A 1153433-nucleotide genomic window follows, 5' to 3' on the forward strand; every position below is an offset into this window, starting at 1 on the left:
GATTCTGCTGAAGATAACTTAATGGCTTGCTTGGTTTGTTAAGTTGGCCTACTCTAAGGCAAAGGTCTACAAATCAGTCAGGGGTTCAGAAAGAAAAGATGGAAAGAGGAGCCAGATGCTTTGATGAGAGACACAGAAATTAATATTTTGATATGTCACATAACTGGAAATGATTCAGCAATTTGACAATAGAGTTGTCTCTTTTATTTGCACACTCAAACAGCAGCAGAAAAACAACCTTCCATTTGATTCTTACTGAGATTTATTGTTCTTAATAATGCCACTTTTCAGAAGTATAGTCATGTGCTCACTTAGACAGGCTGACAAAGTGAAAACTCGTATGTGATGCAAAGTACCCTTTGGGTGTAGATTAAGACATATATAGTGCAGTGACAAGTCAAGTCAAATGCCCACAGCAGACAACAAATCCCAGCCTCCCTTTCCCATGATCTGGCTCCCATTTTGCACCATAGAACCCACAATGGAAATCTGGCAAAACATAGAACACAGATGGCTACCAACTGACATGAAAAGTAAATTTTATTAAACATGTTTACATACATGAGTTGTTCATTTTAAAAGCACAGGGGAGTGTTAAGACAAGTGGTCAAAATAGAAAGATACTACCCAATTATAGTTAGTTGATTGTTGGCCACTAAGACAGAACGGAATCTAGTAGAAGTGCACCAATGCTTCAGTTCTTCCTGCTCAGCATGGTGAGTAGTGGTCAATCTGTGCCCTGTGGAATGATGGGCAGATAATTCTGGCATGTGTAAATAATAATAAATAATTCACTTGGTGCAGGCAGTATGTCTATGGATTAAAACCTAGTGTGTACACAGTGTCTACATGTGTTACAGCCCCACAGTAGGAATCTACACCAAAATATTTATTAGAAGGAATTTGGTCCATACTACATCACGTTTTCCAGAGGGTAAAAAATAAAGTCCATCTATAGACATTTCACCCCAAACTCACATACGGAGTCTGGCTAAAACCTGCAAAATGTCTATAACAAAAATGGATGGCTTAGATTTCTTGGTTATTTCAGTATAGTAATTAACGAGCAAACTGTACAAGTACATGCAACATACAAGCTGTCCTAATGTGGAACTAACATACATTATTAAATAACCTTTTGGGGTTTTTTTTCATTTTTTCATTTTTTTTAAAAAAAACGTGCATGCAGCTTTGAACAGTTCCAAGTCATGCTGCTCTATTTGTGTGATCACAAAAGTTGAATGACTCATAAAAGGAGGGAGAACGTATCAATGCACCTGCAGAGTCTGCAGTGTGTAGCACATATACAGAATGTCACAAGGGAAATTCAAGGCCAAGAAAAACTCAAATGAAAATGCAAGTTGAAATTTGACTTGTTTTATTTTCCCCCCAAAAGTAGGATATTTTGCATTAAAAAATCAAGCTTTTGTGCTTGCATCAATCTCAAAGAAATGTAAACTAAAATTTGATAAAAACATTACTTTAGTGCAGAATATTTCAACTGGAATTTCCAGTGGAATATTGGACAGCTCATACCATGCTCTTTCCAGGGCAGATGGGTATGTCTACACTGAGACATGGCCGAGAAGCCTGGGCATAGCTGAAAGTGTCTTAGGCTCAAATCCATTTCTAGTCACCATTTTGGGAAGTCAAAAGTATAGTTTATACACATGAGCATATACTTATTTTTGGGGATATCAGGAAGAAAAAGTTACTACAAGGAGTATTTCCAAAGTACAATTATGTGGTTAGTTTTAGTTCCCAGCATTAGTTGCAGATTGACTTCTCTAAAAGTCTTCCATGAAAAACGATGGAAAAAGTAAATTAATGTTTTAGAACACAAACAGGTATGCTCTCATTTAAAAAAAGTGATTCTATGATTATTTTAGAAGATGAATTTTTGTTTTCTGGGTTTGCACACATAAGACTTTGAAAAATTATAAAATGAAAGCCAGTGAAATCTTTCATTGGCCTCATCTTGCCTAGTTGCTGAACACTTTGGGGAGATGCCACAGAGACTATTTCAGCCCTTTTTTAGTGCTTTTGGGAAAAGAAAGGAAGGGTCTTTGTAAGCATCATGAGGCTTGTCGTGACATGTCCAAAAACTAGTGGAAATAACATATACAATGAAAAATAAAGCAAAACAATTCAAGAAACCAAAACCCAACAAATAATGCACAAATAAACAAAACACACAAAAAACAGAACTTCTTAAACACCAGGGAAATAACACTGCTTGTGGTCTGTGCACAAACGTGTAAAATACAACTTTTCACAGAGTGAGAGTTTCCAGTTTGTTCAATTTGGTGTGTGTGAATTTGAAGTTTCCTCTTTTTCTGTTTGTTAGAAGCATCAGTGACTCTCACTAGCATGTTGACTCTTACTGTAATTTGATAGACTGCCTTGTTCTGTCATATGAAGCCAGGTTTTAAACAACGAGTGGGACATATTGAAAAACTACTACAGGCAAAACACAAGTTGATTGTCTGTCTCCAACAATGCTTTTTTGATCATGAAATATCTGGTTCAGATTATTATCCTGAAAGGTAGAGTTTCACTGGAATGACTCTGGTAGGAGTTCACTATGAGCGGATGCAGGGAGGCCCAGTTGAACTTTCCAGAGATGACTGGGAAGCCCGGCGCGTTAGGGGAGTCAGTGTGGGGTCCACCAGGGATGATGGTGGGAACAACTTGTACCATCCGATTACCATACTGGATAGATCGAGTTCTTCCAACAAGATTTGAGCCACACCCATAAAGCATTTATGGTCCATTCTGCCATAGTCCCCCCAGACAATGACCTGCAGAGACAGAGAAATGCAATAAAACTCTAATGTTTCTTTCATATTTGAAGAACTGAAAGCAACTATTCTGCAAAAGTGGGTCAATGAATGAGATGAAATGAATATAACTGACACTAAGGAGGAGGAACAGATAGAGATTAACATACAGGTGCTCAAAGAGATACTTCACAGTAATTTTTAGATTAGATAGAAAGCAACTAATGTTTCCATAGTCAATGAGGGATATTAGCTACATAAACCATGGTAAAGAAATACATATACAAGTTTGTTTATATATACATTCAATACTTTCTTTAGTAATGACTATCTGGTAAGTGATGTATAGGGCCATAGTGATATGAAAAACTAAAATTTGTACAAGTTAGGGCAAAACAATGCAATTCGGTGTATGGTAGAGTGTGTATATGAAGGAGTATGTATAAAGAATGAAAATATTCATTAAATTTCTTTTATATTATGTACTTGTTAGTGAAGGTTGAAAAATAATTGTAAGCTGGCTCCTTTTGAGCATTTGCCTGACAATTCTGATTTGAAAAGATGGTTAATAAATCAGTGAGCTTATAGCTTATAGTGAGCTTATAGCACAATGTGGGCCAACTCCTGTTGGTGTCAGATAAGCACTCATTTCATTATACTTACTCCTAAGGTTCTATTTTCTAATCCTTTGGTCATCTGGAGACGTTCTCAACTGAATTCATTCACCTGCTTCACACAGGCAGGAGTGGTGAAACCTGCCTTTCCAATGTGCTGAGTAATTTTGTCAAATTATTTAATCTCTGTGATCCTCATACATAATCTTTAAAAGGGGGATAATGGTATTTTATATACACAGTAGATAAAGTGTTTAAAAGAAATAATGCATGTAATTACTTAACAATGCATCTGACATTCACCAGTCCTGAATATTCTCTTTCCTTGCTTCTTCTTTGTATCCCATGTCTGGCACATAGTAATGCTCAATAAATTATCAGCATCATTTGCCTTGATTACCTACCTACCTACCTACCTATTGAGAAGAGGGGCTGTGGGAGGCAGGGTAAAAGCAGAAGGAGATGATGGAGAGAAGGAAAAAAAGAAGGGAGAGAAAATAAACTTTGTATTATCTATTACATCCACCAGATATTTTTTTAATACTACATATTATTTATATTGTAAATTAACAATTTGTTTTTTTCTACTCAAGGATGTTACCCTGCATTTCTCCTTACTGAAATTTGTGCTCTTCATGTTTGGCCACTCTTCAGTGTTTATATGGATAATGTGGACATTACAATGTAAAAAGTCAAACAAACTTTTACCTACCTGAAGAACTTTACCCTGTGGACTTTCGTCAAAAACCAGGGACTGCTGATACAAAGGATCAAGGGTTTTTCGCGCAATTCTTGTCTTCTTCTTGGCTATACAGGCCCCGTTTTCCAAAAGATACACTTTGACATAAGGAGCTGAACAAAGGTGACATTAACATATAAGAAGTTAATCCTTCAAGTTTAACTGATTTCATTAGAGAATGCTTTATTAGAGAATTAGAGATTGCTTATTGAAAGTTTCTCTTGACTATTTACATCATTTTAACTTTCCCGTGCTCCATAAATTCTATTCCTTAAAACTCTTTTGTTACCATCACTGTCATTTTCCTCATTTCAAGTAAATGTATGTGGAATTAACCTAAGACTGAGTGACCTGGGGTATAGCTGGCATTACAGTTCACATTAAAAATAATTTTTTTAATGTTTTTGTTTATTTTTGAGAGAGAAACAGAGCACGAATGGGGGAGGGTCAGAGAGAGAGGGAGACACAGGATCTGAAGCAGGCTCCAGTCCCTGAACTGTCAGCACAGAGCCTGACATGGGGTTCAAACTCACAAACCACAAGATCACGACCTAAGCCGAAGTCGTACACGTAACTGGCTGAGCCTCCCAGGAGCCCCTACAGTTCACATTATAAATATAATAATATATAAATACAATAAAAGCTCACTGTTTCTTTTTTATGATTGGAACTAAAAAAAAATTCATTTGTAAATGTGCAGAAAAAAATTAACTTGATAATACTCCTTACTTAGACTTTGACAGTATAATTGTGCAAGGAAAACCCAGATCCATCTTTATAGAATCAAAGAATACAGAAAAGCTGTCTTTTTAATCAATCAGATGATGCAAAACAAGAGCCTATAGAATTCAAATGCAGCAAATACTTGGATTTTTTTGCTTATGTCAGATTCTCTTGTGCAAACTCAGTACGACCTTTCCTTACCAGGTGTAGACTTCGAACCAGGTTTTTGTGTGAGGCTTCGTGCTCTAATAACTTCAACTTCTAATTGGCCCTTTTTATCCTCCATTCCAATTTGTATGTCACCTGCAAGTGGAGGGGAAACAAAATGTTTCAGCTTCTTTGCAGTTACATGCAGTTAAAAACAGAGGTATATAATAATAGACTCCAAATTATGATCTTCATGATCTTGATAAAAAACCCTAATATTTAGAGTTTCCTGATCCCACTTTTCTTCCCCTTCCTCCAAATCAGGTTTTGAAATGTTTCTCTTCATTTTTCTGGTACTAATCCATGTTATGAGTTTCATATTAGTTTATAAATCAGTTAATTACAACAATACTGAATTTAAGTTATTCTTATATGCTAATAAGATTTCTTATCCTTTTTATCATCTAATATATAATACTTCTTGGTAAAAAAGTATAATTATCTATATTTCCATTATCTAGAGAAGAACACTATTAATGTTTTGGTGAATATCCCATCTTAGAAGTACTTTCTCTTTAAGAGAAAGTACTCCTTTGATCTATTCCTTCCTTCCTCCCTCCCTCCCTCCCTCCTGCTCCCCCTCCCTCTCTCTCCTATCTACCTACCTACCTACATCTATCTACCTACCTACCTATCCCTATCTATCTATCTATCTATCTATCTATCTATCTATCTATCTATCTTACCTACCTACCTATCTACCTACCTACCTACCTACCTACCTACCCACCCATCTATCTATCATCTCTATCATGACCATGCATCCTTAATTTATTGACTAGATGGACCAGTGAATGGATATGTCATTACTTGTTTAACCAGATCCCCGTTGATGGAAATATAGACTATCTACATTGTTGCTATTATAAATAGCACTGGAATGAACAGCTTTATAGAGAATTTTTGCACACTTGGTCAATTATCTCTTGAGCATAAATTCCCAGATTTTTAAATATGGGGTCTAATTGAATGGACAGTAAAAATTCTATGTATGTTGCCAAGTATCCTTCAGAAAGATTGTGCCAGTTTGTACTACCATCAGAAGTATCTGTTTTTCCATATTGCACACCCACTAATAGTGGTATTAGCAATATGTCTAATTTTTGTCAATCTGATGGTTTAAAATTTATAATTTGCATTTCTTTAATAGACAGGCTGAACATATGTCTAAGTATTTTCAGTTTGTATTCTTTCTCTTGTCTTGCCTGTTCATATCCTTTGCCCATGTTTACTAAGGTGTTCATCATTTTCTGATTGATATGATACTTTATTTCTTAAAATTAATAATTTCTAATTTTTCCTTAGCTAAATAATCTTCATTTTCTCAGTTGTGAATTCTCTTCATTTGCTAGGTCAGCTGATCAACTTTGTGGTTCTGGATTGAGAACCATTACTTTTATAACTCTGTTTTAGACTCAGGTCCCACATGTCTCTTTGGTTTTTGTTTTAATCACATACACCCACAGTTTAAAGAGTCAAACTGTTATATAAGCCTATTTATTAGTATAAAAGATTCCCATTCTCTCAACTTCTTGCCTTCCGAAGATCACTGCTTTCAAGATTTTTAATATTTTTATGTGAAAAATTTTTTAACTGTTTGGCATTTGCCTCCCTATTTATAAATACTAAATTTGTAAGGCATTTTCCTATGTTTTTCGCTTTTAGATATTATTATTAGTTTCTAACTTCAACCTCTCTCACTGCCTTCCTTCACCACCATATATTGACACTTTCTGTCATTCCATTATTCCAATATTAGTCTATATAACTATGATTACATAACATTATTTAGAAATGAGTGAACTAGAATACTGTGGTTAATTCTCATTTCTTGGACAGCTCTTTCTTTTCCCTATTTAATAAGTGTCTTTTTAAAAAGCATTTGCTTACATTTTTATGTATGTATCATTAATTCAACCCCTTATTCTCTCCTGGTTGTTTACTTCTTCCATAAAATCAAGCACATTAGGTGTTCTTAGATTTTATCTTATGGATTCTGACATGTTACCCTTTGGACAAACTGTTTTTAAAGTTTGTTGCAATTGTTATCTTTAACTTTTCCTTCACTATCATATTGGATATCCCAACCGTTTTTCTCTTGTACTGAAGCATTCATTTACTGGATCTTTTCTTTCTTTTTTAGTTCTCAACTTGTTTTAATTTACTTAGTTCATTTTGTTGAGGTATATCCTCCAGTAACTTTATGAGCAATGTTGTGTATGAGCAAAATGTTTTGACACCATTCTTGTCAGTGTGTTGTTTTTTTTTTTTTTAATTTTTTTTTTCAACGTTTATTTATTTTTGGGACAGAGAGAGACAGAGCATGAACGGGGGAGGGGCAGAGAGAGAGGGAGACACAGGATCGGAAACAGGCTTCAGGCTCTGAGCCATCAGCCCAGAGCCTGACACGGGGCTTGAACTCACGGACCGCGAGATCGTGACCTGGCTGAAGTCGGACGCTTAACTGACTGCGCCACCCAGGTGCCCCCTGTCAGTGTGTTTTTATTCCAGCCTGAAACTTACGTGATAACTTGGCTGGCTATTGTACTCTACATTGGAAATCAACTGTTACTCAGAATTTTGAACGTAATATGCAGTGGTCTTCTGGCTTCCAATATTATTATTGAAGAGTCCAGTGGAAATCTGATTTTTTTGGTGTTTATACTGAGAGAGAGAGTGGGCAGGGAAGGGGCAGAGAGAGAGGGAGACAGAGAATCCAAGGCAGGCTCTGAGCTGTCAGCACAAAGCCTGACATCAGGCTCGAACCGACAAACCATGAGATCATGACCTGAGCCAAAGATGGATGCTCAACCGACTGAGCCACCCAGGAACCCCTGATTTTTTGATAGTTTTATATAGAATTATCTTTCTTCTTAGGAAACTTGTAGAATTTTCTATTAATCTCTGGTGTTGTGAAATTCCATGATGATATGCCTTTGTGGTGACCTACTTTCATGCATTTTGCTGAGTATTCTTTGGGCCCTTGCAAGCTGCAATCTCATGTTCTTCAGGGGAATATCTGTTGTGCATGTTACATGTAATTTTCTCCATTCATCATTTTTCTTTTAACTTAATTTAGGGTTTTTTTTATAGTAGAAGTTTTCAATTTATCTGGCTTTGGTTTGATCCTTTAGACGTTCTTTTCCACTCCCAAGAGCATAGAAACATTAATGTAAGTGTTTGTCAGTATTTTCTAGGGTCTTTCTCTACCCAATTTCTCCTTTATAATTCAGTCTAAAATATTTTTTTTAAGTTCTTAAGTAGGGAGGCAATTTCATTAATCTTTTTTTGCTTAGTGAAACAGTTAAGCCAACATCCTTTACTGAAGGATCCACTTGTCTTTCCAGGCTGTGAAATACTATCCTTACTCTGTCTTGACAGAGTTTTCTGATAAATTCAAAGATTTTTGACTAACTTTGTTTTGTATAATGTCTCAAGTTAGAAACATGCATTAGAAATTAGAATAGTCATTTGAAACCAGAAATACCCTAAAATGTTGCTTCTCACTTATATTACTACTAGATGCTTTAAATGACTTTGTCAATAATGAAACATCAGTTTTCCTGTGGGGTAAAGAAGTGATTCTTACCCATTGCAGGGGTAGCAAGGGTTTGGCGGCCAACAAGCTGAGCTGGTCCCAGTCCATCAAGAAAATCACTGAATTGACTGTCTGCTCCTAGTCGTACTCCAGGAAATATTAAGCTATTAGCAAAAGGACAAAAATCAAAACATTAGATCTCCTAGAATTCATTTCATTAGTGTCCATATGACTACTAATTCTGATCATGAATCATAAATATTGGACAACTTACTTTGTGATTCTTTGCATTCATTGCCCCTGAACCAAGCGAAGCCCAGCACTGACTGAGAAAAGGTCTAAATAAACTCTCAAGTTAAGAGCTGATGTTATATTCAGGATGGCTTATAGTTTTAATATACTAAGTTTTCTGGACACTTAAAAATACAAGTCCCTCCATAAGTATATTATTGACATAAAATATAAGATGTAAATTTTTATATGATGAACCCTACATAAATAATTGCTCATGAACATTAAGTAACAATGCTAAATTAAAAAAAAATGCCTGATAATTTCTTCAATAAATATCATAGCAAAGTACAAATTCTTATTTACAAATAAAAATGTTTATTCATTTTTTAATGAACTACATTTTTATATTATCTGATATTTTTATTTAGTTCAAGTGGAAAAGAATTGATTAGAATATGTCCATTGCTTACTACCCCATGACTACCTGAACTCCCTGGGCTGTAAGCTCCAGCAGAGAGTGACTGTGCCCTTCTTGTTTATTGATTTGTCCATGTACCAAGAACCATGCTTGCTACATATCTGGCCTTCAATGAGTAGTTTTTGAATAAGCACATTTCTGTAGGGATTTGTTATTCCCAATGTGCTTTTTCACATATTACTTCCTCACAATCAAGGGAATTAGAGCACAAATTTATTATCACACCCAGAGACCACGAAAATCAATCTATGAGAGGTTAAGTGGCTTATTCAGGTGGAGGTAAATATTATTTGATTTATTAATTTTATATCAGAAAATATTGTCTCTGGTCTTTCATTTGTATGTCACATTACCGTATTTCATCAAATATTGGCATTTTGTCAGCAAGTTTATCTCTATAACTTTCATGCCTGCTGATTTTTGCTCTTAGCTATATGTTGCTGGGAGGATGCATACCAATCATTTGATCAAATAAACGGACTTAATAGTTTCAGGAATGGGTAAACATAGCATGATCATTAACTTGGCATAATTTTATTTCATTTTCTAAACAGAACAAAACGATTCCAGTAAAATAAATTACTACTATTAGATTGATAAATGAGATTTTTGAATGGCAATAAATGAATAATTCTAGGAAAATTTGCACACAATCTCCAAGTAACCCACTGCAGAATAATAATTACTTAATTGTAAGATCTATCACCTCAGTAAAGGTTTGGTTTTACCAGAAAAATTCTCAAGCATAGAGAAATGCAGGATTTTTTGCAGGATCTATATGTAAAAGCAGACCAAGTAAGTAAAACACAAATCTAGCTATATTTTTTCATGATTAATTTCAAAAATAACTAAAACTCTTTACACAAAAATAATGAGGAAGATAAATTTTGAGATCTTTTCCTAAGGTAAAAAAGAGTGATGTTTTAAAAACAAAAAAATGTAAGTTCCTATTATGAGAGTGTTAGACTTACTCAGAACCCAAAATAGTTTGGAGAAAAGTAGGAATATGGGAAATTAATTTTCACTTCTAAATTTTATTTAATTTTTTAAAATGTTTATTTATTTTGAGAGAGAGGGTGAGCAGGGAAGGGACAGAGGAAGAAAAAGAGAATCCCAAGCAGGCTCCATGCTCAGTGGGGAGCCCAATGTGGGGCTTGATCTCACGACCCAGGGATCATGACCTGAGCCAAAATCAAGAGTCTGAATTTTAATTGAGGGGTGTCTGGGTGGCTCAGTTGGTTAAGCATCCAACTCTTGGTTTTGGCTCAGGTTATGATATCGTGGTTTTGTGACTTTGAGCCCCACATGGGACTCTGCGCTGCCAGCACAGAATCTGCTTGGGATTATCTCTCTCCCTCTCTCTGCCCCTTCCTCACCCCCCCCCCCAAGTAAAATAAACTTTAGGGGTGCCTGGGTGGCTCAGTTGGTTGGGCGTCCAACTTTGGCCCAGGTCATGATCTCACGGTTTGTGGGTTTGAGCCCCGCGTCGGGCTCTGTGCTGGCGGCTCAGAGCCTGGAGCCTGCTTTGAATTCTGTGTCTCCCTCTCTCTGCCCCTTCCCTACTCATGCTCTGTCTCTCTCTCTCAAAAATAAACAAACACTGAAAAAAAATTTTTAAATAAGTAGACATTAAAAAAAAAAGGAATAAGCTGCACCATAAACATTGGTGGCTTTGTTCACTTACTTTCCCTCGGAGCTATAACTGTTGATGCTGCCGTCAGTAGACTCTCGACTTGGTTGCCTTACCATCTTCCTCATTTCGGCTGCCATTCCTGTTTCTGTGCTTCTCTGTATGGTGCTTTTTAACTTCTTGTGGCCTGACTCTGACAAGAGAAAATACAAGAAACTCTAAGTCCTGTTTAGACAATTTCTCCCGGGATACTGGTTGATTCTGCAAATTAAACAATTATGCATATAATTGAAAGTTTACTCAGGAAAAGAGTCTAAGAGAATAATCTGATTAGCTAAATCTCTTTGCCGACAATATGCTTTGGCCAAGAGGGGTAGCAGTGGAAGGGAGACCACTGCCCCTGTTCCAGAGACTGCCTGAATCTCAGTGAACCAAAATGAACTCATTGTATTACTGCTGCTCAAGTTATCAACTTCAATAAAAAGTTGGATTTGGCACTGGACTGCATTATGGGGAAATATAATGTTGAACAACCTAAAAGGAACATTCCCAATCTGGAATGTTCCAAATATGTGGGAATAGAGCTAAATGAATGGGCCTTGTCCTTTAAAGGAGATGAGGCACAGCGGACTAAGCGTGAAAAATACCAGTTTTGGCCATGTATCAGCAATCCCATAAAAATAAACAGTAGTATTTAATGATTTTTGAAACAAGTTAACATACATGATCTCATTTGAGATGGCATATAAGGATACCTATGTAGGTAGAACAGGTATTAACTCCAAGGCTTTATTGCTGTCTCCTGGCTTTTGAACTGAGCTGAATCATTTCTTACTGGCAGTTTTGAGTGTGAGTCTCTTTCTGCATTGTGAATTACAATGGCTGATCATTTTTTTAAACTCTAAATTCAGAGCAACTTCTTCAAACCACTTTGAAATGCACTAACCAGCAGTCTATTCATAGCATAAAAATGAAATTCCAAAACATTTTTTTGGTTAGAACAATACCGAAAAGTTAGACAGACTTTTAATACCTGCCACACTTTTTCCATCTGAACATTTGATGTGTATTTCTGGTTTTCTTTCAGGTTTTCACATAGTATCATTTAATACCCATTAATATATGAAAAAATGCTCTATATGTATAACTGTATACATTAACTACTGTATGTGTATACACACATAAACTCTTCAACCCTCATAAAACCTCTCTGAAGCAGGTGCCCCAAAACACTCCTAAATACACCATATGAAAGTTTGCATATTTTCCTCTCATTTTTGGTCACTGCAATCCTTTTGTAGATTGTCTAATAAAAGATATAATTGGTTTTACGATATGGACTCAATGCTGAATATTCTCTACGTAAAAGCCACAGCAGTTCCTTAAAAACACAATTCTGAATATGTTATTCCCTTGCTCAAGATCTTGTGCTGGTTTATCATCAAAATTAAAAGAAAATCTGAAATTGTCACAATGGCCCATAAAATGCCACATAATATGGCCCCTGGCTACCTCTCCAACTCACACTCTGCCTCTCATCCCCATGATCACTGCTCTCCAGTCACACAGTCTTCCTGCATTTTCTTGAGCACTCCAAGCATGCTGCTCAGGGCCTGTTTTCCTTACTGTCTTTCCTTCTGATTTTCTTGTCTTGCTCCCTCACTTTATTCAGGTCTCTGTGCCAGTGTCACCCCCTCAGAGAGGATTTTTCTAGTCCTCATCACTTTTTATCTCCTTGCCATGCTTTGTATGTCTTCATAGCACTACTCTGCCATTAAACTTCTATTTGTTTGTTTGTTGTCTGTTCCCCAGTTAGAATTTAATCTCTATGAGGAGAGGGACATTGTGAATACTGCTCACTGTTATCCATAGTATCTAGAACACTGGTATAAACTCAATACCAGGATCACACCACACATACTAATGTGCAATTTCCTCATTCCATTTAATATATCTATAATACAAACATGTCTATATTTATTCTTTTTAATGACTGCACTGTTATGTGATCTCATAATTAAACCATGCATGCCCATGTTGATGAGTACTTGGGATGTTTCCAGTTGTTACAGGAGAGTTTTTATAGAACATATTTCTAGAAGCTGAATGCTAGTGAAAGGGTACAAATCCATTTAATCTTAATAGCTTTTTCTAAATTGCCATTTAGAAACATGATAATAGTTTAAATCACTCCTACCAACATTCTGTTGGTTGGTACCAAATAGGTACCAACAGATGTACCTATTTTCCCACCTAAGGCTCAGGAATTTTCTACCTTTCCCCTTTCTAGTCTCTGTCTTGCCTATTTGACTTGTCATTGTAGAATGTGTACACTTACTGAAGGCAGTGACTTCATTTATTGACATCCTAGTGCTGTTTTTATTTATTTGTATATTGATTTATTTATATACTGTGCCTCCTTCTCAGATGTAGTTCCTTTATGAAGTCATTATGGTGGGGCAACACTTCATTCACACACACATACTGGCTGGGTCCCACTTGAGGGGTAAAGGCAAGCCCCAAGGATGTATTACCAAACTGAGCCAAGCATAGTTATGCAAATGTTTACCCAAACCAACAGGAAGCAATAAATCCAGGGCGGAACACCAAATTCTTATTATCATGGCTAGAAAAATGAGGGCAACCTTTACATCTAAATGGTGAGGTGATGCTGGGAACAGAGGAGAGACAGTCAAGAGGATCAGTAGTGGGGAGGTTCAGGTTATTCACTCATTAAATTTTTCATTTATCCATCCATCCGTCTAACCACCCACCCACACATCCATCCAACAAATATTTACTAGGCACCTGCTATGTGTCATTCACTATTCTTGGTGCTGGAGATATACTGATGAATGACAAATTTCCTGCTGCCATGGAGCTTACATTCTAGCGTATGTGTGTATACAAGCAAGGCAATGAACAAATAAATAAATACATGCCTGGTAATAAGTGCTATGGAAAAAGGCAGGATAAGGAGGGATAGAGGGTGACAGGGTAGAGCAGCAATGGCTTTATTGTAAAGGGGTCAGGGTCTCATTAGTCATCAGTATGGAAGAAGTAAGGATACAGGCAATGAGGGAACAGGGAAGTAATACCCATGGTGGGACTGGTCCTGGTGATTGTGGTAGGGAGCCTCTGAGTATTGGTGGTCAGGAGGGGGGCTGCTGTCTTCTCAGTAGCACACAGGTTCCCTCTGCAGTCTTTCCAATGTTGTTGACTCTGGCCAAGAGGCTCTAACACCAGAGATCTCAGGGCTTTGTGTACACCTGGCATCGCAGCTGACAGCAGAGGGTAGGCTATCAGGTTGGCAATCATTTCCTAACACAGGTTTCACATGGTTGCCACTTATTACATATTCAATGAAAAAAAATTTTAAGTGAATATTAATTTTTTTATATTATGTAATTGGAATATCACGTATTCTTAAAGGTTCATTTACAGGGTGTCTTAACTTTCTTAGAGCAATCTTAAAACTTAATACATTCCAAAACGTAAATGCTGCACACTTTAAGGAAATATTTGAGAAGTTGGTTATTGAACTTTCTTTTACACTTGTTTAATTTTATGAGTTTGAATGATACATTTTAATTTTAGAGTTTTTTTGTCCTTTGGAAGACAGCAAATATGGACTGATATTAGCTCTCGTCTTATTCATGTTAATAAATATTCATTGAAAAGAGCTTTGATGAACTAGACAATTTTATAAAGGCCAAGGTAAAAACTGAATAAACAGTTCCAGCTATGAATTTGTCTCATTTAAATTCATAACAGCTTTATTGTTATTTAGAATATAAGGGTTGGAAAGAACATTGTTTTGTAGATGTGGAAACTAATTTTGGAGAAGTGTAATTCATGTAAAAAATTATTTGTGGAGCACTTACGCTGAGCCCAACCTTTTCCAGATGCTGGTGATACAGGAATGAACATAACAGACAAAAATCCCTGCCCTAATGGAGCTTACATTCTAGTGAGTATAACGATTTGCTCAATGTCAGGCTAGTTAGCAGCAGAAAGCTGGATTAGATCTTCTGAATCTCAGTCTTGTGATCATTCCTTTATACCCCAGTTTAGGAAAACACAAAGTCTAATCTTACTTATTTTACAAACAGAACAATGGTTTAGCTACACATATATTTTCATGCACATATTCTCATATTTAAAAACTTAATTAAAATCACAAAAATTGTATAGAGGTGCAAATGTATACAATTATCTATCTCTGTACATATATTGTAAGTATAGCATACGTATATGTTACATATATGTAATTTAAAAATATCAATATAATACATTAAACCACTAAATAATATCACCATTATTTACCAATTATTTGTATCCACTGAGGAATCATTAACCTGGGTAAGATATGAAGTCTCCTATCAAATTATGACGTGAAACCTTTGACTTGAAACTGCTATCCCAAGTATCATACAAAGAACAAATGGAATAGAAAACTAGACTATTTTAATACTCTATATTCACAAACCAATGTAAAATTAGTAAAATCCCTATCATTTGGGAGCAATTATTTTCTCTTGCTTTGAAGAAACTTTCTCTCATAGAATGTTGTGGAATGTGCCATATTTACATATTCATTATTTCTCTTTTCATATTAAGAGATGTATGCTATATTTAGAAACACCCCACTGACTTATTAATTCATTCTGTAAATACTCATTATGCAGCAATATCTATAATAGGCATTTTTCTAGGTGTTACAGCTATAACAGTAACAAGACAGGATAGTGCTTATAATAAACTAATATAAATAAGTTATGATAATTTTAGAATTGGTAATAATCATGAAAAAAAAAAGCAGAAGAAACTGTCCCAGTAGATGCGTTACTTTTGATCAGCTGGGCAGAGAAGCCCACTTCTGGGAATGTAAAATAGAAGCCAGCCATGCAAAGATCTAAAGGAAGTGTTATCCAGGGAGAAGGAATAGGTGCAAGACTCTGAAGAGTGATCTTCCTCAGCCTGTATGTGGAAGCTATAGAAAATTGAAGTAAGATGGACAAGGAGAAGATGGAGTGGAAGAGGCTGAAGGAGCTGGTGGGGCACAACCTACTGGAAAATAGCCTGGAATTTGTGCTGAGTGTGGTGGGGAGTCATAGGGCAGGGCCATGATCTGATTTCCATTTTCAATGGATCATTCTAGCTGTTGTGTGAAGAATGAATTGTAGAAACTAGACATGGAAGCAGAGGAGGATGGGAAAGCTACTTTCTTACCTGAGAAGAGATGAATAGTGGCTTCGGTTAGGGAGCAGCAGTGGAGATATGGGAAGAGGGTAGGCTTTGATTATATTGTGAAGTGGAATGGACAGCACTTGCTCTAGATGTATAAATGGTTCAGAAAAAAATCAATAATTTCTAGGTTTTTATAAAAGGATAACTGGTTGAACAGTAGTGTCATTTACTGCAAGGAGGGGGAATTCATTATGAGTGGTGGAAATTATGAGTTCTCTTTTGGATGTTTGAGGGGCTTTCTAAATAGCCATGTGGAGAGTAAAGTAGGAAGTGCATGTATGAATCAGGACCACGAGGGATAGGTCAGGGTTGGAAAAATGGTAGGTTGGTAGTTAGATAGGATATGTTGGCATACAGATGGAATTAAAATCTATAGTACTAAATGTAATAGGGAGGAAGTATAGATAGAGATAAAAAGAGTAAACAGAATGGAGTCTATGGTATCTTCCATATTTAGAGGTCCAGAAGAAAATCAAGACTATTGAGCCTATGAAGGAAGACCTTTTAAGGCATGGGGAAAAATAGATAAGTGTCATGGTGCAGAAATCAGAAGAATAAAGTGTTAGAATTAAAAATAAATGTTGTTTACTACTTAGAGTTTTAGTAAGAAACAGACACAGAAGTGATGATAGAGCTTGGCTCCATGGAGATCACTGATTTCAAAAGGAGAAGATTTGGTGAAGTAGTAGGACTGAAAGGAATGGCCAGTCAGAAGAGAGAATGAGAGGTGGTATTTGGAGAGTCACACAGGATATGGGAAGGTTATCTATTTTCTTAAAGATATGTGACATTAGAGCCTGTTTCTATGCAGCTGGGAATGATTACATGAGCAAGACAAAACATTTATAGATCTAATATTATTGGCTGGAAAGGTGGATAAACACAGATAATGTCTGATAAATCATCTTTCAATCAAAGTATTCTCTAGTGCCAAATGAATAGTCAATTTTCATCAATTAATTTGAAAAATCGGTAACAGAATATCACTTAAACAGTTCGATCCAAAAGATATATGCAGTAATGTCCTATTACCTCACAAACAAAAACTACAGAGTAGTTTTGGTTATCCTGAAAGTGAAACTGAGATCAGTGATAAAAACTATTTTTTATATGTATAGTGACAAAATTTAGTTAAGTTTTTAAAAAGAAAAGTTGTTGTAGTTAATGTTTTGATCATTTATTCCCTTGTTTACTTATTCATCAAACTATTCTCTCAGTGCTTTGGGTCCAGTACTGCATATGTAAGAGTGGACAGGAAACAGGCACTGTCCCCAACCATGTCATTGTCTAGTAGGAGAGACTGACAAACAGAAGTTTACTTGTGATTCAGTTTAAGTACTGTATAGGCAGGCACAGAGGTCTTATTTTATATTTATTTAGCTTTAGGTATTCATCTTATGTCTTATAATTTGGAGAGAGGAAGAGAAAGGGAAGAGAAGGAACAATTTAAACAGTGTGATTCTGCTGCTTGCTGTGCTAATAACTAAATGAGCATGTAACCTGGTGAGAAATGCAAATCTTCTCTTCCTTTACTTTGTTTCAGTTCCTGAAGATAATTCCGCTGTTTATGATCGTCTCTAAAATAGGCTTCCTAAAACACAACAACAAAAAAAACAAAACCAAAAAAACCCAAACCAACCACTTTATCTGGTGTTCAAATGACGCAGCAGCAAACACAGTCAACTGACAGTATTCCATACCCTGAGAGACCACACTGGTATCCAAAGGATTTTAAAGGCAAATTTTAACTCCAGATGGCGAAGGGGGAAGGGTTGTATTTTAGGCCAAAAAGGCGGCATATTCAAAGGTTCTGACATGGTAAAGAAGGTAGCCCCTTGAGAAAACTGCATTTCCAGAATGACCAGCATTCAATGAATGGTGAGTAAAGCTAGCGAGAGTGGGAGCAAGAGAGTTGGTAGGGTGGCCTCACACAGGACCTTTTATCTAATGCTCTCAAGGTCTGCCATTACATATCATTTGGGGTGGCTGTTGTGATTTACTAATGTGGTTTGTAATGATCTCAAGGTCTTGGTCTTCCCAGTACCAATATTATCCACATAAAGCTGTAATTTGCATTATATAAAATATGATACAGTGATATTGTCAAAGGTCTTCAACAGTCACTCTTTAAAAGAAAATATCCAGAAGTTCTCCTTTGTTGATATCAGATGCTTCACAGTGTTGTCATAACCATGTAGAAATTTTTATTAGTCTAATAGGCCACAGTTTTTCTTTCCTAGTTTTTAAACAAAAATATTGCTTTTGTGTTATGCCAAAGTTTTTAAATATATTTTATCCCAAGTCAGATGAGTACAACTTGTAAAAATTTCATGTATCTGAAGATTACTTTTAGAAAATTGCATGAAGGGTCTTTGACTTTATGGTTTCCCTCATTTATTATTTTCCATGTTAGTGCCTACAAGCCATAAATTTCCCTTTCCTCTTCCCATTTTCAAGAGAAATTTATAATGAAAGAAATATAGTGGTCAAGAAAATAAAAACAGAATCAAGAATATCTTTGTGAGATGGATGGAATAAATTCCCTTGATGATACTCAAAATACTTCAAATCTTTTTCAGCGATGTGCCTATACTTTTTAATTTCACTGCCATAACCCAAAAAGAGGTAAAATGTTTTCTCTTGCTGCCATACACTTTAAGTTCTCTACAGATACAACTTTAGAAAAGGGATTCATCTGTACTGAACACTGACCTGAATTTTTCCAGCTCTTCTGTGGCTAACAGTTATTCTCTGGTAAGAGACCTGGTATTGTTCTGAGCGACTGTAATGCCTGCTGTCCTATCTGTTCAGTTCACTCAACCACATTTGATCTTGTCAGCAAAACGTTTGCTAATGTCACATTGATTTTTCCTCTTGCCTGGCTGGTGAAAATGTAAGCAATAGCAAGTTCAAGATGTTCTTTTAAATAATCTTCATATTGAATTTAGTAAGGCTGCCAAAAAATACTTAGATGAACAGGTTTACTGTCACTGAAACATACAACCTGTACCATATCTTATTTTGGCCAAAACTGTAAGATGGGAGTAATCAAATGCTGAACTTCTCACTGCTGCTAATTGATTTCACAGCCTCAGTGTTTCCAAAGTGTTTCTGTGTTATGAACTGAATTATGCCCCTTTCCCACCAATTCATAGTCTGAACTAATCCTGAGTACCTCCTAATCCTGAGTACCTAAGCCTGTGTATTTGGACACAGGGCCTTTAAATAGGCGATTAAGTTAAAATAATGCTACTAGGGAGGCCCTAATACCCATCTTTTGGTTTCCTTATGAGAAGAGGGCTTTAGGACACAGAGACCGCCATGTGCTGAGGGCAGTCATTTGTGACCTAAGAAAGAGGCCTCAGAGGAAAGCAAACCTGTTCATACCTTGATCATGAACTTCCAGCTTCTAGAACTGTGAGAATATAAATTTTTGTTATTTTAACCATCCAGTCTAGGCTATTTTGTTCTGGCAGCCTTAGCAAACTAATGCATCTAGGGAGTGGATACTGTTATTTTAACACTCTGAAACTGTCTTCTTACTTAACTTATTAACAACTGTGATGATCTAAATATAATTTAAAGCACCTCGGGATATATAATCACCTAAAACGGTCTGAGGGTGAGGACTAAGCCTCAAATACCAGGATGAACTTGTTTTAGTTTGCCTTGATCAAAAAATGGTCTAAAGTATTACATGGATATACCTGAATATTTTATTAATAACCCTGATGTTCAGAAAATAAGGTCTTAGATTTATTTTCCCAGGAGTAATAAATATATCACATTTAGATTAAACCTGTTTCTTTTTCACTCTTCTTCAGTCTAAATACCTTAGATGAATCTGGGTTTTATTTATGGGTTATAAACCTAGAATATCTCCTTATTATCTACCACCCTGATTGTAAAAAATAAAGCAATTCAGGCAAAACTTTGTTTTGTATATTTCAGATTTTGTTTTGATTTTTAAAGTTTTGTTTAAACTCAAGGTATTACTCTTTAGAGAATCTTTCCTCCTATCCAGTTTCAAAAGGCAGCCTAACATTCCAAGTGTTAGGAAGTGGCTGAACAAGAAGTGGTTTGAGAGGCAATTCTGGAATCTGAATGTCTGGATTCAAGTACCAGCTCTATCCCTTATTAGTTCTGTGCCTTCAGGCAGCATACTTGGCCTCTCTATGCCTCACTTTCCTCATATATGAGGAATTGGGGGATGGATTGTGATACCTAGGACAATTTTTGAGTAGTAAATGAGATAATCCATATAAAGCACTCAGGAAAGTGTGCACCTATTTAAATTACATATTGTTACACAATAAGATATCCAGTGTCTTGCTCAGATTAAGTCTCCAAGTTGAATGATGCTAATTCCCCTTGCTCCACTCAAAGCACATCTTTTTGTGCCTCGTATTTAATTCAAAATGTTATTTAGAATGAAGCCTAGTTAAGTTGCAATATGTCACAGAGACTATTCATGCCCCAAATACCCATTCTTACCCTGTTCTCTTGGTGACAGAAATTCCCCCATCCTCCCAGGTAAAGACCGACCACATAATTCTTTTCCTTCTTCCTTCTTGATGGTGTGGGGACACATGGAAGGAACAACTGTGATCTCAAGATGGAAGCACTTGTTGAAGGACCTTGGCACAGCCTGGGTCCCTGAAATGATAGAGCCACATACCAGCCCCAGACTAGACTGTCCACCTGGACTGTTATGTCATAGTTTTGAGTAAGCCACTGTATCTAAGGGTATCCTGTTACAGCAACCTATCCTATATCAGAGTACATAGTGTTCCAAATAAAACCCAGTGTGTATTAAAAAAAATGAAACAATAGTTTTGTGAATAGTACTGTCAATTCTTTAGCTTTAGATAAGATACTTGGGTTATATTGAATTGTTGCTCTATAGTTTTATATTTGGAAGAATAAGGCTCTTCTAACAAGTTAATGGAAATTTTTCTTTCTTATGAAGTCTCAGAGAAGTAGGATTAGAAGGGAATAAATTAGCAATAAATAAATAAACAGTATCATTATTGTAGACAGGACTTCCAGGATAGATGGTAGGGCAGAAGGATCCTAGGATCACCACGTCCTGTGGATACACCTAGATAACATCTACATCAGTGTAAATAATCCAGAAAATGACCGGCGGAACAGACTCTCTGCAGCTAAATGTAGAGAAGAGTACACATTGAAGAGGGTAGGAAGGGTGGAGACAGGTTGGGAGTCAAATGGGACCCACAAGACTGTCCATGAGAGGGATGGATGATACAGACAGAATGGAGAGGAGCAGACCTCACACCGGGCACCCCAAATAGAGGGGGCCCACACTGCAGAAATGAATCCTCATAACATTTGGCTTTGAAAGCCAGAGGGGCCTAACTTTGCCAGTTCTTACAATCAGTGGGGCTTAACATCTAGAACTTGAAAAATCAGTGGGCTTGGGGGGGTGGGGAACCAAGATGGCAGAAAGGCATAGAAGTTTTTTGTGTGTCTCGCACCCATGAAATACAGCGAGACCAACACTAAACCATCCTGCACACCAAGGAAACTGATCTGGGATCAACACAACAATCTGCACAACCTGAACCACAGAATTCAGGTACGTGGCATGGAGAGGTGAACTCAGGGAGTGAGAAGCTGCAGCAGGCAGGGAGCCACTTTTGCGGGTGGAGAGGGGGGGAAGGAGAGGGAAAATACAGGAAAAACACCCCTCCCCAAAAGCAGCTGGAGAGAAAGTGGAAAAGTGGAAACAGCCTCAGGGACTAAACTAAAAGGGAGAAAGAAGAGGGTTTAAATTCCATTAAGACAGTAAACAAGAGGAGTGCAGAGTCTGCAACTCTGCAGCTCGATACCTGGCGGTGCTCTGGTGGGAAGGGCGAATCCCCAGGAGCAGAGTGGGGTCCGGGAGGTTCTTGGGCCACATGGGGAAAAGCGGTTCCACTGCTGGAAGGGCATTCAGTAGAGACTGTTGAGGTCACCTGGTCCCAGCAGACCCCAGAAAACAGCCACATTTGCTGGTGCTGGGACAAGGTCCTTAAGGGTGAAGCCTGGTGCCAGATGTGTGTTGTGGTTTTCCATAATTCCTGAAATGCTGCTGCTACACTATCTTTCAAACTTTTTCTGGGGCGGGCTGGCACCTGGCTGCAGTCTTGGGGCACCAGCAGCAGCAGAGTCGAGCAAGCATTCCTGGGTGCAGCTGACATTCGGCCATTACTTGGTGAGACCCTGTCGCAGAGAGGCTGAACGGGTCAAAGCCGCAGTCCTTCAGAAGTAAGGGGCCAGGGAAAACAGTCACATCTGAGACAAAACTCAGGAGAGAGGTACTGCCTGGGGCTTGGTCACGGACAGTGAAAAGGCAGGGAGTGGATGAAAGCTCAAGACCGAGGACGGATGTGCAACTGCTGATTGGAGAGAACAGAGTTCCGATACTAGAGACTGGGTGACGCCATTTTCACCGCTCCCGCACGTGCGCATACACACCTATGAGTGCCACAACAATCCACCCCAGTAGGCTAGCAGCACCATCTAGTGGAGAACGGAGCCATTACACTAAGCCCCGCCCAACTGGGCCAACCTCCCTCTTTAAGAATACAAGTCTCACCGCCTGCATAGTTTATGGACTATAAAGTGCTTCACAGTCTGACTTCTAGGGAAAAGCGAAGTAGTTTTCAGTCGTATTTCAATCTGTTAGCAGGTCCATCTATTCAATTTTTTTTCTTTTTCACTTTTCTTTTTCTTGAATACAGAAAGAGAAAAAATGGTTTTATTTTCAAATTAAAAACATTTTAATTTTTAATATATTTTTTACTTTTGTGTAAATTTTTTCAAATTCTATTTTACTACCATTTTATTTTATTCTACTTCAGTGTATTCACATTTACAAATTTTCAAATGACTTTTTTTTTCATTTCTTTTTCTTGAATACGGAAAGAGGAAAAATTCATTTTTATTTTCAGTTTTTATTAAAAATTTTTTTGATTTTTATACTATATTTTAAACTTCTTTGCAAATATTTTCAAATTCTATTTTACTTCCATCATTTCATATACTTCAGTGTATTCATTTTTTCAAATTCTCAAACGATTTCCTTCCCCCCTCCCTTTTTTCTCGATCTCTCAAACCACTTTCAACACCCAGACCAAAACACACCTAGGATCTAGCATCATTTACTCGATTTTTGTGTGTGTAATTTTTAATTTTAATATTTTTTAATTTTAATTTTTTAAATTTTTTCTACCTCATTAATTCCTTTTCTCCCTTCAAAATGATGGAACGAAGAAATTCACCCCAAAAGAAACAGCAGGAAGAAATGACAGCCAGGGATTTGACTAACACAGATACAAGCTCGATGTCTGAATCAGAATTTAGAGTCATGACAATAAGAATACTAGCTGGAGTCAAAAACAGACTAGAATCCCTTTCTGTGGAGATAAAAGAAGTAAAAACTAGTCAGGACGAAATAAGAAATGCTATAACTGAGCTGCAATCACGGATTGATGCCATGGCAGCAAGGATGGATGAGGCAAAACAGAATCCGCGATACAGAGGACAAACTTACGGAAAATAATGAAGCAGAAAAAAAGAGGGAGATTAAGGCAGAAGAGCACGATTTAAGAATAAGAGAAATCAGTGACCCTTTAAAAAGGAACAACATGAGAATCATGGGGTCCCAGAAGAGGAAGAGAGAAAAAGGGGTAGAAGGGTTATGTGAACAAATCATAGCAGAAAACTTTCCTAACCTGGAGAAAGACACAGACATCAAAATCCAGGAAGCACAGAGGAGCCCCATTAGATTCAACAAAAACCGACCATCAACATGGCACATCATAGTCAAATTCACAAAATACTCAGGCAAAGAGAGAATCATGAAAGCAGCAAGGGAGAAAAAAGTCCCTAATCTACAAGGGAAGACAGATCAGGTTTGCAGCAGACCTTCCACAGAATCTTGGCAGGCCAGAAAGGAGTGGCAGGATATGTTCAATGTGCTGAATCAGAAAAATATGCAGCCAAGAATTCTTTATCCAGCAAGGCTGTCATTCAAAATAGAAGGAGAGATTAAAAGTTTCCCAAACAAAAATTAAAGGGTTCATGACCACTAAATCAGCCCTGAAAGAAATTTTAAGGGGGATTCTCTGAGGAGAGAAAAGATGAGGGAATGAATGAATACCAGAAGCAACAAAGATGAGAAAGGACCAGAGAACACCACCAGAAACTCCAAGACTACAAGAAACATAATGGCAATAAATTCATATCTTTCAGTACTCTAAACATCAATGGACTCAATACTCCAATCAAAAGACATAGGGTACCAGAATGGGTAAGAAAACAAGATCCATCTATATCCTGTTTACAAGAGACCCACTTTAGACCTAAGACACCTTGAGATTGAAAGTAAGGGGATGGAGAACCATCTATCATGCTAATGGTCGAAAAAAGAAAGCTGGAGTACACATACTTACATCAGACAATCTACACTTTAAAATAAAGACTGTATCAAGAGATGAAGAAGGGCATTGTATCATAATGAAGGGGTCTATCCACCAAGAAGACCTAACAATTGTAAACACTTATGCACCACATATGAAAGCACCCAAATATATAAACCAATTAATCACAAACATAAACTCACTGATAATAATACCATAGTAGTAGGGGACTTCAACACCCCACTTACAGCACTGAACACATAATCTAAACAGAAAATCAACAAAAAACAATGGCTGTGAATGACACACTAGACCATATGGACTTAACAGATATATTCAGAACATTTCATCCTAAAGCAGCGGAATATACATTCTTCTCCAGTGCACATGGAATGTTCTCCAGAATAGATCACATACTGGGATGCAAATCGGCCCTCAACAGGTACAAAAAGATTGAGGTTATACTGTGCATATTTTCAGACCACAATGTATGAAACTCAAAACCAACCACCAGAAAAAATTTGGAAAGGTAAAAAATACTTGGAGACTGAAGAATATCCTACTAAAGAATGAATGGGCTAACCAAGAAGTTAAAGAGAAAATTAAAAGTATATGGAAACCAACGAAAATGATAACACCACAACCCAAAACCTCTGGGACGCAGCAAAGGTGGTCGTAAGAGGGAAAGCATATAGCAATCCAGGCCTTCCTAAAGAAGGAAGACAGACCTCAGGTAGACAACCTAACCTTACACCTTAAAGAGCTGGAAAAAGAATAGGAAATACAACCCCAAACCAGCAGAAGACAGGAAATAATAAAGGTTAGAGCAGAAATTAATGCTATCAGAACCACAAAAACTGTTGAACAGATCAATGAAACCAGAAGCTGGTTCTTTGAAAGAATCCACAAAATTGATAAACCACTAGCCAGTTTGATCAAAAAGAAAAAGGAAAGGACCCAAATAAGCAAAATCAAGAATGAAAGAGGAGAGATCACAACCAACATAGCAGAAATAAAAACAATAATAAGAGAATATTATAGCAATTATACACCAGTAGAATGGGCAATCTGGAAGAAATGGACAAATTCCTACAAACATATACACTACCAAAACTGAAACAGGAAGAAACAGAAAATTTGAACAGACCCATAACCAGTAAGGATATCGAATCAGTGATCAAAAATCTCCCAAAAAACAAGAGTCCAGGGCCAGATGGCTTTCCAGGGAAATTCTACCAAACATTTAAGGAAGAGTTAACACCTGTTCTCTGTTCCAAAAAACAGAAATGGAAGGAAAACTTCCAAACTCATTCTATGAAGCCAGCATTACCTTGATTCCAAAACAAGACAGAGACACCACTAAAAAGGAGAACTATAGACCAATTTCCCTGATGAACATGGATGCAAAAATCCTCAACAAGATATTAGCCAACTGGATTCAACAATACATTAAAAAAATTATTCCACGGCCAAGTGGGATTTATACCTGGGATGCAGGGCTGGGTCAATATCCACAAAACAATCAATGTGATTCATCACATCAATAAAAGAAAGGACAAGAACCACATGATCCTCCCAATAGATGCAGACAAAGCATTTGACAAAATGCAGCATCCTTTCTTGATAAAAACCCTCAAGGAAGTAGGGATAGAAGGATCATACCTCGAGACCATAAAAGCCATATATGAACGACCCAATGCTAATATCATCCTCAATGAGAAAAAACTGAGAGCTTTCCACCTAAGGTCAGGAACAAGACAGGGATGTCTAATGTCACCAGTGTTATTCAACATAGTATTGGAAGTCTTAGCCTCTGCAATCAAACAACACAAAGAAATAAAAGGCATCCAAATTGGCCAGGAGGAGGTCAAACTTTCACTCTTTGCAGATGACATGATACTCTATATGGAAAACCCTAAAGATTCCACCAAAAAACTGTTAGAACTGATTCATGAATTCAGCAAAGTTGCAGGATATAAAATCAATGCAAAGAAATTCGTTGCATTCCTATACACCAACAATGAAGCAACAGAAAGAGAAATAAAGGAATTGATCCCATTTACAATTACTCCAAAAACCATAAAATACCTAGAAATAAGTCTAACCAAGGAGGTGAAAAATCTATACACTGAAAACTATAGAAAGCTTATGAAAGAAATTGAAGAAGACAAAAAATAATTTGGAAACGATTCCACATTCCTGGATAGGAAGAATATTGTTAAAATGTTGACACTACCAAAGCAATCTACATATTCAATGTAATCCTTATCAAAATAACACCAGCATTCTTCACAGCGCTAGAACAAATAATCCTAAAATTTGTATGGAACCAGAAAAGACCCCTAATAGCCAAAGAAATCTTGAAAAAGAAAACCAAAGCAGGAGGCATAACCATCCCGGACTTCAAGCTGTAATCATCAAGACAGTATGGTACTGGCACAAGAACAGACACTCAGATCCATAGAACAGAACAGAGAACCCAGAAATCGACCCAGAAACGTATCGCCAACTAATCTTCACAAATCAGGAAAGAATATCCAATGGAATCAAGACAGTCTCTTCAGCAAGTGGTGATGGGAAAACTGGACATCAACATGCAGAAGAATGAACCTGGACCACTTTCTTATAGCATACACAAAAATAAACTCAAAATGGATGAAAGACCTAAATGTAATAAAGGAAGCCATCAAAATCCTTGAGGAGGAAGCAGGCAAAAACCTCTCTGGTTTTTGCCAAAGTAATTTCTTACTGAACATGTCTCTGGAGGCAAGGGAAACAAAAGCAAAAATGAACTACTGGGACCTCATCAAAATAAAAAGCTTCTGCACAGCGAAGGAAACAATCCACAACACTAAATGGCAACTGACAGAATGGGAGAAGATATTTGAAAACGACATGTCAGATATAGGGTTAGTATCCAAAATATAAAGAACTTATCAAACTTAACACAAAAAAACCACAAATAATCCAGTGAAGAAATGGGCAAAAGACATGGATAGATACTTCTCCAAAGACATCCAGATGGCCAACCGACACATGAAAAAATGCTCAACTTCACTCATCATCAAGGAAACACAAATCCACAATGAGATACCATCTTACACCTGTCAGAATGGCTAACATTAACAACCCAGGCAACAACAGATGTTGGCGAGGATGCGGAGAAAGAGGATTTCTTTTGCATTGTTGGTGGCAATGCAAGCTGGTGTAGTCACTCTGGAAAACAGTATGGAGGTTCCTTAAAAAACTAAAAATAGAACTACCCTACGACCCAGCAACTGCACCACTAGGTATTTATCCAAAGGATACGGGTGTGCTGTTTTGAAGGGACATATGCATCCCCATGTTTATAGCAGCACTATCAACAATAGCCAAAGTATGGAAAGAGCCCAAATGTCCATCAATGGATGAATGCGCATACACACACACACACACACACACACACACACACACACACACAATGGAGTATTAACTCGGGAATCAAAAAGAATGAAATATTGCCATTTGTAACTACGTGGATGGAATTGGAGGGTATTATGCTAAGTGAAATTGGTCAGAGAAAGACAAATATCACATGACTTCACTCATATGAGGCCTTTAGGAGACAAAACAGATGAACATAAGGGATGGGAAACAAAAATAATATAAAAACAGGGAGGGGGACAAAACGTAAGAGACTCATAAATATGGAGAATAAACAGGGTTACTGGAAGGGTTGTGGGAGGGGGGGATGGGCTAAATGGGTAAGGGGTGTTAAGGAATCTACTCCTGAAATCACTGTTGCACTATATGCTAATTTGGATGTAAGTTATAAAAAGAAAATTAAAAGAAAATAAAATCAGTGAGCTTGGCTCTGGGAGAGCTGGAGAGAAAGAGGAAACTGAGTCCTTACCCTTAAAGAGATAGCTCAACAAACAGCCCCATTGAAATACAGCACAGAAGCAGTAGTTTGAAATCCAATGAACATATACAAGAAGATTTATTTACTAATCAGAGCATGTGTCAGAGTGGCAGAGATCACTGAAGAGACTTAAGAACAAGAGAGCTGGGAGCTGTCATTTCCCTCCCCCATCCCCAAGCTGAGCTACAAAGACCCCCACGGGAACCAGCACTGCATGAACACTTTCCATCTAGCTTGCTAACAGCACACCCCAACCCTACACACTTCTGTGGATCTGCTGTCTCCATTCCAGCCTACACAGTTTTCCTTGGTGGCTGCAGCTCTCTTCCCACAGCAGACAGGTATGGACCTTGCTATCAGTGCATCCTAACCCTGTGATCTCCTGCATACCTTCCCATTCCAATACATCCTTGGCTGAAGCCCATCCAAATGGTGCCACAATCCCAGCATTGTACAAGCAGCCCCAATAGGGGAAAGCACCATTCCAAAGTGACTCCTGCTCCAGGGAGAGGGGAAGATAACTACATACACCAGTCCAACTATGGTCCCAGAAATGAGCTGGGGGCAGACATCTGGTCTGACTTCAGGCTCCACCCATCAATGAAAGCTCCTCTGGGACAACACAGGAAAAATGCCATGGAGTTCAGTGCTGCTGCACCTCTGGCAAACACTTGGTCTGACTCAACTCAGGCCAGACTGGCCCACTAATAACAGAGGGACCAAACGTTGCCCTGCAAAATGCAACAAGAGCCACGGCAGATGACTGAAGGCAAAAGCAGCTCAGCCACAATAGTAGGGCAGATGCAACACATAGAGCAGACACCTACAAAGTACCAGTTTCTGATGAACAATGAACATTGCACTGCAGAGCTCTATAAGACATTTTCTCCATAAGGCCACTGCTTTCAAGAGCAGTAGATGTAACTGACTTTCCTAATATGTAGAAACAGACAGAATTAAATAAAATGAAGAGACAGAGGACTATGTCCCAAATGAAAGAACAGGAAAAAATCACAGCAAGAGAGCTAAATGAAATGGAGGTAAGTAATATTCCTGATAGAGAATTTAAAGTAATGATCATAAAGCTACTCACTGGACTTGAGAAAAGAGTGGAAGACCTCAGACCCTCAATAAAGAGAACACATAAAAAAACAGTAAGAGATGAAGAACTCAATAACTGAAATTAAAAATACACTAGATGTAAAATAGTAGACTGGAGGACACAGAAGAACAGTGACCTGGAACAAAGAGTAGTAGAAAGCAATCAAGTTCAGCAGGAGAAAGAAAAATAATAAGAAATAAAAATAGATTAAGGGAACTCAATGACACCATCAAGCACAATAACCATCTGCATTATAGGGATCCCAGAAGGAGAAGACAGAAAATTTATTTGAAGTAATAATAGCTCAAAACTTCCTGAATCTGGGGAAGGAAACAAATCCAGATCAAGGAGGCACGGAGTACTCTGAACAAAGTCCACTGAGGGAGGGGTCCACACCAAGATACATAGTAATTAAAATGGCAAAAAGTAGCGATAGAGAAGTTTAAAAGCAGCAAAAGAAGACAGTTACATACAAGGGAAATCTAATAAGGCTATCAGCTGATTTTTCAGCAGAAACTTTGCAGACTAGAAGGCAGTGGCATGATTTCTTTTTTTCTGAAAGAAAAAACAAACAAAAAACACTGCAGCCAAGAATAAACTATCCAGCAAAGCTATTATTCAGAATAGAAGGAGAGATAAAGAGTTTCCCAAATAAACAAATGTTAAAGGAATTCATGACCACTAAACCAGCCTTAAAAGAAATGTTAATGAGGACTCTTTGAGTAGAAAGGAAAGACCAAAAGTAGAAGAAAGAAAAGCAAGAAGCACAAAAGCAATAAAATTAAATATATCCATAAAGATCAGTCATAAACTAAAAGTACATGAAGTATGACACTATATACCTAAAAGGTTGGAGGGAGGAGTAGAGGATGGGTTTAAACTTAAGTGACTATCAACTTAATATAAAGTACTATATGTGTAAGATGTTATATATAAACCTAATAGTAACCACAAATTAGAAGCCAGTAATATATATGCAAAAAATAGAAAGGAAACTAAGTATATCACAAAAGAAAACCAGTAAGAGAGAAAGCAGCAAGACAAGAAAGAAACAGAGAAGAGTTACAAAAACAACCACAAAATACTTAACAAAATGGCAATAAATATATATCTATCAATAATGACTTTGAATGTAAATGTAAATGCTCCAACCAAAAGGGTGACAGAATGAATAAAAAAGCAAGACCTATCTATATGCTGCCTATCAGACTAATTTCAAAACTAAAGACACATGCAGATTAAAAGTGAAGGGATGAAAAAGAATTTATCATGCAAATGGAAGTGCAAAGAACGCTGGGGTAGCAATGCTTGTATCATAAAAAATAGACTTTAAATCAAAGACTGTAACAAGAGACAAAGAAGGACACTACATAATCATAAAGGGGAGAATCCAACAATAAGATACAATTGTAAATATTTATGTGCCAACATGGGAGCACCCAAATACATAAAGCAGATAATAAAAAACATAAAAATTCAAAAACATGAAGGTCATAAAATGCACAATGCTATAAAACTAGAAATCAATCATTAAGAAAAAATTTGGAAAGAACGCAAATACCATGCTACTAAACAATGAATGGGCCAACCAAAATTAAAGAGGACATCAAAAAATACAGGGAGACAAATGAAAATGAAAACAAAACAGTCCAAAATCTTTGGGATGCAGCAAAAGTTGTTCTAACAGGAAGGTTTATTGCAATACAGGTCTACATCAAGCAGCAAGAAAAATCTCAAACAACCTAAACTCACACCTAAAGAAACTAGAAAAAGAATAATAAACAAAATCCCAAACTAGTAGATGGAAGGAAGTAATAAAGATTAGAGCAAAAAATAAATGAAACAGTAACTAAAAAAAACCCCAACAGAACAGATAATTGAATTCAGGAATTGGTTCTTTGTAAGGACCAACAAAACTGATAAATCTTCAGCCAGTCTCATAGACAGATAGATAGAGAGGACTCAAAAAAAATCAGAAATGAAAGAGGAGAATAACAACTGATACCACAAAAAAACAAAAGATTATAAGAATATTATAATAAATTATATGTCAATAAATGTCAATAAATCTAGAAGGGATGGATAAATTTTTAGAAACCTATAACCTCCCAAAACTGAATCAGGAAGAAATAGAAAATTTGAATAGGCCAATTACCAGGAATCAAATTTAATCAGAAAAGCAAAAACAAAAACAAAAAAAAACCCAACTCCCAACAAACAAAAGTCCAGGACCAGATGGCTTCACAGGTGAATTCTACCAAACATTTAAAGAAGAGTTAATACCTATTATTCACAAAATATTCCAAAAAATAGAAGAGGAAGGAAAACTTCCTAATTCATTCTGTGAAACCAGCATTACTCTGATACCAAAACCAGATAAAGACAATACAAAAAAAAAAAAAAAAAAGTACACACCAATATCTCTGATACACACAGACACAAAGATCCTAAACAAAATATTAGCAAACCTAATCCAATAATACATTAAAAAATCATTCACCACGATCAAAATCAAGTGGGGTTCATTCTGGAGGTGCAAAGGTGGTTCAGTATTTGCAAATCAATAACATGATAAATCACATCAACAAGAGAAAGGATAAAAACCATGTAATCATTTCAATAGATGCAGAAAAAACATGTGACAAAGTACATGTATTCATGATAAAAACTCTCAACCATGTAGATTTAGAGGGAACATACCTCAACATGATAAACTCCACATATGGAAAACCCACAGTGAACATCATACTCAAAACATACTCAAAAACAGAGCTTTTCCCCTAAGATGATGAATAAGAAAAGGATGTCCACTCTCACCACTTTTATTCAACATAGTACTGGAACTCCCAGCCACAGCAATTAGACCATAAAGATATAAAAAGCATCTAAATTGGTAAGGATTTGCAGATGGCATACTATATATAGAAAACCCCAGAGACTCCACCAAAAATTTATAATACTCATAAATGAATTCAGTAAAGTCACAGGAAACAAAATCAATGCACGGAAATCCACTGCATTTCTATACATTAATAATGAAGCATCAGAAAGAGAAATTACAAAAACAATCCCATTTACAACTGCACCAAAAATGGTAAGATACCTACGAATAAACCCAGGAGGTGAAAACCAAGTGGGTGAAAGACCTGTACTATAAAAACTATAAAATACTGGTGAAAGAAACTGAAGATGATACAAACAAATGGAAAGATATACCATGCTCATGGATTGTAAGAATACTGTGAAAATGGCCATGCTACCCAAAGTAATCTACAGATTTAATGCAATCTCTATCAAAATACTATTTAAAGCAAAATCAATTGTGAAAAAGTAAGGACTATTAAGGTGGCTGTACTGTCCCCAAATATTATCATCTGGAAATGTTTCACTTCAGTTTTTATATCATAATTGGTGGTTTATCTGGATTTCTGATACCAACTAGCTCTGGTTGCTACAAGTTAGTTCATTAGTTTAGTTTCTTCTAACACTTGGCTGACATACCCAATCAAGAGGACGGGATGAAAATTTTAAAAATAGTTCTATTTACTGAGTGATCAGAAAGGTAATTTGTGGTTTAAGAGTGGAGGGAAAGGTACAAAGAGTAGCTAGTAGGCATAGAAAGAGTTAATAAATTCAGGAGAAAGTTTTCAGTTTGTCAGTGGAGAGAAGAGAATAAATTAAGTGAAGGTGGAGGAGAGGGAGAGAAAGAGAGACCAATTTTCCTGTGGCAATTTAAGACCACAGAGTGAGGGTGGCCATCAACACAATGTGATTCTGTGCAGCTGATATTTGTAGAGTAAAATGCTCTAATGACTTCATTTCAGGCTGGCACCGAGATCAAACTATACCTCAGAACATAATAAGCAGCAAAACGGGCAAATTAAGTAAACTGTGGTAATTTGAGGTCTGGCCACACAGGTCTTGAGGGTGATTTGTGGGTTAGTTGTGTGTCACTGATGAAGAATGGTTCCATGACTAGCAAGAATACAACTTATGTAAAAAAGGGTTCATTTGAGTCTGTGTGCTTGAGAGATTTGAGAAACTGCTGGCTGGTTGCTTCTCTGTTGACTGTGATTAGAATAAATATTAAATAAAAAACCATAAGGTTGGATATTCATAAGAGCAAAAGAAAAACCCTTATGAAATAGAAAATGTTGGTGGTGAAAACTGGTATGATAGAATATTCAAATCTTTACGTCTTTAATTTTTACCTCACTACCTTCCACATTTAGAACATCAGGCAAACAAGAATTTGAAATATACAACACAATGAAAGCATAAAAGTATGCTGGTGAAGGGGAAATCTAGTGACAAAGATTTACCAATCTCCAGAAATGCATTTCGTATATCTCAGGGAACAGAAGGAATAAACTGAACTATGTCAAGCACAGTATTTAAAGATTCTGTAGGCATACGACATATGTGCCTACCCAGATATTTAAGCATTAATAGAGGGACTATCTTAACAAAATGGGGACTAGGAATGATGCACATTGCTGATACTAATTTGACATCCTTAACAAAGTCAATTACTGTCTGCTTCTCACTTTTCAAGATATTGCCTATTACTTTCAAGGCATTGTCCTAACATGGTTGTAAATCAGTGAGTCCTGATAATTTGAGGAGTTAGAGAAGCATTAGGTGCTAACCACACAAAAAATGTTTGATTCTGGTTCAGCTACCTACTATAGACTGAATGTCTGTGTCTTCCCTGATCCCCCAATTCATATATGAACCCTAATATCCAATGTGATGGTCTTAGGAAGTGGGGCTTTTGGATTAGGTGATGAGAGTGAAGCCCTCATGAATAGGATTAGTGCCCTTATGCAAGAGACCCTAGGTAGTTTACTTGCCCTTTCCACCATATGAGTTTATAGTTAATTAAAAAAAAAAAAAAAACAGCGCCATTTATGAATCAGGAAGCAGATCTTTACCAGAACCTGATCATGCTGGTACCCTGGTCTTGGACTTCCAAGCCTCCAGAACTGTGAGAAATAAATTTCTGTTGTTTATAAACTGGCCAGCCTATGGTATTTTTGTTACAGCAGCCTAAACAGACCAAGACATTATACCTTTACGAGTGGGAGCAAATAAACATGGCCAAGATTGTAGAATTCATACCTCTTTTCTAGAAGGAACACTATGATATAACACCATGATATAAAAACAAACCTGACATTCTTTCATTAGAGAAGAAGTAAATTTGCAAGAACATTAAATACTTAATATATTTTGAGGTTTATGCAATATAGAAAATTTCAAATTGGCAATATTTATTTTCAGTCCACATCAGATGAGGATTAAAATAATACTTAAAAATAAATATTGAGATGAAATACTGAAATGTATACGATAGGTGGGTTAAACTCATCCAGTTTAGAATATGTATGAAACCTAGCACTAGAGCTTTAAAAATAAGTGATCTCATCCAAACTCTTTGTTTAAATAATTGAAGGTGAAGTAAAGTTAAATCTTTAGCTTGTGGTCAGCCACACAACATCATAATGCTTCAGTGAGGATTAGAGGCTGAATCTTTATGCTCCAAAGTGTCTCTGTATGGTCTTTACTGTAGATGAAATGTCAATTCCCATTTTGTAAAAAAAAAAAAAAAAAAAAAAAGTCTCATCATCAAAGCAGTGAAGCAGTGAGTGGAATGTATCCTTTATTCCTATTTGTTTCAGAAAGAACACACATTGTCACACTCCATTTGTTCACATTTTAACATGCCACATCCAACCTCTAGTGATTTTAGTATCTCTCTGCTACAATAAGTTGTTATATAACAGGTGGTGCAGGCTAGATGAGGCCATTATAGTGTCCTTGCAATAAATAGGAATCCAATCACTGCAGATTAGACACAGTTCAGAGAAATCACTCTTAGTTCTGCTGTTCTCCTTAGAGACAGGAAGGCTTTGTTTCCAAATCTAATTCTGAAGTACTAGAGTAAAAAGCTTTCCAATAATGCTTCTTGAAATTGTCCCTTTAGTACAAAAGGAAAAAAAAATACTATATGCCACTGGTTCCCTCAATTTTTGATAAGTGGATTTCAGCCATATTTCTCGATAAGTTCATATTTTTTGAAAGAAAATAAGCAGTCAAGTTCTAAATCAATCTGAGGGGGAAAAGCATGTTTATGGATTTCAAAGCTTCATCTACCATTTTCTAAATTAAAGGCCAAAATAAATGAAAAAAATTTAAAATGTGGAACTTTGGAAGGGATAAGCAGAAATAGTCGTAACAGAAGTACATTAAACAATTCTGATGAGAGGTGACATCTAATTTTGTAAAGTGAAATACCATGGAAGTATATACCAGCAATTTGAATTGAAGATGCATCTTTTTAACTTTTACATTTTCCTCTCAAGAACACTGCAATATAATGTAGATATGCAAAGTCATTCTCTGGTTCTTGCAACCCATATTGTAATAGTTATATTCATAAAGGGTGCCACCATTTGCAAAATAATTTCAACTTATTAATGTGGGAACCATATTTTGACTTACTGGCATTTATAATCAGTGCCAGGGTAGCATATGGCTGGGGGGAAAAATAGAGGTGAAATGTCAATTTGTATAAAAACTACCCATAATAGGCCCTCCGATCTCTGTCTCTGTCTCTCTGTCTCTGTCTCTCTCTCTCACACACACACACACACACAGAAAAGAAGTAGCAGCTTTCATTGTTACAAGCATTTTAAATGCTTTAAATCAAAGTTAAATTGACAAATATAGTGTAAATATGTCATTTTTTCATATCAATAAAAATCTCTTCTTAGGGGAAGGCACATTTTCTCTCATATCCATTTGTCTTTTATTTTCCTGGGAGGACAAATTTCTCCCATCCTTCCTGTTTCAACAAAATCTTTACCTACATCAAAACTCTCCTTTTCAGTATTAGGAGAATAGTATTCCTCCTCCTGCTTTGCATTCTTACCATACACTCCCCCTCCTCTTCTTCTCCACCTTATTCCCTTACATTTTTCTCGGTTAAACCCAGAGTAAACTCCTTCCACAAACTGTCTATAAACATATAGGTCTGCCTTCTCTATACTGTTTTCTCATATACGTGTGTACATAGCTATCCTTCCTTTCCCAGCACTTAAATGGTATTGTAATAGATGCTGTCAACTCAAAACTGAAAGGAGTTACAGTCTTGTGGGGGAGGAAAACATATAAGCAATTCTATTTCAGCAGAGTAGGAAGTATAAAATATGCCTAAATGAGTGATGGGACAAAAAAGATGAAGTTAACATCTCTGTTGGCGTGAGTTAAGGATCTTCCTACAGAGGAGGAGATGCTTGAGCTATACTTGGAAGGTCAAATAAACATTTTCTAGACAAGGGTGCCTGGGTGGCTCAGTCTGTTAAGCATGTGACTTGATCTCGGCTCCACAGTTCGGGGGTTTGAGCCCTGCCTTGGGCTCTGTGCTATTTGGCGCAAAGCCTGCTTGGGATACTGTCTCTCCCTCTCTCTGCCCCTCCCCCCACTTGTTCTCTCTCTCTCTCTCTCTCTCTCTCTCTCTCAAAATAAATAAACTTAAAAAATTGCTAGACAGACGAGGAAGGAAAAGAACATTCAAGACTGTGGAGGCTAAGATGTCTGAAAGACCTTTCTATTAAGTAATCAGAACAGTGTTACCTTTAATTCCTTATTGTCTGGAATATAATTTTTTATGTCTGAAACACCTGCAATCTGTAGTGTTTCTCATCTGTTCTACTTAAATTTTACTTTAAAAGTTGGGAGTAAAAAACTACTGATCTTTTCTCAGTGCAAATTCTATTTGGATCTCTGGCAGCAAGATACCCAAAACGCAGGAGGAAAGCAGGGAAACCATAGCAATACTCAGTCTACTGGAAATTTCAGGAAACCAATGAGAAAGTGTAGTGAAGAGAGGTACAGCCAAGGCCATATGCTACTGTGGTTCTCTTATTCCCTCTTTAATCTTTTTATTTTATCTTTTAGTTAATTCTTCTTTCTTCTGCCCCTTTAAATGGTTATCTCCATAATTCATTTTTGATGTAGAAGTTTACACCCTTCTCTGGGAATCTCCCACTTGACTGGCATGGGTATCCTTTCTATGTGGATAATGCCCATCTTGGTATCTCCAATCTCAATAACTTTCCTGAGTTTCAATTCCGAATTTCCTATATATCTCTAACCATTTTCACCTAAGAAATCCTACCAGCACCTTGGAGTTTATATAGCACTTTGGAGATTTTTGATGGTTTTATTATGTGTCAACTTGGCTAGGCTACAGTCCCCAGTTATTCAACCAATTTAGGTGTCACTGTGAAAGTATTTTGTAGGTGTGCTAGAGTCCATAAACAGCTGACCATAAGTAAGGGATACTAATTCAGATAATCTGGATGGGCCCAATTCAATTAGTTGGAGAATTTAAGAACAGAAATAAGGCTTCCCTGATAAAGAAATTCCATTTGTATACCACAGCGTCAGCCAGTAGCTCAGAGTTCTAGCCTGCCCTTCTCAGGGCCTGCATTATGGATTTCAGACATGCCTAGTCAGCCCCCATAATCACATAATCCAATACCTTGTAATAAATCTCTTCTTAATATACATTTCTTACAGATTCTGCTTCTCTGGTTGAACCAGGACTGGTAGAGGTTTACAGACTCAAACTGGCCTTCTCTAGTAATTTCCCAATTCTGTTAAAGATATTGCCATTTTTCCATTATCAAACAGGGTTTATTAATTCCCTATCTCCTGTACTTATTCCTTCCTTTTTGTTTCAGTTGGTCTCTCCATATTGAGATTCTTGTCATTTCACTTGGGTTTGTACCACCACAACAGATAAAGATGTTGGTCTCCTGCTCCAATTTTATTGGCTCTCCCACAGCCTCCATGTCATTTACAGTGCTCCTATATTATATTCCCACCAAATCGGCCATATTTACCTTTCTACCAGATAGCAACCTTCTGCTCCAACCAAGCTGGTTACATCCTGTTCTCTCTTCATGACTTTCCATATATATGTATGGAAACTATATATATATATATATATATATATATATATATATATATATATATATAGTTTTTTAATGTTTATTTTTGAGAGAGAGAGAGTGCACCTGTGAGAACAGGTGAGGGGCAGAGAGAGAGGGAGACAGAGGATCCGAAGCCAGCTCTGTGCTGACAGCAGAAAGCCCAACACAGGGCTTGGTGAGTTGAATTAATGGTGAGATCACGACCTGAGCCAAAGTCGGACACTTAACAGACTAAACCACCCAGGTGCCCCATGACTTTATATTTTCTGCTTCCACAGTTTTCCCTATATCATCCTACCTACTAGGTATGTCCTTCTGTCTTTTCCCTATCAATGCTTTAAGACCATCTCAAAGCAGCCCTACTTATAACCTAGTCTGACCAGCCTAAGCTGCAATGATATTACTCTCCAAACTCCTATACTGATTATTTCCCTTTAAGTAAATTGGTAATTGACTATTAAATGCTCTATGAAAACATTTAATATAATGGATTTTTAATGAAATCTCACTTATATGTAACATTTCACCTAAATATATATGCTTTATACCTCTTCCTCCAGCACTCTCCTGTCAGAGTGCTTTGTGAAAGAGTAGTGCACAGCAAATGTTTATCAAGGGGGTTGCTGACTGAATCTTAGTAACTAAAGCTTAGAGCATTAACTGTGTATATATCTTCATAGAAACCCAGAGTGGTTCCTATTAATTGGTCAATCGGATAAAAAAAAATTTCTAGACCAGACTGATTCTGTACTGTTGGTCTTATACCAAGTTTGAAGTGTAAGGGAGAAAAAAATAGTTATTTATTTATTTATTTATTACTTAGGTAGAAAAATAATTTCTTGATGTCCACTAACAATGAGCATAGATAAGAAGCAAGGGGACATTTCACTCAGTTGGTTAAACATGAGGATGGCATGAAACCAAACAGATGTTAAGATTCCTTTTAAGATAAATGACTTAAACTAAACTGGGAATTAGGGGAGGGAAAGATATAAATTACAAATGTATCACAGCTATCCTAAGTAATTTATGCCTTTTTTCCATGGATGAGCCCTGTTCCCAAAATTAAATATTAAGTGTTAAGTAAGACTAAAAATAAGGAATTAAGTCCAAGTTCTACTTAGAGTATAAAACAAACAAACAAAAAAAAAAACACAATAAGCGATATATAGAATACTCTTCTTTGCTAATGTATAAAAACCTTCATACACAAAAGTGTCCTCCATCAGATTTTGATTTAGAGTTTTTTTTTTTTTTAGAAGAAAGAGAGTTACTGATAAGTGTTAAAGATTTTACCATACAGTTTATATGCTTAGGCTTTGGAGAACCCCTCTGTTTTGGAATATATACAAATAGACTGTCCTTTTCCAGAGGGATCTCAGAATGGCTTTGGCACAAACTCTACTGGTAACCATACTACATTTTTAGTTTCAGCCAGACTGTTGTGACATCAGCATATGAGTAAGAAAATCAATTAGGAAAAAAAATAATTACCAGGTTATACTTCTTCCTATAAATTATCTGAGAGCATAAGTCTATTTTGTTTTGACATTTCTCTAAATTCTTAACATGTATGTTTTCTTCTGATCTAAAGATAATTAAAACATGTTTATCATTTGAGAATTTTAAGTGGTTTCTCTCAAATACTGCTGAGAAGATCTCCATAAGTAGGTAGTCTTAGGGAGAAAAAGTACAACCCACTGTAAGCAACACAGTTGATATAACTCATCATAAGTTATTCACACACAAAAAGTTACATTTCTCTGGTCCTTGGCTGCACATAACAAAATGAAAAGCAAAACTTTTGGAGCCTAAATAGAAAATAAGATTTATAATTTCCAAATGCAAATTAAATATACTTCTTAATTTCTAAAATAAGTCCATATAAAGTCTTTGCATTGAATTGTCTGTAAAAGGCCTATATGATATGCAACACAGTTGATGCAATTTTAAATATAAATGAAATTGTTTCAAAGAAAGCAATAACTTTGTGATAACATTAACATGTAGGTTTTGGTACTAATGAGTTGAGGCACTGCTCAATTTCAAATCCAGCTTTAAAGTGCAATGAGTTAATCATATTAGGCATTATAATTTTATAAATATCCTCGCAACATCTTTCTATAAGTAATCCATCCACCACATAACAATTTTCACATTTTTTTCTTTTCATTCAATTATTAGTAATCTCGAGTATAACACTATCTTTGTTGGAAAATTAATAACATAGCATTGAAAGCTCAGATGAACATAGAAATTCTGCTTTTGATTTTAGTTTTATGAAAAGTTATAAGTTAACCAGCAAACTCCTAGTAGAACGCAGTAAAATCATACATGGAACACAGACTTACCTAGTTTATCTTGGAAAAGTTAAGAATCAGCATTAAGTTCTCAGAGGAAAGCTGAAATCCAAATAAGACTTGACCTGGTTTAAATGACTTGTGCTCTCTCTGGGTGAAATATCGGAGCTCTCTGCAAAGTCTTTACTTTCTCTTTCCCAATCTCTGTCTCCCTCTCTCTCAGCCTCTCTCTCCTCCCCTCTCTCTTTCTCACACATACACACAGTATGATTAAATTGCTTCTGTCAAGACTGGTTTTTCTATAGCTTATTATAAGACCATGAAGTGAAAAACCACACAGTAAATTTGCTCTGGATCATCTCATATATACGAAAACTGCTAAATAGTCACAATTTGAAAACTGCTACATAGTCACAAAATCTTAAACTATATAACGGATACATATGTAAATCAAATGAAATGAAAATATTGCTTGCTTTATTAAAGACTATGTAGGTTCTCTGGTTATGTAAGAGATATCAGAGAAGTAAAGCTGAGGGCTAATTTCCAGGGTAAGCCTGTTTAAAGAGCTTTACATGGGCAAGAGGAAGGCCCATATTGATTTCTGACATCCTCCCTACTTGGCCTATGTAACACTTAAAGTGTCAAAATTATCACTTTGAAGATGCACTTATTAAGCACTCACAGGGTTCTGCTGGCTTTCCCCACACCCTTTCACATCCCTCCCTCCTGCAAGAAGACAAGCACTAGGGCCAGGGAAATGGTAAAGCACAGAAGAAGAAAAGGGCCTAACCTTTGTTGAGTGCTTTTTATATACTAAGCCCTGTGCTCAGTGCGTTATACACATTTCCATTAACCCTCATCCTAAGTCCCTGGTATTGGTGTTGCTCTACTTGACAAGTGTGAGAAATGGAGCTCAAGAGTTAAGAAGCAAGGGCGCCTTGGTGGCTCAGTTGGTTAAGTGTCCAATTCTTGATTTCAGCTCAGGTTATGATCTCATGGTTCATGAGATCAAACCCCACATCGGGCTCCGTGCTATCAGTGTGGAGCCTACTTGAGATTCTGTCTCCCTCTCTCTCTGCCCCCTCCCCACTCATCCTCTCTCTCTCAAGAATAAACAAACATTAAAAAAAAGAGTTAAGAAGCGGTTAGTAAGTGGCAGAACTATCACCACCTCCCAAGTTTCCCCCACCCAAAGTAAATTCCAAAGTCCACATCCTCTGAAATCTATATAATTCCTTAAGCTCTTTTCATGACACTATGTTGAGGAAAGGAAAATGGCAGCAAAACAACAACAACAACAACAACAACAACAACAACAACAACAACAAAACCATATTACCACGAGTGTTTTTCCTATGTTTCCTCTTCACCACAATGGCACTGAGGAATCAGAGTTCAGTGTTCTGCTTTTTCCTTTTCTTCCCTCTAGTACTGTCTCAAGAGCATGATGAGGTAAAAGGAGGTAAGGTAATCACACTTCCTGTGCCTCAGGGCAATCATGCTTTATGCCTATTGTTCTAGCGTATTATTACTAGTGTTCACTTTTACCCTCAAAGATATTCCATTTTGGATGATGACTTATATAGTCAGCATATATTTAAGGAGTAGAGCAATACAAGTAAACTAAAGCTGCCTCAAAACAGTTACAAGGTGGGGCACCTGGGTGGCTCAATCGGTTGAGCATCTGACTTTGGCTCAGGTCATGATCTCACAGTCTGTGAGTTCGAGCCCTACATCGGGCTCTGTGCTGACAGCTCAGAGCCTGGAGCCTGCTTCAGATTCTGTGTCTCTCTCTCTCTCTGCCCCTCCCCTGCTCATGCTCTGTCTGTCTCAAAAATAAATGAAAACATTAAAAAAAGTTACAAGGTGATATTCTAATTGCAATTCCAATTAGATTGTTACCAAATTGAACAGGCAAGGAATGGAAGTCGATGTAACTCAAAAGTTCTTGCCTAGTGCTACCTGGTAAACAACGTATCTCTCTTTTAGAACTTGAAGTATTTATCTAGGTTTCTTGCATTGGGAAACATCTGTGCGGTATGGAGGCACCTTTGTCGGCACAACTAAAGCTAGTTAACTTGGGGCCAGAGGAACTGAAAAGGGACAAGATCGTATCATAACTTTCAAATACATATAAAATGGCACATGGTCAGTCTCTCATTGCCAGCATGTCTCAAGCTGCCATTTTTATTCCTTCGGCTGTCCTTAAGATGGGTGGTAGGGTGATAGCACACCGTGACACATGAAAACCCACCATGAGAACTTTATCCCTCAAATAAAATGCAGATTACCTCAAAGGAGTAATATGAAGTAATATGAATTAAACAATATAGCAACTCAGAATCTCTTTAACAGGATGTATCCCATGTGATAGCCAAAAATTAAGTATCTGTAGAAAACTAAAGGGGTTTTGAAAACAGATGGACACTTAACAGTACTAGAAATTTACTGTGCATCACAGAGTGATGTGGAGGGTGCTGACAGAGGTGGGCAGCCATGTCTGTGTGGAATGCCCTGGACAAAGATGAAATATCAAGAGAGAAGTTCTGCCATAAAGCCCAGCCCTAGTGGAGGATAGAAGGCACAGAGAGAGAAGGAAAAAGAGGGGCCTCCACGAGCAAACACTGCACATGTGGGCCATTTACAAAAAGTGGAGATAACCTCCCAGAACTTGTGGCTTGGTACATGTTGCACATACTTAACTATACCTGCTGGCTGGGTACCTTTGTCTAAAGCCTAATCTGTAAAAGTACAAATGGAGATTGAGGGTAGAAGGCTATAGTAATGGATGCTGTTGGTGCCCTGCCCACACCCGCCTGGCACTTGCCGCTCCTGTCTGTGAGGATGGTGTCTCTGCAGGCACCTGCAACTCTCTGCTCAGGGCTCCTTCCAATTGTAGTCAGCTGGGCCCACGTGGAAAGGAGGCCTGAAGGGCCAGGAAGTTAACGATCCTGGAAACAGTCCTCATCCAGTGACAAATGAACGTTGCTGAATAAATGCTAGTGTCTTTACTCTCAGGGAAGACACCTTTACACTGTCTCCCACAGAATGCCAATAGGATCAAGCTCCAGTTGGCCAGAGCACCAATCTACTACATAACACACCTTATATTGACTTGCTTTCCTATTTCAGTTCCCAGTAACCCATACTGCTGTTTCTCTAGGGTCACCTCTCAAATAAAATACACCCAACATTTGTCTCAGGGTTTGTTTTTACGGAACCCCAACTAATACAGTTGCCAAAGAGAAGCAGATTTCATTTTACAAGGCTGGAAAGCTATAGCAAATATTTAATGTTTGGGAGATATGGGAAATTTTTCTTACTTAGGCAACTGATTAGTGTTTTACAAATATTGGAATGATATATGGCTATGCATCTTGACTATTTTTTAATTAATTAATTATTTATTTATTTATTTTGAGAGAGAAAAAGAGCATGAGTGGGAGAGCAGAAGAGAGAGAGGGAGAGAGAGAATCCCAAGCACACTCTGTGCTATCAATGCAGAGCCTGACACAGGGCTTGATCTCATGAACTGTAAGATCATAACCTGAGCTGAAATCAAGAGTAGGATGCTTAATTGACTGAGCCACCCAGGTGCCCCATCATCTTGACTATTTTTAAAGGTATATTATACCTCCATCAACAGAGAAACATATCCCAATGATATGTTTCTTTGTCATCATGTATTAAGCAGAGATAGAAACTATATCAGATGGGACACTAGAATGTGGCAAAGTTAGTTAAATATATGCAATACCATACAGAAAACATAAACTATGCTACTGGCTATCTTAGGGCAGAAAAATATGGGATCCAAAACTGGTTTATATTAATAGAAGCAGGGTAGGGGATTTGGTCAATGGCCAGGCTTGAAAAGGGAGAAAGAAACACCTAGAATAGAGAAGGCAATGCCAGAAGACTGTACTGAAGACAAGATATGTTCCTTGGAAACTAGTGAGGAATGCACCTGGTTGGAATCCATGATTGGCAAGTCTTAGAAGAAGGTTAAATCCACAAGAATGGGAAGCTGTATGAGGAGTCCTCTCTTCCCCATCATGAACAAGTACTACATCAGACAACCTTTCAAACCAGGTAAAGAAGGCCTGGTAATATTTGAGAAGGAACTCTTTCTAACTCCTCAATTATCCCCTTAACCAGTTAGTTGATGCCTGAAATGCTTATATGTAGGAAACTGTTCATTATACACTTAGAAGTAAAATGCAAACACCTGGTCAAAGAAACAGTATGAATGTGTCTCTCAGCATAAAAGCAACCAATCAGGTATGCTTTCTACATTTCTTGTATGTCTTATATAGTGCTTAATGAATAACATTTTTAAAAAAGGAGTCATTGTCAATGAAAAGGCTTACATACCAGAATCCTTTTGAAGAGAAGATAGTTAATAACTCGTCTTTATATTTCAACTCCAAATACTTCTCTTTATCCTCTCATTTCCTTACATCTAATCTTGCATTTTTTCCTTTTCCCAGCCCCGTGCTCCAAAACAAATAGGTAAAACTTTAAATCTGCTTATCAGGGGGAGGAGCCAAGATGGCAGAGGAGCATGGAAGTTTTTCTTGTGTCTCGCATCCATGAACTACAGCCAGACCAACACTAAACCATCCTGCACACCTAGAAAACTGATCTGAGGACGAACACAACAATCTGCACAACCTGAACCACAGAACTCAGCAGATACATGGCGTGGAGAGGTGAACTTGGGGAGCGAGAAGCCAGGGAGATCAGGGAGCTGTTTTCGTGTGTGGAGAAAAGACGGGAGGGGGGCACCAGTGGTGAAATACGGGAAAAGCACCCCCCTAAAAGCAGCTGGAGAGAAAGTGGAAAAGAGGAAACAGCTGCAGGGACTGAACTAAAAAGGGAGAAAGGAGAAAGGAGAGGGTTAAATTCCATTAACACTCTATAAACAGGGGGAGTGCAGAGTCTGAAACTCAGCAGCTCCATACCTGGTAGTGCTCTGGTGGGAAGGGGGAATTCCCAGGACCAGAGTGAAGTCTGGGATCTTCGGGCCACATGGGGAGAGGCGGTTCCCCTGCTGGGAGGACACCTGCTAGAAGCTGTGTGACTCCCCGAAAGGCGAAGGCCACAGTGGACCTGGGAAAACAGCCACATTCGCTGGTGCTGGAACAAGGTCGCTGGGAGTGAAGCCTGGTACCAGATGCATGATGTGATTTGCCATAACCCCTGAAATGCTGCTGCTACACGATCGCGTGAACTTTTTCTGGGGTGGACTGGCACCCAGCCGCAGTCTCTGAGCATCGGCAGCAGCACAATCCGGCAAATGTTCCTGGGTGTGGCCGGCACCCAGCCATTGCTCGGTGAGACACTCCCACACAGGGGCAGAACAGGTCAAAGCCACAATCCTTCAGAAGTAAGGGTTCAGGAAAGACAGCCGCATCTGAGATAAAACTTAGGAGGGAGGTGCTGCCTGGGGCTTGGTTACAGGCAGTGTAAAAGCAGGTTGTGTACAGAAGCCGAAGACAAAGGACAGGTGCATGATTGCTGACTGGGGAGAAGAGAGTTCCGATATACACACTGGGTAGCTGGGTGATGCCATTTTCACCGCTGGGCGCATGTGCATACACACCTACAAGTGCCGTAACAATCGACCCCACTAAGCCAAGCAGCGCCATCTAGTGGAGAAGGGAGACATTACACTAAGCCCTGTTCAACTGGGCTAACCTCGCTCTTCAGGAACAATTAACACCTGCTTAGTTTACGGACTATAAAGCACTTCGTAGTTTGACTTCTAGGGGAAAACGAAGTAATTTCAATCGTATTTCAGTCTGTTCACCTGTCCATCTATTCAATTTTTTTTTGCTTTTTCATTTCTTTTTCTTGAATACAGAAAGAGAAAAATTTATTTTTATTTTCAATTTTTATTAAAAATATTTCTTTCACTTTTTTCTACTAATATTTTTTACCTTTCTGTAATTTTTGCAAATTTTATTTTACTTCCATCATTTCATTTTATTCTACTGCAGTGTTTTTATTTTTTCTAATTTTCAAGTGATTTCCTTTTTTTTTTCTTTCCCCTTTTTTCTGTAATCTATCAAGCTCCTTTCAACACCCAGACCAAAACACACCAAGGATCTAGCATCATTTCTTTGATTTTTTTTGTCTCCGTGGTTTTTTTAATATTTAAATTTTAATATTATTTTAATTTTAATATTTTTCAACTTTAATTTGTTTTTACTTCATTAATTCCTTTTCTCCCTTCAAAATGATGAAACAAAGGAATTCACCCCAAAAGAAAGAGCAGGAAGAAACGACAGCCAGGGAAACCAACAGAGATATGAGCAAGATGTCTGAACAAGAATTTAGAATCACAATAATAAGAATACTAGCTGGAGCTGACCATGAAAGCAGCCAGGGAAAAAAAAGTCCTTAACCTATAAGGGAAGACAGATCAGGTTTGCAGCAGACCTCTCCACAGAAACTTGGCAGGCCAGAAAGGAGTGGTGGGATATATTCAATGTGCTGAGTCAGAAAAATATGCAGCCAAGAATTCTTTATCCAGCAAGGCTGTCATTCAAAATAGAAGGAGAGATTAAAAGTTTCCCAGACAAAAAAAAAATTAAAGGAGTTTGTGACCACTAAACCAGCCTTGCAAGAAATTTTAAGGGGGACTCACTGAGGGGAAAAGAGATTAATATAAATAAATATATACATACATTCATTCATACATACATACCAAAAGCGACAAAGACTAGAAAGGAGCAGAAAACACCACCAGAAACTTCAACTCTACAAGAAACATAATGGCAATAAATTCATATCTGTTAATACTCACTCTAAACGTCAATAGACTAAATGCTCCAATCAAAAGACATAGAGTAACAGAATGGATAAGAAAACAAGATACATCTATATGCTGTTTATAAGAGACCCACTTTAGACCTAAGACACCTTGGGATTGAAAGTAAGGGGATGGAGAACCATCTATCATGCTAATGGTCGAAAAAAGAAAGCTGGAGTAGACATACTTACATCAGACAATCTACACTTTAAAATAAAGACTGTATCAAGAGATGAAGAAGGGCATTGTATCATAATGAAGGGGTCTATCCACCAAGAAGACCTAACAATTGTAAACACGCCACATATGAAAGCACCCAAATATACAAATCAATTAATCACAAACATAAAGAAACTCACTGATAATAATACCATAGTAATAGGGGGCTTCAACACCCCACTTATAGCACTGAACACATAATCTAAACAGAAAATCAACATAAAAACAATGGCTGTGAATGACACATTAGACCCTATGGACTTAACAGATATATTCAGAACATTTCATCCCAAAGCAGCAGACTATACATTCTTCTCCAGTGCACATGGAATGTTCTCCAGAATAGATCACATACTGGGATGCAAATCAGCCCTCAACAGGTACAAAAAGATCGAAATCATACCGTGCATATTTTCAGACTACCACACTATGAAACTCGAAATCAACTACAAGAAAAAATTTGGAAAGGTAACAAATATTTGGAGACTAAAGAAAAATCCTACTAAAGAGTGAATGGACTAACCAAGAAGTTAAAGAGGAAATTAAAAGTACATGGAAACCAACGAAAATGATAACACCACAACCCAAAACCTCTGGGACGCAACCAAATGCAGTCATAAGTATAAAGCAATCCAGGCCTTCCTAAAGAAGGAAGAAAGGTCTCAGATACAAAACCTAACCTTACACCTTAAAGAGCTGGAAAAAGAACAGGAAATACAACCCAAAACCAGTAGAAGACAGGAAATAATAAAGATTAGAGCAGAAATCAATGCCATCAAAACCAAAAAAACTGTTGAACAGATCAATGAAACCAGAAGCTGGTTCTTTGAAAGAATTAACAAAATTGATAAACCACTAGCCAGTTTGATCAAAAAGAAAAAGGAAAGGACCCAAATAAGCAAAATCAAGAATGAAAGAGGAGAGATCACAACCAACACAGTGGAAATAAAAACAGAAACATAATAAGAGAATATTTTGAGCAATTATATACCAATAAAATGGGCAATCTGGAAGAAATGGACAAATTCCTAGAAACATATACACTACCAAAACTGAAACAGGAAGAAACAGAAAATTTGAACAGACCCATAACCAGTAAGGATATCGAATCAGTAATCAAAAATCTCCCAAAAAACAAGAGTCCAGGGCCAGATGGCTTTCCAGGGAAATTCTACCAAACATTTAAGGAAGAGTGAACACCTACTCTCTTGAAGCTGTTCCAAAAAAACAGAAATGGAAGGAAAACTTCCAAACTCATTCTATGAAGCCAGCATTACCTTGATTCCAAAGCCAGACAGAGACACCACTAAAAAGGAGAACTATAGACCAATTTCCCTGATGAACATGGATGCAAAAATCCTCAACAAGATATTAGCCAACTGGATTCAACAATACATTAAAAAAATTATTCACCACGACCAAGTGGGATTTATACCTGGGATGCAGGGCTGGGTCAATATCCACAAAACAATCAATGTGATTCATCACATCAATAAAAGAAAGGACAAGAACCACATGATCCTCCCAATAGATGCAGACAAAGCATTTGACAAAATGCAGCATCCTTTCTTGATAAAAACCCTCAAGAAGTAGGAACAGAAAGATCATACCCAGACATCATAAAAGCCATATATGAAAGACCCAACACTAATATCATCCTCAATGGGAAAAAACTGAGAGCTTTCCCTCTAAGGTCAGGAACAAGACAGGGATGTCCACTCTCACCAGTGTTTTTCAACATAGTATTAGAAGTCTTAGCCCCAGTAATCAGACAACACAAAGAAATAAAAGGCATCCAGATTGGCTAGGAGCACATCAAACTTTCACTCTCTGCAAATGACATTATACTCTACGTGGAAAACCCTCAAGATTCCACCAAAAAACTGCTAGAACTGATTCGTGAATTCAGCAATGTTGCAGGATATAAGATCAATGCACAGAAATCGGTTGCCTTCCTATACACCAACAATGAAGCAACAGAAAGAGAAATCAAGGAACTGATCCCATTAACAATTGCTCCAAAACCCATGAAATACCTAGGAATAAATTTAACCAAGGAGGTGAAAAATCTATACACTGAAAACTATAGAAGGCTTATGAAATTGAAGACAACACAAAAAAATCTAAAAAGATTCCATGCTCCTGGATAGGAAGAACAAATATTGTTAAAATGTCAATACTACCCAAAGCAATCTACATATTCAATGCAATCCCTATTAACATAACACCAGCATTCTTCACAGAGCTAGAACAAACAATCCTAAAATTTGTATGGAACCAGACAAGACCCCGAATAGCCAATTTTGAAAATATCCAATAGCAATCTTGAAAAAGAAAACCAAAGCAGGAGGCATCACAATCCCAGATTTCAGGCTGTATTACAAAGCTGTAATCATCAAGACAGTATGGTACTGGCACAAGAACAGACACTCAGATCAATGGAATAGAATAGAGAACCCAAAAATGGACCCAAAAACATATGGCCAGCTAATCTTTGGCAAAGCAGGAAAGAATATCCAATGGAATAAAGACAGTCTCTTCAGCAAGTGTTACTGGAAAACTAGAGAGCGACACACTGAATGAACCTGGACCACTTTCTTACAGCATACACAAAAATAAACTCAAAATGGATGAAAGACCTAAACGTAAGACAGGAAGCCATCATAATCCTCGAGGAGAAATCAGACAAAAACCCCTTTGATCTTGGCCACAGCAAATTCTTACTCAACACATCTCCAGAGGCAAGGAAAACAAAAGCAAAAATGAACTATTGGGACCTCATGAAAATAAAAATCTTCTGCACAGCGAAGGAGACAATCAGCAAACCTAAAAGGCAACCGACAGAATGGGAGGGGATATTTGCAAATGACATATCAGATAAAGGGTTAGTATCCAAAATCTTAAAGAACTTATCAAACTCAACACCCAAAAAACAAATAACCCAGTGAAGAAATGGGCAAAAGACATGAATAGTCACTTGTCCAAAGAAGACATCCAGATGGCTGACACATGAAAAAATGCTCAACATCACTCATCACCTGGGAAATACAAATGAAAACCACAATGAGATACCACCTTACACCTATCAGAATGGTTTACATTAACAACTCAGGCAACAACAGATATTGGTGAGGATGTGGAGTAAGAGGATCTCTTTTGGTGAGAATGCAAACTGGTGCAGCCACTCTAGAAAACAGTGTGTAGGTTTCTCAAAAAATTAAAAATAGAACTACCCTATGACCCAGCAATTGCAACACTAGGTATTTATCCAAGGGATACAGGTATGCTGTTTCAAAGGGGCACATGCACCCCAATGTTTATAGCAGCACTATCAACAATAGCCAAAGTATGGAAAGTGCCCAAATGTCCATCGATGGATGAATGGAGATACAGTATACAATGGAGTAGTACTCGGCAATCAAAGAGAATGACATATTGCCATTTGCAACTACGTGGATGGACCTAGAGGGTATTATTCTAAGTGAAATTAGAGAAAGACAAATACCATATGACTTCACTCATATGAGGACTTTAAGATACAGAAAAGATGAACACAAGGGAAGGGAAGCAAAAATAATATAAAAACAGGGAGGGAGACAAAACATAAGAGTCTCTTAAACATGGAGAAGAAACAGAGGGTTACTGGAGGGGTTGTGGGATGGAGGATGGGCTAAATGGGTAAGGGGCATTAAGGAATCTACTCCTGAAATCATTGTTGCACTATATGATGACTAATTTGGATGTAAATTTAAAAAAATAAAAAAAAATCTGCTTATCATTCCACATTTTTGTTCAAAACTCAACACCATGCTAGTACATTAAGATGAAACCAAAATCTCAAGCATGGTCATTAGCACCAAATTGCTCTCAAGAACGTTCCTATACAGCTCTTTCCTTTTGCCCCTGTATATTCTGACCTTCTTTTAGCTCCTCAAAATATCAGTTCCCATCATAGGTCTTTGTCCATAATATTTCTGTTGCCTGGAATATTTTCCTTTCCCCTGCGCTACTTACTCCCTTGGATCACTCTGTCTCATCTCTCAGATCTTAAAGTAAACCTCAGTACCACCAGTCTAGGTTAAGCCCCCTTGCAGGGCTTGCTTTCATAGGGCCCTGCCCCTCTTCATAACATTTAATGTTTGAGATGACCTTCCTATGACTGTCGGGAGCAAGGACCAGATCTATCCTGCTTATGACTCCAAGCCCAGAACAGTATCTGGTAACTATTAGCTTGATTAATAAATGTTTTGAATGAATGAATAAACAGTTACCGAATCCAAGATCTTCTGGCCCCAAATTTTGTATTCTTTGTGTCACATCTCCCAGAACACAAGGAATTGGGACAATTAAACTGAAGGGGGGGAAATGACATAAATAAAAATGAACAAAGATTTGGTTAGAAACCAAACTTTGAAGGCATAATTTGGCAAGGGTTCTATTTAATTTACCCGAAACAAATGGAAGTTTTTAAAGAGGCATTTTTATCACACAGCTGTTTTGTTTGATCTATGGGTATACTGAACAATGGAGGACAAAATTAGTTTGGGTTAAGTTGGGATATATTTATGCAGTTTGCCTTTTTAGAGGTATGTATTCGTTGTCATCTTTTTTCTCATTATACATAAGTATGTGCGTTAGTGTCTAATTTTGCATTTGTAGTTTTGTTTGTTCATTTTCTTAAAGAGGGCTTTCCATAAAGTTCAGAGTCTATAAAACTAAATTGGCCTTTGATAAATAGAATAAGTGCTCCCCACCAAATATTTGTGTCCCTAATTTCTAGAATGTATGCTTCATGACATGGCAAGGGGAAATTATGGTTGCAGATAGGGTTAAGTTTGCTAGCCAACACACCGTAAAATAATGAGATTATGCTAGATTGTCTGGGTTGGGGGCTATGTAATCATAGAGGCCCTTATAAGAGGAAGAGAGAGACACAAACATCAGGGTAAGATGTGATACGAAAAAGACTCCATCAGCCATTGCTGGCTTTGAAGGTGGAAAAGAGCTTCCAGGCCAGGGAATAAGTATGGCCCCCAGAGCCTGGGAAAGCAAGAAAATGGATTCTCTCTGAAGAGCCTCCAAAAGGAAGACAGCCCTATTGATACCTTGACCAGTTTTGGACTTCTGACGGCCAGAACTGCAAGATAATTCATTTCTTGTTATTTTAAACCACTACATTTGTGGTAATTTGTTACAGCAGCAATAAGAAACTAATACACTGCTCCTACCAGGAGATTATTCAAAAACCTATTACTCTACCAAAGAATTCTTTAAAATTTTTTTATTTATAAAATGATCTCATGATCCAAATCCTGAGGATAATTATAGACAGTTTCCAAATAGTTTTTTAACTACCATATGTAAGAAGGACTTCTAAGGCCAGGAAATATAATCTATTATAAAGGCTATTAGGGTCACACCTATAAGAGATACTCATTTGCAATTAGAATCCATTTAGTCAAATGTTTATTAAGCATGTAAGAAGAACTATACATAGAAATAATACTGCTATTTCTCCTCACCTTAGGTACACACGTACACACACATTTCCCCCTCATTAAGACTTTACACAAAATTACATTTAAATCGAACCACTATCACTGATATAAAAGTAAGTTGTTTACCTTAAGTTTCTATGTAAAGTGGAAACAGCTTAGTTCTCTGGAAGAAATAGAAATGATGACATATAAAGCACCCAGGGCAGGACTGACACCTAAAAAGGTAGTAGCTATATTAATATAATAATAACTTGGAGGGCACCTGGGTGGCTCAGTCGATTGGGCATCTGACTTTGGCCCTGGTCATGATTTCACAGTTTGTGGTTCGAGCCACGTGTTGAGCTCTGTGCTGACAGCTCAGAGCCTGGAGCCTGCTTCAGATTCTGTCTCCCTCTCTCTCCCCCTCCCCCACTCGCACACTTTCTCTCTAAAAATGAATAAACATTAAAAAAATAACTTTGTGCTTACAGATTTGTACATTGAGTAACACTGTCCTGCAGATCCTCTATATTTTCTCACAAATAAGGATATTGACTAACATTTCTCTAAATGCTTGAAAGCAGTTTTAATAGGAAGATATTTTATAAGTAAGATAAAGACACAGTGCTCTGGTTAGAAGCTAGGTGATAAAATACAACAGAAATTAACCTTATACAAATGAAAACTTCAAATTAGCATTGAGTATTATTATTGAAAGGGTTTTTTATAATCTATTATTTGACAAAGTTAAAATATTAGGAAAGCTAGACGCTACCTGTAGCTTTGACGGAATGTGAGGGAAGGGATGCAATGCAGAAAAGCAGCTTCATAAGAACTAATAATCCTCTGCTTAGGACTTTGGGATGGCTATGACATTTGAACCTGGAAAGTGAACAAAACTCTGACGTGTAAATTATTCTATTTTAGCCGAGTCACTGCAATGAAGACAAACACACCTGAAAAAATTTTATACAAATTATGTTAAAAAATATATGAAAACTACTGCACATTAAAAGTTACTTATGTAATGGCTGACCCAAAAGAATATAAGATGCTTCCAGAAAATTAGGAAGACAAATATTTTGCATGTTGGGTCATTTTCATGATTTTTAACAATAAATTTTCAGATATGTGCTCATGGGAAAACAATTACTTTACAACACATTAACATATATTTGGAACCCAATCATGGAAAGTACTTTGCTTTTGTGATTTATATCTTATGAGCATTATTTATTTCACATGACCCTTGAAGGAAAATTCTTGTCAACTAGTCACGCTAGTTGCTATTTTACACATTTAATTAAAAGAAATGTATGTCAAAATATAATTTCCTTGTCTTCAGGAGGTTCTGGTGACTCCATGGACACTAGATGTTAATTTAGTGAGTTTTGTTGTTTATGCTACTACCTGAAATGTTCAGTGTATTAAGAAGGGTTGTTAAAGATGTGCCCAACCAGCTGTATGATATTTGGGAAGGTCATTCATTGGAGGTAAAAAGGTAAATCGCTCTCTAATGATGTAACTTAAAGTGGATATGAAGCTCAGGGAGCACAGAAGAAAGGGTGGTGGGAGAGACTGAGGGACTTTCTAAGTGCCTTAGGTGGCTAGGGCTCTGTTATGCACCCGAAGGACAGTTAGTGTCTTATCTGAAGACCTATCTATGGGTTTAGGTGGCACACAGGTAGTTAGCTGGAGCCTGATGTGCAAGGACATCATACAGCCCCTAACCTTCCACATCCATTCTTTCCCTCTTCCTCTCCTACCACAGGACAAAGAGGGGTCTCTCTTCTTACCTTGATTTGATACCACCTCTCCCTTCTGCCTTCCCAAGGACCAAGCTCTATTAAAAAATTATTTTATTATTATTATTAACATTATGAGAAAGATAAAGAAGACAGAGAGAGAGAGATCAGGTAGTGGGGGAGGGACAAGGGGGGGAAGAGAGAGAGAGAGAGAGGGAGAGAGAGAATATCCCAAGCAGGCTCCAAGCTCAGCACAGAGCCCAACGTGGGGCTTGATCCAATGACCCTGAGATCATGCCCTGATGCAAAATCAAGAGTCAGATGTTCACCCGACTGAGCCACTCAGGCGCCCCCCCACCCAAGCTCTATTTATTACATTCTCTCTCCATCTTTTTATCTTAAAAATGTTCCTTTCATTAGAACTTAAGTATTTCAAAACCTATATTCTTTTCTGACAAACGTAATGGACTCCTCTTCTGTGTTCATTTCTCAGAGAATTATATTTAAATAATTTTTGTCCTTATCTTTCCCCACATAATCTCCAGTTAAATTTAATGTCTTGCAAACAAGAATTTCTCCTGAATTTATCAAAGCAAGCTTTGCTAACCAGAAATTCTGGAATGTCAACAGCCACTTCTGAGTATTTCTTCCAGTTCTCAAACTTATACCTTTACTTTGCATTAGGAAAAAGACTCACTGACTGAAAGATTTTTGAGATAATTATCCTCACACCAGAACTGTAAAGATTTCTCCATCCCTTCATTATCCCACCTTGTCTGTTAGACTCGGTCTTTAATTGTATTTTAAGATGCCCATGCTTCTTATCATCAGTATTAGCACTACTGTTTTCTGTTCTTCACTCACTTGAATGAGAGGCACAAGGGAAGAACATGTTTATGTAACTGTACAAATCCAGCAAATGTTTTGGTCTTTTACTGTGCTGTAGGGGCCTAGGTGGTGACATGGCTGAAAGGGAGCTGTTTCCTATCAGGCAGCAACTGTGCTGTAGGCTAATCAATGGAGGAGGTGTGAGAGTAGGGCCCCACACAAGTGAAACATAAAGGAGTTGAGCGTCACTCTTAAATAAAAACCACCAGTGGTTTCTTTTCCTTAATTTCTCAATCTCTATAAGTAATCAGACTTGACATATTTTTGTGCTTAGAGAAAAAACTAAAAAGTGACATGACCTTTAGCACAATAATTATCAATTACCAATTTCAGAAAAGTGACATTATGACATATGGTTATTAGCAAATTTTGTTCCAGGTTTAGAGAAAAGCTAAAAGTTGAATATTATATATACATATGACTCAAGTAAATAAAATCTGGACTGAAGTCATGGTTATACAGAAAAATGTATAGAACCCTAGATTATACAGCTTGGTAGTAGTAGAGACCATGTAAAAAACCCAATCCTATTATCCTGCTGCTGGGAAAACTGAGGCTGAAGACCCGAAATACACTGTGGAAGGGCACACGGTTAGCCTCTGGAAGAGGGAGGCCCTGAAACTCAGGCTTGCTGACTCTTAGTTTAGTCCATCTTCAGTCCATAACTTACAGAACAATCCTGTAAGTCTACTGCTTATACTTAAAAATATTCTACTCATATAAAGTACTCCTCTCCCAGCCAGAAAGCTGGTGTGGTCCTCCCTGTATGTGCACCACTTCCTAGCAAAACCTGTCCTTCATCTGAGCAGAGGAAGGGCTGCCCTACAAGGTGCCCTCAAGCTGCTACAGGAAGCCTTCAGCTCAAAGTGCTCACCCCACTGGCCCTGCAGTTGGGCCTAGGTGAGGATTAAACATCAGAGCAACTGAGAACCAGAAAGGCTAAAGAGAAGTCTTTTCTCTGGTGGACCCATGGAAAAGAATCTTTATTCTTTAGCCTAAAGCCAAACTGAATTCAGTGTGAGTTACTGAATTAGTTCAGACAGTTGGAATTTGGTGCTAGATGATTATCTCTGGTTTGATATCTCTGCTGTCCAATTGGCTGTGTTTTACTCTATAGTCATGGACTTCACTGAAAATCTCTGCTGTTTAACCCACACATATGGACATCTGGCTTTAAGACCCTGGCTTATGTTCCTGGAGGGAGTTAAGCAGTGTTTTAGACGATGTTTGAAGATAAGTGATAAACACAGAATTTCGAGAATACCACTCTTTTACATTTACTGGAAGATTTTGGGAAATTTTATAGTAAAATAAACATGAGTATGTAATAAGTGAAAGGCTAAAGTCTCATTAATTTTATAAAACCCAGACTTCAAATAATCCTTCTCCTTTGGCTGTTGTTTGAGGCTATGGCTTCAGTCCTTCTGGAGATAGTTGCTACTTTCCTTTGCTATTAGAAGTGACTCAGTGGAAAAGTTTGAGAAACATGGATCATTTATTTCTCTATCCCAGCAGCACATTTCCAAATTCTAGAAGGCAAATGATAGAATTTCAGTCTTTTTGGAGCTTGGTGATTTGGAGTTAAATTAGTTCTTAGTTCATGTATTCCACAGATATGAAATAGTTATATTCTGAAGATAGCATTAAGGTCTGGAATCAGCTTAAAATGGGTATATGTTAGAGATCAATATGACTATTCACAGGTTATAGAATGTCAGAGCATCTCTGAGGTATTACAGGATGTCTTGAAACATTGGACTGGGATAACCTCCCAGATTATGTGGAAGAATTATGTCAGTGATGATATCCAATCTCCTTTATGTGTGTTGAGACTAAGCCAAAGAACTGTGTAGTACATCCATATAATCTTCTGAGAATCAACCAGGAGTCATTATGTGTATGACAAGAATGTCAAAAGTGTTTTATTAGCAAATTTGAGCTCATGTTCATTACTCAATTCTCATGAAGGGGGAGGAAAAATGGGATATAAATAATGGGTACAGAACTGAGATATAAGAAGACTATACACAGAAAACCCAAACTTTTTTTAACCATAACAATCAACTACTGGGAAACCACAGATATATTCATAAACATATACATTCATGAAAATGTCATGCAATCTGAGATGTGGAAATATCCAGTATCTCTTGATGTGACAGTCTCTAACCTGAGAACATAGCTGCTGCACAATTTACTAGTATGAAAAACTAACTGCTTATTATAATGGCATTTTTACTTATCTTTATTCATATGAAAGAATAACAAAAGAATTATCTTTCTGCATATAAAAGGAAAAAAATCAATCAGGGAATAATTTTAAGAATTAAATAATATTTTCAAGCCCCAGTAGATTATAATGCCATTATAATTCGGGTTATTTTTGCTTAAGGTACTTGAAGTATGAATACATATATTTTCTTGTTTATGAGAAATCAAGGTTTGATAATAATATCTACACCTAGAAAATATTTTGCAGTAAACGAATGTTCAGAAAAGGACATGGTAAACTGTAACACTAAAGGATTTATGTATAAGTACCGAACTGTGTCAACTTTGTAGACGGCATGAAATCCAGAATAGACGACCAGAAAATAATCTCATTCTTCTTGAGCCTCATATTTGTGCTCTGTCAAAAATTATAAAGTGACACATAACTATTGTTTAAAAATTTAAAACAAAGCTTTAGTGAAAGTGTTCATTCTTTCTATATTGTATTGTCTATCGTAGAAATTGATTGGTGACACTCTGGATGCATAACCACAACACATAATAATTTTTCCCCTTCCTAATTTGGCTATATAGGTTTGTGAACTTCCTTAGATGTTTACTATTTGAACATGCCACTGAGCACAAAAAAACAATGAGTTTTCAGAACAAAGAACAAAAGCCAGTACTGATAGCTGGATGCTATGTACGAAGTAGCAGCAGCAAAGATCTTAGGTGGTGGCCAAACTTACTTCTGGGCCCTAATCTGTGTGACAAGCCCATGAAGAATCTAAAGAACTTGCCAAGTACACTGAGATGTGTCTGTGTGCTTTATGGGTGTACATATACAAGGTCTACAAAACTAAATACATCTGTCAAAATCTTTAATCAACAAAAGAATACTAGGAAAAATTATAAATAAATCTCCTATAGTTAAAAACAACCAGTGGTAACTCCAGACCTCTTAGAAACTAACACTGAGCATGGGTTATATAGTATCTAAGAAACAAAGCCTAAGTAATATCAATTGCTAGATTGTATAGCACATTTTAGTTTTTTGTTAAAGTATAAGAAGTACTATGCAGTCATTATAATTATTTTAACTACATCAAGTACTTAAGAGTTGGATTAAAAATTAGCTTAGTGTCAGAAATAAACTTAACAAATAGAACTGTACTGTAGGAGCTGGTATCAGAATTTTCCTTAGTGAAAAAGTTGTCCCCACTGAGAGGCAGAATAATTTAGTGGCTAAGAGGACATGCTCTGCAGCCAAACAGCCTGGGTTTAAATCCCACCTCTGCCTATCACCACTTATTCTCTCTCCTTTAGCTTCCTCACAGGCAAATAGAAAAAATGATAGTATAAACCACCTCATAGGTCTGTTTTGAAGATTAAATAAATTTATAGAGTAACTTGAAGAGTGACATAAATGTACTTGTTAATCATTTACAGATATTGACAGAATCCAGGAGAAATAACTGAGTAGTGAGAGAGAGAGAGGGGAAAAAAGGGCAAAATGCTGTGTGCCTAGTGATCATAACGACTTTCAAACCACCTCCTTCCCTCTAGTCCCCCACTTGCTCCCAATATCATCTTCATGATGTCTATTAGACTCATGAATGCCGAGAATGCACAAATTTTAATTGTTTTGTTTTAAAAAGCATGGACTGTTTTAAAAATAATGGATTCAATGTGGTATAGGACAGGGAAATCTGGACTCCAGAGTCAGAAGAGGCCAGGAAAATTTTAAGCTGAGGAACAAATAGCAATTGTGGGGACAGTTTTGGAATTTGACAAGCTCTGAAACTGGGATAAAGAGGCTCACAGATTACACTGGCAGTGCATGAATTTTAAAATAACATAAGATACAGGAGTGCTGATTCATAGGAGCACATGTACCCCAATGCTTATAGCAGCACTTTCAACAATAGCCAAGTTATGGAAAGAGCCTAAATGCCCATCAACTGATGAATGGATAAAGAAGTTGTGGTTTATATATACAATGGAATACTACTTGGCAATGAGAAAGAATGAAATCCTGCCATTTGCAGCAACATGGATGGAACCAGTAGGTATTATGCTGAGTGAAATAAGTCAGTCAGAGAAAGACAGATATCATATGTTTTCACTCATATGCAGTATTTGAGAAACTTAACAGAAGACTATGGGGGAAGGGAAGGTGGAAAAATAGTTTCAAACAGAGAGGGAGGCAAACTGTAAGAGACTCTTAAATACCAAGAACAAACTGAGGGTTGATATGGGGGTGGGGGAGAAGGAAAATGGGTGATGGGCATTGAGGAAGGCACTTGTTGGGATGAGCACTGGGTGTTGTATATAAGCCAATTTGACAATAAATTATATTAAAAATAAAATAAAATAAGAAAGCACCAGTATTTTCAGATTCTACTTAAAACATTACTTAAACTCTTAAATGATTTAATTAAGTAAAACAGAAGAAATTGTAAGTCATGTGTACAAGAACCACTCAGCTGCTCATTCCTGCCCATTGCATAAAATTGACACTAAGCAGCTGTTAAGCCAGGATTATATTTCCCAGTCCCCATGCCTAGCATGCAGGCATGGTTATGTGATTCCTGATGTGTGGTGCTTCCAGAACAAGGCTTTTAAGAAGCAGATGTTCCTTCTCCATTCTTCTTTTATTCGTCTGTGACATGGACTCAGATAATAAAAAAGCATGAAATATAAAGAGCCTGGGTGCCCAAACCACTGCATGGAAGACAGAGGACTGTCAACTACGAACACCTGACCAAATTGTTAAATGAACAATAAACAGAATTTTACTGAACTTGAGACTATACATTTTAAAGTCAATTATTGTAACAGGTAGATTCATTTTAACGACTAATTTATCGAGTTAATTAAAGATGATGGCACAGTATCACGGCTAACAATATAAATGTTAAGCACACTGAATCTACTGCCTATTGGCTACATGATCTTGCGAAAATTATTTAATCTTTCTGAGCTCAGTTTCCTTACCTAAAAAGTGGTGATAACAATGGGTGGTACCTGTTTTAAAGTGTTAGAATTATGCTAGTCTGGCTCACAGTAAGTATCCAATAAAGTCAGCCTTTATTACATAATTAGGCTTATCTTTGTGGATAAATGAATCAGTTAAGTGAACAGAACAAATGAATCTACTTCTATTATATGTATATAGTAGCAGTCCTCAAGATATAAATGACTTGCTTATAGCACTCTCCCATCTTCTCCCCAACACGACCAACATGTGCTAGACTTTAGCACTGTTAGAGGAACCTTGTAGACAACTGCCTGTTACTTGCCTTATTCCCGTTACCTTCTCCCCTGAGACCATTCTTCTGCTGGTGCCCCATTATATGCAGTTTGGACAACATGGACCAAAGGGAATCTCCCATATGGATGTACACAACAGTCTTTTATCTCTCTTCTTCCTTCACTTCTCTTTTACAACTCTATCTCAGCTGTCCCAAGGAAATCTCTCCTTCTTTTGATAACCTCCTCAGTGCTTAGAAAGCAGTGACATAGTTCAGAGAAAAACAAGTACCATTCTGAACATGACTTATTACTTTGAGAGAAGACTATGAAATTTGAGATATGATCCCTTCTTAATATACTCTCTTCTCTACAGAAAAGCCTACTAGAATTTACTGAACCCACAGATGCCAAACAAACTCGTTTTTTGTTAAATTAACAAGAAACACAGTCCTACTGTGTTTGAGCCTTTGCACATTTTAAGACAGCTTTAGGAACTAGTCCACCAAGCAGCTGGAGTTGCAGTACAGTATCATGGTCCTGGAGCCAGATAGCTGGATGACAGTGTCACTTCCCAGGCCAGCTTTGATGATATGCTCCACTTACAGCACAGACTCTGTAGCTCAACCCCTAGGTTCAAATTCCAGCTCTCTTCTTACCAGTGTGAACTCAGGCAAGTTACTCTCTCTCTTTCACTTTCCTGACAAGTAAAATCGGACTAATAGGTAAGGCATAGCACTGAAGAAAAAAAAAATAGTGGTGTGTATTAGCTTATTAGTCTTAGTGTATAAAATTATTTGAAGACACATTTTACAGTTTTCTCCTTATAAGGAAAATGAAATCCAAATTAAATATTTTTCTAGTTACATAAACTTCTATGAAAGTGACAAATTGTAACCACTGACACTGGATATTCTTGATATTTATAGATAATTATATATTTAATTAACAATTAACAGCACTTTAAACATACCCAGACCATGTAGTGCAATAACAAAAATACTATAAACTAGGTGTCTTATAAAGAGCAAAAATTTATTTCTCACAGTTCTGGAGGCTGGGAGGTCCAAGAACATGGAACCAGCAGATTCGATGTCTGGTGAGGACTCATTTCCTGGTAGACAGATGACTTCTCACCATGACCTCACATGGTTGAAAGGGTGTCAGCTCTGTGGAGCCTTTTTTAGAAGGGCACTAATCTCATTCATGAGGGCTCTACCGTCATGACCTAGTCACCTCCCAAATGCCCCACAGGACCTAATACCATCATACTGGCCATTAGGTTTCAATGTATGAATTTTAGGGGGACACAAATATTCAGCCTGGGGCAAGGACTAAGACTCTGAGTACAGACACAGATTCAAATTCTCTCTTCCACTTACTTGCTGTATGACTTTGGGCAAGTGACTTAACTTCTTTCAAACTTTTATTTTTCTTTCCCCTTGAAAATCCAAAGAAAATTACTGTATGTCATTAACTCTATAGCAACCACACAGAACTGTTGAGAAGGTTGAATGTGAATATAGTATAATGCATAGCAAGTACTTTACACAGGACCAATCATATAATATGGCTGAATAAGTATTCACCATTCGTATTACTGATAGCCACTTGACAAATGTGGAGTAAATGAAATGTTTGGCACCACATGAACATTACTGCCAGTGCTAGGCGGGAACTTAAGTTCAGTGAGGGAACAACTGCTGGTTTCAGGCACTACTGACCCAAAGATTTAATGGTGGAAAAAAAGGGGAAAATTTAAAACAAAAGTGATGGCTTCCTTTTACCTTGGGGAAGGGAGTAGGACTTAACTAAGAATGAACAATACAAATGTTAGTACAATATACTACTAAAAACAGATTGATTATTTTAAAGATTAAAATTCAGGTGATATGTATGTAAAATTTGAAATATTTGGGCTCTTTACAATTGTATTTAATTCTCACAATTATTTTCTGAATGGAAAGGAAAATAATATTAAGAATATATTAAATTTTATGGAATTTTTGAGGACTAAAGGACATATGTTTATATTACATTTAAAGCTAATGTTCCTCATGTATCCTTCCTTAGCTAATGCCTTCCTAATTTTTCTTAATATGATCAGGCTTTTAAGAGTTTCCATAATTTTGCACTCATGAGATGGTAAGCCTGAAAAGCTCTGTAAACTGTAAATTTCTATAAAAAGACAGGACAGCCTTCTGTCTTTTACCAAGTCAAAACTGAGCTTATAAATAATTTGAGGGCAAGGAAAATGCCTTCTATTTGTGTGTACCATGAAGAATACTCACAGCAGCATTCTAAAAGGCATAGCTAGGGGGTATGCAATGAGTGAAAACTATGAAATATAAAAGCAGAACAAAAGGACAGACAACTGGCATTGCTTTGAGTAACGTCACTAAGCCATTTACAGAGTAAAAGGATGTGCACCAAATTATCAAACTGTGCTATCCAGGCCAGAGAATCTAGGACGTGCCCACTAGGAACTAAAAGCACTGGCAGAGATATAGAGGAGATGGCTTCTGCATCCAGCACCAAGAGCAGAAGGGAGCCAACAGACCTGTTATTACAGAGCCACTTAGATTCAGGAACTCTCACCAAGGAACCCAGAATTCAGGCCACCTACACCTTGGAAATTAAAACCAATATCAGTAATTGTACTTAGATCAAATTTTAAAATATGGAAAAAATAGGCTTTTTCATCCCAGTCAGTGCATGTAATACATTACGTTAAAACATTTGAAATCAGCTGTTTTTCTTTCATGTTTCTGTATATATAATTTGGATTAGATTTTCAAAATTATTTACATCATTTATGAAAGTGGATTTTCTCCACAAAAATATGCTTTTGAATCTTTACTCAAAAAAGATTAAAAAAAATTTTTTTTTCAACATTTATTTATTTTGGGGACAGAGAGAGACAAAGCATGAACGGGGGAGGGGCAGGAGAGAGGGAGACACAGAATCAGAAACAGGCTCCAGGCTCTGAGCCGTCAGCCCAGAGCCCGACGCGGGGCTCGAACTCACGGACCGTGAGATCGTGACCTGGCTGAAGTCGGACGCTTAACCAACTGCGCCACCCAGGAGCCCCTCAAAAAATATTTAAAGAGATAATAAGGAATGCTCCATGAGAAGACAGAATTGTTATTAAGCATTATAGAAAGTCAAAGCACCAAACTGAAAGTAAATTTTTACTTTTAAGGTAAAAGTTTCCTACTCTCATCTTGCTATTCATATTCACACCAATCTCTCTCTCTCTCTCTCTCTCTCTATATATATATATATATATACATATATAGATAGATAGTTGTCTATCAATGATTTGTTGAAGATCACAGAATTCCCCTGAAAATTTATGTAATCTTTCTTAAAATGACATCTTTTCTATCTTTTCTTTCTTTCATTTTTTTTCTTTCTCCTTTTTATAAACATCTAGTTAATTGGGTAAATTTCCTGAGGTAGAAGTTGTAAATAGGAATTGGCATTTTTAGTAGCAGGCTGAATCATGTAGAGTCTATTAAATATCTCATTTGAGTTTATTTTCCTGTGGATTTCTAGTCAATAGGTTTTCCTATCAAGAATCCTCCCTCTCCTGAAATCATTGCTTCACTATATACTAATTTGGATGTAAATTTTAAAAAATAAAAAAATAAAGTTAAATTATATAAAAAAAAAGAATCTTCCCTCATTAAAGGCATTGATTCTATTTTCAGTTTCTATAATTCAGGTAGATTAGAGATTCTCACACTTTCAGAGTATAAGAGTGATAAAAATTCAGAGTGATAAAAATATTCAGAGTGATGAAAATATTAAATTAAGATACTGATTTTTTTGTATTTCTTAACTTAATATACTTCTGCTTCATTAGATAACAGCAAATTGTTTCAATGCAACTATATGTTTATTTACAAATATAAATTTATTTACATATTACGTATAATTTATAATTCTTTTCATTTGAAACTTTCCTAAACACAATATGATTATTTACTACTTGATTGTCAGAAGTTTTATAGTTTCAAGTATAAAAAATTATATAAAACTAAAAAAATATATATAAAAAAAGGTGCTATTTCAGCTTACAGAAACATACTAGGTTACTGAATTTGAATCTGGAATACTATTATTTCTCCTATAGTCCTAGAACATGAAGTCTATTAAGCCTCACTAAAACTATGACTAACCATTGTGTGTACCACATTCTTTAGTTTGTAAATGATTATTTTAATAAGTATTGCAATGTATTTGCCTGATATCAGAAATCTTATTTTCCATGTAAGAATTCACTAGCTGACTTGCCTAATAGTTATGGTAAATCCATTATGACAGGTATCCTTTGTCTCTACCCCTAAGAAAAGACAGATTTCCAAAAAATATACACATTTTCACATTTCTTAACTATGTATTTTCACAAGGTTAATAGACTTATTACATCAAGTGATATATGCAAGAGGGTGTCGAAAACTGTAACATCTTTATCAATCATTATCAAGGCAAATTTTGTTTTTTAGTAATTTTCTAATAAAATGTTACTTTCACTTTTACCATAATGGTAAAGAACTTACTATCACAACAATTCATTTACTGTGTCAAAACTTTAAAATGATTAAGTATCTACTGGTGCTTATAGAAACGTTAAAACTTAAAAGCAGAAATGTGGAATTATCCAATAAAATGTATCCAGATCAATGTCCAGGTATTCTGAAGTGATATATACGAAGGGAAAGAAAGAGAAAAGGAGGCAGAAAAATAATAGAAGAAAATCACTTTTACTTGTTAAAATTTTAAAAATTGTGTTGATTTCCTAAAAAATAACAAAGCCCAACATAAAAGAAAAACTGACTATAAATTTACCCACTAACAACAGCATGTCACAACGTTAAATGCAATACCATGATATGATCAATTAATTACCATCTGAACATGATATTTTGACTGAGCAAACATCACACCCATCCGATAGACTTCTATTAAGAATCTTCTGCATTAAAGGCACTATATCATGTAAGACCCACCCACTATTCCCCTAAAAACCTGCTGCACAGTTACTTATCCTTGAGTAACTTTGAAATTCATCTTGTGATAAGAACCTTACAGATATATACGGGGCAGAGAAGTATTTAAACAGCACCACATGAGAACCAAAAAATGTTTTGGAGGAGTTCAGAGAATCACTTTTAGCCCTGATAGAAAGTTGGAATTTGGGTAGGGCTTGAATGAAGACAAGGATTTTGACAAGCAAGGTGACAGATTAAGAACTTTCCAAGTGGAGGGTTGGACCATTACAGGTTGTACCTGTAAAGATGCAAAGAAAGAAGCTTTAAATTATGTTTTATAAACCCAAAGAATTCATGTCTGGCTAGAGCACTGCCAGAAATTAAGTTACATATGTGAGAGACAGAAAGTAAATAAGAATCATTTATTCATGTCACATATAAAGTATACATTTTTTACCAGTATTTTTCCATTACACACATATCATTGGTTTCCTATGCACAATACCTGTCACCTCACAAGTTGTTAAATTTTATCCAAATCAAATTCATGTCTATGGGCTTTCTGTGACCTTAACAAGAACAATCTGGGGGTAATGAGAGGAGGAAAACTCAGACTGGTGTTTGAGGAGGACTGAGTGGCTTTTGAGGAAAGAGAACACAGAAAACTTTCAAAAAGTTTCATTCATTCAAGAAAATCTTTGCATGCCTAGTAACAGCATTGTGTTAAATTCTGGGGAAGTAATCATCACTGAAAGAACAGATACAACCCCTGAGTTCCCAACTGGGAAAATCACAGTTGAACAAAGTGTTTTCACTATTTTATGTGAGCAGCTAAGTCAAGGATCAAGTTTTAGGGCAAGGTTGAAGAGCTGAAGATTCTCATTTTTGGGGGATAAGCCTTCATTCTGGAGAATCATTTTGTCTAGTGAGAGATGATGCCAATAGGCAAACAGTATAAATGTAAATGCTGCAGGAATAAGGGGTGTGGGATTTGAAAGTCACAGTAGTAATATAAATTAACTTCTGGCTGAGCAGAGAATATGTTTAGATAACTATAAAAATGATCACAGTTCTCTAATGACTTCATCTGCATTCTGCATTGCAGTCAGTAAATTCTTGGCCTAGAGTAAAGGTCATGAAACTTTCTCTTTAAAAGACTAGATAGTGAATACTTTTGATTTTGTGGGCCATAAGTTTTGTGGCATGAAAGCAGCCATGGACCACACATAAATGAATAAGTATGGCTGTATTTGTTTTTTTTTTTTTTTAAGAGACAGAGCAAGAGAGCAGGACAGGGGACAAATGGGGGGGGGGAGGGAGGGAGGGAGAAAGAGAGAGAGAGAGAGAGAGAGAGAGAGAGAGAGAGAGAGAGAGAATATCCCAAGCAGGCTCCATGCTCAGCGCTGGAGGGCCCAACATAGGTTCAATCCCACAACCACTGGACCATGACCTTAGCCAAAATTAAGAGTCAGACACTCAACCGACTGAGGCACCCAGGCGCCCCAGCATGGCTGTATTTCAATAAAACTGTTTATGGACACCAAAACTGAATTTCATATAATTTTTATGTGTCACCATATATTATTGTGACATTTTCATCCATTTGAAAAAAAAAATCATTCATAGTTCATGGGCCATATGAAACAAACTTTGAGCCAAAGTTTGCTGACCCCTGACCTAGTATAGAAAAGTGCAGGAAGGGTTGGATAAAGAGAGAAGATGGATCACTCTCTGGCAGATTATACCTAACACAGGATAAACATATGGATAACTACCCTTTAAGTGTGTGCACAATGTGGTATAATGTGACGAAGTGCAATTTCCTGAGGTCAGGGCTGATGGATTTCACAAGATCTTCAAAGGGGGACTTGACAGGAAGAACTTTGAGAGGCAGTGATTTAGAAGAACTCCAGTTAGATTTTAAGAATTTGTATACCATTAATCACTTTATAACTAATGAGCAGATAAAAACATTGGCCAGGTTAGCTTGCCTCTCAGCACCATTCATGAATGATGCCACCAACATCTGTTCTTTAACTACTGCCCTTCTATTTGGTTTCTCAGAATTATTAAAATTGCTAATTAGTATTACTATTGGGCCCTTTCTACATGCCAGGTACTTTGATAGAAACTGTTAACCTAAATTTTCATTTAATTCTCACAACAGTCTTCTGAGGTAGGTACCATTTATTATTCCATTTTATAGCTAAAGAAACTGAGGCTCAAAAAGGCCTTTACCTTTTGTTCTCTTTATATTCTGCACTGCCTTCCTAAGCAAATTCATTGATCCCAATTTCCATTTATATGCTGATGATCCTCAATTGCCTTAAAAACCTACCCAATGACTGTCCAAACATCAGCATGAAGTGCCAAATAATATCCTTTCCCAGGAGTCACTCTCTCAGTAAATGACAATATCCACCCCTATCCATGACATTCCTCTCCTCACTACTGCCCACAGACTCTTCCATACAAAGGACTGTAATCTCTTTCATGCTCATCTACCTTTTTCCAAATCTAGCCTGGTACAAGCCTTCTGCAATGGTGTCCTAAGAGGTCTTCCTAAATACATATTTTTTAAAAGTAAAAAAAAGAGGTAGCATTATAGGACAAAATGAAATGTTATGAATATATAAGTATTTTTAAAAAGCTATATAAAAACATATCTCTATGTGTACATGGAGTTGCATGGAATTATAGTGAAGTGGTTAAGACATAAATTGCATTTCAACTTCTAAAAGTTGTGTGGCCTCAGACAAGTCACGGAACCTGTAAGATGGGAATAATAATAGTACCTTTTATGACTGTGTTTTGAGGACTAGAGAAGTTAATACATGCAAGGCAATTAAATGGATGGCATGTAGTAATTAATAAATAATAGCTGTCATTGCTGATAGTTTTATCAATATTAATAACACAGATGCATAAAAAAAGATTAGCTAATAATATACTAATATTTTCACAGTGAACTTGCAATTAGTGGTGGCATTGCAGGAGTTTTATGTATCTTCTTTTTTGTTTTTCTGTGCTTAAAAATCTGCAAAATATTACAAAAAAAATCAGCAATATATCTCTATATAAAATCACTCTGTTAAGTGAGGATGCATTGAAATTCGTCATCTGCTGTAAAAATTATCAGACACACTTCTCGTTATATTTGAGCTACCCAAAATATTTTATCATATCCAGTCTGAAATTGATCTCATGTTTAAAAATATACTTAGTATAGTTAACAATAATTATCACCATATATAATTATTTGAGTACTTAGTATTGTCCTTTGAAGACACTTAAGAAATGTTAGTTTCCTCTCCTCCTTCAAATCCTAAACACAAATTAATTATAAAAATTAATTCCACTCAAATAAATATTTTTTTTCTGACAAATTGACCTAAAAGTATATATACATATTAGCCAAATTCGAAATTTATAGTTCAGAGCAAGAAAAGAACAAAAACATAGCAGCTGGCATATGTTTGAAAATACTAAACCTTATTAGGGCATCTCTTCAGAAGATGAGTTACTATAGCTGAACTGAATCTCTATTAACAGTAGTGAATTCCTAAGCCAGACAGCAACAGTAAATAAAAGAACCCATGCTTACATTCATTTGATGGTTTTGCAGACTTGAGAATCATTTCTGGCACCATGATTTTGCATTCAGGAAACAAAGAATATGAAACATTATGTTCCTCACAATGTTTTTCTTGTGCTATTAAATCAATCAAATAAATGAGGCAAAGACAAGAAATCTGGATTTCAGCAAGATTTTGATAAATGTAGCTTTCTATTTCTGAAACTTAGTGGGGCACCCATCCTTTGTAAGAACTTTTTGCTTCCATTATTAAGTAGCAGAACCAAGAAAACATTTCTTAAAATGTTCACAGAGAACACCTTAGCCTTCTCTGTAGCTACAGCTTACTTTTATAAAAAGGAAAAGACTGATAATATTCACAAAGCTGCAGTAGACTTAAAATACAGAGAATATTTTGGCAAACTGGATTGGTTGGAAGGAGATAAAATAAGTCCTATGGCAAAATAAGACATGCATTTTCCCAAGGTAAATAAAGTATAAAGTCCAAGCTGGCAATCATATTATTTATTTTAGGACTTTCTTCACCTGTGTGGCTTTTGGGAAGAAAATTGAAAAAAGATTAGCAGAAGGGTATTTAATAACTTGGATATTTTCTTGGCATGATTATTATCTAAGGACCACATGAATTTTAAAATAATGCCCTAAACTCATAGGGAAATTAGATTATTCAAGAACTATCCCTTTAGGTGTAAGTGGGTTATAGTTATTAGTATATATTATTTACTTGACAGTGGAACAAGGGTAATTTTGTTAGTTTCCATTTATAATTTCTTCTTGAGAAATTTGTGATATGCCTTGGAAATTCATTAACTCTTATTAAGCTATTTTGAAATCAAACATATATACATCTACCCAAAACTTCTTAGAATACTTACATTTTTGCCTGTATAATCTTGTAGGATAATAAGCACTATGCAGTTTTTAACTCTACTATGAATCTTCTGAAATGTTTCATTCCCATAACTATAATGAAAGAATTATTTAATTTCATTGAGATAAACTGCCAAAAAACAAAAAGCCTTTTAGGCCCCTATTTTGAGTAAGAATAAGAAAAAGATTGGTTCATTGCCTTGGGAAGAAGTAATATCAATAGATAAGAGAGAGAGTAGAGCTTCAATTTTCCCCAATTGGACAAATCTTTGTATTGAGAAGAGTTCAACTAAGTAGTAAATGGCAGCCCAGGACAGGTGAATTTCCTATACATAATTCTATATATATAATCTATTTTAGATTATAGAATAGATTCTAGATCTAGATCTAGATCAGAAGAAATCCTGGTGTGGACACCGGAGATGTGCACGGCAGGGGATGACAGTCTTGAAAAACAAATGAAACTAGTATGAACTAGATACCTGCAAATCCTGGTAAATGCACTTTAAAGTTACCTTGCAGAGATTTTGCATTATCCAAACCCAGCTGGAATTCCAATGCTGCTCAGCAGTACTTTTATCATAGTCATTTCTTATGACATTCCTCACTCTATTTGCTCTCGCCTCATTTACACTGAGAAGATCAAAGGCCTCAGACTCAAATTTCTTCAGTCATCATATTCCTGTTGCAATACTCCTGTGTATTCCAATCATTTCCTCTTTTCTATCAAACTCAGGGAGAGAACCATCTTTCCTTTGCTCCAAGAATAACTTTAGCGTCCTTGAATTATAACCTCTGTTCTCTAGGACTTTTCTCTGTTAATTAAAATTCTTTGTTATTTGTATCTTTCAATCTCTCCATCTAGAGGTGCTTTTCCCATACCTCATCCTTGGAAAATGCTCAGATCTCCTCATTCTGAGACAGACATACATGCGTGTGCAGGTGCGCGCGTGCACACACACACACACACACACACACACACATCACGCACCCCTTATTTACTCTTAGTACTGTCTCCATTACAGAGTCTGCTATATAAAAGTACTTTATACATTTTGGTAGAATGAATGAAAGATGAACTGTTCATACTGGTTTTCCCTTCCTAATACTAAGCTTTCTGAAGAGAAGTTCCTAATAATTACTTTTATTTATTCATCTTTCCAGCCCCAGCCCCATACATATGAATAGGCTTTAGTGGGGTGAGGGCAGCTTCATGCTATCCTGTTGTAGACCCTCTAACTCCATGTTTCTGAGCTCCTACCTACATTCTCTGCTGTTCTAGCTCCTTACACCCATGACAAGAACCCCATCACAAATGCAATGGGGAGTAATTAAGTGGGCATGGATAAGATGATGGTTACAGACAGAAAGCTGAAATGAATGATGAGTGGAGAGTGGGATGGGCTGTAGCCCATGTTGAGTTCTGTCCCACACTTGAGGCATGCTCTATCTTCACCCCTTCCTCTCCAGTCTATTCAAACTTAAGGTCAGGAAGAATCCTTCTGTTCCAAAATCCAATGGTCTCTTCTCATTCTCTAGCCTCTTCAGTCCTGTAAGATTAACTAGTCTTTCTCTACAATTCTTTCCTCCATTGGGACTCTGCTTTTCTTCCTCTTTACTCCTCACTCTTTTTTTTCCCTCTGGATCCTGCTTCCACACTACACACGCTTCTTCCCTTAAAAGTTATTCCTGAATAAGGGCATCTCACCTTATCTTCTCTTAATGCCATTTTCAGTCCATTCCTTTCTGAGTGAGCTCATTCTTTTCCTTTTCCATAGCTCCCTCTCTAGCTCACTGTGTTATATGTCATTTGATCTATTAGCTCACACCGACTTCCTTGCTTCCTCGCTGAGTTTGTACACCTGGCTTCTGTTTGAGCTTCCAGTGGCACAGCTGTTTCTTCTATTCTCTTGATTAAAATGTCTCCATCAAGCAGTGAGCAAAGTCCCTTACAGGGCTTCAAAAGACCTGGCCCCAACCTTTTTTCTAAATGTATTTCCCACTAAGTCTTTTCATACACCTTTGTTTCAGCCAAACTGTGTCCATGGGCTGGGATAATTTATTGACATATATATTTGTGTTTTTTTCCCAGTATTTTTCCTTCCACTTTTCCAAAAAAATTATTAGCCTTTTAATAATTTCCACAAAATTACTTTCTGCTTCTTTGCTTCAAGGATTCTTGCAGGAATATTAGGGCAGCCAGAAGGTAGTAGTGACTCTTTCATCCTTCTTAAAGGCCTAAACCCTAAAACATAATGCTAAATGTGCCAGCCAGATCAAAAAAGGAGGAGAAGGCTTTGCAGGGCCTATAGACATGAGTGGATCCTGTAGGCACCTGGAAGAGGCCCTGTTCCATGCACACAAAAAGGAGGAGGAAAACAGGAGCTTAATGTAACTGAAAGGTTTTTGTTTGTTTGTTTGTTTTTGTTTTTTGGTACAGGTTGAGTTTCTTTACTCAGAGGGAGTGTGCATCATTTTCAAGTCATGGAAATTTTTGTTTATCCATATCCATGTGAGATATGCTTCCTTATAAAATATATACCTATTACTTTGCTCATGGCAGTAGCCTCAAATTTTCGTGCTTGCAGCAAATTGACAGTAAAGTCAGAGCTCGATCTAATAGGAATTCACAGAAACCGATACTGGTAAAGATTGAAGAAAAAGGGGACAACTTATAGAGTTACAAGGCCTTGAGCAGGATCTTGAAGGAAAGGATTTGGATAGGGAAAAGTAAAATTTGGAATGGGGGAAAATTTTTAGAAAAACACAGACTATTACCAAAGAAACAAATGATTTTTTAGTACATTCTTGGTACATGATAACTGACTCTTAATTGTTTGAAAATTATAAAATAGAACTGCAATATCTCCATAATGTAAGCAGTTTTGATAATTAAACATATTAATCTAATAAAATATCGTCAGCTGTTAATGATATAATAATAATTTTATTAAATGGTTAGACCATAATTATTTACTAATTCTGCATGTGCTCTCATCTTGAGACATAGATCTTAGACCAATTTGTCTTCCCACTTCTTTTGGTAACATATATAAATGGCAAGGGGTTTTACTACATTTGGCACTTGCTTTATATTTTTTCATTTAGTTCTTTGGTTCATGTTTATTTCGAGTGTGAATAATTTCCTACCACTGGGGATGATACTTTTAATTTTGAAATACCTACTGTGGTTGGTATAATACTGGAAATACAGTTATTCAATAATTTAAGATAAAGTAAACTGAACACTTCCTGATGATAGAAAAATAGATAGAAAATAGAGCTGATGATATTTTACATTTACAGATGTTTTCTTCATAAAAGTTAAAAGTTCTAAGCAGAAATCATAGTCTCGGATGCACAGTGCTTCTTTGATCTAAGATCTGTTCTGAGACGACCTGTTTCTTGCAGTGAGAATGAGTATCCATTAGAGTTATAGAAATCTTTTATATGATTTTAGGATGCATACCTTTCCCAGGGGAATAAGCACTCATCATTTCAACATTTTATCAATGTGCTGTGCCCTCTCACCTGGAATGAGCTTCCCTATATGGTATTACTGATTTAATTTTTAATATTCAGTCTCACCTCTTCAAAGAAGCCTCTCAAGATTGCATGAGAGTGAATCACATTCTGTGCTTCCTCTGTACCAGTTTGATAAATGGATAATTGCCCTTTCTGAGATGGAATATTTATATGTAATTCACCCTTTTCTACTGTGGTATCTTTGAAGCCAGAGGCAATATTTCATTCATCTCTTTAGTATTCCTAGGTCCTAGCCCAGTGCCTGGTATACTGTCTATCATGTACTAACAACAGAATTGTGCTTAAATGTTCGCTGAACCTTATTTCAAACTCTTCTTTTTTGCAGAGTGAAGAGAATAGGCTTGGGCACCTGGAAGCCTGGGTTTAAATTCTGGCCCAATCACTTACAATAGGAACTTAAGAAATTACCCAATCACTCTATGCTTTAATTTCTTCAATTTCAAAATGGAAATAGTAATAATAAGAGTACTTAATAAGTTTGTTGTGACCAATAAAGGAGTGAAATTATATGCACACACATATGCATGTATATAACTTAAGAGTGGATGGCAAAAGCTCTAGAAATGTAAATCATTATTAGTTTTATTCACTTAGACACATGAATAATCATTCTTATGATACTTAAAATTATCTTACATTTGTAGATAAAGTTATAAAGATCAGCCCTAAGTTTACTCTGAGCCTCAATTCCAAAATATTTCTAGATATGGAGCTTTTTCTCATAATTCCCTTTCCTTCACTATTTTGCTTTTCAAACTAATCTAGCTACTGCTTACTGAATAGGTTTTTTGCTATACGCAAGATGGCTTGAAGACATTTACCAGTAGTAGCACCTAGAGTCATTGGAAATGTCCTATTTAAAAATACATATTTAAAGAAGTTATTCCTATTTTCATTATGAATAAATAGTGTGGTAAAGGTGTTTTTAAAATATTAATATTTATAATTGAAATATCCTGTAAAAATAATTACCTATAATTGAAGAGACTAGTAAATTATATGTAAGAATAATTTTATATATATTAAAGAGCACAGTAACTACTCTTCATAATAAATACATATACATGAATGTGTGTGTATAGTATATAAAATTTACCATGCTATCAATTTGCTGAAATAAATTTTACTTGATTTCAAACAAACACTCAAATATACTCCTTTAAGCAAACTTGTGGTTATAAAAACAAAAACAGAAAAGCAATGTGCTTGTAATATATCATTCTTAGAAAAGCTGATTAAACTTTTATTTCCAAGCGTTTCACATTTTTCTGATTATCTCTCATCTATATTGTAGAAGAGAAACTGTAACCCAGACTGTACGGATTACTGGTTCACTAAAAGAGAAGCCCTTACTTAGCCTTTTCTTCTACATTAAAATAATTAAACATTTACATTAAATGTAATACATTCTATTCCCCAGAATACACAGCTTGTTTTAAAGTAATGCTGTTTTCCTCTCCATATCACTTGTAGAAGACAGAAGAGGAAGAAAAATCAGGCCATGCACTGAAACAAAGAGGAATGATAATTAAGGTTTGTCACCATCTGTCATTTGCTTTAGAAAGATCAATAAGAATAAGTTATCAAAAAGAAGGTAAAATTATGACATAGAAAATATACATAAAATTTTATACCTGGAAATATCATAGGAGGACAGATAGTCCAATCCGCCCCCTGCCCCCCCACATTATATAAGCAAACTGAATCCTAGAGAGATGAAGTAACAGGTGATTTACTGAGTCACTTTAGAAAATAATTGTTTTGTTAGCTTGGCTTTGTAATCCAATGTCTTTTTTGCTCCCTTACACTGCAACCTAATTTTCTAAAGTAGGGTATTCTGTGGAGATTATTAACAATGCAACTTTTGGGGCGCCTGGGTGGCTCAGTCGGTTAAGCGTCCGACTTCGGCTCAGGTCACGACCTCGCGGTCGATGAGTTCAAGCCCCGCGTCAGGCTTTGTGCTGACAGCTCAGAGCCTAGAGCCTGTTTCAGATTCTGTGTCTCCCTCTTTCTCTGACCCTCCCCTGTTCATGCTCTCTCTCTGTCTCAAAAATAAATAAACGTTAAAAAAAAATTTTTTTTTAATTAAAAAAAATTGCAACTTTTGAAAAGGTAAATATTATTTGAAATTCAACAATGACCATAAACAGAATAAAATTTAAATTAATAAAGCAAAGAGGCTAATTAAGTATTTCAATGACAATCATTTGAACCTATTACCTACAAAGCTATGTAACAAGTATAGTTCCTAAATTATTATTGTGTTTTATTCTAGGAAAATATAATTCCTTCTGTAGAGAAGGAATTATAGGGGCAAAATAAAGGAAGAGAGACTGTGGATAGTTAGCAGAAGAAGATAAACAGTCCGCTAAATCCGCAGCCTCTCACGCAGGAAGCACTGGTTCATAAAAGAACATTTCCATTTCATCTAAGCGATGAAGGATTTTCAAACCTGGTGGTAAAAGCCTTATCCATACCCCACACTGTAAACTATCATTAGATCAATACCAAAAACCAGGAAGCGTCACCATCAAAAATAAGACAACACAAATGAAAAAATGCCTCCTACTCAAGGAGAAATCCGACCCTCAGAAAGATAAAAGATTCTCCTTCGCAATAAACAGCTCATCTTAGTGGGATGGCATAGAGACAGATCCATCAGAGACTTAGATAATCTAGGTTTATTCTATGATTTTCAGAAAGACAAACCTCTGTTTAAATAGCTGTGTGCTGTACTTCAGTTTCTGAATGGTTCAATTTCCTACCTTTAATTTATTTGTAAATATGTCCACTAGAATGCACATTTTAAAATAGATACTCTCCAGGATGCCAAGTCAACTACAGAAAAGAATTCCATGAACGTTTTCTGGAATAAGTAAATGTTGTTACAACAAGACTTTTGCTGTTAAGGAACAAAAATATGGAACCAACGGTTATAACAGAAGAAACAAGTGCTGACAATTTAATCAATTCAGTATTTCACTTACCTTTGGTTTTCCACAGTACTGAACATAGTAATGAATTAATCTAATATGTCTGATCAAATATTATGTAATTTTGGGCCATTAAAAAATATTTTATAGTACAGAAATAACCATTCTCCCTTCTGTGTTTTGCCTTTTTCTATATACCTTGAGGACATAAAGCTTTTAAGATTTATAAGCAGTAGAAAATATCTGGAAACTCAAACTTGTATTAAGACATTATTCTTTGCACAAATCCACTGACCCATTTTCTAAAGTAGAAATAACTGCCGGGTTTTTAACTTGCACTGAAAATATAACAATCACAGTTCAATAATTACATTCCTACAGTACCTTGAAGACTATATCTCAAGTTGCACAACTGACATTCTTTTCCATCAAAATATAGAGCCTAAATTATAGGTAATTGTATTATGGAACATTTTGAAAAGGAGAATCCTGTTGCTTTTCTTGCATATAAATAAATTTGGATCTTTAATACTTCTTTGCATTTCCTTGCATATTTATAAACATGGCTTTACTTTTTTTTTTAACTTAAAGGAAAATATCTGACCACTTTACCGATTGACAAATGATACCTTGTTAGACAGCTGCACAGAAAAAAAAAAATAAAATCGCATATGTAACAGATTTTCAGAGACAGAAAAATGAACTTCCTTTGCAAAGAAGAATCAATATGCTCTGCAATCATTCACAAGCCATAGCACGAGGATCCACTTTTGTCTCTCCAGCAAGAACTCGAGGTATCTAAATTGAATTCACTTCACTCACCTGTTTGGCTTAGCTGGGATGTGCTTCTACTCCTTCTAGACACTATGGCAACCACTTTGGCACTCAGGCTGGATCTCCTTTTCTTTCCACCTCCTCCAACTGTACCCACAGCTGTGTCGGACTGACTGCCGTCATTATGCTCCAGTGTGTACATCTCCCCACTCACACTGGTGCTCTTCATGATGGCTCTTCCTGAAGTCCCCATCCGTCTGCCTTGCATTTTAGGGGTAAATGAACTATATTTACAAAGTAAAAACATATACGCATCCATAAATTATAGGTCAGCAAAACTGAAACTCTAAATCTAATTTATTTTGAAATAATCCAGGCAAATTTTTAGGGGGAAAAGCCAGTTGCATAGTAGTCTTACAACTATATAGCTCAAAACAATAGTATTTCAACAAGGAATCCATAAACTTTTAGTGAAAACAAATGCAACCAGTGTTATCCAAAAGGAGGTAAATGTTACTAAGTTTTTAGTGTGTTACTTTCAGAGAAAAACAAGGATATTTAAATCAATAAGACAAGTTCATATACATTCCTGAGGAAAAAATATTAATAAAAAATGGATACTCTGAGTTTGCCACACAAGGTTTAAAAAATGAAAACAGCTCTGTTCTACTTCCAACTAACAGACATCTCTTTGCCACCTGAGGCTTAATGAGTCTAGGAAACAGTGCTAATGAGGCAAAAAAAATTGCATTTCCCTCCTACTTCCTTGTCCCCTCATGCTCCATCTCCTCCAAATTTCATCTCATTTTTCTCTTTGAGTATTTCAAATTCATATGCTCAGGTTGAGATATTCCTTTTTTTCTTTCCTACCAAAACTTACTTGTCTATGTTCCCAGACTGTACTCATTTATCTGAACAGATTACTGCCCTTCTCTCCTAAATGAGAAAATTATTGTTGAGAATTTCAGGCACCATGTCGGTGGGAAAAAAACCCATCTCTACCTGCCAAAGTAAATGTATGTCTGTGAACTGGGCAGAGAGGTAGGGCAAGCAAGTTGGGAGCTATAGATGTTAGGATTCTTCAAATCCTTTAAATTACATTGCATTGCATCTAGACTGGCCCCTTTTGGTCCAATAAACAACTAGTTTGACAGATCTGAAATGACCCTCATTATTTTATGTTTCTTTAAAATATCTGCAAAAAATTGGCTTACGTGACACTCAGCACCATCTTGATTTTCAATTTTCTATTTCTTGTTTTCAAGTACAAAGTACGTTAATAGAGCATTTGTTTTCGAGAGAGAGAGGGAGAAAGAAAGAAAGCATGAGTGGGGGAGAGGGGCAGAGGGAGGGAGAGAGAGAAATGTTAATGTTTATTTATTTTTGAGAGAGAGAGTGTGAGCAGGGGAGGGGCAGAGAGAGAAGGGGACAGAGGATCTGAAGCGGGCTCTGTGCTGACAGCGGAGAGCCCAATGAGGGCCTCAAACTCATGAACCATGAGATCATGACCCAAACTGAAGTCATATGTTCAACTGACTGAGCTACCCAGGTGCCCCTTAACATAAGCATCTTTTAAGAGTGATGACATTTAACAGTCATGTTGGGATAAATCCTAATATGATTAGAAATGATAAAACAAATTGTTGGGATCATGTAATATATTTGTGGTCATATATATAATGAGTGCTTTCGGAGAAAGGGAAATTGATATATTAGGGTGAGTTGAGAAATATGGAAAAGTGAGATTGTGGAAGACTTAGAAGCAATGGAAAAGAAACAAGACTGTTTGATCTTTAGGATCCTTCCATGAATTGAATTGAAAAATGAGACCCCTCTTTGATAGGAATCATTTGGAATTTTTAATCCCTAGTTGTATTACTTGAACTGGTCCATATGAATAATAATATTAATATTTATATTCTTTCAATTTATTCTAATCAGCTTTTCATTAACTCAAAGTTTTTAAATTCATTTGCAAATCTGATAATTCTGCTATGCATTTTATGCCAACTCTTTTTCAAAACATGAACATATAGCCAGTCCAAAATGGATTCCTGTGGGGTTTATATTCCCAACTGCAGTGGACTTTCTTTCCTGATAAATGTTCCAGTAAATTTCTTCTGTGTCCTCAGCAATTTATTTCAGTGCATTATCTAAATCTGCCACCTCTCCTTAAGTCTGCTCTTGCCACCTGCTTTTTGTACTGTTTTACTTGCAGACTTCTGCTGAAGGACATGAAGCAATGTCACAATTTGGTCAGTTCTGCAGTCATGATGTCCATCTTCAATTAAACACCTGTGACTGAGAAATCAGTAGTTTTTCCATCTCTCATCAATCTTTGCAGTACACTCCTCACAGGAATTATTTGAAACTTCCCTTCTAATGATTTTATTTTTACCTTTATAATATATTTTATTATTTATTTATTATTTATTATTTATTTATTATTTATTTATTATTTATTCTTTAAAAAATTAGGTAAATCTTTCTAGTCATTACCATTTAGGGGATTAAGAAGTTATGTTATTTTGTGAATAACTGGTAGACTTTTTCCTCAAAAAATAAAACATTTTATTTAGAATCTTAAAAGCATTCTTTTTAAAAAGTATTTATTTATTTACTTAGATAGAGAGGGAGACAGAGAGAGACAGAGAGCAATCAGGGAAGGGGCAGAGAGAGCGAGGGAGAGCGAGAATCCCATGCAGGCTCCACACTGCCAGCACAGATGTGGCCGTTGCGGGGTTTTATCCTATGAACCTTGAGATCATGACCCAAGCCGAAACCAGGAGTCAGACACTCAACCGAATGGGCCACCCAGGCACCTCAAGAATCTTTAAAGCATTCTTATATGATATGATGACTGTGCGTAGCTTCCTAAAGAATCTAGAATATCATAATGTTCAATGAGAACATGTTAAAACATTTTCAATTCTGTTTACCTAATTGAGGGCAGAGGTTTCTGGGGTCTAATCAGTCAGGGTAGTTTAATCCATGTGAAGGTTACCATCTAAGTACAAATATGCTTTATTTTTTTATTTTATATATATAGAGAGCGTGATCTGGGGAGAGCAACAGAGGGAGAGACAGAATCTTAATTAAACAGGCTCCACATACAGCATGGAGCCCTACATGGGGCTCAATCCCACGACTTTGTGACCTGAGCTGAAATCATGAGTTGAATACTCAACCTACTAAACCACCCAGGTGCCTGAATATGCTATTTCCCTAATTTGTAGCCTTTTATTTGTTCTGCCAATTGCCTGGAAAACCATTCCTGTCATTTAGTCTCATCCTTCAGGATGTACTTTAAGGCTTTCTGCTTCATAAACTTCTAAGAGTCCCTCTATTGTCATGGCTATTGTTTCCCAGCCTCTATTTTCTTTTCTTTAAAAATTTTTTTTTAATGTTTGTGTATTTTTGAAAGAGGGAAAGAGAGAGTGCATGAACATGGGAAGGGCAGAAAGAGAAGGAGACAGAGGATCTGAAGCAGGCTCTGCGCTGACAGCAGAGAGCCCGATGTGGGGCTCGAACCCACGAACCATGAGATCATGACCTGAGCCAAAGTCAGACCTTAACTGACTGAGCCAACCAGGCACCCCCGCAGCCCTCTGTTTTCTATTTTTTATTGGTTATTTTAGGATTCTGATATCTCATATCAGCATGCACCTTAGACATGACTAAATCTGCCACAGTAGCATTCCAATTGCTAAGTGAATTGAAGATTTATGAGTAGGGAGTAAAAAAATAGTGATGTCAGTATACAAATAGACTATGATATAACCCATCTTTAAAATTAAACAAAAACCCTCCATATTCCTTCAATATTCCCTCTCCCTCTGGCTACTGATTTTTGCTAAAAATCTACTCAAACAGTTGTCCATACATCCTCTCTTCCTATTCTATCCTGAACTAACTTAAATCAGGTTTTGTCCCTACTATTTCACCAAAGCTGCCTTTTACCAAAGTCACCAATGACTTCTTCACATGGCAAAGTCCTATCATTGCATAGTCCTTATCCTTTTGACTTCTCAATAAATCATGTATATGACAATGCGTTTGATTCTGCTGATCTTGAAACATTTTATTTTTATGATTTTCCTACCTAGTGCCTCACTGGCAAGACCTTTATCCTCTTTCATCACTAAATACTGGAGGACTTCAGTGTGTGGCCCTCTGACCTATATTCTTCCGTAGGAGACTAATTAGCTACATGTCTCATCTGGTCTCAGGCTTTACGTATTATCTGTATGCTGCAAATTCCAATTGTTTTTCTCCACCTGTCCTCAGTACTCAGTCCTGAACTTCAGATTTATATAGCCAGCTATCAAGTGACATTCTTGTTTGGATCTGTCTCTTAAACATAACATGTTCCACCCAACCAAAAAACTGCTCTCTAACTTATCGTTCATATCATATTAAAGATACCCCATTCCCCAATTGCTCAGACTAATAATTGCCCCCCTCACAGAAAAATCTAATGTGGATTTGACACCAAAATAGAAAAAAAAAGCTGCCTTCCTTTTTTAATGCCATGCTTGAGCATTATCTAACAAGCCCACTTACAGGCCATTTGACTCTCTAGGGGAATGTAACACTTTTTACTTACTATTTAATCTTATAATAATTATACCACAAATATTTTACAACTCTGTAAAGCTAGATGTTAACTTGAATAAAATTGATAAGGACAAATGATTACTATTTAGAAGAGGTGGTAACTCCAAAGGGTTATGGTTTTATTGACCTACAGAATATTATCCAGTTTTGAATCTAAATTCATAATCTTATTCCAACATTCCTTTTTGTTTTCAATGACCCTCTCTCTCTCTCTCTCTCTCTCTCTCTCATTTATATATATATGTATATATAAGTACATGAACTTCTTGGATCATCTTTGGAACCATTATATAACTCTGCTGGTTTTCTCACTAATTAATTAAAACTTCAATATTTGCTATGTGTTTTTCTTATTACTGTGTTTTAATTTTGAGAATTATATTTATTTATTTACTTTTGTGAGAGAGAGAGAGAGCAGGTGAGGGAAGGGCAGAGAGAGAGAGAGACAGAGAGTCCCAAGCAGGCTCTGCACTGTCATTGCAGAGACTGATGTGGGGCTTGAACTCACGAACTATGAGATCATGACCTGAGCTGAAGTCAAGAGTCAGATGCTTAACTGACTGAGCCAGCAGGTGCCCTGAGAATGTTTTTATTATGTTGGGGAGTCCCATCAAAATGCCCAAGTGGACTCTACCGGATCCAACTAAATTTTGTTGGTGAAGCAGGGCACCTCATGAACTCAAGCCCAAGGTTGCCTTTAAACAAGTTCCAACAGAACATGACTTTCAGTCTCTGCTTTCTTTTTACTGACTCTGGTTTTCCATGTCTCTTTGTTTCTGGTTCTTGGTAAGTTTCGCTTTTATTTCACTTACTTGTGACTAATGATACATTCCTCACTAATGGGAGCAACAATAGGAAATCCATCTGTGGAATTAAAACTGCTGGATGGCAGACATCAGGATATATTACAAGTTGGATGGTGAATGACAGAAAATCTGGCTTGTTCGTCTTTTTACATGCGTGTTTGCTGCTAGAAGTTCATATCACTTATGAAAATGTGTTGAAAATGTGTTTCCAGAACTGCCCTTGAAAGTCTGGGCTTTGGTTTCCATGTCAATTTTGGCCCTATGGCTAAGTGGTAAAACTGAAGTTGCCAGTTCTCTTGGCATGCTTAAAAATAGTCTTTATTATTGAAAACAAAAACCTCTTACTCTCTGTGCACCCTAGGGATAGCTGTCCAGGCAGACAGATATTAGATTCCAAGGTATCTGAAATTTAATAGAGCTCCTGTTCCTGATTGATCTATACAAATGAGTATTTAAGTAATTTTAATATAGGTAACTGAATAATCTGCACAGAAAAAAAAACTGAAATTCTAATATTTTGAATATGCTTGCCTTCTAAGAAAAAAATTCTCAGGGAATTGCTAACTTGTAAGAATTTTAATATAAGAACTTAAATCCACACAGTGAATCCTTAGATATATCAAACTAGTTCAATAAATTTGGCTTAATACAGTCTTATGAGATCCACAATGAGATGCCACTTCATATATGCTAGGATAGCTATAATAAAAAAGAGACAATAACAAGTACTGATGAGAATCGAAGAAACTAGAATCCTCATACATTGCTGATGGGGAAATAAAATGATGCTGCTGCTTTGGAAAAGTGTGACAGTTTAGTTAAACTTAGATACAGTTCAATGAAACTCAAGAGTTACTGAATGACTCAGTAATTCCATTCAAAAGTTAAACGTAGTTACCATATGACCTAGCAATTCCATGCCTAGGTGCATACTCAAGAGAATTTAAAACACATATCCATATGAAAAATTACATATGAATACTCATATCAACATAATTCTTTATAGTTAAAAAGAGGACAACTTAAATGTTCACAAACTGATGAATGGAGAAACAAAATGTGGTATATCCATACAAGAGAATATTATCAACCATAAAAAGGAATGAAGTACTGATTCATGCTGTAAACATGGATGAAGTTAAAAACATACTATGTGAAAGAAGCTAGATACGCAAGGCTACTTATTGTATGATTCCATTTAAGTGGAATGTCCCATAGTCAAATCCATGGAGACAAATGTAGATTAGTGGTCACTGGGAGCTAGAAGGAATGGGAAGTGAGTATTAATGGGTATGGGTTTCTTGTGGGGGATGATAAAAGTGTTCCAGAATTAGATAGTTGTGATGACTGCACACCTAATTGTGACTATACTACAAACCACTAAATTGCATCATTTCACAGGGTAAATTTTATGGTATGTGAATTTATCTCAACTTAAAAAAAGTTTTATGTCTTCTTACAGATTTCCTCAGGATGGTATATAATACAAGCACAAAATCTTACTTTATTTTTAAAGACTTAGGTTGGTTTTCATAGACAGATTAACCTAGAATTCCTAAACTTCCTATACTGGTTTTACTTAATGGGTAAGTTAACATTTCTTCCAATAATGTTTGAAATTATAAAAAATGTAAAATTATGTAATAACTAAATTGAACTATAATTGTGATTAAAGTCTGATATCAATAGTAATTAAGCTGGTTGGAATATCAGCTTAAAATTTCCAAGTGATTAATTAGTTAACTTTAAGATTTAGCATTAGCATTATATTTCATTAATTAATAAAAAATATCTTTGAATGTCTGAATAACTGCTAAGTAAGTCAGAATATAAAACTTGGTCAATAACCAAGGAATGAATACACACACACACACACACACACACACACACATATATATATGTACTTTAAAAATGCCTATTTTTCATATGGTACCCAGTAGCTTTGCCTTTGCTAAGGTTTATCTTCATTTTTGCAATTTTAAGAAAATGTCTAAGGGATACTGTAGGCATACGTTGCTTTGTTATGTGTGCTATGTAACTTGCTGGTGTGCTAAATTTCTTGTATATGACAGCCTGCTATGCCTGATTTTCTACCTCTGAGTGTTCTCTATGAGACAGAAGCTTAGCTCAGAATTGTAACTGGGGTGCCTGGGTGGCTCAGTGGATTGAGCACCTGACTCTTGATTTCAGCTCAGGTCACGATCTTGTGGTTCATGGGATCAAGCCCTGAATCATCAGACTCTGTGCTGACAGCACGGAGCCTGCTAGGGATTCTCTCTCTCTGCCCCTCCCCCTGCCCCCTCTCAAAATAAATAATAAAAATAAATTTAAAAAATAAAATAAAATAAAAGTTGTAACTAATATTGATGGTTCGTTCCACACTAGGTAAAATATATGGATACAAATTCAAGGTAATAGATGTGTTTTTATTTATCAAAGGAAAAGAAGGACATCACTGCTTACAGTAAAATACCTAGAATGTGAATGAAGAGAGTAAAAGGACAGAACTTGAGTAGATACATTAAATTGTAGAAGGTTTGAGGAAAAGTGAATTATTTACCCTGTTTTATTGTAGTTGTGAACAGTAAGCCTGAAGGGCAAAAAAATAAAACTTTGACAAACTGGCTCCATTTGATGTAAATATTCAAAATGTAGTAAGAGAGGTTTGTGAGTCATTTGCTGACAAAGTATAAAAATGCAAGATTAGAATCAGGTTTTCACTTAAAATGACTAACTGATCTTAGAATATTTAGTTGAGAACAAGTTACATTTAACCAGAAGTGGCAAGCCGACCATTAGGAATAGGAGTTCTACTTTATATATAGAACCAGTATATGCAAAGTCTGTACTATGGCTTACAGGATCCTAGAACTACAGATAATAAAAAAAAAGTTCATATACTGAATTTAGCACAATTTTAGGGATCTCATAGGTACTGCAAAGGATGTCTGGTGGTGATTTTCACTTTGGCTCACACTGTAAATAATACAGATGTACAATGCTTGCTGTAAAATTACTGTAGGTAACTTTTATCATTTTAAAAAAGTTCTTAGTTTGCTAAGATATTTAATCATATATATGTGAGAATTTTATCAAATATTGTTTCTATTGAGATGATGATATAATTTCTTTAATTCTGTAATGAATTACATAGAGAAAATGTTAAACAAATGTTGCATTTATGGAACAAATATTTTTGACATAATGTATTTTCATTTTCTCAAAATCAATCAATCTATCCATTCATTCATCTATTATATATCTATCTTGATTCAATTTGCTAAAACTTTGTTTCAACTACTTTAATGAGATTTGGGTTTATAATTTTCCTGTGTTATAATGTCCTTATCAAATTTATCAAGGATAGGCTGGCTTCACAAAAACACTTTTGGAAGTATTTTTACATTTTATTCTCTAGAAAAATTGGTAGAAGCCTGAGAGAATTATTTTTTAAATATTTGGAATAATTTATCAGTGAGCCCACCTGGGTAAGGAGTTTTCCTTGTGGGGAGCATTAAAATAATTACGGAATCAGTTAAAAAACAGATATAGTACTCTCATGGGGCGCCTGGGTGGCTTAGCCAGTTAAACATCCAACTTCGGCTCAGGTCATGATCTCACAGTCATGGGTTCGAGCCCCACATTGGACTCTGTGCTGACAGTTCAGAGCCTGGAGCCTGCTTCAGATTCTGTGTCTCCCTTTCTCTCTGCCCCTCCTCCACTCATGCTCTGTCTCCCTTACCTCTCTCTTTAAAAAATAAACATTAAAAATTTTTTTAAAAACCAGATACAGGACTCTTCAAAGTTTTTATTTTTTCTTATGTCATTTTTGGTAAGTTGTGCTTTCTAAGAAATTTGTACATTTCGTCTAAGTCAGGTTTAGGCAAACTTATTTCATAAAGGGCCATATAGTAAATATTTTAGGTTTTGTGGGACAGACTGTCTCTGTTGCAATTATTCAAGTTTGCTATTGTGGTGGGTGAAGAGCCATAGATAATACATAGGCAAATGAGCATAGATGTGTTCCAATAAACCTTTTTTTTTTTTCCCACAAAAATAGGCAGTGGGCCAGATTTGGCTTGTTGGTCATAGTTTGGCTAACACTGATCTGAATTATAAAATTTACCGGCATACAACTGTTTGTACCATTTAAATATCTGTGTATTCTTCACTGAGATCTTCCTTTTTTCATTTCACGACAGTGGATGTGTGTATTTAGAACATTTACTTAAAAAAATTTTTTTTAATGTTTATTTATTTTTGAGAGAGAGAGAGTGAGACAGAGCGTGAACAGGTGAGGGTCAGAGAGAGGGAGACACAGACTCAGAAGCAGGCTCCAGGCTCCGAGCTGTCAGCACATAGCCTGACGTGGGGCTAGAACCACAAACCATGAGATCATGACCTGAGCCGAAGTAGGGTACTCAACCAACTGAGCCACCCAGGTGCCCCAAGACCATTTACTTTTGATGGAATTACTGATATAACTGGAATTGACTCTATCACTTGCCACTTATTTTTAATAATCATGTTTCTTCTTTTACTTCTCCATTTTGCCTAACTAGATTAATTCTGTGTTTTTTTTCTCCACTATCAGCATTTGAATTATGTGTTCTTCTATTATTTATTAGTGGACACCCTAAGGATTAAAATATGCACCTTGACTTATTAGAAACTTCATTAAATTATACATTTTAACACTTTCAGAAGAATGCAAAAATTTTACAACAGCTTAATTCTACTTCTTTCATTTCTACCTTTTACCTAGGTGTTTTATATATTTTACTTCTACATATGTTGTAACTACCACAAGATTTTGTTGTTATCATCATTAACTCTTTCCAGTGTTCATTCTTTCCTCAAATTTAGTGTTTCTGACTGGGGACATTTTCCTTCAATATGGAGTACAGGTCTTGGTGATGAATTATCCTACTGGTTTTTATTCTAGTATTCCTTCCTTCCTTCCTTCCTCCCTCCCTCCCTCCCTCCCTCCCTTCCTTCCATTACTTCCTTCCTTCATTTCTTCCTTTCTTGTCTGTAGGATATGTTTGAAGGGTAATATTTATTAAGGATAAAATTTTAAGCTTGAAGTTTTAATTTTTTTTCTAAAGCATTCTTTCTTTTGGTTGTTCCATTGCTTTTTGGCTTTCACGGTATCTGTTGAAATTTCAACCAGTCTTGTATCGTTGCTTCAGTGAAGCACTGAATGATAATGTCTTCTTTTCTTCTGCTCTTTTTCTGCTTCTGATTCTTCATAAAAGTGTTTTTTTAGTTTTCAGTACTTTGATCATGATATTGATAGATTTTTTTCTCTTTACACACCTTGAGGTTTTTAAAGGATTTTGGACTTATAATTTGATGTATTACATTAATTTTGGAAAACCCAGCTAGTACCACAGTATTCAAGTATTGTTTATGCCATTTCCCCTCCTTCTGGAATCCCAATTACATGTATATTAAACTTTTTCATTATGCTCCAAATATCTCTTAGGGCCTTCTCCATTTTTTTTTTCTCTTTGTGCACTGATTTATATACTTTCCACTGACCGACTCAAGAATTCTCTGTTCTATTGCTTCTAGCATGCCATTAAACCCACCTATTAAATTTTTTCTATATCTTTTAGTTTTAGGATTGTCATTTAACTTTTTAAAACGGGTTCCAGGTCTCTGTAGAAAACATCCATCTTCCTTTGTTTTCTGGAATATATTAATCATGGTTAAAGGCCTTATATAAAAATTGTATTGTTGGTTGTAGTCAGTTGGTCCTTTTTTATTAATTTTTTAATCATGCCCCATAAATTTTAATTAGATGCCAGACACTGTGGATGTTCACTCTCTCATTTTCCTTCAGTAAGGGTAAAATTTTAGAAGTCATCTTATTCCTGGTCAGACTTGATTTTAAAGCTTTGCCATCACTTGTAGAGTGTAATGCTTATTCCCAGAGTTTGGCTTTTCTGAAATTTGTATAAGAAATCAAAGTATTTTTTCATTTTTTAAAAAAATGTTTATGTATTTTTGAGGGAGGGAGCAAGAGCGAGAGAAAAATAGTGTGAGCAAGGGAGGGGCAGAGAGAGGGAGACACAGAATCTGAGGCAGATTCCAGGCTTTGAGCTGTCAGCACAGAGCTGGACATGGGGCTTGAACTCACAAGCAGTGAGATCATGACCTGAGCCAAAGTCAGACATTTAACCCACTGAGCCAAACAGGCTCCCCCCCCCCCACCCCGAAGGTATTTTTCAAGCCCCTCTGACTGCAGAAACTGAAGGCAATCTGTATCTCCCCAGCATTGGGCACCTGCTGGAATCTTTGCTCAGCTCTTACAGCCGCTGCTTTTTGTTTGGTTTCTTGGAGTCTTTCTCTGTGCATGATCACATTGGTCGTCAACCAATTTCATTAGGGGAAACTATAGCAAATTTTGGAGCCCTCCATGCAGTTTTCAGCTCTGTGTCTGACCTGTGATCTGTCTCCTTAGCCCAGTAAGACCACTGCTTTCTGCTTGGGCTCTATTATCCCATGTCACTGAATTGGAAATACCTTCAAAGAAAACTGGGGCACATTTGGCACTTATTTCATATTCTTCTCTTCTTTCAAAGACTGAAGTCCTTAAAATTTTTACCAATTGCTTCCAAATACCCTAAAACATTTGCTTGTTTGTTTTTGTAGTTTTAGAGGTAGGAAGGTTAATCTGATACAAACTATGTTGTCATGCCCAGAACTGGATGGATTGTGTCATCTTATTGCTTATTTTTGAATAATGGTAGAGTTATCCAGACCAGTGATGTTTTCAAAAATATCCATAAGGTTAGTAATGAAGGTGTATGTATTATAATTGTGTTATAGAAATTTATTTCTTTGCAAACTACATCAAATAGCTTTTGCCATATTGATCCCTATGCATCCCCCCCAATAGCCTCTCTGCCATAGCTGACTTGTGAGGTTTCTCCTCTGAGTTGATGTCATCTGCTACTCTGAGGGATAAAACATACAGTGTTTTCCAGTGCTAAAACTGTCCCTCGTTCTCGCAGATTGTAGATGGGAATTTTTCTGATGGGGTTTTCCAAAGCTGTGTCATTTATTTTAGAGAGCTCCACATTCTATTCAATAGGTGAATAAGTCAGCATCTATTCTTGGTGTTTTTCCTCATTTTAGTCCAGATTTCACTGAATTTGAAAGCTGTTTTCTATCATTTATAATTTAAAGATGTAGTTGTCTCCTAGGTTCATGGTAGATGAGGTTTTTAGTTTCTTTCTTAAAAAATTTGGTTAGTTTTCAGCTGGCAATTAGAGAGGAATCAACACCTCTGTTCTCTGTAATCTTCAGTGTATGATCATGAGTTCTATTTAAGAAGCAAAATCAGTAAGTCCTGATGACTCATCTCAATATGCATTCTCAATGGGAGTGATATGCTTCCAAAGGGTAATAACTGGTTCATGGTGGAGGTAAGAGGAGTAAACATTTCTTAGATAATATAACAGTTTGTGGTCCTCTAAACAGCCACAGTATATAAACAGATACAGTGTTATCTGCAATATTAAAATGTCACGTGGAAAGGACAATTAGGAAAAGAACATCTAAAAGGCTTCTTAGGGGGTTGATAATGGTAAAAACATTGAGGAGCAATGCATTAGAAGGAGGACAGGCGAGAGTTAAAAATTAGTGTGGCTTCCAGTTTTTTGATGATAATAGGGTGGGAAGAATAGAACTACTCTGTTCAAATATTAGGTAAGCCAATATGTTTTTATATTTGTTCTAAGAAAAATTTTAGTATCTTAATGGCTGCAAATAGCTACTTAAAAATATATATCCTCATGTATTTCCAGGCTATTGTAAATGTAATTAAATATATATTTGTAACACACACACACACACACACACACTGCTCAACAAAAGCTGGTGTACAATATTCATTGAATACCAAAACATTAAAAAATCATCTCGTATCACACATTTCTTATATGTTAATATGCCTATCTGGATGAAAAACTTCCTAAATACATTCTGTAGACAACATGCATTGATTGCTTATGGGTACTTATCTAAGCTCTAAATCTTCTCCATGGACATGTATCTGTTTCTACCTCCAATATATCCACACATCTCTGTTCAGTGACATGCTTTTAATTACAGTTGGTTCTTGAACAATGTGAGGGCCAAGGGTGCTAACTCCATGTACAGTCAAAAATGCATATAACTTTGATTCCCCCCAAATTTAACTACTAACAGTCTATTGTTAACTAGAAGCCTTACCAATAAACACAGTTAATATATTTTGTATGGTGTATGTATTATATACTGTATTCTTTCAATAAAATAAGCTAGAGAAAAAGAAGTGTGAGGAAGAAAATCATAAAGAAGATAAAATACATCTACAGCACTGTACTTCATATATTGAAAAAAAATCTTCTGCATATAAGTGGACCTGGGCAATTCAAACCATGTTGTTCAAGAGTCAACCGTACTTGTGAGATAATGATCATTCTCCTAGGTGTAGCAAATATTTTGTATCAATATGTAGAACTGAAGACCTATGATAAATGTTTTTATTGTTTTGTTTTTTTGCTTTTCAGCAGCCTGTACTGGACATGCCTCCCAGTTACACTGCTTCCCCCTTGAATAAAAAAAAAAGGTCATACACATTTGCTTGTGTTCAAGTGTGATGGGTCTGGTATCTTGTCATCTTGGCCACAGCTGACTGAATCAGATTGGCATCTGAGTTGAAAGTAGCTTCTAAGGGCAGGCAGGCAGCCTACAGACTGTCCTGGCTTTGGGACTCTGATTACAAAATGCTCTCTATTTGATGATTACTAATTGCTCCTTTGATCAGAGGCCCACCCATTTTCCTTCCTTAAATTCCAACATCCTGTGAGTTCGCAGAATCTCTTCTTCCATTTTAGCTGTAATCTCCCTTAACTCCTTACATTATTTTTCCATTCCCCAGCTACCATTCTTTCTTACATCTCCAGTGGTCCTTCCTCTGCTGGAGCTCCTTCTGTCCTCATTTTCCTGGCCTCCGCTCCCTCCACCTCCTCCTTTGATGTCCTGGACTGCTATTTTCTCAACACCTTATATCTCACTGTCAGCTCAAGATCTGATTTCTCCTTGCCTTGCCCTGACACCTGCTAACTTAGGATAAAGTCCCTAAGGCCACAGGTCTTCTTATTTTTTACACATACAATTATATTCTTATTCATTAATTTCATTTTAAATATTACCCTTTAAGTGAGTAAATTCAAAAACTCAAGAATTAGTAATGAATTAAATATTAAACACCTATTCTAGCAATGTGGTAGATGATACATTCTGAGAATCTCTTCAGTCTTAGATGCCTAGAAATTAAGTGAAAATTGCAACAAATACCCATTCCAATTAACAAACCCAAGTTCACAAGAAAGGCAAATCCCCTTAGCCAAAATACCAAGAGGGAACTGAAAACAGATTGCTTAATGGATTATGAATGTCTTGGGAGGTTTTGCAGATGAGAAATTTAGAGCAGACCTAGTGGGGAGATAGAAATGAAATCTCTGTAAGAGCCTCGGCCCTTAAATAACAAGGAAAAACTCGGGTCCTCCCTAAGCCTTAATGGCCCTCACTGGTGACATTCTAATGCCTATATTTCAGGAAGACAGGGAATACTCTCAAAATGAAAGTCTCAGACATATGGGAAATAGTTAGCAAAGAAACTAGAAAATATGTGGGTCAACCTAAAGCATTTAAATGCAAAATAATATCCAATAAGGGAGAAAGAAAACAACATATAGTTAAAACACTGGAAAAATATGTAAATGGTAGCAGGATGATAGCAGAGATAAAGTGTACTACAGTGATTTTTTTTTTCCTAGGAGGGAATAGAGGTACTATTAACTTTAAATGTATTATTTAACTAATATATATTTGAAACACTAAACTCGGCACTAAAATCATAGAAATAGTATAATTTCCAGAATGGTAGAGGGGAGAAATGAAATAAATGCAATTCAATTAAAAACCAATTGGGAAAGGGGAAACATGTAATAATAAAAATGGAAAATATAAAGTAGGATAGAAATCCAAATATATAATAAATCAAATAAATGCAAGCTGATTAAGTAGCCAATTAAATGATAGAGATTGTCACACTAGAAGAAAAAAACTAAATCAGTTGTATGCCATTTATAAGACATGTAACTAATACATATGGTCACAGAAAGGTTGAAAGTAAAGGATGTGAATAGTTTGAATAGTAATTAAAAAATTATATTTTCATATAAGACAAAACAGACTTTAAACCAAAAGAATACTATCATTAGAGACAAACAGGTTCACTACACAGTGATAAAAGGGTTAAACTACCAGTTAATTGGTAATTCCAGCTCAATTCTAGCTCTACCACATATTGGCCATGTGCCACTTATTTGTAAAACCAAGTTATTAGTAATTACACTATAGGGCTGTTATAGCGATAATAATCTTGCATGTGAATAATGTATCAAAATGCCTGGTACACAAAAAAAGATACTTAATAAATCACAGTATTTTTAATACATTGAAAATATAATAGGAGCACCTGGGTGGCTCAGTTGGTTAAGCGTCTGACTCTTGGTTTTGACTCAGGTCATGATCTCAGGGTCATGAAGTCAAGCTGTACATTGAGTGCCATGCTCAGCATGGAGCCTGCTTAAGATTCTCTCTCTCCCTCTCTCTCTCTCTGCCCCTCCCCCACTTGCATGCATGCTCTCTTTCTCAAAAAAATTAATAAAATAAAAATATAATAAAATACATGTTACATAGTTATGGCAAAATTATGAAAGTAACACATGAAATAGGTGTAGTTTGAAAAGCACTGGTTCAAAGTAAAAGGATATTGTATCCATTCCAAATAATAGGATAATTGACACAGAAATATGAATATTTACCCAAAAAAGAGGATATTTAATGTTTATAACAAGAGTTCATGCCTGGTGACCAATAAAACAATTATCTGCCAGCTGACATAATACAGCTAAGTTTATAATCCCCACGTGGTTCTTCAATAAGCAAATATAAACATGCAAACATACCATGTTAAATAGAAAATTAAGAATCTGTTAGAAATTTTCCATTATATATTTTTTGGCATGAAAATACAGTAACAACCTGCAGTTCTTTCAAAACAGTCCTCCTGCTAATGTGATAGCTACTATAGTACTGAGCATCCTTAATACAGCTGATCTGTGTGGTAATTACAACACATCAAAGACAAAGGGGTGACAGAACTGGCCCTTGAGGAAGTCCTCATGTGCTGTGAAAATCAGCACTGAAGCAAAGTCAGTCCACATCTTAGCAACAGGTGGGGTTTCTTATACTTAAACCTGATCTTTTAGAAGCAGAACACTCCTATCTATACCTGGCATGAATACAAAAGGTGGTACCTCTGGACATCAGTAATAACCTCAGACTAAATACACTGTTCCTCGCCTCTGTGTCAATCACAAAGATCACAACTGCAAACATATCCTGTGAGGTAAAGAGGAATTTGCATTTGGGGGACAGATTTTTCTTTCTTTGAAAAGTATTCCCAGGGAGTAAAATGGTTGTATTTGAAAGTTGCTTTAATATTAGGATCCATAACTTGTGTTATTTTCCTTGCATTTAATATATACATAAACTTTACAGATCTTTAATAATATGTTACACTGAAGATATGCTGTTAGCAGCATGTCAGTTAATTTTTCTTATATATTGTGGGGAAAATAATAATTAAGCAGGGAGAATTATCCTTATTTTATTTAACAACAGAATGTTAAATATGTAACTTCGTTTAGGATAATTAAATTAGAAAACTATTGGAAAAAAACTTATACACAATCATAAATAAACCTGAATAAATTTTACATATTCTCTTCCAAAGACACAGTGAATTCTTTTTCTTTAAAGAAAATTTTCTAATTATCATTATCTATGATCTCCACTGACCATGCTCTTTATCTCTATCTATCTATCTATCTATCTATCTATCTATCTATTTTTAAGTGTTTGTTTAAGAGAGAGAGCAAGCAAGGGAAGGGCAAAGAGAGAGGGAGAAAGAGAATCTCAAGTAGGCTCAACGCTGTCAGCAAGGAGCCCAACACAGGGCTTGATCTCATGAACCATGAGATCATGACCTAAGCCAAAGTCAAGAGTCAGACGCTTAACCTACTGAGTAACCCAGGTTCCCCAAACATGCCCTTTAAAATATTTTAAATTTAAAAAGCATCTATAATTCACTTCTACCAGAATAAATAAAATTAGAGGGAAGTATATTTCTATAAAAACAAGTCACAATGTACTTTTAAAACTCCATGTATAGTGTATACTTTTCCCGCACATGACCAGCCACTAAGGCCTAATTATAATCATTTCTACAGATAACCCCATCTTTATAAGACATTCCAGGTTGCTATTAACTTTTGATAATTTATTATAACTGACCATTTTCACTGTTATGTAAGCATTTATCTAATATTTAACTGACATTCCCAGAATTTAACTAAATACATCTTAGTATAAATCTATAATGAATTGGTAGAGTAGAAAGGTAAAAACTAAGCAGATTGGTGCTGTTTCAAATGAAACCAGTGCTGCTTTACTTCAAACTGCAGTCTTAAATGGTTTGTAAGGAAGAAACTTACCAGGAAAATCTACTCACCTGTGTCAAGAGCTCTGTAACTTGCTGTTATCAAGACTGCTGTGTTACTTATATACAGTTATTTTGTTTATATGTATGGCATGGTATAATAATTTAAATGTATGGCACATTCAGTCATATGGTGTATTAATAAGAATGTTATAGTAATTTTATGGTACCCTTTTTAAAAGGCTTATGGCACATTCTTTCCATTTCTTTATAGCTTTAATCTGGTCACAGGAAATAACAGTGGTAATGACTCATCAATCTTGGACTATTAAACCTAAGATGATACTATGAAAGAAGCCACTAGAAGATTACTAAAATATCTCCTTTCTCAGATATTCAACATCCAGTATCTGGATTTCCCTGATATTTTCCTCTATTTCTTTTCAGTACTCTTGTAGATCTCAATAGACTGTTTTTCCACAGCATAACAGGCAAGCATGCAAAATTAAGGGTGGATAGCTCTAAAAAATTCCCTCTCGATCGCTCTTAATATGTTCAGTGTCATTAGGCATAATAATTAGTAAGTATATAAAAATTAAAGTTTAATTTGTTCTTCTAAGCTATTAATGTAGCAAGTGATTTTGCAGTTAAGTATTTCTCAAATATCATCACACACAAAAAAATCCAAATATTATTTTTAAATGTTATAGGGGCGCCTGGGTGGCGCAGTCGGTTAAGCGTCCGACTTCAGCCAGGTCACGATCTCGCGGTCCGGGAGTTCGAGCCCCGCGTCAGGCTCTGGGCTGATGGCTCGGAGCCTGGAGCCTGTTTCCGATTCTGTGTCTCCCTCTCTCTCTGCCCCTCCCCCGTTCATGCTCTGTCTCTCTCTGTCCCAAAAATAAATAAACGTTGAAAAAAAAATTTTAATGTTATTCTGTATTCCCCTGTGCAATTAAAGAACTATTATGAAACAAGGTACATTTGAAATTTTCTGTAACATTTTCCCAACATAACTGTAGTATCAATTGATTTTCCAGAAGATATTAACCTATTTATTTTCTATCACAATTAAAAATTTCAAATAATTTAACCTATGTCTTAAAACTCCCCCCCAAATATAAACCTATTTCTTTCAGTGTATGTTTACTAATCATTATGCCTACACAAAATGCCAAATTTTAGTAAGTTTATGGCTGCAAGATTATTATTTGTATATAGAAGATAATGTTTCTTAAAAAAAATTCATGCCATACTAGTACTCATATAAGTAGCTTTGAAGAAATGAATGAATGCATGAATAAAGTCTCCTACCACCTTAAAAAAAAAAAAACTTTCACGTCTTTCAACCTATGAATGTAGAAAACAAAGGTAATTGCTTTTGAAAGTATTCTTCCCAAAAGAGATACCAAAAAGGTCAAATACTAGTGACATCAAATTTGCACTTCAAGTTTGTTTATTAAAATCCAGCTTGCTCTAGAAAGCCAACTTTGTAGATCTAGGAGAACATACATTACAAATGTGAATGCTGTTGGAAAATAGTTTTGACAAAGCTTCTAAAATTCTGTAACACCTGAGAACAACTATAGGATTATGCCTGCATTTGCTGCATGGTTTTGTATGAAACATCTGAAATATGTCTGCCTGGAAAAAAAATGATATGTGATAAAGATGAAAAACAAGTTCAGAGCTAAACCAAGAAAATTCATCTCCTTTCTGAGATGAAAATCTTCTTAAATTTAAAAGTGAACAGAGAACTCAGAAGCTCAATATATTCTTTCTGGCTTCTAGTATATGCACATTTTTTATTGTCAATTGTGCCACTTCTACTAATATACTGTACATATTTTGTGGTTGGATGGAAAAACATTCTTTGAGGAACACTTAAGAAAATACTAAATTAAAATTGTAAGGCAAATCAAGAAATATCTGAAAACCTAGAAACCTCAATCTTTATCGATACTTACTATTTTGAAGTATTACATGTTGATTTTTTAAAAATTTTTTTTAATGTTTATTTTTGAGAGAGACAGAGTGTGAGTAGGGGAAGGGCAGAGAGAGAAGGAGACACAGAATCTGAAGCAGGTTCCAGTCTCTGAGCTGTCAGCACAGAGCCTAACACAGGGCTTGAACTCATGACCCATGAGATCACAACCTAAGCAGAGTGTGACGCCTGACAGCCACCCAGGTGCCCCAAGTGTTGATTTTCTATTGTAAGAACCACACAATTATTTAAGCTTAAATTGTTTTAATCCTTGAAAATTAAAAAAAAAAAAACTTTCATTCATTATATCTACACAAGGTTATTTACCTTAAATGCAAACATCATAGTTTACTTTTTTTTCCTACTATAGCCCCCCTGCATATGTAAGCTTTGAAAACATGGAACATATTTTGGACTATTTTGAATGAACTATTCAGAATGCATCTAGAGGAAGGGATACTCCTTCTCAAGTCACACAGAACCATGTGGTTTAGCTAGCAGCATACTTGAGTAGATAAGATATTTGGTACATAATCATCTCAAACACAAAAGATTCAAGTGATGGCCCATGAATCTCTACCACTCTTTGAAAATGATATTTTAGAAATTGTTCATCCAAACATATTTATATTTTTCAACCTATAGACATCCTATAAGTGCTTAATTCTATTTGTCCTCAAACAGGCTTTGAAACAACTGTATAGTCTTTTATCTTTAAGGCAGAAAAAGATGCTAATTAACTAAAAAAGATTTTCTCAAATCGCTCATGAGAACTTTTCAATATACTAATTGATATCCTATGAAAAAGAACATTGTGGAATAAGTTTGGTACATTTTGGAATAAACAAAGACAAATTGTTTCAAGAGAAAACTTCCCAGGACCTTAACAACAGTAACATGTATTGTGAATTATAAATAGGAAATTGTAGTAAGGAACATCTGGAAAACTATAAATTGCACAGAAGGTTGTGCAGCCCATTTCTTATTTCACATGTGCTTATTTCAACATTTTCTTGGTTTATAATATACTTGGTTAGAGGAAATCAAAACTCTACATGGTATTTTAAGTACCTACATACTATGATTTTATATAATGTGGATAAGATCATGTCATATAGTTTCTTTCTATAATCCTTTATGAGAATACTAGGTATTTGATTGGCTTTTAGGGTACTGAATACTGTCTTTGGAAATGCTATAATGTCCTCTCAATCCTTGTGTTGACTTTCAGAATAAAACTCATCCAACACATCATATAATAAAACATGTCTTGTGTCATACGAAAATTTGAATATATATATTCCATATATTTTCAAGTTTTCTTATATATATTCCATGTATATGATATCTATCTATCTATCTATCTATCTATCTATCTATCTATCTATCTAGATATAGAATGAGCCCATAAAAATAGATTTAGGGCATCTGGGTGGTTCGGTCAGTTAAGCATCTGACACTTGATTTAGGCTCAGGTCATGATCTCATGGTTCGTGAGATCAAGTCCTGTGTCTGGCTCTGCACTGACAGTGCAGAGCCTGCTTGGGATTCTCTCTCTCTCTGCCCCTGCCCTGCTCATGCAGGCTCTCTCTCTTTCTGTCTCAAAATAAATAAATATATATTTTTCTAAAAATTGAAAACATAGATTTAAACTCTTAAATGGATTATAATCCCCTTGAGTATGTAGCCTAGCCATTATACTTTAAGTTAGTGTTGGAAATAATGGTGTCTTCTTTCATGATAGGAATTCAAAAGTTTGCTGCTACTTATTATGACATATAAATGCATTTTATCATCGTAATTGATCAAACTTGTTCATCTTTTATCCATGAACCTGAATAAATAGAATTTTAAAACCTATGCAGATGTTAGTTAAAAAAAAAAAAAGAAGTGAGAAGCAGTACTATAATGAGAACAATCGTTGTGTTACTTACGACAATAGGGAATATTTAAGGCTGATGAGCCTGCAGACATTGTTCTAATAAGAGAGACACAGCATTTCTATATTGAAATCATTCTGGTTTTTTTTTTTTATTCCAAAACCTCCTCTCAGCATTTTACCACATGGTTGATGATGGATGCAAAATAACTGTGTGTGTGTGTGTACAGGTGTGCTTGTGTGCCTATGAGGATATGTGGGGAGAAGAATGTATATGAAAAGATAACTAGACTGAAGTCAGAATAAAGAGCTACCCATATCTCAGTTTTCCTCTCTCTTCCTCCTAAGTATTCTAAGAAATCAAATGTATACCACATACAGAGAATCAATCACTGGCATAAAGTATGGGACTACAAGAAAAGTAATTCTTCATGTTAGCTTAAGGGGAAATTTGTTTAGTCATTAGCTTTAGGGACTAAATTTACATAATCCACTTATATATAAAAATAAACAACAACCCTCTCAGCTCATATGTGTTCTAAGTCGCAGAGAAGGGAAAGGGAGCTGAAAACAGAAATGCCTAGAAAAAACTGATTTAGCACTTATATTTAGCACTTTTATTTACATTTAGCACTTATATTTAGCACTGTTAATAATAAGAAATTATTTGTACCGTTCTTAGGTCCATGCCTATTCACACCACCTTCAATAAGTAAGAAAAGTCATGTGAATCAAGGAGACATAGAATCCTCTATCTTTTGTTTCCTATCTTGACACAGTTATAATTAGTGTTGATTTCTTAAACTGGCATTTTCCCACAAAGTAACACTGGTTCCAATATCCTACCACGTAGTTTCTTCTGAACCCCTTTGTATGAAATCGCAGTCCTTTGTTGCACTACCTAGTTTCTGTTCTTTGCTTTCTTCCTCAAAAATCACACAGCCAACTTTTTCCTAAAGACCAAGTTTTGAAGAATACTATACTCTTGAAATTTCAAGAAATAAAAATGGGCCCACAAATTATTCCTGTAATTGACTAGTAATATGAATTCTATTAACCAGTAATATTTTATAGTGTAGGACTCAAGGTACTTGCCTCTATTGTGAATATAAATAGAAATTACTTTAAGATTTAGTTTATAATTATTCAGTAAGTTGTTTTTAGTGATTAAATGTGAAAAAGTCCTTGTTGAAGTCCTACTTATCAATAATTTTGCTAAACTGAATAGGTTTTGAAACATAATATCTTAATATTTCAATTAAAAGGAATCCATTAGAATAATTTTTACCCCTTGATCCTAAGCAGCTCAATGGGGCTATGTCTTTTAGCTCTTCTAATTCTATTTTAAGTTTTAGGGAACATCATATTCCGTTAGGACCAGATGCTAAGAATATCATAAATAGAAATAAAGCATATTCTATTAACATCTTCATCAAAGTTGAAATTGCTCATGTAGATGAGCAGAATATGACACTGTTAATTAACAGTAAGACAATTACTCTCAATTTGCTTTAGCAGATGATGGGAGGTAAAGGGAAATCCAGGAAGAAGGAATGCTTGAACATATTGCAAATCATCAAAATGTCCAATAACAGATTTTCAGAGTATTAGAAAGGTAATTTCTCCTATTCTGAGCATTTATATCTCTTGGGCCATTCATCAAGGCCCAAATTCCTTCAATGAAACTTCTATTTCCGGAAACTAGTTAAGAACAAATATAAAATATGCCTTGCCCATATTGAGTCTGCTTTAAGATGGCACTTGGATTCCTGCAGTATTTTCCCTTTCACAGCAGGGTATTTTCATTGTAAGAAGACAAAAGCACAACTGGAGATGTAAACAAACTTCATGAAAATTTGTTACAACTCATGTAATGTAAACTAGGTATGTATACTTTGTATCACATCTGTTCAATCCTACTCTGAAAGCAGACCAACTACAATGGGACTAAAGAGATCAGCAAACTAAAGCCCACAGGCAAAATGTAGCCCACTTCCTGTTTTTATAAATAAAATTTTATTAGAATACAGCTATGCTCAATTGTTTGCATAGCTTTCACACTACAATGACATCATAAAGTAAATACAACAGAGACTGTTGTACATAGCCCAAAATATTTACTAGCTGGCCCTTTATAGGAAAGATTTTTTGACACTAAAGAATGCTTTGTGGATTTAATCGTATTAGAAAAAACTCCTGTAGGGGCGCCTGAGTGGCTTCATTTGGTTAAGCATCTGACTCTTGATTTTGGCTGAGGTCATAATCTCAATGGTTCATGAATTCGTGCCTCACGCTCAGAGTGGAGCCTGCCTAAGATTCTCTCTCTCCTTGTCTCTTTGACCCTCCCCTGCTCATGCTCTCTCTCTCTCTCCCTCTCTTCCTCTCCCTCAAAATAAATAAATAAACTTAAAAAAAGAAGAAAGTCCTGTAAATGTGACTCCAACAATCTTTAAAATTATGACTCTGGCTATAAGGTAGACAGTACCGAACAGTCTATAGGCGACATTATACAACAACAAATAAATGCTCCACCCACTCCAGTCCCAACAATGTTAGTGAAATGTTTCTGCTACTTGACCTAAACTGTTTTTTAGTAGGAACATTAAGAAAGCTAGTTGCATTTTTATCCCGATACAGACCCAGTTTATATAAAGAGTATTGCCAACTCACCTGATCCTACCCCTGGGGTGCTCAGATTGCTCTGACATAAAGCTTGTGCTGCTGAGGCGTGAGGCACTGCTGGTTCGGGAAATGGCGGACACATCACTGACATCACTATCTGATGATTTGGCAGAGACGTTATCACAGCTTCTGTACTGATCTTTATGTATGTTATACTAAAGATTAAAAACAAGAAAGTGTGAGCTCCATCATCAGGTTGTGGGAAAAGAGACATACACGGTGAGGTTAATGACTACTTTGCCTACACCAAGTAAAAGTGTACCTTCATAAAAGTAGGTGTGGAATTTAAAATAATCCAAACACAATGTAATATATGATTTTCAGTATAAAAATCCTACATCCTCTGAGCGGTAGAAAAAAAAAAAAAGAGGTTAATGAAGGCTGAATTATAAATCAAACAAAAACTTTAAATATTTGGGTGGAAAATTCACTGAATAAATTATTGGCAAATACTTGAAACCTCAAAATTGTATTAGGTACTTTTTCTAGTGTATCGGTTTCTCTATTTTGCTTTAGTTTTCATAATTACCCATTTTATTCACCGCTACTCTAGCAAAGTATAGGCTGCTTCTATCTGTCTGTATTTTTGATTCTTTCTAAAATGATTCAATTTACCTACATATTTTCCCTATTTCAAGACATCACACTGTTTCAAATTTCTTGAAAAAAATGTATGTCTTCACAAAGAAGGGCTATGTCAAAAGCTGAGGGGCTGTGCCAAGGAGGATTAGAGCCATGGAGGTAAAGACTGGACTTCAACTTTCTATTATAATTAAGTAGAGATTTTCAGATTTAAACTATCAGCTCAGTGTCAAAAATTAAAAAAAAAAGGATTTCTATTAAAATTAGAATTTACACTATATGTTGTATTTTTAAATTTGTCTTTGGTATTCATTACTGAAGATTTTAGAATTCATTAGGTAAAAGATTAAAACAGGCAAAGTTGTCAGAGCAGCTAATAAGCTCTTCTTCTTTCTACTTGATTCTTTTTGCAGTGGAACAAATAGCAAATAGCTTCATATATTAGTATTTTATATATGTGTTTTTATTATAATAAATAGGTTATAATATAAATAACCACTTAAACCTTAATTATATATAATTTTGAAATACCTAATATATTAAGTGATTCTCTTATGTTTATTACTGGAAGTTAAGATAATATAACTTATTTCTTTAAATTTTTTTTAATGTTTTATTTTATTTTTGAGACAGGGAGAGACAGAGCATGAGTGGGGGAGGGTTAGAGACAGAGGGAGACACAGAATCCGAAGCAGGCTCCAGGCTCTGAGCTGTCAGCACAGAGCCCGATGCGGGGCTCGAACTCACAGACGGTGAGATCGTGACCTGGGCCGAAGTCGGAAGCTCAACCGACTGAGCCACCCAGGCGCCCCAAGATAATATAACTTATTAACAAAAGAACACATAACTAAAAGGAACACATGACTAAACACTGGGTATTTAAGTTTCTTATCAAGTAATTTAATTCTATGTTTATACATTAAAGTGTGAAAATATCAAATGTTTATTAAAGTTGTAGAAAAGCTCATCCATTCTCTGATGTTCCCTATCAGATAACTTTTAATGAACTTAAAGTAATCCATCTATTTATAAAAATTTGTATAAATAATTGTCTTGCTAAAGTATACTAAATAAAATGATGCTAAAAACCTGGATCTGTATATACAAAAAGAAGTATAAAACAACAGTACATTTTTAAAAATGCTAGAAAAGATAATCATGTTTATTTAGAAATTCCTCAGATAAGAATAGTTCAGGCCTGAGGTATTTACATGTTAGTTTTAATTCTTTACTTCTCATGTGTATGTACTGAGCAAGGAACTTCACATCAAGCCTGAAAACAATTCCAAATTATAGAATATCAATGAAATTATCTTTCCAAAGAAATTTTTCATAATTGCATGACTTGTTTTTGAAAGCCATATATCAAATTATAATCCAAAAGAAAATTCACATATGTCCAGAATTGAGCTATTTATACAACTTGATGTATGCTCTAACATTAATATGATTTAAGGTAAGGTGCATTTTAAATTTATGTGGTAACGTTTCATCATCAAATTCTGTTACATCTGATTAACATGATCCTGACATGATTCATTTCAATCAGAACTATTTTTTATTTACAGAGTAGATATGGTAAAAACTAAAATATGCTGACAGCAGGATCTAAATTTAATAGTTAGTAGGATACAAACACAACTCCTACATTACTTGTCTTGGAAATGATTTTGCTAAGTACATAGATCATGTAATTATTACAATGTTTCCAAACATATTGAAATGATAGCTTGTCCATGAAAGAATTGGGTTCTAATACAATAAAAATGTACCCAGCTATAGGAGATTTTTCTCGCATTGTGTTGACACCCAGAACAAATGTTCCCCTTATTTGGCAAATGCCCATAACATACAGTATAGACTATAACATCAGGGTATGTGCGTGTACATGGAACTATTTCTCCTAAAGAAATCTTGCTTTTCTGTAAGCCATCTCTTCTTCAACATTTTTGTACATAGACTTCTGCTATTTCAGCAAAGTAATAAAACAAGGTATCTTAAAAAACTAGATCATATTAAATTTTTCTATGTTGGGCGAAAGAAAAATCCATCATTCTCACACAAGATCAGTTTTCTTTGCATTTAGTTATTTGAAGGAAATGAAAGACTTTTATATTCGTCTTTTACTATTTACTTATTTTCAAAATCTGTTAGAAATTTAAATAATGACTGACTTTTAATCAAGCATAATTTGTTAAATTTCCTATTTATCAATTAAATATTTTAATGGAAACACATTAACTATTATATTATTTAATATTTTAATAGCTATTATATTATTATATTATAATATTCTATTATATTTTTAGAAATATAATATCCCTAGGAAGAATTTATACTAATCATACAGCAGGGAAATAAGTCATTGATGTGAAGGGAGGCTCTAATTATAGGGCAGCTATTTTTAAAAATAAGTAATAATAAACACTTAACAGCTACCTACAAAACTCATCCCATTAGTCTTGGTTGCTGTTCCTGGACTATAGAAACATAAACACTTTTTAAAATGTGAGTGCTTAAATGAGAACTTACCCTCCAATTATGAATTTCACCCCATCACTAGGGAATGTAACACTGTATACCATCATTGAAAAAACATCATGGTATCACATTTCAGGGATCCTAAAGCAGTCTTGTATTTTTTCAAAAGAAAAGTTAGTGCTAATTCCCTACTCAGGACAGTTAGGGATGTTCCATATTTTAAAGGAGGTGCCAGGTTTGAAACGTTTTAGGAATTATAGTACATTTGTCTAGTAATTCTTTGCCCTGAAGAAAATCTAGTTCTATTGGTGTTTGGTTCTAAATATTCCGAGAATGGTTAACTAATTTCTAATTTGGCAGAATTTCAACAAAGCTATTCATCCAAAATGTCAAACGGATTAAAACACTAAAACAGAGTCAATAAAGGAATAAAGTTCAAAATTTAATGTATATTAAATTTATTACAATGGTTGTTCTCAATTATATGAATAAAATAGATTTTTGTAAAGTTAATTATAAAATGGTTGGGGTAAAAGAATAAAAAATGAGAAAGACTTTCTTAAGCACGTAAAAGAGTTTTGAGTTAATGGAAATGAAACTACTTAAAATGGAAAACTACTTACATGATTTCCTAATGAAATGGGAACTACTTAAAAAATTTATTGTAAGCATTAGGCCATAATATGAATACTAGAATTGTGGAGTATGTAACTTCTGCTTGACATATAAAATAAAAAATAAGCTAATTATTTGTTATCCTATTTATTTTTCTTATCCTATATTCTTATAAGTTCTTAAAGATACCATATCCATGATCTCACATTTATTGATACAATTTGTAATAATTTTATTTATGTAACACAGTAGTATCAATTTATGCCATAGGAGAAAAAGTAATATATTTGAAAGTAATGTTTTTTTTTTTTAAATATTCAAATGGGATGAGAGAGAAAAAGAAAAAGAATGATTGTGTAAAGGAGGGGGCAAAGACAGAATGTGATAGTTTAATTGTATTCAAATTAAAAGCCCTGGAAGAACTTATGAATCCAACTGGGATGACATGTACATTTCAATGATACAAGACGCAGAACAGTAGTACCTAAGTTTAAGACCAGGAGTTCTAGGGCTTATCACTCCACAGAAAGGCTTTACTAATTCTGGGTGAGACCTCAGTTTTCATAAGCTGGGTAAATAAGAGAGCTGGAATAGAAGATCAATTTCATCTGATTCTAAATTTCTATGAAATCAGAGAACTTGGAATCTCCCAACCAAGATAAACCTACTTGTGATTCATCATGAGTATTAAGTATTAGTGGTTGTTTAGACTTCTAGGGCACTTTGTTTTTAGATTTTTTTTGATCAACTGATTAATGATTAGAGTCCTACTTCAGAATGACCAGAAAGGTTTTCAGTATTACCGTGATTGTTTATCTCTTTCTTGCTTCCTCTACTGGCCCTAACTCCAACTCAATGTTCTATTTGACCTTATCCTTTGACATGATGCTAAGAAACCAATGAGGCATGTCCAGCTACAATGAAGCATTTCCAGTTTAAAGAACTTTTCTAAATAACTGCATCCAATGTGGAGGCAGAAGACGTACATCATCCTGTCTTCTAATCTCTACTGCGTTTGTAGTAAAAGAAAACAAAGATGATGATGATATTCATAAAGAAGACAAACAAATAAGCTAAGTGATAATAATTAAGAATGAACCGCAGGGAAGACTTGTGGAGCTAGAATCGGCAACTCTATGGAACATCAAGATATCCTGCTTGCTGTTTTGTTTTGTGTTGTTTTGAATGATTTTTACTGTTTAAAGTGTTGTTTTAGATTCCTAGGATATTGAGTCTCACTGAGTCACATCTCAATTGGAAATCCTCCTGCAACTAACCTAAGATGTAAAGTGATAAACTGCCTCTGATACATAGGACTCTATATGACAAGTCATATTTTGTAACCACCTCTATTTTCTTGCATTAATCTCTGAATATCTGAGATCAACCTCTAACATTTAAAAATCAGTAGGCTTTTCTACAGTCATATTTCAAATTAACAATATTGATTTAGTAGCTGGGTTTTTTTTTAATTTTGAATTTCTAAAAAGTCATTACTTCCAAAAGGGCTTCTTGACATGAAATTATAACACAGGTTGTTCTGTGATGGTTGGTGCCACTTTTGTAGTATTAAACGAAAAAAAAAAAAGGATTTTTAAATAAACCAGATAGTATATTTAAAATTGCTTCATGAGGTATACAATTCTACGCATATTTTAATTAAAATTATTAGGTGCTATTTAGCAGTTTATAAACTCGTAGTGTATCCTTACAAAATAATGCTGAAATATAAATTAAATGTTTTAATGCCACTTGAAATTGGGTAAATTTCAGTTTCTAAGAATTTGCTATCACTTTTCTTACTGAAGACAGATCAATAAGAAATCTCACATTGCACAACTTATGTCATTCACTAATAAATCTCAATAGTAAACATCAACCTAAAATAGTACTTAAGACTATGAATCTACATCTTAATATTTTAAATGCAATTTAAGCAATAAAATGGCTTCATGTCTTGCTTATGTATAGGAATTTGACTATTGACAACAGATCATTGAGAGACTTTAATAATATCAAGTATTTACATTTCCTTTTTAGAAAAAAACATTAAATCCAAGTTAATAATATTTTAACAGAGTTATATATTTTGTGAAAATATCAAGAGGAGAGAGGTTATGATGCAAGACCATCACCTGAATGATAACTTCTCTCACACAACTTGGTGCTTACTAGTCCTACCTGCTATATACACTGTACATTTTTAAAAGGGAAACTCTTGGTTGGATACTACTTGTTTTACCTTGGAATATTGCTCGCGATCAAGTTCTTGACTAGAACCAGACCCTGTTGTCTGCTTAAATCGATGCACTTTCATTTTCATCTGTCTTGTTCGCTCCTCCACTACTAAGCTTGCTGCAAAAACACACAATGGAAGCCTATTAACACAGGCGAAGCACTTTTAGGAACTGAATGGTTTAAGACTTCAATTCTTTTGATATGACTTCGATTAAATTAAAATTTAGAAGTAACACATGACTAATAAACAAAATGCAGAATATACAATGCTATCACCTGTTAATTTAAAAATGAACATGACTCAAATCACACAAAATGGGGAACACAAATGTTAGTAACAAAATATAAGGACCCCACTGCTTCTTCACCTGATATGAAATATTTTCAATTCCATTCATAAATGACTATATGAAATCAGATTTAATTGTGAAAATATGCTTTCAATTTAATCAACTGGTTGTTGCATGTACATATATAGAGAAAATAAATATGCATACTGAAGACATCACACATATATGCACATGCTTAACATGCATGCACACACCCACTTAACATCCTCAACTAACAGCAGTCACCTAAAAACTATTTTAATTGGTAAGCACCTGGTTTGCTGAGGCACTGTTATTAAATCATTAATTTCTACCTGTAGCATTTCATGAATATTTCCAGTCTTAAAAAAGGACTAAGAGTAAAGATTAGATTTGTATTTCTGGTGGTTCTCTCTGACCACATAGATGAAATTCCTATGCTTTGAAAAAGTGACATAAAATGTTTAGCTACTTAAGTTATAATTTGTGAAGAACTGCATTACATTTAAGTCTTTATTAATCTCCTGAGTAGCAAGTGTGACTGTTTAGATGGGAAAATTATAGCTTTCAATAAAGTACAAGTTATTTTAAGTCAGAATCCATCAGAAGCAGCTTAGCTTCAAGAGCATGCCATTAATTAATACATTTTTACAAATTAAGGGGAAAAAAGAGCCAAGTGTGCAGAATCAACTCTTCAAAACATACACCTGTATTGTGTGAGACCTATTTTTATTTTTTACAACTTATCTTTTGACAATTTCCTGGACTATTCAACCTCTGCAACCAGTGCTAAGATTTATTTTTAAGTTATGTGTGTATATATATATATATATATATATATATATATACACACACATATATATACATTTATATATATATATGTGTGTATGTGTATATATATGTGTATATATATATATATATATATATATATATATATATATATGGAAAAATACCTATTTGTATGTGATTAAAGTATTGGGGCTTCTGTCAAGAGGGCCCAATGACTTAAAGGATAGTATAAATGTTGATATATGTGACTTAACTTGGCTGATGATTTCATCTCTTACAAAGAGTTTATAAAGATACTTGTTGGCAAATTTTACCACTGCAATGATTAAAGGTCTATCATTCTTGATAAAAGATACTGACACCAATTATAAAGATTATATAAATATGTAGCTTTTATTGTGTGTACAAACTAACAGCACAAGAGACAAATACATAGTTTGAAATGTGTGGATAAATATTTTAATTATATTTTTAGTATAAAATTATTAGATGTTTAGCTTTGCTTAAATTCAGTAAATGAGATAGACAGTATCAATACCTAACATCACAGTTTTGTGAATTAAGCAATGATGCACAATTGCTTTGGAAATGTTGACAGGAAATGATAACTGTATGATTAAAAGATGGCTCTATGGAGATCTTGAGGGAAGTAGTTCAGAAATGTATACTTGACAGTATTAAAGGAGTCGTAACAAGTACTAGAAAGTAAAAGGCTACTTGAGATTAATTAGAAAATGAGAAAAATCTATTGAGAAATATGAGTTATATTTGCAGAAAGCCATAGGCAATACAAGAAAATGCACAATTATCTGTTCTCTGCCTTCTGCCTATTTTGTGGGTGCCTCTGGACCCTTGCTCAGTCATTTGCTTTGAATTTCAAGGAAGTTAAATGAACTGTATGTAATCAGTTATACTCTACACTTAAAACCGGAAGTAACTCAAAACCATCTTTGTGATAAAAGCAAATTTAAATGGTATTAGCTTCATATTCTCAATAAATTATACTAATTTTAAGAAATTTTCACATTGATTAGCCCATAGCTTTGTGACCTTCACTTTTAGTATCATGAAATTCCTAGGGAAGACAGTAACTTGACACTGAAAAGATTTCTCAAGAACTACTGGCCTGAAGCAATCTGAAACAGTTCTGATGATTTTAGTCTGCCAGGACAACACCTCATGTCTCTAAATATGACATGGCTGCATTTAAATCTTTATTTTGAAAAACTGAAAATGAAATCATAAGGAGACAGGGGTAGCCTAAATAAAATAAATCCTAAAATGGTTTTAAATGACTTCACTTTGACCTTCTAAAAATGATTAATAAACTATTTTTATTCTTAAAGGAGTGAAAGTTGACATCTTTTAATCTGTTGAAGAAAGAAAATGCCCAAAATCTGACTCAAAACCACAAGTAGACTCCCTTGACTAGCCAGCAAAAATATAGTTGCCATGCTGTCCTCACTGCTTGCTCTCAGATTTCAAGAACAGAAGCAAAACGCAAATAGCTTATCATTTACTTACTCATAATCAAAAGATCAGATAATTCCATAAAATTTACATTTTTAAGTAGTTCTCATCATTTCCTTATGGCTTGTACATTAGTGTGTATTCTGAAATAACTTTATACAAGTTCTTTACACTTTTTACAGAGTTTGCTTACTTGCATTTTATTTTTAAACAATCTATTTTGAAATGAAATGACATTATTTCTGAATTATTGGTGTGTCTATCTAAATAGTAAAAACAAATATATGAATTAAAATATTTATCATAAATTTGAACCAGATGACATGATTATCAACGTACATGATTTATACAAAATAACAGATACTTAGCAATGATAAAACTAAATTGCATCCTTGGAATATGATTACCTGTTGAGTATCCCAATATAAGGAAAATGAGCCACAGCCCATAGAGCTCAAATATCTTACTTTGAAAAGAATGATTACTAGTCACCATTTAAAATTTTTGTATTGACTTTTAATGCCAATAGCAAAATTAAAATATGAAATATCTTCCAATTCTCCCCAAAATCCTAGCATCAAATTCACATTTAGGAGTATCCTGAATATTGGTAGCATTGTAAACTAACAAAATCATTAAAATGCCAGTTGCTCGTTCTTTATAAAAAGAATTTAAAAATTGGAGGACTTCTGGGTTTTAATTTGTTTTTTAATTTCAAAACTGTCACATACTAGAGTTAAAAAAATACCCTCTCATTTTATACAACAAATGTAATTATCATGCAATTGCATTTAATCTTTTAATGAACATATAGTCATTAGATACAATATAGTCAAAAAAGGATGTTTGTTAGAGACTGTTTCAGCTAGAATTGCAGATAGAGTGACAGTAATAAACAATTCTTCTCTACCTCTAAGGTGCAATTAACACTATAATTTTATACAAAAGTTCTTTAAGTTGGAATTATTCACTATGCTTTCTAAAAGCTGAATGCTGTGTTTGATGTTGAATTGTGTTTTTTAAAAAAGCAGATACTAACTTACTTAAAAAATATTTATTGAACTTAAATCTGTTTTCTTAGGTCCACTTTACTTTCAGTTATTTTTAAACTCTGGAATTTTTATCAAGTGAATGTCTATATATCAAATATGGACTCAACATTACAATTAAGAAAGTATAAAACTAGAACTTTTTTACAGGTTAATTTAAAGTCATACTTGTGAAATGATTTCTTCTAAGCTCAACAGGGACTCTTATTAGAGTATGAAAGATGAGAACAGTAAATATGATTTTAAAGTCTATAATTTATTAAAATTTTCTAGTGGAAAAATTTAGATACTATTAAGAAGTCAGAGTAAAATAATTGCTCCCTTTTCATTTTCCAAATTTTGTGATGTATTCTTAGTTTAATGGTATGGATGATCTTTGATGAAAGTACAAATAAGCTGAAATCATTTGCAAATACTGTGTTTGTGCCTACATGAATTTCTTCCAATTTTATCTCTTTGTAAGACTATTTAAGATAAGGCCTGTGACTTAAAAAATAAAAAGCTTAAGAATCTTTAATAAATCTTCCTTAACCCATCACTGAAAGCTATATATATATAGTGCACACATATGTATATAGTATCACCTCCACTAAAAAGAATGTGATTTTTCTGGGAAACTCCTTTGACTTACCGGACATTTGTGATTTGCTTAAAAATATTTTAAATATTAGAGTTAAGTGTAATTTAAGATAATTATAATGTAATCATTATACTTTCTTAGATATATTAAAAATATTCATAAATTTACAATTATACAAAGATAAATTTGCTCTGAATCTTCATTTCTTCCTATGCATCTACAAATTAACATGAATTCGGAATTTCAAATATTTGTGTTTACAGGCAAAAAAGAAAATCCATACAATATGTTGTTAAGCCTTCAAATACTTTTGGGTATTCCAAGTGAAACAAAAGTGTAAAAGAGAACAGGAATAATAAAAATTTCTATATTAGTAAATATATTAAAGTAAAAATATTATTATTTTACTTTGTAACAAGGTGAGCTAGTACATCTGTCAGTGGTGACACAGGATCATATTTGGATAGGATAACTAAGCTTGTCAAGTCAACTACAATGTGTTATCACACTTTGTGAACAGAAAAATTAATGCCTCTGCTTCACTGCTATTTAGTAGTACAATGAGTCTTCAGTGATAATGGAGTCCCATCTTTGCTCTGATGTCTCAGAGAAAGCAATGATAAATGACCGCATATCTGGAATTTGTCAGGCAGAATGAAATAAATAAATGAAACACCTACAATGTCTCAGTTATTGACAATATTGAAAAAAATTTCTTCTCTGAAGCATTTAAAAAATCACTGATAGTAGGAACTCAAACATAAGAAACAATATAATATGAAACATGGAGACTATAAAGTAATAAAAGATGACAAATATTTAGCTAATTGATTCTGTAACATTATAAACTATCCACAGCCTGAACAGAAAGATGGGTTGATATCTGAAAATTTTAAAAATGTAATACTAATCTCTACTAACAGTTTTTTAAGCTTTAGTAGAGCACACATTGTTAATATGTATAAACATTCTCCATACATTTGGAAGCAATGTGGCAAAACGGTAAGTCCCAAGGATGGGGAATGACTAGGCATAGATTATAATCTTAGACCCATTACCATTCATTGGTTCGTCAGTGTTGCCCTGATCAATTCCTGAGACATTTCTTCACTATGCAGTTGTTATTTATAAAATGATTAAGACTACTCAGTGTAACCTCCAGCTATTGTGGTTTATGATTTTGTATTACTTCAATAGGGTATTAGCAAGGTAATTTTTCCATTTTCAAAAAATGGAAAACTACAATAATGACTTTCTCACTTGCTCTAGCACCTAATTTCCAGCATTTTAAAATCTGTCACCTTGCTACAAATATAGATGTTAAGGGGAAAAAATCACCAGTGCATTTTACATTATTATTTATTATTATGGTTTCTTCTCAATTAAAAAGTATTCCTTGCATGTTCATCTTATTTGTGGAGTCATACAAATGTAGTAAGCAACTCTGATGTAATACTAATATGTCCTCTACCTTCCACACACATATACAGTAGATGTACATCAAGATTTAATGTCTAGACTATTTTGACTACACAGAAAGGCCCAAATTCTGGGTCACTTTCTCAGAATAAAGTGCATTTCAATTTGCAAGGGTAGAAATGTGTCAAATGGTCCTCCTTGTGCTATTGTATGCTTCTCTTAAATATGAAGGATTGTGCTATGCTAGTAGGAACAATAAAAATACAAGATAACATCTGTCCAGCATGGGAAACATTAAACACAACAAGTAAATAACATGTTAAATGAAAACACATTGCCTTTAAAGGCTTTTAAAGAAAATAACCTGTGTTTTGGTATATCACTGAAAGGCAGTATCGGCATAGGCAAAATAGGTAATTTGTATATATAATCACTCAAATCTCACTGCAGCCAAAGCCACATACCATCACTTATAGCATGCTGATTTTCACCAAACTGTCGAAAACAAAGCTCAGGATTTCCAATCCCAGACATCACTTTCAGTGTCAAAATTGTCAAGCACCAGAGCAACACTGAAAATACTAGTCCAACACCTGACAGGTAAGGAAGTCAGACTCCTGATGAAAGAATCTGCCATTTTACCTTGTTCTTTTATGTTTCACAGGAATAAAAGGCTTTTTAAATGTTTTTCTCTTCTGAGAGGGAACACTATTTTCCTCATGAGACACTTCTTAGAATACAGTCTTCATGAAAAGCAGCCCAGGTAGGTAAGGCTTCTCTGGGGAAATAACAAAATCATTCCTCGAGGGGCCATGCTGCTTATTCCAAATGATCTTCAATATATTTATCCATAGTTTTCATTACACTGACGGCAATTACACTTCAATTACACTGACGGCAGCAGTATCTATCTTGAAAGGTTTGATGTGGCATAACTACTAAATTCAGTATCAATTTTTTGACAATCTCTTCCCTTTCTTTTGTACAAAATATTTACCAATTTTAAAACTTGTTAAAAATACACTAAGGGAAATATATGTTGTTAAAAAAATCAAAGAGCTTATGCATGGCTAGACCTCTGTCTGCCTTTTAGTCTTCCTCTGCACTTTCCCCACAAATTCCAGGAAGAAAGGGGTAATAATGATGTTCTCCCACAATGAGGCCTATATTGCAAGCTGAGCCTTAGTTGATGTGTTAAATACTCTGAAGTTTTAAAAGTACATATACTATTATAAATAACCACATATGAATCAGCAGAATGGGAAAATAAGGTTAAAACCAAGAGTTCTGGGACGCTTGGGTGGCTCAGTCAGTTAAGCCTCTGATTTCGGCTCAGGTCCCGATCTCGCAGTTTGTGAGTTTGAGCCCCACATTGGGCTATACGCTGACAGCTCAGAGCCTGGAGCTTGCTTCAGATTCTGTGCCTCTCTCTCTCTCTCTTTCTCTCTCATAAATAAATAAATAAACTTAGGGAAAAACCCCCAAGAGTTCTAAACTGTTTCACATGAGCTGCTTCACTCTCTAAAGTTTAAAGAGAAGGCTAGAATGACAACTACATTTATGGATTTGTGGCAAAAAAAGAAATGGATAAACACTTTTACTAATATGAACAGTCATTCATCAATATTCATTAAGTGTTCAAGAAAAGCAAAGCCCTGGAAGATAAAGAAACTTAAATCTTCGAAATCACAACATGATACAATAAGAGGAAATGAAATCACCTGGCCAAATATGCATCTAATAAAATGTAAATAAAACTGAAATCCTTTTTTACTTAGTGACAGTTAAAATAATGCTGCTTCTGAAGAATACACAAATTAATTTACTTGTTTTAGCAAAAATGAAGTTACATGATTTTTTCCTACCGTTTTACAACCATAGTATACTCTTAATGTGCAAGTATCACAGAAAATTATTAAAATAATGTTTTCCACTTCTTTATATGAATTACATCTAATTAAGGTTAATGCTTAAGAGTTCCAGAAAAATTACAAGTTTTTTTTTTTTTTTTTTTTTTTGCATAAGTTAGCATTCCAACTGTTCTTTTCAACATTTAAGGAAGGAAATTATAGGTAACTGATTGGAGCATTTTTTTATAGAAAACTTGTACTTTAAAATACAGTTGACTAGAGATAATCCTTTAATAGCCTCTATGACCTGATTGCAATAATTATTATATATCTTATTAGTGAAACTGGAAAACAAAAAGCAACAAATGCCATTTACTCTCTGCCCCTATTCAAATCATTTAATAGCTTGAACTCTAATTGCTGCTCATTCTCCATGTGTGTAAATTACATTTTTTATAATAAAGAAAATTCATATTTGTATAAAAGAGAATATGATGTGTTTTGTTATGATTCAAAATTGCTTACAAAACCCAAAAAGTTAATGCGCTTAAGAAATACTATCCAAAGTCATATAAGTTAGAAATTTATTATGATAGTAACATTTTTTCTCACCTTGATGTCATTTAATTTCTGGTTCTGTTTTGATCTTCTTATATCATTATTGCGATGCCCCCAAACTACATTCATGGGCTCTTTAAAACTGTCCAAGAAATGTAGCAGAGAGGGAAAAATTGGCTTACTTTTAGAATGAATAATTTAAAATATGCCTATAAAGCAGTTTGTGAAGTCTAAAATGATATGGTTTCTCAGCTTTCAACATAAAAGAGGGAAGTAAAAGATAAATAATGTAGTATGAATATTTATATTTTCTCAAGTTAACTTTTCAACCCCGAGAATGTGTTATCTTTACTCAAATGCACTGGTTTTATTTTCTCAAATTAGTAACTTGAGGGCAAGCCAGGTATTAGGAGATTTAGTTCAGTGGTAAAAAAAAAATGGCTCTTTAGGGGGTGCTGGAACCCCTAACTGGGCCTCTCTAAGATCCTGGTGTTGTAAGTGGTAGATGTCACAGCAACATGGAACCCTGGACAGAACATAGGCTGTGGACTGAAAATCTGGTTCTGCTGTCCAGAAGCTTTGTCACCTTAGGCATTTCACTTAACCCCTTGACTCTACATGAAATAAATGGGTAATAATACCTCCCTTATGGCTGTACATGTGTTGTTACCATAATCATGTGGTACTGCGTGCAAGGTAGGTACTCAGTAAATGCTGTCTGAACGCTGAAGAGCCGGTAGAACAGAGCAGTTAAGAACAAGGTCTTTGGAGTGAGTCTCAGGCCCACCTCCTGTTCTACCACTTACCAAATAAATGACTGATAAAGGGCCAGATTTTTAACCTTCCTAAGCATGAGTTTTCTCAGTTAGAAAATGAAGATATGGATAGTTATCCTTCAGGTAGCGCTCTTGGCCAAGTCATTCACATAGAGTAAGTGCTCAATAAATTTTATCTAACATTAAAAATGCTAATAGTATTTAACGCCTCTTTTTATGTGCTTTACGAATATATGCTGAAAAGTTATATACCTGCAGTATATATAACTCCCCTGCAGTTAGAGTGACCAGCCATCCCCCTATGCCTGCAACTGTCCCAGTTTAAGCACTGGAAATTTTGCATCTCAGTCCTCCACAAACTGGGACCATTAGCTGTCCCTACAAGTTCATCTACAACTCATTAAAAGCAACCTCTCATGAGGAGCCCCTTCACCTATATGGTCACCTAGGCATGGCTTGTCCCATGTGAGGACTCAAAACATCTTAATTCTCCAATACGATCCATCCCAGAAAAGATCAGCTCATAGCAACAGAGTTTCTATGCAAAACAAAACTGTTTCTTTTTTATGGGGTATGTGAGCCTAAAGTCTGACTTTATTTAAAGAGATTTCCTGAATATGCTTCTATTTGTTCTGGGCTTTGAACACTGTCTGTGACTAAGCAATACTCCCTTCGATACCAGGAGAGAGATGCAGCATCCCCTGAGCTCTCTGCCCTGCCTGCATGCATTTTGGGAGGTACCTCGTTGGCTATTTTCAGTCATGTGTGGTTCCATTCTGTGGAGCATATCCATGTCCTGTGTGCAAAGAAAACTGGGCAGAGTGATGACACATCTCAGCCAGAACACAATGACCTTGTAAAAATGTCACAATCTGTCACACTCTGCAGGGAGCCTGTAAATGTGCATACTTCACAGAGACTTTAGGTTGCACATCTTAGGAATTTTGTTTTGATTAATTATAGATTTTGGGTAGTAATAATACATATGGAAGATCTCTCTAAACAATTATTACCTTTTTCCTTCTTTTGGCTGAATTAATTAGGTCATGGCCCATTTCTAATATAGAATTTTAATATCTTTATCAACTAAAATTTACCATGCAAATCCAAGTAAATTCTTCTGAACTAAAGTACAAATGTATTGGCCATTTTTATACCACTGAATTTAAAGTTATATTTCTGATACCTGAATTAAAAATTCAGGAAGGCTAGCAATCTATGCAAAATCTAGGGATGTAGACATCTTGGATCTTACTGAATAATATTTTATTTTTTCTTAATATGTACTTATTGCCTAGTATAGTGTCTGCCAGAATATGCATTTACCAGAATATAGACATATTTTTAAAAATTCAAATTAAATAAGTAATTGAATATTATCTCCCATTTTCACTCTGTAATACTGAGATATATAACAATACCTGAATATACTAGGATTTAGGGATAATGTAGTTGGGATTTGTGCTTATTAAAACAGGATATACTAAAGTATAGTGGAAGGAGGTCAAAAGGAAGAGACCTGGGCTTATAGTCTACTATTCATCAGCAGTGTAAGTCTCTTAATCTCTCATAATCTGAGTTTTATCATTCATAAAGTAGGGATGATGCTACTCTCAGGACTAATTTTTAGGCTTACTATGTCCACCAAATTAATTCAATCATTAATCCACAATACTGAGTAAATGTACTTTTATTACACTATACAGTATTATTTAATTTTTAACTATTGTTAATAATATTATTTCATTAAGCTAAAAACTCATATTCAAATACTTAATTATCAGGTCAACAGTAATACTGAATAGGAAATAGTATTAGCAGCACATGAGAGCAGGTCAAGGTATATGTCTGCTTGAAACTCAAGTCTGAAGACCAAAACTCAACTGTGATCCAAAAGATAAGGTTGGAGGTTACCAATGTGCCAACAAAGCAGTCTAAGTGGGCCAAGAGAAGTAACATTTAAGCATCCATTTCCTAGATGCATGATTGCAGTGGGGACCAAACATTCTACAATATTAGTGCTTATATTAAAAGGGAAAATCCAGGGATTTTCTATTCCTTTACTGGAGACATTACCCTGAACAGAAAGTAAGAATTAAACCCTTTACATGAGAGCAGGGGAATGGAAACAAACAAAACAAAAATATTTTAAAAATGTGTTATTTTTCCAAAGGAATGGTCAGAGTAGGTAAATTTTAAGACAAAGCACTCTTCATTTTAATATTTTCCTCTGTAGTGTGAACTGTGCACAATATAAAATACTTAACATAAAATGCCTTACAAAACACTGTAGGGAAAAAACTACTTTTTGCTAAATAATTTTGCTCATTATTTTAATAAATACAGTTATATAAGTCACATATTATGAAAGAAAAGGAATAATATTAAATGGTTAAAAAGTTACATTAATATTTACCTTTTGTGGAAGAGTTATATTTTTCTTGTTCTTCAATGAATTAAATGCACATAATGATGGAAACAAAAGAAAGAAATCAGCAAATTTATAGTTAGACACGGAAATGTGAATCAACACAATGGCATGAATAATAAAAATGCACAACATATAATGTAATATGATAAATCACAATGATAAACCATGAGGAACTCTCAAATATGGTACTAAAATTAATCAAAGAAAGAATGAATACAATTTAAAGATTTAAAATAAAAACAGAAACATTGGGAAATTAATGTTTGGCGTTGAAAAATATATTGTACGGCATTTTTCTTGCCTTTTAAGAACAGCAAAATATTTCAGCACCAATTTTTCCTAAAGCATTCTAATTTTAATCCATTAAGACTTTTTACTGCAAGTGTATTAAAAAGCATACTTAATATTCATACAAACATTTTTATCATTTCAAAAATGATAGCAGTACAGGTAATTTGAAATTTTATATAAATAATGAAAACCTGATTTCTGATTTTTACTAGATAGTAGGCATTTTCTCTTCACTGTGAAAATAGTAACATTTTCCACATGGAAAAAAATTATCCTAATTAAGTGATCCCTTCTTCCTTCTCAAATTAATTATATTAAAATATCTCAAACAGAAATTGTTCTTTGGAGATTATATTTCTTAAGACATTTTACAAAACTTTGTATCTGCTTCTTTGTTGGTACACTATTTATTGAAACATAATGGCTTTTCTAGATATTTCCGAAGGGGACTACCATTAGACTGTTAAGTGGCAGATGTAATAATAGAACACATAAAATATAACTAGCACACCAAGTGTTAGTTTACAAATAATTTTTAAATACTTCTTTAGAAGACATCTAGTTGAGCACGAAAAAATCACTTCATTGGTTTCAGAAAACCATATAACATTTGTATGCAAACAATTATGTTGCTTTCAGATTCACTCTCCATAGGGCTACACTGGAACACAACTTTGTAATATAACCAGAGAAATTTCTTGGAAGTCTTTGCTCTCAATTATCACAAACCATTAGTTACCTAATTGTAAGGCTACTTTTTTGACTAATTTATCTCAAAATCTGTGTTGTGATCATTCCTCTTCTTTTCTTCCAAGCATACTTTAATATAATCAGAATCCCTGTAGCAAGTATGCTAACATTCTTAATCTTTAAAAGAAACTTCAAAAAACTTTTTCAAAAATTAAGTAAAAATGTCTTTTCAAAGGATGTGTTTGCCTTTAAATAGCACATATTGCTTCTATGTTACAAAGACAGAGTAGTAAAACTGAGTTACAGAAAATAAAACAAAACATGCATCCAATCTAAGCATCCTGGCATGAATCCAAAAAACAATCATGTAGGTAACTGTACCCAGAAACCATATGAATAACATTACTTTATAAGTTCATCAAGAAGTTGCATCACTATCCAGGAAACTAAACCATTTGAAATATTTGCTCTTACCAATCAACTGCTTATCATCACCTCAGTTCTTTTTTCAAAAACAAAAATAAAAACAAAACAAAAAAAAATACTCTTTGTTAAAAATAAAAAACAACAAAAAACAACGAAAAAGAAACTTGGAGAGAAGGAAATCAAGTAGAGGCTTAATTGCAAATAAACTGCACTCAGCATTAACTTCATAGAAGATATAACTAACTTTCAAAAAATAATATCAAAAGAAAAAACCATAATTCTATGAAAGCCCTATGAACAACAATGAAATGAATCATAAATAGAACACGCTACATTCTTTCTAGTCCATGAATCAAATGAATATTTTACTTTAAAAAATGTATTTTGGGACACACAAAGATGTCATGTCTGTTCAGTGTGAAATAGATCCATAAGATGATGGTGGACACTATCATCATTTACCAAAGGTCCCAGAGCACATGATAAAATCATAAAGTAAAACTGACCTATTTTAATTATAGAAAAACACTTAGAGAAAATAACACGTTTGTTCTCATATTTTTAAAAGGTTTTATGTATATGACTGTTGAGATCACAAATTTCAGGAACCTCAAATAACAAAAAGAGTTTACTAGTATATTTATGATATTAAATATCAAAATAAGTCCATCAATTTCATCCTCAGTCATTCCTTTCTTCCCACCTCAATTCAATCCTTACAAATTGATGATTTCTCTGAAAGACAACTGTGAATATGAATATCATAAACAATAATGTTGATATTAACAATAGAACATAAGCTTTAAAAAAAAAAACAAATCCAGCATACATTCCAAATTATTTCATAGAAGCAATTCTTATTTCTATAGAAATAATATAGCTACAACCTCACTGTATGCGTTATATGCAGTACCCTTACATGCTTTTGAACTTATAGAGTGTTTTAGCAACTGGAGGAAATGCAAAGAATTTTAGGAACACATGACTTTTTGGATATCGATCTTTGGCAAATTATGGCTAATAACACTGAGTTTGTAGAAAAATTCTAGAATTTGTAGTTCTTTTAGTTGTGCAACAGGAGTTCATGAATGGATAATTTATATAAACACCAAATTTTATTTAAAGCAGTTTCTTTCATCTGGGCTGTTGTTAATTTGAGTCATAAAAACATTATGAATTATCTTCTCAAAATGTTCCCAAAAGAGAAAAGAAAGTTTGTTAAACACGTGAATTGAGAATTCCAATGAATTAATTGCTATTTTAGAAAAGAAAGTCAGATTTTCACATAGCAGCATATATATCTTAGTAACTAAATGAATACTCTTATAATAATCCTGAATATTGAAGCATGATATATCAGTGAGATGTATAATCTTTAAAAATAATACACATCCTGAGTTTACCATAGTAGCATTCCTCTATCAGTAAGTTAATACTTCTTAAAATCTACACTAATCTTTCTATAACCAAGTAGTCTATTTATAAATTCTGCCATAACAGTCATTGAAACAACGTACTTATCTTCTTAGATCATTTCTGTGATAGTTGTGTGATACATTTCTGTGATACATTCAGTAAAGTACTTCAATTAAGTAAAACACATACACAGCTCCCTTAATACAGAATGAAATACAAGTTTTATATCAGCAACAACCAACACTGTTGAAAAAATATTCAAAATGTTACCCTTTTAGTCATTTTATGGGGATGAAGATTTTGAATACATGTTTTAAATGTGAGTCCATTGTATTTATATTACAACCCCAAAATAAAAATTATTTCACTAAATTACTTAACAGATCCCACACTGGTTATGTGATAACATATACTGATAAATCATTTCACCTATGGAGGAATTAGGATAGATCTTGGGTCACATGAAAAAACACAGTGACTATTTTAACCTAGAATTTATATAATCTAGCCCAAATACTTTAGGGAATTTATTTCCACTGTCAAAACTTTTTCCTTCTCTCTTTTTCTATTTCTCTTTCCCATTCTCTCTCTTTCTAGGAAAATAAACACAATATGTATATGCTTAAAATAAGAGAATCTGTAAGTAACGTGAACTGTTTAAAAAAAACACAAAACACTAAAATGTGTTCTCTAAGTCATTCTTCATAAAAGTTGTATAAAAAACACAGAATATTGCAAATGAGTTAAAATTAAAAAATACTAGTAAAGACTTCAATATGATCAAGTGTTTGTTTAAAAAATATTTTTTAAAAAGCTTAAATAAGCCCTCTCACACACATAAAATACCATATTTTACTAAGATTTTAAAAATTGTGTTTTGTTTCTTTATTTCTTTGAAAAAAGGTGTTTCTAGGGCTGATTTAACTCTCTTAATTGGCAATCTAAAATTCATTCATTCACTCACTCACTCAGCAATGTCAGAGTATATTCCATGAACCACTACCGTTAGGTTCTGGGAATAAAATTTCAAGAAACAAAATCTTAGGATTCTGCAAACTACATAAATCAAAGTACTATTCATTTAATAAAAGGAGTATAAAAAGAGGTGGTTCTCAAATCCAAGGTTTTTGGACAATGATCTCTCTTTATTGGATACCTTGTTCTATACTGCCGCTTCTCACTGGCACCTGTGGTAGCTGCCGGCCCCTCCGATTGCTGAAGGATGTGTCTGCAGGAGGAGGATGGGTCGGACTTGCTTGTCTGTGCATTCTGTGGGTAAAGAACAAAGGGGGGAATGAAAAGGTGAAATTCCAAGAGGGCCTGACAAATACCTTCCCTTCATCCTATTACTATTAAAATAGACATAAACCTCCTAACTCAGCTTTTGGAAACAAAATCAAATGTTTTTGATGGTATGTGTAAAAGAAATATTATAAAAAGTGACTAAAAGAGACAGGGATAATGTCTGTCACACACAGTTCTGCATAATGAATTTCTGAATTGAGTACAATTAGACTCCCTTCTATGAATTAACTTTCTATGAAATTGTGGCTTTCCATTAAATTATCCATTTTTGGTGGTGCTGAACCAAATATATTGACTTACAGCCTCTGAACTCTATCATTGTGGATAAATTAGTTACGAAAGGCTGTTGCCTAAATTGCTACAATTAAGTTAATGAATGTTTATATCTAGAATTATTTGTAAGTGATAAGAATAGTTCTAGCTGTAGACTTTTATAAATTACCATTCACTTGTTATTTATTTTTAAATAGGAAAAATCTTGACAGATATTAAAAAAAAATAACCTTAAGTACATGTTATAAAATATACTGGTGGAATGGTCAAAATTACAAATATAAATTTGAGAAGTGTGCAGATACATTACTACTGCACATGAGTAAGCTGACCTCCATCTGCTGGCATTCAAAAATTTTTTTAAACTAAAGAACTTTAAAATACTCTTAAGATTTTATTGAACACATACAAAATTTTTTTTTTAATTTCTCTTATACTTTTTAAAGAAAATACACATTTAATTCTCCAGGTAATTTCTCATAAAGAATTTCACATAATTAAAATATATCTCTATATATATATGAATATGCCACAAACAGATGGAAGGACATAACACAGTCAAATTTAATTTTCAATGATAGCTAATTGGCAGGAGCTATAGACTACTACCAGCACAGTGAAGATAGATGCAAGTAATAGAGGATGTGGGAGAGGTTTAAGTGCCACAAAGAAAGGATTAAAAAATTATGGTGTCATAATGAGTGAAAGCATCAAGTGCTCAGGAAGGTACAACACCACACCAACACCCGGAGGCAGAACATGAATGCTGGGCTGGACACTGAATAGCGACCTTGTCAGAAGCGGAGAAGGTGGCGCCGACCCTCCAGGGGCAAGGTGGTGGGTAGAACACAGTGTTCTGACACTAGAGTGCTCACTCGACCTTGAGCGAGCGGGATGTTTTCCCCTAAGGACTGGCTGATCAGTCGCTCTTAGGGCTGCGTATCCCCTTCTAGAAAGGCATGGTGGGAGAACCCTAAAACATTAGGGCCAAAAAAGATCTTCAGTCAGCAGGTTCACATTAAGTTTGATACCAACACATTCGTCCAAGGAAAACCTGGTTACTCTTACAAGGCAGCGACTTTAAAAACCAGAAGAAACCCATCATCATGCAATCACTGAAACGGAATTAAAACGAAACTGACAAGTTACTGCAACTGTGCATGCCATGTGGTTTTTAGAGGGCTAATCCAGAATCCTCCAATGTAACAAACCTCTTGTTAAATTGTACAAGGGCAGAGACTTCTGTCTCTTGTTTTTTATTGAGCTCTATCTCTAGTACCTAGAATACAGCTGTACAGCAAGCAAGAGCTCAATAAAGATAACTTGACTGAATAAATACAATTAGAGTCATGAATATAGGAATACTTTAAGCATATGCTTTCAAGAAGAAATAGCACACTGTAAGACTCTGTATTTACAATGTTCGTAAGTTTACTCTGCAATAGGAAGTCTATTCCAAGTAGGCTGCAAAAGGAAGATGTCTTCTGAGGTTAACTTAAGCAGACCAACAAATTAAAATGATACAGTAAGGAGAAAGTTTCATTATTGAACTGACTAAATACAAATGGCTGATGTATGGATAATAGCATGTCTTCTAAGATTAAAAATAAGTCTGAAAAGATATTTGTCCATATATTGACAGTTATCTTAATACAGGGTTCAAAATTATTATGAAATCAATTTATGAATTAAGGAGTAAGAATTAAAAACTGATGTATGTGTATCTTGTTTAAAATATATACATGCTTTTGCCTTTTTAAATCATTTGCAGTTTGTATTTTAAATAAATTCATGTTTATATACCCAATCTGTATTATTTTTTACAGTGACAGAAGCAAAGAAATAATACCTCATCATTTCTAGAACAATGCTGTAAAATTCACTTATCAAGTGATTTGAAGTATGAGAGTAAAAAATACATACTGATCACTGGAAATATATTACTGTTTTATTCAAGTTGTATTCAGATTGACAATTTTTCTTTTAGATAAAATGATTTTCACAGCTGTAATTACTACAGGGTTATCTCCCCTATTTTAGAACAAAACAATGGGAAAATGTCAGATTCTAGGGGACAATAAGGTACAACTTAGATCTGTAATAATGTGCATTTTTATCTTCTTGACCTATAGATAGATGCTTCATCAGACCCTACTGCAAATCCTGAAACCTGGACTGTTGTCTCAATTTCCAAATTAAAAGAAAAAAGAACTAACTATACATACTAAGATTGTTCATTTATTCTAAATAGACTTTTCACATTAACTTAACTCTATAGAATTACTTTATATGGAAAGGATTACATGATCAAATCCTTTCTATTGGTAAAGAATGAGTTTTTATCTATTACTCTTTAAAAACCATGGTCATGAGAATAAACTTCAAGCAATCTTTGCTCAAAATACACTTTCTTAGTGTAGTCTGAAAATCGAGTAACACAGTTTTCACCCTAGTATTGAGAAATTTCATTTCAATTTCACTAAAATCTTGCTTCATTCCTTAATGCAATTCGTAAGCATTAAAAGAACTACTTAAATGTGACTTGAAATGTGAAAACTTTAGGTGGCTCTTATATGGCACCAAACTAAATGGCAAAGATATAAAAAGCAATTCTGGAGCAGATAAATGTCTTTCTAGGTCAAGTATTATACCGATCGAGACTACATGACTTAGTGTTCCCATCTCCAAAGTCATGAGCTTGCAGTGTCTGAGCACAGCTTGTAGTGTTTACGGTTCATCATTTCGCACAAGATCTGTTTTTTCTTTGACATGAACTAAAAGTCCCTCAGTGACAAAGCAGTCCCTGCTGCCAGCCAAACTGTAACAAGTATGAAAGCGTAGACCAAAGGGGCAGTGTCAAAAACCACTTTGCCTGAGGAAGAGAGAGGTTAAGTGCCAGAAAGTCTGAATTGTAGGAAAGGAAACTGAGGAGAGTAAATGAAAATGCAGAACTTGAGAGAAGAGCAAGGTTTGGAAATGAGAGATAATGGAACCAAGTATAATTCATTTTAGATGAAAGGAAAGGAGAATTAATCAAGAGATTCTGAGGTACAGGAGTGAAATGCTGACAAAACTCAGGCTACTGAGCCTTGATATTTCAATGAAATGGGATGTGCTAAGAACGTAGGGATGCATGAATGGAAGAAATTAGGAACAACCATACTAGAGAATGGAACAGGGAGTGCATGAGGGATAAGGAAAATGACAATAACAACTTTTCTTTACTGAGCATCAATATGGAGCCATCTATGCATGCCAGGCACTGCATGTATGTGTGTGTGTGCATGCATGCACACATACATACACATGTATGTTCTTCTTTTGATATTCTCATAACAGTTCTGAGAAGTGTCATTATTCCTATTTTATAGACAGAAAAACTGAGGATCATAGAGTGCCTCGTAAAAAGATAAAGAGCTAACATGTGGTAAAGACAGGATCCACACAGATCCACTGAGTGCCAATACTTGCTCCCTTTGCTGCTTATTGAGATAGGTTTGTTATATCACATTATGAGAAATGGCAAATCCTTGGATATATTGTTAATCTTATAAAACAAAACATAAATGTATATCCAAATATCAACTTGTTTGACAAGGTTTAACAGAATTGTCTCCTGAGAGTTTACAGGAACAAAATGTGAAATGGCATTTAATGAATACCTACTCTGCTATATAGAGCTATAAATAACTCATAATTTTTAAGCAAAAAATAAGTCTTCTAGAAAAAAACTCTAATTCAAACCTAAGTATGTCTCAAGCTAGTTCACCATCTCTAAATGTGTATCTAAATATTTACCACTTAGTACAATCTATGCCTACTCTCTTCACCTAAGACTAGGGTTTTGACTTGAACTTAAGTAAAACACATTTCTCACCAAAACGTGAGGTTGTCAGTCAGACATTTCTATTGTTGCAAATGGTCTTGCAGTAAATTTCTTCATTGCAGCTTAATAATATAATTCTGTTTTTTTTTTTTTTTAATGACTTGTTACGGGATGGACATGCACATGGTATTTAAGGTCAACAGTTCAAAATGGTTCCTCTTGTAATGGCCATTACAGGCCTATACAGTCCCTTTCCAATAGCCCCAGTACAACATTGTATATACAACCAATTCTAAATACTAGTCCTGACAAAATATCCCCCAGGTAGGTTGCAGAGTATAGGTTCTACAAGAAGAAAAGTCACTAGGGTAGAAATGAGAAATGGTGCTAGCAGGTCATATGGCTGAATTCATATGAGAGTTAAGAGTCAGACTTTTATCTTACTAAGGAACTTCCCAAGAGAATCTGAAGCACTGCTTTCAACGGCTAGGCACAAAAGTCAGACATCAGTTCTGTTTATATTCTGTCTATAACTGGTCACCATCTTTCAAAGTATTTTCTTATAAGACTATTACTCATAAGGCCAAATGTGTTAAGGCCAAAAAGGGCCTTCAAAACTGATGATCATTAAATAGCAAATTTTGCCAGGAGCCAAGGTGTGGCTGTGTGGTATGACTCCTTTGCGTATGCTGTTAGCTTCCCAAAGGCCAAGCATCAATGCCCAAGGCATTCATACTGTGACCTCAATTCACCTGAGGTTAGATGTCAACTCAAGGCATCTTCTAAAGAACTGAGAGCTGACACAAACCTAGAAAATCCAGGCAATTCTTCTTTTGTAACTAACTATTCTGCTCACTTGAGATATATGATATATACTCCAATAAAAGTCAATGGAGAGCTTTAATTATAATAAAACAAATATGCACACTTAAAAGGTTTGAGTTTTCTACATTAAAACCTACTAGCAAAGTAAATAAAGCAAGAGTAATATGAATATGGTCCTTAAGCAGCAAACATTTGAGACTGGGGAAATCAATCACATTCTTGCTATTCTTTTTGGAAGGAAGGAGGATTTGTATTTATTTACAGGTATTTTCAGTGTTGTAGAAGAAAATGCTCAAATATTACTCATTTGTAGTTAAATACCATCAGTTGATTCTAGAATCATCTAGCATTTTGTAAAACAGTATCCTATTGTCAAAGACTTGCTCATTGATATATCCTACTACAGAACTGCACACAGTAGTCACTCAACTAGTAACTGTTAAGTGAATTTAAAAAAGCCTGAACAGAATAAAAATAAGACTTTGAGGAAAAATTTCAATCATGTCAAAAATAATTGAAATTATGTCTGTCTGGGAGGCAGGGGTCAGTGAATGACAGTTAAAGATTAAAAATTTGCCTAAGGAATTTAAGTCACTTATAATGCTAGTTAAGAAACTGCAGTTAACTGAGATGACATTAAATAATATGTAAATAGAAACATAATCAGTACTGTTTCATTGCAGTCTGTCTACCTACCTATCTATCTGAAGTGCTAGAGCTTTGTACTTCTTTCCTTTCTCAAAGCCTAGCTCCTTTGTAAAATTGAATTTCTACTCAACACTTTTCTGAATTCTCTAAATCCTTGTTCCATTGTGAATTAGATTCCCTAGTCAGTATTTCCATAGATATTAACTAGGAAAAAATCCCATACTCCCTTTATTCACATTCTTTGATGTAACTAATAGCTATTCACACTTATAATCTCAACTCAGAGGTAATATCTCCTGGGAAGCTTTCCTCTTTTGCTGTTCACTATTTTATTCTTTGAACTTAGCACATAGTTGGGCACATATCCTTTCAATGAATAACTGAATTGTACAGAGTCTATCTCAATCAAGCCTATTGTGACAGCTTAGCTGGTGTCTCGCATTTGCCCTCGGATCTTTCAATCCACCTTACAAAATGTTGTTATAGTGTTCTATAATTCTGGAACTCAAAACCAATCATCTGTCTCTCAGCCTATCGATGGTTGATGGATGAATAAAACAGAAGTTGAGACTCTGTTAAATAGCACACAAGGGCATGTGCAACAAAACATCTAGGGAGTTCTCCAGTTTTATTTTCATCACTCTCTCCCAGTTCCTGAAAGAATTCTCCCTCTCAAAATGTATACGGATCCCCCAAAATCAAGAGGAAATTTTAAGCCTCAGTGTTTCTCCCATTTTTTTTCTTTCTCATGGACTATTCTCTTCACATCTACTTTTATGTATCTAGACTTCACTCAAGCAATACCTTTTATGAGATATTTCCTGTTCCCACTCCATTTTCCCCTGTGTTCCCACTGTATCTTATGCATACTTCTGTAGTAATAGCTACGACACTTTAATAAATTCTTTCATTTACATCTGTGTCCCCCTGTATGTTCTCGATAATTTTTAGATGAATGAATAATATGTTAATGGGACATTTGGTGTTTTTTAACAGCTATGTAAAATAATGTGTTAATATCTTACACCTAAAAATAGCAAAAAAATCTGTAAAATTGGATAAATTGCAAAGAAAGGTCAGTAATTCCTTTGACTTTTACATTAACTCAGCAAGTATCTTTTATATACAAGTATGACTTAGACCTATTCACAGAAAAAAGATTTTTTTAAACATCATTCAGATAAATAGCACTCAAAATATTCACGTATCCTAAGTATTACGTTCATTGCTAACATTTAAATAATCTCAGAAACAAAATATTGATGTCCTAATATGTAAGTAGGAATGAGTACAGATTTAGTCCTCCTTAGTAACCAACATGATCACTATGAGAAATATATGAGATTTTTCTTAAACCCTAAGATTTAAGGGCCACCTTCAAATTACCCTTCTCTTGTTTTTTGAGGCCATTCCAATAGGCGAAGTTTATTTAAATGAATGTCTTTAAACACCACAATCTGTGCTTAAGAACCGATCATGTAAAATGAGAGAGAAGGCACCCTTGAATATATCAGCTGAAACAGAAGATGGCCACACAGCACAACACCAAGCCTACCTTTCTGCATCAGAGGCAGTGCCTTTCCTAGTCTGTTTTTGGATGCTAGATCTTTCAGACTTTCTGGAGTGCCTGTGGAATGAAATGTTAAAGAAATACAAAATATATGATGAATAGAGCTACAATAATATCATACAATGATAAAAGCAACAGGCATGAAAATGACAATTATCTTCTTTAAATGGTTTTGTCAGTCAATGCTTTTTAAAATAAAAACAAATGATAACAAATAAAAATAAAAATAAAAATCAGAGTTGGTGCTGGGTGGAAGACACAAGTTGCCCAACAGGAGACACAAGAAGTTCCATTAGTCCAGACAGGGTTGTTTGCAGTAAGGACTTAGTATGGGCCCCTGCTGAGCAACTTTGCCTCTCCTGAGTAAATAAACCCAGTGGGGAAATGTAGTGATGACAGATGTGATGACAGCAATGGTTTAGGTGCTGAAAGACCACAAAGGGATGACGTGCCCTCTATTTTACAAGTTGAAACATGGTGCTACAAAGATTTTTTTGTTATTCTTCTCTTGCAAAATATGAACTGAAGAAAAATACTATAGTGAAATATGCTTCACATCACTTTAAATCAAATATTAAAATTATTTCCAAAGTGATCATAACTATGCTTTTGTGACCACGCAGCATCTTAAAAAGCTAATCACATATCACAAACCAAACTAATAAAGTTCCCAATTTACTTTATGTTCCAGAAGTAAATATATGTACACTGAACATTTACAACTTGAAATGCATTTTCCCAAAGAAATGTTTATGGAGAGCGTACCTCCCTAAGCAGCAGTTTACATATGCCTATTTGACCTAAAATGTGTCTAGCCTACTATATATTTGAAATAAATATAAAATATTGTGGTCAAGAAGCTTATTTAAAAAAATCCCAGAGAAACCATAAAAAGTAATTTGCACTTTAATCTTGATAATTATGTATTTTTATCACCATAGTTGAGTCTTTAAACTTATGCTTATTTTTCTTTCCTATTTCTTCCAACAACAAAGAGAAAACTGTCATTACTTATTAATGCCAGATAATCTGAGTGTATCCTACATGTCAAGCCCTGCTCTGAAGCCCACTAGAAACACACGTCAAAGTAAAAAGTCCATCTTCATGGTGTGTATAGACTTCTGGGGCTGTTCATCTCTCCCCATCTCTTTCTCTATTGCCAAAAACTGGGTTCATTGTGTTGTCCTTCCAATTCAGGGTTTCGGCTGTGTGTTCTTCAGCCTTCTGTTACTGTGACATCTCACTTCTGAGAGATGAAGAAAGGGTTTAAGCAGAGGGGAGGAACCATTTCTCACTTACCACTTTCCTTTACTATTTGGAAAAGAGGATATATTGAAGGACAGCTCTATGCCAGGCACTGAGGGAGGCACTGACTTATTTGACCCTCATGACATTCTTTTCAGAAAGTGTCATCTTCATTTCAAAGGTGAGGAAATAGACTCAGGACAAGGCTACTCAGCCAGTAAGTAGTAGAGCTAGGATCAGAATGTAAGTATGTCTGGCCCCTAACCTGTTCTGTCATATACTGTCCAGCAAAGAGAAGGGAGGAAGTAGATTCTGATTATGCCCTTGGGGTACACTCTTGCTCCAGAAGGGAAGAAAGCACAAAATAGGGTACAGGCCTAGGAAAGCACTAAGAGATGATCTCTGATGTGAAAGGCATATCTCCGATATTCTTATTTACTTTGTTGATCCTGTGATCAGGAGAGGTTGATAGCAGTGTGTAGAAGACTAGAGAAGTATGTGGCATGTGCCCAAAACCAATGTGAGATGGTTGTTGCGAAGGAAAGCTTGTTCCTAAGGCAAAGGGAAGGGAGGCATATATATAGCAGGAGCTACTGCAGGCCCAGTAGATATCTGAGCTCAAAATAAAAAGAAATATACCATTATGGGAAATTTATGCATTGTTCTAAGAATGCTCAGGGACTGGGAGGACAAATGTTCCTTTTCTCATATTCAGCAGAAAGCAGAATGAGAGTACAGAGTTTTAGGCCAATTCATGAAACTCATTGCCATAAAGGTTTTCATTCCTTCACTCATTTATTCACTCAACAAATATTTGCTGGACATGTGTATATGCCAGACACTGCTAGTTGTCTGTGAACACATGCCTGTGAACACACACATATACACAGAAGATTTCTGCCTTCAAATAATTGACATGTTATCTGTAGGAGACAAGCAATAAGCAACAACAACAAAAAGCCCACAAATGAATTACATGGTGGGCTGATATCACATGAGAAGGTGATAAATGCTAACAACGACAAAAAGTCCACTGGGGCAAGGAGGATCAGAAATGTGTGTGAGGGAGGGGCTTGGGGGCAGATGCAGATGGCCATTTTAAGTAAGGTGATCAGGGAAGGAGTCCTTGAATTGGTAACCTAAGATCAGGAGGGAGTTAGACCTGTTATGTATCTAAGGAAAATGTATCCCAGGAAAATGAAACAGCAAGTACAGGGGCCCTAAGGCAAGTTTGTGCCTGGTATGTCCAAGCAACGTAAGGAGACCAGAAAGAAAACTGTTGGAGAGGGAAGAGTCAGATGGCCAAGTTTGGCCATGAGGGGGGTGGTGGTGAGGGACGTGTAGAATCTGGTAGACTTTTGTACAAACTTTTTACCCCTGCACAACAAAAGGGTTATAGCATCTTTTAGAACTTGTCTGCTTTTGTTTCTATCCTTACTAATTTCTATTAATCTTTCTGGACCCCACTGAGATTTTACTTCTGTAAACTTTCAAGTCTTCTTCCTCTTCTGATCCCTATAATATATCTGTATACTAGATTGATTATCACAGCAATCCAAAATGATGGTGGTGATGACAACAATGATGATGATACCAATGACGTCTAACATTTACTAAGAGTTTGCTGTATGCTGGCATGACTGCTTTACCGGAATTAACTCATCTGATCTCACCAATCTAGTGAGGTAGGTACTACTCTTTTATCCCTTTTAAAAATAAAAAGATTGAGGCTTAGAGAGATTAAATAATTTTCTCTAACGCACAAAGTCATTAAATGTGAAAACACGAGGTCAAATGAGACTCCACAATCTCAAAAGCAGTGATCACATTGCGTCTGTGACATAAATGACTCACTCTGGAACACAGTAGTTAAAAGCATGGACACTGGACTCGTACTGTCTGGGTTGAACTGTCTGTTTCTGTCTATCTGGGTGATTTTAGTCAAGTTACTTAACCAATTTGTGCCTCAGTTTTTTGTTCTTACCTGTGAAGTGGAAATAATACTACCACATCGCAAGTTTGCTAACTCTAAATATTTCAACATTACTATTTTTATTATAGTCTTTGTTTGCAACATTACATAAAACAAGGATTTGTAGTAGTTTTAGCATTACTTAGAACTAGCTAGTGGTAAGTGCTATAAAAGTATTATTTAAACTGATAGTTACATATATTTGTTTCATGAAGGTGAAGAATTTTATTTATCTATAATAGTGCCAAACTCAGAGTCACTGTTCCATAACTGGGTGACAAAAATTCATGCAGAGGTTCATACATCTAATTTTTTATATTTTTAACTCACTTGTCAAGAATGACCTTTTTTTTCTCTCTCTCTAAATGCTATAGAAACTTGCTTTTATTGAAGATTCATCCTGAGATTTCTACAAAGGACAGGTTTTTATCATTCTTTTAACCACTTAAAAGGATCTTCAAATTGAGTTAAAATAACATACACATTAATTGTAATAATTCAGTATAAAGGAAGAATAGAGAAGAAAGTAGAAAATTCGAATGTCTTTTCCACTCCAAATCCCAAGTTACAACTATGAATACATCGCATATATTAAACACAGCTTTTCTTAGAATAGAATCTTGCAACACGTGAAATGGGAAAGATAAGAACAATTCATGTACAGTTATGTATTACACTACTGAAACTACTGATCATATAATCATAAATGGATCATAGTGAAATGAACCACATTCTACCTTACATTACTCTTTCTAAGTTCCTCGCAATCAGGAACGGTATCCATCTGAGTTATCACTGTAACGTCAACACCTAGCACATAGTAGCTGCTCATAGGTATTGAGTGAATGGTTAAAAAAGTAATAATTTGAGTTTTACTCTGTAACTTGAGAGTCTAAAAAAGTAATTAGGGTTACAAAACTCATTTTACATAAAATCAAATAAATTTAGAAATAAAACTTTTCATGTTTTCTGGGCTTCAGTAAAATACAAAATACCATAAAAAATGCCATTTGGTTACTGCCTTATGCATATTGAACTGTCAGTCATTATTATTGGCCCAATATATGCTTACAATGATACAACAAGGCAGCATAGACACAAGTGTAGTCTTCAAGGGACACTAGAATTCAGCTAGTCCACCTACAACTACCTAAATTTACAGATGAGGAAACAGAGTCCCCTAAGGTTTAAGTGACTAATCCAAGATAACAGGGGCTTTAGTAAGTTGGTGAGGACACCATCATGAGCTCATGTCCTTAGGTTCTCTGCCCATTCTGCCATCCAGTGGCTTGCATGATTTAATGTTTACTGGAGGGACCCCTGGAGAGAAGTGAACAAAAAAGTTACAGTGCTTCTATGATGTCTTAATTATTTTGGGTTTTAACAAGTTTTGTTCTATTAAAAGTTTTTATCATTATTTTACTGTTCACAAAGAATGTTTCTTTGGTTTACACATGCAAGAATCAGAACTATTGAGCTTTCTCTTCACTTCAAAACTTAATACTTGTATGGTTTTGATCCTATAATTCTTAGTTCACAGGGCACAAGTGGAATTCTTTAAAATTATCAAACTAAATTCAAATGTAAGGTATGACAACAATTATTTTATTATTAGAGCAAGAATAATGATCTGAAAAGGATCCAATGTTCTATAGCCAATGTTCCTAATTAATCTAATTTCTTGAAGTTCCATCTTTATTATTCTATTAATTTAAATGTGAAGATTCATAAAACGTACTAATGAAGAGAGGTAATGGTTAAAATCTATTTCTGTGCTATTTTCCTTTCCTCCTCAGTAACTAAACTCAATTAGAGCAATTTCCCAAAGACATTGGTAAATACAGCTTTTCTCAAGATATTACAATTCTATTACAGTCTAAAGTTAATGTTAATAAAAAAAGTAATACTATATTAAAGGTATTTTATAATAAAATGAAAATACAGTATGTTCTGTTTGGGAGAAAATGTAACAAAAATCTACCACATAATGTTTTAATTTAATTAGAATTAACACGGATATCATGAGTAAATATCTGTATATTTGCTGGCCAACGATCTACATGGCTTAATGTGGAATGCAAATCCATCCTGTGACTCAAGATGTGACTCATCTTGTGTCTTCATAAGTTTAGGAAGAAAGTATTGTATGTGAATAGAATCTACTTAAATAAGAAATATTCACACACAGTGAAGATAGCTGCATGCAGTTAAGATGCATGTACATTTTTTAAGTATTGATAGTTATATATATGACTATAGCCATTAAACGGACTTAAGTATTTTGGTGAATGAGTATATTTCACTCATTCAAATAAAGAACATCTTTGAAAAGCACAGATAACAAAAGATGTTACGAAACAAATAAAAATGGTAAGTAATGTACTGAATTTATGAATGGTTCTACATTAACTCTGTATCACTGTGGTAACTGCCCTGAATTTCGGAAGTAAAAAAAAAAACAGATGATCTCTTCATTCCAGAAGATTCTCTTAATGAAGAGAGAAGATTCATTCGGTTTGAATCAAAAGAAACCATGTGACGCTTTTGGTCAAAGATTCCAATAGGCAAGTAGCTGCTACTAAGTGACAGGTGTGGGAAACTATACAAATAAGATTATTTGCAAAAGAAAAAGAACTTTAGCAACTTAGGAATTAATCTTAAACACAGAGGGAATGCTTTACTTGTTCCAATAATTTACTTCTTTCCAATAATTTAAAGTCCTGGAAAATAGGGTCATTTCATCAAATATTTTTAGTATTTATTTAAGTCACACACCTTAAAAAAATCCTTAAAGATACCATGTATAATGATGCAAAAATATATTTAATCACATATTGGAATTGGTAACTTCAAGTTAATAAAGGGTTAAAATACATGTCAAAATGTACCAAAAGGATATATTGCATTTTCCTGAAAAAGCATTTATACCAAGAATAGTTTAAAGTAGAATTAGTAATAATGATGATTATTTATACTAGTCTTTCACATTTAAGAATGATTGATTCAGCTGTGAGCACTAAACTCAGAACCTTGATGCTTCAGGGTTTTATTAGAACGCATTTGTTTCTAACTTGTAATGCAAAAAAAAATATGATTAGTTTGAAGCCATAAATAGATGCAAATTTTATTAAGATTCATAAACAGAATTATGTATACACAGATTGATAAAAGTTACTTTTTACATATTAAAATGATGCCATTTACTAAGAGGTATTTTGTTATTGGAGTGATTATTTCTTAAATGTGAACATTTTTAGTAATAAAACTGCAAGGAAATTTTCCCTACAATTTTACAGTCAGAACCATTCCTGGGGTTCCAAATCTATGTATTTTCTTTTTATCATTGTTTTAAATATTCTACAACTTCTAGGAAATTTTTCCAGATCTAGACAAACCTACTTCCATGTTAATTACAAATAAATCTATGATATAGCCTGAGATGACATCAGGACTGTTTGAAACTGAAATTAAATTGTGGAGAAAGGATACATTAAAAATTCTGTGTGTGCATGCATGTGCATGTACATTTATGCTGTAAGAAATAAAGGGGCAGCTAAATGCTTTCCAACTTACTAGGGAACTGTCTTAAGCAAAATTTTTTGTATTACTGCTATAATCAAGTAGGACCCTGATACAGGACGTCCAAAGGCTGATTATATAAACTGTGACTGATTTTAGAATACTCTCTTAGTTACCAGTGACCTGGGGCAAAAGTCACCTGATGCCCAAAACATTATGGGCATTCATCATCTCCGAATTTGATGTTATATTAACTTCATTTGGAAACTGGTAGAAACTTCTGAATAAATAAATAAATCTGATAAGAGGTAAGATGCAAGAGTTAAGTTTGCCAAATGACTGACATGGTTACCTATGAATTTAGCATCTGTTGATTTCGCTATTTCTTTATCATTTTTATGGGCACATATTCCTATATTTTAATAAAAGTTTATTGTAAATAACTTTCTGTTCCCTATAGTAACAAGTAATAGTATCTAGCTATTTAAAAAGTATTTCTGTTGGTTAACATGGATCTTATTTACAAATCGTCATAATAAAAAAATGTGTATTCAGAATTACATATTAGTAAAGGTTTCCATAGTAATCTTACCTAAAATGACCATTTCCATTCCTAAAACTACCCATAAAGTTATATATACAATCTATTAAATCAAATAACAGAATTAATTCATATGTCATTAAGTGACATCTAATTTTCAACTAATGTTCATCTCATGTATATAAGAACTGAAACTATTGTTTGGATATCCATTTTGCTTAATCTATGTCTTGATAAACTTCATTTATATTCATTATAAAGACCATTATATTTAATTGTCCTATACTCAGTCAGTACATATGATGAAATCCACTGATTCATTTGTTTGGAATAAGTTCAAAGGCTTTCCAGAATTGTGTTTTATAAAAGGAAATTCTAAGTTGCTTGAATGGCCAGAACTTTGCTTTTCTTATACATGCTGTGACGCTAGCCATAAGAATAGTGTGCATAGCAGGGCACAATAAATATCTGTTCAATGAATGAGTAGCAATGGATGTAACCTTTGATTTAATTTATATGATTATTTTGTATCTTTTTTGAGACTACTTTAAATTTATAATAATTTTTAGATTGGATATTTTACTAATTTGTCTACTCTCAGAGATTCTATCCTAGAAACCAGATAAGTAGCAGAAGGAATTAGTTTTAAATTTCAAATACTTTAAGTCATATTAAAAGGTAAATTTCTTAAAGATTAAAAGATGATAAAATATTCTTAAAGTCTTTATAAACTACTAGTTTGTGGTCCTTTCCAACATTTGTAAGATGACTTAATTTTTTCTGGGTGACAGGGTTTAGTTTTCTTTCCATTTGAAATCCTGAAGATATTTTGACTATTTACAGATATTGAAAAAAAAATTACATCACTCTTAAGTAAGACTGCAATTACTCTGCTATCACCACACACAGTGGAAACAAATAAACAAAAGGAACCTCCTGTATATGCTTGCATGACTAGCTGTTCTGTTTCTGAGCTACCAAACATACTTATCTATTTAATATATATTACCAATGTGTTGACTGAATTTCTACTTAAACTAGAAGAAACATATCCTAAATATCCAATAACCTTTTGTGACCAGTCAGAAAAAGATACTTAAAGATAAGGACTATATATAACAGACACCATAAAACAGGAGAACTGGGTTAACTACAACCGAGAAAGGTAACAAAGCATTTCTGACATATCAGCATGAAGTAGATTCAAAGCACTGATGCTATTTTTAAAAACCTACCTTGTAGACTGGCTCTAGCCCTTGGCAGTATTTGGTTTAAAAACACAATATTCATACGATTTATAAGAACCCATTATTCTACTTTCAATCAGATGTTTTTAATGTACCTCCAAACCTAAAATTATTATTAACAAATTTATATAGTAAAAAAACAAGACAACTGAGATTAAACCGCCAACCGATATAACAAAGAAAAGTCTGTCACAGATTTTAATAAATTTTAAAGCACCTGAAAATTTTTATTTATTCATGAATGTTTAAACAAAAACAATTATTTAAGTGTGTTTCTAGAAAATCAAAACACTGAAACAAATGCCCATTTAAAACAGAACTCTTCCGCTGTATCTGGCTTAGTTTGTCTAAACTATAGCATTTGCATGCCACTCTCATTTCAGGAAACACTCTGAGGTGTGTTATTAGAGGTGGATATGCAAAATATGTGGTTCTGGCTCCTGAAAGGAAGCATATCACAACCCACATTTCTTGGTCATCCTTCACTTGGTGGCCTAGAAGCCTGTTGAAGCCACTTGTCTGTGAGGAGGAGTTAGCTAGTACCTGTCATTCTCCGGAGATGCATGCTGGATTTGAATCCTGGGGCTAGGAGGTCGTCTCCTATCTAGGGAGGGGGACCATTTACCCCTGTTTGCCCAATGAACAAGACAGGAAAAAAACAGGACATTTAGTAACTTCTAACATAAAAGAATATATGGAACAACAGGACTGGAAAAGCACCGCAAAAAGGCAAAGGGTAGCTTCTTTGCTCCACAATTTACTCTTGATTTTGATAAGCCTTGGAAAGATAAATTATAATGTTGTAAGAAAATAAATCTTGTTATCCTATAAGTGAACAGAGAAACAACTTACTTGGGAAGATGTTTGAAATCTATTATGTGTAATTGTTTTCTTTTAAACCGTGCTTGTGTGTGTATACATATCTGCACACATACATATATATAACTTTAAGTGAAAAAGATCCACCCTTAAGAATTTGGCTTATGTTTGAATAAAATAGGTTTAATAAGCTACCAATACTTAGTTGATACCAGGTGTTGAAATTACTGGATAAAGTGGCAAAGATGAGGTGTGTGAATTTAATACAAAGGAGAAACACAGTTTAGGTGAAAGAAAGAAAAATGCTCTTCAGTGTGGAAACAATGACATTAAGAAATAATTCATAGGAATGCTAACCAGTGAAATCTTAACAGATTTTCTTGGGGGAAACCGTAGCACTAATTACTGAAATTTAAAAATTGTGAGTAAAAAACACTGAGGGATAAAAGTGGGAAATATTACTTGTAAAAAATTTCTGCAAATCTTTATTTGCAAAAGTATCTCCCAATAGATTAAACAATGGTTTTTTTATTTCTGTATTTACAATAATATTTTTTGTGAATAACAGTTAAATGAAAGTCTGAATCTTGGTTTATTCTTTGTTAAACTATTTTGAGATTCTGTCTGTGTATAACCACAAATTACAAACACCTAGCTGAAAACTGAAAAGAGACAATAAGGGACAGAGCAGGCCAGATTTGGAAATTTTTACATATTAGATATGAGCATTTTAAACAGGATAATTTCTGTTAATATTGGCTTCCTTTTATTCAACAAGGGATAACTGAATGATCTTTAAGGACTCATCTAGATATAAGATTTTATAATTATTCAAAGTAAACTGGTCCTGTTGTTTGGTTTTTTTTTAATCTGTATTTTTTGCCTTTTCACTTGGCTTATTGGATTTAGTTGATAATCTAGACAAAAACAGCAAAGGGCTGTCAACATGTGACCAGGATATCTGAGACCAGCAGATACTCAATTCTGAAAGCCCTCTGGAAGCCTGCTTCATCAATCAGCTTTAGATAAACTTGTCATGATTCAAGCAGGGCTTTGAGGAAGGTGTGAGGCAAATAAAGATATTCAATAGCAGAATTTAGGCAGAAGAAAAAATTGTGTGACATGTACTCTTAAATGTGTTACATGTTTGTGAAATTAAAAATACTTTGCATTAATTTGAAATTATTTAATAATTTTAGATTATTGAGATAGTTGGTCAACCCAGTCCAAAAGCTTTAAAATATATTTCACTTTACTGGCTTCTGTTCTGAAGAACAATAACAAAAAAAATATTTCTAAAATAATTGAAATCACAACCACCCTTTCTTCTACATGAAGCTGGATTCAGTCATGTTAAAACTTGAGGTGCTGAAAGTTTTACAGGATTTGGAAACACAAAAACATGGCTAATGTGTTTTTCTGTAAAGTGATAAGTAATGTTAACTTGACAGGATCATGAGTAACCTTGCTTCTTGAGGCAAAATTCCAGTCCTTGTGTTTATTTAAACAAAAAAGTAAAGAAAAATGCTGTAATTATGAAACATGCAGTGAAAAGCTATGAAGGAGAAAGGTGTACGTTTGGAAACAAGCAATTGTGAATGCAAGCTATGAAAAGGTAATTCTTGACAAAATATTTAGCATAATACATGGATTATCTGTACATTCAAAGTCCTTCTGAATATGCTGATATATGGTACCAATATAATAAAATCCATTTGCTTTCCCACCATATATTTAATATGGGAGCAAGACCAACTTATGCTCAATTTTTGTCTAAAGACTAGATATTAGGTAAGTTTTAAAAGAACCCATATTTGTGAGTTTCAGATATATTAGGATATTTTATATGCTTTTAAATTGTGTGCAACTTCTTTCTCTCCTATTACAAAGAATAAAAGGTCAAAATTTGAATCTTTATCCCCTTGTTATTTTGCCAAAACACAGGGTTCAACTTCCATTTTCATCTTGGAAGGTAGCATCGTGCAGCTGTTAATCATGAAGCTCCTTTTCTTGATTTCTCTTTCCAAACTAGCTTGCCTATAAGTTACACTGGTTAGTTACAGTATTTGCACTTTAACATCAGGTATCCTAAATTCATTAATTCAGGAATGTCTATTTGTTGGAGCTCAACCCTTTCACTGTGATCACAGTAGAAGAAAGGTCACTCTGATGGTTAAGGGATGGAATTAACAGGCTGTGAGCTCCTTGCATAAGGAATTGTAGTGTTTTTTGGTTGAGTTTTGACAGTTATATAAACTATGCATTGCACTGAATAAGTAGCTTATATTTGCAAATATCCAAGTAGATAGTAAGTTAATAGAGGTAAGAAATAGTGAGAACCTTAAGTAACAGATTACCAGTGGTGAGGGGATCTGCTGATAAGATATAAAGGAATTAGAATTGACAGGTCTTGATATGCAAATAAATGGTTCTTTCATCATGTCTTTTTTCCCCAGCAATAATACACTATAAAACAAATACGCATGTGTTTAAATGTGCAACTAATATTTATGCTTTCGTATGTACACATCCTTCAATGGTGCATCTCTCTTGGCAGAACATGGAAAAGCAGCTTAATTATCTGAAAGAGAAATTATATGGAAATGTAAACCATTCACTCCATAAATAGCAAAAGAAGTATCTGTGAGTTGGGGTGCCTGGGTGGCCCAGTTGGTTAGATGTCTGACTTAGGCTCAGGTTATGATCTCGCAGTTCATGAGTTCAAGCTCTGCACTGCGCTCTGTGGTGACAGCTCACAGCCTGGAGTCTGCTTTGGATTCTGTGTCTCCCTCTCTCTCTGCCCCTCCCCCACTCACTCTCTGTCTCTCTCTCTTTTAACAATAAACATTAAAAAAATTTTTTTTAATCTGTGAATTACTGTAATATTAGAACCTAAATCTGAACAAATGAGACAACTGATTATACACTATTTTTATATTCTAATCCCACTATTTATTTTAGTCCTTTAAAATGTGTGTGATGGGGTACACTTGGTGGGCTCAGTCGGAAGAGCATGTGACTCTTACTCTCAGGATTGTGTGTTTGAGCCCCACATTGGGTGTAGAGATTACTTAAAAAGAAAATCTTTAAAACAATGGCTGATGGCTATTAAGGAGGGCACTTCTGATGAACACTGGGTGTTATATGTAAATGATGAATCACTTAATTCTACTCCTGAAATTAATGTTACATTATATGTTACCTAACTGGAGTTTATAAATAAAAACTGGAAACAAAAATACATAAAAAGAAAAAAAAAAGAAAAAAAACCCTCATTTTTCTCAATATTGTTTTAAAGTAAAATTAATATAGATACTTATACTGTTTTTTTTTAATTTTAATTCAATTCCAGTTTATTTATTTTAATTCAAATTACAGTTGTTATGTTTTAGGTAGGCACCTCCTTTCCCTTATTACTCATGTTTTCCATGTAGAGGGAAATTTATTCAAGCAAGCTCCTAGTCTCTTTCTACCCTTTGCCTCAGGCTACCCCAAGAAAGGAGGACTGGCTTATAAAATCAGTGACTATGTTAAAGGACCAGGCACAGGTAACTTAGTCCTTTCTGGATGACTCCTTCCAGATCAAGCTACCTACAAATGGTAAATGCTACAGGACATAAACCTACAAAGCAGCTGTTAAGATGTGAGGCCTGGGCCTGAACCTGTCTTGTGGTTCTGTGAATCTGGCTGATTCTAGGGTGAGTTAGTTATTAACAAGCTTATAGACCTAAAGTCACAGCTTCTAAACTTGTTCACTGTATTTACGGTGATAATTAGATGTCCCTTCTTCTAGTTCTTGGGTCTAGCTCACAATTAGACCCAAATTTGGGAGCAGAAAATAGGGTGTATCTTTTAAGTTCCCCAAATCTCCAAATCGAGCATTTACTAAGTAAAAAATAATAATGTTATCACAAGAGATGGCAAGGACAAATAAGATATGATTCCTGTCCTCCAGGTATACAATATAGCAAAAGAAATAAATACCCTATTAAGTAAAATATAATGTGTTTTAATAGAAATATGTAGTATCATGTGGGCCCAGAAAGTAAATAATTCTGACAAAAGAGAAGGGGGGGGTAGTATAAATGGGTTTTATAAAAGTTATGGTTATTAGACCTAAATTTTTGAAGAATGAGTAAAAATTTTAAGCAGACAACAAAGGAAAAATGGCATTTTAATTTTAATGGATAGAAAACTTGAGACAAGAAGGAATAAATACTACTAATAAAGCTCATGAAAAAATCAATTGGGCAAGAGTGACAAGGGAAGGGCTAGAATATAAGTCAATATAATCAAGGTAGGGGATCTGTTTGGGAGATTCTGAAAAGAGAACTGATAGGATTTACTGATTCACTGAATGTGAAGGAGCAGGAAAAATGTTTCCAGCTAATGTGCTTCATTATATATCAAAGCCATCCTAATAAGAGGAAAATTTAGGGAGAGAAAGTATTTTGCTATAAAAGGATGTAAGGGGAGCGGTGCCTGAGTGACTTAGTTGGTTAAGCCTCCGACTCTTGGTTTGAGTTCAGGTTATGATCTCACGGCTCATGGGTTTGAGCCCTGCATTGGGCTCTGTGCTGAAAGTACAGAGCTGCTTGCAATTCTCCCTCCCTCCCTCCCTCTCTCTCTCTCTCTCTCTCCCTGTCCCTCTCCCACTTATGCTCTGTTTCTCTCAAAATAAATAAGTAAATAAACTTAAATTAAAAAAAAAAGAAAGGATGTAAGAGGAGATAATGAATTTAAATTAGACATTTTGATGTACACAAATGGCAGCTTTTAAAATTTAGACCTAGCACTCAAGGGAAAGTTCTGGCCTGGTCAATTACAGTAGAGTGTTGTCTTCATAGGTATTAATTAGAATGGAAGTTTTTGATAGAAATATAATTTCAGGGACAGAATGAGTGGGGCAAGACAAAAATGAAGATGGAGCCAGGAGAACACCTATCCGTGTGGGGTGAGATAGGAAGAGAAGCCTGCAAGAAGAGGCTGGGTCATAACCAAGGCCTAAGAAAGAAAATTTGTAGAAGGTACTAAATACAAGAGAGGTTCAAGTGACTGGGTGGTTAATGCAAAATGTTGCAAGACACTGTTGGACAATTAGGGAGCCAGTGTAGTTCATAGAGGAATTTCAGCATAGTGGTAGAGCCACGGTAAGGGGTAGAAGTCAGACTGCAGGATTTACTAGGAGGTTAAAAAATGGAGGCAGTAAGTATACACTACCATTTCATGAGCCTTCAGTAAGGCTGTGATTTCTGTGAACAGTCAAGGAAGAAGATAAAATATCCCAGGAAAGCAAATGTTCTCCAGTAGCTCTAACAATAAATGCTTCTGAACATTTCAGTAATAATTTGTTTTAAAATCTTGGAAAGAAAAGGTTAATGGCAGGCCTATAAGTTACTCATTCCCAAACAGGGAACAAGGGGAATGAATGACCTCAACAGACCCTGAATAAAGATGAAGGAAAAGTGAAACAACCTTAACTAAACTTCCTTGTAAATATTCAATGGTATTTGCTAATGAAAAGATAAAGGAGAGTCCTCTATTAGACATCTTTAGTAGGAAATTATTAGTCTTTCTAGACCTTTTATTGGAAATAAACCCAAATTTTCTTAAGCATGACTAGAATGAGCAATGGGGTAATCCATAATTATTTTTGTTATTAGTGTAATCAACAGAATACATAATGAAGACACTCAAAAACTGAAATGGCTTCCTTTGCAAACAGTGCTTCTACATGCATTATTCAGCCTGGGCCAAACCATCCTAATGAAGGAGACAAAATGGACTCCTTCAAGAAAAGAATAGGTCACTAGTGCCTGGTGCTCCTTTATCTTTGAATCATTAGTGAACTGTGGTGTTGGACACTGAGTCTGCTTTGACAGTTTCATTCTTTGCACTGACACAATACTTCATTTGTTTTAAAAGTGAGTGAAAATTCTTCAGAAAAGGGCACGGAGTTGATATAACAACATACAAACATTCATCAAAATGGTTTAGAATCAGCAAGTTGTTTAGTTCACGACGCTGTGGGCTGTGGAAATACGTTACTATCTAAAGTATATGAAATTATGTTTAAAATTTTTCTTTAACATTTTATCTACTATGTATAAATTGGGTATTAACATAAGAAGCTCTCTGCTCAATCAGAGAAATTAATAACCTGGAAAGCCCTCTAAACCTCTCCATTCCTACTCTCTGCACATCCTGTTTAGGGACTTTAGCTTACAGTGGAGAACAAAGTCACCACTGTTGATACTATGATGTTCTGCCTCAAAGCTGCTTATAGGCGTGTGCACAAAAGGGCATCTGAAGTCCCTATCCTCCAAACCAGTAAGAATCTACAGCTTCTGTAATTTTCTTGATGAAACCTATCTCATTTATTTTCTTCTTGGCAATAAAGTTGACCACAATAAATTAAAGATCAATGAGAATACCAATTCCTGCCTCTCTGTCTCATTTTTTAATGGAAAATTTCTTTGTATTCAATATATAGTGAATATAGATTTCAATCATACTTTTCTTCTATCAAAAGTAAGTACATTCACTTAGACCTTAGACTATTGTGACCGGTACAATAACTTGGCCAGAATATTTGTCTACAAGCTGATCTATTTTAAGGGTATTATCTGAGAGGTTAAATATACCAACACATGGATTTGTGAACCCTATGGCTTTAGTGTAACAAGGGAACATATGCTAGATAGGCTTCAGCATAAGGATAAACCTGTGGTATCCAATACAGTAGCCACAACCCACCAGTGTCTACTAAGCACTATGAAAACAGACATGCAAAATATCTATACTTTTTAATAGACTATACGTCATAATGATATGTCAGATATCATTGTCAGATATATACTGGGTTAAAGTATTAAATTTAACTTCATCTTTTTAATATGGTAACCAGAAAATTAAAAATTATAAATGTGGCTTGTGTTATACTTCTATTAGCTAGCACCTATATAAAGATACTAAAAATGTTACGGTGTTGTTGTAGTCAGAATATTCTACTGATTTGAACAATTCTGTCTTGTTTTAATACCAAACAGAACATATAAGGAAATAAAAAATAAGTAAAAAATATAAAAAGATTTTTCTGGCTACTCTTGTATTTACCTTTTTCTTGGGGAGAGGAATAATATATAACAAAAGAGTTAAAATAGAACCATTTCAGCTGTGATTTTAGAAGACCCAATAACCATTTCAACTAAAATTTCTACTACAAATATAAAAAAAAATACAACATATATAAGTTAGATTCTACTGTTTACTATTACAAAATAGAAAAATACAAAAGAATTAAAAACAAAAAAGTAAACTTCTCAGTAGAATGTTATGACAACAGTAAAAAAAGGGTGTGTATATCTGTACTGATTATTCAAGTCCAGAAATAAACAGCTCATAAACAAATAAACAGATTTAGTCTAGAAAGATTGCTAAAGAAAAGCTTTAAGCAGCCTCTAAAGAAGAGAAGTGGGTTACACATTAGCATCACTAAACATTTTTTCTTCAGGGTTTGTAAAGAGGGAGTAAACAAATCTCCAGTGACTGACTTCTAATTGAAAAGAAAAAAATTACATCCAAGACTATCAATGATAACCAAGTTTACTGAGATAGAAAGTTCCACTACCATGGAAAAATTAGCTGCTCAAAATTAGGAGACAATATAATACAAAAACATTGAATACATTTGAATTAAAATCAGAATTATTTATTAATCAATTAAAAGTGTTAAGCAAAACTGTGCGTGTATGTATAATGTGCATTTATTTTGTAAGGCATCATAAGATCTAAGATAGACATAACATTTTTTGTTGTCAAAATGTAACTTACTGCAAAATGTGATCTATATCAAAGAGTAGGTTGACTAAACAGCGAATATAAATTCACATGGCAAGTTTTCTACCTAAATGAAATTCTTACTTTAAGTTTGGGAAAGACTGCTGAAACCTACAAATACTATTTATCATCGGAACTAATAGGAAAGTGATCCTCCCCTTCAGATAACTCACTGAACCTTATCACATTATCAGCATACTGAAGGCTCCCTGAGTAGTGTGTAAATAAAACCACTGAACAGGAACAGAAGGGAAAAAGCAGCAGCCAAAAGCAGTTACAAATTACATCACACCATTTGCAACAACATTCACGGAAATATGTGTATGTGTGCCCTCGGGCTGACCCACATACACATATCTCTAGGTAGACGGGTATCATAAGGGGAGGGGGGGATGGAGACAGTTAGCAAAGTGAACATGAATGAATAAACCTGTGAGACTCACATGAAACAAAACAAAGTGATTAAAAAAAACCACTAGTACAAATGACAGGGAATTAAGAAAGTCTTTATTTTATACCTTTCTCGTTCTGGTGAATGCAAACTAGTATCTGGTCTCAAGCAGTTGGTACTAGCACTCCTAGCCCTGTCAAGGGAGGGCTGCAGTTCACTAGTGCCAGTGCATTGCATCCAGTGGTAGAAGAGAAAGACAAAGAAAACAAAGAAAGGAAGACCATGTTAGAGAGTAAAGCATAAAATAATGTCCCCTTTACATAAAATGTAGAATCACTGTGATTCAGTTCATAAGGGTGTGAGAGAGCTGACAGGATGGCAGTGCAAAATTTTGTTTAGAAAATGAAACTAAACAAAGATTATGCTTGAATTGGGTTGCATAATTTTTTTAAAAGGGTCTCAGACTGAAAAAAAAATGAGACTAAAATCACACCTTCTTATGAAAAAACTGGGATACAAAAAGCACTAAAACAAAATGCCTAAAACTTCATTACCAAGAACAGATGCCACACCAAAACAAAATGAAGGACATCAGAGAAGAAAAAAATTTACAACTCAACTATTTTGGGTCACAACACTAGACAAGGGAAGTGGAAGGCATGACTTCCAAATGTTCTTACCTAACTAATATTTCATCAGTAAATCTCAATACTCTTGTGTTAAAGCATTCATGATGAAGGGGAAAGTCCTGTCTAGTCACTGACTTGGTTTTGGTATGTGCAGGCAGAATTGAGCTTCACAAATCAAAATTATCCAAAAATAAAATAATATAAAATTAATTATCATAATTAAAATCAACAAAAATAACATAAATGACAAGACAACTAGAATTCTGATATTTGAGTAATTAGATTTCATTTAGAGAGATAATCTAGAATAAATTTTATAATTAATTAAAGTTATTTTTAGATATCATTAATTTAATGTTTCTCTGCATATAATTACTCTCAAGAATAAATGGTAGTGCTTTATTAGAATTTAAATTTGTTATTTTTAGTAGGCAAGGGATTCAGGATTAGTTTACAACTGGGACTCACTGTCATGACTCTTACCTGTAAATATTCCAGTGAGAACTGTTCTCTAATAAAGGCATCTTAGGCGGTAATGTTTTATAGTGCCTAACAAAATATCTGGAACGTGGCCACACAAACACGCAGAAAACAGAAAAATATACAGGAAGCAAATTTTACTAAGACACAAAAAAAATAGGAGGCCTATAAAGCTAAAATCAAAGACGCATCTTTTTTTTCCCCAGAATAACCACAATAATTATTTGAAGATAGAAGAATCATTAAAATATGGAATCATAGACATTGTTTTCATAATTAAGATAAAGACTCAAAATTATAATTGCCTTAATTTGAAAAATATCTGCTAACAAACTTCTATGAGTTAATCAATATTTAAATGTACTCTTTAATCCTTGATTTAATTTTATGCCTGCTTCTATGGAAGTAAACAACTCATACCTAAATGTACTAACCAAATAATTTATGTAATTTGGGAATTAAAATATGACTGAGAGAGTTAACATTCTAGTAATTAGCAAAGCGCTGACCAGCATGGCAGGGAGAAAGCTGATCACTGCATCAGACTACAGTAAGAGAAGGCACCACCAACACATCAAGTGGCTGCAATGGAGGAAATCCTTCCCATTTATTGGCTTCTGAATTCAAATCCAACCACAGGTAAAATTTATCACTGGAAATTAAATGGGATGGGCAATAGATGCAAACGGGAATATGGATTTTGATTTCGCAGAAAATGGCAGAAAAAAGCCCAACTTTATCTGAGTTCTTTTAAGATCTATGAGGGATTCTGGATGGTTTGTACTACACCAAGCACAAACTAGGTCCAGTTAATTAATTAATTTTTTGATGATTTAATAATGTTTCTACAAGTTTAATTGCTGTTATGAAAGCCCCTTGTCTATTTTGGCCTACATTAAAATACAATAAATAGGGAAGGGAATAAACATTTGCTAAGGACATACTAAACATTTAAACACCCCACTGGTTTACTCATATTTATACTAATGGCTAAATGAAAGGAAATCTCTTAAAGCTTCAGTTTAAAAATATATTCGAGTACCATATTTGAATACTAATTGAGGACATATTTTACTGAAACTAAGGATTTTGCCTGCTTCGCAGACAATAGTCTTATTTTCAACTCTTAGCCTTAGCAAAATATCTCTAATACCAGTTGCTATATTACTTTTTAAAGCAATTGGTTCAAAAGTGATTATTCAGGAACACTCTAACAAGGATTAGCAAAGAATGTGAAACAGAATGGAAAACAGCATAATATTTATTTATAGTATGAAGTTCTAAATTCCCACCTTGGCTTTACCACTTAATGACGGACAGCTATTGAATTTTCTGTACGACATTACTTTCTTGGGTTGTGTTTTTATGAAAAAATGGTTTAATGGTTAAATAAGTAAATAAATACTTATTATTATAAATACTAAATTATAATAATTATAAGTTATAAACATAATAACTGGATATTATGTATTAATTATAAAAATAAATAGGCAGAAAATGAATTAAACAACGTGAGACAGATTTCTTTAGTATATGACTTTAACATACTATGCATATTAAATCAGTAGGGAGGGACTGTAATTTGCAATGTTTCCAAAATCTGTTTGACTCACAAACTCTTTTATTGGCACAGCACCAACTCCTCAGAATCTAATTTTGGAAAAACTAGATTTTCCAAGTTTGGTGGAAAATGTCAATAGACCTGATTTTGAATCCTTGCTCTGTTACTTATAAAATTAAACTTTCTCAGGATCTTTCCTCATCTGTAAAATTAGGATAATAACATTCATATAATACAATTACTGCCAGGGAATTGAGATAAAGTATATTAATGACAATACTATGCTTGGTGGCCAATGAACTTTATTTTCATTGTTTGCTAGAAAGTAGCAAATTCTTAAATTTTATTCTTCAAATTCCAAAGTAAATATGATATTATGTATTTTGAAGATTGTACAAAATAATGAAATTACCAGTATATCATACTTTTCATATCCTCGTATTTCACCTTTAGAAGTAGATAACATGGGAAAGAAAAAAAATATATTTAGCTGTTCTGTTTAGACTACTGGTCTAAATTTATTTTGTTTTGTTTTTGTTTTATTGTTTTACAGTTATAGTCAAATCAACAGAGCTATGAGAAAAAAAGAAAACATTGTTCCTATAACAAACTATTTGTCAGAAAGAACAAGTAATAGTAAGCCTGGGCAGTTGAGCATTATAAAGAATTTGAGATAATATTTACATTTCTCATTTTATATTTTTTCCCTAGTTCACAATCATAACTACTATTTCCTCATTTTTCCCCCCATGGTGCTATAAGCAAACATGAAAGTAGTTATGAGTAGGCTAATTTTATATATATATAAAGTTGAAATAATTCTTATTAGCATGATCATGTTTGCAATACTGAACAGAACCATATGTTCCATCTAGACAAAATAAATCCTGCATTTGACCAAGTATTGCATGCAGGTGCTCCAGGTCTAGCTCTTCCTTCGCCTTGCTACTGTCTTTCTGTTGGCCAAATATATGAAAGAGTCTGTCTGTGTGTTGGTTTGTTTCACTGACTTTCTATTTCTTTACTTTCTATTAACTCCAAATTGACAATAAATATTTACAGACTGCATTCTATGAATAATCTGTAAGAGATTTTATGCATTAACTTATTTATTCTGGATGTGAAATCTAAGATGTAATGAGATGACAATAAAGTATCAGGTTCTTAGCTCCAGTTTACAGGAGAATATTCCATCCCCTTTTCTTCTCATCTTTAAAGAAGCATCATATTGTTTGTTACATGCCTTTAGGAGGAAGTCTGTATTGTAACCCTTCTGGACTGGTGGTGGGGGGGATGGAGGGAGGGAAGGTTTAGAAGTCAAAGGTCAAAGATTCTCATTCTTCATCAAGAAGGAAGCTGATGTTCAGTCGGCAAAAAGTGACTCCTGAAGATTTTATTAAAAGCAAACAATATCTGGGGCACCTGGGTGGCTCAGTCGGTTAAGCATCCAACTTCAGCCCAGGTCATGATCTCACGGTTTGGTTAGTGAGTTCGGGCCCATGTCAGGGTCTGTGCTGACAGCTCAGAGCCTGCAGCCTACTTCAGATTCTGTGTCTTCCCCTCTCTCTCTGCCCCTCCCCTATTTATGCTCGCGCATGTGCTGTCTCTCTCTCTCTCTCTCCCCCTCTCTTTCTCCAAAATAAAGAAACATTTAAAGAAAAATAAATAAAAGCAAACAGAATATCAACCATACTAGATTCCAAAAGGAAATTTTAAAAAGGCTAAAACAAACTTATAATCACGAAAACAGTAACACTGCCATGCACAGATAAGACCTCTTGTGACTAGACAGGTGTGTGTGTGTTGTTGGGGAGGTTGGGGTGGGGGGGCTGCTCCCTGGTGAGCATTTAGAATTGTAATTGCAAAATTGGCTCCTCAGTTTTAGGAATGTGTAAAACAGTTCCAAAGAGGCTCATGAATCAGTCTCTGGATTCTGAATATACAAACAGGAAAGCAGTCTGCCTGGATTAGAATTGAAATATATTTGGAACCTTTCCACAACCTCCAATAAAACAAAACAAATTTTGAATTAATTTAACATATTTGTCATCATACCATTAAGGGAGAGAAGAAAGAATAGTAGAATGGAAAGAGAGTCATCACACACAGTTACCATTACCAAATCCCTGTATTTACCTGGTAGTATGGAGGCATTCTGCACTTCGTCCTCGTTTTGCTCTGGGCAGCATAAGAAGCTCACTGCACAGACAGGATGGGTGGTGAATGGAACAGATAAATCATGAGGCATTAAATGACATGGGTTATGCCAATGGTATGCCGATGAAAACATGAAAAGGGAAGAAACCAGATTGTCTGCACTAGCATATTTGCTTGAGAGGTTAAACAAAAAGAAACATGACAGTATTTTAAAAAATTTAAACAATAAAGTACAAACATTATGGTCAAAGTCCTAGCTGTTGCTGATTTGCTATTATATCTCCAAGTGACTTTACAAAATACTAAAACAAAACTAAACTAAACCCTCCCAAAATAAGACACAGAAATCTATTTCCAATTCCAGATACTTGGATATTTTAAAGACCTTTGAAAGGCCTATACACCTGGCCTTTCTCATGCTAATTGGAACCCTAAGCATGATAGTCCTCTTGGTTTCTACAGCCACTAAAAACACAGTATCACATATTAGTTTTTTTTTTAACCAATCATGAATATACTCAATTAGAATTGTTTTATTTTAAGATTGTACTTTTTCTACACTCAAATTAATCTCACTTTATTAAATGCCTTGGTCAAGAAGTCCTTTTTTCCATCCTCACCTAACATCATAGTGGCCCCAATGAATGTTGACAAAAGTGACCCTCACTCAACTCAACTCAGGCTGAGCAGTGTGGAATCCTATTCCTCAGAGTAGTTCTTGTCTCAGTACCCAATATGACTATACTCTTGAAGGTCATGGCGTCACTTCCCATGGTAGGATGACAATAAATGGTTAAGAAGCTCTACTGAGTTTTATGTCCTTGACTACACAGGAAAAAGTCAATCATTAAGCACCACTGTATCATTTCCCTACTCCTTCCTGAAAGTTTCTCTACTTTAAAAAGCCAGAAGAGGATATTCAACAAGGTGGATATCCTAAAACCTTAATTCAGATCCTGAGCTTGTGGTCTAGCATATTATACAGTTATGTGGTTTGAGAAGAAAGTCTATGGGCATGTAGAACAACAGAGTCGTAATGTAGATTTTTAGTAACTGTGTCCAGGAAGTACTTGTTCACATGAAAAATACCATCTCAATTATTTTGTTTTTTATAGAAATACATTTATGAAAATTAAGTATATAAAAATATTATTACTGAAGTCCTCACAGAAACTCTGCAACATTAACTTTCACATGACCTGTATCCAAAATTGTTTAATAACATAAAAAAATATTTTTGTAATTACATAAATAACATCCCAAAGACTGCATTCCACAAAATATAAAACATTGAAAATTGCTTAGGTAGGCTTCCTTCTAGAAGTTAGAACAACAAGCTACACATTTTAACCTGGCTAAACATAAATTTTGATCTGTAAAAAAATGCACACATTATGACAATATAATGTTAGCCAAATACTTCTTAAAGTTGCATTTCTATTGGGATACCCTGAACAGTTGTTCCTTGAGAGTTAAATTTTGAGTGATTAAATACTTTTACTTTCTAATGTACTATGCCAAGATATTTATCATAAGTCAAAACAGAACAAAAAGTTATGTTGAGATCATAATTTGAACAAATACCTGTCTTGTTCTGATAAATACTGACTATCCACATCTCTGGATCTGTGATCAACTGGACTTCGGGAGGCATCATGGTGTCTAGTTGGAGAACGTGATCTTCTTGTTGGATGAATTTCATCTAAACTCCTAAAATGATTACAAAAATTCGTATGCATCAAAGTGTATCATCTTCCCAAATCAGGCTGACAGACTAATGGGGAAGATTTGACAGTAACTGGCAGATAACTGGCATGGCTTAAAAAGTGTTGGCATCATAACCAAATACATATTTTATCAATGAGCTAACGGTATTTATTCTCTGAGTGCTCTGCCTGAGCTACATTTCTTCAACCCTCTTTTCACCTCTATCAAAAAAGAACCACAATTTTCATCACATTTTCAATTTAATATTTAATTAAAATTTAAGAAGTATGTTTCAATAGAAGATAAAATACGGCACTACATGATTTATGCTTTATATACTTTTCTAAGCACTTAAAGTGCTTCAAAGAGACAATTCTAAATTTCTTAAAAATACATTCTCCCTAGGGGCGCCTGGGTGGCTTGGTCGGTTAAGCGTCCGACTTCGGCTCAGGTCATGATCTCACGGTCCGTGAGTTCGAGCCCCGCGTCGGGCTCTGTGCTGACAGCTCAGAGCCTGGAGTCTGTTTCAGATTCTGTGTCTCCCTTTCTCTCTGCCCCTCCCCTGTTCATGCTCTGTCTCTCTCTGTCTCAAAAATAAATAAATGTTAAAAAAATTTTAAAAAAAATAAAATAAAATAAAAATACACTCTTAACCTCTTCCTCTTTGCCATTTCTCTCCACAGGTTATTCACTATGATACAATTTTTCCTAACATGAGAGAAAACTAGCAAACAATACAAGATAGTTATTCAAAAACTGTGCTTGGGACACAAACTTCTTCGACTCCCTGGAAAAAAAATTTCTTGAGATTCAAGAACAGAATGTAAGATAGGTTGGGTAATGAATAAAAAGACATTTTGCCCACAAATGATTCTGAAAAGAACCTGACTGACCAAGCCGTTATTTCATTTCAGTAACAGTCTTGTGGCAGCTTACATTATATTAAAATTAAAAAGTACTCTCAGAGACACTAAGCCCATCTTAAAGCCTACCTCTGTAATGGCACATTTGGTAAACGTGAACGTGGCCTTCCCTGATCATCGCCGCGGTGAGGAGATACTGAACGTGAGCGGTGATGAGTTGTTCTTTGCTGTTCTGGCACAGTTAATGTTGTAGATTTACTTTCTCTAGCACTAGACCTATAACCTACTGGCAAGAGTACACACAAAAAAAATCTGTCAGTATTCTTCTATAACATAAACTTTAATGTGGAAATATCAGATTACATCTAAAGCAGCCACTGACCTACGAAAATAAATGCCATGCAATCAATATTATTAACCTTTCTCTTCAAAACTATTAAGTATACGTACATAGAATGTAACATATACATGCATAAAAACAGGCTACAGATTTGTTCAAAGGTACCATGGAGATACTGAATATGAATATGACAGTTGATGCCTCAGACATTATAATGAGTTGGGATACTATTTTAATTCAAAAAATGAATGAGTTAGTGATTTTATAGCAACCCAGATCAAGAACTTGACAGGGAACTATAGTTAACAGATAAGTCAATGCTTGGAAATTTGGTGTCTCTTTAAAAGTTATTTGAACTTTTCTTCCACAGGATAAACTATCTTGGCTGGATTTCAAATGGCTTTGCAAATAAGAAAATGAAAATATCATCATATAAATTTTAGTTAACAAAGCAAAGTACTAGATCTTCACTATTACAAATACTGACTGAATTTTGCAAACCACATATAATACTGCAATTTTCAAGTGAAAATAGTGTATGGATGGAGATGACTATGGTAATAATGCAGAGAATATTAACCCTCCTATAGAAACAATCATTAAATCTACTTCAGACATCTGAACCTATTCCACAAATGTGTCGGTAACATAATTAATATAGTTAACATAACTGCAATTAGAAATAAATTCTAAAATTGATTCTCCCTTGAAGCAAAAAGGTTTATATCATCTTCTGACTTAGTTAAGATAAAATAGCAATCCAATCTCAAATCCACAGTAACAGTTTAAATTTTTTTTTCGCAAGGGTCACTGTTTGCCATTATTGAAAGCAAAATAAAAAATTCTGTGGCCAAAGGAAAATGATTATATTTACAACTACATAAATGTACATGGAACATGAAAACATTATATTTAATTGGGCAGCTTGAACTTTTCTTCATTTATTTGCTTCATAACTGCCAAATTATTTTAAAATATGCCATGAAACATCATTATTAAAGGCAGACTAAAAATCCCCAACAATTTATTTTTTCTGATTGTACGATCTTTTAACTAAGCTTAAAGTATAAGGAAGGTCTTTCAACATTTTATAAAGTAAAATCTGACAATATTGAGATCAAATAAGCTCAACCACTCTGCCATTCTGAAAACATCAGTATAATGACCGAATAACATAACCATAAATGATATAATTTATAATTTCATATACTTAATTTTATAACAAAAATCATAGCAATTAAGCTATTATTTTGTGTTTTGTGTAGGGAAGTTTCTTTGTCATTGTTAAGTTGTATAAACTGCAATATTAAGTCTAGAAAGAAACCAACTAAATTTACATGTAGTGAATTTATTTCACAGCTCATTATAAAACATCATGGTTATTTTTAAAGATAATTAATCCAAGGTCCGAATTACATAAACATTTCAAACTACCATTTGTTATCACTTGATAACATTTTTATCAATTATACAATAATTATGGAAGGTGAAAACTGAATTGGAAGCACCATTTCAAGATTTCAATGAATATTCATGTTATATAAATAAAACTTTCATATTTTATATAATTAATCACTATGAAATAACAGGGAATTAGACATCTTGCTGTGAGAAGGATATAAATGATTTTTTTCCCTTGGATTCTTTGTATTTACGTAGAAAGTAAGATTTTTTAACTTAATTTGTATTCACAGTTGTTTTTTTACCTTTTAATTTATTATTATTGTTTTAATATAATTTATTGTCAAACTGGCTTACATACAACACCCAGTGCTCATCCTAACAAATGCCCTCTTCAATCAGTTTTTTGCTTTTCAAGGTAATTTGGTTTTCTCTGTAGAATGTTTATTATTGAGAACACATTCTAGCTTCAGAAAAAGTTGGCAGGACACTGATATTTTATGCTCATTTCAATGTTTTAGTTGACTCAAAGTTTGTTTGTTTGTTTTTCACTTTATGTATTTGCAATAATGCTCAGAAAAGTTGAGATTACCATGGGGCTGGCTCCTGGCTGGCTCAGTCAGTTAAGTGTCTGACTTCAGATCAGGTCATGATCTCACAGCCTGTGGGTTCGAGCCCCACATGGGGCTCTCTGCTGACAGCTCAGAGCCTGGAGCCTGCTTTGGATTCTGTCTTTCTCTCTCTCTCTCTCTCTCTCTCTCTCTCTGCCCCTCCCCCACTCACACTCTGTCTCACTCTCTTTCAAAAAATAAACATAAAAAAAAGAAAAAAGAAAAGTGAGATCACCACGTCTTGCCCCATATAAGGGAATTCTGTATATGATTATTTTTATTCTTCTTAAGCAGCTAAAGTCATTTATTTCAAATAACCACAAAATTATGATACAATTAATAAAAAGTAGCTCTGAATGTCTCAACTAATTTCAGAACCTTAGATTCCCTAAGTGGAGATAGGTAGTAAGTACATCAAACAAGAGCATAGAACTCTGTGGTTCTAGAAAGGCGAACATATTCTTCTAAAAAGAAAATTTAAGGTTCAGCTGTGGTAGGGCATCTATATAAATAAGGGTTTTGGGGGCACCTGGTGGCTCAGTCAGTTAAGTGGCCTATTCTTCATTTTGGCTCAGGTCATGCTCTCACATTCATGAGATCGAGCCCTGTGTTAGGCTTTGCACTGACAGCACGGAGTCTACTTGGGATTCTCTCTCTTCCTCTCTGCCCCTCACTCACTCATGCTCATGCTCTCTCAAAAAAAAAAAAAAAACAAAAAAAAACGCTGTTGAACTTCTTGGGGAAACACAGAACCAGAAACTTCAGAGTTTACTGAACATATGCAGAACTAGTCTCTACTTCTAAACAAACTTCTCTTCCTATTGGATGCTAGGAAATGTAGTAACAAATTTGTAGTCAACTTCTAAAAGCATATGAGAATGTATCAAGATGCTTATTAGCTTATCCCTTCACTTTATTTTAGCTGCTTGCTCTAATTTTACCAATGTCTCATCTTCCCTCTTTATTTAAAATATATATTACTTGCTACATTGTATTTTTCACACCTGTATATATCTTTAGAAGCTACCACATGTCCATTTTGGATCAATGAAGACTATACCTGAAAATATAAATTAATTTCATTATCTCCCTTCTTAATTTATGATCAGACCTCTGGAACATAATATATTATTGGTTATTTATTTGTTATATTCTATTAAAAATCTGCCTCATTACCTTTTAAATACTAAATTAAAATGAATATTACTTGAAATGACAATTTAGGCACTGCTCCTATATGATAAAAGAGATTATATACATTCATAAAAATCATAATATGGTATTTCAGTATGGAATAAAAATATTTTTAGAACTCAGGGTTTTTTGGTGGTATTCAAGCACTAATTCCACCTGTAGTGGGTCCCATAACTTCCCATTTTGGTACCTGTGTGATCTTTCAGGGAAACGAGAAGAAACTTACCATTTCAGTAATTTAGTGTTTATTCAATTGGCCGTTTATACTTTCATCCATTTGCTATCCTGCCTCATCATAAAAAATATGAAATTTTAGGTGAATAAAATGTGAGAACCACACATAGAAGTAAATTCAATTTAGATGAGCTGGTAATAACATTAAGGCTGACTAATAGCCAAGATTCTTGTTAGAGAGGTTTGATGACTTTCTTAACAGGAATCATCTGATTCCTATTTAAATATGTCAGTAGATTTAATGTGCAATCACCTTTCCACTTTCAATTTTATAAAAAACCAATATTCTATTGAATGTTGTGATAAAGTTTCTGTGGACAATGTGTCTAAATATTATGATACTTTTATAAATAAACAAAACAGAAAATAAAACATTAAATTTTACCCACTATTATTTAAAACTCTTCCACTCTGATATCAAAGAGTATTATCTAAGAGTATAGATGGGTACAGCAGCAAGTTTATTGTTTTTAAGAATATTTGCTAATGTCATACAGTGATTAAAAACTATTATTTTCTCTGAATTACAGGAAGCAAATGAAAGCTAATTTTAGAGAACTCTCCATAATTTCTTGTACTTTTAAAGAAGGTTTATGTTTCTCTCCAAATTGTGAATTTAGTCACTAGTGTGGAATTGGTCTACTGACTTTACCAAAATCATTGCCCTCAAATTCAGTGCATCTCCATCTGAGAAATGACATAAATTAAGGGGTTATATGTCAATATCTTCCTAAGGAAATGCCTTTAGTAACTCTTATTTATACATCTCAAGATTTTCACTTTACTTACTTATTTGGTATTTCCTTATTTTGTATTAGTAAATCAAGGAAATAACATAGAATTAGTGCCAAGGAAATAGGCCTTTACTACTTGGTTCTCTCACTTTCTGACAAAAAAGAGTCAGATGAGAAACTGAGATTTGAACCAGACAATGCCACAAAAATTTTACTAACTTATACAGCGATAAAAAAATGTTGACTTAAAATGAATACTGAATCTTTCTAAAGCATTTCCTTATTTTAATACACACATACACATTCTAGGTATAATAAGTGGTAAACACATCACAAAAGCATTAAAAGTTAAGCCATGCTGCATGCAATTTTAAATCCTGCCATGCACCTGTCTCAGTATATTCCATGGAAGGCTACATTATTTTCACAAACAGAAGATGGAAAATCGTAGGCATACAATATAAAACATAGGAAAATGGAATTTTTATTTGAGAAAATGAACCATATCCTTTCAAAATAAAATTCATATTTTTACTTATGCTCAAAGCATTGTGAAATAATGATTTCAACCTAGCTAGCCATGCTTCTAGAAAAGAACCTAAGTTAAGTGGGAATGTTAATGAATAGTTACTAGTACATTTTAAACTTTTTTAGTAATTTGGAACACAAGTCACCATGGAATAATATAATACTGATTTCTCTGTGCTATAAATCTCCAGTTCAGTATCCCGAATAAGTCTGGAAATTGACAGTGAAAACAAGCATAAGAAGCACAGTGAAGCGGAGCCATGCTCTTCACCCACGCACCTGGAGGAACTACTCCAATACCATCATCAACCTCATAATCTGAGATGTCACTATCACTGATTCGCTGAGATCCTGCACAACAGTAAGGCAAACAGATACCTCTGTGTCTTGTTGATTTATGAAATGTTAAAGGACAGGGTCAAAAAAAATGTTTTTTAAAGCTACTTATTAACGTTACTACTAAATACTTCTGAACAAGAATAATACAAAGTAAATGCTGAGCTGATATAAAAAAAAAAAAAAAAGGTTTGTGATCCAAGGATAACATTTTCTCAATATTTCCTCTTTAAATCATTTAAGACATAGAAGGACCGGAATTTCATACAGTAAGATTTTGACTTTTCAAATTATTCTTTAAGTATATACACTGTTTTCTACCCAATTAGGTGCCCTCCTCTGCAGTTCAGGGTGGATGTGGCTGGTGGAAAGGTTAAAAGACTTTCTTGGCTGGAGCTCTACTGAGCTCATATTATTAAAAAAGGCACCATGGCTCTTTATAAAACATTTATGTTTATCCTTCAAAATTAGCCATTTTCTGCATTAAACATTAGCTTTGAGAAAATGATTGATCAGAGAGGCACTAACATGAAAAATTCAATTATATGAGGAACACAATCAGGTTCTAGATTACCAAAATGAAGCTTCTAAGTTTCAGTTGATTCATTATTTACTCATAAATCAAAATTTAATGGATACATGCAGAAAAGAATACTGTTCTTCCCAATCACCAGATGAGTAACAACAAACATACTTTACAATGTGTTTTAAAAAATGTTTCTTATGAATAACAATGTTAAAAATACCCAGGAGCTATAAGGTTATCAAGAACCTTATATGTAGCAACTCATCAATAATAACAAAAATTACTTTGTCAGTTAACCAACAATTCAATCAGTACTGGGCAAAGAATGATTAATTCAGAGTTTTTAAACTCTCAGCTCTGGAATCCCTCTACTGTACTATACATAATACTTGCATTAGGGAAATGTAGAAAATAGTTTTGCCAAGTCTTTTTGTATAAATAATTTTCCAGTATTTTGATGTCTAATAAACATTTGAAAAAATATCTTGAATGTTAATCTCTAATTTGGGTAACTAAAAATAACTTTAACCTACTTTGTAGTTTTTTGCTAGAGCTTTCTCCATGAATGTGTCGCCTTGGCATGAAAGGTGATGGCTGAGGCAGAGGTAGTGAAGATTCATCATGCGTCTGAAGTTTATACCAATGTGGCTCATCATCTAAAAGTGCTGTCTCCAATTCTATGAGGATCTGAAAGGGCAGTTCTTAAATTAAATCAAGCACCTTGACCAAAACATAATATAAAAGCTATCATAATTAATACATATCACAAAACTTCAATAAGCATTTGGCTCGAATCTTTACAATATACGTCACCTCTCCAAGAAATTCACTCTCTTCTTCTTGTACTCTTGGTTGATCCCACACAGTTATTTCTAACATCCGTTCTCTAAAATCTCTACGATGTACATGTGAATAGACAAATGTTTGATTCCATTTTGGTTCTAGTACTTTCTTTACTGTTTTAGTCCTCCTTTTGCTTTTATCACTGAAAAATAAGTATGTTTTGTAAATGAAAAAGCAAAATAAAGTATATGCTGCCATCTACTGTAGTGACATGTAATACCACTATTGGGATTTTAACTATTTTTAATTCATAACTGTTAACATTAAAGTCTAAAAAGACCATAGAGTTTAATACTATTCTAATTTTAACTACAGTGTTAGCAGTAGTTACGACAATAGACATATATACGCAAAGGTACATTCCAAATGATGTACAGCTATCCAAGACTAATAAATGTATAAACAAGGTAATAAAAATTTTTAAATTGGTAAATTATGTTTTTAAAAATACAAGGCTTGAGGGATTTTTTTTCAGGGAGAAAGTTTATTCCCTCATAGAAAATGATTTATTATACCTTAAAACTATATCACAGGTGCATGTGTATGTTCAAACTCATCAAAATGTTCACATTAATTATGTGCCATTTTTGGTATATCAATTTTACCAAATAAATAAAACTATATCCCAGGAAACAACAGTCTACCTTTTATATTAGTAACAATTTTTGCATATTTTTTTCCAAAATTATTCACTACCTTCTATCTGGAAGAAAATACATTTTCACATAGGGATTCCTGGGACGCCCATCTACTCTTGTCGGTAAATCTGTTGCTTGCAGAACATTTACAATCAGCTGGTGTCCCACTTTATCATACCACAGCTTTACCTGAGATCGATAAAGAAAAGAATCATTTGCACAAGCCCTAAGATATTCTAATTCTACAAAAAATACTATTTTTGAAGAACTTTTAAATTATAATTATAAATACTATTTTTGAAAAGAATACGAATTTGAAAGCATAACCACTTACAATTTGACTTTTTATGTATTTTAGACATGACTTACAACTGTCAAGCCTATAGTGTTATACTCTCTTAGATCATGTTATGAAAATAAAACTGATAAAAATTTTATTAAAAAGTAAGGAAGAAAGGGATATTGAAATAATTATCCTTGTTTTTAAACGCTAAGTGCCAGTGTTCAGTGATTATAAGTGACTTAATGACCTTATTGTGGCTACATGCATTTTGTAGCACCATATGTCACTGAAATAAAATGACGCTTGATGGATAAACAATTTACCCAAGTGATCTGGAAGAGATCAGGAAACATATTTACTGTAGGCCCCCTTTACACCAGGTACTGTTGTTTCCTGTTATTTTTTTCATTTAATTTTCATAATTCACCTATTAAATGCTAATGTTCATGAGAGAAGGAGAAAAGAACAAGGAAGGCAGGAAGGTGCATTACATACCTTCAGCTAAGCGAAGGCCAAATAATGATATTTTTACTAAGATTTCATAATAGTTTGAATAAAGAAAAACGGGGGAATGGCACACTGAAATACTATTGTTGAGCTCCTAAACACCAGAACTTTAGCAGTCAATATATTTATAAATGCTGGCAGTAAACAGTGTTAACATTATTATTTTTTTTTTAATTTAGAAGTTAGTTTTGGTTTTTTAGTTGAGTAAGAACTGTGAGAGAAAGTTGTCTAATGGCAATATATATATGGAACATATTTAACAGTCACTATAAGAAAATAAACTAATTTAACATAGGATTGGTCTTTCATAGTGCAGGGCAGATTAAGGATTCAAACCTGATTCCATATGAATCCATATCTCTGATTTCAAATAATACCAGAGATGTGTTTTTCAAAAACCCAAACGGATTTTCATCCCTCTTGAAATATAGGTGGAGTACTTCAGAGATTCACACACACAGAGATGGCAGGGCAGATAAAATAAACAGAAAGGACTATTCAAAGATATCAATCTACCAAAAACAGAAGTTAAAACCAGGAATGGTTTTAAAAATAACATCAAGCTTATAGTTATCTTCTTTGTTTAATTAACAACAAGAGAAGTACAGCAAAAGCAGACTACAGAAATCCACACATTACCAAAGGAGAAAAAGTACACTATTTACAGAATAGTTTGAAGCAAGTTTTCTTTCAGTTATGAATATAAATGTCCTGTATTCTACCATAATCTACACAGATGTGGCATTTCATAATGGTTAGCCATCACTTCCTTACTCCAGCTTTCCTCACGTCACATGTAAAGCAACAGTAAGAAAAACTGTAGCTTTTTCAGAGTGATAATCAGAAATGAAGTGTTTCACTAAATGTCTCAAGAAAGTAAAAAGAATATTGAAAAACTTTTTTCAGACTCCAGACTCATAAGGTTAAATTAGTGGAACATGACTTTCTTAGTTTCTTATATCTTAACAACTGACCTTGGAAACTTGCACACAAAATATAATGGATATTTTATTTACTTATGTTGTCATTTATCATTGAATGTTTATAATAACGGGGTATACTGTAGGCACTCAATAAACATTTCCAAATAAATATATGGATAAAGGCTAATCTAATAACTTAATAAATACATGCAAAATTGCTGAAATAGATTATGGTGTTAGGTGACTACAAACATATCATAGGCTTCAAAGAAAGCCATGCATTTTTAAGGACAGACTCAGAACAGTGAGCAAATCCTAAGGGTCCCCAACATGTACAAAAAAATACATACAGAAAGTTGTCCTGGCAAGACTTGTGGGGCATCTTTTAGGGCTCCAGGACTTGTTGGAGAAATAACAGAAATGGAAGGTCTTTCCATCTTCTGAGATTCAAAGGAACTTGAACCTAAAATGAGAAAAAAAATAATTTGTAGTAACATTTATAATATATGTGTAGGAATATTTTTTATAAAATGTTAAATGCATCTGTTATTTGTATAAAACCATAATTCAATACCATCAATAACAGTAGAACATACTTCCAACTGGATAGTCACAGAAAATTATCATACTGTCTTCTTTGGTTAATTGCCTATTTTAAAAGTATTTATAATGATATAATCAAATATTATATTTATTTGCTTCAATTTATATTGGTTTTCTACATTTCTGGAGGGTATCTGTACAGTTTAGATTCTTGCATAAACTCACATATGGGTGAAGGCTTCAGGCTTTACTGATAAGAAAGATGGTACCTGTTATTTTAATTATCTTGGCCAAAGAATCATCTATTATGAACTGTCCTTGCTGAAAGTAAAATGAATGCACATATAATATATGAGCCAAATCTAAGCCTAGAATTCACCACTTTTAAAATAAGATTTACCATCTATCTCAGTTTTGATCTTGAAATGTATCTTCTGTATGTCTGAGAATGCTGTCTCCAGTGACTCACCACAAGTGACCCACTTCACCTTTGTGTAGAGGAGGCTAGCTGTCCACTTAGCTACTTGGTGAGGCTTTCCTCCCCTCTTTTTTAAATGAGAGGTCTCTCTTCTCAGATCACTCTTAAAGTATACCTTGACATGATCCACAGTATAGAATGTCTATAGAATGCTATTACCCCAGCAAGTATAACCTTAAACCCACAGTCATTGAAAACTTAGCTTTACTGATAAAACATTCATGGAGCATTGCCGGAGGGTATGTCATCCACATATTTTTTTTCTAAATACACACAAATTAAGTCTAAATTAAGCCGTGTAGCATCACTCTGTGCCCTGCAAAGACTTTAAGAAAGAGTTCTATAAAATTCTTTGTTATTACGCTTCTTTTATCAAGGATCCTTAGGATAATTTTTTCTTGGGTCTTAGTACAAGAACAGTAATGCTTCTAATAATCAGTCTGCTTTTAGTATTATATCAGTTTCATTTTTAAATAGTATTGACACTATAAATTATGTAATTGGTCCCATTTCCTTCTGTGTATTAGTTATCAGAAACTTCAAAACCAAATATGGGTTCATCTAGCAGGTATGCATGTTGGTAGGCATTTGATATACCTTCCTAATCTTCAGCTCCTTGTTTATCCCAACCATATATTTTCCACCTCTTTGTAACAACGATCACTTGGATCACTTGTTTTCCTCTTAAATCACCTTGTATTTTGTATTTTGTATTTCCGTAAGATGGGGTCCATAATAACACTTGGTCATCAAGCCCAAGGTATTGAATTTAATATCAATCCATTGCAAAGTAAATATCTATCACTTCCACATTCTCACTGAAAACTTCATTACCAGTCTAGACTTTACTGCACACATTGTCATCTTCTATCACGTGGAGTGTCTTTAAAGGCTATGTAGATAATTCAACCCTTTAGCCTCACTGTCCCTTGACTCCCTTATATCCATTGAACTTTACCTCTACTCCACCTACTTACTTCCACAATCATACCTGACACTGTTACGCTGTTTTTAAATTATCTGTTAGCATGTATATTTCCTTCACTAGAAGCCTAGCTCATGAGACTGAGCTAATTACCAATCAGACTGAATAATCCAGTGTAACAATAAATTTTTACGTACAGCAAATAGAACTAGTACTATTATATTAACTGAGCTTTGTGAGGGTTCTGACTATTATGATGCAGAAGGTATACTGCCAGTAAAGATTTTTGTGTAACCATCACACAAAAAAAAAAAGGTGGGGGGGGAGGTAAAAAAAGAAAAATCTTAAAATAGAACTTTGGGTTTCCAATGATTGTCATAGTTGTCAACTTCTGATATCATTAGAGATAACCTTAGTATAGTAATACCAATTCATTTATATCAAATAATTAAAGCAAATGATAAATCTTTATTCTTTAATTTCATCCTATATATATCATAATAACAAATAAATCTTAAACTCACTGGACTCCAGTGGAGGATGGGAGCTCTCAGGGATCCGTGGAATATCACTAAAAGAAATTAGGGTATGGTGAAAATCCCATTAGCTAAGTTACCCTCCCTGAGGCAATCACAGCCACATGTATTTCAGTGGTGTGAACAATCCTTTTGGGTCTTTACAGGTGTGGAAATGGACAGGAGTTACTATTAAGGCAATTACTAATATGCATGATTGTCAAACACCACACACACACACACACACACAAACTGCAATAAAAATAAGTTTTTATATATTTAACAGCAAAACACTTCAACATGACAACAATCAGACTAATATTGTGGCTAAAACTACCACAATATTTTTACTACCAAAACAGTAGGTTTTGGAAATAAAAAATGTTAAAGGTAATATTTTATTTCAATTCTAGAAAATCAAAATGACACGTTTTTACTAATCAGTAATATGCTTTACAAACACATCTGAAAGAGTTTACTGAATGAAAGGGATGAAAACATTTCTTGATAATAAAATAATATGGTGAATATCATGGGCAAAGTTAATAAAATGAAAAGGATGAATTGCTTCGGAAAATAAAAATGGTTCAAGCTTGCAACAAAAAAGCTAAAATACTTTATATATGTGAATATATAATTCATATACACATATATAACCCTATATAGAGATTTGTATCTCTATACTGAAGTTAGCTAAATATATGGCCATTTACTGTATGATTAGAAAGTGATTTGTGAGAACACCCACTCCTGTCACACTCACAAATTACTCTGAATAAATGTTTAATTATAACCTCAGCTTAATCCATTATCCACTGTGACCTTAAGAACCCTGGACCAGCTTGTTTTGGGAAGTATACTGCATAGAACTATTTTACCTCTGGTTTTTCAAAGATAGTTTAGTATCAATTTAAGGAGATTAACAATATGTAAGTATTAACATGACATATTAAAGCAGACTGGAGTTAGTACCAACAGAATTATTAGAATAACGTTAGAATATTATTTTAGCATTTCTAACCACTTACCTGTGACCTAACTTCACTTTGATTTTGATTTTTCTTTGGACTACTGTGTGTGTGTCGGCAGGGGTAGAGGGGAGGGACAGAAACAAAAACAGTTTTCTCTCATTATTTTCTGGACTCATTTTCACTTTCTGTGCAAAGTAATTTTCATAACCACCTATAGTTTATACTTCTTACAAAGATAATACATCCTGTGTTATGTATTTTATAAATACATTTTATACGTATTTTTATAACTAGTAATTTGTATAATGTAAGTATTTCGTATGATAATTAAGAGACTAATTTGCAATACTTAAGACAACAACTATTTGAAGAAACCAACTATTTCTCTTCTGCTACCGTTTTCTAAATTTACCTAGGCAAATAAAAGTAAATTTTTAAAAAGAAACGTAGAAGCAATTAATTTTTAGATAGTACAACTTCCCTGAAAACCAGCCTCAAAGTCAATTATGAAAATTAGAATTTGGAATCCTAAAACCAGGTACAAGCTTAGGATTTGTATGTGTCTGAAAGATTGTGGAGAAGTTGTAAAAAAAATTTTAAAGTGATTTTGAATCAAAATATAATAATGTTAATTGCTTCAGTAATATTTTCAGGAATAAATTTCCACATTTACAAACATGTCTTCTTAATTAGTTCTACAAGAAAGGTGACAGAATAGTTCTAATACCAATTGTAAGTATAAATGCCAAGAATGTTATATTTGGTAGGCTAGCAAAAATGGTTCTTACCTCAAGATGGCAGATATTTCTTAGACCATGTATGATTCGCAGAATTACTATGCCACTAAACTGTGAATAAATTTTGGTTTCTGCTTTAAATTATAGAACTACATTAAACATAATTATTAAATATAGCTAGAATTATTCTTCTAGGATTCTAATAATTTCTCTATTAACTGGAAAGTTGATGCCAGATTTGATTTTTAAGTATAATCTTTGCATTCCATATTTCCTACAATTTAGGGTTTGACTATGCAAATTATGACTTTTTAAATTATTTTCATACAAAGGTAACAATCATGAAAATGTTATTCCAGTCCACTTTAATTGTCTGTTAGTTTTTTTAAAAGTTACCATAAATCAATATTTTAGCTGATTAATTTTAAACTACTACATATCTGAAAGTATTTGGCAATGTGTACAATACTTGATTTTAAATTATTTTTTGAAACTTTTGATTCATTTTCCAATTTACTTACCTCTTTTCCAGCCTCATATTAACCTGAGCACTAGAACACAGGTCATGTAAAACTAGCATAAATTATAAAGTGTTGCTATTTAAAAAAATTTTGCATGGAAATGTACAATACTTTTGCAAATGTCTTCAATGTTTACTCTTAATAATCACCACTTAAAATTATTTATAATCTTGCTTTTATTTTAGAGTTTATATATATTAATATTATTCTTTGAAATATGTGATCATCTGTTTTCAGTCCTTTGAAAAATAGGATAATTATATTTTCTTCTATGTTTTGCATTGACATATATGCATGAAGACAACAAAAATTAAAGGCTATTACTTTTTCAACATAAGTCCTGAATTAATGGCTCTGTAATATTTTAGACAATGGGGAAAAAAAAGAGGGATTTATTTCCAAAAATATATTCAAACATTAAGGCAACTATCTGGAGATATTTCAATATGTCTTCCAAAAAAATTAGACTGGCAAAAAGAATATTCTGGACTTTTGGGTTAGCCAGGAAATCTAACAATGTGGGGGACCCTACACACAGATTAAAAAAAAATTCCCATTGGCTATAGAGAATTAAATTATGCTAAAAACTGAAGTTTAAAAAATATTATACCAATTATTATGACCATTTTTTAAAAAGTTAAAATATTTCACACTCGCTTGATTTTAAACAAAAGTTGGCACTACCCATGGGTAAAAATATAGAAAAAAATACTCTCTTCTTAGTAAAATAATAAAAAGTTCATGTAGGCATGAAACAATTACGGTTTTAAATGTCATAAGAAGATGAGTTGTTAGTGACTCCCTTTAAGGAAATACTACTAAGTTAAATTACTAAAAATAGGTCTGCCATTAAAACAAAATATTTTTAGTTTATATTTCACTTCTGAAAATATATAACAATATTTTTGATACTACAGTTGTTAAATTGTGGAGCTTCTAAAATGTAGTGAAGAAAATTCAGTATTCAAGTTTAAAATATTAAGAAATTTAAAAAATATAAAGTGTATGCCCATAATTGAAGAAAAACTATCCATGTTATTAACATGTACTGTATGAATGTATAAACTTCTTTTTAAAACCCTGCTAATACATGTAATTTACTAAACTTAAGAAGTAAGTTTTTTTAGCCTTACCCAATAGGCCTTGAAACAATAATTTCAACTTGAGGTTCTGATTTTGATTCTAAAATAATGTTGTAAACTTCTTCATTTGTAGCTCCCGGCAGGGGTTTACCATTCCATTCTAGAACTTCATCCCCTTGAATTTAAAAAAAAGGGTATTTTTTTACCTTATATATTCTGTTTATTTTTCTTATCTTTTCTCTTTTTTTAACAAAGAAATGCAAAACATATACAAATAGTTTGTCTAGGCTCTGCTCTCAAAAGCAAATTGACTGACATATAATGTCAGCTAAATGGTTCTTCTAAACACTTTTTTCTTTTCTTTCTTTTTTTTCTTTTTCTTTCCCCCATAGAATATTACTGGTCACAGGAAACAGTACAATACAAAGCTACCTTTATCTTTTGAAATATACCAGAAATAATATAAAAAATAATCTCATGCTATGGGATGGAATTAGCACAGCCTATTTGGAAACATTAAAAAATAATAATTAGCAGCATGTCCTCCATATAATAAATGCAGGCAGCTCTATATGTGAAAGATTCTTATTTAACTCTGGATAAAGTCCTTTATTTTTGGTTGAAATAGCAATTAACATTTATTAGCATGAATTTTCCAATTATAAGTCATGCTTCATTGTCTTCACCAGACGCACAACAGAATAAAAATGCATGAAAGGATTTGAATTCATACCCACAGGGAAACGCAGGTAGCTATGGAAAAGTTACAAAGCAAGCAGATGTAAAACTGTTGCATGACAGTTAACCCACTTCCAGATGTTCATAACACACACATTCTATACATAATATATATTGTGAGCATTAAAGTAAAATTAGAAAATATTTTTAAAATATTTGAAAATAATAAAAAATTAATACAATACTCATTCATTTGTTAAATACTCTAAGAATCCAGGAGAATAATATAACGTTAAAATAAATGCGCTAATAATTTATTGTTGATATTTTAACTAGGGATTTTACCATAGATCATTTGGGAAAAACTGTTTATTTTCATGAATATTTAGAGCAGTTTTAGATCCCAAATGTTTCTCTCCTTCAATTCACAACAGCAGACTCAGCTGAAACACCCCAACCCCAATGGTACTTTAAGGTGTCTTAATTGTTTCTGCTCATCTTATTCTCAGTACCTGTAATGATTTAGTAGCTAATATATGCTGAATTGATAGATCAATATAATTTATATATATACATATATATACATATAATGAAAGATAAATATGTGATATATATATGAAAGATAACTGTAAACATGAGATGTTTCAGTTTGTAGGTATATATATATAGGCAAGAGAACTATAAACAGATGTTTTCAGTTTGTTTTTTAAAGTAGAAAAATATTGTTTTGCTAGGACTATTTTAAAGTATTTTTTCCCAAATGTTTGCTTACTCAAAAATGAAAACTAAATATTTGAAAAGCATATAATGCTGCTTTGGTTTGGTAAAAGAGTATGGTTAACATTAATAGTTAAGGGACTTATAACTGTTTGTTTGTCCTAAGAAGTTACACAGCAAGGTGTTTTACATAGGCAATGAATACACTTCAGTGTTAAAAAAAGAAATAAAATATAATTACAAATTTAAAATATATTCAGTCTTTTAAATTTGTTTGACCAAGAAAAAAAATAAAGTTTACATCATGTGAATATTGTATGTTTATGTGTATGTGTGTGTATGTATGTGTGTATGAAAAAAATACTTTCTGAAACAATATTTACCCTGATATCTCCAATTCTATCATGTTTCATTTCATTTTTTTTAATTGATGGATGTAAACCATTAAAGTGACTATACAGTAATGAGTTGCAGTCAACATTTTCAAAAGCACTGAATTATAAAAATTCTCCCCTTTATAGACAGCAATTGGAAGCATAACTGTTAATATCTTATTAACAATACATGTATTTATTTACAAATCAAAATATCTTAAACTAGAAGGTGGTGTCTTTAACAATATTTATTTTTATATGGATAATCTCTTCAGGCAGAGATGCAGATTATGATGATGCAAATAAAAGAGATTTCCTCTGTCATTGGTGGGGGAGACATACAGGAATTAATATCTTTACTAAAATGTTATGCACAATGATAGGAGTTCATCTGAGGAAGAGAAAGAGAGCCAGGTAGTGCTAGGAAGATAGTACTTAGGTATTGTTCCAGGTGAGATATTAGGAAACACTTTACAATTAAGGCAACTTTAGATGAGTTCTGAAGGATGGAAAGGACTTCAACAGGTAGAGAGCACAAGAGCAAAAAAGCAACCAGATAAACAAGAGGCATGGACCAGGTCTAATAGGTGGATAGCTTGCCAGGGACCTATAGGCACACTGCCATGGCTAACAGGTAAAGTGGATGGTAAGAGAAGTGGCTGGACTGGTTAGTAGAGGACAGAACTACAGAGCTTTGACTTAAGCAGATGATGACTGGAGACTGTGAAGACTTTTAATAAGGAGCACATCAGTGTCAACCTTGTTTTTGATAATTAAACCAAGTAGTGGTATAGTGCATGGACTTAAGGGGAAGAAACAGTACAGAAAGCTATGGCAAGATTAAAGCAAGATTGCAAATGCTGAACAAAGTTCACATTAATAAAAAAGCACAGCACTGTACAGCCAGTGATGGTTATATGCAAATAGAAGGAAGACTGTTCCTAAATTATAATGTAAATCAAACAGAATATATGATCTAATTTATTAAAATACTTCTTTCAAATGCATCAATTGCTTTTAGTGAAAACTCCACTTCTTTGTTTTACAGCTATCTAAGCTGAGCTTTTAACATTTTACATCTAAGTTTCTCAGGCTCTAGGCACATAAGGGTGTTAAAAAATGAAATTAATCACTAAGGGATATTTTATATAGAAAAACCCCTTCACTGACTTTATTAAGTGATCCTCTATTAAAATACAAAGACAAAATCAAAAGCCATTATGTTTATAATCTGATCTGCAAATTCAGATTTCTGTAGTTACATTAGAGCATTACATTAACTCAAGGGATTCTTATACTTTCTAAAAAAGAGATTCATAAACTTTCTAAGGCATGTTTCTCAGTCTTTAAACAAGCAAAGGCTCAGTTTATTGACATAGTCACACCTGATTGAGTTATTTTCTTATTAAATCATAACTAGTCCTTGATAAAAAAAAAAACCAGCGTACTGTACCTCTACACATCTTCAAAGCTGTATATATTGCAGATGAAGAAAAACCTCTGATTTGGATTTTCTCCCTATACAACACCTGCATAGGAAGTCTCTATTAAAGAAAAAAACCTAAATGATTTTGAACTGATATCCTGGTAATCAACTACAACAAAAATATCTTTAACGGTTATAGAACACTTTTCTCAGGGTCTCAGTAACTACAATGTTAAGGTATAAAAACTGAAAACAGCCTAGAAATGTTCTCTTTCTATGTGCTACGGGTTATTAATCCTCAATTCTGTAGTTCAGCTTTCTCTGTTTTCTTTGTAATTGTCTTTCAAATGCATAGGCAGACACTCCAACCAAAAGATTTCTACAAAACCATGAAGTAAACTGGGAAAAATACGTTACTATGATTTTAACTAAAATGAAGGGTAAATAAAAAAAACAGATTTTAAAGTGTGTTGCTACTGAATATGGTACATGTGAATATATTAAATGATTTTATCATATTACGTTAAGGTTACAGAGCAACATAATGTAAGTTTCCAAATACCAAGAAGTAGCACATCTGCATGAGTATAATACATGTCACAATAAAATTAACAAATACTTTATTATGTAATCTGTGTAAGAAATGTGATTATGGTTGTATTTTACTAAAAACACTGCTACTGGTAAGTGTTTTGGGACCACTATGGAAAACTTTAGTAATTATAATAGTTTAAAATATAAAAAATTAATTAGTGATATTATTTTTTCTACAAGGCTAACTTGTTTTGGTTTTTGTAGCAAAATTATAAAGTCATCTACAAAAATTTGTAATCCTGCAGCATTTTGCATCTATTTACTTTCACATGAATAATAAAAGATTCCTAATCTTACTCTCTCCAAACTGCCATTGATGCATAGTTACCTATAATTGCAGTAAATACCCACGCCAGGGGAAAAAATCTTCACCCATGCACTAAAATTAGTTATTTATTTAATTGACTTATTTGTAACTTACCCCACATTGAAAACCACCAACTCATGCAAAAAGTACACATTGTTTAAATGTTAAAAAGAAACTTTACCTGCTCGTAAGTGTCCAACTACATCTGCAAGGCTACCCTTCTTTACTTTGGTGATGAAGGCACCAAGGCGTCCTAAGTCAGTCATTTTTCCTCCAACAACCTGAATAATAATAAATTTATAAGTTCCCAAGATTCATATTAAAATATAAGTTTATTACTTTTAGGAATTAATCATACAGTCTTTTACAATGTATTTAGGATGGAGTGTAGGCACATTAATAAAGTGAAACATATTTTTGATTAAAGGAGTGGCAGTATACTTTTAAAAAGAAAACATCTCATTATATTTTAGATGATCATGTGTCCCAAGAAAGTTCATGTCCTGATTACTTATACTGACCTAACAACACAACGGCACCGAAAGTAGTGTTTCCTTAGAAGACAAGTGCGAGGTCTTTCCTACTTACGGAAGTGCGTGACACAGTTTACATTAGGGTTCGTTTTTCTTTATCCTCCAAGTTCATGCCTCCTATTAGAATTAAAGTTCTATATGCACATCATGCCCCATTGTCACATCAGATCTTTATCCCTTCTGTATACCTTTAAGTAGGATATAGGTCTAAGACATAAAGACTATGGATTCAAACCAAGAATAGGCCACTTCTGGGAAGCAATTTACCATGGCACTATGAGTAATAGCCTAAATTTATCTCTGCTACTGACCGTCTGAATGACTTCACCTGAAATACATATTCTAATCTAACTCCTAAAGTCTGGGTTATATTACTGAATATTTAACACTTTCACCTGGCTTTTCCACTGTAACTAAAACTAAATACATCAGAAAGTTTCTAAGTTTAATTTCTCCCAATGCAGTCACCAAGTGTGTATAAATAAAGGTGCAACACATGTTCTCAAAGGCTGAGGCTGACCCACCATACTTTGGGATATGCCCATTAGTGGAGGCGATCAGAATTATTTCATAGCAAGAGAAATAAATGTTAATAATGAATAAGGTGATACTATTAAGTGCATTAACTGAAGAAAAGTTTTAGTTGGATTAATAGTCAATGGTTTTGAAGAGGTCAAATTATCACACGACTATAATATAATATCTTAGCAAATAATTTTAAAGCCCATCTTTGATTGTTTCTCTAAGTTTCTGAAAGCAAATAAAACTATGTGATTTAGCACATATACACATACACACACAAATAAGACAAAATGTGCATATATATTTTTCCTATAATAAAATATAATCTTTTACAATTTGTTAGTTTTTCTTTATATCTGTTGGATGTCAGTTAATATTTTTAAAAGACACATTTTACTCTTTTGATACTATGATAAAGTCTATTGTACTTAGGAAACAATTTCTTTAATGATGTTTTATGTTGTTTGTCAAGATAAAATAAAATTATGCAGTCCACATAATCTAACTTTACTACCATCCATTAAAACCTTCTTAATGTAAAAATCATCCTTGAACTTCATACTGAGATAAAAATTCTTTATTTTCCTATACTTCATGGCAGTTTCCTAACACATTTGTAAGCCATATTATAAAATGATTTTGAAATATTAATCCAGATAAAAATACTGTATCTGTCATAAGACATCAATATACGAAGAAGATACGTTCACTAGGTGAACTGTATTTTGGAGAAGAGAGGAAGATATTTAAAAATCGTTGTCAGAAATTTTGTTGAAGTCAGCCTGTACTGTAATCCACCCTTAAGAAACATTTTAAACCAGCATACTTACTTTCAGACCCAGTAATGCACCTGATTCTTTGGGCATGGTTGTTCTCTTGTTCAGAATAACACGTCCAATTAATCGGTCCCCCTCTTTAGATGGTTGCCACGTTACAGGATGCTATCAAAACATGGATAAAGTTTTAAAAAGCTAAGTGGTTTTCTTTCCTGTAGACACATAATTATTGGTTGTAGCAAGCTGTGATTTCCTCAGTTAAAGGCACTCTAGAGGAAATTCTTTATTTTGGTGGGTTCTACCCTCAACTTACAACAATTTGCATTTGTAAATGCAGCTACATTTTATTTGCAGTAGACTCTTGAACTAAACAGTTCTAAGAGTGGTTAGCAACTAAGTAAATCTCTAAAAAATTGTTCTGAAATGATTAAATGAATTAAACTTAAAACATATCTGCTTATAGAAATAAAACCTATTCTATATTTTGAGTTGTTAATGTTGATATCATTAACCAAATAATATCTCATTTATATATAGTCATCATTTAATAATTGCTTCTTACTTAATTTAAAATTTGTTATAGAGGCACATTGATGGCTCAGTCGCTTAAGGGACTCACTCTTGATTTTGGTCATGATCTCATGAACCCTGAGACTGAGCCCCACTTTCAGCTCTGTGTTGACAGAGTGGGGGTGGGAGAGATGCTTGAGATTCTCTCTTGGCCTTTTCCCTGCTTGTGCATGCTCACCCATCCATTCTCTCTCTCAAAAAAAAACTTTAAAAAAAAAATTTGTTATAATTATTCAGTGATTTTTTTTCCCCTTCTAGACTGTACTACTTTAAATGAAATGAATATTTTCTTTCCTAAAATGTATAATGGAGGGCGCCTGGGTGGCTCAATCAGTTAAGCATCTGATTCTTGATTGTGGCTCAGGTCATGATCTCATGGTTTGTGGGACTGAGCCCTGGGTCAGGCTCTTTGCTGACAGCAAGGAGCTTGTTTGGGATTCTCTCTTTCCCTCTCTGCCTCTCCCTTGCTCGCTCATGCATGTTCTCTCTCTCTCTCTCTCTCTCTCTCTCTCTCTCTCAAAATAAATAAATAAAATGTTTTAAAAAATGTATAACGAAACAGAGTAAGACTGCTATCCATCACATGTCAAATATAGATAGGACAATGAACAGTACACATCCTCCCTAAGCTCCAACTTTCATTTCCCAGAAAGCTTACCGAACTAATAGGTGATGTTTCCCGGCTATGCCACGTGGCAGGATCCAACCAGTAATAATCCAAGTCACCTGCACCATGGAGGGGGGGGGGATGAAAAGTGCAACGCTTTAAAGTGGAGAATGCATCATTTTAAGTATGACTTCTTCAGTCTATAAAGTAAAGGGTTATGAACATCATAATCTTGAGTGTGTACATACCAGAATGATATACCCCTGTATTGCAAAGGCTGTGACCTGAATCATTGGAATGAATGTTACAAATGCACTTCATACTATAGACTACCTTTATTCTCATAAATCAGCCTAGAAACACACATAAAAAGCACTGAAAGAATTGGGTTAACTCACTCCACCTTCCCTCGAAAGACTATCCATGCCAAGGCACAGCCTGCCATCTAGTGATGCTGAAAAAGTTTTATTCAATGAACTGAAATAAGTATTAAAACTTAGTGTCTCTCTTTCTACTCTTCTGAACTATATCATGTTATTTTAAAAATTAGCCTCTGGTCTCTATCGTCTTCCCTCATTAGCTGACACTAGGACACACATTTTAGCACACAGCGCTGAATAAATTATCAAGAATAACTTTTAGCAAGAGTACAACACAACCAACAGAAAATCCAATTGTACTAAGCCATCAAAAAGACTTTAAAAAACTTCACAAATCCTAATTTTGTAAGCATGAATTTATGAGCCTTTAATTTTGATTTTTTTGGTTTAAAAATATAATATTAAAACACCTGAGAAAAAAGGAAAAAAATAACAGAAAGCAGCAGTGCTCTCAGTATTTGCACAGGAAAAAAAGGAATGGGTGAATGTGAGAATAAATTATCTCTTACATTTTAAACATTAGATTAAATCAATGAAATTTTTCTCCTGATGTATCTTTAAAGAGAAAAAAATTAAGAAAGTGAGTAAAGCACACTAATAGTGATATATATAGCTGAGTGTTGGGAAAATATGTCTTTCTGGTATCTGTGAAGATCACAAGCAAAGAACTGTATGTAGATGACAGGCATGGCAGATACAGTCACTATAAAAGAAATGTGATAGAAAATGTAAAAATGTTTAAAATCTGCAGGCATAAAAAAACCTATACACCTAAGTTTGTTAGTAGTTGCTTCCCTTTTCTTTTAAAATAGTATCTTAGAGGGGCGCCTGGGTGGCTCAGTTGGTCGAGTGTCCGACTTCAGCTCGGGCCATGATCTCGCATTTCGTGGGTTCTGGCCCAGTGTCAGGCTCTGCTTCAGATTCTGTTTCTCCCTCTCTCTCTCTCTCTCTCTCTCTCTGCCCCTCCCCAGTTCGGGCACTGTCTCTCTCTCTCTCTCTCTCTCTCTCTCTCACTCAAAAATAAATAAAACATTAAAAAATAATAAAATTAATAAATAATATCTTAGAAAGGCTGAAGGAGTTTGTTATATATACAACAAATACTAAAATGTTCTTCAAATGTGTCATATACATAACAGTATGTTTTGTGAAGGGTTGAATAATAGAAACTGCATTAACAGAAACTATATTGTTAAAATTCACTACACACAGAGTCCAAATCCCTTTCAAAATCACATACTTTAAAATGTGTACATGGCTTGGTGTCAATGATTATCTTCTTCCGAACCACCTCAGTTAATTAAATACAATGAAATTGTAAACAGGGTTTTTATCCCTCTTTTATTTGTACTGTTTGTAAACTTCAAAAGTTTTTTTATTAATTTTTTTCTTTGAATATAACTGACGCACAATGTTACATTAGTTTTAGGTGTACAACATAGGGATTCAACATCTCTATACCTTATGCTGTGCTCACCACAAGTGTCGCTGCCATGTGTCACCATACAATGCTATTATAATACCACTGACTATACTCCCTGTACTTATTCCCATGACTGACTCATTCCATAACTGGAAGCCTGAATCTCTTACTTCCCTTCACACATTTTGCCCATCCCTGCCTACTTACTTATTCTTAAAATTGCTTTTATCTTTAGTATTATGACACTGTTCCCTTGAAAGAAAAACTATGTATAATAATAATAAAGTTGCAATTATTATTAAGTAGTAATTAAAAATATAATTCAAGAGATTATTATAACTCATAAAACTTTTTCCCTAAAATTTCATATACTTAGGAGTAAGAAAGACTGATGACTCCTTAAATGCTGACTCAATTTGAAATACTGTGACAAATTAACAGAACACAATATTTACGGGGTTTAAAGAAGAAAATTAGTCATTAAGTTGAAAGTTGGACTGCTTTGAAAGTCGTTGAGGTTAAAACAATGGCAAAATCCAACCCATTTTAAAACTTCAAGGGAACAAAGTTTTTTTATATCCTTCAATTAGTTAGATCTTAAAAACTACACTCCTTGGGATCTTTCTCTGGCTCATGCTTCAATTCCTCATACGGTGTTTCAACCCTGTGCTTCACTCACCTTGTCATAAGTAAATCTAGATCTACATATCTGATTAATATTTCCTGTGCAGAAATTGGTCTTTATATGCAAAGAACCAAAAGCTGATGTTTCTGGTACGTTTGGTGATGATACCAAGCACACTTTAGTATAAAAACGCTGCTTTCAAGCAATGGTATCCTATCATCTATAAGCTTTGTATAATTATGATCTTAAATGGAGAGTCTAATTTAATTTGTTTAAAATAGGATAATTTTGGTCATACCTAGTGTTGATGTCTACTAAAAATTTCTATTAAATGAAAATCTAAAAGACATTCAATATTTTAGCATACAATATTTGTATATATTTTAATGTATAATTACACTTTTTCACATCCTGAATAGTTTCTAACAGTTTTCTTATCACAAATGTCATTATCACCCATTAAAATATAATATTTTTGCTTAAAGACTTATGAGAAATAAATTCTAAAATCTAAATATGTAGTTTTAAACTTATTTGTTCTTCTTTCCATGTAATTACTAAATTTTAAAGATATTATTGAATTTTTAAGTACCGTAATTTGTATTTATAAGTCATATTTCTCTATTATTAATGGACTAAGCAACACTCACCAAAACCTCCTCCTAAAATATTCAGAATCTAGTATTTCATTAATATAAAACATTTTCCTTGATTATCTTTCTAATAGGTGATTAAAGAGATTGATTTCCAAGTAGCATAGCTACAAAATGATAAACTCATGGTATTTGCTTAAAGACCTGATACAAAATCATTTTGGTTCCAATATTCAATATAACTATAAAAGAACAAATGCACTATTATCATTAATTTAGATCCAGGGAATATATCAGTCTACTGAAATGGCTCAAGTTCATAAACAGCTAAAATTCAATAATGTGTTATAATTTTGAGTATTATTTTTTGTTAAAACTTTAAAAACAAAATTTTATCCCATCTCTTGTGAAAAAGTAATTAATAAGTAAGCACACAACTTTCATTGCACAAATGAAAGTCAGCTAAATGACTCCTGAACCTTCTGTAAAGAGAACCAGCTTTTCCTAACACAGGTTATTACCATTAGAGGATATAACAATGCATAAATATGCACCTCTATGATTTAAAATTCTGTATCTTGTGATATTTAATGTCAAAGCACAGTGGATTCCAATAAGACGAATCAAAGTCATTTGAACAAAAATGCTTTCTACATCATACAGATGCATAACTGTGTATGAGTATATTAACATTGTAAAAGGAAAACCATAACTCTGATTTACAAAATAAATATCTAACAATTCACATGATAATTACACTTGACCAGGTGGAATGTGTATCTAATGTGTAGGTAGCAAAAGAAAGGTTATATACATCAAAGCTGTTATGTATTAGAAAATCTGGAATTCTTTTCTATTTCCATAAGAAACATACAGCATATTTTTAACCTCATTATAATGATGGTGTTAAAAGATGGCACACAAACTGATTCAAAGATTGACTCACAGTAACTGCACAATTCCAAATACATATCCTTAACTATGTTACCTGTCATCTCAAAGAAAATTATTCTTCCTATATAGTACAGATTGTTGTTATCCAAAGAAATTATAAAATTCACAGACCAAAAATCGGTAGAATCATCCTTCCCAGAGATTTCCTATACCTCTTAAAATATTCTCCTCTTTTATTTTTGTTTATTCTCTATAGTAGGATGTGTGTTGGGACTAAGTAAAATTAAATAAATCCTAATATATTTTATTATAGCATAGCACATAGACAAATTAAAATACTGGGCAAAAAATATATTTGTTGAATGTATGCAGTGCACACACAAAAACCACTCAAGTTCTAAGAATGAGTTTTTAATTTAAGACAAAGTAGGGTATTTTTCATACTGAGTACCATGGTCAACACACATGAGTTAATAAATATTGCTTTGGTTATAATGTGATAAAAATGTTATACATTTGAAATCACTTAAATATTTTACAAGGACATTCTTTTCATAGATAGGAATTAAAATCCAAAGCCTAAGAACTGAGATAAAAATCTTAACTTCTGATTAATATAATGAAAATACCATTTTGAAATAATTTCTTCTTATTTTAGAAACCTATTTCAGATAGTCCCATGCTGACAAAAGGCAAGTGTGTCTGCTCCCACTTCTAAATTAAAAATAATAGTGGAACGAACTTTGAAATAAATAAGCAATAATTTGCTATACAGCAAAATCCTACAAAGCCTAATTTCACTTGAGTTAAATTAGCAGTCATGGATAAGAAACAAATATTATTTAATAGGTCTTAGAATCCAGGCATTAAAATAAAATGGGAAGATATACTTGCTAAATTCAATCATTAATCATATAATCAGTGAAATATTAAAGTCTAAAAATAAATATAAATACCATGTGTAAGCAAAATCAGTAAATTATCATTCACTAAAGAATTACTGACAGTCTAAGTTCCTAGGATAGTAAAAACATTGTTCCTCAAATACTTTTTGGTGATTTTATTCAAAATATACACTAATATACACTACACAATCTGACAGCAAATACTGTACAATTAAGGAACAGAGATTTGTGTCCCTTGAGCAATAAAGCTTGAGGCAGGGCCAGAGGCATTCCCAAACCACTGGTCTTCACAAGAACCTCTTCAAAAATTCTAAGTAACATAAATTCCAATTTCTGGTTTTGGTCCAGGACACACACACACACACAAGGTGCCATTTGCTAGAAGACTTACATTATTCCAGTCTGTACAGATTCACTAGAGTGGCTGTTCTCTAAATGCTTGTTAGAAATTTCACTTTCAAAATTCCCCTTTGTTAACAATGAGCTCTGCTTCTATCAGAACCAACAATACCATTCTCTCTCGGGTGTATAAATTTTATGGTTCAAGGAAATGCAAATTTTCTTTGTTAAGTTAATTTGTTATTATTTGTTAAGTTAATGAGGTGCCAAAGATGCTTGTATTAAGAAACATTTATACTCAATAGAGCCTCCAGAGTTGAACTACATCCAGTGAAAGATAAGATATTTGTGTAAGGGCCCATGGTGCCATCTTTGTTTAATACTTTTAGGGCACGGGAATATAGGCTTAGTACCTGATCTAGAATTTCACTAACATATTTGGTGGAGCTGATACTTCTCTGGTTATTATGCGTATTTTTGTGTGAATTTGAGAACTAATGGAACATCAACCGTATTTGCCACACAATTCTACAAAGCAATAATGTGGAACTCAGAATGAACACTCTGGTTGAGCTCTGAGCTCAGTCATTCAGATAATCCCTCAACTTCAGAGGTAACTCCTATAGCATTCCATTGTTCTTTCAAGGGTAGCCTGAGGTGAAGCACATGAAATTGCTTTACAATCTACAAAGCACCACAGAAATGCAAGTTGTTTATTAGAGTGTAAAAATAGACACTAAAAAGTATTTCCAACAATAATACTGATAAGCCCTTCTGTCAATTCTAATGCCAGGTACAAATTAAGAAACTGCCCCCATGGTTTACTTATTGAAAACTTAATCAGAGGGGCGCCTGGGTGGCTCAGTCGATTAAGTGTCTGACTTCAGCTCAGGTCACGATCTCGCGGTCCGTGAGTTTGAGACCCGCGTCGGGCTCTGGGCTGATGACTCAGAGCCTGGAGCCTGCTTCCGATTCTGTGTCTCCTCTCTCTGCCCCTCCCCCGTTCATGCTCTGTCTCTTTCGGTCTCAAAAATAAATAAACGTTAAAAAAAAAAATTAAAAAAAAAGAAAACAATCAGTGAACCTCACTCTATTTTCATTCCTCTATTAACAGCATTATATCTTATCTGAAACTAATAATTTACGTTGTTTCTTATAAAACATAAAAACCAGCTATTGTGCAAAAAGAGCATGTACTCGATGTTACAGACCGATGACTCTATTCCTTACTCTGCCACATTCCTGATAATATCCCTTCATCTCTATAGACCTTGTCCTTCTCTATAAAATGGAGACAATGCCACTTTCTTGCAAAAGTTTCATGGGGATTAAATGAGATATGTTAACTCTGCTAATTACAAAGGACTTTAGAAATGATTTTATTATGTAACTACACAACTGAAATTAGGAATATGAAATCATGGTGTTAGATTTCACATTTATAATTAATTAGCTATCATAAATAAAATATATATATAAAATCAGTAATATTTGCAAAATGTACTTTGAAATAGGCTTAGAAAAACGTTAAAGTCATTTTGTTTACAGAAATGATTAATCGGCCTGGTGCAAATGGATGCTCAAGTGTTCAGAATGTGTGAATATTTCTTTAATCCCAATTGCTAAAGGATGAGGAAAAGAGCCATCATATACAGAAAAAGTAACATAAAACTTCCTGTTTAATTTCCATAAAGCCAAGGGAAGCCTAAGGTATTAAGAAAATGGTTGTTTTTATAGTACAGTTAGGTGATCTATATATTAAGTATACAGATTAATCTCTAACTAAAAATATTTGGACTGTGAAGTAATTAATGTGATCAGAATGTACAATGTATCCTTAATGTAAAAATAAATATTTCATCATTTCTTCTTTGATCATATTTTTATGTGGGAGAATAAAATATACATGTATCAGCAAAATATTTGTGACTGAATTGTTCTGTATCATGAAACAAGTAGGCTATTATATTCCTTTTTACATTTTTCTTGATGACTCAAGATACCCTTGAAAATGTCTTCTTAAAACCAGCTTACTTTATACTTTAAAAATTATTTAGTACAAGCATCCTAACTTCCTAAGATTCTTTTTTCAGTTTATATTCTTCTTAGCCAAATCATCTAGAAAATAACTAAGTTTAAATATGCATTAGGGTCACCCTGGATGATGGGGTTTTGGAAAAGCACAGAAAATTTTGTATTACTTTAAGTAGGCTAAAGGATATTGAGAAATAAAAAGCTATTTGAGATAGTTAACACTGCTCATGAGCTTAATTTTTCCTAGTTTTGAAAGTATATACACTTAGATTTTTGACACTACACGAAGCTTCAGGGTTTGGAAACACTTCCAAAACACCATGATGCTCAATGACATCCTTATTCTTTATCTCTGCACTGACCTGATGTTGCAGGACTCAGAAGTCAATAAATTAAAATTCCTGAGAGTTTTGAAAAACAAGATAAAACCACACACACATACTCACACACACACACCTTTGTGCCTTAGAATAATGTTTATGGTCTTCAGGAAATGCAGATAGACTGTATTTATTATCTGTATTAAATGACAGTAACAATGTATCTAAAGAAAAGTCTAAGGTCATTGATTGAGGTTAAGGCAAAAAGATGCCTACATATAATAGTTTAGAGAGGAATAAATTTCATGTGTAAATATGGTTTGAAGCCTAACGACTGAGAAATATCTTTCGTAGAACCTAAGTATATAATAGTAAAGTACCCTGGATAGCAAAGCACAAAATTAACAATCTTAGGGAAACTATTTTCTTTCTTCCAACACAATGATTCTTCATAAATAATAATTTTGGAAGTGCTGCACACAAGAGGGAAATATTTTACTGCAACTTTCCAACTGACCAGGCTTCCACATTGACACTGAGTATTCCATTCACGTGGGAGAACAGGTTGTCACGTGCAAAGCCTCGGAATAACCAGCCAGGAAACCCTGTGGAAAAAATCGGGGTTTATATGTTTTCATTGTTTGGGGACTGGATGTTAACCACAGGTTTAAGAAATTGTAGTGCTGGGCAAGTTCACAGCAGAGACATTACAAGAAAGCACTCTAGATGTAAATATATTTGAAAAAGGAAAATGTTAGTTTTTATCCAGACCTCACACCCAGGCAACACTAATAAAACAATATTAGTTTGCAATAATAATTCTGGAATGTCAACTTCTATCTGCCCCTACATCCCAAAGACATGGAAATAAAAAAATATGGAGACACATTATCATGATTTTAGTGATATAAATAACAATAATAATAGCCAAATGATGATAAAGGTGAATTCTAAGGGTATACAGAACAAAATGGAAGCACTTATGGGGGACTGATATTGCGTATCATTTAAAAATATGTAATAAGCTATAAAATAGTAGAAAATAAATATACTCTTAGCAAACATTTTTGGTAATATAAACATGTTTTAAACCCAGAGCGCTATCAAAGAAAGTTACTGTAAAAATTAGGGTTTTTCCCTTTCTTTCTTTTTTATTTGCTTGTTTTTATGTTGGCTACTCAAACAATTTATAGATATATTAAAAGACTTTTCTTTTTAAGTTGGATATTCCTTTGTTGGCAGTGGGAAATCATTAGACATAGAAATTTGGAGAACATTTTATGCTTCAACAGTATTCTAGAGAAAAATGTTAAGTATCCATATTCATAAACCTTCAAATTATAGCCACAGGAAAGCAGCACAAGGTCACTGTCTAAATCTCTGCCACAGTACAAAAGTGGTCAAGCTATATAAAGCTTTCAACCATACTCCAATTCCGTATGATGGAAGATAAATCAGGAAAGAAAAAGCACAAAAGGAAGGAGCAATATTCACAATGGATTTAGATCACGTCTACACTTATTTTTATAAAGCAAACTAAGTTAAAATTGGTCAAAGATTAACCTACTGACTCAAGAAAGGACTTCTCTTCCAGAGTTTCTAAATATTAAAGGGTTGGATAAACGAGTCTAAAATTTTGTTTCCAAAATAGCTTCATTTTAGATAACATTTTCATAACAGAAGTTGTTACTTTAAAAAGACTTAAAGGGCCCAACATAGTTTCTTGGCTGGGTCACAGATGCTCTCCTGAGAAGAACGGGGTGGCCTTCTATTCAGGAATGCAAGGCAATCCCATGTCCCATGCGCCTGGCTGTTTCAATCCACAATTTCCACAATTACCCAGCTGCACTGAACTACTCCCAAGTGCACTTCAGAGGGAATATATTTAGGAATACAATGTTTCTCCAGTGTTTTTGAAATCTTTTAGCTTAAAGCAATAGTATCTACAGAGGTCTTTGTGAGGGATATGCAGTAAATCAACTTAGATATTCTACAATCTAACTCTGAATTACTCCAGAACATCACACAACCATGCACCTGGAATACACTACATTTCTATACAGTCCCTTTCCCCTCACTGCCTCCACAATTCCTTCCATACATTGTCCCTGAACATACGACTATAGAGATCATGGTGATGATGTCACTCACAAGGATCATGCTCTGATGATGATTATCTTTTCTGTGAAACTACACAAAAGAAACTTCTCTCTGGTGTCACTATCAGGAAAAATTAGTGTGCACTTAACTGGTTTATTTTTATGTAATGGAAGCTGAAGTTTTGTAACTGATGTCACTTTTCTCGAAGCATGTATGTTAGAATGTTTATGGTTAAATCTGCAGCCGAATATTCTACCCTTATTTTTCCTCACCAATCTTTTCTACACATTTTTAACTTATTTCATGTGGCTCTATTTTTACATTTTGGTAGGTACCTTAAGTCACTTTTGGTATTAGGGTAGACTTTAAAGCAGGAATTGAAATAAAATTAAATGAATATGCACAAAACATATTTTAATATATTTATTATAACTGTTTTCATTAAATACAGAATTTTCCACCCAATAATCTCAAAATACCTTTGCTTCAATGAGAAACAATGTAACTAAAATACAACTGATGTACAGGTGTTAGTTTATCCACAGCTTGAACAGCAGAATTCAGAAAATAGGACATTATCTCAGCAAATTACCAATTTGGAAATCTTGCAAAGAATGGAAAGCAAGTGAAAAAAAAAAGGCTTCTCATCTAGCAAATAAATCAATAAGTAAATAACATCACAAATCTGAGTTCCTAGACTTTATTCCTCCAAAAACCCACTAATTTTACAGTCACAATCTTAAGAGTTTCTCTGTTATTCAACTCCACAGGACCACTGAAGATGCATATTGTCCACAAGGAAAAGCACACTGACAGTAGTAAGAATTCACAAGGAAAGGGGCAGGGTAATCAAAAAAAGGGACAAGGGAAAAAAAATCAAACAAATTGGTGAAGGGTATACATGCCCTCAATGCTGTGATACCTGAGTAGCACGATGAACATAGCTATACTAAGGGGCAACCTAATAACAATATCCATTATGTTAACGGACCAAAAAAAATTACTTTATGGCATATAAACTTTAAAGAAAACAGGATGAAATATCCTTTTCAGTTTTCCTGGTTTATTTAAAACAAAAAATGATAGATTAATATACAATACTGATCAAAAAGATTTTAATTAAAATAATGTAAACAAGTAACATCAATAACAACAAGCTGGTTGGCAAACGTTTTGCATATAGGAAAACTCAGCTATTGAGAATGAGTTTTCACCATTCCAAAATTAAATCATTACTCATAAAAGCAACAAAAACAGACATGTATTAACTATTTATCAAATACTGCTTTAGTGTTATGGTGTATTAAAGTAAGGTTTCAATACATAATAAATATTAATTCTTATTTTCTCCCTTTGAATGTTCTATTTCTTGACATTTTGTGAATGAAGTACAAAAAATGGGAAATACAGAGTTAATTGTTCTTTGTAAAAATTCCTACACACAGAGTGGTTTAAATGTCTTCTAAATATTCTTAATCAAAATTAATGCTTTTTTAAGTAAGAGCAAAGCCAACAAAACTTGTCTAGGGGATGATAGTGTAACTGAATTAAACTGTGAATTTATAACTATTTGGTGAAAAAAATTGAAATTGAATACCACTATTTGCACTGATATTTAAAATTTTCAGTGACATTAAATCTGAAAATTTACATTATTCTTTGAACTCTTTTATGAAAAAGATCAAATTGTTACTTCAACACTGTTAATTAAGAATAATGATTTTTCACATGTATTTTCTGATACAAATTTTATAAATCTGTAACAAATCTTTCCTAAGTAAGACATAGTGATATCATTTACAAAGATAGTAAATATTGTTGGGGTGCCTGGATGACTCAGTTGGTTAAGTGTCCAGCTCTTGAGTTTGGCTCAGGTCATGATCTCACAGTTCATAAGTTTGAGCCTGCATAGGGCTCTGTGCTTGGGATTCTCTCTCTTCCTCTCTCTGCCTCTCCCTGCTTGCACTCTATCTCAAAAATTAACATTTTTTAAAAAGATAGTAAATATCTTTAAATATTTTCTCCTAATAAATATGAGTACATTTAATATTGATCAAATAATTCCAATGATTTTACCAACTCAAGATCATTATACTGCATCTGATTTCCATATATATCAACCCAAATTTTAGACTGTCTTACTGATCACAGGAAAAATGAACCGAAGAAAAGGATGAAAACCATGAGAAATATCAAATTATTAGTGTGATTATAATATCTCCAATATTAAGAAAACAAATTATAGTTTATCCTAATCTTTCCCACAATATAAAGGCATATTTATTTTATATATACTTTAACTCAAATTAAACACTCATCTCCATTTGAAAAAGGAAAGAGCCAGTCAATTGGCATCCCCTAAACTCAACCTCACTTTCTATATGGTAAGACTGTAAGTAGCGTTTAGTTTTAGGTATAAAATTCTTATTATTGATGTTTGAAATATATTTTATTGATGTTTATAGATATTTCAATAGATTTAGAAAACTGTTGCAACTGTATTCTAATGACTAAAAATTCATTTTTCAAATGAGAAACTATATTACACCAGCCTGGCTATTTGCATTTTTTACTGTTGAAAAGGATAAAAACAATGAAAAGACAACGTCTTGCTAGACTTTATAATTTCATGTATTACTAAGAATTTTTATAGTTCCATTTGTTTTCCAAAGTGATACACTAATAGTTTTGATGACAAAAAATTACACACATGCACACACACACTCCAGATCTTTGGGCCTACTATAATCTTTGTTCGGTGTAATTATCATGCATCATATTTTAGGTCAAACATCTAGATGTGCACTTAGTTCACAGGCATGAAAACTGTACACATTTCAATTTAGCTTTATAAACCATCCTAGGCAAATGTGGAGAGTAAAGATGGTATGTCCAAGACTCTGTACAGCAAACTCAAAAGGGACAGCTTCAAGCTAAAACTCCACAGACAGATATCCTTCTCTTCAGTATAAACCATAGGTTTCTTACCAACACTCTAAAAGTCTCTCAGATTAAATATTTTGGAGGCTCTTATTCTGTGCTCATTTTTTCCATTACCTTCTTGTCTTCAATGAATAGCTCTGATTACAATAAAATTTCATAGACTAAAAGAAGCCTTACATAGAAATCTCAATAACTAAATGCTTGATCTAGAGCAAGACTAGTCTCTGAAGTCAGGGAATCACAACATATTTGTCAAGGAAGCCTAATGTCAGAAAAAAATCTAGTCTCGGTTAAGCTATTCTGAACAGAACCAACCCTAGCTAAGCCCTTCAGGTACAGATGAAATAATGTGCGTCCCTATAAAGTACAGTCCCCTATTCATCTGAATATGAAAGCACTCTATGTTGTATCTGAATTGTCTGTCATTTCTAGTCTCTTTACTCATATCAGTGTATCTAATCATTTATATACCTTTTGGAAAGTCAGGATTGGGTGGATTTTTCAGTATAATGTGGAATAACATGAAAATTTCAAATGATAACGAAGTGTTCTTAAGCAAGAACATTTTGAAGTGAGTTTTGGGTTTATTTACTAACCACTGAAGCAAAATGGCTTACCTTCATGTAGGGCAAAACTTTTTCTACCACAGGATGTGGTAGAAAGCATTTTTTTTAATGATCTTTAAGGCAAACTTTATAACCTGAGTTATGTGAACCCTTTTATATGATCCACAATTAGTTTAGGGGATCCGTATACTCTTTAAAATATAAATAAAATTTTCTGTGCAGTAAGTATATTTCTGTGAGAGTCCACTGCTTCCTTTATTTCTCTGATGGGCCCATGATCGCTCTCCAAATTACTAACAAATGGTTAAAATGTCTGGATGAAGGGGTGACTCAGACTGGGGACACTTCTATATTGCCTTGGTGCTTTACCTTTAGTTCGCAGAATTATCTTCTCTTGCAGGTCCTCAGCCTCAGCAGTATGCTTTCATTAAGAACCCTATTTAAGCTAGACACTTAGGAAATCAAGAAACCATACTCAAAGAAAATGAAGTTTATGATTACATGCAGAGAGCAAAGAAATTCATCTCAGAAAGCACTTTTATGAGCTTTCAGGACGTTAATGAATCATATATTTGAAAAGACTTTCATATCAATAGACAAAGGAAATACTATATACAGATGTGCTAATATCTCTTTCCTGATGAGTGTCTTAAACAACTTTGAAGACATTGACTAAAAAAGAAAATATAGAAAAAAAACTTTGTGTAATCTAAATAAACTATTAGAAAACATAATCTCGGAATTAAAGTGAAACTTCAAAGTGGATAAAACAATCGTTCCAATTTGGACTTGCTTAGAAGTTAAGAATAAGCTTCAAGGGCTAAGCATTCTTTAAAGATGGTAAAACAAACAAACAAACAAACAAACATTGCAAGGCTAACAGTTTCTTGTTACCACATAGAAGTTCAAAAGCTATTAATAAGTCTAAAATATCTGACAGATATTATACTATTGAAAATATGTTTGTTAGAGCCCACAACTGTTACAACCAATATCCCCGCATTACTGAAGTCAGCTTTGCAATTTGTTCAATACTTACAGTTTGTCAGAATAAGAAATTTATCCTCCTGGTCTTTAAAACCCACAGCTCACATAAAACCTTCCTTGAAACTAGGAAGGTTTACAGAAACTAGGCATTTAAATTTTTTGGTTGTGTTTCTGCAATGAATTGACCAACTCATTATATGACAATTACCTTCTTAAAGACAAAAGATGGCCTACTTGAAGCTGGCTATCCAAAATCTAAACCCATTTCACTAGCCTCCCATTTATTGGTGTGAAGCTGAATAGAGTAATAATCTTTTTGATTATTAATATTACTATAGATAATTAGTAATTCTTCACTGGTTTCTATATTTTTATAATTGAACATGCCACTTTCTAATCTTCATGGCCTTAGAAAATTGAGAAGAAGAAATATTTATTTCATTTATTTTTGACTCTCCTCCCAGTCACCTTGTTACCTCCTAATTGGATCTGGCTTTCCCTGGAGGCCACCTCAGTGGGAAGATGGCATCTTGAAGGGGCCTGCTGTGCTCAGTCTGTCTCAGTGTCACCATCAAGGCCTCTCTGTCTCTGGGGCTGCTTTGATTTGCCCTCTGTTAAGACATGCTCTCAGAGGCCACAGGTCACAGAGTGACTGCAGGCACAGGAAGGAGTAGGGACCCCAGAAACCAACCCTCCCCCTGACATGCTCCCACCATGTCCCATCCCCTCATTGCTACATGGTTGCTGTTGTGATTGAAGTTTGTATATTAAAGGGTTTTTATAATATGTTTTTGATTGATCTAAAAATAAAAAGCATTTCATCTAGGGAAAAAATTGTCTAAAAGGTATAAAAATTGCCTGCTTTGGACATTTCTCTAGGTCGCAGTCTCATTATTGGGTCTCAGGCACATGTAATTAAACTTTATTTTTTGTTTTATTTTTTCTCCTGTTAATCTGTCTCATGTCACTTTAATTATTGGATAAGCTAGAAGAATTATGAATGGTAAAGAAATTTTTTTTCTCCACAACACTCCAGAATTACTCGGAATATATACTTGCTCTTCACAGAGATTAATTTTGTCTTTGTTTTCCAAATGACTTCCATCACTTTTCTAACATAATATTCCTAAGGGCCATTCACAGACAATGCTTCCAAATGAAAGTATCTCCTTCTCCTGAAGAGCTTTTTAACCATGGGTTAATAACGAAGAGTATCACAAAGTTTGAAGAGAACTGAGTGGGCAACCTTCTGTATGATAATCACTTCACTAATGAAGTTATTGCCCTCATACATATATTTGTAGAAACTATAAGCGCAAATAAACTGGTTCCCCAGAGCTAGATAGAGAAATCAATCACATTATTTTCCTCTCATCTCTCAGATGCAAATGTATGGGAGCATGAACCATCACTGCTTCAGTCTTCCTCTCAAATTAGTGGATGTCTGTCATTAAGAAGACACAGTAAGTATGACCATGAACATGAAATTCATGATCTTTATCAAGTAGCAACAACAGCCACTCTGCAAGTACATGCCTCAGTTTACGATAAAATCCTCTATCCTCTAGAAAGAACAGGTTTAATTTGTCACGAATGTTAACTAGAATTTGATAGACAGCAATATGATTCATACTTTTGCAAGCAGAAGGTGCCTGGTTGCTTCTTTTCCATTTGCCTCTGATCTCTTGGATTTTAAGCTTGTCCTCAGCACAAAGTGGACCTCCTGAAAGTCATCTGCTGGGAAGAGCATGCAGGCGCTTTCCTTAGCTGCTCTCAGCAGTACTTGCTGTACCTGAGAGGGAGCAGAGGAGTAGCCAGGAGAGCTCTTGTCCCTGGCAGGCTTTCAGAGAGCCCCAGTGCCTCTGCATCCAGGACCTTATCCTGCTGCTGCATAACTCGAGATGCCTCTTTCCTCTCTCCACCACCACCCCCACCAAAGGACTACAGTCTAACAGCAAGTGCCCTCAGGACACTTCAAACCTGCCCAATGCCAATTTGGCAAAATAGTAACAATGAAGCCAACAGATTTACCAGTTTAATTTAAAAGGGTCATAATCTCCCTTCCGAAAAGCCTCAGCTGCTAAAACACTGAAAAGAAAAAAAAAAGCTCTATTCCCTCCCTGTATTAAGAAAAATGTATACTTTTAAAAATTTAGTAACAATGTCTTTTTATACACAGAAATCATCATCAGACGATCCTGAGGACCTGAAAAACATTGTTTTTCTCCCACCAATAACAGTAGTCTTTTTTCAAACTGGCAGAATGGAAACAAGGGCCAGGAGGGGTTAGTTAACTCTGTCGCCCCAAGGTCACACATCCAAATCTCTGACCCAAAAGACTGTATTTTCCTTTCCTTCTTTCTCTCTGGGCTTTCTTTCCCTTTATCTGGACAGTTCTCCTTTTAGTCCACAGCTTAATGTCACAGAAACACTGGCAATTCCATGCTGTGCTCTAAAATTCAGGACTGTCGACGAAGAGAAACCAGGCCTTGGCAGCCTTTGTCTAAACACTTCAAAATAACAATCTATACAGAAACTGGTATCTTTCTATTTTTAAGAAGATTAAGTTCTGAAGCTTTCTAATTTTAGTGAAATTAAGTAAACAGGAAAAACAACTGCCTTTAGGCAATCAGAAATGGAAAATATATACTTTCTGAATGAACTGTATATTATATACATATAAAGTTGAAAGTTATATATATATCAAGTTGAAAGTTAAATATTAAATTTAGGTAATTTAATGTACACTTCAGATAGTCATTTAAAACATGAAACATGAAAATAACTTCATATAATGCAACTCGATGATCACCATTGTATTCTAAAATGATGACACATTTGTGTAACTGCCGTGTTAAAAGTAAACTATTCCTTATTCTATATTTATAAAATCTACATGAAGCATTTTAATATCTTACTCTTGGGATAATTAAACAATATATTCCATTAATTTTACATTTATGTATAAGATTAATATAGCTTAGTTTACCTGTTCCTGAGTGCAACGTATGAAGTAGTAGAAACTGCAGAAACCCAGCAAACATAACAGCAGCATAGGAGTGGTTAAATAAATGCTACTGGCATCAAATCACTAAATTCTAGCTAGCAAAAGCAGCAAATCCACAACACAATAAAAAATCCACAAAAAATGCAAAAGACATTTTAAATAAAATTCCCTATGGTCCTTGCATTCTAAATCAAAACCAAAAAAAGCCTGCAGTGTCCAACATTATACAACGGTGACACTAAACAAGGCCATAAGTGCTGCTGTCATCAAAACAGATCTCTGCAGTGTACAGATTCTCATTGATTACCGCATTAATCTATAGTGTTCTCTGCTATACGAAAGAGGTTTCCACTGTAGCAAACACCAAAGCTCTGGTAGGTCCATAATTAACCATTTCCTGAAACAATGCACAGAAGATGTTACCTTCCTGTAGGCAGAGACACGAAATGAAACAAAATGCTGTGGTCCCTTAAAACTAGCACAGGAGAAAAGACTCGGGCATATGCTTGAAGAGCTCCTCCTATTATCCCCCCAGTGACATTGCACTGAGATATTCATGGACTAAGATAACAAAGTCAAGCCTTGCTGGCTTGTGGGCCACAGAAAACTCACCTGAAATGATCTGGTCCCATTATCAATCACTGGCAATGGTTCTGCCACGCTCTGTGTAACAGATCATTTCCCCTGCAGTTTCCCTGAGATCTTACTCAGTCCAATGACAACAACTGGCACCAGGAGGCATAAACCAGTACAGGAGTGATTATTGAGAACACAGACAAAAGTGTTCCTGTATATCCAGCCTAGAGCTAATAGTGGCTCAACTCCAGGGGGCAAAAGACAACTCCAAATAGGCTTTGTCGGCGGGGGGGGGGGACGGGGGCTCGTATTATATTCAACGCTTTAAAAGATGTAGGTTTTTGATCCCTGTAGATTCACAACTCATAGTCTTTGTCACAACTTACAGATATTTCTCACTGAGACAGAATCATTATCCTCTGTTAGGTCACTACACTCACTTTATCATCCCCATATCATGTATTACAGAACTGAAAACTAGAGGCAGACTGCTTCTAGTTTGTTTTAAAAATTTAATGATCAAACGATAATAGAAGAATTAAGAACCATCTTTCATTTATTTAAACTAAACTCACTGTGTTAAATGAAAATATATATACTTGTAAAAAATAATTGATAAAAAAAAGTTAACACTGAACCATGGATCATCTCACTATCACCATATCAACTGCCAAATATCAGTCTCACACAAATCAGCAAATGAGAATGTTTTCTTCCCCTGAAGAGAACATGACTTTAGCCTCTATTTAGAATCTTTGGTTTTTCTTTATCTCAAACTTGCAACTGGCTTAAGTTAAAGACTGGCCAAATTGTTGCTGAGAAAAGAGAAAGGGAAATAAATATTATTTGAATGATTGTTACGTGCCAAATATTGTGCTGTGTTAATTTTACTTACTACATGGAATTCTCGTAGGTATATGGCAAAATCAATATTACTTACCCTTTATTGCTGATGAAGCTCAGAAAAGCTAATTAACTTGCCCAAGGTCACATGGTTTTTAAGGAGGAAAGTTGGAATTTGGACTTGACTTTGTCTGACTTGAAAGTCCATGCAAAAGCTTTTCAATACAACATGGTATATATGAGCCACTGTAATTATTTTGACAGATTACCTCAAAGTTAAAAGTGCCAGTGACTTGGTGTGGAAAACCACAGTGATGCAGGAGGGGCCTACAATCATCTACCTCTATTTTCTACATCTGGAGTCAGACAGATCTGCTGGCCCAGCAAGCACACTGAAGAGAACATATGGAAGGAGAGTCAAACTTTCAACACCCAATTTACCAATTTCCTCTAGGTATAAGTGGTACTATATAATTCTATTTCACTGAAATGTAAAAATCTATGATCTTATAGACCTATGTACGCTAAGTCAACTGAATTAAAATATTTTAATTCACTGCATGTGAATTTCTTTGTTGTACTTTCTTTGAGGTATTTCTTTGTTGTATTTTCTCCTATTTCTTTTTTTTTCTGAGTTATTAACTCGTAAAAATGTACTTCAAATTATAAAGTTGTTTTGAATGCTACTGGTCTAATATTTTTCTCTTATTCCATGTCATGAATTGATACTAATTTGGTATAATTATCTTTGATTCCCTAAAGTGCCTCCATAAGAAGAAATTTATCAAATGGTAACAAATTGTATTTCTAACAAAAGATACTTGGAAAACCAAATAAGGTCTCCGAAATGATGTACATAGCTTTCATAATTACAGAGTCAAAATACAGAATCAATGTGAGAAGGGGCTGATGACTTTATTTTAAAATACCCTTCCACTTATTTCTGAGTACCACATACTTGGATATTCTATGATAGAAACAAGTGTCAGTCACTGAGGACACTGTCCACAAATAAGTAGAAAAAAATCCTTCCATTTCATCTTGTCAATTCAGAAATTTATATTAACAATATTTACTTATTTAAAGCACTTCTGTCACTCTGTCCATTTTGAACCACCATATCCCACCTTGGGGTTATATATTTCATACCCTCCCACTCGGCTGATTCCACAGCCTTTCAAAGACCAGCAGACTGATTTCCCTAGAGAGAGAACACATAAAACCTAACATCAATTGTAATTTTGAGCCAGCTTCACATACACCATTTGACCTTGTGATACCATGGCCCACGTCAAGGCTTGTGTGTTTGTGGAAGGGTTTCAGCTCTTTTCAAGAACCCAGGATCCATTGTTTTGAAAAAGTGACTCAAACTTCCTATATTTGCATTGAACTATCCACTAATGGTGAATTTAATTTGTTAAACATTTCTCACTCTCTGTATTAGCATGAGGTAGCAAAGCATGGAATACACTGACCACCAAACAAAACTCACACACAATTAAACAGCTTGCTATTCTTCTTCCTTATTTTCAGAGAATACTGACATTCTCATCTTTACATCTTTTTGGGGTTGGCTATTACACCAAAAAATAAATCACAAATGTGATTCATCATCTTACAATCTTTAGGGCTATGTTGCAAATATAATCATTGCTTTTCAGAGAAAAATAATGAAGATAAAGTTGGTATCTAGAAACTTTGCTTTGTTGAGAAAATGGAACAAAATCACTCTACACCTGACACACACAGAATGGGAATATTTATACTGAAAATATAGATACAGAGGGTGTGTTAAATATGTTTGTGTCCAATTCTTAAATATAATGAATTCCCATGCCCCAAACTCATTGTTGCTTACCAGCACCTGTTCCTCCGGCCTCGACTGTTCCCTCTTCGGAATCAACAGACCTCACTTCTTCCCACCCTTCTGAAGAGATGGGTATCCCAGGTGCACACATGACAGCAACTTGTAAAGAAATTCAGCCTGGGGATTTTCAGATGTGCTTTTAAACAAATTCAAGGTATTATCTAAGAAGAGCATAAAGTGCCTCCACCACTCTGCTTACATCATTGAACATCAGCAACAACCCATGGGTCAGGAGCAGCAGAAAATGGAAACTGAAAGAAAATATTGGTGTAAGAAAATCGCTTTGTATGACTGACGTAGGTCATTGCAGGCACTGTGCAGCTATGCAAAGGACTGCTTGGATAAAATACTGTACCCAAGCCTCAGTGGGCCTGGTGATGTGGAGACTGGTAGCATTTACTGAGGAGAAGCATATTGGCATCTCTGTTGGGTTTTAACCAGATCCACAGGATTCAGGAAATAAGCTCTCTGCCAGATGACACTATGCTCCTAGCCATTCCTTCTGTTTACTTATCTTCCAAATTGCTCTAACTAGTGGCCTTTCTCCTGCTGGGAGCTTATTTGTGGAGAGGGCTAAATAAAGGATTTTTATGACAACAAAATGGCCATTGGCCCATAGGATGATTTCTTAAAACATAACTCTTCTGCTTTTGTTTAGTACTATTCAAATCAATTAAATGTGAGTTTCTTATTATTATATCTTTGATTTCTGAAGAAAAAATTTTGTTTCTTCTGAAGAAATATTTGAAATTAGGCTATCTTTGTACGTATGCACATTTTCTTTATATAGTATTTTCCTCCCATTTACATAAACTATTAAAGGTAGATTCTCTCTTCCTATTGTGGTATTTTCCAAGCAGAGGCAAACACTTTTAAATATAATATATGTATGTATGTGTATATATATATATATATATATACACATACATACATACATACACACACACACACACACACACACACACACGGGTTTATATGGGGTTTTTTATATGGGTTTTTTTTCCCTACTATATGGGACCTGGTACACTTCCAGACTATGAAGAACTATATCTTCTTTTAGATGGAATGCATACTCCTACTTTATGGGGGAGCAGGGGAAGGAACCGTATTTTTCCTCTATCGTAACACAGTCTTTTCATTAACACAAACAGGTCTATGTATTTTACTTTTAGCATATTACTCTTCAAGTAATCATTACTTTTTTAAATTTTAATACAGAGAATGCTGTAAATAGTAAAAATAAGGTATATAAATGTATTTCACATTTCCTAAAGCATATTCATGTACTTCAAAACAAATCTGAGAAGTGACCATAACACTCTTAAGAGAATCAACCATCTATAGAAACAAGCATGGAAGTACATACCAAGACTGACTTGTCTAGAAACTAAATTCCTAAATCACAATGTAAGGCTTCTACTTCACCAAATTTTTTTATTTCCAAGTTAAATTTCAGTACTAATAGAAAAGCCAGAAAGTACAGATTACAATCAAGTGACAATACTATTAACGTTGAAATAGGAATCACATAAAATATCCTGGAAAATATGGGTTTTTCTTTTCCTCTACAGTCCTAGTAACTGATGGAAAAAAAATCTGATTTCAAACCACAAATCTCTTACAAGTGCACTTTGAAGTAATAATCAATACTGTATTGAAGATCTAAGTTCTATATAATACATGTTAAGGAGAGTGGAACTGAAATACAATACGGTAAATACATATTATTTCCTAACTCTCCTCAAATACTTACAAACATTGAAAAACATCTGTACTCAACTATAGCTGACTGTATGTAATTTCTCAGCTGGTCACAATCATACCTTATAAAAAACAAGATATATCTCCACATAGACAAATATATCAAGTAATTTAAAAAATGAGAATATCTAGATCATAAACTCTTCATGGGATATTCATAAAGCATCTGATTTTCTGTAGGACTACAGACTTAAGACTGTCCAGGTAAAAATAACATGTTGTTACCATATTGAACAGCTTTATCTGTTTTGTGTGCCACACTGCATTATATTAGTATTTTGGCATTTAAGATCAACGGCAGGACAAACTCTGGGCAGAAGAGGGTAAATACATTATCTTTCAGTCTATACATGTGTAAACTCTATGTGCTTTAAGTAAAATGAAGGTTCTTAATCTTTGCAACCAGTAGCAAAATACAGTATTTGTGAAAAGTTATGGCATAAACACAAGTTCAGGCTCAATGAACCTTTTCTGAGACATTTTCATAGACTAAAAAATCCACGTGGATATCTTCATTGTTTTTCACAATGGACCCTTCAGGTCCAAACAGGAATGTTCCATATTGGACGTAATTTTATTATTTCTCAAAGTTTTGTTGATACATACACACACACACACACACACACACTCATAATTTCTTTCACCTAGCAAAAATTCTGAACACTGCATATACTAATTATTAAAGAGAAAAAAGAAACAGACGAGGTCTCTTCCTTGAAGGTTTATTATCCCCATATTACAGAAGAAGAATCTGAGGCTTAGATATGATAAGTGACATACCTAATCAGTGGCACAGTAAGACTTTTAATTTAAAAATAACAGTAATATAGGCACCTGGGTGGTTCAGTTGGTTAAGCATCTGACTCTTGATCTTGGCTCAGGTGATGATCTCATATTTCATGAGTTCAGAGCCCCACCTCAGTCTCTGTGCTGACAGTGTGGAACCTGCTTAAGATCCTCTCTCTCCCTTTCTCTCTGCCCCTCCCCTGCTCATGCTCTCTCTCTCTCTCTCAAAATGATAATAATAATAATAATAACAATAATAAAAATAACAGTAATAATCAAAGCTAATCTTGCTTTAGTTCACAACATCCTTAAGTCTGGGAACTAACTTTTACCTAATATCTAGTACAAGACTATTCTTGGTGGTTCATGATTGAGGCAAATAAATCGACACCGAGTAAAATGCACAGGATGCTATAGGCTGAGGTCTATAGAGTCTTCATGAGACTCTAGCAGGGCTCTGCCATGCCTTGACCTCAGAACACCAGTTTATAGAGATGTTAATGGATGGTTCAGGATGAAAGGTACCCTAATCAAATGTATTTAGGACACACTTTGTATTGTATTATTTTCTAGAACAATCACAATGCACATTACCTATAAAGGTGGTGAGAAGTCCTTAGAGAAATTCTGGCCAAAGTTAGCATTGGCCCAATTTATTTGAACACAAAAACTTATGTTTGGCAGCACACTTATTAAAACTATTATTGCTTTGCAAAAATACTAGATGGGAGTGCAATGCTGCATAAGTGATACTATTTCTTTTTATTTGTTAAGATACTGTAAGGAAAAAGGGAAGTACTGAATTCTATTTTATAGATTCAGAGTTGATTTTCAGGACCATGTTCTTTGTTTGGGTAGTTTCTGTAATAATAAGCACTGTTCCATGTCCTGCTTTGTCACTGGGATATCTGTGATTCTGCTGTCACAAAGCACCAACTCAGCTATCTCCTTCCTGACCCACATGGATATGCTTCTGGATCAAGGTCTTCAATTTATTCAATTCTATTTAATCACCCTGAAGCAACTATTCTGAAGGATTCTAAGCTAAAATAAAACAAACAACATTAAACAAAACACAAAGTCCAAATGACATATTCTGGGAAATCCTAATTGTATATATATAGACACAGAATAAACCAATATTCAAAATACAACTAGGAGACTTTATGGAGTAACAAAAAAGGTAAGCTCTAAAGACATGAGAATGAATAAAATACAGATGGTCCCTGACTTACAATGGCTCAACTTACAGTTTTTCAACTTTATGATGGTACGAAAGCAATATGCATTCAATAGAAACTACAGCTCGAATTTTGAATTTTGATCTTTTTCTGGGCTAGCAATATGAGGTATAATATCATCTTATGATGCCGGGCAGCAGTAAGCCACAGATTATAGTCAGCCATGTGATCACAAGTGTAAACAACTGATAGACTTATAACCATCTGTACCCAAGCATTTTTTTTTACTTAAGTACAACATTAAATTGAGATATTTAACACTTTATTATAAAATAGGCTTTGTGTTAGATGATTTTTCCCAACTGTATGGTAATGTAAGTGTTCTGAGCATGCGTAACATTGACTAAGCTAAGCTATGATGTTCAGTAGGTTAGGTATTATGTGCATTTTCAACTTAATATTTTTAACTTATGATGGGTTCATTGGGATATAACCCGATCCTAAGTAAAGGAAAAACTGTATTAGGATTTGGGAAATTAATATATTTAATTAAGTTTTTTTTTCCCCCAGGATGGAGAGCTACTTTCATACTTGCAACTTCCTGAGTCATAAGGCTACAACCTATCTTGTATCAGGATTTATAGGTTTCCTACAATGGTGTGTTGGATACTAGAAGAAACTCTGGATATAAAGTGCCTAGTCTGAGAAAATCTGGAAGGTTAAAAGTACTCAAAGAATTAGCTGCTATCAAGGGGCCCTGAATTCCAAAGCACTCTGAAATTCAATTATTCTGAAATTCTGAAATACAGGTGTGGGAATTACTGCTTTCAAATTGTGGTAATGAAACCATTTACAATATAAATGAATATAAGCATCCTAGGAACGTTGCCATTCTTTGTCTCACAGTTTGATAGAGGACAAGCATGTATGTAAAGGATCTTTCAAGGAGAACTGACCGGTACAACCTGCCTTGATCTGTGTTGTCTTCTAAGCTAGGGAGACCTAGGTCTCCCAGACCCTGAACCAACTACATGAAGAAACAGAGTTGATGCTGGGTATGGAATAAAGGGGATCAGAATAGCACATATGTCAAAATATCAGAGAGTGGCAGGATATAGGGCACAGTGAGGTAGGGAACACTTCAGAGAAGATCTTTTTAAGGAGATGAGGGGAAAAGATGAGTGAGTGATGAAAGAGAGATTAAAGAGAGAAATAGAAGGTAAAGGTAGGTCAGTATTAAGGATAATGATTACTTTGTAAACCTGATCCACCTACCACAGAATGTTTCTCCAATGTAAACCCTCTGACTGATCCTACACATTTTCTATAGGAGACCTGACAAAATAGGACAACAGGAAATTGAGTGCTTCTCATGGTGCTGAGATATTTAAAGAATAACCAAAAGTTGGCCATTTCAGCCTAAAGTCTGTACAAATGCTTTAGCCATTACTGCATTTCTCTGTAAAAAGATAGAAAACATGCTAAAAGAAAAGAGAAAGAAACCCAATGGACAAAGCCAGAATATTGGCTCTCTGAGACCCATTTCTTAGCACTTGTCTGTCCTTTGTAACTCAAGTTATTGATTATAGCAAAATGGGAAGGCTTTTGAGCTTGAAGCTGCATAGTAAAGGTATTACAGAATGAGGTATCTTTGACCAAGGACCAAATTTAATGTTAATTTCTTGTCCTGGGATTAAGTCATAATACAGACAATATAAATTCAGTCTACAAAATCCACCTAAGAACACAATGAAACTTCAATTCCTTACAAGAGATTTATTGATTTTTCACCCAGGGTTCAGACAGAAAAAGGTTCCTCATTTATCTGAGTTGTGTGAAATTTAATATTAATCCTCCTTTCTTTGTAGGGTAAGCACTCTAAGGGTGATGGTCTTATGCACAGATATCAGTTCCAATTACCTGCTTCTTACAAGGGCAAAACTGCCTCTGGTGGCCCTGCGTTGTTTAAAAACCCAAACCCTCACACATTGTAAGTCTTGATTCCATCAGAGGTGTTGCTGAAGTATCACACCCACATACTTAGGGTTCAGTTTTCTCCTTTCATTTCTGACCCTTAGAGATTTCTCTTAACACAAATTCAGCTACACCTTTTTAAATAAACATTCTTTTTCACCATTATAGGTTTTATGCAGTGGAGATTAGTTTTGTTTTAAATTTCTTTAGCTTAGGCAGCTATATAACTGTAAACAGGAAGTAGTTTCAAATGGTGTGTTGGGTAACTTTTTTCTTTTGATATGCTGGCAGTTTAAAATCTCATTTATATGTTCAGGGACACCTGTAGGCTCAGTAAGTTAAGCATCTGACTTTGACCCAGCTCATGATCTCACGGTTCATGGGTTTGAACCCTGTGTTGGGCTCTGTGCCAACAGCTCAGAGCCTGGAGCCTGCTTCAGATTCTGTGTCTCCCTCTCTCTCTGCCCGTCCCCTGCTTGTGTTTTCTCTTTCTCTTTCTCTCTCTCTCTCAGAAATAATAAATGAATAAACTTTAAAAAATCTCATTTAGGGGCGCCTGGGTGGTGCAGTCGGTTAAGCGTCCAACTTCAGCCAGGTCACCATCTCGCGGTCCGTGAGTTCGAGCCCCGCGTCAGGCTCTGGGCTGATGGCTCGGAGCCTGGAGCCTGTTTCCGATTCTGTGTCTGCCCCTCCCCTGTTCATGCTCTGTCTCTCTCTGTCCCAAAAATAAATAAAAAATGTTGAAAAAAAAAATTAAAAAAAAAAATCTCATTTAAAGTTCAAAACCATTAAAGTATATATATTTATTAAGGATAAAATCCAAATATGTGGTCCAAATACCTAGCTTCCTACAGTCATGGATACAAACTATGTCTTCACTAAGAAAACAACCAATAAAAAGGCTTAAGTAGAAACATTAGGCCATGTATTACAAGACTTCAAACAGCAAGGTATTAAAGAGGGCACAAAGCCAAGAAGAGAGGGAAGATCATTTACATGATGTACCAGCTAATTAATTAAATGCTATAGAAACTTTCTATACCCCATTTCTATACTTCATTTTCCTTTCCTATTTATTTCTATCCATGTGTTGTCTCTTTTTTTGCGGTAGTGGTTGTTAGACTTTAAAACCGTTCAGGAATTAAACAAAACAAATCAGAACCTGTGTTTTCCCAGAAAAAGAGACTCCCTAAGTTCTACCTCAGTTAAATTTCCAACCAAGTCACATAAAAGGTCAGTAGTTTCTCTGGTTTCTACTATTACTAAAGGACCACAGTACTACTGTGGTAGTTTTTTCATTCTTAATTTTTTCATTCTTCCCTTAGTTTTTTTTTCAACGTTTATTTTATTTTTGGGACAGAGAGAGACAAAGCATGAACGGGCGAGGGGCAGAGAGAGAGGGAGACACAGAATCGGAAACAGGCTCCAGGCTCTGAGCCATCAGCCCAGAGCCCGACGTGGGGCTCGAACTCACGGACCGCGAGATCGTGACCTGGCTGAAGTCGGACGCTTAACCAACTGCGCCACCCAGGCGCCCCATCTTCCCTTAATTTTTTAAAAACGTCTTCTTAAAAATGGTATGTATGTTCCAGGTCAGGGTAAAGCACACATAAAATCTCCCTCTACTCAAACACAATATATATTTCAAATGATAAATAACATGCTACAAAGCCTAAATAAGACAAATGTAGGGCTCAATACTACAGAAACCATGGCGGTGAGTGGTTGAACCTGTCTGTCCCGCTGATAGGGAGACCAGCTCTGGGTTGAGGCGGCTATTGCTGTAATGCCATGTACTGCTGGGAGAGAAGGCTAAACCCTACTTCAAGCTCTCCCAGTTAACAGGGCTCAAAGTAACTCCAGTAAGCCTCCCAGGACTGCTTTCTGAATGGTGCGGATCCCCATGTGATTTACAAAGCACAGGAAGCTATGGAGGAGAAAAAGCCTATGCTGTACATTCAACTGAAATATCATTCAAGAAATGACAAACGAATGGCATTTTACTACTCCCAGACTCTCACTAAAAGAATTAATAAAATATATGCTCTAACAAAGAGAAAAATGAAGGCAAGAAAAAAGAGATCTAGAAAATAATTATGAAAAATGAAATCAGTAAATCATATTAAATACGTTGGTAAATCTAAATATTAGCTATAAAAATAGTATTAACATTTATTTATATAAATGTTCTACAACAAGCTGGACCTATTCTAGATAACAGTAATATTAATGCTAAACTCCTGTTTCATAGAGATAATAATTTTAGATTTTGCTAATAAAACAATTATAAAAGTAAGTATTGCACTGAAAAGTTAGGTTTGCACTGAAGGATAGGAAAAAAAGTATAATATCCTAAGCTCTAAAATAAATGAATAGGCTCAGAAAGTAACTCTATATACAAATGTAAGTATTTTTTCAAAAACATACCATATAGTGTATATATATAATTAGCAACACCTTTCTCTCAACTATCACAAAAATATTTTTATGCCATAAAGAATATATAATAGATGTTTTATGGCTATATAGTATTCCTTTAAACACTGTCCTTTAATCAGAAAATAGAGCTAGCTTCCAATTTATATATTTTATAATAATAAATATTCACCGATACCCATGATAAAATGCTTTTTGAGATGCAATCATATTTTATAAACTAAACACAAAGAGGTCAGTTAGAGGTGAGGGTTCTATTAAATAAATTTGACAATTTCCTCATTAATTGGGCTACAAACAATTTCTTGCATAATTTTGATTCCAACCATCCAGACTGAGTTTGAGTAATTTCAATCACTATCCCAAGTGTCCTCCTCATTGAAAAATACAAGGCCTTGGATGATGCTGCTTAATGTACCTCATGGTTTCCCAAAGGTTCTTAATCTCTAACCTGATTCATGGCTTCCCAAAGAAACTATTCCCTCTGAAACCTCCTAAACCTAATTTAAAATGTTGGGGGATTATGCCAGTTAAATTTTCAGCTCTTTCCTTTCTGACCACTCAGCTATAAGTCAGTTCTCTGTGAACTGGTTTTATTTTACACAATTATTGCTGGTGTTATTGATGTTGTTTTATTTCTTTCTTAAAATCTAATAGCAATTCTTTACTGTAATTCACAATATAATTTCTTCTGTGTATAACTGAAATTTTTTTCATTAAAATATGTATTAAATTAATGCCTAGTAATAGCAATACTGTGGTTTCCTTTTTATAGCTTGAAGAATTAATTAATGTCCAAATTACTAAAAATAATTAAAGAAACAGAATTCTGAGAACAGAGAAGTAAACTGTAATCACACAAGAAACAAAGTAAATAATTCTGTGCCATCTAGTGATCAGGTACCTATTGACTGAAATACTTTTTCCACATGCACAATCATTAAATCAATAAACTAAAGGGATAGACCAAGAATTGGAAGACAGGAAGTTACTCTTTTTCAGACTCAATTATCCTTAACTGTAGTTTTGGGTACATCTTTTCTCTCTACTGAAACATGTAAGTTATTAGTTTCTTACTTTTGTAATTAGCTTCACACATTTAAAAAATAGAGAAACATCGAGCAGTGTACAACTTAATCCAACAACTATATTTCTACGTATGTAAATATACACTATCACTCTAAGTATAAACCAGTATATAAACGCATAAATCTGATGTCTTCACTTAAAATTACAATCGATTTCCTTCAGGAAAAGACACAAACATACAAATGTCAAAAATAAAATTAGATACTTCAAGAGAATACAGGAGGAAGTGAAATTTAGTTTTAGTTTTAAATCATGACTAGAGATACAAGGGCATTTAAAAGAGTGGAAAATCAAGTGTCAAACAGCAGAGATGGAAATGTGTATGATATGCATAAAGTACAGTGTTGGGGCACCTGGGTGGCTCAGCTGGTTAGGCATCCAACTCTTGGTTTTGGCTCAAGTCATGATCTCACCATTTTTTAATTTGAACCCCACACTGGGCTCCTCCATGCTGATAGCACAGAGCACGCCAGGGATTCCCTCTCTCAGCCTCCTGCTTGTGTTCTCTCTCTCTCAAAATAAATAAATAAATAAACTTAAAAAAAAAAAAAGGAGCACAGTGTTAGAGGAGGTGAGTCTGTGAGGATAAAATGGTGCTAAACTATGAGGACTGATGATCTTGGCTTAGGTTTTGGATTTTATTCTCTATGAAAAGACCCAATTTGTAAGAGTTTACCATTAACCCAACTGGGACAACCAACTGTTAGGACAGTAATAATTACTCACATTTGTAGAATACTCCAGACTCTGAGAATTCTTTCCTATTAGCTCTATACAGGCATGACTTCTGGTTTCTGTTTTAGACATTTCCAAGGTTACTCTTCCAAGGTCACTCCCTCTCTCATTTGTGGGCTCCTAAGCACTACAGTCAGCCAGGCAGAATTCACACCTGTTAGTCTGTCAGAAAATTAATTTAAAGTACCTGGGTACCAGGGTCGGAGTTCTAAAATCTATCTGGATACATACAATTCTTTATTCTGTCTTCAAAACATCAGTTGAGTCATTTTGTACTTATTCCAGATAAATACATCCCCATATAAATAAGAAACTTTTTAAAATGGGGTTCGCATATGATACAAAATTAAAATTCTCTTGGAAGAACCAGCACTTCATAATTTATAAAGGGTCAGGACTGAGATTTGGAAAAGTCCCTGAATGAAGACTGTCAAACTGCCATGCATAACCCCGACTACACACTGGAATTAGCATAAGTGATCCTTAAAAAAAAAAAAACAATAATGCTTGGGCCACAACCCAGAACAATTAAATCAGAATTTCTGTGCTTGGGAGCTTGAACACTGATATCATTTGTAGGAAGCTTCTCAAGTGATTATAATGTGCACTGAACTAGTCCTATAGTTCTCAATTTAGTTGCACATGTTAAAATAAATTGGGGCATGGTTCCACAATGACTAAATCAGAATCTCTTTTGGTGCTGCTCTGACAATTTTTAAAGAGGATTCTAAGGTATGCCCAAGGATGAAGATCACTAATATAATCCATCCCTCTCATTCTGTAGCCCAAGGTAATTCAGTTCTTGAAAGATATGGGATTAAAATTATTCCCTTGATCAGTAACCTCTAGGCTCTCTTTCCTCCACAAGTCTCTAAGCTTACAGTTCCCAGAACAGTGTATATGCTCAGCATCTCTCATTGTTCATGCCAGGCTCTCTGACTAGAATACCACATTGAATATTCCTGCCCAAATTCTACCCCAGTTCCACGATGAAACCTTAGGATTCTGGCTTTCCTCTGAGTTTCTGTAGCATGAATTATCTATACATCCTATTTGGTATCATAGAAATAAAAGTATTTATTGAGCACTTGCTGTTTGTCAGGTACTAGGTACACAGAAGCCATACCAGATTATCTAATTTAATCTTCACAACTACTGCATGGGATATGAACAGTTATTCCCAATGGCAGAACTTGAGGCTTACAGAGGTTAAGAAACATACCCAATGTGTTCCGTCTCTGGCTGTGCCTAAAACTCTCTCTTCGTTATCTTGGATATCAATTGTCTTCATAAAGTACTCAATAAGATTCTTGATGATCTTATGTTTTTTTATGGATGAAAAACAAAGGAGACAAATGCAAAACTTTTGTATTTATCATGTACGTACACAAGTATGGAGAAGCCTTAATCTCATTCCTCCTATGAATGTTATTGCTATGAACCTAATTGTGCCCCTCACTCATACGTTAAAGTCCTCACCCCCAAGTGAGAATATAATCATATTTGGAGACATGGATTTTACAGAGATAATTAAATTAAAATGAAGTCATTAGGATGGCCCATAATCCAATATGACTGGTATCCTTATAAGGAAAGAAAATTCAGACACACACAGAGGAAAGGCAGTGTGAAGGCTCAGGAAGGAGATCATCATCTACAAGGCACAAGAAAGGCTTATTTGTTTTGAGAGAGAGTATGCACGCACACAAGCTAGGGAGAGGCTGAGAGAAAGAGGGAGAGAGGGAGAGAGGGAGAGAGGGAGAGAGACAGACACACACAGAGAGAGAGAGAGAGAGAGAGAGAGAGAGAGAGAGAGAATCCCAAGCAGGCTCCACACTCAGCGTGGAGCCCAATGTGGGGCTCGATCTCACAACTGAGAGATCATGACCTGAGCCAATATCAAGAGTTGGATGCTCAACCAAGTCACCCAGGTGCCCTGGAAAAGTATACACTATTATCTCAGACTCAGAAGAGTTTACTGGGGATTAAAGTTAGATATGCCCTTGGGCATGGGACAGGTGCTTAGAAAACAAAAACAAAAACAAAAAAACCTAACCACAGAAGTTCAGCTCAGTAATTAGTACAAAACACTCAAAGAAGATGGTTACAGGCAATAACTATTAAATCCAAAACGGCCATAAGAACCAGAGATACCCCACAATGTATGAAGAAGAATGATGTACAAGGTAATATCTGGACTTCCAATATGGCAGTTGGCATCAAGAAAGTCAGTATCCAGAGGTCCAGCTTCTAATTTCTGGCCAGGAAATGGTGAGGGCAAGGCAATGTTTTAGTTCTAGAGGGACTTGGGTAGCAGAACTGGATCCATGGACAAAACCAAAACATGGCAAAAATCTGGTGCCTGGTCTCAGGAATAGGTTAGAAGCCAGGCTGCTGGGGCTGGGTCTAGACTGCAAACAGAACAAGTGGTTAAATTGTGAATGCTAATCCTCAGAGGGTCTGGCTGGAGCTGGGGACAAATTGAGTTCCAAGCTCTTCCAACTACAAAGAGAAAATGGCTTCGGGGACAGGAAATCAGGCAGGCCTCAACACCCATAATGTCTCCTTCCCTGTTCAATAGCTTCTGAATTCTCTCCCAGGTCTAAGATTCTGTTATTTTGTTAAATTGAACCAAAAGTAAGGACAACCTTCTCATTCACTGGATAAAATGGGTCAAAAACACTGCAGTATGATTCTGCATTTTAAAAGGATACTGAAGAACAACTTACTGAGATAAAATAGTGGCACTAACATCTTCAATATCAAATCTTTTTCTAAATGTATTTTGAAGCATAAATGTTTCCCCTTAAAATGACCTTTACTTATGAATCTTTTAAAACATTCTATGTTAAAATTGTAAGCACATATTACACATAAAATTTGTATGATTATTTTTGAAAATGTGGCCCAGATTTTAATTTAGTTTCTCCTGATTCAAGAATAGGAATATCTTTAAGATGTAACTAAATGACTAATATTTCCAGCTATGGATTAATTTAGGAGAAATATTATTGGCTATAATCATGTTAGATTTACAGGCTTAATTTCTTTCCTTTTTATAGGACTTCCTTTTAATCACAACTCTTGTTTTAGAATCAAGGAGGTTTTTTAGTAGTTATATATTAGGCGGAAATTGTATCTCTGAAAAAGCCAGCTTTTCACCATGACCATTTCCAAAATTTGCTTAACACATATTCTTAGAATTAGCTCAGACCACACACATACATATACGCACACACACAGGGAGTTATTTGTGTCCTCTCAATCTCTTCCTAAGATTTAAATTGCACAGATGATTAAAACTGCTAATGTCCATTCCATATTCACCGTAAGAAGAAATTAGTTCTCAGAATCCCTCTAAGGCATTTAAACGGTAGCATCTAACACCCTAAATCATGCCTCTCTCAGTAGTTGAAAGGGAGAAAGAAACTTATCTTTCCCTCACCAATACCAGACAGTAGTCTCCCTTCTCTTTTGTGTATATTCTCATCTCTGTCCTTTATAATATTAACAAAAACCAGGCCAGGTAAAACTGTTGGGCTTTGGTGCTAAATGTCAACCTGTCCAACTGCTGGTCCTACAGTATTCTCTCTTGTCTGTATAGATCAAGAGGGTAAATTAAATAAAAAGCTAGAGAAAGTACTTGGTTGAAAGTTAAGAAGTGCAGGCAGAGGTCTATAAAAGTGTGTTCATCAGCCTCTGTGTGAATGGGCTAAGCAGAAGTACATAAAATGAAACACGACAAAAGAAATGAGGTGGGCTCTTCTGAGAGAGTCACTATGGGCAGGGGCTATATTCTAATCATATATTCCAAAGCCTGGTAAGTGCCTGTCATACACTAGGAACTCAATGAAATACTATGTAGAAAAGGTAAAAGAGAAGCCAATGCTGTTATAATTCTACATGGATCCATCGCTGTTTTGAGGTTTTGGTGGCAAAAATGCCAGTTATAAAAGACCCAGAAGATACCAAAACTGGTTATTTACAACTTAATGAAGGGGACACTAGATACCAGTTTTTTTATGTATTCCTATTCATGCACATGATGAAAATTAAAATAAATACGGGCCTGATATGTAGTTACAATAATTCATTTCCCCTCACATCCTATCTGTTCACACTATTATTCCACTTTTCAAACTTATTTTTAAATATTTATTTTCTTAGTTCTTCTAATGGAAAGTACTCTAATTTTTAAAAAATAAATTGCCTCTGTATATTGACAGCCTTATCAAAGATATTATCCACTGGTTTCTAATTTTAAGATAATACTTATGGTTAAAACTGATTAGAGATGTTATGGGGCGCCTGGGTGGCTCAGCTGGTTGAGCATCTGACTTCAGCTCAGGTCATGATCTTGCTGTCCGTTGAGTTCAAGGCCCGAGTCGGGCTCTGTGCTGACAGCTCGGAGCCTAGAGCCTGTTTCAGATTCTGTGTCTCCCTCTCTTTCTGCCCCTCCCCCACTCATGTTCTGTCTCTCATTCTCTGTCAAAAATAAATAAACATTAAAAAAATTTAAAAAACTGATTAGAGACATTAGCTCACTTTTTTACATCCTTTGCTTTCACAAACCAATTTCTCCTATTATACTTCCATATTTAAATATACAAAATCTGGGGTGCCTGGGTGGCTTAGTCAGTTAAGCATCTGACTCTTGATCTTGACTCAGGTCATGATCTCATGGTTCATGGGATTGAGCCCCACATCGGGCTCTGCACTGACAGTGTGGAGCCTGCTTAGGATTCTCTCCCTCACTCTCTGCCCCTCCCTTGGTCACTTGCTCTCTCTCTCAAAATAAATAAATAAACACTTAAAAAATATATATGTATACATAATCCTGTATTTCTTGTCCTAAAATTTCAACAAGCTATTTTAACTTTTGACCATTTTAGATGAGATTATTCATGTGCTTACCTCCACTTCTTCCCTGCCCAAATCCTCTCACCCCCATATTGGCCAGTTTTACCTTTATTTTGACATGGACAAAATATTTATATTCAATTATGTAAACATACATAAGTATTAAATGAGCAAGGGAGTTCATTCTAAAACTTGAAAAACAGTAAGTGGCACTTACAATATTATTACATATAAATATTCCAGAACCAAGCAAAAATGATATGCAAAAATTAAATTTCCTTTTCTAGGGATGAACTGCCAGGCTTCCTGTTCACTCAGAGGAAAATGTGCCTAGGCTAATAGTTGAATGGGCTATTTCAATTAATAAAATAATGTCACACTTTTGTTTGCCTCATATTTGAAACTTGATTTTCCTTAATAGTGGTTGTTTTTGTTTTCTCAGTGTTCCTCTTTATTGTTGAAAAAAAAGAGACAGCCTTTCCTTATTCAGTCAATAATGCCATGTAATTCATTAGTCATTGGATATTTCTTAGAATCCATGACATTTCTTCTTAACAAAGATTTTCTTCTTGGAACTTCCTGGAAATGATTTCCAGTTTTAATTTGTACATACTGCTTTCTGCACATAATGTCATTCAGGGATTTCTTTGCACTGGATTCTTGATTCAGTTTTTCTTGTTTCCCATTTGTCCCACTTTCTTCTTATTATTTTTTTCTTGAGTGATACATCTTTAAATAATTTTCTCGGAAGGAGACTGCAAAGTAGGTTTTCTGAGAACTTGGAGTTGATTGAGGGTTTAGATGTACACAGAATTGTATTTCAAAATGGTTTTGTTCTTCCATACTTGAGAAACATTGAACAACTCTAGTCTGGAATCCACTGCTAATAGGAAGTATAAGGGTAGTCTAACTCTTCTTGTTGTGTATATGAGCTGGTCTAACTTCCAAAAGCTTATAGATACTTTCCCTTTTTCCTTCATATCTTTAATGTTGTTGAACTTCCTCCTATGTTTCAAATTATGATCTCTGGGCTCATCCTCTGGGCTCCAATATATTTCCTCATGGGTCAGTTTCACATTTACCTCTTTTGGACCAAAAAAGAGTTTATAGCCTTTACAATAGCTTTTATTTTAATGTATCAGATAAGATTATTTTACTTCCTGGTTAGGATAATTAACTTCATACCTGAGGCAAGTTTGTGATCCTGAGTCCAGTCATATAGTCTTATATTTTGTCAAGTATTTGTGCCCAAGTGCTTCAGTGTTATGGGTTTTGGTAGCCACAGCTTTCTTTTTAAGCTTGGTTAATAACTTCAACTTTTCAAAAAAATTTTTACACAGAGTATCTGTGTGTTTGGGTGGGGAAGTTGCCCTGGGGATGGGGCTTAGACAGTTCAGAATGTATCAAAGGTAACCAGGAATGTAGCATTTTGTACTATGTTTTTTGCTCTGAATTACTTCTTATTTCTAAGGTCTACTTGTTTATCTTGATCTTTTCTAGTGCCTCTTGCTGGCGTTCTTCATAGTTTGTAGCCTTTGTTGTTCATTCATATTTAAGATTGAGTACTGGCTGTACCACTAGGTATTTACCCAAAGGATACAAAAATACTGATTCAAAGGGATATATGCACCTTGATGTTTATAGCAGCATTACCAACAACAGCCAAATTATGGAAAGAGCCCAAATGTCAATCGAATGATGAATAAAGAAGTTGTGGTGTATATATACAATGGAATATTACTCAGCCCCCCAAAAGAAGAAATCTTAACATTTACAATGACATGGATGGTCCTCAAGAGTATTATGCTACGAGAAGTCAGTCAGAGAAAGACAAATACCATATATGATTTCACTTATATGTGTAATTTAAGAAATATAACAGATGAACATGGGGGGAAAGAGAGGCAAAGCATAAAACAGACTCTTAACTACAGAGAACGAACTGAGGGTTTCTGGAGGGGAGGTGGGCAGGGGGATCGGTTAAATGATGGGTATTAAGGAGGGCACTTGTGATGACATTGGATGTTGTATGTAAGTGAGAAATCACTCAATTCTATACCTGAAACTAATTTTACACTATGTTAACTAAATAGAATTTAAATAAAAACTTGTAGGGGTGCCTGGGTATCTCAGTTAGTTAAGAGTTTGACTCTGGATTTCAGCTCAGGTCATGATTTCAGTTTGTGAGATTGAGTCCATGTAGGGCTCTGTGCTGACAGTGCAGAGCCTGCTTAAGTTTCTCTCTCTCTCTCTCTCTCTCTCTCTCTCTCAAAACAAATAAATAAACATGAAAAAAAAGAATTTAAATAAAAACTCGAAAAAGAAAAAAATATTGAGTACTGGCTGGATTTCTGTGTGTAGCTGGTATGAATTTCCATGTAAGTCTTCTTATCAATGCCATTCAAATGGACACTAACAGTGTCTCTAACATCTGTGAATGAATGGTGTTCGAGAGCTAATAACCTTCACTTTAGGGTAAACAATGTGTGCAACTCAGCATTAAGCTATAAAGGTGGGGGTGCAACAACCCCAATATCTGAGTTTTGCTCAGGCAGTCCACTGGATTTTTTTCTTGATTTCTATCTAGGGATTAAACGTGGGGTAGCTTTTGTTGTATACAAAGAAGTAAAGAGGAGAAGGGAACAGTAAGGAGAATAAATGGCTACTCTGTCAACATATGTTGAATGAATCTGCCAGTCTAAAGCTTTCCTTCTCACTTCCTGCTCTAAGGAACCTAGTATCTGAGCTGTAAGTCTCTGTAAGGCACTTCACAGCAAACAGTCTTCTCCACCACCACATCCTCTTGTTCACCTGGAAACCTCTTATGCCCACAAGTAGGCTACTTTCTTCTTTCCATCTTCTCAAGAACATCTCATGTGCTCATAGCTCACTTCCTTTTTCTTCACTTTTGTGGGATCTCATGGGATAAGAAAAATAAATGCTTAAGTTTGGGCAGCCATTTGAAGAGGAACCTCTTTTAAAGTTGCATTTGTTTTAAAGTTATAATTTTTTTTAAATGTAGCCAAATTCTTACCACAGAACCTTATTTTATCTTGGTGTATCCTATCTCTGTATAAACTTTCCAGTCAGAGTCTTCTGAATAGCCTATAAAAAATGTCATGAGGGCAGAAATGATGGCTATGTATATGTGCGTATTTATTAGTCACTGTACCTCTAGAACCTAGCACAGTATGCCTGGAATGCAGTAGGTTCTTACAGATACTTTGTTTAGTATCATGAGTATCATCCAATATTCATGTAATACTACATATAAATTAATACATAAATAAATCTGACCAAGTATTTAATTGCAAGCCCTCTTAAGACTATCAAAAGGATATAAAATGCATTCTTCGCTGTCAAAAAAACATAAGTAAATCAATAACTTCTGGCCAGAATTAAAAGTTCTGTGAGCAGCAGGCACTGTATTGCTGGAGGTAAAAGAGGATACTCCCAATATTTTTAGTTTAATGATTAAAGAATAACATAGAGAACTACATTTTAATTTACAGAATTTAGTACCTGATTTTTGCAAAGGTTCCAATTCTTTTTCCTTATTCTTCAATGATTAAATTGCTATGTACCTAAACTTAATAGTCAATAATTTATAACACCTAAAACCTATGCTCTGGTCCCTGGAAACTGTCTTTGTCTTTAGGTGGAAAATTCATACCTGTAATTAAAGATACATAGTCTTATTTGATACCATTGCAGGTATCATTTCTTAGAATAAACCAGATATCGCATACCCCTAAAAGGACTGATAAATACTACCTAGTAGTAATAGCTACAAACAAACCAATAAGCCCTTATTATACAAATTGACCTCAGAAGTCATTCATGGAGTACTTTCAAAGTTCACAGGCACAATCAATTTGTGTTGTATTTTCTGAGTTTATTCAAAGTCAGTAAACAGAAGGGGATAAAAAAAGGAAATCCTGTTATCCAATGCCAGGCTCTTCTTCTAACTAGTTCTGTCTGAGGATTTATACTTTAGATTCCTTGTAAGTGTAAGTAGCTTACTCTCCTGATCAAGGCAGCAATACTTCTTTGTTTCTTCTCAGAACTGGTGCCATTTCTCTCCTCCACATTGGTACCATCTTTGTCTCTTTATTTCTCAAGCCTCTCTACTGAGTTCCTTGAGGAACAAAAAAAAATTTTTTTTAATGTTTATTTATTTTTGAGAGAGAGGGAGGGAGGGAGTAGGGGAGGGGCAGAGAGAGAGGGAGACACAGAATCCGAAGCAGGCTCTAGGCTCTGAGCTGTCAGCACAGAGCCCAATGGGGGGCTTGAACTCACAAACTGCAAGATGAATTTGCAGAACTTCATGAACCAGAGATGAAGTTGAACACTTAACCGACTGAGCCACCCAGGTGCCCAAGATCTTGAACCCAAGATTTTTGAACAGAGGATCTGCAAATAGTATTTAAAGTAAACAGTACTGGGGTGTCTGGGTGGCTCAGTTGGTTGGGTGTCCGACTTCAGCTCAGGTCATGATCTCCCAGTTTGTGGGTTCGAGCCCTGCATCAGGCTCTGTGCTGACAGCTCAGAGCCTGCAGCCTGCTTCGGATTCTGTGTCTCCCTCTCTGTTCCTCCCCTGCTCACACTCTGTCTCTGTCTCTCTCTCTCTCTCCCAAAAATAAATAAACAGTAAATTTTTTTTAACGTAAACAGTATTAAAATGAGGGGAATGCTAGACCCCAGTGCATATATTTTTGTGACTAAATGTAAATGTGCAATCTTAAATACTGCTTTGTATTAAGAGTTTTGGACCTTCATAAGAGAGGTTCAGAGTCTATGCATAGATAACAGACAACCCAGACCCCAGGGAGGTCCAGAGATAAAAAGCTGGTGGTCCTTGGGCTAGATGCAGCCAGTAAATGTGTCTGGCTGGCCCACAGCATGTTTGTAAACAATGTGAACCAATTCAAGAATCCAATTTCACATCAAAATGAAAGATGTGGAAATACAAAAACTTCATTCTTACTTTCATTTAGAACAGCTATCCCTTTAAAATGTATGAAAGCTTTCCAGTTTTCCTCCATTTGATATTTATTTATTTATTTATTTAAGAGGGAGGGAGAGAGAGGAAAAGAGAGGGAGAGAGAGAATGAGTGGGGTAGGGGCATAGAGTGAGGGAGACAGAGAAACCCAAGCAGGTTATAACCCTAGCATAAAGCCTGATGCAGGGCTTGATCTGACAGTTTTTGGGATTGAGCCCCACATCAGGCTCTGGGCTAACAGTGCAGTAAGATCATGGCCTGAGCTGAAATCAAGAGTCAGATGTTCAACTGACTGAGCCACCCAGGTGCCTCTCTAGCAAAAAGTTTCTAAAATCTTTGGAATTTCCAAAGTGATGAAAGCCATAAAGGTATACGTGACTTTTGGACCACACCTAAGGATGGGTGCTGGTTGCTTGGAGAATCAATCATGTGATTAGCGGATTGAAACTTTAGGTTCTAGCCCCCTGACTTCCTGAGAGAGGAGTACTAGAAGTTGAACCAATTACCAATGGCCAATGATTTAATCAACCCTGACTATGTAATAAAGCCTCCATAAAAATTCAAAAGTACTAGGTTGAGAGAGCTTCTAGGCAGGGAACATACGGAGGTGCTGGGAGAGTGGCATGCCTGGAGAGGGCGTAGGGGCTCTGCACCCTTTCCCCAGAACTTGCTTTATGCATCTCTTGCATCTGGTTGTTCCTGAGTTATATCATTTTATAATAAATCAATTATCTAGTATGTAAATGGGTTTCCTAAGTTCTGTGGGCTGTTCTAACAAATTAATCAAACCCATTAGAAGGTTGTGGGAACCTGTGATCTACAGCCAGTTGGTCAGAAGCATTGGCAACAGCCCGGGCTTATGACTGGCCTCTGAAGTGAAGGGCAGTCTTTTGGGAATGAGATACTAACCTGTGGGATCTGATGCTATCTCTGGGTAGGTAATATCAGAATTGAATTAAGCTGAATTCTCAGACGTCCTGCTGGCATACGAGAATTGCTTGTTGGTGTGGAAACTCACTCCGCTGCACACACACATATTGGAACTGAGACCAGAACCCAAAATAATGGGCTATAATTAAAATGCAATTTTAATTTCTGTCTCCCCCTGCCCTTTAAATTTTATTCCATGGGGATAATCTTCCCTTGACCCTGAAACTCACAACATGGCAGCCACTCTCCTAAGAAATCTCTTCCCAAATCATTCTTCTCACCCCATTAGATCCTATAAGACATAAATATAATACTCACACCTTTTCTTTGCAGTTATGTAAATGAATGATGCTCTCACACTCACTGTGACATTAAATATCTACGGTATAGGTAGCACGAGCAAAACCAAGACAGGAAGAATACTAATTTAGTATCCTATTTTATATGCACCATCTCATCAAACCACTCAATAATAGTACCACACAGATACTCTTAGCTCCATTGTGCCCATAAGAAAACTAGGACATATGAAAGTTAAGTAACTTGTGCAGAGTCACAGGATACTGCAGATTATCAGGGCCAGTTCCCTAGATCGTCCTTAGTAGACAATAGTGGGGTTTGGTAACAAAGGCATTAATAGCACAGAGAGCAGAATTTCTAATCCACTTTGAAATAGGAAAATTTCTATGCTACATTGATTCTAAAAAAATGTATGCTCTTTATAGTTATTGTTTCATTTGGCAAACACTTAGTTGGGATTGGTTAAACTATTAGAATAAGACAACTACTTTGATTGGAGTGTATTTTCAAGACATTTATTGAAAACAGATTAATTATCAGAGAAAACAGAGTTGTCTGAATCAGATAAATACACATGTGATGCCCCTGTGTTCCCAGAAGAAGATATTTTACCTCAACTTCAGAAGTGTATATAGTCAACTAATGTCCCCAGAATGATAATTCCTAAGGAAGGAAGGCAGTATGCAGAGGCAATAAGTTCCTCACATTACATCAATTCCATCCTTGCAATTACCCATGCCACTTGTCATTTTTTTCTTTCATAATCTGTTGGTATTGTGAGATTCAATTCTGACTGATTCTATGCCCATTGTGATTTAAAACACATATTCAGAAAAAGCTGATGTAGAGTTCTTTAAGAAATGGGAAAATATACATATACATATACATATACATATACATCCATTAAGAGCTATCTGCATACCAAATAAGCACATCCAGTTACAGTTTAATTTAACAGTTTATTATTTCAGGGAAATAAAATATGTGCTCACAAAACAATATTAGGTCACAGAGGCAGCAAGAGTACACTCACCATGGGACTTTTAAAAAGACCATAGACAGTATGCGTAAGTGTATGCATGTTGACTTCTAAGTCAAACATAAGTCATCAGAAAGTGTGCTAAAAAGCCAAATGATCCCATATGCATAGAATATTTTAATTTCTGTCTCCCATTGCCCTTTAAATTTTATTTCATGGGGACAGTCTTCCCTTGACCCTGAAACTTAAAACATGGCATCCACATTCTGCTACATAATCTCTTCCAAAATCACTGTCCAAAAGACAGCTATTTTAACTCGAGATGCAATAATTATAATGCCAGAGTAAACTTTCTTAATTGTTCCCAAATACATATATCCTTTCATCCATCCATCCACTCACCTATTTATCTAGACACACAGATAAATAGATGGATACATGTGTTTATATATGTATATCTACATCTATACTTGTATCTATCTACATACCTACCTACCTATCAACAGAGAGAGAAAGGAGACAGAGGACATAGAAGGGGAGAGGACACAGCCATGCAGTTTGAAGATAGAGAAGATGAGGAGGTAAAGTTACTTTTTTATAAATTTATAATATTTAGCACATAATTTAGCAACTATAAAACAAGCCAAAAAACTAAAAATAGTCACCTCAAAATATAACTAAGAAGCACTACAAGGATGATTACCACCACCATCAAATTTAGGACTGTAGCCAATTTAAATCTTCAGTGAACAGCAGCAGAATGATGTGAATCTTCAAAACAAATACATAATTTCAACATTAAACTGAAATATTTTCTAGACCAGCATTATGTTATCCAAAGGAACTTTCTGTGATGATTGCTCCTGAGCGCTTGAAATGTGGCTTAGTGCGACTGGGGAACTGAATTTTTAAGTTTATTTAATTGTAATTAATTTAAATAGCTACATGTGGCTATGGTACACAGTGCAGGACAAGACAGAAAAAAAAAAGTCAGCGTATCACACAACACTGTAAAATGTTTTGTAGGGGCTCCTGGGTGGTTCAGTCAATTAAGCAACTGACTCTTGATTTTGGCTCAGGTCATGATGTCACCAGTTGGTGAGTTTGAGCCTTGCATCAGGCTCTATGTTGACAACACAGAGCCTACTTGGGATTCTGGATCTTGTGCTCTCTCTCTGCCTCTCTCTCAAAATAAATAAGAATTAAAAAAATAGACGTACATTTGGGGCACCTGGGTGGCTCAGTCGGTTAAGCATCCGATTTTGGCTCAGGTTATGATCTCACAGTTGGTGGGTTTGAGCCCCGCGTCGGGCTCTGTGCTGACAGCTGGGAGCCTGGAGCCTGCTTCAGATTCTGTGTCTCCCTCTCTCTCTACCCCTCCCCTGCTCATGCTGTCTCTGTCTCTCAAAAATAAATAAATATTAAATAAATAAATATAAATAAATAAATAAATAAATAAATAAATAAGTAAGTAAGTAAAGAGGTACATTCCCCTTTATCAGGAATAGTTATGGTTTTCTAGAAAAGAAGCTTTTCCCCCCAGACAAATCACCCAGAAATGATAAATTAAAAACACAAGACTGCACACTGAATTTCCCAGAATGACAAGAACACAAGTCATTAAGATCTCTTGTAACCCAAATTTGAAGCCTGTGATTATGTTTCAAAATCCTACCAAAAAGAAACAAAGGAAGCGAGCAAGCTAAAACCTTCTATTCTATTCCCTGTGAAGCTATGTCTGTGAGCACTCCAAGTCGCACTTTCCCCTCCACTTCTATGAAAATACGGAGCTATAACTGACATACAACTCCGTATTAAGTTTAAGGTACACCACATGATTTCACATACATAATGCCAAACGATTACCAAAATAAGTATACTTAGCATCTATCTACTCATCTAGCTAGAATTTTTGTTTTCCCTCCTGATGAGTTTGGAATCTAGTCTCAGCAACTTTCTAACATACCATACAGCAGTGTTAACTACAGGCATTACCGTGCAGGTTTCAAGGCACTTGAAACTTTTTACCCCTGCACACGCACGCCTCTGAGCCCCAAACACTTCTGTGCTCGTGGTCCACGCGGCCAGCCCTTACCTTTCTCGCTGACGCTCTCACTCTCCAGCTCCACGTCCTCGCAGCTGGTGTACTCCGGCGTGGATACGCCCTCCTCCTCGGAGCTGCTCACGGACATCTGCCGCTTCTTGCCGCCTCTCTTGGACCGGTGTGGCTTCGGCGGGGAAGGCCGCACGGACTCCGACTGATCAGAACTCAAAGAGTCGTTCCGCAGCATAGTCTCCACCTTCTCGCGCTTGGACTTCCTGATGAGGACGGCCGAGCTGGGGTCCAGGCGGCTCTGCTTCCTGAGGGGCTCCTGGGCTTTGGGCTCCAGGGCTTCTGCGGGGACTGGCCCATGCCTGGGTGCCGGCGGGCTGTGGTTCGCCAGCTGCTTGGCACCCGGCGTCCTGACTTCCGCAGTCCTCTCGGCAGAGTAGGCCCGCGGCGACTCCGGCGGCGAAGCCCTGGCGGGGGGCGGTGGGCGCTTGCCGGCCTTGGCGTCGGGCGGCGCAGCTCCGGCCTCAGTGCGCGGGAGCGCCACGTCGCTGTGGCGCCGCTCGTGCCTCGCGCGAGACACCCGGGCGTGCATGCGCATCTGCTGCTCCTCCGGCGGCGGTTTCACCGGGTACCGCGCCAGGTTCGGATCGCTGCGGTACCGGGTCTGGTACTCCTCCTCTTTCCTTTGCTTCTCATCGTCCACCGCTTTGCGATCCTCTCGTTTTTCCGGCACATCTGGGTAGTCCTGTGACCGTCCTTTCTCAAGCCGTCGACTTTCCCGCCTTTCTTTCCGCTCGCGCTCTTCCACGGCCCCCTCTCCCGGCTGCACTGAGGACTTGGGCACGCGTTTCCGCTCACTCTTCTGGGCTCCTTTGCCATTCTGCTCAGAGAGCCCTGGAGTCTTCTTCCTGTGATACACAAAGGAACGTCAAGAAGAAAAGCAATGTGTAAAGCTAAAAGTAAAGCTAAAAATGAAGACCAGATTATTCGTTATAATCCGATGTCTAATTAAACGATTTGATAAAGAACTACATTAAACCTGTGTATCTGATTAGCTTCCTAACTAAAGCTCCTTTATATTACAGCAGCCTAAGGAACTTTAAAAGTTGTTTTCACATTTAAAATTCCCTATAAATTAACTAGATTAATTAAAACCACCAATAAATTAATAAATGAACACGTTTTATGCTAACTTCTGCTTGTGAATGAAAGACTTAAAAATGTTTTAGATGAAACTAAAATATGTAAAATATAGTAGCACAAGAATACACATATCAGTTCAATTCTAAATATATATATACTTGATATACATCTAGACAATACATTATCTGCAATCTTTTATTATAATAGAAACTTTTAAAGAAATGTAAATACAAGTATGCTCATTTCAAAAATCAAACCTAGTAGCACTTCTTTAATAGTAGAAAAAGGTAATTTTAACAAGCTTATGTGCACCCAAACACTTAAGGGAGATGGTTAGGAAAGAAAATGACCGAACTTTAGCCTTCATTTTACCTTCCTTGGGCAATAGAAATATTGAAATGTTTCAAATTATTATTCAGTTTTCCTCCTTCTCTTCTCCTCTTCCTTTCCATCTCCCTCATTTTAGAACATAAAACAAAAAACAAAAAACAAAAAAACAAAGCACCACAATAAAACAAAAATGGTTTTGTTTCTACTCTTCTCTCCATCCCATTTAAGGTACTGCAAAGATAAAAGGAAAGGAGTTTGGCGACCTTTGAATCTTGTAGCTATATCATTCAGTTGCCCTTTCAGTTCTTTCTTGTACACTGGAGTGCACCTAATTTGGGAAAGTTCCAGCAACTATACCAGAATTTATCAAAAGTAAGGGCCTTGTCTAAGCACCCTGACACTATACAATATACCATGCAATTAAAGTGGGAACAACCTAAGCCTTATTTTATTTTATTTTTTTGAAACCCTGAGGCCCATAGACGGCTTTCCAGAGGAAACATTTTTTTATTTCAAGTCCAAAAGCAGACCTCATGCAAAAAAATAAAAAAATAAAAAAACCAAGATGAGAAAAAGGGCAAATTCTATTGTGGGTCACCAAAGTAGTAGTTACTACGATATGCTGTGGGGTCAGTTTGAGGAGGGGCTAGTAGTAGTAGTAGTAGTAGCAGTAGTAGTAGTAGTAGTAGTAGAAAGAGTAAAGGGGTTCAAATGGCATAGGTAAGCAAGATAGCATGGCAAATTCTGCTGAAGACGTTTAGTGCACATTGTTCTTTTGAAGCGAAAGAGATTGTCGTAAGAGGGTGGAATTGCAAGGGTGCCACTGCAGGTTTACAATGTAAGGAGTCTAATAGGAACATATATTAATTATCAAATACAGTTTTCATACAAGTGTGATGATTGTACTACAGATATTTAGTAGCTCATTAAGGCATCGCTGATCTTGTTAGAAGTTTGCATTGAATAAATTTTTCCTTGAAATGCTGATAAATAATGCTTACCTTGCAAAGTTCACATGAGCATTAAAGGAGAGGCCATCTGTGAAAGTGCTTTATGGAGAGTGCTTTATATGGAGTGTCATAAAAACGAAAGATGTTCTGCAGTCTCTCTGATCTTTGCTTCCCCGAGTATGCGTTTCCCCACCTCTACCTCTAATTATTCCATTTCCACTAACTCCTGATGAAGAATTCTTCACTAACTTTAAACAGACTGCCTGCCATTCTTTTGGTCTCACTTATCTCCCTGAAGTTGCCACCCATCTCTTCTTTTCCTTCCATACCCTCAACATCCTCACTCTTTTCTTATGTAGTCACATCATCACAAGTAATTTATATAATCAGCAGTAGCATTTGTCTCTATAAATCTTCAAATTTAATTTAAAAGTTTAAAACAAAAAGTTGGTTCTCAGTTCTTATTCTTGAATTCTTTATAGTTTTTTGTTTGTTGTTTTTTGGGTTGTTTTTTTTTTTACCATATGTCAAAAACAGGATTCATATTTTCCCTTTAGAAACTTTAGAGCTCCAAATTCTCTTATTTACAGGTATCATTTTCTGACCAATCCCAAATTGCACCTCCAATATTTTTGTCTCTTCTTAACCCACAATAGTTTGTCACCAAAAGCTATCCATTATACCTTCACTGAAGTATCTCTAGTGTCCTTTGTGTGTTCTCTCTGTATAGCTCAGGTGCATCCATTCTCTCTTTCTGAAATGTCCTCTCCTTCCTGTCTGCCTACCCTACAACTCCTGGGTATCCTGGAAGGCTTAATTCAGAAGGCACCTTCTCTTTCCTGTGACTCCCAAAGTACTATGTATCTTCTAGATCCCAATGTATCTTCTAGCTTTGATCAAATCAGCTTTCTGGTACAGTTAATTGCTCAGGTGTCTGTCTCCTCTAGGATAGTCTGTGGTAATTTCCCTGGGATCTGTCAGAAAAGGGACCATGTCCTAATCATCTTTATACTTGGTTCCTAGCATAGTGTTTGCTTATAGTATACACATGGCTACTGGATTGATTAATAACTACATTCAATGAATGTGAGATGCTCCAAACTACCAATCTCATGATGAACAGGGCTATGTCCTCCTTGTTAACATGGTCTCCCAGCGCGTAGCATCCTGTCTCATCTTAAATGCAGTGTTTGAATGAAGGAATGAATCAATTAAAGTAAGTTATCTGATCATGTTAGCCCATGCTTAAAACCCTCAATAGCTTTCCATTATTCCTAGGGTAAAATGTAACTTGGCCAATAGGCCCAGTATGACTTGGTCCCTGATACCTAACCAGCCACCTCTCCCCAACTCTACCATGCCCTCCCCTTCTGCTACTCACATTCCTGGCAGTGGGCATCCTTTAGGTTCTCTCATGAGAACTTGTTTCTTCAGGCCACATGCCTGTGCATATACCTGGAGTACTCATTCCATTCTTTACCTGGTTAATTCCTAGTCACTTGTCAGAGCTCAGCATAAAAGAAATGTCCTCCAAAAAGACTTTGCTAATATACCTGTGCATCCTCCACTGTGTCAGGTCATAGTTTCTCAGAGCACACTTTCAAATTAAAGTGCTAGTTCTATAAGTAAATAAATGATCTAAGAACTTTTCTGAATTCAAGGTTGGAAGTTAGTGACTTGTTTACATCCGTGCATGTTAGGAAAGAAAAGCTTTTCAGTAAAGGTCTCCTAAGGAATGACACATTCTAGAGGTAAACAAAGCACCTCAGGGCTATTGTTGCCTGAGAAGTACTACCTCCACATATTCCTCTTAATAGCAGTTGAATTCCTGAAAATAGGTTTTCTCTCAATATAAAATCTTGTCTTTTGTTTACAGGGTTAATGAACTATTTATTACCTCTCTCTTGGAGGTTCACTTCTAGACCTCGATGAAACCTGCTTCTGTTCAGGCCCCAGGGCTTGCTGTGAGGACTCCGCCCCTTTGCTCCTGTCTGGCTGTGCGCTGGGAGGCGCTGTGTCCTGGGAGGAGGCAGCTGCTGTGCTCAGGGGTGTCTGAGACCGTGATCTTTCTTGGAGCCGTGCTTTCTTTTCTCTCGGTACCTCAGAACCAGCACCTGTAGCTGTATCACTTAGGGTTCCATCCTGACTTGGCTGCTGAGGGCCACTTCCAAAGAACCATGCCCCAGATTTGGTTAAGATTTCTTGTTGCTTTCGACATAAATTGCATACCCACATAACCTATTTGAAGAAGAGAGAACAATATAAATTTTCTATGCCATTTGGAAATGATGTATGTTTATCACATTAAAATATCTTTTAAGGAAAAGAATGGTTGTAATCTTTATACTTATCCTTGCAAATTTCTTGTGAAAATGATCCTTGCACAAGTTAAGTACATGAATGCCTAGAGTGGCACCCACCTGAAACCAAAGCACCTCTAGGTTGCCAGAGTAGGGTTTTTTTCTTGGTGTTCTTAACCACGTGATTCTGACTTTCCTTTTACCACGTATCCCTCACGTTTTATATGACTGACTCTGAAATTTCATTTAAAATATCTGTTAGTAAAAATGTTCTAAGCAGGGTAGTTGATTGATTAGAAAAATGCAAGGAGCTATAGAATTAATATTTATGTACATGAACCTCAATGTCTTGAAGGAGTTAGAAAATAGGTCTTCTCAAACTTTATGCATTATTAGAGCCAATATTAAAAGATATTCATAAGGAACAAACAATAAAAGGTAGACACAAAAGGAAAGGTCAAGCTGTATATCTTCTCTAGTTTATTAGTAATAAACTACCCTCAGGTTGATATTATGCTATAAAAGTTTCCACACACATATTTACTAAAGCAATAAATTTGGGGCTAGGTTTATTCATTTGTGACTACTCCGATATAGTTTCCACTAGAGGAGCTATTTTGGAACAGTCATCTAGCAACATATCCACTGATAAATTATAAGATGTATTACCACCTAAAATAAATCTACACATCAGCTCTCCTCTTGGTGACATTTAAAATTGAATGTAACAACGAGGACAACGATGGTAACAGAAGTAATGAATAACAATAGCAGCAAAACATAGTAGACACAGAGCCAAGATAGGTGCCTATGGTCCCATGAGCCTTCTTTTCAAATATCACCAGTACCTCTGCTTTGTGGTATAATTCCACCTCCCTGCCTCAGTTGCTTTCTTCTGAACACACTTCAGTTTTCCTTCGTACTTGAGAAACAGCACCCACAGGAAAGACTGTTCACCAAACTTCAGGCCCTTGTTTTCACAAATACTGATTCAGTCAACAATTACTCAAAAATATCACATAAGGTGTGAATAAATTCCAGATACAGTAATTGAGAAACAGTTAACTGTTAACAGTCACCTATTAACAGGTAACTGTTAACAGTTAACTAACAGTTAACTATTAAGATAGTAAAAGACAAAGCCTTATTTAGTTGGCAAAAAGAAAATGTACCACTGAAAACATTTGAATGAATAGGAGAAAAACAACTGTAGTTATAAAATAAGATAAAATACAAGCTAAAGTGAGAACAAGAAAAAAAGGGAGAGAAGTTATATATTTTTAACAAGGAAGAGTGTATAGATGAACTGTTAAGAACTGCTGCTTTCCAAGAAAGAAAACTCAAATGAATTAATAATATAGGAAAAACTAAGACTTAGAGATGTTTACTCTAAAAAGCTTAAGATTGACAAAGCTTAATTCATTCCTCTACCCTTCCGCAGGTCATGAAATGAAAGAAACTAGATTCACAAAAGCAGTTAGTTGAACTCCCATATGCTAAGATGTTAAACAAGATACATAGTGCATTTCATAGGCCTTTAACAAAATAAAGGAAATATGGAACATATCTGTAATTTACAATGCTTCCCAAATAATACTATATTGTGCACAGTGTATCACAATATCTTTATGTCATGATAAGGTCCTTCAGAAGTTCTGATCAGTTGAACACAGTCTTATCAAGGATAACATTCTAAGGGGCAATACCCCAAGGCCAGGACTCCATGCACAGTGACACTGATGCTCCTCTATCCAGACCCTGGAGGGGGACAGGTGATGCACTTCCTCGTGAATTGCCTCTTCAGCTGACAAAATAGTAATGAGAAGGTCTGAAATTACGCAGTTCAAAGAGATTGGTAAGAATCTCAGACTATTTTGTATCACCTAAGTAGACAATAAATTTGTATTTACTACAGTGTAAGCAAGTATTATTCATCATCAAAAGTAAGGTTTTTAAAAAAAATATTAAAGTATATTTAGGATAAATATAAATTTCCTCTAAAACCATACAGAAAACACAATAAAACATATAATTAAAATAAAAATTCCAAAATGAAGTTAAGTTAAAAAAAAAGAGGCAAGGGGCGCCTGGGTGGCGCAGTCGGTTAAGCGTCCGACTTCAGCCAGGTCAAGATCTCGCGGTCCGTGAGTTCGAGCCCCGCGTCAGGCTCTGGGCTGATGGCTCGGAGCCTGGAGCCTGTTTCCGATTCTGTGTCTCCTTCTCTCTCTGCCCCTCCCCCGTTCATGCTCTGTCTCTCTCTCTCTCCCCAAAAAAATAAATAAACGTTGAAAAAAAAAAAAAAAGAGGCAAAAGGAGCATTAAATATGGGTAAAAAGAAGGGTAAAGGAGACTCTTCACTTCTTTGTACATCTGAATATTTTCTAGAAAATAATCTTATTTTGATTGTTTCATATTTTTAAGTGTTATAAAAATGGGCCAATTAAAAGTAATCGCTAGATTTGGACAGGTTCCAAATCTTGAATATGTGCAGAATTGCCACAGGAGTAATAAAAGCAGACAAATTATGGTTGTTGCCAAATTATTATTAATATTAAATATTAAAAGTCATTTAATTTCATTTCATATTGATTCAAAAGGTTACAGCTAGTAAGTAGAAGCAACTACTTTAATATTTTCAAAACACTACTTATTCACTTAAGTCTGGATATTTCATTAATTTTGTCTATTTTTAAGAGGAAAAATAGCGTTTAAGTCCAAATTTTTCCCATGTTTTATTTCCTTGTGTACACGTTTTAAAATGTGTATTTCAAAATTAATTATAAGTGTGGTCAATCTATCCTCCAATCTGAAAGCAAAACTAACTATAAAAAAACAAAATATTTTTTAATTAAAATACTATCTCCCAATCTCTACCATTATATAAATTACTCTTGCCACAAAGCTCACTAATAAAAAAGAAACTGTTTATACAAGTTGTAAAGAAAATAGATGACAACCCAGTGGAACATTTGTTATTGTACCTTCAACGCAGTTCATGTCAAACATTTCGGTATGTTTAAAAATGAGCCAAACCATTGCTAAGAAGCAACACAGCTATGTATGTTTACAAAGTCTCTTTTTGAATTTAGCATCAAGTATTATGTTTGCCTTCAACTATAGATAATACAAAAAAATGGGATAATAATCCAAAAGTGGGATGGGGAGCCTTTCTTGGTTTTTTGTTTGTTTGTTTGTTTGTTTGTTTTTTAAGGACAAGATACAAATATTTCTACCAAAAAAAACCAAACAAACAAACAACCCAATTTATTTAAAATACACACGCACGCACACACACACACACACACACGTTTTTAAATTTAAAGACTGCACCATGCAGGATTATACCCTGATTAGGTACCCTGGGATGTGTTCCAAACTAATCTAAAGTCTGTGTAATACCTTATCTTAACAATTTACAGATGTTAAGCAACCAAACACAAACTTAAATGAAAGATTATTGTGATAGAATATGGCTTCTGAAACTCCATGCCATACATCAGAATTATAAGAACATGGGAACAATTTTTATTTTTAAAATTTTTCCTAAGTGTTTATTTTTGAGAAAGAGAGCACGAGTGGAGGAGGGGCATAATGAGAGACAGACAGACACACAGAATCCAAACAGGCTCCCAGGCTCTGAGCTGTCAGCACAGAGCCCCATGCAGGGCTCAAACTCATGAACTGGGGGATCATGACTTGAGCCGAAGTCAGATGCTTAACCGACTGAGCCAACCAGACACCCTTGGAAAATTTTATTCAGAACTTTTGCACTAATAGCATTTTAAATTCCATCTAGAGAATCCTTAAGAAATACAATAGACCATTTTATGGCAGAAAAATCATATTCAGATGTAAGAAATACTTTATACATGAAATGTTACAGATCCAGACATACAGAGCAGAAGAAACGTGCCTTAGATTTATTTACTCTCAATGATATTACTAAGGTGATTAGTGGTGACAGTGAGGTACAGAATTCCTATGTTAACACAATTGTCTTGTTTATAAAAATCTGGGGCACCTGAGTGGCTGAGTCAGTTAAGCCTCTGACTCTTGGTTTCAGCTCAGGTCATGATCTCAGAGTCCGTGATTTCTGGTCCCACATTCGGCTCTGCACTGATGGCAGAGCCTGCTTAGGATTCTCTGTCTCCCTGTCTTTCTGCCTCTCCCCTGCTCAATTTTTATCTCTCTCTTTCTCTCTGTAACATGAAGAATAAATATAAGCATGAAGACTTTTTACAAAGATAAAATGTGAAATACTGAATTGTATTTAATACAGCATTCAAAAATAGTTATACTAACATTTTGAAAAACATGAAAAAGAAAACAGGAGATATTCAGCTTTATTATAGATGCTGCATTTTCTGAATATTTTTACTCATTTTCCTTACTTTCTCTATTCAGTGAAGGTACGCTAGCAGAAACTGGGGACAAAATTATTAAGGTGATATTTTAACTTTTTTGACAATAGTAGATGAGACAGTAGAAAATAATTGATTACTAAGCAGACGACAATGAGAGAGTTCTCTTTGGTACTTGTTTCAGAGTGCGCGTGTGTTTCTCCCAGTCTTTGGTTATTGCTGTTGCTATTTCATTAGTTTATTTTTTTCCTTTTGGAAGTTTTATAAAATACATGAGCAGAGAAGTGAACTGATATATCTCAGGTTTTATAATAAGGTCCCTCTGATTGCTGTGTTAAGTTGAGAATAAAATGTAGGGAATCCATTGTGGAATTTTTATGAACTGAATTCTAATACCGGTATTTTTATTCTCTTTTGGTTCCTCTTTAGCAGATACATTTCCCTATCCCTTTAGGTTATCTATTTGTGTAATTTTGTTGGATATGCATTTCTTTTTATATGTAGTAAAAGCCTTAACTGTTTTTTTTAATTCAGCCCAAGAATCTTTGTGTTTTAGTAGCATCCAAACACACACCAATCCTTACTTTATATTTCCTGACTGACATGATAATATAAGATGTTCCTCTCTTCATGGAAAGTAAATGCTCACACCTGCACTCTGGATACCACCCCTCTTGCCCAGTGAGGATTTCACTCCATCACTGACCCCTTCATTTTCCTGCGTCTTCAACCTTGCCTTCTCTATTTCTCCTTTCCTCTTGGCATATAACTATTAAAGAATTTAGAATAATCAAAACTTTTTGTCTTTGACCTGTTCTCTCTCTAGCCACTGATTTTTCTCTAAAAATCTTTAAAATCAAGCTACCTGTTAACGTAACCTAAATTAATACTCTCTCCACTTTGTTACATCCCTTTTATTTCTCAATAATCTGACTCCAGTCTCTAAAGCTGTATTTAATTATCTTTCACAGACATTAGTGATTTCTTTCATGGTGTTAATTTCACATATAGACATTTTCTCATCTTTTTCCTATAGAGTGTATGTAATTTAAGACTACCTATCTTTTTTTGGTTTCTGGATATTAATGATAATTTTCTGTTCTCGTCTACATCCTACTTGCATCACCTCTTCTTGTATTCCTTGCTAAAAATCTTCCTTCTTCACTCTTATTAAATGTTAAGGTCACACAGAGCTCCATTTCTGCTCTTCTGCATTTCTTATTCCAATAGATTCCATGTGAGATGGAAACAGGACTTCTATTTTTTTAATTACAACCCTTTCTGAAAAATATTTTTCAGAAAATTTATACGATAAATTAGTATTTGTTTAATAAATTAAATTGGTGATTACTGTACTGTATGACCACCCACACAGCAAATCAAGCAATTAATGTGAGTGATCCTAACCTACCCTCTCCCTAATGCTTCTTCCAATAATAACTCTGATTCCTGAATATGATGACTCAAATTTGCTTCCTCTTACCTATTCCCACTGTACTGACTAATCTGAGGTCATGATCTCTTTCTATCAAGATTTCTATAACTGATAGCCTAATAGATTTTCTTCTTCCTTTTATTGGCCCTGCAATAAATCCTCCATACCTTTTCACATCTTCCAAAATTTAAATTTGACAAAATCACTCCCTGTATTCAAGATATCATCATAACTCTTGTTTAGCATACTATGGTTCTTTCTTATGTTTTCAACCTCATCAACAGCTGTTTCCCACATACACTCCATTCTCCAGTTTTCTGAACATTGTGCAGTTCCTAGAATTTGTTCCAGATGTTTATAGCTATATGACCTCATTTAAAGGTTCACCCCATATCCAAATGGATTTATACATTTTCTAACATCTTCATTTTTCACATGTATTTATTGATAAGGTAAAATTTTCATATGTATCTTATCTCCCAGAGTTATGCATTATGAAGAAAACTAATAAGATTATTGTGTGTTCAACATAGTACTCCTAAAACTTGATATCTTATTTTTCTACTTTTAATGGCATAAACTCCTAATTTCAATAATGAAATAGGGACCCCTGGGTGGCTCAGTCAGTGAAGCATCTGACTTTGGCTCAGGTCATAATCCCATGGCTTGTGGGTTCAATCCTATGTCAGGCTCCTTGCACTCACAGTGCGGAGCCTGCTTGGGATTCTCTCTCCCTCTCTCTGTCTCTGTCTCTGTCTCTCTCTCAAAATAAATAAATAAACATTAAAAAATAATGAAAACACAAAGTGTTATTTGTTCTTATTCTGTTATGCTGGGATACCAAACACTATAATATACTACACAACTGCAGAATTTAGACTGATAAAGATCATTACTGTATAATACCTACAGTGTATTTATATCTATCCCTGAAGTGAATTATTACAGAAAGAGCATAACAAATGTTTTTATGTTGAATTGTTCTAAAACTACACGGTCTAAAATAGTGAATAAGCCAATGTAGTTAAAAACCATAAGAGACTCTTAACTACAGAGAACTGAGGGTTGCTGGTGGAGAGGTGGGTGGGGGATGGGCTAAGTGGGTGATAGATATAAAGGAGGACACTTGTGGTAAGCACTGGGTGTTATGTGTAAGTAATGAATCACTAAATTCTACTCCTGAAACTAATATTACACTATATGTTAACTAACTAGAATTTAAATAAAAATTTGAAATAAACAAAAAAGATTTAAAAAACACATGTATAGCCTTTATGGTTTAAAAACATTTTATTCTGGCTTGTAAGTTTTGGGTAGTACCACAGTAGTAGCCCAGAAATAGGTATAGATAGATCTTTGAGTCTTTATCCAGATTCTAAACTGCTCTTGTTTAAGGTAAGACTCTAGAATGCCTGACAGTGAATCGCTATTGGGACCATTAAGCTGAAGAAATAATTCAAATACATTTTCTTTTCAAGTCAAATGGAATAACCACCAGGATAGATCACAGGGAGCCCATTAAAAAAAAATCTCAATACATTTAGAGAACTGTTATCACACAGCATATATTCTCTGATAAGTATTTAATAAAATTATGAGGCAGTTGGGTGGCTCAATCAGTTAAGTGTCCACCTTTTGATTTTGGCTCAGGTCATGATCCCATGGTTCATGAGACTGAGCCCCACACTGGGGATTCTCTCTCTCCCCCTCTTTCCTACCCTCCCCCAGTGGCACACTCTCTCTCTCTCTCTCTCTCTCTCTCTCTCAAAATAAATAAATAAAACTTTTAAAAAGTTAGCATTTAAAAACTTAATAAAATTAGACAATAACTCAAAATTCTGGAAATAGCATAATTTTGGAAATAAAGCAACACATATCTAAATGTGACAAGGCCAAAAATATCACAAGAGACATTAAAATAAGTATGCATCTGAATAATACTAAAAATATAACCTATCAAAACTTGTAAGATGCACCAAAAACACGTCTTAGAGAGAAAACTTAGCGTTAAATACTCTATTGCAAAAGAAACAATTATAAAATCAATGATCTAGGTTCCTACCTTAAGAATAAAAATGAATGAATTAATTAACACAAATAACTATGGGGTAAAGAAGAAAATAATAAAGATGAAAGTGGAAACCAATAAAGTATAAAATTTGAAAATCAATAACCTAAAGAAAATCAGTAAAATAAAAACATATGGCTCTTGCAAGGGACTAATAAAATTGATGAACATCCCCTTGACTGATCAAGAAAAACCATAGAGAATAAAACTACCAAAAGGGAGGGCATCATTAAGGACCTGGGATTAATTAAAAAGATAAACACTGGAATATTATTAACAATTTTATGCCAATAAATTAATTAACATGGATCAAATAAATTCCATAAAAATGTCAAATTAGCAAAATGGACACAAAAAGAAATAGAAAACCTGAATATTCCTGTAACTAGTATAGAAGTTGAATTCATAATTAAAAGACAACTTACAATTAAAATGCCAGAACTATCTTCACTAGAAAATTATTTTTAACATATTTGAAGAGTAAATTATATCAATCTTACAAAAGCATTTTTTTTTAATTAAAAAAGGAAAATAACTCACTCCCACTTCTAAACCCATTTTATAAGGTCAACTTAGTCCTAATACTAAACTCCTGATACAGGAAACCCTGCTATTAGAAATTACAATAAAAATCCAACATTCCTCTTATGAAAAATTATATGTTAACAAGTTGTACAACATAAAATAAGTGAATAAATTCTTATAAAAATGCAACTTTCCAAGACTGAATCATGAAAAAATAGAAAATCTGAACAAATGGATTACTAGTAAGATTGAATCAATAATCAAAAACTTCCCAACAGACAAAAGTGCAGGACCATATGGATTCATTAGTGAATTACACCATTCGAAGAATTAATAGCAATCCTTTTCAAACTTTTCCAAACAGAAAAGAAAGGAACACTTTTATACTCATTTTACAAGGCCAGCATTACTCTGATGCCAAAACTAGACAAGTACACCACAAAAAAATAAAATCAGACTAATATACCTGATGGACATAGATGTGAAAATCTTCAACAGAATATTAATAAACCAAATTGAACAATACACTAAAAGGATCATACACCATGACCAAGTGGGACTTATTCCAGGCGTGCAAGAATGCTTCAATATCCACAAACCAGTCAATGTGATATATCACATTAGTGAAATTAAAAGTAAAAATAATACAATATCCCAATAAGTGCAGAAAAAGCCTCTGACAAAATTCAACATCCATTTATGATAAAAATTATCAACAAAGTTGATATAGAGGGAGCTTACCTCAACATAGTGAAGGCCATATATATAAGTCCACACCTAACATCATACTTAGTGAAAAAAAAACTCAAAAACTTCCTCCAAGATCAGGAACAAGACAAGGATGCCCACTATCCCCACTTTAACTTAATGCATTATTGGAACTCCTAGCCATAGCAATTAGGCAAGAAAAAGGATTAAAGGCATCCAAATTTCAAATGGCAAATTTGCAGATGGCATGATGTTATATTTAGAAAACCTAAAAGGCTCCACCAAAAAATTGTTAGAATTGATAAATGAATTCAGAAAAGTTGCAAGACTTAAAAAATCAACATACAAAAATAGTGTTTCTATTCAGTAATAATGAACTATCAGAAACAAAAATAAAGAAAATAATCCCATATACAATTGCATCAAAAAGAATAAAATATCCAGGAATAAATTTAACCAAGGAAGTGAAAGACATGTACACTGAAAACTGTAAGACATTAATAGAAGAAATTAAAGAAGACACAAGTTGAAAGATATTCTGTGCTCATGGATTAGAAGAACTGACATTGTTAAAATGTCCATACTATCCAAAACAATCTACAGATTCAATGCAATCCCTATCAAAATTCCACTGGCATTTTTCACAGAAATAGAACAAACAATACTAAAGTTTGTGTGGAACCAAAAAAGACCCCCCAATCAACCAAAACAATCTTCAGAAAGAAGAACAAACTGGAGGTATCAGGCTCCCTGATTTAAAATTATATTTCAAAGCTATAATAATCAAAACAGTATGGCATTGGTATAAAAACAGACACATAGATCAATGGAACAGAATAGAGAGCCCAGAAATAAACCCGTGTTTATATGATCACTTAATTTATGACAAATGAGCCATGAATATACAGTGGGGAAAGAAAAATCTCTTCAATAAATGGTGTTGGGGAAATTGGGTGACATATGCAAAAGAATGAAACTGGATCTCTACCTTGCAAGATACACAAAATCAACTTGAAACAATTAAAGATTTTAACATAAGCTGTATGTTATGTTATGTTATGTTATGTTATGTTATGTTATGTTATGTTTACCTTATGTTAAAGATTTTAACATAAGATTTGGAACCATAAAATCTTAGAAAAAAGTATAGGTCATAAGCTCCTTGACATCAGTCTTGGCATCAGTTTTTTGATCCGACACCAAAAGCAAAGGCAACAGAAACAAAAATAAATAAGTGGTATTACATCAAAATAAAAACCTTCTGCACAGCAAATGCAATCATCAACAGCACAACAAGGCAACCTACTGAATAGAAGAAAATATTTGCAAATCATGTATCTGATAAGGGTTTAACATCCAACATATATAAATAACTTATACCACTCAACAGCAAATAAATAAATAAATATTTTTTTTAAAAAATGGGCAGAAGATCTGAATAGACATTTTTCCGAAGAAGCTATACATATGCCAATAGACACATGAAACATACGTTAAACATTACTAACCACCAGGTAAATGCAAATCAAACCACAATGAGATATTACCTTACACCTGTTAGAATGGGTATTATCAAAAAGACAAGAAACAGCAAGTGTTGGAAAGGATGTGGAGTAAAAGGAACACTTTGTGTACTGTTGGTATGGTTACTATGAAAACAATATAGAGATTCCTCAAAAAATTAGTAAAACCACCATATGATCCAGCAATTCCACTTCTGGGTACTTATTTGAGAAAAGGAAAACACTAACTTGTAAAGACATATGCACTGAAGGGGGTCAAAAGGTACAAACTTTCAGTTATAAAACAATTTATGGGGATATACTGTACAGCACAGTTACTAGAGTTAATAATAATGTATCACATATTTGAAAGTTGCTAAGAGAGTAAATCTCAAAAGTTCTCATCACAAGAAAAAATTTTCTTGCCAAGTATGCAAAGATAATGTTAACTAGAGTTATTGTGTCAATTATACCTCAATTAAAAAAAAAACAAATATCTTAGAAACATAGAAGCAAAAATCTTTCAAAAAATAATTAGAAAATCTACAGAAAACCTACCACTAACAATACACTTGATGAAAGCACAAAGCTTTCTACCTAAGATCAGGAACAAGGCAAGGATGTCTGCTCTCAATACCACTATTAACCATTGTTGTAGAGGTCAAAACAAATATAATAAGGCAATAACAAGAAACAAAACATAAGTTTTGAAAAGGAAAAAGTAGATCTATCCTTATTTTCAGAAGCCATGATAGTATATATAGGAACTCTTAAAGAATCTACAAAACACTACTGGAACTAATAAGCAAGCTTAGCATGTTATAGGATGCTAAAGTCAACAGCAGAATATAAAGTCAATATACAAATATCAATTTTATTTCCATATACTAGCAGTAAAAAATTTGAGAGTTATTTTTTAAATGCCATTTATAAAAACATACAAAACTGATACCTAAGGGTAGATTTAACAAAATATGTGCAAATATCTGCATTAAAATTTATACAACATTCCTTAAAAAAATTTATGACGATTGCTATGGACTGGACTGCATTCCCTTCAAAGTTCTTATGTTGAAAAACTAACCACAAATGTGACTGTATTTGGAAATAGGGCCTACAAGGAGATAATTAAGATTAAATGAGGTCAAAAGAGTAGGGCCCTGACCTGACAGAATTAGGATTAGTGTGCTGCTAAGAGAGAAGAGAGCACTGTAGCCACCTAGCCCCCTCTCTGCCCTGCCTTTACAAGCACAGAGAAAAGGCCAGATTTGGACACAGCCAGAAAAAAAAGAGAGCTCTCCTCTCTTTTATTTTTTAGCCTTATTTCAATTTGATTCTTTTATATAGTTTCTGGTTCTTTGTTTGAATTCTGTCTTGTCCACCTAACAGCAGACCAAGGTTGCTGGCATTTTAACTTTAGACTTCTCAGTCTCCAGAATTGTAAGAAATTTCTGTTGTTTAAACCACACCGTCTATGGTATTTTCTTTATGGCAGCTCAAGCAGACTAATACAAAAAAATAAAATAAAGTAAGTGGAGGTATACATAATATTTATTGATTGGAAAAGTCAGCATTGTTTTGATGCCATTTCTCCCAAAAGTGAGGCACTGCCAGAAGACTACAGGTCAGGAGAGAGAAGTTTGGTCGTGTTTTCTCTATGTGTTACTGGTAGGTAGTTCAGACAAGACTTTATCCTGTATAGTTTCCCTTGGGTGGAGTTCTCATTAGAGTGTTCTCCTAGGGCCTCAGTAGTACCATTTCTTCCCCTTATTCCTATCTACTAGATAGTTCATGGCTTCCCAGCTTTAAACCAACTCAATCCATGATTGGATTAAAGCAATCTGCTTCTATCCTTCGTGCCTGGAAAAAGCAAAGTACACTATTTTTGATGCATAATAACATTACAAGAGCCTCAAATTATAGCCATGATTTTTCATAAAAAATATAAGACATCCATACAAAAATTACTACAATACCAAGAGGCAATACCACTTGAAGAGACAAAGACAGAGATAGAGAGAGATGGATAAAGAAAGACAGAAACAGATGAAGAGAGAGTGGGAGAAGAATAAAGAGAGAGGGAGAGATAGACACACTTAATGGAAATAGACTCACAGGAGATCCAGATATCACAGTCATAAGATATGTATTTCAATACATTGTTCAATATGTTCAATAAGTTAGGTGGACAAGACAGAGAATTTAAACAGAGAACCAGAAACCATACAAAAGAATCAAACTTAAATTCTAAGGCTGAAAAATAAACATAGCAAAATAATTAAGAACACAGTAGATTGGTATACTTTCAAATTAGACAAAACAAGATAAAATTAGTAAATTCAAATTAGGTTTAAATGTGCAGGCTGAAGTAGAGAAAGGAAAAAGTATTGAAATACAAAATAGGGATAATCATAAGAGATATGTAAAACATGGTGAAAAGGTTTATCATATGGGTAATTGGAGTCCTAGAAGGAGAGAATATAACGTATGGAGCAGAGGCAACACCTGAGGCCATGATTTTCCAAAACCAACTGCTATGGGCAGAATGCTTCTGTCTCCCCTATATTCATAAGTTGAATCCCTAATTCCCAATATGACAGTATTGGGGGCCTTTGGGAGGTAAAGGGATTTAGAAGTGGTGATGAGGGTGGGGCCCTATAATAGGATTAATGCCTTTATAAGAAGAAGAAATCAGAGCTCTCTCTCCCCCATCATGTGAGGAAACAGGAGAAGGTTGCTGTCAGAAAGATGGCTCTTATCAAGAATCAAAGCAGCCTGCACCTTGATATTGAACTTCCTAGCCTCCAGAACTGTGAGAAATAAATGTCTCATATTTAAGCCACCCAGATTATAGTATTTCATTATAATAGCCAAAGGTGACTAAAACACCAACGAAAACCATCATGCCAAGATTCAAGAATTGCTGTAAACCCTACAGAATAAACACAAAAACAAAAAATTAACTAAAATAATACATAGGCATGCCATAATGAAACTACCAAAAACCGAAACCAAAACTTTTAAAGTAGCCACAGGGAAAAGATACATTATTTTCAAAGGAGTAATCATAAAATTAACAACTGACCTCTCAACAGAAGTTAGAAAACATATAATTATATTTTTGGTGATAAAGACAAATAAATGCCAAATACAATTCTATAGTAGTGAAAAATATCTTTTAAAATAAAGGCATTTTGATTCTAAAAAAAAGTGATTGTGTTATCTGCAACCACAGTAAAAAAAAATATTAAGGAGAGTTTTTAACAGAAGGAAAATGATGCTAGGTGGAAACAAAGATATGGCAAATGTTGGAAAGCAAAAATTGGTAAATCTAAATGGAGATTGATGACAAACAAGAATAACTTATAATATTAATCTTATAAACTAAAACATAGTAACAGCATTAAATGTTGGAAGGGAAAAACTATATTAATCTAGTATAAGGTTTTTGTATATTCCAAGAAGTGATAAATATATTAATATACATTAAGCATTTATAAGATTTTGTGGATAACAAATAAAATAATGTATCACTAACAAGCTAGTGGAAGGATAAAATGCTTAATATAATTAATTCAAAAGTAAGTAAGAAGATAGGAGATAGAAAATATAAAGTAAAATGGTAAATTTAAACCTAAATATAATGTTACTTTATGGAATGTTTACACAATAAATGTTTCAACTAAAAGGAATAAATCATCAAACTGAATTTTGTAAGCCACATAAGTGAACTATTTGCTAATTAGAAGAGATTCCCCTTGAATATGAGGATACAAGGGGATTAAATGAAGAAAAAGCAAAGAAATATCACACAAACACTAACCAGAAGAAAGCTGGTAGAGTTACAATAATATCAGAACAAGTAGAGTTTATGTAAGAAACCTTACTAAAGATTAAAAAAGTGAATTTTATTGTGATATAAGATTAATCCATCCAAAAGACACTATATTCTAATTTATTTGCATTAACAACATAATGTCAACATATATAAAGGAGAACTTGACAAAAATAGGCAAATCACAAGTATAATGTGAGATACAAACACATCTCTAAGTGACTGACGGAACATGCACAGTAAAAATCAGTAAGCATATAGAAGAATTGAGTAAAATTTGGCTTCATTGATACGTATAGGTAGAACTATGCTCATTAGTTGCAAAATAACAAATGTGCAAATGTGCTCTCTATATATTAATGCAATCCTCCACTAACATTTACAAAAAATCCCACCCTCCAAGTCTTTCTGGAAATGTATAAGGTCACTCTAAAATTGTTGTGGGAATGCTAAAGGCCAAGAAGAACCAAGATAACCTTGAAAAAATAATTTCAGAGACCTACATTGTTTTTATTCCATTATCCCTATGTTCCATTAGGCATAATCCTTTTTTAAAGCATCAGTTACTAGGCCAATTGGACAGTTACCACTCTTTTATTTAAGACAGATGATTCTTATCTATTCTAAAAAATATACAACCATATAACTGTAGTGTAAGATCTGAGAGTTGTTCCTTTTCTTTTTTTAATTGAAGTATAATTAACATACAGTGTTTTATATTATTTTCAGGTGTAGAGCAAAATGATTCAACAATTCTATACATCACTCAGTGCTCATCACAATAAGTGTAGTAATCATCTGTCACCAAACAACACTTTTACAGTCTTATTGACAATATTCCCTATGCTGTGCTTTTTCCTCTCCATAACTTATTTATTTTGTGACCGGAAGCTTGTACCTTTTAATACCTTTGACCTCTTTTCCCCATGCACCACCCCCACCTCCCCTTTGGCAACCATCTGTTTGTTCTTTCTACTTAAGAGTCTGGGATTGGGGCGCCTGGGTGGCTCAGTCGGTTGGGCGTCTGACTTCAGCTCAGGTCATGATCTCACAGTCCGTGAGCTCGAGCCCTGCGTGGGGCTCTGTGCTGACAGCTCAGAGCCTGGAGCCTGCTTCCCAGTCTGTGTCTCCCTCTATCTCTGCTCGTCCCCTGCTCACGCTCTGTCTCTCTCTGTCTCAAAAATAAATAAAAACATTAAAAAAAAAAGAGTCTGGGATTATTTTATCTCTGTTTTCCTTTGTTTCTTGTTTTGTTTCTTAAATTCCACATATGGGTGAGATTATATGGTATCTGTCTTAGCATTATATCATCTAGATCAATTCATGTTGTTGTATATGGCAAGATCTCATTCTTTTTTAGTGCCAAGTAATATTCCATTGCATATAAATACCAAACCTTCTTTATTCATTCATTTAACAATGGACACTTGGCTTGTTTCCATATCTTAGCTATTGTAAATAATGCTGCAATAAACATAGGACTGCATGTATCTTTCTAAATTATTGTTTTCATTTCCTTTGGATAAATACCCAGTAGTGGAATGACTGGATCATATGGTATTTCTATTTTTAATTTTTTTGAGGAAATTCTGTACTGTTTTTACACAATGACTGTAACAATTTGCATTACCACCAACAGAGCACAAGGGTTCCTTCTTCTTACATCCTCACCAACATGTTATTTCTTGTCTTTTTGATTCAGGCCATTCTCACAGGTATAAGATAATACTGTGATTTTGATTTGTATTCAGCTGATGATGAGTCACGTTGAGCATCTTTTAACGTGTCTGTTGGCCATCTGTATGTTTTCCTGCAACTTTACTGAATTAATTTATCAGTTCTAGGAGCTTTTTTGTGGAGACTTTAGGGTTTTCTTTATTTAGTATCAGGTCATCTGAGAATAGGGAGTTTAACTTCTTCCTTACCACTTTCGATGTCTTTTATTTCTTTTTCTTGTCTGATTGCTAGGGCTCAGACTTCCAATACTATGCTGAATAAAAATGATGCGAATGGACATTGTTGTCTTTTTCCTGATACTAAAGTAAAAATACAGTTTTTCACCACCGAGTATGATGTTAGCTGTGAGGTTTTCATATATGACCTTTATTATGTTGAGGTATGTTCCCTATAAATCTACTTATTGAGAGTTTTCACCATGAGTGGATGATGTACTTTGTCAAACACTTTTTGGCATTTATTGAGAGGATCATATGGTTTTTATCCTTTCTTTTGATAATATGATGTATCACATTAATTGATTTGTGAATGTTGATCCACCCATTTAATCCGTGAAATAAATGCCACTTGATCTTGGTGAATGATTTTTAAATATATTTTTGAATTCGGTTTGCAATATTTTGTTGGGGATTTTTCCATCTATGTTCATCAGGGATATTGGCCTGCAGTTTTCTTTTTTGTAGTGTCTATCTGGTTTGGGTATCAGGGTAATGCTGAATGAATTTGGAAGCTATTCTTTCTCTTCTATTTTTGGAGTTTGAGAAGGCATTAACTTCTTTAAATGCTTGTTAGAATTCACCTGTGATGCCTTCTGGTACTGGACTTTTGTTTGTGGGGAGTTTTTTTTTTTTTTATTACTGATCCAAATTCATTACTAGCAAGCAGTCTAGTCAAATTTTCTATTTCTTTCTGATTCAGTCTTGAGAGATTTTATGTTTCTAAGCATTTATCCATTTCTTCTAGGCTCCCCAATTTGTTGGCATATAATTTTTCATAATATTTTCTTATAATCCTTTGTATTTCTGTCATATTGATTGTTACTTGTCCTCTTTAATTTCTGGTATTATTTATTTGAATCCTCTCTGTTTTTCTCATGATGAGTCAGGCTTAAGGTTTATCAATTTTGTTTACCTTCTCAAAGAACGAGCTCCTGGTTTCATTGATCTTTTCACTTTTGTTTTGTTTTGTTTGTTTGTTTTTGGTTTAGTCCCTATTTCATTTATTTCTGTTCTAATCTTTTTATTTCTTTCCTACTACTGGCTTTGGGCTTTGTCTGTTCCTTTTCTGGCTCTTTTAGGTGTAAGGTTAGGTTGTTTATTAGAGATTTTTCTTATTTCCTGAAGTAGGCCTGTATTGCTATAAAATTCCATTTTAGATCTGCTCTCCTTTTGCTGCATCCCAAAGATTTTGGACCATTGTCTTTTCCTTTCTTTTGTTCCCATGTATTTCATGTATTTTTAATTTCCTCTTCCATTACTTGGTTAATCCATTCATTATTTAGCCTCCAAATATTTGTGTTCTTTCCAGATTTTTTTCCTGTAATTGATTTTAGGTTTCATACAGTTGGGGGTCAGAAAAGATGCATGGCATGATGTCAGTCTTCTTGAATTTACAGAGACTTGTTTTGTGGCTTAACGTGGTCATCCTGAAGAATGTTCCACGTGCTCTCGAAAAGAATGTGTATTCCACTGTTTTAGATGGAATGTTCTTTATATGTTTGTTAGGTCTATCTGGTCTAATCTGTAATCCAAAGCCATTGTTTCCTTGTTGGTTATCTGTTTGGGCAATCTATCCATTGATGTAAGTGAGGTGGTAAAGTCCCCTACTATTATTTTATTTCCGTTCATTTCTCCTTTTAAGTCAGTTAAGAGGCACTGTCATATTGGGTGCATAGATATTTATGATTGTTATATCCTCTTGTTAGATTGATTTCTTTATCCTTATGTACTGTCCTTCTTTGTCTCTTGATACAGTCTTTCTTTTAAAGTCTATTTTGTCTGATATAAGTATTGTTTCCACAGCTTTCAATTCCATTTGCATAGTAAATATTTTTTCATCCCTTCACTTTCAATCTGTATGTGTCTTTAGGTCTGAAGTAAGTGTCTTGTAGGTAGCAAATAGATGGGCCAAGCTTTTTTATCCATTTAGTTGCCCTATGTCTTTTAATTGGAGTATTAAGTCCATTTACATTTAAAGTAATTACTGATCAGTATGTACTAATTGCCATTTTGTTACTTGCTTTCTGATTGTCCTTGTAGTTCTACTCTGTTTCTTCTTTCTTGCTCTTTTCTCTTTTGGCTTGATTGTTTTCTTTATTATTATGCTTGGATTCCTTTCTCTTTGTGTGCGTATCTGTTATAGGTTTTTGACTCGTGGTTACCATTAATTTCATACATAACATCTTATGTGTATTGTAGTCTATATTAAGTTGATGGTAGGTTAAATTTGACTCCATTCCAAAAGTACTAAATTTTTTACTTCTCTCTCCATATTTTATGTGGACAGTGTCATATTTTATATCCTTTTATTTTGTGAATGCCTTGACTGATTTTTGTAGATCTAATTGATTTTACTGCTTTTGTGTTTTAACTTGCATAGTGGTTTTATAACCTACCACCTTTATCATATGTTTGCATTTAACTGTGAATTTTTTTCCTTTCCTAATTTTCTTACCTCTACTTATGGACTTTTCTTTATACTCAAAGTCTTCCCTTTAATGTTACTTATAGGGCTGGTTTGGTGGTGATGAACTCCTTAAATTTTATTTGCTTTTGAAACTCTATCTCTCTTTCCATTCTGAATGATAATCTTGCCAGGAAGAGTATTCTTGGTTGCAGGGGTTTTTTTTCTTTAAATATTTTGAATATATCATGCCAGTCTCTTCTGGTCTGCAAAATTTCTGTGAAAAGTAATTTGATAGCTTTTATGGGATTTCCCTTGTATGTAACTATTTTTGTTTCTCTTGCTGCTTTTAAAATTCTCTCTTTATCACTACTTTTTGCCATTTTAATTATCATGTGTGTGGGCATGGACCTCTTTCGGTTAATTTTGTTAGGGGCTCTCTGCACTTTCAGGATCTGGATATCTGTTTCCTTCCCCAGATTTGGGAAGTTTTCAGCTATTATTTCTTCAAATAAATTTTCTGCCTTCTTCTCTCTCTCTTCTTTTTCTGTGAAATGTGAAATTATTATAATGTGAAGATTATTACCCTCATTGAGGTCACTGAGTTCCCTTAACCTATTCTCATTTTTTTTTTATGATTCCTTTTTCTCTTTGCGGTTCAGCTTGCTTGCTTCCCATTACTCCATCTTCTAGATGGCTGATCTGTTCTGCATTCTCTAATCTGCTGATTCCCTCACGTGTATTTTTTATTTCAGTTATTGAGTTCTTCATCTCTGTTCTCTCTCTCTCTCTTTGTTGAAGGTCTGAGATCCTCCACTCTTTTCGCATGCTAAGTGAGTACTTGTGACCATTACTTTGAATTCTTTACCAGGTATATTGCTGTCTCCGTCTTATTTAGATCTTTTGCTATGATTTTGTCTTGTTCTTTCATTTGGGATATATTCCTGTCTCATCACTTTCTCTAAGTCTTTGTGTTTGTTTCTACGCATTAGGAAGGTCAAGTACATCTCTTGATCTTGAATGTAGTGGCCGTATAAAGAAGAGGTCTTGTGGTGCCCTGAGCACAATGCACCCTGGTCATTAGGACCATGTACTCTTAAGGGTGTATGTGGGTGCAAATGGCCTACTGTTGTGGCTGAATCATATTTGCGTTCAGTGTAGCTGGATGCATCAGGCAAAGTTTGGTCCTGTGCTGTTGAGGGCCTGTCTGAGGTCACCTCAGGCTTTTAGCTGGATGGTGTCAGCAGTCAGGGTACCTGTTGGCACTCAGACTTTCTGCTGTAGTTGCATGTACATGGAGCTACATGGCACTCTCCCTGCACTGCTCCCTGAGAGGCTTTCATTGGTGGGCCAACCCAAAAGTGAAACCAGATGTCTGCCCTTAGTTCTTCTGCTGGGGCTGTAGTTGCTCCAAACTGCAGGACACCCTCCTTAATGCTGTCAGCTAAAAGCCTCTGGCATGCTGGTATGTGTAGTTATCCCCTCCCTACTACCCCAACGCCAGGGCAACAGTCACTTTGGAGTGGTGCCAGTCCCTGTCAGGGCTGCTTGCAGGTTATGTCTGGGCAAGAGCTGCTTTGGAGGAATGCCTTCTGAGTGGGGCAGATCTGCATGGGATGTGAGGGCAGGGCATACGGTCCTAGCAAGGTATGTGGAGAGTGTTTGTGCTGGTTCCATGTATCCAGCTATCTAGGTTAGGGGAGGGGAAGAGAAATGGTGTCCACCATCACCTTTTTTCTTAGAGAAGTCTCCTAAAGATCTCTGCCCCTCCAGTGCACATTCTGAGATTATTAAATAAATCTCCTTCATAAATACCCCTGGCACTTTTCAAACTGCTACTTTCATTCTGTGTGTTGGCCAGGTTATTTGTTAGGCTAGCTCTTTAAGGGCAAGGTATGTGGAGAGTGTTTGTGCTGGTTCCATGTATACAGCTATCCAGGTTAGGGGAGGGGAAGAGAAATGGTGTCCACCAGCACCTTTTATCTTAGAGAGGCTAGCTCTTTAAGGGCAAGGACTCAGTCTCCTATTGCCCTCCAGCTCTCTTGGAGCTCAGTCCACTGATTTTTAAGGTACTCAGAGGTAAGCCCCACTGATTTAAAAATCCTGTAAAGTTAAGCTCCACTGGTTTTAAAAGCCAAATGTTATAGGGTCTGGTCTTTCCAGTGGGAATTCCCTGTGTCCGAGGTGCCTGGTATGGGGTCTGACCCTCTGTCTTCTCCATGCTTGTGGTATCCCTCCCTTTGTGGTTAGTCTCACCAGGGGTTTGGTTCAAGCACATCTCTGCCCCTCCTATCCTATTTGGTGTGGCCTCCTCTCTACATTTAACTATAAGTCTGCTCTGCCAGTCATCTGGTCACTTTCAGTTTTACATGTATAGCTACTATCTGGGTGTGTTGGTGGAAGGAAGTGAGCTCAGGATCCTCGAGTCTGCCAGCTTCCTCTATCTCCCGTCCTTTTCTTTAAGGCCCAGAATATTTGCCTAACAGGGATCCCATCTGAACATAAACTCACATTCAGAGCATGATTATGTCCAAAAAGCTGTGCATAGAGAGCTACAGGGTTTTAGTAGCCAAGGTGCTGACATGGGAATTTTCAGAGGGTTGAGATAACCTGGAGGAGTGGACCCTGTAGCTATAAACTTACAAGAAGATTTGAATGGTAATTTTGATAAATTGTGAGGGGCTGATTGTAGAGTAGCATGAGAAATTCCTGGGGGCCACATCTTAGCCCCCCACCTTCACTTTTGTGGGCTTTACATCTAGGAAACCCACCATATTCTCACAGAGAACAGCCAAGAAAAAAATCCTCATGTTTCTCAGAAGAAAAGCTGAACAAACTGAAAACCAACTCTTCTTAGATCCATCAGAGGATGTTTTTCTTTGTTTGTAATGCAAGTGCCTTGCTGAAGGTTTGATTGCTGAGGCATCCATCCACTTCAAAGAAACATCCACTTCACAGATGGGTATCTAATAAACACAGTGCCAGCCACAGACTAGATAAAGAAGAAGCCCACCTCCTTACCTTAAGGCTCCTTTGTTTACGAGGTTTTGGTTAATTTCCACAACTGACCATTTGGACTGCCTATTTTTTTCTCTCCCCTTGCTTTAAAGTCCTGCTATTATGTTTGAAATTCACCAATAAAGCATGAGCCCCAGAACTCTAGGCCCTCGTCCTACACTCCAGTAAAAGCAAAACCCCAGGCCTGCATGCTCTCACTCTTGCTCTTGCCCTCAACCTCTCTGTCTGTCTCTTTCTCTGTCCTCAGTGTGTGGCCTCAGGTGTGCCCTGTAATTTCCAGGACTTGTAAGTAATAATTTTTGTTCAAAGTTTCCTGATGCTAAGGGTGCCTTGCAATCATAAGAACCACAAAAACTGTGCCAGCCACAACACTGGTCATAGACTCGCTGAGACTGGCACACAACAATACCTGTAAAAGATTCACAATGACTATATATCTTGGATTTTCTGGTATTCTTACATTGATAGAATTTAATTATTTCAATAAATGTAGATTAATAACATGTTAATTATATGTAGATTAATGATTATGCATTTGTAAGAATTTTCACATTAGCCAATTAACCAGTTTATTTTTCCTTTAACTTCTCACAGCATGTTTTTGATACATTTTTTATTTTCATATTAATCTCTAGCTTTTTGTTGCAGTTATCCTCCCTATGACTGCAGCTCCTTGAAAGGTGAGTCTTTTTTATTTTCTTTTAATCTTATAGACCAACCATCCTATGCTCTAGACATAATTGATGCTCAATAAATTTCTGTTGAATTGTTCATTTCCTATGCATTTTAGAGTTGTACAATGATTACATTCAGCCATTGGTTAGTTGTCAGAAAGCATAGCAATATACTGCTCCTTAGTAGGAGCCAAAAACCTCAACCAAAAGAAAAGGGAAAAGGTTCTGCTTTTTGTATAATGTGTAGCTCTTTCCACATGGAATTATCTTCCCAGCTGGCAGAATTACAGCTGTTTCATATAGATGTATATATATTATTTTCTTTCCAGGAATCGAGCAGTCTGCCAAGCAGAGACAATTCATCTCACAGAACAGCAAAGATATTATGAAATAGTATAATTGCTTGCATATTCAAGTTTATAATTAATTTTATACCTTCATTTGGTGAGAGTTATGTTCTCAATAGTGTCTCCCCTCGCATCTTTTTCTTTTCTCCTGCATCTTTTATACCTAATAAATAAATAAATTTATTTATACCAAATAAATTCTGCCCTTTTATGCCTTGTGTGTTTTAAATTTTGAACATTAAAAAAAGTTTCCGTAGCAATTACAACCACCTTATACAAGCAAACACATAACTGCAACTGTTAAACTCATTGGATTTTCCAAAATAATACATTTGAGGAGATAGCATTACAGACTGGCAGGTCCCATCTATGATCCTCAGTAACCTTGTGTCAAAATAATTGTCATATCAAATTAAACAACTGTCAATCATATTAGGTTTGCTTCACCTGGACCCTCCTCAGAATCTTTCCTAAGTTTCCTCCAAAATGTTCTACCTTGGAAAGTATGTAAACCTGATTTTGTCTGACTACAGTGTGTTGCTGCTGTTTTTATCTGATTGGTTATATAATGTAATAATGTAAGTTTTGATTTTATTACATAACTTATTATAGCAAATTTGTAAATTATTTCAGTATTTTTAGAACTAACAGAGATTAGAAAGTGGTCATGTAAAATTTCCAACTATCTTTGTACTATATTTTGTTATGAGAATAATATCCTATTATAGTTCTTGAAAACTTAGGACTTTATTAAAATTGTGGGGCATAGTTCTTTCAAATATCAAAGGTCAGCTCCATCCTAAGGAGAAATGTCTTTACTGGCTAACTTTAGAAATAAACATATGTCCTGGTCCAGGTTTAGAATTTAAAGATGAGAAAACTCCCTTTTTTTTACAAATGAGTAAATTGACTCAGAGAGGTCATGAACTGTCCAAGGTTTCACAATGCAGTCTCAGGAGTTTTTAATGGCAGGGCAGGGTAGGATGGGTGGGGAAATATACATATTTCTTGCCTCCTAATTTATGGTTCCATTAGTGGCAGTATTTCTATGAATGCTGTCATAATAACAGAACACACAACCAGTAAGTAAGCACATGTCCACACATGTGCACACACACATGCTAGATATGCACTGCACAAGAACCTTAGAAATATCGGTAGTATAAATCCAAAGTTGGGGATACAGTTGGGAACAGAACCACCTAAATACATTAAAGAAATCATAGAAAAGCATGCAGATTTAAAGTAGAAGGGTATAGCATAGTGGCTAAGAACTACCTCTGTTACTTGTCAGTAGTTATGATCCTCGGCAAGCTACCCAACTTCTCTGTGCCTCAGTTTCCTCGCTGTAAAATAGGCACACTAATGGTACTTCTTCCAACTTTTCTTGTGATGGTTAAAATAGTTAACATTTGTGAAGTACTTGAAATAATGCCTGACACATAGTAAGTGCTATAAAAATGTTTGGTAAGTAAATGAAATATGGGGTTTAAGAACAAGCATTTCCCATCCAGCTCATGCTATCCTTCCTACTTAAGTAGTAAGCCCTGTCTTATATACCATGTATATGGTATATTGTGAGAGAAAGACAGACAGACAGAGAGAGAGAGAGAGAGAGAGAGAGAGAGAGAGAGAAAGGGATTGCTCTTCTTTGTTACAGTAGAAGAGAGTATTAGAGACAACAAGCCCATATTGCAGTGGTAAGATTTAGCCTCTGATTTAAGGAAGAATTTATTGACAGTAAGAGCCAAATACAGTTCAGATAACAGGATGGCATGTTTTTCTTCCCTGTAAAGAGTATTTTTGAAGACTAATCTGAGCAGGTTGTGGCGAAGATACTCATAGAGAATCAGAAAATCTCTCAAGACCTCTTCTTTGTAATTTTTAAACTCTGATATCTGATATCACATGTTTCAACTTTTATCCTGATGCAGCTGGTCACTTTTTCCATTCAAATAGAATATACTCCCTTCCAACTTTAAGCACTTACAGAAATTCTAGACTAAAATTATTTTCAGCTGCATTTATAACTGCAATGTGGTCCACTTGAACCAAATGTGACAATAATTCTGGCTGTCATTATTAGGGTCCTAATGATTAAAAAGTAGCAAAGGGCTTCCAATGGCTAAACTGTACCCTGTGGCCCTTCACCTAGGAGTGGATGCTTAATTTGAAGACAATATCAAGAATGAGAACCTGAGAAGTAGGATGGAAAGGAAAGCAAAAATAAGACAGGAAAATCAGACCTGTGAATACTGATAAGCAAACAAAAAGAACAGAAATTACTGCATATTTTTGTTTACTTCAATTCCTGCAAAACTAGGTTGAGACATTAGATTACCTATAAGGCAAACAATTCTAGCTATTCTAGCTTGAGAGATTTCTATACAATAAAATATACTTATTAATGAAGATGTGGAGGTCAAATATGCTTTAACATTTTTACTCATAAACAGAAAAAGTCCTCATGCCTCAGATTCCAATGTCTTAATTATTTCACGTCCTGACATTTCAAGAGGACATAAGGCATATCCTCTAGAGTCACCATGTCAAATTCCTACTCTACACAGGAAACCGTTAGTAGACTTACACCTCTCCTTCTTTATTCCCTGATAAAGTGCATTTTAACTATTTTCTGAAATTTAGGACCATTATACACTGAAGAGAAGTCATTCTGAGTTATAAACCTTTGTCAAAACATATATGGCTTTAAATTAGACTATCTTATTAATGGCCAACAGCTTGAATAACACTTATTAGACATAGAATGAATAGTTGTCAGTTTTTGTTGTTGCTGTGTCTTAAACAGGCTTGGATATGATTTTCTGCTTCAGTAACATCTGACTGCATCGCCTGCTACAGAGAAAGAAATCAGGCAATCATGAATTTGTGCCCAGAAAACTGTGGCCCAGGACACATTTACTTTTAGTTATATTTGACTTTTTCTCTCCTCATTTTTCCCCATCCCTTTCTCACCATTTTTAGGATCCTTCTGTTACCCTTTAATTGCCAAAAGCTATGATGGATCAGAATTTTCATTCAAGTAATAGGGTCTTATCCAGTAATGTGTTATTTGTTGTTGAGTGTAATGCTTCTAGCAGAAAATATGTACAAATATGATAATTAAGAAGAAACATTTAGTACCAAGGGAAATTAGTTATGTCCCCTCTGTCATAGACTAAAGTAATTCTATTCTCTTCTCAAACTGGGGTTTGATCTTCATAGGCAGCACTAAATGTCAACTGAACATCTAGACAGCATGATGGGAGGAAGGGGAAACCCTGTGTTCATCACCAAGGTTTTAACTTAATGTCTTTCTTTCCCTGCCCTCGAAGTCATAATCATAAGACCACAGAAAAATGTGAGGTTCCGTACACATTTCTTTCCGTCATTGGCAGCCTCTTGACCATCCCTCCACCAAGATTTTCTACTATCCAAAACTTGTCACTCTTCTCAAATACCACGGTTTTTTGGTTGAGACTTTGTTAACTCAATATTTTCCTTTGGATGCCAGTTCCCATGAAACAATGAATATGGGTTATCTTTCCCCAATACCATGAACTTAAAGAATTTCCTACTTTGATATGTCTTATTAATTGCAACAGAAACAGGACCAATTCCACATTCTGGTTTTCTAAAATGTCTTTCTTCCTCCAAGAAACCACTGCCAACATATAACTAAAATGAAATTATACATCTTGCTGCTTCTAGTCTTGAGATAAACATCATATCCAAAAGCATCTTATGACTAGCCTATACATTAGAAAGAAATTGAAATAGCTTTCAATTAAAAAAAAAGGAAACAGACACACATACATCAATCACCATTAACACTGTATCCTACACATGCAAATAAGTTTATCCACTCCATACCAAAATATCACAACTAATATAACCATGGTTATTAAACAACTTAAAAGGATAACTTACTTAATAAAACTTTACCATGGAGAAGTCTGTTTGAATAAATTCTCCTCTTTCTAATAAATTCACATTGGCAAATTTTCCCTTGTACTTCACATACTAAATAAGTTTTTACTCCCTCCCTAATTCCGTATGTATTATTGCTAGTGGTGATGTTTACAAAAATGTCATCCATTTTTTAAGGTTTTATACAGTTTTTGTAAAGTGTTCTCCTGTTGTTTATTTCACACCTGTTAACCTAACTCTTTCTTTATGATGCTCTGTTTTGTTACCTTGGAAATAATATCATAACATAGCAGAAACACCTGCCATTGCAAGATGATTCCTGCTTAATATTAATCTGGAGTTAACCTCATTTCTATATACATAATGGAAAAGTGCTTTTTGACACAGATTTTACAGCGAGAAAACTCTGAAACCATGCATAAAATCCTACCTTTTCTTTATTATCACATATGATCTGGGGGTAAGTTCTAATAGATTTCAGAAATAAATATGAATGGCTATATACTTTTTTTCAGGAAATGAAACATATTATAGACAAGAAATTTACTCTTAACCTATTAAAATACATACTGAATGTTTTTAATGTTCTGCAACTTTCTGTTAGAATATCACTTTAAATAAAGTGATATAAAATAATAACAAAATATCTCATATTTTGTTCCAAGGGATAAAGAACATATTTTCATTTAAAATGATACAGTGTGGAAGAAGAGAATAGTTTTTAGAGCTGGGCATACCTGATTTACCGATTTTTGAAATACAGTGTTTCCTCCTCTGTAAATTAAGGACAATAATAGCTAACTTGATACATATAAATATATACAACAATATATATTATATATGGCTAAAAGAGATAATTTATGTAAAGTAGGTAGCATGTGCTGGATATTTAATGGGAGGCTGAATTAAATTCCCTCCCACATACCCAGCTTACAAATTTTAAAATAGTGATCTCTTAGAAGACATACAGAACTTTAAAAGACTCACTAAACTAAGGCAAATGCAGAATTTAATTTTTAATAATTGTTTAAAAAGCATGATGTAAAATATTTTATCAAAAGTATGTGAATTACTAATATTTTTACTACTAGAGTGTTAGAACCAGAATGAAGTTTATAGTGCACCTAATTCAATGCTCATCACTTTCCAGGAAAAGACACTATTTAGATAAAAGAAATTTAGATTATCCCAGTGACATATTTAATTTACAGTTCAACTGAGATGAGAACAAACCATTTTAATCTAAGACTAGTGACTTACTTTTCTTATCACCAGTCTCCTCTATGCCAACATTACTCTGAGCACATTAAATTCTGAAAAACATATATTTGAGATATAATACCAAGATATTTTTCACTATCTTTAAATGCCCATTTAAAAATGTAAAATGTCAGCATTTACTCTTCCATGGGTTATTTAAATTGTGTAGTAAAGTTCAGGTAGCTTTATAAAATGTCAAGTTTAGGACTCTTTCCATTCCCTTTGTTTGAAAGAAATTTCTGTTCTTTCCAATACTAAGCATACTGGCCACCACTCACCACTATCATCCTCTGGGAAAATACAACTTTTTAATGATACATTTGCCTCAAAATGTAGCATCTAATTTATCAAATGTGACAGTAATGGATTCTTTTTTTTTTTTAACGTTTATTTATTTTTGAGACAGAGAGAGACAGAGAATGAATGGGGGAGGGTCAGAGAGAGGGAGACACAGAATCCGAAACAGGCTCCAGGCTCTGAGCTGTCAGCACAGAGCCCGACGCGGGGCTCGAACTCACAAACCGCGAGATCATGACCTGAGCCGAAGTCGGCCGCTTAACTCACTGAGCCACCCAGGTGCCCCGACAATAATGGATCCTAAGATGCACTAGTAAACTGATTTAAATAGTCATAACTTGGAAGTATATTTAAGCTTTTTGGGGGGTAGGGGAATTGAGAAAATTAATAGCATAGAAAGCCCCTCTGGAGCTATTCTCTACTAACAGCACGCTGGTGACCACCATACACAGTTCACCTGCCCTATATCACTGGCAGAGGAGAAGGTTAGCATTTCACTTATATAATTTCTGGCATACATCTCTTGACCATATCACTTCTCAATGAATCTTTTTCCAAAGTCTGTAATTGTGTTATTCAATGGCTAAACTTTATAACTGTTTCAAATAGTTTGTTAAACTCTCCAATAACAAAAACATTTGTGAGAAATTATCTATTCCTACAAGACGTGCAGAATGGTCTATCAAAATATTGTTGGCAATATTGGAATTCATACCCACCCCCAAATACAAGATATATATAACCTACTTCTCATCAAATGGTGAATCAGTAAATTATCAATTTTTTTTCTGCTATTCTTAGGAAGGAGATGAAACATCATCACCCTAAAGAATGATTCCTCTCTCCTAGGCTTGTCCCCAACTTTCTTCTCACACCACAAAACTCTGGTAAGGACTATTCACTTTTACTGAAAAGTACATCTTTTCATCTATATGGCAAAAGGAAAATAGTTATACTTTATATACTATATAATGTTGGTATCTCTTAAGGACAGAGATACAAATATGAACTAAGATGGCCCCTTACTCTTTGATAACCTGACATTGGGAAACCTACCTCCAGGTGCCTTAATTCCTGATCTGAACATCTCTCAGCTCTGAGAAGTCTGATAGCAGTGCCACACATAGCATGGGTCTGCCTTCTTGTTTGAGAAATGAGGGCACATTTTCTCACAAACTCAAACAAAATTCAAATAGCCATTATAAGGAGCTTAAGGCATTACGCATTAAGTATAATAATCACACCAGACGGTAGTAGTAAACCATAATGTATTATACTATGCAATGGGGATATTGCTTCTCTCTAATGCTTTGTAACTTCTGCCAGGCAACATAATAAACCATTCTTTAAAAATTCTAAATGTGCTGAAATACCCTAAACCGATTAGTTATGTAGATATCTTCACACAGACTGTTCTGTCACTGTTTAACTGTCGATGTTACTCACATAATTTCTAATATCATTCTATTACTAGTAGACAGACAGGATTACATATAAACTAGAGCAATAGTGCTTCTTGCTGGTAATAATACATTTAAAAACAGTGGTGCAAAATGAAGTAAATAGTCTTTTTTATCGAAAAAGTGGATAGTCAATGATTTTTTTTTAAATCAAAATGTCACAGTAAAGTAAGTCTTTACTGTTTATTATAGATCACTGATTAGAACAGTTTGCTAAACCAGTATAGCTCTACTTAGTCACAAATCAGTTGTTCATAAGAATGAGAAACATTTTTCTTCTAACATAGCATTAAAGGAAGTTGTCCCAGTTTGTTTGTACTCATCCCACAAAAGTAAACACAAATAAATTAGCTTCTTTCCTTCATTACTATTTATGTAATACCTTAAATCAATCTTCAAACTTCTTACCTTATATAAAATGAAGGACTTTATTTTAAGCTTAGATTGGTTTAAGTAATTTGAAGAATGTAACTAAAAACATGCTTTATGGATTAATTTGGAAAGGTAGACCATTTGTATTTTATCTGTGATTTTTTAAATAACTTATTACAACAGCAATGCTCACATGAGGGAAATATATTCTTTTGAAAAAACACAATAAAAATAAAGAATTAAAAATAAAGTTAAAACTGAAATCTGCAATTTTCCTTTCATCCAACATCTGATAACTATTATAATCTAATTCATTCATTGAATATTCAACAAATATTATTCAGTGTCTATTAAGTGCCAGATATTAATCAGGCTTTAGGAAAACAAGTCCCCATTATCACGAAGCTTACATTCTAGTGGGAACAAGCAGACAAAAAAGATACATGGACAATATATAATCTGTTAGGTAGTGTTATAAGAAATATAAGTTGGAATCAAGAGCCAGGGAGAGTCAGGGGTAGTAGGTGGGTGAGTTTTTTTGGAAAGAGTTTTCAGGAAGGGCATCTCTAATGAGGTACCAATTGAACTAAGGCACAGCTGTATGTCAGACTAATGAAGGAAGAGCATTCTAGGAATAGGAAACTGCAAGTGTAAAGGCCTTGCTTGGTTTGTGAACAACAGAGGCCAGTGACTAGTGGGGACTACGTGAAGGGGCTTGTAAGAGGAAATGAGATCAAGTTAGTAGAGGATGCTGGAGAGGAGGTCAGTTCTTGCAAGGCCTCGTAGGTCCTGATAAAAGCCAGTCTCCTCTCATATATATCCTTCCAACACTATATACTCTATGTGTGCGTATATGTGTGTATAGTGTGTGTGTGTTAGTTATACATACCTACATATGTATATAAAGATTTTACTTTTTTAATGTTTATTATTTTGAGAGAGAGCATGAGCATGAGCACGAGTCGGGGAGGGGCAGAGAGAGATGGAGAGACAGAATCCCAAGCAGGCTCCACATTGTCAGCACAGAGCCCCATGCAAGGCTTGATCTCACCAACCATGGGATCATGACCTGAGCCAAAATCCAGAGTCAGATGCTTACCCCACTGAGCCATCCAGGTGCCCCTGCAGTTTTCCTAGGATTTAAAAATATAAATGTTGGGTTGTTCATGGTAAACATCATTTTAAGTGTTGGTAGATGCTAAAGACTTGCCCCTTAAAACAAGCTGGATTGATTTATTCTCTCACCAGCAAGGTATGAAAATGGCCATTTCTCAAAATCCCAGCAACACTGGATGTCATCGTCTTCTGAATTTTTGTTGATCTGATGGCAAAATGATATTTTATTACACGTTATAGTTGATTTTCCTTTATGTACTTCTATGTTGTTTGTAATATGCTTTAAGGGAATTTTCTGTTTATGCTTATTTTTTGTTGGATTACATTGTTGTTTTCAAGAGCGCTTACTTGGTTGTTTTTGTTTTGCCTCCCTTGCTCTCATTCCAATCCTCTGACTTTAACCAATGTCAACAGCCAGATGTGTATCCCTTCTCAGCCTCTTCCTTGTTCGATAAAAACATATGCAAGCCTATTTTCATATATATATATACATATATATGTATATATATGTGTGTGTGTATATATATATATATATGTGTATATATATATATATATATGTGTATATATATATATATATATATATATGTATATATATATGTATATATTTGGTTTTCATTTATTTGAATAGTCCAGAAAAGGTAATGCATGGAGGCAAAAAGTAGATCAGTGGTTGCCTGGAGTTGGGGTCAGGAATGGGGATTAATTGCAAATGGACATGAGGCATCTTATTGGAGGAATGAAAATGTTCTAAAACTGATTTATGATGATGGCTGTACCACTCAGTAAAGTTACTAAGAATCACAGAATTCTACATTAAAACAGTGAGTTTTATATGTAATTATATCTCAAATTGGTTTAAAAAAGGAAATTTACACATTATTCAGCAACTTTTTTTTTTTCAAACAACAATATACCATTGATATCCCTGCAAGTTAGTAGATATAGTCTCAAAGTCTACCTTTCATACTTTTTATATACACATGCACAGGCTCACATATGATTTTTCATCACTTAGATCATATACACTTTAAATGGGGCACACATCTTTGCACCTTAATTTTACCACAGAAGAGCAATACAGAAGAGCTCTGAAAGCAAAACAAAACCAGTAAACAAAACATAGATTAAGAAAAAATATATATATTTGCAATGCATTTAACAAATAAGATGCTAATATATTTAATACATAGAGTGCTTACGAATTGACAAGAATAAGACAAACCAACAGAAAAATGAGTGAAAGAATGAATAAGCAATTCTCAGAAAATCAAACCCAGATACCCCAAAATAAGTGAAATAATACATAAGCTTAATGAAAATCAAAGTAATATATTAAATTAATAATAAAATGTTAACTTATATGAATTACGTTGACAGGAATAAAAAAGAACATTAGTATTTATTACTGGTGGATATATGGGGGAAATATACTATCAAACATTTCTGAATTATTAAAACGTTTCTGGAAAGCAGTTTAGAAAACTTATTTTTTGGAATTTATCCCTAAGATATAAACCATTAAAAAGTAAGGATATATGCACAAGGATAATCACTGTAGTGTTGTTCTTAGCATGAAAAAATAAGAAATGATAAGAATATTGAATAATTTAAAAAAAAATTTTTTTAAACGTTTATTTATTTTTGAGACAGAGAGAGACAGAGCATGAATGGGGGAGGGTCAGAGAGAGAGGGAGACACAGAATCTGAAACAGGCTCCAGGCTCTGAGCTGTCTGCACAGAGCCTGACGCGGGGCTCGAACTCACAGACTGTGAGATCATGACCTGAGCTGAAGTCGCATGCTCAACTGACTGAGCCACCCAGGCGCCCCAGAATATTGAATCAATTATGGTACATACAAATTGTGTTTGCATATTTTTTTTTATATTTAGCTGCCTTACTAAATTTTTCATTTTCATTTTGGTATACAATCCTATTTAGCAATATGATACCTCTTTTTTCTTTCAACATTTATGCAAGTTATTTTAGATAAAATATCTAAGGCTAAATTAAATAATAATAGTAATTATACTAAGTGGTAGTATTTATTGCTATGGTTTTAGTGTTTCATCTGTAAAAATAATAATTGTTGTTAGTTTTTGGTAAATATCTCTATTCATATTTCAGAGGCTTTATTGTATTCTACCTTTCTTGGAGTTTAATTAGAAATGGCTATCAATTTGATTATATACTTTTGAAGCATTTATTGATATGATTATATGATTTTCTCCTTTACTTGTTCAATACACTGAATTCTGTTGTTAGATTTCTCGATATTAAACCACGTTTACATTCATATACTAAATGTTACCCGGTTATTTTGTTGCACTAAATCTTGAAGAGATTATTTCAGAACAAGTTTGTAGAAGGTAAACTTCCTGAATATTTTTATGTCAAAAATGTGTTAAATTGGTAACCCTCATTAGTTATATAGAGAGTTCAAGATTCAGAAAGTTCTTGTTTCAGAACAGTGAAGATACTGCTTGATTAACTTCAAACATTCTGTCAATGATAAAAGTCAGATAACAATCTGATTTTCATTTCTTTGTATGTAAACTTTCTCATTTTTTCCTGAATCCTTTCAGGATTTTAATCTTTATATTTAGAGTGATAAAATTTCACCAAGGGGGTGTCTTAGTGAAAATCTTTTTTCAATAATTTTTCTTACTACATGACACATATCCTTTTAATCTCAAGATTCAAGTCTTTCAACAATTTGAGAGTATTTTCTTCTAGTATTGTATTTATGTCTTCCATTTCCTTTTTTTCTCATTTTCTGTTATCTCCTATTAATTATAGTCAGAATTCTTTAAGTATCTATGACTAATTCTTCTAACATACTTTTTATTTACCTTTCACTCTTCACTCAGTGAAATCCTGTCTATTTAGCTTACAGATCATTAATTCAGGCCTCAGCTCTATCTACTCTATTCATCAGTTCAATTGACTTGTAAAAATAGTTTTTGCAAACACATTTTAATTCCTAACTCATCCTTATTCAAATACTCATAGCTCCTTTCCACAGCAAAGTGTTATTTAATGTATGAAAATCTGTCTTTGAGTTATATGAAATCTCACTTAATCATCTGTGTTTATCCTGGTGTAAATTTCTTCTGCCATTGTGTAGATCATGGGGCTAATTCCTAAAGATCCCCATCTTCCTAACAGAAGAGCTCGCCATGGGTTTAGTGGGTGAGTGCATCGATTGACTGGCTTTGTTTTCCCTTCTTGAGCATATAACAGACCTGGAAAATAGCAATACCACTCACTTCTACCCAAACACAAAAACATTTCTCACCTTTCACTTATCAAAACAAAGTTGACTGTTATCTGAGAGTGAAACACTTGTGAAATTCCCTTAGATGTAGACATTTTACTTCTCTTCTATCCACATCAACTTTGTATACCAAGTTACTTCAGGCTCCATTTGATTCCCTCTCAGACCCTGACACCTATACTAAGCACCTTCCTCTAATAAGTAAATTTTCTTTGAGTACAGTCTTCAAGTCCTCAAGTGTCACAGTGTTAGCCTAGAATTTAAGAGTCAGCTATGCCACTTCCTTGTTTTCTTCATTGTGCATGTATAGGGGCACCTGCATGGCTCAGTTGGTTGAGTGTCCAACTTTGGCTCAAGTCATGGTCTCGCGGTTTGTGGGTTCGAGCCCTGCTTTGGGCTCTGTGCTGACAGCTGGGAGCCTGAAGCCTGCTTCGGGTTCTGTGTCTCCTTCTCTCTCTGCCCCTCCCCCACTTGTGCTCTGTCCCTCAAAAATAAATGTAAAAAAAAATTAATTGTACGTGTAGAGAAGTAGAGTTGGGAGGTGAGGTGAACTCAAATGTCCTTGACATTATGAGTGATGTTCTTAACTAATTGCACTGATAGTTTTCCCCTTTATATTTATATTGGCTATCACTAAACATAATAATTAATTCTCTAGCTTTATCTTGGTAATGATTTTCTATTGCTTATGTTTAGGGCTGGCATATTGTTTGCTTTTGTTAATTAAGTCCTTTGGATTTTCTGTCTTTCAAGAGTATCTAAAAAGTTATGGTCTGCTAATCAAACACCTTACATTCTACCTCTGTTCTGAATTTGTTTGTATTTTAATTTTTCTCTTTTATGTAAAGGAATTTTAGGTAGCTAGAGATGTGTTCATATGTGTGTTCTCTTCAGTATCTTGATCCAGTCTTCTGTATTATATATTCACTATAATTTTAATAATTTTTAGTTGAACTAAAAAACTCATAGTAAATGAGTTCCCTGTGAAAGCCTGAAAGCCTTCCTTGATCTCCCCAAACTGAGTAGTTCCTTTCTTTCTCCTACTTTAACTTACTCAAAACATCTAGAGCATCCATCTATGACTCTTATTAGTATTCATTTATATACCCATTAAGTATGTTATCTTTGAGACTGGAGACAATGTGAGTAATTATTTTCTTCTTAGAACCAAATTATTGAAGTCTAAATGATTCATTTTTATTATTATCAATATAAAATGGGACAGTAGAATACAAAATATCTAGACAAGACAATCATTTATTAGGAATTTATAATGTGTATCATGTTAAGCATGTTATAAATGCTGGTAATCATCTCCAAAACACTGAGAGTAGGAAATTTTATCACACTTTATGAATGAGAAAGTGAGGCTCAATATAGTTAAGTGGATCATCTTAAGTCACAAAACCTATAAGCTCAGGCTCTTATCTATGTTTTTCTGTATTTTCCTGGATAATAATACCAATATTAAAGCATATTAAGATGTCAAAACCCCAACTCAAAATCAATTTACATAAGCTATGCTCTAAGAATAGTGACAAAGTATGTGAATTATTGAAAATGTGGGACAATTTAACATCCCTATATATACATATATACACATATACAGAAGGAAACATTCAAAATATTAAAGTATATATTTGTTTTCCTATGTGAAGGTAAGGTGTAAATATTAATGTATAAAGTGAAACTATAAACAACAAGAACCATAATGAATAAATTACATTAAATTACTAAAGATTTATCCTTTGGATCACATTTGTTTCTGTTTTTGTTAGTTTCATTGTCATTTTTGCCATGTAGGATACAAATCTTTCCAAAGTATCTAACACATCTGCAATATTGTCATAAAAGGAAAACACTGAGAGTGACAAATATAATCATTACAATTACTATTTATTGAAGGCCTAATATAAAAAAAAGACTATATGTATATTATCAATAATTCTTATACTAACCCAGAAATAAAGATGCTAACTCCACTTTGTAAATGAGAAAATGGAAGCACTGAGAGTTAAAACAGCCTGCCTAAAATTTTCCAGTTAATGAGTATGCAGGCAGCATTTGAGTCCAGGTTTGATTGACTCCATATCCTACCCTCTCTAATGGATCTTTAAGGCCATTGGAAGATAGCAACAGAAAGACTTGGATTTCTACTACGCACTGGGTACCCTGCTAGGAAACTTGCCCATCTGCTTTATTTATTCCATTTAAGGAGGTGGTTGCTGTGATCGCCTCACCAGTGAGAAAACTTAGTTGCAGAAAACTTAACGCCATCTGTTGCCAGTAGTGAAGGAGCTGGGATTTGAAATTACTCTGTCTGACTCCAAATTCCATATTCTTTTCTCGCTCTAGAGCTATCGCTATAAGGAACAGGTATATTTGCACATGCTGCAATCACTGAGAACTGTAAATTCTCAAGTCCAATTGAGATGCATAGGTCAGCTGGATTGTGCATGTCATAGACCCAGACTGCTATATTTTTTTAATTCTTGTGTCTGTTCTAGTTTTGACCATCTACTGAAACTGCCAAATACTTTTTACCACGGTACCTGTTAGAATGGGCTCTCTTCTTTCTTCTAATTCAATTTTACAAATTTGACGACTAGCAATAAAATTCAGCTTTTTAAAGAGCTATGAATAACCTAAGGGCACACTAGGATCTCTTATGAGTTAGTAGCATGGGTTTAATTGTTTGCATATGGTCAAAATATTTATGAAATTTCACTTATCTTTTGCCTAGTTCCTGGTTTTTATCTGTTTTTCAGAATGGTGAAGTTAATAGAAGGCTGAATTTGGATAAATGAGGTGTTCCTTTATTACTAAACCACATTTCTTGTTTAGGATATACTATGATAGTATACAACAATGTTTATTATTGTAGCCTGAATCAGTGCTACTCAAAGTATGGTCTATGGATAGCCATCACCTGAGAAATTCTAGAAATGGAGATCTTTAGGCCACATTCCATATCTACTGAATCAAAACTTCTAGGGGTAGGGTCGAGAAATCTGCATTCAAATCAGCCCTTCAAATGATGTGTTTGCATTGGTCTGGATTTTAAAATGCTCACATTTTTCATAAAGTGAGACATCGAACAAGTCAAAATGACTAACTGCACCATGACTCAGTTTCCTTATCTGTCACATGGAAGTAATAAGGTTGTTAAATAAAAATATATAGATGTGTAATACACACACATATACATACACATGAGAACACTGCAACAACATTATGTACTTAATAAACATAACCGAAAAATGTCTGCCTCCAAAACTGGTTAGATATTTTCAAATGATATGTTAAGCAAATTAACTCTCATTATGATGTTGCTGTCACTAATACTAATTTGGTCACATTTAGGCCATCATACTCCTGTTATCTTTAGGGATGAACTGAGCCACTTTCCATTCTGCTCAGTATAGGAGGATTCTAAATCCCGTGATTTATAAGTAGGAAGATTGATGAACTTCTCGTTGCAATTTACAATTTGTATTATCAACAGATGTAGGGGATAGGTCTCTCTCCACCAAAATAAAGCAACAGAGTCAAAAAGATATATTAAGAACATCATAGGTAATTAATCAGTGCCTAAGAAACCAAATTAATCAATTCCTATTTCCCTCTTGGAACACCCTCTCACTTTTAACTTGTGCTTTCTGAACTGTCAAATTTCTTTGAAATAACAGTGTGGAAATTTTCATATTTTAGGGAGTCCCTCAAAGGTATTTTTTTAATATTTTGTGAATTTTCTTGTTTTTAAAATAAATGTCTGGTCAGGACCCTGGTATATTTTACTCAAGATATATCAAAATTTTATCCCTTTGACCTTTCATACAGCTTCCCAAATAACCTATGAGACAGAATTTTGCCACTATAAGACAGATGATATAAGATATGTGTTCCAAAATATGTTTCTAAAAATGTGTTATTTGTGGAAGAATAAATAATAAAATAATAGAAGCACTAAGATAAAAAAATGTATAGTAACAGAATCATGTTGATGCTGCTGTAAGAGAATTTGGTGGATCAAACTGCACAATATCCCCAAAACAGATGTCTCTAAGAAGATTATCCATCATTATGACCTAGTTCCATAATCAGGCTCTACCTTGATATTTTACTTAAAAAATGGATGTGGAATATACACAATTTATGCTTAACTGCTGCAGTAACATTGATAAAATATTGACCTAAAAATAATCAAAACTCACAGCAAAGGAATGAATATATGAATAAAGTAAAATATGCTTTTCTCTGGAAAATAAAGCTAGAATACACAATAATAAATTCTGGAAAAAAGTAGCTGGGAATGGCTTATACCACATAAAAGTAAATGTCATTCAAGCACATTAAATAATAAAGTTTCTGAAATAATCACCTAGCCGGAGAGTTTGGGCTGACACAAATAATTGGTACATGCAGAGAAAAAAATAATTTTAAATTCAAAAGAGCTAGCAAGATAATAAAGAAAAATAAATAATTTTTTTCCAGAATAACTTAAACAACATCTCTAGAAATTCCTAGTAACTAAACTCAGTGGTTGAAATAGTTTTTAATTCTTTCCAATTTTTTTGCAAGACTCAAAGTCGTCTCATCCTAAAGTTGCATGGATAGAAAACTTGTAAAGGAAGAATTATTTTTAAAAAGTCATATATTACAACATCTGAACAGGAATACTAAGCAACATATAGTTTTGTAACATGAACATCCAGACCATGTTTTGCTTATTATAATTCATGGATGCTTCTTGAGATTACATGGGTAGGCAGCCATAAAATAATGGTTTGATGCAGTTACCATTTTATGACAGGTATCACAAGCAAACAGAGATGAACTGTCCATTTTTAGTAGTTTGCAAGGAGTTAAAGAAATAAAATCAGAAAAAAGAAATCAAATGGTGCCCAACTGCATTAAATGAGCAGTAATCATGAATGCTTACCTAGCTCTTTCTGTTCTACTTAACACCCAAAACTTATGCAAAAAACATGAATAAAAAAGACTTCTACTTATATAGTTTCCAAGAGAAATTTCTTCCTCTTTTTAGCAACTCAATAGCTTTCAGCAGTAGGTGAGGTGAAATGATACTATTTTATAAATAGAAAATTAAGTCAAGAGAAGCTGTGATTTTTTTCCCCCTGGTCATAGGGCTACAAATAAGGGAAGATTATCTAATTCCCAGTGTCACTGTTACCAACACCCCAAACATGGCCATTTCTTATGAAATGTGAAAGGCTCTGCTCTATTACAAATTGAATTCATAGGCCATTTGTAAACACAGATTCACATGCTACTGAGGTAGTTATGGACGACTGTGATACTTCACAGATAATTTACAGAAAAGATGAATAGAATGGTTCTTTAACCACATGTGAACATGCCACCAGTAGGTTTAACTTAACAAAGATCACTTTAGGGCAAGAAGGGTAAAGGTTCCTAAGCCTCCTGGAGTCTAAGGGAGGTGAACAGAGAATATGAAAACAATTCTGGAGAAATTTCAAACATGGAGGAAATACCTAAACTTTTTCATGGCACTAATAAAATGGGAGCGATTATGCTATGGTACAGACTGTAATGAGTTAATTTAATGTCATAAATCAGGAATTATCACATGCAATATGGGAATATTAAAGAAAGAACATTATACTCAAAGGAAATTAAGACCTCAATAATGTATATGGTGCTAAGGCTACAGAAAAAAAATATTTATACACACATACACAAATCTTGCAATTAAAATAGAGTGATCAGTTCGGTTAACTTCAAAAACTACTTAAGGAGTAAAAATCATGATAGTAGTGCGTCAGAAAAGTAATTTATTAAGATAGTAAGCTGTGTTTTTTTGTCCCCAGATTTCAAAGCCATATTCAAATCAGGCTAACTATTCTCTATTTCCTTGTCTTAGGAATTTTTTTTTGTAAAATAAATTAGCACATTGTGGATTTTATGAGAGGAACCCTAAAATAATTCCCAGTCTGGAAGAGGCTGGGGGTTGGCAGTCCTGAAAATCGCAGAGACTCCTGTATGGCCTAGTAATGCCCTGGGCAAGCAGCAAAAACTCTGAGGATAGCTGTGTGTAGGTGCAAGGAGACTGTGTAAGGGCAAATACAAATTAAAAAAAAAAATTGAAAGAGACCCCATTCTCTTTGTTCAAAATAAGGGAAGAGAGCATTTACGTTAGAAAATTTTTAAGTTCTTTCTCTGTCTCTTTGTATGTGTTTTATTTAATGTTTATTTATAATTTTGAAAGAGAGAAAGAGAGCATGCAGGAGCAGCAAAGGGGAAGAGAGGGGGAGACAGAAAGAATCCCAAGCAGGCTGTAAGCTGTCAGTGCAGATCCCCATGTGGGGCTAGATCTCAAGAACCCTGAAATCATGACCTGAGACAAAACCAAGAGTTGGACGCTTAACCGACTGAGCCACCCAGGTGCCCCTGAAATGTATGTGTTTTAAAAGCTAAATAAGCCTCTTGCCAGCCTTGAGACCCAGGAATGTCTTTTCCAAGGACCTGGAGCCATTTCTTTGAAATGTAATCATTAAGGAAGACAGTACCCCTCTCTGAGTTTCTGCAGGAAGGTAGGAGGCTAATTTCTTCTGATGCCTATCTCCAAGTTGCCATAAAAATATATGAGAAGTTTATTTTACCTTTGGATAAATCCAATTAGTTGATATAGGTGGTCACCTTATTTATCAGATAAATTTAGGATAAACTATGTGTGACCAATGATGCAATCACATCCTCTTACTTGAGGAGTAGTTACTGTTTATCTTGAGGATGCATATGCAGTGGGTTCTATCTGCCTGTCTGTATAAAGGGGTGAGATTTCTGTCTTTGCAATCTCTTAGTGCATTGCCTGTGGTGTGCATCATATTCTAGTTTAATGCTTACTCAATAATAAAACTGTTTCATTTCCCTTTTACCTTTGTAGAGAGATTTTTCTGGATTGAAAGAAAACTTTTCTTTTAATTTTATTTCTCCAAAAGCTGGACCAGAGACACACAGCCTCTGCTTCATCAGGATTGCCATGTTCCAAGTATGGGATAGACTTGGAGACTGGAGGAGCCTTTACAATGCTTTGGTAATGTATACGTAAGTCATACCTCTGGGGGGTGGGGTGGGAAGTACAGGGTTAGGAGAATTAAACTTCATTGATTATGGAAAGTGAATTTCCTGTTGGTCTCGCAGGATGAGATCTCACAAGCAGAATTAAATTAATGAAAGTAAATTAAGATGATCCAAGTGACTTTGTATACTTATTACACAGTTAATACTACTAAAATCTGGAAAGTAGAACACAGTTCAGCATGTGACACAGTATACACAAATTAAGAAGAAAGAAAGCCTTCACTGCACATAACCACATTAGCCTACAGCACGAAAGAATACAGGTCACAGTAGGGAAGTGATATTGGAGCTCATAAATCAAAAACAGCTTACATTTTTGTTGATGCTAACTAGAAACAAATATAAAGAATTAAGATCAATAAGCACCAAAATATATTGAGAAAGTATTTCTAGTAATGGGGCATTATACACTGGGATGGTGTTCCCTCTCTGACAGTAGGAAAGTAAGAAGACATCAGTACAGAGAAGCTTTGAAAAGGAATTTTGGGTCTTCATTCTCAAAATTATGCAAGCTGCAAAAGCAATACAGAATCATGTTTTTAACAGATAATCAGAATGCTAATTTTAGTAACATGTATATAAATGAAACTTGGTAGTCAAATAAGGAAATCTAAGTATTTATATACACTTTTAATATTTTTCCACTACTGAAAAGCAATTCTCTCACATTTAAAAGAGAAAAGGAAGAAGAAAATTTAGCATTTATAGTTTTATCATAGTCTGTTAACTATTAAAAGATAATTCTTTCTAAAGGCACCTGAGAACTTCTCATCTTTTTAAACTTGTAATATTGTCACAATTTATCAATTCTTTATGAAATTTTAATAACTTAAGGGCAGAAACCAAGGATATGCATAATAATAAGTATATTATCAAGGAAATATGTTTGTTTCATTTTATAAAATATAGATACCTTACTTATTATAATAAAAAGTTTATATATGTTTGAGTTGGATATTGAGAGCTATGATTTATCAAATGCTAATCATATATTTAGTTTTCAAATTTACACATCAAAGTTCTTATGATAATTTCTATTATTAATAAAAAGGGACTCCAGTTGGATGGCATATTCAAGAATCTATGATTTAATAAAAATAACCACAGATACAAATATGTACACATATATACATACATATAAGTTCTTTTGATAGTTAATATAATGCATGATGTATTAGAAAATTACTTAATTGTATATTAAATATCAATGTTGCATATTATTATATATGTATAATATATAGTTTATTAGTGTTTATTATATGCCAGATAGTTTACTAAAGCTTTGACATATAATCATCTTAATGTTTATTAGCCAGTGAAAAATGTATTCTCTCTCTCTCACACACACATTTTTAGTAAGTAAGAGATACAGCAGATAAAGTTAATAATGCAATGAGACAAATTGCTCCTTTTGTTCCATGCAGGAGTTGGCAGCCTACACCCTGAGGGCCAAATCCCTCCTGCCATCTCTTTTTGTATAACTCAGGATCTAAAAACAATAATGATGATTATTAAAATAATAAGAGTAATAATAATAACAATAATAAGAGACCTTGAGGACCACAAAGTCAAAAATACTTGCTATCTGGTCCTTTACAGAAAAAGTTTGCTGATTCTATAGCATAGAGAAATTCTGAAAATTAAATAATTATCTATATATTTTTGCTTAGGGATTGCATAAATCTTTTTCTATTCCTACTTAACATTCTTGTGACATAGCTGAGGTGACCCTGGAGGCCGTCTAAACTAGATGTGGTACGTGCATCATTGAAGCTCAGGGTTAGTAGCAAAAGGGCCAAATGAAACAGCAGAGGTTGCACATGGTGGCCAGTGCTGGGTGACACATCATCTGTAGATCCTGTTGGCCCCTCCCGGCAGTGCTGTGAAGACTGAGGGAATCTGCCCACAGAGCACAGGTCCAGGGGTGCCTGGAGCCAGTGCGTAGTGACATTAGTGACCCATGCAGGCAGTGGGTAGGACAGTGGAGCAGCAGGGAGGGTGCAGACTCTGAGCCTAGACAGGAGTAGCACTAACCCTGGTTTGAGTCCCCCTCTCTGGGCCTCAGTGTCTTATCTGTAAGTGGGGGGGGGGCAGTAAGACCAACATTGTAGGGCTGTGGGAGCACATCAGTGACAAACCAGCAAAGAACTGCAGCTCAGAGCACGTGTCCACGTGACCATTGCATGAGGGCCTGCTCTAGTTCAGATTGTCTCAGTGGTCACATCAGCAACACCACAAGAAATTATGTTAAGTAGGAATAGGAAAAGATTTGTACAATCCCTAGGCAAAAATATATAGAAATTATATATTTATATTTTCTCATTAAGGATTACTCCTGCTAGCCATACTCTCTAGTTCTAAAATATGTTTAAACATGACTTTTGTATTTGTTTCAAAATTTAGAATTAAATATTTCAAAGATACTATGTTTAAGGCTTTCTGTGAATGCAAATAAAAAATTGGGTTCAAAAGAAAGCATCTTAATACAAGCAACTAAGGATGTGAATGATCTTCCAGCTGCAGTAGAAAGAAGTTATTTGCACTGTATACTATAAATGACATTAATTCCATAGTTGAATACGGAATAGGAGATTAGATATTTGCTACAGTAAATAGAAGAATTAACCACACAGTTTTAGACTTCTGAAATAAAATTAAAAAGAAATAACATCTGCGAAAAGCATTAGAATATCATAAAAACTGCAGTAATTTATTATGGAAGAATAGTGTATTATCCTGTAATATCCTGCTTTTTAATTTTCTAATACATTAACCAAAAATCTAAGTGGGGAAAAACACTTTCCTACAGAGCACTGACAAGGCTAAATAAAGACAAGTCCAAATGTTTGCAACAAACACAATCACTTTGTAAATCTAACTTGATATTGTGTATTTTAACTGGCTTATAAAAAAGATGGCAAAAATACAATGCATTATGTATTTGGGTCACATATTTCCAAAAATAAGCCTTCTAATAAAAGCGTGAATTAAAAGAACAGATGAAATCAGTCTCTATTAATATCTTATTTGTCTATAATGTGTTATGTATTTTATATATGACTAGGAAATCTCAGTGTCTTACATATTTGACTTTCAGCCAAATTCATATGCCTACCAAAGATACAAACTGAAGTAAATTAATTCATTCCAGTCAATAATAAAGAACTAACCAAGAAGTGTATGATGAAGAAGCATTCATGAAATGGAAACTAGATTGTTTGCAAATCTTAAGTAAATGTTCCAAAACTCAAAAATCTGATTCTATCCTTCATGCATGCACCATTCACACCTGAGGTAGGTTCAGATTTGCATTTGACCAAGTGGAAAAAGCTTGTAGGGAGCCTCCTTTGATTCTTCCCAACTCAAGTGTTTCCAGAGCCTTGTGTAAGAAAGAACAGGACTAAATACCCTTTCATACTATTAATCTGAACAGAGTGGAGTAGGCAAAGCCAGAAGTCATTGTTTTAATAAGACAGCACCCTACAATAACTAAGTTCAGTTCTAATAATTTTGTTTTAGGAAAGAGATATGCTAAAATGCGAAATTATATTTTAGAGTTTTGAACTTTGGAATTTCAAAAAAACTCGACTGAGAAAGAAAAGGTAACAGAGAAGTGCCATTCATTCATTCATTCAACGTTCATAGTGTGCTCTTTGTAGCATTGTGGTGATTGCTCAGCAAAATACCAAGAAAATTAAAATGAGGTCTATATCATCCAGGCAATAGAGCAAAGTGAAGGAATTAAAACATGTCCACAAATAAAATGAGATTTAGTATTCTCTTTAAATTTTGTTATAAACAGTCGAGACTATTTATAACATGAGAATTTACCTTAGAAGAAATTAATCACATGATTTTATTTTAAACGTCACAAGCTCTGAGATAGGTACTCTGGATTTTCAACATCTTGTTGACATTTTGATGTACAGAAAATGGCTAAACCTCTCTGGCCACACTTTTAATCTCTACCTACAAAAATTCTGCCCATAATAATTAGCATAACTATCAGTGTGGATACAAGCCCATGAAATAATGCAATTTGGAAATTGTTTTGCAGAACATTTAAAAAGTGTTAAACTAAATGAAAATAATTTATAAGGGGTGCCTGGGTGGCTCAGTTAGTTAAGTGTGAGCCTTTGGCTCAGATCACGATCTCGCAGTTCCCAAGTTTGGGCCCTGTGTCAGGCTCTGTGCTAACAGCTCAGAGCCTAGAGCCTGTTTGATTCTGTGTCTCCCTCTCTCTCTGTCCCTTCCCCACCCATGCTGTCTCTCCCTCTCAAAAATAAACATTAAAAAATAAAATAAATTATAAAAGTATATTTTTTGTTCATTTGCACTGACTGAATTGTGCCAAGTCAAATTCTAATTCCCTCATTTTCTCTATCACAATACCTTATTTCACCAATGAAAGTTTTTCAGTTCAACAATGAGTTTACATAATCCAAGCATTTTTCTTTTCAAAATAATTTAGAGATGCATTAGAGAACAATTCCATTAATTGTTCATTTGATGTTCAATATAGTAACATGTCATAAAAGATTCCCATTATTAAAAAACATAATATAGATTACATTATATATTATATTATATATATCACATAGAATACAATCACATAAACAGATTGATAGATATATATTATATGCTATATATCTAGATATACATATATGATATATATATCATATATATAATACATATGATTATACTAGGATTCTCTAGAGAAATTAAACCAAGAAATAGATATCCATAGATATACTTTTATATATCTACAAACCTATAAATCATATTTTTTGAGTACCTATCTGTGCCAGTCATTGTTGTTGGCAATGGGAATACTGCAGAGAATAAAACAAAGCCCCCTCTTCAAAGAGCTCACAGTGAACAAATAAACAGATAGATACTTTTTTTTTTTTTGGCAGGGAAAAGTACTCTGGAGAAAAATTAAAGATAACAAATCGGAAAGGATATTCTGTGGTAGGGGAAAAGCCTACAATTTTTAATGGGGTGATTTGAGAAGATAATATTTGAGCAAAGACCAAAAGAGTTTAGGAGTGAAGGAGGGGAAGAGCATTTCAGGAGAAGAAATAGCTATTCTAGGAACTCTAGGCATATTTTTATTTAGTATGAACTAGGGACAGGAGGAAGGTACAAGCAGAAGACAGTGGGCAGGTGGGAGAATAATGGGAGTTGATGAGTGTGTATGTGGGGTATAAATCACAGTTTGGGTATCACTGCAAAGGTTTTGGCTTTTACTATGAATGAGATGAACAGTCTTTGTAGGTTTTTGAGCAGAGATGTGACATGATTTGTTTCACATCTTAAAATATTACTTTAGCTGAGCCTAGGCTTGGGGAGTGGAGTTTTGGAGAGCAGAAAAGAGAGGCCATTTGGGAAACCAATGCAATAATTCAGACTAGATATATGGTCTTGTAATAGGTCAGCAGAATTGGAGGTGGTGAAAAGAGGTTCATTCTAGACCAATTTTGAAGACAACAAGATTTTCTTATGGATTGGACATAAGATATGACAAGAAAAAAACAGAAGTCAGGAGAATTCCAAGGTTTTTGGTTTGTGGTACTTGAATAATGATGTTGCCTTTTACTTCAATGAAGACTATAGAATAAGCTGGTTTCGAAGGTAAGACCAGGAGTTGGATTTTATACGAGTTAAATCTGAGTGCTTAATAAACATCTGCGAATACATTTGACTGCCAGGCTGAGGTCTCCCTGGCCTTCCTATGCTCTAGGAGAATTAGACTCTGACCTGTTACAGATACTTTAGAGCTCAGAGGCATCTGCAGTGGCTGGAGACACATATAATCAGTAGAATATGTGGAGGAAAAGAAATCTCAATCCCTGAATGATATTGAGGATATTGCCAAAGGAAAGGGGAACAGGAGTGCTAGAGTCAGCGTGGTAGAAAGTGAGTGAGAAGAACCAAGGAACCTGTCCTGAATTCCTGGCTGCATGGCTTCCTTCCCATAGCATCATGCTTATCTTTCAGAAAGCTGACCGATTAGAATCACAGAAAATGAAAGCTTTCTTATTTGTCTCAAACTAAAATTGAAAAAAGGGATTAATCTTAAATTTGAAAGATGAACCAATGAATGAAAATTTCATTTGAAAACAGTGGGACTTTTCTGAGGAACCAAAGCAAGTGTTTCTCTAAGAAACTGCCTTATTATGTATAATATTACAAAAATTAGACAAAGTTCACATGAAAAACCTCCACAATTCATACTCTTTTATAAAAAAAATTTAAACTTTTATTTATTTGTGGGGAATAAGTTTAAGAATTCTCTGAGCTTTCCTCAATGGGTTAACAAGGCTTAAGGCGGAAAGCTGCCACAGGGCGAAAATGCCCAGGATAGAACAAAGCATTGAGCAGAAAGCCTCTTCCACAGGATTAAAGCATCTGAGAACAGGTAGAGGCAGAAAGTCTCTGTCTGCTGCAGGGTGAAAGAGCCCAGAGCTAATTATCGAGAAAAATGCCTTGTTAACCCTGAGGTAACATGCTCTATCTGTTTTAGCCCCTAGAAAAGTTAAGATAAAGACGCCTGGTGCCTGCAGTAAATGGCAGTCTGCTTGATGTGCTAAAATTTTGATTTGTCTTGACCCTAAGCCCTAACACCGCATATCTTCAAAAACCCCTTTTCTCTCACACACGAGTTAAGGGTTACTGTTTTATTGTTTCTTTCTGCATGTCCATCATGTATGTAATGCCTTCTGATCCTAATACATACGGAGAAAGGACACTTACTCAGGGCTCTTGTCTCCTCCCAGACATTAGCCTCTCTCATATTTAATTCTGCATCCCCTCTCTTACTGGACAAGAGAGCACTCCAGACTCAAAGCTTACAACATTTATTTTTGAGAGGGTGCAAGTCAGGGAGGGGCAGAGAGAGGGGCACGAGGATCCAAAGTGGGCTCTGCAATGGCAGCAGCAAGCCTGATGTGTGGCTTGGACTCACGAACTATGAGATCATGACTTGAGCTGAAGTTGGACACTCAACCTACTAAGGTACTCAGGAACCTCACAAAATTAATATTATTAAGTAGTTTTGAGAAAACATTTCTTCCATGGAAACAGGACAATCTGATATCAGAAAGTTTTGTTTTCAGATGAATGAAAATTCATAAGGAAGCATAATCAGGTAAGAATAGCTCTGGGATTTTGAAAAATATTAAGTATAATGAAGATGAAAAAAGATAGGAGAAGATACGTATAGGAAATTCAGCATACCTATAATAGAAAAGAGGGCAAAACAGGAGAGAAATCATCAAAGAATGATCAAGTCAACTTAATTAGCTGAAGAAAAGCAGATACCTTAAGATTAAAAACACACACACACAACTAGGCAACATCGATAAAGACACTGACAGTTAAACATATCTGTATAATTTTTTCTTTTCTTTTGATGATATAGTAACTTTAAAGATATCCAAAAACAGTCTCATCAAAATAGTTCCTCCTTTTAAAGATTAGTTTTGAGGTAGAAACACAAGATGTGCTCATTATAGGCCCACCTCAGAGATATTGCAGGTTTGGTTCCAGAGCACTCCAATGAAGCAAATCAAATGAAGTTTTTTGTTTGTTTCCTGGTGCATATAAAAGTTACGTTGACAGTATAATGTAGTCCATTAAGTGCACAATAGTGTAGATGTACATAAAAAAAGTAAGACCTTAATTTAAAAAAACACTTTATCACTAAAAAATGCTAATCATCATCTGAGTTTTCAGTGAGTTGTAATCACTGATCACAGATCACCATAACAAATATGACAATAATGAAAAAGTTTGAAACATTGCAAGGATTAGCATATGTGACACAGACACACAAAATAAGCAAATGTTGAAAAAAATGGTGCTGATAGACTTGCTTGACCCAGAGTTGCCACAAACCTTCAATTTGTAAAAAATGCAATATCTGTGAAGTGCAGTAAAGTTATAGCACAATAAAATGAGGTATAGCATGCCTGCATACCTTCTTAACTTATTTTATATAATCACTATTATATTTTTTACACCATGTCCTGTAACTCATCTTGATATCCTAACTTTCACTATTGACAAAATTGAATGTAAAGCATTGATAGGGGAAAAAGAGAATCAGACATAGGGTAAAATGAGAGGCAGTAACTTGTAGTCAACCCACAATAAAAGCTTAATCTAGAGAGAAGAAAAGAAAGAAGAACCAAGAAAAGAGAGAGCTCAAAGGAAAAAAAAAAAGAAGAAAACATATTATTCTGGTAGACAGAAATACAAAGTTTAGTTAAGTGACAGTGTTGATAATGTTTCCTGAAATAGTTCAGTGGTGACATATGGTCCAAGAAGGATGATTTAAAAACAATTGAACTGGACTGACACACAAAAAAATGCTAAGGATGTTGTGGAATCTCTGATATAAACTGCCCAGGATTAGGCCTTGTTACTAGTGTTTAAGAAACACATGCCTAATAAATGTTAGTTGGTTTCTAGGAAAGATTTTCTGCAGCCACTAATATTAACATTTCATAGATATATAAAATGTCAGAGTTGGAAGTTATAATCTTATTTAATTCACATTTTTCCAACAAACATGAATTGGGTACCTAGTGTGTGTTAAGCAGCGTACTCATCGTTGATTATTCAAGGTAGTGTTTATTCTTTCCACAACTGCAAGAAAGTCACTAATCAATAGAATATATTATAATAAAGGTGTGTAAAAGGTGTAGAAAGCTAACTCTAACTCTGCTTGAGACACTCAGGGAGGGCTTCATGGGGGGGATGACATTTGAGTTGCTCTTGGCATTTGGAAAACTACTTTTCATCAGTTGATCAAGATTATTTTGAAAGATACTGAAAGAAACTAAGCAAGGGTATGAAAATATAAAAGATCGAGATATATGGAGGGAAGTTCATAGCATTGTTAATTTGTAAATCAAACTGCATTTGATGCATGAATATCCTCTACAAAACTCCCAACAAATGGTCCTCTGATATCTAAAAAGAATTTAGGCATATCTAGCAACTGTAAATTTTAAGCACCAAAATGTGTAGATTTGAGAAGAAATATTTTTATGACACACAAAACAATTGTAATGAGTAATAATTTTTTAACCATGTCTTACAGTAAAGAATAATAACAACAACAAACAAGGAAAACATCAAAGAATTTGAGTAAAGCAAGAAATAACTATGATCATCTAGTCCAATCACCAACCTGAGGCTTGACTTGCTGTCCTTCCTGAAAACCTTCTTTGATACTGTCCGTCAAGTGCACCTACTCTCTGTGATTGTCCTATCTGGTTTTACTTGTACCAAAAAACATACTTGCACACTCCGTTCAAAGACTAGCACTGTTGGTCTTCTGTGTTTTTATGTAGTTTAAAGACACAGACATTTTCCGATTCCCAGAAGTTACTGAAGAGTCCAAAGGTGTAACATTTTCCAAAGGTGAATCTTCTACTTTTACCCATATAATTTGCTGCAACAGCACTTTATCGGCCAATAACAACACCTGATTGATTTTTATGAAAATCAAATCTTTTACAACACAGGTGTTCACAAAGTAAATGCACAGTTATTTTTCTATCATTTTAAAGCGATTCAAATGGAATTTTGAAAAAAATATTTGCTGTTGAAGTTTATGTGTGAAAAGAATCTATTGCATATACATATTATACAACAACAAAATAAACTAATTAATACATTTATTAAGTTTCATAATAAGGAAATATATGAAAAAAAGTATTTCTTAAAGGCTTAGGTGCCTAACTCCAAGTTATGACTACCAGATTTAGAACATATTAAATTTTATTAAGTACCTGCAAAACAACTCTACTAACTTTATTTTATTATATTTTTTGTTTTATTATTTTTTTTAAGTAGGCTCCACGCCCAACACTGAGCACAAGGTGGGGCTTGAACTCACAATCCTGAGATGGCTACCAGAGCTGAGATCAAGAGTCAGATGTTCAACTGACTGAATCACTCAGGTGCCCCTGAATGTAATAACTTTAAGATATGTTTTACAAAGTTTTGAGGATATATTCAAATACTTCTAATACACAGAATATGAAAAAATGGTCATGGTCTTGTGGTTTGTAAGCAAATGGGTACATGATACTTTTGACACTAAAGGGTTTCAGTAGGGATGTTGACAGAATTACCAGATGGTTGAGGCAGGGGAAAAAAATTACCAGATGGTTGTCATCCTATATACAAGGAGGAAATTTTGAGGAATTGTACTTTATTTAATATAACATTAAATAAAAATTATTATGCAACAACATAAACACATAATTAATTTCAATCTATAAATAATAAGCTCAGAGAAGTAACTTTTATATTAAATTAAACAGAAAGAATCCATTTTGGTATCTATCACTATAAAAGTGCATCTTTTTTAAATGATTGAGAATTGAGTTTGAAAAAAAAATATTACATTGGGGTACCTGGGTGGCTCAGTCAGTTAAGCATCTGACTTTGGCTCAGGTCATGATCTCGAGGTTTGTGAGTTTGAGCCCCACATCAGGCTCTGTGCTCACAGTTCAGAGCCTGGACCCTGCTTCAGATTCTGTTGTCTCCCTCTCTCTCTGACCTTCCCCAACTTGTGCTATGTCTTGCTCTCTTCAAAAATAAATAAACATTAAAAAAATTATATATAAGGTTACTCATGGGAGAAAATCTATGAATGAATAAGTGAATGGGAAAAATGAATAAATAAATTAGTGAATGGATGTGTTAAAACACAAGTATCAGAATCTATTTGAGGGGCACTTCTAAAATAGCAATGTAAGGAGCTCTGCAGGCTCCCTCTCTGGAAAAACAACTATAAATAGTGAAAATTACTTTAAGAAAACAGCCATTTGAAGTCCCTGGAAGTGGTCCAAAGGGCATATCGAAAATGGAGAAATGTTTATTTGAGGAAATCTACTAAATCTCCATAAGAACAGTGAGAATCTGTGGCATTTGAGTCACAACTTATTCCCTTCCTTGTTCCCTTCTAGCTAAGCAAGATTGACATTCTATTCTGGGTGGATGTAGCCAAGAAAATTGTCTCCCCCATCCTGATGCACCCCCAGTTCCCAGTCAAGGGCCATAGTATCTACCGGAGAAGTTGCACACTGCAGGGGAAATATGTTTGACTGAAATAGTACAGCCAACTCACTAAACAAATAAAGACGCAAACAAGCAAACAAACAAAAAAAGTCCCAGGAGTGGGGACAGGGATCACACACAGATTTGCTACAATGTTTTATCTGAAGTGACCAGTAATCAACTATAAATTTATGAGACATGCAAAAAATACAGTAAATGTGTGACTCACCAAAGGGGGGCAGGGAACAGGCAACAACCCTTCTTTGAGAAGTCCCAGATGTTGGGAATATCAGACAAAGACATTAAAGGAGCTATGATCAGTATGTTCAAAGAACTAAAGGAACCATGCTCAAAGAATAAAGGGAGTTATAATAATGTCTCATCCAATACGGAGTATATGTTAAGATATACAAATTATTAAAAACTAAGATGATTCTTGAGGTGCCTGGGTGGCTGAGTTGGTTGTGTCCAAGTCTTGATTTCAGTTCAGGCTATGATCACGTGGTTTGTGAGACTGAGCCCCACATGCACTCTTTCTCTCTGCCCCTCCCTCTCCCTCTCCCTCTCTCTCTCTCTGAAGATAAATTAATAAAGTTAAACATTTTTTTTAAATTTAAAAAATTTAAAAAGATGATTCTGGAATTTAAAAGTACAATAACTAAGATAAAAAAATTCATGACAGGGGCTCAACATTAGATTTAAGCTGGCAGGAAAAAGGATCAAAAATTCAAAGCAATAAGGGCTGAAAAACTTCCCAAATTTGATGGAAAACATTAAACTACATCTAAAAACTCAATGAACACAACTAGGAAGAACACAAAAAGGTCCATAATCTGACACATAAACATGATAATAAATGTCAAAAGCTAGGAAAAATAAATTCTTGAAAATAGCAAGAGAAAATAGACTGGTCATATACAAAAGACTCTTAATAAAATTAACAACTGACTTCAAATAAAAACAATGGAGGTCTGAGGCAGTGGGATGACATATTTGAAGTGCTGAAAGAAGTAAAAGAAGCTGTCAACCAAGAACCTTACATCTAGCAAAACTAACTTTAAAGAAATAAAAGTGAAGTAAAGGCATTCCTAAATAAACAAAAGCTGATAGAATTCATTGCTAGAAGACTCATTTTAAAGAAATACTAAAGGAAATTCTTAAGGCTGGAAGTGACACTAGACAATAATATGAACTCATGCGAAAAAACAAAAAAACTCTGGCAAAGTTAATTATATAGGTTATTATAAAAGTATTATCTCATTTTTCTTCTTTACCTTAAAGATTTTTAAAAAAGCATAAAGCAATATTAATATACTAGTATTGTTAAACCTGTAACATATGGAAGTCAAATATACTTGGCAATATCAGCACAAAGGAAGTGGGTGAAAGCAATGTTGCACTGGAGTAAGGAAAGGACACCAGATGGTAACTTGAATCCACAGGAAGAAATGAAGAAAATAAAAAAAAGTAAATAAGAATATTATATAACAAATCCTATAAATATACACTTGCTCTTATTTCTTCTCTCAGCTTTATTAAAATACATAAAATCATATAAAGTATTAATTATAAAAATGTTAAAAATTACATTTTTAACATATACAGAGATAAAATTTATTAAAATAATGGCACAAAAAGGGGCAAGAGGGAATAGATCTATATATAATTAATATTTATATCTTTTATTGTAATTAAGGTAATGTGAAAGTAGATTCCTGTAAGTTAAGATGCATATTGGAAACCCTAGAGACACAAAGAAAATAACTCAGAAAATGTAATGAAAAAAATCACTGAAATATTAAAACATGACTAGAAAATACTAATTTAATGCATAAGAAGGCAGTGAAGAAAGAATGGAGGAACAAAAAATGAGATATATAAAAAAGGAAAATAAAAGACAAATACAACCATATTGATAATATTAAACATGAATGAATTATAAATCCAATCACAACAGCAAAGATTAAGTTGTCTTTAAAATAAACAAACAAACAAGACCTAAGTATGTGCTGTTAATATGAGACACACGTTAGATACAAAGACAAAAGTAGATATAATTAAAAGGATGTAAAAAGGATACACCATGTAAAAAGCTACCATAAGAGAGCTAGAGTGACTTTAGTAATATAGACAAAATACACTTTGTTTGTTTGTAATATACTCCCCAATAGCAGCCACAATAATAGGGAATCTTTCTGCTAATGAAATCTGGCAGACATCAGGGATATATTGAAAGTTGGGTGGCAGAGGATAGAAAATCTGGTTGTTACTTAGTCTTTACGTGTATCTGTTTACATGCTACTAAAAGCTCATGTCCCTCAAGAAAATATCTCATACACAGAGGAAGAAGAACAGTCCTTTCATTCTGGGCTTCAGTTTGTGTGTTAATTTTGGACCTATGGCTGAGTGGCAAATCTGCTGAGGATGCTAGTTCTTTCTGCATATTTAAAAAATAGTCTTTTCAACTGGCAATAAAAAAAATCTTTTACTTGTACGTACCCTAGGGATAGCTAGTCTAGACAGACAGATATTAGATTCTAAGTTATGTTAAATTCAACAGAGCTCCTGTTCTTATTCATATAGATTAATAAATACATTATTCTAACACAAAGGACAAAAAGAATCCCTAGAGAATGAAAAAACTGAACTTCTAATACTTTGAATATACTAGCCTTTTACAAAAAAAAAACTTTCTTGAGAAATTGCTAACTTAGAAGCATTTTTATGTAAGAATCTAAATCCACACAATCAAAATGAATCTTTGAAGATATCAAACCAGTCTAATAATTTTTACTTAAAAATAGGTTCATGAAAAGCATGATGAGATACTGTATCACTTGACATGCAACAAGAATGGCTAAAAAATACAGACAATAACAAGTATTGATGAGTGTGAAAAAATTGGAACTTAAAAACTGCTGTGTAGCTCTTAGGGAAAACTGTCAATTCCACAAAATGTTAATCATAGAGCTATTAAATGACTCAGTAACTCAACTCCTAGATATATAAACAAGAGATCTGACAACTTATGTTCACAAAAACTAGGGAGTTCATCCATGGTTTAGTCTTTAGCTTTGTGAAAGCTGTTTCTACCACAGCCCTTTTTGTTATAGGAGCCCTTTTTGTAAATAGGAGGCTATTTTTTCTATACTCCAGTGGAACTATCTTTGTCTTACTATGCATCTGTATTTAACGTTGATTTGTGAAATGATAATTTCATGAAACAGGTTTTATAAGTGCATTAAATAATGATTTTTGGGTGGAGCAAAACCAAGATTACAAACTTCTTAATGATTACTGAATATTAAGAAACATTCCCAGAATAGTAATGCTAAGTACAAGAGATTAAGATTCCATGCCCTTGAAAAAGAGTGAAGTAAATTCCTAAATTTGAAATAAAAAATTTGAAATAAAAAAATTTACAACTTTCTGAATTATCTAACACAATAGTTTTTAAAACTTGATGTGTTACTCCCCTGTAGGATAAGCACAACAAAATAAGAAATACCTTGAGACACCTAATCAACTAAATTGCTTAATGAAAGTTCTCCCCTTGGTGCACCCTAACATTTCCTTATTGATATGTTTGCCTATATTTTAAAGGTTTTTAATTTAGGCTTATATTATCTTTCTGAGAAGAAACTCTAAGAGAACATTCTTGCAGAAAAAGCCATCATCAAAGTATCTAAAAAGTAAATTAAAAAAAATATAAAAGAAAAAAAAAAAGAAAGCGAGAACAGGAGAACAGGAAAGTGAGTCTAGGTAAACTCTAACAGCCCCCTTTTCCAAAGAGCGAAGGTTGAAAGTTATGATCAGATGTTTCACCATACCATGGACTAAATATGGAAAACTCTTAGAAGATTTCTTATAATAAAAATAAACACTGACTATGATCATGCAAATCCGTTTTTAATGCAGTTGATTTTACTGACTTGCTTGTTTTTATCTAACCCTAGTAAGAGAAGAAAACCAAAATCATCATTTTGGTATTTAAGAGCAGTCTGTGAGGGCAAAGTTCTTTGTATCATTAAGAATCAATTATCCCACAGACAACACTTTATGATAAAACCAGTTCCAGACATGGCTGAGACTGCCCCATTCTACCGAACTCCTACCTTTTATGAACTTTTTCTACAAAAACATATTTCCTCCATTAACATATCTTTTAGTGTGATTTCTAAAAACAACCACTAACAAAAAGCTGTGAGGAGCCTGTTTAAAAAAATCACGATTCTTTAAACATAGTACCTCAATTATTATCTTGATATAAAAAAGTATTTTTTCACACATGATGCTTACAAGGTAGGTATGTGCAGCTTTCACATTTGGAAAGAATGAGTAAATAGTAGGGTTCGGTTTTTCAGGGTATTGCTGACATTTACTATAAAACACTCTTAATTTATAAAACCTGACACGTTTTGTGGAAATAAAGATTAACTAGAAGTGTAGCAAGTTCATTTTTTAGTTGCTATATTTGTAAACCAATCCCATTCACCCACTAAAAAAGAAATACTGATGAAAATTTATGGTAAATCTCAAAGGAATTAAACTTGAAGGATTCAAGGAAGCTGATTTACCAACAGCAAAGTGTTAATGTTATCAAAGGAATTACCTAAATTCAATGCTCTGGTACCAAATAGATAGTAAAAAACAAAGTCAAAAGCAATTTAAACAGACTGTGGAGAATTTTGTACTATCCCTATTTACTTCGGTAAAGAAGAGGGCTTTCAGTGAAATAAATAACCATAATCTTACCTATGAGACTATACACACTTATATAAAATACTCTCCTACTATAAGCTATTACATGTGTCAATTGCAAAGTGATTCTTTATGACAGCCATTTTCCTTATAAGCAAGTACACAGTCTTTCAAGTTATCATTAGAGATGATTTAAGCTAAGTATGAAGTTTTAAAATAAAATAGCACCAGCCTGCAAAAAATAGTCATTAATATGTTTGCCAGACTTAATAAGAGGAATATTTATATGTTAGCTATCCTTAGGTCTTTATAGCATACATATTAGTATTTTAGTAGTATTTATTCACCAATATAACAGACTAAGTAGAATTCATTGTTATTACATTGATCAAGATGTAGATTGCTTTTAGGAAAGTTTTATTTACCCTTATCCCTCTTCCCTTGCCACTCATACCAACATGTACACACATGCACACCTGTAAATTATAATTTCTTTACCAAAAATGAAAGAGCTCAGAGGAACAGGGAAAGAACCAACAATCAAGCACTTTAATATTCAGTTATTCTCTTTAATACAGCTAAAACAAAATCTGGTTTTGGTTTCCCTAAACTAGAAAGGCAATTTTTTGAATAACCTCAATAGGCTAAAAAGGTTTTTAAATGAAATTATGACAAAGTACTTAAAAATAAATGGTAGATATATGCATTCTAATTAAAATAAAGAAAATAACTGAAAATGATTGTATTTTATAGGTCTTTCCACTCCATTCTTAGCCTGAAAACCACAAAGTCCACCTGAAATCTCATTACAGAGTCAGGAAATCACAATAAGCACAAATAACCTACCATTAGGGGAAATGTTGCCAAAAGGACAATGGGTCCGGCCAACCCTATAGGTGTGGCTGAAGTCTTACCACTAGGTCTATTAACAGCATTATTATTTACTTAATTTTTATTCTTTAAAGGAATTTAAAATTATCTACATTTCAAAAGCAGACTCCCTCAAAGTAATATTCATGAAACCAAAGTTGTGATATTCTAGTTATATATATTTTTTCTAACATAGTACATTAATGCATTAAAATAAGAGCCCCTAAGATGATCTCACATGCCATCATTAGTACAGGAAAACACAGTTAGTGCAAACAAACTACCCTATATAATTTTCAACCTGATTTCTTTCTCATAATAAAAGAAAAAGTGATGAACATATATTAGCATCAAGATTAAAAACACAGATTAATGTTCACTTAATGTCTTGCTTACTACTTATGAACTGCAGTACATCATTTAAACTTTAAAACAGTTGAACAAAGACAGCTGAGTTGATATATTGAACCCCAAACATGTACTGCCTCAGTCTTATACTGAGAAATTACTGAGCTTTGGGGAAATTGTAATTTATACCACATGAAACTATATAATTTGTATACAAAAGACAGGTTGACTAATGGTTCCACTTGGATCCTATCTTCTTAAACCCGGTCTCTGTGGTTTCTATATCTGATAAGAACGAAAAGTGACCTTTCACCACTCTCGGGAGTGATTTCTATGCATCAGAGAGAAAAAAAAGGGGCGTAGGGCAAAATGTGGTTCAATATGGCAGCTCTGCTACTTGTGTTCTACAGAAAAATCATTTTATTTTGACTTTTTATTTGATTTGATTCAGTCTTGCCACTAAATCAGTACATTCAATTCCTTCTGCAATAAAATTTTAAATCACCTGCCTATGCATCTACTGAGTGCTGAGAAAGGGACAATCCATTGGGATTTATTGTTCCATTGCAGTTTATTGTTTATTGCAGATGGAATCATCATCAAAACTCAGAAAGCTAAGAGGACAAATTGTTCATAATGATTTAAACTATACTATAAATATCAATGTTTCCATGAACTCAAACTACCCGGACTTCACCTGCTATTAATAATAAAACTCTGTAATGCCCCTAGATGTCCATTTTATTTATTTATTTTTCCACGAGAACTGGGAATGAGTTTTTCCTAGTATATCATTTCTTTGTGAAAGTATAGTGACTGACAACACTAGGTGAAACATTCACTCAATAAAGTTCACAACATTATAATAACAAATTATAGAAAAGAAAGCATGGATTCTAACCACTTTGTCCTCCTTTGGGAAAGCATCCAAGGAAGCAGAGTAAAAAGAGAGGAAAAGAAGAAGAGAAAAACAAAAATAAGGCATATATTAATAGATTTTAAGAAAACAATTATGTATTATTTTTAAAGTGTTCAGACATAGGTATTTATAAGCATTGTAAATGTTTACTCTTCCCCAAAATACTCATTGTTCAAGCTTTCATTGAAAATGCATCTATACTAATTCTACTATAGTAGATACCAAAATTGGGCACTATAATTTCCAAAAGTTTTAGTACTTGATGATTACATCTATATTTAAAACATTTTTCAGAAAGAAATCTTAATTCACTATTATATTTAGTCTTTCTATTACTGAAAAGACATTTTATTAAAATGCATAAAATTATATAAATAATTTTATCAAATTACTGTCAAAATATTTATAGTTACAATTTGGAAAAATCTAAGAATGGGAAATATTTGTAAAGAATAAAAATGAGAAAAAAGATATTAACTATTGTAGTCATAAATTATTCCACAAGCAATATTTATATGTAATATACGTTTCAACACTTATAATGTCATGGGAAAAAACAACACAATATATTCATACAATATTTTTGTCTCATGCCTTAAAGTGATGCCTTCTATTATTTTGTTCTTTTGAATATTTTGTCCAAATTGGATGGGCTTATAGAGACAGATAGACTACATTAGGCTTGGGTGTCTCCAAAGCAGGGGTACATCTTAGCTCAATTTCCTTTAACATGAGATTAACCCAGGTAATTTTAATATTTCATTAGTTAACTGTATTATTATTGGTTTTCCTCAAACCTATCATGGGAAGTTACAAACATTCAACAGCTATGGGTGCTCAGTCCGCATTTCCACCCTGCTAATTTGCACACTACTATGTACTGACAGCACCTTTTCAGATTGGACAGTACCCCTACACCAAATGTTTTTGTAAATATTTTGTATATCATTCCCAGGTCTCATCTGTGAGAATTCATTCCAAAACAGTGTATTTAGGAACACTAAAGATGAGAAAGTTAACACATAGTTCTTGTACACCTTTTTATGTGCCAGATACTATTTTAACCCAAGGTTGTTTTAAAAAGGTCTTAATATAACATATGATAATTAACTAAAGAACTTTCAGGAGGAAAACTCATGTGGTCATCAGAATGGCACCTAAAGAACTCTTAAATATATATCATAAAGACCTAGATTTTAATTTAATTATCATAATAATCATATACAGTAATTATTACTATCCAGTTTCATAGATAAAGAAGATGTTGTTCAGGGAAGTTAATTATTTTCCCAAGGCCACAAAGATAATAGTGGGCTCACCTTAAAACATGTCTCTTTTACTGAATATCTTAATTTCACTGGAAGGGATATTTAGAATACCCTACCTGCAACTGAAATACACTACCAATGAATATAATGTTGATAGGGAGATTGATTTTAATTTTAGCCATGGGTTTCTCAATTAGGAAAATATCCAGAGTGCATAAAGCTTCCATATTATTTTTAAATATAACTTTGTACTATGTTACACTGCATATATGATTAGATAATAAATGAAATTACTTAGAGAAACATTGGGAATTCTTTAGGTATATGATAATCTCAACTGTTCTATATTACACTGCAGACCTACATCAAAGAAAACTCACCCAGACATCCCTATAAATAATTTTACCATACTAAGATAGGGTATATAATAAAGTATATTAAAATGTATTCTAAAGTATTAGAATTTATCTAGTACTTCATAAAGAATATTTAGTTCTCTTAAATGAGCATCTCAGTGCCTCAAAAAGTATATATATTTAAAGCACAGGCATAACATAAGTAGCTCTCATTTAAGCCAAATAAGGAAACAGCATCAGGTGAGACTACATCTCATAGAGAAGATAATAAGTACAAAAATCCCCCCAAATTTAAAAAAGGGTATTTTGACATATTCTTTAAATATCAAAATAGTTTCCATGAGAGAAACCTAGCACTATATACTTTACCACAACAGTAAATAGGAAATTACTCTCATAGAAGCTAATCATTGCTTTACATATGTTGTCTTCGGTTACATTTAATGCTACCCAGTTCACCTTACATTCTACCTTCATTCAGTCTGAAACAAACATTGTAGAAACTAAAAGTTTTTTTTCTTCTTTTTACAAGAAGAACTGGATATAACAACTTTTAAGAGTCTTCTAGTTCATGATACTAAATCCACATTTACTACATTTTTCAGAAAGTAAATTTACTCCCACAAATAATCTGTTGGTTTGAATCTTGTGGTTTTTAATCATTTACTAAGATGCATATGGAAAGCATTTTTTTTATTATTTCATCACTACTCCACTACTATGAACCTTATGAAAAACAGAAAATGGGAAAGGGGCACATTAATGTGTACACTCATGCCTGCATCTACTTTCTAACACATGTATGTTTTCTGCTTGGCAGGTGTACTGCTTTTCACCTGCATTCAGAGCACCTCTCAGGCTCAGGGAACACTTACGTTGTTGGATCGCAGAGACACGCGGCCTCCACAGCGGGCACAGAACTTGGTGCGGCAGTAGGAGCAGAGATGGCCGCACCCATCAGCAAACTTTGTTTTGTGACAGATTCCACAAGTCGGAGCATCATCTTTGTGCTCTCCCTGGTAACGCCGCGCTTCTTCCCCTATCTTCCTCACTTGTTCTTTGTAGCTTTCAAATTGTTGATGCAATCTCCTGGGCAAAAGAGAAAACGGTAGCAAACTAAGTAAATGACAGAAGACAAAAACAAAAATAATTTTTCCTAACAGAAGTATAGCTATTTGAATGAAACCAAAACATATAAAATAATTTTTCCCACTAATCTTACCTTTCAACTAATCAAACTTTCCAGTAAAAGGCCACTGGTAAAAAATGTATTAGCATGTAACCCACTAGTCTCAGTTTTGTTACCAGCAATGAAACATACACAAGTACAACATATAATCACTGTTTTGGTCTCCAAAGTGGAATTCATGTGTCCACTCCATGCCTCTGCTTCTTTTAGACAAATAGCTTTCAAGGTATTTGGACTGGGGAACTCAACACTTTACAACTACATTCATGTGTGTATACAACTGAAGCAGAAGTTATACAAAATACTTAAGCTAACTATATATGATGTACTCTGGTATAGTCTATCTCATTCTATTTTAATAATGATTACAGTCTAAAAAAAAGTTTGTCACAGGAAATTGATTCCCTGACCCACTATGTGAGCATGATGTATACTTGGAAAAATACCGTTTTAAGTTATAGGGGCACCTGGGTGGCTCAGTTGGTTAAGTGCCCAACTCTTGGTTTTGGTTCAGGTCATGATCTCATAGTTTCGTGAGTTTGAGCTGCACATTGAGCTCTGTGGTGACAGCACAGAGCCTGCTTGGGATTCTCTCTCTCCCTCTCTCTCTGGCCCTCCCCCACTCACATGTCTCTCTCTCAAAAATAAACTTAAAAAAATTATAAATTACAATGCTATGCAATTTGTCTTACACAAAATATCTTCCTTTACCCCTATTCTTGGAGATTATTTATGTATTTAATATCAAGTGTTTGATTTCATACAGTATATAAAATATCACCTTATACATTATAATTGAGCTCACTAATCCTTCCATGATATGTGAAAAGTGTTAAACCACACCTTGCAAATACTCAGATTTTTTCTGATACAAATATTTTCTCATACAAATACCCCAATTTGTATGAGAGTTGTCACCACTCTTTATTTAATGGATGCAACCAAAGTTGTTGAGGCAAATCATTTTCCATAAGAATGTTCACATTTAATGTGATTCAAGTCTCCTCCCTTCCCCATCAGCCCTAATCCCTCAATCTTCAACTGCTACAAATAGAAACTATTTGCTGCTCTGTACAGAACACCATGACATCCAGTGAATCCCCAGTGAAAGTATGCCTTAGTTTTGTAAATGAGAACTGAGAGAGTTGTCCCAGGCCTAGCCAATAGTCATTGGCCATTACAACAATGGAGAAACTCCTAGGAAATTCATCTCTGTAACTGAGCGAGTGCGCTGGATGTATTCCCTAGGACACAAGGTACACACACATGCTGTTGTTAATACAGGCAGTTAGTTAGCTTGATTCTCTACACCTAAGATATCTGTGGGAACTGGTACTCCCTGGAAACAGAATCAAATAAGTTATGTCTAAGGACTCTAGTACTTGAAGTACTGGGATTTCATTATATTTTTCTTTTAACATCAACAGCTCTTGAGCAGAATTTTAATGATTACTTTAAAAATTATAAAACCCCTTTCCTGCTTTGCCAATTGACAGTTTTTCTATTTAATAGCACACATACTTGCACTAGGAAATAAAGTAGTTTAGAATCTGAAGCCCTCCCCAATTTAAAGGCTAGCTAATTTCAGTTCATAGAAATAGTGATATGTTTAATGAAAGCAAGAATGTCTGAATGGCTTGAAAAACAATGCTATTTGGTACACTGAATTTTTTATAATTTAAGCACCATTAATCTAGGCTCAAGTTTTTAAAAAACAACTGGGGCTATCTTAACTACTTCAAAAGTAACCTTACAAAATAGCATTGGAAATCTTAAGGCTTCTATTAAAGAAAGTAATTATTAAGGAGTGGGAACAAGGAAATATCTCTAATCAAAGAAACATATATAAACTCTAAGCAGAGAGGAAGTACATGGGTAGATATTTATTGTGAGAACCATCAAATCAAATGTATTTAAGTAAATATAAATGCAAAAGCTAGGCAAAGGGAAAAGATTCCCTATGAATTTACTTTGTAATACAGCACATGATTTGGTATGAGTGTTGGCAAACTTTCCAGTAAAAGGCCAGATTGTAAATATGTTAGACTTTGTGGGCCGTATAGTCTCCTTGACAACTACACAGCTCTATTATAACATGAAAGTAGCATAGATAATATGTAAATAATAAGCATAATAAGTGTGGCTATATTCCAACAAAACGTTATTACCAAAACAGATGGTAAGCCAGATTGGACCCGTGGGCCAGTCTGTCATCTCCTGATTTAGTATATGCTTTGTACTGAGGTATAATGGTTTGAAAATCCACTGTTCTTTAAAAATTCAAACATTGGGGTGCTTGGGTGGCTCAGTTGGTTAAGTGTCCAACTCTTCATTTTGGCTCAGATCATGATTTCACGGTTTCATTGAGTTTAAGCCCTGCGTCAGGCTGTGTGCTGGCAGTGCAGAGCCTGCTTGGGATTCTCTCTCTCTCCCTCTGTGTCTGCCCCTTCCCCACTTGTGCTATCTCTGACTCTCTCAAAATAAATAAATAAACTTAAAAAAAAATCAAACACAAAATACTTTTATCCATCCTATAGGACCCAATCAAAAGGGGTGTTTTTTTTATAATAAATATATGCAGGGCAGTGACCAGTGAGATAAAAACTTACTCTGCTACAATCTCATAGCATTTGATTTGGTCACTCATAAGGCATTCAGCTTTTTGTCTTTTGGTTTTTTTACCATATACTATTAGTATTTCTGTACATGTCACCTTTCTTCTACCAAACAGTAAATAGCATTAGAAATGCACAGTTTAGCAAGATAGTTAAGACATATTTCTCCTTAGTAGTAGCCAATACATACTTGCTAACTGTAAAAATCATACACAAATACTTTTTTCTTAGTCCATTTTGAGAAAAAAAAAACAATTTCATACTGAAGGCTATGTATCCTGAAAAATCTTGCTGCTACAAAATGCTGAAAATACTGGATATTTAAAGGAATAACTTTAAAAAAATGTTTATTTATATTGAGAGAGAGATTGAGGACAAGCAGGGGAAGGACAATGTCAGCGAAACCCAATGCAGGTCTCGAACTCATGAACTGTGAGATCATAACCTTGGTGGAAACCAAGAGTCACTTAACCGACTGAGCCACCCAGGTGCCCCTAAAGGAATAAATTTTAATTCCTATTTGAGTTGGGGAGAAAGTATGGAGATCCTCACAGGAGAAAAATGAAACAGTAGCACTAATTCAGAGATGGAGTATAGTTATGAAGCAGACCACTGCTCCTGGGACATGTACTGAGGCTCTGTGACCAAGAACTTCAGCTTTAACTTTCACACAAGTGAACAAAATTAACATTGTTGTTAGGTCACCACCAAAAATAATTGAAATAGAGTGTATGATATCCAAACCAGTGGAAAACATGGAATGAGGAAATAGTCAATCTACAGAAGACAAGAATTGAAGCAAATGAACAAACACAGACAAAGCAGGAATTAGAAATTATGGCAAACAATGGTAGTAACAATCCAACACACATCAGGAGTCACAATATGTATAATGGACTACAGCATCATTAAAAGACAAAAATTAACATGTTAGATTTTTAAAATTTAGCTAAATTAGGTTTAGAAGAGATATACCCAAACTAGGAAGGATGTTTGAAATAAAAGAATGAAAAAATATATCCCAGTGAAAGGCTAAGGACAACAACAACAAAACTGGGATAATATTTATGGCAAAAAGCATTACTAAAGATAAAAAGGATAATCTATTATTTAAAAAGTATTCATATAATTTTTTACAAGACAATTCTAAACTTAATTGCATATAATAATATATGAAGCCAAAAAATAATAAAACTAATAAGGTAGAGAAATCCACCTTCATTGTAGGATACTTTGACAGACCTTTCTCTCTATAATTAACAGACCAGACATATCAAAAATAAATAATTACAGGGAATATTTGAAAAACGTAATTAAGAACTTTATATACATATGCATATGTATTTATCTGTCCAGTAGAATAAACTTGTTAAGCTTATTGAGTACGATACTTGTTCACACATATTTATTGTCCTCAGTGGTAGAATACATATTTTTTTTCATGTAGATATGAAATTTTTCAAGCTCTGGGCCTCAAAAGTACTGAATATGTTTTATTTCTTAAGTTGAGTGTTAGGCACATATTATATCTTTTATTCTTTTTCTCTATTCTTTACATATGTGCTTTTGTATTATGAAGTATTTCACATTAAAAAAGGAAAAAATTCAGTTCTATCTCATCAAATATCATTAAATAACAAATGAGTGCTATAAAGAAATGAAAAACTGGAATATATGTGACATTAAAATCTACAAAAGAGTTGACCAATTATGCCTCCTAATTAATTTAAAGAAGAAATGTGTATGTTTAAATGCACAATAACTTTATGAAATAAATTCCCATTTTATTGATGAGAAAACTAATTTTTGTCTAGGGGTTTGCTTTTCCTTTCTATCTGAATATATCATTGTAAATTCACATACTTCAGATCTTACTCTAAGCGCATATAAAAGATGACAACAAATACGGATTCAACTTGCAAATGAAAACGTTTCTGAATGCAGGAAAGTGTTAACTATCAGGAAATGTCAGTGTTTTGTCATGACTAACTGATGATACATGAACAAAAGCTGAGTATGAACAAGCCAAAGCTATGCTGATGAACTCAGGTCCTGAAACTCCCACAGACCTTTCACTCCTGCTCAATAATACTTTCATGCAGTTTCAACTCCTCTACAGTGCTTATTCCTAAGCTCTCTTTTCTCAAATTAACTTCAAGCTACTGTGTCCTCCTGAAAGACTCAAAATACTATTTTGATGATGTATGAACCCAGTGTTGGTTCCCTATGTGCGTATGCAGCTTAGGCTGTGACAGGGGGCCAGACCACAACAGGTGGGCAGGCAGCAACATGTCCTTCTCCAGTAGGCCACGGCAAGAAGGCTGGTGAGATAAGGTTTCTCAGTTGAGTTATGAGGGTGGGGTCTCTAGGTTCTCATTTTCTCCATGAGACATTTTAGGAGGGAAGGTCTCTTCCAGTCTCTCTTCTAGTCTTTCTTTCAGTGGAAGAAAAATCTAGCCCTCTGAGTAGTTCCTAAGGATGACAGCTGCCAGGGGACAGTGCTCTCCCAGAAGCTGCACTGACATGCCTGGGGCAGCTCTTTGGTAAGTGCTTCACCCCACAGTTTATGAAGTCATTCACACAAGCATCTCCAAACTCTACCAGGACTTATATCCTCCCGGATGCTATCCCTTAGTGACCTGCACCCATCTGTACCCAACTCTCATGTGTATTTCCAATTCCTTCCTGGTTTTGGCAATAGTCCATATTTATAAAACTGGTTTGGACATTCCCACCGGGAGAGAATTAAGAGAAGAAAAACCATGCTGTTTCTCAGCCCAGAACTCTCTTACAGCTTCAACTCTGTTTCTTCATGGGCTTCTTCCCTTCCTTACAGGTAGGACTCCCTTATTCTTCACTGAAAGAAAGAGTCCAACCAAAGTCTCTAGCAACCTCTTTAACTTATTTCCCATTGTGTTCTTTCTTTACTTATCAGCAGATACTATAAAAAGGGGGGGGGAGGAGGGAAAGAAGGAAGGAAGGAAGGAAGGAAGGAAGGAAGGAAGGAAGGAAGGAAGGTTGGTTCAGCATTTATTTACTCCCAGTTCCTCAAAATCTACTTATTCTGCAACCTTCTGCAATGCTCTACTGAACTGTATCTTAAAAATCAACTTTAATGTCCTTTTCTCAATTCGTATTCCCCTTATATTATTCTGATATCTCACTCTGTCAAGATGTTGTTCTCATAATAAATTTTGCCTTTGGAATCAGGATATTGTAGTGAAACCATAAACAGCATATGTATTTTTTGTATCTGATGTTTTAATGCTTTAATACATATCAAATATGTGACAGTGTTCTATTATGAATAATAAATGGAAATACATATTTTATTATATATTATAAATGCCAGTGAATGTCAGTAAATGCAGAATTACAAATATTAAATCTTTGTTGTGAAATTTATTTATATATTTCAATTTTAGAATTAACAATATATTCTTAGTGATTAGTAAGATTGACAATACATATGATCACAAATTTCAGATTTAAATTATCTAGAGGGAAAATGGTGTTATAAAATATGCAATACTATAAAAAAGAAAGCATTAATAGAGAAACCTTGGTTTCCTCTCAGGATGTGGCTTTTTCCCATCATTTCATTCTATAATAATCATTGTACTATTTTAACATATGTGCACTCAACTCAAGAAACATCAAGATTCCAGTTGTAAACAGGTTGTTTGGGTGATTAATGGCACACATTTGAAGGATCTAAAGATGAATGCCTAAAAAACTAGATATTCTTTAAAAACATCATTATATAAATGCAAAATAATTTAAACAGAAAATTGGTAATGACATTCTTACATATTAATAAGTATTTGTTGATTACTTACTATAAATATGGTACACAGCAAGATGCTAAATGATAATGGTAGAATGCAGAGAAATTGTTGTAATTGGCACAGTACTTCATTTATTTCTATTTTGTATTTTTCCTTCCTCCATCCTCAAAGTGATCAGAAGCCAGGAGACAACTCCAGCTTTCTTCCTGGCTATCCTTTTCAAAGGACAGACTTTCCTAGAGTAGGAGGGAAAGGGAACTAGTGCTTTGAAATTCCAAAAGCCTAAGAGGCAGGTGTGGAAGGAAGGTAAGGGCTTTCCCTAGGATGAAGAGAGGGACAGGGACCAGGGTGGCTTGTGCATAGCCATCTAACATGGAGAATTGCTTTTGGATGTGCAAACAAGCATAAAAAGGCAAGGGCTTATGTGTTCCTTCCCAACCGGGGCACAGAATACATAAAACAGGGTACAATTTAGGGCCCATGAAGTTAGTAACATGGAGATTAAAGCTAGGAGAGTTCTTCTGAGAATGTCAGATTGTTCAAGTGCCTCCAATAGGGGTGTCCAGGAGAAAGACCTGACAATGAAGGAAATTAAACATCTCACTAGCCTGATAGGTTAAAGGCTTGCTTTAAAAGATTTTGACATCACACTCTATTGTCAAAAAATTAACACCAACCTCAATTCTAAAGCACAGTTCTTGATTCCAAGGAAAGTACAGTCTACTTAGGAAGTAAGTTATAGGTAAACACAAATTAACAGTTTATGACAACATATACCAAATGGCAAGGAATGTAATTAAATTGTTCTGTAGGGTAATAGTTCTGGTTAAAATCACCAGGGAGATTTCTTTGGCACAGCTGGTCAAAAACATTTTTCTAGGTGATTTGGAACTTGGACTATTTCCTGAATACTAAATGTATGGCACATAGTAATGCTACTAGAAGTACTAAAGTAGGAGCACCTGGGTGGCTCAGTTGGTTAAGTGTCCAACTTCAGCTCAGGTCATGATCTCACAGTTTGTGAGTTCAAGCCCCACATTGGGCTCTGTGCTGAGAGCCCAGAGCCTGGATCCTGCTTCGGATTCTGTATCTCCCTCTCTCTATGCCCTTCCCCCATTCATGTTCTGTCTCTCTGTGTCTCTGAAAAATAAATCAATGTTAAAAAAATTTAATAAAAAGAAGTACTAAAGCAAAAAAATAGGAAAGCATGCTAAGATAATAACACAATTGTGAATGCTCTCAAACTTCTTAAAAGTGTAAGTTGAAATCAAATTATCTTTTAGAGTCTTTGCATATCAGCAAACATGCATCCAGTTTATATGTTGTAATGAATGACAGCCCAATAACCACACATACCTGTGATGTGAAAACATATGTGCCGTTAAAAATTGTTTTTTTGGCCCCAAAACAGAGTTGTCCCCTCTTTTAAAAATTTTTTTAATGTTTATTTATTTTTGAGAGAGAGACAGAGTGCCAGCAGGGGCGGGGAAGAGAACAGAATCCAAAGCAGGCTACAGGCTCAGAGCTGTCAGCACAGAGCCCGATGCAGGACTGAAAGCCACAAACTAAAAGATCATGACCCGAGTCAAAGTTGGACGCTTAACTGACTGAGCAACCCAGGCGCCCCAGTTGTCTCCCTTTTAATAAAACTGTCTCTCTGATTCTACTCTTGAACAGAAGAGCAGTAAAATTCCACTGCATTCCAGTGATAACTAATTTTTTGTAATGATGCTTGGTCCCTTATATTAGAGATGAGTTGGGAATAACCTCACAGTCTTTTAAACAAAAAGACTAAGTTATGAAATCTGGTGCTACAAAATTGTTGGAAGGGGGACAGAAGTGGGTTCTTAACCTGACCTCCAGGAATGACTCCTAAAACAAAAGCATAAACTAGTTACTCAGAGTTCCTCAACCAGGAAGCTATGGAATCAGAAAGCCACTGCCCAAATTGCTGGTGTTAGAATCCTACCACCTCAGCAGAGACATTCTGATCTGGAAACACCACCATAGCCACTTGGAGCCTGCTAGAGAGTCCAGAAAAATGATTGCCCAGCGTGCTGCTGTGGTCCTCCATTTAACTCCGTTTCAATTCAAGTTTCATACAAGTACATCTGACTGGTGGAACATAAATCACATCTGGAAATCTAGCTGCAAGAGAACCTGTGAAATTTAGTGTTTAGATTTCTGGCTTCTTCATAAATTCCCTAGAAAGATTCTGGGATAGATGTTGTTGACATCAGTCTTCCACATTATCTACACTCCTCTGATTTATGTCAAATTTCTTAATTCATTCCACTGCACTTGACGTGAGCAATATCTAAGTCTAAGATTTCCTATGATATTCTCTGTTTCTCTCTCTCTCTTTCTTCATATACTAAATATACACTTAGTGAACACTATGGGAGCATTTTGCCTCCACCAGCAAATTTCTTTTGATAAACGCAGTGTCCTAACAAAGTTATACATACATATATGTAGCTATCCAGTCTATTGTATCTAGTAAAACTCAGACTCAGATACAAGACACATATATAAACAAGCAAACAAACCAAAAACCCATTTTGTAGTGATTAGTTGCATAGCACAGATCTGTTACCTGTGGTGAAAACTCTCATTATTCCTCACTTGGATTATTTCATCAACTTTTTAAGTAGGCTCTGGCCAATGGATTTCCTCACTCTAGTTCATCATTCATACACTCTAAATGATCTTCTTAATAAATTGAACCAATTATTTCAATCCATTGTTAAAATAGAATCTCTAAGATATAGTCCAGTTCCTCATCCTGGGGTGATTCTCCCTTTGCTCCCACTTATTTATCTATCAACATCTCTCACAAACCCTTCTCATTTACTGTATATCTACCATTGTATCAAATACAGTTCTTGATACAAGCATCAATTCAACAAACACTCATTGAGCTCCAACTATACAGTAGGCACTGCTTGAGTCTCTAAGAAAACAACATACAACAACATAAGAGGATACTGAATTTTACTTATTTTATTACTTTATTTAAGGTGTTTTGATAAATATCAGAAAATGGTCCTTTTCCTTTGTACATAGGGATCATGTCCCTGTATTAGAGACTGTTTTTTTTTTTCTTTTCAAAGCCTAACATAATTTTATCATGAACATAAAACTTGATCTAACAAAATGTAATCTTCTAGGCTCTAGAAGGTTACTGCTGCTTAGAGGAACAATTAGTCTTGGTTAAAATGTGTTAATATATTTTTGTGTTTTTTCAGATTATATTTTACAACTATTCTTATTTTAAATACAAGTTGTTTATAGGTGTTTAACATATATAAAATATTCTTCAAAAGGAATTGATTCATTGAAAAATTTTATAATACAGGTGAAATCACTTTTATAGCAGTGTATTTTTTCCAGCCTTGAACTTCCTTTTGCAAATTGAACCCTAACCAATTATTATAAAACTACTTATCAATAGTTTGAATTTACTTAAGCTAAGTTTTCACTTAACACCAATCTGTAGAAATATAACATGCCATTCCTCTATATGACCATGTTAGCTTTCATTGGAATTTCACCTTTGTTTTCTCCTCCAACCCTTGTAACTATTTCCTGAAATTTAAAAAATGGAATTGTATAAGCTTGAAACTAAAGCCTCCTACATCTTTGCTAGGACTTGGGGATCATCACTTTGGAATCATTTAAACTCCATTCTCAGAATGAGAAAAGATAAAGGAAAGATTCCAAAACCCAATTTTAAATGGAAATATTTAGGAAAATAAGAGACACAGGAGGAGGGATTTCGAAAATCACTATGTACCATGTTCTCATTTTATAAATGAGAAAACTTAGACCTATTACTTTAAGTTACTAACATAAGGTTGTAAAACTGGTTTGTGATAATTAGGACCTCTACTTCCAACTTTCCACTACACTTCCCTATCTTAAGAATACTCATTTGAATATGGCTAGAGGAAGAAAAAGTTACTGATTTGTGAAGGATGTTTCCTTGGTGTTCTTAAACTGCATCAAATTTATCTAAGGGGCTTGTTAAAATGCATGCATTTGGACTAACCTACAGAGCTTCTGATTTAGTAGCTAAGGTATAAATTCCAGGACCCTGACTTTTTAAAAGTCAACCAAGGTGATTCTGGTGCAGATTATCTGGGGATTATAATATAGTAGAGAACCCTACATTAAGGTTAAATTTGAAAATGAAGGCATTTTTTTCATACACCTTTCATCACACTTGATAAAATTAATTTTCATCACATAATTAAATTTTAAATTTTAATCATAAATTCAAAATTTGGGGGACACCCTATACAAAAATATGCTGGAAAACTTTTAAATATTGCTATTATAATTTGATACCTATCATTTAAAAATTTATGATTTCATGAATCACAGATATTTACACATTATTATTTGTAGGTTTTGTTTTAATGTTCATAATAGGGGTTATGGAAAGAGAGGGATAAATAAATGAGGCATTTTTAGGGCAGGGAGACTACTCTGTATGGTAAAATAATGGTGGATACATGTCATTATACATTTGTCCAAACCCACGGAATGTACAACACGAAGAGTGAACCCTAATGTAAACTATGGACTTTGGGAGATTATGATGTGTCAGTGTAGGTTCATCAATTGTAGCAAATGTACCACTGTTGGGGGATGTTGACAACAGGAGAGGCTATGCAGGTGTGGGGGCAGCAGATATATAGGGTAATCTGTGTAGGTCAGAGGAAATTTTCCCCTTAATTTTGCTGTGAACCTAAAAGTGCTAAAAAAATAAAGCCTACAAAAAGTCTGCCCTAAAAAACAGCTATAATAATATATATTGTATATACGTGTTATAATATATTTATATATTATATATATTTCCTAAATATTTCAGTAATTCAGAAATTTACCTCGGATATTATTGAATACTTTTTAAAATTACTATAGTTGAAAAAATTACTTTTCAGCTGGTCTAAAACCACATTTAGTCTGTAATTTAAATGTCCAGCAGATGGCACTAAAGATTTTAATTTTTACACTGAGTTCTTATTTAAACCATTTTTCTTTAAAATATCTAATGTGCTAAATAAAATTGGTTGAATCAGCAGGGGGTGTAACTTACTAGGAAAAAATGTGGTTTAGGAGGTTGCTGAAAAAGAACAAAAAAGAAATTTATAGTGTTGCAATTTCTGCTCTTTTGTGGAGGACCCTCATTTTATATGCCCTTTAAAAATTATATATTAAAGGTTTTGTCAGATTTTTTTTGTCTTCCATTTAGCGCTGTTGAAGATGTAGTTCATCCAATCAGCATCCAACAGTGTTCTGAAAGCACTGAGAGATGACACTTAGGAAATATAAGAGCATAGCTGATGATTAGCTATTAGTGTTTTATTGCCTGTTACTTCAGTCAAGCATTTATTTTTAATTCCGTTTTCAATTTACCATAGGAGGCCACTCCTGAGTAAGCATTAAAGGAAGACATCTCAGGACATGGAGACCCACTAGCACACATTTAAATTTTTGCTCCGCTTCATCTCCCAAAAAACACCTTCACTGTGCTCCCGGGTGCTGTAAGGCACTGCATGTGTAGAAGCTTTGTGTGTTAGGCCTCAATATATTGCTTCTAAATTATGGAATAACAGCACTGCTTTCTAATAGTCTAGATCTATCCCAGGTCTAAAACTGAATATCTGGCACAAGAGGGAGTCATTTTAATACTTTGACAAGCAGGTTCTCTCATTCACAGCACAGTTCAAGACAAGAAAATCAAGTGAAAAGAAGAGAAACTATAAAGTAGCATATTAAATTGGAATGAAATTTTAGAAATAAATGAAGTTAGTTTTTAAGAAAATAATCTAATAGGTAATGCTGATGATGTCTGCATCATAAATATGTAATTGATCAATTTAAATTCATGTAATCACATGCCACATGAACTTTTCTAGAACGTGCCATTTGGTCATGCTAATTGACCTAATATAATGAGAGAAAACTTCCATGTGTTGGCAATTTAAAAAAAAATTTTTTATGTTTTGTATTTTATATTTGAGAGAGAGAGAGGGCACGAGTAGCGGAGGGGCAGATAGCCACAGAATCTGAAGCAGGCTCTAGGCTCTGAGCCCCAACACGGGGCTCTAACTCACAAACCTTGAGATCATGACCTGAGCCAAAGTCGGACACTTAACCAACTGGGCCACCTAGGCACCCCCCCATGTGTTGGCAATTTTGAAGAAGGTGGTGTCTACACATATGATAAAGCCAAAGTGTTAGGTACTTAATTCATGCCTGTACAATGCACCATAAACCTAATCTTTCTGTATTTTTATTTTCACCAGACTTGCTATGTTTTATTACTATGGGGAGGGGAAAAAATAAACCAACTTCACTTTACAATTGCTTTTTGGAATGGATTAAATATAAAAATTTAAGTCTATGATCATGAAGAAATTATTTAAATTCTATTCTTCAGTTTCCTATTTATAAATCGGTAATAATAATAGCGACTTCATAGGATTTGGGGAGGGTTAATTAAGATGATCAATGTAAAGTGCTTAGTACAGTGTCCAGCACACGGTAAAAGCTCAATAGATGTTAGTGATTATTATTATACGCACACATAGATAATACATGAGAAAAGAAAGTACTTTGCTTTTTAAGTTTTTGAGTACACTTAGCTGATAACTTTGGGAAGCAGGTATGGCTGGCAGGATTTCCTGGCATATAGGTATCAGTATGAGTGACTTAGATCATCTATAAATTGACCAATAATAAAGAGCAGAAAGGTCATCTTTATAAGATAAAAGTCAGGGAGAAAGGTGAGTCTGCTGGTATATTTTGTTTTGTGGAAAGTCTACAAAATACAAGCACTGGGGGGAGACACATATAATTTTGCCTGAAAAATTTTCAGCCTTTTTTAATGGTCATTTCTAATTCATACAAAGGGGAAAAAAAGAGATTCTAAAATCTGATATTTTAAAAAGGCTATTATCATTAGGCTATTTTGAATTGAATAATGTAGATTACCTAAATCATAAGTGTTCCCAATGCTCTAAAATGGCTGATGAATGACTGATATACAGAAAGCCTCTAACAACATGAAAAGGTTGGGTTCCCTTTTACTTTTAATATCTAATACATTTATGTACATTGAATGTATTCACAGTAGTGTGTTAACCAAATTTTGCTGCTTGCTCGTTTGAATGATAAAATATAATCTGGAATGTGGTGGCTAAAGGGAATCTTTCAGTGTAATTTGGACAAAGAATCACTACCTTAAATTTGTAATATTTGATCAGAATAATTCCTTTAAAATGTGAATAGTTCCATGAGGCTCTATAAGCTGCTCTGTTTCCCAGAAATCACAAAGCCATAAGGGGGAAGTGAGAAATGCAACATTCCCTAATTTGCAGACAGTTAATGACTCTGTCTCCATGGACAGATCCTCTGGTTGGTCAAGTTCAGTGCTTACCCATCCCAGTTACCAGGCTCTCTATTTGACCAACAGTAACAACCCTGTCTTGTCTGGTCAAAGGTGCTATCTCATCTACTTATCCACAGAGAGTGGGTAACAAAGACGTATCAACCCTCCTCTGGATAGAGAAAGGAAATGTACTATTTACTGGCTTCTTCCCCCCCAGGAAGTACAGGTGCTAACATGTTGCTTTGGTTTTGGATTTAATCCACATTAGTAGCAATACTTCAGAAGACAACAGAGCCCAAGGATTCTGGGGCCAAATATCCTTTCCTGGGCTCTTCCTTCTACTCACTTTGTGGCCTGGCAATTAACACTTCAACACTCTACTTTTCCATCTCTGAAATAGAGATAATACCTGCCTATTTACAGACAGGATTGTTGTGGGAACTAAAATAGATAATATATGTAAAGCACATAGAGAGGTGTTGATTTTACTAAGTACTCTATAAAACATTAGCTATTTTTTAAATAATATACAGAGAAAATAGTGAAAACAAATCAGATAAAGTGTCTGATTTTGTTCTGTGCCATCTAATATCATTTAATGAATTACAATACATAAGTAGGATTTAGAATTATGAAATAAAGTGTCTAGGTTGAGTTCAGATTTTTAAAAGCAGTTCCAGCAAATATCCTACTTTTAAACCCTGAATTAAATATCTGAGGACTAAGAAATGTATTCCAAAAAGGTTTCCCCTTTTTCATTTTTTAAAAGCAGAGAAATACAATCTTCCTGAATTTTACTTGCACAGTATCCTGAATTAGTCAGCCATCATTAGGTACAGTATTTTCTAAGTCATTCTGAAGTGGATTTCAAGACAAGTGACAAGATGTAATTTCCTTCCCATTATATTTGCTAATGGTGACATCTGTTTTCATCCTTTAATTAAAATACATTGTTAATATGCGTTTAAGACCTAACTATCATCTAAATAATATAACAGGTGTTGTAAATAACTTAAGTTCTTTTATCCCCATGAAAGAGATCATAAAGCAGATAATTCAAGTGGTTTTTCAAATACAGAAGTAAAATTCTAGAAAATATAATACTTTTTAATTTCTAAAACATATTTGTACTCTGTATCTCTTCCATGTGACCCAGAACCCCTACCACCATTTAATCAACTCCAGACAACATCTTCTACCCTCACCAGCCACTGCCTGAGAATAATCAAGTCTATTTTTAAAAGTTAGCATCTTATGTTATATTTAGATACTAAAAATGTGTCATAATCAGCTTTCACTAATCACAGTGCACACAAAGCTAGAAATAGTCCATTTTACCTCTCATAATATTGCATTATCTATGAAAAACTTTGAATAATATCAAGGTACTTTAAATTTGAACTGCATTTAATTCAATAGAATATGCCAGAACCATGGACAAAAAAAATGTTGCAGTTTTCATCACTGTAATGATCCATCAAATTAAGCACATGTAATTCCAGATCAATAATCTGATCAATTCTGCAGCAAACCATCAAAAAGAGAATGGTTTACTATACATATGGTCCCAGACTTACAATGGTTTGACTTACAATTTTTCAACTTTATGTTGGCACAAAAGCAATATGCATTCAGTAGAAGCCATACCTTAAATTTTGTATTTTGATCTTTTCCTGGGCTAGCAATATTCAGTATGATACTTTCTCATCATGCTGGGCAGTGGCAGCGAGCTAGAGCTCCCCGTCTGCCATTCAATAATGAGAGAAAAACAACCAATATACTTGCAACCATTCTGTACCCAAACAACCATTCTGTTTTTCACTTTCAGTACACTATTCAGTTAATTATATGAGATGTTATTCTACCTCATTATAAAATAGACTTTTTGTTAGATAACTTTGCCCCGGTGTAGGCTAATGTAAGTTTCTGAGCATGTTTAGGTAGGTGAGGCTAAGCTGTCGCATTCTATAAGTTAGCTGTATTAAGTGTATTTTTGACTTAACAATATTTTCAACTGATGACGAGTTCATCAGGATATAACCCCATCGTAAGTTGATGAAGATCTGTATTTCACCTAGAAGTAACACCCTATTTCATACTTATTTTGCTGTTATTTGTCTTGAGTATTTGATTAATCCCTTCTGATAGATCATCTTAAACTCAAAATCTGGGTCCCTTCATCTCTTACCCAACTCAGTAACTCCTATGCCAAGTCCTACAGAACAGGCAATCAATACATATTTAGAGTTTAATTTGGAATCCATTCAGTGGACTAGCCCTGAAAGACATGTTGTCAGTCCTTAACAAGAATCTGCTCCTTCTCCTTCTCAGTCCCTTGCAATGCCCTTTGCTCCTCTTACGGTTAAACCTAGTAGCCTAACTGAAAATAGTGTAGCCATGCAGAGCAAGATTTATACTTTACCATCATCTAAGAATATGAACGCTAAGTAATGTTATGGTCACTATTGATTACCCTGTGTTTCAAAGTATAAATGGGGAAGTCAGGTAAGGTGTGACTGAGATGGTGAAATTTGAGCAGACTTGAGGGAGGGGAGAGGACAAGTCACAAAGAATGGACTTGGAAGAGGAAACAGAAAGGGGGAAGGCCTGAGGTGGGAGCCTGTCTGGGGGTCTAAGGAAAAGCCAGCTGGCCGGTGTGGTTGAACAGGACTGAGCTAGGGCATAGCTGTGATGGGAAGAAGGGGACAGTTATATAAATCTCATCATCATTTTAAGTATTTGGCTTTTACTCTGGTGAATGGGAAGCCACTGAACAGGTTTGAATGGAGGAATCAGGTGGCTGGACTTAAATTTTCACAGGATCCCTGTGGCTCCTATATTAGGAATAGGAGAAGGCAGGCTTGAAAGCAGAGACAACAGTCAGGAGGTCATGCAAGAGTCCAGGTTGGAGACGATGAAAGTTTGTCGCAGAGGGGCGACTGGGTGGCTCAGTCAGTTAAACGTCTGACTTTGGCTCAGGTCACGATCTCACCATTTGTGAGTTTGAGCCCCATGTCAGTCTCTGTGCTGACAGCTCAGAGCCTGGAGCCTGCTTTGGATTCTGTATCTCCTTCTCTCTCTGCCCTCCCTGCTTGCACTCTCTCTCTCGAAAATAAACATTAAAAAATTAAAAAAAAAATTTGAACCAGAGCTCAGGTATGGAGGTGGTAAGAAGTGATCAGATGCTTGTTCCTTTCATCTTGCTTTAAATCTTCCCAGAGCATGTGCAGGTAGGCATATTTATATTTTCATGACTGTAACATAACTATTTTTTCTTTTAAAACCAATTCTCAGGTTGCATTTTCTACTTCATGCTATATGTTTTCTCACTATCAAAGACAATTATTGCCCAATCACACAAAGTAAAGAGTGCTTGGCTTTCTCAGGCTGAATGACACCAAAGAAAATGGTCTCTGAAGGAATTACCAAATAATCAGGGGATAAAGAAGTATGATGGTATGCTATCTTATAGTTAAAAATATCCAAATTTATTTGGTGCTCTGTTGGCATCATGGATGAAGTACTCACCTAGCACTCACCCAGCTTCTAAAATCTGGCAGTTACTAAAGCATCATGGTAGACCTGAACTGATACACTGAGTCGCTTTAAAATTAACAGAAATTTCATTTATTTTATACATGAATAATATATAGGCAATGTGAATACACAATAATCTTATGTCTGGAAATCTTATGTTAAAAACGTTTCCTCAGCTCTTTTTCATTTCTTCTCACTCCAGTGCCAAGCACCCGTGGTCACTACTTTTGTGCCCGTGGCACAAATGAAAGAAGAGATTATATTAAATGTTATTAGAATGCAAGTTCTGGGGGGGGGGGGAGAAGTTCTAATTTTTAACATTAAAAAATATTTTTCCATTGTTTTTGTAATAGATTTCATTTTCCCTTAGATATTTATAAAAACCTAACCTGTAGTGTTCTCATAAAATTAACCTCCTCAAACACATTAAATACCTTACTATGTAGTATATGTGTGTGTGTGTGTGTGTGTGTGTGTGTGTGTGTGTGTGTGTGTATTTTAAACCTTATTAGATGACCCAAGATATAGCAGAGCCTCAAGGTCTCCATTTTAATATCAGTTCTCCTTGTGCAATGCTATAAATAGAGATATAGAAGGAAGGAAAGGGAAATTTGCTCAGATGTTAAGAGAATGTTTCTTTGAATAATCTCTTACATTTCCTTAGTTTTGTTGTTGTTGTGGTTGTTGTTGTTTGCTTTGGTTTCGGTTTTATTTTGCTTTTGCTTACCCTAAGTCTAGGAGAAAGCTTCTAATGGGGGTTCTCAGTGAACAGGTAAGTGGACTAAAGAAAGGCCCATTAGAGCAACCTGTCCCAATTCCGTAACTCCCTATATCAGCACTTGTGAGTCTAAACAAATGCCTCTGGCCATCACATAAGGGGGACCAAGGTCTCAGATGTGGCACCAGGGAAGTGACAGGGCCTCTGCATAGTGAGCTCTGGGCATGGCTGCTGCAGCCACCACCAGTGTTGTAGGGACCTTCTTGCCAACATAACAAGAAAATTTTTTACAGTAAAAGAGCCATCTTCAAGACAGACGATACATGAGATACTAGGAAACGGAACTGAGAAGAAAGAACAAGAAATAAAGAAGGCTCAGTGTGGCTACAGGCAGAGAGAGGTAACATTTCATATTAATTACTCACATCTAAAGCCTGGTGTGTACACTGTGTCTCCTGCCTAAAAATAATTTAACAGCCTGGCTAGGAGCACCACTAATTTGTCTCTGGGCACATCCTGCTGCTCACCTTTCTACAGAATCTGTGTAAGAAAAGATTTTTAAAGTCTACTTTAACCACACTATCCCTGCTTTGCCAAGTGATAAGACTGCAGGATTCATGTATAAATACTCTTGGCTTAAGGATAGATGAGTTATAGTCTTTAACAGATTGCTTTCAAAACCCAGAGGTTTCTGGTTTTTGTTTTAGCTTTGAACAGCCTGAGTGAATAGAAGTACAAGGGCACAAGACAAGTTGTTTTATAAATTCTAAAAAAACTTTGCTACTATCTAAGGCAAAGACACTCTCTTCTTTTCACTCCTGAGATAATGAAGGTCTAGAGAAGTCTTTCATCCAGGGTCTTTGGTCAGCATCTCCTGGGTAAGGGCGTTCCCACTAAATGAAAACAAGGGTTTGAACAAATTATCTGCTGGTGATGTGCTAAGTGATATGGACAAGTAATATAATCTGTCTGTGTTTTATTCTCTTCACCTGTGAATTGAGGCTAATAATTGCTACCTCTTAGGATTGTAGAGGAGATTACCTAGTGCAATATTTGACACAGATGTGACACTCAGTAAATCTCAGTTCTCTTCCACCACTTCCCTTTTCACAACAGCATGGTTTGTGACTTATTCTGAGCTCCTATGGGAAAGGGTAGGAGACTGTAATGGGGAGACCATTTGATGTAAAAAGATCTGGGTGTCAGTCCTGGTTTTGCCCCTCACATACTGGGGAACTTCAGACATGGCCCTCAGCACCTCTGAACTGAGCTTCTTTATCTCTATGGGAGTGAAAAACTTTGATACCTTAGAGTCATCATCAATTGTAAACTCAACAAATAATGATTGAGTAGCTACTACATGTCAGGTGCTATTTGAGATGTCAGTGATATGAACAAGAACAAATTAAGTCTGTTCACAGGAAACATGCATTCAACTAAGGGAGGGAGGCAGGTGTAAAAACACATTCAGAAAACATATAATAATGTCAGGTAGCACTACACAGTTTGATGACAAAAAAGAGGCTAAAGAATAGAGAGTCACAGGGGCAAAGCATGCTTACAACACATAGGATGGGGAGTGGAGTTCTGAGGGATGTAAGAAACATGGCTGCCTGTCTGGGGAAGAGGATTACTCCAGGCAGAAGGAACAGGGAGTGTAAGCACTGAACAGGAAAGAGCTTGGGTTAGGACAGACAGGGCAGAGAAGGAGAAGGATTATAGACAAGGTCACAGTCAAATGATGCCAGGAAGACCTTCAGAACCATGGAGGGGACTTTCAGTTTTCTTCTGAATGGGATGGGAGGCCACTTCTGGGTTATGAGTGGAAAACTGATGTGATGAGGCTGAGAATTGAAAGGATCCCTCTATTTATCATGTGGAGACCAGATCCTAAGCAAGGCAGTGCAGAAGAGAGGTGATCTAGCTACATGGTTCTTTGATAGAGTGCTTGTGGTGAGGATGGTAAAGAAGAGTCAAATTGAAGATACTTTTAAAGCCATCATACCATTGTAAACTATTATTTTAGCAAGTTTCTGGAGCTTATTCTATTTTTAACCACTTACTAGCTCTATAACATTAAGCAAATTACTGAACCTCCTTAAACCTTGAGTGTTAAGGACTAAATGTTTATACCTTCCTTAACTTCGTATGTTGAAGCCCTAATCCTCAATGATGGTACTTGGTGGTAGAGCCTTTGAGAAGTAATTAGGTTTAGATGAAGTCATGAGGGTGGGTCTCTCATGACAAGGTTAATGTCCTTACAAAGAGAGGAAGAGACACCAAAGCCCAAGATCTCTCTGCCATACGAGGACACAGTGAGAAGGCCACCATCTATCTACAAGCCAGGAAGAGAGCTCTTGTGGGGGAAGTAAGTCAGCCAGCACCTTGATCTTGGACCTCCAGCCTACAGAACTGTGAGCAATAAACTCCTGTTATTTAAACCACCCAGTCTATGGCATTTTGTTATGGCAGCCTGAGCTGACTGATGTACTCAATTTCCTTACCTGTAAAAGGGAAGCAATAATATTGCTTACTCCACAGCATTGCTGTAAGACCAAAACGCTGAAAGCTACGTAAAGCTTAAAATTTTCTCAAATTGTAATGATTAATATAAGGGTCAATTCCTAGGAATAGTAACTTTAAAAATTCTTAAAGTCTACCAGTGAATATTTAATATAAGAAATGTAGGTCACCTATAATTACACATGAACAAAAACAGGTCATACACTCACACAAAATTTAGATGAATGATAATAAAAATTTATCTGCAGTTACATTACAGCACTTGAGCATAAACAATTAATTCCAGTTATCAAGTCATTGATTGTTTATTTTTTCATAAAGAAATAAGAAATGTTTTACTTCTTTTTCTATTTGAGTGGATATTTTAAAAGGTTAGTCTAAAAAGAACAGCCTTCATGATAGAATTCTATAAAAATAATCCTTACTAATTAAAAGAAAATCTTATTCGGAACTATTAGACAGACACAGACTTATAATTTGTTTGGACCTTTGTGCTATTTAGACACCTGCAGAAAGGATTTCCAGAGAACTGATGAGAATTGTAGATCTGGGCCTCATGAATATCCTGTTTTTATTCTTCCATTGTTAGTTCAGCAGAATAATATATTTTTAATTTTATTAAACATGAAATGCCAGGATGAAATCCCTTCACATAAGAATCCATACAGAAATGAAAAATTAAATTCACCATCACCAGAACATTACATAAAGTAGCATCTCTTTTTCCACAAGACAGTATGAGTTTCCTCTCAAGATTATTTCTGAATGGGAGGACTTTACCCTTTGGAAGAATCCCTCCCCACCTCCCTGGCCCTATACATATAAGCCTTTTTTCCTTTTTGAGAATACTAAAAGGAATAACTACAATTATATAGCTTGTATTAAGCATCAGATCTGCCTGGTGTCTATGATATCAGAGATGGGTAAGTGCTTATGTTATTTATGTCCAGAACTCAGATAACACCTTGGGAAAGTGCTTATTGTTTACAGCCAGTAGCTACCTAAACTGCAGAAAGAGTATACATACATTCATTACCCTGGCTCAGTCATCTCCATGATGGTGGCCTATCAACAGACACTGTTTCACTCCAATGATTTTTAACAAGTCATTTTGTTTCTTTGTTTTTGCCTAGACCTCAAACAAAGTCTAAAATCAACAAAGTAAACAGAGTAAAAAACAAAGTAAGCAAAATCAACAAAGTAAAAATAACTATGAATACCAGCCATGTAATACAATCCATAATGTGACATCATTTTTTTTTAGTATATTTGCTTGGGGACAACATGAGGAGCCATAAGAGAGTGGGTCAGAGGAAGTACCCTACTCCTTCATCAGAAAACTACAGGACTTGGGGTTCTGAGCTGTTTTCATGTTATGAACACTTTGGCAGTCTATGAATCCCTGCTCATATTAATGTTTTTAAGCATATATCACAAAATGTGTATAATTGTAAAGAGAACCAATTACACTGAAAATATTATATTTAAAAACAAATCTATAATGTAGTAATATGTATGGTCACTTTAAATTCTTGGGCACATAAAGGGGAATACTTTTTAAAAATAAATAATGGAATATAATATGCTAATGTTTATTCTATGGGTCAAAGCAATGGCCTGAAGAGTGATATCCACAGACTTGCACAGTTAATACATGGGGAAACTGTGGGCCAGGGAAGTCAATTATATAGAAAAAGACAGAACTGAACAAAAAACAAGGCCACTCAGCCCTCACTACTGGGTAGAATTCTAGGTTCTGTTTGGTGACCAGACAAGCCACATTTTTTTGGATAGTCATTTGACCTGGACACCAGAATTAACTTGCTTTACTTTCTGAAACTTAATACGCCATTTTTCAATAGTGAGAGGCCATCAGATGCTTAATATTAAATTTCATGTGAAAGAAAAAATAGCTGAGAAATAAGTCTGATATCTGGCTCTAGATATCAAAATCCATCATTTGGCATGAAAAGTATTTTTATCTCTACTGAGCTTTTGGCTTGTATTTGGAATTCATCTCAGTGGAAAATTCATGTTGCATTCAGTGTTTTTCTCTTTATTCTGCTAAGCAATGAATCTCAGTTTTAACCTTCAAGTATTTGTTCTGATTTCATTGAGATAAGTGTTTAGCTCTGGCAAGGATATGATTTGCATTTTATTTGTATGAAGAGCCAATACTGATTCGCACAACAAGAGACATTTAGAGTGACAAGAGCTGAGACACAAAGGATGAAATTTCCAGTTTAAATTTTGCAGGTGCTAAAAAACAAAAACAAAAACAAAATGGGATGGATGACAAAAATACAAATGCTGCTCAAGAAAGAGCATAGGTTTAAAGAGACACTGCTGTGTATTTCACAGTGTTTTCTTCACAGACAGGGCTCTAAATACCCTTCTGAAAGCTAAAGAAGATATTTCTTTATTGATTTTGCCCTCTTAAAATTTGTAAAACAATAAATAATGTTTTATGTTTCTTGAAGGACCTGGGAATAACAAAAAAGATGTGTTTAGCTTATGTTCTGGTCAGCAGGAGGGCTCTCTGTCTGTTCTGTTCACTGATCTTTCTCAAGGAGCTAGAACAATGCAGAAGTTCAATAAATATTCGTTAAATGATGGTTGGTTAGTTTTCTAAACTGAAGGAAGTTAATCCAAGAAATTTCCCCTAACTCATCTTCTAGCTAAGTCACACAAGAATTAAGCTACTATTGAGAGGATGTTGACATTGATTTTCCTGTTTCTGGGCTGGGAGCCCCTTGAGGGCAGGAATCATTATTCATCCTTCTAACCTCTTGCACTGCACTATGGTTTCCCATAGTAGGTGCTCCTTAAGTGTTAAATGAATAATGGATGAATGTTGTTCAGTAAGCACTACTGCTCTCTCTCCACCATACATATCTTCTACCTTACCCCGCACCCCAAACTGATATTTGCTCATTTGCTCATGTTGGCTCTATTACCTACAGCCTCTGTGTTTATACCAGAGCCTATTCAAATTAAAACCAATCTTCAAAGCTCTGTTCAGAGTCCACTTCCTTCCTGAAGTCTCCACTGATCCCACCCTGTTTGAACAGCAACAGAATTTCAGTTTATATATCATTCATCCTGATGTTTTATGTGTTTCTGTCTTGTTTGCAAAGTTCCTTTGTCTCACCAATTCACATCATGGATTCCCTTTGTAGCCTTCAAAATTATAAACAGAATGTTCTGCAAATAGTCAATGTCCAATGAAGGCACAAGGAATATCAAAATACATGCATGACATAGTGGAATTATTCTCTGTGATACTTAGCATTGAGAGAGATCCTACATGGAATTTAATTTCCCTTCTAATCCTCAAATCCCACCAATAATATCCTGACTCAGAATTCTTCCAGACTCTGTCCACACCTTCCAGAGGGGTAAAGGAATCACCTTATAAGGGATAAAAGTCCATATCTGAACAAATAGTGTGAATGCCTTATTTATATTAAACCTAATAGGCCTGCACTCTCCATCTCCATAACCACTTTACCCCTTTGGCTCACACAGAATAAACCTATTCCTTTTCCCACATGATATTCATCCAAATATTTGAGGATGTCCCCTCAGAGTCTTCTTTTCCTCAGACTAAATAATTTATCACTTGGCATGATTTTGTATCCCTTCACCATCCTAATAGCTCCCCCTGAAAATACTTCAGATATCTATTCCATTCTGAAAGTAGGCCACCCCAAACTGAAATGAATTATTTAGGTGTAATCATAGCATTCTTTATTTTATATGCCATACTTCTACTTACAGGTCCATCTCACATTAGATTATTAGTGGTCAGAATCATACAAGATTGACATCTATTTGAATTTACTGTCAACTAAAATCTCCTGTCATTTTTACATGTCCAAAAAGCTAAATTGCTCATAATTGTGTGGTTGTCTTATTTAGGCCAACAAGTAGGACCTTCCTATCATACCTACTGTATCTTATCTTACTTGATTTGGCCCATCTCTCCATAGTGACAAGAACATTTTTCTTCTCTAACTTACTGTATCTCCCAGATTCATATCTTGTGAAATATGTAATGAATATTCTCTTCCCATTATAGGAGTAGGCAAAATTTTCTGTACAGGGCAAGACAGTAAATATTTAAGCTTTGCAAGCCATATAGTCTCTGTCTTGGCTATTCAACTTTGCTCTTGGAGTGGGAAAGTAGCCATAGACAATAAAAAATGAATGAGGGGAACTGTGATCCAATATAATTTTATTTGTAGACATTGAAATCTAAGTTTCATCTAATTTTCATGTATTACAAAGTATTATTTTTCTTTTGATTTTATTCTATCTTTTAAAATGCAAAAGCCACTCTAGCTTCACAAGCCATGTAAGAATAGGTGGTAGGCTGGGTTTGGCCCATGGGCCACAGTTGCTGACTCCTGATCTAAATCATTACTGAAAGGGATGTAAACAAGACCTTCATCAAAGCCACTTGGCACGCACCATAGAACTCCTCTCAAATTCAGTCCTTCGTAACTCAGGCTTAGCAATAAATTCGGTGAAGAACACTTAGAAATACAAAAACTAAGATCTACCCTTCAAAGATCTGATGCAGTAAGTGGTTCAGGTGAGAGGTTCATGAATGAGTATCTTGAAAATGCTCCCTGGATGTTTCTTATGTACAGCACAAGTTCTAAAACTCGATTTTGCTGGTAACAAAAAAATCTGATTTTTCTCTTGAGGAGCGCCTTTTCTGTTTTTATGATGAAGTCCTGAAAATATAAGGGTGCAAGACAGGCACAGTCTTCATTACACAGTTATATTTTGTAGAAATTATTTATTATAATGTCTTTCTCCTGATTAACTAAAAATCCCTTAGGGCTGATACCATTATCTCATTCATAAACATAGATTAATAAGTGCTAATGAATAAAAATATTATATTAAAAGTAATTTATATGCTTTTCCATTTTATCTATTTTTAAATGGCAGATTTCAATCTATTTTATAAAGTGATCCAAGAATTATCTATGTATGTAAATTTTAACAAACTATCTTGCTCACCATTATATTCTCAGTACCTAGAAACTTGTTTATTAGTACATAGTGAGTATTCAAGTATATTAACTGAATAAAAAATTAATATAAGAGGAGTGCTAAAGGAGATATAAAATATGCAAAGTGCTAAAGGAGGAAATGGGAAGGTATGATAAACAAAAGGAACATGTCAGATTAAAATTTACACCAAATCTTTTGAAAACAATATTGAAATGCAGTACATATTTTCCAGGGAGCCACACACAATTCACATAGTTATTCTGAGCACCATATCTGCAACCCCCTGCTATGTCCCAAGACACACACAAACACACACACACACACACACACACACACACACACACACACACACACACATTAAACCAATCATAGATCCAAAAACACAAAACAAGAAACACTGGATGGTGAGGACAGATTCTGGCTGCTCTAGGATAAACTTTTTAATCCCATGCCTCAGCTTACTAGTGAAAACTAGAAATCATGTGACTGGCCCCATGCTCCAACATACTGTGAGAAGCTTCTGAGATACTTGAAGATAGCTTCTTCTCTTGGGGACATCAGGGAGAATGAAGATTCTAGGGTGCTGATCACAAGGTGGGCTGTATGGATGCATGTGCTCGGGAAAAAAAGCATTGGCTTCCATAAGCCAAAAATTTTCTTTTGCCTTTTTGAAAAATCCTGGAACATATATATTTCGTTTTGCCTTTGCCACAGCACTAATGTGCAGAATTATAGCCTCTCAAATAATCTCAATCTGATTTTTTCCACAAGCATGTTTTAGTCTGTCCTCACAGGCTCAACAAATCACCAGAGTCCTCAGAGAACGTGGCATGTGAGCTATGGTTTTGGGGCTGCCTGACTGTTCAGGACCTTCCTGTCTTTGCCCTCTGCACTTCCTCCTTTTGGCACCACAGAATCTGTTGTGTTCCAAATGCCTCCACCACACCAGCCTTAACAGCAGCAGAGCACCTAGGTGCCACTGGCATCTCTTATAGCAGTAAAATCAGCAGCAGGGAAAATTAGGTATAATTTCTCATTTCTCCCCCAACTCAGTATAGTGTTAAATTCCTGCCTCCACAACATGACAAAATTACATTTACTTCCTGAGCTGTTACAACCATTGCTAACCTCTACTGTACCTCATTAACTGCATTATTCCCAAACACTTCACCATATCCTACAGGCTGGACCACTCTCTATATTTGTAATTATTTCTGGAGCTTTCTTCTACCTCTGGTTGCTTCAGTTCAGTTCCTTTCAGCATTCCCAATGGTGCACGCCACCTCATAAATTTGTTGCAGGCTTTGCCTCTTCTTGTTCATCACTGATGACACTTGCAGATCTGGCCATTTCTGTTCAATCTTTTCATTCTCTCCAGTTTCTCTCTCATTTACTGCTTCCCCCCCCCCCCCCAATCCTTTCACTTCTGCCAGCTTACTGATATCTGCTTTCTTTCTCACACCTGCCTTTTGCCTTTGAGGACAATCCTAGCAGTCCCATACTTAGTACCTAAGAATAAAGGAAAGACTTCATCTACTAATGCTTAAGTGTGGTGAATTTTTATGAGCAAAATGGTTTCAAATCAGCTTGTATAACAATCAGCTGTACCATTTAGACTTAAAATTATTTTTAAAAGATCTACCTACAAAGGTCAAAAGACAAAAGAGTTGAAGCTAATATCTTGGCAGTGATTTGGGAAATGGAGGAAGCACAGAATAATGCTGAATGTAAGAACATGTCTGGTTCTAGTATGTTAGATACCATGGATCAAAAAAATGGTCCCCTGCCCTCTGGGGTGTTCAATCTTCTTCCAGGCATGAACATTGTGCACTAAAAGAAGAAGAAGCACTTGCCCAGAACTAATACTAGCTAAATTAACTCTTGCTATTAAAAGAATGGTGACCTTTCATTTAAATCACCTTCTATTGCATGATCACTGGACACAGAAACAAGAGTTTGGGCTAACTCTGAACTAATGATCATGCCATTCTGTGCAAGTTATCAATCTGTCTAACCCTCAGTTACCCCATCTCAGAAATGGAAATATTGACCTAACAATGAAGCTTTTATGAGAAATATATAGGTATATATAATAAGGAAGACAACAAGTTCTGATTTTTCTAATGTGTAGCATTAGGGATGAGGGAGGGATATTTTATATAAATTATACTAAAATGAGCTGGCCCAGCCCCTCCTTGAGAAAACAAATTTGAACAGAGATGTAAATAAAGTAAGGAAGCAAGTCATGCAAATATCTAAGGGAAAATATCCTAGGTGGAAAGAATAGCAACTACAAAGGCACTAAGGCAGGAATGAGTTTGATGTAACTGAGTAACAGCAAGGGGCCAGTGGGCAGAGGAAACATTAACAAGGCAGATAAAGATGAATATAAGGCCAGGACCAGATGCTGTAAGGTGGTATCATTTATGATAAATTGCATAAAATAAAATTGTACTTTATTCTTAGTGGGATGGGAATTGGCTAAAGCATCTTTTTAATTTTTAATATTTTTAACTTTATTAAAAAATAATTGACTGGTATGACTGCATACATTTATAGCATACAGTGTTCATTTGACATACATGTTTCATTGTGGAATGATTACCAAGATCAAGATCATTAATACACCCATCACATCACATAGTTAACTCTGTTTTTTTGCTTTCTTTTTGTGTTTGTTTATTTATTTATTAATGATGAGATGGCTTAAGATCTACTCTTAGTTTACTTTCTAGTTTACAACAGTGCATTTCTAATTTTACTCACTATGTCTACATAAAATCACCAGCACTTATTCTTGTTATATCTGAAAATCTGTAACTTTTTACCTTTATCACTCTGTTTCTTCCTCTCCCATATACCTCACAACCACCATTCTAGTCTATGAAATCATTTTTATTTTTTTATTTTAATTCCAATATAGTTAACATATTATATTAGTTTCAGGTGTACAGTATAGTTATTCAACACTTTCATACAACACCCAGTGCTCATCACAACAAGTGTACTCCTTAATCCCCATCACCTATTTCATCCAGTCTCCCACTTACCTCCCCTCCGGTAACCATCAATTTGTTCTCTGCATTTAAGAGTCTGTTTTTTGGCTTGTTTCTCTCTCTCTCTCTCTCTCTCTCTCTCTCTCTCTCTCTCTCTCTATCTTTTCCTTTGCTCATTTGTTTTGTTTCTTAAATTCCACATATGAGTGAAATTGTATGCTATTTGTCTTTTTATGACTTGTTTCACCCAGTATAATATTCTCTAGTTCTATCCGTGTCCTTGCAAATGGCAAGATTTCATTCTTTTTATGGCTGAATAATATTCCAGTATATATATGCCACATCTTCTTTATCCATTCATCCAGCCAGCCAGCCAATGGACACTTGGGCTGCTTCCATAATTTGGCTATTGTAAATAATGCTGCTATAAACATTGGGGTGCATGTCTTTCTTTGAATTAGTGTTTTTGTATTTTGGGGGTATTTACCCCCAAATGGAGCAGTAGTGGAATGGATGGAGCCAATGGAACGGATGGAGCAGTAGTATGCTTGCCAGATAGTAGGGTAGTTCTGTTTTTAACTTTTTGAGGAAGCCCCATACTGTTTTCCACAGTAGTTTCACCAGTTCATATTCCCACCAACAGTGCATGAGGGTTCCTTTTTCTCCACATCCTCACCAACACTTGTTTCTTACGTTTTTGATTTAGGAACTGGCTGAAGAATTTTAAGCAAGGAAGAGCTCATCTAATTGAAAGATTTACAGAATCACTCTGGCTGCTGTTGGGAGGGGAAAAATACTTATAGGGTGAACAGTAGGGGCAGTGAGACCAGCTAGAAGTTATTGCAATTCCTCTGGTAAGGGGGATGGTGGCTTGAATAGGATGAGAGCAAGGAAGGTATTGAAAATGGTAAGATTTAGGACTTATTCTGAAGGTACAGTTCACAGAATTTGCTGATGGACGGCCGCAGGGTATGAATAAATAAGATTCAAGGGTGAGTCCTAAATTTGTGACCTGAGGAAGTGGGTAAATTACAGAGATTAGAAAGTCAGGGAAGGAGCTTATTTGAGAGAAAGACTTCAAGAGTAGTGTTTAGGTCATGTTAAGTTTGAGGTGCCTACCAGATACCTGAGTAAAGATGTTGAATAAGCAATTATTTATGGGTTTTAGATATCAGGAAAGAGGTTTAAGCTACAGATACAAATGTATAGTCTTGTTTAATATTCACATAGTTCTAAGATATAGGAACTATTATTATCTCCCTTTTATAGAAGAGAAAACAGGCTTGGCGAAACAACACAATTTGCTTCTGAGCATACAGAAAGATTATAATGAAAACAAAGAGAAGAAGGATCTAAATAGTTATAAATAGCTGGACTCATATCTGGGTTGGTCGAGTGGATAAAGCTAAGTATAGTTAATAGAAAAACTCTGAAAATGCATGATGTCAAAACAAACTTGGTTACTGGCTTAGATTCAAGTATAGGAGTAATTATAATACTGAATGACCTTAAAAAGAAGCCTCCAAGGTTTACAGTCAGTTAAATGCAAGGAGATATTTCATTAAGTCACAGATATATAATAGGCTCAATCTGCCGAGGATTTACCTGGAAAGCACTAAATAGAATTAAAGAAACCGAATACTTTTATCTTGGCTAACTACAGATTTAAAGGGAACACTGAAATCTATAAATATGTTACAAGATAATGATGAATCATTTATTACACTTGCGTGTCTCTAAACTGCACCTAAATATCCCAGAAAGGAAGTTGTCTAAACCCTTAGTGTAATCCTGAGTTCCTCCCTCTACTTGCATATATACAACCACCCTTGAGAATGAGTTGAATGGAACAGAAAATTTGCTTCTCCCTGTACATAATCTTGGAGTATTTCCAACACAAGATAAATTCAGTTGTATTATCAGTATTCAACATTCCTTTCCTCAGTTTCTAATTCTATTGTTTCTCTCTTGACAAAATTTCTGATTCCTTTTCATTAAATGATTATTTAGCAACAACTGTAAGCATGTTTAGTTAAAAGCATAGTTTCCAGACAGCCTAGATTGGAATCTCAGCTCCATCAATTACCAGGTACATGGTCAAGGGAAAGTCATAGAACATTTCTGTGTCTTACAGAAACTCTCACCTGTAAAATGGAGGTAATAACTGAATCTTCCTCATAGAGTTATTATAGGGATTAAATGAGGTAACAGGCAAAATCCTTGATAAAGGATTAGCATAGGAATCAATAAATTGTTGCTGTTATTTTTACATGTACTGTATTTAGCATTCCATGTGTTCTTTTCTCTAGGAGAGGAAGAAACAACTAAGTATTTCTAAAATACAGTACTTCTAAAAAGTAAAATTACCATAGTCACTTTTTAAAAATTTGACATTTAAAAGGGTTTATTTTTTAGAAATCTCTTGCAATTCCTACTAACAAAATTAGGCAGAATTATTCTGTCATATAAGTCTTCAGAAGATCTCAATGGGATATTATGATGTAATATTACAAAAAAATAATTCTTTCTGCCAACTCGCTGGTAATCCCGAGAGCAGATAAGAGATGAACTTTGGCAAAAGTGTGGTGCCCATTAAGCGCTACAAAATCACTGTCAGGCTTGGGTTTGGAGTAAGACCTGTTCAGCTCCAAACAACTCTCTTTCTCCTCCCTGTTAATCTACAGAAGACTTTTCCTGGACCTTCTGACTGTGGTGTGTTCTCTAATCACAGATGATTAATGAGTAATTATTTCAGCATAATTCAGATTAATTCAGATTAACAATTAACAACAAAAATAGAGGTTTTAAATAGACTTCAAATAAATTATCTTCATACCATTGCTCTCTCCTATACATTGAACATGAATAACAATGTTTATGTTCTTAAAGAGGTGACTATGGTATAAGATGGTATATACCATGTCTATATTATAGCAAGCACATGTTTGTCTCCAAAAGGCATACGCTGATACAAACAGGAACATAACGCAGGTGTTGAATGTCTAAACCATATCTCCAAACCAAATTCATCATTTTTAACTCTTTCAAATAGAACCTCACACCTGTATTTATGCAAGAGGCTCCTAGGTGGTCCTTCAGAGCCCAGTTCATCCCAATCATCTCAAACCCACTCTCAGCTTCTGAAAAAAAATGTTTTATTGCATTACAACAGAGGAAGAAAATTAAAGTCTAGCTCTCTTGTCAGACAAAGCCCACTGAGGTTAAATCACTTGAACAACATGGCACACCTAGGTGTGATGAGTACCACATTGTCAAAGCCTTCTTTCAAAACTTTCTATCAAGTGGGCTCATCTCCGTCCCTCCACATAAACCTTCTTTCTCTTTCCCTTTCCCTCTCACTTCTCCTCTCCTTCCCTCCCTCGGTGCCTCTTTAATTTACGAACTTCTTTCTATGTCCCTGTTACCTTTGCAGGGCTATAGTGGTGACAAGTCAAATGTCTGGGGGAACTTTTCTCTCTTAGTTTCCTGTCTTAAAGAGTGGGAAGAGCATTTAACAAGTTACTTGGAATAGACTGTGATATGGGCATCACAGAGGAAAGCAGGGTCCCTAAAGGAGCAAGCAAGCAGGAGGGACCCTGAAAGAAATGTAAGCAGGTCATATGAAAGGAAATGCCATGTAGGCATCTGCTTAATGGATGAATAGAAGAAAAAAAAAACACTACAAGAAGAGAATGAGGAAGAGTGCACTGGGAAGAGTGACTACACTGTGCAAGGGCCAACATGTGGCCAAGATGTGTATTTCAGGGAACAAAAAGAAATTCAGGATGGGTAGAGTCCAAGAGGGGAAGAGACAGCTGGAGAGGAATTCAGCTTCAGGAGGAGTCATACCTGGACACTCACTTGTATCTGGTTTAGATCAGATTTAGGTGAGATTATGGACTTAGAGTTGACACTGGAATGACTGAAGACTTTGGAGGCTGTTGGGATGGAGGTGAATGTATTTTTCTTGTGAGAAGGATATGAATTTTGGGAGGCAAAAGGGCAAAGTGTTATGTGCTGAACTATGTCCCTCATAGTTCATATGCTGAAGTCCTAACCCCCAGCACCTCTGAATGAGACCATAAGTGGAGATAGGGGCTTTACAGAGCTGATTACATTAAAATATAGCCATGAGGGTTACAATCCCAGTATGACTGGTGTTCTTATAAAAAGAGGCAGTTTGGATACGGCCATGTGCAAAGAGGGAAGACAATACAGAGACAGGGAGAAGACAGCCATCTATAAGCCAAGGAAGAGGCCAGGAACAGGTTATTTTCTCATGGTCCTCAAAAGGAACCAAACCTCTCAGCACTTTGGTCTGTAACTGTGATCCTAGCCTCCATAACTGTTAGAAAATAATTCTGTTTAAGTCGCCCAGCCTCCAGAACTTTGTTTATGGCAGCCCCAGAAAACTGAAACAGATTTTAGTTCTTATAGATAAAACTAGCACAAACTAACAACTAGATGACATTCTAATTAGTAGTCAATGGCCAAATCACATACATAGCCCATTATGAAATGTAGCCTTTGACCTAGAGCAAAGGCGAGTCACCTGCCTCCAATGAGACATCACCACACATGGAAGGTCCTTCCTCTTATCTATTACATACAGACTACCTTACCTATTTTACCTAGTCTTTGAGCTCTGTTATTAGCTGACAACATTCATCAGTTCTTTCAGAGCCTGAAGATATGCCTAAGGTCCTGCTCTCCTTAACATTACCACTCCAGTTTTTAACATGCTTTGTACTTCCTTAGTTCAGATTAGGCTACACGATTTTTCATTTGTTGTTTCAGGTATTGTCACAAATACCACTGCTGTCCCTCCCATATTTCCTCCTTTTTACTACTTCAGCCAGGGCCATAATTTTCGACTCCCAGCCTTGTATTTCCTTGAGTGAGGGCCTTCTCTGACTTCTGAGGCCTGCTTTGTCAGAAGTGGAGAGCAGTCCTGAAGGAAGGGGGGAATGACTACTTCCTGGGGAAGGAGGGAGGAAGTAATAAAATGACTATTAGCATACAAGCAGTTTGTTACATGTAAACATAGATAAATGAAAAAATAACCAAACAAGCAGGACTACTATTTGGAACAGGCTGGCTCACAGCCATGAATTCTGTCACAGGACAGAATTGTCCTACTCAGTCACCTTATTACTCCTTACTTCCCCTCAATAAAATAAGAAGTATTAAGAAATGAACAGAAAAAAAACCTAAGTCCGTGATAAAAAAATTATGAACATTTTCAAAGAGTCTTATTAGATCTTGCAAAAGTTTGAATGCCATTTACTCATTGCAGGCGATTCTTCCATTGCAACAGTTCGCTGAAAGATTTAAAGAGCCAACATAAAATGTTTACTTTTCCATTCTGGTTAAAGGTCAAGCAAAAGTTATCCCTATAGCTCTTGCTGACATAGCTGTGCTGAATAATTATATTTGTGCACATTGAAAATGAATATATTTATGAAAATGCAATTGTTTCTCTCTATAAAAACAATTAAAAATTCCCTCCAGGGGAAAAATTAAAATGTTATTATTTTGTAAATCTTTTCTAGAATCATTTGTAACAGATTTATAATATTAAAAGAGAACTAATTTACTTGAACTTTATGAATATACACAGCTGACCAACATTGGCAGCTATTTTTCATTTTGCAGGCAATTATTCTGAGATGCTGAGCCAACATTAGAGGACATCTAGTGGAAGGCCCAGGGGCCAATGGTGGTCTCCATACTCTCCCTTCACCACCACTAAAAATAGGGAAGAACAGGGAGATTCCCAGGACAATTTGGGAAAAAAGAGAAGCAAAGTGAGAAGAGGATCAGAAGTCAGAACCAAGAGAACATACAACTGCTAAGTGAGCGCTTACTACATGAAACAAAATGGAGGAATCTATCAATGGACTCAAAAGTTGGCAATATATGCTGTATGAAACATATTCTAAATGTAAACACATACTTTTGAATTAGTAACAATGAGCAATGACTATTCTAAAATACTGTACAACCCAAAGGAATATTTTAAAAATTGTTATAATATCTTAAAACATTTCTATGAACCACAAATTCCCAGTCAAGTTTCACACTGATTCCTGTTAACCTAAAATTTCACACTACATTATAGTTTAGGAGCAACAGTTTTTCTTATAATTTGAACATGATACTATTATAATGTCAAGAAAGATGTATCATTGGTATTCCATAATTCCTTCTGAATTATTTTGGTAGGTGAGAGCTATAAAAAACTAAGCTACATCATGGTAATTACTGGGGAAAAAAAGATTAAACAGGAAGGTCAAATATTTGATTACACAAAAGGCTCTAGAGCTCTAAATAATCACATACCTCACAAAAATCAATATTTTAAATACACACATCTATCATCTACCTAATGAAAATGCAAATATAAATAACATCTGTGTCTCAGAGGATATTAGTTACATAAAGAATATTGAAACAAAGAAGAAAATTTTCTCATTCAACAAATAATTATTCAACAAATAATTACTGAGTGTCAAAGAAGTATAAGGAATTATGCCAAGTGTATGTGGGATTCAAACTGAACAAGATTTAGAACCTACCTGGTAATTGAGATAAGTCTGTGATCACTCATAGTTTCAACATAAAGTGGTATGCATTGAGAAATTTGAAAGTCAACAAATTGGTAAGTGTAGAGGAGGGAAAAATCACTATCTGTCTTGACTGTTCTAGGAAGATATCATTAAGACACAACTTTTTAACTGGATCTAAAAAAATACATGAATATGGACAAGAAGAAATTTGAGGAAGAAGAAAAGCATCAGAAAGTGAAGAAGTAGAAAGGCACAAGGTGTGATCTGGTAACAAGTAGCCCCCACTTGCCCAGAAAAATGGGACCTGTTGTTCCATTGTTCTGGGTGAATATCAGAATATAAAGTGAGAAGGCTTTGAAGTCCAAATCACAGATTCCACAGATGGAGACATGAAAGTTTTGTAATGGGGGTGTGGCGGATTTACTGTAATGCACTTAGAAGTTTAACCTGGAGGCCGAGTGTAGGGTGCACTGGATTAGGAAGTATCTACATCAAGGGTTGAAGACTTAAACACATGTCAAAGCCAGAAAGATACTGTAAAAGCATCCTTGAGGATGCCCATAAGTTCTAGCCCATAAGAAATTTGGCAGGTCCAATTTTCAGAAAAACTGGAAATCCAGATTTTGATATGAACTTTTCTAACTCAAAGATGTCAAGTAATTCAAAAGGAATTTTTATTGATTGTTTAATCAATGAAATCTGAATTCAGTCTATGTGCTCAGAGCTTACATAGGGACTACCAGTAACAAGCATCTTCGTGTGATCACAGCATGAATTATTAAGGCCTCAAATTAGATAGTAGCAGGCATTATTTATGTTTAACTGTTCTTTCTTATACTTTATTCAATTGATAAATTAGCTTTTAATACAGAGCAGTTAACAAATCTAAGGCAACATGACTTAGAAAGAATTTAAAAACTGACATGGAAGCATGTTAGTTATATAAAATTATAAAATTTATACTTTGCATGATAAAACCTAATGGAATCATGTCATAGTTATATCAAATAACTGAATATGCCATATGGATGTCCCCAAAGATAATGAACTTAGAATTAAAAATAATAAATTGGGAAGTGAATATGACTAGAGGTATGTAGTCCTGAATGAAAATACTGTTTATTACTACTATTAATTTATTAAAATGACTTATTAATAAATCAACAGCTCTATTTTAATCCTTTAAACATCTAGTCAAGAGGTTGTTTTCTCCCACAGCTAGTTTTAATAATGCAAATATTTTCAATACTTAGCATAGTTTTTTTAAGTTTATTTATTTTGAGAGAGAAAGAGAGAGTGATAGAGAGCAAGAGAGAGAATTTTAAGCAGACTCTGTGCTGTCAGCTCAGAGCCTGACATGGGGCTCTATCCAAAGCGAGACCAAGACCTGAGCCAAAATGAGGAGTTGGACACTTAACTGACTGAGCCACCCTGGCGCCCCTCAATACTTAGTATATTTAAAGAGGAGGTCAGCTGGTACTATCTTAATAATATTTTCAAATGAAAGGTACTACTTCCATGATTTATTTGAAGCAGAATGATCTTCCTGCAACTTTTGTGTCTCCTACATTCATGCTAAGTTTTTAATAAGGTATGCTTGTAGAATAATGAATACCTTCAGCAAGAAGAGAAAGGAGCCTCTGAATGGATTCAGAGTCATGCTGTCAATAATTCAGGGATGTTTGGGGGAGAAACCAGAATGAAGAGGAGGAAATGTGAGCGGAAGGAAAGGAAGCACCAGTTTCTCTCTGTGCCTCCCTCTTCTCTGCCTGGATTTCCAGGAGGGTAAACACCCGGGTAAGTTCTCCTGCAAGGCATGGGTGGAACAAGATGGGCTCAGTCAGGTGGATGTGTGCCAAGAACCTGGCAGCAGACAAAGCCCAGAAGGGCTTCCAAAATGAAGGTAAGTAAATTTTATTCTGTAAACTAGGTTACCGAGATGTTTGTCATTTTGCATGCATTATTCATCTATAATCTCTGAGCCTTTTGTAAAATTCTGTTTAAGTGATAAAGATGGGGATCAACACTAAAAGAAGGAAGTGTGCCTTTACAGAGCTTCTCTGAGGACAGTCTGAGGGTTTCAAAGCTGATGAATGAGAAATCTCACAGGGAAGGTGACTCTTGGGAATCAGGGTCAAGGTCAGAGTGTCATGCTGTGAAAATTCTTTCCTCTTTATAAATTTTACAAGTTCAGAGTTTGATTTTTTAATTTTGAAAAAGAGAAACGGTTGGTTTCTCTAACAAATTAGTATCCAACTTCAGGGCAATCAAATAAATACTTAAAAAATCTGTGAGATGGTTAAAAATAATTTGTAAAGGAATCTTGATTTATTTTTTAGGCATCCATATAACTGTGCTCATACTAAGTGAACCTCTGCATGGGTGACAAAGTATGGTTCTCAAAAGTCACAATAACTGTTCTTGAGGCTGGTGTCTAAAACAAATGACCACTTGTACTTTTTCCTAGGGTGACCATATTCCCAGTTTCTCTGGGACAGTCTCTGTTGACATTTCTTATTTTGGTGCAATTATAATTATTTCTTTTTCTCTCAAAAGTATCCCCATTTGGACATCATATATATATATATAACTAATAGTTGGAGTTATCTGCATAACAGCCATAAGTCATAGAATCTGACCCCGAATTTATTGTATCCAAGCACTGCTAAAGACTCTCCTCCAATTAAATGATATTTTCAGCAATCTTGTTGGCATGGTATTTCCTACATTTGGCTTATTTATTGGTTATATGGCTAGCGATGTATAAAACAGTGAATTCAAACCATGATACCTAAGCACCAATTGCAACTCACCAGTTTAGGAGGCCACACCTGAATTTGTGCATTTGAAAATCTTAGGTATTGCTTTAAAACTGTATCTACAGTTTACTTTGCATGCTTTTGTGGTTATTAGAAAAGGTAACGTAGATTATAAATTGTATTTTCCTTGTTTTAGCTGCCATAAAACTGAGAATAATTTCAGAAACTAGTTATATAAATCAGCTTTTCCTAAGCATATTTTACTATCTACTCTATATTTTGGAAGATCTATTTGCTTATTTATCCTTAATTTTCTTATTTTCTGTTATGTTCAACTTAGAAGCCACTTCAACTCCTTTTGTAAATTTTAATTTTTTTAATGTTAATTTATTTTTGAGAGACAGAGAAAGACAGAGTGTGAGTGGGGGAGGGGCAGAGAGAGAGGGAGACACAGGATCTGAAGCAGGCTCTAAACACACAGTCCGACCGGAACCCAGGAACAGAGAACCATGAGATCATGACCTGAGCTGAAGTCAGATGCTTAACCGACTGAGCCACCCAGGCACCTTTCCTTTCGGAAATTTTAAAATATTACATAAATATTAAAATCAAGAATTCAAACAAATATTCTAATTCCTCCTTTCATTCTAGAAATAATTATCACATTTGTGATTAAGGGGACAAAGGCTAGCTCATAAGGTTGGTAGGATGGAAGTAAGCTTAAAGGCAAAAGATTCATTCACTTTCTAAAGTCAAAATATGACAGGAAAAAGTCATCTGTCTTGCTAGTCTGGAAGAGAAAAAAAATCACAGCAACTGTTTCAATTTTGCATAATAATGCAAAGAGTATCCCTTTATAGTACTTTTGAAAATGACTTTGGGCCACTGATAGAAATACAAACTCTGTGACTTTGGACAAGATAATTCCCTCCCTGAGCCTCAGTTTCTTCATCTTTAAAATGGGGTTAACACTTCCTTCATGTACTTGTTGTGCAAACTCAATATAATAATATATAAGGAACACCTAGGAGACTGCACATGCTTATTACATGGCAACTGTTGTTCTTATTTTAAAAAGCAAGAGAAGTGGCTCCTTACCCGTCACAAAGACTACATCTCAAGACCTCTGTGAATTCCCTAATTCTCAAAAGTTTCTCAATTACATCACGCAGAAAATAGGATTTGGGGACTAGTTTTCAGAATTACCCTTGCTTCATTGCATTTTGAGAATACGGTAACCTTATTCTTGTCACATAGATTAACCGCTGTGAGATCTGATGTCCTACTCTAAGTTTTTGCAAATCTGAATTTATTTCCTGGTTCAGAAGCATTATTTTCTTATACCTCTTCATGTTCTTTTCTCTTCCAACACCAGACATGAGAGTTTGCTTGATTTCTAGGACTGTTCTCCAACAAAGGAATGAAATGTACCACACTTTAGGAGAGTAATTACATATGCTTTTCTTTAGGAGCAAAATTCATAAATTTTCAGTGAGATGCTAAGAAGATTCTGGGTAGATGGCAAGATTCCCTCACTCATTTTAATCTTGACTCCTGCTCTTCTCATCCAAATTGTGCAAGTGATCCAAATCTGTGCCTGAAAAGTGACAAATTACTACGAGAAATGGGCTAGTTAGGTGACTCATAAAGAATGAAATTAAGAAATATTAAACCAAAAAAGCCAAGAGTCTACTAATCCTCTGTTTTTTTTTTCCTTAGAAGCTTCATAAACACAGAAAGAAATACAACATAGATATGATATCTGGCATATCAGCTCAGAAGAGACTATGGTACAAAGACTTCCATGTGAACAAGAGTTGTTATTACATATGTGGGAGCCATGGAGGAAGAGAAGTACAGTCTTAAGAGTCTCTGCTCAGGATGAGGAATGAAGGGCTTGGGGGCAATTTAGAGAGAGAAACCAGACCTAAGCCAAGGCTGATTAGGCTTCATGCTAAATTCTGAAAGAAACTTTTTTAGAGAGAGCCCTGGTTCCTGGACTTAAACTTGGAGCATTCTCTTCAGGAAGTAGAGGCCATCTTTGAAGAAAAGCATAAGATTAGTTTTTCTTGTTTCCTCAGCCAGCAGTCCATCATAAATGGATTAAATGACATTTATCCTCTGGTCTGACAGAGTAGAACTACTGTAATTGCAGTGGCATTCCCACAGAAGCAAAGTCTATTGATGCAACCTTGTGGTTTCCCTTTCAACAGGAGGGGTGTATGTTTACAAACACCCGGGTAAATAAAATGTCATGCAGGACTATGTGTCACACTATTAGTCAAGCAACGATTTGATCAATAATGAAGAGAATAATACATATTAAAATTATAGATGCTTTACATATAGCATCTTTTTCAGTTCTCACTGAAACCCAATAAATTGCATATTACTCTCATACATAAGGAAACTGAGATTAAATGATTCACAAAAAAGTGGTATAACCAGCAAATGGCAAAACTGAAGTATAAAATCTAGGTCAGTCAAATGTCAAACTCTACAATCTTTACAGTACACCATGCTTACCCTCCAGAGAAATATAAGTGATAAATATTTTCTACTTTTAATAGATTAAAAGGAAGTTGAAGCAGATCAAGGAGTGCCCAGCAGAGGATGTAGGTCTGTAGAGAAAAAGGCTAGCTGTAAAAATTTCCAGGATTCTCTTGGGGACTTCAGTCACTATTTCTCACTGTTACTATGGTCCTTCTTTTTTTTTTTTTTTAACATTTATTCATTTTTGAGAAACAGCGAGAGACAGAGTGTGAGTGGGGGAAGGGCAGAGAGAGAGGGAGACACAGAATCGGAAGCAGGCTCCAGGCTCTGAGCTGTCAGCACAGAGCCCGACGCGGGGCTCGAACTCACGGACCGTGAGATCATGACCTGAGCCGAAGTCGGATGCTTAACCGACTGAGCCACTCAGGTGCCCCAATGTTTATTTATTTTTGAGAGAGATGCAGAGACAGAGAGACAGAGAGGCAGAGCATGAATGGGGGAGGGGCAGTGAGAGAGGGAGATGCACAATCCAAAGCAGGCACCAGGCTCCAAGCTGTCAGCACAGAGACTGATGTGGGGCTGGAACTCACAGAGTGTGAGATTATGACCTGAGCCCAAGTTGGAAGCTTAGCCAACTGAGCCACCCAGGTGCCCCACTATGGTCCTTCTTTATCAGACTCTCTGGAATTTGGCAAAACACTCTTAAGCAGTATGTCTTAAGCAACCCAGACTGGGTTCTCTGACTTCAATGGAAAACATGCCACTACACACATGTACTACTGAGGCAGCAGTCTCCCAACTGATAGTGTAGCTAATGGGAGGAGCTCCAAATGCCTCTAATGTTGTAAGGACTACACTTTCATCCTGAGTGAGACAGACCAGCATTTTGTTTGAAAAAATGCAGCTGTGCTGGAGAGCAATTCAACAGAGTTTTAACCACTTGAAACTTAATTATGCATACCACTGTCTTACCAATAAGTAGATGCAGAATTCTAGGAGATTTACTACAGATTATGGTATTTCATCAAAGCATAATATATCATGAAGAGTGCATAAAAAGTATTCATTTGTTTCCCCCTTCTTGGATCCACAATGAATCCGTCAGCACCATTTTTTTTAAAACTTCTTTGACCATCTAAAAGATCTGTTGAACACCTTGGGGTGCATTAGATTAAAAAAACAACTAAATGGTCACTAAACTATACAATGCTTTGCAAAATAAAGTGCTAATTAGACTATAAAAGGAGATTGCATTAAAATAATTATAATTTATTTCAATAAGCTTTTATTGGAACAAAAAGTACATTTAAATTTATTGGGATCTTACCATCCCTGGGGTCAGTGACCACTACTGTCCTGTAGCTTCTCAGTCTTATGACCTGGAATTCTCTCTGTACGAGTGTTCCCAGGCTTGTCTTCTGAGATCCAAAGCCAGTGTCTCAGGACCCTGCCTCCACAATCCCACAAACCATGGCTAGGCATCACTCAAGCTTTGTGAGGCAGTGGTTAGAACATAGCCTCTAATGCCAGAGTGCCCAGATTTAAATTCTGGCTCTGCTACTTACCAGCTGTGTGACCTTTGACAAGTTACTTATCTTTTCTAGGCCTCTGTTTAAAATGAGTTAGTAGGGGCACCTAGATGGCTCAGTTGGTTAAATGCTAATCTGATTCTTGATTTTGGCTCAGGTCATGATCACATGGTTCGTGGGTTCAAGCCCACATCAGGCTCCATGCTGACAGTGCAGAGACTGCTTGGGATTCTCTCTCTCCCTCTCTTTGCCCCTCTTTTGCTCATATGTGCATGCTTCCCCCTGCCTCTCAAAATAAATAAACTAAAAAATGATTTAGTATAGTACCCCCCACCCCCAACCAAACACATAGTAAACTTTCAATATTACTATAAGGATGACGTGAAGTTCTTCCTTCTCTTCCCAACCCTTACAAAACAGTACAAGATTATTACAAAGATGGTGCCTTGTCAAGAAAAGAAACTAAAATTTCTTGGGCCATATTCAAAGAACCTCCTATTCTTCATACTCTTAAAGACAAAAGAAGCTAAACCAATTTCTGGCCTTTGTCAGAGTGAAATAATAAAGAGGGCTGGGGGCAAGAAAGAGGTATCTTTTGGAAGAACCATTGAGCTGAGATAGCAGTGGCCTTCTCTACTCTCTTCCCTTCTTCTAGATTTCCTTTCTACAAGCTCAGTAAGACTGATACTTCCATTCACCAAGGGAATGGTGATTTCTCTTGTCTCAAAGTGAACCTGATGCCATTGGCACTGCAGAAGGAGGCAATAGGAAGAGTGTTGGCAGACTGCATTCCCATTGTTTGACAAGGAAAGGTAGGTATAAGACTAAATAGAGCCCTTCCTGGATGCCCCACATGGAACACTGTATACATGAAGGTTCCCTTAGAATCTTCTAAAAACCCACCACAAAAGTCCCAGAGAAGGCAGGCATTTGGACATCCACCTCACAGAGAGAAATCAGAGCTGGTCAGTGTGTCAGAGAAGTAGTAACGGCTCATCAAGGGAGGCCAGACAAATCCTGGAGGCCACCTGAGGATTGTCTTTTCCCTCTCCCAACACCAAGTCCCAGCACTAACAGCAGAGAAGGCAGCAAGTGTGGGAGGCAGACCATCCCCCACAGCCTAAAGCCTATGCTGTCCACTGGCAGTCTGGACCACAAGTGCTCTATATCAAAGAGAAAGGGAAAAGCATTGTGTGGAAAAAACGGACTTGAAATCAAATGAGATATGAAAACGTTAACGAGGATGGATAATCTCACTTCTACCACCAGTTTATTCTTATTAAGTGAAAGTGACTGAAAAATGACAGAATTGGATCAAGATGGCTTTAAGAGAGATGGTTTCACAGCAGGAAAGAGAACCTTCCTGAGCCTCGAGGAGGCAGATTTTAGTGAAAGGGAAATAATTTGATACCTAGTCATTATGAGTTGAGACTTCTCAATCAAAATAGTTTTTTTAAAAAAATTAGATATTGCAATTTCTGACATAGTCAAGTCACACTGCACAAAACTACACTCAGGCAAAACCTTGAGAAGTTTCTAAACTCCTTATCACTACTCAACCTTTTAGGCTCTTAAAAAATCCTTTTTCCTTTAAGTGATTCTCTAAGTCGTGGGAAGTAGACTTTGTTATCTCTGAGCAGGCCTTCAGCCAGATTCTTCAACCTGGCACTGAAAAATGTACCTTGGTTCGAGTAAGCAAAGTACTTGTCATAGGAGTCATATATATTTACATATTGACTTATGTATGTGAATGCATATAAGGTTGCACCTATGATACTAAATAAGTGCTTTCCCTGGAAAAAAATTGTAGAAGTGTTAGAATAACCTAAAAATAGAAAGGAAGAATTAATAAAGAAAGCACTAAGGAATGTTATTGTACTTACTCTTTTCCCTATGTTATCTTTACCATTTCTTCCCAAACAAAGGCCATATGTCTACAAAGAAAAAAACTATACCCAAGGCCTTGTTAGGGTTTGGGGAATAGGCAACAACATGTTTTCTTTTATGTTGTCTGCCCACCTTACTTTGTCCCTCAGTATTACACGGATCTAAGAAATCTTGGGGACAGTTCTTTGCTGCTTAAGGTAACACAGTAACATTTATTTCTCCCATTTTCTTTCTGACATTATGCTAAATATTATTAGAATGCTCACTGTCCTGTTGCTTTTGAACTTGGCTTTATGACTACAATTAGATGAACTAGACTGTAATAAAAAAATTTTTAGTCCTCTGCCTTCACTGCCATGCATATATTTTCACCACTGTGTATAAATCATCACAGATTGTCAGAAATGGTGAGTTCCCAGATTATAAACTCTAAACTCTTGTCATCAAACACATTAAAAAAAAAAAAGACAAAACAAAAAAGCCATTCCTCACAGGGCAGGACACCTTGGTTTTGGTGTCTTTTAATGGAGCCTTGGCTGCCAGGATTCAGATACTCTTGCTTCCCCAGTGGCTTGTCCCCATTCTAGATCCCCTGCACTTGTAGGTTTGAGGTGTTCCCCATGATCTTGCTCTCTGGTACTATGACCTACCTGATCTTCACTGCAGACCAGATGGTCTTCTCTGGACTTAGCCCAAGGGTAGGCCTGCTTCCAGACACACCCTCACTCCTCTGTGGCTGCTGTGTTCCACCTGGGCAAGACGGTGACAGCAGGTCAAGGGCTACAAGTTAATATATGGTGGGGCTTACAGACTGCTGTTGGCCCTTCCCTCCCTCAAGTAGCTTAATCTCAGGCATGAGCAATGAATTATTCCCTATTCTCAACCTGTTTCTCATAATTAAAGTTTAAAGGTAAGAAAATAACTGTTGATGTGATAAAACCTTTTTCATTAACATTTTAATATTTAATCCTATTTCCCAGTAGGCTGTTGATGAAACACTTCATCTACCAGGCCCATTTCCTTCATTATATTATTAACCCACTGCTATATAGGTTTGTTCTTTCTCAAACTTTTAATTTCATATTTTATTTTGTTTCCTACATCTTATAGACACAGTCAAACAAAATTTATCACATAACTCTCAAGAAAGCAATGTTTAATGGGCACCTGGGTGGCTCAGTCAGTGGTTAAGCATCCGACTTCAGCTCAGGTCATGATCTCACAGTTCATGAGCTCGAGCCCTGTGTCAGGCTCTGTGCTGACAGCTCAGAGCCTGGATGGAGCCTGCTTCAGATTCTCTGTCTCCCTCTCTCTCTGCCCCTTCCCACTCATGCTCTGTCTCTGTCTCTGTCTCTCTCTCAAAACTAAATAAACATTAAAAAAATTAAAAAAAAAAAGAAAGCAAGCAACATTTAAGACACATTTTGTTGAAAGTGGCTGATTAGTAAAAAACTTTACTGTGGATGATGTTAAAGGACAATAAGGCTCAGGAGAATGCTACAACATCAAAAGAGGTTGTGTTAGCTAAGCCCTAGCACAGGCAGAGCCTTCAGAGGAAAGAAAGCACTCATACACCAATGGAATTTGTTATTTTAAAATTTTTCTTGAGAAATTCTTTCACTTTGGATGCAAGAGCCTCTGAACCACTGGTGCAGGGCTAGATTCTTACACCATGAGTCAAAAGAGCTCTTGTTACAACATAGCAAATACAGATATTTTTATTTTGTGCCCCATTGTCCACCATTCCCACTTAAAACATTACTATGCCTAAGACCATGCATACATTTTCACCACTGTGTATAAATCATCACAGATTTTAGGTGTCTTGACAAATATGTTATTTTAACCAAAGGACGATAGATGGAAATTTAATGGCCAATCTTCCTTAACCTCAAGAGGATCATAAGACAAGTCCTGAGAGAACAATTCAGGTTACATTCAAGGCCAACATAAAGAGAGAAGATTTCTTTCTTTCTTGGTAATTCCTTTGATTCAAACATTATCTAAAAAAGGACTATAATTTAATTTAAGTAATGGAACAATGATATTTCAGAAATATGGACTTTATGTAACATTTCCCTTCAGGCTAAGAAGTTGTTATAAGCCTAACTCTGTATTTTATCCTATTATAAAGATATCGTAAAGATTTTAGGAGTAAAGCAAACTTAATTTTTAAAAGAATGTTTTAAATAGAGAACTATAACCCATACCTGAAGATCTCATTTCTCCTTTCTACCTAATTAGTCTCTGAAACTAGAATTTATACCACCAGTATCATAATACAAATACTTTTTTTCAGCCTTTTTACATTTTACTCTTTTATTTTAGCACCCACAAAACTGACTCTTAAAACTAGTACTTGAAAAGAAAATATTCTGAAACAGAAAACTTAATGAAGTTTCTATTTTAAGATTTGAGGTGGCTTCAGCATGTTCTGTCCAGACCCTTTCAGCTAAGCAGAAGGCTGAGATAATTGGCAGCTTAGAAGGTAGAAGAGGGAAGTTACATATCGTACTCTGAATATTGCCATAGAGGCCTTCCTAGTGCTTGTGAACCATGGCTGTCATAGGATGCACACTGTGAAGTGATAAAGTTATCACAATCAAGAATACTGTTCTTTTGCAAAAGGAGGCAGAACTGAGGTAGTTCTGATAGTTTTCTTTCAGGCAGATATATTGCCATGTATCCCCTCGATGTTGCTTGGAAACTCCAACCAAGAATCCAAATGTGCCTGTCAGAACTGCCCTCCTTTTACTGACAACTGCCACTTTGGGATCTCCACAGCACACTGACTGGTTAACAACCACTGAGCCATACAGGTCTATTATGCTTTCAAGAACTGAATGTGACTTTCAGGCATTGGGCAAAGTATGAGATGAACTCAGGCAGACCAGCATGAGTTTGAGTCTACAGTAAGTTAAAGTTACTGTATTAAATATAAGTGGCAAAGATTCAGATCAAGTTTTCTAAGTAATTTCACATTTTTATAGTGTAATTTCTCTCTTGTCATTCTCTCAAATATATATTTTACCTTGAACATTTGAATTTTACTGCTGAAAAGCAGATCATCCTTTCCATGAAGGAAAGCAGAACTCTAATTTTACACATGGCAGTGTGTTCATGAATGATTCTGTAACCATATGTGAAATCGGCAATATCAGGTATAGTCTTCTACATCACTGTTAGAGGGATAGCTACAAAGCCCATTACCATTCTGGCCTCATCTCTTACCACTCTCCTCCTCACTTCCTCCTATCCAGCCATGCTGGCCTCTTGCTACTCTTAGAACACATTGGAAATACACTGGCCTCAGGGATTTGAACTTGTGTTGCAGCTGCCTCAAACCTTCCCTATATATCGGTTTGGCTCACTCTCACATGAAGTCCTTGTTCCTAAATGACTTTCTTACTGAGGCTTGTTCCAACTATACTATTTAGATACACAAAAATCTCTTCCCCCATGAGACTTCTGATCCCACTGCTTTCTCCTTTCCTTGACATCTATTATATTTAAATATAACATACAATTTGCTTGTTTATTTTGTTTCTCCCCAGTGGAATATAAGCTCCATGAGGGAGGGATTTTTGTTTTATTCAGTCCATATCCCCAAACACCTAGAGAAGTGCCAAGCACTCATAGTTGTTAAATGAATAACTTGTTTTGCCAGTAGTAGTAATGAACTTGAATCTACCACTACTTGCTTGCTACCTGGGATGTGGAAATGGAAAAACAAAATAAAAAACAAAAACTAACTGGCCAATAAATCCAAAGATTTTGTCTAATAGTTCCAAGCAGCATCCAACTGAAGTTTTAGTCAGATCACACATAAAGAACAGAAATTACCAAAGACTTTCTTATTAGGAGATGATATTGAAAGCCACCTAATGCAACAATGTAATTAATACTAACTTGTTTCTTTTAGAAGCTCAGTGTAAACTTTTTTTTTAAGTTTATTTATTTTGAGAGAGACAGTGAGAGCATGGGAGGGGCAGGGGGGGAGGGAGGGAGAGAGGGAGAGAGAGAGAGAGGGAGAGAGAGAGAGAGGGAGAGAGAGAAAGAAAGAGAGAGAGAGAGAAGGAGAATCCCAAGCAGGCTCATTGCTGCCAGCTGTGGAGCCTGATACGGGGGTTTCGAACTCATGAACTATGAGATCATGAACCTGAGCCAAAACCAAGACTCAGTCACTTAAATGACTGAGACACCCAGGCGCCCTTAGAAGCTTAGTGTAAACTTTATTGAAGGAGAATTTGGATCAACTTTGTACCATTTCTAATTTACTCTCTTCTACGGTGCCAGCTAGGTAAGAATAGTTGCAAACTTGCTTCCAAAGTTTACTGACCTGACAGATAAACTTTTTGAAAGCTGTTTTTTGTTTGTTTGCTTCATTAGCTTCCTGTCTTCATATATTATGTTCACCTCTCCAAATCTGGAATTATAAAGTACTTAATTCAGGCAGATTAACAAATTGCTGAAGGCTGGTGACAGGAAATTACAATAAGGTAACACAGCAACCTCTCACATGATCATCGTTTCTAAAATTACTCCATCACAGAATCCCTCCTCTGTAGTATCTACCAGGCCTTCAAAAAAATTGTGAAACTGAAAATTCCATGGTTTGCACTGAGATTTAATTTGGAACCCTTGAGTGTCACAATGCTGCTTCAGAGAAATAAAGCTCTAGTAGGTAGTTAAGTTTGATGAGCTTATTCAAAGAATCTCAAAACTGCAATGGAGAGCACAAACAGAAAATCAATCTCTGCAGTGTGCAGGGTCGCACAAAAAAGCAATAAGCAGCTAAAACTAGAAACCTGGAGTTGCTTTACAAAATACTGACTGCTTCTTTACACAGGTCACTTCAAATTACAAAGCATATTATTTTAGGCTATATAAAAACAGATTTTTCTGGGAACTGCATATCATAATATTCTATAATGAACAGAGGTATTTGAGAAATTTATATAATAGATAGTATTTATTTTCCTGAGTCATATGACGTTAAAATTTATTTCCTAGGTGCACCTGGGTGGCTCAGTTGGTTGAGCCTCTGACTCTTGATTTCAGCTCAGGTCATGATCTCAGGGGCTCACAAGTTTGAGCCCTGAATGCTGAGTCTGCTTGGGATTCTGTCTCTTTCCCTCTCTCTTGGCCCCTCTCCTGCTCATGCTCACTCTCTCAAAAATAAACTTAGGGGCACCTGGGTGGCTCAGATGGTTAATCATTTGACTTCGGCTCAGGTCATGATCTCACTGTTCTTGAGTTCGAACTCCACACCAGGCTCTGTGCTGACAGCTCAGAGCCTGGAGCCTGCTTTGGATTCTGTGTCTCCCTCTCTCTCTGTCCCTCCCCTGCTCATCCTCTGTCTCTCTCTGTCTCTCCCTGTCAAATACAAATAAACATTAAAAAAATTAAAAAATAAACTTAAAAAATAAAATAAATTTATTTCCTAACTCTAAATTCATTTTTTTAATTATCTATTTCATGCAAAGACTCAAGTCACAGGAGAATAGCAGAATATTATAGCTTACAAAGAACAGAAAAAAATAAATATCATAGCAGAAATTGCTTAAATGGTCTAAGATATCTATTTTTAAGGTCTACTGGCCTAAAACAAATATTCAAGGCAAATATTCTACACACACACAAAAATGTTCTCCCAGAATTTCATGTTTGCAAAAACAAACTCTAAAATTTCAGCTTTCAGTATGAGTTGTCTAAAGCATTCATTTGCCACCTGTCTCCAGACCCCAACTTTTGGCAAAAAACTTTGCTAAAATTAATAAACATAACAGTGCCCTTTGGGTATGATTCCCCTCAAAGTCCTTCTATCCTGTTTGTAAATGTATCTAGCCCTGTCCTCATCCTTCCCTCTAGCTTCAGTAGCTAATAATCCTTATAATCAAGGCTAATCTTCCTAAATATGCTTGGATGTGGGTCCCTGCAATACTCTCAGGAGTTCTAGTTCATCAGCTGTCCTCCTTCTCTGTATCTTCAAACTTTTTCAGCACTATTGACTCTAGCATTCTATCTCATTCTCCAACCCACACCCTGACTCACACATTCACAAAGGTGGACGAGAATAGCATCAGGCAGCACTTCCAAATAGTCCTGATGGTTATGTAAATACAGAACCTGAAACCAAGGTTAATACCCATTCCAGGCTGCTCCCTAGTGTTCAACAATTTCTAGAGAATTCAAAAGAACCACATGACCACTGATCAGTCACTATTGGCTCAATTACTAAACCACTGATCTGTGAAACAAAATATTTCATTTTGTTTCCACATTGGCACTGTGTGTGTGTGTGTGTGTGTGTGTGTGTGTGTGTATGTATGTGTGTGTATATATATATATATATATATATATATATATATGTGTATTTTTTTTTTTTTTAAGAAAATTGTCTCTTTAAAATGATTCCAAGGGGGGACCTGGGTGGACCAGTCAGTTAACCATCCCACTTTGGTTTGGTCATGATCTCATGGTTCCTGAGTAGGAGCCCGGAGTCAGGCTCTATCCTGACAGCTCAGAGCCTGGAGACTGCTTCAGATTCTGTGTCTCCCTCTCACCTTGCCCCTCCCCCACTAGCGCTCTGTCTCTCTCAAAATAATAAACATTAAAAAAGATAAAAAATGAAAAAGTAAAATAAAATGATTCCAAGGACTTCCACAGGAAAGAAAAAATTCTATTATCCAAACATCAAAAATAAATGTTTTTAAAATATCAAAATTGAAATTGAAATAATATTTAAGTTAAAGGATTTTCATTTTAAAAACATCTTAAAAAGCAATAAATAATAGGTGCCTGGGTGGCTCAGTTGGTTAAGCGTCTGTCTGACTTTGGCTCAGGTCATGATTTCACAGCAGTTTGTGGGTTTGAGCCCCAGGAAGGGCTCTCTGCTGACAGCTCAGAGCCTGGAGCCTGCTTCAGATTCTGTGTCTCCCTCTGTCTCTGCCCCTCCCCAACTCACGTTCTGTCTCTCCCTCCTCTCTCTCTCAAAAATAAATAAAAATTAAAAAAATTTTAATACAAAAAATTAAATAATATAAAGACCCAAGTGGGGGAAAAGAGAAGAAAGAATGTGTATGGAAAATTTAAAACAGAAACATCATAAATGGCCAATAAACTTCTGGAAAATGTTTATATTCACTAGCAGAAAAGGAGATGGAAATTAAAATAACACCAACAACAATAAATCCCCACATGTTTTTTTACCTATAAACCTGAAAAAGGTTTAAACAACATACATTGCTCTGTGCAGCAGTGGAAATAGTCATTGTCATAGATGTGAAATGGGGTACAGCCTTTCTGAAGACATTTGTCAATATATAGCAAAAACTTTAATTTTTTTACAAATTTATTTGAATTTGTTTTTGATAAAATAGCATTATAGTTTTAACTGCAAAAAAATTAAAATATTTTAAATAACTTACAAGATATTTTATCCACGAGATAAAATATTATAGATTTCTCAGGCTTTTGAAGTTAAATTAAAATTATTTCCCTCAGATATTAGAGTTTTTAATATATAAATACAGTCTGAATCTCCAAGAGGGAGGTGGAGTTTCTCTTTTTTTTTTCCTAAGAGTCAGGTTGATTGAAGTACAACTTCATCATTTTTTAGTGTACAGCTTGATGAACTTTGACAATCAAGGCATAGAACAGTATCATAAATTCTACAAATACCCACAGGTACCTTTATGGTCAATCTCCTGTCTCTCCCCTAAAACCTAGCAATGATTACTGTTTTTCTGATCTGACCATTGCTGTCTTTTTCTTTAACTTAGCATAATGGTTTGGAGATTCATCCACGTTATTACATATATCAGTAGTGTGTTCCTTTTTATTGCTGAATAGTATTTCCAGTGTGTGTGTGTGTGTGTGTGTGTGTGTGTGCGTGTGTCTTTGTGCAGGTGCACACGCACGCATGTGTGTATGTATCACAATTTGTTTATTCACTTACCAGCTCATGGACATTTGAGTTATTTCCAGATTTGGGGTATTGTGAACTACTGTGCATTTTCATATAGGTCTTTGTGAGGACATGAGTTTTTACTTCTCTTGGATAAATAACTAGGTATTTTATTACTGGTAATATATTACATATGTATTTAACCTAATAAGAAATTCCCAAACTGCTTTCCAAAGTGACTTGTCATTTTACATTCCCAACAACAATGCACAAGAGTCTTTGTCCACACTTGTTATTGTCTATCTTTTAAATGCCATTCTAGTGAGTGTGAAGAGTGTATCATTGTAGCTTGGATTTCCATTTCTCTGACAACTAAAGATAATGCACATCTTTTTTTTTCCCCAATATCTTTTCATATACTCCTTTTCCATTAGGTTAGCTTCTCTGGTAAAGTGTTCAAATGTTTTGCCCATTATGAGAAGTTGCTTACTATTTTATTATTTAGTTATTTTTGGTGTACATACTTTATTACAAATATGTTTCATAATTTTTTCCTCCCAGTCTGTGGATTGGAGTCATTTTTTAACCATGTCTTTCAAATAACAGAAGTTTTAATTTTGATGAAATCCAATTTATCATTTTTTTCTGTTATGTTTTATACTTTGGAATCCATTCCAATAATTCTTTGTCCGAAAAAAGTCACAAATATTTTCTCCTATGTTTTCTTCTAATAGCTTCCTCACTTTAGCTCTCACATGTAAGCTTATGATTCATTTGGATTCCTTTTTGTATATGGTGTAGAGAAAAAAATCTGTTTATTTCATTTGCATATCATATATGGATATCCAGTTCCTTCAGCACCATTTGTTGTTTGCTGTTGAATTACTTTGGCATCTTTGAAAAGTTTCCCAGAGTTATTTAATGGAACCTACTGATTTTTTCAGCATGAATTATTATGTCTACCTTTTTGGAAAATGCCTTTATAAAAGTTTATTTAAGAATACAGTAAAACATTAATGGGGGCTCCGGGATGGGTCAGTCAGTTAAGCATCCAACTTGGGCTCAGGTCATGATCTAGAAGTTCACGGGTTCAAGTCCCACATTGGGCTGTGTGCTGACGGCTCAGAGCCTGGAGCCTGTGTCAGTGTCTGTGTCTCCCTCTCTCCCTTCCCCTCCCCTGTTCATGCTCTGTGTCTCTCTCTCTCTCTCTCAAAAATAAATGAACATTAAAAAAGAAATTTAAAAAAACAACATCAATGACACATTGTTACATTGGGGGGGTGAAAACTGGAAAAGCAAAAGTATATGTATATAACAGGAGTGTCATATACCAAAATATGTACACAGATGTTATTAGCTTTTGATTATATTAAGAATACTTTAACTTTTCCTTTTTATGTTTAATAGAATTTTCCCTTTACAAATTTTTTTCAATGTTTATTTTTTTTGAGAGACAGAGAGAGACAGTGCGAGCAGGGGAGGGGGAGAGAGAGAGGGAGACACAGAATCTGAAGCAGGCTCCAGGTTCTGAGTTGTCAGCACAAAGCCCAACGCGGGGCTCAAACCCAGGAACCATGAGATCATGACCTGAGCCGAAGTCGGATGCTTAACCAACTGAGCCACTCAGGCGCCCCAAGAATTTTCCCTTTTAAAAGTACATATAAATTGTAATATAATTTTTGAAATTGTATTCCTTAAAATTTTTGATTCAGTAGTTCCACATAGTGTATGCAAAACATCAAGAGATAATGATTTAATTTTTTCTTTTCGGATTTTTCCTAAATTTTAAGGCAAGTGTGCATGCATGCTCTATGACTATGGCATTACACACCACAGATTCAAAGATAAATTAAAACATGGCTAACATTAGCAGAAATAATCGCATCAAAAATACACTTGAGTTGTATCAGACAGAAAAGGGGAAAAAATTCCGGTTAAAAGTACCTTAGCATTTTCTAAAAGCAACATCAGATTATATTTGACAATTCTATTGTTAAATTGAATGTTCTCAAAGGAACAGACTCATAATTTTAGTGTTAAACCAAATGTTCTCAACAGAAGACATCCTTAAAAAGAAAAAAAGTCAATGAATGATTCAGGCAAAAAGTTCTATCGTGGAATCATGCCCAGTTTCAATGTTGATCAGTTTTAAAGTTGACACTCTCTTCACACACAGGTAATCAGGAACCTTCTGGGAGTATCAGATAGTGTATGCAAAACATCAAGAGATAATGATCTAAATTTTTTTTTTTAGATTTTTCCTAGATTTTAAGGCAGGAAGATAAAAATGACAACTATAAACATTCTATTTCTTTAGCATTTCCCTTTTTCTTTTATAAGAGTGATAGTTTTGGCAGAGCGGAACTTGCCTTTTCAGGAATTTCTTATTTGCATTCACAGTATCAGTGATGCAAATGATCTTGCAAGTGTGCGTGCATGCTCTATGACTATGGCATTACACACCACAGATTCAAAGATAAATTGAAACATGGCAAAAATTATAATTAGTACCAAGTGGGTGTAGTGTAAGAGCTAAAAAAGCAAAGTAGAAAAGTTGAAATTCATTTCCACATTCAATTCAGGTGTTGTGTGAAGCTTCCTTTTGGGTGATTTCTGATTGTTAAAACACTTAAGTTGTCACCAAATTTTCCATATGATTAACAATGCTTTACAGAACACTCTTGTGCTTCCTCTGTATGCTGGATTTTTTCTTCCCTCTTCTTCAGTTGAGGTTAACTGTGCTGTGTTCAGTGTTTACAGATAAATAACAATCTAAGCTAATGTTTCTCACAGAACATTTCTAATGGAGATTCCTTACCCTTTCACATTATGAAGTTTCTTAACATGTGGGACATAGTAAAATACTTAAAAATAGTTCCAAAGGATTTCTCCAAGTGGTATGATATAAAGTGATGACCTGAAATACTTGGTTGAAAGAGTATTCTGTGAGAATAGTAAGTGAAAAAAGCAATATTCTTTTAATATTAATACTCAAAATAAATACAGTTTTAACAATTGGAAATCACCTGAAAACAAGCTTCTGACAATGTCTGAATTGGATATGAAAATTAATTTCAACTTTTCTACAGTAGTCTTTAGCTCTTATACTACACCCACTTGGTACTCAAATACTCTTGGAGAAATCTTGTGAACCCATTTTTAAGTATTTCACTATGTTCTTCATGTTAAGAAACTTTATTTATTTTTTATATTAAGTTTATTTATTTATTTTGAGAGAGAGAGAACACAAGCAGGGGAGGGTCAGAAAGGAGAGACAGAATCGCAAGCAGGCTCCACACCATCAGCACAGAGCCCAAAGTGGGGCTTGAACTCGTGAACCATGAGATCATGACGCAGGCTGATATCAAGAGTCAGATGCCTAACTGCCTGAGCCACCCAGGTGCCCCATGCAAAGAAACTTTATAATGTGAAGGGGAAAGACAATTTCATTATATATATTCTTTTAGATAGATTAGATTGTTATTTATTTGTAATCCCTAAGTATAGCCTGATAACGTCACCTTAGAAGGAAAAAAAATGCAGCATACGGAGGAAGACAAGAGTATTTTATATATCATGGTTAATAACTTGGAAAAATTGGGGGAAAATCCCCAATTTTTACCTAAACTTTAAAAAGTTTAGTTAAAGTTTTTAGTTTAAGTGGCTACTAAACACTATTGAAATAAATTGCAGCTCACCTATACCCTTGATTGAAATAAATTGCAGCTCACTGACATACTCTCCAAATATTGATTATAATGTGGTAGGTAGAAGAATACTTACTGACATAAAATACGTTGTACATACATTTTAAGACTTGACTATATGTGGGTGGTGAGTTTAGGAGTAACTTAATTTTTTTCTTTTATTTATTTAGAGTTAAAAAAATCTTTGTATACAACATTAGTAGAAACTCATCAGAATCTTAAGGTACAACTACTAGAATGACATATTGTAAATATGCCATTTTTGAATATATATTGACATAGTCATTCCCCATAATAGAACAGCTCCTGATTAGCAGGATTTCTTGTTTAAATGGTCTGGGAATGCACAGTGGAGACTATCCAAAGTTGATATCTTTCTTCTATGTACAGCTTTATATGGTAGCTGATCTGAACTGATAGCAGGAGAGTTGACTAAGTTTTTGATGAAACTAATGACAGTGTTGTAAATATTACCATCTTAAAACATGCTCATTTAGAAAGGATGTGTATATGATACCCAGAAACACTGTAACTATAGGAGGGCAAACTATAATGTAAAGCAACATTTGGGAATCCCAGCAACAAGTGTCATAAATGGAATTCTCCTATCATGGCGGGGGAAGTAAAATAACAGAGTAGTTTAGAATTGGACTTTGAATGGGTATTGAGGAGGGCACCTTTTGGGATGAGCACTGGGTGTTGTATGGAAACCAATTTGACAATAAATTTCATATATTAAAAAAAAAAAGAATTGGACTTTGGGGTTAGGTAAGCCTTGGTGTGAATCCTTTCTCTGTCATTTATCAGCTTTCTTTATTTGGGCAAGTTACTTAAACTCCCTAAGCCTCAGTTTCCTTATCTCTTAAACTGAGGTGACAAAAGGGCCTGCCTCAAACAGTTGTTGTAAAGATTCAGTGATGAAAAACAAAGATATGTGTTTTGTGCTTGCATTGTACTCAGTATATGTTCAGTAAGTAATAAAATACATAAATGCTAGGGATCCACATTCCCTGATAATTCGTATAGGCTCCAGTAATATGCTTGGGTTTGCAGAAAGGGAACCAGCTTGCAGAAGTGGTGCTATGTCTTTTAAGACAAGAAAAAATAATAATAGTAACATAATTTAAAATGTGTTAGTGAAACAGACATCATACACATATCAAGTAAAGTAGTTCCTACAGTCTTAAAGTTGAGATGGCACCTGACAAGGAAGAGTTGGCTCTGAGTTTTACCAGATAAGCATTCTTCCTTCATTTTAAGTCATTAAAAGATGAAAAACTATTATTTTGATTCTATCTATCTATCTATCTATCTATCTATCTATCTATCTATCTATCTCCAAACAACTTTTTAGGATTTCATATTATACTACTTTCTTATGAAACCAGATAAATTTTCAAAACCTTTGTGAATTATCCAAAAATGAATAAAAATAATGAAGATTGGTTGGGATCAGTATATAAAAGAAAAAGGAATTAATATAAATGTAAAGTGTGTGTCTATGTGTTCACACACACTGGTCTAAGCATGAAGTTAATCAGTATATTCTAGAAAAGCATATTAGACATCAATTTGTACTGTCTATAAGGTGAGCAAGATGATAAAAAAAATACTTGAAATGATCACCAGATAACAAATAGGCTTTCAAGGGGAGAGGATGTTAGGAGTTAAAACAACAAAAATATTCTTATTAGTAAAATTAATCATATCTTTTCAACATCTAAAAGGAACCTCTAAAGTTAAAGGTAACTTTTCATTAATAATTGGCAAAATTATGAGTAAACAAAGTAAGGAGAGACAATAAAATGTTCTTTTAAAAAAAAAACTTTTTTTAATGTTTATTCATTTTTGAGAGACAGAGACAGAGTATGAATGGGGGAGGGAAAGACAGAGGGGGAAATAGAGAATCTGATGCAGGCTCCAGGCTCTGAGCTGCCAGCACAGAGCCCGATGTGGGGTTTGAACTCATGAACCGTGAGATCATGACCTGAACCGAAGTCAGACAATTAACTTACTGAGCCACCCGGGCGCCCCTAAAATGGTCTTTTACCTGACGATGTACCAATCCAGAGTTGTGAAAAAGCTAAAACTTTTAAGTTCCAAAACTGCATCTATTATTATTGTTGGATATACAGTAAACTGTCTTGGGACAGCATTATTAATAGGCTGTAAATAAGAACCATAAATAACAAGTCAAATTACCTAACTTTAAAAAATAAATAATTGAATTGAAATCATTTTTTAATGGGATAAGTGGGTTAAAGCAATAACAAAAATAATGAATGGGTTAGTGGAGGGGAACCTGGGTGACTTGGTTAAGCTTCTGACTTTGGCTCAGGTTATGATCTCCTGGTTCCTGAGTTTGAATCCTGCATCGGGCTCTGTGCTGACAGTATGGAGCCTGCTTGGGATTCTCTCTCTCTCTTTGCCCTTGGCCCCCCCACCAACTCTCAAAAATACATACATAAATACATACATACATACATACATACATACATACATACATACATAAACAAACAAAGAAACAAACAAACAAACTTTAAAAAAAAAGATTGGGTCAGTGGAAAAAAGGGAATATTTATTAAATTCATTTTAGCTTCCCAGGATTTGTTTAATGATTAGATGCACACGTGGCACGAATATTGTCATATGGTAGATTTTGCAGATTGATGAAACATCTCATCTCAGAAGTACCCACATACTTCATATAATAGTAATAATAATACATAAAAGAGTACAAGTCTCATTTTTTAAAAATGTTACCTATTTCCCCCAAATATACTAGCCAAGGGTTCTAAATTTTAGTTCAAGAAATTCTTTAACTTGATTCCAGGTGTAGTTCTCAGGGCTCGGTATTTCTAATCTGCAAAATATGAGCATTAGCCTAGATGCTAAGATTCAAAATCCAAACAAGTATTTCTAATCATCATTGTCATGTTGTCTAGATAAGTATAACTATTATTAAGTCTTCTTATTGCTCTCACTTGGCTCCAAATAACAGATTGTTGGAAACAGTAACTGGACACCAGGTTCTATCTTCACTAGTCTGGCAATGGAATAACCATGTGAAAGGTAAAATGAGGCATGAGAAAAAAACACAAATCGTAGAACTATAGAGATAACCTAGTTCTACCCTTCATTTTGCAGATGAAAAAACTAAAATTCATAGATATTAAGCACCTTCTCTCTCATATCACAGAACCTATAATTAGAAAATTCATAATACTATTTTGAAAGTTCCCTTCTGTTAGCATTAAAAACTATGTGCTGTGAGCAATGCTAATTTGTAGTCTGTGTGCACAAAATTACCAATGCTGGCTTATATTCATTGGATGTACAAAAAAAGAATAAAAACAATTTTTAGGGGAAATATGGTAATTTGTATGATCCATTATTTCTTTCCCCTTCCTTAACTGTGAGTTCAGTTTGCCTACCAAAGAATATTTTATTAGTTAAACCAGCTCTTTAAAATACTGTGAGTGAATGCTTTGAACTATTATTCTTATATTAAATCTGTATGACACAATACACCTTGGATTAAAACTTAGTTGGGCTATTAAAATTAATCATGATCCATTGGTATTTCTGAATATAAATTTAAAAATGCAAACTAATAACTCTGGTCAAATCACAGAACTAGATAGAGTGTCTGATACAAAGATATACTGTCCTAAACCCCACTAGATGCTAGATCACAGAGGGTCTGACTGCCTGGGAGGTGGGGACACTTTGGGACACTAAGTAAAGGGGATCTTTTTCTGAGCGGTAGGAAAGTGTTTCAATATTTTAACAATATGGCTCACTTGCAGATGAAGCCATCAGCTCTGCCTATATACCAAAGATCATTTGAATCCCACTAAAATGTCAACACACTTTGATCAACCCATTTGCAGTTTCTTCCTACTGTCAAAATGAATGTCAGGTAGAAAGGAAGATATGCTTTAGAAAAAAATTAGCATTTTCTTCTGAATTTGTAGGTTAAGAGAAATGTGCCTCATATTCTTTGCTTTTTGTTGCTGAAAAATATGTTAAGAATCATTTAATTGATTTCTATATCATATATACTGACAACAGTGTTAATATTTAGCAATAGATATTACTCAAAATAGATATGTTGCTAACACAGACTATACTTATAAAAATACTGTTGTTTCTTCTCATTGGAAAGCATTTCCTGAATGGTGATTTCTTTTTTTTTAATGTTTATTTATTTTTGAGAGAGAGAGAGAGAGAGAGAGAGAGAGAGGCAAAGACAGAGCATGAGCAGGGAAGGAGCAGAGAGAGACAGAGACACAGAATTCGAAGCAGGTTCCAGGCTCTGAGCTGTCAGCACAAAGCCTGATGCAGGGCTCGAACTCACGAGCCATGAGATCATGACCTGAGTGAAAGTCGGATGCTTAATGGACTGAGCCACCCAGGCACCCCTTGAATAGTGATTTCTAAGGAAGAAATGATTACAAACAAAAGAGCTTTCCTAAACCATGCTGAAACTTAATTAAAGTCAATCAAGATTATTTGTGTGTTGAATTCTCCACATGTTGCATGCTATTTCAAATTTTTTAGGATATCACTACCTATCATTACAAGTTATAAAATGTAAATGTATTAGGAAACACCTAAGAGAGATATTTTTAAATGATCCTTAAGAAATCTCTTATAGTCCAGTCAGCTCCAGGCAATAGGAAAACACCTCATTATGGTAACTTGAAGAAATCCTGACACAAAGGACGTCAGAGCCCTCTATCCCTCATTCCCAGGAGGTTCCTGCAAAACCCAAAAGAGTGAGAGATGTCCTCATTTTTCCCAACGTACCTACACTCTGAATGCTGCTCCTGTGAGGAACAAACTGTCCAGTTGGGGCCTACTCACCAATGCTACCTTCCCCATGTAACTGCCGATTTGCCATGTAACTGTCCTCGTGTCTTCCCCCCTTCATAGCCCTAACTAAAACATGTTTAAGTAAACACTTGGTTTAAATCCCCCCTTTTTTTTCTATTTCAGTGTGAGCCTACAAATGTACAAATATTTCAACCTGAACTTTTAATTTTAAGGTGCTGAAGCCCTATCATGTCTTTAAAGTGAAATGAACATTTGGAGGATATTCTTATCTTTAAATATTATACTGAATTCTGAAAACCTGTATTCCCAAATGTTTTGAATCCTGTCTTTTTTATGGTTCTGATGTGACAGTGTTTACAAATGACCACAGCTTATCAAAAGCCTACTTGAAAAAGAGACTTAGTAATTTTTAGAAATATCATTGTAATGCCATTATGGTCAATGGATCCAAGTTTTTCATACCTCATTTTTTTCACCTTCCTCAGTGCATATTCCCATGGGCTTTTGGAAATTGGGAGTGGAGAAGCTAACATATGTTTGTTTGTTTGATCAACAGAACTGAATTGAAACTTTTATTCTTTCCATGTCCCAAAAAAACGTTGAGGTCGTATTGGTTACATAAATAATTAGCTCTTCTATTATGTGCACCAGAATGCCCCGATTTCTTCAGAGATGAGCAACTGTGTGTAGTTCAGAATGTAAATGCTACATGATGCCAAGTGCCAAAGGTAACCACCTGGTGATGAGGCTCCAATGAACATACTCAAGCAGCTTCATTTCATCTAAGGTAATGGAGGCATCTCAAATAGACCAACAGAAACACTAAGGTGAAAATTGTTTCTTCTCTTACAAAAGAGCATAAAAGGCCTATCATTGACCTGCCAAAGCACTGCCTCAAAAATCAAATGATCATGCAGGTTTTGTTAATACACTGTGCAAATCAGTTACTGTTCTTATTTATTTATGTTTAACTCTTCGGACTCTTTCTTAAAACTCTGCACAGAGGACAAACTAAAATGCTCTGCCTTTAGGATACCAGAAGCCCTGGATTACATTTCTCTTTATGAGAATACCAAAGTGTTTTTAGAATACCCGACTCCTTTTTTATGCCTGCCTATACACGCCCCCAAATGCCACGGAATCCTGACAGTCACTTCCTTCTCCCAATGCCACCTGCTCCCTGAACACCCACCCACGAACTGCTAAAATCCTCCCATCACCTCAGCCACATGCCAACATAGAATGCTGCCTGCCGTCTCCATCCCCTAACCTCTAAACTGCCTGGGGAATAAGGAAACAAATATGTACATAACTCAGATCACAAAAGGGCTTATGATGGCAAAGGGTTATGGGTCAGGTAGCTGGGAAGTACTTCGTCATCTTAAACTACCACTTTGTATGAACCAGAGTTGTCATTTCTGGTCTGCATGTGATACTTACTCAGAGACACCAGTTGCTAGGAGAAGTTCAGGGTAAGATGTATTTACTGATCTAAAAGCAGACACAAAGTTACACAATGCTCCCTATCCCATCAGAAAGTCCCATGTTGGCCTCTTCCATTTCCATCTTGAGAAACACTTTTTATGAGTGACAATTTTAGGTTATTTTAGCCTATTTGAACCTAAAAGATGCAATGCTTTTCAAAGAATATATCTAGATATTACTCCACTCTTAAAACAATATACTGAGTACATACTATGCACTGTGCTAGGCACAGTGGTTATACAGTGTTAAAGATGTGGTCACTGCTAATATGGACATTATAATTTGCTCTGATTCCCAATTATCAAGTGATAGAATTTTCCAAGACTTTATGGATTTCTTTCAGTGCCAGACTTCTAGAACTGAAACTAAAACTAGATTTGATCATTTTGTAGGCTCTAGTACAAGTTGCAGACAGAGGCCACACCGTCAGGAACTATACTTATTTGTCTTTGTGTCTCCAATACCTAGCATAGTCTATAGTCTTCAATTCACGCACAATCAATGAAGAATGCATGGACCAGTTCAAGATACATAAATGAATATACAATTGTGAACAAATGAATGGGTAGAATTTACCACAGCAGATCTGCTTGCCAAGCACTACACACCAAGAAGCTGTTGCTTTTCTCTGTCATTACATTTGACTCCTCTTTATTAACAACTTTTGAGACATTAAGGGAATTCTTCCCTAAATTCAAGCTCTTAAACTGACAACAAGTAATAGGACTTTCTAAATGTGAACTTGGAACTTTATGAAGTCTTAAACCACCTCTGATCCTCTGGCATGGGCTACACAGAGGACCAGAAATACATTATGCCTCAACCTTTGCCACAGCTATGTTAAGAGACCAACATGATGAAAATTCATCTGGAACTTGCCATAAACTGTTAGCAGAGTTTTGTGAATTTGCATATTTCAGGAACCACAGTGCAAGCCCTTCTATGCCTTTTGGGATATTATATCAGGTTTGAATCTACAGAATAATAGATATCTACTTGTTTAGCTAGATTTAAAGGAGGTGAGGATTTGCTTCATTTAAAAAAAAATGACCTTGCCTACCCAAAAGCATTACTTGGTCTTTTTTATCCGAAAGTGTTACTGAGCTAAATATAATCAGTTTCCCCTGTGGCTCTTCTGGAATTTAACAGACTGCAGCCACCAAATTTGGAAACTTATCCCAAACTTTTCTGGTTATAAACCTCTAATTAGGATTATCAGAATGGTAGTGGGAAGCTACTCTCTCTTTTCTTCCCATAAGTGAATAATTGAGTCTCTTGGGAAGTCACTGAGGGAACCTGACTATTTAAAAAAAAAGTTTTAATCTCTAAAAGGATTATATAACCTCACAAATTCAAATACTAATTTCCTACTGTGGACACATTTTCCTAATGAATATTGAAAAGATTAAAGGAAAATTTGGGCCGAATCTCAGATGTGGTATCACTGAAGGCATTAGAAGAGGAACTGGATATTTGCCTTTGGTTGGTAAAATTGGAGAAGAAGGAGTCCATAGGTTTTTAAAAATTACTAAAATAACAACTTATAAAATGCTTTATGTTATACCCCTGAATCTTCCATAGAGTCATTAAAAATCTATATCTAAATTAAAGTTGTTTAATCACATGCATAAACACATTTTAGCCACATTTATTTACTCTGACAGAAGTTGGGAAATGAGCCTCACCATTTGTAGGTATCAGATATATTACTAATACCAAGAACAATAACAATAATAGGTAGCCCTTATTAGACCTTTATCAGTGTCAGGTATTTGCTAGAAATTCTTTACAGATATTCTCATGTGATTCTTACTACAGTTTTTGATGTAGCTATCATTGCCATAATCCTTGTTTACAGATAAAGACATTGAGGCACAGAGAGAATATTTGGCTAAAGTAACATAGCCAGTTGATGGTGAGGCAAGAATTTAAACTAAGCAGTATGTATGACTCTTGGCTTTTAACAAATGGCAATAGATGGCTGGTTAAGTTTAGTAACCAATTATTGGAAGTGCTTTTGGAAGCTGTTAGTTATGGTTGATAATGCCCAAGTCAGTATTTTATTTTATTTTTTCCAAGTCAATGTATTTTTAAAAGATATTGCATTCAATTAATTTTGTTCTTTTAATTACTTAACAGTTATGCATTATCATGGCCTTATAGAAGAGAAAGCATACGGCCTTATATTTACATACAGTACCAAGAAATGAAGACTTGGGTTCAGTTTCAGCTTATTACCTTGTTAACTTGTTAACTTATTAATAAATCACTTAACATCAAAAGCTATGGCTCTATTCGTTAACTGTAACAAAAACAATTTAAACTAAGTGATCTTTAGTATTCCTTGAGCTCCAAATTCCTAGAATTCTGTAGTCTCTTGATAATTGTTGTTTGATAATGACCCACATAATGAAGAATAATTTTACAAACAGAGTATCATAGTTTCAAAGGAGTGTTTTTAGAACTTCAGTAAGGAGCAAACACATATTCAAGGAAAAAGTAATCTCTGAGAGCTCACAAAAATATTTCCATAGTCACCCATTCTCAAAAACACTGCTTCAAAAACTTCAAGTCATTTACTATGAAAATCTTTTATTTGTGAATCATTCCTAAAAAAGGGAAATTAATCTTTATAAGAATAGAGTTACCATATTTAGCAAATAAATATAGAGAACATCCAGTGTAGTTGGAATTTCAGATAAACAATTAATAACTTAGAATGTCCTAATGAGGGACATGAGTTTTAGTATATGCATGCACTTCACTAAAATTTTTAGGGATGTACTAAAATCTAGGGACATACAAATAAATTAATCATTGTTCATCTGAAATTTAAATTAAACTGGGCCCCTGTATTTTATCTGGTAATCCTACTGGTAAATGAAACACTCAACTGAGGTGAAAACACAAACCAAAAGAAAATAATTAGAATTCATGAACCACTGCATGTGCATCTGAGAAATGCTGTCCCAAGGTATCATTCTATTTTTCTCATTTCTCAGACATATATGAGCCTACCCAATACCAAATTATCATTCATATAAACACTAAATTGCATTTCTGGTTACTATTTAAACATGCCATAGGCAGTAAAATTTTCTATAAACTCTTTATTTAGATATCAAATCCCACAGAGTTGCTACTCTTTCCTGAGGAGTTTTCTTTAATGATTAAAACGCGAGTAGAAAGGGAGTATCCACAAAAAAACAAAACCAAGAACATCCCAGTTATTCTGGAGGTAAGAGACAAACCATGGAATTTGTTATTCAAAAAGAACATGTGATACAAAGTCCAAAACACCTAAGTATAGACCTGAATGATAGTTAAGAATCCTACTCATATAATTAGATAATTAACAGAAAAACATCACATGCCCAGGGCAAGGCAACTGGAGGTGATTATTAGGGGAAACAAGAGCCTGGTATCCATGCAAAGCCCCATACTGCCCACCGACGTCACCATAAAACACAAAACTTGTCAGGAGGATTTAATCTGGATCATTTAGTAAACAGAAGGAAACTAAGCACCAGTGACAAAAAAGTTGTGAATCCAAGATGTATGGGGGAAAAAAACAGCCTGGAAAAAGCAAGAACCAGTTACAAAGAAACAGGAGAGTTAGAAAAGCCTTCTTTCTCTACTTCCTAGAAAATGTCCATTTCTTAAGACCCAAATCCTGTGTCTCACCTCTGGAAATCTTTCTTAACTTTTTGTCACCCCACCTGTACAAATCCCTGTAGGCCTGGTCAGTTTCTTTAGGATTCCATAGTACTTTTTATTTACACCACAGTGATAGTGTTTTATTAGATTGAGCTGGGAGTCTACATGTCTGTCTTCCCCTAAAAGACAAAGACAATTTGAGCATAGGAACTGTGCCACTCATAAGCACTCCCTAGACCCTTTTGAATGAATGCATGAGAGTGTAAGTGGTCATGTGACATAGAGGAGGGAAATGATGAGAGACAAAGATCACAGAATTTAATACACAAGATGTTTTATTCAGATTCTACTCTGCTCTGCTGCTTCACATTATGAATTTATTTTACACATTTTATTTTTAAAAACCCTAAGTTTCTTCTTAAGGAGTTGGGGTGAAATCTAACTAAAATGCAATAAAGCACTTCTATTTACAGAGGATTTATACAAACAGAACTCCTCTTAAACAAACCCTCATGAATAAACATAAATTCGTGATGTTCCAGGGGTATCCTGTTTTCTCTTCCTAGATGCCATTTCCAGCTAAAATGAAGGAGTCCAACAGCACTCTAGGACAAGCCAGACTCCAAACCCATATATATGTGTGTGTATATATATATATATATATACACACACATATATATATACATATATATGTATACATATGTATACATATATATGTATATATACACACCCATACACACACACACACACACACATACACACACACCATCACACACGCACCAATACACAAGCACCACTGTCTCCAACAGGACCCTTTACAAGAGACTTTCTTGAATATATCCCTCACTATTTCCCTTTAAAGCCAGTACTTTATATTATCAAACATTTGCTTATGTATTCTAATTATTGTATATGTGCTTACTTCTTTCCATCTCTATTGTTATAACTTCAAAAGCAAGACTTTCTCTTCTACTCTGCTTTTTCTCTCCCACAATAACAGAGTATATTTCTGTGTGCCTAAGAGGGGCTCAAGTAATAAGCCTTTAAGTAATAAATGACTGAATTAAAGTAAATGGATGTTAAAGTTTAAATATTTCAGGATTTCACCACAAAGGCATCATCTTGACATTCAAAGTAAGTTCCACCTTTGCTTAGCAATAATCACTATATATCTTGGAAGCCAGACCATCATGCTGTAGATTTGTTTTTATTGCTTTCTGGATGTTTATCCATATAAAGCTTTTGCCTGTCCAATTATTTCCCCCAGATTTTAGTTTACATCAATTCAAGAGAATCTGAATTCTATAATTACTTTTCCATATTGAGGAACATCTTCTATATTTTTAATCCCAGTTGCAAGAATAACACTTCCTTTTTTAGAATCACTGGCAAATTATACTCACATATAGATAAACTGCTATTCTAGGCCATACATGAAAATACTTTGCTGGGGAATAAAGAATAGGGTACAGGCTCTGACAGAAGTATCACTTAATCATTTATATACTGCTAAATATATAGCGGAAGTGGTGGAACTGAAATTCCCACACTTCTATCAGATAGAAAATTGGAGGTGATATCTCTCCTTTTGGCACTTCTTTTAATGTAGGCTCAAGCTGTCATCTCATAGTTTGTTCTCATTGCTATTTATGGCCACCTGTGTAATCTTTGGTCACATGGGAGTGATCACAGGTAACCTAAAGGTCTTCAAGGAAAAGTTCCATGATCATAAGATGGCTAAACTTATCATGCCATGGCATTGTATCTATTTTACTTATCTGTTTTTATTCCAACAAGCTTTCAAAGTCTTCATACGAGATTTGTTAGAAAGAGATGATAAAGACATAATAGACCAGAGTTAAAAACCCACAGAAAGTATATTTAAACTGTTTCTGTGCTTTTTACGTTGTAGGCCTTCTTTCTCAACAATAGAAGAGTTAAGACAGGGAGAGTTTGAACTAAATCTCTTTTCTTTGATCTGTAATCTACTTTGGTGAAAATAAGAATGAAAACAGAGGAAAGCAATGGAAAGTAACATGTCTTTGCTTTTCTAGCTATATGGTGTAATTATGTTTAAAACTGTTCATATGTATTTTGGATTCAAAGCTTTCTTTACATTATTTAAAATGTTAAGAAAATGAATAAACCAAATTAAAAATTATATTTAAAACTTGAAGTGACATTTATTGAAATAATTTAAAGTACCTGAGTCCTGAAGTTTTTTAAAATAGAAATATTTTACAATTATATAAATTATGGCCAAATATTTACAAGTTATAGTAAAAAAAAAGCCTTTGGAAAAATGTTATTGCAACTATAAATATTTAAATAACATGTATAACTTGTACATCTTCCATTAAATTTTGATACATTAGTTTCAAACATCCATTATGCTAATACTAACATCATAACAGTTTAAATAAAAATAAAAAGTCACAAGTATATTCTGCTGAAATTGTAGTCAAAGTCTCTATAGCAACTAACAGAGGAAAAAGTCTTTTGGGGTCAAGGAAAATAATTTTAGTAATCTAACAGCTCCACTGTCACTGCTATGGCACATTTCTGACCATTAGAAGTAAACCCAGTCTACAATTGGTGCTACTGATTCTAAGAGAAAGATGGGCACACAGAATGTAAACAATACATGGATGTTTATTAAATTTCTACTTTTACATACTCTTTCAGAATCCAGATGACTCTAAAGAATCTATATGTTTGGCAAAAGAAATATGTATTCTGAATACTTCTAATACTTAAAATATTTTAAGGGATATTCCATCTTAACATATGCAGATCCACCTAAAATAACTGAAAGACATTCATGCTTTCATTTGTCTTATTAGAAGGGGATTTGGTAAAAAGTTGTGTTGACTCATCACCAGTGTGATAATGCAGAAGCTGATAAAGGAAGCATTTCATTTTCTGTCATGTTGAAAGTGGTATTGATTTAGGACAAGACTGTCAAACATTACTCACCTTCCATTGTTGGCTTATATAGAGGACTGTATAGATTCCTAAATTATATATGCAATTCCAAATCACAAATTATATTTTCAACATGCTATGTAGGTACAATATTAAAATAAGACATTTCAAAGAAATCTTTGTGTAGTTAAGGTATAGTAATCAACTGATTACATAGATTTTTTTTAGGTAAATATATTTAATAGTTTGAACATAGCTAAATCTTTACTTCTTATTAAGTGTCCTTTTAGAAGCTTTATAGTAGAAATATTATGGCCAAGAGATAAAAAATTACACAGGGCTGCTAATTTCTGTTTACTAAATTGATATTAAATGACTAGATCCATTATTGGTAACTACTTAGGTACATTAACTAATCACTATAAACACATCCAGTTAGAATCCAGAATGTTTTCCTCCATTTTATAACAATTTGACAGCCTATGCACCTTGGAAAAGATAAAAACCAAAACCACTGTTATTAACACTACTTTGAGCATCTATGAAGTCAGTATCTCAAAATCTAAACTGTGCAAAGTATATATGGTAATCTTTGAGTTGCCAATATCTTCTCTACTCTCATGAAAAAAAACCCCACAAATATTAAAGTAGTTGTCATTAGATTAGTTAGGGCACAGGATATAGTCTGAAGTGATAACTTAATGACAGTCAGAAGCTATCAAACAAAGAGGATTAGACCAAGGACATTTTTTTATGGCTTTTATTAATGAAGGCATTGGCAAGTATAAATTTTTAAGTGCAGAATGATCTTTTTAGTTCATTTCTAATAATTTAATAGGGAGATGAGACTGCAGTCCATGACAAAAGAGGATATTTACATTAGCTTATTGTCAGGAAATAATAAAACCACTTTGATTTATATTATTTACATTCTCTGAGGGCATTCCAAGTGCTTCCTGTTATACGTGTTGTATTAGACTTTAAGAGTTTTGGTGGTAGAGATGTGGTCAAATTGATCATTTTATGTAGTTTACCCTCGTGGCTGCCCCTTCAGAGAGGCAGATTGTTTGCCCCAGCCACAGGGCCACATGACCTATTTGGCAATTTAAGTCTTCCAGGCTAATGAACCACAAGCCTCCTGGGCCCAAGCTCTGGGTTCATCCATTTCTGATATAAAGCAAATTTCATGTCGTAACTAATAAGCCAAAAGAGAATGCCAATTTGGTCTTAGAATGGACAGAAAAGTAAGAAGTCACTTTTTATAATAAAAAATCTGACTACCCAAATAAGTTGGGCAAAAATACAGAGATACATTTTAAATCATTCATCTTTGTATGTATAATTAAAAATTCATCAATGTATCGTTCCTCACTCATTCATCAAACTTAGAGGTTCAACTGCAGAGGATGGGTGAAAATTATTTTCCTACCTAATTTTCCATATATTCTAAATTTTCTAATATGGACTTATTTTACTGAAAAAAATAAAAGTTTGAGAAGAATCAAAAATAATTTAGAAATGGCTTCAGCTCTCAAAGGTCTTAGAAATTTTTTGAAGAGATGAGACATGAACTCATAAAATGGTGACACACGGTAGAAGGCAAAAAATGTTCTTAAAAAAATACTATATAGGTTTTTTTGGGGGTGAGGTAGGGTGGAATGAGGGTTAAATGATCTTTCTATTGGTCACATGAGATTTCACATAGAAGCTGTCATTTAAACTGTTCCTGGAAGGAAGGACCAATTGAAAATCTGGGCAAATCTCTCAGCGGGGGGGGGGGGGGGGGGGGGTGCAGGTAACACATATATCCTAAATATACTATTTTACATAATTGCTGAGGTTTGAGGACTTCCTGAAACCTACACTGGGCCCCAAATGGGCAGATTATTCCTTAAAAAGAGTAGTGGAAAATAAAGGGAGAAAAGTAGGTTAAGGACAGAATTTTAAGGTGTTTGTTCAGTTAGCAATGGAGAAGTATAAAAGCTTTGTAAAAGGGTCCTATATGAGCATATCTGTGCTCTTTCAGACACAATGTACTGCCTCTCTGTTCCAAGTAAATCAGAAAATACTACTGTTTATCTTGAAAAATGTAGCCAGCCTCCAAAATGACTACCAATAATCCATGCCTCTGATACTGAGACCCTATGTAGTTCCTTACCACACTGAATCAGGGCTAGCTTGCAGATATTGACAAATATAAATGAAGTCATGGAATTAAAATATTAATGAAAGTAACAAATACCATTGAGTGCCTTCAATGTGTCAGGCATTTACATTCCTTATTTCATTTAATCTCCACAATAACCCTATGAAGTCAAGATCGGCATCTCTTTCACAAATGAGGATCCAACACTTAACACTCATGAGCAAACTTGGATAAACCCAAGTCTAGTGCACACAGAATCAGGAGTGCATCCAACTAGAGAAAACTTCTAGAATAAAGGTTCAAAAGAGAATTTATAGAGAAATCACAGGAAACTGTGGATGGATAGTTAAAGATGGATAAACATTAAAATGAGATACAAAGAAATGAAGAAGGAAGATAAAAAATCAGAAATTTATAAGCAGAAATAGAAATTATTGAGAGGCAAGTTAAGGAAATTTCCTTCATAAATGTGCCAACTGATTTCCAAGGTTGATTAATAAGTAAAAATCATATTTTATATCCTGATTTTTGTGATAAGTACCTTATTGAAACCCTAATTGGACACATCTAATCAGGTTATATTTTGCTATAGTAAACATATTGCAAGTCTAGGTTTTTTGAGAGCTAATTCTAGCCACATTTTAAAATAACCCAAACCCCCCACAATTACAAAATACGATGATAATGTATTGAAATTATATAGGAATTATATAAAACTATAAAATATTTGAAAATCTTTGATTATGTTAGAAATATACTGTGCTATTTATATACAACACAAAAATATGACACTGATCTATATAATAAGTTAGACCTAAAATTTGTTAGCTATCAACATCAACATTTAATAACATTTTCTTACTATTTTAGGATGTAAAAGAGTCTTTAAATGATTTGGATAACTTAACACTGAAAAGCTCCCTTAAGAGTAAGCTTAGTGTCTTTTCTTCTTTGTTGAATTTCTGTATAGAATGAAAAATAATTCAAAATCACTCCAAACTGAGAGCTATGGTTTTACAAAACAGCCTGCAATTCTCAACTGTTCCCAGGGAGGGAGAACTCATGCATGAGTAAGCAGCCAACTGCAAGTGAATGAAGGAACTAAAATTCGACATTTACATGTATCTGGATGTGTGTATGTATGTAACATCACTTAGAAAAATAGCTGTTCAGTTTTCCTTATTACATTTAGAGTATACTATTGAAAAGAAAGTCCTTGCCTTTCTAGTCAGTCTCCTTTCTACTCTGTTCTGTTTTAGGATTCATTAATTAACAATATTCCTCTTTATCTGCACCAAATATTTTCCTGCAAATACATTGGATTGTAGATTTTCAGGAAGTGTGAGTCTATCTTCCAATATTTTAAATGGGGAAAAGTAAGAAAGCATCCCCATCCTTCCAAAAAACTCAGTCAATGTCCTTAAAATGATAAAACCCTCATAAACATACAAACAAATCCACCAAAGATTCCTCCATAGTATAAAGCATTTAGAACACAAATTACTTGATTATTTAATGCTTATTCAACTCATTAGTAGGTATTTTCCATGGATTTAGCAACAGACACTAAGGCATTGAACATTAAGTTTTTCTTCTATCTTGCAATAAATGTATCATAATGTACATGTACATAACATATTGGAATATGCTAGAAAGACAGATCACCTACTTTCCTCACAGGCTTTCCACTTCCATATACACTTACATATAATAATTTGGGAAAGATAATAATACTAATGCCCAAAAAGTTTGAATAAGGTGAACATTGGACTCTATCTTACTGGGAAAACAGCTAAGATACACCTACAACATGCTCCATACCGTTTCATCTTTACTTGTAAACAAAAATGTTTTGTGGTCAATGGTTGCAAATTCGTTACAGTAAATTTTTAATTATACTGTGAATTTTCTGTAAATGTTTTTTGTTTAAAAAATTTTCTTTAATGTTTATTTATTTTTGAGAGACAGAGAGAGAGAGAGAGAGACAGAGTGTGAGCCAGGGAGGGGCAGAGAAAGAGGGAGACACAGAATCCCAAGCAGGCTCCACGTTCTGAGCTGTCAGCACAGCTTGACCCACCAACTGCGAGATCATGACCTGAGCCGAAGTCCGATGCTTAACAGAGTGAGCTACCTCAGCACCCCTCTGTAAATGTTCTTTGAAAGTCAGTATAACATATACGTTAAAATGTCACACACTGGTAATATTATTATTTTATTAAGAATACTTGATATCTTCCTCTACAACCACTCCTTGCTGGGTTGGTTTTATGGTAGAATTGCTAGTTGTCCTCCAATATACATCCTTTCCTTCTTTTACTGTAAGATAACCCATCATTTTACCCAGGCACATGATGACTTGTAATAGAGATTATATTTGCAAATTTCCTTTGCACATAGGTGTGGCCATGTGACTACTATCTGGTCTAGGGGATGCATGCATATGTGGTATATACAATTTCTGGGAATTACTCTTCAAAGGTGAGAGTGAGTCCTGCATCCTCTCCTCATTCCTGCTGGATGATGCAGATATAATAACTGTATATCAGCAGCCAATTTGGACCATGAGTGACCTCGGGAAAGAAAGCTACACACCCAGGGGCAATAGGATAAGAGAAACCTGAGCTCCTGACATTATGAGGCATTGTATATCTCTTAGATTGATTACTGAACCCTTTTTGGACCTGAGAGAAAAATAAAGTTTGATTCTATTATTGTTTTTTTTTATTTTTATTTTTATTTTATTTTTATTATTACTCTCAGGCAATTTTAACCTCCAATGACACTGGGTCCTTTCTCTGTACACCAGATACCCTGGGCTTAAGCTTAACCTAGAGCTTACTGCATGCTACCATGATTATCTATTTCTCTGGATAAGTACCTCAAGGGCAGGGACTATGCCACCTTTGTATCCTCCAAGTACCTGGAAAATAGTAAAAACTTAATAAATGTCTTAAAAGCCTCTTTACATACTATACTGAGTATATCACTGACAAGTCCTATTCATCAAAATCTATCAGTTCCAATACTAAAAGGCCCTACAATAACATTCTGTGAGCTTCCAATATATATTTTTATTAAATAAGAATTTCTTTAAATATACATTTTGAGTATTTTATTTTCAATAGAAGAAAATACATTTATTAAGGTATTTTTTAAAAAAAGAATATCTCACATTTATTTTATTTTTTTGAAGTTCTTTCCACTTAATATATCACATTTAAAGCCTTCTTGAGTAAAGAATTAAGAGATAATTCCAATCCAAAGTGAGCCAGCTCTTTATGATGTAAGGTGGAACAAGATCATTAACCTTTATGTACTTATGGACATGTTTTTACAAGTGTATCCAAATTAGAGAAGACTAAATCATCTACCCTATCATGTTCACTACAATTTTAATTAGAAAATGGATGAAACAGCTTGGAATGAAAAGAAAACAGCCTCCGTACTTAGAACAGTATCACACACAACACTGCTCCCCGCTAACAGTGCACTGTAAGTATGGTAATTAATCGAACAGGTTTTACTTTTAGAAAAGAATGCTTGTGTACAAAAAGAAGCTATACTAAGAACCCTGTTACCATTGCTTCTGCTGCTGATTCTGATAATGATAAATGTTATCTACAATTGATTCAGTGCTTATCCCATGCCAGGTCCCATTCTAGGAACTTTACATAAAATGATCTCATTTCATTTCAACAAGAGCCACATGGCATGTGCACTGTCACCATGAGGTGAAGAAAATAAGATTGTGAGGTTAAGTACCTTTGCACAAGTTCACTGTTAGTGGTGTGCTTGAGTACTTACTATGCGTGATAGGGACTTTTCTAAGGTTTTACACATATTAACTCATTTAAATACCATAACAACACTACTAGGTTGTATTATCCTCATTTCACAGATAAGGAAATGGAGACATGGTGAAGGTGAGTGGCTTGCCCAATAACAAGATAATAAGTGGCAGAGCTGGGATTAAAATGAACGCAGTAGTAAAGATCCAGAGCCCCACTCCTTACCACCTTGTTATGTTGTCCCTCATGGTACGTGCTGGAGTAGGAAGTATAACTGATCAAAAACCCCATGTTTAGTGCTTTGTAAAATCCATCACCACTCCTGTGGAGACCACACATGGGCTGCCCCTAGCCAACCACTGAGCAAGGCAGAGGTACAAAAGCCAGCTTGTTCCTGGGAGAAAAGATAGTAACTCACCTCACCACAGATACAGGCTTAAGAACTCTCTGACAGACCTTGTTGAACCTTCGTTAGACTACATAGGAATCTAAGACATTTCACCTAATCCTCCCTACCTCTCTTCTATCATTCATTAAAGGTCAGACTTACATCTAATGACTCTCCCAGCCTTTTATGACCATATTTTCTCTCCCACTAGGCATTTCCCCTAATAAAATCCTTGCATCCCATCCTGGCATCTGCTTCTCAAGGAACTGGACTGATACAATTTTGTTAAATTAGTTCTACTGGGAGTTCTTGTGGTGTGGAATCAGAGAAGTTTCCCTGATAAGAAAGGTGAGCACCTCTGTCACTCCTGGTCCCTCTTAAGGAAAAGAGGAAGCCTGAAAGAAAAGCTGGGATACTTCAAACCACCTGCATTGTGGTTGGCAAAATGCACTAAGAATTTGGAGGTAGGTTCACCACACCAAATGCAAAGAAAGTAGGAACCTTCAAGGGGATTTACCCTCTCCCAGACCTCAATGAGCAGTGTGGACAACTACTCTCCTGAGAGCCAGTAAGACCCATTTGGCAAGGCCTGGTGAATAAGCTGGCAGAGTCCAGTATTTGAGGAAAGAAGGGACTAGGGAAGGATTTCCATTAGGATGGTGGAAGAGAAACGAAAATGTCTGCCTGTCTATCCATCCTCTTTATCACTAGATTATAAGAAAGGAAATTTGAAACCAATGGTCTTATTGCATGGCACTGATTGGGTCCCATGCACAAAGATTCTTCCATCCATTATTCCTTTAGGATTTTTTAAATTGAGCCTCACCTCAGCACAGTGAATAAACACTAGTGAGAAATTTTTCTTACATGGTGAGATATTAAGAGGTCAAGCATTCCTGAGACTCTCATTTCTTATGGAGAAATGGGTAAATTGAGTCAGAACCCCTTCTTAGAGTCTGGCATCTTACTTCCACTCTCTTTTTCAACCTAACCCATCTTCTCCAACTTGCTTCACCGAAGTCTTCTTTGGGGATACACAGAACTAGCTCATTAAATGAGACAATAGTCTTTTGTCATGTGTTATTTATTATTACTTGGGAACTTTGTGGGAAGAGGATTCCAGCCTTCCTGACTTTTCCAGCCACACACATACTATCATATACGATTGAAATGTAAAGTGCACTCTCAAGCAGAGAAGTAAAAGAAGAGAAGGAGTTGACCAGTAGGTAGAGGCTGGGATAGAAAGTGAGAGAGTCCCTAGCTGCAGTAAAGCTCTTGAGGCAGGAAAAAATTTGGCACGCTAAGACAGAAAGAAGAACGAAGGCCAGGGCTGAAGAGGCTGAGTGGGTCAAGACCAGGGTTTATAGCATGTCTTACAGGCTATCTGAACAACTGAAGGGTTTCCTTCAAAGATATTCCTGACAGGTTTTAAGCAAGGAAAACTTAGTTTTGTGATTTCAAAGGTTTACTATTGTACAAAGGTTTACTATTGTATAAGGTATGACTATTGTACAGATTATTTGAAAAGGATTTTGCAATGCATACATTTTATTATTTGCACTACCTCCCAAGAAGGTAGGAGAAATGGTCTGCTGAGGGTACAACTTGTATCACAGTGTCATTATATAATTAGCAGTAATTATTAATTATGAATTGATTGCTATGTAAGCAAGAGTTATGTACAGAACTTACTTTGAGACATTATTTTAAATAAATATAATTAATGTTATTTTCAAATAAGAAAACAGGGTCTGAGAGATTCACAAACTTGTCAAGACTCATGAAGCTAGGATTCCAATCTTAGTTTTTGGTATCTAAAGCCTAAGCTCTTAAGGAATTTGTTTTTTGTGTTCTCAAATTGATTGATGATCTGGCACAACTCAGCACAGAGATAAATAGTATATGGAACAATCAACTTAAATAAGTCATGCACTTACCCTCAAGGATCTTAGAAGACAATGGAGAACATCACATCAGGACTAAGAACTTAGGCAATATATGCAAATTCACATGTTTATATGGTAAAAAAAAAAACTACAACAAACTAGATTTCGAAGATTAACTTGATAAAATCCTACCACTCTCACCCCCCTGCAAAGACATATCACCCATGCTCTCTCCCAGAGAGCCAAGAATACAGAAACCAAGGAGAATAGGAAGGGAAGAGATTTTAAATAACCTGTCAGCTTTTTCAGTCAGATTATCATAGGTGAAATAATTTCCAGAATATCCAGATATGTAGCCATTCAAATTACATTACAAAATCCAAAATTGACATTTTGATTATTCCCTATTGCATTACCTTATATAAGTCACAGATTCCCTCCAATAAAAAATGCAAAAAGATTTTCTGTAACTAGCAACCTAACATGTACACGTCTTTTTTATGACAAAATAATTTTACATGCTTTTCCTCTTTTAATTTTCCTATTTGATTTGCACTTTAAAAAATATGTCAAGTGAACAAAAAAAAAAACATTAGTGACTTCATCACTGACCAAGGTCTGTGTTGACTATAATTCTACCCAAAATCTCAGATATAATAATATTTAAATATGCATGTCAAATTTTTAATTAAAAGCCAAAGGCTTTTCCAAGAGCTCACAAACCTGATTCCACTCCAAATTTATATAAATATTTTCATCTTAAGAGTTCAAAGAGTTTTTATATCTCAGACACGAAAAAGCAAAAAATAGATTTTTCAGTGTAAAATTATAGTAAGAGTCATAAAACTGTTCTCACACCAGAACTCAATGGTGCAACACACAGGTGTGACTTACTGTCCCCTCTGAGTTACTGTCTTATCTAATCAGGTAGGTCATCTAATGAAGCAGCAAAGGACTTCTTGCCTAGGGACTGTGATTGTCCATTCTACTTCAATATACTTTCTATCATGCATTAAAATGTTTAGCAGCATTCTGAAATATAGGGAAGTCTTGTTAAAATGATAAATTCTCCATTTTGGGGGAGATTATCTGCTCAAATCAAACAATGATCTTTATATTGCTAAACCAAATGGTCAATATTCAGTCTTTATCTGCCTACTCTTTTCCTTAAGACACTCTTCACTTAGCTCTTAGGACACTACACCCCTGTGCTTCCTCCTCTTATTCCCAGAATCTAAGTGGTGAAATGCCCCAAAGCTCACACCTGGAATCACTGCCTTTTCCTACCAGTGTATGCCTTCTGTACACTGGTAACTCTCAAAATGTACATCCAGCTCAGATGTCTCCTGGAATTCCAGATCTTGTATACAACTGCCTATTCCACATCTCCATCTATATCTAACAGGCATCTCAGATTTAACATGTCTAACATCAAGCTCCTGATATTCCAACCTCCCCACCCACACACAAAATCTGTCCCTTTAAAAATATTTCCTATCTTAGTAAATGGAAACTCTTATATTTATTCAGCTCCCCCCCCACACACAAAAAAAGTTAGTCATCTTTGACTTTTTTTTCTCATACTCTTCATTTCATCTGTAAGGACATCCTTTCTGCTCTTTTTGAAAAATATATCTGGAATCCAACAAATCTTTAAAGCCTAGACTCCTACTACCCTTGTCAAAGTCATTGTCTCTCACTGATATTATTCCAATAGCCCCCAAGTGACATACCTGCTTTTGCCCTTGCATCACTGTGTCCATGTTCAGCACAGCAGCCAGCATGAACAGCTTAAAATGTACATCAGGTCATGTCACTATTCTAGCCAAACTCTGCAGTGGCTCCCCACTTCACACAGAACAAAACCCAAAATCCTTCCCGTGGTCAATAAGGATCTGCCACTCTGGAACTCCTTCAGCCTCATCTCCCCACTATTTGCCCCACTATGTTTGCACAGGTACACAGGCCTCTGTAGTGTTCCTGGATTATTCCAGGCACAGTTCCATTTTGCAGATAATGCATTTTCTGGTCCTTCTGCTTAGCATGGCTCACACTTGAACAATTCTTTCAGATTTTTGCTGAAATGTTACTTTTTTAGTCAAGTCCTTTCCTGGCCACCCTATATATTCTTACAACACATCACAGCAATACTCCCTGCCCCTTTTCTTCATTTTTCTCCTTACCATTTTTTAAAAGTTTAATAAACTATATATTTAACCTATTTATCATGACTCTCCTTTATAGAAAGCAAGCAACAGGAGGGAGGACAGGGATTTATATCTGTATGATTCAATGCTGTATCCCCAGAATCAAGAACAATTTCTGACATATTGTAAAATAAGTGCTCCTAAATATGTTTTTAATAAATGAACAAAGGTCACCATTGTAATGTTCTGTGTACATGCAGCATGTTAAGTTTTTTTTTTTACATTACTCTGTTTTAATGTCATTTTTCTATTCTGGGTAATATTTTTGAGTATCTAAAATAATAGAATATTGATTTTTAATATCCATTTGGAAAGATGGAAAGAATCACACTTAGAGAAGCACCATATACCATCCCAAGAAGGAAAGTGCAATTTTAGCAGACCACCATAATGCCAAATGCTCATCACTCAGTCACAGAAAACAAGTTACTACTCTTACCACTGCTGTGACTGGAAATATATCTCAGCTTTAATATGCTCCCATTAGAATGTAATTGTGTGAATAACTGAATTAAAATATTTGAATATTAACACAGGCAGGGCTAAAAATGGATGATGAACACTAACAGAAGAAGATGGCAGCTGGCTCTCTTATAGCAGTCATGGTGAATGCATTTTGTCTCTACTCACGTCTATAATACCAGCCACCATGACTACATCCTAAAGGGTGTGTTGGCATATGCACTTTTTCAAAAGCCAATCTTGTAAAGATTTAATGGATTCAGCTCATTTAAAAAAATCAAATATTTTAGTTAAGTCCACTGACACATTAACATTTCTTCATCAGCACAAAAAAATTCAGTACTCCAACTCTGTGACAATTGTCAGGGTCCCATGGCATTGGAACATACTCATAAAATGACTGTCAAACATATTTTATTTTCCACATAATAGGCATTTGAGAAGAATTTTAATTATCACCCACATCATATTATCATCTACTCTGTGTTCACATAAATGTACAACTAAATCCTCTCCAAATTTGGTGGATTGTTCTTCTTTCAAATACAGTTAAAACAACACTACAGGGAGAAGCACAGCTAGAATGGAGAGTTAGGATCTCCAAAAATCTTATCCCCCATTAAAACAATGAGAACACTGGCAAAACTTCCCAGAGTCAGTTTTTTCAAAACTCTGGAAATTAACACAGCTTGCAAGAATACAAGGAAAAATTATTCAAGAAAAATGGCTGAATCTTGGCATGGACAGTATGCTTTACAGAATTTTTACTTGCCCCATTCCCATTTCTCTTTTCCTAGCTTCACAGTAGCCTTCAAAACCAGCTGCCCCAGAACCAAAGTATCTGTGAAAACCAGAAGCCTAGGAGTTAGTTTCTTAATTAGAAAAAGAAAAGAAAACTAAACTGAAAGCAAGCATAAGGAAGGAAATAATATGGGGTGTCCAGGTGGCTCAGTCAGTTAAGAGCTGACTTTGGCTCAGGTCATGATCTTATAGTCTGTGCATTCGAGCCCCGCATCAGGCTCTGTGCTGACAGCTCAGAGCCTGGACCCTGTTTTGGACTCTGTGTCTCCCTCCCTCCCTCTCTCTCTCTCTCTCTGTCTCTCTCTGCCCCTCCCCTGCTCATGCTCTGTCTCTGTCTCTCAAAAATAATATAAAAATTTTTTAAATGTATGAAAAAAAGGAAGGAAATAATAAAAACAAGAGCAGAAATAAAATAGTAGAAAAACAATATTGCCTTGATCCCCAAAACAAAGACATGACCCAAAAAGAAAGCTACAGGGGCACCTGGGTGGCCCAGTCAGTTGAGCACCTGACTCTTGACCTTAGCTCAAGTAATTACCTCATGGTTTGTGAGTTTGAGCCCTGCACCAAGCTCTGTGCTATTAGCACAGAGCTTGCTTGGGATTCTTACCCTCTCTCTCTCTCTCTCTCTGCCCCTCCCCTGTGTTCACTCTCTCTTACTCTCTCTCAAAATAAACATTAAAAAAATAATTAAAAAAGGAAGCTATGAACCAGTATCTTTTGTGAATATATAAGAGTCACCAACAAATTACTAAGAAAATGAATACAGCAATACATAAAAAAGATTATAGGCCATGATCAAGTGGAATATCATGGGAATGCAAGGTTGGTTTAATACTTGAAATTCAACTAACATAATTTACCATATTAATGGAATAAAAAACAAAAACCACATGATCACAGAAAATGATGCAGAATAAGCAGTTCACAAAATCTAAAACTTTTCATCAAAAAAAAAACCATGCAGTAAACTAGAAATAGAAGGGATCTTTCTCAATCTGATAAATGTCATCTATGAAAAACCCAGAGCTAATACCACACTTACTGGAGAAAGATAGTTCTTCCTCCAAGAAATGAACAAGAACAGGATGACTACTCATATCACATCTGTTCAAAATTGTACTGGGGATCTAGTCTGGGCAACTAGGCAAGAAAAATAAATAAAAGTCACCCATAAAGGATAGAAAGGAATATGTAAAACTATTTCTATTTGCAGATTACTTGACCTTCTATGCAGAAAATTCTAAGGAAGCCATAAAAAACTTATTAGAACTAATAAATGACTCAGCAAGGATGCAGGATACAAAATCAACATACAAAAATCAATTGTATTTCTATACTCTAGCAATGAAAACTCTGATTTGACAATAAAAAGAAAATAACCCAATTTTAAAATGGGCAGAGAATTTGATTAGACATTTTTCCAAAGAAGATACACAATGGCAAATAAACACATGAAAAAAATGAACTCAATTTCATTATTTATTAACAATTTTCCCATCAAAACCACAATGATAAAACCCTTCATACTCACTAGGATCACTAGAATAAAAAAGATGGGCAATAACAAGGCAAGGATATAGAGAAATCAGAAACTTCATTCATTTCCCATGGGATTATAAAATGGTATAAACACTTTGGAAAAGTTTGCCAGTCTGCAAAATGTTTAACACAGTTATTACATGATCCAGCTATTATGTTCCTATTTATATAACCATGAGAATTGAAAACATATGCTCACACAAAACTTTGTACGTGAATGTTCATATCAACATTATTCATCATAGCCAAAAAGTATACACAACCCAAATTTCTATCAACTGATGGATGGCCAAACAAAAGTGTTATATTCATACAATGGAATATTATTCAGTAATTAAAAGGAATGGAGTCCTGTTATATGTTTCTTGCTACAACATGGATAAACCTTGAAAAATTGTATTAAGTGGAAGAAGCCAGTCACAAAAAAACACATTTTGTATGAGTTCATTTATCTTAAATGCCAAAATTCATCAAACCTGTAGGGATAGAAAGTAAATTAGTGGTTGCCAGGGGTTGGGTATACAGGGGTTCATGAGGAGTGCCTGCTAATAGGTATGGTTTTTCTTTTTTGGGTGATGAAAATATTCTGTATTTACATGGTGTTGATAGTTGCACAATTCTGTGAATATACTAAAAACCACTAAATTCTACACTTTAGCTTGTTGAACTTATACTACGTAAATTATATCTCAATTACACTGTTATTTAAAATGTACTAGGATTGGGCTTTACTGTGTCTAACATTTGAAATGAGGGAGAAATTGAGACAAGAAGATAAATGGTGGATTAGGTTTATAAATGTCATTGTTCTCTCCTTAGGAAAATTGTTTCTCTCAATTTTGAATTCTCAGAGTACTCAGTTCATACTTTTACATAACAATCACATTATATTGTCATCATATGTTCCCATGTGTATCTTCCCCATTCCTCTCAGTACTACTTGTCAGGGTCACATACTCTGTCTTATTCTATCTACATAGCCATGGTATCTAGTAAAGATCAGACACACATTGGACATTCAATAGACAGTTCGGGACTAAAAGGATTAGCTGAGAATAATCGGAATGAAAGTAAAAGTATATACTGTAATTATAAATCCTGTACTTAGTGTGAGATAATATTTATAAATTATATTGCTTCTTTTCGCAGGCAGAGACCAGTATTTGAAGATTGACTGTCTTCAGTAGCACTCTATTATTTTTTAGACACTCTTCAAATAGATCTACTTGGCCCAATTAAGTGTTGTTGGCACACCAGTATATGAAGAGACTTATATAGTTGGAGTGCTTGAAGAGGCTTCAGGAGTCTTTGGGATAAAATCCACCTTAGTAATGTTTAAGAAAGCAAGAACTAAAGTAATGGTTTGCTACAACATCATTTACTTAGGTACAGAGAGAAGTATAATTGAAACACGGGTGTCTTGATTCTCAATCCAATGTTGCCTTTGTAAAACATGCCCTAAGACCAAATAATGCTGAATGCATGCTTTTCATAAAATGTACGCTTGCAACATACAATTTAACCTAAACACTTTTAATGTATTGCATTCACCCATAATACCAAAATTTAACAAAGCAATCTTATTTTAGAAAATTTGGATCATGTGACTCCTTCGCTTAAAAGGTCTCAAAGGGCCTTATATCACATTGCAAATACAATCCAAATACTTTACCAATGCCAAGGAGCCTTTTTATAAACTGGCTGCACATATCTCTCCAAACTCAACTTAATAGCACTACTCTTCTTGACCAGAATCCATTAAATACAAGGGCTTCCTCTCAGGTCCTAACACATATCAAGCTCTCTTCTATGCCTTGGAACATACACCCAGGTTGTCTCTTTTCCTGCAAGGCTATGCTTCTGATTTTTTTTAATGGTTATTTATTCATCCTCCAAGTCTCAGCATAAATGTTACCTTCTCAAATAGGTACTATTTGACAATCCTCACTCAGTCTTTTAATTTACTATATCATATGTTTTTTTTACCTTCATGTAACTGAATTTTTAAAAAAAATTCATTTACTTATTCCCTTAATTTTTTTTTACTTCCCACTAATCTACATGTTCCATGTCAGCAGAGACCAAACCTATTTACCCAGTTCACTACTTTATTCCCAGTATGAATGAAGCTCAGAATAGATAGTCAATGAATGTATAGTAGATGAATACTAAGTAAGTAAATGTTATAGCACAACAGACCCTGAATTCCATAGGTACTTGTCACAGAGGCAAGTAAAAAAGGGGATTTATCCACTGACTTTTTTGTACCCAAGGATTATTCTGGTCTACTTACTTGCCTGAATTTAAGGAAAATAAAGTAAAAGTTTTTAAAGGGTAATGAAAAAAAAAGTTAGGAGTAATAAACTTTCTTCTAGCAATTGATTAATCAGCAAAAACTCACTGATTACCTCTGTGTTTAGTTCCTAAAGGGTAGGAGAGAAGGATGAGCTGTGGCCCTATTCTTCAAATTGCTTAAAATCTAATTGAAGGCAGAGAACAACCATTGTGAACAGTTAATTAAAAATACAGGAGTGTATATAGTAAATGGATATACCTAATTGATATTTGGCCACTTTTGCTAGAGGTGTACACTTGGGAAATAATCATATGGTGGTGATAATTTAGGTAGAGAGTCCAGATTAATTTTCAGGACACATACCCATACATTTATATCCCCAAGCAAAATGATATATCTCATCATTTTAGTAAGCTCAAAATTAGGTCTCAGTTTAATTTTTTCTTTTTTTTAAGTTTATTTATTATTGCAGAGAGAGAGAGAGAGAGAGAGAGAGACAGAGCATGAGTGGGGGAGGGGCAGAGAGAGAGAGGGAGACACAGAATCTGAAACAGGTTCCAGGCTCTGAGCTGTCAGCACAGAGCCTGACGCGGGGCTTGAACTCATGGACAGCGAGATCATGACCTGAGCTGAAGTCGGACGCTCAATCGACTGAGCCACCCAGGCGCCCCAGGTCTCAGTTTAAATAGAAAGGAACGGTCAGGAAGATGGCTCAACTGTTCCATTCATTCACCCACTTATTCACGTACTCAGGTAAGCAGGTTGGCATTCCCGGAAGTGCTGCAGAGAGAAAGGCTGCCTTGACCACTGCCATTATGGAACTTACAATCTGATGTGATGTAAGATAGGAAAGGAGATATTTCCAAGAAGGAAAAGTCAGGTAAGGGGGTCAAATGTTGCAGAAATACTAAGAAGAACTAAGACAATCAAAAGGCTGTAAGATATGACAATGAAGAGATCACTGAGCACATTGGGGTGCTGACAGAACATTCCATCAACATCCAACCCACCACACGATCACCCCCATAATCACCTTATGAGCTATTTTTGAGTCCTCCCTCATCTGCCCCTACTTCAATCTCTGAGTCGTGATAATTCTCTTATGATCTGCCCACCCTGTAGGCTGACTGCTGTGGAGAAAACATAAAAGCAGATGTCTCATTAGGGGCTGGGAAGCACACCCATGACCCCATTCGTGTAGGACAGGCAGGCAGAAGTGAGGAGAGTAGCCAGCTTCAGGTACATAGGTTCTGCTAGGAGCAGGGACAATTACTCCACTTAGTCTTTTTCATTTTATGGGATTTCTGATATGGACTTAGCCTTTTTCTTTCACTGGATGAAAGGGCAAACAGCACTCCAGGTGAGTTCTATTTTTTCCTATACTCTTGACTTTCAACTTCTTCATCTGCTAACCACTTATCCTGCCCCATCCTATTTTTGTTGCATCCTGCCTGATGCTGCCCTGGGTTACCTGTGCACACAGCCCTGTGGGTTCCACAGGGTCCACTAGTAATCTTGTTTCTGAATGCATAAGCTTCTTGCCTCTGCTCAGTGAAATCCAACTCTATCACTCCACCTCCTCAGGCTGCCATGCACACTTTCCTGCCTGAGATGATGTGCTCATGTGAACGCCACAGCAGTTTCCGTGCACTCCCACCCCATGCAACTTTGGTCTTTTGTTCTCACCAGTCCCACTGAGGTATTTTTAAACATTTTTTCTTTAGGATGCTATTTTCTACCTATTTTTTTAAGATTCCCTTCCCAGACTTCAAGGATATTGTTGCCAAGTATGACTATAATGGTGCCAGGGGTGCTATATCACCCTTTGTATTCTATACATTTTAGAACATTTTTTTGCTAGTACCATTATTTCTCCCTCCTGTTGGAACCTTAATGATAGCTGCTCTCAGTAAGGAGTTCAAGCAACTTTTTTAAAAGTCCTAATAGTCCACATTCTTGAAAATATTTTATCTGTGTTCCTAATCTATTGTTATTTGTAGGAAAGTTTACAAGTTGTAACTGAGACAGCATGGAACAACAAGATGAATTGGCAAAGGTCAGAAAATGGAGTGTTAGATCTAGTCTTGGATTCTCTTGCTTACACACTGGAAAACTTTAACAAATGTCTCCCCTTACTGTGTCTTTCAAAATCATTTAAAATCTTTTGACCAGCTTACATCACAGGGATGGAAGATACTAAAATCAGCATTTTGAGCTCTTTGGAGGACTTCCATGTCATCACCCATTCATTTATTTTGTGGAATTTTCTGCACCACATTTTGGTGGAATAAGATCTTGGGGCGCCAAGGGGCTCAGTTGGTTAAGCATCCAACTCTTGATTTCGGCTTGGGTCATGATCTCACAGTTCCTGGATTCAAGCTCCACATTGGGTTCTGCACTGGCAGCATGGAGCCTGCTTGGAATTCTCTCTACTTCTCTCTCTGCCCCCACCCCTCTCTTTCTCAAAATAAATAAATACACTTAAAAAGAAGAAGAAGAAGATCTTTCTACTGTGTAGAATACCAGAGGAATTATCCTGGTCACTGACAGTCATGAAAACTCAAGGGATAAAATTCATTATGATATAGCCTTAGAAAACTATACTGGCATAGACAACCATGTCTAGAGTTTGTATCCAAACATACAATAGAAATGAGTATGTATTAGATTAGCCAAGGAATTAGACTAAACCCATGCATGGGAATGAATGTTTGCCCTTTTTTCTACCCTCCTTTATTGACTTATTATTATTTAGCAAAACTTCATTGTTTATGTAACACACTAACATAAGATATTATTCCTGCCCTCAAGAGGAACACATTTTAGTGACTGTAGGTGGGGGGAGAAGAGAAACAGCCATAAATATCAATAAATACTAATGTAATTAGTTATAAGATGGCAACATGAACCAAGTATTATGTATGCATCAGACAGAAAAAAATGTTTATTTTGTGGATGAGATTGTAATTGAACTGCATTCTGATGTTTGAGTAGTGCTTATTCAGACACAGAAGAATAGAAAGTGTATGTCAGGACAAAAGAAGAACAAAGTTAAATGTATACACATGTGGAAAACCACGATCTTTAAGACTAGAAGACTACAGTATCAGTGTAGAGTCAGATCATGATGGTGGCAGCCTGAAAAATGTAGTGAGTTGTCAGACTGTCAAGGGTTTTATGTCGTATACTAACAGAGACCACTTTTCCTCCTTCTTTTAGGTTGACTGAGATTTGTAGCTTCAGAGAAAAAGTGGAATTGACTACTTTAACTGACTTGGGAAACACACTGAGTAAAAGCAGAATATTTGAGTTTGTTTAGGTGTTTTAAATTTATGCTGAGGAAGATACAAGTAGACATTTTGTCAATAAAATGCACAATACAACACATCTCTCTCTGTGTGTATGTGTATGCATCATAGTGGTAGTTGAAAAACATTTACAAAATGGGTAGAACAGGGCATGGAAAGACACCTTGAAGGAAGGATTATTCCAGAGGGTTTGGGTAAATTAATATCTGTAAAAGTAAGGGTAGGAGAAAACTATCAACAATCAACTATCAAACTATCAAACTATCAAACTATCAAACTATCAACATTTCCAAATGCCCAAAGCTGAATAAATAGTAGGACAATGAAAACAGAACAACTGGATTTGGTGATTGGAAATTTATCTGTGGCCAAAGGGGGCAAATGTCAATGTAATGGCAAGGGCAGCCAAAATACAGTAACTATACAAGTAGATGCTTCCTTTGATGAAGTTTGGTAGCATATAAAGAAAGAGAGTGGTATAAGTAGGGTGACTGCATTAGGGAAGGTTGGTTGGTTTGCTTGATGAATGCACATTTATAACCTGAAAAGTTTCTGTATCTTAAACTCAATTGATGAAAAATAAATTATTTATAAGAGAAAGTTTGGATTATTATTTCAAATTATATCCCAAGGATTTTTTTTTGGCTTTACTTATGAATCAGGACATTTTGTCCCTTGACTTATAAGAAGCCATATCGTGTGTGTCGTGTGTGTGTGTATACACACACACACGACACACACGACACACACACACACACACACACACACACACATGAAAGAAAGAGACCAAAGAAAAACAGGGTAAAAGTGCAAGCTTATACTGTTACCTTTTCACATTCTTCCTCAATTGTCAGAAATTGATTGAAATGAATAAAAAGTGTGAATTAGGGAAAAAATTTTATCAGGGATAAAATAGGAACAAACCACTTAATATCTCAAATTTTGAGAAGTGTCTTTCAGATAAAGAGTATTTCAACCCAAATTGTAATCAGATCTTGAAAGCTGACATTCAACTACCCTTCTTAAGGGCAATAAAATGACACAGGTAGTGGAGGAAATTACTTTTTTTTTAATATCACAATAACAATTAGAAGAGAGGAAGGCTAGAAATACTAAGAAAGGTACAAATACTCTATTGAAAGCATCTTATCTACCCCTGATAGACAACAGTAGTGAGGCTGGCAGAAAATTCAGGCAGTCCTGCCCACCTGATGCCACATTAGTAAATATAATGTTTTACTAACATTAATTTAAAGGAGGTATAATAGTTAAATATACTGATAAAAATGGAGAAATTTTAAGTTACCAAAGAACTATACTTCTTTAGCTTAAAACTGTCAGGCTCAGATTATTTCAAGTTGTCAAAATGTTTCTACATTACTAAAACTATCCAAGGATGTTGGGATTCTTGCAAATTTATTTTCCAAAACAACAGAATCTTACTAGAAACACTTAAGAAAGGTAGCATAGAACACATACATTACAGAACAACATATACACTATTATAACCATATTTCTGTCTGAATCTCTGTGTATCTATTTGTCCATCTCACCAATAGCCAAGGCCATGAATATTACAACCCTAGTGACATTTGCATTTAAGTCAGGAGTACAACAAGGAGAATCATCATTACCATTATTATTCAGAATTGTTCTGGGAGTCCTTTCCAATGTATTTCAATAAGAAAATCAAATAAATCTAAAAATTAGAAAAGAGGAAGTAAAGTTACTGCCATATGTATGAATGTCTGCCTTAAAACAATAACAAATTAAAATGAAATTACTTATTCAAATTAGATTTTGATTAGGTGATCATTTATATAGCAAAATTAAAAGTATTCCTATAGTCAGAGGAAAATGCTGTAAAACAAATCCTATTAAGAAAATAGATGAGGCATCTGGGTGGCTCAGTTGGTTAAGCGTCCAATTCTTGATTTTGGCTCAGGTCATGATCTCACACTTCATGGGTTCAAGCCCTATGTCAGGCTCTGTGCTGACAGTGTGGAATACAGAAAAGTCAGAATATATTTGAAATAGTAAAGATATGAAGGACACTTTGCTTTTTTTAAGTATGAAAGTGTATTTTATTTTATTTTTAAAATTTTTAATGTTTATTTATTACTGACAGACAGAGACACAGAGTATGAGCAAGGGAGGGGCAGAGAGAGAGGGAGACAGAGAAACAGAAGCAGGCTCTAGGCTCTGAGCTGTCAGCACAGAGCCTGACACAGTGCTCGAACTCACAAACTGTGAGATCATGACCTGAGCCAAAGTCGGTCGCCCAACCAACTGCACCCCTGAAAGTGTACTTTAAAGTTATAGAAATTAAAACAATATGGTACAAACAGAAAATAGACCTGAAATGACCCACTGAGAAATATCAACATACGGATAGATATGTGATACATGTGAAATTTCAAACCAGTGGGGAAATATGGATTTATGTCTTCAGCCTTCCCTTCAGCAAAAATTTACTGAGCAAAGAGAATTTCCCAGGCATTATTCTAGGTATGAGAGAGACAGGAGTGAACAGATTCAAGTTCCCTGATCTCTTGGAGTTTACATTCTAAGGGAGATAGGCCATAAACGAATCACAAATAGATACATAATTTAGTGAAGGGAGTGATGTGTGCCAGAAATAACAAAACAGCACAGGGAGGAAGAGTGAGGGAGACTGCTGCTTTTGATACAGGCACCAGGAAAGGGGCTGTGGAGCAACTGACCTGAAAAGAAAATAGTGGTAAATAAGAGGTTGGACCATTGAAGCCCAGATCACAACATGTATTCTAAATATGAGAAACAAAAGTATTAAAAATCTAATTAATGTAGGTGAATGTCTCTAAGTAATAGAGTACAAAAGTATTCAAACCATTAATACCAAATTGAAAAAGGGCCCAGGAAATAGACAGATCCCCCTGGAGAGTAGGCTCTCTAAATTTTCTCAGCAGTCAGTACACATAGTGGATGCCATGTTTTCAACCACAATTCTGGACAGGAACAAGTGGCATCTTCTTTCAATTCCTACACATTTTTATATTATTCCACTATTAGAAACTTCCAATAACAAGCTATTTTACTTGTTTTCTGAAGTAGAGTGGGACATCATTAACTATAAAAGATTGGTAGAAAAATAAATAAAAAAGCAACTTAATTATGTTTTACCCATTTTGATTATCTATTGACTTTCATCTTAGAATTTAAAAAAACAACTGAGTTTCTAAAACTGTAGTCTGTATTAGCTAGTTTCTCTTATGCATATTTGTAAGGGTTCTGCTGTCCATTACTATTTAAAAATTTCCCTCTTCTCTTTTCACGCATCCACAATAGAAAACACACCTTGATTTCTGTGACGAGATAAAATTATTTTCATGTTTGCGGTTCTTATGCAATAGCACCTTCTGCAAAATACTTTATTCTCCAAAGTGCTATTTAAGTTTTGCAATGATTTTAACATTCAGCCTAATTGTTCAGGTTTTAGAGAAGAAATTAATGAAAGGGACAACCATTTAAAGCACAAGAGCTTTGTTCACACTTCGTTAAATATTTTAAATGGCTATTTTATTTTATGGCTTTTGCATTCCTTTTGAATTTTAGCTGCCTTGCTTTTTATAACCAGGAATTTTGAATCTCTCAGCAAAGAAACCTTGCTGCATATAAGTATCGCCCAATTTATAAACATATTATTCTTATTTCTATTTTCTGTTATTCTAAAATGAAACTAAATTTGAAAACTCATGTCAAGGTTTAATCATTTTAGAAATCTTCATTAATGACACAATTTATTTTATCTTCTCTAAAACTATATGTAAGTGACCTTTGCCTCCCTCCAAAAGTAATTAATTTACTTCAGTATCATACTTGCTGTGCAGAGCAGTCATTGAGAAATGTTACAGATAATTGCTCTAAGAAAAATGTGATTGATTAAAACAAAATTAAAATTCAAACAAAAATTAAAACAAAATTAAAATTTAAAATTCTAGGGGTGCCTGGCTGGCTGGCTCAGTCAGTAGAGCATGAGACTTCTTGATCTCGGGGTTGTGAGTTTGAGCTCCACGTTGAGCACAGAGTTTAATTCAAAAATAAAAAATAAAAATTAAAAACAGATTTTTAAAACAACAAAATAAAATTCCAATAAAACCACATTGAAGTAAACCGATCTGTCATTTCATACACAAACTTTAACTTTATGGTAGACCAGTTACTACCTCTGATTAGTTGTTACTTAGTGATTATTAGATCTATACACTAATTTCATTATTAACTTGAACTCTGCATAATTAATCAAACCCAATGCAGTTTTATTAGGCAGATTATGAAGTAGCTTTGTAATAGCATTCCTTTTTTCCTGAGAACTGCCCCTCCAACAGCATGGTAGGTCTCAGATTAGTCTGCTCTAATTCATTCTACCTGTGTCCCTGCAGAGGTATGTACCAGGAGGAGCCCCTGTTCTGTACCGTCACAGTCCCTACGTACGGGCACATTGAACATCAGCTGGGTGATCAGTGACACTATGGCAGGGGGCAAGGGGTAATATGGGTTCATGGATTGAATCTGACATTTTCTGCTGTCTGTATACACAGTTGCAGAGAAGACACACCCAATCTAAAGAGATTTAAAAAAGCACTGATTATGAAGGAAAGCCTCAGGTCCTGATCATACTTTTTGAGCTACCCCCGAATTCTCCCCAGTATATTCTCTTATTCCAAGCCATTCTAAATTTGATTCTGTTCATTAAAAATTCAAAAAATATAATAATAAAATTAAAGAACTTAAACATATAAAATATTGGCACTTAGCATTAGTTGGGAGGAAAGGTTTTAATATGGCTTTGAACTTAGACATGGATGCTACTTATAGCCAAACTTATTAAATAAAAATTGGATTGGCTTAATGTAATAGCATGTATTGAAAACAAAAGTTTAGGTCTGAAATCATTATGGACTAAATGTTTGTGTCCCCCTGAAATTCATATGTTGAAGCTTTAAACCCCAGTGTGGCTATCTCTGGACATAGGGACTCTGAGGAAATAAGCAAGGTTTAAATGAGGTCATAAGATTGGGGCCCTGATCCTGAAAGATTAGTTTCCTTATAAGAAGAGACACCAGACAGCTCATTCTCTTTGTCTATGCATATCCACCAATGAAAGTCCATATGAGGACAAAGCGAGAAAGTAGTTGTCTATAAGCTAATAAAGAGCTCACACCAGAAATTGATTAGTGGAAACCCTATTCTAGAACTTCCAGCCTCCAGAATCATGAGAAAATTAATTTCTACTGTTTAAGCCATGCAGTCTGTGCTATTTAATACACACCCAGTACACACACACACATTACATATTGAATAAATGAAAAACAGAGATATAGCAGGTTGCCTAAATTCATCTTACATTACTGTAAGAGAAGATAGGAGTTTATAATTTAATACTATCATCCACAGAAGTTCAAAGAAAATATAGTTTGAGGCTGAAATGGTTAAGGAACTAACTTTAAATTTAGAAATCAATTTGGCCACAGTCATTTCTAAATTAAATGATTTTCTTTTAATTTTCAACAGTGCCTTTGAGGTATAAGCTCAGTCTTTCAGAGTTTTGCCTCTGAATATAATAAATAATACCTGGAGAATAGCTCAGTAGACTTCCCCTACATCACACATCCTTTCTTCCCAGAGGGGGAAGAAACCACGGCTCAGTCCTCATGACAAAAAAAGTATCAGTTCTATACTATGAACGAAAGTCTATGATCTGAGTCTGTTTCTTGATATATTAATGGATCTAACATAATTCAGAAAATCGACTGCTTTCTAACAAAGCCTATATTTCAAACTGATTTCCTTCCTGCATACAATAATAAAAAAATCAGCTTTGAGACACAAAAGCAGAATGATGAAATTTTTGTACTAGGGAGTGTACCCACATTCTCTTTCCCTAGGCAATAAGTGTCATGGCTCAGCTTTGGAGATAGAAGCATTCCAGCAACATAATTTAAGGGAGAAAATATAATATTATCATTTAAACATATTTAAAATAGATTCTTTAGTCATTCCACTAGCAAATTTGGCATTGCTCCTCTGGTTCATTTTATTTTCCTTTGTTAAAAGAAGAGTTTGTAATATTGACAGGGCCTTTTGGGCAGTTATCCTGAAAGAGAAGAGAATTATGAGGCAACTAAGTCTAAAAAATACCATTAGGATAAAGCTCATGAATAAAGTGAGACTCAGTGAGTGAGTGAAGGTATCTGCTAAGCCCATTGACTGAGCAATTAAAAATCTGTTTTTAGACCATGACAAAATGTCCCCATGACATTGTCAAATGACTTGTGTAGAGTCTATCCAAATGTTTTATATGAATACCATGCTGCCTCTTGTATTTTATGCTTCTTGAGGGCAAGTACTTACTATCAACACATTTATGCTTCCAGTATCTATCATCCAGCAGTTCCACAGCTATTACTTGAACTATTGATTTACCTGGCATGTCAACAAGTGACAGAGTGAAGGCAAAGAGGGTTTCTACTGCACGCATTTGCTGAAAATGTTTTCTCTTTTTTTCTAATAAAACATTTTACCAAACCTCAAATGGTGTGGGTTTATCTTTTTTGAAGATCCAAGTTTAACATAGCAACACTGAATTCCCCACATAAATGCTCCATATTAAAAATGACAAGGGAGATGAAAACAAAAAATTCCAGTTACTGTCTTCTACAAGCTATCTTGATAAAATAAACCATAACCGTCACTAATCATTCTCCACATTGCTGACTGGTTTAATGCCCTTGAATTATAGTCATCTCAAGGACCATTTGAAAATAAAGCACTTCCAAAAATCACAATGGAAATACTATCAAAATCTCTTGACAGTGTTAATTTGATTGACGGCAATGTAAAAAAAAAGTCAATTTGTTACTACTTAACTGAAATAATATATGATGCACATATCTGAGCCATAAGTTTCAAAACAAATCCAATTTTAAAAACTGTAAAAAAATATCCTCCACCCCCCATCATATGAATGTTTAGACAGAATTCCCTATGTACCAAACTACATAAACTTAATAATTCAAAAATAATTATAAACTTGAAAAAGAATAATTGTTTATATAGGTTCAATCCATAGCTTATGCAAAACTTTCACTCTTTAGAAGTTCCAAGTGGGCATGACCATGGGCTAATTTGTGGTTGTTTTGTCCTTATACACCAAAGACAGAAAGAGGAAAGAGAGATCTTTTACATCATGATTGATTTCTACCCAGGAAGTCTTCTCATTTAAAAAATATTCAACAAGAAGTCAAGATGCCAATCACACCAAAATAGCACTGCTCCTGTTTCTGTTTCTGTTCTGCATGTCATGAACTTTGGGCTTGAGAACAAACAGACGTCAGCACAGACTCCACCTGGAGCTTTCCCTCTCCTTACAGCACTGGAAACAACAACAAAAATTTAAATACAGTCACAGAACAAAGAGGCCTTGAGAGACCTTGTGGCAAGTTAATATCTGAGACCTGTAGGCAAAATAATCTTTTTTCTTTTTCAAAATGTTGGGGACAAGACCTCAAAAACCTCTCTTTACAGAGCATTCTGGTGTTGTAACCACCTGAACATTAAGAAACAGCTTTCCCTATGACTAATCCGCATCTCAACTGATTTTATTAAATCCAACTTCTCCTTAACCACCTTCTGTGTATTTAGATAAGAAGATTTTGATTTTAAAATGCACTTGCTCATTTAAATTCCATTTAGAAGACCACTGAAAATAAAATGTGTTTGAAAATAAAAAGAGACTAAGAGCACATTCTCTGGATAACACATCACATTCCTGTTGCAAATGCATCTATGTCCCCATGATGGCAGGAAGCATTCATCTCTGCCAGTCAGGGAAACCACCAGGTTTTTACTGTGCTATCCCTGGATAAGTGCTCTAATATGACTCTCTGAACCTCAGTGTCATGTCTTAAGCAATGGGACTGGATTGGCTAATCCTTTAAAACATTTTCAGCTCTAAAATTCTAATTTCTCTATTTGACATAATTTTAAAAGTGAAAGAGAACAAACAGGTTAATATACCTTTGTATGTGTTTTGGTGACTAGAAGTAATTTCTTGCTTCCATAAATTCCCATTATATTTTATTTGTACCTTCCACTCCATCTCTGACTTCCCTACACTCCTCCAGTACTTTATTTGTCCTGTTTTTTGTATGTAACATATAATAGGCTCTACTTTTCACTTGTACCAAACTGAAACTCTGCTACTAAACTGAATATCCTTGAAGATACGGATCAGTCTGATGTCACCTTTGATTCCTTCACATAGACACATGCTTTGTATGCAGTGGCATATGCTTATGTTTAATGAGGAAATGAATGCTGGATAAACTACACTCAACTTTAGGGATATTTGTAAAAGATATAGTCATTTATACGATCTAAAAAAATACAAAAGATCTGGGTTTTAGGATGTACTATTTAACAAAGGACCTGGTCAAGTAAATTGGTAAAATAAATGGTATATTAGACATTTTTAAAAACACATTCAGATGTTCTGGGCAAATTGATATAAAAAGCTGTTTAAAATTTTAAGGTTTCTTTTTAATATAAAAAGACAAGTGACTCACAGAGTCTTGAGGCAATCTCAAAAATAAAGTCTGTAGTTTAAAGGAAGTCATTTATAAAAATAAAGCAGTTACTATATTCTGTTCAGTATGGCTTAGAGAAGAGAGCCCTAGATAAAAGAAATCAAATGTAGTTGAGGCTGGTAATTTTGACCTTGTAAAAGACCCATTTGGTTTCTCTGTATTCATTTTAGTTCTTTAAATATTCTTTAAGATCAACAAGTAATATTTTGTACAGAAATACATTTTAAAGTTTTCCTAGATGTGCTTTCTTAGATATGACAGCATTCTGTTACTATCTTAACTGTTTTTAAAGTACATTTCAAGAAACCTTATACAACTATGGCCTGATATTATTAGTACGTGTTATTATTTTAGAATATTACCATCAAACTTAAAATAAGCCAAGTCCTGATTGCACCCTACAGTACCTGACCTACGTCTGTTCCCCCAACCTCACCTCAGACCTCTCTATCCTCACTCAGTGTGCTCCAGTTCATCCTGAGCGACAGACATGCTCCTTCCTACTTGGAAGCCTCCTGCCTCTCCTGCCTCTCCTTCTGGGGACACCACTGTCCTAACTTTTCATAGCTGGCATCTTCTCATCCATTAGCTCCCATGTCTCTCACAGAGGTCATCTCTACTGTCTGTGTTACAATCAGCCTCTTTATAACTCTCTGTCACAAAACTTTATTCATTAAATCCCCAACCCCCTCACAATCTCTATTGTATCTATTTATTTATATATATTTATAAATATATATTTATATATATTTATTTGAGTGTTTCCCCCACTAAAATACAAATTCCATAATAAGACAGGTCTTATCTGTCTTGTTCACTATTGAACAAGAACCATTGTTTAACAGTGACCAGGACAGATTTATACCTGGTGACTGGTATGCAGCAAATGCTCAACATATATACATTGAATGAACAAATCAATGATTACCTCCAAATGTAATCAAGAACCTGTGGCTCATAAATGCTTCTTCATTTAGAATAAACTGATTGTAAGTATTTATCAACATTTTGTTTGTAATTAAATATTCTGACACTATGTGATTAAGGAAGTTTAAAATAAAATGTGACTCTGCCTTTAAAAAATACTATGTTCTTGGCCCAAAAGAAAACTTCCACACAGGTAAGGCCATAGTGAATGAAGTATCATGAATGCAATGAAGTGTATTATAAATAAACTGTACACACAAATGTTTCTATGGTCAGAAGCATAGGGTAGATGTTGGTAGAAAAGATTTCTAGGGTTCATTGAACTTGAGGCACTCATAACAATGATGGTAATCATTATCAAATACTGAGCACCTGTTATGAGCTAGTCACTATATTAGAGAAGCATGGTTTTTCATTTCAGTCATTTCAATTACAGAATATATGCTTATGCTTATGACTATTCAAACAAGAGCAGTGTTCAAGTGGAATAGTCTCTTCCTCCTCCACTCCACTCCCACTTATCTAACAAACTACTATTGACAATGGTGTGTGCATCCTTCCATAACTCTTCCATTGTTTATACATACTCTTAGGTACAAGGCTTACACTGAGCTGGTTACAAACTGGTAAGCAATCTACCTGTTCAGAGCCAACATCTCTTTTGCTAGGCTTGTATCTGTGTTTTATAAGTTGTTTAATAATTGCTTAATAATTAGAATCAGTTCTGCTTATCCACGTACTTTTGACATTGTTGCATTAACAACTACAATCCACATGCAGTGCCATAATTTCTTCAGCTATTTTCTTACTGGTGGATATTCAGATGTATCCAATTTGTTGCAGTAAATATCCTTGGATATGTATGGCTATATTTTGGCACTATATTTATGTCAGAAATATTCCCACAAATAGGATTACCAAGTCAATGGGTATACACAGCTTTAAAATTTTTTCCTAAGTAAAGGATCTGGGATATATGAATTTAGGTCTATGGACTCCAAGCAGCTTGAATAAAGTGGAAATTGGACAGACTTCTAAGGAAAGGGATAAGATAAAGGCATGGCAGCAGGAAACAACATGATATATCATGTGACAATAAGGGACTCAGAACCCAGTAAACCTGGTGGTCTAATCTTGGGGCACTTAGATGTGGGAGGGTGGGTTACTGAAGCCAGGGTATCATGTATCTTGATGTCAAATGGAAGAATTTAGATTTGCCAGTCTAAGAAGCAAAGAACCATTTATAATTATTATTATAACATTTGCAATAACAAGACAAATGATTAAGCAACCTTTCAGAATCAGAAGAAAAAAACCCCAGCAGTCTGCTGACCCACACATATTTGAGCTTGAGCGTGGTGTTCTTTTCCAGACCATATGGACTCTGGCAGTCTCAGTTTCCTCAGGAACTCCTTGAGTAACAGAATGAGAACAACTCACTGTTCAAATGCAAATGCTTTCTCATCAACTCAAAATTGCTCCTATTATCAAGTTTGAGAAATATAACAACAGTAAAAGCCCTCTAAGGACACAATCAATGACACACCACAGGCAACTTACTATTCCTGGCCCTTTCTTCTCTTGTCACAGCCTAAGGCTGGAGAGGCTGCTGGGCAATCAACTTGGAGCCCTTGACTAATAAGCCCACTCTCCTTCATGTCTGAATATCTTTGTTTTCAATTTTACCAGATCCTCCTGGAGTGATAATGGCATTCTGTATCTTCAGTTAACCAACAGGACAACCAATATGTCCAAGGGTGGTCTTACCGTAGCACAAAAGGTCAAGCCTCCAAATCACTGTGGCGCTTAGTATTTTACAGAAGCCCGTTGGTTTATACAACTTCAGTTATAACACAACAATTGCCTCATCAGAAAAAATGTGGAGTCTTAAGTGGAAGCAAGATAATCCAACATTTCCACCATACACAGATTCCAACCACTCCACCTTTGTCTTTTTTACTATTTATACTCCTTTCTATCCTGAAATATTATTATACTCTATGGATCCATCATTTACTGTCTTCTCCAAATACTCTGTAGGTGATCTCATCTACTCCCAGAGCATCAACATCATCTTTGAGTCAAGGATTCTTAAATCTCCAGATCCAAATTCTCTTCTGAGTTCCCAATCCACAGTTACAATTCCCTATTGGACATCTTCACCGAGTTGAAAGCACTTTCAGCCCGTAGTGCCACTGTATGATTGTTTCTGGCTGTTGTCCATTCTAATTGGTTGGTATCTCATTTTATTTGTCAGTGCCCATACTGTAGTGCTGACTAAATATTTTTCATATTATGTTTGATCACAGCATATCAAACTTAACCTGTCCCAAACTAAACTCCTCAATTACTCTTACTGCTCCCAATTTGCTATATATCTTACATTTCTCTCTCAGTTAACAGTACCACCATGAATTCTACTGCCTAAGCAAGAAACTTCAGAGTCATTTTTATTTTCTCCTAATTTAGCATCTATATCCAGTGATCATGTCTAGTTGTTCTCTCTCCAGATTTTTATTTGTATCCATGGTCTCCTGCCTACTGCAAGCCACTCTTAATTCCTTGGTTCATGTATATCATCAGTCACCTAGCCTTTTGCCTTAGCTTCCTATCTGTTTGCCCTAATTCCACCATGCCCAATGTCTAAACCATTTCTCACATACCATCTAAAGTTACCTTTATAAAAAACATATTGTATCATGTAATTTCAAATACAACAAATTTTTTTCATAATTTCATTTAATAGAACAGTAGGAATACATGTTAGATAAGGAATAAGAATAACAGTTCAGGTTTTATTAAAATAAAAAGTCCTATTTTAAGTCATTCTCTGTGTTGGAGACTATGATCAACACGGCAAAAAAAAAAAACCTGGTACCTCTCTACTAGGAAGATGGAACATTAACAAACTAATTGTAGTAGTTAGGGTTACCAGATAAAATATAAGACACCCAGTTAAAGTTAAATTTCTGATGAACTCTCAATAATTATTTTAGTGTAAGTACACCTCAAAGATTGCATGGGGCACACTAACACTAAAAATATCGTTCACTTGAAATTCAAAATTTTATTTGCTAAATGTAGCAACCTTAAGTGCAATAAATGATGCATGGTAAAATAAAGGTACACAAATTACAAAACTACTAAAAAGAGACCGATTAACTCTGTCTGGAAGGCCTAAAAAATATTTGGAAAGGGGTGACACCAATTAAAGTGATTGAGAGTACTTAATTGGGTGGATAACTGTGTGTGTGTGTGTGTGTGTGTGTGCACGCGCACGCACACGCCTGTGCTGGCACACATGCACACAGTAGCAACATGACAGACATTCCAGGCAGAGGAGAGAATGTTTTCAAAGGCAGGAAAGAGAATCAGCAGACTGTGTTTGCAGTGCTATGCTGATAAATACACTATTGTTTCTCTAAAACAAAAAACAGAAAATGTTGACTTACATACTTTGCCAATTTCCATGGTACAAATACTATGACCAGGACAGATTTTAAACAACTTTAACATGGAGTTGGTAAAAGGCATGATACTACAGTATTTCTATCATATAGTATTTCTGTCATGAAGATACAATGGATGTGAATAACTCAAGAGCATAAAGAGTCACACGCAGCAAATAATTAGGAAGTGCTGATTTTTGAGTATTTACTCCCCTTGTTTTAATGTACTTTCCCCAATAGTAAGTTCATATAATTTAATTTTTAATAGTAACACTGTTTAAACAACCAGCTTGTAAAGGTTTTGAACATTTAACAGTTGGCTCTCAAGAGTTAGTATAAGCCATTCCTAAGTACACCACTGCGTGTTGGTGAGCTGCAAGTCTGTACTGGTGGAGTAGAAACTGTTTGTGTGAAGGAGGATGTGGGTGGGAACACGAATAGGGCAGGGGGATGTGGGCAGTGGCAGGTGTTAGACATCCCTTTTATACGGTCCCCATCAATCTATACATGGGTAGATAGATGATATAGATGAAGCAGAAGCAGAAGAAGAAGAATAAACACATCCATACTGAAGGTTTACCACCTCAATTTATAGGATTCAACTTACAAAGTGCCCTACTCACCCCTGTGCAATGAAATAAAACGAGCAGTTAGCATCAGAGGTCTGAGTAACAGCTCCATCATTTACTGCTAATCAAAAAAAGTAGAAAATAATGCCTTCTTCCTGGGGGAGAAAATTAACTGAGGTTTAACGTGGCAAGGGGTTTGTATATCAAAAACTGTCAGATAAAATTCCTAGGTGGTGTCACTGTGAATCCCACATATCTTTTCAGAAACATGTACATTTGCTGCTTCTGCACAAGGTAGAGACACACCCTTATTTCTTGTGATGTGGCTCCAGCATTACAGTTTTTCTTCCTTTTTTTCTTCCTATTCTCTCAAAGATCATTTTCCTAACACTGGTTTTGATTCCTTCCTGGTATGTTTGCAAACTTTACCTCCCATTTTCCTTTCTGTGTCTCCCTCTATTGCTTCCAAGAATTACTTAGAGTTTCAGAACAGAGAGATGTTTCTCAAGCCCTTTTGCCTTCTCTTTTAGAGATAAACATACTATGGAAATTCACTGTCAGATTATAAATACAGTCTATTTGCTTCTAATACATTCTAATTATAGCTATTAAAATGATCAACAATAGCAATTTATAATCAATTAACCAAAAAGTAAAAGTTAATATCTTTTATGTGTTTTGGCATGTTACTAAAAGCATGCAGAAACCTGTGAGTAAGAGAAAGATAATAGAAATGAATAAAGATGAGGAAATGCCAGAAAATCCAGACATTCGATTTTAGGCTTAACTTGAGAGGCAACAGCAAATCAAAATACATTTTGAGTCAAAAGTAATATGATGAAAATGGGATTTAAGAATATCTTTTTTTAATGTTTATTTTGAGAGAGAGAGAGAGGGTGCGCAAAAGAGAGCAAGCAGGGGAGGAGCAGAGAGGGAAGGAAACACAGAATCTGAAGCATGCATGCTCCAGGCTCTGAACTGTCAGCACAGAGCCAGAGTGAGGCTCCAACTCTCAAGTCAGAGATCATCACCTGAGACGAAATCAGATGTTCAACTGACCCAGCTACCCAGGCATCCCAAGAAAGAATATCTTAAGAGTATACCCAGCATAGTTTGCTATATAACTAGCAGCTTCACATCTGTACTTAAAATTTATATACAACTCACTGCCCCCAAATCTTGTTTAATTGATAAATTTAAAATCTGTGCAAGAAAAACATGTAGATCCTTTGGCCCACATCTCAATATTCAAAAAAGAGTCTAGGAAAAAAACCACACTAAAGAAATGGCAACTGGTCATTGTTCTGGTATATTTTGCAACATCGGTCTTCTGACAATCACATCCAAAAACATATTTACTTTTAACTGAAGAACTGATTGGACTAGCTTTAAAATTTGCAATTTTATCAAAAGAAAAACATCACAATTCCTTTGCCAATGTTGAAAGAAAAACTACAGAAGTTCTTTTGTTCTGATCATTCAATACTGAGCCTTTCCCTGTATGACTTAACCTCCAAATTTAATATTTTAATGAAAGAGAGTGGGAGAGCACTGGCGTGCTGCAAGTGGTTTCATTTTGGTGTCCAATTCCACTCCAAAATTGTTGACTCTCCTCTACAAGAATTAGGAAAATAAAAAAGAACTAAAACAAAGCCATTAATTCAGCAGATCTAAGACACATGCGTAAATAAGAGGTTGAAAATGATACGGGATGCTGTAGGGAAGATAGGTGCATCAAAGCTCAGAGGAAGAAGAAATTCTGGTAAGGTGGTTGGTCAGGCAAGTTTCAGAGAAAATTACACGTGAACAAAGACTTGAAAGTACAGTGGGTGAGAAAATTGCATACTGAAACCAGTAGGGAAAATGTGTGGAGAGCATTCTTAGTAGGGAGTAACATAATTTTGTAAAACATATGACGGAGAGAAGGCTTTATAGGAGATAAGACAGCCAGGCAGTGGACAGTCAGGAGACGGTCTATAATTTATTCATGAGCTCTTGGGCCTTGAGCCTCTAAGAGGGCAGCCACTCTGACCAATGCTGGGTAGGATGCTTTAGACTGGCCAAAAAACAGGAGGCAGAAAGGCCAATTAGGTTTCTAACCCCAAGTCAAAGAGTAGGGGAATTTGAAATAAGAGGATGGAAGTGAGAAGGGAAAGGAGGAAAGATGTAAAAGATGTAAAAGTCAGAATTAGAGCTGACAAGACATAGTGACTGATTACATGTAGGAAGCAAAAGGAAGGGAAGAGTTAAAAATGACTCAGGGGTTTCCAGGCTGGAGGACAGGAAGAATGGAGATGGTACAAGCAGAAGAAAGAAGGTAAAGAAGGATGCATGTGTATGACTGTGCATGTGTGCAGTGGAGTGTGATATGTAAGGTAATACAGAGTTCAGTGGTTTTACACACCAAACAACATAACACCTGAGGGCCTTTGTTGAAAGTAAAACATTAAACGCCTTCTAATCTTAGCTGCAAAAATCCTAAATTTTATTTTCATACACACACACAGAGAAATATAACTCAAAGCCATCCTAAATTTTATTTTCATACACACACACACAGAGAAATATAACTCAAAGCCATACTTTTCCAAGCCTGAACTTTTCTCATAAACATGGTCCAAGACTATCCCCTAAACCATCATAGTAAATGACACTGCAAAAAAACAGCCCAAGTATTTTAACACTTTTAGTGCTCCAAAGGATAACAGATGGTGGAAATAGCTCTCTGGAATTGCATGGAAAGGCAGAGTGAGAAAAATCAAAGGGAAAAATGAAAGAGGTTTTCATTCTCTTTCCTGATCCTCTGTATTCTCTACTCTTTAATGTTTATAAACTTACTGTACCATTTACAATAAGGGGGATAACAGAATCCATCTTGGAATCATTTGTCCATCAGCACTTATTATTCAAGTCAAATCATAGTTCAAATCAAAACAAAGCAATCTGTATCAAGTTCCAGCGATATAACACAGTATTATGCATTATAGTAGACCAATGACTTTCATAAATAACTGCCTCTACCTTCAAGAAGTAAACACTACAGGTAGGGGGATAAGATACAAAAGAAATGGTAAAGACAATGATTTTTTTGTTTTTAATCAACTGAGGCAAACAAAGAAAACATATACAAGAGAGCCCACAATTTATTAACAAATGACTAGTATACTTCTAATGTACTGTGGCAGCTCATCCTTAAATTAAATATCAACCCCCCTTCTGTTTATTTCATATGTAAGGAAGCTTAAATGCAAAAAATCACTGATAGAAATTTTGTACACTTTTCTAGGTCTATCAAATTTTATATCTTCCATGGATTTGGATAATATAAATATGACTTACTCACTGATTAAGTATTATGCCGACCATAGTCCCACCTAGACTGAATTCTTTAAATCAAAAAACCTATGGCATTCTTATCTTCTAATCCCTCCAGAGCATAGACCAGGATTAAGTGAGAGAGCTGAAGGTCAATGGATCCCCACTTGGATCATTGAAAAGGATTACCAGACTGCCTCTGAGAAGTTGGGAGCACAGGCTCTGGAGTCGATTGTCTGGCTTGGAATGCTGGCTTCACTAATAATGGATGCAAGTACATAAGCAAGTAATTTACCTAGATATGCCTCAGTTTCCTCACTTGTAAAATGAAGACAGTAGTGATAATTTATATAGAGTTTTGTGAGGGTTAAATGCACATGAAGTGCCTAAAACAGAATAGTATAAAATTGCAGCTAATTTTGTCACCACAGTTGATAGAAAACTAGCAAAGAGCTAAAAATAGACATAACTTAGTGAGCAGTTTTGAAAATCGAGATATGGGGGCCTCTGAGTGGCTCAGTCGGTTAAGCATCCGACACTTGATTTTGGCTCAGGTCATGATCTCACAGTTTGTGGGTTTGAGGCCCACATCGGCATTCTCTCTCTCTCTCTGTCCTTCCCCATTCATGCAGAAGCTTGCTCTCGCACTCCTTCAAAATAAATAAAGTTTAAAAAAAGAAAAAAGAAAAAAGAAAATCAAATGTGTGTTCTTTTCCTTTTTGATGCTCCAATATGAAGTTCTCTCCATTGTGTCAGAGAGTCTTCTTTCTTACGGCTCTCCCTCAGGAATCAGAATAGAGGTACATATTACAGGGAATGCAATTCCCTAAAGCCACATGCCTTTTCCATTTCCTTACTTTTTCATTAGCTTTCCTAAGGTAATTCCCAGGCTCAAATTCTTGGACATTTCTTTCAGTCTTTCCTCTTCCTTGCTCCTTTCTCTGCTACATTCACTTGTCACCAAAGCCTGCTGCTTTCTCCTTGCAAATGCCTTTCTCATCCATTTTTTCTGTGACCACTATCATTACCCTTACTATTATTAGCCATTTCTGGTTTATTTTAATCATCTACTAATTGGTCTCTTTCTCTCCAGGAATGCCCTATTATCATCCATTATTCATACTTCTGAAAGATTCATTATCCCAAAGCATTCCTTTCAATCTGGGTAGCTCCATGTTCAGATACTTTCTTGTCTTCCTTCAGAGTAAAACCAGTTCCCAGAGCCTGGCTTTCAAGGACATATATGCACTGGCCCCAACCTTCCTCTATAGGTTTATAGTCCTTGACTCTTTTGCTAAATATGGTTCTCCAATTAGATTATATATGCAATGCCCTCTTTGCCTGACTGCTTAATTCTCACTCTGAATTTTTACCCAAATCATTTTCATTTTCTTAACCTGGGATGCCTTAATCTCTCCTTTCTATCTAATTACAATTCTTTCATGAAGTAAAGCTAAAGTCCTCTTTTCTCCCATAGTTTCTCTGACTCCAGACCATCTCAGCCACAATTACACACACACACACACACACACATACACACACACACACACACACATACACACACACACACACACATCCATATACTCCCTGGCCACTTGAAGAAATTTCATATACATTTTTAAGTAATTTGCTTGACTTAGGTCATTTACTTGTATTGTAATATATCTTTTATGCCTGCATGACCACCAACTTATCTATCCATCCACCCATCTATCCATCCATCTCTCATCTTCCACAATTAAATTATAAACTACTTGAGAGCAAATCCTATACCTAACACTACTTTGGGAGACTTCCTTTCATCTTCCAATTTTGCACAGTATTTGAAACATAGTTTGTATTCAATAAAGATATTTTTAAAGAACTACAGAAAAATATCAGATAGCATATAATTAACTGTTAACATATATATGATAAATTGCCAAGTACTACTGGCTTTAACACATTTTCTCAATCTCCAATTTTGAGTTAGATTTCTCTGTGCTTTCATGCCAATCTGTAAATTCTTTCATAGCCTTATTATCATACTTTGTTGTAATTAACTGTTTACTTGTCTGTCAGTTTAACTAAGCTCTATCTCATTAACAGTTTTATAAGTCTCTAATGTGTCCAAATGAATGAGTAAAATTGAATAAATTAACGTAAAAATATACGCTACACATATGGGTCATTTGAAAATGATGGAAATCTTATTTAATGTTATCCAGAGTTAAATAAGACTTAAAAGGTCTGCTTCAGCATGTCATGTTCTGTATTTGTCTACCCAATGACCTCGATTATATATTACTAGTGATGCTATCTAAAGACTTCAAAGACAGTCTAGACACATTCACAATGTTTAGTATTTGTTCTATGCATAATAGATGAGTGCATTCATTTATCTACCAAAATCATTTTTTACTAAATAAACATTAATTTGCTGCATAGATTGCTCAAGTCCTGAGCATGATCTTCTCCTTTTATTTAATACCTTCTAGTACCAATACAGAAATAGCAGTGAGTACAGATTCTCCTTTAGCTATAAGCTTCCTGTTTTTCCACAAGAACCATCTATTTTCTTGGCACAGGCAAATCGTTCTCATCCTGGACAAAAGACTCTGTAGAAGAGCAGAAGAAATAGCAGTGATTCACAGAGTAACCAGGCTGAGCCCTGAGGCACAGCGACTTTCTAATAATAATATTGCCCACATTTATTTCCCTTTGTATTCTCTCAACATGAGTTTTGGAAGAGAGATCCTATTCAGAGATTGTCACATTAATTTTGATTTGTGCAATTATCAACCATCTCAACTAACCTTCATTTTCACTGAGCATCTCAGTGGTACATACCAGTGGTTCTATATCATAAGAGTATGTCTGGATAACTTGGGGAAATTTTGCAAATACACATTTCCTGGCCTCCCATACTAGGGAGCTTTTGATACATGATGGGCTAGTGTGAGATATGGTGTATCATTTTAAAAAGTGTACCAATACTCTCAATAAGAAACACTAATGGATAAGATACAGTCTATATTTTGGCTTTATTAGTCAAAAAGTAATTTTTTTCAAATTGTGCCACTATGAGCCCACTGTAAGAGCTTCACAAATATTTGTTTAATGGACAAAATAATAAATTATGTACAGACTGTTCACTGCTACCTTATTTTTTGTAAGTTTATTTATTTTGAGAGACAGACAGTGAGCAAGTGTGTGCTCAAGCCAGGGAGGAGCAGAAAGAGAGGGGGAGAGAGAGAATCTCAAGCAGGCTATGCACTGTCAGTGTGGAGCCTGACGTGGGGCTCAAACCCACGAACCATGAGATCATGACCTGTCAGAAATCAAGAGTGGGATGCTTAAATGACTGAGCCACCCAGGCATTCCCCCCACACTGCTACTTCAGAATATGTGAATAATATTTATACAGTACTATATACACATTTCTCTTCTGTACTTTATCTCATTTCATCCTCAAAAACTCCTATGAGATAACTAGAAACAATTTTATTCCTATTTTCCAGAGGAGAAAACTAAGATTTAAGAGGGTAAACAACTTGGATAATGTCACCCAGCAAGTGAGTACCAGAGCAAGAACTAAAAATATTTGGTTCAAACCCTGAATGCTAGGATTTACTATTTACTGAAGAATTGCAAAATTCCTCTTAATCGTAATGTAGATCATCTGGATATTGTGAATCCATCCTATACTATGAATCCAGATACCTGGATTTAGACCTAGATCTGCCTCTTTCCTGCTGAGTGACCCTGGGACAATTTACTATCAAAGTTCATGTCTTAAGAGTCTGCAATATGCAGGCCAAGAGCACTGATCATCAAACTCAGTTTTTGCTCATACCATGTGACTTGAGTTAAAGCTGACGTTAAATGAACTCAAACAAAAGTCTGCTTAGGCTTCTAGTGTTTCAGGAAACAGCCTTAGTGTTTCAGAAAATCTCCTTAAAATATCAATATCAAATATCACATTGTCTAAGATTGGCCAAAGAAAGCTGAAAAGATAAAGATCCATTGAGCTAGTTGCTTGGGGCTGGCCCTAGGCCTAAGGTAAAGGTGACCCTAATTGCTTCCTGATAGGATCAACAAGATAATAAAAAAATAGGATTCTAGTCAGATGCTCCATACAGGAGGAAACAAATTGCTTTTAGCTAAAACCCCCTCTATTCATAGGAACAAAAGACCTAGATAGCATACAATGGGCAAGGTTCTCCAAGGTTAGAGTCACCAAAATAAAAACTGTTTAGAGCATCATTAACAGAGGACCTAGTTCAGTCAACAAGGGGTAACTGGTGAAAGTAATTTATGATTAATTAAGATCCATGAAAAATAACTATTACACATAAAACCACTATGGGTCTACTCTTACAGAACTAAACTTTTTTAATACCCAAGAAGTTGAAGAAGGCACCTTCTTCAGGGAGCATTCAGACAGAGATGAAAACAATATTATCTTAAAATAGTTACAGCACAAAGAGGGGCTTTATAAGACTCAATGAACTCGCATAGAATGATTTGCATAAACCACAAAATCATATAGAGAATGAAGACTATAAAAGCCACACAATTTTAAAAAAAAATCTGTCACTTCCTAATTATAACCATGAATTGGAAATGTCAGCATCCCTAGTATTCTCCATTTCCAAGATACTGGCTGTACCGACTTTATTCTAAAGGACAAAAACATATTTTTTTGGAACTTTTATCTTTTTAATATTACCCGCTCAGTATGATCCCTACTATAGGTGGTAATAGAAATATAGACTGTAACAATGAACGCTTTTTATTGTATATGCGAAAAAAACTGCAAAAAAATAAAACTCATCACATTTTAATGTAAACATACGGCTTAAAACAGTACAGAAGAGGCTTCTTATCTCTGAATAATATTTTCATTCATGATAAAATATATAGCTAAAAGATCCTTTGAATATGGAAATATTCCCTTTCTCCTTGACTGAGTTTTACTAAAAAATGAGATATTTTTCAAAAAAGGAGCAATATTTTTATCTAGTATATATGTTAGAATATTTCCTGTAGTGTAGAACACCTACAAAATTATTAAATCTTTCCCAACAGATTATCAGAGTGAAAAAAAATCACAAAGAACATTTAAAATGGCAAAGTCTAATCATGTTTCAATTTTTACTCAATTTTACTTTTTATCATTATTTACCATCAATATTTGAAATTCTATACAAATTTACCTAAAGTAATACAACTGAGATTTCTAAATTTTTCACTTATATATGCCATTTATGTTTGTGTACATAATACGATGCTAAGATTTTATGAGAAAACATGTTCCTGCACATTATGCATTCAATGTTTTCAATCTATTATTGAGATTACACATATAACCTGGAGCCCCCTCCCTTCACTATACACCAGAAGTTCCTTTTGTCTTTCACTGCTTCTAAAACTTCATTAAATTCCACTAAACTTCACCAAACCCATTTAATTCCACTTGCTTCATCTCTATTGCCACCAGCAGAGTCCAAGCCACCATTATGTTTTGCCTAAACCACCACAACTGCCTCCTAAGGTTCTTTTATCCTCGTCCAACCCACTTGTCACACTACCTTGGATCATGAATCTCCTTTCTTCTAACTGCTTCAAGGCCTTTTCAATAGGTTTACATAAAATCTGGAGATCTGAGAGGTCTCTAAGATACAACTCTTGCTTATCTCATCAGTCTCATCTGTTGCCCTCCTCCTCACATTTTTCTGCCTTCTTTTAGTCCCCTAACCAGGCTACACTGGTTTCCACTTAAGATGCACTGCACATACCATCCTCTCTGCCTGGAATTCCCTTCTTCTGGCTCTTCACAAGGCTGACTCCTCATCTTTCAAATCTCTCCCTAAATATCATCTCTTCTCAGTGTCTTCCTTGAACATGCTCTCTAAATAGTTTCCCCTGTGTAGTTCTCTAACACTACAGAGATTCAGTTTAGGCTTTTGTTAAAAATGAAGAGTTTTATAAACTGTGTTTTTGTTTAGATTCTCTCCTCCCACACTCTTAAGTTCTACAAGGACAAGGACTCTACTTTATCCATCATCATATCCAGTGCCTGGCACTGGGCTCTACACACAGTACAAACTACATAAATATTTGTTGAAAGAAGAATGAACAGCCTGACTCATTGGAAAGCAAGCAGCAAACTGCTTCACCTACTGCACAATCTCTATCAGTTGAAGAAGTTTACTTCCCCTCTCCTCAATGCTACCTTCTCTTCCAAAGCTGATTTAACTGGTATCTACTGAAGGAATAGACCACACCTGAACTGAGAATTTAAGAGAATTTGGAAAAGGCTGAGTACAAAATCTGCTAAGCTTCAGGAACAGAGAATACCACATGGCCCAGGAGGTGCAGAGGGGCAAGATCAGGTCAACCAGGGAAAAGCAGGCTAGATTCCAGCATTCACAGGGCCTCTCCCAGGTTTTTGAGAAGAATCACTGTATTCATGATGGTGTTGTATCTGGGGTGGTAGACAGTCTGCCAGTGGGCTGCCCAATTTTCTACATTATCCATGGAACCTCTGCAATCCACTACTACGGCAAGACAGAATTCTAGGCATTTAATATACACAGCCTGAAGTTCATGTCTGGTATGCAAAGCTTAAAGGCATACTGACATAGGGACATGGACTTCTGTCCAACTGTTTATAATTTCAGAGACATGCTTCTGTTTACTCTGTTAATTAGTATATGATATAATGTTGATGTTAGATATGTGATTTTAAATGAGAAAAGATATAATCAAGTATAAAGATATATGTATATTTAACATAAATTATGGGAAAAGCATATATATTAATATATATTTTCCTCATTATATTTTTTATTCCCAAGGCACTATTTTAAAATTAGGTTAAATATAAGCTACCACATTTACATGATTATATTCATTCTGATCCCATACATGTTGGTCCTCAGAAGTCCCTGTGTTACAATTAATCTGAACAAAGATTGTCATTGCTGAAAAAAAGCATGCCCTTGAGATCTGAAAAAGGATGACTATTAAAAAAGTGTGGATATAGCCTCCCTGTCAATTCAAGGCTGACTCATCTGAAACTGTGAAGAAGGGGGAAAAAAAGAGTATGTGTGACACACATGTCCATGTCAAAAGCTTCAATGCAGATGGTGCTCAATGATCCAGTCCAGGATATGAATTACCACTGCATACAGAGATCATTTCTAGAAAAGAAGAAGTAGAAAGGACAAAAACAAAATAGCAAAATAAAATCCTGAGACTCAGTAATTTGAATTTTACCTAGAACCTAAATCCATTTTTTGTTAAATAAATTAAATTGATAATTAATTACAGAACTTACAAACATGAGTAACAAATTTTTTTAAGTAAAAAAAAAAAACAAAAACAAAAACAACAAACTCATACCAAAACCAATTTCTCATTTTTTTTCCAAATGTAATCAGAGAAATCCAAACCAAAGAATCTCACCTTCTGATTGATTCCTTAACTATACTGAACCCAGACTCTGAGGTTACACTGGTAATTTTTATATGATGAAATTGGTCATACATGTGAACACACACACGCATACACACAACAGAGTTAAATTTATTTTCTAGGAACTAGAAATAACAAGTGTCAATAATCCCAAATCATGAATGGTTCAAGGGTTATATAGAATTGACTTTTGAATATGAGCTTTTCTGAAGATGTGAGGATTTCATACGCATTTATAAGAATCATTATAAATGTTCAAATAAAACAGAATTTAAGTAATCAAATAGCTTCCCATTAGCTTTCACAGAAGCTGATGGCTTCACTAGTAAATTCTGAAACATCTGAAAAAAATTTACAGTAATCTTTCACAAACTCTTTCTAAATGAAATAATAGGGAATACTTCTAAATTCATTCTATGAGATCAGTGTTACCCTGATACCAAAATCAGACAAAGAAATCACAGGAAAACTATAAACCAATATTAGTTATAAATATATATACAAAAATCATCAAAAATAATAGCAAATCAAATAAAGAAAGATGTAAAATGGATAACCAAATAGGATTTATCCCAGTAATGCAAGATTGGTTCAACATATGAAAATCAAAGCAGTACACCATGTTAATAAAATAAAGGACAAAAAGCACATTACCATCTCAATAAATGCAGAAAAAGCATTTGAGAAAATCCAATATCCTTTTATGACATGAACACTCGAGATACTAGAAATGGAAAGAAACTTCCAAAACCTAATTTAAAAAAAACATCTACTGACACTCCACAACTAACATCATATTTAATAGGGAAATTAAGGCTTTCTTCCTAGGATAAGGAACAAGATATGTATGTCTGCTATAACCACTTTTTGACAACTAGATATCCAATGTACCAGAGAATGAAATTGGATCCCTACCTCACACCATATACAAAAAGTGACTCAAAATGGATTAAAGACCTAAATATAAGAACTGAATCTATAAAACCCTAAGAAGAAGGAGTTTGGGATTTCACAATAGTTTCTTAGCTATAACAACAAAAGCATGAGTAACTAAAGGAAAGATAGATCACTTGAACTTCATCAAATTAAAAACCTGTGCTTCAAGGTACTATCAAGAAAATAAAAAGACAGCTCACTAAATGGGAGAAAATATTTGCAAATCATTTATCTGATGAGGATGTGGTATCCATTACATATAAAGAACTCTTACAACTCTATAAAGACAAATAACTCAATTAAAAATGGACAAAAGATTTTGATCAACATTTCTCCAAAGAAGCGAAATATAATCAATGAGCACATGAAAAGATACTCAACATCATTATTCATTATAGAAATCAAATCAAAATCACAATAAGATAACCCATTCATACAATTCACACTCACAAGAATGGCTATAACAAAAAAGACTAACAAGCTCAAGTGTTGGCAAAGATGTAAAGAAATTGGAATTCTTTTACATTGCTGGCAGCAACGTAAAATGGTGTAGCTGATTTGAAATCCAGTTTGACAATTCCTAAAAAATATACACATACAGCTGCCACATGACTCAGCAATTTCATTCATAGGTTTATACTCAAGAGAACTGAAAATATATGTCTACTCAAAAAATTATACATAAATGTTAAGAGCAGCTTTATACATAATAGCTTAAATATTGGAAACAATCCAAAGGTCCACTTAAATGATGGTCGGATAAACAAAAATGTGGTGTATACATACAAAGGAGTATTATTTGGCAATAAGAAAAAATGAAGTATTGACACATGTATAACATGGATGAATCTTGAAAATATCATGCTAAATGGTAAAGCCAGTCATAAATAGTCCATATATCGTATGATTCCATTTATATGAAATTTCCAGAAGGGGCAAATCCATTGAGAAATGCTAGGAACTGAGTTTTAAAGAGAATAGGAAAATGACTACTAATGGATAGTAGGTTTCTTTTTTGGGATGATCAAAGGTTCTCAAATTACAACGAAGTGACAATTGCACAATTTTGTGAAAACAACTAAATTGCACACCTTGAAAGGTGAATTGTATATATGGTATGTGAATTATATGTTCATTTTAAAAAGTAGGCAATCACCAACAAAGACAAAGCAAAACAAGAAAGACTGAATTATGATACATGTACCTCTATGGATTCAACTTATTCCTGATAATGTCACCTTCCACCTGATAACACAAACATTGTCTAAGCATTTTTTTCCCTTTGTACATTTCCCTTTATACCCTCATTTTCTGGATTTTTACTTGCAAATTCCAACTTCAGTTCTAGTGTGACCAACCATTCCAATTTTCCAAGGACTGGGGGGTAAGTTTGGGGGATTTCCAGGACATGGGACTTTCGGTACTAAAGCATGGATAGTGCCAGGAAAACTGGGACAAGTTTGTTCTTGCATGATCTTTCATAATTTACTTAATTCCTCTGCTCTTTGTTGCAGTACAGTTGATACCCTCTACACTGCTGATTGCAGTCTTTCCTTCCAACTCTATACTTTCTCTCCATGCTATTTCAGTTGTCCTAATGGTTTTTATTATAAAGTAATTGCTCACAAATTAGTATATCTCATCTAACCCTCTCCTGAGTTTGAGATACGAATAGCCAACTGTCTTCTGAATGTTTCAATTGGAGAGATCTTTGTCTACTAATACATAAATCTAATGCTAAATCTAAACTTGCTTTCATGCCTAAATTAACTCTCGTCTTAATTTTATCACATTCACCTAATCTCTTGAACTAAAGTGAGTTATCTCCTCTCATCTTTGTTTTATTACTACATCTAATGAATCACTATACTCTAATTAAACTACCTGGAAAATTTCCTCAAATCTGCCCTACCTCCTATCTCTCCTACTTATTCCTGCTAACACCTAGGACAGATATTGATGTATACACAAGAGTTCCTCAGACTTTTTAATTCCATAATTACTTTGAAAAACTCAAAACCCCATAATGGTATGTCAAATTTCAAAATACAGTATTAAAAATAAAACCTAAGAGAAGGCACAATTAATTATTTACTTTTTCCAAGTTAGACAAATGTCCTGTTCTCCAGAGATTCTGATGCACCACTTCCTACCTCCTTTCTGTCTTCTCTTTTACACACAAAACCCACACTCACCCCTACACATATGAATTCCTATCCACCCACACAACCACATAACACACAAATACATATACACACATGTGCTCAGGTTCCAGTATTGAGCACATGTTTTAAATTACCCCAGCACCACCTGGTGTTTTGGGCCTTGGGCAACTGTTCTCTCTGTCTGGAAAACTGTATTCCAAAACTGCCTACTTACTGAACTATCCATCTTTCAAAATCCATATTAACTATTGCAGGCTCTTAAATCCTTCCTTGACCCCAACAACCCCAAACAGAATAAATCATTTTTTAACATATTGCACTCATCCTGTAGTATTATAATTTATTTGATTATGTAACTGCCACCTCCAACTTGAGAGAAAACCCTTAATAAGAGACAGGCATTCTGTCTCATTTATACTTACACTTGAGGGACTCAATTTGTTGAACTTCACCATTATTTTTGATACATTTATTACTTTGATTAAGTGATGACAACTTATGCAGCATGTCTAAAATATGACTAAGTGACATTTTACTAATAACTAAAAAAGAATCTTTGGATAGTTTATACACAGTTATCAAAAATATAAAGTATATTGATATGTGTATGCATCAATCTAGACTTGCAAAATAGAATGCACCAAGTAACAGAAGTATAGCCACCCTACTTCCTGTCTACCTACCACTCTTTTCCTACACAGTCAAGCATTTTGAAAAAGTCATGTACAATCACCATTTCCTTTCCTGACTTCTTATTTCCTTCTCACAACTATTGAAATAGAGTATTTCCACCCACGTATATATTAAAACTGCTATAACAAATGCCGCCAATGACTTACTTCTATATGGACAATTCAAAGGATATTTTTTTATCTCTGAACTTATTAACTGATTTTCTGCTGTATTTGATACTACTGGAGATTCCCCTTGAGCCCCTCTACTACCTTGGCTTCTGGTTCTTCTATTTCTTTATTTCTCAGCGGAGTCATGGGATCCTTTTCCTTTACCCATTCATTATGCACTAATTTTACCTAGGGCTTTCTATGCTATTTTCTTGTAACTATATATATTTTGGTGATGTCATCTACTTTTCCATTTAACTATTTCAGGTTCATATACCCAACTATTTCTTGGACCTATAGACCTATAGCACAAGTACCACAAAATCATTATATCAAAATCCAAACTCCTCACAGCTTACCTACCTAGACCTACTTAGCTTTTTTAAATCTACTTTTCAGTCAGTGGCCCTTAATTACCAAACAATTGATATGATAGTCCCTCTAAATTCTTTCTTTACAAAACCATATTCAATTGACAATCAAGCATGCCAATGTGACTCCTTACTCAGCTCTTGAAATGTTTCCTTCCCACACCTTCTGCCACTCCTATAGGTCAAAGGCTTATCATTATCTTTCTTTGGACTATTACAACTGTCTGTTAATTAATTTGCTTATTCCTAGTTTTGCCCACATCACATTCATATTCCATTTTTCTCACTTCTGTCAAAGTAATACATATTTTATATACCTACACACATACATATAATGCAAATCTGACTAAGCCACTCTCCCAATTAAAACCCATTAGTGCATCCTTATAACTATAGTGTGTATTAAATTTTATATTTTTACCCAGTTATCATACACATAAATCTAAATTCATCCTATAATATTAATCTAGGATGCTTTCTTGGATTCTTCTAATCTCTTCTATTCCATTCAAATTAAAACAAACAAAAAAGTAGCCTTTATTGATTTTCAGATCCAGTGATAGGTAGTGACTCACAAATTTAAAAACACTCACCTGCAGGCTAAAGCCATCCTTAATCTCCCTGCCCCTCCCCGCTGTTTATTATTGCCTTTTCTTATCAACCTAGATAGGCACACGTGTATATATGGAGAGCTCAAATTACAAACACACTATAGAGAATCAGCAGGATAAGGAATGGATTGCAAACTTTAAATTGTTCAATTTACCTAAAGAGAGGTTCACTATTTTAATTTGAAAAGTTCAGGTAAACAAAGAGGTTGTCAAAATAGAGGATTCAAAGGGACTACAGTTGCTTCTTCTTGGCTACTATACTCAGAAGGACCACCAGGAAAGTTCCACTAGGTGAAACATAAATTAGGATGGACTTCTACAACTCTTAAGTCTATGGAAACTAAAAACAAAGTAAAGAAAATCATCTAAAATCTTGTTGGGAAGTACAACAATTGCTGTTATGTATCTAATAATTCCAATTTAAAACAGACATTAAAATGAGTGGGATCAATTAAAATGGAACCTCAATATGTGGAATATAACATTTTAAAATCAATATTAATTCCCCAAAGAACTTTCCCAGGAATAGCTTGAATTCTAATATAATCCTAATATAAAGTAAAACATTTTGTAATGCCTAGAACATAAGATAGGAAGCAGGGCTCATAAGCTTCCATGAATTCTGAAGGAAAGTTCCATCAGCAGGAAAATGGCTTTAAAGCAGAAACATTTATAGAAAAAAAAAAAAAACATGGCAATATCATTAAGAGTACTTCTTCCAACTTTTTTCAATGTACAATTTCAAAACAAGTCGTGTTTTACTACATTTAAATCCAAATTATTTTTATTCCTTGAAAAGTACTGATTAAATGTAGAAGGTGATATTCAAGCATACTTATTGAGATAAAATCTATAATTGATCTATTGGGCCTCTTGAAATTTATTCACCAAAATTTCCTTTCCTAAAACACCAATATTTTAAATGATTTGTGACTGAATGTAATATATAAACTATAAGCATTTAAATGTTTTATTTAATTTTAGTCTTTGCCAATGTTAATACAAACTTGTCATAGCAACAGAATTAAACAAAAATTTATGTATCTTCTTACTCTTTACAATTTTATCACTTTATTTTGGTTTACTTCAAAGACTTCTCAGCTAAAGAAATCTATAGAAAATCACTCTTAGGACACATTTCTTCAAAGGTATTTGATGAAAACCAATAGTAACCACTTGGCTGTAATGGTTGTTCTGCAGAGTATTGCCACTGCTGAGACATGTTAAGGGAATGTTTAATTTTTCTTACTAAAAGCATAATTCTATTCAGAAGACTGAATATATCCTGTTACTTTGCAGAATTTTAAAGCTATTGACATTTTATCTCATCAAAATCCATGTTCACAACTCAGAATTTACTTATTTGGCTTCCTCTCTACTTCCTGCTTCCCTTTTGTGTTGGTCATATAACTCTTCACTAATATCTACACTTGAGTTCGCAATAATAAAAATGAAACTAGATGGACAATCTGCTCTTTTAGATTGTCCATGCCTTTAAGTAATACGGTGAGGGTGGGTAGTGGACTACCTCCCTTACTTGCAGGATCCTTCCCTATCTGCACCTTGCCTTCCTATGTCCCTAAAAGCCTAGGCTCCAGCTCACACTCCAGCTCACAGCTCCAGCTCATTTAGAATTTGGATTCTAAATCCAAAAGGTACAGAATTTCTGCCACCCTGGAACCCCTAAAAGTGTGTCCCTTTCCTCTAATTAGTTTTATGCTTCCAATATGGCATTAGAAACATCACTTAACAAAGGTACTTAATACAGAGCTCATGTTTCCAGATAATTTTATCTGATTCAATATAGCCTTTTTATTACACATACACGAGTAGTCAGAGTATCTTACTCCCACATGCAATGTGAATTAATAAATCCGTAACCAGTGATCTTTGTAAGAGACGACATTTTCAGTCAATAAAACTAATGCCATACTCACGGTGTAGGTTGGTGGGGCTGGTTTTCAGCATTTCTTGGTGTTTTGCAGGCAGCAGGCTTCGCCATGTCCCTGACAACACACCTGGGGCGCATGATAGACAGCACAACGCACTATTAATTATAAAAAGGGTAGAACACACCTGGAAATTAAACACGGTACTGAAAACACAGTCTAATGGAAAATCTTTGTAAGCCCCTTCTATATTAACCTGGAGGCCCTGGAAAAGCTCTTAGAGTTGGGTATTTTTGACTCAGACTTTCAAGAGCTCAGTTGTACCCAAATAAAATCTGTGCTAGCCTCCTTATTTGATTTTCCTTTTAGCACCAATAAAACGATTGTCAGCAGTTTTCCCCATAGAAGAAATGCTACTGAAAGCTTTGGCTTCACCATGTGATGACATCTGAAAGCTTAAAAATATGAACAGCTGTTGTGTTGATATGTTAAAAGATGCGCAGGATTTTCTGTGGCTTTGGCTATTTTACTAAAAGATATGGACTCCTGTTTCATGCTATTCCTTACCACACAGGTTTTTTCCTTTATCAAAAAGAGATCGAACAGGACTGAAGATATTCTCTATGTTCAAAATCCCCTTCAAGTTAATTAAGAGAAAGACTTAGAAGGAAATGTTCATATATAAAGTATGCGTGTGTGTGTGTGTGTACAATACATAGAGAAAATACCTCCACAATGTGAAAAATATATAAAAGGTCTTTGTGTCTTGAGTCCTCCATTACAGGATACATAAATGCAGAGGACAGACAATATAACAGAGCTCTAAAGGGCAGCAGAAGATGCTCTCACCCTATTAACAGGGCATACTGAGCATTGAAGGGATTCATTGGCAGAAATCCAAAAAACACCCCATCTGAGGCTGTCCTTGGATGGTTCAGATATCCCTTCACCCCAAAAGCTTTAAAAATATTGCTTTTAATAGGGAATGCTTGGTTATAGTGCTGAGACACCACATCTTAGACTTTGCTAGATGGGAAAGCCCCTCAGGACCCAACATTCTCAAACTTGAGTCTCGTTCTTCACAACTTCCTTAAAGGCTTCTGGGAGGTTTGACTACACTACTAATTTTTAAGGCCAGTCATGTTATTCCAGAAGTGGATCGCTGATGAGGCAGTGGCAGATAAACTTTTCCCAGAGCTAAAAGCTGCATGGCAAAATTCTCCACTTCTGAAAGAAATGATACAGGGAAACGTGGACACAACGCACAGAAACGTGCACACACACATACTGCTCATTCCAAACAAGATCAAGTAAGACTTAGAAATCAATATGTAACATGACGAGAAAAGAAAGTGGTACCATTTCAAAGCCTCAGTATACTTCCTTCCTAGGATAAAAGTAAAGAAATGTGGCATTTTTCAAGAACTGATGCTAAACTCTTAATGGACTGGTCAAGAGAGGAGTCAAAAACATCCACAGGAACCACAAAGCCTTCTGTTCTTGTTCTGGTTTCATGGAAGAAAAAAGCCCCTTAGGCATCAGGGTTAAGGGAATATTCAGGAAGGTACTTGTTAGGAAGAAATAATGTCCTGGGATTTCTGAGCTCTGAAATGTTAGTCTAACTTATACAAAGTACAATGCTCAGGAAGTTACATTTCATTGCACTGGAAAATCTTTAGAAATTCTCACTCAAGTAAAAATAGTACATTTAGCATATTTAATCTACATGCACTGGTTTGTTAAAATATTGGAAATATCACCAACTTTGGAAAAAATTTTGAAGAATTATATCTATGAGAAACCATATGCAACCTTCTGTCTTAGTTCATTTCTTTTTTTTCTCTAAAGTTTCAGGTATTAATACAAAATTTTGAAATAAAATAAATTAGCTACTTTAATTACAGTTTTCCTTAGATATGCTTTTAAGTAACTCTTTTTGTAATAAATGTGGACTATCAGCTAGCAGTAAAGATAGGTTTCTAAGCAAAACTTTTTTTTTTAATCTGAGTGAAAGACCACATCTGAGTATGAAAATTCTCAACTAATTTCAAATAACCAGTGGTTTTAGTGTAAAAGCACAATAGCTGACATACTGCTTCTGTCTGTACAACTATATAATCTTTCAAATAAAACTTTATTTGAATTTCTGAACTTTAAATATTAAATACTGAAAACAAATACATCACACTAAAAACATTTAGTATTTACAATGAGATATAATTTTGAATATACTTAATTAATACACTTAAATTAATTTTTTAAAAAGCAGATAAACAACATATTTTTCATACTAACATGTATTCTAACCACAGGACTACAGTGATATAGCTGGCTACTGAATCTGTGTTTTCAGAGGGAAAAACTATTTATTTCAGATTGCTAATTATTCAACCAATCTGATGGGATTCTAAACTATGGTAATATATATTCCTACATTTTTTTTTAATGTTTATTCATTTTTAGAGACAAAGAGACACAGACCTTTAGCGGGGAGGGGCAGAGAGAGAGAGAGAGAGAGAGAGAGAGAGAGACACACACACACACACACACACACAGAATCTAAAGCAGGCTCCAGTCTCTGAGCTGTCAGCACAGAGCCAGATGCGGGGCTTGAATTCACAAACTGTGAGATCATGACCTGAGCCGAAGTTGGACACCCAACCAGCTGAGCCACCCAGGTGCCCATAATATTCCTACATTTTCTAATTTGGCATGTTTTTAGTGAAGTTTTTTTAGATATAAGAAAAAAAAAGATTTTTTAAAAAACCCCTATGCTCAGATACATTCATAAGAAACATAAAAAAAAAATAGGGGTGCCTGGGTGGCTCGGTTGGTTAAGCATCTGACTTTGGCTTAAGTCATGATCTCACAGTTTGTGGGTTCAAGTCCCGCATCGGGCTCTGTGCTGTCAGCTCAGAGCCTGAAGCCTGCTTCAGATTCTTGTCTCCCACCCTCTCTGCTCCTCCCCTGCTCACACTCTGCCTCTCTCTCTCTCAAAAATAAACATTAAAAAAAAAGTACATAAAAAAATATAATACGCTTATAAGATTTTTGGTAGCCTGTGTAGATTAACATTTCTCTTTTTTGGATTAACATTTCTTTAAAATCATAATTGGAATTGTTGTGTCTGGCCTATCACAGTTTGGAGGAGTAAACTGTTAATAATTTTGACGGTTCTAATATGTAGAAACTGTTTGGTACCAGCACGTTCTATTATCTCCTAGGCATTAAACTTATAATAATACAGACCTCCTCATACTTCAAGAAACACAACAAACACAACACTATTTCAATATGTTGTAGCAATTAAGTCTTTTCCTCTACATATGATTTATTCCTTCAGCCAGACATAAGGAGGCCACAAAAGTGCTGACTTCCCAGAATCGTTATGGATCAACAGACTAGGAGTTCAAGGGGTTTGACCTCTTATTCTTTGCAACTGTCTTTAATTCCTCAGAGATTTATCAGACATGGATTCTACAGTCTTCAAACTGCAAGTGAGCATTCCTTCATCATCAAGCATTACTGCAGATTTATGCAAATGAGACATTCTGCAACCACCTCAGGGGACCGCTTCTCCTGACTCCGCCCTCAGCGCTGCTGGGTTTTATGAATGACTGCAATCAATGCAATGAATGTCTGCCAACTGCCCACTCAACCACGTCTACTCTTCCTGCACATACACACGGGGAGAAACTCAAACTGCCACAAACCTGTCGATGAGGTTATGGTAAGACTTTCATCTTTCTAAGCAGGAACTAAATGTGCTTCCAGATACTCAGAGTATGTGAGTTAAAAATCTTAAATGCCTTCAAAAAACATAATTTACATAATTACTTTCTCTATTTTGAGTTTCAGTGTTGGTTCCTGTAATCACTACTCACCCCCCTTCACCCACCTGCAACACATACACACACACACACACAAACACACACACACACACACACAAAACACTATTTTATGAAACTTTATTTCAACTTGAATGTCATCTAAATTGTTTTATCTTTCATGGCTAATGTCAGGAAACTAGTTACTGTGCACTAAGCTGTCAAATAGATATGGCATGTTTACATTTCTGTTCTCAATTTCTTGTTTTTTGAATTTTACTGAGATTTCTCCAATCATCAGTGGAGATTAGTACAAAGTGTCTGGGGAAAAAGTGTATTTGTGCTTACTCCCCAAGTGTTTTTGTACTAGTCTGCATTTGTCATAAGAAATCTTAGAGCCAGTTAAAATAACATAAGATTGAGAAAATGAATTTTTTTAATACATAATCTCCTGATTTGCAGATCACTAATTAAAATATATATAGAAACAAGGATTCTCCAGCAGCCATCTCCATCTAGGCTGATTGCAAATACATTTCTCTAGCAATTTAAGCCAAAAACTTTAGACTTTACTCCTCTTTTCTCTTAACACTTTGTGTCCAATCTATCAGATTGGTTCTATTTTCAATTTCTATCCAGAGTCTGACCATTTTTTATCTCCTCCATTATTGCTACCCTGTCTTGAGACCTTATCACCATTTACTTGCATTCCCACAAGACTTTTAACTGATTGCCCAGCATTTACCCTTGCCCTTATCCTATAGTCTATTCTTAACACAATAGCCAGAGTGACTCTTTTTTAAAGATAAATCAGATCATGACTGCTGTGCTCAAAAATTCTGCAGTGGTTCCCCAGTTTACTCACAATAAATTGCCAGAGTCCTCAGAATATAATGTGGCCTCCTATAACTCTCAGAGTTCATCTCCTACTGCTTCCTTCCTCCGTCCTTGCTCATTCCACTCCAACCATACTGGCTGGTTTTCCTCAGACACACCAGACATGATCTTATTTTGGGTCCCTTTCAACCAACCAAACTTTCCTTCCATCTGGAATGTTATTTCCTGATATTGGTAGACTAACCTCCTTACCTTTTTCAAGACTTTGCTCAAATGTCAGTTTTTGATGGTTCCTATTCTGATTATTTTACGTACCACTATAATCTGCTTTCCCACAGCCACCACACTCATATACGTCCAATGCCCTTTACTTGCTCTACTACTTACTAAAATTTACTGCCTCCCACTGCTAAAATATGAACTGCTCAAGAGGAGGCATCCTGGTCTCTTTGGTTCCTTGACATTTGCCAAGAACCTAGAATAGTGTCTGATGTAATAGTCACTCAATACATAATTGTTACATGAATGAATAACATAAAAAGGACAAAAGCTGTGGGTTTCAAACTTGACTAATTTTAAGACTCTAAAATATAGTGATTTAGGATAGATTCTAGGTAACACTTTTTTGCAAGATTACAGCAATTCTATAAAATATTTACAGAATATAAATTGATTTATGGCCAATAGGTTTTGTGACTTGAATAACTTCACTAAATGTGTTTTCATACAGTTTGACTAAGTTTCATTCTCTTTCTGAACAAGAAAATAGGTATTTCTCACCATATAACTTACTTAGTGGAAAAGACTCTTTAATGTCAAGCCATTGCTCAAACCAGGAAGATACCATTTAACATCTAGTGTACTGATATTTTACCAAATAAAATATTTGTATATGAGGCAATTTTTTAATAGTAAAGAGAGAAAATTAATCTCTTTTTCTTCTGATTTTTCTAAACAGGGTGGGAAAATAACAAGTACTTGTGCTCATTTAACACCAATTATGTACCAAATCCAAATAGCATATCTTATTCAATCTTCAAGATATCTACCCCCAAAAAGAGATTTGATTGTCCCATTTGACAGATGAAGAAGAAACTGTACATCCAAGAGATTAAATTATTTTTCAATAGGATGGCAAATATTGATATTTTAAGAAGCCAAGATTTTTATCAAGGTCTATTTGGTATCAAAGTTGATGTCCTTTCCATCATTGCAAGCAGCCTCCTGACATTAACACAGGCAGTCAGTTTGGTTAAATTAGAAATGTAGAGTGACCTTAAGACCAATGGCAACACTATGGAATGTGAACAGCAAGACAGGCCATCTGGCATATATTACGAGTTTATAAAGGAAAAAGAATCAAGAAAGCTAAAAAGATTTTTTAAATTCATTTTCAAAAGAAACATAATACAATTGATAAAAATCTCTTCAAATATATTTTTCAAAGGAGGCCTTCCACAGTGATCTCATTTCCACTCACAAATACTAAAAGAGAAAAAGCTGAAAAATATTACTTTAAAAAGTGAGTTTTTAAAAATTGCATATTCATGTCAACTTAACCATGAACAAATGAGTATGATGACTGTTACCCATAAGATGAAGACGAAACAGTAAAACTTCTACACCAGAAGGAGAGAGTGAATGTTGGTATTTTTCTTGAAAATCCAGATGTACTAATCACAAATCATCAGGGCCTGTTATACCTCTGATGTGCATTCAGGGAATCCTCAGAAGCTACATTGGAGTAATTTTTATTTTTAAAAAAGACAGGAGGACAGAAGAAGCAGGTTCCTAATGAAAAGGGAAACCAGCTGGACATTTTTCACAATGACTGATGAGGGTTGCTGAACCTTTCCTGAAAAGGCCAGGAAGTTATTCACAAAACCAGACAAAAAAGTATAGAATTCTAAAATCAAGGTGATAACAAGATAAAGATTCACTACAGAGATTAATGGGTGATTCCAAATTTTAGGCAAACAGATTTTTCAAAGACTGATAAAAAAGAAAATGATAGGTAAAAAAACGAAGTCCAGGTCTTCTGAATTATTTAAACCTGTTTATTAGTCCTTATGTCTGTAAAGGCTAATTTTGTTTCCTAATATTGTTTCCAACAGTTTGGCAATATGACCAATTAACCCCCTTTTATCCATTCTACTATTTTTTGTTAACATAATTATTTTCTTTTTTTCATTCACCAATTGTTGAAATATTATACATATCTATGAATTTATATCTGTTCTCATCCCCCCCACACTGTCCCATTTACACTCTTCTACTTATTAACCTGTGTACATTCTCCAAAAGCCACCTGCTGCCTGAAAAACAAAATGACTTAAAAAAATTTTTTTTTACGTTTATTTATTTTTGAGACAGAGAGAGACACAGCATGAACGGGGCAGGGTCAGAGAGAAGGAGACACAGAATCTGAAACAGGCTCCAGGCTCTGAGCTGTCAGCACAGAGCCCGACACGGGGCTCGAACTCACGGACCGCGAGATCATGACCTGAGTCGAAGTCGGCCGCCTAACCAACTGAGCCACCCAGGTGCCCCCAAAATGACTTTAAAAGAAAAATCAAAAGTACCAGAAATTTTCCTGCCACTAAACCTGAAAGAGAGAACTTCATTCATTCCCCAGAGGAGGGGAAATCCATCTAATAAGAAGTAAGGAATTTCCATAAGTAGGAAGCAATTAACATGGTCAATGCAGCAGAGGCATCAAAGAGGAGTCCTGAAATCATGTTTTGAACTCTCCAGGAGTAAAAAGAGATGGGGCACAAGTGGAATTATGATGGGTCGATAGGACAAGGGGTGATGTGAAAGTGCAGAGAGAGAATGTAGATAATTAGTGCAAATGGAGACAAAAGCTGACTTGAAAAAAGAGGAGTAATGAAGGGAAAGATGTTTTTTTCATACTCAGAGGCAAAATTCTAGGCAAGGGAATTGGCCTAGGGAAAAGGAAGTAGTTAAAGGTACAGGCAGGGAGGAGGGTGAGGAGAGGAAGGAAGGAGAGAAGAAAAGAGACAGGAAGGACAGGAGAAAGGAGAGAATTTAGTGAGAAAGCAAAGTTGCTGGGGAGAGGGAGAGGGATGGCATAGAACAAACAGGTAGGGGATTTGTTCCCAAAATGTCACCTTTCATTTGAACATAACTGCCATCTCCATTTTCTGCAGAAAAGATTCCTGAAGGATAATGCTCCATCAGATTGATTTTACAAAGGTCTTGGAGAGGGGAAAATCATCTCTTCACCTCTTTTCTTATTCGAATTCAGCTTATTAGAGGCAGAAAGTTCTGCTTAAAGCTTCCCCACTCCTTCCGGTGCCTGGAGTAAGGAGGAATGTTTGAGGGAGGAGCTCTTTCCTCTCAACCATCATCCACCAAGAGTTTGTTTTCAGTAGGGAGGAGGATCACCGTGTCTTAAAAGCAAGAGTAAGTGGGCAGTTTCTTCTTTTGCCTGTTGAGTATAGGCATAAAGGGACCTCTTTTTGCTTCTCCTTGAGCATCCAGCTTTCCTCAGTAAGCACCCAGAGCAGACCTAGGTGGGGCAGTCTGCGATGTTGCTAACTCTACCTCTCTTTCTCTGTTCAAGCTATTTAGGTAAACACATCTGAAGCCTGTTCAGAGGACTTAGTCTTTTAGATTTAGAGTGAGTTTTAAGGAAACAAAAATGAAACAATGACAACAGCAACAAAAACTCACCTGGGACTGACAACCCACAGCAAATAAGAACAACATCACAAAAACTTAAATAATATCTAATTTTCTCAAGTGATGGAAAGAACATAGTTTGGATCAGTAAAGTCAGCCTGTTATGTTCTTCTGGCACTTGTGACAGTGCTTCCGTGTGGAACACATGGCTGTGGGCTCCAGTTTCACAAACAAAAGTCCCACCTATTTCTTTTCTATGAAAGAAAGCATATAGGTCTAAAAGCGAATGAGAATGATAGCATTGGGGGTATAATCGTGGACCTAAAAAAAGCTATCCTAAAGAGGAAACTGTTGTCAGCTTTTAGTTCAATTTCATTAATGAATAGTTCCTAATACCGCTCACAGCTAACTTACATGTGTCTGACAGCCTGATGGAGAACCACTAGTCTGAACTTGCTGGCTCTGTCCCAAGCCTGGTTGAGTATGGTCTCTCCCATCTTTAACAATCACTGACTTGAATGGGATGAGAGAGACTGTTCAGTCAGCAATAACATCAAGTTAAACAAGAATAGTAGCACTCTCAAAGAGAAAATGTAACTAAAAATTGTCCTGATTAATTTAAAAAAAGCAACTCAGCAAAACAAGATGAATTTCAATAAATGTAAACATTCTTAGATATGAAAACTACACAATGACAAAACAGAGAAATAACAGTGAATAGTATCAGCTAAAATTTCTGAGTGCCTACAGTGGGCTAGGAGCTGTGCTAAGAATTCCATATGTTATTAGTCATGGCACCTGATCATATGTCAATATTGCATTTGGCATGACCCAAGTTACACATTTATTTGTGAAATACCACAATTTCTTTTCAGGAGGCTCAATTCATCATAAAAAATCTATCTTATCAATGAATTATTTGGTTTTGAGCAAATAAATGACCTCATTGTCATTCAAGTTTTAGCAAGAGGCATACAATAGTGATTATTTCAAGTTTCAACCCTTCACACACATCTCCATGCCATATTTCAGTGCTGTAGAAGAATAACAGATAGTTGTCAGGTAATGGTTATCTACAGTCTAAATATCCAGAGTAAAGAATGAATTTGGAAAAAAAGAAGAGGAAGAGGAAGAGGAAGAGGGAGAGGAAGGAGAAGAAGAAGAAGAAGAAGAAGAAGAAGAAGAAGAAGAAGAAGAAGAAGAAGAAGAAGAAGAAGAATACAATTTCGTAGTTGAGAGAGCTAAATGGTATTTGTAAAGATTATTGCCAGAGCTTTCTTACAACTCACAATTTTTTTTTTTGCTCTTTATTTGTAACACAAACCATAGCTCTTTGAATAATGATTTTAGGGTAGTTCTATGTATCTAAGTATGCCTTTTTTCCACAAGCATTCATTCTCCTTCCTCATCGGGGAGCCAGATAGTTAAGTAAATATCTACTAAGAGGTCCATAATGGTTCCTTGGTGGTATTTAAGTGGATTTTAAATAGATAAAATAAAATGGGAAAATGAAACTTGGAAAAGGATTAATGAAATATTTCAGGCATTGCTTTCAATTAATTGTAACATTTTCTCAACTGATTCACCTGCCTAGAAAGTTAGAAAGTGGAGCCAGATAGGAAGATATGTTGTATGTGGGCTATTACTTATGAATAAATATTAAAGTACTATATTAAAATATATATAGCATTCATTTTTTGTTGTAAATTGTATTTCTTTATTCTGTCAGGAAAACACAATACTGATGAAAGGTATGATATTTGGAAAGATAATCCAGTGAATATGATTTCTTACTCCTTATTGACAAGGATAAACATTCTCTAAACCCTCTGCTCTCTGTCTTGACTTTCTAGGACTGCCATTCTTGTGGCTTCAAATGGGCGATGGTTTGTGAATTGCCATTTCCAGACTTTACCTCCCATTATCTATCAGATCTTAAATCTGTATCTACTTAAATACCTTTCTAAAAACCAAGTTTAAACAGACTAAAATTCCAAACTCAATATTCCTCCTCCTGTCAAACTTAAACAACTCCCAAATTCTATGTAGGAATTAATCAAACCTTCCTATTACTGATGTTCATGATCTTGATGCCATTATCATTATCACTTTCCTTAATGGACAATAAACCATTAAGTCCTCTATTCCTTTGAAGAATCTCTTGAAATTTCCCTTTCTTATTTTTGTATACTACTTCCAGATTCGTTTTCTCTCTTGAATGAACTGCTTGAGTAGTCTTCCTCAAGTTCCATTTTGCTCCTACTCACAGATTCTGCAAAAGGGCTCTCATTCCCCACCCTATCAAATACATATATAGCTACCCAGTTCCAGGCTATTTCTTCAACAAATTCCCCCATTCACTAATCTTTTCCTCTTAATTTCTAACATAGCCCATTTCCCAAGTCAGGTATATCTATCTCAAATTTTTAGAACATAATTTTATCATTTTAATCTCCATTCCATATGCCATTTTTTTTTCACTCAAAATTATCTGCCTTCTTTCCCTCTCCATTAATTTTTAGTTCTTTCAAAATTCAACTGAAATGTACTAAACTCCAGGAAGCCTTTCAGGCTAAGAACTCTCATTAATCCTTCACCAGTAACTTATAAAAAGTGGGTCCTTATATAGGCAAGAGAAACTTTGTTTAATAGCTGCAGCTCAACTACTGGGAGGAAGTTCAAGAAATGTCTGCTTTAGAAATAGGACATGAAATGGAGGTATGTCCCAAAGCCCCAGTTGGAAAGCCCTGATGATTATGACATCTCTGGGATAAATGAACAAGTACTTATAGGAAATGTGTTCTATGCCATACACCATGCCAAGTGCTATGATCTCAACCTGAAATCAAGTCGGTCTGGTCATCAGTGATAATGGTAATAATAAGTGACATTTTTGAGCATTACATGAACTCTTTTAAGCTCTTTATATGTATTAACTCATATGATACTCACAACAACTCCATGTGGTAGGCAGAGAAGGTAACTACTTGACATGGCATTTACAAAGCCCTGTGTAAGTTGCAACAGTATTCTGTTCCACAAGCTGAATTCTATTTGAACATAAATTCATTTCCTTGAAATTGCTCAAATTATTCCTTTTGTAATATAACAAATACCTTCAAATATAAGTAAAAAGTGTAGAAATATAGATTAATAATGCAAGTAAGGATGACATTTACCTACAAATATTAAATATAAATGTTTTTATTTTGAAGAATAAAGCTCTAGTCTGTTATCAGCTATGTGTGAAAGAATGAAAGTGGACTACTTTCTAACACTATACACAAAAATAAATTCAAAATGGATTACAAACCTAAATGTGAGACATGAAACCATAAAAATCCTGGAAGAAAACAGGCAGCAATTGCTCTGATATCAGCTATAGTGTTTTTCTAGATATATCTCCTAAGGCAAGGCAACAAAAGCAAAAAGACAACATACTGAATGGTAGCAGATATTTCTAAATAACATAGCTGATAATATGTTAATACACAAAACATTTAAATAATGTATACAACTTACCACCAAAAAACCCCTAAACAATCCAATTAAAAAGGGGCAGAGGATATGAGTATATATTTTTCCAAAAAAGACATACAGACACATGCATGAAAAGATGCTCAACATCACTAATCATCAGGGAAATGCAAATTAAAACCCATAGTGTGATATCAACTCATGCCTGTTATAATGGCTAAAATCAAGAAGACAAGAAACAACAGGTGTTTGCAAGTATGTCAAGAAAAAGAAACCCTTGCACACTGTTGGTGGGAATGTAAATTGGTATGACCACTGTGGAAAGCAGTATGGAGGTTCCTCAAAAAAATTAAAAATAAAAAATACCATATGATCCAATAATCCCCTATTGGCTATTTACCCAGGGAAAATGAAAACACTAACTTAAAAAGACATATGCATCCTATGGTTATTGTAGCACTGTTTACAATAGCCAAGACATGGAAGCAACATAAGAGTCTATCAATAGATGAGTGGATAATGAAAATATGGTGTGTGTGTGTGTGTGTGTGTGCATAGTGGTATATATACACACACATAGAATATTACACAGCCATAAAAGTGATGAGATTGTGCCATTTGAGACAACATGGATGAACCTAGAGGGTATTATGTTAAGTGAAATAAGTCAGACTGAGAAAGACAAATACCATATGTTTCCACTAATAAACAGAATCTAAGAAAATGAATAAACAAACAAAAAGCAGAATCAGAACTATAAATACAAAGAACAAACCAATAGTTGCCAGAGGGGAGGGCAGTTGAGTGTTGGGCAAAATGGATGAGGGAAGAAGGAAATACAGGCCTCCAGTTATGGAATGAGTAAGTCATGGGAATAAAAAGCATAAGGAATACAGTCACTGATATTGTAATAGGAATGCAATGGGACAGATGGTAGCTATATTTGTGGTGAACATCACTTAATGTATAAACTTGTCAAATCTCTAAGTTGTACACCTGAAACTAATCTAACACTGTGTGCCAAACCTGCTCAAATAAAAAAAAAATTAAAAACAAAACAAAACAAAACTCAAACTCTATTATACTTTTAATGTATATGTATTCTATAATGTCACTTTGTGTTCTCAAAGGTCATAGAATAATTTTAATTACATTATCATATATAACTAATGTTCAATGTTCACCTTGCTCTTCAGCATCATTTCCACAGTTTCAGCTAGTCACTCCTAGGGTTCACTTGATATATACCTCTTATTTACAGATCCATGAATATTAAAAAAAATAGAGATTTTCAAACTCTAAGACTGAAATTTGTCATCCCTTCTATCCAAGTCCCCAACTTCTATAGTATTCATGTTTCTGCTGTAGGAAACCTAAAGTCACAGAGAATTCACTAGTCTTGTGATAGCTAATTCTGTTCAAGGTTTCTGACTGCTGGACATTTTTAAATGTCTACTGATATCTACCTTAATGTAACTTCCACACATCAGTCCTATCTCAGCCCTTAAAAAGCTATATAGAACAAATTTGCTGCCTTTTACAGAGACAATCTCCCCATATATTTGAATTCAGTGATCTTGTGTTCCCTTTACCTTCCACTTCACTTCTCTTTCTCATTAGCCCCTCAGTCATTTCTCATTAGGCATGTATTCTGTAGTTGCTGCACTTCTTTTGGTTAACAACTCTCTTAAAAGTCAACTCCATCTGTTGTGCAGTATTTTCACTCTAGGTCCACAGGAAGGAATACAAACTCTAATGGCCTCTCTAGTAGCCAGGTCATATAAAAAGGCCAACTGACAGAAGTGATATTCAAGGGAAATCATCTATGAGTGGCTTCCAAACATGGTCATGTATTAGAATTATCTAAAAGAAGTTTTTAAAGGGACAAAGTTCTTCGGTGCTGGCCCAGACTTACAGAGCTGCAGTTTGGGTCCAGGCATTTTCAAATGATTAATTTCCCTGGGTGGTTCTAATATGTCCAGATAGGTGTTTGGGAAGTGAAGTAATGATGAAGAATGAGCCATTCATTCATTCCACAGGACAGTCTGAGTCCTTTCCTTCGAGGAAGCTAAATAAACCACAAGAAGTCCCAATAACTTGGACCACATTATCATAGTCCCTCGTAAAACAGCTCTTCCTTACTGCATTTTAATGTTATGCCTTCAGCTTTTACGACCGGTTGATACAAGAAACAGCTGTATGAAGTCGGTATCTGCCTTTACTAGAAATTACTGGTGAAGTCACTGTCTATTACATCATCTTGAGTCCTTTCTATAAAACTCCACATCCATCCCGCAATTTTTGTTTTCAAAATTTAGCACCAAGGAAAATGTCATTCTTTGTTTGTTCCAAACACCTACCACGATTTCTTTTTGTCAAGGTTCCAAGGAAGTTCAGAGAAAAACTTAAAGCTTGTCATAACAATGCTGTTGATATGGTAAGTATGTTTACAATATCACCTCTTTCTTGGTTATAAGTTTAAATTTCTATTTTACTAATGTTTTATGTTGAAATCCTTTTGAGAAAAGCAAAGCATAATCATAGAAAGAAAAAGGTTAAAGACTTAACCTTAAAGTCTTAAAAGACTTATAAGAAAAAATTAAAAGACTCAATTTTTCTTAAGTTTAAAGAAGCTAATATGCTTTACAGAGTATACCCTGGCATATATGTGTATATACACACACTTACATATATATACTTATATATGTGTGTGTGTGTGTGTGTGTGTGTGTGTGTATATTCACATTTCAGTAGAATATATTTTCAATTGGCTACTGCTTATTCTAAAAGCATTAGTACTTTTTCTGAACATAGGCAACTACCTCACATTATGGTACACTGAATAAATATATCACACAACTCTTAGAAAGTTCATCTGCCAAGTGACAAACAGTTTAAGGGTACATATTTTATCCATTCCCATATATTAATTTCACAGAGAGATGACCCACACGAGGTACTTAATAAATTATTTCATGACTAAGCATCCAATATAAACTCATTAAAGGCATAGATTTTGACTTAAACTAATAATTCTTAGTGGAAAAAAGCCTAGAGTTTTTGATTGTTGATTGGTTGGCTTTTTGCGCTGGTAACAATGAATATATTTATGTAAATTTTAAGAGAAATAACCAAAAAGGCATAGAAATCCTAATGTACTTCTCTGAAATCCCCAAGTTAGATGTATGAGGAATCAAAACGTAATCACTGCAGTAGATAGGCTATAACTGTCACCCTCAGAGTAAAGAGGAAATACAATAAAGTCAATATATTCATTGTTCATAAACACATTTTACGTATTTCTTTTTCTAGGGAATAACTGTACAGTTATTTTGCCTACAGAGAAATTACAAGAGGTAATGAGACATTTTCTCTAAAACCACAGTTACCTTATTAAAATTTTTTCTATTTTTTCTCTTATGTATGAAATTAAGTAGTAAATCAACTAAAAAGATGTGACATTGACAAGACTGTCTTAGTCTATTCAAATTACCCATAATTTTATTGCTGTTTAACTGAAAATGACCTCATTACTTTGAAAATAATATTTTAGGTTTTGACACTGCACAGTTAAAACTTATTTATCCTTCACCAATGATAAAAATTTAAATATTTTGCTTCATCAAAAGAGAAAAATATTCCCCCAAAGGACACTATTAAAATCATAAATATGCAGGTCACATTGATACATTGATAGAAAATATTTACATTATATATCTTATACATGCAATACATATATGTACATATACAGGGTTTAAATCCAGAATATATAAAGAATTCTTATAAATCAATGAAAAAGCAACCTATCCTATGAACCAAAGATCTATTTGTAGGTATTTACTCAGGAAAAGTGAAAACTTATGTCTACAAAATGACTTTTACAAGAATATTCACAGTAGCCTTATTTGTAATCTAAACTGGAAACAACCCATGTGTTTGAAAAGAACATTCATACAACAGAATGTACTCCTGATGTGTGCAACAGTGCGAGTGAATGAATGAATCTCAAAAATATTTTGTTGGGCAAAGAAATCAGACATAGAGTTCTTATTGCATGATTCAATTTTTATAAAGTTCAAAAAGAGGTAAAAGTAATTAATCAATGGTGACAAAACTCAGAAAGTAGTTGCCTCTGGGTGGGGTGGGAGTGGGGGGATAATGGGAATGTTTATGTTTTATACCTTGTTTTAAGTTGTGGTGACATGGGTATATACAATTGTCAGTATTCATCAGGCTGAACACTTCAGATTTATACATTGTATTGTATGTAAATTGTATCTTAATAAAAAGTAAAAAATAAATAGGAAAAATAACTGATAGTTCAAAGAAAGAAGGCACAAGTCTCATACTTTAAGAATATGTCATCTTTCATTCAAGTAGAATATAATTTAATGTGCTTTGAAAAACAATAATTCCAATAAACCACTATGGAAGTCAAACAATTAATACATCTTTTCAGGGTAAACAATTTATTCCTTTATACCTTGTCAGAATCAAAAGGATAAATATAAACACCATTAAAGCTAAGAAATTTGTTTTTGTAGGAATATTTTTCATCAAGTTGAATGATTACATATACATATAGAACTTAAAGGAGCTTGTAAAATAGAGTTCAGGAAAAGGACAAACCATAGTGCCATATGTTTAAAACATTACCTGTCATAAATTATAGGTAGATTATTTAAAAGGTAAATTTGCTTCCACTATTTCACACAAAATATTACTTAAGAACAGTACCAGCATTTATGGCTGGAAAAAATCCTACAACTGGTATTTTGAAAGACTGTCTACATTTTATGTAGAACTGAAAATATAACTTATGCCATATGCCTTACGACATTTATTTTCTAAGAAATTCTGAGCATTAGTTGCAATTTCTAAGAGATAAATCCTACATCAAAAAACTTTAAAAGTTACTTTTATTAGAAAATACTGAAAAATGCAGAAAGTCATGAAAATCACATCAATTCTTATTTTTTAAAAAATACATAATTAAGTGAAAGTCAGCCATCGCAATATCCCAAAATGTCTATATCTTCTATAGGCATAAACAGTTTAAGACACTAAAGGCAATGTTGTAAAAAGTGTAGTGCTGTGACTTCACTCTATTTGGTTGAGGAGAAGCATGAATATAGTTTCAAAGCTGCAATTCTATATCTTTATTAGAGCTACTGCAACCCAATGATCTCAATAGAAGAGCAGGTGCAGCTACTTTGGCTTTCTTCCTCATTGAAAACTCAGCCCTAAAAGGTTTGAGAATCCGGAATAGTCAGCTTGAAGTCACTAAACTATTTCAATGTACCTTTATTCTAGGAAGTAAGTATGGTTTTATATTTAGGGAAAAAAACTGACTTTGAAAGGAAAAAGAATAGTAGTAATGGAAGGGTATGAAATAATGGAAAAATAATGAGAAATAAGTCAGAATGTTAACATGCTTTCATACACAATTTTACATCAGTGGATCCACTTCTCTGCCCTTAAAGTTCTTTTCTGCTCTGCAGTTGATTAAATTATTGTTCAAAAACATTCATTCCCTCACTCCTATACCAGTTCTCCATTTCTTTTTACTGGTTTGAGCTATGCCACTTGCTTTAGCATCATGGTAACCAAAGTGTATTTCCTGCCTCTGCTTTTGGGCTTTGCCCTGTGACTTGCTTTGGCAATAGGATGTTAGCAGACTGAGATGTAACAAGGAAGGCCTTGAAATGTTATGCATTTGCACATTAGGGCTTGCTCTCTTGTATTACCATTACCATGAGACAAGCCTGAGACATATGAAACAAATCTGGACCCAACCAGTAGCTGAAGTCAACCTCTTGTGAAGCCCAACCTAGGTCACATCCACGCAGCCAACCTGAAGAAACAATAAACTCAGCTGACATTAGCTGGGACACTTCAGCTGTTTCAGAGATATCTGAGAGATACATGCTGATGCATTGAGATTTTTATGACTAATTTCTCCACTCACCTCCAGAATGACTGCTAGGCCCCACGGGAGATATTTATGTATACATTTTCAAGAAAAACTTCTTTTCCCACTGTGGCAGGTCCAACCTCTGCCTAGCATGTTTTCATGATACCCAAATTCCAGGTGTCCAGGTCTTTTCTACCAGGCACTTATCCTAGGCCTATTCTCTAAGGATAGGACCCCATCTTCCCCCATCAACTACTTATACACTATGATTTTCCAAGGTCCTCAAAATTTCCAGATTTGAGCTGAAGCTAATCCATAATAGTATTAATGAGAACAATGAAAATCTCTGTGAAGGCCAGCACTTGGTTCATTTTATGCACTGATGTACCTCTAGTTCCTAGAAAATTATCTGGCACATAATAGGTACTCAATATACATTTACTGTATATATGAATAAATGTGTTGGAAATTAGATAAATGTGTTAGAAATAGATAATGGCTATATTGTGTAGGAACCTTTAGTATATTCACTCAAAGGACAGAGTAATTGGAGAATTTTGGAAGACAATGGAGAAGAAACTGGTAGCATCACAACACTTTTCCTGGAATTTTATAAATCATCCCATGTAGATTTCCAACCAACGCCACATAATAGTATATAACATCATACGTTATCATTACTCAGTGTAAGTCAGGGTCAGGAAATGATGGAGCTTCCATGTGACCACCAATCTGGACTTCATCTGATCTTACCCCACAAAACCTGAATGAAAAAAACATAGCAACTACACATTCAAATCCAATTGTCCATTTTTTACCTTATGGGGAAGCAAGAGTATTGTCTTAGAATTATGGTATGGTAGAGCAGCAGGACAAGGATCAGAGCTGAGTTTGAGGCTTGGTTTGACACTTACTGCCTAGAGAATGTTAGGTAAACAACCTTCTACTTCTCATTACGGTGGAACACAGTGAGCATAATAACATACTTCTGGTCCTTATCTGAGAGAGTTCCTAGCAGTAACAAATGAAGTAATGTGTATACACTGCATTGAAGACACTCAAGCATTATCAAATTGTACAGTATTGTTTGAATAATATATTCTTTTACCTCACTTTTAATATCACATTGGAAATAGAGGCATTCCAAAATTATTTGTTGTAAGAATGCTGTTGAATATCATCATCATTACCAACATGGTAATGTGGTCAGTGACAGGTGGCTCTGAGGGCAAGGACACAAACAAATAACCTTCTGCCAATAGGGGATATATATATAACAGAAGAGCCACATGTAAGCTGAATTATGACTGAAGTAGGAAAAACGTCACCATTTACCATGTTATCAATCCACTAAAAGAATCCATCTAAACAGTCCATCACAAATCAGGATAAGGAGCAAAAAATACACAAACAGTGCCCTAATCTTCATATATGCTTATTTTGTTTTCTCATGTCTTCCAATCTTACCACAGTCAACTAATCAACAGTGTATTTGATTTTTTCATGCTGATTTTAAGAAAAAAATCAAATGTCAAGTTTCTTCATTTTACATATTATCTAGACTTCCGAGTTTCTTTGTAAAGGCAGTCCAATAAAATATGTAAACATGAAAAACAAGCATGCTTTAGGCATTCCTTACTTTTGAGTTTTATTTCTCTTTTTTTCCTTTTTTTTAAGAGGAAGTTTGTGTTATTTCATCACTTTGGATAAAAATGCATCAGACGATAGCACTTAAAAAAACTGGCTTTAAAGGCAGAAGCTGTCTTAGTAGGAAAGACATGTTTTTGGAGGAAAGCTTAGATAGCAAGTTTTTTTTAAAATAAATCTTGAAACTCTTGGACAAATCATAGTTCTCAAACATTCATATGCAAATTATGGAAGGGGCTTCTGAAATTATTCTAATAAACTTGCAACTGCAGTTTTCCTCAGTTGTTTTTTCATTCACATTTTGACATACTATCACCAAAATTTTTCATTCACATTGTGACTTCACTATCACCAAAACCTAACAATAGACTCAAAAGTCCAAGTGTCCACTGTCAGGAGGCTAAACATTCAAAATCCAAGTTACTGGTTTCTCATTTCTAGGATGATTTTCTGGATTACAAATTCTTGACTAGTCTCCGATGTTCTTCCTACCTAGAGGTTTCCACCATAACCACTTCTTTGAGTTTTTTTCTTATATTAAGATACAATGTATATATAATAAAATTCACTCATTTAAAATGTACACCGGAGGAGAGGTGGATGGGGGGAATGGGTGAAATAGGTGAAGGGGATTAAGAATACACTTATCTTGATTAACACTATGTAATATAATTACTGAATCACTATATTGTACCCCTGAAATTAATACAACACTGTATGTTAACTATACTAGAATAAAAATAATATTAAAATTAAAAAAAGTAAAATTATGCATATGTGGCTTATACACTGTTGCATTTAAATAATACATTTCACAATAAAACATCTTAAAAAGAAAAAAAATATACACTTGCACGTGCTTTGACAAATGTATACAGGCTTGTAACCATCGCCACAGTAAAAATATAGAACATTTCTATCACCCAAAAATGTTCCCTCATCTCCTATGGTCAATCTCTCTCCCTCTTCCCCTCTTTCCCTATCCTACCCAATGACAATCACTGATTTTTTTTTAATCTCTATAATTTTGCCTTTCCTAGAGTGTTAAATACATGGAATCATCCAATATACAGTGTCTGATTTCTTTCACTTATTTAGGAAATTTCACTTATGAAATTCAGTTGTGTTGTTTCATGTATTAGTACTAGGATCTTTTTTTTTTTTTTTTATAGCTGAGTAGTACTCCATCTTATGGATGTTATCACACTTTGTTTATTCACTCACCAGTTGATCATTTTATTGTGTCCGGTTTTTGCCTACATGAATAAAACTGCTAGACCATAGAGGACAGATCTTTGTGTGTTTTTGTTTGTTTTTAAGTTTATTTATTTTGAGGCGGGGAGGGCAGAGAAAGAGGAAGAGAGGGAATACTAAGCAGGCTCCACATTGTCAGAGCAGAGCCCAAAAACTCAAGAACTGTGAGATCATGCATGACCTGAGCCGAAATCAAGAGTCAGATGCTTAACCAACTGAGCCAACCAGGCATCCCTAGAGGACAAGTCTTTGTAAAGGTATATTTCTTCATTTCTCCTGGGTAAATACCTAGGAGTGGCACTGTTGGGTTATATGGCAAGTGTATATTAGTTTTATAAGAAATTGCCAAACTGTTCCCCAAAGTGGCTACATCATTTTACATTCCTGTTAGCAACAGGGGAGAGTTCCGATTACTCCTTAACTGATGGATGGAAACATTATAATTGATCGTTGTATATATACCACATTACGACTTGACAATTCATAGCCATTGGAGTTAGGTTAATTTAACATTATGGAGATTATGAGTTGGCCAATCTCATTTCATTCCTCCTGTATTTCTACAAGGAGAGTGTACTTAATATCTTCATTTTTTACATGAGAACAGTGGAAGCTGAGAGTGGCTAATTTTCCCAAAACACAAGTGACAAATTTGGAACATTATATGAAGTAGTCTGATTCCAAAGCTCACTACAGTATATAGGAAACAACCAGTGGTTGCCTCCAAAAATATACTTAATGATACATGTAGAACATATAGCATAGAGTTGTTCTCTCTCATTGTTTTTCTCTCCTCATCTTTGGAGAAAGAAGGAAGCTTTAAAAGGCTTTTCTTGTTAACACTTTATCCCCAGACCCAGGGATCTAGGAGTTGACATTCCCAAGTAAGCTTACATCCTAATATAGGATACTGAGATCAAAGTGGCCCATTCTTCCATTCTTGTTCCATACGTACCCTGAATCCGCATTAAGATACTGCACATGTATCTTAAAATCTATCTATAAGCACTTAGATGGACAAATTCTCATACTACAAAATGTCTTCAGCACAGTCTGAAATGCACTTGTCTAATCAACAGGGGCAAGGCAGGTCACTAGGGACCATATGATGGGTGTACTCAGAGCCCTGCTAATTGTCCCTTGCCTCTGCTTTGCAGGCCTGAATTAGCTTCTGCCCTCACTCTATTTATAGGTTTGATGAATAAACTTAGATTCTTCTAATGCATAAAGACTAAAAATACAAGGGGCTATGATTTAGCAAAGTCAGTATTCTAGCATCTTTACATGTCCCCAGGGCATCCCTGCTCTGACAGCTTAGAGGAGTTCCCAGGTCACTTCAACCTGCAGTGTTCTTTCTTACCTTCTCCTTTAGGTTAGCACTGCCCATCCCTACTGCCCAACTTTCATCTCCATCCATGAAATAATTATGGCCCATATAATATTACTAGTAATCATGAAACTCACATTTTGGATACCTATTATGTGTCAAGCACTTTACTAAGTGCATCCAAAAATATCACAGCATCCATACTGTCTCTAATTTACATAGGGGAAAACTGAGTCTTAGAAAGCTATGCAGCATGCCCAAGATGACACAGATACCAAATTAGGGTTCGAATCCAAGTAATCTTACTCCAGAGGCTGTGATCTCTACCACACTATACTGTGCCCAAGAGCTCTGGATCTGATCCAAGTGTCCGCTCTGGGTGTAAATGTGAGTCCTGAAGTCAGGGCTTTTTGTCATTCTGCAAACCTGCCATGACTCAGACTGTTCCTCATCTTAGGACGCTTTTCTTCTTGAAAACCCTTTAAATTTTCTTCAAGGCCAAATTCTGGTGTTACCTGTTGAATCCTTCCCTAACTCACATAGAAGTTTCATTTTCTATGTTCCTGTGATCTCAGACATCTCTCTCTACCACTCACCTGAATTGTTTTATAATAATTTGTTTAAGATTATCTCCTCATTAAATCATGATATCCCTGAGAGCCACACTTAATTTCATTCACTTCTACATCATTCCAAATCAACTAAGTTATGTTGCAACACAAACAGCATCTAAACCTTAGTGGTTTAAAGTAACAAAGGTGTGTTTCCCATTGGTTTTGCAAGTTCATCCCAGGTAAGCGGGGGCTCTGCCCCACATGTTCTCATTACAAGAGGCTCTAACATTAATCTCATCATGAATTCCTCAGCAAGATGTAAGGAAAGGTAGCAAGCTCTTAAGCGCTTAAGTTAAAAGTATTAAAATGCCACTTCTCTTCATATTTCATTGGCCAAGCAAGTTTCATGACCATGCCTAATTTAAGAGAGTAGAGAAGTATAATCCTAGCAAGTGCTTGGAAGAAGGAAAACCAGAATTATGTGATGAACACTAATGATATTCTCAGGATTTGGAAATACACATGTGGCCTATTTCATGAATGCTGGATAAATAAACTAGGTATTTTTAGCCTGATGCATTTAAAAAACACAAATTGTGACCATATGCTAATATTTATTTTAAATGATGTCTTCTGAAATTAATTCCATTATTTACTGTAATATCTTGAATACATTCACTTATCCATCTTAAATATATTCACTTAAAACGCTTTAACAAGTTTTTAATAAGAGGCCACTGTATGGAGATCAGTGTGTTAGGTACTATTTAGGCTTAAACCATTATAAAACATAATGCCTACCCATATGAGTAAATGTGTTTAATACATGATTATTCCTTTATTTAGTTCAATTATTGAGTACCTATCACTTGTAACTCACTGCTCTAAGAATAGATGAAAAGAGAGAATAAGATTCACAAGGTCCTTAAGAGAGGGAAGATGGAAAATAGGCATGAAATACATAAATGAGTAAGATAATTCTAGTTGCTGAGTGCTAAGAAAAAATAAACAAAAGTGGGTTTTGGGAGAGTGACTGACAGGGTAGGGATGTGCGCTGGATCTCTTTTGCTTGCCCCTTCCGATCCAATGTCTATCCCTGTCCGCACTAACCCAAGCTTGGGAGACGCAGCTATTTGAACATCAACAGGACTCTTTCCCCACTGGTCTGGATTGGCTTTGCCAATAGAAGGCACCTGCAGCAGATCAGGAACTAGAGAACGAACTTGAATGAGGTATTTATCTCCCCAGCATACTCCCTGCCAGATAGTACCCCTATGCCACCCTAGTGAGTGCCCCCCCCCCCCCAAATCTGTCCCTTTCCACATAGCTCTATCCCTGGTTTTCTGATTATTCCTTCAGGCCTATGGAGGCACAGCCCTCCACTGTTAATGGCTATGAATTATTTCATCATCCTTTTCTGCCTGTCTTAAACATTGCCCACATCTTTGTAGTTTAGTCCCTTTATTAAGTTCTTTGCAAATTGGCCATTTTATTATGCCATCAGTTATAGGAAATAATTAGATAGAAGTCTTGAAAATTTACACACACTACATTCAGATGTACAAAGAAAACATAGGTGTTAGATTTTTCTGTGATCAAATCTGCATACTCCTCCCCTATGGGTAGGAATAAGCTCCCATCTGTATAAATCACTAGAAGTCAGTGAAGAATCACTGAAAAATAGCTTTATTTATCATGTGAGGACCTGAATTTCAGTTCAGATCTTGTAATATTTTAGCTGAGTACCTCTAAGCCAGATACCTCATGATTTCCATGTAGATCAAAAAGATAAAGTTCACATGCAATGTTAGGTATGATTTCTACTGCTATTGTTACTAAACCTTTAGCTTGTTTTTCAGAGAAATTTCCTAACCTTATTTCCCACTTTTTTTCTCCACTTGAAACCCTTCTCACTGATCTCACTACTGTCCCACACTAGGAGGGTGGCCTCCCTGTCTTCTCTTCCCTCTAACACCTACATCATATCAACTCCACATTTTCTAAAACTATGACATCTTCCGGAGCATCTTCTTCAAACTCTGCCCTCCCTCACATCAAATGTGAGCAAGGCTTCCCAGTACAGTTGAAATGGTTGTGTGTGTCGGGTCTGAGGCACTGACCGTGGAAGAGCCTGGGGTAGGGTGAAAGCTGGTTTGCCTTCCACACCACACTGGACACCAGCTGGGGGGCTGCAACCACAGGAGGCGGGGGTGCCTCTTCTTACCTGTATAGTACAGTTCTATACTTATACATTTTTTTCTAGCAACTTTTTTTTAAACACTATGTATATAGTATTCTCTTAAAAGTCTAATTCAGAATCATACACACAGATAACCTATTTAAAATATTAAAAGTCTCAGGTAAATTTTTGTAATAAGACACTTTGTAAATATGAAAAAAAGTCTTAATGTCTCTCCAAATTTATATTAACAGGAACCTGGGTGGCTCAGTTGGTTAAGCATCTGACTTTGGCTCAGGTCATGATCTTATGGTGTGTGAGTTCGAGCCCCACATCAGGCTCTGTGCTGACAGCTCAGAGCCTGAAGCCTGCTTTGGATTCTGTGTCTCCCTCCCTCTCTGCCTCCACTCATGCTCTGCCTCTCTCTGTCTGATATATAAGTAAACATTAAAAAGAAAGAATGTCAAATTTATATTAATCACAATAATATTTTACCAAGTAATATAAGTAATGGCTAAAGGACCGACAGGCATCATTTATTTTATGCATTGCATTTTACATAAGCTTGTTTTCCAAGGATATTAAGAAAAATTTGTTAATTAAAAATATCCCAGGGCGCCTGGGTGGCTCAGTTGGTTAAGCATCTGAGTTCAGCTCAGGTCATGATATCACGGCCATGGGTTTGAGCCCCGTGTTGGGCTCTGTGCTGACAGCTGAGAGCCTGGAGCCTACTTGAGATTCTGTGTCTCCCTCCATGCCTGCCCCTCCCCTGCTCACACTCCGTCTTTCTCCTTCAAAAATAAAAATAAACATTAAAAAAAGAAAAAAATTAAACAATATCTTAAAGGAATTTTCTTTCTTATACATTAAAACTAGTAATGATCTATTTTCATGTTTTGAGTAATGTAAAAATATTTTAAGTCTATCAGTTTTCAACTTCCTATTAATATGTCTAAGCCATTTAAGAACTTGGATTGACAATTTTATATTTGAGCATTGTAACTCAAAGAATGGATCAGAAGCTTGGTATTCAAATACTCCATCACAAAGTTGATATGCTCAAACCATTTTGGAAGAAAATAACCATGACAGCTACAATCTTGACATTTACAATAATTAACTAACTGCAGCTTTTGAGAAGAAAAAATTACCTATTGTCCTTATTATACAGTACCTGCTGAACAAAGTGGAACTGCCCTTAAATAACCAATTTTCATTATGCTGCATCCACATTAACAGCCAGCCTTTTGATGGGTACAGAATTATTGCAAGATTAAAATTACTGATTGTTATAGAGGGCTAATTTAGAGCACAGGTAAAATTCAACAAATTAAAGACGAAGTTTGTCCTTTTCAAAGAGTTGCTGGCTCCTAATTGTTGTGAACATTTTTTCACAGAAATTACAAACTCTTACCCCTCCAAGAGTGCTAAGTATGTGGGGGAAAAAATTGTCTGCAATGATCCTATGAAGTGATCCTGGCTACATGAACACAAATCCATGACATTACTCATAAAGGAATCTTATTCTACCGGTCACAAATATCACAGATTTCAAATAGCTAAGCCTAGTCAGAAAATATAGCCAAATCCAAAATTTATAGTTAAAATTTGAGGGTGAATTTTCAATTCTAAATCATTGAAGTTATAAATGAAAATTAATTATTTATAACTCAGTGGTAGGTAAAGTTTTCTTGTTGTTTTAATAAAGATGTTAATATTATTTTAGGAGTAACTGTAATCTGTGAGAACTTGTACAAGTAATCTAGATTTTTATCTTGACTCTTTCAAATACTAGTTTACTAACTTTTTGAATCAAGATTTAAACTCACCTCTGATCTTTATACATGTCTTTTCCTTTTAGTGTGCACTTTCCCATTTTAATACACAAGTCTTTAAATACCTACGGTTAGTATTAATATTTACATGTTTACATTTAGTATTTGCACACAAAAAATTATTATTTGAAAATAGTGTTCTAAATTAGGATAAGTACATTTAGATAGATCCTCATGGATAACCAGACAGAAATTCAGAAAAAAGTATAATTTATAAGTATCTAATTTTTAAATTTAGTACTGTTTCTACCTTTGATTCTAAGATATATATTTTTTGTCCTTTTTATGTCTCCTTACAAAATACCAGGTAATTTCTGGTAATATAGCAACAGATAATACATTTCTAAAAAATCCCTTCAGGGGGGCGCCTGGGTAGCTCAGTTGGTTAGGCGACTGACTTCGGCTCAGGTCATGATCTCATGATCTCGCAGTCTGTGAGTTCGAGCCCCGCATCAGGCTCTGGGCTGACAGCTCAGAACCTGGAGCCCACTTCAGATTCTGTGTCTCCCCCTCTCTCTACCTCAACCCTGCTCATGCTCTATGTCTCTCTGTCTCTCAATAATAAGTAAATGTTAAAAAAATTTTAAAAAAATCCCTTCAGGGTTCTAAAAAAGCTACTTGTACCTGTTTGTTGTTTGATAAACATTACAATTAAATGTAGCACTAATAGCTAACATAGCTATTAGTACCTATTTTATAGTAACTATTTTATAGGTACCAAACTGTAACTATAAAATACACAACATACAATAAAATATGCTGCAGAAAAATAACAAATATTTTTACACAAGTTTGACTCCTGTGACATTCAAATAAAAAATTCTAATTGCCAGAATATATGTACAACATATATAAACTAAGGCAAGTTACATTTATTAAAAAGTATATGTAATCAAATTTAGAGTGATCAACTTTAGGTGTCATTTACAACCTGCTTATGGAGTCTTGTCAAGGGAGGATTTAAAAGTTTATTTTTAATCCTCGCACTAATAACAGAGCAATAAACATAGACTCGGTTGCCTATTTCACTCAGCTTGGAGCAGATGTGGAGTTACCTGTGTTGGCCTTACACATAGACAGAGTAGAATATAGAAATAAAGCACAAGTAAAGACAGGTAAATACAACACAGAATGTGTTTGTAATTATTTGCAATATACAGTTATGCAAAAAAAAAACCAGCTGATACACTATGATTGCAATTTTTGTTTAAAAAAGTATATAATTAGAAAAGGATGGTGAAGATATAACCAACAGAATGCAAGCAGTGGTAATCTCTGAGTAGGGGCTAAATTTTATCTTGTCTCTTTTGGTTTAGGGACAATATTTTTCTTCAATAAACATTACTCTTTTTAAAAAAATTTTTTTTGACAGTTATTCATTTTTTGAGAGAGAGCACAAGCAGGGTCGGGGCAGAGAGAGAAGGTGACACAGAATCCAAAGCAGGCTCCAGGCTCTGAGCTGTCAGCACAGAGCCCAACACCAGGCTCTAACTCATGAACTGCGAGATCATGACCTGACCTGAAGTCGGACACTTAGCCAACTGAGCCACCCAGGTGCCCCAAACATTATTCTTATAATTAGAACAAGGAAAATACATTTATTCATTAAAAAATATAAACAGGCAATTATATAAGTTTATTCAGTGAGAAATAAATCCACCAACCCAATCAAAGGAGGGATGTGGAGACTGGGAGTACAGTGAAGTGAGGCTTTAATCAGTGTTCTTAGGAGAGTGGGTGTCTGAAGGACAGGCACACTTGGGGTAGTTACAGCAGACAATTTATTTCCTACAATGCAAGTCCCTCCCCTGGTTCCTCACTGGCTGAGTACTACAGAGGTTACAGCCTTACCCATATGTGGCTTGTGCCCATGTAAAGCAAAAAGTAGTCTGATTGAAAAAAATGTACATTCCCTGAGGTGATTCAGAGGCTTTCAGTCCCTCCTCCCTTTGTTCTCTGGCGCATGATCATTGCAAAGCCTGAGAAAACAAGCTCACAAAACAGAGAGGAGGAAGAAGAACCAGGAAGTGAAGTGTCTAAGGGTTTGAGACTCCATTGTTGGAGGTGGGTTTGGGGGAGGGGGGGTGTGTGATCATACATACCTTCAATAGGTTGTAAACTGCTAACTAGACAGCACAGCTTTTATCTGGTATTTCTGAAAATGAATCATCTCCCTTACTTCTCACATTCAGGCAGTAAAGTACTAGACTAAATCTCCTCCATGGGGGGGGGGGGGGGAAGTACACTGGTCTATCATTGTGAGGAAAAAGAATCAGATTTGTCACAATCACACCTGAGCAGTTCAGCCTCAATGTTCCCCTCAATTTGACTAAATCTTAGGTTTCTCTAGGACTAGGCACTCTGATCTCAGTTTTCTTAGAGCATTTAATTTAGAGAACTTGGAGTTGTAAATTCTTTCTCTGCCCCTTTGAGATGTAAATCTTTTCCAAGCTTGCTGCCAGTTTTACAACCCATGAATGTCTTTTTTGAGGACCTGAGAACCAATCCCTTGAAATGTAATCACCAAAAAAAGACAGAGTCCTTGATTGATCTCCCTTTGTGGGAAGGGAGGAGTCTAACTTTCATAAGAGCCAATGAGCAAACATTGATAGCCCAACCACATTCACCAAATCTCTCTTCCTAAAGTGTTCTAATATTTTGCATTAGCTCACCCCAGTGTTTAAAATCCCCTTCTCCCCCTACCCTCGTCTTCTATTTTGATGGACTTCAGTTCAATCTCTCTCCTCTACTGTAACAGTCTTGAATTCTTAGTCTTAAATAAAGTCTTGTCTAATCATGTAACTTTTCTTTTTCTTTGGAAGACCATACTTAATTTATGGGCAAGTTTACTCTGCTTTAGAAAGCACTCTCTTTGCCCCACTCCATGAGGTTATGTGGTTCAGCCCACTTGGATCTTGTCAAGCAACCCCTCTTCTCCACTGTTCCCTCTCTGCTGCCAAACTGATGTAGTAAGATCCCAAGGTTTAAATGTCTGCAGAGAGTTTAGATTTTTGCTGGTCTCTGTGTGCCAATACTGTTCCCAACAAGGTATTAAAAATGCTCCCAGATAGTACTAAAGTGAAATGTTGCTTCATCTTTGGATGGATGTGCCTACATAAATGTTTAGGAAAGGAGCAGGAAGAACAGAAAAATGGATGTAATTAAAAGCGAGAATTCCAGAATCTCAGTTATAATGCCATCCCATAGTCCCAAAAACTATTGTAATGCCTAACTATTAATAATGACAGCGATAACTTGAGTGTTTATTCAGGAACAGACACCATACTTTATGCTTATGCAAATGGCCTTGTTTAATTTTCACAATAACACAGTGAGGTAAATATGATGATTGCCACCATTAAGAAGAGAAAACTAAACATCAGAGTTTAGTAACTTGCCCAAGGTCAGTTAGTAACAGAGATGGTATTTAAATCCAGGACCACTAGCTCCATTTGCCATTATACGGTTATTTTAAACTTTGTTTATCTCAGAAGGCCAAATCATAGTTAATATTATTAAGTAGCTATTTAATTTAGCCTTGGTAAGTACTTGCCTCCATTAAGCTTGGGCAAGTAACCTGAGACAGACCATACTAGTAACCAAGAACCATACAAGCTAACAGACAAACACTCAGATTTCAATCTTCCCTCACGGTAAGTCACTGGACCTGATATTGGGACTTGTAATAAAAAAAAAATGTATTTGATCTTTGACTGTCTGTCACTGAGCTCCAAAAAGCTTGGAACTATCTGTAATACGAGCAAAGGTGTCTCTTGTTATGTTAATCAGGGGACTTTTGGAATGCACCTAAGAATGGGGGCTGTTCAGAAAAACCAACCCAGTGAGTAGAGGGTTGGAACTTTCTGGGACCCACTCCTCTGGCCTTCAGGAAGAGGAAAGGAGCAGGAAGTTGAATCCGTCATACATACCTATCTGATGAAGCCTCCAGAGAATCCAAAAGGACATTGTTCAGAGAGCTTCCTGGTTGGTGAACAATGGAGACTTGGGGAGAGATGGGCACTCAGAGAGAGCATGGAAGCTCTGTGCCCTTTCCACATACCTTGTGCTAGGCATCTCTTTCATCTGGCTGTTCCTGAGTTATATCCTTTTATAATAAACCAGTGATCTAGTAAGTAAAATGTTTGGTGAGCTGCTCTAGCAAATTGATCAAATCCAAAAAGGGGGACATTGGAACATCTATAGCAGGTTGGCCAGAAACCCAGGTGACAACCTGGACTTGGAATTATTGTCTGAAGTTGGGGAGGTGGAGACAGTCTTGTGGGACTGAACCCTTAACCTATGAGATCTGACACTATCTCTAGGTAGACAGTGTCAGAATTGAGTTGAACTGCAGGACACTCAACTAGTATCAGTGCATTGCTTGGAGGTGTGTGTGGGAAACTCTCCCACACACTGGAATTGGGAGCAGAACACTTTAGGACCACACCATCATTCAGATGAGAGTTAAGGGAATGAGAAAAAGGTTTAGGGAGTGACTTCTAATTCTGTTATACCCATAATAGTTTCTCTTCAGTAAAGTGGGCTCTCAATGGGTTCCCATTCTGAGTCAGTCTTATAAAATAGGCTTATAAAATAGGCATAGCACTGGATAGAAGAGTAACCACTGGGAGGCATTTTATTCCCCAAAGTCAAAGACACCATTCCAGAATTTCTCTAATCTACCAGGTAATTCTCTAAATTTAGGTGTCCATGAGCTTAATTCCAACTACAAAATCTAGGTCAGGTTCCATAGAGTATGCTCTGTTTTCTTCCTCAAGATAATTCTGCTCATTGTTCTAGCTTACTATTTCCAAAGGGAAGAAATGAACTGAATATCCTGCTCTGTGTAGGCATTTTATTGCCTTCCTCGTTGATTATTTTTGCTTTAGGTGGTATAGGTAGGCAGTTGGTTAATTCATACATGCAGGATTCTTCTACTCATACTTTGAAGTTTTTAGTTTCTTATAATCATCCTTTCACAATTTCCTTTCATTCAAGCTTGGAAGTGTGTTCCATTGGAGCCCAAAGGACACAGTCACTGGGATTTCTCAGTATTTTCTTTCTGAGATGTGAATTGGAGGTGTTACCTGGTTGGTCTCCAGCACAGACAACCATGATTTTTCAATATTTCACACTTTGCACTGTGATACCTTCATGCTCACAGAAAAAAAAGGGGTGGGTCATTTCAAGAAAATCTCATATCTATAATATTTAAGAGGGAAGGGCAGAAATCAAGAGAGGGAGATTTCAACACTGTGTTCATAGAATCTACTTCAAAGTTTTAGAATCATGGCTTTAACAAATAGGACAAAGTCCAGCCAGTTCCTGCAGCCCCAGGTCACAACTTGCACTTATCCACTTTTTTAAGTGTGTTTCAGGCTGGGTCTCAGTCAGAGAAGAGGACTATATCAGTAAACTGGGAGAGAGATATAAACATATGGGGCTGAGTGGCAACAGCATGCTGGCTCTTCTCTCTCCCCAGCAAAAGCAAGCTGTTTTGCTTCTGTAGTTCACCCACCTATCATGTATGTCTAAGCCAGAGTATATTTTACTGAGAGAACCCTATGCTTTTTTAAAAATACTTTTATTAAGTTTTTATTTTAATTACAGTTAGTTAACATACAGTGTTATATTAGTTTCAGGTGTACAATATAGTAATTCAACAGTTTCATACATCACCCTGTGCTCATCACAAGTGCACTCTTTAATCAGCATCCCCTATTTAAGCCATCTCCCACTCTCCTCCCCTCTGGTAACCATCAGATTGTTGAGAGACCCCTATGTTTTTGAAATTTTTTCCAAAGGTAATTATGTGATTATATAGTTTTCTTCATGTTTTTCTTACCAAAATTATGACAGCACATATGTGAAAATACATGATACTAAAAAGAACATGATATGGAAAATAATCCACAGCACTTAAATCAGGTAAGATTGTGTTCTGACATTTTTAATTGATACATAAATTTATCTTTTCTGGTTTACAGAATAAGATGGGGAAGGGAAATCCATTTGATTTGATAAAATATTCATCTCTCACCTCTGCTTGAATTCAAGAGTTTTCAGTATAATCCTAAATTAAGTATTTGTCTGGGAAGTGAGGGAAAAAGGATAATGCTTTAGGTTATTCTCTTGTCTCATGCAGAACTGAAAGAAAACCACCAGGAAATCAACTCATCTGGCCAACTTATGCTTTTTTCTCTCTGAATATACTTTTCTTTCTTTTTTTCCCCCCACACTAACTATAGTTACTTTCCTTTGTCTTTTTATTCACTATGCTTAGTTTAACATTGGTCTCAATACAGTTAACAATCACAGAGGTTTTTAAAGCTCCAATAATCACACAAGTGTGCAGGCAAAACACCATGTTTGGGATGTTTAATATTAAGCAGCAGGTAATCTGGTGCCATTCAATAGCTATCCCTAGGATTCAGAGTCCAGGATCAAAGTCTGCATTTTTTTTCTCTCTTCAATTAGTATCATTATTATAATCCAACTGACATCAACTTCCCTACCTCCCTTCAGTGACTAATCTATAAATCCCAGTGACACTACCAATGCCCACTTACTATTAATGTGATTAACAAGGTACTATATTTATCTCAAAAGACACATATATGTCAATTAAAAGATAATTGGTAAGGAAAAAATATTGAAGAGTATTAATATTACAACCTAAAAACAAACATATAACAGTACCAGAAATTTTCTGAGTGGCAAGTAAGTTAAACAGCTAGGGAAGATGACTGAGTACAGTATAGTATTTCTAGGTAGATAATTGTAATTATTGAAAGGTAACAAACTGTGATTCATCACAACCTATGTTCAGTGTTGATATGTTCCATTTCCAACTCTGGCTTTCATGTTTGGCACCAGTAGTTTTCAAACCACTTTGACTATAAACTTGAAACAAAAGACTACAGTTAACATGTTTTAAATGATTTGCAGAAGCAAATACCAGAGGTGATACTAGGTCAGGTTGATACAAAGTTCTTCTAGGGAACTCCTGAAATTTAATTTTAACTGTTTGAATTAAGCATACACTGATTTTCACTCTTTTACTCCCACATCTCAGATCTTCTGTACCGAGTTGAGAGAGAACTTAAAACAGTACTTATCATAGAAACTTGAAGAGGTGGGAGAATTCTCCAGGCACTAATTCAAGTACATTTTCCCTTGCACTACATTTGAAGGTATGGATTTCCCTTTAGTATCTAGTAAGGCCCACAAAGTGAGAGGTCTGGGTTGCATGGAGTTGTTGTTGGTGGTGTCTTGCAGATTGTGTTTTTATAAAATTATTAAATAATTAAAAGATATATTAAAGTGTTCCTATGATTTGAAAATATTTCCAGTAGCTAGTCACTTGATAGTAGCAGGTCTGAGATGACTATACTGAACTGGAAATTCAGTTGGAAGATAGACCTATGAAACTATTTTGAAGCTAAATTCACATAGTTTTTTTTTTTAATACAATTGTATTTATTTGCAATTGAGGAAGCACTGATAGACATTATCTGGAGGAAGTGGGGAGGCTAAAATCCTTCCCTCACAGTATCTCTTCTCCCTTCTCTGGTATTTGTTCTTAAAAATTCAAAGGTAAAGATATTTTTATCCTTAACTTTTCAGTCAAAAAAATTCCAAGTCAGTTTCCAATATAATCCAGATGGTCAAATACAGAGATGCAGGCTTTTCCACAAGTGAATACTTTGTCTGATAACTAATATTAATATTAATTAAACAAATATGGTAGAGAACCCATGTGTACCAGGCATCATGGTTGGTTCTGAGATACAAAGATTAACAGCCCAAAGCAGCTCAGAGTCAAGTGGAGAGAAAAGGCAAGAAAATATATGGAGAAACAGAGTGTAGAGGTGAAAACCGACATACCATGGTACATGAGAGAATGCTTCACATGGAAGTTGAGTTGGAGAAAGTTCCACAACAGAGATAGCCCCAGAACTTAGTCTACTTCTTTTTGACAATTTTTTGGCATTCATCGCTCCCAATTCTATTCCTTTTTCTCTCCATCCTCTACCTCACTCCTTATTACCCCATTCTTTGTAAGTATTCAAAGCACTGATGATATACCTTTGACAGTAAGAAGTATGTATCACTTGAATGTTAAGTTCTGTAAGGCAAGGATTATTGTCCATTTGGGTCACTGTTATATCTTCCAATGCATATACAGTACAATTCCTGCCACATATGTATGTACTCAACAGATATTTCTAAGAAAAAAAAAGGAACAGTAGGAGCTCAATAAAGAGCCTTTAATTTAGGTTCCCTTCCTCTAATCTTTTCACAATTTTATCCAAATATGTAACTTGCATCACATTTATTCCCCCAAATTACATACTTCCCAATTGTACTCTATAAAATTTTATCCTAGGGATCTTCCCATCTATAAATTATTTTAAAAGTCCCAGGCATGTTATACAACATTTATATGTCAAGATATGTATCCTAGAATAATATCCATTAATCCTCACTAATGATAAATTCATCATTATTATTAGATGATACATTATCTAATTTGCCTATGAATGGCTATCCTTAAATTTCTTTATACATGGTAGAGCCTACTCATTGCAAAAAAGGTTATGTTTCTTTGGGTCAATTCTTCTTTTTAAAAAATTTTTAATTTTTATTTATATCTGAGAGAGAAAGAGAAAGAGAGAGAGAGAGAGAGAGAGAGAGAGAGAGAGAGAACAAGTGGGGTAGGGGCAGAGAGAGATGGAGACAGAATCCCGAAGCAGGCTCCAGGCTCTGAGCTGTCAGCACAGATCCCAACACGGGGCTCGAACGCACAAGCAGTGAGATCATGACCTGAGCCATAGTGGGACTCTTAACTGACTGAGCCACCCAGATACCCCTTTGGGTCAACTCTTAAAATATTCCTGTCAGACTTCCTTTCTGCTCTTTCTTATATTTCATAAGCATCTGTAAATTCGAGTTTTGATATAAATGCCCTGTATTTAAATATACAACATTAAGCAAGTATTTCTCCTGAGGTCTTACATGACCCTTTTAAATGTAAAAATAGTAACTTTCTGATGAAATTATTTGGAAATTCCCAGTTTTGACTGGAGAGAACTAAGTTCCTTAGGGTCCATGTATTTGAGTTCGGTGTTTTGAACAGGACTTATATACAAATACATCAAACTCTAAGTAAAGAAAAAATCTATTCCCAAAAGCAAAAATATTAGTGACAGCAGTAAGTAATTTAATTATTCAGGTATTTATTTCTCTTTTTAGTGGCTTCATAATCAAAAAGGGTCAATATGTAGCCAATCTTTGATTTATATTTTCAGTGGATTCCAGTCTCAGCGCTCACATAGGTTTTGCTTTTAATCCCTTCTGACTTTTCCAATCCTGACCTTTACCTTAATATAATCTAAATACTTACACCAGATGTCTTGCAGTTTAGCCTGTGCTAACATTATTTCCATTTGTACATCTTCAGACACGCTTTAAAGTGGAGGAGGATGACAATTTTTATTTTCATGGTGAAAAAGAAATTCTGAGTTTGCTAATGAAAAGGGAGGTTGTAGAGGACAAATATTTGGGCCTGATTCACTTAAAAATCAGTAAAACATGACACAGAAGAATAGAAGCCTAGGAATCAAAGCAGCTTGGATTCTATTCATGGCTCATAGCACTCTAAGTAACCACCTGTTGGGCCTCAATTTTTCATTTGTAAAACAGGGTAATGGACTGACTAATCTCTAGGGTCTTTACACCAGCAATATAGTTCTGATTTTATGAAAGGTTCATAACTCCTAAAATCTGTAAGACTATCATACTGAACATACCAAATTTCATTGGATTTAGGTTTTATTACAGTATCTTCTTGTGTGTTAATCATAAATTTATTATCTTAATTTGCAAAATATTCTAAAATAAATTGAGATGGAAGATTTCACATTTAAGTAGTCTTAAAATATATCTTTAAATAGCAATTAGAAATTTTCTTAAGGCCATCACTTAACATTATTAAAATGCTACTTCTCTCCCTAAAAAGGCACAAAATAAGACATAGTATTACTAAAAATGAAACCACTATAAAATAATAAATAACATACATTTCCACAGTCTATCTAGTTTATTTTCTCTTATTGAGATCATTACTTTTAACAAAGTGTTGCCCTTAAGTTCTGTTTTACAGTTGTTGGTGAGGATGTGGAGAAAGGGAACTCTCTTACACTGTTGGTGGGAATGCAGATTGGTGCAGCCACTCTGAAAAACGGTATGGAAGTTCCTTAAAGAGTTGAAAATATAACTACACTATGATCCAGCAATTGCATGACTAGGTATTCACACAAAGAATACAAAAATACTAATTCAAAGAGATACATGTGCCCCAATGTTTATAGCAGCATTATCTACAATACCCAAACTATGGAAACAGCCAAATGTCCATCCACTAATGAATGGGTAAAGAAGATGTGGGGTGTGTGTGTGTGTGTGTGTATATATATATATATATAATTGGTATGTAATATATGTAATATATATGTATATATCAATATATTACATATGTAATACATATGTAATATATGTATGTATATGTATATGTGTGTGTGTGTGTGTGTATATATATATATATATATATATATATATATGTAATTGAGTATTACTCAGCCATCAAAAAGAGTGAAATCTTGCTATCTGCAATGACATGGATGGAGCTAAGCAGTATTATGCTAAGCAAAATAAGTCAGAAAAAGACAAATACTATATGATTTCATTCATATGTGGAATTTAAGAAACAAAACAGACAAGCAGAGGGAAAAAATAAGAGAGAAGGAGGTAAACCAAGAAACAGACTCTTGACTATAGAGAACTGATAGTTACCAGAGGGGAAGTGGGTGGGGGGATGGGTTAAATAGGTGATAGGGATTAAGTAGTGCACTTGTGATAAGCACCAGGTGTTGTATGGAAGTGTTGAATCACTAAATTGTATAACTGAAACTAATGTTACATTGTATGTTAAGTGGAATTTAAACAAAAACTCAAAAGAAAGAAAAAATTCTGTTTTAAAGTGGCCACTGGAGCTACAAATGCTGATCCTTTATCTGTGAGCAAAGACATTCTTAGTGAGGCCTATATAGAACATTGATCATGATTGAAAAACAATGATAACACAAGGACAACTGAAGATGTTTATAACAAAAAATTATAAACTGGAGAATAAAAACAACTGCATAAAAGTGACCTAGTTTTTGTGGGGAAAAGGTCATAGTAAAATTATAAAAATAAGTATGGACATAAAAGTATAAGAAATAAATACAGGGAATAAATGATTTATGGAAGATAATCATGGCTCTAAACATGAAAGAAAATACTTTCCTTTTCTACATCCATATCTTCATGTACTCACACCTTTATTCCCATACTCTTGGGACTTTCCTGTTTCTGAATTTACACAGTAGTAAAATCAAATCCATCTTAATTGGACAGTATTTGTCATCATCTGTATAATGCCTTTGATCCCTAAGATAGTATTCACAATTTCCTCAAATATGAAATAAAAATTTGCAAAGGTAGACTGAAACATTCTATTCTTGTTCCAACAAGTAAATTAGATATTTCAAACCACGGTTTTACAGCCCTGGAGCATATTAAAATCACTCTTATTCTTTTACATGGGATGCCTGTCCTGTTAATTTTAATATTGGATATTAAACATGATAATTTTCATGCTTTCATGTTTTTAACTGTCTCAATTGAACTTTTAGAATATTTTCTTATAATTTTGTTTCAATACCTCCTTCCAGTTCTGAACTAACCCTTCCAGTTTCCTTTAGATGCCATCTTCATTCCATGCCAAACCTTTCCTCTTCTGATAGGACCAATTTTGGTCAAATTATTTCTTGCCTAAACACAAGACAAGCTTTTGAGAAAGTATGTAATAGTTTCCTACCTTCCTAAAGAATGTACTCACTACCATTTTAAATGTCTTTTTTTCCTCCCAATAATCTTCTTCATTATTGTCATTTTCTCACTTTCTCCCATTTGTATATGATGTAAAATCACCTTACTCCAGACCATTTTTCTTACAGAAAAATCCACTTTTAAGTGAAATACAATCTGATATCTCTTCAAGTAAAATACACTTGTTCTCTATCTGGCATACAAGAGTTTTGAAAGAGTGAAAACAAAAGCAATCTGCTCCCCAGGCAGTCACCTCTATTCTCTGACTACCTTTTACCCTCCTTTGAAATACCAGAGTGCTAGTCATTAATTCATGGAGCCAATAGTGATCAAGTGCCAATTGTGTCAGCACTCCACCTGAATCTAGCGGTGCAGCCCTAAATGGAAACAGCCTGAAGCCCTGCTTTCAAGGAGAGTACCTTCTACCAGGGGAGAGAAGTATAAATTGAAGAGTGATGACAATAAATAGAAAATATAAAATGCAACCTAAACAACTGTGAGGAAGACGTACAACAAGTAATTACGGCTGGTAATAGGACGAGTTTTGTGCACAGCAAGATGCTGCAATTTCTCCCTTTACCTCCACTAACCAAGTTAAGCCAGAAAGTGGAGACTTTCAGTCTCTTGCACAAAATTAGCCTTATGCAGACATGTTCTTCACATATATTAAATTCCTGAGGAGAGACTGATTTACTGGAATTTTTTCTTACGTCCTCTCTATTTCTCTCCAGGAAACGTCTCATTCAAAACAAGTTACTCTTTTGAGTCAGTGGTTTTCAAGACCGGTTGCACACTGGGGTCAACTGGAGGCTTACAAAGCTTGGGTCTTACCCCTAGAGAATCCAATTTAATTGGTGCATCCTAGGTATCAAGATTTCAAAAATCTAATGTGTTGCCAAGATAGAGAAGAACTAAGCAGTGCTATCTAGGAGTTCAAGGCCTTAATGAAGGAAAGGAGCATGTTAGCTGGTTTATTGTATAAATGATTGGTTCATAAAGAATATATAGATATAAATTGTTACTCATGGGTGCAGTTTTAGTTTACATATGTCCTTTTTCCTAAGTTTCTGTAATTCAGTGATCCATATTGATTTTAACATACCCTCCATAAAATAATTAAATAAAAGTTAGAGGAAATCAACTCAAATTTAATCACTTTAGGGGGTATACATTGGAAAGATGTTCTTTTAGCATTATTTAAAATAATGAAGAGAAACAGCAAATAAAGTATTGGTTAAATAAACAGTTTTACATGCATAATGGTGGATAACATTAAAAATAATGTTATCCTATACATTCTGAATGAAAACATGTCTAGGACCAGGATACAGAAGTTAAGTTGGGGGCGGGGGGGTGGGGGGTGAGATTTTAGAGCAGTTTGAATGAAATGAGTTCTCTGTTATAATTGTATATATGAATGCATATATAAATACCTATAAATTTGTTTATACATACAATGAACGATGTTTAAAATCATCACACACTACAGAATGTAGTTAGGATTGAGGAAAGAGTTTCTCTTTTCATCGTACACTCACATGTTGCTCATTTTTTTAAAGAACAATGAACATGCCTTCTTTTACTTGAAAATTTTAGATTTCTGATTTCCACAACTTCTACAGTGCATACTAACTTGCTAGCTTATGAAGCATATGAAGAATCTTCCATGACTTCAATCATAAAACAAGTGTAGAATTTTATATGGGACTGTATCATTTCAGAAAGAAAACTGCCCAAACGGCAATTTATAAATGCATTCTACTTATCTGCCAATTTAATCTATTAATTTTCAAATGTGATAAATTGGTCTCTAATTTTTGCTTTACTATATAAATTTTTGTGATAATGATGCCAAGACATTCCACCATTAGCCCCAAAATAAGAAATAACCATTGCGTATTATATGACCAGGATATTAGAGTGCAGATTTCTCTGGCAATTAAATCATATCCTTCAATACTATTGAATAATATATTTCCCTAATATGTAATCAAAGAAAAAACTTACTGGACATTCACACACCCAAAGTTCACAGTCATACACTCCATTCTGCCGGCCCTTAGAAATTTCACTGAATTTTGCCCCATCAGTCAGTTAATAACATCTACCTTTTAATCAGTCAAAACTAGCCTTTCAATTCTAATTCACTGTGGCTCTTTATTCATCACAGGATACACTAATACATATTCAACATTGTTTGAGTTTATTATGTTATGCAGTTAGCTGTAATAATTTTACAAACCATTGCACAGAATTGCACAATAACAAGTAAGAAAATTGTGAGTCAGTCAGGTCTAAATACTCCAAATGTCTTTATCCGTTAGAGCAACTCTGCTAGGTTTATATATAAATAGCTATGCTCTGTCAGTTTAAAAGACATGGTTGCTTGAAGGTAAGGGTAAAGCAGTATACAGGTGACTGAAGGATATTCTTGTTGTCTCCCCGTTTCTCCATCATAGAGGAAAAGTGTATGAGAAAAATAAATTTTTAATTGCCACTCATTTATTTTTTAATTTCTTCTGCCTTCTTTCTTCATCTCTAATCAGTTCAAACAAAGTTCATCTTGGAATGGAGCCATCTTGGAGTGGAAATATGGCAAACTAAACAGAACACTGCCTTTGAATCTAAACAGATTTAGGATATATCTTGGTTTGCCTCTTATTGGGTGTGTGAGTGCCACACAGTTTTCTAATATGTGAAATGCATTTAATACCTTACTCATCATATCATTGTATCATACACCCATCATAATGCTTGTGATATTCAGTGGTCTACATGGCTATTAATTAACATTAATATACTGCTTTTATAAATACCATGCAATGTATCTATGTAAAATTCTTGTCATGACTAATATAAAAGTTACCAGGCTGCTGTGAACCAGTACAAGTGTTTGGGCTACTATTATATTTTGAATTCCATAAATGTTGAGAGATATCAACTATTCCCTTAACTGCAAGCAACATTTGGTCTTTGATTCTGCTGAGGACATGAGAAAATGTTTCAGGTTTGTTTGTTCAATACCGAGCAGAGATTAATGTGGGCTTCTAAAGACTGCATTAGCTTTATGTATTTGATTCTACAGTTGTGTTTTTAATGGGCATTATATCCTATCATACTTGATAATATTGGATCCTTAAATTTACATCTACATTATTAATGTGAAACTGAGATAGAAAACATTTGTATCAATATATATGAAAAAGTTCCTTAGAGCAGAAATCTATTTTGATTTGAATAATCCCAAATTCATGTCTAAACTGGCTGAATTAATTGAACACTTTACCAATTCTCCACTTAACTGATTAAACATATAATGGGGTCTATGGTTGCTATAAAGAAATATCAGAAATAACAGCTTTAAAACCACAGAGATGAAATCTATAAAATAAGATATTAGGTGAGGCAACAACAGAGCTAACCAAAATTATAAACACTCAGACTAATAATTCTTAGTTTTGAGTGTCTTTACAAGGTTATAACTTCATTTTGGTGTCTAAGTTTTTCTGCATTTCTTCAAATTAGACTATATAAAAATGCAGCTATCTTTTAAAAAAAAAGCTTTATTTATTTTGAGAGAGAATGAGAGAGAATGCACATGCACTTGTAAGCAGGGCAGGGGCAGAGAGAGAGAGAGAGAGAGAGAGAGAGAGAGAGAATCCCAAGCAGGCTCCATGCTGTCAGCATCAAGACTGACGCAGGGCTCAATCCCACAAGCCATGAAATCATGACCTGGGCCAAAACCAAAAGTCAACACTTAACCGACTGAGCCTCTCAGGCACCCCTGAAGTTATCTTAAATAGCTGGACTACCTTGTGCCTTTGCACCACTCACAAATTCTGTTGTAGAATGCTGTAAATCCATGGTATCAGCCAACACTGTCATTAAATATTTCATCTAAGTAGTCATTTTTCACACACCACATCAAACAAATATTCCCACTTAATGGAATACCAATTGCCTATTAAATCACTTTTATCAATTTTATTTATACTTCTTGCTTCACAGCCTTTTGACAATTCCCAATTCAAACAAAAGATAAGGAAAATAACATTTAATTTATCAGATGCCTGACCCTTTCCCAATTTCTTTTCTCATAAAAACTCTTGTATGTCTTATTATCTCCATCTTATAAATAATAAATGGAGCTCTAAACTACATATTATCACATTAATTTCACTACATCACAGCTAGAGACACAAGGCAAGGAATGGATAAGGTCAAGCAGAGGGATAGATAATTAGCTGTCCAAATCTACAAATCCAATTGTTTAAAGGTGTTATAATCCCAAATGAAAGATAACAGAGAAACCTCAAAAGTGGAATAAGTAATCTTCCCAAATTATTCCCAATTAACCCATTAGCATTGTAAAAACATACTGTATATTACGATTTTTTGCCTTGATGCATGCACTCAGGAGTGTTCATTAAGTACCTATTAGGTTCCAGACATTCCACATGTCAAGACGGCACAGTTCCTTTCATAGAGGAGCTCTGTTACAGAACATCCTTCAAAAGGAGGAAATTTAATATCTAAAAATAAGAAGCAGGGGTAGCTGGGTGGCTCAATTGGTTAAGCATCTGACTCTTGATTTCAGCTCAGGTCATGATCTCGCAGTTTGTGAGTTCAAGCCCTATGTTGGACTCTGCACTGACACTGTGGAGCCTGCTTAGGATTCTCCCTCTCCCCCTCACTCTCTGCCCCTCCCCCACTCTCACATGTTTATGGGAGAAAGAGAGGCCCCGAGAGTAGAAGGAGAAAAGTCTTAAATATTAATTTCATTTATCTCACAGTTTATCCCAGGAGTAGCTCTTAGTTTCTAGCAAAGTAACATCAATATTTTTTTCATGTTTTTATTTTTGTGGAGTACTTACTACATTCTGGGCATATTCCCATATTTTATTGTATTTAATTCTCCATCTTCCCCCTCTTCCTCCTTCTTTAAACTTTGACTTTTTTTCATAAAGGATTTGAGGGAATATTATTCAGCTATTTAAAAAAATGGAATTTTGATATACACTACATGGATGAACCTTAAAACACTGTTAGTCAAATAAGCCTGACACAAAAGTATAAATAATGTATGATTCTACTTACAAGAATAGATATCTAAATAGGTACATTCATAGGCACAAAAAATAGAAGTTTCCAGGGAATGAGAGGAGGAGGAAGGGGGAATTATTTAATGGACACAGAGTTTTTGTTAGGGATGAATAAAAAGAGTTGGCTATGGATAGTGGTGAAAATTACACAACACTGTGAATATATGTCATGCCATTGAGTTGTATACTTACAAAGAATTAAAATGATAAAGATTAAGTTATATATATTTTATCACAATTAAAAAAAGAATTTGAAAAATTCTTTCAATGAAATGCATTTCTTTGAAATGCATAAATGTGCATATGTGTATGTATGAGAGAGAGAGAGAGAGAGAGAGAGAAGGAGAGAAAATATTAGAACAAAGTGACAATAAGGGTAAGAAAACAGGTTGAAATGAGTAAGTATACATAATGTATGCTCTTAGGTCCAACACAGTGGTTAAAGGTAAGATACAAGTTTTATTCTGATTTTCCTAGTAGCCAAAACAAAAATTTGAAATATCCATTAAATAACAAACAAAACAAGTGCTTGTAGTAAGTAGTGGAAAAGAAACCAAAGAAGAGTTATCACTAGGGATTCTCATAAAGGAAATACCACAAGATGTGGTAGATATTTTCTTCAACTGCATTTGCAAAGCACAGACCAAAACTGGTTCCTTTTTTGTCATTGGTATAAAATGATTAGTTTCATATTTGTGGTTCCCACTACCAACAGTGTAATATGCAAGTAAATTTTAGAATTTGAATAATTCAATACTTGCATAAGAAAAAAGCTTTCAATAATTTGCTATCCCTTTTTCATAGGCAATTTTGGCTTCCATACTTGCTAATATAGTAGGCAAACCTTTTATATGACCACAATGCAAGTAAATGAATGTGACTCTACAAGAGCCCAAAGTGTAGAGTCCACATTTGTAAATCACTATGCTCAGCACAAGTCATACCACAAAGAGAGGCATAAAGGTGGTTGAAATTATCTGGAAAGTTTAATACACTGTATTAGAAAGTTGGAGTTTGAAACTTTAACTACCCTTTGACAAGAAACTGGCTGAAGAATGGAATGTATTCAAGACTAGAATTTTTTTTTTAATTTTTTTTCAACGTTTTTTATTTATTTTTGGGACAGAGAGAGACAGAGCATGAACGGGGGAGGGGCAGAGAAAGAGGGAGACACAGAATCGGAAACAGGCTCCAGGCTCCGAGCCATCAGCCCAGAGCCTGACGCGGGGCTCTAACTCACGGACCGCGAGATCGTGACCTGGCTGAAGTCGGACGCTTAACCGACTGCGCCACCCAGGTGCCCCTAGAATGTTTTTTTTTTTAATAACCTCAGTGGCTTCTTTGAGGCCAGAGATAGGTCATGCTGCCTGACTACACAGATGTCCTTCTATCCAGGGCTTCCAGGAGGATGGCTTTGCTTTTGGTTAATGTGAATTATACATGCAAATCATTACCCACTAAGCTGAAATATGTCCTAGCAAAAGCAAATGAATACTTTTTTTTTTAAGTTGGAACACTTTGTAAACAGTAAGCACATGCCGTTTTCTGGTTTAAGTACTCTAACAAGAAAAAAACATAAATTCATTATTTTTATGAAAAAAAGAAAATACAAAAACAAAACTTCAATTTCATTGACTTTCAATGAAAGTCAATTTCATTGTGAAAATAGGTTCATTTGGAGCCTATAGCCTATTTAGCCTATAGATCTAAAACTCAACTAAAAAAATAAGTGACTTGAAGGATATTTTATTCAGTATCACTCTTTAGTCTCTAAACAGTAATTTGTCTCAACAACACCAGTTGTCATCTCCGGACCGTAATTTGTATAAAAACACCAGTGGAATGAGTTAGTTCTTATAAAATTTTCATTAATTAAAATTTACCTATATGAGCACCAGAAGTTTATTTATTTAGCTATTTGGGTTGAAAATTTACATATATACCACTGGATTTGTTGGGTCACATTTTTGTAAATAAACTTTTTTTTTTAATTTAAAAAGAAATGTTTTTTTAATTTTTTAATTTTTATTTTAATTTTTTAATTTTTATTTTAATTTTTTAATTTTAGGGAGAGAGAGCATAAGCAGGGGAGAGAGGCAGAGGGAGAGAGAGAATCTTAAGCAGCCTCCATATTCAGCACAGAGCCCAATACGGGGCTCAATTCCATGACCCTGGAATCATGACCTGAGCCAAAATCAAGAGTCAGAAGCTCAACCAACTGAGTCACAGAGGCACCTTTAAACTAAAATTTTTAATCTGGGGCAATTTTAGATTTACAGAAAAGTTACAAAGATAGCAAGGAGAAATTCCATTAACCTTTGCTCAGTCTCTCTTAATTTTTCATTATACACAAAATATTATACAAAAAAATTAACATTGGTACATGACTATTTTTAATGTGATCTTTTCTTAAAACATGTTTTAATACTATAAACATCAATTATATAATAATTTCCTAATTCTTTCAGAGCTTGCTGAAATAAGTTGTGCTCTTTGAATCTCATAGTAACTGGACCCAGTCAGCTATAAATTTGAGCACATTCTCATGTTTATGGTGTTTTTACTGTCTGTTTTTTCTCCTGGTGGTAAAATAGTGCGTTGTATTGATCATAGTCAAGGTTGAAGCTGTAGTGGTGGTTGTTACTGTCATTGATGTTTTGCTATCATTCATCAATTGTGATTTCTTAGTTACAAAAGCTAACAGTATATTTCAGTTCTTGTTCTTAACCCCTCTGGATCCTTTGATATAATTAAGTAGCTCCTTCATTCTTTTTTTTTTTTTAATCCCTTTTTTTTCTTGGATTCAGTGGCATTACAGTCTGACAGACTTGCTCTGTAGCTGAACTGACCTCACTACCCCTTATCTGCCTCAAACTCTGGCTATTTCCTCTCATTCTTTCCCCATAATAAAAATGTGCCACAATGACCTATCATTGATACCACCTACTTCTCTCTTACATTTACCCTTTCTTCAGCATTCTTACCCAGTCTCATGACTTCCACCAACAGCAATACACTGATGACTACCAAGTGCCAGTCTTAAGCTTCAAACTACCTGCTAAATAACTATATTTGGATGCTAGGGGGATGTCAACTCAATATGCCAAAACTGAACTGATAATCTTCACACTCATGCTTGGTTCTTTTCTTCCTTTGTCCTTTATTTATGATATCATGTTCCTTCATATCAGCTAACGTCAAAACCTTGTCATTTTTTTGGCTTTCCTTTCTCCTCTTCTCAATACTACATCCAAATGTTGTCAACATTTATTGACTGAATCTCTATTATATTTTATTAATTTGTCCTCACCAATCCTTTTCCAATGCCACTATTAGTACGAGTACCAACCACAGTCAGTGTTTGTAAGTTATAAAGCAAATATAAATTACTCCCTGACTGTGCTATTAACTTGTCTCTTTTTCCTAGAGTCTTCCTCCTCTATCAATTGGAGATTTAGATGCATAATTTCTCTTCCTGAAGCCCACACTGAACCATGTCATTCTTTTGCTCAACGATTTCAGTGTGCCTTTAAGTCATACTCCACTCCTTGCTGCTTATGGAACAAAAAAGTCCTTGTTTGGAATTAGATTTGCTTTATCTGGCCCCAATCATACTACCCAGTTCTCCTTTTTTCATCGTCTTTATGCATCCTGGAAGCACAAATGAACTACTTGCTGCTTGCCTGTAATTCCTTATTTCCATGCCTTTGCTTACATTCTTCCCTATGTGTGAAGATCCCTCTTTCCTATCTCTGTGCTCAAATCCTTGCCAGCCTTCAAATCTACCCAAAAGACACCTCTTACAAAAAGCTCCCCCTGGATTCTGCCATCTCAAAGTAGACTCTTCTGCTAAATCTCCTTTGTGACTGAGCTATACCTCTATTGTTTCTTGTATCACATATTACCTTGATTTTAAATTACTCATGCAGTTTTCTTATCTCCTCTACAAAATGACTTCAAACTTTTTAAGATGTCTTACCTGATGAATCTTTTGATCTCCTGAGGTACCTGAATATCACAGGTGCTAAACTCTCTCCTCCCTAGAAAAGTTTTTAAAAAGTTAGCAATGCCATGAATCTATATAACTACCAATCTGCTTTCTTGCTTCCTGGAGACAACCCCCCAGGCACTAAAGATTTTTGCAGTGACTTACTCTCCTTCTCTTTACCACTGTTTCTGTCAGCAGTTGCAATGGACTGTATGTTTGTGCCTTTCCCCAAATTCATATACTGAAATCCTAACCCCCCATGTGACGGTATTAGGGGGTGACACCTTGGAAGGTAATTAGGTCATTAGGGTGGAGCACATGCCTTTATAAAAGGGACCCCAGAGAGCTCTTTTGTCCCTTCTTCCATTTGAAGAAGGAGCAAAAAGATGGCAGTCTGCAACCTGGAAGAGGGCTCTCACCAGAATCAGACTGTACTGACACTCTGAGCTCAGGCATCCAGCCTTCTGAATTGTGAAAAATAAATTTGTTGTTTATAAGCCACCCAGCCTATGCAGACTTTATTACTGCAGCTCAAACAGACTAAAACATCAGTCAGCAATTTCAGTGCGCATGTAGATGCTTCATCCAACCACTGGACTCAGGTGATTGACTTCTCTTCTCCAGTGATCTGGCTCACTGACACAACTCAGTTACCCAATGCCATGGTCACATGTTGGACCCTGCTATTATCAGTTCTCAACTTTAAACATTCCACTCTCTCAACATTACTTTCTCTTCTACTCATTCACTCACTCTAGAAACCCTTATTCACAATTCTTTAGCCCAGAAATACCTACAATTCATTGACTCTATCCCCTTATCCACATAGATTTCATGAACCATGATTCACTATTATCACAGTGTGAAATACACCATCAGCATCTGCCCTTCTATTGAGTGTTCATAGACACTTGGAGAAACTCTAACCCTGGTTAAATCTAACTTCCCATTCACCCCTTGTTTAAAAACAGCTGACCATGGCTGGAGAAAAAAACCACATACCCTAGTAACTGAATTCACATTAAACTTATGATCTCAAACCTCAAATAAGTCCTCAGTATTGCTGGCAACTCTCTACATTTTTCTGGCAAATTTATTCACCTGCCCTCTGAAGCCACTGTTTTGCATTTTCTTTCTCCTCTAGCATCTCCTACCTTCTCATTGCTCCCAGCTGATCACTGTGTCTCTGAGATGGGATGTGAGCAAAAGAGAATTTCCACATTTCCCCCTAACTTTCACATCTACCACTTTCTGGGTCTGTGCCCTTTTAATACATCTCTTCTCAGTTATAATAGGTAAACTGTCCTTGCTCATATTTACAGACTCCTCCTCCTCCTCCTTTCTGCTCATGTTCATCCTTTCTTACCTATTCAAGGACTTTAATCCTATAATTATCCCTTCTCTCCTTTACACCACTAAAGTTTTTCTTTTAAACTCTTGTTTGGCTCATTCTTAATAACACACAGACTTGTGATAGTAACTCCCTTTAAAAAAGAGAAACTTAACCCCACATCCTTTCCAAATAACACCCTATTTCTCTGCCACTTGTATATCAAAATTCTTCAAAGGAGTTATCCATCTTTGCAGTTTCCTATTCTGTCTTGAATCCACTCAACAAATTATGTTTTGGTGTTTTAACTATTCCAAGGTGCCTGCTCTTGACAAGGGTACTAGTGATCTTCACATTGTCAAATCCAATGGGCAACTCTCAACCCTCACTGTTAGTCTGTTCCTCAGAAATATTCAGAGGAATATTCAGAGACTTTTTCACTCTCCCCTTCTTAAAACTGTTTCTTCACTTGGCTTCTATGATTCCACACTTTTCTAGTCTTCTTCCTATATCATTTGTCACCTCTTTTCTGTCTCCTTTACTGGCTCCACTTCCTCTTGTCTACATCTAAAAATTAGCTATCCTATAGCTCAATCTTCAAACCTCTTCTCTTCTCTGTCTACCCCTAGTCCTGATAATCAAACCCAAGCTCCATGGCTTGCCAAAAGATCTATAATCTGAACACTCCAAATTTGTAGTCCCAGCCCGAATGCATTCGTACACTCCAAACTTGAATATTCAACTACCTATTGGGTATTTTCAGCTGTATATCTAATCAGCATCTCAATGTTATCATGTTCCAAACCGAACTCTTGGTCCAATTAGACTTCTTCTCCAAATGTACACCATCTCAGTAAATGGGACCTTGATCATTTGGGTGCTCAGGCACAAAACTGGCATCATTCTTGACTCCTTTATTTTATTCACACCCACTCAAATCAAAGAAACTCTTATCAACCTTTGGTATATATCTTGCACTCAATCTCTATTCATCAACCCCTCTTTACTACTACTCTAGTTTAAGCTATAAGCATCTCTTACCTGAATGCCTACAATAGACTGCTGAATAGTCTCCTTTACCCTACCTTCCTCCAATTTATATCCTTACTTGATACAGTATGCCAGGCATTATTTTAAGCACAGTTCATATACTAACTCATTTAATCTTCAAAACAATCCTATGAAGTAAGTAATTTTATTATTCTCACTACACATATAGAGAAATAGAAGTACAGAGAGTTTTAAAAACTTGGCATGGTCACATAGTAAGTAGCAGATCTTTACTCAACCACTGGAATATAAGTGACTCCAATTCCATCAGATCATGCATTTGCTTCACTAGAATATAAGCTCCATGAGGGTAGGAACTTTGTCTGGTTGTCACTGTATTGTAATATTCCCTGAACTGTAGGCATTTGGTAAATAAGTACTGAGTGAATAAGTAAGTGAATATCTGCCTCCAGTTGTTCTCCTTCCTCTCCTAATTGGCAATAAATGACTAATTAACTTAACTGATTAATCAAATCATGACCTAAACAAGTTAGAACAAACATGCTCAGTGTGAGACCACAAAGGGTTTGCCTATGAATAAAGTCTTTGAGATACAATTTGCTAACTAAGCAACATCCATTTTGGATTTTCAAGACATTTTTTAAATGTAATCCTGGTTCTTCATAAATGAATTGCAGAATAGCAAATTAATAATATGCTCAGATATCTAAACCATAATAATTTTATAAGGTTAATTTAAAAATCAGCTTATGATTATTCAAATATAGGATGAATTCTTACAAAAACAAATACCAATTGGTACAGGTAACTCATTAACCACTGGAAGAAGATCAGACAGTGAATTTTTAGAAAAAACATGGAAGGGGAGCCTGGGTGGCTCAGTCGGTTAAGCATCCAACTTCAGCTCAGGTCATGATCTCACAGCTCCTTGGTTCCAGCCCCACATAGCTCAGAGCCTGGGGCTCTGCTTCGGATTCTGTGTCTCCCTCTCTCTCTGCCCCTCCCCCTCCCCCCCGCTCCTCCCCAGCTTGCACTCTCTCTCAAAAATAAATAAACATTAAAAAAAAATTTAGAAAGAACATGGAAAAGTCAAATTTCATTATTGCTCAGCCGGGCAATGGGTTCATCTAAGGTAAAATGCTCTTTAACACTGGAAACAGTTTATAAAGTCTCCCTCAAACACACCAATCCATGAAATGATTTTTTGAATGCTAGTTATTCTAGCTGGTTTTTACTGGAAATTACTTGATCTATCAGTTTGAAAAGCTCTCCCTAGTACTCATTCCAGCCTCACCAAACACTAATTCACAGGAATCCAAACTTTGTATTGGAAGTGAGGAATCCTTACTCTAATTCTCAAATACCACAGTTTTTCTCAACACTAATTTTTCTCCACATTTATTTTTATTTAATTTATAAAGTAATTTGATAATGTTTACTATGTGCTCACCCCTCTTTTAAGTGCTTTATAAATATTAATTGATTTAATCCTCCAAACAATCCTCTAACAAAAGGAAATTAAAACACAGAGAGGTTAAGTAACTTGCCCAAGCTCTGACATTCTCAGTAACTACACCCTGTTTCTAATACATGAGGGAGAAGAAACAGCCTCTGTAGGACAAACGATAGTGGATATTCTTGAGTGAGAGAGACACTTAGGTGTTCAAAAAAAAAAAAGGCATGTGGACACCTGGAAAATAGCCTGGACAGAGCAAACATATCCATGATGCTGGCCTTTTACATTCAGTATTGTTGTTTAAAGAAAGGCAGATTACCTCATATGTCACTAGACTGATTTTTTTCTGGAGCAGCCTGGCCATAGTTGGAGAGAAAGTGGAGGCAAAGATGAGAAACATATGTGACAGGATTGGGGAAACATAAAAAAGACCTGGAAAGGAAAAAAAAAATATGTGTGCAGATTTTAATGTTATCCTAACATTAGTTAGGATATCTTACAAATAAAAAAAGTTGTCAATGTAAATGTATAGGTGGATAGAGGTTTAAATTAATAGGAAAACACTGAATGATTCCCATATATAAGAAAAGGAAGCCTTGGGTTTGTATGCATAATTTAACAATATTATGCCTGGTGGCAATTGGTATTATCATTATTAAAATCAAGTTGTTTGAACAGGATTAAATCAAAGTAGTATAAATTCTTATATAGTTAAATTCACTTGGTCAACAAATATTTTTTGTGGCCACTGTATTTAAGGTACTTTTATAGTGCTGCAAGAAGCACAAAGGTGATCAACTTAGGATGACCCTGACCCTCAAACAACCTAAATGCAGCGACAGAGGCCCTAAATTTCTAGCATGTTTTATGTTTTCTAATTTTTGATTTGTTTAGATCTGAGAGGCTAACAATCAGCGAGGTAGGTTTGGACCCTATAGAGCAAATAATGAATTATGGTGCCTTAGATCTCAAAGCTGCCTAACAAAATGAGATGGAGACTCTAACAATTTCCCACCTGATTTTGGTAGCTTTATAGAACAAGAACTCTGTATTTTATAATCAGTAAGTATTAACTACCAGTGGTATATAAACAAAGGTATTTAGCCCTTATTTTAAATACAAACGTCTAAGGATAAATTTACACCTTTGTTATTAAAGTTTCATATTTAATCTCACCATAGCTTTGAGAACTAATGTACCCTAACTTCTTTACTTAGGATTAGAAGTTTTTCCACTATGTTCTTTGCTGTATAATCTCTGGCCAAGTTTTGATTTTTAAAAGGCCCTCATTTCCATTCTTAAATGTTTTGTGGGCAAAGAGATCTCTACCTTTCTGTATGTCAGAAGAAATTTCTGATTTGGCATTCAAAGTTCCTTCTAATAAACTCCTGAATATTTGCAACTGGCAAAAATAGAAAGGCAATGTTTATAGTAGACATATACATCACCTGGTCTATGGCAAGCCCTAGAGTTCATTTTCCTAGTCACAAAGTAATCTAAAAATCACTGTCACAAATGAAGAAAAAATATATTACACATTCATCCTGAAACAACAACAGCAACAAAAAACAGAGCACCATGAAACAGGCCTCTATGTTTTCTGAAATGGGCATGAAAGAACTGAGCACAGTTGCCCAGCTAGTTTTATCCCCCACTTCACCCAGCAACTGCCCTTACCTCCTCTTCTGAAGGAGTTGGTTAGCAGAGACATGGATCAAAACTTTAGTCATCATTTTCTACCACACCTGAGTTGTAGAGAAAGAAAGTATCCCTCTCACCCCAAACTCAGCTGTGTAAACCTATTTTCCCATGGGAGTCTTCAGGAATACAGGAGACCAGCATGCTAGGAGAAGGTTCAGGGCTCAATGGTCCCAGAACTTCACAAACTGGGAAAGGATTCGTACATCCTAAATACCAGAAACCACATGACACAAACCCGTATGGCAAAATTCTTTCTATATATTTTCTTTTCTTTGATTTTTCTCCTTTACTCCTTAAAGGGAGATCTTGAGTCATTTCTAAGCTCCTATGAATAGTCCCTTAGCAACCATTTTAAATAGGATTAGATGCAACTGTTCTCTATTTAAGGGTGTTATATTACGAAAATCCCAGTATAGACAGAAACAGACTGGGGAAAGAGGTGTGGAATATATTCTTCAGGCACACTTGAGAAGATTATAAAATTTATAAAAAGATACATTAATTCCCCCAAAGACAATATCAAAGTCTAAAAAATCAGTGTTTTTCAAAATATACTTGATTGTCTACCAACTACCCTCTCCTTTCAGCCTTCCAGCCTCTCCTTTGAGCATCTATGTCAGTTTGTCCATCTGTCATACTGTTCAATGAGCTAAGTAAGCCTAACTTTCTCCCAGGTACATTCTACTATAAGACTCTTGTTTACAAATATTTTGCAATATAAAATTATATTAATAGTCTTTTAAATAACAAAATATTTCTCATATTTCAAATAAGTATAATAGGTCTTTTAACCCAAAACATACACTCTACTGTTCAGAAACTTTGTGGTTGTAGTAAGGCATTAGCACATAGATTTAATCATTGGATCAAAGTAGCTTTCAGTTAAATAAAGAAAAGGGAGATCTGAGTCCATTCCCTTTAAAAAGTTCAAACCATACCTGATTGCAGTCAGTTGTTTTCAGAACAAAGGATAGTGTGTGAAATTCAAGAAGCTTTCATGAAGTCCATTTTCACCTAGGATTTTGTAATAAAGGTATTTGTCTTTTGTTTGCAAAATAATACTGAAACATCAAATCCTTCTTTCCCATGCTGCTGGGTTCACAGAAGACAGCAAATGCTTTTCTCCCTTTAAAGTTCTATTTATTTTACTAATAGATTTTTCTGTTGGGCAATATGATTCAGTACCTGACACATAATACTTACTCAATAAATATTTGTTCAATTAAATTGGATGTTTAAGCTTGTGTTCATTTCTAAGGGCTAATATTTGTCAAATGTTTCATCAAGACCTCTTGAGCACCTTCTTTACCATTAAAGAGGTTCCTTGTCATTGCAACAAGTCATTGTTTGGGGAAGATTATGGGACCACCCTTGGGGGAAATGCTATGACATTTTAAATAAATATGTTAGCATATGAAAGAAGACTCAGTGAAGATAAATATGAAAATATTTATTATAATGTGACAGAAATTATGATAAACAACAGCAATAAAATGGAATACTTAAATTCTATTCCAATATTTTACACATCAATGTTTTATGTTTGCTTTATTAGAGGCACAATGGCACAAGAAATAATGAACCTGGAGAAGGAAGGAATGGTAAAATGTGAAGAATTCATTTCAGTATAAGAGATTTTGTTTTCAAAGGCTTCAATAAAACATATTTGGACCAAGCAAAAAAAATGTATGACCTAAAACAAAAGAGCTGTCCCTGCCTCGTTGAAATACATTCTTATATTGCTTCCTGATATAGCTTCATAGACTATAGAAAAGGCAAGGTTGAATGACAGTTTTTAAGCCTACTTCATTTTTGGATATTTTCTATAGCTAATTCCAAATTCTCCTTTGGCTCAAATGACTAGTTTCAGGATATGAACTTGAAGATTTAATAAAAAATCTTATATCTATCTGTAAATCTTATATAGAGAGAGCAGCAAAAATTTGAGAACATAAGGCTACTCTCCTTGACACTGAACACAAGAGTTGTGGCACTAGAAAGGAGAGATGATTTCGTCCTTTCAGTTGAAGCCCCCACTGATAGGAGTCCACTCCCAAAGGTCTTAAAGGATATGTGATGAGGTCAAATTTAAGAGCTATAAAATCTAAGAGAAACAGCAAGGCCAAATTCAAGTGGAAGCCCTATAAAGGTCTACAACATGTGTTCTTTGCTATACAATGACTCACCAGGACCAGATGGTATCTTACGCTTTGCAAATATCAACAGATTTTTGACAAATAAGTACCCTTCAATCCTCTACCTTCAGATTGATATTTATTAAGGAATCAAAGGTTTCAACAGTTTTGTATGTTTCAAAGTTACATTGAATAAGGTTTTGTGAGAACAAGTCTAGCCTATTTCTATAGGTGTAATCCATCTTGAAGAGAGAAATCTTTACCAGTGGATATTTTTATTTCCAGTGCTAAATCCATCAAGAAAATTCCTCCTAGTATGAGGAACTAGGGGATGCTGGCTATTGCCAGCTGACCACAAAAATAGCACATTTGCATTATATAAGCATTTAACTTATGAAAATTTAACCATATGACAGAGAGAGAAATAGGAAATTGTTTAAATAGTGGGCAGGAATCCATTCACCATTCCAATTCTCTCCATAAGCATTTACTCTGAGTGAACATGGGAATCTTCTACGCAAGGGCAATCTCAGTTCCTGTCTTTCATCCACAGAATACCTCTCCAGTTGAGTGAGACTGTGTTGTATTCAATAAATTCATTGACACACAGACACATATTTTTTTATCCAATGCAGACCTTAAAACACAACTATATAATCTGGTGCTCAACAGGGCTGCTTTATGCAATGCCAGAGGGCAAACTGTCTGTGTGGAATAGAAGAGAGATATGGTTTGCCTTCAATGTGGATTCTTCCAAAGGAGTTTTCCAAAGTAAAATTTCAACAATCCTCAAATTTCACCTTACCTACTACACTGCCCATGGAACCTAAATTAGATTTGATTCCACTGTCACTTCACCTTTGTAGAGCTTTAGCGGAAAATTTTCCCCCTGATCTCTTGCATTCTCCTCCAATACAGTCTTACTCCTGAAGTCTGTCCTAACTGACAGACTCATCTCATCCTCTGTAACTGCTAGCTCTCCCCGAGTTCTTCTTTTCTATTTACTAGACAAAAGCATAGCAAAAAAAATTATTTAATTTTTTGGCTTGGGGCAAACTTCAAGCTATCAGAGGGCACCTTTCACACATCTTCTTAGATATATCCAAATTCACTTAAAACTAAATTCCTTTGTTTGCTGTGTCTGTATTTTACCTAAAGCACAGAGTATATAGGCAAAAATACTCTGGAAAATGATACTGTGTGTCCCATACATCATCAAAACTGTATATGAAGTATCTCTAAAAGCAATCCCAGATCACAAAAGATAGGGAACAGAGCAGGGGGATAAGTGCCTTGGTAAGACCACAAAAGTGAGTAGGAAATAAGTTCAAGTCATACAATGCGGGCGATAATTCGGAGCAGCAGTAGCAGGCATTTGGTTGAATTTTGCAAGATGGCCTTAATAAATATAAATCCTTCACTTCAGTGTCTTAAAAATCTGTTACAAAAAAACTGCTCTAAATTCTTAAAAGAATTATGAGCATTAATAATTGCAAATTATCAATACACAATATGAGACTTCATGCCCGGTTAAAAAATTATAATAGTCCAAGAGTTTGGTAAGCATAATGTGGCCCAGTGTGTATTCATGGACTGGACATTGTGCACCAACTGGCCACCAGTGACCGTGCCAGACCCTGTTGTCGGCCCAGGGATCTCACAGCCAGCATACTGACTAAAATATGTCCAGTCCAAAAATGCATAATATTTCACAGTTCCAAAGCTTCCACAGTCAGACAAATACACCGAAAACTTTGTTTTACTTTTCTCGCCATGCCTCTAAAATTATGTATTTTTAAAATATGAAATGTTTGTATTTCCCCCTTAAGCCTTAGACTGTCAGTTTATCTGATAGTCTATCAAATAGCAGTTATTTTTAATTTTCTCCTGATCAAGGAAAAAGTATGTGTAGAGAAATGTCTCTCTCTCTCTCCCTCTCTCTCTCTCTCTGATTTTCACAGCCTTCCACCATAGCCATCTTACTAAAAAACTTATTTCCCATGTGTAAATTAACTCTCCTCTGCTACAGTTTAGATCTCTAAATGGAGGCGTAGACAGTCATCCTGAAATCCTCTGACCATCCACCTTATAGAAAATAACCAGTGTTTAGAAAGAGATAGGTTGACTCCTCATCTAGGCTGCACTTGTGTTCTATGAGAGGAGGGCAGAAAGCATAATATCCACAATATGAGGAGTGCCAGGAAGTACACATTTCAAGAGCCCAAATTGCATTTAATAAAAGGCTGAGTCTATACTAATTTTTTTCTGATCCAAACAGCATAAATTTTATTATCAGCATTACCAATAATTACAAACCACTTCAGATAAATTAAAAACTAGCTCTGACATGTACATAAAAAAACAGAGCTTCCTGAAAGTTTAATAAGCTCTGCAGTAACTTATAGAATCATCTAATTGTTGTTAATTTTAGTATACCTCTGTATTTCTTGATGCAAGCCAGAGCCAAAACATTATTTGAATTAAGTGATTAATTAATTAAAACGAATGAAACATTCTTGAAAACTCAGAGACCCCGGAGGGTTAGATTAGAGAAAGTAGAATCAAGGCTAGAGTGTGCGAATTCCTGAGCTAACATGGGATTAGGACGTGGGTTAGCAGCGCAAATTTCACAAATGCAGAGTCAACTCTTGGTATGTGTCAAAATGCACGGCATGAAAGGGAGGTCACTGAATTCACTCAGTGGTCCTACCTGTCACTGAATATTAGTAAAAGATGATTTGAAAAACATTTTCAAAGAATGCTAAGTATGAAATAAACTGCAAAGATTTGGATCAAAATATTGATATATGGGGAAATCAAAGAATCTGCGATTAAGTGACTTTTTAACTTTCTCACTTTATACTCTAATTATCTCTTACAGGTTTAAATACATACTCTTTGCAAAACAAACATTTTACTCATTGACTTTGGCTCTGGGTCTTAATTTTCTAAACAAAAATATATGGTGGTAGGAGAAACACTGTAAAAATGTTAATTACCAGATGAAAAGGTTCATTTAGGCTTGAACAAAACATATTGTAACATCATGCTGAAGGGAAAATAATAGGGGGTGCTCAAACTTCACCAGTGACTGTGCAGCCAACACAGCATCCTCTTCCTTTCTAAATGTGCTGTTCTGCCTCATCCACAGTTTCTGTTTTGTCTACAATTAAATACCCTATATGCAGCCTCCCATATAGTCAGAAATGCTGATTTCACCCTGAAGGGCTGACTCTCCTACAAGGAGAGGTCAAAGAGAAAAAGCTCCTGGAAGTAGTGCCTCCCTCCTATCCACCTAGCTCCTCTCCTCCAGAAGGTCTCCCTTCTAGCAGCCCTGAGGGGATATGCACAGAGTTGGATTTACCCAACAGGGGAGAGCCCAAGGGCCAAACAAGAAAAATCACTCCTCCCGGAAATGACTGGCATTATAAAGGAATGGATGCTTCATCTCTCTTCTGGGAAAATTCCCCACTGAGGCTCTCATATTTCTGTCTCCTGAAATGAGGTGGAGTAGAAAGCAAAGGAGGGCAGAAAGAAGATCAAGTGCCTAAATTTCTACCCAAATTACCTATAATTTCTTCTCTAAAGAAATTAAAAACAGAATCTAAAAGCCAGAGTGCCCCCTTTGGGGGTGGAGGGAAAGGAACACCAGTCCCACTAGAACCAAGAGACAAAAGGTAAATGGAATTTTAACTGCCCACCTTTCATATCATCAAGCCCTCTTACCAATCATGTGGTGTGAAAGATTTAGCAATGCCTGCTATGATAAAGGCAAACACGTCACTCTCTTAATCTCAAATTTGAAGGAAAAAAAGGACTAATTCTCAGAGTTATACTGATCCTTATAAGTCACTGTCAGCTTAAGGATCAAAAACAACAACAACAACAACTCTAGAAGGAACTTTATCTTTTAGAAAAATCTGCATTAAATTTTATGGAATATATATCCAAATTACTAGAGTTTCATCAAGAAAACACAGACCTTTATTATGTACACTTGCTTTTCTCATGAATTAAAAGCAAGCATTTTGCTATATACGGTGCTATGGAGCTATACATGTTGTGAGCTAGAACTTGGTAGTGATGGCTAGATGTTTCTCTTACACTATTATTTTTTACTATTTTCATTACACCTTAATCTCAGCAAGGGTACAGAGTTTTGATGTATAGGTCTTTTAAAAATATTGGGAAATTATCTCCATTACCTTTAACTTTGTATGAAAATAACAGCATTCTGTCAACTATTCACCAGCATAAATCCACACCATCCTTACATTTAAACAATATTTTTAAAGGTTACTTTTTGCATTTAGCATTTATTTTGAATATGTACTCAGGAATGCCATTGAGTCAATGTGGAAATCTATTAATTTTTGAAAAAAGGCATTCCTGTACAAAGAGTTAATCTATCCAGTTGGGGGTATTCTTTCATGCTACGAACTCAAGATATTCTTTTCCATTGAATACAGACCATATGAATTATGTATGTAAATCTCTATGCATTAATCTGAGATTATAAACTCAATAGGTGAGTCAAAATGCTTCCTTAGTAAAACAACAAATGCGAAGAATTAAATCTGTAGACACAATGCAGTGTAAATCTATTCCAACGCATTGTTAAAATAAGGGATATTACCCTAGTTCGACATAAAAAAAAGCTCCCAACTTCTTCTGTATGTTCCTAAAGCTCAGGTAACTGCATTGTGCTAAAGTCACTACAATGAATAGGAGTATTCTGGCTTAATACAATGTCAGAACCAAAGCTCCAATTGTGATTCAAAATTCCTTTATATAGTATCAACACAGCAAGTACTGTACTTTTGAGCTGGAACAGTGCACACACAGTGTAACTGCACCTGTCTTTATATTCAAGGAGATGTGAATACTGGGTGCATAGTACTATTTAAATTCATACTATTATAACAATTATTACTGCCAACTGTTGCTAATGCTGCCCATGTATGAAGAGAGATGCCAAGTACATAATATAACCATTGCTATCTCGTTTACTCCTCCCACCCATCCCTGTTTCACGGATGAGACAACTGGGTGGATAAATGACTTAAGACCACATAGTAACTGGTAGAACCCTGGAATCAAACCCAGGCCTCTTTGATTCTCAAATCCAGGCACTCATTTCCCTGCATCCCACAGTAATTACTACTAAGTACTAGTGGTAAGAGTGTATATTAGAGAAATTTTTGTTTACTACCTGCATTTTAGTATCTGGTTGTAATAACAAAGTTTATTTCCCAGTTCTATTGAACATTTATTACTCATGTGGTGTAATCTTTACCTAAATCACTTTTTTTCTATTTTCTTTTATGAAACGTAGAGATAGTTGTAATAATTATCTTACTGATTTCATAGTATCATAATAATAAATACGGAGTGTGCATTTGAGCACTTTTTACTGTAATGGCAAATGTTAGCTGTTGATGATAGTGTGCTCTTGATTTCATTGACCAAATAGATATTAGAAGTGAGAAAGAAGGGAAGTCAAAACAACACCAATATTCTGGACTCAAAATAACTTCAAAGAGGTTTGTGTTCTTTTCTAAGATAAAAGCCATTTTCCATGAGAAGTGTAGACACTCCTTAGACAGTCAATTCCATGCTAGGATTTTCTAGATATCTTCTAGAACATCCTGAGCTAACAATCTTATTGCCATTTCAGGCAGGACCGAAAATTAGGGATATGGGCTCCAGATCTTATTCTGATGCTGGGAAGTCACTGGAGCTCTCTGGGACACACCATAGTATAGGCTTAAGGATGACAGGGACTCTGTACCTACAGCCTAAATCAGGGGATGCTACATAGCAAGTGCTCAAAACTGTTGGTTAAATGGAAGAATAAACCTCTGTAACTATAAAAGAAGGGTACTGGCATAGATGAGCAGTTTTCAGATGTTTCTTTTGCTGCAGAAATCTTTTTTTTTCCAGTAAGATCCCCAAATCACAAAATATAAAACAGATAAAGGCAATGAGCTAGAAATGATACAGCAGTATAGCACATAGATGCCTTGACCCTACCAACCACAGTTTTTCCTTGTCCAGTCAACATTACTCCCCAACACTCTTGGACAACCCCACCACAGTGTGGAAACCACTGATTTGGATGCTAAAACTCCTTTTGACTCAAATTCCGTAAGTCTAAATATTGATTTCTGTCTTAAACAGGTTATTTCTACATCAAAGAAAGTAAACTAGCTCCTTCTGAGAAACAAGTAGCTTAATTAACAAAACATTTACTTTTAAATTACTCTAATTTGCTCACCAAATATCCCCTGTTCTCTCCTACATTTCCCATCCTCTTTTGCAGTTACCCGGCCCTGGGCAATGGCCCATGAACTGTAGTGACATATGTTCATTCTACCTCTTCCATCCCTCTCTTCCCTAGAGGTGGCCATGTGTTCCAGAGATCACTACTTCTACATGGAAGAAGGCCACCCAATCCCCATGGAACTGTGCAAATAAGCAATGAAGTTTGTTATGTTAAGCTATGAAGATCTGAAAGCTACTTATTTAATTTTTTTGACAAATATATATTTTAAATTTAATGGAGATATTTAGACCAAGTACTAAATAGGTCTTCTAGAATGTACTGCTCTATTTTCCTATATAATAAGGAGTCCTCACACTTTAGTGTTTATGGAAGGTACACTTCTAGGGATGAGGTTAAGGATTGTTTTGGAAACAATTACCTAAGTGGGGGAGGGGTTAGGGTTAGGGGATTTTCCAAAAATCACATGCCATAGTTGCCCCAAAACTTATATCATTGAATTAAAATCCCATCTTGCATATCTTCCACACTGTCTGAAGTTCCAGGTAGATTGTCTTCTTCTTTACAAAAAAATGGTGGGAGGAAACAGAGCCAAAGGTTTCATGAAATGTTTCCAAATATGTAGAAAAAAGATAAATCAGTTCTGAAGTGAAGTCACTACCCTCCACAAATCTTAATCATTGCCTCACAGGCATCTGCAAGTGTTTCATAGGTATATTTATAATTTAGGATTTGGGTGATATTGTCAATCCCCAAAACAGACCTATAATCTGGACACTCTTAAACAACTGATTTGAATATTCAATTTTGTTTATAAATCTTAGGTTTTTCCTCATCCTAATAATTGACTTCATATTTAACCTGTGACTTCCTTTAATTTTTAGGCAGTTAAGGAATATTCAACTTTCCCAAATTTCTTATTTTGAATTTAAGCTAAAAGTATTAAGTGGATGCCCTGCCATGCTGTCCAGATGCCCCTTTCAAGATGGGGAGATCCATTCCTCCACATGTTGAGGATGCTTTAGCATCCACCCTTTGAATCTGAAGACAGCCACATCTCCCAAGGCCAGGTCCCATTCCTTTGGCAGCATGAGTCCAGTGACTGGCCAATGCAAGATATTATGATCAGTTTCACAGCTCCCAAGGGGCTGACTGAGGCTTTCTTATACCTGCACTACAGCCCAACTTCTCTCCACCTGTCTGTTTCCCTTCCTGTACAGATATTAATCCTGAAGGTACTCCTTAATGAACTTCTTGCACAGAAATCTCCATCTCAGTGTCTGCTTCTGGGAAACTTGACCTACAAGAAATCTAAATTACTCTCCAACCACGGGGATGGGAAACAAGTCAAACTAGAGTAGTCCAGTCTTTTCCTATCACATTGTGTTTCCCAGACTGTCCTTTATGGTAAAGGATCTGAAGCAAATCACATCATTCTTTATTCTGTATTCCCAAATGCTTTCAAGCTAAAATAAACAGGGGCATCCTGGGAGACAGGACAAAAACATGAACTAAAAAGATGTATATGGAAAGGGGGAAGGATAATTTACCTTGATAACAGTGTGTTCCTTTATGGAGATTCCATATATGTCTGTATATGTACACACACACACACACACACACACACACACACACACACGTATTTGTTATTGAATTGAAAAATTAAAAATGTTTTCTCTATAACACATTTCTCTAAACATGAAAACCCAAATACAGACTTGAGAATATCTTTGTAAATTTGTAGAAAAAAGAACAACTACAAAATCCTAATCAGGGCTCCCTTTAGGTTGAAAGAAACAGAAACCCACTCAGACTAGCTCAGATCAAGATTACATAGCAAACAAAAAAACGAACTAAACTAAAAACAAAAAAAAAAACAAGACAAAACAAAAAACAACAACAAAAAAAAACATTATACACCAAAGTGTTCAGCCAGCCTCAAAGTGACTCATCCTGGGAGGTCAGGATCAAAGAAGTTTGGTGCCTCATGGGGCAAAAGGCCTCTCTTATCAGTATGCCTTTGTCAGTCTCTCACTCTCTGTTGACTCATCTTGCACATGGCCCAACATGGCTTCCTCTGTAGACCAGCAATCATTTCTTTTTCTGGTAAATTCACACTCCTGCTTTCCACACCAACTATTTCAGACTTTCTTCCTCATCCTCAAATCTCCAACTCCTATCACTGTCAGAAGATGACTCAATTCTTCACAGAAAAAATAGAAATCATCAGACATTAGGTCCCTCATCTTTCCAGTTACAAACTTATACCCTTTCTCTTTTCTTTAAACCATGTTGTTCACTATATTCTTTCCATCAACTGTTAAGCATTCTTAAATTTATCCTATTTAAATTCCATTTAAAAGAGGTCCACATTGGACCTATCTCTCATTTCCCTCCAGGAATCCCCTTGTGTCTCTCTTCCCAAATATCCCAAAAGATCTACCTGTATTGGGGGTATGTATTTTTTTAATGTTTGTTTGTTTGTTTATTTATTGAGAGAGAGAGAGAGAGAGAAAGAGAATATGAGCTGGGAAGGGGCAGAGAGACAGCAGGAGAGAGAGAGAGAGAGAGAGAGAGAGAGAGAGAGAGAGAGAGAGAGAGAGCCCCAAGCAGGCTTCATGCTCAGCACAGAGCCCAATGCGGGGCTCTATCTCATGACTGCAGGATCACAACCTGAGTCATTATCAAGAGTTGGATGCTCAACTACCCAGATGCCCCAAGTATATGTACTGATTTACCTCTCTCTCACTCTGACCACATCATTCTAGTTCTGGTCCTATCACTTTTTCTGAAGTCACCAGTGATCTCTTTGTTAAATCCAACAACTGAATACCATAGCTATTTATCAGTCTTCATTGTAGTTGATGTCTCTGAATTTCTTTTTTATTGATTCAGATACAATTTACATACAGTGATAGGCACAGATCTTAAGTGTACAGCTTGATCTATTTTAACAAATGCATACACATTTACAATACACATCCCTACAAAATATAAAACATTTCCGTCCTTTCAGCAGATTACTCCTTTCCCTTTCGTGTCAACCCCTCACCCCTGCTACCATAAAAGAGAACACCAATCTGATTTCTAACACCATGGATTAACTTTGCCTATTCCAGAGCTCCACATAAACGGAATCATACAGTCTGCAGTATTTGTGTCTGGCTTTTTTTATTCACCAGAATGTTTTTGAGGTTTATCTTTGTTGTTCCTGTATCAGCAATTTACTCTTATTTATTGCTGGGCAGTATTTCATTTTAAATAAAGAGTATTAAAATTCATTAATTTTATAGCTTCTTCTGCTGATGGACATCTGAGGTATTTCCAGTTTAGGGCTATTTTGAAGAAGGTTCCTACAAACATTCCCTTATAAGAGTTTTTGTGAATAAATATTTTCACTTTTCTTCTTTAAATATCTGAATGAAACTGCTGGGTCATAATGTAGATGCATGTTTAGCTTTTAAAAAAAAAATTACCAGGGGTGCCTGGGTGGCTCAGTTGGTTGAGCGACCGATTTTGGCTCTGGTCATGATCTCACGGTTTGTGAGTTCGAGCCGAGTGTTGGGCTCTGTGCTGACAGCTCAGAGCCTGGAGCCTGCTTCAGATTCTGTGTCTCCCTCTCTCTCTCTGCCCCTCCGCCACTCATGCTGTCTCTCTCTGTCTCAGAAATAAATATTAAAAAATTTAAAAATTAAATTAAATTTAAAAAATTACCAAATAGTTTTCTAAAGTGGTTGTACTATTCTTTGGTCCCACAAATAATAAATAAGGATTCCAGTTGCTCATTACTTCCACCAACATTTGATGTTGCCAGTCTTTATTTTGGTCATCCTAGAGACAGTGCCTTTTCTTCCTTGACATATTCTCTTCACTTTTATTTGGTATATCAAGTCTCCTGGGTTTTAGCCTACCATTCTTCATTTGTCTTTCCTAGGTCATTGTCCTCTTTCAGCCTTTAAAAGTGAAGTTTCATTAAAACCCATTCTTAGTTTTTCTCTTCTGAATCTAATCACCCATTCTCACCTGTAGTTCCATAGCCACCTGTGTATAGATGACACATAAATTTCTATTTCTAACCCATCCTGTCTTCTGAGTTACTGACATATATTCTGCAAAAGCCAAAGGACCAAAACCAAACTTAAGATCTCTCTTCCATCCCTCCAGATGCTCCCAAAACTTAGGGCACAAGTCAGAAGTCAACTCATATTCAATCCATCAAAAGAAAATAATTGTGGCTTTTGTTTCCCAAATCTCTCTCAAATTGTAACATTTTGTCATCACCACGGAAGTCCTTGCTTCTAACATCTCTCACCAGGACTTCTGCAATAGCCTCCAAGCTAGTCTATAAACACACATGCCCTCGAGCTGCTTTTCCAAAATGCCCAAGGGAGCAAAATGTATAGAAAGGACTGTAGTTACAAAAAGTAGTATGAGGCATGTCTGGATCATGCAAATGAAGTAAATGGGAGAAAATGAACTTCTTTAAGAAGACTTTATAGAAAGAATGTTTTAAGTTTTCAGGTTTGTGGGTATGAGAGTTTAAATGAACAGGTGCATGGATGAGTTGGGAGTGCTCATGGATGTATATGTGAGTTGCCATCTCCTTCCCATCCCTCTAATTCTTTCTTTGGGTCACTGACCAACAGTCTATCTGAAGCCAAACCTCCAAATGAGGGGGAACCAAGAAAAACTGTTCTCATAGTGAGCAAAACCAACTGGCTTTTCTAAGTGAAAAAACAAAATATGATTTTAATATGTACATAATTCAAAAGCATAGTAGTAAAAGCTATTGGGAATCATAAATAAATCACTACATATTGAAAACATTGTATCTTTCAGAGAATTATTAAAAATTAAAAATAAAATGATCACAATTAAGAAGTATTGATAGCTTAAATATAAGTGCAACAAATACCATTACAAAGGAAATTTTTAAATAAAATATTTCTTAGTCCTTGGCAATGATCCACTTACTTTGAAAAATACTCAATATGACAAAATTCAAAATCAACAAAGTAATTAAAAGTTCCCTTGGAGTTTTCTTTCTTCCTTCTTTAAAAAAAATTGTTTTTCTTAAAGTTCCTTTTAAGTTTCTTAAAGTAGTGTGTGCATATATATATACACATATATACATACATATATAATTTTTTGAGAGAGAGAGGGTGCGAGTGAGGGGCAGAGAGCAACAGATCCCAGGAGGGGCACAGAGAGGGGGGACGGAGAAAGGGAGAAAGAGAGGGGGGAGAGAGAGAGAGAGAGAAACCCAAAATGGGGCTCACCCAAACAGGGCTCATGTTTTACCCAAAGCAGGGCTCGTATTCACCTGAATCAGGGCTTAAGCTCACCTGATGTGGGAATCAAACTCACAAACCCTGAGATCATGACCTGAGTTGAAATCAGATGCTTAACAATTGAAACACCCAAGCACCCTACTCTTTTTTTTTTTTAATGTTTATTTATTTTGAGAGAAAGGGAGAGAGAGAGAGACCTGAGGAGGGGCAGAGAGAGAGAGATAATCCCAAGCAAACTCCACACTGCCAGTGCAGAGCCCGATGCAGGGCTCAAACCTACAAACTGTGAGACCATGACCTGAGCTAAAATCAAGAGTCAGATGCTTAACTGACTGAGCCACCCAGGTGCCCCAAAAGCATATACTCTTATAAAGCAGGCAAACCAAACCAAAATTGAAAAAGTTTTTTAATTTGACAGTAGTTAAAATGAAAGTAGGTACAGAGAGTATGACAGTAGAAAAAACACTGGACCAGAAGATAGAAGACCCAAAGTCTTATACCTAACTCTCTTACTGATTAATAATGAAAACCAGAAAGAATCTCTGGGCCTCAGTTTTCTCTCCTTAATAGTGGAGTTGGAATAAATCTTCAGTGGCTAAAATGTTTTATCTTGATTGCCAACTCTCATCAGTTGATGGTCTGGAGTACTACAGTCAGAAAGGTTCTTGAGGCATCCAACATTTAGCACTGATGCTTTTCTAGGTTCAGGAAGTCATCTGTGCACTGAGTAATTGCCAGCCCTGGACTGGATGGTCTCATCAATATCTCAACCCAATCCAGTTATGTTATGTCAAAGACTAGTCCTTTACTGTACTGGGAATGCAGACTGAGCAGTTCAGTTCAGTAAGCACTTACTGAGGTCCTGCCATGTTTCAGGCACAGTGTTAAGCAATGGAAATACAAATATGATTAGGAGATACCTGCATTCAAGGAGTTTAAGGGCAGAAGATGACTTAACCAAGGGGCATTTTTAAATAAAAAATATATTCCAGTACAATACTTTATGTTCATATGTCTATGATCTAATTCCAAATACCAAATCAGAGAACATATATTATGGTTTAAACTGTTACTGAAGTTAGTGATATTTTAATTCAAAGGAAATGTTTCCATTAAGCATGTCTGTCTAGAGAATTACTTTTTAAAATGTATTATTTACATCCTCCCATGCTGACATTCAAACATTTTTAAAATGCTGTCCTTCAGGAAACCATTAATGATAAATTAAGAGTACAACAGATCATCCGAAAATTGTATTTCAATTTCACCTTGTAATATCCAACATCCACTATATTCTCCTCATAAGTTCTGGCCAACTCTGGTTCTCACAATAGCCAAAAACAATCAGCTCACTTTTTATTTCAGAATCTGCTGATAGAATTCCCATGGTTAGCATAACCTTCCCACTGCATCCACCTACATACCCTATTAGTCCACCCAGCAGCTTTTGGTGACTCCTCCACTCCACATCCTTTGGATTTATTCATTCATTCACACACACACTATAAAAACTTCAGGCACCTATTACATGCCAGGCACTGGCAAGTAAGAATGATCCTGTTCTCAGGAATATATGCTATACTGAGGTGAGAACTGCCAAGTGAAAAAGGTTATGAAAAAGATGTGCACAGAGGAAAAAAAATTAATCTGGGAAGTATGGGAAGATATACTAGAGGAGATGCCACTTGAACTAATTTGAAAGGCTATGTAAAAATTAGGGAGATTAAGAAGGAAATTCCTGGGGCACCTGGGTGGCTCAGTAAGTTGAACATCTGACTCTTAATTTCAGTTCAGGTCATGACCCCAGGGTGGTGGGATCAAGCACCTCATCAGGCTCTGCACTAAGTATGGAGCCTGCTTGAGATTCATTCTCTCTCTCTCTCTCTCTCTCTCTCCCTTTTGTTCCCCCCTCACCCCTCCCCTGTACCCTCACACTGTCTCTAAAAAAAAGAAGGAAATTCCTGACAGAGAGAAAAGCACAGAGGAGTCACAAAGTTGTGAAGCAGTGGTGATACTTTGAGATCCTGTTCAGTAAGGCTATGGCAAGAAGGTGTGAAGGACCAGTGAAAGGAGACAGTAAGCACAGTACAGATTATGAAGTTTAAACTTGACTCTGAAAGCAAAGGGGTTGTATTGAATGGACATGATCAAACGAATGTTAGAACAATTCCTCTGACAACAGTGTGAAGATGAGATGGGAGGGGTCTGACTGGTGGCTGGGAAATGAATTAGGAAGTTATTGCAGGCAACCCAGCGAGCAGTGATAAGAGTCTACATTAAAGTAAAGGCAATGGAATTGGAAAATAAAAGAGGAATTCAAAGGACTCTAGAAAGATTGAATCAGAATCAGATTTGACAATGGACTGAATAAGGAGTTGCCCTAAAGATGCTACGCAGAAAGACAGGGATTATACAAAAAGCACTGTGTTTAGGCAGAAGGTCAAGAGAGTTATGATGGATAACAACTGGTTTGAAGTTCCCAAGGGGCATCCATGTAGAGATATTTAGCAGGTGGTTAGGTAGATGAATCCAGAATTTGGTAGAAAATTCTCAGGTAGTAAAATAGATTTGGAAATCATTAACATATAAGTACAATTGAAGCCATGAGTGTGTTTGAGATTGACCAGAATTGAGTATAAGGTTGAAAGAGGACCCATGGGAAGGGCAACATTTGATTATTAACAGAAGATTGATTAGGGACACATTAGAAACTAGAAGACAAATCAGAAGGAAATGGAGTTATAGAAAGAAGAACAAGAGAGAACTTAAAAAAGTCCTCCACTTCTTATTATAATCACCACCCATTGTGAACTATTTTGTATGGCTTACTTAGTATTTTCCCAAAGTACACGTCATAGTTTTTAGAATTTGCACTACCTCACCAGGTAAATTACCTGTTACTTGGCCTGGGACTGTGAGCTGTTTGTTTTTTTCTTTTTCTGCATGTGGACCTCCAAGAACCTTAAACCATGCTGCCTTTATGGAAGCCTGACAGCTAGCCACATGATAGATTATCAGTCATAGTTCAACTCAATAGGGACTATTACATCTTAGGCCTTTGGGGCTCCAAATACCATGTAATCCCTTTTCGTGCCTGTGCCTGGAACAATACTGTTTCAGACTAGTGTGAAGTTTTCACTCCAGATTGTTATAAATTAGGTGCTTAGATTTGGCCTAGGGTATGTGGACATCTTTGTTTTTATTTTTATATATTTTAAAGAGTGTGTGAGCAGGGGAAAGGGGCAAAGGGAGAGACAATCTCAAATAGGCTCCATGCTAAACACAGAGGGGCTCAGTCCCACAATCTTAGGATTATGACCTGAGCCAAAATCAAAAGCCAGATGCTCAAATGACTGAGCCACCCAGTCGCCCCATGTAGACATCTTTAAATTGAAATATACAGCCTAATTTATAAAAATACTTTACTATATTCTATTTTTTCCAAATTACATTTTAATGTAATTGTCATGATGATCATGAAGAATATCAAAGTAGAATCTCTTTATAATTTTCACTTACCAAAATTTTAATGTCTCAAATAAATAAGCCAGCTCATTTTAATTTCCCTTTATTTCAGATACCAATACCTAAACTACATCAAGTTTTTCTCCCCCCCACCTCCCTGCCAAAAAAAAGGGTTAGGAAAGAAGATTTAAGGTCCAGAATATTACAACACAGAGTTAGCTAAGAAAGATAACTCTGCTAAGCTGTATGAAATAGAAAAGGAAAAGCTATTTGGTTAACTTTACTTTTGTTTTCATCCCTTTCTAGTTTTACACTATGTAATCTTTCTGACCTGGATAGAACTTCTAAATGTGCATATATATACTATCCTATATTTACAGAAACCTGATACATTGATCTATACATTCCTTAGATATTTCATATACCATCTGCCCAATTGTTCTAAAATGTAAAACCCCATAAATTGAAAATACAACAGCTAGCCACCCGAATAAAGACGTTCTCATTGCATTTGTTAACAGCTATGTTTAAACAAGAACTATAATGTGGCACATGATGCTGGTGCAATGATTACCTACAACTTTAAAATAACCTGATATTCTTGAGAATATCAGTAATCTCCTAGAATACTGCTCAAATATTGATCATATTTGAGCACAGAAATTTAAGTGGTAGCTAATCAAACAGACGACATAAAGTGTGGGACATACAGCCAGAAAACTCCATCAATTACTACTACTATACTAATTCCCATTTGTGAACATGCAAGAGTCCATTAAAAGAAGGTAAACCGCGTAAGATAAATTTATATGACAGTGCAGATACTTTCATTGGTTTTCAATTCATATATCTTCTCTATGTAAATATAATGGCATCTCCCAAACAATAATTACCTCTATAATGATCGGGAATACAAAAAGAAATACTAAATAGGATGTAGATCACCAGCAAGGTATTATATTACATAAAGAGAACTGGTTCATTATAGTTCTTTAAAATCGCTAATATCTAATTGAGCACATTAATTACTTTCAATTTACAAGAAATTACTTTCTATAACATTACCTTTTTTTACTATCTAAACTTCAGAAGAATTATTAAAATATCGCTCGCATTCTAAAATCTATGTAAATGTCTTCTCTAAACTGCAGTTGCTCCTTTGCAAGGCCCAAAGGAGAACGCTCATAAAGAGAGTCCTGCTGCAGCTGCAACTCAGAGCCACTGCTATTTGAAAAATGTTTTGAAATTTTAAATTCTACTTTACCATAAAAGGTGGCATTCCACTGAGACTCCATAAAAGATAACACCTCATTCTCAGCAAAAGCCCTTCCATTTACCAAACAATGACTTTCAAAACAATATGTCTATAACTTACTTGTATTATTTATTGAGAAGATATATTTTATGGCTGTTAATTGCTTGATTATCTTAAGTTTTAAATGAATAATGGGTCAAGGGAAGCAAAACTTATAAAAAAGACAATAAAATTTATTGTCCATAATGAAATTCAAAATTGACAAATAGGGATACTTTCCATAATTACAGAGTGAAATAGGGATAAATAGATACTGTTCTGGGCAAACCAACAGGTACAGTCACTTTCCTTTTAAACAACTCTATTTTTCTCTCTTTTTTTAAGTTTATTTATTTATTTTGAGAAAGAAGGAAAACAGCATGAGTGGGGGAGGGGTAGAGAGAGGAGAGGGAGAGAATCCCAGGCAGGCTCTGCACTGTCAGTGCAGAGTGTGACACAGGGCTCGAACTATGAACCGTGAGATCATAACCTGAGCCAAAGTCAGACCCTCAACCGACTGAGCCACCCAGGCGCCCTTCTATTTTTCTTTTTAAATAAACATTCCTGTGTACAGGCAGTTTTCACAAGATAGCAACAGAGGTAGAAAACCTAAAGTCAATGCAGAATACTCCCCTCTTGCCATTCACAGAACACTGACCTAGATCAAAATAAGTGTATATAAACTTGATGTAGAGTGTGAGAATACACATACAGAAAACCTAAAGCATTCAGTACAGAATCTTAAAACATTCCTAAACACATATAATATAATCTGTTACATCACCCAACAATAAACTGACATGAAAGAGAAACTACCACTTGACAAGTATACTGCCCCTTATTCAGCTAATTCTGAAAATGAATAATTTATAAAATCCAGTGGCACTAAAACCATCATGTCTTTTTCTAGTAAAGGATGAGGAAATTTCCCTAAACTAATTTCTCTTCACATTTTTTATTTAGGGTTGCCTTCTAGATATTTAAGACTATCATATTGTCCACATTGCTTTGTGCTAAAGACATTTATGAGCTATTTAATGAGAAAAAAAGAAGAATGTAAATATCACCTCAGACCAAGACCTGGACCCATTTTACGCTGTGCCTCCTTACCAAATTCTTACACTGGTGGTTGCAGGCCTCGCCACACTATTCTGTAAGCATGATACAATGAATGGATTCTTCTGTAAGAACTCATCTCCACAGGACCTCTAGTAGCTGCTGCAATAACTACAGGAAAAGATAATCTTCCGATTCTTCTATAGTTTTCCAGAGTCGAGATAACAATGGCACCTTTCTCTGATACAGCAACTTCAACTTTAAAGTTTCACTATCATATTACAATGTCCTAAGTTCGCAGGGCAAGCGCTATCAATTCCACTTTACACATAAAGAAAGGGAGACTCGTATGGGATAACTTACTGATGGTCGCATCTACAGAAAGTGATAGTGGTAAGACCAGAATTCAGTCATTGCTCCATCCAACTATTTGATGCTCACCTCCCTTTCTGACCATGGCACTTTTAAAATGGCAGTATTAACTACACCAACAAAGCACTCTATTCTACCTAAATAGTCCAATGCCTGACCCCATTCCAAAACCTGAAAAAATGGTCTTACTGTTACAGACTATTGTACAATACTTAGTTTGAAATAGCCTAGATAATAAATAAAACTGAGAGCAATAGTGGGGAGAAGAGATAACTTCAAAGTGGAGGAGAATGGTGGGAAAATGCAAAGGTATTAACACCATGAGTAAAAGAGCAAACAGATCAGAAAAGCCCCAGGTGTATATGGGGTTAACCAGTAAGCTGTGGCCAGATCTAGAGATTAAAGAGAGGTGGACTTGGAAAAGGGTAAAAAATGCCACTAGCCATAAGAAATTCTTCTCTCCCACCTTTTAGATTAATTCTCTGGGCTCCAGAGTCAAATGTCATAAGCAAAAGGTCAGGAAGGTATCTAGCTAGTGCTGGGAATTTCATTAATACTAGAAAACTAATAGAATACTGACAGGATGAACTTCTCATTAAGAGGTGAGCTCAGGGGAGAGTAACATGTAAAGTATCTAGTCAAATGCCTGACACATGGAAGGCATACAACAAATGTTAGTACCTCCTCCCCCAATAGAACAGGAAAACAAACCCTGTATTATTACCCACATCTTGATGTACTTTAAAAAAGACTTACAAGAGGACTAGGAACTTGGAGTCAATGCACATGGGTTCTGGGTTCTATTCCTCTCATTGCCATGTGCCTAGGAAAATTAACTTCAACTTGCAGGACCAGCTCTAAAATATCCACCTCATATCACAGAAGAAAATGTAAAAAGCTGTCTAAAAATATAAAATTGTCCATAAAGAGATACAAAATGAATTACAATGGACTCTATAATCCATGGTACAGCAACCTCATCCATCTGTATGTTCCAGATGTGGGAGAATAATATTATTTCAAGAATTCCTATTTGATATCTTTCCAGGAAGCTTACTGCACAGGTTTAAGACAAACCATTCTCCTCACTTAACAAGTTGAGCAAATAACACTCCCAAGATGTTGTGTTTCTATTCAAGTCAGCAGTAGCACATAGAGCCCACACTGGTTTCCATATTCTATTTCAAATTTAGTAATCTACTTATTTAAATGATGGTGCCCCCTCACTTCTGGTTAAGAAAGAATACATACAAGTTAAAAGAAAGTCAAGCCATGTTAGCAAAAATGTGAACTCATGGTTATGTCTCTTTCCTTCCATTCTCTGATAACTCCTCATGTCTTTCATTTTTTAAGACTTCCCTTTACTATATTTTCTCCAGGAACAATTGAGAATTCAGTCCTGGGCATGCACATTTACTAAGATAGATTTCTGTTGAAAGAAAACTCCAATAGAGTTCAGAGCTAACCTTCTCTAAATTTAACCCTATCTATAAATGGTGTAAAGGAGACTAGACTCCAAGTAAAATGATGAGTTTTCTCCCTCTTTTCTATTTAACACAACATCTCAAAAATGATAGACACTAGCTCATGGGTTAGCAGGGTTTCCTCATTACTATTTGCCTTCTTCCTTTTCCTTCTTACCCATCCCTGCCTCAGTAACATGAGATAATATTTCTGGGCATAAGATAAGAAAATCTTTGCAAACCCCAATGAAAGCATGATACCTGCATTCATTAGGTCTCTATCTGTACTCCTCCCAGATGCCGCATCTACTTTTCCTTTTTTTCCCCACTTGCTAATTAGGGTCTCTCATATTGAGTCTTGTGTATACATTTCAGGCCACAATGTTATAATTGGTTGGAGGGAGAAAAAGGAGGAAGAAAAGCTAAAGTTACAAGAGTCTACTCCTTCTACTTTTTTTCTCCTTTCATGAAGGAAGTAGATTTTGTGGATGTTTGAAAAGTTAGCACTAGATAACTTGTTAAGAAGAGCGTGAAGTCTAAAGTCGACACAGTTTATAAATCAATTTACACCATGAATTGTAGAATTTGTAAGAAAAATAGAACCTCATAGAATCTCCCATTTAATTGTCTTGCCCACATTTACACAATAAGTGACAGAATTGGTGCTAGATCCCCCAAAATGCTTGGATCCAAAGTTAATGGTCTTTCCACCAAGTATGATGCTTTTTATTTTCTTAAAACTGGAGGCAATTCCTTTGCCCTCAATCCACAGGAAAACTCTATTAAGAGTGTAAGTAAAGCTCCAGGCCCTCTTATAATCAGCAGCTGATCTACTAAATCAGCCTAATCTTTTGCAAAACCACTTCTCTGAAACTGAGGAAATAGCAGAAATTAATTCAAGGTAAAGGTAGATGAAATGCAAGCCTCTTCTTGGTAGAAAGACGGTGTAGGGTATGGGAAAATATTTGGACTTAGAATAAAAGGTCTGGGTTTGAATCCTGGTTGGGCCATGTAATGTGAGTTAGTTTAGGGTATTACTGGAATTCTCTGAGCGTAGAATAAGGATCTGAGGATTCTATGACCTGACTTACCTTCTGCACAGACTGTTGTGAGAATCCAAATATGCATGTATTAAACTTGAGCATAGTTCAACTATTTGGCATTTGATTCAATAACCACTTAGAATAATGGCCAGCATGAGGTAAATGCTCAATAAATGTTAGTAGTTTTATTTAATATTTCAATATGATTCTCAATTCCTATCCTCAGACTATGCCTTCAACTCTCTGCTTCTATTTTTTTCTCTTTTACTATTCTGTAGCTCCTTTCTCTATGAAGCTTTTATTAAAAAAGGAATAAGATTTTAGATCTAATGAGATCTTCTCTGATTTAGGTCCCAGATAATGCAGTTTTCACCTCATGTAATATATTGGCTCATGGTGTCTGGTGACAGTTACTTGAAAGAGTATTCATTGAGGAAGTTAGGTTTCAAAAAGCCTCCAAAACACAGACACACACAGACACACACAGACACATACACACACACACACACACACACACACACACACACACACACACCCTACTAAGATTAAGAAAAGACCTCTGATTTGCAGATAATCAAATCCATCACTAAGAATTATTTGCAGGATTCAACTATTTCTAGTTACATGGCATGGTTTTTAAAATTAGTGCACTTTGCCAATTAAATGGCTTATTTTTATGATAAAGTACTTATGATTTTGAGTAAAACTTTCTGAAATCTTGAGGCAAAAGTTAGCTTGATTATTCTTTTCCATTTACACACATTTAAAGATATTATCAAGAACTGCTTCAGGTAGTAATTTATAATCAAGGCTGATGAAACTGTACAAATACATTTTAATTGGTATTTTGTAATCTTTCTTTGGCATATTCACCTATTAGTTTTCTATGTTCTATTAGTGCCTTACATATTTATACACATTGGGAAGAGAGAGAGAGAGAACATGCACACAGGATAGCTCAAGGTGATGGTTCTGCAGTCATGAACAAAAGTGAATTTTAAGTCTAACTGCTCTTACCAGAACTTCAGCTTTGTAGGGCCTGTTGTGAAAGTAATTTCTCAAATATGTGATATGATGGACCAAGCATTACCATACAAACTTATCTCTGATGTAACAAATATGGTACTTCAATGCCCAGTGAAAAGCAGCATGTTTTCCAATCTATTTTTATGCAAAGTTTAGGAAAGGCCACCACCTATGACTGTGCCATTAAATTCCCACATGTGTATGTCATTTGAAAAGTCTCTACAATCACCAGTTTTTAAGACATAAAGTGCCCTCTAGAAAAAAGTACAGCACTGTTCCACTAATTGCAGACAATATGACACGCTTACATGGCAGCAAACCGGGATTCCAAAACACTCACCAGTCTGCCACTGCACAAAAGGCCAAGACATTAACAGAGGAGGCTGATTGATAAAGTTAATGCAGAGGTCTGGGATTATAGAGGGCTGTTGTATAACAGCATCACACACTGCGATATTCTGTGAATCTTTGCAATAAAGGAACAATATTTGCAAGCCAGTGCAAAGCAGTCACAGGAACAGCAGTGGGAAAGATGTTTTAGACATGAGCATTGGACGGTGTTCTTCACTGTCTTATTTGTCCACATAACCCCATACACTCTTACCATGCTATCCTAGGCAGCTGGCAGATTTGGAATTCTGTCCTAAAACTCACCCTCTCCCTCTTAAAAGCTCTCACTCTCCACCATCCTGAAACAGCAAACGAAGAGGAGTGATGGCCACTACTTGCACTGTGCCTTCCCCTTCTTATTTGGACCATGGAGCAGCAGCTCATATTTTCTGCTGGCTGCTGGAGGCCTCCATCCACCTGCTATCTGCAGTGAACACCAAAAGGAACGGTAGCAACCTGTAAATCCTGACCAGCATAAAAAAGATGTCCAGGACAGGTGGCAGGGACTGCAACCAGTGAGGACAGACGGACTGACAACCAGACAGACAAACAGCAGCACCATCAGACACAATCCATTACTTCCAGTCTCAGAAGAGGGGAAGCCTGCAGCACCAGGGATGTCATTGTTGCATTAGGGATAGGCAGCAGATTAACAAGCGTTCTGCCTCCCTCAAGCCAGCAGGCTTAAAGTGTTTGTCTTTTGGAGGAGAAGGAGCAGGGAATCCAGAAACCTGCTGCTCTTTATAGAACAAGGCCAGCTCTGGCCTTCCGGACCCTTTGAGTCTACAATGAAAGGGCAGGAATGACTGGATTTCTACTCTTCTGCTGTGGCCCAGCACCGACAGCACTTGCTCAATATCCCCCTCTCCCATCTGGGTGGCAGTTACACTGGTGGGGACCCATCAGTCTGGGAATGCAGCCTCCCTCCCTTCCTTTCCTTCTAGGCACTGCTGCACTGAGAGGAAGCACAAGAAACCTTCAGTGACAGCATCTTGTCTTCAGGAGGCAATCCTCTGGGGTGGGGAAGGCCCTGATGGGTGTGCTCTGTGCCTGGGTGTCACGCCTGTTCCCTCCCTGCCCCCTTCTTCCCTCTCAGCTAACTCCAGATGCAACAGGTTCCCTTTGGCTTTTCATGCCAATCCTCTGCCCCCAGATACACCTTCTGGTCTAAACGGGAGACACCAACAAAGTAGTCCCAATCAGGGTCTCCAAATTCCTTTACCCCCAAGTTGAAAACTTTCCTGAATACAAGACGACCAGGGAAGGCAGAGTCGAAGTCCCCTGCAGCTCCACTCTATGGGTGATGCTAAGGAGCAAGGAAAACCCAGCCTGGATGCCAGTACCTTGTAAGCAGTTTTGTTTGAGAATATGATAAGCAGCAGCACAGGAAGTGTCACACACCCCTGCACTACCAGCAACAAGCCCCATCCCCTCCCCAGACAGGGGGAAATGGGGCACTGGGCAGACAGGCTCTGAAGGGCTGATAGGCTTTAAGGAAGGGGGGATGTGTGCGCATATTTGATCCCCTATTGTACTGCTTCCACCAGAAGCTGAGCAGGCCCCAGGGGTCTCTTAGAAACCAGCAAAGAGAAGAACCTCTATTTTGTTCAGGCCAGAGTCCCCATCAGCTTCTCCCATTATTTAAAACTTTGCCTTGCCAATGGCATTGTATATGGGTAAGAAAATGTATCTTCACACAGGTATTCTATGAAGAAGACTGTGACTAAAAGATTAAAGAGAAGCTGGGGAGGCAGGTTACCAAAGATGGCAACTGCCCAAAAAAGACCCAATCTTGATCTGGAGATGAATGAGTACCAAAATGAACACTCAAAGAAGCATTTTTCTTATATAAATACTGGCACCCTTCACTGGGGTAACCCCAACCTCCTGAACAACTCCAGGAAAAGAGGAGCTGTTCTCAGCACCTCTTCATCCATCCCACCTCCCCTTTCTTCCACTCATCACCTGGCCCTTAACCTGTTCCCAGCCCAGGGCCCTTCCACCTGGGCGGCATCAGCTCTTCTCAGCTTCTGCATACCCCACCCTCAGGGTGGTCCCTCTCCACCCAATCTTCCTCTGCACCCCAGCCTCAAGACATCCTCTCCTGGCTCCCGGGCTCCCCGCTCGGTGGCATCCCCTCCGTCCTCCTGTCTCCCTAACCTCTTCCCTGCTCAAACCCGGCGCCCCTGGCCCCAGGGCGGGCGCCTCCGCCCCCCACCCAGCACCCTCGCCCGCCCCTCCCCCACACTCAGCCGAGAGGATTGGGTGAGTGAGTGGCGAATGGACCGATGGAGGCACGGAGGCACGGATGGCGCGGCCAGGGGTGGCTTACTTGAGCATGGCTTCTTCTTTTTCCTCTTCTTCCTTCTGCCGGTCCATCACTGCCATGATAATGTTCCTCTCCTCCTCGGTCAGGTGGCTCAGGTCGGGCAGCTCTTGCATGGGGGGAGGCACCGTGGGTGGGCGAGGACCGCGGGGCCCCACCGCCGAGGACATTTTCGTGGCCTGCACGCCCCCTCTTCTGGCTCCCTGGCTCTCACCTTTCGGATTCACGCCCAGCAGCTGCGCCCCTGCTTCCCCTCACAGAGGAGCCCTCCTGGCGGCGGCAGGAGGAGGAGGAGCAGCGGCGGCGGCAGCAGCAGAGCCGGGGAGAGAGAGAACCCAGTCTTTCATGGTTGTTTGCATCCACCCAGCCCCGGATGCTGCCTTTGTTTTGGTCGCCCTAGCTCGGCTCGGGGCCGCCCGGCCGCCTCCCGCAGCCCAGCCTCGGCCGGCGGGGGCGGACAGGCGGAGGCGCGGCGGGCGCGGCGAGGGGGCGAGGGCTCGCGCCAGGCTCGGCCGATCCGGGCGTCGCGCGCTGGGCGCGCGGGGCGGGGGCGGGGCTGGGGCTGGGGCCGGGGCTGCCGCCGTCGCCGCCGCCGCCGCCGCCGAGGCTGCTCCCAGGCTCGGCTGCCTCCAGTTTGGGGCTGCAGGAGGGAGAGGGAGAGTTTTGGGTGTCAGTTAGGCGGAGTCTCGGAGGCTTCGCTCCCGGGTGATGCTGCTGCTCTCGCAGACATAGCTGCCAGCCACTCAGTCCCGGAGCCGCTCCGCCCACGGGCACCCACCCGCCCACTCCCCAGGTCAGAGCCACTCGTGCCCCAGCCTCTCCCCCCCACGCTCGCCAACGTGCACGCCCCATCGCTCTATCCCCAGGTACCCCTCACCCGTGAGTCATCCTCCCTTTCCTGGTCTCTCGTCTGTGTCATCCTCCCCAGCCCTATTTTCCCTTGGATTGCATTAATCATCATCATCCTCGCTACCATCTTCATCGTGGAGCGTTAATACTATTTGAGCACCCACGATGTTCTGAACAGCTGGATGGAACACCCTGTGGACGCGTTGTTTTTCCTGATACGATATATTTCACATTTACTAGTCAAGTGTTCATAGCAACAACAACGTGATTTTTTTTTTTTTCACATAATTTTGATACACACCTCCCACAGCTTGGATTTTCTGGGTCCATTGTATGCGGTGTCTTTCTTGACCCATCCTCAGTGGGACCGTTCTGCAATTTATCCTCATTCCCCCTTACGATGCCCCACAACCTGACAACTATTTAATTTGTCATTTGGGGCTCCGGGTAGCCCCATCGCATCACATAACCGCACTTCTCTGGTGCTCGCAAATGGATTATCTACTTGAATTCCTCTAATGATGCTCATGATCATCATGTACTCACTTCTCAGCCACTGTAGGTACTTCTCGAGAAAGACTGATCCCTGATAAGAAAAAACGCCCAACTACATCTTACTGTAAGAAGCTTCTGCTTGATGCTTGGCCCAATGATAGGCATTAAGGATGAGCTTCTCTTGCTGATAAAGACAAAAATAAATAGACAATCCCTTCAAAACAGGCATTGTTACAGGCTTTGAAAACCAGAGACTGAATTTTGTTAATACAATTAGAAAAGAATCAATATAGAGAAGAGTACAAATTGAACAACAGTTTCCTAGTGAGTATCTCTCTTAGAAATGGTGATGACAGAATTGATATGTGTCTCTCCTGGAGAATTCTTTCTTTAGTTCCAGAAAGGATCTAGCACTGATACATATGTATTTTTTTCTCCAAGTCTAACTTTGTTAATGAAGAAGAAGATGGTGATTTTTTATGAATCCTAAAAGTCCTATAATCTTCAAGTTTAGGGAATTTGAGTTTAAGTACTTGATCTTCTGTGAATGCATTCTATTTGAATACTCTCAGGAATGGAAGACTCCCTACCTCTTAATTCTATTCCTATGTCTAGATCTCTCTTTACCTGAAAATCTTTCAACTATTTGAGATGGCTATCATGTCATCTTTATTTTCTTTCAGAGTAAACCTTGCCAGTTTGTCCAACCAGTAATTGTGTAGCATAATTTCAAGTCTGATCATTCTGGCACTGCCTCTGGACACACTCATGTCTTTTCACTACTTTTCCTGAAGAGCAGTTTCAAGAATACATATAAAGAACAAAGAAGCATATCTGGCACTTAGCAAGTGCTTTATAATCATTACTTTTATTTGCACAACTTAATATTGGCCTAACTTGTTGGTAGCCATGTCAGTTATGATGTCACTGAAATAAACATAGTCTACTAAAATTTCCAACTTTTTTCGTAAGTGCTGATGCCTAGCCAGATTTTCTCTTTCCTCTAATTAAGCAATTGATGAAAACATTCTAATCATCTTTTTGTCATTTAAAAAAAAATTTACTTGTTTCCATCAGGGGAAAAGTGAGTTTGAATTCTGGCTCTTTCAATGTTTTCATGATTTTGGTAAAATCACTTATCCTCTCTGAACTTCTGTTTTCTCATTGGAAAAATGGGCTAAAGATATTTGCCTCAAAATAGAAGAGAAATATTAAATGGAAAGGTATATTTGAACTATCTAGCTATGGGCCTAACACTTAATAGTTCTCTTGCTTTTATTTCTTGCTCTCTCCAAGAGATTTATTAGGCCATCTCTCAATTATCATCGTACAGAGAGGAGTTTGAGATGTGAATGATATACTCCTTCTATAAAATGCCTGTCTCTCTGCTAGTCAGTGTAGACATGCAACAGACAAAGGCCTTGTCCTCAAGAGGTTTATAATCAAATTGACCTCTTGAAATTCTTCTAAAATACAAATAGAGGAAGTGTAAGTCCTCAGTAGACATCAGAGCTAGCTAAATAAAGCTCTTGAAGGCAGAGGCCTAATAAACAATTAACAGTGGTATTTTTGCTTGCTAGGGCTGCTGTAACAAAACACCACAGACTAGGTGGCTTAAACAACAGAAATTTATTTTCTCACAGTTCTGGAGGCTAGAAATACAAGATCAAAATGCTGGCAGGATTGATTTTTACTGAGGCCTCTTCTTGGCTTGTAGATGGTCACTTTCTTGCTGTGTCCTCACATAGCCTCTTCTTTGTGCAGGCCCATCCCTACTATCTCTCCCTCTACTTATAAAGATATCATTCCTATAGGATTGGGGCCCTACCCTTATGACCTCACTTAATCTGATTAACCTCTTTAAAGTCCTAAAGCTTACATTGTAAGGTACTAGGGATTAGGGCTTCAACATATGCGTTTTAGAGGGACAATTCAGTCTAATACAAGTGGTTTTCATTTATTAGAATTACTTTGGGAAATAGTGATTGATGTGTATTATCTGAATGACTTAATGAAAAGACTTCTGGTCTTGATAATCTTTATGTTCATAGCTACTACCTTGGGCTCCACAAGTGCACATGAAATCAGTGAGTAAATAAATGAATAAAGGAGTAAATGAATTGACCAATAAATTAGTAAGTGCCATGGTACAACCCATCAGTGTCTCTCCTGTCAGGAATCTCATCCATTATGGAGGGGTTCAAAACCAATTTACAAAATCCAAAGAAGTATATTTGTACAGATTTACTTTCAGAAAAGTAGACCTTATCTGTGCTTAGATAAGCAAGCAAACACCCAAAGTAGTTTATCAAAGTGTGTGGCACAGATGATTAGTTTCTGAAGGTAGTTTACAAAAATGTCCAATAAGCTTAGAAAAATGTACACAATACCTCCCTCTTAGAAATTCATAAGCCACCTTAACAAATAAAGCATGCTATGAAGCAATTATTTACTGCAGTAAAGCAATCTGTTTTACTTGCTTTGGCCTGGTATTTCCCAAATGTATTTGGACTGTAAGAGAGCTTCATTTTCTCCCCTCATGGGGAAAACATGCTTTGTCTAAAGCTTTGGGGAAAATCATGACTTACAAGCATGGTATCCAAGGATGTTAACTAGAGAGACCATGAAACTTGTAATGTAGTCTCTTGCTCAACCAATGATATCTTTGGGAAATGTCTTAAATCTGTATTCCTAATGTCTTAAATCTCTATATCTTAGATGCCCTGAAGGACAACACTTATGGTCTGAGTAATAGTCAGAAATAATGACTTAGACAAAGCTCCTCTAATGTAAGTTTCTTAGTTCTGCTATCCACTGATATTCTCAAATCATCATTTCTCAAAATAACTCTAAAATTGGACACCACTGTTAACTGCTAATTTAACTTAATAGCCGAGATTATAACTTCAAAGTGGAAAATCATTGAAGTGGTGTCAGGTTCAAATCCTTACTCTACCATTTGAGAATTGTAGTGGGTTTAATACTCCCTCTCCCCACCCCAAATTCACATTCATTCAGAACCTCAGAAGGTGACCTCATTTGGGAATGGGTCTTTACAAATGAAATTAGCTAAAATGAGTTCATACTGTATTAGGATGAGTCCCAAATCCAATGGGTAGTGTCCTCATAACAGGAGAGATGGCACACACATACAGGAAAGGAAGCCACAAAAAGACACAGAGAGACACAGAGAGAGGATGGCCATGTGAAAACAGAAGCAGAGAATAGAGTGATGCTGCCCCAAACCATGGAATGCCAGGAGCCACCTGAAGCTAGAAGAGGCAAAGAAGGATTTTTCTCTACAGACTTCAAAGAAAGCACAGCCCTGCTAACACTATAGTTTTGAACTTCTCCATAACTGTGAGAGAATAAATTTCTATCATTTTAAGATGTTTCTGCAGTCAGTGGTACTTTGTTACTGTAGCCCAAAGAAACTAATACAGTATTTATTCTGAGCTTAGGTAAATTAGTAAATCTCACTGAGCTAATCTATAAAATGAAAATAATAATACTTACCTTCCAGGATTTTGTTAAGGACAAAAGGTTGTGAATATGTGTACTTGCTTTGTGCTAGGCACTGAAGATATGGGAGGAAACAATGCATATAAGGTACTGGCCCTAGAGAGGCTTGGCAAACTATGGCCCATGAGCCAAGCACAGCCAGAAGCCTGTTTTCTGAATTAAGTTTTATTACAACACAACCACATTCATAGGTTAAGTATTATCCATAGCTGTCTCTATCCTACAATGGAAGAGCATATGTCCTGCCAAACCAGAAATACTTACTGTCTGCCTCTTTACAGAAAAAGTTTGTTAACCTCTGCCCTAGATGCTTACAATGCAGTTTGAGGAGAGAGGGCATGGATAAACACACAAGAACAGTTGGACTATAATTGCTCTAGAAAATAACTTACCAGAGATAATAGAGAGTACACTGTGGGAAGATAGGTAGTCACGGGAGTCCTAAAAAGGGGTCCCATGAGCAGAGATTTGAAGGATAAGAAGGGACCAGCCTAAGAATCACTGAGCACAGACTGTTACAAGCTGAAGAAAGCATCAGAGACAAGGCCCTGTGTCAAGAAGGGGCAGAACTCTCAGGGAAAAGAAAGTAAGCCAGTGAGGTGGGATTATTGTGAGAAGAGGAGAAATCGCCAGGAGATGAGCTCCTATAGGGCCCAGTCAACCACGACAAAAAGCGCTATTTTATTCTTGTGCAGTGGGAAGCAATTGAAGAACTTAAACAGGGAATTGAATGATATTCTTTACATTTTTTAGAAGATTACTGTGTCTGTGGGTGGCAAGAAAACAGGTGGCAGCAAGGGTGAGTGGCTTGGACTGGTGTAGTATGAGTGGAAAAAAGTGGACACATTCAAGATGTGCTTTGGGGGTAGAACCTACAGACCTGCGGACAGATGAGATGTGAGGAATTTGTGAGGAGAAGATATCAATTATGAGTCCTGTGTGGGGCTGAGCAAGAAGTGGGTGGGTTGTGGTTCCATATATGGAGATAGGGAATTGGTGTGTGTGTGTTTTGGGGGGAGGGATAGGTGGTGCAGAAGGGATACCAAGAATCGTCTATTGTCGTCGTCGTCATCATCATCATCATCATCATCATCATCTAAACTCTCAAAAAGAGAAATATATTTGCACTTAATTTGCTAATTGATCCCTCTGGCCATAATGTTATTTTTTAACCAAAGTTTAAAAAAAGAGACAATTCTTCCTTGTAAAATTACTTTTATCAAAGATTGGCCTGAAGGCTTAAGGGGCCTTTGTTGCTCTCTCCACAATGACAAAAGTGAAAAACCCACTAATGCATAATCAGCAGAAGTGGGCATATAAATGCACATTCATATAAGAACTAAGGACAAAGTACTAGTTAGTTTCTACTCCAAGGAATAAGCAAGGAGCATAATTGCGATTTCAAGGTTCTATATACTCAAGTTATAATTGTTTAAGTATTTTTAATTGTTAGAAAATTTTGAAATAAATTAGCTGGGAATATCTTCAATACTGTTGAGACGCAAGCTTAACTAACTGGTGAACTATAATCCTAGAGTTTTTACTTCAGTTAAGTATCCTCCTATATTTTTCTCACTACCATTTGTACGAAGCTTAATCATAATCTATTACACAAGAATGGTTTATATATAAGGTGATCATATGTCCTGATTTGTCCAGAACCATCTGAGTTTGTGCCTATTTTACCGGCATTATTATCATCAGCATCTCCTTTCACTTAAAAATGTCCCTGTTTGGATGATAAATTATATGGTCATCCTATTTATACATAGTTATAGTAATTTGCAAAAATATAGTCTTTTGGCTTCAAAGAACATTTGGCTCTCAAGAGATTTCACTGAAAGTATTTGGCTGAAATGGGATATCAGATTTTGGCTCAAATTCAGCCAAATACCTATTTTAATTTGATTTTTGGTAAGGTTCCACTATTGTCATTTATTTCATGAGAAATTCAATGTGTGGGAATGTCTCTGTCCTTGGATCAGAAGAAGATAGATCATTCTATTCTCTTTCCATGGACAATATCAGCCTTGGACATACTTCTTCCAAGCAATTAATATTCTGAGCTATTCTTTCTTTGAGCTATTTCTTTTCAATGCTTGTCTACTGATTAAAAATCAGAGTTCATGGCCTTTTTTGCATTCTTCTGAGACTGATCATCTTCTATTTTGGTCAAACTTAGAATGCTTAATTGGCAATGTTTGAGAATAATTTCCCCACATTCTTTTCTCTTCCAATTTCCTTCTTTGCATTGAGTAACTTCTTGAGAATTCTTCAGTTTTGATTCTACGTGGTATGAAGAGTCTCCATCTTAGATGCCTCAACTGTTTATTAGCTTTATTGTTTTGAGAGTGCCTTCTGAGAGTTATATTGGTTGGATTGAAGTGTCAAAGTCTAAATGCTATCATCCCAGCTGTGTGAGTGAGATCCTCCTCTATTTACAATCAATCTCTTCCTTAAAAAGTATCACAAGTTGAGTTGACTTAAAAAGAAATATCGACTTTTACCTACCTACAAAGCTAAAATCATCCTGAAAAAATTCTCAAACTAAATGGATTTGGATAATAATTCCTAAGAGTAGATTATTTTATAAGTACTAAAAATTTTAACAAGTTGAAAAAAAACTTTATTAGAGTTCACATTTATCAAGTATATTTTTGTTAAAATAACATTTTACTATAACAAAGACCTCAAAAATCAGATTTAAATAAGTACTGCTTCCTAGAATTCTCTGACTTGAATCCAACCCCAGAGACTGTTTCCCGGCAAGTTCTTGCCTATTTTCCTATTTTTCATTCCCAAATTTGAGATGAACAATCCAACCCCATACAGGCCAGCCCTTGATAAGACAGTTGCTTCTATCCACAGTGCCACAGCCCCTGCAGGCAAGTAGGAGAACTGAAAGAAGAACACAGGGACTTCACTCCTATTTCTGTCACTAACTAGCCCTGCAGAACTGATGAGGTAACTTAATTTTCCTGAGCTTTAATTTCCTTCTCTGTAAAAAGGAGACAATATATCTCCTTTAAATATCCTAAGTATTGCTATTAGCAATAATACTCAGTGAGCATATTATATGTTCCTGACCTGTGCTAAATGTTCTACAGGCATTATCATATTTACTATTTTCAACAATGGGTAGGTACTGTTAATATTCTTTGGGGCACTATTTAGTATGACCAGGGTAGATCATTGTCCTTCCTTAGCAGGTTTCAGCAACAGAAGTGGGTAAACCAAACTGACAGACAAAATGTGTCATATGTTTAGTGAAACAGAAAAATGGATTCAGATGTGTATCACAGAATAGACTATACTTGGATAATTTATCAACATTGCCATTGTAGTAACCACTGTCTTCAACAGAATTAACAATTTGTAAAGTTTGCGATTACTTTGCTTCCCTTTGATTCACAATTACTGGGACCGAGACTCATCAGATTTCACTATGGCCTCTATGTCATTTTCACGGTGACTGATTTCCCATTTTTTATGTTTGAGGCCCAGCATCAAACTCTTGAGATTCGACAGTGAATTGGGCAGATGAGGAAACTGACCAACCTCCCAAGGCCATATTAAGAAAATGTCTTTCAAAAGCAAATTTGGGTTTAGTTATGGTTTCTTCTGTCCTGTGGCCCCTTGTACTTACTTCAGCAGTCACATTCATCTGATTCAGTCTAGGGCCCCTTGGAAGCCTTTCGCTTCTACTTAATCCTTGGGACATAAGCATTGTCCTGTTATTGGCCCTCTCCTGTGGATAGCCTCCACCCTTCAGGTATATCTTATGTTCAGGTGACCTCAGCAGCATGTGTATTCCAGATTAAATCTTCCATTTTTACATATCTCACCTTTGCTCTGTGATCCACAATTTCCAAAAACATCTATCTGCATGAGGTCTCTCTCTCTCTTTTCCTCTCCCTGTTCCTACCTTTTCTTCTGACTTTCTGCCCCAAATTTGAGTATTTTTGAATTATTAACTTTAATTATAAGTAATGCCATCATTTCCTAAAATAAGACAACTACTGGGATATAAGAACATATCATTGATGTCTTTTAGGATAAATTTATCACCTGAAGTTGAATTATGCTTCAATTATAAAAATATATTTTGTGAAATATTTACTTATATCAAGGAAATTCTCAAACTAATTGTGTGCCTAGAGTACAAAAGCCTAAATATTATTTTCTTGGAAGTTAGCAAGAAGTTGGAAATACAAGAAGTTGCTTGTATATCAGTATTTCTAGGAAAGAATCTAACATATATTTTTTTATTTTCTGTATTTATAATAATAAAATAGGTTGTTTTTCTCACACCAGGAAATAAACCCCCTGTTGTGATCTAAACATTTTCTAGGAACTATAAAGAAACTCATATTTTACTGGCAAGAGGAGTAGAGATTATTTTTCCCCTTAACTTCTTTGATCATTCTCATACGGGACTTGATCAAAATAGAATCATATGTTGCACACTAAATGTTAATAAACATGACCACTTTGGAGCACCTGGGCTCAGTTGGTTAAACATCTAACTCCTGATATCTGCTCAGGTCTTGATCTTGCAGTCATGAGATTGAACTCCACATCAGGCTCTCTGCTGACGGTATGGAGCCTGCTTAGGGTTCTCTGTCTCCCTCTCTCTCGGTCCCTCCCCTGCTTACTCTCTTTATCTCTCAAAATAAATAAATAAACTTAAAAAAATGTGACCATTTGTCAAAGGTCAAGTTGACCTGATCCACTGAAAATGAAAATAATACTTTGTCCTGGCCTACTTGTTCAGAGGATACTGGGATACTATGTAATGGTTCTACTTCCTCTTTACCTGCTACAGCAACCAATAGTCCATGGCTCAGTTTGGTCCATATATAGAGACAGCCTGTCATTTTCACTGGGCAGATAGTTTGTGGTGGTAGTCAATGGACAGATTAAAAACTACACATGGACTTCCAGTTTCAGGTTTGCCATGTGAAGGACTTGAAAGTTGTCACTCCCATCCTCACAACAACAAAAAAGAAAAAAAAAGATCTCTAAGGTAATGACTTTTCTTAGATCCATCAGAAAATTGAAACCAGGAGGCAAACTGTCACCCTGAAATCTGGAAAGACAGGAAAATACAGAGAATCACAGCTGATATCAGTTTACTGGGGGCAGAGCCAATCATTGGTAGGAACACTTAGATGTTAGTTTTAACAAATTGCTGTAGCTGACTGAGGGCTAGTGTGAGAATGAGAAAATCCTGGAAGTTGTAGTCTTAGGGGGACCTCCCGCATGCACTTCATCAATTTTATCTTTAGGAACCCCACCAGGTTCTCATGGAGAAGAACCAAAAAATACTCCTATGGCTCTAAAAGGGGATGGAAGAAAGTAACCATTCTGAAATACACCCTGAATGTTCTTTATTAAGGAAAATATTTTAACATAGCCTTATCCCACTTAGGGAGAAAGGTATTAATCCAACTGTAGAAATCTTCTAGCTTGCTGATCTCACCTAAGGAAATGGGAGAAATTAAGAAGCACTTGTGATGGCTACAGCCTAGGGAAACAGGCTCAATAAAAAATTAAATTTAGCATAATACCTTCCAGTTCCATCCATGTTCCTGCAAATGGCATTTCATTCTTTCTCATTGCCAAGTAGTATTTTGTGGAATATATAAACCACATCTTCTTTATCCATTCATCAGTTGATGGACATTTAGGCTCTTTCCATAATTTGGCTCTTGTTGAAAGCACTGCTATAAACATTGGGGTAGGCATGCCCCTATGCATCAGCACTCCTATATTCCTTGAGTAAATTCCTAGTAGTGGTATTGCGGGGTCATAGGGTAGTTTTATTTTTAATTTTTTGAGGAACCCCCACACTGTTTTCCAGAGTGGCTGCACCAGTTTTCATTCCCACCAACAGTGCAAGAGGGTTCCCATTTCTCCACATCTCTGCCAGTATCTGTAGTTTCCTGCAGTCAGAGAAGGACAGACATCATATGTTTTCACTCATATATGCATCTTGAGAAACTTAACAGAAGACCATGGGGGAAGGAAGGGGGAAAAATAGATACAAACAGAGAGGGAGGCAAACCACAAGAGACAGCTCAGAGTCTGGAGCCTGCTTTGGATTCTGTGTCTCCCTCTCTCTGACCCTCCCCTGCTCGCTCTCTCTCTCTCTCTCTCTCTCCCTCAAAATAATAAATGAACATTAAAAAAATTTTTAAAGACAGAAAATGAAATCATACAAAATTCTCAATTAAATTCAGGAAAGGCAAATAAAGAAGGGAATAAGATAAAAGCAACAAAGAACAAGTACAATCAATAGAAAATAGACACAGATATGGTAGATGCTAATTTAACTGTACCCAATAATCGTTTTAAATGTGAATGGTTTCAATACACAAAATAAGAACAGAAGATGGTCAGAGTCAATAAAAATCAACATCCAACCATGTTGTCTATAAAAACTTTAAATACAGAGTTACATAGTTTAAAAGTAAAAATTGAAAAATATATACAATGCTAACAGTCAACATAACTAATCTAAAGAAAGCTGGAGTGGCCATATTAATTTCAGACAAAGCAGACGTCAGAGCAGAGGAATGTGTCAGAAATAAAAGGGGGCATTACATAATTATAAAGGGGTCAACTCTTAAGAAGACATAGCAACTTTTATACAGCATGAATCTAACATCAGAGCATCAAAATATACTACAAAAAATCTATAGAACTTTGAAGATAAATAGACTAATCTACTATTATGGTTAAAAACTCCAACACCCTTCTTTTAGTAACTGATAGACAAAGAAGGCAGAAAACTAGTAAGGATGTAGTTGACCTGAACAGCACTATCAATCAACTTGATCAAATTGGCATTTATAGACTACATTCAACAACAGCAGAATATACATTTTTTTCAGGCTCATATGGAATATTGAATACAACAAACCATATTCTTGGGCATAAAACACACTTAAGAATTTAAGTGAATGAAATTTAAATAAAATGAATTTAAGGGAGTAGAAATACTATAGAGAATATTCTTAAACAATGATGGAACTAAATGAGAAATCAATAATAGATAGCTGGAAAATCCACAGCTTCTTAATTGAATAACCACTTCTTAATAGACCATGGTCCAAAAAGGAGTCTTAAGAGAAATTAAGAAATACTTGGTTCTAAATGAAAATGAATTTGGGGAATGCAACAACACAGTGCTTAGAGAAAAATTTATAGCATTAAATTTAAATATTATAAAAGAGGAAAGATCTAAAATCAATAACCTCTCACTTTATGAAACTAGAGAAAGAAGAACAATTTAAGTCTAAATCAATCAGAACAAAAGAAATAAATTAGAGGGGTGTCTGGGTGGCTCAGTCAGTTAAACTTCTGACTCTTAATTGCAGCTCAGGTCATGATCTCAAGGTTAATGGGATCAAGCCCTGCCTCAGGCTCCATGCTGGTAGCATGGAGCCTGCTTGGGATTCTCTTTGTCTCTCAAAATAAGTAAAATACACTTAAAAAAAATTAGAGTAGAAATGTGTATAATAGAAAATGGGAAAAGAATATCGGCAAACTCTAAACCAGCAAACTCTAAAAACTGATCCTTAGAAAATATCAACAAAGTTGATAAAACCTCTATGCAGTTTAATAAAAAATAAGAGAGAGGGGCACCTGGGTGGCTCAGTCGGTTAAGTGTTCAACTTCGGCTCAGGTCATGATTTCATGGTTTGTGAGTTCGAGCCCTGCGTTGGGCTCTGTGCTGGCAGCTCCGAGCCTGGAGCCTGCTTCGGATTCTGTGTCTCCTTCTCTCTGCCTCTCCCCGACTTGTGCTCTGTCTCTTTCTATCAAAAATAAATAAATGTAAAAAAAATTTTTAAATAAAAAACGAGAGAAAAAGAACAAAAATTACCAAAATCAGAAATGAAAAGTAGTCATCTCTACAGATCTCATGAAACTTAAAAGGATAATAAATACTGTGAATAACTCTACACTCACAAATTCAGTAACTTAAATGAAATGGGCCAATTCCTTGAAAGTCACAAATGATCAAAGTTCATGTAAAGAAAAATAGATAATATGAACAGGCCTATATCTATTAAATAAATTAAATCACGAATAATGTTCTGTAAAAGAAAACACCAGGCCTAAATGATTTCACTACTGAGTTCTACCAAACATTTAACAAAGATATTATATCAATATCAATTATTCACTATTTATTCCAGAAAATAAGAGCTAAGGGAAACTTCCTAATCCAATGAAGCCAGCATTATTCTAACACCAAAACCAGCTAAAGGCATCATTAGAAAGGAAAACTGGAGACCAATATTTCTTGCAAATATAGATGCAAAGATCCTTAAGAAAATATTACCAAATCAAATACAATGATGTATAAAAAATTATACCAAGTGGCCTTTATTTCAGGTATGTAAACTGAATTAATATTTGAATATCAGGTAATAGAATCTATCACAACACAAGATAAATAAGAAAAAGTGACATGACTGAATCAATTGAGGCAGAAAAAGCATTTTGCATACTTTTATCATTTTAAAAATACCAAAAGCTTAATCCATGAAAGAAATATTGATAATTAGCACTTTTAAAAAATCTTATGATAAAAACGCTCCACAACTAGGAATAGAGGGAAACTTTATCAACTTGATAAAGAACATCTACAAAATACTACAGCTAACATTCTACTTAATGGCAAGAAGCAGGATACTTTTCTTCCACCTAAGATTGGGAATAAGTCCAGGATATCCCCTCCCAGCATTATCCAATCCCATATTGACTGTACTAGCTAGTGAAATAGGGTAGAAAATAAAACAAATAAAATTAAATAAAATAAGGTACAAAGATAGGGAAGTAAGAAATGAGACTGCCTTTACTCACAGATGATAGGATTGTCTATGCAGAGAATCCCAAATGGACAAAAAAATCTCCTGGAACTAATAAGTGATTATTGTAAACTCAAGGGATCTAATTGCTTTCCCATATACCAGCAATAAACAGAATTTGAAATCTGAAAACATGAATACTATTTATAATAGCACTGTAAAAAGAGAAATAGTTTGGTATAAATCTAACAAAATATGCACAGGATCTGTATGCAGAAAACTACAAAATACTGGTGATAGAAATCAATGAAGATCTAAATAAATACAGAGATATTCTATAATCATTGGTAGACTCAATATTGTTAAGATGTCAATTCTTCCCAAACTGATCTATAGATTTAATCCAATTGTAATCAATGTTCCATCAAACTGTTTTATAGATATCTACAAACTGATTCTAAAGTTTATATGGAGAGACAAAAGACCTAGAAAAGCCAAAACAAAGCTATAAGTCTCATGCTGTCCCAACTTTAAGACTTGCTACAAAGCTACAGTAATCAAGACAGCATGGCATTGACAAAAGAACAGTAACATAGATAAAACAGACAGAATATGGAGCCCAGACCAGATTCACACTATAGTCTTTGATGCAGGAGCAACACAAATCTTTGACAAAGGAGCAAAGGCAATTGAATAGGGAAGAATCGTCTTACAAGCAAATAGTGCTGGAACACTTAGGCATCTATATCAAAAAAAGATGAACTAGACATCAATCTAGTTCACACTTTTCACAGATATAAATTCAAAGTGGATAATAGACCTAAACATAAAATGCAAAACTATAAAACTTCCAGAATAACACATAAGAGAATATCTTAATATTATGGATTTGATGGTGAATTTTTAGATGAAATTGAAAGAATGATCAACAAAAGAAAAAAATTATGTCAGTCTTTTTAAAAATTAAGAATATGTTTTCTATGAAAGATACTACTAAGAGAATGAATATAAAAGCCATAGGTTGGGAGAAAATGTCTGCAAAGTACATATCTGATACATTTATCAGATACATTTATCCAAAATATACAAAGAACTCTTAAAGCTCAACAATAAAAAAAATAGGTCAATTTAAAAAATTGGCGAAAGATTTGAACAAACAATGCACCAAAGAAGATACACAGATGGCAAAAAAAACATGTGAGAAACATGATTTATCATTACAAAGTTATAAAACAAAAGTGAAATATGTCACACAGCTATGAGAAAGACTAAAATAAAAAAATTAAAGACAAAAACCCATAAAACTGAAAATACTAACAAGCATGCAGAACAACGGGAATTCTTATTGTTGGTGAAAATACAAAAAGGTGCAGTCACTTTGAAAGATAGTTTGATAGTTTCTTACATAGCTAAACCTAATTTTACCATATAATCTTAGCAATTGTCTCCTAGATATTTACCTAATTTAGCTGAAAACTTACTTCAAACTTGTGAAAACTTAATATTTATAGCAGCTTTATTGATAATCACCAAGAACTGGAAACCACCAAGATATCCTTCAGTAAGTGAGTGGATAATCAAACTGCAGTATACACATACAATGGGATATTATTCAACAGTATAATGAAGTGGGCTACCAAGCCATGAAAAGACATGGATGAACTTTGAATGTATATTGATAAGTGAAAAATGCCAGCCTGACAAGGCTATATAGTACATGATTACAATTATGATATTCTGTAAAAGGCAAAACTATAGAGACAGGAAAAGATCAGCAATTGCTTGTGAGAAAGGAGGAGGGGAGGGTTGAGTTAGTGAAGCAACAAGGGAATTTTAATCCCGTTAAAACCATCCTGGATGATTCTGTAATGGTGGAGACATAACATAACATGCTTGTTATAATCCATTGAACTGTACAATATATAAAAAGCACTTGAAAAAGTGATTTAGGTAGTTCCCAGGGAGGAATGCAGATTGGGATAAGAGAATTAAACTGTATTACAAATGCATGAAACAATCTCACTGAGGAGAGTGGGGGTAAAAGGGTCAGCCATAAGGAACTTTCTAAATGAGTGGAGTCTGAAAGACTAAAGGCAAAAAGAACTACACAGAAGCATAATTCTCTAGTTGATAATATTGTTTCCCACGGGGATATAAGTTAACAATTCTGATACCGCTATGCATACATACTATAAGTGAATAATTAAGCAATCAAATGGCAGCATATGAGAACCAGATTTCTCACTGTTAGAGTGAGAGCTTATAGATAAGAGGGAGAGGCTAGAATAATTCATATGTTAATGGGTTAAGTTGGATACTTTAGTTTGATATAGATACAGGTGGTTACATATAGAAATATTTATAGAAATATATGTATGCGTATCTATATGCACAGACATATTTCCTTGGTTCGTCAGCTGACAAGGCCTAAAATAAGTGACTCCTGAACAGCAATGAACACACCAACACTTAGATCGTGGCTTCTAATACCATTCTCCAACAAAAGGAACCAGGGATCCTTAGAGGAAAGGCTAAGACTGGGAGAGGAAATACACAAAATAAACCTGGAGCATCTTGTAGTACCAGAATATAAAGAAGTGCTCAAAAACAATAATTACAACAGAAACTCACATGAATGGGGGTTATAGCTGAGGGACACAGCTGTCACCTGAAAGAACTTCTAATGGTCAAAGCTGGAACAATTTGAGCAAAAAAAGAAATAAAGTAGTAGGGGATTATAACCCAAAGAATTAAATAAACATCTATGAGTCCATACTGCTATAAATAAATGGTTGAAAAATAAATAAATGGGGGAGAAAAACAAATCTCCCATGCAGAAGAATTCCAAATAATTCATGTAGGTACTTTACTCTCAAGAAGGTGGAGTGTAACTCCCCACTCTTCAAGTGTTAGCTGCACATAGTGTGACTTCCTCCAAAAAGTACAGAATGGAAAGGAGGAAAAAAGAGAGACTTCATAGGAGAGAAACCTGACAAACACTACCTTAGCCAGGTGATCAAGGTCAACATCCATAGTCATAAATCATGTTTTCTGTATCCTCAATGATGTGATGCAAGTGGCATCTCACCTTTGTGTTCTTCCTCCCCAAAACCCATAACTGCTATGTAGTCATGAAAAAATATCCAATTAACTCCCATAAAGGGGCATGCTAAAGTATACGTTCCCAGGATTTCCTCAAAACTGTCCAGGTCATCAAAAACAAGGAAATCCTGAGAAACTGTCATAGCTAACAGGAAACTAAGGAAACATGGTAAATAAATGAAATATGTTGCCTTGGAAGGGATCCTGGAACAGAAAAGGGTCATCAGGTTAAAGACTAAGAAAATCTGAATAAACTTTGGACTTTAGTTAATAACAGTGCATCAATGCTGGTTCATTAATTTTAACAAAAGAACAATACTAATGTAAGATGTTAATAATAGGAACAATTGGGTATAGATATATGAGAATTCTTTACACTATCCTCTCAATTTTTCTGTATATTTAAAATTGTTCTAAAGAAACAAAACCTATTAAAACAAATTGCATGACACTTATCATTTTATTGTAAAGTAGAATGGAGCACACAAAGGCCTAAGGTGTAAGGCAGTATGTGGAGAGTGCTATGTTCGTGGCAACCCTCTAAGGAATAGGAGAACTGGAAATAATGAAGGAAAATTTCTAATTGGGAGGATCTGTGAATGCATTCTTGAAGAAAACAAATTTGAAAAAAACTTTGAGAAGTGAGAAGGGTTTTGACAGAATTAAATGAAGGAAGGATCCTGAGTCATTCTGAATGGAAAACAGCATGAGCAAATGTATGGAACTGGAAAAATCCAATGAGTAATTGAGAAAAGTGATTGAAGACTGGCTGGAGGACAAACTGGTATCATTAAGAGTAGTTGAAATTAAGTCAGATTGGGACTGAGTATGAAGGCCTTGAATACAAGATAAAGGACCAAGGACTTTGATAAGTGAAGATTTGTGAATGAGGAAAAGACAGAGTGGTCCTAAAAGAAGAGGAATCTGGAGATGGCAGCATGAATAGAAGAAGGGGAGAGGTTGTTTATATGGTCATTGCCTTATGTCCATGGGGTGAGCAAGAATATGGGAAAAGATGGCACAGGAGATGGAAATTGTGAAAGGAGATAAATGAGGGAAAGAAAAATCAAGATGTGCAGGTGAGGGAGAGGTAACAGGTTGTGACAGGCACTGTTTTTTGCTACTTAATATTGATTCTCTCTCATCTTCCTTGCTAACTGAAAACCCCAGTTGTGTTGAGGGTGACCATGTTTTCAGTTAAAAATACTTCTCCGTATTTGCCTCTAGGAGTGCCATGAGATTCAGTTCTAACCAATGAGATGTAAGTAGAAGTCTAACAGGAGAACTTTTGGCTTCCTGATAATGAAGACAATCTCTGCTAGCATCTCCCTTTTTCTCCCCTCTCCACCTCCCTTAATTCCTGGATGGAACATAGATATGATGCCTAGAATCATAGCAGCCATCTTGTAGACAAGAGGAACAATGCTACATACTAAGAAAGGTAGAAAGAGAGAGGTTCTCAATACCATTTTACAGCTCTCTGGACCTCATTTTACATACAAGAAAAGAAAATAGGTAAACCAGTGTGATAGGATTTCTTTTACTATCTTAACTGAAAAAGTCAAAGGCCACCCTAAAAGTTTTAGCCCTACAAAACTGGGAAATAATGCCTTGTTAATTCACAATCCAGGGTGACTGGGTAAGAAGTAAAAGAGGGTTCTATTCCTGGAAGGGGGATCTTCAGGAATAGGTACATCATAAGTGGAATTGGAGCCAGACCATTGTATGTCATTAGGCATATTTTCACTTAGGTTGGAAGAGCCTGAAAGAGTTTTGTATAGGGACATGTTAGGTCCACTGCTATCTCTATGGTAGAGGCTACCACTCCTCAAGCCACTTGAAAATTAAATAAGCTATCATTCACCCATTTCCATACTGTAGTGGTGAAGAAGTGAGGTGGCTCCTCTCTAGGGAAGCTAGATCTTTCTTATTATGAACAAGGGAGGCCCATGAAAAAAAAAAATGGTCTGTTTGCCTGCTGTATCACCTGGGCTTCACCTCTGCCTGCCACCATATGCCATCAGTACGGATTTGTTCCAGGTGTGGACCCTTTAAAGGAAGGGCACACAGAAGGCTAATATGAATCTAATTCAGTCCATGTTTTCTTTCACCTGAGCTTCTGGAGTTCAGTAATAATCATCATCACTCAATTCCCTGACTTCAGGTCTCAGTACTTCTGATAGGAAAAGGAGTATAACTTGACATCAGCCACCAAGTTATCTCTTATATTCTCACACAAGCTGCATTAAATACACTGAAAGAGATTTTGCCTATTTTGCAGTACTACTTCCACCTGTTAGGAGTAGAGAACAGGGAGAGACACAATACATACCACAATTACTAATTACTTAATTCAGTAAATATTTATTGAATGCTTGCAATTTTCCTGGCACTATTTTAGGGGCTGGTGACACAGAAGTAAACAAAATATGCTAGAACCATGCCTCCATAGAGTATATGTATAGAGACAGGTGAGATAGAAAATAACTAGGTAAAATACACAGTGTGTCAGAGATTATGTCTGTAAGAAAAATACTATGAAGAGTAGAGAGAGTGAATACTGAAAAAAAGGAACAGTGGATAGGGCAATGTTAAATCAAGGAGTTCTTTATACATACTGTATCTTTGGAAAAAAGAAAGGGAGAAAGAAAGAAAGAAAGAAAGAAAGAAAGAAAGAAAGAAAGAAAGAAAGAAAGAAAGAAAGAAAAAAGGAAGAAAGGAGGGAGGGGGGAAGGAAGGAAGGAAAGAGGTTGTTGGATAATAAAGTCTCCTGAGAAGATACCATTTAAGTATGATATGAGGGAAGAAAGGGAAGGAGTCATACAGATAGCCAAATATGACAAATGCATTATGAACTTTCCTGAGGAAACAGACATTCACTCTTTCCATCAAGTCAACTGATTAGACTGACACATTTACTCTGGAAGGTGCATTGGCATTGTCCTGTGCAAAAATTATTTGCTTTGCATACATGATATTAAAGATACACAACACTGTAGCAAATGAGTTCAAGTGCATAATATATTATAATATTATGTAGTATAAGAAATAAAATATAAGTAACATTGGAAAATGCAGAGATATTTTAGTGTAAAAAAGCTGTGCACAAATGCATAATTTTTTATGAGGCAAATAATTTTTTTCTTAAAATCTTCCTGTAATTACAATGATCTGATAGCACAGGAAAGAAAAAGTCTCAAATTATTGTTAATTCCATTAAGTGAACTCTAGAAGTATATCTAAAATAATCACACCTTATTTAAAGCTGGTAGAATAAGTTGTACACCTCAACAGGATGGGATCCTCTGCATGTAGCTTTTATTTGTCACAGCAAATCTGCAAATAAACAGAGGCAACCATCAGCAAGTTAGTGAAGTCCGTGGATTTTTGTCTTCAGAGTTTCCAGGCCCTGCCTGATTTCTAACTTGTCTTTTTTTTTTAAGTTTATTTATTTATTTTTGAGAGAGAAAGAGAAAGAACGAGCAGGGGAGGGGCAGAGGAAGAGGGAGACAAAGAATCCCAAGCAGGCTCTGCATTGTCAGTGCAGAGCCTGACAGGGGGCTCGATTCTACAAACCATGAGATTGAGATCATGACCTGAGTTGAAATCAAGAGTCAGACACTTAGCCAACTGAGCCACCCAGGTGCCACTCTAACTTGTCTTTATTTACATCACAAGCACTTATATAGCATGTACTGTGTGCCAGGCACTAAGTGATTTTCAGTGATGGTGGTGGTGCTGGTGATGATAATAATAATGGCTACTGTTTCGGTTAGCTAAGAACCAGATATTACGCTTCATTTGATCTCCTTAGAAACCTCATAAGGTAGGTAGTAACATTTTGTCATTTTTCAGATAAAGATACTAAAATTTAAATATGTTATGCCACCTGCCAACCATGACAGCTGGGAAGTACTAAAAACGATGTGCAAAACTAGATCTGTCTAATGATACCAATTTCAATCATATATGACAAGACAAAGTAAAAACATATATATAGGATAAAGGGCACTTAAATTATATTTTATGTAAGGCCTCTCTTGGAAGTAAACTGGAATTAGCCATTTGGCGGTAATTTGTGTTTGAGGAAGAGAGAGCAGAGAGATGTGGGATGTTGGAGTTTCCAAGCTTTGTGAGGCCAAGGGAGGCCCTACCCCATTTAGCCACTGGGACTTGTTCTCAGGATTGTTTGGCTTAGCTCAGGGTTGCCCATCTTTCCTCCCTTCCCTCACATTTCCCTATCTGAGAGCAAGTCAAACTCCTGTCCCTGTCTCATTATGGTAAGCCTCTATGTATTAGTTTTCTATTGCTGTTGTAACAAATTACCACTCAATGGCTCAAAACAACAGACATATATTCTATTATAGTGCTAAGGGTCAGAAATCCAAATGGGATGCACCTGGCTAAAATCAGTGTCAGCAAGCTGTGTTCCTTCTGGAGGCTCCAGTGGAGAATCTGTTTCCTTGCTTCTTCTAGTTTCTAGGGGCCATCTACATTCCCTGGTCCATGTTTCTCCATGACTCTAACATTTGCTTCCACTGTCACATCTTTTCTTATTCTCCTACCTCCATTCTTCTCTTATAGGGATCCTTGTGGTGATGTTAGATTTACCCAGATAATCCAGAATAATCTCTTGGTCCCCAGAGCCTTAACTGCCACATTCATTCTGCCACAAAAGGTAATATATTCACAGATTTTGGAGATTGAGAGGTTCACATCTTTAGAGGCCATTATTCTGCCTACCATACTCTTTCTTAGATGGTTTCTTAGTTTTCGTTTTTGGACAGAGTTGATATTTTACTGGAAACCTAGTAATACTTCCAAAAATCATCCCTTTCCTCCAGACATCTTAGAACACATCCTTGGTCATTCTCCTGTTTCCCTACTCTTGGTTATGATGATTTAGTCAAGTGTACTCCAGTAAGTTTGCATTTAAGTGCTCTTGATTGATGCCTTTTTAAAGGATGACTTCTCTGAAAAAATGTTTGTGTCTCTTGATGTATTACCTGGAAAAATCAAACCCATGCCTAATCACCATGAAAATGACTTTAGTTAGGTTAAAGTTGTAAGTCAAACAAATATATTTTGTCCTGTGATCAATCATTTTTAGAGTTAGCACAACCATACTGTGACTGAAATACTCACCAAAAAAAAAAAAAAATGCAAGAAGAAATTATGTGTGTTCATGAGTTGAGCCCAGGTCGGGTTCTGTGCTGACAGCTCAGAGCCTGGAGCCTGCTTAGGATTCTGTGTCTCCCTCTCTCTCTGCCCCTCCCCCACATTCTCTCTCTCTCTCTCTCTCTCTCTCTCTCAAAAATAAACATTAAACAATTTATTTTTTTAATGTTTATTTATTTTTGAGAGAGAGACAGAGCATGAGTTGGGGAGGGGCAGAGAGAGAGGGAGACACAGAATCCAAAGCAGGCTCCAGGCTCCAAGTTGTCAGCACAGAGCCCGACACGGGGCTTGAAATCACGGACCGCAAGATCATGACCTGAGCCGAAGCCAGACACTCAACCAACTGAGCCACCCAGGTGCCCCAACATTAAATAATTTAAAAAAGGAGACCAATGTGGAATGAAGTATTGATGTATATAACATGGATGAACCTCAGAATCATTAGGGTTAATGATAGAAGCTAGTCACAAGAGAACACATATTGTATGATTCTGTTTATGTGAAATGTTTTAAAAAGGCAAACCTTAGAGATAGAAAGTATATTAGTGTTTGCTAAGGCTAAGGGTGGGAATGGGGAATGACTATAAATGATCACAAGAATTCTTTTTGAAGTGATGGAAATGTTTTAAAATTAGGTTGTGGTGATGGTTGCCCAGCTCTGTAAATACACTAAAAATCATTGAATTGTATATGTAAAATGGGTACACTTCAAAATATGTAAAATTATACCTCAATAAGCTGTTAATAATGCAAAAGTTCAGTAAGTTGCTTGTCTACCCAAAATTTATTTCTAAAAACATTTCATCAAAAAAATCTAATATATAATGATATTTGGTCTGATATATTTAGTAGATTATTTGTTCGACAATAGGGATTAATTACATTAATCCCTATTAATTCTCACATGGTAAAACATTAATTCTCACATGGTAAAACAATGTGATGAATTTGCTGTGTAGAAGATGATGAAATCATGTTTGGAAGACCAATGAAATGAGAAAATGCTCATGGAATATTGCCAAATGAAAAAAACCAGTTTTGAGAATCCCTATGCTTTATGACGCCAAGCTTTTAAATGATGTAATTATAATACATTTGTGCCCACAATAGCATGAATTGTTAACCCCTTAGATTGTTCCCATTACTCCTCTCATCGACCTAGACAGTAGGAAGAGCCTGTTGTGACTGTGACAACTGTTCTAATTCTAAACGAATTGACACAAGGGACCAAAAAAAAACATCTTGCCATTTTCTAGCACAAAGTCTTCTAGGCATCAATGTCAGTGAATAGAACAGATGAAAATATGTGAATTTTTAATTGCTAGGGTTATTGGCACTGGTTGAGACAAACCACTGCGAGAAACAAGTGCCTGCCATATCGAGAAGTTCTCTTTCATGCAGGTCTAGTTAAACCAATTTATACACAACACAAAATCTTTCCCCAAAGATCTCTTTCTTACTCTGACTGAAGCACAGGTTCTTCCCTGCCAGCCAAGATGTTGTCTGCTTCTCTTATTTATTTCATTTGCAACTGTTTGTTTTGTTTTTATTTTCATTTTCTCATTAAACATTATTATAGGATACTGCCTCCATTAGAAGCACGAGAAGTGGGACATGCATGTTTTAGTCACTCCAGACACTTAATTCTACTCAGTTTCTTCAAAGTACTATCTTGGCCCCTCTCTCCTTGTTTCTTCCTAAGTTCTCATTAACCTGTGCATTTCTGCTTTAAAGTTACTAACTTCTCTCACATTATTTGTACCAATTAACCTTGATAGCTTACCCTGCTCCAGCACAGCAGACTCCCCATCTGATTAATAGTGCCTTTCCAACTTATTTGCACAAAAATTACTAGAAATAAATTTTAAAATGTAATAGTGGTTACCTCTGGATGGCAGGAGTACAAGTGATTTTTATTTGTTATTTATACTGCTTTGTGTATGTCCAATAAATTTTCCTTATTTTACAACTTCTAAAACTATGTCTTCCATTTATAATTTAAAAGGGAGTGCCAATTCATTTCTTACCCATATTTGTTTTACTTCTGAAAATTGAAAAGAAATCTACAATCAGTAATGGTCTAGTACATAGTTTCCTAATCCCAACACTACTGAAACGTTGGGTTGAATAATTCTTTGCTGTGGGGGCTGCCCGGTACATTGTAGATTGTTTAGCAGCATCCCTGGCCACCAAAAATGCCAGCAGCATCCTTCACTTGTGACAATTAAAAATATCTCCAGACATTGCCAGATATTCCCTGAGGTAGAAGGGGGGAGGAAACAAAAATCACCTCTGGTTGAGAACTGCTGTTCTAATGGTTTCTTCTATGTCCTTCTACACTATTTTCATTGTATATTTTTCTTTCTCTAGTTTCACCCTGGATGTAGGATGTGGAATCTTCTGAGAAGAACCTGTAGTCTCTAGAATGTAGATGTCCTTGTGGGCCTCATGCTGTGTTCTTCCAGAAGTGTAAGAATTTGCAAAGAATTGTCTGGGTAAATACTTAGAGCACAGGAAACATTCATAATTAGGTATGTCTTCTGCAAACAATTGGGCCACATTTGGTCAGTGATAAGTATAAAACATATCAATAGTGTCAACAATCAGGAATGCAGTTCTTGTTGCAAATTACAATTCACTGTATTTATGAAATATGTATATGTATATACATATATAAAATATAAATATATATATAATATAAATACCAATGTGTGTGTATGTATATATATCAGCTACTATATATAGTACTTGTCTCAGTCTGGGCTCCTATAATAAAATATCATAAACTGGGTGGCTCATAAACAACAGTAATTTATTTCTGACAGTGCACAGACAGATTTTAGCACCTTCTTCCTTTGTCATAGCATGGTGGACAGGACGAGGGAGCTCTCTGAGGTGTCTTTTATAAGAGCACTAATAATCCCACTAATTCCATTCATAAAGGCAAAGTTCTAATGGCCAGATCACCTTCCAAAGCCCCTACTTCCTAATACTATCACCTTGGGGGTTAGCATTTCAACATATGAATTTTGAAGGGACACACACACATTCAGATCATAGCCAGTACTTACTCTTAAAATCAACTCATATGTCCTAGGCTTCTTTTACACAACTGTCTTTCCAATCCTTTTTCATAGGAAAATCTTTACCTTAAGGTTCTGAGGTTATTATGAACTCTAGGGCAATTAATGGGTAACTTTTATTTTTTATTTGGACATTTGATTAATAACAATAGTTTTCCTTCTAAATATAAATAACTGGTTTGTTCACTCAGATGCAGAATCATTAAAAAATGCTTATAAATTTAGTTTTAGCAGTTTTAAGACTCAATTGCTTGCTAAATCAATAATTCACAGTACATCTGTAATAATCATTGCATAATGAGCCACAAAAAAAATCTGTCTTCAAGTTATGCACTGATTTTAAAAATACTTTCAGCATCCAATAATACAAATGTTAGGCTAAATTCACTTCCTTTGTAAATACTGAAATACCAGATGCTTTCTTTAACTAAACAAAAGCATAAAACTTGAATAATTTATCACACGAGTCACCTAATTTTCATAGTTATATTTGAGTATTGCAAAATAATGATGACTTCAGACCTACTATTTTCTCTGCCCAACACATCCTTCCCCCTTGTCTCTGGCTGGCAAATTCTATTCTCTCTTCAAGATGCACCTTTAATTCTCCTCTTCCTTTGTGAAATTTTCCATGACTCCCTGAAATAGAGTTAGTGGTTCCTTCTGAAATTTCTGTAGCTTTTTGCATCTATAATAACTCTTAATACATTGTATTTATATGGCTTCTTTCTCTATTGCTTACCACCACTCCTTTGGCCCTACAATGTATCAGAGGACAGAGATCCTGAATATTTTCATCTTTTAGTAAGCATTTATTAAACACCAAATTTGGTGCAGGCACCATGCTAGTGGCTAGAGATATGGAAAACAAGTTTCCACTTATAAGTTGCTTACCATTAAGGAAAGAGATAGAAAAACAACTATAATACAACCAAAAAAGGGCCATGATGCAGTGGACAGTAGGATGTATGGGAGCGTATAGGCTGAGCATCTCATTCCAGACAGGGATTCAAGGAAGGTTTACTGAAAGAAGCAGCATCTGAATTGAGTTTTGAAAAATAAGGAGGCATCATCTGAACTGGGAGAGAATGGCTACTAAGAAAAATTAGGGTGGACTCAGGGACAAGGGCCAGGGGTAGGTGCTTTATGCATGAAGTGCTGGGTTTGGGGAGCTATTCTGGTGGTCGTGGACCTCTCTCTGCTTCATCTTGTCTCCTGCTTACTTGCATCCTTAAAATTATTAGCAAATTTTATAAGGTATAAGAGCTCTGATTCATGTGAGCCTGATTTGACAATGTGATTGTGTTATTTGAAAATTGAAGACAAGCAGGTAATAATTGGTTTAGAGATTTAGTGCATGCTGGAGGTGAATACTGAGGAAGTTATTGTTTGATAACAGAGGAGGTGAAGATAATCCCTTGAAAGTAATTCATGAGAGAAGAAAAGCCATGAAGTTATACAATAACTCTTGTGGGAATAGGAAGAGGATTGACTGGAGATATGCATAAGGTTCTGGTAAATCTTGGCCAAAGTTACATACTGTAAGTGCCTGGTACCCCCAGTCTGCACTGAGTTTTCTCCAACGGTACGATGCAGCCTGGATCTATAATAATTGATTAAGTAGGAAAAGAAAAGAAAGGATTGTACTGATCTAAGATGTACTGTATCAGTGTAGCGTATCCATATTCTGTAAAGATAAGGGACAAGAAAACAGTGAGTACTGACAAACATTAAAAACCAAAGTTCAAGGGCTCCTGGATGGCTCAGTTGGTTAAGCATCTGACTTAGGCTCAGGTCATGATCTCACAGTTTGTGGGTTTGAGCCCTGCATCAGGCTCTGTGCTGACAGCCCAGAGCCTGGAGCCTGCTTCGGATTCTGTATCTCCCTCTCTCTCTGCCTCTTCCCCACTCATGCTTTCTCTTTCTCTCTCTCTCTCTGAAAAATAAACATCAAAAAATTAAAACAAAAAAAATAACAACAAAACAGCAAAGTCCAATTTATTCTTTTCATTTTCCACTCCCTTCTCCCAGTCCACTAATATGAAATATAAACACAGATTGCTATTTATGAACAATTTCTTTAATATAGAGTGATCTATCTTCTTATTTATGACAATACTAGCCAATGACCTTCTGCATTGAAAGAAAACAATGACTTTTAAGGTCATTATAAATATATACATCTATTATAAATCTATACATCTATTATAAATAATATATATATAATATATACATATATACATATGCTGTATATATACATATATATACATATAGATGTATATATATACATCTATTATAAATAATAGATGTATTCCCCCCAAATCATGAGCCAACTTAAGATTTATCGGGAAAAACCTCTTAATTCATAAGAAATGCCTACTGTTGAATACCCTCCTATTTGAAAATCTGAGCAGAGGTTGACAAGCAAGTTTTTAAAGATCCAGATAGTAAAAACTTTAGGCTTTGCAGGCCTTATTATCTCTGTTGCAACTACTTAATTCTCCCCTAGTATCAAGAAAACAGCATACACAAAATATAAATGAGTGGACATGGCTATGTTCCAATAAAACTTTATTTATAAAAACAGATGGTAGGCTAGATTTAGATTACAGGTAGTAGTTTACCAACCCCTGATCTAAGCTAATTTTATTTATTTCTTTTCTGTAAAATAAGTAGTCACATTCTAATTTACTCTTATATAAATCTTTATGTTGTTTGCTTAAATTAAGACCCACCTGTATTTTTAAGTAATGTATTTCTCCAAGTAATTATAGAATTAAAAGACAGAGATGGAATGATTTGGTAACACATAATGAACAGAAATGTTCATAGTTAATCATTAGCAAAATGCTTTTTTGAATCCCTAACATCATATCTGGAAGGCCTATACAATAACAATTAGCAGATATAATAAATTTGAAATGACTAGGTTTCCAGATGGAATACTACTTCTCGGATCTATGGAGAAATGTTTTGTGGAAATAGCATAATTACAGATATAGAGCATAACATTCCCCCAATTTTTAGGGAAATGGTCCTTAGCAGATAATGACAGCTTGAATATGCTCCTTTACAGAAGAAACTGGAAGTTATTATGCCTCACAGTTAACTGCCATATTTTTTTGTATCTAATGTGGGAATAATTTAAATAACAGTTCAATGATAGTTATTACAATTTTTTAAAAAATTCATGTTTATTAGCATGCTTTATCTTGATTTATTCCATGATATCTTATAGTCACAGCAAGGGTAACCAAATGTCAAGGCAGGAGAGGGGCCTATTCTTTCAAAAGATGACACAACTCCAGTTCTGGCAAGCCTAGTGCTGAGGATATGTATGAGGTCCTTAGGGAGTTTTCTCATAGAGGCAGTAAGAGATCTCTGGAAGCAAAACAGAAGCTCCCTGGGACTATAGTCATCATCAGCTTAGGAGAAGGTGAGGGCAAGAAAAGAGACTCCTTGGGGAAGGCTTTAGGAGGCAATAGTCTCAGCAGAAACAATACCTAAGAGTCAAACGTCTAAACACATGCCCTGAAATCCTAGCTGAGAGGTTAATTGTTCTAAGACACCAGCTTAGACACAGCTTTGCCCTAATGCCAAACTGTTTTCCATGAATTATATCTTCATGGAATTTAATGTATTAAAATAATTCTCACACTGCTTTTACATTCTGAATTTTTAATTTCAATTATGAGCTCTTTTTTTTTCTTACATGCTATACCTATAAAAAGAGCAGGAATATAGGCATTCTCTAAAAGGAAAAAAGCGATGAAGAAACACTAAGACCACATCTTACATGACAGGTGTGTTTCCTCTCTTTTGCATCTTAGCCATTTCTTTCTTTTATACAGTGATATACACAATATAGTCATGCAGGTTAGAAAAAATACCTACTATCATGAGATCGTCATGCAGGACCATTAGCAGGTATTATGCCATACTGTTTGAAATTATGAACTGGGCCAAGATATCTAATATCTATACTCTGCTTGTTTTCTGGTCACGAAACTACTGCCAATATAGGTAAAGTGTTGCTGTTTATATGGAATGATGATATTTATGAGGAATCATTGTTTTAACATACTGCAAGCTTGTCGGCTTTAAGAAGTGGGATACTCTAAAGAAAGCATTATTGTGACAATTCATTTGCAGGGAGATGATGGGGAGGGGCATGGTGAGTCAGTTATAAGGAACTAGAAGATTAGGATAGACTTGTTGCAAGAGAAATTGTAATGTGCTTCCATGGGACAGTGAGGGGAAAGAAGGAGGTAAGGGTGGTAGGTATCTGATTTTTAAATAGCAGACACACTGAAAAGTCATTTGTAATATTACTGATTAGGCAAAAATAATCAAAGGATAAAAAGAGCAGTGTAAGAAAATTACCAGGTTTATTTGTAAAGATTGAGATGAATAATTTCAAATATCTAATGAGAATATCTACTAACAACCTACAGCTAACATCATAGTTAATGGTAAGAAACTAGAAAGTTTTTCACTAAGATCAGGAACAAAGCAAGGATGTTCTATCTGACACCTATCTTTCAACATTGTACTGTTAGCGTAATAATATAAGAAAAAGAAATTTAAGACATATAGACTGAGAAGAAAGATAAAACTGTCAGATGACATGATTGTCTATGTAGAAAATTTAAAAGAATTGCCAAAAACAAAATGAAACTAAACAAACACCTCCTGGAACTAATGAATAAGCAATTATACCAAAGCTCCAGAATACAGAGCTAATATACAAAAGTGAATAACTTTCCTATATACAATCAATGAACAAGTGGAATTTGAAACTAAAAACACAATACTATTTACATTAGCACCCCCAAAAGTGAAATGCTTCAGTCTAAGTCTAACAAAATATGTGTAAGATACATATGAGGAAAATTCATTCACTACTGGTAGGAATGCAAAATGGCACAGCCACTTCGGAACACTAAGTATACTCTTATTATAGGATCTAGCAATTGTGCTTTTTAGTATTTATCCAAAATACTTGGAAACTTACATTCTCACAAAACAAGTATGCAAATGTTTATAGGAACTTTATTCATAATTGCTAAAATTTGGAAGCAACTAAGATGTCCTTCAGTGGGTAAATACATAAACTGTGATCCAAATAATTGAATATTCAATGCTAAAAGGAAGTGAGTTATCAAGCCATGAAAAGACATGGAGGAACTTTAAATGCATATTTTTAAGTGAAAGAAGCCATTCTGAAAAGGCTACATTCTATATGATTCCAACTATGCAGCATTCTGGAAAAGGAAAAGCTATGGAGATAGTAAAAGTATATGTAGTTGTTGGGGGAAGGGATGGATCAATAGGCAAAGCATGGAGAACTTTTAGGGCAGTGAAACTATTCTGTGTGGTACTGTAATGGTGGATAAATGTCATTATACATTTGTCAACCCATGGAATGGACACCCAGCGTGAACCATAATGTAAACTATGGACTGAGTGATAATGATCTGTTATTGTAGGTTCATCGATTGTAACAAATGTACCACCCTGGTGTGCAATTTTGGCAGTGGGGGAGCCTGTATATACACAGGAAGAAAGAGTATTTGGGAAAGCTCTTAACCTTCTCTTCAATTTTGCTATAAACCTAAAACTGCTCTAAATAATAAAGTCTATTTTTTTTAATGGGCAGATGATTTAATGGACATTTCTCCCAAGGAAGCTATGCAGATAGCTAATGAGCACATGAAAAGATGCTCAACATTAGTCCTGCGGAAATGCAAATCAAAACCAGGAGTTACCACTTCACACCTACTAGAATGGCCTTAATAAAAACAAAACAAAACAAAACAAAAATGGAAAATAAATGTTGGCAAAGATGTGAAGAAATTGGAACACTTCTGTATTGCTGGTTGGAATGTAAAATGGTGCAGAGATACTGTAGAAAATAGTTTGGCAGTTCATCAAAAAGTTCAACATAACTTATCATATGATTGAGCAATTCTACTCCTGGGTGTATATCCCAAACAATGGAGAGCGGGGACTCAAACAGAGAGTTTTATATCAATATTCATTGCAGTATTATTCACAATAGTCCAAAGGTGGAAAAAGACCAATTGTCCATGAACAGATAAATGGAAAAAGAAAATGTGGTGTATATATAGAATATAATATTACTTATCTGTAATAAGAAATCAAGTTCTGATACATGCTACAATATGTGTGAACCTTGAAAACATTATTGCTAAGTGAAATAAGCCAGTTACAATAGGACAAATGATGTATGATTTCATTTATAGGAAATACCTAAAATAAGCAAATTCATAAAGATGGAAATATCAGAGGTTATCAGGGGCTGGGAGCAGAGGGATTATGGCTTAAGGGTTAGGGTTCTGTTTGGGGTGATAAAAACATTTGGAAACAGATAGTGGCCATGGTTTTATAACATTGTGAATATACTTAAAATCACTGAGTTGTATTCTTAAAATTGTTAAAATCACAAATTTTAGGTACATATATTTTACCACAATAAAAATTCAAAAAATAATTTTTAGTTATGGCCTTTCAAAGAGGAGGGCAACTACTTTTCTCCCTTTCTTAAGGTGGTGTATCTTATTGAAGAAAAGTGAGTCCTTAGAAAGAAATAGCTCAAAGAAAAGTTTTCTGAGAACCACAGAAAAAGACTTAAAATATATTTTCTTTTTTTAATTAAAAAAAATGTTTATTTATTTTTGAGATAAAGGGAGAGGGAGAGACAGAGTGTGAATGGGGGAGGGGCAGAGAGAGAGGGAGACACAGAATCTGAGGTAGGCTCCAGGCTCTGAGCTGTCAGCCCAGAGCTGGACATAGGGCTGGAACTCACGAACTGCAAGATTATGACCTGAGCCGTACGTAGTCAGACACCTAACCAACCAAGCCACTCAGGTGTCCCAAATATGTTTTCAATAAAGTAGACAAAGGGGGGAATTCCCATTACAGAAATATCTCCTAAATCCTTAAGTAGTTTTGATGAATTGCCTTCCTCTATTTGTAGAACACTTAAAAGTAAAGCTAATCTTAAAATGCATGAAGTTCATTTTTTTAATATGGCTCTGATTTTGTATATCAATAGGGCTTTATAATTAGTGCCACTCAAGATGCTATTTTTTTTAATGTTTATTTACTTATTTTTGAGAGAGAGACAGAGAGAGAGAGAGAGAGAGACAGAGGGCCAGTGAGGGGAGGAGCAGAGAGAGAGGGAGACACAGAATCCAAAGCAGGCTCCAGGCTCTGAGCTGTCAGCCTAGTGCTGGATACTGGAACCCATGAACTGTGAGATCATGACCTGAGCCAAAGTTGGACGCTTAACCAACTGGGCCACCCAGGTGCCCTGCTAACTAATTTTTTAAAAGATCATCTGATTGCAAAAATATTTATGAAATTAAAAAATCAATTTTTAATCCCTGCCCAATTTATCTAAAAAGTCACATGTTTGATACAAAATGCCTTAGCAAAGAAAGTAGAACTTAATAACCACTCTGAGACAATGTCCTTCGCCTGAGAAAAGGTAGTTTTAAAAATCAGTTTGGTATCATTTTAGATGTTATTGTGTATATTTTTCCTCTTCCATTCCCCCCCCCCCCCACCCCTTTCCCTACCAGAAGTAGCCAGCTCAGGAAGCTGTATGACAGGGTGAAAAGCAAAAACAGCATGTAGTCATTGGCTTTTGCTTTCCAAAAGTCTAAGCTCTTAGAAGAACTGAGAACATTTTAAGAGGCTGAAAAAGGAGAAAGGGATTTGCAGACACAGAATGTGTAAAGTGATATGGAGAGAAAAGTTTAAAAGGAAGTTTTCCCAGTTTGATAGGTAGAAGCAAGAGAGAGGTCTATGGGTATGAAGATGGTAAGAAAGAACCCATATCTCTCTCCCCAAATTAGTACTTTTGGTTACAGGAATCCTTGCAGGAGGTCCTTGGGCCCCAGTAGATAGACAATCAGCAGCACTGAAGAAGAGAGATGGGTACAGAAGACAGGTCTTTACAACCACCTGCTGGACCTAAGAGGGAGGGCTAGATACTGTCCCTCAGCCCACTCCCCATCAATGTCTTGGTTCTATATGACACCTAGAACTATTCCTATAGGGACAAATGTTCAATTTTCTGCTAGTTCAGTAATGTGGTAGCTTGGGTTCAGATATTAATTTGATTTTTGAAAAAATAAAAAGTGACTTGCACAGCTCAGTTGGTAGACAGTGATTTATGCCCCACCACAAAAAGCAAACACATACATGCCCTACTTAATTACAAAGCTGAGTAATTGCTTTGGTGGTGAATCCAATATATTAATGCCTGCCATGTGTGCAATAATCTTTTCCATAGAAATATAAAGCACATGGCAGGAATAATAAAAAATTTTACCTCATTTTAGGATGTATATGGACACTATAATATGACATTATAATCATAACTTATTTCAGAGTAATTTAAGGTCTCTAGCAATAAAACATTTTCTTTCATTCATTCAACAGATATTATTGAGTACTTCTGTGTAACAAGTATTGGTCCAGGTTTGGGAATATCAAGTAAATAAAACAGACAGATATCCCACCCAAGTAGAAGAAGAAAGATAAAAAACAATAAATGTAAAAAATAACAAGAAAAGTATACAATTAGAATGTGGTAAGTGCTATAGAAATTAGGGGATGGAGGCTGGGTAAGTTGTAATGTTAAATAGGATGGTCAAGGAGGATTCACCGAGGAGGTAAAGGAGTTAGTAGAAGCATGAGTGTGGCACAGAACATCCTCCAAAAAGGGAATAGCTGGAACAACAGTCCTAACTGAACTGTGCTTGGAATATTTATGGAACAGTGTTATGTCTAGAGCAGAATGAGGGTAAGAATAGTGTGGTAATCATAATAACACCCCCTCCCCAACATGTCCATGTCCTGATTCTTGGGACCTACAAATATGTTAAGTTACATGGCAAAGGGGAATGAAAGTTGCAGATAGAATTAAGGTTAGAACTTGAGATGGGGAGTGTATACTGGATTACCCACGTGGGCCCAGTGGAGTCAAGAGGGTTCTTTAAAGTGGAAGAGGGATACAGAAGACAAGGTCAGAATGCCGTGATGTGAGAAGGACTTAATCAAGCCTGGCTTGATTTGAACACTGAGGAAGGGGACCAAGAGCTAGGGAATGTGGGATACCACTAGTAGCTGGAAGAAGCAAAGAAATGGATATCCTCTCTCGCCTCTAGAAAGAATGCAGTCCTGTTGATGCCTTGATTTTAGCGCAGTAAGGGCTACATCAGACTTCTGACCTAAAGAATTCTTACAGTTCTTACAGTATCTTACACAACATATCTGTTATTTTAAACCACTAATTTTGTGGTAGTTTGTTTCAGAAGCAGATAGATAATCGATACACATAATGAAAAGTAATGTGAGGGGAAAATGAGAGAGCTAGATCTTGAGGGATCTTAAATGGCATTGCAAGGACAGATTCCATACTAAGTGAAGAAGGGAGACATTGTAGGTTTTGAACAGAGGAATGATATGACCTGACAGGTTTTTAAAGGATCCTCATGGCTGCTGTGTTGAGACTACATGTAGGAGGATGAAGTTAAAACAGAAGACCTGTTGGAGCCACTACAATGATCTAAGGAAGAGATGAAGGTGGCTCATACCAGGAGGGTAATTTTGGAGGTGGTTAGAAGCTCTTGGATTCTAGGTATAGCCAATGGGATTTCCTGACAAGTGTGGGGGGCGGTGCAGGCAAGAAAAGTCAAGGATGACTCCCAAGTGTTTGGTTTGAACAATTAGAAGGAAAGAGACACCATTACTGAGATGGGGGAAGCTTCAAGTGGAAAAGTACTAGGAGATGATCAGGATTTCAATTTAGAACATGTTCAGTTTGAGATACTGGTCTAGTATTCCGGTGGCAATGTTGAATAAGCAGTTGGATACCTGTGTGTTTAGAGTTCAGGAGAAAGGTTTATGCTGGATATATAAATGTAGGCATCATAGGCTTATAGATATATTTTGATTCAAGAGATCAGGTGATATTATCAAAATACTGGTGTAGATAGAGAAGAGGCGAGGATCAACGCTTGGGACTTTGGTGTTGAATCTATTCCTAGGATTATGAATTTCCAGGATTCTAGTTGAGAAATTATCATGATGAATAACTCCTTTATTTTATTCACTCTGCACAGGAGTCTGTTCAGTCAAATTTGTGTCAATTAATCAGTTTTCCAGGTAGCAAAGGTGAAATGACACGAGGAAACTAACATAACACCATCTCAACAAGTACAGATTTTTCACATAGAGATTTCAAAGAACCCTGCCTTCAAAACTAATAAAGATACAGAGGCCAAGTTTAGGCCTTTGAAAAAAGCACTGGTGCAAACAGCTAGTCTCAACATAATTTTTGCAGGTTCCTGCCCTTTCTCTCACTTCCCTCCTTCTTCCTGTACTCCAGTGGCTCTCGATTCTATATTGATTTGCATGTAGCTTGCATTTGATGCTCAAAACTGACAGCAGTCCATTTCACTAATGTATACATGTATGAAAAGTTCGCCTGGAGAAAAATTGTCAAGGATGGGCAAATTTTCCAATTTTCCAAATAATTTTATGTTAATAATGAAATTTTAGTGTTTGATGGTGAATTAAAATTAAATCCAATATTTATTTTTTATCCTGTGAGGAAGAGAGTAAAGTTTTCTGATTGAAGATTATTATTTTAGTCGCTGCAATACCAAAGGTAGATGGAAAGTATTTGCTTTTTCTGATATTTTTGTATTATATCATTTATAGTTTAGTAATTTTATGAGTTGATTAAATTCTTAAAAATACAATTCAAGTTGTCCTTTTTCTCTTTAGTAGTTACATTTATAGTTATCTTATGGGAAAATTTGTAATTTGTAAGACATAATTTTAAAGTATATATGTAAAGAACAGGATTTTCACTTAAAATATTCTCCAAAATAAAGTAATAGTTTATGATTAAGACATAAATTCTGGAATCACAAACTATTATGATTATACCCAACAAAACTTCAGTGTTTTTAAGAAGTAGGACTTAGTTGTACCCAGTTGTTTTGATAGACATGTGAGCTTTGTTGTGTTAAAATGTAATAGTAGCACTAGTTTTAAATGCATTAAAAAGTTTTTTGTAAAATGCACAAGCATACCTTATTGAAGCTTTCATCAAATCTGTTGTACAAAAAGAGAATGCTCTAGAGTAATTCGGAGTGAAGTAGGAGAATATTTAATGGCAAAGCGTGGTAAATGTATTCCAATAAAACTTTATTTATGGATATTTTAATTTGAATTTCATATAATTTTCAATATCATGAAATACTATTATTCTTTTGATTTTTTTCCTCAACCATTTAAATATGTAAAAACCATTCTTAGCTCACCAGCTGTAGAAAAACAGGTGGTGGGCTGGGTTTGACCTGTGGGCTGCATTTTGCCGACCCCAGCTTCAAACACTGAACCTCAGGACATGGGCAAATGTCCTATTTTGTAAATCCTTTACCAATTCCTTTTCCAGCCACAGGCTGGGTCCCTTAATCAGCCTAAACCAGGCTGGCAGATTCCTGCCAAGCCAGCACCAATGTGCATTGTCACAAACATTGTTCCCTTCTAAAGAGCAATCCCTTAATATGGACAGACTTATTAGAAGAATAAGCAAAATGAAAAGAAAAAAAGCAGTGTTCTCAGTCGGCCTGTGAGTGTGACTTATGCTAAAAGCAGTGACTAGATAGTTTTTAAGCCCAAAATTAATTTAGGTCTATGCTCTCTGATTGATTTTTTATTAGTTCAATGCAAAATTTTGTTGTTTTCGTTAGCTACCATTTTAACTCATTGTTTCTATCGTGTTCTTTTAAACTTTTTATTTTGCCACTTAGCATGTTAGCCATCAACCTAATTCTGCTGTCCAGATGTACTAAGCATGGTGTGTTTATCTTCAATTAAGTTGTTGATGAAATAGTGAATATGCAGAGCCAAAGACAGAGTTATTTGAACCCTCTAATCAAGACCATGAATCAACTTCACAATTAATGTCCATATGTCCACAATGTACTCATGGAGAACTTTCCAAATGTCTCAGAATACACTATATTTTCAGTATTTTAAAAAGGAAATAAAGTTAATTTGGATAATATGACTTTCTCTTAGAAAATTCATGTTTCCAGTGAACTCCTTTATCAGTATTCATAAGCCATCTGCCTAATAAACAGTTATAGTATTTTACTGAGAATTTATGTTAAACCCACATTATTTCCAGCAAGAATCTGGTATCTTCCTAAATTTTGAAAACTGAAAGTTTGTTCATCCCTTATATTCTTCTGCCTCTTCCTTGATCCACAGCTCCATATAATTACTAGCATTGATTATATGATCATATCTGCAAGTATTTTCAGGACCTTGGAGTGAAATTCATCAAAGCATGGAAAATTCAAACTTATTTAAAGCATCTAGGCACATTTTTGTTTTTAATAAAGTCAGCTGATACAATCCAAGATTATTCCAGATCTGCCTATAATTTTCAATGTTTTTCTTGGTTTCTAGTCAGACTGTCTCTTCTCTTTTAAATCTCTGCAAAACTACCTCCTCATTTCAGAGTGATTTCAAAATTCACAAGGTCAGAACCTTTAAAGTTGTCAAGAGATAATGATAACAAGTGTTGGTGAAGATGTGGAGAAAAGGGAATCCTTGTGCACTGCTTGTGGGAATGTAAATTGCTATAGCCATTAATGGAAAACAGTATGGATGGTTCTCAAAAAATTAAAAATAGAACTACCATTCACTTCTGGGTATATATCGAAAGGAAATGAAATCGATATCTCAAAAAGATATCTGCCCCCCATTCTGCATGTTCATTGCAGCATTATTCACAATAATAGCCAGTAGCCATGATATGGAAATAAGCTGAGTGTCTGTCAACAGATGAACGGATAAAATGTCACACACACACACACACACACACACACACACACACTGGAATATTATTCAGCCACAGAAAAGAAGGAAATCTTGTCATTTGTGACAATGTAGATGAAGTTAGAAGACATTATGCTAAGTAAAACAAGCCAGACACAGAAAGACAAATGCTATATGATCTTATTTATATATGGAATCTAAAAAAGTCAAACTCATAGAACCAGAGAGTGGAATGGTGGTTGCGAACGGTAATGGCTGGGGGAAATGGGGAAATGTTGGTCAAAGTATACAAAGTTTCAGTTATGCAGAATGAATAAATTCCAGAGACCTAATTTATAGTATAGTCACTATAGTTAATACTACTGTATTGCCTTCTTGAAATTTGTTGGGAGAGTAGATCTTAAATGTTCTCATCTCACAAAAAAATGGTAAGAATGTGAGGTGATGGATGTGTTAATTAACTTGATTGCAATAATCATTTAAAAATGTATACATATATTAAATCAGCACACTGTACACCCTAAAAAAGTAAAAGTAAATAAGTAAAACAATGATTTTCTTTCCTTCAATATACTGGGTCAAATACAAAATAAGTCATGAAGAAAGTTTCTCATTTTAGTAAAATTATAATTTTATTAAAAACTGCACTTTGGCAAGGTGAACATAGGAAACTCTGCTTTGTCTATGAGTGCTCTGGGATAATCTCTCTGAATCCCATAATATGAAAGCATCACTTCTCGTAAATTTTAAACTCAACATGTTGGCATGCATTACCTCCTGAAACACCAGCCTTTCTCTGTCTAGGCTACTGTGGGCCTCTGGAGTTCCTGATCTGGCTCCTGACAGACCATGGTTTAAGGAAATGACCAAAATAGAAACAAGAAAACGTCATAAATTTAGACTAACCACAATCAGCATATAATCTCATAAACATTTGTGATACGTAAAACCAAGATGTAGGGTTTTAAATCTACACTTTTGACATGGGACCTGCTAAGCAAATTATTAATATTATGTATAAACAGTATTCAGGGAACCTACGTCAATGACTTAGAACCAACTTTAATTTTTTTTATTTTTTAATTTTTTATTTTTTTATTTTTTTAATTTTTTTATATATGAAATTTATTGTCAGATTGGTTTCCATACAACACCCAGTGCTCATCCCAAAAGGTGCCCTCCTCAATACCCATCACCCACCCTCTCCTCCCTCCCACCCCCCATCAACCCTCAGTTTGTTCTCAGTTTTTAACAGTCTCTTATGCTTTGGCTGTCTCCCACTCTAACCTCTTTTTTTTTTTCCCCTTCCCCTCCCCCATGGGTTCCTGTTAAGTTTCTCAGGATCCACATGAGAGTGAAACCATATGGTATCTGTCGTTCTCTGTATGGCTTATTTCACTTAGCATCACACTCTCCAGTTCCATCCACGTTGCTACAAAAGGCCATATTTCATTTTTTCTCATTGCCACGTAGTACTCCATTGTGTATATAAACCACAATTTCTTTATCCATTCATCAGTTGATGGACATTTAGGCTCTTTCCATAATTTGGCTATTGTTGAGAGTGCTGCTATGAACATTTGGAACCAACTTTAAAAGCACTTTATAGGCATTCATTTAATTAGAAAAATATTAATGTTCTAATCATAAACAATTCTTAATAAGGTAGGTCAGTTTGGTTTAATTTGATATATGCTCTTACAGTAATGAGCTATATTTTAAAAACATATTTCAGGTTTTGGGTTTCCACAAAATCCCGACTATTTTTTTTTCCTACTTTACCCTAGGTATTGTGAGTACATCAGTTAGGGACAAGTTTTTAAACACTTGTCAAATGTATCAGAACTAAAATTTGTCAATATTGTACAACTTGTTTTTACTAATCCCTATACTTCAACACTTTATCTTCCCTCTTATTTTCAAAAGCACATCACTTTGATAGGTTAAACTACCATATTATTTCTACCAACATATTCTTAAGTTTATTGACAGGTTGGTTTCCATTGGTCTTGCAGCCCTTCACTTATGCTCTGACCACCCAAAACACAGTTCCTTGGGTAACACAGGCATAGCCATATATAAACATGTAGACTCAGTTCTGACCATCTTATGTAGAAGCCACTCTTACTCTCTACTTCTTTATACTACTTTTTTTCTTATTGAAACCTACAATTATTGTCTATCTAATTAAGTTTTATAGATTATTTGTTTTGTCCATAAGAATGTGGGCACAGAGAAGGCAAGGGCTTTGTCTTATTCACTATCTTCAATGTACAGAATCGAGCCTAGCACATAGTAGGCACTGAATAAATATTTGTTCAATGACCAAATGACTGAACCGAAGACCTACCAGGAAGCTGAACTGAACCTTTTGTACTGGGTAAAAGATTCTCTGCAGATAGTCTGTTTTAAGTGTTTTGGTTCAGACTATGCCAGGGGAGATAAGATACAGTAATGGATTTCTAAATCCCTGCCAAAGTCATTTCCTCCCTGAGCATATACTTCTGGAGTCTCACCTTAATCAGTCTGGATCCTGCCAGGGAAGCATATGATGAAACAATGCCTATCCCATGACATCCTTGAAAAAGTGGAGACCTTAAAGATCCTTAGATGTGTAAGCATGGGCTTATAGGATGAAGAAGTCTGCCCTTAATAAATTGCTATTCATGACTTAGATAAAGATATACTGTTTCTAAGGCTTCCTACTTAAAGAAGCATCCAGAATTCTGCTTCCACTTAGGATATGGAAAGCCTCAAGAAAACATTGCCTTCATCTACCTGCAGAGGTTTTGCCTCCTGATTTTGCATTTCGGCCTCTGCTGATTTAGAGGGTTTGTTTCTAAAGAAGAAATACTTCCATCAGCAGATACAAAAAAGGTCCCAGCAAATAGGAAACAAATGTAAGAAAGCATAAAAAACATCTCATTGATGCAATATGATGGGCAATGGGACAATTTTATAAGCAAAATTTCAGCTTACTAACTACATTTATTTATTCTCTTAAAAATTAATGATTTAGGTTAGTGGTCAGCAAAATAACTTGATGACCAAATCTGGCTCCTCTACATGTTTTTGTAAGGCCACAGCACCACAGACAAGGTTAGGGCTATGAACTGCAGAGACCAAGCCAGGGAGTTCCTCCTTGCTCTATTCCGCTTTCATTCCCACCACCTGCTCCTTCAGAAGGCAGACTGCCACGTCACTCCTGGCAACTTCCGAGTGAGCAGTAGAACCTCAGTCCAGGAGTCTGCAACTCAGCTAGTCACCTTGCCTCCAGTCAAGTGCCCAAGTTGAGAGAGCTGGGCTCTCAGTATAAACAGAATGGTTTATATAACTTTTCAATTTAAATATGTAACTTGATACTTTGCAATTTGTATGAGTAAGTTAAATTAAAAGTCAGCGAATAACACTTAATACAAAATTAAGTGTTATTAGCTTTTTGATCTTTAGAGTTTAACTTGAATTGTACTTATCCCTGTATTGAACTTAAGTAGTTATGCTTACTCCTTTTGTGGATAAAGCACAAATATATATACAGTATATAAACAGATATACAGAATGTCTGTGCTATTAAAATTTGATGGAGAGGTTGATTAGGAAAAGATGTCTAAAAAGTTTTCTTAGAGGTGTGGTAATAAAAAAGCAGTTGAGAAACTGTCTTGAGGCAACTACTCAACAGCAGTGTCAACAGTAATCAGGAGATGGGGCTTGCCCATTCACTTATCACCGTTTCTTATTCCATTAGAACCTGAGACAGTTTTTCTAAAACTAAAAACTCACTAAATAAGCCGCTGGGATTTTTGTATATGGAGGTTTGGGCACCTGAGTTAGAAACAAAAAAAGCTGTGGGGCGCCTGGGTGTCTCAGTCAGTTAAGCGTCCGACTTCAGCTCAGGTCAGGATCTTGCGGTCTGTGAGTTCGAGCCCCGCGTTGGGCTCTGGGCTGATGGCTCAGAGCCTGGAGCCTGCTTCCGATTCTGTGTCTCCCTCTCTCTCTGCCCCTCCCCTGTTCATGCTCTGTCTCTCTCTGTCTTAAAAATAAATAAACGTTAAAAAAAAAGAAACAAAAAAAGCCTGTAGCTGAGAATAAGATGTAAGTTCTAAACTTTGAATTTGAATAATTTTGAATTTTCATCTCAAACTGCCAGAGCTGATCACTGATCACATATTAGTGTCATGAAGCTCTGCTTCATGAATTATAGCAATAATTCATTAATCTTAAATACACTATAGTACTTTGTTGTATGTGTATACTACAATTTGTCCATTTTACTTTCAATGTTATTCATGTTATGTCTTTTTAAAATTTAATACTTTTATATTAATTCTATGATATTACATACCTTCTCTCCTTCAGAATTCACTGATCTAACCCCACTCATCTCATAAGCAGATTCATATGATGCATGCTGAATTCCTTCCATACAAAATCCCCCGAATCAGAATCAACTAAATATGTTAACAGAGCTCTCATCGAAGTCTTTCCCTTTGGAATAACATTGAAATGGCTAATCTCATTCTTAATTGCTTCTTGATATTGGAAACTTTTTACAGGAATATATTGGTTCAAAGTTGGTCTTTAGTGGTCTAGATAGCTCAGCTGTCAAACAGTGAAAAACAAACAGAATTTTGGTTGACCTTATAACAGGACTTGAGATAATGGTTTGTGAACCATATGTATCTTCTGGGGAGACCAGAAGGCTCATCAGTACATTTAGAGTCCCATTACATGATGAACTCAAGTGTTACTGACTCATGCATGCACGGAATTTAAGACAACTATTTTATCTACAAGTCATCTGTCTTTTTTATTCACTTTCAAATTCATTGTTTCATTTCAACTGAAGTCTGACTCCTAGATAATTGTATACATACATCACTACAAATAATTAACTGCTAAACTGAACTTATGGACTAAAAAGTCTATAGCACTTTAAAATAGAAAATGATCAATGAAAAATTCTTGGTGGGGTGGAAGGTGAAACTTTAGCTTTGCCTTAAATAAGATGCATAATTTGGATGAGGGGGAGGGAAAGAAGGTATTCTGGGTGAAAGGTACAGCATGAACAAAGGCAAAGGAGAGAAAGCCACAAATCCCAAGTGGTGGACACTAATTAGCTTAGGTTGCATATAGTGGAGGGTTCATTTTATAAAGCAATGGTATGAAACATAAATGTTAGAATGGACACAGAATATGACAGGTTTTGAATTCCTGTCAATTTCATTACTGTTCATCTTCTACTTGGTTCTCCAGGGTCACAACTGAAGGTATTTTAGTTTTGTTTTTCTCTCTTAACTCTTGATATTTCCTTTTCCTTTGTCATATTTCTTAACATCCTCCCCTCTGATGGTACAAAATTTCTACTAGTATTTCCTCTTTCATCTGCTATTTACTTATAATCATATACCGTTTAGTTTTGCATGCCTGCTCTTATTTAATATAGTATTTAATACTCTCTGAGTTGCTCTTTTAGCTCAACATTATGTTCCTGAGATTTGTCACTTATTGCATATAGATATAATTCAGTAATCTTAAATACCCTATAATACTTTATTGTATGTGTATACTACAATTTGTCCATTTTACTTTCAATGTAATTCATGCTGTTATTTCTTTTTGAAGTTTAATATCTTTTTATTATAGACAGTATTTCTATGAAGATTTCTGCACCTGTTTCCCAGTGCACAGTATCAATGGCTACTGTATAATAGGTATCGAGGACTAACACTGTTGGGTTGTAGGGTATGTTCATCTTTAACTACAGCAGATATGGCAAATTATATTCTAAGGTGGTATTCCAGATTATCTTGCACATGTAGGATATAAATACATAAGTAGCCTAAGCATAGAACCATATTGTCTTTGATATTTATTTTCAGGCAAATTTTCCCCACTTTTTGCTTTATGGATTGTCTCTGTTGTATGTTAATTCCTATTACATTAACTTCTTCCTTATCTCCTTACATTAACTTCTGCATATTTCTTTATACTTCCTTTGGATTTATTGTATTTTTCTCTACTAACTTCTTATATTAGATGTTTATTTCATTCATTTATATCATTTCTTCATTTTAATACATGTGATATAAATGTCTAAATACTACTTTAGCTAGACACAAACATTTGGCTATTTAATAGTTTTATAATTACTTTAAATATTTTCTAAGTTTAAGGTTTCTTATTTGGTCTATTATTTATTTAAAAATATATTTCATAATATCATACAGTGTTTTTATAGTTATATTTATATGATTTATTACTATAATAATTGTGTTGTGGACAGAGAACATTGTAAGATACCAATTCTCTAAAATTTGTTGTGAATTTCTTTGGAGCCCAGAAAGTGGGGTTTTCCTAACTTTTATTTGTGCTTAAATAGGATATACTTTATACAGTTGTAAGAGTCCAAGATTCTTTTATTCTCTCACTCTCCCTCTGTCAATTTGAAGAAAAATTTAAATTATGCTATTCCAGGGGAAAAGACATTTGCAAATGACATAGTGGATAAAGGGTTAGTATGCAAAATCTATAAAGAATTTGCCAAACTCAACACCTGAAAAACAAATAATTCAGTGAAGAAATAGGCAGAAGACATGAATAGACACTTTTCCAAAGAAGACATCCAGATGGCCAACAGACATATGAAAAGATGCTCAACATCACTCATCATCAGGGAAATACAAATTAAAACCACACTGAGAAACCACCTCACACTAGTCAGAGTAACTAAAATGAACAACTCAGGAAACTACAGATGTTGGCAAGGATGTGGAGAAACGGGAACCCTCTTGCACCGTTGGTAGGAATGCAAACTGGTGCAGCCACTCTGGAAAACAGTGTGGAGGTTCCTCAAAAACATAAAAATAGAACTACCCTATGCCCCAGCAATAGCACTACTAGAAATTTAACTCTAGGAGTGCTGATTCATAGGGGCACATTTACCCCAAAGTTTATAACAGTGCTTTCTCAACAATAGCCAAATTATGGAAACAGCCTAAATGTCCATTAACTGATGAATGGATAAAGATGTGGTTTATATATACAATGGAATATTACTTGGCAATGAGAAAGAATGAAATCCTGCCATTTGCAGCAACATGGATGGAACTGGAAGGTATTATGTTGAGTGAAATAAGTCAATCAGAGAAAGACAGATGTATGTTTTCACTAATACATGGATCTTGAGAAACTTAACAGAAGACCATGGAGGAAAGAAGGGTAAAACAAAATAGTTAAAAACAGAGAGGGAGGGAGGCAAATCATAAGAGACTCTTAAATACAGAGAACAAACTGAGAGTGAATCTCTCTCTCTCTATCTCTCTCTCACTGCTGAACTCTCTCTCTCTCACTGCTGAACTGTGAGATCATGTGCACCTCTTGCTCTTCCTCTCCCTTCCTCTTGAAAGAGAGGGAGAGAGAGAGAGAGAGAGAGAGAGAGAGAGAGAGAGGAAAATGGGTTATGGGCATTGAGGAGGGAACTTGTTGGGATGAGCACTGGGTGTTGTATGTAAGCAATGAACCCTGGGAATCTACCCCAAAAACTAAGAGCACACTTTACACATTGTATGTTAGCCAATTTGACAATAAATTATATTAAAAATAAATATAAATAAATAAATAAATAAATAAACAAACAAACTTGTTCTGGTCTTCAAATCCTATTATATTTACATGATCTATCAATTCCTGAGAATATTATGTTAAAATCTTTACTGTGATAATAGAATTGAATATTTTTGCTTTTCTGTAAATTTTCTTTATGCATTTCAGAGCTGTTATTAGGTGCATAGAAATTTATTTTTCTTATATTTTCCTCAAGAATTGAAGATTTTTTCATTATAAGTAATTATATTTAACTGTGGTAATTCTTATTTTTACATTAAAGCCCCTTTTTCTCTGATCTTAAAATAAATATACTGAATTTCTTTTGATTAATATTTTCATTTTTTATCGTTAAAAAATTGTTGACCTTTCTGTGTACATACGTAAAGATGTGGATATTGTAAACAATGTATAGTTGAATTTTGTGTGTGTGGTTTTTTTAAATCCACTAAGTCTTTTTAAGTAAAGCATTTCCACTTTGTCTTTTTGTGCTTTTTATTTGGCCCACTGTATTTGCATTTTTTTTGAGTTGTATATAATTTTTTTAATTTAAAGTTTAGTAACATACAGTGTAATATTGAATTCAGGAGTAGAATTCAGGAATTCATCACTTACATACAACACCCAGTGCTCATCACAACAAGTGCCCTCCTTAATACCCATGACCCATCTAGCACATCTTCCCCACCCTCCCTCCATCAACCTTCAGTCTGTTCTCTATTGTTAACAGTCTCTTGTGGTTTGTTTCTCTCCCTTCTCTTCCCTCTCCTTCCCATATGTTCATATGTTTTGTTTCTTAAATTCCACATATGAGTGAAATCGTATGATATTTGTCTTTCTCTGACTGACTTATTTCACTTACCATAATACATTCTAGCTCCATCCATGCCATTGCAAATGGCAAGATTACACTCTTTTTGATGACTAATATTCCATTATATATATATACCACATCTTCTAAAAATTTTTTTTATGTTTATTCATTTTTGAAAGACAGAGAGAGACAGAGCACAAGCCAGGGTGGGGAAGAGAGAGAGAGAGGGACATAGAATCTGAAGCAGGCGCCAGGCTCTGAGCTGTCAGCATAGTCAACACAGAGCCCGACGCGGGGCTCGAACTCACCAATGGTGAGATCATGACCTAAGCTGAAGCTGGACGCTCAACCGACTGAGCCACCCAGGTGCCTCTATACCACATCTTCTTTATCCATTCATCAGCCGATGGACATTTGGTCTTTTTCCATAGTTTGGCTATTATTGATAATGCTACTATAAACATTGGGGTGCATGTACCCCTTCAAATCTGTATTTTTGTATCTTTTTGGGTAAATCCAGCAGTTGGCTGGATCATAGGGTAGTTCTATTTTTTGTTTTTTGAGAAACCTCCAAACTGTTTTCCAGAGTGGCTGCACCAGTTTGCATCCCTACCAATATTTGCATTTTGTCTTTCATTTCTTGCCTCTCCTAAAATGTATTACTTTTGCTCATTCTACTTCTTTGCTTCTATTATACAATTTATTTCACTTTTTTCTTTTTTCCAAAAAGATTTTAAGATTTATACTATTTTTTTTTTAAATGTAGTTTTCATGTCCAGTGTGGAGCCCAATACAGGGCTTGAACTCACAACACTGAGATCAAGACCTGAGCTAAGATCAAGATTGGACACTTAACCAACTGAGCCACCCAGGTGCCCCTAACATTTATACTTCTCAAAGACTAATATTTATTCACATCTTTACTCTTCTCCAAGCAAGGCACTTAAATGCTTCAATACACTTAAAATGTAAGGACCACTCTCTAATATATATAATATTGTTATGGTGTATTTTAATTTCATTTCTCAAACATGCAATGCATTATTGTAATTATTGTTTACATAATCAATGTCTCTTTGGATTAACCACATCTTTGCTCATCATCCTTTCTTACATCTCAGACCTGCCCTCTAGGATCTCACTCAAATATATCCTTTAGAATTGATTTTAACGAGTGTCTCTTCATGGCAAATTTTGCAGTTTTATTTTGTCTGAAATACCTACCTATAACCCATATTCCCGAAAATTATTCTGAGTATATAAATCTGGTTGATGGTTATAATGTTCTCTCAGCACATTATGCCATTGCTTTCTAATACTGGATATTGCTGTTGAGAAGTCAGCTAACACTCTAAATGTCTTTTTTTTTAGTAAAATAATCAGATTTTTCCTTATGACTTTAAGATATTTTGTCTTCAGTGTTTGTCAATTCCACAATAGTGTTACTTAGTATAAATTTGTTTTCTCAGTTAGCCTACTTCTAGGCTTCAACCTAGCTTGTGTGTATGTGTGGTTTTTTTTTTTTTTTTGTCTTTTTTCACAATTGCTTATATATTGCTCCTACTCCATTTTTTCCTCTCTCCTATTCCATTTTTCCTCTCTTCAGTTCTGGTTTTGATTAGGTATATATATTAGAACTCACATTATTCTTTATATCTTTAACTGTCTTCCATATTGTTCACTTTTCCTCTTTAGATTATATTCAGATATGGCTTTGGTTTCTATTTCAGTTTATTAATTCTCTCTTTAGCTCAGTTAAACATATCCACTGAATTTTTAATCTCAATGTTCATACTATCCAGAGCTAGAGGGTTTATTTATGTCTTTATTCAAGTATGTTTAGACATTGTAAGACTATGTTTTTCCTCGCAAATATTTTCAATTATTTATTCTATTTGTTTAAACATATTATATATACTTTTTATATTCTGTTCTTATAATTTCAAAATTAAAATATATTAAGATGTTGTAGATTTTATTGTTCTGTCAATTCTGCTTGTTCTTGCTTATGTTTCCTTCTTTGCCTTTTTTTTTTTTTAATATTTTTGTTGTGAGTTCATCCTTTTTGTATTTTTATGTGAGAAAATATTTTGTGTTCTTATTTTAAGTGACTTAGTTTAAAGAGACTTAGTATTAACTCCTGCCAATTTGCCTAGAAGTTCTGTCAACTAAGAATTGGTTTTAAGCTGAATTATTGACTTTTTTTTAAACCTATGCAGCATGGAGCCCAATGCAGGGCTTGAACTCACAACACTGAGATCAAGACCTGAGCTAAGATCAAGATTGGACACTTAACCAACTGAGCCACCCAGGTGCCCCTAACATTTATACTTCTCAAAGACTAATGTTTATTCACATCATTACTCTTCTCCAAGCAAGGCACTTAAATGCAAGAAATATTAATTCACTCTTCAACCTAAATAAAAAACAATTCATGGTAAGGGTGCCTTGGTGGTTCTGTCGGTTGAGGATCCAACTCTTGATTTTGGCTCAGGTTATGATTCCAGGGTTGTGGGATTGAGCTTCGTGTCAAGCTCTGCGTTGAGCGTGAAGGCTGCTTAAGATTCTCTCCCTCTCCCCCCTGTCCCCCTCCCCTGCTTATGTGTGTTCTCTCTCCCTAAAATAAAAAAATAAGTAAATAAACTTTAAAAATGAAACAGTTCGTGGTTAAAAAATCAAAAGAGAATATTTCACTCCATTCAATGCCAAGACTTGAGACAGGTAATTTTTCTTATAGTTTATAACAGGTGTTGTTTCTATTTCACATTTATACAGGGAAACTTTTCGATCCCAGCTTATTATGGGTGTTTCTAATGATGCTTGCCCTGGTCTTTGTCTCTAAACCCTGTGCCTCATGGGCCACAAAAAAATGAATCTTAACTTTCGCCCCTTAACTGGCCTATTTATTAGTGACTCTCAATAAAGGAGTTCCTTTCTTTTCCTTATAGTAACATGTTTTGAGTTTTACTGTATTTTCTGGAATTATCTACCTTTTTAAAAAAGTTTTTATTTATTTTTGAGAGACAGAGACAGAGCATGAGCAGGGGAGGGGAAGAGAGAGAGACACACACACAGAATTTGAAGCACGCTCTTGGCTCTGAACTGTCAGCACAGAGCCCGACCCAGGGCTCAAAGCCATGAACTGTGAGATCATGACCTGAGTGGAAGTTGGACATTTAACTAACTGAGCCACCAAGGCCTCCCTGGAATTATCTTCCTTTTAATTCAGAGTTCAGTAAGTGAATGTTTCTTTGAAAATATATACTCTTTCTGTCACTATCCAATACTGGCCCTGCTTGAAATGAGTGAGCTTAATAAATATAGTTTTATTGCTAATATATCTAAAAAATATTAATACAGAAGGTTTAGCAATGTCAATTCACACTGTTCAAGAATATGCTCAGCATTTCATGTTTAGGATTGAAAATCCATCAAACTATTGTCATTTTACTTTACCTCGCTGGTGTTCAGAAAAAAATTTTGTCCAATATGTCACATAATTTCTACTTAGTTACTTTGTATAATATTATGGTACCATGCTATTACAAACAAATACACATATTTTCAAAAGATATACTGTTAGAAAATGTCAGCAAAATTTAAAACCAATGTTATTAGCAAAATAAAATAAAATAAAACCAATGTTATTAGCAAAATTGACTGAGATTAGGGATTAAAGGGATATAGCAATAGAATGTTGAAATAATAAGAAAATAAATCACCTCAAAGAAGTATGGCTAAAAAGGTAACATTTGTAGCTTTAGGGTCTTTTCAGGATTATGTTCACATAAGGTGACAAGTCTTTGGACCAGAATGTCCAGCTTTCTACTCAGTTTTTCTGACCTAAATATATGTTGAAGGCACTGGTATTGAATACAATTTTTAAAAGGCTGACTATCCAGTCACCACACATGTTGGAAATGACAAATGAGTCAGCCTTACATAAAATGCTATCAAGAATAAAAGGAAAATTGAAATAATAGTCACATGATTTTTTTTTCTCTTATAGATTTCCCTATTGCAAAACGTGCATTCATTGAGCCTTATTGTGCCTGAGACATTACGAGACACTAAAACTGATGAATATCCAAGGTGATACATCATAGATTCTACTGTCAATAATAGTGTCTTATATGAAATGAAGGAGTGATATACGTACCCATCTGAATCACTAGCCTCATGATAATGCCCTATAAACTGTATATTGCATAATAATTAAAAAGTACTCTAACAAATATCATCAAATTTTTGTTTCATCTATATAAAACTCTGTTGACTAAGTGTTATTATCCTCTTTTGTACAAATTAGAAAACTGAGGAACTGCAACAATATGTAAATGTTTCAAAGTCTCACAGCTAATAAATGACAGCAAAGAAGAATGCTACTTTTGTTTGGATTCAGACTTGACTATATGGAGCCTAGGAACATGGAAGAATTAGAATAGGGGCATAACCAAGACTGGGGAAGAGTGAGATGCTATGGCTCTGATCTCAAAGTGGATAGAACTGTCTCCTAACAAACTCTGAAAGTGGTTATGATGGAAATATTCCACTAGGTAGGTAACAACAAATCCAGTTAATAGGCAACACTTAAGAGGTATATATTCAAAGGAAATAAAATTGGGATATTGAAAAGATATCTGTACTCCTATGTTTATTGTAGCACTGTTCATAATAGCCAAGATATACAAATAACCTAAGTGTTGGATGGATAAAGAAGATGTGGGGAGTGTGTGTGTGTGTGTGTGTGTGTGTGTAGTACACACACACACACACACATAAACACATATAAACACACATAATGGCATATTATTCAGCCATAAGAAAGAAGATAAAAAAGTAGATAAATAAGTTCTGGAGATCTAATGAACAGATAGTGATTTTAGTTAACATTACTGTACTGTTTTCTTTTTTAAAATATAATTTATTTTCAAATTGGCTAACATAAAATGTGTAAAGTGTGCTCTTGGTTTCTGGAGTGGATTCCCATGGTTCATCACTTAGATACAACTTTGGAGTTGTTAAAAGACCAGGTCTTACTTGTTCTCACCACACATGAGAAATGATAATTATGCAACATGAGGGAGGTGCTAGCTAACGCTGCAGTGGTAATAATAATACAATATATAAATTTATGAAATCCTCATGTTGTACACATTAAACTTAAACAATGTTATATGTCAATTGTATCTGAATAAACAAACGTTAAATATACTACAACCACAGATTTGATCTATCTTCATATAGCTAAGATGCATTCAAAGAAGTAGGAGATAGAAGAAATCAACTTCTAGAAGGATATTCTAAACTATAAAGATAAATATTGGCCCCAGGTATGTGAACTTCAAGTTACTTCTTGTTCTTGATTGATAAAGATTTTGTATTACTTGGAAAGATGGTCAAGAACAGAATGTGAGACTGACGGTTTGACAGAAATCAGGGAATGTTGCAATGCTAGGACTATATACAGGTAAGAGACTCACCTTAGTGGATTGGATCTTGATTTTTGTTGGTTAAAGGAAGACTTGACTGGAAGGAAGAAGAATCAAGTGGTTCTAGATCTATTCTCAAAACTGGGGGATTGACTTAATTTCAACTGCATACTCTCATCTCTTATCCTATGTAACGTTGGGATTTAAAAAGTGTGTTGTTGATAAAAAGATCCCCTTTGGTGATTCAGCTACAGTTAATCTGATAGTTCATAATTCCAAGAAGCATTCTGGTATTTGCTAAACATGAGGTGAATATTATATGATTGTGATTCAACAAGGTTTTCATATATTTTGCACAATAAATATATAAAAAATAAAAGTATTTTTCTGAGATATAGACTTCCTGAATCAGGTGATTTTTTTCAGCCATGAAGTCTATTTTGTACTTGGATGCTTTGACTCACTAAGAGGTCATATTTTGGACCTAAAGTAAGAATACTTGACTTTGAAGGTCAAAATTTAAGACCTGGAGAAGAAATGGGAACCTGAATAACTGAAGGTATTTAGCAAAACATATGGACAGCACATAGTTATTTCCTAAATGCTATTTAGGTAGATTTCAACATTATTGAATATGAACATAGTCATAGGAATATTGTTGAAGTGTTACTATCTTTGTGGATCTGGTCAAATTCACGAACAGGGTATTCTATTGGAAGTTCTGAGCTGTAAGAGGAAGCTTGTGTAAGGGCTTACCACTCCAAATCCTTACAACCTTTATGGATGGGGGTAGGGTAGACATGGGCATTGCTCCTCCAATTATAGAAGCCAAAGGGGAATTTCAGAAAGAAGGATATGTGCTATTAATTTTAAGTACTTTTAGAAAGACATAAAAAAGCCAACTAGATTTTTAATTGGTTAAAAATTGATTACTACATTGATTACTACAATGACCATGTAATTTATTCTCAAATTGGAATACTTTTGAGGTTGATACAGAATGCTTTTCATCATTACCCTGAGATAATAGGTGTACACTGGGATTGTCCCTAGCATACCTGGAAATATGGTCATTTGAGGCATTCGTGATCTTTGTCAGTGAAAGATTCAGATGATGGGTTAGAAAAATTATAGACCAATAGCAATGAAAATACCCAGTATACAGTAAGTACTGCTTATTGTCCTAAGTGCTTTACACAAAGTATCTCATTTTTCATAACAAACCTGAGTTAGGTACAATCATTGTAGCAATTTTACAAATGAAGATATCATAGCACATAAAAGTTAAACAACTTAAAGAAGGTCAGAGAGCCAAGAATTGGAAGATCCAGGATTAGACCCCAGACTATCTGGCTTCAGAGCCCACATTCCTAACCACTATGCCACATGCAGCCTAGCTATCATATGTTGGAGAAAGATGAGGCAGGGTGGAGGGCAGTGGAGCAGTAGATGTTATCCTATTCTTTTGTTTGTTTACTTTTTTGTTATCTTTTAATAGTGTTTTTTCAGAGAATAAAAAGAAAATAATAGAGTAGAGAAGAATATGGGAGAGACAAGCATATTTATGTGTTAAGGTTAAGGATTCAGAAAATAAGCAAAGTTATAAAATATTAGAGAGAAAGAGATCAAGGCCCCATTTCCACTTATCTCCTCTATGAGCTGGACCAAGTGCTCAGATGAGAGTATTCTTCATGGATCTGAAGATTTTCCACACGCCCTACGGTTATATATTCCCAATGGAGAAACACTATCAGTAAGTCACTACTTAGGATCATGGTTACATTTATAGTATAAGATGTCTTCTCTATAAAATGTGCTTGTCAAATGTTTATTTAATGAATAAGCTAAAATTAACTTTATGAATTTTCAATAAGTGCTTATGTTTTAGCCATTTTCTTTTATACTTGACTATTCTTGGTTAAAAGACAATTCTCTTTCATCATAATAACACATAAAATAATCTCATTAAGTGTTATTCTAACAGATATTCAGTTAATGAAACACAGCCAAATATCTTGAAAATATATGTATATACCAAAACACAAAGCTATTTTTAAAAAAATATTGAAGGTATTTCATGTTTCTAAATTATCAGAGGATGCAGTTATATCTCATTATTGCACGTAAGATATCATTTTACTAGAAAAATGTATTTTCATAGAAATTTAAAACTATTTATTTACTATTTAATTAACAGTAATGGACAGAATTTGTTCAATAAAGTGAGATTCATTCATTCATACATTCATTCAACAAATATTTAGTGACTACTGAGTTCCACATTGTAGCTATATGGCTATTAATCAAAGAGGCCAGTCCCTGCTCTGCTGGAGCCTATATTCTAGAAGGCAATTAGCAGCAATAATAAAATTGGCAGATTTGCAAATATATGTCTATACTGTCCAGTATTTATCATGCCTATTAAAGGGGGAGAAGAATTCTCAATCAGATTACTCATAATATCATAACACAGGGCCAGATAACACCTATAATATACTTTATTAAATGCTGTGTAGACCCTGGTTAGAGGTTGGTCATTTCTTCTTCTTGAGCAGCCAAATAAGTCCACACCCTCACCCTCTCCCCTAATAGGGTTCTCACACTACAGCACACTATACATTCACTCAATAGCCCAGGTACCAGACATCCAAGACAGCTCCTATATGCTTGCTGAAATTTTTCAAACTAGCCAATGCTAAACCTGTTAATCCTGCTTCACACTTTACTTCCCACAGAAACTACAATAAAAACACTTGACAAACAGTTCCCCCTCTCCCTCTGGCTGGTGACCAACTTCAATGTCCTGCCATTGGAGCCGCCAGCCCTACAAGGCATACTGTGCTTTCCCCAGGGAGCTGTGAGTAACAAAACTGTAATACTCTTTCTGGATTCTTTCTCTTGATCTGCATCCGGACTCACTATACCTCTTTCAAGGTGATATGGTTAAAATACTATCTCTTGCTGCATTTTCATGTTGCATGGAAAGCCCTTTGCCTCTTCTAGACTGCCCAGATGTAGTCCATATTTTAGAAACAGATTGAAGGCTATTAGCATCTCATGTAATTAGACTTAAAAATTAGTTCACAAAGAGTTGTAACTTAAAAGAACTGCTACTGGTAATTAAAAATATGTTTAATTTCATTTTTGGCTTACACACACACACACACACATAAAGGAGTTGGTTTGGTCAGAATCAATAAGAGCTTATGGCCTTAAAACAGAATAGTATTTTCAAAAGAAAACAAACAATAAAATCAACAAATTCTGTGTAACTGTAATGGGAATAGAGACAGAATAATGGGAATAGAGACAGAATAACTTCCTATGTGTCTTCCCTGCTAGCCAGTGACCTCACTCTACTTCTAGCCTCATGCTCCCGTAGCTTCCCGCATCCCAAGGTTACTTTTGAAAGTTTGGAGATTCTGCCTCTTTGACAGTTTTTTTATATTTATCATTTAGCCTTGCTCATCTTCTATAAATTTTCTCTTTTATTGTGCACCAAAACAAATACTGTATGATTGACACTGCTTTGAAATGTATATTATTCAAATGATGAAATGAACTTTCCATATATCTGATTTCCATCCTTCACTTCATCTGTAAGTGTTCCTTTTAATATTTTTCTTATATTCAGTTATCCATCTGAAAGATTTATTCCAGGGTTATATTTAGAAACACTAAAAATTCAAGGAATCATTGCAATCCAAGCCCAGATTGCTCTGACTTAGGAGTTCTAAATCAGTCTTAATATCTGGGGAAGTGGTAAATTAGTGTCAGGACTTTACTTTACGGTGAGTAATTCAGATAGAGGTAAGATAAACTTTGAAATAAATTGAGTTGGATTCATGTTTAAGTTTATGGAATACCAGACCTAGCATTACCATCCTTGGTGGTGGCTGTCCACAAAGAGCTAATCTACAGAACGGATTGAGGAGGAATTCATCGATGTTCCCTAAAAGTCCCCTTTCTTTCAATCCCTGCACATCCTTTTCTTTTGTTTCTGGAGAACTTTCACATCATGAATTGTGGACATAGATGGCCCATGAAGCTGAAGGCGATGATGTTGGTGGACACCTCAAGGGTGGCTTGCAACATACTAAATAAATTTCTAAATGAAACTAACAAAATAAATAAAATTATAACATTGAGTACTAGTATTTTAAAAATATTAAAATAATAATAATAACAAAAGTAATAAATAAAAATACTAATAAATATGAAATTCATGTTTAGAGAACATGAAATGCCAGGTATGCAGTGCTGGTGGCTGTGGATGAACTACCTAGATTTCTTCTGGATACTGTTCAGACATTATTATTTTCTGATCTGTCAGAGCTATTTGAATGAAGGGCAGTAAGAGTGACTTTCTTCTAGGTTGGGGGTTCTCTGTTGTGGTGAACTCTTCAAAGGAGCTTAAAGGAGTTCTGCTCTATTATTTATAATGATAGCCTTAGGTGAATAGTTCATAGCTTTTCCAAAAGAGGTTAAAAAAATATATGGGACACATACATTTTATCAATAAGTTAATCACTAGCAGAGCAATTCTTGTTATAAACTTTCTTGGGCAAGGAGTGTGAGTTTCATTTTTCTGAAATTGTATTATCCAAGCTTATTATTAGTACCTCTTAGTACTATCAGGTTGTACACATATCAGGTTTTTAATATGCATTTGTTGGATAAATCATGGCTTCAGAAAATATACTGAATCCTTTAAGTAGTAATATTTTAGGAAATTGAGCTTGTGTTTAGGATTAAAAACTGTTACAGTTTTTCAACAGTTAGTTCTTCACCTTTCTGAAGTCAAAAGGTAAAAAAAAAGACTACCTCACAATTAGTTCTAATTTTCAAATTTTACCACAATTTAACAAATGAATTTCAGTTGACAGTTGGTTTGTGTTTTATATCCTGTTCATTGCTAACTCTCTAAAAGGTGATATCCAAAAATATAGAATTCAATAAAAGATGTGTGAAAAACAAATGCCACTTGATTTCAGTATTTACTTTGTGATGGAATTCTCACTTTTTATTTCTTGAAGCAGATTCCACTTTTCTAAATGTTGCATTCCCAAAATAAACATGTAAACAACAAAATGAAGATGACAAATGTACAGGCTGAGAGTTGGAGGAGCCTAAACCTAAAAAAATGGATACTCCAGTTTAGACATGAAGGACTCAAGTCTTGAGCTCACAGAAGGATGTGCTGCTTCCAGATCCTTGTTTCAAATGCAAGTGTCTTCTTACATTATAGATTTGCACACATTGCATACATTCTTCCAAAATGCAGACTTACTGCAAATATGGTAACAATACATTGGAAATTTGAATGCTTCCAGGCAAAAAAACACAAAGCAAAACACACATTCTTTCCTTTATGCCGTGCCTTTACAAGAAACAGAAGAAAAGAAAAGATAAGAAATGAAAAGAAAAGAGAGGGAGAGGGAGGAATGGAAGGAAGGAAGGAGGCAAGCAGGCTATTTCTGAGATGCATAAGGAAAAGCCTATGCAACAAATATCTCATCTCCTAGCTATTTCTCTTCCACCTTCTGACTAAACAGAGTGCCTGCCTCAATATTTTACCCTAATACTGCTTTCTTAGAGTACTACCCTATACATCAAAACTGTCCTTCACATCCATTTAAAGTATTTGGAAAGAACATTGAAGAGCTTGGCCAAAACATGTGTAGGGTGGGAATAGGGTTTGAGGCAGCTGGTGAACAGACCATCCTCATATATATTTCAGTATTTCATAATAATTTTCTATATCACTTACTTCAGACCACACAATTTTTCATATTTCATATTAGCATATAAGAATTATCTAAAGTAAAACACATCTACAACAGTACCTAGAACAGTGACTACCACATAGTAGATGCTCAATAAATATTTATTGAATCAGTAAATATTTATGGGATAGATAAGTGAATAAAAAACATATATGAATGGAAATGCTTCAGACGGCCCAGAATGATGGTGTTAGCAGAAAAAATTAAGTTTTAATTCCTAGTTGTGAACACTTGGTGTATGCATTTCATCTCTCTTTTAGATGCAAATTTTTACGGGATTTGTGACAAATGTCACTAACATTTCATGTGAACATATTTGAGTCTTTTTCTCTTGATGAAAAACTTAGCATTCCAGAATTTCAGAGCTTAAAAAAACTTTATAAATCATGATGTTCAAACCTTATTTTACCCATAAGGAAACTGAGAACTAAGATCCCAGTGCTTAGTGCTAGAACCAATTCTAGCAGGCAATTCTCCCAAGTGACAGTCTTGAAATTTTTTAGTGCTACATTAGGGCAACAAGAAAACAGGCCATAATTCAAAGATATACATAAAGGATAAAGAATACAAAAATGGAATTCTGGAGCTAAGTATATTTTATCACCTACCAAGTTTATTCAAGTTTTGCACTGAACATACAAGTCCAGTTTTTGATTGGCAGCACATCCAATTTAGCAAAGTTGTTAGTAAATTAACGCAATAGCGATTTTCTGTCTATGAATAAATAGCAGGGAAGAGAAGATGTTAACTCAAAGGAAAGAAAGCGTCAGTAGCTCACAAATTACACCACACAGTCACCACGAGATGATCTACTCATACTGTCAATCTCATACTGTCAAATGTTCCCTTATTGGAAACTGGATGCTGATATGCCCTACCATCTTTGTATTTTATGAATAATGGAGACATCAGAGGTTAAGATAAATTTCAGGTTCTAACCATGTGCCATTCTTCTCTCAGTTCTCTATAACATTCCTGGCAATATCAGGTTCATAACAGATCCTCAGAAAAAGTTGGGTGAATGAACACAAATAGCAGTGTAAAAGCCAAAAAGATGACTGTTGAAATCTTCCCCTTGCCAGTCAGAACTTTCATATTCTATCAGATAATTTGGAGGAGACAGAATTCAGCTCTAATCCACATGATTCTAAGGGCTTAGGCTTCACAAACTCTGACTGAGATCATGCTTTCTGAGAAAAATCCATGATGCCCTGCTTACAATTTGATAGCACCAAAAGATACCAATGAAAGAGTACACATCTGCTAGCTCAGTGATTCAAGGTTATCAGTAGCCTTATAGTACACTATTCACTCTCATCTGTATTTTATATTGAGTTTCCAAGTAAGAGTTTACTTAAAACAGTGAGTCTGTACCAACCAAGTAAAAATAAAAGTATAAAGTATTACTAAAGCTTCTCTCCAATTGACATCAGTGAAGAGGAAAGATATAAATGTGATAAAAATTGAACTCACCTAACACATGCCTCCTTCTAAATATGATCTTGACTGTGGCCAAGAAGGATACTGATAGTCAGACTGCTTCAGGGAAGATCCTTCCAGAGTTATGTTTGCCCTAGCAAAGCAAAACACATTTTTAAAATAACTGTTTTCATAAAAAGATGTTATAGAGAATGTTGTGTTTTTGGAGTACATAAATACTCATAAGTTACATTTTAAAAATCACTGCACCTGCATTAAAATTATAATTTATTATTGAGAAAATTGACTTTGTTATGACTTACTAAAGATAAAATCCCAACTTGTAAAAAGAATCATATTACATTTAGAAAACAATGGTCACTGTCATTTTTGACTAGTGCTCAACATTTTTTCATTTAAAGTTATATTAGTTTTAAAAAAACTGAAAAGTTATAAATAGATGCTATAAAATTGAGAAAAGGATTGTGTAAAACTAAAGTTGACACATGAACAATGCAAGGATTAGGGGCACCCCCACATACACATATGTAGTTGAAGATCTGTGTATAATGTATGACTCCCCAGAAACTCAACTACTAATTAATAGCCTATTGTTGACTAGAAGCTTTACTGATAACACAGCTGATTAACACATATTTTTGTATGTGATATGTATTATATAGTCTATCCGTATAATAAAGTAAGCTAGAGAAAAGAAAATGTTATTAAGAAAACCATAAGGAAGATAAAATACATTTACAGTACTGTACCGCATTTATTGAAAAAATCTGTGTGGAAGTGGTCCATGCAGTTCAAACCATGTTGTTCAAGGGTCAACTGTATGAAAAAGTTGGACAATGTAGAGATTTCTAAGAAAATTTCATACCAAAATTATTATGGACATAAAATACTTTTCTATGAATCAGAAAGCTAACTAGTAAGTCTAAATACAGGGGTAGAGGGAAGTAACAGAGAAAAATCACATCAATGATTTAAAAAGCATAAATTGAACCTATTTCCCGCTATAAAACACGCCACAAACTAAAATGGTATCCCAGAGAACAAGGGAGTGGAAGCAAAGAGTAAGTCCTCCTATGATTTAAAAACAAATTTTAAAAATAAATGATTCAGTTCTTTTACTTCTAGCCAAGACAGAGTGAAAAGATCTGGATTTACCTTCCCATTTGAAATAACCATAACACCCAGCCACAATATCTGTAAGACAGTTTTCAAGACACTAGACATCAAACAGCAAAAAATAATGATTCGTGAGAGATACGGAGCAAATGAGGTGAGCTCTATAATTCTTTCAGCTCATTTCCTTAAGAGAGTTTTCAGGATACAGTGAAGGAGGGTTAACCCAAGTGGAACCTGACAGACACTCTGAGTTAAGGAGATGGAGCTGAGTTCAGGGAGACTAGCACAGCTAGAGTATGCGAGGTACTAAAAAGGAAAGAACTGCACACAGAGAGAGCTCTGAAGATTTGCAGAGGGTCCCCTTCCAATATTAAGCTGAGTACTGAATGTAAGGAACATGCATACACATGCATGTAAGGACTAGTACATGCATGTAAGGGAATTACCCAAGGTTGGGAAAAGGACCATCCAAAAGACTGGAAAGCATATCTGGTGCTCATACAGAGCTGAGAATACTGCCTGTTCTCAACAGTAGAGTGGAAAGCTTCATAGTTCTTGGGACATCAAAAATATACTTCAAAGGTAAAGACATAAAAAGCTAAAAGAATTTATCACCAGAAAACTATCATTAAAGGAATTGTTATAAGAAGTTCTTCATAGGCAGAAGGAAAATGAAACTAGATGAAAATCTGGATCTACACAAAAAATGAAGGTCACTGGAAATGGTCCCCATGAGGAAAAAAAAACCAGAGTACCAAGGGACAAACAGAAAACATATAGCAGGATAACAGATGAACAAACAACCAAAGCAATTAATCACATTACACGTAAATGTTCTAAACATCTCAATTAAAAGACAGAGAGTGTCAGATTCGATTTTTTTTAAAAGCAAGAGTCAATTATACATTTCATATACATACATATTTTAGGGGTGCCTGGCTGGCTCAGTCTGTTACACATCTGGCTCTTGGTTTTGGTTCAATGAGATACCACTACACCTATTACTTATTAGAATGTCCACAATATTTTAATTGGCTCTAATAAGTATTGGTGACCATGTGGAGCATTTGGAATTCTCATATACAGCTGGTGGGAATGTGAAATGGTACAAACACTTTAGAAAACATTTTGGCAGTTTCTTAAAAATTAAATATCACATACCATATTATCAGGCCATTCCACTTCCAGGTATTCATCCAAGAGAAATGGAAGCATATATCCATGCAAAAATTTGGAGTTGTACTCCAATGCTTGTAGCAGATTTATTTGTAAATGTCACCAATTGCAAATAACTCAAAAAACCATCAGCCATCAACAACCATACAATGGACTACTATTCAGCAAATAATAATAATAATAATAATGGGGTACTGATACATGTAATAACATGGGTCAGTCTCAATTTAATTATGTTGAATGAAAGAAATTAGGGGAAAAGAGTACATATTGTATAGTTTCATTTGTATAAAACTTGGAAAATATCAACTAACCTATAATGGCACAAAGCAATTCAGTAATTGCCTGGAGACAGACAGAAAGTATTAATAATGACTAGACATCGAACTTTCTCATTGCCAGTATGTAAGGCTGACTAAGATTTAGCATTGTAAATTGGTATATATGAGATCCAGGCAGGAGTAGACAAGCATGATGGACCTGACTAGGAACTTGCACAGGAAGAAAAATGAACATACAAGTTGAGAATGAAGGCTGATGCTTGGGGCTAGTCCACCTTCCACTCCACCACCACCAAGCCTAGTTTTAATGAAACAGGAAAGAACTCACTCACACCAGAAGATTATCTTAAAGACATTACATCATGAAAATATCAAATTTTCTTTCCCACTTAGTCCCTATCTGCTTGCAGGAGAGACCACCTTTGCACCTTGACACATCAGCCTGTGGTCTCATTCCTTCCCATTTCTTCTGAACACTGCCACCAGGTTTGTGATACAAGGTCCCTCATGATCTGTCCCTGGCCTACTTCTTCAGTCTGATCTCAACCCATATTTAATCTATCCCAAACTATTTCAGTTCTCCTAAAGAACTATTCTTATTCACAATTCCATGTCTTCACATAAAGCCTTTTACAGATGCTAAATAATTTGGATTTCAGTCTGAAGGCAATGGGAATCTTTAAATCATGTCAAGCTGTGACAGTGACATAACAAATTTGCATTTTAAAAAGGAAGAGTCCAGGCTTGACAGGAGGTTGTTTTGACAAATGGAGCTATGTTTTCTAAAGTATGTCCATAAGGACACTTTTTATATTGCTAGTGGTCTCCTCTATTTCCTCTGGAAATAGATGATAGATATGCCAAAGCATTTCTTACAAGAAGGAAAGGACAGTTAGTTTGAGATGTACATTGTGATAGGTGGAGAAGTAAAGGACCTCCTGAGCAGTGGGCTCAGAATTTTCCGATGGCAGCAAATTGTTAGCATGAAATTTTTTTTCAATATAGGAAATTTATTGCCAAATTGGTTTCCATACAACACCCAGTGCTCATCCCAAAATGTGCCCTCCTCAATACCCATCACCCACCCTCCCCTCCCTCCCACCCCCCATCAACCCTCAGTTTGTTCTCAGTTGTTAGCATGAAATTTTGATGAGAATTTTGGAGGTTTGAAATTATTCTGAGAAATCATGAGAAGGTTAATAGTTATTTAAGATTTCCAAGTTGCAGTAGGGTTGGTGACCTTGATTTTTGTTGGAAACAAATCACACAATCATGCAAATTTATTTATTTATTTATTTATTTCCATTAAAAAATAATATTTAATTTTTTTTAATTTGAGTAGAGTCGACACACAATGTTACATTAATTTCAGGGGTACAACTCAGCGATTTGACAAGTTTATACATTATGCCACATACACTATGAGTTTAACTACCATCGGTCCCATTACAGTGTTACTACAGTATCATTACCTGTATTCCTTATGCTCTAATTTTTATTCCCATGACTTAATCATTCCATAACTAGAAAACTATATCTCCCTTTCCTGCTCACTGGTAACCATCAGTTTTTCTCTTTATTTATAATTATATTCCGCTTTTCATTTATTCTTTTTTTTAATATTCCATTTATGAATTGAATCATATGGTATAATTTGTCATTGTCAGTCTGACTTATTTCACTTAGCATTAAAACCCTCTACGTTCATCCATGTTGTCTCAAATGGCATGATCTCATCCTTTTTATGGCTGTGTAATATTCCATTGTATCTATATCACATTTTCCTTATTCATTCATCTATTGATGGACACTTAAATTGCTTCTATGCCTTGGCTATTGCAAATAATGCTGCAATAAGCATAGGGGTACATATAGCTTTTTGAGTTAGTGTTTTCCTTTCCCCTGGGTAAACACCCAGTAGTGGATTGGATCATATGGTATTTCTATTTTTAATTTTTTGAGAAACTTTCATACTGTTTTCCACAGTGGCTATACCAATTTACATTCCATCAACAGTGAGCAAGGGTTCCTTTTTCTCCACATCCTTGCCAACATTTGTTGTTTCTTACCTTCTTGATTTTAGGCTTTCTACAAGGCATGAGGTGATATCTCATTGTGGTTTTGTTTTGCATTTCCCCGATGATTAGTGATGAACATCTTTTCATGTGTCTGTTGACTATCTGTCTTCTTAGGAAAAATTTCTATTCGGGTGCTCTGCCCATTTTTTAACTGGATTTTTTTTTTTTTTTGGTGTTGAATTGTAAGTTATAAGTTGTAAGTTCTTCCTATATTTTGAATATTAACCTCTTGCAAGATATGTTATTTGTAAATATTTTCCCCCGTTAAGTAGGTTGTCTTTTTTTTATGGCTACCTTCGCTACTATTGCTACCTTTTTTATTTTGATGTAGTCCCAACAGTTTATTTTTGCTTTTGTTTCCTTGCCTTAGGAGACCTATCCAGAAGAATGTTGCTATGGCTGATGTCAAAGAAATTATTGCCTATGTTCGCTTCTAGGATTTTATGGTTTCAAGTCTCACGTTTAGGTCTTTAATCCATTTTGAGCTTACTTTTGTGTAGGGTGTTAGAAACTAGTCCAGTTTTGTTCTTTTGCATGTAGCTCTCCAGTTTTCCCAGCACCGTTTATTGAAAAGACCATCTTTTCCCCATTGTATATTCTTGCCTCATTTGTCATAGATTAATTGACCACATAAATGTAAGTTTATTTCTGAGGTGTTCCATTGATTTATGCACCTATTTCTGTTTCAGCACCATACTGTTTTGATTTCTATAGCTTATAGTACATCTTGAAGTCTGGGATTGTGATACCTCTAGCTTTCTCAGGATTGCTTTGGCTATTTGGAGTCCTCTGTGGTTCCACACAAATTTTAGTATTATTTGTTCTAGTTTCATAATTGTGAACATTTAATTAAATTATTTAACAACTTGGGTACAATAGCAGAAAGGACAGAGACTGTACTGATTTAGCTTTAGGGATTGGTGGGGTAAGTATAGTGGAAACACCAATACTTTTTATGAATGTGGAAATGACACCGTAAATTTATGGATAAGTTTGAAGGAGCAAGGTGGTGGAGGGGAGTGGAATGGAAAATGGATGTAACTAGTGAACTGAGTTTTGTGAAAATTTCTACACAGTCAGTGGTGAACCCACACACTGGCCAACTCTACTTCACCCCCTCTACTTTTCTCCCAGACTCACAGAAGCAATCTGGCTTCTCTCTTCCACCAAGACATTTCTCCAACTGTTTCAGTAAGGTAACTGATGCTTTATTTATTGCAGAAACCTTTGTCTTCTCAGTTCTTATCTTCCCTGACCTCAGGAAACCCAGGCTCCCTCTTGTAAGCCTGAGAGTTATAGACAAAATTTTATTAAGAATGTTTCATCTTAAATGTTTGAGAGTTACCTCAAATTCTCCAAAAATTTGCCTGACAAACTGGACCATCACCCTGCAATTTTAATCTTAGGAAATCTTATGTAATTACACAAGCCAAAAATTAGATTTTTCATTACCCTGTGCATCCAGCCAGTCTGTTATAATTCCTAAATATCATTCAGTCTTATTCTATTCATTCTTAAACTCGTTGCCATATATTTAGTCTTAAATTGGCTGGGCACTATTGACGATTTTTCCCTAAAAGCTAAATTATTCTTTACCTCCATAAAAGAAAAATACTCTATTGGTTTGCCTCCTTTCTCGAGTGCTTTCTCGAGTGCTTCTTCTCAGACCCTTAAAAAATCCTTTTTTAAGTTCATCCCTTAAATGAAGATTCCTAGGCATTCTGCTCATCTCATTTTTACATATATTCTCTGACTAGTCATTAACCTCCATGTCTCTCATTACAATTTATGTTCCCAAATATATATTTTAAAGTTACACTGGCTTTCTGAGCTTCAGACCAACATCTTGTTGGTCACATTAGCTTTATCATAGGCTTTGGAAACTCAATACTTCAAAACTGATAAAATTGTCATGTTCTCCAAACTTACTTCTCTTTCAAAATCCACAATTTTACCACCATCTCTTTACTACTAGCCTGTTACAATTTCTTAATTGGTTTCCTTACCTCTAGTTTTTCCATACTGTAACTAGAATCACTTTTCTAAAATTCAAATTTGATCTTGTCACTATCCTCCTTAAAAAGACAAGGGTAGCTTCTTGTTGTATGTGGATTAAAATCCTAAATTTTTTAAAAACTATTTTTTAATGTTTTATTTATTTATTTATTTATTTGAGAGAGAGAGTGCACAAGCAGGGGAGGGGCAGAGAGAGAGGGGGACAGAGGATCTGAAGTGGGCTACACACTGACAGGCTGACAACAGTGAGCCCAATGGTAGATTTGAACCCAGGAACTGTGAGATCATGACCTGAGCCAAAGTCAGACACTCAACCAACTGAGCCACCCAGGCACCCCTAAAACACTAAATTATTTTTTTTAATGTTTATTTATTTTCGAGGGAGAGACAGAGCACAAGTTAGGGAGGGGCAGAGAGAGAGGGAGGCACAGAATCTGAAGCAGGTTCCAGGCTCTGAGCTGTCACACAGAGTCCAGCGTGGGGCTCGAACTCACAGACTGCAAGATCATGACCTGAGCTGAAGTTGGTTGTGTACTGACTGAGTCACCCAGGTGCCCCTAAAATACTAAATTCTTAATGTGGCTTAAGAGGTAATCCATGACCACTCCCGCAATTGTCTCCAACATCACCTCCCTTCTATTAACTCCAATCCATTCTGTGCTCCAAGTTTTAGAACCTCATTCAATTACTGGCTCTCTTTCATCTTGTGCCTCTGCACACCTTGTTCTCCCTTTCCCCATGTTTCCCTCTTATTCTCCACTAAGTCCCATACAGCACATCGTAGGATTTAAGGCACCTATTGCACTTTGTAGAATGAATAATGCTGGCCCATCTTAACTCCTAAGAGTTCATGTTGAGATAATCCTGGACAAACCAGGCACATTACATACATTTCTTTATCTCTGCTCCATAATAATCTCCTCTAAATTGTCATTAGAGGAATAAACAAGGTATAAATGTGCAAGGAAATGAAAACAGGAAGTAAAACATCAGCAGATAAAAGACTTCCACCCATTTTCAGAAGATGAAAAGCAGATAGAGGAGAGATAAGTGACATAGAAGAGCAGAGAAGCTTAAACTTATATGCCCAAAAAAAGAAAGCACAGTTGCTCACAGAACACCAGATTGTCTTAGAAGTTCCATAGACATCGAAACTATAGATGGCAGGAATCACGAGAGCGATGGAAATAAATAGAAGAATTGGCTGCAATACTGCCCAAGGTACAAGTAGACCACCAAGCCCTTGCCATTGCCGTTGTCAGATTTCTGCCCAAATTCTATACCAGTCTGGAGATACATATCTTATTTTCTGGAAAAATTGAACCAGAAAGATGCTGGACTCAGAGTTATTAAAAGAGCACAGAGTGGTTGTGAATCAACAAATAGAGGAATTAATTTAGAATAGGCGTATGGAAGAAAAAAATCTCCTACTTCCCTTCCTCTCCTTAGCTCCCTCAATACCTGCAGCCAGGCTTATACCATCAAACAGGAATAGTGGCATGGGTACTTCTCTGGAGAAACTTAATGGGCCCAAACCTGCATTTGAAATTCTATCAAGAAGGAGCAGGTCTAATTTACTACCATGAAGCCCAACAACCAACATGCTGTGCCACGTACATGGGGCTTCCTGTTAGATTTTAGTGTCTCACTTTCAAAGGAATTGAAAACCAAGAATCCTTTGCTATTGAGAAAAGCCAGAGATCAAAACGTGCAAACTGGAAAAGCAAATATGCACCCGGACTATACAGAAGCAATGGAAAGTATCATGATATTTTTATCATTCTGATGTTATTAAACACCATTGCATCCATGGAACAAGAATGAGATGCTAAAAGGGAAAAATGAAATCACAGGAAAGCCTTCTAGAAATGGAATCATTGAAGATATGCAAAATTTTGCTGTGGTAACAACATAGAAGGTCTTGAGGTTTAATATAAAAAAAGTTTATTTCTTGTTTGTGCAGGCTGCCATTGGCCTCGTGACTCCAGCATAGCCATACCCTATATGGAGGCTTAGCATCTCTACCTGGCTGCTCCAAACTTGTGAAACCCCTATTTCAGTATGAGGCTTTGGGATGTGTTATGACAGAAAAAAGAGCATGGAGAGTCATATAGCAGCAATTAAACATTTCTATCCCAAAGCACCTATATCATTAGCTTAAGCAGGTCACATGGCTTCTTTGAGGTACAAGGGCATGTGGAATTGTAATAATTTCACATATTCAGCAAGGAGAAGGGAACCATTAATACAGATGAATTTTAGTAATATCTACCCTAGAAGTCTGATTAAGGCAAATCTCAGAACAAGAACAAAAAGACAAAGAGAGAGTAAAGGAGAAAATGCAAGAAAATGCCAGGATAATCCAAAAGTTCCAGTGTGCATACAAATCAGCATTTCCCAGAGAAACAGAACATCTGAAATAATACATTACATGTATAACGTGCACATATGTATGTATGTATATGTATATAAAGACAGATATGTGTGTATATATATATATATATATATATATATATATATATAAAGAGAGAGAGAGAGAGAGACTCATTATGAAGAACTGGCTCATGTGTTTATTATGTATTTATGGAGTCCGAGAAGTCCCACTATCTGCTGCCTACAAGCTAGAGACACAGAAACACCAGTGGTGTAATTCAGTCTGAGTCCAAAGCTTGAAAACCAGGGGAGTCAATGATATGAATTGCAGTCTGAGGACAGAAAGAGGTATCCCAGCTCAGTCAGTGAGGCAGGAAAAAAACCACCACTTCCTTATTCTTCTGCCTTTTGTTATGCTCAGGCTCTCAACAGATTGGATGATACCCACCCACAATGGGGAGGGCAATCTACTTTACTGAGTCTACCAATTCAAATACTAATCTCATCCAGGCACCAGAAACAATATTTAATCTGGGCACTATGTGGCCATTCACATAAAATCAACTATCACAGGGTCTAACCAAAATGACACCCACAAAACAGAAACAGAGACATTATCAAGAAATAATACAAAACATTTCCTGACCTAAAATTTGTGCATCAGTGAATTAAAATGGTCCCCCAAAGCCAAGAACCATAAATGAAAAAAAGAAAAAGAAAAGACAAGACACCAAGACAACAGCATCATGAATTTCACAACACCAAAAATAAAGAGACAATGTCCAGAGTTGAACAACATTGATTACATAGAAAGGAATAAAAATAAAATGACTTCAGTTTTTCACATCCATACTGAGAAGCAGAAGGCAATAGACCAATGCTTTCAAAATTCTAAGTAAAGTAATTTTCACTTTAGATTACTGTACACAATTAGGCAATTAAAGAATCTGGTAGTAAAATGACAACCTTTTTAGATTTGCATGACCTCAAAATTGTATCTCCCATGTGTCCTTTCTCAGGAATGAACTCAAGACTGAGCCACCAAAGCAAGTAAGGTAACCAAGAAGACATGGGATTCAGGTATCAGGAAGTTCCACACAGAATGTAGGCAAGGGGAACGCTCTGGATGCTGGCATAGAGAAGTCCCAAGATAACAGCTGTGAGCAGACCTGAAGAGCTACCAATCCACACTGAACTGGAGGATTCAGATCTTCAGGAGGAAAGTCTCTAGAAATAATTTTAAAAAAGAACATTTGACTTTATGGCAAATTACAGTAAGAAGTTTTACAAGGCTGTGGAAAGAAGGAGTGATCATTACAAAGGAAATTGATTAAATCACAAAACAAGGTAAGTATGAACTCGAGAATTAACAAAAAATTTGTAAGGAAAGAAATAGTGCAATATTTGGCTGAGTAAAAACAACATTTACATAGTTATAATAATTTAAACACAGAATATTGATTTACCCTTACTGGGAAAGTGGCAATGCAGGGAAGAGGCTGTTAGAGACCTAAATCCTCATTGCTCTTTACATCAGCAGATAATAGCTAAACTTCACTACAAATAAACAAGAGAATAATAATACTAGTAGAAATATGAACGTAAATGCCAGAGAAACAGCTGAAAAAGTTGAACGTCATTGTTTCTGAGGATCAAAACTAGGAAATATGGCAAGAGTCCAACACAAGACTGCCATTTAGAGCACATTGGCTTTTTAAGCTATAAATTGGTATTAGTTTGGCAAACTTTAAAAAATAAAAGTTATTTTAAAAAAAGAAAATGGAAAATGTGATGCTTAGAAAGTAACAGTAAAAATGATAATGAATTCTTTGTTATAGCAGCACTTATAGCTGCAAACTGAATTATTCAGGGCCTTCCCTGCATGGAGGAATCTCCATTGGGCCTTTCTATTTGCTTTGACAGCCTCTAAGTTCTTGTTCTGGAAAAAGTCTTTACTGAACCCTGTGAAAGCACTGAGCAGCTTACGAAGGTCAGAGGCATGTGTGGAAGGGCCTTCCTGATTCAGAGAGGAAAAAGGGAATTAGCAATCTCCCAGAACAAATTGGGGACACTAGAAAGCCTGTAGCTCAAAGAAATGAGAAATTGGATTAAACATTCTTCATTGAATAAGTTAAACCTCTCAGCCATCACACTTCAGTGTCACCTACTTTAATAAGATCACACTATGTGAGATCAGCCCTGTGAGTGGGAGTTCTGTGTGTGAGAGAAGGAGTGGGAAGGAGGAAAAGGAGGGAAAGAAGGAAGACACAATTTCCTTGGGACAGATTTCTGTTCTCAGATAAGCCACCTCTTTTTGACTGTTCTCAATTACTACTACTGCTACTTCTTCTCCTTCCTCCTCCTCCCCTTCTTCTTCTTCTTCTTCTTCTTCTTCTTCTTCTTGTTTTCATTTCAAACATTTATTACAGGGTCATCAGGGTTACTGAGAGTTTCCTTTATGGGTACCCACTGATACTTAATTCAGAATTTTAATTTATTACAATTGTGAAGTCAAAGAGCCCACTAGTTACACCCTCCCTGAAGGCTTACTCTGAGCGAATCTTGAAGGTCTTTGCTTTTCTAAATAAATAGCAACAAAACTGCTTATTTGAATTCTCTGTTGCATGTAATGGAATCCACACAGGCAGTCTGCACAAGGTCAGGCAGGGCAAGGCTTCTAAGGGCTGCGGTTTACTGGTATCTATCTCACCGATAAGCATGTCCTAATTCCAAATGTGTGTAAATGGAGAAACACGGTTTGATAGGAATGATTCTGCTTCATAAGCAACCTTAATGGAGATAGAAGGATACTGTAAAGATCTTCTTGTCATTATGTGAAGTAATGGAGAAGCAGGTCCTGACAGCAAAGGCACAGTGAGGAACTTCAGGATAACTGATATTATAATAATATTCCTTTAGAGATAGAAATTAACTATTTTGAGACCTTGGCTTTTCTATTAAAAAAGAGTATTTTTGAGTGTGAAACACACTTTTCTCCTCTCTTTTAAAGTCGTGTGTCTGACGAGGAGGCCTTACAGAGAAGACTGCCATGGAGAGCTCTTAGTTGTTCCTGGAAGGTGACTGGAAAGCTCCTTTGTTTGGCTCACGATGCTTGTGGAAACTGCAGGCTGGATTCAGATTGTCGCCACTGCCATACAATTGTAGCACACTCCCTTCCTTAAAGCATTCTTCCCTTGCTCCAGAACCTTCCTTTGGAAGTGCTGAGTCAACCTATCACACCCAAGTGTTAATGACAAAATTTGTTGTCACCTTACTCAGGGGTAGAGTGTTTAATTTAGAACAAGAGAGAGGGCCAAGGATGATTGGATTTCCTGCCCTGATTTATGGGACTGTTGTTCTGGGTCAGAAGGTCCCACCCACCAAATCTGAGATTTTTATTTTTTGACAATGCATATAAATGTAAGCACAAAATTTACTTACTGTGATACCTGTCTCATGATAGGCATTTAAAATATTTTTAAAATTGAAACTTAAAAGAAATAGTTATCTTTGAAACATTAAGAAGAATGCTTAATTGGTAGGGTGGTGTGGCTTTCTCATCAACCCAGACAAGATTTCTTGAATAATCAAGTTTAGAGTTTAGAATAAAATTTAGACGCAAGTAAAACTTACTGAAGGAGCAGGGAGAGACAAATACAAGCATAGGGAATATTGTGAGCAAAAATTCAGCAGCCTAGGTGACCCATGGAATACAACCACCATATAATACCCAGGGCCAGCAGTTTACAACTTCAAAGAAGATGTCATAAATACTGATGAGCTGGCAGCAAGAGCAGCCCCAAGTGGCCTCTTCAAGGTCTATGTGACTTCAGATCTCCTGCTCTGCTCACTTTCTGCCTCACCCATTCAATTTATAGGCTGCCATAAGTCATTCCTCACCCCTTTAAACCCCTAAGTAAGTGGCCCTATGACCTTCTTAGGGGTGGAAATCTAAGTCAGAGAGATGAATAAAAGAAATAACAGAATTAAGTGCATTCATATAAGTATGAGGTTGATAACTTTCTGCTATTGAAACAGATTTAGAGTCTTGCAAATAGATCATCACAATTGCCCCAAAATAAAAGAGCAAGAAATTCCGTTCTTTAGCATAAGATGAAAACATAATAGATCTTGTGGTTATACACAAAAGAATATGCAATAAAAAATAAGTGATATGATCATCCTACAAGTGGCATTGAGACCAAGGTCTTATTTAATATATGGATGTGGCTTTTGATGAAGAGGATCATAAAATGAAGACTGCAAATCAGTGTGAACTGCAACGTGCAATGTCTGTCTTTGTCACCCAGGACTTCTCTAATCACCTTCAGAACTAAAGGTAAGAATTGGGTATAAATAAAATGGACAGAAAGTGTAATTTCTTTTATCCTTTCTAACGCTGATACAAGCTCTTAAGGCCCACCTTACTGCTGCAATCTGTCCTGCCTCTTAGACAAAGCCCATGAAGCGACCTGCTTCCTGCCTTTGCCGGTGGCAGTGCCATGGGGAAAAAAGGGACTTGATCCACAAAAGCCGGCCAGGTCATCTAAAACATCCCCTTTCAAAAAGGACACATACAAAGACTGTTCTATAGTTCATATATTTTTATAAACAGCAGGGCATTTAAACCTGACCCACTTTTTTCCCTGATATAATGAATTGTCAGAAATAGCTATACTAGTAGAGACAAAGTTACTTTTATTGCTTCTAAGAAAAAAATAATTCGGTCCTTAACTTTCCTTTGGCATTTTAACAGTTTAGTGGTTCACAGATTAGCAGTGTATTAGTTCTGTTACACAAAATTGAGCCTATAAAATACATATGCATTGACATTTTTTTGAAGTCAGAGATTTATACTGGCTCCCAAGTACAGAAGTTTTCTATTTCCTCAAAAGAAGAGATTATAAGCAAAAAGAGCATTCGATTCAGCTTCATGTGACCTGAATTCAGAGTCTTAGAATGAAGAGAGATCTTTGAGATCATCTGGTGCCAACCAAACCCTACATTTTACAAAAATAAGGAAAGTGGAAATCCAGGGATTAAAGTGGGAGAGATGGAGCTAGAATCCTGCCTCTCAATTCAGTACTTCCATCCATGAAGCACTCTGTTTCCATGAACCAGTCTGTCACCCTTCTTAGATACCTAGCTATAAACAGAGGGCTGGGGAGACTGGATTCAGATGCTATAAGGGGTTAAGACAACAACTTTCATACTGTATAATATACAAGGGTGGAGAAGAACATGAAGAGAAGTGCCCAACCTAGAGAGAATGTAATTCAAATTAAAGCAACGCCAGTATGAACGATAAACGTGTGTGCTGGCATTCTCCTACACTTGTCCCTGCTACCCAATGAGCACCCATAGGCCAATCTTCCTTCTAAAGCCACAGTGCCTCATCTAGATTTTCCAACACAATTCAAGATCTACCCAAATAGGTGTTATGAAAAACAGCCAGTTACGAAAAGCTTCCAGTTATCAAAAATTCTGTGATGCTATAGTACAAAAACACCTCCCTCTGGTTTACATTGTCCTATTTCATTCATTTGTGCTTCCCATCTTTTTTCTTTGGAAAGTAGCAGATAAACAAAAAAGCAAACAACTCCTCATTATGCTGTTAAAAGTGAAAACCAAATAAACAAGACTTCACTGACCTTCTACATAGTGGCAGATACTGTTAAAACATGTTTTACATATGTTCTCAATAAATTCTCACAACAGCTGTGTGAAGTAGGTTCACTATGTCGTTTAATGGATGAGTAAACTAAATTTCAGAATGATAGTGATTTTTTTCAAATTCACTTACCCCCAAAAATGAAAATAATTCACTTTCAAACCCAGATTTTTCTGTTTTCTTAGCTCAGTGTTTTCTCACCAAACCATAATTGAAGTTTTTCTAGTAAGAGCAGATGAATAGTGCACCTATAGAAGCAAATGCAATGAAATGAGTTCTCTACTCCTGCTTATTTCCAGGATGCTGGACATAAATATAAGGTTTAAACTGGAAGAATCAAGAGTACTGGTATTTGTAGGTTTTTCATTCTGTCATGCAGAATGATACAGATTTAGTGTTTTATTACCTCACAGACGGTACACCTGCATACAACCTTATGTGATGCATTAGTTTCTGAAGTCGTACATAATTGCTTTTGTAATATATTAATAAATATTCTTCTAAGAATGATTGCAGTGATTCAGTTTCCTTCTGAATTGTTGACACAAGGGATTCTGACCAGGAAACCTGGGAAGGTTTCACTCAGGAGTGAAATTTAAGTTGGGAATTAAAGAATGTTCAATTACTTATAGTTCCCCATATGTTACCTTAAATTTTCTGGCCCCTTCCCCAGGTAAAGCTCTGTAAACCAAAATTTTATACCAAAGCAAAAACAGCAAAAAAACCCACCTTCAGTGGAATCAAATAATGTATATTATTTGCAATATTAGTATTTTAAATATTTCTTTCACAATTGAAATACTTATTCTCATTTTCCATCCTAAAAATATGAATCCTTGCACATCTGTTCTTATGAAAGTGGGGAATATCCATATAACTGGAGATTGTAAATATAAATAGGATGTTTAGATAAGGAATGAGACACCGAGGAGAATTTTTTGTCTGTATCAAAACTATACACCAACTTTGAAGGTGCTTTGTAATGAGCAGACTGCTTATTTATTTATATGTTTATTTATTTTGTCTTCAAATCATAATTTAATTGGGATCCTTAATAAAATCTAGTCTGGGCACGTGGATTATAGCCTATAAAAAAGAAATAAAAGAGAGCTAGAAGTAAAGAGAGAAGACAGTGCTAGATTCCACCTACTTTAAAGCCCCTGAAGGTATTTTCCCTGATGGTCCTCTGATTCTCTGGCCCATCCTGTTTCAATAAGGGCTGAACCAAATTACCTCTGTTCCTCATCTCTCACTTGGAATCAGGCATATGTTAATTTTTTTTTTTCTTTTCCTTTCGTCACAATTTTCCCTGTCTTGCTGTCTCTAAACCCAGGCTGGTAACATGATTTTGACTCTGGGTTGCATCCTTTGTAGGATAATTTGATTTTAAGAATCTTAATCTTGGCCTGTGCTTAGACTCATTAACTCAATTCTCGTGATTCAACAGAAAAGATATCTCTCTTTTTCTGATTGCTCCAATTCAGGTCACTCTCATATTTCTAATCCTAGAAGCAGTCAGGCAAAGCTTTACATATTTCTTTTCTTGGTTGAAATATATATTAGGTTATGAATATGATATAAAGTACAGTAGGTATTCAATAAAAATTGGTTAGACTTTTTTTTTTTTCCAGGAACTTGAGGTTTCATTATCCTGCAATAACCACTATCATCACCATGGTCATTATTTTGGCATTCAATTAAATTATTCTCTAAACATGTTTATTGAATACTGAGCGGAAAGTTTTTTTAAAATGTGTTTTATTAGGGGCACCTGGGTGGTTCAATCGGTTAAGTGTCTGACTCTTGATATTGGTTCAGGTCATAATCTTACCTTGAGTTCAGCCCCTCATCAGGCTTCATGCTCCTTCTCCCGCTGCCCCTCCCCTGCTCTCTGTCTGTCTCTCTGTGTCTCTTTCTTTTAAAATAAATGAATAAACTCAAAAAATGTGTTTCATTAAACGCTGAATAGAAGGGTAGATACAGATATAAAGTACATAGGATAAACTCTAACTTCAAAGAGTTTAGAGTTTGGTGAGGATAACAGTTGTGAAAACAAATCAATTACAATTTAAAATTAAATAAAAATGATAAAAGAAGTGCATTAGAGTGTCACGAGTAGACAGATGAAAACAAAATTAACTTTAAGGGTTTATGGAATTTTTTTAATGTTTATTTTTGATGGAGAGAGAGACAAAGTGTGAGTGGGGGAGGGGCAGAGAGAGAGAGACAGAATCCAACTCAGGCTCTAGGTTCTTAAGCTGTCAGCACAGGGCCTGCCGTGGGGCTCGAAACCACGAATGTGGGATCATGGCCTGAGCCAAAGTTGGATGCCCAATTGACTGAGCTACCCAGGCGTCCCAGGTTTATGGAATATTTAATCAAGGAAGTGGCATTTGAGTTCAAACTTAGAGAATGAAAATCCTGTAACAAGCATGAAGAGGTTAAAATACAATGTGTATCAGATTAGGTGAGGAATCACCTAGACAGAAAAGCCGACGGCTTTGGGGGCTCTAGTAGGAAATGTGTCAGCACTGAATGTCACCTCAGTTCTGATTCTGGCAGACACAAAGCAGCCAGAATGAATGGCCTGCTTTGTGGGGCATATGGTGCATCAGGGAGTATCTATTACATTGAACCAAGCTATGTCCTTTTCCTGGCATGCCATAAATTGCAGGCACTTGTAGAATGGGGTTGTAACCCAGGAGCTCCTTTGGGGCCACTTTCTCCTTTTTCAAAAGTGCAGATTTTGCTAACCGACAAGGAAATCAGGACTTTGGTGTCAAGTCTTTGGCCTAGAATGTCTCTGGAACATTTTCGCCAGAGTAGTAGGTCCTCCTGCATATGCTGGCTTCCCTGTGGGTACTCTCCAACATGGCCTATCAACCGCTGTCTGGAGCCACAGTGCATTTGCTACTTAATTCCCCAGCTCACTCCATGAACAGAAGCCCAGGGAAGAAGGAATGAGTCAGAAAATACCTACTTTTTTTTGCATCATATCCTTTTGATCTCCATTAGATTAATACTCCATCTGCACAATCACATATAAATATCCTTACTGATGTGATAGAAGAATTTTAGAAAGGAATTTTGATATAATGAAAATTGAGGTGAAAGTTCTAGTTGCCACAGACTTTCCCTTGAATTTCAAATCCCAAACCATTTGGGATAGTATCAAGCCAAGTGAGAAGCCTCAAGAGAAGTCTTTAGAGAGATTGGGAAAGGTGTTTACAAAATGAAGAGAGTAGTATTTGGTAGTGGGAAGCTCTGTATTTGATATCTAGAAGGGGTCATGTTTTAACAATCCACCTCCTCAGTAAGAATCATAATATGAAGCTATAAGCCAGGAGATAAATGCAGACTGAATTTTTTTTTCAATTTGTTTAATGTTTATTTATTTTTGAGAGAGACAGAGACAGAGAACAAGAAGGGGGAGGGGCAGAGAGAGAGGGAGACACAGAATCTGAAGCAGGCTCCAGGCTCTGAGCTATCAGCAAAGAGCCCGATGTGGGGCTTGAACCCATGACCCATGAGATCATGACCTGAGCTGAAGTCAAATGCTCAACTGACTGAGCCACCCAGATGCCCCAAGACTGAAAAATTTTTATGGAGCTTCGTAGGTATGAAATAATATTTTAATATAAGAAAAATGCAGTGAATTAATACTTCTTAAGTAATACATAGTTTGAAATATATATTTTGAAAAAATCTATATATTGGTCTGTCACAGTAATGATTAATATTGCTAGTTTAATAATTAAATAACAAATAAGAAGCAATTTTAAAAGAATAAATTTCAATTTAAAAAATATTAGAAGGCAATAAAGTAGTTCATGTGTGAACTAAAATTTGTACTTACCAAACAAAAATATTACCTTTTGCAATTTGTATGTGTTTCACTGTTTCACATTTGAAACACAAATACAAACTCCAAATGGTCACAATGAATGACAGAATTGCAGTAACTTGTGAAGTTTCTTTGCCATTTTGGTCATTGTGAATCAGTGTTTTTTTTTAATCTGCTATTTAAATGTAAGAATATGTAGTTGGAGACACAAACCATACTTGAAGTGAGCTCAAAAGTTTTCAAACTATTATAAAGTTACTCTCAAAATGAATCAATGTCTGGCAGGGGGCAGCTGTATAAACGGGAATGTCCTTATAGAATACAATGTTTGCTAAAGAATAAGTTATAACAATGTGCTATTTTGAAGCCTATCACGTGTTATTAATACTCAGAAAGAACTGCAGCAAATTATTTAGAACTTAGACAAAAAAGTTTTTTCACGAGGAATATTTTGTCACTGACACCATTTAGAATTGTCAGAGCCTGGTGATAATTAAGAACTGACTGACTTTTGGCCAGTTATAGTATTGTTTTAAGATTTCCTACACAAAGTGCTCTTCCTTGTTGTCTGCACCCCCATAGCTACTGTCCTAACTAAATGGCTGCTCATCTGCAGAAATGTGAATATTCTCTTGAGCTGGTCAGAGTGGAACACAAGGGATATTGGGAGAACTTGAGATATGCACCCAGAAATAATAAGGCTTTATGGGTAGATGGGGACTGGAGCCTCCTTTTCACCTGGGGCGCATGAGTTCTCTGGGGTTTAAGTGGATGCTACAACATTGAATTTGACTCATCTGGAACCGCTGCAGCCAGAAAATTGTTTGGGAGAGAGGACTCCAGGAGAAAATCAAGATGTGCTGCCAGATTTAGGAGGTTAGGCAATTGGCTAGAGAGAATGCCATCCATACTGGAGAAGAATGCAGTGTGGAGGTTCCCAGAAGTGATCTTGAGAGAGATGCCCTATGGGAGAGCCCATATTTGTTTGTCTGCCATGACATGACAGTCCTCAAGAAGGAATTTCAAGCTGCATTGGCTAAATAAAATGATTTATCCTCTTTCTTCTTTCTCTTCCTTCCTGGCTCTCCTCCTCCAAATTTAAAGAGGTTGGAGAAATAGCATAGCACTTGGGAGAGGATGAAGTAAAGAAAGGATGAAGGTTGAAATTGTAAGACATCCTCACTCCCTCTTCCTTGCTGCCGTTCCCCATTCTATAGATTAAGTTTGGGTTCTAAGGAGGAGATAATCTTAGAATGGATTTATACTAGGCTGGAAATTTACTGAAAAGTATCTTTTTTTTTTCATACCTGAAAGTGACCTACAAATCAGCCAAATGCCCAAAGATCTTATGGAGCCTTCTTTAAGTCAATGGTAAAGAAAAATAAAGTGGTACTGCTGAGCTTAGCCCATTAATAAGTGGTTACAGTAAAATCTTGTTCCTAAACTATACTAGTCTGTTGGTGATATAGGAGGCAGACAAGACTTCGTTGCTCCCCTAAGACCACTATCATATCTCTGAGTTTATTCATAACATTTATGGATATGGGAAGTCTTCCTACTGTGAGTCTCTTGACCTCTGCTCCACCAACCAACCTCTTTGTCTTTATTTGATGTTTAACTTCCAGAGTTCTTACAATCAGATTTGGGGAGGGGCGGACAGGTAGTTCTGCAGTCTTGTAGCTCTGGGCTCACCTCCTTATTACTCTGAAAATCCCAGATGGCAGGCCAAATGAGACAAAGGGGGCAGGGGGGAAGACTTAGTTCCTTTACCCCTCTTCCTTGTCTCCCTTTCCTAGTCCACCCCATACATGGCTTCCTGTCAGACAGACAGTTACCTCTACTTCGCTTTAAGATCAGCACTCCTTGTGAGCCCACACCTTCTGCTCTAGGAGCTTCTGTGCAGAGCCAGGCTCAGCTCTATCTGAAGGCAGCTAAGCCTTCAGCTTGCTTTTTCCTCCTTACTTACAAATGCTTTGCTTAAGCTCCTCTAATTTCCTTTCTCTGCCTTTGCAACACCTGGAGTGTTTTCAATTATCTCAAGGAGTATCATGTAATTCTCAAAAAATTCTTTAGGCCAAATCAAATTTTAAAGCACTTTAATTTAAATAATAAATCTATGCTTTATGGCATTTTAATGAGGGTAGTATACTGCAAAAACAGTTTGAGAGGTGTTATGACACAAGCGTGGATACTGATCTCTTTATATTGTTATCTCTTCCAAATTAAAAATTAAAAAGGCTCAGATTCTCTGATGAGCATGTGAATGTTGCAGGAAAAGGTCTGTAAGACATTCCTGGTACTGCAGAGATGAATGATAACAGAGTGTGCACAGAATGGAGCCAGAAAGAAGGGAGGGATAGGTAAGACCTTTGTTAAGTTGTGGGAACCGTTTGGAGCTTAGATGGAAATCTGCTGCCCCACAACTTTTAAAATTTAGTACATTATACTTGTAAAGTATTCTTCTAAGGACTTTGTGTATATTATTTTATTTAATATGTACAACAGGCTTATAATGCTTACACAGTTATTATCCCTACTTTACAGATGAGGAAATGGAAGTTTAGAATGCTCATCTGAGGAACAGTTTGCAAAGGCAAGAAATTCTGAATCCTCCTCCAATGTACTGCAAACTAGATCTTTCCATAACACATCCCTCTTTATTTTTTTATTATATGAAATTTATTGTCAAATTAGTTTCCATACAACACCCAGTGCTCATCCCAAAAGATGCCCTCTTCAATGCCCATCACCTACACTACCCTCCCTCCCACCCCCCCCATCAACCCTCAGTTTGTTCTGTTTTTAAGAATCTCTAATGCTTTGGCTCTCTCTCCCACTCTAACTTCTTTTTTTCTTTTTTTTCCTTCCCCTCCCCCATGGGTTTCTGTTAAGTTTCTCAGGATCCACATAAGAGTGAAAACATATGGTATCTGTCTTTCTCTGTATGGCTTATTTCACTTAGCATCACACTCTCCAGTTCCATCCATGTTTCTACAGAGGGCCATATTTCATTCTTTCTCATTGCCACGTAGTACTCCATTGTGTATATAAACCACAATTTCTTTATCCATTCGTCAGTTGATGGACATTTAGGCTCTTTCCATAATTTGGCTATTGTTGAGAGTGCTGCTATAAACATTGGGGTACAAGTGCCCCTATGCATCAGTACTCCTGTATCCCTTGGGTAAATTCCTAGCAGTGCTACTGCTGGGTCATAGGGTAGGTCTATTTTAAATTTTTTGAGGAAGCTCCACACTGTTTTCCAGAATGATTACATCAGTTTGCATTCCCACCAACAGTGCAAGAGGGTTCCCGTTTCTCCACATCCTCTCCAGCATCTATAGTCTCCTGATTTGTTCATTTTGGCCACTCTGACTGGCGTGAGGTGATATCTGAGTGTGGTTGTGATTTGTATTTCCCTGATGAGGAGCGACATTGAGCATCTTTTCATGTGCCTGTTGGCCATCTGGATGTCTTCTTTAGAGAAGTCTCTGTTCATGTTTTCTGCCCATTTCTTCACTGGATTATTTGTTTTTTGGGTGTGGAGTTCGGTGAGTTCTTTATAGATTTTGGATATGTGTCCGATATGTCATTTGCAAATATCTTTAATTGCATTTTGCTAATTTGTTTTTTGGGTGTGGAGTTTGGTGAGCTCTTTATAGATTTTGGATACTAGCCCTTTGTCCGATACGTCATTTGCAAATATCTTTTCCCATTCTGTTGGTTGCCTTTTAGTTTTGCTGATTGTTTCCTTTGCAGTGCAGAAGCTTTTTATCTTCATGAAGTCCCAATAGTTCATTTTTCCTTTTAATTCCCTTATCTTTGGGGATGTGTCTGTCAAGCAAGAAATTGCTGCGGCTGAGGTCAGACAGGTGTTTTCTTGCTTTCTCCTCTAGGGTTTTGATGGTTTCCTGTCTCACATTCAGGTCCTTTATGCATTTAGAGTTTATTTTTGCGAGTGGTGTGAGAAAGTGGTCTAGTTTCAATCTCCTGCATGTTGCTGTCCAGTTCTCCCAGCACCATTTGTTAAAGAGGCTGTCTTTTTTCCACTGGATGTTCTTTCCTGCTTTGTCAAAGATGAGTTGGCAATACGTTTGTGGGTCTAGTTCTGGGCTGTCTATTCTATTCCATTGGTCTATGTGTCTGTTTTTGTGCCAATACCATGCTCTCTTGATGGTTATAGCTTTGTAGTAGAGGCTAAAGTCTGGGATTGTGATGCCTCCTGCTTTGGTCTTCTTCTTCAAAATTACTTTGGCTATTCGGGGCCTTTTGTGGTTCCATATGAATTTTAGGATTGCTTGTTCTAGCTTCGAGAAGAATGCTGGTGCAATTTTGATTGGGATTGCATTGAATATGTAGATAGCTTTGGGTAGTATTGACATTTTGACAATATTTATTCTTCCAACCCATGAGCACGGAATGTTTTTCCATTTCTTTATATCATCTTCAATTTCCTTCATAAGCTTTCTATAGTTTTCAGCATACAGATTTTTTACATTTTTGGTTAGATTTATTCCTAGGTATTTTATGCTTCTTTGTGCAATTGTGAATGGGATCAGTTTCTTTAATTGTCTTTCTGTTGCTTCATTATTAGTGTATAAGAATGCAACCAATTTCTGTACATTGATTTTGTATCCTGCAACTTTGCTGAATTCATGTATCAGTTCTAGCAGACTTTTGGTGGAGTCAGTTGGATTTTCCACGTATAATATGTCATCTGCAAACAGTGAAAGCTTAACTTCATCTTTGCCAATTTCGATGCCTTTGATTTCCTTTCATTGTCTGATTGCTGATGCTAGAACTTCTAACACTATGTTAAACAACAGCGGTGAGAGTGGACATCCCTGTCGTGTTCCTGATCTTAGGGAAAAAGCTCTCAGTTTTTCCTCATTGAGGATGATGTTAGCTGTGGGCTTTTCATAAATGGCTTTTATGATCTTTAAGTATGTTCCTTCCACCCCGACTTTCTCGAGGGTTTTTATTCAGAAAGGATGCTGAATTTTGTCAAATGCTTTGTCTGCATCAATTGACAGGATCATATGGTTCTTATCTTTTCTTTTACTAATGTGATGTATCACGTTGATTGATTTGTGAATGTTGAACCAGCCCTGCAGTGCAGGAATGAATCCCACTTGATCATGGTGAATAATTCTTTTTATAAGCTGTTGAATTCAATTTGCTAGTATCTTATTAGAATTTTTGCATCCATATTCATCAGGGATATTGGCCTGTAGTTCTCTTTTTTTACTGGGTCTCTGTCTGGTTTAGGAATCAAAGTAATGCTGGCTTCATAGAACGAGTCTGGAAATTTTCCTTCCCTTTCTATTTTTTGGAAGAGCTTGAGAAGGATAGGTATTATCTCTGCTTTAAATGTCTGGTAGAATTCCCTAGGAAGCCATCTGGTCCTGGACTCTTATTTGTTGGGAGATTTTTGATAACTGATTCAATTTCTTTGCTGGTTATGGGTCTGTTCAAGCTTTCTATTTCCTCCTGATTGAGTTTTGGAAGTGTGTGGGTGTTTAGGAATTTGTCCATTTCTTCCAGGTTGTCCAGTTTGTTGGCATATAATTTTTCCCTGATAATTGCTTGTATTTCTGAGGGATTGGTTGTAATAATTCCATTTTCATTCATGATTTTATCTATTTGGGTCATCTCCCTTTTCTTTTTGAGAAGCCTGGCTAGAGGTTTATCAATTTTGTTTATTTTTTCAAAAAACCAACTCTTGGTTTCATTGATCTGCTCTACAGTTTTTTTAGATTCTATATTGTTTATTTCTGTTCTGATCTTTATTATTTCTCTTCTTCTGCTGGGTTTGGGGTGTCTTTGCTGCTCTGCTTCTATTTCCTTTAGGTGTGCTGTTAGATTTTGTATTTGGGATTTTTCTTGTTTCTTGAGATAGGCCTGGATGGCAATGTATTTTCCTCTCAGGACTGCCTTCGCTGCATCCCAAAGCATTTGGATTGTTGTATTTTCATTTTCATTTGTTTCCATATATTTCTTAATTTCTTCTCTAATTGACTGGTTGACCCATTCATTCTTTAGTAGCATGTTCTTTAACCTCCATGCTTTTGGAGGTTTTCCAGACTTTTTCCTGTGGTTGATTTCAAGCTTCATAGCATTGTGATCTGAAAGTATGCATGGTATGATCTCAATTCTTGTATACTTATGGGCTGTTTTGTGACCCAGTATGTGATCTATCTTGGAGAATGTTCCATGTGCACTCGAGAAGAAAGTATATTCTGTTGCTTTGGGATGTAGAATTCTAAATATACCTGTTAAGTCCATATGATCCAATGTATCATTCAGGGCTCTTGTTTCTTTATTGACCGTGTGTCTAGATGATCTATCCATTGCTGTGAGTGGGGTGTTAAAGTCCCCTGCAATTACCACATTCTTATCAATAAGGTTGCTTATGTTTGTAATTGTTTTATATATTTGGGGGTTCCCGTATTCGGCGCATAGACATTTATAATTGTTAGTTCTTCTTGATGGATAGACCCTGTCATTATTATATAATGCCGTTCTTCATCTCTTGTTATAGCCTTTAATTTAAAGGCTAGTTTGTCTGATATAAGCATGGCTACTCCAGCTTTCTTTTGACTTCCAGCAGCATGATAAATAGTTCTCCATCCCCTCACTTTCAATCTGAAGGTGTCCTCAGGTCTAAAATGAGTCTCTTGTAGACAGCAAATAGATGGGTCTTGTTTTTTTATCCATTCTGATACCCTATGTATTTTGGTTGGCACATTTAGTCCATTTACGTTCAGTGTTATTATAGAAAGATACGGGTTTAGAGTCATTGTGATGTCTGTAGGTTTCATGCTTGTAGCGAGGTCTGTGGTACTTGGTCTCACAGGATCCCCCTTAGGATCTCTTGTAGGGCTGATTTAGTGGTGACGAATTCCTTCAGTTTTTGTTTGTTTGGGAAGACCTTTATCTCTCCTTCTATTCTAAATGACAGACTTGCTGGATAAAGGATTCTCGGCTGCATATTTTTTCTGTTCATCACATTGAAGATTTCCTGCCATTCCTTTCTGGCCTGCCAAGTTTCAGTAGAGAGATCGGTCACAAGTCTTATAGGTCTCCCTTTTTATGTTAGAGCACTTTTATCCATAGCTGCTTTCAGAATTTTCTCTTTATCCTTGTATTTTGCCAGTTTCACTATGATATGTCGTGCAGAAGATCGATTCAAGTTACGTCTGAAGGGAGTTCTCTGTGCCTCTTGGATTTCAATGCCTTTTTCCTTCTCCAGATCAGGGAAGTTCTCAGCTATGATTTCTTCCAGTACACCTTCAGCACCTTTCCCTCTCTCTTCCTCCTCTGGAATACCAATTATGCGTGGATTATTTCTCTTTAGTGCATCACTTAGTTCTCTAATTTTCCCCTCATACTCCTGGGTTTTTTTATTTCTCTTTTTCTCAGCTTCTTCTTTTTCCATAATTTTATCTTCTAGTTCACCTATTCTCTCCTCTCACTCTTCAATCCGAGCTGTGGTTGCCTCCATTTTATTTTGCAGCTCATTAATAGCATTCTTTAGCTCCTCCTGGCTGTTCCTTAGTCCCTTGATCTCTGTAGCAATAAATTCTCTGCTGTCCTCTATACTGTTTTCAAGCCCAGTGATTAATTTTATGACTATTATTCTAAATTCACTTTCTGTTATATTGTTTAAATCGTTTTTGATCAGTTCGTTAGCTGTCGTTATTTCCTGGAGGTTTTTTTGAGGGGAATTCTTCCGTTTCATCACTTTGGATAGTCCGTGGAGTGGCGTGGAACTGCAGGGCTCTTCCTCTGTGCTGCCTGGGGTAACCTGCATTGGTGGGTGCGGCCGCAGTCAGACCTGATGTCTGCCCCCAGCCCACCGCTGGGGCCACAGTCAGACTGGTGTGTGACTTCTCTTCCCCTCTCCTAGGAGCAGAATTCACTGTGGGGTGGCATGGTCCATCTGGGCTACTTGCACACTGCCAGGCTTGTGGTGCTGGGGATCTGGTGTATTAGCTGGGGTGGATCGGCAAGGTGCACAGGGGCAGAGGGGCAGGCTCAGCTCACTTTTCCTTCAGAGATCCGCTTCGGGAGTGGCCCTGCCGCACACGGAGGGAGTCAGACCCACCGGAGGGATGGATCCGCAGAAGCACAGCGTTGGGTGTTTGTGCGGTACAAGCAATTTCCCTGGCAGGAACTGGTTCCCTTTGGGATTTTGGCTGGGGGATGGGTGAGGGAGATGGCACTGGCAAGCACCTTTGTTCCCCGCCAAACTGAGCTCTGTCCTCCCGGGGCTCAGCACCTCTCCCTCCCGTTGTCCTCCAGCCCTCCTGCTCTCGGAGCAGAGCTGTTAACTTATAACCTTCCAGATGTTAAGTCCCACTTGCTGTCAGAATACACTCCCTCTGGCCCCTCCGCTTTTGCAAGCCAGACTCGGGGCCTCTGCTTGGCCGGCAGGCTGCCCCTCCGCCCCGGCTCCCTCCCGCCAGTCCGTGGAGCGCGCATTGCCTCTGCACCCTTCCTACCCTCTCCCATGGACCTCTCGTCTATGCTTGGCTTCAGAGAATCCGTTCTGCTAGTCTTCTGGTGATTTTCTGGGTTATTTAGGCAGGTGTGGGTGGAATCTAGTTGGTCTGCAGGACGCGGTGAGTCTAGCGTCCTCCTACGCTGCCGTCTTCCCAGTCCAAGCCCCCTCTTTATTTTTGATAACAAAGTAAAAGTATTTCTGGTGAGCCTACATTCCTCAGTGAAGAGTGGAGGAATTACATAGTTTGTAGCTACCCTTTATTTAGTACTTTCTATACATCAGTAACTTTATTGATGTAATTTCTAAGCACCTCAACGGTTCTGTAGTTAAAAGAAAGTGTAATGGAGCCAGTTCATACCAGCTCAGGAGAATAAATTGTTAAACTTTCAGAACACTCTATGAGCCAGTTGATTAATATTTTTATTATTAAAAATTAAATTATATAAAAGTATATAAAATAAATTATATTTAAAACAAAGGTAATAAATATTTAAAAACCCATGACTTTTAAATTATTTTAGTACATTTAACTATAAATGACACTCTGAGGTTATTTATGTTTCTTGTGTTCATATCGTGGAAATAGCGTATGAAATTGTTAGCCACCATGCATCTCTTCTCTTCCCAACTCCCTGGTTCAGCAATATCACATAAAGAGTTTCAAATTGGCCATGGTGGCAGTGTAAGTCAGGCTTGAAATACTACTTGTTGGTCATGCAGATCTAAGACAGTGATGCTGTTAATGTAGATTAAATGTAACAGCATTCAGGGGCCCCGGGGTGGCTCAGTCAGTTGAGCCTCAGACTTCAGCTCCGATCACGATCTCCCAGTTAGTGTGTTCAAGCCCTGCTTTGGGCTCTGTGCTGACAGCTCAGAGCCTGGAGCCTGCTTCAGATTCTGTGTCTCCTTTTCTCTCTCTGCCCCTCCCCCACTCTCAAAAATAAACATTAAAAAAATTTTTTTAAATGTAACAGCGTTCAAAGTGCTGCTACAAGCTATCCTTTACCTAATCTCCATTAAAATGGGAAACAACCAACCATTTCTTGCTTCTATGTGTCTGTTATACTGTGAATAGGGCAAGAAGTTTAGGAAATATTCTTGTAGTAGTTGAAAACCATTATTGGATTCAGCAAAGGAGTACTCGTATCATTGACAAATGAGTGAAATTCCAACCTAAGTCTTCACTGTTTCATTTTTTTCATACTCATTAACATAAATGATATCAGCTAACATTCATGTCAAAACTACACTTGTTTGTCAAAGATATGAATGATTTCTTTGCTGAACTGGATATTAATAAAGCATTTATTCAGAGTGTGATATTGTGATACTGTTATTGATAGGATTATAAAAATAGTGGATTTTTAAATAAATAGCAAGTCATATGGAAATTATTATGCTTGCTTAAAGTTTGCAAGAGGAAAGATTGTATACCTTATTATTTATTAGTTATCCATACCAAATATTTAAAATAATCTTATATGTATAAATATGCAAGCATTTTCCCCAGACAGCCTACTGTTAAATACCTGTCTCCCCTGGCTGTGAGAATTACTTCCTATGTTTTACAGATTAGGAGACTGAGGTTCAGTCATCATTTATCCACCAGTTAGTGATAGAGATGGGACCAGTCAGAACTCAGTATGCCTGACTTCAAAATAAATACTCTTTTCTTCAACATTCTGGTTCAGGATTGATAGTTAAATGTGCTATACTGACTTTGCCTTCACTTTTAGGTTTGGATCTGCCAGGTAAAATCGCTTGGCATCTCTCTATATAAGCCTGAGAGTCTTCAGATGAAAGGCAATCTCCACCTCACACACATAGGCTTGGCTGCTTGCTTCCTTGTCTTTCTGTGCCCTCTCCCCATGATCTCCACCAGAACAGAAAAATCAAACGACCATATGAAAAAAGAACAGGTGTTGAAATAAAGAGGGATTAACATTTAAATCTTCATTTGACCACCTCCTAATGTGTGATTGATTTTGAGCAAGTTACTTTGTAAGCTTTACCATCCTGCCTTTTAGGATTGCTGTTCTAAACCTCATATGTGAAAGCCTTGATATATGTCCAGGTCCAGGTAAGAATAGCCATGAATTCAGATGCATCCAGGGATCAAGTAAGAGAACGCAGCTGACCTGAAAGTCAGATAACTGAGTGGTAGGCGTAGCGGTGGCTTAAAAAGCACAAAACTGTGAAACCCATGGCTCTCGATGACCTTGCCTACAGATCAGAGTGCAGCTGGTCTTCTGTGACCTCAGTCAGCCCACGAAGATAGCAAAGTAGATGTGATTTTTCAAAGACATATAATTTGGAAAGGGATCCTAAGAGTACAAAAACCTATGTAGCATTTAGTGCCATTGGAATCTGCAAATTGTCATCAATTTTTGCTTAAGTCAGTTAGTGGTTTGTTGTTTTTTGTTTTGTTTTTTTCTTTTCCTCTTAAACAGAGAGAATGGCCTCATTCTGCTATATATTTTTAATTGATGTGGGCATTTTTGGATCTTATATTTCTAAGCCCATAATTCGGTTACCTTTTTGCTGCTACAGATTTCCTTCAACCTAATCTTCATTAAAGCCAGAAAAAGCAGACCATTTACATTGCTACTATTTAGCAGTGGCCAATCCTCAGCTGTTATTTCAAAGTCTTTATATGACTTCCGTATTGCTTCCTCTCCCAACATGCAAAAGAAAGAAAACATTTGAAAATATCCTAGAATATGCTAACCTGTTTTTAAACTGTGATAAGTTTTTAAAATAAGGACTCTATAGTTTAAAAAATCTCATTAAAAATTGTATGTAAAATATCACATGCATATAAAAAAAGTATAAAAATCTACTGTATTAAAAAACAACCCAAATACCTATGAACCTTGTATCTTCTGCTTTTGGCCAAGATAAAGGAAAAGGAACCAGATTTATACTCTCTCCTGAAACAGTCAGGAAAAAAAAAAAAAAGGACAAAATATTTGAAAAGGCTGGACCAGAACTTGGACATCAGAAAGTGAAGGACTATTATCCCTAAGAGACAGGAGACAAATGAAGTAAACCTATTTGCTTCAGTGTACTATGTTGAGAGAGTCAGAAGGCAGGTAATCCCAGAGGATTCTCTGGGTTGGGGAGACGGAGATGAATGTCTGGGGAGACCAAAGTGATCAGAGTTCACAGAATAGAGCACCAGAGCATACTGCAAGTGAATAGAACACAACCTTTTTTAAATGATTCAATTTATAATGAAACCAAGAACATCAAATAACTAGGTATAAATCTAAAGAAAAATGTATCCTTAATTATTCACTGTAAACTAATAAGAACTATTGAGAAAACTTAAAAAGTACCCACATGAATGGGAAGATATACCATATTCAATAATTAGAAGACTCAATATTGTTAAAATGTCAAGACCACTTCACTATCACCAGAATGACTAAAAAAAGAAAAAAAAAATGTTACTTCCAGATGTTGGTGAGAGTGTGGAGCCATGAAAACGCATGGATAACTGATGAGATAAATTATTAAATAGCTTTGGAAAAAATGTTTGGAAAAATTTACTAAAGCTGACTATGTGCATGCCTGTTATGCAGCAATTACACTCCAGGATATTCATTTAACTAAAAGGCATCTACGTGTTCTCCAGAATATGTATATTTGAATGTTCTAGGAAGTGTGCATAAAAGCCAAAACTTAAAAACTACACAAATGCCTGTTGATACAGCAAAACGTACAAATAAATTGGAGTATACTGCCACAATGGAATACTACACAGCAACTAGAATGACTAATCTAAAACTACGTGAACCAATATGGATGAATCAGAAACACAGAAGGTTGAATGACATAAAAGAAAATATGTATAGGGGTTCACCTCTTTAAATACCTACACACAAAATTAGTCTCTGCAGTTACCTTGGGTGTCAGTAACTAGAAAGGAACATAAAGTCGTCTGGGTGCTGCTGCTCAGTTTCTTGATCGAAGGACAGGCTACACGGGGTGTTTTTTGTTTGTGAAAATTAATGGACCTGTGTGCTTTAAATACGTGCATATTTCTGTATGTTATACTTTAATCAAAAGTTTTAAAAATATTTGGCATCTGAAGTATCAGCTTTACACCACTCTGCAGAAAATGCTACATCTCTAAAACGCTAAAATTAGAAAACGTTTCATAACCAGAGAACAAAAATAAATAAAGCTAACATAATTTTCTAAATAGCATATTTTAAATTATTTGCTACAATGGTTGGTGCATTGACAAATGCAATTTCACAAGCTTACTTCAGCTTTTTGATAGCCCATTTTCTCTTTTCAAAATTGTATCTTTTCTAACTATAAACATATTTTTTAATGTTTATTTATTTCTGAAAGAGAGAGAGAGTGCTAGAATGAGGGAGGGGCAGAGAGAGGGAAACATGGAATCCGAAGCAGGCTCCAGGCTCTGAGCTGTTAGCACACAGTCTGACACGGGACTTGAACCAATGAACTGTGAAATCATGACCTGAGCTGAAGTTGGACGCTTACCCAACTGAGCCACCCAGGTGCCCCTCTAATTATAAACTTATAAAATGCTTATTATACGAAATTCTAAAAGGTGTAGAAAGGTCAAGGGAAGATTATAGAAATAACTTACAATAAGTGAAATATTTCATCATATACATAATTTCAAATGCCTCTCTATATAAACTGTTTATAAATATACATAATTATGGTTCTTTCCTCCAAATATGACATGCATACTTTATATTCCATTTTGTATACTGCTTTTTCATACGAATAATTATGGTATGACTACATAAATGTAATTAAAAATTTTTCCCAAAACACAATTTTAATGGATATATAATAATCTATCATATGACTACACTACATTTTAGTTATCCATTTTATTATTATCTGGGAGCACTAATTAATTTGGTTTCAAATGTTTTGTTATTATAAAAAGTATTTGAGTGAACATCTTGGCACATAAATCTTTACTAATACAATTTACTTAGAATAAACTTATCAAAGATAAATTATTAAGTTAAAATATGCAAGTTTTCTAAGACTAATAAATATCTAAGATTATTTCTGAAGACTTTGGACCAATACAAATTCTTAGTAACTGTGTATAAGAATGGCAGTTTCCCTAAGCCCTTGCCAAAAATGAGCATTTTTGTTTTTGTGGTTTTGGCTATTTGCAAAATAATTATTATAGGTAAAAACAGTATCTCACTGTTTTACTTTTTCTTGATTACTGATGAAAGTGAATATATTTTCTATGGTTATTAGCCACTTGTTTTCTTTTAAACATTGTGCATTACGGTGGGCTAACTTGCTATAATAAAGTTGTTACCATGTAAAGGCTGAAATAAATAGAGGCTTCTTTGTCACCCTTACTGGCAGGTACTAAGTTGGTAGGTGGACATCCTCCACATGGTAATTGAGAGACACAGGCTTCTTTTCTTTTCTGGCTTTGCCACCCACTAAAGCCTTATTGTTGAGACTTGGTCATGCTACACAGGTCTCAATAGGCAGAATGGGGAGGTGAGTGGAGAGCAGGCATGCTAACTCACTGAAAAGCCCTGGCCTCCAAGTGGTACGTCATTTCTGCTCATATGACACCAGCAAGAACTTAAGTCTGTGGCCATTAGGGAAGCTGGGAATGAGTCTAGCCGTATGCCAGACTAGAACTCTGTCACAAGATGGATTCTGTTGGACAGCCACAGTCTCTGCCAGGATGTCCTCTGTCCACCATAATTAATTGGAAGATTTAATGAGTTTCCCTCACAAAATCTTTACATAGGAACAGTAAAAAAAATTAGCTGCTTGTGTCACAAACATGTTTTCCAATTTATCGTGTTCTTGCCTTTGAATTGTAATAATGCACAATACCGTTTAATTATTATAATAAAAATATAAATTATTTCCCTTGAGTGTCCTTGCATTGCTTTAAAATTTTTTTTAATGTTTATTCATTTTTGAAAAAGAGAGAGAGAGAGAGAGGGCACAGAGAAAGAGAGGGAGACACAGAATCTGAAGTAGGCTCCAAGCTGTCAGCACAGAACCTGACGCAGGGCTTGAACCCACAAACCACGGAATCATGACCTGAGCTGAAGTCAGGAGCTTAACTGACTGAGCCACCCAGGGTCCCCATCCTTGTGTTGCTTTTTTTTTTTTTTATAAAGCATTTAATTTCCTACCTCAAGATCTGTCTAGCAGTCATCTCTAATGTCTTTTCTTTTTCTAATAGTTTCATTTCTTCCACTAACTTTTTAATAGCTCTGAACATTGGTGAGGAGAGATCATTTAACTCTATACATATTTTCCCTGTAGAGTTTATCAAATAATCCTTCTTCAAATATTTTGTGATGCCATAATTATCATACACTAAATTCCTATATAGGACTTGTCTATTTTTGGACTATCTAGTCTGCTCTCTCTGAGGTGTTAAGTCTTCTCTCAGAACCACATGTTTCTAATTAATGCAGCTTTTTATTTTTATATCCGGTAGGCCATTTTCCACTCATAATAAAATTTTCCCAAATTTCTTGGCTGTTTTTGTCAAAATAAACTTGAACCTTGAAAGTTCCCAAAACATATTAATATCTCTATCTATATATCATCTATTTTATTATTGACATTCTTAATGAATTGCTTTCAAAATGTATTAACTTGAGAATAACATTAAATTCAATATCTCCAATTTGAAACATAGTATATCTTTCATTTACTCAAGTTTTTTTTTAATATCCCGTGTTAATAGCCACAAGTAGCCAGATAAAACATAAACATTTATTGAGCACCTATAAATGTTTCTGGCACTGTGTTCATTATTGAGATTACAAAAATTGAAAAAGATGTAGTCCATTCTTGAAAGGATTTACAGGTCCAGGGTTTGAGGATATAAATACCTTATTATGTATCACATGTAGGATTACAAAAAAGATGTGTTCAGAAAAATTTTGCAGAATATTTCTTTAAAAAAAATTTTTTTAAATGTTTATTTATTTTTGAGAGAGAGAAGAGACAAAACATTACTGGGAGAGGGGCAGGTAGAGAGGGAGACACAGAATCTGAAGCAGGCTCCAGGCTCTGAGCTGTCAGCACAGAACCCAGCATGGGGCTCGAACTCACTGACCCCAAGATCATGGCCTGAGCCGAAGTCGGACGCTCAACCGACTGAGGCACCCAGGTGCCCCTGCAGAGTATTTCTTTATAAACTTTCCTTTCCATACAAACTAGTCCATTCAGCAAGCACTTGTTGAGTGTTAACAGTGTCATATTTCCTCTTTGATGGTCAACAGGAGAGCCCAGATACCATGCACCCAGTAAATGGACAAGATCAGGACATCCACAACAACAGTATCTCATTTGTACATGGTATAAACATCTCGGCATTTGATAATTACAAATCTATCCATCACAAATATCAATTGGTAAATGTTGGTTAATTCAAGAGAGAAACTTAAGGTGGTAATTATTCTCCAGATACACTATTTAGCCTATTTTGTCCTTAATCTCCACCCATTTTTTCAATTACTTCTCTGTATCTGATTACTTTTCAAATTTAATTTTTAAGTCTTATTCTTACCCTATTTCCTATAAGAAGTGCTGATTTCTTCTTTTTAAATAAACCTAATAAACCATGGTAGAGAAAATAAAAGCAAATATCTGAGAATAGTGTGAGGCTGTATTAAAAAAAAGGAAAAACCAAAGCAGAACCTCTTGCTGCATTGCCCTGCCTGCAGCCTGCTGTGAAGCATTTCCCCTCCCTCACCTGTGTTGATCCTTGCTCATAGGGAGGGGAGTTCTCTTTCTCCTCCCACTAGCCCTGCTCCAGCTTCACATCTGAAACTGACTGAAAAGATGTGATTACGTAGAGTCTCAAGAAACTGAGTTGCTTCCTTTTTGAGATTCTCTCATCATGAGCTTTTTTCCAGAGCATGTATTGAAAGACATTGGTCATTTCCATAAGTTGTCTCTAAAATGTTGCTGACAGCCTCAGAAAACTAGAAAACTAGAGCTAATTATTTCATTCAAAGAGGCTGGTGACAGATGGTGACTACACTTATCCTGGTGAGCACTGAGGAATGTAAAGAGTTGTCAAATCAATACATTGTACACCTGAAACTAATATAACATTGTATGGCAAAGATACTTCAACAACAAAAGAGGCTAACCTGGTTAAAACCAGTGTCATTAAAACCTGTACCTCTGTAGACAAAAATGAACAAAATTCTCCACATTTTAAAAAGATGTAGTATTATTCATAGCTTTTATTTAGAATTATTCTTCCATTGTTTTTGCTGCTAAAAATATTAGAAACTCCGATGCCCAATCTCTTAAATTAATACTATAGTTCCGAAAGAGCAGGTCCTGTGCCTTCATGGACCTCTGATCTTGGCACACCAACTCCCGATCTGGAATTTAGCAGGTGCTCAGTAAACATGGAGCTGCGTTTAATTAAACCCAGTCAATCTCAATCTCTCAATCTAAAGTTTCTCTTACAGTTGAAAGTTAACTCTAAACACTAGGGAATAAGGAGACATTTTCAACTTGTTTTATATATATGCTCTTAAAATTCTTAATAGTCATACTAGAATTCTAGTCTAAATTATAATTTTTGGAACTTTAACATAATACACTACCATTCTACCTGTATCTGCATGATGACAAAGGGTCTGCAGATAATATATTCTCTAGAGTCTATGACATTAATATAGTCTCCTTAGCCTCTATCAGGGTACATTTAGAATTTTCTCCAGGGAAAAGATGTAGATGTTTCCTGTTTCCTACTCTGTCTCCCTAAGAACATGCCAGTGCATAATAATGACGATGTTAGTACTTGTGATACAGCCATCAGCTCTAAAGGGATTAGTAACCAGGGAAAAGGAGTCTCTAATGAGTTGTAATGGAAATCACAAACAATAAATTAAAATAAAGGAAAGCAAACAAACAAAAACCTTCTATAATAATGTCCAGAGGTAGGAAGTATGATACAAGCTAACTTTAATCGATTTTTCTCTTTAAATGTTCAGACTTGGAAGAGAGTAATTAAAAGTTATACTATGTTTTAAGATTTCAGATCTAAAACAGCATTTTAAGGTGTGGAGTAGCACATCTGTCCTTTAAAGGACAGGGGGCAGGTAAGACAAAATTCATCAGGTCGCAATAGCACTTTCTCTTCTAAGCCAGCCTTCAGCTACTTAGTCTTTACTTGCCATCACTCATTCTTGACTTCTGTACTCTGCCTCTCAAGACATGACATTTCCTTTCAGCCACTCTCATTAGAGCCTAATTTTATCTCTTCCAATAAGCCACTGCTTTCATACAGAACATATCAAACACTTGGCCACTCTGTTTCTCTGCTTGGCCCTTGAGTGTTTTTCTGTCCTGTTTTTCAGTCCTGACATGCCCCCTTGTTACCATGGTGATACACAGATGATTCAATCATGATGAAGATAACATTTAAAGACTATAGAGTATTTTGTATATAATCCCACGTAAGAAATAAAGAAATCCTCTTTGCTCTTTTCTACATCACTATTTTCCTTTGCATATTTAACAGGTTAATTCATCTGCACAATAATTGTTAAAAAATTGTATCGTGTGCTAAATGAGATTTCACCTTACTTGCAAGGTAACAAGTTAGCCTGACACAATTTCACAGATGCTGGCAGAAGACATGAGGCTCCTTGGTCAGAGACAAAAGACTTTATTACTCACTGTAATAGCAGTAGCCAGCTTTTATGCCAGTTTTCTGAGCCTGATTTCCACAGTGTGATGTGAAGAAGATTACGTGATGCTTGCCTATGCAGTGGGTTGTGTTACAGGACAGAACCCCATGGTCAGGAAACTTTAAACGTTTATAATGGAGGGTAAGGATGCCTGCTCTTTGCCTTGGAGGAAGAAACTATTTATTATACTAGAAGGTAAACAAATCATTCCTCTGATTTGGAGGAAAATACTACCTCTATCTTCCAAAACTATTCTGAGTATAAACATTCTTGTGAAGATAGTCTAGAACAAAGGCATTCAATGTCTCAGCTTACAAAACAATAAAAATATGACACACCCATAAAAATTGTCTCCTAATAATGGGGTGCCAAAAACAGGGCAGATGGAAGAGGTCTTCCCTGGAAGCATTCAAAAAGGGTAGCTAAGAATTCTAAATAACATCAATGATAAAATATTCTTTCCTGACACAAAACTTTTTTTGCTCTTATTTTATACTTGCTGCAATTACAGCTGAGTGTTGAGTTTCAATACTATACATTATTATTTATCTTTAAATAAAAATTGTATATACATCAAGGTTAATTAGGGGACTTTGATTACACAATCAATCTTCCAATGCAGGGACCCAGTCAGTCATATCTTCATTTAAAGAGTAATTTTGCAACAGTTCATAATAATTCAAGATCATTTCAGGTGCAGTTTGGATTTCCAACTCATGAAGGACTATGTATTTCAGGGTTTAAACAGCAGCACAAGGATGATAAAAGGTGAAACAGAACTTGAATTACTTCAATTCTGCCATTCTATGTGATATTTAGAATTTTTAATTGTGTCTAAAATGTTTTTCACTGCAAAGACAATGAAAACTGCTACAATTAATCCTGAGGGGGACTGTCAAAAGTTCTGGAATTTATTGTGAAATGAGAATCACCTTCAATGCACCCTTTATGTGTAAGATTTTCCTAATAATTTGAGTATCTGTCACTTTATGAGAAATAAATGTATTGAAATTAAAATGAATAAAAAGTATTCTTTGATGTACATAAATGAAAACTGACTGACAAATCTATACTATTTGTTGAAACTGAATATGCAAAAAAAGTTAATTGTTACAAAATTGTTGACAAATTTGTAAAAGATAAGTCTTGAAATAGAAACTGTAATTTTATTATTCATTGCTAGGATAGGTCATTATGTAGATCAAATCCTTATCCTTTTTTTAAAAAATTCATTATTGTAATTAAACAATATTAAATATTAGCATTTTCCCTTTTTTGTACTGCTACAGTTATTTTATTTTTAATTTTAAAATTTTACAGACATGATTATATGCATGAAGTTAAAGAAAAATGCCACTGTCTGCATTTCTTTTCTGGCCATTACTATTATTTGTTTCATTTTATGAATATTGCTGAACAATTTTATTCTAATAGAGGAGAGATATGATATGCACATACATTCATCCATCTCCTCTCTGGATGTCAAATGACTTGGGCCATCAACAGTGAGCCAGCATAGAGATTATGACCAACCACTTTTCTAAATAAAAAAGAAATGATTCTTAAGTCTTAAGGGGACAAAATCAAAAGTGACCAAAACTCATAGGAGTTGGTGGGACTGGTATGAAAATAACACTGCAGAGGGAAAGTGGAATTCTGCAGCACACAGATGGTATCGGAACGATAAAACTGTTTTTTATAATACCTCAAACAAGTCAAAGTTCCTCATGATATTAGTTCAATCCTGTTTCCCTGTTCAAGCTGTTATTTAGGAGTCCTTGGAGCAATCTTTCTCTATTTCCTAATAATTATCAATTATGAAGCCCTTCTTGTATTTTATTTTATTAATTTTTATTAATATGTACCTTATTTGACTTAATGGTCACAGATTCAATTATTACACCCATTTTACAGCCCAAATAATTTTATCAAACATCCTCCTCTTGAAAAATTGAGATAGAAGTGAAACTGTTCTGAAGAGCCCCAGAAAAATGCATTATATCCTCTAAACACACATTAAAAGAAATGAGACAGAATTTGCTAGTGACTAAAACATGTAAATAAATAAATGGCACATACAATTGGAATACTGTCTACCTTTCACTAGACCTATATTTATTGTTAGGAAAATATATATTACAGAAGTAGTAAAATTTTACTTGTTATACAGATAACTACATTGTACTTATAATTTTATATGTTGGGTGTAGAGAGAGAAACAAGGTCATACATGGACTACATTTCTTCTCCAATCAATTTTCCTAAGTATGAGTTGTTTTATGCAATATTCAGCTTATAGATATTTTTGTTGTTTCTTCTGTCACATAGACATTCACATATAACCAGCTAAATTTTCTTAAGCATGACAGTTTTAACATCCCAGTAAATAAATCGAGTAATTATGCTACAGCACATTTAATGAAGCATTGCAATTGTCATCTCTTTATGGTAGCATGAAATTTAGTCCAACAGATGAGAAGGTGAGTTGATTTATTGCCTCCTCCATCCCTTTCTAATAAAAATAAAGATATAGGTATTTTTCTTCAAGTGACTGAAAATTACAGAATAAAACCTAAAAAAACCTGCAAATATTGATAGGTCCTAAATCTCTCAATCTAAATGAGAAGAGAACATTGACAATGCAATATGTATTCCCAATGGATGGAAAAATAAATAAGTAAGTAAGTAAGCAAGCAAGCAAATAAATAAATAAATAAAAACAGAACGTTTCCAAATATTATTCCACCAGATTTCCCTTATATTTTATCTATAATTACATCATGTAAAATAGAAACAATGATAAAAGTAAGACAGTCACACAAGGGAAATAGAAATGATTAGAACACTTAATATGGGAGTGAAAACTACTGAATTCTTCAATAAACAAAGAGTAGCTACAGATATAATTGGACTATTAAAGGTATCCTCTGCTTCTTAGAAATTTATCACTGCATTTCAAAGTTCTACTTGCTGTATTGAATGTGATTTTACCTCTTTCTAATGGCATAAAAAATAAAGAATATTAAGACAGAAATAGATCTGTGGTCAGTCTTGGGGTTAGACAGCCATAATCCTACATTAACCAGGCATCTCCCAAAACCCGTTAAAATGTTCTGAACCCTTAGGCAAAGATGTAGATCCCCAAAGGAATTAAACATAAAGGGAGAAGTATGACCAGTTTCTTATCCTCATTAATTCCTGTGCAAAGTCCTTGTTAGAACATTCCTAATAGTCTGATTTATTTAGAACCTTCTTACTAATAGTTTCTTTCCCTCTGGGATATGCATATGCACATCCCAGAAAAGACCAATATGGAGAAAGAAAAGAAGTTTGCTAGATCCATGAAAGTTCAGGCTAGAAAAAAATGCAGGACTCAAGGTAATTTGTAGACAGCACCAAAGCCATCTCTCTAGACCATGGAAATACAACTGCCTTTAGAATGTCTATTATGAGTTGAATTGTGTCTCCTGCACCAAAAAATTTGTATGCTGAAGTCGCAACCCCAGCTCCTCAGAATGTGACCATAGTTAAAAATTCATTTCTAAAAAGGTAACTGAGTTTAAAATTAGGTCATTGGTGTGGGCTTTACTCCAGTATGACTGATAGTCTTATACAAATAGAAAGTTAAGAGACAGATATGGCTAGAGAGAAGACCATCTAAAGACACAGGGAGAAGATGGCCATCTATAAAGCTAAGGAGAAAGGCCTTCAACCAACTCTGCTTACACCTCCATCTTTCATTCAACAAATGTCTTTTGAGGCTCTGACATGAACTCAGCTCAGTTTTTTGGCTGAGTTTTCTCGTTACATATATAAATATGATAACAAGTCCTTTAACAATGTCAACTTTCTAAGTTTTCATGGGGGAAACATGATGCTATGTGGATATCAACGAAAAATCCAGGACTCTGCTTCCAAATGACTGATTCTCCCAGCAGAATTCCGCCTTCCTTTTCCAATATGTTTTAGAGCTTCTACCCCTAATCCCTTATTTCACTTATCCACAACCACAAGCAGCAATCCTGGAAGCTCTATGACCTTTAAGTAAACATCTACACAGATGTTCACCTCACTAATAAACAAAGAAATGCAAATAAAAAAATAGCAAGAAGTAATTTTTTAACTCTTCAGATTTTTATAGTTGAAAGGTACTAGTTACACCTAAATTATCTGTAGAAATATTTTCAAAACATATCAACATTACAGTTGTATTCCTTGTGATATTATAAATGATGCATGATGAGAAATTTTATTTTTGCACACTTCAGATTAAAGAAAAAAACAAGTATTTTTACTGCACTACATTTTGGGGTCCTTAACCTACTAATATGCTTCAAAAATCTCTAAAGCAGTGGGTATCAGTATTAGCTACACATTAAAACTAGCAGGGTATCTTTTAGAAACTCTGATGCCTAGGTCTGACCCAAAGAGATTCTTACTCAATTGGCATGACATGGGGCATAGACATCAGGATTTTTAAAAGCTCCCTAGGTGACTTTGATATGCAGCCAAAGTTGAGAATCTCTGCACTCTGCAGAGGGAAAGAGAGAAGATGTACCATTTCCCAAAACTAGTTACCATAGAGCTATTGTTGTTATTGATGATGATGATGATGAGTATGTTACCAATCACCTAGCAACATCTTTCAAAATACAATTATTTTTCATGACATGGGTTAGAAAAAGGTCTCCTCCGGTTTGGAGAGAAGAATATGTTATTTCAACAGTAGATGACATTCTTTCTAGTGGTCCCTACTGGATGCGATGTCTGTCACATTTACACGTATCAGATGCATTTAATATTGTTGATAATGGGATTTTAATAGTTTATGATCCTTGGTACACCTGCATGTCTAAAGCAGTGTAACATTTAAAATCTGCAGATGGTCCAGGATTTTTATTGCTTAAGTGGCCAACATGCTTGAGTATAAATCCATTCCACTACTACAAAAGACGGATTGAATTAGTAGCATGTATCCCCTGACCAGTGAAGCTCAAAGATATAATAAGGCTACAGAAGTAGTAATGTGCTCATTCCATCATTCACCTCTGTAGTTAAATACTGATATTAAAGATCCCCACTACCACTAATCCATCATACAATGTTCTAACATTTTCAATAACTAGGCAGACCACTAAAGAATCAGGACTTATAAATTGTGCTTAAGAGGTCCTTCATGATCAAATTCATTCCCTCAAGTCTTGCAATTTCAAGTCTTCTATGAGCACAAAAACAGACGTACCACTTCCCTGTTATTTTATGCTGAAGAGTATATCTTTATCAGTGACATTTACATATTCCAACCTCTTTCTTCCATCAATCTTTCCCATCTCCATTAATAATGCTAGTATCAGTTGCTCAGGCCAAAGTCATCCTTGACTCCTCTCTCTCTATATATAATTCCAACTTCCAATTTATCACCAAGTGCTCTACTCCCAAACATAACTAAAATGAGCCAAGTTCTCTTTTTGTCAACCACTATAGCTTTAACCCATGCCACCATCTTCTCTCATATGAACCATGCTCCAGCCTCTTAACACTGTGCCTCTGGGTTTTCACACAGCTCACCTACATAGCATCCATTTTTACTTTTATGCTTCCATTTCATACATATTTACTTTGCATGTACTATGTGATAGCAAAAAGCACTCTTTTAGATCCCAGGGATATAGTAATGATCAAAACAAATGTATCCCTTCCTTGAGAGGCTTATATTCTAGTAGGGGAGCTAGACAATATACTAGGCAAACAGGTAAAATATATGGTATATTAGTGATAAGTATAAGAAAAAATAATGCAGAAAAAAGGATATGAAATGTTGGACAAGGTGGAGGGAAGAAAGAGTGAAATCTTAGTGAAGGTTTCAAGAAAGTCTTTTTTACTAACATAACTGGTGTAATCTTTTTGAGAAATAATTCACTTCATCTTACTCCCCTGCTTAAAATCTTACATTGGCTTTCATTGAAAATAAAATAAAAGCCAAACACCTGAACTATGGTTTACAAGGCTTCTCATAATCTGACTTCTCCCAACTGTCATAACATACTTTCATGCTCTCCCCCACACTTTCTGTGATCCAGCCAAATTAACCTTCTCCTAGTATTCAAACATGCCTAACTTTTCCTACTTCAATCCCATCATTCAGGCTGTAGTTCAAAAATTCAGTTCTTCATGTTAGATAACTTTCCCTATCTACCATCAACTATTATATTTCAGTACTTTGCTTATTATTTTTTTACCACTTTCTGAAATTATTTTACAAGGTTGTTTGTTTATATTTTTCTTATCCTTATTATTAAAACCAATTGTAATCTCTGTGAAATTAGTGGCCTCCACAGGTCAAGTTCCCAACAGAATATGAACCCTGAGATTTGAATGCAAAGGGTTTACTGGGGAGTCCTCTTTGGAAAGTTTGTGAGGGACCAAGGAAAGCAGTATTTGGCAGAGGGAGAATCTGAACTACAGTTCAGGTGTAAATGCAAACTCAGATTCCAATGATAGCTCTCAAGTTGGGGTGACCTTTCAGAGATGTGTCAAATCAAGATAAGGGAATCAAACATCATATCTGCATTGACTTTGATTGGATGAGCACTGTCTCCAGGAGAACATATAACCTTAAGTGAAGCCAAGAGTAATTCCCATCAAAGAACACAGCTGTGGAGAGCCAGTTCAAGATGGCAGTGTAAGAGGACCCTAAAACCACCTCCTCCCATGAACACAACAAATCTATAGTGATATACACAACAACTCCCTCTGAGAAAAACCCTGAAAACAAGCTGAACAGATCCTCCACAACAAAGGATAAAGGAGCCACATACAGACAGGTAGGGGAGGCAGAAACATGGTCTCACCACCTCCTCTCCTCTCCTCTTCTACCTCATGTGGCAACCCACACTGGGGAGGAGTCAGGAGAGATCTCACAAACACCAAACTTCTCTCTAAGCAGCCAGGGGTTTGTGTCCCACCTTAGGTACCTCAACCCTTGGGACCTGCAAAAGAGATGAGCCCTCAAAACATCTGGCTTGGAAAACCAACAATGCTTATATTCAGGAGAAACAGAGGGCAGTAGGGAATAGAGATTCCACTCACTGAGGGCTCACATGCAGACATTCACTTTGGGACCCAGAGCAAAAGCAGCAGATTGTAAAGTGCCTAGACCATAGGTGAAGGAGATTTATTTGTTAACTTAAGGCATCTTCTGGTGGGCAGAAGCCTGTTGGGGCTCTTTCCCTCTGAACACACAGGTGCTGTCAGGAGCCAAAATGGCATTCTTCCTCTACCTTGCTGATGCCAATGTGGGTAGGTGCCATCTTTCCATTCTTACTAGCCTGCTAGTGCAGGGAGCCAGAGCTCTGCTCCTCCCTACCTCTTCAGCGGTCCTGCCTGACTCCCAGCAGCACCCCACCCCTCCATGCTGTTCCTGCATGCTCATAGATTAGAAGAATCAATATTGTGAAAATGTCCATGTTGCCCAAAGCAACCTACAGTTTCAATGGAATTCCTATCAAAATCCCAATAATATAAATAGAAATAGAACAAATAATTGTAGAATTTTTAAGGAATCATAAAATATTATACAATTCAGTAACAAAAAATAAACAATACAATTAAAAAATGGGCAGAATATATGAATAGATATTTTTCCAAAGACATACAGATGGCCAATAGGCACATAAGAATATGCTCAATGTCACTAATCATAAAGGAAATGCAAATCAAAGCCATAATGAGGGACCCCTGGGTGGCTCAGTTGGGTGAGTGTCCAACTTTTGATTTTGGCTCAGGTCATGATCCCAGGGTTGTGGGATCAAGCCTGGCGTCAGCTCCACGCTAAGCGTGGACTCTGCTTAAGATTCTTTCTCTCTGTCTGTCTGTCTGTCTGTCTCTCTCTCTTTCTGCCCCTCTCCCCCACTCACATGTGTGGTCTCTCTCTAAAATAAAAAAAATTTAAAAACACAATAAGATCATCATTTCACACCTGTCAGTATGGCTATTGTGAAAAAGACAAGAAATAACAGGTATTGGTGAAGATGTGGAGGAAAACAAACCCTCATACAATGTTGGTAAGAATTTAAATTGGTGCAACCACTATGGAAGACAGTATGGAGATTCCACAAAAAATTAAAAATAGAACTACCATATGATCTATCTATTCTACTTCTGGGTATTTAGCCAAAGAAAATGAAAACACTAATTCCAAAAGATATATGGACCTTTAAATTCATTGTAGCATTATTTTCAGTAGTCAAGATATGATAAGAATACTTTTCAGTCATAAAAAAGAATGAAATTGGGGCACCTGGGTGACTTGGTTGAGCATCCAACTTCAGCTCAGATCATGATCTTAGGGTTCGTGGGTTTGAGCCCTGCATCAGGCTCTGTGCTAACGGCTCAGAGCCTGAAGTCTGCTTTGGATTCTGTGTCTCCCTCTCGCTCTGCCCCTCCCCTGCTTGCTCTCTCTCTCTCTCTCTCTCTCTCTCTCTCAAAAGTAAATAAACATTAAAAAAAATTTTTAAAGAATGAAATGTTGCCATTTGTGACAACATGGATGAACCTTCAGTGTATTCACCTAAATGAAATAAGTCAGATAAAGATGAACACTATATGATTTCACTTACATGTGGAATCCAAAAACTAAAACAAATGAACAAACAACACAAAACAAAACACATAGATACAGGGAACAGACTGATGGTTTCCAGAAGGCAGGGAGATTGGAGTGTGGACAAAATAAGTGAGGGGAGCAGGAAGTACAGACTTCCAGTTATAAAATAAATAAGTCAAAAGGATGTAATATACAACATGATGACTATAGTTAATAATATTGTATTGTATGTTTGAGAGTTAAGAGGGGAGATCTGGAAAGTTATCAACAGAAGAAAAAAAATTTGAGGGGGGTGCCTGGGTGGCTCAGTCAGTTGAGCATCTGACTTCTGCTCAGGTCATGATCTCACAGTTTGTGAGTTCGAGCCCCACGTTGGGCTCTGTGCTGACAGGTCAGGGCCTGGAGCCTGCTTCAGATTTTGCATCTCCCTCTCCCTGCCCCTCCCTCATTCACACTCTGTTTCTCTCTCTCTCTCTCAAGTATAATAAATAAACACGTAAAAATTTTAAACAAAAGAAAAAATTTTTTGTAACTTTGTATGAAGACAGATGGCATCTAACCTTATTGTGCTGATCACTTCATAATGCATACAAAAATGGAATCATGATGGGGCGCCTGGGTGGCTCAGTCGGTTAAGCGGCCGACTTCGGCTCAGGTCATGATCTCGCGGTCCGTGAGTTCGAGCCCTGCGTCGGGCTCTGTGCTGACAGCTCAGAGCCTGGAGCCTGTTTCAGATTCTGTGTTTCCCTCTGTCTCTGACCCTCCCCTGTTCATGCTCTCTCTCTCTCTGTCTCAAAAATAAATAAATGTCAAAAAAAAATTTAAAAAAATGGAATCATGTTGTACACCTGACACTAACATATTATATGCCAACTGCACATCAATAAAAAAATAAGTAAAAATGGAAAAACAAAACAACAATAACAAAAGGAACACAGCTGTGAAGCCTCAGCAGCCTGCAGTCCCAGAAGTTAGGGAAATGATTTCCTCCATCCCAAGAGGAATCTAGATAGTACACTCCAGCATGCACTACAGTTCACCCCTTATAGTATTCAAATTCATTGTTTCACATATTGTGTTTACGCCACCTGAAAACAAGTCTTCCAGAACCCTGACCAGTATCTTCCTGTAGAAATTTACAACAAGAAAGTTAGTAGAACAAGCTACAGTTCATGCCACCACAGCTGGCCTCATGGTTTTAGCTGAACATCATGTACCTTCTTTACTACCCATTCTAGGTTTTGTTTTATTTTAGGTACTACCACTGATTATCTATATGATTTATCTGGTAGGGTAATCCACACCTAATCCCTGAGGGGTCTGAACTTTAGTCAACATGCACTTTATAGGTTCTGGTTGCTGCATTTTCCCAATTACCTCTAAAACTGACCAAAGGACCACCAAGAACTTCACCAGTGAAACACCTCAGTGTCAAACACATCATTCTTTCTCCTCATTGTGAAAGAGCAGCCTTATTTTGCCCTAACTATAGAGCTCTATTACCCCTAGCATGATGGCAACTCCTTGCCCTGACTGCTAGTTTGTCAGTGCAAAGAAACTAATGAGATTGAGTGGCACAAATTACCCAACTTGATTATTGAGTGTAATGGCAAGTGTGGCCACTCCCAGTTCCTCTCCTTGGATCCCAGACCCACGTATTCTACCCACTGGGGACGTGGTACCATTAAATGCTTAATGATTTAGAGTATGCATTCCATCTTGCAGGATGGAGCTCTATTTTTTTGCAGGTCATAATCATTAAACTGAAACCTCAGCCACACCTTCAAAAGCCATTACTCTATCAGGTCAGCAGCTTCTGCAACAACTGGCTGAGTCATTCTGTCTTTTTGAAGATTAAATGTCTTTGGTGTTTATTAATATGTGATACACAGATCTTCACACTTGTACCCTCTTATCTTGTTTATGCCCAATAATAGATATAATACTTCTACATAATGAATGATCACTGCTAGGCCCACCCAACCTTACAGGGCTCAACTCATTATGAGTATTTATAGCCATCTGATCACTTGTCCCATGGTCAGGCACTCTGTTTATGTCAGGATACAACAGCTATGATACTAAGAGATGTTTTTTGAATGGTTTTAGATTTTCTTCTGGAAATTGCATAGCCTCACTCCCAAACTCTAGGGGTCTATGTTATGATTCTACAATCTGGGACTTGCCATCTTTTCTCATCACAGTTATCTCTAATACCACAGTGTCTGCTAGGTCACATGGCCCAAGTGACAGGGATACCTGTCACTCCTAGAGCCCTTTCCTCTTCCAGGCCCACTCAAAGCTGTCAACTTTCCATGTCACTCAATAAATGGATCTACGTACTATTTCTTTTTTTTTTAATTTTTAATTTTTTTAAAAAAATTATATTTAAGAGAAACAGAGTGTGAGGGGCTGGGGTAGGGGCAGAAAGAGAGGGAGACACAGAATCCAAAGCAGGCTCCAGGCTCTGAGATGTCAGCACAAAGCCTGATGCAGGGCTCAAACTCATGAGCTGTGAGATCATGACCTGAGCTGAAGTTGGATGCTTAACTGACTGAGCCACCCAGGTACCCCTAAGCACTATTTCTAAAGGAAAAATATGCTCCCTCCAGAATATGAGAACCCATGGAAGCCTACTGGGCATAATGTTCAATCTTAGCTATGGAAAACTATAAATATCACTGCTATCACGGACCCCTGACACTTTGAAGACTTTGTCTCTAATACTCTGGAGCACTTAGTCTCACCAAAACCTTCAATATAATTGCTAGTTCTGGTTCATCTATTCTGATTAACATGAAGTCCTCAATATGATAGACTGGCACAATATTCAATAAAATGTACACATGGTCCTGGTGCTACTGAACTATATCATGACAGAGGATGGGAGGAGGAACATAACCCTGGGACAGGACTGTAGGGTGTATATTCTTTTCCATCTCATGTGAACTGCTTTTGGACTTCATTCCTGATAGAGAAGGGAAAAAATGCATTCACTAAATCAGGGATTCTAGTATCACCACTATTGACATTTTGGACTAGATATTGTTCGTTGTGGGCATCTGCCCTGTGCATTGCATGATGTTTAGCAGCATCTCTGGCTTCTACCAACTAGATGCCCATAGCTCTGCCCTAGTCATGACAATAAAATATGTCGCTCCCAGTTGAGAACCACTGTGCTAGCTCAATGGCCATATTTATAACTGAAGCTGTGTTAATGTGTTCTAGATGGGGTGGTGCTTCTGATGATCAGAAGGCTCTACTTGAGTCCTATTATGGCTCTTGCTCCACAACCTAAGGAACCCAATGTAGGTTTCTGGCAACTACAAAATATGTCCATTCTAACTATCACTGGGGAACAAAGGAAATGATCACTGGGTGGTAAGTAGACACAGAGTGCCTACTGTGAGCTGGACATGAATCAAGATTCCATTCACTACCTGTTGCCCACATACCTCCTACCCTAACAGAAGAAGCAGGATGACAAAATTTAGGTTGGTCTCTGAGAATAAGTGTCAACTCAATCCCAGTGTTCAGTAGTTCTTCAAATGTCTAACAGTATATTATAATCACTGTGTGGTAACTTGAGTACATGGCAGTAGGTCTTTTTGGGAGATATAAAACAGGAATAATTACTGTATACAATTGTCATGGAGTAGCAAGGTACTTCCTTCTAGAAACCCAGTCACCCCTTCAGTTGTTTCTTCTGTAGCCAAAAACTGGCTCAAGTCCAAAAACTGCTTCTGATTGTCAAGAGATTGTAACATTTTATTGGGTGGCTGACTTGACCCCTTAAAAATCCATTCTTTTGTTGTATAAATTAAGCAAAACCCTTGTTGGGTTCTCATCTATTTTATCTCTGAGATTACTGTGTTTTATTAAATATCCCCATAGCTTTATGTGAGTCAGACTCTCTTGGGTACCACTCTGTCCTTGATGTTTATTACAATAATTATTACAATAATTGTGCTAACCTTGCTTTTGAAGGATAAGAGCCACCATTTAGACTTCAGTATTTAGGATCCTATCCTTCCCATTGCTATCCGGGAGCCTAGTTCTTCGACAGCATTTCCTACTGTCAGATCTGACCTAAAGAAAACGGGCACCCTTGAGCTCTTAATGATGTCTATTTCCCCTTACCAACACTTTATTACTAGGTAAACACAGTCACCTGACTCTCCCATATTGTATAGTCAGCTTACAGACTTTTAGCTCATACAAAATATTTCTCCTCTCAATATGCCCATTTCAATGAGCCTTTTAATTCCCACTTCTGCCATGGCAATTCTGATATTTCTACTTCAGTTAGAGTAGGTTCTTGCTTTCTCTAAGCCTTGTAGATTTCCATCCTAGCAATATGTTAACACCAACTCTTCAGATACTTGCTAGAGTGTTAAATCCTATCTAAAGGGAGATTTTCTCCATATCAGCAAACTCTCCTTCATACACCTTTCTGTTCTGACTTTTTAAACCTAAGACACTCAGAATCCAGGCACCTATATACTCTTTAGTTTCTTCCAGTATAGGTTGGCTAAGTCCTGAAGTTCCTTCAGGATATAATCCCCTTCCTCTATTAGTGGACTCAGCACTTACCCAGCTAAGTATATGTGTAACCAAGTTATTGTTTCGGTAGCTAGTAAGGGGAAGCGGGAGTAAATCCTGAGAAGGCATAGGTATCCTACAAGGCAGAGATATTTGTATTGTTTCCCAGAAAGGGAGGAATGCTACCCATTAATAGGGAGATGTGGGCCACTCTAGCAATCTCAGAGATCTCAGGAAAATCCCAATAGTTTTAGGTATTTAACATTTTCAAGTGCTTCAAGCCAAATGACCCTTTCCGTGTCTTAAATTCCCACCTCATTACAATCAGGGTCTTAATTTTGGTGTAATAGATTTGTTGAAGTTGAAAATTTAGCATCTTTTTTATTATTACTATTCTTAGAATTAAGTTCTGGACTTGGTCACACTCAGCTTTTTTTGCTCCCAGTCTGCAACTGATGTAAATCTCTGTAGAGACTGCCAAAGAGGCCCTTTGGCTTTCACACTTTGTATTAAATGGATGATTAATCATACTTATCCTTTCATTGTCTTTCTCCAATATATTTGTTGAACACTAGCAATATATATTTAATTCCATAGTCCTTATAATTGTTATTTTTCCTTTAACTCTTAAACACTTGAGAGATTGCACCTGCCAAAGCAGTCCCTTCCACTGGTATCTTGCCCCAGTTCACCACTGGGAAAAATTTTAACCACATGTGAGGGGCTATCCATATTTCATCATTAGTGATGAGATCTTTATTGCCAGATTGTTGGTAAAATCTGCTTCCTAGATAACTCCTGATACCAACTGAGGCCATTTCTAAGTCCCTAGGATACCAAATATGAGACTTTTGAGATATTTGTTCAGGAGGAGTTTACTGTGAGTGCTCTGTGAAGCAATACTTGGAGGGAGCAAGGGAAGGAGAACTGAGCAGGATAAGAATTTGGGCTGTGACACAGTTACAGCATGGTCACAGTTGATCCCACATGAAGCTCTAGGATTGAATGACTGGTCATAGATGTCCTTGAGGACAAGGACAAGAGACTCATGACTTTGCACCTCTTGTGCCCTGTATTTACCAGTCATTGGATGTGGGATGCCTGCAGGGAGTAGATGCAACTGTAGGTAAAGCTGCTTCAGCTGAGAGAAAGTACTAAATGAGGATGCAGTTGTGAGTTGTCTGCAGCTAACATTCCCAGCAGTTGGGGAAAGAAGTTCCTCAGTCCTAAAAAGCATCTGGGCAGACATCACACCATTCACCATAGGGAATTTCTCATATCCCCTATTATTTCTCCAATAAGAATAAAGGGCATTATGGTAGAAAGGTCCAAATAGATGTCCCTAGAAATGCTTCTCTCTACTAGTGGATCTCTACTAGTGTATCTACCAGAAATATAGTATCTCTTGGAAAACTGCATATTAGTGTCACAATCAAAGACTTGAAAAATGCAAGAGTAATGATACCCATTTAATTCCCCTGTTTGGCCTCTGCAGAAGGTGGATGGATTTGGGAGTGTGACTGTGGCTTATCATAAAATTAATCAGTTGGTGCCTCCAATTGCAGCTGGTGTTCCAGATGCAGTATCTTTTCCAGAGCAAATCAACACAGACCCCGGCATGTACATATGCAGATATGACCTAGAAAATGCTTTTTCCTCCATACAACTGTCTGAGGGAGATCAGATACAGTTTGCTTTACCTGAAAGAGACAAAGTAAGACATCACAGTCTTACATCAGGACCAACTCAGCTCACGTACTGTAACATAATATAGTCCAAAGAAATCTTGACCATCTTGACATTCTAGTCAACATTTCACTAGGCTTCTCCATAAGTAAAATATCCCAATGGACTATATTAATTTTATAACAAGTATGTGAGATATTTTAGTGTGACATATTTGAACTAGAGTACTGGAGATAGACACACAAAAATTAAGGCTTGGCTCATATCTGAAGTAACCCATAAGTCTTCCAATTTGGAGTGAAAAGCAGACCAAGAGAAATTTGCAATAAGTCTCAAGTGCAATGCAAACAGTGCACCTGGGCCTAATGACCTAGCAGATCAAGTGACATTCAAAATGGATGGCAAACAGGTGTGCTGTATGGACCCCCTGGCAAGTTATAAAAGAATTGGACTTCTAAGGGGTTTTTGATCAAAACATTGCTCTCTTCTGCATATAACCATTCTCTTTCTGAGAAACAGCTTGCACATTACTATTTGGTTCTGATACAGATTGAACACCTAATCATATGACATCGATTGAGCATCATAAATTTGCCCCACCAAACCTAATGTTGGCCATATATAGCTGCAATATATCAAGCAATGGAAATGGCATATAAAAGATCAAGTTTGAGTAGGTCCAGAAGACATAAGTACATTGCATAAGCACAAAACTCAGGCTCTTTGGCATCGACTCCTGCTGCACTGAGTGTCCCCTCTCTTGATCCACATTTATGTCCCTTTGTGGGGGGGGGGGGGCGGTTCTTATGATCATTTAATGGAAGAGGAAAAATACTGGGCCTGGTTTCCAGATGGTTTTGTTTGAAATGCTGGCACTAAATAAGAATGGATGTCTGTATCATTAAAACCCCACTTATAAATGGCCTGAGGGAGAATAGTGGAGGGAAATCTCTCCATGGAAAGATCTTTGAGTGTTATATTTGGTTTTCCATTCTGTCTGGAAATAAGTGGTCAGAAGTACATATCTCCATTGATTTATAGGTAGTAACTAATGATTTGGCTGGGTGGTCAGGGATTTGGAAAGAACAGTGTTGAAAGCATGGTGAAGTAATCTGGGGGAGAGGTAGTAGATGAAACCTCAGTATAGACACAAAATATAGGGGAGGATTTTTATGTTCCCTGAATATGCACCAAAGGGCACTTACTACAGGAAAAGCTTTAAGTGACAAGGTAGACAAATAACATGTTTTTGTGTCAGTCTCTTTCCCCAAATACGCAATACTTTCCCAGTGGGCCCATGTAAAAAGTGACCCTTAGTAACTCTGATCTGATTCCCACTGCTGTGAAGCAGTTGACCAACCAATAACAGAAATGAGCACTAAGATCCTTATAGGGCGCATGGTCATATGGTACCTGCCAGCCACTTGGTGACAGGTTGATTACACTGGACCTCTCCCACCATGGAAAGGGACATGGTCCTCACTGAAATAGTTATATATATTGGATATGGTTCTGCCTTCTTGTCCACCCTGCATATGACAGCACTGCAGTCTGCAGATTTATGGAATGCCTTATTTACCACGATGGCATTCCATGCAACATTATTTCAGATCAAGAAGCCAGCACAGGTGCCTGGTGCCCCTTCTTCAAAGGTCTGTATCTCAGCCTCACAGAGTCACCTCTCTAAACTCAGAGGTACCAGCATCAGGCAAGCAGAAACTCCTCCCTAGAGGCACAAGTTTCAGCTTTGCAGGAACTTCTCTAAGTTTCTAAGTTTTAGTTATTCTAATCTTTCTCATTATTCCTTCAGCCTCAGGGGTTGCTTCCTATATGCTATTGCCACAGTACTTAAAATTCTGTTTTTACCCTTTCAGGTACCTACTTAGTAACTGGATATGTAGTTGATGATTCTTTATATTAAATTCTCTCTGTTCACATAACTGATAAGGTTTCTACCTCCTGGTTGGGCTCTGGTGGACAGAAAGTAAATATTTATTGAATGGATTGTTAAATATAATCCTTTTGGGACTCTGTCACAAACTTTCAGGGAAAATACCTGAGGGCCTCTTGCTTTGGAAATCCTTATCATCTGGAGTCTTAATTTCATTTTTAGAGCTAGTTTAATGAGCATAATTTCATGGCTCTACTTGCTCATTGTTCTTTTTTTATCTTGAAAGTGTTCTGTTGCCGTCTTAACTATAGTTGCTCACCTAAACGAAATGGGAATTTTGTTACCTATGAAATCAGCATCCAGAAACTGAAACCAATAACAAAAACATAATTCTCATCCTCATGACACCATTGCTACACAGATGAGCTGCCGATAGTCTCATATCATTCTTTATATCAGTGTCCACAAATACAAAATACAAAACAAAAAATAGTGGGAATCAAATAGCCTGCTGAGAAATTAACTGAAGGAATTCAGTGCTGAACATGTTCATAACCCTCCTAACGCCTAAACATCAATTCTCCCTTTCCGTAATCCTCCATTAAGTGTAATGTTGAGAGTAATCCAAGGGCAATTTTGAACATAAAAGTTAATATTACCCAAATGATTTCATTTGTATTCAAGAAAAAAAAAATTGGTTCCTAACAATCTGACAACACATAGCCAAATTAAAGGTGGCATCTCTTTGGCATATTTACCAGTTTTTAAATCACAAACCAGAACAAACTGGAATTTAAAACAACACAATACAAATTAAGAGAGCACCCCACACCCTTCTGGTTTTTAACCTGAAAAAAGAGAGAAAATAAATGGTGGCACTTATATAAAATAATTAGGCTTTTAATTTGCTTCTAAACATCACATGCAGTCTTTGATATGTGAAATCTAAGACAGAGGATCAGAGTTAATGTTTCTTGATCCAGGGCAAATTGTTCACAAAGATGCAGAGGTAGAAAAGTAGCCTGTGAAGAAAATACCCTTTCTCCCTCTTTGGAGTCATACAATTCTTTGAAATAAATGTATCAGTCAGCAGACATTTTCCTGCTTATCTTTCACATAAAAGATGTTTCCTTCATTTTGTAGTGTATTTTGCACCAATATTGAATTGAACTTCTCAATATCATCGGCACTTCTTTGATCAGGTCTAATGATCAATGTGGAATTAGAGATGAAACAAATAATTGGTGGGGTTTTGAATAGGGAACCCAGTTCGGAATAATAGTATTCCCTCTTAATATTCCTTTTTTAATTTTTTTTCTTCCCAGTCTGATACTCCTTGCATTGTTCTATTTCCCATGGCCTACTCCCTGGTGATAAATTTTGCTATATTTGTAAGTGGTGCTGAAGTGACAAAAAGAAGGTTAAGTATTTAAATGAGATTGTACTTCACAAAAGAGGATGCTCATCTAGGAACAGACAACAGGGTGAAGATTTAGGGAGACCTCCATCATCACTTGATTGTGATGATCATCTTATCAGACCTTTACTTTTCATCTGTTTTGACTCTTCTTGTGCACGCTTAGGCTTAATCACTCCCCATGGGCTGTACCATAATGTCAATGGGTGTACGTTCATGTTTTCTTATTTTAGGTCTGAGGTTAAAGGACAACGTTGGCTCAGAGAAGCAACCCAGGTCACTCATTCAACAGCTATAATACCAATGCCGACCCACTGGTGGGCTCCAGTCTTAACACTGTTCAGCAGAAGGGGAAAGGCAACATGATTTCCCTTGGCTTTTTAGAATTTACTATAGGATAAGAGGCATAATTATTAAACAGGTCATTTGAAACATGTCTTTAGTGAAAAAGGATACATTTTTGCAGGCCCATTGTCAGACTTAATGATATAAAAATCAAGAAATGTGTAAAAATAACTGTAGTTTGGGTTCTGCTCAATAAAAACAAGTTAAATCCAAATTTAGGTCCTTGCCACGTCATTAGCCAAGCTCTAATTATTTCTAGGTATTGCATCACATATGGTCCGTAAGATCACCCACCGTCTTCAGACCCCCTATTAGATGACCAGATGGACTGGCTGAAATCCCAGGGAGCAGAAGTGCTATGCAAACATTCCGTTGCCCAGCGCTGCAAAGCGTCTTTGCTTCATGTGTTTACCAAGGTGTATTTTGTCTAATTATAGTTTTTTTTTAAAACCTATCAGTTGGTATATTATTTAAAACGTTTTAATTTTCAAAGTACATTTAAGCTCCTTCTCAGTGCCATTTCTTCGAATGGCAATAATAATAACAATATGTAGTTAACTAATGCTAGAATAAAGTCTTATAATTTTAATACTATCAATTTAAGATTTTTAGGCTTAATTCAACTGTGTGTTTGTCCTGATTTAAATGTTCAGTCAAGTATTCTTTGTAAGAATCTTTTTAAATTACTTTGCATCTATTCAAAAACTCTAATGTAAATCACTCAAATATGTATATTCTGAGTTTATAGGGGAAGAAATAAGTAAAATGATTTAACATTCTACTGTGTGCCAGCCCTGTGTTTTGCAGTGTTTTGCAGTGTTAATATATTATCTCATTTAATCCTTTTAATGTAGGAGAATCAAACACATGGCAATAAGGACTCAGAGAGTTTAAACTGTATTGCAATCTGTTATGTTTTGATTTGTTCTTTCACCCTTCAAATAATAAATGAGGTTACAAATAATGTATGAGGCTCTATATTATATTATGAATTTTATAGTGGTCAAATTGATCTTCAAACAGACCCAATTATGAGGAAAGATTAAAGAATGGAAAGAACAGCAGCATTTAAGTCAGCTAAGACCAGGGTTCCAATCTTGCTGTGCAATCTTTTTTTTTTTCTTTTATTTTTTTAAAAGTTTACTTATATTTGAGAGAGAGAGAGAGAGTCGGTGCGTGAGGCGGGGGGAGAAAGAGAGAGAGACACAGAATCTGAAGCAGGCTCCAAGTTCTGAGTTGTCAGCACAGAGCCCGACACCGGGCTTGAACTCACAAGCTGTGAGATCATGACCTGAGCTGAAGTCCACATTCAACTGACTGAGCCACCCAGGTGCCCCCTGTGGTGCAATCTTGAACAAATTACTTCACCTTTCTCATCAATAAAATAGGCTTATTACTATCAACTTGATAGGGTTGTCCTGAAGATACTTCAAACCATTTATGAAAAGCCATGACTCATGATAAGTATTCACCGAGTACATACAGGTCCATTCTTGTCTCTAGTTGTAATATTTGGCAATTTATATATGCTCTTGGAGGGTCACTTTCCCTCAAGCATGGGATAATTTCTATCTGCAGAGTGATTGTGAAAATAAAAAATATTATATGTGTAAATTAAATTTAATATAATATTTAACACAACATACAATAAATTAATATACAACAAACTGTTATTTCTTCTGCTGCACAGGAAACAATAATGCAAGCATTCTAATATGTTATTGATTAAAAGTCATTATTGTGGCTATTCTAGAATGAATTGAAAACAGTCATCACATCTTTATCCTGACCTATACTGCAACCTAGAATGACAAATCTCAGGAGGCTTAAGAAGGGTGAGACTCTCCTATTAGTAACATTTTTTAATGAAAGAATTGCCAAGCGCACTAATGGCTATTGAGAGATACCTTGCCCTGTTCTAATACTGCCTGATCATTGACAAGTTGAAACAACCTTATTGGGTCCCCAGATTCTGGCAAACAACTGCTGCTCTGATAATTGGGTTTTCAGCATTTAATTACAATTGAGATGTGCAGACAAAAGGTAACATTCTCATCTATACATGATCAGATATTTTTCCGAAATGCACACCTACTGGTTGTCAATTTATCATGTAGTCTCAAGGGATCATGGGTCTTATTCAGCTGCTTGATGCTTGTGCTCATTCATGGCTAATGGAATTCATGACTCATGGCATGTGCAGTCTGGCTTTGGCTTGAGCAGAGCTGGGTGGAGACGCCTGGGTGACTGGGTGCCTTCTTAACTCTACCACTTAAAGACCCTTGAGTCTGCACACTTCCTTCATTCAGTGTTCTGACTTGCCCATTTACCTTCCATCTCTGTTGCCACAAAGGACCTGATGCCTGGCCCTCTACAGCTCAACTCGGCATCCATATCCCATGGGAAAATTAAAATGACTCATGTTTTTAATTGCTCACTGAGCCCTCAGGTTGACATTGCCATGCTCCAGATTGCTTAAGAGAAGCTAAAGGCAGTATGTCTTTCCAGAGTCCAAAACAAAGAGTGCAGGCAACAGCCTCTTCCCATCCCCCACCTATCATGAAACTTACCAACTTTTAGTGAGTTAAACCTGTAGAAAGGAAAACTTGGATATACCCAATTGATTAGTTTTCTCCTCCCTGTACCTTTTCCACCTGTGCTATAATCCTCAGGCTCTGGAAAGAGCACGAGTTTCCTTTTACTTTCCCTATGTCAAATCTTTCTTCTGTCAGACTCCAAAGCTAACCCATAATATGTTTTTTTAATTTTTTTAATGTTTATTTATTTTTGAGAGAGAGAGAGTGTGTGTGAGCGGAGGAGGGGCAGAGGGAGAGGGAGACACAGAATCCGAAGCAGGCTCCAGGCACCGAGCTGTCAGCACAGAGCCCAACATGGGGCTCGAACCCAAGAGCTGTGAGATCATGCTCTGAGCCAAAGCCAGACGCTTAACTGACTGAGCCACCCAGGTGCCCCAAACCCCTCATATGTTAAATGGGAGTGGGAGGAATTTGGAAAATTCTTTTAAAGATAGATAGCATATAAATTTAATACTCTGTTTAGTAGTATACTTTGCAGCACATTAATTTTGATTATTGCTATCCTGGAAGTTAATTCTTCTATCATTTAATAAAAAAAAGTGTTAAATTTCCAAAAATTAAAAAAATAAAGATAAATAGCATAGTTTGAAAGGATATTATTCTACTTTGAGTGTCCCAAACTGCATATTATCTATATTTTCTCTTTATATTTATGTTGTCTGTTTCTCAGCCTTATCTTCTTCCCTTAAAAGATGGGTCTGGGCCAATTGGGATGACATTCATAGTCATGAAAACAGAGTAAAAGAGGTATATTAATAATCATTTGTAGATATTACTGCTAGTAAACACGGTACATCTTGGCTTAATAAGGACCCAGCCTGGAAGCTTCCTTTATTATTATTTTAATCTGGCAAGCAAGATAGAGTTAATAGAATAAAGTACGTAAACATGTATTAACATTAGATATCATTTCCTTTCCCATTACAAAATGAAAGTAATCATTTTCTCTATAAGCATCCTCAAGTGTCTTCTATGTTCCTGGCACTGTGTTACCTGTTGGCAATAGAGATATATACAATCCCACCCTCATATTCCAGGAACAAACAGTCTAGTGGGGAGGAGAGGCAACACAATTACAATAAATACAGAATTCTTATGCCAGTGTCCAGTGAGGCATGCTCGGGAAGCGACAGGAAGTACATGGTCTTCCATAACTTTTTGTCATCTACTATACTTACTAAAGAGTTTCAAATTCAGTTCTGTTGAATTTATTTGAATGCTCCCAAGTGTGACCAAGCCAAAAAAGAAAATTTCTTAGAATTGAAAAACAGATTACCAGGAATATCTCTTACTACTCCCAATAGTTCGAGGTTCTATGTAAGAGAATACAAACAATATTTCCTTAGGTTTTCTCTTCACTGGATCATATTAACAAGGATCTCTACTCTATTTAAAGCATCCATATAAATACATTTCAAAAAGTGTATGGTTCCTGAATATGTTCACAAGCACCTTTCTAAAATTTTTAGACTATGATGATATATTTTTGTTTGTCTACTACTGGAACCCACTTGAAGAAAAGGGGGTTGCAAGAAATATTTACCTGGGATAAAACTGTAAAAGCATCAAAAGGGTCTCAAATTCATAGTGAGAAGAATTTACTTGCCAACCAGTAAGTGGAAATCCTACCCTATGATATTAGAAATACATACTCATTATGATAACAAATTGCTCCCCAATTCTTTTCTATCAGAAAGAGTTTTACAAAGCTAAAGCACGTTTTTGCAAAATTTCAGCCTCAGAGTCACAAGAATAGTCCCAAATAAGAAATTTGCTTAGGATTCCATTTGTTTTCACACTTTCCTAATTGAAAACCTGTCCATGTACCGCAGCTAAATTTAGATAACAAACACTAGTCAGGGGTGTTTTAAAGTTTTAGTTTTCAAAAGCCTGAGGATTTTTGAATTTTGGTCTTGATATAGGAGGAAGTTCTTTGGGGGGGTTTATGCAGCATGCAATTCCAAAACATTTTTCTTTCCTATATCGGGGAAGATCAAAACAATAGGCCACAGGCGGTTCATGTGAAGTGGCAAGTTATTGTCACAAATCTTTTTACTCCCAAATCTTCTGCTACAGAGATTTCATAAGGAATAAAAATGAATCAAAATTGGCAGAACATAAAGTACATAATCATGGAACCTAGGCAGCTCCAGAGGCACATGACACCTCAAGAAAAAATGTAATAAGAGTTCGGCATTTCACACTGCTGCTACTCAGAGAAGAAAACTGAATAAGCTCAAGTGAATCAGTTTGAACTAAAACCTGGTGACAAACCTTTGCATCTGAAGATACATATGTATACACAAATATGCTCTTCTTTAAACTATTAAGTAAATTTGGAACTTGATAACTGACAGTTAAAAGCAAGAAAGAATAATTAACTTGTTACTGGATGGGATTCGCTTTCCTGAGGTTTTTTATCTCTGCACCACAGACTGTGGTATTTTAATAATTCAACTTCTCAGACCTCTAGTCTACCTTTTATTCATAAATATAAAAGTTCATTTTAAGTTCCTTTTTAATATTTTATTGAATTGTTTTGGTCATTAGGTATGCTCTTAAGTATGACTGAATTTGTCCACAATTCTTCTCACAGAGATTTCTTTAATAAGATTTAATTTTTTAAAGAATTTCTTGACATAGTCCTTTTAGTATTACATAAATATAGGTTATTAAAAATTGGCAAGACAGCTATGTTCCAAGAAGTCTCATGCCTCTGCCCCTCCCCCGCTCATGCTCTGTCTCTTTTTCTTTCAAAAATAAACATTAAAAACATTAAAAAAAAAAAGAAGAGTCTCATATATGTCCCCCTCCAAAACAAGTTTGAGCAGTAAGCTATTTTATTTAAATAATCTCTACATCCAACGTGGGGCTCGAACTCACTACCCTGAGATCAAGAGTCCCATGCTCCTCTGACTGAGCCAGTCAGGTGTCCCAGATAAGTAAACTATTAAGAAACAAAGAAGGCACAAAATGTTATTATGACAACTGGTTGATTAAAGGTGGTTAGTCTATGAAATGCCTGATTAACTCTCAAAATAATTTAGAAAATCTAATTCATTATAACACATTTACTTGTTAGCCCAGTATCTTTAAGGGACCTACCATTTCTTTTAGCAAGTCATTTTTGCATCCTCATTCTACAATCACAATCAACAATATTGAGACAGAGAGATACACTAGTTTGTGCAATCAACTAAAAATCAAGGACATGGTAGGTTTAGAATTCAAAATATCTGCTACCTCAGGCCACTCTAGTGTTTGCCTCTGCAATCGTCACTTCCTTTCTTAGACTGTGTACATGTAGAAATCTCTCCTGTTCTAAGCTTATCTCTGGAGATACCACAGTTTCTCTCCCTTTCATTCCTGATGTCATCTCCAATGCCTGCAGGTTATGAGAGAGGAATATGAGCCACCCAACAGACTCTGAGTAGAAACCAAAGTCCCAAAAGCCATAAGGAAAAGAGGCAGGAGAACTTGGAGGGGTTTCTCCCACCTAGATTGGGAGAAATGCTCACGAGAAACATTGACATTTTTTCCCATAGAGCTCATACTCTCACTTCTTGAATTTTGCATTATTAACTCTTCCAGGATGCTAGTATTGTGGAAAAAGCCAGCCATTTTACTTTTTAGTCTCAGCTCTGGCATGCAGCAGAACTTTGGGAAACCAACTGACCCTTCTGATTTTCCTTTTCCTTTTCCATATGGTGTGCTGATAAAAAACACTGCTTGATCTCACCAGGTTTGTATCCAGACACAATAAGCTTATGTTCAAGTATTTAAGTATTAAGTTCAAGTATTTTGCAAGTGGAAAGTAGAGGCCCTTAGCTCCACATGGTAGAGGTCCTTGGGTTGAGAACTGAAGCCCATTACCTGCAGGGCATTTCCCTCTGCTAGGCAAGGTTAGTGAAGGGAAGAAATTCAAGCTCAGAAGATCATTAAATACAATAACATCAAAACAAAGTAGGAAGGAATAGCCACAAATGCCGGAGAAATGACCCACCTTACTTAGAAGGGATGTTTCTATTTAACCTAAGAATGGTTAATGGGTTTCTGGAATCAGAACATTCTATTCCTGAACACTGGTGAGTAAGAATTACCAATTCTTGGAATACCTAGGTGGCTTAATTGGTTAAGCGGTGGACTCTTGATCTTGGCTCAGGTCATGGTTTCATGGTTTGTGAGTTTGAGCCCCACATTGTACTCTGCACTGACAGTGTGCAGCCTGCTTGGGATTCTCTCTCTCCCTCCCTCTTTGCTTCTCCCCCACTTATGCTCCCCCCTCGAAATAAATAAATAAACTTAAAAAAAAAGAATTACCAATTCTTCTAGTTCTTTTTTTTTTTTTTTTTGATTTCATACAGATTATTAACTTCCTGGTAGCAAATTACCAACCAAATCCTCTGATTATTACCTGTGACCCAGTAACTATCAGTTACTACCAGCACTACTTATTAGGTACTTAATAGTAGTCACAGAGTCCAATATAGTTATAGATAAGTTTCATCCTATTTGTTAAAGTGAAAGCTCTCCACCTGAAAAATATATTCTGGTGTGTTAAATAGAGACTTAGAAAAGGTCACTACCACCATCTAGTAGAATGAGTCTCTTCTGCAAAAGGATAACCTCATCCATTACTACTTCTAATTTCTGAGTCACCTTTTTCTGACCTTGTCCCTACCTTATTGTGCCCATATGTACTGATTACTAAAAAGGAAAGGCCTTCTTTCTTTAGACCAGTTGAAATGTTGGAATGGTTAAGAATCACAGGACTTCTGCCACTACATAAAACAAAACAGTATACAATAGATGCTTTTAATAAAGTCAATGTGAGGAGTGCCTGGGTGCTCAGTTGATTAAGCTTCAGACTTCGGCTCAGGTCATGATCTCACAGTGAGTTTGAGCCCCACCCCGGGCTCTCTGCTGTCAGGATGGAGCCCACTTCAGGTCCTCTGCCCCCTCACTCTGCCCCTCATCCACATGTGCTTTCTCTCTCTCAAAAATAAACATTTTTTAAAAATTTAAAAAATAAAAAATAAAATAAAGCCCATGTGAGCGAGGTAAAGCTCCATATTCTTGACTATAGGGAATATAAAAGACATGAGAGATTTGAGGTGACATTAATTAGTAAGCTTCTCAATGTACTTGTAATTAAGTCCTCTTGTAGACCAAAATCCCGCATGGCCATTGGCATGGCCACCATAACAGCGGCACTCTAGGCACACTCTGCACTTGGCAAGTTACTTCACAATTCTCACCTGTATTCCTACTCCTCCAAGTTTCATCATTAGGGACATTTTCTGGGGTGTGGGAAGAGGCAGTAAAAGAGAAGGAGGCACTTCATGACAGTAAACTTCTTTGAGGCTGTCCAATCCTCTGTAGAGTCACGTGGAGCTGGAGATGTGGGATGGTTATGCTGCTCTTTTGAGCAATTCTCTCCATTTTTGATTAACTGTTTCTCCTTCCAACAATGGCTCCTGTCTGCTTGTGTAATTGTTAAAGCCCAGCTGAAGCCATACTTCCTCCCTAAAATCTTTCCCACATGGTCTGCATCACCCCAACTGGGCTATTTCCTCCAATCCTTCAGGATATAGGACTATATCCTAGTTTAGACCATTATCTCACTATCTTGAAACTTTCTCAGATTTTCCATATCCATCTTCAACTAGGCCAAAATCATTTAAGTGCAACATAATCTAACCCAAGGTCTCTCAACTGTGGCACTATTGACATTTTAAGCCGGGTAATTCTTTATGGGGGGGGCATCCTGTGCATTGTAGGACATTTAGCAGCATTCTTGGCTTCTACCCAAGAGATGCCAGTAGCATCCTCCAGTTGTGACAGTCAAAGTGTCTCTAGACATTGCCAAACATCCTGAGGGGGCAAAATTGGCCTTGGTTGAGAACCACTGATCTACCCTGATATTGGAATACTTTTCTTTTATCCAACTATAATTGACATAAGACATTCTATTAGTTTCAGGTATACATCATAGTGACTTGATATTTTTACATATTATGAAATGATCCCCCATGATAATTATACTTGTTATTAAAAAGTAATTTTCAATGTGACACTTTTTTATGGATGTATAGTCAACACATAATATTACATTAGTTTTAGGTGTACAACATCGTGATTCGATAACTACATTATTCTATGCTCACCACAAATATAGCTACCATCTGTCACTATAAAACTCTATTATAATGCCATTGACTCTATTCCCTATGCTGGACCTTTCATCTCTGTCACTTATTCATTCCACAACTAGATGTGACACTTGATATTTTCCACTCTGAAATAGTACAAGCTGGTTGTTTGCACATTTCTGCAGATGACTACAGCCTTTGGGACTCTACAGCCTCTGATAAAGACACCAGAAGGTTGAGCCCAAATTTCTGGAAAGTGTTCAAGTTCTTTCCTCAGATCCTCTCCCAGGCGGAAGACTCTAACAGTAAGGAAGGCCAGCCAGAGATGATGATTGCCCCTGTTGAAATCCAGAGTAGACAGCTGAACAACTTGCCTAAAGCTATCTTGACTTGAAAGTCAAATGAAGCCTTTGAAACTGTTGGTACTACAAGTTTCTCCTGGATGCTACTATTGCTAGCCCCAGAGAACTTTATTCCATCATTGCTCCTGCTGCTATATTGTAGACTCTCCTCCTCCAAGCCCCTACTTCAGAGTATAGCCTCAGCCTTGGTCACCAGGGATACAGTAACCTATAAGGACCTAGAGCACAAGACAAGGTAGCCCTTGGTACAGCTGGTTGCTGGGCTCAGATGGCTGAGCCCTCCGGTTCTATAATCCAGAATTGAATCACCACAAAACTCAATACTAACTTAAATGGTGTATCACTCACTGATGAGTTGGTGAATGGCTAAGGCCCAGGAAATTTGTTAGATCTTTTGTGAAGACCATATGTCCCTAGTCGATCATTAAGGTCAGAGTCAGCAGGCTGTTTGCTTTATCCCACTCATGAGCTGCAGGCTCTTGGAGTCCCAGAATTTCTTTCCAGATTCTATTCATAGTACCCTTCTGTCTGGACACTTAAAACTAAAGACATATCTGTTCATTCCTATTCCTGAACACCCTTAAGAAAGTAGGTCGGCTTGCTGTGTTTTAATTGTAAGGCATCTTGTGAGGCTTTGAAAAAGAAGCCAAGTAAATGCTTGTTGTTGTTAGGGTAATTATTTCCTAAAGAATGCACACACTTTGGCTTTGCCAACCAAATCACTCCACAAGACACGTAATTTAAACCTCCATTTTATCTTATTTGTTGAAATTAAGTAACAGGAGGAGAGCTTATTTTAACTGCTTCTTTAAAACAGGCTAGAAAAGAAAGTCCAGAGCTTTTACATATAATTTCCACAAAGGAAAGTTTGCCTTATAATTATATTCACTTCAGAATGTTGTTGTCATATTAAAATAGATGCATACATGAATATAGAATGTGCACAGTTAGCATATACTTCTTTTAATGTGTTTTTCTCATTTACTCTTTTATGATGACATTGTCTTCTCATAACAGAAAAAAGAAAGATATCAAAACTAGACTCAAGGGAAAAACACTTCCCAACTCTGGCTTAACCATATAGTTTCACTGGTCACTTCAATGTGGTCGTATATGTCTAAGTCAGGAATCATACAGAGCATATCTTTAGAATAACAGATTTCTTTTCCATGTGGCCTGCTTTAAGTGAATTCCTTCCAGGGGAGAGTGAACCAGGTGGGATATTTTATGACATCAGGGGTCTCCTTAAAGAACATTACATGCATGACAAGGAAAACGCAAAGGAAGAATACATAGATTAACTCGATACAAATATCTGGAGAAAGTTGCTACTTGGACAGCAATTCACCACGAAACTGAAAATAGCAGTTAAAAGCCTTTAATTTTATGGTAATTTTTGGACTTGCAGATAAATGTGGTAAAAAAAGGATCTTTTAAAATTAGCCATCAATATTTTCTGTTTTTCTTTTAGAAGTGTCTTAGGACTTTGCATAGCCCAAACTATAGCTGCTATAGTCCTAGACTTGTGCTAAGCCTTGCGCACTTCTCTGACATTCATTTACCCTGGCTGTCAACTGATTCTTGCCTAGAAAGTTTTAGAGCAGTTCCTGTCAATTGCCCCCTCTATACTGCTCCCACTGTGCTACTAGAAAGTGACCAGATGTCCTGTGGATGCATTGAAAAGAGGCACTTTGTTAAACATCAGGACTCTAGAGTTAATGTCCTCCGTAAATCCATCCCAGCCAGTGAGAAGGAATCTCATATAGAGTTTAGAATACTTCAAAATCATCTAGGCTTACAGGGAAAACAAAAATTTTGAGTTATTTTGTAAATATCATCTCTTATAAAATACAAGCAATATGATCTTACTTGACCAGAAGCATTAGTAACTGACTTTTCAGGTTTACATTTTTAAGAGTAAGGGACAATGATTTGTGGTTTTTCTATTTAGTTAAGAGGTATCAGCAAATGTGATTACTTTTCACTTAATATAACTTCTTCTACAAAAAGCTAGAATGTGCTGCCATTTATAATGTTTATGTGCTAGAATCTGTGCTAAGCATTTTAAATAAGAATATTAAAACTGGAAGCTGTGTTAAAAGAGCTCTGTCTAGAATTGCCAACTAAAATACAGCATGACCAGTTAAATTTGGATTTTAGATGAACAATGGATACTTACTACGTAAGTATATCCTAAATATTGCATGAGACATACTAATACTGAAAAAAAATTGTTGTTTACCTGAAATTCAAATTCAATTGGACTTTTCATATATTTATTTGCTAATTCTGGCACCGTTAATATTGGACATTATAGGTTAAATTCACAGTGTGGTAGAATTGGGTCCACAGCCTTTTGGAGACAGATATCAGACTTTCTAAGGTACACAGATACTGGATCCAGAATTCAACCATATTAACCAAGTTCATAAAAATCTACTTATAGTAAAAAAGCAAATAACATGTCACTGGACACCCAAGTTAGGATGATACATCCATATAATCTCTACAAGCACCTTCATGCCACATGTGGTCACGTAAAATTGGTTTGCAGGCACAAGATCCTCCCTGGAATAGTATGAATGTTTTATGTTTTATGGTTTAAGATTAAGATAGTCTGAAGGATTAATCCCCCAATTGGGAGCGTGGCAATGGGACTTTGGTATTTTAAAAACTCTACTGGCTTAAATTCCCTGTTTCCTGGAAGTGCCCAGATGGGTTCTACTGATATTTGTCTCTGTGACTCCTTTTCTAAGCTCCCGTGGGTTGCCTAACCCCTTACCTCAGAGTGACACATCTTTCCATTAGCTGTATTAATAGCTCTGGTCATATTACGTCAATTCCTGCTGCTAGAAGAAGAACTGTTTTTATCCATTATGTGATGATGGTAAAGTTTAACTCTCAAAAGGCAATCATATTTCTTTTGCCTCCAAATTCTTGAAGAACTTCTCACTTTACTCTCCATATATTTACTGAATTTACTAGACAGGTAGAATTACTCTAATACTATTCCCTCTAAACAATGGCAATGCTGGTAATATTTTGTTTCAAGCTAAGTTTTATTGGTATAATCTCATTTAATGCTCCCTACAATCTCGGGAGGAAGATAGCACAGTTTGTTCACTGGGTATTAATATGTTAAAACAAATTTTATTTATTTTTTTAATGTTTATTTATTTTTGAGAGAGACAGAGACAGAATGCGAGTGGGTTAGGGGCAGAGAGAGAGGGAGACACAGAATCCAAGGCAGGCTCCAGGCTGCCAGCACAGAGTCCGACGTGGGGCTCGAACTCACAAGCTGTGAGATCATGACCTGAGCCAATGTCGGAAGCTCAACTGACTGAGCCACCCAGGCGCCCCTGTTAAAACAAATTTTAAAGCTATATGAATTCAGCTTCTCCTATGGCTGAACTATCATAGGAGACATAAATAAAACATGGCTAATGACCACACCAATACTATAAATAAATGAGCAAAGGCTTTAGAGTAATAAAGGCAATTAGAACCACACTTCTTTCACTGGGGCAGGGATGGGGGCAAGAAGACCAATTTAGACATTTTATGGGATTAATTGTGTGCCCCTCTCAAGTTCATATGTTGAGATCCTAACCCTCAGTACCTTGGAATGTGACTGTATTTGGAGCTGGGGTCTTTAAAGAGGTAATCAAGTAAAAATGAGGTCATTCAGTGACTCTAATCCACTATGACTGGTGTCCTTATAAGAAGAGGAAATTAGGACACAGACACACACACAAAAGGAAGACCATAATAGGACACAGGGAAAGAACGGCCATCTGCAAGCCAAGGAGAGAGGCCTCAGAAGAAACCAGTTTTTGTTGACACCTTGATCTGGGACTCATAGCCTCTAGAGCTATGAGAAAACAAAAGACCATTGTTTAAACCACCCAGTCTGTGGTACTTTGTCATGGCAGCCCCAGCAAATTAATACAGGCATGTTTCTTAACAGCTTAGACCCTGATTTTTCATTTTTTAAAAAAGGCATAATTCCCATGGGTTTGATATAATCATTAAATAATTAAGTGCCTAGCATGATGCTTTGAAAAATGAAGTAGTTCAATAAATATAAAAACTATCTCTTTCACTTAAATTCACACTGTGAAATAGCATATTCATTAATTATCCTTGGCAAATTCATTAAGGATCTGTTAGGTGCAAATACAAAAATCAATATCACATTTTCATGGTTTTCCTTCTGATTGAAAATGGGAGGGCAGTATTTGCTATCCCCAAGTGATTCTTTATACTTTCCATTTAGTTGATTGTATTCTGCACATTTTAAAATAAACTTTTAATTTTGTAACAGTTTTACATTTATAGAAAAATTGCACAGATAATACAGAGAGTTCCCATAGATCCCACACCCTATTGTCTATTATTAACATCTTACATTAGTGTGGGACATTTGCTACAACTAATTAACCTGTATTGATTCATTGTTATTAACTAAGGTTCATACTTTATTCCAATTTCCTTTTTACCTAATATAATTTTTCTTTTCCAGGGTCCCATAAAGTGTACCACATTATGTTTTACCATTATGTCTCCTTAGGCTCCTCTTGACAGTGGCAATTTCTCAGACTTTCCTTGTTTTTGATGACCTTGAGAGTTTTGAGGAGTACTGGTCAGATTTGTTGTAGGATGTCTTCTATTGAGATTTGTATGACATTTTATTCATGATTAAACTAACGTTATGGATTTTAGGAAAGAAAGCCACAGAGGTAAACCAGCCCTTTTATTATATCATATTAAGGGTAAAGACTATAACCATGACTTATCACTGTTGATAGATATGGGTGAGGTAATGCTGGTCAGAATTTCTCTACTAAAAAGGTATTATTTTTTAACCCTTTTCACATGGTACCTTTTAGAAGCAAGTCACTATGCACAACTAACACTTAAGGAGTAGGAAGTTATGTTCCATCTCCTTACAGGTGGACTATCTACATAAATTATTTGGAATTTTCCTATATGGGAGATTTGTCTCTTCCCATATTTATTTAGTCAATCATTTATATCAGTATAGACTCATGGATTTTTATTTTATGCTTTGGGCTATAAAAACACCACTTTTCCTATTTTGTTGCTCAAATTGTTTTGACTTTGGCCTTTGGGAGTTCTTTAGATGGCTTCTATGTCCTTTTGACATATCCCCATCATTATTTTTTTTTTCTGAGCAGTCCCCAATTGTATGCAGTATTGATTGACAGCATTCCATAGAACAGAGATAAATTTCAGTCTATAAGATATTTGAACACCAAGGATTAGTATGATTTTACATTTTTATTGGTGTAGGTCTCATATCAGTTTTTATTCTGTTTGCTCAAGGAAATCCTAAAAATTAAAAACATACCGGAGACAGTTTTTATAAATAATATATACTTCCAGAGAGAAATCTGGATTAATTATTCAACACAACTATTTATACATAATCTCCTCTCTCTGTATCTATTTAAGATACTACATTTTAAAATTGCTCTAATAAGCATTTTGGTAATATAGAACAAGTTATTATTAGATGTGAAGACATATTGTCTGTGAATATTTGTATTTCTGTCTTTGGAGGAACATGCTCTAAATTAGGGAAAAGTACAGATAATGGAATTCTGTACATGGCTTATAACTTACTTGATATAGACAGTGAATGTTACCTTAGAGGGAAAAAAATCCCATTTCATAATCTTACAATTATTAGCTAACAGTTTTGCTCTCTGGATGAACCACTAGAGGCAGTAGTCAAGAGTTTTCAAACTATTCTGTACCTAAAAATCACCTAGGACACTTGTGAAAACAGTGTCCAAACAGTGTCCGATTTAAGACCAAAATGTTACAGCTACTCTGGAAAACAATTTTTCAGTTTCTTATAGAGTTAGACATACACTTCCACATCACCCAACCATCCTACGCTTAGGTATTTACACTGTGGCAATGAAAACTTAATGTTCTCATGAAAACTGTACACAAATGTATATAGCAGCTTTATTCATAATGCTCAAAACCTAGAAACAAACCAAACGTCCTGTAATTGGTGAACAGATAAACCAACCCTGATACATCCACACAGTGGAGTGCTACTCAGCAATAAAGAGTGAAGAACTATGGATACTTTCCACAACTTGTATGAATCTCAAAGGCATTCTAAGGAGATAAAGGAGATAGTGTCAAAATGTAGCATACTATGTATTTGCATTTAATTATAATCTTGGTAAAACCCCGAAAACTATAGTAATGGACAACAGACCAGTGGTTACAGGGTTAGGGGTGGGGATATGACCATAAAAGGATGGCACCAGGGACATTTCTGGGGACTAGGCAACTGTTCTGTATCCTGATAGTATTTGTGGTTACATGAATCTATACATGTGTCAAAATTCATGCAACCGTATACCAAAAAACAAACAATCCTATTGCATATTAAAAAGTAAAATTTCAGGGGTGTCTGGGTGGCTCAGTTGGTTGACTGTGTGACTTCACCTCAGGTCACGATCTCGCGGTTCATGAGTTTGAGTCCTTCGTTGGGCTCTGTGCTGACAGCTCAGAGCCTGGAGCCTGCTTCAGATTCTGTGTCTCCCTCTCTCTCTGATGCTCCCCTATTCACACACACACTCTCTCTCTAGAATAAATAAACATTTAAAAAAATTAAAAAAAAAAAACAGTAAAATTCCAGGCTCTCATCCTCAAAGTAACTGACTCAGGAGTCAGAGGTGGGGCCTAGGAATCTGCATTTAACACATACACCCATAAGCACATTCAAATTGTTCTGACAAAGGTGATCACACTTTAAGAAGCACCACTTCAACAGAAAATGTAATAGACTGAAGGTTAGAAAATTGCAGTACAGAATCCTCCCAATTGATAGCTGTGGCTTTGACTGCTGTTATAGGTGGAATAGTGTCGCCCACAAAAGCGGTTTCAAAAACTATGTTGGAGTCCCAACCCTCAGTGACTCACAATGTGACCTTATTTGGAAATTGAGTCTTTATAGAGACGAACACTTCAGAATGAAGTAGTTAGGTTATGTCCTAATCCAACCTACTATGACTAGTAGGTTTTGCTCTGTTGTATTTATTAAAGACTTTACTTTTTAAGAGGAGTTTTAGGTGTACAACAAAATTGAGAGGGAGATGCAAAGATTCTCACATACCCTCTGTTCCCAATACATGTATAGCCTCTCCCATTATCAAAATCACTCAGCAGAATGGTACATTTTTACCAGGGATGAAGCACACTGACACATCATAATCTCCCAAAGGCCTTAGTTTATCTTTGAGTTCACACTAGGTGTTGTACATTCTATGGATTTGGAAAAATATATAATGACAAATATCCATCATTATAATATCATACAGACCCCCAAAGGGTTTGAGGGATCCCCAGAGATCCCCAGACCACACTTTGAGAATGATTATTTTAAATAAATCATTAATATTTACTTGATGCTTGGATTACTGTAATTCTGCAACTAATAAAATTTTAGACGTGGAAAAAGTCTAAGTAATGGTGTCTCTTCAAATATCAGGACATTGGGAGTTCATGCATTTGAGTATTTATGGAATACCAGTATGTGCAAAGCTGGAAAAGAAAACAATGTCTCACTTGGTGCTCTTTCTAAATTTTTTTTAATGTTTACTTATTTTTGAGAGAGACAGAGACAGAATGTGAGTGGGTTAGGGGCAGAGAGAGAGACACAGAATCCGAAGCAGACTCAGGCTCTGAGCTGTCAGCACAGAGCCCGACGTGGGGCGCGAACTCACAAGCTGTGAGATCATGACGTGAGCCAAAGTCATACACTCAACTGACTGAACCACCCAGGCACCCCATCTTGGTGCTCTTTCTACATACCACATGTGCTCTGCTGTTTACTAATGGGACCTCCTATCTACTTTTTCATTTGTTACTATGTTTCTGTTTTACTGCCTTATGATTGACCTTTTTTAAAAAAGCCTGGTATCCAACAGCTTAGAAAGCTGACCAGTTTGGTGCCATATGACAAAGAAGCACAACTTCAGTGTTCATTGTCCTTAAACTACCAGTAGAAATATTTTGTCACATGAAGTTCTTTGTGAAATTGGATATTAGCACTTGGGGAATTATGGCAGAGACATTTACTGTTTATTGAATATCCATGTGATCCTCCTAATTTCCCAGTTCCCACGAAGCTAGGGGGTCCATATGAGTGCAGTATAAGTAGACATAATGAGTATCACTTTCTTGTAAATTTTTTAAATGTTTATTTATTCTTGAGAGAGACAGAGACAGAGTGCGAGCAGGGGAGGGGCAGAGAGAGAGGGAGACACAGAATCTGAAGCAGACTCCAGGCTCTGAGTTGTCAGCACAGAGCCAGATGCAGGGCTCAAACTCATGAACTGTGAGATCATGACCTGAACCAAAGTCAGATGCTTAACTGACTGAGCCACCCAAGCACCCCTGATGAATGTCGCTTTTAAAGCAAGGCATTTTAGAAGCCGGTGTAGGGGAACAGCACAGCTCTCCCTTTTGCCTAGGCACACACAGAGGCCTCAAAATGAGGAATCAAGCCACACTTTGAAACATTCGAATTTTTGACTAACTACATGTGGGAACTCAATTAAAGAAGGTTGCAGCCATTGAGTGAGGAACAAATTTTTGTTGTGTATAGCCTCTGAGAATTTATTAATTACTACAGCATAGGCTGGCCTTTCCTGAGTAATAAAAGGGCAAATTAAGAAGATTAATTCAATATGATTAGAAGTAACCAAATGTATTGTTTAATTAAATGTTTTGAGCCTGATAACAGTTCTAATTCCCAATATAACTGCCTTCTCTTTTCTTCTGGGGAAGGAAGGTAATAAGACGAATCATAAAGCAGAAGACTGTACCTTATATAATGAATAAGATAAAACAATAACCCCCCACATTGTCTCAAAAATAAAAAATTCACTGAAAACAAACAGGCTCATAAAAACAGAGAGTGTATTTAAAACTCTAGTTTCACCTTTTAATAGTATAAGAATTCTAAATGTTCATTAACTGTCCCAAATTCATGATAAGTATATAGTTAATCACATCAGGAACAAAACAAAGCAGACAATAAACACAGCCTGCTGACTAGCATCACAACCAAATTATCTCTTAAGAAATTTTGTCCATCACCATCTGACAGAGGGAAAATCAATCTTAAGTTCTTTCGGCTGAAAGAGGTGTTAATGTTATTTAGCCAAATTACAAATTAGTCCCTGAAACAAGCAGAGAACCAACCAGTATTCATTGGATGGGTATGCTTTTATTCATGATGGAATATTTAAGGTAGAGAAGTCATGGAAACCTTTTAATCTGCGTTACTGAAGTATGCGCTATTTTGAAGCCTTCTGTGTGAAATTTAAATACCAACTTAAAATTCTAATTCTGTTTGGTATTAGTTTTTTTCATTGCTGCCATAACAAATTACCACATTTTTAGTAGCTTAAAAAACCCACAAATTTATTATCTTACAGGCCTGAAGTCTGCCATAGATCTCAGTGGGCTAAAATCAAGTTGTCTGGAGGGCTGCATTTCCTTTTGGAGGGTCGGGGAGATAAACTGTTCCCTTGCCTCTTCCAGCTTCTAGAGGTTGCTACCATCCCGTGGCTCTTGTGCCCTTCTCTCCATCTTCAAAGCCAGCAATATTGCATGACTCTCAGCCTTCTTCCCATCTCCCTCTGACTGCAACTGGGACATGATCTGTGCTTTTAGGTTCACGTGATTAGCCTGCGCCCACCTGGGTAATCCAGACTAATCTTCCTGTTTCAAGATCCTTAACTTTAATCACATCTAAAACAATCCTATTGTCATGTAAGGTAATTTAGCCCCAGGTTCCAGGAATTAGGACAAGGACATCCTGGTGGTGGAGGTGGTGGGCATTTCTGCCTCCAAGAACCTGACGCACTGAAGCACTTCATTTGAAACTTGGATGTCTCTGCTCTAGACATGCTCCCCACTTCAGGATGATTATAAGCAAATAGTTAACCTTCTGGGCCTTGCCTAGGCAAAATATAAGTAATACTTCCCCTGGCTAAAGGCAAAAATTTGAATAGCATAACTAATTTAATGTGGGTTTCTTCTTGCTATGTAATCTGTAATCATATTATTTTAATATGGGGACCCAAGTCTATATTTGGATATATATGTGTGTATATATTATTTGTATTACTTATATAAATGTGATATGTTTATATTTATGTATATATTATGTTTATTTATGTATATATAATTTATATTATTTTATATATTTACATTTAATCATTTTTTCTATTTCCTTCTTAAATTTCTCAATGACTCCTTCTACTTGATTAAGCCTCTAAATTGTGTCCTATTAGCAATCCCACTTGTCAAACTCCACCTTCCCATGGTCCCTTCTCTTAGGATAATAGTCCGCGTCAACTGAAAGGGGCAGTGTTAAATTAGGCAACTAAACTAATGTAGCTAATAGCTTAACAAACACCTGCATTGTGCCTTAATTATGCAAGTGGAAGACCTCAAGAAGTGACCTGGATGGTACAAATTCCAACAGAATGGTGGCCAGTGTTTTAACTAGCCACTGATAGATTCTTCAGATCTCTGCAGGTGCTCTGTGGAAGTCTGGCTACAAAGGCTGAAGTCAGAACTAAGTTTAAATTCCTTCTTTTCTACTTTCCAGTTATATTTGGGACAAATCCCTTAAGTTTAACCTCTCTGCACTTCAACTGCATCATCTGTAATAATACATAATGATACCTAATTCACAAGGCTGTTGCAAAGATTAAATGAGATAATGTATACAAAGTGATTAGAATCATACCTAGCATAAAACTACACTACACTCAATAAGTAATGACTATTGTAAATATGTTTCTTGCTTCTGCTTTACTGTATCAGCCAGACTTCCCCATGGACTGATGCACTCAGATCTATCAATTCTTCCACATTCATTCACCAAGAGCATTGCTTACTACCTTTGAACATCTGTTTGTCTGTGTAAGGCACTGGGAATACAGAAAAAAGCAAAAGAGACCAAGTGTCACAGAAGTTTTCTAAGTAGGAGTGACAATCAATTCCCCCCAAGTTCGTGTGCCTTCCTTTTTATGCCAGTGCATCCTGGGTACACTCCTGTCACCTATCACCTTATCCTGTAATGACTGCATCCATTACTCAGGCCCCACTAGTCTGTGTGAACGCTTTGAGAACATCTTTGTATCACTAAGCAAGATTCAACTCCTAGCTTAAAGTAATAGCCTCCAAAGTGTTCTCTGAATTAATGCTGTCTGTACTTGGCCTATCATTTCTATATCTGAGGGGTCCATTCCCTATTAGAAAAGTGTCTTCTATGACAGTAACTAGGGTCTTCTCTATGTCCCTAATAATTTATTATTTTTTTAAATTTTTTTAAATGTTTATTTATTCTTGAGACAGAGGCAGAGTGTGAACAGGGGAGGGGCAGAGAGATTGGGAGACACAGAATCCGAAGCAGGCTCCAGGCTCTGAGCTGTCAGCACAGAGTCCGATGCGGGGCTCGAACCCACAGACCGTGAGATCATGACCTGACCCAAAGTCAGACGCCCAACTGACTGAGCCACCCAGGCACCCCCCTAATAATTTATTATTAATTGCTTCCTTTCTTTCATGTATATCTAATCAATGTTACCAGTAATTTTATCAATAACTCCAAAATACTAATTCAGTAATGCAAAGTACAACTATTTCCTTGTGGCCCAAGAGGGAGATGATTGAATAGAGTGAAATTCAGGAAGGAAATATACATTTTCCACTTGATACACAAAACTGGATGGGATGCTCTGCTTCTTCAGGCTGGGAAATATGGGCCTTACAGTGGGGGGTGGGATGACCCTTATAGTGAATGGTCTTAGAATTTCCAATACATTTCTCTAAATATTAATTGATAAGAGAAAAGATTGCTTGGAATAAGGGATAATAAGGGATTCATGATAAAATCAGGGCCCAGAAAACTTTACCTGCATGTAATCCACTCTATAGAGATTTGCAATGTCTATTAAAGGCTCTGAGAAATCTCAAAGATTCCTTTTTAACTCTGATTGACACAAAAATTCCCCAGATGTATTTGATCCCACAATACTTTTAATTTTAAATGACACTTTTTGGGGCACCTGGGTGGCTCAGTTAGTTGAGCATCTGACTTCGGCTCAGGTCATGATCTCATGGTTCATGAGTTCGAGCCCTGCATCGGGCTCTGTGCTGACGGCTTAGGGCCGGGAGCCTGTTTCGGATTCTGTGTCTTCCTCTCTCTCTCTGCCCCTCCCCCACTCATGCTCTGTCTCTCTCTCTCTCAAAAATAAGCATTAAAAATTAAAAAAAAAATAAATGACACTTTTTAAAGTGCCTTAGAACTAGTGTTTTTGGAAAATGCATCGCCGTCACAGTAGTGTCAGTGATTGATGAATGCACAGACCCAGGACAAGACTACATGCACTTTAACAGAAGTAAAGGCTCTAAAAGATACCTCCACACAACAAGACCACAGTAACACTGACTTCACAAATATAAAAAGAATCAGGTGTCACTAATTCCACCCGACTGGAATGAGGATTCCATTAAGCCCTGAGTATCTCCCTCCTCAACTCTCTGGACACTAGTTCCATGGCTGCCTGCTTATCAGGTGAGCTGCACATGACTGGAAACATCTGCAGCTCAGTCCTGAAGGTTCAGTACCCAGATGCACATTTCTTCTGCCATGCCTGTGGCCCACTTTTGCAAGGCAGCTGCTGTCCTCAGATCAATATCTCATAGTATTAACTCAGCAGGCTCATCTTTCTTTGTCGTTGCAAGACATTTCTTACATCCACCCAGAGTAGAAACAATGCTCCTCACTAATGCTTAAATTACTCAATGAGACAACAGTACTGTTCTAATTAAATCAAAGTAGTCCACTTTCCTTTAAATCAGATAGCTGGACTCCTCCTTTCACCTGGAGAAACTGGTTTCACATTTTTTAAATGTTTATTTTTGAGGGACGGGGGTTGGGGGTGGAGAGGGAGAGAGAGAAAGGGAGTGGGGGTTGCAGAGAGAGAGGGAGATCCTCCAAGTTGTCAGCACAGAGCCCACCTGATGCAGGGCTTGAACTTGTGAACCATGAGACCATGACCTGAGCTGAAGTCAGACGCTTAACCGACTGAGGCACCCAGGTGACCCAGAAACTGGGTTCATAGTAAGTTAACTCATATTGATGATCTTCTTGCAACTTATGTCATTTTATTCTTTTTGAGCATTATTATGGACTCATGACCTTTTCCAAACTCAACTGGTTCAAATTAATTATATACACTGTTTTCCTTTAGATACTCAAAGGATCAGCAATAGGAAACCAGCAGCATTCACTCGTTGGACATCTCTTCACCTGTTATAACACAGCCACTACCTTTCCCTCCATCCCTCTGGAAGCTGCTTTTTGCTAATAAGACATCAGAGCTTATCTGAACTTTTCTTGTCCCAAGACATAGAATCTCCCTGAGCCTTGATTTTAAGTAGAGAATGAGATTCTATACCAAAAACTTCAGCTGGAGGTGAACAAGTGTACATGTACACATTAGGGGGCAGGGTACAGTGGGACTATTAGAACTCTCCTGACAAAGCACATAAGCAACCATTTTCTAAAAAGTCATAGTAATGTTGCTGCTTCTAACTGATATCTCTTTTCTTTTTTTTGAGTTTTTATATATTTACAAAACTATGGCATATGAATCAGGTATGAAGAATATGTCCGTTTTAAGCAAAAGAGCATTCTAGTACCTTAAAATCTTGTGACTGCTTCTCTGATCTCAGCCCACTCCCTCCCCCAACATCTGAGGCAGTCACTGAACTGAAGTTTGTGTTTGTCATGCCATTTCTTTTAACAACAGTTTTTTTTATATCCCTAGCAATGTATTTCTAAACAACGTACTATTTAGCTTTATCTATTTATAAGCTCAGTGGAATATATATATATTTTCCCGAGCTTGATTTTTGCTCAGTATTGTTCTTGAGATTTATCCTCATTGATATGTGCCGGTGAAGGTCATTCATTCTCACTGATACATGCATTTGTTGTTGTCTGACATCACAATGGCGTATTTATTCTCTGGTGGATGGAAATTTTGGTTCTTACCAATGTTTTATTTTTATAAATGTTTCTGTTATGAACACTGTTGTACTTATCTCTGAGTATACATATCAAATAGTTTCTTTAGGGTATATGTCTCAAAAATGGAATTCCTACAATGAAAATACATACCCATTTTAAACTTTTTTTAATACAACCAAATGCTTTAGAATGAATTTTTAAAGTTTACATTCCTACCAGCAAGGTATAAAGTGTATTTAAGGTATTAAAGTGTATTTAAGGTACTAAAGTGTAAATAAAGGTATTTTTGTTTCCTATTTATGGCAATACTTATCCATCTTACCATTTTTACTAACTAGATAAATGTGAAATGATATTCTGAAGATGGCTGAGGTTGAGCAACTTTTTCTCTGCTTATTAACCGTTCAGTTTTCCTCTTCTGTGAAGCTTTGTGTCTTATCAGCCAAGTGTGCCAATCTTGTTCTTAATTCTTCAGGAATGGCTTTACCCTTCTATGTAAATTTTAAATCAGCTGGTTAAGTCCCACTGCAATGACTTGTTAGAATTTTAAGTGGAATTATGCTCAACCTGATATATTGTATAACAATGTGCTTTTATCTATAAACATATATTTCCACTTATTAGATTTTCTTTAAAATCTTTCAATAAAATATAAAATGTATAATTTTCTCTACAAATGCTTTGAATATTTTGTTGAATTTTTTCCAGGTACTTAACATTTGATTCTATTTTTCATTGTATGGCTTTATAACTTACATTGTTTTTTGGTGTTTAGAAATGCAATTATCTTTGATTTTGTAACCAGGAGCATTGTTAAACCATCTCTGTAGTTCTATCTGCTATGTTAACTATGGAGTTTTTAAATTTTTCTACACAGAAAATTGTGTTAACTGTGAATAATTATGGTTTTGTTTCTTTCTTTACAATTCTTTTACTTTTTACTTCTCTTCACGCCTTACTTCACTAGCCAGGACATCCAATTCACCGTCAAATAAAAGTACTGATAGCAGTCATTCTTTTATTGTTTCTAATCTAAAATGAAATACTTTAAACACTTTTTTTTATTAATTTGGTGTGTCTGTAGATTTATTTAGAGGTAAAATTTATCTGGTTATAGAAGTTTCTTATGCATAAAAAGACAATTTAAAATAAAAAGATTTTACAATGGCCTTCAAACATACGAAAAAAATGTTCAACCTTCCTCATGATTAGGGAAATGAAAATTAAAACACTTCTTATCTAGCTGCCTCATGAATATTAAAAAATATGGCAACATAATTTGTGATGAGACTACTGGGCAACAGGAACAGTCATTCATATATTAATAATGGCTGAGAATGCAAACCCTTTTTGACGGTGCAATGGACTGAATGTTTGTGTCTCTCCCAAATTCACATGTTGAAATGCTAGCCTGTAATATGATGGTATTAGGAGCTAGGGCCTTTGGGAGGTGATTAGGTCATGAATGGTATTGATGCCCTTAAAGAAACCCCAGGGGGCGATTGGGTCTCTCAGTCTGTTATCTGACTCTTGATTTTGGCTCAGGTCATGATCTCATGGTTCGTGGGTTCGAGATCTGTGCTGACAGTGCAGAGCCTGCTTGAGATTCTCTCTCTCTCTCTCTCTCTCTCTCTCTCTGTCTCTCCCTCTCTGCCCCTCACCTGCTCAGGTGCCGTCTCTCTAAATAAATAAATAAATAAATATCCAGAGAACTGTCTCACTCTCCTATCTGGATAGGAAAAGGATATGAACAGCTGGCAGTCTACAATCTGGAAGAAGGTTTTCACTAGAGCCTGATGGTACTGGCACCCTGATCTCAGACTTCCAGTCTTGAGAACTGTGATAAATAAATATTTGTTGTTTAAGCCACCCAGTATATGTGACTTGTTATAGTGGCCTGAACAAACCAAGGCAAAGGAGGTTTTGGGAATACCAGCAACACTATATATACACTTACCTTTTGATCCAGCTACCTTAATCTGAGGAATTTACCCTGAGGATTTAGTTCCAACAATACAAAAATACACAGGCAGCACTGTTTGAAATTGTAAATTATTAGTAACAATCTAAATATCCATATAATACAAATGAATGAATAAACTATAGCATATCCACAAAGTAGAGTTCTATGAAACTGTAAGAAAATAAAATGATCTCTCTGAAGGGATACAGACTTATTTTCAGGATATAGTGTTAAATGAAAAAAATAAAGAGCAACAGATTATCTATGATATGCTACACTTCACACAAAAAAGGAAATAAGGAAATGTACATGTATCTGTTCACTTGTGAAAAAAAAATCACAGAAAAGATAAATCAGAAACTAGTGAGAAGAGTTACTGTGGTAGGCTGTTATGGGCTCCCAAAGATTTGTCCATGTCCTAATTCCCAGAACCTGTGAATGTTACCTTACTTGGAAAAGGTGTCTTTGCATATGTAATTAAGAATTTTTTTTTTTTTTTTTTTTTTTTTTTTTTTTTAGAGAGAGCAAATGAGCCAGGGGCAGACAGAGAGAATCCCAGGAGGAGCAGAGGGAGAGAGCAGAGAGAGAAGCGGGGTTTGTGTTTTTCCCCAAGCAGTGCTTGTGCTCACCCAAAATGAGGCTCAAGCTCGGGGGCCTCGAATTCACAAACCCACACACCATGAGATCATGACCGTCAGATGCTTAATGACTGAGCCACCCAGGCACCCTTGTGATTATGACTCTTGAGATGGGGAGATTATCCTGGGTTATCCAGGTGAGCACCAAGTGCAATGACAAGCATCTTTCTGAGAGAGACCGAGGGAAGGTGCACACAGGCACACAGAAGACAACATGGAGACAGAGGCAGAGCCCACAATGACACAGCTACGAGCCCAGCAGCTCTAAGAATGCCAGGCAGCCACCAGAGCTGGACACAGCAAGAAAGAGTCTCACCCAGAGCTTCCAGATACAGCCCAGTCCTGCTGACACCTTGATTTTGGATGTGTGATTGCTACAGCTGTGAAAGAATGAGTTTGGCCATGAAAACGTAATCTTCAGCACAGCAGCACAGGGAAACAAGTGCAGTTACCGACAGAGGTGGGCTGGAATACATTTGGAAAGGATAGAAAATGGAAATGGGTACAAGGGATGAGGGAAAGTGATATTTTGGTGGGTATCTTTTTCTGACTTTTAAAAACATGCTAATGTTTTTTTTCACAGACTATTACATATATAGTATATCTGTACATATATATGTACATACATGTATATAAATACATATATGCATATACATATATATTTACATATATATACATATATACTATATATGTAATTAGAATCAAGCAGAATGCAGGAAGAACCCCAAATGAAAAAGAAACACAAATTGAATCTTAACTGCATTACAAATGAGTAACATGCCACAGTAAGAGGGTGGGAAGAAGAGAACTAACCTAAGCAACTTTGGGAGAGTATTTTGACAAACTATTTTAAGACTGGAGACAAAACAACTATACACAAATGTTGTGCTCTGTCTGGTAAATGTGTTGAGTTAACATTTCTGCAACTAATTGCTATATAAACCAGGGTTTAGTAATAATGAATACATGAGGCCAATGAGAACCAGGTTTCTCACCATCACAGAAAGGAGTTTACAAATAAGGAAGGAGGGAGGCCAAAATGAATTATGACAGGGGTTGAAATAGATTGTATCAGGGGTGCCTGGGTGGCGCAGTCGGTTAAGCGTCTGACTTCAGCCAGGTCACGATCTCACGGTCCGTGAGTTTGAGCCCCGAGTCAGGCTCTGGGCTGATGGCTCAGAGCCTGGAGCCTGTTTCCGATTCTGTGTTTCCCTCTCTCTCTGCCCCTCCCCCGTTCATGCTCTGTCTCTCTCTGTCCCAAAAATAAATAAACGTTGAAAAAAAAAAAAAGAAATAGATCGTATCAGTATGAATTCACTATTTTTCATACACATTTAAATATATAGTTATAAATAGATACATATATAAATATTTATTAATATATTAATATTTATATTGTCTAGCTCTGCTTGCTGACAGGAGTCTAAAAGAAATAATACCCCCAGTGCACTCAGATCTTCATTTGTAAGTAATCATTCTCCAGTGGAAAGAAACAGAGCTCCTTGGAGAAATGGCTGATTTTAGGAGTGGCACAGGGCAAATACAAAATGAACATGGAACATCATTTCAGTTCAGAAAATTGGAAAATTCTCCAAAAAAAATGATGGGGACGTTTCTAAAGGAAATAAAAACAAAGAGTGGCTCACAAAGGCCACAGCTAGGACAATTTGAGCAATAGAAGAAATACTGAGAAAATGGATTATAACCCATAGAGTAAAATAAATATTCACAAGTTTATAATGACATAAATAAATGATTGAATAAATAAGGGGGGTGGAAAAGAGTGCTTTTATCCACAGTACAATTTCAGTTATCAAGTATAGGAAGAATCATGGAATTAGATGATCACCATTTTAGCAAACAATACGGTAACAATTTTTAGAGCCAAATGTCATCAATGAATATTAAGAGTAGTGGGCAAAAAGTATGATGAGAAATAGGATATTTACATCATCCCAAAGAATAGTATGTTTGCAATGGAAAGACCTAGCAGACACTACCTTAACCAGCTGATTAAAGATAGCATCCCCATTAATGAGGCATATCAACATCACAAGCTTGCTGATATAATGCCCAGACATGGCACATCACTTCTGTGGTACTGTTGCCAAAAAAATAAAACCTGAATTTAATTTCTGGAGGCATAAAATAAGCACAAATTAAGGAGCAGGCTATAAAAAATAACGCTTCAAGAGTATCAGTGTCATGGAAGCCAAAACTAAGTGAAAAATTGCCTAAGATTAAAAGAAACTAGGGGCGCCTGGGTGGCTCAGTCAGTTAAGTGTCCGACTTCAGCTCAGGTCATGATCTCATGGTACTTGAGTTCAAGCCCCGCGTCGGGTTCTGTGCTGACAGCTCAGAGGCTGGAACTTGCTTTGGATTCTGTGTCTCCCTCTCTCTCTGCCCCTCCCCTGTTCATGCTCTGTCTCTCTCTGTCTCAAAAATAAATAAACATTAAAAAAAAATTTTTTAAATAAAAAAAATAAAAATAAAAGAAATTAAGAAGACATGACAATTAAATCAACATCTGAGCCTGGATTCAATTCTGGTTTCAGAAAAAGTAAGTTAGTAGGACAACTGGTGAAATTTGAATAAATTCTGTAGATTAGTTAATGATACTGTATTGATGTTAATTTGGAAGATTTGATGGCTGCACTCTTGTTATGTACAATTTTAGCATTTGTGCTGAGAAATGACATACAGGAATCCTCTGTACTATTTTTGCAAGTTTTTGATAAGCCTAGACTTGTTTCAAAATGAAAAAAAAAGTTTTTTAATTAGAAATTTTTACTTATTGTTTGCCAAAAATTTTATTAAATTATTGAATTTCAATAATTCTCTGCATCTTTGCAATAGTTTTTTCTTTCATCAAATAATACATTGAGCTATATTATTTGCTTTTTCTAGTGTTTAATAAAGCTTGCACTCTTGGGATAAAATAGCTTTGTCATCAAATACCAACATTTTAAACATTGCTGAATTGGTTTGTTGTCTTGTTTGGAATTTTTTCATCTGTATTCATTAGTGAGATTGGCTGTCATTTTTCTTTCTTGCTTGTTTTCCAGTTCTAGTTTTATAATATCTTTATAAAATGAGTTAGAAGGTTTTCACTTTTCCTTATAATCTGAGTTTGTGTAAATTTTCGATTTACTATATATAGTAACTATGTATAGTTTATTGACAAATATTTCTCCTCCCCAAACCTATGCTTCTTGGAAGCAGTGTACTTTCTGATCCCATTGATTTTGGACTTAGTTATGTGACCTGATCTGGCTAATGGAATGTGAGTGGATGCCATATCCAAGCAGAAGCCATGGTGCAACTGAATGTCTATGCAGGGTCTTAATTTCTTCTGTGTCCCCTATGGTGGGAAAGACATATCCAGAATAGGGTCACCTACTTCAGTCTGAGTCCTGGAATTAGAAGACATATGTAGAAGACATGATCATAATGCATTACTGGAGAAGAGCTACAGAAAAAACAGCAAGAAAAAGAACAGAACAGAATATGAACAAGAAATATATACATGTTGTGTATGACATGCTTTCTATTTTAAGATTGTTTGTACATAGTATAACCTTGAAAAAATTTACCAATATTCTATTTTGTAGAATTTACTGATAGAACCAGTTTAGGTATTTTTTTGTGGCAAGATTTTCAACTACTGATTAAATTTCCTTAATGGTTATAAGACTATGCAGATTTCTTATCTTTTCTTAAGTCAATTTGATAAGTGATAGAATTTTTGGAATTTCATATATATTATCAAGTTTATTAGTATAACTTTTTTTGTACTATATTCTTTTATCTTTTTAATGCCAGCAGAACTTATATCCCATTTTCAATTTCCTCATATTACTTATTTAAGCCTGCTTTCTTTCTCTTAATTCCCGCCCCCCCCCCCCACCGCACCCTTTTCAGGGAGAGAGGGGTAAATTTACCTAAATAGTATTTGCAAATAATATTAATTTTTCAAAAAACTCCCATGTTTTGGCTTTATTGTATTATTAGGTAGGGCTAGTTTTAGGTGGAAAAAAAACAGGGAAATTTCAAATAATAGTGGCTTAATAAATGTAGAGTTTTATCTCTATCTCACATAAAATTTCAGAGAGGGCTCTCCAGAGTCAGCACAGAGGTTTTATTCATGAAGAGCATAAGGAATCAAGATTTTTCCATTGCATCATTTCATCTTTGTGCTTGTGGTCCAAAATAGGGGAAAAAATAATTAAGAAAAGAGTAAACAGCATCTAGCATCTCTCTTCTAATGAAGATTCCCCAAAGCTGCCACAAAGCATGTATGCTAACTTATCATTGAACAAAACTTAGTCCCATAACTATAGCTACCTGCAACTGTAGTTATTATTCTGAACTACCATGTGCCCACGTAAATATTGATTATAACATTAACAAGGATAAAGTGGAAATAGATAATGAGAGAAATGAATAGTCCTGCAATGTTGATCTTTACTATCACATAAGAAGTTTCTGCTTCTACTCTTATTCTCATCTTTCTTTCTACAAAAATTGAAGTTATTCTTCTTTCTCATTTTCACTGTAAAAGTATCTAATATTCAAAATTGGGGCATTGATACAAGTTTTTATTTGCACCTTATAGTTAAAGATAATTTAAGTTCTCTCAGTTAGATGTGAACATGAAAAAATGCTTTCCAACACCCAAATCCAAATCTTGTTATTTTTTTCAAGTATTTTAGTATGATAATTTATTATGCACAGGATAAAAGATTGGTCATTTTGGGAATTTAAAGAATTCTTATTTTCATTTTCCTACTTTTTCTTTGCATTTTCCAACTTTCTATAATTAAAATCTGTTGCATTTAAAAATATTTTTTAAAGTTTATTTATTTATTTTGAAAGAGAAGTGAGTGGGGGAGGGTCAGAGGGAGAGGGGGAGAGAGAATCCCAAGCCAGCTCTGTGCTATCAGTGCAGAGCCCAATGCAGGGCTTGAACCCATGAACTGTGAGATCATGACGTGAACTGAAACCAAGTGTCAGACATTTAACTGATTGAGCCACACAAGTACTCTAAAATCTGTTGCATTTTAATCAAGAAAAAAATATTTAACCAAAAGCAAATGAGAATCAGAGATAATTAACAGGACCAAAATAGAACATCAAATGAGCAAGCCAACCAAATAAACATGATAAATATATTAGAAAAACAACATAAAAATTATTGATAAATACGAGAAAATGCCACGATTAGCTTCAAAAAAATGTTCAATTCAAAATATCTTGATATATTAATAAGTAAATAAAATCAAAGTAATAATGAGGTTGCTGACTAGAAGACATCAGAACATGTTGAATTGTCTAATATGTCTCTATTGCTTCCTGATGACCCTGAATTGTGCCAAATATATCCTGCGATAGGAGATCAGTCATGCGGCCATACTGCATGTGGAAGTCTATAGGTCATAGCCAAATCAGTATGTATATCTCAGTCACATTGCTAATAGAAATCCTGAATAACAACCACCTAAATGAATCTCCTTAGTGTGTTTACTCACACAGAAAATTAGCAAATCCCATTTACTGAAGTCATTAATATACACTCACCCAACACCTAATCAATGACCATCTTCTCTTCCTAGATGAGGTACTACACCTTTAAGTTAGAATTCCATTTCCTAAAGTACTCTATATCCTTTGTCATTATTGACCAATCTAAACATTTGGTATTATAAGCTGCAGAATATCCTGGGACCTGCATACAGAAACTTCTAAGAATTTATAAAGAGATGATGTGTTTTCTAGGTAATACAAATCAAATAGCAACTGTTGTTAGAAAAGTAAAACAAACCTGGAAATTATTTTTAAAAATGTAAATTTAATTTTATATCTTGATAGTGGGGGAACACTATCAAAATTTGTGAAAGAGGGTATTATAAAAATTAGCCTAATTTTATAGAGATGATTTCTTAGCATATTAACAGTTAAAATTGTTTCTCAGGACATTGGACCAGTTAGACCTGTATGCCTTGATATTTGTATTTTTCTTACAGACAAACAAGAAAAATACATTCTTGCCAATCCCCCTTGCCTCATGGCTTCTGCCTATTGCTATGCTTCCCTGTCTTTTCAGCACCTGCTTTTACTGCTAACATCCTCAATTTCCTTTGTTATCTCTCATTTAAACTTCCTGAGATAATCCAGGGGTCACATAGCCTCAAAGCTCCTTGACCAACCTATTACTGTGTTTTCCTTACAACAATATCCATATTCAATTCCATCACTTGTGATCAGATCTGAGGTCATGCAGTACCAGTGAGTCAACTTATAATTAAAGAACTGCCTTGAGATGATTCCCTAATTAGGAAATGTGCTTGTCTCCTTAGAAGGAAATTGTGAGCATGGTGGCCATTTTGAGGCTGCTCCTGCCTAATATGCATATGTGACCAAAGGGCAATATTCCTTAAAGGAGAAATTATTATGTGAGGCAAAAGCCAGTCAAGATGGCAGTTTTCCTATACAGATATCCTCATAAATAGGCATGACTCCCTTGAAATAAAGGAATACCTATCATTCTGGCCCATAGCTTTTGGGCCTATGTACTAAGAAAGAGGGATTTTTAGGGAATTCCTTTTTTTTAAATTTTTTAATGTTTTATTAATTTTTGAGACAAAGAGAGAGAGAGAGAGAGAGAACGAGTGGGGAGGGGCAGAGAGAGAGGGAGACACAGAACCTGAAGAAGGCTCCAGGTTCTGAGCTGTCAGCACAGAGTCCAATGCAGGGCTCGAACTCGTGAACCATGAGATCATGACCTGAGCCGAAGTAGGACGCTTAACCAACTGAGCCACCCAGGCACCCCAGGATTTTTAGGGGATTCTGACAGAAGAGAGATATGGGCTTTCTTTCTCTGTCCACAGACAGACATATATTTTTTTTTTACTTTCAGAATGTGTTAATAAGTGTAATGATGAAATATAACAGTTCTTAACATCCATGTTTTTTCCCTCTGCAGTGTTGGATTAGCTTGTGGAAGAGACAAAGCTAGTATCAATTAAATAGGAACAAATTTTCTTTTCATTTCTCTTGTAGATCTAGAATGACAAATATATGCCATATCTTAGACAAGAACACTTGTTTGGTATTGACTGTCTAAAGTCCCGAGTGGAGAAGAATCCTGAGGTCTTAACTGGGATTAGTGGGCAAAGAGGTGTTGATTTTTAGCAAGGTATGCCATGGGAACACAAGGAGAGAGAGAGAATGGCAGCATACATGTCTGATTTGACATCACTGATCTAGATGCTTCTTAGTTATGTGAAAAGACAGAGAGCAAGTTAGTCAAAGGTCATTGGATTTGGAGCAATATTTTTGTCTGAATGTTGACTCCATAACTTTATTTTTTCACATTTTATTTTTAAAATATTAAAATATTTACTGCAATAAAATATTTTATAATTTATTTTTTCCCAATATTTAATGAGCAGCTACTATGCATCAGTTACTATTTAGGTAATGATACAAAATGCTGAACAAAAGAACATATGGGTCATGCCTTATAACATGAGTAAAATAATAAACAACTATAAAAATAAGTATATACTACAACTTTAGACAACCACTGGTAAGAAGAGGTACCTAATGTCATAAAAGTTTAAACTGAGGAGATATAGGCACTTACCTACAGTGTGACCCTGGACAAATTACTTAACCTCTCTATGAGCCTGCACAAAATAGGGCTAACAGTATGTTAGAGATTTGTAAAAATTAACTGACAATGTATCTAGTATGTATATAATATATAGTTGTATGATAAATTATACATAGATGTGTAAATTATAGATGTATAAGTTATATTATTATGCCAATTATATTATGCCATATTATTCTATATGATTTATAGAATATACACATGTCCACTGAAATATCCTATTTAGTAATTATACATGAAGTAGTATATTAGTTATTGTGAATATATGTAGACATTCTATTTTTGTCTGTTGAATGTACATATTCTATATATTCTTCATAATCTATGTTAGCAGTTCAGGTGGACAAAGAGAACTGGTATAGTTCCAGGAAGAACAGGTCTTTTACCAAGAAAAGGAAAGAATAATCAGCACTGACAATCACATAAAATAACTAGGTAGAATGAGAATACAGTAGTGTGTTGTAAGATCGTGAACTAGCAAAAAATACCAAGAGGATGTCCTGGAAGATAAGGGATGTGTTTGATTCTACAGAATGACATGATTAAAATGCATTAATAATGAAAAAGTAACTTAAGAAGGGACATCTGGCAATCAAACCTTACTGAACACAGGGATACAATGGGGACATGGTGGCAAAGAAGTTAAAGGCAGGACCAAGTGGAGACCCTTCTCATAACCTGGGGAGCCTTGACCATGAGAGTACAGACTTTGGAGGCAGACATCACAGGTTCTAATCTCAACTTTCCTAATAGCCATTTGTGTACCTTTGGGGAGATTATTAATCTCTCTCTGCCTCAGACTGTCATCTGTAAAAACAGTAAACATAACAGTACTTCTCTCATTGGGTTAAATGAAATAATATAGATCATAGAAGTGCTTAAATGAACATTAGTTTTGTTATTATTATTACATTTATAAAGTCCTTTATTTTTTTAAGTTAATTAACTTATTTTGAGGGGTGGGGCAGAGAAAGAGGGAGAGAGAGAATCCCAAGCAGGCTTCACAGTGTCAGCACAGAGCCAGGTGCCAGAGCTCAACCCTGTGACCATGAGATCACGACCTAGGCCTAAACCAAGATGCTTGCTTGGATGCTTAACCGACTGAGCCACCTGGGTACCCCTATAGAGTCCTTTAGATGAAAGCACTGAAACGGGAATAAAGAATGATATTCAATGACAAATCTAAGCTGTTTCCACCTGCAATTTCTAGTCATCAATTAAAATAAAAATTACAGAAGCTAGGAATGTTTTCAGCTGTAGGCCACAGCACACCTGTTATCAGCATAGGTAATAGTAACCATGGCTTAATAAATGAAGATATTTAATTATCTTATATGTATTAAGAAGAATAGTGGTAAGTGGTAATGGTAAGTGGTAAAGGTTTGGTGTAGGACCTCAACGTCTTATCAAAGGCCAAGACTCTTATTCTTTTCATCTACCATCCTGAGATTATTGGCTTTTTTCCTCATGATCGTAAGATAGCTGCCACATCTACAAATGTAAAATCCTCTAGGTAAGGGGAATGAAGTTTTCATCGCTAGGAGCCAAATAGGTTTCCAGTCTATACAAAATTGAAATTCTGTTAAAAAGGAAGAAGGGGGTATGGCTCCTGGGCAGGCCACTAACAATGTCTAACACAATCTTCATGATTTAGAAATGTTCTCAGTTGTAATTTCAAAGGCAATTGAAGTCATTACCTGTAGGAAGTTGAAAGTACATATAATATTTAGATACAAAGATCATGAGATATCTGGATGAAAGAAGATGAAGAGTTGTCAGTGCTTTAGGCAAGTTTTTCACAGTGAATTTTAAGTGTAATTGTGTGCATAAAAACATAGATTTATTTTAAGAAATGCAAATGAAACACCTGGAATAACTGAAAACAATATAGCTGTGTTTCTTATATTATCACACTCCATTCTATGTATTATATGAATTATCAAAAATGTTTTGAACTGATATTTAAACCTAGATCCCCCTCTAAAAAACAGCTCTCCTTTTGCTGCCTTTTTATACAGCAAAATTCTGGGAAGGGTTGACTCTACATGTTCTCTGAACTTCTGCTCATGCTGTTCTATCTTGAACACTCTCCAGTAAGACTCTTACCAGCATTGCTCCATCTAATTTCTTTTCAAGATCATCAATTACCTCTATGCCACCAAATGCAGTGGTCACTCAGTATCTGACATAGGTTGTCATTTCCACCTTTATTACTTTCTTCACCTCTCAATATTCTGGGTGTTCTTGCTGGTCCTTCTTTATTAGATCTTCTTTACCTTCCCAAATTTTAAATGTTGGAGAGCCTCCTTAGTACCATGTTAAGATCAATCCTTTAGACCCCTTTTTTTCTTTAACCACACACATTCTCTACATGGCACATTTGGCTGTAAATGTCATCTCTGATGTCAAACACTGCAAAAATGAAATCTCCATTCAAAATTTTTCACCTGAAATCTGGAATCATATATGCCCAGCAGGCATCTGAAACTTAGCATATCCCAAACTATATTCCTAATCCCCTCTCCCCCTATGAAAACTTGCTTCTTACATGTGTTATCCCTAGGTCAGTATTTGATCTTTCACTTCACCCAGTTTCTCAGGCTCCTAAACTTTGAAATCACCCTTGACTCCTCTCTTTCTTTGCTGTCCCTCAGCCAATCAACTGGTGAATCTTGTGGGTTTTATGTTCCAAATATATTTTGACTATGGCCACTTGTTATCACCTTTATCTTGTTATCCTGCTCCAAACCACTGTTTCTTGTTATTGCTATAACTAGTCTTTTTACTTCCACCTTTCTCCCTACAATCTATTCACACACAAGAGCCAACATAATTTTTTTAAACATAATCCAGATCATATCACTTCTCTGCTCAAAACCCTCCAACAGCTTCTGATCTCCCTCTGAGTAAATTCTAAGCCCTTACAGTAGCCTCTACAGCCCTCCATGACCTCTCCCATCTCCTTTTCCTCCACTCTATACTGTGCTCACTACGTTCCAGTTACTCTGGTCTCCTCACACTTCCTGAGTGTTCCAGGCATGCTCCTGCTCCCTCTGGTTGGCATATTTTCTCAGATAACCACATGGCTTGTCTCTCCATGTTCCCTTTCAAATACTTCCCATCAGAGAGGTCTTTCTTAACCGCCTGTTTAAAACACTATTTCTTACCCCTGTCCCTCTCTACTGTTTCCTACAGTCACTATAACCAGCAACATATGCATTTGTTTGTTTGTTTGCTGTCTGTGTTCTCCCACAAAATTGGTGACCAAGTCTATGTTTACTTCAGTGGCCAGGACATGGAAGTGCCTGGCCTCTAGTAGGTTCAAGTCTATGTATTTAAGGTATGAGTGAGTCAATGAATGACTATCTGTTGAGTAATAATTGTATATTTTTATAACTATATAACCCTCATATAATTTTTGGGACTGTTTTCACTCTTGTAAATTAATGTTTTCAATGGGTTCCTTTCTTTTAAACAGGTAATCAGAGTAACATTTTGTCTTACGATATATATATACCTTAAACTATAAATCTTACCTTGTAAATTCCATTATCTTTTTGTGTTGCATTTTTAACAAAGTTGTTTCATGTGTTAGTGCCTTCTATTAACTGTTGACATTAATGTTTTATTTGTTTAAAAATATCATATTGAAATCATGATGTTATGAAAGAGATCATCATCTTTGCTATTTGGGGGCCATTTTCCTATAGCTCAATATTTTAATAATCTAATTAAAAATCATCCCAAGATCAAATGCTGTGATTTTTCTGAATATACCAATTAACACCTTGAAAACACAAGGCACTTCTTATTTCTGTTAGGTCTGACACTATTATATAATGTGTTCTTGTTTTATGTAAAATATTTTGAGGAGCTTGTTTTAGCACATCCTCATTAATATTGTAGCCCTTATACAAATGTTAATCATTTTAGGAACACACACACATAAATGTACATGGTAATGCCTAAATATGTTCATTAGTAAATATCTTTAGAAAATGATGAAAAACTAATTGCAAACAAAGCTTTTGTTTTCTGGCTACTAATAATTTCTCACACATACTAATAAAAATCGCCAAAGTTAATCAAATGGGAGAAAACTTTAAAATTTTGCTTCGAATGTCTCTCATATCTTCCCTCCTCTTCATTCACACTCTCCCAGTTACCCTCCATTACCTACATTTTGGCTTATACCTGCTTTCCAATAAGAATCTTTTTTTTTTTTATCCTAATGGGATGAATTGAAATTATTCTACAAAATGTCTACATTTCTACTTATGGAACATACTTTCCATATATTGTGCATTTTTCTCTCATCCCTTCTCACTCCGCTCCAGTCCCCTTTTCTTCTTCCTTAATCCATTGGCTTCCACATTCCTGTTATTACCTGGGATTCAGTGATTACATTCTCTGCTGGTTGTCTTCTCACATATCTCATTATTGCTTGGAAATAATATAATGTTGATGTTTCTTTTTCTCAGTCTCTGCCCTTTGTTATTCTATTTACTTTCTTCTCAGGTGATTCCATCTTGGTCATTTGCATGATAGTAGGAAATAACCATTAACATTTTGGATCTGGATAGCTAACGGATTTCACCCTGGTGACCAATGACAAACTGAAATTCAACATCACTGAAATGATTAAGAACATCATTTTCACTCTTAAGTTGTCTCCATTTTCACTTTTCTCATCTGCATTACTCATTCCCTTCCATACTCCTCCAGTTTATGAGTCTGGTGTAATTCCCCCTTTCTTTCCTCTGCTTCAGAATTAAAAGCTTATAAATTAATTATGAATAACTGCTTACGAATAACAGAATTTCTTTAAAGTTGGCTAGTTTTCAGTTACAAATTTTTCCATTGTATTCCAATCAACACATAATTATTTAGAAGACCATAACTACAAATAAAACATTATGAGATTAGAGGAAAAAATTAGCCTGTGACACTATCAAGGTAGGTCAGTCCAAAACAAAAATTTCAAATCCTATTGACGTGTTTTTTTCCCTTAGCTCTAGAATCTATGCTTTCTTTTTATCTTATCAACTAAAAATGTGTTTTCATATAAACTTTCATAATTACCTGTTTAGTCAGTGGGTTTTTAAGCTCATTCACAAATTTCTCTCAGTTGTATAGTGTTTAGAGTTTGAAATACCCTTTCAAACATTTATACTCTTTAAAGTGTTCAACAGCACTAGGAGATGAACATGATAATGCTCCATATATAGATGAGTACACGGGGGCTCTGAGAGGTTGATTTTCTTGTTTATGTCCTATATCTCATAAAAGGCAACAGAGAAAGCAGGTGTTCCAATCCCTGGAACAATCGCTAGCTTTGACCATCCCACAGATGTCTCTAGATTAGAACATTGATAAAAATACACATAAAAACATTCTCTCGGTCATTCAGGGATTAAATGTTCTACAGTGACATGGCAAATAAACCAATAATGTATTTTATTTCTCTCAATATATAAGCATATACTTGTATAGCTCCAATTTGCTTTGTGGTATGTGTGATTTGAGTTTGCTCTCCCTCTAATGTTTAGTAGCTTTGTCTTTATATTTCCAGACGGAGAGATGTTAGGGAATGTTTAGGGACTCCAGTGATCAGATTGAAATTTTTTATCAATTAGATAATCAGGTTGAATTCTATAACTTTAATATAGAAACAAAAAGATAAGCTGAAGCACCTCAGGCTTGTCACTTTACCTCGCTGGACCTCAACTTCCCCATCTAAAAAGATGAAAGAGTTAGCCTCATTAATAATAATAATATAAGGATAATAGTTAAACTTCCTAAGGAGAGTCAACTTCCTAAGGTGATAGGCTGATGAGTGATAGCAGGATTTGGACTTTGACCTGTTCTATACAGAGGTCTGCACGCACAACTCCTGGCACTGAGGCCTCTCACTGCTACACCACCACTATGATTTCTAAGGTCCCCAACAGCAACAGTGTTTTATTATTTGTTTCTATTAAACAGACTTTGAATTATTTCCTGTTTTCCCATTACTCATTGGAGCATGCAGGACTTGTTTCCTTAATTATGAATCAATATTTGTTGTTTAACTTAAACAAGAAAGCAAGGAACAAATGGAAAGTCATCGGAAGTTCTTAAATTGATGTTGGATGTTGCTAAATTAAGAAAGCTCATCATTCAAAGAGACTTTGTTAATAAAATTTCAATTAAAGCAAAATCACATAGTTCTACTAATAGCAGCAATGAAAAATATATTCCCAACAGCTCTTTCTCATTTAGAACATTACATTTAAATAACCTTTTAACTATACATGTTTATAATTCATGCAATTGCAAGTTCTCAGTTTTTCTTCACAAGTGTTTAAAATACACACATTTATTACTATTTTCAGTTAAAGAACATTGATCTTATATTAACATGTAATCGTAAAGATCTCACAAATCAAACCACATCAAACAATTTTCAATATAATGTTTAAATTGAAAGAAAGTTATGTTTTCAAAAGTATTTGGAATTGTTATTTTTCTTTCTGGAATGAACACAGAGATAATAGTAAGTACAAGTAATATCTTATTTGTCCTTTGTTTCTAAATAACTAAGAGCTAGATTCAGCGGAGCACTAATTCTAGTTTTAACTATGAAGTCATTTCTTACTCTGAATGCAATCTTTATTTTTATACACTTAGATGTATATATATTTGACATATATACTATTAAAATTCTGCTATTAAAAAAGAAATAAATTCAAGGAAATAATTTGATCTGTTTAGATAGACCACTGAAAATTTTGCTTTAAAATAAATTTTGACTACATACATACATTACAGAGACAAGGGAAACAGTTAAGAAATTAAAAAAAGAAAACTAATACATATCATAATTAGGGTTTGGAAATTATTTAAAATATTTTAAAGCAAAAAAGGGTTAGGTAATTCTGACTAAGAATTTAGAGTTTCAGTTTACAAATCAAGAAAGCATAAAATAGTGAAAATATTAACTAAATCTACAAGGTAATAATTTAGGGTTTAAATGTATTTAGGACTTAAATTTATTTTTATTCACAATGTCTTTTGAAGACCTGTTCTAGTGATATTTAAGGGCAATCCTCAATAAAAAATAATAGAAAATAATCTGTTCCACAAAATATGTATTGCTCTTAATATGTGTATTCATGTCATACCCTCCTTAAACTCAATGCAAAGTGTCCTTAACGTTAGCTGGCTGGAGAAGTAACATAATGCTTATAGCAAATGTTAGTTAAGTTCAAGAGAAAGAGAGAATTGTCTTCCAAATACACAGGTCTTCCACAGTTTCCTATTATTGGGAAAGCCCCATCTATTAGGCTCTGGAGTCAGTGTTTATCACTAACTTAGGCTTAGCTCTAAATCTCCATCTGATTTTCTGCCTTTTGAAAAAGCCCACGTATGAATCTCAGCAATCTTTGGCTGCTTTAGTACCAGACTCAAACTAGATGTGAAGCTATCTTGCCCCTTCCCCTTGGGTGCTACTCTAATTACTTCTTCCCCTTGTTAAGACCCCAAAGTAATGCAAATCCAAGTCATGTCTACGCAGCGATTCCGACCCACACACCCCTGAACCCACATGCCTGCCCTAAAAGGATAGCCCTCAGAAAAATATGATCGAAAGGAAATGTGTACAGAAATGGGAAAGTTATCCAAGAAACAGAAAGGGTCAATAGCAGCAGCCTCAATCCCGAAGCCTTTGAGGAGATGTGAGCACAGGGGACAATTAAGAAGTGAGAGGCAAAAGTTACAGACTCCAGGGATAACAGAGAATGAGGAGACAAGAGTCTCAAGACCAAAGTCTTAACTATCAAAAAGTACTTGATAGTTAAGAATGGAAAGGGCCCACAGAAACTATCAACTGTAGGTTTTTTGTTGAAGGACTTTCTTAGTCTTCTCTTCTGTCTTTCTGATATAACTCAATCCTACTCTCCACAAATGTAATTTTTAATAGAAAATAAGTACGGATCCCCAATGAGAAGGTATTTCTACAACTGGAAAAAGGGTGAATTTTTTTTGTGAAATACAGTAGCCCCCCTTTATCCATGGGGGACACATTCCAAGACCCCCAGTGGATGCCTTAAAATCGCAGATAGTACTGGACCTTTTAAATACTGTTTTTCTATACATACTTATGATAAAATTTACTTTATAAAATAGGCACAGTAATAGATTAGAACCAATAACTAATAGTAAAATGGAATAATCATAACAATATACCGTAATAAAAGCTATGTGAATGTCATCTCTGTACTGTACTTACCATCCTTCTTCCTGTGATGATGTGAGAAGGTAAAATGCCTCTATGATGAAATGAAGTGAGGTGAATGACATAGGTAATGTGACTGTAGAAAGTGAAACTGCACATAAGGGGGACTACTATATTATGTAGCAGTTAGTCTAATCAAAAACTGAATAAAATATTTTGAGAACCAACCACAGCAATAGTCTTTTTTATCTTTACAAAAAGGAATTCATTTTATCAGGCTAAATTCATTAAAACAGATTAAAATTGTATCTACTTTGTCTCTGTTGACCTTCATCTTTGAATGAGGCTTTGCAAGCTCTTACAATAAATTTCTCCTGAGATTTTTTGATATCAGTTGCAATTTCTAGAAATTAATTTTAAAAAATATACTTTGATAGAGTCATAAACAGAAATTGAAAAAGCCCTATTTCCTCTTCTTTCAGGACATTATTATACAATGAATGGAATAAGCACAGAGAACCGGGATTTAGAATGAAGTCCCATGCCTGCAATTTTCTCTTTGACCCCAGGCAAGTCACTTAAGCTTTCTGAATCTCAGCTTCCTCAATTGGAGAATGAAGATAATGATGCTTGGCAATTAAAAAATAAATAATAGGGGCACCTGTGTGGCTCAGTTGGTTAAGCGTCCGACTTCGGCCCACGTCATGATCTTGTGGTTTTTGAGTTCAAGTCCCACATCAGGCTCTGTGCTGACAGCTCACAGCCTGGAGCCTGCTTCGTATTCTGTCTCCGGCTCTCTCTGCCCCTCCCCTGATTGCACTCTTTCTCTCTCTCTCAAAAATAAATAAACATTAAAAAAAATTAAAAAAAATTAAAAAAATAACACAAACGGCTAACAAACACATAAAATATTCAATTTAATTAGTAATCAAATAAATAAAATTAAAATATTTGTTGAATTAGCAATGATCTCCCACATATCCAGTGCTTTTAAAAGCTAAGTGAGACAGGCACTTTCACACTTTGTTGGAAGCAAAATGTCAGCACGTAACAGGGACCTTAAAAATGCTCATGTAATTTGACTTAGCAAATCTCTTTCTAGGAAGCTATCTCAAGAACACCATTTGAAAAACATAGACTACATTTTACTCACAAAGACAATTATAAAAAGTATTTATAACAGTAGAAAGTTTGAATCTTTCTAAGTATTTGGAGGAAACCCAACAATAAAAGTGACCATAAATAAGGTGCACATAACAAGCAAATTTAGAATATATATATCTATATACAGATATATAGATATAGATATATATAGATAAGTGCATGTGGGTGGGTTAGAAATCAGCTTTAACCTATCTCAGTGGCCTTACAAGTTGCCAAATATGAAATAAGCTTATATTTCTTTGTACATTCCAACTATCATAACCCCAGTCCCCATTGGTGCATTTGTCAAAAGTCTGCCTTGCTCAAAACATTTCTAGCAGCTGTTCTGGGAGTTTCTGAGGCCACTAACTCTCACATGCTTGCACGTGAAACCCTTCACTTCTTCCTGGGCTGTCTACCCACAGCTGCAGCTGACTAGTGATCACCCCTGAAGTGCCCCCGCCAGCCCTATGAAGGAGACACTGCATCCTATGTCCCTCCAACATAATTGAGGAGAACTGTGACATTTATTATGTCTCTCTGAAAGCTTGGGGACAAGGAAGTGTAGCAGAGAAGGTGGCAAATACTGTTGCTGGGAGTGGCCAACCTGAGTGTTCCAAACCGAGCTTTAAGGACCTATCAGACTCCCAACAGGATTGATATGTTGAGGGACCCTAGTCTTTAATGACAGGACTCTTCATACCTCAGAAGTGAAGCATAACCCAGGCCCATTACCCATGTGCTTACACCCCAGGAGAGAATATGCCTCAGGCTGATTGGGAGAAAATCTGTTTGCATTTTCGGCAATCTTATTCTCTACCAGTGTGGCCTGTCTGACTCATATAGCTAGAATCAGAGTTCACAGCCCATTTCTCAAAGTTTGGATTACTCAATTTTAAATAACACCAACAGTTCAGTCCACACAATGCTGTGCAAGCTTATTTTTATACATTGTTTGGAGAGGCAAATAAAATATTTACCTTGAATATCCTTCTCAGCATAGTCTAAATCCTGATTTTCCACCAGCCAATTCTTAGACAAAAAGTGGGGTGAGCCACAGTCTAAGGCAGTTTGTTTGGCAAACTAACTTCACTGGCCAAATCTGGTCAGATGCTTATTTTGTAAAGCTTTATGAAAACATAATCATGCCCATCATTTACATATTGCCTATGGCTGCTTATGTGCTACAATGGCAGAGTCAAGTAGTTGCAACAGAGACCAAACAGCCTGTAAAGCCTTAAAATATTTACTCTCTGGCCCCTTGAAGAAAACATTTCCCAACATTTCCTGATCTAAGGTCAGTAAACGTACCCAGATGTTAGATGATGGAAAGCTAGTCCCCCTGGTTAAAAAAGCAAGGGTAACTAAATTGAACCTGTTCCATAAAATTATAGACCCAATAAAAGAGGAATCAAGAAAGAACAAGTTAAAAGATGAGGTAGGAGATTGAGTAGCTCACCCTGTGAATATCCACCGACCACACAGGGTCACATGGTGGACTGACTAGTGGACAAAACCTCACTGAAAAAGGTGGGAGCATCCTGTTCTGAAAGCCTCATTCTGTTCTCTTCCACACTGACAGTTAGTAGAAAGAAAGGACTTTCAGAATGCCACTAACATGAGGCTGTCTTGAGACTGGAGATGATCGGGAGAAAAATCAAGTGTCCTGGGATCCAGAGTGCTTCTTAATACGTGACTCTTATCTATGCCTGGCCTGTTTGGAATGTATATCCAGGGGATATTTTGGCTTTTCCTCTCCAATGATTGCAATGGGCCTCTGTGCATGGGCTCCATGGTGACATCTTACCAGGCCAAGGACTATACACAAAGTGCATGTATACAAAGTATATCAAAGTATATTTTTCAGAAATCAATTTAATTCATATTTGCATACCTCCCTCTGCCTTTTCCCAGAGATTGCCTCTGTAAAGGGACTACAAAGACCTAGATCCCCAACTATTGATACACAATTAGCCACTGACTCATCTCTTATTTCTATCTGCAAATTCCCTACATATCCATGTCAACCTCTACTATTTTTCTCAACTCTCAGCCATAAAAGACACATTCTGTTTCCCCTCTCTGTTGGAGAACTAGAAACTTTATGAGGCCATCTGGGGTCTGTGTCCTAAATATATCATAGAAACTGTTTTTTGGGACTTGTATATACCCATGGATCTACTAAACAATCAATGAAGAAAGGGGGCCATAGGTTCCCTCTTCTCTCAGAGCCCACTAATCCTTCAGAGGGTTGTGCCCCTACATGCACTCCCCTACACACAGGAAGGGAACAAGGCCGCTTCTCACACACAGCCTCTCTGGTAGCTAAGAACCCTTAGATTCCCTCCCAAGTGACCCATCCCTCTAGTCAAATATTAATTTCCCCCTAAGTTTGGGGGTAGAAAGACTAGGCCTGATTCATCATATTTTCTTCTCAAATCTATTGTTTGCTACCTTAATCCTTTCTACTACTTGCAGGGCCTGAACTCTTGAAACCTAAAAGCCAGAAGTAGCTCCTCCTCTGCTGCTCTTCTGTTTTTTGCCAATACATCTTCTCCCCAGAGCAGTGAGTTCAGAATAGCCTCTTGACTTGATTGGCTATAGAGGAACAAAGGGGAAAAGCAAGTGCCAGAAGATATTGGTTAAAATTTGGTGTGTATTGCAAAAACATAATCCCACTGAAACCAATAACTCAAGTTATCCCTCATTAGCAATGGAAGATGCCATAGATCATGGGACCAAGAATCAATGTCAGTTGCTACCTGTTTATTATGCACACATATAATCCCCCCACCCAAATACACTCAAACATACAGTTAAAACACATGCGGAGCATTTTTGCCATATACATAAGAGATCAAAGTTTATCTATCTATATCAAGACACATAAATATCAAGATATATACCAAAAATTTAGATATATAAATACATAAGTTTTGTTATGAATCAGTTTTAAGAAAAGGAAAGGAAGACAATGGCAAAGGCCACAAAACAGTAATCTACAAAAGAAAAAAATACAAGTGGCATATAAAAATGTGTATCAAGGGGCACTTGGTGCTCAGTTGGTTAAGCATCCAACTCTTGATTTTGGCTCAGGTCATGATCCCTTAGTCATGAGATGAGCTCCGTGCTAGGTGTGAAACTTGCTTAAGATTCTCTCTCTCTCTCTCTCTCTGTCTCTTTCTTTCTCTCTCCCCACGTTTCACCCCTCTGTTGATTGCATGCACGACCACACACATGCTCTCTGTCAAAAAAATGTGTACCAAAAAAATTAAAATAAATAGAGATAAAATCACCCAGGGACATTATTAGGAACACAGCTTCCTAGGTTCTACCCTGGTGTACAAATACAAAATTTTGAAGGATAACTTGGAAATCTGCATTTTTAGTTAAGCATTATGAAATATTTCTAGAGGCTACCAAGGGTTGGGGCTCATTGGTATTGAAGAAAGTATACTGGTTCAGAGATATTCATCTGACTAAAGTAGAATGACAAATAATCTTAATCAGGAAGCCCAACTTTAATTTCTCTAAAGTAAGCATCAGCATATCTACAGAAAGCAAAATCACCACCACACCAACAACAGTAACAACAACAAACAACCACATCTGAATATGGTATCTGACTGAGAGGATATGTTCCATCCATCCAAGATTCCAATGTATTTTCCTGTAGTAGGTATCCTATATTCTACTTATACCACAGTTTTTCCTAAATCTTTTTTTAAAATAAAAATTTTACTGCTACTATTCAATTTCAAACATTTGCATGCCTGTATACCCCCTTGATCTAAGATTTCTTTTGCTTCAACTTTGAAAGGAGAGCTACTCAGTTACTGGTTTTCAGGTCTTTGGTCTTGCACACACTGTCCTAATTACTTTGTAGAATTCTACTGATAGCACAGAAACTACAGCAGCTGCCTAAATGAACATATGAAACTCATTTCATATGAAACTCAAATATGTGTTCAATGGGTCCTGTTACTTGGTGCTACCTAAATGCATTCAAAGTGGGTAACACAGTGATGGCATTCCATAAACACATGTGAGCCAAACATAACCTAAATGAAAATTTTCTGGAAACACACTTGTTCAAGTGGCCTGCTTTGTGGTAACAATTGCATTTTAATTTATTAACCAAATGTAAACAAGATATGCTATAAAGGAAGGAAGATGAGAAACAGTTCTACCATCACAAAATGATTCTATTTAGAACTCTGCCATCATCTCTTGGCAGAAATATCTTGTTGGCTTCATTTTGGAGCAGATTGCTTTGAATTGTTTTCACCCATTCCAAAATGTGGGTGCCAGGCTCTATAGCTAGTACATTAACACCATTGTTTGTTAACTGACCAGAAAACAAAAAAAAATCACATTCTAGTAAACTATACCCCACGTTATTAGATCAGCTCCTGCCCCTAAATCATAATTGGAAAACCTTTATAAAAGTCTGTAGGAAAATTCTGGTATGGAAGATAATAGCATTTGCAGGTATACTCTGTAGCATCTTTCCTAAACTGCTTTGTATCCAAATCATACTCATTTCCTTTTCTTCTGCTCAAGTAACACTTTCAAAAATTCCCTTGTTATTGTGCAGGTTGTGTTGTATTATAATCATCTGTTTAGATGTCTGTCTCAGCTCCTCAATCATGAGCAACTTAAGAAAAGTTATCTCTGGCATTATCACTTCTAACATAATATGGCCTAATAAATGTTATCTAAGTAAATGAGTAATTTCTTGACCAAGGAATAATAAAACCATGATTATATATTTAAGTTTATATAAAAATGATGTGTAAAAATGATGAAACAAATCACCTTATTCAATGTGGAAAATGGACAATATCAACAGCATATGCTAATTCTTATCAGATATAAAACTAACATTTTGGTGCAGGATCTACATAGTGTAGACACTCATTAAACACTAGCAGTTGATTTGTTCTTCCATTTGTACATGGTGAAGAAGTTCTGTGTAGTCTTACAAAGGCAAGCCTCCGGGCACCTGGGTGGCTCAGTCGGTTGAGTGGCTGAGGTAAGCAGATCTGGAAGGCTTAGGAAGTAAATGTTATAAGCAGTAAAAACCAAAGCATGGAATGGCAACCTTAAGGGAAAAATCCTTACCTCAGAATAAATAAAACACTTACCTCAGAATAAACTGAGGGTTGATGGAGGGGGATGCGTGGGGGATGGGCTAAATGGGTGATGGATATTAAGGAGGGCACTTGTGATGAGTGCTGGGTGTTATACATAAGTGGTTAATCCAATATTACACTATATGTTAACTAACTAGTATTTAAATAAAAATTTGGAAAAAAAAGCAGCTGGAGAGTTTTTAAGAACTAGGTTGGGGGAGGAGGATCCTGGGAAGATGGCAGCATAGGAGGACACTGGGCTCACCGCGTGTCCTGCTGATCACTTAGATTCCACCCACACCTGCCTAAGTAACCCAGAAAACTGCCAGAAGACTAGCAGAACGGATTCTCCGGAGCCAAGTGTAGACAAGAGGCCCACGGAGGAGGGTAGGAAGGGCGGAGAGGTGGTGTGCGCTACATGGACTGGCGGGAGGGAGCCAGGTGGAGGGGCGCCCGACGGCCAAGCAGAGCCCGAGTCTGGCTTGCAAAAGCGGAGGGGCCGGATGGAGTGTGTTCCAACAGCAAGCGAGACTTGACATCTGGAAGGTTATAAGCTAACAGCTCTGCTCTGAGAGCAGGAGGGCTGGAGGACACCTGGAGGGAGAGTTGTTGAGCCCTGGACAACAGAGCTCAGCTTGGCGGGGAACAAAGGCACTCACCAGTGCCATCTCCTTCGTCCATCCCCCAGCCAAAATCCCAAAGGGAACCAGTTCCTGCCAGGGAACTTGCTTGCACCTTGCAAACACCCAACGCTGTGCTTCTGTGGATCCATCCCTCTGGCAGGTCTGACTCCCTCCCGCTGCCACAGGGCCCCTCCTGAAGTGGATCACCTAAGGAGAAGTGAGCTAAGCCTGCCCCTCCTGCCCCCGTGCACCTTGCCTACCCACCCCAGCTAATACGCCAGATCCCCAGCACCACAAGCCTGGCAGTGTGCAAGTAGCCCAGATGCGCCACACCACGCCACAGTGAATCCAGCCCCTAGGAGAGGGAAAGAGAAGGCACACACCAGTCCGACTGTGGCCCCAGCGGTGGGCTGGGGGCAGACATCAGGTCTGACTGCGGCCCCGCCCACCAACGCAAGTTATTCAAGACAGCACAGGGGAAGTGCCCTGCAGTTCTGCACGCCTCCAGGGACTATCCAAAATGACGAAACGGAAGAATTCCCCTCAAAAAAACATCCAGGAAATAACGACAGCTAACGAACTGATCAAAAACAATTTAAACAATATAACAGAAAGTGAATTTAGAATAATAGTCATAAAATTAATCGCTGGGCTTGAAAACAGTATAAAGGACAGCAGAGAATCTATTGCTACAGAGATCAAGGGACGAAGGAACAGCCAGGAGGAGCTAAAAAATGCTATCAACGAGTCGCAAAATAAAATGGAGACAACCACGGCTCAGATTGCAGAGGCAGAGGAGAGAATAGGTGAACTAGAAGATAAAATTATGGAAAAAGAAGAAGCTGAGAAAAAGAGAGATAAAAAAATCCAGGAGTATGAGGGGAAAATTAGAGAACTAAGTGATGCACTAAAGGGAAATAATATACGCATAATTGGTATTCCAGAGGAGGAAGAGAGAGGGAAAGGTGCTGAAGGTGTACTTGAAGAAATAATAACTGAGAACTTCCTGGATCTGGGGAAGGAAAAAGGGGCACAATCCAAGAGGCACAAAGAACTAGGTTGGGGGAACTGTAGGCACCTGTGTTTGCTAATTGGCTTTACCCAAAGGAAAAGTAATTTTCTCATATCTTCATGTCAGGAGGTAGTTTTACAATCTGGAGCAATGAGCCCAAGGAAGTTGTCCCCTATCCTCCCAGAATACTTGATATCTGATAGCCAAAGATATAGGCACTATCTTCTGTGATGATTACACTTCAAAGAGATGGCCCCCAGGTCCTTGAGAAAGACATTCTTGGTGATAGCAAAAGGCAGGGAAAAGAAAATATACATTTCAAATGGGGCAGAGAAAGAATTTCTAATTCGTTTTCCATCGTAAATGCTCTAAGAAAAGAGAGGTCAGGGGCCTAGAGTTGAGCCATCTTAGAACAGTTAGAGGATTTCTTTGATTCTCATTCTGTAAAGAGGATAATTCATGTACTGTTTGAAAGAAGGGTCATTAGAGCAATCCCAACCCTATAGCAATGTCTCCTCTTAATAAAAATTTTTAAGATTATTGTCAATAAAATCACATTAAGAAAATCATTGTCTTCAAATTAATTAAAAAAGAACATGTTTGTTTTAAAAAGAACTACTTAACCTCCAACAATATTTTAAAACTTACAATGGCATTTGTTTTGGCTTTGAAATATTCCTAGGGAACAATGCTGGTTAGTGCTGAAAATGATTTAATTGTATTAAATAACTTTGAATAAACAAAACGATTATTTGGATATGTCTTTAGTCAGTGGTTCAGGGCATTCCTAAAATACCTGAAATAAACATTTAATTTGGAAGGATGAAAATCCCATTTATTCCTTCATCAGGCAATAGTTCTCTTTCAACAAGTATTTTAAATGTCTGTTATAGACAAAGGATAATACTTCATGATTTAATAGATTAAAAAATTAATAAGGCTAATCTTTTCTCTTAAACTCACACACTACTAAGTAGATTATGTAAGTCACCAAGTTGCTCTAATGCAAGACAGATTGATATCAGTGCCATAAGATCTAATGCCGATTGCTGTGGCATTACCAAAACAGGAAAATCAAATCCCATTAAGTCTCGTTTAGTTCACAAGTACCTTAGTCAAGTTTCAAAAGGTTGCAAGTAACATAGACTCCCTCGATTTCTTTTAATGAGAAGTATGAAACATTAGCAAATATAAACTTATTTCATGAAATCCGAGGCCAGCCCTCAGAAGCAAATAGATCCAGAAAATGGACATTAAAATTACTCTCTCTGTCTCTCTGGATTGATGTGGTCTCTTACTCCTGCTTCTCTCCCTTCAATTTTTTTCTTTTTTTGCCTAATTGCCTTCTCTATTTTGTCATGTGTAAGGGCAAACATGGTCGGTCCAGATCTTAATTTGCATTCCTTTTCAGTGAAAGAGCTAAAAAAACAAAAAGCAAAAAAACTGACCCATGTCTCAGAGACCCAAATCCAAATAGCCTGGAGAAAGCATCTAAGTTGCCTGAACTGGGACGGATGTTTATCCTTGTCCAAAAGATAGTATTGAGATACAATGAAGTCCACCCAATGAGTGGACTTTCCAGACAAAGGAAACAGAAGTTAGGACATTAACTCAAAATATGTAAAAGAAAATAAGGTAGATGCTAGACTAAGAAGTAAGATTACCATCCTTCATCAATGAACATTCTGGGGAATTGTCTCTTAGCAGGGATTAGGTTCTAAAGTCAGCATACATTGAAAAAACACTTAAAGACAAAATTATCTTTGAAATATCTTAAATAGCCCTAAATTCTTTCACACGTGTGGTTTTATGTATATAACCATTCTTATGGAATGCTTTGGTTGCAAATAGAAAATAAGCTTGACCCAATCGGCTTAAACAAAAAGGAAGAAAACTTGTTATCTCACAAACAAATGGTCCAGTGTTTGTTAATTCAGTTGTTCAATGATATTATGGCACCAAAGTTCTCTTCATTTTCCTGTTTTGCCATTCTTAGCAAGTCTGACTCTCCCAAGCTAACATCCTTTGTGCTCACAAATGGCTACAGACCAGGGACTCAATCATACAGGAAAATATACAAAGTCTCTTCCTTTGTTCATCTAATTTAAGGAGTGATACAAACTCTTTCCCAAAGCCCTCTACTCTCAATTGACCTCCCTCAAGTCTCCATCAGAAATGGGGTAGAACTTACCCTAAACCAACTACTAGCTAGAAGAATAGGAGCATTGTAGTAGATTTATAACAATCATAACTTAGCCGGGAGCCAATTTGGGCAAAGCTGGACACCATACAGTATCAGGGCTCTTTCAACATGGAAGTAGCAGAAAAAAAATAATTTGGCACTCACAAAACTCCTGATTCTAGTCATGCTTATTTTAGCTCTAATTAATATAAAAGAAAAGAGTGAAAATAAACCTCGGATTTCATCAAACCCAATGAATTCCAAGATTAACGATGTGTGTGTACTATCTATCGATATCCTGTGACTTGGTGATTTGTAATATTCTTTGAGAACTTCTTGTCTAGGTTATATAGGTGAAGTTCTAAAGCCCAAATAATAATTAAAGAAGTGAATAAAAGCACTATTTTAATCCAAGTGGAAATGGTATGAATAAACAGGCAGACTGTGAAAAATTCATTTGGATAAGATGAGAGAATTATTTTCACTGGCCCAGGTTCAGTTAGTTGTTTATCTCACAGGGAAGCATGTTGCCCTTGGGCCCTGCAGGGGACCCACCTGTGAAGGATAAGAGTTATGTACCATACTTCTTCTCTAGGACCTCAACAGGGTAATATTCTGGCTACTTGAAAGATCCACCTTTTTGTGTCAATTTGCACTAAATTCCCACTAAGCCCCGAGAAACACTGCTCTAGTCTGTAGAAATTTATCTTCAGGCAACAAAAAGTTTTATGTTAAATTTTTGCCCTCATGTTTTACTGTAGCTTTGCTGGTTTTTTTTTAATGTTTGTTTATTGATTTTTAATAGAGTGAGTGGGGGAGGGGCAGAGAGACACAAAGAGAGAGAATTCCAAGCAGGGTTCACACTGCTGCCTCTGCCAGCAGAGGCTGACGTGGGGCTCTAACTCATGAACCATGAGATCATGACCTGAGCCAAAATCAAGAGTTGGTTGCTCAACTGACCGAGTCCCAGGAGCCCTAGATTTTTAAAAATTATTTATTGTGCTTAACTGTAATAACCTCTCTGAGGGCAAGTCTTTGATACAGCATCAAGTTTGAAACCAGAGTCAGTGATCAAAAAATGTCCAGCAAATGAAAGAATAAATTTTCTTTCTTACCCATTTCTGCACATTTACCCAAACCACAATATTCTGTCAGTTGCCTTTTAAGTTCATAAATATCCCCAGTAACTGAACAGCACAACTCCTTTGTAAAAATGTTGCACAACACATGTATCAAACGCTTAATGTTAACATTGAACAATCCTCAAAGAAGTTGAGCAGGGCTCCCTAGTTCTTAACTGTGGGCTGTGCATAATGACTTCCTTCCAAATAATACATTATGGAAAGGAGACAAGTTTTAAGTGGAGAAAATTGACCAACACTTCCTCAGCCAGGTGATCAAAGTCAACATCAATAGTGAAAATCAAGGTGATAGTTTGTCCCTTTATATTATGTGATAAGAATGGCATGTTACCTCTGTGATCTTCATCTCCAAAACACATAATCCTATTCTAGTTGTGAGAAAAATACCCGTAAATCACAACTGAGAGACATTCTACAAATTACAGGACCAATAATCCTCAAAAACACTGAGGTCATCAAAAACAAGTCTTAGAAACTGTGAGAGCCAAGACGAGCCTAAGGAGACACAATGATTAATGTCACACGATGTTCTCAGTGGAACAGAAAAGGAATTGGTAAAAGGGAAATCTGAATCAAGTATGGACTTTATTTAATAATCATGTATCAACATATTGGTTCACTAATTGTATCAAATGTACCATACTAATACTGTAAGAAGTTACTAACGGAAAATGGTGTGGGCTATATGGGAACCCTATACTATTGTAATTTTTCTGTAAAAACAATTTTTTTTGTTCTAAATATAAAGGATCTTTACCTCATATTCATCTGGAGTGGAGAGGGGAGAAATGCAATAATCAAACACCAAATGATGCCTTTGTATACAAACACCAAATGATGCCTTTGTATTACCCCTCCCCATTCTGCCCCAGGGGAGAAATGAATCAACACCTGTGATCCAGCAAAGCGACAGCACATGCCTTCTTCATGGGGAGAGTGACTAAAGTGTGTGGCTGGAGGCCAGGACTGTTAATCTAGTGGAGGCTGCTGCACATGGCTGTAAGAGGAGAACTCCCCACCATCAGGTGCCCTCTCCACATTCCCTGTCCTAGCAGCACCAAAATACTGCTGTATTTTTCAGATAGTCCGCCACAGATTTTAAACCTCTAAAAGATAACACATTCCTATTTTCAGCAAAGACTTTGAACTCAGCTAATTTTTGTACTTTATGATTAACCATCCGGAAAGGGTCTGTCCTTGCTCTTAGAATTTTATTTTACACTCAAATCCTCAAATACTTGGGTTTATACTGACTGACCTGCTCAAATTTCTTATTTCCCAGAATTGTTATGCTGCAAGGTTCTTCCTCCTTTGCAGTGGTCCATCTGACCACTAACTTCACTGAGTTATCCTCTGTCCTCAATTCTTCCTTGTCCTGGACTAATTTAAATTATGAAACAAATCCACAACATTTCAAAGGAATCTTTTTCCATCAGCCAAGATTGTTCACCAGCCAAGAAACCCTTGGGGCAACCAAGTTACCTATTAAATCTTGATGAAGATCAGCAAGATCTAGAATTTGCTTCCTTCTGTTGGGTAACTTATAAATGAAGCAATAATATTGTGTATCCCAAATTCCAAATTCATTACCAATTATGGGCATATTAGATATTTTATTTTGGAATGTGTTGCATATCAGGTTACAGAGAAAGAATTCTAAAGCCAGCCGCCAAATTCCTCCTTTATGTCACTTGACAATGAGGCACGAAAAACAATTGCAACAGCTGTATATATCCTGAGATCATGAGCCATACACTTTATATAGAAACTGAGAATTTCAAAAGTTTAAAGCAGTTAAGTTAACCAACCTTTAAATAACTTTAAAAAATAGTTTCTTAAATTGTCAACCAAACCATAATTTTGATTAGAGAAAGACAAGATGAATAAGTTTGATCTGTGACCCTAAGTTATAGGAACCCATCTGTTAATGGTATCAGTTGAAAGTGGCACAAATACCATATGATTCCACTCACAAATGGAATCTAAAAAAAAAAAGAAGAATAAACAAACAAAATCAGAACTATAAATGCAGAGAACAAACTGATGGTGGCCAGAGGGGAGGAGTGTGGGGTGGGTGGGGGCAAAATGGGTACAGGGGAAAGGGAGATATAGGCTTCCGGTTATAGAATGAGCAAGTCACAGGAATAAAAAGCAGAGCATAAGGAATACAGTCAATGATATTTTAATAGCAATGTAATGGGACAGATGGTAGCTATACTTGTGGTGAACATAGCACGGTGTATGAATTTGTCAAATCGCCAAGTTGTAATACACCTGAAACTAGTGTAACACTGCATGTTAACTATAGTCAAGTAAGAAAAATTTTTAAAAATCAAAGCACAGCTCCAGTCATCCAAGATGCTGAAAGGAAAGAAGGTTAAGAACAAGATGGGCAACCCTGTTCCTGCTGACATGAGGAAGCAGGAGGCCAAGAAGGTGGTCAATCCCCTATTTGAGAAAAGGCCCAAGAATTTTGGTATTAGACAGGATATCCAGCCCAAAAGGGACCTCATCCGCTTTGTCACCAATCAGGCTGCAGTGGCAAAGGGATATTCTCTATAAATGTCTAAAAGTGCCTCCCATAATTAACCAGTTCACCCAGGCCCGGGACCACCAAGCAGCCACTCAACTGCTTAAGCTGGCCCACAGATACAGACCAGAGACAAATAAGAAGCAAAGATTGTTGCTCCAGGCTGAGTAGAAAGCTGCCAGCAAAGGTGATGTCCCCTCTAAGAGGTCACCTGTCCTTCGAGCTGGGGTTAATACTGTCACCGTCTTGGTGGAAAACAAGAAGGCTCAGCTGGCGGTGATTGCACATGATGTGGATCCCACTGAGGTGGTTGTCTTCCTGTGTGCCCTGTGTTGTAAGATGGGGGTTCCCTACTGCATTATCAAGGGAAAGGAGGCCAAGCTAGGACATCTGGTCCACAGGAAGACCTGCACTACTGTCACCTTCACACAGGTTAACTCGGAAGACAAAAGAGCTGTAGTTCTGGCTAAGCAGGTGGAAGCTATCAGGACCAATTACAATGACAGATATGATGAGATATGCTGTCACTGGGGACGCAATATCCTAGGTCCACAGGCAGTGGCTCACATTGCCAAGTTGGAAAAGGCTAAAGAACTGGCCACAAAATTGGGCTAAGCATAAGCTGTTGAATTTTCTGTACATAAAAGTTACAAAAAGTTCTCTTTCAAAAAAAGTCAAAATAGCACAAAAAAGACACATTCTTTTTATAAAAACAGACAAATCCAGATTGCTTATCTGAAATAGATGGGCTCCAGTCATTCTTTGAAAATTTCTTTTAGTTCAATTTTTAAAAATTAGTAACAAAGATGTGTAAAACATATCTGTGGCAATCTCTAATTTCATCATCTTTGGTTTTTGAAAGATTATATATAATCTACTATTACCAACATATATATCATCAATATATAGTCTCCTTGAGGGTCTTTTCTATCTGTCCATCTCTCAGCCTCTTAATAGAGTGCCTTTTCAAAATAGATATTTGATAATTTACATTGAGATATAATGGATGCCAATAATTTCTAAAGGGATCTCAGTGCACAGCTGAAAGGAGGAATTGCTATGAGAGAGAAGCTTAAAAGAAGATAATGAGAAAAATATATCATTCATTTGTTCAAAGACACTTGAGTGCCTACTCTTTGCTGATGCTCTGCTAAGCACAATGGGGGGATGGAGGAAAATATGATTAGGGCTTGAAGTATCAATAATACTTATCAATAATTAAGGATATAAGGTATACATATGATGTGTACTAGACACTAAGTAGGAAGAAAAAGTGAGTGACAATGAAAACATCTAGGACTTAAGGAGAAGTAGAAATCACTTGCATCTGAGAACGTTCTAAAGACTGCTCATAAATAGAGTGATGATAATTAGCATAGCTAAGTTAATAATTATCTAAATGGGCTGAAGGAAAAATAGAGTGGCAGGGATCAAAACTGATTCTCTGGATCCTGTCTGAATCTTATTAAAATTGTGTCAGGAGAAATATGACAGAGAGCCCATGACTAAAAGTTACCTTGCTTATATGCTATGATTTGCAAATTAATCAATCTCACAATTTGATCACTGTGATTCCTAAGAGTTTTGTATTAGTTTCATTTAGCAATTTTATGTTTATAGATTGTCATTTTTTTTTAATTTTTAAAGAAGCTCTTTATCTCTAAATTATGCAGCCTTTGTGCCAAAAATTTGGAAACATTCAGGTTGTTCAGTCATGGATACAAAACAACTAGCATGAAATCAAAGGGTCTGCGATAAAATACTTAGCTAGAAATTTAAAAGCCTAGTTAATATTTAACCCCAAAATTACATAATAATAATAATGATAACGAATGTGACTCATGATAACCATTAGAGTTTTATAAAATTAAATTAATGATGGTTTTAAAACATGAAATGATCATTTCAAGGGAAGAAAATTAGTTTTGTGTGACCATATGCTACAAATTGAGAATAGATTTAGAAAGTATCAAAAAGCACTGAAATAATACAGATACAAAAAAATCTTCTAGTATTTGACCGTTATCAAACACTCAGAGATTCCCCACTGCCTAATGGTTATCCCCTTCCCACATTTCTCAGCATGGGATACAAGTCTTCCCCAACACTTTTGTCCCTTCTTGCTTTTCTAGTGTCCAACTCACCCAAACCCTGCTGGAGCAAAGTTACTTTATTTTCTTAAAAACTGCAAAGGCCTTCCCATATCTTGTCTTGTGCTACTGTAGTATAAACCTTTCTCCAAAACTCTGGATGGAGTAAGCCTGTTAAGGTCCAATAAACATACTACTTTTATCATGAAGTAAAATAGTCTCAGCTATGACAGCCTTAAATGTGACTAGACATTGTGCAATTTATAGAGAACACTGGGAAGAGTGTGGACAACATCTCAAACCAAGGAATACTTGGAAAACTCAACTACCAGGTATACTAGGACCCGTGAAACAGTGGATCAGAAGGAAAGGGAGGAAACTGGAAGAATAAGGAAGAATAGAGAATAAGGAAGAATAGAGAAACTGAAGTAGCTCAGGTTGTGTGTGTGTGTGTGTGTGTGTGTGTGTGTGCATGTGTGGTGGGGTGGGCATGGAAGGAGAACAAAGATGCAAGGAGCTACCAGGAATGTTACTCAGCGATGTTGTAAATTTAGACTTGTTTCCAACAGAGATCAATATTTTTTTTTCAGTTTTGCTTGTTCTTTTTTAACTACTGCCTTATTGAGATGTAATTCACATAGAAAATTCACACACCACATTTAAAGTATATTATTTAATGGCTTTTTGTATATTCACAGGCATGTAAAATCATCCCCATAGTCAATTGTAGAACATTTTCATTATCTCAGAAAAGAAACTCCTTATCTTGTAGCCACCACTCTCTTGTATCCTCCTCCCCGCAGACCTAAGCAAGTACTCATCTACTTCCTGTTCTATAGGTTTGCCTATTAAAGACATTTCATATAAACAAAATCATACTATTTGGTCTTGTGAAACAGGCTTATTCCACTCAGCGTAATGTTTTCAAGGTTCATTCATGTTTATCAGGGGTCAAATAGCAGATGGAAGCAATTAGCAGATGGATAATTCACTGGGAGTGGTGGGCAAGAGACCAGTTCCTAAAAAGGTCCACCCTCCCAGAACAACAACGTTGTGAGAGTTAATCAAGATGTGAGGAGCAGGTCTTGCTACCCAGGAAGTATTTCAACACTAAAAAGAATAAACAAAATGCGGACCTAGTTACATAGATGAGGCCAATAAAGATGGAGGCAGAGGAATCTCTCTTGACATCCAAAATAGGAAGCCTGTGGCAACAAAACAAAGTATTGACCAACTCAATTATTCTAGTCCTTTCCTTCCTCTTCATTTCCACATAATGGACAATAAAACAAATTAACAACAGTAAAAGCAAAGATCAAGAACAACACAGAAGGCTTGTTCTCCTTATTATAAACTATCAATACGATTATCAACATGAGAAATACAATCACTACAGCGCAAGTCTCCTTCATGAAGCAAGACTGATTTATCTAATTTGGAGAAGACGTATGTATTTTTCCTAACATCTGTACATTGTTTATATGTTAACAAACTTTCATAACTCTCTGAGTCTGTCCTTGTCAAAAAGATATTCAAAGTTCTTAAATGAAAATTTGATATAATGGAAGTATGTATGTATTGACTTATCAGATTCCCACTGATTTTACAAAGATAGGATATTCACATTGTTCAGGATGTTTTATAATTAGTTTACTGTTAATTTGAAAATTGGAAATCTTGGGGCGCCTGGGTGGCGCAGTTGGTTAAGCGTCCGACTTCAGCCAGGTCACGATCTCACGGTCCGTGAGTTCGAGCCCCGCGTCAGGCTCTGGGCTGATGGCTCAGAGCCTGGAGCCTGTTTCCGATTCTGTGTCTCCCTCTCTCTGCCCCTCCCCCGTTCATGCTCTGTCTCTCTCTGTCCCAAAAATAAATAAACATTGAAAAAAAAATTAAAAAAAAAAAAGAAAATTGGAAATCTTATTATATTATGAGGTATTCCAAATTTATGATGTGCTTATTTTACTATAAGGTTTTTGAAACTAAAATCAGCAATTGTTTGATAAATATAAATAGACCTTGGTATTCCTTAATGTCTCTTTGTATAAAGCTTTCACTTATCTAATTCAACAGCCCATGCTTTTTCTCCAATGTGCAAAGATTAGTTGTGGAGAAGGGTGTATATCACAGGCAGCTCATGTTAGTCTTCTAATTAATGTATGATTTTACATAAACATTTTTAATTTGACAATCTTTAAAGGCTATGACTAAGTTTATTATTGTTTTAATGAAACTTTTACCGAGATATATAATTCACATGTCATAAATTTCACGCTTTTAAATTGTCCAATTCAATGATTTTTAGTATATTTATACAGTTGTACATTAAATACAATTCTGCAATTCTAGAACATTTCATCACCCCAAAATGAAAGCCCACCTCAATTAGCAGTCCCTTCACATCTTTTCTTTCCTACAGCCTCTAGCAACTGCTAATCTACTCTCCATCTTATAGATTTGCCTATTCTGGACATTTAAAATTAATATATATATATATATATATATATATATATATACACAATTTGAGGCTTTTTGTGTGTGACTGTTTTGACTTAGCATAATATTTCATGATTAATCCACATTGTAGCTTGTATTAGCACTTCATTTTCATAGCCAAATAATATTCCAGTGTATGGATATATTACATTTTGTTTATCCATTCATTAATTGGTGGACATTTGGGTTATTTCCACATTTGGCTATCATAAATAATGTTACTATGAACATTTGTGTACAAATTTTTGTGTGGGCATGCGTTTTTAATTCTCTTGGAGATACACGTAGAAGTGTAAGTGCTGGTTCTACAGTAACTTTGTTTCACTTTTTGAAGAACTGACAAATTATTTTCTAAAGTGTCTCCACCATTTTCCATTCCCACAAATGATGTATGGGGGTTGCAATTTCTCCAGATATTTGTCAATAATTGTTATGGTCCATCCTTTTTATTGCAGTCTTCCTAGTGAGTGTGAAGTGGTATCTCATTGTGGCTTTTATTTGCTTTTCCCTAAAAACTAATGATATTAAGAAACTTAATTTGTTTCTTGGCCAGTTATATAGTAACTTCTTTGGAGAGATGTCTATTCAAACATCTTTCTCAGTTTTAGTTGGATTATTAACATTTCATTGGTGAAACGTGAGGATTCTTTATGTATACTGAATACCAGTTCCTTACCAGATATATAATTTACAAATATTTTCTCCCATTCTGTGGGTTATCTTTTCAATTACTTGATAATATCCTTTGAATCACAAATGTTTTACTTTTGATGAATTCCAATATATCTACTTTTTGTCATTGTAAATTGGTATAATATCTATGAAACCATTGCTTAATCCAAGGTCACAAAGATTTATTCCTATGCTTTCCACAGATAGTTCATAGCTTGATCTCCTACATTTAGGACTATGATCAATTTTGAGTTCATTTTTGTATATGATGAGGTAAGGGTAAGGTAGGGGTCCAAATTCAATCTTTGGTATATGTAATTCAATTGTTCCAACACCACTGTTGAAAAGACTATTCTTTTCCCATTCAATTATATTGACACTCTTGTTGAAAATCAATTGGCTATAAATGTAAAGGTTTATTTCTTGACTCTAAATTCTATTCTGTTGACTATATTTGTGTATTTATGTTAGTACCACACTGGCTTGATTGTTTTAGCTTTATAATAAGTTTTTTAAATTTTTGTTTTGCTTTATTTTATTTTAGAGAGAGACAGAGCATAAGTAGGAAAGGGGCAGAGAGGGAGACACAGAATCTGAAGCAGGCTCCAGGCTCTGTCAGCACAGAGCTGAACTTGGGGCTCAAACTCCCGACTCATGACCTAAGTCGGATGCTTAACTGACTGAGCCACCCAGGTGCCCCTACTTTATAAGTTTTTAAATGGAAATTGTGAGTCCTCCAACACTGTGTTTTTCAAGATTGTTTCAAGTATTCCAGGTTCTTTATATACCTATATGAATTTTAAAGCTTACAACCACAATTTAGAAGCTTTTTGTACATTCTTTGGGGTTTCCTATGTAGATAATCATGTCATCTGCAAATAAGAATAGTTTTGTTTCTTTTTTTTTTGTGATTTGTATGTTCTTTATTTAATTTTCTTGCCTTATTGCACTGACCAGAGCTTCCATTATTATGTTGAATGAGTGTGGTAATATGAACATCTTACCTTCTTCCTGCTTTTAGAGGGAAAGCATCCCATCACACCATTAAGTATAATTTATCTGTAGGGTTTTATTTTTTTAATAGATATTCTTTATCAAGATGAAGAAATTCTCCTCTATGCTTTGCTTTTCTTTGTTTTTTTTACTGAGAATTTTGTCATGAATATGTGGTGAATTTTGTCAAATGCTTTTACTGCATTAATTGATATGATCATATGACTTTTCTTCTTTAGCCTGTTTATATGATAGATTACACTGGCTGATTCTTAAATATTGAACCAGTCTTGGGGCGCCTGGGTGGCGCAGTCGGTTAAGCGTCCGACTTCAGCTCAGGTCACGATCTCACGGTCCGTGAGTTCAAGCCCCGCGTCGGGCTCTGGGCTGATGGCTCAGGGCCTGGAGCCTGTTTCCGATTCTGTGTCTCCCTCTCTCTCTGCCCCTCCCCCGTTCATTCTCTGTCTCTCTCTGTCTCAAAAATAAATAAAAACGTTAAAAAAAATTTAAAAAAAATATTGAACCAGTCTTACATACCTGGAATAAACCCCTCTTGTTTACATTGAATAATTCTTATTACAAATTATTTAATATTAAATTATTGATATGTAAATAATTAATAATTTATTAATAATAAATTAATGTTAATTTAAATTGATTTAAATATTAATTTATTAATTTAATTTATTTAAATTTAAATGTTAATATTAATATTAATTTAAATAATTTAAATTAATATTAGATACCATATGTTGCTGGATTCTATTTGTTAATAATTTAAGAACTTTTACCTCCATTCATAAGGGACATGAATCTATAGTTTTCTTTTTTTGTACTGTTTGTCTGGTTTTGATGTTAGGGTAATCCTAGCATCATAAATTGAGTTGAGAAGTGTTCCCTTCTCTTCTGTTTCCTGAAACAGATTGTGTAGAATTGGTGCTAATTACTTTTTAAAAATTTTATAGAATTCACCAGTCAAACAATCTGGGCCCAGAGATTTTTCCAGTTTTAAAATTATAAATTACGTTTCCTTAATATTATAGAGTTATTATTGCTTTAGTGTTTTCGTTTTTTAGTATTATAAAATAAATGTATATACATTTTAATTTTTAACCTTTTTTTCTTACTTTAAGATAATAAATTTCCTTATCTGACTTCATGGCTTCCACCTTCTTTTCTAGTAGATGTAGCAGTGTTCTGGGCTTCTGCTCTACCTAGTTATTCAATCTCCTGCCCTATGAAAGTCCTACATTCTGAGTTTCTACCTTCACATATGAATACAGGCAAACTTCTCCCATCCAGCTTTTTATTTTATCTCAAATCACCACTCCCACTACTAGAATATTTACTCTCTTCTGAAAGGTATACTCCTATTCCAAAGAGGAAATATCAAGTGTTGACTTCTGTCTCTCTTGGCTGTCTTCAGATTTTGGTTGAATAACTTCTTTATCTGTTTTCTAATAAAGGGAAAGGGAAACAGACAGAGAGAGAGAGAGCGTACGTGCTCTAACTAGGTAATAATCAAAGTCTTTTATAGTTTTCAAATTATGTTATTCAATGTTTCTAAATACAAAATCACTATTTTTATTTTGGAGTCAATACCTCTCATTCTGTTATGGGCATAATAGCCCAAGCTAGAAAACTTTCAGTTGTTTGATTTTTTTTCCCACTCCTTTTACCTTCTGTATCAAATATGTTACCATCAATTTCCAATCATCTTTTGAAGAGTTCACTGGTCTCCTCTCTGTGGTTGGATATGTCATTTAGTTCTTTCCACTATTCTTTTTTTTCTTTTTTCTTCTTCTCTATAAGAAATGTCCTGTCCCTTCCTTCTGTTATCCAGATCCCCTTCCTATGAAATCCTATAGTATTGTACTTTATCATACAAGTATAGGTATATTATATAAATATGTACACACATTTAATGTAAATATTATAAATATACATATTAAACAGATATACTAGAAGACATTAGTATACCTTCCTTCAAAATTTCTATCTTAAAAATCATACATTTATATTAAGATAACTCTATATTGGTAATGGCTTTATTGGAATTGTTCTCAGATGCTTGAGCATATATGTATAATTTTAACATTTTCAGGCTGAGAAATTTTAATACAGTTAAGTTAATCAAAAGTTAGGTCAATCAAACTGGCCAATAGTATCTTCATGTTTTAAAAAAAGTGCTGGTAAGAAACAGGTATTCTTATGTGGCTTTGTAACTCACTAAGAAGCAAATCCAAATGACAGCATTCTAAAATTATCATACTGAGGCAGTATCAACAGACTTAATGGATAGTTTGCCAAAATGGCCTTTGAATGACAATATTCTTTTGAATATATAAATTATATTTTATATTTTAATCACCCCAACCAGCGACATATTTTTCAAAACTAATTATTTGATATGTTATCTTCTCAAAAATCACAGAGTGTATGCTCCCCAAGGACAGATTTTCTGCCTCACCCATTTATATCCTGCATAATGCCTAACAGCTTAATTCTTCATAAGATGGCCAGAATGGACTCATTGACAGACATCTGTACAATGTGTACAGTGCTTCAGTGTATAATTCAGGAATCAGAGAGATGGCCCTGACCTAATGATTTTACATTATAAAAGATAAAAATCTCTAAAAGGACAAAGCCAAAAGCACTTTTTTAAAAAATGAAATGCTAAACTGCATTTGCAGAATTGCTTTTGGATCCTGGGATATACATGAAATGAATTTATGGAAAATACTGAAGTGATAGGTTTAATATTATGGTCTCAAGAGCTGTTAGGATACAAGTAAAACTAATCAATTTAGATTATTCAGTTTAGTTATTATTTTCACTTCAGGGGAATTCCTGAATCATTAAACTTAGTAATTTCTATACCTACTATGGGTCTCTGATTACATGGCTCACCTAATGAAACAGTAAACAGATAACCAAATTAAAAACCCCCAAGGGTATAAAAGGCTAGAATATTCATCTTTTCAAATTTCAAATATTTAATCAGGATTGTTAGCTGTCTAATGCTTAATGTCATGTAACTAAATTCAAGTACATATCATGAAGGCTTTTTAATACTTTATTTTTAAAAACATAACAATAGATAGTTTTGTGATATTTAGAAGTGAAGGTTTATATGGAGACAATATTTTTATGTATGCATGCAGAGAGACAAAGTAAAATTCTTGAAGCTCAAGGAAAAGATGAAACTAAAATTGAACAACAGGTGCTTTTCCAATTTTGCATTTATGTTCTGTTCCATTTGAGTAAGTGGACTTATATATCATGAGTTCCTTCCTGAGTGTCAGTCACTCCATGCAGCCCCTCCCTTAATAAACCATTTGACCAGGACTGCAACATGACTCTGGGTAGAAGCTGACCTCATCAAAGTACTTCTCATCTAAAGCATATCTTTTGAAGTCTGGTGATTGGCTAAGTGGTGGGTAAATTTCTGTGTATTACAAAAGCTGACATGTGATTTTCAAAGAAGTAGAGGGAGGGTGCTATGCAACTTGAGAAGCATATCTAATTATATACTGTTATATTGGTAAAGAAATCATATGAGTTTGAACTCAGTGCAAACTGTAGAAAGTGAATCTCTATAAAGTCTTCCTAGTCAAGTAGGCCAATGGTTTTTTTCAAAAGACTGAGAAACATGGGTTAAACCATTGATAAAGAAGCTCTTTACCTATAGTAAAGTTTGCTTATTCTTTGATTATACTGATCAACTCTACTCAGTTTATTATAGTTGTTTGTTTTACTTCTTATTTTTTTATAGTTTACTCTTCCCTATTTTTTAAAATGTAAGTATAATTAGCATATAGTGTTATATTAGTTTCAGGTGTACATTATAATGATTTAACAATTTATATATTACTTAGTGCTCATCATGGTAAGTGTACTCTTAATCCCCTTCACCTATTTCACCCATCTTCCCACCCACTTCCCCCCCAGCAACCACCAGATTGTACTCTGTATTTAAGAGCCTGTTTTTTTTGTCTCTTTTTTCTGTTTGTTCCTTTGTTTTGTTTCTTAAATTATACATATGAATGAAATAATATGGTATATGTCTTTGACTTATTTTACTCAGCGTTATATTCTCTAGGTGCATCCATGTCTTTGTAAATGGCAAGATCTCATTCTTTTTGTTGGTTGAGAAACACTCCGGTGTGTGTGTGTGTGTGTGTGTGTGTGTATGTAAATACCCCATCTTCTTTACCCATTTATCTGTTGATGGACACTTCAAGTGCTTTCACATCTAAGTTATTTTAAATACTGATGAAGTAAATATAGGGGTGCATATATCTTATCAAATTAGTGTTTTAAGGCACCTGGGTGGCTCATTTAGTTAAGAGTCCTACTCTTGTTTTAGGCTCAGGTCATGATCTCATTGTTTGGCTCAGGTCACGAACACATTGTTCGTGAGTTTGGGCCCCACATGGGGCTCTGTGCTGACAGTGTGGAGCCTGTTTGGGATTCTTGCTTTCTCCCTCTGTCTCTGCCTCTCTCTCTGTCTCTCAAAATAAATAAGTAAACTTAAAAAATAGTGTTTTCATTTTCTTCAGGTAAATACCCAGTAGTGGAATGACTGGATCATATGTTAATTCTATTTTTAATTTTTTGAGGAAACTCCATACTGTTTTCCACAGTACAAATTTTGGAAATTTGTGGCTGTACAAATTTTCCTTCCCACCAACAGTGCATCAAGGTTCCTTTTTCTCTACATCCTCGCTAACACCTGTTATTTCTTGTCTCTTTGATTCCAGCCATTCTGACAAGTGTTAGGTGATATCTCATTGTGGTTTTGATTTACATTTCCCTGATTATTATTGATGTGGAGCATTTTTTCATGTGTCTGTTGGTCATCTGTATGTCTTCCTTAGGAAAATGTCCGAGTGTTCTGCCCATTTTTTAATCAGATTATTTGTGGGTTTTTTGTGTTGAGTTGTATAAGTTCTTTATATATTTTGGATATTATCCCCTTATCAGATATACCATTTGCAAATTATCTTCTCCCATTCAGTAAGTTGCTTTATCATTTTGTCACTGTGCAAAAACCTTTTATTTTGATATAGTCACAACAGTTTATTTTTGCTTTTATTTCCTTTGCCTGAGGAGATATATCTAGAAAAAGTTTCTAAAGCCAACATAAAAAACTTCCAGGAGTTTTATGCTTTCAGGTCTCACATGTAGATTCTTAACCTATTTTGAGTTTATTTTTGTGTATGATGAAAGAAAGTGGTCCAGTTTCATTATTTTGCATGTAGCTATTTTCCTCAGTACCATTTGTTGAAGCGACTTTTTCCCATTGACATTATTGCCATCTTTGTCAAAGATTAATTGACCTTACAAGTGTAGGTTTATTTTTGGGCTCTCTATGCTGTTCCATTGGTCTATGTGTCTGTTTTTGTGCTGGTACCATACTCTTTTGATTACTACAGGTTTGTAGTATATTTCAAAAGCTGGAATCATAATGCCTCCAGCTTTGCTCTTTCTCAAGATTCATTTTTTTAACTCGCAAATGTGAAATACCTGTAAAAATAATCTATACGTATTTAGTTTAGTTGGTTAACATTTGAAAATTTATTCTGAAAATGAAAAATGTGTGTATAATACTCTTAATTCTTTTCTGCATCAAGGAGTTAAAGTACTGTCCTAAAGAAAAGGACATTGTGAATTAGGAGAGTGAACAGATTCTCCATGAGTGTGTAAGAAACACTCTCTATTCCTGCCATTATCTTTACCTGTGGAGTCTATACCTCATTGCATTTGTGGATCACAGAGTCTGTGGAAATATTTGCACTGAAAATCCAGACTTCTTCTTGGAGTCCAATCCTGTACTTCAACCACTTCTATTTGATATTTATGTATAAAATAATACAGTGACACCTACATTTTTAAATCACTTAAACTAAACCTATGACAGGACATAAGAGTATTGTCCATGATAAGGCATTTTGAATTATGTACATGCTAATTTCAGGTTCTACCGAATTTTTTTCATTAAACCAACCTTATTTTTTACTTTCTCTAACTTCATATAGATGAAAAATATTTTAAAAAGAACATATCTGAAGCCAACTAAACTATATTGTTTTCAAAGGTGTGTCTCATATGAAGATATATTGTAAGGAGAATTTGACTTTCATTGTTTAAGTCCTCCAGAGGACATGAGAATTCACTCCTTGAACCTGGTGTCACAGCAAATATCAGCTTACAAACTGAATCAGGGCTTTAGTTTATGTTAGAAACTGCTGAATATCATCAATTTGGCAACAATACATGTTTCACATTATTTGAAGCAAATTCTCATTTCAAACATTTTAGCTTGTAACCTTGTCTATCGAAGTCCTATTTTTTTGATAAACAGTACAATTTTTATTTACTGGAGATATAGGACTCCAAGAAGACTTTGCAGTAAAAGCTCAATAAATACTTGAGTTTGAACTGATTCAAAATTAATTATCCCTTTGCAGAAAAAGTGGTAATCCAGAAGTCTTTCCTGACTCTTCTAATCAAGGAAGATAAGAATCTAGGTATTAGATCACTCAACCTTTGCCTGATTCCTTGTGTTCAGTATTTATTAACAGCTTAATATGTGCTCCTAGGCAATACACATTCCCAAGGAGTCCAAGGTCTAGACCAAGAGAATTCAAGTAAACCAAATCACATCTCAGCATGCTGTGTGCTGCTCAGTCAGGATGATCAGTCAGGGAGGGCTTCTGAAAGTTGATGACTCTTAAGTTACTGTGTCATGGAAAACAGAAATGGGAGTGTAGGAAGAATTTGGTGAGGGAGGACTTTCCTGCCAGGAGCAACAGCTGATACAGTGTCTTAGAGACATAGGCAAAGAAGGTTTGTTCAAGGGAACTCCAAATGATTCATATGGCTAGAAAAAGATAGGATGGAGAAATAAATGGGGAGCAGTGAAAGGTAAGAACTCGATTTGCCACTTTGAGGAGTTTGGAATTAATTCTTAAGGTGATGAAAAATCATTAAACGTGTGTAAGTGGAGGGATAACATAATCTGGTTGGCACAGTCTGTTGAGGGCCCTAAATCATTCCCAGTGTGGAACAGAATGAGAGAGGCATGAAAGTTGCTGAGCCAATGCAGAAGGTGAAGCAAGCAGTTTAGATCTTTGCTATGAAGTACTAATAGTAGGCTTACCTTATCTCATGTTACAATCTCTACTTAAATTTAAATACCATGTCTCTTTCCCAGCGCTAACATACTCAGTTGCCTTTCTCTGAATACTGGCTTGCTGTGCTTCCCTATATCCTGTTGATTATTAATACTGGACAGGATGCACTCACTGCTCTCACCAAAGCCACTAATGAAGACTGTGGGAGAGTGTTTCCTGGGAGGAAGAGCCCACCTTATGGTGCCAGGTGATCCTAAATCAGATCTTTGCTTTGTCAGTTTTAGCTATGTGGCCTTGTAGAACCCCTTAAAGTCTCTGAGCCGTGCTTTCCTCACCTCAAAAACAAAAAACAAAGAGCTATCTAGCAAGGTTGCGAGAATTGAAGATCATTTATGTAAGTCCTCTAGAAAAGAGTAAGCCGTCACTGAGCAGTACATGTATTTATTATTGAAGAAGAAATGGTATGAGTAAATTTCACAGTTTTGAGTTGCTATTTCAAAGACAAACAGACATTGGCGGGAGCTCCCAGTAGAGAACTGGGGCCAGGAACTCTCCTGCCACTCTGATTCTAGGTTATTAATGCTTCCAGGCAGCTAAGCAGCTGAACTGCTCTAGAAACCTATACAAAAGAGTCTTGGTTTTAACTATGTAATCAACCTGACAGGACCACAGCTGAAATAAATGTGAACATCGTGGCCAGGTGGCCTTGGGGACTCTGGAGTGGAATTAACCTCCTCACTGCCATTCACAGAATGCTCCAAGAAAGAGGTGGTTGCTTTGTCGTGGCTATTAATTTCAAACAGCATTTGTGCTCCCTAAGTGTGGTCTTGATCAGAGCCACTTCCAGAGAACAGAGAAAATGAAATGGAGACTGTCTGAAGCACTGATTCTCCCAGCAAACCTTTCAGAAATATCAAAGAATGCATGCAAGCAGAGTAGTTTAGGAGAAGGGAAGCTGGCACTTCTCTCCTATTTTCATATGAATATAATGATACAGCCCACGCTATTGCTGAATGTGATGAGGTTATAATCCACAGTTTAAACAGAAAAACCTGGTTAGAGAGCATGTAGGGAACTTTTATCCTGAGCAGTACAACACAGGAGATATGGGTGAAGGTATGAAGCCAGAGAAAGAAGAATGTCTCAGTTACTGGCTTCCAATTCACATTCATTTAGTACTTTTTCCCCCCTTTCTGTCCCTAAAGGCGAGAAAATCGGAGAAATCTTTCCCTTTGTAGCTACAGCTGGCATTTTTGCAGTGATCATTAGTAGAACATGTTGGCAGTGAAAAACAGGTTCAGCTTTTCCAGAACTGGCTGTCATTTGTGCCAAAAGCAAATAGGAATAGAAATAGTAACACCAATATTTTTATTAGTGTACCAGGAGTCAGCTAACTCTCCCGTGTCTACAGCTTTCCTGAATCGAGGCCGGTATCCTAGTCATACCCGACCTCTGGACACCATTATGCGTGTGCAGTGGGAGAGTGAAGAGAGGCGCAGGGGAGGAGATGCAAAACCATCACTGAGTACGAGCGGCCAGCTTGACTTAGCAGCCTAGGACTGTTTACTTCTTTCATTGCAGGAAAAGCTTGAAAATCAAGCCCATTTTAATGGGATTATTAATTAGTAGAAAATTTCTGGGAAGCAATTTGGAGAATTTGGCCATATTTATCAATAGTCTTTTTTTTTAATGTTGTGTTTGATACAGAACATAATTTCTAAGAATATACCCTAAGAATAAATCATTTAAAATGCACACATAGATTTTTAAGTATAAAAGTGCTTATTATAGAGAGATTTTAATAAGAATAAAGCATTTTGAATAAACAGCAATCAACTGTTCATTATTGTCATTATCCATATTGAATACAGTCAACTATTAAAGGAATTTTATAGAACTTTAAGTGAAAAATACGTCTTGTTTAAATTTTGTCTTTTTATCACATTAAAGAAAAGAGATCCACTCAAGAAAGGGGGCATTCTACCCCCACTTACTTGTGATACACATGAAGTAAAACTAGCATGGGAAAAAAAAAGCTAATAGAATCTGGGGTCACTTTTGGAAAGGAGAGAAAATCAAAAGTCAGAATGATGGCTGATGACACAACACTAGAAAATCAGAAGAGATTCCTGCTCTCCCCACTAGAACAGAGTATTGTTAGGAGTATTAACCAAAGCAATTTAACAAGAGGGGGGAAAGTAAGTAGAATAAATATTGTAAAGTAGGTAACACAATTATTATTTAAGAACAATATGATTTTATATTTGTTAATTACAGGAAATCCTTATACAAGTTAGGAAAGCAATAAGAATTTGGGAAATTAAAACTTTAAAAAATTATCATATGATAAAAATCAGAAAAGGTAAACTAAGAATAAACATTTGAAGAAAGCACAGGAAGAGGATTCAGTGAGTGTGAATGGGGTCCTATCCATACGAGAAGGGAGTGAGCTGAGAAGCCAGTCTGGCTTAAGCTGAGCATGAGTGGTTGGAAATGAAAAAGAAAGCTGGAGACTTAAAATGGGGGCATAACATGTAGGGCTTTGTAAACCATGATTCACATTTTTTTTTTCCTCCATAAGAGCAATGAAAAATTTCTGAAGAGTTTTAAAGGAGACCATAATATAATATGTACACTCTGCAAGGATATCCTAGCTGCAAATGTGGAAGCCATTTTGAGATGAGCCACATAGATGGGGGAGTGGTAAGTTTTGGGTGGAGATATATGAGAATAGTATCTACAACAGAAAGAAATCCAGAGGAGAGATGTTAGTAGTTTAGAAGAGGGTGATGGTAGTGTGCACAAGAAAAACTAGAATAACCTAGTGATGTTTAGGAAATACGATTGATAGGACTCTACTGAGTGGAATGTGAGCATGAGGTGCTCAGGTGATTTCTGGGTTTCTGAACTGCACAGCTGTATAGATGGGACACCATTTGGGTGAGACAGAAAACACTGAAAAAATGTATAACTTAAAGTGCTTGAATTCAAAACTCAAATCTTTTCTTCTCAAAACTATTTTTCTAACATAAGTTTTAAGTCTATTTTGAAACTCAGAAAACTGGGGAATGATTTTTTAATTCTTTTTTCTTTTCTTCTTTTTTTTTAATGTTTATTTATTTTGGGGAGAGAGAATGAGCAGGGGAGGGGCAGAGAGAGAGAGGGAACAGAAGATCTGAAGCAGGCTCTGCGCTGACAGCAGAGAGTGCCATGAAGAGCTCGAACTCACCAACCATGAGATCATGACCTGAGCTGAAATCCAACGCTTAAGCAACTGAGTCACCCTGGGGCCCCTCTTTTACTTTCTTAAGACATGGGCTAACATTGTCCAAAGGGAATTATTAAAGGGCAGTAAAAGAATTACTATGAATTATAAATATATTTGTAAATATATGAAAATGTTATCATGTTAAATATAATGCTTTTATTTGGTGAAACTATAAGCAGTAATCTAACCATGCTGTCCTCTGAAGAAATACACGGAATTGATAAGGACAGCAAATTTTAGTTTTCCTTAAACACAATCGGAATGATTTCTATGACTTTGTATTTTTGCTATAGTAAGAAGAGAAAAAGAAAGATTAAAAAAAAGTCATTGGGGGAAAAATAGAGATGTTGCTTTTGTTTCAAATAAAAGGAAGGGGAAGAGGAAATGTGAAGTGGTAATCAAATGTTGGTCAGAGGTCAAGCAAGGTAAGTTCCCACTACATTTAGGAAATGGGGGGTCATCAGTGACCTTGTGGAGGTCCAAGTCAGGCTGTATGGAAAGCACCAGACAGCAACAGCTTGCAAGTGTCACATGATAAGGTGGAGACTGAAGTGTTTTGACAACTTTGTTGGAAGGTAAAGTAAGTGATAGGAGGTAGGTAAAGAAAAAATGTGAAGTCCAGAAATTTGTTGTGGCTGTTTAATTTAAATGAGAAAGCTATCAAGATATTAAATGTTAGAATTAAAAGAAAATTCTTAAATAATTTTAAAAGTAATGTAACGAAACATACCGAAACAAAAAAAAAATAGTTTTTATGCCTGCGAGTTGGGATCTGGAGCAATTTTATAGCCTTATATAAAATAGGAATCTAAAAAATTTATTCTAGTGAACAAAGATTTATTTTATATTCAGAAAAATAGGACAGTGAGCTTCATTGTATAAAAGAAACAAAAGAATTGTGGCCACCAGAGTGCAATTCTCTGGGCATGATCTGAGATGCTAGAATCTAAGTCATTAGTGTAGCACCCTGTCTTAAGTGCTCCTTCTGTTCAGGAGCACGATTATTGTAAGAACTTCATACTGCATAAATCTAGAAAGCTAAAAGGCCATAAAATAATGTTTGAATGGAAGATAAATTTATCCTCGTTGTCTATGAGGATTTCCAGCTCTAGATATGATGGAGTAGACATTTCACCTTATTCTTCTCTGTCTCTTATACCTAAAAGCCCCGGATAAAATATATGAAACAAACATCAGAAGATTCTACAAGGTGAAAAAAAGAAGGCAGCTTTTCTAGGGACCTTAGGATTTAAGCAATGGCCTGGAAAGTTTTTGTTTTTGTTTTTGTTTTTGTTTTTTTCTGCCTCTTATATATCCCATCCTAGGCACTGGAGAATTTCACAGGCTGGAAAGAACAGTAAGTACAAGAAAAAAGCATGAACAAACAAACAAATACAACCAAATAAAAAAAGCCTGTTCTCTTCAGCCAAAGGACCTATAAGGGAGTGGCCATGTAGGGCATAATCTTTTAGACAACACCAGACACATTCCAGAAAAAATTGTTCCTTCCTTGGCCTGTCATTTAAGGCACTGACATCAGGGCGATGTGAGCAGAGATAGGATTACCACCATAACCCAGCAGTAATGACATGGCTCCCCCTCGTGGAGGGTGGGTGTCTGCAGAGACTGTGTGCTTGCGTGTGCAGGGCCTACTCTGGTCTGATTGATCAACATAATCTAAATACAATAAAAAAATAACTTCTTGCATCAAGGACCAGGAAAATATCAAGTTAATGAGAGGAGACATCCAACAGACACAACATCAAGATGGTATAGATATTGGAATTATTTGACCAGGATTATAAAGCAGCTATCATTAAGAAAAAGAAGTTTCAATGAACAATTGTAAATATTCTCAGAAAAAAAAATGAAAAAAAACTTTTGGAAATGAAATGTAAGATATAAATAAGAACCAAATGGAAATTTTATATCTGAAAATATACTAATGAAAAGAAAATATATAATAAAGATATCCACTTCCAATTTGGTGTAATAGCTGTGGTTGACCAAAACTCCCACCCAGAACAATTAGAAAAGTCAGACAAAAACACAGAAACATCTTTTGGAAGGCATCAGTGAGATATCAAAGGAGACAGGACCTGATAACTAGAATTACAGAGAGAAGAGAAAACACACTGAAGTAAACATTATGTTCTGTAGCACTTTTCCACTTGAGACATTTGATGATTTTTTAAATTGAAAACAGGAAAATAGAAAGAGGCTTCTAACATAGGAACCTAAGAGGATTGTTGGCAGTGGCCCAAGGCTGGGGAGGCAAAACTTAAGAGTTCAGGACCATCAAGGCAGGCAGGACCCACAGGGAAATTATTCCACAGAAAACAAAACACATGAAGGGAGTCCTGTCTAGGAGGCTGGAAAGATGTGCAAAGCTCTTAAAAATCATAAAACAAGAGACACAAAAATTGGAGTTCCGAGCCCCCCAAAGAGGAGGGGAGTCTCCTCCTGACAAACAGCCAAGATTTCCAGGTGAGACTCACGACAGTATCATAGGAGTAAGAAGAAATTAGGGTAGAACTCACAAACCTGCATTAATTCCAGTCCAGGTTGCTGCATTCTAACTGCCTGTGAGATAGTAAAGTAAATTCTCTCTGGAAGGATTAAACAGCAGCCAAAGCTCTAACATATCTCATACATATTATTCAACCTTCAACAAAATAAATACTTCTAGGAATACAAAGAGACTAGACAAAATGATAAAAAGCCAAGATAAAAGAAAGGCAATAAAAATAGATGCACAGGTCATCAAGATATTGAAGTTATCAGAGAAGGAGTTTAAAGTCAGTATAAGTAAAATGCTTAGCAAAATAGATGAAAAGATGGAGAATTTCACCCTAACATTGGCATCTATTACAACATGGAATCAAATCTATAAAAAATTTTAAAAATTAATCAAATGCAATAGCTGATTTCTTAGAAACATATAGATTTAATGACAGACTACATACAGTAGAAGAGAGGAATAACAAACCATTAGTTAGGTCAATAGAAAACGTCCAGATTAAAGCAAAATGAAAAATATGGAACATATTAAAAACAGCTTGAGAAACGAGATCCATAGTTTTAGCATGTGAACAACTGAAGTCCCAGAAGGAAAGTAGACAGAGAATAATGGCAGAAGCAATATATAAAGAGACAGTGATCCAAAAATTTTCAAAGTGATGAACTATGTCAAACTGCAGATTTGAGAATCTCTACAAATCCCAAGATGGATGGATGGATGGATAGATCACAATATGTGCACCATAACTGAACTTCTGAAACCAAAGACTAAAAAAGAATCTTTAAAGCAGCCAGAGAAAAATGGCATATTATCTTCAAATGATCAACAATATTAAAAGCTAACTTCTCAACAGACATATCAGCTAGAAAAAATAAAATTATATCATTAAGGCAATAAAGAAAATAAATGACTATTTAGAATTCTATATGCTGCAAAAAAAATTCTGAAAAAAATAAAAACAAAACCAAAAAACAACTAAGAAAACTCTCTATAATGGAACTCCTCTAAGAGAGAGATGAAAGCCAACTGTCTATGCAAAAGGAAAATGTACCCAAGTGAAAGTTGGGTTCAATGTAGAAGGGAACTAAAAGCAATGGAAACATTAACTGTGTGGGTAAATCTTTTTTTTCTTTTTAATTTTTTAATGTTTATTTTTGAGAGAAAGAGACAGAGACAGAGCACGAATGGGGAGAGGGGCAGAGAGAAAGGGAGACACAGAATCCAAAGCAGGCTCCAGACTCTGAGCTGTCAGCACAAAGCCCGGCGTGGGGCTTGAACTTGTGAACTGCAAGATCATGACCTGAGCCGAAGTCGGGCACTCAACCAACTGGGCCATCCAGGCACAATGTGTGGGTAAATCTAAATCAACATATTGTCTACACATATCTGTGTGATTTAAATTATATATAGAATGAAAATGTATGACAGATAGCCCAAAAGGTGGGAGGGAGTTAAAAAGAGTTAAAATGATCTAAGATTTTTGCATTGTGTAGAAAGCAATAAAATACCAATTTTTATTATACTATGATAATTTAAATAGTCTCTAAGTGACTACTAAAGGGAAATAAAAGAATGTATGACTAACAAGCTAATGAATTGGAAAAAAAAATAGCAAATATTTGACTCAGAGAAGGAGAACAAGAAGATAGAGGAGAAAGAGAAGAATTAAATGGAGAACAAGAAGAAAACGAAAGGAAAAAGAAATAGAACCAGTGGTGGAAAACAAATAGTAAAATAGTAAATCTAAACTCAAATATAAGTGTGAATACAGGGTGCCTGGGTGGCTCAGTTGGTTAAGAGTCTGACTCTTGGTTTCTGCTTAGGTCAGAATCTCATGGTTTATGAGTTAGAACCCCATGTCAGGTTCTGTACTGACAGTATGGAGACTGCTTGGGATTCTGTCTCTCCCTCACTCTCTGCCCTTCCTCTAAATAAATAAATAAACAAAGAAACAAACTTAAAAAATATATAACTGTGATTACATTAAGAGACTAAGTGTTCTAAATAAAATACAAAGTATGCCAACCTAATTTTTAAAATAAAGCATATATTAACATGATGATAATCAAATTTTGAAAGAAAAAATACAAACCCTAAGCAAAAGAAAACTGGCCTATCTATATTAACTTCAGAGAAAGTAAGCTTTAAGGCAAGAATTTTTAGTAAATATAAAGAAGTATATTTCATGATGGTAAAAGATCCAATCTATAAGGAAGATAGGAGAGGGGCATCTGGGTGGCTCAGTCGGTTGGGCGTCTGACTTCGGCTCAGGTCATGATCTCACAGTTTGTGAGTTCAAGTCCCATGTCGGGTTCTGTGCTGACTGACAGCTCAGAGCCTGGAGCCTGTTTTGGATTCTGTGTCTCCCTCTCTCTCTGCTCTCCCCACCCTGCTCATGCTCTGCCTCTCTCTCCTTCAAAAATAAATAAACATTAAAAAAAAAGGAAGATAGGATAAGTATAAATTTGTATGTATATTCTAATCTAGCCTCAATACAAATAATGAGGAAATGACTAAATACTGAAAGAAAAAATGGGTAAATATAGTTGGAAGATTCAACACATCTCTCTCTCAGAAACTGATAAAACAAGCAAATACAAAAGTGATAAAGATACAGAAAACTTGAACAACAAAATTAGGAAATTTGTCTTACGGTATTCAGAACACTGCCCTCAATACTTGCATTTTTCTCTAACATGCATAGTATATTGACTCCAAAACCAACTCTATGTTTGAACCACAGAACAAGTTTTTTAAAAAATGTCAAAAAATTGCTGTCATACAAAGTATGCTTGCTCTTGCCATTTTTTTCCAAAATTACACCTGTGGTCTTGGTTGGTCTAATAAGCTTTGGAAAAAAAATTAAAGCCTAAAAATTTTGGAAAAAAACCTTTTATTATTCAAAGGCAATTTTATATATGTAGAAAATTCAAAACGAATCTTCAAACTATTATAATTAATAAGTAAATTTAGCAAAACAGCTAGATACAAAGTCATTTGCACTTCTATATACCAGCAACATTTCAAAAATGAAATTAAATAAACAGGATAGTGTTTGTAATGTTTACAAAATTAATTGATAAAAAGGAAGATATAAAAGTATAAATCTTTAATTAGATAGTGAGAAAAATGGGGAAAATGTAACCTGAAAACAAAAGTATCATACAGAGAGAAAATGAAGATACAAACTATCTGTAACAAAATAGATACACTGTCAGGGAAAAAAGAAAAATTAAATAATAGCAAAACAGTTAAGTTCTGCTAAGGACTAATACCATTTGCTTGCTTTTAACACATTTTTAAATATTTTTTTAGCCTCTATTGCCTTCTTATTCAGTTTTTACTTCATAGTGTGTTATTCTTCTTCCAACTCTTTCTTTCCTTAGTTTTAGCCTTTAAACTTTCAACTTAAATTATATGTTCTAAAATGTTTTAAAGTTTTCTGTTTTGTCTTAAAATTTATACAAACATGTATCCCACATTATAGCGTAGTTGTATTTGATTTGTTATACAGTATTATGTAATAACATAAATATTTATTCTATAAATTAATAAATATGTCATTTAATTAATGTTTAACTTCTTCTCAAAGTAAAATTGACGCTCTTCTAGATATCCCCCTGAAACCTCAACAACTCAGGAGGTGTATGAACCTCAGTTTGCAGGGCCTATCCCTGTAATACTCTCATTTTGAAATCTGGTTGGAAAATGTGAAAGCCAAAGAGGGATGGAATTTGGTGAGACAAGTCTGATGAAATTTAACTTTAGGGACCCTTTATCTGGCTACTTACTCCAGAAAAGGGATGTGCCTTCAGACAACTCATGGGTATAATAAAGAATACCAAGTGCCAAAGGTGAGGCTATTGCTGAGGACAAATTGATTCTGTTGTGTCAAATATGTTTATTGGCTTCATGGGGTTAAAAGACTCTAAGCTTTCACCTCCATGCATCTTCTTAGTCCTTCAAATGTTGTCCATTTGACTAAGTCCTCTAAATTCATCTACTCTTTCAACATAGACATTTGCTCCCTCTCTCTGACTCTCCACATTTTCCCACAATATCTTACCTCCATGCTGTTAATGCTGTTACCCTGGTGTCTGTATTGTCAGGATGCCTGAACTACTGCAAATTTAATCCCCCCACTATACCTGCAAGGAGATATGTGCTTGATGGTCACTGATTATGTGATTAGGTGAGTCAAATGAGTGACAAATGGACACCATGGAAAGCAACTGGGTGAACCAGAGTACTCCAGAATACACTAAAGTGAAATGATCCTGTTCTTTATTTAAGGGATTAACAAAGTGGAAATCACTCAGTGAGATTATGAGATGTACCACACTTTTAACGTAGATGGATGTTATCTGGTTGTTCAATCAATCCATTTCCTTATTTACCCTCTGTGTAAGCTGTATGGAGAAATACAAATACATGAGTGTTAAATTCCTACATATGCTGGAATAATTTATTAGTAAAATAGATGAAAATAAAAATGCATTTGTGATTAAAAAGTTTACATTTCTTATTTTATATTAGATTTTCTTACATGATCACTAAAAATCACTTAGGAAGACACTTTTGTTCTTTATAAGCCTTTCCCTGGAGTCACTTTACTGTGGTGTAATTTTTTTGATCCAGGAAATGAAAGTTTCCTTTGTAAAAAAAAAAAGCTTCATGTTCTACAACCCACAGGACATGACAGAGTGTTCTAGAAAGTGTATCTTTTCCCTTTGTAAGCTGTTTTTGGTAGTTAATCAATTTCCTCTATCTTACAAATATTCAACTATAGTGTTGGTTAAAGAATATACACTGAGAAGAACAAATTTTGTATAAAATTCGTTTTTATGTTCAAATGTGTACAGTAAATAAAGGCAGTCCAGAATTCTCAATTCTGTAAATTTTTGAGGTTTTTACTTTTGATTCGCATTTACTCATTATTTGGGGGAGAAACTCTAAAATACCAACGACATCAATCCTAAGAAAGAATGACTACATAATCAATAACAATCTATAACTCATCTCATTTTCTGTGCTAAGTAGAAATAAAGACAAATTTTAGAAAGAAACTAATATATGAATCAACTTTCATGTACTTAATGTGGAATTCAAAATCTGAAAGACTGAAGAAACTAAGACAATTCTTGAGCTTTCCTAAATAGAGAAACCCGACTATCATTAGAAAACTGTAACTGGGGCGCCTGGGTGGCTCAGTCGGTTAGGTGTCCGACTTCAGCTCAGGTCATGATCTTATACTCCGTGAGTTCAAGCCCCACGTCGGGCTCTGTGCTGACAGCTCGGAGCCTGGAGCCTGCTTCGGATTCTGTGACTCCTTCTCTCTCTGCCCCTCCGCCTCTCACTCGGTCTCTCTTTCAAAAATAAATAAACATCAAAAAAAAATTAAAAAAACAAAAAACTGTAACTGATGAACGGATAAAGAAATTGTGGTTTATATACACAATGGAGTACTACGTGGCAATGAGAAAGAATGAAATATGGCCCTTTGTAGCAACGTGGATGGAACTGGAGAGTGTTATGCTAAGTGAAATAAGCCATACAGAGAAAGACAGATACCATATGTGCTCACTCTTATGTGGATCCTGAGAAACTTAACAGGAACCCTTGGGGGAGGGGAAGAAAAAAAAAGAGGTTAGAGAGGGAGAGAGCCAAAGCATAAGAGACTCTTAAAAACTGAGAACAAACTGAGGGCTGATGGGGGGTGGGAGGGAGGGAAGGGTGGGTGATGGGTATTGAGGAGGGCACCTGTTGGGATGAGCACTGGGTGTTGTATGGAAACCAATTTGACAATAAATTTCATATATTAAAAAAAAAAAAAGAAAACTGTGATAAATCCTAGAGTCCCAAAAGTTTGTTGTATTTGGGAGCTCCTGAAGGTTCCCTTCACCACAGAGGGCAGTGGTGACCAAAAAACTTCATAATCTTGGACATTTCTCTATCCTAACTCCCAAATGTCTGTGCCAATAGTTTCTAATTTTATTTACTAAACAAATATCTTAAATTTTTCTTCTGCCTTGTTGTAATACCAATCCAGAGCTACAGATTTAAGACCACTCCTCCCACTTCTGATCTGGATTTCAACAAAGACCAGTTTCTACAAAGAGCAACAATCATTGCAAAGATCTAAATATGGCCATGATTATTTCTTTTTTTTTTCTTTTTTGGAAAAAAAAATTCAATTCTTGAATTTAACTAACTAGAAGTGCTATAATTAATAAAGTCTTTTGACTATACCAATTCATACTGATCTCTCCTTTTCCTGGAATACACCAATAAAACTGAAGATGTAGATATGTATTAGTGGGGAGAAAGCAGGAGAGAGTAGTTATCAGTTTTAAAAACCCACTTTACTGCACCGTACCCATAACTCAGTTGTCGAAAAGAATTTTTCTCATTGTACACTTCACAAAGCAGAAATGAACTTTGAGACACCCCTTAATATCTAACTCAGTAGTTTCAGAGTGGAGCCCAAAGATATTTATTCAAAAAGCTCAAGTGATTTGGATTCCTACAGTTTAAGAACAATTAAAGTAGTCATAATGGCTGGATATAGCAGAAGTTTTAAAACATCATTTTTTAATGGATATGTCTTTTTCCTTAAAAATCTTGTACCTGCTTTGTCCTTTGAGCAGCATCTTAAAAGAAAAGTTGTTTGAGGCCTCAGACTCTATCCATAGAACAAGCTAAGGAAGAGCTCCCTAGAAACTGCTATATCCTAAGATTCTAGCATTTATGGCAGCCTGATGGGCAATGCAGAGCTAAAATTATCCTTGGGGTGCAAGTTGGAGAAATAGTTTACCAAATTTTTCTTCTTTTGGACTATTTTTTAAAAATTTAACTTTTTATAATAGAGTAACTATTATCATTTGGAAAGATACTTAAAACCATCTGCAGAAATTCAGTCTTAGCCCTTAAAGCTGGAGATTGATCTTATCTCTGTCTTACTTCTCTAAGTTTCAGAAACACTGATCTATAGAAAACAAATTGCTATCCCAAATATAGTAGTATGATTTCCTTGTATGATTTTAAATCCAAGGTGTATCTACATCCATCATTTTATGCATGAGAAATATAAGAAAAATAGATCTTTGTCCAGAATATTAACCGTTTGATCCTCTGGTTTTAAAGCAGTGGCTGGATTCCTCATCCTTTATTGTTTGGGGATTGTAGGACTCTCTTTCATGAACAGAGATCTGGTCAAATAAAAGCCTTTGATCATGTGGTCCAAATGTCCAGATGCTACGTCAACTTAGTGTACTCCCATCTGTTAGCCTTGATCACTCACTGCCTCCTATCATGGGTTCTCAGCATCTTTTTGGTGAATTCCTCTTTGCTGTTTAATTTTAGAAACACCTTTTTTTAAACCCTTTTTCTGTATTGGGCAGTTAATTTCTCTTTATAGTGATTTTATTGTTGAATTTTTTCTTTCACCATTTGATGGCTTCCTCACCCCTACTCTGGGAACTTGAAATGTGTGTCAAAAATCTGAAGTCTCAAAATCTTCAGACACTATTTATGTAAACAAAACTTTATAGTTTTATAACATAAGAAAATTTAATTGTGTTCTATTCTTGCAGTTTGTTATTGTTTTTCATTTGTTTTGCCATTGCTTCATTCATGAATATACGAATTAGATTGGTCTTTGCTTCCTAGGATACATTGGCCTAAAGATAATGAAATAAAATACCTCTGGTCTTCTGCCCATTCTTCACCCATTACCTAGGGTCACCTATCTGAGTGCAGATTCTCTTGAATGAGTGCTTCATTGTGTATCTGTACCATACAATCTGAACACTTTGACCCTTCATTCTTGGTCATATTTGTTTTCACTTCTTACCATGTAATTATGCTTCCACAAGACATGTGCTTGATTATAGTCATATAAAACACACACACACACACACACACACACACACACACACACACACAGACACACACACACACACACACAAAGTGTCCTGCCTCTCCATTTACAGTCTACAGCTATATTGGCTCCACTTCTGAAATACTTCCTCAACCTATAAGACTCAGTTCAGGTCAAGTTCTAGAAAGCCTTTCTTAATCCTACCTACTGACTACATTATTTCATTATTATTTTGGTGCTCTCATAATACTGTGTCTATTTTCTATCAGTGAATTTAATTTCATTGTCTTCTCAGTTTCTATTAATACATATTCTTGTCCACTATGAGTGAACTCCTTGAGAACAGACAGGGACTGTGCATTATTCACCTTACAGGCTCCTGGCTAGAATCAATAGATTCTCAAAAATGTTTGTTGAATGAATGAATGAATGAATGAATCAATCAATCAATCAAAAATTAGTCAGTTAATGTTGTAGCCTATTATAGGAAACATACTTAAATATAGGTTCCTCTGTTGGCAAATAAGCACATAAACTTGATATCAAACGTATATAAAGACAAGATTTATTTATTTATTGTTGTCCTGTAAAAACTTAATAAGATTATTTTCTTAATCATTTCTTTAGTGTTATCAATTTTTTTGTTTTTAAAAGATTAATTATAAAATAATGACTAAAACATTCTGTCTGCTTTTTTTTCAGCAGTAACATGGCAGGGTATTAGGGAGCATGTGGTGTGTGGGACTAATGTTGGAGGATCTGGCTGATGTCTCATCTTTTCACTTACTAGCTGTGAATTTGGTTAGACCTCTAACTACTCAAAATCTCAGTGTATGTGTAAAATGGTTATAATAATACTTATCCAAACTACTCATGAGATTTCATTGCAGGTCAAATGAGATAGCTACATGAGAGTATCAACAAAAAGGACTTTTTTTTTCTTTCCTAAATAAATCTCTTGGTTCTATGTGGCCCTGTGTCAGTATGGAGTTATGTTTAAAGAAACAGTCTAACAACAAAAATAATTAAATATTTATTAAAACCATTATTCATGTTCCTCAATGAATGTGAATGTGTAATCCACAACTTCTTAAAATTCCCTCTTCTACCCACATTCTTCCTGCACTTGTCTGTTATCTCATATCTGTCCTAAACCTTCCCTCCTCACACTTTATTCTGGGCTCTCCACTTACCCAGCCAGTTCTGGCTTTCTCTTCACTCCTGCTTTCTCCATCAGTATCTTTTTTCAAAGGAGTAGAAATAAACTCAGCCCATGAATACTCATACATACGTGGTTTATGTTCCTGTTGTATATATGTGATGCTTAGAGCTCTAGAGAAGATGTGCATTCATGCCCATACAGAGATTATAGCTATCAAGATTCTCTGTGCTTGTACCATCAGAATCCTGATCACACTTAACTGTCATATTTCAGCTCTTAGTAAAAGGACACCTCTTCCTAATGCATTCATTCATTCATTCATTCATTCACCCAATGCATTTAGACACCAAATCCATTCCATGCACCATGTTAGCAATGGAAATCCTGGCCTATGATTTCTAAGACTTCAAAATATAGTGGAAGAAAGATACATGAAGATAATGTTTCTGTTACTGTCTGATAAGTAAAATAATTCATTTAATTAACCTTTATTTTTCAAAGGTGTTAGGCACTGTGCAAAGCTCTGGGAATAATAGTGGAGAGTATAGATACTAAAGATATAAACTTGGGGCTCCTGTCAGTTGAGCATCTGACTTCGGCTCAGTCAGTTGAGCATCCGACTTCGGCTCAGGTCATGATCTCACAGTTTGTGGGTTCGAGCCCCGCATCAGGCTCTGTGCTGACCACTTGCTCAGAGCCTGGAAACTGCTTTGGATTCTGTGTCTCCTTCTCTCTCTGCCCCTCCCCCACTCACACTTTGTCTCACTCTGTTTCTCAAAAATAAATAAATGTAAAAAAAAAAGATATAAACTTAACACAAGAAACATGTTGGGGAGAGACATAGTCTAGGAAACCAGGGAGGCAGCCATCCTTGAAGAAATTATCTTTAAGGTTTTATCTGAAAAATTACTAGGCTTTTGCCAGATCTGGAGTAAAGAAATTGGCAAGTGCAGAGGCCTAGAGGCTAAATAGAGTTGGCAGGTAGCAAGAGCTAAGAAAAGTTTATCATCCCAGCCTACACTGAGAGCAGGAAGAGGGGCAGACTGGAGACGTATGCAGGCACAGGCCACGGGAGGCCAGCAAAATGTTGAGCTTTCCCCTAAGGGGAGAGGGAAATTACTGAAGAGTTTTAAATAGATCAGATTTTCAATTTTGGAATTTCATCATTTTGAATCAGGATGGGCCAAGACTACTTTGAATGCTGAGGCACTGGTACAGTGGTGACTTCACTGGTCCAGGGAGAGAGGCTGGTAGTGTAGACTGGGTGATAGCTATCAAGATGGGAGAAAATCAATGTACAGAGAGAGATTTAGGAGATAGAATGAACAGTACTTAAAATTGATTAGATGAAAGACATAGGAGAGAACGTGAGTTTTCCGGCTCAAATGAGGTCAAGTGGACATGAGGACAGGCCTCTCCCATGTTGTGACACCATGATCTTCAATAAATGATCTCCAGGGTCAGAAGGGCAAGAGAGTGAAGCATTGTGGGTGAGAGCATTTCATGCAGCAAACATGGAAGTATCATTTAATCCTCCATCCATATACTATTGGCCAGCAAATCGAAATAGTCTCCCTCAACTGCAAGAAGCTAGGAAATACTTTAGTGGGCACTGAGGTAGAAGGAGGGAAGCTTGATGAGCATTAGCATCTGCTGGCACTACAAGGTATCCACTTTGGTGGTATGGGAGCAGAAAGGGGAAGCTGGAGCTGATTTTTAGGACGTTTTAAAAGAAGTCAATATTCAACTTGAGCCTTGAAGAAGAATTCACTAGGAAATCAGGGACAACATTCCAGGCATCAAGAAGAGAATACGTCTTAGCATACATCTATTGGGGATCATGAGGGAGATGCATTGAGAGGCTGTATGTCAGAAGTGAGGAAGTTAGCCCAAATATGAAGAAAAACTACTTTTCAGAATAGTTATCAGTACATCATCTTAAGGGTATTTCCAGACAAGTTAGCAATCAATCTTTAACACCTGTTCTAGATGTAAACAATAAAGAGATAGGGGGGAAATTTTATATACTTTATTTTGTTCTTTCACCAATGCTTACTACACTCCATGTAATGAATTTACCATAACCATATGCATAACCCTGCACCTAATACATAGAAATACTACTCATAGACTTATTCTTTATGTTTTGTTTACTTGCTTATTTTGTTTTTTATCTTTGTCCTTCCTACCCCCACAAGTTTGTCTTTTAATCCTCAATAAGGAGAATCTTTGAAAATTCATCTGTGAATCTTATGAAGAAGATTTGTCGCCACTTTCTTATCAGAATTCCATAAAAACATGATCTTACTGAAATGAAAACTTCTATTATACATAATTAAAAATATTTTTCCCGAATATTATGTTAAAATTTAAGTAAGTGAAGGACCCGAAAAGGGCACATAAGGACAATGTTTCTTGTTTCGTTAAGAAGCAACAACAACAAAATGTGCTCAGTAGTACTAATAGAGATAATTAGAAGTGTAATTATTTCAGAGAATTTGGATTTAAATTGTCACTTCACTGCATATGTTATTAAAATACCTGCCAATCTTTCCCCAAGGATGTCAAAATCAATGGCAAAACTAATGCCTGATGAATTGATTTGAGAAGTTGTATATTTCAAAATTAACATGTAACCCAGTATATGTGTAATTTTATTTATGGATTTTATATATTTCAGCTATTTCTAGAACACATCAAATTGATTGTGACTATAAGTTATTAGCCAAGTATTTTCAAAATCCTTTTCTATTATATTTTTTACTGTATGGCTTTGTGATTATAGTAACTTATATTTTAATATTCCTGTTTCCAAAATGGAAGTTGATATACATTTTAATTCTAACAGATTCAGTAGCTGGTTTCAAACAAATGAAAAGTACACAAAAAAATTTTTACAATAATTCCCCAGGAGTAGAAGTCTTTAAGTAAAGAACTGAAATGGAGTTTTTTGCATAGAGACAAAAATTTATCAAGGCAAAAAGAATTCCAGACCATAACACACACACATTAAGAATCTCAATTATTCTGTTAGTGTTTTCCATGTTACTTGAAAATCCTCATTCCTAGCATTCTGTGAGTCATCCACAGAGACAAAAATGCTACCGTGCCTCAGGTTATATCTATTTACATAATATACCTGGAGCAAACAAAAAAAGTCAGCAATAATGCCAAATATTCTGCCACTTACCATAAAGATGCTGCCAAAGAAGAAAGAGTGCCACCTAGTGAATTCCTTAAGGAATCTTTCCTCCCAGTCAATTCAATTCATTTGACAGCCTTTTATGGGACACCTACTCTATGTTATGTACTGAGTACACATTTCTCTCAAGCCACTCATGTCAATATTTTAGTTCATTGAAATTCCTCCATCAGCCTTTCTATTGTCCTTTGACCTTAAACTTGGTGTTCCATGTCTAGAATGTCTATGCCACACTTTCACACCTGCTAAAATTCTACACACTCTTCATGCCACAGTTTAAATGGTGCCTCCTCAATAATACTTTTATTTTTTTAAATGTTTATTTATTTTTGAGAGAGAGACAGAGCATGAGTGGGGAAGGAGCAGACAGAGAGGGAGACACAGAATCCAAAGCAGGCTCCAGGCTCCGATCTGTCAGAACAGAGCCCGATGCAGGGCTCTAACCCACAAACCATGAGATCATGACCTGAGCCAAAGGTGGACGCTTAACCGACTGAGCCACCCAGGTGCCCCAAGAAGACTTTTCTGAATACCTCACTCCTCACCTAAGTTACTTTTTGTGGGATTCTGTGTTTGTATATTACCTGTTATCTCCCTCTCTCATTTATGTGTGCATGTGTCATATATTGTCTTATTATTTTTTTATGTGCAGGCATATCACACTCAACAGTATACATATAATGTGTTTTTTTTTAGAGAGAGAGATACAGAGAGAGAGAGAGAGAGAGAGAGCATACACACAAGTGAGGGAGGGGCAGAGGGAGTGGGAGGGAGAGAATTTTAAGCAGACTCACAGCTTGTAACCCAACGTGGGGTTTAATCTCATGACCATCAGATCATGACCTGAGCCAAAATCAAGAGTTGGATGTTTAACTGAGTCACCCAGGTGCCCCACTCAACTATATTTTTAGGGGCAGAAACAACACCTGCCAAATGATCTACACTCAATAACAAAAAGGTTATATTCTTTTTGTACTACTATTAACCTTTGCCCTGCCTAAGCAGTCCAGATTCTAGAATATGATTTGATAGTACCAAGGATATTGAGGACCACTTCTGTTGTATTTTTTAATTGGTAATTGGCCAATTGGCTCAGAAAAGATGTTTATCCATGATGGACTTCTTCGCTTCTAGGTGAAAATGTTGTAATATCTATCAACTTTTGATTACTTTATAAAACTAAGAATATACTCATCAGACATTCAATGAATGTTTATTAATGAATGAATTAATTGATGTTGTTAAGAACTCTGGCAATGTAGAGTGAAACATTAGGAGGAAAGGTGACCAGAAGATAACCCCAATAGTCCTATAGAAGCCTCAATGAGAAGCTCTACTTTCACTGTTCTACAGTGGACTGTAAGGCCTCCCCATGTCATTAAAACATAGTATAGAAAGAAAGTTCAGTGTAAGAGGGAAGAACCTAGGAGAAGTGAAGCAAGTCAAACAAGGTATAGAAGACATGTAGGCAAATTCCTGGAGGCCAGTGCTCACAAAGAGCCACAAGTATGGGATCAGGATTTGGTCTATGGTGACAGCAGGGAATGGTTGCTCCTTGGGAGGGTCCAAGTATGAAGAATAAAGTTCAATCCTAAAGTGGAACAAGGTAGTGGGAGGAAAATCCAATAGGTAACAGGATTAGAAACTTAGGTGACAAGGCAAGTGCATTCTTCATCAGAATTGGGCAAAAAAATTTATAGACATGGAGAGGAAAAAGAAACCAAGCAAAAAGAAGACAGGGTAATACTGCCCCAAAGGCTTTGTCACAGCAGGAATATACTAGTGCAATAGTATATTACTGAATAAAATCTGACCTTACTTTAGTGTCCAACTTGTTTGACTCTGACAGCTACATACACTTAAAAAATCTCAATATCTGGGGGCACCTAGGTGGCTCAGTCAGTTGAGCCTCTGACTGTTGATCCCAGGGTCATGGGATTGAGTCCTGCATTGGGCCCAGAGCTGACAGTGTGCAGCCTGCTTGGGATTCTCCTTCTCTCTCTCTCTCTCTCTCTCTCTCTCTCTCTCTCTCTCTCTCTCCTACCAAGGAGCTATCTCTCTCTCTAAAAGAAAAACATCCCAATATCCAGTCCACACCCCGTATCAATTAATTCAGAATATCTGGGATTGGGCTTCAGAACGTTTAAAAAACATCCTATGTGATTATAATCACAAGCTGGGGTTGAGAATGACTGCTCTAGTGTGACAAGCAAGCAGAACAAACATCCTGTGTCATCTCTGAAGGAAACCAAATTCCTAGGCTGTCAACCAATCAGCTGCCTTCGAACTGTGGACAAGAAGAGGGCTGATACAGCCAGGAGGTTCAACATCATGTTCAAAGTACCAGGGTCAGGCAGAGAAGGCCAGAGCTGTGGTGGAGGATCTGACCCAGAACAAGCAAAGCAAGACCGAAGCAAGGTCCGAGCAACCCTGGCCTACGCGCTCTCTGGAAACCAGCAACTAGAGCACAGCTGTGGGTCAGAACTAGGAGAGAGGTTCATGTAGGGTCATGGGCGTGCACCGGAGATTAAAAACAGGGCAATCGGTGGAGATATTACTTGAAAATGAGAATTATTGTGTGCTATGCATTTTCTGTGCCTCAATGACTTGTTGCTAAAAAATGTCTACAACCCGAAGATCTATTCGTTTCTATTGTTTTGGTTTAAAATAGACCTCTGTGTGGAGGGGTGGAAGGCTACAGTCACAGACACATCTAGAGGACAGAGCATATTAACAAAAGAAAAAAAAATCTCATTGTTGATGAAATATGGCTTTCATTTACTCTAGATTCATATTTGGATAGTTTAAGGACTATTTAAAGAAACTTTTGAATTAGGAAAATGCAAAATAATTTAAATGATTATACGATCTAAAAAATTAAAACAAAAACATATCACTCACTCGTATTTATCATTCCTATTTTTAAAGAATTTATTTTAAAACATGGATGTGAGATTTACTTTAATATTTAAATATTTATAATTAATTTTGCTTTGGGTATTTTGCATCCTATTATATATGACTCACTCAGAATACAAAGCCTCTTTCAAAAAATACATGAATAAACAATTCCTCTTAAGTACAATAAGTATGCATAGCAGGTTATGAAAATTAAATGTTAACTTCCAGTCTTCCAAAATAGAACATGGCATTCCCCCATCAAAACTGCTATAAATTTACATATGGGCACTATCTTGGCATGGTCTGCCTACACCTTTTAATACTTTCTTGCATCTATTTAAATGATAGTATTTTGGGAATCTCTGGTTGAATATCATTTTGTTTCTTGTCAGGGAGAAAAATCAGCAGTATCTTTATTTAATACAAAAACAAAATCCAATAATAAAATTCCATTAAATTATAACACAATAAAAGAAATGATCTACAAGGACACACAATATGGATGAATTTCACAAACATAATAAATGAGAGAAGTCAAACATAAAAGAAGGCATATTGTATGAGTCCATTTATCAGAAAAAACAGGCACCACTTCTTTATGCTATTAAACATCAGGATAGTGTTTAGCCTTGAGTGGGGGAATTCAGGTGGTTCCTTGACCTGGGTCCTGATTATCCGGCTATGGTCATTTGTGAAAATTCACTGTGGTACATACTTCTGATAGGTGGTATCTTTCTGTATGTATATTACACATCAAGAAAACGTAATTTTAAAAAATCCTCCTAGAAGTCCCCCACAGGCCTATTTTCACCATAATGAGTTAAACCAGAAGCAGTATGGAAGAGTGGATAAGCATTTTGGATTTGGAATTCAGTGGCCTGTATTGGAGCCCTACCTCTATCAGTTACCCACTGTGTGGCCTTGGGAAGTGACCCAATCTCTCCAGATCCCAGGTGCCTCACTGGTAAATTGGGGGTTATAAAAGTCCCACATCAGAGAGTTATTGGGAAGCATAAATCAAATGATGATTGAAAAACAGTGCAGGTTGCAGCACATGGCTTGATAAATGTGAGCCACAGCTCATTTGTATATTTCTTGCACTTACAGGGAACCTTAAAACAGTTCCAAACATCTACTACAATTGTAATATTGCATATCTTTTCTTGGTTTCTATTCTGAACCTTCCTTCCCAACACTAAAATAAATTCAGTAAGGTCAGGGAGGATGCCTCATCATGGAAGGGGAGAGTTCAATGATTAAAGGTGTCAGGCAAGTAACACAAATGTATGAATCAGTGGTTGACAACAGTGAGTGAGTCCTAGGAGTCCTGGAGGAGGCCTGGAGTCCTAGGCCAAACGTATTCCAATTAAGTGGAAATACATTGTAAACAGTCTGACAACCAAACAGAATGCTTCTGCATAGAAGGATTCATCCCCTAAGTTTCTGACTCCTATCATACTCTATCATGAACATTGCAGTCAGGTAGCTCCCAATGGTGTTGGAGATCTGCCTTTTCTAGCTGTTTCACCTTGGGCGAGTTATTCTAACCTTTTTAGCCTCATTTTATTAATTTGTAAAATGGAAATTATAATATCTTACATTCTGCCTTATGAAGATTAAATGGAATTGCTCTGCCCATGCCTGGCATAGAGTTGTAGTAGCTAGGATATAATAGTATTCTTTTATATCTCCCAACTCTTGATTAATGAGCAGCACTAAGAGAGTCAGAAAGATAAAATAATATTAAAAGCAAAAACAAACACACACAAAAAATAACCTTGTGATTTTACTGGTTGATTGATCAAGTGATAATGGAGCTCTACTCTATGTATTAGAAAAATGATATACAGTTTTTGCAAGTAAAATGCTAATGAAACTTGACTGATATCTGTAGGCTGTACATTTGATTTATCTTTGGATACATGATTCTGATTTATTTGTCCAAGGTCTACGATTAAGTTTTGTTAATTTATTCAGAATAAATTAACCATTCCAGAATTCAGCTCTGATCTCGCCTATGATCACAAAACAGGATGGTTCTCACTAGTCCATTACTTTGTCTTTCTCAGGATCCATTAATTCAATTTGAACAATACTAAGCATATAGCATAAGTATGCACACTGGTAGCCATGAAAGATGATATAAATGTTATTAATTTTCAGCTCCTTCTGCAAAGAGTCTTGGAGTGAAATAAAGGGAATAAGCTGTCTAGAACTACCAAAGGCAGACTTGACTTGATCAAATGCAATCTTTTTTTTAGAACAAAGGTTTTTGGAAGTGCAAAAAGGCAATAAAGATCCAGGTATGTGTATAGAGAGTAAAATACAGTTGACCCTTAAACAACATGGGTTTAGAACCCTTGTTTTCTTAATAAAATTTTATTTTCTCTAGATTACTTTATTGTAAGAATACAGTATATAATACATACAACATGTAAATGTGTGTTGAGTGTTCATGTTATTAGTAAGGCTTCCAGTCAAGAGTAGGCTCTTAGTAGTTAAGTTTTTGGGGAGTCAAAAGTTATATGTGGATTTTTGACCACACGGGGGTTGGTGTCCCTAACTGCCACATGGTTCAAGGGTCAACTGTACATAGGAGAAAACTGAGAAAAAAATCTATATTTAGGGGATAGAAAAAGAAAGATGACCCAGAAAGAAGACATAAATAGAGTAAACTCAGAGATAGGAGAAATCACAAAAAGTACTTCATTCTTTGAAAATCAACAGAAAAGAAAAATTTTAAGAAGAAAGTTGGACAGTGTCATCAAACCCCAGGGTGAATGGTGAGAATAGAGCACAGACCGCTAGATTTGGTAATGACTCATTCTTTGGGATTGCTAGTGAACTTTCTGAGAGCAGGTTTTGTGGAATGCTGAAGAAGAAAGGGAAGCAGGAAGGAGGAAGGAAGGAGTGGGAACTGAGGTTAGTTAGGAAGTGGAACTTTTTCTTTTAAGAAGTTATACTATCATAGGAGGAAGACAAAGGTGTAGAATCAACAAAGGAGGGTAGCTGGGGAAAGAGAGGCCATGGAGACCAATGCTGTGAGAGTTTCACATGCATCCTAAGCCTTGAGAAGTAAAATGAGGTGCATGGAAGGGCAAGCTGATACACAGCCATATTGTGTTTGGGAAAATCCTCTTGGCCATACCACAGAGAACATATTGGAATTTTGTTTGGTTTTGGTCTTTGGTTTGGTGTATTTATTAATTTTGAAAAACATCCTTCCAAAGGTTGTCAAGAGGAATCAGTGTGGTAAGAAAGTGATTGAGAGTAGAATAAAACAAAGAAGACAAGATAATCAAAGACAAATCACAGGAAATGACTTCTTTTTTTTAAGTTTATTTATTTATTTTGAGAGAAAGAGTGCATGTGTGTGTGCAGGCAAGGGGCAGAGATACAGGGAGAGAGAATCCCAAGCAAACTCCAAGTTGTCAGCACAGAGCTTTGTGAGATCATGACCTGAGCTTTCATCAAGAGTCAGATGCTTAACTGACTGAGCCACCCAGGCACCCCACAGGAAACGACTTCTGCTGAGGTATGAGTCAACAGAGAGCAGCAAGTATCCAGGGATTTCTGTTGTTGTTTTTGTTCAGTGTTTGTTATCTTATTTTGTGTAGAACAAATAAATCAAGGAATTGGTGATCTTTATCCACCCATGAGGTAAAGCAGAAGGGACCTTTTCATAAACAGTGGAGTAGAACTATATCCTTTTTTTTAAAGTTTATTTATTTTGAGAGGAAAAAGCTAGAGAGTGAGGGAGGGTCAGAGAGAGGGAGAGAGAAAATCCCAAGCAGGTTGTGCACTGTCAGCACAGAGCCCGACGCAAGGCTCCCATCTCATGAGTGGTGAGATCATGACCTGAACCGAAATCAATAGTGGGACACTTAACTGAATGAGCCACACAGGCACCCCTAGTAGAACTAGATCCTTAAGGGGAGTGGGAAGGCTTGAGAAGAAAAGGATGTAAGAAAAGGATACTACAGAAAGACAGGAAGATGAACTGGCCAGCACTGAGAAGGGTGGCCTCAAGGCAAACACTGATTAGCAAGCAGAGAGCCACTGGGCACAATTAGCACTGGGCCTTCTTATAGGAATGTTCATGAGCCCTGCCCTGGGCTCATGAACAAATAGTGAGGGAGGGGTGCACGCAAGAGTGGGGTTATATGTGTGAGTCAGTCGAGTAGCTAAGTCCAACCAAGAGGGAAAACGTAATGTGGAAATAGGAGGCATCGCCACAAGAACTATGAAAAGGCATGATTAGCAAACAGATGGAAGGGTGTGGGTACACAAGGGAATTTCCAAATTTCAGGATTTGACCTGGAGTAGTTTAAGGATAAGAAGGTACTCATCAAGTAGCAAGTAGAAGTGAGTCTTGTTTTTTCTTTTTTTTAGAAAAGTGAATCTGGGGTGCCTGGGTGGCTCAGTCATTGAGCATTTGACTCTTGATTTCAGCTCAGGTCATGGTCTCACAGTTCATGAGTTCAAGCCACACATTCGACTCTGTGCTGATGGCACGGAGACTGCTTGCAATTCTCTGTCTCCCTCTTTCTCTCTATCCCTTCCCTTCTCATACTCTCTCTCTCCCTCAAAAGAAATAAATAAACATTAAAAAAAAGAAAAAAATTAAATCTTTCTAGAGGAGAACAGCTGAGGACAAACACTATACTGCAAAGGAAAATAAAGCAGCAAAAGAGAAATCAGGGTACCCTGAGGGTAGAGTGGGAGGGGGGCTGTTTTATATATTTTGGTCATGAAGGCATCACTGATGAACTGACATTTGAAAAAAATAGCAGAATAAAGGTAAAGACATGAAGTTATCTGGAGGAAGAGTGTTCCAGGGAAAGGAAATCAGCAAGTACAAAGGCCCTTAGCCAAGGCTGTGCTCTGGGTGTTCAAGATACAGCAAACAGACTAGTGTGGCTGGAACAGAATGGAGGAGGGGGAAAGTGGAAGGAAATGAGACCAGAGAAGTAGCAGGGACCTAAAGCATCTAAAGTCAGAACTTAGGCTTTTACTTTACAGAAACCCATTTGAGAGGGTTGCAGTATAGGAGTGACAGTATCTAACTTATGTTTTAAGAAGATCTCTCTGATTGAGGCGCCTCGGTGGCTCAGTCGGTTAATTGTCCCACTTCAGCTCAGGTCATGATCTCATGGTTTGTGAGTTCAAGCCCCACATTGGGCTCTGTGTGGGCAGCTTGGAGCCTGGAGCCTTCTTCAAATTCTGTTTCCCTTTCTCTCTGCCCCTCGCCCACTCACATTCTGTCTCTCTCTCAAAAATAAATAAACATTCAAAAATTAAAAAAAAATAAAAATAAAATAAAAAGATCTCTCTGATCAAGTTGCTTATCACTATAGTATTTCAAATAAAGGTGAGATAATAGTCATTGGGGCATGGTATGGGGCTGTGGTTTTTAAACTCTGTATACTTTAATAAATAAACACATTCTTAGTTCCTAAACCCTAGAGATTCTGGCTCAGTAGTCTGGAGTGGGTCACAGGAACCTACCTTTTTCTTAGGCCCCTAAAGTGATTCTGATGAAATTGGTCTGTGGCCTGTAATTTGTGAACTCCCAGTACCATAAGCCATCACATTAAATGACTCTATCACCTTTATCACTACTATAACTTACCTGTACTTTGACAACTAACTTGTTTTACCAGTGTGGAAATACTAAGCATTATAGGTTTTGGAAAAAATCAAAAGAACTCTGTGTGTATGTTATTATTACCTGCAAATTGTGCTGTATACATCTTTGTATCAGTAATATTTATAAGTATTTCAAAAATACCTCTGGTTGCTTTGTGAAGATTAGCTGGGGTGTGTGTGTGTGTGTGTGTGTGTGTGTGTGTGTGTGTTGGGGTGAGGAGAGAAAGCACAAAAGCAGGAAACCACTTATGAAGTTATTATAATAATTAAGATGATGGGTAGTAATAGTGAAAGTGGCCAGAGTGGTCAGATTGTCAATATGTTTTAAAGATTTAGCTAAAAAGATTTATTGATGGAACATATGTGAGATGTGATAAAAAAAAATAGTCAAGAAAAGCTCTAAGGCTTTAGGCCTGAACAATGAGAACGGAATTGCTTTTTGCAAAAATGAGTACTGGAGGAGAAACAGGTTTCAAGAAGGGAGGTCTGGAATCAAGGATTTGGCTTTTACTATATACAGTTTGGGATTGCTCTTAGACATCCAAGTGTAGTTACTAATTATGTATGTCATAGAATGCCCAAACCTGAACTTCAGGGGAGATGTAAAATTAGAAGTCACTTGCATACAGATGCTATCCTCAGCCAGAGTGCTAGATGAGACCAACTAGTGCAAGGGTAGGTGGTAAAGAAAAGAAATACACGAATGGAGCCACAGGGCACCACGGTATTGAGAGTTTGGGGGGATGAGAAGGAATCCACACTGGAGTCTATGAATAGAGGTAAGAGGGAAACTCAAAACGCAGTGTGTTGGAAAGAAAGTGAAGAAGATATTTTTAAGGAGGAGGAAGTGATCAACTCTGTCAAATGCTACTCATAATTCAATGGTGTGAATTGCTGAGAAGTGAACATTGAATTTAGCAATGCATAGGTCAGCAATGCCTTCAGCAAGAGCTAGTTCCAGGCAATTAAGAGATTTTACTGTTGTTTTCTTTAAGATGGGAGATACTGCCAAATATATGAATAAACAAAAAATGAAAAAAATTGATTATTCAGAAAATAATTATGTCCTTGAAGAAAGCAAAGATAGGATCTTTTGCACAAGTTAGGGGCACTGGCCTTAAATAGGAGCAGGGAAGTTCTTTACTGGGAAGTAGGCAGAGTATATAGACTGATAGGTCAACAGTGCAGAATTTCTCTAAGTTTTCTTTTGTTGGCTTCTATTTTTCTTTGTGAAATAGTAAATAAAGGTAATGGCTAAGAATACAGAGTGGGGAAGAGAAGCTGGAGGGTTAAGGAGAGAGAAAATATTACTGGCACTACTGGTGTAGATGCTCTTAGCAAAATTCAAATGTTCAGACTTTTACAATAAGGTGCATCTAATTTTCTCACATTTTACAAAAAGGAGTTTCTGGTTTTGTTATGATATATTTATGTATTACATTTTGTTTGTGACATCTGCATTTATAAAATGTGTATATTGGCGGATTAAAGCCAGTGGAAGAGGAGATGAAAATAATAGAAGAAGACTAATAAATTGATCCAGGGAGGCCCTCAGGGAATGAGAGGGTGTGGGCTTTAGAACACAAGTGCACAGACTAGTATTGGACAGGAGGGAAGGACATAAAGAGAGGAACAAGTGCATATGTGTGTCCAGGGAGGGATTTAAACTTGATAGTCACTTTTCTCCAAGGAGATACCTACAGCTGAGAATGATGAAAGCCATGTGGGCATAGTTGTCAAGCTAAAGAGAACAAGGTGGATGAGCAGCTGTGGGGAACAAGAGAGGATGCTGCACAAGCGTGTGCTAAGGATCGCTAAATGTCACTCAGTACCCAACTGAGCTTGGATAGTGCATATCTTGGGATTCAAGAGGCCACATGGTTGTGTGATTTTCTCCCTGAAGTTAAAGGATAAATATCTGCTTATATGGAAGTCACCCCTTCCTAAAAATGAAGCAACAGGAGAAGCAAATGTGGCTAATATAAATGTACTTCTTGTGGCATACTAGATACACATTCATTGATTTATTCATTCCACCAAAGTTTACTGAGCATCTTCCATATGCTAGGAGCAAAACTCGGGCCTGCAGTTGAATAGAAACAAGACATTAATCAAATTAGCTCACAAATACATGGAAAATGGCAATAGTGAGCCCACTGGGAAGGCAAGGGGCAAAGAGCTATAACAGCATATAATAGTGATATTTTTTCCCATGGCAGGATGGAAGCAAAGATTACACAAAGATCTGAAGACTGAGTAGGAGTCCCTTAGAGGAAAAGGGTGCGGAAAATGTACCCTGGGAAGAGAAAACAACATATGCCCAACCCCGGAGGCGAGGGGGACACAGTGAGTACCAGGGACTGGAAACCTGAACGCTGGCAAGAGCAAGGACAGAATGAGACAAAAATGAACAGAGCAGGCCTTGAGGACCATGTTAAGTATTTTCCCCTTACCCTTAGAGCAAAGGACGCCACTGAATTTGTTGGCAGGAGAGTCTAGTGATGGGATCTGCATTTCCCAAAAACCATCTTGGGTGTGAAGGTGGATGTTTGGAGGTTCTGCAGGAGCCCCTAGGAGAGGACAGGGCTGGAACTAGTGGGAGGATGGGCAGTGATGATGGAGGCAGAGAAGTGAGTGGATTCAAGAGATCACTGGGAGTTAACACTGTTAGTGCCTTGTGGTGGACTGGATAAAAAGGGTGAAGGAGAGGGAGGGGAAGAATACCTGATTTCTGGCTTGTTCAACAGGCTAGATGGGGCAGCTTTGAGAGGCGGGTAGGAAAAGGAGGGGTTCAGTTTTTGTCATATTCAAATAGACACAATCACAGTAGAAACCCTTATATAATTTGTTTGGCTTTAAAATAATCAGCATCAATAAATTTGTTGCTGATGCTAAATATAACCTACATTCTAGCATTTGGTTCTGATATTACATATGTCTGTTTTCAGATTTTGCCTGTTGAATGATAATCCTCTCATCTTGCAAAGAGACTTCATGGCATCATAACGTGTTTTCTATTAGGGAACTAAAAGTTAACACCATTTTTATTGGTTAAGAAGGGAAGTTGCAGATGAAGGAAGACCAGGAGCATCTTATATAAAAGGAACACTGTAATAGTAATCATCTTAGAAGTTAACAAAGTCTCAGACTCCAGGCTAATTAATTACTTAGCCCCTCCAAACCCAAACTTATTCATTTTTGAATGCAAGACACAAAAACAAGAATAAATTGGTTGAATCCAAAATGTCTCCTAGTTACAAAACTTAAAAGAATTACTTAAACATAAAGTATACAGTAAATAGCTTGGGCTTATATTCTCTATTCTTAGATTTCTGAATTAGTATATGAAGCCAGAGCTCTTCCACATCCTCCCCCCCAAAACAAACAAACAAAAAAGACACATGCTCTAAAGTGAATAAATGAAAAGCTTAAAACAAAGGCAACAAAGTCAAGAGAAGAAGAAACTGACAATTTATGTATTGTCAAAATAACACAATTGAAGAAATGAGTTATATATATTTTTAAATGCCAAAAAAAAGACCACCAAATAAATAGAGGGTAGAAGGATAGCAGCAGAAAGAAAAAACAGTGGAAGAATGATAACAGTGAGGTATTGACATTGGCATAACCAAAAACACCTGCAATGTAATAGCTCCTGATATGCTGTATTAATAAGGCCAACCAGGTTTTTCTGAGTGTTGTTATTATAACTGAATAGTGTTTGTAACATTTATTATTTGTTCCTGATTATTCAAATAATGCATATGATTTTTAAAATATTAAAATTAAATAGCATGTAAAGAAATAACACTCCTAATTCCACTCACTCCAGATGTTAAAATTTTATTATATTTCCTTTTACTTTTTCAAAACTTTTTGAGAATCAATAATTTTTATAAATATAAGATTGGAATAATACATAACACATAAAATTCTGTGTACTGCTCTAAACACTTTTAAGCCTTTAGAATAAACATTTCTGTTTCCTAAATATTTTTCAGAACATTTTTATGCAGAATTAACAAATAATGCATATATTGCATTATTTATTAAACTAATACCCTATGTTTGGGACTTTAGAGTTTCTTATTTCTCACTATTTTGAATACTATAATGAAAATCTTTAAATTAATATTTGTTTGCCTCTCTGATTATGTAAACCCATCCCACTACAAACATCAAATAACATAAGCTGCTTTAACATTTTTGCACATATATTGTATTTATTTTGTTTTTATTCAAATTTTATTGAGGAATAATTGACAAATGGAATCATATATATTTAAAGCATACAATGTGATAACTTGATATATATATGTATTGAGAAATAATTACCAGGATCAAGATGATTAACACATCCATCACTCCACATTGTCAATTAACATTTTGTGATGTGTGTTGTAAGAACACTTAAGATCTACTCTCAGCAACTTCCAAGTATACAATACCATATTATTAACTATAGTCACCATGCTGTACATTAGATTTTCAGAGCTTATTTTTTGAACTGAAAGTTTCAAAGTTCATACTCTTTAATCTATATCTCCTCATTTTTCCCTTCCTCTTGTCCCTGGCACCACCATTCTATTTTATTTTCTATTACTAAGAAATCAGCTTTTTTTTTTTTTTTAAGATGCCACATGTAGGTGATAGCATAGAGTATTTGTCTTTCTCTGTCTGGTTTATTTCACTTAGAATAATGCCATCCAGATTCATCCATGTTGTCACAAATGGCAGAATTTCTTCCATTTTATAGCTGAATAATATTCCTGTGTGTGTGTGTGTGTATGTGTGCCCGCGCGCATGCGTGTGCACACATGAGCCAACATTTTTTATCCATTTATTTGTCAAAAGACATTTAGGTTGTTTCCATATGTTGGCTATTGGGAATAATGCTGCAATGAACATGGTAGTGCAGATATCTCTTTGAGATACTGATTTCATTTTCTTTGGAAATATACCCAAGAATGGGATGGCTGGATCATATGGTACCTCTAGTTTTAGTTTTTTGAGGAAACTCCATACTGTTTTCCATTGTGGCTGCACCAATTTATGTTCCCACCAACAATGCACAAGGGTTCCCTTTTCTTTACATCCTCACCAACTTTTGTTAGCTCTTGTCTTTTGATAATAGCTTTCCTAATGGTATGAGGTAATATCTCATTGTGGTGTTTATTTCAATTTCCCTGATGGTTAGTGATGTTGAGCTGTACCTATTGGCCACTTTTATGTCTTCTTTCGAAAAATGTCTATTCAGGTCCTTTGTTTATTTTGCAATTGTATTATTTGCTTTTTTGCTAATGAGTTTTATGAGTTTTTTAAAAATATATTTTGGACATCAACCCTTTATCAGATATATGGTTTGGATATTTTCTCCCATTCTACAGGTTGCCTTTTCAATTAGTTGATTGTTTCCTTTGCTATGCCGAAACTCTATACTTTGAGGTAAACCCACTTGTTTATTTTGGCCTTTGTTGCCTATGCTTCTGGTGTCTGATTCAATAAATCACTGCTAAGAAGTGTGATGCTCCAGTTTTATTCTTTCTCAAGATTGCTTTGGCTACTCAGGATCTTTTGTGGTTGTATACGTGCAAATTTTAGGATAGTTTTTTTTTTTCTGTTTCTGGGGAAAAGACCATTGAATTTTTGATAGTGATTGCAGTATATATCCTTGGGTAGTATGGACATTTCAACAATATTATTTTTTGCAATCTAACAACATGATCTATCTATTTACTTGTGTCTTCTTCAATTTCTTTCATCAATGCCTTAAAGTTTTCAGGTCTTTAACTTCCTTAATTAAGTGTATTCCTAAGCATTTTATTGTTTTTGACGCTATTGTAAATGGGATTACTTTCTTAATTTCTCTTTCAGACAGTTTATTGTTAGTATATAGAAACACGACTGATTTGTGTATGTTGATTGTGTATCCTGAAACTTTACTGAATTTGTTTATTGGTTGTAACACTGAAGCCTTTAGGGTTTTCTATACATAAGATCATGTCATCTGCAAACAAACATGGTTTACTTCTTTCTTTCCAATTTGGATGTCTTTCGTTTACTTTATTATTTTTTTCCCTAAGTTCTCTGGCTAGGACTTCTAGTAGAGGTAGAGGTAGAGACAGAGAGAATGGGCATCTTTGTCTTTTTCCTGATATTAACTTTTTACCATTCAGTATGATGTTAGCTGTGTACTTGTCGTATATGGCCTTGATTATCTTGAGGTATATTCCTTCAAAACCTAATATGTTGAGAGTATTTAAATTAAAGGGTATTGAATTTTATCAAATGATTTTTTCTACATCTATTAAAATGACTCATTTTTATCCTTCATTCTGTTAATGTGGTATATTACATTTATTTATTTGCGTATGTTGAACCATCCTTGCATCCCAGGGATAAACCCCACTTGATCATGGTGTGTGATCCTTTTAAATGTGCTCTTGAATTTGGTTTGCTAGTATTTTGTTGAGGATTTTTGCATCTATGTTCAACAGGGGTATTGGACTGTAATTTTCTTTTCTTATGGTTTCCATACCTAACTTCAGTAACAGGGATTTAATTTAATTATCTTCAGTTTTTTGGAACAGTTTGAGAAGGGTTGGTAGTAATTATTCTTTAAATGTTTGGTAGAATTAACCAGTGAAGCTCTCTGGTCTTGTGCTTTTATTTACTGAGAGATTTTTGGTTACTGATTCAATCTCTTTGCTCATTAGAGGTCTGTTCAGATTTTCTATACATGATTAGTCTTGGTAAGTTGTATGTTTCTAGGACTTAATACATTTATGTTATCTAATTTGTTGGCATATAATTATTCATAGTAGTCTCTTATGATTCTTTGTACTTCTGTGATATCAGTTATAATCTTTCATTTATAATTTTGAATCATCTTTTTTCTTAGTCTAGCAAAAGTTTTGTCAATTTTAATTATCTTTTCAAAAAACAAGACTTAGTTTCATTGATCTTTCCTATTGTCTTTCTAGCTTATATTTATTTCTGCTCTAATATTTATTATTTCATTCCTTCTGCTAACTTTAGTCTTAGTCTGTTCTTTTCCTGGTTCCTTAATGTATAAGGCTGGGTTGTTTATTTGAGGTTCTTTTTTTTTAACACATAAAGAGTTTTTGTTTTCTTGAACTATAATCCTCATGTAAATTCACATACAAACATTACAAAATTTCATATTCCATAAAATACCAAAAAATTCACCATTTTACAGTGTACATTGAAGTGGGTTTTAGTATATTCACCATGTTAAACAACAATCACCACTAATTGCAGAACGTTTCCATCTCCCCAAAAAGAAACTCTGTGATATTAGCAGTTAGTCTCAATTTTGCCCTCACTTCTCCCATCCCTTGGCAACAACTAATATACTTTCTGTCTCTGTGGATTTTCCTATTCTGTATATTTCATATAAATGGAATAATACAATTTTGTGAACTTATGTGGCTTGCTTCTGTAATGTGGCATGTTTTCAAAGTTCACTCATGTTATAGCATGCATCAGTACTTATTCCTTTTTATGGCTGAATAACTTTCCATTGTAAAGATATATCATATTTTACTTATGTGTCCATCAGACGATGTTCCTTTGGGTGATTTCCACTTTGGGGCTATTATGAATAATGCTGCTAATTCTGTGCTTAATTTTTTGAGGAACTGCCAAACTGTTTTCCACAGAAGCTGCTCCATTTTACATTCCCACTAGCAGAAGATTCTAATTTTTCCACATATCCTCCAACACTTGTTATTTTACATTTATTATTATTATTATTATTATTCATTATTATTATTATTATTAGCATCCTAATGGATATATAGTGGTAACTTATGTGGCTTGCTTAATTTTAGTTTTGGAATAGTGTTTTTTCTCTTCTTTTTTTTAATTTTATTTTTTTTAATTTACATCGAAATTAGTTAGCATATAGTGCACCAGTGATTTCAGGAGTAGATTCCTTAATGCCCCTTACCCATTTAGCCCATCCCCCTCTAACACCCCCTCCAGTAACCCTCTGTTTGTTCTCCATATTTAAGAGTCTCTTATGTTTTGTTCCCCTCCCCATTTTTATACTATTTTTGTTTCCCTTCCATTATGTTCATCTATTTTGTCTCTTAAAGTCCTCATATGCGTGAAGTAATATGATATTTTTCTTTCTCTGAGTGACTAATTTCACTTAGCATAATACCCTCCAGTTCCATCCATGTAGTTGCAAATGGCAAGATTTCATTCTTTTTGATTGCCAAGTAATACTCCATTATATATATATATATATATATATATATATATATATATATATACCACATCTTCTTTATCCATTCATCCATTGATGGACATTCGGGCTCTTTCCATACTTTGGCCATTGTTGATAGTGCTGCTATAAACATTGGGGTGCATGTGCCCCTTCGAAACAGCATACCTGTATCCCTTGGATAAATACCTAGTGGTGCAATTGCTGGGTTGTAGGGTAGTTCTATTTTTAGTTTTTTGAGGAACATCCACACTGTTTTCCAGAGTGGCTGCACCAGCTTCCATTCACACCAACAATGCAAAAGAGATCCTCTTTCTCCACATCCTTGCCAACATCTATTGTTGCCTGAGTTGTTAATGTTAGCCATTCTGACAGGTGTAAGGTGGGTCTCATTATGGTTTTGATTTGTATTTCCCTGATGAGTGATGCTGAGCATTTTTTCATGTGCCTGTTAGCCATCTGAATGTCTCCTTTGGAAAAGTGTCTATTCATGTCTTTTGCCCATTTCTTCACTGGATTATTTGTTTTTAGAGTTTTGAGTTTGATAAGTTCTTTATAGATTTTGGATACTAGCCCTTTATCTGATATATTGTTTGCAAATACCTTATCCCATTCCGTTGGTTGCCTTTTAGTTTTGCTGATTGTTTCCTTTGCTGTGCAGAAGTTTTTTATTTTGATGAGATCCCAGTAGTTCATTTTTGCTTTTGTTTTCATTGCCTCTGGAGACGTGTTTAGTAAGAAGTTGCATCAGTGAAAATCAAAGAGGTTTTTTCCTGCTTTCTCCTCAAGGATTTTGATGGCTTCCTGTCTTACATTTAGGTCTTTCATCCATTTTGAGTTTATTTTTGTGTATGCTGTAAGAAAGTGGTCCAGGTTCATTCTTCTGCATGTCGCTGTCCAGTTTTCCCAGCACCACTTGCTGAAGAGACTCTTTATTCCATTGGATATTCTTTCCTGCTTTGTCAAAGATTAGTTGGCCATATGTTTGTGAGTCCATTTCTGGGTTCTCTATTCTGTACCATTGATCTGAGTGTCTGTTCTTGTGCCAGTACCACACTGTCTTGATGATTACAGCTTTGTAGTATACCTTGAAGTCTGGCATTGTGATGCCTCCTGCTTTGGTTTTCTTTTCCAAGATTGCTTTGGCTATTTGGGGTCTTTTCTGGTTCCATACAAAATTCAGGATTATTTGTTCTAGCTCTGTGAAGAATGCTGGTGTTACTTTGATAGGGATTGCATTGAATATGTAGATTGCTTTGGGTAGTATCGACATCTTAACAATATTTGTTCTTCCTATCCAGGAGGATGGAATCTTTTTCCATTTTTTTGGTGTCTTCTTCAATTTCTTTCATCAGCTTTCTATAGTTTTCAGTGTATAGATTTTTCACCTCTTTGCTTAGATTTATTCCTAGGTATTTTATGGTTTTTTGTGCAACTGTAAATGGGATCGATTCCTTGATTTCTGTTTCTGTTGCTTCATTGTTGGTGTATAGGAATGCAACCGATTTCTGTGCATTGATTTTATATCCTGCCACTTTGCTGAATTCATGTATCAATTCTAGCAGTTTTTTTGGTGGAATCTTTTAGGTTTTCCATATAGAGTATCATGTCATCTGCAAAGAGTGAAAGTTTGACCTCCTACTGACTGATTTGGATGCCTTTTATTTCTTTGTGTTGTCTGACTGCAGAGGCTAAGACTTCCAATACTATGTTGAATAACAGTGGAAAGAGTGGACATCCCTGCCTTGTTCCTGACTTTAGGGGGAAAGCTCTCAGTTTTTCCCCATTGAGGATGATATTAGCATTGGGTTGTTCATATATGGCTTTTATGATCTCGAGGTATGATCCTTCTATCCCTACTTTCTTGAGGGTTTTTGTCAAGAAAGGATGCTGTATTTTGTCAAATGCTTTCTCTGCATCTATTGAGAGGATCATGTGGTTCTTTTCCTTTTTTTATTGATGTGATGAATCACATTAATTGTTTTGCAGATACTGAACCAGCCCTGAATCCCAGGTATAAATCCCACTTGGTCATGGTGAATAATTTTTTTACTGTATTGTTGGATCTGGTTGGCTAATATCTTGTTGAGGATTTTTGCCTCCATGTTCATCAGGGAAATTGGTCTATAGTTCTCCTTTTTAGTGGGGTCTCTGTCTGGTTTTGGAATCAAGGTAATGCTGGCTTCATAGAAAGAGTTTGGAAGTTTTCCCTCCGTTTCTATTTTTTTGGAACAGCTTCAAGAGAATAGGTGTTCGCTCTTCCTTAAATATTTAGTAGAATTCCCCTGGAAAGCCATCTGGCTCTGGACTCTCGTTTTTTGGGAAATTTTTGATTACTAATTACATTTCTTTACTGGTTATGGGTCTGTTCAAACTTTCTATTTCTTCCTGTTTCAGTTTTAGTAGTGTATATGTTTCTAGGAATTAGTTTCTTGGCATATAATTGCTCATAATATTCTCATTATTATTTTTATTTTGGCTGTGTTGGTTGTGATCTCTCCTCTTTCATTCTTGATTTTATTTATTTGGGGCCTTTCCTTTTTCTTTTTGATCAAGCTAGCTAGTGCTTTATCAATTTTGTTAATTCCTGCAAAGAACCAACTTCTGGTTTCATTGATCTGTTCTACTGTTTTTTTGGTTTTGATAGTATTAATTTCTGCTCTAAACTTTATTATTTCCTGTCTTCTGCTGGTTTTGGGTTTTATTTGCTGTTCTTTTTCCAGTTCCTTAAGGCATAAGGTTAGGCTGTGTATCTGAGATCTTTCTTCCCTCTTTAGGAAGGCCTGGATTGCTATATACTTTCCTCTTATGACTGCCTTTGCTGCATCCCAGAGGTTTTGGGTTGTGGTGTTATCATTTTCATTGACTTCCATATACTTTTTAATTTCCTCTTTAACTGCTTGGTTAGCCCATTAATTCTTTAGTAGGATGTTCTCCAGTCTCCAAGTATTTGTTACCTTTCCAAATTTTTTCTTGTGGTTGATTTTGAGTTTCATAGTGTTGTGGTCTGAAAATATGCACAGTATGATCTCGATCTTTTTGTACTTATTTAGGGCTGATTTGTGTCCCAGTATATGGTCCATTCTGGAGAACATTCCATGTGCACTGGAGAAGAATGTATATTCTGCTGCTTTCGGATGAAATGTTCTGAATGTATCTGTTAAGTTCATCTGGTCCAATATGGTCTCTCAAAGCCATTGTTTCCTTGTTGATTTTTTGATTAGATGATCTGTCCATTTCTGTGAGTGGGGTGTTGAAGTCTCCTACTATTATGGTATTACTATCAATGAGTTTCTTTATGTTTGTGATTCATTGATTATATATTTGGGTGCTTCCACATTTGACGCATAAGTGTTTACAACTGTTAGGTCTTCTTGGTGGATAGACCCCTTGATTATGATATAATGCCCTTCTGCATCTCTTGATACAGTCTTTATTTCAAAGTCTAGATTGCCTGATATAAGTATGGCTACTCTGGCTTTCTTTTATTCACCATTAGCATGATGGTTCTTCATCCCCTTACTTTCAATCTGAAGGTTTCTTTAGGTCTAAAGTGGGTCTCTTATAAACAGCATATATATGGATCTTGTTTTCTTATCCATTCTGTTACCCTATATCTTTTGATTGGAGCATTGAGTCCATTGATGTTTAGAGTGAGTACGGAAAGATATTAATTTATTGCCATTATGTTCCTTGTAGAGTTGGAGTTTCTGGTGGTGTTCTCTGGTCCTAGTCTTTGTTGCTTTTGGTATGTATGTATGTATGTATGTATGTATTTATATTTTCATCTTTTCTCCTCTCAGAGAGTCCCCCTTAAAATTTCTTGCAGGGTTGGTTTAGTGGTCACAAACTCCTTTAATATTTGTTTGGGAGACTTTTTATCTTTCTTTCCATTTTTGAATGACAGCTTTGATGGATAAATAATTCTTGGCTGCACATTTTTCTGATTCAGCACATTGAATATATCCTGCCTCTCCTTTCTGGCCTGCCAGGTTTCTGTGGATGGGTCTGCTGCAAACCTGATCTGTCTTCCCTTGTATGTTAAGAACTTTTTTTCCCTTAAGTCCCTTAAGGACTTCCTTTCCCTTTTCTCTCCTTGCCTGAGTATTTTGTGAAATTGACTATGATATGCCTTGTCGATGGTCAGTTTTTGTTGCATCTAATGGGAGTCCTCTGTGCCTCCTGGATTTTGATGTCTCTGTCTTTCCCCAGGTTAAGCAAATTTTCCAGTATGATTTGCTCACATAACCCTTTTACCCCTTTTCCTCTCTTCCTGTTCTGGGACCCCTAGGATTCTGATGTTGTACCTTTTTTAATGAGTCACTGATTTCTCTAATTCTTAAATAATGCTCTTTTGCCTTAATCTTCATCTTTTATTCTGCTTCATTAGTCTCCATAAGTTTGTCCTCTATATTGCTGATTCTCTGTTCTGCCTCATCCATCCTTGCCGCTGTTTAATCCATTCGAGATTGCAGCTCAGTTATAGCATTTTTTAAATTTCATTCTGACTAGTTTTTACTTCTTTTATCTCTGCAGAAAGGGATTCTAATCTATTTTCGACTCCAGCTAGTATTCTTATCATCGTGATTCTAAATTCTGGTTCAAACATCTTGCTTGTATCCATGTTGGTTAAGTCCCTGGCTGTCGTTTCTTCCTGCTCTTTCTTTTGGGGGTGAAGTCCTTTGTTTCGTCATTTTGAGAGAAAAGGAATTAATGATGTAGAAAAAATTAAAATTAAAAAATTAAAATTAAAAAATATTAGAATTAGAAAGGTAAACACACACACACACACACACACACACACAAAATCGAATAAATGATGCTAGTTCCTAGGTGTGTTTTAGTCTGGGTTTTCAAAGTGGCTTGATAGATTAGAGAAAAAAGGGGGAAAAAGGAAATTGTTTGAAAATTTGAAAAAATGATTACACTGAAGTAGACTAAAATGAAGTGATGGAAGTAAAATAGAATTTGAAAAAATTTACACAAAAATAAAGAATATGGTAGAAAAAACTAAAGAAAAATATTTTAATAAAAATTAAAAATAAAAATGAATTTTTTCTCTTTCTATATTCAAGAAAAAGAAATGAAAAAGAGAAAAAAGAAAAAAAATATTTTGAAAATTTGAAAAAATGAATACACTGAAGTAGACTAAAATAAAATGATGGAAGTAAAATAGAATTTGAAAAAATTTACACAAAAGTGAAAAAAAAAGTAAAAAAATTAAAGAAAAATATTTTAAATAAAAATTGAAAATAAAAATGAATGTTTTCTCTTTCTGTATTCAAGAAAAAGAAATGAAAAAGAGAAAAAAAAAGAAAATTGAATAGATGGACATGTTAACAGATTGAAATATGACTGAAATTACTTCATTTTCCCCTAGATGTCAGACTATGAAGGACTTTATAGTCCATAAACTGAGCAGGCGGTGAGACATCTGTTTTTGAAGAGCGCAGTTGGCCCAGTTGGGTGGAGCTTAGTGTAAAGTCTCCATTCTCCACTAGATGGCGCTGCTAGCCTGCTGGGGTGGATTGTTGTGGGGGTTGTAGGCACATATACGCATGCACAGAAGCCGTGAAAATGGCGTCACCTGGCTACCTACCCAGTCTCTAGTATCAGAACTCTGTTCTCCCTGATCAGCAATCATGAACCTGCCCTTTGTCTTCAGCTTTCCTCCACTCCCTGCTTTTACACTGTCTGTGACCAAGTCCCAGGTAGTACCTCTCCTGAGTTTTGTCTCAGATGCAGCTGTTTTCCCCAGCCCCTTACTTCTGAGGGACTGCAGCTTTGACTCATTCCACCCCTCTGCAGAGGGTCTTACTAAGCAATTGCTGAATGCCAGCAGCACCCAGGAACATTCACGGGACCGTGCTGCTGCCAATGCCCAGAGACTGTGGCCAGGTGCCAGCCCACCCCAGAAAAGTTTGTGAGATAGTGTAGCAGCAGTGTTTCAGAGATTATGGAAAATCACAACACACATCTGGCACCAGCCTTCACCCTTAATGACCTTCTTCCAGCACCAGCAAATGTGGCCATTCTCTGGGGTCTGCTGGGCCCAGGTGGCCTCACGGCCTCTACCAAATGTCCTTCCAGCAGTGGAACCACTTCTCCCCGTGTGGTCCGAGAACCTCCTGGAGCCCACTCTGCTCCTGGGAATTTACCCTTCCCACCAGAGCACCACCAGGTATTGAACTGCAGAGTTGCAGACTCTGCGCTCCCTCTGTTTACAGTCTTAATGGAATTTAAACCCTCTCCTTTCTCTTTTATCCTTTCTCCCTTGTTAGTTCAGTCCCTGTGGCTGTTTCCAATTTTCCACTTTCTCTCTCCAGCTGCTTTTGGGGGGGTGTTTTCCCATATTTTCCCTCCATCTCCATCCTCTCTCTGCCCGCAAAAGCAGCTCCCTGCCTTCTGCGGCTTCTCTCTCCCCAAGTTCACCTCTCTGCGCTGTGTACCTGTTGAATTCTGTGGTTCAGGTTGTGCAGATTGTTGTGTTAATCCTCAGATCAGCTTTCTAGGTGTGCAGGATGGTTTAGTGTTGGTCTGGCTGTATTTCTTGGACACGAGACACACAAAAAACTTCCATGCTGTTCTGCCATCTTGGCTTCCTCCTCTCTTCTTTTTTTAATGTAGGTACATTTTGCTATAAACTCCCCTCTTAGAACTGCTTTTGCTGCATTCCATTAGTTGTTTTTCATTTGTCTCAAGATTATTTTTATTTCTTCTTTGACCCATTAGTTGTTCAGTTGTTGTTCAGTTGAAACATGTTGTTCAATTTCCACATATTTATGAATTTTTCAGCTTTCCTCCAATATTGATTTCTAGTTTGTGGTCAGAAAAGACACTTGATATGATTTTAGTGTTCTTAAATTTGTTAAGACCTGTTTTATGAAAGCCTAACAAATGATCTCTCATAGAGAATGTTCCATGTATGCTTGAGAAAAATATGTATTCTGGTGCTTGTTGGGTAGAATATTTTGTATATGTCTGTTAGGTATATTTGGTCTAAAGTATAGTTTAAGTCCATTATTTATTTAAAAAATTTTTTTTACATTTTATTTATTTTGAGAGAGATACGGACAGAGAACAAATGGGGGAGGGGCAGAGAGAGGGAGACACAGAATCAGAAGCAGGCTGCAGGCTCCAGTTTTCAAGCTGTCAGCACAGAGCCCGATATGGGGCTCTAACTCACAAACTGTTAGATCATGACCTGAACCTAAGTTGGACGCTCAACCAACTGAGCCACTCAGGTGCCACTCAAGTCCAGGGGACAAGGGGCAGCCCTCTTACTCTACCTTTTGTGGGCTAGTCTTCTAGCCCACAATTTCTATTTTTCTCAGTTACTGCACTCAACATATGTTGTTACCCAGAAACACAAACACAAATGCAAATCCCAATGTAAGAAACTTGAATTTTAAAAACAACTACTTTTATTTTCTTTACATTTAAAGACCCAGGGGATTTATATAGTGTGTCATACAGACAGCTTTCCAAAAAGCCACTTTAGATATTTGTCTATCTCTTTAAAAATTCTCACTTTAAGCATCTATAAAATTTCTCCTTTCACCCAGTCCCTTTACTGTCTTTATGCTTCCTTTTCAGCTCTGCCCCCTCCACTTTGCCACTCTGCTTGATATCTTACCTCCTATACTCAGCCCTGGCTGTGGAATCTTGTCTACCTTACCAAAGATGTTCCCTAATAGGAAACAGCCTTTTGAAATTCTGGAAAAAAATTCTTTACTTCATGAAACACATAACTATTAGTTTAGAATCTAACTTAACTGCTAGATTAGAAGCTCCATGTGAACTAGCATTTTGTTTACTCATTATTCTATATCCATCATCTAACATAGTATAGAGCACATAGTTAAATCCAATTAATATTTGTTAAATAAATGAATGTTTAGACTTTCCTAGCGTGCAATGGAAGAAGAGCTATGGAAGGATCATGGCCAGGATAGAATAGGAAACAAGGGGCAAAGGCAAGGGGAAGGCAAGGGGCTGAGAATACAGTATTGGAAAACCTAAATAGTATCCTTTAGCCAAGCTGGAGAACCTCTATTTTCTGACCCATCCCCTTCTCATCTTCCTGGAGATCCATTCATCAATTGGACTGTGAACATAGCAAGACAAAGAAATCTTCCAGATTCTCAAACATAAGTAGCTTTTCCCTGCTAGGTTCCACTCAATCTTTCACTGATTCCTACTGCTATTGTCTGTCAACATCTTCCTGTGGAAAAAAGTATTTACAGATCCTGATAGGGATTTTCCATCTGAAATCATAAGAATTAATTTTTTTTTAATGTTTCTTTATTTTTGAGAGAGAGAGAGAGAGAGAGAGAGAGAGAATGAGCAGGGGAGGGGCAGAGGGAGAGGGAGACACAAAATCCAAAGCAGGCTCCAGGCTCTGAGCTGTCAGCACAGAACCCAACACAGGGCTCAAACTCATGAACCACAAGATCACGACTTGAGCTGAAGTCAGACACTTAACTTACTGAGACACCCAGGAGCCCCTGAAATCATAAGAATTAAAAGGGCTTTGCATATTTTCTTTTTTTCCCCAGATAAATGTTTGTTTTATTGAATAACTGATCTGTGTAACTGCTGAGACCACTATGTAGAGACAAAAGAGAATGAGTTTTATTTCTCGGTCTCTTCCTCCTTCGACAGAGTCTTGATGATTTCCTCCTTGGCCTGGAGGTGCTCCTCACTGTGCTTCCATGCTTCCTAGGTATTAGATAGGCAGGCCTCAGCCTGGTCAGCCAGAAGCTTCTTGTGAGCCTTGTCTGCCTTCAGCTTGTGGATGTGTTCCATGAGAATCTGCTTGTTTTTGAACACATTACCCTTCATTTTCAAGTACAGACTGTGATACACGTGACAGTCAATCTTCTTAGATTCACAGTATCTTTCAAGCAGCTGGTGCAGAATTCTCATCCTCTTCATCAGGTTACCTTCTCAGGCATTGGAGCCTGGGCAGTACCTTTTCTCTAACCAATGCTCATATGCCTGCCTTTCTGGTGGGCCAAAGCATTTTTTATGGCACCAAGCCCAGGGATGGGCAGTTACAGTCTTCCAGATGATCAGCCCATCTTGGATCAGTTTCTGGATCTGCTGACAGGAGTTGGCATTGGCGATTTCATTGGTTTCATTGGGGTCCAACCAGACCTCCATTTTGTAACAGCAGAAGACACTGAAGGCAAGCCTCTTCTGAAGTCTGAGCATGCTTGTGGCTGCAGCCACAGTGGCAAACAGAAAGCAAAAGGGCTTTGTATTTCAAGAGAGCCCTTTAGACAGAAAGAGGGCAGATGTTCAAGGCATTTGTGTGTCAAAATGAGTACTCATGGCTTTGTCCTTATTGAGGTCTTTTGAATCTAAGTGCATGGGTTTTTCTTGTTGGAAAACATATATGGAAATAATTGGTGATATTCAATGTCATCCAAGTGTCAGAAAGAAAAAAAATGAAAAATATTCCATGTATGGAATTCTGTTTTCTAGAAGGCATGGTTTAGTTTTATTTTTTGTTTTTATCTGTTACAAGAAAAGAAGATACATTTTTCTGTGCTTTGACATTTAGTTTGACAAATACAGCAATCAGAATTTAGTTTTCAGTCAATTCAGCTTAATTTGTATCTTAAAAGTCAAAATTGGCTTAGAAAAAGTCATAATTCTCAACATATCCTCAAATAATAAACACAAACATATGGGGAAGCCACCAATAATTTCTTTTTTCAAAATCTTACCCCTTCATTACTACCAGTACCAGTAAGAAATAGAACAAATGACCTAACAGAGAACACAATTTTATGGAGTTGTATCCAGTTTGCGTGGTGAGAAGGGGTAGTTTCCCTGCATTCCCAACTATATACATTCCAGAATTAATTAGTAATACTAGAAGTATTCTCCTGAAACTAACACATATCTTTTAACCAACTTTTCTATGTGAGAAACATGTCTTTCTCTTTCACAATCAGAGCACAAAGTCTTAATACTCAAGCAGTGTCTATTATTATGCTCAAAATAAACCTCATTTAATTTAATGAATATTAAAAAACACTTCTACCTAAATGGGATTAATATGACGTGATATAAGAGGAAGAAAAAGGGGAAAAACTATGGAATATAGGAAGAAATGTACAGCCTGTCAGTTTAACACGTACAGAGAAATAATAGGTTATGTTTGAACCACTGAAGGAATTTGGCGGTTAAATATCTATAGAATATATTAACAGACTAGTCCATGTGATACCTGACCCCGATTCTTCTCAGACATCCTAATACCTCACACAAGCTCTCAGATATTCAAGCATATTCTCTAAATCTTAACTAGCCTCACATATTAGTGGAAGGAAGCACCTGCCTGACTATATGGGGAAAATATTAAGTTAGGGTATATGACATTGCATCATTGCCTACTCCCCCTCATACACGAGTTTGCATTAGGATCAGCCTGTTGTGACATGAAACACTTGGCTGTAATGCATAATAGTGAAAAGACTAAATGTTTCCCAAGTGAAGTTCACATAGCATGACTGTTATTACAAAGCCTAAGCAAATAACTTTGGTAAGTAATATGTCTATGGAATAAATAACTATTGGAAAAACATTTCTGGGTTTATTAACTGAGCTAATGGAGTAATATATTATGGCACCTCAGGAATCTAAATTTATTTTAAAACTATATACTGCAGATGGCTAAATGGTGGCCACAAAAAAAGATATGTCTATGTCCCAAACCCTAGAAGCTATGATATTAACTTTTTGGGAAAAAGGGTCTTTGCAAATGTAATTAATGATCTTGAGAAGATACTTTTAGATTATGCAGGTGGGTCTTAAATCCAATAACAAGTGTATTTATAAGAGACACAAAGAGAAGAAATAAATACATAGAGGAAAAGACAATCTGAAGACAGAATCAGTGATGCAGCCACAGTCTAAGAATGCAGACAGCCACCAGAATTTAGAAGAGGCAAAGAACAATTCTCTCCTAGACACCCAGAGAAAGCAGAGCCCTGACAGTGTTTGAACTTATGGTCTGAAGAACTGTAAGAGAATAAATTTCTGTTGTTTTAAACTACCCAGCTTGTGGTGATTTGCTATGGCAGCCCCAGGAAACTCATACAGCCATCTAGATTACTGTGTATTTTAAACTCGTATGGAGAGTGAATTCCATCTATAGAGAAAACCGCTGGACATGTCCTCAGGATATATGACTTCTTATAATTCAGGTTCCACCCAGAACTAAACGTGTGACCTTGAACAAGAACCTTAGCCTTCCTGTTACTCAATTTCTTTATGTGCAGATGATCTTAAAGCTGCCTTCCAAATCTAAATTCTACATTTCTGTTAATAACTGACAGTAGAAAACTGAATAAGGAGAAACACAGCCAGCATTTTGTTAACAGTCTCACACATACACACCAGATCTCAAATACACATACATATACACACACACATTCTTATAAACAAGCTTTTGAATTTGTGTTATAAGGAGAGAGGGAGAAAAAAACAAGATTAGCTATAATTGCTCTCACTTATATGCCAAATGTTGTTTTATGTAATCCTTATGATAAACTTGCTATTGTAGCAGTCTGGGTCCAATCAGGAGATAGAAACAGCACAGTGGTTTAAACAGGGGAAGTTAATATAAAGGATAATTAAACTAAGATAAAAGAATAACTGTAAGATCAGAAGAAACTCTGTATAGTATTCCAAAGCTGAGGGAGAGTATCCAAGGAAGGACAAACTTGAAGGAGGATCAGACCTTATTGGAGAAGATGTGGTTTAGTCACAGGACAGCAGAACAGTTTGCTAATTTGGCCAGCTGGAGTAGGTCTGGAGTTGCCAGGCAAATAGCAGACCATCTTCCAGAGTGCTGGCAGAAAGCAGGCTCTCAGCAGCTGGCCAGGGTGTGCAGTGGGAGTCTGGTGCCGGCTAGGGCAGAAGCCTTCAGGGTGTGAGGGATGCAGGAGATCTGAAGAAGGAACACTACCTATTATGTATTGCTCTGCCCTTGGTGGCTGCATGCAGGCTGCATAAAGCTCTGGGTTCCATGTTGAGAGGCCTGCAGAAAGGATTTCGCCATGCAGAGCTGCAAAATCAGAGAAATGGATTTCTGGGTCTGTGACTGGGGCAGGCTCCACCAGATGTCCTCACACCCACAATGCAGATCTGCCCAGCCCACACTAGAAATCCTAAGAAACATCTTCCTCCTCGGTGTCCTTCTAGTACCCTCTATCAAGAAAATTTAACATTGGCCCCAATTTAATGCTAAAAAAAAAAAGAATTCCTTTATCACAGAGCATGTATTAAAGGATGCATATGGAACTGAGAAACAATAAATTGACAACTGACACACTCGAATAATATAATCACACATGGGGACACCAATGTTCAGAGAGGTGAATACAGTCACTAAATCACAGAGCTAGAAATTATATCCAGAGCCATAAATGGTTGATAATTCCTGAAACTAGGCTCTAACCACACCCCAAGATGAAAGTGTGATGAAAATTTCCCACTTAAAGTATTTTATACTTAATTGTACTTCTTGTGATCATATGGTAAAACTTCATCTGATGAGAATTTTGCTGCACCCATTTTGTTAAGAAAAAGAAATCACAAGATCACTCACCCCTATCCTATGCTTTCTACCCTTCCCTTCACCCTCAGGCTGGGATAAATGTCTCCTTCCTTTGTGAAATACCACCCTCTTCTTGGCAAAGACATCTTGGATTTCTTCATAACAAGCATCACACTCTAAATTATAATTATCTGCTACCTATGTGTCCCTTACCCTAAAGCTGCAACCTTCCCAATTGTGGAGATGGAGACTTACTCATTCATCTTTGTAGCTAGGCCTGTGTCCTGGCTCATACAAGATTTTTAATGTAAGAGAATTGACCTGAATGAAAGAGAACAGATCCATATCAGGGATTCACTCAAATAAGTCATTTCTAGGATATAATTCAGGGTCAAAGACTGCTGATCAAGCGGCTGAAGGACACACACCAGTCATTCCCGTGGGACCCTTCATGGCATGGTATATAAGGTCTACCATGTGCAAAGGATCAGAGGTGAATTTCCAAAGCTATGACCTGGAAGGAGGCCCAACATACCTGAAAAGACTACTCCAAACAGGAACAGTAATCAAGGGCAAGATGGCAAGCGACAAAAGAAATAAAACTGGGAGTATGTAGTTGAAAGACTTAAAGTCTGGAAACACAAGGAGAGCTAATACAGAAGAATGTTGTGAGCAGGTTAGAGGGAATAGCCCAGCATGACCAACCTCTGGCACCTTTGCAATACCCTCTCAGAGTATGTTTATGGAGTTGCACTGAATTGATTTAAAAGGTCTGGAATGACACATTCAGCACATCCTCCAATATTATAACAATCTGCTTGGCTCACTGCCTCTGAAGAGCCTCACATTGGTGTCTAAAGTCATTTACACGTTCAGATTTGAGCCTACTCAAAACTGAGCAGGTCAGCTCCACAGCCTTAGGCAAGGTTCTGGGTGAAATCCTCAGCCTTACAGTAAGTATCTCTTTACCCAAGTAGCTTCCTAATATTACTAGGAATTTTTACTCTTTTTTAAAATTGAGATATAATTAACATACAAGTTTCAGGTGTCATATTGGTTTTAGATGTCCAACAATATTATTTGGTGTATCTATATTTTCTATATTTTGCTAAATGATCACCACAATGTTTAAGTCCATCACCATACATCATACACACAAATACCATACATACATCACCATACATACATCATTGCAATTTTTTTCTTGTGATGAGACCTTTTAAAATTTACTCTCAGCAACTTTTAAATATATAATACAGTACTCTTTTTTAAAAGTTTATTTGTTTATTTGAGGGGGGTGTGAAGGGGAGAGAGAGAGAGAGAGAGAGAGACATCTCATGCAGGCTCTGCACTGTCAGTGCAGAGCTGAATGTGGGGCTCGAACCCATGAACCATGAGATCATGACCTGAGCTGAAGTCGGATGCTTAACCAACTGAGCCACCCAGATGCCCCCAATATACTACAGTACTCTTAACTATAGTCACTGGGCTACACAGTATATCCTCAGGACTTATGTAGGTCATAACCAGAATTTTGTACCTTTGACCCCCTTTCACCCATTTCACACCCCATCCCCCATCTCTGGCAACCACCAAGCTGTTCTTTGTATCTATGAATTCAAGGGGTTTTTTTGTTTGTTTGTTTCTACATATAAGTTAAATCATACAATTTTTGTCTTTCTCAAGGTGACTTGTTTCCCTTAGCACAATGCCTCTCAAGGTCCACCCACATTGTTGCAGATTGCAAGATTCCATTATTTATTTTAAAGCTGAATAATCTTCCATTATATATATATATATATATATATATATATATATATGTGTGTGTGTGTGTGTGTGTGTGTACACACACACACATATATATACACACACCATTTCTTCTTTGTGTACACACACACACACACACACACACCTTTTCTTCTTTGACCATTCATCCACTGATAGACGCTTAGTTAGTTGCCATGTCTTGGCATTATAAATAATGCAGCAATAAACATGGGGGTACATACATCTTTTTGAGTTAGAGTTTATGTTTCCTTCAACTAAATACCCAGAAATGAAATTACTAGATCTTATGGTAGTTATTTTTAATTTTTTGAAGAACCTCCATATGTTTTCCATAGTGGCTGCACCAATTTACATTCCCACCAACAATGCATGAGGGTTCCCATTTTTCCACATCTTTTTGATAACAGCCATTCTGACAGGTGTGGGGTTTTGATTCACCCATTGTGGTTTTGATTCACATTCCCCTGATGTTGAGCACCTTTTCATATATCCATTGGCCAGGTGCATATCTTCTTTGGAAAAGTCTATCCAGACCCCATGGCCATTTTTTAATCGGATTTTTTTCTATTGAGTTGTAGGAGTTCTTTATATTTGTTGGATATTAACTCCTTGTTTTTTATCTAGGTGCCCTCCTCTCATTCTCCCAGTTCCTTGAAGAAAAAGGACCTTGCCTGTCCCTCTCTCCTCCATTTTCCTTAGAGACTAAAGTTCTAATTCCCACGTGTCTACCCATATGACTTACACCTATACCTTCCAAAGATTACACTCTTCCTGGATCTGGAACACTCCTCAATTTACTGCCAAATCTCTTCTTTACTTGCAAATCACCTATTGCATTCTGTTGGATTCCTGGTTGTCAAATCCCCACTAGCCAGGACCTTCCTGCTGGGACTTTCCCTTAACTATATGCCAGGCTTCATGCGAGAATATATTTGTGTTCAGTTTTCTAAAGGCTAAATACCTTTTATCCAATCAGTGTATTGACAATTGAGCTCTCGTTAAACTATACTGGCCACATCTTTGTAGAACAAAGTGATTACTGATGTTCAAGATACTACTGAAATACTGAACTACTACTAGAATCATAGATATATGAGAAATAGTATATTACACTGAATTTTCTTTATTTACCAGGTAAATAAATAAAATACTAGGAAGATTTTCAACATAAGGCATAACACAAGATATATCAAATTAATATTAATTTAACCAAGAATCCAACTAATCGTAAGATCTATTATACTCAAATTTTTATTGTCAGTTATCAGTTATAACACCATTCAAAACAAAGTGTATACATGTTTGCATGTATATAAACATACATATCACCACTGTTTTGGTCCCAAATGCAGTTGATAGTTGTGTTTTGTGGGGCACCTGGGTGGCTCAGTTGGTTAAGCATCTGACTTCAGCTCAGGTCATGATCTCAAGTTCATGATTTCAAGCCCTGTGTTGGGCTCTGTGCTGACAGCTCAGAGCCTGGAGCCTGCTTCCAATTCTGTGTCTTCCTCTCTCTCTCTGCCCCTCCCCCCACTGGGACTCTGTCTCTCTCTCTCTCTCTCTGTCTCTGTCTCTCTCTCAAAATTAAATAAACATTAAAAAAATTAAAAAAGTAATTGTGTTTTGTTTGTTTATTTGTTTTGTTTGGCTCATTCCTCCTTACAAAAATTTGATTTGTAGTACAACAGAATTTTGCGACATTGATTTTTGCAATGAAGTAACATAATGAGGATCTAGAAGACATCCACATTCTGCTCACAGGGCTTACAAAACATCTAAATGATCCCAGATTCACGTTTGAGCACAATGAAGTCTCTCATAATTTACTATAGGCTCCATAAATTTTCAAATTTTAATTTTATTTTTTGGCAGATCTAAAATCTGAATAACTGGACTTCTGTTTCCAACCAAGACAGGTAACCAGGACCAGATTTACTCTCCATCCTTAGTCAACTAGAAGACCAGTCTAACTATATGGACCAACAGCTTTTAGACATTGAACAACAGATAGCACAAGAAAGTGATCTCTGAGAGATAGGAAAGGAATAAGGTGAGCCATGGGATTTCCCCAGCTCACTGCCAGCACAGCATGTCCAGACCACAGTGCAGGGAGTCTGAAAACCTTCCTGAGCTAGGAGACAGAGGTAAGAAATTGCAAAGACACAGTGGGTAGAGTTTGCAGGGCAAAATACTGGACAGGAAAAAGTTGCACAAAGAGAGAAGCACTGCAGAAAGGGAGGGGAGAAGGAAAAGGGAAAGAGGGAGAAGTGGGAGGGAAGGAGGGAGAGAGTAAGAGAGAGAGAGAGATGTGGAAATTGGTTAAGGGTTTCCCTTGACTTTTCAGCTGTGTGCTAATGAGCACTTATGTGTAAGGAGACCACATGAAGCAGAAAGAAAGCCACCAGAAAAGATCAGGGAGAACCATCTTCAGAGATCACACAGAGCTGAAAATAGTTCATATTCCCACCAGCCAGAATAGAAAAAAAAAACACCTCATAATGCAAAACGCATTATGTAGGGTATTCAGAAAAGTATTTCTTCAGCAGTGGGGAATATTCAGCCCTACGTTTAAAGGCTTCTCTGATCTCACTTAACTGAGCTTAAAAGGAACATCTTAAAAGATTAAACTCTTTCCAAGTAACTTAACTGCAACCCAAAGTAAAGCTCAAGAATATTTAAAAGAAAACAAAAATATCAGCCCTCAACAACATAAAATTCATGTCTGGCATCCTATCAAAATTAAAGATATTCAACAAAGTGGGAAAATATGACCCATAATGAAGGAAAAAAAATCAATCAGTAGAAACAGCCTCCAAAATGTCATAGATGAAAGAACTTGTAGAAAACAGACATTAAAGCAGTTATTTTAACTATGTTCCATATGGTCAAAATCTGAATAATAATTACTCTTGGCAATAACACTGCTCATTGAGTTTTAAGGTTTGGCCATATATATACACCAAAAGCATGCTTATTTTATTGTTATTATTACAGAAAATTTCAGAGACTGTAGCACCTAAACAGAAGGAGTGTATATGTCATTTTCTTTTTTTAACAAGAATATGCTTTTCTGAATTGGGTTGACTAGGAAGTTAGTAAACTATTTCTGTCTACTGCACGGGAAAGAAAAATTATATTGCTGCTTGGACTAATTTATCTACTTATTTTATTGATTTACGGAACTACCAATGTTAAAGCACATTTGAATCTTTGAGAAAAATTAAAAGCATGAATCATTCAAAAAGACCACCAGTGTAGTGGGATTTCATTAAAAGCCAAGGTTTGAGTATTTAAGAAAAGAGAAAGTCAGATGTCAGAGCATACTGTCATACTTAGCAGATAAGAAACATGTTTGAGGTTATGGTATGTGTTCATAAAAAGATGGCATAGCTTGAATTATAGCCAGCTCAAATGAACCTTAAGGTGAGTATGATGCATGTTTAAGCAAAAATTACATCCACTCCAGATCGAGGGTATTATTCACTTGTTTTCCTGGTTTACAAAATAATCCCCTCCCAGCAGGCCAAATTACCCAAACCTCTTAAAGTGCCCACAAATGGGGCCCAGCCTAGTTCCTTCAGCTAAACTAGAAAGAGCTTGAGGGGAAAATGGGTGGTGTTGGGGTGAGGGCAATCTATGCTATTCATCTTTTTACATATCCAAAAATGCAGGGACAGATAAGACAATGGTGATTTTGTATTGTTGACTTGTCCTCACATGCATCCCCTTCTCCCCATTGATTTCATGAGCTCATCCCAAATCACTCAGAGAACTATAATGAGCTCTGTCACCTTAAGGCAAGTCAGAATTCGTGTTTCTTCTAATTAAGACTCTGAAATATGTGTCCTGATTCTCTTACAGAAGTAGCCCAGACTCAGTAGACAATCTCTCTAGGTACCAAACCTGACTCCATTATTCACTGGCTGTGTGACCTTAGGCACTGAGCTTCAGCTTCCTCATCTGTAGAATGGAGATGAGAACAGTAGTACCTACTTCACGGGTTTTTGATTAAGAATGAAATGAGATAACTTATGCAGGACACCTCACATTGTAAGGACTTTATAAATGGTAGCATTTTTTACCCATTCAAATATATTTACCGGTATTTCATAACAGGAACACTCCCCCCACCAATAGGACTACTTCTTATTATAGCCTACTCTTCAACAACACACACACACACACACACACACACACACACACACACTTTTCTCATTTCCATCTGCTTTTTCTCATACTTTTCCTTTTCTAAAATGTCTCATGTGTCATCACTTGGTTAACCTACACATTTGTTAAATCATTATGGGTCCCACCCGAATCATTAAATTTTAACTGCTCTAATCCTTGTTATAATTCTTTTTCAAAATTCATGAATAATTTTATTCTCAAGTAAAACAAATTTTATCTGATTTTTAATGAAAAATATTTGATATTTTTTCATGCATTGTATCTTACTTCCCCAACTACTTTTTTTATAGATAATTATCTGTCCCATATAGTAGATGTTATACTGCAAGACTCAAGGCAACATTACTGACTTAATGATTAAGGTACTACGAAATTCAAATGACATAAAAAATATTCAATGAGCTCATATGGGAAGACAGTAACTTGAAAATGTTGATGAGATCAAAGCGTTAATTTGTCCTAAGTGACGTACCAAAAAAGAAGGAATTAAGAAATGAAAATATAAGGCATACAGGGTGGCCCCGGCTGGGAGGCGAGTGAAGGTGTTCTGCAGAGTACTTTCCCAACCTGCCCAGGCATGCCCAACTTTGTAAGGCAAAAACTTCAATGGGAGCCTTCCTCCCTAAAGCCTCATGGTGAAACAGCTGTTTGACACATTCAGAAGGAAGGATGTCAGCTCTACATAGGAACACGATGTGAATGGAAGAGACTTGTCATTATACAAACAGTAAGGCACTCTGAACAGACACAAAAAACAACTCTCATCTCAAAAAACCCAACACTTGTGTCACAGTATTAGAAGTTAGATCCTGGCAAATGGCGTTTGCTGAATGAAACCTTCAAGCCAGACAATGATCTCTTTGGACCTATTACCTTGCATTTGCAATCAGACTGGATCATCTCCCATTTGAGGCTCCCCAAGACTTCAAGCAATTTTTCAGTGCTCCTTTCAGAAAGGCACTCTCTCTAGAGAAATGCAGTATTTATATACAGTGCATTGGATCTCTAGGAAACACCAGAATTATCAGTGAAGAATATTAAATGGCTCAAGGGCTACTGTGAAGCATCCTTCCATGGCTTGACAGTAAAACTCCTAGAACCAGTTCCTGTCTCTGTAAGGAGGAGCTCTTTTAGAGTCAATGATAACACACAGAACCTACAAATTCATGCAGGGCACATCCCAAAGTTCTTAAAAAAGAAAAAACCTGGAGATGTCTTCTGTATTGTGGGAATAACAATGATTGATCTTTACCCAAGAGATTCCTGGAATTTTGTCTTTGGGTAGGCCTCTTTGATAGATGGTATGGGGATATTCAGCTTTGCCAGGTATGGCAGTGATTTATATAACTCATGCTATGAAGACAAAGTGAACAAGCCACAGAAAATATCTTCAAGTGACTATTTAGTTTTTGATAACAGTTGTACTCCTGAAGTGACTAGTGTTTCGCTGCATCAGTCCCGGAAGACTTTCACCCGTGATATTAGACACGCATTTGGATTTTGACACTGCCAGTGGCTCGCATGCCTATTGCAAGGCTGCAACCATTTGGAAGGAGCTGACTGGCACTCCCTCAATCTTTGCCTTTATCTCATTATGCAAGTTGCAGTGTACAAAGCACTGGGGAGGTGGATTGATGATGAACCTGCTGACAGCCCTGCAGTTAGTATGAAACACAGTTGCGAGGATAATGGGAATTTACCAAAACCTGTGGATGCCTTTGGGAATGGAAAGAGTGGACAACAAAATGCTTTGCTGTTGTCCAAAAATAATGACCTTTATATACGAGTAATTAAAATAAATACTTGCACATTAAAAAAAAAAGAAATGAAAATATAGTACATTCAGGTTTTTCTCTTCTGCTTCAGAAGTTTGCAAAAGAGGAATAGTAACTTTCTTATAGTATTTTGGTTTTTATCATTAATACTCTTTACTTACCCAGAGATGCATGTTTAAGCAGTTCTTTCATTGCTGGCCCTATAAGTACATGTAAAAGCTATAATTAGTAAGCAGTTAGCTACCAAAAAAAACAAAACAAAACAAAAACAAAAAACTCTGATTTTAGATATGAGGTAAAGACAAAATTATCCCTTGAAACCTAACAAAAAAATCAACAGATGATGAATGATATCAACACTACAGTAGTAACTTACAATGGGACAGGTTTTATAATTTTTTCTTTGTCGAGAAACAAAGGAACCCCCTCCTCCCCATATCCAATTAAGAAGACCACAGTGTTTAGGGCACCTGGGTGGCTCAGTCGGTTAAGCGGCTCAGGTCGGGGTTCAAGCCCCACATGGGGCTCTGCACTCATGACAGGGAGCCTGCTTCAGATCCTTTGTCTCCCTTCCTCTGCCCCACCTCCCCCTTCCCTCTCAAAAATTAATAAGTGTTAAAAAAAAAAAGAAGAAGAACACAGTGTTTCTTTAATACAACATAACATACATAATTTGAATCTGGTGTTAGGGAAAGCTGTTGCTAAGTCAATCAATGTATCTTATTGTATATTGTAATATCCTAGTCAGAGATAAGGGCATGTTAAAATAAGTCCATTATATTACACAATTCTAAAACTAGGAAACCATGAAGCAATAAATTATCAAATTTTATTCAGTTGTCTCCAGAAAGATACTTTTCTCATCCTCATGGGATGATATATGTCATTGAGGTAGAGATGTTTGCAGACTGAAAAAAAGTGGGTTCTCCACTAATCTAGATTGTTGGAAATGTCTCCCAATAATGTGTATGATCTTTGTTCAGTTATGATGCTGGCCAGTCAGCATTCTGATCTCTAATCTGATTTCCTAAATGGATTTGCCCAACACAATGAGAACTGGAAGTAGTGTGACCATGTGGTAGGTTTGCTATTGTGTAAGATTTAGAGTTCTGTGTGTATTCATAATATGATATCTGCTTGAAAATCAGTGTCTTATGAATCTAGGTATTATGTATCAACCCTGTGACTCACTTCACCTCTCAGAGAAGTAATAAAATTGTGTCCTGAACTTCAGAGTTTGAGTCCAGTTCCAGAGCCTAGAATGACCCAACAGGATCTGGCCAACCTGCAGGACCCAGCCTCCACCCTAGCAACCACTGTCCCATTCTTGCTTATTAGCTCTTTAAAGACAACACTGCTCTATCTAAAGAGATCACCAGTAAAAGCTGCTAGCAAAGAAGGGTAATGTTCATCAAATTGCAGAGCCGCTTTCTTACTAAGCTCCAGCAGTGCTGAACATATGACTGACTTTGTTCCCTGAGCCACAATGCTGTTTCTCTCCCTCTGCCAGGAACACCCTTTTCTTCTAATGGCTTGATTGACTTACACTCACCAACTCCAGCAGGTTTTCTTTGACCTACTTTCCCAAGTCCTGCCCCATATTCACACACACACCTTGGTTAGAAACTTTTATCAGGTACTTCTTAGAAACAATCTTGCTACTGCATCTGCACACCGTTTTAAAATTATCCATTTACTCGTTTGCTAACTGTAATGTTCTTAAGTGAAATGCGGGCTTTATTCATCTTTAAATTCCTAGCACCTTGCATTGTGCTTAATATCCAGGAAGCCTTCAATACATTTTTGATGAAAAAATGCTTTGTTAATTTATTGTAGTACGAGACGAGAAACTTTTCTACGCAAGTACTTTTATAGAAATTTGAATTATATTTCCCAATAGAGCTCAACCTTCATAATATTTGCATAAAATGACAGTTCCGAACAGGGGGTGATTCTTGGGTCAGCAGATAGTTATATTTCCCAGTAAATATATTTTAAAATGCATATTTTATATGATATTTATATAGTACTTTCTGGGCACCAGGAACTAGTCTAAGTGCTTTATAAATATTAACTTGAATTATCTTCATATCAAACCGAAAAAAGAGGTGCTACCACCCCCACCCCCCCAAATTATAGCTGGGGAAATAGAGATACAGAGAAGTTATGTAACTTGGCCAAGATTGCTCAGCCAGTAAGGAGAGGAACCAGGATTTGAATCCAGGCAACCTAGCCCAGAGCCCAAAGCTTTCTCTGCAGGCCTAATAGATTTGCCAGTAAGTCTTCATCCACAAAATGAGTGGGCATGCTTGTATGTAGGGTCCTTGATGTTTAAGTCATTTCCCCCCTTTCCTCCTTGTCTAGCCTTCTTAAACAGATGTCTTCTAAACCTCACACTTTAGACAAGTATTTTATTGAATTACTTTCCTCTAAGGAGCCTAGTCTATTTTACAAAAAGGAAAAATGAAAAACAGAAACAAAAACAGGAGCTCAGTAATCCTCACAAAATCCATTGAGGAATGTACATGTTAAGAAAAGGAAATATTTTTAAATGGATATTTAGTTAGATTCTTACCCCCTTAGGATAAGACTGAATAATGATTTCATTCTGCCCTGAGATTGAAAAAAAAAGTGCTCTTGTAAGTCTTGGAAAGGAAGCAAAAGGATATAAGGGCTCTCTGTGAAAACCTTCTATTTCCATTTTTTTGAAGTTCAAATCCTGTGATGATTAGCTGCAGCTGACCTTGACTCTCATACTGCTTAGGGAGGGATATGCTATCATAGAGATCAGAAATCAAATGAATTAGGCTCTCTCTTCAGCCTAACACTTTAAACTGCAGCTGGAAGAAACCATCTTTAGGCTAGTCATCCCAAAAAAACTTTGCACAGAGGCATCTTTGCCAGAAGGAATAGGGCGTCTGTGCCGACACTGCAGTAGAGTTATAAAGGAGAAAAGCAGAGAAAAGAAACCTGCCAGGACTAATTGAAAACTGTGCAATAAAATGAATGTTATCAATTAAATTGTTGTGTTCTTAAAAGGATCAATAGGGGTTAAAGAAAAGATGTTTTACCACTGTTTAGAAAATTGATCAAAAAAACTCCTCAAGAGATTAATTTAGAAAATTGTGTTTTTAGCAAGCAAATGTGTAAGGGCCAAATTGTGTGGCCAAATAAGTGCTTGCTCTGTCTCTTGGAAAATAAGGAACTCTTATTACAAAAGAAGATTGAGAGGGACTTATGCTTTGCAAAGTTGGGATTTTAAGGACAAAATTTACCCTCTAATCAAAAAAAAAGTGGAATATACACAATGTTTTTCAAAAGACTAGACCGCAGGCAAGAAAATACAGTGACCATGAGAGATAGGAAATAAATGAGATTAACCTTATGACTGCCCCAGTTTACTGCCTTGAAAAATATTCCAGGTGATGCAGCAGGGAGGGGAAAACCAAATGGAGACAGGCAACTTTCTATTTTGGGGAGACCAAGGTAGTTTGTTCTCAGAAGAGAGTATTAAAGAGTAGAGAGATACACAAAAAGAGATTTCTAGATACTGGCAAATGATCCTCTAAAGTATTCAGTTGAGTGCTGTTCACTTCATGAATATGAGGAAATTACTCTAGCCTAGAGAAAGAATTACCCAAAAGGATTAAAGGGAACAGTACATGTGGCTCATAGCAGATCAAAAATTGTGTTTTCTCATAGCAGCCAGATTGGAAATTCTCATAATTGACAGGACACTGTATAGAGTACTGAAATAGGTCTTATTTCAGTAGTGGTAAATAACTAGACTTGGAATAAACATGCTCTTGTTCCACATAACAAATCTGAAAAGCAAGGCCTGAGAGGATCAAATGGCTCACAAGTAATTTAACTGTGTCACAGAATAAATCTAAATAATATTTGTAAGAATACAAAAGTATCTAGACAAGATAAATTTCGATGCTTGAGAACCAATAAAAAAATTACTAATCATGTAAAGAAGCAAGAAAATAGAAACCATCATGAGAAAAAAAAATTAATCAACCAAAACTGATCCAGAACTGATATCGATGTTAAAATTGTTAGACAAGAATATTAAAAGTTGTTATAACTACATTCCATATATTTAAAATTAAGAAGAAACATGGACAGTGTTTTTGTAAAAAGACCCAAATCAAACTTTTGGAGAAGAAAACTATAATGTGTGAGATGAATAATACACTGTATGGGATTAAGGGCAGATTAAACATTATAGAAAAAAGTCAGTGACCTTGAAGATGTGGCAATAAAAACTAACCAAAATGAACATAGAACAAGGAATTTTTTTTAAATGTTCAAAGTATCAGTGAGTGTGGGACAATTTCAGTCAAAATCCCTGAATGAAACAAAAGCAGAGGGGAAAGAAAAAGTATTTGAAAAATGTCTAAAATGTTCCCAAATTTGTTGCAAACTATAAATCCACACATCCAAGAAGCTCAATCAACTCTAAGTACAAGATATATGAAGCAAGCTACACCAAGGCTCACATCATAATCACATTGCTCAAAGCCTGTGATAAAAGGAAAATCTTAAAAGCAGCCAGAGAATAGATACATTACCTATAGAGTCACAAATGTAAAGATAATATCAACTTCTTATCAGAAACAATTAAAATAGAGCAACATCTTTAAAAAACTAAAATACAATAAAAGTCCCTAATAACCCAGGATCCTTTGCCCAGAATCCAAAAGAAAGACAAAACGAAGTCCTTCAGAACTACAAAAGGTGAAAGAATTCGTTATTAGCTTCCATCTTAAGGAATACAAAGAGAATATCAAGTTAAATCCAACATAGGCAGAATAAAGGCAGTAATAAATTTAGAGTGAAAAAACAAATGAAATAGAAAACAAAAACCAATAGAGAATATCAGTGAAAGAAACCAAAAGCTGGTCTTTGAGAAAATCAAAATTAGTAAAATTAATAAACCTTTAGCCTGACTGATGAAAAAAAGACAGTAGACATGATTATCAATATCAGGATCAATAAAGTATTACTAAGGATAGACTCTATAGATATTAAAATGATGATGTGTGAGCATTAATATTGAAATGACATAAACAACTTTATACCAATAAAATCTACAACTTAGATGAAACTGACAAATTCTTTGAATGAACAAACTAGCAATGGTCAACCAAGAAGTGAAAAATAACACAAATAATCACATATCTTTTAAGGTAGTTGAATGTATAGTTTTGAACTTCCCCACAATGAAAACTTCAAGCCCAAATGGCATACCAGTGAATATTACCAATTATTAAAAAATAATAATATCAATTCTACATAAACTGTTTCAGGAAAATTGAAGAGGAGAGAGTACTTCCCAAACCATACTACATCCTGCTACCAAAACCAAAAAATTATAAGAAAAAATAACTATACTAACATCGTTTATAAACATAAATAAAAATTTCTATCAAAGTTTTAGCAAACTGAATCTGACAATATCTAAAAAGCATAGTATATTATGACCAACTAGTTTATGCTAAGAGTACAAAGTTGGTTTAATATCTCAAAATCAATCAATATAATTCACCATATTAACTAAAAAAATTATAAAAGTAAAGTAAAAAAGGAGTGCCTTGGGGCTCAGTCAGTTAAGAATCCTGCTCTTGATTTTATCTTAGGTCATGATCTCACAGTTCGTGAGATTGAGCCCTGTGTTGGGCTCTGCACACAGCCTGCTTGGGATTCTCTCTCCCTCTCTCCGTGTCCCTCCCCCCATCATGTCTCTCTCTCTCTCCCTCTCTCTCTCTCAAAAATAAATACATAAACTTAAAAAAAAAAACCTAAATGGCCATCTTAATAGATGCAGAAAAAGTGTCTGACACTTTTTCACAGTCATTCCTGATAAAAGCTCTCCGTAAAGTAGGGATAGAAGGGAACTCTCTTAATCTAATAAAGAACATCAAGGAAAAGTCTATGACTAATATATTAATGGTGAAAGACTAAGTGCTTTCCTCCTCAGATTAAAAACAAGACAAGGACATCTGATCTAACCATTTTTATTCAATATCTTACTGAAGGTTCTAGCCAGTGTAACAGTGTAATAAGGAAATACAAAGAAATGTAAGGCATCCACACTGGAAAAGAATATTTAACATTTCTTTATTCAGACGTAATCATCTATGTAGAAAATCTGATGAAACCTCAAAAAACTACATTTACCTAAGTTAGGATTCAAAAGAATATATAAAAAACAATATTACTTACATATTTCAGCACAATACTATCAGAAATTAACACTTAAAAAATAATGTCACTTACAATAGTATCTAAAAATATGAACTCTTTAGGGATAAATTTGACAAAAGATATAAAAGACTGGTACACTGAAAGCTACAAAACAATGAGAAATTAAAGCCCTAAATAAATGTATATCTTGTTCATTAATCAGAAAACTCAGTAATAAGAAGCCAGTTGTCCCCAAATTACTTTATAGATTCAACACAATCCTGATCAAAAATTCCAGAAAACTTGTTAGAAACTGACAAGTTAATATTAAAATTTGTATGGAAATGCAAAGGACATATCACAGAATTGCCAAAGCAAATATTTGCAATAGCAAAGCATAGAATTGCCAAAGAACAACAGAAGAGGACTTCCATTATCCGATTTCAAAACTTCCTATACAGCTACAGTAATCAAGCAGTGTGGGGTTAGAATAAAGACAGACAAATAGATCAGTGAAACATGATAGACTGTCCAGGAATTGATTCAAATATTTACAGACAACAGACTTTTAACAAAGATACAAAAGCAATTGAATGGAGAAAGCATTTTTTCTTTCTTTGTTTTCTTTTTTTTTCCAGACAAATAGTCTGGAAAAATTGGATTTCCATACATAAAGTAAAAACAAAAAAAGAAAGAAAGAAAGAAAGAAAAAACCCACTTAAATCCTACCTTACATTACAGGCACAAATTAACTCAAAATAGATCACAGACTTATATGTAAAGCCAAAAATTATAAGATGTCTAAAAGAAAACACAAGAAATGATAGATATTCAAGTTTAGGTAAAGATTGATTAGAGACAACAAAAGCATAATTCCCCAGAATAAAAGTAATAAATTGGATTTCATCAGAATTAAAAACTTCTGCTCATCAAAAGGCCCTGTTAAGGAAATTAAAGGACAAGCCACAGCCTGGGAAAAGATATGCAAGTTATGTATTGGATAAAGAATTTGTATCCAGAAATATAAACATGTTATTCAGCTCAATAATAAAAACATAAATAGCCCAATTTAAAACTGGGCAAAATATTTGAATAAATATTTTTTAAAAATATACATATGGATAATAAGTACTGAAAAGATGTTCAGTATCATGTTCAAATCATTAGGGAAATGGAAATTAAAACCACAATGAGATATAACTACATATCAACTAGAATTGCTATAATCAAAAAGACTGACAAAGCCAAGTGATGTGGAGATACCAGGATCCTCATGCATTGCTGATGGGAATGTAAAATGTATAGCCACTTTGGAATACAGGGCAGTTTCTTAAAGTATTTAACATAAACTCATCATACATTCCAGTAATTATATTGTTAGGTATCTACCTACCTACCTATAAGAAATGTCCAAAAAAGACTTGCAAATGAATGTTCATAGCACTGATATCCATAATAGTAAAAAACTGAAAGCAATGCAAATGTCTATCAAGTGATGAATGTATCAGCAAAATATGCATATCTACACCATGGAATATTATTCAACAATCAAAAGGAATGAAATATGAATGTATATAACATAGGTGATCCTCTACCATACTCTTAAAACTAGATCATATGATTCCATTCATCTGAAACATCCAGTAAGAATAAATCTATGGAAACAGTAAGCAAATCAGTGGTTCTTTGGGCCTGGGATTTGGAATAAGGAGTAACAGCAAATAGATTTGAGGGATGTTTTGGGTGATGGAAAGTTCTAAAATTAGATTTGGGGGGTGTGGGTGGCTCAGTCAGTTAAGTGTCTGACTCCTGATTTCAGCTAAGGTCATGATTTCACGGTTTGTGAAATGGAGCCCTGAGTTGGGCTCTACCTTGACAGCACAGAGCCTGCTTGAGATTCTCTCTCTCTCTCTCTCTCTCTGTCCCTCCCCTGATCGTACTCTCTCTCTTTCTCAAAATAAATTAACTTAAAAAAATAAAATAAAATAAAATTAGATTTGGGTTATGAATGAACAATTCTATAAATTGGCTAACAATTATTTACTTGTCATAAAGGGGGATTTTATTGTATATAAATTATAATAGGCCATAATAAGGCTGTTTAAAAAGACTATATGAATATTTATTTTTATTTTTCCTCCAGATAACCTTAAATAAACTAATAACAAAAGTAAATTTAATGACTTTGTATTAATGATTTTTTTCAGTAGTAACAAGAAATTCTATCAAGAAATAGCCAATCTGGGCCTTTTTTAGTTTGCAGAAGTATATAAACTAATTGATTTTCTTCTTTTGTAAAAAACAAAACTGTAAGTAAGCAAAAAATTTGCAAGACTAATTACTCATTTTCAGCAATTTTACACCACTATATATTTGTCAAACTAGAGAGCCATCCTATAACATAAATAGATAAAATATTTTAGTTTATTTCGAAAGGTAAAGAAAAGGCAGCATTGAGTTAAATGATTTGTCAAGTCATAGGACCTCAGAATTGGAAGAAAACTTTGTCCCTAGAATGACTACTTACTATTTAATGCCCCTTTACAATCCTTCCTAAGAGCTCATCAAATCTTTGTTGGAACACCTTTCATAGTAGAGAACTTGCTATTCTCAAGAGGAGAAGTTTCCATCTTTGCAAAGCACTAATAACTAGAAGGACCAAACATGGACCTTCTATAGCTTCTATCCATAATATGAAGTCAGTTGGTGGAAAGAGATTTATACCAATCTCCAGATATCCTGGCTTCCACTACTTCACACAAATGTACCACACAAGTATCGCATATAAAAAAATGTGGATTGACACAATCCAAATCTCCACCATATATAAATTCCTTGAGATGTGGGACAGAGTTCATCATATATACCATTGTATCCATAGAATCCATCACTGCATCTGGCAATTTAGGTACTCAATCAATGATTTTGAACTAAACTGATAATTTTATAACACAAAACAAGCATATGTAAATCGCCTGAGCAATTTTTCCACATCTGTATTCCATACACATTTATTTAGTGCTATTGTTTTGCAGCAATTAACATCCTTTCTTATTATATGTGACATACAAACAAAACATAAGAAAGTGTTAGACTAGGTAAGTTAGGGACTAGGTGACAAAGTTAGTGATTTTATTGATGTGACCAAAAATGACCCTGCAACATGCCACATGATGTACAATGAACTTTGCTTTACAACCACTTTTATTATTAGAAAAGAATATTTTGACAGCCTACGTCACCTAATTTAGAATCCAAGTTATTAGAAGGCTTAATTCATGAGAGGTTTTATTTTGAATCGCACAGTGATTACATGAGTCATAGAAATAACCAACATAACCTGAATTATTAGAGTGAGAATAATACCTGTCATGTTACATATGGAAAGGCAACATGTTGCAGTGCAATAACACACACATTTTAGAAGTCAAAAGACCTACATGCCTGGCTTCTATTAGCTATAGGCAACTCATGCAATAACTTCACTTTGCTCATCTATGACAACAACAGCATTACAAATCCTGCTACATATGCATCAAAATATAATCATAAAGATCAAACAAGATGGTATGAAGGCAATTGGGAAACTGAAGTGCTAAACAAAAGTGACAGAGAAAGACTGCATTAAATTGCTGGAGATTTGCTTATCCATATTTATTAAATTACATAACATAATGCTTTGATAACCAAAATGTTCAATTCCCTGTGAAATAGCAAGTTTGTTCTATTTTTTCATGTCAGCAATTTTACAAATGGCTGTCATTATTCAATAGGAAATACTATGCCTTAAATACTAGAACAAGTACTTTATACCAAGAGAGTGCAGAGTAAAAAGATTCTTTCCTTGTAATAAGCACTTGATAAATATATTCATTTGAAGAGATGCTCTCCGACATCCTTAAATTATCATTTGGGAGAAAATTAATCCTATGGCAACTTCCAAAAATTATTTGTATCTTCACTGATTTTTTATTTAAAATTTAGCATAATTCTTAATTGGTTTTTTGAACCTTGAACACTGTTGGGAATCTGACAAAAGTTAGAAAATCTAGTAAAAAGCATATATGCACGCACATTTTAAATTCTGCTTACAGTATCAGTAGATTCAGAGGCTCTGCAGCCTAAGAATTGAGGTACGGTCCACAGATGCCAGGTTCAGAACCTCTGTTTCAAATTTTCATGAACGTTCTTAATTATACAATTAAAGGCTATAGAATAAGTGAAGCTCTCCCCACGGCCCTCCCCTTTCTTTGGTTCTTTAAACAACATTTCTTTACATTTGCAAATTTGCAGCTTTTATTCTTACCATAGTGGTGTATCCAGCAAACAAACAACACAAAGTCATTATTCAATATGATACAGCACTTGTAAATAGTAATGAGGTGGAAAATTAATTAAATGTGGCTGAAAATTATAAATTATTTAACGTTACTTCAAAATTCTGTCAGTAAATAAAGCTGCAGGATGGGGAGTCTTTCTGGAAGCACTTTACCTTTTGCAAAAGTATCTCTAGAATTCAAAATAGCAGCCACACAAATGTTTCAGGAACTTAGGTCAAAGCCTTTTTATTCCTCTCTTTGGAAATTAGCAATAGTGCTGGTTCCAAATACTTTGCACGGTTCCTATAAATCTTAATGAATCTGGTAAGTAAATTTATGAAGGTATTGAAGGCCCCAGCCCTCTTTGCCAGGCCCTTAGAGGAATTTGACTCCCCAACAATACTGCTAATTAAAATCTTGCCTACAGACAACCAAATTCAGTGCGTTCAGGGATATTTTCTGTGAAAGTAACACCACAATTTTAACATTAAAAAAGTGTTTTAATTCTCAACCACTTTAATGCAAATACAATCACCAGCATAACTGAGATCTTTTCCTGGATTAATCAGGTAACTAAGCCACATATACAGAAAAAAATGCTTTTGGTGATGGAAAAATGGAAAACATACCTGAATCAATCTCTTTTATAGTTCTATTCAGCTAAAGTATTTCACCGTAAAACTACAATCAGATTTTTATTTTTCATCTGGAAAGAGCTTTTACACATGACACACTAGGAAAATCTGTTTTGAGCTTAAAATTGATATCTGCTTACATTATAACAGATTGTGTAATCACTGGATCTAAAACACTCAGCAGCCTGCCTGTGCTTAGGAAACAAGGATTCATGTCCTACAGGCAGTCTGCTTGTCGGGTTTTTTCTAGGGAATTAGTCCTCATTTCCTTCCTTCCTGATCCTTAAAAAAACAGATTTTTTTTCCCCCAGAAAGTAAACTTGTTGAAAGATTTTACTTTCTCAAACACCTATGGCCAAAATATATCCTGTTTACTGGCCAATAATGCAAAAATCTAATATTGTATGTTAGGAAGTACTCCACTTTCTGTCTTTAGAAAAACCTTCAATTTAAGTGAAAATAAGGAGAAAGTTGAACCAAGAATTTGGCAACTAAGGAGATTTGACATCTAAGTATTTTTTAAACATTTTAAAATTTGTAATAGAAATATATTCTTGATTCCAAATGCCTTTCCTTGATGCCAAATAAACAATTTAGGTACTATTTTCAAAATCTTATGGACAGAAATATGTCTTTAAACAATTAGCAAGAAGTGCCCATCCCCAAGTAAAACGGTATTTCTTTTCCTCAGGCCACAGAGTAAGATTCCAAGCTTTGCATCTCAAAAGTGGATGACATATGTTTTGGTACAATAAGGAAATTTTAGGAAGGTGGCAGAAGGAAAAAGTGTCTCTCATGCCTGCTTGGAATTTAAGCAGCCGGTTATGAAAAGCCAGCTAGCTCTAGAGCAATGTCCAGAAAGGTGTTTTTTGTACCACGCTCTTGCCCTATCTGGTTGGTCTTGCCTTCTTCCCCCCTACAGGAAATTCCAGTACCATTTGGTTCTCTGTGCCCATGCCACTACAAAATCTGCACAATAAATGCCAATAAATGACCAGAATTATACATTTGAGGTCTGTAAAATGGGATGACCAGGTCTGCTCTGTTCTTCTCCATATCCCTGTAATCTAGTACCTAGCCTTACTCAGAACAGATGCTCAGTCCATACTGATGACAAAATGAATGAATGTTGACTGAAGACAGCTTGAAAGTATTTATCCTTTCAAGGGCTTATGTGATTTAACAAGTGTCAGAGTCTCAAGCTGAAGTGATAAAGATTAGAAGGTGAATTTCAATGATCAATCAGCCTGATGGCAGAAGCATAGGAGTCCCAGGAGACCATCAAAGGCTCAAGGATCATTCCATGTCACTTACAATTAGAGATGGTTCAGTCTCTATGGGTAAGTGTGCCCTGTGTGTCTTATAGTCCTTAGTTAGGGGCTAGAAAAAACACTAGGCCTACCTCCAATTAATCTCTCCCTCATGTCAGAGAACAAAATAGATTTTTAATGTTTATTTATTTATTTATTTTGAGAGAGAGAGAGACAGGGTGAGCAGGGGAGGGGCAAAGAGAGAGAGAGGGAGAGAGAGAATCCCAAGTAGGCTCCACCCTGTGAGCACAGAGCCAGATGCTGGGCTAAAACTCACAAACTGTGAGATCATGACCTGAGTCAAAATCAAGAGTGGGACGATTAACCGACTGAGCCACCCAGGAGCCCTAAGAATAAAATACATTTGTACTATAGTATTCAAGTTTGTTGAAGCCCAATCCCCAATGTGACAGTACTTGGAGGTGGGGCCTTCAGGAGGTGATTAGGCCATGAGGGTAAAGCCCTCGTGAATGGGATTAATGCCCTTTATAAAAGAGGCCCCAGAAAGCTCCTTTGCTCCCTTCCATCATGTGAAGTTACAGTGAGAACTAGGAAGTGGCTCCCACCAGACACCAAATCTGACACCAAATCTGGACTTCCCAGCCTCCAGAACTATGGAAAATAAATGTCTGTTGTTTAAACCAGTCAGCCTATGGTATTTTTGTCACAGCAGCTCAAATGAACTAAGACATATGACAAAGCCTGGGAGGTGGGCTAGAAGTAGATAGTAGACACTGAGGAGGAGAGAGCTTCCCAGAGAACTTGAAAGAAGTCTGTGTGATCCTTTCTTCATCACTAGGCACCTTTTCTCTATTGTCCTTCTGACTTGTTCACTAATTTAGGGTCCAGATCTAAACACCTCTGGACAGACTACAGTAAGCTACCTTTTTTTAATGCTTATTTATTTTTGAGAGAGATACAGAAAGAGAGGGAGAGATCTTGAGTGGGGAAGAGGCAGAGAAAGAGAGAGAGAGATACAGAATCAGAAGCAGGCTCAAGGCTCTGAGCTGTCACCTGAGCAGGGCTCAAACTCATGAGCTGTGAGATCATGACCCAAGCTAAAGTTGGTTGCTCAACAAACTGAGCCACCCAGGCCCCCCAGTAAGCTAACATTTTTGAGCAATTACTATCTGCCCAGCCTTGTTCTAAGTGCTTGTCATACAATCTACACAATAATTCTAAAAACAGGTATTATGTAACCTCCCCCTTCCCCACTCCATGAATGAACTATGCCCAAAGTAACGCAGCTTATAAGAAATAGAGCCAGAGAAACAAAATAAATAACAATTATTGATAGCTCATTATGTATTAGGGCTTTATATACAGTATTTCATTATTTCTCACACAATCCTATGAAACACATACTTCTATTATTTCCATTGTACAAATGTACAAAATTGGACTTGAAATGGTTTTGTAACTTACCCATACCTACACAGCTAATAAGTGACAGGGCCAGCGTAGGGATGCAGGATTCCAAGTTCCTTCCATTTACCCAGTCCTCTGTCCTCATCACACACAGGTTCCAGGATCATAAAAAGGCTAACATTTATGGAATCCCTATTACATGTTAGGTATGCTCCTAAATACCTATATTAACTCAGTTGATCCTCCATGAGCTGGGTATAATTACTGTTACTATTACTGATGCCATTTTGCATTTGAAGAAATTGAGGCAAACCAATTTTCTCAGACACATGATGAAAAAATGTCTACACTTAGGCTTGGACCCAACAGCTTATCTTCAGACTCCATGCTCTGAACTATTGCATCATTATGCTGCTTATGAATGTTCATATGACTAAATTTAAATAGCACTTATTTAGAAATCATATTCATATACCCACTAGAAGTTAACCCTAAGTCCAAAGCATTTTATCATATTCCAGGTAAGTTTTATGCAAAAATAGCATAGCTTCCCCATTTCCTATATTTCCATGGTAAAGCTGGGGTGGAGAGGACTTCAAAAAATTTAAAGGGCCAGACACTTATTTAGAGACAAGACAGGAGAAGCTGGAATATTGACACCTTTTGTCTACAGGAAGCTTGGGAAGACATTCCTGCTTCAGCACCCCTCCTGGCCGAGGATGAGGAAGGGTTGGAGAAGTGTGTCCAGCTGGAGAAGTGAGAGTGAGGCACTGAGCTGTGAAGAAACTGCTAGATGGAGTTAATCCTGGTAGGAAGTTCTTTGGAATCCCACCCCAAAGAGATGGAGCAGGTAGTGAGACATCTTCAGCTAACTTCCCTTTCAGGGAGATAGCAGGGAGATGGAAACTCCAGGACTTTCCTTCCAATATAGCACCCTGGACCTCAATCTTCTACTTGTGTCCTTTCATCTTTGGTCACACCTCACTTAGAACCTGCTCCCTGGCAGCAAAAGGCAGAAGTCATTATGTATTTGCACTGTGTATCATTATTATTATTTTGTTAATTAGCTGAATTGATAGAGCACTGAATTAAACCAAATTAACAACTTTTTCCATGGGTATGCCCCATCTGTAATAGTTACACTCTTTTAAAGTATTATCAACTAATCCCTAGAGAAACTGGGATGGAGGGAGGAGAATATTTATTTATTGGTTGATTTATTGATTGATTGATTTAATATTATTTATTTCATCTCCATTTAGAAAAGGTATGTGCTGTGTACTTTATTTCTAACTCTCAGCAGGTTTCACATGATCATGGCTTACAGAAGTGGTGAAAATATGTTAATTAACAAGGTTGTAACTCCCTAGCTGTGCTCTTAGTGTGATTCATGCTGTATATTAGTGGGAGGTGGGGGGAGAAGGTTAAATGATATGCAATGTTTTACACTGCATAATAATTGTTACATTTTGACATGAAATCAAACATACCAATACTAGAAAAGGAGTGCCCCAAATGCCCGCTCAAAGAGCCAGTGGTGTTTTTGAGGAATTTTAAGCTCCCTGGATTATAGGATGCCATGAATAAGAGGATGAATGGTAGGTAGGTTGGCTGGGGAAGTTTGACCCAAAAATCTGGTGCAACATTCCACAAAAATAGGATAGTTATTAACGAGTGGCAACAGTGGGGAAATGATTACTGTGGGTTTGAAACAAAAAATTAGTAAATTATAACACTAAATGGAGAGGCCTGTGGCAGGTCTTGGAAGTGAGTTTAGAATTCTGCAGAACTGAGCTGTGGTTGCAAGTGAGAAACAGGCTGGTGGGCCCCCATGGCACTTGACTCTGCCTGGCCCTGGGTGCTTCAGGGAGAAGAAGCCTGCAGTGCAGCCTAGAATCTTTCCTGCCAGTACAGTATACCAAGAGCCTTGCCCCCTTTCTTCTCTTGCCTTCAGAGCCACCTCTGCAGCAAACCCCAGGCTGAGAAGTGCTCTGGGGACCTGGGCTCCACCACTGGGTTGCACCAGCAAGGAGGGTGCAGCTTCCTTGGTGAACTCGGTTGAGGCGGGGGGAAAGAAGGGGCACCCTGGCTGTGTTTGAAGATGTGTGGTCCACAACATATACCACTTACTTGATTGTTTCCTGGTACCTGAAAACAGTAAAGATCTACATGTTACGTGAAAATGTACCGTATTGAAAAATAAAAACACAACCCACAAATTGCACAAAAATTCGTATAAGCATGATTGTTTTACAAAAGGAGGCAAGAACGCATTAGAAACGGGGTGTTATATGATTGAAACAGTCTGCAACGCATAAATGTTTCTAACACTCTCCCAGAATCCCTGCCTGGTTTGTTTAGAATCCAGATGGTCCGCATTGTGTATTTTCATGTAACTAGCCATCCTAGCTGCTTGGGAATCCTGTGATGAAGGTCACTAAACCGACTGCTGGCTTCACAATAGACAAATGACAGAAAATTAGGCATGAACAGATGACAGAATCTCCTTCCTTTCCATACTAAATGTCTTGAATGTGAAGACTTGGTATCAATTTTAAGAGGAAAGTTTTTTGTTGGAGGTGAGCACCAAAATAGCATTGATTTATGACAAACCTATACCAATTCCATTAAAATGAACACAGTAGTTTCAGGCACTAATAAGTTATTACAACACTAGGTAATAAGGCAGTTCCCTTCATGACTTGCTTTATAGCATGGGTGCTGACTGGGCTCCTTCAGTTTTCCTGGCTACTGTTAAGATTATGCTCACAAAAACATACATAGATGATACTCTTTTTTATATAATACAGCATTTCAGATTAAAAAAAAATTTTTAACGTGTATTTATTATTGAGAGACAGAGAGACACAGAGCGTGAGCAAGGGAGGGGTAGAGAGAGGGGGAGACACAGAATCCGAAGCAGGCTCCAGGCTCTGAGATGTCAGCACAGAGCCCCATGCGGGGCTTGAACTCACAAACTGCGAGATCATGACTTGAGCCGAAGTCGGTTGATTAATCAACTGAGTCACCCAGGCGCCCCCAGATTTTTTTAATGTTAAGACTGAAATGAATGCAAAGAAAACAGGCCAGGGTACTCAGAGAGGAAAACTAAACCCAGTAGATGCCAATGTCACAGCTGTGAAGATGACCCTTGGGGGTTCTCCTGGGTGGTGTCAGCAGAGGGAAGCCTATAAAATCTCAATCTGTTTTTGTATGAGCAAAGACATGCCTCATAAGTTGAAGCAGGGATTTAAATTAAAGTCCTGCTCAAGCTGAATTGTCTACATGTGGATAGGAATATCTCAAGATTGACTGTATAATCAAGTTCTAAATGTTATATTCTGGTGTAGGGGGCTACAGGAGTTTTAAAGTGAGTCTGTTCTCCACTAAGAACCATCACTATAACTCTGACCTACCTCCTTCTTGATGCTTCAGATTTCTCTCTTGGAAACTGGAGGAGAACAGAAGATTCCCTGGGTCTATCCATATCTAAAATTCTATCACTCCACAAGTATACACTGGAGTCATGGAAGCCTCACTAGGTGGTTGGGGGACCAGGTGGCAAATGGCAGCCAGACTCTGAAAAGAAGTGAAGGGTATAAAGTTTGATAAAGCCTGTTTTTAAGATGTGGAATAGATGCAGCCTAAGTCACAAATAAGATAAGTTTGAGAAAGCCAATAAGGAAACCATACTTTTATCGTATAGATTAAAAAATTTTATTAAGTACCTCCTCACCTTGCCAGGTACTTGGAACACAGAGGAGGTGGATTCCCTGCTTTTACCTTTTTTACAGTGTATTAGGGACATAGACAAGCAAATATGAAGCAGAATCAACGAAGGACGTGCAATGTAGATATTGCTAGGTGGTAAAGTCATGGGTGATGTTTATGATTTTATTGTTAATTCTGTTTTGTAAGTCATCCAAAATAAAATGCATTTTTGTAATGAAATATATTATTAATTTTTTAAAGTTTATTTATTTTGAGAAAGACAGACACAGTGAAAGTTGGGGATGTGCAGAGAGAGAGGGAGAGAGAGAATCCTAAGCAGGCTTTGTACTGGCAGCTGACACAGGGCTTGAACTCTTGAAACAGAAAGATCATGACCTGAGCCAAAACCAAGAGTTGGACACTTAACCAACTAAGCCACTCAGGCACCCCAGTAATGAGAAAATACTTTTTAAAAATAAGAAAATATATTTTAGAAGGATACTTCACATAAACATTAGATTTTATGTTAGCAGGGTGGTATTATAAAATCCTTTGAGAGTTAACAGAAGAGCTACCTGAAGCTCAGGTTAAGTAGCTTATTAAGATCACAGAGCTATAGTGAAAAACCAGAACACTGGCATGCACATAAGTATATCTTACCAAAGTTTTGTTTGTTTGTTTGTTTGTTTTAAGCAGGAGAGCTAGGATTAAAGCTAAATCCTCTAAGTCTCCAAATCCCAGGCTCTTTCTACCACCTGACAGTGTCTACTAATAACAATATGCAATCTCGAGGATCAAGGTAAGAACTGTAATACATTCAGTCATAAAAAATGAAATGGGAGAAACCTGTGTAAAAAAACTTCTTCAAAAATTTGAGTCTTACTGTCTTGCTTTCACTCTCCTGTATCACTCTTAATTTTTTTAAATTTCTTCCTTTCAATGTTTTCTTCTATCTCTATTAAAGACATAAATAATATTTGGGAAAGAAATAAAGGGAAAAAATAACATATTCCCACTATACTAAAATGACTATTGTTGATAATGTGGAATATTTTTTCCCTAGAGTTTTAGGGGTTTTAAAAATTATTATAATTATACTGATACCTAATTACAAGTCTTTGGTGGATTTCTGCTGTAATTACCCAAAGTTATCATTAAAAATTTAGTCAACAATAAGGGAACAGCCCCAAACTAAAAGATTAAGAAATATATCAAATAAACAATCCAAGATCAACACTTCCAAAACACTATGCCATTAAACACTAGACACGTGAAAGGCTCATTCAGAAAAAGGTTTAGTGGTAAGAGAAATTTAGGGAACATTTCAGATTCTTATCCCATTTTTAGAGATCCACAGTGCACTTTGCAAAAATCTGAGAGAGGCAGTGTTTAAGGAAGAAAAAACTTCTTTAAATTTTAACTCAACATTTCCTAAATTTATTTGCGCATAAAATTTTAAAAAATATTTTACACTCATTAGTGCCTTTTGGAATAGGAACAAACTTGAGGATACACTTTTCCAGTTCTTTCCAGTGCTAGATTTTAAACGACAACGTTATTGGACCTGACTACCCATGCCATACAGTACCCAATAGGAAAAGACAAGCAGCTTCCAAGATCAGTTGGGCCAGAAGCGAGAGGAAAGTGGGGACACTGTGGAACTCTGTGCACTTGGAAAATACATCTAGAAATGCAGCATTCAGCATTCCATCCTTCCAATCTTTAAAGTGTCTGTTTAACAAAATATTTCAAGATTCTAAATTTTCCCTGTCAGAGATGTCAGCCAATGAAAGAAGCCTGGAGAAATCACTAGCAGAAGGTGAAACATTGACATTATTTGATGATTCTTCCTTTATTCTTATACATTTCCTTCTTAACTTTGGGGCCTTAAAAGCATTCTTGTTTTGTTTCACCCTATTCCTATCTCTATATTCAAGTACAAAAGTCTGTTGATCCTACATGTAGCATATCTTTCATGTTCTTCCTTTCGACTCTATCCCACCCTCTTGCTTATTTACTTAATAATTCTCCTTTGGGCACCTACTCCATTCTCCATGAGACATTTGCCAGAAATGTGGTATCTGCCCTGGAGAAGAACACACCTGGTCGGGGGAGACTCATTCAGGGTTATCATCTCTCACCAATACCACTGTATTAGATCTTTCTTGCCCTCAGGCCCTTGTACTCTAGTGTATCCTGTAAAATTCCCATACTTATCCATTCAAAACCCAAATATGATCATGTCACTCTCTGTCCTGAAGTCAAATAATGGCTGCCAAATGTTATCTATGTACATTTAGGTTGAACTACATAAAACTGTCAATATTCCTACTAAGATGACAATTTTGCGTGGTTCAACACAATAAAATGAAATTTCCATTTTTCCATTTGTTGGCTACCGTTTTACATGAAAATCTTGAGAAAGATCTTTTCCAAATCTGAAAGGCATTTTAGGTATCATCAAAAATATAGACTATGAGGCATAAATAAAATCTGTTTTGTGAGCCCCAAATGAAAAGCCATAGGGCACACTCTTCAATTACTGGCAGTGATTTAAAATCTAGACGCTTCTCACATGGACAACTCTGTGGTTTACTCTAGCATCAACTCCTGCTACATGTACCCATAACCCAATAAACTTCCTGCATGTTCCAGTTTTTTTCTTCATGTTCTACTTCCTCCTTGGGTTATTATGAGGATTAAAAAAATATACATAAAAGAATAATCTATGTAAAGTAGGTGACAGATTACATTCACTATTAGCAATAAGCCTAATTCTCACTTTTGCAAAAACAAACAAACAAACAAACAACCCCACTGGAAGTAATCTCTCTGCACTGTCCTCCTAGCATTTCCTTTGTATCTCTAATAAAGCACATATCAGGGTCTATCTTGACTTAGAATTATTTATGCATGTGTCTATTTTCTACCCTGGATTACGGACCCCTTCTGGGCAGGGATCATATTTTATTCATGTTCTCACCTACATTGGGCAGAGGGCCTTGCACTGTGAAAGCAGTTTGCCATGCAAAAAGCACTATCAACTTGATGATGATTTGCATCAAGCATATGCTGAATTGTATTGAATTCTTTGTTAGTGAGGGTCAATACCACTCCTCTCTGGGAATAGTGGTCATAAAGTTAGAAGTTAGGAAATTCTTTCAATGAGAAGGACTGCCTGGATGGCAGATATCTGGAACCCAAATGCATTGTTCTCCCTAGTACAATTCTACTTTCCTAAAGGTGGAATTATCTTTTTTCCTTAATCATAGTGTAAGTAAATAGTCACCTTTCCTAATGCAACATTCATTTTCTCTCTTATGGTTTCTTAGACAAAGACATGAATGCATAAAATCCCAATTATCTAAGTAATTAGGACAGTGAAGAGTTAAGGAAGCATTCAAGAAAATGCATGGTCTATGACTTCTTTTTCAGTGTTTTGAGAATTCAAAGCTATTGAGAAGGGCAAACCATGGAGGGCTATTCCTGTGAATTAATTCTGCTCTTAGCCCAGACTTTCCTTCACACTTAAGGAGAATAACATCCATGGAAGTGAAGAAACATGCTCAGAAATATTGTGGTGAGGCAACATTTCTGTTGTGATGGATTTAGGCCAACCTATATGGAAAGCAAGGGGTCACTTTGAGATGGTTCAAGAATCTTTTAATTTTAGGCATCATATTTTTCTGATCCCAGAAGTTATGTTACCCTTGCTGTCAAAAAACTGACAGAAGGACAGTCCAGGATAGACAGGAGAGTAAAATTGTAGCTTTAAATGCTGTTCTATGAGATGCTGCTCCTGGTGGTTTCCAGAAAGCCAGAAAGGCATTAAAACCAAAGACTGCTATGGAGAAGGTCACTTTGAAACTCAAGTTTTGAGAGCATCATATGGTATTTTAGACATTAGAGGAGATAATCTTTATTGTTCTATGGAACTTGCAGCTGATAGGACCAATTGCAAAGTGCTAGGCAACCTTGACTCACCTGACATGGAACCAGAGGAGCCAGAGACATGAAAGCGTTCATTTTTATCTCCTTCCTCTTCGTCACACTTGCTACTTGTTCACCATGTCAGCTATGTAGGAATCAAACCTCTTTAACCACACTGCCTTCCCCATTTAATTACCTCCCTATCACAATCTTCTGCCCTTTCTTCCGCTTTCCACGACCAGCCTTAGCATCCTTCCCTGCATAAGTCTAGCCACATCCAGATTCATTTCAGCCATATCCCTTACCCCTTATCTGTTCCAAAATACGGAAAAGAAAGAAAAACTCCTTAACATTCTAAATCACAGATGGCAGGAAATCACATGTGTTAAAATTAAGTACAAATATACCTGACACCTCATCAGAGGCAGTAAAGTGCTATGGTTAAGAGGGAAAACTGATGCCAGACTCTGTGGTTCAAACCTTGGTTATACTACTCCATCATTTAACCTCTGCATACCTCAGTTTACCCAACATTAAATTAAGTATGGTGTTGATACCAATTGCATTAGTTAGGATAGTGAAAAAATAACAGCCCCCTAAATGAAAACAGAAGTTTACTTCTCTCTGATGGGGGACTGTGGGGCTGATGAGGTGGTTGTGTGATTATGGGATTAGGTTCCTCTGTCTTATTAAGAACCAACCACCCAACAAACCTTTCAGTATAAAAAGCTACATAATAGGAACAGTGTTGAGCAATAGAATTTTTCTGCTTTTTTCAGAAAAATCAATATGTATACATCAAAGTATTAACTAGGAAATTAGGAAATTGTGGAATTCAGAAAAGTCAATGTTTGCTTTGGCATATATTTGAAAGGAACTGAATTTCTTAACAAAGAGAGATGACAATTATAGACCTATTTTCTTTACAAAAGATCAAGGATTTAATTTGTTGGCCAAATTGTTCACTAACATTTATGGGTACTTCTAAGAGAACAAAGAGATTCTTCTAACCAAAGTGTGGAAACCGAAGTAAAACAAGTAAAGGCAATCTTTTTAACCAACAAGTGGCAAAACTTTGGCCATATCAGATGTGTATAAAGTAGAGGCTTTTCTCATATAAGGACTCATTAGGTTCTTAAGGTTATCACTGGCCCTTTGGGACAGTACAGAAAGCTTATTTCTGTACCCAACAGATGAATGTCTACTATCATGGAGTTTTACTACAATATTGCAGACTTAGGTAGAACAGAGTACTGGTTTTGGAGTTAGATCATTTGAGTTTATATTCTAACCTTACTTATTGTCTGTATGACCTTGAGCAGGTTCTTAACCTCTGCATGTATTAGATTTGTCATCTGAAAATAGGAACAATAATCATACATGCCCCATAGAGTAATTATGATGATGCATTAAAAATAATATCATAAAGTTTTTAGAGCAGAAGCATTGAGGAGTTGTTGGCTATTTAATTATTAACATTACCCAAGTCTTTTAAAGGTTTTACAGCATTACAGACATTACCTTCTTACTTTTACACAGCTTTACCAGTCACAAAATTCTGTTGTCACGATTTCGTCACTACAGTTTTCAGGGACAATACTCCCATTTTAAAGGCAAGAAAACTAAAGCTTAAAAAGAGGAAATAACTTTCATAAGGTTGCCGACCCTCCAAACCAATGGGCTCGAGCCAATAACTTGGTATTCTTGCAAGTTAGCTTCCCTTGGCTGTAATCAGAGGAACAATGGTGGCGATGATACATGAGCCTTAGATGATATGGTCCAGATAGCTCCTTCTATGGACCATGACACATAGCCATGCTTTCCTTGACACCCCTGACTGGGCCAGGGAGAGCACATGACTTTACAGCAGTGCAAAAGCTCTGCCCAAACAAAGATGACAGCCACTTTCTGTTTTCTCCTTTGGAAATTTGAGCATTTCTAGTTGTGACAGCTGATGTTAGAAAGAGCTTCACCTCTACCTCATAATCTTTATCACTTTCACCTCAATTTCTTAAAACAGACAATTTTCTTAATAACGAAAACTCAACTTTAAGGACCCTCTTCAAACCTAATTGCTATCCCTAAGCCCCATCTGAACAGAAATTCTAGAGATGCCACTGAAAGGAGACTGAAAAGTATAGCGAGGGAGGCAAGGGGCACTCAGGGAAGGGCATGTTTTTCATGAAGACTGCCTAATAGTGATAAAACTATTGCTGGGTAACATAGCAGAAGTTTCAAGAGCAGAGCAAGAAATCTAAATCTAAATTCTAAATCATGGTAAAGGCAAAGTTCAACAAAATTTTACTTTATATGGACAAGAAGTTATCTTAGTTCTAGATTGTAACTCAGTGTTGAATCCTACTTATTTGGGAACCCATGACTCTTCCCTTAGGGCCCACAGGTCTCTTTTGCTATTATAGAAGTGTCTCAAAGTAACTCAATGATGTCTCTTACACAAGTGTCTGTAACTAACTCAATGGCATCTCTGTTTCTTGCAACCAAAGACCAAGACAAAAAGAAATGTAAATTATTAAGATCTCTGTTAGGGTTTTAAAACAAAAATACCCAATATTTTACATATGAAACCATACAAACAGAGATGCACAGAAAGCTGATCTGCCATGAGAGGCACAGAAAGAACCAGGAAAACATTCAGAGAGTCAGAATATCTGAGTTCAGCTGCTCCTTCCCTTGAGTTTTCAGAGACATCCAATGGCCTTATAGCAAATTCTCTTTTTTTTCCCTAAGCTAGCTTAAGTTAGATTTCTGTAGTTTGCAACCCCAAATAGAGCTAATGTCTAGATTTCTCATCCCAGAATTCTGGGGGAATTCAACTAGATAAACTCTGGATATGTAATTCAAATATGAACACACATATATATGGGCCTGAACAAGCTATCTTAGAAATGTAGGAAAACATTAGGTCACACTGAAAACCCAGAATTTAACCTTAACTGCCTGATTTTGAAAAGATAGTCATGCATACAAGTGATATCCAACTAGAAAATTAATTGTTAGTAGAAAAATGTTCCATAAATATTGTAATGTTTCTGAGTAAAGAGCACTGGCACCTGGGTTAAAGGATGACTGAATAGCAACCCTAAATATAGAGCCCTCCAGAGAGCTAGACAAATTTGTTTACGTTCCAGGGTGGTGAAGGTAGTAAGGTAGAGACCTTCCCATGCTCCTAGAGCATTTGTTTAATTCCAGAGCAAAGATCTATGCACCACCCCCCTGCCCCAACCCTGTACTCTGTCTCTTTCTCTTCCCAGAGGAGAGGATGGGAAGACATGTCAGCTGCCCTATAGCCTATAAAAGCTGTGAGTTTCACAATGTGGTGTTCCTCTCATGGAGTACCTATGCAGGTCCACCTAGCTCTTTCAGAGCTGTCACATGGGGAAACTATGACATGGGGACCAGATACAAGATGCTCTGTGAGGAAATAAGAGGTATTTTTTTTTCTGATCCATATATGGCAGTATAACTTGCTAACTTGCAAGTAGGGTAATATCTCAAACTCTGCCCAGTTTCAGACTTAACACTATATCCTAGATTGCTCAAGGTAAGTTTACACCTCCTATATAGAATAATTAATAGACCTCATTTCATTCTTAAAACTGTCCCTGTTCAGAAGGTAAATGATATGTTCACCCAACATACAACTCACATAATCTCAAGAGGTATCCTTCAAGAAATGCAATATTACCTAATTTTCTGCAGGTTTGGGTATTTGGTGACTCATTCTTTTTATTTGCCAACTCCGATTGCCATTAGGTTACACTGCTAACTCAGGTTATATTGCCATTGAAATAGTAAAATTGTCCCTTGAGGCTTCTCCCTTTCAATTCCTCTAGAACTGGGTACCTGTGTTGAAGCACGCATCTTCTGCTTTGTCTTGCAGTATATTTATGTATGCTTCTCATTCCCTATACCTGTCTATAATATTTTTCTCCACTGACATCCATAGTCTGGACTTACGCAAATGAATAAAATACCTCTTGGATAAGGCAAATAATTATCCTCAGATTTAACTGCTTCAAGGTTCAATTTGTATTCAGGTTTACTAAGCATATGGTTTACCTGTGCCCAAGTTGTATGACAACTCTCGTGTGGCAATTTAAACAGGGCTGATATTGATTTTTCTCCACAAATGGGAGAGTGAGACACAATATTAAATCATTTATCCCAGGTTAATGGCAAAAGGGAAAACAAAACTACAAAATATAGCTACTGGAATTTCTGTTCAGCATTCTATCCTCAGTATGACTGTGTGTTTCTATTTTGCGTGTTTACTCTGTAATGTATTTATTGTGTGATATATATAATGTATTTCATTCATTATAAAGCATGTTTCTGAAATATTGGTCCTGCCTTCTAACACATTAATAATAATTCATTCATAAGAACTATTTTTTAATTTAAAGTATTGATTTTATATATATTCATATATATATTTAATATTCTGGAAGTATATTGATAGGTTCAGAAATAGAAGGTTTTTTTTTCAAATTTAGGATGCAAATGCATTTAACTATATTACAAAATTTTCTACCACTGGAAGACAGTATACTGCAGCCTCAAATTACAAAACTAATGTATATTAAAGCAAATTTAATTTAAATTACAAAATTTTCTACAACTGGAAAAAATCATAGTCTAGCCCCTTAAATTACAAAAATAATGTATTCCCTTTGCCATTCATTCCCAAACAAAATAATTTAAGTGTATCCCAGACAACCATAGAGGTCCTAGGATCCTTCTTATATTTATGAGAGAAGCTACCTACTGGTAATGATTTATTTATATTCTATTTATTTTTGCGAGAGAGAGAAAGACAGAGAGAGAAAGAAAGACAGAGTGCATGTGGGGGAGGGGCAGATAAAGGGGTAGACACAGAATCTGAAGCAGGCTCCATGCTCCGAAATGTCAGCACAGAGCCCAATGTGGGGCTCAAACTCACAAACCATGAGAACATGACCTGAGCCGAAGTCAGACATTTAACTATTGAGCTAACCAGGCACCCCGCTGAACTCCTACTTTTAATCCAATTCTTAACCACCACCACAACTTCCACCACCACCTACTCCTCAGTCCTTCCCACACTGGTTTCAATCCCTTGACATATATTTTCCTTGCAGTGAAGATCCTGTCCCTTGTCCTTCATTGGTCTTCCATTCTATAGGCTCTTGCCTGCTGCCATCTGCTAGACCCAATGTCTCCTCCAAAGATCTTTCACGCAACTCTTCATGTCCCTGTCTAGGCCTCCAACCAGTCATTTGGACCCCCTTAGAAAACTCAGCATCCTAATACTTTATCCTACAGAGTAATTTTCTCTTTCTTTTGGTCTTTACCTCTTCAACCCAAATTAGGCATGTAGTCTTTTTTTACCATTATTATTTTTATGTTAAAAGGAAACATGTTGTCTTCCCAAATAAAAAGAACAATTGTGTTCAGGGTTAATATTCAAACTGTTTAGCAGAAAAAAAAAAAGACAAAGGTACCAAGCTACCAGAACTGACCATAGTGAGGCTGCAACTCTGTACATGTGCTGCCAAAACGAGAACAGCAAGGCTGCAATTCTGAGTGACAATCCAGTGGGAGAGGGATTCCTCTGACTTTTTCAAGCAGTGATTCTCAAACCTGGCTGCATGTTAGAATCACCTGGAAAGCTTTTCAAGCCCATCAATGATTGGACCCAAGCCCAGTCCAGTTGAATGGTAATCTCTAAGGAAGGGGTCCAGTATTGGTATGTCTCAGAACCTTTGCAGCTGATTTTTTTTATTGCAAATGATCACTACAATAAAGCTAGTTAATATCTGTCACCATACATAGTTGAAGAATTTTTTCCTTGTGATGAGAACTTCTAAGATCTACTCTCTTGGCAACTTTCAAATATGCACTATTGTACTATTAACTATAGTCACCAATTTTGCAGCTGATTTTAAAGTGCAGACAGGTCCAACAGTCACTGGGTTGGATGAATGAGATATGCAGCCATGACTGTTACTGCTTAAACTGTTGCCAGTTCTTGACAAAGCTTTTCTTCTGTTCTTCTGAGGCCCATAGGGGGGAAGTGAATTGACCAAATTCAACACAAGAATCAGTGACTAAATAGAAACTCTCTCTTGATTTTCTGATTCCCAGACCAGTCTTCTTTCCACTGCACCAGGACCCTACAGTATAAACTTAGCATGCTGCATATTACCACATTATATATGTATTTGTTACAGCCGCCACTTGTGATTAGTCACATGATTCTATGTATACTTAATGACTTACTTTCTCGAATGCTCACCAAAGGCAGTTGTTGAGGATGAACAGGCTTTCATCCTGATTGGTCTGGCTATTTAAGATCCACCGTGCAATGTCTTGCAATAAGTAGGCAGTAGCGTTATTGTCCTAATTGTCATTGCAGACTGAGGAAACCAAAGCATAAACAAAGAAGAGGTACAAAGCATAGGAGGAAATGCTCTGTAACTCTGATCTCATTGCAATATCCAAATGCCATCTTGTACCAAGAGGAATCTGTGGGAATGCAAGTGAGCAATATTTACAGCATCTGTGTAAGGGGATAGCTGAACCAGTAGTGCAGGTTCAGTAGGAGTAGAGAAAATTTATGTTCAGTTTGTTCCCTTATTTTAGAGATGAAACCAAAGTCATGCAGTGGGTTGGGATGCAGAACTACAAGTAGGAACTGGGTAGCCTGATTATCACTGGAACTGCTATATTAACTCTACTGTGATGTAAGATGTAGTGCCCCTTAGAGCATTCCTTATAAAGGAAGGGAGAAGGGAGGGAGGAAGACAGAGAAAGAGAGAGATTATCTATATTCATTGTAATTAATCCATCAAACTTGTCTCATCCTAGTATCTGAATTTCATTTCAGGCCATCTGCGAAAAAATAAAATAAAGTAAAATAAAAAACAGACTTTTAAACTATCAAGCAAAATTACCTCCCCAATAGTATTTAATAATATTAAGAAGTAATCTATATATTAACTTTAATTTCTCAATTTCATGTAATATTATAATGTTAATTTGATATAAGGTATAACCATTTGCCTATCGGGGCTGGAAAATATAATCCTTCCAAGATAGTAGTTGACCCTTCAACAACACAGATTTGAACTGTGTGGGTCCACTCATACACAGGTTTTTTTTATAGTACAGTATTGTCAATATATTTTCTCTCCTCATGATTTTCGTAACAACATTTTCTTTCCCCTAGCTTACTGTATTGTAAAAATACAGTATGTAATACATATAACATATAAAATATGTGTTATCAACTGTTTCTATTATTGGTAAGGCCTCCGGCCAACAGTAGACAATTAGTAAAGTCAGGTTATACTCAGATTTTTGACTGTGCAAGGGGTCAGTGTCCCCAAACCCCTTGTGTTCAAAGGCCAACTGTATTTAGACCATTGAGGCTGTGGGGTAGGATTAGGGTGAAAGGAATCTCTGGTAAGTTTCTTCCCCTTTTCCCAGAGGCATGGGGAGAATTACTCTGTGCAAAATGCCTTGGGCTCTTCGAAGGAGAGCTGCCATAACAGTATAAATTTACAATTGTTTTGGACATGAATAGGAACAGGAACTCTAGTGACACTAGTAACTAACACAATTCTGAATTTTGAGGGTAAAATCCTGTGCTCTAGTTCTTCCTAGGTCAGTTTTGAATGTTATCAATACAACCCCAATTATAAAATGTTTCATTATAGCAATATAGCAAGCTTGTTTGCCATATGCCTAGTGGTGTGAAGAGCTTTTCATTCCGTGAAAACAAAGATCTCAGAGCCAATAATAAGCAATGTTAACAGGGCCTTGCTGTCATATTTAATGTGTAGAGAAAAAAAGAAAGAAAGAAAATCCAAACTGCAGCCTTAGGCTGGCAGTCTGTAGCTCAGCCTCTCTGCATTTTAACCGGACTAAAATATTAAATATTTAGGCTCAAGGGATCTGTGATAGTTTAGATCCAGCTGTAATATTGGTTTAACAACCAGGAAAAATAACTTTCCACCTCAGAAGCAAAATTAAAGTAACAATCATTAAACTGGTATAATTGAGTGTTGTAACTTTGAACTATGATTCAAATAGAGGTGTACATTTTCTCATTGTTTCAAATTGTCAATAATTAAAGACATTATTTGGGGCGCCTGGGTGGCTCAGTCGGTTAAGCATCCGACTTCGGCTCAGGTCATGATCTCGCAGTCCGTGAGTTTGAGCCCCGCATCAGGCTTTGTGCTGACAGCTCAGAGCCTGGAGCCTGTTTCAGATTCTGTTTCTCCCTCTCTCTCTGACCTTCCCCCGTCATGCTGTCTCTCCCTGTCTCAAAAATAAATAAACGTTAAAATAAATTTAAAAAAGACATCATTTAATGTAGTTTATGTAGCAACCATTAAATAACCCAAGAATGGGAATGCCTAATAAACTGTATAAATGTATTTTACTGATGCACAGTTTTCTACATAGCTCTATGTGTACATATAAATATACCTCATTAATCCAGACACCACTAGTTTATGGAGTGGATTAATACAGACACTGAGTATTTTTGAAACTGTTCAGACACAGAATCTATGTTTGGATTAAAGATGCAGCATTTAAATGAGTTTAGTGCTGAAAGGAAAAGAGAAGGAAGCTCATTGTCTTAAAGATTCTTTTAGGTTAGATTTTTATAACTGGATTACTATTTTGAAATTGAAGTGTTAATTGCAGAGTGTGTTGAAAGTCACTGAATGTAAAGTATCTGGGAGGCAGAACAGCATGGCTGTTAGAGTGAACCTACTAGGATTGAATCCTAGCTCTGCCACTCACCTAGCTAGGTAAGCTGTATTTAATGAAAAACGACTTTAATGAACAAAAGGGGGAAAGTACTTGCAATTCAGTCTGCTCAAAAAATCTTGATCACACGATTACCATGTCATTGGTCTTACCCAGACTCTGACTCAAGTAGACAATGATTCATTAAATAATAGAACCCCAAAGTATCCCTGATACTCAGGTATTGATTCCACAAATAAACCTCATCACTGGCTCAAGCTATCCTAAAATAAGGCTGTCTGTGAGGTAGAAAGCCAGGACGTGGCCTACAAGGCCCCAAGAACCAGGCCATTTTGGCAAATCATTGGACATCTCTGTGTTCCATTGTCTTTCATTAGTAAAACGGAGAGAATGCTAACTCTTAAAATTTGTTGGAAGGATTCAATTAAATGAAATAATGCTTTGATAAATGGCAATTTTATTGATAGGAACATAATGACATCAACATAATTTTTAAAACAAACATTTGGTCTAAGAGAAAATGTTTTAATAGTAGTCATTTGAACATAACTAGGGTATTGAAATTCAGATAATCAACTTTTTTTTTTAAGTGAAAGCAGCAGAATCTGTTGACCTATTCTAGAGTTATTTAGTGGTTGCTAAATAAACTACATTATTCATAGTCTTTGCTAGTAGTCCAAATTCAAAAAGTAATTTGCACAAAACCATATAACTAGATAAAATCTTAAATGTATTGGTCAGGGTTCTCCAGAGAAACGGAACCAATAGGAGATACATACATGTATACATATATTATAGAGTATTGATTCAAGTGATTATGGATCCTGAAAACTCCCCCAATCTGCCCTCTGCAAGCTGGAGACCCGGGAAAGCTGGTAATCTAGTTCAAAAGCCTGAAAGCCCAAGAGCCAGTGGTATAGATTCCAGTCCGAGTTTGAACACCTGAGGACCAGAAGTGCCAAGAGCAAGAGCAGATTAATATCCTAGCTCAAGCAATCAGGTAGAGAGTGAATTCAATTTTCCTCTGCCTTTTTGTTCTGTTCAGGCCCTCAACAATTGGATGATGCCCATCCACACTGGGGACCTGCAACAATCTGGTCATCCCTTGGCCCAGTCAAGTTGAAACATAAAACTAACCATCACACCAAGTGTCTTGCTTCCCAGCTCATTATCATTCTTTTATGATTGCGGATTTTATTCCTCCTCCTTTTGGTTCCCTTATTTTTTCTATTTGCTGAATCATTTTTTCATGAAATCTTACTTGAAATCCAGAAAAAGTTGGAAAGGATCTTTGGCCCCCCATCAACCCTCAGAGACCCTATGCCCTTGAGCCACCTTTTTGAGGGAACCCTCAGGTTCTGTGTAATACAGATGGAAAACCATTCTGTTCCACATTAATGTAGTTTCTACAGTCTATTTGAGAAAAGTAATTAAAGAATTGAATATTCTTATTCACACTTGAAAGTAATAAATCTATTTGAACATTATACTAAATTTAGCAAGGCTTCTTCTATTATTAATTATTGAAGGAATATCAGATACATGTATTAAACTTACTAAAAGCCTTTTTCTTCATGGAGCTTGTATGATAAAATATGACAAAATGTGATAAAAATCTAATTTAGAAGAGAACACATTTTCATGTGACTTTCTAGTATTTTAATGCCTTTCATGCCATATTTTATTTCTCTTGAAAAAAATAGTGGTTAGAATATGACTATATATATATATGTATGTAATTATATATATCTTGCTCTTATATATGTAAGAGAGTAAGCACGAAACAAAATGACTACCTAGTACAGTTGGGCTAGCACCAAGCCTTTTACGTTTATTTTCTCGCTTGATTCTCATGTAATGGCCTCAACGATGCCTGAGTAAGAATGAGGCCACATTAGTATTAATATTCAATTTTGTTTGTTCTGTTTTTCACCTGCTAAGCACAGAATTCCTAGTCCCATTGATATTGAGCATTATTTTTTGTGCTTACTTGCCATCCTTGTATCTTATTTGCTGAAATGTGTGTTCAAGCATTTTGCCAATTGTTTACTTGGTTATTTTCCTAATATTGAGTTTTGAAAGTTCTTCATAAAATCTGAATATAAGTCTTTTAGCGGACTTATAAATATTTTCTTTACATCTGTGGCTTTTCCTTTTGATCTCTCAGTGATGTCTTTGAAACAGCAGGAGTTTTTAATTTTGATGAAGTCTAATTTATCACTATTTTGTGTACTATCTAAGAAATCCATACAATAACCCTCATCATGGATCATTATTACATGCTTCTTTGCATGCATTGTAATTTATTGGATGCAAGACATTGTGATTTTTACCTTGTTGAGCAATGCTGAATATTTTTGTAGATATTCTTGGCTTTTGTTCTAGGATGCAGTAAAGTTGCTTGCAAGCAGTTTGACCCTTTAAAATCTAAGTTTTAAGGTTTTTTAGGCAGGACTGGAACAGTGCTCAGTCTAAGGCTAATTATTCCTAAAACTGAAGGAAGGCCTTTATGTACTCTACCCAATACCCTACTAATTATGAAATTTTCCAGTCTGGCAGGTAGACACTGGTGCTGTTTCTGGCCTTGTGTAAGTGCAGACACTATTACCTGAAATCTTTTCAGGAAGTTATTTTCTGGGCTCAAGTCATTTGCTCACTTGAATACACTGATCAGACTCTCCTAATTCCCAAGGGGCACCTTCGGCGTTCTTTCTCTGTAAGGACCTCTTCTGTTCAATATTCTGTCCAGCAAATTCTAATAAACTTTCCCTGGACTCTCAGCATTGTCCCCTCAACCCAAAATGTTCACTGGTTTCTGCCTGGAAGCATTCTCAAGGTGTAATATGGGTAATCATATGACTCAGCTTGTTCATTTGCTCTCTCTCAGGAGTTACTATGTTTTATTATCTAATGTCCAAAGACTTGAAAACTATTGTTTCAATATATTTTGTACATTTTTTGTTGTTGTAGTTTCGTGCCAGAGAGTATACCCAGTCCCTGTCACTATGTCTTGGTCAAAGTATAGAACTTCCTCCTGATTTTTAATTGGAAGCATGGTTACTTTAAATATGTTGGAATAAGAAGACTGACAAATACAAACACAAACCTCATTTTAAAGTGCCACTTTGGAGAATCCAAGGGCAATATGAAGACACAGGGATTAGGGGAGAAAAGGAAGAGCTGACACGTTACGAATGGTTCTGAATCAACAGAACACAAAGGTCTTTCCTTTCAAGCCATCGCATTGCACAGCACTAACAGCATCACAGCACATGTTATATAAGGCTGACCTACCTTAAAATGCATGAATCAACCTTTATTTAGAATTAATTTTTGATCCTTTGACCTTTTATGAATTCTTAGCATCAAAATGTCAAAAGGCTTTGAAAGTTTAATCAAAATGATGTCATTCCTTCTCATGGTCAAATCTGCACTGTGCCTTTTGATAGTGCCTATGAATATTACAGCTATTTTAACTCTCATTAACTCTCTTATATTTCTTATAAAGGATAAGGTGAGGAGACTAAAAAGTGATGTATACATTGATTAAATGACCACAATGTCAAATCTAAACAAATATTGACCTGCAACACCTAAACCATCAATCAAATGATTTTGGAATTGATCTCAGAAAAAAATATATGGGCCTGCAAGAAAATCTGTCCGATTTTTTTGCCCTTTCTTTTCTGCCTATACTCTTGGCTTCTATTCAGTTTTGTGCTTCTAAACTTTGCCCTGCAAAGCTTGAGCAAAAAAAAGAACCCAAGGAAGGTGCATCTGCTGCTTACTACTAAGAGTTGTGCCAGGCAGGTTGCAGAGGCAATAGGGTCTCAGTGAACTGGGGCAATGAAGCCAATCAAGAATTAAGATGACTCAGGGGAGCCTGGGTGGTTCAGTTCATTAAACATCCAATTTAGGCTCAGGTCGTGATCTCACAGTTCATGCATTCAAGCCTCAAGTCGGGCGCTGTGCTGACAGCTCAGAACCTGAAATCTGCTTTGGATTCTGTGTCCCCCTCTCTCTCTGACCCTCTCCTGCTCACACTCTGTCTCTGTCTCTCTCTCTCAAAAATAAACATTAAAAATATTAAAAGAATTAAGATGACTCAAAATAATTTGTGCTCTAGTTGCCTAATGCAGTGACATCAGTTGGCGACATAGGAATAAATTCCTAAGCTACTGAACCTGAGTGGCAGAAAGTAAAGGAATTACCATATGCTGTAGAAATTACCAAACCTAGAGAACTTCAGAATGGATATCAGAGGTCTTACTCAGACTTTGCAAGGTGAACAACCACAGTCAAGTTTTAAATGAATTATACTGAAGACAAAAAAATAGGAGTTATTAGTGGCTTATCAAGTATCTGCCACTGTGTTCACACCTTGAGACATATTTCAGTCAATCCTCATACCAATCATGGAAAGGTTGTACTACTGTCCACATTTCACAGAGGAGAAAACTAAGGCAGTAATTAACTAATTAACTGAGACACTATTTGAATCTAGGCCTAATTCCAAAGACTTCTTTATTTTTTTAATGTATTCATGTTTGAATACATAATAGATGCACATGGTACAGAATTAAAAAGGGTAAAAATGTCATAAAAGTAAGTCTTCTTCCAATCTATTCCCAGATGCACAGTTCCCCTCCCAAGTGACAACTTAATTAATTTCTGAATACTTCTACAGATGTTTTACCAACTATAATGGTAGACACGTCCATTTTTCCTTATAGTTGCATTAGTATTTGCTTCATGTATTTTGATGGTCTGTTAGGTTCATAGTAGTTTAAAACTGTTATATCTTCTTAGAGAATGGACTCATATTATAATTTTGTGATGCTCCTCAGTATCACTAATGATCTTCCTTGTTCTGAAATCTACTTTGTATGATATTAATGTAGCTCTTCCATCTCTCTTTTGATGAGTACTAGCTTGTTTTACCTTCTTCCTTCTCTTTCCTTTTATCTTAGTCTTTATGTTTAAAATAGATTACTTGTTCTGCCATTGCAATTTTATGATGGATCCAAGAAAGGCATAATTTTCATCTGTCCAACCTTTTAAGGTCATGGACAATAACTTCCAAACTGTTTACAGGTCAAAGCTGAAACCAGAAGTTTTCTCAGCCTAATTATTTTTAAAGATAATTTCTTCTCAGAGACAATGAACATACATCTTAATACAGAGAAAGTCTTATCTTTCTCTTGACTACGGCAGTAGAATATGCATTGAACACTTAAGAGTTATATACATTGCTTTAAAATATGATTAAAAAAGAGTGACTAGGATTCAGCTGTATATATCATTTAAGGTTGGATTTACATTTGTTGTAAGACTGTTCTTACTAACTATAAATTTGGTACTAACTCTGAGAAAGCATTAATATCCAAGGAACCTAAGTTAAGCAAAGACCTATTTTTTTTAAAAGAAAACATATATAATTTATTTGAAAAACACTGCAAACTGTCTTAAAGTGATCTTAATTGCTCCTTGGCCATAATTTTCTTTGGATCTGCATCCTACTATTGGTTTGGGACATTACATAAATGCAATTCCATAATTTATTAAAGAGAAACCATCTGTGGGTGCCTGGGTGGCTTAGTCGGTTAAGTGTCTGACTCTTGGTTTTAGCTCAGGTCATGATCTCACGGTACATGGGATGGAGCTCCACATCAGGCTCCTTGCTGACACAAAGCCTGCTTGGGATTCTCTCTCTCTCTCTTTCTCTCTCTTTCTCTCTCTTTCTCCTTCTCTCCATCTCTTCTGTCTCTCTCTATCTCTCTCAAAATAAATAAAATTTAAAGAAAAGAGAGAGAGAAACCATTCGTACATTTTATAAAAGTGTTTATTAATCTAACCAGCCTTTTTTAAAAAAAAGCTTATTTATTTATTTTGAGAAAGTGAGGTAGAGCATGAGTGGGGGAAGGGCAGAGAGAGAGAGAATCTCAAGGAGATTCCATGCTGTCAGCACAGAGCCTGATGTGGGGCCTTGATCTCACAAACCACGAGATCATGACCTGAGCTGAAATCAAAAGTCAGTGTTTAACCAACTGAACCACCCAGGAGCCCCTAAGCAGTCTTGATTGTTACCCTTGGACCCCATTGTCAGGGATCATACTAGTGATTTTATTGGCAGGGACAAAAAAAATCTAAACAAGGTAACAGTCAAGCATTTTCTAGGAGTTTTTCTTATTCCATAATAAGTGATAACTAAGATTTCTTAGAGTAGACAGAGTAGCTATGGAGAGGCAAGATCTCTGAAATCTACAGAACTGACACAGTTCATGAGAATTTTGTACAGTTATCAAATTTCAGTCATGAAAATAGATTTGTGATACCTTTTGCTTAAGACATAGTTGGAAAAGATATCATTTCTGATAAGTTATGATAATTTCTTCCATTAAGAGAATTTTTTTGAGTGAGCTTTTTTTCACTGCATATTGTTTCAGTTATATATTGCTGATTAACCACCCTAAAACTTAGTGACTTAAACCACAACAGTTAATTTTTCTTAAGATTCTACAAGTTGATTGATTCTTCTTCTGGTCTGTTCTGACATTACTTATGTGGTTGCATTCATCTGGTGAGGAACCTGAGGATGGGCTCAGCTGTGGCAGATGGGATTGCTGAACCAATCTTTCCCCGAGTCTCCACCTGGGCTCCATCAGCAAAGCATTACAGGAGGGCAAGTTTCAGTGGAGAAGCTCTCATAGGGCCTCTGCTTGGCATCATGTTTGCTGATACCTCATTGGCCAGAAGCCATAAAGTCAATCTCAGAATCAACTGGGAGGAAAATGGAAGTGGATGATGGGAAGTTTGATTCATTGGGAAACATTGTTGTAAAAATCTCTTCTAGTCCTTCTTTTGGTTCCACATATTCACATCTTTCCCACATGCAAGATGTACTTAGTGCCTTGCAAGAACCCCCAAAGTATCATCCAATTACTGTGTAAGGCTCAAAGTCCAGGATCTATGAGGTTTTGATGCAAATGAGGCTTCACAGGTGAAATTTCTCAAGTGCCCCTCTTTGGGAGCAGTTCCTCTTAAACAAAGGATTCGGGAACTAAACGGTTGTTATTTTCGCCCACACATGCAACATACATTGGTGTGATAGGGAAAGGATAACTTCAACCAGACACTTGGATTCCAAAAAGAGAGGAACAGAGGCACACAGTCCATAATAATTATGCAGTCCTGCCTAGGATATGCTCTCAGGCCCACAACTCTAAGAACTGTGAGTGTTCCTTAATAGAAACCAGTTCTGTTTATCTGTGGTTCCCTAATCCTTTATTCTTCTCAACTCTGTCTTTAATGTTTAGCCATTTTAATATAACATGAATTTGTCTGAATTTGGTAGTGCTTCCTTTGGAGAATTCACTGTTGTTGTATCTGTAGATATTCCTTCTGCCTCATCCTCTCTCTTCCCCCTTTCTGAAATTTAAATCATGCAAATGTTAGCTCTTCTCACTGAGTCTCACACATCTCTTGCATTTTCATTTCTTTTTTTAGGACTTGTGATTTCCACATGAACCAGGTTAACAATAACAGAGCTGGAGTAAGCACATTCAAGTGAATTGAGATGGACTGGAACTCCTTCACTTGTTTAAAGTGAGTTTGTAGTCTTTTTGGACTGTTTGGTCTTGGAATAAAAGGCTGGATTTACTCTTGGGGAGCAGCTTATAATATTCTGTGGCTGGAGAAATTAGGTGGATATCAAAATGGAAGACCCTTTACTGAAAAAAAGAACCTGGTTAAAAAAAGTATTAGTACTTCTCCTGTTTTCAATCCAGCACCCTTAGTTCAGACAATTTTTTTTAGACATTCCAGTTCAGCACAGTATCTTTTCATCCAGTTCTTATCACTATCCAGTAGGAGAAGAAAGAAGAAAAGATTAATAAAGAAATAATGCATATGTGACACATATTCTCTCTCACCCATTTTATCAGTCTTAAATAATTTAGGGCAGGAAAACTTTCATAGGATTTTCTAATTCACAAATGCTCTAAAACACACACCTCAAGAATGTGCTAGATTTGCTGTGCAGTCTCTTGCCCCTATGATGTATAATTTAAATGAGGACTGTACTTGGTAAGGGAGTAGAGTGAATGTGCTATAAGCCAGCTATTGATACTTCGCAAATAGCCACTCTCTGCTTATTAAAAGATGATGAGGCAAACCAGTATCTTATAGGAGCCAGATCTGGTGGGAAAGTAAATTGATTCTCTTCCTTCACTTGGATGGAAGCAAAGGAGTTCTCTTGCATTCATCCGAGAAATAAGACTTTCTTAATACAAAGAGGATATTCTAATTCAAAACTTTAAAACAAATAAGATAGACAAATGAGCATTGGACAAATAAAACAACCCTTGAAATCTGGTGTAGCCCAAATGGCACTGCACTTAGGCCCCAAAATCTATCCCAGATATGTCACTTACTAGTTTTGTGTCCTTTGGCAATGTAATCACGTTAAGCCTCAAACTGTACAATCCTAACACAGAATGGGAGGTGCATCCAAACTCTACCTCCATTACTATTTTGTTAGGAGGATAAAATGAGATAATGCACATGAAATCACTTTGTAAAGCCTTGAGCACTGTGCTGATGTAAGACATTATTTTTGTACTGATACCTATTATGAGAAAAATAAAAGATTAATTCAAGATTATGCTGCATGGTTATGAAAAACTGTGTACTTTACAATATCCAGTTATTTTTAAGGATCCCCATTGCCATAGGCATGAACATTTAATCAGTCACTGGAAGAAAAAAAAACCACCCCCAAAGAGCTTTGCCTAAGAAAAGCTGATAAAACAGAGTCATGCCATGTTTCCATCTTAATCTTCCTTCAGCATCCTCCCACCCTTCCTGGCTGCATACTTTGCATACTTAGAATTTTAGGCCGTTGATTATGTGTGCAAATATATATATATTTGAATGGCAATGGTGCAACAGAAATAGATGCCATTATCATGGTGGGTAAAAATCTAGCTTCAGGGGCAGTATCTGCAGTCAAATGTGCAGCTAACCCAGTAAAGCTTGGTTGCTCTGTTATAGAAAAGGCATGCTGAATCTGCATGTGAGTAAAGAACATTCTCTCCCTTAGGACGTTATAACTTCTGCTGATACACCTCACTGGTTTTATCATTCAGATAAAATCTTTAAAACAGAAGAATATAGGAAATCATTGGTAGAAAGATAGATAACATGGAGTTACCATAAAAGAGGCTTAATTTTGTAGCTATTTCACATTATTGCTAATGTAGGCATGAAACAGAGACACAGATTTTTCTGCTTACTTAGCAATGTCCTATTTTTCTTTGCTATTCTTAAAGACTGAATGAGGACACCTTTTTACATCATTCTTCCAGATTCTAAAAATAGAAGGGAAAAGTAATGTGATAGTGATAATATAAAAATAGCTACCATTTAATGAGTGTCTACTCTGGACGAGGCAGTTCATACATATTGTCTTATTATATTATTAGCCTTTGGGATTATTACAGGTAGATATCATAATTTTCACTTACATATAAGGAAACTAAGTCTCAGAAAGGTTACATATTTGTTCACATAATACAACTAGTAAGTAGCAAAGTGGCAAACAGATTTTATGGAATGACTCTCCATTTGCTAGTAAAATCTGTTAACTAGGTTGTAGGGCATTTGCGAAATGGGAACACTGCTTTCATCAGAGAGGGTGGCCACCTATACCTCCAATAATATATCCTCCTTATAAGTAGCATTCCAGAGAAAAGGCCACACCCCTATTTCCAAATAGATGCTATCTTCACTAGAATTATATACCCACAATTGGACCCATCTCTGTGTCTAGGAGGAGAAAATACTCTAATGAGCTCATGTCATCCGTCTACCACATGTGGGAAAAGAAGGACAACATGGTTGACATCTTCATGCTCTTGTCCAAAAGAAGGAATATAGGGCAGGAAAAAAGAAGTGTCAAATATTTTACAGCAATTACCTAAATATTTGTCACTATTTCCTAATAGCTTTTCTGACATTTGCCTCTCTGATCCCCAAAGCAGACTGTAGAAAAAATAAAAACATAATTGAAGAATAACTTCTGCTAGCTATGTTGAGATTACTTGAACTTCCGACTGCTCCTTCTTGTAGTTTCCTAGAGCAAATCAGTTGGATCTTCAGTGCTTTTAACATGGAGGAGGAAAATCCTCTTCTTCCCTTGTCCCTGCCTCTTTGCTTGAATGAGCCACTGGCTGATTAGAGAAGACAACCACTTTCTTATAGCTTAAAGCAATAAGTAGTTTTAGTAGTTTTCTCATCTCTTCAAAATGTGCAAAGAAAAGAAATGACCCTAGAAACAAAGCAGTCATCAATACGCATAATAGCTATATTTATGATACTGAAAACCTAGACAAAAGTTTTGACAAAGAAATGTAATGGTATTTCTCAGTGTCAGCAAACTTTAGCTTGAGTACAATATTGGGAATTTGGTACATTTCAATGATTTATGGGCACTAAGATATTGGTAGTTTATAGGATACCATGAAATGCATTCCTCTCCTTAAAAACTGGGATTCTAAAATCACTCTCAACAGAAAACAGAGATATACAAAATCACCTTAATACTAGCTCCTGGTATGCCAGCACTGGCCGTTACATATTAAAAGATTTTTCTCTATATAAAGGAAAAATATGTCAGAAAGGAAATGATCAGCTATGGAAGCAAAACTAGGAAGGAAAACTTTAGCATTATATATTTAAGAGGTTTCTGGGTAATGGGTATCCTTGAATAGATAATCTGACCTATTGCATTTTCAATTGTTGAGATGATGTTCACACAGTGGAAGGACCATGGGCTTCACAGTCAGATAAACCATTCATTATACAAATATTTACTTAGTACCTCCTGTGTCCCCAGTAGTTCTAGACACTTATGGTATGTCAATGAACAAGACAACAAAGATCCCTGCACAATGTCACAGACAGGGCAATAGTCATTAAACACAGTAAATAAGTAAATTGTATAGTGTTGTTAGAAACCAAATAACTGCTATGAAAAAGAAAACATAAAACAAGATATAAGGAATTGAGGGGGCTCTGGAGGAAGGATAGGGTGTGATATTAATTTGCTAGTCAGGGAATCCTCACTGAGAAGGGATATTTGAGCAATGAATTGAAGGTGATGAGGGATTTTCCAAGTGGATATCTGGGCGTGGGGGTGGACGGTGGTTGGGGAAACATGCCATGCAAAGGGAACAGTGAGAGCAATTGCCTGAAGATAGAAACATTCCTGGCACATCTAAGGAATTCCAAGGAAGCCAGTATAGCAGGAGTTAAGTGAAGACAAGGGGAAGTAAAAAGAGAGAAAGTCAAAAGGAGATCACTGTAGGCCACTGTAAAGACAACTGGAACACTTCAAGTGTGAGATGATGGTGGCAGGGTCTGGGGTTGGTAGCAATGAAGGTGGTAAGAAATCATACTTTGGATATATTTTGAAGGTGGAACAAATAAGATTCATTGAAAGACTGGGTGTGGAGTGTGAGAAGGATAGCTGTCAAGAACACTGCAAGGCTTTTGGCCTGAACAACTGAATGCAAACCCTGGCACCATCCCCTACTGGTCATGTCTCCTTTGGTAATTTATTTCTCAGTATCCTCTTTCATAAAATGGGGCTCAAATGGTATCTTCTAAGCAGGATGGTTATGAAACTATTAAGTGAGATACCGTTTGCAAAGCATCTTGTACATGGTACACATCAAACAAGTGGCCATTACAAGCCATTTCCTTCCTTTCTTTCTTTCTTTCTTTCTTTCTTTCTTTCTTTCTTTCTCTTTCTCTCTCTCTCTCTTTCTTTCTTTCTCTTTCTTTCTTTCTTTCTCTTTCTTTTCTTTTCTTTTCTTTTCTTTTCTTTTCTTTTCTTTTCTTTTCTTTCTCTTAATTCCACTGTAGGTAACATACAGTGTTATATTTGTTTGAGTGTACAATAGTCATTTAATAATTCCATATATTACTCAAGGCTCATGAAGATAAGTATACTCTTGATCCCCTTCACCCATGTTTTACCATTCCCCCACTGACCTTCTCTCTGGTAACCATCTGTTCTCTACACTTAAGAGTCTGTTTTTTGGTTTGTCTTCCCCGCCCCCCCCGTTCATTTGTTTTGTTTCTTAAATTCCACATACGAGTGAAATCATATGGTATTTGTCTTTCTCTGACTGGCTTATTTCACTTAGCATTATACTCTCTAGATTCATCCACGTTGTTGCAAATGGCAGGATTTGATTCTTTTTTATGGCTAAGAAATATTCCTGTGTGTGTGTGTTTGCATGTACACACACACACACATATACATATATTATACAGACACACACATATATACATATGTATACTGCTTCTTTATCTGTTCATCTATTGATGAACACTTAGGTTGTTTCCATGATTTGGTTATTGTAAATAATATTGCAATAAACATAGGGGTACATGCATCCTTTCAAATTAGTGTTTTTGTATTCTTTGGATAAATAACTTATTTGGGATTGAAGGCTATTTCTATTTTTAATTTTTTGAGGAGCTCTCCATATTGTCTTCCATAGTGGCTGCAGCAGTTTGCATTCCTACCAACTGTGGATGAAGGTTCCTATTTTTTGCATGTAGCTGCCCAGTTTTCCCAGCAACATTTGTTGAAGAGACTTCTCCTATTGCATATTCTTACCATCTTTGTTGAAGATTAATTGACCGTATAATCATGAATTTATTTCTGGGTTTTATATTCTGTTCTATTGATCTATAGATCTATTTTTATTGCCAGTACCATACCATTTTGATTACTACGGCTCTGTATTATAACTTAAAGTCTGAAAAAAATAAGTTAAAGTCTAGAATTGTGATGCCTCCAGTTTTGTTTTTCATCTTCAAAATTGCTTTGGCTACTTGGGGTCTTTTGTGCTTCCATACAAATTTTAGGATTATTTACTATAGATCTTTGAAAAATGCTGTTGGGGGCACATGGGTGGCTCAGTCAGTTAAACGTCCGACTTTGGCTCAGGTCATGACCTCACGGTTTGTGAGTTCCAGCCCCGCGTCGTGCTCTGTGCTCACAACTCGGAGCCTGGAGCCTGCTTTGGATTCTGTGTCTCCCTCTTTCTCTCTCTCTGCCCCGCCCCTGCTCATGCTCTTTCTCTATATCTCAAGAAAATAAATAAACATTAAAAAATTTGAAAAATGCTGCTGGTATTTTGATAGGAATTGCATTAAATTTATAGATTGCTATGGGTAGTATAACATTTTAACAATATTTGTTCTTCCAACCCATGAGCATGGAATGTCTTTTAATTTCTTTGTATCATTTTCAATTTCTCTCATCAGAGTTTTCTGGTTTTCAGAATACAGGTTGTTCACCTCTTTGCATAAATTTCTTATGTATTTTATTATTTTGGTGCAATTATAAATGGGACTGTTTTCTTAATTTCTTTTTCTGATTCTTCATCATTAGTGTATAGAAATGCAATGAATTTCTGTTTATTGATTTTGTATCCTGCTATCCTACTGAATTAATGTATCAGTCCTAGTAATTTTTTGGTGGAGTCTTTCAGGTTTTCTGTATATACTATTTTGTCATCTGTACAAGTGAAAGTTTTGCTTCTTTCTTACAAACTTGGATGCATTTTATTTCTTTTTGTTGTCTGATTGCTGTGTCTAGGAGTTCTAGTACTATGTTGAATAAAAGTGTTGGGAGTTGACATCTTTGTCTTGTTCTTGACCTTATGGGAAAAGCTCTCAATTGTTCACCATTGAGTATGATGTTAGCTATGAGTTTTGCATATCTAGCCTTTATTATGTTGAGGTATGTTCCCTCTAAACAAATTGGTTGAGGGTTTTTTTATCATGAATGGATGTTGTACTTTGTCAAGTGCTTTTTCCGCATCTATTGAAATGATCATGTTTTTTATCCTTCCTCCTATTGATGTTATGTATCACATTGATTTGTGAATACTGAACCACCCTTGCATCCTGGGAATAAATCCCACTGAAACATAGTAGATGATTTTTTAAATGTGCTGTTGGGTTCAGTTTGCCAATATTTTGCTGAGGATTTTTGCATCTATGTTCATTAGAGATACTGACCTGTAGTTCTCTTTTTCTGTGGTATCTTTATCTGATGTTGATATCAGGGTAACGCTGGCCTCATAGATTGAATTTGGAAGCTCTCCTTCCTCCTTTATTTTTTGGAATAGTTTGAAAAGAATAAGTATTAACTCTTCTTTCAGCATGTGTTAGAATTCCCTTGTGAAGCTATCTAGTCCTGGACTTCTGTTTTTTGAGTTTTTTGATTACTGATTAAATTTCATTGCTGGTAATTACTCTCTTCAAGTTTTCTTTTTCTTCCTGATTCAGTTTTGGAGGCTGTATATTTCTAGGAATTTATCCATTTCTTCTCCAATTTGTTGGCATATACTTTTTCTTATGATATTCTCTTACAATTGTTCATATTTCTGTGGTGCCAGTTGTTATTTCTCCTCTTTCATTCGTTATTGTGTTTATTTTGAGTCCTCTCTTTCTTTGTTTTTAAAAGTCTGTATAGAGGTTTATGAGGACAGGAAAAAAAAAAGAGGGAAGCAAACCATAAGAGTCTTTTAACTATAGAGAACTGAGGGTTGATGGAGGGAGGTGGGCAGAGGATGGGCTAAATGGGTGATAGGTATTAAGGGGGGCACTTGTGATGAGCACTGGGTGTTACATGTAAGTGATGAATCACTAAATTCTACACCTGAATGAATTTTACCATATATATTAACTAACTAGAATTTAAATTAAAAATGAAGTGGAAAAGAAAAGAAAGAGTCTGGGTAGAGATTTATCAACTTTGTTGATCTTTTCAAAGAACCAGCTTCTGGTTTCATTGATATTCTATTATTTTTTTAGTTTCTATATCATTTATTTCTGCTCAAATCTTTATGGTTTCCAAAGTTCTGCTGGTTTGGGGTTCTGTTTGTTCTTTTTTCTTTTTAACTCCTTTAGGAGTCTAAGGTTAGGTTGTTTACTTGAGATTTTTCTTGCTTCTTGAATGAGACCTATATTGCTGTAAACTCTCTTAGAATCACTTTTGCTCCATTACATACATTTTGGACCATTGTGTTTTCATTTTCATTTTTCTGTATGTATTTTTATTTCCTCTTTGATTTTTTGGTTGACCTATTCATTGCTTAGTAGCATGTTATTTAACCTCAATGTATTTTTTATCTTTCCAGATTTTTTCTTGTAATTGACTCCTAGTTTCATAGTGTGTGGTCAAAAAATGCATGGTATGACTTGATCTTTCTGAATTTGTGAGACTTGTTTTGCGGCCTAATATGTAATCTATTCTGGAAAATGTTCTATGTGCACTTGAACAGAATATGTATTCCTGTATTTTAGGATGGAATGTTCTGAATGTATCTGTTAGATCCATCTGGTCCAGTGCATCTCTCAAAGCCACTGTTACCTTGTTCATTTTCTGTTTGGATGATCTGTCCATTGATGTGAGTGGGGTGTTAAAGTCTCCTATTATTGTTTTACTATCAATTACTTCCTTTATGTTTGTGATTAGCTGCTTTATATATTTGGGTGCTTTCATGTTGGGTGCATAAATGTTTACAACTGTTATATCTTTTTGTTGGGTTTTGTCTCCTTTATTATTATATAGTGTCCTTCTTGTCTCTTGTTACAGTCTTGTTTTAAAGTATACTTTGTCCTGGGATGCCTGGGTGGCTCAGTTGGTTAAACATCCAACTTTGGCTCAGGTCATGATCTCATGGTTTGTGGTTTTGAGCCCTGCATCGGGCTCTGTGCTGACAGTTCAGAGCCTGGAGCCTGCTTTGGATTCTGCATCTCCCTTTCTCTCTGCCCCTCCCAAGCTCACCCTCTGTCTCTTTCTGTCTCTCAAAAATAAATAAAAATGTTTAAAATTTTTTTAAAAAAGTATATTTTGTCCAAAATAAATATTGCTACTTCAGCTTTTTTTTTTGACATCTGTTTGCATGATAAATTTTTCTCCATCCTCTCATTTTCAATCTTCATGTGTCTTTAGGTCTGATATAGGTCTCTTGTAGGCAGTATATAGATGGGTCTTACTTTTTTATCCATTCTCTCACCCTATGTCTTTTGATTGGAACATTTAATTCATTTATATTCAGAGTAATTATTGATAGCTATGCATTTATTGCCATTTTGTTACTTGTGATTGTATTTGTAGTTTTTCTCCGATCCTTTCTTCTCTTGCTCTCTTTCACCATTTGCTGACTTTCTTTTGTGATATACTTAGATTCCTTTCTCTTTATTCTTTGCATATGTTGCAAAGAATATTGCATATCCTTTGTTGGTGATTATCATTAGGTTTATATATAACAGATTATACATGTAGCAGTCTATATTAAATCAATGGTCACTTAAGTTTGAACCCATTCTTTACTCTTCCCTTCTCCACATTTTAGGTATATGGTGTCACCATCTACATCCTTTTATTTTGTGAATCCATTGACAGATTTTTATAGATATTTTTATTTTTACTGTTTTTATGTTTCCTATTTTTCATACTCTTACTCATGATCTTTCCTTTTCACTCAAAGAGTTGCCTTTAACATTTCTTGTAGCACTGGTTTAGTGGTCATGAATTCCTTTAACTTTTGTTTGTCTGAGAAACTCTTTATCTCTCCTTCTATTCTGAATTATAGCCTTGCTGGACAGAGTATTCTTGGCTGCAGATTTTTTCCTTTCTGCACTTTGAATATATCATGCTACTACCTTTTGGCCTGCAAATTTTCTAATGAGAAATCAGCTGACAGTTTTATGTGGTTTCCCCTGTATGTAACTGTCTTTCTCTTACTACTTTAAAAATTATCTCTTTATCACTACTTTTTACCATTTTAATTACTATGTGTTTTGGTGTGGACCCCCTTGTGTTGATTTTGTTGAGAGCTTTCTGTACCTTCTGGATTGGGTTATCTGCTTCTTTCCCCAGATTTGGGAAGCTTTCAGCTTTTATTACTTCAAATAAGTTTCCTACACCCTTTTCTTTCTCTTCCACTTCTGGGATCGCTATAATCCAAATGTTGTTATGCTTGATGGAGTTGTTGAGTTTCCTAAATCTATTCTGATTATGCATAATTTTTTTTCTCTCACCTGCTCAGCTTGATCATTTTCCATTACTCTGTCTTCCAGGTTGCTAATTTGTTCCTCTGCTTCCTCTACCCTGTTATGTATTCCATCTAGTGTATTTTTACATTCAATTATTTTGCTCTTTATCCCTGATTGGCTCTTTATTATTTCTTTTTAAAGGATCTCACTGATGTCCTCCATTCTTTTCTCAAGTCCAGTGAATACCTTTATGACCATTAATTTATTTCTTAAGTGTTTATTAATTTATTTTGAGAGAGAAAGAGAGAGAGAGAGAGAGAGAACATGCAAGTGGCAGAGGGGCAGAGACAGAGGCAGAGAAAGAATCCCAAGCAGACTCTGCACTGTTAGCGCAGAGGCTAATGTAGGGCTCCATCTGATTAACCATGAGATTGTGACCTGAGCCAAAATCAAGAGTTGGATGCTTAACTGACTGAGCCAGTAAGCACCCCAACTTTAAATTCTCTATCAGCCACATTATTTATATCCAAGATACTTAGATCTCTTTTTGTGGTTCCTGTTCTTTCATTTGGGACATATTCCTCTCTTTCCTCATTTTGTCTAACTTTTAAAAAAATCTATTTCTGTGTATTAGGAAAGTCAACCACATCTCCTGCTCTTGAAAGTAATGGCTTTATGAAGAAGAGGTCTTGTAGTGCCCTGCTGTGCAGTGTCCCCTGATCCCCAGAACCTGGTGTTTCAGGGGATGTCTGCTATGCGTGTTGTATGTGCCAGCATCTTTTTCCTTCAGTCCGGTTGTCTGCAGAGATTCTCTTTGCCTGTTGTGGGCAGTGTTTGGTCTCCAGCCACAGTGGGGCACATGGTTTTAACAAGGTGCCCACTGGTCTGCTTCTGAAATGAGACCTGCCACTGCCACTGCCTCCAGGACCATGGCCATGTGGGGCATGCAATTTTAACAAAGTGTGCCTCAGGCTTCTGCAGTGCCTGGCACCACTGCTGCCTCCAGGACCAAGGCCCCACAAAACGTGTGTGTGGGTAGATGCCATGTTGGCAAGGTTTATGCAGGTCTTCTGAGGAGGGGATCCACAGTGCAGGGACTGAGGCAAGCATGACTGGAAATGGCACATCTGTCAATGCTGGGTGTGTAGAGGGATGAGGCTTGGTATAAGCAGTTCAATAGTGAACGCCTGCACTGTGCTGGTTCCCACAGGTGGCTGTGTGTTTATGCTGGGGGTCAGGAGGGAAATGGTGCCTGCCAGCTCCTTAGAGGAATCTCTCTCTGAGCATGCTGGGAGTGAGTAAATGGCTCTCCCTCGAATATGCTGGAGGCATTTTTTCAAACCCCTGCTTCTATAGTTTATCTCTGTAGGCTGTTTGCTGTGCTCTTGAAGGGCAGGACTCAGCTTCCTATTACCCTCTGGGCTTTCCCAGAGTTAAGCCTGCAGATTCCAGGCTACATGTCCCTCTGGTTGTAAGAATTCACAATATTCGACCCCTCATCTCTTCAAAGTCACACTGGGAGCTCCCCAGTGTGATAATATGTTTCTTGCCCTTCTCCAGGCCTGCAGCTCCCTCCCACTCCCTACCTACCCTTCCTACCCTCTTCCATGTGACATCTTCTCTACCTGTAGTTGTGGAATTTGTTCTACAAGTCTTTGTGTCTTTTTCTGATTATTTATGCGGACATGAATGCTATCTATTTGTATCCATGGAACGAGGTTAATTTAGTGTCCTCTTACTCTGCCATCTTCCTAGCCTATCTAGGTATGCATTTATATTTTGTATAAGTAGGAAGTGAGTGAGCCAAATAGACATGGGAAATTCAGGCACAGGACCAAGAATTTCTAGTGCTGGTGAGTATACTGAACAACCAGGTAGAATGGAGTTTTGCATGTATCAGAAGGGGGGTTGTCATGTAACTACCCAAGAATAAACCTTGGTGGTATTAAGGTAATGGATTAACTAACAAGACATATATAAATCAATAATAGGAAAAACTCTATGCCTTATATTGTGGAAGATGAGACTTCAATGATGCCTCTAATAATATGACATAATATATATGTGATTTTCTGATAATGCTAACAGACCAGGTCTATACAGCATGATGAGATAAATTATAATGAGATGAGTTGCATTGATCATGCAAGAATTCAAAATACATAGAAAGGAGTCAAGATGCCAGGTTACAAAAAAATGTAGGTGAAAGCATGAACTTAAAAAGTCTTAGTAACATAGGGCACCTGGGTGGCTCAATCGGTCAGGCTTCTAACTTCAGCTTCAGTCATGATCTTGCAGTTCATGAGTTCCAGCCTGGCGTTGGGCTGTGTTGACAGTACAGATCCTAGAGCCTGTTTCAGATTCTGTGTCTCCCTCTCTAGGCCCCTCCCCCTGCTCTCTCTCTCAGTCTCTCCCTCTCAAAAGTAAATAAACATGAAAAAATATTTTTTTTAATGTCTTAGTCACCTAGAGAGAGAAGGAAGATGGCGGCAGAGAAGGATGCTGGGCTCACCACGTCCTGCTGACCACTTAGATTCCACCCACATCTGCCTAAATAACCCAGAAAACCACCAGAAGACTAGCAAAATGGATTTTCTGGAGCCAAGCGTAGACGAGAAGCCCACGGAAGAGGGTAGGAAGGGCAGAGAGGCGGTGCGTGCTACACAGACTGGTGGGAGGGAGCCGGGGCAGTGGAGCGACAGCCAGCCCACCCGGCAAGGCAGAGCCCCTGAGTCTGGCTTGCAAAAACGGAGGGGCCTGACAGAGTGTGTTCTGACAGCCAGAGGGACTTAACATCTGGAATGTTATAAATCAAAAGCTCTGCTCCGAGAGCGGGAGGGCTAGAGGACAACGGGAGGGAGAGTTGTTGAGCCCCACAGGACAGAGCTCAGTTTGGCAGGGAACAAAGGCACTCACCAGCACAATGTCCCTCGCCCATCCTCCAGCCAAAATCCCAAAGGGAACCAGTTCCCATCACGGAACTTGCTTGCACCATGCAAACACCCAACGATGTGCTTCTGTGGATCCATTCCTCCAACAGGTCTGCCTCCCTCCCAGTGCCACAGGGCCCCTCCAGAAGCGGACCACCGAAGGCAAAGCAAGCTGAGTCTGCCCCTCCCACCCCCAACCACCTTGCAGATCCAACCCGGCTAATATGCCAGATCCCATCAAAGCAGCACCACAAGCCTGGCAGTGTGCAAGGAGCCCACACAGAGGCCACACCACTCCACAGTGAGTCCTGCCCCTGGGAGAGGGGAAGATAAGGTACACACCAGTCTGACTGTGGCCCCAGCGGTCTGACTGTGGCCCCAGACATCAGGTCTGACTGCGGCCGCACCCACCAATGCAAGTTACCCCAGACAGCACAGAGGAAGAGCCCTGCAGTTCCACGCCACTCCACGGACTATCCAAAATGACGAAACGGAAGAATTCTCCTCAAAAGAAACTCCAGGAAGTAGTGACAGTTAACAAACTGATCAAAAATGATTTAAGCAATGTAACATAAAATGAATTTAAAGTAATAGTCATAAAATTAATCACTGGGCTTGAAAAAAGTATAGAGGACAGCAGAGAATCTATTACTACAGCGATCAAGGAACAAAGAAACAGTCAGGAGGAGCTAAAAAATGCTATATATGAGCTGCAAAATAAAATGGAGGCGACCACAGCTTGGATTGAAGAGGCAGAGGAGAGAATAGGTGAATTAGAAGATAATTATGGAAAAAGAGGAAGCTGAGAAAAAGAGAGATAAAAAAAAAGAGAGATAAAAAAAGAGAGAGGGGAGAATTAGAGAACTAAGTGACACAATTAAACACAATAATATATGCATAATTGGGATTACAGAGGAGGAAGAGAGATGGAAAGGTGCTGAAGGTGTACTGGAAGAAATCATAGCTGAGAACTTCCCTGATCTGGGGAAGGAAAAAGGCATTGAAATCCAAGAGGCACAGGGAACTCCCTTCAGACATAACTTGAATCGATCTTCTGCACGACATACCATAGTCAAACTGGCAAAATACAAGGATAAAGAGAAAATTCTGAAAGCAGCTAGGGATGAACGTGCTCTAACATATAAAGGGAGACCAATAAGACTTGTGATGGATCTCTCTACTGAAACTTGGCAGGCCAGAAAGGAATGGCAGGAAATCTTCAATGTGATGAACAGAAAAAATATGCAGCCAAGAATCCTTTATCCAGCAAGTCTGTCATTCACAATAGAAGGAGAGAGAAAGGTCTTCCCAAACAAACAAAAACTGAAGGAATTCATCACCACTAAACCTGCCCTACAAGAGATCCTAAGGAGGATCATCTGAGACAAAGTACCAGAGACATCACTACAAGCATGAAACCTACAGACATCACAATGACTCTAAACCCGTATCTTTCTATAATAACACTGAATGTAAATGGACTAAATGCTCCAACCAAAAGACATAGGGTATCAGAATGGATAAAAAAACAAGACCTATCTATTTGCTGTCTACAAGAGACTCATTTTAGACCTGAGGACACCTTCAGATTGAAAGTGAGGGGATGGAGAACTATCTATCATGCTACTGGAAGTCAAAAGAAAGCTGCAGTAGCCATACTTATATCAGACAAACTAGACTTTAAATTAAAGGCTGTAACAAGAGATGAAGAACGGCATTATATAATAATTACAGGGTCTATATATCAGGAAGACCTAACAATTATAAATGTCTATGCACCAAATACGGAAGCCCTCAAATATATAACACAATTCATCACAAACATAAGCAACCTTATTGATAAGAATGTGGTAATTGCAGGGGACTTTAATACTCCCCTTACAACAATGGATAGATCATCTAGACACAGAATCAATAAAGAAACAACGGCCCTGAATGATACATTGGATCAGATGGACTTGACAGATATATTTAGAACTCTGCATCCCAAAGCAACAGAATATCCTTTCTTCTCGAGTGCACACAGAACATTCTCCAAGACAGATCACATACTGGGTCACAAAACAGCCCTTCATAAGTATAAAAAATTAAGATCATACCATGCACACTTTCAGACCACAATGCTATGAAGCTTGAAATCAACCACAGGAAAAAGTCTGGAAAACCTCCAAAAGCATGGAGGTTAAAGAACACCTTGCTAAAGAATGAATGGGTCAACCAGGCAATTAGAGAAGAAATTAAAAAATATATGGAAACAAATGAAAATGAAAATACAATAATCCAAATGCTCTGGGATGTAGCGAAGGCAGTCCTGAGAGGAAAATACATTGCCATCAGGCCTATCTCAAGAAACAAGAAAAATCCCCAGTACAAAATCTAACAGCACACCTAAAAGAAATAGAAGTAGAAGAGCAAAGACACCCCAAACCTAACAGAAGAAGAGAAATAATAAAGATGAGAGCAGAAATAAACAATATAGAATCTAAAAAAACGGTAGAGCAGATCAATGTAACCAAGAGTTGGCTTTTTGAAAAAATAAACAAAATTGATAAACCTCTAGCCAGGCTTCTCAAAAAGAAAAGGGAGATGACCCAAATAGATAAAATCATGAATGAAAATGGAATTATTACAACAAATCCCTCAGAAATACAAGCAATTATCAGGGAATACTATGAAAAATTATATGCCAACAAACTGGACAACCTGGAAGAAATGGACAAATTCCTAAACACCCACACACTCCCAGAACTCAAACAGGAAGAAATACAAAGCTTGAACAGACCCATAACCAGCAAAGAAATTGAATCAGTTATCAAAAATCTCCCAACAAATAAGAGTCCAGGACCAGATGGCTTCCTAGGGGAATTCTACCCGACATTTAAAGCAGAAATAATACCTATCCTTCTCAAACTATTCCAAAAAATAGAAAGGGAAGGAAAACTTCCAGACTCATTCTATGAAGCCAGCATTACTTTGATTCCTAAACCAGACAGAGACCCAACAAAAAAAGAGAACTACAGGCCAATATCCCTGATGAATATGGATGCAAAAATTCTCAATAACATACTAGCAAATTGAATTCAACAGCATATAAAAAGAATTATTCACCATGATCAAGTGGGATTCATTCCTGGGCTGCAGAGCTGGTTCAACATTCGCAAATCAATCAATGTGATACATCACATTAATAAAAGAAAAGATAAGAACCATATTATACTGTCAACCGATGCAGAAAAAGCATTTGACAAAATTCAGCATGCTTTCTTAATAAAAAACCTTCGAGAAAGTCAGGATAGAAGGAACATACTTAAGCATCATAAAAGCCGTTTATGAAAAGCCCACAGCTAATATCATCCTCAATGGGGAAAAACTGAGCGCTTTTTCCCTGAGATCAGGAACACGACAGGGATGTCCACTCCCACCACTGTTGTTTAACATAGTGTTGGAAGTGCTAGCATCAGCAATCAGACAACAAAAGGAAATCAAAGGCATCAAAATTGGCAAAGATGAAGTCAAGCTTTCACTTTTTGCAGATGACATGATATTATACATGGAAAATCCGACTGACTCCACCAAAAGTCTGCTAGAACTGATACATGAATTCAGCAAAGTTGCAGGATACAAAATCAATGTACAGAAATCGGTTGCATTCTTATACACTAATAATGAAGCAACAGAAAAACAAATAAAGAAACTGATCCCATTCACAATTGCACCAAGAATCATAATATTCCTAGGAATAAACCTAACCAAAGATGTAAAAGATCTGTATGCTAAAAACTGTAGAGAGCTTATGAAGGAAATTAAAGAAGATATAAAGAAATGGAAAAACATTCCGTGCTCATGGATTGGAAGAATAAATATTGTTAAAATGTCAATACTACCCAAAGCTATCTACACATTCAATGCAATCCCAATCAAAATTGCACCAGCATTCTTCTCAAAGCTAGAACAAGCAATCCTAACATTTGTATGGAACCACAAAAGGTCCGAATAGTCAAAGTAATTTTGAAGAAGACCAAAGCAGGAGGCATCACAATCCCAGACCTCAGCCTCTACTACAAAGCTGTAATCATCAAGACAGCATGGTATTGGCACAAAAACAGATACATAGACCAATGGAATAGAATAGAAACCCCAGAACTAGACCCACAAACATATGGCCAACTCATCTTTGACAAAGCAGGAAAGAATATCCAATGGAAAAAAGACAGTCTCTTTAACAAATGGTGCTGGGAGAACCAGACAGCAACATGTAGAAGGATGAAACTAGACCACTTTCTTACACCATTGACAAAAACAAACTCAAAATGGATAAAGGGCCTGAATGTGAGACAGGAAACCATCAAAACCCTAGAGGAGAAAGCAGGAAAAAATCTCTCTGACCTCAGCCGCAGCAATTTCTTACTTGACACACCTCCAAAGGCAAGGGAATTAAAAGCAAAAATGAACTATTGGGACTTCATGAAGATAAAAAGCTCTGCACAGCAAAGGAAACAATCAACAAAACTAAAAGGCAACCAATGGAATAGGAAAAGATATTTTCAAATGACATATCGGACAAAGGGCTAGTATCCAAAATCTATAAAGAACTCACCAAACTCCACACCTGAAAAACAAATAATCCAGTGTAGAAACGGGCAGAAAACATGAATAGACACTTCTCTAAAGAAGACATCCAGATGGCCAACAGGCACATGAAAAGATGCTCAATGTCGCTCCTCATCAGGGAAATACAAATCAAAACCACACTCAGATATCACCTCATGCCAGTCAGAGTGGCTAAAATGAACAAATCAGGAGACTATAGATGCTGGAGAGGATGTGGAGAAACGGCAACCCTCTTGCACTGTTGGTGGGAATACAAACTGGTACAGCCACTCTGGAAAACAGTGTGGACCTTCCTCAAAAAATAAAGATAGACCTACCCAATGACCCAGCAATAGCACTGCTAGGAATTTACCCAAGGGATACAGGAGTGCTGATGCATAGGGGCACTTGTACCCCAATAGCAGCACTCTCAACAATAGCCAAATTATGGAAAGAGCCTAAATGTCCATCAACTGATGAATGGATAAAGAAATTGTGGTTTATATACACAATGGAATACTACGTGGCATTGAGAAAGAATGAAATATGGCCTCCCGTAGCAACATGGATGGAACTGGAGAGTGTTATGCTAAGTGAAATAAGCCATACAGAGAAAGACAGATACCATATGTTTTCACTCTTATGTGGATCCTGAGAAACTTAACAGAAGTCCATGGGAGAGGGGAAGAAAAAAAAAAGAGGTTAGAGAGGGAGGGAGCCAAAACATAAGAGACTCTTAAAAACTGAGAACAAAATGAGGGTTGATGGGGGATGGGAGGGAGGGGAGGGTGGGTGATGGGTATTGAGGAGGGCACATTTTGGGATGAGCACTGGGTGTTGTATGGAAACCAATTTGACAATAAATTTCATATTAAAAAAAATAATAAAAAAATAAAGTCTTAGTCACCTAAAAAATCAAGTTTAAGTATAAAAACAAGCAAAACAAGAAAAAAGCTCAGACAGATGACTACTAGTTCACATGCAACTCACTTTGGAGAGGCAGATTCTTCAACCTCCACCACAAATTATTTGGCTGGTTACCCAAGTCCTGGAATCTCAACTAATCTGAGGCATTAATTGAAGGAAGGGAAAGTAGGTTAGGTTTCAAAAATATGTAATAAAAGAAGGTATATAAATAATAATGAGAAAAATATAAAATGATGGAGAAATACTGAGAAATAATAAACCCAGGGTCTTAATTCTTACAAAATCAGTGGTAAGTATAAAAGTAAATTTTACACTCATTGGTTTTGTGCACATTTTGTTGTTTTTGGAGTGTAAAAATATTCAAAAGAATTAATCATAGTAAATATATAATTATGTTCACATCATTTGAGAGACTTTAATTAAGACTTTAATCAATGTTTAACTGTTTAACAAAATTTAATTTTCATAGTTTTGGTAATTGGGTGTAAGTTTAATATGTTGGACATTAAATAAAAATGATGGTGAGTATTCCTTTCAAAGCACAAAAAATCCTCTTAGATAATAACTATATTAATCATTAAGTTAAATTAATGAAACCATTCACTCAATAATTTAATTGCAACACTGGGAATGAAGATTATCAGCAGCAAAGTTGGGTTTGTGGTCATCAGTCACCACCTGGTGTTCACAGCAATGTCTCAGATCTGAGGTGGAATTATGGGGTGGGACCTCAGCTCACTGTTGTAATTTCTAACATTGTTGGTCGGGGTTGGTGAGAAGTGGTGTAAGATGGCGGCTTCCTTTGTAAAAAAATCATTTCAAGCTCTTCCTGAAGATGTGCAACAACGAGGTGAGGCTCACCACCCTTTCATGTTTTCATTTATTTCTTGGTTCTTACATTTCTGAACATGGAAACGTGGTTCTTATGGCAATACATATAGTTTGGACTGGGGTGAGAGGTGAAGAGGCAAAAGCTAGTGCTCAGCCAAGGCCCTGTCACTGTGCCGCAGGACCAGTCTGCATGACAGAATTTCAAGGTTCATTTCTGAGGCTGCCCGGTATTCTACATAAGCAGCTTTTCAATTCAAATTCTAAATTTAATGCTTGATCTGTCATCCTGACAAACAAAGCATCATTACTCACTTTTCTGCCTTGGATTGCAAAGATTTTCAGCAGCTTGAATAGAGTAATGGGAAAATTCTTTCTGTTTCTTCACTATTTTAATAAACTTATTTTCATGAGAAAACCTTCAACTTCTCTATCTTGAACCCTCTGAGAAGGGAGACAAATGACTTTCTTGTTCCTAATCTCCATTGCCTTATTCCCAAAATTCGCCCCTTAGAACTTGTCTCAGTATTAAAGTTATTTTCCAATAAAATGGCTATCTGGTCAAAGAGTTTTGGAAACTACTATATTAAACGCAATTGGAAATATTATCTTTACTGTAAGACTTTATTTTGTCAAGGAGCCATTTTGTCAAGACTTTATTTGGTCAAGGAGCCATTTTTAGGGTGCCTACTTATAAGCCCATTGCTGTGCAGAGCGTATGTTGAGAATTGCTATTTCCAGTGTCCTTCCCACGCCCAGTGCCTGGAAGTCCAGTTGAGGGCAAAGAGTAGATCAATAAAGAACACAAGTGATCAAATAAAAAGTTACAAGAAAACGAGATCCATCATCACATAATAGTGAAAAAGAGTCAAAGCAAAGCAAGACTAAATGAAACAACCTCTCCTCCACCAAAAAAGCAACCAAATGGAAACAGCAACAAAAATGTGGAATAAGGCAGTGGGAAAACCTGTCTTCACGAGTGTTTCACTGTTTATGAACCATGTGCAGGCACTGGGGTATAGACCCTCCATGATCCTAGGTTCTTTGTCTGCCCAGCTAAAGTAATAGTGCTTTGAAGGATGGTATTGATGGCTAAGTTAGACTACTCAATGCAAAATGTCTAATTCAGTGCCTGTTACATTGTAAGTTTTCTTTTTGTTTTTTAATATATGAAATTTATTGTCAAATTGGTTTCCATACAACACCCAGTGCTCATCCCAAAAGATGCCCTCTTCAATACCCATCACCCACCATCCCCTCCCTCCCACCCCCCCATCAACCCTCAGTTTGTTCTCAGTTTTTAAGAGTCTGTTATACTTTGGCTCTCTCCCACTACACTGTAAGTTTTCAATAAGTAGTAGATTTTCTTAGGATTTTAATACAATTACAATCCAAAATGTTCTTTTTGATACAATAAATGTCTTTGAAAAAATCCACCTTTCTCAGATTTTCACACTGTAGAGCACAATCAATGTCTCTAAATCTAGTTTACTGGAATTAAAGCAATGTAGTTGCTAAACTCCCCAAAATGCTTAGGTGAATCCTAATTTTAAATGTGTATGTAATTTGAGTAAAGAAAAATACTTGAGTAAAGAAAAACAGTCACCCAGAAGTGACTAATTGTCCATGCAGAGGGCTTCATAAGTGGCAGGCTTTGGGGAGATACTCTGCTATACAAGTGTGGACCACTAAGAATTTACAGATCTCTCTAGATTGTACTGACAGTAGGATGGCTCTAAAAGACTCAAGCATGAAACTGGAATAACAGCACATTTATCATAAAAAAACTGTGACTACCAAGTAGGCCAGACTACTAGATTCTTGGAAGTTTTTGGCTGAGGCAGTCTTCTGGAAGTAAACATGATAGCAGACTAAATCATATTCTGAAGTTGGCTTGATGAGCAGGGAATCATAAAAGAGAAGTGGCTCAATTAATCTTTGACAAATGAGGCAGGAATATGCAATGAGAAAGAGTCTCTTCAACAAATGGTGTTGGGAATACTGGACAGCTACATGCAAAAGAATGAAACTGGGCAGGGGCACTTGGGTGACTCATCAATTGAGTGTCCGACTTTGGCCTAGGTCATGATCTTGTAGTTTGTGAGTTGGAGCCTCACATCGGGTTCACTGCTGTGCTATCAGCCTGTCAGCACAGAGCCATTTCGGATCCTCTGTTCCCCCTTTCTGTCCCTCCCCAGCTTGCACTCTCCCAAGAATAAATAAATATTAAAAAAAATGAAGCTGTACCACTTTCTTACATCATACACAAAAATAAACTCAAAATGGATTAAGGACCTAAATGTAAGACCTGAAACCATAAAACTCCTAGAAGAGAGCATAGGCAGTAATTTCTCTGACATTGGCTGTAACAAATTATTTCTAGATAGGTCTCCTGAGGCAAGAAAACAAAAGCAAAGATAAACTATTAGTACTATATCAAAATAAAAAGCTTCTGTACAGCTAAGGAAACAACCAACAAAACTAAAAAACATCCTACTGAATGGGAGAAGATATTTACAAATGGCATATCTGATAAGATATTACAAATAGCAAAATATAAAAAGAACTTACACAATTCAATACCCCCCAAAATCCCAAGTAATATAATTAAAAATGGGCAGAAGACATGAACAGACATTTTTCCAAAGAAGACGTACAGATGCCCAACATACACATGAAAAAATGCTCAATATCACTTATCATCAGGGAAATGAAAATCAAAACCACAATGAGATGTCACCTCATACCTGTCAGAATAGCTAAAATCAAAAACACAAGAAACAACAAATATTGGCAAGAATGTGGAAAAATAGGAACCCTCATCCACAGTTGGTAGGAATGCAAACTGGTGCAGCCACTGTGGAAGACACTATGGAGAGTTCCTCAAAATTTAAAAATAGAACTAGCCTAGTAGTAATCATACTACTGGGTATTTACCCAAAGAATACGAAAACACTAATTTGAAAGGATATATACATTCCTACATTTATTTTAGCATTATTTACAATAGCCAAATTATGGAAGCAGCTCGTGTCCTTTTGTTGATGAATGAATAAAGAAGACACACACACACACACACACACACATACAACACACACTTGGATATCACTCAGTCATAAAAAAGAACGAAATCTTGCCATTTGCAACAACATGGATGAATCTAGAGAATATAATGCTATGTGAAATAAGCCAGTCAGAGAAAAGCAAATACCATAAGATTTCACTCATATGTGGAATTTAAGAAACATGACAAATGAACAAGGAGGAAAAAGAGAGAGACAGAGAGAGAGACAGACAGAGAGAGAGAGAAACAAACAAAAACAGATTCTTAACTATAGAGAATACACAGATAGTTACCAGAGGGGAGGTGGTGGGGGGATAGGTGAAATAGGTGAAGGGGATTAAGAGTACACTTACCACAATGAACAGTGAGTAATGTATAGAATTGTTGAATCACTATATTGTACACCTGAAATGAATATAACACTATACGTGTTATAATACAGTATGTTCACTCTACTGGAATTAAAATAAAATTTAAAAAAATGTTTTTACTATGAAGAAGTGTGTATCCATACTATTATAAAGAGAAATTTAATAGCACACCTAGATACTCATAATAAGTGTTCCTTCCCTTATTAAAATCAATAAACACACACCACTATATTTTCCTTTCCTTACTATTAGAGTTATCATGGCTTTTATATCAACTTTTCTTGAATTTTGAAGGATATCTAAAAAAACACTGACTTCTTTAATTCTGACCAAACTGTTACAACTTGGCTAAAAGGAGTTTCGTGAAGTTGCCCCTTATTCTTTAGCACTACCCCCATCATCCTTGAAAACGTTCCTTGCTTTACAGCAATAATAAGATGTTGTTTGCTCATTTTGAATTTTGCATTGCTTATGATGGAATCAGCTACCCTTCCAGGAACACCAATGTTTTTCTGTGGAGACCAGATCTAAGCACAGGAGTGTGTCACAGTATGCGAATGCACTGGTGCCCCTTTCAGCCACTTTTCACACAGTGCCAGAAAAAAAAAATTTTTAAGACCTAAGTTTACTTTAGTTTTTCCAATAAAACACCATAAACTGTGTGCATTTCTTAGAAAACTACTTCAAACCAAGTAGAGATACTCCATATTCTTAAGCCCCTGAGAAATTATTTTCCATCAGCCTATATTCCACCATGGTAAGGGCCCTTCTACCTGGGCCAGGCTTCCATGTCTTCCTTCCTCGCTGGAGTTGCTGACACCCCTAATTGCTTCTATCCATAGCACCACATCTGTTCATAAATTAAGTCTGAAGTTTCCTAATTATTGAATGGCTTCTTCTACCTGCTGAGCAATGAAAATGTCCTCATGGAAAAGTCAAGAACTTTTAGACATTTTGCTTTTAGAATTATATTTCTGGCAGATAATTACATTTGCATGTCTCTTTTTCCTCTGTAAATAAAATGTCCTGCTATTATCAGTGAAATGCCCTCTTAAGAATTGGAGTATTTCTCAAGTTACAAGGCTTTAGAGAAGTACAGTGGGAAGGACTCTTGTCCACTCCTTCCAGTTTTTTGAGCAACATTTCTGAAGGATCCCTACTGGTAAATAAGAACAGGAATGTGAGCTCACAGGCAAGCCATTTAGTTGATATAGGTCCTGGAGGGCAACAGCTATTCTCCTCTTAGTATTTTCCCCAGGGGGCTTCATTCCCTGAATGGAACACTTTTTCCTGTCATACTAAGAGGCACTTAGTCCTTTGGCAAATTTTAGCCATTTGCTGTTTCCTTGCCTAAGTAACTAGCATAAACCTATCTCCTTCTCTGAGATGTCCTCTGCTGTTCAATGTCATCCAAGTATTTCATGGAACAAATAGAGTTATTATTGTCATTAGCTTATTAAGCATATATCACAAATTGAGCGCTAAGGTTGCATATCATCTCAGTTAATCCTAACAACAACCTCTTGCACCACTATTGCTTTCATTCTATTTTCCAGATGAGAAAACACAGCACTGAGTTGAAGTAACCCAGCTTGGAAGTGACAGTACTAGGATTAGAACTCACAGTTCCACCTGAGTCTGTATTCTTATTCCCTTTCATTCTTGCTCATAGCCCAATTACACATTTAGAGAATGTGCCCCCCAAATGGGTATTATATTCCATTAGCCTAATCATCACCAATTCAATTTAGATACCATCCTAGCAACAGCTACCGTTCTTTATTTTTAAATTGTAATTGACAGTAACCTAGAAACAACACACTGTTTCCAAACTATGCCCATTAAGTTTATATAACATCAAACATTCAACTTTTCCTATTGTTCACCTCCAGCTTCCCTTCTGGCCTCTTATCAGTGAAATCAATTACAGCTTGCCTTTCACATGTTGTCAAATCCATTCTCACACTACACGCTTAGGCTAATTGCGTGAATTCCATTCCCTGGAGTTACTGGCTTTGAAAGGTTACCGAGTGCTTTCACCACCTGGCCGCCAGCACACGCACAGTCTTCCTAAGATGATATCTTGGCCTCATCTTGATTAACTCTTTTGGGGAAATTTCTGGGGGAATTTCTTTTCTCTCAGTTCCAATTTTCCTTTTACCCAGCAACTTCATATTTGGCACCAATGCTGATTTGTCCAGAATATGTGAACAGATAATTAGTGAAGTTGAAACTTGAAAAAATATTAATGAATCAATGTCTTGGAATACAGATATATTTGTTATACACAAAAGGTAGGAGAGAAAAGCAAAGGTACAGCAGAAACCAATATATATATATAGTATATAACTTGCATTCTCTTGGACTGAGTTGCTCAACATTGTGGAGATGTCTCCATTGCATTGACATTCAATAAGACTTTCAAAATGGATAGCATTAAGAGTCTTTTTGTATTGAGGTGCCTGGGTGGCTCAGTGGGTTAAGCACCAATTCTTGATTTTGGCTCAGGTCATGATCTCCTGGTTTGTGACTTTGAGCCCCACGTTGGGCTCCACACTGGGTGTTGAATCTGCTTGAGGTTCTCTCTGAACCTCCCCTGCACATGTGCATACATACTCTTTCTCTCTCAAAAAAATAGTCTTTCGTATCTTATCTCTGTTTCTCTCCATTTTATTCCCTAATGTATGCCTTAAATTCTCATAAAATAACATCAGTATTGACTGCCAAAATTATGAATATCAAAAAACAATGAAATATCAAATAATGCCTTCTAAGTAGCATAATGGAATTTGAATGGTACTCTTAAAACATTCCCAGCATGTATAAGAGAATTCTAAATTGGGAAGAGACATAAAAGTCATATAAAACAATCCCTTCAAATTTAGGTGTTTGCTTATAGGAAATAATGGAAATAGCTATTAGTTAACAAGAATAGATTCAATCAATAGTAGTAGTTCTGAAGTCCCTGATCAAATTCGAAAGCAAATTTTAACTCCTAGATTGAGAAACAGTGGGGGGAAATGAAAATGTCAGGATCCACTCCATTTCTGAAACAATACTGGCTCCATCTGGTGGTCAAAGTAATAACTTCCAGTTAACAGTAACTGTTTATGATTAATGAACTATATTTTCTTGAATTGGAAATGCCCAATTGCATCCAAGTATTTGCAGAATTTAGAACATAAATGTAGCCTCAATAATGTTACCATTTATACCTGTGATTAGCCCCTTCCAAAGAATATCATGATTAATACATTGTTGTTTAAAGTGGAATTGAAAGAGAGGAAAAAATCCCATATAGAAAACTTAAGGTATTTCTTCACACACCTTCCAAGAGAATTTTGTGTTCAACTAAAAATATATTGATACCTTTATTGTTTAAAAACATCCATTACTTTTTTAATCGGTGAATATAATTAATACCAGTTTATTATTTAATATACATTGTCAGTTAAAATGTAAAACACATAAATTATGTAGTGATTCTAAAAAGCCATGGGAGATTTGTACTTTACTGTATTTTTTCCCTGTTCTTTGGACTAATAAACTAAAGTGTAATGGGTAGATTATTCTATTCCAATAGGAAGGGAAAAACTCATTTTGTGTTTTGTGTAGGGGATCTTGCCTAGGGTTATGTAAAAACTAAGCAATATCAAGCTAAACTCTTCGTGTTTGTGCATGTTCAAGAAGAGACCTCAACTTACTTTAGATTCTCAGAGGAATTTCTGGCACCTTAACTATTTATGAAGTCCTGAGAATGATTGACACAAGTGGGTTCAATTTATAAAAATTCATCAAGTTGTGCACTTAAGCTTGTAAGTTATACTTAAAAACTTTTTTTGGATGTTTATGAATCATTGTTTTGATGTCCCCAAGCTTAAATATATAATAATAAACCTTCACCATGTGCTGAGATAAACATATGGCAACGGTTATTAACCTTTTGAGAATCAATTTTCCTAATGTCAAAGTATGAATAACTTCCCTTGGGTGATTGAGAAAACTACTTTATAAAACAAAAATTGGCTGGAAACTCAATCTCTGTCTCTGAAATCCACCCATGCTACTCTCACTAATTTTTCCTTCCCAGCTAGTCAAGGGATGTTTGGAATCATTGATGCACTGCCTGAGGAGTGGGATTAAATGTTGTCACTATCCCACAAGAAAAGAAACTTGGAAAATAAAGAAAATTTAAGATGTGCACACTTGAGATAATATTATAGCACCAAAGTAAAAATGTGGCTTTGCAATGCCTCTCTGCTGCTTATCTATTTCTTGCCTCTTAGCCTCAGATTCACCTCGTTTTCCTGCCCTATGAAAATGAATGTGGGCCCTTTAAATGATTTCCTCTGACAGCTGACCCTGAAGCTTTATGAGGGGGTGCTTGAGAGACATTTCAGGAGAAAAAGTTTTACTTCCCGCTTCCAGAAGGCTCACTCAGCAGGTTCCTGCTGCATTCGTGGCTTCTTCAGCCCGAGGCTTAGGCAGTGCTCACAGCATCTTCAGTGCCCAGCTTTATAGGCCACGATAGTCTGCAGCACTTACCAGCCAGCAGCTTCCTCCAGCAACCCTCCCCTCCCAGCCAGGGACTTTGTAGCAGAGTGCCTCAACTCCTGGGGCACTTGTGACATCTCTGTTGCCCAGCTACTGCAGTGCCTGGTGGACAGTGACATACAGCAGCCTCCTTCCTGCCCCAGTATCCCCGCTGTAAGACAGCTCTTCTGATGAAGAGGGAAACACAGGAAAGCAGAACCAAAAGATACAAAAAAAGAAGTTGCTGATAACAGCATCTTCCGACATGGATCTGGTCTCTGGCTGCCAATATCTGAGGTCTTCAGAACCATGAGAGAGAGTAAACGCCCTAGGTCAGTTGGAGTTTGCTTCTGTCACTTGTCAGTATGGTCATAACTGCTGCGGTTATTGCAGGTGATTTGTCTAACTGAGGCCCTTAGGTCACCGACAGGCAATTCACAGCTTCCTAGGTCAAAGTCCAGGAATGTTCAGTTGGGTATATATTAAGTGCTGACTGTGTACACGGCACTCTATGCTAAATATGCAGATAGGTTTCTCCCATGCACTGGCAAAAATAGTGACCAGCAGATCCGGGCTTTACATCCAACAGTCCAGCAAAGCCAGAAGAAGGAGATCCCCTATTTCTAAAAAATTCCAGAGAAGTTCTGAGGCTCATATTCATCAGATGGATTAGTGTCTTTATGCTAGAGAAGGAGCATTAGAACAATCAAATCTGAAAAGTGTTTCAGTGATGGTTGATGTCATTTCCAGAGCAGACACTTCTACCCTTTGATGTTTAGTGACAAAGTCATACTGCTCTGGGTCAGACAATCTTTCTTAGCATATTTGGAAAAACACTTGGCAAAATGGACAAACACGCTTTTTTGTGCTGTAGGTTTTTTTGAAATGCTTTACCTGGTGTTTCTCACTCTTTTTCCAGTTAACGATGGTGGAAATATTGAGATAGAAGTAAACTGTAAAAATTCAGCTCTGACTTCAGACAGGTCAAAAACGTGAAAGTGTAGCTGATTAAAGGTTGGAGTCTTCAGCTCCTCTGTCTCCCTAACAGCAACATTAGCATGCTGCCCACACTGACACGTTTCACATCACCTAATATGATTGATTAAAGGATACATTTTAGAATTTCCCCACTGTCTTTGTTTTTATTTTTTTATTTTCTAGACTGCTTGTCACAGGCCCCGGATCTGTGACAGGTTTGTATAAAATATAAAAGCAAATCTTAAAAGAAATACAATGTGTGACACAGTGACAAAAGCCAGAAAATTGTGCGTTCTGACAGACATGCCACTCTTCCTTCACGTCTCTGCTTTGTTTTTTTCAGCTGGGAGAGTGACAAGCTAGATGGCCTGGTGTTTGTCAGTGTGTGTCACAACCATGATATTTAAACATAGGCCTCTTTGTAATTATTTTCTCCCACCCAAAGTCTTTCTGGAAATGTGCCAAATATACATTTACTCAAATAAATACAAAAGGTCAAGTTTTCTCCTCTGCTTTCTCATTTAAAGCAAAATATTTTTTTCTCTATTTATTGATAGAGGTGTTAAGTTCATTATTGTTGTGCCGTACTATGTTGCTGAGTAACAATCCATTACTAATGACAGTTTTTATAGTCTAATCTGTTTTCAGGTGTTGAATTTTTCTCTTAGATGTCTATTTCTGTTTGTCAAACTTAATTTTTTCTTTTTTTCTTTTTGTTCTTAAAATTCAAACTTCAGTGCCCATCTTTTAAAAAATTCTATACTTTTTTTTTGGTTTTGCTATGAATATTTTTGGAAAGGGAAATGTGTTTAGAGTAATGGTTACATAGCAATTGGTTTAAATTAAAGCTATCCATTACATAATCATATTTCTTAAATGTACCATTTAAAATAAATCTACCAAAAGACAGATTCATATAAAATTATTCTATAATACTACTAATTTGTGTTACAGTGTACTGCATGTTAGCAGCAAATTGTCAGTTATGAGAATTTATAGTTTCTAACCGATCTAATAATAACATGTTTTGATTGTTGCTTGTTAGCATTTTGTCCTAAAAGTTAACATTTACTCTTTTTTCTTGAAATGAACATTAAGCATTACAAAACTAGAACCTGTTTTCAAACATTCTAAAATAAAATAATATTACCCCGAAGTGAACAGAATAGATCTAACCTATTCCCCTTCTCTTCTCTTATCAAAATGTCACTTTGTTGACTGACCAAGTGTAGCATTTTTGTAAAAAACATTAGGCTTTCTGTAATTTCTAAGGATATGCAATTGATTCAGTGAGTACCTCCCTCTAAAAGGCTATAAAATAATTTAAGCAATAGTGGTGCCGGGTGCTCAGTCGGTTCAACATTGGCTGGGGTCATGATCTCGCAGTTTGTGAATTCAGACCCCCGCATCGGGCTCTGTGCTGACAGCTCAGAGCCTGGAGCCTGCTTCAGATTCTGTGCCTCCCCCCTCTCTGTCCCTCCCCTGCTCACACTCTGTCTCCCTCTCTCTCTCAAAAATAAACATTAAAAAAAATATTTTAAGCAATAGTTTCACCTGCTGAAATTTAAATGTGTGCAAATAGTTAAAAATGTAAATATATAACAAAATTGAGTTATGGTTGTTGTATAGTTACACATCATTATTCAGATCATGTTAATTTTTATCCAGATGTTTTCTATTGCCAAAAGGAATTGAAGGTGTTCGCAATTTATATACATATATATGCTATTATAATTATCAGGATAAAATATTATAATCTAATAAAGGAGATATTAAGATAGCTATAGCAGGGGAAAAAAGGGCAAAGAGCAGCTAGTACAGATTTTGCCGGCAAGGCAAAAAACAAAGCGTAATATATTACATAATGACCATCCAACAAGAGGAAGTATAACCATTCAAAAGAGACAAACATTTCCAAGCACTAATCTCTAAAGATTGTTTCAAAGTTTATGGAAAGAAAACTTAAATATATTATCATCTCTAAAAGTTTTTTAAAAATACCAAAAGTCTATCACACGACCAGCTTTCACTTATTAACTATTGGTGATAGCCAAGGAATAAACGTTAAGCTTTCCTCTTGTGAAAACATGTTTATGAAGCACTAAAGTACATTTTTTGGGTAAATGATTTCCACTGATATGTGGGTCATACATAGAAAAGATAAATGATAAAATGGCTTGTGGTTCAGCGGTTTCAAACTGTTATGTGCCAAGCCCTAGAAATTCTGTGCTGGCACTTCCAGGCTGAGCTGGTTGTACTCCTAGAATTTCCCATTTTCACCCCACCCCCACCCCATTTCAACAAAGCAGCTCCACTTTTATGCATTTTAGGCTTCTGCATGAGATTGAATGTAAGGCATAGTTTCCAAACTAAATAGAGATTATCAAAAGAACCATTTTGATATTGTATTCAGATTGTATTGTATTCAGATTTGACTTCAGGTAGCTTTTACTCGGTGTGCTTTTTCAACATTACTTACTAATTCTTAGAACAACCCTGAAAAGAAGTCATTATTATATCTATTTTACTGATAAAAGAAAACTAAGACTTAGAAAAAGGTATTTTATTAATGAAGAGGTCAGTTTTCTGAAAGGCCATGGAGTTGGGATTTTGAAATTAGCAAGGAGTATAAGAGGAGTATGTTCTGGAAAAGGGCAGTGATTCAGAAGCTAAGGTCTTTTACAAAAGGAGGAGCATGACCCAGAGGTTGGTCAATGACTGCAGGAGTGGAAAGTAGAACATGATGGGAAATTCAGTACCAAAATTTCTAGGAAAGAGAGAAGATCAAGGGTCAGGAAGTAGCAATAAGGAGCAAGAAGGATATCTATTCTCCCTCCCAGACCTGGAGCACGAGGACTATGAAAGAAAACATGTCCTCAGGGGAGAACCAGGTGTCAGAACAAGAATAAGAGAACATTCAGAAAATAGGTTGGTGACATAGATTTATAGTGATTACCAACCAAGAGTTCTATAGGGCATGGAGGAAGGGTTTTAGATATTGAGAGGAGGTAGGACATGGAGTTAGAAAGGGAGGTACAGAGCCATAGGAGCTTCTGGTGGTGGTTAACATAAACAGTGGAATATAGGCCAAGATAATAAGATTTTTCCTGATGGTCCCATCAAAGCTGTGAGTCTTTTTTTTTTAATTTTATTTTTTTAATGTTTATTTACTCTTGAAGGAGAGAGATAGAACGTGAGTGGGAGAGGGACAGAGATACAGGGAGACACAGAATCCGAAGCAGGCTCCAGGCTCTGAGCTGTCAGCACAGAGCCTAATGTGGGGCTCAAACTCACGATCTGTGAGATCATGACCTGAGTGAAGTTGGTTGCCCAACAGACTGAGCCACCCAGGTGTCCCAAAGCTGTGAGTCTTTATGAGAGGAAAGGAAGGATCTGAAAGGACAATCCAGATTGTTAGGTCTTCCACTTGACCACTGCTGATAGAGGCATAGACTATAGAGGGAGATGTCTGCAATGAGTACCTGAGTTTACCCCTAAATTCTGTAAATGGGGCCCAAAGCCCATGAAAGGACCGTCTCATTCTGAACCTGAACCCATTCCAATATGTAGGTTTTACCCATACTACCAAGCAATTCTCCAATACCAGCAGGGTGTCCTACATTTCAACTCAATCTGACACTATCTACCTGGAGACAGCATCAAATCCCACAGATTACCCATAGATTAAAGGGTTCAGTTCCACAACACTGCCCCTCACACCCCACTCAGACACCAGTTGTAACCGCAGATTATCACCTGTGCTGACTCACCACCTATAGATTGGAGGTTCCAATGACTCCCCTCCTTGAGTTCAACTAATTTAGCAGAGTGGCTCATAAAACTCAGAAACATTTCACTCACTAGATTAGCAGTTTTATAAAAGGATATAACTCAGGAACAGATCTTCCATGCCCTATCCAGGTGTAACACTCTCCCCAAATCTCCACATGTTCACCAACTCAGAAGTTCTCTGAATCCTCTCCTTTTGGGGTTTTATAGAGGGGTCACTACATAGGCATAAATCAGTAAATCAATGGCCATTCGCCATGATTTAACCTCTAGCTCCGTCCCTTCCTGGGAAGGCAGGGAATGGGGCTGAAGCTCCAAACTTCCAAACACAAGGTTGGTTTCCCTGGCAACCAGCCACCATCTTTATGTGCTTCTCAAAAGTCACCTCATTAACATAAGTCCAGGTATGATTAAAAGGGGTTTGTTATGATTATCAAGATACTTTTATTGCTCTCATCACTCAAGGAATTCCAAGTTTTGTATGCTCTGTGCCAGAAATAAGTATGAAAAATAAACATATATTTCATATTATAGATCACAATATTACACACCCCAAGTGTATGGGACCTCCTATTTGGCCCTTTCTGCAGAGGTATGGAGGTCTGGAGGTTCTGTAGAGGTATGGGTGTTTCCTCTTACCATCTGCCAGTACAAACAGTTTTGAGCTTACAAGTTATAGATCCAGTTGGCAAGAGAGAGCATCTCAATCATATTTTACTATTCCCTGGGAAAGGATTCTGATCAGTTTGAATCTGATTCTAATTGTCTGTGACCAGGGCCTGTATGATTATGTCATATAAAATGGGCTAACAAGAGTCCATCAGTGTGATGGAGGGAAGCAGACAAGGAAGTCCTTATGTGCTAGGCAGACACCCCAACAGGTGTCCACCAGGAGTTTAATAAAAAATAGAGCTTAAAAAGACTCTTAGATTATAGGACCAGACTCTGTCAACAGCAGGTGACAGAAATAAGTAATGTGAAATGGCAAGATTTACATATATGTGTTCCCATCTTTTCCCCCACCCCTCCTTGATTAAGAGATTTCTAGCAGTGAATGCTCAGGCTCTCTCTCTTCCACATTCTCCAGGGAGGGATATTTTATTGTTAAAGAGTAATTTAGACTTTTGTGATGCAGAAGTAGGAGAGGAGAGATTAGTGTGTGACCTAGAGCCTGATGAAGGACTTTTTGGGGAAAGAAATATTTGGGAGTAACTGCACAGAGTTGAGGCAAAGTAGATGAGAGGGGGGAAAAACAGGATTTTCAAAAGCATTTATGTGCAATGGTACATATTTCATTATGTTTAATGACCAAAAGAAAATTATTCCAACCATTAGGAAATACTTTTGACCAATGAAATGTGTTTCTTGACTCATAACACCACACTCATGCTAGACTACTGGATCATGGCTTCAGTGAATCTCAGTGAGTTGGGAGGGAAACTGGGGCTCCCATATGTGAGGGCATTGTGCAGTAACTAGACACCTAAGCAGAGACATTTTGAACACCTGAAGATATGGAATTAGAGTTCAAATGAGAGGTCAGTGCTGGAATAACACATTTGGAATTTATATAAATGAGTTTTTCTCACATCAAAATTTGCCTTCTGATTTTCTAGATCACAAAATACTTATGTGCAAGGCACTTTGTAACTACAAAGAATAGACTTTATGAATAAAATTTTCATTAATATTTCTTATCTCCTTTCTGGCTTTCAAGGACCTTACATACTGAGCAAGAGAGAGAGAGAGAGAAAGAGAGAGACAGAATACGAATAACCAAGACAAGCATCAGAAGATCTGCAAAAGTAATGAATAGAACTAGAATTTACATAGACTAAAATCACAGCAAAGAATCTGTGGAAGAAGAGAGTCTTCAACTTTATCTAAAAGGAAAAATATTATTTGGAAAAATATGCAAATTGGGGCCAGGCATCCCACATTTTCCCACAGTGGGGATACGGTATGAACAAAGGTGAAGTAGTAGTGAGAAGAAGTTGCATAACTCAGGGGACAGTGAGTAGAGAAACTTCACCTGAAATCTAGAATCTGTGCTAAGAGCAGTGATGAATTTAAAAGATGTTTGAGTCATATTATGCTGGCAAGACTTTGGACTTGGACTTGGTGTCGAAGAGGCATTAAATACTTCTGTGGAGAGCAACGTGACATGATCAAAGCCAATCTCTATGACAAAACTTATGACAGCAGTATCTAAGAAGGTTTGGAGTTAGAGACACAATGGCAAAAGAGAGTGGAATTAATAGCTGAATGCACTGATCCAGTGTGATATGGCAAGAGCCCGGACTGGAGGCTATAGGAGTGTAGTGGGAACAAAAATTAATATTAGATACAAAAAAAAGGTTATAAAAGGATGAATGTCACTTCATTAATTAACATCAATAGAGGAAAGAATAGAAAAGAGACTTCAAGTTATATATGGATGCATAAGATGCTGAGTGAAATACCCACTAAGAAATAACCCACAACTACAAAATTAAATCTGTAGACGAACTGAACTAAAAGGTCAGACTGGTAATAGGGAGGTGAATCTGAAATCTTAACAAAAGAATTGGATGAGGGCACCTGGGTGGCTCAGTTGGTTGGGTGCCCGACTTCCGCTCAGGTCATGATCTCACGGTCTGTGAGTTCGAGCCTGCGTTGGGCTCTGTGCTGGCAGCTCAGAGCCTGGAGCTTGCTTCGAGTTCTGTGTCTCCCTCTCTCTCTCTCTGACCCTCCATGCCCCTGCTCACACTCTGCTTTCTCTCTCTCTCAAAAATAAATAAACATTAAAAAAAAATTTTAAAGAATTGGCTGGACACTAGCTAGCACTTGTCCTAGCAAGGTCACTGGGAGCTGGCACTGAATTTGTGACATGCAGCCTAGAATCAGAAAGGGCTGCCCTGTAGGTGAAACAGATATGAGAAAAGCTACACCCATCAGGCCCTAGGAAAGTGCCAGACGGGAAAAGTGCTAGACTTGGAAAGCAGGGAGACAGCTTGCCAACTTCCCAGATCCATGGGTAGAAAATATTTATCTGTGAGAAATAGAGAAAGCAGGCCTGAGACACACACATGTGTAGTCTGAATTAAATCAAACCATGTAACACAGAAACCCTTTTCTGAGAAATTGGCTTAAAAACTATCTGGTACCAGTGAAAACCCTTTAGTGTATTTGCATACAACATTTGCATACACAAATCACTCTCTAAGTTTTGTCATATAACCCTAGCAGAAACTGCAATGCACACAGTAAAATGGATCACTATGGGAAAAACAGATGGGGAAAAACAGAAACAATGAGAATTTATACTTGTGAAACAGAAAATAATTTTTTCAAAAGCCAGAGTCAACAATGATGAGACAATCAAACTTAAATACCTAGAAAAATGGCTAAAACTCCTATAGACACACTTCCCATTTCTCTTACACCAGGAGAAGAGGCCTCAAAGCAAAAGAGAGCAAGAAGGAAACTAAGAAAAGGGAGAGCCAGAGAGGCACAATCCAAAATTCCATGTTTAAGTTCAGCTCAAGTCTGGCTAATCTCTGAACCACACATTATGGAACAAACAGAAAGCAGCTTACAATTAAGACTGAAGTGATATCTGAACTGTCAACCACTGTAGACATGGAAGTGTGTAATTTGAGTTTAACCAAGTCAGTTGCCTACTAAAACAAAAACTTTGATATATTTGAATTAGTATAACAGAATCTAGAATCTACATAATATAATATTCACAATACAAAATTATTCACCATACAAGAAAGTATGACCCCTTGCCAAGGAAAAAGACAATCAAGAAATGTCAACTCTGAAAAGGAAAAAAAAATGTCAACTCTGAGATGACCCAGATGTTGGAATTATCAGGCAAGAAATGCAAAACAGCTATTACAGTTTTGCTCAGTGGGGTAAAGGAACATATTCTCATAAGTGAAAAGATAGGAAAATTAAGAAGAAATCAGAAATGGTTAAAAGATCTAAATGGAAAATTTTAAAACTGAAAAACACGATATTTGAAATTTAAAAATTTCTCAAAGAACCTAATAGCAGAATGTGAAAAACAGAGGAAAGAGTCAGTGAGCTTGAAGAAAGATCAATAAGAATCATTCAATCAAGAAAAAGAAGGAGGAGAAGGAGAAGGAGTAGAAAGGGAGGAGGAGAAGGAAGGGGAGGGTGGTGGAGGAGGAGGAAAAGAAGAAAGAGGAAGAGAAGGAGAAAAGAGAGAGAGGAAAAATATAGAGAAATTACACTAAGTAAGAACAGAGTTTTAGAGATCTGTGAGACCATTCCAAACATATCCATATAGGTAGTTAGAGTCCAAGAAGGAGAAGGGATAGAGAATGGAGCTGGGAAAAAAATTGTAGAAATCGTACCTGCAAAAATTGGTGAAATCCATAAATTTACATATCCATGCAGTTCAGAAAACTCCAAACAGGATTAGTTAGAAAAAGACCATGGCTAAGTATGTCAGGGTGAGACTACTAAAAACCAAAGATAAAAGAAAATATTGAAAATGGTCAGAGAAAAATGACACATTATATACAGATTCAAATGGCCACACAGTTCTCATCAGAAATCATGGTGCCTGGAAAACAATAAAATAATATCCTTAGTGCACAGAAAGAAAATAAACTAGTGATCCAGAATTCTATATCCAGCAAAAAATATTCATCAATAATTAAGGTAAAATAAAGACATTTTCAGATTTTAAAACAAACAAGCAAAACTCTAAGGGAACTGATTGCCTCTAGATCTGTACTACAAGAAATACTAAAGGAAATCCATCAGGCTAAAGAGAAATAACACCAGAGAGAAATTCAAAAGTAGACTTCAAGACAAGCAGTACTATTAAATATAAAGAGAAACATTTTATAATAAGAAAATATTCCATTCATTAGGAAAACACAGCAATCATAAAGGTGTATTGCCTAATAACAGAGCCTCAAAAATATATGAAGCCAAAATTGATAGAGTAATAACGGAGAATTTTATACCCTTATCTGAATAACTTATAGAAAAACTAGTCTAAAAAAGCAGCAAAGACACAGATCTTATAAAACACTACTACGTTGATCTAATTGATATGTATACATTATTATATTCAGAAAATTCTCTTCATGAATGACACAGAACAGTATATACTCTATGATTCCATTTATATACAATGCAAATAAATCTGTAGTGACAAAAAACAAAGCAATAGTTGCTTGGGGGTAGAGACAGAGAGAGGAATGGAATGCAAAGGAGCATAAGAAATCTTTTAGAGTTGATAAATTGCTGTATCAATTTTTGATGGTTTCATGAATGTACACAACTATGAAAACTCATTGAGCCATGTGTTGACTGAAGGTAGTTTATGGTACACAAAATATTCTTCAATAAAAGTGATAAGAAAAATATAAAATTGAATACCTGTAGTTTAAAAAAGCATAAATAGTATGATCCCATTTTTCTAACATTTTAAAATTTGTCTTTCTATTGTTTTATGCATGGAGAGAGTTCCTGAGTAATACTCCTCAAATGTTTATAATGGTGAATTGAGGGAGCCAGAAGGTTGGGAGTATGATTTTTTTTCTTTTTATATTGCTTCAATTTCTTTTTATAATGACCATATGCCATTTTTGCAAAACCCATAAATTAATTTTTAAAAGTGAATTGTTAATGAAGAAATGAAAACACCATGATATAACACTTCTTTTAAAACAAAGAGCAATAGAAGCAAAAAAAAATTATAGCATGATTGTGGGACACATCAGAAAAGGGGAAGAGTTTTCATGAAAGGGAAGAATCTGTAAATATGTAACACAGAGAGGTGGAGGAACCCTGTGCTTTTCCCCTTACAGTTCCCTGAGCTTTATTTTCTTGATTAGAAGTTAATCAACCTGTGAAATAAATTCATGCCAACGTGCAAATAGGCATTAAGATTTTCAATTAGCCAATGTCAAATTTTCCCTTAGCTGAAGCCAAGGAGATACCATGCCTCATTCCAAAAAAAGGGTAGTAATGTTGCAAAATAGATAATATGAGGCTACAAAATATGGTATCACATAGGTACTCAAAAGATATAATTTTAGTAAACAAATGAATAGATGAATGAAGACAGGATAGCTGTCCAGTATAATTTATACTCCATCAGGGGTTGCATGTTCTACCACAGCATATGTCTAGCCACCTTTCAAGTCCTTTAAATCTGTGGTGATGTAAGATCACTTTCTCAAATGATAGGTTCATATATACAGCACCTCATTATACTGCAGGTGAGATTTTATACTTCAGTGCATATCATGACACCTGTCTATAGTAAGGGACATACAACTTTATAACCATCAAGTTGGAAATCCTGGATAAGATTCTAGTCTCTCAGCAGTTCCTGAAACTGAATTATAATAACCAACAGTAGTAACTAGGCTTCCAAGAAATACATTATCCACCAGGAATAGTTTGCCTTTTGAAGTTTCCTAATCATCCCCTCTTCAGGTTTTGTTTTATATATGAACAAAAATATGAATCAATGATAGAAAATTTAAAGCCTCACGTCCATGAAATGATAAAAAGTTCAATGAAAAATCTGAGTATTATGTTTATAAATAATGTCATAAATATCCAGATGTTTAAGTAATTGGTTGTTTTAACTGCATTTTTTTTTTGCAGTCTTATCCAGGAATTGGTAATTCTTAAAAGCCCCTGTGGGTATATATTTTTGTGTTTTTTCAAAATAATCTATTTTTATGACATTATTTTTGGCCTAAACTTGAAACAGTTGGTGCTGTTGCTATTAGCAACAAAAAGAAGACATAACTCAAGCAGTATCCATAAGACCAATCTAACAGAATGATGGGTCACACTCATGACCCAGGAATCCTCATTTAAGGTTCAAAGCTTTGAGGACCATACTATTTTAAGCCATACCATGGATGGTATAGGGATCTAATAGTAAAGCCTCATAGTAAGTATCTATTTTTAAAAGGAAAGAAAAAAAGTATGGTTTTTAGTTGTCGTAACATAGAGATCTTTGGTTGCATAACTAAGAAGTTTAAAAAAAAAAAAAAACTTTGGGTCCCACTCCTAGAAATTCTGATTTACTTGTTATGAGATGTGCCTGGGCATTAGGATTTCTAAAGATTTTAATATGATTTTAATATGCAGCCAAGTATGAGAACTTCTGAACTGGAGTATCTTGAAATCTTCCCATTCAACAGCTGAGTGACTTTTCTGGCATGAACAAAAAGGAAATCTGTTTTTCCTAACAATTACGTGTAACTTTAACTTTATCCTGAGGTATTGTTATTCAACTGGCAAGAAAGAAATAGTGACTCAAGTTTGGTGACAAACTGCAAAATTCTATAAGGACTGTAGAGTAAGTCATTGAAATGTTTAAGAAATTATACGTTTTCCTTAAAAAGATCACAAAGCAAAGACTTGCCATGTCCACCATTCATATTTGACTTAAAAATATTTAAACTTCAATATTCTATATTGCAATAAAAAATATGTTCCTGAAGTCAAAGTATGCATATATGTATAAAGAATGATAAATATGTGTGTATCAATCACTCACATGTCCTATCCTCAAGAAATAACACTTAGAATTCATTCTCAGCTTTTCAGACATAAATGTTTATCCTCAAGTTTAGTTTTATATATAAATATATACACATATATTACTGTATGTAATATATAAATATATATATTTAATATGACAGTAATGTGCACACAGACATAAAAGTTTTGAAATGGCCTAGAACCACTACAATACATTCTTTTATCATTATCAAATTTTTCAAACATTCATTGATGTCTAAAGAATAATTTAAAATACAACCACCACCTAGAGTTAACATATTTTTAATTAAGAAGCTTTAATTTTTAGAGCAGTTTTAAGTTCACAGCAAAACTGAGCAGAAAATACAGAGTTCTCATACACTCCCTGCCACCTCACACGCACAACCCACCCCCACTTCCAACATCTTGCACTAGCGTGGGACACTTGTTATAATCAATGAACCTACAACAGTGCATCATGATCACCCAGAGTCCGCAGTTTACATTAGAGTTCATTCCTGGTGGTGTACATTCTTAACCTATTATTCTACCATATTTGCTTAGCGTTTTTTTAGTTTTAAGAAATAAAATATTACCTATCCAATTAAAGCCCTTTTGTGTCTTCCTAGACCTCTCTTTTCTTTTTGCACATAGATGTGCACTTCTGTGCACACACACACACACACACACACACACACACAGCTACCTATTTCCTTCACAATCTTTGTAGAGAAAGGTAAACAACATCTTAAGTTTTATGGGTGTCCTATCACCCCATATTTTAAAAAATAACTTTACTAGGTATGTATCGTATAGTGTAGCATTTTGATTTCTTAAACTTTTAGTTTAAGAAATTGACTTTCTCAATTAAATGTGTTCAAAGTTGACATAAAAGAAATCACACTGTATACATAATTTTGCAACCTACTTTTTTTACCTGACATATTTTCACGATAAATTCATGCAGATAAATGTAAGTCTAGTTTATTTAAACTTCTATACAAATGTGTATTCTGATTTATCGGAATCTATTGATTTTTCTGCTGATGGATATTTACATTTTTGCTTTATTTGCATTTATAACAATACCACATACACACATATGCACATTTCTAGTGCATTTATTTGTTCAAGTGCCAGAATTTCACTAGATTATAAACAACTGGGGGTAGAATTCTAAGATTTTAATATATACCTACCTTTGGTTTCTTTAGGTATTGCCATATTGTTCTCTAATGTGGTTATACCAATTTATGCTGTTACCAACAGCTGGCATTGTTAAAATTTTAATTCTGGTCTTTCTGATAGCTTGAAGAGTAAATCTTATTGTAACTTGCATATCTTTATGATTCAAGCTGAACATCTTTTTAAATGACTGTTAGCCATTCAAGTGTCTTCTTTTAAAAACTGCCCTATCCAACTTTGCTCATTTTTCAGTTGGGTTTTAAATATTTTTCTCATTAATTATAGGAGTGTAGGAGTTCCTCATGATTTTCTCTCATGTGTTTCAAGTATCTTTCCTGGTCAATGGTTTTTTAACTTTGCCTATGGTTTCTTACACGACACAAATTACTTATTTTATAATCTTTCTTTAAAAATGTTTGTTTATTTTTGAGAGAGAGAGCAAGAGAGAGCACACATGTGCAAGTGGGGGAGGAGTACAGAGAGAGGGAGTAAGAATCCTAAGCAGGTTCTGCACCGTCAGCACAGAGCTCAATGTGGGGTTCTAACTCACAAACCATGAGATCATAACCTGAGCCAAAATCAAGAGTCAGAGGCTTAACTGACTGAGCTACTGAGGAGCTCCAAATTTTTAACTTTAATATATAACATTTATCAATCTTTTGCTTTATGGTTTATGATGTTTGTGTCTGCATTTAGGTTTATTCCCACAATATAGAAATGTAATTATCTGGTAAAAATGCTTAAACGCATTTTGAAGGTCTTAATAAAAAATGGCCATATTATTTTCCAAAATTGTTGAAGAGTTAATACACCTGCCATCATTGTGTAAGAGCAACTGATTTACTATGTTCTTGTGATAGTTAATTTTATGTCAACTTGGCTAGGCCATGGCACTCAAATATCTGGTCAAACATATTTGGAAGTTACTGTGAGGGTATTTTTTACATGACATTAACATTTAAATCAGTAGCTTTGAGTAAATAGATTACTATTCACAATGTTGGTGGTCCTCATTCAATGGATTAAAAGTTTTAAGAAAAAAACTGATCTTTCCCCAGGAAGAGGAAATTCTTCCAGCAGATTGCCTTCAGACTCAAACTGCAACATCAACTCTTCCTTGGGTCTCTAGTCCACCAGCCTAACCTGCAGATTTTGGCTTGCCAGTCTCTATAATCACGTTGAACCAATTGCTAAAATAAGTCTTTCTCTATACACATGTTGGTTCCCGTTCTCTAGAGAACTCTGACTAATCCTGTTATACAAGTCTTATTTTCCATGTAAGTTAGATATATACGTGGCCCAGTGTCACTCACAGTTAATATGAGATTTCAGGCTTTCTGATTTGTTTGCTATCAGGAACACTTTTTATTTCAGGTTTAGTTGTCTCTTCCTTCTGTTCTTTTTATCACCATATTTGTCTTTGCCTTAATTTGGTTGACATTTCCTTTGGATGGACTTTTTATGAAATGTCCCCATTCATAAAGATTTTGTACTATCACTACCAAATCTCCTTATATTACTCTGAATTATAAAATCATTGGCATATGCAATCAAATTGCTGGAACACATTTTATGTTTTCTAATTTTCCAGTAATCTAATGATAGTGTTTATTTAAAATAGTACCTTATGAATGAAAAAACAATTTCTAATCATTTAACCTAACATGTCTGTGGGAATGTGGTTCAAGGGAGAATTTTGACATTAGTAAGACAGCAATATATTTTTTAAAGGTATCAAATATATCAAAAAAAAGTATTTAACAAACAGCTTCTGTAACATTTGTATATAGCTATATCTCTGGGAATGTGTAGAACAAAATCATTCCCTGATCTATATAAACTACTTCCAATTTCAATTTGATGCTTTCTTTAAAATATAGTTTAAAAAGCATAATGAACTTGCAATAAATGATCTCATGGACTGAAAATGGGAAACTTGCTATTGTTCCAACTTCCACAGTAACCAAACCAGCCTTATTCACATTCTACATCAAGAGCCAAATGCCATTCATGAGACAAAATAATTGCTGATAGCAACAGAAATATTTTTAAACTACCCTCTTTTTTTATTCACATCTGTTCCGTGTTTGAATGAATTTTTGTTTTGTTTTAGAAAATGTGCATAACTGTATATTAAGTAGCTAAGATCTACGTGTGTGAATGAGTGAGAACAGCTGACACAGAGTATATCACAGGACTGTAACATAATATGACTGCTGTGACCCATGATGGTCTTTCCCTGTGGGATAAAGTGTAATAGAACTCTTTATTGGTTTCCCAAACATAAACAGTACACAGACTTGTGTGCCTTTTCATTTTCAAATCATGACGTGTTATTCTTAGAAGCAAATGCTGGCATTAAAAATAGATACTTAATTCCCAAGTACAAGATTTTATAGTACAACAGTGAAAACTGCCTTTTGATTTTAATATTTACAAGAACCAAATTTCCTATGTGGAAAGAATGTAACAATTGAGAAATAAGCTTTTTATTGTTATCTTCATGAAGCAATAACTGTAACTTAGGTTCAGAAAACTCTTAAAAGTCTTCATAAAACACAATAATTAAGAGAAAGGAGCCTTTCTATAATTGTAATCCTAAACACATTTCTTTCTCTGAAGAAAAGAAATTTGTTTCTCTGAAGATTACTTTCTCCTTTAAGAAATAAGGCTTAATGCTGGACTCAGACTCTACTAGTCTACTGCCGCTAGGGATGATGTACTTGCATAGAGCAATTAATAAGGCCTTTTTTTTTTTTTTTTTTTTTTTTTTTACCATCAGGGACTCCTTCTGAATCACGAGTTCATCCCATCAGCCAGGTTTGTGCCAACATTTGCTGCCTTTCTCAAGAAGAAATGCTCTTATGAACTTGAGTGAGGTCATTAGTAGTAAGAATGTCTTGAAGCTGTAAAATGCTGAACACTTTTAAAAGGAATTTCCCACACAGTGTTTCATTTCAAAAGGATAGATTCAATTATTGTCTTTCCTCCCTCCCTCCCTCCTTCCCTCCCTCCCTCCCTCCCTCCCTCCCTCCCTTCCTTCCTTCCTTCCTTCTAAAAAAAAATTAAGCCAAGGGTGGTTTCCCAACCACAAGTCTCACAGCTCAAGCTGCCTTTGATTCCACTTTCCCTCACATTCTAAACCCAACCCATAAGCAAGTCTTGTCAGCCCTATCTTCTAAATATATCCCAAATCCAGCTAGTTCTTCTACTTCCACCACTGCCATTCTAATGGATGAGGTGATTTATTCCTCTTCAACACAACTGCAATTGTGCCTCTAATTGGTATGGCCTCTAATTGGTATTCCTGAGTGCATTCCCACTCACAACTATCCAGTGTCCACACAGCAATTGGAGATCTTTCTATGGTGTGAATCAGAACATGATTCTCTTCTCTATATATCCTCAGTGGCTTCCCATGACCTTCAAGTCTTCTGGTGATTTGGTCCTGCCTATATCTCTTGCTTCATCTTCCTCAATTTTCTCCCTAATTGACTACACTTTAACCAAATTGACTTTCTTTCAGTCCTTCAAACATGCCAAACTTTTTCCTGACTTGGGGCCTTTGCACCTATTGCTGCCTCTTTTGGAGTTTCTATCCTCCCAGATCTCCATGGCTGACTCTTTATGAACAATGATGCCTCAACTCAAATATTACTTCCTCAAAGAGGCCTTCCCTTCCCACCCTTAGCTAAGCAGCCCCTCCACCATCCTTCTATCATATTGCCCCATTTTATCGTCTCTGATCTTCGAAATTGTTTTATTACTTTATGTGTTTATTTTATCACGCCTTCTAATACTAGTTACCAATTTCTGCATGATAAATTACACAAAACTTAGCAACTTAAAACAACAAACATTTACTATCTCATACAGATTTTATGAGTTAGGAATTTGGGAATGGCCTAGCTAGTATTCTGGCTCAGGGTCTCACATGAAGTTGCTGTTAAATGTCAGCCAGGGCTGCAGTCATCTAAAAGTTTGACTAGAGTTGGAAAATCTGATTTCAAGATGCTGACACACATAATTGGCAGATTTTTGCTGGTTATCAGGCAGAAGTCTCAATTCCTATAATGGAATTGCCATAAGGCTGCTGGAGTGTCCATACAAAATGGTAACTGGATTCTCCAAAAGCAAGTAATCCAAAAGAGAACAGAAACCACGCTGTACTTTATGACCGAGGTTTAGAGGTAACACACAGCTATCCAGCAATATCCTATTGATTACATACATAATCCATATTCAATATGAGAAGGGACTGGACAAGGGCATAAATAACAGAAGGCAAAAAAATCATTAACAATCCCTCTTGAAGGCTACTGCACCCTGGATATCACACATTTTCCCTGTTTAGCAATATCCTCTGTTACCAGGGAAGTACCTAACACTCAACGAATGTTTGATTAATAGTAAGTAGACTAACTGATTAGTGACAGAATTGTAATATGTCTGTTTCTGAGTTTGTGTTTGTGCATAAGTGTGTGTAAAAAAATCCTAACTGGAAGTCAAGGAACTGGGCTCCTTTCTAGCTTTGGCCCAACTTCATCATATAATCTTGGAAAAATCACTTCATCTCCATGATCTTTAATAGTGTTATCTATAAAATAGAAATAATACCTATCCTGACTTATTTGCATATTTGTTGTAAACTTATGTAACAGAAAATTAATTCAACTGGAGTTTAGAAAACCAAGATCTAGATTCAAATCATTGGGATTTTAAATTATGTTACATTAGTCCCAACCCTCCATTTCTTCTTTGCTAGAACAAATAGGTTAAATTACATAACCTATAATGCTCTTCCAATTCTCAGATTCTCAGTTTTTATGGCTAAAGCAGAAAATACATTATGTTAACTTCAAGGCACTTTAAGAAACAGTATTGTGTGGGAACACTTTTTTTTTTTTTTTGCCAAAAGAGTCAAAATACAAGTCAACTTGTCACTGAAGCAGCTGGAAGGTGTTTTGATTAGGGAGATGAGGCAGGCCAGCATGGTAATGCCATTCTTTGTTAGAAAGGGCCCATGGGACAGTTGGAGGTGAGATTGGCCATCACTTGAAACCCTCACTTGAGTGAATTATGCAGCTGCTATCACTTCTCAGGCTCCATTTCAGCCTAAATTTGCCATTGGCCTTTGAGGTTTCTGACTTGAGGGCCCAAAGAAAGTATGAGGAAAAGTTTTTTCACCAAGTCCCAAGAGGGCACCCTTGCTCCTTTCTAGAAATGAAGGGGAAAATGGCCCAACTACAGGTCAGCCTTAATATATAGTATTGTGCACACTATAAATACCCACTTTTATTTTGGAATTCTAGTCAGCCACCCTCAGTCCCTGCATGTACTCACAGATCTCAGCCAGGAACAATTTGCTCCCTCAAAATTGTAAGAAATCTCCTAGAAGCCACCAAATCACTAAATGTTAAGACTTCTAGCTCACAGGATTTCATTTAAAGTCCTCAATTACTTTTGTTTTAAAACTTGTTTATTATATGTCAGTAGGAATTGAGGATAACAGCTACCCATATTTGTACTTCAACCATGTTTGTTTCTTCAACACCATTTTGAAAACTAAGATTTGTATGTAGGTTTTATAAAAACAATTTGTTGGTTTGGCATAGAGACAGTTTAACTTTTTAATCTGTCATTTATTGCTTTTCTTACTAAAAACTGCTTTAATTTTGGGCAGTCATAACCCACTTGATCCTCACAGTAAACAATACAATTAGCAGCCTGGGGGTGGGGGATGAGGGTTTGTGTTTTGGTTTATATTGTGACAGAAATGGAAATGCCTGAAGGAATTTTAATGTTTGTATCTTATAAGAATACCACATTTCCCATGCTTCTAAGAACTCAGAAATATCTCTCATTTGTGTTTAGAATAAAAGCTGGGTGTAACATTCTGAATGATGATGTAATTGATATATTTGAACAAACATCTGTAGGCAAGACAAACTGCCATTGATTTGTTTGTGGAACTGGACCATTTAAAATTAAGTATGAAGATCTTAGCTGCTTATTTGTCAGCATTCTTACAAGTTAGTCAATTTACAATAAGCCCAATACATCCAAGCATATTAGCACAGCTCTGGGCCTAGAACCCTACAAAAACATTAAGATTCAAAGCAATACAGAACAATGCTACCAATTGCATTGCATTACCCATCTTGAATTTTTGATGCTTAATCCCTCAAAGCCACCTTGAACCATGTGCTGCAGCCACCAAGGGTGTTGAATGAAAAAAATCTGAAGGGATTAAGGAGTCATTTCCACTAGAGAGAAACACATTTTCTCAGCTGTTCTGGTTTCAATGAGGAGGGATTTTCCCTAAACCCTCCTGTCCTCTTCCCTCCTCTTCACTCCCTTCTCCCTGAGGGAAGTAGAGTAATTTATTAGGTGGGAATTTAATAATAAATTTGGCATGTTCAGTTCAGTTCTACCCTTTATCATCTTTGGGGGAGAGGCCCTCTGTAACTCAATCCATAAACCCTACCTGGCAGGCCCCCATAGCTAAGCAGACCCAGCTGGCTTTAGCATTGCATTTACGGTGGGTAAATCTCTCTGATGATCAGTTAGTAAGACTATCTCTCATAAAGTACAGCCTTCAACTTTGGTAATATGTTGGGTTTCTACTTGTCGATCTTTATCTTCTCAAGACTCCAGAAGTTTCCAACAAACCAATTAATTACCTAATTAACAGAAATGTCCTGGTAAATTTCCATACACCTGCACAGCCCCTATACCAAGTCCATACTTGCAGCAATGCACCAGGTTTGAAAAAATATACATGCTAAGCAAGTAGTTAAGGGTAAGACAGGAAAATGCCTTTGATACCATATTAAGTGAAACAAGTAATGTAAAATTTCTGTATTTTACACACTGCATTAAGTGTTCACGTAAGTCAATTTTTGTGCATATTTGTGAATATTTTTATTGACTTTTATAAAAGATTTCTTTCATGTTTTAATTAGTTCTCTCACTACTGAAATATGCTATATCACCAATAAATGTCCTAAGCAAAGACCTCTTGTTTAGCATAAAACTACAGCAATTTTTCTATAAATATATGGCTTCTCTTTTTATAATTACTTGAATTTAGATTATTAAATGGACACTTAGAAGTGAGGTGAAAATTTTACATTGCCCAGGAGCCAATTTAGAAAAACAAAGTACTTGCAGACAGCAAAATAGTTTTTTTGTAATATGGGAATACATTACCTACAGCTATGCATTTATTTATATTATCCAGTAACCTTGAAGGGAATGAACCTGCTGCTAGTCTTTCTTGATTTTCTGTGTATCTTTCACTTCTTCACCCTACACTTCATCCTATGCTTTGAAATCATGGTCAAAATTTCCACTTCCCTAGTAACAGCCACTGACAGGGACTCCAACTTGCATTGGACAGCAGTAGACTGGGATTGCACAAATCACTGAGGACTTCCTCAATTCAGGTCCATGAGAATATTTTTGCTTTATATTCTTGTAGTTAGATTGGCATCTAGATCATGAAGCTAGGAGAATCACGTGTATTGCATTAAGGGTGGACTGCTCATGGTATTACATTGAAATGAACAGAAAGTTCTTATTTTCTGAAGTAAATTTTACGTTACTAGGCTTTTAAGTGTTTCTACTAAGGTCTAAATTTATTAATAATTTTACATTTTTAGCCTGTCCATATGCTAGTTATAAATGTTCAATCTCTTTTAGTATCTATCTATATCTATATCTATATCTATATCTATATCTATATCTATATATATATATATATATATATATATATCTTGAATCCCTGTGTGTAGTGGGGTGTGTGTGTATGTAAGTGTAAGGAACAGGTATGAATTTGGGATATTCTAATTCACACTTACCTGAAATGCCTATATCAGAGCCTTTTCAGCTTCACCCCAAATCCACCTGGGCATCTAAATTTACTTTTCAGGCTTTGCTTAAGAATCATGAGATACTCATCATTTGCTTTCATAGCAACCCTGTCTTTTGAGTTTCTCAGATAACCAGCTTGATTCATGCCTTAAAAGCCACTGCAGCTCTCCTCCTCCTCTTAACTTCAGGATACAACAAGGAAGCATGATAGATCTTCACCTCTGTTTAATTGTCTTCCTCTGAAACTACTTAAGGATTTTGAAATTACAACAGAGACCAGGAAGAAATCTTTAACATGATTTGTTTCAAGGGGAAATGAACAGGATGTGGCAGGACCTAGCATGAAATGGAATGAAAGGGGAAATGAACAAATGGAAGATGTCCTCTGGATTAAGCAGTGAAAATAAAAATGAGGTGATGAAGATGTTTCATCAGAGAGCTAAATGATTTTTAATTTCCTTGGACTCTAAGAGAAAACACAAAGCCGTTATCCATTTGGTTCACTGTGCCAAGATTTGCATTTATTTCCTTCAATGATTATTATTTCTTATGAAAGGATTATTAAAACAACATTAAAGGAATTCCTAAACATGGAAAACACTGTTTCCCATTATCCTAACACTCTGCACTTTTTTGTCACTATCGTTAGCCATCATCTTCCACCCTCAGACCAGATCAAGTGCCTGTTTAAAGCTCCCTGTATTTGTTTTTCACGAATTTAGCCCAGCAGAGCTTAGATATTTTCCTCTCAATTTCATTCCCAGCATTTACCATAGTGTGTAACACATTGTACATGTTTAATACATTTTTGAATAAAAATGAATAAATATTCCTCTTAATTATTCATCCTTGAAGCTCATACATCTTCAGCTTTCCCCAACAAACTGATTTTCCTTAGTGCCAAGACCTCACCTGCTCATGCAGGAGTTCCTGGTTCCTAAATACTTAGATTCCCAATTCTCCCTGGTCTCTGCTGCTCCAAGGGGCAATTCTCAGCCAATCATACCAACCCCAGGACTCTAAATGCCACCTGGAGGGAGAAAAACGGATCCTCCTTGTCTCCCTCCCCTACCCCTCCTTGCTCCACAGTAAGACCACTCGGGCTCCAAAATGCTACAAAGCTTAACAGGTACACGGTCCACCTCTACCCCATGGTAAACATGTGTTGGCAGATATGAGTTAATTAATGAGCCCCTTATGAGTCAATCAGTGCAAATTCCAGCAGGAGAATGGTGTGTTCTAGCCTCACTTCCAGCTTTTACACCTATGTGTTTACGAAACCAGTTCACTCAACAAGTCTGGTCTTGATAGGGACATACATAACATGCCGGTTTTGAGGGGAGGTGTTTTTATTTTGTTTTGTTTCTTTCCTATTATTGTATCTAACCATAATCTATACAATTTCCTCTTTAAGCCCATGTATCTCTAGAAAATCCTTGTAGCTTTCTGGTCCCTTTCAGATAGTAAAAGAGCATCATTCAGTTCTTCTCACTTAAAATTCTACTCATATTTTCCCTTCCCCACAGGTCAGGTTCAGTCTTTGGCCTGTGGGATCTGTAGTTCTTAAGAGGCATGGTCTTGTCTTTTACTCCTCCCAACTATTTTCCTATGAACTGTCATATGGGAAGAAGAAATAGAGAAAAATGGCTGGGGTTCAGCATAGTTGGTTGCTTGTTAATGGGAGAAGGTAACCCTCAAATCTACTCTTTGAAGTCTCTATCAACATGATGGCTTCTGAAGAGATGCTGTGCATGATTTCTTAGGGGTACTCTTCATCTTCAGCTTGATATCTTCCTTTACTAAGGAAACTTCCAGAAAGGGTCAACCATATCCCCCTTTTGGCTACACCAGCAATCTTTGTCTTCAGACTTCTATCTGAGTGGGGAATCCTCTTGCCTGGCCAGCAGCTGCCTGAGCAGCTCCATGTCGCTGACTCTTCTCCAACCTCTATGTACCTTCTTACAGAGCCAAAGGAACTCCTGAGGTGGCTGCATGGGCCCTCTGATGGATTAGGAGCATTTCCCCATTTTCTTCCCATGTATCCAAAACCAAGGATGCCACACACTTCATGATTCAGTTGCTTCAGTGAGGTTTCTGCCTGATGAAATCACCAGGTTAGAAAAAGACAACAGTCTTCACATTCACATTTAGCCCCCTAACTGTGGTGTATATATATATCAAGATCTCCCAATTTCTCCCTCATCTTCTGTCTCAGGGGTTCCACCAGCATGGCTCTGCCAGCTCTGCAGCTCAATAAGCATTTAATCAAAATTGAAATGCCTGCTGTCTCCTTCCAATTCAGTTTCCTCTTCAAAACTTTCTCCCTCTTGCCTACTTGAGAAAAAGAGCTACTAATCTATGAAAATGTATTGTCCTCTCTTTCAGAGTGAACATGTGTCCCTGGGAGACCTGGACCCAGACAAAGACTATGTTTCCCAGCCCCACTGACATGTAGGTGAGTCTATATATGACTTGGTTTACCAACAGAGTGAGAATAGAGGTCACAGATCACCTCCGGGCCCAAGATTTTAGGAAACTAGTGACTTCTTGCTTTCTCTTCCTCATTCTGTCAGTTAGCTGCGATGAACTTTGATGCCTTGCAAGATGGTCAAGATACAGCATACAAGGAGCTTTGGTTCGTAAATGACCACAGAGGGAAGCCACCCTCTGACCATGTAACACACACATAGAAAAAAAACCCCACTATTGTGTTAATAAGCCTACTCTGCATCCTATCACAGTATCCAGAATAATCCTAACCATATCCTAATATGTCTGTGAGAGAAGATGAAGAGTTTTGAGATGGTCGCCCGAGCTTGCAAGGCCAGTTCTGCCACCAGTTCTGCCACCTCTAAATGAGCTCTAGAGATGCTTACTCTGCCTACTCCCATTCCTTTCCCAAACTTTTATCAGTGTCTCTGAACATAGCTTAGGTACCATGGCTCTCATCATGTCTATTTGGTGAACTTCCCAATGGCAACATGCCACCCCTGTTCCATGCCCTCTTCATCCTCCTTTGTCTATATTTATTGTGAGTCTCAGTGACTTGGACCAATGATAAACATATTCAACCCTGACACCCTAGGAAAGGTATTCAAATTCTCATGGAAATAGAATCCTCAACAGCACTGCCCCCTTTGTCAGTTCATCCCCCAAAATGAGTAATATTCACCGATCAACCTGGATTCAAAATAGCTACACAGCTAACCTTACTCTGGAATATGGTTAGGATTTGTAACGTCAAAGTAAACACTGTGCTCTGCTCTCTTTTTTTGCCATTTTTTCATGCTAATCTTCCACGTGTCAACCTTGGATTTCTATTTTTTATTTTAATAGTTGTATGAGATTACGTTACACAAATAAAAATAACTTATTTAACTATTCTTTTCTTGATGAACATTTATAATTTTCTTTTGTACAACTTCAGTTTATTTTCAGTAAGAAAAAAACTGCTACTATGGTATCTTCAAAAAGACAAATCATTAAAATATAATGAATCCTGGCCTCTAGGAAAAAATTTACCTCTATGAAGTAGTAATTTCCTATGGGATCTCAGAGTTTCAGCTAGTGGCTTCCAGACCACAAACTGTAACCAAACTGTAAAACTATGTGTGGTATGTTAAAAGTTACCTATTTGTTAATAATAAACTTATGAACAAGAATCTTTCAAACTGTTCGCTTGGGAGTTCAGGACCCATGAAAAGTCCAATAGTTGTGAAAATTGCTCAGTAATCTAAGTACTCCTAGAATTTTCAAAGTGTATTATGATGTTGGTTTTTAACCTTAACTTTGGAAAAGAGGTAATGATGATGGTTTTTGTACTCTGTTATCATTACCACCTAAGAGGACTGACTCTCTCCCCAAAAGGTTGAATGACTGAGGAGCCTAAATAAACACAGCAGGAGATTCAGCAATGAGAGGTTTCACTGAATGCAGACACAGAGCCTTTTAGTCCAAGGCTGGGGTGTGGAGGCCTCATGCAACAGAGGAGAAAAAAGAAAAAGATGAATCGTCCATGAATCACATCTTGAAAACAGTGCTCTAGGAATCCAGAAGTTATAGCTGGAAAAGCAATGCTGAGGACAAAGTCCAGTGTGAAAGGTGAGGGTGAAGATGGAAGAACATTTAATGGGGTCAGAATTCCAAAGGATGGGCAATTAACCAGGACATAATGTTCAGAACAAGTATAAGAAGTAAATTTAAAGTTGGTGCAGCCACTTAAAAGGGTCATGGCCTGGCACTCTATCAACAAAGATAATTACAGATCAATGACAACCGATTCACATAATAACAACCTGAAGGTGATATAAGACCTGAAAATGCTTTCAAATGATCAAAAATATTTCATCCAATCTAAGATGTTATCTTGTGTAAGATACACTTGAATGCTTTAAATGAAATCTTAATATGAAGAAAATGTAAAAACTATAAAAATAAAAATGGAAGAATATGTAGAAGAATATTTGTATAATTTTGGTCAAGGGAGAGATCTTAAGATCGATAAGAAATCTAGAAAGAAAATACAATTATATTTACATTAGAATATACTACATTGGAATACACAGAATATACATATAAATTTTTTTCTATAATCCCTAAAACCATGATATGTATTGTTTTAGTTAGACAAGGCTAGACCACAATAACCACAAACTGACTCTCAAATCAAAGTAGTGTAATCCACTAAAGATTTCTTTTTTGCTCACATCTCAGTCTGAATCCCATCAGGAAGCATCCTCCCACTTGTAGCAGCCCACCTGGAGCACCAGGCCTCCCAGGCCACTGCAGTGGGGAAGAGATGGAGGAGGCCAACTGAGGCACTTAGTAGCTTTGGCCTGAAGCCATACCAGTCTCTTCTGTCCAAAGTCCATTGACAAAGCAGTCATCTAGGCCAATTGAACTGCAAGGGAAGCTGGGGGTGTGGAGAATGACAATGGATACTTTTGGACACCATCTGTAACATAGCTAATCAAAAGGCTTTATTTGGATAGAAATCCTTCCAAACACCGTATGTGTTTTCATTAGAAGCAAACAACTGAAGAATTCAACAGACCCTATAATAGACACCTACAGTTCAATGTAGCCCAAGGAGACATATCTTCTGAAAAATAAGTAACACCTTCTTCTACCTTAATATTTTATAAATGGCATACTCCTCTGTAAAATATCAAATATGATTAATTTAAAATAAACTCATTGGACATAATTGTTTTTAAAGTACTGTGGACAAAATATTTAGAACTCTGTTGTAACTGTGATATAGAAGTTCCCCTTTAGACCAGAAGCTTTAAAGATTTAGACATAAAGCCCACCAAATAAGGGTAAGCTAAGACAAGACTGCTGCATCCCACAGGCCCTGGGAGTGTCATTTGTGAGCCGAGTGTGTATGGTGTGGTGTGGGGTTATTCAAAAAGACAAAGGAAAAAAACCCCTGGAATTATGCAACACAGCAGCCCTGAGCGGAAATGTGGGAAAATACTCATTTTAATATTTATTGGAAAACATTATCTGCCTTAGGAACTGTTATTAAAGACCTCAAGAAGAGAGTGACAGCCAAATAAAATTAGAGAGCATTTTTGTCTAAAATCTTCTGAAATCAGGTAAAACTGAACTAATAAAAGAATTTAGGTGATGGCCTGAAAATGTAAGCATAGAAATAAATGAAAAACAAGGAGCAAGGCCAGGAAAATTGAGATTTAACCAAGCAGAGAACCATTAGAACTACTGAGGCTTCACCATAAGACCAGCAGGAGGGCTGGAAGCTTTCTCACTCCCACCTACATTACTTCAACTATTTTTCATTACTCTGCCTTGAGTCTGGTTATAAAGTAATATTACTCATTTTTATAAACATGCCGGAATTTATCCATCCAAATAACTGTTGTTTCAGTTAAAGTAGTCACCTTTAGAGGCTGTGAGCTTATTTGATTGACATTATCATTATCCAAATATTTTTGGAAACTCCACTTTTGGAATTACCTTCAAAGTCAGCATCGAGTTCTTTTCAATGACGACAAATCAATGTCCTAAAATGGGACACTGATTTGAAGTCACCAAATGTCAGTTGAAGCTAACTGCATAAGGCATATTATCAAGCTAGTTAATATCACTTCAAATTTTAAAATACATATAAGGACACATAACTTTAATAGTGAATATAATTCTACTTTACCCCACACACAGTTGTGAGAGACAGTCTGCTAAAATGATTTGAGCAAAGGCAGCTAGCATTGTTATCCATAGACATTGTTCAACAGAAATCTCTGTGAAGTCTGCTATATTTACTTTAGCAATGTGCACTCCAGCTGCTATGTGGAAGGCCTACTTCACTAGCACATGATGATGTTTCCGTGTGTGTGTGTGTGTGTGTGTGTGTGTGTGTGTGTGTGTGTATGTATGTGCGTGCATGTGTATGTATGTGTATATATGATGGGGGAAAAGTTTTATCTACTTTTTGAGTACTTTGCATTTTCCTGTTTCACTAGTAAAGAAGAAAATGATTGCTGTCCATTTTCTTTATTTATAACTTGCTGTTTTTTTAGTAGACATTGGTATATCAGGAATAGTAATGTATTATCTATCTAGGATGTTATTTTTTTTTTCAACGTTTATTTATTTTTGGGACAGAGAGAGACAGAGCATGAACGGGGGAGGGGCAGAGAGAGAGGGAGACACAGAATCGGAAACAGGATCCAGGCTCCGAGCCATCTGCCCAGAGCCTGACGCGGGGCTCGAACTCGCGGGGCTCGAACTCACGGACCGCGAGATCGTGACCTGGCTGAAGTCGAACGCTTAACCGACTGTGCCACCCAGGCGCCCCTAGGATGTTATTTTAATTGTGCATTCTTTGCCCTGATTCATTGCTTTGTATAAGGTATGTATTAAATATGTATGCACATACATATGGGCACACACACATATGTAAATATCTGCTATATACATGTGCTATATAGCTAGGTTAAATATAACTGTTTTCTTTCTAAATTTCCTACCTACTACTTAGTTTCCCTTGTCCAAAATTGTACAAATACCTTCCTGTATATTCTTCTACTTTCAATTTTATATTTAGTTTTCACATTATGTTCATATTGAAGTTTCATTTAAAAACAGGCTTAAGGAGGAACCTCTAGAAGCCAGTCACCCTTTCAAGTTCTAGTAGTTTCTACCACATCTTTACATCCTCCTTTCACATAGGTCATTTCTTTCTAATCAAAATATATCTACTGTTTCCACAAATATATTTTGAAATAACAAACCATTTTTCTTGTATAATAGTGTATGCATATTTTTCTTGACTTTCCTCCAATTAATTAAAATAAATTTAATTCAACAAACACTTCCTGTCTGTTGTTGTCTACTTATATCAAATACTGGGGGAAACATTGCCTGGGATCCAAATAGCGGTATATGTGACATGGTAATTTCCCACAGGGCACTTCCAAACTTCTTAGATGACATGTTACTTTACTCCTGAAAAAAATCTGCACAGCTTACAGGTTAAACTTCATATTAACGGACTGATGTTTTATACACTAATCATCACTTAAAATTTGATAGTGGGAAGGGAAATGGCAAAGAACTTGTATGTTAAGATGGCAGGTTGTCTTTTTGTCCTCTTCTGAGAAAAAATAAAATAAAATCTAATTTTCACTTCCTTTTCTTTTCAGTTTGTATGTGATTTAGAGGAAGGAAGTGTTCAGGGAAGAAATCAGTTTCCTAAAGTTTTTAGAACCAAAAGACTTGGGAGATTGGATTTTTCTTTTGCTAAAACAACAACTGCAAACGGATATTTATATAAAGAGCTAGGTCAAACCTAACAACTTAAGAATTTATTTTTAGATTTCTGCTTGGCCAAAGGGGAAATATGGTAAATGAGCCTTATGTTCTTAAATGGGCATGTAGTTGAACTCAAAATATTTCAGAAATCTGACAGAAGGCAATGAAGAACATCAGCTTTCCTAGGCATCATTAGAAATCCCAAAACAATGACAATATTACAACTGTTTTCTTCCTTTTTAAAAAAAAATTTACTTTCAGTTTTAGTACTCAAGATCTCTACATTTTTGAAGATGCCAAGACAAAAACAAAAAAAAATGATTATATAAACAGAGAGATATAAACAGAAAATCCAGTCACTTTAGCTTAATGTGTAGCAGAGTTGTGCTCTATGTGGAAGCCACCATTCACATGTGGCGATTGAGCACTTAAAAGGTAACTAGTCCTAATTGAGATGAACAGATGAGTTAAATACACGCTGGATTTCAAATATTAAGTATGAAAAAATGTATAGAATATCTCAATCAAAATTTTATATTCATTACAATTGAAATAGTAATATTTTAGACATCATTGGTGAATTTTAAAGTATATTATTAAAATTAAATATACCTGTTTCTTTTTCCTTTTTTAAAACATGACTACAAGAAAATTTAAAATTTCATATGTGACTCACAAAATCTTTCTATTGTATACCACTGTAGTACAGCAGTGGAATTAAGAGCTAGGCTCTGGGAATGCCTGGGTGGCTCAATTGGTTAAGCTTTGGACTCTTGATTTTGGCTCAGATCATGACATCATGGTTGTGAGACTGAGCCCATGTTGGGCTCTACACTGGGTGTGGAGCTTGTTTAAGATTCTCTCTCTCCCTCTCCCTCTGCCCCTCATCTTCTTGTGCACACACTCATTCTCTCTCTGTCTCTAAAAAAAAAAAAAAGAAAGAAAGAAAAGAAAAATAAAAAAAAGAGAAAAGAAAAGAAAAAAGAAAGAAAAGAAAAGAAAAGAAAAGAAAAGAAAAGAAAAGAAAAGAAAAGGAAAGAAAAGAAAAAAGAAAAGAAAAAGAGCTAGGCTCTGAAGTAACCCATCTGCATTTAAACCAGACTACTGGGGCGCCTGGGTGGCGCAGTCGGTTAAGCGTCCGACTTCAGCCAGGTCACGATCTCGCGGTCCGTGAGTTCGGGCCCCGCGTCAGGCTCTGGGCTGATGTCTTGGAGCCTGTTTCCGATTCTGTGTCTCCTCTCTCTCTGCCCCTCCCCCGTTCATGCTCTATCTCTCTCTGTCCCAAAAATAAATAAACTTAAAAAAATAATAAAATTTAAAAAAATAAACCAGACTACTGATGGGCCAGCCTTATGACCTTAGGCAAGTTATATAGGCAATCTGTGCTTCAAGTTTCCTCACATATAAATTGTGAACAATAAAATATTCTCTATCTCATAGGGCTGTGTAAGGATTAAGTGTGAAGAGCCTGGTGCAGAGTAACAGGTCATTCAGGGTTGGTTCTATATTCTTACTTCAGAATCCAGAAAAGTGAGTCAAGCCCTTTTTCTGCATGAGGAAGCTCTCAAAAGGAAGGGAAAAAAGTTAAAATTAGGAATCTGCTGAAGGGAGGGTTTGCCTACCACCTTTTCCCAACCTACCGCAGCCAATTTACTGCATTGAGAAGAAATCAAACCATCCTTCTAAAATAGAACATTTCCAAGATTTGTAGAGTCCTTATAGGTATTTTTTTTTACTCTCGGTAGCTGGGCACAACATTCTGAGGGGGCCAATGAAATCACACAAAACTGCAGATGTTTCCTCTGTATTAGTACATCTCATAGAGAATAAATAGGGTGTGATATATGGATCTGACTTAAAAACAAAATTAAAAGTATGTATCTGATGCTGCTGAAGTCAAGGGAGCTAGCCTGAAAGTAATAATAATAGTTAATTCTGTTCAGCTTTTGCTACTTATTAAGCATTATCCCTGAGGGCCTTATGCTTCTCATTTAAATTTACATAACAACTTGTTGAAGTAGGTATTATTATTTTCTCCATTTTATGGTGCAACAGTGTCTCAAAAATGTTAAGTAATTTCCCGTAGTCACATAGTGGCAAGCAAGGATTGATCCAAACTTATCTGAGGACATAGAACCCTAGGGAGTCTTAATTCTCAAACAACAAACAATTCTCAAACAAACAAATCAATAGGTTTGCATAGCACAGATCACAGGCCTAAGAAGAAAAAGGAATGCTCTTATTTTATAGCAAGGATATCATTCTAGTGAAAAAAAAAACAGTTATTAGGATCATCACATTGTTTCTAGCTGAGCATAACTTCAGAAATTAAGTTGTTTTCGTAATTTCTTGTTGTTCCTTCAATGTGATGTTTTTGAGGTAAATGAAAAGTCCACATTTCAGTTAGCTCTGTTGTCACATAACACAACACTGAGCACACAGTTAGTGTTGATTTAATGATTGTTGAATGAATAAGTGTGTGAGCAACTATGCTACTAGACTTTTTCTATCAGGGTTTGTCATCTGAACCACAGAACACAAAACATTCTGAGTGATTATTTAGTCAATTATCTCAAGTGTGTACACAGTAAATACCATCCTGCTTTCACAGAAAAGAAGTTGATTGATTACCTACAATGAATGCCCTAGGACATTAGGGCCTAATTCCCTCTGGAAATCCCATAGGGAACCATACTTAGATCAATCTGTGCTCTTCAAGGACTACCTTGACTGTGGTCGGGGGTGACAAACTATAGCCTGGGATAAATGTGACTCATGGCTTGTTTTTGTAAGGCCTCTCAGCTAAGAATACATTTGCATTTTTAAAGGTTTATAAAAAATACAAAAAAGAATATGCAACAGACCCAAAATGGCCTACAATGTCTAAATTATTTACTATCTGACTCTTTGCAGAAGAATTTTGACCTCTGCTTTAAGTAAAAGTGGTTGCTATCCAAGTGGAGCAGGATTAAATTATCTGACAATATTTGAGGAGCTCTCTAGCATCCCAAACTCTCCCTACCAGTCTATCTTCAGGTATAAAATTTCTATCCGTTTTCATTTGTACATGGGCACCAAAACATCAGCCTACCACCTTCACCCCGCACCAAAGGCCCTTATATAAATGCACATGCCTTCCAGCAGCATGGCATAAAAGGTGACGCCTTGAACTTAGAGTGACATGAATTCCAATCTCAGCTCTTATTAAGTATTGCTTATAAGGTGAAAAAGCTGAGCATGTTGGAGTTAATTTCCTCATTCACTAGTCGTACAACAGATCCCTATCAAGAATGCTTTTCATATATAACATAGGTACTGGTTATCTATTGCTGTGTAACAAATGACCCCAAAATATAGTAGTTAAACAACAACAACAACATTTATTATCTCTCAATTTTGTGGCTTAGGACTCCAGGCATAATTTAGCTGAGTTCTCCAGCTCAGTATCACTCACAGTACATAATCAAGGTGTCAGCTGAATCTATAGTCTCTCAAGATGTCAGCTGAGTCTCCAGTTCAAGAGGGATGTAATCTGATTCCAAGCTCACTCACTGGTTGTTGGCAGGATTCAGGTTTTTGGTAACTGTTGGCTGAAGATTGCTATCAATTCTCTACCACAGGGCCTTTCAATGGAGCAGCTCACAATATGGCAGCTTCTTTCATCAAAATGAACAAGCAAGAGACAGCAAGAGAATGCCAACAAGACAGAAGTCACAGATGCTTGTCAACCAATTTCAGAAGTGACATACCATCACCTTTGTTATATTCTATTCATTAGAAGCAAGTCATTAAGTCCAGCACACACTCAAGAGGAAGATTTTAGAAGGGCATGATTATCAGGAGGAAGGGATCTTTGGAAGTTATCTTGGAGATCTGCCTAATACACCACAATTGTCATGGGGCAGGAAGTACATAAAGTAGAATCAGATTGGCATGGTGGGACTAGCAAAGAGGCAAAACCTAGTGGAGCATATCAGTATCTCAAGGAGGGCTTGTACTGAGCATCACAGCTCTGGAAAAACACAGAAGTGAACAAGTTACTTGAAGTCTCTGAGACTGTTTCTTCAACTGTAAAATGGAAATGATAATACCTACCTTGCAGAGAAGATATGAAGATTAAATTAGGTAACATCTAGAGAGCCAACACAGTATTTGGAATATGGTATATATTCAATGACAATAGCTATCATTATTTTCCCTCTTACCTACACATTAGTCTATCAAATTTTCAGTCAATACGTTTTTTTAAAAAAAACAAGAAACTAATTTTTTAAGTTTATTTATTTATTTTGACAGGGAGAGAGACAGCATGTGTGGGGGAGGGACAGAGAGAGAGGTGGAGACAGAGAGAGAATCTCAGCATGGACCCCGATGAAGGGCTCAAACTCACCAACTGTGAGATCATGACCTAAGCTGAAATCAGGAGTTGGACGCTTAACCAACTAAGCCACCTAGGTGCCCTTTCAGTCAATACTTTCAAATCACAAAGCCCCTTACAAAGAAAATTACATCCAGGAATTATGTATTTGAGTAAAAGCATTGCAATAAAATAATATATTAGTTTAGCACTTTGCACTTAACAAAGTGTTTTTACATGCTTTATTTCACTTAATTCTCACAAGCCCTGTGAGGGCAGTCTTTGGCTTATCTAGACTCTTATTTGTAAACTGGGAAAACTTAAAACTAAAAACAAAAACAAAACCCCAGAAAGAGAAAGGTTAAATGATTTATCCAGAACTGCATAATAACTCAGTATATCAGTGAATGATCTCTGAAAAGATGGGGAAAGATTCAGGGGTGTCTGGTGGTGTCAGGACCAACAACCCGCTGAAACCAAAAGTACCAGTGAGACAGGGAGCCACGTGGTCTGGAATCCAGAGGGTCCCCCACTCCAAAGGATGGAGCAAACCAGTGAATCAGCAGCCAGGAAACAATTTCAGTCACAGCTTGCCCGACCAGAGCTCAGAACAAACATGTAATAGAAAAAAATGCAGTCAGGAAATAACTGTGTCTCAAATGCAAAAGAGCAAGTCAAGGGAAGGCCAGGTGTGGTGGGAGGTGGGGTGGCAGGTGGGGTGGGGGCTGGGGTGGGAGGTGGGGTGGGGGGGGTGCTAAAGGAAGAGACAACAAAGGGGACTTCTCGGAAGAGGAATCATTCAAGGAGCTCTGAGAGCCAAAATACGGTTATGAGGGAGCCAGAACAGAGCACTTAGCTCACATGGTGTGGCGCTAGTGTATGCAAAGGGGCATTCCTAGATTGAGTGATTTAGAGACGTTACGATGATGTTAACCTGGAGGAGCTAAAAAGAGCGACCCTTTCCTAATGGTGACCTAGTTCTGAAGTAGACTACTTTTAAGTAGGGAAACGACATGATCAGATTTGTAGTTTAGAAAAATCACTTGTAGTCAGTGAAAAGGGTAGAATATTGGGGAAAGATTTCAAAAAAAAAAATTATTCCCAGAGAAGGGTCTGAGAAAACTGTACCTAATCAAAACAATCTAATTTTATGCACATTTTTCCACAGTATGCTATATACCTGATTCCATTTTTAACCCCTTGTTAGTAATTCCCATTACAGACACATCTATTTTAGACTGGAAATTACTTTAATTGGTACCTTCTTCAGAATGTGAGATATTGTGATTAACTTCACTTATTCACTAACTTCCTAGAGACACACATGCTGGGATTTGATGGCCACTAAGTTTTTTCTGGGTTTTTTTTTTTTGGTCATTTATATTTGGGTTTATATTCTATTTCAGAAATGATAACTAAAAAATAGTTTGTTTTTATGGAAATAATGAGCCATAGAAGAATTTTTCTTACCATTTGTTAGTGGCATCTGCCAGTCTGCTTGGCAGTGCATTACAATAAATATCTTTCTTGCTTTATAGAAATGATAAATTTAAATATGACTTCATTTTAAAATGCATTTGGAAGGGAACAAGATACATATCATACATATCACAGGCACAATAAAGCATAAGATAGTTGTACCTTACTCTTTTTACATTATCTTCAGGCTTCTTTAGTGGTAAAAGAAAAGTTATGGAAATTACCAAATGACACATAATAGCCATCTGATATTCACAGAGTTGAATATGTAATTCTATGGCGTTAGGGGATGGGATGGTTGCTTTTGTGTGTATGGAGGGAGAAACAGTACCGCTGTGTTTAGAAAATAAAAATACTATCACAGGGGTGCCTGGGTGGCTCAGTGGGTTAAGCATCCAACTCTTGATTTTGGCTCAGGTCATGGTCTCATGATCTCACGGTTCGTGAGATCCAGTCCTGTGTCAGGCTCTGAGCTGATAGCACACAGCCTGCTTGGGATTTTTACTCACCCTCTCTCCCTCTCTGCTCCTTGCCCCACTCACTCTCTCTCTCTCTCTCTCCCTCAAAATAAATAAATAAACATTGTTTTTAAAAAACTAAAAAATAAAAAGCATAATATCATGGACCCACAATTTATGCCACAGATTATCTTAAATCTTTGTTTTTTCCTATATTCCTACTTTCCAGAGCTACCAAATATTGAGGTTTCACCCAGTGCAGCAACCATTAGTACTGTTCACCACAACTTTCTGATTATCTTCTCAAGGCCATAGTAGAGCAACAGATCTCTGTCCCCTTGGAGTTAAAAGAACCTATATGACTCACTTTGGTCAATAAACTGTAAAAAAAACAATGTAATATGGATGTTTTACCAAAACATTTGGTAAAACTGTTGCCTGTGATAACCTGGAAGGCAGAAAAGTGTAGCTCTAAAGAAAACTATTAGAAAATAGTGTTAATAGCATGTATTATCAATTGGCTGTATTTCATATGCACCATAGAAAAAGAAACAATCAAGTGGCTTGAAAACACCAATAAAAGAAAATAGGAAGTGTCCAGAAATTTGGGAATCGTCAGGGTTGGAAGAGGCAACTTCCTCTCTCTGATAAGTAAAAGGTAAACTAAGGGCTTTGATGTACAAAGACCAATTGGAATTCTGTCTTGTGACATGGGTCATGTAAAAAAAAAGTTATAGGTTAAAATGTGTCTCCCCAAAATTCATATGTTGAAGTCCCAGCCCCCAGTACTTCAGAATGTAACCTTATTTTGATATAGGGCCTTTAAAGTGGTGATTAGGCTAAAATGAAGCCATTAGAGTGGGACCCTAATCCAATACAGTTGGTGTATTCATAAGGAGAGACACAGAAAGAGACACCAAGGACGCCTGCACACAGAGAGAAAAATCATGTGAGGACACAGTAAGATGGCCACCTGCAAGCCAAGGAGAGCTGCTTCAGTAGAAACCAAACCTGCTAACACCTTGATCCTGGGCTTCCAGCCTCCAAAACTGTGAGCAAATAAAGTTCTGTTGTTTAAGCCACTCAGTCTGTGGTACTTTGTTGTGGCAGACCCAGCAAACTAACACAAAGGGAATGGTCATCACACTGCTGAATGAAAAAAATGTGTTTTAGCCAAAAAACAGTAAATGTTTTCAATCGGAATAGCTTATCACTGAGCTCAAAGTTCTTAAAATTAAGAGAAAGAGAGAAGCAAGGGAGTAAGAAAGGAAAGAAATATAGCAAATCTAAGAAATATGTCAAGGAAAGAACTACGGGTGGCTATAGACATACATCAGTGTTTGGATTCCAATAGTTAAGAAACTATATAGGCAGGAAGTAGATGACATACACAAAATACAACTGACCCTTTAACAATGCAGGTGGTAGGGATACTGGCCCCTGTAGTCGAAAATCCACTTTTGACTCCTCTAAAACTTAACTACTAATAGTGTACTGTTGACTGAAAGCCTTACTCATTAACATAAAGAGTTGATTAACACATATTTTGTATGGCTTATGTAGTATTTACTGTATTCTTACAACAAAGTAAGCAAGAGAAAAGGAAATGTTATTAAGAAAATTGGGGCACCTTGGGGTGCCTTGATGGCTCAGTCAGCTGAGAGTCTGACTTCAGTTCAGGTTATGATCTCAGGGTTTGTGGGTTCAAGCCCCACGTTGAGCTTTGCACTGACAGCACAGAGCCTGCTTCGAATTCTCTGTCTCCCTCTCTCTCTGCCCCTCCCAAACTCGTGTTCTCTCTCTCTCTCTCTGTTTCTCTCTGTCTCTCCCTCCCTCTCCCTCAAAAACAAATAAACATTAAAAAAAAGAAAAAAGAAAATTTCAGTGACTCAGTCAGTTAAGTGTCTGACTCTTGATTGCAGCTTAGGTCATGATCTTGTGGTTCGTGAGTTTAAGCCAAGTCTGGCTCTGTGCTGACAGCTCAGATCCTGCTTGAGATTCTCTCCCTCTCTCTCTGCTCTCTCTCTCTCTCTCTCTGTCTCTCTCTAAAAAGAAGTAAATAAACTTAAAAAAATCAAGAAAATCAAAAAAAAGGAAATGTTATTAAGAAAATCAAGAAAATGAAGTGAGAGATACATTTACAGTACCATACTGTATTTATCAAAACATTTGCATATAAATGGACCCATTCAGTTCAAACCTATGTTGTTCAGAGATTGACTATATTTACTGAAAGGAATTTAATAGAGACAGTTTACAGAAGCATGTCAGAGTTAAGGTATCAATTAAAGATGAGGAGATACTCCCCCAAAATTCGTATGTTGAAATCCTAATCCACAAAGGTGGTGGTATAGTAGGTGGGGACTTTGAGAAGGGCTTAAGTCATGAGAGTGGAACCCTCAGGAATAGGATTAGTGCCTTATAAAAGAAATCCCACAGAGCTCCCTAACCCTTTCCACCCTGTGAGGATACAAGGCGGAAATCTGTGGTCTAGAAGAGGGTTTTCACCTGACCATGTTGGTACCCCAATCTTGGACTTTCAATCTCCAAACTATGAGAAATAAATTTCTGTGTTTATATGCTACCCTGTCTGTGGCATTTTGTTACAGCAGCCTGAACAGACTAAGACACTGTGCTTCATATTCACCAAATTAAAACGCCAGAGGGTAGGGGAGTTTGGATAATGCAGTCAATAGAAGTCAGTTCCTGGAGCACAAAACAAAGCAAAAAAAAGGGAATACATTTTGATGAGGAAAACAGAGAATAAGCAACACAGAAACTTAGTAAATCTTTAAGACAGATGTACTGCCAAAGAGAAAACAGCCTTGCATGAAAAAGTGAATGTCTGAGACCAAAAATGATTCTGCCCCCAATCTTCTATTGGCCAGAAGTAGGAAAACTGCTCATCACTTCCTCGTTGAATAATTGGGGTCCAATCAAGCAGTATTTCTCACTACTCAAGGGCCATCACTTCTGCCCAGAAAGTTCTTATAGTTTCTATGTATCAGTGATCACCTTGTATCTCCCTATCTTCTCCTTTTGATGGCCAATGGTAGACATTAGTACTATTCTGTTTCTCTTTGTACTTATCCATCCAATTAAATTTTGAAGGTGACATGACTTACTCTGATGAATAAAATGTGAGTAAAGTGATATGTGTCACTTCTGGGTAGAATCCTTAAAAAGCTAATATGTAATTCATTATGCTATGTCTTTTACTTTCCTTCCAGCAGAGCCATTGGCAAGTTCAAGATGGTGGCTCCTCTATCTGATTGGGTCACTGAGGGCTTACAAATAAGCAAAAGTGATGAATGTATATCATGATTAAGATATAAATTTCACTCATCTTAAGTCAATGAGAGATTTGGGAGTAGTTTGTTTTTACTCTACCTTAACCCAGACAATCCTGACTGATAGGTATAGACAGTGAATTAACAGCTGCAATTCAGACTAGTGGTAAGTGCTAAGGTAGAAGCAAAAACTTTAGAATCATTAATATCAATATCCCCATTGTCATTGTTTAAGGCCACATTAATTATGAAACAGATTTTGATTCAATTATATCCATCCCCCATCACCCTTGTATCCATGAAAAACTTCACTGCTCTGTGCTTCCTCAGATCTTCAGCTCAGTAGTTGGCTATAATCTGAATTGAACTCAATAATAATGGTTAATAACAAGGGTTGGTTTCTCTTTCACCAGCGTTCAGTGAGCTTCTCCACAGTGTCAACACATTTCTAGGCCTCAGGTATCATATAGTGAACAAGACAGATAAGGCCTTTGCTTTCATGAAACCTACCTTCTAGGAGGAGGAAACCAGAAATGATGTGAGTGACTCAGCCACCTCAGTGGGGAGGATGGAGAGGTCATCTCTGAAAAGGTGATATTCAAAGTATTATCTAAAGGATGAGGGGTGATACTAACCCTTTATCTGATACGTCATTTGCAAATACCTTCTCGCATTCTGCTGGTTGCCTTTTAGTTTTGCTGATTGTTTCCTTCACCATGCAGAAGCTTTTTATTTTTATGAGGTCCCAGTAGTTCATTTACAAATGACATATCAGATAAAGGGTTAGTATCCAAAATCTATAAAGAACTTATCCAACTCAACACCCAAAAAACAAATAATCCAGTGAAGAAATGGGCAAAAGACATGAATAGACACTTCTCCAAAGACAACATCCAGATGGCCAACTGACACATGAAAAAATGCTCAACATCACTCATCATCAGGGAAATACAAATCAAAACCATAATGTCAGAATGGCTAATATTAACAACTCAGGCAACAACAGATGTTGGCAAGGATGTGGCGAAAGAGGATCTCTTTTGCACTGTTGGTGGAAATGCAAGCTGGTGCAGGCACTCTGGAAAACAGTATGGAGGTTCCTCAAAAAAATAAAAATTAGAACTGCTCTACGACCCAGCAATTGCACTACTAGGCATTTATCCAAGGGATCCATGTGCTTTATCGAAGGGACACATGCACCCCCATGTTTATAGCAGCACTATCAACAATAGCCGAAGTATGGAGAGAACCCAAATGTCCATCTATGGGTGAATGGACAAAGAGGATGTGGTATATATATACAATGGAGTATTACTCGGCAATCAAAAAGAATGAATCTTGCCATTTGCAACTATGTGGATGGAACTGGAGGGTATTATGCTAAGTGAAATTAGTCAGTCAGAGAAAATATCATATGACTTCACTCATATGAGGACTTGAAGAGACAAAATAGATGAACATAAGGGAACAGAAACAAAAATAATATAAAAACAGGGAGGAGGACAAAACAGAAGAGACTCATAAATATGGAGAACAAACTGAGGGTTACTGGAGGGGTTATGGGAGGGGGGATGGGCTAAATGGGTAAGGGGCACTAAGGAATCTACTCTTGAAATAATTGTTGCACTATATACTAACTAATTTGGGTGTAAATTTAAAAAACTAAAAAATAAAATAAAAAATAAAAAATAAAAAAAATAAAGGATGAGGAGTGAGTCATGTGAAGACAAAGAGGAAGAAAATTCTAGAAAGGGAAAACAACTTGTACCAAGGCCCTAGGGCAGGAATGAGCTTGGCATATTCAGAGAACAGTCAAAATGCCTCAGTTACAGCTGGAGTATGGTGGTTGAAGGGACAATAATGGAGAAGCCTTTCAAGGAATAGGCAGGTCCAGACCATATATGGCTTTATACATCAGGGTAGGAGCTTGGGACCTATTCTAAACACAAGGAGACGTCACCAGAGGATTTTAAGATGAGGAGTGATGTACTCTCATTAAATTGCAGAAAGTTCACCCTGACTGATATGTGGAGAATGAGTTAAAAAGAGACAAGTATGGAAGCAGCTGGGCAAATTACAAGGGTGCCACAGCAGCCCAGATGAGAGGTGGTGCTGATGGAGAGAAGAGGGAAAATTCAGGATGTTTTTATATGATTGGACACCTATGAATGCTAAATTGAATGAAGGGATAGAAGAATCAAGAATAGCTAGGATTTGGGCTTCAGCAACTGGGTGGGGATTGGTGCCATTTAACTAGCTAGGTAGGACGTCAGTGAAGGTGCTTTGGTAGGATTTGCATTTAATTGTGGCCTTTAATGCCTTAACCCAGGACAGTGAGAATTTGAAGAATTGCAGAAATAGTTGGAGAAATATTTTGAGATGTTGTGGAGAGAATGCCTCCAGAAAGAAAGAAAAGAGAAGAGAAGAGAAGAGAAGAGAAGAGAAGAGAAGAGAAGAGAAGAGAAAGAAAAAGAAAGAAAAGAAAGAGAGAGAAAGAGGAAGAAGAAAAGAAGGCAGGAAAACAGGCTGAATTTTCTAACTTTGGCAATCAAAGAAGGATCTCTTCATGGCCTAAGGTGATCTGATATTGATGCTTCAATCTTCCCACTAGATTCACCCCTTCCCTTGGTGAAATCTTAACCTTTGGTTCAAAGAGTAAGAAGGTATGGAGAGTTCCAATTTCCCTTTAATGTTAGATCCCAACTGTTAAGACATGACTAAAGGAGATAACTTAGGTGATACAAACTTTAACACTTCACGCACCATTCTCCTTTTGGAGAATTGCAAAATGGGGAAGATGGCAGGAAGCTTTTATAGTATAAAGAATAAAGAACAAACCAGAGAAAAATAAAAAATATAAGATTGACTGGGGTCACACAGTCAACTTTGTTTGGGGTGAGAAGGCCCAGAGATGGCTAGGCATTTGGGAATTGGCTGACTGGATATATTTCATTTCTGGTCAAGGGAGGATTTACAGGGACAAGAAAGTTAACTAAGTTTTGGTTTGCTGATATGGCACCCTGTACAAAACCAGCTCCATCTTGGGCCTAGAAATTTATTTTGACAAAACATAGCCTCATGATCCTTCCCTTAGTATCCTTGGAGCATCTCTTTGACAGAATGAACATTTAAATGTGACTTTACTAAAGGAAGTAGATGAAGGGCACAAGATGAAACTTGATTTTCCAGTTTAACAAGACATAGCTTATCTTCCTCATCTTTTTGTCTACTACAGGGCTCTATGTTACATTCCTAGTCTGTCCCCAGGAGGCCAGCAAGGATGGTGGGGTAGGGAGAGTCACTGTTATCTTAGCACATCTACTACCCAGACACCCACACCAAGACCTTCTCTCTCACCCAAGTGTTCCCCCCAAGTGTTCCCTCTTTTTCTCACTTAAGACCTTCTTTTTCCTGGATGACTGGTGCTGGGGATGACCCCCTCCCTATCCAGAGGACTTTGGTATCTGCCTATATATATATATATATATATATATATATATATATATATATATACACACACACACAAACACACACACACACACACACACATACACACACACACACACATATACATGGCTTGCTGGGACAGGAAGAGGGGATCCTTTGCTTACTTCAGCCTAATGGCATCTCAATTCATGTCAAAGGCTTTCTCTATATAAACACCTACTACAGTGGTTAAGAGTTCAGACTCTGGGGAGAGGCTACTAGTTTTCAAATCTTAGCCCTGTAGCTTACTAAATGAGTGAACGTAAGCAATTATTTAACTTCCTTGAGTCTCAATTTTTCATGTGAAGATCAGAGATAAAAATTGTATCAACCTCACAGGGTTGTTGTAAGGATGAAATGAGATAATATAGGTAAACTATTACCCCAGTGACTAGCACTTATTAAATTCTCAATATACATTAACTATTTCTATTCCTGTCATTATCATCATCATCATCATCATCCCAGTTCTTTTTGAAACCAAAGCATATTATAATGTTTACAAATTTTTTTCATAGTGTATATCCAAAAATAGAGTGCTTACAGCAAGTTCTGGCAAGTGTGCACCAATGATCATCAATAAATAAGTAAATAAACATCTTTCTGTATTTTCTCTGTCACTCAAAATATTTAGCTTTCTCAAACACTAAAGATAAAAATCAAATCCATGAGTTCTAAAGCAATGCATTTTAAATGCTTAATGTACCCATTTGATATTAACTCTGTTGTTTTGTGGACATAAAATGTCTCAAATGCTCAGCTAATGCTATGACTCCAGCTTTATTATAACTAAGAATTTCCTCTTTCATAGTTGCCGCCATGTATTAACAAACGAGTACTCCTCTGTTGTAAGTTCAGTATAGAGTAGTTGTTTGTAGATTGCTCTTAATAACAGTGCAATTTTGTCCTGAACCTATGATTCATGAACAAGGTTGAGAACTAAAAGGTGGAGGATGAACAATAAATCTTGTTGCTGAAAGAATCAGGATAGTTAAACAGATGGACCCCAGACATGTCAGATTTGTGACCTTCTGGGTACTAATCATTATTCCCAGCAACAGGGAGAAATAAAAATAGTTGTATTTCTACAATGGATAAAGAGGCAGTTTACACAAGATCTTTCTATTTGGGTTAAAAATAGAAACATAAATAAAAGCAAAGAAACCACCAAATAGTTAAGATCCACTTGAGCAAAAATAGCTACTTCTGAGTTGAGCTGTATTTGCAATCAGGCCCATTGATGACCCCAGTCATTCTAAAATATCCCTTCATTTTATTCTTTTTTTCTTCTTAAAAGACAAAAACCAAACCAAAACAAAACAAACAAAAAAGGCGACAAGTTATATAATCTACACACTGGAAGGAAGACTAACCATTTTTATTTCTTACTGCAATTTGAATTGGAAAGGAACACTCAGTCCTAGAACATGGTAATTCATCTCCTGTTTCTTTGTCCGCAACTACAAGTAGGAGATAGTTCAGAGCCATTGCCAATCAGAAAATACAACAGAGCTGTATTAGCTTCTCATTTGTTTACTGGCAGATCACAGGCCACTTCCCTAGCATCTCAGACATCCTGTTAGTATTAGAGACTCCATCCAGGCATACCTAGAGTTCTTCAGAATAGAAAGGGCATCTCAGAATGCTCCTCTTTTTGTCTGTGAACATGTCATAGTTGAGTTTTTAAAATATTCTCCACCCTTGTTTGTTTCTTAATGCAGTACCAAGATGTAATTTGTATGGAAGCCAAAACTGAAGACATGCTGAATATGTGAATACTGAGGAAGTGGTTTCCTTAGCAATAACAGGCATGTGAAAGTCAAAACTTCCTTTCCTTCTCATGTGACCTTTTTTTCAAAGCAATTCAGATAGAGGACAATGGAATTGAATTCCAAGCACCCACAGTGTTCATGAATTGCTAAGCAATGATTCACCAAGCACCCAAATTACTCTAGACTGCTTGAGCATTTTATTAGAGAAATTGCTTTGTATTTAAATTTTCCTTCCTCACTTTGTGCATCAGTTTTGCTCATTCCTACAGGGCACTTTTCCAACACTCTGAGAAAATGTAGATACACAGAACAGTCCTAAATAGTGATTAATATAAGGACTTTAGAATGTTAGAAGTAGTACATTACATACACTATTCATAACTATTTGTTCCTATTGGATACTTATAAAAAGGTGTTTGATAATTGAAGTCTATTATTTACTCAGAAAAAGTAATATAACTTAATTTTTTGGCAACTCCTTAAACAATATTTTAGAAACACTAACACTTTCATTCATTTCCATTACTGATTTATTTTTACCCACTCATCCTAAAAATAGTGTTACATTTGGCTTACAAATTACATATTCCAGTTAGTCCTCAAAGGTTAAATGGTGGTAACTTATTTAATACACTAGCAAGCTGGGACCTTAAGGTGTCATGTTCTTTTGCCTTTAATTAAATCGCAGGGTTCTTGAGGAACACATACAAGGCCATCTTAGGAACTCTTTATATCTCTTCATAGCCTCTGAATCGTAAAGCTCAAAATCATTAACATTACTCGACTTCCATCATAATTCTGTGAAATGACTTTGAAATGAGTGTCACCAGACAGACCCAGGACCTGGAGAGCTGGGTCACCTTGCCCCTGTGATCTTTATGTGTCTTAGGGATAATAGTGACTTTCATATTGGGTTATCACACTCATAAAATAAGCAAAGAGAGGACCTAGAAGAGTAAGTGTTACACAGTAGTCACTCGATAAATATTAGTTTTGCTTCTTGTTCTACATGTCCTCCCCATCCTGATATTTTACGTTCCATTTATGCTGACTTGCTCCTAGTTTAATGTCTCTTCTGGACATAGAAGTGGTCCAACATAGGACCTTCATCCACAAGTGAGCCCCAAGCACTGTCTTTCTTGATAGTAAATAAGGGATGAAAACTAATGAAAGTGTAAGCATTTCCAGTGAATTCACTCTGGCCACTTTCTATAGTATCTGTAAGACTGTTTCACAAAGAGAATCTGAGTTTCCCAAGCAAGCAGGGTAGTTTTCCATACCTTCAGACAAAATCAGTGGAGATATACATTCTGCAATGTTCTCATTTGCCTAGCACACATTGCACTTTGGCAGTGAGAGAGATCAGCCTTTGGAGAGGTTATTTCTCAACCTGGATATGTATCCCAGAAAGTGAGTGCACTAGTTACCTTTAGTGAAAACTGGTTCTCATTTTTAGTGCTGTCAGTGCTATCAGCATCCCCTCCTTTTCTAATCAAGCCTGCTTCTGGAAGGTGGGTTGATTTGACTAGTCCTGCTGCCACCAGAACCAAAATCACTAGGAAAGTACTTGCCTGTCTTTTGGAGTAGAATGGAAGAGCAGGAGAAAACAAAGGAAAAAATATGTAACAGAGGGATAAGTAATTGTTTGCCAAGATATTTTTAGTGTTTATTTATGGTTCACTCAGTTGGTCAGGGAAAGGGACTCCAGAAGTTAGTAGTGACATTGGCTAAGTCACTTTATCTCTCTAGGCTTTGGAACCTTGGATTAAATTTCAAACTATGTTCCGTGGAGCCTTAGAGTTCTGCTATGTTGGGGGCTGGGGAGAGTTAATAAAAGAGACAACTTAGCTGGTAAGATTATATGTGTGTGTCTGGACTCAGAGAAGCTCTGCTTTTATTTGTTTTTATACACTGATTTAGCTTGTTAAAAGGGTACTTTGGCAAAAAAGAAAAGTTAAAGATATAGGCTAAATATTTTCTAATTTCCTTTGAGCCATGACACTCTAGAGCTGTACAAATACAGATTTATAGATTATAATTCATGTAAGAACCAATCAGAAAATACAAAACAATGACAAAAACATGAACCAAAAACTCTGTTTTCAAGACCAAACTCTATTCTAATCTTAGAATCTTAGAAATGTCTCTTTTTGTCCACGAGGTATTGAGAATGATGTCATAGATAATTCACAGTAAATCTATGGTGACAGTAGAAGGAAACAACAGAAAATGCAGGGCAAGCCTGAGGTTAACATGCTTATAAATCACTATGGTTCTCCCTATTACTTGGTAGAAAAGAAGTCCCTAATACCAGCTATGCATTTTGGGCTATCTCACACTAACCGATTTTACTAATTCTTTTGACCTTTGAAAATGTCATAGGCACCACTGGGTGTTCAAAGTGAGGGTCTCACTGGGGAAAGAAAAGGGGGAAAAAGTTACAAACAGAGAGGGAGGGAAACAAACCATGAGACTCTTAAATACAGAGAACAAACTGAGGGTTTATGGGGGTGGGGGAGAGGGGAAAGTGGGTGATGGGCATGGAGAAGGGCACTTGTTGGGATGAGCACTGGGTGTTGTATGTAAGCCAATTTGGCAATAAATTATATTTTTTTTAAAAAAAGTGAGGCCCCTAAAAGTAGATATTCCATCCACATCATCAGGCAACATTAGGAAGAATCAGCCACAAAGGGGTGGAGGGCACCCTCTTTTTGGTCACATAGTGGTTCTCTTAGTAACAGCCTTGGGGTCATTCTCTGCACAGCCTACTTTTAAGAGGTGAATTGCCTGATACCTGTTCCCTATTGTCCAGTGTCTTCAGAAAAGGCTGGAAGTAAAGCAGCCAGTCTTTTTGGCATGGTTTTACCCCTATTAAAAAGGCTATTGTTGAACTGTTCAAATTGGGATGCTTTGATTGTTAGCACGTTCAGCAGGCTGTGATTACAGTAATTACAGACCTGCGAAGGTCAAATTGACAAAACTGAATATAAACTGGAACTGAATATAAACTGGGACAACCCACTGCACTAGTTCTTTCTGCACTCTTTGGGATTTTTTTGTTGCTGTTGTTGTTGTAACAGTTTGCCAAGTGGTAAATCTATAATAAAAAATAAAAGTGAAAGTCATTGGTTTGACAATTTGGCTTTGACTACTTAGACTCACAATTCAAGGTACTGAAGTGAATGCTACATTGTACTTTCAGGTCCAGGTATATTTTTGGCTCTATGACCTTCCTCCTTAGTCATGGTCTTGAGTTTCTATGATGTATCTAAGTACTTTCTAAAGCACATCATGAGTCTTCAATGTTTTTCCCCCTTATTAAGAGTGTGATGCTGAAAACAAAATGGACAGATATATATTTTTTTTCAACGTTTATTTATTTTTGCGACAGAGAGAGACAGAGCATGAACGGGGGAGGGGCAGAGAGAGAGGGAGACACAGAATCGGAAACAGGCTCCAGGCTCTGAGCCATCAGCCCAGAGCCCGACGCGGGGCTCGAACTCACGGACCGCGAGATCGTGACCTGGCTGAAGCTGGACGCTTAACCGACTGCGCCACCCAGGCGCCCCGACAGATATATTTTTTAAGTGTTCATATGTTATATTGTAGAATATTTAGCAGAAACAGCTCTCAAGGAAAGAAAACCCACAAAACTGTATGAAAATAAATGAAAAAAAAAATCTTGTAATTACCTACTGAAAAGCCAGAATAAAATTACTTCTCAGGTACACTAAATATAAATGTCTTTCTTTTCCTTTGTCCTTATTGATGGCTTCAAGCAATAGTTTAAGTAACAATTAAGTAAAAATAGAGTCTATTGTCATGTGTACTATGTGGAGGAGTGGAGAGGGGTAGAAAAAAATAAACCCTTTCTATACAACAGATAGGGTGTCTGTGGAGTGCTAGGAAAAGGTATGGGGTCAGAAGAAAGGCACTGTCTGAATAAAGCCAAAGTGGTAGAAATGGATGGAAATGAATCAATTCTCAAAAATCCAGATGTTTCATCTACTCAGAGCCAAGTATCTCAGTTTTGGCTGCCTGAAATTTTCATGTTTCCTCCAGATGTTCGCTTTCATGTAGACACAGCCATAATCTCACATGCCTGAATTCATTATAATTTACCATATTGTTCAAAATTTAGTGGCTTATGACCAGAAGAAGGAGAGGACAGTACAAGCCATTTTTTATGTTTTCATAGAAATGACATTACTGAAGGGTAATTTTTTAAGGATAAAATTATGCCTTTCATATAAATATAAAATGAATGTGTACCACAGATCTTATTTAACTCATCAATTAATGACAAAAACAGTGAAATGTTACAACTGGTGCAAAGGAGAATTCTAAGAAATTTACGTGTGTGTGTGTGTCTAAAGGAATTTTGAAGTGAAATTATAAAGAGATGCAAAGTGGGTCTATCCAAAGGGCAACAATCAATTGCATTTTACCAGGTACAATTATTTTTTATTTTTGTGGTCAAAAGTCATTTGCATTATTATCAGTTTTCTGCAACTTACAATTGTAAAACAGCTCAAAGACAATAGAAGGCAGAAATAACCCAGAATGGTGCCCTAAATAGGACATGTGCTAGTCATTTGTATTCTACGTCTTTATTATAATTTTTCATAAAAGCCTTTGTTTATTAAACTAATTATGCAAATATTTCTGAACTCCCACAGTACTTTTACTTAATCCTCATTTACCACCTGCTTAGACATTCTCAATTATATTACTGATGCTTATATATGTCTTGCCTCGTAGCATCTCTTTGTTTTAATTTCCTCCTATTCACCTTATAGGTGAGGGAGGGATCCCTGCCCCAGGGTTATGAGGATGACCAAACACACCTGACACTGGACAGATGCATGCCACGGGGTTTCCTAGTCACATACATTCACAGTCCAGGAGAAGAGGACACCATGCCACACAAGGCCACACCGTGGCTGCACTCAGGAAAGAGTAAACAGCCAGGACTATGGGAGGCAGGCACCGTCATATCAAAAAGATCAGGTGCCCACTGGTGCCCAGTATTTGGTCACACAGTAGTGGGAAAGAAAAATAAAGAATCACTGTCTTACCTTCTACAGAGAGTCAATAAACAAAAAAGTAAAGTACTCAGTAAAGCAGAGAGGGAAAAGGGCAATGAAGAAATTGTAAGCAGGAGATGGAAAAAGAAAGTGCAGAGTGATAGGGATGGGAGCACTTTGTTGAAATTTTAAATGTGGTAATGGGGAGGCCTCACTAAGAAGATGATGACATTGAGACATGAACTAAAGGAGTGAGCAGTGAGGACTTCTGGTGAAAGAGCTTACAGATGGAGACAGCAGCCAGTACCATAGATGTGCAGTGGAAGAATGCCTCGTGTTCAAGAAAAGCAAAGGATCAAGTATGGCTAGACTGGACTGAGCTAGGGGAGAAGTGGAAAGAGATAGGGTCTCACTGAAATACTGGGCTTGGAGCATGAACCGTACAGGGCTGTCTAGTCTTTGATTTTTACTGAAAGGGTTGGGAGCACACTGAAGGGATTTGGACAAACAGCCCATCATTTCACTAATTTTTCTCTTAGTCCCTTCCTCTATTGTTTTCCACAGTTTTCCACTATGATAACAATTAGATGTTAATGCCTTCTCACCTAAAGCACACTTTCACTACAGAGAAAGGGGCACTCAAAAAATTCAACTTACACACAGTTGAGTTTTTGAGGCAATACCTATTTCTTCCCTGTTCACATCCCTTAAAAGATCTGGGTCTCCCTGACATAGAAAACATGGCAGGGATAGGAAAAACTCACATGCTTATAGGCAGTGGGGGATATAGTCTTTCCCTGTACATGCAAATTCTAGAATTTCCTGCATCCCTCTATCAGAGGACAAGGCACATCTGAACTTTAATATATTAAACATATTTCAACTAGTTTTTCTTCCTAATGAATTTAGTTTACACAATGGAAATATATTTCAAGCTATACAACAGTTATAAATGTAGACTGGAATGGACTCTTAAAATTTTTCCTTATATGAACAAGTTCAAATATAAAAACAGTACATGTTATAAATTCTGAGATCAGCAACTTGTCTATACTTTGTGCAGTTTGACAGACAGGACTCATAATTTAGTCCAGTCACGCCTTTACTGAGTAAATATAGATCTATCACTGACATGATTACTCTGTCTTCATTTTCCCCCCACCTTGGTCATGGATTTGATGTTTTTACCATTAGCATTTAGAGATAGTGGAACATATAATACATTAAAGATTTGGTGATGGAGAAAAAGGTGGAGGAATCACTTCATCTGCTTCAGGAATGTGTCATTCTGAACCCCGAAGCTGATCCTGTTTGGTTTTAATGAGGTATCATCTCCTATATTTTATATTATTTTGAAAATACTAACAGCTGTGATGGAAAAGAGTTCCAAAAACGTGGTGAGGAGAGGAAGTTGTCTGACACAAGTAGAGAAGGGCTCTCATGCATCCTTTGTCACACTCTTCACTTTAGACAAATTGAAAAATCCACCACCATCACTCCCAACTTTGTCCACCTGGAACACAACACTCATCATCAAGATTCAACTCAAGCATGACCTACTCAATGAAGAACTTTCTTCCTCTGCTCCTCCCCTCATCCCTCTCACAAGTGACCATGCACTCATTATATCCTACATGCATTTTTATTACTGTGTAAAAGACACTATGTGCTTTATAACTTTGTTTCTCCTTTTAGACTGGAAGCGATGTAAAGGCAGGGACCACAGTTTAATCATGTTTTTATCCAAGTTCAATTCCTAACACATATAGGACTTAAAAAATATTGTTAACAGTTCAATCTTGTCATACTCACTAGGCACAACATTATACCTTGCAAGAACAAAGCCTATGATTTGGGAAAGGCCATTCTTCTTTCTTAGAGGTAGCATCATTACATAACAGGGCCATCACTAGCGGCAGCATAGTTTGGTATATAAAGAGAAATGGGATCATTGGCATTTAAATACTTCTCAATTTCAGCACTATGTTGCAAAGTATTTATTTAATAGAGATTTTTCTCAGATTGTCCCTGGTGCACCATCACTGAACAACCTACTTTCAAACTGTTGCTTTGTGTGAGAGAAACCACTTTGCTGACCCTTGTTTAGTCATGGGCATGGAATGGATGTACCTAATCTCTGTTGTCAGCGAAGCCCTGACTTCTGAAACATCCAAACGCCTATAGTTTGGAACAGGATTTATGTATACTATATTCTATTTTTTTAAAAACATTATCAGTTGCCTTCTTAGAGGGTAGCATGACACTGCTGGAACAAAACATTCAATAATGGTTTTTGCTTCCTCTTACAGGCCCAGAGATTGGGATTGGAGCTCTCTGTTCTACAAGGAGAGGGCCTAAGAAAGGAACTATGGACCAGGGCACCATATGTGGCAATTGTGGTCAGAGGCAAGAAGGGGGAGAAACCAAAGGGATCCTCTGAAAGGCAGTACATAGACTGATAGTGATTGTTTAAAAGCATTTTCCCACTCTGTATTTTAAATCCCCTCTTGTTCCCTACAAGTGTTCATTAATCCTGTCAAGTGCAATAGCTTTGGGTTTGGGAAATAGAGGGATAGTAGCAGCAGTCTAGAAAAGAATAATGAGATAGTTGGTGGAGTGTGGTGTAGGAGCAGTGTCCTGGGTAAGAAGTGACAAACAGAAGCCATAATAGCTTTATGTAGCAGTGAGACATTCACTAGGGATGCTCAGAAATATTCAAGGACTTGCTTCAGTCTGGCAGGCTGGGAGCTCAGCTCAGTTTGAGTCTCCAAAGAAAGAAGGAGCCTTGAAAAACTGGCAGGACTAGGGGCCCCGGGATTACAAACAAATGGCTTTTCTCAAAGTATAAGGTAAGACTAAAATAGGTATATGTTATAATATGTCTCCCCTGAGGAGCAAAGGGTTTCCAGTGAAAATTCCATAACCTTTCTTTCTTTACTCCTACGCCTAATAAAAGGTCTCCTAGACTGAAAAAGCTTCAAAGACACACAGGTGCCTCAGGGAAGCCGCAGGTCTAGGCAGAAGAGAAGGCAAATAAGGAAGGAGGGGGACATAGGGACACAGAAGGAAGAAGAAGGAACAGAGGGAGAAACGAAGAGTTCCCCTGGGGGTGACAGAATTCTTCCAGGAACTCTCAGCAGCTTGGATTAAGAACAGAGGTGATAGTTGGAAAGAACAGGAAGCATGGCACCAGCACTGACCAAGCGGGACAAAGAACCAATCAAACAGACCAAGTGGCAAGCAGGGGAGCCGGCAGGAAGGCCTCGCCATGCTTGCTGGCTGACTGTCAGAAGGGAGTCCTACAGTCACCAGTGGTCTCCAGTCATTCCTGCATGTTGGCCCAGATGCCAACACCCTAATCAGAAGGACTGCCTGGCAATAAAAGAGCATCTTATCTGTGGCAAAGAATTTTGTTTAATGTTTTTATTTATTTTGAGAGAGAGAGAGAGAGGGAGGGACAGAGAGGGGGAGAGACAAAGCAAGCCAGCAGGGGAAGGACAGAGAAAGACGGAGAGAGAGAGAATCCCAAGCAGGCTCTGCGCTGGGGCTTGAACCCACGAACCGTGACCTGAGCCAAAATCAAGAGTGGATGCTTAACCGACTGAGCCACCCAGGCGTCCCTGCGGTGAAGAATTTTTCTGAAGGTGGGTTTGTGCATGGTTGGTAAGGAATGCTCCTATTTGATCAGTCTCCTTCCCCCATGTGCCCTTTTTTTCCTCCCCACTACTTTGCTGGGCTCAAGTATGAGCTATTTTTCCTCTCCTCCTACTTTGTCAGTGTGTTCTGCAGTGTGCACTCAGCTCTTTGGAATTCTGTGGGTGGCAGGGGTTTTCTCCGCCATTTCTTGCGCTCAGTGATGTGGAAAGGGAAGAAGTATGAACTCTGACACTTTGTTTTTGTGAACGTTTTGATGACAGGACAAGTGATAGTCAGAAATCTTAAGGTGAGTGGCAGAGATCTGGAAGACACCTTATTTATTGCCGGCAGCAGGTCCTTTCTCAGATCGTCCTAAAACGCTGGCAGGTTCCCAACAGCCCAATTTGGAGACGAGCCTGTTTTATTCAAGCCCCAAATAGAATAAGCTATGCAATGGTTCATTGCATAAATGCTCATTCTCTCCCGTCTCTAAGCCTTAGGTCTGTCTCTCCTGCACCCTAGTCATCTTTGCTATTTCTCTTTCATTAAATTCCTTTGAAGTGGTGGATTATTTTTTCTGTCTTTGAAAATTCCTTCTGGCTAGTGGATTTCAGAAGTCCAAGTGCTTTAAACTTTTCCCTCCTCTTTTGAATTAATACTGTACTCCCCATTTTTTTCTTTCCACTTTTGGGGACCGACTACTGTGTTGTTTTATATTACATTTTCATTTTACAACTGTTTGAAAATGGAACTCATGCCATGCACGTGAATATTTTGCCTCCTCTTAGCTGATTTAATCAGCATGGATACCATTATTCATGCAATTGCATGAATAATTTATTTCACTGTTGTAAAAGTTTAATAAAAGTTTTCTTGTCTTTATCAAATACCATGTTACCCTTTGTTCATTTTATAGCAGCAAGATAATCAGAATACAAAGCAGCTCGCATCAAAAAGCAGTGAATGGCATGGACTACATTAAAACTCTCATGTATATACTTTTTGCCATTTTACCTAAGATTAAATAAGAATTTATATATGGAGAAAATGTGGTAGCTATATAAATTTAAGCATGACCAACACTAACCTATCAGTGCCACTTACAGATCAGAAAAAAATTGCAGTTACATTATTACAACTGAGATGCACTTGTACCATTTAGCAGAACACATGATTCTTACCCATGTGCATGTGTGTGATCTTCTATAACACTCTATAACACTCTATTAAAGATGAATTCCTAATCCAGGATGATCGTTACATCTTTCGTAGAGGCACTAGAAACAAATACTTGTTCACAGTTAATTTTTTTGTTAAACTCCCAGATTGGCTGCTTTCACCCAGTGAAATTACTCTATAGATTTAAAGTATATCAATATTTACATATCTTCCTTTAATGGTACCATGGCAGGCTTTATGAACAAGAGCCATCAACATTTATATCTACATGTTAGTAATGTCACATTATTACCAAATTGTGGATACAGAAATTTCAATTATGCTCTTTTCATGTAGTTTAGGTATAAAATTCTTAAAAGTTATAAATTAATTCAAGATCACTCTGAAAAATCCGAAAAGCTATTTATCTGATAAAGGATGAAAGTATGTATGATATAACTACAGAAAAAAAAAAAAAAAAAGGTTGGTCACAGTCCAGAAAATGCTGATTTGCTGACCCAAGTCCACAATCTCTTATCTTAAATTCTTGGAGCCAGGATGTGTTTTAGAAATCGGAATTGGAGGGATTTTAGAAAGGTAAGATAATACATATACACTATATCACGTAACATCACCTGGTGGCGGGGAGCCTAGAGCAGCACCCAACAATAAAATGTTTAGTATTTCCTAAGCCAAACTTATAAATTATCATTCCATGTAGGTTAATTAATGACTATAAACACTTTTGTGTCAGTTCACATAAGGTTTTGTTGTCAGATGAGTTCAGATCAGGTCATGTTTTGCTACAAATTAGCCACTTCAGCCTTTTCAGATTGTGGATTTGTACCTACATATTAATAAACATTTAGGATCATCAGCATGGTATGGGTACTGTACTAGATGCTGTACCTAAAATCAAATATGACAAAGTCACTTCCCCTAAAAAGTATACAATCTAATTCATGAGACACTTAAGCAAACCAGTGTTTAGATGTTTGCATTGGATGCTAAGGAAAAAGAAAAAAAGAGCATCTAGATGACACTGAGGAATCAACGGACGTTCTTAAAGAAGTTTCTATCTCTAATCCTGTAAGAAATATTCTTCAGGAATAAATATATGTCAGTATTTTAAACATTTCCAGAAGAACTGTACTTCTATACTTGCTTTAGGAACCAAGCCATAAACATAGTATCCAATTCATACACCCTAACATTCCCTATTGGTAAACTTTTACCAGATTATGCCACAGGAAGAAATAACTTCTAGATTTTTATGGTTTACAACAAAAATTGTTTATTTTTGGGGCGCCTGGGTGGCTCAGCTGGTTAAGTCTCCGACTTCGGCTTAGTTCATGATCTCGCGGTCCGTGAGTGCCAGCCCCACGTTGGACTCTGTCCTGACAGCTCAGAGCCTGGAGCCTGCTTCAGATTCTGGATCTCCCTCTTTATCTGCCCCTCCCCAGCTCATGTTCTGTCTCTGTCTCTGTCTCTGTCTCTCTCAAAAATTAATAATTAAAAAAATTTTTAATTGTTTATTTCTTGTTCATGTTACAAATAATTTGTTCCATGTGTCTTCTTTTTTTCTGAGATATAGGCTGAAGGATTAGTACTTGGGATACTTGGGACATTGCTACTCTTAGAGGAGGGGGAAGAGAATAATGGCACTACCATGCAACGGTTCTCAGTACATCTGCCCAGAACTGGCACATGACATTGTTATCATATTTCCCTGGCCAAAGGAAGTTAAACATGGTAAAACCTGATATCAGGGGAGCATAATCTGCCCACATGGATGGCTCATCGTAGTACCCTATAAGGAGCAGGTATTAAATTTTGACATTAATACAACCTACCACACTTGGCTTCTTCATTCTATGGTCCGTGTCCTTTGACCAGGTTCTGGTCTCTTTGAGTCAATGGCAAGGTCTCTCTCTATATTGAACAAGTGGTAAATCAACTTCTCAACTAGTGAGAAGACCAACCCTATCAAATGAGAAATGTGTCTCATGTAGAGAGAATGGAAAGTCTGGCATGATAGAGACTGATGAATAGATTAAAGAGTGTAAGAATTAGGAACTTCAGAAAGTATATTGCTAAACAATAAATAATTGGGCTCTTGGCAATGGGCAAAAAGGTCTATCATCTTTAGGTAATAGGTAAACAACAACAACAACAACAAAACAAGGAAAGAGACAATTTTTGAAACAATTTCAATAATTTAACTAAAAACTAAAATACTTCTGCACACAGCTATTTCAAATATCTTCTTTAGAAAATGAAATGCACTGTGATCATTTAGAAAAATTAAATCTAGGAAATTCATGCACATATTTGATAACCTAGAAACATTTGTTTCTAATCATGTGTCAACTGAATAAAGAGCATAAAATAAAATACAAAGATGTAATACAGAAGATTAATCATCTATTTGAAAGATCAACACATGATAATTTAATGATATTTTGTTTGTGGAATATGCAATGATCCTTGAAAGAAATAGGAACAGTTTTACAAAAGATAATAAAACTAGTAAATACATTGCTCTCATTTATGTAAACATAGTATCTCATTTTAGTATTGTTATGATCATAGAATTACAAGACATTGTAGAGGTCCCAGAGGAGAAGCAGAAAAAAATGATTAAACATCAAAATGTCTGTGTATTTAAAATATTATATATATATACGTGTGTGTATGTGTGTGTACATATATATACATATATATGTGTGTATATATATATATATATACCTATATATATATACATATATAAAATCACGAGACCACTTCTTTCATTTTAATAAAGAGAACAAGAAGACAAATTATAAAATTATGGTTTTGGGTTTTTTTTGATTAGAGAGTTGAAGGTAAAAAGAAATACAAATGGATTAAATTCCCAAAATGGAAAAACCCTTCCTAGGAGAGAAGAAACCCAAATCCATGGGCACAGGAGGTGGAGCAAACCCACTGTAGACAGAGGTAAGAAGAAACTAGCCAAAATTTTAACAACTTTTTTTATAGCCAAGGTGGCTGTCATGAAGGAGGTCCTGTGAGAGTGTGCTCAATCACCAAATTTATCCTAATTTTATCAGAGCTTTCCCTGAACACATGTATAGCCAGCTGAAGGATAGAAGCTGAGTGGAAAGCAGGGAAAGATTGCTGTAACTCAAAGCCTTACAGAATGCATACGGTAGTGCTCTAAAGCCTGTGGACAAGGAAAGAAGGTAAGAGAGATTTCTTGAAAAGATGGATCTAGTACACAGCAACTAAAACCTGGGTGCATGACAGCAGAGCTGAGAAACATCATCCCCTGAGTCACTCACAGCCCTTACTTGAGTGTAAGGCATTGGCGTGCCAAAAGCTAAGACCACAGCAGCAATGTAGAAATAGTCTGTGACGCTCAGAAAGTCAGGAGAGAGCCAAAAGACCACCATAGGAACCAAAAAAAAAATTGGAATGGCATGGAAAGATGGCTATTGAGCTGTAAAACATAAAGACTTACACTGGTGCTCAGATAAACTAGTCCCAATTCCTTTCATAAAACATTTGAAACCTGTGGTGAACTACAGATGTTACAAAAGCTACAACCAGCCCCAGAGCTAGCTCAACTCCAACTTAGACTGCTTCAGCTTCATCACTTGCAGCCTGCCACAGGCATGGGATTTCTTTTTTTTTCTTTAATGGTTTTTTTTGTTTATATATTTGAGAGAGAGAGAGAGAGAGAGAGAGACAGAGCGCAAGCAGGGGAGGGGCAGAGAGACAGAGACAGAATCTGATGCAGGCTCCAGGCACCTAGCTATCAGCACAGAGCCTGATTCAGGGCTCGAACTCATGAGCAGTGAAATCATGACCTGAGCCAAAGTTGGACGCCCAACCAACTGAGCCACCCAGGTGCCCCATGGGATTTCTTTTTCTTCAGTAAATAATATTTACAGTACTTTTATATACAATTTCTGGCATAAAATTAAAAAAATATATGTGGTATGCAAACACACAGGGCAATGTCATCCATCAATACAATAAATAGTCAATACAAGTTAACCCACATGTGACCAAAATATTGGAATTAGCATATAAAAATTTAATATGCATACATTTTCAAAACGAATGGAAAAGGTGGTAGACAATATAGATGCAGATGGGGAACTTCATTTTAGTAGAATACTAGAAACTTATTTTTAAAAAGAGGAAATTCTAGGATTTAAAAATACAGTGTCATAAATGTAGAATTCGTTCCATTTATTTTACAGTAGCCTAAAAAAAAGCAGAAGAAAGAATAAGTGAATCAGGAGTCAAATTAATAGAAATTATCTAAGTTAAAATAAAAGGAGAAAAAAAATTAAGGAACTGAGAAAAGCATCCAAAACCTGTGTTCAAATGTACATGTATTTGATTCTAAGAAGTAGAATAGGAAGAAAATAGAGCCAATATTTGAGATGATACTCAAGAAATGTCCAAAATTGATGAAAGATATCAACCCACAGATCCTAGACAAAAAATGAACTGGATCTCAAATTGGATAAATACAAAGTCAAACATCTGAAAAACAGAGAAGAGAAAATCTTAAAATCAGATACTCCACTCCTAGGAGGCCTGGATGGCTCAGTCAGTTAAGTATCCTACTTTGGCTCAGGTCATGATCTCACGGTTGGTGAGTTTGAACCCTGCGTTGGGCTCTGTGCTGACAGCTCAGAGCCAGAGCCTGGAGCCTGCTTTGGATTCTGTGCCTCACAGGGGTATAGCTCAGGGGTAGAGCATTTGACTGGATTCTGTGCCTCCCTCTCTCTCTGTCCCTCTCCTGCTTGCGCTCTGTCTCTCTCTCTCTCTCTCAAAAATAAATGAATGTTAAAAAAAAAAAAAAGGAGACACACGTACTCTCATCCCTACTCCCACACACAAATGCATGCTACATTCAGGGGAAAAATCCAGTAATATGTATGGCAGACTTTTCATCAAAATCAAGGAAAGGCATAATGACAATGGCCTGACATCTTTAAAATGCTGAAGGAAAAAGAAAACTGTCAATTTAGAATTCTGTAACTTATGAAAATATCCTTCAAAAATTACAGTGACATAGATTTGTTCAGACATATAAAACTTGTTTGGCTCTAGCAGAAGGGCACTAAAAGAAATGTTGAAAGTTCTTTGTCTAGATGGATCAGAAAACACCCAGTGAAAAACGGGTCACAACTCAGGTAACATGGTCATCTGCTCAGATATTCAGTATCTACGAAGATTCAGTAGCAAGCCCAGGGCTATTTTTTAATAATGCATGATGAAGAGGATGCAAGTTTTCTTCAGCCTTTCTGTTGTGGTTTTTCTACTCGACCTTAATACTAGTTCCATATCTCATCCTAACCTGCCATAAACACTTCAAGCATCATTGGATCTACTGGCTATAAGAGTTAAATGGCAGAGCTCCTTGTAATAAAACCTGACCTAGCTGAAGACTTTTTTTTCCTCTGGAACATATTTCTTGAAAATATATCATGAAAGTTGTAGTTGAAGCAAATAAAATACACACGATGAGTTATAATATACTATGAATTAATATAGGCTCAAAGACATTGAGTGACTATTTCTGCTTATCCTGTGAAGTCAGAATCTGAACTTAAGTTTCCCAATACCAAATATATATTTTTGTTACAATTCTGCATTATAATGTGAGAACGATTTTTACTTCACCCTATGTACTAGGAACCCCAAATCTGCTTATTTTTATGGATAATGGACTTGTCAAACAATCCCAGAATCATGCCAATCAACATGTGTCAAGAATGCCTCAATCTATCTATTAAAATCATGGAAGGGTCTGAAGACACCCTTGCCAGAAACCATCCTGCCTTGTTTTGTATGCTTTGGGTATAGCTGTTCAATTTATTCAATACATCAAATCTTCCCTTTTTGGAAGATGCATCACAAATGCTGTCTCTACTGATAAAGCTCCTCTAATTGCCTCAGTGAGGGGTTCTGTATCCCTTCTCAGGATTAAGTCCCTGCATCACTTACTGCCTATAACTCTTGGCATTTATAACATAGTATTCCATATTATGTATTTGAATAGATCTTACCTCAAAAATTTAAGATCCTGGAGAGCAGACACTGTGAGACAGTCTGTCATATTCTTTTTGCATTGCCTATAGGGCCCAGCATGGTGGTTTATACATGGCAGTGGCTCAATATTTATCTGTTAGAAGAAACAGATAAGCAATTTCAAAAGACTGTAGTCCAAATTATTTACATAAGTGTCAAAACTTTAATTTATTGGTTCTAAAACAGTCTTTTTCAAGCTTCACTGGGCAAGTCCTATTCTTGGTTTTCTAAGATTTAACATACCTTGCAGCCTACCCATCCCAATGATAATTTTCAAAATCCTATAGACTACTCAAATCTCATTTCAATTGTTAAGACTAAGGTTAAAGTAATTAAGTAAGCATCCATTCAATAGAAACAAACCAAAGAGATACCACCCAAATAAATAAAATGTATATTTAATCTGCTTCAGTAAAAAAATAGAACTCCATTACCTATGTACAGCTTGTTTTCAGTTTTAAAAGCTCGTAAGGTGGTTATATGAAAATAACTTTCATGACTATAAGGCAATTTTTTCTGCTCTTCTCTGACATACATGAATTACAGTGATAGACAATCATATATCATTAAACTAAAATCACATTTTTTTTTTTTGCTGGAAGAATAGGTGTGAGATGGCAGCTCACCTTCCAGCACTGTACTAGTTTAGATAACACCAGCTACAGTAACAGACAAACCACCAAATCTTACTGGTGCAACACTTATTTCTCACTCACCCAAGAGTACACATAAACCTTTCTAGTCTGACAGTGACCCAGAAACTCAGCCTCCTTCCATCTTGTGCTACTTCAACATATGGCTTTCAGGGTTCATCTGGAAATGAAGAAGAGAACAAAAATGATTATATAGGGCAATCCAAACCCAATCTAAAGAAAAACGGGTTATCACTTCTATTGTTTCTTCAGCCATTAGGAAATAAATTACTAGTGGACATTAATCACTAGCGTTCTAAAATTAGATATTTTGGATAAATTGAAAAACAATTTATGAATGGTAGCATAATTAATGTTGGTTTACTCCTTGTCCATATACTTGTCTCTGCTGCTTTGCCTTGATGAAAAACATACAGCTCTACTAAATAACTGATTTTATTTTTCTTTTGCAATTTTCAAATGCAGAAATAAGATTCTCTATTGAAATTAATTTTTATGGTGTTCTGTGAAAATAATTCCTTTCTGCTGAATTTAAAGGTCTTCTTTACTTTAATAATTCCACTTAAAATTTATAGTTCAAAATGTGATGTATCCCATGACAAATGTAACTGAAATTTACTTCACCTTATAATGGCTCCATTACAGTAACTCAGTAAAATCTGGGTAGAAGATTAAAATATTATATACATTCTAGAACTTGTTAAGAAAATATGTAATATTTAAATATGTGACATATTGGAGAATAATAATTAAAATAATAAAAATATATTTTATAGCTTCCAGCCCAGCAGAGGGGGATAAAAGTTACAGAGTCATTGGACAATACACAAACACCCTATTCTATCTAGACACATGATAGCACTGCATTTCCCTGCCCATTTGAATCCAGGATGTCCAAGTAACTTCTTTTGACCAATGGCATAGGAGTTGGAGTGGCTTGTGTCACCTGTAGATGGCAGCTTTATGAGCCAAGTAGGTGTTTGGCATATTCTGTTTTCTCTGCTTCTCTTAGGAAGCATGTGTTGAGATGGAGCCTGCATCAGCTTAGGTTTCTGAATGACTCAATAAGTCAACCCACAACGACCATGTAGAATGAACGAGAAATAACCTTGACTTGAAACCACCAAAAGTTTAGGCTTTGTTATTCCAATATCCCAAGATTTTCCTGACCAGCAGTCAAATTGAAACCATGGAAAGGGAAAATTAAAGATAAAGAAAAAAGGCTGGCAAACAGAAAACAATGCAACAGTAGGACTAAATATGTTATAAATCACAATAAAGGTAGGTAGATGAAACCTATTAAAAGATTTGTTGATTAAAAATTATATGCTTTTTTAAAACACACTTTGTAAGCACATGCATACACAGTGCATTAGTTCAGGTTTTCCAAGAAGCTAAGACAGGATTAAATGTATAAGAAATTTATTGGAGAAAATTCTTGTGAGGACAAAAGGGAAAGGTGGGAAATGAATGGGACCCTTCTGACTGATGTAGGTCTGAACCCTGTGAAGAACTGGGGGAAGAAAGTATAGGATAGGAAGGTCTTGTACAGCAGTGCAGTTGCGGTAAGTTTTTTGTCAAAAAACAAATAAGTTTTTTGACACTCTAATCTGGAGTCCTTTAATCAAAGTCACCTGGTGGATGAGTCTACATGTCCCAGAAATGGGCCTGTATTAGTTCTCTTGATATGCTCAGCCTTACACTAAGAAAAGTGTGGCCTATTCATGAATACGGGGTTGAATCCAGAATAGCAAAAGCTGGAGAAACTGGTCAATTATGCTTTCCGATCAGGAGATCTGAGGCATGCATTTTTATGGCTACTATAAACAGACAATCATATACAAAGAGATGGGAAATTTCTAATAAGCTAAACCAAAGACAAAAGAAAGCATCATAAGAATAGTGCTATCAGAGAAAATAGTTACCAGCTAAAAGCATTTAAAGGAATAAAGAAATAAAGTAATAATAAAAGAAATCTGTGATGGCTTTGCACTTGTCAATCCAGCTACATTGGAACTAGGCTTCCCAGAATTCCCTTCCCTGTATATTTCCAGTTTAGGGTTGGCCTCAATAGAAATTTGTATAACATTTGGAAGGAGGAAGTTAAGTAATAGCTACTTTTGTGCTCTGCAGCTCAGTTGTAGTGCCCAGGAAAGCCCCTGTGCCAAGAGCTCCTCTGACTCCTGCTGGGTCTGGTCCTGAAGCTTCTTCAACTTCTGCATCATTATACACAGTTCTGTCCTTATACACAGTTCTGTAGCAAAAGGGCATTAGCTTCTTCTATAGGTCACCTGAATCATCAAAGATCAAGGCTTGAAGGCAGTGAAATACAAACACAGATTCCGGTTTGTCCACCAAGTTTCTAGCTTATCCTCTCTGGTTCCATTTGTTTCTTGCTCTTAACAATTTCACATCCATTTTCCTTCTCGGGAGATCTCAGAGTTCCAGGAAAGAAGATGGAATACCATGGGTACAACTACATAACACCCACATCAGTGTAAATAACCCAGAAATGACCTGAAGACTGGAAGAACAGACTCCTCACAGCTAAATTTAGGGAAGAGGCCACATCAAAGAGGGTAGGAAGGGCAGAGACACTGTCAGGAGCTAAAGAGACCCACAGGGAGTCTCTGCAGGAGGGAAGGATGCTGTGGATCCTGAGAGGGGAAAGAAACAGACCTCACACCAGGCACCCCAGCCATGGGGAACCCACATGGGGAAGATGAATCCCCATAACATTTGGCTCTGAAAACCAGAGGGGCATAATTTGTGAGTTCTTACAGTTAGTGGGGCTTGACACATGGAACTTTAAAAATCAGTAGACTTGATTCTGGGAGAGCCTGGAGGGCAAGAGGAAACTTAGTCTCTGCCTTTAAAGAGAGAGCACAACAAATAGCCTTGCTGAGATACAGCACAGAAACAACACTTTGAAAAACACCTGGCTAGTACAGGAAGGAGATTTATTTACTAACCTCAAAACATGTGCTACAGGGGCAGGGATAGTGGGGAAACTTCTCTAGGAACAAAGAAGCTGGCAGGCATCATTTCTCCCCCTCCCCCCCCCCCACCGCCAACCCATGCCTTCAACACAAGAATACCTTCAGGAACCAGCACAGTGCCAACACTCAAGCTAACTTGCTAACACCCTGCACCCCACATCCACATTCTCCTACAGACCTGCCCCCTCTAATATGCCCTTGGCAGGAGCCCATCCAAACCAGTGCCACAAGCCTGAAGTGTGCAAGCAGCCCCAACAGGTATCAGTACCACTCCAAACTGACTCCTGCCTTGAGGAGAGGGGATGATAACCACACACACCAGTCCAACTATAGCCCCAGCAGTGTACTGGGTGCAAACACCTGTCCTGACCATAGGTCCTGCCCACCAAAAATGCTTCTCAGAGCACAAGACGGAGAAAGTGCCCTGCAGTTCAAAATGAGAAGACATGGGAATATGTCTCAAATGAAAGAATAGGAAAAAATCCCAGGAAAAGATCTAAATAAAACAGAGATAAGCAATATACCTGATACAGAATTTAAAGTAATGGTCATAAAGATACTACTCATTGGACTTGAGAAAAATGTGGAGGACTTTAGTAAGACCCTTAACAATGAGACAGAACAAATTTAAAAAAATCAGAGATGAAGAACTCAATTAACTGAAATTAAAAATAAAACAAATGGAGGGGCACCTGGGTGGCTCAGTTGGTTAAGTATCTGACTTCAGCTCATATCATGATCTCATGGTTCATGAGTTTGAGCCCCACATCAGGCTCTGTGCTGACAGCTCAGAGCTTGGAGCCTGCTTTGGATTCTGTGTCTCCCTCTCTGTCTCTCTGACCTTCCCCCACTCATGCTCGCTCTCTCTCTCTCTCTCTCTCTCTCTCTCTCAAAAATAAATAAACATTAAAAAATATAAAAATAAAATAAACCAAATGCAATAAATAGTAGAATAGAGGAGGCAGAAGAATGGATCTGTGACCTGAAGGACAGAGTAATGGAAGCAATCAAGATCCAGAGAACAGAGAAAAAAAATAATTAAAAAATAAATTAGATTTAGGCAACTCAGCAACACCATCAAGTACAATAACATTCACATTATAGGAATCCCAGAGCAAGACACAGAAAAAGAGACAGAGAAAGACAGAAAGAGAGACAGAAAAACTATTTTAAGAACTAATAGCTTGAAACTTCCCATGTGGTGTTGGAGACAGAAATCCAGATCAAGGGTGCACAGGGATCCCCCAACAAAATCAATCCAAGGAGGTGAAACCCAAGACACTTAGTAATTAAAATGGCAAGAAGTAGTAATAAGGAGAGAATTTTAAAAGCAGCAAGAGAAAACAGTTACATACGAGGGAAATTCCATAAGGCAATTAGCTGATTTTTCAGCAGAAAGTTTGCATGCTGTATTCAAATGCTGAAAAGAATAAATATGCAGCCAAGAATACTCTATCCAGTAAGGCTATCATTCAGAATAGAAGACATAAAGAGTTTCCCAGACAACCAAAAGTTAAAGAAATTCATCACCATTAAACCAGTCTTACAAAAAATGTTGAAGAGGACTCTGAGTGGAAAGAAAAGACCGAAAGTAGCAGTAAGAAAAGTAGGAAGCACAAAACCAGTAAAAATAAGTATACCCATAAAATCAGGCAAGGTATTCCCCAAAATGGATGTAAAGTATGACACCATATACTTAAAATGTGGGCAGGAGAAGAGGAGTAAAGAATGGGTTCAAATTGAAGCTACCATCAACTTAACATAGACTTCTATGTGTGTAAGATATTATATTCAAACCTAATGGTAACCACAAATAAAAAAAAAAACAGTAATAGATACGCAAAAAAAGAGAGAAAGGAATCCGAGTATATCACTAAAGAAAGGCAGCAACCATGAGAAAAGGGAGAAAGAAAAGAAAAGAACAGAGAAGAACTATAAAAACAATCATAAAATAAGTAACAAATGGCAATAAGTACATACCTATCAATAGTTAATTTGAATGCAAATGGAATGTAAATGTCAATCAAAATACAGAGGGTTAATGAAATGGATAAAAAAGCAAGACACATCTATATGCTGCCTACAAGAGACTCATTTCATACATAAAGACACATGCAGATTGAAAGTGAAGGTATGGAAAAGAATTTATCATGCAAATGTAAGTGAAAAGAAAGCCAGGGTAGCAATACTTATATCAGACAAAATATACTTTAAAACAAAGACTTTGACAAGAAATGAAAAACGACACTATATAATCATAAAGGGAACAATCCATCAAGAAGATAATATAGAATACAGAAGACATTCAGATTGTCAATAGACACATGAAAAGAAACTCATCATCAACACTCATCATCAGGGAAATACAAATCAAAACCATAATGAGATACCACCTCACACCTGTTAGAAGGGCTAAAATCAACAACATAAGAAACAACAAGTCTTGGGAAGGATGTGGAGAAAGGAAAACCCTCTTGCACTATTGGTGGGAAGGCAAATAGATGCAGCCACTCTGGAAAACAGCATGGAGGTGCCTCAAAAAGTTAAAAATAGATCTACCTATGATGCAGCAATTGCACTACTAGGTATTTACATAAAGGATACAAAAATATTAATTCAAAGGAATACATGCACCCTGATGCTTATAGCAGCATTATTTACAATAGCCAAATTATGGAAACAGCCCAAGTGTCCATCAACTGATGAATGGATAAGGAAGATATGGTATATATATGCAATGAAATATTATTCAGGCATAAAAAAGAATGAAATCTTGCCATTTACAACGATATGGATGGAGCTAGAGGGTATAATGCTAAGTGAGATAAGTCAGTCAGATAAACACAAATACCACAGGATTTCACTCATATGTGGAACTTAAGAAGCAAAACAAATGAGCAAATGAAAAAAGAGACACACCAAGAAACAGACTCTTAACTATAGAGAACAAATTGGTGGATACCAGAGGGGAAGTGGATGGAGGGATGGGTGAAACAGGTGAAGGGGATTAAGAGCACACTTATCATGATGAATACCGAGTAATGTGCAGAATTGTTGAATCACTATATTGTACACTTGAAACTAATATAACACTGTATAATAACTATGCTGGAATTAAAAGGAAAAAAAAGACTAGCAGGGAGATACAAAATCACAATCACAGTATAAGAGTTTAACACATTTTTATTAGAAACAAAAAATGGTAAATATATAAAATATTTGAACAATATTGGTCTCACACATATAATACTAAAAAATTTATTTTATATATGTATTATATATGTATATGCCTAGAAAATAGAAAAAGAGACTCTAAGTATACAAGGAGGAATTCTGTCCACAAGTAAGCTTCAATAAGCTATAAAGAAATTATATCATATATATTTTCAGATAATTAAGGTATAAATTACCAATAAAATATAGTGAAACATTTATATGTGAATAGAAACTAAAAACTCCTGCATAATCTTTGAAGCAAAGAGGAAACAGCAATGGAAATTACAATATATTTAGAATGACTTTTCTACATAGTACATATAAAAATGTGTGTGTTAATGCTGAAGTATATTACAGTATGTTTGTGGACTTAAGTGGATATGATGAAAACAAAATGAAGAAGAATTTTTAAGTACACACCAAGTGTTCAACTTAAAAAACAAAAAAGAACAGTAAAGTCATCCTAAGGAAAACAGAACAAAGGAAATAATAAAAATAAGGGAAATGAATAAAATGGAAAGCTGAGAAACAATAGTGTTGATGAAGAAAACAAGCTATAATCTCCAGAAATACTATTCAAGAAGCAAAGAATGAGAGATGATATAAAAAACAACATGAGATCATTTAAAAGAGGACTAACAACAGATACTGGAAAGATTCTAAAAAGTAATAGGATATACTAGGAAAAAAATTTTAGCAAATGAAATTTACAACTTTGATGAAATGGATAACACTTAGAAAAATATAAATCGCTTAAACTCAAAGATGAAATGGAAAACCATTTCCATTTGCCAATAAGGCAATGAAGTTTACAGAAATTAGATTATTAATAGTTACAATATTGTTAGATTCTGCAAAGGACCAGAGGCCCAGATGACTTTCAAGGTAATCTTAACTCCAAGGAAAAAACTCCTTATTGTTTTATATAAACTATTGCAAAGAACCACAAGAACAGTAACTACAAAGCAACAATAAATACCACCAAGAGACATACAAGAAAAGTATAGACTAATCTCACTTATAGATGCAAAAATGCTAAATAAAACACAAATGAGTATAATTAACCTATTAAAAAAATATATACCAGGAACAAGAAAAGTTTATCAAGGTGGTGCAACATCAGAAAATCTGTTACACACTATAGTAACAAGTAAGGAGAACAATTATACAATCATCTAAATAAATGACAAAAAATATAAATAAAATGTTAAAAATTACATTTATAGTAAAATATTTTAGTAAACTCAGAAGACAAGACCATTTCCTTACCTTGATAAAGAATACCTGTGAAAAAGCTAAAGCAAGTTATTATTCTTAACTGTGAAACTTCAGAGCATTATTTTAAACCAGAAACAAGATAAAGGTGACTACTATCACCATTTTATTTAAAATTTTATTGGAAGTTCTAGTCACTGTGATAATTAAAAGAAGTAAACTATACTAAAGTATTAGACAGAAATACATGTATGTCCATCTTTATTTGCAGATGACCTAATTGCATGGAAAATCCATAGAAATGTACAAATTATTTAAAATACTGGCAAGTCAAGAAAGTTTTCTGGTTGTGAGATCAGCATTCAAAATAAATTGCAGTTGAATACCTTAACAATAACCACTAAAAAATTATAAAAGAAAACAAGATTCTATTCAAAATAGCATCAAAACCTGTAAATGTTAGAGTTCTACCTAACAAAATATGGATGAGGAGACTCAAGTGTATGAGTTTCAATTTCCCCAAAATTCATCTATAAGTTCAATATGATTACAGCCAAGCTCCAGACATTTTTAAGGAGTCTGACATAGTTCTAAAATTTATTTAGAAAATTAAAGAGCCAGGAATAGCTAGAACAATTCTGAAGATGAGAATTAAACAGAGGCTTGTCCTATGAGATAGAATTTTCTATATTTAATGTGGTTAAAACAGTGATGTGGGCCAAGGATAAGCAAATTGACAGAGTACAGAATACAAAGATCAGAAATAGACCCAGACACATATCAAAATGTAATGGGTAACATAAATGTCATTACAAAGTAGTAACAATGAATCATCCAATAAATGGTACAAGGATGATTGGTTTTCCTTATCAGAGAAAAATCAGGTATCTACTCCTACCATATATAAAAATAAATTTTATATTTAATAAATACCTAAAAGTGAAAACTAAAATTTTTAGAAGAAAAACATGTAAAAAAAATCCTTATGAGTTTGAAATAGAGGATAATTTCTTAAATGACACTCAATGAACAAAATCCCTAAAAGAAAAGATTGATGGGGCACCTGGGTGACTCAGTCTGTTAAAGTGTCTGAATCTTGATTTCCGCTCAGATCAGGATCTCACAGTTGGTGAGATCAAGCCCACATCAGGCTCTGTGCTGACAGTGTAGAGCCTATTTGGGATTCCTCTCTCTTCCCTCTCTGTCTACCCCTCCCCCAATCATACTCACTCTCTCTCGCTCTCTCTCTCAAAATAAATAAACATTAAAAAAAGAAAAGATTGATAAATGTGATGATATTAAAATTAAAAATAAAAACATTATTTATGTTCAAAGACACCATGAACACAATGAAAAGCAAAGCACAGACTGGAATATAAAATTTGCAGATGCTCTGAGTTGTGCTTTTTAGTTTACATGAAATCAATTCATATCAAATCTGATCTTTTTTTATTTAAATGAATAGCTGTATTTGACCAGCGGACATGACATTTCTATGTGATTAATTTCCGATTTTTCTAGTATCTAACAAACTTTTATCTCATACGTACTTTTTAAAAAAAAACCCTTAAAACCTTATTAGTTTTATGTCAAAGATATTTGCTGTCATTCTTACACTGTTGAAAACATTTTTATAGTGTTACCCAGAATAACAACTGTCACTCCTCAAGTATTCAGTAAATGTAAATCCAATAAAATATAATGCTATAGGCTTAGCCCTTATGCTGACAACGAGTATTGTACCAGTGACAACCTGGGAGCTCTTTGTTCCATGCCAGAATTAAGTCAAACAAAGAAAATTTTCAGGAGTTCAGAGTGTGTTCTGTGATCTACCATCTTGAGCTGATGTGTCCACATGCCCAGGCCCACTTCATCAGAAATGCACCTTTCAGTTACATTTTCTCTCCTAGTCCTGCTCCTTATTTATTTGGCAGAGACAACTTTTCCAAGCTAGTAGTAAGGATTTTTTTTTAATTAGCTAGGGAATGGGGTAGTGTTAGGAGCACGGGGAGTCTAAATTACTAGCACTGTTGCATTCCCATTTCTAGTACCATATGGTTAAAATATGCTGAAGGGAAAAGCAACATATGGTTTATCTCTTTCCCCAGAAATTTCGATTTAGTAGTGACATACTTGGTAACAGTTTGAAACAAGAGAGAGAGCATTTGAAGAAGCCTGAGAGAAATTGTTCTATTAAATTCCATTGGCATACCAGTGCAAAAGGGGTCTCATCAAGTGCCCCCTACTGTCATCATAGGAAGAAATACAGTGTTAGAGAAACTGGGGCATGGAGACAAGGGAATCTTTCAGAGTGAACTGATTTCTAGCACCCAGTGACATTTACAAAGGAAGAGGTAAGTGAGAGGAACCATCAACCATAATGTTTCTAAACTTCCACTGCGCTTCAATTACAACCAGAGTCACTGGAGTGACTACACTCAGTAAGTGATTATATGAATAAACTAAGTTCCATCCAATTCAGAATATTCTTTTGTTGCATTTTCTGATTGCCTATATAATTATTATAGCACCTGTATGCTTTTTTATGCTAATACATAGTTTTAAATAAGGATAGAAGGAAATAAATTTCTATGTGTGTGTGCGTGTGTGTGTGTGTGTGTGTGTGTGTGTGTGTGTGTGTATGTGTGTGTTCATTCATCTGACATTTATCTGGCTGTTGGGATCAGACAGTAGAGACCAAGCAAATTTTGAAACCAGACAGACTTAGGTTAAATCCTGCTTCTTTCATTTATGTATGATGACCTAGACAAGTTACTTAGTGAATCTCAAGTTTGCTCATCTGTAAAACAGAATTTATAATACCTGCCAGCAGTAGTAAAAAGAATTAAGGCGTGCTTAAATGTGTGAAGTATAAATAAACAATATAATAATAATGTAACATAATAAATAGTTGTCTTCTCTACTGGCAAGACAAACTGAATATTCATGGATTGTCAATTTTTCTGTATTCTTATATGTCTTTTAAATTTTTTGGAAATGCCATTATCTGAAAGAACTAAAATATCTCTACAATTATATATGTAATCTATTGAAAGAAAATTCCTTAAAATATGATGAACTATTTTGTTCTCATTATACTTAAAATTTGTGCTCATTATTAAAATGTATTGAAACTATAAAATTGGTTTAAGTGCTGTTTATATGAATTTTAACCTAGATGTATTCACATATATCAACAAGAGCATTTTATTACATGTCATAAGGATCATATTACTCTTGTACAGTATTGAGCATATTCTTGACTGAAAATCTAGAATCCAGAAAATCATGGGTTCTGAGTTTAACTCTCTGATAATTTAACCAAAGATCCATACACAATGGATTAGAATATAAGGTCTTCATCAACAGATTCAAAGAGAACTCACCCTTCATTCATTCCATTAAAAACACTTATCAAAAGCCAATCAGATTTTAAATACTCCTCTATTTGGTCACTAAAGAAACAGGTAGCTCACAAGCAAGGGGTCTTCCATCTTCATAATCTTCCGTCACCCAACTGCCTTCCTCCATATAAGACTCTTCTGAATTACCAGTTCCTCCATGAAGTCAAAATTCTATACAAAAGTAGCAAACACTTCTTGCCACCATTTTATCTCATCACACAACACTTTGGAATCCTTGAAGTCATTCTTAAATAGACACGCACTTTCTTGAACATATTAGTAAATTGTCTAATTACTAGAATAATTCACCAACTAATTCAATATTTGCTGGTTATCTAGGTTATTTGCATTTATATCAATGGTATTTTTTAAAAGAAAGAAAAAGACTACATATTAACTTGCTCATTATAAGATAAACAGTGATGAGACATTAAAGTTACTTAGTTACTTTTGTGTTAATAAGCAATAACTCCATAGCTATATTACTTTTTCTGTTAAAGGCAATACTAATTATTAGAATGTAGAAAAGCTCTTGACCAGATATAGGGATTGCTGTGCAAAAAGGTTCCCAAGACAGCAAGATCAGTCAGAGAAGGCAATTTCAGGAAAGGAGAAAGACTTAACTGTGAGCACTGGGAGACGGGGTATGAAAGTGTTGAGTGGGGATAATGGAATAAAGTAGAAGAAAGTTGTGACACGATTACACCTTCTCCATTGCTGTTTTATCACTACAACTTAAGTCAAATTAAAATATTCAAAGGAAGTAAAAGTGATACAAATTTAGGATGGCCACAAAGACTGAAAGAAAATTCACCTATAGGGTCACCTATAGATTTTGTTATAATTCACCAGCCAAAGCCTTGAAAACCCTTCTTTGGTTGGTTCTGACCACTACTAGAAGGTCTCCACCTACATACTCCAAAGATTTTACTGATTACCTTCCTAGTTGATGCATGAATCTACGATCATTTGCTAATTCATTGTTACAGCAGGGTCCACTTTTATTTCACTATCACAATCGTTTCATTTTAGAAACTTTTTATTGAAGTGCAATATTCATACAAAAGGCATATATATTCATAAACATGCTATTTGGTGAATTTTCACAAAATAAACACACCTGTGTAACTAGCACCCCAGCACTAAGAAACAGAACATTACCAACACCCCAGAAGTCCTCCTGTACATGAGAGTATCAATTACACTTTGAACAGCACAGATTAGCTTTGCCAATTTTTATACTTTATATAAATGCACTCATACAGAATGCATTCTTTTGTGTGTCTGGCTTTTTTCATTTAATATTAAGTTCGTGAGATTCATTTATACCACGGCAATTAACAGTAGGTCTTTTGTATTCACTGCTGAATAAGCATGCTATTGTGTGAATATACCACAACTTACCTTTCTATTCTAATGTGGGGGGCATTTGAGCAGTTGTCATTTGGGGGCTACTATGATAGTATTACTATGAACATCCGAGTGCCTATACAATTGCAATGAACTACTGCATAAAACAATGTTCCTTGGAAAATAATATGCTCACATTTTCAATTTAATAAATGATTATATGTTATTTTCTATGCACTAGGCTATATTTAATTATTTTATTGATTGATTGATTGTGTAAATTTAGAGAATCCAAGCAGGCTCCACGCTCTGCACAGAGCCTGATGTGGGGTTCTATCTCATGACCCTGGGATCATGCCTGGAGCCAAAATCAAGAGTCTGATGTTCAACTGACTGAGGTTCCCAGGCACCCCACTATTTACTTATTTTAAAACCCTCTTGACCATCTTATGAGATAGATACTATTATTAATCCAATTTAATGAGGAAATGGAAGCACAAGACAACATAACTAGTGAATGGCAGAAGCAGAATTTGAATCCAGGTAGCCTAGCACTACACTCTGAGATTGACTTTTTATTATTATTTTTTTTACATTTATTTATTTTTGAGAAACAGAATGAGGCAAAGCGTGAGTGGGGGAGGGGCAGAGAGAGAAGGAGACACAGAATCTGAAGCAGGTTCCAGGCTCTGAGCAAGCGGTCAGCACAGAGCCTGATGCGGGGCTCAAACCCACAAACTGTGAGATCATGACCTGAGCCAAAGTCAGACGCTCAACCAACTGAGCCACCCAGGTGCCCCTGAGATTGACTTTTTAAAATACTTCTAATATGCACTAGTAGATACTGAATAGTTATTAGTTGCCTTCATTTCTTGGAACTTGGGCAATGGTGTTCGCTGTCATGGGAGGGTAGAGCTATGGTGCCCAGGGTGTCCTTGGTAAGTGAAACTCTTAGATATTTCTCAGTCATCAGAACCCTATGTTTTTCTTACCTTGGATCCATTATCCTGGCCTAACTTTTTCCCTTTCCACAGAAACTATATGAGCTTCTGAGAAGATTCTTTCTGCTCCCTGTCCACTAAGAAACACCACACAGTTTCACAATTTCTCCCTGCATTTCCATAGGCTTTGGAAATTCTGTGCCACCACAATTGGGAGATACACACATGCTTCCTTCTCAGGCTAGCCCAGCCACAATTGTTTTCCCTTCTCAGGACAAGATAAGAAACACAGAGGTATATTCTCCCAGTATTTTTCATTCTTTTATTCATATGAAAAATTTATTTAGCACATACTATGGAACCATAAAGTACTAGGTATTGTGGCAAATATAAAATGGAGTAAAAAAACAACCAATGATCTTAAGAAGTATACAGTCTAGCTCAAGAAATGAATAAGATTTTATTCTTTAAAGTACTATACGAAATACATGTGGAAGGGTGATATTTAAAAGCTTTAGTACCTATCAAGACATAAACATTGGCCAATCACAATGCATGTCATGTGCAGACAATGGCATGGCTGTGTGTAACTTTGGAATAGCAGCCTGGCATGTGCAAGGGACAGAACCGGATAGAAGGCTGTAGCCAGAACACGGAACACTTCAAATGCCAAGTGACGTGCCTTGACTTCATTCTCTAAGCCCCACAGAGCCACAGTGCAGTTCTGAGCATGGTTATGATACAAAAGTCTATGTTTAGGGACTTGTTTCTCAGTCCTTGAGCCTACTGGAGACCCAAGGCCACAGAATAAAGATTGTTCTTTCCTATTCTTATGACTTTACTTCTAAACAACCCATGACCCATCAAGCACTGGTTTATAATTTTTTCACTTACTACAGCTTTCTCAAGGAGCACAAAGACCAGATCTGGTTAGTTGTGTTTGGACATTTGGAATATTGCAGAGTTGTCATCCGTCAAGAAGCAGACAGCCAGCTGAGCTTTTGACTTGTGTGTGCCAAAGAACAACTGAAATAAAAAGCTCACAAGGGGATGAACAATATGACTGGAATTTCCCTCTGCCAGCTGGCTGCTCTGACACTTGTGCTTCTTTTCATAACGTTTCCCACTTTTGAGGCTACTAAGTAAGGAAGCAAAGGTTAAGCAGGGGGGCTGGGCAAATCCCAGTGGAGTAACATAAATGAAGGAATGTGGAAAGATGTCTCAGAGAGACGCTGCTTTTGAATTAAAACTCCATAAGAAGGTTCCCCTTAGCACTTTCTTTCTCTCAAATTTGTCCTTTTGGGACATGGTTTGCTAGTTTCTCTCTTATGAACTGTGAGCCCTGTTTCATCCACCAAGGATGGGTTGGCTAAACTTATCAGCTTGGCTTATAAAACAGGGTTGGAAAATCTCTGGGTGCACTGTCTGCAGGGAGGATGGCATGGTGAGAAAAGGTTGAGCACCGGTCTGAGACTGCCTGGGTGTGATCTGGCTGGTCAGTATGCCGTAAGGTCTTGGAAGCGTTTCTTATTGTTATTTTCCTTGTCTGTTAGATGAATATGATAACAGTAACTACCTCATATGTGGTAGTGAAGATTAAATGACTTTCAACATACGTAGAAAAGAACCTGACATGTAGCAAGGAAGTGCGCACGCGCACACACACACACGTTGAGTTATTTCACCTGTGTCTCTTTCCATTCTTTAATACCCTTTTGTTAATGAAGCCCAAGTATCTATAAGCCACAAACTACTGAAGATTCATGTATTTCTCCAAAGTACAAATCACTAAAACAAACAAAAACACCTAAAAATATAGAAATATAACAGAAACTCAGATTTGTGCATATTTTTTTCCTGTAAGATGACAGGTCTCCATTAAGACCTCTTTCTAATTTTCTGGACAAGCCAGGCTGCTCTGAATACAAACTACTAATAATTCTCTAATTAAAGATATGTTAAGATCACTAAAATATCTGCTAGCTTATTGAATGAACTTAATATTATTGATTACTCCTAAAGCAGTAAATGTGAGATGTCACATTGAGCTGGACAAGTAACCCCTTCTTTCTCAATACTCTTCAAAGTCTACTTGCAAAGGTGTGTTTTGCAGAGAAAACCACCTTCCCAGAGGGGACAGCACTGGCCAGTGAGGTACTTCACAAATCATTATATATACCCATTATAAAAGGGAAGGTCACTCAGATGCTAAGGAATGGAAAACCCATCTATCTGGAAATCTTGTGATTTGGATCATACTACTGATTTTTAGAGTGACTTTCTTTTGATTATAGCACAATTTCCTTGCTTTTTGCCTCATGCTGGTCATCTGTAAGATGGGAATGATTTAAATGATTTTTCCTTACAGTGACCCTGAGGTATTTTTAAAGATTAAAATCACAATAAAACGGTGAAGTGCTTTGAGTTCCACAAAGTAATCAAGGACTGGTACTAGAGAGCACATCATGCACATCAACAGATGGCACTCTTTGTTAGTGTCAGTAAGATCTGGACGACCAGCTAATTGTGTTATTTTATAAGGAAGTAGGTCAACAGAAAGCACCAAGCAGGAAAAGAAAAAAAAAACTAGCATGTGTGTGATGATCAATTCTTTGAATTATTCATTCTCATCATTGATTGCTTAATTGAGTAATACAGACACAAATTCCAAAGTGCCCTCCAGAACTCAAGACATTAAGACAACAGCAAGATTCTCTGGCTTGGAAGCATCTGTCTAAGATGTATAAAGGGTTCTGTTTTAAAAGAGAAGCTGGCTAGAAGCCCCTGATGAAGATTTTCCTAACTAACTTCTCACCCAAATTTGTTTGAAATTAAAAAAAATATATGAAAATACAATGCAAGGAGACCCAAACTTTCAGGCAAACCTGTGCCAGAATCTGGGAGGCAACTTCAGGGATGTCAAACAACTGGGCAAAGAGAGGAAGAGCCCTGAAAGCAGGGAACACTGAGAAATTTGTCTTATTTTACTTATTTTTTATTTTTTATTTGAGAGAGAGAGAATACATACACGCACATACACACAAATGGGAGAAAGGGGCAGAATGAGAGAATCTTCAGCAGGCTCCATGCTCAGCACACAGCCCAACGTGGGGCTAAATCCCACAACCCTGGGATCATGACCTGAGAGAAATTAAGAACTAGACGCTCAACGAACTGAGTCACCCAGGACCCTGACCCACTGGGAATTTCAGTTTCTCATGCACTACAACTTCAGATGTGTAGAAAATCAGGAATTGAGATTTAGGAAGAAGTCTCCTTCATAAGCCAATAGAACTGTCAACAACAACATATGGTAAGAATTGTGCTAAGAGGGGCACCTGGGTGGCTCGGTTGGGTGTCCAACTTCGGCTCAGGTCAGGATCTCACAGTTCGTGGGTTCAAGCCCCACATCAGGCTCTGTGCTGACAGCTCAGAGCCTGGAGCCTACTTCAGATTCTGTGTCTCCCTCTCTGCCTCTCCCCACTCACACTCTGTCTCTCTCTCAAAAATAAATAAACATTAAAAAAAAAAGAATTGTGCTAAAAGCTGGCATATTAGCCTAACAATGGAAAAATGGTAGTGCTAAAATCTACTGACAAACCACTTGCATAGAAAAATAAGATTATCTATTTAATTGTCTATCTATTTAAAGGCACAGACAAAAAACCCAAAGCCCACAATAAATTGAAAATGGGGTAATTGAAGGAAAAGGGAAAAGGAACATAATTCTCAACTCCTATATTAAAAAGTATACCTTCCAAAGTTACTTTACCCACTTTAGAAAGATTTGTCATCCTTTGTAAGATGAAAGAAAACATTTACTCTATGAAACAGAAGCTGAAAGTTATACGGAGAATGAAAAAAAGTATAAGATTATAAGAGGCGTGACTGATATGCAAAAGAATGAAAACAACTAAAAATGCAACTGTAACTCAGAAAATTCACTCACAGATTATGTACCTAAACCTAAAGAAATTCTTTTACCTCCTATATCTGTACCAGGAGTTACAAAACAAACTACTGAAGTAGTTGTGAACATAAAAGAATACCATCACTGAAAGACTTGAGTATTAAAATCAGAAGTGTTCACTATATTCAAGGCAAAAATTCATTAAACTGGAAAATGAAATAGAATCACATTGACTTACGTTCTGGAAAAAAAAACTTTAAATTCAATAATTAAGAAAGTTTATTTTAAGCATTCAGGAAGGAAAAGAATTAATGACTTCTAATAAAATTGAACCACATGCTATTTATAAGACTTTATTTTCCACAAACAAAATTATGTAAGCCCATGCAGCAACATCTCTTAAGGGAAAAATTGTGAGGGTAAAAGTTGCAAGAATTATGTTTCCAGAGAATTTGACCTTCAGATATGAAGGAAACAGGTATCCACAGGTTTGCAGGAGCTCAAAAAATGAACTATCCATGTGTGGTTCTCGAAAAGGTTAAAGTTATACTCTTACTGACCAAGAGATGAATCCTAATGAAGACCTCAAGCAGAGGAAGTCATGATATACATCAAGCCAGCTCAACAGAAAGGTAATCACAAGAACTATTGCTAATATTGTTATAAAACAAAGAGCAAACACATCAAGTAAAATATGAATTTAATGATAATTATATGGATTGAAGCTTGTAGATTTTGGTAAGAGAAACAGATGTGAGGAAAAGACAAAGCAGAAAGGAAACTGAACAAAATTCTTCATTTTGTATGAAGGGAGTCAAAATCTTCCTTTTCTTTTATAATCCTGATCATTAAAAATATGAATTAATAAGTATAATTCTGAAAAATCCAAAATAATTCTTTACACAATTAAAAGACAAATATTAGTGAGTGTAAAAACTTATGACATAAGCAATGTTACTAAAAAATTGAGGAAAATCACAAAAAGAATCACAAAAGAAATATGAATAAACATTTTAGTCATAATAGTAATTTGAATGATTGAAAATTCCTTAATAGCAGACAAAAAATTTCAAATCCAGTTTAAAATCATTGAATTTCATGATATTTATAAGAAATACTCTAAAACAAAGTGATATAGACAAGTGGAAAATAAAGAATGGGCAAGTATGCATCAGGCACTCACAAAAGAAAACAGGAAATACTAATTTCAAAAAGGGCAAAAGATATTAATGGTGGCCCAAGGGTCATTACGTGTTTATAAAGACATGTATCACAAGGAAAAAAATAGTCATTCAACTTTACAAGCAGAGTAAGATCATGTCAATACCTATAAAGCAAGGGCGTTAGAAATATTAGAAATGAGAAAAGGAAAGCATTTTGTTATGGGACACTTTAACACATCCTTCTTAGCCCCTGATAAACATATACTGGGTAAATATATATAATTAGTAAGTTTGGATCTATTTATATGTTGACTTTTCTATCCTAAAAACAGGAAAACATATATATACATGGACACTATTTTTAAAATTAATATAACTTTTCATAAAAATTCAAATATCGTCACAAAGAAAATGTTCAAAAGTGATCCAAATCAGAAATTACAGAGCCTACATTCTCAGACCACAGTGCAATAAAACATTTTTTTTTAAGTTTAAATAAAAATTCAAACACCTTGGGGGTGGCTGCATGGCTCAATCAGTTAAGGGTCTGATTCTTGGTTTCAGGTCAGGTCATGATCTCAGAGTTCTTGAGTTTGAGCTCCACGTTGGGCTCAGTGTTGACAGTGTGGAGCCTGCTTGGGATTCTCTCTCTCTCCCTCACTCTCTTTGTCTGTCCCCAATTCACTCTCTCTGTCTTTCTCTCAAAATAAATAAATAAATTTAAAAAAAAAAAAGATCAACACTCAAACACTTTGGAAGTTATAAATGCCTTCCTAAATTACGATCTAGAAAAAATAAAAAGAAAAGTAAAATCACAAACTTGTTTTAAAATAATGAAAATAGGAATGTGACTTAGCAAACTTTATAGAATGTGTGCAAGTGTACATATGTGGCCTGAACTATTTTTTGCTCCAATTAAAAACATAGTTTAAAAAATAAAACTGAATGTAACTTCAAGAAGTTCAAACAGAACAAAGAATCTAAACAAAACAAAAAAATATTAAAAATAAATATATACATTAACGCTCAAGAAAAGAGAAAAACAGTAAAATTGATAAATAAACTATAATACTGAATTCACAAAGAAGAACAGAGGAGTGATATCACCAAGATGGTAACACAGATTGTTTCTGATTTTGCTCCTTCTCACAAGAATAACTAACAACTATTCGAGAACAAGATACTATCAAGGGAATCCTAGAACATGAGAGTAAGGCAGACATACTCTCTGCATCACAGAGACCTAGACAGATTTCATTAGAAGGGTAAAAGTAGAGGCTACACATTGACCACATTGCCCCAACCCCAGGCCAGCATAGCACCATGCAGACAGGTCTCCCCTGAGCCTCCAGTTCCTCCAGAAGGAAAAGAGAACCCAGGGGGGAATCAACCAGTCTCCCCCAGCATTTTGGGTTGATTTGTGAGAACTCCTACTCTGATCTTGCACCACGAGGACTGCAGGGGAACCTGCATGGCTCAGCCACTGGGAATCTGACCATGATGGAGAACAGGGGAGAGCTCACAATAACCAACACCTGGATCTTGACCGACTGAGTTTTTTCCTGCAGTGACAAGTAGTAATCCCAACCAGCACTTTTGCTCATCTTCAGGTCAAGTTAAGGAGCACACTTTGACCAGGGAACTTGATGGGGTACAGATCTGCTTGATTCAGGTCCTCAAATGAGTTTTGCCAGCCCTAGAGACTGGTTTGGCCCTGCCCAGGCAAGGAGCTGAATCCCAGCCCCACCCACTGTGGAATGTATCTTCTGGCTCCATCTGACCAGAATGGCTGGAGACAATTCTTGGAAGCTGTGTGGTCAGTGACATTCAAGCTGAGAGGCAGGCAGGCAGATCTGAGTTTGCAAAACAAAACCAGTGGCCCTGTTCAGTCAGGGAACCTGGGATGCAGGTCAGCTTGGGTTAAGACAATAAATAAAAAGTTTTACCAGCTTTAGAGGTGCTTCTTCCACTGAGCCTGGACAGGGAATCTAATTTGTAACATCACTTATCACTGAATATAGCCTTCAGCTTCTCTGACCAGGGAACATAGCCAGAACACATGGAAAGCTGCATATACCATTCAACATATAATGGCACTTGAATAGGAACCACAGCCCAAGCCTTCCCCTGTCTGCAGAGAAAAACTGGTGGCCTCACCTGGCCAGGTAATTTAGTATACACTCTGAACAGATTCAGGTCCCCAAACAATAAGGAATATAGACCCTGCATCCCATCCTGCTGCCCTGCCAGGGCAAAAAAGCTAATTCACAGCGCCATCTACTACTGAATATAGTACTCAGTCCTAAACATCTAGCAAGCCTGACCAGAGAATCTAGGCAAACACAGATCCTACCCTGCAACCTCATTTGGGTAGGGAAACAAGCCAACAGTTCTACGCAGCTGTTTTCAGCTAGTGGCAACCTTCCCTATCCCTGTCCTCAGAGTTTGAACAATTGCCTCACCCCAAAGTAGTCTGTAATAGCAGGCCCTGCCTACCCAAGGACATCACCAGCAGATACACCCAGAAATCCAAATTAAACTGACTGGCAAAGAACTTTCTGCCCAAAGCAAACCTGTAAAGTCCAGAATAGGAGCTTAATTACTCAAATGCACAGATACTAACATAAGGAATCAAAGATCACAAAAAATCAGGTAACTATGACAACACAAAAAAAATTAATAAAGCTCCAAAAACTTACCATAAAGAAATGGAGATCTATGAAACATAAAAAAAGAATTCAGAATAATCCTCTTAAGGACATTTAGTGAACTTCAAGAAAACATACACAGACAACTAAACAAGATTAGGAAAATAGGGCATGAACAAAATGAGCAGTTCAACAAAGAAATGGAAAGCATCAAAAACAAAACAAAACAAAATAAAAATCCACCCCAAATAGGAATAGAAGTCTTAGAGCTGAAAAATACACTAGCCAAACTGAGAAGCTCAACAGAGAGTTTCAAAAGTAAAATCAACCATGTAGAAGAAAGAATCAGCAACCTGCAGGATAGGACATTGGGAATTACCCAAAGAAGAAAAAAGAATGAAAAAAGAGTAGAGAAGGCTATAGGAATTATGAGACACATGAGAAGAAATAATTATGGGAATTCCACAAGAACAAAAGAGGAAAGGACAAAAGTACATTTTAGAGCAAAAATTGCTGAAAACTTCCCCAACCTGGGGAGAAAAATGGGCATCCAGATCCATGAGGCCCAAAGGATCCCAAAAAGTTGAACCTAAATAGGGCTATACCAAGACAGATTACAATTAAATTATCTAAATTCAAAGACAAAGAAGCAGTAAGAGAAAATAGAGGAGTTGTATACAAGGGAACCCCCATAAAGCTGGGTGAATTTCTCAACAGAAACTTTTCAGGGCAGGAGAGAATGGGATGGCATATTCAAAATATTGAAAGAAAATAACTGCCAGCCAAGAATTCTATAACCATTGAAATTGTCCGTCAGAAACAAAGGAGGAATAGGATCACCTGAGTGGCTCAGTCGGTTAAGCATCAGACTTTGGTTCAGGTCATGATCTCACAGCTTGTGTGTTTGGGCCCTATGTTGGACTCTGTGCTGACAGCTCAGAGCCTGGAGCCTGCTTTGGGTTCTGTGTCTCCCTCTCTCTCTGCCCCTCCCCTGCTTGCACGGTCTCTCTCTCTCTCTCAGGAAATGAATAAATATTTTTAAAAAATTAAAAAGGAAACAAAGAAGGAATAAAGACTTCCCTAAACAAAACCTGAGAGTTCATTACCACCAGATCTGCCTTAAAAGAAATGCTAAAGGTCATTCTTTGAGTGGAAGTAAAATAATACTAATTAACATCATAAAAACATAAAAAGTAGTGAAATCTCACTGGTAATAGTAAATACACTGTCATAGTTAGATTCTACAATATGGTATAGTGGTGCATAATCCACTTATGACACTAGTTTAAAAGTCAAAAGAAAAACTAACATAATAGAAATTACCATAACTACAATAATCTGTTATTACACAATCTAAAACACCTGTAAACGATTACATCCATAACCTACAATGTGAGGAAGAGGAGAAGTAAAACTAGATTTTATGAATTCTACCAAAATTCTATCTTTGAGAGAAAAAAGAACAAATTTCTAAGGAAAAACAAATTTTCTTTTCTAAGGAAAGAACAAAATTATACCTTTAGAGAAGGAAAAACAAAGCAGGAGTCTTAACACTTTCTCAATCAATACTATAAAGCTATAGTCATCAGAATAGTATGGTACTGGCATAAAAACAGACAAACAGACCAATATAGAACAGAATCAAGAGCACAGAAATAAACCCAAGCATATATGGTCAAATAATATATGACAAAAGAGCCAAGAATACTCAAGAGTGAAAAATCGTTTCAATAAATGGTACTGGGATAATTGGATATTCGCATGTAAAAGAATGAAACTGGACCCTTATCTTACACCATTCACAAAAATTAACTCAAAATGGATTAAAGACTTACCTGTGAGACCTGAAACCATAGAACTCCTAGAAGCAAATATAGGAATAAAGCTCCCTGGCATGGGTCTCAGTAATGATATTTTAAATGTGCCAATTAAAGCACAAACAACAAAATAAAAAATAAACAAATGGGACTAAATCACACTAGAAAGCTTCCGCACACCAAAAGAAACCATCAAAAACTGAAAAGAAAACCTATGAAATGGCAAAATGTATTTGTAAACCATATATCTGATAAGAGGTCAATATTCAAAATATATAAAGAAGTTACAAAACTCAATAGCAAAAAAACAAATAACACAATTTAAGAAATGGGCAAAAGACCTGAATAGATATTTCTTCAAAGAAGGTATACAAAAGGCCAATAGGTACATGAAAGGATGTTCATCATCATTAGCCATTAGGAAAATTCAAATTAAAACCACAGTGAGGTGTCACCTTACTCCTGTCAGAATGGCCATGACCAAAAAGTCAAGAGATAACAAATGCTGGTGAGAATTTGAAGAAAAGGGAACCCTTGTGCACTGTCGGTGAGATTGTAAAATGGTATGGCCACTATTGAAAACAGTATGAAGAATCCTCAAAAAATTAAAAATAGAACTACCATATGATCCAGTAGTTTCACTTCGAGGAATACATCCAAAGAAAATGAAAACAGTAACTCAAAAAGATATCTGCACCCCCATGTTCATTAGCAGCATTATTTGCAATAGACAGATGTAGAAACAATCTAGGTGTCCATCAATGAACGAATGGATAAAGAAGTTGTAAATTGTAATTATATAATAAATAAATAAGTAAATAAATAAATAAATAAATAATAATATATTTATTGTAATAATATGTTGTACATACATATATTCTTCAGCCATAAAAAATGAGGAAATCTTACCATTAGTAAGATTATCATTAGTAATCTTACCATTAGTAATAACATGGATGGACCCTGAATGCCTTATACTAAGTAAAATAAGTCAGACAGAGAAAGACAAATACTGTATCATCTCACTTTATGTGGAATCTAAAACAAACAAATTCATAAAAAAAGAGATCACACTTGTGGTTACCAGAGGCATAGGGTAGGGGAAGGTGGTCAAAAGGTACAAACTTTCAGTTATAAGATAAATAAGTACTAGAGACTTAATGTATAACATGATGACTATAGCTAACACTAGTATAAAATATATAGGAAAATAAAGTCAGTAAACCCTAAAAATTCTCATCACAAGGAAAAAAAAATTTCTTTCTCTTTCTTTTTTTTTTATTGTATCTATATGAGAAGATGGATGTTAGCTGAAACCTACTGTGGTAATCATTTCATAATACATGTAAATCAAACCATGGTGCTATAGGCTTTTTTTATAGTTTATTTATTTTGAGAGAGAGAGAGAACAAGCAGGGAAGGGGCAGAGAGAGAAGGAGAGAGAGAGAGAATCCTAAGCAGGCTCTGCACTGTCAGAACAGAGCCTGATTTGGGGCTCGAACCAATGAACCATGAGATCATGGCCTGAGACAAAACTAAAAGTCGAAATCAAGAGTCGGACACTTAACCAACTGGACCACCCAGGTGCCTTGATGCTGTAGGATTTGAACTTACACAGGGACAAAACTCACATACTCATATGTCAATTATTTCTCAATAAAATAGAAATACATATATTATATATATTATATACATGTATATGGATATATATATATATAAAAGAAAATCCAAAAGTGCTAGCAAACCTAATCAAGAACAAATAGTAAACTAATTAGAAGAAATAACATATAATCTTAAAAGGATTTAATAAGATTCATACATGATTTTAAATATAATTTTAAAAGTATTAGCATAAATAAGTTAGCTTAATAAATCTGAAAATCTTAATAATAAGGATTCCAACATAATGAAGGAAAAAAGTGTGGACAAAAATTTATAAGACCAATATCAACTGAAGAACTGAAACTGAACAATTTTTCAGTAACTACCTGCAAGATAGCTGTAGAGTCAAGAGTGTTATCATTGAATACTTTTCAACTTCAGAAATAAATCATTCCTGTGATGTATACTTTGCTTGTGCATAGAAAAAATATGAAAAAAAATGTTCTAACTTTAAAAATCAGGTGACCCTCATAGTAAAACCTAAAAATACTAAGTATAGATGCAAGAGTTTGAATTACAAATTAGCATATTCAATTCAGATTATATTAAAATAATAATTTACTCTGAATAATTAAAAATCATCCTAAGAATTACTGTATATAATTCCTAATAAAAAAACCACAAATAGACTGCAAAATAAATACATAAATGTTTCAACAGATATGGAAAATAATTTGATAAAATTTAATGTACTCTCTCTGGGTTTTAAATTTGCTTAATAAGCTCAGAATAAAATGATAATTCATTGGCATAATAAGGAATATTTATATGTAACATACAGCCTACATCATATTTTATAACAATACACTGGCAAGTCATAAACTAGTCAAGAATATCTATTATTACCACTATGATTTCCACCTGTCCTAGAAGTGATAGCCAAAACAAAGAAAAAAACCATAGAAACATAAGGTGTATTTGTTAATTTAAAAACAAACCGGGGGGGGGGGGCCTGGGTGGCGCAGTCGGTTAAGCGTCCGACTTCAGCCAGGTCACGATCTCGCGGTCTGTGAGTTCGAGCCCGGCGTCAGGCTCTGGGCTGATGGCTTGGAGCGTGGAGCCTGTTTCCGATTCTGTGTCTCCCTCTCTCTCTGCCCCTCCCCCGTTCATGCTCTGTCTCTCTCTGTCCCAAAAATAAATAAACGTTGAAAAAAAAATAAAAATAAAAACAAACAAACCGGGGACAAATACAATTATTTATAGATAATATGATGTTTTTACCTAAGTAATCTAAAGGAATCAACTGAATAAAAAGTATTGGATATAATAACATAGTTCAGTAAAGTGACCAAGTATAAAATAAATATATATAAATCAATCAAATTTCTGATATTTATAATATATAACCAAAATTAATGGAAGAGTACCTCATTCTAACCAAATATCATAATAAACATTTCCAAGAGCAATCATTATTTTAAGTTTATTTGAGAGAGAGAGTGTGTGTGCATGAGCAGGGGAGGGGCAGAGAAAGGGAGACAGAAAATCCCACGCAGGCTCTGCACCGACAGGGCAGTGCCTGACACAGGGCTCAATTCCACAAACTGTGATATCATGACCTGAGCTGAAATCAAGAGTTGGATGCCCAACCAAATAAGCCACCCAGCTGCCCCCCTAAAGTAAGCTTTAAGAATTGTGTGGGACCTATACAATGAAAATAATGAGAGGTTGTAAGAAGAATAAAAAGACTTTCAGGATAAAAGGACATACCTTGAGGATGAATGAGGAAAAAATAGGTTCATTTAATCCATCAAAATTCTAATGTGCATTCTTGGAGTACTAGTGCAATGCTAAGATATCTTTTTAAAGCAATTCCCAAAGTTTATCAGGAAAAAATAGGTAAAACTAAAAAAGATTTAAAAATTTAATGGGGAAAGCTTGTCTCAACAGAACCGAGTGGGATGTGAAAATAGATATAACATAGGAATAAAGTAGAAAGACAACAAGCCAACTACTCTAGCAGATTAAAAAGACAAAACAATGACAAGAATGAAAAAGTTCTGTGTGAGATTAAGGTGACAGACATCATAAGTTAGTGTAGACATAAAAGAATATTCATTAATGATGTGAGACAATTATTAAACAAATGGAAATAAAATTAAGTTAGTTCCTCACTTTATACCATAAGATAAACTGTAGAATGATTAAAATATTCTAATGTTAAGAGGCACCTGGGTCGCTCAGCCAGTTAAGCATCTAACTTTGGCTCAGGTCATGAGCTCATGGCTCCTGAGTTGGAGTCCTGCATTGGGCTCTGTGCTGACAGCTCAGAGCCTGAAGCCTGCTTCAGATTCTGTGTCTCCCTCTCTCTCTCTGCCTCTCCCCTGCTTGCACTCTGTCTCTGTCTCTGTCTCTGTCTGTCTCTCTCTCTCAAAAATAAATAAACATTAAAAAATTATAAACATATTCTAATGTTAAAAACTGAAAACACACACACACTCTCCTAGAAGAAAATATGGAAAATAAGGGCACTTTTCAGATCTCAGGATGGGAAAATGCTTTCTAATTATAAAAGCATTGAAAGAACTCATACAAGTAGTAGTATAAATTTGCCTACAGAGAATAAAAATTGAAATTTCCCTATGATAAGAAAGAGCATCAAAAACTGAAATTAAACATTCATCATCATAAAAAGTAAATATAATTTAAAAAGCACACAACTGGGAAAAATATTTGACATCGGTCTATGACCAAAAAATTTTCATATTGTTCATATATAAAGAGCTTATGTAAATCTTAAAATGACAACAGAAAAAAATGGCAAAGAATATGAAGTTTTTACTTCAGGAAAGAAGAAAAGATGGAAGGAGGGAGGGAAGGTGGGGAGGGAGAAAGAAAGGGAAAGTTGGAGGTAGGTAAAGAAGCTAAGCAAAAGGGACAAAGTAAACATGAAGGAAAAAATCAAATTACTTAATTCCAAGTATTTTTGTTTTAAAGGGTATCTTTTTCACTTATAAAATTAGCTAAACTAAATTCTAAAGCCCAGTATTGTTGAAAATGATTTCAGAAATTGGAATGACTTTTCTGGAAAGTAAGTTTGAAGCTCTACATCAAGAATTAATGCCCTTAGATTGAAGAGCTCTAGTTTTGGCCATTCATCTTATGGAAATAATTAGGGAACATTTGAGGGCAGGAACATTCATTGTCACATTATACCCATATTAGTTCAATTTATCATTAATCACCAGAGATATTACAAAATATCCAACATTAGTTGTGAGGTGTATCACAAGTAATTTGTTACTATTAATAGTATAAGTACCAAACTAAACATTATTTAATAAATTAGAATACAGTCAAGGTTATCTCTGTAATATCACTCTTACTCCTATTACAATATACTTGAGTGGGAATAAAAGGAACAGAGCAGTGGCAAATGCCCATGGAAATCTGCATAAACCAGAGCCTTTTTGAAAATGTTTATTTATTTTGAGGGGGCGGAGGGGCAGAGAGAGGAGAGACTGAATCCCAAGCAGGCTCCACACTGTCGGAGCAGAGCCCGACTTGGGGCTCAACCCCACAAACCATGAGATCATGACCTAAGCCAAAATCAAGAGCCAGAGGCTCAACCGACTGAGCCACCCAGGTGCCCCCAGAGTGTACGTGAGAACTCACTGATTTGTGAGCAACATATGTCTATGTGTGTTACAGAGGAGAAAATAATCAGAACCACTTGTAGAACTGAGTTAGGTGCAGCCATTTAAGATATGCAATACAGACATTATAAACTTTGTTTTGGAAGAAGTCTGATAAGATGAGTAAATGTTCACTCTATGTTAGAGGCAGAAGGGAGGGTTGGGCACACAGTGATATGTGTCTTATGAAAGAGCTGGGAGGAAGTTGAACTGTGTTAGAAGTGGTGGTCTCTGGGAGTAATTTTTCTTTTTAATGCTTTCCTGAATTTTCCAAATATTAAGTAGTAAGTGGACATTACTTAATGGCCAGAAAGAAATTACTGTAAAATTATGAAGAGGTACAGAACATTTACAAAGTTATCCTATAATCCTTTTACCTTCCTGCTCCATATACCAATTAAAAATATGTAATAGTAAATATTTAGAGAAGAGGATTTATGCCTTTCTGATTAACCTCACAGAATCAATTCTATCATATACTGAAAAGAAAGACTCAGCACAGAGTAACTTGATCCTCAGCATGTCTTCAGCTAACCTGCCAAAGACAATTTTGTAACTCCTTAAACATTACACAATTAAAAACTAAAACAAAATATAATCATGACATATCATTTTATCCTTCATGAAAATGTATCCTGTTCTTTGAGGAAAGGAGTAATAAAGACTAAATGGGTATACTTTAGTTAACAATGTTCATTCCTAAGGGACTAAGTTAATGCCCTCTCCAGGGAGAAAAATAAAACAGCATTCAGTGACCTTCACTGAACTTCATGCATTAACCAACTGAACGCATATCTTTTTTTTAATGCCCTGAAAAACATGCTTCAGGGTTATAGGGTTAACACAATACAAAATGCTGCCAAACTTCCTGTTATTGTTGTTGTTGTTCTTGTTGTTTTCTTAACCCAGGAATCTTCCTATGAGAATACAAGTTTCACGTTGGGGTGATGGAAAGGAAGACTTCTGTCCTGTATCCATGCATCTTGTCCCAGAACTGCCTTTCTAATAACTCATGATTCTGAAGGGCACATAAAATATCGTAATAAGTGCATTTTGTGTTTTCATTTATTTCTTGGGAGAATAGCAGTCATTATTAATGTATGTTCTTGACATATCATTGGATTCACATTCCCAACCATTTTGAATTACTACTTAAAATAGTCTTGTGAGGAATGCTAAAAAAAAAATTCTCAACTAAGTTGCTGAAGTACAGTTGTTTTCTATGAGTTGTACTATTCTAATTCTGCTTTCTCAAACACTATGAATAGCTACCTCAGGGTTCTCAATCTTTAAATATTATTTTATAACACAGGAGTGTACTAGAAGTCTCTATTTTTTTACTTTTGGGGGGAGGGAAATATCACTTTTCATATTTTTCATTGCTTGAAAGACAACATATAAATAAGGATTGATTTAAGTTTTGAAGTTGATGGTACTATTTTCTTTATTTGTACATAAAAAGGGGTCTACACAGGGTTTCTCAGCCTATGCACTACTGACATTTTTGACCAAATAATTCTGTGTAGTGGAGCGTTGTCCTGTACATCGTAGCATGTATAACAGCATCTCTGGCCTCTACATACCAGATTCCAATAGCACTCCCCTCCATACCACCCCATTTTGACAACCATAAACATCTCCAGACACTGCCCAAAGTCCCCTGGGGAGCAAAATCTTCCTAGTCAAGAACTCTGGTCTAAGTCATATCACTCATAGAGAGCCACATGAGTATTATCTATCTTCTCTATCTACTCAAAGTCTTCAAAAAGTGAAATTCCTGTCTCTCAGATGTTGGGACTACTTGCTACTCTATTACTTTACTAGTCCTTAAGTAGTCTACCTAAGGTAAACTACTAAGCAACTAAGCAACTAAGACTTCCCTTAAAAAAAAAAAAACAACGGAAAAAAACAGCTGACAAAAAAACTAGAATTTAGATTTTAGAGGTAACTGTCACAATGAAAATCCATTTCACTTCTCTTGACATTATTTCCTTGTTTTTATTTGGTTGTAAAAGTCATCTAAATTATTTTATTGCAATGAATATTCAAACTTTTGGTTCAAAAGTCCAAGTAAAGAGATTTTCAATAAGAAGCAAATAACAATATAATTCATATAACGCATACACTTTATTCATAAACTTTAAAACGAATGTAGCAATAGAGAGTTGAGAATTTCCTTTTTATTATTTTACCATGTTTATTGGAAAATTATCAGAAAATACAGAAAAGTATGTGGATTACCATAATTCTGCCACAGCAAGATAACCACATTTAGGTGTTGATCTTTCTAGATGTTATTCTATTCATATAAATATATTCTGTACTATATCCTTAATAAATCACAACTTACACTCCATCCTATGTGAATTAAACATAACGTTTACTAGACATTAAGGACAAAATTTGCAATGATAAATATACTTAGCTTTCTCAAACAACTATTTTTTACAGCACTAAAGCACACAATGTTGGGTGTCTACTTTCAGCAATTATCTCCACATGCTACAATTTTTCTGTTTCTCTAACCCATATGCTTCAGCGGTAACAAGAGAGAAGGGAAGCCTCAGGTACAATTAGGGATTTTTTTTTCCTTTTTTCATTCTATTCTATGTGTCATCTAGATATAGATGTCAAAAGTCCTAATTTTTCTGAGAATTCTAGGGGAAGGAAGAGAGGGACTTATATTTTCATGGCCACTCTTTATTTTCCTTTGTTCCGTATGGATCCACTGAAACAAATAACTAAAACCAAAAAAAAAAAAAATCCTCACACAAGGCCATTTACATGTTTAGAAAGTCACTGAACATTTTCCCTTGAACCTTAGAAATCCTCTTAATGTCCCTTCTATCTCCACATTCAGGAAATCAGGAACAGTTTCAGAACCTTTGTAGCTCCCAGCTCATACCACCTGCCTGATTTTCCATGCCCTTTCTCTTCTCTTAGGAGAAAGAGACATCGTCTCTGTTTTCTACAGAGTTCTTTATCCCCTGCTTGGTTGCCTGCACCACTTCTAGGTCAGTGGAGAGCCCTGAGAGTGTTGACGAAACCAAATTCTTGATTATCGTTAAGATTTCCAGTCAGAAGAATCCTGGTAACAAATTAATCTAACTCCTCAATCCAAAAAAGAAATTGAGGAAACCACATGACTATTCTAATTTTATATTTACTGACCACAGTTAAAAGCATGGATCAAGGTAGTAGAATAGGCACTTGTGAATAATTAGGAGACCTGCGGACCTGAGAACAGGGACCCAACCTAACGTAACTGGGTAACAGAGGCCTCATCTCAATCACTGTGACTCCTTTCCATTCTCTATAAAATAAGAATAGAACCTATGCTAATAAGAACATTGGTGACCCACATAATGGTCCACAAAGCATGTTCAAACAAATTCGCTGCTTCTGCCCTCAAAACAATACAGCAAGAGAGATACAGCATCTATAATTATTATCATCCTCATTTATAGGCCCAGAGGAATTAGTGGCCTGGTTGAATCCCATTGAAGTAGCAGAGCTCAAAACTGTCTTTGAATTCAAATACTACACCAAGTGTCTTCTATTTGGAGGGAAAACTATGAAGATATAATGACATTACATATATAAAGTTTCTTTCCAAATGAAAAAAAAAGTTAATGAAAACCCAACACGTATCGCTGTATTTATTTTCAGAGAACATTGGTAAGATGCAACCACATAAGAATGAGTTCAGGTATTTTCCACATTCTTTCCAAATGGCACAGTACATTATAAAATAAAACTTATCATATCAGGATTAAAACATTACACTATGATGGTAGTTTCTACTTTCATGATGATTCTTTAATTTTTCTGTACTTGCTTTTAACATTTATCCTAATCCTTATCAACTGGCAGGTGACCCAAACATTTATTCAGCCTAGTCTCTTACACATGAGTGTGTCTGCTTGTGTACATGTACACACACACACACACACACACACACACACACACACACACAAATTTCTTCCTCCAGGGTTTCTGATAATGATTTGTTTTTGCCTTGCCTTTGACTATTTACAACACAGACTGCAAGTCCAGCACATTCATTTCCCAAAATGAACTGATTCTAAGAGACTCCCAGGAGCATTTCACAGTGGCCCCAATATTCTCCTTCACTGGCACAGAAAATTAACAATGTACTATATCTGAAAAATTTGAAGCCCCAAAAGCTCAAAAATGTGAACTCCTCAAATATTCTATGTTCTAGATTTCTAATTTCTTTTCCATAATTTTCATTCATTCCTCCCAATTGAACACATTTTTATGGAGTTTTCCCGTGTGCTGAGTACAATGGTTTCAAATGATACAATTACTTCATCAAAAAAAACCCCAAAAAACAAAAAATAGGCATTTAACAAAAACCCTCTCCATACTCAATCTATACTAGAATTTGTGGGATCCAAAGGCACAGTTGTTCTCAAACACATAAAAGAGAATCCACTACATTAGGAATTGCTTTTGAAGGAAATAAAGTAATTTCACTATATATACATTATATTTGCTTTTTTAAACCACACATATACTCCTGGGGTGCCTGGGTACCTCAGTTGGTTAAGCTTCTGACTCTTGATTTCTGCTCAGGTCATGATCTCACGGTTCTGAGTTCAAGCCCTACATCAGGCTCCACGTTGACAGTGCGAACCACGTATATTTCTGATTAATATTTGTATTTCAGTACACTGGGAGTCTAAACAACATTGTATCCTACCATAATTACCTTATTATTGTGGTTTCCCAACATATATTGATATAAATTTCATGCTATGACTTTTTTGCAATATTGAAAAATTTCATAAAAATAATATTCACATTTGGTTTAAAAAAAATAAGACAACAATCCTCCTCACACCCAATTGCAATAGTCTCAAAAAGGGAAAGTCTTTTGACTATGTTTACATTTTGGAGACTAAAAAATTTAGTTGAAAAAATATAAAATTTAAATAATAAAATAACTAATATATTTATATACTTATTATATATCTCTTCATGTGCTTGAGTCTCATCTATGTAAAATGAGGCTTTAGATCCTCTACTGTAGTACTTTTCTCAGCATTTCTGTAATTTTAATAATCATATTATTATTTTAAGTGTTTTTGGAAATCTCTACTTACACTTCTGTTTCTTGTCCAATAAATTTTAGTCACTTTTTTGACATCACTCTAGGTGGAATAAGGCTGTTTATGCTTCTACTTACACCCTCAACTTTTGCTACTTTCTTTCCTCTTCTACCTCTGTCAGCTAACTATCCACTTACTTTTACTTTGTCAAGGTTGTAAAGTGAACTGTTAAATATTTGAGCTAATTAAAAAAATGTTCTTCTATTTAAGCCAGGCTGAATTGAGTTTTCTATCACAACAGAAACTCTCTTAAATTCACTGAGCACCCCAAACTGCTAACCCACTGGCCAGGAAAAGGGATGCTGTAAAATGATTCTATTTTAGAAGCAAATATCATTGTTAAACCTATCAGTCATATTTGATCAAAACATATCTCATAAAACAAAATTATAAGATGAATTTCTTCAATAGTTCTAAGACAATATCGTACTCAGGAAAAGCCTTTCAAAAATAAAACCATTGTAGAATATTATTTGAAAACAGGGGGATACATTATTTATTTTCTAAAAGAGACACTAAAATTGAAGGAAATGGGTATGTATAGCGATCCTTGTGAAAAGATCTATTGCATTTGAAACATATTCTAGGGGTTACTGTGTTAAGTAAAAAGTCTACTGAAGGGTTACATGGAAAGCGACCATGACTTAATATAATTTATAATATGTATTTCACTTTATATTTAAGTCAAATATTCTTTTTACCAGGGAGACCTCTGAGTTTGCATAAAACATCCATTAATATATGTTCCCTCTAACTTTAACTTTTCTTTTTTTTAATGTTTTTTATTTATTTTGAGAGAGCGCGCGCGCTCGCACGAGAGTGGGGGAGAGGCAGAGAGCGAGGGGGACACAAAATCTGAAACAGGCTGCAAGCTGTCAGCACAGAGCCCGACGTGGGGCTCGGACTCACAGAGTGTGAGATCATGACCTGAGCTGAAGTCAGACGCTTAACTGACTGAGGCACCCAGGCGCCCCTAACTTTTCAAAATAAGTGTAATAAATTATCCCTATTTTGTACTATACTTTTCTGCCTCTCTGAAGAACGTTTTGAGATTCTACACCTAGTGAATCAGATTCCTCTTCCTTTGCGAAGCAAAACCACAGCAGTCTCAGACCTTCATGTTGTCTTCACTATATACTCTGCTTACCTTATGCTCAGCTTATCAAACACCAGGGTTTTATGTATGGTTCAAAATGTTATTCATGCCTGTAATAATTCACATCATTTCAGAAAGTATTTTAGGTAGCTTAAATAAATGCATGCATACAAATATAAGCTAGTAATATATAGGTGGAAAATAATAAGCCAAATATTATGTTTATAAAAAATTTGCAATGAAACAGGCCATAATACCTTCCTAAATTGAGCTGTAAATTTCGTTCTGAGCTTCCTGATAGTTGAAATAAAAAGAAGTTGCAAATATTTCAATTCAGGGGAAACAAAATTTCTGTTAATACTAAACTCTAAAAGAAATTTCCCTTAGGGACTGTGGTCCGCAATAAAATGAGGAGGGAAGCCTAGTGTGCCATTACCAGTGTTTTTTGGAATTTTCTCCCTGTTCACCCATATGCATATAAAAGTGTCTTGCCATAAATACATCCCACAATGAGAACACTCTGCAGGGTCAGGTTCGAGCAATCAGAAAAACACAAGTTTTGTAAAAGCAGAGTTAAAGAGATCTAATGTCATGGTTCACAAAAGGAATTTTCCCGCATCCATGTCAGAACCAGAAAGAAAAATGAACAAATTATTTTTCTATTCTCTCTATATAGATATTATTTCACTATTCCTAATAATATCATTTTCAAATGAGTAAACTGCATTCAGTGAATTGGAGAGAAGTCAAACAGAAGCCTGATCTGTCAAAGACACATAAAAATTCAGAGGCATATCAATGATCAGAATCCAGAAGATATGAATCAAGTTATTCTTCATACTTATTCACGAGGGAGTCTTAAGATGATTGTATCTTAAATGTAACAATACAGAAAAAATCAAATTGTCAGTAGTCATATACCAAGATCATGTGATACAACTTATTAAAGGCTGTATGTTTCTGTATTTAAAAAAAATTATCTCTACAAACTACACCCAAAGTCACAGCTTCTCTAGTAAACATTTAAATGTGTGTTAAAACTGGCAGCTCTCTAAGAGTGACAGCTCTCTTGTTCCATATTGAACAAATGATGAAGAAATCATTGATGAAAAACTTTGAAAATATCACTTACTGAATGAAATATCACCACAATGAAGTCAGAAATATTACCCAGACAATTGATAAAATATTCATTCCCTTTAATAAATGGGTATGGAGTCATCAATTATCAGGAAACTACCAAACACTGGTTTTGACTTAAATACACTTAATAAGTCATGGTCATTGGATTCATACTGATTGATTCTTCCACAATTTTCACTCAGAAAATGAAATCTGTGCAGTTAATTAGTTGAAAATAACAACTGCTGGTTCAATTAAATTTAACAAATTTCACATTCTAGTGTTACCATATGTACATTTGTTTGAAGTAATAATTAAACTTCTGTATGAGATTGCATATTTTGGAACAAAGTAAACAAATTACATTATGACATGGAAATACCTCTAAAAATACACATTTGCTTTCCTCTTTGAAAATTAAGCACAAATGCTTTAAGTGAATCTCTAATAAATGGCTGCAAAAGTTACTTGATTACATAGGTATAAATTTGACATAGCCATTAATAACTTCTACATAAAACTATGCACACTGGCAGTCAAAGGATACATTAAATTTCTCTCTTAAAACCATATCCATTAAAAAAAGAAAAAGAAGAAAGAAAGACAAAACAAAACTTAGGAATGTTGCTAAGGCTGGAGGCTGGAGCTTCATTCATATTTAAGTTATAGGAAAAATGATGGGATCAAAAAATATTTCAAGTTGGAAAAATGTGCAGAGGAAATATTGCTGGGCTTCTCGTAGGCAAGTACCTTGATACTTGCTTATTAGTAAAACAGAAAAAGAATAAACATATTTCAGGCTACTGTGCACTTGGTACAACATCTCACAAAATCTTAACAAATGCTGCCTAGGTGGATCTCAAAGCACCTTGATAAGGCATGCAGAGTTAGGGATATGATGTTTTGTTAACAGTTAGCCATTAAGAGATTTGCTCAAAGTCAATCAAGAATCTGGATCTTTTGACAAAACTCAGACTTGGGGTCTAAGCCTAAGCAAGGCATAACAGTTATAAGTGTGATTTGATTTTAACATTTGCAAATATGTGTTACCAAAAACTGTTTTCATCACGGCATAGTCCACTTTCAATAAAGAGCTCAATAAAGTTTACATGACCAACAATAACAATAGCTAAGGAATCCTATTCATATCAAATAAATAACTATAGAGTGACTATTACTTGCAAAGTATTGTGATTAACAACTGGAGTCATTTATAGCAAGTGGTTTATTCAAGTCCTTTCTCTCTATATATGATAATTTTCTATTCAGCTATTTTATCCAACCTCTACTGAAGACACTGTGTGACTTTGTTACAGAAATAAAGTTCACATTACAGATGATTTGTATATAAAACTACATTTTCACTTGGGTGCAATTTTCTTTTAGGAAAAAAAAAAAGTTGGCAGTGCCATGATCACCCGCGTTTTAGAGCAGGATAGAAACTAACCTCTGTTTCAGATACCTGGTGTTCTGGCAAATATTAATACAAATGCATCAACCTGAGGACTGTCTGTCCGGTTAGACGCTTTAAAGCAATGTTCTAAAAGTAAAGGCCTTAATTTGAACAGTCAACAGTGCTACTACGTGTTTGTGCAGTTTTCTTTCACATGAACTTTCGGCCGAAAAAGAGTTTAAAAGTAGGGATTGAGGTGACCTACAAAAGCAGTACGTCCAGCGTTCCCATTTTCGTCAACACCTTCTATTACAATACAGTAATTTAAGGACCAGACCTGCCTCCATAGACTCACTTCGTGACACAGCTCCGGCCGGCCGGACTCGACTTGCTCTGGGCGCCGGGATCTGGGTCCCACCTCAGGTCTCTGAGCGGTTTGTTCCCAGTGGATCAGGGCGGGTGTGTTGCCGGAGTCGTGTTCCATTGGCTACACTCTTGGGGACTGGCCGGGCTTTCCGACACTTGATTGGACGGAACTGCCCCCTGTAGGCCGAGATCATTGGAGGGTGCGGGAGCCAGGGGGCGGAGCGGGTTCCCCAGGATTCTTGACCGAGCGCGCTCAGCTGCGGAGCAGGGCGCCCGGCGCCCGGCCGGAGCTGGGCTGGCGGCCGCGGAGGGAGGACGGGAGGGTCCTGGCGTGGAAAGGGTCTCTAAGGAGTAGTGCGGTACCGGGGCTAGTAGCCGGCTGCCCCGAGGGCAGTTTCAGATATCCCCAGGCGGCGGCGGCTCTAAGACAGCATCTGTCACCGCTCTTACACAGTCCTCCTTGGGCCGGGCTTCGCTAGCGGCGGCTGGGAAGACGCGGGACCCAGCGTGACGAGCCCATCAGCTGTCAGGAGAGCGGCGAAGCGACCCGAGGGCGGCGGCGAGAGACACACAAAGAACGCGGTGAGCGGCGGCGGCGAAAGGGGGCGGCAAATTCGGGACGGCAACTCCCGGCCGCGCCCGCCCGTGCCGCCGCCGCCGGGGCTGGGTCCGAGGCCGCGGAGACAATGCGGCCGGGCTCCGACCCCGCGCGCCTCAGAGTGCGGGCGCCTGCGCTCCCCCGGCCCCTATTTGACCGTCCCTCGGCTCGCCCAGCCCCCTCCCGGCCAGCTTGGCCCCCGCCCGGGGAAGGGGCGCCCCCTCGCTCCCGCAGCCGGGAAGGAAGTCGGCCCGCGGCCGCCGAGCCCGGCAACTTGCGAGCCGGGAAAAGTTTGCGGCGCCTCCGCGGGGCGGCGCGGCGCGGCGCGGCCCGCCCCTGGCGTCCACGGTCACCGCCGGTGACTTTCTGGACTCGTCGTCAGCCCGGGCCGCGGCGCGGCCGGTGACGACTGCGGGGAGGGCCAGAGTACGTCCGAGGGCTCCCGCGCAAGGGGCTGCGGGTGAGTTGGCTTTTCCGGCACGAGGGGCTTCAGCGGTCCGGGGTGTCTGGGTTTGGGAGAAGGCAAGGAGAGTGCCTTTTGATACTTTTTAGAGCAGGCGGGGAGAACAAATAAAAGTGCGATTGCTTAAGAGTCGCTGACCTGCCACTGACTTGTGAACCGTATCGGTGGGAACCTTTTAGGAGCCAGAACTACTGAGGGCCTGTGCGGCGTGGGGGTTGGGAGGTGGAAAGATTAGAAGGTCGCGCACCAGCCCTGCCTGTAACTGGCTCTGCGTGACCTTGGACAAGTGACTTAACCACTTAGATCTCCTCATCGGTGATACATGAGGCTAGAGCTACATGATCTGTGGTGTCTTCCCGTTTTTTAAATACATCTCGGTTTGAGATTTTCCTTGGGCCTCAGCGTGGTACACGAATTATGAACCAGTAGGCCAGGATATATTTACAGGCGCATGGATTCACCTTTCAGCCTGCTGATAAGTAACTTTTAAGTCTGATGTTTTCAAACAGTAATATTTGAGGGTTTGAGAGGGTTTTTTTTAGTGAGAAATAAACTATCCTTTGCTTAAAAACACTTCTTAAAACCGATCTACTTTGCTGCACCATTTGGAGTAGTAGGAGCCAGGCTGGGGACAGAGAACCAAGCCTTAGGGTAAAGTGGCAGGTGCCTCCAGCGATCCCTTCATCCCATCTCTGACTCAATTTAGGGGGAGAACAAGGCTCTTATTATACACATGAGAGAGTAAACAGGGCAGGTGTTTTGTTGTCACTGTTTTTCTGTATTGCTTCTTTCTACTGAAAACTTTTGTGTGGAGGGCAGTGGGGGAGTAGTGGTCTCTAACTTCTGGCAAAGGAAAAGAAAATGTCACTTAAAACCAAAGTAAGTCTTAAACTAGTGTAAATCTTCCTTACAGAAACAGTAACACATAATGCAAGTACATCTTGATCTAATTTTAATGAAGGATTGAAAATAGCTGCTATGTTCAGTATCACTGATGCCAAGATGGCTTACTTACATAATCTTCTTTGTTGGGATGTGTTAGTGACGTTTATAATTTTGATAAATTATTAATGTTAAAGGTTTAGTCTGAGAATGCTTTTGGAATATTGTCATTACAGGTTGTGTTGCAATACAATGAAGTGTTAACTTTCCTTTATAATGATAACATGCATTTTTTCCCCAAAAAGTGAAATCAAGCATTTTCCCTAACCCAAATTCTTTTAACTATTAAATATATATTCGTCAGTACAGAATACAGGAGAAGTTATTTTATTCTCTCAATAATAAATTTTCCCAGTTTTGTCATTATTTATGAGCATGCCTTCTAGGAGTTAGGTGCTCCACTGGACATTTTCTCTTCTCGTGGAGCTTATAACAATAAAAGATGATTTCTTTTAATGTAAGTGCATAAGTATACTCAATAAATACTCACTGGAAAAAATACCCAGTGCTCAGATAAGAATAATTTAAAATTCTTTTTGCCCATCCTTAAAGAGAATCATTATCATGCTTTAGTGGAAAGAGAGAAGGTGTCAAAGAAAACTGGCAGAAAAACCAAGCTTAATTCCAGTATCTATCCTGAAAGATTGTATTTTAAAATAGGGATACAGATTTAGAAACAGACAAAGACAATTGATAGGGTTTATAGGCAAAAGATAGCAATACTGATTTAACATCATACATTTTATGACCTAGCTTTCTTTGAAGAGCACAAACCTTTGAAAAGGTATGTTTCGTGAATTATCAGTAGTTGTTTACATTGTGATTGAATGTCTAATTAAATGGCCAAATCATAACCATAATATTTCAATAGAGTGTTATCTGATTTTTAAACTCATTGTTAAAATAACATGAACCTTTCAATGTAGTTGCATGAAGGAAAGTATACCTTTTGAAATCAACTAAATCTGCAGTTAAAAAATTAACTCCAATCTTACACCAAATATAAATTAAGCACTGGAAGTAGCATCTTTCCAAGAAGGTCTTCACTCTAGACAAATGCTATGTGTGTAGAGGGATCCTGTGTGGACCACATCATGTATAAAATATTCTGATTTTCCTAAGGGAAAATAGTCTATGTATGTGTAATAGTCTATTTGTTGACATAAGGAATTTAAGTCCCCAATATTTATAAGCCTGGAAACTTCTGGAAAGCCTTCTAGACTTATTTAAAAGTAACCACTCAACCTAAAACATGGCATTGATATTTGAACAACAAGCTGACTTTGTAGAATGTGCATTCTCCTCATAGCAGGTTTGCTGGTTTGGCTGTCTTACAGGGGGTTAGAGCAGTGAAATGAGTATGGTCCTTTGACCACTTGTATCAGAATCTTCTGTAGCACCTGACAAACTTCAGACTGCTGGGCAACTTCCTACACTTAAAGGATCAGAATGTCTGTGAGCAGAACCTAGAGTCTGTATTCTTAATAAGCTTCCTCCCAAAGTGAGAATTAATCACACTAAATTTTGAGAATTAGAGTTTTCTTGTCAATGTTTAATGGCAACTGTTGCTTTCCCCAGGAACATTTAAAAAGTACTCCTGCCCCACCATGCTCTCTGCCCTGATCACTTCCTCTCCAGCACCAAAATTGGTGGTTTCATCTCTTAGTTGTGGCCAGGGATCTCCTCACAAGCCACTTCTATAAGCAAGCCAAAATACCACCTACCTTCTAATTAATAAGCACAGTTAAGGCTGCTTTGGAGCACAGGGCCAAGAGACCCCTTCTACTGTGGGATATTCCCACCACCCTCTCTTCCAGTCACCTCCTAAGTCAACTAGAGAGATTAAGTTTCAAGCAAATAATTGGGAATGGACCCCAAGGAGCAGAAGGTGTGAGAGGGAACAGAGCTAGAATGCAGCATGGAAACCTATCCCCTCAACATAGTTTAACACCCATATTTGATGATTTTAGTTCTCAAGCTGATATTTTGGCAGTCAAGCGAGTGGCTGAACCCAGGCCCCATGCTGTCTGTTATTAAAACTTTCATTTGCAAACCCATAAAATGGCTTCTGTAACCTCTGTATGCATAAAACCCCAACATTTCAGTATTTTCATGTTTATTGAAGAAAAAGGGAAGAGTTTAGGAGAGAAGTTCAAAGCATAGGCTAAGGGGTCAGCCACACCTGATACAAATCCTAGCGTTGCCATTTATTAGCTAGGTGACTTTGAGCTGTACCCTCTACCTACCCTCTATGCTTTAGTTTCCTTACTTGGAAAGTGAGGATAATAGTATCCGCCTCATAGGAGTTGTTTTGGTAATTATGTAATACACAAATTAGTGACAGATAATAATTTTCACTCAGTACATACTCCATATATGTACTTTTAATTTATTATAGTAATTTTTTAAAAATTTCTTTTCTAGCCCTGGAGAGTTGCTGTAGAAGAGGGATAAGAGAGGAAGACAACACAGGAGGAGATAAGTCACTCTGGATACAAGGGAAGGTCATACCACTATATAGTAATTATTGAGCAGAGGGGAAAGGGACAAGGGAAGGAGTAGACTGCAGTCCAGCTAATAACCTGGGTTTCCTCATGTATCACCCTGGCTCAGGTGCTGTCTCCTCTACCCCCTCCCTTTTTATACCCCTTTATTTAGTACTTAAATACTTTTCTGATTCACTTTGAGAAACATTGATTATGTTGTCTGCCTCAAAATGTTAATCTTGGTTTTGGATTTTAGGCTCTGTGATCCTCAACCTTGCAATGGCTTAAGGGTAGCAACTGTCTCCTCTTGGAATCTAGCCTTTGGAATTATTGAAGGGCAGAGATTTCTATCTCTGACCCCAAAGGAATAGATCCAGAATCCATCTCCAAATTTGCCTTGTCAGAGAAGTGTATGCCGTCAAGACATGGCGATGTGATCAGACAGGCCACTACCCCTGACTTTGAAAAATACCTTTACTTTCTAGAGCTCATGTACTTTCCAAAGTACTTTGTCTCTCATTAGCTTACTTTCCCCTTACAAACAGTCCTGTAAAATATTAACATTAGTAGACAGACTCCTACAAGGCCCCTCAAATCTTGCAAGGCTATTCTTTGCTATCTTCACATTATTTTTTTTTTTATTTTCCTAAAATTGAAAACCTTTCACCACTTTCTATTTGTACCCATATCAAATGGAGCCTCCTCTGCTTGGCTTATATGGTGACCTTAAAACCAGTGTCCTATCCTACTCTGAATATATTCTCCACATAGTTCCTGGAACATGGAACACTTAACCACCGGCCTTAGCCCATATTGCTTCCCTTATTAGTGATGCCTCCTCGAACCGCTCAGATTCTACCCATTCTTGAGTTTCTAACTCCTCCTTGGAGCCTTCCTAGATCATTAATTCCTTAAAGATTACATCTTGCTCTGAATTCCAATGGTAGCCACAGCTATTTGGTCAATTATAACCTGGTATTAACGTCCTAATGGAGAAAAAATATAGCATAAATTTGATAAGTAGAAGAAAACACTAGACTAAGTCAGTTTTAGAAGACTTGATGTCTACTAAAGAGCTGTGGGAGCCAACCCAGATTGCTTTACCTTTGTGGTTTAACATTTTCTGAGCTGTTAACGTTAAGAGTTTGGGGCAGATGATGTCGATGGTTCCTTCTTATTCTGAGGCTTTGGGACAACTTGACCTTCCTAATGTCGGATAGGATTGGGGCTCTTGAGTTCTTGGATAAAAAGGTCAGGAATGGGCACTCAGTTCCTTCAGGACTTGTTCTATCCCACAGATTTCTGATGCTACACATGGCAATTTTTGAAAGCTGTCTACCTTTTTTGTTAAGCTTTTTAACCACAAGCATTCAGGGAAGGTTAATGGGGGTGAATTAGGTAGCAGGATGATGCATTAAGGATAATAAAGAGTCATTTTGTGAATGACTTCCTATGAGGGAATAAATAAGGTCAGCTATTGAATAAACCATAAATCTTAGCATTTAAAATTTACTTTGCATTTCATCTTCATTGAGTAGTGCTATATATAAAATACAGTTATATTTTCTTCTTAATCCTTTCATAAGTTGAAAAACGTTAAAATAGTCAAACTGTAGGATAGACACTAGATTACTTTCCATAGTAATACATGTTGTAAGTCTGCGTGTCTGTGTGTGTGTATGTGTGTGTGTGTATCATATGCACATTACACTTAAATTAAGAAGGGTATCCCAAAGTTATAAGGTGCCATTATACATTGACCAGATTTAAGAAGAGTATCTCTTTAAAATGTGATGACATTTAATTGACCTTTGAAAGTTCATTCTGTTAATCATACTCAAAGTGCTAAAGCTATGGTTGACTGCTCTGGTGTTTTTACATTCAATCGTGCTTAGCATATAAATTCTTCAGTATAATTGTTACTTATTTAGCAAGAGTTTCCTTTCTTCTTTGGAAATATGAGTTGTGTTTTATTTTTGCATCTTTTTTTTAACTTTGCTTCAGACTGGATAGTGTTAGAGGTTTGAATTGAAATGCCTTCCTGTCATTAGTTGTATGGGGTGTGGCTCCTTAATATAGGAGTAATGGAAATTTCTTGCTTAGTGGAAGCATACTTTTCTTCTGGCAGAAGTTTGAGGTATGCTGCTAAAATTTAGAGAAGCTTAGCACCTCAACACTACATATTTTTAACATAATAAAGTTTTGAAAATCTTTCAAGTCCATTTATGTAAACTAAAACTATCAGTACGAATACTTCTCAATTATTAAACAAGGACTCAAAGGATTTGTTTTCATAGTAAACTCTTAATTATATTCCTTGAATCGCTGTGAGTGGAATTTAACTTTATTATGAAGGATGTACTTGTTTAAAAAAATGTCAAATATGTTTCTTTTTAAAGCTTAACATTTTATTACTATCACCTAGAGAACTTCTGCGGAATTGTTTACAAATTTCTGGGTATTAAATTTATGAAATCAGTCTGTGGAAATAATTTTTAATATGGTTCACTGTCTTACATGTTTCTAAATTAATATTTCTAATGATCATGAAAAAGTAGCTACACTTTTTGCTAAATGTTAATAGAAAAATAAAAATGTATAATTTCCTGTGTTTGCTAGCTTATCTTTGAGATTCTAGACATGGTTTGCAAAATATTTTTATCTTAAAAGCTGTTTTTAAATAGAGAAGATAAAGTTTAAACCATAGTTTTTATTTTCATGAGGTCATCTTACACTTTTCACCTGTGTAGCTCCATATTTGAGATGTGTTCTGTTCCCTGTTTTCTAAGTTTTGATGTCATGATATCCTTTATTTATTCACATATTATAAGTATGGTAAACAGTCTCATCTCGTGAAACTGACCTTATTTTCTCTTCATTGTCTCTCCTTCCACAGTGTCCTTTTTTTTCCCTGCCTTTTTCTGTTTCTAGTTTTACAACTTACGCTGTCCTTTTCATCTCATTATAGCCCCACTTCCAAAGGAAAATAAGTTCTTTTGCCTTAGCCCAAACATTTAACTTCAAATTCTATCCTTTTTTAGAATATACAATGAAGCCTCTTAAGGAATATTATCTAAATAATGCATAAAGGATGCAAATGACTGCAGTGCTGAATTGCAATGCTGCAATGCAATGTACCTGAATAGTCAGACATAGGGTATCTCAGGCTAACGGTAAACTCTAATACTTGCATTTTGTAAACTGGTTTCAACAGGTAGATTGATTTCTTCCTTGGCAATTAAGTGTCTCAGGACCAGGCCAGATTTGGTTAAATACAAAATGTTTAGATAAAGCATGGTTCCTTGGGTTATCTTTCCTGGCAGTTCTCCTGGATTAATGACACATACTGACAAAATCAACACATTTGCTCTTCTTTTCTGTTTGAAGTCTATTTTATCATCATACAGCGCTTTTTGTCATTTGAATCCATATATATGTATTCACAGATATTTTATTTTCATTTTACTAAACAAATTTTTATATTACTCTTTCATTTATCAAACCCTGTTCTAAATACTTTAAAAATATTAGTTTATTTAATTATCTTGACTCTATAGTTATAGCTATCACTATATAATTATAGTTATTATTATTGTACAATTGAGACAACTAAGACACAGAGTTTTATTTAATGGTGGGCCTTAAATGAGGGGAGAATGGTAAGGGTAGGCAGAGTGGATAACTTAGCAGTAGTGCTAAGAATCAACAGGAAGATCTGAAAGAGTTTTCGGAAGATGAGTCTACATGGAAAGGGTCAGAGACTTAGCTCAACCTAGTCCTAATTAGCAATATGTCTTGCGTTCTCAATTGTAAGCCTTGGGCAGAATCAAGAGCCAAACTTAGGAGACACTCCTCAGTCCTGGGAAGTGATCATTGCATGAGAAGTGACCAGTGCCATGGGTTTCAGCTGAGGTGGGCTGTACTGGCTCATTGTGATTCTCAGGGTTGCATGAACCTATATACCTTACCTCCTCCTAGCATTTCTTAGGACTCCAGCTTCTTTCCTCCTGCAGAGTTTTTAACTTCTCTCTCTGCTGGAAACTTGGGCATTGTAAATACAAGTGGCGAATTGTTTTTTCCCCAGTCTAACCCCAGCCTGCTTCATTTTCTCTTCTTGCCCTAATTTGTGCATTATTTTGAAAATGTCAGTAGTGTTTACGTGTGTGTGTGTGTGTGTGTGTGTGTGTGTGTGTGTGTGTGTGTATTGTATGAAGTTTAGGGACTGATGTTAAGCAGCAAGATTAAAGGACAAAGTTATCTTTTCTGTTGGAATTGGGGATGGAAGAAGATAAGAGAACAGCTAAACACAAGAAATATAAAGGAGAGAGACAGAGAAAAGATATGTGGAGAGAAAACGGTGGTGAAAAATTGAAGAAAGAGAATTACTGATTTGCTTCACACCCATACCTCCTCCCCAACGTCACACTAACGGAGGCGATTTCTCTCTCTTTTGCCTGACATGAGGTTCACCAGGAAGTTATTCGCCTTGGGAGTGGAAAATTTCTCCCTTTTGCATTTTGAGACTTGGGTGTACTGCTTTGAGATGCCACTGGTATCTAAGTGATATTTGTTTATACTGGATATTTTTCACTGTAGCCTTTGTGGATGGGGCTTAGAATACAAACAATACTGTTAGCAGAACTGCAGGTACTCAATTGCTATGTTTATTTTATTAGTTAAAAAACTGCCAGAGCCCTAGGACTTCTGAGCACATTTAAAAAATACCAGAGGCAATTTTAAGAAATGCTTTAGAAAGAAAAAATAAGAAAAGTTAGGACCTTCAGGCTCTAGAATACCAACCAACATGGTAGGTTTCTTTTCAATTAATGTTTTCAAAACCTCTAAATTAGGGTAGTTTCACTAGTTATTGTCTAAAGTGGGTTCAAATTACTCTCCTTATATATAAGTCTTCATTTCTTAGTAGATAATTTAGGTAAAATTGTGGTACTTTTGTTGCATAGAATGTAAAACTAAGGTTAATTCTTTAGGGAATTTGGGATTTTTTTGGATGCTGCTTATTAAATCATCTCCAATGACTTCTTGGTCAGTTCACAGGTCTGAATATATTTCTTAATAATTTGCAATTGTATTGGGACAGAATCACTGAAATTGTGATGTTCCCAGATAAATCTAACATATATGGTCACTTTTATCCTTAAACTTTCTGAAAATTCGTTTTATAATTCCCTGAAGTCTCTCTCTATCCTAGTCTCTGTAGAAAGGTACATTATTTAGCAGCATTTATGAAAAACACCCAGTTTAAAAATTATTGAACTAATCTAAATGATAAAGTTTTGATTTGAAGAAATTAATTTATTTTTAAATGGCCCCAGTCTTCACAGGTTTGATTAGATCTCCATTAGTAAAGCAAAGAAAACGAAAGATTTTTTTCTGTCACTACATGACAATAACATTGTTCAGACTTTTGAAGAATCACTAATAAATTATCCTTCTAGAACAGAAAGGGAGAAAAGGAACTTTTCTTTCTCGTTTGTTCATTTTCATTTTACCCTTTCCTGTAACCATGGAAATTTTTACTTCGCTCCACTGTTCATCAAAAGTTTCCCATTTGTACATTCTAGATTACTACCATATTAAATTTTCTTAGAATTAGACAGAAACAGAACCTGGGCATTTAGAAGCGAATGGAAATCATCCCATGCCTTCTCAGATTCTCCTCCCCAAATGCAAGAGGAGCAAAACAGAAGTTGGTGGCTCCTCACTGTTGCTTCTGTGGCTGTCCTGTTTGGTTGACCTAAGCTTTTTTACTTCCATTCTTAATGCTAAAATCTACAAATGAAATTAGGGCCACTTATACTGTATTTCCCTCATCACCCATCCCTAGTGGTTCAAATTTAGCACAAATCTGCTGTGAGTACATATTAATTAGGCTAATATAATAGGATGAAATTATAACATGAGTTTTTCAATAACTGTATTTTGAATAGAAGTATGATTTTAGCTTATGAGTGTAGTTATTTTGTTGGAAATCTAGAAAATCCTTATGTGAACAACTAAACTGCTGATAGCCCCAAACAGTGTAAGTCAATCATTAACTTGCAGTAATCTCTGCTGAAAGTGTCTTTGATTTTGAGATGCAGTGAGCTATTTCAAATTAAGTTTCCCATTTCTACATGGAGTGGTGTGGAGGTCTTGTAACCTGATTTCAAGGTTGAACTCTGAATAAGACTTTTTTTTGTCCCTGTTTTCTGTATGCGATGTCACCTCAGGTGTAAGGTATATGAGCCTCTTTTCTTTTGCTATTTATAACCCAAATCTCATGCCAGACAGTATTGGAGACAATTAAGTTCTTCCATAGAAAATTTCATAAGTCATCTACTAACTACTGTGCCTGTAAATATATACTCTCAAACTATTTTGTAGTCCGGCTATTTTTAAAAATGTGTGGGTGTGGGAAGTGATGGTGAATGAAGTCAGGGTAATTGGTGCTTCTTTGTATTAAGAAAAATCACACTAGGTAAAGGAAGACTTTTCTATGATTTGTATATGTTTAATTTCAAAAAATCCTTCCAACCCTCTCCTACTTCAGCTCCTACCCCTACCTCATAAATTCAAGCAATGAATGAAGGAATTAGAGTCATAGGATTTTATAGCTGGAAGGATTTTAGAGCAAATCTGATTAACTCTTTTATTACACTTGAGGAAATTGATATTCAGTGATGTCAAATGAGATCATATAGCTGTTTAAAATTCCAAATGACAGGGGCGCCTGGGTGGCTCGGTCGGTTAAGCGTCCGACTTTGGCTCAGGGCATGATCTCACGGTCTGTGAGTTCGAGTCCCGCGTCAGGCTCTGTGCTGACCGCTCAGAGCCTGGAGCCTGTTTCGGATTCTGTGTCTCCCTCTCTCTCTGCCCCTCCCCTGTTCATGCTCTGTCTCTCTCTGTCTCAAAAATAAATAAACGTTAAAAATAATTTAAAAAAAATAAAATTCCAAATGACATTAGTAGTTTATTTCCATTAGTAAACACTGTTCTGATTAATCTCCCTTAACATGTTCAGAATCAGACGGTAATAATAAGGAAAAATAACTAATATGTGTATGGTACTTTATCATATGTATGTCACTCCTCAGAAGAACTCTATAAGGTATAGGTATCATAGTTTCCATTCACAGAGAAAATTGGCTCAGAGATCTGTCCATGCCAGTCTCCATCAAAAGGGCCCAAGACTCCCATCTTCTCACCTTGGCAGAAGCTTCAGCTGGTCTCAAGACAGTTCTCACATCTTTTGTGTTATAGCTTTGGCTTTAAACTTGAACCAATTATTAACTTTCATCTATTTTATCACTTTTAAAGAGGAAAAATTTTTAAAGAGCTATGAGCTTACAAATTTTGCAAAAGGGAGCCTGGGTGGCTCAGTCAGTTAAGCGTCCGACTTCGGCTCAGGTCATGATCTCACGGTTCGTGAGTTCAAGCCCCGCGTTGGGCTCTGTGCTGACAGCTCAGAACCTGGAGCCTGCTTCACATTCTGTGTCTCCCTCTCTCTCTGCCCCTTCCCTGCTCATGCTGTGTCTCTCTCTGTCTCAAAAATAAATAAACATTAAAAAAAATTAAATTTTGCAAAAGAAAGATGCTGGATAATTTAAAATAAGGTATATTTTAAGAATCTCCTTATCAACGTTTTAAAAATTCAGCCAGTATATATTGAGTACCTACTATGTGAAAGACACATTATGGGTGCTCCAGTAGACACAATAGTGATTGAGACAGAATCAAGGCCTTCAGGGAAGAGGCTCATGCAATCTTCTCTCCCTTCAAAGGATTACCTGCATAGAGACCTGTTTTTAAGAAATGTATGGCACTGTCTACATTACTCTTGAGATAAGAAAGCTACTACATTTCACCCTTGTGTTAGGGATGCCGACCCCCAGCACAGTCAAAACTCCATGTATAATTTATGACTCCCTAAAACTTTAATAGCCTACTGGTTGACCAGAAGTCTTACTGATAATACAAACAAGCAATTAACACATATTTTATATATGTATTACATACTGTTTTATTACAGTACAGTAAGCTAGAGAAAAAAGTTACTATGAAAATCATAAGGAAGAGAAAGTACATTTACAATACTGTGCTGTATTTACCTAAAACAATCATATGTAAGTGAACTTGTGCTGCTCACACCTGTGTTGTTGAAGGGTCGGCTGTAATTCTTATGTCTGAAATGGATCAATTTCTTCTGAATATTTGTATTAAAGTATTCACATTCAAAAAAACTTTTAAAATACAGAAAAGTAGGGGGCATCTGGGTGGTTCAGTTAGTTAAATGTCAGACTCTTGACCTCAGTGCAGGTCATGAGTTCATTGGGCTCCCTGCTGGGCATGGAACTTACTTAAAAAAAAAAAAAAGAAATACAGAAGGGTAGAAAGAAAAAAGTCACATGTATATTCTGCATTTTACCATGGTAATATTTATGTCATACATACGGTTTTTTTGTTGGCTTTTCTTTTACCTGATGGGGTAGATAATGTTCTGTATCATTGTATAGCTTTGTAAACATGTTTTAATGATTATGTAATTTTAGAAAGAGTCGGTTTCTATGTGTGTCAATAATCTGGCTATTCTATGGCAATTACTGATGTTATTTTATACAAAATGATTAATAAAGTCTCTAACCTGGGCTACTACTAAGAAATACTTTCTAAAGGTATTTGAAAAAAATAATGAACCAAGTAGCAGATTACTTTCAAATCTTTCTTTAAGAGCATCAAAATAATTTTATTTACTTAAAATTGAAATGTCAACTATGTGTAGTTTGACCTACATTAGAAATGGATTTTTTGAAATTGTGAAATGTATAAACATATATTTTTAATAATTATTTTTGAGAGAGATAAAGAGAGGGCGAGCAGGGGAGGGGCAGAGAAAGAGGGAAATACAGCATCCAAAGCAGGCTCCAGGCTCTGAGCTGTCAGCACAGGGCTCAACACAGGGCTCAAACCCACGAACCATGAGATCATGACCTGAGCCGAAGTTGGATACTTAACCTACTGAGCTGCCCAGGTGCCCCAAACAGAAATATTTTTTGAATATAGTTTCCTTTAGAGAATTGTGTTCTTCTGAAATCATTTCTCATTACTCTAAAGGTAAAGTATTAATCATGCTGAATTTTTACTATTGGAGGGAATTTAATCTTACAGCTTTAAGAAAAACAAGAACTTCTGAATTCTGCCATGTGATTATTACAATGAAATTTATCTTAAATTCACCTTAATGGCCCTTTAGAAATATGATTTTATGTTTCAACAGGACTAGGAAAGTATTCCTAGGTGAGAGTTGCCTTTTTTTTTAAGGTTATTTATTTTTGAGAGAGAGAACATGGGGGAGGGGCCGAGAGAGAGGGAGAGAGAGGACCCAAAGTGGGCTCTGCACTGACAGAAGACAGCTTGATGTGGGGCTCAAACCCACAAACGCTGAGATCATGACCTGAAGCAAAGTCTGATGCCTTACTCACTTGACTGACTGAGCCACCCAGGCACCCTGAGAGTTGCTCTTTGTGAAGAGTCTATTGGAAACCTGAAGTGGGGAAAAGCTGAGCCAGCAGGTTGTCAGAGGGATGCAGCCTAGGAACTGCTGCCAGTGATATGCCTGAGGGAAGGGAAGGAGAGGGGATGGGAGGAGTTGGATGGAAAGTCCCTTATTAGCCTGAAGGCTAGGATGCCCTGACCCTCTGGAATCCCCCTCCCTAGTGAGAAAGCCAGCCAGAGTAGGAGAGAGGCTGGGGCAGATGGAAGAGTAAGGTAATAATAACCAAAAAACTGATAAACTGGAAGAGTTCCTGACTGGAGAACCCTGGCCTAAACTGTAAATCAGTATTATTTTAAAGGAGATTTTGGCAAATGAATAAATACATGTTGGTGAATGAGTGAATGAATTGTTTTATCACCAAAAGATCTGGATATTTGTTTCTACTCTTAAAGTATTTTTTTCATTAATTTTTATGCCCAATTTACAATGCAAACACAATTTTTATTGAATTTTCACTGTCTCATATTTATTCAAACTAACACCTTCCCCAACTGCACAAATGATTTAGAAGAGCTTACAATAGGCAAAATATCAGAATAGGAAAGTGAGTGTATGACTCCAGCTCTCCAATCCTAGTGTTCCCATCTGTGTGATGATGATAGTAAATGTTTCATCATACCATGGCAGGGATATAATGAGATCATGCATAAACATTGCTTGGCATACAACAAAAATGATGTATTAAAGTTAAGGCTGTAAACTTGATACATACAGTTTATTAAGCTTAATTCTCTATTTCTCACTACCATTTTATTAGAGATTGTTAATTGAACAAAAAATACTTACATTAATATCTAGAGTAGAAGAGATTTTATTCTTTGTAACTGTAAGCCCTATACTATCCAAGATACTGCTTTTCTTCCTAGAATTTGAGTTTCTCAATCTTGCATGTATGCACAATCCATGGAAAAATGTTCCCAGTAAATTCCTACAGCCTCCATCCATTTTCAACAGGCAATGAGTGGGTAGGTCTATATTTCTATTAATTACCAAAAAAAAGCAAGGAAAAGTTCAACATCATTGTCATTAGCAAGAAATAAAATGAGATTTGGGGTGCTTGGGTGGCTCAGTCAGGTAAGCATCCCACTCTTCTTTTGACTCAGGTCATGATCCTGGGGTTGTGCAATCAAGCCCCACATCGGTCTCTGCTCTGAGGGTGGAGTATGCTTGGGATTCTCTCTCTCTCCCTCTGCCCCTCTCCCTGACTCATGCACTCTTTCTCTCTCTAAAATTTAAAAAAAAAAAGAAATATAATAATTAGAAGATTGAATTAGGCTAACAACAGTGTGGACTACTAAGTATAAATAGAAGAAAGTGAAGATGAATTTCGAAGGGACAATTTTGTACAAAAGTTGTACATTTATTTTACTTCCATTTCAGATCACTTCTATGTATGCTTTCTATGAAAGGAAACAGAAACTACTTGTGTTTTTTGTCTGTAGGTGGGTTTTCTGAAGGAAAGGATAGAGGCCAAATTCCAATACTGTTGACACAGTTGCCTGGGACTTTGGCCTCCAGAGAGATGGTACGTGGAAGGATGCAGAGCACAACCTGGGCTCTAGGCCCTATGGTGGCATGAAGCACCCATTCCTTGGGTGCCACTGTAAACCTTCAGAGGCTAGAGCAGGTGGAGGTTAGATGGACACAGAGGAGATACGTGGAACCAGAGGGAAAAGCCTCACCTATATGTCCCTTTGCATTTCCATGGCCAAGGGAGAGTCCTAGTATATATAAATAAGTTGACCAGTAAAGCAGTGATACTCCCACCACCTGCTGATAAGTGCCTAAAACCTCACCATTCAAATGTAGGCCATTTAATTTAAAAACTCTGATATGTTTAAATCCAGAGAATTGTGTGTATTAGCAGAAGGAGGTAATGGAGCTTGAGTGGCTATAATATTTTAAGCTGTTCTAAGTTGTGCACAGCTTAGGAAAATGTGTGATTATAGAATCAATAAGAGGGCTCAAGACTGAATGGTTTAGGGTAGCTAAGAAAAAAATTTTATTTTTTTAATTCAAATCCAAGTTAGTTAACATTGTGTAGTAATGGTTTCAGGACTGAAACTTAGTGATTCGTCACTTACATATAACACCCAGTGCTTACATATAACACCCAGTGCATATAACACCCAAATGCACTCCTTAATGCCCATTCCCCATTTAGCCCATCCCCCACCCAATGCCCTGCCATCAACCCACAGTTTGTTCTTTATATGTAAGTGTCTCTTATGGTTTGTCCACCTCTCTGTTTTTCTCTCATTTTTACTTCCCTTCCCCTACATTCATCTGTTTTGTTCCTTAAATTCCACATGAGTGAAATCATATTTGTCTTTCTCTAATTTCATTTAGCGTACATAATACACTAATTCCGCCCACGTTGTTGCAAATGGCAAGATTTATTCTTTTTGATTGCTGAGTAATATTCCATTGTGTGTATGTACCACATCTTCTTTATTTGTCAGTCGATGGACATTTGGGCTCTTTCCATACTTTGGCGATTGTCCATAGTGCTGCTATAAACATTGGAGTGCATGTGCCCCTCCAAATCAGCATTTTTGTATCCTTTGAATAAATACCTTGTAGTGCAATTGCTGGGTCATAGGGAAGAAAAAATTTTAAACTTTTAACTGGGACCAGTCCTAAACTATCCACCACCAGGAGGACTTAATCCTTCAAAGAGTTAAAACTAATATGAGGAACACTGTAAAAACTGACTAGGATATAGACATCCAGAATTGCACTTTTGGGTGTGGAGACTCTTAGGAACCTTATCTACTGGGGCTAGAGCACCCAGCATTCCTATCGTTTTGAACTAAGTTGTTTTCTGTGAACATTTCCAGTGTTATAAAAGACAGTATGTAGGATCTCATGTATTGGACACAGTTGAGTCTTATTCTGCCATATTTGTGTTTAATTCATGATTTTTTAATTGGATTTACTGGTATTATTTCTCAAATAGTGACAAGAGTTTTTTGTCTCAAGCAAATTTATTTAGTTACATCTTTCTAGGTTAGTAGTTCTCTGCCAAGAAAATACGGCAAAATCATTTGATAGCTTTTGCAAAATACACACTCAGACCTTCCCCTTCTGAATAACAATTGCAAAACGGATGGGGCAAGAGGTAGTGCAGGTATGTGGTGTTAGAAGAAGCTATCCTGATAATTCCATTGCCAGCTTCTCATTTTGAAAATTGCTATTCTAATGGAACCAATACTGTTCAATTACCAGAAAACAAGCAAAGAGTTTAACATTGAATCTCACTTAAACTTGGCAAAATTGTTCAGTATCTTGTTGGAATAAATCCACTTTACCTTCCATGTAGATTTCATCTAGCTAGTGTCTTGCTAAAAAGGAAGTCCATGTATACAGGCAGTGAAATATACTGTGTTGATGCTTGTTAAATACCCTTCCATTTATGTACACTTGTAACTGAAATTTTATTGTCTTCCATGCTCTGGAGGATTTTTTGTATTTATTCATAAGAGTTCTGAGCAAAAGGCTGGATTTTCAAAGTTGTGCTAAGGTTTAATATCTGTTTAACATGTTCATTGAATTGTTATTTGAGGTTATTTGCCTAATATGTACTAGTCACCATTTTTAGTTTGTAGGTTAAAGTTATTATTTAAAAGTGGTAAAATTCCAAGACAAGTACGGGCTCTGTCACTTTGAGAAAAATTTATGAAGTAAAAATATTTTCTTTTGGTACACAGTTACTGTTCTACAATGTCTTCACAGGGTGTAAAGGCTTGGTATTTATCTGTTTTAATTACAGAGTACAGAGTATGGTGCCAGAGTACGGTTAGTATTTGTGACTAACTTAAAAGAAGTGAGTGTCTTGGTGAGAAGTTCACAAGGTTGGTAGCTATAGCTGAGTTTGGTGAACTGACTAGAGCTCCAGTCAGCGATGGTATATGTGAATGCCAAGTACTAAGAATTTCAGGAATGTAGAATTGCACAGCACTGATAAAGTTTGCTTTGTTCCCCTATGTGACTTGACCCATTGAGAAAACGTGGTTCCCTAGGAAGTTTTAATAGTTCAAAGTCCTTAGTTAATAAAGAAAAAGGGCTCAACATAATTCAGCTTGTTTTCACCTGCTGCCTCAAAGATTAACTTTCTTAACCTTAATGGGATAGAGTTACCCTTTGCTTTGAGAAAGTAATTTATGGAGCTCTTCACATTTGTTAGTTTCAGTAAACATGACACTGTTTGTGTGGATTTTCTTTTGGTTTTGGGTTTGGTGTCCCAAACTACTAAGACTTTTGCAACCTGAGAATCTTATGGTAACTTCTTCTAAAAAATCTCAGGGAAAGGCACACCCACTGTTCTGTATTAACTTAATCTTTCACTAGACTAGGAAGCGTTTCGAATTCCTTCAGGAGAGTAGTGACCGATAGAGTTTAACCTTCAGTTTTCCTCATTTATTTTCATAAGAGAATGGGAGTGGAATTCAAAACATTCAAATTTGGAGTTAATGTGCGTCACTCTGTTGCGAGTGATAGGTTCTGTGTTTTTCCAGTGGGAAACTTTGATCCACAAACTGATCTATGCCTGTTATAGACCTCATTATTACTTTCTACTTTTCTCCTGATTGTTGCATACTCTTTCAAAAACCAGCTGACTATACAAGTTGTCTCTGGGAGCAGATTTCAGAGCAAGAGTGGTATATAAAAGCACGTAAGTCTCTTTTTTTTAATCAGAATTTATAATGTTTGAAATAGACCTTTTATATTTTCATTGAGAGTCTAAGTTCACTTAAGTGTAGTATTTAATGTTAATTTGTACTTTATGTTGTTAACAGTTTAATTTTTCTGTTTGGTCATTTTCACTCAAAGAGGGATTTTAAATTGCATAATACGAATTGGAGCCCTATTAAGTAATTCTGCCTTGTTTATTTCTTAGCTAACAATAATGGATGAAAGCAATTTGCATATATTTTCTTAGTCTGTCACAAAATCCTACAGGAACTTGGTAGATGATTAACAGACATGAAGCTTTTTGTTTTAATATTGAGACATTTTCTAGAATATTTCTGCATTGTAATGAGAGTTGAGTAACATACACAATTACTTCTTGTGCATCTTAGAAACACCTGCTAGGAACCAGTATGCAGGTTAACAAAACAGAAAGAAGGTATATCCCTCTTGACAGTGAGCGACTGTAAACATCCTCGACTGGAAGCTGTGAAGCCACAGATGGGCTTTCAGTCGGATGTTTGCAGCTGCCTACTGCCTCAGACTTCAAGGAGCAATTATCTTGTTAACTAAAACTGAATACCTTGCTTTCTTTTTGATTCATTTTTACAGAGCTTGGGTGAAAATGGTATGAATTAAATGACTTTTAAACTATCTCTTTGCATCTTCAGAGGACTTCAGCGGGGCAGGAGGAGAGGTGCTCTGTGTATTGAATTTGCAATATCAAAAAAGAAAGGGAAAGAAAAGAAAAGAGACAAAGTATTCCTGAGAGAAGTGAGGAAATGTTTTATAGTATTTCTTTCTAAAAAAAAAAAGTGTACTAGGGCGATAGTTCACAAATCACTCTAAACAGTGATTTGTCCTGCTGTTTATATGTAATTTCAAAATATGTGTTTTTTAGAGCCATTCACAAACATTTCTATGAATGAAACCCAAATTATCTGAAAACAGAAAAAAGCAAAGCCCAGAGTTAATTCACTTTCACATTATTAATTAAACTTATTTCCTCATAGGTTCAGTCTTTAAGTAATAAAGTAGTTTTCAGTTTAAAAAAGTACCTAAGATAAACCAATCTTTGAAAAATCTACTTTGTTTTATGTAATAGCACATATCTCTTAAAAGTGATACATGCATCAAATGCTACCCTAACTATATGAAGGCATCCTAATACTTTTGAAAGAATCCTATTATGGACCTCTGTGAAGGATCCAACAACTTGTATTTTTTGTAAATCTGTGTCTTATGGCAGATTTTTAAAAATATGAGACACTTAAATAGTAGAAATGAGATACATAAAAGGAGATGAAAATGGCATCCTTTGTCCTCTAAAACACTGTATTTTCTAAACATGCATTGTTGTCATTAATGTAGAATTTATAGTTATTGTTTCCTATTTAATACTCACTGATGATGTCAGTAAGAAGTGATACTGAAACAGTGTGACCACTATTTAAATTTTGTCCAGGCTACAGTTGAACATTCTCATTAGCTGAGATGGAAGGAGCATGTATAGAAGTGCCTTTAAATTTCTCTCATACATAAAGCCATCAAGTGAAAACCTCAATTAGTCATGCTGGGCCATGACAGGTTAGTAGGCTGTCACTGGGAGGGATGAAGGCTTTCCATCTGCTAGGCCCTGAGGTCTGGAATTAAGAATGTGGCTTGTTTTTTAATAGGTAAACTTAAAATACTGAGAGCAGGTAACTCAGCTGTGTCCCAGGGAACTTAACCACATTTCCTACGTAAATTATGATAGGTTTGGAGAAATGAGTAAACTTTTCCTAGTTCTTTGACCTTCACTTTCTTTAGATTCTCCTCCTATGTTATTTCATATCCCTGACCTTGCCTCATTGCCCTCTAAATTTTCCATTTCCCACCTATTTAGTTATTTGCCTCATTTAAGTGATTACATGTTAGAATATTTTAGTTTGTAAAAATCACAACTTTCTCAAATACTCTTAAAGAAATATAAATCTCCAGAAAATATGCTGGATAGTTTTGAAATTAATATCTGTAATATTTTATGTCTCAGGCCCCATATTTCACTAGGAAAAATCTAAAATGCTATTTTAAAATAATTCAAAAGTATCCTGTTTATATTTGGAATAAGATCTGGATGCAGTTTTTTTATTTCACAAAAATATCCAACTTTAAAAATTTACAGTGTTAGATATCTACAACTACATAGTTATTTGCACTTAAGTAGGATAAATTAATATTTAGCATAAATTAGAAACTGTTGCTAATTGCTTTCATGTGGTTTTCCTTCTTTATAAAAATTTTTAAAATTTTATGTTCATATCAGCATAGTAACATATCATGTATGATTAGGACATAAAACTCTTGAAATGGGCCACCATAGGTCGGTTACTGAGAATAAAACATTGTTAAAATGTGTGCTAGATAAATATAACATGACTGTTGCTGTAAAGTTTATAATGTAAAACAAAAAATAGCACCACACTGAGTAATCATCATAACTATTGCATGTTTAATTTTTGTTTGTGATTTGCAAAAATAAAAATGGGTACATCATTAAAAGGGAGATTTCTATAGAAGGTGTAAGAGGTCCAAAAGTGGCACTGGTGACTCATTTAAATGATACTAATTTTCCCTGACCATAAAACTCTAATTTGAACCTGGACTCCATTTTGTAGTGATGCTACCCATAATATTACACATGTGTAAAATCTTTCCTCTGTTAAAGAATAACTAAAACCAGGGGTGAGGACAATGAGGGCAAAGGAAGCTACATAAGAATATAGTCTTAGTAGCTATACCTGTGAAACATATCCTTGCCCAAACACATGCTATCACAATTGCCTTGTTTTCTTTAAAACTGTAGCTAAATATTATGGTTGGGGTGTGGAGTGGAAATATCTTTCTTGAGTGGTGTCATTTGTGGTGGCTTAAAAATTATAATGTAAAGATACCAGTTGTTTTTCTGTATCAGAGTGCAACTGGAAGTTATTTTTCTTAATATTTAAAATGACTTACTGAATTCTTAAAGATGGTTCTTAGTGAACTGTTTTAGCAGTCTCACTACAGTAATGGAGAAAACTTTCTTCATATGGTACTATGTCAGAATAAATACTCTAGCTATAGAAAATATGGTTGATAGTATATGCTGTAGTTGTTTGTGTGCACTGACCAAGCTATTAAATCATTTAAGAGATTGGGTTTTTTATGATTATTGTTTTTCCCCTTCATTTTTACTCTTCCTAATGGCAGAAATCCAGTAAATAAAATGAAGAAAAAAATCTCATCCTCTGAATGTGCTTATTATTAGAAATAGTAGTCAGTGAATTAAGTATTCTTAACAGGCTTCTTCAGTTGTTACGCACGAACAAGTATCTCTCACTAATACACACTTCTTAAATCTTCAGTGTGAGGAAGGTGGTGGGCAAGTTAATGTTGCCAAGTGATACTTAATCTGCCTTTCCTAATTTGTATATCTAATTATTATATAAACTTAATGATGCAGTACTTTGAGAGTAGAGGCTTTTTAATGCAAATTAAAACAAAGTAGAATGGGGATTCATTCAGCATAAACACTAAATGTGAACTTACTGTCCCCAAAGGCTTCAGTGCCCTGCATGGTTAGAGAAAGTAATGAATGGACTCCTTCAGGTACCTTAACAACGGAGCAAAATCAGAATCTCTCCACAGCTCTCATTTACAAAATGACACCATGAGATCTCACATATGAGGTACCTTACTGGAAAGAGTGTTGGAAAATATAAAATGTTATGCAATGTGGTAATGTGTCATAAGCTTGTTATTCTCAATATGCTTCTTTGCAGAGACTGAAGTACATTTCTGAATTTTGGATTTGGTGTTTTTCAGCTAAGGAATTAAACTCTTGCAAAGAATAAATGTTGATGATACATACCAGTGAAGGAAAATGTATGTAAATAAATGTCTCATGCCATAAAAGAGTAGTACTTGCAGTCAAGATTCCCACAGTAGAAATACATTTATTTGCAGGATGTGTGATGTTAATGAATAGAAACTATTGTCCTGCTTAAATGATTTATTTGCACTGAGTGTTAAGTATGTTGAAATGAGTACGAGAATTGGTAGAAGTTATAAATTCAAATATTCAGCTTAGAGGATTGATGTTTTATACATAATACATCTTTCCAAGTGCCTATTAAGGAAATTATTTTGCTCAATTTCTTACTCTTTGTTATGTTAGATTAAAATTATTTTTGGAATTACAATCTTTCAACTATGGAATGCCCATCTGGAAAATCTAATTTTGAAACATTTATTCTTTTTCATATGCTTTCAGTAGCTTTCATGGCCATATAAGATATATAGTTTTCTTTTTCTAATTTTCATTCTACTCTCTTACCCAAGTAAATATGTATTTTGCTTAAAATAAGTTCTGACAGTCAAGCATTGAATAAGAAATTAGGAAATTTGCACACTGTTCATGGGAAGAATAATGTTCAGCTGTATCTTGAACCAATCATCTAATCTTCCTATAGTTTTGGGGATGATTCTCTTGATTTCTTGAAACTTATTCCTAAATCTCTGAGTAGTTAAAATGAATCATGAATTATTAGAAATTCTAAAAATGTAAGGCTAATCAATTTAATCTAATCTATTAAATCTATTAAATTAACATAATAGCAATTTACTATATATATGTATATATATATATATACATATACATATATATATATACATATACATATACATATATATATATGTATATGTATATATATACATATATATATATACATATATATATGTATATATATACATATATATATATATATATATATATGTATATATATATATATAGTATAGAGAAGAATCCATTCAGGTGGTTGTTACAAATTCAGTGTGTGTGAATGTATATGATATGCTAATAGCTAATTAAAACAAGGTTTAAAATCGCTTTCAGTTTCTCACCTGAGTTAACACCAGGACTAGTAGTAGGAAAAGTTATGGTTATGTTGAGGGTTAGAAAACAAGCTCCCAGGAGGCCGATGAGCAGTCCATGCCCTGAATCTTGGATGAGGTAGCTCACTTTTCCTGAAAAAGTATAAAACTCCTAGGGTTGACTCACACTTAACACTACTAATTATTTTTAAGTTAGGGAAGAATAGGAGAATACCCATGAAAACAGAAGGATTTTTTTCTTATGAAGGGCGATTAATCTGTATCTTAAATTAAGGTATTATGTAAGGGCTACTGTGCATAAATGCTGTACTGCCCCTCTTTTGGATCCTCTTCTGAAGGAGGTCTTTATGATTCAGCTCATGCCCCATCTTCTGCTGTCCCCAGCTTTTAAAGCTGAAGCCACATCGGAGTTCTGCAAACAACCTTGCTCTATTCCTTTGCATTCCAAGCCTTTGCCTCAGCTCTTGCCTCTGCATAGATTGAATACTCTTTTTTTCCTCACGTGTACCCCAAAACACATACAGCCACACACACATATGTGCATGCACACTCCTACTTTAGGTATCATACTTCATGTCATTTCTTCAGGGGAAGTCATTCCTTTCTCTTCAGGCCATGGGCTCCTTCTTTGTCCTGAGATAGGAATCATAAGAAGCAGTTCATCTTGTGAGATTCTGAGGGGAGATGTATTTCAAGCAGAGGGAACAAACACTAAGTGGAAAGGAACAGAAGTTGGATCAGGCAAAAATTATAAAGTATTCTGGTTTGGAGTGAGCAAGATAGGGTCAGAGAAGTAAATAAGGGACAGACATTGTAGGGCCTTGTAGGCCATCTTGATGAGTTTGAATTTTACTGATAAGCATCAGATTAGTACTTGTTACTGTGAAAAGTTCTCTGAATTTTGGATTCAGTTTAACTAAATGATAGGACCTCAATCATGACCGACCCTATCAGAATGTGGCTAATATAACTGCTTGCTTCAATAAATATTGAATACCTATTTGTATAAATAATCATGAATGTTAGGGGCTTAAGGATACACAGTTGAAAAGGACTTGATTCCTGTGATTGCTAATAAGAGTGGGATGAGATAATGTCATGTGGACCAGAAACCCAAGATTATGTAAATTCTACCTGAGATTAGCTGCCCCTTACTGAAAAGATCTCACAGGAAATACATGCTAAAAGAAAAAAACAAACAATAATGTCACCAAGTAGAGCATCATCTTCAGCCCCAGTATGGAATACAAATGAACCAGGCTACACTGGGGAATCATTTATTTCACATTCCTTTAGCCTAGAGCACTCATATCAAGCAGTTCTATTTATGAGAGCTCTTGAGTAACAGAGAGTGTCTGAGATGATGAAAGAGAAAAATAGGGACCCATCCCAGAGCATACCTTACCACTTACTCTTAGGAGGAAAAACAGCCATGAGGGAGTTTGTCCAAATGGGATAAAGACAATGCCATGCCATCGTGAACCTTCAGCTGAGCCCAAGAAAGTATCAGCAACATTCCTCCTGTTTGTGTATGTATCTGAGGTAGGAGCAGGGGAGGAAGAAGGAGGAGGGCATGAAAGGGTACTAATATGCACCTCTACTCTCCCCTCAAGCAATTTTTACTTAGGTGGAGTTGGTGAAATACACGTGACATTAGTAATAGCGGTGCATCGTGTCCTAAGTAGTGGTAATAATAGTGAAGTACTGGCTGACATTTATTGAGGGTGTGCTATTGCCAGGCATTGTTCTAGATGCTTTGTATTAACTCACAGTTTAGTCCTCACAATAGCCCCATGAAGGCGGGTGCTATCATAATTTTATAGATAAAAAAACTAAAGCACAGACAAAGTGATTTGCTCAGGGTCATTTAGTAAGTGGCAGAAACCTAAAATAAAAAATAAGAAGTGATGAAGGATTGTGGAAAGCATTTGAGCTATACTTTCTTCAAGTTGAGGACGTGAGGAAGTACAAGGGAGAGCGATGTTTGAGCGCAGGGAGCGTGCATGCCAGGAAGGTGCCTGGGCTGGCCAGATTGCTGCCTGATTGGCCCCCTTAGCAGGTCATGGGGAACCAGGAAGCCATGCAGTCAGAAACTGCTGGAATATTGTGGAAGTTTTGAATATGTGGCACAAAAATATCTCTTTAAGCTTATGGCAAGCTACACTTTTAAATCGTGTTGAATTATAGGATAAAGTTATTATGCAGAAATGTTTTGTTTCCCTTGAAAGCTAGAAAACAAGGGATGGCTCTCCCTGCATCTGTAAATAGGCTGCTGTTTTTCTTTCTTTTTGTAGTTGTAAAGAATCATTCATGCCAGCGTAGTTAATGAGCTTCCGCAGCTGTTAAATGAAATTATATATTCTGTTCAACTAGGGCCTTCTAATGCTGCCATTGTGTCCTGGCCATCTTGGTGTCTTCTCTAGCACCAGGATACTTCTAAATCACAATGGCCTGAGTTGTTCTTAGTCCAGGAGATTCTGAGGTCTGGGTCAGATAAGCCTGCAGAAAGAGAGGCTATTTTAGCAAAGGTAGTCATAATAGGATGTTATTTTTCTATATCACAGCTGCCCTCTTCAATAAGGACTGTGAGGAATGCTAGAAGGGAACTATTCACAATTGTCTCAAAAAGATTTTTAAAGCAAAATTCTTATCCATCAAATTATACACAGACACTAACTTTCGATCTTCCAAGTAGGGCACTTAACCAACTGCATAGATAGCTCTGGCTGAGGGATTTGACTGTGACTTGCTTCTTCTCTTCCTTCATGATGTTTCTTTGTTCCACACTTGTCAGAAGTGGAGCTTCCTGGTCAGGTCTTTTAGTATATGTTTGAAGATTTTCCAATCCCCCAGACTATTATTGCTCTAAATTTAGACTTTCACATCTAGTCTTCCTCAACTGTTTCTCTGAAATGCTCACTTTCCTCTTATGCATTCAAAAAATAATGTCACCTCCCCATGTGCCACCAGGAAGTCATTCCTCATTCTCATGCCACTGGGCTCCACTCTGGGTCTCTGATATGCAGCCTGCTGACCTCTCCTAGACTGTGCTCAGTGGGGGTCTTTGCCCTGCTGTGGTAGTGGGACTGGTTGTTCCAGATTGTGGCTAACTGTACAAGTTTCTCTCACTGTGCAGGATTTACAAATCTCCATTGCTTCTTCACAAATGCCCCTTTTTTCCAAACACCTAATTCTTTCTCCTTCTCCATTGAAAGATGTTTGGATTTCTTTCCACAATATATGGAATATATATATTTCTTTCCAAAATATATGGTATTATTGTACCATATATTTACCACTGGAAAAAATTATTTGCTAGGCAGTATTTGACCATCTACTGCATGAGAAACCTAGTCTATGGCTTCTGGGTTAGCATAAATAACTAGTTAAAAGTTAATCCTGGTGAAATATTAATTTAACCAATTAAATGATACCTAAGAGTTGAGCAAAGGAGAACCAGTGAATGAGCATAGGAAACAAAGATGCATATGAATAGATGCATGCAGACATATGGCAGCTACATATACTTTCCATTTCTTTGCCTTCCTGACTCTTATAAGACCATTCCATAGGTGGTCAGCCGTTTGTTATTTACTCATTTGAGCTGTTTGCATAATAGGTGTCATTAATCTAATTGCATTAATCTGATCATCAATTATGTCCATCTGCTCCTAACACCACAGCAATATGTACATTCTCTTATAAGCTCTTGTGCATGTCTTCACTTTTATTGAAGAGGAAATTTATTTCAATTAAAAGTGACAAAAATATTTTTGAAGAGGAAAAACATTGATTAATGAAAAGAGAAAGCCATGAGAGCTTTTCATGCCTTGGTCTCTGTTTATATTACTAAGGAGATGTTAAAAATACAGTCTGGAGCCTAGCATATATTCTGTTACTGGAGCATAACTGCCACTTCTGAAATATTGCTTAATAACATGTTTTCAAATAATCTGATGCCATCTCTGCCAAATTAATCTCTGAACTAATGAGAGTCCTTTCTGGGCTTTACAGATCTGCCTAGAGATGTGTAATAAAAGGTTTATACTCTAGGAATGCTACAGTGATAGTATTTATGTGGCTTGGCTAGAAATAGTCGCTCTCTTAACATGATGGGTGTTTAAGATGAAGACTGTCCCTGGCATTGTACAGCACAGTAAGAACATTGGCCTGCTGACTAAACAAATATGATTGCCAAAGTGAATTATTAAATTCCAACTGTCCTCACTTGCTAGAGAATTTCACTCCTTTTTCTCCCACACAGCTTCCTACTTTTTATTAGATGAATAGTTTTCAGCTCTTGCAAATAATTGCTGTATTTTGCTAGTCATTACTGCAGCAGTTTCCCACTGTTTATATTTTTAAACTTGCACTTGGAAGAGTCCCGTTGAAGCAGAACAAATAAATATGTGTGTGCATCTGTGCAAATATTTATCTAAAATTTCATTATTAAAAGTCTCAGTGAACTTTCAGTCTAACCACTGTGCCTTGTATCACTTTTGAGACAGTCACATCATCAGGCTACTGTTACTTTACTAAACATGGGTGACTTCATTCCAGTGTTTCCTTTAAAGGACTATTTGGGAGACTCCCTTCCAATAGAGGAAGTGGGTTGATGAGGGCCAGTGTTCTCATTCCAGATCCTTCACATCTCTGAAAAGCTGCATCCTTTGTAGAAAATAGATCTGTATGTGTGCCAAAGTGTAACCCTGATGTTCATCAGGGGAGGGAGAGGAGGTCACATATTCCTTGTCTGTTTCAGCAGTAATCCTCCCATTTGGCAAGAGTTTGAGAGGAAGTATTTAACAATGGGATTTTATAAAATTCAATGTAGTAAAGAATGTTTTTATATTTGAATAGATCTAAGGAAGTTTTCTTTTTCTCCCCCCTGATAAGTGGAGGGTATTTAAGGGTAATGGTATCTGTGGATTTGTTGAGAGGATTTGGCTCTTTTATTGAACTTTGTGGAATAATTATTTTTCCATTTTATCATTTCCATGAAAGGTAATCCTCAGAATAAAAAGCTGTAGTCTCTTCATACTGATCTTAAATATTTTGCTTAAGGGGAATTAGTGAGGAAATAACAGTCTCTCAGGAAGGTTTAAAACTGTGATTTTATTCAGCAACCAGAGCTCTTTTAATGTCTCCCACCATGCTAGAAACTATGAAGTTATTTTCTTTTGCACACTCAAAAGTATTTTTAAAGTCTTAAACCCAAATAGCTTTATGTTAAAAATAAAAAGTTGCACAAAGTAGAGGAAACGATGCTCTTGTCATCATCCCCTGTTTGCTTCCAACCATGTGAGGACTTCAAAGCCTGAAGGCACGTTTTCTAGGTCTAGGGCGCCTATCAGATAGGGTCAAATGGTTAGTTAGCAGTTACAGTCGAAAGAGGCCATCTGCTGAGGAATAAAGATAGACCTCTTTCCTCTAAGATGCACTAGGTTTACAATCTAGGATTAAAAAAAATGGTGTAGGTGTTCATTAGCCAGTAACCCATGTCACCATAATACAGAGCAATAGTTACCCAAAAGTGTTTCAGTGTCTGCTACCAAAAAAAAAAAAAAAAAAAAAAAAAGGAAGCCAAGTAATCACTAATGCACATTTTAATTTATTGTACAGTCTATTTAGATTTTGTTAATATCTAGTCTTTATTTAAAGTAATTTTAAGCAGATATATTTGGCACAGATCATCAGAACATCACAAACCCTTCCTCTTATTAGGGACATTAAGTTACTTGGTCCACATCCCTGTCAAATGGCAACTCCATCAATTGGTCATTCAGACAATATTTCATTATCTCCTGATCTCCTATTTTGCACATAAAAAATTCATCCATTCATTTGATAGGTGTTTACTGAGCCCTTCACACAAAGATATGGCAAAGAACAATGCAGCTTCATTTCAAGGAGTTGGTGACTTAAAAGGAGATAAAAACATGAGAATTATTGATTGCATGAGAACCTGTGGTGGAAGTCGTGTTGAGAGTTTTAAGAGGAGGAGTGTACAGAGAAGGTCTATTTAACTTAGTGTGAGAATCAGGAAACAGTTCACAAAACTTTTTGAACATATTGAAGGACAAGCAGACCCTAGGTGAGTGGATGAGTTGAGCAGATACACCAGAAAGGTAAAGAGCACTTACAAAGGGTGGAGGTGTGGAGAGCAGAGCCTACTTAGGAAGAGCAACTGGTGGATCATGCTGCCTGAGTAAGTGTGAGAGGAAGACCATGGACATAGCTGAGGAATATGACATTTAAAGATGAGCAGCAAAAGATGCCAGGAAAAGAGCCAGGAGAGGAGGAGGAAAATGAGACCATAGGTATAGAGGGAGTAGAGAATTCAAGGAGGGAGAAGTCGAGAGTATCAGCAGCTTCACAAAGATGAAAGAATTTTAGCCTTGAACAGGAGAGGCATCTTTCCTGTAAATAAGAAAAGATGAGTGGACATAGAACAGACTTGAGCTGGGACACAGTAATGTACTTTATGACAGAATGAACCAGATAAAGTAGGGAGTGAGGTAAGTCATGCCTGAGAGGGATGAAAATAGGGAGGAGGAGCAGGTTTGAAGAAGCTGCTGTGAGCATAGAAAAGTTGACAGAGGAAGCTATTCTGTGCTTCACTGAGGGTCAGCTGAGATTAGAGGCCATAAATTTGGAGAGACATGTATCCACTTGTTGGTGTCACTTTTTCCAGACTTAAATTCAAAATCCAAATATAGGCACAAAGGATGGGAGAGTATTTTGCATTGGAAATCCCACCTGAGAAGGAAATGTGCCATTGGTTTGGGGCACCATCACTGTCACTATAAGGGGAACATGATGTTGTATGCAACTTTGGGCTATTTTGATAAATTATATATTTGGCTTATCTAGAAGCAGCTGTTGTAACCCCCTGTCCTCCTGTCAGCACTCAAGAGTCTTTGGTTGTGCCATGACCTCAAAGTGCCAAGAGTCCACAGATCTGGCTTGGCTCAGTAGAGTTTGGAGTGGAATGTTACATTTCTGTGACTTCTCATATTTATTTCCCTCTCTTCTCAAGCATTACAGGCTGACCTGTATACTTCAGTGCTTCACTGTGTACAGTAGTATCTGATTTATTTGACCCTATTCAAGAATGAACTGATCCGCATAATTTCTAGATAAATGAATTATTTCCCATTTAAAACTAAAGCAACCAAACAAAGACAATTTCTAAGATGTATTAACATCGGTCTCTATAAAGAGAGTAATGGACCTTACTTATAGCAGTTTCTTGAAGACTTTGGGCCATGGCTGTAAATATCAATTAGTGGACCATGTATGCCTGTTGAGTGCATTCAAGCCTCTGGGTTTTGTTTGTTTGTTTGTTTTCAGTTTTGGTTTTGGGTGTTTAAGAGTTTTGAGGAGTCATTTCCTTGATAATTAGTCTGCCAAATCACATATCTTACATTGTTTTCTGACTGCTAATCTTCTGAGTAGCAAGGATTCCATGCCTGATACTCCTCTATCCCACACAGCACCTAGAACAATGCAAATGCAAGCTCCATAAATACTTGGATAATTTCTAAAGATAGCACAGTTCTCTTAATGTCGACAAAATCACATTAGCTTTTTGGGGAGCAGTCATCAGTATTAAGCCAGGTTGGGCTTAATGTCGATTAAAACTCATTCCTTTTTTTGCATGAATTGCTCTTTTGCCCCAGTTGGTACTTGTTTGGCTCAATTCCTGAATTTAAATAGGTATTTACATTTATCCATAAGACAACCCAAGAGTAGCAGTTATGTCACCTTCACTGCATAAGAAATATCTTAGAAATGTTACCTGATTGTTAAGTTAGATTCAACCTGTTGCACTAACCTGTCAAAGTCCTTTTGGATTCTGATCCAACAGAATTTTATGTCTGATTGGGAAAGCCTTTATTCTCTAGTTTAACTAAAGATACTGATAAAGATTAAAATTGTTGCATACAAAATGTCCATAATCCTGGCTCTCAGGGCTCTCCTCCAGGTTGATCTCTTGCAGTCCTCGGTTCCTTTGGGGTACAGTTGTTGAGCAGTGAATCTTCCTGATTGTATTAGGATCCAGATTAAATTTCTCCATAAGTACATGAAAGACTTGGTCAAATACACTTTGCCCAAATATTTTCTCTGTCTGCCTGTTCAGTAATCCTATCAAAAAGGGAAGAAATAAAAATCAACACCCCTATTGTACTAATAATACCTGCCTGCCTTCTCTCCCGGGTCCTTCTCAGAAAAGATAAAAGATAATTTTGGATCCCAGAGGATTTCAGACATTGGTGTATTCATTTAATAAACATATATTAAGCAGTTATTCTGAACTGGACTCTTGTGCTAAGAGTTTAGGATACAGCTGAACAAGTCAGACATTGTCTCTGCCCTCCCCAGAAATGTCCATTATTGCCTGGCTGCTCTCAAAGAAGCTGACGGGTGGGGCTTGAGTGTAAAGCAGCTGTTCTAAGTAGTAGACAGACCAAAGCTGGGAAGTAGCATGTGCAGAAGTGGAAGTTTTTCAAGTTACTGAAATTATAACATAAAATATGGTGCCAAGGTCTGGAGAGATTGGGAAACTGGTTGCACTATGAAACAAATACACCCTAAGAAATTGAAATTTGGAGCAGCTTGTTTTCTAAAACATTTGGCGTTAATAGACTTCACTCTAGTAATTCAAGGGCATACTACAGATAACTTTCACACACACTGGTTAACATGCTATAAAAATGCCACTGTCATCTGAAGTAAATGTCTTTTGAACTTAGAACTGCCATGTAAGAATTTCGATTCTTTTGCCATAGAGGGAAAAAAAGACCTAGCAGAAGAATGAATCAATTTTTTACTACATTTCCTAAATCTAATGTTCTTCAGAGAGTTTTCAGAGAATTACTTTCGCAACATCCATCTCTCCCACTGTTTCTCCAAAGGCCTTGTATTAATCATTTCCTGAAAGTCCTTCTTTGTTTAGGTGTGTGCTATACCTGGGCTGACTCTTACACAGACTTCAAAGTTAATCATATCCCATGCTAGGATCTCAAAAGGACCATAGGTGGAGAAACATAAGATAAACGGCCCAAGACCCCTTACCCTAGCTCCATTCCTTTTCCCATTTGCCAGTGCAACTTATTCCTGAGTCTAAGTTTAGTAGCCCCACTAGAAAAGACTGCATGAAAGCAATGTTCATTCTTCCTTTGGAGCCCACTCCTTTCAGGAGCCTATGTGTCCAGCTTCCCTTCAACCCTTAAGAGATCCCATAGGCCAGGGTGTTTGTGCTCAAACCCAGAAGTTACGTGTAAGACAGAAGGGAAAGAAATGTTTTCTTTTCCTCTTACTTTGTATATGTCCTGCTAGTCTCTACTTCCCTTTCATGAAAAATCCTTGTTTCTCTATATAGTAGCTTCTGGCACAAATGGATGTAACACTCAGATGTGGAAACTTACCTAAATGAAATTGGGCAAATATGTGACACCAGATATAAACACGACTCACTCCCTTGCTTCATTTAGTCTTGCTTCTTTTAGTTTCAGTAAGAAAGGCCTTACCTGACCCCCACCTCATTTAAATAGCACTCCCTTCCAACTGATCACTTAACCAGCTATACTTCCCTTGAAGCATTTATCACATCCGTCAGATTATATGTTAATTTCTTAACTGACTTTGGCTCTTCACGGATACCCTGAGATCAGGGACTCACTGCTATATCCCTATAGTCTAGAACAGTGCCTGGTACATAGTAAACTCTTAAAATTTTTAAAGGAAAAAACGCCTATTAAATTTTGACAATTAAGGGGCTCCTGGGTGGCTCATTTGGTTAGGTATCCTACTCTTGATCTCGGCTCAGGCCATGATCTCACAGTTTTGTGAGTCCGAACCCCACATTGGGCTCTGTGCTGACAACGTGGAGCCTGCCTGCCTGGGAGTCTCTCTCTCCTGTGTATCTACCCCTCCCCAACTCGTGCTGTGCCCCCCCCAAATAAATAAACATTTAAAAAAAACCTTTTTTTAATTTTGACAATTAAGAACATTGAGGTTCATCTTAATAAAGGAGGTGCTGTTATCATTATCTGTTTTAAAACTTAGTGTATTGAAGTTAAGAGCTTTTCCAAGGTCACACAAGTGGTAAATGGAACCAACATCCAAACTCAGACCTGCTGACTCTGTTTATTCATATGACCCTACAAAGTGTCTCAAAATAGAGATAAATTAATTTTATAAATATTTATTGACTTGTCTTTATAGGAAAACCATAGTAAGCATAAAGGGCAGTGCATTAAACTTTATTTATCACAAGCGACTGCTTATCATATGTCAATGTCTTATCAGAATGAATAAGGCCAGAATATCAATTATAATTAATCTGAAGTTTACACATCAAGCACTCCAGTTTTTCTCCAACAGCTCTTAACATGGAATATTTATGAAAAAGAAATGGCCAATTCAATTTCACTTTTCATTTCTTTTGTCTAATTCTAAGGTAACTAACTTTTCATTCTTTGACCTTTAATTCGTGATGCGGTATTTTCCTCCCCTTGGATAGAGAGGTGAGAGAGTGGGGAAACACATCTTTCATGTTTATAAAGTATGCTGCTTCCAAACCCGCAGATGTCTCTTGCTTCCCTAGAGACACTCGGGCGCTGGTGGTTAAGCAACTAGATTTGGAACCACTCAGATTTTTTTTAGGCATCTGAACTTTTTCTTGCTTCCCTTGCAAACTCCCCAGTCTTTAGATGAGTTGGAAAGGTTATGTACAGTTCTCAAGTGAATTTTCAGATGATAGAGTTTCATTTTCTCCTCAGAGATTTTCTTGGGGGGAGGAGACAGTGAACTGGGCCAAAAGTTTTGATTTCGCAAAGGTAACAAGATAACATATTCTTTTATCATAAGACCTTTTTTTTTACTGAATTACAACTGACATACAATATTGTGTTAATTTTAGGGATACAAGATAGTGCTATATTTTTATGCATTATGAAATGATCATCATGACAGGCCTAGTTACTATTACCATGCAAAGTTATTACGATACTACTGGTTATATTCCCCGTGTTATACATTACATCCCATCACTTTCATAAGACTTTTTATCATAGTTTATTTTTCATCTGAAACATACTTTCAATTTTAATATGGAAAAAATGAAGATCTGTGATTAATCTATGTGTATAAACGCAATTAGACATAGAGATTAAGTACCATTGGAACAAAGTCACAAAATATTTTACTACTATTTGCTTTTAAAAATTAAGCACATTTTCTTCTTTGCTTGATTCTATTGGGTTCTGTTTTGTATCAAAAGAAGACATTCTGTCATGTCAATATACAATAGCAGCAAAAAACTGCACAAGGATACCACCCTCGGTGCTACTGAAAAGAAATCATTTTCAAAAGTTTTCTTAAAATATATGGAGTCACCTATTCAAGTTTCATTGAATATAATCAGCCACCTGAGAACTTTTTATATTTTTGCTACTATTTTAAAACCACAGTCAATTACTGTGTGGTGAGCAAACATCTTTTATTTGAATGACCTAAAAAGAGTATTACATCATTTATCTTAATTTCATCATTGTGAGGCTAGGTGCTCTTATGTCCTTCTTTGTTTTCTTAAAAAATTGTTGAAACACTGAGGAAATATTAACCAAAGAGTTCCCAAATAAAAATGATTATGATATTATTACTCATACCTAAATATTTTAGTTTTTGCCTATTAATTTATGGTGTCTCCCATTTTGTGCAGATGCAATCATGTGGTATATTGAAAGTAGATTATGCCTTTAAAAAATATTATACTTAAATATATTAATCACTTAAATGACTATATCATGTTTCTATACCACATTGTACCAAATTACTGTACTGTTAAAATTGTTTCATTTTGATAAAAATATAGTTTCATCAACTCAAAATATATATCAAAATATAGATTTTTATTTCCATATAGTTTTTGATTCTATCACTTTAGTTTTTTCTATCACTTTATTTTTTATGGGAGACTAAATTAGGCAATTTCACCAAGTCCAAAACAGATATTTTCACTACACATGAATATAACAGATTCGCTGGGGGCCACGCCTGTGCTGTGTATATGTTTAAATGTTGCTAATTTGGTAGTTGCAACATGCTAACTCCAAAAATTCATTTACTTGAATTTCTTAGTTACAAAAAATTTTAGTGACTTCTATTTTATTATTTGTACTTATTCTTTTGGTAGTTATGTACTGATATGTGGAAGCAGGCATTTCTTGCCTTCATTATTGCATACTGAAACATTGATAGGCAAGGAATAATAAAGACATTGCATGATTCCCCAGAGAATTAACTTGATATTTTATATAGTACCACATGAAGTTATAAGAGACTATAAAGTATCCAGATACATCTGATCCTCTTGTACTTTTATAGACATAAAGCTTTTAGAACCAGAGTATACTTCTGTTCTTTCATACTCTGCTTAGGATGTGTGTGTTTACATAGATGCTCAGAGAAGTAAATCTGAGTTTAGATCTTAACTTTTGTGTGATTTTGAGCAAGTTTAAACCTCAGTTTCCTCATCTGTGTGGGTTTATTTACAACACTATGTTAATTTGCATTTGGCATGTGGCTTGGAACGTGAAAAGCACTCAAAAGTGTTAGCTATTACTATTAATGTCTAATCAAACATGATAACCCAAAACTGTTATGTGGCTTATTCAGATAATTCAGAGGAATTAACTTTTTAAAGTTTATTTATTTATTTTGAGAGAGAGAGGGAGAGGGAGGGGCAGAGAAAGAGGGAGGGCTGGGGAGAGAATCCCAAGCAGGCTCCACGATGCCAGCACAGAGCCCAACAAGGGGCTCTATCTCACAAACCACAGTATCATGACCTGAGCCGAGATCAAGAGTCAGACGCTTAATTGACTGAGCCACCCAGGCACCCCTGGAATTAATTTTAATAAATGCATTTTCTTTTTCTATTTGGGAAATTAATAACATTCAACATTAACAGTAATTGATGGCATTAGACCCTCAAACATGCTGTACTAGATGTGTTTCCTAAAGCAAATCTAAGTGATGAAAGCATGCTCTCATCATCATGAAGTGCATGTAATGCTTCTGCCTATCAACAGGGAGGATTGTGCACCAGGTAGTATAATGTAATAAACATAAGGGTTGCCCATTATGACTTTATAACCTAAAAGACAACACAGTGACAATAATAGAGACTGTTGCTCTTTCATAAGTTGATATAAATAAATTGTAACAGACTTCATTTAATAAGAGACAAACTGTAACAATGGGTAATAAGCTGAACAAATTAAAGTCTATGCAAAAGGAAATATAGGAGCCATAGTGGACTACAGGACAAACAGTAATCAAGAACTCAGGCATCCTGCTGAATAGTAGGAGTGTGAGCTGTAAAGTCAGGCAGACCCAAATCTGAACTTCTCCATCACTTACGAGCTCTGTGACTCTGGATAACCTCACTGAATCTCAGAAGAAGGGGAAAAAAACTGTTCATTTAAGTGCACCATTTGTTGCCCAATAGACACATAGTAAATAATTCTTTGATTCTTATCTTCCTCCGTTATTCACAAAAGTAATGTGAAATACATACCAACCATAATATATTTGAAAACTGGCCAATGACTCCTTCAACATCTTCATCTAGCAGTATATAAGAGAACTGGAGTTACTAAATTTGGAAGTCCATTTAAAAGAAATAAATGTTCTTCTTTTCTAATATAAGCATTTCTAATATAAGCGTATACATTTCCCTCTAAACATATCTTAACCGCTTCTCACAATTTTGATATTATATTTTCATTTTCATTCAGTTCAAGATACTTTCTTATTCCCCTTGTAATTTCTCTAATGACTCATGGCTTATTTACACAAATATTGTTTAATGTCCAAATATTTGGGGATTTTATAGATATCTTTTTTTTATTTTTAGTAAGGGAACATATTCTGTATAAATGCATTCCTTTTCACTGTATTGAGATTTGTTTTATGGTTCAACACATAGTCTATTTTGATTAATGTTCTGTATGTACTTGAAAAGAATATGTGTTCTGCTGTTGTTTGGTGGAGTGCTCTATAAATATCAATCAAACTGGTTTGTTTCGTAGTTTTGTACAACTCTATCATCACTGATTTTCTGTCTATGTGTTCTACCTATTACTGAAAGAAGCATTATTTAAGTCATCAACTATAATAATAATTGTCTATTTCTTCTTTGAAGTTGGATAGTATTTTGCTTCATGTATTTTTGAGTTCTATTATTAGATATACATATACTTATTGTTATAAATCCCTGCTGTATTGATTCTTTTATCAATATGAAATGTCTTTCCCTCACATAATACTTCTTGAAGTCTATTTTATCTGTTCTTGTTGTAGCCAATGAAACTTACTTATGCATACTGTATATCTTCCCAACCTTTTACTTTCAAGCTGTTTGTGTTTTTATATTTAAAGTGTATCTCTTACAGATAGCATATAGTTGAGTCTGGCTTTTTTATACAGCTTGACCCAATAATATGTACCTTTTGATTAGAGTATTTAGTACATTTACATTTAATGTAAATAGTGATATAGTTGAATTTGGGTCTGCCCCTTTGCTCTTTGTTTTCTATTTGTGTCATGTATTTATTGTTCCATTCCTGCCTTCTTTCATGTTAAACAAATATTTTCTAGTATGTCGTTTTAATTATGTTGGCATTTATAGCCATATTTCTTTGGTTACTATAAAGATTATAATATGCTTCTTTATTACAATCAACTTAAAATTATTGAATTAACTTTGGAGATTATATACGTATGTAGGTATGTATGTATACATATATGTATATATATACATATATGTATATATATACACACATATATATACATATATATATATAACCTATAACTCTATAGTTTCATTTAGATCCCCTCAATCCTTTGTGCTGTTGCCACATATATTACATATATATTTTTTAAAACCCAAAGTACAGTGTTATGCATTTTGCTTTAAGCAATCATGTGTCTTCAAGAAATTAAGAGATGAGAATTATAAAAGTAATATTAAAATCCCTGGGTAGTTATTAAAATAAATTATGTATCTAAAATAAATCTTATAATTCATAATTATAATATTAATTTTGAGAATTTCCAACTGTTGTTTTTTATTACTTTAAAAAGTGTCCCAAATATCCAGTAAAGAACAAGAAAAGTGCTAGGCAATCAACCAGACTCACTTGTTCTCTGATAAAATCTTAGTCAAACCATACATGATTATTATCATGGACTTCAGGTTTGCTTCCCAAAAGGTAAAACTGAAAATATGAAACCTTTGACCTCCAAAGATCTATTTATTGTATTTTAAGTCACTTAACGTGCATTGTCATTAATTGTAATTTTCTAAAAATGAAGGCTTAGGGCGATCCATTTTAATTTAGTTTAATTTAATAACTATAGTTTAATAACTATGAAAAATATAAACTACTGACATGGAAAGCCTTGTAAGATAGTACTTGTTTGTTTGTAATGTACATTTCTTTCCAACTGAGTAGAGAACCAACATTGCTTTAGGTTACAGTGACACCTGGTGGTACTGTTTTTTAGAATATTTTCTGAGTTCATCTGTTTTGTCTGGGGACTTTCTTTAAGTAATCATTTCATCAACTAGGATGTGCCTTAAGAGGACTCTCTCTTCCTGGCCCTATATTCTTTTCTGTGGCAGGGATACTTGAGCCAGAAGCACTACTGACAAGAGCAGCCAGTATCCCTTACATTTCCCACCTTGGGCAAAAAAAGAATAAAAGAGATCTGTGACCTTGAACAGGAGAAAACTAAGGCAGAAAGAATAAAGACATTGTTACATGTTAAAATTGGAACTATTAAGACTAATAGCATGTTATGAAGTATTTATACAGATATATATTTATTGAGAGTGAACTTGGCATACCTCATGAGATACATCTGTATTATTTTATCATTTTATAGATGGAAAACCTGAGGCTCAGAGAGAGTTTTAGAGAGTACCCAAAGTCACAGAGTACCAATTTGGTTAAATCTGTAGAGAGGTGAGAACTCCACTTGAACCCTATTTCTAATTTTGTGAGACAGAATCTTCATTTTAATTTAAAAATTAAATCTGTGTATATAGATATAATTTTATATAATGTGTATAATATATATTATTTAGATAGTGAGTACATTCTCTTTTTAAAAAAAACAGTTTATTGCCAATAAAGTTGAAATTTTTTTCGATAACCAGCCCTAGTTCCTTCTTCCTTTCCCCATAGGTCACTACTGCTGTCATTTTGGTGTGTAGCTTTCCAGAAACATGCCCCCCAACACACACATACACATCCTTTGTATTAAATGTAGGGATGGGTTGTGTGTTTGGTACATAAAAGAATTTGGCCAAAGAAACTTTATGCTGGTAAAACCTCTTCAGAGAAGAGATTAACCTCATCAAAATATGAAGTTGTGCCACTAAGTATTATAACATTTTGATACTCTACAGCACTGGCAGTTATTTCTAAAGTTACTTCAGATGTCTGTAGTAAATATTTAAGATTTAACTTAAATATTGGCAGGACCACCATTTGAGTTTTCTAATGAACGTTCCAGTGGAAACACTGCCAGAATAACTTCTCTTCTGCTACAGTATGACACTCCCATTACTATGGCTGGAGCCAAAATTAGAAGACTTTTAAACACAGGACCCACAATTATTTATTGCAGCTGAAGTTATCAGGATAACAAGTGGTTTCTGTGAGTAATACCTTGCTCACAGAATATATGGGAAGAGGACTCCAAAAATTGCCTTTAAAAAATGTTTTTGGGCCCAGTTTTTCTACCACTTTCATTGAAAATTTGCATACTTAACAGGAAACTATACTGATAGGCAGGTAAAATTATTAATTCACCCACATTTTCTTATCTGGGTACAATAGCTTAAATGAAATAGTAAGTGTAAAGGGTAAAAAAGTTGAAGGAATTAAGAACTCAAAAATTTTTAAGGAAAGCATAATTGAATAGGTTACATCACACTGACAGGTCTCCTAACTCTCTTTGAATCTACTTCTAGCATTCTACACAAAGATGACACAAACTATTGGCTATTCCCTCACAACTATAGAATTTATTAGATTTTAGATTTAAGCTATAGTGACAGCTTGAGACAGAAACACTTCAGGCACAGATTTAAGGGATAGGATTTTGGGGACCAGGGAGAAGAGCTTTTTCTCCAGGATAAACATGAGAAGGTTAATTAAAGAAGGAATGGACTTTCTAGAGCAAATGATTTGAAAACAAAACCATGGAATTTTTGCATTGGATAAATCTCCCAACTCATAAAATGTCTTAATTTTATGAAGATATTCTGCACCTATATCTATTTTAAAGTCAAAATATTATTAATTATCCATGTATTGTAACATGGCAAAAAAGTAGTCTACACTTGCAGTTTTCCTTTAGGATCTCTGATAAATACAAACTAGAATAAGTTAGAGTAGAGTTACTATAAGCAAAAGAAGCTGAAAACAGAGTGCATATCACAACATTTTAATTATGATTGTCTGATAGTTGTTTCCTGGAAATTTCTGTATAGTCCGTTATTCATTGAGAGTATGTTGGTCACATTGTGGGAGGTTTGGATTTAGTTTTCAACTGAAGGAGAGAGGTGATGGCTTCCTATTAAATTTTCATCTCAGAATGGGCAAAATGAAAGGAGAATGCTCATACTGGGCAAGTATATGGCCCAGACTAGAGAAGAGAGCAGGTGGCAAAGTAGCTTATGGAGATAGGCAGGTAGAATAAGATGCAAGCAGGCATCCTCACCAGGGAATTTGCAACAGCTTAAAATGCAACAATGATAGGATATCTGGAGCTTGACTAAGAATTAATAGGGCAATGATAGGGCAAGACATGAAGAGTTGAAAATCCTGAGTACACAAGATACATTAAGCATTGAAAATAGTAATAATGATTTTTCTCCAGTCAGTCATCCGTGGTACTATGGAGCTCCTACATTTTGACCTAAAAAGTGAGATTTGGAGAAGGCTACTGTGTATCCTGAAAGCTGATGGGTACTATTGCAGATTTTATTTTAAATCAGATAATAGATTAAAAGATTTTTAATACAAAATGTACCAAATGTAATCAGATATAATATACACTTGAAATAAATTTATCTTTTCATTTAGCGCTCAAAGGGACCAAATTACTAGTTTATCAGAGATCGGTTCTGTGTGACTAAAATGCCTGTTAAATCAGAAGCCCTACTTGAAAAGAGTAGATTTCTTGTTACGACAGGAACTTCTCTGATTTGTCTTTGAGTGGTTAAAATAATCATTTTATGTAGCTAAAATTGTTTTAATGACTGTATTTAGTTAGGGTGTGGTTCTTCCCAGTTAGAACATTGTAAACTCTTAAATGATTATTCAATAGTCAGAACCAACTATTAGGGTCATTTCCTTTCTTTCTTGTCCATTTATAAACTGTTTACATGCACTTCTCCTCTGCACTGTTTGTACCCTGATTTTTCTTCATTTGGAATCCATCACAAAAAAAATTAAAATAAATGAAACTTCCATCATGAAAAGTTAACTTTCCAAAAGGTCTTGCTGTCATTTAAGAAAAGATTGCTTGTGATGCAGTAATTTATCTTCTTAGGTTATAAGTTCCTTGGAAAAAGTAATGGAGCCTAACCTTGAATTATTTGGGAGTTTAAATTTTCAGGAACTGGTTAAGTACTCGTTATTTATTTAAAACCCAAATAATCATCTTCAAATTGTTAACAAATTGCCAGGCGGCACATGGCATCATACATTTACTCATTCATTCAGCACACATTTACTGGGAACCTCCTATGGTGCCAAAAAAACATGTTGTAAAAATATTTCAATTAAATGAAATGAAGTGAAATGAAACATGGTGTTTCATAGAGAGATAGGCAAGCAAATAATTGCAATAAAGCTCAAGTGCTGTGATGGAGGAATATTCAGAGTACCCTGATGGTCAAAAGGAGGAATAAACAGTTCCTCCCCAGGCAGGTGGAAAGGCACTCATATTAGGGCTGGCAGTGGCCAGAGGAGGCTTCAGAAGAGAGAAGACTGGATTTGGGGTTTGAAGACTGTGTGAGCATTCGCCACCTGGAGGGTAAGTGGAGGTGCAGAAGTAGGAGAAAAAAGAACAGGCTTATATGATTCAGTCCTTCAAAATGTCTTCATCCCTTCAGTTATAACAGAATTAAATATTCCTTAAATGTGAACTTATGAAATTCCCAGCCCAGATCCACTCAAGGTATCATTGGTATTCTTCTGAGCTCTTTCCTTTACCACCCCTCTTCATATCCATTCCCTCCTGTGTGAAAGGCCTTGTCACCCAAACCAGACTTGGGAATTACCCAGACTTCTCCATCTCCTCAAGCAGTCATTCACTGAGTTCTGTTCTTTTTCTAATTTCCCATATTTATTTTCTGTGGGTCCTTACTACTACTTCCCTAATTTAAGACTCTCATCCTCTCCTCTATGCAATTAAACCTTATTTTCCTTATCTGCAGCCTTACATTAAAGTACAGGCATGGTCATGCCACTTGCCTGCTTATAATCTTTCACTGGCCTCTATGGTCTGGAGATAATGCCCACATTTCTTAGCGTGGCATATAAGGACCCCCATCATTTCCCACTCTGATCTACCCCCTAGCCTCCCCTTAAAAAACCTTAATTCTTGAAGGTATCAGCATACATCATCTTTGTCTTTCTTTCTCCAGCTTTGTAACTGTTTTTTCTGGTACATTTAAAACTACACTATCCCCTTTCCTGCCCACCCCTTCCAAACCCATATTAGCACCATCTCAACCTAGCCAACCTTATTCAATCTTCAAGACTTGGCTTAGGTTTCAGCCAATTCAGTAGTGTCATTCTGACCCACCATAGCACTTGTCACTCTTATAACAATGGTTGTGTGTCTGTATGGAATATTAGGCCATGTTTTTCTCCAGGGCAAGGATGATACCACTCATTTCCCATCACTCAGAATTTAAAACATGGTTGATAAATGACAGGCACTAACAAATGTTTGATAAATGAACAATGCCCACTAATAGTTTGAAATTAGGTGCCACTTTGGTTTACAATGTGATGTGGAAGGTTGTTTTGTGATATATAGTATTGATGGTTTTCTTTTTCACCAAGTGTTTAGTGCATCATAGATCAATATAACAAATGAGATCCAAGCACTAGTTGAATAAATCATTTTTAGAAAAGAACTTTAGATATTGACTAACTCTGTTTATGTATATGCCTCTAATTACAGATTTACTTCCAAATATTAGATTTTTTTTAATTTCAGCATTTTGTTGGCAATTTACAATATGCCATTTTATGCCTATAACTTGTGTCCTAGCATATTTACATTTTCCCATTTGATTGAACTTATGACTACGTAACCCGTAATTAAAATAACTTTCAGTAATTACACTGATGGATGGTCTTCTTGTCTGCAAGCACAGTTCAGCCATTGTTCTCAGTTACATGCAGGAGTGAGCCTGAACAAAGTTGTATAGCTCAGAGAGTGAGAGGCTGGATTTCACATCTTCCCACATACAGAAAGGAAAAGGGCGCCATTTAAGGGATGGGTAAATCACTTGAGACCATTTTGGGAAATCATGGAATATTGAAAATCCAAAAATAACACAATCCATGAGTGTGCAAGGCCAAAACTGTAGACCCCAGGAAACTCCTAGGATGTACAGAGCAAGAAGACAAAAATTCAGCAGGCAGTGAGAAAGTAGTGTCATCTGGCCTCCCACCCACCTTTCCAGCCCCAGTCCTAAAAGAGCCATAATTTACTTCCAAGTATACTTTTCTGATCTTTTCCTGTAACACATTATGGTACCTTGAAATGATGCTGGGTTTCCTGAGGCTTATGCTGCTGACCGCCAACCCCACCCTGAGCGACAGATACTGTAAACATCCTACACTCTCAGCTGTGGAAAGTAAGAAAGCTGGGAGAAGGCTGTTTACTCTCTCTGCCTTGGAAATCAACTAAAGAGAAACGGATTTGGAGTATTTTTATTATGTGTCTTGTAATTAATCCTATCCAGTATTTATTTATGAGGTCAACTCCAGAAGCAAAAAAAGTAAATTGACTGAGTCATACTAACAAATATACAATAATTTGTACGACCAGTTCTCCTTGATCTGTCTAACGCTGTTGGGGAAAAAAAATTTACCAACGACCCAAGAGATGAAACTTCTGGTAACTTGGACGAGGCTGAGGCTATATTTTGTGAGTTGTTGTAGCCTGGTCTGTGAAAGCAACAATACATTAAATGCCTGCACATTAAGCTGAACAATTCTCCATTAACCTGAATAGCATTTCTATGCTGAGCATAGCTTATTTTAAAGCAGGACTTCTGGTGTCCTGGGACTTGTTATCTTATCAAGGATCAGATACAACCTGGAGACCCAGGCTTAGAGCGGTAATGATGAACAGTATGAATGACGTCTGCTGTTTGTTTGTTTATTTATTTATTTATTTATTTATTTATTTTTAATATATCATTTATTGTCAAATTGGTTTCCATACAACACCCAGTGCTCATCCCAACAGGTGCCCTTCTCAATGCCCATCACCCCCCTCCCTCCCACACCCCATCAACCCTCAGTTCTCAGTTTTTAAGAGTCTCTTATGGTTTGCCTCCTTCCCTCTATGTAACTTTTTCTCCCCCTTCCTCTCCCCCCTGGTCTTCTGTTAAGTTTCTCAGGATCTACATATGAGTGAAAACATACGGTATCTGTCTTTCTCTGCCTGACTTATTTCACTTAGCATAACACTCTCCAGTTGCATCCCCGTTACTACAAATGACCAGAATTCATTCTTTCATTGCTAAGTAGTATTCCATCATATGTATAAACCACATCTCTTTATCCATTCATCAGTTGATGGACATTTAGGCTCTTTCCATAATTTGGCTTGTTGAAAGTGCTGTTATAAACATTGGGGTACAAGTGCCCCTATGCATCAGCACTCCTGTATCCCTTGGGTAAATTCCTAGCAGTGCTATTGCTGGGTCATAGAGTAGACCTATTTTTAATTTTTTGAGGAACTTCCACACTGTTTTTCAGAGTGGCTGCACCAGTTTGCATTCCCACCAACAGGGCAAGAAGGTTCCCGTTTCTCCACATCCTCGCCAGCATCTACAGTCTCCTGACTTGATCATTTTAGCCACACTGACTGGCGTGAGGTGATATCTAAGTGTGGTTCTGATTTGTAGTTCCCTGATGAGGAGTGACGTTGTGCATGTTTTCATGTGTGAGCCCTGCTGTTTAAAGCCAGCATATAGTTACACATCTTGGGGAAAGGTAGGACTGGGGTGGGGGGAGAGATGCAAGGTAGGATGCAGGACAATGTTAAGAAAAATTTACACAACTAACTCTTACGTCAAGCCTTAACCAGAAAAACCATAACTCTTCATTTTTTCTCCTATGTAAATAATTTAAAGATTTACTGAATGTGACTTACCCCGAATCTGTTGTTTTTTGCTAATCCATATTAAATGGGTCTTCTTTTTATAGAGCATATTTAAATAATAAGGTATATTCTATTACAGCAAGCACTTAAAAAGGTTAAAAAATTAACTCAATGTTTGTTTTGGATATAAAATGAACCTGGGCACAATTATTTAAATATATTGTCTTGATGTGTCAACAAATGCCAATCATTTAAACCGAAAGACACTCGACTGCTTTAAAAGTATTATAGAAACTTTTAATTTCACCTCCTTGCCGATTTGCAGAATCTAAGACAATAGGAGCAATTGTTTTATGTACATGTAACAAAAAAAAATGTGTATAAATACAATTACCTTAGCATGTGATTTCGAGGAAGTATTTGAACAAGCTGGCCTTGCAGGTGAGGCAGACACTGTTGAAATGCTTGCTGAGCAACTCCAGCTTGGGTGAGTCATTAACCTTTTTAGATTTTGCCTGCAGGCTTGAGGAGGACCTCATTGGAACAATGCTCTACAGTCTTCTCAAAGAAATCATTATTGTGGATGTTGGAAATTTTACTTTATGCTAGGAGGTGCAGATCATATGGGTAAATGTAAAAGCCACTCAGAGTAGGAAAGGAATGACCTAGATACTTTTTCATAGCGTGTTAGTTATTCTGTTTAAATGAGAAGTGGAAACATTTAGATATTCCAGATGTAATTTGATTTTTTCTCTTAGTCGTAAATGTACATTAGGGATATAGCAGTGAACAGAAACAACATCCCTACTCTCATGAACCTATAAATAAATATATAACATGTCAGGATACAAACATCTTCTTTATTTTATGTATCTAAAATATCCAATTTTATTCAATGGTATTATTGTCTTTTCCATTCTTTAAAAACTAAATGAATTTAAATATTCTGAAAATGTATGTCATTGTCTATGAAAAACCTCTAGTTATAAATCTATTTAATGTTTTTAGCCTTTACATTTAGCATTATTCTTCCAAATATGTTCTCATTGTTACTAACTAGCCAGTTTTATGACATAGGTAAGTAGTATTAATAGACATGCTTGAGAGGTCATTGTTATTTATAGACATTTACTGAGAAGATATTGCTAAGCAGTTATGTAATACAAGGGTTAAATTTAGTATGTGTTTTTACATATGTGTGTATGTATATATGTATAAACAGAGTAAGGTCCAAGTTAATAAAATTCACTTGTCCTGTATACAATGATAATTTGATATATAAATATGTATATGCATGTATTCAAATATATACAATATATTATATATTCAAATTATGGTATATTGTATGTATGGTACATGTTCTATTTTATCAACTTAGACCTAACTTTGTCAAATATATAGTTCTCCAGATACTGATAAGGATGATTTATCTTTACACTGTATATGTATATTTATTATTTGCTAAGCGAATACTATAAATACTTTAAAAGAGTAAACTATTTTAAATGTAAACTTCCATTTATATTTGAAAAAACCTAAGCTTCAACTGACCATTCTTTGCAATCCTGTGTCATAAAAACTCAACAGAAATAAGTCTAATATATACTGTATTAGATTATGAATTCATAGTCTTCTTGTCCTCATTTGTTTAAATTAGTAAGTCTTTATAATATAAATATTTTTAGGCCAAGTGATGATCTATTTCTATAAAATTCTCTTGCTTAGATTTCTCTGGATCTAAATATAGTTCATTTCTCCATTTTAAACTGCTGAGAGCAAGTTATCAATCACAACAGTGGTTCTTGGGTGTTCTTTTTGTTAACTCTGTCATTGAAAAGTTATGTGGATAATATCCAAACTTCAATTTTATTCCTTAAATTAGCAACAAAAAAAATGAAATTTTAAAAATACCATTTATAGTAGCAACAAAAACTATCAAATACCCCCAAGGATAAATCTAACAAAAGACATGTCAGACCTCTACACTGGAAATTAAAAATTATTGAGAGAAATTAAAGAAGACTTGAATAAAATGGAATGATATACTATGGTCATGGAGAACAAGACTCAAATGGTAAAGTGGCTAGTTCTTTTGATCAAATACATTCAATATAGTCCCAAACAAAATCTGAGCATGTGTGTGTGTGTGTGTGTGTGTGTGTGTGTGTGTGTGTTTGGAAATTGAGAAATTCTAAAACTTATAATTTAAATGGCAAAAGGATAGCCAAGGTAGACCTGCAGAAAAGATGGAGAAATTACCCTACCACAAATCAAGATCTATCATAAAGTCATAGTAACTAAAGTAGTGTGCTATTTGTGTAGCAACAAACACAGACAATGGATGGACAAACAGCAGAGAGACACCATAATGAGAAAATGATATAGATTACATTAGGGAGAAGATGGTCTTTTTTAATAAGCATTATTGGGTTAACTTAATACCCTTATTGAAAAATATGAATTTTTAGCCTCTACCTCACACCATGCATAAAAATCAATTCCACATGGATTGTAGGTCTCAATATGAAAGATAAGACAATTAAGCTTCTAGGGGAAAAAACATCTTTAGGACCTTGGAGTGGGCAAAATTCCTTTAAAAACTCACAAGACAACACTAGTGGAAAGAAAAAAATAATATCAAGAATTTCTATTCATCAAAAATCATCAAGAAAATGAAAAGATAGGGACACCTGGGTGGCTCAGTCGGTTAAGTATCCAACTTCGGCTCAGGTCAAGATCCCACAGTTCATGAGTTCGAGCCCCAGGTCAGGCTCTATGCTGACAACTCAGAGCCTGGAGCCTGCTTCAGATTCTGTGTCTCTCTCTGCCCCTCCCCTGCTCCAGCTCTGTCTTTCTCTAAAATAAAAATAAACCTTAAAAAATTTTTTAAAGAAAAGAAAATGAAAATATAATGTATAGAGAATATATTTGCAACAAAAATACCAAACAACTTGTATCCACCCAGAATATATAAAGAATTCCTACAAATTAATAGGACAGACAATCTACCAGAAAAAATGGGCTAAGACTTGAACAAAAAGAGGATATGCAAATGAGAAATTAACATAAAAAGTTGCTCAGCCTCATTAGTTATCAAGTAAATGCACATTGAGATCACACCTCAGTGCCAAGACACAACTACTAATATGGGTAAAATTAAAAAGAAAAAAGTGTTGGCAAGGATGTGGATAAACACTACAGATGGAAGCATTCGCTGAGACCAAACCACTTAGAAGACTGGTGGTATCTACTAAAGCTAGGTATACCCATATTATATGTCCCAGCTCTTGTCTTCTATCCCACAGAAATCTGTAGAATGCTCTCCAAAAGAAATGACCTAGGAATGCTCATAGCAGTATAATTTGTAATAGCCCAACTGGGAACTACACGGATACCCACTAACAGTAGGATTTATAAATTATACATTCATACAACCAAATACCACACAGCACTGAGAATGAACAATGTACAATTCACATGAAATTATCACTGAATTTCAAAACATAAAACTGAATGAAATAAGCCAGACACAAAAAAAGGGTATACTTTATGTTTCTATTTATATTAATTTCAAACACAGGCAAATCTGATCTATATATATGATGGTAGAAGGCCGAATATGGTTACCTTGCAGGGTGGGAAACCAGTGACTGTAGTTGGGCATGAAGGACAGGACTTCTGGGATGCTGGTAATATGTTGATTCTTGGTCTAAGTACTGGTTACACAAGTGTGTCACTTCATGAAATGTCTTCAAACTGAAATTTATCTTTGCAATATTCTGATTATGTATTATACTTTAATAAGTTTTTTAACTAAATTTTTAAAATTAAGGCTTTATCATCTGATCTTGAATTAGACAGGTAGAACTCTTAGTCAAGCAGTCACTAAGAGAAATTCTTCCTCCCAGAGAATCTTTCTCTCAAAACACAGTAACAGCATACATCTTGAGGAACATCCTCTGAAACTGGCATGAACTGTTCAACCATCCATAAGTTCACACAGCAAATTGACTTTTAAACAAACATCCTATTTTCTTTAAGATACTGTCCTATTTCACAGAACACCATTCTTCTCAAAAATCTCACTGTACTGGGCGCCAGGATGGCTCGCGTGGTTAAGCATCCAACTTCGGCTCAGGTCATGACCTCACCATCCATGAGTTTGAACCCTACATCGCATTCTGTGCTGACAGCTCAGAGCCTGGAGCCTGCTTTGGATTCTGTGTCCCCCTCTCTCTCTGCCCCTCCCCTGCTTGCTCTCTCTCTCTTTCTCAAAAATAAACAAACATTAAAAAAAATTTTTTTTTAAATCTTACCGTACCAACTCAGTCTAGTCACCAAATTACTGAAAGATCAGAGTGAAATGGCTAATGTTGAGAAGCATTCATTCCGCTCTTGCCATGTTGCTACACCACTTCAGATACATGTTTCAGGGAAGGACAAGGAATCAAAAAGTTAACTGACTTGCACAGGGTTACACAGGTGTCAGCAGCCACTCAAGAACTGAAGGAGACATAGCCAGCTGGACTCTGCAATGCCTTAAAGAATTTCCATAGCCAAGTAATACAGGATTGGGTTAGAAACATAAGCCCTCTACCACTCAGAGTCAAAAATGTAAACAAATAGTAAATTTAGCATTCTTACTTTTCGGGTTGAGAATGGTTATTGTGATTGAATTTGTGTCTTTTCTTTCAACAAAAGAATGTTTTGTGGTTGTTAAAATTGTCTTTTAAAATTTAGTTTTTAAGAAATGACTTCAACTTCAAACACCAGTTTAAGGATGCTTTTATATTCAGCCAAAACTAAAAAACCTTGACTCCTTCACATATCAAGTCACATGTACCAACAAGCTCCATTTAATGATTCTCATCTGGGAACAGTGCAGCCCCACGAGGGTGTTTGGAAATGGTTGTAGGCACTTTGGGTTGTCACAATAACTTGGAAATGACACATAAAAGGCTTGGGATAGTCCCAAACAACAAAAAATAATAATGTTGGCTTCAGTAAAGTAGTTCCCTTTCCCCGAAAATAAATTCACAAATTCTTACAGATAATTTACTTTTGAATTTTATTTTTGAATGATACACTTTAGAGCCTCCAGTTTAACACACCTCTGTAGTATACTACCTAGGAGCCTGCATGTCTGAAAGAGAGAAATATGATGATCTGGATGATCTTAAAAATAATCATAATTAAAGCATAAAAATTGCCTCCAGACTGACCAGAAAAATACCCTATGATCTTAGAGTGACTGCCAAACATTCTGTAATGTTGAGTTCATCAAAATCTTTGTCACCAAAACACCAAGTATGGCCTTAACGTGCTTCTTTTTTGACTCAAAGAGAAAAATGCATCCTATTTTAACCTCCAATAACTTACTCAGGGTAAGTTATTTCTGCGGTTTGGTAATGCCCATTACTTGAGAATCTGCCAGCCTCCAGGACTTCACTGTGTAATTCAGTCACTTGGAAAGCTTTGAGTTTCTAGATGCTTTCAACACCTAGGTTTAGTAAATCCAAAAAAAAAGGGGGGAGGGGCAACATGTCTTTAAAACCACCTTTAAATTTTAAAATAAACTGGTTTTAGTGCTGCTAGCCTAGTCATGTGAGTTTGCTGAAGAGGCCAAGTCTCCACCTTACTTCCTGTGTGCTCTGATTACACATTGTTTGTACTGTGCATTCACTGCAGTTATGCTGGGCCACTTCCATCTCATCCCACTCCACAAATACTCATTCGGCTCTAGCATAAGCTAGTGCAGCGATGGCACTGCACAACAGTGGGCAGCAATTAGATATTCCCACCTTCAAGAAGCTTCTAGTTTTGTGGGGACTCACCTGCTGCACGTGCTGCAAAGTCTTATGCTTCAGTGAACCTTTTTTGGGTTCTACAGAATCCAGTCCAGTGCACTCAGTAGATTCTGATTAGATTTTTATTGATTTTTCTTTTTGTATGCACAAGTATGAATAAGACAGTGCTGCGCAACAGCAAGCGTGGCTTCAGTTCTGGTGATAATCATCATCATGATAACCACCAATCCTCAGTAAAGATTCTCTGTGTTCCAGAAGCCATGTTAGGGGACAAAAGTAAATACCTAGTGTCCTTATTATGCACCAGGCACTGTTTTAAACCTTTTGCTCATATTAACCGATTTAATTTTCACAATTAAATAATAGGCATGAATATTATTTTTCAAATGAGGAATCTGAAGTGAGAGAAACGAAGAAAAGTGCCCAAGTTGTGCTAACAACCCTTAGGACTGAGATTCCAACCTAGGCAGCATGGCGCCAGAGATCTGCTCCTGCACATTTCGTGATATGCACAAGTACCTTCTACTATGTTAAGTATTATTGTCTCATTTTTTCCCAGGGCAGGAAAATGAGGTTGAAGGAGTTAAGAAAATGTGGGGTTGTTGACAAATATTTCAGTTCTCCTCCTCTTCTGGCATATTAAGAAGCTTGCATTTCTCCATATCTTCTTAGTTTAGGCGTGACCTGCTTTGGTCAGTGAAATGTGAACATATTTGTATACAATTTGCTATGTTCCTTTCCCCAGGTGTTCATGAAACCCTTGTCAAAATGGAGCTTTTGTCACCTGAATCCTTGAGTGACTATGCTCGACAGTGGCCCTCTGCTGGATCAGCATTGGACATACAAAGGAAATTTGTGTCCTGGCAAGCTCTTGAGATTCAGGTTGAGGATAGAGAAGGAGGTTGTTTGTAGCCATAATATAATTTATCCTAAACTTAATAGTTTGCGTAATAACTTGCTCAAACTCCTATAGCCTGTTGGTGCCAGATATATGTCTCAAATCCAGGTCTCTCTGACCCAATAGGTCATTTTTTTTTCATTTATTATGTCTCTTGGTATTCCATGACCTGCAGAAAACTAAGCTTAGTTTCTTGGTTTGCCTTTTAGTTTTATAATAGTAATGAAAGCACTTAAGAAGTACAATCTTGATGTCTATGATTAATCCAAGATTAATAGTATGTGGAAGAAGAGTTCCTGTCATTCTTTGGTCCATGCATTTGGTCTGCAACTTAAAATATCATGAGCTCATGGCCTCTTTTCTACCTTCCTTAATTTTGAGATTCATACTGTGCCAACAGACTGTTAACAATAATGTTAGCTAAAGAATGTTAATTTGTCCTGAGTGTTACTTAATTTCTGACTGTCCTTATAGTATTCATGGTGTAAGTTGGTATATGATTTCACCTTTTTTAAGTTTAATTGTCCCTCAGACACTATGACTCTGTAAAGTCACTCCATCATCCATGTATACTTTGCTCTCTCTGTATATGCAATCACCAAATTTTCCAGGTTCTCATGTTTAAATTCAGTTATGGGAATTTCCAAATCCACCAGCCAAGTACACTAAACAATTTAGCTGTGTAGCACTAACTACCATGACAATGAACATGAGAGATTCTGAAGTTCTTTCCTGAGGATTACCCTCCTGAAACCTAAGTAAACACAAGATCCTAGGACCCATTGTGTAAGTTTTTCAATGACTAACGGGGCAATAGGTGTTCCTACAAGATGAAAAAGACAAGGAAATTTCATCCCTTAAACTAGCAGAGTTACCTTTTTAAAGACTTGAGGTTTTCATTATTACTTGCCAAAAAATGACTGTTAGGTTACTTTAACTTTGTAAGGTTACTTTAATCATTTAGTCCCCAAATCCCTAGCCCTTCATTCAATAGTTTTTTTTTTTGGAAACATTTTAAGTTTATTTGTTTATAATCCTGCTTCATTACAGAAATGATCAGAGGCAATCACTATGTGTATGTTTAACCTTGGCAAATAGTTGTTAAATGATACTGAACTAACTTGTAAAATGATCTAGATGATTGTGGTAGGTTGTATAGTTGTTTTCTAATTTTCTATTTTGAAATAAGTGTAGGTTTTTAGGAAGTTGCAAAAATAGTATGGAGTGATCCTATGTACATCCAGTTTCCCCCCAATAGTTACATCCTTCAAAGTTATAGTACCTTATCAAAACTAGAAAACAATGTATGTGTGTAGTTCTGTGCCACTTTATTAGATGTATAGATTCATGTAAGCACCACTGCAATTAAAATAGAGACTATTACATCATCACAAAGATCTCACTCTTTATGGTCTTACTCACCGCCTCTTCTCTCCACCATCTCTAATTCCTGACAGTCACTAGTCTGCTCATTATAATTGTGTCATTTCAAAAACATTCTATAAAGTATTATTTTTTTAAACTGATGAACATTTTAAAAGTTATTTCTCGGGGCACCTGGGTGGCTCCGTTGGTTGAGTAGCTGAATTTTGATTTTGACTCAGGTCATGATCCCCCAGTCGTGGGATCAAGCCCCGTTTTGGGCTCTGCACTGAGCATGGAGCCTGCTTAAGATTGTCTCTCTCTTTCTCTCTCTCACTCTCTCCTCCACTTACACACTCTGTCTCTCCCTCTAAAATAAATAGTAAGTACATAAATAAAAGTCATATCTCATTTGTTAATTAAAACACTCAAAATCTGGGATATCTCAAACAATGTTTGAGATCATTGTAAACAATGATTAGTATACAAATTTGTTTGGGGATACTATTTTCAATCATTTTTTGTTTAATCTACATATGTGTTAAATTTTTAAGGTATCTTAAAGGATGAAGACTTTCTTGATGAACAGCATCAGCATTTTCTATTGATAATAGCAACTGGCAAATAAAGACTATAATGACACTGCTGTGCAGTGTGACTCTTCAAGTAGGTCCTGGATTTGGTCTAAGACTTGCTTAATTATGGTGAGCTTTTTGGTTGTTTCATTCTGGGAGTTGGGATTTGATATAAATACAGATGTGGCCAACTTTCATTTAAAAATCCTTGGGGCGCCTGGGTGGCTCAGTCGGTTGAGCGTCCGACTTCGCTCAGGTCACGATCTCACGGTCCGTGAGTTTGAGCCCCGCATCAGGCTCTGTGCTGACAGCTCAGAGCCTGGAGCCTGCTTCAGATTCTGTGTCTCCCTCTCTCTCTGGTCCTCCCCCCGCTCATGCTCTGTCTCTCTCTGTCTCAAAAATAAATAAATGTTAAAAAAAAAATTTAAAAATCCTTGAACTTCCATGCAGAACAACATGGTCATTCACTGTATTAAGCTTATATGGGTGTGCATTATGTAGGAGAATTTTACAGAAGATAAATTCCTATAAGATATATTCATTGCTGAATAGACATTTTCCAAAGAAGACATGCAGATGGCTGATAGACACATGAAAAGATGCTCAACATCACTAATCATCAAGGAAATGTAAATTAAAGCCACAATGAGATCTTATCTTACACTTGTCAGAATGGCTAAAATCAAAAACACAAGAAATGACAAATATTGGTGAGGATGTGGAGAAAAAGGAACCTCTTCATGCACCATTGGTGGGAATGCAAATTGATACAACCACTGTGGAAAACAGTATGGAGATTCCTCAAAGAATTAAAAATAGAATTACTATATGATTCAGTAATTCCACTACTGAGTATTTATACCTAAAGACAATGAAAACACTAATTCAAAAAGATGTCTGCACCCCTTTGTTTATCACAGGATTGTTTACAATAGCCAAGATATTTAAACAACCCAAGTGTTCATCCATAGATGAATGGATAAAAGAGATGTGAGATATATATACAATGGAATATTACTCAGTTACAAAAAAGGAATGAAATGTTGCCATTTGCAACAACATGGATGTTCCTAAAGAGTATAATATTAAGTGAAAGAAGTCAATCAGAAAAAGATAAATACCATATTATTTCACTCGTATATGGAATTTAAGAAACAAAACATACAAAAATACAAAAAAAAAAAAAAAAAAAAAAAAAACCAGACTCTTAAATACATGGAACAAACTGGTGGTTGCCAGAGGGGAGGTAGGAGGGAGGAATGGGTGAAATAAATAAAGGGGACTAAGAGTACACTTACCTTGATGAGCACTCAGAAATGTATAGAATTATTGAATCATCATACTGTACACCTGAAGCTAATATAACACTGTATTTAAATTATACTTCAGCAAAATATATATTCATTGCTATCTTAATTAGAAATAATCTTTTTATGCTCATCTTATGTGATGATTCCTCCCTGTTCAGTCTATCAGGTCACAATCTATGTGAGGAGCAGATAGGCAACCAGTTGTCCAATGGAATGTCATCCAGTGTAACAAGGAGGAAAAAAACACTAAGGTAAAAGAAAAGTGCCAATACATGCTTATAAAGAGCTAATAGAAAGTGTGTGATGTTACCTACACTGGTGATACCAAAATGAAACAATGGTAACTATTATAAAAAATAACATGTGTAAGTTTTATTCTTTGATTAACCATACTAGGGTAGGGCGTAGAAAGACAGGGAATGAAGACTTTCTGAAAAAAAGTCTACTGAAAGAAATTACTTGACCCATTTATCTGAAATCAAAACTAAGAATCCTGAGTTTTACAAGATCATCAAATGTTCAGCTACATTTTAGGGTAGGTGTGTATTACTGTTTAACAGATAAAGAAGATGGGTTATAGTCTACCCATAACTTGTTACATACCTTAAAACATACCACTTTAAGAGTCATCAATTTAGAGGGAAGATTTGAATGGCATCAAGACTCTGTTTCAGTCCTGCCCTACACCACATCTTTAAGTTCACTAAGATAAAAATATTGTTGGACTTATGATTAATTTTTTTAAAGAAAGCAAGAGGACAGAGTCTTACGGTACATGAATCAAGGCTCCAGTAAAATCTCAGTAAGCCCAGTAAGCCAAAAGGATGGGCAAGGCTGGATATAATGAAAATGAATTGGTATAAATGTAGAAGTCCAGCCTTGGGGATTAGACAGCTACCTGTACAAGGACCTCGTAGGGACCTGTGACTTGTCATCAGCAAATGTGGAAAAAGACTCGAGGCTTGTCCTAACCACTACTTTTGCAACTCACAGAGTGGCATGATGGTAAAACAAAACAAAACAAATCACTATATATACAATGACATTTTATTAATATATGATATGTCCAGAAGAGGAGAACACATTGTCCTATTTTATGTTGGTCAGACTTTCCAAGTAGTTCTGTGTTTATTTCTATAGAGATATAAGTAAAGTAGGACATGTCTAAAACAATGTGGCCATTTGGTAAAGGAGATTCAAAGATGTTTTGTTGAAGAGTAGGATGGATTTCTGACTTCCAACAATAAAGCACCAGAATTAAGATAGGGGTTTAGATTTGAACCTTGTTGACCTCAAGGCATAACCTTAACCAAAGTTAAAGACACACAGAAGTAGAATTCAACACACCACAAGAAAAAACTTTTTAGCCATTTTACAGAATACAAATGTTTGGAGGCAATGGGTTCATTATTGCTGGAGATACTCAAGCAGAAATTTCAGTAGCCACAATGGGTGTGTGTGTTATAGCAATGATCTAAGCAACAGAAATGTTACAATATCTTCAACCCTGAGATTTTATTAAACGTGTATCAACAATTCCCAGGTGTACCACTTAACCAATTTCTTGGGTATCACTTCTCTGGGCCTCAGTTTCCTACTATTCAACAGACAGAGAGGTGATAGTACTCACAGAGCTGTTAGAGAGATTAAATGAAGTTGAAGAACAATAGCAGTAACTTGATTCCAAATCTCCTCATGACATTCCCAAAATAACCTTACAATCAACAAGAAGAACAAATAAAACTACACAGGATCTATGACTTAAACATTGTTAGGGAACAGAAAGCACTGCAACTTTCAAGTCACTTATGAGAAAAAAAAAATCTGACAAAGCTCCCAATACCTGCAAACCATCTCAGTGAACCTGTATGCATAGAGAGGTGGGGTGAGGGGCCAATAGGGGAAGTGAGACCTACAATAAATTATCGAACACATATTGGGATTTGGTAATTCACAGACCTGGCTACAGGGAAGGGGCTTGAAAGTGGTCAAGGCTTAAAGTAGCACCCTCAGAGAGGTAGTGATTCTTAGGGAGGATTGTAGAGAGAGAAAAGAGATTGTACTCCTTGGATAAGAGGTGATGGAGGGAAAGAAAAGGAGAAAATTGAAGGTCTTTCTGGGTAAGATTTGTTGATTGTATCAATGTCAATATTATGATTGTAATAATTGTGCTATAGGTTTCCAAGATGCTACCAGTAAGGAAAACTGCAGAAAGAATTAATGGGATCTCTTTGTGTTATCTTTCACAATTTCATGTTACTCTTCAATTATCTCAAAATAAGTTTTATTTTAAAAACTTATTCTATTTTCATAAGGTAAAAAATGGACAACATGAAACCATATTGTTTAGAAATTTATATTTAGGTGGTAAAACTAAAGAAAAGAAACTAATTGTTATAAGTGTCAGTAGAGTGGTTTCCTCTAAAATGGGAGAAAGAAGCTGTCACTGGAAAAAAGTTTGAGGTGGAAGTGTTTCCTAACTTCATGATTGTTACACTCTGCATATGCTTTAAAATACTCTATTAAGTTCTCCATTTATGTTTTTTAAGAAACTTACAAGAAAAGGTACAGACCACAGACCTCCAGGCCATATTTGTAAACCACACTGTTTTAGGACACAAAGAAAACTTTGATAGTTTCAATAACATGAAATACTAAAACTGATTTGACCACAATGCATTAAAACTGGAAAATAAAACTAAACAAAAAATGAAAGACATCTCACTTGGAAATTAAAGATTTTTCATGAAGTAATTCTTGGGTGAAATGGGAATAAAACAAAATTAATGTATTTCTGAAAAAATAGCAATAATAAAAACACTATATACCAGAAATTATGGAATGTACTTAAAGCAATGTAAATTATTTGTAACCCTATATACCAAGATCAATAAAAATGAAAGAATAAAAATAATTAAATTCCCAACTCAAAACACTGAACAAGGAACAAAATAAGTAAATCAAATGAAATTAGAAGATGGGATTATTCGAATTAAAATCAGAAATTAATGAAATAGAGAATGGAAAAACAGTAGGTCAAATTAATAAAAATCCTGGTTCATTAGAAAAATAAACAAAAATAGACAAACCACTAGCTAATTTAATCAAGAAAAGAAGGAGAACTCACAAATATACAAAATGAGTAATTATAACTTGGGGATAATTATGATCCAAAAGAAAAAATGTTAAGTCATTTGCCCTTATGCAAATCAAGTCAAAAGCCTAGAGGAAATGGATAAATTTTTAAGCAAATACAGTGTACCAAAACTGATCCCAGTAAATGTAGAAAATTTAGACCAGTTTTCACAAAATTGGGAACAAATTTTTAGCTACTCCACATGATAGCATCAAGCCCAGATGATCATACAGGAGAATTCTATCAAACCTTTAGAGACCAGACAATCCTAATGATACATAAATTGTCTCAGACAATAAGAAGTCAAGAATGACTTTTGACTTCTTTTTATGAAGCCACATATAACATGGGTATCTAAACCTGATAAACATAGTACAAAAACCTGTAGATCAATACAATTTATGAGACTGATATAAAAATTTTTAAATAAAGTACTACTGAACTGACTCTAACAACACATTAAAAAATTAATACAACAGAATCAAATAAGGTTTATACTAAATGTAAAAATGCTTAATATTAGATGACAAATTAATTTACCATTGTAATGTCTATGGGTAAAAATGATATGAATTTCTTTATATGTGTTGAAGAATGACTTTAGCAAAATTAAGTATTCATTCCTCATAAAAACTATCAGGAAAATAGTAAGGAATGGCTATTTCCTTACTTAACAGGGAAACATTAGAGGGATTCCCACTGAGGTCAGTAACAAAGCTAGCAAGCCCACTATCTCCACTGGTATCTAGCATTGTCTGAAGGTAATAGTCAATACAATCAGATGGGAGAAAACAACCAGAGGTACAGGAGTAATAAATAAATCTACCTCTGTTTGCAGATTATATGATAGTATACATGGAAAATCCTAGAGAATCAAAGATAAAGTGAATTCAAACAATAAAATAATAAGGGAGCATGATATAAACCTAACAGGTAAAAATCAGTAGCATTCATATACACAAATAGTAACCAGCTAGAAAATATAATGAATGCACAAAACCATTTACAATGGCAACAAGAAATATAAAATAGGAACAAATTTCACAAGAAATGCTCAAAATCTATATGAAAAAATCTATTAAAGTACTTCTGTAAGACACAGAAACAGGCTTAAAAGAATGGAAAGACATCTCTTTTTTTATGTTTTATTTTATTTTTTGAGAGACAGAGCACAAGCTGGGGAAGGGCAGAAAAAGAAAGAGACACAGAATCAGAAGCAGGCTCCAGGCTCTGAGCTGTCAGCACAGAGCCCAATGCGGGGTTTGAACCCACGAACGCAAGATCATGACCTGAGCAAAAGTCGTACACTGAACTGACTGAGCCACCCAGGAGCCTGACATCTCTTATTCTTTATTAGCAAATCTCAACATCATCAAGATGTCAATTCTAAGTTAATTTTCAAACGTAATCTGATCCCAATAAAAATTCCAATGGGCTTTTTTATAGAGCTAGATAAGTTGGCCTTAAAATTCATATGCAAAATAAACACACAGGGTCAGAGAGGTGTGGAAAGATGGAGCAAAGGAGAAGTGAGGTAGAGGGGTAGTGTGAGAGATTCAGAACATGAGAATGGTTGACTAGCCATTGCTGCCCTTGAAGACAGAGAAAGGGGGTTGTTGGCCAAGGAATGGAGGCAGAGCTTAGAAGCTGAGAACAACCACCAGCCTATAGCCAGCAAGAAGACGAAAACATCATTTGCACAACTAAATTCTGTTAACAAAATGAAAGATCTTGAAAGCTAATTCATCCTCAGAGCCTCCAAAAAAGAAGCAGACTTAAGGACACCATGATTTCAACTTTATGAAATCAGAGCAGAGAGCCAGCCAAGAGAACCCAACATATCACCTATAGAAACATGAAACATACAAAGATTGAAATGAAGAAAACAACAAAGTCTTCCAGTGAACATGAATAAATGTGGTGTGTTCTGGATAAAAAAAGAATTGTTAAGTTACATGGAAGTTCATCTATTTTTCAAAGCTACAATAATTAAAATGGATAGTACTGTCTCTGGAATAGACAAATACATCACTGAAACAGAAAAGAAAGCCTACATACAAAACTATGTCTATGATAAAGATCACTATAAATGAATAGATAAAGAATAAATTATTCTTTAATTAGTGCTAGGACAACTGGTTAATAGAAAAAGAGTTAGATCTTCACCTCATACTGTACAGCAAAATAAATTGTAGCTGGATTAAAAAGTTAAACATTTTTTAGGTCAAATAGGTGAATATTTAAATAATCTGAAGATGAGAGAAAATCTTCTAAGCATTACAGGAATTTTCAAAATCCACAATACAAAGGACTGATATAAATAAAGATAATTAAAACCGTATGTATCAAAATATGCCAAACCAAATATGGAAACACATAATAGTTGGGAGGAAATATCTTCAAAACTTATGACAGTGAGAGGATTAATAGACATAATATGTGAGACACTCTTAAATAATTAAACAAAGACTTTAATAGAAAAAATGGGAAAATATATCCAATGAAAATTCACAAAAGACATTAAACTGATTGGGATGAGCACTGGGTGTTGTATGGAAACCAATTTGTCAATAAATTTCATATATAAAAAAAAGACATTAAACTGATAAAATGCTTAAAAGTTTCAACAGCAAGAATAATCACAAAGTTTTCTAAAATGAAAGTTCTTTAGCATTGAGGGCAATCTCTTCTGATTGAAAAGTTAAGCCTTCATGAAATGGTCCATTGGCTTTTCATAGACACATAGAATTTAGTGTCTAATTTGGTGTGATACATTTTTTGAGCTGCATTCTCATTATTTTCTTTTATTTTTTGAATGCTTTTTTTTAAAGCCTTGGACTGTGTCAATGGAGTGTAAAATTCTGTTGATCAACTAAAATATGTGGTGTGAGTTTGAGATTACAAAATATCTTCCACAATTAATGAGAGAATCGTTCTCTTTTTGAAGGAACTTTATGGGGAATATAATTTTTTAAATGCTAATTTATGCCAGAAACAAAAGAAAATGTACTATGATGATAAACATAAATTCTATAGGATCCAAATTTTTTTTTCTTAGACAGAGAAAGCTTGCATGCATGCATTGGGGGAGGGGCAGAGGGAGAAAGAGAATCTTAAGTGGCTCCATGCCCAGCACTGAGCCTGACACAGGGTTCAATCTCACCACCATGAAATCATGACCTGAGTTGAAATCAAGAGTTAAACACTTAACTGACTGGGCCATCCAGGCGCCCCTTTTCTCTGCCTTTTTTAAAAATAGGAACTGAATTTTTAAGGCATAATAGATCTTCATGGAACACTGGGGTCAACAGATATGATTTCTTGAATCACAGATTCGAAGCAGGTGAAAATTGATCATAGTTTTACTTACTCTAATTTAAAGTAGCATGCTTTACCACGATAAAACAGGGCTGGTTTAATCTTCTCTGGTTTCTTTTAGGGGGCATGTCAGTATAGAAATAATCCCAAGGCAGAAACAGTGGGCTACAATTGTCTTGAGTTAGTTTTGGAACCATAAATACATACAATAGAGGATTCTACTAATTCAAAGAGTGATGAGATAAAAGATTGTTTTCAACTGTAAAGTCCAGAAGAAGAAGCTACCAGAACACGATGATGGCATGGTTTTCTTTCCCCCTTGGTGGGATGGATTTTTGATGAGAGATGAAAAGTAAGAAGAATGAGAAGATACTAGGAACCGGGCAATAAAATTAACTTCTTTTCAAGGCTGTATTAAACTGAAATAATTTTCTTATATACTCAACTCATAAAGAGAAGGAATAAAATGGCTATCATTCTTCCATTTACAAAAGCATTTCCCATAATCCAAGTTAAGTATGATTCATTAATAATAATATAGTGAAAGTGACCTTTGTGTTGATTAAAATTTTAGTTTTATTAAAAAATAAAAATAAAAAATAAAAAACACAAGGATGGCTAGGAAATTACTGAATAGGAAGATCTGTAGGGTGGCGGGTGGCAGTGGGGGTTGGGGGACAAGAGAAAGAACTGCAACCAGCTAGAAAAATGTGCTACAGTTATTAAACGGTATGATATTGGCACAAGAAGAAGCCATCAGACTAATAAAAAAGAACAAAACTTCCAGAAAGTGATCCAGCTACATATACAAATCTAGTTTATGATAAAAGAGGTGTCTCAAATCACTGGAGCAAAGATGCTCTGTTTAACATATAGCATAGGGATGACTGGATAGCCACTTGGAAGAAGGTAAAAGCAGATCCATTATTTTTATCACACCCAATAATAAACTCCAAAGGGATCAGAGATATAAATACAAAAATAAAAGTATACAAGTACCAAAAGAAAACGTAAGTGAATTCTTCTAAAGTGTGTGTATAAGGAAAGGCTTTCTAGCTATGATCTAAAGTCCCAGATACAGTAAAAGAGGACGTTAGTAAATTTGACTATTTACTAGTTAAAACTAATAAAATGTTTTGCATGGCAAAAACATTAACAAAGTCAAAGACATCTGACAAACTGGGAAAAAATATTCACAGCATGTCACAGATAAAGGGTTAAATGCCTAATTGATTAAGAATTTTTTTAATTGAGGAAAAAATCCGGTAGAAATCTATTTTCATCAGTCAGATTGACAAAATTCAAAAGCTTGACAATATACTCTGTTGATGAGGTGGTGGAAAAATAGGCACTGCCGTATATTGCTGATCAACATGAAAAATAGTGTGACCGCTAAGAAGGGGAATTTGATACCATCTAACCAACTCTATGCAACAAAACCAGTCCACAACACAGAATTCCCTCTATGAATATTTCCTGAACATCTACCTCCAACAATATGAAAAACACGAATGCACAAAGTTATTCACAGAGTATTATTTGTCATTGTCAAGCATAGGAGATTGGTTGAATAAATGATGGTATGTACACACAATGGAGTACTATGCAACTATGAAACACAACACAATGGAGTACTATGCAACTGTGAAATACAATTAGGAGGAGACCTATGTGCTGGTATGGAATGCTTTCCAGAAGATATTACTAGTGAAAAAAGAAAAATACATAAAAAAGTATCTAGTGAGCTAATTTTTGTGTAAAAATAAGGGGGAAATTTTCAAATTCACACAATGGCTTATCATTACAAAAAGGAACACAAGAAGCACAAACCTGAAGACAATGTAATTGGTTGTCTACAAGGGGTTGCAGAAACTGTGTAGAAGGAATACAAGAAGCACTGAAGCATCTCAGATTATACCCTTTTGTATTGTTTGACATTCAAAATCATATTAATATTCTACATATTCAAAAAATTAAATTAAGTCAAGAATACAAAGAAACTGTTAAAACTGAAAGCAAACTGAAACACACGAGCCTACTTGTATTTCACATGAATACTATAGCCACACTTAAGGAAGGGAGACAGGGAGGGAGGGAGAGGAACACAGTATTTGACCATATACCCTTGTCTTGGGGTACATGGGGAGTGAGACTACAAATAAATCCCAAACTCTTCTTAGTACGTTGTTTATTCTAATGTCATGGGAAAAGCAATTCTGAAACTATTTTAGATGTACTAAATAAAGGATCGAACAAATGATTAAATGGCTTGATGTTGTTGGAAGACAAGAAATAACTCATTGGGAGTGTATTAGAACCGGAGGTATTGGTGTAAACTCATGATTTTAGAAAATATTTACATGAAGCTTATGTGCACATATATGTACATCCACATGTGTATATGTATGGGTGTCTGTATACTGGTATGCCGGTATATACATACATGTGCATATGCATCCTAGTTCTCTTCAATGTAAAGGGCCAAAGAGCAAAGGCCAGAGTAGCAACAAGCAAACCTAGCACCCAGACCTCGGTCCCACTAAAAGAAACCAAGGCTTCTAGGAGAAATGGCTGATTCTAGGACTGGAACAGGGTAGCTTAATTCCTAAAAAGATAGGCTGCCTCTGGCATCCAGCACTTGTTCTCCTCTTCAAATCCTATGAATCTGTACACATGTTCTTCTATCTACTGTTGACATGACTCTTAGTCAATCTTTCTTGACTGCCATAAAGTTTATTATGTTCCTCAGGTCTTTAAAGAACTTCCACCAATTCCAAATTGTCACTTATTTTTATCCTGTGTTCCTGCAAACATTCCTTTAAAGGCCATATAAAACTCATTTTTAATTTGCATCATGATAAGCTTCTCTTATTTGCAACTGTTTCCACCTTTCTACTTCCATAAGTTGTATGACATTATAAGTCTAAAAGGTTTGCCAAAACACAAATGTCGGAAAAATTGGGCACAACTAATTAAACGACACACATGGCAGAAGCCATGCGTTCAGTATAGCGTGTTAAAAATAAAAACAAACAGACAACAAACCTCATTGGCTGAGAGGATTTGCAGTGTGGACATGCTATAAAACTCGACCAAGACTACCTACCCTACAGGCTCACTGGCTAACTGTTCTCAGAACACAGGGGAAATATGGCAGAGACCAACTGCAACATAATAAATGAGACCTTTATCATTTTCCAGGTGTCCACCTAACATTTTTATTACCAGTAGCATTCACTTGGAGACTACAGCTTATGTCAGTATGTCCATGATAGGGTTCCCTCGCCCGGGGGCTAACCTACCTGAGGAAGGGCCACTAGGCAAAGGAGGCCCTCTCACCTAGAACTGCTGATGCAGAGACCGGCCTTCCATCTGCCTTGAGATGGTCTGAGCTCTGATCCAGACCTGCTGACCTTTCGGAAGCAGGGGCAGAACAGTCACCAAACAGGCAGGCCATGCCTCTTCCCTTGGAGTAAGAATCCGTGAGGGTGAGGAAGGGAAACAGAAAACTATTCTTCCCAGGGCTTCAGAAAAGGTGGGAGTGCCTAACGGACGAACCCAAGAAGAACCTGTGTGTTATGGCAAATTTCTACTTCTGTAGTTTGTTAAGTGTGAGTTCACTATTCTTTTGCAGGCCTTGCTTGCTTCTGCTCCTCACTGCTAAGCCATTTCCCCTTTTTTTCGTATCTGCTTTTTACAGCTGCTTCTGCTGACTAATTTTGGCACACAGGAGAGGCTCAAATGACTGTGTTATAAGTTTAAGGCTCATCCAATATTAATCTTAGTTATATGCACCATATTGCCCCCAGTTTGATTGTTTGCTTAATTTGCTTTTCTCTGGATGAAAAGGGAAGGGAAACTCAAACATTACAAAGAGACAATAGATTTTCTTCTTTTCTCTCTCTATCCGTAAACTGGCTAATACAGTACTTTCAAGTGGATTATGGAAAGGATTAAAAGTGAAGGGTTAAAAGACAAATAGAAGTGGTTTCTATTGTCAGCCTCTGAAATTCGATGAACAGACTGAAAGTTCAGTTGAGGTCTATGAAAATATTAGCAGATGCCAAAAGGCCAGCAGCCAGGATTTGTGTCTTTGTGCAAGAACTGAATAGTTACCAACAGCTAGAAAATTTTAATAACCATGGAAGTGATGGAATAGTCGGTCCTATAAAAAAGAGAGTGAGAAAGAGAGAAATTTTCTGCAGTGATTAGATTTATGAACTCCTAAAAGAATGGTCTCTACAGATTCTAAGTCCCTAAGCATGTAGATAACTGAAATATTAAGACTTGGAGATAAAATTTCTTTATTTTTTAATGATGCTATTAGTAATAGCAGTTGAAATGAATCTGACCTAACTTGAGATCTTATAGTGAAGGGAACTAGTATGCATAATTATTAGTCAAAATTTAAGTTTGCAATAAGCTTCAAAAGTTGTATTTTTAGGTTATTCATAATATTAATCACACAACATCTTAACAAGATGGAGATTCTTTTCTCAGTGGTAAACTTAGTTAATTACATGAATAAAATCATGATTGGCCCTCCTTAATGATTTTGTGCTTCTGAACATTTAAATTGGAAACATATTTATTTGATTCATCTTTTTAAAAAATATATTAGTCAACATAGTAAAAAAATTAGGCTACATAAATGTCAAAAGTTGAAAGTGTTCTTTATAAACAAGAATTTGCATTTTTAATATAAAACATAAGTGACAAAAACATGATTAAGACAAATATTTGGGATTTTATTTGCAGATCAAATTACAAAATGTGTAAATGTTTACTTAATGATAATTTCCTTTGTTATAATTAGAATCCATAGTTTTAATTTAGTTTTATCAGAATGAATTTATTGCTTTTTTCTATAAGGACAACTTTTCTATTAAATCAAGTATCTTAACTGATATTTGACTGTAGTGACAGAAAAGAAACAGGAGAGGGCACTTTAGCTCTCTAACAAAATAAAACCATTCCTAAGCCCTTTTATAAATCAGTAAAACGATGAGAGGATTTGAAATATCTGGCAAAGGTTAAACAAAAATGTGAAGCAAGTTCCTCTGCTTCCCATAGCTTAATAAAAGATATCTCAGGTAAATGGCAGTTTCTTTCTTTAATCATTCCATAAATCCACTGGGTAACATGAAAAACAAGTGTTCTCAGATCTGCAAACATGTGGATCCATCATTTCAAGAACACTTCATTTAAAAAAATCTCACACTTATTTGGAAATTTCCTGATCTGTTGAGTGTATTATATTTAAATAAGTAAATTTTCATAATCCAGGATTTTTGAGAAGATTGAGTTCTCTAACTATTAAGAAGTAGCTATATGAACACTGTATATGTCTTATATCTTGTTTTGATGCTTAGTAATAATTAGCCTGTGCCATTAGTCATGTTTTTAGTCAGTTTCCTCAAAAATTATCTTTAGCAGCAGCAGCACCTCAAGGAAAGGCTCTTGCTTTCAAGTAGCTTCTACTTTATTGTGGTTGAAGAGCTAATATTAATATATGAAATAACAAACAATAGAGAAGATAACACACAATGAAATCTAAGTGGTGTTATTCGGTGTGTAAATAATGCCAGACAAGTTATTGTAATTCCCTGGGCCTCAGTTTTTACATTTTATGAGGTTCTGGACTTGATGAACTGACTCAAACATTGACTGACATCCATTCTTACTCTGTATATTATTCTATCAAATTTTATTATCTAGTGCCCAAGCCCTCAATACATTTACTGTGGTTCTTAACCATGAGATTATAAAGGCCCACTTGAAAATCTTACAGAAGATATGGAGCTTATCCCCCTGAAAAAAGCTCTAATATATTTCTTACTCAAAATGAGTAAGATTCATTTCAAGAGGTTCAGGGGCCTTCAGAAATCAATCTATAGACTCCCTAGTGGGTTGTTTAGCCTAACAAATTCCTAACTGCAGCAAGAATCTCTGATAGAAGCACACATTATACAGTTCTTACATACATTGGGGGTTATTCCTAGAAATTGCATATGGTGGTGTTGAGTCAAGAGGGGTGATGAGGTTGCAGAGCAAGGTATGACACGACAAGCAATTTGGAACTTTATCCCATAAGTAACAAGAGGCATACTAGAAAGTTTAAACACACAAGTGGAAGGTATGCATTTTAAATAGCAAAATCAGAGAATAAAATGTAAAATAAACAGAAGAAGAAAGACAGGAAGCAAGGAGATCGTTAGTTTGTAGCACAACAAACTGGGTGAGGCATAGTGAGAGCCTGTTTAAAAATCTTTCCAAAATTAGGGATTTAGGGATGTTCCGTTTTCTAAGATAGGCCTACTTTGATTCTGTATAATAAAAAATGGGACAGAAGTTTTCAAACACCAAGGGACATTTTGAAACTGGACAAAGATTTGTTCTCCAGTTCCATTTATTTTCTACTCAAGACAAGTAGATACTAGCGGCCTTGTGGAATACCCTAGATGGAGTACTGCAACAGTCCAAGCAGCCTAGGATCCACCAAGGAGGTATGGCATACTCCTCCTAAAAAGGCAGAACTGGAGGGCTTTGCTTCCCATTCACATCAGGGTTAGTGGCAGGTGCTCTGTCCCTTTTCATTATATCCCTTAGGGCAGAAGTGACTGGCAGAAATCATGGGCTACTCATAATGTTATTTGAGGCTAGACCAATAAGGAACTATCTCTCCATTCTGTAGTAGCCAAAAACAATAAGCAATCAAAATTTCTGGATGGGGACATTTCTCAGACAACCATATTTTAATGAAAAAGTGTGTGTGTGTGTGTGTGTGTGTAGATTGTCTTCTAAGGAATTTGCACACAGATCCTGATATTACCATATATTGCCAAATCCCACTTGTTTTCTATAAGAAAAGGAAAATATAATTAATTAAATGTTGAGGATTGGATACAGAAATGTTCTCATTCTTATAAAGGGGAATTTGGCCAAAAGCCCCCAAGAATCAGGGCAGAAACAAAACAGAGTCAGTGGCATTGGAGAAAATAGATTAGATTCAAACATCAGTGTATTGATTGTATTCAGAATTTAGTATTCAGTTAGATGTGGGAAGTGAAAGCAATGGTTCCAAAGTCTCTATACAACAAAACCTACACACCTCATTCAAGGCACTTCACAGTCCAGCCCAATTCACTGTCCAGTCTCCTGCTCCCACTTAGTCTGCATTCAGTGACATCAGACTGCTAAACAAACCGCACACCTTGTTGTGTCTGTGAGTTTGTGCACATTGTTACCTCAGCCGAGAATGCCCTCTTCATGACTCTCCATCTGATGAAATCCTATCCCACAAATCTCAGCCCCAAAGCCACCTTCTGTGTTAAGCCCTTGTTAAGGTCCTCTGCCCACTTCCTGAAAAAAAAATCACCCCTTTCTCTGGGCCACCTACACACCATCCATGTGGGCAATGATTTATGGGAGTGAGTATCTTTCACATCTTTCTTTTCCACTGCATTGTGAGCTCTTCAAAGAAGGAACCTGGTCTAATTCCTTTTGTTTCCCAAGCTTCCAGCACGATGTCGGCACATGACACAGAATTGATCAGTATTTCTTAAAGAAAGGGAGAGAGAAAAACGAATTCCAGTTAAAAGGCTATTATAGTAATCCAGACAGCCTCTTATAAGCCTAATTATGAAAAATGGCATTGGGAATGGAAATTCATAATTATGAAAAAAATAGATTCAAGTAGCCAAGTGATTAGAGGTAGAGAATGAGAGAGAAGAAGGATTCGAAGATGATTCTGACCAAGTTTTCTGGCCCAAGAGACGGAAAGAACAAAAAGAGATGATATTGAAAACATAGGGAGAGTAAGAAGGGGACAGAAAATGAATTACTGTTTCAGAACGTGATATGCAGAGGAACATCCATTTTAAGATGCTCAGCAGGTAGTTGTATATTCCAATTCAGAGCTGATGTTTTAAGAAAAGTTTGGGGCTTAAAGCACAGCTGTGGAGGTTATGGTATGGATGATATTGAAGAGAGGACCAATGCCTGGATTTGGGGATTCCGCCTCTATTTAAGAAAAGAGGAAAAGAATGGAGGCAGTGAAGAAATCTGCAAAAGGCCAAATGAAATGATCCAAGAAAACAGATGGTCACAGGAGCCAAGAAAAGAGCAATTTTAAAAGAGGGTGAGGCCAAAGGTACAGAGAGTATTAAAGATGAGCCAGAGATGGACGGGTGGAGCCTCTGTCACTGTAAAGGAGAGCAGCCTCACCAAACAGCAGAACAGAGCTGGAGCCAGTGAGGAAAGGGAGTAAAGACAGTGTGACCTGTTCTTGAAAATGTTCATAAGAGGGATGAAGGATGTTTCCATACATTCTGTAAATTATTTCAGGTTGTGACCTACATTGTCTTTTAATTGAATGTTGGCTTTAATCAAGTTTCATTAAAGTGTCGACTGCCCATAGCTACTAAGATAATTTTTGCTTTTTTAATTTAAGAGGTTAGAAATAGAATCTATGTATAGGCCTGGAGTTGAGGTTGAGAAGCAGTTGGAGGATTCATTGATACTGTCTTTTAAAGTGTATCATTTAATTTTAAATAAGAATCAACTCAGTTTTGGTTTTTCCCTAAATGAACCCAGAAGACCTTTAGGACCTTAAATAGTCCCTTCCTCAAGGAAAAAAAGAAAGCAAGAAAGAGAAAAAGAAAAAAGAAAGAAAGTCTTCCATTAAATCCAGCTGAAATTGTGTATTATCAATTGATCTAGGGCTGGGCCCTGAAATAGGGTCAGGGTTTAACTGTGAGTCCTATACACTTGAAGTCATTATTTCTCACTTGGCTTTCTCCTCCTATCTCTCTAGATTGCAGGCCGTATTATTTAATGTAGCAAAGGGAGAATCAAAATGTCTGCCTTCCTCACAGCTGAGTACTTTTTATTGTCTCTTTCCCTATTTATTACTGAGGAGATCTGTGGATTTCGGATCATAATCAGTGAGACTTGTGGCTGTCTTTATCCAGTACCATGCCTGTCCAGTAGGTTAATGCCATCGATTTTAGAACTGAAAACCTGTGTGTTTTAATTTGGTTTTAGCCAATTATGTTTGAAATCTATTTTCTGAACTGGTTTTGGGAAATGTATTAAGATCTACTGAAAAAGCCAACTTGTCAGAGATCAAAAAATATTAACTAAATAATACAGGCAGGGTCATTTTACTCTGTCAGTGACTTTCTGGAAGTTATACTTGATGAATTTCTGCAAAGGAAGTATTCCCTTCCCTGGGGGAGAAACAGGAAGCCAAGATGAAAGAATCTAAAAGGGACAAAGAAAACAGCGGGAAGAGATTTCTCCTTCTGGGAATAGCAGATGAGGCAATTGCTGATGAAAAGCAATTTTAAGAAAAGCCGTGCTTACAGGAGTATATGTGTTTAGATATAACTGAATTATGCATTTTGTTCACATACGTATCAGTGTCTCCCTGCTAGAATTTATGCTACAAAAGGGCAGGGATTTTTTTTAATTTGTTCACTTATATGTCCTGAGCACCTGGTACAGGGTCTGGCATGGCATAGTAATTTTTTTTGATTTATCAAAAACTCCCAAGTCCTGGGAGCATTTCACTTTCCTACCACAGAGGAGCTCTCTTTGGCATTCCTCAGCCTGTCCCTGACTCCTTACCCTCCTCTCCCATCCAGCCCACTTCTAGTGCAGCTCACTCCCCTGGAGAACACAGCCCACAGGAGAGTAGCCCCTCTCTGGGCTAGGGAAGAGAATCCTCCATGTGTCTTTTGTAAAAGTGAAAGAAAGAGGCCCATAGGCCATATAGCTGGTGGGGGGGACAGAGATAAAAAAAACAAAAACAAACTGGACACCAAGCTTTGGACTTAATCCAAACAGAGACACTGGATATTAGCATGACTTCTGTCAGACTTTGGTGAGTATTACGGGCTCTATACCTAAACCACAATTTTTTTTTCACTTATTTATTTTTTAATCTACATCCAAGTTAGCATTTCATACTATGATTTCAGGAGTAGATTCCAGTGATTCATCCCCTACGTATAACACCCAGTGCCCATCCCAACAAGTTCCCTCCCTCTAATGCCCCTTACCGATTTAGCCTATCCCCGCATCAACAACCCCTCCAGCAACCTTCTGTTTGTTCTCTGTATTTAAGAGTCTCTTATCTTTTGTCCCTCTCCCTGTTTTTATATTATTTTTGCTTCCCTTCCCTTATGTTCATCTGTTTTGTATATTAAATTCCTCATATGAGTGAAGTCATATGATGTTTGTCTTTCTCTGACTAATTTCACTTAGCATAATACCCTCTAGTCCAACCACATAGTTGCAAATGGGAAGATTTCATTCTTTTTGATTTCTGAGTAATACTCCATTGTATATATATACCACACCTTCTTTATCCATTCATCTGTCGATGGACATCTGGGCTCTTTCCATACTTTGGCTATTGTTGATAGTGCTGCTATAAACATGGGGGTGCATGTGCCCCTTTGAAACAGCACACCTTAAACAACAATTTTTAATTATATGCCCTTTCCTGTTAAACAGGAATCTTGTTGTTTTGAGTGCCCCAGGACAAAAGGTAAAGGTTTTGGTAAAAAGCTGATGTATTTAACATCTGTGGACAATGTTCACACCTCCCCAGCCCCTTACTGAACAATAAGAGTGGCTACAGTATTGTACGGAGGCAAGAAACTAAGACACAATTTTACTATATTCTATTACCTGTGCCTGTATACACTTTGGCTGGTAGAGTCACACTGGCCAAAGAGTAGCAGCTTTCAAAATGTAATGAAGTGGGAGAAAAAAAAGAACTTGTGTTTTCTGTACCTACAAAGACCCTCTTATCCCCGTGTAGTGGCCACAAAGACCACTGCTCAGATACCCTTTCCAGAGTCCCTAAACAGGGAACGTTTGCCGGGCAGCCTCCAGGGGCCACATCTCCGAATCTGCCACAGCATTCATGCCTGGAACAATGTTCCTCCCACCCTCAGCTTCTCCCAGGCAGAGCTGGGGCAGGCAGAGTCACTAGCTGCAGGCCATCCTGCCTTATGGGGAACTCTTCTAATGTGCAGCCTTTGCTCAAGGACTTTCAGTTGGCCTTCGGGACACTTTTTAGAATAGCACTGTGGTCTGAGACTCTTCCTATCGAATCCTTCTGCTTTTCACAGGTGTCAGATCAGCTTCCAGGCTGAGCGGGTCACCTACCAGCTACTGCTCCCTCCTTTTTTATCCCTTGCTGGCATTTCCTCCCAGTGAATCTTTTGCACATCTAATCCTGCCTTGACACTAGCTTTTTGGAGGACTTGAACTAATACACCTCCAAGACCCAATAGATCCTGCTAATTCACAAAATTCTTGAGTATTAATATTACAGAAAGATACTAGGGGGGAAGATGTGATCTCTTAAAAGCCTTATGAGGGGGAGGGGGCGGTTCCTTGGTGGCTTAGTCGGTTAAACATTGGACTCTTGGTTTCAGCTCAGGTCATGATCTTGCAGTTTGTGATTTCAAGCCCTACATCAGGCTCTGTGCTGAGTGTGTAGCTTGCTTGGGATTCGGTCTCTCTCTCTCTCTCTTCCCCTCCCCTGCTCGCTCTCTATCTAAAAAAATAATAAATAAATAAATAAATAAATAAATAAATAAATACTAAAACAAATAAAAATAAAATCCTTATTGGGGATAATGTACACCTGAATGTAGGTGGCAAATGTCATCTCTGATCATGTCAGTGAGGGAGGCTCTTGACCTCTGCTTCATAGGTGACTTTAGGAGTTCTTAAACCCTTTACATTTGTGTGTATGATGTCGAGGGGGTGCGCAATTCTCCCTGAAGAAGATCTGCAGCTTTCCTCACATTGCTCTACAAAATTCTCACCAGTGGCAACTGTCAGTTAAGTCAATCGTTCAAAAGTCGTGTTAACATGAAATCTGTATTACAGTGTAACTTATTTAATGCAACAACAATAATCATGCCTCTCTTTTCTAGCCTTAAACTAAATGTCATCTTTAAAGCCCTGCAAACTAAGACTCTAGTGCAAAGGTAATCAGTACTGTGCTCTTCTAATACCGAACTTGAAAAGAAGCCATGCTTTAATTTAGGTAGTTGTTGGCATAAAAGAAATAAGTAATTGAAAAATCGATAGGTTGGTTTGTCCTATTAGAGGAGAGAAAATCAGTAGTAGATGCTTCGACTCTTAGCCCAGACAATGCTTGTAGTTAATCCGCTGGAAGATAGTGAAAAAAGGACCTCTAGCAGCTGTTGTCAAGGAGAAGGTTTATGTCAGCACCATTCACATCAACTATACGCAGAACATTTGTGTCAGCAGCATAAATGCTGACATGTCAGCAGCTCTGTTTTATACCCCACCCCCAAAATGTGTATAGTTTAATTAGACCAAAGACAGGGAATGGTTTGTTGATAGCTCAACCTGGAAGTAATGACTTCCTCAGAGAGATAGTCCTGCCCCACCCTGGGGAATCATCTAATATGTGTCACTGAAAAACCAGCCCCTCATGGCTGTTCTCTGCAGGAAACTATTCTCATAAAGTAATCACTTTACCCCTGAATCCAGTGGAATGCTTACTATAAATCAGGATAAATAATTTGTCTGGACACTCCCAGAACTCCATGCTCTGCTACTACCAACCTCAGCCAGGCACTCTGAACTTATCCCGGTGCAGGCCTATCTTATCTCTAGGCTCATTTTAAATATGACAAAGACAGCTTCTGCAGGAAGAACTAGCAGGTGAACAGAACAGCCCTACCCTCCACTGGTAGGCTGGGATAAGCAAGTCCTTCAAGGGGAGAACAAGTTCCCCTGAAGGAAGGGTAGACCCATGAGCAGCAAAAGGCTTCAGAAGGGGTGGATACAGATCACTCTCCCTCTGCCCTTAAATGTTCTTTGGATGTATTTGGCCCTTGCCTTGGCAGAAAAGTTCTCACTCAGTACTCTTGATTTCTCAATTCCTGGTAGTATTGAATGATAATTTTAGGAAGCAACTAAAGTTCATTCTTGGAAAACCAGGATCAGAGATTTTGTGGGGGCGGGGAAGGGCAATGGATGTATAGGTTGCAATCTTTTTAGTCACCGAGGGGAAGAGGAGAATTAAATCCAGTAAGTTTTAGAAAATATTGAACCCTTTGAACCCCTCTCCATGAAGAGCCAGGTAGTGGGAATAAACACCAGAGAAGAATTAAAAACCATGCTCAGACTTTTGAAGAGAAACCAGAGATTTTCCTGTGATGTGACAATCTGATAGTAACTTCTGACAAAACAGATTTATTACCTCCAGCTGAATTCCTTCCTGACCTCTAGCTGAGTTCATTACTTATATTTCTTCCTCTACTGGAACCTTTTCTTTTTTAAAAAAAAGTAGTCATCTACATTGTGAATTAAACATCTGTTTTGAAATACACACACACACCCACTTTTAAAGCGTTATTCTTCATTGTAGAGATTTAATGGGGTAGTCAGCAAGTCTAATATAGTCATCATAATGATTTAGACCAAGTGTGGGCTCTTGTCTGGGTATCGTATATTTACTAAAAAATCTTTACACCAGGATCCTGACTGAGACCCAGAAAGGGTTTTGAATTCTCAGCTTGGGGCTGCCAGTGTCCTCAACCAGTAGCCCTTAATGCTCCCCAGAATGCCCATCGGCATAACACCATTGGTTCTAAATTGTTGTTTTTTTTTTAAAGGAAAAGCATAAAAATCTTTGCTTTCAGTTTGACCAATGTCTGTTGCACATTTTAAAATATACTCTCATAGACATAATTCTGGAAATGCCAGAGTTATGGACATGAAGATCAGAGTAAAATGTATTAGGTGTCATATGTTACTTTGTTAACACAGAGTAATAATTTTACTTGCACTGAATCTTTTTGAAGGACCACAAATTGGTTTACTGCTGTCACTACAGAACCGCTATTCAATCTTTCTGAGAAATTATAAAGGATACACAAAACATGTACACAAAAGATGAAAGAAGGGAAATGTTTTCCTTACCTAATAAAAAGGAAAAGGGAGTGTCACAGGAAATTATAGACTGCTAAACTTATATGAATACCAGAGCAAAGATCAAATGAGTCATTATAATATTGCATAAGATATATAGCAAGGAACATAACTTTTTGAAGAGCATCATCCTAACAAAAATTGTTTGGGTTTTTTTTTTTTTTGGCTTTTTTGAAGAAATGATATGAACAAAGCAGTTTTAATACCTGTAAGGTTTCTAAGTCCACTGTGTTGAAAGAAATATAGTGCCATAGACTATGAGTAAGAAGACATGGATCTAGGGGTGCCTGGGTGGCTCAGTCGGTTAAGTGTCCAACTTTAGCTCAAGTCATGATCTCACGGTCTGTGGGTTCAAGCCCCATGTTGGGCTCTGTGCTGACAGCTCAGAGCCTGGAGCCTGTTTCAGATTCTGTGTCTCCCTCTCTCTCTGCCCCTCCCCCGCTTGTGCTGTCTCCCTCCCTCCCTCTTTCTCTCTGTCAAAAATAAACAAACATTAAAAAAAATTAAAAAAAAAAAGACATGGATCTAGCCTTGTCTCTTCCATGGAGTCTCCATGGAACTCCGAGTAAATCACTCATCCTTTATTTCTTGGATTCTCCTCCAGTAAAATCAGGTAACAATTCCTACTGGTCAATGTCTCCTGGACTAGAGCCGTTAAGAAGCTTAGAAGTGGGGTCCAAAATCCCAGGCATATTCATGTCTTAAATACATGATACCTAGGGTGACTGCTTGCTTCAGAGAATACCCACCTGCTGAATTAGCCCCTTTAATGCAGAAAGTTTGGGATAGAAATTAATCATACCAGGACTACATCCTATTCTTTTTGTCTACAGCTAAATAATGAAGGCACAGACATTTGATTCAAACTGAGCTGATCAAATTTTCTCAGAACACAAATGGAGAGCTAGAAAGGCAAAAAAAAAAAAAATGGGAATGGTCAATCTAGAGGGTCATAAGGCATTTTGTAAATTGTGAAATAATAGAATAGATTATAGGACAGTAAGCTTGGCCTCATGCGTTCGAGTAGAATTACTCTTGCTGGCTTGCACAGCATTTATTTTGTGGAATTGTATGAGACTGGGCCAGGATGGTGCTGACGCACTGATCTGAGAACCCTACATATCACATTGGTCCCTAAAAGTGGTCAAAAAGCATTACTAGTAGGAAGAATAAAGTTTGTTTTGCGAGGCTTTTGTTTCATATGTACATTTATATAACTTATATAGATTCATAATATACATAACTAATATTTGTGTAATATCTAGAGATGTTTCTATAAATACTATGTTTATATTATACATTTATATTTATATATACTGATATATAATAAATTTCTTCTTATTGTAAATCAGTAAAAAAATATTGCCCTTTGTGGGGCGCCTGGGTGTCTCAGTTCATTAAGCATCAGACTCTTGATTTCAGAGTAGGTTATGATCTCAACAGTTCGTGGGTTCCAGCCTGCATCTGGCTGACAGCATGGAGCCTGCTTGGGATTCTCTCTCTCTCACTGTCTCTCTCTCTGCCTCTCCCTTGCATGCACATGTGGTCTCTCTCTCTCTTTCTCTCTCTCTCTCTCTCTCTCTCTCTCTCTCTATATATATATATATATATAGGCAGAGCCAGAAACTCTTAAGTTCCAAATGGGACAAGTTGTAAATGGAGACAAGACACACAAACTTCAGCTCACAATTGCATCTCTTAAACAAGGCCAAACAAATGATCACCTCAGGGCCCATTCAGACATCTGAGTCTGATCATTAATGCAAAAATCCAAAAGTATGACCTTCACATTTCATTACCTCTACCCCATATACCATTTTGCACTGGCTTTTCAAATTCTGTCATGTTATTGATCAATAATTGAATTATAAAATTATAATCTAATCATTTAAACTAGGTCTTTTAATTCCATATGGAAAATAAACTTCAAGATAAGTAAAAAATCAAAATTTCAAACAATTTTACATTTGCATGACTCCTAGAAATATCAAGTATATTTTTAAATCTTCCTTTATCCATTCAGTCAATCGTGTTGCGAGTCAACATGTTAGCCCTGTCAGTGCCTGGCCAAGCCTGAAAGAATCAAACTCTATGACTCAGGGCTAAAAGGATAGTTTTTAATGCTTGAAAAGCTGTCAACTACCTCATGATTTCTTCTAGTTTACGGGTGCTCATTATAGTAGTATTCGTCGCTCTTAAAAATCCATCCATGACTTACTGTCAAATATACTTCCTTCAATTAAAAGGTATCCTCCCTGATAATGTTTCCAAAAGTATACTCCCTTTTTCTTTAAAAAGTGTGGAGTTATTAACAACTATGAGAAAATAGACTTGATCATCACATTCTTTGACAAATAGCATCACTCTGCCTACTCTTTTCTTTGAGACCCCCACAACCTTTTTATGTTCATGCTGTCTGTGTGTGTTTATGACATCCATCACCATGAGCCATACCTGCTAGGGTAAAGATACAGCACCATAGGGAGAGACATTGCTGGCCAAATCCCTTGTAGATTATGTCAGAGTGAATGATGATGCTGGAAGCATGTAGAAGAACAGCAGAAACTGTGAGAGCCTGGGATACTTTATCTAGATCAGAATTTGTGCAAAGCTGCAGTGCTGAGTATTTCTGGAACATTTTTCATATTCAACCGAAGCCAAAATTTTATCTTTAAAGCCAAATCATTCCACATCCCAAGTTACTGAACTAACAGTATTTTTCAGTATTTGTTATCCAGTCTGATGGGTACACAATAATTCAATACTTCTAGGAGAGCATCACAGTATTATATGGAAATGATATAAAAAATGGGAAAATACAATATTGGCTTGTGACTGCCAATAGCTTTTTTTCAGAGAGGGGAACTGTTGTGTTCTCTGTTACCTTTATCCCAATTTTTTTTTTTAGCATAGCTTCAAGGCCCTTAATAATTTCTTATCTTCCATTATTGCTTGGTTAATGTGGCTCTTTAAAACATACTGAACATCACATCCATTCGCAACCATTTTCAGTTTGCAATCACCTTAATATGCCATGCTCCAGGTATATATGAGCAAGGAGGCATGCATGGAGGAGAGCCATTTGGCTATGGTGGAACATTTATAACCACTTCAAAGTTAGGCTTTTGCATTATTCTCCAGATGATATTACACATACAGCCACATAAATACACTGACAGGATATTCATCAAATGTTTATCGTACGATTTTTAATATGCCCCATCTAGGCCTCAACTGCTTGGATGGCTTTTTAAAATAAATCCTGTGATTTCTTTTGAACAGCACTTTTTATGTGTGTTAATGGTTTTAATTGATTAAAGGTAAACATTTAAAATTACCACAATTTGCATAAATTTGTTTTGGCATTTCTTCAGTTTGAATAATCTTAGACTCTCAGTAGTTAAACATGGTCACAGGCTCTGCGTGGTTCTTTCACACATCACTGCCTTGGAACTTGCCATGTCCTTTCTCCCCTTTGCTATTCTTAAAGAAGCAGGTCCAAGCAGAAATAGTGATTCCCTCCTCTCTGCTCTCTTGGTACACATGTTCATTAGGTCCATCACATTCTACGTTATATGTTTTTACAGGTGCATGTCTGTCCTCTGTGCACAGTGAAGATTCAAAGGCAGAGATATTATTACCTTTCTTAAACGCAAATCACCACAGCAACAGATGTTCTTCCTTCCCCTCCTAACAAGGCCAGCTGGTCCAGAGGGCCCACTAAACACCGGCTGGTTGGCATCTCTCAGAATGTCTGCATACCTCAGTTGTCCCTTTGGAGTTGTAGGCTAATCAAGAGTCACTTGCATTTATTGCCACAACTGTATGCCACTTTTATTTATTTTGATTCATTAATTATTTTAATTTATTTTTATTTAAGTATGCAATTTCATTAGATATTAAACAAAAAAATGAGTACAGCAAAGATGAAAGTTTTATTTTTGTGAAATGTGTCTTGAAAGTTTTTGGAAAAATGGAGAACAATTACACACACACACACACACACAATTATCAAATAAATTATGGCAAATACCATATACACAACTGGGGGGGATCTTAAACATTTAGGAGGATTATACATTCAGCTTGATTGTACATATCTTCAAGTCTTTGCTCCATTTTAAAAAAATCACAGTTGAAAAGCTGCATGAAGATCTGTTTTTTTTTTTTCAAGAAGAGCAAGATAGAGCTCCAAACAATATTCCCAGAGTTAAATTAAAAAAAAAAAAAAAAGTTTTGGCTTTACATCAAAAGATTGGCAAACTAATTTGTTAAAATAAAATGTTTAAGAAATATCCTTTTAAAGCTTTCCCTTCTTTAATCTACTTTTAAACAGAAACTAACTGGGGTGCCTGGGTGGCTCAGTTGTTTGAGTGTCTGGCTTTAGCTCAGGTCATGATCTCACAGTTCGTGAGTTCTAGCTTTGCGTCAGGCCCAGTACTGATAGCTCAGAGCCTGAGCCTAGTTTGGATTCTGTGCCTCCCCCTCTCTCTGCCCCTCCCCTGCTCACGATCTGTCTTTCTGTCAAATATAAACAAACATGTAAAATAAATAAATAAACAGGAACTAACAAATCCATGATAAAAGACCTTTTCCTGAACTCTGCCCTGCCCCTCACCTTTGCAATGAATATTGGGTAAAAAAACTGGAGCCAGACAAACTGAAGAAGAAGGTGTTTCCTCTCTGATGGTAAAACTGAAATGTGAACTGAGGTGCTACCTGTGGCCATGAGTCACCGCATAGAGGAAGCTGGAACAAATCAAGGATGACAGAAGGAGACAAAGCCTTTGATTTGGGTGTCTGAGTACTTCTTAGGACAGGCAGGCATCCACTTTCCATTTTAGGAAAAGCAACACTAAAACATCTTTTCTTTTTGCTTAAGTTCATGCAAGTTGGGTTTCAGTCACATGTGGACAAAAAGAGTCTGATAATACAAAAAATAAAAGACACCACTACTTTATATGTGGTCATTGTTGTGGAAGTTGTTAGTTGACTCAACAAATATTATTATGGACATCTCCTCTGTGCTAGACTGTGAGGATAGGAATAAACCAGACCGGAGGCCAGACTCTCATGGAACTCACAGGCTAGTGCCCTAATGGCTGGAATGAATTGCAAATATATTTTATGCTTATACCACACTAACATTTACATCATAGTATAGTTGGATTCATTATGCATTAATGGTTAATAGATCCAACATGGACATTAAAGAAAGGATATTTTTAAGGGAGTAGCCATAACCCTGTTGAACACCAGTGAGTATAACTATGCCCAATCATATCCCCATGCCATTGTCAAATTTAGAATATGGTGTTGGAAGAACTCTGACTTCCAATAAGTAGGACAATTTCTTATGTTAGCATGATTTAAATATACAAAGAGGCCTCATTTGGCTTAGTTACTGTTATATGAGAGTGCTGGCAAAATTTTAGAGCGGGAAGAGGCCTACTTGCAAGGAAAATAAAGCACAGAGGAATTAAGCAATTCACTCATGGTCAGCCAAACTGTGAGTACAGCAGATCTCAGCCAGGTGTCGAGAGACTTGGTAGGTCACAATCAGTTGGAAGTGTGTCACAGTACTTTGTTACTACTAATAAAATAGTGACATGTGGATAGTGGGAGAGAAGGGTGTCATTCTGTTCCCTGGCAGTGATCCAGGAATTGCACACACCCAGGAACCCTCCTGGGGAGATCAATATTTTGCAGATCAATAATATGAGTGTTTTCTGTCACTGGAGACAAAAAAAAAATGCTGAAAATCATGTGAGCTGGTAGAAAATTCAGGACTAGAATCCTGAGTTTTTTCAGAGGGTTCTGTTTTTAAATCAACTTACATCAAGAAAGGAGAAAATTTAACATGTGGTTATTAATGGCCTGAGGGAAATAAATAAGCCTCCATCAAACAAAGCTCAGTCTGTGATATCTGTAGACCCCTTTCTTCCTCTGTTCCTCAAAGAGTAATTGCACTGATCTGGAGGGAATTTTATTTTTATCCTTTCTAACTTAACTTCTGCTGTTGTAGAGGAGGTTAATGTCTTGCCTAAGCCTGAGCTTCGTAAAGTGGTATTAGTACCCGCCAACTAATGTCTTATTCAAATACCTAAGATGAAACAAAACATCATTGACTTGGGCCTGCTCCTGTAAACCTCAATTTTCAAAAGCTTTCAGTGTCAATTACCTCTCACAACAAAGCAGTTCACAAGCCTCTTGATAATGCTCAGAATGTCATCTCATCGATCGCAGATCTGTTTACACTACACAGTAAAATCCAATTCCTTGTAGTTACCACTGAGAGTGAGGCTGCCTTAATCATGGAATTCCTAAAGAAAATGAGCATCTTAAACTTATTAAACCAGCTTCCAATCAAAATTTCCAGTAGCAATGGGGCTTCCTAATTAATTTCCTTCAATACAAGCTACTCAGCATTTTTGGGGATATATTTTCCAGACTATGGTGAGATCTCTCCCCATTAGAGAAAAAAAAAAAAATGGAATAGAATGCAATTCATACAATATTAATAACTTGCTCTACTTTACAGCTTAGTAATAAAGTTATTTATGCTGCCAGAGGCGTTTCATGACATTAGCAGTGGAAAGATAGCTGTTGACAGGCCAGTCAACCCTGTGCCATTTACAAATGGCAGAACAGCAGCCCCTCCCTGCAAAGCTGCATAGCAGGGCTGTGGCCAAAGGGAGTAACCCTGGGACGAAATCTTTGTACTATGCACAGAAGAAGAGAGAGAGTGTCTAAATCAATTGCTGTCCCATCTTTTGGAAGAAATGAATAGTAAAAAATTATAATTTAGATGAACATAGCCTGGACAAAGATCATTTGGTTGCCACACCACAAATCTCTTTCATGGATCAAACAGATTCTTCCAAGATTTAAATTGCACATTACACCTAGTTCCTCTTACATTAACACCAGTTATGCCCTCAACCATGCTACCGCCAGATAGATAGATGCACATTTCAATCTTTGATTATGCACTCTTTTATATTCTATTATTTTATTTTATATTATTTATTTTGTATTACATTTCCTATATTCAATTCTAAGCACCCAAAAAGCAATCATCACATCTTATCCAGTGCCTCCCTATCTCCCATAACACCCGACACAGTAGTAAGTTAAAGATCTATGCTGAAGAAGTATTTGTAAATAAAGAATATGATGCCAGAGTGTTGTCTGATAAATGGTTATAATATAGTCATTTTCCATGATTAGATCTAGGATGTACGAACAGAAGAAAGTGATGGCATAAAAAATTCAAAATAGATAATTGGAAAGTCATTTATATTTTACTTTGAAATGCATTAAGGCTGGCCACAATTTTATAGAATAGCCCACTCACAGACTGGCCAATGAATGGTGAGTGGTGTGCCATGGTAAGAGAAAAGATGGACTGGGCATGGGAAACATTTGCCCTACTTTGTCTACCCAACACGCATCCCCTTATTTTCTTATAGCATCCTAATATCCTCCTAGGTAATTATCGCCTTTATTATGTGCAATCCTGTTGGGAAACTGAATCTAGGCATCACTGGAGGCTCCTTCAAGTAATTTCCTTGTGAAAATTGCCTGGTGTAGCTAAGGGATGGTATAACACTTACACTCAGCCAGTCAGACCCTCTTTTCAAGGGCCTTGAATTTCAGGCCATGTTATACAAAGGCAGAAAAGAAAGAGAACGTTCCAGGGATGGCACATACATGGCCGTCCTTCAGAACCTGTTTATGAGACCTTCTGTACATACTTAGGTCCCATCCCAAACAGGGTTCTTGTGATGTATCCATAGTTTCTAAGGAATTCACTTTTATTAAGCACTTAATAGGATTGTTTTCCAACACACTCTAAAAACGATGTTAGGCCAATGCTTCCCTGAGAAATGTAGAAAGAGCAAACCAGGACACGGGCACAGTGTACACAAGGGTAGAGTCTGAGTTACAATACCATGAGTTAGAATAGAGAGGCCAGACAAGAGACAGAAAGTGAGTGGAGGCTGTTATTATTCATTAGTCAAAGGTAAGAGAGAGTAAAGCTGGTTGGCTCACAGAGTAAGAAAAAGGACAGGAATCATAGGAAGAAGCAGATATTCCATGAAGGTACATGACTCTGAAACATCTGAGCTGGCCTCGCTTCCAATCCCCAACATATTTTCCAGGAGAGTCCACTGTATATTTCTGAGGAATTTCATCACTTTAATAAGACCCTCTGGATGAGTTTCAAAAACGAAGTACAGAGGTGAACATGTGAGCTCTAGGGTCTGATTTCCTACGTGAAAGCCCAGTTCCAGCCCTTATTATTTAAATTTTCCTTCTCTGTAAATTAAGGCATAAAACGACTACCTCATGGGTTTTGATGAAGTTTCAGTAAGATAATCCAAGCATAATGCTCAGCCCTACTGCCCTTCAGATATATCAGACACAAATCTTAGATACCTCTGCAAACTCTCCCTACCTCCCACCTCCCAGACAGCCCACATTGCTGGGAGTGCAAGGTCCCTCTGCTGAACACCCCAGGCGTCTCTGCCAAACTTCCTGAGCAGTCACTGAAGGTGCCTCACGATGCAAACTGTAAGTGGGAAGGAATCAGACACCCCCAGGAGTACACTGATCAATGGGAAAGGGATGAGAGGGAGTCAGGCAGATAACCCCCTCCTTTCCACATTCCTGGGCTGCTCTAAAGCACAGTTTCTCCATAAGACCTGTCTGGAGAAGTCCCTAGAAGACCTGCTGTGTCTCGTCACAGCTCCCACGAAGCAGAAGCCAAGGTGGTAATGCGTCACACCCCATGATTCATCTTTCTTTGCAGTTTCCCTTCTTCCCCTCTGGTTTCCCTGGCTTTGCCTTTCCTGAAACAACTTCGGGTTTTAAAATTCTGACTTGCTTCAGTCTCTACTTTCTAGAAAAGCCAGTCTAAGATAACTATTATTCATGTTAGTGTTATCCCTCAAACTAGCTTGACTGAGTGTCCATTACTTGAAACCACAGGATCCAGAATAAAACAGTGAGGCAGAGTACATATTATGATTCCACTGGACACTAAGAGATAGGTGAACTGCTCTACATCTCAAAGCTGAGACCTAAAGACTTTTTTTTTGAAAGTTGAAGTTAATTCTGAAGAATAATACTAAACTAAATAATTCTTAAAACAGTCCACAAATAAGGTACAAAGAGATTTTTTGTAAAAGTATAAATTTTTCATATATATATATATATGTATATACACACATACATCTGAGTGAAAATCTTAGGGAAATAATTATTTAATTAGACAAATAAAACATTTATTCCTTCTTTTTTCTCTCCTTGAGGAAATTTTCTTAGGCCGCTTACCTGTTTCTTCCCCACACATTGATGTTCAAAGTCTTATTCTTTTGAAAGAAAACATTTGAAGGATGACGGTTTATATGGACGATGAAGTTATGAAACATACTTCATACTACTTTAATATTATAATAGTTGATGGGAAAGATAATTTATAAAAATTATATGCTGCAGGGGTGCCTGGGTAGCTTAGTTGGTTAGGCGTTCAACTCTTGATTTCAGCTCAGGTCACCATCTCAGAGTTTGTGAGTTCAAGTCCCACCACGCTGACAGTGCAGAGCCTGCTTGGGATTCTCTCTTTCTGCCCCTCCCCACTCGCATTCTTTCTCTCTCTCAAAATAAATGAATAAACGTTAAAAAGTGAAATAAAATTATATGTCTCATATCTGTTTTAAAATATGAGAATTCATCTTAAGTCTGAAAAAAGATGTTGACAATGATAGTCGTTGGCTGGTAACTAAAAGGTAATCTTAGAGTGGTGACTAGAGTATGAACTCTGAATTCAGACAGAATGGGCTCAAATCCCTGCTCACTACTTTCTAATTGAATGTTCAGGGCCAAATTACCCCATAGCCCTGAGGTTTGATTTTCCTGTCTGTTGTAATAGATATAGGAACAATATAAGATAGATATAGGTGAGATATAGAAAGATATAGGATAGATATAAGGACAGATATAAGGATCATATAGGATAGATGGAATAATAGAACCATCTCACAGGGCCATTGCAAGAAACAAATAAGATCTTTCTCATTCTGGTAGATATTACATTACTCACCTAACTGCTCATTCTTGACTTCACTCTTTCATAACTTTCCCTCGTCTCCTCCATCCTGTGCATCACAAATCCTATCAGCTCTCCCTCAAATGTATCCTGCATCCTTTCTCTTGTCACCTACCTCCACTAATAAAATCAAAGCCACCATCGTCTCCTACCTGAAGTATACAAATAATCTCCTAATTGTTCCATTCTTCTCCCCATATAATCCATTATCTAACACCACAACCAAGTGATCCTTTATAGCACAATTTGCATCATGTCACTCCCCACTTAAACTCTCCAAAGGCTTTCCATTGCACTTAGAGTAAGAACGATGCTAATTACCATCACCTACAAGTTCTCGTGGCTTTCCTCTTGCCTGTGTTTCTATCTCCTCTGCTAATCCTCATCCCCAATTCACATCATTGAACTCTAGCACATACACAGTTCTTTCTGTTCTTCAAATACATCAAGTCCAATCCTGCCCCAGGATCTTGGTGCCTGTTCTTCCCTCTGCTGGAGTGTTCTTTCTCCAGGTCTCTACATGGCTCATCCCTTTTTACCATTTGGGTTCTTTTTAAATGCTACCTTCTCAGACTTAACCACCCTTTCCTTAGTAGACCTCACACTATCACTCTTTTTCCTCTTTGCTCTATCATTTCCTCAAATGACTTAATTGCTATACATGTGGTCCAGGAACCAAATTCCCTGGCTAAGACTTTACACGAGAATGAGGCTAGTGGGAAATCTGCATTAGTTCTCTAAGTAACTGAAATAACTCTTCAACTCAAGCCTGAGTGATCTGAAGAAGCCCAGGAAAGTCCCTGAAGGAAAAAGAGAAAGCTAGTCATCTGGCAGGAAACAATAAGCCTCCCCCACCAGACACCACCCATGCCATCCTCAGCCGGCCACCTGCTGTAATTCCAACATGGTCCAGATCCTGCCAAAGTAATTAACTTACATCAAATAAGTGGACTCAAAACTAAAACAAAGGGACTTTAAAAGTTAAACTGCAAGTTAAAAAGTGCATAGCTGCTGACACTAAGTAAACTGCTTTGAAACTGGTGTTGAATTGGCATTGGGTTCATAATGGGACTTGATTATTTCCACATGGTATTTAACAGGCACATAAAATCCCACTAATATGAAAGAAATGTATTTTAAATGTTGGTTGACAGGGAGAAGAATACTTTAAATTACTAAAAAATGCAAAAAGGAATTTTATGGCAACTGAAGTATATTATCTTGGAATATTGATTAAAAACTTCAAATAAGACAGAATAGCTTAAATGACTACTTGGTATTAATATATATCCAGCTAGTTGATTAGGATGGAGCCTTTTCTTTTTTGTATACAAACTATTTTAGACTTTTAAATAAGCTTGAATTACGTTTGAAACCTTGTAGCAAAACATTTACCAGAGATTTCCAAGACTCCTTGATCTAGATGTCATTTGGTGTCTGGATTAATCTCTAACATCTGAAGCCTCCTGCCTTTGCACTGTGGCTGGCCCATCCTGCTCTGTCCCTGTCTGGAGTCGCTGACATAAGCATGAACAAGTAACAAGTACTCAGCATAGTGGGATTATTAACATTCTATATTCTGGAATCAGACTCTTGGGGTTCAGATCCTGGCTCAGCCCCTTAATGAATGTATGACATTGAGCAAATTACTTAATCTTCTGCGACTTTGTTTTGTCCTATGTGAAATACTACCTACTTCAAAGGTTGAGAACCAAAAACGAACAAAACAACAAGAAAAAAAAGAAAACCCCACCAACAGGGTCATCCAACTAAAAAAACCCAACAAAACAAAACAAAACAAAAACTTCATCTAAATTTTGCAATGATACACAATATTCTGCACACCGCAAGCCTCCTTCCAGACCACTGCCTCAAGCAATTTGTACAACTTCTCCCCTCTGTCTAATCAGCTCTGCTTGAACAGTGCCAGGCACAAAGCAAACAATAAATGTTGAGCAACATTAGCTGCTCATCTAGATTCCTTAAAAGCAAACTCATTTCCACAAACCACACAGGGGCCCCAAGACACACCAGGACTAGCATCCAGTCCAAGCCCTCAGGTACAGATGAGCAACAGCAGGCTATAAAGACATACTGTCTTGATAATTGTGTGCCTCTTGGCTTGGACCACATAGTTACAGCCACTAGAAATAAAGATAACTTCACTTATTGATTCCACTGTATGAACACACTGCACTTGTCATGTATAATATGATCCCATTTAATCTTTGCTTTCATCTTGGCATTACTGTGGGAGAAACAAAAATGTCAGACAATGCCTGATGTTGATTATCTTTAAGAAATGATCATTTCGTTTCCCAAGTTCCTAAACTAATGATACTTTTCGGTTCTTTGTGTCAGGATTTGATAGATACAAAATGATTCATTATTCAGTTCTGTTCCTACTCAATATTTTTATGAGGGAACTACAGTCTTATAAAAAAAAAGCTAGTATGTAAAGTGTGCCAATATTTAAACCCATTTTGGGGGGTTTCACTTTTTATCGAAGTATGAGAACCATACCTAAAAGTGTGTACATAATAACTATACTGCTTGCTGTATTTTCACAAATTGAACACTTCAATATAAACAGTTCCCAGATTTAAAAAAAAAAAAAAGAGAACATTATCAACATTCCAGAAGCTTCCTTTGTACTTCCTTCCTATCACCAGCACTTCCATAATTGTAACCGCCATCCTGTCTTATAATCTACTGGTGTTGTTTTTTCTATATTTTCCCTCTGTATGTATAGAATCGTAGAGTAGGAACTCTACTATATTTAACTTCTACCATTCAACATTCCGTTTGTGAGAATCATGTCTATTGCCGTGTATAGTTGTAAATGACCTATATAGAATTCCATTCTTTTCTTATGTTTATTTATTTTGAGAGACAGCATGCATATGAGCGGAGGTGGAGGGGAGAGAGAGAATCCCAAGCAGGCTTTGCACTGTCAGCACAGAGTTCAATGTAAGGATCAATCCCATGAACCCCAAGGTAATGACCTGAGTCAAAATCAAGAGTCAGATGCTCAACTGACTGAGCCAGACAGGCACCCCTATAGAATTCCATTCTTAAATAGACTATAATTTGCTTATAAATTACAATGTCAATTTGATGGGCAGTTTGAGGCTGTAATTAATAGTATTTGTCTTTTGACACACATGTATATGTGCTTCTGTTAGGCATCCACTAAGAGTTTAATTGCTAGGTCATAGGGTATATATATATATATATATATATATATATATATATATTCTGCTGAATGGTTTTCCCAATTGTTTTACCAATTTACAAGCTCGTATAAATGCAGGAACATTCTGGTTCTTCCATATCCTAACACTTGGCATTTTCCTTTTTTTTTTTTTTTCAATTTTAGCCATTCTCATAGGGGTATATCAGTTCATCTTTGACTTAATCCTTATCTTTGATCCTGTCCTTTTTTTTTTTCTGTGGCTGCAGGGTACAGCACACTCCCTGGTGATGATGCAGAATAAGCATGTGCCAACTATATGAGGCTGCCTGGAGGACAGTCTCAGCACAGTGACATGACCTAAAAAATAACAAATCTCCCCTCTCCCCCAAAAGCCTGGAGAAGCAATGAGATCTTCACTTAGTCTCTTGAGGAGAAAGTGGTGGAAGAATTACAATACACAGTACACAGTAGGAGTTCCTAAGGATCCTCTAAGACAACTCTCTCTAATATCCCACTGACATGTCAACTGCCCCACTTCTTCCTCAGGACTCCCCTTTCTGTTCTCCTCTCTGCTATGGGTCCTCTCTGCCTTATAAGCCCCTTTCTTTTCTTTTATCCTTTGTGTTGACTTCTGGGCTCTCCCCACCCAGTTCCTCGTCCTGGACAGTACTTCTCAAGTCCACGTCAGATGGTCTAACCAGAGAACTGGTCCTTCCTCCTTAGAGGTGGGAGGAGTGGCAATTCATAAGCATTATAACTTAATATTTCCCCTTAATACTTGTGTGCTGGGTGATTTGGAGTATTAGGGTGTGTCCTGGATTCTTAGTTGTCACCTGTCTCCTGTTGCAAGTGAGTCATGAGACCCTGATAATTCCTTTCCATGGCTATCTTGGCCAGGCAGAGAGCCAAACCACCTGTACTCACAGTCTTTTCACTCATTTGCAAAATCCTGAATCCTCAAAAGAGATTGTGCTGCAAGTCCTGGAAGAGACCAGGAGAAGAAACAGCCATGTTTGAGAAACAGCCATGCTAAGGGAAGAGATTAGATTCCTTCTCATGTAGCAGGAAGAGGACAAGTGATCTGAGGCTGTGCACAGGGCAGCAACTTGTGCTGCGCTCTGTGGCAATGCCAGAAGGAAAGTGCCACAGCTACTCCACATATGAAGCCTTTGTGCCAACTGGGAGATGTGCCCCCTGTGGGCAGATGTAGGCCAAAAGGAATACAGCTTACGAACAAATGATGCCTTTGTCCGAGTAAAAGGAATCAGCCCCATACCAGGGCATAGAGCCTGGTGAGCAGGGTTCAGCCTGGTTCAAACTCCCTTTTTCCCCTCAATTTAGCCCTTTGTTCAGGGCAGAGAGTGCATCACTGTGCACAGTGTCCCCACAAAAATGTAGCAAGACCTCAAAAAGATGGCTCCTTGGTGTGCCTAGGCCGGAGAGACCCGCCCCACCCACCCCCCCGCCCCGTGTGGCCAGCCCTGTCCTCACACTTGAACAGAGAGCCATGAAACTTCAAGGAAGCACAGATTGTAGCTTTGATATTTCAGCTGGGGCCATGATAGCCCAGCAAGTAGAGGCCCTTTTCCTGATCCCACACTGTGTTAACCTCCCAAATGCTATGATCCTAAGAGAATCAGGGACCCCAACACTGATTTCAGATTGGGTTTCCTGGAAGTCTGTTAACGTTGGAATTGGTCTGTCTAATTTCATGTAAAGGCAATAAGAACTGGGATGTTTCTCATACACTTGAGTTTATTTTCTATACCTGCCATACCTGAATTACAGTTTCTTTAAAAAATAAACCTACTTTTGATAAATAAAACTATAAAATCTAATTTGCAGAATGACAGTGAAATTACTCTTGTTTAAATAAGTAGATGAGAACATTAAAATACAATCTTTAATATAAATGTAATCCCGTACAATTTTATATGACATGGTACCTAACTAACAAGAGGCTAGAATGCTTATCATATAAAACCTTGGGAATTCAAGATTATAACGAGTAAAGATCTGACATTTCCAAGTATTCATGTGGGTTTTTAAGCAGATTACTTGTCAATATTTTCTATTTTCTATTGCTTTTTAGATTGCCTTTTTTTTTAACCTGAGAAGCAGAAATATCTGAAATGTAATAGATATCATAGTAACACATACTCTGAACTATTTGCAAATGTCTGCAATTGAAATGTTTATTTTTGAACACACAGTAATGATTTTTCATGACACTAAAGAGTGGTTCTTGAATAACACATAGGCTAATTTTTAGACAACCAAATTAATAATGATTAAAATTAAAAATTAACTTTATAAGTTATTGTGAAATATTACTATCATAGAGACATTAAAAACACGTAAGAAAAAATAAGCTAATGTTTTTCTCATTTAATCTAAAATAAGTATGATTTTCTATAAGCTTTTGCTGATAAATACAATTCTAGATGACAAAATAAATATTTATTTAAAATATACTTTTTTCTTGTAAATTTTTCATAGAAATGACTAGGAGAATTATTTCACTTTATTATAGTGAATGAAATCAAAATAGTAAGAGTGGCAAAAATCTGATACCTCATTTATGCTGTAGAGTTTTAGGTGTCTTTCCTTTGAAGAGTTCAAAGTACTTGAAAAGGGATTATCTTAACATATTCCATTTTCTAAAATGATAAAAAAGGCAAATATGACTATCTCAATGCATAAACAAGGAAACTGGAGCACAAATTTTTAATGGATTCTTCAGGACCACAGTCAGCCATTAAATTATTCATATACATGTGTACTTTAATGCCTCTATGGTTTTCTTTTATCATAAGATTTTTTCCCTTATTCACTCTTCTTCAAAATGCTATTAGTACTCTAAGACCTAACTGAAATATTACCCCTTCCATCGAACTCTCCCTAATCCTCAGGCAGAAATAACTGGCCATGCTGGCTGTTATCACCAGTTTCCACTGGCTTTAATTACTACACCCTATACCATTGGATTTTGAAGAGTTTTCTTAAATTATGCTTAAAGACAAGCCAAAAAGGAATCGAAAATGCACCAGAATTGTTAGCCATGATTATGTGTGGGAGCTGTAGTGTGTATAGTTTAACTTTATATTTTCCAAATTTTCTCTAAATGTCATGTGATTTTGCAATTGGAAAAAGCAGAACAAAAAAAAATGGGGGGGAAAGACATATGAAGTTTTATGAACTGTTACTTGAATTTACAGCTAGGCAAAAGCAGTGCTCCAAGACTAGGTATAGATACAGAAGAGACATCTAAACAGAGGAAAGAGACCTTTAATTAGAGGAAGGATCAAAAATCCTCCTTCACATATTATATCTAGGTACGACTCTGCTCCCCAGGAAGCTTGGCAGATGTCAGAGAAGACCCTGGAATACCTGTGTTGGTTTCAAGAAAGTATAAGACCATAGGCCAAATAGACAGATGGCTCTTGGGACAACTAATCTTTCTTCCTTAACAAAATAGATAGAGAGGAGGGAATAACTTAAAGCCTTCTTGAGAGAGGAAGTAAGACATAGTGAGGAATCAATCTGAAATTGCTAGTGCCCAACTAAAGTTTCCTGCTTTCAAATGGGAAATTGACCCTGAGGAAGATCAACAACACCTGCTCATGTGTTCTGGTTAGGAGGGAAAGCCAAACTGTTGAACAAAGGGGCCCAAGAACACAGCAGCTTAAAGAAAATAAAGTGTATTTCTCTCTCATAAATAGTCCTGGGGTGAGTGGTCTGGTCTGGTGGGCAGCTCCATTGAGTCATTTGGGTACCTCTTTGTCTCCATAGTTTCTTGACCACAGGGCAGGAGTTAAAAAATTGCAGGCCTGTGAGCCTAATCAACCTTTCATCTATTTTTATAAATAACATTTTATTGGAAACAGCCATGACCATTTGTTTATGTGTCATCTTTGGATGCTTTTGTACCATAAGGCAAAGACTGTATAATCACAAAACCGAAAATTTTACTGAAATTTACTGAAATTTTTAACAAAAAGTTACTCTATGGCCCTTAACAGAAAACCTTTGTCCACTCTAGGTATTGACCTTGCTGCATGGTGGGAGCTGGACCATGGGCACATTTAAGTTCTAACTTGTGAAAGAAGAGCACATACCTGAATCAACACATGTCATTCCTCTCACATTCTATTGCAAGGACTCAGTCACAGCTCCTCATGGAGTGGTAAGGAGGCTGAGGAAAAAGTCTCTGGCTGAAAAACCATGTGCCCAGCTACAATTTTATCCCAACAAAACAAAGAGAATGAATTTTGGAGGATAGCCAACAGCCTCTACCACATGGACAGTTGTTTTGTCCAACCGCCTCAACTTGGATCATGAAAGAAGCACATATCCACATGTGTGTCATATCAAAGGCAAATGATCACATTTTTATACACACAGAAACGTGTTTTTGCTACAACCAAGCCAATATACATTCTAGTATTGCTTATCAGAACGTTGATGTGTAATTTGGTGCAAGGTATAAGAGCTATAGTGACAAGCCAAACCAAAGAAAACTTCTACTTTCCTTGGAACATGCAATGACATAAGTAAACTAGTCAAGATAGCATATGATTCCTCTCAAACAGCATCATGGTGTTAAAGGGTGGCCTGCTAAGTGTGCCATGACAAACGCAGGTGCAAGCCAATGCCTTCAACAAGTGCCACCCAAATACCATATGATTTCAGTCATATGTGGAATTTAAGAAACAAAACAAATGAACAACAAAAAAGAGACAAACAAAAAAACCAGTTTGTTCTCTGTGTTGAAGAATACACAGAGAATAAACTGGTGGTTGCTTGAGGGGAGGTGAATAGAAGGATGGGTGAAACAAAGGAGATTAAGAGTACACTTAATTTGATGAGCACTGAGAAATGTATAGAATTGTATACAATTCACTCTATTGTACACTTGAAACTAACACTGTAGGTTAATTATACTTCAAGAAAAATAATAATAATAAAGGAAAAAAGGACCATCCAAAATTCTGTTCTGTGAAAGTGTTCCCCTAACACAAACAAGTTTGAGACCCATTGATAAAGTGTTGACCACATACAATATATGCTATAAGCCTCCAATCAAGCTCCATTTAAAAAGAAAAAGTACATATAAAAAGACTTAATGAATAGTCACAATTTCCATAGGTGACTTTACAGGCCATTTACTCTTCTACCATAGAAGATTAGAAATAGAAAAGGCATCTAAGCTAATATTTCTGCGAGGATGATTCCCTGCAGCAAATTTTACTATCTTCTTGGATTCAATTTTAAATGTCTAGAACAATGTGCTCTCTTCATCCTTCTCCTGGAGGCAATTCAAAGTCCTATGGGAAATTTTCCCAACACTAGTGATGTAAAAAGTAATAGAGTGAGGAATAAGGAGACAGAAGTTCTGGTTCTCACTCTTCTGCTTTTCAACCACATGAACTTGCATGATTCATTCTTCATATTCATTCAATTTGTGTATTTTTCCTACTAGATGCAAGACCACCGCTATGGGAGAAACAGAGATGTCAGAGACTGACCCCCAGCTTTCTATGAGTTTATAATCAAATACAGGAGCAAGTTCAAGAAGAAGGGAAAAATCCTTAAGTAGGTGGAATCCTATCAGTTGTGAGTGATGGTAAAGAGAGATCATGCAAAGTGGTTTGCAAGACTGGTGAAAGCTAGAAAGACAAAGTTGAAGGGAGAAGCATCCCAAGTAGAAGGAAGGCACAAGCTAAGGGTAGAGATAAGAAAGAAAGTATTCAAGGAATGACTGGTGGTCAATGTTAGCTAGAACATGTGTCGTTCACAGGAGAATAGTGGGATACTAATTCGGAAAGATAGTAAGGATCCAGACTGGAAAACCTACTAAGTCTGATGTTTTTAGTAAGCAAAAGGAAGGGTTGTCAGAAGGTAGGTGATTTAACCAAGGAAAGGCTTTAGAAGAATTATTCACATGGTGATTTGTAGAATGGATTGGGGGTAGGGAGACTAGTTAGAACCTAGTTAGAAAGCTAGGACAAGACAAATGTGGAAGAGATTTCCAATAAGGATCGAATTCAAGGAATTATTTTCCCTGTTTTGAACACGATTCGGTTGCTAATATTAGAGATGCCACAATCAAAATATGATGAAGCGGGAGATATCACACTTAAGCTGACAGAACAAAGAATACTTGAAACTGAAATGACAGAAAAATAACTGAGCAGAAATGCATTCGAATTTCAACTGCTAATTTGATGTTTATGAAGACTTTGAACTATTTTGTAAGCTAAGAAAGGCAATAAACCTGAAACTCTGGGAAGGGTGTAGGAACTGGTTCCTCTTACGAAGAGTATAAAAGCATAAAGAGAGAATTACTATCCTCCTAGATTCTTCACACTTACTCCAAGTTAGATGGACCTTTTGGCTCTACTTTTCCTGATTTTGACTGGAAATCTAAAATAATTCTCTCAGCACCCTCCCCCCAGATTCACCCATAACTCTGCAATCAACACCAACTCCTCAGGAAACTGCAGATCTTACTTCTATCACTAAGGATTAGTTTTACTTCTTCTAGAACTTCATATATATACAGTCTTAGACATAGACATTCATGCATATTTTTTGGAGTCTGCCTTTTTTGCTCAGAATGTTTTTTAGATTCATCAATGTTGTTGCATGTAAGTAGTTTTTTATTACTGGATAAGTTGCATGAATATTTCACAAATTTTTATCCATTCATCTGTAAATAGGCATTTGGGTTGTTTCCAGGTTGGGACTATTATGAACAAAGTTTTTATGAATATTAGTGTACCAGTGTTTTTGTGGACATAGGTTTTCATTTCTCTTGAGGGTAATGCTTAAGCCTGAGTCATATGAAAATATATGTTTAATTTTATAAGAAACTGACAAACTGTTTTCCAACATAATTACAGAATTTTACATTCCCAATACCAGTGTATGAAAGTTCTAGTTGCTCCACATTCTTTCCAACACTTGACATTGTCAATCTTTTTAAATGTTAACATTCTAGAAGGTTTGTAATAGTATCTTATTGTGGCTTTACTTTATACTTCCCTAATGATTAATATTTCCATGTCCTTATTTTCATGTCCTCACTGGCCATTGCACATGTATATTTCTGGGAAGATTCTGTTAATTCTTTTTCCCACTTTTTAATTGTCATTTGTCCTATCTTTGAGTTGTAAGAATTCCTTATGTATTCTGGATGTAAATCCTTTTTCAGATATATGTATTGCAGACACTTTCTTCTGATCTGTGGCTTGCCTTTTCAGTTTCTCAGTGGTATCTTTGGAAGAGCAGAATTTTTTAACCTTAATAAACCCAATTTATAAATTTTTATGGATATAGTTATGTTCTATTCACAAAATCTTTGCCTATCCTAAAATTTTGAAAAATAGCTATGTTTTCTTCTAGACCTTTTATATATTTAGATTTTACTTGACTTCTATGATACACGTTGGGCATATTTTTGTGTAGTGTAAGTAGGAGTCAAGGCTCATTTTTTTTCCTGTTTAAATATCCAGGTGTCCCAGCACTATCCAGTATAACCTTTTCCTCATCTAGTTACTTTGTCACCTTTGTCACAAATCAGTGGACTCTATGTATGTTGATCTATTTCAGAACTATTTATTTCATTTCATCTATTTATTGTTTATCCTTACACCAAGGCCACACTATCTTGATTATGTAGCTCTTAGGTAAGGCTTGAAATTTAAAAAAAAAAAAAGTCCTTTGAATTTATTTTTCTTTTCATTTTTTTTTTATTTTAGAGAGAGAAAATGTGTGAGTGGGATAGAGGGGAAGAGAGAGAGAGAGAGAAAGAGAGAGAGAGAACCCCAAGCAGGCTCAACTCTCAGGAGTACCAGTGAGATCATGACTTGAACTGAAATCAAGAGTCAGAGGCTCAACCAACTGAACCACCTATGTGCCACTATTTTCCTTTTTGAGAATTATTATGGCAACTCTAGGTCTCTTACATTTCCATATAACTATTAGTGTCCGTTTGCCAATTTCTACAAAGAAGTCCTGGGACTTCTCTTGAGCTTGCTTTGAATCTAGAGATCAATTTAGGCAGAACAGACATTTTCACAATATGAGTTTTCTAGTACAAGAATATAGTACCTTTCCTTTTTCTTGTCTTTAACAATCTTTTATAATTTTCAATGTACAGATCTGCACATGTTTTGTTAAGTTTATTCCTATTTTAGACAGCCTGTCTTAAAAGTTGACTACTACAGAATGCAATCTCACCCATTACTTATTTGTGTTATTAATTTAATTCCCAAAATAACAATTTCTTCAAATTAATGGTAGTAAGGGAAGAGTGGTAATGGGGGAAGGGTAATTCCCAGTTGGAAACATTTCCATATGTAAGATAATTCCTTGCCATATTAGAAAAAAAAATCTCTTCATAAACCTCACTGAGCCCCAACTTGAAGGAATGTCAATAAATACATATACAGGTCTCCCTGAGGTCCATAAGGAAGCTACTTACTAAGATAATTAGGTGTTTAAAGTTGAAAGCAGATGTTTTGTAGATTACCCAGTCTATAGATCTATGTATAGTTATCCCTCAAAAACTACCTGATTTATCACAGTAATGGGCACTTTGAATTGTTTTTCCCAGGGCTGGGTATTTTCTTTAGCAGAATTCCCATACTTTAGTTTGAATCAGCATTTGTGCAATTACAGAGTAGTTGTATGAGACCTGAAGATTCATAGTGGAGGGAAATGCTTAGCAGAGTTTTATCTAGATGGACAAAATTCTCTTGAAAACGCTTTTGGGAAATCTAAGTACCTCACTGATCTTTTTGCTTTCCACACAAAAATAGTGATGATAAAGAGGAAACTAACTTTCAGAACCCCATTAAATATTATATTATTTCTCTTGCCAAGTTCCCTGATGGGCATTTTATAGATTTTCCTTAATTTAAAAAGTAGATTATTCAAGATTCCGAAATAATTATATCATAAATATCATAATAACAGCATAGGCCATGTTTCTTCCATTTGTGATATCAATTTTTTCTCATAACCATCAAAGTAGACAAATAAGGATTAGGTGTTATTATGTAATCGGAAAACAAACTAAAGAAAAATCAAAGAGCGATCTAAAATTATATAAAGATCTGGCTCTGGCTCTGTGTCTTTTCATTCATTCCTTTCTTCCTTACCTCCTTCCTCCTCTCTTTTAAATTTTGGGCTTTAAAAGAAACACTCAGAAACCACAAGTATTTGAGAAATAGCAACAACGATAGTATATTGACTACTCTGTGTTAGGAATGAACATTTCAATTCTATAACTTTCAGACATCTCCAATAGAGTGTTACTGTTCCCACTTTACAGAGAAAGAAACTGGACCTCATAAAGGGTTAGGAGCCTTTCCCAAGGCCACATGGCCGAGCTGAGGAGATGGGGTTCAAATTGCAAAACCAAAACTCTGTCACACAGATGTCTCCAAGCTGAAATAGTTATTTAACTAATTGGAACCAAAGAATGAAAACAAGGTAGACTTTAGCATATAGTTTAACAGAAGATCTTTCAGCTGGCATCTATTCAGGAAACTACATAGAAATCTGCAACCTTGCCTCATGGAGAGAGCACAGGACTGGGGAGCTGGAAGACCTAGGTTAGATCTAAACCGAACAGGAGATTGTCACAGATTCCAAGGGAACCCTTTAAACCTGTTTATTAGTAGAAGTAAATGTTGGACTTCCTACTTTCTAGTCTGTTCCAACTGTAGATTCTACTTAAAGAAGAAAGTACTCTTTGTTTATTATTATAGGGATAATTTTCTTTTCTCTTTTGCTTTCTGCATAAATAACCTTCTCTTTAATCAATTCATATTAGAGTCTGTAAAAATGTCCATAGATGTATAAGGAAGCCAGAAGGCACCAGGGATTCCTGGTGTCACACTCTCCCAGGTGACTTATGTGGGTGGCAGCTTCTGGGTAAACCTTTTCTGGCAGCCACTTCCACCCTGGCATGGAGCAGTGGAATTGAGATGGCCAGAGGAGGATTGACTTGGCTTTTCTTTGTAGGAATTTCAAGACTGAAAGTTATCAGTTCCATCATGAGCACCATCAGGTTGAAGTCCAGATAGCCATCTGAGACCAGCTGAACTTTAGCAGTTACCAATCCAGAAACAAGCTGGCCCACCCACTTTATGGTTTCCAGAGACCATCCAGACGACACTCCGGGAATCTCTTCCACCTGTTCTCTGCTGCCGTATATTTAATACACCTCCTCAATGCCTCCAGATGCCATATTGGGCAAGGAATGAGAGGAGCGTCTAAAATCTAAATGACTAATAATTTACCGAAAGAAACAGGGCCATTCAGGTCCTTATTCAAATTTTGAATACTCCGGGTGTTTAACTAGAAGGAGAAATATAAACAGGAAATTATAGGAATAGTACCACTGGCAAGTTAAAGATGTCCCTACCAATCATCAGGGTGTGACTTGTGAAGAAGATCAGATAAGCTATTACAAAATAGCTTTTCTTTACATATCTGAGTTTCAGGTGAGTGATTTTGTGACTTAATTATACTTTTATAATTTGAGTTCATTACAATAAGCTAAAAAAAAAAAAAGAACAAATGAAGAGTCACCCTTTTCACAAAGTCAAGTTTAGCTCAAGTTTTTCTGAGTATATAACACACTCAATCAAGCCTTTCTTAGGATTGCTTATAAAGAATGCTCATGAAGTTTAAAAGAATTTGGATGACCATTTACTTCCATTCATGAAAACTTCCATAAAGTTTCTATTTAATGAAACCTTAAGATAATGGAGTTTTCATTTCAATTTGGTGGTCAACATGTAGGAAAAAGAAAAGCTCACATAAGAGAAGGGATATAATCAGAAAATCAAACATTGAAGGAAAAAGCCATTTCTTAAGGTGCGGCCTTTACTGTCAAACTGAATTTTGGTGTAAAGTGTAAAACCAGAGGGAAAAAAAGTCAGCTATGCTGTGAACTGCCAAGGGAATTGTTTTTATTCTACCAATGCTCCAGGTGCTTTTCATATAGAGAGACTCCATCTCATGCTCATGCTTGTTTATTTCTATTCGTATAACTCTAAGCCAGGATGGAAACAGGGACTTTGTTGATCCAATAAATGTGATTTTTAAACTACTTCATCTTACCTAAAATTTCAAACCATTAGGAAAAGTAGAACTATGTACTTTTTTTGTTTTATTTAACCTCAAATTTGAAACTTCAGTTAAATCAGCTTACAACCAATTAATGTCATTTGTTACTAAGTGACCCAAGAAACCAGGAAGAAACTATGATCTAGGTTTGTCAAAGCGTTAAATTCTTATGAAATGTCTCAATGTGAATCTTTGTACTTGTCGTAAAAGTAATCCATTTTGGGTGCCTGGGTGGCTCAGTTGGTTGAGCGTCTGATTCTTGATTTTGGCTCAGGTCATTATCTCACAGTCACGAGATGAAGACTGGCATCAGACTCCGTGCTAAGGGTAGGGACTGCTTAAGATTCTCTCTCTCTCTCTTTCTGCCCCTCTACCCTGCTTGAGCTCTCTCTAAAATAAAAATATTAATTCATTTTGAAGGCTACTTGTCTTGAGGAAACTTTATATTTCAGAAATGGATCAAAAAATAGCTGTCCCTACCCTTACACGTCTTGTTTCAAGATATAACTGCTAAACATTTTTTTAATTCAATAAAGGCTTATTGAGTGTTTATTATGTGCTGGGCCCTATAATAGGCACCCAAGATACAAAGGTACACTGTGGCATCTTGGAAAGGTTGCGTTCCTTCTGAAGGCAGAGGGAAGATTAGGGAGTCTTTTGCAACAGATAAAGGCTTATGGGGACAATGGAGATGTAAATGAGGGAGTGGATTGGAGACAACTTTGAGAAATAGAATTAACAGAATTTGTTGTCAAACTGGATGTGCTGACAGATGAAAATTCAGAGGTAGTTCCCTGGTCTCCAGTTTGGAGATAAAGATGTCATTCAGTGAGATTAGAAATGTCCGGGTGGCAGCAGTACAGCCAGCTCCATGTTCCCCCCAGAGATGAAATCTAAATGAGCTACTGTGTCCAGAGAGGCACATGGTCAGAGATAAATGTACTCAAAGTCCATTTTCAGAGCCCCAGTGGGTTTCTTTCCCACATGGAAATGTTTGAACCTGCTTCAGAACCCGCTAAACTTGATCAATGGCCAGTGGCAAATACTCTCAGCAGTGAGTAAAACTCTTCCATGGAGAGGACTCCAGTGCTGGATTAATATTGTATCATAGGTCAGCCCACTGTCTGGGCTGATGCTTCTGAATCCATTCTAATTAGCAAAGCGTGCTCAAGAGTTAAAAGGGGCCACTCATGGCCTCAAACACACTGAACAGAGAGCCGGGGGGCTTAGGTTCTATCTCAAGCTCTTGCATCTGTAGCATTTGAGGGAGGAAAGTCATGTCACTTCTTCTATATCTATGTAAGATTAGGATCCACGCTCACTACTAACTGTAAAAGTCCGTAATTCCCCTTCCCATAACTGTACATTGAAACAGACAAAATGAGGGGAAATTCATCAAAATGAATGCTAGGGAAAATGAAACTGTTCAACTTCTATTTACATCATGAGGATTTATTTCATATCACATTTATAGCATGTGTGAGGCATTCTGAAAGGATAAATGGTTGAACAAGACAATGGCCTAAGACCTATGGTGACCCTGTTTAAATTTCACAGTATGAAGATGCCTATAACTTAGAATTTTGAAAGATGAGTACTTATTTAGCACAAGATTATTCATCCTCCTAGTTCTGATTTTAAGTAAACAATAACAATTAGGCCACAAGTTCGTAGAATTAACTACATATACCTCTTTAATGTTAACTATTAAGAGGCCTTCCACTAAGATATGAAGTGAATATCTACTTGGAGGGTTTGGAATTAAAATTTCATGCTGTTAATAAAAATCAGTACTGATAGTGTCCTAACATAAACTAGATCATCTTCTGATCCTGATCAAAAGGCTTCAGCTCTGCCTCATACTCCAGCTCTTTCTTGGCAAAAAAGGTAAACTAATTCAAAAACAAACATTAAGGATGTAATAAAGGGCTCTTTTGCACATTCATTATATTCACAGTGAGGGGAATTTTCTATCCTGTCAATATCAGTATATGTAACATAAAATCATCAATTCCATAGCTGGGAGCTATGGTAAAAAGAGTACCCTAAAATTGTAAGTAAATCTTCAGCTTTATCTATAAACCTGGTAAACACATTAGATTTCCATTGAGATAAATGCTACACAATGTATGTCATGATCAAACATCTCATTTTCTTCTAGAATAATAGCAGCCACCATAAAGGAGTATCTCGAATATGTCCCTGGTGGTTAACCTACACTTTAGTCCTTTCAAGAAACTCACAAAATAGATATTATCAATGAGAGACTAAATACCCTGAGAATTTACATGACTGGTCCAAAGCCACACAGCCAATGGTAATTGATGACTTTGCCATGTGGACCAAGTCTCTCTGGCCTGAAAAACAGCTCTACTCCATTAAACAAAATGCCTCTTTGCCCTTACTTTTTAGTCCTTCAGGCTTTTTCTTGAACTTCTCTTTCTGACAGCAGTCAAATCATCCTTTCAAAGATCTCAGACAAACTCAGCATTCTAAGGTAAGCTGTCAGATCTCATTTGGTTCACCTCATCTACCACTTCTTTGTTTATTCTTGTTCCTCTAAAATCTTCCTTTTCCAAAGCTGAGAGTTGATAAAACAGGCTATTTTAATCACAACGAAAATATGTTATACACCTTTCGAAAAGAAAATGTTTATATATTCATTGGTAGTGTTAAATATACGCAATGGTTATAAAAGTAGTAGCATGCTAACTATTATAGCAAAATTAATTAATAAACCCAGTCTTTCTGTATAGTTAAATCCATGCTGGCTCTTAATCTCTGTTTTTAGTAACCTATTTTAAAATGCTCTTCCAATTAATCCAACATTTTCTCGGGGATAATCCCAAGGGCAGGATAATCCTTATATGTTCCCTGTGTCAGTTCAGCCTCTTAGTCACAATCAACGAAGCATACAATCACCTACAGGAAACCAAACTGCCCATCGTTACTTTTATCCAGGCTGGGATTTCCTTCCCTCCCTGGAACACCAGCTTGCCTGCTTTACATCACTTGAGGCTTAAAATAAGGAACACACCACAAATCTTTTTTTCCAAATTCTCTCCCATATTAAATTCTATGTTCATAAAGACATGTAGACCCAATCTTGAATTTCTCACTATACTGAGAATCTCCAACCTCCTAGGATTTTGCCTTGCCTACAGACATTAAACCTCTGGGGGAAAGAAGACTTCTCTATCACCAGAATGCATCCATTCCTCCCTCACGACAACTGCTTGTGCACATTCCTCCCTACTAAACAATTCATCCCAAAGGGTGCAGTTAAAATCATGCTCACTCACCACTGTGACTGCTGTTTTCTTCCTCTAAGTTTCTCAATTATGCACAATGTCATTTCATTCTGACTCTTACCACAGTCTAAGTTCTTTCGTCCTCTCTTTTGCTGCCTATCTAGCTCATCCAAGAGCTTGAGCCTATCCAAGCTCATCTTCTTCCTCATCCACACTGTCCAGTTATCTGGACAACTCTTTACTTTTACCTCACAACTGCATTTTTTGTAATCGAAAATTTGACTTGATACAATGATATAAGTGTTGTATGGTGCCAGCTGGCAGCTACACTTGTGGTGAGCATAGAGCTTAGCAGGATGTATAGAGAAACTGAATCACTATGTTGTACCTGAAACTAACGTAACTTTGTGTGTCAACTATATTCTTATTAAAAAGACTAGCCCTATTAAGTAAAAAAATGTCATCTCCATGAGTTATTTTCATTTATCTGTGTTAAATATACTTTTAGAACTTTGCATTAGAGAAAAGCAAAAAAGATAAAACAAACATCCAAGTATTTACACATACAAGTGACCTGCCCTCCAAAATCTTGCAACAAAAGTAATTTCATATGTAAATAAGATTTCACCCTTCAAAATAAAATATTTATTTTACAAAATAAAAGGAAATAATGGTGATCTCATTGATAATCATAAAAATATATGTCTAATCATAGAAAAAGAGCAAGTCATTTTCCCAGCTACTTAAAAATATTTTAATCATGCAAAACCAATATAATGTACTCTAACATAATGCTAAAATGTTAACCAAGATGAAGTGGCTTTTATTCATTTTACAGGATGTATATTTGGCAATAGTTTTTTAAAAATAATTACTCTAAAGGAACTCTAAATATATTATTTCAGAAACAATATTTTAAAATACAGCAGTAAGCAACGGAAACTATTGTTCTTTATACATTTTTGGCATAACACTGCCATACAATTACAGAATTATAAAACAAGTGTTTCATAGTACCATACAGATCCAGAAACTGGTTACAACTCCTACCACATACACATGGTATTGGTACTAACAGACATGCACAGCATTCTGTAATTCATACTGCAGTAGAACACAGGGCACAGAGAAGACCCAGCAGCTGCTGGAGAGTCAGAGCTTATGTGCGAAGTAAAACACACATCTTTTGAAGAATCATACCCATTTTCTTGAAAGACTGAAAAAACAAAGGACACAATAGTTTCCAAAGTGAGATAGTGCCTGGGCCCAGCTGGCCATCTATCTTCTTAGGTAATACTAACAAAAGGCCAATATCTTAAGAAATAAGGAAATGGTCTTTTAATAAAGTAAGTCTTTTAATAAAATAATAAAATAAGAAACAAGTAAATGGTCTTTTAATAAAAAGGAAAAAATGCTTATTAAGGGAGAAGCTAACACTTTGCTCTCAGTTATTTCTCTTGATTGTAATGCCTTGATTGTATTAATGACAATTAATACATTGTCAACTCTCGTATGGGCGATAGTCACTTCATGTGTAGACAATCACATTACTGAGTCTTAACTCAGCCACTCCCCCAATTTAATTTGTTAGTAAAACCACCAACTATTGATACACACTGGCAAAAAAAAATTAAACTTGGTATCTGATCATTTGCCTACTTCTATCAGTCTACTGAAAGGTTTCAGTTTACTGTAGAGTAGAAAGAAGTCATGGTTGAAATGGGAGTATTAATGGGATTCTGTTTGCCCGCCAATCCCTTGATCACCTATGCACAAAAAAACAGAGCTAATTCCAAAATCACATCCCTACCATAAAGCTTCCATGGATCTTTCCTCGTCTGCTTCCCATAATTGTGTCATTTGTACAAACCTAGAATTGGTTATTCTTTATTTCTGTTGTAGGTTTCTTGTTATTGTCTCTAATCTTTTGTTTCATTTGTATTTTCCTTTTCTCCACATGAAACTAAATTTTCTATTAGCACCACAAACAATAATGCTCATCTGACCAAAGACTACAGGACTTAAACATTTCTTAGAACCAAGATTATTATATAACTAATCTCTCTGATTGACATAAACTGTTCTACAAACTCTGCCATAAATTAAAAACGAGAATATGATAAATTTCATAGCTTAAATATATTTTCATAAGGTTTTGGATTCTTTGTTTAAAAAGAGTCTTTTAGCCTAACAAATTATCAACGTCTTTTCACTTTCACTTCATTTTTAATGTACACTGAGTCATCTTATAAAAACTTTTAAATATATATCTATGAAAGAACAACTTAAAAGAACTTTGATTGAAGAACTAGGAGGAAGGGTGGGCGGAAATGGTATTTCAATGTTTCCCAAAATAGTTCTAAAGATTCAATTTACATAGCAAGTGTCCAATTGCTCACAATTTCCTAACTACAAAATGGTAGCAAATTATAACAGATATTTTGTGAAAATTGATAACATATTAAAATTATGTATAGAATCTAAGGTAACCCACCCTCTTCAGAAGCCGGGGATAAGAAAGCTCAACACTCTTCTGAACCAGAGGAGGCTCTGAGGATCTGTCATGACTTTGGAGAGACTGGAACCCAGTGTTGGCTCCACTTTACCAAGATGCTCACCTGATTCTTACTCCCCATTCTGCACTCTACTTCCTGGCACAGTATGAGCCATAAAACAAAGCACTTAATTGTATTCTCTAACATGAAAACTTTAATTCAAGAAAGAAACATTAAGAAGCTATTTCCCACAAATAACTAAAACAATAATTCTCAACAGATCAAGAAAAAAGATGACAAATAACATTCTAATCTAGGAAAAAAAGCAAAAACGGTGCTTTTTAAATGTTTTTAATAAGAAAAGTAATTTCAGATTCCTCCAACCATCTACTGGAATTAAACTTCTAAATAATTCTCTAATAGAATTCCATTTTCTACATCCATCTGCAGCTAAGAACAAGAAGTAAAATACAGACAAATATTACTTGTAGTAACTGAGAAATGTTTAAAATGAAATTCATAGCATGTAGCAAAATCAAACAAAAGCGTAAGTAAATGTAACAATGTAGTTAACATTACTGTAAATACATTTTGTCAAACATAACACACTGTTGAACACTGTGGCAAATACACCTCCTTATGAACTAATACTATTGTCACAAAGGGAAATTTCTCCAAAATGAAAAAGCACCAAAGAAAGTTCATTAAAATAACTGATATTCATGGTTTGGAAAGTTGCTCATGGCAAGATTTTACAATGGAGTAAACATTTAAACTTCTGAATGAAAACCATCTATATTAGTTAAGGCACATCTGGACACCTCCAGGCATTCATAATTATAACTATATTATTATTAACTTCAATAATAAGGGATTTCTAAAACCACAGTCTGTCCCTGAACACAATCTGCTGGGTGGGCTGGATAACTAGAACAGGGATGGAGGCAGGGTAGTACTCACTGTCACCCTAGAAATTACCCACACAAATCTGTTCATGTAATAAACACTACAGAATTCAAAGCTGAAAGAAGTCAGTATATGTAACTCCTAATTTCTAGATCCTACATTGACTCCATCATCGTTCTCTATAACCTTACCTACATTTGAAACGATCCTAGCATGTCTAACTCCAGCCTACCTTCTATTTAACACATATAGCCCAAAAAACAAAGAGGAGTTTTCTAAGCGGGAGACAAATTAGAAATCTTCAAAACCATTCGTATAACAAAGGATCCCCACTCAGCACAAATAGGCATGAAAAGACCCATAGATGAAGCTATAATCAAGTAAGATCAAGAATGTCCTTCTTTTCTCAGGTTAGAAAATAAAGCTTTTAGAGGAGCCTCAATTATAGAAAGACAAAAAAAAAAAAAAAAGGCCCATTTACTCAAGAGTATAAATCCAATCATAACCTCTATTACAAACTTGGGAAATTTAACTTTATACAATGAACCAACTATTCCCTATCAGCTCAACCAGTTTTTGACCACTTGATATGGGAGTTTACCTACAAAAATGGCTTTTTAAAGAGTAACAGATGTAACATTGCACTGTTTTTCCTTTTTCACCAGATCATATCTTCACTCAGATTAAAGCATAAAAACTAAAAGCAATGTAAGTAATTTTATACAAAATATGAAACAAAATGACTATGATAGATATGAAATGACATTTTCATGTTTACATTGTTAATACTGAGCAAAAAAAATCTTAGAACTTCTCTAGTAACTCCTGAGTTGCATATTTTATTTTATCCTCGAAGCTGAAAAATGTAGTCTCAAAATCAAAATTCAAAACAAAACTATGCAAAATAATTTTTGAACTGAGAACTAGACCTGATTTAGAAAAAGCAGACACATTTTCTCTTCTATCATGATTCTTTTGAGTTTCTTATGAGATTGATCATGAAACTGTATAATGGTACAATATTCTTAATGTTATAAACTTTTTCTCTGCTGTACAGAAATATATCTTGTAATTATATATCACTTTACAGTATTTCAAAATACTTTCACATATATTATCTCCTTAGAGATATGAAAGCACAAAATATTAGAAATGTACGAGACTAACCAAGCGATATAACATCTATCTGCCATGAAATGCAAGTAAATATTTTATCAATAGCCAATGTTTATATCCTCACAGTCCAAGGTACAACAATAAAGTCTATATATTTGCAAAGATTCAATAATGTTTCTAGCTATTTGGCCATGCTTCGCTGCATTTTTAAAACAGCTTCTCAGTAAATTTCTGCAAGCATATGGTAGTTTTTAAAAATACAAAACATTAGAGACAAACCCAGAAGGCTGTTTCATATCTAAGACCCACATAAATACGTATCTATAGATATTATTTAAAAAACTATTAATTTTACAAAGTATTCTTTATAGAAAAAAATTATAGACATAATTTTTATCTGCAAAAGGAATGACATCCTCTTATTTGTTCTCCACTGAGGAATTCTCTCATAAATTATTTGCGGATTAAATGTAGGAATCATACTGTTACATATGAATATGGATTTTAAAAACAACATTCTGGGAAAAGGCCACTGTTTATAAATGTAGGCCAGGCAGTTTTTCCCTTGAGACTAAATATTCTCAAATTAACTGTTGCAATCTAATCAAACTCCTAATTAGGAATAATATTCTAAAAGTTAAATTGTTGAATGAAGTGTTTTTATTTGTAAGGGCTCTGATACACTACAGTTTCTAAGCAATTCAGATTATATCCATTTATTTTAGTCTCTGTCCACTGTTTATTAATATTTTAATATCTAGTCACAAATTTTAAATATTTTGCACTTAGAAAGCAGTCTGAACACTTTTTCATGTATTCAAAATTGCTAAGATATTTTGAATTAATCATGTTCCTACAGTTCAGCTCAATGTAACAACTACTCTCATCTTACCCTGTAAAACTGTTTTTTGAGCTCTATGGGGACATTGCTATAAGCAGCACATTACAGGGCCCATACAAAAAAGAAATTGAAATGCAAAAGCAGAATTGTTTCTGCTTTTGTAGAAAGTAGAAAGCAAAAATTGGGATACTCTGGGAACCAGAAATGAGAAGATGCTTTATAACTGGAATATGATATACAACTTGGTTAATAATATATTAAAAACTCAAGTTTGAGCAACTATGATGCTTCATGTAAACTTCAAAGCAATAAAATCATACTTCTAAAGGCATACAATTGGTATATTTTCTAGAAATTCTCTGCTGGAAATCCCCCGATTATAAAGGTTAACAGAGGATGATATGATGTGACTAACAAATAGGACACAGTAAAAATTCTCTGGGGGTTAAAGTGAATCTAAAAGCCCAAGAGACACACAATTGCCAATTCTTCTCTAAATGAAAGTGAATTTTTTTTCTATTAATTGCTTTAACTATATTTGTATGTATGCTTTGAAGTTCTCATCACAGTGATTATTTTCTGATGTGTAACATTAGTAATAATATTACAGAAAGTAAAACTACGTACTCTTAACCAATATTAACACAATAAGTGCTTGCTAAAACTGAGAATACAGAATTTTAAATGTTCTGAATTTCAAGGTTTGACTACTTAGAGATACATCAAATTGTTTTCTTTTTTAAAGATACACTGGACTAAGCAATATTGTTAATTTCACAGCCCACAGAACACTGAGATAGTCAAGGTTTTAGGGACCACTGCCTTGTTACCAGTGTAAGAAGCATGCTATTTAAAAATGTGTATTTTCTTTCCTTATTTTTGAATTCTTTAGTCATTTGCATTCAGAAACAAGCACCGAATTTATATGGAACAGCCATAAAAGCAAAATCCTTTTCTTGGACTTTTGCATCAAAATTTGTTTTTAAGCATTTAACATAGAAAAACATTTTTATTATTTTAAAAAAGCAAATTCTTGATATCATACAGTTAAAAGTGCCCCTCTGTTTGATTTAAATTTCAGTACAGGGGATCACTGGAATGTACCCTAGAAATGCACATGCTGGCCTACAAAGATGGCAAATGAAGGCAAGTGCAGAGACAGGAAAAGAGGAAAGGACAGTGGAAAGCCCAAGAAATGGGCTGGGTGATTATGGCTTCCTAAGAATATCCATTTCACATACCAGAATTTAAAAAGAAACATCTTGAGGTGTTGTAATGAAGATTCCAAATTACTTTCTGAATACATTTGAATCGACTAAATTTGTTTTCCCAGCTTTATGAATCCATAAATTGGGCAATTATGTGGCAAAATAATGAAATTTATCCTCTTGATTTTCTTCATGTAGACCGTAATCTCCCAAAAGAATTTATTTGATATATCAAATACTACATGATTATTTCCACATACACTGAAAATAATTTAAAAGCAATTATTATGTACAGAACTTGGAAACTCACATCCTAAAAGTGTTAGAGAATACATTCATTTATTGGGTCCTGCTTAAAACTTCTTACTAAATATTAAATTCATTATCATTCAAAATAAAAAACCAACAACAAACTGTTTACAACAGAAATTACAAACAGATAGCTAAAATTTGAAATGACCTCTGTTCTTCAGGATATATTGTACAGTTTTTCCTCCCTTACCTATACACGTTTGCGGGTTTTCTGATAATTCACTGTAATGGTACATCATCAGGGGAGCCTGTATTTCCAGGATTTTCACAGTCTTTGTTGTGATTTTCACCTTCTTCATCTTTTTCAGGAGGAACTGCAATTTCCTTCCTCTCTGTAGGATGGCTGACTGCTTTTTCCAGTTGAGAATTTGAATTTTCAGCATTACCGTCCTCTGTCTTTGACTTGGTGGCTTCACTGCTGGGCTCTGTGCTAGGCCTGTCTGCCTCTTCTCCAGCCCCTCCAGGTGCCGCTTTTTTTTCTTCAGCTGTTTTGCTATTCAAATGAATAGCTGAGGAGGAATTTTTAGAGTCCTTGGATTTTTTGTGCATAGAAGTTTGACTGATATGACCAGAGGTGGGAGGGGCAGGCATTTTCTGGGCTTTGCTTCCCTCTGACTGTTCTTTCCTTGGCGGTCCCCAGATAAAATTCTCTGAAGGCGTGTAATGTTTCTGGGCAAACCGTAGGAGCTTTCTCCTCTCTCTCCTGTCTCTAATTGTATAAACAAAATACTCCAGAGCACTCTGTTTAATATTGGGAATAGTGTTTTCTACAAGAGCTTCATGAAGAATAAATTTTACAAGTGGAGATTTAAAACTTTCATATCCAAGCTCACCAAGGCTTTTGAGAATACGAGTGATTCGTAAATAGTTGTGCTGGGACCTGGAAGAGAGGATTGAACAAAAAATGTAGCGGGGAAATCAGGTGAGGGAAAGTAGGGGAATAAAAAGTATTAGAAAAATCATTTTTAATGGAACTGTAAGCCATGGAAATATGCATTACAATTTTAGTGAAAGTCATATTAGACACCATAATAAATTAGAAGTTATTAAACTCTTATACTTCAATGTAATGCCAATCTATGTGAAATTCAAATGTGAAATATAAATTCCTCTTGTTTCTTCATATTTGAGAGATATTTAGGTCTAAAATTTATTCCCACTCATGTTGAATTGTTGTTTAATGTTGAATACACCAAGGATGTGATCTACTAGAGCATTTATTTGCAACGACGCCTGCTGTACCATGCCCACCACAGGTAACTAGTCCCAAACATGAATGCAACATCAGCTATCAGCTGAAGGTATGATTTAGAGTGTCAGAAAAATCCACCACACTGGCCAAGTCATAAGGTAAGCAACAATATCCACTCTACTTTACTGGAACAATTCTGACAAAGGCTGCAAAACTGACTTATTTAGCAGAACACAGTTAACAGCATGGGCTCTGAAGTCAGACCTAGAGTTTATACCATGGCTCTGCCACATACAGCTATAAGAAATTATGGTATCTTCTTCTGACTCAATATGCTCACCTGTAAAGTAGGGGAAATGGTCAATATTTCAATGGACTTTTAGAAGAATAAAATGAGTTGAGACATGTTCAGGGCATGTAGAACTTAAAAAATATTAGATACTATTTAAAATCAATATTATTGCTATTATTTAAATCTGGTACTAAGGACCACCATATATGTACCTATCCCCACTTAATTACCTAATTGTCTTCCATCTATGCCTTCTCTCTCCTTTTTCCCGGAGAATTTTAAATTTTGCTTCTAATGGCATAGACTCCCAAGATGCCTTTTTCCCCAAATTGCACAAACTTCTTCTCTGTCCTCAAACTAAGGCCGTTATCAGATGAATGCTTTTCAAGCTTATCTATCATAATTCACAATATACCTACCCTACATCACTGGGCCAATAGTTGCCTCATTTACAAATACCTGGCCACATCCTAAAAGAATCTTCAGCTACACATATTAATCATGTGCCATCAGCAGCTCAGGTATTTATTTACCCAATATTGACACGCAACCATAACAACCACTTATTTCTAACTTCCTAAAATCTGTTTTATACATCAGACATTGAACTTTATACAAGCAATGCATATACCTGCTTTGGTTTCCAGAAGTACTTACAGCATTTCGCTTATAAATAACTAGCTAATTATTTGGGAAGGGTGAAGAAGGATGTTAAATTACTTGAGGGACAAAAGGGGGTGGTTCTATAGCCTTACATTTTAATAATAAAGTTTGTCTGGACAAAACAAAATTCTTAATGAGTCAGGATAGATAAACACTGAAAAAGACAAGTCTGGCAGTTTTTATCATCCCCATTCTTCTGGATGTTTCCTACAAAAGTATTATCTTAATATTCAACTCTTTGAGGCCAAAAGGTAAAACACAGCAGAGATATATTTCAGCCTCATGAATCTATATTTTTTAATAGTGGAGAAGTTAAGAGTCTTCTGAGACAACACAAATTTGAATGAGGTTAAGGCAATCTGCCATTAATAGCAGAGATGACTTAGTGTTAGGTTAGTATGGGGTATATACTCTCCAAAAACTTAAGCAACATCTGCTTCATAAATCTATGAAAAAGAGATACATGGAAAAGCGAGGAAACATTTTTCTAAAAAATCCCCAAGATGAGTTATATAATCCAACAAAATTGTCTATGTTTGCAACCAGCTCAATTGCAAACATCCAGTCGAAGACAAATGACCAAGATAAAATTTCTGTACACATTTATCTGTATCTATGCACTCTTCAATTTAAAATATTTACATTACATAAAATATGTACACAACAACCCAATATTTACACTGAGTTCAAGAGAATGAAAATCAGGACTATGGAACAAAATTGTACAAGAAAGAAATTGAGTGTGTCAGTATGATTTGAAATAAATTTCGCAAATGAAGACAAAAAGGAAGAGAGGACACCAGCTGAAACCCACCCAATATTGTAAGCAGCCTCTGGGGTTGCAAAGCAGATAAAAGGGAGAAGCTGGGCTTCCCAACAGAAGTAAGGGCAGTAAATTGCCCTGAAAAAGTCAGGAAGACTAGGTAGGTGAAGAGAGAATACACAAAAGGCAAGAACCAGGAGACAGGAGATAAAAGTTAGAAGCAATTCCTGGGTCTAAAATATGGCTCAGTAATCTAAGGTGATTACAAATAAAACTGGAAATACAGCTTAGTGGTTGATCTATATGTTTGTATTCTCATGTTCAAAAATATTTCACTTCTTTTAGTCATGGTCACTTGTTCACTGAACATTATTTCATTTCACTTTCATTCAGTTTTTTTTTGGTCCGCTGGGCTACTATAAATATATTGAGTTTCCTGCCTACTCTAAAAAACTCAAGATGTCATACAGATTAAAACACAAATAAAAGCTCTGTGCAACACCCAGGGAAAGAAAAACGAGAGACAGTGGGTGGCAGAAAGAAAAGGATCTGAATGAGGCAAAGGGAATATGACAGTTAATTCAAGGCTCCTTTCCCCTGACCCAAGCCAGGAGATCATTTTAATTAAAACCTTCAGAAGGGTTCTGTTTCCAACTGTCAGTTAGAGGATCTGAAAATAAAACCCCAAGGAGGATTTAAGCTGGCAAATGTTATTTTGTTCAGTGTTTATTCATTCAACAAACAGTTACTAAACAAGATTTCTATTCCAACCAAAATTAACAAGTTGGGGATGGAGATGCTCTAAAATAAAAGTTTACCATCCTACATATCAATAGGCTATTTGCATACAGCTTTCATTGACAGTGGGACATTAAGTGCTTAGAAATTCTGTGCAAAGACAGCGACCCTCATTGCTTAGGCAGAGGCATAATATACTTCTGCTATAAGTGCCCTATATATATCAAATTTAACTTGAGTTATGAGTTAATGGGTCTTCTAGTCAGGATCATAAAGCTTTATGCCCATATCTTCAGTGTTTTAGTACAAGCTACCATTTTAATAGTGTTGATTATAACTAATAAAGTAAAAAGAAGGCTTAAACATTAATACTTATACTCATTTTAGCAAAGCAAGATGAAAGTTCTAGAAAAACACCAAAAAATTCAGTTAATTGATGCTCAAAACTGTTTTCAGCAAAGAAAAATTTCTTAGGTTAGCTTTTTTTTTTTTTTCTCTTAGTACTTGCCCAGTTCGGCTAATTATAATGTGCTTAAAAAAAATGCTTTAAAGCTGCTGGTTTTATGGTCCAGCATTCATAAGCCACCCTATAATTAAAATGAAAAAAATTCAGTTTGCATACAAAGAAAATACTAAGAAAAATAAACTCTGGGTATAAGTATTAATGAAAGTTATAAATATCCAGGCAAAAAAAAAAAAAAAACCCCAGCAAATCAATTCCAAATAAACTATGTTAAAATTCTCTTCACAGATTTTAGGATTTATTAAGCAAAAATGGGCTTTTGTTTTTACTTAAATAATGACGATTCTAATTTTCCCCCTTTTTTAGAAACGTACAAGCCCATTTCCTTCTTATAAAATGATTTTTTTTATGTCATAGGCTTCATTTATAGATTTAGTCTAAGAAGGTACCATGCTTGAGGAACAGACTGTGCCACAAGAAGCTCACAGCCTAGCCGAGGGGAGCTGGAAAAATGCATACACAAAATAAGTACAAATGCCAAGATACATGCTATAAAGAGGAAGAGAGGCCACACTTGGCTTTGGGCAGTAGAGAGGTTTCAGGAAGAAACAGCTGTGAAGCAGAATGGCCTTATTTCTACCTGGAATTTCACTCTTTCTTATAGCTATTTTGTTGTGCTTTAGATGGGACAAGGAATAAAATGCATTTCAGACTAGCTTTTGAATTCAGATTCCTGGGTCCATCTACTAGTTAGCTGTTCCTATGTTCCACGGAGAATTCTAACCAAGAAAAGATAACATGCTGGCCCCTGGTGTGCCGTTGGGGCTTTACTTACTCATTCAGATGCTGAAATCTTTCCTGCCAGTTAACAGCACGAGCAACATTTCCAGTTTTATCAACCAGTTTTATTCCAAAAAATTCTAACATCATCTTATAAGCCAGGAGGAATCTTTTAATTGCTTCTTTCGTTTTTTTGAATTCCTAAGGGGGAGAAAAAAGTCAGCTGAAATGATTCAATAGTTACCAGGACAATAAATAGCAATATTATTTGGTAATCGCATATAAAATGAAATGAACTTGCATTACCTCAATTTCATATGTAGTTAATTCTTTAGCATAAAAATTCAAGCCTTGTTCTCTCAGGGGGAAAAGCCTATTTTTTAGAAAAATAATATTATTATATTAATGCTATCTGAAAAACATACATGATTAAATAGGACATGGTTCAAGATACATAAATGTAACTGACCATTGAATGTAAGTGTGGTTGTGCTCCAGCTTTTCATAATCTCCTTTCCACTTATTTAGAACTTCTTCAATGTAAACACCTAGACAGTAAACATTTAGAAAATGAGCCAGACATTTAAGACACTGTTGATGACATTTTAATATTTAATCAATCTTTCTTTATATTAAAACCTCTGAAATGTAATTATAGCATGTGAAAATACTGTTTTTAAAAAATGTTTATTTATTTATTTTCAGAAAGACAGTGCAAGTGGGGGAGGGACAGAGAGAGGGAGAGAGAGAATCCCAAGCAGGCTTTGCTCTGTCAGCACAGAGCTCAATGTGGGGCATCCCAGGAACTGTGAGATCATGACCTGAGCCAAAATCCAGAGTCAGATGCTTAACCGACCGAGCCACCAAGGAATAATGCTTTCAAAAGAAAAATACCTTATGCCATATGCTCAGTTATGTAATAAGCCTAATTTTTAAAAAATCAGTGGCACCACAAATCACAGAAAGTCTATCAGTGTTACTCTAAAGCAGAGGCTGACAAAGTACAGTCTGCCATCTGTTTTATAAAGTTTTATTGGAACACAGCCATGCACATTCACATTTATATATTTTACACTACAATAGTAGAGTTGAGTAGTTGCAATAAAGACTAATGGCCCACACACCTGAAAATATTTACTACCTGGTCTTGTACAGAAAAAGTTTGCCAACCCCTGCCCTAGATGGTCATACAGTTCTTTAAAAACAAGACGGGATCAAAATGGAATGTAGGCAAAAAAAAAAAAAAAAAAAAAGGAATGTAGGCCAGGAAAAAAAAAAAAAAGGAATAAAAGAAAGGTGAGAGAAAAGAGAAGGGAAGAAGGAAAAATGGAAGAAAAAGGACCCAAATTACATACAGTATATATCATCCAGCTTACTCTTCACAGAACTCTCCCAAACCAGTACTATTATCCCCATTTTACTAATGAGGACATTATGTGATTTGTTCAAAGTCACACACTAACAAAAGACTAAATGTAGGAATAGAACACAGGTCTTTCTGTTTCCAAAAAGTAAGTCCTCTTCACCACATTTTATTGTTTCCTCATAAGAACTTATTACAGTTGACCCTGAACAACATGGGTTTGAACTGTATTGTAAGAATACAGTATATAATGCATATCACATAACAAAATATGCATTAATCAAGTGTTTATGCTATTGGTAAGGCTTAAAGTCAACAGTAGGCTATCAACAGTTAAGTTTTGGGGAGTCAAAAGTTACACACGGATATTTGACTGCACAGGGGTTGGCACCCATAACCCCTATACTGCTCAAGGGTCAACTGTGTAACAAAATCCTCCTGCTTCTCAAATTCTGTCTATGTCCTCACAATTGACTATGTGGCCAATTAGTCAATTTTAAGGAAAAAAAAAACAAAACACAAAATATTTCTCTAAATATAACTCATCTCATTCTTGTTTCTTCCAGAGATCACCAGTTTGTAGTTGAGGCCTACTCTTGGAAGGCTGAGTAAAAAGTTGTTTTTGAATCATACTATTGGCTTTATCAGCAATTTAAAACTATTTACCTCCATAATCTCCCTTCCAACTACCCCTCCACCTACTTACACAAGTAAAATACATCACTGCAGGCTTACACTTATTGGCAAGTGTATGTGTATGTGTGTGGATACACCCACATGATAGGAAATTGTGTGAGTTGGTGTAATTTATATAATAAACTAGAACACATTCTATGTGACCTTAGATAAAACTCCTGACTCCCACCAACCTTACATGATTTCAAAATAAATTTTGTGATAAAAATTACAAAAAATTAATAACAGTGTTTGAATTTATTACTTTAAATTACTACCTCAAAAATAAATTCACTACTAGAAATACAAAAATAATTCAGTTAAGTACTCTCATGTTCAATGTTTTTAATATTTGAAGGCATTACTTTAGGTGAATTTTATTAAATTCAAATCAGAGTCAAATTAACAATCATTGCATTTCTTCTGAAGGTTTTCTTGCCCCAGGTCCTAAAAAACCCTAATAATTTAATTAATATTATTTCAATTAGTAAATAAAACAGTGTGTTTTTATCATTAGTAAATACAACAGAACACTTTTATCCAGAGGTTTCCTCCCAAGTCTGAGCAAACTTTTGGGACACTTTAATTAACATTAAATTAATTAAAGACCAGTGGATTTGGCCATTGGAGCAATGTTCTTAAGTCCTAACTTCTAACTGGTGCATCTCTCAGTGCACAACACAGGGAATTCCTCCTCCCAACATGCCACCCACCCTTCAGACAGCCCTCCTCCAGTTTGTTCACCAAAGAATACACAGTCCGGCTACTTGGAAAGCTTTGCAATCTATGACCCTCATTCCCTGATTCACTTGGCTGCGGATTTGGCTCAGATTCCACTAAGAGCAAAGAGCAGAAGCCAGGGCCATCTGGTCACTTCACAGAGATAAGGGCAAGGAGAAAAGCCAACTTTGCTGGTTTGACCTGAATAAAATTAGGATGTTCATCATGAACCACAGCATGGTACTTTGGTGAAATATGCATATTACCATAGTGGATGCATCCTCTCCCTATAGGGAGAGAATCTTAGAAAAGATCTTACAAGGGTAATTGTAGAATTGTGAAGGAGGAGGCCGTTTATTTGGCAGGGTTGAATGGAGATGTAGTGTCTCTGTAGTTCCCTTCCCAGGATATTGGAACAGTGAACTGAGACTGCCAGGAACCCCTGACCCCTGAATCTAAAAATCAACAGGAAAGATCATTCTAATACAAATATTACTTTTCAATTATGTTCTAAATAATTTGGGGATATGGCATAGTAAAAAAAATACTGAACTGGGGATCCTAGACCCAACCCTATAATCGAGTGACCAGACAAGTCAGTCATTCAAGCTTTAAAACCCAGTGACCTCATCTTTAAAATAAGGAAGATTAAAAAAATAATAAAATAAAATAAAATAAAATAAAATAAAATAAAATAAAATAAAATAAAATAAAATAAAATAAAATAAGGAAGATTAATCTGATCTCCTCTAAGGTTTCTTAATAATCTAGTATTTTATGATTCTACAAATTTCATCTCTTTCCCTCTCACAAAAGTGGCCCCCACTACCTTTAAGACAATAGCCCCTGTGAACAAATGGTGGGAAAGTATTGCTAATCCACAGTTATTCCTCTAGAATTTGCCAAGTTAAAGTTCACAAGTCTAGGGTCTAGGGCTTTGGGGACACCTTAGACTACATAGCAAAGTGAAGCCAACCAATGAACAAGTGCATTAAGAATGTACTGACCACAGAATAAACAAAGAATAACTAGGTGTATGTTATCATGTAACATTTGCTTTTTACCAAGGTAGCAGATTACTCACCATCTGGCTTAAAAGGAATTTTATTCTTATAAAAACGAAGATTGCTCAAGTCATTTTGATATCGGATATCTTTGAAGTTCTGCTAAAGGAAAAAAATACATCAATCTCCAGCATATGGACATATAAAAAAGGCACAAGGACCCTTCTTGCATGTTTGCTCACTAGCACCACAAAATAACAAAAACAGAAGGGAAATATTTTACATTGTAGAAAAAACATTCTATACTCTTACTGGGTACTGATGTCGGTATTTGTACAAATCCCTCGCAGCATAAAAGCTTCTCTTTGGTTTGGCAGTTGCTTCAGTGGAATCACCACCCTAAAAGGAAAAGTAAAATTCCATTTACATGTTGAAGCACAATAATTTCACTGAGAAATTTCTAGAACACCTAAAATAATGAGCATCCATAAGGAAAGCCTGAAAAGTGTCGAGCTGTTCAGAATAATGACAATATTATACATTTGCTTTTAATGATGCCTACTAGCAACATTTGTTGGCATTCTATTTGCCTGATTTGAACCCAATAACATTTGTCCTAAAATGTTTTACTAAATAAAAAACGATACTATTCACCAAAAGCCTATGGAGGCCAAATGTTGTAGATTAATACTCATTAGAAATAGAACTCAAAATGAATTTAAGACATTTACCTTACCAGAGGTTACACAAGTGATTCTATGACCAAAATTATTTTTGAATACACAATATTAAAAAATTGTTAAGAAAATAAATTCTACAAAGAAAATTATCATTGATTTGCAACATTTAGCTGAACTTAAAGGCAAATAATACTCATGAAAGGGAAAGGGGATTTTTAAAACAACCTAAATAGCTTTCTAAACTCCATCCTTTATTGCACCATAACAAGTATACAAAGGCATGAATAATCTGTTAATCCAGTGATAACACTATGTGACATAAATCAGCAAATTTATAATATATATACACAAAGCAGTAAAAGCTCTCAAATGGAATGAACTTTGGATTGTAGTAACTTATGTGTGGTAGTTCATCCATACTATTTAACTTATAAAAATTCTCACCACCATAATGATTTTAAAAGTATAAGAAACAGGTCAATATAATGGATTTAAGTTCTCTAACTATATGTATTGTTATAATGCATTAAGAAAGTGCTTTGTGTCCCATGTCATCCAGGACAATAAGACAGATAACAATAATGAAACAGAAGACAATGTTTAGGTCTGAATATTCATTAAGAGCTTCACCTCCCAAATCCCTTTCTCATCATCCCCCACCCCCATCTGTATTGACAGATTAGCATCCTCCAAGCAATTTTCACACATTTTTCAAGTGGTGTGATTCTCACTATTACTACAAGTATAGAGATACTTACTTTAACACCAAATCCTCTGATGTTTAACATTAGCTACTCTGTCATGTTACATAAGCAAGGAAAAGCTTAAATTCTGGTCCTTGCCACACGTTTCAAAATAGCTCTGCCTAGCAAGTTTCTGAATCTATTTAGCCTGAGCTACAACCATATGAATCATCATCTTACATTTGTACAGAAAGCACTTTTCCCATTTACAAAGCACTTACATGTATATTATTTCATTTGATTTTTACGACACACCTGGATGGCAGATATTAGTGTTTCCCTCTTAGAAACAAGGTAACCCAGCCTTAGAGAAGTTCAACAAGGCCCTCGAGCTCAGTGACAGCACAGGATGTGGAATTCCAGGCTCTGGGCTGCAAGTCCAACTAATTAGGCATGAATCCATTTCAGCTCCACTAAAAGTGAAGGAGCATTATAGAAACCTGGGTATAATGTCAACAGCCCAAGACTTGGGCTGTCTTAACTCTGTTACTTATTTGTGAGGCCTTAAGCCAACCACTTAACTGAATCTTAGTTTTATTATCTGTGAAACAAAGATAATGACAATAATGACTCATGCCCTACCTATTTCTCCAGATTATTATGAGAATGATTGCATCCTCCAACCTCTAAATGTACCAACCTGCAAGCATCTGTCTTTGTTCCTCCAGCTTCTGCTCCTTTTGGAATCTCTACCCTTTCCCTTCTCACCTGCCCAGTCAAGGATTTTGTTCCTTAATATATTGTTCCTATTCCCTGCATCATCAAAATTTCTCACACCACCAACAGACTGATGACTGCAGTTCTGGACTAAGGCTCCATTCATCGATATAGTTAAGAACTCCACTTAGACGTCCAAGAGGATATAAAATTCAGGGGAATTCTTAATTTAACCTCTGATGATGCTTTTTCCCTAGACTCTTCTGGATCATTCCCCTCAGCAGACATATGTGTACAATTTCTAAGCTTAAACATATACAATCTTCCTTGACCCAAATCTCCCTTCAAGCCATAGCTTTGCTTCCTGTTTTGATAAAATATCACCAAACAATTGTGCATAACCCCTATCTCCTCCTCTTCTCCCATGACACACCCCAATCAGGTTTTCATCCTCAGCATTCCATCAAAATGGCTCTTTCAATGTCACTAACTAATCTCCATTTTACCAAACCATTTCTCAGTGCTCAACTCAGGCAACCTCCCAGCAGCACTGGGCCTGTGAAATATCTCCCTCCTTCCTGCAACACTGTCAGATGTCACACCTCTACTGGTTTCTTCCTATCTCATTGGTTGTCTCTTGTCAGCCTTCTCTTTAGCTCCTCCTCTTCTGCATAGGTTCCAAATTGAGGAGTGCCCAGGGTTTAGTCCTTATTCCTCATCACTCCTTAATGACCACATATCTCCCCTGACTTTCCACACCACCAACAGACTGATGACTGCAGTTCTGGACTAAGGCTCCATTCATCATCGATATAGTTAAGAACTCCACTTAGACGTCCAAGTGGATATAAAATTCAGGGGAATTCTTAATTTAACCTCTGATGATGCTTTTTCCCTAGACTTACTCATCTTACTTATTGGCGCCATCATTTGTTAAATATTCACTTGAACTAGGAATACAGCAGGTATTCCTAGGAGGTAAGAAGTAGTCAGACTGGGATATATTCTAAAGGTAGGTCCAGTAGTACTTGCAAATGACTATGGGGAGAGGGAACAAAAGCAAAAATAAAAAGGAGATTTTTAAAAGAAGTTAAATGGTGACACTAACAAAAATAAATCACTAAAGGGGAAAAGGGAGGGCTGCTGTGGTCTACCATTTTCTGGGGTCACAATTAACTGAAACATTAATTATGAAACTGTTTTATACAGAGGGACCTGGTTAGCTGGATTGAATCTGGGCTGGAATTTTTTGATAGCCCAGACTTCTTTGAGAAGGTTACTTAATTGGGAGACAAGAGAAAGAGAAAAACTGGAACCTAGCCTCTAATACTTTTTGAGGGTTGAATTTGCAATTCAAAATGACCCATCAGCAATCCAGAGCACAAGGGGCAAGGGGATCCCCACGATATTGACAGGTTAAAGGTTGTACATTGGTCACAGACATACTTGGGTTTGCATCATTCTCTCCCTGAGTATTCTTGGGCAAGCTTCTACTCTCCAAGCCTCAGGTTTGTCTAAAATGGGGATTAAAAACAGCAACTCCCACCCAACCCCCAAAATCGCAGGTGACTAAAACAACGTGTTTAGCATGGAGCCTGCACTAAGACTTTGTCTCCTCCTCACCTAAACAGAGATGATCATCCAGATGAAGGAGGCAGCCTTGGCTGTAATATTTAGGTGGTGACTCCTCTACTCCAGTCAAGCAACCAGTGGTCACATTTGACTTTGGGCTCCATTTTTTTTTTCCACTCTCATTTCCCCCTAGCTATAAAGAGGAGGGCCTAATGCAGAACCACAAACCTTAACATACCTCCAGGATGCGCACTTCTCCAGAGGGCTGGCTACACAGTTCCCCCTTTCCAAAGTTTTCTGAATTATTTTCAGTCCGTCAGAGGTTAATAGGGAGTATTTAACTATTTACTAACCTCTCCTCCAAACTGTATTAGCCAAATGATTTAAGGACAGTTGGATCAACAAGTCTCTGGGTGATACAAGAGTTCTGCAGAGTACCCTGAACTCCTCAGTTGAAAGGCCTTACTTAGGGCGTTTTAACTTCGGATGGGGGTCTCCAACCCTACTCTGAATGGCTGTAAACCCCACGGTAGGGGAGGGTGCTCGCTGCTCCTCACTTGCAGTCCCACCTTATTCTGGGTAATTTTTCCCAATGACACGCACTAGACCGGTTTTCACAATCCTCTATTTTTAGACAGGTTCCTCCCACCCCACCTTCGCAGCACCCAGATGCGCCGCAGAGGCAAAGAAAACACCCATTCAAGTTGGGTTCTGCCCTCAGGGACTTTCTCGCAGTGCCCGCGGTCAGGCCCCAGGCCGGCAGCGAAAGGCTCCGGCACCGCAGGCCCCCAGGTCCGCGAGGCTGCGGGACGGCGGCCGGCGCGGAGGGGTCTGGCCGCAAAGGACCGGCAGCCGCTGGCGCCCCTGCCCTGCGTGTGCAGGGGTCGCTCGGCGATTGCTCCGGCCCCCGGCGACGTCCTTCCTCCAGGGGCAGGGGCACCCCGGCCCGGCCCGAGGCCACCGCGGGGCCGCGTACCTGCTCGGCGCCCGCCGCCTCGGCGTCTCCGTCCGGCGCGGGGCTGGCGCGGGGCCGCCCGCCCGCTCGCTCCGGGGGCTGCGCAGGCTGCTCGGGCTCCTGCCCCGGGCCCTCGCCGCCGCCGCCGCCGCCCGGCCCGGGCTCCTCGGGCTCGGGCTCCGAGTCCGTCTGCCAGGTGGAGTCGCAGTCCTCCACGGTGGTGGGCTCGCGGAAGCTGACCCCGCCGAGCAGGTTGCCCATTGAAGAGGCGGCGGCGGGCGCGGGGCTGGCGGGCTGCGGAGCGCGGGGCGCGGGCTGCGGCAGGCGCGCTAGGGCCCGGGCATGGCCGCGGCCAGGGCGCTGGGCGGCAGCCTCGGCCCGCCCGCCACCGCACTGCCTCAGCGCGGCGAGCGGCAGACAGGCACACTCGCGGGGAGGAGCCGGCGGCCCCGGGACCGCCGCCGCCGACGCTTGAACCCGCCCATCTGGTTCCTTCCTCTCCCCACCCGCGGGAACCCGCGCGGGCCCGGATCCCTGGGGAGCGTAGTGCCTCCACTCTCCCCACCCCCACCTGGCCTGAGCGCTGACAGCCTCAGCCCCGGGGACACACCTCACTTTCCCCTTCCCCCCACCTCCCCGGAAGGCCTGCCTTCGCGGGGCCTTTGACGTCTCCAGGGAAGGATCGGGATCTGCTGCGGTTCACCCACTCCTCTCCACCCCTACCCGGGCAGGGCAACCAGCTTGGGGCTCCTCCCAGCTGAGCGGGAAGAGTGGTCCCGCCCAGCTCGGGGAGCCACGGCTGGGGTGGACGTGTTATCGAAGACAGCAGAGTCTGGAGGCCAGTCCTGTCCACACCTCCTCCCCCTCTCCCGGCTGGTCCGGGAAAAAGATAAATTAGCCACAGCAGAAGAAGACAAAAGCTAATGGTGATGGGGCACCACACATCAACAGAAAATCCCAGCTACCACGACTGCAGGTATTTAGGGCAGCCACCTAGAGACCCCATGGACTAGATAAAGTCAAAGCTATCTGTCACCTCATCTAATGAGCAAACATCTCTTGAAACAAAAGGAGCAATAATAGCTAAACTTCTTCATTGATCTGTGGATTGTTATTACTATTACCCACTCCAAATCTATACTCTGAGTAGAATAAAAACTCAGAATGGTAGGCCTCTTGGTCTGTTCTGTAAATGAAAGGAGGAGGGAAAACATGTTCTAGAAATACTTAAAGATAAAATAGCATGATGAATTCAATATCCCACAGCAAAGTGACTAGTGTAAACTTTGTGTTATGGCCTTCTAACTGGAAAGACAACCTCTTGAAAGCAGTCATGTCTGTGTATATATACCACAACTGTGTATATATACCACAACTTGGCAGGTACTTGGTAAACATTTATTGAATAGGAACTGAGAAAATAGGTTAGATATATAAGATTATGTCTTATAAATTGGTGCACTTAAAGTAAGTAGTTTCTTTTTAAATATTTCATGATAAAATGGGAGACTGAATCAAAGCCAATGGTCTATTTCTAGGGGAAACAATCAGGTGAACAGAGTACCCATTCTATAGATAAAAAGGTTTGCCTCCCTTCAAGCATGCTGCAGGAGATCCCAGCTGTGGCTCTGTCCCTAATCAGTTTCTGACCTTGGACAGGTCACAAACTGTGACCTACTTTAAACCTAACTTTAAACCTAAACCTCAACTATAAAATAGGACCAGATTTGGGACACCCGGGTGGCTCAGTCAGTTAAGCATCTGACTTCAGCTCAGGTCATGATCTTGCAGTCCATGAGTTCAAGCCCCACATCAGGCTCTGTGCTGACAGCTCAGAGCCTGGAGCCTACTTGGGATTCTGTGTCTCTAGCTCTCTCTGCCCCTCCCCCACTCATGCTCTGTATCTCTTTCTCTCAAAAGTAGGACCAGATTTTATTTCTGGGGTCCCTTAAAGCTCTCATTTTCTGTAGTCCATGACTGGGAAAAAGCTCTAAAACTAATAAATAATAGACACTTAAAAAAACAAAAAAACTTACACAAAGACTTTTTTTGATCATAATGGCTCAGTGAAGAAAAAATGGAGCAGCAGTAGAACACATGAATCCAACTGCTCATATCTGGGGATTTGGATTCATCTTCCATTGGCAGAGAACCAGACCACATTGCAGAAGTAAATGCTGTCCACCCAGCCATAAGCATTCCAGACAGAGGGAGTCTAGGGATGATTGCTGTGCCCAGGTGCCTAATCAGTTGGTCCAGTTTTATGTAGATTAAAGTTGGCCTCATATTCTTTGCTTTCCTTCCATCGAGAGTAGAGTCTAATTCCTTACCCCTTAAGTGGGGGCTGACCTCAGTGGATTGCTTTGGAAATTAGAATATGGAGGATTTTCAAAAATAGACTATCCTGAACTTTCAAGGTTAAGCCACAATGAGACTTGCATCTTCTACTCAGTTTTCTTGGAACATATTCTCTTGTAGGCCTGAGCCGCCATATACGAAGTTTATTATGAGACTGCCATGCTGGAAAGGCCACTGTGTATGTCTTCAAGCCACGAGTCCCAGCTGAACCCTGCCTTCCAGCATCCCCTGCTGAAGCCTGCTAGCTTTTATTGGATCTTCCTGACCAGACCCTCCACCAACTGAATACCTCTCAGTGACCTCCATTGATGCTGGAACAAAGCAAACCCTTTGTTTATATATCTACAGAGTGGTGGACCAGACCCTCCACCAACTGAATACCTCTCAGTGACCTCCATTGATGTGTGGAACAAAGCAAACTTTGTTCTTCAGCAGACCCCTGCTCCGATTCCTAACCTTCAAAATAGTGAAATATAATAAAGTGACTGATGTGTTAAGTCACTAAATTTTGCAGTAATTTGTTATATAGCAGTAGATGATGGCGTAGTGTCTGCACAAACCTATACGTGTTTGTGTATATAACTACTACAATTAAATCCTTGCCTTTTCCACCACCTTTTGGCAAATATATCGATTTTTTTAGGGCTATAGATTTTGTGCCGAGCTATGCATTATATTTTCTAAAGAACATAAGTTTACATGAGGTATTCCAAAACCTTAAGTAATAATTTTTAAAATTTAGAGCAATAATTGATCATGTTGTGTCCAATCTATGTATTTAAGAAAATTCTGGACATCTGTCTCAACAGCCAGAAAGCACAGTGGTTGTATACATAGTAATTACATGTCTTGGTTGTATACATAGTAATTACCCTACCTGAAAACCTAAACTTTTTCATCACCCCAACTTTTGAGAGTATTTAACACTCCTGCATTGACACTAAAGAAGTATGTCTATGCTTCATGTAAAACATTCAACACTTAGCCAGTGCCAGGTAGATACTAATCTATCAGTACATGTTACCTCTAATCACTATTTAATATATCTACAGAGTATTGAATTTAACCAGAGTATAAATATATATGGGACAAAGAGGAACTACTATGACAATGTCTTATTATAAAGTATAACTTCTAACTCCCTGTATCTAGAACCTACCCAAGCTGTACAGATACTATAGCCATGCTCCAATGTAACTATTTTTCAACCTTGTCATGGTTCCAGCTTATGTCCTTGAAGGGTGAGGCCATTGTTAGGAGGAACTGGTCCTTTAGGAACTAAACTTTTTAAAATAGAACACAAGACACATGTGACATATCTTAAATTGTTTTTTATAGCAAATTGTTTTTTATAGTGAATTGTGTTTTAAGGATGTTAAGAAAAAAGGTTTATTGTTATATAATTTCCTCCAAGAGCCTTTCAAATAAAAGGAAAGAGTAGATCAAAGGCCATTTTATCCAACCTCAGGAATTAACTTCTCAGTAGTTCCCAGGAACATAAGACCTATGGAGAAAAAAAGTAGTGTTATAAAAAAAATTACTCTCTTTTATCAAAAGCAACTCTATTTCCACTATTTTTGATAGGAGTTTTTGTTGTTTTTATTATTTTGTAGCAAAGTAAAAGTGTAGTGAGTAAATAACTGACATCCTCAAAAGACTTGAGTAGTTGGACCATCCTGGTTACATACATTAGGTGTTTTCCACAACCTTTTTCAGACTATTGGAGTATTGGCTAATATCCTGAAGCAATAATGTATTGTATTTCATGGAATCTAAGAAGCAATCAACTCTAAGATGCATCCTATTTCAGACATATTTAAATGTGAAAAAAGGAACATTCTACAGTCCATGCGATATGCTGGTTTGCTAAGAGAAGTTAACATTTTTAAAGGACTAATTTATTCCTAAGAAATAGTTTACACTTCAAAGGCCAGCCCTAAATTCATATCCAATACTGAGTATTTTCACAGTTTAGAGTCCTTTGTAGTAATCACTCTAAACTTATTAATAAAGAAAGGGAAAAGTTCATAGAATTTATGAGTATTTGATTAGCATATAATAAGATACCAGTGGAAATAAGTTGAAATACAAGAATTTGATAATAAACCATCATTTGCATAACTAAGCAAATAAATTCAGCCTGTAGACTAAAAATAGAGCCTTGTTTAAACTGAAAAAGGAATAACATTTGTTCAATAATAACATTTGTTTGGAGTCTTTATTTGGAAATTCAGCAGCATTTAGATGCATATTTGAGGGTTCTATTCAATTTAAGATGCTATACTGAAATAAGACACTGAAAACATCTTTCTTAGCCACATTTAATTAAAACAAAACATTCAAATTTTTAAGAGAAAATTAGTATAAACAGCATGTAATGCAGGAATTTGACCTCAATCAAAAAAGGAAAAGTAAGAAGAAATATTACTTATCACCTCCAAAGTTATTGTTTATTTTCCATGAATATAAATAGTTATGTATTCCCAAATCCCCTTTTTCTAATTACTATTAAATATGCTATTATTTTATATAATTTGTGTTCTTAGCCCCTTAAATTTATCTGATCATTTGAAGTATTATAGTAACTGAATATGAAAAGGATATGTAAACACATTCTAGACTTTCCCCCAGCTCAGAAGGGTGCTTGTTATTAAATCTATAGCCAAGGAATATGTGGCTCTCGTGGGTTCCTCCAGGCTTTCTCTGAGTTCCTGCCCTTCTCTTCTACAGTTACTTTTAATCTTATGAAATGATTCCCAGAGGCAGGTTGTAGGAATGGATCTCCTCCAGGCTACTCAGAACACAGGTGCCCCAACAAGGACATATCAGAACCAGCAGACATGCTGTCACTGAGCCCTGGGATGCTGAGAGACCCAAAGGCAAGCATTTGGCACTTTATTCCAGGACTTGATAGCAGCCTCAATATATCAAAGAAACCAAGTCACGCTCCTGCCCAAAGACAAGTGTAGGCTGCTTAAGCCTTAACCAACCCCAGACACTGGTCCTGCCTTCTGTGAGATGGGCTTGCTATCTTGGGGATTAGGGGATGGAGTTAAAGAATATTTCCCCATAGACTGTCAGCAACTCCATCAGGAAAAAAACTGAGGCATGGGCGTGAGTGGCAAGGAGACTTACAATCCATCCAGGTGGCCATCACTTCAAAGAGAGGCACCATCCTGTTCTGCAACAGTGGTTTCTTCCCAGCTTCCTAGCTCACAACTACCTTTAGAAGAGTGCCTACACAGAGGCTCTGTCTCGGTTTGAAATTTTGTTTTCTAATGGCTGAGCATCTATTCTATCTGGTTTCCAAGACAGCCTTAGTAATCCTCACGTCCTGATATTCATGGCCATGAAAAGTCCCCTCCCACACTGAATGAGGGCTGGCCCTGTATGACCAGTATGGTGAACTTGCTAACACGTGACTTCTGGGCCTAGGTCATAAAAACTCATGCAACTTCCACCTCTGTGTCCTCACTTGCTTGAGGGAAGCCAGTTGCCTTGTCTTACAGATTTTTAAGCAGACCGGTGGAGAGGCCCACAAAGTGGGGAACAGAACTGTCAAGAGGCAGCACAAACTTGCCAGACAAATGGGTGAGGCACCTTGGAAGTGGATCCTCCAGCTCCAGCCAGGCCTTCAGATTCCTACAGCTCCAGCTGACACCTGACCACAACCACCTGAAAACACTCTCCCCTCCAAAGATGAGAACTATCCAACCTAGCTCTTCCTGAATTCCTGGCAAAACAGAAACCTTAAGAGAAAATAAGTAATTATTGTTTTAAGCCACTCCATCTTGGAGTGATTTATTATAAATTATTAGAGTAACTGAATCAATGCTAGTCACCAACTTTATTTATTCCACAAACTTTTACTAAGCATCTATTATATGGCAGGCCCTGTACTAGGCTGGATACAAGGTCGTACAAGTCACAGTTGTGGGATCAATTCTGTGGGAACATAGATGAGTAAATATAAATGACAATACAAGATCTTATGACAAAATGCTATGAGAACACAAAAAGAAGAGAATGGTTTTTGTTCCTTTGTTAATAAGGAGAGTTATAGAGTTATTCATTCTTTCAGTAAAAATGTACTTAGTGCTTCCTGGGAACCAGTCACTGTGATTTGTGATAGACACTGGTGAACATACAGTGAACAAGACACATGCCTGCTCTCAAGGTTAATACCAAAGCTGAGGAGATAACACATTGGAAGAAAACTAAAAGTAGGTAATCAAGTTTGCTGTATTGTGACCTTGGTGGGAGCAGTGTCTGTAAAATGGTGAAAATAAATAAAGAATTAGAACAGAAAGAGGAAGTAGAGGCTGCTAGTGTAGAACTATTTGTTTTTTCCAGAATGTTATTAGTAGAGAGAAGGAGGGAGACAGGTCAAGAGCTTGGTTCTCCTTCTCACCTGTGCCGACCCCCTGGTCCCATCAGCTCTACTGGTTTCATTGCCATTCTTCTCACTTCTGCTTCTTCAATGGTGAGCAGAACAGGATCACTGGAAGTGTTGGCTCTTCCCATGAGAATGGACTGGGTGGCATTAGCCATGGTGAGGTCAGCAAGGCAGAGAGGCTGCCCTCAGCCACACAAGCTCAGGATCTCTAGCTTGTCATTGTTTTGAGTTGATCTGATTTGAGGATGTTTGCTGATATTAACAGAGCTCTTCAAAAGACTAGTCCATAAATCTAGAATACCTTTTCTTAATTCATGATGAGAACTGTAACTGACAATCCATAGTGTATATGAGTGAATGCTCATCAGACTTCATGAATGTCCCCCAAAATTCGTATGTTGAAATCCTAGCCCTTAGTGTGATAATATTAGGAGTTGAAGACTTTGGGAGGTGATTAGGTCATGAGGGAGAAACTCTCATGAGTGGGATTAGTGCCCACATAAAAGAGACGCCCTCAAGAGCTCTCTCACTCCCTCCATTATGTGAAGACACGGTGAGAAGGTGACTGTCTATGGACTGGGATGCAGGCTCTCACCAGATATCAAATTTTTCAGCATGCTGATCTTTGATTTCTCAGCCTCCAGAACTGTGAGAAATAAATGTTTATTGTTTAAGGCACCCAGTCTATGGTATTTTTGTTATAGCAGCTCAAACTGACTAAGACAGTGGGCATGAAATCAAACTAAGAGACACCGTAGAATTTAAATGTTTAAAGATCTTAAGGTCTCAAAGCCGGCCTACGATGGGGAGTGGAACAGTGTGTTCTGCAGCTCAGGCACTGTTCTGTTAGGCACATTGTGCCTCTTAGACTCTATTTTTCTGAGGACTCATCAGTGATCACACTATTTATGAGTGGCTTATTCAGAGAGGATATTCCAAATCTCTAAGAGCTCATATAATGTGGGCTCCAGCCAAGTGGAATTCCAGCAGGAGGGTGGAGGGGGCCCCCTGCTCTGCCAACTGCTGGGTTTGGGGGAGTTTCAGGGTGGCTGGGAGAGGGGAGGAGCACTGGGGGTATTGGGACCATGAGTATATAATAACTGGCTGGGAGTATTTCAGTGTTTAAGTACTGACAGGCTGATTATCCATCATCTTCATGTATGTGAGTACCTTGATCAGGGACAGGCTCCCTTGAAAGTCTTGGAGCCACTCTTTCTCTTTTTGGTAATTGCCTATTCAATCGAAGTCCATTTAATGCTGAATCAAGATTTAGGTCTCAGAGGAAAACTATTCCCAAGTTCTTTAAAATACTTCGTTGGTTAGAGGTATAAATTAGCAAATTGCAAGGTGGTTGATATTTTTCTTCCTTGGAGCTTTCTGTAAGAGGTCATACATTATATGCACTTTTAAATGGTTTGTAATAAATACTTAGATGAATGAACAAACAAGCCTAACCTGGTAGCTGTATGTTCATTTAAACTGATACCTACTACTTTCATAAAACATATGTTAATGAACAGAGTGTTAATACAAAGATAAGTCACCAGTTTACTTGTCATTGGTACCTCTTAGCAGTTCATAGACTTAACTACAACACATTCATTCATTAATTTTAATGATATATCTGTAGCTATCTTTACTGTTATGAACACAGAAAGGAGTGATTTTTGTTTTGAGTTTCAAAAGTGCAACAAAAATGAGCATTTCTTTAAGTGTCAATGAGACAAACTTTTAATTGTGTCTATGTCATAGATACAATCACTCAAAAACCATTGGGAGGTCACAAAGCCCAGTCTGATCCAAGGCACATGAGTCACAACTGCCAAGTATAAGAAAATAAACATATTTTTAATTGAAAAATAATTATCAAATCATCTCGTCATTTTTCCTTCCAAAGTAATTGCATGAATCATTGCTCTTGACCAACCCTTCTCTTCATATAATACTGCATCTAGTAATCCATTTAAATGGAATTTTTTCTCTTTAATTTCTTCTTTTATATTTTGTAAAATAAAAGGAACAAAAAACTCAGAGTGTAATAGATTTCTGGGCATGCATTTTACAGCTGTGTAAATCTATATGGAATAATTCCCCAAAAGGCATTTTCAAGGTTCTGCTTTAATAACTGTGCCATTCCTAAGAATTCATAGTAGAAACCAATCAGTCTGCAATGTGTATAATGCTCAGTACAGAGAGAGTTTCTCAAATATTAATTGATGATTGAGATTATCACATGAAATGTTTGAAGGTGAGAAGAAGCAAAACTGGATTAATTCAACAGAAGAACTGACCCAGAATAGCACCACTTAATAAGTTAGTTGTGCCCAGAGTAGTTCAGTAGTTTTTCAGAAAAATATAAATGCTCTAACAGTTGTACAGTTTGGTTACAAATCCAGAGGATGAAGGTAAGAGTGAAGATTGAGGTAGGAAATAGAATTTTGTAATCTCCTTCCAGCCAAGTCCCAAGGGACCTTTCTTTAATACTTACCACTCTTTTTCCAATGTTGTTAACTTCTCCTTTGCCACTGGCTCTACCTTTACACACACACACACACACACACACACACACACACACACACACACAAACTTCCCTAGCTTAAAAAAAAAAAAAAGTAAACTTGACCAGATGTTTCCATGGCTACTTTTTGTTTTTTTTTTTAAACTTCCATTCATTGCCAAACTTCTACAAATGACAAGTGATCTATATGTTTCCAGTCTCTCATTATTCACCCCCTCCAGAACTACATTCCATTCCCCACCACTTTACTGGAACTTCTAGAAGTTATTGCATAAGCTTCATGATCTCTGTAATGTGTCATCCTGCTCACTGTATTTACCACTTGGGTGACATATTCCATCTTTAAACCCTTTGCTCAACCACTTTCAAGATTCCACACTGCCCTGGTTCTCCTCACATTACCTCCAGATATTTCCTTAGTTCTCTTCTCATTTCCTTCCTGTCATCTCAAAGCCTCCAGGTCATTTATTTGAAGAATAACATGTGTTGAGTATTAGGTGCTGTTCTAGGTGCAGGGATACATAAAGCCTCTTTAAGATATCCTAATCTACACTCATGATTTTTTTTTTCTACAACCAGTGGCCTTACTAATTTCCCTGCTGTTCTTTTAATCACCCAAGTTATAAATCTTAGAATCACACTTGATTATTTTTTTCTGTTTACTTCTCATTTTGGTAGATCTTATATATGGAGTTAATTTTTTTTCTTTAAAATGGTTGTCCCAAATACAAATCAAAACCACAATGAGATACCACTTCACACTTGTCAGAATGGCTAACATTAACAACTCAGGCAACAACAGATGTTGGCGAGGATGTGGAGAAAGAGGATCTCTTTTGTATTGTTGGTGGCAATGCAAGTTGGTGCAGCCACTCTGGAAAACAGTATGGAGGTGCCTCAAAAAAAAAAAATGAAAATAGAACTACCCTATGACCCAGCAATTGCACCACTAGGTATTTATCCAAGGGATACAAGTATGCTGTTTCAAAGGGGCACATGCACCCCAATGTTTATAGCAGTACTATCAACAATAGCCAAAGTATGGAAAGAACCCAAATGTCCATCAATGGATGAATATATATATATATACACACACACACACATATGTGTATATATATACATATATATACATACATATGTACATATATATGTATACATACATATGTACATATATACATATATATGTATATATACACACATATATACACATATATGTACATATATATGCACACAATGGAGTATGAAATCTTGCCATTGGCAACTACATGGATGGAACTAGGATGTATTATGTTAAGCAAAATTAGTCAAAGAAAGGCAAGTATCATATGAATTCACTCATATGAAGACTTTAAGATACAAAACAGATGAACATAAGGGAAGGGAAGCAAAAATAATATAAAAACAGGGAGGGGGACAAAACATAAGAGACTCTAAAATATGGAGAACAAACAGAGGGTTGCTGGAGGGGTTGTGGGGGGGGGATGGACTAAATGGGTGAGGGGCATTAAGGAATCTATTCCTGAAATCATTGTTGCATTATATGCTAACTAACTTGGATGTAAATTTAAAAAATAATTTAAATAAAATGGTAAAAAAAGAAAAAAGAAATAAATAAAATGGTTGTCCCATCCATATGTTCCTTCCTATTTCCATGGACTAGTGTCACAATCTAGTTTAAGTCCTTAACACTGCACACCTAGATTACTTCAGTAGTCTCTAGTTTTTCTTTATGATTCTACCCCCTCTCCTTCTTTCAGTTCATGTAGTATACCTTTACCAGACCAATCATCCATAAAAGTCCATTGAAAATATCCTTTCATTCTCTGCTCAACACCTGTAGTGTGCCCCCATCTTGATAAGATGAGAGGTCAGCTTTGCTGGTCGTTTTCTCCCACTCAAGCTTATGAATGCCTACTCTCAGTAGGTCTGTCTTCTTATGGACACCTTGGGTTAGGCAAATAATTCTTAGAGGTGAAACCAAAAGCATAATCCATAAAACTTTTAAAAAAATCATAAATTGGTTTTTATCCAAATTTAAAACGTCTGCTCTACAAATGATACTACTAAAAGAACAAAAAGACAATTTACAGATTGGGAAAAATATTAGCGAATTACATATCCAAAAAGAAAAAAAAAAGACTCATATCCAGAATATATAAAGAACTCTCCAAATCCAACAATAAGAAAACAAACAACACAATTTTTTAAATGGGCAAAATATTGAATAGATGCTTCACCAGAGAAAATATATAGATGGACAAATGGCAGATATGTACATAAATAGATGTCTCATATCATTACCCATTTATGGCTAATGCAAATTAAATTTATGATAAGATACCACTACCTACTTACAAGAATGGCAAAAATAAATAAACAAACCACTGATAATACCAAAGTGCTGATGAGGATGCAGAGCAACTGGAACTCTCATATACTGCTCATAGAATCCAAAATGATACAGACAATCTGAAGCAGGTTGGCAGTTTCTTACAAAGTTATAAATATTCATACCGTATGACCCAGCAATCCCATTTAACCTAGAGAAATAAAAACTGTGTTCACAGAAAAAAACCTGTACATAAATAATTATAGCAATTTCATTTATAATCACCAAAACCTGGAAACAATCTAAATGTTTATCGATAGGTAAATGAATAAGCAAGATGCAGTATATCCAAGGCAAAAGTACAGAACTGTGAGGAGGAAGAACAGATGAGTGATTGCAGGGATTGGGGCAAAGGGAGTTATGGATAAACAGAGATAGTACTAGGGAAATTATAGTGGTGATGGACCCATTCTGCATACTGATTGTGTTAGTGGTTACCTGAATCCACACACATGTTAAAACATAGAATTATATAGCAAAAATAAGTTATTTTTATGGTTTGTTAACTTAACAAAATTTTAATAGTGATAAAAAATAATAAAAACTTGAATTATGTGGCTATATATAGTTCCAGAACCATCTCTATTGTCATTTAGGTTTCTTATACTATTTTGTTATTAAAAACAGCCAGGAAACTAATGCTAATAAATGTATTTAATAAAAATTATACTTACAGTAGTAACAAATGATATAGTCCCCTTTTTAAAGAATATATTCTTTGTAAATAATTTGAGTGTCTTTGATAAGGGATAAAGAATGCAAAAGAGTGGCAAATGTTCAACAAACATTTTTTTGAGTAGCTGCAAAATGAAACACATGATATTTGTAATACTTATGGGTTAAAGATAATAATTATGAGACAGAAACAATGTGCATAGTACTAGGTAATAAAACAGCAATTATGGCAGTGGTTAATATAAATTAAAAAGTCAATTGTAGGTATAAAGACCATCTTATTAGTTGGTTTAAAATGCTGTGTTAAACATTCAGGGAGGATAAAGATTATAAAGATAACCTGTACATATCTGAGAATATGCCATTATGGAGAAATGCCAGGTGATACAGTTAGCAGAAGGCTTTCTATGAATCTGCTTATACGGATTTTCCCAACACAGAGACTTGTATAAAGTTGAAAATCACAAAATATCAATTTACAAAACACCTTTGAGCTCTAAGTAGACAAGATACTGGTATTTTCCATAAAAACTCAACATACTCTTTATGTCTCTAATATGCCTTATTCTCTGTAAGACATTCAATATGTCTTTATTGAATACATTTTAATTAATCTACTACAGCAAAAATAAAGCTAAGTAAATGATACAAATCCAATTTGTGAAGAAAATAGAAGGCCTGATATGCAGGGAGATAGAATGTCAGTTTGGTGGCTGACATTCTAGGTGCTAAAGAAACTTTCATAATATTCCTGAGTTGCATGCAAAAGAGATATGGAAATGACACATTTTCAGGATAGCCCATTGAATCTGTAACCAAACCTGTCTGCCCTAAGCTAGACATCCAACAGGCCCAGTATGAGTATACTTGCCAACCTAGGGCAGCTATGAGCTGACTGTATAGAGCGTGTGTGTGTGTGTGTGTGTGTGCTATGTGTATACAGTTGATATTCTTTTAGTTACTAAAAATGTTAAAAATGAAAGATTTGGCTCAGGGGCATAGCATAAAAATATGTCATTTGTTTGTCATTCATGGCAAAAAAAACCCTGTCAAACTCACTGCAAGTTCATCAGTTTTTTTGAACCTATCAGAGAACTGAGGTCACAGGATAACCAATAAGCCCCAAATATAAGGAGAGACAGACATTTGCAGGGGAGACTAGACATGGCCACTTGCTTACCTGGGACAGACACAATCAGACTGGTTGTGGAAGAACTCAGCCAGGATAGTTCATGAACCAGTAGAGCCCAAGCAGAGCTTGTTGGAGAAGTTTACACTCTGTTGCAGACTCTTCTCCATGAATCCCACCTAGAGCACACTAGGAATGCATCCCTGACCTTGGAGGACTGAAAAGCTAAATAGCAGTATCTGCTATGGGGATAAGAAACCCCAAGTAGGACCTTTCTCCTTTATGCTGCTTACGGAACAAAAGCCTTACGCTATTAAGGAGGATGATAACAAACACTGTCATCTATAGGACACAGGTGAGAACCCACTGCAACTGGGGAAAGGAACAGGAAATAACCTTCTACTTCTAGTTCCAGTTTGCTTAGGATGGACATTGGGCTTTCATCGCTAAAAACTGGGTAAGTCCCTGGCACACTGGGAGGAGGTAGTCATCCTAACCGTAGGTGAGTCTCTAGAATATATCTCTTGGATCCATAGCACAGTGAAGAGAAGAACAGGCGGACAGAGGACCACATCCTACAGACACAGTGCCTACCTAAGACTAAGTCTTAATAATAACAGAGAATTTCCTCACCCACCCTCACCACCAGGCTCACAAGCAGAGTAACAAGTGACAATGGATGTTGCTGGAAAATGGCCAAGAGAGTGGAGACAGACCTTCTCTGAGGCACAGCACAAAGGGAAGACCTAACTCTAAGGGTGGAGCAAACACTGGGGGGGGCGGGGATTACAAGCAAACCATCCCCTTGCTGACACACAAGGAGTCAATAAAGGAATTTGATTCCTGTGGTACATTGAGAGTAAGCACTGCAGCTGAGGAAGGTAATGTCAAACTCATTCCAACTCCTAACTCAAATTCACATGCTAAAAGTCTAGCCGAAGGACAGGTATATGCATTTCCAGGCATAAAAATCTATTTGCCTCATCGCTACCTGAACAAGGTGTCTGGCTTTCGACAAAATATTATGAGGCATATGAAAAGGTGAGAAAAAACAACACACTGTCAAAAAATAAGGGAATTGACAGAACCAGACTCAGATATGACAGAGACGTCAGAACTACCTGACAGGGAATTTTAAATAACTATGAGTGTTATGATAAAGCTCTAGTGGAGAAGGGGGACAACATACAATATTGGCTGAGTAATTTCAGCAAAGAGGTAGAAGCTGTAAGAAAGAATCAAACTGAAATGGAAGGAATGAAAACTACTATAAGAGCGAAGAATGCCTTCAGTGGCCCTCAGTAGACTTAACAAACAGTGAACTTGAGAATTGGTCACTAGACATGACTTAAAGTTGAAACACAGAGGGGAAAAAAATTTAAATCTCCTAGGTATTTACCCTAGAGAATTGAAAACTTGTGTTCACACAAAAGCCTATACATGAATGATTCCCATAGCTCTATTCATAATCACCCCACTGGAAATAACCCAAATATTTTTTAATCAGTGAAGAGATGACAAAGCATGGCACATCCACACAGTGGAATACTATTCTGTGATAAAAAGGAACGAACTGTTGATACATCCAACAAAATCATGGACTTTAAGTGTATTTTGCCAAGTGGAAGCAACCAGACCCAAAAGGCCAGTTTTATATGATTCTCTTCATATAACTTTCTGAAAAAGGCTAAAATAGAGACAGAAAAAAGATTGCCAGGAATTGGAAGAGGGGTTGCCTACAAAAGGGCAATGTAAAGGAACTTAGGTGATGATAAAAGTACTCTGTATCATGTCTGATGGTGAATATGTGGGTTTAAGCATTTGTCAAAACCCAAAGAATTATACCCCCAAATGAGTTAGTTTTACTCAATGTAAAGTGAAAAAAATATAATAGGATGTGGGGGTATCCCAAAATGGAATACAGGCTCTAACAAATATTACTAACCTAACCTATGAATAACATTACCACACTAACACAGGTGGAGAAGAAAAGAACTAACCTAAGAAACTTTAGAAAGCAATGTTTTGATCAAATACTATTAAGAGTAAAGACAAAAATTATCATAAAAGTATACTATATTCCAGTTAGTGAATGTGTTTCTTACAGAGATATGAGTTAGCAATTCTGAAACTACCAGTGTATTCTAAGATTGAACAACAACAAAAAAGAAATACATGGTAAACTCTGAGAGCCAAGGTTCTGTCAGAGAAAGATTAAGCCCTGTAGTATTGAATTGAAATTAGAATGGAGCTATGAACTCATAGGTTTGTGTGTGTGTGTGTGTGTGTGTGTGTGTGTACTATATACTATACATGTAGCTTTTGGTATATATAGTTTTTAGAGTATTTATATATACACTATATATAGTTACTAGTATGTTATTATTAGTATAGTTATATATATATATATATATATATAGACACACACATACACACACTATTTGTGTACCAACAAAGATGTGGAAATAAATATAAATGTGTGTATATGCATGGGGCTAATATTATATATTATACATACATGTATATGTATATACACGTATTATCTTTTTTTTTGTTGATTCAAATTCATGCATCTCCTTTAAACCAGGTCAATGCCACCTCCTCCATGAAGCTTTCCAGTTTTCCCTTTGCAGATTCCCATTTCCATTTATAATTCTCTTACAGTACTTACAGTATAAGTCTTACATTTGTGTAGCTATCCTAGATGTCCTTCTAGATAGCAAACTCTTAAGAGTCTTGTTTGTCTTTTACCTTTTTCAACACCTCCATCAGCTTCTAAATAACACAGGTGCTCAGTAAATTTACCGAATGGGATTTAATGTTGGTGATATCTAGACACAAATCTGAATGTCTAAGAATCAACATGCCCTTGAGGCAATTAGTTCTGCTCAAGCTGGACTCCTCAAAGCCTTCAAGAGCCAAGATACTCTTTAGGGTTTGTCCTGAGCCCTCCACTCTTCCTTTGCATTCTCTTCTATATTACCTAGCCCTTATGCTATGAAAACTAAATGCTGCTGATCCCTGAATGTATATACATCTAGCCTTATCTTCTCCTCAGAGAAAATCTGGCATCTTCCTGTTCCCCCTTTCCCAGACCTGTCTCCCCACTTGTCTCCAAATCCTCAGTCATGTGTCAGCTCTCTTCCAATTCTCCCCCAGTTAGCCCCTGCCTGTCTATCACAGCCACAGTCTAAGCCATTATCATTGCTCCCAAAACTTCTGAAAGCTTCCAGGCTGGTCAGCGTGTTTTACACTCTTCATTTAATTTTAGCTGGTTCTTCATAAAGCAGTTAGAATTTTTAAAAATCTAAATCGTATCACACATCTGTTTAAATTTTTTAAAATTCTTCAGTAGCTTCCCACTGCACTTAAAATCAAGTCACTTTATTTTTTTTTTCTGTCCTCAAAGCTCTACACACAACTACACTTCCAGACATGAGCCTCTTGTCAGTTGCTCAAACTCAGCCATCACTTCCTTCTTTAGAGATTTTGTAACCGAAGTTTACTTCTGCTACAGCAGTTTCTCAAATTATCTGCAGTAAAGGATCAGATCTTTTCTTCAATCTATCACGGAATTATACTTTCTAAAATAGCATAAAAATTAACAACTAGAAAAAATGTTTAAAGAAATATGTTTTATTTTTAGATTTAACAGACATAAAGGTGGTCTATCAAATTACTATAAATGTTCCGAATGCTTATTCTCAATTTCTGAACAGATTTTACTAGGGTTCCAGAGAAATTTGCTGACGGGGATGATCCATAGGCTATTTAGTGGCCCTGTGGTGGCATACTCTGCATTATGACTGATTCCACCTGCTCTTTAAGGTCTCAGCCAGAATGTCACTTCCTCTGCATCTGCACCAAACATACCAGCTAATTCAGTCTATCACCCTTTGTATTATTTTCTATTACTGCATCCTATTTGTTTCGTTCATAACCCTGACCTAAATTACATATACATGCGCACGCACACATGCACACATACACACACGATTTCTCTGCTTACTTTATTCCCTGCATCTCTCTCCTAAACTCCAGGTGGCAGAGACTGTGACAATTTTTGCCACTAATGCATAGCAATTACAAAGTCAAAAATGTCAAATTCGATTAAGACTGATACATTTCTCAGAGACCGTCGTGTACTAAATGAAGTATGCAATTCCAAGGGTGAGTATAAAGTGCAGAGTTTCTCAAACTCATGGGACCAATAGATCTTTCTTCAGGATGTATTCTGTAGAATACATTGTAGAAAACACTGATCTAAAGAAATAACTGGAAATTTTGTACATGCCAAAACTACTTTTACCAGGTTATAAAGTTTGTTGCATTAATATTTAAATTTAAGCTGCTATTATTTCATGCGTGGGAGAGTAGAAGATTGGAATTATGCCAAAGATTTGGTGGAATTAGCGGTGTGTGACACTCATTTCCCCATCTTTGTTAGTTTCTTTTCTATCTTCTCACATTCTAGGCCTGAAACACTGAAAATTAAATTTCCCTGATTTCTTAGCCAGATGACTTCTGGATCACTTCTTCCAAAAAGAGGCACTAGCAGAAGATCGGAAAGCTGAAGGAAAAGGGAAATTTTATTTTTATTTTTCTAAACAAATTCTGTTTTTGACAGCAGTGGATGGTCTCAGCCTTCAATGGCCTTTTGGCCTTGTGGACTGGGGCTGATGGCACTGTTCACAGTTAAAGCAGCACAAAAGCAGCCATGAAGCCAGCTGGCTGTGCCCTCCATGGCCTTCAGCAGCTGCAGCAGCAATGACAATGGATTTGTCAGTGCTGTGGCTTCTGTCCTCCAGCAACGCCCACTGTGAGAATCATCCTGGCTCTGGCAACACTGTGTCTTTCCTTGTGTTCCTCCAGCCAGGGCTGGTGGTGACTTCTTACAATCACTAACTCTTGGTTACCCCACCTTCCGCCTTTTGCTCCCTCAGGTTTTCCTACACCATTGAAACCAATGCCTTGTATAAAGCCCCTCTGTTTGAAGAACCTACAGTGGTTTCTGTTTTCCTGACTAGACACTGATTAATATGGGGTCAGGATGGTACAAGGTGATTCTATCTTCCAAACAGATTACATGAGGGTAGAAAAATGTCATCTGTTCTGTCAGATGTCATTATGAGTCAGGAATTAGGCATTAAGAGAAACACCCAAGTAAAACAGAATAATGAATCATGGGAACACAAGCAAGAGTGAAAACCCAAGCCCATGATTTTTAATCCAGTCTATCACAGGGTGACTTCTGCAAGTCCTTTCACCATTCTGAGCCTTACTGTCCTCATTTCCTTCCTCCCTGATTGTTTCCAACATCAAGGGGTGCACAGAGGTTTGTAGCCCCCTATGACCTCTATCGAGTCATCCAGAGTCACTCCCAAATAAGCAATCTAAGTAAATGCCATGTGTTTGCTCTACCAACACAGCTTCAGGACAGGTCTTCTAGTTTCCAACACCCCCCCCCCAACTAGACTATGACCCAAAACCCTAGGTAGAAAATCTGGAGTCGCCATTATTCAACACTTTTTCAGTACTTCTCCTATGAGGCACTAGGCAGGGAAAAATAAAACTCACAGAATGATGTGTGGGAGACAACAATGTATACAAATAACAGTAAAGCTTTGAGTGAAACAAAGGCTGTTATAGAGGTACAAATTAAGGTAATAAGTACTGGGAGAGGGAAGAATGAATTCTGTGGAGATCCTTCTAAAGTCTTCAAAGAAATCCATTGTGTGTGGTGGAGCATAGGGCTCTGGAGGCTGAGTGAAAAGAGCTGAGAACAGGGAGGTGGAGTGGGGTCAGAGTGAGTGGGCCCTTCAGGGGCCACACCCACGTTATTACCCATGTGGCACTAGGAACTCATATGAGGCTTTTATTTTTTTTTTTAATGTTTATTTATTTATTTTTGAGAGAGCACGCGTGAGCAGGGGAGGGGCAGAGAGAGGGAGATGGAAAATCCCAAGCAGACTCCAAGCTGTCAGTGCAGAACCCGATGTGGGGCTTTGAACTCACAAACCATGAGATGATGACTTGAGCCAAAACCAAGAGTTGGATGCTTAACCAACTGACACATCCAGGTGCCCCATGAGGCTTTTTTTTTTTAATGTTTTAAATGCTTATTTATTATTTTGAGAGAGAGAGAGACAGAGACAGAGACAGAGCATGAGTGGGGGAGGGGCAGAGAGCAAGGGAGACACAGAATCCAAAGCAGGCTCCAGGCTCTGAGCTGTCAGCACAGAGCTGGACGCTGGGCTCAAACCCATGAACTGGGAGATCATGACCTGAGCCGAAGTCAGAGGCTTAACTGACTGAGTGACCCAGGTACCCCTCCCATGAGGCTTTTAACCTGAAAAAGGGAAGTGAAAATGTTTTAAAACTTGAAATATATAAATATAGGAAATGGTTGTTGAGGAATGATGTTACTTGAAGAAGATAATATTGAGCATTTCATATTATTTTTATACATCTGTTACACTCAGGGTGTATGTATAGTATCCCATCAGCAGGAGGATATGCTTAAGATATAATTAGCAAAGGAAATTGTCTTAATAAATTATCATAATAATGACACAGCCAGGGCAACTGAAACATTGGTTGAAAAGAAATCATTATGTTGAAAGACTAAAAATGTGGTTGCAAGGAAGAATTTAATATCTTTCTTAACAATCTAGAATGAAAGGAATATTTTTTTAAGTTTCCAGATATTACTGATTTGGAAGGACAATGAGAAATAATAATAGTTTATGGATATTAAGAAGCTGGAACTGTGATTCAATATTGCATAATAAGAAGCAAATTATAGAAATTTATTCTGAACTCACTTAATTCCTGCATATTCAATGATCAGTGAAGAAACAGTAATGGCACAAAGATTTTTGAGTGCCATTACATGGGAAATTAGTTATGACTCTTCAAAGTAAAATGATAAAAACACCGATAAAGTCAGCACTATTCTGAGCTATATATAAATGAGGAACTCTAATCCAGGTGAGGAAATTTGAAACCCTCTCAAACAGCCTTAGGATAAATTGAGCCCAAAATATCTCATTTAACTTTGATTAGCACTATATTAAAAAGATGGAGACAAATTGAATGGAGAACTAAGAAAAGCAGCTTAGTATTGAGGAAATTGATTTATGAAAAACATTATAGGAAAAAAATATGTGCAACTTTGCAAAGAGATGACTAAGGAGTGATGACAGTCTATAAATATTTGAAAGGTATAAACATCCAGTAGGGGAGGAATTATTTAGCATGTTATAAAGAGCTATAATTACAGTTTATGGGATGAAATTAGACAACCAAGATGTAAAGCATTCAAAACCACTCTTCTTGGGTTACTGGAGACTTGTATTTGAAAAGATAAATAGTGTCATCTTTGGGATATCTGAATGCTCTTATCTGTTTTTCTTTAATTTCTATTTTTAAAAAACATAATCGATGTAGTGAAGAGAGACAGGCATAAATCTCTTAAGGGTAAGTACAACAAACACTTGATTATTTTATTTATTTTGCACACTCCCTTGTCCTAAAAGAATCTCAGGTGGCTCGCTCAATTGTTTGGCAATAGAATACAGAAGAAATAAACAAAATCCACAAGTACTCCCCCAATCAAATGTTAATCTTTTCCACTGGACCTACTTACTGGTAGGGAGTAAAACTCACTAATTGGAATTTTGCCCAAACATTACTAAAGGACTGTAATCATTGATCTAGAGTAATTGGAGTTATGTACCTAATTGAAATAAAGACAAATATTGGCTGCTTTACGTTGAAAAGACTCAAGACTTTATTTGGACTTGACACTAATTACTGCCTCTTTCTTGAATTGTTTCTTTCCCTGTGAAAGTCTAAAATATGCTGCCACAATCCTTTTCCTGTGCCCGTGTACCATATCTCACACTGAATGTCCTGCTGCTCCTTCGAACTCAATAGACTCCAAATCAAATCCATTTGACAAACAAAATAAAATTTGCTGCACAATGTATTTGCCAGGCCTTGTGCTGGGAGCTAGAGATAAAACCATGATTATAAAAGAATCCCTACAGGGAGGAGCTCCTAGATCTTATCTCCCCACCATCAGCCATTTCCCAGGTTTTAAACTACATAATTCTGTTATGAACACTATCTAAGCCTGCGTTCCCAAGAATACAAGATTCACTGAGATTCTGGTGTTCATGATTTATTGAGAGAGCACTCTCAGGATAAAAGGAGCCAAGCAAGTGACCTATGGAGGAGAAGGAAACTAAATATGGCAGTGGTCCCAACTGGAATCCAGCTTCAGCCTGATCTGTGGGGAACTGTGAAGCATAAATTGTACCACTGAGCTGATTCCACCATGAAGCAAGAAGGATTGTCTTTTGTACATCCTTGTCAATGAATCACCGACTGTGTGCTGTTTCCCCCAGAGAGTGCCATGTGTAAGCTCTCAGTGTTTGTGCTCTCATTCCTTCAGTAGATGGCAATTTTCTGGAGGAGGGGGCAACTACAAGTCATTACCAGCCAACTCTCAAAGCAGCTGCAGGATATATGCACCATCTGGTAAAAAGCATCTGGCCACCAACCATGCTTATCATAAACATCATCACTCTGCTGACCACTCTGGGTCAAAACTCCTCAAGCCTTACTGCATTGGTCACTAAATCTTGAACATTCTTCCTTTACATTTTCTTTCTTGTGTTCTTTCCTTGTTTTTTTCCCAGCCACCACTTGGAGCAGATCCAAGTTCTTACTGACTCACACTTAGTCTACCATCATATTTTCCTAACTAGTCTCAAGATTTCCAGAGGCAAAAAAGGCACTACAAGTAGGCAAAGTGACTGGGTGTTCTGGAAAGTGCAGGCTCATTAAAGTGCAGCTACGACCCAGTTTCAGATGTGGGAAACTGTACCCAGGGCTACAGATCTTCTGATATTTTAAGAGAACTTATAAATCCACATTTTTAGGTGAATTCTTCTAAATTTTATATCTGGTAACTAATTCTAGGGTTTTTTTTAAGTTCTATGTGAGGTAAAAGGAAAAAAAAACAAATCTGCAGGTCAAATAGATGCACCACAGCCATTTTGCAAAATCTAGCCAGAAGTATAAAAGGGGATGACATTTAAATAAATCACTATTGCTCAAAGTGAGGGGAAATGAAAGTCTCAAAGGAGACCCAAGTAATGTGCTGTGGGGATTTCAGAGGAAAAAGAAGGAAACAGACCCTGAACCCTCATGAATAAGGATGTTGTTTTCATTAGGATTTCCATCTCTGATTTCTAGCACAGTGCATGGCACATAAAAATCCTAAACAAATGTTCAAATAAATAAATGAACAAAGGAATGTGCATCTCTGTATGTCCTTGAGAGTGCAAAGGAGTGATGATGCAGTCCAAACCAAGCAATCATTCTAGTATGAAGCACAAAGCTAAAGCTGTCACATACTCTCCCCTGGGATTTCTGTCAGCCAGGGTCACTCAGACACAAGTCCCCACTTTCCTTCTCTTCTCAGCCTCCTCTGGCACAAAAAGCATGTGTCAGTGTATTGCTAAGTGATACTTCTGAGCTTGCAGGCAACAGCAGCAAAGAGAAGAGGCTGAAACTAGTCTCTAATAATAGACCTTGGTCAGGTCTATTTTATGGGGTATATAGCAACAGTGCCCAAACACTTCGCATCTCAGTCTCCTTCAGAAATGCCTCGTATCTCCCAACATACCCTAATATGGGGAGCTCTTTGTCTTCATGCCACAGAATCCCGACTGCTAGACCTTCTGAGCGGACCTGAGTCAAAAGCAGCTCTTTCAGTCATTGCAAAAAGATTGTGCCATTGGACTGGATTTCCCCATCACCTGGCAGGGCTCTCTTCCTGAGCCAGTACCATCACTGAAGTCCCACAGATGCCTGATGAAGGAAGGGACTTGAGCTGCCAAAATGCCATTCCAGAAAAGCTGAGCAGAGCTGAGGCCAGGGAAACACAATGCCCAGTTGGCTGCCTTCAGGAATATCAAGCCCTTTTCCAGAATGGTCCACATTTGCATGCATCTTTCCCATCACAGTGGAACAGTTCCATAGAAATTTACAATCAGATGTTTCCTGCCCTAACTGGCACCTAAACACGAGGTGGGCTGGGCCTATCTCTCTAGGATACTTCTCGATTGTCTGCTAAGACTGAGCTTAAGTAGCAGAGAAACCCTACATTCTGGAATTTTTCCGTTGCCCCTGAAAGCATTCAGAGCTTTCCTCCAGCCCAAGTTAGGTTAATAAGTCCTAAATGTAAACATCATTTGTGTTAGACTCATTATTCAAATTGCATCTTATAGCCCTCTTGTTTCCTGCTTTCCATTTAAAAAAAAGTTTATTTCAGTACATAATTGAAGTTCTTTTCACTATTTGCAGAATTAGCTTTTGACAATTAGCCTTTTGCTAATTGGCCTGCCCCTGCCTTCCCCCATTTGTGCTCCCAGAAAGTATCTATTTGCCTATTACACCCACCTGGCAAAACCCCATTCTTGAATGGACTCAGCTCTCCACCTGCCTTGCCTCACCCTAGACTGCTGAGTGCTGAAGAAAAAGTCAGGCAATAAAGCAAGCCCTAATCTGCTTGATTGTTCTCTTTCAGCAGACCTGGGCAGGCCTCTTCCTTCATAGAGGAATCAGAAGCTGTCAGACAGGAACTTCCCCAAATTCCTGCTGCTGCACATCTAACTGTAATTACATCAGCCGATCCCTCCATCCTCCTGCTGCAAAGGAGGAAGTGCCCTTTCCTGTGGACTTTGTTCTCTGGTCTCTGGAGTCCATCAGCCCACATCCTCCCGGCTTCACCCCTCCCTCTCCACCGCCACCTTCCTATCGGCATTTGAAAGTGTCCATCTCCCTCTATATCTGACAACTCCAAAATGGTCCTATGATCCAGTGTCACTGATTGTTACCCTTTTACTTTCCTTCACTCCCAAACTTCAGCATCACCCAAACCTGCTGCACCTGTGCCTCACTTTCTTGGTCAACACACTATTTCCAGGCTACAGCTCCCATTATTCTTCACCCTGCGGCCAAATCCAAAGGACACACCCAGTCCTTATCTTGCTGGACCTCAGCAGCATTTGTTACAGTTGAGTTCCTCCTCTCCCCAAGGCTTCCTTTCCTTCACCTTCTTCCTTTGCTCTTCTGCTTCCCTTTTTGTGCCTTCACAGTGTCCTTACTATGCTACCTGTATTTTTTTTAATGTTTATTTATTTTTGAGGGGTGGGTGGGGCAGAGAGAGAGGAGGACAGAGGATTGAAGCAGGCTTTGTGCTGACAGCAGACAGCCCAATGCTAGACTCGAGCTCACGAATTGTGAGATCATGACCTAAGCCGAAGTCAGGCACTTAACTGACTGAGCCACCCAGGAGCCCCTTTTTAACTTTTGATATTCTTTAGGATTCTATCCTAGGTTTTGCTCTTCACTTTTCATTGCACTCTAATCCCAAAGTCATCTGACTCTTGCAGCTGAATTTTCCATACACCTTCAAGAGTATTTCTTATTTCCCCATTCTGTGAGATAAGAATATGAACACTCCTACCATCCCTCTCCTTCTACCTCCTGTCTTCTATCAACTACACTCAGAGTTTATCATTACATTTTATCCGTTCCACTGTAACCAAACCTCTCTTGCTTTATATATACATTCATGCTAAAACATGGAAACCAACAAACAGTATTCTATTATTGCTACTCTGTAAACATCCCCCACTGTGAAGGAAATTACAATGTTGCCAAATAGTGGGCTGGAATTACACTTCCTTCCCTGATTTCCTGACCCGAATGCCACTGCTGGACAATTCCAAGCATCAAGGTCAAATGGATTAATTTTTCTTATACTCCCCAATTAGTTAAAATTATGTAACATCATAATCTCCTTCATTTTTAGGTCATGACTTTCTTAGGTATTTTGCCTAGAATTTCAAATTGCTTTCTTGATTTCTTGTGGCATTTGCCTTGACCAGCTTCTTCACATTTTCAGACTTTACATCATACTAGCCGTGCGGCTCCCTTTTCCCCCCCAGACTTCCGTTCTCCTATTCAGGTCTGGCTGGTTTTGTTTTTAGCGGTCTGCTTATCTGTTATCCTAGAACTCTTTTTTGCCCTTCCAACTTGAAATCACTGTCCTCTCAGTCTGTCTTCCTTTTTCTTGAATATACCTGTTTTCCTGGAATACATTCTTGGGTAACTTCTTTTAAAAAGATGTGTATGGCGTAAATTATCTAATTCTTTGCACGTCTGAATTGTTTCTTTGTTTTGTTTCGCTTTCACCCTGGCTGGGAGTTTGGCTGATTGTAATCTTTGAAGGCATTTCTCCCCTGTTTCTAGCCTCTAGGGGTGCTATGCCAGATTGACTCTTGTTCCTTTGTAAATGATGTATTATTTTTTTTCCATTGAAGCTTTTATAATCTTTTGTTTATTTATTGCTTTGAAATGTCATGCTGATATGTCTAAGAAATGGTCTTTTTTCATTCCTTGTCTGGGTACATGGTGAGCCTTCCTGGAAATCTATGGATTTGCAGCCCACATATGTATAGTTGCTGCCCTATGTCTGGCCTCAGTGGTTGGCTCCTGCACCACCTTTGGGCAAGAGGCCATTCCCCACAAATGGCCAGGCCCCTGGGGCAAGGCCCACTGCACTGTGACTCTGAAGGGGCAGGGGGAGCCAATGCTTCCAGGAGCACTGGGGTTTGGCTGATAGGTGGCGTGAGCCAGATGCCTTACAGAGGAGCTCAGGTGCCTCTGGCACCCAGCACTCAGGTGTTTCTCATCCCAGGACTCCCCAGCCTACCTCCCGAGATCCCACGAGATGCAGCTTCTTCTGGGAAGAGTGGTCATGGCTGTAACATCTCAGGACCGATTCTGCCCTTCTCGAAGACTATATTGTGTTGGACTGGATTTTCTAGAAGACAGCACCTGAGGTAAAATCTTACTACTGGGGAGTGCAGTACCAGAGAACCAGGAGTGAGAGCAACAGGTGTGAGGCAAGAGAGGAAAGAGTATTACCGAGAAGGCCACAGCTTCGTGAAAGCCGAGTGCTGGGTCCTAGGTCCCACAGCATAGCTTCAGAAAAGAAACTGAAAGGTATGCATCTCCACACAGTCCCTCTGAAGGGAAAGAGTGTTTGCCCAGTCCCCTCTCCTTTTGGCCAAGGACTGTTCCGTGGGGTAACCCCTCAATAATTGCAGGTTGTATAGTTGTTGGTGTCAAGAAGTTCCTCAGCAACAACAAGGAATCCCCAGAGTAGGAGGCAAAAGGTGCTGCAGGGGAGCAGGCAAGGTGCTGTCAGGTTGTGTTCTTAAGTCACCGCAGGCCCTTTGCAGCAGTAGCAACCTGACTCCCTAACCATGGGAACGGCTCTAGTAACTGCTAGATTCAGTCACTGCAGATGACTGAATGCGTAAACGGAATCCCCTGGAACTACTCACTATCTTGGTAGCTCTGGGAAATAGTTTTCTGGTCCTTATATTGTTTTATTGAACTTATTCGCATTTTTTTTACGTGCACAAGATTGTTCTGTTTATTTTCTGTTGTATGTCTTCTTATCTGATGTTATTTATTTATTTATTATTTATTTGTTTATTTATTATTTTAATTTACATCCAAGTTAGCATATCGTGCAACAATGATTTTAGGAGTAGATTCCTTAGTGCCCCTTACCCATTTAGCCCACCCCCCCTCCCACAACCCCTCTAGTAACCCTGTGTTTGTTCTCCATATTTAAGAGTCTCTTATGTTTTGTCCCCCCCCCATGTTTTTATATTATCTTTGCTTCCCTTCCCTTACATTCATCTGTTTTGTATCTTAAAGTCCTCATATGAGTGAAGTCATATGATACTTGTCTTTCTCTGACTAATTTCGCTTAGCATCATACTCTCCAGTGCCATCCACGCTGTTGCAAATGGCAAGATTTCATTATTTTTGATTGCTGAGTAATACTCCATTGTATATATATACCACATCTTCTTTATCCATTCATCCATTGATGGGCATTTGGGCTCTTTCCATACTTTGGCTATTGTGGATAGTACTGCTATAAACATTGGGGTGCATGTGCCCCTTTGAAATAGCACACCTGTTTCCCTTGGATAAATGCCTAGTAGTGCAATTGCTGGGTTGTAGGGTAGTTCTATTTTTATTTTTTTGAGGCACCTCCATACTGTTTTCCAGAGTGGCTGCACCAGCTTGCATTGCCACCAACAATGCAAAAGAGATCCTCTTTCTCCACATCCTGGCCAACATCTGTTGTTGCCTGTGTTGTTAATGTCTGCCATTCTGACAGGTGTGAGGTGGTATCTCATTGTGGTTTTGATTTGTATTTCCCTGATGATGAGTGATGTTGAGCATTTTTTCATGTGTCGGTTGGCCATCTGGACGTCTTCTTTGGAGAAGTGTCTATTCATGTCTTTTGCCCATTTCTTCACTGGATTACTTGTTTTTGGGTGTTGAGTTTGATAAGTTCTTTATAGATTTTGGATAGTAACCCTTTAGCTGATATATCGTTTGCAAATATCTTGTCCCATTCTGCCAGTTGCCTTTTAGTTTTGCTGATTGTTTCCTTCACTCGTACAGAAGATTTTTTATTTTGATGAGGTCCCAATTGTTCATTTTTTGCTTTTGTTTTCCTTGCCTCCGAAGACGTGTTGAGTAAGAAGTTGCTGCAGCCAAGATCAAAGGGGTTTTTGCCTGCTCTCTCCTCGAGGATTTTGATGGCTTCCTGTCTTACACTGAGGTCTTTCATCCATTTTGAGTTTATTTTTGTGTATGATGTAAGAAAGTGGTTGAGGTTCATTTTTCTTCATGTCATTGTCCAGTTTTCCCAGCACCACTTGCTGAAGAGACTGTCTTTATTCCATTGGATATTCTTTCCTGCTTTGTCAAAGATTAGTTGGCCATACATTTGTGGGTCCAGTTCTCGATTCTCTATTTTGTTCCATTGATCTGAGTGTCTGTTTTTGTGCCAGAACTTATTCGCATTTTTAACACTTAGGAGCTCTTTCTGGGCCTCTGTTTATTCCTTTCTCACAGTATCCTGTGCCCAGTGGGGAATAGGCAGAAGTGTCCCAGAACTTGGTCCTATATATCTGGTCCATTCTTTCCAAACTTTGATAAGTTTGTAAAGCCTGGAGGGATATCTACTAGCATGTTTTCACTATTAATTTTTCCAGTCTTCTTGGTTTTCTGCCCTCTCCTCTTCCTTTGCCTATCTAGATCTTTCTTTCTTTTCCTTCCTTCCTTCCTTCCTTCCTTCCTTCCTTCCTTCCTTCCTTCCTTCCTTTCTTTTTTGTATTTGAGAGAGAGAGAGAGAGAGAGAGCGTGAGTGGGGAGAGGGACCGAGGGAGAGGGAGAGAGAATCCAAAGCAGGCTTCACACTCAGTGCAGAGCCTGACATGGGGCTCGATCCTACAACCCTGAGATCATGAACTGAACCTAAATCAAGAGTGGAACACTCCACTGACTGAGTTACCCAGGCACCCTGCCTATCTAGAAATTTTTATTCAAGTTTATGTAAATCTCTTTCTTGAAACCTGGCACAGTTTTCCTTTTTTCTGCCTTTGCCCATATCTCCTTTTCAAGCCTCAAAAGTCTTCCTATTTTTTCTTCTCCTGGGTGTAACTTTCTACTAGTAACTTTAGTTTAAATAAGCATCCATGCTCTTTCTGCTACATTTTTCTCATTCTCTTAACTTCTTTTAAACATGAAAAATGTATTTCATTGACATTTATATACTTTCCTGTTCCTGTTTTTTGCAAGCTTCAACTGGAAATTTGTTTCTTCTTTGTTCCTCTTTTTACTTTCATCATCTTCTTGTTTATCACGAACAAGCAGAAGTATATCATCTGTCTTTAATTTGGAAACTCCCTACCTTTTTGCAGTTTTCCAGTTTGTTTTCCAGTTCTTTTTTTTTTTTTTTTAAAGTTTATTTATTTTGAGAGCCAGAGAGAGTGAGCCAGGGAGGGGTAGAGAGAGAGGGAGAGAGAGAATGCCAAGCAGGCTCTGTGCTGTAAGCCCAAAGCCTGACATGGGGCTGGAGCCCACAAATCATGAGATCATGACCTGAGCTGAAATCAAGAATCGGACGCTTAACCAACTGAGCTACCCAGGCACCCCTTAGTTTTACAGTTCTTAACAGACTTTATTTCTCTTTCTTCTAGAAACAGAATTTTTCTATAATTTTCTTCTGCTATTACACTTCATACTATGTTCTTCCAGGGTAGTGTTCTAAGAACTTCTCCCAGGGGAGTCTGGGTGGCTCAGTCAATTAAGCGTCTGACTTCAGCTCAGGTCATGATCTCATATCTCATGAGTTCAAGCCCCACATCAGGCTCTGTGCTGATAGCTCAGAGCCTGGAGACTGCTTCAGATTCCCTCTCTCTCTCTCTCTCTCTCTCTCTCTTTCTCTCAAATAAAAACATTTAAAAAATGTTAAAAAAAAGGAACTTCTCCCTTTAATGTTGGCTTCTGTTTATGTTTGTTTCTCACTTTTACAAAGTTCTGGTAATCATAATTGTCCAGTGCCCATGTCATCCTCCGGTTTGCTGAAAGAACTTTTCAGAATCTGCACTTCTCTTGAAAGCGTGTGATGGTACTTTGTCTACAGGAACTTTTCTGGACGTGGCTGTGAAAACTCTGTGTTTCTGAGTGATCCAAAGCCTGTGTGTCAGTTTTTCTGGATATGGCACTCAAGTCATTGGTTGTTTTCTCTTCTTTAATAAGCCCTTCATATATCAACCTCTGCTCTTATTTAAGAGTGTTCATTGCATTTTCAATGGTTTCCATTATTTCTCTGAGCTTTCAATAAAATTACGTGTAATTTTCACTTCTTTTCACTAATGCTGGAGTCTCTTTACATTATTATGCATTTGGGCCAATTGTTGCTAGATTTTTGCTCTTCGTAGTTTCCTGCCAATAATTTATATTCCAATTCTTCCACTACAATATGCTCAATAATAGTCTCTTTTTTTTTGGTTGTAGAAAAGACTATCTTTTTCTGCTAATAATTTGATTTAAAAAAATTTTCTGCTTTAAGCATTATCTTAGCTTTCTCATTCCCAGTAGCTTTCAGCTTTCTGTTTTGAAGCTGAGATGATTGAATTCCATTCTGAATTCTTTTCTCTTAGACATGCTGGAGCCACTCTAGCCAGGTGGGCCTAGGGATTCGCACAGGGGACACTTCATAGAAGGAACAGACTGTTCCCTGCATGTGTAGCCAGGCCTGTGGCTGCACCGTACCTTAATTTCTTCTTCCATAAAATGAGGTAATACAGTATCTACCTCTTAAGGCTGTTAGAATGGAGAACTTAGTATACGTAAATTCAAGATAGTTTATACCTCAGATTATTATTAATTCCTCAAGTCAGTGTTTTGTATGTTGGCCTTGCTTGTTCTCTTTAATGCTGGTGGTATTCCTCACATGTCTCCTTATCCTAGGATGTCTAGTCATGCTTTAAAAAGGTTTGGATCACTAGAATTTCTTCTGCTATTGTTTGAATAGGATGATTTTCCTCATGGTGTCACTAATAGGAAGAGATTTGATGGAGAATTCTATGCATATTCGTGGCCCAGGCACATTCCTCTATAAGCCTTCATGTTAGTTGGTGGTGAGTAGGAGCTAAATGTCAGTCTGTAGATCCCCAAATTTGGTTGGCTTTCATACATATCCTATCTTTGTATAGACTTCCAGTTAATATGGCATTAAAAGGGACTAGTGATGATATCCTAGAGTGGTGGATATTATGAAACAAATGTATAAAATACAAATAAAATGTTTATAAGAAGTTCTGTGCTTGATAAGAGAGAAGAATCCATGGCTTAATTATAAGTGCAATGCTTTTATCACTTCAAAATGATGTCCTAAGTTCCTTTTTTTTACTTGAAAGTGACATGCAGTTTACTCTCTAGAATTGAGGGTAATTATAGAATCACTGTAATTTTTGTTTTTTTGTAGAATTTTCTGTAGAATGCCAGAATTGCTTGTGATTTAGTGTAGATTCTTTAATTTTGTTGATTCAAAAATAGGACAATAACTTCAAAATATTACCCCCCCCCCACCAACAAGGTAATGGTGTGTATCTGGGACACCTGCAAACTCTTGAACCCAGGAGAGGAAAATGAGGAACAAAGGAGGAAATATTCTTCAGTAAAAAAGCCCTATGAGCCACTAGTGGAGTGAGTTGTCTGAGGTTGTGGTCAATACTCTGACTGTTTCTCTGCTGAATTAGATTTCATAACTTCCTATGATGTCATCTGTTCTTTTCTCTCTGGCTTGAATTAGGACCACCCTTACAGCTGCCAAGTCAGCTTCCTTTAGACCAATTTATAATCAAGTATTTCTACTAAAGTTTTGTGAATAAAGCACTGAATGAGAAGGCAGGATAAATAGATTTCTTAGGCCCATTTTCCTTCTTGCTATCTGACTTTAGAAACCAGTGTTCAATGGACCCTGTATTTCTAAACAATTCCCATTCCTGGAAGGTAGAAAGAGCTTCCTTAAATAGTAATGAGTTCTTTGTCTTTGAAAGTATTCCAGAAGACACTTGAAAACCACTTCTTAAGACTCTTGTGGAATGTTTATGTAATAAGATTGGATTCAATGGCCCTAAAAAGTCTCTCTGAACCCTGAGACTCCATGACCTTCTGCTTTAGTTCTATGGAAAAGAGGCAGGTAGGAAATAAGGAAGAGAACTAGCTTATTTATTCAGACTTGCGTGGATTTCAGCCTTGGTTTCTAGAGTTGCTCCAGTCTTCCTAAGGTTGTTCTTTACCTGTCCATTCTGACTCCATATGTAGATACACAGTTTTTTTTAATATCTTTCCATTCTTTTTCAGCATGTCTGTATAGGTATCCTTAAATCAAAGGTAAATGCATCCCGTTAGTTGAAGAGATGGTCAATCAATGCAAGCACAAGATTTCTTTGAATATTATTCTTTAGTTTTTTTAATTAAAAATTTTTTTAATGTTTATTTATTTTTGAGAGACAGAGTATGAGCAGGGGAGGGGCATAGAGAGAAGGAGACACAGAATCCAAAGCAGGGTCCAGGCTCTGAGCTGTCAGCACAGAGCCTGATGCGGGACTCGAACTCTTGAACCCTCGAAACATGAGATCATGACCCGAGCCAAAGTCAGACACTAAACCGACTGAGACACCCAGGAGCCCCTATTATTCTTTATTTTAAAAGTACATGGAAACTTAAAATTATATATCATATATCTGTTTCTCTTTTAAAATTTTTTAATGTTTATTTATTTTTGAGAGAGAGAGAGAGTGTGAGCGGGAGAGGGGCAGAGATAGAGGGAGACACAGAATCCAAAGCAGGCTCCAGGCTCTGAACTGTCAGCACAGAGCCAGATGCAGGACTCGAACTCACGAACCATAAGATCATAACCTGAGCTGAAGTTGGATGCTTAACTGAGCCAACCCGGCGCTCCTCTCTTTCTCTTTTAATACAAAATAATACTTTAAGTCACCAACTGTTGGAGGCAGAGGAGGTAAAATGTGACCCAATCCATCTGGGAAGATATGCCTCTGATTTCTTCACATGACAAGGCATATCACTCCTGCTTAAGAAACTCAGATCAACACATGGACTGGCAGGCACTCTGGAGGCAGGTTTATTATCCATGATCTCACAACCCTTGGGACCTGTTTCTGCAAGGCCTCCCTTCCCCACTCCAACACGGAAGGGGAATCATACTCTGGAGGAGGATTGTGTGCTAAACACCTCCTTTTAAATCATTCATGCTTCTCTTTCCATTTGACTCTGAACCATTTACAATGACATATTTTAGTAGAATTATTTCAGAACCTGTCTTCACTCAATCTGAATGTGCCTCAGTTAACTAATAAAATCCTTGCCCCTGAAAAAAGGGTGTATTATGTGTTACATTTTGCTACATTTCATGATGTGTCTTTGGAGAAGAAGTGTGCATTTTATATAATTTGTCAAGGACCGGTTCAAAATGTGTAACATCATCAGTCTCACTGACAACATCTTTAATGACTTCACTCTGTAGTCAGAATTTTGCCAAACACGAGCTAGGACTCAGACTACCCCACACCTACTCCATACCTATTGTTTTAGCTGTATCATCTGTTGAAAAGACAACCAAGTTTAAGAAAAGAATTCATCCATGAAGCATTTCTTCTCTAATTAAGTCAACAGATGTTTGAAGTCTATACCTGGGGAATTTATTACTTCAGTTTTAAAAAGTACGAGGAATTCACATATCTACCTTCACAATATGTTTGTTTGATCAATGTAGCCAGGCTGGTAATGACTGAAAATAGTCAAGAATTTGTGATGGCTGTCATTTTCAACAATTTGAATGGCATTTTCCAAAAGTGCTTTCAATGGCATTATCATCCAGATTTCATTGCTCCATGGCAGGAAATCTGATCTTCCTCTCATGGTTGGAGAGCTGACCTGGCTGACACAGGCTCAAGGAACTTGGGCAGATGGCAGGAAGTGGCTTTCAGGGCCTCTGTGGTTGTATGGAGGCAAAGAACAAATATTAAAGTCGAAGATCATACTCAGAAATGCAGAGCTAAAACAGTCATAGAAGAAGGCAAGAAGAGCCCCAGGCAGGAAACAGTTAACTAGTGCAGGCTGTGAGTCAAAGAGCCAGTGAAAAGGAAAACAAGGATCCTCCACTAGAAAGAGGCAAGCAAGATGGCTGACAAGCAGCCAAAAGATGAGCACTTGTTGCCTTCTGAATATATGAAGCCAGGGCAGAAGGGACACCCATTGACCTTTCTAGGTTTCAGTTTCTTTATCTGTTTCCTCTCTCCCTGCCTAAGAAGAGTGTGGAAAAGATCAATGTTGATCTTGTAGGTAAAGTCAAATTACCATTATTATTATTATTATTATTATTATTATTATTATTATCCAAATCCATGAAACAATTGAAAAATATATGGAAAGATAACCTAAATAAAAAAGAAAGAATAGAAAAAAACATCTATATGGTAAGAATATTTTGTTGTTGTTGCAGAACAAAATAGGACAAAGCATTTTGGTGTTTATTTTCCTTAAATTCAGTCTGTTCTTGTTAGTTTCTAACCAATGTATTTAATTAGCATTTCTGATTGCCAAACATTTGTTATAGTTATAATTTGTAAACGAGTTATCTATTGTTGTTACTGTGGCAAGTTCTGGTAAAGTCACAGATCAAAATTTATATAACTAGGAAAAATCCCGACATGAAAGAATTGGATTTTTTTTTAACATACCAGGTCTCAAATTATCTACCTACTTTGACAGCTTTAGTGTCTTGATTAAATATTTTATGATGATACTACTTACGATAAAATGTAAAAGCTAATTTATACTGACATCCCTTTATGTAAAAGGTTCCCAGACTGATTTATTACCAGGTTGAAGCATGTTAGTGAATACAACCATGTCTAAAGTAAAGACACTTTGCAATTTTCTTCCATACTCCTAGTTAAGCAACTTCAACTAAACAATTTATATGAAAAACAGGGTCTTTAATTTTACAAGATTCTAGTTTATCTTCCTATGATATCTTCTTTAGTTTCATTCTTCAATTCAATTTAGTACCTGCTATGTTATGTTCTAAGTAATGAATTTGGAACACTATGCTCAATTATAATTCATTTTACTACCTGTACACGTGAGGAAGCTTAATGTGAAAGATTTAAACTTAGTTCTTCTCAGACTTGAATTCTTACCTTATACTTAACAGAAAAGTAGTTAATCAGTTGCCAGATTAACAGTATGTTTTCCCAGTTTTCTAATTCCCTCTCATCATTTTGTCTTTTGGTAAATTTATTATTTTATGTCATTCTGAAAGGATTTTGAGGAAAGTGTATATGCATGTGTCTTTGTGCTATGTAGTATATATATATACTACATATCAAATAATATATAGTTTTGGTTTGGATAAGAGATGGTTAAGGGACTACTTCTAATTCTTGGTTTACAATTACATAGGACTATTTATCAATAGAACTAATGAAATAAAGCACTATAATTATAATCTAATCTATGAATATAGAAAATCTGGATAGTGATAAATGAGTATTATTCCTAAGGTTTAAAATTATTTTTATCAGTAAATGGATTTCAAGGGTTATTACAGAAGAAATAAATGACGTGGATTTTCTATTGGTAACAGTTTGTGTTACGGGAGCATTAGAGGTATTGTAGAGAAGATGAAACCAAGAGAACTTTAGAAATAGGACAAAGAAGAAGCAGGCACACCCCAAGGAAGCAAGTGCACATGGTACACTGTAGGATCTTATGGGACAGTTCATGATAGAGGAGGTGGCAGCCACAGTGGCATAATGGGAAAGAAAGATGTCTTTGGTAACAGCATTTTGGTGGGAGGGAACAGGAGAAAATAGAGAAAAGAGTAAGGACAAAGGGAGACCAGATGCTGATAGTATTGAGCCAGAAACCAAAATATGTCATGGACCAAATCTTAGCAGCAAAAACCTAGTAAAATGGGAAAATGATAACACAAATAAAACCAATATAATATAACTTACTTTCATCAATGTAGTGTACTTACATTTTATTTCATTTGAGATGAATTATTCAAAGGAGGAGTTATTTACAATAAGACTCCTAAAACAGTATCTAAAGTGGGAGAGGGAAGCCTACAGTAAGAGTCCACAGGGTGGCTATGTTTGAGCATAAAACCTGGAGTTTTCTCCTAGCCATGATAAGGATGGAAACTTAATTATATTTAATGAGTGTTTTATAATTTATAATGTAAAATAATCACCTATAAATGTTTGGGGGATAAAAGTTTCCTGGGAGAAACCTGTCTCCTGTGTGACAATAGCAGGAATAGAATATCAAAAACAACATCAATATTGGTTTCACAATGAATAGCTAAATTTACGTAGTTAGTTTTGAAAGTAACCCAAGATAAAAATCCATGGCCAACAACTGAGAGACAGTTCTACAAAAGCAATGACATGTCACTGTCTGAAAATGTAGCCTTCTTATGATCTAACTTGATCCAAGAACATTGGTTCATATTTAGCGAGTGTTTGTGCTGGCCTGGGGACACACTTGTGACCAAAATAGGCATAGTCCCGGCCTTCATGGAGCTTACAGTTTGTACAGGAGTCATAAAATAAAGTAAAAAAGATAGAAAAATAAAATAGTTACAAATTGTGATAGCAGTGTTAATTTTCTTCTTAGACCTATCAAGAGTTAAAGGGGTGGAGGATGTCCTCTTCTTTCCATCTAGTGTCAGGGAAGACCTTTTAAGGAAAAGACATTAGGAGAATTTGGAGTATATACAGTAGTGAATAGATGCATAACCCGAGACAATCTGTCTTAACCACTTCTCTACCAGAGTTTCAGTATGCACCATTTAAGCACATATTGTTTAAGAGTATGTGCTCTAGGCAATTGACCTGGATTACAGGCATTCCGTATGGCTGATTAAGGAAATTCCATAAATTTTAGAAAACAATAAGCTGATAAGACAGTATCCTATAAAAGTTAATAAGCTTAATATTTTAGCTCAAGTAAAAGTGCTATAGACTGAATTGTGTCCCCACAAAATTCACATATTGAAGCTCTAACTCCTAATATGATGGTATTTGGAGATGTGACTCTTGGTGAGTAATCAAGTTTAGATGAGGTCACAAGGGTGTGTGGCCGCTTGATATGATTAGTGCCCTTATAAGAAGAGATGTGAGAGAGCTTCCTCTAATCCCACCCCATGTGAAACAGTGAGAAGGCAGCCATCTGCAAGACAGAAAAAAGGCCCTCACCAGAGAATTCAGGAAACGAAATCAGCCAGCTCCTCAGTCTTGGACTTGCTAGCCTCCAGAACTGTGAGAAATAAATTCCTGCTGTTTAAGCCATCCAGTCATGATATTTTGTTATAGCAGTCTGAGCCGACTAATACAGAGATGAGGCAGAAGAAATAGTAGAATTTGGATAGGAGAGTCATAAGATATGAAAGAAATACAGATGCTAGATGTTTATTTTAAATCCTAATTGTGCTGACAAAAGTATAGTGAGTTCCAGTCTTTCTTTGATACTCAGAGGCATCCTCTGGATCTCAGAATTGATTATAGCTGCTTTACGTGGACAGTCTGGTTCTTACAAGCCCCTACATTTCACTAAAAGGGTCTTGCCTACCAAGATTGGGGGATTAAGTCAATCCAACTGCACATGAGTAACTAATAATTCTCATTTGTTTAATAATGCAATACTGTAGTATTTTTAAAAATTAGTTCCATTGTATTTAAAAAATTGCATAAAAAATTAACTCTTCAACCTCTTTTTCCAAAGCCTACCAATGGTAAAGAGTTTCTTGTATATAACTCAAGATATACTTAATGTACATATAAGTATTGATATTGTATTACACACACTCAAATCCAAATGGCAGAATTGTGCAAATAATATGCCACCTTTTCTTTCAGTTAGCAATATACCTGGGAGGTCATATAGTACATTTTGTGTATCTTAATATAATCTGTTCCTAATTAATGTTTCTGTTTTCCCAATTTTTGCTATTGCTAATGGTGCCAAAATGAACATCCTGTATAAATACTTTTATGCACGTGTGTGAGTATATCTGGAGGATAAGTTTTTTCATATATTTCTCATATTTCAATTTTAACAACCATAATAATGATGATGTATTAGACTTCCCATTTAAGCAAATACCAAATTGCCTTCCCAAAGAGGAAATACCCATTTATACTCCCACCAATTATAAGCAAAAATGACTATGTGTCAAACTATGCTATAAATTCTTAACTTATAACAACCTCAGGAGGAGGTATGATTATTATTTCCAACTTAAAACTGAGTTAACTGAGGCACAGGTAGGTTGAGTAGCTTGACAAAAGCCAGACAGAAGTGACTAAATGGAAAGCTGGGTTCAACATTCCACCCTCTTACTCATTATACTATATGGCCTTCCTGAGTTTCAGTACTAGCTCTCATACTTAAAGCTGATGGCCTTGGCCAAGTTATTTACCTCCCATCTGTAATTTCCTTATATGTAAAATGATAAGCTGTGTGGGAAAATGTGAGGGAAAACTGAGATAGTGGAAGGAAAATCCCATGCACAAAGCACTAAACAAACATAAATGCTTTGCCTCCCTGTTGAGATAATATATGAATCACAGGGATGAATAAACCATTGCCCTGGCTGATCCTTTTCAATGACACAAATTAAAGAAGCAACTGTGACCCCTTTAAAAAAATTTTTTTTAAGGTTTCATTTTTATTTTTGAGAAAGAGGGGGATGGAGAGGGGCAGAGAGAGAGGAAGACACAGAATCCAAAGCAGGCTGCAGGCTCTGAGCTGTCAGCACAGAGCCGAGATGGGGCTCAAACCCATGAACCATGAGATCATGACCTGAGCCGAAGTCACTCAACTGACTGAGACATCCAGGTGCCCCGCAACTATGACCCTTTTGAAATACTGTGGCAATAAAGCCAAGAGACATGAGAATTTGTGGTGTAACTCCCCTCCCCGTCTTTCTTGTACAGTCTTTAATTCTGATTGATTTAGTCTTGGTCCAACTTCCTCACAGTGTTTATATAGATTCTGAGTCCCTAGAAACCAGTCTAAGAAGTAGGAGTCATTTTAACCTGCTGGAACTGGTTTCCCCACCTATTCAGGAGATTGCTCAAAGTTCTCTTTACTATTATCATCAGTCTTTGGCTAATAAGTTGAGAGCAAGTGTCAACCTGGGAAGAATTAAACAGAACATATTTGTGTTCAGCTGTAGAGTATGTTGTCACTTAGAATATACAATGACGGGGAGAAAACTTTGTACTGCTAAATGAGACCTGTGCATTAAAATATTTTCACATACTGTAGTTTCCTTTAATATGATAAAGTAGTTGAGTCAGTAGTTATTGAAGAGTTCTTCTCTTGGGAATGGGCCTTGGGAGTAAGTAATTCCAAGAGAGGTCCTTACCTGTTTCCCACATAAGCAGTTCAGAAGCCGAAACCCCACTGCTGTTGTGCACAGGGGCTAAGATGGTAGCAGAGTGGGAGCTGAGGCTACCGTGACTCAACCATAGTCACTCCTGGCTGATTCCTTAAGATCCAACCTATTCTCTTGTTTGTCCTATAGGGGCTTGGCTGAGATAAAGATTGGTAAAGCTGTGTTGCTAGAAACTGCTATTCATTCCAATATAGCCTTGAATGGACCTTCTATTTAGGTTCCACAGTCCAGAGACTGCAGCCGGGGATGACTCATGTACTTCTTCCCTCCAAATGTGTTCCCTTCGCAGTATGGAGGATATCTATATATAACCTCACACTGTGGCCTGTCTCCTCATCTCTGAGTGACGAGTAGAGCTCAGGAAAATAGGCTCAAAATGGGAAGCAGGACATTTAGACATGGCTGAGTTGACATAATGGTTTTGATGTGACTCAGAAAACTCACAACCACATAAAAATGTCAAAATAAAAAAATCACTGTTTTTTACAACCAGGTTATAAAACAACAAACACCCTGACAATTATACTAACTTTGTGCTTCACCTCGCCTCTCCCTCTTACCTGATCCATTACCTTAGATCTGTGAGCCCTGATGCTGTGCTCATCTCTGTCCCATCCACGCTGTGTTCCCTACCCGAATCCCTTGACTCCATAGTGCTAACCAGCAGTGGTGTGAGTCTCAGATCCTTTCATTTTTTCCACAAGTATTTACTAAGGGCCAGGCACTATTCAAAACACTGGAGTGAATGTGCTTTTTCCTCTGTCCTTTTTTTTTTTTTTTTCTGCAGAGTCCATAATTATTTTCCATGGAAAATTTAATCTTTTGTCTTTCTGAGTAATATAGGTCTCATTTCAAAATAGACAAGTCACAATGTCATATAGTACCAGAAAGTGCTTCTGCTAATAGAAAGGATTTCCATGATATAATTTAGGAAAGAAATAACTGCAGTTTGGCAAAAAATATTTTAAACAATCCAATGGACAAAAGGTCTGTTCATCCCATTTAGTACTACCATTTTTGCACACTTATAAAACTGTTTCAGAGACTTACACAAAGAATACATACCTCTGAATGTCCTCCAAATTTGGTAAATCTGGATATTTTACCATCACCTGTTTTAGCTTAAGAAAAATACAATGTACTTCTTTATTTTAAAATTGTATCTACTCTGGTCACAATAGAACAGTTAGTTCCTGCTTTAATGTACCCCCTGGATCCAATACATAGCAAAAGTATATAAAGATATAAAAGGAAACACCTAAAACACAGGTTCAAAACCTGTTAAGCATTGCTGTGTACAGAAATAGAAGAAAAACGCAGAGCCGGGTAGATCCGAGGTCACAGGCATGCTGGGCTCTAGTCCTGAAGCAGGCAGTGGCCGCTGGCAGTTCAGTGAAGGCAAACTGAAGGTGTTCCATGGAAATCCGAAGACTGGAGCCAGGTTTGAAAACAGGAGCAAGGTGAGGCTCCTTCTGGTGAACAGAGGTTGGAAGTATGCAGCCCCCCCACTACCTGGGGTGATGACTGTAGACTGCTTCAAAAGCAGGAGGACCAAACACTCCATGCACCTAAGGAACTGGGCCAAATGCCCATGGCCAGAGACCTGATGGTCCTGTCCCTACTGAGACCACAGGCAGGTGTTCCGCAATTGTGTACAGTATCTGGGTTAAAGCTGAGGTTCAAGAAGTTGAGAGAACAAAGCTCCAAAACCACTGGACAGAAAAGTGTGAGGAAAAAGAAGAAAGAGGGATGGATATCTCATTCAAAATGAGGCTGCAAAACAAAATTTCAAAACAAGGAGAATTCTAATGCTATGAATGTGACCTAGCCAAAAATCAACAATTGTAACAAAATTTCATTCCAGGTGAAATTTTATGAAACTATCCAGCCAAAGCTTTAGAAAACACATGCTTCGAATGCTTAAGGATTAAAATGAAAATTATATATATATATATATATATATATATATATATATATAATAATTATATATATATATAATGTAAAAAATTATATAAAGACAGTAAAAAACCAGAATGAAACAAGTCAGATAAGTTAAAAGTAGAAGGACTGGACATTGGAAATTAAAAATCTATTGATTGAAATAAAAATTCTAAGCATTTGGTAAACTTTGGAACAATAAAAGAGAAAATAATAAATTGGAAAGTATTACTGAGGATTCACCAAGATCACAGCATAAGGAATAAAATCTGAAAAAAATGTTAAATGTAATTATCAGCGGCATTCCTTTTAACTCTCAAATGCGCCCTAATTTAGACAAAAAAATATATTTTAAGAAATATATAGGATAGACTAAAAGGCAAATAAGACTTCCAAAAGGAAATAATAGAATCACAAAAAAGTAAGAAAGAGAAAAAAATTAAGAATTTTTGAAAATTGAATAAAGACATGCATCCTCAAATTGAAAGTGAACTCTAAGAACCAAGAAGGATTATTGAAAACATATTCACACTTAGACCCATCATAGTTAAACTAGGAAAAATCAAGAATTAAGAGACACTTGTGTCAGGTACTGGGAGAAAAGACAGATTACTAAATGGTAATGGTAAAAATGGTAATTTTTAAACATTTTTTAAACATTTAACATTAAACATTTTAAACATTTTAAACATTAAACCAAGCAGATTTCTATCCAGCAACAATAGATGTCATTAAACAATAGAGAAATAATTTCAATGTAATGAGGGGAACTTTCAATTTAGAATACTATAGTCAGATAACTTGGTGACAAAAAAACCCAAGGTTTTGGAAAATAGATATCAACCCATACTTGATGTGTAGTTAGATTCTTGGGTTCGAGAGGTGGATGAAAATACTAGATAACTTCAGGGGCGCCTGGGTGGCTCAGTAGGTTAAGTGTCTGACTTCGGCTCAGGTCTTGATCTCACGGTTTGTGGATTTGAGCCCCACATCGGTCTCTGTGCTGACAGCTCAAAGCCTGGAGCCTGCTTCAGATCCTATGTCTCATTCTCTCTCTGCTCCTCCCCCACTTGTGCTCTCTCAAAAATAAGTAAATATAAAAAAATTTTTTTTAAATACTAGTTAACGTCAGATATTTTTAGAAATAAATTATAACTTACCTAACTTTTAAGAGTGTAAAGTTTATTGGCATGGTTTCAGGGTCTAAATTGTGTCTGCTCTTTTTTCTTTTTAAAAAAATTTTAGCAGTTTTATTTATGAGTCATACCATTTTTTGTGTGTTTTTTGATGTTTCAAGTTTTTAAATTCTAGTTAGTTAACATATAGTGTAATATTAGTTTTGGGAGTAGAATTTAGTGATTGATCATTTATATATATGTATCACCCAGTGCTCATCACAAGTGCCCTCCTCAATACCCATCACCCATTTAGCCCATCCCCCGCCACCTCCCCTCTAGCAACACTCAGTTTGTTCTCTATAGTTATAAGTCCCCCTTATGGTTTGTCACCATCTTTTTTTCTCCTACATTCATCTGTTTTGTTTCTTACATTCTACATATGAGTGAAATTATATGGTAATTGTCTTTCTCTGACTGACTTATTTAGCTCCATCCATGTCATTACAAATGGCAAGATTCCATTCTTTTTGATGGCTGAATAATAATCCATTGTGTGTATATACCACAACTTCTTTATCCATTCATTAGCTAATGGACATTTGGGCTGTTTCCATAATTTAGCTACTGTTTATAGTGCTGATATAAACATTGGGGTGCATGTGCCCCTTTGAAACAGTATTTGTGTGTTCTTTGTGTAAGTACCTAATAGTACAATTGCTGGGTCACAGGGTATTTCTATTTTTAACTTTTTGAGGAATCTCCCTAGTGTTTTCTGGAGTGGCTGCACCAGTTTGTATTCACACCAACGGTGTAAGAGAATTCCCCTTTCTCTATCTCCTCACCAACATCTATTGCCTCCTTGTTAATTCTAGCCATTTGGACAGTGTGAGATGGTATCTCATTGTGATTTTGATTTCTTATTTTCTTCATGATGAGTGATGTTAAGAATCTTTTCATGTGTCTGTTAGTATCTGGATGTCTTCTTTGGAAAAGTATCTATTCATGTCTTCTGCCCATTTCTTCACTGGATGATTTGTGGGTTTTTTCGATGTTGAGTTTGATAAATTCTTCATAGATTTCAGATACTAATCCTTCATCAGACATGTCATTTGCAAATATCTTCTCCCATTCTGAATGTTGCCTTTTAGTTTTGTTGATTGGTTCCTTCACTGTGCAGAAGCTTTTTATCTTGATGAAGTCCCAATAGTTCACTTTTGCTTTTGTTTCTCTTTCCTCAGGAGAAGTATCTAGTAAGAAGTTGTTGCAGCCGAGATCAAAGATGTTGCTGCCTGTGTTTCCTTCTAGGATTTTGATGGTTTCCTATCTCACATTTAGGTCTTTCATCCATTTTGAATTTATTTTTTGTGTGTGGTGTAAGAAAGTGGTCCAGTTTCATTCTTCTGCATGTTGCTGTCCAATTCTCCCAGCACCATCCGTTGAAGATACAGTCTTTTTCCCATTGGATATTCTTTCCTGCTTTGTCAAAGACTAGTTAGCCATATGTTTGTGGGCCCATTTTTGGGTTTTCTATTCTGTTCCATTATCTATGTGTCTGTTTTTGTGTCAGTACCATACAGTCTTGGTAACTACAGCTTTTTAATATAGCTTGAAATCTGGAACTGTGATGCCTCCAGCTTGGTGTTTCTTTTTCAGGATTGCTTTAGCTATTTGGAGTCTTTTGTGGTTCCATACAAATTTTAGGATTGTTCATTCTAGCTCTGTGAAAAATGCTGGTGGTATTTTTATAGGGATTGCATTAAATGTGTAGATTGTTTTTGGGTAGTATAGACATTTTAACAGTGTTTGTTCTTCCAATCCATGAGTGTGGAACGTTTTGCCATTTTTTTGTGTTCTCTTCAGTTTTTTTTCATAAGTTTTTTTATAGTTTTCAGAGTTGTTTTTGGTATAGTTGTGAATGGGATTGATTCCTTGATTTCTCTTTCTGTTGCCTCATTATTGATGTATAGAAATGCAAAAGATTTCTGCACATTGATTTTGTACCCTGTGACTGCTAAATTTGTATCAGTTCAAGCAATTCTTTGGTGGAATCTTTTGGGTCATCTGCAAATAGTGAAAGTTTGACTTGTTCTTTGCTGATTTGAATGCCTTTTATTTTGTTTTATTGTCTGATTGCTGAGGCTACCACTTCCAGTACTTTGTTAACAATGTGACAGTGGACATCCCTGTCTTGTTCCTGACCATAAAGGAAAAGCTCTCAGTTTTTCCCCATTGATGATGATATTACCTGTGGGTCTTTTGTATATGATGTTGAGGTATGTTCCCTCTATCCCTACTTTATTGAGGGTTTTTATCAAGAATCAATCAATGTGATACAATGCGTTAATAAAAGAAAGGATAAGAACAATATGATCCTCCCAGTAGATGCAAAAAAGCCGTTGAGAAAGTATTTTTATTAATGCAGTGTATCACGTTGATTGATTTGCAAATATGAACTACCCTTGCTGCCCAGGAATAAATCCCACTTGATCATGGTGAATGATTCTTTTAATATACTGTTGGATGCAATTTGCTAGTATTGTGTTGAAAATTTTTACATTAATGTTCACAAGACATATTAGCCTGTAATTCTCTTTTTTAGTAGGGTCTTTGTCTGGTTTTGGAATCAAGGTAATGCTGGCCTTATAGAATGAGTTTGGAAGTTTTCCTTCCATTTATATTTTTTGGAACAGTTTGAGAAGAATAGGTGTTAACTCTTCTTTAAATGTTTGGTAGAATATCGTTGGGAAGCCATCTGGCCCTGGACTTTTGTTTTTTTGGGGGGAGATTTTTGATTACTGATTCAATTTCTTTACTGGTTATGGGTCTGTTCAAATTTTCTATCCAGCCTTGCTGGATAAAGTATTCTTGGCTGCATATTTTTCCCATTCAGCTGTTGAATTTATCATGCCACTCCCTTCTGGCCTGCCAAGTTTCTGTGGATAGGTCTGCTGCTAACATTATTTGTCTTCCCTTGTAAGTTAGGGATTCCTTTTCCCTTGCTGTTTTCAGGATTTTTTCCTTATGTCTGTGTTTTGCAAATTTTACTACAATATGTCATGATGTTATCCTGCTTTTGTTGATTTTGATAGGAGTTATCTGTGCCTCCTGGATTTGAATGTCTGTTTCCTTCCCCAGATTGGGGAGTTTTCAGCACTAATTTGCTCAAAGAAATCTTCTGCCCCCTCTTCCCTCTTTGCTTCTTCTGGGATTCCTATGATACAAATGTTGTTATGCTTTATGGAGTTACTCAGTTCCATAAGTCTACATTTATGATCCAATATTTTTCTTTCCCTCTTCCTTTCAGCTTCAATATTTTCCATAATTTTATCTTCTGTATCATGCATTCACTCCCCTGTTTCTTCCATTCTTGTGGTCATTACATCCAGGTGGTTTCACATCTCAGTTATAGAATTTTTTATTTTGGCTTGACGAGTTTTTAGGTCTTTTATCTCTGTAGTAAGGGGTTCCCTGGAGTCTACTGTGCTTTCCTAAAGCCCAGCTAGTATCTTTATGATTATTGTTTTAAATTCTGGATCGGGGATATTATTTATATCTGGTTCAATTAGATCCCTGGCCATGATCTTTTATTGTTCTTTCTTTTGGGATGAATTCCTCCATCTTGGCATTTTGTCTAGCTCTCTATCTTCTTCTCTGCATTAGGAAAGCCTGTTATATTTCCTTCTCCTAAGAGTAATGGCTTTCCGAAGAAAAGGTCATATATTGTCCAGGTCCTGGCACTTTAGGAAGCATTTCTGGTGTATGCTGTGTGTGCTCTGATTCTGTGTTTTGGCTGCTCCTTCCCTCAAGTCAGTCCTCAGTAGAGGACTTTCCTGCAGTGGGGAGTGTTTGGACCTTATTCAGCATGCGGTGAGTTTTAACTAGTTGTGCTCTGTCTGCTTGTTAAAAAAGCCCCAACTCTATTTCTACTGGAGCAGAAGCTTTGCAGCGCTCTGTGGTCAGTAGACTTGTGTGTGCACGGCCATTTGTGCTGGTCTTCTGTGGAAGGGCCCGCTGCTCTGGTTCTCAGGCATACTTGCCCATGTAAAGAAGCACTTGCAGAGCACAGGGGGGTGGGACTTAGTGTAGGTGGCTCCAGCCTCCACTGTGGGCACTGTGATGCTCACTAAGTCTGTCAGTGCTGGTAGGTGGGGGAGAAAAATGGCATTAGCCAACTCTCTCAACTCATAGAGGGGAGTTTATGCTTCCACTGTTCAGGAAGCCCTCACAGAAGAACAAACAATTTCCCCTTTCTCATGTGTTCAGGTATCCCTCAGTTCTCTGCCTTCGCCCTGTCTGTATCTGGGCCATCCGCCCACCCAGCAGCACAGTGAACCTGTGTTTTATCTCAGGCACACAAGCTGAGTTTCAAAACTCTGAATTTCAGGGACCTGGCATGGCACAGACCCACGCTAACTCTCTGGGGAGGGTCTTGCTGTGCTGGGGCCGGTGCCAGTTTGTCCAGAAGGGCAGTCACACCAACATGTAGGAGCTTGGAGTTTAGAGTAAAGTGTAGCAAAAAGTTGGTGTCCAGGTTAGCTGCCCTCAGCAGGTGTCTCTGCCCCTATGCTAAGGAACTGGGTAGCACAATGGCACTTGCTGACTCTTTTGTCCCCTGAGATACAGTGCCATCTCTCCCAGATGCACTCCAAGAAGGGAGAACCTTCTCTCCCAGTGCATCCCAGCAGATCCTCAGATTACACCTTCCACTCCCGGGCCTCCACCTTCCTTCTCCACAGGAGCACCACTGCACCCACTGGGCTCCACACTGGCCATGGTGCAGACTTCTAAAACTTCAGTCTTTGAGCCCCAGGGGTTGTAAAAACTCACAATAATCAGCCCCTCTCATTTTTCCTGTCAATGGTTTTGGAGAAGTGTTTTTTTTGTGTGATCCCCTGTGTGTTGTTTGCTCTCTCTCTCTCTCTCTACCCTCTGTCCATAATCAGGGCTCCCTCCCCTCTACAGCACCCATGATTCTTTTCTCCCCCAAATCACATCTCCACACCTTCTACCTTCCATGATGTGGCCTTTTCTCTCCTTCTAGTTGTACAATTTGATCTCTCAGTCCAAGAAATTGGACATCAATTTCTTGGGTGTTCAGAATGATTTGATATTTATCTGTGTCTCAGGGTTGAGGCAAGCATAGGATCCCCATACTATTCCACCGTCTTAACTCCTTCCTCTACTCTTTTTTTTTGAGGTATACTTGGCATATAACATTGTATTAGTTTCAGGTGTACAATATAATGATTCAATATTTGTATACATAATGACTGATCACCACAATAAATCTCATTAAAATCCTTTATCATACATAGTTATAACTTTTAATTTTTTGTTTTATAATGAAGACTTAAGATTTTCCTCTTAGTCACTTTCAAATATGCAATACAGTATTATTAACTCTAGTCACCATTCTGTACATTATATCCTCATGACTCATTCATTTTATATCTGTAAGTTTGTACCTTTTGACCCCCTTCACCCATTTTAACCCCTGGGCCCCACAACAGCCAATTTGTTCTTTGTATTTGTGAGCTTGGTCTTTGTTATTTTCTTTGGCTGATTTTTATTTTATTTTATTTTATTATTTTATTTTATTTTATTTATTTTATTTATTTAGAGTGGGGAGGGGCAGAGAGAGAGGGAGAGAGAGAATCTTAAGGAGGCTCCATGCTGAGCATGATCTCATGATCATGGGGTATGAGCCCCAAGATGGGGCTTGATCTCACAACTGTGAGATCATCACCTGAGCCGAAATCAAGAGTCAGACACTCAACCAGCTGAACCACCCAAGTGTCCCACAGTTGTTTTGTCTTTAGATTCCACATATAAGTGAGACCACATGATATTTGTCTTTCTGTCTGACTTATTTCACTTAGCACTAGTGCTCTCAGGTCCATCCATGATGTCACAAGTGGTAAGGTTTCATTCTTTTATATATGGCTGAATGGCATTCCATTGTATACATATACTACATCTTATTTATCCACTCATCCATCAAAGGACATAGATGTTTTTCCCATATCTTGGCTGTTATAAATACTATTGCAGTGAACACGAGGGTACATATATCTTCTCAAATTAGTGTTTTTGTTTCCTTCAGGTATACCTAGAAGTAGAATTGCGGGATCATATGGTAGTTTTAGTAATTTTTTGAAGAATCCCCATACTGTTTTTCACAGTGGCTATACCAATTTACATTCCCATCAGCAGGGCATAAGGGTTCCCTTTTCTCCTTATCCTCACCAACACTTCTTAATTCTTGTCTTTTTAATTTTTTGAATGTTTATTCATTTTTGAGAGACAGAGAGACAGATCAGAAGTAGAGGAGGGGCAGAGAGAGAGGGAGACACAGAATCCAAAGCAGCCTTTAGGCTCTGAGCTGTCAGCACAAAGCCAGTCATGGGGCCCGAACTCAACGAATATGAGATCATGACCTGAACCGAAGTTGGACACTTAACCGACTGAGCCACCGGGGTGCCCCTTTTCTTGTCTTTTTCATACTAGCTTTTCTAACAGATGTGAAATAATATCTCATTTTGGTTTTGATTTGCATTTCCCTAATGATTAGTGATATTGAGCATCTGTTCATGTGTCTGTTGGCCATCTACATGTCTTTTTGGAAAAAAAATGTCTTTTCAAATTCTCTGCTCAGAGTTGCATGAGTTCTTTAAATATTTTGGATATTTTGACTTGCACATATTTTCTCATATATATGGCTTGTTCATATTTTGTCTCAATCGGTACATTAGCTTTTCATTTTGTTGATGATTTCCTTTGCTGTGCAGAAGCTTTTTAGTTTGCTATAGTCCTCCTTGTTTATTTTTTCTTTTGTTGCCTTTGCTTCTGGAGTCAAATCCAAAAACTCATTTCAAAGGCCAATGTCAAGGAGTTAATGCCTATGTTATAATTTAATTATAATTAATTAATTTTATCTATGCTTAATTTATAGCTTGTATGCTATGAATGTTAAAGTATTTTTGTGGAAATTAAAAAATATTATCTAATTTATATATAGAAATGTAAAGGACTAAGACAAAACAAATCAATTTTGAAGAAGAGCAAAATTGGAGAACTTTGCTCTAAGGGTTATCATGGTGTATTGCAAAGCTACAGTAGTTAAGACAGTTTGGTACTAGCACAAGATTAGACAAATAGACACCCGGAAGAGAATAGACACATGAGAGACCATGTGTTTTCTTATAAAGTATAAAAAATAATAAGAAAAATGTTTTTTTTAAATAATGATGTTGGGTCAATTGGTTATCCATATGGAAAAAATATTCTTGATATCCTACTTCACATAAGATACAAAACTCAATTCTGGGGCAAGTGGGATATATATGTCCATGTGAATGGTAATAATAAAATATCACATAGACTCTAGGCTTTCAGCTAGGGGGAGGCAAAGGTACAGCTTTCTTCAGTAGGTTCATCTGACACCAGGTGCCTCCACCATGCTTCCTAAGTTTGACCCCAATGAGATCAAAGTCATATACTAGAGGTGTACTCATAGGGAGTGCCATCTGCCCTGGCCCTGTCTACAAAGAAGGTTGGTGATGATACTGCTAAGACATCAGGTGATTGGAAGGGTCTGAGGATTACAGTGAAAGTGACCATTCAGAACAAACATTCCTGGATTGAAATGGTGCCTTATACTTCTGCCCTGATTATCAAAGCCCTCAAGGAACTGCCAAGAGGCAGAAAGAAGTGGAAAAATGCTAAACACAGTGGAAATACCACTTTTGATGGGGTTGTCAACAGATGTGGCACCAATCTCTAGCCAGTGAACTCTCTGGAACCATTAAAGAAATCCTGGGAATTGCCCAGTCTGTGGGCTGCAATGTGATGGTTGCCACCCTTGTGATATCATAGATGACATCAGTAGTGGTGTAGTGAAATGCCCAGCTAGTTAAAACCTATAAAGGAAACTATTTCAATAAAGGATCATTTGATAACCAAAAAAACAAAACAAAACAAAAACCCATCACATTGAAAACAGAGACTATCTTCATGCCTTCAGGATAGGAAAAACTTTCTAAAGAAAAGTGTTGATAAATGAGACAAAATTAAGAACTTCTGTTTATCTAAAGACCCCAGCAAAAGAATAAAAGAGAAAACTACAAACTAAAGAAAATACTTTTATATTTTATCTGACAAAGATTATTATCCAAAATATGTAAAATATTCCTGTGAAGCATTATAAAAATAGAAAGTCCATTAAAATGTGGGCAAAAACTTGAACACTGAACAAATAACTCATGAAAGAGAATAAATGGATGACAAGCATATAAAGTACGTAACATCAGTAGTCATCAGGGAATTGAAAAATTGTATAACTATAACTACACACTCATAAGAATAGGCAAAATCTAAAGAAATTAGTAATATTACATATTGGTGAGGATATGGATCAACAAGAAATTTCATGCATTATAAATGGAAATATAAATTGGTACAACCACTTCAGAAGACTGGTAGTAACTATTAAAGCTGAATGGGGGCGCCTGGGTGGCGCAGTCGGTTAAGCGTCCGACTTCAGCCAGGTCACGATCTCCACGATCTCGCGGTCCGTGAGTTCGAGCCCCGCATCGGGCTCTGGGCTGATGGCTCAGAGCCTGGAGCCTGTTTCCGATTCTGTGTCTCCCTCTCTCTCTGCCCCTCCCCCGTTTATGCTCTGTCTCTCTCCCAAAAATAAATAAACGTTGAAAAAAAAATTTAAAAAAATAAAGCTGAATGCATGTGTAGCCTATAAGCTAACAATCTCAGATTTCTCTACTACAAACATACCCAACCTAATGATGACTGAAAGACAGGAGCAAGAATGTTTAAAATTGCATTAATTATCATTGCCAAACACTAGAAACAATCTAAATGGCCAGCAACAGTATAATGGATGGTAAATTGTGGTGTATTCATACAATGGGGTAGTCTACAACATTAAAGCAAATGAGTCACTATTACATCCAACAGCATAGATGGGTCTAACAACATAGCATTGAGTAGTAGGAGTCATACACAAAGAGGTTATATTTTATTATTCCATATACATAAAGTTCAAAACAGACAAAGCTAATCTATGGTAAGGAAGACAGAGTAGTAGTTAAACTTAGGAAGGGAAGAAGAGAAAATTGGGATGGGACATTATAGGGGTCTTGGGGTACTGGTAGTGTTCTACTTCCTGATCTGGGTTATTACACAGGTATATTTACTTTGTGAAAATTCATTGAGGTGTACTGTTATGCATGTGCTCATTTCTGTATGTTGCTCTACATAAAATTTAAAAGGTAAACCCTAGATAACCAACTTATAAATAGAAACAATCTTAATACCTTCCAAACTAGATGAATCAAAAGGAGGACAAATAGCATTTGGAGGAGGAAAAAGAAGAGAGAAAAAAAGAAGAAAAAGAAAAATTTAGAACACTTTATCAATCCAACAAAAAAGATAGGATAGCAGGAAAAAAAAAAAAAAAAACAAGGAAAATGAATGGTAAGCAGAAAATACAAAAGGAGGTGGTAGAAATAAGCCCAAATGCATAAGATATCAAAGCGAATGTGATAAAGCTCACCCATTAAAAGAAATTGTCATTTATTTTTATTTTTTATTATTTTTTGGTATGAAATTTATTGTCAAATTGGTTTCCGTACAACACCCAGTGCTTGTCCCAACAGGTGCCCTCCTCAATGCCCATCACCCACTTCCCCCATGAACTCTCAGTTTATTCTCAGTATGATTATCAGATGGAGTAACGATGATATAAATTCAGATACATGTGGTTATAAAAGGTATACCTAACATCAAGCCAAAAAGAAAATTTGAACATAAACTTTTCAAAAGCTAAATAGATTTCATAGTAAGTTGAATTACAAAAAATAGAGAATAATTCCCAAGACAATAAAACAATTTGGCACCTAATAATATAACATTCCATTAGGCATAGCAAACTGACAGGATTACAAAGTAAAATTGATAAATCCAGAAGGGTAGTAGATGTGAACACTTCAACAAAAACCATGAATCAAATAGTAAAAGTATAGAATAATTGAACAAATAGGCTATACCCAGTCCCAGCTCAGCTGTCTCCCAATTCCTACCCATCTTCCAAAATACACACACCAAAATCCTCAGGCCACTGAGAAGTAAGAATAATTCAATAACCAGCTCTCAAACCATATTTTGTAGGGAAAGACTCAGAGAATATCGGATAGACTTCCGGAGAATTTACCAGATTATACCAGGGCAAAAACAAAGTCTACATACAGGATTTATTGGAAATATAAACAACACAAAAATATAATGACATAAGAACTATGCAAACAGAACGAAAAATAACAAAAGAAATTCTATAGCAACCAGAGTCTAAAAAACACAGGAAAATGTCTCACCAGTGTTTCATACCATAGAAAAGCATATTAACATAAAATAAGAGCTTAAATGTAAGATAATAACACAGAATGAAATAAAACTGAAAAAAATGACACAAATTGAAAGTAAAATAATGCCATTACAAAACTAATAAACAAATTACATATGGAAAGAAATTGAATGGACAGGGCTGAAAAATAAATTACTTACACAAAGAAAAGGCTGAGGTAAGCACAGTAAAATCAAAGGAAAAAGATAAAAAGATTAATGGAAATAGAAGATAATAGCTATGGAAGAGTGAAAAAGATGACATTACACAAGGATGGTAAGTGTCCCTGAGTTAAAGAACTCAAAAAAATGAATCAGAAAACCTGTTTCAATAACAAATAGAAAGATAATCCTGAACTGTAGGAATAAGAGGCTCTGCGACTCAGAAGTTTATATACTATTCCAGGACAAAAATATTGAACACTATCCATTCTAAATCATATTCCTGTTATTATTGAATTTATAGGATAAGGAAAAAATTCTTTAGGCATCTAGAAACAAATTGCTATAATCTAGAACAAAAGGAGACTGGCCTTAATCTTCTCCAGAGCAACACTCCAGGGGAGAGGACAATGGAGCACTGTCTACTAAACTGTAAAGGAAAAGAAATGTGATCCAAAAATATTGCATCCAGTTAATATTCCATTCAGCTATGAAGGCTACAAACAGATATTCTTGAATGTGAAAGGAAAAAAATAATAACATGCATTCACTTTCTTGAGGGGCAAAAAAAATGACTCAAGAATGGAATCTAGCCAATCAAATGAATAGAGACACCATGGCATATGGTGACTTCTGCCATGTTGAATACCAGAAGACAGTAATGTCACAGCATTACAACAAAGTGTGACCTACGTTTTCTATAATCAGTTAAGTGCTTCTTTAGGTTGAAAGGCAATAGACACATTGTCTGCTCTAGTGTGAAAGAACTTAGGGAATATAACACCTAGAAGTATTTTTTTAATAAACCTTTGAAATAAAATCCATACAAGAGGGGATCAAAATTTAGAACTTAGGAATGAAAAACTAATAAAAAAAAGGGTGATAGACATTAAATCCATTTAAACATAGAACAAAGAAAACAGAACTAAGGTTACAAAGCACAATATAAATGCCATAAAGCTTTTAAATGATTAACTTTAGTGTCTTAATGTCAAGCAAAACTAAGTTACTTTTTATGAAAAACAGAATGTAGATCCTGATAGTGGTTCAAGACAACAGACAGAGAACATATGTTGATCAACTCTTTCTCCCAAGACTGGATTAAAATGATAGTACAAGTATAAGATCCAGGGGGACAAGGAAAGGGACAGTGTTTGACAAAATAGTTCAGTAAGTTTCTGGAGTCCAAAAAGCAGATAGAAGGGTGGAAGTGTAGAAAGAGCTCTGGCCATGAAGAAGCCAGGTATGACAGGGGTGGGATAGAGACCTAGGGCTGATTAAAAAAAAAATTAAAAGAATTAATTAAATATGTATGGGGCCCTTGGATGGCTCAGTAGGTTAAGCATCTAACTCTTGATTTTGGCTCAGGTCATGACCTCATGGTCGTGAAATTTAACCCCACGTAGGGCTCCACACTGACAGTGCAGAGCCTGCTTGGGATTCTCTCTCCCTCTCTCTCTCTGCCCCTCCCCTGCACTCACTCACTCTCTCTCTCTCTGCATAAATAAATAAACACTTGAAAATAAAGACTTACTTTAAAAAAATATGTAAAGAAAAAGTAGTTATCCCATATCGCTCACCTACTTTTAGCATTCCCACACCAAGAAAATAAAAACTAAACATTTCTTTTCTAAAGAAATTTAATAGTTTGGAAAACCTAAAGTAGAAATGTTGACACTTTTGGATAAAACCTATCTTCTCATTTTAGGATTCTTCAACTTAAGGGCAAGATCACTACTCACTCACTTTTTAAGGAAGCCACTTAAGTATAACTTCTAGTTCTCTTTTCCATTATTCTAAAACAATGAATAGCTATGAATTACACGACACTTGAGGGAAAATATTTAAAGAATAAGACTAAGATAAACCTGGTAAGATACCCCAAGAGAAAGAAAGGTAAATTAAGGAATGGAAAAGAACTTTTAAATATTCTAGTTATTATACTAATATGTTAGAAGATGTTACATGCATATAGCAAGAATAGCATCTATGAAAAGGGAACAGTGAAATAGCAAGAAGGTACAGTTAGAAAATTAGTATGTGACTATTGAAAACAAAGAAATTTGAGAGGAGAAAAACATCAAAGAAATAATAGAAAGGAACATACCACAGTTTATGGTGGATATAGGTTTTCAGATTGAGAGAAGCCAGGAAATGTACAGCATGAGTGCAATAAACATCCATTTCTAAACATAATATTGAGACATTTTACCACACCAAGTTCAGGGAGAAGATCCTAGAAGTTTTCAGAAAGGAAAAGTAACAGTACAGACTGCTAGAATGCAGGCAGAATTGCCTTAAAAATTCTGATGAAAGCTGATTTTGAACTTAAAAGCCTTACCTAGCCAAATTATTAATCAAGTATGATGATAGAATAAAAGTGTTTTCAAATATCCAAGAACTCAGAAAATTTCTCTCGTATGCATCCATCTTTACGAGATTCCTTAAGATGGGTCAGAGAAAACAAGAAACTAAGAATGAACAAGACCTAGGATATTGGAAACAATGAATCTAACCTGGGACAGTAATGAAGAGAAGACCTAACATTACTAATGTGTGGCAAAATAATTCTCAAAGTGAGGTCCAGAAATAAGTATGCAGTAAAAAAGATAAAAGGTATGTGCAGTGGGGTATGTTCCATAGACTTGATAGTATCCTTGAAATGCAGAACAAACCTGAGGATTGACTAAATAAAAAATAGAAAGCAATTAGAAATTTGCTTAAGAGGGACACTGTACATGAAAAGTACATGCTATCATGTAATCACTGCTTGGTTCAGCAATGAACTATATTTGCATAGTTATGGTAATGCAAAGGAATGCTTATTGATTTTTCAACTTTTAAGACCTAAGAAAAGGCAAAGCATGGGAAACTTAACTGTGGTTATAGCTCAGAAGGCATTTTTTTTGGTATTGTTAATGTGAAAGTAAAAGTGATGCTTCTAAGAGTAAGGAATTGAAGACCTCACTTTACAAGGTAAGGAGTCGAGATAGATTGTCTGTTACTACTGGACAAAAATAAAAGGAAAATGCATATTTTGAGGGGCACAAATGTGATCCAAAGAAGAATGAAGAAGAGTAGTGAAATAATTATGATGGCAGGAGGGAGAGGGGAGAGTTTAGGGAAAAGTAACTGAGCTAAATCCTCATTTACCATGGCAGGATGTCAATAAACAGTTTTGTTTTGTTTTTAATATGAAATTTATTGTCAAATTGGTTTCCATACAACACCCAGTGCTCATCCCAACAGATGCCCTCCTCAATACCAATTGCACACCTTTCCTTCCCTCCCACCCCCCCCCCCCCATCAACCCTCCATTTGTTTTCAGGTTTTAAGAGTCCCTTATGCTTTGGCTCCCTCCCTCTCTAACTTTTTTTTTCCTTCCCCTCCCCCATGGTCTTCTGTTAAGTTTCTCAGGATCCACGTAAGAGTGAAAACATTTGGTATCTCTTTCTCTGTATGACTTATTTCACTTAGCATAACACTCTCCAGTTCCATCCACGTTGCTACAAAGGCCGTATTTCATCCTTTTCATTGCCATGTAGTACTCCATTGTGTATATAAACCACAATTTCTTTATCCATTCGTCAGTTGATGGACATTTAGGCTCTTGTTGAAATTTGGCTATTGTTGAAAGTGCTGCTATAAACATTGGGGTACAAGTGCCCCTATGCATCAGCACTCCTGTATCCCTTGGGTAAATTCCTAGCAGTGCTATTGCTGGCTCATAGGGTAGATCTATTTTTAATTTTTTGAGGAACTTCCACACTGTTTTCCAGAGTGGCTGCACTAGTTTGCATTCCCACCAACAGTGCAAGAGGGTTCCCGTTTCTCCACATCCTTGCCAGCATCTGTAGTCTCCTGATTTGTTCATTTTAGCCACTCTGACTGGCATGAGGTGGTATCTGAGTGTGGTTTTGATTTGTATTTTCCAGATGAGGAGTGACTTTGAGCATCTTTTCATGTGCCTGTTGGCCATCTGGATGTCTCCTTTAGAGAAGTGTCTATTCATGTTTTCTGCCCATTTCTTCACTGCATTATTTGTTTTGCGGGTGTGGAGTTTGGTGAGCTCTTTATAGATTTTGGGTACTAGCCCTTTGTCCAATATGTCATTTGCAAATATCTTTTCCCATTCTGTCAGTTGCCTTTTAGTTTTGTTGATTGTTTCCTTTGCAGTGCAGAAGCTTTTTATCTTCATGAAGTCCCAATAGTTCATTTTTGCTTTTAATTCCCTTGCCTTTGGGGATGTGTCAAGTAAGAAATTGCTGTGGCTGAGGTCAGAGAGGTTTTTTCCTGCTTTCTCCTCTAGGGTTTTGATGGTTTCCTGTCTCACATTCAGGTCCTACATCCATTTTGAGTTTATTTTTGTGAATGGTGTAAGAAAATGGTCTAGTTTCATTCTTCTGCATGTTGCTGTCCAGTTCTCCCAGCACAATTTGTTAAAGAGATTGTCTGTCTTCTATTGGATATTCTTTCCTGCTTTGTCAAAGATTAGTTGGCCATACTTTTGTGTGTCCAATTCTGGAGTCTTTGTTCTACTCTATTGGTCTATGTATCTGTTTTTGTGCCAATACCATGCTGTCTTGATGATTAGAGCTTTGTAATAGAGGCTAAAGTCTGGGATTGTGATGCCCCCTGCTTTGGTCTTCTTCTTCAAAATTACTTTGGCTATTCGGGGCCTTTTGTGGTTCCATAAGAATTTTAGGATTGCTTGATCTAGCTTAGAGAAGAATGCTGGTGCAATTTTGATTAGGATTGCATTGAATGTGCAGATAGATTTGGGTAGTATTGACATTTTGACAATATTTATTCTTCCAACCCATGAGCATGGAATGTTTTTCCATTTCTTTATATCTTCTTCAACTTCCTTCATAAGCTTTCTATAGTTTTCAGCATACAGATCTTTTACATCTTTGGTTAGGTTTATTCCTAGGTATATTATGCTTCATGGTGCAATTGTGAATGGGATCAGTTTCTTTATTTGTCTTTCTGTTGCTTCATTGTTAGTGTATAAGAATGCAACCGATTTCTGTACATTGATTATGTATCCTGCAACTTTGCTAAATTCATGTATCAGTTCTAGTAGACTTTTCGTGTAGTCTATCAGGTTTTCCATGTATAATATCATATCATCTGCAAAAAGTGAAAGCTTGACTTCATCTTTGCCAATTTTGATGCCTTTGATTTCCTTTTGTTGTCTGATTGCTGATGCTAGAACTTCCAACACTATGTTAAACAACAGCGGTGAGAGTGGACATCCCTGTCGTGTTCCTGATCTCAAGGAAAAAGCTCAGTTTTTCCCCATTGAGGATGGTATTAGCTGTGGGCTTTTCATAAATGGCTTTTATGATGTTTAAGTATGTTCCTTCTATCCCGACTTTCCGGAGGGTTTTTGTTAAGAAAGGATGCTGAATTTTGTCAAATGCTTTTTCTGCATTGATTGACAGGATCATGTGGTTCTTTTCTTTCATTAATGTGATGTATCACATTGATTCATTTGTGAATGTTGAACCAGCCCTGCAGCCCAGGAATGAATCCCACTTGATCATGGTGAATAATTCTTTTTATATGCTGTTGAATTCGATTTGCTAGTATCTTATTGAGAATTTTTGCATCCATATTCATCAGGGATATTGGCCTGTAGTTCTCTTTTTTTGCTGGGTCTCTGTCTGGTTTAGGAATCAAAGTAATGCTGGCTTCATAGAATGAGTCTGAAAGTTTCCCTTCCCTTTCTATTTTTTGGAAAAGCTTGAGAAGGATAGGTATTATCTCTGCTTTAAATGTCTGGTAGAATTCCCCAGGGAAGCCATCTGGTCCTGGACTCTTATTTGTTTGGAGATATTTGAGAACTGATTCAATTTCTTTGCTGGCTATTGGTGTGTTCAGGTTTTCTATTGCTTCCTGTTTGAGTTTGGAAGTGTGTGGGTGCTTAGGAATTTGTCCATTTCTTGCAGGTTGTCCAGTTTGTTGGCATATAATTTTTTATAGTATTCCCTGATAACTTTTTTGTATTTCTGAGGGATTGGTTGTAATAATTCCGTTTTCATTCATGATTTTACCTATTTGGGTCATCTCCCTTTTCTTTTTGAGAAGCCTGGCTAGAGGTTTATCAATTTTGTTTATGTTTTCAAAAAACCAACTCTTGGTTTCATTGATCTGCTCTACAGTTTTTTTAGATGGTATATTGTTTATTTCTGCTCTGATCTTTATTATTTCTCTTCTCCTGCTGGGTTTGTGGTGCCTTTGCTGTTCTGCTTCTATTTCCTTTAGGTGTACTGTTAGAATTTGTATTTGGGATTTTTCTTGTTTCTTGAGATAGGCCTGGATGGCAATGTATTTTCCTCTCAGGACCGCCTTCACTGCATCCCAAAGCTTTTGGAGTGTTGTCTTTTCATTTTCATTTGTTTCCATATAATTTTTAATTTCTTCTCTAATTGCCTGGTTGACCCATTCATTCTTTAGTACGGTGTTCTTTAACCTCCATGCTTTTGGAGGTTTTCCAGACTTTTTCCTGTGGTTGATTTCAAGCTTCATAGCATTGTGGTCTGAAAGTGTGCATGGTATGATCTCAATTCTTGTATACTTATGAAGAGCTGTTTTGTGACCCAGTATGTGATCTATATTGGAGAATGTTCTGTGTGCACTCGAGAAGAAAGTATATTCTGTTTCTTTGGGATGCAGAGTTCTAAATATATCTGTCAAGCCCACCTGATCCAATGTATCATTCAGGGCCCTTCTTTCTTTATTGATCCTGTGTCTAGATGATCTATCCATTGTTGTAAGTGGAGTATTAAATTCCCCTGCAATTACCACATTCTTATCAATAAGGTTGCTTATGTTTGTGATGAATTGTTTTATATATTTGGGGGCTCCCGTATTTGGCACATAGACATTTATAATTGTTAGCTCTTCCTGATGGATAGACCCTGTAATTATTATATAATGCCGTTCTTCATCTCTTGTTACAGCCTTTAATTTAAAGTCTCATTTGTCTGATATGAGTATGGCTACTCCAGCTTTCTTCTGACTTCCAGTAGCATGGTAGATAGTTCTCTATCCTCTCACTTTCGATCTGAAGGTGTCCTCAGGTCTGAAATGAGTCTCTTGTAGACAGCAAATAGATGGGTCTTGTTTTTTTATCCATTCTGATACCCTGTGTCTTTTGCTTGGAGCATTTAGTCCATTTGCCTTCAGTGTTATTATTGAAAGATATGGGTTTAGAGTCATTGTGATGTCTGTAGGTTTCATTCTTGTAGTGATGTTTCTGGTACTTTGTAGTTCTTGCAACATTTCACTCACAGAATCCCCATTAGGATCTTTTGTAGGGCTGGTTTAGTGGTGATGAATTCCTTCAGGTTTTTTTGTTTGTTTGTTTGGGGAGACCTTTATCTCTCCTTCTATTCTAAATGACAGACTTGCTGGATAAAGGATTCTCAACTGCATTTTTTTTCTGTTCATCACATTGAAGATTTCCTGCCATTCCTTTCTGGCCTGCCAAGTTTCAGTAGATAGGTCTGCCACTAATCTTATTGGTCTCCCTTTGTAAGTTAGAGCCTGTTTATCCCTAGCTGCTTTTCAGAATTTTGTCTTTATCCTTGTATTTTGCCAGTTTCACTATGATATGTCATGCAGAAGATCGATTCAAGTTATGTCTGAAGGGAGTTCTCTGTGTCTCTTGGATTTCAGTGCCTTTTTCCTTCCCCAGATCAGGGAAGTTCTCAGCTATGATTTGTTCAAGTACACCTTCAGCCCCTTTCTCTCTCTCTTCCTCTTTTGGGAAGGACTCACAGGCTTGAATGGTAGTGGTATGCAGAAGAGGAGTCAGGGCAGATGCTGTAGTTCCCATTCAAGCTACTGGGATCAGGTAGGTCATAGAAGTAGAATGGAATATGTTATTTCCAAGTTAAGAGGGGTAGAGGCAGAGTCCAGAATTTGACTTTATATGTCCTAAATTTGAATATCTGAGAAATATACAAGTAATAGTTATGTAGTCAGTTCCTTACACAAGTTGGAGTGCAAATAGGTCTATACTGGTTATGTGAATCTGGTATTTGTCAGCAAATAGGCTATGGCAGCATTAGGCAAAAGCCCAATATAATCATAGGGTCATTAGTACTCACAAACTAGTTTCATTATTATCATGGATATTTATTCATTTTATCATTTATTATTTTATTATGTTTATTATTAATTGCTTTTTATTCATTTTTCAGTAGACTAAATTCTGTTCGATCCATTCACCTGAGTAAAAGAATATTACATCAGACACACATTGACTCATAGAATGTTGGAACTTAAAGAAATCTTAGATATTATATATTCCAATCTTCATTACACAGGTGAAAAAAACTGAGGCTCAATTTAAGTAATTTTCCTACAACAGAGGAACTAGTTTGTGACAGAAGTAGAAATAAAACATAAGTTTTCAGATTCTCAGTCTACTGTATGAAAGCTCTCTCACACAACAAACACCCCCTTCATTGAAAAAATCAAAAAGAGCCCTCAACAAAGTAAGGATAGATGGAGCATACCTGAACATCATAAAGGCCATATCTACTCACAGATAATGTCATTCCCAATGAAGAAAAACTGAGAGTCTTTCCCCTACAGTCAGGAACAAGACAATGATGTCCACTGTCGCCATTGCTATGTAACATAGGCAATTAGCAATCAGACAACAAAAAGAAATGAAAGGCATCCACATCAGCAAGAAAGAAGTCAAACTTTCACTATTTCAAGGCAACATAGTACTCTATGTAGAAAATCCAAAAGACTCCACCAAAGAACTGCTAGAACTAATAAATGAATTCAGCAAAGTCTCAGGATATAAAATCAACTTACAGAAATCTGTTGCATTTCTAAACACCAATAATGTAGCAACAGAAAGAGAAATCAAGGAATTGATTCCACTTACAACTGCACCAAAAACAATTAGATACCTAGGAATAAACCCAACCAAGGAGGTAGAAGATCTGTACTCTGAAAACCATAAAACACTTAACGAAAAAAAAAAGCACAGTGAAGGAAACAATCAACAAAACTAAAAGGCAACATTCAGAATGGAGAAGATATTTGCAAATGACGTATCTGATAAAGGGTTAGTATCCAAAATCTGTGAAGAACTTATCAAACTCAACATCCAAAAACCCCACAAATAATGCAGTGAAGAAATGGGTAGAAGAAATGAATAAACACTTTTCCGAAGAAGACATCCACATGCTAACAGAGACATGAAAAGATGCTCAACATCACTAATCATCAGGGAAATACAAATCAAACCATGATGAGCTTCCACCTCATACCTGTCAGAATGGCTAAAATTAACAACACAAGAAACAAGAGGTGTTTGCTGGGATGCGGAGAACGGGGAACCCTCTTGTACAGTTGGTGGGAATGCAAAGTGTTGCAGCCACTCTGGAGAACAATATGAGGTTTCCTCAGAAAGTTAAAAGTATAACTACCCTATGATCTAGCAGTTGCACTACTAGGTGCACTATTTGCCCAAATGTTACAAAAATACAGATTCACAGGAACACATGCACCCCCGATGTTTATAGCAGCAATATCAACAATAGCCAAAATTTGGAGAGAGCCCAACTGTCTTTCAGCTGATGAAGGAATAAAGAAGTGGTGTGTATACACAATGGAATATTACTCAGCCATCAAAAAGAATGAAATATTGCCATTTGCAAGGATGTGAATGTAGCAAGTGTGGAAATAAAGGAAAATGGAAATGGAAATAAAATGGAAAATGGAAAATAAGAGAAATAAAGAAAGACAAATACCATATGATTTCACTCATATGGAATTGAAGAAACAAAACAGACAAACATATGGGAGGGGAGAAATAAGAGAGAGGGAAACAAACCATGAGAGACTCTCAAGATAGAGAACAAACTGATGTTAGTAGGGGGATGGGTTAAATGAGTGATGAATATTAAGGGCACTTGTGATGAGCACTGGGTGTTGTATGTAAGTGATGAATCACTGAATTCTACTCCTGAGACCAATATTGCACGGTATGCTAAGTAACTAGAATTTAAATTAAATTTTGAAAAGAAAAAGCTTTTTTATCAGACTCTACTGGGCTCAGGTTAAAAAAAAAGATCTTTGTTAGTTTCTTTGGGCTGTAATTAGAAAATATTGCGATATTGCATGTGTTGTTCCTTGGAAGACTTGTGTATAAATGATTTTTAAAACCATAAGAATAGAAGAAAACTATATTGAATGTATTTTGAAAGATAAAAATCTTTTGATTGTCTAAATTACCAAATAATTTTTCTCTTTTTTTTGTTAGCAATTATAATTTCTTAGATTCATAGTTTACTGTCTCCTCTAATTCCAATATCTTCCTAAATTTCTGCATAGAGAAATTTCCAAGAGAAGAGGAAAATTATTTTCTGCTTGTATTTTTTGTCATTTGATTAATTTTTTTTTAATTACATCCAAATGATTCTACTTGTTTTTCACACTTCAACAGACAGCCACCTGCTATCTCCTTCATAAAGGAAATATCCCACCAAATTTTCTGCCCTACCTAAATAACTAATTCCCTAGGAGGAGGGAGAATGCACAGAATGGTATTTACCCTTATTTATTTTTTTACAAATATTTCTGTTGGATTTTTTTAGTGTTATGCTAATATACTTTTGCCTTTGTGGACATCATATTTAATCTCTCCCATTTCCTTTGAGATCATAATTAGTCCCTTCCACCTAGTAAGTTTTCAGTTAAATCCTAAACCTTTATTACTTTTGAAAATGTTCTTTGAAATATTTTTCTGTACAATTATTGGATACCTAACTGATTCTATAATTAAAAGTTTCTGAACAATGTTGTTAAGCCATATAACCACTATGTACCTAAAAAAGCTTTCTAATTTCATTCATCCCTACCTCTGCATGTGAGCAAATTTAAATATAAAGATGCACTAACCAAAGAATAAAAATATTTTTTCTTCTTGCTCTTACTTAGATGCGCATGGCATGGGATGGATGGAGAGGGCAACAAAGCATGATCCCTGTATTGGCTTTTCAACAGATTCTACTAAAGACTTAGAAAAGGGCAGCTTTGTTTGTATTGTAGTAATGGCCAGAGATGGACTTACCATGAAACTAATGAAGATTCATCCCAAGTAATATGTGCACAGGGTTATACGCTTAGAAAAATTTGCAAAAGTAAGATAATTTTATTGCAATCGGTTAAGACTATTATTTTCTACAGCAGCTTCGCCCTCACACTATCCCTTCTGCAGGAGGACCTAGAGCAGCTATGTGGTGTTGAGATCAGGGGAATACACTTCAATGGTTCACAGTTAATTCCATGCATTGTCAAATCACTGCTAGCTACTCTGCATAAAATTTGTTCCCAGAAAAACTACCATTTCCTGCGCCCACTCTACTCAGCATGTTACACAAAGGTGCCCACAATTCCTAGTCCTAGAACTAGGAGGGTACTGAAGGAGAAATGAAGTTTGAACTATATGGAAAAATGAGTTAGTCCATGGAAGATTCCTTGAGTAATCAGTTACCTCCTATTGAAAGTGTACTTAATAATCATCTGAAATCCTATCATTCATATATGAAAAAAACTTGGTAGAGATTTTTCCAAATTTGACAACAATTCTAAAATTTCATGGTATTACCAATAACAAATTATGGAAGGAGAAATATTTTTGAAAAATTGAATTCTATAAATTTTAATCAGCAGTGCTTAGTGAAAAACTAAACTCTCTTCTCATTTTCTTTATTAAAAATTATCACAAAATTGACATTTCATGTAAAAGGTGATGAAGAGATTAGAGTCAAAAATGAAAATATGCATTGGGCAGTTGATTAATAAAAAATATATTTTTTCAGGATTTTTCTGTTTGTGGTATTAGCTTTTTAAAGTTTTTTTTAATGCTTTTATTTATTTTTGAGAGAGAGAGTACACGCACAAATGGGGGAGGGGCAGAGAAAGAGAGAGAGAGAGGACAATCAGAAGGAGGTTCCACGTCAGCTTAGAGCCTGATGTGGGGCTCAGACTCGTGAACTGCAAGATCATGACCTGAACCAAAGTCAGTCGCTTAACCAATGGAGCCACTCAGGTGCCCCTAAAAGTTATTCTTAAACATCACTTCTTTCTCATTCTAAATATTCATAACATTCATATTTGTACTTGACTATTTAACTTCTTATGATTTTTCTTAAAATGGGTCATAAAAAGCATATCAATTTCAGGCCCTAGAAAACCAGTGTCTATTTGGTGACCACACAGCTCTACCAGCCTTGATGGACATTCTAATTTTAGTTAGGTACCATCATGAACAAAAAGATAAATATTACAAGGGAGAATAAGAGAGACTTTCTTTCCATTTTCCATATGCTTTGGAATGTTATTTTACAGAAATGGAAGCTGTCAGCTTTAACAGAATAGAAATCATTACCCTACAGTAATAATGCTTTGAATGTATAATTTCTCACAGGAAGATGAACAGAACCGAGTTTCAGAAAAACTGGTAAAGGAAAAAAATTGCAGTGTGGTCTCTCTCCTGGTATTTCATCTTACTGGTCAGACCAGTGGTCTCTAATTACAAAACGATGGCTCACTTCCCCCCCACCCCTCCACCCCCGACAAATTTGGCCTTGGTCAGTGGTTAGTTCTAAAGCTTGCGTAAGTTTTGACACGTCAAGTCATATATTTTGCCATTTGGAGAAGTAATGAGAGCATTGAAGGAAAAACCCTAAAAAATTAAGTTAAAGAAGCAAGCTATCTAAAGACCATAAATTACCAGGGAGTAGTTCATGATTTTCTGAAGTGAAAATTACTAATCTAGCCACCTTTAGTTGCACCTGGGGTAAAAAATAAGTCAGATACAAGAATACTTACATCAATGCTTGCCTTATAATAAGTCTTCAAATGTGAGTATTTTAAGACACAGAAGAGCTAGCCCCACTCAGAATAGTTTTCCAATGTAAGAATCATTTATTATTTTTTCTATAGTCTCCTTAAAAATGTAAAACCTTTTAGGAGGCATGACAAGAAAGGAAGGTTCTGTGACTTTAGGAAATCCCATTACACAGTTTTCCTCCTTAGCTAGAATGGGGCATTTAAGATTGAAGTATTTCTGTGAAGGAAGAGGTGAAGGACTGAGAAATGAAAGCCGAAAAATGAAAATGTAAATTCCACTCCTGTAATTTGGAATGTGGCCAATCTGATTGCATTCTCTAAGGGAATGTTGCTATGCTTGAATGTTTACCACTTGAATGCAAATGATGTAAAATTGTCTTAGGATTCTCAATAGAGTAGAAACATACTCAGAAAAAGAATCATTTTTGCTGTTTTATTTATTACTTCAATTTTTTATTTAAAAAAGGCAAACAAAAAACGTTAAAAGCATAATACAATAAACATATATTCTTTACTTACATTTACCAATTATTAACATTTTGCCATGTTTACCATTTCCTTTTTTTGCTATTTATTTCTTCCCCTACAGCCACCTGGAACCATTTGAGAATAAGCTGCAGACTTCATGACACTTCAGCTCTGAGTGCTTTAGCATGTATCACCTACAAACAGATACTTCCCTTCCTTTCCATAGTCTCTTCCTAACCACAATACCGCAAGATTATCACTCATAAGGAAATTTACACTGATACAGTAATACCATCAAAATTGAAATCTATATTTGAATTTCTTACCTTATTCTAAAATGTCTCTTATACCTATTTTATTTTTCGAAGACCTAATCAAGAATCACTTGTTCAGTAGTTTTCATTTCTACTCAGCTTCCTTTAGACTAGGATATTCTCCTTCACCTTTTTTGTTGTTGTTGTTTTCTTTTTTTGCCTTTTATGACATTGACTTAAAAAAAAAAAAAAAGAAAAACTTGGGCCAATTGTCTTCTATAAGTGTCCCAAATTTCAATTTGTTTTTTTTATGATATAATTCATGTTAAATATTTTTGCAAGGATACTACTTAGATATATTTCCCACTGCTTCACAGCAGGAAATATAAAATGTTAGTTTGTACCATTATTGATAATGCTAATGTTGGTCATTTGGTTATGGTGGTGTTCCCCAGATGTCTACATTGTAAAGAAATCTCTTACATTTTAAAATTACTCTGTCATCTGTGAAATAATAAGTTGGAAGGTCTATGTTAATATTTCATGCCCGAGAAATCTTCACTCAATGGTTTTACCATCCATTCATGATTTTTGCCTGAATGAATTATTATATTGATGCTTTAAAAATGGAAAATTTCTGATTCTATTATTATTTCTACACTAATTAGCTGACATTCTTTTGTAAAGAATTGCCTTTCATACCCTTCTGCCTTTTTATGGGTATTACTATGGATTCATGGGTTTTTCTTTGGTTAGCTGTGTTATAATCCATTACCTACGCTATTCTTTTCAGTTCTCTATTTGTCCCAGGCATGACAAGTGGGATTCTATTAAGACAGCTTTAGGTCCTTTTAATAAGTCCCCATGATTCTGATGAAAAATGTCCCAGATTTACCTTGCACTTTCTTAATCCCTTCTCACAATCAGGTATTTCTGCAGGAAGTCCTCTTGATTTCTTTTAGCGGGGAATGTATTTAGAAGCTGAAATTGGAATGCTAAGGTGTGTTGTTGGAAAATGGGAGGTCGTTCTTTAAACCCATTTAGTGGACAGAATAAGAAATATATGTATATGTTTAAGTCAGGAGTTCACACTGACAGCTACAATCCAAATCTAAACACTTAAACCCATTTCAAATTAGTATCTTTTTTCTTTCACAGTGAAAATATTGGATCCCAACCACATCAATATATTCATTAATTTTCCCTTTTCTACAATATACACAAAATATGTATAGTATTACTAAACTGATACCATTATCAATAACAAAACAACATTCAGGATTTCTTTGCAGTTTTTCTTTACTTCAAGAAAACCCCATTTATGATATATAGTCAAGGTAATATGTTTAAAATTTACTTGAATGAATTTCTTTTTTCCATATGATTATATTGCCAATTTGATATGCAGTTAGGTTCATGTGTTTCTATTTGTATCCATTTAGATTTATCTTTTTAAAATTCTTTTAAATTTTATTTTATTTTGAATATGCAAAGCACTTGCATTATTCAAAAGTTTATATATTCCGAGGAGGCTCACGTTCTTCCACTGCATTCCCACCTACCTTCTATGGGTAAAATTTTGTATTAATTTTTGGCTTATCCTTCCTGTATTTGTTTTACAAGACACACATCTATATTAACATAAGAATGTATGTATATAGCCTCATTTATCTTTCTTATACAAAAGACAGTATACTGTATATACTTGGGCTTGTTTTTTTTCCAAATTGCAATGTAGCCTGAAAATCATTTCATACCAAATCATAGAATTCTTCCTTAATCTTTTGTTTTTACAGTAAATAGTGTTCCTGGTGTGAGTGCACCATAATTTATTCCAGTACTTTCCTGTGGCTGGGCATTTGGGATGTTTCCAATAGTTTGTTATTACAAATAACGCTTCAATGAATAACATTGTGCATATTTTTTTCCTCACATTTGTGAAAGTGTATCTTCAGGTTAAATTCCTACATGTGAGAATTGCTGCTGTGTCAAGTAATTTTGCTAGATAATACCAAATCCCTTCCAAAGAGGCTATATCACTTTGAATTCTCATCAGCAATATTTGGGAACTTGTTTCTTGTAGTCTTGTATACAAAATATGTTATTGAGATTTTAAAGTCTTGTTCTAATAAATAGTGTTTCAATGTAGTTTCAATTTGCATTTTTCTTAGAGAACTTATTGAACTTTTTATATATTGGAGGGCCTCTGTGTATATTTTTTTCCATGAACCGATTGCTTATATTTTTGCTTATTCTGTATTAGGTTGTAGGGTTTTTTTAATCTATTTTAAGAAAATGTTATGTATTAGAGAGAGATTATCCCTTTATCTACAATAAGGTAGCAAATATTTTCTCCTTGTCTGCCATTTGTTATTTGCCTTTCTTTATGGTGGTTTTGGTAATTTAAAAGTATTTCTTAATGTAATTGAATGTATCAAACTTTTATTGTATCTGGATTTGAGTCAAAACTCACCCGGCCATTATTTAAAACCTTCACCTGTTCTTTTCTAGTTGTTGTATGGCTTCGTAGTTTACAGTAGCACTCTGCCTTACTTGGAGTTTATTCTGGTATGTGATGTGAAGTATGATAATCATCAGTTGGTAAGTTATTCATGAAAAAGGCTACATGTTTCCTAGTGATTTGAGATGCCATCTTCATTATATGTTGAATTTTTTTCTTCTTTAAAAATTTTTTTATTACTATTCCAGTTTAGTTAACATACAGTGTTATATTTGTTTCAGGTGTAAAATATCGTGATTCAGGAATTCCAAATATTACTTAGTGCTCTTCAAGATAAGTGTGCTCAATCCCCTTCACCTATTCATTTATCAACTTACATCCTCTCTACTAACCATCTGTTCTCTATAGTTAAGAGTCTGCTACTTTTGTCTTTATTATTTTTCCTTTGTTCATTTGTTTTAAGTTCCATACATGAGTCAAATCATGGTATTTGTATTTGTCTTTTATTACTGACTTATTTTGCTTAGCATTATACTTTCTAGATCCACCCATGTTGTTTCAAATAGCAAGAGTTCATTTTTTTTTGCTTGAATAATATTCCATCATATATATGTATAAACCACATCTTTATCCATTCATCTATCAGTGGACACTTAGGTTGTTGCTTCCATAATTTGGCTATTGTAAATAATAGTTCAATAAACATAGGAATGCATGAATCCCTTTGAATTAGTGTTTTTGTATTCTTTGAGTAAATACCCAATAGTATGATTGTTGGATCCTAGGGTAGTTCTAATTTTAATTTTTTAAAACCTCCATACTGTCTTGCACAGTGGCTACACCAGTTTGCCTTGCCACCAACAGTGCACAAGGGTTCCTACTTCTTCATATCCTTACCAACACCTGTTTCTTGGATTTTTGATTATAGCTATTCTGACAGTGTGAGATGATATCACATTTTGTGGTTTTGATTTGCATTTCCGTGATGATGAGTGATGTTGAGCATCTTTTCATGTGTCTGTTGGCCATCTGGATGTCTTTGGACAAATGTCTGTGTCTTCTGCCTATTTTTGATTGGATTATTTGTGGGGAAGTGGGGGGGGATTTAGTGTTAAAGTTGCAGAAGTTCTTTTTTTCTTTAGTTTTTATTTAAATTCTACTTAACATACAGTGTGTAATATTAGTTTCAGGTGTACAGTACAGTGATTCACTACTTCCATATAAATACCCATTGCTCATCACAGAAAGTGCGCTTCTTAAACTCCATCACTTATTTAACCCATACCCCTACCCTCCTCCCCTCTGGTAGCCATCAGTTTATTTTCTATAGTGAAGAGTCTGTTCCTTGGTTTGCCTCTCTCTTTTTTTTCCTTTGGTTACTTGTTTTGTTTTTTAAATTCCATATATGAGTCAAATCATATGTTATTTGTCTTTCTCTGATTTATTTCACTCAACATAATCCTCTCTAGCTCCATCCATATCATTGCAAGGGGAAAGATTTCATTCTTTTTCATGGCTAACTAATATTCCATTGTATATATGTACCACATCTTCTTTATCCATTCATCAATCGATAGACATTTGGGCTGTTTCCATAGGTTGGTTATTATAGATAATGATGCTGTAAGCAGCAGGGTGCATGTATCCCTTTGAATGAATGCTTTGTATTCTTTGGGTGGTGCTGGATCATAGGGTAGTTCTATTTTTAGTTTTTTGAGGGAACTCCATACTGTTTTTCAAAGTGGCTGCACCAGTTTCCATTCCCATCAACAGTGAAAGAGTGTTCCCCTTTCTCCACATACTTGCCAACGCTTGTTGTTTCTTGTGTTGTTGATTTTAGCCATGCTAACAGGTATGAAATATATCTCATTGTAGTTTGATTTGTATTTCCCTGATGATCAGTGATGTTGAGCATCTTTTCATGTGTCTGTTCTCCAAAGTGGATAAAGAACTTACAAAACTCAATACCCCCCAAAATGGGCATGAAAAATTGTATAAGTTTGTTACATATTTTAGATACTAATCCTTTATCATATATGTCATTTGCAAATATCTTCTCCCATTCAGTAGGTTGTCTTTAGTTTTGGTGTTGTTTCCTTTTTTGTGCATAAGCTTTTTACTCTGATGTAGTCCCAATACTTTATTTTTGTTTTTGTTTCCCTTGCCTCAGGATTCGTATTTAGAAATATGTTGATATGACTGGTGTCAGATAAATCATTGCCCATACTATCTTCTAAGATTTTTATGGTTTCAGATCTCATATTTAGATCATTAATCCATTCTGAGTTTATTTTTGCATATGTGTAAGAAAGTGTTCCAGTTTCATTCTTTTGCATGTAGTTGTCTAATTTTCCCAACACCATTTGTTGAAGACACTCTTTTTCCCCATTGCAAATTCTTGCCTCCTTTATTGAAAATTCATCAAACATATAATTATGGGCTTATTTCTGGGGTTTCTGTTCTGTTCCATTGATCTATGTGGGTATTTTGTGTCAGTACCATACTATTTTGATTATTACCACTTTGTTGTATAACTTGAAATCTGGAATTGTGATACCTCCAGTTTTGTTTTTGTTTTTCAAGATTGCTTTGGTTAGTCAGAGTCTCCTGTGGTTTCATACAAATTTTAGGATTGGCTGTTCTAATTCTGTGAAAACTGCTGGTGGTATTTTGATAGGAATTTCATTAAACCTGTAGGTTACTTTAGGTAGTATAGACATTCTAACAATATTCTTCTAATCCATGAGCATGGAATGTTTTTCCATTTCTTGATGTTGTCTTCAATTTCTTTCATCAGTGTTTTATGGTTTTAAGAGTACAGGTCTTTCACCACTTTGGTTAGGTTTTTTCTTAGGTATTGGAATATTTTTGGTTCAATTGTAAATTTGATTGTTTTCTTAATTTCTCTTTCTGCTTCTTCATTATTACTGTCTAAAAATGCAGTGGATTTCTGTACATTCATTTGGTATCCTGCAACCTTACGGAATTTATTTGTCAGTTCTAGTAGTTTTTTTGTAAAATCCTTCAAGTTTTCTATATATAGTAACTTGTCATCTGCAAACAGTGAAAGTTTTACATCTTCCTTACTAATTTGGATACCTTTTATTTCTTTTTGTTGTCTGATTGCTGTGGCTAGGACTTCCAGTACTATGTTGGATAACAGTAGAGAGCATAGACATCTTTGTCTTATTCCTGACCTTATGGGAAAAGCTCTCAGTTTTTTATCATTAAGTATGATATTAATTGTGGGTTTTTCATATGGCCTTTATTATGTTGAGATATGTTCCCTCTAAACCTATATTGGTGAGGGTTTTTATCATGAATGGATGTTATACTTTGTCAGGTGCTTTCTCTGCATCTGTTGATATGATCATATGGTTTTTATCGTCTCTCTTATTGATGTGATGTGTCACATTGATTGATTTGCAAATATTGAACCACCTTTGCATCCTGGGAATAAATCCCACCTGATTATGGTGAATGATTTTTTTTAGTGTATTGTTGATTTGGTTTGCTATTTCTTTATCTGATTTTGGAATCAGGGTAATACTTGCCACATAGAATAAATTTGGAAGTTTGTCTTCCTCTTCTAGTTTTTGGAGAAGATTGAGGAAAATAAGGATTAACTCTTCTTTAAATGTTTGGTAGAATTCACCTGTAAATCCTTGTCCTGTACTTTTGTTTCTTGTGAGTTTTTAAATTACTGATTCAGTTTCATTGATGGTAATCAGTCTGTTCAAATTTTCTATTTCTTCCTGATCCATTTTTTTAGGTTATATGTTTCTGATAATTTACCCATTTCTTCTAGGTTGTCCAGTTTGTTGGCATATAATTTTCCATAATATTCTCTTACAGTCCTTGGTATTTTTCTGGATTTAGTTATTATTTCTCCTCTTACATTTCTGATTTTGTTTATTTGAATCCTCTCATTTTCAAAAATTTTTGACGCATCTGGCTAAAGGTTTATCAATTTTTTTGATCTTTTCAAAGAATCAGCTCCTGGTTTCCTGATCTGTTTTGTTGTTGTTTTCGTTATTATTAATTATTATTTCTGCTCTAATCTTTATTGTTTCCTTCCTTCTACTGGTTTTGAGTTTTGTTTGTTCTTTTTCTAACTTCATTAGCTATAAAGTTATGTTGTTTCAGATTTTTCTGCTTCTTGAAAGTAGACCTGTATTGCTAAGAACTTCCTTCTTAGAACCACTTTACTACATCCCAAAGATTTTGGACAATTGTGTTTTCATTTTCATTTGTCTCCATGTATTTTTTATTTCCTCTTTGATTTCTTGATTGACCCATGCATCTACTTCTCCTTGTATTCTGAATGATATTTAACCTCCATGTATTTGTGCTCCTTCTAGATTTTTTCTTGTGTTTGATTTCTAGTTTCGTTGAGTTGTGGTCAGAAAAGATTCATGGTATAAATTTGATCTTTTTGAAATCGTTGAGACTTGTTTTGTGACCTAATATGTGATCTCTTGTGGAGAATGTTTTGTGTGCACTTGAAAAGAATGTGTGTTCTGCTACTTTAGGTTGGAATGTTCTGAATGTATCTGCCAGATCCATCTGGTCCAGTGTGTCATTCAAAGCCACTGTTTCCTTATTGATTTCTGTTTAGACCATCTGTCTACTGATGTAAGTGGGGTGTTCATTTCCCCTACTATTATTTTATTACTGTGAATGATTTCCTACTAATTATTGACTATTTTATGTATTTTGGTGCTCTCATTTTGGGCATATAAATATTTACAATTTATGTCTTCTTGGTCAATTGTTCCTTAATGATTATATAATGTCCTTCTTTGTCTGTTTTCATTGTCTTTGTTTTAAAGTCAATTTTGTCTGATGTAGGTAAAGCAACCCTGGCTTTCTTTTGACATCCATTTGCATGATAAATGTTTCTCCATTCCCTTACTTTAAAAAAAAATTAGTATTTATTTATTTTTGAGAGACAGAGACCGAGTGTGAGCAGAGACGGACAGAGAGAGAGGGAGACACAGAACCCAAATAGGCTTCAGGCTCCAAGCTGTGTCAACACATAGCCTGATGCAGAGCCAGAATTCACAAACCACAATCATGACCTGAGCCAAAATAGAATGCTTAACCAACTGAACCACCTGGCACCCCATCCATCCCCTCACTTTCAATCTGCAGGTGTCTTTAGGTCTGAAGCAAGTCTCTAATAGGAAGTATAAGATGGGTCTTGTCTGATTACTCCATTATATCACCGTATTCTTTAGATTGGTGCATTTAGTCCATTTATATCCAAAGTATATATTTATTACCATTTTTTTATTTATTTTGTGTTTGTCTTTGTGGATCTTCTCTGTTCCTTTCTTCCCTTATTCTCTTCTCTCACCAATAAGTTGGCTTTCTTTAGTGATATACTTTGGTTTTTCTTTATTTTTTTTTTGGCATTACTATCACTAGTTTTAATTTGTGGTTACAATTATGTTTGTATGTAACATCTTCTTTACATACCATTCTATCTTAAGTTGATGGTCACCAAAGTTTTAACCCATTCTTTACTCCTTTTCTCCCCACATTTTAGGTATTTTGTGTTACACTTTACATCCTTTTATTTTGTGAGTCCCTTGACTGAATTTTATAGGTATACTTATTTTTACCTCTTTTGTGCTTCCTACTTTTCTTTTATTTATGGTCTTTTCTTTCTACTCACAGAGTTCCCTTTAATATTTCTTGTAGAGCTGGTTTAGTAGTCATGGATTCCTTTAACTTTTGTTTGTCTGGGAAACTCTGTCTCTCCTTGATAGTTTTGCTGAATAGAGTATTCTTGGCTGCAGATTTTTTCCTTTTAGTACTTTGACTATATCATGCCACCCCCTTCTGGTCTATAAAGTTTCTGTTGAAAAATCTGCTGATGGCCTTATGGGGTTTCCCTTGTATGTAACTTTTCTTTTCTCTTGCTGCTTTTTAAATTCTTTATCACTGCTTTTTGCCATTTTAATTACTATGTGTTTTGGCATCGACCTTCTTGGGTTGATTTTTTTCTGTAATCTCTGTGCCTCCTGGATCTGAATTTCTCTTTCCCCAGATTCTCAGTAAGTTTTCAGCTATTATTTCTTAAAACAAATTTCCTGCCCCCTTTTCTTTCTCTTCTTCCTCTGGGATCCCTATAATGCAAATGTTGTTAATGCTTGCTGGAGTTGCTGATTTCCCTAAGTGTATTCTAATTTTGCATATTTTTTCTGTCACCTGCTCAGCTTGATTACTTTCCATTACTCTCTCCTCTAGGTCACTGATTGATTCTTCTGCTCCTTCTATCCTGCCATTTATTCCATCTAGTGTGTTTTTAATTTGTTATTGTGTTCTTCCTCTCTGATTGGTTATCTCTGTGTTAAGGATCTCATTAATGTCCTCCATTCTTTGCTCAAGTTCAGTGAGTATATTTGTGATCATTACTTTAAATTCTCTATCAGACATATTACCTCTGTTTCATTTATGTTTCTTGCTGTGATTTTTGTCCTGTTCTCTCATATTTTCTCATATTCTGCTGCCCCCTCATTTGCCTAACTTTGTGTGTATTTCTGTGTCTTAGGAAAGTCATCTATGTCTCTTGCTCCTGAAGTGGTGGGTGGGGCTTTTAGCAAGCACTTTTAGCAAGGTGGCTTGTGGGGAAATAGGTTCTACTTACATAAATGAGTTAGGAAAAAACTTAGGGAGGAAAACCGCCACCACAGGGTCAAAGTGTCTGAGGCTAGTTAGCAAGATATTGAAATGGAATCACGAGACACTTATTATATCACCTGCAGGAAGTTGCTTTACATCTGGTGCCAATGTACCTTGATCACAAACTCCACTTGCCCCCCAGACCCTTTGCTTTTTACACATGCAAGTTAATGATTACTGTCTGATTGTTTTTTCCACGTTCATGTGTGTAATATCTTGTGAGCTCAATAAATATGGAGACAGAACCCCTGTTCGGGGCCCTTGTCTCCTCCTGGACATTAGCCTCTCTTGTATTCAATTCTGCATGCACTCTATTGCTGGACAAGAGAGAACTCCAGACTCATAGTCTGGGATGGTAGCGCTTTTCCTATTCCACAGGGGATACACAGCTGCTGCCAATATCATGGTTGGGGGCCACTGTGCAGAGTGCATGATGAGGGATGCAGTTTTAACACGGTGCACTGTCCTCCCCATGAGGTGACCAATTACAGCTGCTGGGACCAAAGCCTTGCAAAACACCCAGTCATATGATACAGTATGGATAGGTTTGCACTGGTCTTGGATTGGTGGGGTTGGGGGGACATGAGGGGGAGAATGGGGACACCTGCAGTGCCAGAGCTGAGGCAGGCCTGGCTGGAAGGTGTAGATCCACCAAACTGCAGGGGGAGAAGCATGGTATAAGTCAGTTAGATACTGAAATCTGGTGTTGGACTGGTTCCTGCAGGGGGGAGGCAGGGGAGGGGAATGGTGCCTGCTACTTCCTTTGTTCCTCGAGAACTCCTTCAGTGGACTCTGGGTTTAGTAAGTATCCCTCTCATATGCCCCAGGCATTTTTCAAACTACCCCTTCTACACTATATCTCCATGAGCTGTTTGTCATGCTATATTTTTAAGGGCAGGGACTTAATTTCCTGTCACTCTCTGGGCTCTCCCAGAGCCAAGCCACTGATTTTTAAAGTTCCAGGCTTTGGGGCACCTGGGTGGTTCAGTTGGTTAAGTGTCCAGTTTTGGCTCAGGACATGATCTTATAGTTCGTGAGTTTGAGCCCTGCGTAGGGCTCTCTGCTGACAGCTCAGAGCCTGGAGCCTGCTTCAGATTCTGTGTCTTCCTCTCTCTCTCTGTCCCTCTCCTGCTCGTGTCTGTCTCTCTTTCTCTTGAAAATAAATAAACATCAAAAAATTTTTTAAAAAAATAATAAAGTTCCAGGCTTTAAGTCCCACTTTTTAAATGTTTTTTTTAAATGTTTGTTTATTTTTGAGAGAGAGAGAGAGAGAGAGAGAGAGCACAAGAAGGGGAGGGGCAGAGAGAGAGAGGAAGACACAGAATCCAAAGCAGGCTTCAGGCTCTGAGCTATCAGCACAGAGCCTGATGCGGGGCTCAAACCCACCAACTGTGAGATCATGACCTGACAGAAGTCAGAGGCTTAACTGACTGAGCCACCCAGGTGCCCCTAAGTCCCCCTTTTTGTAAGAACCCATGAAATTCATCTCTTCTAATTTTCAAAGCCTAATACTCTGGGGTTTCATCTTCCCCATGCAGGCTCCTATGTGTGATACTGTTTCTTGATCTTCTCTGCACCACCAGCTCCTCCCCTCCAATGGCCAGATCCACAGGTTATAGCTCACCACTGCATCTCCACCCTTCTTACCTTCTTCAGTGTGGCCCCTTCCCTGAATTTAGTTGTAGGGTTTGTTCTCCCGGTCTTCAGGTAGTTTTCTAGGTTACTTAAACTGATGTGAGTGTTACCTAGTTGTTAATGGGATGAGGTGATTGTAGGTCCTCTTACTCCACCATCTCCTCAGGAAGTCTCCATATGTTGAATTTTTATATGTATTTGGGTCTATTTCTAAAATTGCTATGTTATTTTTTTACTTATCTTTTCTGCAATGGTACCCTCTATTTTAATTATACAAATGTGTATATGTTTATAATTGGTAAAACTAATTATTCTGCTTTTTCAGAATTTTCCTAGCTTCTCTTGTATATTTTTAAGTGTAAACTTTAGAATGAAATTCTCTAGCTTTAGCAATAAAATTTGTTGGATGTTTATTGGATCACATTAAAAAAAAACTAGAAAAAACTTTTTTTAATTTTTAAATTTTATTTAAATACAAGTTAACATATAATGTAATGATGATTTCAGGAGTAGAATTTAGTGATTCATCACTTACATATAACACCCAGTGCTCATCCCAGTAAGTGCCCTCCTTAATGCCCATCGCCCATTTAGCCCACCCCCCCACCAATGCTCCTGTAGCAAACACATTTAATTTACATAATAACCTAGGGAGAATTAACTCTTATGTTTATTCATTCTATTCAAAAATGAAGAATGTCTTTCGATTTATTAAAATCTTCTACTGTGCTTTGCAGGTATATTTTAAAGTTTTCCTCACATGGATTTTGCACATTTCTTTTTAAGTTTGTACCTAAGTGTTTTATATTTTTTGTTGTTATAAATGGAGGTTTTTTTCCATTATGTCTTCTAAATGGTTATTGATTTTTGTAGGTTAAAATTGCATCCTGTTACTTCACAGAATTTATGTGTGTGTTAATTTTATTTTTGATTCTTTCAGGTTTTCCAAGAATACTATCTCATAAATTGCAAATACAGATAGTTTTATTTCTTTATTTTTCCTAATTCTTGTGCCTCTACTTCTTTTGTTATGTCTGGATGCATTGTCCAACACTCCCAATTCAACATGAAATATTACTGGAGATAGTGGGCACCCTTCTTAGGGCAAATTTTGAGACAAATAAATGTAGCGATGTTCCATTTTCCATAGTATCATAAGTGCAATACTCTAGAGCAAGAGGCAAGTGTCCCCAGGCAGGAAACCTGCTTTATTTGTGATACTTCAAAAGATGTGTTTCTATAGAGTTAAATTTAAGATCCAATTTTCTTTTAAGGTAGATATCAAGGGGACTTTCTGATATTATCTCAAAGAAGTCTTAGAAAAAATCTTTTGAATTACAGTACCAAATTACTATCTTTCTCTCTGTGTTGATGAGGTGCTCTAATAAAAGCCAACGAGGCCCTGGTAATAGAAATAGGATATGTCTTTGTGAGAGTAAGTCTTAGGGCAAAAGCCAGATTCTAGTTAATGGGGATAATGGAAAATTAAATTCACCTGTGTTTTTATGCTTTTAAGGTATTTGATTCACTCTCTTCTTAAATTTGTATGTGATTGGAGATTATTTGGTGTAGGAAATCTTGAAAAAGATTTTAGTCATAAGGCAGCAGAGAATGTATCTTTTCTAATATGTTCTGACCAAAATGCATGTAATTCCAAAGCTGTCATCTCAGTTTCAAGCTGCTATCACATGCAAGCAAACATAAAAAAATAACATATTGGTATCCTTTGAATCACAAGGACTCTGATAATAAGTGATTCATAGATTTTCTGAAAATTTTATTTACTAAGACTTAATCCTTGGGAGTAGTTTGAGAAAAAAAAATTTATATTACATTGCGGTAGCATACTATCAAAGGTAGTAATCAAATTTATAACAAAAATTGCTACAAGATATCAATATTTATACATATAAAGCAACTCAGAGAAGTCCTTATATATCAACTCAAGGAAAACACTAGCTTAAAAAAATACTAGTGTTTTTTCTTATGGATGTACTTATAAAAGACAAGTATTTTCCTGGAAATTGGTCAATAATAAAATTTTGCATGAATCAAATATAGAAAAAACTGTCCTTGAATGGGAATGTTTTCCCAAAATTTCTCTGTTGAATAACCTACTTATTTTGATGGCATATAAAAGAAGTTTCATGCACAAGGAAAAGTCACCATTTTGATAAAGAAAACACTGAAAAGTGAATAGGATAAAATAATTTTTTATACAATTTTAAAAACCTTTAGTGGTCTAGTGGTATTATTGTGTTTATATCTGCCATGTTAAAATAAATTTTTGCCCAACAGGATTTTAATTTTTGAGGCAAAGGATTTAGTTTACTGCTTTCATTTTAATCTTGTATTATCTACATAATTGCCTTAGTACTTTACTTTTCACATGTAAACAGTTTTTCAACATTTATCATGTATCAGGGTGGTGGTTAGGTAGAAAATGGTTCCCACTTTTAAAGAGTTCACAAACTACTGGCAGGAACAGAAAAGTAAACCAATAATTGCAATACAGAGGTTAAAAAAGAGCACAGTGATCTAAGAGAGGAAGGCAGGATCAATACTGCAGGGAGATATTAGGGAAAGCTTTGTGATTGTGGAAACCTACATGGTAAGAAATGGGTCAAGAAAAGAGCAGGCAAGGTAAAGAGAAAGCAGAAATTCCTAAAAAGCCATATGTTTGAGAATGGCAAGTCATCTAGAGTGGTAACTATCTGTTTAGTATTTATCTTCCCAGGTAGATTTTAAGGTCTATAAAGCTAAAAACTTTGTCTTTCTTGTTCAACATGATACTCCCTTCCAGTGTCAAGAAGTGCCTAGCACTTTTAGGAAATTCAATGAATATATTCATATTTTTCTGTTTTACTAATAATTTATTAATAGATTATTAATCTCACTAAATTTAATTTTAATAATAAAATTTATAATCTGTAAATGTACTATAATAAATACCCATGCACCCACCACTCAGATTAAGAAACAAAATACTGCCAACCCATTTATTGCTTGTTATGAACATACCCACATCTCTCCCACCCATAACTACTACTCTGAATTTTACATTTGGGGTTTTTTTTATTATTATTTTTAAACATTTACTCAGTTTTGAGAGTGGGAGAGACAGAGCATGAGTGGGAGAGGGGCAGAGAGAGAGGGAGACACAGAATCTGAAGCAGGCTCCAGGCTCCGAGCTGTCAGCACAGGACCTGACGCGGGGCTTGAACTCACAGACTGCGAGATCATGACCTGAGCTGAAGTCAGACGCTTAACTGACTGAGCCACCCAGGCGCCCCCTGAATTTTACATTTGACACTCCAATACATTTCTTTATAATTTTGTTACATATATTTATGGAAGTGCTTAAACTTTATATAAATATTACCGTGATGTATATTTAGTCTGTGATTTCATTTCTTTCCTCAACATTATGAGATTCATTCATGTTGATATTTGTGATAGTAATTAATTTTGATTGCTTGATAGTAATCTATCACGTAATTATACACAATTGTTCTTCATCAGTTTTGCTTATGGTGGACATTTGTTTTCAGTATTTTGTTCACATAAACAATGATGCTATGAATGTTCTTGTATGTGGCCCTTCTGTAAATGTGGTAGAGTTTCTGTATATCCTCTCTTCTATAGGTAAATGCCTAGAAGTAGATTTGCTGGTCAGTGTTACTCAGCCTCCTCAATGACACTTGGAATTGAGATTTTTGTTAATCTCACATGTGTGAATGGCATCTCATTGTTTTATGTTGAATTTGCTGAATTATTTTTGAGGTTTTGTCTTCTAGGAGTTGCTAGTTCAACTCTTTTGCCAATTTTACTTACACATAATTGGTCTTTTTTAATTGATGGAGTTAGCCATGTTATTGATTCAGTTATCAGTAGTATGTAAGTATAATCCTTTTTCATTTTGGTAATAGATACAATTGTCAAATCTAATCAGTCTTTCTCCTTTTTGGTTTTGGGCTTTTTTGGTCTTCTTTAAAAAATCCTTTACTACCCAGAATTTACAGTATAATATCCTATCCTATCCTATCATATGTTATTATTCCTTTCAGGTATCTAATCCACTTGGAGTTTATTTTTTATATGAAATAGGGATCTGGAATCTGATTTTATTTTATTGTTCCAAATTAATTCCCTAAATACTCCATTCTTTATGGAATTGTTCATCATTTTCTTGCCAATCTACAATGACATTTATCATCTTTAAGATACATGGGAATGTTTCTTCTCTCTTCTGTTCCACTGTTTTGTTATCTAAACAAATATATTTATTTTCCTTTTCAAGTTGTCTTTATGCTCTTGCACTCCTACTCTTCCATATAAACTTTAACGCTGGCTTTTAACTATTAGTGAATTTGAAATTTTCTTATTTTGTGCTTCTTGTTTCCCCTAAATTTGCTACAATTCTCTTTTTTTCTGTCTTATTTATAATTGATTGAGACTTTTAAAAAACTGGATATTAACTACATGAGAACACCTGTGCTAGTAAATAGACTAATTCTTTACTCTGTCACCCTGTGAAGTAGGGGTTATTATTGTGTTTAACTTTTGTGTCACAGAATTTTCAAACATTTATAAAACTAGAAAGAATAAATAACCTAATATACCAATAACCCAGCTTTGATAATTACCAGTGCATGGCCAATTATTCTCTAGAATTTTATTCATTCCCCCCAAACAGCACCACATCCACCACCACCATCACAGATTATTTTAAAGTGCTCTTCTTTTGACATACCCAGAACATCATTATTGCATCTTTAAAATTTTAAAGTGAATATTAAGTATTGTAAACTGTTCACTCAATGTTCCTATTTCTCCGATGATTTTATACCTTTTTTACTTAAAAAAATTAAATATTTAAATAACGTCTATACCTCTTGATTACCATGTCTTCTAAGTCTCTTCTAATCTGTATGTTTTCCCTCCATCTATTTAACTTAATTTTTTCATCTCATTTTATTTCATTTCATTTTAATGTGTTGAATGTGCTGGGTCATCTGTCCTATGGTTTCCTATAGTCTGACTTTGTTAATTGTATTCATACGGTGGTATTAAACACATTTTTCTCTCCTTGTATTTCCTAAAAATTATTAACTAGACCAGAACCTCGATCAATTTTAGGTTAGATTTTTTTTTAACTCGATCTCATAGATGGTATCTTGTAATTCCACTAAGACATAGATAATATTTTATTTCTCTCTTTTTTATGGTCTTATCTGATAATTGGTGATTATCATCTAAATCTATTAATTCATCAGGAGTGCTTAAAATGGTGATATTTGAATTTTTTTTGAAAGTTCTACATTTCTTTTCTGGAATAGGTCTATAAAGAGAAACTCTCAAGACATATAGTTGCATAGAATGAGGACTCAAAATATCTTTTGGGAAATCTAGGATTAATTATTTTTAATTCCAGTATAATTAACATACAGTATTATATTATTTTCAGTTGTACAATATATACCTGAGAGTGTATATTGTTGAATTCTCTGTATTACTCAGTGCTCATCACCAGAAGTGTACTTTTAATGCCCTTCAGCTATTTCACCCATTCCCCCACTACCCACCTCCCCTCTGGTAACCATCAGTTTATTCTCTATAGTTAAGAGTCGGCTTTTGCTTTGTCTCTTTTCCTTTGCTCATTTGTTTTGTTTCTTTAAAAAAAAATGTTTATTGCGGCGCCTGGGTGGCTCACTTGGTTAAGCACGGACTTCAGCTCAGGTCACGATCTCACAGCTCGAGTTCGAGCCCGGCATCGGGCTCTGTGCTGGACAGCTCAGAGCCTGGAGCCTGCTTCAGATTCTGTGTCCCTCTCGCTCTGCCCCTCCCCTGCTCATGTTTTATATCTCTCTATTTCTCTCTCTCTCTCTCTCTCAGGAATAAACATTTTTTTAAAAGATTGGTTTTTTTAATCGTTTATTTATTTATTTAGAGAGAGAAAGTGCACCGGCAGGGGAGGGGCAGAGAGAGAGAGAGAGGGAGAGAGAGAATCCCAAGCAAACTACAAGCTAGCAGCATGGAGCCTGAAATGAGGTTTGATCCCATGAACTGTGAAATCATGACCTGAGCTGAAATCAAGAGTCAGATGATGAACCGACTGAGCCACTCAGGTGTCCTATGTTTTTTTGTTTCTTAAATCCACATATGAGTGAGATCATATGGTATTTGTCTTTCTAGATGGCTTATTTCACTTACCATTATACCCTCTAAATCCATCCGTGTTATTTCAAATGGTAAGATTTCATTCTTTTTTTCAGCTGCATAATATTCTATTTTGTGTGTGTATACATGTGTATATATCACATCTTCTTTATTCATTCATCTATTTATGGACACTTGGGTTGCTTCCATAATTTGGCTGTTTTAAATAATGCTGCAGTAAGCATAGGGGGTGCATATTTCATTTCAAATTAGTGTTTTCATGTTTTTTGGGTAAATACCCAGTAGTGGAATTGCTGGATCATATAGTAATTCTACTTTTAATTTTTTGAAAAACTTCCTACTGTTTCCCATAGTGGCTGCATCAGTTTGCATTCCCACCAGCAATGCAAGAGTTTCTTTTTCTCCACATCCTCACCAACACTTGTTGTTTCTTGGGATTTTTATTTTAGCCATTCTGACAGGAGTGGGGTGATATCACATTGTAGTTCTGATTTGTATTTCCCTGATGATGACTGATGAGCATCTTTTCATGTGTCTTTTGGCCATCTGTGTGTCTTCTTTGGAGAAATGTCTGTTCATGGCTTCTGCCCATTTTTTAATTGGATTATTTGGGTTTTGGGTATTGAGTTGTATCATTTCTTTCTATATTTTGGGTACTAACCCTTTATCATAATTGTCATTTGCAAATATCCTCTTCCATTCAGTAGCTTGCCTTTTAGTCTTTTTGGTTGTTTTATTCATTGTGCAGAAACTTTATTCTGATGTAGTCCCAATAATTTGTTTTTGCCTTTATTTTCTTTGCCTCAGAAGACATACATAGAAAAATGTTGCTATGGCTGATGTCAGATAAATTACTGCCTGGATCTTTGTGGTTTCAGGTCTCACATTTAGGTCTTTAATCCATTTTGAGTGTATTTTTGTGTATGCTGTAAGAAGGTGGTTTACCTTCATTCTTTTGCATGTAGCTGTCTTGTTTTCCCAGGACCATTTGTTGAAGAGATTGTCTTTTTCCCATTGCATATTCTTACCTCCTTTGTTGAAGATTAATCAAACATATAATTGTGGGATTATTTTGGGGGTTTCTGTTCTGTTCCATTGATCTATGTATCTATTTTTATGCCAGTACCATACTGTTTTGATTACTACTGTTCTGAAATATAACTTAAAATCTGGAATTGTGATACCTCCAGTTTTGTTTTTCTTTTTCAAGATTGCTTTGGCTATCCAAGGTCTTTTGCAGTTTCATACAAATATTAGGATTGGTTTTTCTAATTCTGTGAAAAGCGCTGTTGGTATTTTGATAGGGATTGTATTAAATCTCTAGATTGCTTTGGATAGTATAGACATTTTAACAGTATTTTCCTTCCAACCCATGAGCATGGAATAACTTTCCATTTATTGGTGTTGCCTTGAAATTCCTTCATCGTGTTTTAAGTTATCAGAGTACAGGTCTTTCACCTCTGAAGATTATTGAGATGTTTTATTATTTTGGTACAATTGTAAATGTGATTGTTTTTCTTAATTTCTCTTTCTGCTGCTTCATTATTAGTGTATAGAAATTAATCAGATTGCTATACATTGATTTTATACCCTATAACTCTACTGAATTCATGTACAGTTCTAGAAGTTTTTTGGTCAAGCCTGTAGGGTTTTCTATATACAGTAACTTGTCATCTGCAAATAGTGTTTTACTTTTTTCTTACCTATTTGGATGCCTTTTATTTCTTTTTGTTGTCTGATTGCTGTCGCTAGGACTTCCAGTACTATGTTGGATAACAGTGGTGAGGGTGGACATCCTTGTCTTGCTCCTGATCTTGTAGGAAAAGCTTTCAGTTTTTCTCCATTAAGTATAATGTTAGCTGTGGGTTTGTTTATATGGCCTTTATTATGTTGAGATATGTTCCCTCTAAACCTACTTTGTGAGGGGTTTTTATCATCAGTGGATATTGTACTTTGTCAAGTGCTTTTTCTGCATCTATTGAAATGATCAGATGATTTTTATCCTTTCTCTTATTGATGTGATGTATCACATTGATTGCTTTGCAAATATTGAACCACTCTTGCATCCTGGGAATAAATCCCATTTGATCATGGTGAATTTTTTTTAATGTATTGTTGGATTTGGTTTGCTGTTGTTTTGTTGAGGATTTTTGTATCGATGTTCATCAGATACATCTGATATAGTTTGTTTTTTTTTTTTTTGTAGGTTCTTTATCTGGTTTTGGAAGCAGGGTAACACTGGTCTCATAGAATGAATTTGGAGGTTTCCTTCCTCTTCTGGTTTTTGAAATAGTTTGATAAGATTAAGTATTAACTCTTCTATAAATGGTTGGTAGAATTCACCTGTAAATCCTTCTTGTTCTGGACTTTTGTTTGTGTATTTGAAGATTTTTTGTTACTGATTCAATTTTATTGCTGGTAAGCAATCTTTGAATTTTCTATTTCTTCCTGATTCAGTTTTGGTAGGTTATAGTTTCCAGTAATTTATCCATTTATTCTAGGTTGTCCAGTTTGTTGGCATATAATCTTCCATAATATTTTCTTATAATCTTTTCTATTTCTGTGGTGTCAGTTGCTATTTCTCCTCTTTCATTTCTGATTTTATTTGAGTCATCTCCTTTTTAAAAAAATTTTGATGCATCTGGCTAAAAGTTTATCAGTTCTGTTGATGTTTTTAAAGAATCCTGGTTTCAGGGTGCCTGGGTGGCTCAGTCAGTTAAATGTCTTATTATTAATTTCAGCCCCGGTCATGATCTCAGAGTTCATGGGATCGAGCCCCACATCAGGCTCTGCACTGGCAGCATGGAGCCTGCTTGGGATCCTCTCTTTCTCCCTCTCTCTCTCTGCCCCTTCCCCACTCATGTTTTCTCTCTCTCTCAAAATAAATTTTAAAAAGTATCCTGGTTTCATTGATCTGTTCTATTGTTTTGTTGTTGCTGTTTGTTTTTGGTTTTAGTTTCTGTTTCATTTATTTCTGCTCTCTGCACCTGTCTTCCCTCCCATAGGTCACTTTTATTCCCAACCATATCTCTGCCCTTCCTAGCGTCTTCAATGTGGCCTCTTCTCTATGTTTTGCCATGGAAAGTCTGTTGTGCCTGTCTTTGAGTTATTTTCTGGGTTGTTACACTGAGGTAGGTGTTATCTAGGTGTATTCATGGGATGAGGTGAGACTAGAATCCTCCTACTCCATCATTTTCCCAGCAGATCCTAAGATTATTTTTTGATATATTTTAATTTCCAAAATAGATCATTCTTTAGAACCCTCCAAAAGTAACTAATGACTTATTTATTTATTTATTTATTTATTTATTTATAAATCATAAATAATTAGTATCGTTTTGAACTTCTAGATTTAAATATATTTCATAAGTTTTAATCCATTGTGGCTATCTTTATTGGTGTATAAATTTTTGTTTTGTGGCCAATGCAGTCTAATCAGACTAGTTTGTGAGTCTGTTAGTAATAGTCTTTGAGGGTTTTCTTGCTCTCTGGTATGAAAATGTTCCAAGATTATCTTGAACATTTCTTGTCCCAGATGTGGAATCAGCCATATATCCAACGGTAATTCATTTTTTATTTTATTTATTCTCTACTGATGTAAAAGATAAATATTTTAATTTTTAATGACTTACCAGAAAAATTTTAACATACATAGTTTGCTTAAAATATAGAATTTTATCTTTAAATATATATAAAGTTGTTAGAACTTTTGTTACATTGGAAATTTTATTCTAAACAATTTCTGTATTCATTTGCTGCGGCTGCTATAATAACCACAAACTGGGTGACCTAAACAACCAGAGTATATTGTCTCACAGTTCTAGAAACTAGAAGTCCAAGATCAGGGGGCCTGTGGGGTTGGTTCCTTCAGAGGCCTGTGCAGAAGAATCTGTTGTTTGTCTTTCGTGCTTCTAGTGGTTTACTGGCAATCTTTCACATTCTTTGGCTTGTAGAAACATCCTATGATCACTGCCTCCAATTTCACATGGTTTTCCTTCTATGTGCTATCGGTAATAGTATGTGCTTTCTCTTCTTTGTAAGGGCATCAGTCATATTGGCTTAGAGCCATTCTAATGACCTCATTTAAATTTGATCACCTCTGTAAAGATCCTATCTCCAAATAAAGTGACATTATGAGGTACTGTGGATAAGGACTCCAACATATCTTTTTGGGGAGAAAAACAATTCAATACATTATAACTCCCTTTTCAGCTTAAAGGGCACCTGGTTGGCTCCATCAGTTGAGTGTCCAACTTCGGTTCAGGTCATGATCTCACCATTCGTGAGTTCAAGCCCCATGTCGGGCTCTGTGTAGACAGCTCAGAGCCTGGAACCTGCTTTGGATTCTTTTCGATTCTTCTGTCCTGAGTACATGCTTTTGAAATTCCTTTAGTGAAGTCTGTTGGTGGTCAACTCCTGCCTGAAAATGTCTTTATTGAATCCTCAGTCTTAAAGACACTTCTCCAAAGAAGACATACAGATGGCCAACCAACACATGAAAAAATGCTCCACATCACTCATCATCAGGGAAATACAAATCAAAACCACAAGGAGATACCACCTTACACCTGTCAGAATGGATAACATTAACAACTCAGGCAACAACAGATGTTTGTGAGGATGCAGAGAAAGAGCATTTCTTTTGCATTGTTGGTGGGAATGCAAGCTGGTGCAGCCACTCTGGAAAACAGTATGGAGGTTTCTCAAAAAACTAAAAATAGAACTACCCTACGACCCAGCAATTGCACTACTAGGCATTTATCCAAGGAATACAGGTGTGCTGTTTCGAAGGGACACATGCACCCCCATGTTTATAGCAGCACTATCAATAATAGCCAAAGTATGGAAAGAACCCAAATGTCTATTGATGGATGAATGGATAAAGAAAATGTGATACACACACACACACACACACACACACACACACACACAATGGAGTATTGTGCAGCAATCAAAAAGAATGAAATCTTGCCATTTGCAACTATGTGGATGGAACTGGAGGATATTATGCTAAGTGAAATTAGTCAGAGAAAGAAAAAAATCATATGACTTCACTCATATGAGGACTTTAAGAGAGAAAACAGATGAACGTAAGAGAAGGGAAACAAAAATAATATAAAAACAGGGAGGGGGACAAAACAAAAAAGACTCATAAATATGGAGAACAAACTGAGGGTTGCTGGAGGGGTTGTGGGAGGGGGGATGGGCTAAATGGGTTAGGGGCATTAAGGAATCTACTGAAATCATTGCTTCACTGTATACTAACTAATTTGGATGTAAATTTTAAAAAATAAAAAAATAAAGTTAAATAGAAAAAAAAATTTTTAAAGTTTAAGTTTCTAATTTTAGATAAACTTCTATTTTCTTTCAGCACATTGAAGATGTGTTTGTAATTTCTGGCTTCCATTGTTGCTGCTGTGACATCAATCTAACTTTTATTTGAAGATAGGTTCCTGCCTGTTTTAACAAGTTACTTTTTATCTTGTGATTGATGATCTCACTTTGACTACAGTGTGACTACAGTGTGACTGGGTTAATATTAGTTTTGTATTGTTTTGCTTGGGATTTGTTGTTTTCCTAAATCTGAGAATCTGTGTCTTTCCTCAATTGTGGAAAATTCTCATTATAAAAAATATTAACATTTCAAAATAAACTTTCTCTCTTTTTCAGTACTCTGGAACTCCCATTTGGCATGTGTTAGACCTTTTCATTCTGTCCTCCATATCTCTTAACCTGTCCTCCATATTTATTTAATCTCTCTGTGTTAAATTCTGCATAATTCTTCAGATCTTTTCTCCAGTTTATTAATTACTCTTTTGCTGTGTCTGCTTTGATGTTTAGCCCATCCATGGAATTTTAAATTAAATAAATATGTCTTAGTTCTATAAATTCTATTTAGTTCCTTTCCAAAGTTATGTAATTCCTAAAATATGCTCAGTCTTAGTCCTTAGTCATGTATACAACTTTCTTTTTTTTAAATATTTACTTATTTTTGAGAGACAGTGAGTCTGGGAGGGGCAGAGAGAGAGAGGGAGACAGAGTATCTCAAGCAGACTCTGTGCTAACAGCACACTGTGGGGCTCAAACTCAAGAATCATGAGATCATGACCTGAGCTGAAATCAAGAATCAGATGTTTAACCAACTGAGCCATTCAGCCACCCCTACAATATTCTTTTTTTATGTATGGAAACATTTTAATCATATTTATTTTATATTCTGCATTAAATAATTTCAACATTCTAGATCCTGTGTCAGATCCTAGGTCAAGTCTATCTAATTCATTGTTGGCTGTTTTTGATGACTCTGCTTACTGTAGTTTGTTTTCTTGTGTGTGTGTTTTTATTTGGTTGAGCTTAATTTAATAGAAACAATTTGGGAATGACTTTCGCCAAATCAATATGTATTTACTTCTGGTAGGTGCTCTACCAATCTGGTACACTACCCACCTGAAGTACTATAAATTAAATTGTTAGCATGGTTTTTCTTGAACTGTGCAGTTTTATGATTTCAAACCCTGAGCTCATGTTCAGATAGGCTGGTTATTAATTTTGAGGCAATAATTTTTCCCTACATGAAGCCAAGGACTAAGATTTTTAAAGCTTCCTTTTGACTGATTTCACCAAGATATGATTTTTTTTCCTACTTCAAACATTCTCTGAAAGTCTAGACCTTCGAGCGTCCTACCTTTATGCATGAGTGTTAGTTATTTGCACATCTTGTTAGACAAAAGGTCTTATCTCCTCTTCCTTCATGAAGTTGTCAAAACCCTGGCCTCCATTTCTTGTATTACAGACAGTCCAGGAAAAGCAGGACATTAGTTCTAGCTTATCACTCTAGTTTCAATTTTCTCCTTGTTTTGAAGATATTCATCTTATAATTTCTACATGCTATTAGTGGGAGAATTTATATAATATCTAATCTAACAGAAGTGGAAGCTTCTCTACATCTCTTAAAATTAAAAATTTTCCCAACTCCAGAATAAAAGAGCACAGCATAGGGAATAGGGAATATAATCAATATACCGTAATAGCATCATATGGTGAGAGATGGTAGGTACACTGTGGTGAGCATTGCATGATGTATAGATAAGTTGAATCACTATGTTATACACCTAAAACCAATGTAACATTTTATATCAACTATGCTCAAATTAAAAAATAATAATAATTTTAAAAAGTTTGCTAACTCCATTCTAGCAAGGCTATTTCAGTAAATGTTAAAACTTCAAAAGACTAAAGCTGAATTCTATATTTAAACACCTAAAATAATCTTTAAAGTGAAATTTGGTTAATGTGGAGGTAATATCAAGAAATCAAATTTAAGGAACGTCAAGATTATCAAGACTAATACCAACATTTTACTTAATAAAGTGTCTGTTTTCCTAACCAACATTCTTACAATATTAGACAAATTATATAGTTCTGATGCAAATTTGAAACTTATCTGTAGAATTGATCAGCCAAATAGCTGATATTAATCATATGGAACTCATTAGAAGAGAAAACAATAGTAACCTATATATTCAACTTGATTTAACCTTCATTTTTTATCTCTTAACTTTAATATATTTAGTGTTCTGAAAGTTAAAGCATATACTAAAACTAGTTTAAGCACAAATATATATTTTAAATAAAAATCTTTTTGGTATTTTATCGTTTTTGGTGCAATTATAAATGGGATAGATTCCTTGATTTCTCTTTCTGTTGCTTCATTATTGGTGTATAGAAATGCAACTGATTTCTGTGCATTGATTTTATATCCTGTGACTTTGCTGAATTCATGGACAGTTCTAGCAGTTTTTTGGTGGAATCTTTTGGGTTTTCCATATAAAGTATTGTGTTGTCTGTGAAGAGTGAATGTTTGACTTCCTTCTTGCCAATTTGGATGCCTTTTATTTCCTTGTCTTGTCTGGTTGCTGAGGCTAGGACTTCCAATACTATGTTGAAAAACAGTGGCAAGAGTGGACATCCCTGTTGTGTTACTGACCTTAGGGAGGAAGCTTTTAGTTTTTCCCCATTGCAGATGATATCAGCAGTGGATCTTTCATACATGGCTTTTATGATCTTGAGGTATGATCCTTCTATCCCTACTTTCCTGAGGGTTTTTACCATGAAAGTATGCTGTATTTTGTTAATACTTTCTCTGCATTTATTGAGAGGATCATGTGGTTTTTGTCCTTTCTTTTATCAATGTGATATATTACATTGATTGATTTGCAGATATTAAACCAGCCCTGAATCCCAGGTATAAATCCCACTTGATCATGGTGAATAATTCTTTTAATGTATTGTTGGATCCAGTTGGCTAGTATCTTGTTGAGAATTTTTGCATTCATGTTCATCAGGGAAATTGGTCTGTAATTCCCTTTTTTAGTAGGGTCTTTGTCTGGTTTTGGAATCAAGGTAATGCTGGCCTCATAGATGAGTTTGGAAGTTTTCCTTCCATTTCTATTTTTTGGAATAGCTTCAAAAGAATAGGTGTTAAATCTTCTTGAAATGTGTGATAGAATTCCCCTGGAAAGCCATCTGGCCCTGGACTCTTGCTTTTGGGAGATTTTTAATTACTAATTTAATTTCTTTACTGGTTATGGGTCTGTTAAAATTTTCTATTTCTTCCTGTTTCAGTTTTTTTTAGTTTATATGTTTCTAGAAAATTTTCCATATCTTCCAGATTGCTCAATTTATTGGCATGTAATTGCTCGTAATATTCTCTTATTATTGTTTGTATTTCTGCTGTGTTGGTTGTGATCTCTCCTCCTTCATTCTTGGTTTTATTTATTTGGGTTCTTTCCTTTTTCTTTTTGATCAAACTGGCTAGAGGGTTATCAATTTTGTTAATTCTTTCAAAAAAAAAAAAAAACCAGCTCCTGGTTTCATTGATCTGTTCTACTGGGGTTTTTTTGTTTTGTTTTGTTTTTGTTTGTTAGTTTGGTTGGTTGGTTGGTTGGTTTCAATAGCATTGATTTCTGCTCTAATCTTTATTATTTCTCATCTTCTTCTGGTTTGGGGTTTTATTTTCTGTTCTTTTTCTAGTTCTTTAAGGTGTAAGTTTAGGTTGTGTATCTAAGGCTTTTATTCCTTCTTTAGGATTGTTTCTTTAGGATCCTATTTATGATTGCTATATACTTCCCTCTTATGACCACCTTTGCTGCATCCAGAGGTTTTGGGCTGAGGTGTTACCATTTTCATTGGCTTCCATGTACATTTTTATTTCCTCTTTAACTTCTTGGTTAACCCATTAATTCCTTAATAGGATGTTCTTTAATCTCCAAGTATTTGTTGTGTTTCCAAATTTTTTCTTGTCATTGATTTTGAGTTTCATAGAATTGTGGTCTGAAAATATGCATGGTATGATCTCAATCTTTTTGTACTTGTTGAGGCTGATTTGTTTCCCAGTATGTGATCTATTCTCAATAATGTTCCATGTGCACTTGAGAAGAATGTGTATTCCTCTGCTTTAGTATGAAATGTTCTGAATATATCTGTTAAGTCTATCCAGTCCACTGTGTCATTCAAAATTATTGTTTCCTTTGATTTTATGCTTAGATGTTCTGTTCATTGCTGTAAGTGCTGAAAACTATAGAAAGGTTGTGAAAGAAATTGAAGAAGACACACACACAATAAAGGAAAAATATTCCATGCTCATGAATTGGAAGAACAAATATTGTTAAAATGTCGATACTACCCAAAGCAATCTACATATTCAATGCAATACCTATCAAAATAACACCATCATTCTTCACAGAGCTAGAAAAAACAATTCTAAAACTTGTATGAACAAGAAAAGACCCCGAATAGCCAAAGCAATCCTGAAAAAGAAAACCAAACCTAGAGGCATCACAATTCCGGACTTCAGGATGTATTGCAAAGCTATAATCATCAGGACAGTATGGAATTGGCACAAAAACAGACACTTAGATCAATGGAATAGAATAGAGAACCCAGGAATGGACCCACAAACGTATGGCCAACTAATATTTGACAAAGCAGGAAAGAATATACAATAAAGATAGTCTATTCAGCAAATAGTGTTGGGAAAACTGGATAGCAACATGCAGAAAATTGAACCTGGACCACTTTCGTACATCATACACAAAAATAAACGAAAAATGAAAGACCTAAATCTAAGACAGGAAGCCATCAAAATCCTCAAGGAGAAAGCAGGAAAAAACCTCTGTGACCTCAGCCACAGCAACTTCTTACTCAACACATCTCTGGAGGCAAGGGAAACAAAAGCAAAAATGCACTATTGGGACCTCAGCAAGATAAAAAGCTTCTGCACAGAGAAGGAAACAATCAGCAAAACAAAAAGGCGACCAACAGAATGGGAGAAAATATTTGCAAATGACATGAGATAAAAAGGGTTAGTATCCAAAATCTATGAAGAACTTATCAAACTCATCCAAAAAACCCAGATAATCCAGTTAAGAAATAGGCAAAAGACATAAATAGACACTTCTCCAAAGAAGACATCCAGATGGCTAACAGACACATGAAAAAATGCCCCAAATCACTTATCATCAGGGAAATACAAATCAAAACCACAATGAGATACCATCTCACACAAGTCAGAATGGCTAATATTAACAACTCAGGTAACAACAGATGTTGGCAAGGATGTTGAGAAAGAGGAACCCTTTTGCACTGCTGGTGGAAATGCAAATTGGTGCAACACTCTGGAAAACAGTATGGAAGTTTCTCAAAAAATTAAAAATAGAACCACCCTATGACCCAGCAATTGCACTACTAGATATTTATCCAAAGGATATAGGTGTGCTGTTTCAAAGGGGCACATGCACCCCAATATTTATAGCAGCACTATCGACAATAGCCAAAATATGGAAAGAGCCCAAATGTCCATCGATGGGTGAATGGATACAGATGAAGTAGTGTGTGTGTGTGTGTATGTGTGTGTCACGTACACACATACACACACACACATACACAATGGAGTATTATTCAACAATCAAAAAGAATGAAATCTTGTTATTTGTAACAGCGTGGATAGAACTAGAGTGAATTATGCTAAGCAAAATTAGAGAAAGACAAATATCATATTACTTCACTCATGTGGATTAAGACACAAAACAGATGAACATAAGGGAAGGGAAGCAAAAATAATATAAAAACAGGAAGGGAGACAAAACCTCAGAGACTCTTAAATATAGAGAACAGAGGGTTGCTAGAGCGGTTGTGGTAGAGGGCATGGGCTAAATGGGCAAGGCGCATTAATGAAGACACTGTTGGGATGAGCACTGGTGTTATGTGTAAGGGATGAATCACTGGATTCTACTCCTGAAATTATTAGTGCACTATATTCTAACTAACTTGCATGTAAATTTTTAAAAATAAATTTAAAATGAATAAATAAATCCCCTTAAAAATAAAATAAATTAAAAATATTTTTTAAAAGCCTTTTGGAATTAAATAGAAAAGATAATCTAGATATAACATAACCAGTTAACTGTCCTTCAACAAAATTGTGCCAAAATAAACCAATTCTGTGATTAGGATCTCTACAATTTCTCTTATAACCTTCTCTAAGAACAAAACTTTTCTGGATCAAAATATTTCTTTATATTTAAGCTAATTCAATCATCCTCAAGTATAATGGATGATCACAATGCATTATAAATTTTATTATGACAATGCTATCCTAGATTCCTCATGTTTAGTTAATTTCACATAGTTTAAATTAAGCTAGTAGTAATCACCAAGGGGTATGCAATCTCTAATAACTAAAAAGTCTTACTAAGCTTTTTTCTGTTGGTATTAGCACAGTGTTTACCTTGACAATAAGGAAATAGCAAAAGGAAGAGAAGCCAAAAGGACATAAAGCACCAGGTAGCATTTTCAGTATCCCTGGCAAAAATTTCTGGCAGTAACAGTATATAAACTAGCATTCAAAAAATGCATTAGCTCTGGTTTTGAACAGACTCCTGCAAAGAGAGGGGGAAAGGCAAATGTATGGTTGGATATTTAAGAGCTGCTGAACTATGGGGTCAAATTTTGCCCCACTGAATAAATAATTAAACTCCCTCACATTTAGCTTACTACTGCATGGTCAGCAGTGACCTTCATCAGCATGGTTTCACTGAATTGGTTCAGATAAGTGAAGAATTATCTTTTTAAAATATAAATCAGATCATCCAGTGCCCATGTTTAAAATGCTTGAAGCAATCATATTACTATCAGAACGAAATCCAAATTTCTTAGCAATACCTAGAAGATCTTACAAAGTTTGGCCCCTATTTTTCTCTCCAACATTGCTGCATAACATTCTCCTCCTCTTTCACTACATTCAGGCTGTACTGACCTCCTTTCTATTTCTATAATATGCCAATTCCTTTCCTAAGACAAGGTAATTCCATGGGGGAAAAGTAGCCTTTAACTTGTGCTGGAACAACTGGATATCTGTATAAAAACTTAGCCTCAATCTGTATATTACATCATACATGAAAATTAACTCAAAATTGATCATAGACCTAAACATAAGTAAAACCATAAAGCATCTAGAAGAAAACAAGCAAAAAAATTGTGACCCACATCAAAGATTTCTTAAATAGAACACTATAAACATGACATGTAAAAGAAAAAACTGACAAAATGTATTTTATCAAAATTAAAACTTTTATTCTTAGACACAGTTGAGGGAAACAAAAAAGGCAAATTTAGATTAGGAAAAATATTCCCAAAATACATTTGACAAAGGCTTTATCTAAATATAAAAAAAGACCTTCAACTCAATAATAAGAAAGCAAACAACCCATTAATAGACAAAAATGATTTGAATAGACACTTTCCAAAAGAAGATAAACAAGTGCAAATAAGTACATGAAAAGATTCTCAACATCACAAGCCATCAGATTAAAACCATGATGAGATAAAACTCAAATTAAACCATGATAACACCGCACACCACTATAACAGCCTAAATTAAAAATTCTAACAGTAGCAACTGTTGATGATGATGTAGTACAATGACAACTCTCCAACATTGCTGGTGGAAAGCAAAATGGTACCACCACCTTGGATCAGTATAACATATCTTATAAAGTTAAATATGTGATCCATTGATCCTACTTTTAGACATTTATCCAAAAGAAATGAAAATGTGTGTCCACATGAAAACATACCAAATGTTCACAGCAGCATTTCCCACAATTGCCCAAAACCAGAACAACCTAACATGGAATGAATAAACAAAGTGTGATATATCCATATAATGGAATACTGCTCAGCATGAAAAAGGAATATTAATAGATGCAACAAGATGAACAAATCTCAAAAACATCTTAAGTGAAAGAAAACAAACACAAAAGAGTACATATTATTTGATTTCATTATATATAATTCTTAGAAAAGGTAGAAAGCACAATGAAAGAAAGCAGATCAGCAGTTGTCTGGGACTGCAAGTTGGATCAGAGTATCACTTGTGAAGGGACACGAGAATTTTTTAGAGTGATGGAACACTACTATATCCTGAATACAATTCCCCAAATTCATCAGACTTTTAATTACCAATATTCATCAAATGTACACTTATGTAGGGGACTTTTATTATATGTAAGCTAAGTCACAATAAAGTTGAAAAAATAGCAACCACAATTGTTTAGAACCAGACCAACTTAATTTTTGAAGATTGAAAAGTATCTAATTACTCCTATTAGTTAGAATTGTTATTGCAAGGTGACGATAAAAAATAGATCAACTTTTGGTCACCCCTAGAAGGCAATGGAAATGAGATGTAGAAATGAAAATAGGATTTAACGAACCTCTGCATGAGGAGTTGGTCACCCAACTCCCTCTGTCACAACTGCTTCTAAAACACTAGAAGTTTTCATTTTCTGGGGTTTTGAAGGATTCCTTTCTATCAAGATAAAATCACCCCAGAGTCAAGTTCTTCAAATATGGACATAGGAGTTCACCCAATGAAATGGACTCACATTCAACCTTCCTAGAGAAAAGTCCTATAAAGGGCAATAGCACCCACACATACCACTTCCTAGCATCTCATTCAGAAATACTCAGACAGCCCAGGCTCATCAACAAGATATGATGAGACCTTGCACTGTGAGTGAGAGACCAAGAAAAACACACCAAGGACACAGAAATAATGTATGAAACAGGAGGAACTTCAGGAATGATTTCATTAATTCATTCAACAAATGTTCGTGGCACTCTTACTGCGGTTTTACACCGTGTTGGGCTTCAGATTGTTAGTTAAATTACATGGAATTAACTTAGTGGAAAAGCACTGAAGTCAGCAGCATAAGAACTTGTTTCATGTTCTCACTAGTAATTTGCTTTTGGGCTAATTAAATCATTTATCCAATGTGGATCTCAGTTTGCTCATTCCTCAGTTGGATATAGAATATCTGGGTTGTCCAGTGTGGGCTCTGACATCAAGGGGTGCAAGAGGTTTCCTGCAGTTTGGGTAATGCTTCCTTTCTCTGCTGGAGTGGATGTGTCTACTGTATACTTAAGACGTGTGCACTTTTCAGTATATATGTTATACTTCAGTGAAAAGGATACCAAAAACACAAATTTTCAGGCCTCTTCCCAAACTGAGTTAAATTCTATGATTCTATGACTGTCTTCAGTTAAGCATTATGATAGAGAAAAGAAGCCTGAACAGGAAATTTTAAAACATGATCCTAGACCCTTTTAGCCAACTAGTTGTAATCCCCTGCCAAACATCCTATTATAAAGAAACCCCATTTTTTCATATATACATTGAGAGGGAGAATCAATTTAAATTTTTCTCTTATGTTTCTCACTAAAAGATTATAATTATTATTAAAAACATTTAACTCCAACTGATGATTTACCAAAGCATTGTTAAGTAGGATTGTTCCCAACCTTTCTGTTATAAACACATTCTCATCAGGTGAGACATTTTTGGTTTGCAAACTATGCTGTTAATGACAAGCATGACTTAGTCTCATAATTAAGTTCTGGATCCTACCTGGAATCTTCTTTATGCTATTTAATTTTCTTAGGGAACCATTCTCTCAGTAATAAAAAGTTGAGATTAAATAGTTTTACTATACTCTGTAAATATTTTTTAGTGGGCATGCCTCAAAATATTTTTCTTCCCTCCTGCTTAGCTTTTATATTCTCCTTTCCACTCTACTTTTTTTTTTATTCAGAGGAAAAGCCTGACCCTCTGGCTTTATTCGTCTACTTGAAAATCTCATGAAACTTTTTAATTTAAAAATCATTACTGTTTGTATCTGCCTATGAATCTTTATTTGAAACAGAGAAATAACAGGAGTTATTTTGAGTTTTTGACGAAGATTGTAAATTCTTTAATTCTTTTCTCTATAAGCCATTTAATTTATAGACCTAGTTCAGGGATTAATGGATCATTCTAGTGTGAGCTGTTTCTTGCCGGTGGATAAGTGGGTTCTTTCCCCCAAAGTTTAGTAGTTGGGAAGTACTTCTTAAAGGCTAATGTTACTAATGCTACAAAAGTTGAATTATTCTGAAAAAATGTTATAAGCATCTGTCTCTAAGGAAGCCTCTTTGAAACTCTCTGAGGCTATTGTGTGGGTCAGTTATTTATATGTCTCTTTTGAACTCTATTGCTTTCTCTTGGAGAAATGTGGACAGTCTGATGTTGGCAATTTCCTTCTAAGGCTCTGTGATTTGGACAATGGATTGCTTCAAGTTTGAAATTATGTGTGTCTCAGAGATATTTGTCTTTTGGCTTTTCATCATTTCTACCCTCTTTAGAGATAGCATTTGGGAGCTACATTCCTAGAAGCTAACACTTAAGACAACTAACCTAATGGGAAACTATATAACAGTTTAACAAATTAGTTACTGAAGTATTTTCATAACCTATTACTTTCAAATTTTAATATTATTCTTTGTTTCTTAGAATTCTCAGCACTAAAAAATAAAAATTTCTAAAAAGCGAGAGTTTACTGTAAAAGATAACTTGTCACATTATTCTTGAAGTGGACATACATTTCTGTTTTCCCTCACAAAGTTTGTAGACTCAGCAAAGAAATTGAAGAGGCCTTGAAGAGAAATGCCCTTAAGTCATCTCAGAAAGGTAATTACCTTTCTTTTTCTTAAAAATATCCAGAAGTCTACCCAGGCCTCTGCTGGTAATGGGCTATGTTACCTCCAACCCTGGAACACACATAAAACTCTTCCCTTTCTCTCTCTACTGTGACATTTTTCTTTCCTTGAGAAAAACCACCCTCTCCCCTCTTTGCTGAACAGTATTCCTTTGTAATTTTAAGTCCATTTTTCTCAGTTCTCTCCTTCCAAAAGAAGACTTACCTGCAGAAAAGCAAGTATTTGTTTCTTGGTGCATCTAGAGATTTCTTCTCTTAAGGAGAGTTACTCAGATAGAAGTCTTGTACCTGACTGTGCTTCCTTCTGGACCCTTTCCTCATGATCTGGAACAAAAGCCTCTAGATCTCTAGGTCAGAATTTTCAAATTCAATCTAAAGGAAAAGCAAAGTTTACCTCATAAGAATTTCCTGCCCTCCTTCAGCTCAGCCAGTCTCTGTCTCCAGTGAAATGATAGCACTCACCAGCACGGCACACCCTGCACCCTACTGCCTGCTCTGTCCAGGCTACCATGCCAGGCACTGGGAAGACCACCAGGTCCAGGACTACCAGGTCTGGGTCTGTAGCCATTTTGTTTGACTTATGCTTGCTCGCATCTTTAAACCCATGAGGATCTTTCACAAATATTACCACATATGATCTTTACAACCTTTTGAGAAAGCAGGACAGGAAAATAGGTGTTCCCCCATTTTATAGAAGAAAGAGACAATGCCACCTTTGCAGTTGAGAAAGGTGAAGAATTGGAACCCAGGTGTTGTTCCTCCAAGTTCAGATCCTCATTCACAGCCTTTCCCTGTAGCCTCCAATCTAAATGCTGGAATATCCCACAATAATTTCACTTGTGTGATTCACCCCTCTCCTTGAATCCTGTCACTGTAGATATGTTACAGTGTCTGAGCACAAATGCCTTTGCTTTTCAACTCAGAACCCAAATATTTTTTTTCAAAAAGCTGCTCCCAAATTTTAAGTTATTAATGGTATTAAATTCTTCTCTCTAAGAAAGATGACGTGACCTTGAACTTACTAATGATACTTGTGCCACCTTTCACTCCGTTACTGGTCAATAGTAATTAAAGTCAAAGTACATGGTGTCAGGAAATTTACCAATCAATTAAATGGCCAAATCCGAAACTATCTAGTGAGGAAAGGAGCCACCATTACAAATGAAGCAGGATTCTGAAATACTGTGGTCTTTTAGTCTTTTAGTTTCCTACTGGCTGAGTCCCAAATGCCATCTCTTTTTCCTGAGCTAGTTGGAAAGCAGATTTTTAGTATGACCCTTGTTATTTCTAACCACTACTGCAAATAAGTCTAAGAACATCATTTAAGGAACATCATTCCAGGACACCTGCCACCTACATAATCCCTAGGATGGTTAATAATTGTTTTTGTCTGCCTTGGCATTCATCCTTGCCAGTGCACCATCAACAGGGGAAATGAACTCTGGGCTGAGCAAATTCATCAGAGTTTGTGGGGCAGTAATGTTTGATTTTTAGAATAAATGAGATGATTATCCATACTAGGAATAAAAATAAGCGTTTACCATGTATCTGGTATATGCAGGGCATTGGGCTAGGCTTGGGAGATACAAGGTGGTGCCAGGCACAGATTTTTACCTAAAAGAACTGATGCTATAGCTGGAAATGTAAGACATGGATCTAAAAATGAAAATTACAGTTACAATATAGTATCTTTAAATACAAAATGAGAGTATAGAGAATAAGTATTATGGGGGCTCATAGGATAGAGTAGTTCAGAGGGCTGAGGCAGCAGGGGAGCCCAATGGGCTACAACACTTTCTGGTTACACTTACTTCTAATTTAGTCTTCATCATGACCATACAAGACAAAATAGTGTTGTTGCCTGCATTCCTCCCCCACCTTTCAGATGAAGAAATTGAGGCTTAGAGCTGAGTAACTTGCCTAAGCCACACACCTGGTGTCTAGGCACTCACACCAGAATGCTAGCTCTTAACCTAGATGAGGAAACCACCACTCTTCTCTGAACATGAACTTCATTGAGACATGGACTCATCTCAGGCAGAAAGACCAGTGTAGTCAGTGGACTCTGCTGACTGGAGTCGATGATAAAACACCCCAGAGGCCATCTAGGCCAGTGGTTGGCTTTGCCAACCCAACTGCAGGTAGCAGGGTGACTCCACAGGAGACACAGCACCAAGAGAGGAATCTTAAGGCGGCAACACCAATAAATTAAGCAGTCAGTGCCCTTTAGGACACATGTCAGCAGCCTAGAGTTTAGGGAGAGAGTCCCGGCTCATGGGCAGGACAAGGCAAACATCTTAACAGACACTGATGTGCCAGGTACCAAGAGAGTGACTCCCACATAGAACATGACATGGATCATGAAGTACCTGACTTAACCAATGCAAGATAGAGAAGGATAGAGACCAAGAGTCATCTACCTCCGGGATAGGGTAGGCACTGTGAGGACAGAGTCAGTTGCAGCTGCCAGAAGGAAAAGGAAGGTCAGCCTGGCAAGCAGAACTTGATATATGGAAGGATGGCATGGCCTTTCAAGCACAAAGCTAATAAGATTCAACACACCTCCACATAGTGGGGAAGGGTGCTAGATTCATCATCAGAGTCAGATGCGCTCTGAAGGCCAGTAAAAAAGTGAGACACCAATGTCCAGAGATAAGGCCCAAGGACAGAGCCCAAGTAGCAGCAAAATTAATTTTATGCCAAGTTGTATCTTTTCCCGGCAAAAGTCCTGACAACTCTTGTGTTTGGATCACAACCGAGCAAAGAGTCTAAGATAGGATTGATCCCACAGGTGAGGATCAAGGACTCCTAATTCTGCTTTAAAAAGGCTTCAAAAGATGGGAACCAAGCAGCACCTATAATATTTTGGATTTACTATTGAGTATCTGCTATGTACCAGGCACTGTTCCAAGACAAGGACCTACTGCAACAAACAGGACAGGTCTTTCCTTCTTTGGCACCCACATTCCAGAGGGAGCATAATCAAGTCCATTAGGATAAGGCAAGAATAAAGGAAACGACTTTGCAAAGGTGCAGAGGCAGGAAATGTCACGGGTTGTTTGAAAGAGAAACAATTCATCTAGATGCTGCAAAAGGTTTATCAAAGGAGTCTAGGGAATTCAGTCATGGACTGTATCCAGAGTCACCAAAATGCCATGTTAGGGCTAGAAGAGACTATAGACCATTTGCCCCATCTATCCCTCTAGTCTGCTGAGGAGACCTCTAGGCCCAGAAAAGCAGAAGAAGTAGAAGCATGAAGTACACCAGTCTTAAGAAGGATGAGCTCTGTTGTGGTTACTTTGACAGGAAATCTCTGAATCATCCGTTCAGTGGTCTGGAGTGGTTTAAAGAAACACAAATGGCCCAGAATTTGGTCAGGGAAGCTAGGTCCAGGCCCTCCTTATCTTACTCACTCTTATCCTCGACATTGAGCTAGCTCCAGAGCTTACAGGGTTGAGGCTGGTGCTCTCAAAAGCCCCTCCAATTCTGAAGCCTTTTAATGCTTTAAAGAATCCCCTCCTGGTTACCAGTAATGAGCATTCTGTGACATCAGCAAGGTGGGGAAGGAAGGCAGGCAGCAGGGAGGCAGCAGGCAAGCAGGCATCATGGTCCAGGTTCTGGTCAGGATTCTGGGCTCTGCTATGGCCTGGAACACATAACCCCCTCAATGTCCCCATCTGTAAAATGGGGGGTTGCCAAGCCACCTCTCGGCTCTAGTGTTCTTTGAGCCTAGAATTTCAGTTTGCCTTGACAGTGAAAGAAGACAAACACACACTTTTTAAAAAAAGGGGTACCAGATCTCAATGAAAACATCCTAAAACAAATAGCACTAATTTCCTGCTCCTTTACACCTCATCCTCCCCACCATAGTTTGTAATTTTGTCATCAGAGGTGTGAAGCTGGAGTCTCAATGCTTGCTTTCAGCGCTCATGCAGCTTTTAAGTAAATGCTTTTCTAAGTAAAATGCGAAGGACTGCGTTGTCTTCCTAGAAAGAAGACATAAGGCAACAAATTATTAAATTTATTTTTCACAAATTAAACTCATTGCACTGTATACACTGAATTCTAATGCAACCAGGACTCCTCAGGCCTCTCCCCACATGACTATAAATGCCATCAGCACGCTTAGCAAGTTTTATAGCGCATAATGAAACGTACTTCTTTTAACAATATCATCAACTGTTTCTGAACCAAAGGCTGTCAAGATTTTCCTTTTCCTTTATTCTATGTGGAGAAAAAATGGCTCTAAGGGAGACTTGTAATCAGAGGGAAAAGTGACAGAATGTTGACTAATTTCCTTCCCTTAGGTCTCTTGGAAGTCCTCACTTACCGTCTTTTTTTAACCATTTTTCTAATCCTAGCTAAAATCATGGGGAGAGTTTAAGTTAAATCTTGCAGCTATAAGAATGTATTTTGTTTCTTTCAGGAAAAAGAACCCAAATGTACAAACAAGAGTGAGAAAATATGCACATTTCTACGTACATTCATGGCCGGCATGTCTTAGCATTACACTTAAATTAGGGCAGTTCAACCTCCAGAGTGCATAGATGATATTAGCTGCCATATATTGAGCACTGACTCTGTGCCAGGCACTGTGCTAAGTGATTTGCATGTAGTGTCTTGTCCAGTCCTCCCAAAAAACACATCTGGGAAGCTGTAAATGTGTTGTCCTCTCAAAGCCAGCTCCTGCCTCATGGTGTTTCTATTTTGGTAAGTGGTACCATTATTCCACCTGCTACCTGGGCCTGAGAACTCAGTTATTCTTCCTAAATGCACAGCCTTATATCAAGAAAGATTTAGGGACTGGCCTTCTTGGCTAATGTCTGTCACAAGTGTCTCTTCCCTTCCCTTTCTCACACAGGTCCCACCTGCTTCACTGACCTCTTCTTTTCTTTATCACAATGCTCCTGGTGCATAAAAGTTTAGTCCAGAGCAGCCTCCTTACTGCTCACTTTCTCTCTACACTCCATATCTGTCCCCTCCACATGCATATCTGCTTTCTAACAGTCACAGTCCTGGGTCTTTTCCAGCATTAGAACCCATCCATCCCCCACTCTCCCAGCAAGCATGGACTCGATTACACAATTGGCATTTTTACTTATGCTCACTGTGTGTTATCTCTTCAAAGCCATAACTCTTGCCTTTCCAACTAAAGTGAAATTCCTTGAGAGTAGGACCATCATCTATGCAGGCACTAGCCCAGGGGCTCAGACGGGCAAATTGGGAATAACCAAATGAGTCAGGTATGTGGGATGTAATAAGCTTTGCAACATTAATAGTATTAATACTTACATACTGTTTACTAGGGGCCAGACATTGTTGTAAGCACTTTAGATATATTAAGAACAGTCATAAGAAGTATCCACATTTCATTGGTGAGGAGACTATGGCACGGAAAGGTTAGATTACTTTCCCAAGGTCACAAACTAGTAGGCAGTAGAGTCAAGATTTAAACCAGGCTGCCTCATTGAAATATCTGTGCCCGTAAGCAGCCAAAGAAACAATATTTGGTCTCTCTACCTCCAAGACACAAATATATTTTCTATTCCTTTTCATTACATTTTCAATATCTGATAAAATAAGACAGCTGGCTAGATAATCACAAACACACCAGGGTCTCTTGTTTCCTTGTCAGCAAAATTTTAGCTTTTCATGAGTGAAAGGGGAGTTGAAATGTATTCTGATGTACTCAGGCATCTCTCCACTTGACTAATTCTCTTTTATTTGGTTTGAGTCCAAGAGAATGCCCAGTACACAGGCAGAGCGGTGCTCAGACCTTGGAGGAAGCTGATACTCTCTGGTGTAGTACAGCTTCAGGCCTATCAGGACTTGACTGGCATTCAAAATTCCACCACGGTAGCATCACCCTTTAGAGGAAGGCTTTGATGTCTGTTAACACTCAAATTTCCATGGTGAGCAAACCACCTCACCTGTTGCAGAAATCATCTCAGTAAGGAGCTGAGATTTCACTTCAGTTAGTGGGAAAAGGAAGGAGGGCATTAAGTGCCTAATGTGTCTAGACAGGCAGCCTGGTATGGTAAAACAGAAGTACTTCAGAATGCCCGAATTCAACTTCTAACCTTATTGCTTACATTTGAGAGGCCCTCAGGTCCTCAGTGTCAGCTCCATAGGGAGGATGTTGGAGTAAGTTAATGGAGGCATCCCACTTGACTGTGTGGTCCCAGAGGCTGAGACCATGAATGTGCTGAGTCGGTTCTGAATACCAACCCCCAGATATTAGAGACTGAATGTGCCTCTGAGCAGTAAGTGAATAATTAATCTTAGTTTAGAGCTCTGATGATGATGTCTCCCAGAGTTTCAGACCTTTATACTCAACTTCCTTCCAGACATTTTCACCCCCATATCTCATTATCACTTAAAACCTAAAATGTCTCAGACCCAAATCACCACCTTTCTCCCAACAAGATCCATTTCCCGGTGTCCTTATCAATATCCTTGGCCTAAAATGATCATTTCGACACATTGAAATCCTACAGTTTAAAATTTTCAGCATGTCCTTCACTTTTCTCTCTAAGCAGTCTTAAATCCTGTTCTTCCCTTAGATTTTCTTAGCTCTCTCTCCCCTCCTTTTTATCTTCTCTGCCAACACGCTGAGTCACTCTTTTTACCTTTTACTGGCATATCTTACCTCCTGGCTTTCCCTCTTCCAAAGAGTCAGCCACATTTAACTTTCTGACACAATGTTTTAAGAGCATCGTTGGCTTCCTCACAAACCTCCAGCAGTTCACCACAGTGCATGTAAATGTGTGATTCTATTCCGTAGTCTCGGGTACAAACACTGCCTGCATCAGCCAGTGTCCAATCAGCAGACAGAAAACATACTAGTCATTGGGGCTGGTAAAATTTAGTTTAAAGAATTGTTAACTAGGTAAAGATGGTTAACTACTAAAAGGTGTAAATGAGAACTCTTAAGTGTACAAAGGTAGCAACTTCAGGAAGCAGCTACTACCCCTAGGACCAAATGAATAAGGAGGGAACTTGGCAACTTAGATATCATTATATCTATTATTCTTTCCTAGAGAATATATATCTCTTTCCTGGATTGGTCCATTATACTCATAATAATTCTATATAATTATATGTATAATATATAGTTACTTATATGACAAACATAATTATGTAATATATAAAACTATAAATGTAAATATGTATATTTATTATTTAAAGATAAAGTCCCTCATGTTTTCCTACTGATCTTTCCAATTCAAATTCCATATTAAACTCTTCTTTCATCCAATTAGATCAGTATTTGTGGTTAAAAAACAAACGAACAAACAAAAAAACAAAAAAACAAAAAAACCCCTCCTTTTGTCCACAAGAGTCCTAGATCTCAAAGACAATGGGGACAAATGAATGTTTTTTCCATGTCTCAAAACATTCTCAGAATTACAATACCAAAACTATTACCACTATAATTACTGAAAAACTATTTTAAATGTTTTACATGTGCTATTCCCATTCTCTCATTTTTTAGAATATTACCATATCTATATTGTCAGAGCAAAGAGCCATTAAGTACTACATTCTATTCGTTTTGCCCTTTGCTTGTTCTCCATACAAATAAATACTTAATGCTCACTATCAACCTCTATGGCAATGTCTCTCCAGTTACTTTGATTGTCTGAAGCTCCAGTGTACCCCCCAGGAAAAGCTCACGAAAACAACATTCCCCAAGTTTCTGCATGTTGATGGCAATTTGCTGCCTTCATACTGAAGTCAGTTTAGTTGTATACAAAATCCTTGGGTCACAGTTTATTTCCCTCAACGTCTCCAATATGTTACTCTGTTTTCTTCAGGGTAAGGCACTATTATTGAAAAGCTAATAATCTACTTTTCTTGCCCTCTTAAATCACTAGGTCTGTTGCTCAGATATTTGTTCTGAGTTGGTATTCTCAGATACACACACATGCACACACACACAGGGTCCTCTCTGTCTTTTGAATAAACCACATGCTTGCTGATACTCTTCATTTCTTTAACTTTTTTCTTTTCCTTTCAGTTTTTTTATTGTGATAAAATACACATAACATAAAATTTACCGTCTTAACCATTTTTAAGCCTAAGTGGCATTAAGTACATTCACGTTGCTGTGTAACCATCACTAGCATCCTCCTCCAGAACTCTTTTCATCTTACAAAAATGAAACCCTGTATCCATCAAGCGCTAAATACCCAGTGTACCATGCACTCCCAGCCCCAACCCCAGCCCCTGGCATCTTCATTTCTTTTTGATCTTCAGTTTTTTCCTTCTTTTTATCCTCTCTTTATTGTGAGATATTACCTATTGCGTATATTTGTTCTTTTGTTATACTTGTAGTTAGTCGATTTCTGAAATGATGTTTTCTTTTTTGTCTTATTCTTTCTTGAATTTTACCACCTTATTACTGAGTTTTCTTCATTCTGATTCATCTCTCATATCCTATATCTTTTTTTTTAAGTTTTTTCTAAGTTTATTTATTTTTGAGAGAGAGAGAGAACAAGCAGGGGAGGGGTAGAGAGACAGAGAGGGAGACAAAATCCAAAGCAGGCTTTAAGCTCTGAGCTGTCAGCACAGAGCCCGACCTGAGGCCCCGAACCCAAGAACCGCAAGATCATGATTTGAGTTGAAGTCAGATGCTTAATCGACTGAGCCACCCAGGCGCCTCTTGTATCTTCTTTTACCTCATTTTGAAATATTAAGTTTTTATTTTTGCAAGAACGTTTATCCCATATTCCTTCATTACCTATTCTTTATTCTCTCTTTTAATCCTGTAATACATTTAAATGTAATTTGAACTCTATCCTTTTCTGTTGCTCATTTTGACATAGAATTAGATTTTCTGAACTTTTATAAAGGAGGCTTGGCTTAGATAATTTTTCCAATTTAACGTGTCTAGGCCACCCTCTCCTGGTTGTTTTGTAAAGTATTCAACAACATGAACACTTAAATTCTAAGATCTTCTGTTTCTATTCTCCCTTAACAGTTTGATCTGGACTTTATATTTCTATGGTCTCTATTGTCCATGACCTGTTCAATTTAGATTCTCGTCTCAGCAGTTTTTTCTGTTTGGACTATCGCCCAGCTTTGTCCAGGAGGGACCTTTGTTTGGTAGCTTTGAGAATGAACACCGCTCGGTCTATTCAGGCTCCTTCAGTCTTTATCACAGACCATGCCTCACCACAGACACTTTTGGATCATGAAAATCCCCCTCAGTTCCAGTTGCTATTCCCAGCTTGGCTGTCTGAGTTTTTCAGGTAAATGTGTGTGTTTGCTTATTGGAAGTCATCAGGTTTGTCAGACATCTCATTGCTTCTTTCTGCCTTCTCTTGGAAGGTGCTAATACCCAGGAGGTCTTGTAACTGTTGGTGATTTGTCATTACATGCTCATAATTTGGGGTTTGTGGAAATACTGTTGCCTAGTTTTGCAATGATTGTCTGTGGCCCATTTTTTTAATCCTAGTTCTCCTGTGTGTTTTATAGAGGAATTTGGGGAGATGCCACTGCGTTCCTCACAGAACCCTCAGAGCATACCCTGTAATTTCCTAGTTCAGTATACCTTGTACACAGAAGGGGCTTAATAAGTGTGTGAATAAACAAATTTAAAAGTTTGAGGTATTTCCTTCAAACACTTTGTAATGTTAGAGCAAGAAGTGTCAAAATTATAAAGGAAGTGAAGCTTATTTTTAGTATCAACCCACTAACTTTCCTGATCCTGTGCTTTTGACATCTTTCCCTTGTCTTCTTTTTCTTCTTCTTTCTAAGACACATTCCCCTCCTTCCTTATCTACCTATTTATACACTATACCTATTTATACACTCATGTTGTGAATATTTGCTCAAGATTTTTTCTTCTAAGTTCACAAGTTAGATTTTCCTTTCCCAAACTGTCCTCATTAGGTTTGATATCAAGATCATGACAACCAAATTCCTACAGTGATTTGTCAAGTGTTCTTCTTTCTCTATATTCTGGAATAGTTTGTGTAAGAAAGCAATTACTTGTTCTTTGAGTATCTGCTATAATATATTGGAAAAACAATCTGTGCCTATACATTTTGGGTTTGGAAGACTTAACTAAAAGTAATTAATTTATTGGATATAAGAATATGTTACAAGATAAACAGGGATATTAAAAATCTTATGTGTGGGGCACCTGAGTGGCTCAGTTGGTTAAGTGTCTGACTTTGGCTAGATCATGATTTCGCAGTTCGTGAGTTTGAGCCCCACATCGGGCTCTGTGCTGACAGGTTGGAGCCTGGAGCCTACTTCAGATTCTGTGTCTCTTTCTGTCTCTGCTACTCCCCTGCTTGCTCTCTGTCTCTCTTTCTCTAAAAAATAAATAAACATTAAAAACATTTTTAAAAATATTAAGTGTTTGTGTTTGAGCAAAAAACAATTCAAATGAGGCAGCATCCAGTCTAGCAAAAGAGCCCCAAAGAGCTGTACAATATGAAAGACTTTTTAAAAAGATTTTATTAGTAATCTCTACATCCAACATGAGGCTCAAACTAATGACCCCAAGATCAAGAGCCGCACACTCTTCTGACTAACCCAGCCAGGCATCCCAAAATGAAAGTCTTTTAAATGACAATAAAGTCATACTGGAAAAAAAAAAAACAGGTTGGTTATTGCAAAGTTAATTTCCCTTAGAGGGTGGCAGGGGTTATTAGGAAGATTACTTAACTAGTGTTGATCAGGTGATTTCTGATTGACTGGTTTAAGATTCCATTTCTGGAAAAGCCAAAACTGTAGTTAAGTCTCAGTTTGGTGGCATGGGGCATAGCATAAGCAACTCCATTATTTCTTCCTTGGTCAATTATATTTTTCTAGGAATATGTCCAAGTCTGTTATAAATGATGCTACTTATGATATCCTCCTATTATCATTTTGTTCTGTAGCTCTATAGATATGTCCTTTTTTTCCTAATGTTTGTCTTCTCCTTTTTTATTAAATTCACCTAGATTTCTCAAATGTACTCTTCAAATAATCACCTTTTGTCTTTGCTGGGCCTCTCTATTACATGTTGGTGTTATATTTCACTAAATTCATACTCCTTATTATTCTTTCTACTTTCTCTTGGTTAATTTTGTTGCTTTGGGGTTTTTTCCCTTAACTTTTGAATATAGATGATTAATTTATTTTTATTTTTCTTCTCTAATAGAAATACTTAAGGCTAAAAACTTTCCTCTGAGCACTGCCTTAACTGCATCCAATAAGTTTTAATAAAAGAATTTCCAAGTCATTTGGTTCTAAATATTTCCTGATTTGTTATGATCTATATTGATCATAAGTTATTTAGAACTGTGTTGCTTAAATTTCAAACATACAGACTTTTGTTTTTGTTTTTAACAATAATAGCTAGTTTTAGTGATAGAAAAGATATTTTAGATTTCCTCAGGACTTTTTCTCTTTGTTATTAAATTCTAACATAATTGTAATATGGTCAGAAAGTACAGTCTCTATGATAACAATCCTTTGAAATTTGTTGAGACTTGCTTCATGGACCAGTATGGATCAATCTGCGTAAATGTTTCATGAGTCCTTGAAAGGAGTGAAATGTGTATTCCACAGCTGTTAAGTGTAATATTCTTTCTATGTCCATTAGATCAAGCTTGTTAATTGTGTTATTGAAATATTTTATATTCCTATTGACTTTTTTATCTATATAAAATAGCTCTGAAAGGGTACACAGGAGACTAGTAATATTGGTTGCTTTGAGGGGAGAAACCAGATGGCCATGGAGGAATCTAAATAGGACCCTCCAAGCTGTGTCTGCTCCAGTTAATGCCACGTCATCCCAGGACTGGATCCTGCCATTAAAAGGAGGGGAGACCCCCAGACTGCCTCTTATAAAGGCATTATAAATTTATAATCTTATAAAGAAGACTAAAATTGGAACTTGTGGTACATTTTCCCCTTAGAGAACATCAGGAGTAAATCCATCCCTCCTCACATCTGTGTTTATCTCCATCACCAGGAGCAGTTCAAAGTGCCAGGTCATCCTCATTATTTGTCTACCTTTGTCATAAATTCTATACATCCCTTCATCGATCCAGTCTCACACACTTACCCCGAATACTTACACTGTGACCTCAGGAACTCAGCAATATATTACCAAATTGTATATATCTTTAGTCTCTTCATAGAATGTTCCTGCAACTTCTTACTCTGACTGAAACCTGCCACCCCGTTTTGTATTCCCACCTCACAAGCAGTAGCTGTTTGTTCTCCTACACCTCTAAGTCCATAGGGTCTGGGGTAGAATAAGTGTCCTCATTATTAATTCTAGACCATTACCTCCAAGTGTGGTCTACAGACCAGCAATAACCACATTGCCTGGGAGCTTGCTGGAAATACAGAATCTCAAGCTCCACCTGATACCTACTAAATCAGAATCTGCATTTTTAAAAATGTAATTTATTGTTGAGTTAGCTAACATACAGAGTATATAGTGTGTTCTTGGTTTCAGGGATAGGTTCCCTTGATTCATCGCTTACATACAACACCCAGTGCTGCATTTTAATAAGATCTTTCCATGTCTTGCATTTACTTCATAACCGCATTTTGAAGCAAACCACTCAGGATAAAATCTGAAGTCTACAAAGCTGTAGACCTCCTATCACCTCTAAAGAACCAATACTTGTCTCTCCCACTTCTTTCCTTAGCTCCACTTAGACTCCTCTCATAGTTCCTCAAACATGCCACCATGTTCCTGATCAGGGCCTTTCTACTTCCTGCCCCCATTACCTGGGACACTCTTCCATAAAATAACCACTCAGCACATTCTGTACCACATTCAGTACTCTACTCCAACCCATTTCTCAGAGAGCTTTCCTGGATCACGCTGCATAAATACAAAATTTGCCTACCTCCCCATAATTATTACCTGCTTTATTTTCATCAGAGAACTTTGATACATTATATTATATTAGATCATACTATATTATATTATATTATATTATATTATACACCTTTTTGTTTTATTTATTATCAGTCTCCTCCTCCTCCTCCTCCTTCTCTCTATCTCTCTCTCTCTCTCTCTCTCTCTCTCTCTCACACACACACACACACACACACACACACACACACACACACACACATAGAAGCACCATGTCAGCAGGAACTTCTCTGTTTTGTTTACTGTTGAGTCTCCAGCATAGGAAACAGTACCTGCATACTGCAGGTGTTCACTAAAGTGTTTTCTAAGAAGGTAATGAATGAAAAGCAGGAATGCGGAGAACATTTTTCATTGTATAACTTTCAAATTTTGAACCATAGGATAGTATTATCTTTTCAAAAAAATTTTTTACTTAAATGTTTTTAAAGTTGTCCCAATATCTCCTGCTTTCTTGTATTCAATCTCAGGGAAAGACTTGTCCCTTTTCTCACTGAAAGACAATTCATCAGAATAGAATCTTTATCCCAGTCCCTTGTAAATTTATACGATCATGACCCTAGTGATATTCCTTCTTCATTTCCACAAACACCCACCATCAGCCTTTAAATATACTTGGGGCTCTCCTGAAGAGGAAACAAAATAAACTCTCTGAAGCCACTTGGTCCATTTATACTTGTCCAAATTTCATGTGAGTTGACTACATTTAATTCCCACTTTCTTCTCAACTGACTACAATCTGGCTCTTGTTCCCACTAATCCATCAGTGTTTTACTCTCTCTCTCCTAATGGTGACATGCGATTTCTGGTTTAATCTGACTGACTTTTCTGGTGCTCCTCACAGTTTCTATGACATGATGGTATCCTGTTGTCCTCCTATTCCATTTTTTTTATCCTTTTTTAAGGACTCTTTTACTTGTTGGGGTTCTCCAGGATTCTCTCTCCAGTCTACTCTTTTACAGACACTCCTTGAGTGGTCACATTCATTTTACAGTTTCTACCTACATGTTCATGACCTCCAAAGCTCTCATTCTTCCCCAGACTTCTCCTACATGTTTGTTTCTTATAAACAGATAAGGATATAGGTTAAAGTCCAGGCTCGTTAGTTAGCATGGTGTATGAGGTCTTCCTTGGAATGCAACATGGACCCCATTTGTCTCTTCAGCCACATAGCTTCTTATCCCAGTGATTCTCAATTGCACTGTGCTGTTTCTAGCCCCTTGCTTTTTGCTCATGCAGGCACATGTTCTGGGAACATCGTCACACACCACACTGCATCCTTTTCTTTGACTGACTAAGCATTCCTATCTCTCCAGGCTGTGCTTAGTGTCTTCTCATGTTTGGCATACTCTTTGCACACATCTCTCAAAGCATCAGCTGCATTGTATCAAAATCATATCCTTATGAATCAGTTCTTGTCCTTTTCCAGTGAGGTTTCTGAAGGCAGATCCTGGGTCATATTCATCTTGGTTTCCCCAGAACAGGGCCTGCTATATAAAAAGTGCTCAACAAACAGGTGTTGAACTGAGCTAATAATTGTACTGAATGTATCAGGCTCTGAGAAAAACTGGTGTAAAGAGATATAGTTTTCCCCTTATTCTTTTGCAGGAAAAAAATCATTACAATTAAATCCCTACCAGGTATTTTCACGTGTAAGTCCATCTGTTTCATGAGTACTCTTAGAAGTTGTTTGCTGAGGATAAAATCAGCCTATAAAAGGGAGACCATGATCAGGGGTAGACAGAGTATGGCCTTCCTTAGAAATAATGGACAATCCTGGTTATAGATTTTTTTTCTAACGATGGGCAACACTGTTGTTGCATTATATTACCATAGGAATGTTGTTGTGTGAGAAAATACATGAATGTTCACTCCTTCCCTCTTGGCATGAAAATAGCTTATGCTTCAAGGAGATAGTCTGAGTTTATTAGTGAAAATGAAATTCTTCAGAAGACTCCAATAGTACCTTTAAAATGAATAAAAAGTAACTCCAATAACAGATAAAATACATTTTATCCAAATTGTCCTGAAGCTATTTTCTATATATTTTGGAGGATATAAAATAAATAAATACATGGCTTACTGTATTTTCTAAAGAAATATTGAAGACACGTTTCTTTACCCTTGTTTCCTTAAGTCTATTTCATTCTTAAGTTACACAATTTAAAATTACTGTTCTAAGAACTGGTTTCACATTTTCCCAATGAGAAATAAAAATGAGGTCTTAAACCAGACATAAAACCTTCATTATATCTCTTTAAATTTTTATACTGTTCCCACCAGCAACTTGCAGTTAGTGGACTGCATGTTTAACATTAATATCCGTGTTTAAAATGATCTCTCGTTACCTAACACAATTTCTCTATTCCTTTTAGCAACTTATTTAAATTATTAAAATATCAGCATTATTAAAAGCATCTCAAATATTTTCTTGTCTTGCTTTTATTCTAGTACAATTTTATAAACTTGAAAGCACCAAATTGCTAATACATCTTCCACCTTTACTTCTTGGAATTAGAATACAGTATATTACTTCCTGGGAAGCAAATACCTCTGAAATACATACCTTGGTAATAAAATTGGTAACATTACCTAAATTTGAAGGTTATTGGTAGGGAGGAACATGCAATAATGCTTCCTTATTAAAGAAAAAAAAGGCATTATATTCTAACTTCATAGCTTGTCATGACCACATCAAATATGAAAGTAGAAGAAGATACACAATATACAGATACTGTTTTCAATAACAGAGAATGATACGAGCTGTTCAGAATCTATCCTCATCCTATGAGGATATGCCCTTTTCCAGCAGGTGTTTCGGAAGAGCAATGACTATGTGTGCAGAGATTCTGAGGCATTATTTATAATGCCTTAAAATGAAATTAGATTCTTTCCACACTAAGAATTTTTTTTAACGTTTTATTTATTTTTGAGACAGAGAGAGACAGAGCATGAACGGAGGAGGGGCAGAGAGAGAGAGGGAGACACAGAATCGGAAGCAGGCTCCAGGCTCTGGGCCATCAGCCCAGAGCCCGACGCGGGGCTCCAAGTCACGGACCGCGAGATCGTGACCTGAGCTGAAGTCGGACCCTTAACCGACTGAGCCACCCAGGCGCCCCTCCACACTAAGAATTTTTAAATAAGGGTCCATCAGTGAATTTTAGAGACTATTGTTACCCAAAATTGTTAGCAAAAATATTTTTATGTGCATTCTCCCGAAGAGAGGATCAGTTGCTTACACCAAGAATGTCATTAGGATTAGTAAAAGGCTAAATTCCAGAGAAATAAATAGCACCTAGTTATGGGTATTCCTTCTTCTTTTTTTTTTAAGTTTTATTTATTTCTTTTGAGAAAGAGAGCGAGAGAAAGAGCACAAGCAGGGGAGGGGCAGAGAGAAGGAGAGAGAGAATCCCAAGCAGGGTCCTCATATGAGGCTCGAGCTCATGAACCATGAGATCATGACCTGAGCTGACACCAAAAGTCAAACTCTTAACTGACTGCGCCACCCAGACACCCCTGGGTATTCCTTCTATTCCTTCTTTCTTTTCTTCCTGTGTCTTCTAAACTCAAAACTCATTGGAAACTGGTGGAACTAGAAGTCACAAAACCCAGGCTCTACTTCCATTTCTATTATTTACTATGAACCATGTGGCTTTGAGCAAATAGCATCTCTCTGAGATTTAGCTTTATTTATTTGTTTATTTGTTTATGAGAGAGAGAGAGAGTGGGAGCTGGGGAGAGAGGCAGAGAGGGAGAGAGAGACGGAGAATCTCAAGTAGGCTCCATGCTCCGTGTGGAGCCCCACACAGGGCTTGATCCCACGATCCTGGGATCATGACCTGAGCTGAAATCAAAGAGTCAGCTGCTCAACTGACTAAGCTACCCAGGCACCCAGAGATTTAGTTTTATTATCCTAAAAAGTGGACAGTAATGCCTGAAGATTCCCCCCACATGGGGAGGGCATGATCTGAGTTTCCATAGCCAAGAGCCACCATCTGATTCTCCTTCCCCAAGTAAAAATAGATATATCAATAAATCAGAATAACAATCTGAATATAAAGAAGAAAATCATTTTCAGGATTAAGACATTTTTAAATTTTACTCATCAACTGTGTATTGAAAAAGATGTCAAACTAGGAGACAAAAGAGTGATTTGTCATTGCAGAGAGACCCAGCCTGGTTGTCAACCATGCTGGCTCAGAGTGACATCAATGGAAGACTGCTCTTAGATAAAGTCCTTCTTGTCAGCATCCTTACTGGTATTCTTTATAAGATACATTTTGTCAAAATTGCATTGAATTTATATTATAAATGATAGTAAGGTTGTTGTCTTAAAACTTGTCACTTCATCTGTATTCTAAAGTTACTCCATTTTATTGCCATTGTTTATTGTGCTGTCTCAACAAGGCACTGTAGTTAATCCCATATGAAGCACATCAGAATGGTAGCCCCCTTTTATTTCATGTTTCACATTTTTATTTAAATTCTAGTTAGTTGGGGACGTGGGTGGCTCATTTGGTTAAGCATCTGACTTTGGATCACATCATGATCTCACGGGTTTGTGAGTTTGAGCCCTGCTTCAGGCTCTGTGCTGATAGCTCAGAGCCTGGAGCATGCTTCAGATTCTGTGTATCCCTCTCTCTCTGCCCCTCCCCCACTTGTGTTCTCTCTCTCTCTCTCTCTCTCAACAATACATAAACGTTAAAAAAAGTTTTTTGGATAAATTCTGGTTAGTTAATATATGGTGTAATATTGGTTTCAGGAGTAGAATTTAGTGATTCATCACTTGCATATAACACCCAGTGCTCATCACAAGTGTACTCCTTAATGCCCATCACCAATTTAGCCCATCCCCCACCCACATCCCTCCAGCAACCCTCAGCTTGTTGTCTATAGTTAAGTCTCTTGTGGTTTGCTTCCCTCTGTTTAGCCCTTTTGATGGTTAAGAATCTCAAATAAAATAATATATGCATAAATATCCTTAAAGTGTTTAGTTTAAATGATCTTGCACAAAATTCAATACATGCTACTAAGGTAGTGGTTTTTTGCCTCATTTTCTTCTTATTTGTTTCTTTATCCCATTCCTTATCTTAATAAAAGACAACACCGCAAAATCAATATAATGATAGCTACTACGTAGTAGAACTTACTATCTGCCATCTGGGGTACTCAACACTACTAAGTGATAAATTCATTTAATGCTCATTGCAACCCTATGAGGTATATACTATTGATACATCATTTTATTTTTTTTTATTTTTAAAAAAAAAATTTTTTTAACGTTTATTTATTTTTGAGACAGAGAGAGACAGAGCATGAACGGGGGAGGGTCAGAGAGAGGGAGACACAGAATCTGAAACAGGCTCCAGGCTCTGAGCCGTCAGCACAGAGCCCGACGCGGGGCTCGAACTCACGGACCGCGAGATCGTGACCTGAGCCGAAGTCGGCCGCTCAACCGACTGAGCCACCCAGGCGCCCCGATACCTCATTTTAAAGATAAGGAAACTGAGGCACAGAGAAATTAGGTCACCTTGACATAAATGTTAAGTGATAAAGCCATATCAGGTTTCTGGGTCTCAGCTATCAAACAAAATGTGATAGTGAAATAAGTATAGAACGCTGACATTCATTTAATTGTCAGCAGGTACTTCTTGAGTGCATAGAAAGTGTTGGGATTCCATCCTCCAGTACTGTAAATACAAAGGCAAATGAGTTGGAATCCCAGCCACCAAGAGGCTTACAGTCTATTTCAATGCTGTCCAATATGATAGCCAAAAGCCACCATGTGGCTATTTAAATTTTAATTATAATAAATAATTTGAATAAAGTATTTATAATTGATATCTACTTTATAATCTAAGTTTAAATAATTTGAATAAATATAGTTAAAATGAAATAAAATTAAAACCAGTTTCTGAGTCACATTTGTCATATTTTGAGTGCTTAATAGCCACATGTGACTAGTGGCTGTTACCACACTGGATAGCATAGATTATAACATTTCCATCACTATAGAAAGTTCTGGGCAGTGCTGATTGTGCTTGAGCGGGAATTGAGGGGAAAATAAAAAGGTTAATTTAAGAGAAATTGAATAACCTTGCATAAGTTTTCTGCATGGTGCCTTGGAGCACAGAAAAGGGGAACTGACTCCCCTTTTACAGGGTCTAGAATTACAGGGTCTAGAATTGCTTTCCTTTATAGGTGGCATGTAAGCCAAAACCCAGAAGGTTAAGTGGGAATTAGGCAGGCAATGAGAGAAAATGGGACATTTGAGTCAGAGAGAAGGTGTTTCTTAATATCCTCTAGCATGACTTTCACGTCAAGCATTTGGTCCTGAAGTTCCATCCTCAAAGAATGTAAAATATTAATCCTACATACCAGGGAGCCCAGAAGGGAAATGGGCCATGGGATGGGGAGAGGACATGGCCGTCTTCTTCTTGATAGTTTATGTCCTGTACTTCAGTGATGCTGAGCCACATCACACAGTGCAGGGTCTATCCAAACTTTTAATCCGACATCCAAATCATATCAACATGAAATGTTCCAAGCTGTAACTCATTCCTTTTAGAGTAGGTTCCCTTCATTTTTCTGTAGTCCTGTTTCTTAAAATGGTGAGAATGTCAGACAGCAGTGACAAAGGTATATTTGCCCACCAAGCCAGCCTGATAAAGTAGATTTGTATCGCTTACCGGTTTTATAGGAAAGAATATCATAGCATGGTGCTTTTGCAAGAAAGGTTATTGAATATTGAAATGATAATCTTATAACTTTTCTTCTACATCTCAAGGGCATAAGTTTGATGCTTTTATTAATATGGTAAAATCATAGATATTAAAAAGGATTTAATAAGCTATACACACAAAAATTCATTCTCAAAGGAAACCACTTAAAAGAATGTTATTCATTAATTCATTGGCAAAGGATTATATGAATTCACAAAGGAATTAGAACTGAATGACTTCTGAGACAAAATAGAAGGATACATAAACTTTCACTTCTAGGTTATCGGTTTTCACTTTTATGAGTTGAATAAGGATAAAGGGATTTTTGACTAAAAATAAACTTTGGCATTTGAATATGTCTTCACCTAAATTGGCTGCATTTTTTCTTTAATCTTTATTTACCTGGAAAGCCCCATGACTGTTTTTTTTTTAATTAGTTTCCTATGCCTTTTCCTTCTTACATAAAAACACAACAGGAGAGGAAAGGCAGAGAGAAAGTCTAGAATTGAATTTTCAAACTTCATTATCTCCTGAAATTTTTTTCATAAATAGCCTCAGCATGTGCATCTCTAGTTATTGTTTCAACCTACTATTCTGTAAATTGCAAGTAACCTCAATCACAAAACTCATTTGCCTTTCATAACACCTTCCCTTTCCAGTTTTTGTAGAATACAGCCCAGTTCCTGTTTTATTATCACCCAGGATCCACACGAGCTCTGTATTATAGATGCAACAATTAGCATCACTAGTGCTTTAGAGAGAGGAAACCAACTGAAAGTCTCAGGCTAAAATGGGGACCCAAAATCATTCAACTGACCCTCAAACCCAGCCTTCTGCCTCCAGATTCAGTGAGTGTTCTCACTTTAAGACAATAAATCTAGGAAAGTAGAGCAGAGACTGAATGAATTCCTGTTGCTCAAGGTCAGTCTATCTTATGAACACAGGCAGGCAAGCTACAATCGTATGTGGGTTCTTCCCATTGCACTCACATCATTGGTCTAGCTGGTTGTGATAGTGATTGAAAAAACTGAAAACTAGCTCTGAAGAGGAGTATTCAACTCAGGCACAGGGTAGCGGGGGCGGGGGAGGGGGGGGCGTGTGTGGGTGGTAGAAAGAAATTCCGATAAAGGCAGGTCTTCTGTAGTGTAAAGCATGAGAGCAGAGTGCAGGGAAGGTGAGCAACATAGTAAGCTTGGAAAGCATCGAGTGCGCACTTTTTTTTTAATGTTTATTTATTTTTGAGAGGGAGAGAGAGCTAGTACGAGTGGGGGAGGGGCAGAGAGAGGGAGACAGAGGATCTGAAGCAGGCTCTACACTGCGAGCCCAGAGCCAAATGCCAGGCTACAACTCATGAACAGTTAAGATCCGTGACCTGAGCTGAAATCAATAGCCGCTTAACTGACCCAGCTACGCATGCCCTGGGAGCACACACTTCTAGTACTATTCCACAGCTCTCATCCTTAGACCATAGAGGAGGCGTTGATTGAGCAAAAATAATGATAGAGCTCGAAAACACTCTAGAAACCATTTCCTTCAACCTCTTTTTAAAGAAAGAAATGGGTTCAAGCAGGTTATACACTCACCCAATGTCCTGCAGCTCAACAAAGCCAGGACTAAGCACCCATATCTCCTCATTCTCAATGCACTGCTTCCAAGCAGAGACTCTAAGTCGGCACTAACCAAGCTGTTTCACAAAATTCTAGTGTTCTGTGGGATGTGAATAAACAGTCCCAATTAATTATTAATTAAGATGTGAGATTCCACATTCACGTAATTTGGGAAATAAAGGGTTAATCACAATATTAAAGTTCTATTTATTGCACAAATTCTCAGAAGCTTTAACATGATAATATGCACTGTGTATTCCTAAGAGCAGAAGACACAGTATACATGATTTATCCAAAATTTTTACCATGAAATGTTTAAACTTTTTTCGAAGAAAATCTATTACCACTTATGTCACACGATATTAAATCTCCACAGAATATGGTTTGGAAAAGCAGCTCTAATATTGTGAGATGTTCTCAATGGCCTTTTGAGAATAAGCGTGAGTGGGGGTTGGTTGGTTTGTCTGAAAAAGGTAAGAAATATAGCTTCAGATTCTGGCAGTACAGCTCTTTTTCTACAAAAAAGCTGAATTTCATAAAATATAATTTTATTGACTTTATAGGCTCAAAGAAAGTAAGAAAACTCTGCAAGATGGTTCCCAACCTCTAAAAATAACCCATGAACTAAAACCTGAGCACATATACACACACACTTAGATACATTGGAAGAAAGAAGGCAGGTTTTATATGTTTGTATATAAAACAAACTTTAGAAGGAAAGATGCTGGGACCCAGATGGCTTGGTCAGTTTAGCTTCTAACTCTTTTTTTTTAATGTTTGTTTATTTTTGAGAGAGACAGAGACAGAGCACAAGTAGGGAAGGGCAGAGAGAGAGGGAGACACAGAATCCAAAGCAGGGTCCAGGCTCTGAGCTGTCAGCACAGAGTCTGACACAGGGCTTGAACCCACTAACCGTGAGATCATGACCAGAGCCAAAGTCAGATGCCTAACTGACTGAGCCACCCAGGTACCCCTCTAACTCTTGATTTCAGCCCAGGTTATGATCTCACAGTTCGGGGGATTAAGCCCCTCATCAGGCTCACAATGATAATGGACAGCCTGCTTGGGATTCTCTCCCTCCTCTCTCTCTCTGACTCCCTCCACTCATATGTGCACTTTCTCTCTCTCTCTCTCTCTCTCTCTCAAAAATAAACATTAAAAAATCTTTTTATTTTTTTAAATGTTTTTTTTAATGTTTATTTTTGAGAGAGAGAGAGAGAGAGAGAGAGAGAGAGTGAGAGCAGGGGAGGGACAGAAAGAGGGAGACAGAGAATCCCAAGCAGGCTCCCTGCTGTCAGCACAGAGCCTGACATAGGGCTCAAACCCACAAACCGTGAGATCATGACCTGAGCCAAAGTTGGACACCCAGCCAACTGAGCCACCCCGGTTCCCCTCCAAAAATCTTTAAGAAAAAAAGGAAGGAAAGATGCCTGTATTGGTACTGCAATCAGGAGAATAAGCCTGAGACAGAGGTAATGAGGAAGAGGTGAACCTGAGGCTAAATTAAACCAAATTAAAATACAGACTGAGTGAATGCTAAAATCATCCCAGGTAGCATATTTTGGCATCTAGTAGAAGCAAAAGAAAATTCTCTAAGGAGATAAACATCTTCACTGTAAGTCCTAGTCTCAGCTCAAATCGGGATCACCCAACATAAGGAAACAAATGGCAATGAGTGAAAGTCACCAAGGGGAAAAAGAGATTTTGCCCTCCAAGAATTTCAAATACAATGTAAGATAAAATTATAATATCATTATGTAATAATATATTGTCAAAAATATAAAAGTATGGACATCCAGGAAGATGGTATAGACATACTTTTCCCTATTCCTTCTTCTAATTACAACTATAGCTTTGGTCATTGTATAAAATAAACATAAGACCGTGAAATGTAGAGAGAAGGCAAACTGTCTAGGAACCTCAGGAACCAAGGATTAATGTGGTGGTAAGCCTCCTGAGTTTTCTTTTAGCTTTATATATCCCAGTTTTAGAGTTAACGAATCTAGCACCCAGAGATGCTGATGAGTATGGGGCAGGAGTAGGAGGGGGGTAAGCTCCTACAGAAGCCTGCTCTCTCCAGCAAAAGGCCAGTAAAGAGGAAGTCTAGCCAGACAGAAAACCATTAGATAATTACTGCACTATTCCTGCCAAACACAACAGGGAAACTGTAGCATCACTCCCACCATGCCAGCAACAACCAGGTGGGGAGCCTAGACTTCAACATTTCTACTGCCATTATGAGACATTGAAACACCCCTACCAGGATAGTGGCAGAGAAGGCTAGGTCAGGCTCCAGAACTTTTGTCTCAGCTAGCCAATAACAACTCCCCAACCTGTGGTATCAGTAGAAACAAAAATACTGCTGATAAATCAAAATGGAATTTTAAATTATGTTTTTATAACCCACAAGAAGGAGGAGTAAAGCAGAGAAATTAAAGAAACAGAAAACAAAATATTAAAATGATAAACCCTAACATAACAATAATTACATAAAATATAAATTGTCTAAATACACCAATTAAAAGAGAAATTGGCAGAGTGTATTTAAAAACATGACTCAGTTATGTGCTATCTACGTGAAACTTCAAATATAAATATAGGTGGGTTGAAACTAGAGAAAGGTGGGGGGTGTATGTTATATAAACATTAATCAAGGAAAGCAGAAGTAGTTTTATTAGTATTAGATAAAGTAGACATCAGAGTAAAGAAATTTATTAGAGATCGAGAGGAACATAATATAATGATAAAAGAGTTCAATCCACTAGGAAGACATAAAAAGTCTTAAATGTTCATATACCAGTGGTAAAAATTATTTAACTATAATAATTACTATAAATGTAAGTGGCCTACATAATTTAATGAGTTTATGTCTGGGCTCTCTATTCTGTTCTCTTGATTGTGTGTGTGTGTGTGTGTGTGTGTGTGTGTGTGCGCGCGCGCGCGCGCCAGTACCATAGTGTCTTGATTATTATAACGCTGTAGTATATTTTGAAATCTGGGGTTGTGATACCTCCAACTTTGTTTTTCTCAAGATTTCTTTGGCTTTTTGGGGTCTTATTTGGTTCCATACAAATTTTAGGATTATTTTTTCTAGTTCTCTGAAAAATGCCATTAGAATTTTGATAGGGATTGCATTGAATCTGTAGATTGCTTTGGATAGTATGGACATTTTAACAACATTAATTCTTCCAGGCCATGAGCATGGTATATCTTTCTATTTGTTTGTGTTATCTTCAGTTTTTTTCATCAATGTCTTATAGTGTTCAGAGTACAAGTGTTTCACTTTCTTAGCTAAATTTATTTCTGTGTATTTTAATCTTTTTGATGCAATTGTAAATGGAATTGTTTTCTTAATTTATCTTTCAGTTACTTCATTATTAGTGTTTATAAATGTGACAAATTTTTGTATATTTGTCTTGTATCCTACAACTTTATTGAATTCATTTATTAGTTCTAATAGTTTTTTGGTGGAGTCTTTAGGGTATTCTATTTATAGTATGATGTCATCTGCAAATAGTGACAGTTTTGCTTCTTCCCTACCAATTTGGATGCCTTTTACTTCTTTTTCTTGTCTGATTGCTATAGCTAAAACCTCCAATACTATCCTGGATAAAAGTGGTAATAGTGGACATCCTTGTCTTTTTCCTGATCTTAGCAAAAAAAACTCTTGTTTTTTTTTTCCCCCACTGAGGATGATATTACCTGTGGGTTTGTAATATATGGCCTTTATTATGTTAAGGTATATCCCATCTAAACCCACTTTGTTGAAAGTTTTTGTCATGAATGGATGTTGAATTTGATCAATAGTTTTTTGGCATCTATTGAGATGATTTTATCTTTTGTGTTAATTGTGTTGTATCACATTGATTGATTTGCAGACATTGAACCATCCTTGCATCCCTGGAGTAAATCCCAGTTGATTGTGGTAAATGATCCTCTTAATGTATTGTTGAATGTAGGTTTGATAATATTTTGTTGAGGATTTTTGCATCTATGTTCAGTAGGGATAATGGCCTGTAGTTTCTTTTTTTGTCATGCTTTGATTTAATGCTGACCTCCTATTATGTAGAAGCAACCTCAGTGTCCATTGATAGGTGAATGGATAAAGAAGGTGTGGTGTATATACAATGGAAAATTACTCAACCATAAAAAAGAATGAGATCTTGCCATTTGCAACAACATGGATGGACCTAGAAGGTATTATGCTAAGTAAAATAAGTCAGAAAAAGACAAATAACATATGACTCCACTTATATGTGGAATCTACAAAACCAAACAGCAAACAAAAAAGTAGAAACAGGCCCATAATTCATACAAAAACTAGTGGTTGACAGAGGATAGAAGAATGGGGGAATGGGCAAAAGGGAGTGAAAGGAAGTGGGAGGTACAGACTTCCAGTTATAGAATGCATAAGTCATGAGGATGAAAGATACAGCATAGAGAATATAGTCAATGGTATTGTAATAGCATTATATTGTGACAGATGGTGAACATAGTATAATGTATAGAGTTGTCAAATCACCACATTGTATGCCTGAAACTAATGTCACATTGTGTTTCAACTACACTTTAATAAATACATAAATAAAGTAATAAAAAAGTGTATGCACTAAACAAAAAAAATGCGAAAATAGTAAAGCAAAAACTGATAGAACTAAAGGAGAAATAGATAACTCATACTTGTAGTAGAAGACTTCAATTCTCCCTCACAACAATTAATAGAACAATTAGACAGAAATCAGCAAGGATATAGAACTGAACTTATCATCCAACACAATCTAATCAACATATATAGAACACTACACCCAACAAGAGCAGAATACATATTTTCAAGTGCTCATAGAACGTAGGTTAATATAGGCCATAGATATATAATATGAACCATACCCTAGGGCCATAAAAACCCCCGACAAATTTAAAATTATTGAAATCATATAGAGTGTGTCTTCCAACCACAATGGAATGAATTTAGAAATCAATAACAAACAGATAGTAAGAAAATCTCCAAGCACTTGGAAAGTAACCAACATATTTCTTAATAATCCTTGCTTAATGGGTCCCCTTCATGGCTCCGTCGGTTAAGCATCCAACTCTTGATTTTGGCTCGGGTCATGATCTCACAGTTTGTGAGTTCAAGCTCTGTGTTGAGCTCTGCGCTGGCTGTGCAGAGCCTGGTTGGGATTCCGGGTCTCCCTCTCTCTCTGCCCCTCCCCATCTCATAGTCTCTCTCTCTCTCTCTCTCAAATAAATAAGCATTAAAAAAAATAATCATGGGTAAAGGAGGAAGTCTTAAAGGAATATTTTTAAATTATATTGAATGAAAATGAAAATATATATCAAAATATATGTGACATAGGTAAAGGAGTGGTAAAAAGGACAGTTACAACACTAATGGAAGATACTAAAAGGAACAAAGATCTCAAAGCAATCCTTTAAACTCCCACCTCAAGAAACTGGAAAAAAAGGAAAGCAAAACAAACCCAATGCAAATAGAAGAAAAGAAAAACAAGGTAAAACGGAAATCTGTGAAATTGAAAACAGTAAATGTATCAAAGAGCTTGGAAAGAAAAATAAAACTGCCAAACATATAGCAAAACTGACAAAAAAAAATAGAAGAAACAACTTGTCCTTATACGAAAGTTGCCACAAATGCTCATAGCAGATTTGCTCATGATAGCCAAAACCTAGAGTAAATCCAGATGTCTTTCCACAGGTGAATGGGTAAACAAACTGTGGAACATCCATATCATGGAATACTATTCAGCAATAAAAACAAATAAACTGCTGAAACATGCAACAACCTGGGTGAATTCTCAGAGAATTAAAGAGTGAAAAAGCCAGTCCCAAAGGTTGCATAACATATGATTCCATTTATGAACTTCTTGAAAGTGACAAAATTACAGAAATCAAGAACAGAATAGTGTTTTCCAGGAGCCAAGGAGGAGATGAGGTGGTAAGGAAGTAGGTATGGCTAGTAAAAGGGCAACATGAGTGATCTTTGTGGTGAAGGAAACGTTGTATATTTTGACAGTATCAATGTCAATATCCTATTGTGATATTATACTATAATTCTGCAAGATGTTATTGTTGGAGAAAACTGGGGGTCTCCCTGTATTCTTTCTTACAACTATATGTGAATCTATAATTTTTAATTGTAATTTTTAAAAAATAATTCAGTAGAATAAAATAGAGATGACAAAATCAAGAATGTTTAAAAATTAAATGGAACTTTTAAAAATTATATAAAATTTCTGGGTAAAGACAAAGAATTTAATATAAGCATCTACTTTTGCTCCTTCTTTAATCACAAAATTCCTCCACTGGAAAGAAAGACCCAGAAATTGCTACTAGAGCTTTGTCTGGAGGTGCAAGAAGAGCAGAAGAGCTAAGTACCCCTTCACCCTAACAAGTAGAATGTACTCTTCTCCTTATAGTTCTAATATAAACACTTGGTGCACACGTAAGAGCAAAGCCCTCAGCAATGATTTCTTGAACTCAATTCTCATTACACTATGCCACTCAGAGTCTGTCCTAGTAGCTTCTTGGAGTTGCTGGCAACATGTGGGATTTTTTAATGTTTGTTTGTTTGTTTGTTTGTTTGTTTGTTTGTTTAGAGAGAGGGATTGAGCGGGAGAAGGGAAGAGAGAGAGAAGGAAAGAGAAAATCCTAAGCAGGCTTTGCATTGTCAGCACAAAGCCCCCTGTGGGGCTCAATCCCATGAACCATGAGATCATGACCTGAGCTAAAATCAAGAGTCCAAGGCTTAACCAACTGAGCTACCCAGGTGCCCCAACATGCGGGATTTCTTAAACCTCTCACAGACTTAAGCCCCAAAGAACAACTTCTGAAAATTCTCCCCATGCTCTGCAGGGTTGCAAGCAATCTGCAGTGGCCCAGACCTGAAATACCACCAGCAGTAGTTAGTTTATTAGAGAGGCAGGCTCACACAGCAGTACTAGCAGAGGCTTGATGTTCAGGTTGGGCCCTCCTCCTTGCCATCTTCTTCTTCATTTGTGCACATTTAAAAAATGTCCTAGGGGCCATTCAGCAAGCAGCAGAATGAGAAGTCCATCCAAAGGCACAAAATATAGTTCTCACCGTAAGTAACCTCACCAGCCTATTCTCTTTTAGATGGTTCGCTTACGTACAGAAGTCACTCCCACATTATCAACTTCTGCACCTCCATGCCTTGTCAGTTCAAACCAAACCTCTAGAATTTTCTACATCAGAAACTAACCAAACCTCTTTTCATTACTATAGGCCCAGAGATGTTATGAACAACATCTGCCAGACGTTGGAACCAACATCCATTCTTCTCTGGTGCAGTGGACAGGACCTGGGTCTCAAACACAATAAGGTATAGTGGAAACCATGTGAGAGCACAGGAAATATAAGTATTGCCTGGTTGACACTACAGTGTAAAAAGAGAGGGATTTAATTACTTTAGCATCTTAATTATACTCACATTTTTTCCTGACGGTACTTGACCCAAATCAATATCTATTGTAGAAGGTTTGAAATGTAAGATCAAAAGGTAAAATCTTATGATTTAGAATGTTTTGCTTTTGGAATATAATTGTCTATCTATAAAGGAAGCTTCCTTTAGTTCCTGAGGAAAAGAAGCCCCACAGAAGGAGGCAGCATCTTCTGCTTTTTTTTAAATAACATATTAGTAAGCAAAGTAGGAAATAATGAGTTTTACTGTGTAAATAATAACTCACAATTGGACTTGTAACCCTTTGAAAATGCTCTTGTTAGAAGTCAGAAATTTATCTTCATGCATTTTCTCCCATGGAAAGTTTAATATTTATTCATGGAGTCACCAAAGAGCATTAACAAGTGCAGGACTCTTTAGCTGTGTGACTATATAATAGCTGTGTGATCCCTTATTAGCTCCATGGCCTAGCAAATCACTTTTCCTCTCTCTGTCAGAATTTCCAATTGAGTAATATCTGCCCCTACCTACTTCTTGAGGGTTATGATCAGACAAGTCTCTATTTCACATTGATAACACTGAATTTCATATTTCAACCCATTCTATTCTGCTCCATAATATGAGTTAATTGATTTATGACCCAATTCAAAAAACCAGGAGAAAAAAAATGCATATTCCTTAAGCTCGGTTTTTGATAAATTATGTCTACTTGAGATAAAATCATGGTAGTTAAGTTTTCAATTCAAAATCATTTCTTTAATTTTAAACAGATTACAAGGAAATATGGTGCGTGGGTAGAATTTGCAGAGATAAATGACTAACAGGGGAGAAATTCATTTAACAGTAGATTCTTAGGAACTTGGATTTGGAAAAAGATCTTAACAAATATTTGGTCCAATTGAAGAATTTGTCTCCAGCAGCTAGGATAGATAGCTTTCTAGGGGGTTAATGAGTACTTCTTTATTGGCATAGTTCAAGACCATGTTAGGCAATTATTTTATTTCTGGGAAGCTTACCTAGAAATATTTTCCTTGGGATGAACAAGTTTCCCTCATTCTAAATGCCAAACTCTAATCCTAATTCTGCCTTGCCTTGTAAGATAGAAACGTTTTCTCCCTTTCCTACATAACAGACCTTCCAATATTTGCAGACACTCAGTCTTTCTTTCCTGGTCCTCCTAACAGCTTATATAATCTCTGTACAAAAGCCCTGGCATATGCAGACTGCTCATAACAAAATCGACCTAACCACCATATGCTACTTTGAAAATACCCTACAGAGGATCAGGGTAAGATCTCAGGGAAAGCATATTATTAAGCATCAGAAAATTTGGAGTTGGATCATGGCTCCAACTGTTTCTAAATGTGGGGACTTAGGGAAGTCCTCTCCCTTCTAACTTCTTGTACTGCTTTTGTAAGGTTTTGTTATCAAAATTAAGCTGATTTTATTAAATGAGTTGGGTAGTGCTCCCTTTTTTTCTAGAATCTGGAAGGGTTTGTATATGAGTTTTGCCTTAAGTGATGAAGAAAATAAAGTTCCATAAAGTGACAAAAACATTTTGACAAATTCCTATAGATAAGAGACAATTTCCTTTCAAACCTTCCTTCACATCAATATTAACTAATAATTATTAGTTAAACCTCTAGACTAATTGGATTTTTGTATGTCCTTGTTAGGCACAGGGAAAATACAAAGTAATTATATAGGCATTTTAATGGAAAGAACTAAGCTGTAAGGAAAGTATTTTAAACCATCATCCAATTTATACATACATATATATGCAAAAAGTTGCACAATACATATTACCACTATGTGCAATGCACTATGATATTTTGTATTCTAGACTAGTCTGTTTCTTTATAAAAACATTCTGGTTGTGACTGGCTGAGTTGATTTCATGACCCATTAATGTGTCACCACATATAGTTTAAAAAATTCTACTTTAGGGGTCTTGGGATTTGTTTCAGACCATGCTATTAATTCTCTGTATGACCCAAGTTACTTAATGTCTCTGTGTCTCGGTTTCCTGTAAAATGTTACTGAGCTTATAGACGTGATGTAAGTATAAAATCAGATATGAGTTTTAAGATGATTTTAAACAAGGCAAAAAGACTAAGGAAAGATGATTTTAGTCAGGGATTAATATCAGAGCTGTAACTGATCAAGAAACTGCACTTTGTGTCATAATACAAAAATGTGGAGTAGGAAAACTATTTTAAATAATGAGTTTAAAAGGTTAAACAACACGTGTAGCTACCAAATGACCCAGAAGTTGCGCTCTTGGGCATTTATCCCAGGGAAATAAAACTTATGCTCACACAAGGACCTGGACATGAATGCTCATAGCAACTCTATTTGTAATAGCCAAAAACTGGAATCAGCCCAGATGTCCTTCAGTAGGTGAATGGTTAAACACACTGATGCAATCATACCACGGAATACTACTTAGCAATAAAAAGGAACTATTGACGTATACAACTGGTATAAACCTCCAGAGACTTACGCTAAGTGAAAAAAGCCAATCCTGAAAAGTTGCATGATATATGCTTCCATTTATGTGACATTTGTTTTATTTTTAAAAATTATTTAATGTTTATTTATTTTTGAGAGACAGAGAGAGACAGAGTGTGAGTGGGGGAGGGGCAGAGAGAGAGAGGGAGACATGGAATCCAAAGCAGGCTCCAGTCTCTGAGCTGTCAGCACAGAGTCTGACACAGGGCTCAAACTCATGAACCTTGACATCATAACCTGAACCCAAGTCGGATGCTCAACTGACTGAATCACCCAGGAGCCCCTATGTGACATTTTTAAAATGACAAAATTTAGGAATGGCAGACAGATGAATGGCTGCCAGGGTAAAGCTGGAGGAATGGAGCGAGGGAGCTCCAAAAGGGCAATGAGGCAGTCCTTGTGCTGATGGAACTGTTCTGTATTTTCCCTGTGGCTGTGGGCACACAAACCTACACATTAGATAAACTTACATAGACACATACACAAAAATGAGTACACATTAAACTAGGGAAATCTGCAGAAGATTAGTGGTTTGAATCAATGCCAATATCCTGGTTGTGATACTGGAGTACAGCTCTGTAGCATCTGCCCAAGGAGAGAAGCTGCATAAAGGGTATATGGGATCTCTCTCTGTATTATTGCTTACATCCAGATGTGAATCAAAATTTTCTCAATAAAAAATCAATTAAAACTATGCACAAGTTGTATGATCTCCATATAATTCTCCATAAATCTCCTCCTCTCTGTGCGCGCGCGCGCGCACACACACACACACACACACACACACACACACACACACACACACACCTCTTCAAATCAGGGCTAAACTCTCCCCTAAGACTATCATGTATGCAGTCCTAAAGACCCCAAGGTTAAGAATCCTTGTCCCTACTATCCCCCTTACACCACCACCCCTGTCTGTTGTATATATGGAGGCTTGCTCCCTGCCCCCCCATCCCTTGACTAAAAACATTCCATGTTTCTTGCCCACCAAATTCATTAGTTACTCATTAATCCATATGCAATCCATTTGAAAAAAATGAAGCAGAGAGCAGTATTTGTGGTTCAGTATGTTATAGGCAATCTGGATATAATGCAGCCAAGTGTAGCGAACAGAGGTTGCTTTCTAGCTGTGTGCTGAGGAACGACTTTCTAGCAAAGGAAGAGAACCACAGAGAGGTTGAGAGAGCAAAGGAGAGAACCACAGCCTGTGGCTGGGACACAGGCTGAATGTTGTCAGAAGTTGCAGAATTTTGATCTATGGGATGATGAGTAGGGATTTCATTTCAGCATATTTTAGGAATATAACCAGGATGGCATGGCGAATGGGCAGAGATAGTAGACTCTAGAACAGGACCCCAGAAACCCCCCAAGTGTGGTCCACACATCAGTGCCAGTCTTCCAGCTCCTTGTTTCTATTCTGTAAGGAAATTACTATAGGACTAGAGAGTTCAGATTTAGAAACTTGCCCTTCACCACAGATTGTTTGAGAAGGTCTGCTCTATAAGGCTACCATGACTATCCAGCAGTGAGGTGACGTGTGTCCGGGAAGTGGTCAATCTAAAAGAAAAAAAAATCAAATCTGATGAAAGTTTGAGCATCTGTTTTGAAGTAGTGCTAAAAATTTGAGGTACGATATAACATCATAAGCTATTATCAGAATACTGGATGAAAAAGAGGGTTAACTTTATCACTGAGAAAACATTTCCCCCATAACTATTACAGAAACTTCTGAGGAGAAAACCACTAAGAAAACCACTAAACAATTTGTCTCTCCATTCCATACAGAGCTTCTATTATTTTTCAAGAGAACATTAACTGAACAAGGAGTTTTTCAAATAAACACTCAGTGAAGGAGGCAACAGGCATAACTGATTTTCTTCAGCCTTTTATATTTCAAAAAAGCCATTAAAAGATTTGGATGCTTGAGGTATTACATAAATTATCTTATTATTATAGCAATGAAAGGATTTCACACCCATCCATTTACTTCTGATTTAATTTCCCTCCATGAAAATTCTTTGTTTTTGGAAAATATTTGTCATGCCGCAGATATAATTTACATTAACCAAGGAGTATATTTAAAAGGTAAGATTTTCAGTGCTTTATTAGAAGGAAAAAAAAACTTGGCCCTACATAACCACTTAACAATCCACTTCTTTGCACAGTATACTTGCCAGGCACCTAAAATTAATTGTCCTTAGAAACTTATCAGAGAAAGGTAATTTCACTGCATAGCTTACAATTTGTATCTCTTCTACCAAATGGGCTATTTAATAAGTGACAGGGAGTGGATGAACACTTGTTGGTTCCTCACTGCTTGCACACTCTGCAGCTTGAAGGAAAGGCTATCAGCACAGTGTTCTGGAATAGTTCTTACAAAATGAAATATACATTAAAAAATCCCATACATAAATAAATGATACTTTGAGGTGTACTCAAAGGAATAGAGGATACTGCCTCTATTCAAGATAGTTCTCTGTGTCTGCCCCTTTGTTACCAATTCCCTTCCCCTCCCATTCAGGTCATGCTAAGTTCCTTAGGGAAGGGCATGAATGGCCTCTCCAGCGTAAATGCAGCTTTCATTCCCAAAGGTCTAAGAGGAGGGGATTGAACGGTCATAAACATGAAAAAATATGGATTTCTCTAAGACTAGGAGAAGATTCCTCAAGGTTGGAAGGACAAAAAAGGAGCATGATTCCCAAGAACAAAAAGAGATGGCCAGAATGCAGAGATATCAGCTGTGCTATATGTTTAGGAAGACAGGACCATAGACAGGCCAGGGAAGGGTTTCCATGACCAAAGAATAACACCAAATAGCAGAAAGTGGGATCTGAAGAGGACAAGGACACCAGGACTTCAGGGGAAATATGGGCACCGGCAACCATTCCCTGTCTACCGTCTCAACATCTTAAAACTATGTAGGATCTTGGAATTATGGAGCAACACCAGGAACATTGTACAGGGGAGATGTAACTCCATGAAAAGCTAACATAAGGACTTTTCTACCCACTCCCAGCAGACCGAAACCTCAAAATCCAAACATAAAGTTACATTTCTTGCCCACCTGAGTTTACAAATTGAGATTCAGCCTGCCACAAATAAACAGACACACACGGTGTAAGTGTATACTGTGTAATATTGATGCCACATGACAGACCATTACTTTTCACATTTCATCATGTGATGGGTGCAATGTGCTATGTAATTAGAGTAATTGCCATAGACATCCAAATCCAAAGTGTCTATAAAATAACTTTTATTAACGATAAAGCAGTGCATGTGTACATACAAGTACATGTATACGTTTATAAGAGAACAGGTACCTATGGGAGCTGAAGCAGGAGAGATGTCAGGAGAAGAAATATCAACCTCTGGGTTCTTTAATTCAGAATTCAAGGGCACACCGTAAAAGAACTAGTTCTATTTCTTCATTATGATGGTGTAGAAAATCACAAAAAAATCCTTGGAACCAGAATACCAGATTTGCCTGAGTCTGTCATATTTACTGATGGCAGGCTTTCTCTGCTATTACATTTTAGTCCTGAATAAATGACTTTCCAAATTGATCTAGAATGGGGCAAGAAAATTATTTTTCATGCCTCACACCTGTCCAAGCATACCTGCAAAATACTACCTTCTTCCCCAAATTATGCTATCCCCAACACCATGATACACTTAGAAACCCTACATACACAAATCAAAATATAAATAAAAATGGGAAAAAGAATGAAAAGCAATTGGACACCTACCTGCTTTGCTCCAGAGTTCTGAATTCATTATCTGGGGAGTGGTCTTGATCCAAGAGACAAAACTATAGCATAAACAAAAATTTTAAATAAAAGCCCCAATTTTATTTTTTTTTTCAACGTTTATTTATTTTTGGGACAGAAAGAGACAGAACATGAACGGGGGAGGGGCAGAGAGAGAGGGAGACACAGAATCGGAAACAGGCTCCAGGCTCCAAGCCATCAGCCCAGAGCCTGACGCCGGGCTCGAACTCACAGACCGCGAGATCGTGACCTGGCTGAAGTCGGACGCTTAACCGACTGCGCCACCCAGGCGCCCCTAAAAGCCCCAATTTTAAATGAAGCTAGCAAGTCAAAACAGACCTAAAGAGAATAAGCAAGCTCAATCGATTCCTATTAGCAAATATGCAAAAAATAAATTAAATCCATATGTGTCCACAAGGTGAGAAACAGGAGCAAGTTGAAAAGCACCTCAAGTTTACATATAAAGCAATTAAGATTAAGACACATAGCTAAACCTACAGCCTATTAGACTGTTGCTAAGAACTTGAAAGCAAAATCAGAAACAATCCAACTTAAATTTAAAAGTGGCATAATCAGGGTAAGACAAGTGGTCTTTGTGATACAACTGTTCACCTACACCTCTGGCCCCCAAATCATGTTCCTTCCACGTTCTGGACTTTGCTGGTTGAACCTCAGAGCCGCAGTCCAGATATTCTTATTACCTTTCTTCTCTTTGCCCTCCCACTTTCATTTGTGATTTGATTTTTCCTAATAGAAACATCTCTCCAAAATCTGGACTTCTGTGAGTCTCACCCAAGCCTTACACATGAATGGAGCAGGTGTCTACCAAGAGCTGGGATTAAGGGATGCCAGGAGAGATCTCCACAGTCCACAGCCATTGTCACCACACACACACACACACACACACACACACACACACACACACACACCAATCCTACAAAATCTATACTTCTTCCCCACAGAAGTACTTTTCTTGAGCAAAAAGATTACATTCAGAAAACCCTGATTGAAGTAAATGCCTCTGGGAAGATTAACATAGCACATAACCTTCATTTGAACCTTATTGGAATATAACTATGCGGGACAAGGAATAGGTGGTACTCTGATTGGGGAAAAGCACATTGGACTTTCAACAGTGAGGTACCTGAGCACTGAAGGATAAAGGAGAGTTGAAGGAGAGGTGAGAGGCACCAAGGGCTTTACTACTCAAGAAATTCACTTTCCTTTTGAGAAAAGATTTGTAATATTAATGACACAGGCTTTGGAATCAAAAGATCTAGGTTTCAATCCTAGCCCTGTTACTCACTGTGTTTGAGTCTCCTCACCTGTTAAATGGGAAGAAAAATATAAGTAACACATATAGTTTTAAGAACTCAAGGGGTTATGGCCAACATCCATTGAGCACTTACTATGCACCGATTACTCCAGATTACATCCATGCTTCTCAAACTTTAATGTGCACACAGCCACCTCAGCATCTTATTAAAATGCAGATGAGTCAGTCAATCCAGGGCCTGAGTTTCTGCAATTCTAATAAGTTCCCAGGTGACTCTGCTGCTGCTACTGGCTTACAGATCATGCTTGGAGTAGCAAGGGCTTGTATCATTGAATTCTCACACTAACCCTAGGAAGATAGACTGTTATTGCCCATGCAAAGTGCATCCTAGATGGGCTAAAAGAAACAAAAGTATTAATGCTGCCGCAACAATGAAGTGTTTTAAAAAGTAAAGACTTAGGCTGCCTTGAGGGTAGCTTCTTATTTCTCAAGGTACAGAGACAGAGCCAGCAGCAGTAGCCTCTCCTGGAGCTTGTTAGAAATGCACAATCACAGGCTCCTTACTGGACCTACTGACTCCAGATCTGCGCTGAAACAAGATCCCAGGTGATTCACATCAATAGTAAATAGTTTGAGAAGCCTGAATGATAGGATTAGTCTTCCTTTAAAAAAAAAAAAGTGCATTTATTTATTTTGAGAGACAGAGAGAGAGAGAAAGCAGGGGAGGGCAGAGAGAGAGGGAGAGAGAGAATCCCAAGAAGGCTCTGTGCTGCCAGTGCAGAGCCCAGTGCAGGGCTCAATCTCAAGAACCATGAGATCATGACCTGAGCTGAAACCAAGAGTCAGACACAACGGACTGAGCCAACCAGGCACCCCCTTCATTTTTTAATAGGTATGCCTGTTAAATTTAATAGGTATTGCCTACCAGGAAAATTTCTTTATGTAAAGTTAAATTTTATACAAAATAATTATAATTTTAAATAATCAAGGGAAATGATTAAATAAGTTCACACCCTCACCACCCCACCCCACCACCAACACACATTCCTGGTGGCAAGTAGAAAACGTGTTTCTTGTCACATCCTCTTAGTTAGAATAGCTGAGGAGCACTCCTTCCTAAGGTCAACAATCTTGACCAAAAACAAACAAACAAAAAATTATACTGCCCAAAATAAAATTTTTTTAAACTTTCAAGATAATTTAATTTCCTGCAAGTTATCAAGTATGTGGAAAGTTAGTAAATAAATTTTCTTATTCAATTAGTAGTAGTCTTGAAATTCATTGTTGGGAATTACACGTTCCACCCTACACATCTGCAAGGCTGTTTTCTCTCTATGAGAGCCTTTCCCACCAAGGACACGTGGGAAAAATTGATAAGCTCAGACCCTGTGTTCAGGGGTGTTTATTTTATCTAAGGTGATATAATTTGAGAGAAATTACTAACAGAGATAGAATAACAGGGATATAATCAAACAACGGTTAAAGAAAAGAACCTTTACCACATATTTACTTGTGGAGTCTGGATACTACCCTAGAAAGAGCCATTTCCTAGCAAAATGATAGCTGACTTGCTGTCACACAGCGTCTGTGGATTGGTTGAGCCTAACTGAGTGCCTCAGCAGGCCTCCCTCCACCCAAAGGGCTCTCTAGTGAAGGAGAAAGGGACTGTGAGTGAGAAACAAAGGATATGGAACACATGCTGTGGTCTCTTCCATGCAGAGAAGAACCGATAGCTATTAATTCCATTGTTATGTTCAACAGGTGGGATGCAATAAATACATTTCAGCTTTATAAAGACGGGAAGGGGCTAAGACTCAGAGTGTCAATTCGATATGAGAAAACTGTCCTCCCAAATCCACTGCCACTTCCCACGGTCACCTGCCTTTCCTCACCCTGGGAATTGCTGATTTCAAGAGCAAAGAGAAGCAAACTAGACCTACCAACATGCCAGGCTTTAGACACACATACACATTTTTGGCTTTTGGACCAAGTGTGTGAGGAAGGAAATGAGCAAAAGATGCCATCTTTGTCTATTTCGACTCTCTATTTTCCCCCTCTGAAAAACACTGGAAGTCTGTGTATGAGAATGTATGTGTGTGTTTAATTTATATTTATGTCCTCATATTTGTAATTAATACTATTAGGGTGGCCACTGGAAGTTTACTGTGAAAGTGCAATTTCTACATGTAAAAGAAGAGGCAAACCTTTGTAGTGCCACATTTCAGTGCTGAGCACTTTTAAAATTACCTGTTGTATTGGGGCGCCTGGGTGGCTCAGTCAGTTAAGCGTCCGACTTCAGCTCAGGTCATGATCTCGCGGTCCGTGAGTTCGAGCCCCGCGTTGGGCTCTGGGCTGATGGCTCAGAGCCTGGAGCCTGCTTCCGATTCTGTGTCTCCCTCTCTCTGCCCCTCCCCCGTTCATGCTCTGTCTCTCTCTGTCTCAAAAATAAATAAAACGTTAAAAGAAAAAAAATTTAAAAAAAATTACCTGTCGTATATAGTATTAAAATTGCCAATCTGCATTTATTTTGAATATGAAATATATATTAAACTTTCATTTTAATAATAGAAGTGAAACCATGACAGTTCAAATCATCACAGTTCTCAACTTTAATTCAAGTCAACGAATTTCGAGCACTAACTATGCACAAAGCATAAGTAGTAGTAGGTGCTATAAGGTAACCCAAAAAGTAACCATGCCTATGTCCATCTGGGGTCCTGCTCTCGTGATATTCAAGCCTACCACAAAGTGAAACTACTTCTTTTTAAGAGGAAAATAAGGTTCTAGCCTATCTCCAATGAGGGAATGCCTGAATTAGGGAAAAATGTTCATACACACACAGAGAATTTTCAGTGAAGACAGTAGGCGACAGGTGCCAAATGAATTCCGCCAATTAAAAGAATGCTGTAAATCCAAAGATGAGATGACTGGGACCCGTGTAGCCATGGGAGGCTCTGTGAAAGACAGCAGAACTTGGTTTCAGCCTTACAGGAAGAGTTGGATTTCAAGGGTAGAAAGAAGAAAAGAGCACATTCTCCATCAGTGAGAGCAAAACTGCAGTAAAGTAATATCAAGGCGAGTTTGGAGGGCAGTTGGGCAGCCAGAGATGTGATGGTGAAGAGCGCAGGCTGAGGAGCCAGGCTGGGTTTGAATCCTGGCTCCACCACTCCCTAGCTGATGATCTGGGGCAGGTGTTTACAGTACCTCATAGACATGTGTGCAGATTCAACGAGCTAGTATTTGTAAAGTGCTCAGATTAGGTAGGGTTGGAGTAGACCATTCCTGCAAATGAGCTCTGGGAAACAGGTTTGAAAAGATAGACTGGGGTTGGCTTGTGGAGGTCCTTGGATGACTCACTTTGATCTTGTTCTTCAAAAAGACAGGAAGCCATTGAGCGCTTTGAATGGCAGAAAAGTCCGAACACCACAGAATAACCTTCCTGATGTGTCAATGCAAGGGTTTCTTTCTGTACCCTCTTCTCTAAATCCACCGTTTCTGTGTATCTTGAAAAATGCTCATTTTCCTCACTTACCATATCTTTTCAGTCCAGCTTTCATTCCTTTTTGCATCTTTATAATTGTTTTGTTCAAATTTGTGACAGATTTGCATTCATATTGTATTAATGACCCTATACTTACTAAGCTAAACTATAAGGAAGTCTGAAAATAAAGATGGACCATAACAAAGGACATTTTCCCCCATCCTAATTGCTATTAAAAAGAATGTCTGTTTAAAGCAAGCAAGCCTTAATGTATTATACAACCATTATCAGCAAAATATTAGGTTCATTGAGTTCATAATTTATAAATGTAAGAATAAAGTGCCCCAGGGGTGTGTTCCAAGTGAGGCTAGATTTGGGAATACAGAATTAATCACCCTACCCAATGTTAAAACATCAGATTTATTATATTTAATTAAGTGACTCAATGATCTCTCCAACTCTGATAAGTTGTCTTTATACCATGTATAGAAATACAGATATGAGCAGTCAGGGAAAGTGTTCAGTCTTCAGATAGGATTGTTTTCCTTATGAATAATTTTTGTGCTGTTTGATCTGGATTTTTTTCTCAACTACATACTGGTAGCCCATGTTGGACACTCTGGAATCTGGCCCCATAGCCTCCTCAGCCTCCTCTGAGTGCAGCCACAATCATGAGGACATTTCCTCAGGGACTCTGCCCACTTCCACCTAACCAGTACCTCTTCTCCAGCATGCACCCCGTGTCTGGTTCTAACGGGGCCCACTCAGCCCCACATATGCTCATGAGGAACCCGCAGGGGATTTAATGCCCCATGGGCAAGCCTCAACCAGTGGGGGGCTGGGATGAACAAATGCTTCTCCCATCCTTTCCGCAGGTGGAAATACTGATAAGTGTCCTGCATGCTGCCAAAAGGACTGGGTGGCATCAAGCCTTAGCCACCCACAGCAGTGCTGACTCAGGGCTTTCCCATTTCACTTCCAAGCTCACTTCCCACATTAACTACCTAAACAAGGCTTTTTCTCAGACTCTGCTCTAGGGGCTCCCTGACTACAACAGTCTGAAAACACAAATCCAAATACAGGGAAACATAGTTTATTTTGTAAATTAAAGTGATGTCAAATAGCTATAAAAATCCATAACTAAGGTCCATATTATAGAAGAGACATTTATTTTAATTTCAAAAATGAGTAGTGATATATAAATATTTCTAGCAGCAGCTTGACTTTACTTCATTCTTTTATATTTTAAAGGATAATTTGGGAAGCTTTGAATGTACAACTGCCACCAACATTTCCCCAGTTCCTGCCTGGAAATCCCAAATTAAATCCAAGAATATGCTAATTGGGTGATAAGGCAGAAAGTTGAGTTTATGTCAGATATAATGGCTTTGTTTTATATTGGGACATGTCAAAGATGACTTTTTAATGAGGATTCTATGATTATTAAGCAGTACCTTATTATCTTGGCAAACTGATTTTTATACAGGAATGTCTTCTTTTATTGATGTATAATTGACCTACAATATTATGTTATATTCAGGTGTATAAGATAGTGATTTAATATTTTTATACATTACGAAATGATCACCACAATAGGTCTAGCCACCATCTGTCGTCATACAACATTATTACAATATTATTTACTTGATTCCCTATGCTGTATTTTATATACCTGTGATTTATTTATTTTTTTTATCTGGAAGTTTGTACATCTTATTCCCCTTCAGCTATTTTGGCCACCTTCCCACACCCACCCACCCCCCTTTGACAATCACTGGTGTGTTCTCTGAATCTATGAGTCTGTCTCTGTTTTGTTTTGTTTGTTTGTTTTGCTTTTTAGATTCCACATAAAATGTGAAATCATATGATATTTGTCTTTCAGGAATACCTTTTAGTAAGAATGTGTTCAATGC

The 1153433-nt window shown here is 36.2% G+C and overlaps 3 protein-coding genes, 3 long non-coding RNA genes and 5 pseudogenes across 56 annotated transcripts; 6 read left to right on the forward strand and 5 right to left on the reverse strand.

Moving 5' to 3' along the window:
* Positions 1-522: 522 nt before the first annotated feature.
* On the reverse strand, positions 523-487438 carry RIMS1 (regulating synaptic membrane exocytosis 1). Of its 50 annotated transcripts, XM_027057414.2 has the most exons (34): positions 487274-487438; positions 408154-408234; positions 289440-289653; positions 286923-286934; positions 226954-227294; positions 222676-223541; positions 178196-178263; positions 177022-177132; positions 175318-175417; positions 171092-171215; positions 167739-167785; positions 165619-165731; positions 163614-163744; positions 162888-163059; positions 162608-162761; positions 161492-161563; positions 156300-156453; positions 155185-155310; positions 153580-153642; positions 149886-149963; positions 148901-148990; positions 140268-140351; positions 131186-131257; positions 125122-125304; positions 123910-124022; positions 119916-119945; positions 108705-108817; positions 102773-102939; positions 78300-78535; positions 10998-11136; positions 8653-8765; positions 5058-5159; positions 4107-4246; positions 523-2801 (listed from the first exon to the last, which is right to left on the reverse strand). In XM_027057414.2, the coding sequence occupies exons 1-34, from the start codon at positions 487435-487437 to the stop codon at positions 2583-2585; spliced, it is 4992 nt and encodes a 1663-aa protein (XP_026913215.2). In that variant the 5' UTR covers position 487438; the 3' UTR covers positions 523-2582. The 50 variants fall into 50 exon arrangements, with proteins under 50 accessions (XP_026913215.2, XP_026913220.2, XP_026913223.2 ...); XM_027057419.2 differs by lacking the exon at positions 140268-140351 and having other exon boundaries at positions 156300-156456; XM_027057422.2 differs by lacking the exons at positions 140268-140351; positions 149886-149963 and having other exon boundaries at positions 156300-156456.
* Positions 487439-656555: 169117 nt separating this feature from the next.
* Positions 656556-657828, forward strand: LOC106980277 (60S ribosomal protein L7a-like; annotated as a pseudogene).
* Positions 657829-691246: 33418 nt separating this feature from the next.
* On the forward strand, positions 691247-725624 carry LOC106980301 (archaemetzincin-2-like; annotated as a pseudogene).
* Positions 713563-719110, reverse strand: LOC113598805 (60S ribosomal protein L19-like; annotated as a pseudogene).
* Positions 725625-738609: 12985 nt separating the features above from the next.
* Positions 738610-776646, forward strand: LOC128315602 (uncharacterized). The gene is made up of 3 exons (XR_008298530.1): positions 738610-741970; positions 743799-743901; positions 763320-776646. It is a non-coding gene; the product is annotated as an uncharacterized LOC128315602 (long non-coding RNA).
* A 36702-nt stretch (positions 776647-813348) lies between these two features.
* LOC113598807 (uncharacterized) lies at positions 813349-817173 on the forward strand. The gene is made up of 4 exons (XR_003419535.2): positions 813349-813621; positions 813893-813962; positions 814081-815608; positions 816221-817173. It is a non-coding gene; the product is annotated as an uncharacterized LOC113598807 (long non-coding RNA).
* Positions 817174-846733: 29560 nt separating this feature from the next.
* On the reverse strand, positions 846734-853737 carry LOC128315603 (uncharacterized). The gene is made up of 3 exons (XR_008298531.1): positions 852981-853737; positions 850753-850849; positions 846734-850130 (listed from the first exon to the last, which is right to left on the reverse strand). It is a non-coding gene; the product is annotated as an uncharacterized LOC128315603 (long non-coding RNA).
* Positions 853738-865315: 11578 nt separating this feature from the next.
* Positions 865316-896650, forward strand: LOC113598552 (translation initiation factor IF-2-like). Its single transcript, XM_053223363.1, has 5 exons — positions 865316-865320; positions 887716-887829; positions 887945-888115; positions 888193-888819; positions 892189-896650. The coding sequence occupies exons 1-4, from the start codon at positions 865316-865318 to the stop codon at positions 888719-888721; spliced, it is 819 nt and encodes a 272-aa protein (XP_053079338.1). The 3' UTR covers positions 888722-888819; positions 892189-896650.
* A 102189-nt stretch (positions 896651-998839) lies between these two features.
* OGFRL1 (opioid growth factor receptor like 1) lies at positions 998840-1012667 on the reverse strand. Of its 2 annotated transcripts, none has more exons than XM_027057468.2 (7): positions 1012113-1012667; positions 1007797-1007883; positions 1007565-1007643; positions 1004192-1004270; positions 1004029-1004095; positions 1003778-1003923; positions 998840-999711 (listed from the first exon to the last, which is right to left on the reverse strand). In XM_027057468.2, the coding sequence occupies exons 1-7, from the start codon at positions 1012350-1012352 to the stop codon at positions 999051-999053; spliced, it is 1359 nt and encodes a 452-aa protein (XP_026913269.1). In that variant the 5' UTR covers positions 1012353-1012667; the 3' UTR covers positions 998840-999050. The 2 variants fall into 2 exon arrangements, with proteins under 2 accessions (XP_026913269.1, XP_026913267.1); XM_027057466.2 differs by having other exon boundaries at positions 1007565-1007646.
* Positions 1012668-1041984: 29317 nt separating this feature from the next.
* LOC106980280 (coiled-coil domain-containing protein 112-like) lies at positions 1041985-1042553 on the reverse strand (annotated as a pseudogene).
* Positions 1042554-1061926: 19373 nt separating this feature from the next.
* LOC106980288 (60S ribosomal protein L12-like) lies at positions 1061927-1063011 on the forward strand (annotated as a pseudogene).
* The last annotated feature ends 90422 nt before the right edge of the window (positions 1063012-1153433 follow it).

Source organism: Acinonyx jubatus, chromosome B2 (assembly GCF_027475565.1).
Source record: "Acinonyx jubatus isolate Ajub_Pintada_27869175 chromosome B2, VMU_Ajub_asm_v1.0, whole genome shotgun sequence".
Taxonomy (NCBI): Eukaryota; Metazoa; Chordata; class Mammalia; order Carnivora; family Felidae; genus Acinonyx; species Acinonyx jubatus.

Excerpts from the sequence above, each read along its gene's own strand:
- RIMS1 (XM_027057414.2), bottom strand. The coding sequence starts at position 487,437 with ATGTCCTCGGCGGTGGGGCCCCGCGGTCCTCGCCCACCCACGGTGCCT. Across the intron at positions 289,654-408,153 it reads CAGCCCCACCAACCTACACC|GAGATTGCATCAACAATTTG; the intron begins GTGAGTATGGCA and ends TCTTTTGCCCAG. Across the intron at positions 124,023-125,121 it reads CCTTCTCCGCTTCTGACAAG|AATGCACAGACAAGCAAGTC; the intron begins GTCGCTATTCAG and ends CTTTACCCACAG.
- LOC113598552 (XM_053223363.1), top strand. Across the intron at positions 887,830-887,944 it reads CCACCTCAGGTCTCTGAGCG|GCCGAGATCATTGGAGGGTG; the intron begins GTTTGTTCCCAG and ends TGCCCCCTGTAG. Across the intron at positions 888,116-888,192 it reads GAAAGGGTCTCTAAGGAGTA|CATCTGTCACCGCTCTTACA; the intron begins GTGCGGTACCGG and ends GCTCTAAGACAG.
- OGFRL1 (XM_027057466.2), bottom strand. The coding sequence starts at position 1,012,352 with ATGGGCAACCTGCTCGGCGGGGTCAGCTTCCGCGAGCCCACCACCGTG. Across the intron at positions 1,007,884-1,012,112 it reads AGGCGGCGGGCGCCGAGCAG|GGTGGTGATTCCACTGAAGC; the intron begins GTACGCGGCCCC and ends TTTTCCTTTTAG. Across the intron at positions 999,712-1,003,777 it reads AGATTTCAGCATCTGAATGA|GTCCCAGCACAACTATTTAC; the intron begins GTAAGTAAAGCC and ends CCTCTCTTCCAG.